This window comes from Triturus cristatus, chromosome 1_1, assembly GCF_964204655.1.
Source record: "Triturus cristatus chromosome 1_1, aTriCri1.1, whole genome shotgun sequence".
NCBI lineage: Eukaryota > Metazoa > Chordata > Amphibia > Caudata > Salamandridae > Triturus > Triturus cristatus.
The window spans coordinates 396,859,475-398,012,907 of NC_140579.1; the positions used below are offsets into that span (position 1 = coordinate 396,859,475).

The window sequence follows — 1,153,433 nt, forward strand, 5'->3', positions numbered from 1 at the left end:
TCAAACTCAGCATCATGACCTAACCAATACTGTCTATTACCCTGCGTAGTGCTGCAGCACGTGTAAACATCCGTCCCAGTTTCAGCTCATAAGCTTTGCATAAGCCGGGAGGGGTGTAACTTGGTCATAATGATGGTTGGGGGGTATAGGTTTTCCAACAATCACGCAGGCATATCATGATAAAATACATTATACGACAAGCAGGGAGCCTGAGAGGGGATTAGGGGCGTGGGAAAGGGCAAGGAATGGAGATTGGTAGGAGTACTAAGTGAGGGAAAACAAGATGTTTTGTAACCTAACATCTTTTAGGACTTTCAGAATAGGGAGAGAGTGTGTGTTGGCTATTTTGTCTGTGTGTATGTAAAAATTCCTGGTGAAACCTGACAGACACATCACCATAACCGACTGAACTCACTTATAGTCAACTATTTACCACAAAATACATTTTTTAGGGGGGATGTAACACCCGAAAACCCCCCATGGAGCTATGCCCATGCGTATAAGTCTGCGAAAGTGAGGGCAGCACCCGATTCAAGCAGTTGGCACAATCTCACAATGGATGGCTATGACCAATGTGGCTTATTAATTGTTATCTTACCCTAGCAAAGCCTGGCTACCACCAAAGAGGAAGCCCTGGTGAATCTGTATTAGCAAAGAGTCTATGGCAAAGATGTCAAGACCAGTGTTAGCGAGCTACTCGATCTTGGGCTGATAATATGTAGATAGTCACTGAAAAAACCATAGGTTTCAGGGACGTTATAGTTAGCTGGACATTTCACTCGTACAAAACCAGAGAAATTCCACTGTTATAGTTAGTTCAGCTAACTATAACTTGCACACCTGCAATGCACTGCTCATGACGTCACATATTACATCATTCATGACATGGTCAGTGACATCACTGATGACATCACTGATGACATCTCAAATGACATCACTGATGACATCACTGATGACATCATCCACGTGAAAATCTGATGCACCTCCTCACACTCTAATGTTAACTTTGATATACCCACTGTAAAATACAGACTACCATTTTCTAAATAATTGACACACCAGTACCAGTTACTCCATATGCACTCACTGATTGCTAGGTCTGCACACACATCCACTCATTCCTCCATACAATCACTCATACATGCAGTTACTCATCAATACAACATGCGCTCATGCACCTATACAGACAATCACACACCGCCACTCATCCATGAAGTTATTCACACACCTACTCAGTCATGCTAAGAAACTATCACACTCCCATTTACTCACCTATACAATTACACACACAGCACCTCACTTAGTCATACAGATACTAATGCACACTTACAGTGTTATATAATCAGTGATACAAGTACACACTCATTTATACAGCCAGTCTCACAATCACTGACTATCATGTAGAGTCCTTTATATACTTCAACTCTCACATACACTGCCTTTTACATTTGTAGTTCCTTAGACATGTACCACTGAGACATTCACTCACTCACCAACACACCGATACACACACTTACCTACCCATACAGCTATTTCCACATGCACTCTTGAACCCATACCCCCAGTGAATCAACCACTCACACATCTTTGCACAGAGTCACACACCTCCCACCCACTAACACACACACTCAATCTCCCCCAAAAATACTCAGTCAACCAATCAATAACCTATATAGACACTCATGTAGCTACTGACCAACCCATGCAGCAGCTTGCACAACAACAGACAGACTGATACAGACATTCACACAGTTTAGTCACTAACCCATGCATTCAGTAAGACACATTTAATCACTCACTTATACAGTCAGTCACTCACCTACTAAATCCTCCATCCAGACACTTATACACCCACTCATTCTTCACTACACCTTGGAATATATATAAAATATATTTTAAAATTACAGACACACACAGTCACTGGATGATGTCGTCAGTGATGTCATCAGTGATGTCACTGTTGTCATGAATGATGTAATATGTGACGTCATGAGCAGTGCATTGCGGGTGCGTGAGTTATAGTTAGCTGAACTAACTATAACAGTGGAATTTCTCTGGTTTTGTACGAGTAAAATGTCCAGCTAACTATAACGTCCCTGAAACCTATGTTTTTTTCAGTGAATTTCAAAGGTTTTTTAAATACTAATTTCTAACTATAACGTCCCTGAAACCTATGGTTTCTTCAGAGAATTTCAAAGGTTTTTTAAATGCTAATTTCTAACTATAACGTCATTGAAACCTATGGTTTTTTCAGTGAATTTCAAAGGTTTTTTAAATGCTAATTTCTAACTATAATGTTCATTAAACCTATGGTTTGTTCAGTAATTTTGTTTTTGTTTTTTGTGATATTTTGTAAGTTTAATATCCTAAAAATTGTTCCCGACTTCTACAGAATAGAAATTGTAAAAATTGTGATTTTTTTGTTGTGGTCCTTATTCTTCTTCTCCTGTGGAATACTATGAACTCACCCTGTACATTTTAATACTGTGAGTTTATAGTACTTCAAACGAGTTGGAGATCTCTCTGTGCAAGAAATTAAGAACATATACTAGTTATTTCCGTTGATAACTTACTACCTCACAGTTTGTAACACTGCTAATGTTTTATAAAATAGTAGTTCCTAAAAAAAAAATTGTATAGATAGTGCTTCATTTAATGTTTTGATGAAGCATACATTTCTAGGTAATATGACGTCATTTGTGTTTAACTGTTTTTTACTTGTTATTGTTGTTGTGACCTGAGATGATGTAGTGGGGGAGTGTTTCTTGTAGCACTTTTTTACTTTATCTAAAAGTAACTGATGCCCTCTTATATTAACAAGAATATGAGACCACAGTTTTACAAACTACAGGTGACAAAAAAAAAGTTAGGGTGTGGCCACAAAATTTTATGAATTGCGTTTTATTTGTCACCCCTCTGATACATACAGCTACACTTTCTTAAGAAAGTATATTTGTGATTGCTTAGTAAAAAAAGTTTCAAACCTTGACTGAAATATTTGCAGCGCAACCACACCTACTATTTTGCTGCAAGGAAGTAGCACTCACCGCGACAGAAGTAAGCACCGCACTATAACTATACATTATAAGTAAACATTGCTCCCGAGAAGTAGCCTACTCAGAACCTTATTTAAATGAATACCGCAACAGCGCGCTTTCTTTTTGCAACCCCCTCCTCCATATTATAATATTTGCTCCAAAGATGTAGCACTCTCCACGTCAGAAAAGTAAACACCACATTATAGGTAAATACTGCTTCTGGAAAGTATCCCACACGCTGACTTAATAAAAAAAAGACCACAACACACTCTGTTATTTTCCCGCTGTGATTTGTAGGCCCCACGCAAATTATATAAATGGCCCTTACAATATATAAAAAACAATTTTTACCTTCACAGTCCCTGTCTACCATCTTGTGACCACTGTACAGAGTTAATAGTGTTCCTACCCTCCCCTCTACTACTTTCTTTTTCCTGTACTCCTTTGAAGTGCGCCACAAAATGGCTGACAACAGTGATCCGTTCTCATCCAATAAGGAGTAAACTTGTACTCGGAACACTTTAGTCAATAAAATGTCCATGGTGTTCCGCAGAGGGGAAGGGAATGGCTGCCAACACTTCTACTTTTAATGCTTCACAGCCAATGAACATTAAGCTTGGGAAGGTCCAGCTTGGAACACGTTACCCCATCAGATGTCCCTGATACTCCGTGGAGGGGGAGGGAATCGCTGACAACACTTCTACTTTCAATGGTTTACAGCCAATGAACATTAAGCTTGGGAAGGTCCTGCTTGGAACACATCAGCCAATCAGATGTCCCTGCTACTCCGCGGAGGTGGAGGGAATGGCTGGCAACACTTCTACTTTCAATGGTTCGCAGCCAATGAACATTAAGCTCTGGAAGGTCCTGCTTGGAACATGTGAGTCAATCAGATGTCCTTGCTACTCTGCGGAGGGGGACAGAATGGGTAGCAACACTTCTACTTTCAATGGTTCGCAGCCAATGAACATTAAGCCAGTTGTTGGAACACCTCAGCCAATTAAACGTTAATTTGGTTCCGCGCACAGGGAGAGAACACGCCCTCCCACATAATATTACATTTCCTCTAACAAAGTGACACCATCCGTGATAAAAGTCAACACCGCATTATAAGTAAACATTACTGCTCATTATAATAAAGGAAGACCGCAATACGGCGCATTGTTGTTTTCCCGATATGATTTCCACAGCCTACTGAACTTTGCTGCAATACTGCGCATCGTTGTTTTGCGGACGTAATTTCCACGGCCTACGCAACATTCACACTACCTGTGTGTGTACCCTATACACTGCTTGCCGCAATACGGCGCATTGTTTTCCCGACGGGCTTTCCAGAGCCTACACAACCTTGCCTGCAATACCGCACACAGTTGTTCTGCGGACGTGATTTCCACGGCCTATGCAACATTCAAACTCCCTGCCTCTCCACCGTACAGACTGCTTAAACTAAGTCCACAGTGTTCCTACTATACCCTCTTATACAATTGTTCTTTTTTTCCCCCTACTCCTTTTAACTAAGTTACAAAATGGCTGCCAAAACTTCCGAGTTTCAACTGTTCACAGCCAATCAGCTGCATGCTCATGCTCGTAACGCCTCAGCCAATCAGATGTTAAAATTCTCAAATATCGATATCTGTAAAATTGGATATTTCTCAAAAACTACTGAACAGATTTACCCCATTTAAACAAAAGCGTGCTTTCTGGACCAAGACCTTTCTCCATGCCAAATTTGGCGTAATTCCGTTCAGCAGTTTGACCTGTAGCCTTGTCTAAAGTTTCCTATGGAAATTGCATGGAGAAAACACATTTTGGGACCCCCTTTTTTCTCAGCCCCCCCTTGATGAATCACCCCCAAACTTTCAAGACAGGAGTTGATCTGAAAAAAGAAACTTTTTGGAAATGTTCGCAAAGATTCGTCAATCGACGCCAAAGTTATAAGCCCATCAAAAAATGCTTTTCTATGGAAACTTTGTCCTAACTATAACTAATATATATATATATATATATATATATATATATATATATATATATATATGACCTGTTATTAAGGAGGCGACTGCTCCGAAACGCATCAGGTGTTTTCGCTGTACGGAATAAATTAAATTCAAGCTGAAGTGATTGGGCTTGGCATTTGTTTTTTCAAAAAAGACACAGTGTGTATATATATATATATATTCACTTAAAAAACCATAGGTTTCACACATGTTATAGTTAGGTGGATATTTCACTCGTAAAAAACCAATGAAATTCCCCCGTTATAGTTAGTTCAGATAACTATAACTCGCGCGCCCGCAATCCTCTGCTCATGACGTCACATATTACATCACTCATGACATGGTCAGTGGCATCACTCTTGACATCACTGATGACATCATCCTTGTGATAGAGTGGCGGTCACGCGAGTTATAGTTATCTGAACTAACTATAACAGGGGAATTTCATTGGTTTTTTACGAGTGAAATATCCACCTAACTATAACATGTGTGAAACCTATGGTTTTTTAAGTGAATTTGCAAGGTTTTTTAAATGCTAATTCCTAACTATAACGTGTGTGAAACCTATGGTTTTTTCAGTGAATTTGTACGGTTTTTTAAATGCTAAGGTATGTATGTATTATTTTTTTTTATATATTTATTTTACAATAAACTATGTATTACATTTTTTTTTTTAATGGTTTTTCATCCCCGCGATTTAAAAAAAAAATTTAAATGTTTTTTTCTGCCTTCGGGGTCCTTCAGGGACCCCCTGACAAAGGCTAGGGGGTCAGGAACTCTCTACCCTGCCCCCTTTTCACGTTCGCCACCTTCCTTTTCCACTCTTGCACTGAAAACAAACAAAATGGCGGCCGACACTTCCTGATTGCGACCGATTCGAACGTTGACTGATATGTAACAACCAATCAGAATTACGCTTGCGGACGTTAAGGTGCGCGCACGGTGCGCGCACGGTGCGCGGCTATAGATATGTATGTGCTTTTAACTGCAATTTTCTCAGGAACTACTGAACAGATTGACTCCATATATGCAAAAGGCACATCCCTGACCTGAGGACTACCTCTCTGCCAAATTTCAAGCAATTCTGTTCAGCCGTTCGGGCTGTACCTTCGACTAAAGGTCCTAAGGGACCATGCATGGGGAAAACGCGTTTTGGGGCCCCCCTTTTTCTCGGCCCCCGCTTGACGAATCACCCCGAGACTTTCAGGGTAGGAGCTGAGCGGAGCGCCCCATTAGTTTTGAAAATTTCGCGAAGATTCGTCAACCGGCGCCAAAGTTATTCAAAATAGAATTTTGAGATTTCCTATGGAAACACGGTCCTAACTATAACTATCTACTGGCGACCGCCAGTAGATAATATATATAAAAACCATAGGTTTCAGGCACCTTATAGTAAGGAAATAGCATTTAAAAAACCATAGAAATTCACTGAAAAAACCATCGGATTCAGGGGCGCTATAGTTAGCTGGACTTTTCACTCGTACAAAACCATTGAAATTCCCCCGTTATAGTTAGTTCAGCTAACTATAACTTGCGCGCCCACAATGCACTGCTGACGATGTCACATATTACATCACTCATGACATGGTCGGTGATAATCATTCATAATATCACTGATGGGGTCTCAAATGACATCACTCATGACATCACTGATGACATCATCCAGTGAATGTGTGTTTTTCTGAAAATTAAATATGTTTTATATATGTATATCTCAAGGTCGATGGAAGAATAAATGGGTATATAAGTGTCTAAATGGATGATTTGTTTTTGAAAAATTGATTCTATAACTGACTGATTAACTGTATCTTAGTGAATACATGGCTTAGTGAGTAATGTTTAAATATGTAAATATCTGTGTCAGTCTCTCACTTTGTGTATAAGTGGCTGCATGGGTTGGTGAGTAGCTACATGAGTGTCTATATAGGTTATTAGTTGTTTTTTTGAGTATCAGTATGAGTGTCTGAGTGTCTGTATGGTTCGGTGGGGGGTATTACGTAATGCATAGGTGCATGAATGAGTGACTCACTGTTTGTATGTGTTGAAGACAGCATGTGTGCAGGACTGTATGGGTGGATGAGTGTGTGCATGGGTGTGTTAGTGAGTGAATGACTGACTCAATAGTGTCTTTATGAGTAACTACATATGTTTTAAACTAGTATATGTGACTATTGGTGTATATGAGTGAGTATATGTGAGAGGGAGAGATTGGAAGAGTTCCTGTATGAATAAGTATGTGTTTCCATAAGTGATTGTTTAAAAGACTAAGTATGTGTAAGTTTCTGTAGAAGTAAGTGTGGGGGTGTGTGTATAACTGTATATGCAAGTAAATGGGTGCTTGATTCATTATTAGCATGAGTGACTATGTGTGTGAGTAACTCTATGGATGAGTGGCGTTGTGTAACAGGAGGAATATGTTTATGAGTACATATGATGAATGAGTACATGTATGAGTGACTGTATAGGACTGTTGGTGAATGTGTGGATGTGTATGTGGATCTTAGAATTACTGAATAGGTTGTTGTAACTGGTATTGGTATGTCCATTGTTTTGAAAATTGTAGTTTTCTATTTTTGAATGTGTGTTTTAAAGGTTACATTAGGGTGAAAGGAGGTCTGCCACTCTATCACAAGGATGATGCCATCAGTGATGTCATTTGAGATGTCATCAGTGATATCATGAGTGATGTCACTGACCATGTCATGAGTGATGTAATATGTGACGTCACCAGCAGTGCATTGTGGGCGCGCGAGTTATAGTTAGCTGAACTAACTATAACGGGGGAATTTCAATGGTTTTGTACGAGTGAAAAGTCCAGCTAACTATAGCGCCCCTGAAACCGATGGTTTTTTCAGTCAATCTCTAAGGTTTTTTAAATGCTAATTTCTAACTATGCCTACAGAGATAGGACATGTGAAGAAAGAAGACAAAACGCACAGAAAGAAAAAAAAAATGCAGGAAGAAGCAACAGAAGTCCTCAAAGACGAAGAAAAGTGCAGGAAGAAGGATAACGTGCAGAAGAGCAGAAAGAAGCCTTGTTGCAAAATCATCATGTACCCTCAACTTTTTCAGACGTTCTGAAGGAACATCCTGGACCTATTGCCTTTAACGACCAGGAAAACTTTTGTACATGCTTTAGTAACCTCGCAGATAGACTACTGTAAAATCCTTTACCTTAGTGCTACCAAGGGCAGGCTAAAAGAATTACAACGGATTCAAAATGCGGCAGCCCGCTTAGTTTTTAATCTTCCCAGAAGGACATCCATCTCAAATGCCTTGGCGACTCTACACTGGCTTCCAGTGGAGAAAAGAATGTTGTACAAGGCGATGTGCCATTAACACAAAATTCTGACGGGCAAAGGCCAGAGATACCTGCAATCTATGGTAATACCCTATACTCCCTCACGTAATTTAAGATTTGTTGGGGCCAATCTAGTAAAGGTGCCTCAAGAGCTGAGGGCCAGGTGGGGGCCTTTTTCCTTCAGTTATCTGGCGGCCAAGATATGGAACTCTTTACCACCGAATCTGAGAGCAGAACCAATGGGAAGGACCTTTCGCAAAGGACTTAACACCTGGCTATTCAGGTCTCCAGCATGCGATGGGGATTCTCACTTCAGAGGGGAGGATTCTCACATCAGAGAGGAGCATTCTCAATAACCTTTAGAAGGGAGGGTAATCAATCTACAGAAGGAAGGAATCTATAAAACCTACAAAGGGGAGGATTCTCAACCTACAGAAGGGAGGATCTGCAGTAATCAATAGTAGGGGTCTCCTTAACCTACACATAGGAGGAGTCTCAGTAATCTACATCGTTTATGATTCTCATCTACAGAGGGGAGGATATTCACATCAGAGGGGAGCGTTCTCAATAACCTGTAAAAGGAAGGGCCAGCGATCTACAGAAGGGAAGAATCTATAAAAAGGGGAGGATCCTCAACCTGCAGAGGAGAGGACATTCATTGCACACAGCATTGGGGGTAGATTAAGTCCATATTAACCTGAAATATTCTGAGAGAAGGATTCTCACTGTGCTTTCAGAGATTAGAGAGAGTCACTGTGCTGGGACAGAGATGGAACAAGTTAAAGATGGCTCATACCTTCAGCTTCTTGACCTCCATGTAATTGTTGTTGCTGTTTAAGGTGAAGGTCTCTGTGTTGGAACATCTCTTGCCTTTCAGCTGGTTCTCAAAATACACTTCGATTGTGACGGCACTGGTGAGTCCCTCCACTTGTATCGCTACCGACTCGGCGACATCTACATGGATGATGTTAGGAGCGGTGACCAAAACACTGAGAAAAGAAGGACAAAGATGGGATGGGTCATACTGATATACTAATCATAGTATCACATGTCTGCATGTAAGACGTGGCTGTTAATAGCAGAAATGGGCGTAACAAGTTCCAAATATTGTTTTTTTTAAATTGCTCTTTACTGAAAGCTTTTAAATGTCCAGATAACACAGGCTTAGCATCTGCCGTCAATAGCGCATCATACTGACAAAACTTTACCATGGAAAATCGAGGCAACAACTGGTTTAAGGACAAAGAGCAGAATGGGGGGGGCGTGGAGAGGCCAGCCTCCAGTTCATCACTGCTGCTCGTTGTGTAAGAGTGAGGGCGCAGTGAACAAATTTTCTCCCAGCCCTGTCCGTCTTAGGGTGGGCATCAATCAAGCCCAGCAGGCACGGGTTCTGCATGTAAACATGTTGCCTAATACTGGTAACTCGCTTAAGTAATTGACACATCTCATTCCAGAGGGGCTGAAGAGCATGCATTATTGTCACGTCATATGATAAAAATCTGTGTGCATCTGGGACAGGTATGAGGGGTGGCTCTAAACACACAATGTAGCCTGGTTGGAGTCAAGTAAGTACGATAAACATAATTGAATTGTAGCAGCTTGAAGCCAGCATTTATGGGGACATTGGAAATACAGGTGAAGTCAGTGGACAAGTCCTTGTGAGACAGGTCAGTCTGGGGGCCTTGATTCCATCGAGGCTTAAGACAGACAGTTGCACCCCCTCCTCTGTCTCTGTGTGTATTATAGATAAGTGGTCCTGTGATGTTTGAGGATCCACGTCAGCAATGTGTGCAGTGCATTAACCTGTATCAAACTCAGCATCATGGCCTAACCAATACTGTCTATTACCCTGCGTAGTGCTGCAGCACGTGTAAACATCCGTCCCAGTTTCAGCTCATAAGCTTTGCATAAGCCGGGAGGGGTGTAACTTTGTCATAATGATGGTTGGGGGGTATAGGTTTTCCAACAATCACGCAGGCATATCATGATAAAATACATTTTGCGACAAGCAGGGAGCCTGAGAGGGGATTAAGGGGCGTTGGAAAGGGCGAGGAATGGAGATTGGTAGGAGTACTAAGTGAGGGAGAACAAGATGTTTTGTAACCTAACATCTTTTAGGACTTTCAGAATAGGGAGAGAGTGTGTGTTGGCTATTTTGTCTGCGTGTATGTAAGAATTCCTGGTGAAACCTGACAGACACATCACCATAACCGACTGAACTCACTTATAGTCAACTATTTACCACAAAATACATTTTTAGGGGGGATGTAACACCCGAAAACCCCCCATGGAGCTATGCCCATGCGTATAAGTCTGCGAAAGTGAGGGCAGCACCCGATTCAAGCAGTTGGCACAATCTCACAATGGATAGCTATGACCGATGTGCCTTATTAATTGTTATCTTACCCTAGCAAAGCCTGGCTACCACCAAAGAGGAAGCCCTGGTGAATCTGTATTAGCAAAGAGTCTATGCCAAAGATCTCAAGACCAGTGGTAGCGAGCTACTCGATCTGGGGCTGATAATATATATATAGTCACTGAAAAAACCATAGGTTTCAGGGACGTTATAGTTAGCTGGACATTTCACTCGTACAAAACCAGAGAAATTCCACTGTTATAGTTAGTTCAGCTAACTATAACTTGCACACCTGCAATGCACTGCTCATGACGTCACATATTACATCATTCATGACATGGTCAGTGACATCACTGATGACATCACTGATGACATCTCAAATGACATCACTGATGACATCACTGATGACATCATCCACGTGAAAATCTGATGCACCTCCTCACACTCTAATGTTAACTTTGATATACCCACTGTAAAATACAGACTACCATTTTCTAAATAATTGACACACCAGTACCAGTTACTCCATATGCACTCACTGATTGCTAGCTCTGCACACACATCCACTCATTCCTCCATACAATCACTCATACATGCAGTTACTCATCAATACAACATGTGCTCATGCACCTATACAGACAATCACACACCGCCACTCATCCATGAAGTTACTCACACACCTACTCAGTCATGCTAAGAAACTATCACACTCCCATTTACTCACCTATACAATTACACACACAGCACCTCACTTAGTCATACAGATACTAATGCACACTTACAGTGTTATATAATCAGTGATACAAGTACACACTCATTTATACAGCCATTCTCACAATCACTGACTATCATGTAGAGTCCTTTATATACTTCAACTCTCACATACACTGCCTTTTACATTTGTAGTTCCTTAGACATGTACCACTGAGACATTCACTCGCTCATCAACACACCGATACACACACTTACCTACCCATACAGCTATTTCCACATGCACTCTTGAATCCATACACCCAGTGAATCAACCACTCACACATCTTTGCACAGTCACACACCTCCCGCCCACCAACACACACACTCAATCTCCCCCCAAAAATACTCAGTCAACCAATCAATAACCTATATAGACACTCATGTAGCTACTGACCAACCCATGCAGCAGCTTGCACAACAACAGACAGACTGATACAGACATTCACACAGTTTAGTCACTAACCCATGCATTCAGTAAGACACATTTAATCACTCACTTATACAGTCAGTCAGTCACCTACTAAATCCTCCATCCAGACACTTACACACCCACTCATTCTTCAATACACCTTGGAATATATATAAAATATATTTTAAGATTACAGAAACACACAGTCACTGGATGATGTCGTCAGTGATGTCATCAGTGATGTCACTGACCATGTCATGAATGATGTAATATGTGACGTCATGAGCAGTGCATTGCGGGTGCGTGAGTTATAGTTAGCTGAACTAACTATAACAGTGGAATTTCTCTGGTTTTGTACGAGTGAAATGTCCAGCTAACTATAACGTCCCTGAAACCTATGTTTTTTTCAGTGAATTTCAAAGGTTTTTTAAATACTAATTTCTAACTATAACGTCCCTGAAACCTATGGTTTCTTCAGAGAATTTCAAAGGTTTTTTAAATGCTAATTTCTAACTATAACGTCCTTGAAACCTATGGTTTTTTCAGTGAATTTCAAAGGTTTTTTAAATGCTAATTTCTAACTATAATGTTCATTAAACCTATGGTTTGTTCAGTAATTTTGTTTTTGTTTTTTGTGATATTTTGTAAGTTTAATATCCTAAAAATTGTTCCCGACTTCTACAGAATAGAAATTGTAAAAATTGTGATTTTTTTGTTGTGGTCCTTATTCTTCTTCTCCTGTGGAATACTATGAACTCACCCTGTACATTTTAATACTGTGAGTTTATAGTACTTCAAACGAGTTGGAGATCTCTCTGTGCAAGAAATTAAGAACATATACTAGTTATTTCCGTTGATAACTCACTACCTCACAGTTTGTAACACTGCTAATGTTTTATAAAATAGTATTTCCTAAAAAAAAAATTGTATACATAGTGCTTTATTTAATGTTTTGATGAAGCATACATTTCTAGGTAATATGACGTCATTTGTGTTTAACTGTTTTTTACTTGTTATTGTTGTTGTGACCTGAGATGATGTAGTGCGGGAGTGTTTCTTGTAGCACTTTTTTACTTTATCTAAAAGTAACTGATGCCCTCTTATATTAACAAGAATATGAGGCCACAGTTTTACAAACTACAGGTGACAAAAAAAAAGGTAGGGTGTGGCCACAAAATTTTATGAATTGCGTTTTATTTGTCACCCCTCTGATATATACAGCTACACTTTCTTAAGAAAGTATATTTGTGATTGCTTAGTAAAAAAAGTTTCAAACCTTGACTGAAATATTTGCAGCGCAACCACACCTACTATTTTGCTGCAAGGAAGTAGCACTCACCGCGACAGAAGTAAGCACCGCACTATAACTATACATTATAAGTAAACATTGCTCCCGAGAAGTAGCCTACTCAGAACCTTATTTAAATGAATACCGCAACAGCGCGCTTTCTTTTTGCAACCTCCTCCTCCATATTATAATATTTGCTCCAAAGATGTAGCACTCTCCTCGTCAGAAAAGTAAACACCACATTATAGGTAAATACTGCTTCTGGAAAGTATCCCACACACTGACTTAATAAAAAAAAGACCACAACACACTCTGTTATTTTCCCGCTGTGATTTGTAGGCCCCACGCAAATTATATAAATGGCCCTTACAATATATAAAAAACTATTTTTACCTTCACAGTCCCTGTCTACCATATTGTGACCACTGTACAGAGTTAATAGTGTTCCTACCCTCCCCTCTACTACTTTCTTTTTCCTGTACTCCTTTGAAGTGCGCCACAAAATGGCTGACAACAGTGATCCGTTCTCATCCAATAAGGAGCAAACTTGTACTCGGAACACTTTAGTCAATAAAATGTCCATGGTGTTCCGCAGAGGGGAAGGGAATAGCCGCCAACACTTCTACTTTTAATGCTTCACAGCCAATGAACATTACGCTTGGGAAGGTCCTGCTTGGAACACGTTACCCAATCAGATGTCCCTGATACTCCGTGGAGGGGGAGGGAATCGCTGACAACACTTCTACTTTCAATGGTTTACAGCCAATGAACATTAAGCTTGGGAAGGTCCTGCTTGGAACACGTCAGCCAATCAGATGTCCCTGCTACTCCGCGGAGGTGGAGGGAAGGGCTGGCAACACTTCTACTTTCAATGGTTCACAGCCAATGAACATTAAGCTCTGGAAGGTCCTGCTTGGAACATGTGAGTCAATCAGATGTCCTTGCTACTCTGCGGAGGGGACAGAATGGGTAGCAACACTTCTACTTTCAATGGTTCGCAGCCAATGAACATTAAGCCAGTTGTTGGAACACCTCAGCCAATTAAACGTTAATTTGGTTCCGCGCACAGGGAGAGAACACGCCCTCCCACATAATATTACATTTCCTCTAACAAAGTGACACCATCCGTGATAAAAGTGAACACCGCATTATTAGTAAACATTACTGCTCATTATAATAAAGGAAGACCGCAATACGGCGCATTGTTGTTTTCCCGATATGATTTCCACAGCCTACTGAACATTGCTGCAATACTGCACATCGTTGTTTTGCGGACGTAATTTACACGGCCTACGCAACATTCACACTACCTGTGTGTGTACCCTATACACTGCTTGCCGCAATACGGCGCATTGTTTTCCTGACGGGCTTTCCAGAGCCTACACAACCTTGCCTGCAATACCGCACACAGTTGTTCTGCGGACGTGATTTCCACGGCCTATGCAACATTCAAACTCCCTGCCTCTCCACCGTACAGACTGCTTAAACTAAGTCCACAGTGTTCCTACTATACCCTCTTATACAATTGTTCTCTTTTTTCCCCCTACTCCTTTCAACTAAGTCACAAAATGGCTGCCAAAACTTCCGAGTTTCAACTGTTCACAGCCAATCAGCTGCAAGCTCGTGCTCGTAATGCCTCAGCCAATCAGATGTTAAAATTCTCAAATATCGATATCTGTAAAATTGGATATTTCCTCAAAAACTACTGAACAGATTTACCCCATTTAAACAAAAGCGTGCTTTCTGGACCAAGACCTTTCTCCCTGCCAAATTTGGTGTAATTCCATTCAGCAGTTTGACCTGTAGCCTTGTCTAAAGTTTCCTATGGAAATTGCATGGAGAAAACACATTTTGGGACCCCCCTTTTTTCTCAGCCCCCCCTTGATGAATCACCCCCAAACTTTCAAGACAGGAGTTGATCTGAAAAAAGAAACTTTTTGGAAATGTTCGCAAAGATTCGTCAATCGACGCCAAAGTTATAAGTCCATCAAAAAATGCTTTTCTATGGAAACTTTGTCCTAACTATAACTAATATATATATATATATATATATATATATATATATATATATATATATATTACCTACTGGCGGTCGCCAGTAGGTAGTTATAGTTAGGACCCCTTTTCCATAGGAAATCCGCAACATTCTATTTTGAATAACTTTGGCGCCGGTCGATGAATCCTCGCGAATTTCTCAAAATAGGTGGGGCGCTACGCTCCGCTCCTTCCCTGAAAGTCTCGGGGAGATACGTCAAGCGGGGGCTGAGATAAAAGGGGGGTCCCAAAACGCGTTTTTCCCATGCATTTTTCCATAGGACCTTTAGAACGAGCTACAGCCCGAACGGCTGAACAGAATTACTAGAAATTTGGCAGAGAGGTAGTCCCTATGTCAAGGAAGTGCCTTTTGTAGGTTTGGTGTAAATCTGTTCAGTAGATTCTGAGAAAATAGCCTTTAAATCAATATATATATCTGAGCCCGCTTACGGTACGCTTACCGTACGCTTACGGTAAGCTTACGGTACGCGTACGGTGGCGTGCGCGAGCGCGATTCTGATTGGCTGTTAGATCTTAGTAAACATTCGAATCGGCCGAAACCAGGAAGCGGCGGCCGCCATTTTGTGTGTTTCACTCAGAAAAAAAAGAGTGAAAACAAGAAAAGGGGGCAATGAGGAGAGTTACAGACCCCCTTACATTTGTGAGGGGGTCAAAGAAGGACTGAAAAGTACAAAGAAAACATTTATTGATTTTTAAAAAAATCACGGGGTACGCGTACGGTAAGCTTACGGTAAGCGTACGGTAGAAAAAAAAAAAAAAAAAAAAATGAAATTCAGATTTAAGTGTTTAGATATTAGGGGGCTCTAAAAAGAGCCGTTGTGTTTATGAAATGATTTTTTAGTGGTACCTACAAGTAAGTACCGATGCAGAGTCTAAGGTTCAAGAGGAAGACTCTGTTCCCTTTATCATTGAAGTGCACACCATCTCCTCTATAAATGTCTTGCATGTCAAAACGCAAGTTGTTGTGGTAAATGGCACCCATACCATAGTCACGGAGGAAAGCAGAAACAGATTTCTTGACGTGCTTTCTTGCTTTGTCAATCTGCGGACAGAAATGATTGGACCAGTTCCATTTTTGCCTTTGGCATATGTTGGAAAACACAAAGGCAGTTTTAGGGAAAAGTGAAAACAGTTGTGCAAAGGTGTCCTTCATAAGCATTTCCAGACCTACCCCAGTCAAAGTGCCTAGGTCATTGCCACCACAGTGCACTACTATGAGGTCAGGGTGTTGGATTTGCATGAAGGATTTCACCAATGGCATCAATTGGTGCCACTTTAACCCTCTCTGACCAATCCATTTAATGTCTACATTTGGCAAAGCAAGGTCTCTCACCATATCTGTTTTCTCTGCAAACTTTTCACTCCAGAAGACATAGCTGTGCCCTACAATCCACACTGTGAACATCTTCAAAGGAGAACTGGATGCACTCAGGAGGTGTCTTTCAGTAGAATGGCAATATGAAAAGAAAGACAGTTTGGAAATGGAGGCATACATATTTTTTTCAAAACAAAAAGAACTGATTGGCTGTTTCATACCATTCTAGAATAAAAACTAGGCTGTATGTGTAAACTAATAGAAGCATGTTTTGTATTGGTACAAAAAAATGTGTTACCAAAGAACAGTACTATGGATTTGCTGTTAGGTTTGAAAAGTCAAGCACTCTTGCTCTGTGGAATTGAAACATTGTGTGGCGAACTTCTGACCTAACTCCACACAGCAGTGTTCCATGAGCTGTTGCTATGGTAGCAGGCAGAAGTCAAGTTGGGGGAAGGGTACTAGGCAGAAGTCAAGTTGGGGGCAGGGTACTTTTGGAAAAGGGTTGGTTTTCAACCAATAGAAATGTGTGATTACATTTGAAAAAAAGGGGGAAGCACTGAGATTTGAAACTTACATGTATATGTGTGGAAAAATAGAGGGAAAGTTTGCCATTATCTGGTTCTGCTGAGAGGAGAGAGGAGAAAACAACAGAGATCCTGGCTCTGATAATCTGCTGTTTGAGTGTCACATTTCTTTCACAACTAACTAATTTTAAAGGTGAGTTTAGAGTTTGAGAGGGGATGTATGTGGTAACTTAAGAAATGAATAATAGAAATGGAAATTCTTTTTGTTGTAGTTGCGTTTATCATTTTCTGTTTTGGGAGAAATTTAAATGTGAGGAACATGTAAAATAATATGGAGTATGTTTTCACAATAAATTAAGGTGTACTGGAAAAAAAAGAATAGTTTAAGGGTTTGAGGTTGGACTCAGTAATGCAAATACATTCAGCATCACTAAGGCTGGTTGCCCTTGCTGGAGTGTAGGCAGCCACCCAGGTTACACATGGAGGTGGTCTGAAAAAGAAGTTTGGACATGTGCATTTAAGAAAATCGAAAAAAGTGGTTTCATAATGTGACAGTCTGTAAAAGTGATTTTCACTTGCCCAAAAAAAAAAGAGCAGTAAGTGTGCTTTCAAATTGGCAAAGAAATTTCGTTTTGGGACTAATGTGAAAACATGACTCTGTGTGCAGAGAGGAATTATAGGCAGAGATTTATTGCGTATTGCTCTGGTGATTTCACAGTTGCATTAGATGGAAAGGGGGAGCGATTTTTTGGGGGAAGAAGCAGACTCTTAGCACACACCCATGTGCTTGCCATGTATAATCATGCACAGTATTTACAAGCGAGTGGGGTTTTCAGGTTTCAGTCTGTAATGCAAATACATTCAGCATCACTAAGGCTGGTTGCCCTTGCTGGAGTGTAGGCAGCCACCCAGGTTACACATGGAGGTGGTCTGAAAAAGAAGTTTGGACATGTGCATTTAAGAAAATCGAAAAAAGTGGTTTCATAATGTGACAGTCTGTAAAAGTGATTTTCACTTGCCCCCAAAAAAAAGAGCAGTAAGTGTGCTTTCAAATTGGCAAAGAAATTTCGTTTTGGGACTAATGTGAAAACATGACTCTGTGTGCAGAGAGGAATTATAGGCAGAGATTTATTGCGTATTGCTCTGGTGATTTCACAGTTGCATTAGATGGAAAGGGGGAGCGATTTTTTGGGGGAAGAAGCAGACTCTTAGCACACACCCATGTGCTTGCCATGTATAATCATGCACAGTATTTACAAGCGAGTGGGGTTTTCAGGTTTCAGTCTGTAATGCAAATACATTCAGCATCACTAAGGCTGGTTGCCCTTGCTGGAGTGTAGGCAGCCACCCAGGTTACACATGGAGGTGGTCTGAAAAAGAAGTTTGGACATGTGCATTTAAGAAAATCGAAAAAAGTGGTTTCATAATGTGACAGTCTGTAAAAGTGATTTTCACTTGCCCCAAAAAAAAAGAGCAGTAAGTGTGCTTTCAAATTGGCAAAGAAATTTCGTTTTGGGACTAATGTGAAAACATGACTCTGTGTGCAGAGAGGAATTATAGGCAGAGATTTATTGCGTATTGCTCTGGTGATTTCACAGTTGCATTAGATGGAAAGGGGGAGCGATTTTTTGGGGGAAGAAGCAGACTCTTAGCACACACCCATGTGCTTGCCATGTATAATCATGCACAGTATTTACAAGCGAGTGGGGTTTTCAGGTTTCAGTCTGTAATGCAAATACATTCAGCATCACTAAGGCTGGTTGCCCTTGCTGGAGTGTAGGCAGCCACCCAGGTTACACATGGAGGTGGTCTGAAAAAGAAGTTTGGACATGTGCATTTAAGAAAATCGAAAAAAGTGGTTTCATAATGTGTCAGTCTGTAAAAGTGATTTTCACTTGCCCAAAAAAAAAAAGAGCAGTAAGTGTGCTTTCAAATTGGCAAAGAAATTTCGTTTTGGGACTAATGTGAAAACATGACTGTGTGCAGAGAGGAATTATAGGCAGAGATTTATTGCGTATTGCTCTGGTGATTTCACAGTTGCATTAGATGGAAAGGGGGAGCGATTTTTTGGGGGAAGAAGCAGACTCTTAGCACACACCCATGTGCTTGCCATGTATAATCATGCACAGTATTTACAAGCGAGTGGGGTTTTCAGGTTTCAGTCTGTAATGCAAATACATTCAGCATCACTAAGGCTGGTTGCCCTTGCTGGAGTGTAGGCAGCCACCCAGGTTACACATGGAGGTGGTCTGAAAAAGAAGTTTGGACATGTGCATTTAAGAAAATCGAAAAAAGTGGTTTCATAATGTGTCAGTCTGTAAAAGTGATTTTCACTTGCCCAAAAAAAAAAGAGCAGTAAGTGTGCTTTCAAATTGGCAAAGAAATTTCGTTTTGGGACTAATGTGAAAACATGACTCTGTGTGCAGAGAGGAATTATAGGCAGAGATTTATTGCGTTTTGCTCTGGTGATTTCACAGTTGCATTAGATGGAAAGGGGGAGCGATTTTTTGGGGGAAGAAGCAGACTCTTAGCACACACCCATGTCCTTGCCATGTATAATCATGCACAGTATTTACAAGCGAGTGGGGTTTTCAGGTTTCAGTCTGTAATGCAAATACATTCAGCATCACTAAGGCTGGTTGCCCTTGCTGGAGTGTAGGCAGCCACCCAGGTTACACATGGAGGTGGTCTGAAAAAGAAGTTTGGACATGTGCATTTAAGAAAATCGAAAAAAGTGGTTTCATAATGTGTCAGTCTGTAAAAGTGATTTTCACTTGCCCAAAAAAAAAAGAGCAGTAAGTGTGCTTTCAAATTGGCAAAGAAATTTCGTTTTGGGACTAATGTGAAAACATGACTCTGTGTGCAGAGAGGAATTATAGGCAGAGATTTATTGCGTATTGCTCTGGTGATTTCACAGTTGCATTAGATGGAAAGGGGGAGCGAGTTTTTGGGGGAAGAAGCAGACTCTTAGCACACACCCATGTGCTTGCCATGTATAATCATGCACAGTATTTACAAGCGAGTGGGGTTTTCAGGTTTCAATCTGTAATGCAAATACATTCAGCATCACTAAGGCTGGTTGCCCTTGCTGGAGTGTAGGCAGCCACCCAGGTTACACATGGAGGTGGTCTGAAAAAGAAGTTTGGACATGTGCATTTAAGAAAATCGAAAAAAGTGGTTTCATAATGTGTCAGTCTGTAAAAGTGATTTTCACTTGCCCAAAAAAAAAAGAGCAGTAAGTGTGCTTTCAAATTGGCAAAGAAATTTCGTTTTGGGACTAATGTGAAAACATGACTGTGTGCAGAGAGGAATTATAGGCAGAGATTTATTGCGTATTGCTCTGGTGATTTCACAGTTGCATTAGATGGAAAGGGGGAGCGATTTTTGGGGGGAAGAAGCAGACTCTTAGCACACACCCATGTGCTTGCCATGTATAATCATGCACAGTATTTACAAGCGAGTGGGGTTTTCAGGTTTCAGTCTGTAATGCAAATACATTCAGCATCACTAAGGCTGGTTGCCCTTGCTGGAGTGTAGCAGTCTGGACATGGGCTTTTTAAAAAATCTGAAAAGTGGTTTCATAATGTGACAGTTTGTAAAAGTGATTTTCACTTGCCCAAAAAAAAGAGCAGTTAGTGTGCATTCAAATTGGCAAAGAAATTTCGTTTTGTGACTATTGTGAAAAGAAATGTAGTAATATATTTAAATAAAATAAAGGAATTTTTTTTTAGTTTTTTTCAGGTATTGCTGAAGAGCAGTGAACAAAATTAAAGATGCCTACAAAATCCAGAGTTCACAAAACACGTAAAAAAAAAAACTATATTTGAAGACAACTAGAGGATCAAAGTTAGTAGAAGATGCTGATGTTGGAAGGAAGAAAAAATCTTCTGGTAAGCAAAAAAAAGATTTTCTAAGGAATATATTCAAAAAAAGGAAAAATGTACAAAATGTCTGTACAGGAAAGAATGATTTCAAACAAAAAGGACAAGAAAAAATTGAGAATTTAGTTAATGCAAATATACCTTCTGCAACTAAAAAGTTAAACTTAAACAGAAAAACAGCGTTTAAAGAGATACGTAGAAAAATGTTTCAGAGAAGAGTTATGTCCAATTTGATAAAGGATGTGAAGAAATATAAGCAAAAGGCTAAGTTTTTTAAGAGAAAAAAAGAAATTGAAGCCATTGCAGCAAAGGCATTAGAATTAAAAAGGAAACTATTCATTTTAATTTTGAATAGGATGCGTACATTAGACAAAATGGTTAATGTACTGAAATCACATAGCAAAAGGAAAAGAGTAGTGAACAGAACAAACTTTTGTAAAGTGTTTTTAGGAAAGTGGATGCATAGTTCAAGTAGTGAACCTTTTTTTAATGAAGAGAGCTATTTTCAAAGTAATAGTTTGCTGCATGCAGTTGACACCAGAGGTCGTTCATACGAAGTAAAAAATGGTTGCATAATGGAGAAGGAGATAATGGTTCCAAGAGATGAGGTACAAGTGATGGCAGATGAGGCAATGGGGAGACGTCCTAAAGCCCCAGTGTACACTTGGAATTGTAGTAGTATTTGCACTGTGCGTCAGGAATCTATTGACAAATTTCGAGAGTTTCTAAGAGAATATAGTAAAAAAAGTGTAAAACAGAAGATTAAGGTGCTTCAAAGTCTGGATCCATGCAGAGTGAGAGAGAATACTGGTTTGCAGGGTCATTCTCTGGCTTGTCTATCTAGAAAAGTGTGCAATAGTGTTTTCCATCATTTTAGGATGCTGGCTGTTCATCATACTGAAATGAGAAAGTTTGTGAGACGGTTGTATTTTGCCAAAAGTCCAGCAATAAAGTTAAATGAATTGAATAGGGCTCTGTTCCGAGGAACGGTATCAGATGTAGAGAAGGTTGTTGATGAAATTCAGTTTTGTTACTTTGGTCCTGAACAAAACAGTGCAGAGAAGGACACAGTAAATGAGGAAGAAGTGGAAGAGAATGTAGAACCCTCTGTAAGTAACACATTTAATGATCACATAACAAAATTTGCAATAGTCTCTAATGAAAGACCAAATTTTACTTGTATTTGTTGCCGCAGAACTCATTATAGAAAACAAACTAGGAATGTTGATCTCTACAGAAAGAGTGAAAATGAAGATAATTATAAGTGGAAGGATTTTGCCACATATATATTTCTAGAAAATTGTTTTGAATTGGGTGAAGATCAGCGTATTTGTAAATACTGTTACAACAAGTTAGAGGAAAATAGAATGCCGACCAGAGCTGTACATAATAATTTAGAATTGGATGCTATTCCTGCTGAACTTTCTGAATTAAATACATATGAGTCTATACTCATTCAATGTGTTCATCCGTTCCAGACCATAGTACGTATGGAGCCGAAAACTGGTAAATTACCTCCTTCAGATTTACTGAGAGGTTCAAAAGGTAGAGTGGTGTATTTGCCCTTGGATTTGAAAAAAAATATGGAAACTATTGATGCGGATACTTTGGAAACTGAACCATTAATTATTCTGGTTAATGGTGTACCTACAAAGAATAAGAAGATTTGGCAGGAGCTGGTAGATGTGCGGAAAGTACAAAGAGCAAATTTGTATTTGAAAAAGAATAACAAATGGTATGAATCAATTTATATAGAAGAAGAAGAAGAAGAAGATTTACAAGAAGACACAGAAACACCAACTGGACAAATTGAAAAAGTGGACAAGTCAAAGGAAGAAGAAATTTATGAACATTTTAGCATACATCCTCTTCATTCGAAAGAAGTTATGGGAGACAATATTGATCTCTTTCAGATGAAGAAAGCAAAAGGAACTCCCGTGAGTGTATGGGAGGAGAGCTTGGAAGCTCGATGTTTTCCCCAGCTGTTTCCTAAAGGAAAAGGAGGACGATACGATGAACGTCCAGAACAGATTCCAGCTTCTGAGTATCGGACTACAAGACTATATGCTGAAGATCCCAGATTTCGACAAAGTATTCCTTATTTGTTCCATCTTTTATTTGAAAGCGACTTGTCTGCACTGTCTTATGCAGTAAATCACATTTTAAAAAGTGGAGTACATTTACAAAATGTGTCTGCTAAGGATTTTATGGAGAAAGTGCAGCACCGAGATGATCATTTGGAAACACAACTGATCAATCTGATGGCTTGTCAGCGTGGGACAAATGAATATTGGTACCGACGCCATGGTGAACTAAAATGCATGTTACGGAATTTAGGAACACCAACATGGTTCCATACCCTAAGCTGTGCCGAGTATGCTTGGGATGATTTACTGGATTTTCTACGAGAGGCCAATTCAAACATTAAAAACATCGAATACAAGACAGCAGGAGAACTGTGCTCATTGGATCCGGTTAATGTTTGCAGATATTTCAATCATAGATTTGAGGCTATGATGTCCTTCATCTGCAATAAAAAAAATCCACCCCTTGGAGAAGTAGTGGATTTCTTTTGGAGAAAAGAGTACCAGGCAAGAGGTGCTCCTCATATTCATATGCTGTTGTGGATCAAGGATGCCCCAAAGTTTGGAACAGATACTGATGAAGCAGTGTTATCTTACATTGAAGAATATGCAACATGTGCTATACCAAAAAGCACAGAAGAGAACAAGTTAAAGGAGCAAGTTTTACGTTTCCAAAGTCATCGGTGTGGAAAATACTGTCGACGGAAATACAAGAGCAAAGAAAAATACTACACTAAATGTCGATTTGGATTTCCTAGACCTGTTCTTTCAAATGGAAGAGTAAACAGTTTTATGTCAGCTGTGAGACATACTATCACAAGAAAATCACCTAAGAATACCTACAACCTTAAAAGAAAAGAAGAATCAAAAAATATAAATGACTACAACCCAGTCATTTTATCCATGTGGAACGCTAACATGGATATACAGTATGTTGCTGACAATTCCATTGCTGTTGCTCGATATGTAACGTCTTACATTACAAAATCAGAAAAAACAGAATTGAAGGAAATGTGGGAAGAGATTTCTCACGAGAAGACTGTCAGTAAGAAGCTGTACAGTTTCAGTTTGAAGATGTTATCGCATCGAGAAATTGGATCCTACGAATGTTCAGATAGGTTATCTTCTGCAAGTCTCTACTCGAAGTCAAGAAGAATAATTTGGGCAAGTTTAGGCCTTGCAGCAATGAGAAATCGGGTACTGAAATCTGTAGGAGAAATTGAATATTTGGCCGAGAATGACCCAGAAAGTACAGATATTTTGAAATCAAACATGTTGGACACATATTATCCCAAGAGAAGTCATCATCTGGAGAACATGTGTCTCTATGAAGTGCTGCAGAACTACATTTATTCACGGAAAGCTGCAGAAGACATCAACAATGGAAAATATAAAGTCGTTGGTGAAGAAGGATGTTTGGTGAAGCAAACAAAAGGAAGTTTGATAAATCACCGGAAGCTGAGTTGCGACACTACTGACAAGAAGGAATTTTACTACTTGGCTCTTTTACAGTTGTTTAAACCATGGCGTACAGAGGATGAACTACTGGGAGAATTCCAGAGCTATGAAGATTCTTTTAATGCTTGCAAAGACAGCATACAATGCAGTACATTCTCAACTTATCTGCAAATGTTAAATGAAGAAATTGAACAGGAAACTACAATTGCAGCAGAAATAGCTAGAGATAGTTCTCAGGACAGCCAAAGTTCAGGAACACTCAGTCAAGATCCCCTAGGACAACCAATCGTTGAAAATGAAGCATCAATAGCCATGAATGAAGTGGAAACGGCTATGAATCAAGCTCAAGAAGAATTTATAGACTTAGAAAATTTGGAAAGACAACTGAATCAAGAGCAGCAACAAATTTATGAAGAGATCAAAAACAAAATTGATCACGGATTTCTACATGAAAAAAAAGAGTGCTCATGCACATCATTTCATCCAATCAGGATGTATGTAAGCGGACAAGCTGGAACTGGAAAAAGTTTCCTAATAAAAGTCATCAGAAGCTACCTAAAGCAAAAAACGGATTCTACTTTGTCTTGTGTGGTTACTGCTCCAACTGGGTTAGCAGCATATAACATAAAAGGAATCACTTTACATCGTTTGCTAATGTTACCAGTGGAGCATGAGAACAAAATACAATTCAACAAGCTAACTGGAGAAGCATCCTTGGAAGTTTCAAGAGTATTGAAGAAGATGCAAGTTCTCATTATTGATGAGGTGAGCATGGTATCAAACTTAATGCTTGCCTTTGTGCATTTAAGAATGCAGCAAATTTTGAAGACAGACTATGACATGTTATTTGGTGGAAAACACGTCATAGTTTTTGGAGATCTTTTGCAACTTACTCCAGTTAAAGGACAACCAGTGTTTAATACTGTCACACATGAAGACACGAAGAAGTCATTGGGAAGCATCGGTAATACAAATATTTGGTCCTTCTTTGAGTACAAGGAACTTACTACTAATATGAGGCAAGCAAACGATGAAGAATATGGAAGTATTCTGAAAGATATCAGGATTGGACTACTCACAGAAGTTGGCAAAAAAGCATTACAGAGTCGGCTGCTACATAATTTATTTCCAAAGGAAGAAATAGTTGCAGAGAAGATATACAAGAACATTGCAGAAAACAAAAGTGTCATCTGCTTAATGCCAACTCTACGTGAATGCTCAATATTCAATGAGGAGCTTTTGAAATTGGAAAAGGAAGAGATCAGGAAATTGGAAGCAGTGGACAAAATTGAGGATGGAAGAATTACTGTCACAGTAACAGGCAAAATGAAAAATAAATTGGACTCACTAGAGAAGAACATCTCCAAAACTGCTGGATTAGAAAAAAATCTATATGTTTGCATGAACTGTAGAGTATTTTTAAGAAGAAATTTGGATGTTGAAAAAGGTTTAGTTAATGGAGCGATGGGAAGAGTTGTGGGTTTTATTAATTATCAGAAAAAAGGAGAGGAGGAGCCTAGCGCGCATCCAAGATGGTCGCGTGAGCACAGGGCTCCCCGGACCCTTTCTGCTCCTCGGAATAAATCCTGAGACTATCCTGAGTTGGTGTATGGAATCTGAGAGAAGAAGACCAGCTGACTATATAGCTCTTTCCAAAATTCTATTCGGACCTGGGAATCCTGAGTTATCGTCGCCGGAACTTTTGGGACCCACCCGACGGAGGAGGCCGGGGTGGAGGTGATCCGTGGGGCCGGGCTGCAATTGAACAACAGCGGCCTCAGCGCGGTGCCAGTCACCGATTCAGCACTTTCGGTTTCGATTTTGGCCTTCAGGAGATCAGCTGGCGTGCGTGCTCAAGGTGGCGGGGTGCCTCTTGGGCCTCTGCCCGAGGTTTGCTTCCATCTGCTACGGACGGGTCTGACGCCTCCGACCCCTACACCGACAGTTTGTGATCCTTTCTCTGGCACCCGTGCACCCCTTGATCGGAGGTCCCATTGAGTGACGGCGCTCACATGGCGGGCAAAGGGGGACCGGAGGGGCGCAAGACCAAGGCCTCACTGCGCGGGGGAGCGGTCCAGAGCAACAACATGGACCGCTATACCCAGGGCAGGGGGTCCCCTGGCGCTGCTGGCCTCTCCCCGGATGCTGCGGGGGGAGGCACGACCGTCGCTGCGGAACCTTCCCTACAGGACATTATGGGCGCCATCGAGGGCATCAGGGAAACTATCGCGACGCAATATGAGGCCCTGGCCCGTAAGATCGACACTGTCGCGATCGACGTCACCCTGATTCGGGCCGACCTCTCTAAAACCAACGAGAAGGTCCAGGCCCTTGATACACGGACCTCCACCTTGGGTGCGGAGGTGTCGGATCTGCGGGCCGCGCTTGGGGACATTAGAGTGGTCAACGACCACATGGCCCGGCGGCTTGAGGACTTCGAGGGACGGGCCCGACGAAACAATATCCGTATCATTGGGGTACCGGAGTCCTCCGACAGCCGCCCGGTGGACCTCGTGGTCGAGGAACTTATCCTGCAGCAGCTGTCCCCTGTTGGCCTAAGTAAATTCTTCGCTGTGGAGCGGGCCCATCGGGTTCCTGGCGGCCGGCCGCGGCCGGGGGCCCCCCCGAGGCCTATCGTGGCTAAACTGTTCCACTACAGGGACCGCGATGCTATTCTGCAGGCTTCACGGACCCGTGGCCCGGTCCGCTACGAGAACTCGATCGTCAACTTTTACCCGGACTTCACGCAACTGGTCCAGAAACAGCGGATGGGATTCCAGGGGGTGAAGCGCCGTCTCCGCGAGCTAGGCCTGAAGTATTCGATGCTCTACCCGGCGAAACTTCGAGTGGAGCATGGAGAGCGGACAGTCTTTTTTGACACTCCTGTGGCCGCAAGTGACTGGCTGGACTCGCTGCCGGACGGGGGTGGCCGGCCCGGGCCCTCTGGGGGCACCGCAGGTGACGGGTCCCCTTAGACTGACCTTTGGTCCTTGCTTTTGCGTTTTTGCACTGTACAGTTGGGTCTTACTTCTTTTGCATACTGTGTTTTACCAGGACCCGTGAGGGGTGCGGGCGGGTTCGGGTCCCTTTCCTCCTCCGGGGTCTTTTTGTAGAATGGGGTTAGCGGGGCGACAGGCACACTGCAAGTTGGGGGGGGGCTTAGGCCCGCAGGGGTGCAGGGTGGGGGGCGGTGGACTTGGGGTGGGGTTGGGGGGGAAGAGGGGTTGTTTAGTTGTGTGTTTTTTGTTTACAGGGCGAGGAATTGATTTTTATCCATATTTGGGAGCGGTGCGGCGGGCTGGGGGCTTCTTGCTCTATTGGAGGGGATGGGGGGAGACGGGTTGAGGCTTATGTCGTGGAACGTCAATGGGTTGGGGGACCGTATTAAGCGGGGTGTTGTACTGCAATATTTGCGCCGTTTGACTCCTGATGTGGTGTTTCTCCAGGAGACGCATTTGGTCGGCAGTGTCTGCCATGCGATGCACAGAGGGGGATACCGCCTCGTAGCCCATTCTGGTTTCACAACTGGCTCCAGGGGGGTGGGCATTCTCCTGCGAACCTCCCTTCCGGTGGAGATCACGAGGATAGTCTCGGATGACAGAGGGCGCTATGTGTGTCTGATTGGGAGGTGGGAGGGGCAGCCCCTTACCCTGGTTTCAGTCTACGTCCCCCCGGGCCTCCAGAACTCCACCTTTGCTGATTTGGGTCGAGTGCTGCTTGACCTCCCGGACGGCCTCCTGCTCATGGGCGGGGACTTTAATTCTGTGGTTTCGGGTGAACTGGATCGTCACCCACCGAGGACCCTCCCCGCTGCCCAGTCATGGCTGGGTGGGATGTTGGAGACCTTCGGCTTGGTGGATAGTTGGAGACTACTGCATCCGACCCAGTGCCAGTTCACTTTTCATTCGGGGGCGCATGGGAGTCTCTCCAGGTTAGACTACTTCCTTATGCCAGCGGCGCAGACTGGTCGGATTCGAGAGGTCAGACACCTGGCGCGTGGTATCTCCGACCATTCTCCGCTGTGGCTTCTCTTTGACACCGGGCCGCGGTCCGCAGGGCGGATAGCTCCCATTAACCCCTGGTACCTGCGGGACCCTGTGACTCGTGACAGCCTGGTTAAGGCCATGGACCAATACTTCAGTGAAAACGAGGGGTCGGTGTCGTCTGCGTTGTCCCTTTGGGAAGCCTTTAAAACTGTTATACGCGGACACGCCCTCGCCCAGATAGTGGTGGCCAAGAAGGTTAGGAGCGAGGCGGTGGTGAAGCTGGAGACTGACGTCTCGGGGCTGGAGTCGGCCTTGGAGGCGAATATTACTCCGGACGGGCTACATGCCCTTAGCCTGAAACAGTTCGAATATAGGTCCCTGGTCACTGACGCGGCCCAAACTATGTATAGGGAGCAGCAGGGCCGATTGTATGACGCGGGGGACAAGGCGGGAAAGTTGATTGCGTGGCTGGACAAAAAGGAGAGAGTGAATCGTGTGGTCCCCGAGTTGCGTGCTGCGGATGGTGGGTGTGTGACTGAACCGGATGAGATTGTGGAATGCTTCGCTGACCACCTCCGGGCGGTGTACTCCCCGGTGACTGACAGGGACGAAGATGACTCTCGCCTCCTATTGAGAGATATTGCTCTGCCCGGCCTGTCCGTTGAGGACCGGGAGCGGCTGGACGCCCCCTTATCGTCGGATGAAATAGCGACCGCGATTCGTTCCCTTCGCTCGGGCAAGGCTATGGGTCCTAACGGTCTGCCCATTGAACTATACAAATTGCGTCCTGATAAGCTTGCGCCCTTCCTCGGCCGCATGTTCCGCGACTCTCTTGCGGCGGGTTCCCTTCCGGCCGACCAGCGCCTGGCCACTATAGTCGTTCTCCCCAAGGAGGGCAAGCCGCGTGACCGCTGTACCTCTTACCGGCCTATTTCACTGCTCAATGCAGAGCCTAAAATCCTGGCGAAAGTCCTGGCCAATCGATTGTTGAGTGTCGTGTGCGACCTTATTCATCCGGACCAATGCGGCTTCATCCCGCACCGCAACACCGCTCTTAACTTGCGGCGTCTGCACGGGGTCCTCGCCAGGGCGGAGCTCCTCACCGAGCCGGCCGTGCTGGTCTCTTTGGATGCCACGATGGCATTTGACACTATTGAGTGGCCATTCCTCTGGGCCGTCTTGGATAAATTCGGCTTTGGGGAGGGATTTATTGGCTGGGTGAGGCTCCTTTACACGGGACCCATGGCTCAAGTGGTGGTGAATGGGCGGGTCTCTCGGCCCTTTGCCCTCGGCAGGGGCACGAGGCAGGGGTGCCCGTTGTCCCCGTTGCTTTTTGCTCTCGCCCTGGAGCCACTCGCTGCCTGGCTCCGTTGGGAGCCCTCGCTTAGAGGGATCCGGTGGGGCCCGGGCTTTGAAGATCGGGTCTCGCTGTATGCGGACGACATTCTCCTGTACCTCACCTCACCGCGGCAGTCACTCAACGTCCTCTTTGACGTTCTGACCTCCTTTGGGAACAATTCGGGTCTCACGATCAATTGGTCTAAATCCTGCGTTTATCCCATCGCTGGTGGTCCTCCTCTCCTGCCGCCTCGGCTCCCGATTCAAATATCTCTGAGCGGCTTTAAGTACCTGGGGATATACGTTTCGCTGGACCCGGTGGCTCGCTACGAGCAGAATCTTCTGCGTCCACTTCGGCGGCTGCGGGAGGACACGGCCCGGTGGTGCAGGCTGCCCCTGTCCCCGCTGGGTCGGGCCACGCTGTTTAAAATGATGTCCCTTCCCAGGTTCCTCTATGCACTCCAGAACTCCTTTGACGTTATCCCAGTGGCCTACTTTCGGGAGGTGGAGAGCCTGCAGAGGAGACTGGTGTGGAACGGCCGGGCGCGTATTGCTCTTGCCAAGCTCACTCTCCCCTGGTATGACGGGGGCATCGCGCTTCCTGACATTCGCAGGTACTATTGGGCCTCGCAGCTATCTGCCATTAACCACGCCACGTATGCGCCCGGCTTGAATCCGGCGTATGAGATGGACAAGTTCCTGCTTCCCGGCGGGAACTACAACAGGGCACTTTATTCCCGCCTGGCTGACCGGACCCTTACGGGTCCTACTAAGATTGCTGTGCGGACCTGGAGGGCTGCCACTGCGGCCACGGGCTGGAGTGAGCGAATGACATGTGCTACTCCCTTGTTTGCCTCCGACCGCCTGGGCAGCTTGTGGACCACCAAGGGGTTTGACCAGTGGGACACGATTGGTATCAGCAAAGTGGGAGACCTGTGGCACAAGGGCGCGGTCAAGACTTTCGCGGTGCTCCAGGCCGAATACGAGCTGACCGACAGGGAGTTCTTCCGCTACGCCCAGGTTCGACACGCCCTGCTCTCGGTCTTCGGGGAGGGGACCACGGTCCCTGTTTCCTCGCCCCTCGAGGACCGCGTACTTGACGGACATGTCCCTGATAGTACTATTTCTTTAATTTATAAAAAATTGATTAATCACCGGGCGGATCTCCTGGTGCGCCTTCGGGAGGCTTGGACTGGGGATGGGGTCGAATTGGATGACGAAGACTGGCAGTCTGCACTGTCGTCCCCCAAGGAGGTTGCCATTCCGGCTCGTCTCCGGTTGGTACAGCTCAAGATTCTCCATCGGGTGTATGTTACGGGTCCGCGCTTGGTCGCGATGGGATTTTCCGACGACGGGCTCTGTAAACGAGGCTGCGGGCTCAGCGCCACCTTTCTTCATATCCTTTGGGAGTGTCGCGAGGTGGCGGACTATTGGCGCCGGGTCCACACGGTTATGGGACAGGTCACCGGGGTTGTACTGCTGCCGGAGGTGCGTCGCTGTGTCCTGAATGTGTGGGAGCCCAATGACTACAACGCGGCTCAGACTCGGTGGGCGGCCCTAGGGAACATGATTGCCAAGAGGGATATAGCGCAACTTTGGGGCGCTCAACGGCCGCCCACCGTGTCAGTATGGAAGGAGAATATGGACTGGTGTATGTTTCGGGAGAAGACAGTGTATGTGGCCCGTGGCAAGCCGGGGGCATGGGGTAGAATTTGGGGCCAATGGAATGCGTATCGCGGAGGCATCTGTGCGCCCCCCCTGGTAGACACTGATATCGCCATGTCCCCCTGACCCTCGACGGTTCCTGGCGCTTTTTGTACCAACTACATAGGGACGTTCATCTTCCTTGACCCCCCTTTCCCCCCCCCCCCTCCGTCCCCGGCCTCCCGGTACTCCTCTCTTTAGCGGATTGTTCAAATGTTCTGACTGGAGTTTCCCGGGGGGAGCCTGAACCGCACTGGTATCCCTCGTAACTCGCCTTTTGTTTTTATTGTTTTTCTTTTGTTTCTGTTACTGTTGGACTGACGCTTGCTGTTCTTCGAGAACTATCTTGAGCCACTGCGGGGCAGTGCCCTGGGAACGGATTGCAACTTTGATATGTGTATATTTCCTTATGTACCTAGCGGCCGGCCCGGGTGGTTGTAGGCCCATACTTGTGACCGAATTGTTGCTCAATAAAAACTTTTTCAATAAAAAAAAAAAAAAAAAAAAAAAATTATCAGAAAAAAGAAGGAGTTGAATGTTTAAAAATAAAATTTGATCAGTTAGAAGAAGTTAAAGATATTTGTCGTTGTACAGTTCGTTTCATGCTTGTGAAAGACTTATATGTACGTAGGAAGCAGTTTCCGTTTTCTCTAGCATATGCTGTAACTATTCACAAGTCTCAAGGATTGACTGTAGATTGTGCATTTGTGAACATTGGTTCAACTGTGTTCAAAGAGGGTATGGCATATGTTGCTTTGTCACGAGTGAAAACATTATCAGGTTTATTCATGATAGACTTTGATGACTCAAAAGTTAGTGCTGATACAAACTGTGTAAAGGAGTATAATAGATTAAGAAGAAGCTATGCTCCTCATTTAGGTCAGTATCCTGTGTTAGAGAAACGTGTAGTTTCTCGTAAAAGAAAAAATGAGAATATCTGTAATGAAGATGTAGAGAAGAGGAAAAAAAAGAGGAGTGATGTAATTGTAAGCAAAAAGAAAAAGGAAAATGAAGAACAGGTTGTAGGATGTCATTTTGAAAATAGCTCTGGTGTCAACTGCTACGCAAATGTAGTGCTGAATGTTGCATTTTATCTGGAAAGTTTGCAAGAGCAGATAATAGTAAATCAGGGAAAAAGATTCTGTTCAGAGCTGACTCTCCTTTTTCAAAAGCTAAGTAAAGATAAAACTCAAATAGAAAGCGCTACTGAAATTAGAAAACTTTTAGATGTATGTTCAGGACGAACACAGTTTTCTCAAAATGTACAGCAAGACGCACAGGAATTCTTGTTGTATTTTCTTCAGGTAGTGGAAGAAGAAGGAGTTCCCATTGAAATTTTTTTTGGTCTCTCTTATAAATGGGAACATAGTTGTGAAAATTGTTATAATATATGTGGCTCTAATGTTGATAATGAAAGGTTTATTTATTTGACATTGCCAGAGAGTAAAACAGTTACTTTTGCAAAATTAGTTAAAGATGCTAATCATAGCATGAAATGTGGTGAGTGTAAATCTGACATGTTTTCAACATTAATTTTAAAGGAATACGGACAGTATGTAATTTTAATGATGCAACGATGTAGAGCTGATGGTTCAAAATTGGATACTTTAATAAAGAAGTTTACAGGACAGCAATTATCAATTTCAGGAAAAACTTTTGTAACTGTTGCAATAATTTTCCATGATGGACCTACTGTTACTTCTGGACATTACACAGTTTATCTTAAATGTGAAAAAGGCTGGACACTGTGTAATGATTCCCAATTGATTTTCAAGCAACGTTTGCCTTTTGATTTAGCAAATTCCTATCTAATCTTCCTGAAACCTAAATTTTAGACAGATTTGGCAAGATCTCGACAAAATAATTTTACCATTTTACTGGATTACCATTGCAATTTTATAGAAAAAAGATTTTTTAAATTATCATTTGGCCTAATGGAAAGATAACCAATTGTAATGTGGACTTTTTTAATTTTAAATGAAACTTTGAAAAACCAATAATTTAGAGATAATCGGTAACATCTGCACAATTTAAATTTTGGAATGTTATTGGACTGCCATTGGAAATTTTTTCAAAAAAGATTTTAAAAATTACTATTTGGCCATGCGGAAAAGTAACCAATTCTATTGTGGACTTAATAAATTATTCAAAAAATTGTCGTGAACCAAAATGTTACAGAGAATCGGTGAGATCTGGACAAATTAAACTTTAGAATTTTATTGGATTACCGTTTGAAATTTATTCCAAAAAAAAATTTTAAATTACTATTTTGCCTAAAGGAAATGGAATCAGATGTATTTTGGAGTTATTTGAGATATAATATTGTGATTATACTTCTGAAACAAACATATCAGACGGTATTTTAAAGAAATAACTATTGGTATTAGATGATATTTTTTTAGAATATTATGCATTTCTATAATGTTAAGTTTAAGTAAAAAGAGATTCTGGGCTTTTTTATTACAATCTTTGTGATTGTTATTTTTTTTTGCCCGCTGTAAAATGATGAATGCAATTGCTTTCACAATTTATAGTGAAATGCAATATATTCTGAAAACAGCAAAAATAAGGCAAAAATATTTTTGGGAAAAAAATGTAAATATGTGTACTGTATTATAAATTTTTTTAAAAATATTAATACTTTTTTCTTTTTTTTCAGATTGATATAGAAAATTTTTGAAAACTAGAACCATTTTTAAAACTATTTTTAAAAAAAACAAATGAATAAATATTTTTTTGAGTGAGTATGGTAAGTCAATAATAATAATTGTAGTCTCTCAAGGACCTTGTAATGTGATAATTGATTTTTAGTGTTTTTTTTAAAAAATAAAAAAAGGTACGCGCACCGTACGCGTACGGTAAAAAAAAAAAAAAAAAGTTTTTAAAAACATATGTAAAAAAAAGATGAAAGATAAGGTTGGCTCTTAAAAGAACCGTTGTGTTCATGCAGGGACAGAGGAAAGAAAGCATGGAAAAATTAGTCTCTGTGACAAGTGTGCTGATCTATTTTGTTGTTCACTAGGGAAACACTGGTCTCCCTATGACAAATTAGATCATGACAAGAGGCACATCGAATATCAACCCTCCGAAATCGAGGGTTAATTTCCAGAGGGCCAGCAGAAGGAGATGCTCCCCCCACAGATGAAGGGCTCACCTGACCTGCAGAAGAAGGAGTCAGCCCTGCAGATGATGGTCCAGGCTGAGCTGCTGTGGATGTACTTGCTTGTCTTTCTGAAGAGTTACCTCCAAAAAGATGACCATGTGTCCTTCTGTGTACATCCTGGAGGTGTCTCTTCATGGTGTGATTCCCGAAGGAATACTTCCTGTCAGGATTACCTCTAGAAAGTAAACGCTGACACAGCCTGCAAGTTACTAAGGGTGCATTCACCTTTTTCTGGCCTTCAGGAAAAGTAAAATAATCCCATACATAAGAGGGCTTTTGTTTCCTCGATCTCTGCCTCAAGACAGTGCTGCTAGTGCTAGCCTCACTCTCAGAAGAGCTCTGCTGTTCTGCCATCGTATCCCAAAGACAAACCAGCTCCTTCTCCCAAGGGATCACAAGCAGAAATGAGGGGAATGGGTGTGGTGTAGGAGAGTTCTAGAACTGAAAGTAGTTTCAACCAATCAAAAGTTGTGTTTCATGATCACATGACCTACCGTACGCTTACGGTACGCTTACGGCAAAAGTGCGCATGCGCGTAAAAAAGACACGCGCTTGCGCGCATGCGCATAACAGTCACTACCCGACACTTCCGCGTAACGTGCGCGTGTAGCGTACACGCGTACGCGTCCCACGCGGAGGACGCGCGGCTACGCAAATTGCGTAACTATACGCAAACAGCGTAGATAAATTACGGACGTTGCGTAAACCGTACGCTTACCGTAAGCTTACGGTACGCGTACTAAAAAAAAATTTAAAAAAAGGAAAAAATGTATTGCTAATAAATTTTACATGTTTATTTTATAAAATATATTTAAAAAAACATATTATAGAATTTTAAAAATTTAACCTTAGTCTTTAAAAAAGGATAGAAAATTAAAATAAAAATATGTTTAAAAAAATAGAAGAAAAAAAACAAAATTAGCATTTAAAAAACCTTGCAAATTCACTGAAAAAACCATGGGTTTCACACACGTTATAGTTAGGACTTAGCATTTAAAAAACCTTAGAAATCCAGTGAAAAAACCATAGGTTTCACACACGTTATAGTTAGGAATTAGCATTTAAAAAACCTTAGAAATTCAGTGAAAAAAACCATAGGTTTCACACATGTTATAGTTAACTGGACATTTTACTCGTAAAAAACCATTGAAATTGCCCCGTTATAGTTAGTTCAGCTAACTATAACTCGCGCGCCCGCAATGCACTGCTGATGACGTCACATATTACATCACTCATGACATGGTCAGTGACATCACTCATGACATCACTGATGACATCTCAAATGACATCACTGATGACATCACTGATGACATCATCCAGTGAATGTGTGTTTTTCTAAAAATTAAATATGTTTTATATATGTATATCTCAAGGTCGATGGAAGAATAAATGGGTATATAAGTGTCTAAATGGATGAATTGTTTTTGAAAAATTGATTGTATTACTGACTGATTAAGTGTATCTTAGTGAATACATGGCTTAGTGAGTAATGTTTAAATATGTAAATATCTGTATCAGTCTCTCACTTTGTGTATAAGTGGCTGCATGGGTTGGTGTGTAGCTACATGAGTGTCTAAATAGGTTATTAGTTGGTTTTTTGAGTATCAGTATGAGTGTGAGTGTCTGGTTCGGTGAGGGGTATTACGTAGTGCATGGGTGCATGAATGAGTGACTCATTGTTTGTATGTGTTGTAGACAGCATGTGTGCAGGACTGTATGGGTGGATGAGTGTATGTATGGGTGTGTTAGTGAGTGAATGACTGTCTCAATAGTGTCTTTATGTGTAACTACATATGTTTTAAACTAGTATATGTGACTATTGGTGTATATATGTGAGTATATGTGAGAGTGAGAGATTGAAAGAGTTCCTGTATGAATAAGTATGTGTTTCTATAAGTGATTGTTTAAAAGACTAAGTATATGTAAGTTTCCGTAGAAGTAAGTGTGGTGGTGTGTGTATAACTGTATATGCAAGTAAATGTATGTTTGATTCTTTATTAGCATGACTAACTATGTGTGTGAGTACCTCTATGGATGAGTGGCATTGTGTAACAGGATGTATACGTGTATGAGTACATATGATGAGTGAGTACATGTATGAGTGACTGTATAGGACTGTTGGTGAATGAGTGGATGTGTATTTGGATCTTAGAATTACTGTATAGGTTGTTGTAACTGGTATTGGTATGTCCATTGTTTTTAAAATTTTAATTTCTATTTTTGATTGTGTGTATCAAAGGTTATATTAGGGGAAGAGGAGGTCTGCCACTCTATCACAAGGATGATGTCATCAGTGATGTCATCAGTGATGTCATTTGAGATGTCATCAGTGATGTCATGAGTGATGTCACTGACCATGTCATGAGTGATGTAATATGTGACGTCATCAGCAGTGCATTGCGGGCGCGCGAGTTATAGTTAGCTGAACTAACTATAACGGGGCAATTTCAATGGTTTTTTACGAGTAAAATGTCCAGTTAACTATAACATGTGTGAAACCTATGGTTTTTTTCACTGAATTTCTAAGGTTTTTTAAATGCTAATTCCTAACTATAACGTGTGTGAAACCTATGGTTTTTTCACTGAATTTCTAAGGTTTTTTAAATGCTAAGTCCTAACTATAACGTGTGTGAAACCCATGGTTTTTTCAGTGAATATATATATATATATGACCCGTTATTAAGGAGGCGACTGCTCCGAAACGCGTCAGGTGTTTTCGCTGTATGGAATAAATTAAATTCAAGCTGAAGTGATTTAGGCTTGGCATTTGTTTTTTCAAAAAAGACACAGTGTGTATATATATATATATATATATATATTCACTTAAAAAACCATAGGTTTCACACATGTTATAGTTAGGTGGATATTTCACTCGTAAAAAGCCAATGAAATTCCCCCGTTATAGTTAGTTCAGATAACTATAACTCGCGCGCCCGCAATCCTCTGCTCATGACGTCACATATTACATCACTCATGACATGGTCAGTGGCATCACTCTTGACATCCCTGATGACATCATCCTTGTGATAGAGTGGCGGTCACGCGAGTTATAGTTATCTGAACTAACTATAACGGGGGAATTTCATTGGTTTTTTACGAGTGAAATATCCACCTAACTATAACATGTGTGAAACCTATGGTTTTTAAGTGAATTTGCAAGGTTTTTTAAATGCTAATTCCTAACTATAACGTGTGTGAAACCTATGGATTTTTCAGTGAATTTGTACGTTTTTTTAAATGCTAAGTTATGTATGTATTATTTTTTTTTATATATTTATTTTACAATAAACTATGTATTACATTTTTTTTATGCGCGATTTAAAAAAAAAAATGTAAATGTTTTTTTCTGCCTTCGGGGTCCTTCAGGGACCCCCTGGCAAAGGCTAGGGGGTCAGGAACTCTCTACCCTGCCCCCTTTTCACGTTCACCACCTTCCTTTTCCACTTTCGCACTGAAAACAAACAAAATGGCGGCCGACACTTCCTGATTTCGACCGATTCGAACGTTGACTGACATGTAACAACCAATCAGAATTACGCTCGCGGACGTTAAGGTGCGCGCACGGTGCGCGCATGGTGCGCGGCTATAGATATGTATGTGCTTTTAACTGCAATTTTCTCAGGAACTACTGAACAGATTGACTCCATATATGCAAAAGGCACATCCCTGACCTGAGGACTACCTCTCTGCCATATTTCAAGCAATTCTGTTCAGCCGTTCGGGCTGTACCTTCGACTAAAGGTCCTATGGGACCATGCATGGGGAAAACGTGTTTTGGGACCCCCCTTTTTCTCAGCCCCCGCTTGTTGAATCACCCCGAGACTTTCAGTGTAGGAGCTGAGCGGAGCGCCCCATTAGTTTTGAAAATTTTGCGAAGATTCGTCAACCGGCGCCAAAGTTATTCAAATTAGAATTTTGAGATTTCCTATGGAAACACGGTCCTAACTATAACTAACTGCTGGCGACCGCCAGTAGATAATATATATAAAAACCATAGGTTTCAGGCACCTTATAGTTAGGAAATAGCATTTAAAAAACCATAGAAATTCACTGAAAAAACCATCGGTTTCAGGGGCATTATAGTTAGCTGGACTTTTCACTCGTACAAAACCATTGAAATTCCCCCGTTATAGTTAGTTCAGCTAACTATAACTTGCGCGCCCACAATGCACTGCTGACGATGTCACATATTACATCACTCATGATATGGTCTGTGATAATCATTCATAATATCACTGATGGGGTCTCAAATGACATCACTCATGACATCACTGATGACATCATCCAGTGAATGTGTGTTTTTCTGAAAATTAAATATGTTTTATATATGTATATCTCAAGGTCGATGGAAGAATAAATGGGTATATAAGTGTCTAAATGGATGATTTGTTTTTGAAAAATTGATTCTATAACTGACTGATTAACTGTATCTTAGTGAATACATGGCTTAGTGAGTAATGTTTAAATATGTAAATATCTGTGTCAGTCTCTCACTTTGTGTATAAGTGGCTGCATGGGTTGGTGAGTAGCTACATGAGTGTCTATATAGGTTATTAGTTGGTTTTTTGAGTATCAGTATGAGTGTCTGAGTGTCTGTATGGTTCGGTGGGGGGTATTACGTAATGCATAGGTGCAAGAATGAGTGACTCACTGTTTATATGTGTTGAAGACAGCATGTGTGCAGGACTGTATGGGTGGATGAGTGTGTGCATGGGTGTGTTAGTGAGTGAATGACTGTCTCAATAGTGTCTTTATGAGTAACTACATATGTTTTAAACTAGTATATGTGACTATTGGTGCATATAAGTGAGTATATGTGAGAGGGAGAGATTGGAAGAGTTCCTGTATGAATAAGTATGTGTTTCTATAAGTGATTGTTTAAAAGACTAAGTATGTGTAAGTTTCTGTAGAAGTAAGTGTGGTGGTGTGTGTATAACTGTATATGCAAGTAAATGGGTGCTTGATTCTTTATTAGCATGAGTGACTATGTGTGTGAGTAACTCTATGGATGAGTGGCGTTGTGTAACAGGAGGTATATGTTTATGAGTACATATGATGAGTGAGTACATGTATGAGTGACTGTATAGGACTGTTGGTGAATGAGTGGATGTGTATGTGGATCTTAGAATTACTGAATAGGTTGTTGTAACTGGTATTGGTATGTCCATTGTTTTGAAAATTTTAGTTTTCTATTTTTGAATGTGTGTTTTAAAGGTTACATTAGGGTGAAAGGAGGTCTGCCACTCTATCACAAGGATGATGCCATCAGTGATGTCATTTGAGATGTCATCAGTGATATCATGAGTGATGTCACTGACCATGTCATGAGTGATGTAATATATGACGTCACCAGCAGTGCATTGTGGGCGCGCCAGTTATAGTTAGCTGAACTAACTATAACGGGGGAATTTCAATGGTTTTGTACGAGTGAAAAGTCCAGCTAACTATAGCGCCCCTGAAACCGATGGTTTTTTCAGTCAATTTCTAAGATTTTTTAAATGCTAATTTCTAACTATGCCTACAGAGATAGGACATGTGAAGAAAGAAGACAAAACGCACAGAAAGAAAAAAAAGAAATGCAGGAAGAAGCAACAGAAGTCCTCAAAGAAGAAGAAGGATAATGTGCAGAAGAGCAGAAAGAAGCCTTGTTGCAAAATCATCATGTACCCTCAACTTTTTCAGACGGATACTGGTGGTAACTGAGTCTGACTAACCAGTCCCAGAGCCAGTGCTATGTTAAAAGTCACTCAGAATACAGTGAAAACACCTACATACACTAGGGAACACTATGCGTTGGGGTCCCCCTGTGATTAGCATGACCTCCTCTGTAAGCCCCTAGTATATAAAGGGCAGGGGGATTAAAACTACCTTTTAAAACGCGCTCACAGGGCGTGTTTGCACACGTCACCTCAGGCCCCGTCCCCTCCCTTCCCCACTGTGTAAACACGCCCTGTGGCCATTTTAAGTTGGGAGATTAAGTCCCCTTGAATCCTGAGGGCTCCTAGGGTCCAACTAGACCACTAGGTACCTCCAGTAAGCGCCACAGAGCTGCGTTGCAGAGAGATGTAAAAAGGGGCACGGCTAGACCACCTCTCTGCAACGCAGGGCAGTGGCGCTTACTGGAAGCACCTGGTGAGCTAGTTGGCCCCCAGGGTCCCACAGGATTGAAGGTGAATTATTTCCCCAACTTAAAACGTGTCACAGGGCTTGTTTGCACACGTTAACTCAGGCCCCGTCCCCTCCCTTCACCACTGTGTAAACACGCCCTGTGGCCGTTTTTAGTTGGGAGATTAAGTTCTTTTGAATCCTGAGGGTCCCTGGGGTCCAACTAGCCCACTAGGTACCTCCAGTAAGCGCCACAGAGCTGTGTTGCAGAGAGGTGTAAAAATTGGCACGGCCTGGACCACCTCTCTGCAACGCAGCTCAGTGGCGTTTACTGGAAGCACCTGGTGGGCTAGTTAGCCCCCAGGAGCGCCAGGATTGAAGGGGAATTATTTCCCCAACTTAAAACGCGCCATAGGGCGTGTTTGCACATGTCACCTCAGGCCCCGTCCCCTCCCTTCCCCACTGTGTAAACACGCCCTGTGGCCGTTTTAAGTTGGGAGATTAAGTCCCCTTGAATCCTGAGGGTCCCTAGGGGCAAAATAGCCCACTAGGTACGTCCAGTAAGCGCCATTGCAGAGAGGTGTAAAAAGGGGCATGGCCTGCACCACCTCTCTGTAATGCAGAGCAGTGGCGCTTACTGGAAGCACCTGGTGGGCTAGTTGGCCCCCAGGGTCCCTCAGGATTGAAAGGGAATTATTTCCCCAACTTAAAACGCGCCACAAGGCGTGTTTGCACACGTCACCTCAGTCCCCGTCCCCTCCCTTCACCACTGTGTAAACGCGCCCTGTGGCCGTTCTAAATTGAGAGATTAAGTCCCCTTGAATCCTAAGGGTCCCTAGGGTCAAACTAGCCCACTAGGTACCTCCAGTAAGCGCCACAGAGCTGCGTTGCAGAGAGGTGTAAAAAGGGGCGTGGCCTCAGAACACCTGTCTGCAACGCAGCTCCCTGGCGCATACCGGAGATACCTGCTGGGCTAGTTGGCCTTCAAAGACCCTCAGTATTGAAGGGGAATTAATTCCCCAACTTACAACTGGCCAGGGGGCGCGTTTGCAGAGTGCTGCAAGGAGGGGGCGTGACCTCCAGCGCGATGCCGGTCTTTTATTTTTTTTTATTTTTTAAGAATGAGGGCTGTGTGGCCCCCCTTCTTTCTCTAATTTATTGGCCCTGGGGTCCCCATCCCCCAGGGCCTGCCCCTAATTTAAAAAAAAAAAAAATCGGCCTTAATCGGCCCCGGGGACCCCATCCTCCGGGGCCGGCCTTTGTTTTTTATTACTTATATATATTTATAGAAACACCTAGGACATGCTGGACAAACCGTATGTACCTATCACCATGACGATTTGCGTGATATTCATTAAAAGGCGACTATGCATACAATGAATCTACGTGGAATGTATTTACACCGCTAGTGAAGCTCTGACGTGTCTGACGTCCTACCGTGCCTAATCCCTGCACCCCCGCCTGTGGGTACTCTCCAAGTAGACACCCTTGTCATTTATTTATACAAACATGGGTAGCTATTGACGGGCACATTTAATACACACGCACACCAAGCCATTCAAAGGGGATTCGACCAAAATTCGACCAAAACTATGCAAGAAACCCCCCTCACGGTTAATTAAACACACATCCACCGTCGGATGTGTAATACGTTTTATTTTACTCTCTGGAAAGGAGACGAACCTCACTTGAGAGTCACAGCGTGCTCCTGGCTGAGCCCAATGCTGTGTTACACCCACCAGTGCCCGCCGAGTGCCACACACCTCTGTGTTGTATTCCACAAGCTAGTGCGTATGCTATGACACTCTCTAGCCCATGTGCACTGTAACACCAGCCCGTGAATATGCCACACTTGCCTTCGCACGGGTTATATTGCCCCATCTAACGTGCCTTCCTCGATGCCTATGTTATAACGCACATCGCTATGCCATACATATTACAATCTGAGATCCATATCTTTGTCACAGTGCATATGCAATGTTACACTCCCCAGCACATATTTTATATTACAACTTTAGAGACTAGTTAGGTTACACAACACTGCCCTGTGCAAATTACACCCCAAGGCGCATATCGCATAGCACACGCTAGTGCCTGTGCTATCTCGCGCTCTCCAATGAATCTGTCATTGCGCACAATGTATTGAATATTATATTTCACGCCCCGGTTCATCTTATATCACACTTTTTGGTGCATAGTTTATACCATACACTATATCTAGTTTTCATGTTTTCATGTTTATGTTCTATATAACACTGCGTTCACCTACCCTTTTCACGGGCATTACATTTTGCGATGGGGGTTGGAGGGTCAGGGGGTGTTTATGCCAAGTGAGCCCGGAGTCACAGTCACAAACGTCCTCTTCTTCCTGAATAAAAGTGAGATTATGCTGCATACTTGTTCATATTTTAAGTAGTTTGCACAGACACACATTTTAAAAAACAATAAAGTTCCTAATACCCACCTTCTCTGAACAGTTAGCTTTCTGCCCCATCCACCTCCTCCCTATCCTCTGTTGTCTGAATCCATGGACTAGCCTCCTCCCTCCTGCCATGCATGGTCTGATGTGCTGCCACTGCCCTCCATTTAGCATGATGTACCAGTCCACTCCTCCTGCCCTCAATTTCCCAATTCTATGCCCCATCATTGACCTCCTGCTTAGCCTCTGTGCTTAGCTTGCTGCCCCTATTCTCCTTCCCCCTGCCCTCCGATGTCTTTGTGCATGCCTCTGCTCCATTCTTTTTGCCCACCATGTTCCATGGACCTGCCACTCCTATCTACTCTGAGTGTTCTGTTGAGCTGCCACTCCCCTCCCACCTGCCTAGCATTGTCAGATGACTGTAACCTGTCCCTGCCACCTCCACCCTGCCTGTCCACATGCCACACCCTATCCCCTTCCTCCTGTCCTCCATGGTCCATTTTACTGCCACACCCTTCTGCTCTCCCTGGTCTGTTGTGCTGCAACTGCTCCTCCTGCTGGCCCCGCGCGGTCTGTTGTGAGGCCCCTTCCCCTGAACTCTCTTGTCTGTGCCCAGGTCCTGACCCTCCCTTCTATCCTCCATGGTCCTTTGTGCATGCCCCTGCACCCTCCTTCTTGCCCATCCTAGCCATTGTGCTGCCACTAACCCTCCCGCTTGCCATGCATGGTCTTCTGTGCTGCCACGGCCCCTCCCACCTTCCCTGTGTGGTCAGCTAGCTGCCCTCTGACCTCCTCCCACCTTCCCTCCATGGTCTGTGTGTATACCATCATAGTCTCACTGTTGCTCTCCATGGTGTGTCTTGTTTCTAGTGCCCATCCTGCCTGACCTCCATGGTCATCTTGCTGCTCCTGCCCTGCCCTCTTGCCCCCAGCCCTCTGTTTCCATGTGCAGACCTCTATTCCCTCCCTCCTGGCTTGTCTGTTCCATTGTAATGCCCCTGTTCCGTCCCTCCTGCCCTTTATGGTCTGTTATGCTGCAGCTTTCTCTCCTGTCTGTCCATTATGGTCAGCTAGCTACCATTGCCTCTTTCCCCTCTGTTCTCTGTTGTCCATGTGCATGGTCCTGTCCCCTCCCTATTGCTTTCTATGGATTGTTGTGTTGCACTCCCGTCCCGCATGCCCTGTGTGGTGTATTGTGCTGCTGCAAACCCTGATGCCTAACCTGTAAGGTCAGTTTGGTGCACCTCTCCATGTCCCTCCTGTCCTCTGTTATCCGAGTCCATGTCCCTACCCCAATTTCTCCTGCCTTCCATGATCCAAAGTACCATACTTGCGAACAATTTGAACTTGGTAAGCGAGAGATTTTGAAAAAAAACTGGGGTATTGATTTTCCCCTTTGAGTTACATTGAAAAAGAGGAGATTGTAGACAGGAGACAGATCAAATAAAGCCCATTTGAGCTTAAAAACATTGGACGTTTCCTGGCTGAATCGGGTTTGTTGGCATGTATGGTTGTATTACCACTGCCTCTACCTTCTGCCCACAATGGTCTATTATATTGCCACAGCCTCTCTTGCCAGTCCTGTATTGTTGGTTTGTTGCACCTGCCCCCCTTTCCACTGCCCTCCATAGTCTGTTGTGCTGCCACTGCCCTTCCTGCCTGCCCAGTGTGGTCAAATTGTTGCCTCTGCACCCTCCTACCTGCCTTCAATTTTCAGAGTCCGTGACCCTGGCCTCTGCCTCTCAACAGTATCCTAATGAACAACTAGATTGCTAACATTCTATATCTATTACAAAAGTGTGGAACACCTGACGTCATCTTGATGTAATAAAAACTGTAATACCTAGAGCATTTCCTTTAGAAATTACATATATGAGAGGGTCTTATTTGCATCAAAATTATGGTTAGTGCTCTAAAAAACTAAAATAAGGACATATTTTCTGAGTTTTCAAATAGCGACAAAGAACTTTTAAATTATTTGTTATCTTTATGTTTTTTTATCCAGTTGACCACTTGATTAAATGTTGCACTTAGGGGAGAGGATGTGGTGTTACTTTCAGAGCTGCAGACTTTGCAACTGGGGAACCAGGTTGGAGTTTCTGCTTCAGCTCAACATTCTGTGATTCTTGTCAAATCACTAAATCTCCCCATGTCTACAACCAAAATGAATTTGATCTTGTGTGATGTAACCAATGCTCATGTAAAGCACTCCAATACCTGACAAGTCTGCACTATATAAAACTGCAAAAACACAAAAAATAAGTGTTTTGCTCACTTCTGTCATTGGGATACATGTGGGCTACATCTGGGTGATATGATGGAGCGGTTAAACAAAATTTTGTATACCCCCCCATTCTGCATGTTTACACTAATTAGAATAATCTATTAATTATAATAAATATGAATGTATTTGTTTGATATCTAATCAACATTACTAATTTATGAAATACATGTGGGATTTGCATTTTGCATGGCTTAATAATTTGTGATTAACATAGGTATGCATACTAATACTAGAAAAATAGAATATTGCATGATAGCCCTTCAGCTATCTCAGCTGGTTAAACACAGCTCTCATATTGGTGGGCACATTTTAGATCCTTTTTTCACCAATTTATCTACGGTGAAAGTCTTGCCCCCCAGGCAAATGGCTTGGACTGACCATCATCTTATAGAACTGCATCTTCTGATTGAGGACTCCCCTCTCAGTGCAGCCGTGCCTACGTCTTTCAGACGCCCATGGAAAAAACTAAAGTTAGCCGATTTTCATCGACTCCTTGGTCTTCATCCTTTGGGGCCTTTTACTGATACTGAGGCGGGCTACGATCATTTCTGCAGTTGGCTAACAGGAGCCTTGGACTGCCTGATTCCCATGACGGAGAGTAAGCGCCGAAGCGCCAGACCCAGTCCTTGGTATGATGACTCACTTCGGCTCCAAAGAAAATCTTGTAAACAAGCGGAAAGAGCTTGGCGTAAGTCATATCTGCCTGACAAAAAACTACTGTATCTCGCCAAGGTAAAAACATACCATAGGGCGGTCTGTAAAGCTCGTGCCGCCTACTTTTCCCGTGAAATCAATTCGAGCACCAACCCTACTAAATTAATATTTAAGGTGCTCAAGGATCTCACAGTCAGTAGAGCTCCAGCTGCCGAAATCTGTTCGGCCACTCACTGTGAGGGCTTGGCAGCCTTTTTCGTGGAAAAGGTGGAGGCCATTTATTGTTCTTTCCCTGGTTCATCTGTTCCTCTGGGGAAACTGGATTCTGGCCCGAAAACTATCTCTATGGAAGAATTCTATAAGATTGCAGCAAAAGTTAAATCAGGTTCTCCTATGGATCCTCTTCGTCCTGCTCAATTTAGAGATTCTGCAACTCTATGCTTTCCTCCGCTCTGTGATCTTGTAAATTTATCCTTGAAGTCCGGCTCTGTTCCCGACAGTTGGAAACAAGCGCAGGTGATGCCTATTTTGAAAAAAACGGCTCTCGATCCTCTAAAATTTGAGAACTACCGCCCCATTTCTCTTCTTCCTTGGGTGGCAAAATTGACTGAGGCCCATGTTAATACTATCTTATGCAACCATATCCATTCTGCCAATATTTTGGATCCTTCTCAGAATGGTTTTCGACCTGGCCACAGTACTGAGACCGCGCTTCTCTCTATGGTTGAGTACCTGCGCACTCTGGTGGACCCTGGTCATACGGCAGCTCTAGTGCTTTTGGATCTCAGTGCCGCGTTCGACACTGTCTCCCACGCAATTCTACTACAGCATTTGGTTGAGGCTGGTGTCGACCACGTGGCACTCGAATGGTTTTGATCGTTCCTATCTGGTCGCACTTTCAGGGTCATTACCCCTCCTTACCAGTCCAAACCCCATTTCATCACACAGGGTGTTCCACAGGGGTCAGCTCTTAGCCCCACTCTTTTTAATATCTATGTTCAGCCGCTGGCTGCTGTCGTCAAGCGATGTAATCTGACCATGGTGTCTTATGCTGACGACACGCAGCTGGCGGTTGCAATAAGTGGGGCGTCTGACCTAGAGGCCACCAAGTTTTGTGAGGGAATCAGGTCGGTGGCCAGTTGGTTGACAGACAATTGTTTGCAACTGAACGCCAAAAAAACGGAGGTGCTGATTGTGGGCAATCAGAGCCAATTATGGGGTGATCGTTGGTGGCCACCTGAGCTTGGCCCTACTCCTCTTCCTGCCACTGAGGTAAAAAATCTTGGCATTTGGCTAGATTCTAAACTTAGTTTTGTTCCTCATACTAAGAAAATCGCTGCCATGTGCTTTGGGACTCTCCGTAGGCTTAGACCCATTTTTAAATTCTTTGACGCTCCAACCAGGCAGCTTATTGTACAAGCTACTATTTTATCTCGGTTGGACTATGCGAGTTCCCTTTTGCTTGGAGCCAATCAGGCAGAACTCTGTAGACTCCAACGAGTCCAAAACGCAGCCGCCAGGGCTTTGATCGGCTTGCCGAGATTTTGCTCGGCCAAAAAATCTATTCATGGACTTCATTGGCTCCCTGTCTGTCAGAGGATTAAGTTCAAGTCTCTCTGCCTCTCGTTTAAAATTCTGAAGCATTCTTCCCCCCAGATTCTGAAACATCTTATTTCGCCGTATGTACCATCGCGGTCCTTAAGATCCTCAGGGGTACATCTGGTTACAGTTCCACGTTTTAAACGGGTTAGGGCCGGGGGCCGATCTTTTAGTGTGCTCGCTGCCAAGCTTTGAAACTCACTTCCTCTCCATATTCGCGCCATTGATGAACTTCTGACTTTCAGGAAGGCCGTCAAGACCTTCCTGTTTTCTTTGGATGCCTAGCACTATCATGGCTCGTCCACTGTCTGTTTATGTGCCGTTCCCTTGTCTGGAAGCGCCGGGACGCCCCTTTGCTGGGGCAGCTGTGCGCTATATAAATTTGGTTAACATAACATAACATAACATATATGTTGCTTTTGTGATGTAATTGTAAGTTGCACCAGATGACATCATTGGGTGAATATAAACGCTTTAAATGTCACCAATATGCTAGATAATTACACACACATAGGGGAATTAGTAAGGGTTAAACATTTTATTAGTTATTTCCATGTTTTGATTACTTTTTGTGTTTGTTTCACTTAAGTTGACCAATTTGGCCTACGATAAAATGGCCGACCAACATACACGACAAAACAGCTACCATTCCACGAGGTTTCAGACCAAGTGCTCATGCCCCAGGCTCCTGAACGAAAGGCCTCAAGATGACCCACACAGCCTGTACCCAGACAAGGTCATGACTGGACTTTTGCCAAGAGCTTTAACAATGGACAACTTTTGACAACCGGATGGATCATGTTTTACGGAGTGACATCATAGATTTTGGGAGACCGAAACGGATGATCTAAACCAACCAATCAGAAGTGCCTAAAACTGACTTTCGTTACATTTTGTCATTACATTTATTATAAAAAGATGGTAGAATAGTGAGTTGGGCGGACCTTTTTCTTTTTCCTGACGTTATGCTGACGGAGAGGACGGTGACACTGCAGGACAGCTGTTTCCCTGAATCTTTGACAGACTACATTGCTGCCCATTTTCCTGATGAACTGATGACTCTAAAATTGATGGGCATTGATTGATGTGGACACGTTTATGGTCCAGACCAAATCTTTGGGACTGTAGCGTGCTGCATGACGAATTGATTGACTTAAGAGGACGACTAATAGCCAGATTAGGTAAATATGATGTTCTGTGGTTTGATTAAAATTTTTACTAAAATTTGCATTAATTAGATACAAAATATTATTGATTAACCCCTTCGACGCGCATGACGGAACGGTTCCGTCATGCACGTCGGTTGCGCTGTGCGCATGACGGAACCGTTCCGTCATGGCCCCGCCCGCGCACGGAATCTTCAGCGTGGCGCGGAAATCCGCGCCGCGCTGAAGAGGTTAACAAGCAAATGTGTTGGGTTATTTATTATCATCTGAATATAAATGAAAAGGATTAGATTCACTTTTCCAAATTCAACTAAATTGATCCATCGGCTAAGTGGAAGGAATATCTTGAGATTCAGGATCAAGATGTGCTGGATTAAGGATATTTAGTGTATGTTTATGTAAATAAAATTCCATTAGATTATAAGATATTTTCACGTGAGCATTTGGAACACCTATCTCTCCTGTAAGAGCAGACCAAATGAGTGTGTGTGAGTGTTGGTGTTATGGGTCTCACCAATGAATGTATTGAGTGAAAGCGTTAGTATGACATCTGGTCTGTGACGAAGGGAGGATAGGAAATTCCACGCCGTAGCAGTTTTTCTTGGTAGCAGGATGTTGGTTTTTATTGTTTTGGTTTGGTGATTATTGCTTGTAAATAGCTTATTGATTATTGATTGTGGATAGGTATCGGTTTATGTATTAACACTCTATGTTCAGTCGCGTTGAGTTCTATGTTGTTTGCACGGCTTCTGGGATGTAGGAAGTCGGAAGTTTGTAACGGTTCCGTAGTAGAGCAGAGGTAAGCTCTGCTCTCGGGAAAGACAGAATTGTTGTTGCCCTGTAGGTACATGGGGAAAAACGTGTGACGATTGAAGTTGCACGACAAATTGTCTGGGTTCGATTCGGTGACATCGTCACGTGTTGCCATTAGAAAATATCTCTTGTATGAAAGAAGTGTATGGGTAGCGAAGGCCACCTGTGAAATTTTGGTCTTAAGTACCAGGAGTCCAAAAGGCACTCTGATTACGCTTATCACTGGAAAGGTAATAGGTGTTCCCTAAGCTTGTTAGAAGGATAAATTAGAGGGAAGTGCTACTTTATTAACGTGTGTCATAATTCTGTAGTAGGACAGACTGTTCGCTGTTCTCGGGAAAGACAGAATTCTGTGTGAATGAACTACATTTTCCGTATGAAAGAGCATGAATGAAAAAGCATTCAGGTTAATTGTGAAACTCTGGTTTTATTTCTCAGGAGCATTGGGTCTCCAACTAAGGTGCCGATTCGGATCCTGGAGAAACCGGGTACGAACCGTCGGTCGGAGGGTTTTCTCCGTCCGACTCGTACCCGGTTGAAAAACTTTACAAACATGCAAGTACGATTCGCACGGAAACACTATTTCCGTACGATTCGTACAAAACACCAACCGAGGAAAATAAACATACAAATGACATCCGGAAAAGCGCCGACGTGACGTCGGGACGCATGCAGCCTGCGTTCCACGAACCAGGAAGTACGATTCGCACCGACGTCATCCCGCACGGAGAATATTTTCCGGCAGCCGAAAACTGCCGGGAAATCAGGACGACGCGCACAAGGGGCACCTGTACGCGACGGACAGACATGGACCCGAACCTACGTGTCATCCCGGCCCTCATAGCAGTCGACCTCCTTTACAGGTACCGACGCAGACGCCGCAGAAGGTCAGAACAACACCCAGGGGCAAAGGGGGGGGGGGCAGGGGCAGGACACAAAACCCCCACCCAAGTCACACAGCACACATGCCCTGGACATACCTGACCTCCAGGCCCTGGTCACTTCGAGGGGGCCAGCGTCCGCCACAACGGAAGTGGGCGACGACGCGAACCGGCAACACAACAATACAGGTACGTACCGTACCCACGCCTTAAGAGCGTGGGTACGAGTCGTACCACGCCCACACCCACGTCACCCCAACAATGGCGGTACGGCCCGTACCCATGTACCAAAGGCCTGGGTACAGGCCGCACAAGCATTCCACAGCTTGGGCACGGGTACGTACGGACCGTACCCTCACCCGCGTATGTATGGAGCGTACCCCCACCCCAACAGTGTATGTACGGACCGTACCCCCACCCGCGTATGTATGGAGCGTATCCCCACCCCAACAGTGTATGTACGGACTGTACCCCCACCCGCGTATGTATGGAGCGTACCCCCACCCCAACAGTGTATATACGGACCGTACCCCCACCCGCGTATGTATGGAGCGTACCCCCACCCCAACAGTGTATGTATGGACCGTACCCACACCCGTGTATGTATGGAGCGTACCCCCACCCCAACAGTGTATGTACGGACCGTACCCTCACCCACGTATGTATGGAGCGCACCCCCACCCCAACAGTGTATGTACGGACCGTACCCCCACCCACGTATGTATGGAGCGTACCCCCACCCCAACAGTGTATGTACGGACCGTACCCTCACCCGCGCATGTATGGAGCATACCCCCACCCCAACAGTGTATGTACGGACCGTACCCCCACCCGCATATGTATGGAGCGTACCCCCACCCCAACAGTGTATGTACGGACCGTACCCTCACCCACGTATGTATGGAGCGTACTCCCACCCCAACAGTGTATGTACGGACCGTACCCCCACCCGCATATGTATGGAGCGTACCCCCACCCCAACAGTGTATGTACGGACCGTACCCCCACCCGCGTATGTATGGAGAGTACCCCCACCCCAACAGTGTATGTATGGACCGTACCCCCACCCGCGTATATATGGAGCGTACCCCCACCCCAACAGTGTATGTACGGACCGTACCCCCACCCGCGTATGTATGGAGCGTACCCCCACCCCAACAGTGTATGTACGGACCGTACCCCCACCCGTGTATGTATGAGCATACATGGCCAGACGCAGGAGGGGTGGGTGCAGAGTCCTCCCAGCAGTGCCCAGACGCAGGAGGGGTGGGTGCCTATCACTCCCAGCAGTGCCCAGACACAGGAGGGGTGTGTGCAGAGTCCTCCAAGCAGTGCCCAGACGCAGGAGGGGTGGGTGCCTATCACTCCCAGCAGTGCCCAGACACAGGAGGGGTGGGTGCAGAGTCCTCCCAGCAGTGCCCAGACACAGGAGGGGTGGGTGCATAGTCCTCCCAGCAGTGCCCAGATGCAGGAGGGGTGGGTGCAGAGTCCTCCCAGCAGTGCCCAGACGCAGGAGGGGTGGGTGCCTATCACTCCCAGCAGTGCCCAGACACAGGAGGGGTGTGTGCAGAGTCCTCCCAGCAGTGCCCAGACGCAGGAGGGGTGGGTGCCTATCACTCCCAGCAGTGCCCAGACACAGGAGGGGTGGGTGCAGAGTCCTCTCAGCAGTGCCCAGACACAGGAGGGGTGGGTGCAGAGTCCTCCCAGCAGTGCCCAGACATAGGAGGGGTGGGTGCAGAGTCCTCCCAGCAGTGCCCAGACACAGGAGGGGTGGGTGCAGAGTCCTCCCAGCAGTGCCCAGACGCAGGAGGGGTGGGTGCAGAGTCCCCCCAGCAGTGCCCAGACGCAGGAGGGGTGGGTGCCTATCACTCCCAGCAGTGCCCAGACACAGGAGGGGTGGGTGCAGAGTCCTCCCAGCAGTGCCCAGACGCAGGAGGGGTGGATGCAGAGTCCTCCCAGCAGTGCCCAGACACAGGAGGGGTGGGTGCCTATCACTCCCAGCAGTGCCCAGACACAGGAGGGGTGTGTGCAGAGTCCTCCCAGCAGTGCCCAGACGCAGGAGGGGTGGGTGCCTATCACTCCCAGCAGTGCCCAGACACAGGAGGGGTGGGTGCCTATCACTCCCAGCAGTACCCAGACACAGGAGGGGTGTGTGCAAAGTCCTCCCAGCAGTGCCCAGACACAGGAGGGGTGGGTGTAGAGTCCTCCCAGCAGTGCCCATGGAACGCAAAGGGTGGAGTACCCACAGATACAATGCCCACAAATGTCAGTCAGGTGCACAAAGACCCTGCAATACATGTACCACATGTGTGCGAGGCTGGGAGTACACACATGCATAGCGCCTAAAAGAGAACATGTCCACATGAAGTCATGTCAACAGTCTACATACACAAGTACAGTGACCACCAAGGATGCCACGAATGATGCAGGTGGAGACATCGCTCAGCATGCATGTGCAAAGTTGAAGGAGTCCGTCACACACCCAGCTGATGTAGACACAGCTCAGCACCACATATTGGAAACACCCTGCAGGGAAGATGTCAGGTTACACAGAGGAAGGAACACACCTTGGGACGATGTCACCATGCAGTAACTGCTTACATGAACAAAGTAATTTAGCCAACAGCTTGTGATGGCACACAGATACCAGGGTCCACCCTATGACCAGCACAAGACTACATTTCCCACACACCCAACACATTATCACCACCCAAAATCATGGAGCAGGTCCACCAACAGCAATACCAGATAAACAGTAGTGTTCCATGGAAAAAACAAATTGCTTTATTCAGCAGGATGTAAGTAATAATCATCATAAATGTCAATATATACAAGGCCCATAGGGCAGTCCATGACTCAAATCCGGATGGGGGACACAGTGGTACGTGTGTCCCCTAGCTTGCCTGCACAGTCAGACTACCTTGTCATCCACAAGGGGGGCGGGGGGCATCATGTGGGGGGGAAGGACCAGGCACCGCAGGGACAGGAGGGGCAAGGGTAGGTGTTGTGGGTGCAGGGACGGACGACTCCAACACAGGGGGTGGGGCAGCGCCAAAGGTGGATTGGAGCACGGCGCTGCACACTACTGCCAGGTCGCCCAGCGTCTCCCCTGCACCCGAAGGAACCACAGGCCCCAAGGAGGAGGGGGGTCACAGGGATGGGTCGCAGCGCTACCCGGGGAGGGTGTGGACAGGGGGGGGACTCAACCACCCTGACCGGGGACTCCTTTGACCGCTTGCGGGGTGGTGTCACTGTGGGGCTCAGGGACAGAGCGGCCATGAAGGAGTCCTTGCTGGATTTGTGGCCAGGAGAGCTGAGGGGAGTGGATTTGGAGGGAGTGGATTTTGCAGAATGCGGACTCCCACTCTGGCTGCGTGTCTTACGTTTGCCCACCGACCCAGTGGGTGTGCCTACTTCACCCTGTGTGTGCGTGCCAGGAGGTGTGCGCTTGTCCTTCCCTGCTGGTGTGGTGCCTGTGTCTGGTGGGGTGTGTGCATGCTGACGTCTGGGTGTACGTGGGACAGGCATGGGAGTGGGAAGTGTGGATGGGGCATGGGTAGGGGGTGGGACGAAGTGCTGCAGGAGACCCACTGCTGCAATCAGTGTCGAGTCAATAGACCGCAGCAAGTTGCGTGGGTCAGCCTGCGATGCTGAAATGCCCTCCAAGTATGCCTCCATGTTTTTGAGCACTCGGCTGTGGCCATGGAGGACATTAAGCATCGCAGCCTGACCAACCTGCAACTGCCGCAGGATATCCACAGACTCGGCATTGGCGGCAGCAGTGGAGACAGGGGCAGGGGGTGCGGTGCCTGGCAGGAAGGAGACACGTGGTGACCTAGCACGCCGGGAAGGGACACGAGCAAGTGGGAGGCCGGTGATGGCAATAGAGGGGGCAGGGAGAGATCCGCCCCGTCGGAGAGCTCAGCCTCAGACCCGTCAGCTTCATATTCTGTGGTGGCAGTGGACAGGTCCTCCGGCTCACTCCCCTCGGCCTCAGTTCCACTCGATGTGCCAGCTAAGATGTCACTGCTGGCACTGGTGCTCGGTCCCTCTGCACGGTCCGTGCCGGTGTCTCCATCCGTGTCCCCCGACGATGCTGTGGGCAAGGTGAATAAACAGGAATTAATCAGACACCTGTATACATATGTCACATGAGTCAAATCTACATAGGATACAGTACATAGCCTGAAAAGAAAGATGAGTAACATCTACAATACAAGGTACATATATAGGCCCTGCAACACACAGTTGGTTCACCCACCATGCCACTGAGAAACTATGGAGAGCATGACACATTTGCAAATGACATGATATGTATTTGGACAGAGGAGCCAGGCTCTGGGGACAATCCAGCACTGCATCTGCACCACACAGCGTTGCCGTAACTAGGGATGAGCAGGGACCATCTCCATGAACTTGAGGCACATGCTGCAAAGGTAATACTTAAAGACATGCCCAACATGAATGGGTCACTGCACCTTGAGTGTATGTCCAGACAAACATCACACATTGGCCAGACCGAGCAATGAGATATCAGGTGTCGACATGTAGGCCTTGCTCGCACCAACCACCCCCTACATGCGACAATTTGATGAGACACAGGAAGCACTTGCATCTCTTAGTCTGGGAGAAATACACATGGGCTGCTAGAAACCCATATTGGACCCAAAATACCCCATGTGCGCCTGTACAACGATCTCATTTACAAATGGCCATCATCAGATAATTGTAACAAGACACACAGGCACTGGCCACCGTGAGTATGAACGAGGAAAATTAGGTCAGGCTGTACAGTGGACACTTGTAGAACACGTTACGTAAATATACATGGTGCCAGGGGACAATGGCACAGAGCACATCCTATGCTGTAGACACTGAGAGTGTCCACATATTGTGATGACATACATGATACCTAGCAAAATATGCCCCAGGGGACAGTAGTGGCCACAATATTCCATGGTCCTGAATGGTGATGACTGCAACACAGGCCACAATCCCTGCACTCTGCGTATCGCACACTCATGCACATCATGTCACAGGCCACAACATAGGACATGCTTGCTGTAAGGCATTACACTTCAGAGACATACTCCTATGTCTGGACTTAGCATCAGTGCCAATTGACATGGACCCCACAAGTACTGAACTGGACAGGGCACAGGCAAGGTCCCAAAACCTGTTACACACCACCCCCACACATGATGCTGCAAGCATTGGTCACGTGGATAAACTGCCAGCCCAGATGACCTTGTGAAAGAGTGACTACACACAGACCAGGGAACACATGGCAAGGAGGGGAAGGGAGGAAGGACAGCACCGCTATACTGTGGGTGACAGGACCTGCACCGCACATTTAAACACTGGCAGTGTATCCATGCAACTGCGCACTTACAAATGCTGGTGAGACACAACAAACACACATGTACCTACCCCCTTCCTGCTGCTGCTTCTCCCGTAAGCACCTGTCCATGTCAGGAAAGACCACCGCCAGCACACGCTTGTGGATGTGGGTCAGACGGCGACGCCCATGGTTCTTAGGGCCCACAGGTGAGTCCCCCAGCAGGACCCGGGCGATCCTCCGCGTCCAGCACCGGATATCCTGCCAGCGTTTTCTCACCTGGGCCAGGCGCCGCTTGCGACCATCCGTCCTCCTCACGGCACTGACGGAGTCCCTCCAGATCTGCTCCTTGACAGAGGCGCCTACCTGTGGGGTTGAAAAAGTGAGACTACATCAATACACCTGCCACATGTCACAGAGACACACATTAGAACAATTTTGCTGGTTTCAACAAGGCATAGTATGCAGCCAAAGCATTGCACCTTTGTCATAGGGACATTTTTCTCTGTGTAAGGGCAAATGCACCACGTGCCATTGAAAGTACACAGGTGGCATGAGGGGTACGACACAATAAATGATCCAGACTCACACTGTGCATCAGAAGGTACACCAGGATTATGTGCAGCACCTCAAAGCAGTCACATGCCACAGGCCACTGACGCTACCTCAGCAGAGTACACAGAGACACACAGGCACAGGACATTCACCTGCCATTGCCAAATGCAGCTACAAACCTCACTCGGCACATATGCCACTAGACTGGGGGGCTCACATGTGTGGGGCTGGCTCTGCACGTCAGACACACAGCACTGCTCCCTGCTCACATCAGATGGGCAGGGTATATCCATCCCTCATGCAGCTGGGGTGCTACACTCCACATATGCACCCACCCACATGACAGGGGACTTACACACACACCGATGTCCAGGGTACGAACACATCATGTGGACACTCTCAGCACAGGTACACTGAACAAACACACATCTGTGGGTACAGTCACGTGTCACACTGGGGTGACCACAGAATCACATGAGGACTGTAGAAGCAACATTCCCAGGAGGATTAGACAGGCAGAATGTGGCATGCACCATGCAGTGATTGTCACAGTAAACACAATGCAAGTGAGGACGGCAGACATGCATCACAGCATGCTCTGGCTGGGAGACATTAGGCATTCCCCCCCTGAGACCCACCCTACAGTACAATGCATGTGTGTCACACCTGGACACAATGCCAGAAGTCACAGTCACAAAAAAGGGCCACAGTCTGTGCTAGTGGACTCAGCACTCACCTGAAACCCTGGTCGGCCATACAGCATGGGGTACTGTGGGAGGATGACATCCAGCAATGCCAAATTCTCCTCCAGGGTGAGAGGCTGGGCCCTCTCCACAGACCTTGACATGGTGCCAGGGAATCACAAGCAGCAGCAGTGTTGTGGAATCAAAAGATGTGCAGGCAAGTGCTCTCTCATGGGACCTGGCTGCCTTATATCTGCCTTGCTGGCCTGTTTCATGCACAGGAGTACAGAGTGATTGGTCACTCACATTTGCATCCTATGTTTCCTCCAATCCATTTAAACCTACCCCTGTGAGGGGGTTAGATTTTTTTAGAATTCAGCATGATGTCATTTCAACAACAACTTTGCAACAAAGTAGATTATTTCAAACCGACTTTTGCAGGCCACCTCATTCAACAAATTCAAAGTTTAAACTCGGTCTCCATGGCAACCAGCATGCATCTCTGGCTTCATACTTGTCCCTCATGTGTCCCCTATGTAATTTGGAGATTCACACACAGGTACGATGCGTTCCGGGGCCCTAGGGCACCCCAAATGCATAGCAACGGGCCGTACAGGCGTGTGTACGGTCCGTATCACTATGGGTACGCATACGCGAGCAAACCCATAGTGATACGGACCGTACACACGCGTGTACGCTCACTATCACTATGGGTGTGCTCGCGTATGCGTACCCATAGTAATACGGACCGTACACACGCCTGTACGCTCACTATCACTATGGGTGTGCTCGCGTATGCGTACCCATAGTGATACGGACCGTACACACACGTGTACGCTCACTATCACTATGGGTGTGCTCGCGTATGCGTACCCATGGTGATACGGACCGTACACACGCGTGTACGCTCACTATCACTATGGGTGTGCTCGCGTATGCGTACCCATAGTGGTACGGACCGTACACACGCGTGTACGCTCACTATCACTATGGGTTTGCTCGCGTATGCGTACCCATAGTGATACGGACTATACACACGTGTGTACGCTCACTATCACTATGGGTAGGCCTACGGCCCCTATCACTCCCATAGTGATAGGGAACGTACACACGCCCTCAGAGCGAATGTACGGTCCCTTTCACACATAACAGTGGTGACAGGCAGCACACAGAAAGGAATAGAGCTGACATACTTGTCCATGGATGGACATCAAGGCATTGTCTGTGCAGTACTACATGTGTGGGGCACAGGTGTGAGAGGCTGTGATGTGGCACATTATTCCTGAGTTGTGAAGGCAATAGATGTATGATGAGATGTGTACAGATGTTATGTGTGATGGTGCACTATGTGCCAGACATGCCCTTCACTCCTTTGACATGTGTGCATGTCGTACAAAACACTTGAGATAAGCGTCACTGGCATAGCACAGTCAACAACACACGCAAGAGTCCCCTGATGCCCGCTACAGGGGTTACCACACCTGACATGTGACTACCCACGTTGTACGATATGACTATGTCATGTATGTGTGGTGTGTTCCCATTAGCTTGATGTTGGTGTTCCCTCAAATGCATCTGCAGTTGCTGCAACCAACATGTGTCTGTGTGTAGATGGCCATGGCACACTGTTACGCACACCAGGCCACATGTGGTATCGGATGTAAGGTGTGTATGTATGCATGGGACACGGAGTAGCGTAACAAGGACCTGTCTGCATACTCTCAATGTATGTGTGATCAGTCATGACATGTACACCTTCATGGCAAGGTGTGTGGGCTGTCCTAGTTTTATGTCATGTGACCTGTGGCTCTAGTGTTCCGCTACCTGTCTCTGCAATCAACATCCTACATCTGCTGATATGTTGATGTATGTCACTCCTGTATTGCGTCTGGCTGTTCACTTACACTGGGACACAGCTAGTCCCATGCCATGGGATGTGGAGGTTCACAATCCCCGTGTGTAGCTGGGTCTTGGTAGGAGTGTCACCTGGCAGCCATACGTGTCCAGGGCATGTAGCACATACCTGACTCCGTATGTAGCATATGTGTATTGACAGATTAACATGTGCTCAGTACATATAAATTGTTGTTGTGGTGCACTCACTCTTCCTTGTCACTTCCAAATTACTGCAGAGGGCCGCCTCTTCCCCGACCAATTCCGGACTTGGCTGACATGCGGGAGAATGACTGTATACGCTGCTACCGCTTCCCCCAACCGTTGATTGAGGAGTTGACGGCAAGGCTGGCACCACACCTGCAACCGCTGCACAGGTATCCTACGGCACTGACACTCAAGCTGAAGGTAATGGCAGCCCTACATTTTTTTGCCACGGGTACCTTTCAATATACCATAGCTCATGTTGGTGGCATGTCCCAGACCATGTTCAGCCGTGTGCTGCATGATTTTTTAGAGGCCATGTTGCTTCACCTGGATGAGTTTATCCATTTCCCAACTCCTGAACAGTTGACAGGTGTCAAGCGTGGATTCTATGCCCTGGGAGGGATGCCCCATGTCATTGGGTCCATAGATGGGACACATGTGGCTTTGGTACCACCACAGGCACAGGAGGTAGTGTACAGGAATCGCAAGCACTACCACTCCACCAATGCCCTTGTGGTGTGTCTGTCCAACATGGTGATTTCACATGTCTGTGCTCGTTTTCCAGGATCAGCACACTATGCCGACATCATGAGGCGTAGCAGGGTGCCTGAAATGATGACGCAGCTGCGCAACGAACGAGCATGTGTTGTTGGTGGGTACACTCTGTCTGTCCTGTATTTTGCGTAGACTTTCTGCCCGACTGCTTCTCCTGTCCTACTTTTGTCCATGTGGTTTCCATGTAGGGGACGCTGGCTATCCCAACATGCCATGGCTGATCACACCTCTCCGCAACCCCAGCACGCCGGCCCAGCTCCACTACAACACCGCCCATGGCCGGACAAGGCGAGTGATAGAGAGGACATTTGGCCTCCTGAAGAGCCGATTCAGGTGCCTACACAAGACCGGCGGCACCCTCCCATATGCCCCGGTGAAGGTCTGCAAAATCTTCATGGTCTGCTGCATGCTGCACAACATGGCAGTTGAGAAAGCTGTGCCACTCATCCTGGATCAAGATGATCAGGACCATCCACCCGTGGAGGACGAAGGGCTTGGCAATGGGGCTAGTGATGTGGAGGATGTGGAGCCGCAAGAGGACATCCGGAGTTGGCTCATACGCAACTTCTTTGCTTAGTGGTGAATACCAGTGTCTGAGTGTGCACGCATTGGTCCTTGTGTGGCATGTGTTGCAATGTGTGTGTCCATCTGCATGTATGCCACGTGAGTCAGAGGTGTGTGTGGATGTGTCACTCGAGTGATGGTGCCAGTGATGAGTGTATTTCCGCAGTCATAATTGTGACCTAGCATGTTGTCATCCTTATATGTGTCGAGTACATGCACATGCAAGTGGATGAGCTTTTTGTGGCTGACTTCTTGTGTGACTCTCATCCCCAGGTACTTGCGCATGCCGTCTGCTGGTTGCATTGTTGTGGCACTGCTATTCCTCATGGACACGTCATTGTGTGCTGACTCAGCGTTACACGCACGGACAAGTTTGGAAGTCTCCTTAGGGTAAGGGATGCATCAGGGGTGTATTGGGTGTGGCAGTTGTTTACGATGTGTGCACACTGCCCCTGTCGATGTTTGGTTCCTCTGCAGACATGTCGCATCACCATGGGACACATGACATGTAGCTGGATTCACCTGAATAGATGGTCAGACTTGTTGACAGCCATCTGTAATGGGATAGTGGATTGTGATGAAGGCATCAATGTGTGTAACACTGCCCCCGGACACATACGGTTTGCATTGGCTTGACATGGTGTGGGACTTCCACATCAGAGGATCAATGGTGTATGGCAGCCTCTCCGTGAGCAGCAGGGGGTGTTTAGCTGTTACCCGACACTTGTGTGCCAGTTCCATGGATATCAAGCATTTGTGGTGCAGAAGGGGGGTGCCAGTGTTGGACCCACATGTTACTCCACATGACCTGTGTATGTGTACTCCGAGTTGCCTCTGCATTCCGGAATACATGACTAATAAAGGTGTCCCTATGCCTCCAAGGTGCCTCTTCTCAGTCAAGTAAAAGAAGGGCGAACCCAATATACCCTTGAGGGCTTGGGCAGATAAATTGGAAAGGTAAAGGATGCCAACAAGGGGTTTTGTTTGAGACAAACTATTTCCATATATTTCTCAAAAACTTAATTGGTAGATGTATGTGAGTAAATTAACCCCAAAAAAGAAACCAATCAATTGATCTAATCATCAGATATGAACAACAAACACGGGGATTCTGTTTTGTGAATTAAACACAAGTCTTTTATGTATATTAATCAAAAATAGAAAGGAGTACAAGCACAATAATAATTTGAGCAATATTTCATGAGCAAGAGGGTTCAATCATATCCACATATCTTCAAAAAACATCTATTCCATCATGATAAGGACAGAGACCAATCTCGTTATTGAGAGCATAATCAGCTGTACATAATGAATAATCTGAGAAATAGATGATATAGTCGACGTTTCGGTCTTGGGTGGTGTCAATCCGTCAGACCATCTTCAGGACAATTATTGCATAACAAAGACTCCTATATAAACACAATACAAATAATTACATAAGTGTAAACATAATCATGCAATCAATATTACATACAAAATTAATTAAAAAGAAAAACCCGTGTGTAAGAGGAGAACCTCTATTTCTATTATCAAGAATTGTCTTGTTGTTGTCTTCCTAAGTTTGTTTTACAAGACAGTTATCTTTATTTAATATTTAGTCTTTGCCGACATAAATTGACAAATTTTGACAATAAATGAAGCTTGCTTACTTTCTGAATCTTTTAGCAGTATCACGATGTTTGTTTAAAATCGTGATCTGGATGTTTTGCGTTAGTGCTGAAACATAAAGATAAAAAGCCCAATATAAGGGTCCAAACTAGATCATTTTTGGTGAATTTAAAAAGTCTGAGTGGTGAAATCCTACCGGATAGTCTTCAAAATATCTGTCCGCCAGATTGTTTAAGTGCGAAGAAGATTTTTTTCGTGTGATTTCACAGTCTGTATAAAAGAACAACAATGCAATTTTGTTACACAACGACTTATCGCTTTGTTCTTTGTTCTCTATTTTCGTAGTGTCACGTATCTCTAGGGTGTTAACAATCTAGAAGTTTAAGATTTAGGCAAAACATTTCGCTTCTAGTATTAGCTAATTATGCAAAACCGGCTAGTCGGTGGGAGTATATATTGCTTAAAAACACTCGACTAACACACTAGATAAATCTATTGCACTCATTTTATGGTATCTGAGATCTGGTACATCCTAGTAAGGTGGTGGTGATAATCCACAGCTAGATAATGGCACTGCAGGTTAGAGGTAACGTCTAACAATACGCATACTGAAGTGATCACTTGTCTGTAGTCAAGTGGCATTCATTTAGCTAAACTGAACATGTAAAAAACAAACAAAGCTTTGGAAGTCTTTGCTTGTGAGGACTGCCGGTAGACGTACAAAAGATTTTAGGGCACGCCGTTAACAAATCCGGTTGTCTTTACATTGAAACAAAATATCCTTTTCACAAAATCTCTTAATATATTTCTAGCTAACCGGTTCGTTAGAGAAAGCTTGCTTCAGCTTTGCCTAGGTTCTATAGTCATACTAACCCAGTGCAAAAAATGAAAGACCTATGGGGAATCGTGTCGACTTACATATCTTTTCCGTGCCAATCGGAAATGGGTGGGAGTCCGTCCAAGTCCGGAGCGCCTAATTTGTCTAATGACTGTGGAGTGTTTTTAAAGGCCAACAGTTGGCGAAAACGGAAGCTAGTCTAATTAGAATCGGAAATACATCTTAATCGTTTGGTGATGTAAGAGTTGCGGCCATCTTTGACTGTCTTACTTCTTGTATGTTGCCGTTTATCTTTACACTCCCTTGTTCTTCCTTAGAATGGGAATGAAAACTAGATGATTAAGTATCTCTAGCATTGTAACCCTGGTCTAACCGATAATTGAGGAATGCATTGACATTCCAGCAGTACGCGAAGTATAAAGGATGGTGCAATCTATGGCGTAAATACAGGTGGCCATCTTGAAATGCCTAACTTATTCTGTATTCTCTTATACTGCTCAGTATGTCCCAATAATTAGCGGAACATCTATTGGTTTTATAGATAAACATGTTTGAGAATCAGGTTTCACAGGGATCTCTAATCTTTCAATTTGATGGTTTACCAAAACCCGGTTCATCAAACAGGGACTCTTAATAGATGGAAAGGGAAACATTCTAGTGACATAGAGAAGCGGCCATCTTGGACCGCCTTGACAATTAATAGTAAACACGGGATGATTTAACAATCAAAGTCAGAATACACTGTCATTTAATAAATACTGTAGTCTAACAAGATCACATTTAAAGACTCAGATGTATATTCTTACAGTACTATACAAATGTATGTAATTTCAACAAACCATCTAGGAACACTTTTATCAATGTTATATCTTCAATCTACAAAGTCAACACTTTTTCAGTTTCTCTATATGATACAGTCATTTTAAACAAGATGGTGATTCAATAACAAACTGTAATATAGTCTCGATTGTATCTTGTGTACATTTACATAGATGTTAACAGTAGTATAATTTATAACCATAAAGATAATAGTTCCAATTTTATCACAGTCATACTGATAAGCTGAATCATCGGACAGAGAACATCGTATCTAATTAAGTTGAATGTGGCATCCCTATTTGAAGTAATCTTTCCATACTTGTGCACCCCAAGTGTGGTAAAGAAGTCTACTGCAGGACAGCCAATGTGTGCCATTCCGTAGCGGAATTTAAACCCTGTCTTATATTATCAGTTCGGCAAATCCAACGATTTTCTCTCATTGTGAGTGTATAGTCAACATTAGCCTGTCTGATTGTGGGTTTGACCACTTCGATAACCCACCAAAGCATATCTTTTTCGGTGTGTTTCATTTTTGTGTAATGCTCAACAAGTGGTGCATTCTCCACTTTGCATCTAATTCTTGATTGGTGTTGCAAAATCCGTTTTTTCACCATTTGTGTAGTCTTGCCTATGTATTTCAAGCCACAAGGGCATTGAATACAATAGACAACGTTGGTGGTATTGCAATTTGAGAACGATTTCACTTTGAATTTCTCACCGTTCAGTTCAAATGATTTCACATTAGATGTACTCGAACATGCCGCACAATTGCTGCATTTGAAGTGACCAATCACAGGTATAAGCTGTCGCATGTTATTGACTATATTGTGATCTTGTGCTTTGTAGGCATGCACTAACCGGTCTTTGAGGTTGGTACCTCTTTTGAATGAAAACAGTGGTGCTCTGGCTAACTCAGGTAATGAGGCCAAGAGTGTCCAGTGTTTTTTAACGATTTCTTTGATTTTATTAGTGGCTGTGCCAAAGGTAGTGACGCACACCAGTTCTGGTTCATTTGTTTTAGATTGGACTTCTAACAAGGCATTACGATCATTGTACCAGGCCCTTTTAAGTGATTTTTTGAGCAGCTTGTTGGGGTAGCCTCGTAGATGCAGCTTTTCTTTGAGTTTCTTTGCCTCTAGAAAATAATCTTCCCTCCTAGAACAGTTCCTCCGGAGACGGAGAAACTGCCCGAAGGGAAGGCCATCCTTCAGTGATTGCGGGTGATGACTATCATATTTCAGCAGAGTGTTTCGAGCTGTTGGCTTCGTAAATAAAGTGGTATAGAGTGTGTTTTCTGTGCCTACTTTGACTGAGATATCCAGAAAATTCATTTGTTGATTGTCACAATCAATTGTGAATTTCAGATTGGAGTTTCTGGAATTAATCCAATCATGAAACTCCAGGAGTAGTTCTTGAGTCCCCTTCCAAATAAGAAAGACGTCATCTATATACCTTAGCCAACATGTGATATTGGCTTCAAATGGGTTAGATGTATTTTGGACATGTTTCTTTTCGAAATCAGATACATAGATGTTGGCAATATCCGGTGCATAGACAGCCCCCATTGCAACTCCCTTCAGTTGCTGAAAAAATGTTTTCTCAAAGAGAAAGAAATTCTCACATAGAGAGATTCTGATACATTCCATGATGAATTCTGTCGGGACAGTATGTGGTCTGGGTCTGTTGTTAAGTAAACTTGCCACAATCTCCAAAACTTCTACTTGTGGGATGTTGGTATATAAACTCTCTATGTCCATCGACACTAGGAGTTCACACGAGGGGTCAAAAGGATGATTCTCCAACACATTGATAACTGCTGTGGTGTCTCTTATGTAGGAAGGGGTTTCAGTAGCAAAGGGACGAATAAAAAAGTCGGCATACTGAGCTAACGGTTTGAGGATTGAGTTACATCCAGAGACAATCGGTCTCCCAGGAGGCATAGTAGCATTCTTATGTATTTTAGGTAAAATGTATATTACCGGTACTGTGGGGGATTTGTTAATTAGAAAAGACGCCTCTTTAGCACTGAGCCATCCACCCTCAAAACCATTTTTGCTAAGTTCGCTAATGGATTTCTCTAAACGCGAAGTAGGATTGTTGGAAAGTTTCTTGTAGTGTGATTCTACAGAAAGTTGTTTAGCCATTTCGATGTTATAGGCTGTAAGATCCCATAGAACAATCCCACCCCCTTTATCAGCTGGTTTTATGATTGTTTCAGGTAAGGATTGAAGATTTCTTAAGGCCAGATGTTCTTCTTGTGTAAGGTTGGATTTGACATGCGTAGGAGTCTTAAAGAGATTGTCTATCTCTGTTAAGATGGCATTTTCAAAAGTGACCACCTCTTTCGCTACCATTGTGTTTGTTGGAAAAAAGGTTGATGGATGATGAAGACCCGTGGTGTCTAGTTCTCGTGGTGTAGTCTTATTGGCAAATTTTTTTTTAAGTCTAACAGAACGGAAGAACTTGTATAGTTCTAATTTAGTTTGAAAAATATCGTTTCTGTTGGTGGGTACAAAAGATAGCCCCGTTGAAAGAACTGATATTTCTGTTTCCGAAAGCGTATGTTTCGATAGGTTGAAGATAGGAATGGTTTCACTTGCGTTTACCATTCGTAATACTGGTTACGGGTTTGTCGAAAACCCGGTGTATAGTGATTCCGGGACCAACCTCTCCTTGATCCTCGTTGTCGCCGGGCTTGGCCGGATCCTCTCCGGTCTTGCCCTAAAAAAGGCTGCCTAGATGTTGAAGGCTGCTGATCATATGTTTGTCGGTAGCTATTATTGGACGTCTGATCACTGTCCGTATCGGAATTGGTGTCAGAGAATGTCACCTTTTTGCGTTGTTCTTGCCTTAGACCTAGATTGGGACCTTGCGGTTGGTAAAAGTCTTTAAGGAGATAGGGGTAGGTTCTCTCTTTATTGTATTTTCTGATGTCCTTATGCAATTTATCAGTGTTTTTATGAGAGTTAAACTCTTCAAAATCTTTTATAGTCAGTGCAATTTTGTCTAACAATACTTTTGCATTGACAATATTAGAGTCAGTGTTGATTTTGTTCTCTAAATTCTCAATCTTTCTCTAACGAACCAGTTAGCTAGAAAAATATTAAGAGATTTTGTGAAAAGGATATTTTGTTTCAATGTAAAGACAACCGGATTTGTTAACGGCGTGCCCTAAAATCTTTTGTACGTCTACCGGCAGTCCTCACAAGCAAAGACTTCCAAAGCTTTGTTTGTTTTTTACATGCTCAGTTTAGCTAAATGAATGCCACTTGACTACAGACAAGTGATCACTTCAGTATGCGTATTGTTAGACGTTACCTCTAACCTGCAGTGCCATTATCTAGCTGTGGATTATCACCACCACCTTACTAGGATGTACCAGATCTCAGATACCATAAAATGAGTGCAATAGATTTATCTAGTGTGTTAGTCGAGTGTTTTTAAGCAATATATACTCCCACCGACTAGCCGGTTTTGCATAATTAGCTAATACTAGAAGCGAAATGTTTTGCCTAAATCTTAAACTTCTAGATTGTTAACACCCTAGAGATACGTGACACTACGAAAATAGAGAACAAAGAACAAAGCGATAAGTCGTTGTGTAACAAAATTGCATTGTTGTTCTTTTATACAGACAGTGAAATCACACGAAAAAAATCTTCTTCGCACTTAAACAATCTGGCGGACAGATATTTTGAAGACTATCCGGTAGGATTTCACCACTCAGACTTTTTAAATTCACCAAAAATGATCTAGTTTGGACCCTTATATTGGGCTTTTTATCTTTATGTTTCAGCACTAACGCAAAACATCCAGATCACGATTTTAAACAAACATCGTGATACTGCTAAAAGATTCAGAAAGTAAGCAAGCTTCATTTATTGTCAAAATTTGTCAATTTATGTCGGCAAAGACTAAATATTAAATAAAGATAACTGTCTTGTAAAACAAACTTAGGAAGACAACAACAAGACAATTCTTGATAATAGAAATAGAGGTTCTCCTCTTACACACGGGTTTTTCTTTTTAATTAATTTTGTATGTAATATTGATTGCATGATTATGTTTATACTTATGTAATTATTTGTATTGTGTTTATATAGGAGTCTTTGTTATGCAATAATTGTCCTGACGATGGTCTGACGGATTGACACCACCCAAGACCGAAACGTCGACTATATCATCTATTTCTCAGATTATTCATTATGTACAGCTGATTATGCTCTCAATAACGAGATTGGTCTCATGATGGAATAGATGTTTTTTGAAGATATGTGGATATGATTGAACCCTCTTGCTCATGAAATATTGCTCAAATTATTATTGTGCTTGTACTCCTTTCTATTTTTGATTAATATACATAAAAGACTTGTGTTTAATTCACAAAACAGAATCCCCGTGTTTGTTGTTCATATCTGATGATTAGATCAATTGATTGATTTCTTTTTTGGTGTTAATTTACTCACATACATCTACCAATTAAGTTTTTGAGAAATATATGGAAATAGTTTGTCTCAAACAAAACCCCTTGTTGGCATCCTTTACCTTTCCAATTTATCTGCCCAAGCCCTCAAGGGTATATTGGGTTCGCCCTTCTTTTACTTTTCATTTATGTGCAGACAATTGTCTGCTGTGGGTCACTTCCTGAAGTGGTTGTAAAAAGGAATCTAAGATTTTCATTACAGTTTCTGTTTTAAAATATTTAATCTAGCACACATCCATGTCTGAGGCAGAGACATTGTCCTACACAGATGAGTATGTGTTGAAGACAGCTGCAGGCCCTTCATTGCTTGGCACTAAAGGCTCTGTAACATATTTACCATTTGAATCAGATTTAAACCAGCTAGAAAGATTAAAAAAGAAATTGGTCCGAACTGAGCTACATGCAAAATTCCTAACTGACTGTTTAAATGCGAACATAATACCCGGTGGCTTACAAATCAAAAACGTTCCGATTATTTTTATCGATGATGAAGACTTCAAGACTGGGTTCAGTTTTGCATCAAACAAATGCTCACGCACATGGATGGTGCTAAGCATAGAGACAGCTATCAAACACATTAAGCTGCTCACAAAAGAGATTGAGAATTTAGAGAACAAAATCAACACTGACTCTAATATTGTCAATGCAAAAGTATTGTTAGACAAAATTGCACTGACTATAAAAGATTTTGAAGAGTTTAACTCTCATAAAAAAACTGATAAATTGCATAAGGACATCAGAAAATACAGTAAAGAGAGAACCTACCCCTATCTCCTTAAAGACTTTTACCAACCGCAAGGTCCCAATCTAGGTCTAAGGCAAGAACAACGCAAAAAGGTGACATTCTCTGACACCAATTCCGATACGGACAGTGATCAGACGTCCAATAATAGCTACCGACAAACATATGATCAGCAGCCTTCAACATCTAGGCAGCCTTTTTTAGGGCAAGACCGGAGAGGATCCGGCCAAGCCCGGCGACAACGAGGATCAAGGAGAGGTTGGTCCCGGAATCACTATACACCGGGTTTTTCGACAAACCCGGAACCAGTATTACGAATGGTAAACGCAAGTGAAACCATTCCTATCTTCAACCTATCGAAACATACGCTTTCGGAAACAGAAATATCAGTTCTTTCAACGGGGCTATCTTTTGTACCCACCAACAGAAACGATATTTTTCAAACTAAATTAGAACTATACAAGTTCTTCCGTTCTGTTAGACTTAAAAAAAAATTTGCCAATAAGACTACACCACGAGAACTAGACACCACGGGTCTTCATCATCCATCAACCTTTTTTCCAACAAACACAATGGTAGCGAAAGAGGTGGTCACTTTTGAAAATGCCATCTTAACAGAGATAGACAATCTCTTTAAGACTCCTACGCATGTCAAATCCAACCTTACACAAGAAGAACATCTGGCCTTAAGAAATCTTCAATCCTTACCTGAAACAATCATAAAACCAGCTGATAAAGGGGGTGGGATTGTTCTATGGGATCTTACAGCCTATAACATCGAAATGGCTAAACAACTTTCTGTAGAATCACACTACAAGAAACTTTCCAACAATCCTACTTCGCGTTTAGAGAAATCCATTAGCGAACTTAGCAAAAATGGTTTTGAGGGTGGATGGCTCAGTGCTAAAGAGGCGTCTTTTCTAATTAACAAATCCCCCACAGTACCGGTAATATACATTTTACCTAAAATACATAAGAATGCTACTATGCCTCCTGGGAGACCGATTGTCTCTGGATGTAACTCAATCCTCAAACCGTTAGCTCAGTATGACGACTTTTTTATTCGTCCCTTTGCTACTGAAACCCCTTCCTACATAAGAGACACCACAGCAGTTATCAATGTGTTGGAGAATCATCCTTTTGACCCCTCGTGTGAACTCCTAGTGTCGATGGACATAGAGAGTTTATATACCAACATCCCACAAGTAGAAGTTTTGGAGATTGTGGCAAGTTTACTTAACAACAGACCCAGACCACATACTGTCCCGACAGAATTCATCATGGAATGTATCAGAATCTCTCTATGTGAGACTTTCTTTCTCTTTGAGAAAACATTTTTTCAGCAACTGAAGGGAGTTGCAATGGGGGCTGTCTATGCACCGGATATTGCCAACATCTATGTATCTGATTTCGAAAAGAAACATGTCCAAAATACATCTAACCCATTTGAAGCCAACATCACATGTTGGCTAAGGTATATAGATGACGTCTTTCTTATTTGGAAGGGGACTCAAGAACTACTCCTGGAGTTTCATGATTGGATTAATTCCAGAAACTCCAATCTGAAATTCACAATTGATTGTGACAATCAACAAATGAATTTTCTGGATATCTCAGTCAAAGTAGGCACAGAAAACACACTCTATACCACTTTATTTACGAAGCCAACAGCTCGAAACACTCTGCTGAAATATGATAGTCATCACCCGCAATCACTGAAGGATGGCCTTCCCTTCGGGCAGTTTCTCCGTCTCCGGAGGAACTGTTCTAGGAGGGAAGATTATTTTCTAGAGGCAAAGAAACTCAAAGAAAAGCTGCATCTACGAGGCTACCCCAACAAGCTGCTCAAAAAATCACTTAAAAGGGCCTGGTACAATGATCGTAATGCCTTGTTAGAAGTCCAATCTAAAACAAATGAACCAGAACTGGTGTGCGTCACTACCTTTGGCACAGCCACTAATAAAATCAAAAAAATCGTTAAAAAACACTGGACACTCTTGGCCTCATTACCTGAGTTAGCCAGAGCACCACTGTTTTCATTCAAAAGAGGTACCAACCTCAAAGACCGGTTAGTGCATGCCTACAAAGCACAAGATCACAATATAGTCAATAACATGCGACAGCTTATACCTGTGATTGGTCACTTCAAATGCAGCAATTGTGCGGCATGTTCGAGTACATCTAATGTGAAATCATTTGAACTGAACGGTGAGAAATTCAAAGTGAAATCGTTCTCAAATTGCAATACCACCAACGTTGTCTATTGTATTCAATGCCCTTGTGGCTTGAAATACATAGGCAAGACTACACAAATGGTGAAAAAACGGATTTTGCAACACCAATCAAGAATTAGATGCAAAGTGGAGAATGCACCACTTGTTGAGCATTACACAAAAATGAAACACACCGAAAAAGATATGCTTTGGTGGGTTATCGAAGTGGTCAAACCCACAATCAGACAGGCTAATGTTGACTATACACTCACAATGAGAGAAAATCGTTGGATTTGCCGAACTGATAATATAAGACAGGGTTTAAATTCCGCTACGGAATGGCACACATTGGCTGTCCTGCAGTAGACTTCTTTACCACACTTGGGGTGCACAAGTATGGAAAGATTACTTCAAATAGGGATGCCACATTCAACTTAAGTAGATACGATGTTCTCTGTCCGATGATTCAGCTTATCAGTATGACTGTGATAAAATTGGAACTATTATCTTTATGGTTATAAATTATACTACTGTTAACATCTATGTAAATGTACACAAGATACAATCGAGACTATATTACAGTTTGTTATTGAATCACCATCTTGTTTAAAATGACTGTATCATATAGAGAAACTGAAAAAGTGTTGACTTTGTAGACTGAAGATATAACATTGATAAAAGTGTTCCTAGATGGTTTGTTGAAATTACATACATTTGTATAGTACTGTAAGAATATACATCTGAGTCTTTAAATGTGATCTTGTTAGACTACAGTATTTATTAAATGACAGTGTATTCTGAATTTGATTGTTAAATCATCCCGTGTTTACTATTAATTGTCAAGGCGGTCCAAGATGGCCGCTTCTCTATGTCACTAGAATGTTTCCCTTTCCATCTATTAAGAGTCCCTGTTTGATGAACCGGGTTTTGGTAAACCATCAAATTGAAAGATTAGAGATCCCTGTGAAACCTGATTCTCAAACATGTTTATCTATAAAACCAATAGATGTTCCGCTAATTATTGGGACATACTGAGCAGTATAAGAGAATACAGAATAAGTTAGGCATTTCAAGATGGCCACCTGTATTTACGTCATAGATTGCACCATCCTTTATACTTCGCGTACTGCTGGAATGTCAATGCATTCCTCAATTATCGGTTAGACCAGGGTTACAATGCTAGAGATACTTAATCATCTAGTTTTCATTCCCATTCTAAGGAAGAACAAGGGAGTGTAAAGATAAACGGCAACATACAAGAAGTAAGACAGTCAAAGATGGCCGCCACTCTTACATCACCAAACGATTAAGATGTATTTCCGATTCTAATTAGACTAGCTTCCGTTTTTGCCAACTGTTGGCCTTTAAAAACACTCCACAGTCATTAGACAAATTAGGCGCTCCGGACTTGGACGGACTCCCACCCATTTCCGATTGGCACGGAAAAGATATGTAAGTCGACACGATTCCCCATAGGTCTTTCATTTTTTGCACTGGGTTAGTATGACTATAGAACCTAGGCAAAGCTGAAGCAAACTTTCTCTAACGAACCAGTTAGCTAGAAATATATTAAGAGATTTTGTGAAAAGGATATTTTGTTTCAATGTAAAGACAACCGGATTTGTTAACGGCGTGCCCTAAAATCTTTTGTACGTCTACCGGCAGTCCTCACAAGCAAAGACTTCCAAAGCTTTGTTTGTTTTTTACATGCTCAGTTTAGCTAAATGAATGCCACTTGACTACAGACAAGTGATCACTTCAGTATGCGTATTGTTAGACGTTACCTCTAACCTGCAGTGCCATTATCTAGCTGTGGATTATCACCACCACCTTACTAGGATGTACCAGATCTCAGATACCATAAAATGAATGCAATAGATTTATCTAGTGTGTTAGTCGAGTGTTTTTAAGCAATATATACTCCCACCGACTAGCCGGTTTTGCATAATTAGCTAATACTAGAAGCGAAATGTTTTGCCTAAATCTTAAACTTCTAGATTGTTAACACCCTAGAGATACGTGACGCTACGAAAATAGAGAACAAAGAACAAAGCGATAAGTCGTTGTGTAACAAAATTGCATTGTTGTTCTTTTATACAGACTGTGAAATCACACGAAAAAAATCTTCTTCGCACTTAAACAATCTGGCGGACAGATATTTTGAAGACTATCCGGTAGGATTTCACCACTCAGACTTTTTAAATTCACCAAAAATGATCTAGTTTGGACCCTTATATTGGGCTTTTTATCTTTATGTTTCAGCACTAACGCAAAACATCCAGATCACGATTTTAAACAAACATCGTGATACTGCTAAAAGATTCAGAAAGTAAGCAAGCTTCATTTATTGTCAAAATTTGTCAATTTATGTCGGCAAAGACTAAATATTAAATAAAGATAACTGTCTTGTAAAACAAACTTAGGAAGACAACAACAAGACAATTCTTGATAATAGAAATAGAGGTTCTCCTCTTACACACGGGTTTTTCTTTTTAATTAATTTTGTATGTAATATTGATTGCATGATTATGTTTATACTTATGTAATTATTTGTATTGTGTTTATATAGGAGTCTTTGTTATGCAATAATTGTCCTGAAGATGGTCTGACGGATTGACACCACCCAAGACCGAAACGTCGACTATATCATCTATTTCTCAGATTATTCATTATGTACAGCTGATTATGCTCTCAATAACGAGATTGGTCTCTGTCCTTATCATGATGGAATAGATGTTTTTTGAAGATATGTGGATATGATTGAACCCTCTTGCTCATGAAATATTGCTCAAATTATTATTGTGCTTGTACTCCTTTCTATTTTTGATTAATATACATAAAAGACTTGTGTTTAATTCACAAAACAGAATCCCCGTGTTTGTTGTTCATATCTGATGATTAGATCAATTGATTGATTTCTTTTTTGGTGTTAATTTACTCACATAGTTCTTCTCAGTCAATGCTGGTGTGTTGCCACGGTGCATACGGCATGTCTGGCATGGTTCTCAGTGACAGTGGCTATGTGTCTATGTGTAGAGTAGCAAGATGCAAGCTGTTTGTCTGGGATTAGACTCTGTATTGTGCATGATGTCCATGACTGTGTGGGTATTGTGACATGTGCCATCCCCATGCATCCAACGTTGGCCAGGGCACCATCCTCTGCATCCACCTGACTCAAGCTTGCAGGACATGGTTCTGCCACCTGTCTACACATACCTGGGTGCCCCCCAGGACACTCCACATGATCCCTGACCTCTGCGCATGACTGTTGCTGTACTCAATATGTCTGTCGGCACGGTTGTGCGGCCACCCCCTCAGCTGGTTGGGCCCATCACGGGTGTGTATGGTGCTCCATGTCTGTCTTGCCTAATACATTGTGACCCATGTGTGTCCTGTGCCAGACTCAGGCCCCAGGGTATGGATGGTTGAAGTTATATGAGAACTCAGGCATGGTTAGACTTTACAAAACACATGTAATGTAATAATGCAAAATGTAGGCATCATCTCTTGATCGTGTAAGTTTTTATTTGTGTTGGGGTACGTGTTGGGGGGGAGGGGTATGACAAGAGGGGCTTTCCGGGTGTGTGGAATCCAAAGTTCACTGGGGGAGTTGGTATCCTTGCCATTGGAAATCATCAGAGTCCATGCCACAGTGTTCGTCAACATTGGTCAGACAGTGACCAGCAAGTCCATGTGGCAGAGAATGTAATTTGCTGATGTGCTGCTGTTGGGCCAGTGGGCCAGGTGCCAGGCCAGGTGTCCTGGGAGATGGTGCTGTTGCGCCGACCCTCACGGTCTTTTCCGTGGACGACCCGCCCTCCTGCGGGAACCCTCAGAAGCAGGCCGTGACGATGCTTGGGATGCTCCGTCGGATGTATCCTCCTCCTCCTGATCCCTCCCTGTGGGTGGTGATGTTCTTCGCCTGGTGGCACAGGGAGGGTTGCCCATGTTGTCGGCTATCCGACGGAGTGAACGGTTAATTCCCGTGAGCACCGTCACGAGCTCAGCCTGTCTGTCCTCCATCCGTCCTTGGTGTCGCTGTTGACAGGCATGTTGCTCCGCATGTTGCTGGGCCTGCTGGGTCTTGATCTCCTCGAGAGTCCCCTTCATCTCGTTGAGGGTGGACACAACCTGGCTCATGCCCGTGGTGTCCTGCCGGTATGTGTCCAGGATGTTTCTTACATGGGAATATACCGGTTCCGCAGCCAACTGGTCAGGCTCGCGCCTCCTCCGTCCTCCACTCCCACCACCCCTGCCCACTTGCGCCTGGCCTGCCCTTGTGGGCACATCGGGTCTCTGGGACCCCTGAGGGGTGGCATTTGCGTTGTCGCTTGCCTCCTCCTGGGTGCCCGGTACACCGTGTCCCTCCTGGTCAGCCTGGCTGCGTTGTGGTGGTGGGGCAGGGATCCTGGGTGTCTCCTGGGATGTGGCAGGAGTGGGGGTGGTGGTTGGCCCAGTTGTACCTGACGCAGGTGCTGCAGGTGGTTGGACACCAGAGGGGCCAGGTTGGTCGGGGTCGTCCACAGAGTGGTGAGAGTCGTCGCTGCCGGTGGGATCGTCATCCTCGCAGAGACAGGTCCTGTGAGTCTTCCCCCCCAGTGTTGGGGGGTGATCCACGATGTTGACCTGTGTGTGAGAGAGACAATTTTATTTTTGTTCCATGCAACATCCATGTTTCATTCGTTTCAAAGTTGGCACATTTCCTCTGGGTATTTGGATATGTCTTGCATTCCACTCACAGTGCACTTGTGCATGGGTATGTCCCTTGGCCACAGCTTTTGAGACTTTACCTATGTGTGACACAGTCTTACTTGCTGCGTCAATTGTGACTGCAGTCAGCAGTGGAGTGAGCAGGTGTGGCGAGCCATGCATTGGCGCCTTCCGTGTTGCACTGTACGTGGGCAAATGGAGTTGTTTCACACACTTATATAATGCAGGTAGCTGGCGTTGTGCTCGTGCACAGGTTGACACATGGCCCAGTGTTTTGCCATGGAGAAGAGAGGGGGATTCAGGCACTGGCCACCCTTGTCTACATGCACGCAGTCCACCTGCTGACGAGCAGACATTCCCACACCACCCAAGGCTGAATTGGTCTCCCTGTGTCTCCCCTTCTCACTCCCTCTCTGTCCCCCTCTCCCTCCCTCCCTGTGTCAGCCTCCTCCCTCTGTCCGTCTCCCTGTGTCTCCCTCCCTCTCTCTCCCCCTCTCCCTCCCTCTGTGTGTCACCCTCTGTCACCTCAGCCCAGCTTCCTAGGCACACACTGTTTGCAGATCTTTGAATGGCCCTTGGCTTGTTCATGTGAGTTTGTTTCTGATCTCCAGGCACCCATTGGGTGTAGTGTCTGTGTCTGCGCTGCTGCTGTGGTGGTGTGTGCTGCCACTCTTTCACAGTGTTGGCTGTTCATTAGCTGCTGTCATGTGCAAAAAGTGCCTTCACCCCCATGTCTTCATGCAAGGCGTCCGCCATTTGCAGGCAAGTCTTTCCTGTGTGGGGACACACTGTTTGTCTGGCTGTGACCTAGGCCACATGGGCTGAGGGCATTGTTGTCTGCTTCTAAGTTGCACTATGTGATTTTTGAGGCCCACACTCCCGCCATCCGGGTTACCGTGTCTTGTGTTGGTGTTTTCTGTGGCCTGTGACTTGGCATTGTCTAGCTGGGTGCATGGGGCATGGTGGCGCTAGTGGCATGTGCGTGTTTATGGAGTGTGGTTGAGTCATGCGATAGCTTTGGGGTGGTTGCGTGCATGATTGTGAGTTTGGTTGTGGATGACGTTCCCCCCATGTGAGGTGAGTTGTTTGTGTACTCACCAGGCTCTCGGAGTCCTTCTACTCCCTCCACTCCCACCACCGGCAGCATGGCCATCACCTTCTCCTCCCAGGGATGGTATTGTACGCGTCTGCGGGGCGGCCCTCCTCCAGTGGTGTTGGCCTGGTTGTGGTCGTCGGTCATTTTGCGGCGGACCTTCCTCCGCAGATCGTACCACCTGGCTTGGCATTCATGCCTGGTCCTTCTGGTGGACCCAACAGCATTCACAGCATCGACAATCGTCTGCCACATGGCTGATTTTTCGGAAATGCTGGTCTGTCTGACCAATGTTCCAAAGAGGTGTGGCTCGACTCTGATGATTTCGTCGACAAGGACCTCCAACTCTCGGCTAGTGAACTTTGGATTCTTGTTAGTGGGCATGGTGAGGGGTGTGGGTGTGTATGGTTGTGGGGGGTGTGGGTGTGGATGGTTGTGGGTGTGTGGGTGTGGTTGTGCAGGTGTGTGTGTGAATGTGATGAGGGGGTGTTTGTGAAGGTGGTTGTGTGAAGGTGTGCAGGTGTAAGGTGTAGTGGAGGTTGTAGTATGGTGCAGTGTGTGGTCTGGCAGCAGTGGGTCTGTTGTAAAGGATCATGGTTTGTGTGTGTTGGGCCTTTTTATTGGTCCATTGGTGGGTGTGGCTGTGTTTGAACTTTGGGTGGGTGTGTTATAAGGAGTGCTTGTGTTTTGGGCCTCCGTTTGGGAGTTTGGCAGTTGCAGGTCAGTGAATAGGTTGTATTTGTGCTTGTTGGACATGTTTTGTGGCTTTGTGCGATTCGAATGGAGTCTTCTTGTGTTGTTTTGCTTTGTCCTGGTTGTGTACGTGTGTTTTTAGCGTCTGTACGGTGCGTACATCGGCCATTTTGTTGTACAGTGCTGTCCTTGTCTCTGGCTTGGTACGACTCGTACATGCGCGATGTTGGGTGAGGGTGCTGGTGTTGGGGCCTGGGGTGCGCTCCGTACTTAGACTGGTGGGGTGTGTGTTCGCTCCGTACATACACGGGTGGGGGTACGGTCCGTACATACACTGTTGGGGTGGGGGTACGCTCCATACATACGTGGGTGGGGGTACGGTCCGTACATACACTGTTGGGGTGGGGGTACGCTCCATACATACGCGGGTGGGGGTACGGTCCGTACATACACTGTTGGGGTGGGGGTGCGCTCCATACATATGCGGGTGGGGGTACGGTTCGTACATACACTGTTGGGGTGGGGGTACGCTCCATACATATGCGGGTGGGGGTACGGTCCGTACATACACTGTTGGGGTGGGGGTACGCTCCATACATACGCGGGTGGGGGTACCGTCCGTACATCCACTGTTGGGGTGGGGGTACGCTCCATACATATGCGGGTGGGGGTACGGTCCGTACATCCACTGTTGGGGTGGGGGTACGCTCCATACATACGCGACTGGGGGTACGGTCCATACATACACTGTTGGGGTGGGGGTACGCTCCATACATACGCGGCTGGGGGTACGGTCCGTACATCCACTGTTGGGGTGGGGGTACGCTCCATACATACGCGGCTGGGGGTACGGTCCGTACATCCACTGTTGGGGTGGGGGTACGCTCCATACATACACGGGTGGGGGTACGGGCCGTACGTACACGGGTGTATATACACGGGTGGGTGTACGGTCCGTACGTACGGGGGTGTACATGCACGGGTGGGAGTTCGGCGCGTACATACGAGGGCTGGGGGGGTGGCTCGGCGCGTACATACGGGGGCTGGGGGGGTGTTCGGCGCGTATGTGGGCACTATGGTTGCTATGGGAGTTCGGTGTGGACGGTGTTTTTTCCATACGGGTGTAACATCGGACGCACGGGATGGATCGTACTTGCGCGGTCGGACTTCACTTTTCACATTTGTACGGTAAATCGTCCGGGTACGTGTCGGACACATTTTCCGACCCGAGGACGTGTGGGGAATTATTCCCAATGCGATTCGTATGTACTTTTTCCCATGCGAATCGTACTTGGCAGTTTGTACGGCACTTGTACGATTGGTACGGTAAAAAGATCGGATACGAGTCGTACGGGGAAATTTTTTGCAGGATCCGAATCGGCACCTAGGTGTCTTAATTCTGGAGAAACGGTTAGCTAATGCTTGTTAGAAGGGTAAGGTAGAGGGATGTGCTACTTTATCAACGGAAGTAAAGATTCCGTAGTAGGGCAGAGGTAAGCGCTGCTCGCGGGAAAGACGGAAAAAGGTCATTAACTATACTTTGGTTAGCGAAACAGATAATGGTGGCATTTTTATGTTGTTACTAACAGATTTGTAAGTTAGAAAAAGCGAAAAGAGCTTACCGAGAAAATTTTGTAAAGGAGGGGTCAGGAGAAACCGGAGTAAGAGCAGCGGATGCTGACATCAGAAAGACCGCGCTGGGATTGGCCAGTCAGCTAGAAACGTAGACGCTCCGGATTGGTGCGTTAGTGTGAGTCGCACTAGGAGTGGAGAATTACAGGGTGACGTAGACGCTCCGGATGGTGCGTTAGTGTGAGTCACGCTACGATTGGCTAGAATAACAGAATAATCGTAAAGGAGAGACTAGTGATATACGAAAAGACAAAATGATGTATTACAATCCACCTGAAAAGGAGAAAAAGTCCTGGTTTGGAAAAATCAAGAAGTGGTTTAAAAAGGACAAACCGATTGTGACAAGGGAAGGACAGTTGCTTCCCCCATCGAAACCCCCCGCATCCTTTATGGTTGCAAAATACGGATATCACACTTGTATTTGGTTAGACAATTGGGTAAAATATACCAAGAATGGCGGAGTTTTAGCATTTCCAGAGCATGGTTCGTTTAATTTAGCGGTTTTAAGAAATTTGAGAGAAAGAATGATGAATCTAGAACCGAGACCTAGACCAACACAATTTGAAGCACTGACAGAATGGGAAAATGAGATGCATGACAGAGAAAGAAAGAGGAGTGGTGGAAGGTAAAAATACATGTTTGGCAGATACGGGCATGATACTCATGATGAGAGAATGAGAAGGTGGCGGAATGCAAGTATGACTAAAGGTTTGTTTCCTGTAAGAATGGTTGAAGGAGTTGGAGGGCAAAAATTTACAGAAAAAAGACATCATTTAGAACCAAAGTGGTATGGAGTGAACGAACTAGAGGATGATGTTCTTGATGACATGTTTATAAAAATCCACCTCCGTATCAACCAGAATCTGAAATGTTGACACCAAGTGCCCCAATGAGAGAAACTTTGCGAATCATTAAGACAGAACCAGTACCTCAAGAATTAGGGAAAGGTAAAACAATGGGACAAATAGAGAGAAAATCAGATGAAAAAACGAATACTGAAAATTCAGCAGAGTTAGCAAAAACAACCTTAGAATTAACTGAAAAGATGAGAGAATTGACCAAAAATTTTGAAGCTGTAACTGTTCCGGTGACTATAGGCCCTGTGATGCCTATTTTTGACAAACAGAAGGATAGTGAACGTTGTTTAATGGTTCCTTATAACAGTAATAAACAAATTGAAAAGCCAAAGCAGAGCTTAAATGAAAATCAATGGAGACAGACAATGGGTACGATCGAGCCAAATGCCCCGAATAACCCCTTTCTATGCCTAAATATAGCAGAAATACCTAATGTGAAGATGGAATCAGTATTTGAAACCCAAAGGGACTTAGAACAAACTAATGTGGAAAAACCAGTAGGCCCATCTTCAGAAGAACTGAGCGAATGGTTGAGAAGTCTGCAGAGAAAAGACAAAGAATCTCAATCAATAGATGTAGCCAAACTACGGATGGTACTGGAAGAGTTAATAGTAGGAACTATTCCCACAGAGAAGTTTAAAACCTACCAGGATGAGGAGTTGCTGTTTCTGTGTAAAAGGATAACTTGGAGAGCAAAAAATCTGCACAAAAGATTAGAAGAAGTAGCAAATGAAATGGGTATAGATATTGAAAAGGTAAAGGCCCTGCAGAAACCATATCGAATAGATTTCACTGAAAAGGACATTGAAAGTTTAAATACCGCAGGATGAATGAGTCAGATTAAGGAAATAATTATCCTGCTGAGAAAATGGGGAGATGTGGACAAATGGAGAAGCAGATGGTATCGGAAACGAGATGATGCCTCAGACAAAACCTTTGCAGCTTTCCCTGTTAGAGAAAAGGAGAAGGTGGTAACAGAATGCCCTATGAGAGAAATTCCAGGAGGAGGATATGTAAATGTCCCATGGACTAGACAAGATATTTTGTCATTCACAAATGATTTCCCTCGACTACGTGAAAACCCCGTTGAGTGGTATAGGCAGGTGGACAGATTTGTAAAATTGTCCAAAGTATTATGGATTGATCTAAACAGCCTGTTTGACATAATAGTACCAGCAGATTTATGGACGGAGTGCAAACTTATGATAAATTGGCCCACACAAGAATATCCTAGGGATCCAAAGACAGGAGCCCCAGACCCCGAGGTAATGAAGAAATACGAGCAGGTCATTGTCTTTTTGAAAAACAAAGTACCTCCTAAAGAAACCTATTGGGTAAAGATTGACAGAACTCATCAGGAAAGTAAGGAGTCAGTACATGCATTCTATGAGAGGTTGATTTTGGCTTTTAAACAATGTAGTGGCGATGAAAATTTGAGCGAAAAGGACTTGAGTCATTTTGTATGTAGATTTGTATATGGTCTACGTCCAGAAATTAGTGAAATGATCAAACAACATACCGTAGATTGGCAAAACAAGAAAATAGATGAAGTATTGAGACATGCAAAATATTTCAGTGATGTGATTGAGGCCAAACAACGTAAGTTAAAAGAAAAAGCCATGTGGGCACAAGTAAAGGTGGCAGAGAGACAGGAAGCCCGGTTAGTGGAACAAGCGAATAATATAGGTCCCAAAAGGTTCACTCCTGGAAAGGGTAAAGGAAATTTTAACATAGAAGAAGCTAAAAAGAAATTCCCATGTCATAATTGCGGCAGGATAGGGCATTGGAAATCCGAGTGTAAATTTCCCCAAAATATTAATAATGAAAATTCATTATTGAATCCACAGGTGCAAAATGAGGTGAGTGGTCAACCGCAGCGACAGCAGCAGGTTGTAACACAACAGAATCAGGTGCCAAAACCGCCTTTTCCACATAGCAAAACTTCACAGAAATACAGTAATGAGACAGGATTCTACAATGAGGAACAGGTAACTAAGCTGCCGCGCGCTAACGCTGTTTCGCAGTATTGGCTACCACGTGATGCAAGTGATTCGGAAGAAGGTTATTGACGGTACCGAAGGGAGGGAGAAGAGTGCGTACTTGCCGCAACTCTAGAAGTAGACCAGACAGGCCCATTTGTGGATGGAAAGATAACTAATGAAAATTTTACTTTCTTGGTAGATACTGGTGCTACTAGATCAACTGTTAGGTCAGCTGATGTTAAAAATCTTCCTCTCTCGGATGAAACGATCCAAGTAGTTGGTGTATCCAACAGACAGATTAAAACTTATCTGACAGAACCTGTTAAGGTTAGCATAGGGAAATTTTCTGAGATGCACCGCGATACAAGTCCTGTGAATTTGTTAGGAAGGGATTTGTTGTGCAAAATGAATTGCACTATATTCTGTACTCCTGATGGTATAGCATTTGAGACCCCTGATGAAGATGTGTTGGATAAGATGACTATGGCAAACAGAGAAACTGAGGTTACTGAAGCCTATGCTGTATTTAACCCTGATGACCTACCCAAAGAATTTAAACAAACTGTAAAGGCAGAAGTTTAGGACTTCACAGGAGAAGATGTGGGACTAATGAGAAATCTAGACCCAGTAAAAATAACAGTAAAAGAGGGAATAAATTATCCAAATATTCCGCAATATAAATTGACACCTGAGATAATTGAAGGAGTTACCCCTATAATTGAGAAAATGATAAAACAAGGTATTTTAAGGGAAATAATGAGTAATCCATGTAATTCCCCAATTATGGGACTGAAAGAACCAAATGGAAAGTTCAGGATAGTACAGAATTTGAGAAAAATAAACAAAATTGTTGTGCCATGTTGTCCCATTGTACCGAATCCATCTGTGATTCTGTATCAGATTCCCCATGAAGCAGAATGGTATACAGTAATTGATTTATGCCATGCTTTCTTTTCCATTCTATTGCACCATGACAGCCAGCAGATTTTTGCGTTTCGTTTTGGCGAGCGTATTTTGGCATGGTGCTGAATTCCACAGGGGTATACAGGGGTATACAGAAAGCCCCTCAATCTTTAATCAGATACTGAAGAAATCTTTAGAAAGTTTAGAGATGCCTGAGAATTCAGTGTTAGTACAATATATCGATGACCTACTTGTGGCGTCGAAGACTCGCGAGGCCTGTGTAACGGACACAATAACATTGTTGAATCATCTGGCTGATGAAGGACTTAAGGTGCCACCATCAAAATTACAATTTTGTAAGAAAGAAGTACATTACTTAGGCCATAACCTCGAAAAGGGTCTGAGGAAAATAACAATAGACAGAATCAGGATCATAAAAGGAATGAGAGCCCCTATGACACAAAGAGAGGTAAGGATGTTTCTTGGAATGGTTGGATATTGTCGTCAATGGATAAGCAATTTTTCCCTGATCGCAAAACCATTGGTACGCTTGACAAAAAGTGATGTGAGAGATCCCATTGATTTGAGCAAAGAAGAATTGGCAGCTTTTAAACAATTGAGAGATGGTTTGTGTGAAGCGCCAGCATTGTGAATGCCGGACTATGAGAAGGAGTTTGAGTTGTATTGCAGTGAGAGGAATGAAGGCCAATTGCATACTTTTCATCAATATTAGACCCAGTAGCTGTAGGTTTACCTGGGTGCTTGAAAGCAGTAGCTGTTACCTGTCGTAGCCTGGAACAAAGTGATGGGATTGTGATGGGATATCCTGTGAAAGTTTTTGTACCTCATGATGTGGCAATCCTTTTAACAAGGAGTCGCACTCAATACATGACCCATAGTCGGCTGACTAAATATGAGAAAGTCATATTAGGTGCAACGAATGTGAGCCTTGAGAGGTGTTTGAATGTGAATCCTTCAACATTATTGCCTGATGCTGAGAAAGTGGAAGTCAGAGATGAAGCAGATCATGATTGTCTGGATGCACTTGATTTCTGTACCAAGCCACGTCCGATATAAAAGATGTACCATTGTCAGAAAGTGATTTTGTGATGTTCGTAGATGGTTCTTGCTTGAGAACAGATGATAGAATGTTGAGTGCAGCATATGCAGTATGCACGGTTGCAGCAGTAATGGAAGCATCCTATCTGAAAGGAGTGAAATCAGCCCAAGTAGCTGCTTTGACTAGAGCATGTAAGATTGGGAAAGGTGTGAGAGTGACTGTGATCACTGACAGGTAGTATGGTTTTGGTGTTGTGCATGACTTTGGCCAAATATGGCTACAGAGAGGATTTCTGACATCAAGTGTAACGCCTATTAAGAATGCTGAAGTGGTTGAAAAATTGCTTAAGGCGATACAGCTGCCTAAGCAATTGGCTGTTGTGAAGTGTGCTGCACATAATCTGTCTGGCGATTACATCGCTGTGGGCAATAAATACGCCAATGATATGGCTCAATACTGTGCACGAAATCAGAATTCAACCAATAGGGGAAAGGAAAAGGAAGTGACTTCTTGCTCCTAACTGTTTACTAACATTGTGGGTACCTGGGAGGAAGTGAGACAAATGCAGAAGATGAGGAAATGAAACAGTGGGTAAAAGCAGGATGTGCACCAAGAGAGAAGGATCATGTATGGGTCTATCGGGATGGAAGACCAGTTATGCCTGATAGCATGATGTCTGCCATGGCACGGATGTATCATGGACAGGGACATGTAGGGAGAGATGCCATGATAAGGTCGTTTAAACAAACCTGGTACAATGCCAAATTTAGACTTGTAGCAGAAAGTCTATGTCAGAGATGTCTTATATGTCAGCAATATAACCCAGGAAGAAAGACAGTGGTGAGCCTAGGGACAATAGGTCGAGAAGGAGGACATTTTACCAGAATGCAAGTAGACTTCATTGAAATGCCTCCTTGTAACAGGTTGAGGTATGTTCTAGTTATGGTCTGTCTATTTTCGAGATGGGTAGAAGCTTACCCAACGAGTATAAATGATGGAATCACAGTGGCAAAGTTGCTTTTGAAGGAATTTATTCCCAGATTCGGGTTCCCAGTAACAATTGAATCGGATCGAGAAAGACATTTCCAGAATGAGATCATAAAACTGATTTGTGAAGCATTAAATACATTGTGCCTATCGCCCAGAAGCTTCTGGTGTGGTGGAACAAATGAATGGTACTATCAAAAAGAGGATAGGGAAAATGTGTTTAGCCACGGGTATGAAATAGCCTGATGTCTTGCCTCTAGTACTCATGACAATTAGATCAATTCCAGACAGAACCACAGGGCTGAGCCCCCATGAATTATCATGGGAAGAGCAATGCGCCATGTGTTCATACCAGTCAACAAGCTGTTGCCTATAACTGATGACATGGTGTTGGATTACTGTAAAAGCCTGGCTGACGCAGTTCATTCTGTGTTTCATCAGGTTGGAGCGGATGCCACCACCCTTGAAAAGAAGCAAGCTCATGACCTGAGCCCAGGGGACTGGGTAAGAATCAAAGTACACAGAAGAAGAAACTGGTTGGTTCCAAGGTGGGGAAAACCACGACAAATGATTTTGACTACAACAACAGCTGTAAAGTGTGCTGGAATAAAAAACTGGATTCATGCAAGTCACATGTTGAGAATCCCAAATCCAGTGGATAGCACAGAAAAGGTATATGAGACAGAATCAAGTACTGATTCAGACGAGGAAGAGACAAGAACAAAACAAAACCTTGAAAGGGGGGAATTGGAGATAGATCTAACAGTAGTCCCAAGAGGTGTTTCCTTGCAAAGAAGATTACAAATTTCTGATACCAGCTCAGACTCAGAGACTGAACAGGCAACTTTACATTCGAGAAAAGAAAAAGACAGCGAAAAGAGAATTAAAGAAATTGTTGATAAAGAGATTCCAGATGAAATCGAGAGAAATTCCACCTGAAGTAACAAAATTAGATGGACAGGTACTAGATACAGAGAGAGAGGGAAAGATTCTTGCGGAAGACCCCCAAGGAGGTGTAGGGAATTCCAACATCCAGTTAGAGAAAGGGACAAGTAGCCAGCAGGAAGATTGTGCGCAAGAAACCCGAGGAGGGACAGAAGTAGGGTAAACGAAAGAAGCAAAAGAAAGAAAAGAGGTTGGAAGGAAAAAGCAAGTTGAAGCAGAGTCGGAAGAAAGTGAGGACGAAGTATCAGAAGGTAGGGTTTTAAGAAAAAGAGCTTGGAGGACTGAAAGGAATGATAAAGGAAATAAATTGAAAAGATCAGCAAAAGATGACGTTTGGCCGAATAAGATAAAGAAGTTGAGATACCGACTGACAAAAGTAAATTCACCAAGAGCTGAACAGGTGAATGAAATAACGAGTCAAGAAAAATCAAAAGAAGAAGAAACAGTTGTAATTGAGGAAAGTAAAAGAACGAGGAAGCCTAACCAGAAGTATAAGTCGCCAGAATGGACATATGTAGCCCTGCCTGAAATTAAAGAAGAGGCAGATAGCCAAGAAAATACAGAGGTGACTATACCAGAAGTGGTTGAGGAAGACGAAGAATCGGAAATCCTGAGAGTTATCTTATCCGATATTGGAGAAGAGACGGATGTTCAGGAAATCCTATATTTAGATAAAGAAGGAAAAGTGAAGAATGATGAGATGCCAACCTGAATAAGACAAGAATGCTGCTGATGGAAAGACAATAAATAAGGAAAAAGATTAAAAAACTGGTAGAACCAAGTAGGTGCTTATAGCCTTGGGTTAGATAAACTAGTTGTGAAGTAGAAGAGACTAAGTCAAAAGTCACTGTTCATTTCACGAAAATGGCTGACACAGATGGTAGAAAAGGTAGATGTATATTTTTGAAACGATGGTGTAAAATGTGTTGTTGTTGTTGTTGTACAGGATTACTAATGCTTCTATGGAGTATATTAGCATTGATGATTACATTTAAGGTTAACTTTGACACAATAGGAGGACATAGTGAAAATAAGACTGATATAGAGCAGATTCAAAAGATGGATCAAACTAGAATAGATAACATTTATATGCATAAAGACAGGTCAATAACTGATTTCTCTAACAATGTATTTTCGAAATTACTGTATGACTATGTAAAGACAATGGACGTAAGGGACTGCTACGTCTGTATGCAGTTACCTGCATCTGTTTCGGAGGGAGTGACTTATCACCACCTTCCTGTAACTTATGGAATAACATGTAGTGTAATAGCTAGTTTATTTTATCGAAGTTAGAATATTATTTTTCAGATGTAGATAACATATTTTCACAAGTACAGTCAATTAACAAACTAAATAGGGTAAAACCTGCAAAGGTATTAGGTGAATTTTTCTTAAAGACTAAAGAATTAACATTAGAATATATATATAGAAATAATTTGACTTGCAGTTTAAACAAAGAAGAAAATACTTTTTTAGATATGGTTGAAGAAAGAAGACTGAAAATGCAAAGGAAGGCCTCTGAAGGGAAGACAGAAAAGACAGTTTGGGATGTAGACATGGAAAAACACTTGAAGGAAAAAGCTAGTCCAACTATGGCTTTAGATTGGCCTCAGAAAGGAAATTTGTGTATTAGGAGGAATAAGACTGCATATGACAATTACTTTGTAGGTAACAGTGAGTGCCATGATACATACCGAATCATGGGTGGATGGGGATTTAAAGGAGGAAATGATCCAGTTTTTCCAGGATTATATTTTATCTGTGGGAACAGGGCGTATTATCGTTTGAACTGAAGTACTTGGTATTTTAAGCCCAGCGGTGCAGGGGCACACACCCTATGACTTCTGGGTTCTCCCTGTTTCAGACCTACAGAAACACAGAGTCTTCTGGGTGAAGTCAAAGATCAGTTTATTGGCTGCAGACCAATTACAGGTATCCTAGAAGTACAACAGCGTGTATGTTCTCAGGAGACTGCTGGGAATCACAGAAACGAGCTTCATCTTAAATACAGTTTTTCCTGCTTCAGGCATACATTCCTAGGTTTATGATACGGCAATCTACAAGTGTACAGTTCAAACGAAAGAGCAGAGTCATGATGACCATCCCACATTCCAGTTAAACCAGCCCATAATTATTTACACAGCAAGGCTCAGATCCCACATCAGATATCGATAGGCCCCAATAAACATGAGCATCTCCTGTTTTGGGAAACAGGCCATAAAGCAGGAACATATTCATAAATACAAGGGAACCCAAAAAGGTAGCTGAGGACCTTGGGTAATCGTTTATAACAGACAACAATGATCCTCAGAAACGTAAAAATGATTCAAAGGTAAATATAGTCCAGAATCGATGCTATATTCCAGGAGTCCAGCCGGACAACCGATTTAATTTATGCAAATTAAAGAATACATACTTATAAGAACAATTGTGCGTGGGACACAGTCCTGTGCCCAAGGTAGAACAAAGACATTAACAAAACAAACAAGGCATTTCAGGCAAGACAGAGAGTAGAGCTTGTTCAGAGATGCAATGTTATAAGCTCATATGAAATAGCAATTGCACTTATTAACACATTGGAGTAACGTGCATGCTATTTAGGGGGGTCGACGGCGTTTCGATCCTTTGTACAGTGTGTCAGGATCATCATCAGGACTTAGATGTGTACATGCCTGATTGTAATTGAAATTGCCTTAATGAGCGAGAGACCGGAGAGCGTGTTGAATAGACAACAACTGTGAATGGGGCTCACAGGGAGTACGCTCGAGGCGGAACCAAGATAGGTAATACCGATGGCAGAGAATTCCGCCAGTTGAGGTTGAGGGAGATCCGAAGGAGGTTCTAGGGTAATTTAACCGATGCTTCAGAAGGAGACGGCGTGTCAATGCACAGTAGTCCGCCAGGTCCTGTTGGTTGCAGTGAACCGAGTGACCAGGAACAAGCAGGCGCGAAAGAGATTAGCCGGAGGCTTGTGTGGCATGAAAGTACTTTATGGTGTGTCAAGCCCTGATGCTAATCACAGGTGGCCGGAGGAAGGGGAACTCGTGAGACCAGTTTGACCTGGGGCAGCGGAGCCGAGCTGCCCAGGTCACAGAAGAGTCAAGGAAAGGCACATGTATTGTAAGGCCCGTATTTGCTTCATTATAGCCTATGTGAGGGCAATCATAAGATGGCCACCGCTTCCAAGATGGAACCCGCGTAGTGATGTAAAATAACGTGTACACAGTGCATTCATAGCTAGAACGTTATATAAAGCACTTGTACATACCGCTTTAACCATTTGCGGTTCGCTACTACCAAGATAGACAGGAGTAGGGCCCTGTCCCCTACGCGGTCCCGAATATTAAAGTACGACAGACCCTCCTTTTGCCCTTACATAGGCAATCACTATACTCATCTCAATCCGAGTCTAGGTCGAAATTCACGAAGTCATGGAGATGTTGCTGTAGCATCATCCTATTACTTAGCTCGTCCCTCGATACAGGTTTCCTTACACATAATGTAGCACAGAGACCACATATCGCAGGAGCACACTGTATGCACAGACAGAACAGGAAAAGAATGGCTAAGATCATTCCAATGACCATCAGAACTTTCCAACCCCAGGCAGATACCAGTTCCCAGAACCACCCCACCAGTGACCCATCTCCTTTATCCACGTGTATGGATTCAGATATTTTATGCAGTTTGGAGATGGCTTGATATACTGTTGGAGCGTTATCTGGTATGAAAATGCAACAACTGGATTGGATAACCTTACATACCCCACCACGGTCTGCAAGTATAACGTCTAGAATCATGTGGTTCTGCAAAGTCATAAGGCGATCCGCTTGGAGCTCAGCTGTCAAATTACCAAGGGCACCAGCCGTTACATTGACAGTGGATTCAACCACCCGAGTCAGTTGTCTCAAGTTCCTACTATTTACCATAGGTCCCCAAAACGGCAGAAAACCCAAAAAGAAGTCTCCTGCTTCCTGACCGGCAGTATCCTCCTTACTAATCACGCCTCTCACAACTCTGGTCTTGTGATAGTCAGAGGCAGCGGTAAATGTTGGCGGTAGCAAGTTTGCAATATAACATGTGCCCGAGAAATCAGGGGGCAACCTTGTATATGCTCGATCTTTGCAGATAAAATATGTACCCTTGGCAGCCAAAAACGCAGGGGAAAACTGTGACGGAAAAGTGTACGTTTCAGTACAGTCACTTCTCCCCAGCTGAGCTCTTGGATTCTGACCATAACCTTGTAAACAGAACCGACCTATGTGGGGTACGACCCAGATTGGGGATGAGATTTTTCGCTGTCTTTCACCCAGACTAATACTATACCCCGTTGCGTTCCACCCTACATAAGGTCTTAATTCTTCCTTGGGTATGGATGAGTATGCATCGATATCTCTGCTCATATCGGCAACTCCTTTCATTAAGGCCTTATTATTGGTGATAGGTCTGATGGAACGCGGCTGTCGAGGGGAGTACGTATCTAGAGCATAGAGAAACATGGTCTGGAATGCCCATGACGATCCATTGTAACTATACGGCAGCACTAGATAGGGAATACCCTTATTGATGGTATGTGGCATTAACCCACACACCCAGCAATTGGTTGTATTCATGACTAGTTGGTGCTGGTGCAGGAGCTGAATAAACGAGTTATTTACAAATTCTGATCATCTGGTTTGTTCGTGCTCAGGCAGAGGGTGAAAAGAGTGTGAGGAGACAGTAGGAGGAGGTAGGGGCTGTACAGTGGGGGCAATGGGCTCTTGAGAGGAGAAGAATACAAATCCTACGGTAAACATTATCATACTACACAGTATAAATAGACACAAAAATACAAAACATTTGCTTTTCATAATTGTACATGTCCTTGCTTTAAAGTTCATTTCCTCAACGGGTCTCTCCATCTTAAAAAACTCCATCCTCTACTCGGGCCGCTCGCGGCGGATGAGTTTCTTCTGCTAAGGAGTACGCCTGTCAGCCCAGGGAACGCCCTAGACCAACCAGAACCGTCGACCTAACGTCTTCGGCCTGTACCCCAAAGTCTTGGCACCGCGACCCTGCGGCTGAACCCGGATGGTGGTTCGAAAAACAAAAATCAAGAAAGTCCTTCAGATGGGAGAGCTCATAATGTCAAAAAAGAAAAAGGTAAGGAAATCTTTATTTGTCCATAGGCCTTGGACTCAAATTATAGCGGAGACGGCCAGGTGCTGTTTGATCTTGAAACAAGAGTTCAGGCTCTGTGGTGGCCAATCGATTTGACGGTGGCACAGCTTCTTGCAAAATATCGTTACTCTCTTGGTCTGAAGCTGTGTCTCTTATGCGTGCATCACTGAATGGTACAAAACGAGGTACAGTGTCTGTTTCAGAGTCGGCGATAACCTCCTGGACCCACCGGTCATATGGCAGGGGCAAGGGGACTACCATGCAGTGGGTGCCATGGACCCAATTCTTTTTCCCTTTCACTCGAACCGCTGATCTCGTTGACAGAAGTACAAGGTGGGAGCCGATCCAACGAGGCTCGTCGTTGCTCTTGAGCTGGAAATTTCTAATCAGCACCCATGTGCCAGGGTCGATAGGGTGTCCAGGAGTTTCAGAAGCTTGGGGAGGAGTATCATGCACCTGTTGGTGTAAAACACGTAGTTTAGCCGTCAAATCATACAAGTAATCAAGCAGTACTGGATGCTCGATTTCACTGAATTTCGTAGGTCTTGGCACACCCCATACGTTGGCCGGGCGGCCAAAAACCACTTCATAAGGACTAAGTCCCACTCGTGAGTGTACGGTCATTCTGGTGGACAGGAGTGCTAAAGGCAGAGCGTCAGGCCATTTAAGACCGGTGCTCGCCTGTATTTTGGCCAGCTTAAGTTTTAGAGCGCCGTTGTAGCGCTCTACTAATCCAGCTGATTGGGGGTGATTTGCAGCGTGGAACTTCTGCTTAATACCTAGCCCCTCACACACATTCTTCATCACTTTACCCACAAACTCACTTCCATTATCACACCACACCATTCTTGGCATTCCAAACCTAGGGAAAAATTCTTTCACAAGGGCTTTGGCTGTGGATAGGGCAGTGTTATCTTTTAGAGGATAGGCCTCTACCCATTTTGAAAAAGCGCAGACAACCACCAATACATATTTCAGGTTGTTGCACCTTTCCATGTGGATAAAGTCCAGCTGCAAAACTTCAAATGGATATGATGGAGGCGCAAAATGACCAGCTGGAGTTGGGGTTCCCCTACCAGGGTTGTACTTCAAATATACCATACAATTCTTGACCACATTCTCTGCGCACTTGGGAATCCCAGCATTCTGCCATACTGGAGCCAACAACTTACAAATTCCTTTCGTACTGATGTGTGCCATTCCATGTGCCATCGTATCTACTGGAAGCACATATACATCAGGCAACAACCATCGCCTATGTTCCGTCAGATCAATCCAACAACCATTCTCATCCAACTTACCCATACTTTCTTTCCACTTGCTTAATTCTTTCTCTGTGGCTTCAGCTTGAAGCGACTTCACACTTTCTATTGTGTTTTCACACATTCCAACATCATCAACCCATCTTGCGGGGCCTGCCACATACATTCTAGTCTTTACATCCTGTGCTGTTTCTTTCGCGATTTCATCAGCAAACGCATTCCCACGTCCAACATCATCTGTGATTTTCCTGTGCGCACTGCATTTCATAATCGCAACTTGCAACGGTAGGGTCAGCGACTCAAGGAGATCATTCACCAACTTGCCATTCTGAATTTTAGCCCCATGCGAAGTCAGGAACCCACGTTCTTTCCACAATCGCCCAAAACTATGAGCCACGCCAAAGGCGTACTGGCTATCTGTGTATATATTCACTCTCATTCCTTCAGACAACACGCATGCTCTTGTGAGGGCGATTAATTCTGCTGCTTGGGCCGAATTATGTGGCACACGTGCAGTTTCCACAACTGTGTGTAAAGTCGTGATAGCATACGCAGCAGTCGTGTCAACATTCGGGAGCTTGAAACATGAACCATCCACCCATAAAGTACCATCACACTCAGTCAGGGGAGTATCTTTGAGATCTACTCTCCCTTTCGTCTCTTCTTCTGTTCTGAACAGACAATCATGTTGCTCAATCCCATCTAGGTCTGCTGGAATTGGTAATAGTGTAGCTGGATTCAACGTGTTGCATCTCTTTATGTGTATGTGATTTGCTAACAGTGTCAGCTCATAGCCTGATAATCGCGCACTAGTTAAATGTTGCGTCTTGGTTCTGTTTAACAATGTATCCACAGCATGTGGAACCATGACAATCAATGTATTATCCATTACTAGACCAGCAGATTGTCGAATGGACATAGCTGCAGCAGCTGTAGCTCTCAGACAGCTTGGCAATGCCCTCGCTACGGGGTCCAAGGTGGACGAAAAATATGCGCATGGACGCGGTCTGTCGCCAAACGGCTGTGTTAACACTGATAATGCACAACCATCTTTCTCGTGAACATACAATGTAAAAGTCTTGCTGTAGTCAGGGGTACCCAACACAGGAGCTGAACATAATGCATTGCGCAATTCCAAAAAGCTTTTCTGACACTCTTCAGACCATGGGATAGGATTCGGTGTGTCTTTGCATGTTAATGCTAACAAAGGTTTTGCCAACAAGGAAAAATTTGGGATCCAGTGCCTACAGTATGAGGTAATGCCCAAGAAAGCGCGTACTTCTCTCTGTGTTCTTGGCACACTCAACTGTGCAATGGCTTGAATTCTTTCTGGGGTCAGTTTCCTTCCCTCCTTCGATAAGAGATGACCTAAGTAGGTCACCTCTTGTCGACAATATTGCAGTTTTGAGAGAGACACTTTGTGATGGGAGGCAGACAAATGACGCAACAATGACAATGTAGCTTCTTTGCAAATCTTTTCAGTATCCGCGGCGATTAGTAAATCGTCAACGTACTGGATGAGGATAGCGCCATTAGGTAAAACAAGTGCATCAAGCTGCGCTTTCAAAGCTTGGCTGTATATTGATGGACTTTCGCAGTAGCCCTGGGGAGCGCGTTTGAAGCGGAAGCTTCGGCCTCCTAAACTAAAGCCAAAAATGTCTCTGCTCTCTTCTGCAATTGGGATGCTAAAGAAAGCATTCTTTAAATCGATCACTGAAAACCATGCAGCGGAAGCTGGAATCATGGTTAACAAGGCAGTTATATCAGGGACAACCGGAAACTGTGGCACAACAATCTTATTAACCTCTCTGAGATCAATCACAAATCTGTAAACAGGTGGCTGTGAAGGGTCCGTTCGTTTTAAGACAGGTAAAATCGGACTGTTGCAAACGTTACCTCTTGTCTCTTCAATTACACCCTTATCAATCAAATCGCTGACAATTTCTAACAACGCTTTCTGACCTTCATTGGAGATCTTGTACTGGGGAATACGCGGCAATCTGACATTGGCTTTTAAAGTGACCACATATGGCGGTATTTCCAAGAGACCCACATCATTGGGACCAGTAGCCCAAAGGGCATCCGGAAGGGATGACAATTCAGGTGGCATTGCATTTTTAGACAAATACATCGGGGAAATCACTTTCTTGCCTAATGTTAGTTGTACTCCTGAAGGAGAACAATACAGCGTTGCGTGCAATCTTTTCAGCAAATCTAAGCCTAGCAAATTTTCACCACAACCTGTCGTTAAGATGAGAGGTGCTTTTAGCTCGCAAGGTCCAACAGAAAGTGAAATAGGACTAGAAATCGGGTTCCTAACTGGGGCGCCAGAAAAACCTACTGAAACATTTATGTCGCCAGACAAAGGTGCGCCAGGGAGTTTTGAATGCATAATTGAACTCTTTGCAGCACCAGTGTCTAGCAGAAAAGGCTCTGTTACATTTGCTGTAGTCACCTCAACATACGGTCCGCTCTGATCCACTGGCACTGAAACAACTCCCTCTCTCTGTCTGCGGCTGCCCTAGTAATCATTATTTTCTGCATTGTCATCTTCTGCATAGTAATCATTATTGTAGTACTGAGCTGTATTACTAATCGCGTTGGCTTGCTGGTCAAAGCTATTGATGGTATTTTGAGGCGGAAGAGGACGCGCGTTCTGGGGAACATTTCCACGCCCTCTGCCTCTCGGAGCTTGCTGACCACCCCTACCTCTTGCGCCATACGTATTACTGTTACGCTGCATCAATTTAGGGCAACTATATTTAAAATGACCTTCCTCTTTGCAGTATGAACATTGGTTGGGACCTACAGGGACACGTGGTTGATAATACCCATTCATTTGCTGATTGCTCTGAAATTGTTGGGGTTGGTGATAGACACCTTGGGGTTGTCTATAACTATTCTGACCTCCACGTGGCGGGTAAGCCTGCTGCAAAAGGACCTTCGTTTTCAGCTCTTTCGTTTTCTTATCTGTTCTATCTTTTTCGTCCTTATCTCTGTTTTCATAATACTGTGCAGTAGCCAGTATTTGCGCTGAAGAGGAAACAGCCCAAGAACTTTCTGAGTCTTTCAATTTCTTACACAACTCGGGAAGTAGATTCTGCACAAATTTATCAACAAACAAGCGTTGGCCACCTTCAGTGCTCATGTCTTGACCACTGTGGTCGATAAACGTTTCTTCAAACCTGGTAAAGAAGTCTGACACTGTCTCATCTTTCTTCTGCTTGCATGCAGATAGCTTGTCCCAATTTACGCGCATCGCGGGCATTATTGTCTTCATATACGTGATGATTCTACCAGGGAGTTCTGCTATTAAAGGCTCAGGTTTCGCGCCACCAGTTTGTCTAGCGTCAGCGGCAATGATGTCAGCCCATGTAGCACCTAGTTCCGCGTCATGATCTGCATTACGAATTGATCCCCATAGGGGCTGTGGAACAACATTACCAAACAACATGTCTATGTCTGCCAAGTTCATAACGCATGATCCTGCCGTTTGTGACAACTCTTTATAATATCCTGCAGGGTTTTTACGGGGATCAGGCAATGTCAGCTTAAGCGCTAACACCTCAGAACGCTTCCATGGGACGTGTACCCAAACACGCTGAAAATGCGCTGGCATTGCAGCAATACCGTTAGCGGCATCAGCTGCAACGGCGTCCTTCCATACCGGAGGGACTTCTCTCATGGGGTATTGTCGCGCTTTTACCTTTTTCCCCACAGGGACATCTTGTCCAAATAATGACTGTTGACAATCATCATTCCTGAAGGACAATACAATCGCAACTGCTCTATCTACGTCGCGACCCACAATTGTACCAGTTCCAAAATCAAATCTCACTCGGCACATCTCCTGCGGGCTTGGATTTTTACCATTATCCTCCAATTCCTCACAGAGGATTTCGCACATTTTCTCAAACACATACCTCTGTTTTGAAGCATCCCATTGGTGAAAAACGTCAACAACTGACCCCACATCATAGAGTGAAGGGAAAACTATCCACCTACGCGCCATATGATCTATTACTTTCTTCTCATCGGGGTTAGGCAGTTGACTGCGCAATTGCTTACGCTGTAAACCAGGAGTCGCACTAGATGACTCAAAAAGAGGCGACATTAACTTAGTAACCACATTAGCTAAACGCTGTCGTGCTGAAGGAGAAGTTGAGGCGAAAACAGGGGGATAAACAGAGGGGAGAAAAGAGGATGCAGAAACAGGTACTTGAGTAGTATAAGAAAGAGTGTCAGGGGAGGCAGCTGATGAACTAGGTAAAGTTCAAGAAGCGCGGGGGCAGCTGGAAACGCAACTGGCGGCCCTTGAGAGGGCTGCGCTATAGGGATAGGAGCCGGCTGCGGAGCAGCTGGCGGCTGTGGCAAGGCTTGCGGCACATTAACTGGAGGTTGCATATTCACAAGCTGGGGAGGCGCCGTGGCATTTTGTGCATACGGAGGTGGCGAACTCAGCAAATGCGACATCAGGGGATCTTTTTCCTTTTCTTCTAACTCATTCTGTTCAGAGTGCGGTAAAGCTGGGTAACATTTGTCGATCCCTAACTTACGCTGCCTGTACAATTGCTCATTCATCTGCTCCTCCTCATTGTCTTTGAATTGTACAGCTGCTTGCATTACTGTCATACCTTTTTCTCTCTTATTCTTTTTCGCTAGCTTAATTTCCTTCTGTTTGGCTTCCTTCCGCCATAAGCGGAAAGAATCAAACATCGCCGGCCGGGCTTTCTTTTTAAACAATTTCACTTCCAAATTATCTAAAATATCGGTATCGAAACTATCATTTTGGGGCCATTTTAAAACACCGTCTTTTCTGGTGTAATGAATCCATACTTCGTTATATGCAATGGGGCCTACGCCATGCTTTACATAAAGCTCATAAGTTGGAGTTCCAATCGGAGGAACCGGACATGATTCCTCTAACTGGAAATCCCTTCCACAACCCAAACAAAACAATCTACCAAATATTCTAGAACCAGGCATCTTCGCTCACTAGTCTAGATCCAAACTTCAAAGGATTATCGATTACGATAGTCTAGTGAATACACGAGTCCTCTGGCTTTGGCGTTTGCAAACTCCAAATTTCCAAATCAAAGCGATCCCGAAGGATACCAAAACAAATTGGGAGACGCTCCACTTATACTTAACTGAATATTGATGATCAATGGCGTCACCAGAAGACTCTCTCGATTGTTTCGCTCTATCAAACTCGTCAAGGGTCCAAAACAGGTCAATTAATCAGGGCAGCAGTCCTACGTAGCCGTCGGGACGCGGAGAACCTCGCAGAAAAGACTTTCGGACCACGTCGACATGCAGGGGTCGATGAAGTGGCGGCCTTCCTCCAGAATTTCCACACGAAGCTCCTCACGAACCTCTGGCTTGGACTGGTACCACTGAAATCTTCCCGAGTTGGGCGCCAAACTGAAGTACTGGGTATTTTAAGCCCAGCGGTGCAGGGGCACACACCCTATGACTTCTGGGTTCTCCCTGTTTCAGACCTACAGAAACACAGAGTCTTCTGGGTGAAGTCAAAGATCAGTTTATTGGCTGCAGACCAATTACAGGTATCCTAGAAGTACAACAGCGTGTATGTTCTCAGGAGACTGCTGGGAATCACAGAAACGAGCTTCATCTTAAATACAGTTTTTCCTGCTTCAGGCATACATTCCTAGGTTTATGATATGGCAATATACAAGTGTACAGTTCAAACGAAAGAGCAGAGTCATGATGACCATCCCACATTCCAGTTAAACCAGCCCATAATTATTTACACAGCAAGGCTCAGATCCCACATCAGATATCGATAGGCCCCAATAAACATGAGCATCTCCTGTTTTGGGAAACAGGCCATAAAGCAGGAACAAGCAGGCGCAAAAGAGATTAGCCGGAGGCTTGTGTGGCATGAAAGTACTTTATGGTGTGTCAAGCCCTGATGCTAATCACAGGTGGCCGGAGGAAGGGGAACTCGTGAGACCAGTTTGACCTGGGGCAGCGGAGCCGAGCTGCCCAGGTCACAGAAGAGTCAAGGAAAGGCACATGTATTGTAAGGCCCGTATTTGCTTCATTATAGCCTATGTGAGGGCAATCATAAGATGGCCACCGCTTCCAAGATGGAACCCGCGTAGTGATGTAAAATAACGTGTACACAGTGCATTCATAGCTAGAACGTTATATAAAGCACTTGTACATACCGCATTAACCATTTGCGGTTCGCTACTACCAAGATAGACAGGGGTAGGGCCCTGTCCCCTACGCGGTCCCGAATATTAAAGTACGACAGCCCGACCATTGGTATGGCACATGTTATGTAGGGCTGTTTTCCCCAAAGATCTTTTACATGGAAAGAGGAGAAGATGGTGTACATACTTTAGGTAGTTATTTAGCACGTAGAAAGAGAGAATCATGGTCAGAAATTGTAGGTGATATCTTTGGAGCATTGATACCAGCAGTGGGAATATCTCTGAATGCAAATAAAATTAGAAAACTGTCAACAGTAGTCGCTCGCTTGTCAACAAGCACCGCTGGAGAATTTTTATTGGTACATACTGAAATGGTTGCCATGCGTGCCATGGTAATGCAAAATCGACTTGCCCTTGATATATTATAGGCAAAAGAGGGTGGAGTCTGTGGAATGTTGAAAGTCCAACATTGTTGTGCTTACATACCAGACGAAAGTAAAGATTTGAAAATTTATATTAAAAATATAACTGATTTGCATGACGAAATTACACCACTGGAGGTTGAAGGTGTTTGGGACAAGATTGTTAAGAAAATATCTTCTATTAAAGACTTCTTAGTAAATTTAGGTAGTACCTTTATAGGTAAAATATTATTTCCATTAACATGTGTGATTTTCTTGGTACTAATATTAAGATTAGGATGTTTTTTTTATAAAAGGAAGAAAGTTCAGAAAAAGTTAAAAAGAACATTTAAGGAGACAGAAGAGGGAATTTGAAGAAATAGAATTGGAGGAGATAAAAGAAGAAATGTATAAGACAGCCAAAATTAAAGAAATTGGGGAAACTGAGATGTAACAATAAAAGCAAGAATTCACTTTTACTCCATGAAAAAGGGAATACAAAATTGTAACGGTGTGGTGATAAAATCACCAAAGGGGGGATTGATGGAGCGGGTAAAACAAAATTTTGTATACCCCCACGCCATTCTGCATGTGTACACTAATTAGAATATTCTATTAATTATAATAAATATTAATGTATTTGTTTGATATCTAATCAACATTACTAATGTATGAAATACATGTGGGATTTGCATTTTACATGGCTAAATAATTTGTGATTAACATAGGTATGCATACTAATACTGGAAAAATAGAATATTGCATGATATATGTTGCTTTTGTGATGTAATTGTAAGTTGCACCAGATGACATCATTGGGTGAATATAAACGCTTTAAATGTCGCCAATATGCTAGATAATTACACATACATAGGGGAATTAGTAAGGGTTAAACATTTTATTCGTCATTTCCATGTTTTAATTACATTTTGTGTTTGTTTCACTTAAGTTGACCAATTTGGCATACAACAAAATGGCCGACCAACATACACGACAAAGCAGCTACCATTCAACGAGGTTTCAGATCAAGTGCGCATGCCCCAGGCTCCTGAACGAATGGCCTCAAGATGACCCACACAGCCTGTACCCAGACATGGTCACGACTGACCCTGTCACTCCCCATGCACTCCTCCACTCAGCCATCCAGCACCATGTACTAATCCATTCACTGTGCCAAAACCCAAACACTTATAAATTCACCCAGGCACTCTCCTTGCAGTACTCTAATCATTCAGTCAGTACCCAAGTACTCATGCAGTGACCCAGGCCTTAACACTTGCACTGATACAAACCCCTGCCCACTATGCATGCATTCCTCTAACCACCTACACATTTGTCTTTCACACCTTCAATTACCCAGGCAGTACCTATACACTCCAGAAATCACCCTGTCAATCCCCATGCACTCCTCCACTCAGCCATCCAGTACCATGTACTAGCCCAAACACTGCGCCAAAACCCAAACACTTATAAATTCACCCAGGCACTCTCCTTGCAGTACTCTAATCATTCAGTCAGTACCCAAGTACTCATACAGTGACCCAGGCCTTAATACATGCACAGCTAAAAACCCCTGCCCACTATGCATGCAGTCCTCTAACCACCTACACTCTTGTCTTTCACACCTTTAATTACCCAGGCAGTACCTATACACTCCAGCAGTCACCCTGTCACTCCCCATGCACTCCTCCACTCAGCCATCCAGCACCATGTATTAATCCAAACACTGCGCCAAAACCCAAACACTTATGAATTCACCTAGGTACTTTCCTTGCAGTACTGTAATCATTCAGTCAGTACCCAAGTACTCACGCAATGTCCCAGGCCTTAACACATGCACTGCTACAAACCCCTGTCCACTACGCATGCAGTCCTCTAACCACCTATACACTTGTCGTTCACACCTTAAATTACCCAGGCAGTACCTATAAACTCTAGCAATCACCCTGTCACTCCCCATGCACTCCTCAAGTCAGCCATCCAGCACCATGTACTAATCCAAACATTGTGCCAAAACCCAAACACTTATAAATTTGCCCAGGCACTCTCCTTGCAGTACTTTAATCATTCAGTCACTATCCAAGTACTCACGCAATGTCCCAGGCCTTAACACATGCACTGCTACAAACCACTGTCCACTACGCATGCAGTCCTCTAACCACCTACACACTTGTCTTTCACACCTTCAATTACCCAGGCAGTACCTATACACTCCAGCAATCACCCTGTCACTACCCTTGCACTCCTCCAGTGACCTATTCAGCAGCATGTACTAATCCATTCACTGTGCCAAAACCCAACCACTTATAAATTCACCCAGGCACTCTCCTTGCAGTACTCTAATCAGTCAGTCAGTACCCAAGTACTCATACAATGACCCAGGCCTTAACACATGCACTGCTACAAACCCCTGTCCACTACGCATGCAGTCCTCTTACCACCTATACACTTCTCTTTCACACATTCAATTACTCAGGTAGTACCCATACACTCCAGAAAACACCCTGTCACCCCCCGTGCATTCCTCTACTCAGCCAATCTACCACCATGTAATAATCCAAACACTGCGCCAAAACCCAAAGACTTATAAATTCACCTAGGTACTTTCCTTGCAGTACTCTAATCATTCAGTAAGTACCCAAGTACTCATACAATGACCCAGGCCTTAACACATGCACTGCTGCAAACCACCTGTTCACTACGCATGCAGTTCTCTAACCACCTACACACTTGTCTTTCACACCTTCAATTACCCAGGCAGTACCTATACACTCCGGCAAACACCCTGTCACTCCCCATGCACTCCTCAAATCAGCCATCCAGCACCATGTACTAATCCAAACACTACGCCAAAACCCAAACACTTATAAATTCACCCAGGCACTCTCCTTGCAGTACTCTAATCATTCAGTCAGTACCCAAGTACTCACGCAATGACCCAGGCCTTAACACATATGCTGCTACAAACCCTTGTCCACTACGCAGGCAGTCCTCTAACCACCTACACACTTGTCTCTCACACCTTCAATTACCCAGGCAGTACCTATACACTACAGCAATCACCCTATCACTCCCCATGCACTCCTCCAGTCAGCCATCCAGTAGCATGTACTAATACAAACACTGCGCCAAAACCCAAACACTTATAAATTCACCCAGGCACTCTCCTTGCAGTACTCTAATCATTGAGTCAGTACCCAAGTACTCATACAATGACCCAGGCCTTAGCACATAGACTGCTACAACCCCCTATCTACTATGCATGCAGTCCTCTAACCACCTACACACTTGTCTTTCACACCTTCAATTCCCAGGCACTATCCATACACTCCAGCAAACACCTTGTTCCTCCCCATGCACTCCTCCAGTCAGCCATCCAGCACATATACTAATGCAAACACTACACCAAAACCCAAACACTTATAAATTCACCAAGGTACTCTCCTTGCAGTTCTCTAATCATTCAGTCAGTACCCAAGTAGTCATGCAGTGAACCAGGCCTTAACACATGCACTACTACAAACCCCTGTCCACTACGCATGCAGTCCTCTAACCACCTACATACTTGTCTTTCACACCTTCAATTCCCTTGTCAGTACCCATACATTCCAACAAACACCCTGTCACTCCCCTTGCACTCCTCCAGTGACCCATTCAGCACCATGTACTAATCTATTCACTGTGGCAAAACCCAACCACTTATAATTTCACCCAGGCACTCTCCATGCAGTACTCTAATCATTCAGTCAGTACCCAAGTAGTCATGCAATTACCCAGGCCTTAACACATGCACTACTACAAACCCTTGTCCACTACGCATGCAGTCCTCTAACCACCTACACAATTGTCTTTCACATATTGAATTACCCAGGCAGTATCTATACACTCCAGCAATCACCCTGTCACTCCCCATGCACTCCTCCACTCAGCCATCCAGCACCATGTACTAATCCAAACACTGCGCCAAAACCCAAACACTTATAAATTCACCCAGGCACTCTCCTTGCAGTACTCTAATCATTCATTCAGTACCCAAGTACTCATGCAGTGACCCACCTGCTCCTTTCTACTCTTCTCCTGCCTCTTTCTGCACCCCTGTTACTTCATTCTGCACTTTCCATGCTTCTTTCTGCACCTCTCTTGCTTCTTTCTGCACCCCGTTGTCTCTTTATGTACCTCTTCTGCCTCTTTCTGCACTTTTCTTGCCTTTTTCTGCACCTCTCTTCCCTCTTTCAGTATGTATGTTGCCTCTTTCTGCACCTTATTTGCTTCTTTGTGCACCCCTGTTGTCTCTTTCAGCACTCGTCTTCCCTCTTTCTGTACCTTTCATGCCTGTTTTTGCATCTCACTTGCCTCTTTCTGCACCTCTGTTGCTTCTTTCAGCAATTCTCTTGCCTCCTTCTGCACCTCTTAGTTAGAGGTAGTTTTCATCCCTATGCCCTAATATGTACCAGGGCCATACAGGGGAGGTCATGCCAATCACAGGAAAACCCCAACACATAGTGTACCCTAGTGTATGTAGATGTTTTCACTGTATTCTAAGTGTCTTTCAGCATAGCACTGGCTCCGGACCTGGTTAGTCAGAGTCACTTATCGCCAATACCCGTCAGCAAAAGGTTGGGGGCACAGGATGACTTTGCAACAAGGCCTTTTTCTGCTCCTCTGTTGGTTCTATGTGCACATCTCTTGCTTCTTTCTGTGCCTTTCTTTGTCTTCCTGGACTTCTGTTTCCTCTTTCTGCATTTCTCTTGCTTCTTTCTGAGCCTTTCTGCACATGTCCTACCTTTGTAGGCATAGTTTGAAATTAGCATTTAAAAAACCTTTGAAATTCAATGAAAAAACCACAGGTTTCAGGGACGTTATAGTTAGAATTTAGCATTTAAAAAACCTTTGAAATTCACTAAAAAACCATAGGTTTCAGGGACGTGATAGTTAGAATTTAGCATTTCCAAATCCTTAGAAATTCACTGAAAAAACCACAGGTTTCAGGGATGTTATAGTTAGTTGAACTTTTTACTCGTACAAAACCAGAGAAATTCGGCCGTTATAGTTAGTTCAGCTAACTATAACTTGCGCCCCCGCAATGCACTGCTGTTGACGTCACATATTACATAATTCATTACATGATCAGTGACATCACTGATGACATCACTGATGACATCTCAAATGACATCACTGACTTTATTTTTGGTGGGAGTCATGTAGGGTCTGTGAATCCTGCTGAAAAGTTTTTTTAAAAATAAATTATGGTCTCCTGTGCTTTGTTTTCCTTAAGCACCCGGGTAGGCCACGTCCCAGGGGCAATTGTAAATAGATATGCGGGGGCCAGCGGGAGCTGGAGAGGGCACCGGGAATGCCACCTCCCTGGTGCTTATACACTGAGTTGTGGGGGCCACGCTGCCCCCGCAGCCCAAAGGACCACCACCGCCCTGGGGCTATGAAGTTACAAAATGCACAAGGGGGTTCCTGCCCACACCACGCAGCCCTGGGGACTGTTAACCTCCCCAGGGATTTAAAAAAAATGCATTAGAGGCTCCTGCCACCCCGGACGCAGCCCCGGGGGCCGCCACCTCCCCAGGGCTATCTATTAATTAGGCTTGGGGGGCTCCTGCCCCCATGCAGCCCTAGGGACCGCCACCTCCCTGGGGCTATGATCAAAATAATATGTGGGGGGTTCTGCTCCCTCCATGCCATAGCAAACACTGCTTCACTTCAAGGAAGCAAGAGCATGAAAAATGTTCTCGCTTCCATGAAGTGAAGCAGAATTGCTTTTGGACAGAGCGAGCTGCATGTTTTTCCATCTCCTTGGAATTGGGGCCGTCCATTGCGTAGCAGAAAAATTAAAACCAGGATACCCACTACAAGTAGTAGGACCAGCAGAAGCCCTCCAAAAAAGCTTCCCAATGCGGAGTGTATTAATGATGGAATTACTCCGAAGATAGTCTGAAAGGTGCTTACTAGCCCAGAACCTATGGTCTTAAATAGGTGTACTATCCCACTTGTATCAGCCATTTTTTTTTTGATAATCAATTTTATTGGGTTTTTTAAACAAGAGAGTAACAGTAGTAATCAAGTACAGCCTATTACAGTAGTTATAGGATGTCATCACATTATATTTACGGAAAGTGTATATTTTGCAGTACATGATCTCATAGAATCCCACACAATATATTTAGTCCATGAAGTGAGGTGCTTTTATTTTATCTGACTCAAGCATTTGCCCCATACCTTGCGGTGTCCTCAGGCTTCGTACATAGGCTTTTTTTGTGCTGCGCACCAGTCTACCCCGCTGCGCCATTTCGATACACTAGGCGGGACAGAGTTTTTCCAGCTGGCAGCAATGTCCCTCTTAGCCACCACCATGGTTGTATTAAGAAATAGTTTATCAGTTCTGGATCCGTCCAGTCCATCTGTGATTCCCAGGAGCATGTTTAGTGGATTGTGTGGGACCTCCCAACCCAGAACCTCTGTGAGTTCCCTTTCTATGGAGTCCCAGTATCGAGCAATGAAGGGGCAAGCCCATACCATGTGAAAGAAGTCTGCCTGGTCTTGTTCACAGTGTGTACATTATGCAGTTGGTTTCAGACCCACACTATGAAGGAATTTTGGGGTTAAGTAGGCAGCATGTATAATTGGGCCAGACGGAGTCTGGCCGAAGTAGTGGCTGTTTTAGGTGCCATCAGTGCGTCTCTCCAATCTTCCTCTTCAAGAGGCCCCGACCATTCCTCCCATTGGTTTCTGAGCCGGTCTAGTGTATTTGGAGTGTTGTTAGTTAGAGAGCAGTAAATACGCAAGATTCCTCCCGTTCCCAGGTTTCCTGTCATGATTTGTGCCTCAGGGGGCTGTATTCTGGCAATGATGTGCCATTTGGTACGTGTACGTGGAGGTCATGGCACAGTTGCAGATATCTATAGAATTGTGAGGAATGTAGGGAGTACCGGGCCTGCAAGTTCTGAAAGGTACGCATGTGGTCGCCGGTCCATACATCTCCAAGCTGTGAGATACCGATGAGTTCCCAGGCCCGGAATCCCGCCAGTCCGCTAACCTTCACGAGCCAGGTAACCTGCCAGAGCGGTGTGTACTGGGTCAGTTTGTTTGTGCATTGGGTGTGGCGCAAGGAGGCATGCCAAGCCAGGAGAACTATTCGCATCACTACAGGTAGAGTTGTGGGAATAAGCCCCCCGTACATCATTGCCTGGATCGTGAGCAGGCCCAGGTCGCTCAGCTCAACTCTGTACGCTGGGTCAGACCAGCCTCCGTTAAACCAATGTGGTGTAAGCAGGCGAGTTGCCAGGTAGTACAAGTATAGATTGGTCATATGCATGCCTCCGTCAAAGGGTGGAATCCAGCACTGGGTCAGGGCCATAAAAGGTCTTTGTCCACCCCAAAGGAATCTTGTCACCAGGCTGTCTAATTCTTTAAACCAGGTCCGCGGAAAATGGAATGGGTTATTTGTAATCATATAGAGGAATCTGGGAAGAATCATCATTTTGAAGAGGACGACCCTCCCTAGGGAATTTAGCGGCAACGTCTGCCATTTGAGGAGATCGTCCTGAGCTCTCTTCACTAGCCGGGTAACATTGAGTGACCAGGCGAGGTCAGGGAGCAAGGCCACCCAGATTCCCAAGTATTTGAATGATTGCCGTCTGATAGGTATCATGGATTGCCAGTTGAAGCAGTCTCTTGATATGTGTATAGGGACCACGACGGACTTACTGGGATTTATTTGTAGACCAGAGACCTGTCTGAAGGAGTGCAACGCCTGGAGGCAGTGGGGGCCAGATTGAGCCAGTTCCGCGAGAAAGAGTAAGACATCATCCGAGTATATGGCGATTTTGTCTTCTTCTGCGTTTGGCCATTTCCATCCCTGAATTCGGTCATTGAACCGTATAAGGCATTCCAAGGGCTCCATTGCCAGGGTGAAGAGGAGAGGTGAGAGGGGGCAACCCTGCCTCGTCCCCCTCTTAATGGGAAACATCTCCAATAGAGCCCCGTTGACGAGTACTCACTCATGCTTGCGTCCGGGAATATAATACCATAATCAGGTTGGGGAAGTGCTGGCCCAAACCCATCTCCACCAATACATCTTCCAGATACTGCCATCTACGCAATCAAAGACCTTCTCGAAATCAATGGGGAGGAGTGCTAAATAGGGGGTTAGTGATTGGCGATTTACTAGGGCTAGATGAAAGGTGCCTGAGGCAGTGCCTGGTCCCTCGAGAAGGCATAAATACGCATTGGTCAGGGTGGACCAATTTAGTAAGGTAGGGCCTCAATCGGTGGGGTGGGACCGAGGCAAATATTTTGACCTCCGTGTTTATGAGGGAGATTGGGCAATATTTGGCACAGTTTAGTGAGGGAGGTTGTGTTTTAGGGATGACCACAATGGTAGCAGCGTCTGTTTCTGTTAGAACCAAGCCTCTCTCAACAGTTTCGCCATATAAGTCAGAGAGGTGCGGAACGAATATCTCTCGGTAGGCAGCATAGTACTGTTGTGGGAAACCGTCGGGCCAGGGGTTTTACCTGATTCAGTGCGCGATATAGCATCATTAATTTCTTCCTGGGTGATAGGAAGATCAAGTTCAGCTGTTTCGGCCATACTGAGGTGAGGAAGGTGGAGGTGCTCCAGGCTGATTAACTCTGAAAGGGAGATTACAGGGCACTGCGCTGAGTAGAGTTTCCAATAATAAGTGGCAAAGACCTGGGCCATTGCTGGGGGCGAGCGGTGGATGAGGCCCTCCGGGTCTTTATTCTCCATGATTATGTGATTGGCCATAGTGTATGTAGCAAATCTATGTAGGATTTTCCTGTTTTTATCCCCCAGCCATACACCCTAGCTATGGAGGATCTCCATAGTAGTTTAGCGGCATCCATGAAGACTTGTTTGATTTCATCTCTCAATTGCACGAGCTGCCTCTCGTCTTCTAGGCGTACGTTTCTCAAGGACAGTTGACTGGGCTTCCAAGTGGGTAATTTGGGTGTCATGGGCTAAGTGTTTGAGTTTGAGCTGGCGTTTGGCGAAGCTGCTGATAGTGTCTTTGCCTGCTTCCCATAAGGTACCCGGGAGGAGAGAGAGCTATGGTTGAAGAGAGAGTACTGTTGGAGCTCCGCCTCCACAGTTTTCTTGAAGTCTTTGTCTTGGAGGAACCATTCGCTCATCCTCCACATCGGGCAAAGTATGTCAGGGGGGTCTCCCACTTTCAAAAACATGGGTGAATGATCAGATATGCCCCTTGGAAGGATGGCAACATCCCTGATCTTTTGACTGTCCAGTGTGGGCATTAAAATGTTATCAATTCGGGCGTGGGTGTGGTGTGCTGCAGAGGTGTGGGTGAATTGTGTGCTATGGGGTGCCAGATTCTCCAGGTGTTCCAGATACCTAGGGTACTTGCCCAGCTTGCTAGGTGTTTGGTGTAGGTGGATCTCGTGGTGGAGGGGGCGCTTGTGGTGTCAATGTCTGGGTGCATGACCGTGTTAAAGTCGCCTCCAATTATTACCAACCCTGGGAGTAGAGAGGCGATAAGGTCTGTAGTGAGTTTCAAGGTCGATGTGAGCATCGATGGAGGGGAATGTATGGAGACTAAGTTGAGTTTATCAGACATTTTAAAGATACGATGTATCATTCCTCCGAAATGGAGTGGGACGTGTGTTCGTCTAAAGCCTGTATCTCAGCTGAAGACCTTGCAACCTGAAGATCAAAAGTCTCTTGGGCTGAGGTTAAGGCCACCACCTTCTGTAAAAGTATGGCTTTCAGCCTGTTCACAGAATCAAACCGTATAAGGGAAACATTCAATAAAGGCCAAAGTGACACCTCCCTGACTGTGTGGGTCGGTGGAAACAATACTTGCATACAACAAGTAACCCTGGAATTTACTGTGACAGACATGCAATGCCTGGCAGCATCCCACAACAACCTTGATCATTCAACATCAAATAAATCCCATTCGAGAGTAGTATGAACACTGGATGAATCACTGCAGCTGGGGATCCTTTCAAGTGACAAGATAGGTTTGCAACCGAAGCGTTGCAAGCTCTGTGCAGCATAATATACTGACAAATTAGAGACCCACTTCACGAATTCTCACAGTCTGTACTGCTGAGAAAGACTTCAGTGTCCCCATTTCTGCATTAAAATCTGTAAGGTAACTCCCAAGACTCATGGATGTATTCCCTACCCAACGTTTCAAACCTGCCTACCTGGTGGTAATGTAGTCAATATTGTAATTTGAAATGTTGTCACTGGCAATGTTACATGGCCATGGATTAACCATTCTGTGGAAGGTGACTCAGCCATGGTGAAAGGTAATTGGTCTAATTTTTCAAGGTGCAACATTGTATACTTTGCATCGCTTGGTGCCATTGTTGTCTGCCTTTTCAATAAATTATAAGCAAAAACCAGAGACGTACTGTTGATATATCGTCAAGGCACCTGACCAGAGCGCAATGATTGTAGCGTCCATCTTAATAACAGGACGGATAGTAACTGCGATTGCCCATGTTGAAGAATGGATCGGTCCTGTTCTGTTATATCTATTGCAGAAGACACAATGTTGCGAGTGAATAAATCCTGGATGTTAGTGTGGTCATGCCATTGTCGACCACTGCCAAGGCCTTTTCTAGGTTAACCCTATCAATTTCATGCAATCTCTCCGCAGCTTCCTGTTGAGAGATCTTCCTTACTTTGTTGTGAAGCAAAAAATTCCTTAGATCCATGTCTTCTGAAAGTAAGGAAAACTGTTGTTTTACCTGGGACAGTGTTGAGGTTCTTAGCCGATATAGGCATAACTTCCCAACACTGTAGGATGTCACCACCCCTGGATGTTCTCGTTGTACATAGCATTGGTCTGGACTATGGATACTAAACCATTCGGTGGTACCCTGAAATCTTGACTGACACCCCTTTGTGTTGATAGGCCAAACTAACCATCACTTCCAATTGAGTTCTGAAGAATTGTATGAACCCTCATGTAAAATGTCATCCAGTGTATCCTCACTATGCTATGTATAGTTTTGCCACCCTTCATAGTGTGTAGTTGAGGGAATCCGAGGCATGTTCAAGTCCTTGATTTGGACTAGTCCAAGACAAGAAGTGTTATAGTTTGCTGTGGTATGACACGCTCTAAGTAATGCTTCGGTTCCCTGAACTTGCCAATCTTTAGTCCTCCAGACTGATTTTGTGTCTATGATGTCCTTCCAAAAGTCGAAACCCTGTAAAGACAGCTGGGATATAAAGGAAGCAGAATATATCTGTTTCATGTTGGTGAGCATATTTTTCTTTGCGGGTCTAGGTGTAACCTTATAACAATATGAGGTCGGGTATGTGGTGTTAAACCCAGAAAAAGAAGCAAACTTCTGTGCAAATGTTTGTGAACTACCTTTCGGTGATGTCAGACTATCTAGCACATGCATCAAAAATGCCATTTGCGATTCCTTATTAGCGAAAAATAAGGATTCGCTAATAAGGAATCGCAAAAGCCTATGCATGTAGAAATCGCTTACAGAATAGCGATTGCTAAATATTTCTTAATTGCGAGTCGCAAATTGAGAGTCGCAATTAAGGAATACCTCACCATTCATTCCTATGGGCCTAGAGGCCCATAGGAATGAATAGGAGGACGTTCTCAATTTGCGATTCTCAATTAGAGAATCGCAAATTGAGAATGCAATTTCAAGGGTGCAAGGGTGTCAAAACGACAACCTGTTGCACCCCGGAAATTGATCTGTGTACAAATGTTGCGCACACACATGTCCAAAGGACATGTGTGTGTAACCTACCACTTTGAAAAATGCACTTTCGTGCATTTTTCAAAGTTTTTGCATATTACCATGAAGTTCAACTTCATGGCAATTTGTGCCCCCTATCAGCGAAATCGCTAATTATTTTACTTTAATGCATTGCATTTAAGGAATCTCAATTTGCGATTCCTTAAATGCAATCGCAATTTGAGAACTCGCAATTAATTGCAAATTCTCAAATTGCGAGTGCCTTGACCCTTCATGCATCACAAATGCTCTTTTTGCGGGCGCAAACTGCCGATTTTTGCGTATCGCACCGTTTGCGCTCGCAAAAATGGTTGATGCATGTGCCCCTAGGTTCCCATTGATGATAAGTGAAAACAATAAGTGGGATCCTTGTTTTGTTCAAGAAATGCTGACTATAATGTTGGTAACAATACACGGTATCAAAATTAGATATATCATCATACAATTCATTCTTAGAGAATGCAGCAGATTGTTCTGAATCAGACAGCATACAATTCACATGTTCAAAGTCCCAGTCATCAGAGAATGTACTGGAGGCGATGATATCCTTCAAAGAAATTTTAAGTACATGTGGTATTTTCAAAAGTTCAGTGGGATTAAAATACATCAAATGAAACACTATCCCAAGCTATTCCTTCGGGAATCGGAACTGCTATAATGTTCACAAAGGACAGGTCTCTTCGTTTACGATGAGATGATGTATGTGGTTTCAGGACCAAGTTCACACTTTGTACTGCACAGCGTTCTGGGAGCTAATGCCCATTAAGGAGCAGGCAAAGGACAGTCACTACACCTATCCAGAGGACTATAAACAGTAGACCAATTGTAATCCAGAGATGTATCCAGAGAGAAACTAGGTAAGGCTTTTGCAGCCACAGATAGATATTATATATTTTTTCTTTTCAGGAAACGGAAGCTGGCAGTGACTCAGGTTCACTAGGATCCGGTGAGAAGGTATCAAAATCGATGAAGTAGCCAAACGCTGTTCGATCTATCTTTGGTAACTAAGCAGGTTTTGTTGAACTGGCAGATGACTCGTTATGAGACATATAATTACATAGTTGTCGGTATTAGGCCGAATTGAGATCTGTGTTTCATTTGTATTTTGTTGTTCAATTTCAATAGGCACAACTTCCATTCCGCTTCACCTCCCAGCAAGGTTCCCAGCAAGGTTCGTCCCTGGCGTTGTGGTAAATGCAGTTTCAGTTACTTGCTTGCTTCAAGAGTGTTCGAGTGTTTCACCACAGTTGGCGCCTATAGTGCTGATCTCTATTCACGTGTTTCTGGTTCTTTAACCGTCATCAGTAGAGATTACAGTCTTTTAAATGTGGCGTTTTCTGAGTAGGCTGCTAACATCTTTCTCAGGTCAGGTACCTTTCACAGGCATGCGGGTGCTTCATTCACGAGCTCGTCAGCTCAATGACTCACAAGAGTACTATTAAACAGGAACAGGGGTGGGAGCACACCGCTTCACCTCCCAGCAACGTTCGCCCCTGGCATTGTGGTAAATGCAGTTTCGGTTACATGCTTGCTTTAAGTGTGTTCGATTGTTTCGCCACAGTTGGAGCAGATAGTGCTAATCTCTAGACACGTGTTTCTGGTTCTTTAACCTTCATCAGTAGAGATTACAGTCTTTGAAATCTGGGGTTTGCTGAGTAGGCTGCCAACATCTTTCTCAGGTCAGGTACTTCTCACAGGCATGCGGGTGCTTCATCCACGAGCTCATCAGCTCAATTGCTCACTGGAGGACTATTAAACAGGAACAGGGGTGGGAGCACACCACGTCACCTCCCAGCAAGGTTCGCCCCTGGCATTGTGGTAAATGCAGTTTCAGTTACTTGCTTGCTTCAAGAGTGTTTGAGTGTTTCGCCACAGTTGGCGCAGATAGTGCTGATCTCTAGACACGTGTTTCTGGTTCTTTAACCGTCATCAGTAGAGCTTACAGTCTTTCAAATGTGGGGTTTGCTGAGTAGGCTCCCAACATCTTTCTCAGGTCAGGTACCTCTAAGAGGCATGCGGGTGCCTTATCCACCAGCTCGTCAGCTCAATGACTCATGGGAGTACTACTAAACAGGAATAGGGGTTGGGAGCACACCGCTTCACCTCCCAGCAAGGTTCGCCCCTGACATTGTGGTAATTGCAGTTTCAGTTACTTGCTTGCTTCAAGAGTGTTTGAGTGTTTTGTCACAGTTGGCGCAGATAGTGCTGATCTCTAGACACGTGTTTCTGGTTCTTTAACCGTCATCAGTAGAGATTACAGTCTTTCAAACGTGGGGTTTGCTCAGTAGGCTGCCAACATCTTTCTCAGGTCAGGTACATCTCACAGGCATGCGGGTGCTTCATCCACGAGCTCATCAGCTCAATGACTCACTGGAGAACTATTAAACAGGAACAGGGGTGGGAGGACGCCGCTTCACCTCCCAGCAAGGCTCGCCCCTGGCATTGTGATAAATGCAGTTTAAGTTACTTGCTTGCTTCAAGAGTGTTCGAGTGTTGCGCCACAGTTGGCGCAGATAGTGCTGATCTCTAGACACGTGTTTCTGGTTCTTTAACTGTCATCAGTAGAGATTACAGTCTTTCAAATGTGGTGTTTGCTGAGTAGGCTGCCAACATCTTTCTCAGGTCAGGTACCTCTCACAGGCATGCGGGTGCTTCATGCACGAGTTTGTCAGCTCAATGACTCATGGGAATACTATTAAACAGGAACACGGGTGGTAGCACACCGCTTCACCTCCCAGCAAGGTTCGCCCCAGACATTGTGGTAATTGCAGTTTCAGTTACTTGCTTGCTTCAAGAGTGTTCGAGTGTTTTGCCACAGTTGGCGCAGATAGTGCTGATCTTTAGACACACGGTTCTGGTTCTTTAACCGTCATCAGTAGAGATTACAATCTTTCAAATTTGGGGTTTGCTGAGTAGGCTGCCAACATCTTTCTCAGGTCTGGTACCTCTCACAGGCATGCGGGTGCTTCATTCACAAGCTCATCAGCTCAATGACTCACGGGAGTACTATTAAACAGGAACAGGGGTGAGAGCACACCGCTTTACCTCTAGCAACGTTCGCCCCTGGCATTGTGGTAAATGCAGTTTTGGTTACTTACTTGCTTCAAGAGTGTTCGAGTGTTTCGCCACAGTTGGCGAAGATAGTGCTGATCCCTAGACACGTGTTTCTGGTTATTTAACCGTCGTCAGTAGAGATTACAGTCTTTCAAATTTGGGGTTTTCTGAGTAGGCTGCCAACATCTTTCTCAGGTCAGGTACTTCTCCTAGGGATGCGGGTGCTTCATCCACAAACTCATCAGCTCAATGACTCACTGGAGAACTATTAAACAGGAACAGGGGTGGGAGCACACCGCTTCACCTCCCAGCAAGGTTCGCCCCTGGCATTCTGGTAAATGCAGTTTCAGTTACTTGCTTGCTTCAAGAGTGTTCGAGTGTTTCGTCACAGTTGGCGCAGATAGTGCTGATCTCTAGACACGTGGTTCAGGTTCTTTAACCGTCATCAGTAGAGATTACAGTCTTTTAAATGTGGGGTTTGCTGAGTATGCTGTCAACATCTTTCTCAGGTCAGGTACCTCTCAGAGGCATGCGGGTGCCTTATCCACCAGCTCGTCAGCTCAATGACTTATGGGAGTACTATTAAACAGGAATAGGGGTTGGGAGCACACCGCTTCACCTCCCAGCAAGGTTCGCCCCTGACATTGTGGTAAATGCAGTTGCAGTTACTTGCTTGCTTCAAGAGTGTTCGAGTGTTCCGCCACAGTTGGCGCAGATAGTGCTGATCTCTAGACACGTGGTTCTCGTTCTTTAACCGTCATCAGTAGAGATTACAGTCTTTCAAATGTGGCATTTGCTGAGTAGGCTGCCAACATCTTTCTCAGGTCAGGTACCTTTCACAGGCATGTGGGTGCTTCATCCACGAGCTCGTCAGCTCAATGACTCACAGGAGTACTATTAAACAGGAACAGGGGTGGGAGCACACCGCTTCACCTCCCAGCAACGTTCGCCCCTGACATTGTGGTAATTGCAGTTTCAGTTACTTGCTTGCTTCAAGAGTGTTCGAATGTTTCGCCACAGTTGGAGCAGATAGTGCTGATCTCAAGACACTTGTTTCTGGTTCTTTAACCGTCATCATTAGAGATTACAGTCTTTCAAATGTGGGGTTTGCTGAGTAGGCTGCCAACATCTTCCTTAGGTCAGGTACCTCTCACAGGCATGAGGGTGCTTCATCCACGAGCTCATCAGCTCAATGACTCAAGGGAGTACTATTAAACAGGAACAGGTGTGGGAGCACACCGCTTCACCTCCCAGCAAGGATTGCCCCTGGCATAGTGGTAAATGCAGTTTCAGTTACTTGCTTGCTTCAAGAGTGTTCGAGTGTTTCGCTACAGTTGACGCAGATAGTGCTGATCTCTAGACACGTGTTTCTGGTTTTTTAACCGTCATCAGTAGAGATTACAGTCTTTCAAGTGTGGGGTTTGCTGAGTAGGCTGCCAACATCTTTCTCAGGTCAGGTACCTCTCACAGGCATGTGGGTGCTTCATCCACAAGCTCGTCAGCTCAATGACTCACAGGAGTACTATTAAACAGGAACAGGGATGGGAGCACACCGCTTCACCTCCCAGCAACGTTCGGCCCTGACATTGTGGTAATTGCAGTTTCAGTTACTTGCTTGCTTCAAGAGTGTTCGAATGTTTCGCCACAGTTGGAGCAGATAGTGCTGATCTCTAGACACGTGTTTCTGGTTCTTTAACCGTCATCAGTAGAGATTACAGTCTTTGAAATTTGGGGTTTGCTGAGTAGGTTTCCAACATCTTTCTCAGGTCTGGTACCTCTTACAGGCATGTGGGTGCTTCATCCACGAGCTCGTCAGCTCAATGACTCACAAGAGTACTATTAAACAGGAACAGGGGTGGGAGCACACCGCTTCACCTCCCAGCATGGTTCATCCCTGGCATTGTGGTAAATGCAGTTTCAGTTACTTGCTTGCTTCAAGAGTGTTCGAGTGTTTTGCCACAGTTGGCGCAGATAGTGCTGATCTTTAGACACACGGTTCTGGTTCTTTAACCGTCATCAGTAGAGATTACAGTCTTTCAAATTTGGGGTTTGCTGAGTAGGCTGCCAACATCTTTCTCAGGTCTGGTACCTCTCACAGGCATGCGGGTGCTTCATTCACAAGCTCATCAGCTCAATGACTCACAAGAGTACTATTAAACAGGAACAGGGGTGGGAGCACACCGCTTCACCTCCCAGCAAGGTTCATCCCTGGCATTGTGGTAAATGCAGTTACAGTTACTTGCTTGCTTCAAGAGTGTTCGAGTGTTTCGCCACAGTTGGCGCAGATAGTGCTGATCTCTAGACACGTGTTTCTGGTTCTTTAACCGTCATCAGTAGAGATTACAGTCTTTCAAATGTGGGGTTTGCTGAGTAGACTGCCAACATCTTTCTCAGGTCAGGTACCTCTCACAGGCATGCGGGTGCTTCATCCACCAGCTCGTCAGCTCAATGACTCATGGGAGTACTATTAAATAGGAACAGGGGTGGGAGCACAACGCTTCACCTCCCAGCAAGGTTCGTCCCTGGTATTGTGGTAAATGCAGTTTCAGTTACTTGCTTGCTTCAAGAGTGTTCGAGTGTTTCACCACAGTTGGCGCCTATAGTGGTGATCTCTAGACACGTGTTTCTGGTTCTTTAACCATCATCAGTAGAGATTACAGTCTTTGAAATCTGGGGTTTGCTGATTAGGCAGCCAACATCTTTCTCAGGTCAGGTACCTCTCACAGGCATGCGGGTGCTTCATCCACCCGCTCGTCAGCTCAATGACTCACGGGATAACTATTAAACAGGAAAAGGGGTGGGAGCACACCGCTTCACCTCCCAGCAAGGTTCGCCCCTGGCATTGTGGTAAATGAAGTTTCGGTTACTTGATTGCTTCAAGAGTGTTTCGCCATAGTTGGCGCCTATAGTGCTGATCTCTCGACACGTGTTTCTGGTTCTTTAACCATCATCAGTAGAGATTACAGTCTTTCAAATCTGGGGTTTGCTGAGTAGGCTGCTAACATCTTTCTCAGGTCTGGTACCTATCACAGGCATGCGGGTGCTTCATCCACGAGCTCTTCAGCTTAAAGACTCACTGGAGAACTATTAAACAGGACCAGGGGTGGGAGGACGCTGCTTCACCTCCCAGCAAGGTTCGCCCCTGGTATTGTAGTAAATGCAGTTTCAGTTGCTTGCTTGTTTCAAGAGTGTTCGAGTGTTTCGCCACAGTTCACGCAGATAGTGTTGATCTCTAGACATGTGGTTCTGGTTCTTTAAACGTCATCAGTAGAGATTACAGTCTTTCAAATGTGGGGTTTGCTGAGTATGCTGCCAACATCTTTCTCAGATCAGGTACCTCTCACAGGCATGCGGGTGCTTCATCCACGAGCTTGTCAGCTCAATGACTCACAGGAGTACTATTAAACAGGAAAAGGGGTGGGAGCACACCGCTTCACCTCCCAGCAAGGTTCGCCCCTGGCATTGTCGTAAATGCAGTTTCAGTTAGTTGCTTGCTTCAAGAGTGTTCGAGTGTTTCACCACAGTTGGCACAGACAGTGCTGATCTCTAGACACGTGTTTCTGGTTCTTTAACCATCATCAGTAGAGAATACAGTCTTTGAAATTTGGGGTTTGCTGAGTAGGCTTCCAACATCTTTCTCAGGTCTGGTACATCTTACAGGCATGCAGGTGCTTCATCCACGAGCTCGTCAGCTCAATAAGTCACGAGAGTACTATTAAACAGGAACATGGGTGGGAGCACACCGCTTCAACTCCCAGCAAGGTTCGCCCCTGGCATTGTGGTAAATGCAGTTTCGGTTACATGCGTGCTTCAAGTGTGTTCGATTGTTTCGCCACAGTTGGCTCAGATAGTACTGATCTCTAGACATGTGCTTCTGGTTCTTTAAACGTCATCAGTAGACATTACAGTCTTTCAAATTTGGGGCTTGCTGAGTAGGCTGCCAACATCTTTCTCAGGTCTGGTACCTCTCACAGGCATGCGGGTGCTTCATTTACAAGCTCATCAGCTCAATGCCTCACGGGAGTACTATTAAACAGGAACAGGGGTGGGAGCACACCGCTTCACCTCCAGCAACGTTCGCCCCTAGCATTGTGGTAAATGCAATTTCGGTTACTTACTTGCTTCAAGAGTGTTTGAGTGTTTCGCAACAGTTGGCGCAGATAGTGCGGATCTCTAGACACGTGTTTCCGGTTCTTGAACCGTCATCAGTAGAGATTACAGTCTTTCAAATGTGGGGTTTTCTGAGTAGGCTGCCAACATCTTTCTCAGGGCAGGTACTTCTCACAGGCATGCAGGTGCTTCATCCACGAGCATATCAGCTCAATGACTCACTGGAGGACTATTAAACAGGAACAGGGGTGGGAGCACACCGCTTCACCTCCAGCAACGTTCGCCCCTAGCATTGTGGTAAATGCAGTTTCGGTTACTTACTTGCTTCAAGAGTGTTCGAGTGTTTCGTCACAGTTGGCGCAGATAGTGCTGATCTCTAGACACGTGGTTCTGGTTCTTTAAACGGCATCAGTAGAGATTACAGTCTTTCAAATGTGGGGTTTGCTGAGTATGCTGTCAACATCTTTCTCAGGTCAGGTACCTCTCACAGGCATGCGGGTGCTTCATCCACCAGCTCGTCAGCTCTATGACTCACTGGAGTACTATTAAACAGGAACAGGGGTGGGAGCACCCCGCTTCACCTCCCAGCAACGTTCGCCCCTGACGTTGTGGTAATTGCAGTTTCAGTTACTTGCTTGCTTCAAGAGTGTTCGAGTGTTTCGCCAGAGTTGGCGCAGATTATGCTGATCTCTAGACACGTGTTTCAGGTTCTTTAACCGTCATCAGTAGAGATTACAGTCTTTGAAATCTGGGGTTTGCTGAGTAGGCTGCCAACATCTTTCTCAGGCCAGATACCTCTCACAGGCATGCGGGTGCTTCATCCACCAGCTCATCAACTCAATGACTCATGGGAGAACTATTAAACAGGAACAAGGGTGGCAGCACACCGCTTCACCTCCGAGCAAGGTTCGCCCCTGGCATTGTGGTAAATGCAGTTTCGATTACTTGCTTGCTTCAAGAGTGTTTCAGTGTTTCGCCACAGTTGGCACAGGTAGTGCTGATCTCTAGACACGTGTTTCTGGTTCTTTAACCGTCATCAGTAGAGATTACAGTCTTTCAAATGTGGGGTTTGCTGAGTAGGCTGCCAACATCTTCCTTAGGTCAGGTACATCTCACAGGCATGCGGGTGCTTCATCCACGAGCTCATCAGCTCAATGACTCAAGAGAGTAGTATTAAACAGGAACAGGGGTGGGAGCACTCCGCTTCACCTTTCAGCAAGGATCGCCCCTGGCATTGTGGTAAATGCAGTTTCAGTTACTTGCTTGCTTCAAGAGTGTTCAAGTGTTTCGCCACAGTTGGCGCAGTTAGTGCTGATCTCTAGACACGTGTTTCTGGTTCTTTAACCGTCATCAGTAGAGATTACAGTCTTTAAAATGTGGAGTTTGCTAAGTAGGCAGCGTATATCTTTCTCAGGTCAGGTACCTGTCACAGGCATGCGGGTGCTTCATCCACGAGCTTATCAGCTCAATGACTCACGGCAGAACTATTAAACAGGAACAGGGGTGGGAGCACACCGCTTCCCCTCCCAGCAAGATTCGCACCATGGCATTGTGGTTAATGCAGTTTCAGTTATTTGCTTGCTTCAAGAGACTTGAGTGTTTCGCCACAGTTGGCGCAGATAGTGCTGATCGCTAGACATGTGTTTCTGGTTCTTTAACCGTCATCAGTGGAGATTACAGTTTTTCAAATGTGGGGTTTGCTGAGTAGGTTGCCCACATCTTTCTCAGGTCAGGAACCTCTCACAAGCATGCCGGTGCTTCATCCACGAGCTCGTCAGCTCAATGACTCACGGGAGTACTTTTAAACAGGAACAGGGGGGGGGGAGCACACCGCTTCACCTTCCAGCAAGTTTCGCCCCTGGCATTGTGGTAAATGCAGTTTCAGTTACTTGCTTGCTTCAAGAGTGTTCGAGTGTTTCGTCACAGTTGACGCAGATAGTGCTGATCTCTAGACACGTGGTTCTGGTTCTTTAACCATCATCAGTAGAGATTACAGTCTTTCAAATGTGGGGTTTGCTGAGTATGCTGCCAACATATTTCTGAGGTCAGGTACCTCTCACAGGCATGCGGGTGCTTCATCCATGAGTTCGTCAGCTGAATGACTCACTGGGGAACTATTAAACAGGAACAGGGGTGGGAGCACACCGCTTCACCTCCCAGGAAGGTTCACCCCTGGCATTGTGGTAAATGCAGTTTAGGTTACTTGCTTGCTTGAAGAGTGTTCGAGTGTTTCGCCACAGTTGGCGCAGTTAGTGCTGATCTCTAGACACATGTTTCTGGTTCTTTAACCGTCATCAGTAGAGATTACAGTCATTGAAATCTGGGGTTTGCTGAATAGGCTGCCAACATCTTTCTGAGGTCAGGTACCTCTCACAGGCATGCGGGTGCTTCATCCACCAGCTCGTCAGCTCAATGACTTATGGGAGTACTATTCAACAGGAACAGGGGTGGGAGCACAACGCTTCACCTCCCAGCAAGGTTCGCCCCTGGCATTGTGGTAAATGCAGTTTCGGTTACTTGCTTGCTTCAAGAGTGATCGAGTGTTTCGCAACAGTTGGCGCCGATAGTGCTGATCTCTGGACACGTGTTTCTGGTTCTTTAACCGTCATCAGTAGGGATTACAGTCTTTGAAATCTGGGGTTTGCTGAGTAGGCTGCCAACATCTTTCTCAGGTCAGGTACCTCTCACAGGCATGCGGATGCCTCATCCACCAGCTCGTCAACTCAATGGCTCATGGGAGTACTGTTAAACAGGAACAGGGGTGGGAGCACAACGCTTCACCTCCCAGCAAGGTTCGCCCCTGGCATTGTGATAAATGCAGTTTCAGTTACTTGCTTGCTTCAAGAGTGATCGAGTGTTTCGCAACAGTTGGCGCCGATAGTGCTGATCTCTGGACACGTGTTTCTGGTTCTTTAACCGTCATCAGTAGAGATTACAGTTTTTCAAATTTGGGGTTTGCTGAGTAGGCTGCCAATATCTTTCTCAGGTCTGGGACCTCTCACAGGCATGCGGGTGCTTCATCCACAAGCTCGTCAGCTCAATAACTCATGAGAGTACTATTAAACAGGAACAGGGGTGAGAGCACACCGCTTCACCTCCCAGCAAGGTTTGCCCCTGGCATTGTGGTAAATGCAGTTTCGGTTATATGCTTGGTTCATGTGTGTTCAATTGTTTCGCCACAGTTGGCGCAGATAGTGCTGATCTCTAGACACGTGTTTCTGGTTCTTTAACCGTCATCAGTAGGGATTACAGTCTTTGAAATCTGGGGTTTGCTGAGTAGGCTGCCAACATCTTTCTCAGGTCAGGTACCTCTCACAGGCATGCGGATGCCTCATCCACCAGCTTGTCAACTCAATGGCTCATGGGAGTACTGTTAAACAGGAACAGGGGTGGGAGCACAACGCTTCACCTCCCAGCAAGGTTCGCCCCTGGCATTGTGATAAATGCAGTTTCAGTTACTTGCTTGCTTCAAGAGTGATCGAGTGTTTCGCAACAGTTGGCGCCACTAGTGCTGATCTCCAGACACGTGTTTCTGGTTCTTTAACCGTCATCAGTAGAGATTACAGTCTTTGAAATCTGGGGTTTGCTGAGTAGGCTGCCAACATCTTTCTCAGGTCAGGTACCTCTCACAGGCATGTGGGTGCTTCATCCACCAGTTTGTCAGCTCAAAGACTCACAGGAGAACTATTAAACAGGAATAGGGGTGGGAGCACACCGCTTCACCTCCCAGCAACGTTCGCCCCTGGCATTGTGGTAAATGCAGTTTCGGTTACTTGCTTGCTTCAAGAGTGTTCGAGTGTTTCGCCACAGTTGGCGCCGATAGTGCTGATCTCTAGACACGTGTTTCTGGTTCTTTAACCGTCATCAGTAGAGATTACAGTCTTTCAAATGTGGGGTTTGCTGAGTATGCTGTCAACATCTTTCTCAGGTCAGGTACCTCTCACAGGCATGCGGGTGCTTCATCCACTAGCTCGTCAGCTCAATAACTCACGAGAGTACTATTAAACAGGAACAGGGGTGAGAGCACACCGCTTCACCTCCCAGCAAGGTTCGCCCCTGGCATTGTGGTAAATGCAGTTTCGGTTATATGCTTGGTTCATGTGTGTTCAATTGTTTCGCCACAGTTGGCGCGGATAGTGCTGATCTCTAGACACGTGTTTCTGGTTCTTTAACCATCATCAGTAGGGATTACAGTCTTTGAAATCTGGGGTTTGCTGAGTAGGCTGCCAACATCTTTCTCAAGTCAGGTACCTCTCACAGGCATGCGGATGCCTCATCCACCAGCTCGTCAACTCAATGGCTCATGGGAGTACTGTTAAACAGGAACAGGGGTGGGAGCACAACGCTTCACCTCCCAGCAAGGTTCGCCCCTGGCATTGTGGTAAATGCAGTTTCAGTTACTTGCTTGCTTCAAGAGTGATCGAGTGTTTCGCAACAGTTGGCGCCACTAGTGCTGATCTCCAGCCACGTGTTTCTGGTTCTTTAACCGTCATCAGTAGAGATTACAGTCTTTGAAATCTGGGGTTTGCTGAGTACGCTGCCAACATCTTTCTCAGGTCAGGTACCTCTCACAGGCATGCGGGTGCTTCATCCACCAGTTCGTCAGCTCAATGACTCACTGGAGAACTATTAAACAGGACCAGGGGTGGGAGGACGCCGCTTCACCTCCCAGCAAGGATCGCCCCTGGCATTGTGGTAAATGCAGTTTCAGTTGTTGCTTGCTTCAAGAGTGTTTGAGTGTTTCGCCACAGTTGACGCAGATAGTGCTGATCTGTAGACACGTGTTTCTGGTTCTTTAAGCGTCATCAGTAGAGATTACAGTCTTTGAAATCTGGGGTTTGCTGAGTATGCTGTCAACATCTTTCTCAGGTCAGGTACCTCTCACAGGCATGCGGGTGCTTCATCCACCAGCTCGTCAGCTCTATGACTCACTGGAGTACTATTAAACAGGAACAGGGGTGGGAGCACCCCGCTTCACCTCCCAGCAACGTTCGCCCCTGACGTTGTGGTAATTGCAGTTTCAGTTACTTGCTTGCTTCAAGAGTGTTCGAGTGTTTCGCCAGAGTTGGCGCAGATTATGCTGATCTCTAGACACGTGTTTCAGGTTCTTTAACCGTCATCAGTAGAGATTACAGTCTTTGAAATCTGGGGTTTGCTGAGTAGGCTGCCAACATCTTTCTCAGGCCAGATACCTCTCACAGGCATGCGGGTGCTTCATCCACCAGCTCATCAACTCAATGACTCATGGGAGAACTATTAAACAGGAACAAGGGTGGCAGCACACCGCTTCACCTCCGAGCAAGGTTCGCCCCTGGCATTGTGGTAAATGCAGTTTCGATTACTTGCTTGCTTCAAGAGTGTTTGAGTGTTTCGCCACAGTTGGCACAGGTAGTGCTGATCTCTAGACACGTGTTTCTGGTTCTTTAACCGTCATCAGTAGAGATTACAGTCTTTCAAATGTGGGGTTTGCTGAGTAGGCTGCCAACATCTTCCTTAGGTCAGGTACATCTCACAGGCATGCGGGTGCTTCATCCACGAGCTCATCAGCTCAATGACTCAAGAGAGTAGTATTAAACAGGAACAGGGGTGGGAGCACTCCGCTTCACCTTTCAGCAAGGATCGCCCCTGGCATTGTGGTAAATGCAGTTTCAGTTGCTTGCTTGCTTCAAGAGTGTTTGAGTGTTTCGTCACAGTTGACGCAGACAGTGCTGATCTGTAGACACGTGGTTCTGGTTCTTGCTTGCTTTAAGAGTGTTCGATCTTTCACCACAGTTGGCGCAGATATTGCTGATCTCTAGACACGTGTTTCTGGTTCTTTAACCGTCATCAGTAGAGATTACAGTCTTTCAAATCTGGGGTTTGCTGAGTACGCTGCCAACATCTTTCTCAGGTCTGGTACTTCTCACAGGCATGCGGGTGCCTCATCCACCAGCTCGTCAACTCAATGACTCATGGGAGTACCATTAAACAGGAACAGGGGTGGGAGCACAACGCTTCACCTCCCAGCTAGGTTCGCCCCTGGCATTGTGGTAAATGCAGTTTCAGTTACTTGCTTGCTTCAAGAGTGTTCGAGTGTTTCGCAACGGTTGGCGCCGCTAGTGCTGATCTCTAGACACGTGTTTCTGGTTCTTTAACCGTCATCAGTAGAGATTACACTCTTTCAAATATGGGGTTTGCTGAGTATACTCCCAACATCTTTCTGAGATCAGGTACCTCTCACAGGCATGCGGGTGCCTCATCCACCAGCTCATCAACTCAATGACTCATGGGAGTACTATTAAACAGGAACAGGGGTGGGAGCACAACGCTTCACCTCCCAGCAATGTTTGCCCTTGGCATTGTGGTAAATGCAGTTTCGGTTACTTGCTTGCTTCAAGAGTGTTCGAGTGTTTCGCCACAGTTGGCGCAGATAGTGCTGATCTCTAGACACGTGTTTCTGGTTTTTTAACCGTCATCAGTAGAGATTGCAGTCTTTCAAATCAGGGGTTTGCTGAGTAGGCTGCAAACATCTTTCTCAGGTCTGGTACCTCTCACAGGCATGCGGGTGCTTCATCCACGAGCTCGTCAGCTCAATGACTCACTGGAGAACTATTAAACAGGACCCGGGGTGGGAGGACGCCGCTTCACCTCCCAGCAACGTTCGCCCCTGGCATTGTGGTAAATGCAGTTTTAGTTGCTTGCTTGCTTCAAGAGTGTTCGAGTGTTTCTCCACAGTTGACGCAGGTAGTTCTGATCTCTAGACACGTGGTTCTGGTTCTTTAATCGTCATGAGTAGAGATTACAGTCTTTCAAATGTGGGGTTTGCTGAGTATGCTGCCAACATCTTTCTCAGATCAGGTACCTCTCACAGGCATGCGGGTGCTTCATCCACGAGCTCGTCAGCTCAATGACTCACAGGAGCACTATTAAACAGGAAAAGGGGTGGGAGCACACCGCTTCACCTCCCAGCAAGGTTCGCCCCTGGCATTGTGGTAAATGCAGTTTCAGTTACTTGCTTGCTTCAAGAGTGTTCGAGTGTTTCGCCACAGTTGGCGCAGATAGTGCTGATCTCTAGACACGTTTTTCTGGTTCTTTAACCGTCATCAGTAGAGATTACAGTCTTTCAAATGTGGAGTATGCTGAGTAGGCTGCCAACATCTTTCTCAGGTCAGGTACCTCTCACAGGCATGCGGGTGCTTCATCCACGAGCTCGTCAGCTCAATGACTCACAGGAGTACTATTAAACAGTAAAAGCGGTGGGAACACACCGCTTCACCTCCCAGCAAGTTTCGCCCCTGGCATTGTGGTAAATGCAGTTTCAGTTACTTGCTTGCTTCAAGAGTGTTCAAGTGTTTCGCCACAGTTGGTGCAGATAGTGCTGATCTCTAAACACGTGTTTCTGGTTCTTTAACCGTCATCAGTAGAGATTACAATCTTTCAAATGTGGAGTTTGCTGAGTAGACAGCATACATCTTTCTCAGGTCAGGTACCTCTCACAGGCATGCAGGTGCTTCATCCACGAGCTTATCAGCTCAATGACTCACAGGAGTACTATTAAACAGGAACAGGGGTGGGAGCACACCGCTTCACCTCCCAGCAAGGTTCACACCCTGGCATTGTGGTAAATGCAGTTTCAGTTACTTGTTTGCTTTAAGAGTGTTCGAGTGGTTTTCCACAGTTGACGCAGGTAGTGCTGATCTCTAGACACGTGTTTCTGGTTCTTTAACCGTCATCAGTAGAGATTACGGTCTTTGAAATTTGGGGTTTGCTGAGTAGGCTGCCAACATCTTTCTCAGGTCAGGTACCTCTCACAGGCATGCGGTTGCTTCATCCACGAGCTCGTCAGCTCAATGTGTCACGGAAGTACTATTAAACAGGAACAGGGGTGGGAGGCAATGATATCCTATGGAAGGAAATTCAAGTTACTGGTAAGTACGGTTAGAATTACTTTTCAGGATCAGTACTGGGCTTAAACATGCAGCACTGAGGTCTCTCCTGATAACAGGTGAGTAAATCGGAATTCGTAGTTCAGCTGATTTTAGAGGAATATTTGTACGTTCTAAAAATCGACACTTAGAAACGTCTCTGCTGAAAACCACACAATTGATTTCTATGGAAGGAAATACAAGTTACTGGTAAGTACGCTTAGAATTACTTTTCAGGATCAGTACTGGGCTTAAACATGCAGCACTGAGGTCTCTCCTGATAACAGGTGAGTAAATCAGAATTCGTAGTTCGGCTGATTTTATAGGAATTCTTTTACGTTCCAAAAATCGACACTTAGATACTTTTCTGCTGAAAACCACACAATGGATTCCTCTGGAAGGAAATACAAGTTACTGGTAAGTACGCTTAGAATTACTTTTCAGGGACAGTGCTGGGCTAAAAGATGCAGCACTGGGTTCTCTCCTGATAACAGGTGAGTAAATCGGAAATCGTAGTTCGGCTGATTTTAGAGGAATATTTGTACGTTCTAAAAATCGACACTTAGAAACGTTTCTGCTGAAAACCACACAATTGATTTCTATGGAAGGAAATACAAGTTAATGGTAAGTACGCTTAGAATTACTTTTCAGGATCAGTACTGGGCTTAAACATGCAGCACTGAGGTCTCTCCTGATAACAGGTGAGTAAATCAGAATTCGTAGTTCGGCTGATTTTAGAGGAATTTTTTTACGTTCCAAAAATCGACACTTAGATACTTTTCTGCTGAAAACCACACAATGGATTCCTCTGGAAGGAAATACAAGTTACTGGTAAGTACGCTTAGAATTACTTTTCAGGGTCAGTGCTGGGCTAAAAGATGCAGCACTGGGTTCTCTCCTGAAAACAGGTGAGTAAATCGGAAATCGTAGTTCGGCTGATTTTAGAGGAATATTTGTAAGTTCCAAAAGTCCACATTCAGAAACCTTTCTGCTGTAAACCACACAATGGATTCCTATGGAAGGAAATACAAGTTACTGATAAGTACGCTTAGAATTACTTTTCAGGGTCAGTGCTGGGTAAAAGATGCAGCACTGAGTTCTCTCCTGATAACATGTGAGTAAATTGGAATTTGTAGTTCGGCTGATTTTAGAGGAATATTTTAAAGTTCATAAACTCCACACTTAGAAGAATTTCCAAGTGAAACCAGTCAATGTTAGTCTATGGAAGGAAATTCAAGTTACTGGTAAGTACGATTAGAATTACTTTTCAGGATCAGTACTGGCCTTAAAGATTCAGCACTGAGGTCTCTCCTGATAACAGGTGAGTAAATCGGAATTCGTAGCTCGGCTGATTTTGAAGGAATTTTTGTACGTTCCAAAAATCGACACTTAGAAACTTTTCTGCTGAAAACCACACAATGGATTCCTATGGAAGGAAATACAAGTTACTGGTAACTACGCTTAGAATTACTTTTCAGGGTCAGTGCTGGGCTAAAAGATGCAGCACTGGGTTCTTTGTTGATAACAGGTGAGTAAATCGGAATTCGTAGTTCGGCTGATTTTAGAGGAATATTTGTAAGTTCCAAAACTCCACACTTAGAAACTTTTCTGCTGATAACCACACAATGGATTCCTATGGAAGGAAATACAAGTTACTGGTAAGTACGCTTAGAATTACTTTTCAGGGGCAGTGCTGGGCTAAAAGATGCAGCACTGAGTTCTCTCCTGATAACAGGTGAGTAAATCGGAATTCGTAGTTCGGCTGATTTTAGAGGAATATTTGTAAGTTCCAAAACTCCACACTTAGAAACCTTTCTGCTGAAAACCACACAATTGATTTCTATGGAAGGAAATACAAGTTACTGGTAAGTACGCTTAGAATTACTTTTCAGGTTCCGTGCTGGGCTAAAACATGCAGCACTGGGTTCTCTCCTGATAACTGGTGAGTAGATCGGAATTCGTAGTTCGGCTGATTTTAGAGGAGTATTTGTAAGTTCTAAAACTCCACACTTTGAAACTTTTCTGCTGAAAACCACACAATGGATCCCTATGGAAGGAAATACAAGTTACTGGTAAGTACGCTTAGAATTACTTTTCAGGGTCAGTGCTGGGTAAAAGATGCAGCACTGAGTTCTCTCCTGATAACATGTGAGTAAATCGGAATTCGTAGTTCGGCTGATTTTAGAGGAATATTTTAAAGTTCAAAAACTCCACACTTAGAAGAATTTCCAAGTGAAACCAGTCAATGTTAGCCTATGGAAGGAAATTCAAGTTACTGGTAAGTACGGTTAGAATTACTTTTCAGGATCAGTACTGGCCTTAAAGATTCAGCACTGAGGTCTCTCCTGATAACAGGTGAGTAAATCGGAATTCGTAGTTCGGCTGATTTTAGAGGAATTTTGGTACGTTCCAAAAATCGACACTTAGAAACTTTTCTGCTGAAAACCACGCAATGGATTCCTATGGAAGGAAATACAAGTTACTGGTAAGTACGCTTAGAATTACTTTTCAGGGTCAGTGCTGGGCTAAAAGATGCAGCACTGGGTTCTTTCTTGATAACAGGTGAGTAAATCGGAATTCGTAGTTCGGCTGATTTTAGAGGAATATTTGTAAGTTCCAAAACTCCACACTTAGAAACTTTTCTGCTGAAAACCACACAATGGATTCCAATGGAAGGAAATACAAGTTACTGGTAAGTACACTTAGAATTACTTTTCAGGGTCCATGCTGGGCTAAAAGATGCAGCACTGGGTTCTCTCCTGATAACAGGTGAGTATATCGGAATTCGTAGTTCGGCTGATTTTAGAGGAATATTTGTAAGTTCCAAAACTCCACACTTAGAAGAATTTCCGAGTGAAACCAGTCAATGTTAGCCTATGGAAGGAAATTCAAGTTACTGGTAAGTACGGTTAGAATTACTTTTCAGGATTAGTACTGGCCTTAAAGATTCAGCACTGAGGTCTCTCATGATAACAGGTGAGTAAATTGGAATTCGTAGTTCGGCTGATTTTAGAGGAATATTTGTAAGTTAAAAAAATCGACACTTTGAAACTTTTTCAGCAAAAAGCAGGCACTGATATCCTATGGAAGGGAGTTGAAGTTACTGGTAAGTACGGTTAGAATTACTTTTCAGGATCAGTACTGGGCTCAAACATGCAGCACTGAGGTCTCTCCTGATAACAGGTGAGTAAATCGGAATTCGTAGTTCGGCTGATTTTACTTCGGTCCAGTATATATAGAGCCACTTTCCTACACCATCCCCTCCCTTCACCACTGTGCAAACATGCCCTGTGGCGCATTTTACGTTGGGGAAATAATTCCCCTTCTATCTTGGGGGTCCGTAGAGTCAAACTAGCCCACTAGGTACATCCAGTAAGTGCCACAGAGCTTCGTAGCAGAGAAATGTAAAAAGGCGCACGGCCTGCACCACATCTCTGCAACGCAGTGCAGTGGCACTTCCTGGAAGCACATGGTGGGCTACTTGGCCCCCAGGGTCCCTCAGGATTGAAGAGGAATTTTTTCCCCAACTTAAAACGCACCACAGGGCGTGTTTGCACACATCATCTCAAGCCTCGTCCCCTCCCTTCACCAGTGTGTAAACACGCCCCATGGCGCATTTTAAGTTGGGAGATTAAGTCCCCTTGAATCCTGAGGGTCCCTAGGGTCAAACTAGCCCACTAGGTACCTCCAGTAAGCGCCACAGATCTGCGTTGCAGAGAGGTGTAAAAAGGGGCATGGCCTCTGAACATCTCTCTGCAACGCAGCTCTCTGGCGCCTACTGGAGGTACCTGGTGGGCTAGTTGGCCCCCAGGTCCTTGTGGGACCCCCTGAGCAGGCCTAGGGGGTCAGGGTGTTTCTACCCTTCCCCCTTTTTGCGGGTTTTATTGTGCTTTCTTGTGCATCGGTTCTCCCCTATCTGCCTCCTTGTGTGGCGAAAAGACTGTGGCAATTTTTTGGGTTTGGGGGAATTAGCATACCCATTCTGGGCATCCCCCACCCCTATGTATATTAAAAAAGAATCCCTGGTGCCATGTGGGCTTTCTGCCTCCCTGGGGGGGGGGCAGATATGGGGCTATTCCCACATTTGTCTCCCGGGGGCAGAAAGACTGTACCTTTTCTTGGGTGGGGCAGAGGCATGCCCATGCTGGGTAGCCCCCACCCCTACATATAAAATAAAACCTTGGTGCCTAGTGAGCTTTCTGACCCCCTGGGGGGCAGATCCGGGGGTATTGCCCCCATCTACTTCCTGGGGGTGCAGAAAGTCTTTTGCCTTATTTGGGGGGCATGATGGGGGCATTGGGATGCCCATTCTGGGCAGCCCCACCCCTGGCCTATAGAGAAATAATCCCTGGCGTCTAAGGTGCTTTCTTCCCCCGGGGGGGGGGGCAAATTGGGACTACTGCCCCATCTTCTCCCCTAGGGGGGCAGAAAGACTGTCTGTGCCAAAATGTATGGGGGGAGCAAAGGCCCTTGTCCAAGGGGCTGCTCCGCCCTCCCTGGTGCTAGTGGGTGGATCCGCTTGAGATATCGCACTCCTGGGGTGATCCCCAAGCAGGGACCTACTAGAGAGATTCTCCCCTTTCAAACAATACCTCTCCCATGTGTTTCTGTGCTCAGAGGGCTGTGATAGCCCCATAACCACTGAAACTGTGAAACTGAAACTAAGTTTCAGTGTCTTTTTCATTGCAATGACGATCGTGTGCGATACTCATTGCAAGGCAAACCAAAAATAGGCTTCGGGAGGTTGGGTAAGCTCTTCCTCACCTCCCAAGGCAAAAGAAAATGGGAAATCCCTCTGCTGTCTGCAGCAGAGGGATTTTCTGTGCCTGTACTCATGACGGAATGGTTCCGTCATGAGCTCAGGAGTACTGGTGCTCATGACGGAACCATTCCGGTCATGAGCACCCAAAGGCTTAAGAGCCCCAGAGACTACCACCTCCCCTGGGCTTAATAATAATTATAAACAGGGCCACATGGACACCCCTCTACGGGCGCCAAAGAGCTCCAGAGACTACCTCCTCCCCAGGGCTTAATTTAATTAATAGATAAGGGCAAAAGGCCTGGGGCTGCTTGAAGCTCCATAGACCACCACAAACCTGGGGCTAAAATTGAAAGCCCATTGTAGGACCCCAACATATTGCATACCCCGCTTTGCATAGCATCGTTTTTGGACCCCCCTACATATTGTAGGCCTCGCTAGAACCCCTAACACATTCTGTGGCCGCACAGCACAGTGTAGGTTTTGGGACCCATATTTTTTGTGTCCCCATCTGTGCAGTGCAAGTTATGGGACTCCATAACACACCTTATGCCCCTCTCTGCACAGTGCAGTTTTTGGGACCCCTTACATATTGTGTGCTCTGGCCTGTGTAGTGCAGGTTGTTGGATCCCCTAGCACACTGCGCACTCTGACATGCAGTTTTTTGAACCTCTTGGCCTTACAATTTGTGTTCCTGACCCAGTGTAGCGCAGGTTGTACGGTCCCTAAAACACTTTGCACCCTGCTATGCACAGTGCAGGTTTCGGAACCTGTGAAATTCTGCGAAGTTCCGCTCACCCTTAACTCCACTGGGTAGTTATATTGCTCTGGTCTGTGGTTCTTAGAATAAGGATTTGGCTTTTGTTAAATACCATCAGTAGTATCACAGGGTTTTTGAGGCAGTCTTTTTTTAACCCCTTCGGTGCTCATGACGAGCTGGGCTCGTCATGGCACACAGTCGCCGTGTGCTCATGACGAGCCCAGCTCGTCATGACACCCACCCACGGGGGAAGCGCTGGCGCTCCCCCGTGGGTGGCCGATCGGGTTTTTTTTTCCTGGGGAAGGCAGGGGACCTTCCCCTGCCTCCCTCGCCCCACCCTCGCATCATCAATGACGTCAGCGCGCGAGGCGCGCTGATATCATTGAGGGGTCCCTTGGATCACCGACGCGCAGGAAGCCATTTGCTTCCTGCGTGTCGGTGGTCTATGAGGTTAGTTTTGGGGCTGGGGAGGGGGGGATTTAACACGAAAGAGACATTGAGGGAAAGGAAAGGGTTTTCCTTTCCCTCGATGCCTCTTTTGTTCATTCCTGCTGCACGATTGTGCGATCGTGCAGCAGGAATGCCCACTAGCGCCAGGTTTTGTTTTTTAAAAAAATAATTTGGGCAGTTTGTTGGTTGGGGAGCGGCCCCTTGGGCAAGGGTCGCTCCCCTCTTGGGGGCACATGTCTTGGCTTTGTTTGCCCCCCTTGGGGGGCAGAATTTTAAATTTGCGTCACAAATTGGCTCACTTTGTGAGCATGCAGGGGAGTGGCCCCTTGGGCAAGGGTCACTCCCCTTTGGGGGGCATTTTTGGAAGCCCACCATGGTAGTTTTGGTTTTGGGGAGCGACCCCTTAGGCAAGGGTCGCTCCCGTTTTGGGGGCCTACATTTTTGCTTTGTTTGTCCCCCTGGGGGGGGGGGGGGGGGCAGATTTAAATTTTAAAAAATGTATTCGGCCCACTGGGCCAATTGAATAAATGTAGTGGGGAGTGGCCCCTTGGGCAAGGGTCACTCCCCTTTTTGGGGCATACATTTTGGCTTTATCTGCCCCTGGGGGGGGGCAGTTTTAACTTTATTCAAAAACATCGGCCCACTGGGCCAATGTAATAAATGTACTGGGGAGTGGCCCCTTGGGCAAGGGTCACTCCCCTTTGGGGGGCATTTTAGTATGCCTATGATGTTAGGTTTTGTTGTTTTGATGTATGTTTTGTTTGGGGGAGCGGCCCCTTAGGCAAGGGTTGCTCCCCGCATGGGGGCTATGTTTTAGGCTTTTATTGCCCACTGAACCACCAGGGATTGTTTAGTGTGGAGAGGTCCCTTGGGCAAGGGTCACTCCCCTTCGGGGGCTTATGATTTTGTCTGTCTGCCCCATGGGAGGGGCAGATTTCACAATTTTTAGGTTGAGCATTTGAGACCTCTTGTATATTCTTTAGTATTTACTTATATGTTTTTATGGTTTGTGTGCTTTGGAGATCAGCCCTAGGACATGTCTGCTTCTGCTTAGGGACTTTTCTTTCTGATCAACTGACTATTTAACTTTTTTGATAGAAAACGACCAGCAGAGGTCAGTAAAATACCAGAATCACTTCAGCATTCTCTAGTTTTCAGTCCATAGAAATTGTGTTCCACGAGCACCCATAGACAATAATATTTTTTTAAAATCTTGTATTGTCAGTGATATGACCACCGAAGGCCCCCATTTTTTATTAAAAACAGAGCAAAGAGCATTGGACTATACCATTTCCAGCTGAATGGCAATATTTCTCCCCGTGTGTTCCAATACTTGGCGTGTCACGCAGTTTGGTGCTTACTTTCCCTCCATGTCAAAGAACAGCAAATGTTTCAGGGCGCAGGCTAATGTGCTGCATACCTAAGTACATATAAGGTCCCAAAGGCGAGACCGATTGCATTACAAATGCTTGTTTATTATAGGGCCCACTAGGCCACCAGGGAGTTATTTGTGGAGAGTGACCCCTTGGGCAAGGGTCACTCTCCTTTGGGGTCAATCTTTGTGGCTGTGTCTGCCCCGCAGGGGGCCAGATGGCCATGTTTTTTTAAAAATTGGGCCCACTAGACCACCAGGGATTTTTTGTTATTGAGCGCCCCCATGGACAAGGGTCGCTCCCTTTTATGGGAGGATGATTGTGGTCATTTCTGCCCTCTTTGGGTGGCAGAATAGCAGTATGTTTTTTGGTGTTTGGGAGTGGCCTCAAGGGCAACCCCCTTTTACGGGGGTGAATATTTTGTTTATACTCTTAGGCCCACCTACCCCTTAGCTTGGCTGGTGGATTGTGTGTGGACTGGTGCATTATTTGCATATGTAATTGTAATGTTTTTTTCTCCTTTTTATTCTAGTGTAAAGCTTTTGATTCCTGTTCGTGATTTCAACAGTGGTGTTCTAAAGTTTTGCGTAGTTGCTTTTTTTTGGTAAGAAAAACATTTTTGTTGTATATACTTCAAATTAGTATTTTTGTCATGTATGAATGAATTTTTTTGTAAGTGGTGTCATAATGGCAGCTTATTTAGTTAGTGTTTTGTGCAAGGAATTCTTTGCGATGTGTTTTGCATTGTCTGATGTGTAATTTTCTTTTCTCTTTCTTTTTTAGTGGGATATTGTTGATCCATACTGTGTCTGTGCAGAGTAGGTGGTGGAGAATTTATCTGCTTCTGGCAAGTGAGTGGTATCGTTTTGGAGTATATAGGTATTTCTGATAAAGGTGCATTTTGTTTATTACTTATTTTACAAAGTGTTTGTTGTTGTTGACTTGTTTGACAAGTTACTTTTATTAGTAAGCAGCCGTAGAATGACTGCTCAGCAGGTGGTTGGTATGCTTCTTGAATCTTCCTCTGAGCAGGATTATGAGACTGACAGTGCATCTGAGGGAGAGGAGAGAGGGGAAGATTCAGGCAGTGAGTTTTCTCTCCACATGGAATCATCGGATGATGAAGGTACTCTCAGTGCAGATGAAGCGACTCTCAGTGCGGATGAAGTGCCTGTTTTGGAGGAGGATACTGCTGTGCCGATGGTGCAAGAGGCATCTGGATTGCAGCCTGTGGCTGCTAGGCTTCCTACTGGAAGTGCTGGACTCTGGGTTGATACAAACATGGTGCAGCCGGTGTTGCCTGCCTTTAGTGGTGATGCAGGGTGTAGAGTGGATTGTGAACATTTTTTGCCTATACAGTTTTTTAAGTTGTTTATGGATGATGTATTTTTGGGTGAGATTGTTGAGCAGACTAATTTGTATGCTGAACAGTTTTTGAGGGACAACAGTGACAAACTTAGGCCCCACTCTAGAGCTACCCGGTGGACTCCCACAAATTTGGAAGAGATGAAGAAGTTTTTGGGTTTGACTTTATTGATGGGTTTGATAAGGAAGCCGTCCATGGCTTCATATTGGTCTACCAGTCCCTTGATGGCAACACCCATATTTCCTGCAGTTATGACTCGTGATCGGTATTTGCTTTTGCTACGGATGCTGCATTTTGTTGATAATTCTTTGGCGTTGCCACGAGATCACCCTGACTGTGACCGTCTTTTTAAGATTCGGCCTGTTCTTGATCACTTTGTAGATCGATTTCCAGAGATCTATACTCCAGGGAAAGAAATATCTATTGATGAGTCTTTGGTCTTGTTCAAGGGCCGTTTGGTTTTTAGGCAGTACATCCCTAGCAAGAGGGCACGCTATGGAATTAAGCTGTATATGTTGTCTGAGAGTAGGACAGGATATGTTTTTAATTTCTGTGTGTACACTGGTAGGGATTCCACTATTGACCCCCCTGGTTGTCCGTCCACTTTTGGAGTTTCTGAGAAAATTGTGTGGGATCTTGCTAGAGGACTGTTTAACAGAGGCCACCATTTGTACCTTGATAACTTCTACACTGCTGTGCAATTGTTTAAGGAAATGTTCAAAGTGGACACTTTTGCTTGTGGCACAATCCACTCTAACCGTAAAGGTTATCCAAAAGAACTTGTTTGCAGAGGGGACAGTGCAGTTCCTTGCGTAGTGATGAACTACTAGCTGTCAAATTTGTGGACAGGAGGGATGTGTACATGCTGACTACCATCCATGATGAGAGTTCTACGCCTGTGGCTGTTAAGGGTCAGATTTCTGAAGTGCGCAAACCTGTGTGCATTTTAGACTACAATAAGCACATGGGTGGTGTTGATAGAGTAGATCAGAGGTTGGAACCTTACACTGCTATTCGTAAGGCTTACGTTTGGTATAAGAAGTTGGCCATCCATCTCTTTAATTTAGCAACTTTCAATGCTTTTGTTGTGTTCAAGGAGTGTTTTCCTGCATTAAAGTTGACTTTTGTTCAGTTTCAGCAATCTGTGATAGGCAGCCTTGTTGTTGTGGAACAGGCAAGTGTTCCTAGAGTTGGAGTCGTGGAGGATGTGGCTCAATTGAAAGATCGCCACTTTCCTGATTTCATTCCTCCCACATCCACAAAAGACTTTCCCACTAGGAGATGTAAAGTCTGTTGGCGAAGAGGTACGTCGAAGGAGACTCGTATGTACTGCTCGAGTGTCCTTCTAACCCTGGGCTGTGTGTCCCTGCTTGTTTTAGAGCGTACCACACGCAAAATAATTTTTCGGAGCATACATGAGTGGTAAAGTGAACTGCCTGGTCTGTATTCTTTAAAAAATGTGATTCTGTTTCAAGGTTGGCATTAGTACAATGTATTTAATTTCAGATTTTGTGTTAGTAGATGTGTATCTATTTTCAATTTGTTTGTGTTTTTATTTTTGTCTAAAAAAAATCCTAAATGTGATGGTGGTGTGTGTAGGCTAGCGCTTGGCTGGTGGTGTGCGTGGACTGGCGCTTGGCTGGCGGTGTGCATGGACTGGCGCTTGGCTGGTGGTGTGTGTGGACTGGTGCTTGGATGGCAGTGTGCGTGGACTGGTGCTTGGCTGGCAGTGTGCGTGGACTGGTGCTTGGCTGGTGGTGTGCCTGGACTGGCACTTGACTGGTGTGTGTGGACTGGCGCTTGGCTGGTGGTGTGCATGGACTGGCGCTTCGCTGGCGGTGTGCGTGGACTGGCGCTTGGCTGGCGGTGTGCGTGGATTGGCGATTGGCTGGCGGTGTGCGTGGATTGGCGATTGGCTGGCGGTGTGCGTGACTGGTGTTGGGCTAGCGGTGTGCGTGGACTGGCGCTTGGCTAGCGGTGTGCGTGGACTGGCGCTCGGGTTGGCGGTGTGTGAGTAGTGACGTACTGCTGGTCCTACACACACTGCTAGCTGAGTGCCACTCCACGCAATCCATCAACTTGTGTGGTTGCTGTGTCAGGAATGTGGGCGTGTGAAAGTGATGGGCCCTTGAATGGCGCTGTCTGCTGGTGTGAGTGTTGTATTGTGATGGGCCTGAGGACATATGAAAGGTGTATGAATGGCCTGTAAAGAGGTTGGTGCCTTGTCATGGCTTTACAGCTCACGAGCTGTGAGTCAATGGTTCAGTTTCTCGCCCTTTCAATTATTAACATTGCATTTCATTTTTGTGAAATCACTTGCTTATACAATTGTATATACTGAACCATCACTCACCCTCGTGCCAAATCCAACCAGTTTGTGTGTGTGCTAGAGAATTATATGGCTGTGCAGTAATATTTGTCTTTCTGAAGCAGGGTGTACCTTGTCCCTTTTTGTGAATGTTGTAATGTGTTGTTTTTGTGCCTGGTGGTGTGAATGGTCTTGTGTGTATCACGTATGAAAGGTGTGTGAATGGCCTGTAAAGCGGTTGGTTCCTTGCCGTGGCTTTACAGCTCACGAGCTGCGAGTCATTGGTTCAGTTTTTTGTCCATTTAATTATTGACAGTGCATTTCATTTTTGTGAAATCTCTTGTTAATAAAATTTAATATACTGAACCATCACTCACCCTCGTGCCAAATCCAACCAGTATGTGTGTGTGTGTTTGAGGAATAGATTGCTGTGCAGGAATCTTTGTCTTTTTAGTTTCTCTGCCAAGGTGTACGTTCCATGTAAGAATAACCCACCAACTGTAGATATTGTCGTAAACCCTTGGGAGTTCATGGTGATGTCTCTCTTGTGAATTCCAAAAAGGTATTTTATCCACAATGTCCTGCAAACCTCAAAATGTCTGTCACATTTTCCTTGCATCAAAATTGCCTATCTCAAAACCACCTGGTTTTGCAAGGGGGGTCACTTGGGTTTTTGTCCCGGTGCTCGGCGGCCATCTAGGGAAACCTACCAAACCCCTACATTTTTGAAAACTAGACACCCGGGGGCTTCCAGGGAGGTATGGTTTGCGTGAATCCCCCAACGTTTCCTTACCAAGAATCCCCTGCAAACCTCAATTTTAGCTGGAAAAAAATCACTTTTTTTCACACATTTTTGTGTGGGAAATTTGTGGCATCACCTGGCTCACTGAAATTTCCCACCACCCAGCGTTCAGGCAGGCCCTAGTCGAGCTGACAATCACCCCGGTCAGCCTTTTTTAGATCGAGGAGGCAAAGCCAAAACCAAAACATGGTACCAGCACCCAGGGGAGGGACAAACTCGCAGGAAACATTACCAATGGGGCCCGCAACCATACTAACACACAATAGTATCCAATCAGAGACTATCCCAATCTTCAATCTATCTCAACACATAATGTCATCAGCAGAAATCTCGCTGCTCAGCAAGGGTCTTTCTTTTGTCATCACTGAACGGACCAATTTCTTTACACTAAAAACAGAGATCTTCCAATTTTTCAGAAAGATAAGGTTGAAACTATTTTTTAGAGATAAGGAGCCTCCTGTCCAAGACTCGTGTGCGGGACTCAGACCCCCTTCTAATTTCTACCCCACCAATGGGATGATGCCACCTGAGCTATTAGCCTTTGAAAAACTGATCATACAAGGCATAGACAACATGAAAACAAAGAAATCATACATTCCATACAACATTACACTACCAGAGCGCCAAGCTCTCCAGGCACTGAAAAATGATGTCTCCATAATTTTGAAACCAGCGGATAAGGGTGGAGGTATTGTAGTACAAAACCGTAAAGACTATGAGGCAGAAATTTGCAAACAAGTTAATGAGAAAAAGCATTACAGAAAGCTCAGTACTAATCCTCTTCCCCAAATCTGCAAAGATATCCTGTTGGTCACCAACGCAGCTGGAGAACAGGGCTACATTACCAAAAAGGAATTCAAATTTCTTAATGCTGACAACCCCAGGACCCCGGTCCTGTACACCATACCAAAAATACATAAGAGTACCACAAATCCCCTGGGCCGGCCTATACTCAGGGTGCGGTTCCGTGTTGGAACCTATAGGCTCATACATAGACCATTTCGTTAAAGCCTTTGTTCCTCTACAAGACACATACGTGAAAGACACAATGTACATGATAAATCTAGTGGATGGCATGCTGTTTAACCTAGGGAGTAACCTATTAGCCACCCTGGACATAAGCTCACTTTACACTAACATCCCTCAGGAGGACAGCATAGGGATCATAGAGAGTCTCCTAGAGAAAAGACCCAGGCCAATACAGGTACCCACCAGTTTCATCATCAGTTTACTATGCATCGCTCTACAGAGCAATTATTTTATTTCAGAAGGTCACTATTACCAACAGTGCTCTGGCACAAGCATAGGAGCAATTTTTGCTCCAAATTTGGCGAATATCTACATGGACCCCGTTGAGCATAAGTTCGCCCTCAACGACAACAATTTGTACCGCTCCAACATCAAATGTTGGAAGCGATACATCGACGACATCTTTGTTATTTGGACAGGCACTGCCACAGATTTCAATAACTTCGTCACGCATTTGAACACTGTTCAGACGCATCTTACATTTACATCCACAACGCATGCGTCTACCATAGCGTTTCTAGATCTTAACATTAATCATGAGAACGGGGCACTTTACACTTCCCTTCACAGAAAGATCACGGAAAGGAACACATTGCTATCATATCACAGCCATCACCCACAGGCCCTCAGAGACGGCCTGCCATTCGGGCAGTTTCTCAGAATCCGCTGCAATTACACTTACAAAGTGGACTATATGAGAGAAGCAGAGATACTCAGAGAAAAACTAGTTAACAGAGGCTATCCAAACAGACTAGTTAAAAGATCACTCAAACGGGCGTGGTATTGTCCAAGGGAAGAACTTCTGAAAACCAAAGAGAAACCAGACATGGAGAAAATAGTATGCGTCACCACTTTCAGAACGCACACAAACCAAGTACGCAACCTCATAACAAAAAACTGGAGCATCATCAGAAGTATAGACCCGACTTTTGAAACACCGCTTTTTGCCTATAAAAGAGGGAAAAACATAAAAGACCATCTCGTAAGATCTGCCACGGATAAAAAAGCAAACTCACCCAATACTCTCACCAACGCATGGGGCCTACCCAAAATTAAGGGACACCACAAATGTGGTAATTGCGTGTCCTGCGAGCTCACATTCAACACCTCCACCTTTGAACATGGCAACCTCAAACACACCCTAGAAAGCATTTCCAATTGCAATACACGGAATGTTGTGTACTGCATTTGGTGCCCGTGTAACCTTCCGTACATAGGCCAGACTCAACAACCTGTTAACACCAGGATCTGCCAGCATAGAAGCCGCATTCGCAGATCTGTTCTCAATGCCCCCCTGGTCTCTCATTATAATGAGAAAAACCACACGGCCGACGAACTGAAATGGCAAGTGATTGACATCGCCTCCCTACCAGAGAGAGGAGGTGATATGACAAACATACTGCAGCGCATCAAATGCAGATGGATAGACAAGGTCAATTTGATTGAAGAAGGCCTTAATTCCGCTGAAGAATGGAGAGGCTATGTAACTACCCTACATTAAGATACTCTGTCTGGTGTCCAACCCTTGAACGTTTCCGCTACTTAGCCCCCAGCAGCCAAACCCCATGATGCTGTGCACACCACCCACGCAACAGCTTAGACTCCATTAATACGATGTCCATCTGAGGCAAGTACATTGTTTCATCCGAGATGACACCTTCGTACATTACACATCTCTACATATCACGCTATATATAACATCATTCTCATATCATTGTATACGTTTGCTCCACGAAAGAAATATCAATATATAGAAAGTGAGCATGGATCTTTCTAACGGGGGTATATGACAGATGCAGAGTTCATGGCGGATGTAAAATGTGTACTATGCAGAACATATCGATATATCATGATATATCTACACTCTTGCCACAGGCCGTTCCGTCATGAATATAATAATTAACATCGTATGTCCAGGCCAAATAAGACGTAGTAAAGTGCCGTTTATAGAATTACTACACACTTCTCAGGGGTTGTCCTGAGACACCCACTCATTCACTCTATGCTCTACCGTACTGAATTCACAGTTTGGAGGTACGTCACACAATTCAGATCGGCTGTACCTTTTACGAACACTAATTTAACACCAATCTTGGATGCATATTATTCCATTGTAGAAATACCATTCGTTCCCTCAATCAGACCTCCTCCGCCACGGAGGCAAGTCTTTTTTCAGTTTTCATGCCACCAGCTCACCGATCACCGGATCGTACGGTGTATCAGCGCTCCACACCGCTACCTGCCGGTCGGCAGGTAGAGAAGGCGGGAATCTCTGTTTATAACTGAGCAGACTACCATTGCGCTTAGAATTACTTTTCAGGATCAGAACTGGGCTTAAACATGCAGCACTGAGGTCTCTCCTGATAACAGGTGAGTAAATCAGAATTCGTAGTTCGGCTGATTTTATAGGAATTCTTTTACGTTCCAAAAATCGACACTTAGATACTTTTCTGCTGAAAACCACACAATGGATTCCTCTGGAAGGAAATACAAGTTACTGGTAAGTACGCTTAGAATTACTTTTCAGGGACAGTGCTGGGCTAAAAGATGCAGCACTGGGTTCTCTCCTGATAACAGGTGAGTAAATCGGAAATCGTAGTTCGGCTGATTTTAGAGGAATATTTGTACGTTCTAAAAATCGACACTTAGAAACGTTTCTGCTGAAAACCACACAATTGATTTCTATGGAAGGAAATACAAGTTAATGGTAAGTACGCTTAGAATTACTTTTCAGGATCAGTACTGGGCTTAAACATGCAGCACTGAGGTCTCTCCTGATAACAGGTGAGTAAATCAGAATTCGTAGTTCGGCTGATTTTAGAGGAATTTTTTTACGTTCCAAAAATCGACACTTAGATACTTTTCTGCTGAAAACCACACAATGGATTCCTCTGGAAGGAAATACAAGTTACTGGTAAGTACGCTTAGAATTACTTTTCAGGGTCAGTGCTGGGCTAAAAGATGCAGCACTGGGTTCTCTCCTGAAAACAGGTGAGTAAATCGGAAATCGTAGTTCGGCTGATTTTAGAGGAATATTTGTAAGTTCCAAAAGTCCACATTCAGAAACCTTTCTGCTGTAAACCACACAATGGATTCCTATGGAAGGAAATACAAGTTACTGATAAGTACGCTTAGAATTACTTTTCAGGGTCAGTGCTGGGTAAAAGATGCAGCACTGAGTTCTCTCCTGATAACATGTGAGTAAATTGGAATTTGTAGTTCGGCTGATTTTAGAGGAATATTTTAAAGTTCATAAACTCCACACTTAGAAGAATTTCCAAGTGAAACCAGTCAATGTTAGTCTATGGAAGGAAATTCAAGTTACTGGTAAGTACGATTAGAATTACTTTTCAGGATCAGTACTGGCCTTAAAGATTCAGCACTGAGGTCTCTCCTGATAACAGGTGAGTAAATCGGAATTCGTAGCTCGGCTGATTTTGAAGGAATTTTTGTACGTTCCAAAAATCGACACTTAGAAACTTTTCTGCTGAAAACCACACAATGGATTCCTATGGAAGGAAATACAAGTTACTGGTAACTACGCTTAGAATTACTTTTCAGGGTCAGTGCTGGGCTAAAAGATGCAGCACTGGGTTCTTTGTTGATAACAGGTGAGTAAATCGGAATTCGTAGTTCGGCTGATTTTAGAGGAATATTTGTAAGTTCCAAAACTCCACACTTAGAAACTTTTCTGCTGATAACCACACAATGGATTCCTATGGAAGGAAATACAAGTTACTGGTAAGTACGCTTAGAATTACTTTTCAGGGGCAGTGCTGGGCTAAAAGATGCAGCACTGAGTTCTCTCCTGATAACAGGTGAGTAAATCGGAATTCGTAGTTCGGCTGATTTTAGAGGAATATTTGTAAGTTCCAAAACTCCACACTTAGAAACCTTTCTGCTGAAAACCACACAATTGATTCCTATGGAAGGAAATACAAGTTACTGGTAAGTACGCTTAGAATTACTTTTCAGGTTCCGTGCTGGGCTAAAACATGCAGCACTGGGTTCTCTCCTGATAACAGGTGAGTAGATCGGAATTCGTAGTTCGGCTGATTTTAGAGGAGTATTTGTAAGTTCTAAAACTCCACACTTTGAAACTTTTCTGCTGAAAACCACACAATGGATCCCTATGGAAGGAAATACAAGTTACTGGTAAGTACGCTTAGAATTACTTTTCAGGGTCAGTGCTGGGTAAAAGATGCAGCACTGAGTTCTCTCCTGATAACATGTGAGTAAATCGGAATTCGTAGTTCGGCTGATTTTAGAGGAATATTTTAAAGTTCAAAAACTCCACACTTAGAAGAATTTCCAAGTGAAACCAGTCAATGTTAGCCTATGGAAGGAAATTCAAGTTACTGGTAAGTACGGTTAGAATTACTTTTCAGGATCAGTACTGGCCTTAAAGATTCAGCACCGAGGTCTCTCCTGATAACAGGTGAGTAAATCGGAATTCGTAGTTCGGCTGATTTTAGAGGAATTTTGGTACGTTCCAAAACTCCACACTTAGAAACTTTTCTGCTGAAAACCACACAATGGATTCCAATGGAAGGAAATACAAGTTACTGGTAAGTACACTTAGAATTACTTTTCAGGGTCCATGCTGGGCTAAAAGATGCAGCACTGGGTTCTCTCCTGATAACAGGTGAGTATATCGGAATTCGTAGTTCGGCTGATTTTAGAGGAATATTTGTAAGTTCCAAAACTCCACACTTAGAAGAATTTCCGAGTGAAACCAGTCAATGTTAGCCTATGGAAGGAAATTCAAGTTACTGGTAAGTACGGTTAGAATTACTTTTCAGGATTAGTACTGGCCTTAAAGATTCAGCACTGAGGTCTCTCATGATAACAGGTGAGTAAATTGGAATTCGTAGTTCGGCTGATTTTAGAGGAATATTTGTAAGTTAAAAAAATCGACACTTTGAAACTTTTTCAGCAAAAAGCAGGCACTGATATCCTATGGAAGGGAGTTGAAGTTACTGGTAAGTACGGTTAGAATTACTTTTCAGGATCAGTACTGGGCTCAAACATGCAGCACTGAGGTCTCTCCTGATAACAGGTGAGTAAATCGGAATTCGTAGTTCGGCTGATTTTACTTCGGTCCAGTATATATAGAGCCACTTTCCTACACCATCCCCTCCCTTCACCACTGTGCAAACATGCCCTGTGGCGCATTTTAAGTTGGGGAAATAATTCCCCTTCTATCTTGGGGGTCCGTAGAGTCAAACTAGCCCACTAGGTACATCCAGTAAGTGCCACAGAGCTTCGTAGCAGAGAAATGTAAAAAGGCGCACGGCCTGCACCACATCTCTGCAACGCAGTGCAGTGGCACTTCCTGGAAGCACATGGTGGGCTACTTGGCCCCCAGGGTCCCTCAGGATTGAAGAGGAATTTTTTCCCCAACTTAAAACGCACCACAGGGCGTGTTTGCACACATCATCTCAAGCCTCGTCCCCTCCCTTCACCAGTGTGTAAACACGCCCCATGGCGCATTTTAAGTTGGGAGATTAAGTCCCCTTGAATCCTGAGGGTCCCTAGGGTCAGACTAGCCCACTAGGTACCTCCAGTAAGCGCCACAGATCTGCGTTGCAGAGAGGTGTAAAAAGGGGCATGGCCTCTGAACATCTCTCTGCAACGCAGCTCTCTGGCGCCTACTGGAGGTACCTGGTGGGCTAGTTGGCCCCCAGGTCCTTGTGGGACCCCCTGAGCAGGCCTAGGGGGTCAGGGTGTTTCTACCCTTCCCCCTTTTTGCGGGTTTTATTGTGCTTTCTTGTGCATCGGTTCTCCCCTATCTGCCTCCTTGTGTGGCGAAAAGACTGTGGCAATTTTTTGGGTTTGGGGGAATTAGCATACCCATTCTGGGCATCCCCCACCCCTATGTATATTAAAAAAGAATCCCTGGTGCCATGTGGGCTTTCTGCCTCCCTGGGGGGGGGGGCAGATACGGGGCTATTCCCACATTTGTCTCCCGGGGGCAGAAAGACTGTACCTTTTCTTGGGTGGGGCAGAGGCATGCCCATGCTGGGTAGCCCCCACCCCTACATATAAAATAAAACCTTGGTGCCTAGTGAGCTTTCTGACCCCCTGGGGGGCAGATCAGGGGTTATTGCCCCCATCTACTTCCTGGGGGTGCAGAAAGTCTTTTGCCTTATTTGGGGGGCATGATGGGGGCATTGGGATGCCCATTCTGGGCAGCCCCACCCCTGGCCTATAGAGAAATAATCCCTGGCGTCTAAGGTGCTTTCTTCCCCCGGGGGGGGGGGGGGCAAATTGGGACTACTGCCCCATCTTCTCCCCTAGGGGGGCAGAAAGACTGTCTGTGCCAAAATGTATGGGGGGAGCAAAGGCCCTTGTCCAAGGGGCTGCTCCGCCCTCCCTGGTGCTAGTGGGTGGATCCGCTTGAGATATCGCACTCCTGGGGTGATCCCCAAGCAGGGACCTACTAGAGAGATTCTCCCCTTTCAAACAATACCTCTCCCATGTGTTTCTGTGCTCAGAGGGCTGTGATAGCCCCATAACCACTGAAACTGTGAAACTGAAACTAAGTTTCAGTGTCTTTTTCATTGCAATGACGATCGTGTGCGATACTCATTGCAAGGCAAACCAAAAATAGGCTTCGGGAGGTTGGGTAAGCTCTTCCTCACCTCCCAAGGCAAAAGAAAATGGGAAATCCCTCTGCTGTCTGCAGCAGAGGGATTTTCTGTGCCTGTACTCATGACGGAATGGTTCCGTCATGAGCTCAGGAGTACTGGTGCTCATGACGGAACCATTCCGGTCATGAGCACCCAAAGGCTTAAGAGCCCCAGAGACTACCACCTCCCCTGGGCTTAATAATAATTATAAACAGGGCCACATGGACACCCCTCTACGGGCGCCAAAGAGCTCCAGAGACTACCTCCTCCCCAGGGCTTAATTTAATTAATAGATAAGGGCAAAAGGCCTGGGGCTGCTTGAAGCTCCATAGACCACCACAAACCTGGGGCTAAAATTGAAAGCCCATTGTAGGACCCCAACATATTGCATACCCCGCTTTGCATAGCATCGTTTTTGGACCCCCCTACATATTGTAGGCCTCGCTAGAACCCCTAACACATTCTGTGGCCGCACAGCACAGTGTAGGTTTTGGGACCCATATTTTTTGTGTCCCCATCTGTGCAGTGCAAGTTATGGGACTCCATAACACACCTTATGCCCCTCTCTGCACAGTGCAGTTTTTGGGACCCCTTACATATTGTGTGCTCTGGCCTGTGTAGTGCAGGTTGTTGGATCCCCTAGCACACTGCGCACTCTGACATGCAGTTTTTTGAACCTCTTGGCCTTACAATTTGTGTTCCTGACCCAGTGTAGCGCAGGTTGTACGGTCCCTAAAACACTTTGCACCCTGCTATGCACAGTGCAGGTTTTGGAACCTGTGAAATTCTGCGAAGTTCCGCTCACCCTTAACTCCACTGGGTAGTTATATTGCTCTGGTCTGTGGTTCTTAGAATAAGGATTTGGCTTTTGTTAAATACCATCAGTAGTATCACAGGGTTTTTGAGGCAGTCTTTTTTTAACCCCTTCGGTGCTCATGACGAGCTGGGCTCGTCATGGCACACAGTCGCCGTGTGCTCATGACGAGCCCAGCTCGTCATGACACCCACCCACGGGGGAAGCGCTGGCGCTCCCCCGTGGGTGGCCGATCGGGTTTTTTTTTCCTGGGGAAGGCAGGGGACCTTCCCCTGCCTCCCTCGCCCCACCCTCGCATCATCAATGACGTCAGCGCGCGAGGCGCGCTGATATCATTGAGGGGTCCCTTGGATCACCGACGCGCAGGAAGCCATTTGCTTCCTGCGTGTCCGTGGTCTATGAGGTTAGTTTTGGGGCTGGGGAGGGGGGGATTTAACACGAAAGAGACATTGAGGGAAAGGAAAGGGTTTTCCTTTCCCTCGATGCCTCTTTTGTTCATTCCTGCTGCACGATTGTGCGATCGTGCAGCAGGAATGCCCACTAGCGCCAGGTTTTGTTTTTTTGAAAAATAATTTGGGCAGTTTGTTGGTTGGGGAGCGGCCCCTTGGGCAAGGGTCGCTCCCCTCTTTGGGGCACATGTCTTGGCTTTGTTTGCCCCCCTTGGGGGGCAGAATTTTAAATTTGCGTCACAAATTGGCTCACTTTGTGAGCATGCAGGGGAGTGGCCCCTTGGGCAAGGGTCACTCCCCTTTGGGGGGCATTTTTGGAAGCCCACCATGGTAGTTTTGGTTTTGGGGAGCGACCCCTTAGGCAAGGGTCGCTCCCCTTTTGGGGGCCTACATTTTTGCTTTGTTTGTCCCCCTGGGGGGGGGGGGGGGGGGGGCAGATTTAAATTTTAAAAAATGTATTCGGCCCACTGGGCCAATTGAATAAATGTAGTGGGGAGTGGCCCCTTGGGCAAGGGTCACTCCCCTTTTTGGGGCATACATTTTGGCTTTATCTGCCCCTGGGGGGGGGGGCAGTTTTAACTTTATTCAAAAACATCGGCCCACTGGGCCAATGTAATAAATGTACTGGGGAGTGGCCCCTTGGGCAAGGGTCACTCCCCTTTGGGGGGCATTTTAGTATGCCTATGATGTTAGGTTTTGTTGTTTTGATGTATGTTTTGTTTGGGGGAGCGGCCCCTTAGGCAAGGGTTGCTCCCCGCATGGGGGCTATGTTTTAGGCTTTTATTGCCCACTGAACCACCAGGGATTGTTTAGTGTGGAGAGGTCCCTTGGGCAAGGGTCACTCCCCTTCGGGGGCTTATGATTTTGTCTGTCTGCCCCATGGGAGGGGCAGATTTCACAATTTTTAGGTTGAGCATTTGAGACCTCTTGTATATTCTTTAGTATTTACTTATATGTTTTTATGGTTTGTGTGCTTTGGAGATCAGCCCTAGGACATGTCTGCTTCTGCTTAGGGACTTTTCTTTCTGATCAACTGACTATTTAACTTTTTTGATAGAAAACGACCAGCAGAGGTCAGTAAAATACCAGAATCACTTCAGCATTCTCTAGTTTTCAGTCCATAGAAATTGTGTTCCACGAGCACCCATAGACAATAATATTTTTTTAAAATCTTGTATTGTCAGTGATATGACCACCGAAGGCCCCCATTTTTTATTAAAAACAGAGCAAAGAGCATTGGACTATACCATTTCCAGCTGAATGGCAATATTTCTCCCCGTGTGTTCCAATACTTGGCGTGTCACGCAGTTTGGTGCTTACTTTCCCTCCATGTCAAAGAACAGCAAATGTTTCAGGGCGCAGGCTAATGTGCTGCATACCTAAGTACATATAAGGTCCCAAAGGCGAGACCGATTGCATTGCAAATGCTTGTTTATTATAGGGCCCACTAGGCCACCAGGGAGTTATTTGTGGAGAGTGACCCCTTGGGCAAGGGTCACTCTCCTTTGGGGTCAATCTTTGTGGCTGTGTCTGCCCCGCAGGGGGCCAGATGGCCATGTTTTTTTAAAAATTGGGCCCACTAGACCACCAGGGATTTTTTGTTATTGAGCGCCCCCATGGACAAGGGTCGCTCCCTTTTATGGGAGGATGATTGTGGTCATTTCTGCCCTCTTTGGGTGGCAGAATAGCAGTATGTTTTTTGGTGTTTGGGAGTGGCCTCAAGGGCAACCCCCTTTTACGGGGGTGAATATTTTGTTTATACTCTTAGGCCCACCTACCCCTTAGCTTGGCTGGTGGATTGTGTGTGGACTGGTGCATTATTTGCATATGTAATTGTAATGTTTTTTTCTCCTTTTTATTCTAGTGTAAAGCTTTTGATTCCTGTTCGTGATTTCAACAGTGGTGTTCTAAAGTTTTGCGCACTTGCTTTTTTTTGGTAAGAAAAACATTTTTGTTGTATATACTTCAAATTAGTATTTTTGTCATGTATGAATGAATTTTTTTGTAAGTGGTGTCATAATGGCAGCTTATTTAGTTAGTGTTTTGTGCAAGGAATTCTTTGCGATGTGTTTTGCATTGTCTGATGTGTAATTTTCTTTTCTCTTTCTTTTTTAGTGGGATATTGTTGATCCATACTGTGTCTGTGCAGAGTAGGTGGTGGAGAATTTATCTGCTTCTGGCAAGTGAGTGGTATCGTTTTGGAGTATATAGGTATTTCTGATAAAGGTGCATTTTGTTTATTACTTATTTTACAAAGTGTTTGTTGTTGTTGACTTGTTTGACAAGTTACTTTTATTAGTAAGCAGCCGTAGAATGACTGCTCAGCAGGTGGTTGGTATGCTTCTTGAATCTTCCTCTGAGCAGGATTATGAGACTGACAGTGCATCTGAGGGAGAGGAGAGAGGGGAAGATTCAGGCAGTGAGTTTTCTCTCCACATGGAATCATCGGATGATGAAGGTACTCTCAGTGCAGATGAAGCGACTCTCAGTGCGGATGAAGTGCCTGTTTTGGAGGAGGATACTGCTGTGCCGATGGTGCAAGAGGCATCTGGATTGCAGCCTGTGGCTGCTAGGCTTCCTACTGGAAGTGCTGGACTCTGGGTTGATACAAACATGGTGCAGCCGGTGTTGCCTGCCTTTAGTGGTGATGCAGGGTGTAGAGTGGATTGTGAACATTTTTTGCCTATACAGTTTTTTAAGTTGTTTATGGATGATGTATTTTTGGGTGAGATTGTTGAGCAGACTAATTTGTATGCTGAACAGTTTTTGAGGGACAACAGTGACAAACTTAGGCCCCACTCTAGAGCTACCCGGTGGACTCCCACAAATTTGGAAGAGATGAAGAAGTTTTTGGGTTTGACTTTATTGATGGGTTTGATAAGGAAGCCGTCCATGGCTTCATATTGGTCTACCAGTCCCTTGATGGCAACACCCATATTTCCTGCAGTTATGACTCGTGATCGGTATTTGCTTTTGCTACGGATGCTGCATTTTGTTGATAATTCTTTGGCGTTGCCACGAGATCACCCTGACTGTGACCGTCTTTTTAAGATTCGGCCTGTTCTTGATCACTTTGTAGATCGATTTCCAGAGATCTATACTCCAGGGAAAGAAATATCTATTGATGAGTCTTTGGTCTTGTTCAAGGGCCGTTTGGTTTTTAGGCAGTACATCCCTAGCAAGAGGGCACGCTATGGAATTAAGCTGTATATGTTGTCTGAGAGTAGGACAGGATATGTTTTTAATTTCTGTGTGTACACTGGTAGGGATTCCACTATTGACCCCCCTGGTTGTCCGTCCACTTTTGGAGTTTCTGAGAAAATTGTGTGGGATCTTGCTAGAGGACTGTTTAACAGAGGCCACCATTTGTACCTTGATAACTTCTACACTGCTGTGCAATTGTTTAAGGAAATGTTCAAAGTGGACACTTTTGCTTGTGGCACAATCCACTCTAACCGTAAAGGTTATCCAAAAGAACTTGTTTGCAGAGGGGACAGTGCAGTTCCTTGCGTAGTGATGAACTACTAGCTGTCAAATTTGTGGACAGGAGGGATGTGTACATGCTGACTACCATCCATGATGAGAGTTCTACGCCTGTGGCTGTTAAGGGTCAGATTTCTGAAGTGCGCAAACCTGTGTGCATTTTAGACTACAATAAGCACATGGGTGGTGTTGATAGAGTAGATCAGAGGTTGGAACCTTACACTGCTATTCGTAAGGCTTACGTTTGGTATAAGAAGTTGGCCATCCATCTCTTTAATTTAGCAACTTTCAATGCTTTTGTTGTGTTCAAGGAGTGTTTTCCTGCATTAAAGTTGACTTTTGTTCAGTTTCAGCAATCTGTGATAGGCAGCCTTGTTGTTGTGGAACAGGCAAGTGTTCCTAGAGTTGGAGTCGTGGAGGATGTGGCTCAATTGAAAGATCGCCACTTTCCTGATTTCATTCCTCCCACATCCACAAAAGACTTTCCCACTAGGAGATGTAAAGTCTGTTGGCGAAGAGGTACGTCGAAGGAGACTCGTATGTACTGCTCGAGTGTCCTTCTAACCCTGGGCTGTGTGTCCCTGCTTGTTTTAGAGTGTACCACACGCAAAATAATTTTTCGGAGCATACATGAGTGGTAAAGTGAACTGCCTGGTCTGTATTCTTTAAAAAATGTGATTCTGTTTCAAGGTTGGCATTAGTACAATGTATTTAATTTCAGATTTTGTGTTAGTAGATGTGTATCTATTTTCAATTTGTTTGTGTTTTTATTTTTGTCTAAAAAAAATCCTAAATGTGATGGTGGTGTGTGTAGGCTAGCGCTTGGCTGGTGGTGTGCGTGGACTGGCGCTTGGCTGGCGGTGTGCATGGACTGGCGCTTGGCTGGTGGTGTGTGTGGACTGGTGCTTGGATGGCAGTGTGCGTGGACTGGTGCTTGGCTGGCAGTGTGCGTGGACTGGTGCTTGGCTGGTGGTGTGCCTGGACTGGCACTTGACTGGTGTGTGTGGACTGGCGCTTGGCTGGTGGTGTGCATGGACTGGCGCTTCGCTGGCGGTGTGCGTGGACTGGCGCTTGGCTGGCGGTGTGCGTGGATTGGCGATTGGCTGGCGGTGTGCGTGGATTGGCGATTGGCTGGCGGTGTGCGTGACTGGTGTTGGGCTAGCGGTGTGCGTGGACTGGCGCTTGGCTAGCGGTGTGCGTGGACTGGCGCTCGGGTTGGCGGTGTGTGAGTAGTGACGTACTGCTGGTCCTACACACACTGCTAGCTGAGTGCCACTCCACGCAATCCATCAACTTGTGTGGTTGCTGTGTCAGGAATGTGGGCGTGTGAAAGTGATGGGCCCTTGAATGGCGCTGTCTGCTGGTGTGAGTGTTGTATTGTGATGGGCCTGAGGACATATGAAAGGTGTATGAATGGCCTGTAAAGAGGTTGGTGCCTTGTCATGGCTTTACAGCTCACGAGCTGTGAGTCAATGGTTCAGTTTCTCGCCCTTTCAATTATTAACATTGCATTTCATTTTTGTGAAATCACTTGCTTATACAATTGTATATACTGAACCATCACTCACCCTCGTGCCAAATCCAACCAGTTTGTGTGTGTGCTAGAGAATTAGATGGCTGTGCAGTAATATTTGTCTTTCTGAAGCAGGGTGTACCTTGTCCCTTTTTGTGAATGTTGTAATGTGTTGTTTTTGTGCCTGGTGGTGTGAATGGTCTTGTGTGTATCACGTATGAAAGGTGTGTGAATGGCCTGTAAAGCGGTTGGTTCCTTGCCGTGGCTTTACAGCTCACGAGCTGCGAGTCATTGGTTCAGTTTTTTGTCCATTTAATTATTGACAGTGCATTTCATTTTTGTGAAATCTCGTTAATAAAATTTAATATACTGAACCATCACTCACCCTCGTGCCAAATCCAACCAGTATGTGTGTGTGTGTTTGAGGAATAGATTGCTGTGCAGGAATCTTTGTCTTTTTAGTTTCTCTGCCAAGGTGTACGTTCCATGTAAGAATAACCCACCAACTGTAGATATTGTCGTAAACCCTTGGGAGTTCATGGTGATGTCTCTCTTGTGAATTCCAAAAAGGTATTTTATCCACAATGTCCTGCAAACCTCAAAATGTCTGTCACATTTTCCTTGCATCAAAATTGCCTATCTCAAAACCACCTGGTTTTGCAAGGGGGGTCACTTGGGTTTTTGTCCCGGTGCTCGGCGGCCATCTAGGGAAACCTACCAAACCCCTACATTTTTGAAAACTAGACACCCGGGGGCTTCCAGGGAGGTATGGTTTGCGTGAATCCCCCAACGTTTCCTTACCAAGAATCCCCTGCAAACCTCAATTTTAGCTGGAAAAAAATCACTTTTTTTCACACATTTTTGTGTGGGAAATTTGTGGCATCACCTGGCTCACTGAAATTTCCCACCACCCAGCGTTCAGGCAGGCCCTAGTCGAGCTGACAATCACCCCGGTCAGCCTTTTTTAGATCGAGGAGGCAAAGCCAAAACCAAAACATGGTACCAGCACCCAGGGGAGGGACAAACTCGCAGGAAACATTACCAATGGGGCCCGCAACCATACTAACACACAATAGTATCCAATCAGAGACTATCCCAATCTTCAATCTATCTCAACACATAATGTCATCAGCAGAAATCTCGCTGCTCAGCAAGGGTCTTTCTTTTGTCATCACTGAACGGACCAATTTCTTTACACTAAAAACAGAGATCTTCCAATTTTTCAGAAAGATAAGGTTGAAACTATTTTTTAGAGATAAGGAGCCTCCTGTCCAAGACTCGTGTGCGGGACTCAGACCCCCTTCTAATTTCTACCCCACCAATGGGATGATGCCACCTGAGCTATTAGCCTTTGAAAAACTGATCATACAAGGCATAGACAACATGAAAACAAAGAAATCATACATTCCATACAACATTACACTACCAGAGCGCCAAGCTCTCCAGGCACTGAAAAATGATGTCTCCATAATTTTGAAACCAGCGGATAAGGGTGGAGGTATTGTAGTACAAAACCGTAAAGACTATGAGGCAGAAATTTGCAAACAAGTTAATGAGAAAAAGCATTACAGAAAGCTCAGTACTAATCCTCTTCCCCAAATCTGCAAAGATATCCTGTTGGTCACCAACGCAGCTGGAGAACAGGGCTACATTACCAAAAAGGAATTCAAATTTCTTAATGCTGACAACCCCAGGACCCCGGTCCTGTACACCATACCAAAAATACATAAGAGTACCACAAATCCCCTGGGCCGGCCTATACTCAGGGTGCGGTTCCGTGTTGGAACCTATAGGCTCATACATAGACCATTTCGTTAAAGCCTTTGTTCCTCTACAAGACACATACGTGAAAGACACAATGTACATGATAAATCTAGTGGATGGCATGCTGTTTAACCTAGGGAGTAACCTATTAGCCACCCTGGACATAAGCTCACTTTACACTAACATCCCTCAGGAGGACAGCATAGGGATCATAGAGAGTCTCCTAGAGAAAAGACCCAGGCCAATACAGGTACCCACCAGTTTCATCATCAGTTTACTATGCATCGCTCTACAGAGCAATTATTTTATTTCAGAAGGTCACTATTACCAACAGTGCTCTGGCACAAGCATAGGAGCAATTTTTGCTCCAAATTTGGCGAATATCTACATGGACCCCGTTGAGCATAAGTTCGCCCTCAACGACAACAATTTGTACCGCTCCAACATCAAATGTTGGAAGCGATACATCGACGACATCTTTGTTATTTGGACAGGCACTGCCACAGATTTCAATAACTTCGTCACGCATTTGAACACTGTTCAGACGCATCTTACATTTACATCCACAACGCATGCGTCTACCATAGCGTTTCTAGATCTTAACATTAATCATGAGAACGGGGCACTTTACACTTCCCTTCACAGAAAGATCACGGAAAGGAACACATTGCTATCATATCACAGCCATCACCCACGGGCCCTCAGAGACGGCCTGCCATTCGGGCAGTTTCTCAGAATCCGCTGCAATTACACTTACAAAGTGGACTATATGAGAGAAGCAGAGATACTCAGAGAAAAACTAGTTAACAGAGGCTATCCAAACAGACTAGTTACAAGATCACTCAAACGGGCGTGGTATTGTCCAAGGGAAGAACTTCTGAAAACCAAAGAGAAACCAGACATGGAGAAAATAGTATGCGTCACCACTTTCAGAACGCACACAAACCAAGTACGCAACCTCATAACAAAAAACTGGAGCATCATCAGAAGTATAGACCCGACTTTTGAAACACCGCTTTTTGCCTATAAAAGAGGGAAAAACATAAAAGACCATCTCGTAAGATCTGCCACGGATAAAAAAGCAAACTCACCCAATACTCTCACCAACGCATGGGGCCTACCCAAAATTAAGGGACACCACAAATGTGGTAATTGCGTGTCCTGCGAGCTCACATTCAACACCTCCACCTTTGAACATGGCAACCTCAAACACACCCTAGAAAGCATTTCCAATTGCAATACACGGAATGTTGTGTACTGCATTTGGTGCCCGTGTAACCTTCCGTACATAGGCCAGACTCAACAACCTGTTAACACCAGGATCTGCCAGCATAGAAGCCGCATTCGCAGATCTGTTCTCAATGCCCCCCTGGTCTCTCATTATAATGAGAAAAACCACACGGCCGACGAACTGAAATGGCAAGTGATTGACATCGCCTCCCTACCAGAGAGAGGAGGTGATATAACAAACATACTGCAGCGCATCAAATGCAGATGGATAGACAAGGTCAATTTGATTGAAGAAGGCCTTAATTCCGCTGAAGAATGGAGAGGCTATGTAACTACCCTACATTAAGATACTCTGTCTGGTGTCCAACCCTTGAACGTTTCCGCTACTTAGCCCCCAGCAGCCAAACCCCATGATGCTGTGCACACCACCCACGCAACAGCTTAGACTCCATTAATACGATGTCCATCTGAGGCAAGTACATTGTTTCATCCGAGATGACACCTTCGTACATTACACATCTCTACATATCACGCTATATATAACATCATTCTCATATCATTGTATACGTTTGCTCCACGAAAGAAATATCAATATATAGAAAGTGAGCATGGATCTTTCTAACGGGGGTATATGACAGATGCAGAGTTCATGGCGGATGTAAAATGTGTACTATGCAGAACATATCGATATATCATGATATATCTACACTCTTGCCACAGGCCGTTCCGTCATGAATATAATAATTAACATCGTATGTCCAGGCCAAATAAGACGTAGTAAAGTGCCGTTTATAGAATTACTACACACTTCTCAGGGGTTGTCCTGAGACACCCACTCATTCACTCTATGCTCTACCGTACTGAATTCACAGTTTGGAGGTACGTCACACAATTCAGATCGGCTGTACCTTTTACGAACACTAATTTAACACCAATCTTGGATGCATATTATTCCATTGTAGAAATACCATTCGTTCCCTCAATCAGACCTCCTCCGCCACGGAGGCAAGTCTTTTTTCAGTTTTCATGCCACCAGCTCACCGATCACCGGATCGTACGGTGTATCAGCGCTCCACACCGCTACCTGCAGGTCGGCAGGTAGAGAAGGCGGGAATCTCTGTTTATAACTGAGCAGACTGCCATTGCGCTTAGAATTACTTTTCAGGATCAGTACTGGGCTTAAACATGCAGCACTGAGGTCTCTCCTGATAACAGGTGAGTAAATCAGAATTCGTAGTTCGGCTGATTTTATAGGAATTCTTTTACGTTCCAAAAATCGACACTTAGATACTTTTCTGCTGAAAACCACACAATGGATTCCTCTGGAAGGAAATACAAGTTACTGGTAAGTACGCTTAGAATTACTTTTCAGGGACAGTGCTGGGCTAAAAGATGCAGCACTGGGTTCTCTCCTGATAACAGGTGAGTAAATCGGAAATTGTAGTTCGGCTGATTTTAGAGGAATATTTGTACGTTCTAAAAATCGACACTTAGAAACGTTTCTGCTGAAAACCACACAATTGATTTCTATGGAAGGAAATACAAGTTAATGGTAAGTACGCTTAGAATTACTTTTCAGGATCAGTACTGGGCTTAAACATGCAGCACTGAGGTCTCTCCTGATAACAGGTGAGTAAATCAGAATTCGTAGTTCGGCTGATTTTAGAGGAATTTTTTTACGTTCCAAAAATCGACACTTAGATACATTTCTGCTGAAAACCACACAATGGATTCCTCTGGAAGGAAATACAAGTTACTGGTAAGTACGCTTAGAATTACTTTTCAGGGTCAGTGCTGGGCTAAAAGATGCAGCACTGGGTTCTCTCCTGAAAACAGGTGAGTAAATCGGAAATCGTAGTTCGGCTGATTTTAGAGGAATATTTGTAAGTTCCAAAAGTCCACATTCAGAAACCTTTCTGCTGTAAACCACACAATGGATTCCTATGGAAGGAAATACAAGTTACTGATAAGTACGCTTAGAATTACTTTTCAGGGTCAGTGCTGGGTAAAAGATGCAGCACTGAGTTCTCTCCTGATAACATGTGAGTAAATTGGAATTTGTAGTTCGGCTGATTTTAGAGGAATATTTTAAAGTTCATAAACTCCACACTTAGAAGAATTTCCAAGTGAAACCAGTCAATGTTAGTCTATGGAAGGAAATTCAAGTTACTGGTAAGTACGATTAGAATTACTTTTCAGGATCAGTACTGGCCTTAAAGATTCAGCACTGAGGTCTCTCCTGATAACAGGTGAGTAAATCGGAATTCGTAGCTCGGCTGATTTTGAAGGAATTTTTGTACGTTCCAAAAATCGACACTTAGAAACTTTTCTGCTGAAAACCACACAATGGATTCCTATGGAAGGAAATACAAGTTACTGGTAACTACGCTTAGAATTACTTTTCAGGGTCAGTGCTGGGCTAAAAGATGCAGCACTGGGTTCTTTGTTGATAACAGGTGAGTAAATCGGAATTCGTAGTTCGCCTGATTTTAGAGGAATATTTGTAAGTTCCAAAACTCCACACTTAGAAACTTTTCTGCTGATAACCACACAATGGATTCCTATGGAAGGAAATACAAGTTACTGGTAAGTACGCTTAGAATTACTTTTCAGGGGCAGTGCTGGGCTAAAAGATGCAGCACTGAGTTCTCTCCTGATAACAGGTGAGTAAATCGGAATTCGTAGTTCGGCTGATTTTAGAGGAATATTTGTAAGTTCCAAAACTCCACACTTAGAAACCTTTCTGCTGAAAACCACACAATTGATTCCTATGGAAGGAAATACAAGTTACTGGTAAGTACGCTTAGAATTACTTTTCAGGTTCCGTGCTGGGCTAAAACATGCAGCACTGGGTTCTCTCCTGATAACAGGTGAGTAGATCGGAATTCGTAGTTCGGCTGATTTTAGAGGAGTATTTGTAAGTTCTAAAACTCCACACTTTGAAACTTTTCTGCTGAAAACCACACAATGGATCCCTATGGAAGGAAATACAAGTTACTGGTAAGTACGCTTAGAATTACTTTTCAGGGTCAGTGCTGGGTAAAAGATGCAGCACTGAGTTCTCTCCTGATAACATGTGAGTAAATCGGAATTCGTAGTTCGGCTGATTTTAGAGGAATATTTTAAAGTTCAAAAACTCCACACTTAGAAGAATTTCCAAGTGAAACCAGTCAATGTTAGCCTATGGAAGGAAATTCAAGTTACTGGTAAGTACGGTTAGAATTACTTTTCAGGATCAGTACTGGCCTTAAAGATTCAGCACTGAGGTCTCTCCTGATAACAGGTGAGTAAATCGGAATTCGTAGTTCGGCTGATTTTAGAGGAATTTTGGTACGTTCCAAAACTCCACACTTAGAAACTTTTCTGCTGAAAACCACACAATGGATTCCAATGGAAGGAAATACAAGTTACTGGTAAGTACACTTAGAATTACTTTTCAGGGTCCATGCTGGGCTAAAAGATGCAGCACTGGGTTCTCTCCTGATAACAGGTGAGTATATCGGAATTCGTAGTTCGGCTGATTTTAGAGGAATATTTGTAAGTTCCAAAACTCCACACTTAGAAGAATTTCCGAGTGAAACCAGTCAATGTTAGCCTATGGAAGGAAATTCAAGTTACTGGTAAGTACGGTTAGAATTACTTTTCAGGATTAGTACTGGCCTTAAAGATTCAGCACTGAGGTCTCTCATGATAACAGGTGAGTAAATTGGAATTCGTAGTTCGGCTGATTTTAGAGGAATATTTGTAAGTTAAAAAAATCGACACTTTGAAACTTTTTCAGCAAAAAGCAGGCACTGATATCCTATGGAAGGGAGTTGAAGTTACTGGTAAGTACGGTTAGAATTACTTTTCAGGATCAGTACTGGGCTCAAACATGCAGCACTGAGGTCTCTCCTGATAACAGGTGAGTAAATCGGAATTCGTAGTTCGGCTGATTTTACTTCGGTCCAGTATATATAGAGCCACTTTCCTACACCATCCCCTCCCTTCACCACTGTGCAAACATGCCCTGTGGCGCATTTTAAGTTGGGGAAATAATTCCCCTTCTATCTTGGGGGTCCGTAGAGTCAAACTAGCCCACTAGGTACATCCAGTAAGTGCCACAGAGCTTCGTAGCAGAGAAATGTAAAAAGGCGCACGGCCTGCACCACATCTCTGCAACGCAGTGCAGTGGCACTTCCTGGAAGCACATGGTGGGCTACTTGGCCCCCAGGGTCCCTCAGGATTGAAGAGGAATTTTTTCCCCAACTTAAAACGCACCACAGGGCGTGTTTGCACACATCATCTCAAGCCTCGTCCCCTCCCTTCACCAGTGTGTAAACACACCCCATGGCGCATTTTAAGTTGGGAGATTAAGTCCCCTTGAATCCTGAGGGTCCCTAGGGTCAGACTAGCCCACTAGGTACCTCCAGTAAGCGCCACAGATCTGCGTTGCAGAGAGGTGTAAAAAGGGGCATGGCCTCTGAACATCTCTCTGCAACGCAGCTCTCTGGCGCCTACTGGAGGTACCTGGTGGGCTAGTTGGCCCCCAGGTCCTTGTGGGACCCCCTGAGCAGGCCTAGGGGGTCAGGGTGTTTCTACCCTTCCCCCTTTTTGCGGGTTTTATTGTGCTTTCTTGTGCATCGGTTCTCCCCTATCTGCCTCCTTGTGTGGCGAAAAGACTGTGGCAATTTTTTGGGTTTGGGGGAATTAGCATACCCATTCTGGGCATCCCCCACCCCTATGTATATTAAAAAAGAATCCCTGGTGCCATGTGGGCTTTCTGCCTCCCTGGGGGGGGGCAGATACGGGGCTATTCCCACATTTGTCTCCCGGGGGCAGAAAGACTGTACCTTTTCTTGGGTGGGGCAGAGGCATGCCCATGCTGGGTAGCCCCCACCCCTACATATAAAATAAAACCTTGGTGCCTAGTGAGCTTTCTGACCCCCTGGGGGGCAGATCAGGGGTTATTGCCCCCATCTACTTCCTGGGGGTGCAGAAAGTCTTTTGCCTTATTTGGGGGGCATGATGGGGGCATTGGGATGCCCATTCTGGGCAGCCCCACCCCTGGCCTATAGAGAAATAATCCCTGGCGTCTAAGGTGCTTTCTTCCCCCGGGGGGGGGGGGCAAATTGGGACTACTGCCCCATCTTCTCCCCTAGGGGGGCAGAAAGACTGTCTGTGCCAAAATGTATGGGGGGAGCAAAGGCCCTTGTCCAAGGGGCTGCTCCGCCCTCCCTGGTGCTAGTGGGTGGATCCGCTTGAGATATCGCACTCCTGGGGTGATCCCCAAGCAGGGACCTACTAGAGAGATTCTCCCCTTTCAAACAATACCTCTCCCATGTGTTTCTGTGCTCAGAGGGCTGTGATAGCCCCATAACCACTGAAACTGTGAAACTGAAACTAAGTTTCAGTGTCTTTTTCATTGCAATGACGATCGTGTGCGATACTCATTGCAAGGCAAACCAAAAATAGGCTTCGGGAGGTTGGGTAAGCTCTTCCTCACCTCCCAAGGCAAAAGAAAATGGGAAATCCCTCTGCTGTCTGCAGCAGAGGGATTTTCTGTGCCTGTACTCATGACGGAATGGTTCCGTCATGAGCTCAGGAGTACTGGTGCTCATGACGGAACCATTCCGGTCATGAGCACCCAAAGGCTTAAGAGCCCCAGAGACTACCACCTCCCCTGGGCTTAATAATAATTATAAACAGGGCCACATGGACACCCCTCTACGGGCGCCAAAGAGCTCCAGAGACTACCTCCTCCCCAGGGCTTAATTTAATTAATAGATAAGGGCAAAAGGCCTGGGGCTGCTTGAAGCTCCATAGACCACCACAAACCTGGGGCTAAAATTGAAAGCCCATTGTAGGACCCCAACATATTGCATACCCCGCTTTGCATAGCATCGTTTTTGGACCCCCCTACATATTGTAGGCCTCGCTAGAACCCCTAACACATTCTGTGGCCGCACAGCACAGTGTAGGTTTTGGGACCCATATTTTTTGTGTCCCCATCTGTGCAGTGCAAGTTATGGGACTCCATAACACACCTTATGCCCCTCTCTGCACAGTGCAGTTTTTGGGACCCCTTACATATTGTGTGCTCTGGCCTGTGTAGTGCAGGTTGTTGGATCCCCTAGCACACTGCGCACTCTGACATGCAGTTTTTTGAACCTCTTGGCCTTACAATTTGTGTTCCTGACCCAGTGTAGCGCAGGTTGTACGGTCCCTAAAACACTTTGCACCCTGCTATGCACAGTGCAGGTTTTGGAACCTGTGAAATTCTGCGAAGTTCCGCTCACCCTTAACTCCACTGGGTAGTTATATTGCTCTGGTCTGTGGTTCTTAGAATAAGGATTTGGCTTTTGTTAAATACCATCAGTAGTATCACAGGGTTTTTGAGGCAGTCTTTTTTTAACCCCTTCGGTGCTCATGACGAGCTGGGCTCGTCATGGCACACAGTCGCCGTGTGCTCATGACGAGCCCAGCTCGTCATGACACCCACCCACGGGGGAAGCGCTGGCGCTCCCCCGTGGGTGGCCGATCGGGTTTTTTTTTCCTGGGGAAGGCAGGGGACCTTCCCCTGCCTCCCTCGCCCCACCCTCGCATCATCAATGACGTCAGCGCGCGAGGCGCGCTGATATCATTGAGGGGTCCCTTGGATCACCGACGCGCAGGAAGCCATTTGCTTCCTGCGTGTCGGTGGTCTATGAGGTTAGTTTTGGGGCTGGGGAGGGGGGGATTTAACACGAAAGAGACATTGAGGGAAAGGAAAGGGTTTTCCTTTCCCTCGATGCCTCTTTTGTTCATTCCTGCTGCACGATTGTGCGATCGTGCAGCAGGAATGCCCACTAGCGCCAGGTTTTGTTTTTTTTAAAAATAATTTGGGCAGTTTGTTGGTTGGGGAGCGGCCCCTTGGGCAAGGGTCGCTCCCCTCTTTGGGGCACATGTCTTGGCTTTGTTTGCCCCCCTTGGGGGGCAGAATTTTAAATTTGCGTCACAAATTGGCTCACTTTGTGAGCATGCAGGGGAGTGGCCCCTTGGGCAAGGGTCACTCCCCTTTGGGGGGCATTTTTGGAAGCCCACCATGGTAGTTTTGGTTTTGGGGAGCGACCCCTTAGGCAAGGGTCGCTCCCCTTTTGGGGGCCTACATTTTTGCTTTGTTTGTCCCCCTGGGGGGGGGGGGGGCAGATTTAAATTTTAAAAAATGTATTCGGCCCACTGGGCCAATTGAATAAATGTAGTGGGGAGTGGCCCCTTGGGCAAGGGTCACTCCCCTTTTTGGGGCATACATTTTGGCTTTATCTGCCCCTGGGGGGGGGCAGTTTTAACTTTATTCAAAAACATCGGCCCACTGGGCCAATGTAATAAATGTACTGGGGAGTGGCCCCTTGGGCAAGGGTCACTCCCCTTTGGGGGGCATTTTAGTATGCCTATGATGTTAGGTTTTGTTATTTTGATGTATGTTTTGTTTGGGGGAGCGGCCCCTTAGGCAAGGGTTGCTCCCCGCATGGGGGCTATGTTTTAGGCTTTTATTGCCCACTGAACCACCAGGGATTGTTTAGTGTGGAGAGGTCCCTTGGGCAAGGGTCACTCCCCTTCGGGGGCTTATGATTTTGTCTGTCTGCCCCATGGGAGGGGCAGATTTCACAATTTTTAGGTTGAGCATTTGAGACCTCTTGTATATTCTTTAGTATTTACTTATATGTTTTTATGGTTTGTGTGCTTTGGAGATCAGCCCTAGGACATGTCTGCTTCTGCTTAGGGACTTTTCTTTCTGATCAACTGACTATTTAACTTTTTTGATAGAAAACGACCAGCAGAGGTCAGTAAAATACCAGAATCACTTCAGCATTCTCTAGTTTTCAGTCCATAGAAATTGTGTTCCACGAGCACCCATAGACAATAATATTTTTTTAAAATCTTGTATTGTCAGTGATATGACCACCGAAGGCCCCCATTTTTTATTAAAAACAGAGCAAAGAGCATTGGACTATACCATTTCCAGCTGAATGGCAATATTTCTCCCCGTGTGTTCCAATACTTGGCGTGTCACGCAGTTTGGTGCTTACTTTCCCTCCATGTCAAAGAACAGCAAATGTTTCAGGGCGCAGGCTAATGTGCTGCATACCTAAGTACATATAAGGTCCCAAAGGCGAGACCGATTGCATTGCAAATGCTTGTTTATTATAGGGCCCACTAGGCCACCAGGGAGTTATTTGTGGAGAGTGACCCCTTGGGCAAGGGTCACTCTCCTTTGGGGTCAATCTTTGTGGCTGTGTCTGCCCCGCAGGGGGCCAGATGGCCATGTTTTTTTAAAAATTGGGCCCACTAGACCACCAGGGATTTTTTGTTATTGAGCGCCCCCATGGACAAGGGTCGCTCCCTTTTATGGGAGGATGATTGTGGTCATTTCTGCCCTCTTTGGGTGGCAGAATAGCAGTATGTTTTTTGGTGTTTGGGAGTGGCCTCAAGGGCAACCCCCTTTTACGGGGGTGAATATTTTGTTTATACTCTTAGGCCCACCTACCCCTTAGCTTGGCTGGTGGATTGTGTGTGGACTGGTGCATTATTTGCATATGTAATTGTAATGTTTTTTTCTCCTTTTTATTCTAGTGTAAAGCTTTTGATTCCTGTTCGTGATTTCAACAGTGGTGTTCTAAAGTTTTGCGTAGTTGCATTTTTTTGGTAAGAAAAACATTTTTGTTGTATATACTTCAAATTAGTATTTTTGTCATGTATGAATGAATTTTTTTGTAAGTGGTGTCATAATGGCAGCTTATTTAGTTAGTGTTTTGTGCAAGGAATTCTTTGCGATGTGTTTTGCATTGTCTGATGTGTAATTTTCTTTTCTCTTTCTTTTTTAGTGGGATATTGTTGATCCATACTGTGTCTGTGCAGAGTAGGTGGTGGAGAATTTATCTGCTTCTGGCAAGTGAGTGGTATCGTTTTGGAGTATATAGGTATTTCTGATAAAGGTGCATTTTGTTTATTACTTATTTTACAAAGTGTTTGTTGTTGTTGACTTGTTTGACAAGTTACTTTTATTAGTAAGCAGCCGTAGAATGACTGCTCAGCAGGTGGTTGGTATGCTTCTTGAATCTTCCTCTGAGCAGGATTATGAGACTGACAGTGCATCTGAGGGAGAGGAGAGAGGGGAAGATTCAGGCAGTGAGTTTTCTCTCCACATGGAATCATCGGATGATGAAGGTACTCTCAGTGCAGATGAAGCGACTCTCAGTGCGGATGAAGTGCCTGTTTTGGAGGAGGATACTGCTGTGCCGATGGTGCAAGAGGCATCTGGATTGCAGCCTGTGGCTGCTAGGCTTCCTACTGGAAGTGCTGGACTCTGGGTTGATACAAACATGGTGCAGCCGGTGTTGCCTGCCTTTAGTGGTGATGCAGGGTGTAGAGTGGATTGTGAACATTTTTTGCCTATACAGTTTTTTAAGTTGTTTATGGATGATGTATTTTTGGGTGAGATTGTTGAGCAGACTAATTTGTATGCTGAACAGTTTTTGAGGGACAACAGTGACAAACTTAGGCCCCACTCTAGAGCTACCCGGTGGACTCCCACAAATTTGGAAGAGATGAAGAAGTTTTTGGGTTTGACTTTATTGATGGGTTTGATAAGGAAGCCGTCCATGGCTTCATATTGGTCTACCAGTCCCTTGATGGCAACACCCATATTTCCTGCAGTTATGACTCGTGATCGGTATTTGCTTTTGCTACGGATGCTGCATTTTGTTGATAATTCTTTGGCGTTGCCACGAGATCACCCTGACTGTGACCGTCTTTTTAAGATTCGGCCTGTTCTTGATCACTTTGTAGATCGATTTCCAGAGATCTATACTCCAGGGAAAGAAATATCTATTGATGAGTCTTTGGTCTTGTTCAAGGGCCGTTTGGTTTTTAGGCAGTACATCCCTAGCAAGAGGGCACGCTATGGAATTAAGCTGTATATGTTGTCTGAGAGTAGGACAGGATATGTTTTTAATTTCTGTGTGTACACTGGTAGGGATTCCACTATTGACCCCCCTGGTTGTCCGTCCACTTTTGGAGTTTCTGAGAAAATTGTGTGGGATTTTGCTAGAGGACTGTTTAACAGAGGCCACCATTTGTACCTTGATAACTTCTACACTGCTGTGCAATTGTTTAAGGAAATGTTCAAAGTGGACACTTTTGCTTGTGGCACAATCCACTCTAACCGTAAAGGTTATCCAAAAGAACTTGTTTGCAGAGGGGACAGTGCAGTTCCTTGCGTAGTGATGAACTACTAGCTGTCAAATTTGTGGACAGGAGGGATGTGTACATGCTGACTACCATCCATGATGAGAGTTCTACGCCTGTGGCTGTTAAGGGTCAGATTTCTGAAGTGCGCAAACCTGTGTGCATTTTAGACTACAATAAGCACATGGGTGGTGTTGATAGAGTAGATCAGAGGTTGGAACCTTACACTGCTATTCGTAAGGCTTACGTTTGGTATAAGAAGTTGGCCATCCATCTCTTTAATTTAGCAACTTTCAATGCTTTTGTTGTGTTCAAGGAGTGTTTTCCTGCATTAAAGTTGACTTTTGTTCAGTTTCAGCAATCTGTGATAGGCAGCCTTGTTGTTGTGGAACAGGCAAGTGTTCCTAGAGTTGGAGTCGTGGAGGATGTGGCTCAATTGAAAGATCGCCACTTTCCTGATTTCATTCCTCCCACATCCACAAAAGACTTTCCCACTAGGAGATGTAAAGTCTGTTGGCGAAGAGGTACGTCGAAGGAGACTCGTATGTACTGCTCGAGTGTCCTTCTAACCCTGGGCTGTGTGTCCCTGCTTGTTTTAGAGCGTACCACACGCAAAATAATTTTTCGGAGCATACATGAGTGGTAAAGTGAACTGCCTGGTCTGTATTCTTTAAAAAATGTGATTCTGTTTCAAGGTTGGCATTAGTACAATGTATTTAATTTCAGATTTTGTGTTAGTAGATGTGTATCTATTTTCAATTTGTTTGTGTTTTTATTTTTGTCTAAAAAAAATCCTAAATGTGATGGTGGTGTGTGTAGGCTAGCGCTTGGCTGGTGGTGTGCGTGGACTGGCGCTTGGCTGGCGGTGTGCATGGACTGGCGCTTGGCTGGTGGTGTGTGTGGACTGGTGCTTGGATGGCAGTGTGCGTGGACTGGTGCTTGGCTGGCAGTGTGCGTGGACTGGTTCTTGGCTGGTGGTGTGCCTGGACTGGCACTTGACTGGTGTGTGTGGACTGGCGCTTGGCTGGTGGTGTGCATGGACTGGCGCTTCGCTGGCGGTGTGCGTGGACTGGCGCTTGGCTGGCGGTGTGCGTGGATTGGCGATTGGCTGGCGGTGTGCGTGGATTGGCGATTGGCTGGCGGTGTGCGTGACTGGTGTTGGGCTAGCGGTGTGCGTGGACTGGCGCTTGGCTAGCGGTGTGCGTGGACTGGCGCTCGGGTTGGCGGTGTGTGAGTAGTGACGTACTGCTGGTCCTACACACACTGCTAGCTGAGTGCCACTCCACGCAATCCATCAACTTGTGTGGTTGCTGTGTCAGGAATGTGGGCGTGTGAAAGTGATGGGCCCTTGAATGGCGCTGTCTGCTGGTGTGAGTGTTGTATTGTGATGGGCCTGAGGACATATGAAAGGTGTATGAATGGCCTGTAAAGAGGTTGGTGCCTTGTCATGGCTTTACAGCTCACGAGCTGTGAGTCAATGGTTCAGTTTCTCGCCCTTTCAATTATTAACATTGCATTTCATTTTTGTGAAATCACTTGCTTATACAATTGTATATACTGAACCATCACTCACCCTCGTGCCAAATCCAACCAGTTTGTGTGTGTGCTTGAGAATTAGATGGCTGTGCAGTAATATTTGTCTTTCTGAAGCAGGGTGTACCTTGTCCCTTTTTGTGAATGTTGTAATGTGTTGTTTTTGTGCCTGGTGGTGTGAATGGTCTTGTGTGTATCACGTATGAAAGGTGTGTGAATGGCCTGTAAAGCGGTTGGTTCCTTGCCGTGGCTTTACAGCTCACGAGCTGCGAGTCATTGGTTCAGTTTTTTGTCCATTTAATTATTGACAGTGCATTTCATTTTTGTGAAATCTCTTGTTAATAAAATTTAATATACTGAACCATCACTCGCCCTCGTGCCAAATCCAACCAGTATGTGTGTGTGTGTTTGAGGAATAGATTGCTGTGCAGGAATCTTTGTCTTTTTAGTTTCTCTGCCAAGGTGTACGTTCCATGTAAGAATAACCCACCAACTGTAGATATTGTCGTAAACCCTTGGGAGTTCATGGTGATGTCTCTCTTGTGAATTCCAAAAAGGTATTTTATCCACAATGTCCTGCAAACCTCAAAATGTCTGTCACATTTTCCTTGCATCAAAATTGCCTATCTCAAAACCACCTGGTTTTGCAAGGGGGGTCACTTGGGTTTTTGTCCCGGTGCTCGGCGGCCATCTAGGGAAACCTACCAAACCCATACATTTTTGAAAACTAGACACCTGGGGGCTTCCAGTGAGGTATGGTTTGCGTGAATCCCCCAACGTTTCCTTACCAAGAATCCCCTGCAAACCTCAATTTTAGCTGGAAAAAAATCACTTTTTTTCACACATTTTTGTGTGGGAAATTTGTGGCATCACCTGGCTCACTGAAATTTCCCACCACCCAGCGTTCAGGCAGGCCCTAGTCGAGCTGACAATCACCCCGGTCAGCCTTTTTTAGATCGAGGAGGCAAAGCCAAAACCAAAACATGGTACCAGCACCCAGGGGAGGGACAAACTCGCAGGAAACATTACCAATGGGGCCCGCAACCATACTAACACACAATAGTATCCAATCAGAGACTATCCCAATCTTCAATCTATCTCAACACATAATGTCATCAGCAGAAATCTCGCTGCTCAGCAAGGGTCTTTCTTTTGTCATCACTGAACGGACCAATTTCTTTACACTAAAAACAGAGATCTTCCAATTTTTCAGAAAGATAAGGTTGAAACTATTTTTTAGAGATAAGGAGCCTCCTGTCCAAGACTCGTGTGCGGGACTCAGACCCCCTTCTAATTTCTACCCCACCAATGGGATGATGCCACCTGAGCTATTAGCCTTTGAAAAACTGATCATACAAGGCATAGACAACATGAAAACAAAGAAATCATACATTCCATACAACATTACACTACCAGAGCGCCAAGCTCTCCAGGCACTGAAAAATGATGTCTCCATAATTTTGAAACCAGCGGATAAGGGTGGAGGTATTGTAGTACAAAACCGTAAAGACTATGAGGCAGAAATTTGCAAACAAGTTAATGAGAAAAAGCATTACAGAAAGCTCAGTACTAATCCTCTTCCCCAAATCTGCAAAGATATCCTGTTGGTCACCAACGCAGCTGGAGAACAGGGCTACATTACCAAAAAGGAATTCAAATTTCTTAATGCTGACAACCCCAGGACCCCGGTCCTGTACACCATACCAAAAATACATAAGAGTACCACAAATCCCCTGGGCCGGCCTATACTCAGGGTGCGGTTCCGTGTTGGAACCTATAGGCTCATACATAGACCATTTCGTTAAAGCCTTTGTTCCTCTACAAGACACATACGTGAAAGACACAATGTACATGATAAATCTAGTGGATGGCATGCTGTTTAACCTAGGGAGTAACCTATTAGCCACCCTGGACATAAGCTCACTTTACACTAACATCCCTCAGGAGGACAGCATAGGGATCATAGAGAGTCTCCTAGAGAAAAGACCCAGGCCAATACAGGTACCCACCAGTTTCATCATCAGTTTACTATGCATCGCTCTACAGAGCAATTATTTTATTTCAGAAGGTCACTATTACCAACAGTGCTCTGGCACAAGCATAGGAGCAATTTTTGCTCCAAATTTGGCGAATATCTACATGGACCCCGTTGAGCATAAGTTCGCCCTCAACGACAACAATTTGTACCGCTCCAACATCAAATGTTGGAAGCGATACATCGACGACATCTTTGTTATTTGGACAGGCACTGCCACAGATTTCAATAACTTCGTCACGCATTTGAACACTGTTCAGACGCATCTTACATTTTACATCCACAACGCATGCGTCTACCATAGCGTTTCTAGATCTTAACATTAATCATGAGAACGGGGCACTTTACACTTCCCTTCACAGAAAGATCACGGAAAGGAACACATTGCTATCATATCACAGCCATCACCCACGGGCCCTCAGAGACGGCCTGCCATTCGGGCAGTTTCTCAGAATCCGCTGCAATTACACTTACAAAGTGGACTATATGAGAGAAGCAGAGATACTCAGAGAAAAACTAGTTAACAGAGGCTATCCAAACAGACTAGTTAAAAGATCACTCAAACGGGCGTGGTATTGTCCAAGGGAAGAACTTCTGAAAACCAAAGAGAAACCAGACATGGAGAAAATAGTATGCGTCACCACTTTCAGAACGCACACAAACCAAGTACGCAACCTCATAACAAAAAACTGGAGCATCATCAGAAGTATAGACCCGACTTTTGAAACACCGCTTTTTGCCTATAAAAGAGGGAAAAACATAAAAGACCATCTCGTAAGATCTGCCACGGATAAAAAAGCAAACTCACCCAATACTCTCACCAACGCATGGGGCCTACCCAAAATTAAGGGACACCACAAATGTGGTAATTGCGTGTCCTGCGAGCTCACATTCAACACCTCCACCTTTGAACATGGCAACCTCAAACACACCCTAGAAAGCATTTCCAATTGCAATACACGGAATGTTGTGTACTGCATTTGGTGCCCGTGTAACCTTCCGTACATAGGCCAGACTCAACAACCTGTTAACACCAGGATCTGCCAGCATAGAAGCCGCATTCGCAGATCTGTTCTCAATGCCCCCCTGGTCTCTCATTATAATGAGAAAAACCACACGGCCGACGAACTGAAATGGCAAGTGATTGACATCGCCTCCCTACCAGAGAGAGGAGGTGATATAACAAACATACTGCAGCGCATCAAATGCAGATGGATAGACAAGGTCAATTTGATTGAAGAAGGCCTTAATTCCGCTGAAGAATGGAGAGGCTATGTAACTACCCTACATTAAGATACTCTGTCTGGTGTCCAACCCTTGAACGTTTCCGCTACTTAGCCCCCAGCAGTCAAACCCCATGATGCTGTGCACACCACCCACGCAACAGCTTAGACTCCATTAATACGATGTCCATCTGAGGCAAGTACATTGTTTCATCCGAGATGACACCTTCGTACATTACACATCTCTACATATCACGCTATATATAACATCATTCTCATATCATTGTATACGTTTGCTCCACGAAAGAAATATCAATATATAGAAAGTGAGCATGGATCTTTCTAACGGGGGTATATGACAGATGCAGAGTTCATGGCGGATGTAAAATGTGTACTATGCAGAACATATCGATATATCATGATATATCTACACTCTTGCCACAGGCCGTTCCGTCATGAATATAATAATTAACATCGTATGTCCAGGCCAAATAAGACGTAGTAAAGTGCCGTTTATAGAATTACTACACACTTCTCAGGGGTTGTCCTGAGACACCCACTCATTCACTCTATGCTCTACCGTACTGAATTCACAGTTTGGAGGTACGTCACACAATTCAGATCGGCTGTACCTTTTACGAACACTAATTTAACACCAATCTTGGATGCATATTATTCCATTGTAGAAATACCATTCGTTCCCTCAATCAGACCTCCTCCGCCACGGAGGCAAGTCTTTTTTCAGTTTTCATGCCACCAGCTCACCGATCACCGGATCGTACGGTGTATCAGCGCTCCACACCGCTACCTGCCGGTCGGCAGGTAGAGAAGGCGGGAATCTCTGTTTATAACTGAGCAGACTACCATTGCTCTGTGTCATCGTACCAAGAGCGCATTCGAACGCTCATCCTGCAGCAGATCCAGGCAGCTGCAGCGCCTCACGCGAAGATTCGTCCGCTCGTCTTTCCCTTGTAAGTACCTGCGCGCACTGCCTGTCAGTGCCGCTTCACCGCCCCTCACCTCCTTGTATTACACCTGATACAAACCCCTTATTATTATTATTATTATCTTTACAGCTATTCAATTGCGGTACTACTACAACAAGTACCCCTGTACACTGGGCTAATTCATACCCAGTTCCATAATGGGAAGTTATCCGCTACGGCTGTAGCAATACATTCGAAGAGCCCTTCGGCCTATTCCTACCCTAAAGAGCCGGCCTTTCACACCGTGAGGTAACCTTTAGTTTTAACCTTCCGGCACCACTACAACTGTTCACAGTCAGACAGCGTAATCATCCACCATTGTCTTTCCTTCCTCTGAACCCACCATTGAAGAACCCGGCTGGGTCCTCACGTGTGTTCTTTCCGTTCACTTTCCACTGGGGCACTTCACTAAGGCTGCGCCCTTTTTACAATCCAGGGAACCACCTTCATAGTAGTCTTTCGCTATAGTTTCTCGCATCTGTGCCGGTACATGACGCTCATGCTAACCTTTATTAATTTATTGTAGATGTCCCTACATCATTAGTCCTGAAGAGACCCCACATTCACAGAAGGGTCGAAACGCCGTCGACAAGCACATAGAACAGACCATCACCCAGCCTGTATCATTGTATACGTAGACTGTTAAAAAAGTGTATTTGAATGGTCGTTCTTTATAACTTATGGAAACCCTTTACAAAATATTACACCTTGTACAGTCACTTTTTGGTCCCAACTGACACTATGCACAAAGTTTTGCGCTTTTGACTTAAAAGAAGTGTATATACTATTCGCTGTTTTTTAATGAAATACTGTATTGAGTAAACTGTGTAGAAATTTTATTTTGCCCTCTGACATTACCAGGTCCTTTTCAAATTTATTGCGATTGTGCAAATTCATTGCTTAAATCATTTTTCCTATTATCCACTGGAACCACTGTTTTCTCATATATCACTTGTGTGGGAGGCCCAAGTACCAGTGACAGGCAAGAGCCCAAAACGTAGTGATGCGACATCAAAATTACCTGTCGCGGGTACTTGGGCCTCCCACACAAGTGAGGCACCATTTTTACCGGGAGACCCGGGGGAATGCTGGGTGGTGGGAAATTTGAGTGAGCCCGGTGATGCCACAACTTTCCCACACAAAAATGTGTGAAAAAAGTGATTTTTTCAGCTAAAATTGAGGTTTGCAGGGGATTCTGGGTAAGGAAACTTTGGGGGATCCACACAAGCCATACCTCCCTGGAAGCCAACGGGTGTCTAGTTTTCAGAAATGTATGGGTTTGGTAGGTTTCCCTAGATGGCCGCCGAGCACCGGGCCAAAAACCCAAGTAACCCCCCTTGCAAAACCAGTTGGTTTTGAGATAGGCAATTTTGATATCGCCTCACTACGTTTTGGGCCCTTGCCTCTCGCAGGTACTTGGGCTTCCCACACAAGTGAGGCACCATTTTTAACGGGAGACCCGGGGGAACGCTGGGTGGTGGGAAATTTGAGTGAGTCCAGTGATGCCACAACTTTCCCACACAAAAATGTGTGAAAAAATTGATTTTTTCAGCTAAAATTGAGGTTTGCAGGGGATTCTGGGTAAGGAAACGTAGGGGGATCCATGCAAGCCATACCTCCCTGGAAACCCCCGGGTGTCTAGTTTTCAGAAATGTATGGGTTTGGTAGGTTTCCCTAGATGGCCGCCGAGCACCGGGCCAAAAACCCAAGTGACCCCCCTTGCAAAACCAGTTGGTTTTGAGATAGGTAATTTTGATGTCGCCTCACTACGCTTTGGGCCCTTGCCTGTCGCAGGTACTTGGGCCTCCCACACAAGTGAGGCACCATTTTTACCGGGAGACCCGGGGGAACGCTGGGTGGTGGGAAATTTGAGTGAGCCCGGTGATGCCACAACTTTCTCAAACAAAAATGTGTGAAAAAACTAATTTTTTCAGCTAAAATTGAGGTTTGCAGGGGATTCTGGGTAAGGAAACATTGGGGGATCCATGCAAGCCATACCTCCCAAGAAGCCCACGGGTGTCTAGTTTTCAGAAATGTATAGGTTTGCTAGGTTTCCCAAGGTGCCCGCAGAGCAAGGGTTCAAAAACCACAGCTAGGCACTTTGACAAAAAAGGGTCATTTTTCACTGCGAAATTGAGGTGCGACCACGTTGCGTTTTGCGCCGTTTCCTGTCGCGGGCACTAGGCCGACCCGCACAAGTGAGGTACCATTTTTCTCGTAAGACTTTGGGGAATGCGGGGTGTGTGGAAATTTGTGGATCCACGCAGATCCCAGAACTTTCCACCACAGAAATGTGGGGAAAATGTGTTTTATTTTACAATTTTTTAGGTTTGCATGGGATTCTGGGTAACAGACCCTGGTGGGAGGCAGTCAAGTCACCCCATCCTGGATTCCCCTGGGTGTCTAGTTTTCAGAAATGTATAGGTTTGCTAGGTTTCCCAAGGTGCCCGAGGAGCTAGGGTTCAAAAACTACAGCTAGGCACTTTGACCAAAAAAGGGTAATTTTTCACTGCGAAATTGAGGTGTGACCACGTTGCGTTTTGCGCCGTTTCCTGTCGTGGGCACTAGGCCGACCCGTACAAGTGAGGTACCATTTTTTTCGTAAGACTTTGGGGAACGCGGGGTGGGTGGAAATTTGGGGATCCACGCAGATTCCGGAACTATCCATCCCAGAAATGTGGGGCCTTTGTGTTTTTTTAAACTATTTTTTAGGTTTGCAAGGGATTCTGGGTAACAGACCCTGGTGGGAGGCAGTCAAGTCACCCCATCCTGGATTCCCCTGGGTGTCTAGTTTTCAAAAGTGTATAGGTTTGCTAGGTTTCTAGTTATCAAAAATGTATAGGTTTGCTAGGTTTCCTAAGGTGCCCGCAGACCTAGGGTTCAAAAACTACAGCTGAGCACTTTGCCAAAAAAGGGTCATTTTTCAATGAAAAATTGAGGTGTGACCACATTGCGTTTTGCGCCGTTTCCTGTCGCGGGCACTAGGCCGACCCGCACAAGTGAGGTACCATTTCTCTCGTAAGACTTTGGGGGACAAGGGGTGGGTGGAAATTTGTGGATCCACGCAGATTCCGGAAATATCCATCCCAGAAATGTGGGGCCAATGTGTTTTTTTAAACTATTTTTTAGGTTTGCAAGGGATTCTGGGTAACAGACCCTGGTGGGAGGCAGTCAAGTCACCCCATCCTGGATTCCCCTGGGTGTCTAGTTTTAAAAGTGTTTAGGTTTGCTAGGTTTCCTAAGGGGCCCGCAGAGCTAGGGTTTAAAAACTACAGCTAGGCACTTTGCCAAAAAAGGGTCATATTTCACTGCAAAATTGAGGTGTGACCACGTTGCGTTTTGCGCTGTTTCCTGTCGCGGGCACTAGGCCGACCCGCACAAGTGAGGTACCATTTTTCTCGTAAGACTTTGGGGAACGAGGGGGTGGAAATGTGCGGATCCACGCAGATTCCGGAACTTTCCACCACAGAAATGTGGGGAAAATGTGTTTTTTTGGACAATTTTTTAGGTTTGCAAGGGATTCTGGGTAACAGACCCTGGTGGGAGGCAGTCAAGTCACCCCATCCTGGATTCCCCTGGGTGTCTAGTTTTCAGAAATGTATAGGTTTGCTAGGTTTCCCAAGGTGCCCGAGGAGCTAGGGTTCAAAAACTACAGCTAGGCACTTTGACCAAAAAAGGGTAATTTTTCACTGCGAAATTGAGGTGTGACCACGTTGCGTTTTGCGCCGTTTCCTGTCGTGGGCACTAGGCCGACCCGTACAAGTGAGGTACCATTTTTTTCGTAAGACTTTGGGGAACGCGGGGTGGGTGGAAATTTGGGGATCCACGCAGATTCCGGAACTATCCATCCCAGAAATGTGGGGCCTTTGTGTTTTTTTAAACTATTTTTTAGGTTTGCAAGGGATTCTGGGTAACAGACCCTGGTGGGAGGCAGTCAAGTCACCCCATCCTGGATTCCCCTGGGTGTCTAGTTTTCAAAAGTGTATAGGTTTGCTAGGTTTCTAGTTATCAAAAATGTATAGGTTTGCTAGGTTTCCTAAGGTGCCCGCAGACCTAGGGTTCAAAAACTACAGCTGAGCACTTTGCCAAAAAAGGGTCATTTTTCAATGAAAAATTGAGGTGTGACCACATTGCGTTTTGCGCCGTTTCCTGTCGCGGGCACTAGGCCGACCCGCACAAGTGAGGTACCATTTCTCTCGTAAGACTTTGGGGGACAAGGGGTGGGTGGAAATTTGTGGATCCACGCAGATTCCGGAAATATCCATCCCAGAAATGTGGGGCCAATGTGTTTTTTTAAACTATTTTTTAGGTTTGCAAGGGATTCTGGGTAACAGACCCTGGTGGGAGGCAGTCAAGTCACCCCATCCTGGATTCCCCTGGGTGTCTAGTTTTAAAAGTGTTTAGGTTTGCTAGGTTTCCTAAGGGGCCCGCAGAGCTAGGGTTTAAAAACTACAGCTAGGCACTTTGCCAAAAAAGGGTCATATTTCACTGCAAAATTGAGGTGTGACCACGTTGCGTTTTGCGCTGTTTCCTGTCGCGGGCACTAGGCCGACCCGCACAAGTGAGGTACCATTTTTCTCGTAAGACTTTGGGGAACGAGGGGGTGGAAATGTGCGGATCCACGCAGATTCCGGAACTTTCCACCACAGAAATGTGGGGAAAATGTGTTTTTTTGGACAATTTTTTAGGTTTGCAAGGGATTCTGGGTAACAGACCCTGGTGGGAGGCAGTCAAGTCACCCCATCCTGGATTCCCCTGGGTGTCTAGTTTCAAAAAATGTATAGGTTTGCTAGGGTTCCCAAGGTGCCCGCAGAGCAAGGGTTCAAAAACTACAGCTTGGCACCTTGCCCAAAACGGGTCATTTTTTTCACTGCGAAATTGAGGTGTGACCACGTTGCGTTTTGCGCCGTTTCCTGTTGCGGGCACTAGTCCGACCCGCACAAGTGAGGTACCATTTTTCTCGTACGACTTTGGGGAATGCGGAGTGGGTGGAAATTTGTGGATCCACACAGATTCTGGAACTTTCCACCACAGAAATGTGGAGAAAAAATGTTTTTTTTGACGTTTTAGGTTTGCAAGGGATTCTGGGTAACAGACCCTGGTGGGAGTCAGTCAAGTCACCCCATCCTGGATTCCCCTGGGTGTCTAGTTTTCAGAAATGTATAGGTTTGCTAGGTTTCCCAAGGTGCCCGCAGAGCAAGGGTTCAAAAACTACAGCTAGGCACTTTGACAAAAAAGGGTCATTTTTCACTGCGAAATTGAGGTGCGACCACGTTGCGTTTTGCGCCGTTTCCTGTCGCGGGCACTAGGCCGACCCGCACAAGTGAGTTACCATTTTTCTCGTAAGACTTTGGGGAACGCGGGGTGTGTGGAAATTTGTGGATCCACGCAGATCCCAGAACTTTCCACCACAGAAATGTGGGGAAAATGTGTTTTATTTTACAATTTTTTAGGTTTGCATGGGATTCTGGGTAACAGACCCTGGTGGGAGGCAGTCAAGTCACCCCATCCTGGATTCCCCTGGGTGTCTAGTTTTCAGAAATGTATAGGTTTGCTAGGTTTCCCAAGGTGCCCGAAGAGCTAGGGTTCAAAAACTACAGCTAGGCACTTTGACAAAAAAAGGGTAATTTTTCACTGCGAAATTGAGGTGTGACCACGTTGCGTTTTGCGCCGTTTCCTGTCGTGGGCATTAGGCCGACCCGTACAAGTGAGGTACCATTTTTTTCGTAAGACTTTGGGGAACGCGGGGTGTGTGGAAATTTGTGGATCCACGCAGATCCCAGAACTTTCCACCACAGAACTGTGGGGAAAATGTGTTTTATTGGACAATTTTTTAGGTTTGCAAGGGATTCTGGGTAACAGACCCTGGTGGGAGGCAGTCAAGTCACCCCATCCTGGATTCCCCTGGGTGTCTAGTTTTCAGAAATGTATAGGTTTGCTAGGTTTCCCAAGGTGCCCGAAGAGCTAGGGTTCAAAAACTACAGCTAGGCACTTTGACAAAAAAAGGGTAATTTTTCACTGCGAAATTGAGGTGCGACCACGTTGCGTTTTGCGCCGTTTCCTGTCGCGGGCACTAGGCCGACCCGCACAAGTGAGGTACCATTTTTCTCGTAAGACTTTGGGGAACGCGGGGTGTGTGGAAATTTGTGGATCCACGCAGATCCCAGAACTTTCCACCACAGAAATGTGGGGAAAATGTGTTTTATTTTACAATTTTTTAGGTTTGCATGGGATTCTGGGTAACAGACCCTGGTGGGAGGCAGTCAAGTCACCCCATCCTGGATTCCCCTGTGTGTCTAGTTTCAAAAAAATGTATAGGTTTGCTAGGGTTCCCAAGGTGCCCGCAGAGCAAGGGTTCAAAAACTACAGCTTGGCACTTTGCCCAAAACGGGTCATTTTTTTTCACTGCGAAATTGAGGTGTGACCACGTTGCGTTTTGCGCCGTTTCATGTTGCGGGCACTAGGCCGACCCGCACAAGTGAGGTACCATTTTTCTCGTACGACTTTGGGGAATGCGGAGTGGGTGGAAATTTGTGGATCCACACAGATTCTGGAACTTTCCACCACAGAAATGTGGAGAAAAAATGTTTTTTTTGACGTTTTAGGTTTGCAAGGGATTCTGGCTAACAGACCCTGGTGGGAGGCAGTCAAGTCACCCCATCCTGGATTCCCCTGGGTGTCTTGTTTTCAGAAATGTATAGGTTTGCTAGGTTTCCCAAGGTGCCCGAGGAGCTAGGGTTCAAAAACTACAGCTAGCCACTTTGCCAAAAAAGGGTCATTTTTCACTGCGAAATTGAGGTGTAACCACGTTGGGTTTTGAGCCATTTCCTGTCGTGGGCACTATGCCTACCCACACAAGTGAGGTGCCATTTCTATTGGGAGACTTGGGGTAATTCTGATTTGTAAAGCAACTGTTATTACCTTTTGATTTTTTATGCATTTCTGCCTTCCAAAGGAAAGACTTTGTGTAAAAAAGAAGTCATTTTGAAAAATGACCGATAATTCTCATGCTAGTGTATGAGTATTCCCAATTTCGAAAATGTGCCAAAATGTACTGTCTCTAAACTCTATAATTTGTTCCCATTTCAGAAATACATAGGTGTTTTTCATACCAATTTTTCCATGTATACATTTTCCCATAATAATTGCTATATACCCGGAAGATAATAAAAAACCATTGAAAATTGCTGCTCAGGTTTTGACTCTGGGTTCGTCGGGTTCATGGTGAATGTAGGAGAGTAGGGTCTGCTATCCTATGGTCACCCCAAATTTTTGCTTTTTGCTTCACTGGTTTTTGACATATTGAGGCTGTGGGCCTGCCAATCAGACCCCCAGCCTGCTGTTCTCTCTACTAAATTAAAACTATGCCCCCTAGGTGCATAACCAATTGGAAGTGGATCACCCTGTCAGCCCCTGTACCAGTGTACACTAGGTACCCAGGGCATTGGTGTATCTAAGGCCTACCAGGGGCTGAAGCATGTATTATGCCACCCCTGGCCTGGCCTAACAATTTGACACAACTGGCTGATCACTCAGCTGGGGTAAATTGGTGTAACCACCTCTTACTTAGGTGTAGTATACCTATACCTAACCTTAAATGGGACACATGTCAACCTATAAGTCACTCCTATGGCAGGCCTTAACAATCCTGAAGGCAGAGTGCTTGGTTCCATGTGAGATGGTGCTCTGGCATGAGCTGAGCCTGTCTGCAGTGGTCGGAACAACTTCCTTCTACTGTTTCCAGATATCGTCATACCATATACTCTTAAGTGCATTATGAACCTCGCGGTTAAATGCTATCTTTGGTTTGGCTTTATCAAAACATGTCGAGTAAGGTGTCATACGAATTGGAATACTAACCCCTCGCCAATTCTGGCGACGGGGTTAGCATTCCACCCTTCTAGAGGGACACGACATGTACAGTACCTGAAACCCGGGTAAAATCAGACATAGCCTCAGCTCCACAAAATGGATGCTGCCACCACAGACACAAGTCTGCCCTCCTGCTGCTGGGAGTCCTTCCAGCTTGGGAGGTGTGGACAAAGGGTTTCCTGCCAGGGGAGGTGCATGCACCACCCCAGACAGGATTTTGTGTATTGGTCAGGTAGGGCTTGAAAGAAACCAGACATGCCTGTGGCTCACAAGGAGCCTCGGTGCATATGCCAGTTCAATCCGGTCCTGGGGCACACCAGTCCCGGGCCTGGGGCGAGCTGGACAAAGGATTGGGGGTGTAACCACCCCCCTTCCTGGTCCCACCCATAGGGAGGGACCTAGCAGGTAGTCCGGCCCCTAGAATCCGCTTAAAGGTAGGAGCTGTGTCCTAAGACTTCAGACATCCTGGAATCAACTTGAAACTAAGAAGAAGACGGGAACTTCGACGCTCTGCCGCACAGAGGACTGAAGCCAATCTCCCCTGTGGTCAGGGAGTGACCACCTTGCTAACGCAAGCACCATCCAGCGAATCAACGTCTGCTTTGCCGCCGCCGGAGCCCGAGTCCAGAGACTGACAAGACCTGGACCTCCAGACCTCTCACCGCCCGATCCACAGTCCCTGAAAAGAGGAGACCCGTGGAGGCACCGAGACACGTGGAGCCAGCCATCTTGAAACGACCACGACAAGCTGCAAGCGCAACAACCGAGGCTCCCTCCAAGTTGTGCTTTGGGATCTGAGAAGCCCAACCCTCGAGCAGCATCTGCACCAAAGGTGAGCCCTTCAGCATCTCCACGATCTGCGTGGGGCCCTTCTGCATTTTGCCACTCGACGCGCCTAACCGGTTGCTGGCCCGCTGGCTAGTGGCCATCTTGGCGACGAACTTCAAGAAATACACCGCTGGTCTGGTTGCTCCAGACTGGCCCTTGCTCCCCTCCAAAGGAGCAGTCCCTCTGACCTTGCTGGTCAGGACCATCAGCTTATTTCGTTTTCCACAACAATTGCTTTTGCCAAGGCTTGTTTGCTTCGATCAAATCGCCGACACCGCCGACAGCGAGAGCCTGCGTGGGACAGCTCGTGAACCGACTCCTGGACGTCGTCGACCTTCAGGGACCACGTGGCTGCAGAGACAAGCTACACCTTTCTTCCTGTTTGCACCCGACATCGCCTGGTACCCACCTGGTGGCACGCTGGTCACTGGCTAGTGACTGTGAACACTGTCCCCTCTGCTTACAGGTCTTCTACAACTCCGATCCACTCTTGGATCCGCCGCATCCCTTCCGGACCGACCGCCTGCAGCATCTTTGCCCACAGGCTCCATTGAACAGATAGAAGAAACCCGACGCACTTCGAGGCCTATGCACCCGCTTCCTGTGGGTGAGGTAAAGCTGGCACTCCGGTGCCCCAGTGTAGAGTATCATCTCTAGTGTCTGTGTTTCCAATCTTGAGTTCATAGTCCATCCGGAAGATCCTTTTTGCAGTAACTTTGTAACTTTTACGCACCCATTGAAAACCTATGGGAGCACGCGTGTGACTATTTGCTCTGCACACGCAACCCGTGGACCTCCTGGTCACTAACTGAAGTTAGCTCCTTGTAGGCCCAGCGATTCTAGAGGACCTAGGCCTTTTCCCTTTTCTGTTCGTGGTACTTATACCACTATTTTAGTATATGGTTTGAGCTGCCACCAGGGCCTATCCATATAAAGTGCAACTTCTGTGTATTCTACTGTAATCTTGTTTGACGATTTGTGCTCCTGTGCTCATAAAGAGACTAGGGGTTACTTTGAGAAATAAATACATATATATTTTGAATATATATCTGTGTGGTGTCCTTTCATTGGTATAAAAGGGGGTTGCATTTGGTAAAACAGCTGGCTTAACACGCTTCACGAGTTTAGCCTCAAAGACTGCTTAGCCTACGCTACCACTAGGGCAGCTAGTCCGAAAAGGTTGACTTACAACCACACCATAAGGGTTGCTTGGCATGGTACAGGGTGGTCACTTTAACTAGTGAACATCATAAACCAGGCCAACTTCTCACATTGGTGAGCAGCGGTTGGATTCGAGCTTGCTGTGTTTTACCATTGTAATCTCTTGGTTACCAATTGAAAGATCACATAGGTACCTGTAGGTACATATAAAACAAGATTAGATATACATAAGTTCTACTGGACTTAGTTGTTGTAGAGCAAAGGGAGTATCACACCCTGACTACAACTACTAGATAGGTTTAGTAGGTAAACCCAAGTGTAGGTAGATTGCAACACATCCACCCACACTTAAGAGCAATGGCTGGGGCAGAGGGGTCCACTGTACCCATCTCTGTTGAGAGTGACCCCCAGAGGGCACCATCCATCTTTGCTACCCTTAATCAAAATGAGCTCAGGCAGTTGGCAAATATCAGGGGCCTTAAACAGCCCAAGAATCCTACTTCTGCTGAACTCCGGGAGCTTTTACAGGCTGATGAAGATCAGAAAGCTCTCAGGAAAGCCTCCCAGTTAGCCCCCTTAGGGACAGGAACAGGAGGCCCCCCTTCTGAAGATGCTACTGAAGTACCCCTTTCCAATAGCCATCCCTTAGATGAGAATCATACTACAGAGGAGGAAAGTGATGGGGATACAGAAAGTAGTGAGGATGAAGGGAGAACTAGCCCAGTGCCAAGTGTTATACGTGGCCCAGCTAACTTAAGGCTATTGGGGACTGACAATGGGATCACCCCGTTGGATCTCCCCAGTGGACTTAACCAGGGGTCTGGGAGGCAAAGGAATCACTCAGGTGAATCTAATGCTTCTCATGCCTCTAGATGCTCTCAAGGTCACTCCAGAAGAAGGATGACCACCCCTCAGAGGAGGGAGCATGAGGCCAGAATGCAGGAAGCCCAGCTGAGGATCAGGAAGCAGGAGCTAGAGGTAGCCCTGATGGAAGAGAAACTGAACAAGGCTAGGCAACCTAGAGAGAGTGGGTCTATACCTACTGGTGGCAGCATTGTCCCTAGGGACAAAGATAGGGTCTTTGATAATAGGAACCTGTCTAAGGTTGTGCCCCCCTACAAAAGTGGGGATGACATCCACAAATGGATGACTGCTCTTGAGAGAGCCTGCAAAGTGCAGCAGGTTCCTGAAGACCAGTGGGCAGCAATCCTCTGGCTCTCCTTTGAAGGAAGAGGCAGAGAGACTCCTCACTACTAGGGAAGAGGATGTCAGAAATTACAGAGTCCTGAAGAGTGTCCTAGTTGATGGGTTAGGCTTAACCACTGAACAGTACAGGCTAATGTTCAGAGACACCCAGAAGACACAGACTCAGGACTGGTCTGAATACATTGAATGTGCCACTAAGGCTTTGGAGGGTTGGTTGCTGGGAAGTAAGGTATCTGATTATACAGGATTGTACAATTTGATGATGAGAGAACAGATTTTAAATAACTGTCAAAACCAGCAACTGCATCAACACTTGGTTGACTCTGATCTGACCTCTCCCCAAGAATTGGGAAAGAAGGCAGACAAATGGGTCAGAACCAGGGTTAAGCAAAACAACCAGAACCAGGGCCAAGGGGGTGATCAGAAGAAAACAGACCAAAAGGGTGGAGATCAGAAATCTAAAGACCAGAAGTCTTCAACAGGGCCCCAAACTACTGCTAAAGAGGGTGGGTCCCAGCCTAAAGGGAAGAAGAAAGAAGGTCCAAAGAAACCCTGGTGCAATCATTGCAAGAATACAACTCACTGGACTAGTGATTGTAAAAAGGGTGGAGCCCCCAACACTGTTGCCCATAAGGCACCTGCTCCCAGTACAACTGTTAGCAGTGTTGGTCCCCAGACAAAGGGTGTAGTGGGAATCACTATGGGAACTGAAGGAGATTCTGACTTAGACAGAACCCTGACACAGGCAGTCTTGATCTGTGATGGGGACATTGATTTGTCCCTGACTGTGAGCCCCAGTAACCTGGGCAAGTACAGACAGACTCCTTTAATTAATCAAAAATGGCTCAAGCCTACAGGGACACATGTGCCAGTGTCACTATGGTGACACCAGGCTTTGTGGACCCTGGACAGTACATACCAGGTGAGAATTACCTGGTGACCAATGCCAGCAATGCCACTACTTCACATAGTGTGGCAGTTGTTAACTTCTCATGGGGAGGGGTAACTGGCCTCAAAAGGGTTGTGGTTAGTGCAGACCTCCCAGTAGAATGTTTGTTGGGCAATGACCTAGAGAGTTCTCTATGGTCAGAAGTGGAGTACAGGACTCATGCAGAGATGTTAGGTATATCATCACATGTCCTTGCTGTGACCAGGTCACAGGCCAAAAAGTGCCTTACTGAACCTCAGGTCTTGGATCCTGGAACAATGGACCAAGCACCTACCAAGAAGAAGAACAGGAGGGTCAAGGCTGTGCCTTCCCCCCTGCCTCAGAGTGATGATCAACCTTCCCAGGAAGCTGATCTAGAGAACCCTGAAGGAACTGTCCCTGAAGAGCTTGAACCTGATCAGGTTGAGTTTCTGGGGACAGGGGGACCTTCAAGGGCTGACTTGAGGCAGGCTCAGTTATCCTGTCCCTCTCTTGAACCCTTCAGACAGCTGGCTGCTGCTGAGGCTGCTGGGAATGCTCAAGGTACCCATAAAGTGTATTGGGAGGATGGGCTCCTTTATTCAGAGGCTAGAGACCCCAAGCCTGGTGCTACCAGGAGGTTGGTTATACCTCTGCAATTTAGGGGCTTCCTTCTTACCTTGGCCCATGATATTCCTTTAGCAGGACACTTAGGCCAGAATAAGACTTGGGACAGGCTTGTCCCTCACTTTCACTGGCCTCACATGAATGAAGATACAAAGGAGTTTTGTCGCTCCTGTGTGACCTGCCAAGCCAGTGGCAAATCAGGTGGCACAACAAAGGCCCCCCTAATACCACTACCTGTGGTGGGGGTCCCCTTTGAAAGAGTGGGAATAGATATAGTGGGTCCCATGGATCCTCCCACTGCATCTGGGCACAGATTTATACTGGTGGTAGTGGATCATGCCACCAGGTATCCAGAGGCAATTCCCCTTAAGACCACTACAGCTCCTGTTGTGGCCAGGGCCCTGCTGGGAGTATTCTCCAGAGTGGGGTTTCCTAAAGAGGTAGTTTCTGACAGAGGTACCAACTTCATGTCGGGATACTTGACAGCTATGTGGAAGGAATGTGGTGTCAACTACAAGTTCACCACCCCTTATCACCCACAATGCAATGGGCTTGTTGAGCGATTCAACAAGACCCTAAAGGGTATGATCAAAGGATTACCTGAAAAGCTCAGGCGAAGATGGGACATCCTTCTACCCTGCCTTCTGTTTGCTTACAGAGAGGTACCACAAAAGGGGGTTGGCTACAGCCCCTTTGAATTGTTGTTTGGGCACCCTGTAAGAGGCCCACTGTGTTTAGTGAAGGAAGGATGGGAGTTACCTCTCAAAAAGCCTAAACAAGACATAGTGGACTATGTACTTGGTCTCTGCTCCAGGATGGCTGAGTATATGGAGAAGGCATCCAAAAACCTTGAGGCAAGCCAGGCCTTACAGAAAGCTTGGCATGACCAAAAGGCTGTCTTGGTTGAGTTTCAGCCAGGACAGAAGGTATGGGTGTTGGAGCCAGTGGCCCCAGCAGCACTCCAAGACAAATGGTCTGGACCCCATACAATCCTGGAAAAGAAGGGAGAGGTCACCTACTTGGTGGACCTAGGAACTCCCAGGAGTCCCCACAGGGTACTCCATGTTAACAGGTTAAAAGCATATGTTGACAGGGCAGACATGGGCTTGCTCATGGCTACAGATGAGGGACAGGAGGAAGAGAGTGACCCTCTCCCAGACCTGTTGTCTCCGAACCCTGAAGATGGCTCAGTTGAAGGAGTGACCCTTGGAGGCAACCTCACTGCCCATCAGCAGACTGAATGTAGACAGGTTCTACAATCATTTCAACATCTGTTTTCCCTAATACCTAGCCAAACTGACTGGTGTACCCATGTGGTGGACACTGGTGACAGTCTGCCTGTAAAGAACAAGCTTTACAGACAACCTGACCACGTCAGGGACTGTATAAAGGCTGTGTATAAAGGCTGAGGTACATAAAATGCTGGAATTAGGTGTCATTGAACCCTCGGAGAGCCCCTGGGCTAGCCCAGTGGTTCTGGTCCCCAAACCTCACACCAAAGATGGCAAGAGAGAGATGAGGTTCTGTGTGGACTACAGGGGTCTCAATGCTGTCACCAGGACAGATGCACACCCTATTACAAGGGCAGATGAGCTCCTAGACAAACTAGCTTCTGCTAAGTTTTTGAGCACATTTGACTTGACAGCTGGCTATTGGCAAATCAGATTAGCTGAGGAGTCTAAGGCCAAAACAGCATTCTCAACCCCAGGTGGGCACTACCAATTTGTGGTGATGCCCTTTGGTCTGAAGAATGCACCTGCCACCTTCCAAAGGTTGGTGAATCAAGTCCTTACTGGGTTGGATGACTTTTGCGCAGCATATCTTGATGACATTGCTGTCTTTAGCTCCACCTGGGAGGATCACCTGAAGAAGGCTCTTGAGGCTCTGCAAAGGGCAGGCCTCACTATCAAGGCCACTAAGTGCCAGATAGGGCAGAGTAAGGTTGTGTATTTGGGCCACCTTGTAGGTGGAGGCCAAGTTCAACCCCTGGAGAGTAAGATACAATCCATCAAGGACTGGTCCCCTCCAACCACCCAGACTCAAGTTCGAGCTTTCTTGGGCTTGACTGGGTACTACAGGAAGTTTGTTAAGAACTATGGGTCCATTGTGACTCCTCTTAATGATCTGACATCCAAGAAGATGCCCAAAAAGGTTCAGTGGACAGTAAGCTGTCAAAAGGCATTTGATGACCTGAAGGAGGCCATGTGCTCTGCACCTATCCTGAAAAGTCCTGACTACTCCAAAGAGTTTATTGTCCAAACAGATGCTTCTGAGTTGGGTGTGGGAGCTGTGCTGTCACAACTTAATGTAGATGGTCAAGACCAACCCATTTCTTTCATTAGCAGAAGGTTGACCCCCAGAGAGAAGAATTGGTCAGCTATTGAGAGGGAGGCCTTTGCTGTGGTGTGGGCCCTGAAGAAGCTGAGGCCATACTTGTTTGGCACTCACTTCAAGATTCAGACCGACCATAAGCCCCTCTTGTGGCTAAATCAGATGAAGGGTGAAAACCCCAAACTGCTTAGGTGGTCCATTTCCCTACAGGGGATGGACTTTACAGTGGAGCACCGGCCAGGTACTGACCATGGGAATGCAGATGGTCTCTCCAGGTACTTCCACTTAGGACATGAAGACGAGAGTGGTCAAGGCTAGTTTAATGTCCCTGCGTTTGGGGGGGGGGGGGTTGTGTAGGAGAGTAGGGTCTGCTAACCTATGGTCACCCCAAATTTTTGCTTTTTGCTTCACTGGTTTTTGACATATTGAGGCTGTGGGCCTGCCAATCAGACCCCCAGCCTGCTGTTCTCTCTACTAAATTTACACTATGCACCCTAGGTGCATAACCAATTGGAAGTGGATCACCCTGTGAGCCCCTGTACCGGTGTACACTAGGTACCCAGGGCATTGGTGTATCTAAGGCCTACCAGGGGCTGAAGCATGTATTATGCCACCCCTGGCCTGGCCTAACAATTTGACACAACTGGCTGATCACTCAGCTGGGGTAAGTTGGTGTAACCACCTCTTACTTAGGTGTAGTATACCTATACCTAACCTTAAATGGGACACATGTCAACCTATAAGTCACTCCTATCAATCTCTCTCAATCACTCTCTATAACAATCCTGAAGGCAGAGTGCTTGGTTCCATGTGAGATGGTGCTCTGGCATGAGCTGAGCCTGTCTGCAGTGGTCGGAACAACTTCCTTCTACTGTTTCCAGATATCGTCATACCATATACTCTTAAGTGCATTATGAACCTCGCGGTTAAATGCTATCTTTGGTTTGGCCTTATCAAAACATGTCGAGTAAGGTGTCATACGAATTGGAATACTAACCCCTCGCCAATTCTGGCGACGGGGTTAGCATTCCACCCTTCTAGAGGAACACGTCATGTACAGTACCTGAAACCCGGGTAAAATCAGACATAGCCTCAGCTCCACAAAATGGATGCTGCCACCACAGACACAAGTCTGCCCTCCTGCTGCTGGGAGTCCTTCCAGCTTGGGAGGTGTGGACAAAGGGTTTCCTGCCAGGGGAGGTGCATGCACCACCCCAGACAGGATTTTGTGTATTGGTCAGGTAGGGCTTGAAAGAAACCAGACATGCCTGTGGCTCACAAGGAGCCTCGGTGCATATGCCAGTTCAATCCGGTCCTGGGGCACACCAGTCCCGGGCCTGGGGCGAGCTGGACAAAGGATTGGGGGTGTAACCACCCCCCTTCCTGGTCCCACCCATAGGGAGGGACCTAGCAGGTAGTCCGGCCCCTAGAATCCGCTTAAAGGTAGGAGCTGTGTCCTAAGACTTCAGACATCCTGGAATCAACTTGAAACTAAGAAGAAGACGGGAACTTCGACGCTCTGCCGCACAGAGGACTGAAGCCAATCTCCCCTGTGGTCAGGGAGTGACCACCTTGCTAACACAAGCACCATCCAGCGAATCAACGCCTGCTTTGCCGCCGCCTCCCGCCGGAGCCCGAGCCCAGAGACTGACAAGACCTCCAGACCTCTCACCGCCCGATCCACAGTCCCTGAAAAGAGGAGACCCGTGGAGGCACCGAGACACGTGGAGCCAGCCATCTTGAAATGACCACGACAAGCTGCAAGCGCAACAACCGAGGCTCCCTCCAAGTTGTGCTTTGGGATCTGAGAAGCCCAACCCTCGAGCAGCATCTACACCAAAGGTGAGCCCTCCAGCATCTCCACGATCTGAGTGGGGCCCTTCTGCATTTTGCCACTCGACGCGCCTAACCGGTTGCTGGCCCGCTGGCTAGTGGCCATCTTGGCGACGAACTTCAAGAAATACACTGCTGGTCTGGTTGCTCCAGACTGGCCCTTGCTCCCCTCCAAAGGAGCAGTCCCTCTGACCTTGCTGGTCAGGACCATCCGCTTATTTCGTTTTCCACAACAATTGCTTTTGCCAAGGCTTGTTTGCTTCGATCAAATCGCCGACACCGCCGACAGCGAGAGCCTGCGTGGGACAGTTCGTGAACCGACTCCTGGACGTCGTCGACCTTCAGGGACCACGTGGCTGCAGAGACAAGCTACACCTTTCTTCCTGTTTGCACCCGACATCGCCTGGTACCCACCTGGTGCCACGCTGGTCACTGGCTAGTGACTGTGAACACTGTCCCCTCTGCTTACAGGTCTTCTACAACTCCGATCCACTCTTGGATCCACCGCATCCCTTCCGGACCGACCGCCTGCAGCATCTTTGCCCACAGGCTCCATTGAACAGATAGAAGAAACCCAACGCACTTCGAGGCCTATGCACCCGCTTCCTGTGGGTGAGGTAAAGCTGGCACTCCGGTGCCCCAGTGTAGAGTATCATCTCTAGTGTCTGTGTTTCCAATCTTAAGTTCATAGTCCATCCGGAAGATCCTTTTTGCAGTAACTTTGTAACTTTTACGCACCCATTGAAAACCTATGGGAGCACGCGTGTGACTATTTGCTCTGCACACGCAACCCGTGGACCTCCTGGTCACTAACTGAAGTTAGCTCCTTGTAGGCCCAGCGATTCTAGAGGCCCTAGGCCTTTTCCCTTTTCTGTTCATGGTACTTATACCACTATTTTAGTATATGGTTTGAGCGGCCACCAGGGCCTATCCATATAAAGTGCAACTTCTGTGTATTCTACTGTAATCTTGTTTGACGATTTGTGCTCCTGTGCTCATAAAGAGACTAGGGGTTACTTTGAGAAATAAATACATATATATTTTGAATATATATCTGTGTGGTGTCCTTTCATTGGTATAAAAGGGGGTTGCATTTGGTAAAACAGCTGGCTTAACACGCTTCACGAGTTTAGCCTCAAAGACTGCTTAGCCTACGCTACCACTAGGGCAGCTAGTCCGAAAAGGTTGACTTACAACCACACCATAAGGGTTGCTTGGCATGGTACAGGGTGGTCACTTTAACTAGTGAACATCATATACCAGGCCAACTTCTCACAGTGAACCTACAAGTTCTATATATCCCCACAACTAGGAAGGTCCAGCGGATGTAACGGTATATTGCTTTCAAAGAGCTGTCATAATTAGAAGAAGTTACAGGTAAAAACGTTGACACAAAATGCTGTTTTTTTCAACAAATTTTCATTTCTTCCTATATTTAACTGTTAGTTTCTATAAAGAAACCTTGATGGATCTACACAAATGACCCCTTGCTGAATTCAGAATTTTGACTACTTTGCAAAAATGTATAGCTTTCCAGGATCCATTATTGCTTTCAGACCCATTTCTACAAAAGTACAAAAAATAGCAAAAATAGACTGTCCCAGAAAAATGCCAAAACTGTGTAAAAAATGTTTGTTTTCTGACAAAAGTCTGTCATTCCCTAAAAGCTGTGAAAATGGTGATTTCAGCCCCACAAACCCTTGTTTGATACCATTTTCAGAGAAAAACCCAGACGCTTTTATTTGCAGCCCGTTTTTTCCATTTTCCCCCCCAAAAAATATATTTTGCTGTGTTTTGGCTAATTTGTGCGACCCCTACAGGGGAATCCACAAACCCTGGGTACCTTTAGAATCCCCATGATGTTGCAAGAAAAGCACGCAAATTTGGCGTGGATACCTTATGTGGTCAAAAAGTTACAGGGGCCTAAGCGCGCCCTATCCCAAATAGCGCAAAAAAAGGCTTAGTACAGGGGGGGGGGGAAAGGCCTAGCAGCGAAGGGGGTAACAACACGTCCGTTTTGTCTCCTTCCTATGTTGTTTATGACAAACATTGCCTATTAGGCATCTCATTTCCACAAGTGGCTGTGTTTAAAAAAAAAAAAAAAAATTAATGCAATCTTATATAGTTCGAACTTTACCCAAAGATGTCAGTGCGCTTTTCAAAAGAACCAGGTAAATTACGAGGCAAGATGGCGGTCGCTTGAGACTGCTGTGCACACAGAGCCAGGCGAGCTCTAGTAAAACGAAATTAAGGATGCTGTAGTAAGCAGAATGAATGCTGAATCCTGTGCTACCTGCGAGAAGGAGTTAAGACCAACCAGAGGATATATATATTTACTGGGTACAGTTATTGGTCTGGCTGTGCTTCGATATTTGGATAGAACAATTTGTAAAGCAGATTGTGGCCGACTGGGGGATTCCTACCTGTCGTGCAAAGCTGCTGGTGGATCCGGCAGGGCGGATGAGGCGGAGTGCTTAATCCTTACTGCCGAGAGCAGAGCAATGGCTCCAAAGACAGCCAAGACAACCAAAGCGAAGGCGGCTAGGGCTACGGCGCTGATGGAAACCTCCGAGCAGGCGGACGCAGGTCAAGAAAAGAATCCCGATCGAGGGGGGGTTTGGAGCATCCGCCTTGACCCCGAGACGCTGCAGAGGAGGAGGAAGTGGGGCAACACAGAGAGGACGTCAGTTCGGCCCTTCTGTGATTGACTTCCTGCGAGGACCGGCCGGAAAAGTGGTTCCGGGTCAGGACGGGAAGAGTAAGGCGAGCTGTCGAGCGAGCGCCCAGCGGGCCGCTTTGATTGCGAGTGCCCTGGCCCCCTGCAACAACTCGATAGCAATCGCTGCCACATCGGATCCCGCACCCGGAATATTGGAACCCGCACCTGAGGTACACGAGGGAGCGGAAGCTGATGCAGAGGGCGCTCTTAATCTGGAGCAATGCGCTGAAAATGCCGGTATGTTTAGGTTTCCCCCCTCTTATGAAACTTTGACTTTGCCAGGTCCAGCTGGTAGTGAACAGATTGCAGGCTTTACAGATGGGCATAGTATATCCAGGGGAACGGAGGGAGGGAGCTTAACGCCAATGTTACCTTTAATACAACAATCTGGCTTAGTGCCCCCTGTCGTCCCTCAACCCCAACTCCAACAGCAACTACAATCTCATGCTATTTTCGAATTTAGCCAAACTAATATGGGAGATGCTGAGCCTGAGAAAGAACCTAGTGATTTTTTCTCTCTATCTGATGGAGGTGAGTGGTCAGAGGATATCTCATCTATATCTACTTCGGATGAGAGCGTTACTGATCCAGGCGTCGACCCTGGCGCTAAATTAAGAACCGTATTAGGCAAAAGGAAGAAGAAAAGGAGGGGCTTAAAGAGGGGTCCAAAGAGCTGGCTTGGGATTATACCCCCACAAACCAACTGTTAAATCCCTTACCTTCTGACTCGATTAGACCCAACCTCTCAGAGCCATCCACCACAACGCTTGAATCTATTTTTCAGGCCATCTCACTACATCGGGATGAGACTCGCCAAGATGGGCGCAAGGCTCAAGCCGCTATGCGCAAGGTACAAGGCATGGTTCGCAAGCTGACTAAGACATGCAGCTCATTCGGGGACCGGCTGACCGATGTGGAATCTAGGATTGTCTCTAATGAATCTGAGATGGCTCAGTATCAATTACGAGTGGACTCCCATGATGCACAGCTGGTTGATGTTAAATGGTAGCTGGAGGAGTTTGAAAATTACCAGCGGAGGAACAACCTACGGGTTTTGGGTATTCCCGAAGGGGTTGAGGCTGGAGATGCCCGTTCATACATTGTGAAGCTATTTCAAGACTCTCTGCCAGAGCTCACAGATTGAGACTGGGCACGGGAAGTGCAACGCGCTTACCGGGTCCCTTTTGTTCAAAAACAGCCAGAAAAGGCTGGTTCCTTCCCTCGTGCTATTTTGGTATACTTTGGACATTTTTTATTGCATCAAGCCGTTTTTGATAAGGCAAGACCTGAGTCTAAGAGATCTAGGAACGGAATAACGTATTTCGTTCGTCCAGATTTCTGTCACTCCACCGTCGAAAGGCGGTGGAGGCTGCGCCAGCTGATTAAACCATTCCAAGATAAAAAAGCACAGGCTTATTTAAATAATCCAGCTCGGTTTAAAGTAATCTGGGGAGGGCAAACAAAAATGTTTCTGTCCGAGATAAAGGCTGGAGAGTATCTTGATACTTTTACTGGTTAAAGCAGTTCAGTTTAGCTGGAAAGTATAATTATCATAGAGGATTGAGTAAAGTGAATATAAAAACTGGGTAATTCTTGCACATTTGCTTAGTGGGAAGTAAGGAATATAAGGAATATGATATAAGGTATGGCGGGCAGAAAGAATAATAAATAAAAAATAAAAAATAAATATACATAAACAAAAACACAGCTTTTGAAAAATAACTCCTGGTAGTTGAATCCATTAAGCAGCATCTAGAGAATAGTAGTATTTGAATTCTCTAATTCTAGAGCTCAGGTCTTTGTGTTGCATTTTCATCACGAAAACTGACTCAATGCTGAGTCGGTATGCCTCAAGCGGGGAGGTGGGAATGTTGGGGGGGTGGGAGGGGGGAGAGCGAAGGGAAGAGGGGGGGAGGGGAATTAAGTTAAAAAAAAAAAGCATTTCCGGAATTAGAAGTGAAAAAAATAAGCAGATAATTGTGATTAATGAAAAAAAGGTTAGTTTTATTGTTGAGAGATATAAGGGCAGAAGACAGGTTATATGCTGGCCTTGGTTACTTTGTACAAAAATTCAATGGGGAAGATAAAGCTTTGTTCTTGGAATGTGGCAGGGCTGAATGATAGGGTTAAGCGGAATCATTGTGCTGAAATTATTAGGCTAAACTCTATGGATATAGTCTGTTTGCAAGAGACCCACATTCCGTGGGAAGAAAGAGAGCTATTAAAGGTTGGGGGGTACAATATTTTGGCCTGTACAACTCAGACTTCTAATATTCGTGGAGTAGCAATTCTCGCTAAATTATCATTAGGGCTAGCTAAGCGCAAAGCAACTGACACTCTGGGGAGATGGGTCATAGTAGAACTTATGTCAGGGATCACGATATGCTCTGTATATGGCTCAAACCAGGCTGACCCACGAATATTTGAGGACCTGGAAATAGAACTCGCCACCTGGCCAAACCCCATAATTTTCTGTGAAGATTTAAATATCTGGATACTCTAGTCGGAAACCCCGAGTCTATAGGGCCTTAAACCATCTTAGAAGTATCCACGGTCTGGTGGATATTTGGGAATTAAATAATTCTCCGGACTCGGGCTACACATTTTTCCTGCCCACACAATAAATTTGTCAGGATTGATTATTTCTTCGGAACAAGAGACCTATTAGCAGAGGCTGTGATAACGAAACTTCCTAAACTCATATCAGATCATAACCCTCTGATCTTAGAAATTATAGTAGTCCATTTTAAAAAACACCGGACCAGGTGGACGTTTGATAGAAAGCTTCTTGTTAACAAAGATTATATCGGATTTATTAAGGAACGGACACAGAATTATTTCGACACGAATCGTTTTAGTGCAAGTAGGGGGGCTGTTTGGGACTGTTTTAAGGCCACCCTTAGAGGTGAAACTATTAGCTATGTCGTTAGAACAAGGAAGGAGCAGAAAGATAAGAATCAGCAAATTTTACGTGAACTTGCTATAGTGGAAGAAGAGCATATTCTTGCTATAACTCAGGGACAAGATGTGGTTCACATACAATATCAAATATTAGTTTTAAAAACAGCACTAAATAGCTGGTTAACTCAAAGGTCCGCAGAAGCGTTTCAATCACATCGAAATGGGTCTTATGAAAATGGAGAGTTGGTAGGTAAAAGATTAGCTCTACGTACTAGACAGAAGATTTCTTTAAATGCAATACCCTCTATTAAAATTGATGGACAAGAATATACAGATCCAGAGGATATTATTGATTGCTTTCAAAGGTATTATCAAACCTTATATCAAGACGATATTAGGAAAAGTTCTGTAGAAGTAAGGCAGGCCCTATTAGAGTTGACTACAGGCACTGAATTCGAAGGGGGGTTGGATCAGTTAACGAGAGATGAATTAGAAAAAGAAATAACATTAGAGGAAATCCATCTAGCCCTGGTAGGGCTGGCCTCAGGACCTGATAAAATTCCGCTAGAACTTTATAAAATCCTGGGAACAACAATTATGCCCCTCTTATTAGATCTGTTTAGGGGAGAGCAATACAATGGGATCTCTCCGGAGTCATGGAATGAAACCGATATAATAATATTTCCCAAGAAGGGTAAGCCTGTAGATAATCCTTCGTCTTATCGTCCAATCTCCCTGATTAATTCTGATTCTAAATTATACTCAAAAATCTTGGCTAATCGGCTCGGGAGGGTCATAGCACAACTAGTCTCCCCCTGGCAACATGGTTTCATTCCGGGCAAAGGCACCACTGATCACATCCGTAGAGTTATCACTCTCTTTGATATCATGTCCGGGACGGGGGGCCGGATGGCCGTGATCCTCCTTGATGCCGAGAAAGCCTTTGATCGGGTGTCCTGGTAATATTTATGGGAGATTCTCGAATTAAATAAATTTGGGCCCCAATTTATTAAAGCAGTTAGAGCTATGTATCGTCTACCCAGGGCCCGATTGCAACTTATGGGTAAAGAATCTAATGTTATAAAGGTATCAAGAGGGACAAGGCAGGGCTGTCCCTGCTCACCGATTTTGTTTGCTCTCTACATTAATCCTCTACTGGTTAAATTATTAGAAAATCAGAATATCAAACCAATAGTTACGGAGGGTTTCAAGACCAAAGTATTGGCATATGCCGATGATGTGCCGGTATTAACCTCAAATCCAGCCGAGGCTTTAGTAGAAATAATTAAAATTGCAGAGAGTTACGGGCTTTTCTCCGGATATGCTCTGAACGAAGGAAAAACAGTTGTTTTATGTACTGATAATATCTGTTTCAATGATTCAAGAAAAGCAAATACTGCTACCTATTTGGGAGTGTCCATAAGTTCTAACATAGAGGAAATTAATAGATGCCATTATGAGCCCTTGATGAAATCTATTGGGGATGATTTAAGGAGAGTTAATGGTTTACATTTATCAATCATAGGGAGAGGTAACTTTGTAAAAATGACAATGCTCCCAAAGATTCTGTATTTATTTCGATCGATACCTCTTGCTCTAGAGGATAGTGTTTTAAAAAAATTGGAATCAATGCTCTCTAATTTTATATGGCAATATGGGAAAGTTAGAAGAGCAATGCAATATTTGGCTTTACCACAGGATAGGGGCGGCTTAGCAGTCCCTAATATTACTTTATATTATTGGGCGGCCCTTCTTCACCAAATGTCTACTCTATTTATTATTGGGAATAGTTATAGAATAGAGCAAAGACAAAAAATCCCTTCTATTTATGAACTCTCTATCGGGAAGAAAGCTCCAGGGCTCCTGCTAAAACAACTGGAGCCTAGCTACTATAAAAGTTAAGTTTAAGGTAATTGGGGAGCATGGACAATATGGAAGCAAGTCTCTAGATTTATGGTAATTCCAAAATTCAATAGATATACACCCTTGTGGCACTCATCGTTATTATCGCCCCAGATTAATGATGATATGGGAAAGAAATGGGAAAGAATGGGTGTAATAACAATAGGAGATTTCTCAGGGGGGGAACAAGATTTTCATTTTTCAGCGTTACAGAGCGTATTTGACATTCCTGGCAATCAGTATTTTAAATTTGCACAGATTAAAAGCATTCTTATGTTAAATACTCCCGAGATAAAGCTTATTAAAATCCCACTCCTAGATATTATAACTAGGAAATCCATTAGAATTAGGAATTTGTATAGCCTACTCCTTGATAAAATTCCAGATGATCTTGAAAAAACTGAATCTACTTGGGCTAGGAAGCTAGATAACCCCAATGTTGACCTTTATACTAGTCTTTCTTTAACTTCTAAAATACTTTTGTCATCCAGCCTAAAAGCACAACTTTATAAAACAATTTTTAATTTATATTATACACCAGCTAAATTGTTTACATGGGGCAAAAGGTCAGATAATCATTGTCCTAGGTGTGGGCAAGGGCCAGCTACCCTGATACATATGTTCTATGATTGCACCAAATTAAACTTATTAAAACAAGGTTTATCACGGTATTGGGAGGAGGTATTTGGTCATAGAGTGGAAATATCCCCTACACTGCTAGTTCTTGGCTATGATGACTCACTGGGGTCAAACCCAGAGGAGAAATTTTGTTTATTCTTGGCGACAGCAGTATATAGAATAATTCTGGCGGCGAGATGGAAAGATGTTGAACCACCAACTTTCCAGATGTGGCTTGCCAGACTCCTGGGAATTTATAATCAAGAAAAGGCTATCTATCCGTGCAGGGGCAGACGGGCTAGAATTCTGGGTCAGAGGGCTTGGTCTTGTATTACCACCTGGACCAGAAGCATAAGGGGCTCACAAGAAAGCAATTAACAACACAATGGCTAGTGATAGATGAATTATGTCTTTATGATCGGATGTATGTATTAATACATGTTTTTCTTTTTTTCTTTTCTTTATTTAGTTATTTACTTATTTCTGTTCTTTTCTTTGTATCCTTGGTTTTTTTATGGCTTATTGGACCAAGCTTATAGATTAGTTCATGATATCTGGATGGATGTATTTTATTATTATGTTTTTCTTACTGCTGGCTTATTATTGTTTTCTATTGTCTGTTTATTCTGGAAATGCTTAATAAAAAATAAATTTTAAAAAAAGAACCAGGTAAATTACAAAAGGTACACAAGATAAACACGCTAACAAGTTACATATATACAGTTACAATGCTAACAAGTTGAATATATGTATGTTATACATTATATAAGTTACAAAACGTACAGAAGATAGACTAAACACACTAACAAGTTACATATATACAGATACAACGATAACAAGTTGCATATCTACATTGTAAAACTAAAAGGTGCCATTGTTAGATTAAAATAGATATAAAATACATGTTTGCAAAGTTAACTTCACCTGAGAGCCAAATGGCAGTAAGCGTCAAGAAATGGGTTGAATTATTCCAGGAAGTGCCGTTGGAGGAGAAGAGTTTTAAGATCTGTTTTCAGTAAGCCCATAAAGAGGCGGTGGTTCGGAGGGATGGACGAGGTGAGATCCAAATTCTGGCCGCATTACCAGAGAAGGATTAAGCCATACATTTTTCCCTTTTGAAGGTTGGAGGTTCAAGCAGTAACTTTTCCGCATTGCATGAAGGGCTAGAGCCTCCTGAGGTTTTGAGTTTTTTAGCCAGATAGTGAGGGGTGGTGGTGTGCAAGGCTTTGTGGGTGAAACTGGTGCAGTTCGGATCACTAAATCTCCCCCTGCTTCCACGGACGGAATGATTTCTCAGTCACACGCACATACACACATCACACGCTGGTGGGGCCCATAACACCAACATTCATTCTCTCAAACTATCCGTGCCGACAGAGGGATATCAAATCCCGAACTACAGCTGTTCGCTTGGATAGAAGAAACCCTTCTACTGAATTACCCTAACAGTTCCTCCATCCGGAGGTCAATTAGATCATTTAGTTGTTGTATAATTTGATGACGCGTTTAACTCTCGAATTAATCAATAAACATTTCAAAGAAATAATCACCCGACACAGTTCTTCAAATAATGATTTTCTTTATCTAATTAAAATGCAGGTTAAATCCTAATAATGCAATATTATCTATTGTCATATTTACCTATTCTGGCTAATTGTCGTTTTCTAAGTCAGAACTGGTCCTCAGAAAGTTCATCAGAGTTCTAAAGTCTCCGTCCTCTCCTGTCAGCATAAGGATCTCTGATCATCGATTCTCCGTCAATAGTGGTCTCTAGCAAAGAGCAGCAGCATAGAGTGTGTAGCCCCTTCCCTCTCTAGGCGACTAATATTTATACTAAAATTTACATATAACAGTAAAATTTTCTCAATTCCCAGGCAAATGATTGGCTGATTTCAAATGCATCAATACATTAGGAAACATTTTCAAATTTTCTCATGTGGAAGAAGTTTCACAGTAGATGGGTGGGAAAGACTGTTCCCAGGTACAAATTGTATCAGTTCGTTGGTAACCGGTTGAGTTCGATAGTTCATTTGCAACTTGCAACATTTGCTTCAGGTTCAGGGACATTGGCACCTCGCCCAGGGTAGTCTTCATGGGCATGGTCTGACAGGTCACACAAGGGACACGAACGAAGTCAGTGCAGGCGCCTTTCTCCTTTGTTCAAAATGATGAAGTCATGTAATTTAGTTAGGTTTCAGTCGGCGGCTATCTTTTGGTAGGCCAGAATAGTCAACTTTAAGCAAAGAAACACAAAATCGTAATTAATACATAGAAATGATTAAAACAGTGTTATTCCCTTGCTAATACCCTTATGTGTATGCATTTATCTAGCCATATGCAATATTCAAAGCCGTTAATGCTGGTTTATTTAAGCGCAAAACACATTAACACTGCCTAAGCCACACTTATCGTTTTAATATGCATACAAACTTGTTTACTTATTAATTTTAACCATGCAAATGCATTCCCACGTGTATTCTCTTGGTTAATAAGGTTGATTTAGTTTCATCACATCAATCAATTAATTAATAGAATTAATTATTAATCATTTTAATATAGACTTCTATAAATGGATTGGGTATATAAAAAGAAAACATTTTACCTGCTCCATCAATCCCCCCTTTGGTGATTTTATCACCGCAAACAAACCCAAAAAATCAATTTATTTCCCCTTTTACGGAAATTTGAAATGTTTTCTTGCTCAATTAGAATTCTGTTTCCTTTTCATCTTCTCTTTTAGTTTTGTCATACATACTCTCCTTCCATTCTTCTAATTCTATTTCATTAAGATCTCTTTCTGGTTTCTTTTCCTTCTTTTTGTAAATTTCTCGTTTAACTTTCTTTTTATTTCTTCTATGTCTACAACACATACAGCCTAATCTAAGTATTAATAATACGAAAATCACACATGTTAATGGAAATAATATTTTCCCTATTATAGTACTACCTAATTTACCTAAGAAAGCTTTAATAGCAGCCATCTTATTACTAATTCTAGTCCAGATACTTTCAACCTCCAGTGGTTTTATTTCATCATGCAATTCTGTAATGTTCTTAATATATACTTTTAGATCTCTGCTTTCATCAGGAATGTAAGTGCAACAATGTTGAACTTTCAGCATTCCACAGACTCCACCCTCTTTTGCCAATAAGATATCAAGGGCAAGTCGATTTTGCAAAATCATAGCACGCATGGCAACCAGTTCAGTGTTTACCAAAAGGAATCCTCCAGCGGTGCTTGTTGACAAGCGATCCACTATGGTTGACAATTTCCGAATATTATTTGCATTGAAAGATATTCCCACTGCTGGTATCAAGGCTCCAAAAATATCACCTACAATTTCTAACGAGGTTTCTCTTCTGCTACGCATTCGTAGGTTATTTGGTCCACTATTTTCTACTCTATCCATGTGAAAGATCTTTGGAAAGACCAGGCCAACATAACATGTGCCATACCAATGGTCGGGCAACCTGTAGTAAGCCTTGTTCCCACAAATATAGTACAGTCCAGGGAAAACTGGGTCTTCTCCACCTCTAAATCCCCATCCAGATGCAATAAAATATGTATCATGACACTCACTTGTCCCTATATAATAATAATAATCATATTGGGATCTTTCTCTCATAATGCATAATTTGCCCTTCTGTGGTGAATCTATAGCTATTGTTGGTCTAGCATCACCCTTTGTCTCCTTTTTCCCATCTATTTCCCAAATGTTTTCCCCTTCTTTATGTCCTTCTGCATTCTTGTGTATTTTCAATCTCCTCTCCTCAACCATATCCAAAAATGTTTTCTCTTCTGTCTTCAAACTGCAAGTTAAATTGTTCCTAAAAATATAATCTAAAGTTAGTTCTTTAGTTTCTATAAAAATCTCACCTAATACATTAGCAGCTTTAGCTGGATATCATTCATTATTCATGGGCAATTGTCCAAGAATGTTATCTATATTAGACAGATTATACTCTAGTTTCCCTACTTGGTAAAATATACTAGTTAAAACGCTACATGTTATTCCATAAATTGCTGGGAGGTGATGATAAGTCACCCCTTCTGAAACAGAGGCAGGTAATTGCATACATACGTAGCAATCCCTTACGTCCATTGTTTTTACATATTCATACAATGATTTTGAAAAAACATTGCTAGAAAAATCAGTTATTGACCTATCCTTGTGCATATGCTCAGTGTTTGTTCTAAATGGAACAACCTTTTGTGAACTTTTCACTATGTTAGTCATATTCTCTGTATGTCCCTCTAGTGTATCTAAAGTTACTTTGAAAGAGATCAAAAGAGCGAGTACACTCCAAAGAAGCATTAATAGTCCTGTACAACAACAACATGTCTTGCACCATCTTCTCATAAAGGTACATCTACTCTTGTTATCATCTATGTTAGCCATCTTGTTAAAATTAACCGTGTCTTTTTACTTAGCCTCTTCTACTCCGCCTCTTGTAGCTTTCCTACAAGAGCTAAGACCTCATCAGGTGATCCAAATACTTCAATTTTTTATTCAATCCTTTATATTTCTACAAGGACCTGTTTGAAATTACTCAACTTGGCCTCTCATCGTTTTTCACTTCTTTCTCGTCGTTCACATACAAAATTTCCTGATCTTCCGCTTCTTCTCCGATATCGGATAAGATAACTCTCAGGATTTCCTCTGTTTCTTCTTCCTTTACCACTCTCAGTAAAGTCTCCTCTGGATTTCCTTGACTATCTACCTCTTTTCCTTGTTCAGGCAGTGCCACTTACGTCCATTCAGGTGACTTATACTTCTGGTTTGGTTTACTTGATCGTTTGTTCGCTTCTGACACTTCTGTCTCTTCCTCTTTCTCTTTTTGCTGACTTGTTACTTCATTCACTTGTTCAGCTTCTGAGGGTTTGACTCGTGTCAATCGATATCTCAGTCTCTTAATTTTGTTTGGCCAAAGATCTCCTTTAGCATTCCTTCTTGTTTTGCCGTCTTTACTGTTTTTTTCCTCAATCCAAGTTCTCTTTCTTAGAACTCGACCCTCTGGTATTTCAGTTTCACTGTCTTCAGATTCTGTCTCGTTTTGGTTTTGCCTTTTCAACAGTCTCTTTTTCCACCTCTTGTGTTGGCCCTACTTCTGTCCCTCCTCGGGTCTCCGGCACGCAATTTTCCTGCTGACTACTTGTCCCTTCACCTAGCTGGGTGTTGCAGTTCCCTACACCTCCTCGGGGTTTTTCCGCAATCTGTCCCTCTCTCTCTGTGACTGTCCCTTCTTCTCCTTCCAATATTTTCTCAGGTGGAACTTCTTCTACTCTCTCATTTGGTGTAAATGTTACTTCTGACTGGACATTCTTTTCTTTTCTTTTCTTCTTTCTGTGCTCACCACTGGCGTTTTGTTCACTTCCAGAATCTGAACCATCTGAAATCTGCAATCTTTTCCTCAGAATTTCTTCTCTTCGAGTCTGGACTAGTCTTGGCTCATTTTCCCCCCTATCAGGATTTTTTTCTTTTGACTTTATATTCTCATTGCCTGACTCATCACTTGATTCTGATTCATCGAAATATTCTTTTCCAATGCTATCTGCTGGATTTGGAACTCTCAAAGTGTGACTCGCATGTATCCAATTTTTCAATCCTGCACAGTTCACAGCAGTTGTTGTGGTCAAGATGACTTGCCTTGGCCTTCCCCACCTCGGAACCAAGCAATTTCTTCTTCTGTGGACTTTTATTCTCACCCAGTCCCCTGGGCTCAAATCATGGGCTGGTTTCTTTTCGAGTGTGGTGGCATCCGCTCCAACCTGGTGAAACACAGAATGGACTGCGTCAGCCAGGCCTTTACAGTAATCCAAAATCATGTCATCAGTTATAAGTCATCAGCTTGTTTACTGGTACAAACACGTGTCTCATGGCGCGTACCATGATGATTTCGTGGGGACTTAAACCTGTAGTTCTGTCTGGAGTAGACCTAATGGTCATCAAAGCTAGAGGCAAGACATCAGGCCATTTCATTCCTGTGGCTAAACACATCTTCCCTATTCTGTTTTTGATGGTACCATTCATTTGCTCGACCACACCAGAAGCCTCTGGTCAGTAGGTACAATGCAGTTTTTGTTGTACACCCAATGCTTCACAAATCAGTTTCATGATCTCATTGTAAAAGTGTCCTCCTCTGTCTAATTCTATGGTTATTGGGAACCTGTACCTTGGGATGAATTCCCTCAACAAGAGCTTGGCCACTGTGATTCCATCATTTCTTCTGGTTGAGTATGCTTCCACCCACCTAGAGAACAGACAAACTACCACCAACACATACCTCAGCTTGTTATTATAAGGGGGCATTTCAATGAAATCTACTTGCATTCTGGTGAAAGGTCCTCCCTCCCAGCCTATGGTACCTAGACTCACCACAGTTTTCCTTCCAGGATTGTACTGCTGACATATCAGGCATCTTTGACAGAGACTTTCTGCTATCAACCTGAATTTTGCATTGTACCAGGTCTGCTTAAAAGCCCTTATCATGGCATCCTTTCCCAGATGTCCTTGGCCATGATACATCCGTGCCATGGTTGACATCATGCTATCAGGCATTACTGGTCTTCCATCCCGATAGACCCACACATGATCTTTTTCCCTGGGTGCACAACCTGCTTTTACCCACTGCTTCATTTCTTCATCACCTGCTTCATCCTGCAACTGCCTCACTTCATCCCATGTTCCCACAACGTTAGTAAACATTATGGAGCAAGAAGACATTTCCCTTTCCTTTGACCGATTGATAGAATATTGGTTTCGGGCACAATACTGAGCCATGTCACTTGCAAAACGATTCCCGGTAGTGATGTAATCACTTCCTTGACCATGAGCAGCACATTTTACCACAACCAGTTCTTTGGGCATTTGTATTGCCTCAAGCAATTCTCCAACCACTTCTGCATTCCTTATGGGAGTTCCACTTGAGGTCAGGAAACCTCTTTGTAGCCATAATTGGCCAAAGTCGTGGACAGCTCCGAAGCCATACTGGCTATCAGTCATCACAGTCACTCTTACATTCCTCCCAATTTTGCATGCTTTTGTCAATGCCACTATTTCTGCTACTTGAGCGGATTTAACTCCTTTCAAGAGTTATGCTTCTATAACTGCTGAAACTGTGCATACTGCATATGCTGCGCTCAACACTCCTTCATCTGTTCTCAGACAGGATCCATGCACAAAAAACACATAATCACTTTCTGGCAGTGGTAGATCTCTTATGTCAGGTCGAGGTTTCGTGCAGTAGTCAAGCACATCCAGACAATCATAATCAACATCCTCTTACCTCCACTCTCTCTGCATCAGGCAAAAGTGTAGCTGGATTCACATTCACACATCTTTCCAGACTCACATTGGTTGCACCTAGAATGACCTTCTCATACTTAGTCATCCGACTATGTGACATGAACTGTGTTCGACTCCTTGTTAAAAGGATCGCCACACTGTGAGGTACAAACACTCTTACTGGATACCCCATCACGATTCCCTCACTCTGCTCTAGGCTTTGGCATGTAGCAGCAACTGCTTTCAGACATCCTGGCAGACCTATCGTCACTGGATCTAACATTGACGAGAAATATGCCACTGGTCTCCTTTGCCTTCCATGTTTCTGTATTAACACTGAGAGTGCACATCCGTTTCTCTCACTGCAGTATAGTTCAAACTCTTTCTCATAGTCTGGCATCCCCAGAGCTGGGGATTCACAAAGACTGTTCTTCAGCTGTCTGAATGCTGCCAGTTCTTCTTTGTTCAGTTCAAGGGGGTCTTTAACCTCACTTTTTGTCAATTTCACCAATGGTTTGGCAATCAGGGAAAAGTTACTTATCCACTGACGACAGTAACCAACCATTCCTAGGAACATTCTCACCTCTCTTTGGGTCATTGGAGCTCTCATTCCTCTAATGATTCTGATACTGTCTATGGTTACTTTTCTCAGCCCTTTTTTGATAGTATGACCCAAATATTGTACTTCTTTTTTACAGTATTGCAATTTTGTCGGAGATACCTTCAGTCCTCCATCTGCCAAATGATTCAGCAAAGCTATGCTGTCTGTTTCACAGGCCTCACGTGTCTTTGACGCCACCAATAGGTCGTCAATATATTGGACCAAAACTGAATTCTCTGGCATGGTAAGACTTTCCAGAGATTTCTTTAGCAACTGATTGAAAATGGAGGGGCTCTCTGTGTACCCCTGTGGGATTCGGCACCAGGCCAAAATACGCTCTCCAAACCGAAATGCAAAAAGCGGCTGGCTGTCAGGATGCAACGGAATGGAAAAGAAAGCTTGACACAAATCAATTACTGTGTACCATTCTGCATCATGAGGAATCTGATACAAAATTACTGAGGGATTTGGAACAATGGAACAACATGACACAACAATCTTGTTGATCTTTCTCAAATCTTGCACAATCCTGAACTTCCCACTCGGCTTTTTCAGTCCCATTATAGGCGAGTTACATGGACTGCTCAATATTTCTCTTAACACTCCTTGCTGGATAATTTTCTCAATCAAAGGGGTTACTCCTGCAATTATTTTGGGTGTCAGTCTGTATTGTGGAATGTTTGGGTAAACTGCTCCTTCCTTTACAGCGATTCTCACTGGGTCTACATTTCTCATCAGGCCTACATCTTCTCCAGTGAAATCCCAGACTGCTGCCTTCACTGTCTGTTTCAATTCTAGGGGTAATTCATCTGGATTGAATATGGCATAGGTTCCAGTAACCTTACTCTCTCTGTTAGCTATGGTCATTTTATACAGAACATCCTCATCTGGTGTTTCAAAGGCTATTCCGTCTGGTGTACAGAATATGGTGCAATTCATTTTGCACAACAAATCTCTACCTAGCAAATTCACAGGACTGGTGTCACACACTACAAATCGGTGCATGTCTGAAAATTTCCCTATTCTGACCTTTACCGGTTCAGTAAGGTACGTTCTAATCTGGGTATTTGATACACTGACTACTTGGATTGTTTCATCCGAAAGAGGAAGATTTTTCACGTCTGCTGATCTGACAGTAGATCGCGTAGCTCCAGTGTCTACTAGAAAAGTAATGCTTTCATCATTAACTTTTCCATCCACAAATGGTCCTGTCTGATCTATTTCTAGAGATGCGCCAAGTACGCACCCTGCTTCCTCTTTTCGGCACCGTCAATAAATCTCTTATGACTCACTCTCGTCATTTTGCAGCCAATATTGTGATACAGCGTTCGCGCGTTGCGGCTTGTTTACCTGTTCTTCATTGTAGAATCCCGTCTCCTTACTATATCTCTGGGTGTTTCGGCTCTGCGGTAAGGGCGGTTTTGGCACCTGATTCTATGGATTAACAGCCTTCTGCTGTTGCGGCGGTGGGCCACTCCCATCACACTGCACCTGTGGATTCAATGATGGATTTTCATTATTAGTACCTGGTGGATATTTACACTCGGATTTCCAGTGCCCTAACCTTCCGCAATTGTGGCATGGAAACTTCTTTTTAGCTTCTTCTATATTTCCCTTCCCTTTTCCTGGGCCAAATCTTGGTTTAATGCCTGGATTATTAGCTTGTTCAACCAGCTGAGCTTCCTGTCTCTCTGCAACTTTCACTTGAGCCCACATTGCCTTTCCTTTTAGTTTTCGCTGCTTTGCCTCAATCTCATCACTAAAGTATTTAGCATGCCTTAGGATCTCATCTATTTTCTTGCTCTGTCAGTCCTCAGTATGCTGCTTAATCATGTCCCCAATTTCGGGACGCAGACCATACACAAAGCTGTACACAAAATGACTCTGGTCCTTCTCTCCCAGACTGTCATCCCCGCTGAACTGTTTGAAAGCTAAAATTAGCCTCTCATAGTATGCGTGAACTGACTCTTTCGCTTCTTGATGTGTTCGATCTATTTTAACCCAGTCTGTTTCTTTTGGAGGCACTTTGTTTTTCAAGAACACCATGACCTGTTCATATTTCTTCATTACCTCTGGGGCTCCTGTATTGGGATCTCTCGGGTACTCATTAGTCGGCCAATCTATGACTATCTTGCATTCTGCCCACAAGTCTGCTGGCACTATTATATCAAACAGACTATTCAGATCAATCCACAGCACTTTTGACAATTTACCAAATCTGTCTACCTGTCGGTACCACTCGACCGGCTTTTCCCGTAATCGAGGCAAGTCATTTGTAAATGACAAAATGTACTGTCTGGTCCATGGGACATGCACATATCCCCCTCCTGGAATCTCTCTCATAGGGAACTCTGTCACCACCTTCTCCTTTTCTCTCACAGGAAACGCTGGAAATGTTCTGTCTGAGGTGTCATCCCGCTTCCTATACCACCTGCTTTTCCATTTGTCCACATCTCCCCATTTCCTCAGCACTGTGATTATGTCCCTAATCTGTCCTATTCGTCCTGCAGTGTTCAGATTCTCAATATCTTTCTCTGTGAAATCCACTCGGTAGGGCTTCTGTAAAGCTTTTACTTTGTCCATGTCAATTCCCATTTCACTTGCTATTTCTGCCAGTCTGTCATGTAAATTCTTTGCTCTCCAGGTGACACTTTTGCACAAAAACAATAGTTCCTCATCTTGGTAATTTTTCAGCTTTTCTGTGGGGATAGTCCCTACTATCAATTCTTCTAACACCATCCGTAATTTTGCCACATCAATGGTATGGGATTCTTTCTCTTTACCCTGCAAGCCCTTCAGCCATTCGCTCAATTCGTCGGTAGTTATACCCACTGATTTTTCTACATTTCCTGGTTCTGTCAGTCTCTGTGGTTCTAATATTGATCCTCCTATAATTCTGCTTCTCTCTACAGTATCAGGACAATAGAATGGGTTATTTGACACATGTAATTCACCTTCACTCATAGTATGTCTCCAGGAATTCTCTTTTGCTCTCATCAGGGGCTGTTCTGCCTGTCTATTGTTCACATACGGGACTGTTAGTCCGTGCTCACTGTCTTTCTGCTTCTCAAAAATAGGCATAACAGGACCTATGGTCACAGGGACGGTAACTGCTTCTAGATTTTTCGTCAATTCTCTTATTTTCTCTGTCAGTTCTAATGTGGTTTTTGCTAGTTCCCTGGAATTTTCACTCTCTACCCTATTTTCCTTTCCCCGTTCCTTAAGAGAATTCCTTCTCTTTACCTCCGGAGTCACATCTTCTGTCTTAATGATTCTCAGAGTCTCCCTCACTGGTGTATCTGTGGTTGGCGTTTCTGATTCCTGCCTGTACGGAGGTGGGCTTTTGTAAAACATATCATCTAAGACATCGTCATCCGTTTTGTTTGCCCCGTACCTCCGGGTTTCTACATGGTTTTTCTTTTCTAGGCATTTTCTTCCCTCACTTTCCCCTGCAGTTCTCACTGGAAACTAACCTTCAGGGGGAACAGCCATTACAACGCGGTTTTTACCACGCGCAGCTTTTACATCGCATGCGTTACAACGCATGCGATGTTACAACGCAATGCCATTACAACGCAAGTCTTTACATCGACTTGCGCTAGATGGCGTGCTAACATTACAAATAGTGTAGTTTACTATCCCAACACCTTCCCTACTGTTACGTGGACTGGAGTTGGAATAGTAAATTACACTTTTCTAATGTTAGCACGCCATCTAGTGCAAGTCGATGTAAAGACTTGCGTTGTAATGGCATAGCGTTCTAACATCGCATGCGTTGTAACGCATGCGATGTAACTGCACGCGTTGTAATGACACGCGTTGTAATGTCATACATCCATCCTTCAGTCATACTTGCGTCTCGCCACCTTCTCATTCGGTCACAGTGAGTTTCGCGATCATTTGGCCGTCCGAACATGTATCGGTACCTACTGCCATTTCTCTGTTTTTCTCGCTCATGCATCTCATCTTCCAACTCTGTCAACGCCTCAAATTGCGTAGGCCTAGGTCGTGGATCTAAGCTCATCATCCTCTCCCGTAAGTTCCGTAATATTGCCAAATTAAAGGAACCATCCTCTGGAAACGCTAAAACTCCGTCTTCCTTTGTATACTTCGCCCAATTGTCTAACCAGATGCAAGTATGGTACCCATATTTCGCAACCATGAAGGATGCGGGGGTTTTCGCTGAAGGAAGTAACTGTCCTTCCCTAGTCACAATCTCTTTGTCTTTCAAAAACCAATTTCTTAATTTACTGAACAAAGATTTTTTCTTTTTCTCGGGTGAATGATAATACATCTTCCTTTCTTTCGTGAACCCTTTAGTCTTTTCTGCAACTGTACGATTTTTAGTCCAATAGCAACGTGACTCTTACTCACGCACCAATCCTGGAGCGTCTTCGTCACTGTCACAACCTCCAATCCCTGCGCGACTCACACTAACGCACCAATCCTGGAGCATCTACGTCACTGACTAGCTGTCCAATCCCAGCGCGGTCCTCCAGACGTCAGCAGTCGCTGCAGCAGCTCCTGCTCCTGACTCCTGTCTCCAGTCTACCCCTCCTTTACGAAACTACTCGGTAGACTTTGTTTCAATTTTACAATACTTGTTAGTTACAACGTACAAACATCTCCATCCGCTAACCACAGAATAGCAAAAGACCTTTCCCACGAGAATCCTGTTTCTCTGAGAGCAGCGCTTACCTCTGCCCTACTACAGAATCATTACGTCCGTTGGCAAAGTAGCGCATCCCTCTACTTCACCCTTCTATCAAGCATCAATTAACTGTTTTCTCCGGGATTAAGACACATAGTTGGAAACGCAATGATCCTGAGAAATAAATCCAGAGCTCCGCAATTAACCCGAATGCTATTTCATTCACGCACTTTCACGCAAGAAAATATAGTTCATTCACACAGAAACCTGTCTTTCCCGAGAACAGCGAACAGTCCGTCCTACTACAGATTTTTAACATACGCTAACAAAGCAGCGCTTACCTCTACTTTGTCCTTCTACCAAGCTCAGGGAACACCTGCTACCTTTTCAGTGATAAACGTTATCGGTATGCCAATTGGTTTCCTGGTACCTAAGACAAAAATTTCACAGGTAACCCTTTGCTATCATTCACACTTTTCTCATACAGAAATATCACTAATGGTAACACTCGACAATGCTACTGAATCGAACCCAGACAATGCGTCGTGCAACTTCAATTGTCACACGTTTCTCCCGTGTACCTACGGGCAACCACAATTCCTTCTTTCCCCAAAGCAGCACTTACCTCTGCTTTGCTACGGAACTGTTACCAATTCCCGACTTCCTACCTTCCAGAAGCCGTTCAGACGACATAGAACTCAAGACGACTTCAACATGTAGTGTTAGTACATATATCAATACCAATCAATAATCGATAAGCTATATACATGCCAAAATCATCAAACCAAAACAATAAAAACCATCTCTTGCTACCAGAAATACTGGTGCAGTTCGGATCACTAAATCTCCCCCTGCTTCCACGGACGGAATGATTTCTCAGTCACACGCACATACACACATCACACGCTGGTGGGGCCCATAACACCAACATTCATTCTCTCAAACTATCCGTGCCTACAGAGGGGATATCAAATCCCGAACTACAGCTGTTCACTTGGATAGAGGAAACCCTTCTACTGAATTACCATAACAGTTCCTCCATCCGGAGGTCAATTAGATCATTTAGTTGTTGTATAATTTGATGACACGTTTAACTCTCGAATTAATCAATAAACATTTCAAAGAAATAATCACCTGACACAGTTCTTCAAATAATGATTTTCTTTATCTAATTAAAATGCAGGTTAAATCCTAATAATGCAATATTATCTATTGTCATATTTACCTATTCTGGCTAATTGTCGTTTTCTAAGTCAGAACTGGTCCTCAGAAAGTTCATCAGAGTTCTAAAGTCTCCGTCCTCTCCTGTCAGCATAAGGATCTCTGATCATCGATTCTCCGCCAATAGTGGTCTCTAGCAAAGAGCAGCAGCATAGAGTGTGTAGCCCCTTCCCACTCTAGACTACTAATATTTATACTAAAATGTACATATAACAGTAACATTTTCTCAATTCCCAGGCAAATGATTGGCTGATTTCAAATGCATCTCAATACATTAGGAAACCTTTTCAAATTCTCATGTGGAAGAAGTTTCACAGTAGATGGGTGGGAAAGACTGTTCCCAGGTACAAATTGTATCAGTTCGTTGGTAACCGGTTGAGTTCGATAGTTCATTTGCAACTTGCAACATTTGCTTCAGGTTGAGGGACATTGGCACCTCGCCCAGGGTAGTCTTCATGGGCATGGTCTGACAGGTCACACAAGGGACACGAACGAAGTCCGTGCAGGCGCCTTTCTCCTTTGTTCAAAATGATGAAGTCATGTACTTTAGTTAGGTTTCAGTCGGCGGCCATCTTTTGGTAGGCCAGAATAGTCAACTTTAAGCAAAGAAACATAAAATCGTAATTAATACATAGAAATGATTAAAACAGTGTTATTCCCTTGCTAATACCCTTATGTGTATGCATTTATCTAGCCATATGCAATATTCAAAGCCGTTAATTCTGGTTTATTTAAGCGCAAATCACATTAACACTGCCTAAGCCACACTTATTGTTTTAATATGCATACAAACTTAGTTCACTTATTAATTTTAACCATGCAAATGCATTCCCACGTGTATTCTCTTGGTTAATAAGGTTGATTTAGTATCATCACATCAATCAATTAATTAATAGAATTAATTATTAATCATTTTAATATAGACTTATATAAATGGATTGGGTATATAAAAAGAAAACATTTTACCTGCTCCATCAAAACAAGCCGCCTTGTAAATTGATCTCGCTTCGATTGGAAGTCAGGGAAGAGACAACAGTAAGGGTGTGATGTGATCCTTTCTTTTAGCCACATATAGGAAGTGAGCTGCTGAATGGAGGATGGATTTTAAAGGGGAAAGGTGAGATTTGGGAAGGCCAGTAGGGAGTTCCTGTAGTCCAATCTAGAAAGAACCAATGATTGGACCAAGGTTTTTAGGTCTTGCTCAGGAAAGAAGCACAGAACCCCCCGAGAAGGCATAGTTGGTAACGTGCATTCTAGACAATGGTATTGATATGGGACTATAAGTTGAGCCTTTTGTCCAGGACGTCGCCTAAAGATTTGGCCCTGTCAACAATTGTAGGCTTGTTGTTGAGAGTATTCAGATTGTTCATCCAAGATTGAATAGGAGAAGAAGATACTGAGGTTGCGAGGAGAAGGAATTCTGTTTTGGAAGGATTCAGAATTAGTTGATGTGTAGACAGGCAGGTTTGGATGGAGTTGAGAGTTGTGTTGAAGATTGAAATATCATGAGTGGAGGACCCCTTATGTAGATCTGGGTGTCATCAGCATATAGGTGATAATGTATCCCAGATGTATTTAGGAGATTTCCCAGCGGGTCAAACCCATCCTTAGCTTTAAAGTGTTCAGAAGAGTGTTGTGATTAACAGTGTCAAAGGCTGGTTTGTTTGTGGTCTTGGGCTTGGCTCTAGTGAAAAGCTGCCCTCCAGCTGCTTAGGAGTGCTAAGAAATGGATATTTCTTCTTTTTGTTACACAAGGCTCCCCACGGAGTGTCTGCCTCTTTCTCTGGGGTTGTTTTTGTTTTGACACTCCTTCTCACCTCTCTCTTGAGAGTCAATTCCCCTGTGAGCCTGTATCAGCACCTCCCCACGTGTTTTGCACCTTGGTGCTTTCACAATCACACTTACCTTCAGGGAGCGTGCCCTGGGCTCCACATCACCATCACAGCAACTGATGAGAGAAGGGAGAAGAAAGAAGAGAGAGAGGCGAGAGACAGAAGAAGTGGAGGGGGTGGGGAGAAAGAACAGGTGGAGGATAGAGATCAAAAAGAAAGCATAGAGAATGAAGGATGGAGAGAGAAGTGTGAGAGAGAACCACCAGGGAAGAGAGAAAGAGACAGAAAAGAAATGGGAGAGAAAAGCAGAGGGGAAAGAAGGAGAAAGACAGAGTGAGTGTTGGCGAGGGAGGGAACGGGACAGAAAGATAAAGAGAAATGCTGGTTGTACCGAGGAAATAAGATTCTGGAAGACAAAGAGAGCATACTCTGACTGAGGGGAGAGGGCACAAAGCACCTCTGCTGAGGGAGAGATGTGGAGAAGAGAGTCAAATAGAGTGCCATACGCTCTAGAGCACAGTAGAGAGTGCAAGAAAGAGAGAGAGAGAGATGTGTACTAGTGCCTAATACGCGAACCAGTTTTGGCAAAATTAAAATATAATTGTCTAATTAAGGGCAAAACTTTTACTACCCTGGCATCTGTAATCTGGTCTCTGACGTCATAAGTAGTGCTGTTCTATGTATACACCACTGCTCCGAACATTGAAGTAAGTCCTGCTTTGAGCCTATAAACATGAGGGGACTCTGAGCTTAACATAAACAAAGTACACTAGTTACCCCCCTCCCAGACCTCGAAACTGTCACACAGGGCAAAGGTGGAGACGGGGCAATGACCTGAAATCATAGAGTGTTAACAACTATTATCCAATTAAATGGTAAGCAATTACCATGCCTCAGAAGGCAGGAACTAAAACCCCAAAAATCTACAGATCTCAGCACAGAGCATATAACTCGCTGAGCCATCTGGGTGGAAAGCCAAAAGACTGTGAACGTCATTACCAGCTGCCCGGTATTAGGTGTAATATTTATTGCACCTGATAGCAATATCAGAGGAAACTTTAGTTATCTGATGGGATAAATATTGCACGTTTTTCCCGTAGGATGTGGAATCTAACGTGGTACTGCAAATATGAGGCATTTATAACTCTGCAAAGCGCTAGCATCAACTTTGTATGCTATGCGAAGTGCTACTGAATACACCCAGTAGAGTCTGAGCCATCAGAGACACTGCAGAAAAAGAGGAGAGTCTGAGGGGGATATTATCAACGTCTATCCCTGAAAGTTATCGCCTTTTTAGCGACGTATTACCAACACGTTGCTAACAGGCGATAGCTTCAGGGATCAGCCGTGAAAACTGCCACTAACTACAGCGTGATGGCGATAGGAAAACAGGCGATAGCGGGCGGAATCTAGTGATAAGGCAGCAAGTATGGAGTTAGAAAAAAAAGACTATCAGTCCCCTCCCATAGAAAAGATGCCCCAAATTTTTTTTTTATGCAGATTTGAGCAGCCAGGGCCAAGTGCAGCACACATCAACAACCCCCTCAAGCCACCCAACATCCAGGATGACCAGGATTAGAGCCTGTATGCCTCGCTGGACCTGCGTCTGGTGCCTGTATGCCTCGCTGGACCTGCGTCTGGTGCCTGTATGCCTCGCTGGACCTGCGTCTGGTGCCTGGGTGCTTCGCTGGACCTGCGTCTGGTGCCTGGGTGCTTCGCTGGACCTGCGTCTGGAGCCTGGATGCCTCGCTGGACATGTGGCTGGAGCCTGGATGCCTCGCTGGACCTGCGTCCAGAGCCTGGAGTGGGATGTGGAGGAGCCGTGGAGTTGATGAGCCATGGAGGTAGACATTGATGTTCGACAATCGTCCGTACCTGGTGGGGAAGTCTGGCAGGTCGCATGGAGACACATTGCTGACCTGTGTGGGAAGTCCACCTTGCACACCTTGGAGCAGTTAATGGTAGAGGCGCTCATGCGCACCAACGTAGTGAGGTCCGCACCGCATACTCCAATCCACCACTACACCGGGGTGCATGGAGGGGATTACCAACGGTGGGATTGCCGACTCTCTGCATCACAGGCCGGATGATGTTGGGCTGGCCGTACGTTGTGGAGGGTGAGGCCCCTGTGCTACGCCGAACTTGTGTGGTCTGTACGCTGCAATTACACACCTAAGGGAGCCCTGCTGCATCAAACTGCATCGAGTGGTCCACCAGCGGACCAGGCGGCAACTGCTGTACCCAGCCCAGTGAAATCACACCTGGCTGCGGCTCCTGCTGGCTGAGTCACAGATTTGGAGAGAGTGTAGTGGATTGCGCCATGGTGTCAATGTCCAGGTAATGAGAAGGTGGGACACGTAGCACAGGAGGGCCGGGGGTGAGTCTCTCATGCCTATCACACGTAGATGACGCACCCCCAGTAGCGGGGGCACTACTTCTATGGTGGAAGAGCATTGCCCCACCGCCTCAAGCAGTGCAGAAGAGGAACAATCATCACATGATGACAACTCAATCAATCAATCAGGGGAATTGTAAGCGCGTTACTCATGTGAGGGTCTCAAGGCACTGTGGGGGGCCTGCCGGCGGGAACCGGGAAGTGTGGGCTCAGAGAAGCCAAAAACACAGTTTAAAAAGGGATAATCAAGGGATAGCTAACTGATGTAATCATGCTATGTATCCTCAGGGGGTGGGAGGGTGGGTAGGACTGCTCCAAACATGGAACAGGGCATGGGTGGATTGGCATGCACACTTAAGTGCTCAATGACTGTTTGGTCAGCCTACTCAGGCTGCCGAAAGCAGTCATGCGCACTGCCCTGTTCGCAATGCAGGCTGCACTACAGCATGCATGGAGAACATGCCCACCCCTCCGGTCCCTGGCTGCATGTCTTGTCCCATTGCCAATTACCAATCATACCGCCGAATCGCAGATTTATGATTGACTCAGGGGAGGGAGGCTGGCTGGCTACTTCCTTTCCTTGGAAGCAGATGCAGGAGAGCAGGAGCTACGAAGCCACGGGACCTGGCTTAGAGGTAAAACTTCTCTCAATACATTTTTAACAACACCCACTCACACACACATCCCTGCGTCCATGCACCATCCAGTGTTCTTTACGGCGTTTACCACCTCACAGCTGTCCAGACCGGCCCGCACTTCTCAATGTTAGACGCTGTGTGCCCATGCACAGCGGGCGTACCACTTGTGTGCCAAAGGCACATACATAGTTGCGATGCATGCCATAGCATCGCATTCCATTCCAAAGCATACTAATACTAGGCACATTGCAACAGTAGAGTAGGTGTTGCATAGCGGAGACATGAAGATCACTGTTCCCACTTTAGTGAGTGCAACCCAAAACTAACCTTTGCACAACAAACGTGTACCCTGGAATTCCTTTTTGAACCCCCAAAACACACACAAAGATCACATTTCAGACAAATGCACACCCCAAATTTCATATTTGACCCCAAAACACATCCCACATTTCATATTTAACCCCAAAACACACCCAATATTTCATATTTTAGCCCAAAACACACCAATCCTAATTTTTACATCCAAAACCCATACACACCTGAAAAAATTTAAATTACCCCATTACTAACCTCACAATGCGTTGTAATCAAATGCGATATTAAGGCACCCACATTGTTGGAGTTGCGTTGTTAACGATGCACTACCTGCATTGTAATGGTTGTCTCCCGTGCCAAAGGCAACCCATAGGCTACGCCGTTTGCATCCATCTGCCCCTGGACAGCGCTCAGCACCAAGGAGCATTCCTCTTGGACACTCCACGGCTACGACGCCAGCACCCTCCTCGCCATCAACCCTGGATGCCACCTTGCCTGCTAGGACCAACCTCTGCTCCATCACTGACGGCTGCAGTATCACCCGCAAGGTTACCCTGACCGTCAATGAGGAGGAATTGCCATCACCTACAGAGGCACACTCCGACTGACCACACATGCTAATGTGCCAAGGGTGACCATGGACCACGTCAACTCCCAGATCCGGACCAAGCCCAAGAACATACTCTGTGGCACCCTCATGTGCAGGCCCCCCGGCCCTTGGCCCCCCATTCAAAGATACCATTGTTGACCTCATTGCAGCAAAGGGTCTCCCATCCACCGACGACATCCTACTCGGTTATCTCAAGTTCCACCTGGAAAACCCCAGTGAGCAGAACACCACCACCTTCTGGGGAAGGTCCCCAACATCAGATTCAAGCAGCAACTCACCTCAAAAGGCCACATAGCAGGACACACGGTCAAGCACGTCACCTCCGCCAGCGGGAGCTTCAACTTCAGCCACAACACCGGACTCTCCTGGACCGCCCATCATTGGATACATCACGTCATCACCTTGCCCACCAGACGCCACTGCCATCATCGCAAGTCCTCGCAGCATGGTTTAAGGCCACCAAAGGACGTCTCGTCAACCTTCGCTGCACCAACACTCTGCCACTGCTTCCAACCGATGACACTGTTGCGAGCAACCGCCACTGAGGGTTCTCCAACAGCGCTGACAATCGGGCACCCCTCACGAACGGTACTGCGTCAGTTCCTTCTGCCTGCCTGATGGCAGGCGTGAGGGGGATGCAGTGCCACAGGGATAGGCTGGCCTCATGCATTGTTGGAGTTGCGTCGTGGTTGTGACACAACTGCAGCAATGCGTGACTTTAGCGCAGACAGATACGTAAGGGTTCCAGACGTATCTGTCATTACTTGCATCATGGAGCCCTGTCCAGTGAATACAGCGCATCCATGGTGTTGAAAGAAGGGGATAGTGAAAAGTGTTGCAACGCTGTCTTGTTGCAGCACTGCAACACTTTTCATGAGTGAGGCCCAGGAATGCGCACTATCTTTTTTTTGGGACTATTTTCTGGTCTTAAAAAACTACCTCTAGTTGCAGTTAGAGCCACTTATTTGGACTTCTAGACTTAAGGAATCCCCTTATGAATATGGAGATGTTGGGTTAACGCCAGAATTTGCACTGGAACGCCTCCCTTGCATGTAGTTAGCGATAATTATCGCTAACAGAACTCACAATCTTTAAAATTGTAGTTTTTGCCTAAAAGCTGTCGCTAACAGCTGTTAGCGACAGCTTGAGAATAGTACGCTAAAACATTCCTGCTTTATCGGCAGAAAAGTGCTCCTAACGCAGGGATATTGCCTTGTGAATATGCCGCTGAGTGCTTTAAATAAGCACTAGAGCTATTGTCATTTCTACTGTGTCTGCCCTGTGGCAGTGTGAAGCTTGTGGTGTTCACTTATGGCTGTACCTGTTTGTGAGGACACTTGTGTGCAGGGCTGTGTGTGTTTTTGATGTGAAGGACGCTTGTACTACTCGTAATTATAATGTAGCTGTCAGTGTATGAAAAGCTTACAATCCTTTTGCCCATTTTGTGCCTGTTTTCTTCGTGAATGATAAAGCTACCACTCCTGAAGTCTGTACCACCCATATTTTGAAAGTATGGCTATATCCGATGCATTTTTGAGGCAACTTTGCTGTCTATACACCAAGGTCTGCCTGTTCTCTTAAGTTCAGTGAGTGAGAAAACACCCCTGGGATGCTGCACCTGTTGTGTCTTTATATAAGAAAGACTGACTTGCTGCAGTGCTGTATATGTTCTACCATTTCTTGGTGTAAATCAAGTATGTTGTACTTCAAATGTGCAGCACGTTTTTATGTTTACGAGCACCTTGGACTATCAATCAATCAATCAATCAATCAATCAGTGACACTTATAGAGCGCGCTACATACCCGTAGGGTCTCAAGGCGCTGGGGAGGGGTGGTGCCGCTACTGCTCGAACAGCCAGGTCTTCAGCTTCTTCCTGAAGGAGAGGTGGTCTTGGGTCAGGCGCAGGTCGGACGGGAGGGAGTTCCAGGTCTTGGCGGCCAGGTAGGAGAAGGATCTTCCTCCTGTAGTCGCTCTTCGGATGCGGGGGACAGCGGCGAGGGCGTGGTTAGCTGATCGGAGGTGGCGTTTGGGAGCGTAGAAGTTGACTCGGCTGTTGAGGTAGCTCGGGCCTTGGTCGTGTAGGGCTTTGTGTGCGTGGGTGAGGAGGCGGAATGTGATTCTCTTGTTGACGGGGAGCCAGTGAAGGCCTCTCAGATGTCCGGAGATGTGGCTGGATCGTGGGATGTCGAGGATGAGTCTGGCTGAGGCGTTTTGGATCCGCTGGAGTCTCTTCTGGAGCTTGGCGGTGGTCCCGGCGTAGAGGGCGTTGCCGTAGTCCAGTCGGCTGGTGACGAGGGCCTGGGTGACGGTCTTCCTGGTCTCTGTGGGGATCCACCAGAAGATCTTCCGTAGCATGCGTAGGATGTTGAAGCACGCCGAGGAGACGCTGTTGACTTGTCTGGTCATGGAGAGGGAGGAGTCCAGGATGAAGCCCAGGTTTCGTGCATGGTCAGTTGGTTTGGGTGCGGTGCCCAGGGCGGGGGGCCACCAGGAGTCGTCCCAGGCGGAGGGTGAAGGGCCCAGGATGAGGACTTCCGTCTTGTCCGAGTTCAGTTTCAGGCGGCTGGTCGTCATCCACTCGGCTACCTCTTTCATCCCTTCGTGCAGGTTGGCTCTGGCGGCGGCGGGGTCGTTGGTCAGGGAGAGGATCAGCTGTGTGTCGTCGGCGTAGGAGATGATGCTGAGGTGGTGTTTGCGTACGATGGCCGCGAGGGGGCTCATGTAGACGTTGAAGAGGGTGGGGCTCAGGGATGATCCTTGGGGGACGCCGCAGATGACTTCGGAGGCCTCTGACTTGTACGGTGGTAGGCGGACTCGCTGTGTTCTTCCGTTGAGGAAGGAGATGATCCATTCCAGCGCCTTGTCCTGGATTCCGATGTTGCTGAGGCGCCGTATTAGGGTGCGGTGGCAGACCGTGTCGAATGCCGCGGAGAGGTCTAGGAGGATGAGGGCCGCTGTTTCTCCGTTGTCCATCAGGGCTCGGATGTCATCTGTGGCGGCGATGAGGGCGGTCTCGGTGCTGTGTTTGGCTCGGAAGCCGGACTGTGAGGGGTCGAGGGATCCGTTCGTCTCGAGGAAGGCGGCCATCTGCTTGTTGACGGTCTTCTCGATGACTTTGGCTGGAAACGGGAGAAGCGAGATGGGGCGGTAGTTCTTGAGGTCGGTGGGGTCCGCTGTTGGTTTCTTGAGTAGAGCGCTGAGTTCGGCGTGTTTCCAGCTTTCAGGGAAGATGGCGGTGTCGAAGGATGTGTTGATGATGTCTCTCAGGTGGGGTGCGATGACAGCGTCGGCCTTGTTGAAGACGTGGTGAGGGCAGGGGTCGGTTGGTGATCCGGAGTGGATGGAGTTCATCGTGCGGATGGTGTCTTCTGTGCTGATCGGGGTCCAGGCGTGGAGGGTGGTGGTGGGGGGGGGTGGCTGGTCGGCCGTGGTGTGCGTTGGTTGGTTGTTGAAACTGCTGTGTATGTCCGTGATCTTGTTGTGGAAGTATGAGGCGAGGGAGTTGCAGAGGTCTTGTGATGGGGTGATGTCGTTGTTTCCTGCGTTGGGGTTGGAGAGCTCTTTCACGATGTTGAAGAGTTCCTTGCTGTTGTGTGCGTTGTTGTCCAGCCGGTCCTTGAATGCTGTTCTTTTGGCGGCGCGGATCAGCTGGTGGTGTTTCCGGGTGGCCAGTTTGTAGGAGGTCCTGTTGTCCGGTGTCGGGTCCCTTTTCCAGACTTTCTCGAGGGCTCGGCAGTTCTTCTTGGAGCTCTTGAGTTCGTCGGTGAACCATGGGGCCTTCTTGCTGCCGGGTCTGTTGGGCGGGGTCCTCAGCGGGGCGAGCTCGTCCGCGCAGTTGCTGATCCACTTCGTGATGTTATCGGCGGCCTGGCTGGGGTTCGCTGAGCTGGCCGGAGGGTGTTGGCTCAGGGAGGTTGCGAGCTGGTCTGCTGTGATCTTGTTCCAGCTTCTGCGGGCGGTGTGTTGCTGGTGTTGGTGGGTCGTCGTTCTCTTGAAGGTGAAGTGGACGCAGCTGTGGTCCGTCCAATGAAGCTCTGTGGCGTGGCTGAAGTCGATGTCTGTGCTGGATGAGAAGACGGCGTCGAGTGTGTGTCCGGCGAGGTGGGTGGGGGTGGACACCAGTTGCTTGAGTCCCAGGTTGGCGAGGTTGTCGAGCAGGGCGCTGGTGTTGTGGTCGTTGTTGTTCTCCAGATGGAAGTTGAGGTCTCCCAGGAGGATGTAGTCAGCGGAGGGGAGGGCATGCGGGCTGACGAAGTCGGCGATGTCCTCGCTGAATTGCGTGCGTGGTCCAGGGGGTCGGTAGATCAGGGTGCCTCTGAGGGTGGTCTTCGGGTCGGTGTGGATCTGGAAATGCAGGTGTTCGGCGGTGGTCAGGGTGTTGTCGGTGCTGGTCGTGAGACGGATGGTGTTCCTGTGGATGATGGCGATGCCTCCTCCCATCTGGTTGGCGTTTCGGTCCCTCCGGACGATCTTGTAGCCCTCTGGGATAGCGATGGCGATGTCGGGAGCTGAAGAGGCGTTCATCCAGGTCTCCGTGAGGAAGGCAACGTCAGGGGCTGTGGCGTCTAGGAGGTTCCAGAGTTCGATGGCGTGTCTGTGGACGGAGCGGGTGTTGAGCAGGATGCACTTGAGGTGGGTGCTGCTGGTATTCGACTTGGCGGGTGCTGGTACGGGGCTGGTCCGGATGCTGGAGAACTTGCAGGCGTGGCAGCTGAAGGGTCCGTGGGTGCGTTTTGGAGTGGCTTGGTGGCAATCAGGGAGTCGGCCGGTGTTGAGTGCGGTGAGGGTGGCGGCGGAGTACGTCAGGCGGGTCGGTCGGGGTCCTCGTGGGCCAGGGGTCCTGGCGCTGGTCGCGATCCGGTCGCGGACGGGCGCAGACGGGCTTACCTTTGGCGCGCCTTCGGCGCACAATCGGCGCGCCCGCTGCGCGTGACCGCTGCGCGTTCGCACGGTCGCCATTTGAGGCGAAGTGCGCGGGTGGGCGGAGCAGCTGGGAGGCGGGAGCGGGGAGGGTACAGAATACAAGAAAGGGCGGGGAAAAGCGGCGTTTGGCGGGAAGGGAGGGCGGAGGGCGGCGGGCAACCAGGGAAGGAGGCAAAACACGGGGAAACGGAATACAGCGAAACAGGCACAAAGATTGGTCAAAACAAGGGAAAAAACGGGTTAAAGACAATCAGGCACAAATTCGCGTTAAACAAAGGTCAAAACAACCGCAGCGGCGGCAGTCCGGAACGAGGCAGCAGCGAGGCACAAGGAAGCAAGGGGCACACGCAGCAGCAGGTGGCCGTGCGGCGCGGGGGTGTCCCACAAGTGGGTCACACTCACCTGCGTCGCACGGTCGCCTTTTGAGGCCAAGTGCGCGGGTGGGCGGAGCAGCTGGGAGGCGGGAGCGGGGAGGGTACAGAATACAAGAAAGGGCGGGGAAAAGCGGCGTTTGGCGGGAAGGGAGGGCGGAGGGCGGAGGGCGGCGGGCAACCAGGGAAGGAGGCAAAACACGGGGAAACGGAATACAGCGAAACAGGCACAAAGATTGGTCAAAACAAGGGAAAAAACGGGTTAAAGACAATCAGGCACAAATTCGCGTTAAACAAAGGTCAAAACAACCGCAGCGGCGGCAGTCCGGAACGAGGCAGCAGCGAGGCACAAGGAAGCAAGGGGCACACGCAGCAGCAGGTGGCCGTGCGGCGCGGGGGTGTCCCACAAGTGGGTCACACTCACCTGCGTCGCACGGTCGCCTTTTGAGGCCAAGTGCGCGGGTGGGCGGAGCAGCTGGGAGGCGGGAGCGGGGAGGGTACAGAATACAAGAAAGGGCGGGGAAAAGCGGCGTTTGGCGGGAAGGGAGGGCGGAGGGCGGCGGGCAACCAGGGAAGGAGGCAAAACACGGGGAAACGGAATACAGCGAAACAGGCACAAAGATTGGTCAAAACAAGGGAGAAAACGGGTTAAAGACAATCAGGCACAAATTCGCGTTAAACAAAGGTCAAAACAACCGCAGCGGCGGCAGTCCGGAACGAGGCAGCAGCGAGGCACAAGGAAGCAAGGGGCACACGCAGCAGCAGGTGGCCGTGCGGCGCGGGGGTGTCCCACAAGTGGGTCACACTCACCTGCGTCGCACGGTCGCCTTTTGAGGCCAAGTGCGCGGGTGGGCGGAGCAGCTGGGAGGCGGGAGCGGGGAGGGTACAGAATACAAGAAAGGGCGGGGAAAAGCGGCGTTTGGCGGGAAGGGAGGGCGGAGGGCGGCGGGCAACCAGGGAAGGAGGCAAAACACGGGGAAACGGAATACAGCGAAACAGGCACAAAGATTGGTCAAAACAAGGGAGAAAACGGGTTAAAGACAATCAGGCACAAATTCGCGTTAAACAAAGGTCAAAACAACCGCAGCGGCGGCAGTCCGGAACGAGGCAGCAGCGAGGACGAGGCAGCAGCAGCAGACTATTAATTCTTATGCTTTACATATTCAGTCAAAGTAGTATACAATACATGTGAAAGCAGTTTGCTTTGTTACTGCAGTGCTGTTCTGTATTACATCTGTGTGTGCAGGAAATGAGAGAAGGGCAGTGGCAACAATGTCAGGATGGTTTTCAATGAGAAGTGAAAATACAATCCAATTCAAACGTACAAAGACCGTTTCTTATCTTAGGGAGTCTTGTGCCCCAAAAGTGCGCACATACTGCTGTGTCTCCAATCTCACCCGGGCGCTCATACCTCAGGCTGTCACTCCTCAGGCTCTCCTTCCCAGTAACTCAGGATTGTAGCTAAACTTACTTACCTCTCTCCGTCCTTTCTTCTTCTTCTTGGTGGGAGACACAGTGACAGGAAGCAGCCGAAACTGCCAACAAAAACATAAACTGATTCTCGACTCCAAAATGATAAGTATGAGCTGAACACCATGCAATGATCAACATGCCGTTCTCTTCATGGGTGCGCCGGTAATAATAAACTCCGCTGCACAGGGGATGATAGTGTTTGCATAACTCCATGCTCCAAGATAAGCGTGGCGTTGTCAAAACTCTGCAAACTCCACCGTTGAAGCGGAGTTTACCGCCCACCACTTCTCTCAACACAGTCCAGTTTGTGGGACCCCTTACATATTCTGTACCCGCTCTGCGCAGTGCAGCTTATAGACCCCCCTAACACATTGTGCACCCTGACCTGCATAGTACAGTTTTTGGGACCCCTTGGCCTTACATATTGTGTACCCAGCTCTGTGGCAGTGTGGATGGTAGGATACCTAGAAGGATATAGAGGCCACTCAAGAGTCTGCTGAAATTGCACCACGATACATGCACAGACTTTCAACATTGTGAATTTCAAAAATTCAAGTAAGGTATGATATCGCCATTATTTATGGAATAAGAATAAGAATTATAGGGCTAGGAAAAACTAACGCGAGACAAAGTAATGTGATTATTTGTGCTGTTTTGCTTTTGCAGATGTCTGGTCTTGGTTGCCGATGATTCCGTGTTTTACTTCAATGTTTATTTGTGCTTATTTTAGGCAAATTTATTTGCATACATTGGCAGTTCCTCTTTTGTATTTATGTTGAGTCAAGACTCGGCATGTTTGCTTGTCTGGCTCGATGGTGAAATGAAAGGGATCATTTTCATGTTGAATTTATCCCAAAAATGTAGGGCACTGACAGGATGAAACATCTAAAGACCAATTTATGCTGATCAGCCCTACTACTATTTCTCATAGGTCATTTCATTGTTAAATGTACCGTATACATTTTCAGGACTCCCATTGGATCATTCCAGTGGATGTCACCAAAACATTACAAAATTGAAGTTAATAATAAAGATGGAACAATAGCTGTGATGGGACAATATTTAGGACCCAATGTTTATTACAGATGATATTTCTGACTAAGATGTTCTTCTGACATATAACACAACAAAACTGAACCCCAAAGTGGGGCACATTGTCAAATCTACATTTCAACTGTCCATGACATGTTTTTCTCCCAGCTTGTTAAGGGCTCTTGCATTCCTGTTTTGTGATACTACCAGAAATGGTGATGGACTAATCACCAATATAGGGTAGTTGGCCATCATAATATTTGCCAGCACCAACACAGACGGAAGAAGGATCAGCTGGAGAAGGAAGAGGAAGCTTCTCCAGCAGGATCTTCACCTTCCCCACACCCCACATTACCACACCTCCAAGTATTCTCCATACTTGGTAAGCAGCCAGCGTCTGGTGTGGCACAGCTTCAGCATTTGATCATTCTTTGAAGGCAACTGTTTAAAAGGCTAGGCCTTGTCCAGTGCTGTCACTACCTACCCATTGTAGAGACCTTGTGCTACAGGTGGAGATGCTTTGTGTATTACTTTCTCTTGAACAAACCCTGAATATCTTACTATATAAGGTGCTATATAAGGGAATTTTTGGCCAGTTCTTGAAGTCTTATGCAGAGTGACTGCAAACTCCTTTTTCTCTTGCATTCTCTGATACTTAGGCATATCAACGTGATCTGCAACTGCAACAAAATGAAAGTTAATTAAAACCATTACATGTACATAAACCACATTAGAACACAATAAAAGACCAAGGATAAAGAGAAAAGGAAAGGACAAACATTATTCTACAGTATATCCTTTGAAAACCCTTGCAAACAGAACAGATAATCAACTTGGACTATCGGACAATTAAAACAACCCACTTGTGGCATACTAAGATCAAACAAAGTGCAAAAGTGCCAAATGACCTGTGCAAGTTCCTATATTAGTTGTTTTTCAGTACTATGGCAATTTAAGTAAATTATACATAATCATAATTTTTTTGTCAATTGATTGAAGTCATTGCAGTGTACAGAACACATATTTGAAGACATAGACATGCTTCTGCTGTTTGGAAGCTGGGGCACTGGTACCTGCTCTAAACTCAGTATAGGCAACTGTGCCTTTGTGGTTGATGTTCAGTTCTGTATCAAGGCGATGTTAGGGTGGTCTGGTTGCAGTGTCGGCCCTCCGATAAGGCGGAGCAGTGTCACCCCATCTGCTTTTCCCAGGTAGTGATTTTTAAGTGCTGTATTAAGGGGGAAGGCTGTTGAATCCCTTACCTTCGGGACTGCGAGGACCACGGTGCTCAGCGCCTGATCCATTCACACACCTGGCTCCTCTTCCCGACCCCGCCTCCATCAACCACACAACGCCTCGCGGCCCCCGCTTCGCGGGGGCCGCTCGCAGGCTTCGACAGTGTATATCACCGGCAGGGCTTTCATTCTGCTCGTGGCCCACACCTGAAAGGACCTGTAAGGACGCTACGCTGTATTAAGGGGGAAGGCTGTTGAATCCCTTACCTTCGGGACTGCGAGGACCACGGTGCTCAGCGCCTGATCCATTCACACACCTGGCTCCTCTTCCCGACCCGCCTCCTTTTGCCTTCCCACCCAATAACAAGGCCATTCCCAAACGCGCTAGCGGAACGCGCGCGGGACGTAGCCCGGGCCAAGGGCGGGCCCATCTGAGCCCGTCCGAGAACGTTTGAGAACGGAACGGGACCCTCCTCTAACATTCACTGATTAAAAGTAATTTGCTGAGCTGCAGAAGGTAAGCAACAGTTAAGTGCTTGCAAGATAGTGGGATATCTTCTGACTGAGGCTGTGAGGCTGTTAGTATATATCAAGTAAAGGATAAAATGGCTAAAAGGGATGGTCCTATTACACAATCAACTGGGGGCGCATTATTGGGAACTTTAGATAATTTTTTGGTGCGAGTACAGTCAGTGCTTGCAAAAGATATTGAACTAACTGAAAAAAGATTATCTTTAGATATTCTGTGCGATAAGAGGTCCTCTTTGGGAAACATGGCTAACGTAAGATCACCACCGTGCTGTCAGCCTGCCAGGATGGACTCCTTGGGCTCAACATCCCTTTTGGTGGAGGAGCAAAATGACGAAATAATGCTATGTTCTCCATCTCTGACTGACACACCGGATGAAATTGTTGATATCACAAGCAATGATAATGCGGTTTTAATGACTAAGCCCTTGTCAAGTATGAAGACTCGCTCAGCTAGCAATGCAAAATCGATTTCTGTCCACCAACAACCAGCCCCTACCTTGAAAAAAAGCCGCAGGGGAAACCAAAAGACTGTTGCCGGCAAGAGTGCCAAGCCTGGTTCCGCCCCCGTCTCCGCTGTAAGGAAGAACACAGCCCCATGTCCTAAAACCTCTATAACAAGGCCAAACCAAACACCATCTTCGGGGTTAAAATTTATGGGAGAAATTGATACACCATCATTTGGGAGTAAATTAGAAAGTACTGTAAAAAAAATATGTGACCTGATTTATGATAGGCTGGGCTCTATTGAAAGTAGGCTCGTATGTATGGAATTGTTACTTGCCTCGGCCCAGCCACGGGGTGGTAGACAGGGCCTGGGCCTGCAAAAAGAGTGTTCTAGTGTAATAGGTCCATGCACTGAGACCAATGCTATTACCAATAAATCAACGATTGGTACTGTGAAAGATAACCTCTCTACTCCTCAGGTATCCCAACCCACCCTAGCCGTTGAAAACCGGGCAAGTGTTGAAGATTTTCCTCCACGTGTTGGAACTAATAATGTTGGGGCAGGTAGTGTTTGTAACGAAAAGCAGCCCCCAATTGTTCAACCCTTAATGCAGGCTTCACCAGGCTTAATTGATCTACATCTACCCCCTGAAGCTGCCCCTTACGTGGTAATTTTAACAGGGGTCCCATCGTTGGAGAAGGGAATCTTATGGGGACCTAAAGAATAAATGTACATTTTGGTTAAATATTAAGCGACCATTGCTGTCCCATATGAGTGCCGAAATTTTGTTCGCCAGAAGAGTAAATTGGGTGGGCAAGAGACCTAAATCATCAAAGGGGGATTGTATTGTTATCAATTTTAGAGACAGACGCTGTGTGGAATACATCTGCTCTTGGCCTCAGAATGACCCCTTGACCTTAATAAGCACAATGCCGCTGTCTTACTTCTATGCTCCCTTGTCTCTACCCCTAGGTGGGATTATGCGTGGAGGTCCTTTGCCAAAAAGTAGCACCTTTGAGGATTTTAGATCAATCAATAGATTTGACGTGCTATCTGGGCTAGCGGACTGTGACTGACTGATTGGTGGCAGTGGTTATTTTGACTGTGAAATGTCACATGAAGCCCTTGGGGCAGCGGACAACCAGACAGAGTCCTATGTAGTTTTGGTGATAGATGAGGGTCCAAGGAAACACGAACAGCATAGAATAGATGGCGAAAGAGCTGTTAATATGCCCTCTGCCCAAATAAATATTAATGTGGCTAAGGAACGGGATTAACAAGATGTGCACCAAAATGAAACTCCAAGCATTGAGGGTCTATCATGCTCTCTATTAGATGCAGCCCCTTGCCCATCACCAATCTTTGGGAATATTGTAGGGGGAACTAACCTTGTAGGGCATGTATCGTTTCTATCTTGGAATGTGACGGGTGTGGGATCTAAACTATCGTCTCCAGATTGGGCAGACTTCATCTGCAAGCATGTTATCTGTCTTTTTCAGGAGACATGGTCTTTAGAGCCTGTATTTATGTTGGGCTATTTGAATTTCTTCATTCCAGCGGAAAAAAGGCCCAGGGGTCGGCCAGTGGGAGGCTTGGTCATCTGGGTCAAATAAAGTCTGAACTGTAACATCCAACCTATCCCAACGCAGATTGATGATATTCTAGGTATCAGGTTGACTTGTCTGCCAAATTTCTAAATTGATATATTAAATGTATATGCTAGGGGTTTACCAGGCGGGAAAAAATCTGAGGTGGTAACAGTACTGAACACTCTCGTTGAATCCTCCTCTGATGATGCGCTCCCATTAGTTGCTGGAGATTACAGATTGGAAACTACATATACTCTACCATTCCCCAGGTAAGAAAGCTGTTTTCACAGACCAACCTATGGAAATAAATACAACTAACTCGACCCCTCGTTCCAATGACATATTCCTTGGTGACTTCAATCTCCACTGGGAAGACCCCCTAGAGAAGCAGGTCAACGCTATCAAAATCTTCCTAAAAGACCATTCCCTGATCCAAGCCATCTCAAAGCCCACTCACTCCAAAGGTGCAACACTTGATTGGATCAGTTCTAAAGAAAAAATGATTCAATCTATCTTCATCACCCCTTGTGATTGGTCAAACCATCACATTATTACCTTCCAAATTCACTCCGCCAGAAAAGAAACTCACTCGCAACTATCCAAGTCTAAACATTGGATAAGAGACACGAAAAACCTCAACTGGAACAACCTAGTTAGTCACTATGAGAACGTTCTCACATCTCCAAAGAACATGTCAGATGTCAATGACCTCACTGCTCACTACAACTTCACGATGACCAAAGTCTTTGACCTAGTAGCCCCACCAAAACTCAAAAGAATACCGGACAAAGACAAAAACCCATGGTTTAACGGAGCCCTGAATGGAGAGGGATATAAACTAAGATGAACTGAACATAAATGGAGACAACATAACTCTCCCGTCCAACTCAAACTACTTAGGAAATCTAGAAATTCCTACAACAAAAGTATTCTACAATTAAAAAAACTTCATCGAATTCACAGCTCAGTAGTGAAGAATTTTCCTCATTTTTCACAGAAAAAACCAACTCCCTCCAACTCGAGCTAAGGTCGGCAGCAATTACCTCAGCTTCCCTAATGATCACACAAGCTGAAAATCCAAATCAACTTGATCTACATTTGGCTAACAATAAATCTCACTGGTCCTCCTTCAAACTATACTATCTCAGTAAAACCATAGATTCTATCAAACCCAATAACCACTTCAATAACCCTGTCCCCTCAAACTGCCCAACCCATATCCACCATATGATCTCACCTTTCTGGACCAAATCATCAATGCCTCGCTAGCGCGAGGTCACATCCCAGATTGTCTAAAAACTAGTCAAGTCACCCCTATCCTAAAAAAAACGACAGCAAACCTCTCCGACCCTAATAACTTCCGATATATAACCAACATTACTATGCTTGCCAAAGTCCAGGAAAAATATGTTCAGCAACAACTGAACCAACACATCACGGATTTCAAACTACTGAATGACTGCCAATCGGGTTTCAGACCCAGACATAGCAAAGAAACAGCAATTCTGTATATAGTAGATGACGCCCTCCTCGCTCTTGACGGTAATGAAACATGTCTACTAGTCCTGCTCGACCTCTCATCAGCCTTCGACACGGTCAATCATGAAAAAATTCTAGGAAGACTGGAAAACACGATAGGTTTTTCTGGAACAGTCCTTCAATGGTTCAAATCTTTTCTGGAAAACAGAACGCAATTGTTCATGGTGAACAGAAATCTGTCTGCCACTTTACCTAACCTACTAGGAGTACCTAAAGGCTCAACTCTATCCCCAGCGTTATTCAATCTTTATGTCAAACCACTAACCAAACTATTTCAGCTGGGGAATATCTCCTATCACATGTACGCGGACAACACTCAACTTTACATCAAGGTCACTTCCATTGAAGAGATAAAGATAATGAACCAAGCTCTCGAAAAGACCGTCCACTGGCGAACGACCAACTCCCTCAAGCTACACTCGCAAAAACCAGAATTTTCTTAATCTACCCTCCTAAAAACTCTCTGGAGATAAAGGAATGGACCAAGAGGATCACTGCTCTAAATTGCATGCCGATTCTGGTGGACTCCACCAAATCGCTGGGAATTACACTGGATAAAAACCTTAACATGCTGGCCAACCTGTTGGCTAAAAACGCCAGCTTCCACCTCAGCTATCTCAGAAAAATGAGCCCTGACCTCAAAACTGCAGTTCAGGCTTTAGGTATATCGAGGTTGGAATATGGTTGTACTACCCTCTCGGGGCTGCCCAAAATCTCAACAGCCCCTCTAAAAGCCTGTCTCAACGCAGCAGCAAGACTCTTAACAAGATTTAGGATATTTGACCATATATCTCCACACCGGAAGGCGCTCAACTGGCTACCCTACGGAGCCAGAATCCACCTAAAGATGGCCTGCATTACTCACAAAGCTCTCCACCACAACACCCCCCAGTACCTATCTCAAACTCACTATATCTGGAAGAAACAGACACTCTAAGAGCTCTGATAACCTACTCCTGAAACAATCTCTCGTTTCAGTAAGAAAAAAACTTCTGACAGAGCTTTTTCCGAAGCAGCACCAAGAATTTGGAACTCTCTACCTCCGTGCATCTGAAAAATGTCGTCTACACCATTATTCAAATGGGAAGCAAAATCGTTCCTGATGAGCAAATTCCTCCCTTAACTCCGTACCTGCCTCACCGTATGGTGCCCTACTAGCTCACCAGCCTTTTCACTGACTTACAAGGTACTGTACCAGTCCACTACCTCAAACTTGTCTCCACACTCTCCTTGATGACATCCTCGCCTCTTTAACTTATTCGTTCTTGAACATGTTCCTACTGCTCTGCTATTACCGTTTCTGCTACCTGCCGAAACGTGTTAAAAATATTTTGATACTTTCTCTGCTCTGCTTTTATTCTTAATCTGCTACCTGCCTATACTTTCTGAAATGTTTTGATACGTTCTCTGATCTGTTTTACAAAAAGTTGTATTCTTACTCTGCTTTCTTTTTTGTAAAGCACTCTGATACCCTAATCTGGGTCCTGTTCGCGTTATAGAAAACTTTAAATATAAATAAATAAGGTGGTACATTTGAAAGCTACAGCTACCGAGGAACAATGAGGTCTCATTTCCATCACCATCATGAGACAAGGTCCCACCTTCTTCCCACCTTAGAATAGCAGCAAACATGTCATTCTCTAATTTGCTGGAAGTAAATCTGGCTCTACAATGTGAGTGAACAGGATCAGTAGTGATGCTAAAGCCCATCCCACATGCTATGCCAATTCAAGGACATACTCCACCATGGAGCGATTCCATTCCACCGTTAAATAACCAATCTGGTTTTTCATGCATTTCTGCCTCACCTAAGTCTGGCAATGCTGGTTACAGATACCAAGTTTATCCCATCTGGTGGAACTGATGTTATCAGCTTGGGTAGGACAGACAAAAGCCCCATATACAGGACTTCAAACTTAGGACCTCATGTTTCACACCTAAAGCTGCAGCTAAGCGTATTTCTTCTGTCTGAAAATGGAAAATCTAATTAAATCTGTTTTTATAATCCAATTCAAACAATTACCCTTTCAATTGGTGGAGGTATGTGAGGTGGAAGACTGAGGGAAGAGTTAAATGCGTGACATAACTCTTATGTAGCAGTTTTATGTAGTTGACAAATTCTGCCAGTCATGGCTTTTCAGCCTTCAGTAGTATGCAACCAGGGAAGTGCATAAACACTTCAGGAACATTGTAGCAGGCTCATCTTGGCCACTACAGTGTGCAAAACAGGGTGATTTGTACCATTTACCAGATTTCAATTACATAACTGCTTTGTTCTGCTTATGATAAAGTGCTGTTAAAAGCATCATACACATGGCATTGAAATGTCTCACATATGTACATTGAGAGCCTGGAAATATCACACATAAGCACATAGAAAACCTGACAGCTTTGCATAACGATGAAGCCTCTTTACAGATGTGTGTCTTCTACTTTTTAATGAATTGGAGCCGGGATGGGGTGGGGTAGTCTTGAATGATAAGGAAATATTTTTAAAAATCTTGTCTCCAGTCTAATGATGTCCTGGTTGCAGACTTGCTGAGAGCCAAGAGAGATGGTGAGCTTGTCAGCAACATAGGTGGTGGGGCGACAGGAATTTATATCTGCACGTCCTGTTTTTTGATTGAATGGTGTGTATCCTTCCACACTGATGTCATGCATTGCAATACATGAGGAACTATTTTGTGCCCCCCTTTGATCTCTTGTTCCAACCAGTGTTGCTGACTTCAGGGGCACAAAACTATCTTTGCCACCACTGGTAAAATGTAGTGGCAGAGGGGGCGGCACACGAGTAAGAAGGACTCCAGCTGCAGAACACAAACACAAAGAATGTGTGTTTATTATCCAGCACAAGGGCAGCACCTTACCTCTTGCATCTGCTCTGCAATTAATAAAAGGGAGTTAAAGTGGTATTCAGGCACAAGTAGGTTAATCATATTTTCAAACTGACCAAATAGACAGAGGGACCCCAACAACCTTATTTTGTTGTGATTGGAAGGTAAAGAAATATGAATTAAGCAAAAGCAGTTTGTGTTAGCTATATATGAAATAATTTAATTATATGTTTTGGACTTGGCCATTTCTGCAGGGTCGTCTCTAAAGATTTTGCCTTCACTCCTCCTACTTTTGCTGAATTAATTTTTGTTGGTCTTAGGACACTTCACCACTGCTAACCAGTTATAAAGTGTCTGTGATCTCTCCTTAAAAGATTTTAGTTTGGCTTATACCAAATTGACATATTTAATTCACTTATAAGTCCCTAGAAAAGTGGCCCTATCTGTGCCAAGGGCCTGTGAATGAATGCTACTAGTTGGAGTGCAGCACTGATTGTGCTACTCACTTAAGTAGCCCTTCAAAATATGTCTCAGGCTTGCCATTGCTGCATTTGTGTGCAGTTTTTAAGTGCCAATTCGACCTGGCAAAATAAACCTTTTCCCAGGCCTTAACCTTCGTTTTTAATATATATACAACTCACCCCTAGTGGAGTTCCTAAATGCCCATAGGTCAAGGTGTATTGTAGTTTAAAAGGTAGGACAAGTGGTTTTAAGTTTTAAATGTCCTAGTAATGAAAATGCCTAAAGTAGTTTTTCTCTACTGTAAGGCCCATTTCTCCCAATAGATAACACTGGTTTACTTTACTGCAATTAATAAGTGCTAACTTGGAGCAGGCAGATATGTTTCAACTCAAATAAATTCTACTTTAAAATCCTCTTTAATACTAAAGTCGGGTTTTTAGTCACACTTCTGAAAAAGCCACTTTTGGAAAGTTAGCATTTGCTTGCCCTAACCTTTTGGTGCCCATTGGCAGTGACTGTAAATGACTCTGCTGTTGGCTTTGTGCACTGTTTTCCTACCAGACAGTAAAACAAAAGGGGACTAGATGTTGGCAGGGTGTGCGATCCTGCCCCACTCAGACTTCAATTGGCTTGCCTCCAACACACACCAAGTAATCTAACACTAGTCGTATGATACCCCAGACTTATTGGAGTCTTGCCAGGGGAAGCCAAGAACTTTGCAGAAACAGATGTGGGGTTAGTGTAAGGAATCCCTCCATGTCCAAGGCTGGCAGCAGGTATATTTGACTTCCTGAGTCACTCTAAAGTACACTCCCGGACCTGCAGACATTACAAGAGAAAGGACTGCCTTGTTCCTCACAGGACTGCCCTGCTGCTTGAGGTCTGCCTTGTTCCCCAGAGGACTTCCCTGCAGCTTGAGACCCGCCCTGATCTCTGGGAAGGAAGAGTGGACCTGCTTCCTTCCTACCAGGCTACCTGAGTGACTTCAACAGTCAGTTGCCTGACCTCCTGTTTTGAGCTACAGGGAAGCAGAGTGGGGTGGAGTTAGCAATTCCCTCTGACCCCATCCTATTCTGTGACCAGGTAAGGAAGGTCCTCCTCTGATTGGCTAACCCATGACAAGGTCATCCAATGAGAAGACTCCAGCAGGCAACCAAGACTTCAGCTTATTCCTCCACCACCTAATGTCACCTCCACAACAGATAAGTCCTTAATAAATGTTGAATGCATGTGTGTTTGTATGAATGTATCTGTGTGTGTATGTGCTTGTGAATTGTGGGTGCATAAGTGTGCACTTGTGAATCGATGTGAGTAAGAGTGCTTGTGGATAGGAGTGACTATGTGTGTGAGTGTGTGTGTGTCTGATAATGATACAAATAGCACAGAAGCAGAATTACGCCTATTCCCATTTCCCTTCCAAGAACTCACTGTCCTGATAGAATTTACAGTCAAGGTGCAGATGCGTTCCAATGGGGGAAGGGGATGGGGATAGAGAAGAGACTGCCAAATAGTAATTCGCCTTGAAGGGATTTCGTCTATCTTCGTACTAAGAATCTTCCTTCAATTTTTTTATATTGCTGCAAAAGAATAGCAATTGTTATCCTATTCACTCTCACTCTCTAAATATATATATATTCACTGAAAAAACCATAGGTTTCAGGGGTGTTATAGTTAGCTGGACTTTTCACTTGTACAAAACCATTGAAATTCCCCCGGTATAGTTAGTTCAGCTAACTATAACTCGGGCGCCCGCAATGCACTGCTGATGACGTCACATATTACATCACTCATGACATGGTCAGTGACATCACTCATGACATCACTGATGACATCTCAAATGACATCACTGATGACATCACTGATGACATCATCCAGTGAATGTGTGTTTTTCTGAAAATTAAATATGTTTTATATATGTATATCTCAAGGTCGATGGAAGAATAAATGGGTATATAAGTGTCTAAATGGATGATTTGTTTTTGAAAAATTGATTGTGTAACTGACTGATTAAGTGTATCATAGTGAATACATGGCTTAGTGAGTAATGTTTAAATAAGTAAATATCTGTATCAGTCTCTCACTTTGTGTATAAGTGGCTGCATGGGTTGGTGAGTAGCTACATGGGTGTCTATATAGGTTATTAGTTGGTTTTTTGAGTATCAGTCTGAGTGTCTGCATGGTTCGGTGGGGGGTATTACGTAGTGCATAGGTGCATGAATGAGTGACTCACTGTTTGTATGTGTTGAACACAGCATGTGTGCAGGACGGTATGGGTGGATGAGTGTGTGTATGGGTGTGTTAGTGAGTGAATGACTGTCTCAGTAGTGTCTTTATGAGTAACTACATATGTTTTAAACTAGTATATGTGACTATTGGTGTATATATGTGAGTATATGTGAGAGTGAGAGATTGAAAGAGTTCCTGTATGAATAAGTATGTGTTTCTATAAGTGATTGTTTAAAAGACTAAGTATGTGTAAGTTTCCGTAGAAGTAAGTATGGTGGTGTGTGTATAACTGTATATGCAAGTAAATGTATGTTTGATTCTTTATTAGCATGAGTGACTATGTGTGTGAGTAACTCTATGGATGAGTGGCATTGTGTAACAGGATGTATAGGTGTATGAGTACATATGATGAGTGAGTACATGTATGAGTGACTGTATAGGACTGTTGGTGAATGAGTGGATGTGTATGTGGATCTTAGAATTACTGAAGAGGTTGTTGTAACTGGTATTGGTATGTCCATTGTTTTGAAAATTTTAGTCTCTATTTTTGAATGTGTGTATCAAAGGTTATATTAGGGTGAGAGGAGGTCTGCCACTCTATCACAAGGATGATGTCATCAGTGATGTCATTTGAGATGTCATCAGTGATGTCATGAGTGATGTCACTGACCATGTCATGAGTGATGTAATATGTGACGTCATCAGCAGTGCATTGCGGGCGCCCGAGTTATAGTTAGCTGAACTAACTATAACGGGGGAATTTCAATGGTTTTGTACAAGTGAAAAGTCCAGCTAACTATAACACCCCTGAAACCTATGGTTTTTTTCAGTGAATTTCTGAGGTTTTTTAAATGCTAATTCCTAACTATAACGTGCCTGAAACCTATGGTTTTTTCTGTGAATTTCAAAGGTTTTTTAAATGCTAATTTCTAACTATGCCTACAGAGATAGGACATGTGAAGAAAGAAGAAAAAATGCACAGAAAGAAACAAAAGAAGTGCAGAAAGAAGCAACAGAAGTCCTCAAATACGAAGATAAGTGCAGGAAGAAGGATAACGTGCAGAAAGAACAAAAAGAAGAGCAGAAAGAAGCCTTGTTGCAAAATCATCCTGTACCCTCAACTTGTTCAGACGGATACTGGTGGTAACTGAGCCTGACTAACCAGTCCTAGAGCCAGTGCTATGTTAAAAGACACTTAGAATACAGTGAAAACACCTACATACACTAGGGAACATTATGCGTTGGGGTCCCCCTGTGATTAGCATGACCTCCTCTGTAAGCCCCTAGTATATAAGAGGGCATGGGGATTAAAACTACCTCTTAAAACAGGCCACAGGGCGTTTTTGCACACGTTAACTCAGGCCCCGTCCCCTCCCTTCACCACTGTGTAAACACGCCCTGTGTCCATTTTTAGTTGGGAGATTAAGTTCATTTGAATCCTGAGGGTCCCTGGGGTCCAACTAGCCCACTAGGTACCTCCAGTAAGTGCCACAGAGTTGCGTTGCAGAGAGGTGTAAAAAGTGGCACGGCCTGGACCACCTCTCTGCAATGCAGCTCAGTGGCGCTTACTGGAAGCACTTGGTGGGCTAGTTAGCCCCCAGGGGCCCTCCGTATTGAAGGGAAATTATATCCCCAATTTAAAACGTGCCATAGTGCGTGTTTGCACACGTCACCTCAGGCCCCGTCCCCTCCCTTCACCACTGTGTAAACGCGCCCTGTGGCTGTTCTAAGTTGAGAGATTAAGTCCCCTTGAATTCTAAGGGTCCCTAGGGTCAAACTAGACCACTAGGTACCTCCAGTAAGCGCCACAGAGCTGCGTTGCAGAGAGGTGTAAAAAGGGGCTTGGCCTCAGAACACCTGGCTGCAGCGCAGCTCCCTGGCGCATACTGGAGATACCTGTTGGGGGCGCGTTTGCAGAGTGCTGCACGGAGGGGGCATGGCCTCCTGCACGATGCCAGTCTTTTATTTATTTTAGTTTTTTAAGAAGGGGGGCTGTTTGGTTCCCCTTCTTATTCTAATTTATTGGCCCTGATGACCCCATCCCCCAGGGCCAGTCTCCTAATTATATTTTTTTGACCCCAATCCCCAGGGCCGGCCACTGTTTTTTATTATTTTTAAAAATATATATATTTATAGACACACCTAGGACATGCTGGACAAACCGTACGTACCTATCACCATGACGATTTGCGTGATATTCATTAACCCCTTGCATGCCCGCCCCTTTCCCCGCCCAGTGCCGCGCCTTTCATTAGCGGGCGGAGTTCATGACGAGCTGGACTCGTCATGGGCACAGCGCCACCGCAGCCCATGACGAGTCCAGCTCGTCATGGGCACTGAAGGGGTTAAAAGGCGACTATGCATGCAATGAATCCACGTGGAATGTATTTACACCACTAGTGAAGCTCTGACATGTCTGATGCCCTACCGTGCCTAATCCCGGTAGACACCCTTGTCGTTTATTTATACAAACTTGGGTAGCTATTGACGGGCACATTTAATACACATGCACACCAAGCCATTCAAAGGGGATTCGACAAAAATTCGACCAAAACTATGCAAGAAACCCCCCTCACGGTTAATAAAACACACATCCACTGCCGGATGTGTAATACTTTTTATTTTACTCTCTGGAAAGGGGACGAACATCACTTGAGAGTCACAGCGCGCTCCTGACAGAGCCCAATGCTGTGTTACACCCACCATTGCCTGCCGTGTGCCACACACCTCTGTGTTGTATTCCACTAGCTAGTGCATATGCTATGACACTCTCTAGCCCATGTGCACTGTAACACCACCCCGTGAATATGTCATGCCACACTTGTCTTCGCACGGGTTATATTGCCCCATCTAACGTGCCTTTCTCGATGCCTATGTTATAACGCACAGTGCTATGCCATACATATTACAATCTGGGATCCATATCTTTGTCACAGTGCATATGCAACGTTACACTCCCCAGCACATATTTTATATTACAACTTTAGAGACTAGTTAGGTTACACAACACTGCCCTGTGCATATTACACTCCAAGGCGCATATCGCATAGCACGCGCTAGTGCCTGTGCTATCTCGCGCTCTCCAATGAATCTGTCATTGCGCACAATGTATTGCATATTATATTTCACGCCCGGTTCATCTTATATCACACTTTTTGGTGCATAGTTTATACCATACACTATATCTAGTTTTCATTTTCAATCGTGCTCTCAGGACTATGTTCTATATAACACTGTGTTCACCTACCCTTTTCACGGGCATTACATTTTGCGATAGGGGGTGGAGGGTCAGGGGGTGTTTCTGCCAAGTGAGCCCGGAGTCACAGTCACAAACGTCCTCTTCTTCCTGAATAAAAGTGAGATTATGCTGCATACTTGTTCATATTTTAAGTAGTTCGCACAGACACAATGTTTTAAAAACAATAAAGTTCCTAATACCCGCCTTCTCTGAACAGTTAGCTTGCTGCCCCATCCCCTTCCTCCCTATCCTCTGTTGTGTGAATCCATGGACTAGCCTCCTCCCTCCTGCCATGCATGGTCTGATGTGCTGCCACTGCCCTCAGTATGATGCACCAGTCCACTCCTCCTGCCCTCCATTGCCCAATTCTATGCCCCATCATTGACCTCCTGCTTAAACTCTGTGCTTAGCTTGCTGCCCCTATTCTCCTTCCCCCTGCCCTCCGATGTCTTTGTGCATGCCCCTGCTCCATCCTTTTTGCCCACCATGTCCCATGCACCTGCCACTCCTATCTACTCTGAGTGTTCTGTTGAGCTGCCACTCCCCTCCCACCTGCCTAGCATTGTCAGATGACTGTAACCTGTCCCTGTCACCTCCACCCTGCCTGTCCACATGCCATGCCCCTATCCTCTTCCTCCTGTCCTACATGGTCTATTGTACTGCCACACCCTTCTGCCCTCCCTGGTCTGTTGTGCTGCAGCTGCTCCTCCTGCCTGCCCCGTGTGGTCTGTTGTGAGGTCCCTTCCCCTGAACTTTCTTGTCTGTGCACAGGTCCTGACCCTCCCTTCTATCCTCCATCGTCCTTTGTGCATGCCCCTCCACCCTCCTTCTTGCCCATCATAGCCATTGTGCTGCCACTAACCCTCCCACTTGCCATGCATGGTCTTCTGTGCTGCCATGGCCCCTCCCACCTTCCCTGTGTGGTCAGTTAGCTGCCCCTGACCCCCTCCCACCTTCCCTCCATGGTCTGTGTGTATGCCATCACAGTCTCACTGTTGCTCTTCATGGTGTGTCTTGCTTCTAGTGCCCATCCTGCCTGACCTCCATGGCTATCTTGCTGCTCCTGCCCTGTCCCCTTGCCCCCAGCCCTACTCCCTCCCTCCTGGCTTGTCTGTTCCATTGTAATGCCCCTGATCCGTCCCTCCTGCCCTTTATGGTCTGTTATGCTGCAGCTTTCTCTCCTGTCTGTCCATTATGGTCAGCTAGCTACCATTGCCTCTTGCCCCTCTGTTCTCTGTTGTCCATGTGCATGGTCCTGTCCCCTCCCTCTTGCTTTCTATGGATTGTTGTGCTGCACTCCCGTGTGGTGTATTGTGCTGCTGCAAACCCTGATGCCTGCCCTGCAGGGTCAGTTTGGTGCACCTCTCCATGTCCCTCCTGTCCTCTGTTATCCAAGTCCATGTCCCTATCCCATTTCCTTCCATGATCCAATGTACCATACTTGCGAACATTTTGAACTTGGTAAGAGGGAGATTTTGAAAAAAAACTGGGGTATTGATTTTCCCCTTTGAGTTACATTGAAAAAGAGGATATTGTAGACAGGAGACAGATCAAATAAAGCCCATTTGAGCTTAAAAACATTGGACGTTTCCTGGCTGAATCGGGTCTGTTGGCATGTATGGTTGTACTACCATTGCCTCTTCCTTCTGCCCACAATGGTCTATTACATTGCCACAGGCTTGAAGGAGGATAGATTTTGTATCACAGGGGGCCCCTGGCCCGTTCTGTCCACACCTGAAGTATGAGACCCTTGTCCTTGCCCTGCCAGCTGCATTTGTAGGCCGTATTAAATTGACCAGCGGGTCCTGTGTTGCTATATAATTATCCTGAGACATCCTTACCACTCAGCCAGTATAAAACCCCTGTGTAGGCCCTTCTGTTCAATATGTAGGCCTCTTTGTTAAATTGACCATAGCTCTGCAATTTTAGTGTATAGCAGTCTGAAGGCAGGTCTGCGAGGCCTTCTGCTCCAAACCAGTAGCCCCCACCCTACCCGAGTGCTCCGTGCTCGGTATCAAAGTTCAACATCCCCCTGAAGCTGTCGACATACAGTAGGCTGCATCCTGGACTGGTACTTGCTTCCTGGGCAGGTTTCCCGCTTTTAAGGAAGTGGCAACCGCAGAGCGTCAAGTTAGGAGAACTGAGGAGATTTTATACATGAATATATTGAATTCCCGTACAATACCCATTATTTTCTGCTTGCTCTATGGAACTTACGATAAGCGATTGGCCTGAGAGACTGACCTTTTCACCCAGTCCATTGTCAGCATTAAGTGGGTAAATGACGAAATGTCTGGTAAAATCTGCAGACAAAGCTTTTGGGTAGCATACGTAGGTAGATGTAGCGTGCAAAGGAGCCCACAAAATGATATAAAAAGGGAGCACCCACAGATATCGACGGACTACCTCGCCGTCTGTATGTAGGTTAACAGGCAGTGCAGGTTTTCCCCAAGAGCTGGGAGCTCTTGTCTTCCTTTGCTTAAAATGTCTTGCTCTGCTTTGCTTGAAGTATCTTATTCTATTTTACCTATATGAAATGTCATGTTATGTTTAACCATTGTTCTCTTTACTTTTGCATTTAAAAGATTTTGTATTGTAATTGCAGGAATGCTTGCTCTAAGAGTAAACGTGAGTGTTCCTAGGTAACATTTTCCTTGGTGTAACTTGTTTCTCATGATGCATTTATAGATGTGTTTTCTCTCTCTCTCTGTCAGTACATTAATTGAGATACAGAGAATATCATGACAGCTGTATGATTATCTGGATTCTGTATTTTGTACTTTATGTCTCTATTCTGCGGTTTCTTTGAAGTTGCATCTTCTCATTAAACTGCCATTGTATTCTGCCTCCAATTCCATGTCTCATATGTCTGTTTTCTTCATTTTTGGAGCAAGCGTTCCTAGGCACCCCGGCTCAAATTAAGGTGCCCCTTTTGTCCCTGACTCACTCTCCTGCTCAGTTCTGTGGTGGCTCCCGGGGATCTGGGGACCGCCCCTAGCTTCCTTGACCCGTAATAGATCTTGCCTCCAACAGCCTCTCTTGCAAGTCCTGTATTGTTGGTTTGTTGCCCCTGCCCCCCTTTCCACTGCCCTCCATAGTCTGTTGTGCTTCCACGGCCCTTCCTGCCTGCTCAGTGTGGTTAAATTGTTGCCTTTGCACCCTCCTACCTGCCTTCAATTTTCAGAGTCCGTGCCCCTGGCCTCTGCCTCTCAACAGTATCCTAATGAACAACTAGATTGCTAACATTCTATATTTATTACAAAAGTGTGGAACGCCTGACATCATCTTGATGTAATCAAAACTGTAATACCTAGAGCATTTCCTTTAGAAATTACATATATGAGAGGGTCTTATTGGCATCAAAATTATGGTTAGTGCTCTAAAAGGCTAAAATAAGGACATATTTTCTGAGTTTTCAAATAGCGACAAAGCACTTTTACATTATTAGTTATCTTTATGTTTTTTTATCCAGTTGACCACTTGATTAAATGTTGCACTTAGGGGAGATGATGTGGTGTTACTTCCAGAACTGCAGACTTTGCAACTGGGGAACCAGGTTGAAGTTTCTTCTTCAGCTCGACATTCTGTGATTCTGGTCAAATCACTTAGTCTCCCCATGTCTACAACCAAAATGAATGTGTTCTTGTGTGATGTAACCAATGCTCATGTAAAGCACTCCAATACCTGACAAGTCTGCACTATATAACACTGCAAAAACACAAAATAATAAGTGTTTTGCACACTTCTGTCATTGGGCTATATTTGGGCTACATCTGGGTGATTTTGGGCTACATTTGGGCTCTTTTGTCTCCGGTGGCCATCTTGGGAGATTTATTTGTTATGAAGTTTCCTAATTTCCTCATGTACTGCAGTCTCCTCAGTAGGAAATGCTTTCAGTTTTTTACTTTGATTCCATCATGAAGGTATTCAGATATGTCACACATTTGCCATAAATTCAGAATGTTAGCACTCTTTTTGCTCATTAGATCACTGTAGTAAAGCTACTGCTCACCAGGGAAAACTGCTGCTGGTATTGAAAGTGCATGTTTCAGTCTGCATGTCAGAATTTTTTTATGAAATAGAAGAGGATTTGAGAAGTCACTCAAAATGTGCCCTAATTTTTCTTTCTGCAGCACTAATCATACTTTTTATTGAAAAATGAACCCCCTCATTTTGTTCCTTTTTAAATTAAATGTTTTAAGAGTTACCACTTTAATCCAAGCAAGATGGCTTCAGGTGTGCCATACGTTTATCATAAGTAGGACTGTTAGCGCTCTAGTAGTTCTTTGGAACACTCTGGGAAGCTGCAGAAGAACACAAAGGAATCAACTGACAGTCTCTGCCCTTGTTGGATGTACATGTTTTACTGAGAATGTCAGACTTCATTCTCACATGACTGAGAAAGATAATGTGAATTTACAGAAAATAAGCTCTCAGTTTAGCCTATAGATCACCTTCCAAACCTCTGTGGTAAAAGCATGAGAAAATATTTTTCTCTCAATCATGATATCCCAGCAGAAGGCTTTTTCACATGGTGAAATCACCTTAGAACATACCACAATTCCTAAAATGAATATGGTACCATCAACAAATGATTTATAATGTAACTAAAGTCTTAAAACCTTCTATTAACTGCAATGCTTTTTAATGAGGTGCTATCATGTATATTGGTCCCAAGATGGCTGCCAACACTTCTTGGATGAAGTGCTGACAGCCAATCAGATCTCAGGATGAGATGTGTGGTTAGGCTCCGCCCACATATATATATGCTTTTAAATGCTATTTTCTCAGGATCTACTGAACAGATTTACACCAAACCTACAAAAGGCACTTCCTTGACCTGAGGACTACCTCTCTGCCAAATTTCAAGTAATTCTGTTCAGCCGTTCGGGCTGTAGCTGTGTCTAAAGGTCCTATGGAAAAATGCATGGGAAAAACGCGTTTTGGGACCCCCCTTTTATCTCAGCCCCCGCTTGACGAATCCCCCCGAGACTTTCAGGGTAGGAGCGGAGCGTAGCGCCCCACCTATTTTGAAAAATTCGCGAGGATTCGTCAACCGGCGCCAAAGTTATTCAAAATAGAATGTTGCGGATTTCCTATGGAAACGTGGTCCTAACTATAACTATCTACTGGCGACCGCCAGTAGATAATATATATATTACCTACTGGCAGTCGCCAGTAGGTAGTTATAGTTAGGACCCCTTAATAAAAAAAAATTGCATTAAATTATAATAAAAATATAAAATCGAAATAAAAAACCACTATCCACATTGACCCCACCCCCTGTGCTTTTGGTGGCGTAAAGTGGGCGCGCACGCCACGAATGGCGTAAAGTAACTTAGCATTTAAAAAAACGAAAAAAATAAACTGAAAAAACCATAGGTTTCACACACGTTATAGTTAGGAATTAGCATTTAAAAAACCTTGCAAATTCACTGAAAAAACCATGGGTTTCACACACGTTATAGTTAGGAATTAGCATTTAAAAAACCTTAGAAATTCAGTGAAAAAACCACTAAATTAGTGAGTGAATGACTGTCTCAATAGTGTCTTTATGAGTAACTACATATGTTTAAAACTAGTATATGTGACTATTGGTGTATATATGTGAGTATATGTGAGAGATTGAAAGAGTTCCTGTATGAATAAGTATGTGTTTCTATAAGTGATTGTTTAAAAGACTAAGTATGTGTAAGTTTCCGTAGAAGTAAGTGTGGTGGTGTGTGTATAACTGTATATGCAAGTAAATGTATGTTTGATTCTTTATTAGCATGAGTGACTATGTGTGTGAGTTGCTCTATGGATGAGTGGCATTGTGTAACAGGATGTATAGGTGTATGAGTACATATGATGAGTGAGTACATGTATGAGTGACTGTATTGGACTGTTGGTGAATGAGTGGATGTGTATGTGGATCTTAGAATTACTGAAGAGGTTGTTGTAACTGTTATTGGTATGTCCATTGTTTTGTAAATTTTAGTCTCTATTTTTGAATGTGTGTGTCAAAGGTTATATTAGGGGAAGAGGAGGTCTGCCACTCTATCACAAGGATGATGTCATCAGTGATGTCATCAGTGATGTCATTTGAGATGTCATCAGTGATGTCATGAGTGATGTCACTGACCATGTCATGAGTGATGTAATATGTGACGTCATCAGCAGTGCATTGCGGGCGCGCGAGTTATAGTTAGCTGAACTAACTATAACGGGGCAATTTCATTGGTTTTTTACGAGTAAAATGTCCAGCTAACTATAACCTGTGTGAAACCTATGGTTTTTTCACTGAATTTCTAAGGTTTTTTAAATGCTAATTCCTAACTATAACGTGTGTGAAACCAGGCTTGTTCACCAATAGTTCAACCATTTTTGAAATCAGACATTTTAAATCGTAGTGCATGAGTCAATAGTCACGTGATACGACTACAATTACAGTGTGCTGGAAGAAAGACTCGTAGTTCTCACTCATGGACAACTACCGTTCTCGCTGCTCAATTCATACAACTGTGAATAAACAAATGTCACAATGTCTTACATTACAGTACAATACTAATTAATAATTAGCCAATTGAACATAAAGTGCATTTATAAAATTTCATTCGTGATTTTTCAATAAAACTTTATGTGACCTTTGGCATCTGTCTCAACGAATCACACTGCACTGAATAATCAAGCCTCCCTGAAATGTTTAACCTGGGACACGCATAGGTCTATTTGTCCTAGTGGGTTTGCCTTTTTTACTTCATACACCTGCCATTTGCAATACAACTTTATACAGACAATTCTGTCCTTACAAAATGTGTTCACATTAACATCTAAGGTTCCATTCTCGTGAGTATAACCTGCTCTCGAGTACAAGTAATACAACCCAAGTGGGTATAAATTCCTCGTTCTTGCAAGCAGTTTCTCAGATGATGGTTGGTTAAAAAACTGTATTGCTTGGTCTAATTACGCCCAAGTGGGCATACACCCATTTCTGATGATATTCGCATGTATGATCCTAGTTACAGTGATAGTGGGATACGTGTTTAAAAATACAATCAGCTTGAACTCAATAATCACATAAGCAACTATAGTGTATAAATCCTTCAATCCAACTTACGACTTATGGTCTCTCATGCCTTAAAGAGAAACTTAATAGAGATAGGTTCAAAAGAAATGAAAACAAAAAAAAAAATAGTTAAAACTAGAAATTGAGAGCGGTATAGCATGCATATCTTGTGTCTTTGGTTGACAGATTGCATCGCAAATTAGTGCAGATGTTGTGCCTCTACTTTACAGATGGGTTAACAGGTCCTCTTCCATATTTAAGCCCATAGGTGTTTTGGTGTTTAATTCAATAATGTAGCGCGATTCTAGTCTTCTAAGCTTTTTTTCTCGGTTGCCGCCTCTAATACTGGGAGACACGCAGTCGATGACCAAATAGCTTAGTTCTTGCGCGTTTTTATCGTGGTATGTGTCAAAATGCCGTGCAACTGGGTATGTTTTATCCCCATTTCTTATGGCTCTCAGATGTTGCAGGATTCTTATATGTACTGGATGAATAGTACTGCCTACGTATTGCAGGCCGCAAGGGCACTGCAAAACGTAGACAGCGTATTCTGTTTTGCACGACAAAAAACCTTTAATCTTTTTCTCTCTTTTAGAGAGTCCAGGTTTGTAGGAAGAGGTATTCTTCCCATGGTTACAGGCTTTGCATTTTGTGCATTTTAAAAACCCTTCTTTTCTTCTAAGCCATGTGAATGACTTTGTGGTTTGCTGGTTTGGAATCATGTTGCTGACTAGCATCTGCTTAAATGATCTAGCTTTTCTGAACGTGATTGCAGGCCTTTTTTTGTACTAACTTGCCCAGAATTGCATCGTTTCTAATAAGGTGCCAGTGCTTACTTAGAATGCTCCTAACTTGACCATGCTGTCGGTTGAAGGTGGTGATCATTCTTACTTGATTGTTCTGCGTGTTATGTCGCTTAATCTTACTCTTGCTGTCATGGAATAAAATTTCTTCTCTTGTTCTTTTTTTCGCTTGTTTAATAGAAGCCTGAATATATTCCTTTTTATAGCCCCGGGATTGAAATCGTTGTTCCATCTGCTCTAATTCAGTATCCAAGGTTTTTTGTTCACTACAGTTGCGGATGGTTCTGAGGCATTCACCGTAAGGAATGCTTCTGATTAAGTTTTGCGGATGAAGGCTCGTTGCGTGCAGCAACGTATTCCCCGCTGTGGGCTTTCGATACAGTTTTGTATGGACTTTGGAGTTTTGTATATATACAGTTAGGTCTAAAAAATTAACTGAACTTTTGCTGATAGTGCTGGTAAATTGTAAATTCAAAGAGTTTATTTGGATTTTTTTAATAAAACTCTTTATAGATTCCTCCGTCCCTTTCCAAATGATAAACAAGTCGTCGATAAATCGACTCCAATGTAAAATGTTATTTTCCCATTCTTGATGGCACTCGACCCTGACCACCTGCTCCTCCCACCAGCCCATATGCAAATTCGCATAGCTGGGGGCGAAGCAGGTGCCCATTGCAGTGCCACAGATCTGGTGGTATAGATCATTTTTGAAAAGGAAATAGTTGTTTTTCAAACACAACGAGGTCATTTGGATTAACATTTGGGTGTGTGCCCAGAGGGTAATTGGACGCACGCTCAAAAAGTGTTTGATAGCTCTCAGTCCATCTTCATGTCTGATACTTGTATACAGTGTAGTCACATCAATAGTGACCAATAGCATGTCATCTTCCCAAGGTTTGTCATATATTCTTTTTACGAAATCGCCTGTGTCCTGGATGTACGAAGGCAAAGATTTAGTTAGTGGGCAAAGAAAAGAATCAACGTATTTGGAGGTATTCTCTAAGGCCCCGCCAATCGCAGAAATAATTGGTCGCCCTGGCGGGTTTTCTACATTCTTATGGACTTTTGGTATTAAATAAAATACCGGTGTAGTAGGATTGGATACCTTCAAAAATAGCTTTTCTTCTCTTGAAATCAAACATTTGTTATGCCATTCATCAAGTTGTACATTATACATATCAAAATTATTTTGCATCTCTGCCTGAGTTATTTTAACATAGTTGGTACAGTTATTAAGTTGTTTGTATGCTTCGTTCAAATACTTGGTTTTGTCCCAGAGGACAACATTACCACCTTTATCTGCATTTCTCACAATGCAGTTATCTTTACACTTTAGTTTAGAAATTAATGCAGAGTACTCTTTTTCATGCTGAGTGAATTTTTTATGTTGCACGCTGGTACATTTTTTTTTTTCCAAGTTTTTTAAGTCGTTTGTGACTAACTCGTTGAATACGTCAATTGCATCTCTCGCAGTAGTGGGAATAAATTTGGAAATAGGCCGGAAATCAGTGGCTATAGTTCCCTCAATATTAAGATCTTGTTCTCTTGCCAGTTGTATTGCTTGACTATTCGAGAGAGATCCATTGTGATCAAAGTCTGTGTTCGTTGATGAATCTGGTATCGCTGAACCAGTCCCGGATTCATTGTCCATAGTTTCCAATTGAAACATGAGCTCCATGTCGGATACTAGGAGATTACTCAGTTGATCAGATGAATTTGCTTGTGTTTTGATATGCTTTTTATTCTGGCTCTGTGCAAAGAATTTTTTCAATTTTAAGGATCTTACAAATTTGAAAGTATCTACCCTGGTTGTCACATAGTTGAAATCTGCTGGAGGGCAGTATGACAATCCCAGTCGCAAAATGTTCTCTTCTTTTGTTGTTAGACTGACATCTGTTAGATTAATGATGGAACTTTTATTAGCCGATGTTGCAGTAATGTCTACTTGTTCCCTTTGGCCTTGGGCATATTGGCGTTGTTTGGCCGCTTTGCGCCTCTGTTGCCTCTGCCTCTTCCTCTTGGTTTGTTGTCGTATTGAGGATTGGGTCTGGGGCGAAGGTTGAATTTTCTTTCTTGTTCTAAAAAACTGAACTCTTCGATGACAGAAGGTGCAGTTTGTGCTTGTTGTCGGCTTGGTCCTTCATCTAAGTCTGTGTCTACCTCGGAGCTCTGGATGCTGCTCAGCTCTGATTGCGCCTCTGCTCTTGCCTGTGACACTGGGTTCATTCGCTGTTTTCTCAAGGTGTCACATTTTTTGGCAAAGGTGTAAATCTGCCCTCGATCATAATCGTTTTTATCTCTAATAAACTTTGTCGCTTTTCTTTCCTTGATTGTTGTTTCCAACTTCTTTAAACGCTCAGACATTTCCTTTGTAAATTTAATGATTGGTTCTTGATCTCCTTCTTTGGACAGCATGTCAAGAATCTGAGTTATTTCCTCCACGATTTTTTGTCGATCAATGTCAGCATACTTGATTAAAATTGCCAGCATTTTTCGCGATGCTTCTTGGTTGTTGTCCGCCCACTCCAATAGCATGTTAGGATTTGGGTCCTCGTATGTTGGTGCTACCAAGATGCGCAGCCCCCGTGGGATCCGTTTCACTTCCAAATATCGCTGGAGGGACTTTGCCTCCCACCATTTTGAAAGTTCGCTTCGCTTGAGTTTTTCTAAGCGCTTTAGTCGCGTTAAAGTGTCAGATACTACTTAGGTAGTTCTGTAACTATATATTATGTACTGGCAGTAGATAGTTATAGTTAGGACCTATTTTCCATAGGAAATCCGCAACATTCTATTGGGAATAACTTTGGCGCCGGTTGACAAATCTTCGCGAAATATATATATATATATCCTACTATTCATTACTCTACTTTTACCATATACCCTCCCTGTCAATGGCTTTAGCTCTTCTTTTATATCTTTTCTTGTTTTAACTCAATCAGCACGTATTTAAATGAATAAACATGTCTTCACATTCAATCTTCTTATATATAACGTAACTTTTTCTTTCTTATAGATCTGTACTAGCGTGTCCGAAGATACCCTGCAAAGAACTGTTGATGCAGCAGGTAAGTGCTGCTCTTCTGATGGACTAGTATTTTAAAGAAGACTGATTTCACTCAGAATAACAGATTGAATTAGAAGGATATAATATGTTCTGAACAATTCTTTTACTGTTTTACCGTCAACTAACTTGTAGGTTTAATGTGCGCTTCACAATGGCATCTCTATTCGACCAAGAAGGGGTAAGTGCTAATTCATTGGTTCTCTTATTATATTTGAGTTCAAGAATTTTTCTAGGGGAATTTGAATTTTGCCCCTTCATAGTTCAGAACGGTATTGAGTCGCTTTTAACAACCGCCAAGCGCTCAAACCCAATGCCTGAAAAGTCCGCTATGAGTTTTTGCTCAACTCACAAAATAAACACTACTCCCAAGAAGCTAAACAATGCGCAGAATCCAATTCTGAACACTAGTCCGAAATTGTATTCTATTGTTCAGATTTGCCGGAGAGACACTAATCTCTCCTCATAGTTGTCATGCGCTGAGGGGAATCGGCTAAATAATAACAGCAAAGAAGCTAAAATGACGCTCCCGACGTGGCCTACCTTAAACTAACTAACTCGACAAGTACATGGACAACGCAGCTTCTTCCTCAATCTCCTCAGGTGAAGTGCGTGTTTCTAACGTTGCGTGCACTTGACATTCCATTTGAGTTTCTTAAGGGAGATCAGAACTAGAACGCCAACAGAGAGACCGAGCTGGCGGACATCATGGATTTCCAAAGCCGCCAGCTCAATCTCCAATTATTTGCTCTGATGGGGTTTTGTCCCTTTCTTGAATTCCTATTCATACATATACTGGCCAAGAGAGGGCATTAAGTAGGAATCTTCTTTGGGAACCTGAGAGTCCCCCCCCTTCAAGGAGGGTTCCTGCATGTAAGGTTTGGTTGGGAATTTGTTATGAAAGACCTTGATTAAGCGAGGAGCGTGGACAAAAGTATGCTTCTCCCACAATCTTTCATCTGGTCCAACATCTTTCCAGTCAATTAAATAAAAAAGTTCTCCATTTTTTATTTTTGAATCAAGAATCTGTTCGACTTCATATTTTACGCCACTATTCAGTATGACTGGTTCTGGTGGAGGTGGAAATCATAAACCTGGTTTGACTTCTTTTAGAAGAGAGACGTGAAAAACAGGGTGTATTTTAAGTTCTCAGGAAGTCTCAAATGATAGGTTACAGGAAAGATGAGTTCTTTAATTGGATATGGACCAATAAAACATGGTTAAAATTTTCAAACACCTTTTAGTTTTAGATTCTTTGTGCTAAGCCAAACCTTGGTTCCCACCTGGAGGGCAGATTCTTTCTTTCACTTTTTTATCAGCAAAACGCTTGTAGTTATCCTTTGCATGAGTCAGGTTTTGAACAGCAGATTGATGAACCTGGGCTAAATGTTGAACTAAATTGCTCACTGCTGGAACCTCTATGCTACCACACTCAATAGAAGAGTTTGGGTGTCGACCATAATTCAAATAAAAGGGGGAATGACATGTGGAGATGTTCCTAACACTATTGTGGGCAAATTCTGCTGTCCATGGATATTCTGGCCAATCTCCTTCCTCATCTAATAGGAACAGCCTAAGATATTGTTCGAGTTCTTGATTAGTTCTCTCGGTCTGTCCATCTGTTTCTGGGTGGAAGCTGGTAGAATATCAACTTTCTTTGTTTAGCCCACTGGTGTATGCCTCTAAAACTTGGACACAAATGGACTACCTCTGTCTGCGATTATAAACTTGGGTGTACCATGAATTTGAATTATATGTTGATTGAAATGTTGTGTTATTTGCTTGGCTGTGGGAATATTTTTTAGGTGTCCACACACACTAAAATCACATTATAACCCTGCCTAGAAGGTAAGTCTTCAATGAGATTCAGTGGCACAGTGTGCCATTTGTAGAGTGGAGTGGGTAAAGGCTGCAATAGCCCTTTTGGTGCCTCTCGTTCAGATTTTCCACAAGCACAGATCTCGCAACTAGTTACATATTGTTGGATATCCTGATTCATTTGTGGCCATCCAAATCTTAATTTAATTAATTCTTCGGTTTTATGAATCCCTTTATGCCCAGGTACAGGACTGTCATGACATTCAAACAAAGCTTTGGTCTGCAATTCTGTAGTTGGTAGATACAGCGCTCCATTATAATAAGGTAGCTGATCTCGTATCTCCTTTTTCTGATCTGACTCAGCCCACTCCTTCATCTCCTCTGGGCTCATAGCACGGACGATTTGCTCTTCAAAGGTTTCTTCCGATGTTGCCCCATGATCTTTTCCAAAGGAATGTCCGTTTGATCTTTTTGCGGACCTTCTGGAATTTTTGTATCCAATCTCGACAAGGCATCTGATTTTCCATTCTTGGTGTCGGGTCGTTAGATGATCATAAAATCGTAATCTGCAAAATACAACGACCACTTAAGTTGCAGTGGAGTAGGGTTCTAGCTGACCTCAAGAATTTCAGGTTTCTGTGATCCATAAATACTGTCACTATATGTTGGGCACTCATTAAATAATGCCTCCATTCTTAAAGGCATCTTTTATGGCCAACAATTTATTTTCTTTATTGGTATAGTTAATCTCCGCTGGAGTCAGTTTCCTAGAATGATAAACTACTGGATGTAATTGTCAAGTTACTTTATGTTGTTGTGACAACACCCCTCCTATTGCTAGATCTGACACATCCGTCTCGAGAAAGAACGGTTCCAAAGGATCAGCGTGAAGGAGCACTGGATCTGAAGTGAAACTTTACTTCAATGAGTTGAAGGCTTCTTCAGCTTCTTCTGACCATTTGAATGGTACTCCTTTCTTCAGAAACCAGGTAAGGGGAATTATCTTTTGAGAAAAGTCATGAATTAATCTTCTTTGGAAGTTTGCAAAACCAATAAAACTTTGGACTTCTTTCACTGTAGTTGGAGAATTTCATTCTGTGACTGCTTTTACCTTCTGCTCATCCATCGTTATTCCAGAAGGGCAGAGGACAAATCCTAAAAATTCTACTGTGTTCATGTTAAAAGAGCATTTCTTTAACTTCACATATAAGGCATTCTCCCATGATCATTGTAACACAGCTCTTACTTGATCCTGATGTTCCTCTTCATTGGCTGAATAAATCAAAATATCGTCTATATAGACTATAGAGCATTTGTCAATAAAATGACTTAGAATGTCAGTTATGAAATGTTGGGAAGCGGCAGGGGCGTTACACAGCCCATACAGTATTACTTGGTACTCGAACAGGCATATATTTGTCCAAAATACAGTTTTCCATTGATCTCCCTCTCTGAGTCTGATCAGATGGTAAGCACCGCGGAGATCCAATTTGGTGTAAATTTTTGCCTCCTTCACTTGATCAATTAGCACAGAAATAAGAGGTAACGGATATCTGTTCTTGATTTTATTTTGGTTTATCGCTCTGTAATCTATACAGATTCTCAGATCCCCTCCTGTCTTCAGAATGAAGAAAGGGGGGGATGATGCAGGAGACTGACAGGGTCTAATGAAAACATTATCCAAATATTTCTGAAGGTATTCCTTCAAATGCTGGTTCTCCTTCTCCATCAATGCCTATATTCGACTGCATGGTAAATTGGAGCCTAGTTCAAATTCAATTTTGCAGTCATAATGTCTATGAGGAGGACGTTTCGCAGCTTCCACTTCATTAAACACATCGGTATAATCTTTGTACTCTTCCAGAATTTCATTAGTTTGTATCACACAAATTGAGACTTCACTGTTGCAAAGTTGAGTTGCTGCCATTGGTTCTCGATTGATTCTTCCTTGATTAAAACAATGTTCTTTACAATAATTTCAAGTCATCACTATTGTTCTCGCACTCCAATTTATTACTGGATTGTGTTCAGTCAACCAAGTAAGACCTAAAATTAGTTGAAACTGCGGAGCATCTATAAGATTGAACTGAAGCATTTCTTGATGTCCTTCTAGACACTGTAATTTTACTGGTTCTGCGTGGCTCACTATTGGTCCTGATGAAAGATTTGCACCATCCACGGCTCTTATTGCTTCACTTTTATCCTTTAGCAAAGATCTTATTCCCATTTAATGCGCAAACTTCAGATCACAAAAATTACCTGTGGCCCCTGAATCTATCATCACAGAAACCTCTTTCAAAACTATGGGCCCCATTAGTATGGCGGGCGGACTTCGTTTTGGGAAACGGGACCGCCCGCTGAGGGTGCGGCAGTCTCGCACTCCCGATTAGTATGCGCCTGCCACACCGGCGGGCGCATGGTGCATCTGCAACATTGCGGCGGGCGGTGCAGAGAGCACCGCCCGCCGCAATGCCACAAAGGCAGGTTGTGCGTTTCAATGCACAGGTACCATAGGTACCCGCCATGTGCATCCCCCACCCCCCAGAATCCCTGGGGGCCCGCTACAGGCCCCCAATGGCAAAAACCACCTGCCTTTCAGTGGCGGCGCCGCCGCCACGGAAAGGCAACACCCCACCTGCATACTAATATGGATGGCGGTGTCTACCAGACACCGCCACCATATTAACTGCTTTTCCGCCCGGGCGGATTGCCTACCGGCGGAAAACTGGTGGACGGTCATCCCATCCGCCGGGGTCCCCCCGCCATGGTAATGTGGCGGTGGTAATTCATATGCGGGCGGTGGTTTTCTGCGGGCAGTTTGCCACCGCCATACGGGCGGTGGCGATCCGCCCGATATCTTAATGAGCCCCTATGTGTCTGAATCCTAATGTAGCCAAAAGGATAAGAAGGGGTGATGATACTTGCAAGGTATTTGCCTAAAAATTACTTATTGGAGTTGTCTTCTGACATGCACCCACAAGTCCAACTCTTCCTACTGGTGGTACTGCAAGTTTTTATTCGTTAGTAACTTTGATTTCTTAGGGCCGATCTTTACGAAGTGTCCACTCGCTCCACAGTAGAGACATAGCTTGTTTGTTCTTCTCTTTTCTTTTTCTTCTTTGGATAACTGGCCTCTTATTGTGCCTATCTGCATTGGTTCTACACCCTTTTGTAAATCTTGGGTTTTATGACCTCATTCTATCGAATCTTGGCGGGTTGGTTCGAAACTCTTTTTTCTTTTCCCAGCTTCTTTCATTTAGCCTGAAATCGATTTCCAATACCAAGTCTATTAACTCTGAAATCTCTGTTGGTTGGTTAGGGATTTGGGCCAACGTGTCTTTCCATTTGTCCTTTAAACCTCTGTAAAAGACTGCTCCTCTTTTATTCTCTGGCCAATTGGTTTCTACTACTAGATTATTGAATTGAGATAAATAAGTGATTGAGTCTCGACTTCCCTGTTTTAATTCTAGTAGTTTGTCAGTTGCTTATGATTCCTTTCTCCTGTCGCATATCTGGAGAAACTCCTTCTTGAATTCCACAAAATCATATAAAATCAGATCATTCTTTGCTACCAGGGACATAGACAACGATGTTGCATCTCCGCTAAGATAGGATAGAATTAAAGCTATATGAGTCTGTGCATCGGGAAAAATTGTTGGACGACACATAAAATGGAGGCAACATTGTGCTTTAGGGTCTCCGCTGAAATGCTCTGGGGGTGCTAATGGAGTCACTGGGGAAAGTGAATGAATTACTTGAGTCGGTGTAAATGACATAGAGCAAGTTGAGGGGCTTGTATTTTCTGTAGCATGAAATTTTGGATTGGTACCAGACGATACCTCACTAATTCTGTTGGCCAGCTCAGATGTTTCTCGCCTTGAAATAACTATCTCTTGCTGTAATGTTTTATTTTCTTCCCTCACTAACCTTAACTCTTTCTGAATGCTACCCAAGATTTCTCCTACACTTTTTAAATCTATTCCTTCTGCCATTCTACTCGGGTGCAATTAACTACGTGGACACTTCACTCTGTCACAGAAGCACAATGACGCCTATTCCCAATTCCCTTCCAAGAACTCACTGCCCTGATAGAATTTATAGTCAAGGTGCAGATGCTTTCCAAGAGGCGAAAGGGGATGGAGATAAAGAAGAGACTGCCAAACAGCGATTCGCCTTGAAGGAATTTCATCTATCTTCGTACTCAGAATCTTTCTTCAGTTTTTTATAATGCAGCAACAAAAGAATAGGAATTATTATCCTATTCACTCTCACTCTCTAAATATAGATATATATATATATATATATTCACTGAAAAAACCATAGGTTTCAGGGGTTTTATAGTTAGCTGGACTTTTCACTTGTACAAAACCATTGAAATTCCCCCGTTATAGTTAGTTCAGCTAACTATAACTCGCGCGCCCGCAATGCACTGCTGATGACGTCACATATTACATCACTCATGACATGGTCAGTGACATCACTCATGACATCACTGATGACATCTCAAATGACATCACTGATGACATCACTGATGACATCATCCAGTGAATGTGTGTTTTTCTGAAAATTAAATATGTTTTATATATGTATAACTCAAGGTCGATGGAAGAATAAATGGGTATATAAGTGTCTAAATGGATGATTTGTTTTTGAAAAATTGATTGTGTAACTGACTGATTAAATGTATCATAGTGAATACATGGCTTAGTGAGTAATGTTTAAATAAGTAAATATCTGTATCAGTCTCTCACTTTGTGTATAAGTGGCTGCATGGGTTGGTGAGTAGCTACATGGGTGTCTATATAGGTTATTAGTTGGTTTTTTGAGTATCAGTCTGAGTGTCTGCATGGTTCGGTGGGGGGTATTACGTAGTGCATAGGTGCATGAATGAGTGACTCACTGTTTGTATGTGTTGAAGACAGCATGTGTGCAGGACTGTATGGGTGGATGAGTGTGTGTATGGGTGTGTTAGTGAGTGAATGACGGTCTCAATAGTGTCTTTATGAGTAACTACATATGTTTTAAACTAGTATATGTGACTATTGGTGTATATAAGTGAGTATATGTGAGAGTGAGAGATTGAAAGAGTTCCTGTATGAATAAGTATGTGTTTCTATAAGTGATTGTTTAAAAGACTAAGTATGTGTACGTTTCCGTAGAAGTAAGTGTGGTGGTGTGTGTGTATAACTGTATATGCAAGTAAATGTATGTTTGACTCTTTATTAGCATGAGTGACTATGTGTGTGAGTAACTCTATGGATGAGTGGCATTGTGTAACAGGATGTATAGGTGTATGAGTACATATGATGAGTGAGTACATGTATGAGTGACTGTATAGGACTGTTGGTGAATGAGTGGATGTGTATGTGGATCTTAGAATTACTGAAGAGGTTGTTGTAACTGGTATTGGTATGTCCATTGTTTTGAAAATTTTAGTCTCTATTTTTGAATGTGTGTATCAAAGGTTATATTAGGGTGAGAGGAGGTCTGCCACTCTATCACAAGGATGATATCATCAGTGATGTCATTTGAGATTGTCACGTGGTTTTAGGCCACTCCCTATTTACAGTGCTAAGTTAGCTCAATCACGTTAGCTGTTAGACAACCATCTTGCTGCTTTTGCTGCCTTTGCACCCGACACTGTTGTTACATGCTATTCATTTGAGAAATGCAGACTCGCTCTTGTCTCAAGTGAATGTTATTTATACATCGTTAACAGTTGCTAGTGCCCTTGGTCTGTACATCGAGTAAAGAACTGTTCTAGGACACTAGACGGTGCCGGCTGATTGTGTTCAGGGTGATCGTACCACTGTTTAGTCATAACATGCACGCAGCTGCAAATACCAGAAAGTCGTAGGCTTTAATATTACAGCGCAGCAGGTTTTTAGACACATTCGATAGAAGAGCTGAAGCAGAGAACACTGAGCTGATCCTGTGATGTGATACACCTAAGCTGATCTATACGGTATGGGGTCCCCTATGCAAGCCCATGAGACCTTCTAATAGTCTAATAATATTTTATTAGTTGCTAGAGAAAGGAGGGTGGTTGATTTCCACTGTCATTATTAATATGATCGCTCCTTTCATTTTCTATGGTATTGTAACAATGCTAATGGTAATGATCTTAACCATTTGTCTGCTTATGTTAGCCAAAGTACTGTATAACAGGACTCGAGGTTTATGAATAAATTCTTTAAACTTTACTGTGTCTTAGTTATTCTGTTGTGGCCTGATATATAAGTGCAAACGGGTATTTCGGGTTCCCACCATTCCTGAGAATAACTAAGTCGCATGTTCTGGGTTGTCTATACATTGGGACCGCCGAGCTAAATCTCGGATAACGAATGTGACACTAAGCTAGTCGGATAAGGGGTTCTTAGTTCTGAGGGGAGTTTCTGGTACACCACAATTCTCTAAGGTTCTGGTTTCCTGCGCATAGTTCTGTGCATACGCAGAATCCCTACAACATGGCGCACCTAACGTTTGGTCTTAATATCTGAGATGCCTTAGTAGTGCTTTTATTAGTCCACAACGCCCTCACTCTGGTTTCCGGATAACGGGAGTGACGGTTTAACCTACCTAGGTTTTAGGCTATAGGTTCTTTCAAGCTTGATAATAAAAAAGGTTACACTAATCTAAGCCCAAGTGCTACTGAAGATCTCGTTGTATCTTCTTTTTCGTCCTAATGGCGGTAGAAATTCCTGCTCATAGTAGGGTGTCTCTACGTGCTCATTTGAGGATGTATGGGGTGCCTGATGACGGGATGGCAGTGGTGTTTGTCGTTAGTGCAAATGCCACTTACCCTTATGAGTTGTTTTACTCTTGGGTTACCTTTGAGGCTGTGGAAGATGTCGATAAAACGTTCCACAAATACACTGCTACGCAGGTGCCTCTTCATTATACCCCATATATGGCTTTAGAAATTCCTATTTCTACCTGGCAGCACACTATTTGGTTTAATGGCGCCCTCCCCCACACGGTCACCCCGGCGAGACTGGGTCCTTTGTCAATTGAAGGAGCTACTTGGCCGGTGCTGGCCGGACATACACCTCATCCACGCTACCTGACGGTAGGTGTGGATAGCTTACGTATACTACACACAACCCTGATTACGGTCCATAGGGCTTTAGTGCAGTATGTGTCGCGCACTGTACAGGTGGGGGCACCTACAGTTGCGGGACACGGGGCTGATCACCATCATGCGGTGGTGATCAGTCCTGTAATGGTAAACGCGGTTGTTGGCAAGCGCCCCCAGAATAAGGATGAGTATCCTTATTGGCTTGCAGAGAAATTCGATCAACTAGAAGCCGTGTTTCCTAACACTAGTCCTGTGGAAAAACACAGGATACTCACTATTACTTTGCCGAAAGAACTAGTCCCGGACATTGTCGATTGTGACAATTGGGGCAAGGTCTTTGCCGCGACCTATTCGAAGTGCTTCGGCACTACGTCTATGTCGGTACTACCTTCCGTTATCAAAAAAGTCCAGGAGGATCATGGTGCGGAAGCAGCTATTGAGTTGGGAATGCGGCTTATCGACAGCTTCTATATAGTATGTTCCATGATTATGGGAAATCTCAAAGGAGATGCCATGCAGTTTCAAGTGGGAAACATGATGGCACTAATTGCGGATGAAGATAAGCCGAGGGAGTTTGCAAAGGTTATTGCAAAAGCCTATAGGATGGTTGGACGTAGTGCACTAGGCGTGAAACCCACCATCAAAATTCCTGAAGTAGTACAGCACACTAAAGTGAGTTTGTCTACAAAAGACGATAAACCCAACTTTCCAAAACAAAATTGGCGAGCTAAGAAACAAGATAAACAGCAACAGAAACAGGATACTCGTCCTGCCTCTCCTGTTCAGGCGTATGTTGAACGCACTTATGATTTGCGTGATCGTTCTCGTATTAAGTCACCTGATAGGTTTCAGGTTCCTGACCAGTGCTCTCCTCGTTCTTCACAGGAATCAGCGGCTTCACACTTTGGTGGCGGAGACCGTGGGAGAGGCCGGGGTGCTCAAGGTCGAGACCAGCCCCGACAGGCGGACGGAAAAGGCAAGCAAGAAGATTCTGCACGTCCACGTCCTCCGTTTCAGAAAAAGAAAGTTGCTGCTATCTCAGCGAAGTATGCCTCAGATGGTACGGACACAGCTTCTGAACATGAAATGGGCGCTGACGCTGCTAGACAGCGCGGCGGAAGTTACAGTAGTGCGGGGAGCACTGCGTCCATTTCTGGAGGCGACAGCAACTAAAATCTATGTGACAGTAGAAACTGCTGATACTCGCGTAGCCCCCCTGAGAGATTATTTGATGTAGTCCTCAATATTGAGGGTGACATACAACGAAAAATTAACGCGGTATTTTGGGATAATCTGACGACCACCTATGATATACTATTGGCGGAGAAAGATTGGCCCCCGGCTTTCGTTCTAGACGCTCCAAGGGGGGAAGAAGTCATTCTTCCTTCTTTTGGACACGTAGTGCCCAAGGAGGAGTCTGGGAAGTTAGCCGAGGAGTGGGCACGGGTGCTAGCACCTGCGTTGTATCGTAATCAGGTGGGGTGGGATAAATGTTCTGCCCTCCACGAAATTCCATTGCGGTCCGACCCCCAGCCACAACCTCAATACCCTATGCGTCGGTAAGCTAGGTCTCACGTCGCGTCAATCCTTGAACAATTGGAATATCAGGGAGTAATTGAAACGTGTGTGTCACCCATGAATAATCCTTTATTCACTGTGACGAAGCCTGACGGATCGTACCGCCTAGTTTTGGATTACCGGCACTTAAACTCGCACTGCCGGAATTGTGCGGTGCAAAATACACATAGTTCGGCTCTCGTCGATAGTCTTGTGAGAAAGAGGTTCAAAACCACACTCGACTTGTCCAATGGCTTTTATTGCCATAACATATCCCCTCATAGTTATGAGTGGACCGCCTTTACTTCGGGTGGTAAACAAAAAGTGTTCAAAAGGCTTCCTATTGGCTATAAAAATAGTCCTGGGGTATTTGCTGCCTGTGTGGTCTCTCTCTTGGAGATGGTAGACCCGGAGGCATACTCGTACGTTGATGACATATACTTAACAGACGACGAGTTGCTTCCACACCTTGCTCGCGTGGACAACATAATTACTATGTTTGCGGACTTTGGTTACAAGTTTAACTTTAAGAAGTCCCACATTGCCGAGTACACAGTTTTATTCTTGGGGTACGAACTCAACAATGAGGGCCGCGGCTTGGCTCCGCAGTTCCTTGAGAAATGCGCACGCCTTCGTATCCCTGCGACATTGAAACAACTACAATCATTGCTGGGCTTTCTGAATTTCGGTCGAACCTACATTCCTGAATATGCCCAGCGTATCAAGACACTATATGCCTTGGTACAACCAACTTTTACCAAATCTTGCTGGCTGCCACAGCATTCGGCTGCATTGCACCGTTTGCAGTCTGACCTTCTTACTGCGAAATATTTACAAACTCGTGATAACCACACAAACCTGGTCATAAGAATTGTACCGGGTGTGGAGGGGTTCACGTACTTAACATACAATGAGGGCGACACGGTCCCCATTGCTTACAAATCTCATTTATATACTTCGGCTGAAATGCGTTTCTCCACTGTCAAAGGTTTTGACAGCAGTTCAGATGGCAATCCTGAAAGAACGAGCGCTATCACAGGGGAAACGCATGATGGTGGTGACACCATTTCCTGCCCTAGAGGCAGTCACTAAAGCAAGTGTGCCGAATTCTAAAGCTTTGCATCCAAGGTGGATACAATGGGCGACCTCCTTAGCCTCGCCTGATGTCGAATACATCTTTGACGCAGGGCTACAGACTCAGGAGAGTTTGGAGTATGAATTAGTTCATCCGGCTCCACTTACATTGCGCCCGTTGGAGGAGTTCCATTGTGTCATATACACTGATGGGTCCGCGCAGCCCGCAACTGGATCAAGGCACGCTTATTCAGCGGCTTGCGCAATTGTTGTTGGTACTTTCGTGAATGGAGAATTCATACAGGTTGCAGTGCATACGCAGACTTTGGTTGATTGTACCGCACAATTGGCGGAGCTTCGTGCTCTGGTGCTTGCACTGGAGTTTGCTGATCATAGAGCCACAACTCTTATAGTGAGTGATTCATACTATTGTGTTCAGTCTTACAACGACAATCTGATGTTTTGGATCGCGAATGGGTTTCGTGATTCAAAAGGTAGCACAGTGAAGCATAAAACGCTTTGGGCTAGGGTGGCTGAACTAAAAGGCAGTCGGCCCCTTGTGAATGTTATTCACACTCTTGGTCACCAACGAGTTGGCGTCCATGCTGTCGGTAACAGTTTGGCTGACGAGGCAGCAAAAACAGCAGTGGCAACATACTTGGTAGCAGCAGTTACAAGATCCAAAAGTAAGATCGATGATGACATCTTGGCAGCTATTGCTGCTTCAGAGACTGGGACAAACTTCCCTAGAGGTTTCCCTTCTCGATACCATTATCACTTAAGTCCTGATAACGTCCCGTTAGTGAGGATTAATGATGTTGGGGATAGAGTTATTCCCAATGCAGACTGCAGGCCTGCTTTGGTGCAAGCTGCGCACGAGGGTGTTGCGTCTGCGCACGCCGGAGTGTCCGCAACTGTGTCACTGTTGCAGCAGCGTTATTGGTGGTACGGTTTGTACAAACATACGCGGACTTATGTCCTCAATTGTGGTATTTGCCAACAAATAAAGCCGTCTTCTGTGGCGCGTCCACCACAAACGCAGCTGCATATATCTAATCAACCACTAGCGTGTGTTTATTTAGATCACTGCGGTCCTTTTTCCTCTGGCACTGCGTACAAGTATATCTTGGTTGCAGTGGATTCGTGCACACGTTTTCTTTGGGTGTGGCCACACAGGAGTGCTGACGCCCGGACTGTCATCAAAGCATTGTGTGTCTTTATAGGGAGTTTTGCATGTGGAACCCTTCACTCTGATCAGGGCCCTGCATTCGCCTCTAAGGCGTACAAAGAAGCTATGAGAAGTTTGGGGGTCCAAGTCAAATTTTCGTCTCCATACCGGCCTGAGGGCAATAGTGTTGTGGAACGAATGAACCGTGACCTAAAGCAATCATTGACAGCCAGGGTGTTAGGTACTGGCAAAAACTGGCTAGCTCATTTGTATGACGTCCAACGTGCACTTAATAATCTCCCTAGAAGGTCTCTGGGTGGGAGGACCCCGTACATGATGCTCTTCGGGGTTCGAATGTTTGTCCCAGACCTTGAGGGTCTAGACATGGCGGCCGCGGCCGCGCCTTTTGACTTAGATGACCACTGTACTGTCTTACAGAATCTTCAAGAAGCAAGAGACACTCTAGCAAAAGAGCACATATCCTCTGCGTCCGAAGCTGGACTTCAGATTCCGGTAGTCGGCTGGCTACCCAGAGTTGGTGATCTGGTCCGTGAGAAGGTGGAGAAGAAGAAGGAGTTTGGCCCCTCCTATCGTGCACCAGTGCCGGTGCTTGGAGTTGAGGGTACACGTACAGTTGTTTTGCCTCCACTTCCTGGTCACAGAGACAACAGGTACATTTCAGTTGACAATGTCAAGCTACACAGGGTGACCGATACTCCATAGTCTGACACCTTCAGTTTCTTGCCCTTCCATGATGCGCAGTTCTGTTGTGGTGCCACCATCTGACATCGTGCCTGAGGTTGCCATTGAAATGCAAGTAATTTCTGATTCTGCTGTATCGCCTACGGATGGTGATTTGCCCGATGATGCTGAGTATTCTTATCCTGCTGATGTTCCATTGCCCCTTTTGCATTCATCAGAAATTCCCCAGTCTAATTCTTCCTTTGGAACTGAATCATTGACTTCCACTGCCCCTTCCAAATTTTCAATATTCTTTGCCTGGTTCAAGACACAATTTTTGGTTCCCCCCTGGATTTACATTTGGCTGGTGCTCATTTGCATTTTTTTGTTCATGTCCATTGGCTATGTGGTGGTGTTTTTTAGGCTTATAAATGGACACTACCTGAATGAACGTTCTACAATTAGATTAATTAATGGAACTTTGGCCCCACATTCATCGTCACACATCATGAAGAGGGACCAGACTTTTGTGAACATCACCGCCTGGCCTGTCCGTGATGGAATAGCATGGGATGCAGTTAAATTTCAAATTCATGGGCCCACGGAAGTGATTAATGTACCATCTGTATATCGTGTTTCTATGGGTGATGTGGTAAAACAGAACATTCGATCTGATGATTGGGATGTAAAAACTATAGAGACACTGTTTTCTGATTTGAAATACTATGCCGCATTTGATGCTGAGGATTTGTATTTGAATACTGAAAACTATGCAGAGCAGTTTTGTTATCAACATTATGGTACTCATTTTCTTCATAGGGCTAACACATTTCGTAGTTTAGTCAACTTTACTCAGTGGGAACATTGCCCTGCCCCGATGATTGGTAGTTCAAAGACTTTGGTCAACAAATTTTCATATTTTTCAGATTTCAGTGTGTCCAATAATGCATCCTTTTATTTTAAAATTAAGGACGAACCTATTTCAAAGGTGCGTTTGACACACACTAAATTGTTGTTTTCTAAGTCCTATATGGACGATTTGGCAATTGGAGGGTATGACGTTTGGAAAGATACTATTGATCTCAAATCGGTTTGGGGCACTAAGTCTTGGCAAGTACAAGGAACAGAAGCTTTACATCGTGCCTGCCTCATCCCAAACCACATGTTATTTTTAAATTCCACAATTTTTCAGACAACCTGTTTTGGATTGGCGATATCTAAAAAATTAACTTCTCTCTCGATCCCGGATCTGAGTGCTTATCCTGACTGGGAGAATCACACAGATCTGTCCCTTGCTATGTTGCAATCTTTTATTTCGAATTCCACCTTCAATATTAGTGCATTTGACCCTAAAGGTTGGTTGGTATGGCAGAGAAGTTCGGATACCTGTCAACGCAGATTTTTGGGGTTGGTTCCCGGATACATACAGGATAGAGTAGACCCTCATTTTGTGTCCTCACACACTGTCACTACCTACTCGGTAGGTAAATTGTGCCAGACATGGCTGCAACATTCCACATTGGATTCTGTAAAAATTCACTTGTCCCGTTTACATGACAAAATAGATTTGAATGATTTTGTTAAAGGTCCCGCATTGGGAAGATCCAAAAGGTGGGTGTATGCTGTTTACAACGAGGTTTGGAAGTTGTCGCAGATTGAGGCTGCTTCCAGGCTCCGTGCTATTGACCAGGCCAATATGGAAAAAGTATTGGCAGTAATAGATAATAGTATTAACACCTTATCTTCAAGAATATATACATTAGATAACATTGTTTCATCTGTTGTAGATATTGTCCAGGAGGATGTGTCTGTGTTATATCATGGTCAAAATCAATTACGATCGATTATGCAATTTGCTTGGACTTTGCAGACGTTAAAGGCGGGGAAAGTACCTTGGGATTACATGAATATTTCTTCTTTATTCCGCCCATTTAATCTGACAGCAAAGCAGCAATTCATGTCCATGAAAGATGCTACGTATTCACTACTACATATAGAAAAGTTAGAGCCTTTGCCTTTTTCAGTGGCTGAGTCTGATTATGCAGTGTGGCTCATCCATGGGATGGTCACTCTCCCGATTTCTATGTATAGGTTTAGTTCGTGCATGAAACATTACGCCTTGGGCAGATATGAAAAACTTGGTTCTGCATTCTTGCATGAAGTCTGGTCTCTCCCATTTACATATCGATGTGAGAGAGACGGTAAAGAAGTTTATTTGAAGGGTGAGGAGTGTACGTCTGCTCCTGATCATTCCGTAGTGTGTAGACATATCCAATTACATGGATCGTGTAATATGAATGCCCCTAATTTAGCATGCGTGTTGAAGGGCATTCCTGTGCCAGTTATAACGCCATCATTTACGCTGCTTGCAAATGGTAGTTATTTGCTTTTAAATAGTGAGGCTTGCTGTGGGATGTTAGCTGGAATTCCCTATATTGTTTCAGTTTCACGGAGGGTAATTTGCTGTAATAACGTGCTTTTCCCACCCCCGCAAGGCCGGCTTGATATATCCATCTGGCCGACGATTCCAACCTTGAAAGCAGAGTTCAATAGGATGAGCAGAATAAGGGCTCTTTTGTCTCAAAAGGAGGTTGCGTTGACTTCGTCCCGTGAAACATTTCTCCTTCAAGTGGCGAACACTCGCACAGAAGTTCAAGCTCTTTTGAATACTGACCTTCCCCTGCATTTTGGCACATTAATACACACTATCTTCAATGCTTCTTCCACGACTGGTCTGGTCCATTTTTTTAAAATTGTAGGCTCTGGCCTTGTGACGTCTTTCCAGTCTATTTTTGGTATAATACCAGCTATTTTTCATTCTATTTTTTCTGGTGTTTTCGGAGGGTTTCCTCTGATTCTCGCTTTAATTGCTGGCATACTCCTGTTGGTCTGCGCTCTACGCTATGGATGCACGACTTGCGCTACTCGACCACGGATTCAGCCTGTTCCATCTGCGTAGCCGGATGTGGGAATGCTATGGGACTTTACCACTGGCTACCTTGAGTGTCACTTATGGATTATCCTTCCGGTTCCCGTTTTTCACTTGTGTACAGCCTGTTTTTCACTGTCTCGAATGTCCGTTCCAATGGGCTCTTGATATGTGTTTGTCAAACTTGGTGTCGCCTGACCTGGATTTTGATCGACTGATGTATCCCTTAGTGGTTCATGAGTTTGACTGTTCTGGAGTCGGGTTTATGGCCTTGGGTGCGGCGCATGGAGTCCTTGGTTTATGGGATATCGAGAAGGCAGCAGTTGACTTCCTGGCACGAAGTTACATCGAGATGCCTGCTTCTTGTCCACGTGGAGTGCTTGATACTCATTTCCCTGTGGAACACGTGTGTTCTTTTTCGTTGCTGAATTGGATGACAGACAATTTTGCGGATGACTCCAATGATTTTCTACTGGAAGCTGCGGCTGCATATGCTGCTTATACTTTCCTAGATTGACAATTGTGCTCACAATGTCTGGTGGCGAGTCATGTGGAGTTACATTTTTTCACAAGGGATCGTTGGCCTCAATGGACGATGGCTTGTGTTTTTATATATTTTTCTCTTCGAATTTTTTTTTTCTCTCATTTTCTGAAAACTCACATTTCGAGCTCTTTAGTCTGCATCGTTGAATTTGAACTCTGCGTTCTATTAAAAAATACGCCCCTGGTAGTCCCGTGGTTCGATCAAAGGGGGATGTCACGTGGTTTTAGGCCACTCCCTATTTACAGTGCTAAGTTAGCTCAATCACGTTAGCTGTTAGACAGCCATCTTGCTGCTTTTGCTGCCTTTGCACCCGACACTGTTGTTACATGTTATTCATTTGAGAAATGCAGACTCGCTCTTGTCTCAAGTGAATGTTATTTATACATCGTTAACAGTTGCTAGTGCCCTTGGTCTGTACATCGAGTAAAGAACTGTTCTAGGACACTAGACGGTGCCGGCTGATTGTGTTCAGGGTGATCGTACCACTGTTTAGTCATAACATGCATGCAGCTGCAAATACCAGAAAGTCGTAGGCTTTAATATTACAGCGCAGCAGGTTTTTAGACACATTCGATAGAAGAGCTGAAGCAGAGAACACTGAGCTGATCCTGTGATGTGATACACCTAAGCTGATCTATACGGTATGGGGTCCCCTATGCAAGCCTATGAGACCTTCTAATAGTCTAATAATATTTTATTAGTTGCTAGAGAAAGGAGGGTGGTTGATTTCCACTGTCATTATTAATATGATCGCTCCTTTCATTTTCTATGGTATTGTAACAATGCTAATGGTAATGATCTTAACCATTTGTCTGCTTATGTTAGCCAAAGTACTGTATAACAGGACTCGAGGTTTATGAATAAATTCTTTAAACTTTACTGTGTCTTAGTTATTCTGTTGTGGACTGATATATAAGTGCAAACGGGTATTTCGGGTTCCCACCATTCCTGAGAATAACTAAGTCGCATGTTCTGGGTTGTCTATACATTGGGACCGCCGAGCTAAATCTCGGATAACGAATGTGACACTAAGCTAGTCGGATACGGGGTTCTTAGTTCTGAGGGGAGTTTCTGGTACACCACAATTCTCTAAGGTTCTGGTTTCCTGCGCATAGTTCTGTGCATACGCAGAATCCCTACAACAAGATGTCATCAGTGATGTCATGAGTGATGTCACTGACCATGTCATGAGTGATGTAATATGTGAGCAGTGCATTGCGGGCGCGCGAGTTATAGTTAGCTGAACTAACTATAACGGGGGAATTTCAATGGTTTTGTACAAGTGAAAAGTCCAGCTAACTATAAAACCCCTGAAACCTATGGTTTTTTCAGTGAATTTCTGAGGTTTTTTAAATGCTAATTCCTAACTGTAACGTGCCTGAAACCTATGGTTTTTTCTGTGAATTTCAAAGGTTTTTTAAATGCTAATTTCTAACTATGCCTACAGAGATAGGACATGTGAAGAAAGAAGAAAAAATGCACAGAAAGAAAAAAAGAAGTGCAGAAAGAATCAACAGAAGTCCTCAAAGACGAAGAAAAGTGCAGGAAGAAGGATAACGTGCAGAAAGAACAAAAAGAAGAGCAGAAAGAAGCCTTGTTGCAAAATCATCCTGTACCCTCAACTTTTTCAGACGGATACTGGTGGTAACTGAGTCTGACTAACCAGTCCTAGAGCCAGTGCTATGTTAAAAGACACTTAGAATACAGTGAAAACACCTACATACACTAGGGAACATTATGCGTTGGGGTCCCCCTGTGATTAGCATGACCTCCTCTGTAAGCCCCTAGTATATAATAGGGCAGGGGGATTAAAACTACCTCTTAAAACAGGCCACAGGGCGTTTTTGCACATGTTAACTCAGGCCCCGTCCCCTCCCTTCACCACTGTGTAAACACACCCTGTGTCCGTTTTTAGTTGGGAGATTAAGTTCATTTGAATCCTGAGGGTCCCTAGGGTCCAACTAGCCCACTAGGTACCTCCAGTAAGTGCCACAGAGCTGCGTTGCAGAGAGGTGTAAAAAGTGGCACGGCCTGGACCACCTCTCTGCAATGCAGCTCAGTGGCGCTTCCTGGAAGCACTTGGTGGGCTAGTTAGCCCCCAGGGGCCCTCAGTATTGAAGGGAAATTATATCCCCAATTTAAAACGTGCCATAGTGCGTGTTTGCACACGTCACCTCAGGCCCCGTCCCCTCCCTTCACCACTGTGTAAACGAGCCCTGTGGCTGTTCTAAGTTGAGAGATTAAGTCCCCTTGAATCCTAAGGGTCTCTAGGGTCAAACTAGACCACTAGGTACCTCCAGTAAGCGCCACAGAGCTGCGTTGCAGAGAGGTGTAAAAAGGGGCTTGGCCTCAGAACACCTGTCTGCAGTGCAGCTACCTGGCGCATACTGGAGATGCCTGTTGGGCTAGTTGGCCCTCAGGGACCCTCAGTATTGAAGAGGAATTAATTCCCCAATTTACAACTCGCCAGGGGGCGCGTTTGCAGAGTGCTGCAAGGAGGCAGCGTGGCCTCCGGCACGATGCCAGTCTTTTATTTATTTTAATTTTTTAAGAAGGGGGGCTGTGTGGTTCCCCCTTCTTATTCTAATTTATTGGCCCTGATGACCCCATCCCCCAGGGCCTGTCTCCTAATTTTTTTTTGTTTGACCCCAATACCCAGGGCCGGCCACTGTTTTTTATTATTTTTAAAAAATATATATTTATTGACACACCTAGGACATGCTGGACAAACCGTACGTACCTATTACCATGACGATTTGCGTGATATTCATTAAAAGGCGACTATGCATACAATGAATCCACGTGGAATGTATTTACACCACTAGTGAAGCTCTGACATGTCTGATGCCCTACCGTGCCTAATCCCGGTAGACACCCTTGCCGTTTATTTATACAAACATGGGTAGCTATTGACGGGCACATTTAATACACATGCACACCAAGCCATTCAAAGGGGATTCGACAAAAATTCGACAAACTATGCAAGAAACCCCCCTCACAGTTAGTAAAACACACATCCACTGCCGGATGTGTAATACTTTTTATTTACTCTCTGGAAAGGGGACGAACATCACTTGAGAGTCACAGCGCGCTCCTGGCAGAGCCCAATGCTGTGTTACACCCACCATTGCCTGCTGAGTGCCACACACCTCTGTGTTGTATTCCACCAGCTAGTGCATATGCTATGACACTCTCTAGCCCATATGTACTGTAACACCACCCCGTGAATATGTCATGCCACACTTGTCTTTGCACGGGTTATATTGCCCCATCTAACGTGCCTTCCTCGATGCCTATGTTATAACGCACAGTGCTATGCCATACATATTACAATCTGGGATCCATATCTTTGTCACAGTGCATATGCAACGTTACACTCCCCAGCACATATTTTATATTACAACTTTAGAGACTAGTTAGGTTACACAACACTGCCCTGTGCATATTACACTCCAAGGCGCATATCGCATAGCACGCGCTAGTGCCTGTGCTATCTCGCGCTCTCTAATGAATCTGTCATTGCGCACAATGTATTGCATATTATATTTCACGCCCGGTTCATCTTATATCACACTTTTTGGTGCATAGTTTATACCATACACTATAATCTAGTTTTCATTTTCAATCGTGCTCTCAGGACTATGTTCTATATAACACTGTGTTCACCTACCCTTTTCACAGGCATTACATTTTACGATAGGGGGTGGAGGGTCAGGGGGTGTTTCTGCCAAGTGAGCCCGGAGTCACAGTCACAAACGTCCTCTTCTTCCTGAATAAAAGTGAGATTATGCTGCATACTTGTTCATATTTTAAGTAGTTCGCACAGACACACGTTTTAAAAACAATAAAGTTCCTAATACCCGCCTTCTCTGAACAGTTAGCTTGCTGCTCCACCCCCCTCCTCCCTATCCTCTGTTGTGTGAATCCATGGACTAGCCTCCTCCCTCCTGCCATGCATGGTCTGATGTGCTGCCACTGCCCTCAATTTAGTATGATGTACCAGTCCACTCCTCCTGCCCTCCATTGCCAAATTCTATGCCCCATCATTGACCTCCTACTTAAACTCTGTGCTTAGCTTGCTGCCCCTATTCTCCTTCTCCCTGCCCTCCAATGTCTTTGTGCATGCCCCTGCTCCATCCTTTTTGCCCACCATGTTCCATGGACCTGCCACTCCTATCTACGAGTGTTCTGTTGAGCTGCCACTCCCCTCCCACCTGCCTAGCATTGTCAAATGACTGTAACCTGTCCCTGCCACCTCCACCCTGCCTGTCCACATGCCATGCCCCTATCCTCTTCCTCCTGTCCTACATGGTCCATTGTACTGCCACACCCTTCTGCCCTCCTTGGTCTGTTGTGCTGCAACTGCTCCTCCTGCCTGCCCCGTGCGGTCTGTTGTGAGGCCCCTTCCCCTGAACTTTCTTGTCTGTGCACAGGTCCTGACCCTCCCTTCTATCCTCCATCGTCCTTTGTGCATGCCCCTGCACCCTCCTTCTTGCCCATCATAGCCATTGTGCTGCCACTAACCCTCCCACTTGCAATGCATGGTCTTCTGTGCTGCCATGGCCCCTCCCACCTTCCCTGTGTGGTCAGTTAGCTGCCCCTGACCCCCTCCCACCTTCCCTCCATGGTCTGTGTGTATTCCATCACAGTCTCACTGTTGCTCTTCATGGTGTGTCTTGCTTCTAGTGCCCATCCTGCCTGACCTCCATGGCTATCTTGCTGCTCCTGCCCTGCCCCCTTGCCCCCAGCCCTCTGTTTACATGTGCAGACCCCTACTCCCTCCCTCCTGGCTTGTCTGTTCCATTGTAATGCCCCTGATCCGTCCCTCCTGCCCTTTATGGTCTGTTATGCTGCAGCTTTCTCTCCTGTCTGTCCATTATGGTCAGCTAGCTACCATTGCCTCTTGCCCCTCTGTTCTCTGTTGTCCATGTGCATGGTCCTGTCCCCTCCCTCTTGCTTTCTATGGATTGTTGTGCTGCACTCCCGTCCCGCATGCCCTGTGTGGTGTATTGTGCTGCTGCAAACCCTGATGCCTGCCCTGCAGGGTCAGTTTGGTGCACCTCTCCATGTCCCTCCTGTCCTCTGTTATCCAAGTCCATGTCCCTACCCCATTTCCTTCCATGATCCAATGTACCATACTTGTGAACATTTTGAACTTGGTAAGAGGGAGATTTTGAAAAAAAACTGAGGTATTGATTTTCCCCTTTGAGTTACATTGAAAATGAGGAGATTGTAGACAGGAGACAGATCAAATAAAGCCCATTTGAGCTTAAAAACATTGGACGTTTCCTGGCTGAATCGGGTCTGTTGGCATGTATGGTTGTACTACCATTGCCTCTTCCTTCTGCCCACAATGGTCTATTACATTGCCACAGCCTCTCTTGCAAGTCCTGTATTGTTGGTTTGTTGCCCCTGCCCCCCTTTCCACTGCCCTCCATAGTCTGTTGTGCTGCCACGGCCCTTCCTGCCTGCTCAGTGTGGTTAAATTGTTGCCTTTGCACCCTCCTACCTGCCTTCAATTTTCAGAGTCCGTGCCCCTCGCCTCTGCCTCTCAACAGTATCCTAATGAACAACTAGATTGCTAACATTCTATATTTATTACAAAAGTGTGGAACGCCTGACGTCATCTTGATGTAATCAAAACTGTAATACCTAGAGCATTTCCTTTAGAAATTACATATATGAGAGCGTCTTATTGGCATCAAAATTATGGTTAGTGCTCTAAAAGACTAAAATAAGGACATATTTTCTGAGTTTTCAAATAGCGACAAAGCACTTTTAAATTATTTGTTACCTTTATGTTTTTTTATCCAGTTGACCACTTGATTAAATGTTGCACTTAGGGGAGAGGATGTGGTGTTACTTCCAGAACTGCAGACTTTGCAACTGGGGAACCAGGTTGGAGTTTCTGCTTCAGCTCGACATTCTGTGATTCTGGTCAAATCACTTAGTCTCCCCATGTCTACAACCAAAATGAATTTGTTCTTGTGTGATGTAACCAATGCTCATGTAAAGCACTCCAATACCTGACAAGTCTGCACTATATAACACTGCAAAAACACAAAATAATAAGTGTTTTGCACACTTCTGTCATTGGGCTATATTTGGGCTACATCTGGGTGATTTTGAGCTACATTTGGGCTCTTTTGTCTCCGGTGGCCATCTTGGGAGATTTATTTGTTATGAAGTTTCCTAATTTCCTCATGTACTGCAGTCTCCTCAGTAGGAAATGCTTTCAGTTTTTTACTTTGATTCCATCATGAAGGTATGCCATAAATTCTGAATGTTAGCACTCTAGTTGCTCATTAGATCACTGTAGTAAAACTACTGTTCACCATGGAAGTCTGCTCCTGATATTAAAAGTGCATGTTTCAGTCTGCATGTCAGAATTTTTTAATGAAATAGAAGAGGATTTGAGAAGTCACGTCAAAATGTGCCCTCATTTTCTTTCTTCAGCATTAATCATAATTTCTATGGCAAAATGAACCCCCTCATTGTGTTCCTTTTTAAATTACATGTTTTAAGTGTTACCAGTTTATTCCAATCAAGATGGCTTCAGGTGTGCCATACTTTTGTCATAATGAAGACAGTAAGCGCTCTAGTTGTTTTTAAGAACACTCTGGAACATTCTGTCATTGGGCTATACTTGGGCTACATCTTGGTGATATTTGGGCTACATTTGGGCTCTTTTGTCTCTGGTGGCCATCTTGGGAGACTTATTTGTTATGAAGTTTCCTAATTTCCTCATTTACTGCAGTCTCCTCAGTAGGAAATACTTTCAGTTTTTTACTTTGATTCCATCAAGAAGGCATTCAGATGTGTCACACATTTGCCATAAATTCAGAATGTTAGCACTCTTTTTGCTCATTAGATCACCGTAGTAAAGCTACTGCTCACCAGGGAAAACTGCTGCTGGTATTGAAAGTGCATGTTTCAGTCTGCATGTCAGAATTTTTTAATGAAATAGAAGAGGATTTGAGAAGTCACTCAAAATGTGCCCTAATTTTTCTTTCTGCAGCACTAATCATACTTTTTATGGAAAAATGAACCCCCTCATTTTGTTCCTTTTTAAATTAAATGTTTTAAGAGTTACCACTTTAATCCAAGCAAGATGGCTTCAGGTGTGCCATACGTTTATCATAAGTAGGACTGTTAGCGCTCTAGTTGTTCTTTGTAACACTCTGGGAAGCTGCAGTAGAACACAAAGGAATCAACTGACAGTCTCTGCCCTTGTTGGATGTACATGTTTTACTGAGAATGTCAGACTTCATTCTCACATGACTGAGAAAGATAATGTGAATTTACAGAAAATAAGCTCTCAGTTTAGCTTATAGATCACCTTCCAAACCTCTGTGGGAAAAGCATGAGAAAATATTTTTCTCTCAATCATGATATCCCAGCAGAAGGCTTTTTCACATGGTGAAATCACTTTAGAACATACCACAATTCCTAAAATGAGTATGGTACCATCAACAAATGATTTATAATGTAACTAAAGTCTTAAAACCTTCTATTAACTGCAATGCTTTTTAATGAGGTGCTATCATGTATATTGGTCCCAAGATGGCTGCCAACACTTCTTGGATGAAGTGCTGACAGCCAATCAGATCTCAGGATGAGATGTGTGGTTAGGCTCCGCCCACATATCTATATGATTTTACTTGTGATTTTCTCAGGAACTACTGAACAGATTGACACCAGACCTGCAAAAGGCACATCCCTGAGCTGAGGACTACCTCTCTGCCAAACTTCAAGTAATTCTGTTCAGCCGTTCGGGCTGTACCTTGGACTAAAGGTCCCTATGGAAAATTGAATGGGGAAAACGCGTTTTGGGAGCCCCCCTTTTTTCTCAGCCCCCGCTTGACGAATCCCCCCGAGACTTTCAGGGTAGGAGCGGAGCAGAGCGCCCCACCTATTTTGAAAATTTAGCGGGGATTCGTCAACCGGCGCCAAAGTTATTCCAAATGGAATGTTGCGGATTTCCTATGGAAACACGGTCCTAACTATAACTATCTACTGGCGACCGCCAGTAGATTATATATATATATATATATATATATATATATATATATATACTGAAAACGTCCTGTTCCACCGAATTGAAGGGTGGAAACCACAGGCACGGCCTCCCCATTGAAGCAAGTAACGGACTCTCACTCAAGAATAGCAAATAATACGGTGCAGATTATTTTAGCATGAATAGGTGCTAGGACCAGTGTCCTCCATGACGCGTTTCGCTCCTCTTGGGAGCTTGATCACATGATGCGAGTCCTATTACTGACAATTTTGAAAGTGAAGTATGTGCACAATCAACTGTAAAAAACAGACTAACTGTTTATATGTGAACAACAAAACTGATAGACTATAGCGCTTTAAAATGGTTATTTAAGTAAAATACAGCCACTGAAATTCATATATTTCATACAAAGAATAAAAATGTGGATATAAAGTTTAGCAGCTGGCAAAATGTCTGCATAGTGCAGTTTACGATATGAACAAGAATTAATATACACTTAACGGCTTATGGTAAATCCCAAAAATGTACAATCATATGAAAAAATTATTTTCCACACTAAAAACAGATAACTGTATACGAATGTCGAATCAAGACAATGTCAAAGGAGGAAAAGTTGTAAGTACAATAAATGTATGCATATAATAATAATTTTCCTCCTATAACAAATACCAAAGTCATATCTAAGTTTTTACATAGCAACTGAACATATCGAGTGCCAGAAAAATACTACAGCTCTTAAACTAGACCATCTCTTATGCATGAAATCAGCGGCAGTTATTATCATAATTTATATCAATATTTGTTTTAAAAGCAAAATTTCATACTGCCCGAAATGATTAATGAAAAAATAAATAAAAATCATCACAATTATATCCAAATGATACGCAGGCAATTAAGATAGGGTACAGGAAATAGCAGCAAGAACTTCTCCATAGTAAAGTGCATGTGCAAATTTTTGTTAAATAACAAATCACTAGATAGTATCACAGAGCCAACCAAGCCTGAAAGATACTCTTGTTCAATATAACAGATGTTAACGTGATGATTCACAAAATCTGCATCTTTATATATCGAGACAGTATATCTGTTGGTAATAGATAAATATATTGCTTAATATTACAAATAATGGTTAAAAAAAGGGAGAAAAAAGTGCCATATGCCTAACATGTGCAAAATAGTGCTGTGCAAAGTGATATTGTGCAAATAAACGAATCAACACACTGGCAACAAGAGGGAGAAACCCTGAATCACCTAAGCCTAGGTGATTCCAAAGTGCAGAGCAAAGTCGCAAATCAGTGTGAATGTAGAAAGAAAATGTTTTTATATAAATACATTCACAAAGATTAAAAAATCATAATCATCTCAATGGCATCTAAACACTGATGAACAGAAGCAGAAATTTTTTGTAAAAATATTATAGATACAGGAATTCTTTTCAAAAGTTGGGGAAGAAGCTCCAGAGAAAATTATGAAGGTCCTCATTTATGTTAAGGCCATTCGGAGCTCGTGTATCGAGAGCTAAAATAAAATGAGATTCACCTTGGATCAAGAGTTTATCTCGATTCCCACCCCGACTGGGGTTGGGGACAGATCCTAAAACAGTGTACTCCAAGTCTTTCAGTTGGTTATCATGAACAGACTTGAAGTGCCTGGCCACCGGATAATTGGGGTCAGAATTCACTATGGCTCTAACATGCTGGAGAATACGGCTATGTACCGGAAGCTTAGTGCTGCCGATATAGTAAAGATTACAAGTGCACCTCAGTTTGTAAATGGCATAATATATATACATATATATTACCTACAGGCTGTCGCCAGTAGGTAGTTATAGTTAGGACCTATTATCCATAGGAAATCCGCAGCATTCTATTTGGAATAACTTTGGCGTCGGTTGACCAATCTTCGCGAAATTCTCAAAACTGGTGGGGCACTCTGGTCCGCTCCTATCCTGAAAGTTTCAGGGTGATTCATCAAGCAGGGGCCGAGAAAAAAGGGGGGTCCCAAAACGTGTTTTCCCCATGCAATTTTCCATAGGAACGTTTAATCGCAGCTACAGCCAGAACTGCTGAACGGAATTATACCAAATTTGGTAAAAAGGTAGCCCTTGATTCACACTCATGCCTTTTGGTTAAATGGTGTAAATCCCATCAGTAGTTCCTGAGAAAATCAAAAGTAAAATCATAGATATATCTGGGCGGACCCTAACCACTCATCTCATCGTGAGATCTGATTGGCTGTCAGCACTTCATCCAAGAAGTGTTGGCAGCCATCTTGGGACCAATATACATGATAGTGGTGCAGATCGGAGCTTCCGAATCCCCTCTACTTCCACGGACGGAGTGATTTCGCAGTCACACGCACATACACACATCACGCGCTGTTGGGGCCCATTACACCAACATTCATCCTACCACTCTATCCGTGCCATGTATAAAGGAAACACTTTCCTGTACCTAACCAATCTGCATATACCTTGAGGTCAATGGCATCAACTAGTTGCTATAGATTTGGTGAAACATTATTTTACACTAAATATTCAATAAACATGACAATAAAATAACTACCCGACACAGTAATTCAAACAGAATATCGTTTATCTAAAATTGTAAGAAAAGCCAATTTAAATGCAAGTTCATTTCTCTCATATTTACCTATTCTGGCTAAAAGTCAGATCCTAAGTCAGAACCGGTCCTCAGCAAAATAGTTAGAGTTTCTAGCCGTCATGTAGAGTCACCGTCCTCTCTCCGTCAGCATCGGGATCTCTGATCATCAGTTCGGGAAGAAGTGGCACTAGACCTCTCTAGTCTACTAATATTTATACTAAAATTACATTCCAAATGTTGCAATCATATCTTACAAAACAGTCGAATGGCGGAAATTATGTCGTCTAGATACAATGGTAGTTTCTCTCACGCATTGATAGTCTCAAATAATGAATAGAAATTAGGAGTCCATAACTAATTCGTTACTTCTACGGATGTCTCTTTAGGGTAAATTGTATCTTTTTCGTGAGACCACCATAAGTTCATCATGTCGGCAATTGGATTTGTAACAAATCTTCACATTCAGGGGCATTTGGCATCTCTCCCGGATTTGTCGTCATGATGATTGGCTTTTCGGTTCAGCATGAGGGCAAGGTCGCAGTCAGCGCGAAGCCTCCTTTCAATTATTCATCTACTCAAATGCAGGCTGCGGGTGGTAGCCATATTTTAGTAGGCCACAATGGTCAACTTAAGTAAAAAGAAACACAAAACATAATTACTGCATAGAAATGATTATACAGTGTTATTCCCCTGCTAAAACCCTTATGTGTATGTATTTATCTAGTCATTTGCGACATCAAAAAGCCATTAATGCGTATTAATTATAAGCGCAAAACAACATAACATCACGTAAGCAACATCTATTTCTGTCAGTTTGCTCACCAACTAAGTTCACTTATTATTTTAGCCATGCAATAGCATTCCCACGTGTAATTCTTCTGTTAATAAGGTTGATTAGACAAGACTCGACAAACCTTTAATAATTAATCATTAGTACTTTTAATTATAACATACGAAAATGAAACAGGTATTTGGGTTTAAAGTAAAAACCCTGCTCCCTCAATCCCCCCTTTGGTGATATCTTATCACCACAAAAATCAAAAACCACAAAAATCAATTTAATTTCCCCTTTTGAAGAAATTCAAAATGTCTTCTTGTTTAATTTTAAACTCTTGTTTCCATATCATCTTCCCTCTTAGTTTCTATATACATGCTTTCCCTCAATTCTTCTAATTCTATTACTTGTGGATCTCTTTCTGGTTACTTTTATCTCTTTTTAACATTTTCTCTGGTTATTTTCTTTTTATTTCTTCTGTATCTACAACACATACACCCTAATCTAAGAACCAATAAAGCAACAATTACACACGTTAATGGAAATAATATCTTACCAAAAATGGTACTAACTATTTTAGCTACAAAATTCTTAATAGCAATCATCTTATTAGCCATTTTAGTCCAGATACTTTCAGCTTCTAATGGTACTAATTCTTCATGCAAATCAGTAATATTTTTGATATAGACTTTTAGATCTTTGCTTTCGTCAGGAATGTAAGTGCAACAATGTTGAACTGTCAGCATTCCACAGACTCCACCCTCTTTTGCCAATAGAATGTCGAGAGCAAGTCGATTTTGCATCGCCATAGCGCGTAATGCAACCATTTCAGTATTTACCAAAAGAAAGCCTCCAGCGGTGCTTGTTGACAAGCGATCTACCACTGTTGACAGCTTCCGAATGCCAAATGCATTCAATTAAATTCCCACTGCTGGAATTAAAGCTCCAAAAATATCTCCTACAATTTCTGTCCATGTTTCTCTTCTATAGCGGGTTAAAGGATTAGTATGTTCAGCATTGTCTACTCTATCCATGTGAAAAATCTTTGGAAAGACCTGGCCAACATAACATGTGCCAAACCAATGGTCGGGCAAACGGTAATAAGCCTTGTTCCCACAAATATAATACACTCCCGGAAAAACAGGATCTGCTCCTCCTCTAAAACCCCATCCGGTTGCAATAAAGTATGTATCATGGCACTCACTAGTCCCTATGAAATAATAATCATACTGGGATCTCTTCCTGGTAATACATAATTTGCCTTTCTGTGGTGCATCTATAGCCATAGTTGGACTGGCTCCATTTTTGAATTATTTTTCTTTCTCAATGTCCCACATTGTTTCAGTCATTTTATGCCCTTCTGCTTTCTTGTGCATGTTCAACCTTCTTCTCTCAACCATGTCTAGAAAAGTTTTCTCTTCTTCTTTCAAACTGCAGGTTAAATTATTTCTAAAAACATGTTCTAATGTTAATTCTCTAGTTTCTATAAAAATCTCACCTAAAGTGTTAGCTTCTTTTGCAGGATTCAGTTCTTTATTCATAGGCAGTTGCCCAAGAATATTATCTATGTTAGACATATTATAATCTAATTTCCCTAATTGATAAAATATACTAATTAACACACTACATGAAATTCCATACGTAGCCGGAAGATGATGATAAGTCACTCCTTCCGAAACAGAAGCAGGTAATTGCATACAGACGTAGCAATCCCTTACATCCATTGTCTTTACGTATTCATACAGCAATTTTGAAAAAAACATTGCTAGAAAAATCGTTAATTGACCTATCCTTATGTATATATACATTGCTACTTCTAGTTGGAACTATCTTCTGTGATCTCTTCCCTATGTTAGTCCTGTTCTCAGTATGTCCTTCTAAAGTGTCTATTGTTACTCTAAAAAAGATCAGGAGAGCAAGCACGCTCCAAAGCAGCATTAATAATCCTGTACAGCAGCAGCACATCTTGCACCATCTTTTCAAGAAGGTACATCTACTTTGATTATTCTCAGTGTTAGCCATCTTGTTAATTTGGCCGTGTCTTTTGACTTAGCCTCTTCTACTCCACTACCGAACTTTAGGGCAGCAAGTACCCAACAGATTATTACAATCTACTAGTTTTAATTTTACTTCTTTTCCTTTCTTCTCCAAATGATTTCTTTGGATTTATTCAATTTGGATTTTCATCACTTTTCACTGTTTCTTCATCATCATCAAACTTTATTAGATCCTGAACATCCGTCTCTTCTCCAATGTCGGACAAGATAACTCTCAGGATTCCCACAGCTTCTTCTTCTTCAACCACTTTCAGTAAAGCCTCCTCTGGACTTCCTTGACTATCTGCCTCTTCTCCTTGTTCAGGCAGTGCCACATACGTCCATTCTGGTGACTTATACTTCTGGTTTGGTTTTCTGATTCTTTTAGTTCCTTCAGATATCTTTGTTTCCTCTTCTTTTGTTGTGTTTTGACTTGACACTTCGTTCACTTGTTCAGCTTTCGAAGAGTTAACTCGTGTCAGTCGATACCTCAGTCTCTTTATCTTGTTGGGCCAAAGATCTCCTTTAGCATTTCTCTTTTGTCTTCCTTCTTTATTGTTTCTTTCTCCAATCCAAGTTCTCTTTCTCAGAACCCGTCCTCCATGTATCTCATTTTCACTTTCATCAGATTCTGTCTCAGTTGCCTCTTGTTCATCAACTGTTTTCTTTTCTCCAACAGCTTCTTTTTCTCCAATAGTCTCCTTTTCCACCACTTGAGATTTCCCTACTTCTGTCCCTCCTCGGGTCTCCGACACGCAATCTTCTTGCTGTCTACTTGTCCCTTCACCTAGCTTGTTGTTGATGTTCCCTACACCTCCTCGGGGTTTTTCCGCAATCTGTCCCTCTTTCTTTTTCTGTCCCTTCTTCTTCAAGGATTATCTCAGGTGGAACCTATCCAATTATCTCATTTGATTCAGGTGTCACTTCTGTTGGAATGTTCTTTTCTTTCTTTCTTTTTGTGTTAGTCACTATCAGTTGGAACTTCAGGCACTTCTTCAGAATCTGGACTCGTCTCAGGAGTTTGCAATGTTCTTTTTAGAACTTCCTCTGGTGGGATGAAAATCTCTCTTGACTCACTTTCCCCACTTTCAGGATTCTTTTTCCTTTTTACTGCCTCACTGTCTGCATCATCACTGGAATCTGATTCTTCAAAGTATTCTTTTCCAGTGCCGTCTCTTGAATTTGGAACTCTCAGTGTGTGACTTGCATGTATCCAATTTTTCACTCCAGCACACTTCACTGCAGTCGTTGTGGTCAGAATGACTTGTCTTGGCCTTCCCCACCTTGGAACCAGGCAATTCCTTCTTCTGTGGACCTTTATTCTTACCCAGTCCCCTGGGCTCAGATCATAGGCTGGTTTCTTTTCGAGTGTGGTGGCGTCTTCTCCAACCTGGTGAAACACAGAATGAACTGCGTCAGCCAGGCCCTTACAGTAATCCAAAATCATGTCATCAGTTAGTCATCAGCTTGTTGACTGGTACAAAGGCATGTCTCATAGCACGTCCCATGATAATTTCATGTGGACTCAAACCTGTTGTTCTGTCTGGAGTAGACCTAATTGTCATCAGGACTAGAGGCAAGACATCAGGCCATTTCATTCCTGTGGCTAGGCACATTTTGCCAATTCTGTTTTTGATGGTACCATTCATTTGTTCAACCACACCAGAAGCTTCTGGTCGGTAAGCACAATGTAGCTTCTGCTGTACACTCAATGCTTCACAGATCAAACCCATGATTTCATTATAAAAATGTCCTCCTCTGTCTGATTCAATGGTCACTGGAAACCCATACCTTGGGATGAATTCTCTTAACAGTAGCTTGGCCACTGTTATCCCATCATTTCTTCTTGTTGGATATGCCTCCACCCGCCTGGAGAACAAACAGACCACCACCAGGACATACCTCAATCTATTGACTTGGGGCATTTCGATGAAATCTATCTGCATTCTTGTGAAGGGTCCTCCCTCCCTGCCTATGGTTCCTAGGCTCACCACTGTTTTCTTTCCAGGATTGAATTGCTGACATATCAGACATCTCTGACAGAGACTCTCTGCTATCAGCCTGAATTTTGGACTGTACCAGGTCTGCTTAAAGGCCCTTATCATAGCATCCCTTCCCAGGTGTCCTTGGCCATGATACATTCTTGCCATTGTTGATATCATGCTATTTGGCATGACTGGTCTTCCATCCCTATAGACCCACACATGGTCTTTTTCCCTTGGTGCACAACCTGCTTTCACCCAATCTTTCATTTCCTCATCTCCTGCCTCCTCCTGCAACTGCTTCACTTCCTCCCATGTTCCCACTGCATTAGTAAACATTAAGGAACAAGAAGACATTTCTCTTTCTTTACTCCGATTAATGGAATGATTATTCCTTGCACAGTATTGTGCTATGTCATTGGCAAATTTGTTCCCAACGGTGACAAAATCATCACCTTGACCATGAGCAGCACATTTTACAACTGCTAGTTCTTTAGGCAGCTGTATCGCCTCTAGCAGCTTTCCAACCACTTCAGCATTCTTTATGGGAGTTCCACTTGAGGTCAGGAAACCTCTTTGTAGCCATAGCTGGCCAAAATCATGGACAACTCCGAAGCCATACTGGCTGTCAGTCATCACAGTTACTCTCACATTTCTTCCAATCTTGCAGGCTTTTTTTAGTGCCACCAATTCTGCCACCTGAGCGGATTTAACTCCTTTCAAAGGTGATGCTTCCACAACTCCTGAAACTGAACCCACCGCATATGCAGCACTCAGTGTTCCTTCATCCGTTCTCAAGCAAGATCCATCCACAAACAACACATGATCACTCTCAGGCAGTGGCAGATCTCTTATGTTTGGTCTTGGTTTTGTACAGTAATCAAGCACATCCAGGCAGTCATGATCAACTTCATCTCTCACTCCCACACTTTCAGCATCAGGCAACAGTGTCGCTGGATTCACATTCACACATCTCTCAAGGCTCACATTTGTTGCACCAAGAATTACTTTCTCATATTTAGTCAGCCGACTATGAGACATGAACTGTGTCCGGCTCCTTGTTAAAAGGATTGCCACATCATGAGGTCCGAATACCTGTACAGGATATCCCATTATAATTCCCTCACTTTGTTCCAGACTTCTGCATGTAGCAGCTACTGCTTTCAGGCAACCTGGTAAACCCACAGCTACTGGGTCAAGTGTTGATGAGAAGTATGCAATTGGCCTTCTCAGACGTCCATGTTTCTGGATTAACACTGAAGGTGCACATCCATTTCTTTCACTACAGTACAGCTCAAATTCCTTTTCGTAATCTGGCATTCCTAGGGCAGGAGCTTCACATAGTCTGTTCTTCAACTCTTTAAATGCTGCCATTTCCTCTGGGTTTAATTCCAATGGGTCTTTCACCTCACTTTTTGTCAATTTAATCAATGGTTTGGCAATCAGGGAAAAGCTACTTATCCACTGACGACAGTAACCGACCATTCCCAGGAACATTCTCACTTCTCTTTGTGTCATTGGGGCTCTCATGCCTCTAATGATTTTAATCCTGTCAATGGTCACTTTTCTCAGGCCTTTCTCAATATTATGTCCCAAATACTGGACTTCTTTCTTGCAGAATTGCAATTTGGCTGAAGATACCTTTAATCCTCCATCTGCCAAGTGATTCAGTAGAGCAATGGTGTCTACTTCACAGGCTTCTCGTGTTTTTGATGCCACAAGCAGGTCATCAATGTATTGGACCAAAACTGAATTTTCAGGCATTGTTAAACTCTCCAGAGATTTCTTCGGCAATTGATTAAAAATCGAAGGGCTCTCTGTGTACCCTTGTGGAATTCGGCACCATGCCAAAATTCGCTCTCCAAATCTAAATGAAAAAATTGGCTGGCTGTCATGATGCAACGGGATCGAAAAGAAAGCATGGCACAAATCAATTACTGTATACCATTCTGCATCATGGGGAATCTGATACAAAATCACTGATGGATTTGGCACAATGGGACAGCATGACACAACAATCTTGTTAATTTTTCTCAAATCCTGTACTATTCTGAACTTTCCATTGGGTTTCTTCAGTCCCATTATTGGTGAATTACATGGACTGCTCAATATTTCTCTTAACACCCCCTGCTGGATCATTTTCTCAATTATGGGTGTTATTCCTTCAATTATTTCAGGTGTCAGTCTGTATTGTGGAATGTTTGGGTAAACCACTCCCTCTTTTACAGTAATTTTTACTGGATCTACATTTCTCATCAGGCCCACATCTTCTCCAGTAAAATCCCAAACTGCTGCTTTCACTGTCTGTTTCAATTCTGGGGGTAATGCATCTGGGTTAAACACAGCATATGTTCCCAAAGCCTCACATTCCCTGTTATCCATAGTCATTCTGTATAAGACATCCTCATCTGGTGTCTCAAAGGTTATTCCATCTGGAGTACAGAAAATAGTGCAATTCATTTTGCACAGCAGGTCCCTGCCTAGCAAGTTCACAGGACTAGTGTCACACACCACAAATCGGTGCATTTCTGAAAATTTCCCTAGTCTAACTCTTAACTGGTTCAGTAAGATGAGTTTTGATCTGTGTGTTGGACACTCCAACTACTTGGATTGCTTCATCCGAGAGAGGAAGATTCTTTATATCAGCTGACCTGACAGTTGATCTCGTAGCTCCTGTGTCAACTAAAAAGTAACACTTTCACCATTGATTTTTCCATCTACAAATGGTCCTGCCTGGTCTATTTCTAGAGTTGCGGCAAGTACGCACTCCTCCTCCTCTCTTCGGCACCGTCAGAATTCTCCCTCAGAATCACTTCCCTCATTCCTTAGCCAATATTGTGACACTGCGCTTGCACGTTGTGGCTTGTTTACCTGCTCTTCATCGTAGAACCCCGAATCTTGGCTGTACTTCTGGGATCCTCTTCTTTGTGGCAAGGGTGGTTTTGGCACCTGATTCTGCTGCTTAACAGCCTTCTGCTGTTGCTGATGCTGACCACACCCCTCACTCTGCACCTGTGAATTCAATGATGGATTGTCATCATTAGTAGACGGTGGATTCTTACACTCGGATTTCCAGTGCCCTAATTTTCCACAGTTGTGGCAGGGGAACCTTTTCTTTGCTTCCTCAAAATTGCCTTTCCCTTTTCCTGTGCCAAACCTGGGTTTATTTCCTGGGTTATTTGCTTGTTCAACCAACTGAGCTTCCTGTCTTTCTGCAACTTTCACCTGTGCCCACATTGCCTTTTCCTTCAGTTTCCTTTGCTTTGCCTCATACGAAAATGAAACAGGTATTTGGGTTTAAAGTAAAAACCCTGCTCCATCAATAGCACTTCATTAAAAAGCATTGTAGTTAATAGAAGGTTTTAAGACTTTAGTTACATTATAAATCATTTGTTGATGCACCATACTCATTTTAGGAATTGTGGTGTGTTCTAAGGTGATTTTAACATGTGAAAAAGCATTTCTGCTGGGATATCATGAATCATGTTTGAGAGAAAACTATTTTCTCATGCTTTTCCCACAGAGGTTTGGAAGGTGATCTATAAGCTAAACTGAGAGTATATTTTCTGTAAATTCACATTATCTTTCTCAGTCATGTGAGAATGAAGTCTGACATTCTCAGTAAAACATGTACATCCAACAAGGGCAGGGACTTTCAGTTGATTCCTTTGTGTTCTACTGCAGCTTCCCAGAATGTTCTAAAGAACAACTAGAGCGCCAACAGTCCTACTCATGACAAGTGTATGGCACACCTGAAACAATCTTGATTGGAAAAAAGTGGTAACTCTTAAAACATTTAATTTAAAAAGGAACAAAATGAGGGGGTTCATTTTGCCATAGAAAGTATGATTAGTGCTACAGAACGAAAAATTAGGGCACATTTTGAGTGACTTCTCAAATCCTCCTCTATTTCATTAAAAGATTCTGACATGAAGATTGAAACATGCACTTTCAATACCAGCAGCAGACATCCCTGGTGAGCAGCAGCTTTACTACCGTGATCTAATTAGCAGCTAGAGTGCTAACATTCTGAATTTAAGGCAAATGTGTGACACATCTGAATGCCTTCTTGATTGAATCAAAGTAATAAACTGAAACTAACCTATTGAGGAGACTGTAGTAAATGCGGAAATTAGGAAACTTCATAACAAATAAGTCTCCCAAGAAGGCCACCGGAGACAAAAGAGCCCAAATGTAGCCCAAATATCACCCAGATGTAGCCCAAGTATAGCCCAATGACAGAATGTCCCAGAGTGTTCTAAAGATCAACTAGAGCGCTAACAGTCTTACTTATGACAAAAGTATAGCACACCTGAAGCCATCTTGATTGGAATAAAGTGGTGAGTGACTTCTCAAATCCTCTTCTATTTCATTAAAAGTTTCTGACATGCAGACTGAAACATGCACTTTCAATACAAGCAGCAGACTTCCCTGGTGAGCAGTAGCTTTACTACAGTGATCTAATGAGCAACTAGCGTGCTAACATTCCGAATTTATGGCAAATGTGTGACACATCTGAATGTCTTCTTGATGGAAACAAAGTAAACAAGCATTGAAAATGCAATATGACTCACCCTTGTTTAAGTTAAAGCAATTCTGTTTGTAATTAGGTGGCTTTTTAGATTTGCTTTTATTAGTTTTTTTCAAACTTTCATGTACATAACATGCATGTGTATGCATATATGTATATGTATGCCTGCATTTATATTTGTATTTATATAGATATGCAGATTATATATATGTTTATATATGTATGTATATATATACATATTCAGTGAAAAAAACATAGGTTTTTACGAGTAAAATGTCCAGCTAACTATAACATGTGTGAAACCTATGGTTTTTTCACTGAATTTCTAAGGTTTTTTAAATGCTAATTCCTAACTATAACGTGTGTGAAACCTATGGTTTTTTCACTGAATTTCTAAGGTTTTTTAAATGCTAATTCCTAACTATAACGTTTGTGAAACCCATGGTTTTTTCAGTGAATTTGCAAGGTTTTTTAAATGCTAATTCCTAACTATAACGTGTGTGAAACCTATGGTTTTTTCAGTTTATTTTTTTCGTTTTTTTAAATGCTAAGTTACTTTACGCCATTCGTGGCGTGCGCGCCCACTTTACGCCACCAAAAGCACAGGGGGTGGGGTCAATGTGGATAGTGGTTTTTTATTTCGATTTTATATTTTTATTATAATTTAATGCAATTTTTTTTTATTTCATTTTTTGTAAGCCTTTTTTTAATAATTTATGTACTATATCCTGCATTATCGAAAGGTTTTTTTTATGCATTTTTTTCCGTGCGCGTACGGTAAGCTGACGCTACGCGCTTGTAAAATACGCGTACGGTAAGCTGACGCTACGCGCTCTGGACGTAATTAGTGCAGCGCGCCTACGTGATACGTGCGTGCCGTACGCGTATACCCGGAAGCAACGTCGCGGTTACGCAGGGGCGTGTAATGCGCATGCGCGATACGTGATACGTGCGTGCCGTACGCGTACACCCGGAAGCAACGTCGCGGTTACGCAGGGGCGTGTAATGCGCATGCGCGAAAGTGACGTAAGCGCTGCGTAAGCGCACCGTAAGCGTCACGTGCGCGCACGGTAGGCCATGTGACTTACAAAGAACACTTTTTATTGGTTGAAATTACTTTCACTTCCAGAAACTTCCCACACCACACCCATTCCCCTCTTTACTGCTTGAAAGAACACTTTTCATTGGTTGATACTACTTTCAGTTCCAGATTCTTCCCACACCACACCCATTCCCCTCATTTCTGCTTGTGATTCTCTAGGAGCAGGAGCTGGATTGACATTGGGATACAATGGCAGAACAGCAGGGCTCTTCTGAGAGTGAGGCCAGCAGCACCACCATGATCCAGAGAAGGAGGAAACAAAAGACTTCTTTTGTATGGGAGTATTTCACTTTTCCAGAGGGGGAGAAAAAGGTCAATGCTCCAAAGGTCACTTGCATACTTTGTGATCGTGTTTTATCAAGAGGAAATCCAAGTAGGAAATATTCCTTTGGAAATCACTCTATGATGAGACCCCTTCAGGACAAACACCCAAGGACCTTTGCTCGACATACTGGAGAAAACTCTTCAGTAAGTCACCAGAGCCCAGCCTCAGATGCTCAGCCGAGTACATCATCGGCAGCTCAGCTGAGCCCTTCCTCTGTTGTTGGAGCATCACCTTCTTCTTTTCCTTTGGACAACAACCCTCGATTTGCGAGTGTTGAAATGAGGTGTACAAAATGTGGTGGTCTTATTGTTTTTGGGGAGGTCAGTCTTCCCCTTATTAACAATAAGATAGACCAGCATGTTTGTAGACGCTCATAATACTCCCATTCTTTCTTTCCTCCATCCCTGTATGAACCCAACGGCTCTTATAAGAGCCAACCTTACCTCACAATTTTTTTTATTTTTTTTAAAGCTTCCCTTTTCGCAAAATTTTTTTTTCCGTGCGCGCACGGTACGCGTAATTCCGCAGGTCGCCGTGCGCGTACGCTACGCGCATACTGCGATTTTTCGAAAAATAATTTTTTTTTATTTTTGCCCTTGAGGGTCCTTCTGGGACCCCCTGACCAAGGCTAGGGGGTCAGGAACTGTCGAGCCTGCCCCCTTTTCACATTATCCACCTTTTTTATTCACCCCCCTGACAGTTCGAGAGAGAAAATGGCGGCCGCCGCTTCCTGGTTTCGACCGATTCGAATGTTTACTAAGATCTAACAGCCAATCAGAATCACGCTCGCGCACGCCACCGTAAGCTTACCGTAAGCTTACCGTAAGCTTACCGTAAGCGCACGGTAAGCGCACCGTAAGCTTCCACAGATATATATATTGATTTAAAGGCTATTTTCTCAGGATCTACTGAACAGATTTACACCAAACCTACAAAAGGCACTTCCTTGACCTGAGGACTACCTCTCTGCCAAATTTCTAGTAATTCTGTTCAGCCGTTCGGGCTGTAGCTCGTTCTAAAGGTCCTATGGAAAAATGCATGGGAAAAACGCGTTTTTGGACCCCCCTTTTATCTCAGCCCCCGCTTGACGAATCCCCCCGAGACTTTCAGGGTAGGAGCGGAGCGTAGCGCCCCACCTATTTTGAGAAATTCGCGAGGATTCGTCGACCGGCGCCAAAGTTATTCAAAATAGAATGTTGAGGTTTTCCTATGGAAAAGGGGTCCTAACTATAACTACCTACTGGCGACCGCCAGTAGGTAATATATGTACCAAGTTCTTAACCTGAGAGACTATCAGGCTAAGAAAAGATCGCACTCACTCGTGGTTTTATAGGAAAACAGCTTTATTTTCCTTGCCAAACCCTGGATTGGCAAGGAAAATAAAGCCGTTTTCATGAAAAACCACGAGTGAGTTCGATCTTTTCTTAGCCTGAGAAACTGAGAGACTAAAAACTTGGTACATATATATCGGCTGGATCCTGCCGAATAGATTCGCACCGCGCTAGAATACGAGCGCCTACGTCGAAAGGGGATCCGACTTGGACTCAGCATATAAATATATATATACACATACATATATATAAATGCATATGCATATACATGCATATATATATGTGCATGTGTGTGCGTGTATAGAGAGGTAGATAGAGGTAGAGAGGTAGAGGTGTAGAGAGTAGAGAGTGAGCAGTAGAGAGTAGTAGAGAGCGAGTAGTAGAGATGGAGTAGAAGAGAGTGAGTAGAAGAGAGTGAGTAGTAGAGAGTGAGTAGTAGAGAGTGAGTAGAAGAGAGTGAGTAGAAGAGAGTGAGTAGAAGAGAGTGAGTAGAAGAGAGTGAGTAGAAGAGAGTGAGTAGTAGAGAGTGAGTAGTAGAGAGTGAGTAGTAGAGAGTGAGTAGTAGAGAGTGAGTAGAAGAGAGTGAGTAGTAGAGAGTAGTAGAGTGAGTAGTAGAGAGGGAATAGTAGAGAGAGTAGTAGGGAGTAGTAGAGTAGTAGAGAGTGAGTAGTAGAAAGAGAGTAGTAGGGAGTAGTAGAGTAGTAGAGAGTAGTGGAGAAGTAGAGAGTGAGTAATAGAGAGTGAATAGTAGAGTGAGTAGTAGGAAGTAGTAGAGAGTGAGTAGTAGAGAGCGAGTAGTAGAGACCAAGTAGTAGAGAGTGTGTAGTAGAGAGTGAGTAGTAGAGTGAGTAGTAGAGAGTAGTAGAGAGCGAGTAGTAGAGGGTGAGTAGTGGAGAGTGAGTAGTAGAGAGTAGTAGAGAGTGAGTAGTATGAGTAGTAGAGAGTAGTAGAGAGTGAGTAGTAGAGAGTGAGTAGTAGAGAGTGAGTAGTAGAGAGTGAGTAGTAGAGAGTGAGTAGTAGAGAGTGAGTGGTAGAGAGTGAGTGGTAGAGAGTGAGTGGTAGAGAGTGAGTAGTAGAGTGAGTAGTAGAGAGTAGTAGAGTGAGTAGTAGGGAGTGAGTAGTCGAGAGAGAGTAGTAGAGAGTGAGTAGTAGAGAGAGTAGTAGAGTAGTAGAGAGGGAGTAGTAGAGAGAAGTAGAGAGTAGTAGAGTAGTAGAGAGTGAGGTGTATAGAGTGAGTAGTAGAGAGTACTAGAGAGCGAGTAGTGGAGAGTGAGTAGTGGAGAGTGAGTAGTGGAGAGTGAGTAGTGGAGAGTGAGTAGTGGAGAGTGAGTAGTGGAGAGTGAGTAGTGGAGAGTGAGTAGTAGAGAATATTAGAGAGTGAGTAGTAGAGAGCAAGTAGTAGAGAGTGAGTAGTAGAGATGGTAGTAGAGAGCAGTAGAGTAGTAGAGTGAGTAGTAGAGAGTGAGTAGTAGAGCGTGAGTAGTGGAGCATGAGTAGTGGAGCATGAGTAGTAGAGAGTAGGAGAGAGTGAGTAGGAGAGAGTGAGTAGGAGAGAGTGAGTAGGAGAGAGTGAGTAGGAGAGAGTGAGTAGTAGAGAGTGAGTAGTAGAGAGTGAGTAGAAGAGAGTGAGTAGTAGAGAGTAGTAGAGTGAGTAGTAGAGAGGGAAGAGTAGTAGAGAGTAGTAGAGAGTGAGTAGTAGAGAGTGAGTAGTAGTGAGTAGTAGCGATTGAGTAGTAGAGAGTGAGAAGTTTAATTTAAAAGGAACACAATGAGGGGTTCATTTTGCCATAGAAATTATGATTAGTGCTGAAAAAAGAAAAATTAGGGCACATTTTGAGGGACTTCTCAAATCCTGTTCTATTTCATTAAAAAATTCTGACATACAGACTGAAACATGCACTTTCAATACCAGCAGCAGACTTCCCTGGTGAGCAGTAGCTTTACTACAGTGATCTAATAAGCAACTAGAGTGCTAACATTCAGAATTCATGGCAAATGTGTGACACATCTGAATGCCTTCTTGGTGGTATCAAAGTAAAAACTGAAAATATTTCCTACTGAGGAGACTGTAGTAAATGAGGAAACTTCATAACAAATAAGTCTCCCAAGATGGCCACCAGAAACGAAAGAGCCCAAATGTAGCACAAATATCGCCCAAGTATAGCCCAATGACAGAATGTCCCAGAGTGTTCTAAAGATCAACTAGAGCGCTAACAGTCTTACTTATGACAAAAGTATGGCACACCTGATGAAATCTTGATTGGAATAAAGTGGTAACACTTAAAACATTTAATTTGCAAAGTAACAAAATGAGGGGGTTCATTTTGCCATAGAAATTATGATTGGTGCTGCAGAAAGAAAAATTAGGGCACATTTTGACTTCTCAAATCCTCTTCTATTTCATTAAAGAATTCTGACATGCAGACTGGAACATGCACTTTGAATACCAGCAACAGACTTCCCTGGTGAGCAGTAGCTTTACTACAGTGATCTAATGAGCTACTAGAGTGCTACCATTCAGAATTTATGGCAAATGTGTGACACATCTGAATGCCTTCTTGATGGAACCAAAGTAAACAAGCATTGAAAATGCAATAGGTCTCGCCCTCGTTTAAGTTAAAGCAATTCTGTTTGCAATTAGGTGGCTTTTTAGCTTTGGTTGCAATAGTGTTTTTCAAACTTCCATATACATAACATGCATATGTATGCATATATGTATATGTATGCATGCATTTATATTTGTATTTATATAGATATACAGATTATACATATGTTTATATATGTGTGTGTATATATATATATATATTCACTGAAAAAACCATAGGTTTCAGGGGTGTTATAGTTAGCTGGACTTTTCACTTGTACAAAACCATTGAAATTCCCCCGTTATAGTTAGTTCAGCTAACTATAACTCGCGCGCCCGCAATGCACTGCTGATGACGTCACATATTACATCACTCATGACATGGTCAGTGACATCACTCATGACATCACTGATGACATCTCAAATGACATCACTGATGACATCACTGATGACATCATCCAGTGAATGTGTGTTATTCTGAAAATTAAATATGTTTTATATATGTATATCTCAAGGTCGATGGAAGAATAAATGGGTATATAAGTGTCTAAATGGATGATTTGTTTTTGAAAAATTGATTGTGTAACTGACTGATTAAGTGTATCATAGTGAATACATGGCTTAGTGAGTAATGTTTAAATATGTAAATATCTGTATCAGTCTCTCACTTTGTGTATAAGTGGCTGCATGGGTTGGTGAGTAGCTACATGGGTGTCTATATAGGTTATTAGTTGGTTTTTTGAGTATCAGTCTGAGTGTCTGCATGGTTCGGTGGGGGTATTACGTAGTGCATAGGTGCATGAATGAGTGACTCACTGTTTGTATGTGTTGAACACAGTATGTGTGCAGTACTGTATGGGTGGATGAGTGTGTGTATGGGTGTGTTAGTGAGTGAATGACTGTCTCAATAGTGTCTTTATGAGTAACTACATATGTTTTAAACTAGTATATGTGACTATTGGTGTATATATGTGAGTATATGTGAGAGTGAGAGATTGAAAGAGTTCCTGTATGAATAAGTATGTGTTTCTATAAGTGATTGTTTAAAAGACTAAGTATGTGTAAGTTTCCGTAGAAGTAAGTGTGGTGGTGTGTGTATAACTGTATATGCAAGTAAATGTATGTTTGATTCTTTATTAGCATGAGTGACTATGTGTGTGAGTAACTATGGATGAGTGGCATTGTGTAACAGGATGTATAGGTGTATGAGTACATATGATGAGTGAGTACATGTATGAGTGACTGTATTGGACTGTTGGTGAATGAGTGGATGTGTATGTGGATCTTAGAATTACTGAAGAGGTTGTTGTAACTGGTATTGGTATGTCCATTGTTTTGAAAATGTTAGTCTCTATTTTTGAATGTGTGTATCAAAGGTTATATTAGGGTGAGAGGAGGTCTGCCACTCTATCACAAGGATGATGTCATCAGTGATGTCATCAGTGATGTCATTTGAGATGTCATCAGTGATGTCATGAGTGATGTCACTGACCATGTCATGAGTGATGTAATATGTGACGTCATCAGCAGTGCATTGCGGGCGCGCGAGTTATAGTTAGCTGAACTAACTATAACGGGGGAATTTCAATGGTTTTGTACAAGTGAAAAGTCCAGCTAACTATAACACCCCTGAAACCTATGGTTTTTTCAGTGAATTTCTGAGGTTTTTTAAATGCTAATTCCTAACTATAACGTGCCTGAAACCTATGTTTTTTTCTGTTAATTTCAAAGGTTTTTTAAATGCTAATTTCTAACTATGCCTACAGAGATAGGACATGTGAAGAAAGAAGAAAAAATGCACAGAAAGAAACAAAAGAAGTGCAGAAAGAAGCAACAGAAGTCCTCAAATACGAAGATAAGTGCAGGAAGAAGGATAACGTGCAGAAAGAACAAAAAGAAGAGCAGAAAGAAGCCTTGTTGCAAAATCATCCTGTACCCTCAACTTTTTCAGACGGATACTGGTGGTAACTGAGTCTGACTAACCAGTCCTAGAGCCAGTGCTATGTTAAAAGACACTTAGAATACAGTGAAAACACCTACATACACTAGGGAACATTATGCGTTGGGGTCCCCCTGTGATTAGCCTTACCTCCTCTATAAGCCCCTAGTATATAATAGGGCATGGGGATTAAAACTACCTCTTAAAACAGGCCACAGGGCGTTTTTGCACACGTTAACTCAGGCCCCGTCCCCTCCTTTCACCATTGTGTAAACACGCCCTGTGTCCGTTTTTAGTTGGGAGATTAAGTTCAATTGAGTCCTGAGGGTCCCTAGGGTCCAACTAGCCCACTAGGTACCTCCAGTAAGTGCCACAGAGCTGCGTTGCAGAGAGGTGTAAAAAGTGGCACGGCCTGGACCACCTCTCTGCAATGCAGCTCAGTGGCGCTTACTGGAAGCACTTGGTGGGCTAGTTAGCCCCCAGGGGCCCTCAGTATTGAAGGGAAATTATATCCCCAATTTAAAACGTGCCATGGTGCGTGTTTGCACACGTCACCTCAGGCCCCGTCCCCTCCCTTCACCACTGTGTAAACGCGCCCTGTGGCTGTTCTAAGTTGAGAGATTAAGTCCCCTTGAATCCTAAGGGTCCCTAGGGTCACACTAGACCACTAGGTACCTCCAGTAAGCGCCACAGAGCTGCGTTGCAGAGAGGTGTAAAAAGGGGCTTGGCCTCAGAACACCTGTCTGCAGCGCAGCTCCCTGGCGCATACTGGAGATGCCTGTTGGGGGCGCGTTTGCAGAGTGCTGCATGGAGGGGGCATGGCCTCCGGCACGATGCCAGTCTTTTATTTATTTTATTTTTTTAAGAAGGGGGGCTGTGTGGTTCCCCTTCTCATTCTAATTTATTGGCCCTGATGACCCCATCCCCCAGGGCCTGTCTCCTAATTATATTTTTTTGACCCCAATCCCCAGGGCCGGCCACTGTTTTTTATTATTTTTAAAAAATATATATTTATAGACACACCTAGGACATGCTGGACAAACCGTACGTACCTATCACCATGACGATTTGCGTGATATTCATTAAAAGGCGACTATGCATGCAATTAATCCACGTGGAATGTATTTACACCACTAGTGAAGCTCTGACATGTCTGATGCTCTACCGTGCCTAATCCCGGTAGACACCCTTGTCGTTTATTTATACAAACATGGGTAGCTATTGACGGGCACATTTAATACACATGCACACCAAGCCATTCAAAGGGGATTCGACAAAAATTCGACAAACTATGCAAGAAACCCCCCTCACAGTTAATAAAACACACATCCACTGCCGGATGTGTAATACTTTTTATTTTACTCTCTGGAAAGGGGACGAACATCACTTGCGAGTCACAGCGCGCTCCTGACAGAGCCCAATGCTGTGTTACACCCACCATTGCCTGCCGAGTGCCACACACCTCTGTATTGTATTCCACTAGCTAGTGCATATGCTATGACACTCTCTAGCCCATGTGCACTGTAACACCACCCCGTGAAAATGTCATGCCACACTTGTCTTCGCACGGGTTATATTGCCCCATCTAACGTGCCTTCCTCGATGCCTATGTTATAACGCACAGTGCTATGCCATACATATTACAATTTGGGATCCATATCTTTGTCACAGTGCATATGCAACGTTACACTCCCCAGCACATATTTTATATTACAACTTTAGAGACTAGTTAGGTTACACAACACTGCCCTGTGCATATTACACTCCAAGGCGCATATCGCATAGCACACGCTAGTGCCTGTGCTATCTCGCGCTCTCCAATGAATCTGTCATTGCGCACAATGTATTGCATATTATATTTCACGCCTCGTTCATCTTATATCACACTTTTTGGTGCATAGTTTATACCATACACTATATCTAGTTTTCATTTTCAATCGTGCTCTCAGGACTATGTTCTATATAACACTGTGTTCACCTACCCTTTTCACGGGCATTACATTTTGCGATAGGGGGTGGAGGGTCAGGGGGTGTTTTTGCCAAGTGAGCCCGGAGTCACAGTCACTAACGTCTTCTTCTTCCTGAATAAAAGTGAGATTATGCTGCATACTTGTTCATATTTTAAGTAGTTTGCACAGACAAAATGTTTTTAAAACAATAAAGTTTCTAATACCCGCCTTCTCTGAACAGTTAGCTTGCTGCCCCATCCCCCTCCTCCCTATCCTCTGTTGTGTGAATCCATGGACTAGCCTCCTCCCTCCTGCCATGCATGGTCTGATGTGCTGCCACTGCCCTCAATTTAGTATGATGTACCAGTCCACTCCTCCTGCCCTCCATTGCCCAATTCTATGCCCCATCATTGACCTCCTGCTTAAACTCTGTGCTTAGCTTGCTGCCCCTATTCTCCTTCCCCCTGCCCTCCGATGTCTTTGTGCATGCCCCTGCTCCATCCTTTTTGCCCACCATGTCCCATGCACCTGCCACTCCTATCTACTCTGAGTGTTCTGTTGAGCTGCCACTCCCCTCCCACCTGCCTAGCATTGTCAGATGACTGTAACCTGTCCCTGCCACCTCCACCCTGCCTGTCCACATGCCATGCCTCTATCCTCTTCCTCCTGTCCTACATGGTCCATTGTACTGCCACACCCTTCTGCCCTCCCTGGTCTGTTGTGCTGCAACTGCTCCTCCTGCCTGCCCCGTGTGGTCTGTTGTGAGGCCCCTTCCCCTGAACTTTCTTGTCTGTGCACAGGTCCTGACCCTCCCTTCTATCCTCCATCGTCCTTTGTGCATGCCCCTGCACCCTCCTTCTTGCCCATCATAGCCATTGTGCTGCCACTAACCCTCCCACTTGCCATGCATGGTCTTCTGTGCTGCCATGGCCCCTCCCACCTTCCCTGTGTGGTCAGTTAGCTGCCCCTGACCCCCTCCCACCTTCCCTCCATGGTCTGTGTGTATGCCATCACAGTCTCACTGTTGCTCTACATGTTGTGTCTTGCTTCTAGTGCCCATCCTGCCTGACCTCCATGGCCATCTTGCTGCTCCTGCCCTGCCCCCTTGCCCCCAGCCCTCTGTTTACATGTGCAGACCCCTACTCCCTCCCTCCTGGCTTGTCTGTTCCATTGTAATGCCCCTGATCCGTCCCTCCTGCCCTTTATGGTCTGTTATGCTGCAGCCTTCTCTCCTGTCTGTCCATTATGGTCAGCTAGCTACCATTGCCTCTTGCCCCTCTGTTCTCTGTTGTCCATGTGCATGGTCCTGTCCCCTCCCTCTTGCTTTCTATGGATTGTTGTGCTGCACTCCCGTCCTGCATGCCCTGTGTGGTGTATTGTGCTGCTGCAAACCCTGATGCCTGCCCTGCAGGGTCAGTTTGGTGCACCTCTCCATGTCTCTCCTGTCCTCTGTTATCCAAGTCCATGTCCCTATCCCATTTCCTTCCATGATCCAATGTACCATACTTGCGAACATTTTGAACTTGGTAAGAGGGAGATTTTGAAAAAAAACTGGGGTATTGATTTTCCCCTTTGAGTTACATTGAAAAAGAGGATATTGGAGACAGGAGACAGATCAAATAAAGCCCATTTGAGCTTAAAAACATTGGACGTTTCCTGGCTGAATCGGGTCTGTTGGCATGTATGGTTGTACTACCATTGCCTCTTCCTTCTGCCCACAATGGTCTATTACATTGCCACAGCCTTGAAGGAGGGTAGATTTTGTATCACAGGGGGCCCCTGGCCCGTTCTGTCCACACCTGAAGTATGAGACCCTTGTCCTTGCCCTGCCAGCCGCATTTGTAGGCCGTATTAAATTGACCAGCGGGTCCTGTGTTGCTATATAATTATCCTGAGACATCCTTACCACTCAGCCAGCATAAAACCCCTGTGTAGGCCCTTCTGTTCAATATGTAGGCCTCTTTGTTAAATTGACCATAGCTCTGCAATTTTAGTGTATAGCAGTCTGAAGGCAGGTCTGCGAGGCCTTCTGCTCCAAACTAGTAGCCCCCACCCTACCCGAGTGCACCGTGCTCGGTATCAAAGTTCAACATCCCCCTGAAGCTGTCGACATACAGTAGGCTGCATCCTGGACTGGTACTTGCTTCCTGGGCAGGTTTCCCGCTTTTAAGGAAGTGGCAACCGCAGAGCGTCAAGTTAGGAGAACTGAGGAGATTTTATACATGAATATATTGAATTCCTGTACAATACCCATTATTTTCTGCTTGCTCTATGGAACTTACGATAAGCGATTGGCCTGAGAGACTGACCTTTTCACCCAGTCCATTGTCAGCATTAAGTGGGTAAATGACGAAATGTCTGGTAAAATCTGCAGACGAAGCTTTTGGGTAGCATACGTAGGTAGATGTAGCATGCAAAGGAGCCCACAAAATGATATAAAAAGGGAGCACCCACAGATATCGACGGACAACCTCGCCGTCTGTATGTAGGTTAACAGGCTGTGCAGGTTTTCCCCAAGAACTGGGAGCTCTTGTCTTCCTTTGCTTAAAATGTCTTGCTCGGCTTTGCTTGAAGTATCTTATTCTATTTTACCTATATGAAATGTCATGTTATGTTTAACCATTGTTCTCTTTACTTTTGCATTTAAAAGATGTTGTATTGTAATTGCAGGAATGCTTGCTCTAAGAGTAAATGTGAGTGTCCCTAGGTAACATTTTCCTTGGTGTAACTTGTTTCTCATGATGCATTTATAGATGTGTTTTCTCTCTCTCTCTGTCAGTACATTAATTGAGATACAGAGAATATCATGACAGCTGTATGATTATCTGGATTCTGTATTTTGTACTTTAGGTCTCTATTCTGCGGTTTCTTTGAAGTTGCATCTTCTCATTAAACTGCCATTGTATTCTGCCTCCAATTCCATGTCTCATATGTCTGTTTTCTTCATTTTTGGAGCAAGCGTTCCTAGGCACCCCGGCTCAAATTAAGGTGCCCCTTTTGTCCCTGACTCACTCTCCTGCTCAGTTCTGTGGTGGCTCCCGGGGCTCTGGGGACCGCCCCTAGCTTCCTTGACCCGTAATAGATCTTCCCTCCAACAGCCTCTCTTGCAAGTCCTGTATTGTTGGTTTGTTGCCCCTGCCCCCCTTTCCACTGCCCTCCATAGTCTGTTGTGCTTCCACGGCCCTTCCTGCCTGCTCAGTGTGGTTAAATTGTTGCCTTTGCACCCTCCTACCTGCCTTCAATTTTCAGAGTCCGTGCCCCTGGCCTCTGCCTCTCAACAGTATCCTAATGAACAACTAGATTGCTAACATTCTATATTTATTACAAAAGTGTGGAGCGCCTGACATCATCTTGATGTAATCAAAACTGTAATACCTAGAGCATTCCTTTAGAAATTACATATATGAGAGGGTCTTATTGGCATCAAAATTATGGTTAGTGCTCTAAAAGACTAAAATAAGGACATATTTTCTGAGTTTTCAAATAGCGACAAAGCACTTTTAAATTATTTGTTATCTTTATGTTTTTTTATCTAGTTGATAACTTGATTAAATGTTGCACATAGGGGAGAGGATGTGGTGTTACTTCCAGAACTGCAGACTTTGCAACTGGGGAACCAGGTTGAAGTTTCTGCTTCAGCTCGACATTCTGTGATTCTGGTCAAATCACTTAGTCTCCCCATGTCTACAACCAAAATGAATTTGTTCTTGTGTGATGTAACCAATGCTCATGTAAAGCACTCCAATACCTGACAAGTCTGCACTATATAACACTGCAAAAACACAAAATAATAAGCGTTTTGCACACTTCTGTCATTGGGCTATATTTGGGCTATATCTGGGTGATTTTGGGCTACATTTGGGCTCTTTTGTCTCCGGTGGCCATCTTGGGAGATTTATTTGTTATGAAGTTTCCTAATTTCCTCATGTACTGCAGTCTCCTCAGTCGGAAATGCTTTCAGTTTTTTACTTTGATTCCATCATGAAGGTATTCAGATATGTCACACATTTGCCATGAATTCTGAATGTTAGCACTCTAGTTGCTCATTAGATCACTGTAGTAAAACTACTGCTCACCATGGAAGTCTGCTCCTGGTATTAAAAGTGCATGTTTCAGTCTGCATGTCAGAATTTTTTAATGAAATAGAAGAGGATTTGAGAAGTCACTCAAAATGTGCCCTCATTTTCTTTCTTCAGCATTAATCATAATTTCTATGGCAAAATGAACCCCCTCATTGTGTTCCTTTTTAAATTAAATGTTTTAAGTGTTACCAGTTTATTCCAATCAAGATGGCTTCAGGTGTGCCATGCTTTTGTCATAATGAAGACAGTAAGTGCTCTAGTTGTTTTTAAGAACATTCTTGGACATTCTGTCATTGGGCTATACTTGGGCTACATCTGGGTGATATTTGGGCTACATTTGGGCTCTTTTCTCTCTGGTGGCCATCTTGGGAGACTTATTTGTTATGAAGTTTCCTAATTTCCTCATTTACTGCAGTCTCCTCAGTAGGAAATACTTTCAGTTTTTTACTTTGATTCCATCAAGAAGGCATTCAAATGTGTCACACATTTGCCATAAAATCAGAATGTTAGCACTCTTTTTGCTCATTAGATCACTGTAGTAAAGCTACTGCTCACCAGGGAAAACTGCTGCTGGTATTGAAAGTGCATGTTTCAGTCTGCATGCCAGGATTTGAGAAGTCACTCAAAATGTGCCCTAATTTTTCTTTATGCAGCACTAATCATACTTTTTATGGAAAAATGAACCACCTCATTTTGTTCCTTTTTAAATTAAATGTTTTAAGAGTTACCACTTTAATCCAAGCAAGATGGCTTCAGGTGTGCCATACATTTATCATAAGTAGGACGGTTAGCGCTCTAGTAGTTCTTTGGAACACTCTGGAAAGCTGCAGTAGAACACAAAGGAATCAACTGACAGTCTCTGCCCTTGTTGGATGTACATGTTTTACTGAGAATGTCAGACTTCATTCTCACATGACTGAGAAAGATAATGTGAATTTACAGAAAATAAGCTCTCAGTTTAGCTTATAGATCACCTTCCAAACCTCTGTGGTAAAAGCATGAGAAAATATTTTTCTCTCAATCATGATATCCCAGCAGAAGGCTTTTTCACATGGTGAAATCACCTTAGAACATACCACAATTCCTAAAATGAGTATGGTACCATCAACAAATGATTTATAATGTAACTAAAGTCTTAAAATCTTCTATTAACTGCAATGCTTTTTAATGAGGTGCTATCATGTATATTGGTCCCAAGATGGCTGCCAACACTTCTTGGATGAAGTGCTGACAGCCAATCAGATCTCAGGATGAGATGTGTGGTTAAGCTCCGCCCACATATATATATTGATTTAAATGCTATTTTCTCAGGAACTACTGAACAGATTTACACCAGACCTACAAAAGGCACTTCCTTGACCTGAGGACTACCTCTCTGCCAAATTTCAAGTAACTCTGTTCAGCCGTTCGGGCTGTAGCTGTGTCTAAAGGTCCTATGGAAAAATGCATGGGAAAAACGCGTTTTGGGACCCCCCTTTTTTCTCAGCCCCCGCTTGACGAATCCCCCCGAGACTTTCAGGGTAGGAGCGGAGCGTAGCGCCCCACCTATTTTGAAACTTTCGCGAGGATTCATCGACCGGCGCCAAAGTTATTCCAAATAGAATGTTGCGGATTTCCTATGGAAACAGGGTCCTAACTATAACTATCTACTGGCGACCGCCAGTAGATAATATATATATATATATACACATACATATATAGAAATGCATATGCATATATATGTGCATATGTGTGCGTGTAGAGAGAGGTGGAGGTAGAGGTGTAGAGGTAGAGAGGTAGAGAGGTAGAGAGGTAGAGATATAGAGGTAGAGAGGTAGAGGTAGAGGTAGAGTAGTAGAGAGTGAGTAATATAGAGTAGAGAGTGAGTAGTAGAGAGTAGTAGAGAGTAGTAGAGAGAGTTGCAGAAATTGAGTAGTAGAGAGGAGAGTGAGTAGTAGAGAGTGAGTAGTAGAGAGTGTGTAGTAGAGAGTGTGTAGTAGAGAGTGCGTAGTAGAGAGTAGTAGAGAGTGAGTAGTAGAGTGAGTAGTAGAGAGTAGTAGAGAGTGAGTAGTAGAGAGTAATAGAGTGAGTAGTAGAGAGTGAGTAGTAGAGAGTGAGTAGTAGAGAGTGAGTAGTAGAGAGTGAGTAGTAGAGAGTGAGTAGTAGAGTGAGTAGTAGAGAGTAGTAGAGAGTGAGTAGTAGATAGTGAGTAGTAGAGAGTAGTAGAGACCAAGTAGTAGAGAGTGAGAAGTTGAGAGTAGTAGAGAGCAATAGAGAGAGACTAGTAGAGAGTGAGTAGTAGAGAGTAGTAGAAAGTGAGTAGTAGAGTGAGTAGTAGAGAATGAGTAGTAGAGAGTGAGTAGTAGAGAGTGAGTAGTAGAGAGTGAGTAGTAGAGAGTGAGTAGTAGAGAGTAGTGGAGGAATAGAGAGTGAGAAGTAGAGAGTAGTATAGAGTGAGTAGTAGAGTGAGTAGTAGTGAGTAGTACAGAGAGTAGTAGAGAGTAGAAGAGAGTAGTAGAGACCGATTAGTAGAGAGCAAGTAGTAGAGAGTGAGTAGTAGAGAGTAGTTAAGAGCGAGTAGTAGAGAGTGAGTAGTGGAGAGTGAGTAGTAGAGAGTAGTAGAGAGTGAGTAGTAGAGAGTGAGTAGTAGAGAGTGAGTAGTAGTGAGTAGTAGAGAGTGAGTAGTAGAGAGTGAGTAGTAGAGAGTGAGTAGTAGAGAGAGAGTAGTAGAGAGTGAGTAGTAGAGAGTAGTAGAGTAGTAGAGACTGAGTAGTAGAGAGAGTAGTAGAGAGTGATTAGTAGAGTAGTAGAGAGTGAGTGGTAGAGAGTAGTAGAGTGTAGTAGAGAGGGAGTAGTAGAGTGAGTAGCAGAGAGTAGTTAAGAGCGAGTAGTAGAGAGTGAGTAGTAGAGAGTAAGTAGTAGAGAGTGAGTAGTATAGAGTAGTAGAGAGTGAGTACTAGAGAGTAGTAGAGTAGTAGAGACTGAGTAGTAGAGAGAGAGTAGTAGATTAGTAGAGAGTAGTAAAGTGAGTAGTAGAGTAGTAGATAGTGAGTAGTAGAGAGTAGAAGGGAGCAAGTAGTAGAGAGTGAGTAGTGGAGAGTGAGTAGTAGATAGTACACAGCGAGTAGTAGAGAGTGAGTAGTAGAGAGTAGTAGAGTGAGTAGTAGAGAGTGACTAGTAGAGAGAGAGTAATAGAGAGCAGTAGAGAGAGTGGTAGAGAGTAGTAGAGAATAGTAGAGAGTGAGTAGTAGAGTAGCAGTAGAGAGTAGTAGAGAGTAGTAGCGAGTGAGTAGTAGAGAGTGAGTAGAAGAGAGTGAGTAGTAGAGAGTGAGTAGTAGAGAGTGAGTAGTAGAGAGTAGTAGAGAGTGAGTAGTAGAGAGTAGTAGAGTAGTAGAGAGTGAGTAGAAGAGAGTAGTAGAGAGTGAGTAGTAGAGAGTGAGTAGTAGCGAGAGAGCAGTAGAGAGTGAGTAGTAGAGTAGTAGAGAGTAGTCAGTCAGTGTCAGTCAGTGTCAGTCAGTCAGTGTCAGTGTCAGTCAGTCAGTGTCAGTCAGTGTCAGTCAGTGTCAGTCAGTGTCAGTCAGTCAGTGTCAGTGTCAGTCAGTCAGTGTCAGTCAGTGTCAGTCAGTCAGTGTCAGTCAATCAGTGTCCGTCAGTGTCAGTGAGTGTCAGTCAATCAGTGTCAGTCAGTCAGTGTCAGCTGGAGCAGCTCTGCTGGCCTGGTTCTCTGGCTCTAAAGCAGCTCTGCTGACCTGGTTCTCTCCCTCTAAAGCAACTTTGCTGACTTGGTTTCTCTGGCTCTACAGCAGGTCTGCTGACCTGGTTCTCTGGCTCTAGAGCAGCTCTGCTGACCTAGTTCTTAGGCTACAGAGCAGCTCTGCTGATTTGGTTCTCTGGCTCTACAACAGCTCTGCTGACCTGGTTCTCTGGCTCTAAAGCAGCTCTGCTGATCCGGTTCAATGGCTCCTAAGCAGTTCTGCTGACATGGTTCTCTGGCTCTAGAGCAGCTCTGCTGACCTGGTTCTCTCCCTCTAAAGCAGCTTTACTGACCTGGTTTCTCTGGCTCTAGAGCAGCTCTGCTGACCTGGTTCTCAGGCTCTAGAGCAGCTCTGCTGACCTGGTTCTCTGGCTCCAAAGCAGCTCGGCTGACCTGGTTCTCTGGTTCTAAAGTAGCTCTGCTGGCCTGGTTCTCTGACTCTAAAGCAACTCTGCTGATCTGTTTCTCTCCCTCTAAAGCAGCTCTGCTGACCTGGTTCTCTGGCTCTAGAGCAGCTCTGCTGACCTAGTTCTTAGGCTCTAGAGCAGCTCCGCTGACCTGGTTCTCTGGCTCTACAACAGCTCTGCTGACCTGATTCTCTGGCTCTAAAGCAGCTCTGCTGACCCAGTTCAATGGCTCTAAAGCAGTTCTGCTGACCTGGTTCTCTCCCTCTAAAGCAGCTTTACTGACCTGGTTTCTCTGGCTCTACAGCACCTCTGTTGACCTGGTTCTCTGGCTCTAGAGCAGCTCTGCTGGCCTAGTTTTCTGGCTCTAAAACAGCTCTGCTGACCTGGTTCTATGGCTCTAATGCAGCTCTGCTGACTTGGTTCTCAGGCTCTAGAGCAGCTCTGCTGACCTGGTTCTCTGGCTCTAAAGCAGCTCTCCTGACCTGAGTCTCTGGCTCTAAAGCAGTTCTGCTGACCTGGTTCTCTGGCTCTAGAGCAGCTCTACTGACCTGGTCCCTTGGCTCTAAAGCAGCTCTGCTGACCTGGTTCTCTCCCTATAAAACAGCTCTGCTGATCTGGTTCTCTCGCTCTAAAGCAGCTCTACTGACCTGGTTTCTCTGGCTCTACCGCAGCTCTGCTGACCTGGTTCTCTGGCTCTACCGCAGCTCTGCTGACCTGGTTCTCTGGCTCTACAGCAGCTCTGCTGACCTGGTGCTCTGGCTCTAATGCAGCTCTGCTGACCTGGTTCTCTCTGGCTCTAGAGCAGCTTTGCTGACCTGGTTCTCTGGCTCTAAAGTAGCTCTGCTGACCTGGCTCTCTCCCTCTAGAGCAGCTCTGATGACCTGGTTCTCTGGCTCTAAAGCAGCTCTGCTGACGTGGTTCTCTCTGGCTCGAGAGCAGATTTGCTGACCTGGTTCTCTGACTCTAAAGCAGCTCTGCTGACCTGGTTTCTCTGGCTCTACAGCAGCTCTGCTGGACTAGTTCTCTGGCTCTAGAGCTGCTCTGCTGGCCTGGTTCTCTGGCTCTAGAGCAGCTCTGCTGACCTGGTGCTCTGCCTCTAGAGCGGTTCTGCTGACCTGGTTCTATGGCTCTAAAGCAGCTCTGCTCACCTGGTTCTCTGCCTCTATAGCAGCTCTGCTGACCTGGTTCTCTGGCTCTAAAGCGGCTCTGCTGACCTGGTTCTCTCTGGCTCTAGAGCAGCTTTGCTGACCTTGTTCTCTGCCTCTATAGCAGCTCTGCTGACCTGGTTCTCTGGCTCTAAAGCAGCTCTGCTGACCTAGTTCTTAGGCTCTAGAGCAGCTCTGCTGACCTGGTTCTCTGGCTCTACAACAGCTCTGCTGACCTGGTTCTCTGGCTCTAGAGCAGCTCTGCTGACCAGGTTCTCTGGCTCTAGAGCAGCTCTGCTGACCTGGTTCTCTCCCTCTAAAGCAGCTTTACTGACCTGGTTTCTCTGGCTCTACAACACCTCTGTTGACCTGGTTCTCTGGCTCTAGAGCAGCTTTGCTGACCTTGTTCTCTGCCTCTATAGCAGCTCTGCTGACCTGGTTCTCTGGCTCTAAAGCAGCTCTGCTGACCTGGTTCTCTGGCTCTAGAGCAGCTCTGCTGACCTAGTTCTTAGGCTCTAGAGCAGCTCTGCTGACCTGGTTCTCTGGCTCTACAACAGCTCTGCTGACCTGGTTCTCTGGTTCTAAAGCAGCTCTGCTGACCTGGTTCTCTGGCTCTAGAGCAGCTCTGCTGACCTGGTTCTCTGGCTCTAGAGCAGCTCTGCTGACCTGGTTCTCTGGCTCTAGAGCAGCTCTGCTGACCTAGTTCTTAGGCTCTAGAGCAGCTCTGCTGACCTGGTTCTCTGGCTCTACAACAGCTCTGCTGACCTGGTTCTCTGGTTCTAAAGCAGCTCTGCTGACCTGGTTCTCTGGCTTTAGAGCAGCTCTGCTGACCTGGTTCTCTCCCTCTAAAGCGGCTCTGCTGACCTGGTTCTCTCTGGCTCTAGAGCAGCTTTGCTGACCTTGTTCTCTGCCTCTATAGCAGCTTTGCGACCTTGTTCTCTGCCTCTAGAGCAGCTCTGCTGACCTAGTTCTTAGGCTCTAGAGCAGCTCCGCTGACCTGGTTCTCTGGCTCTACAACAGCTCTGCTGTCCTGATTCTCTGGCTCTAAAGCAGCTCTGCTGACCCAGTTCAATGGCTCTAAAGCAGTTCTGCTGACCTGGTTCTCTGGCTCTACAGCACCTCTGTTGACCTGGTTCTCTGGCTGTAGAGCAGCTCTGCTGGCCTAGTTTTCTGGCTCTAAAACAGCTCTGCTGACCTGGTTCTATGGCTCTAATGCAGCTCTGCTGACTTGGTTCTCAGGCTCTAGAGCAGCTCTGCTGACCTGGTTCTCTGGCTCTAAAGCAGCTCTCCTGACCTGATTCTCTGGCTCTAAAGCAGTTCTGCTGACCTGGTTCTCTGGCTCTAGAGCAGCTCTGCTGACCTGGTCCCTTGGCTCTAAAGCAGCTCTGCTGACCTGGTTCTCTCCCTCTAAAGCAGCTCTGCTGACCTGGTTCTCTCTGGCTCTAGAGCAGCTTTGCTGACCTTGTTCTCTGTCTCTAAAGCAGCTCTGCTGACCTGGTTCTCTGTCTCTAAAGCAGCTCTGCTGACCTGGTTCTCTGGCTCTAGAGCAGCTCTGCTGACCGGGTTCTCTGGCTCTAGAGCAGCTCTGCTGACCTGGTTCTCTCCCTCTAAAGCAGCTTTACTGACCTGGTTTCTCTGGCTCTACAGCACCTCTGTTGACCTGGTTCTCTGGCTCTAGAGCAGCTTTGCTGACCTTGTTCTCTGCCTCTATAGCAGCTCTGCTGACCTGGTTCTCTGGCTCTAGAGCAGCTCTGCTGACCTGGTTCTCTGGCTCTAGAGCAGCTCTGCTGACCTAGTTCTTAGGCTCTAGAGCAGCTCTGCTGACCTGGTTCTCTGGCTCTACAACAGCTCTGCTGACCTGGTTCTCTGGTTCTAAAGCAGCTCTGCTGACCTGGTTCTCTGGCTCTAGAGCAGCTCTGCTGACCTGGTTCTCTGGCTCTAGAGCAGCTCTGCTGACCTGGTTCTCTCCCTCTAAAGCGGCTCTGCTGACCTGGTTCTCTCTGGCTCTAGAGCAGCTTTGCTGACCTTGTTCTCTGCCTCTATAGCAGCTCTGCTGACCTGGTTCTCTGGCTCTAAAGCAGCTCTGCTGACCTGGTTCTCTGGCTCTAAAGCAGCTCTGCTGACCTAGTCCTTAGGCTCTAGAGCAGCTCCGCTGACCTGGTTCTCTGGCTCTACAACAGCTCTGCTGTCCTGATTCTCTGGCTCTAAAGCAGCTCTGCTGACCCAGTTCAATGGCTCTAAAGCAGTTCTGCTGACCTGGTTCTCTGGCTCTACAGCACCTCTGTTGACCTGGTGGTTCTCTGGCTGTAGAGCAGCTCTGCTGGCCTAGTTTTCTGGCTCTAAAACAGCTCTGCTGACCTGGTTCTATGGCTCTAATGCAGCTCTGCTGACTTGGTTCTCAGGCTCTAGAGCAGCTCTGCTGACCTGGTTCTCTGGCTCTAAAGCAGCTCTCCTGACCTGATTCTCTGGCTCTAAAGCAGTTCTGCTGACCTGGGTTTCTGGCTCTAGAGCAGCTCTGCTGACCTGGTCCCTTGGCTCTAAAGCAGCTCTGCTGACCTGGTTCTCTCGCTCTAAAGCAGCTCTACTGAGCTGGTTTCTCTGGCTCTACCGCAGCTCTGCTGACCTGGTTCTCTGGCTCTACAGCAGCTCTGCTGACCTGGTGCTCTGGCTCTAATGCAGCTCTGCTGACCTGGTTCTCTCTGGCTCTAGAGCAGCTTTGCTGACCTGGTTCTCTGGCTCTAAAGTAGCTCTGCTGACCTGGCTCTCTCCCTCTAGAGCAGCTCTGATGACCTGGTTCTCTGGCTCTAAAGCAGCTCTGCTGACGTGGTTCTCTCTGGCTCGAGAGCAGATTTGCTGACCTGGTTCTCTGGCTCTAAGGTAGCTCTGCTGACCTGGCTCTCTCCCTCTAGAGCAGCTCTGCTGGACTAGTTCTCTGGCTCTAGAGCTGCTCTGCTGGCCTGGTTCTCTAGCTCTAATGCAGCTCTGCTGGCCTGGTTCTCTCCCTCTAAATCAGCTCTGCTGACCTGGTTCTCTGCCTCTAGAGCGGTTCTGCTGACCTGGTTTTATGGCTCTAAAGCAGCTCTGCTCACCTGGTTCTCTGCCTCTATAGCAGCTCTGCTGACCTGGTTCTCTGGCTCTAAAGCGGCTCTGCTGACCTGGTTCTCTCTGGCTCTAGAGCAGCTTTGCTGACCTTGTTCTCTGCCTCTATAGCAGCTCTGCTGACCTGGTTCTCTGGCTCTAAAGCAGCTCTGCTGACCTGGTTCTCTGGCTCTAGCGCAGCTCTGCTGACCTAGTTCTTAGGCTCTAGAGCAGCTCTGCTGACCTAGTTCTCTGGCTCTACAACAGCTTTGCTGACCTTGTTCTCTGCCTCTATAGCAGCTCTGCTGACCTGGTTCTCTGGCTCTAAAGCAGCTCTGCTGACCTGGTTCTCTGGCTCTAGAGCAGCTCTGCTGACCTGGTTCTCTGGCTCTAGAGCAGCTCTGCTGACCTAGTTCTTAGGCTCTAGAGCAGCTCTGCTGACCTAGTTCTCTGGCTCTACAACAGCTCTGCTGACCTGGTTCTCTGGTTCTAAAGCAGATCTGCTGACCTGGTTCTCTGGCTCTAGAGCAGCTCTGCTGACCTGGTCCCTTGGCTCTAAAGCAGCTCTGCTGACCTGGTTTTCTCCCTCTAAAGCAGCTCTGCTGACCTGGTTCTCTCGCTCTAAAGCAGCTCTACTGACCAGGTTTCTCTGGCTCTACAGCAGCTCTGCTGACCTGGTTCTCTTGCTCTAGAGCAGCTCTGCTGACCTGGTTCGCTTGCTCTAGAGCAGCTCTGATGACCTGGTTCTTAGGCTCTAGAGCAGCTCTGCTGACCTGGTTCTCTGGCTCTAAAGCAGCTCTGCTGACCTCGTTCTATGGCTCTAAAGCAGCTCTGCTGACCTGGTTCTCTGGCTCTAGAGCAGCTCTGCTGACCTGGTGCTCTGGCTCTCATGCAGCTCTGCTGACCTGGTTCTCTCCCTCTAAATCAGCTCTGCTGACCTGGTTCTCTGCCTCTACAGTAGCTCTGTTGACCAGGTTCTCTCCCTCTAAAGCAGCTCTGCTGACCTGGATCTCTGCCACTAGAGCAGCTCTGCTGACCTGGTTCTATGGCTCTAAAGCAGCTCTGCTGACCTGGTTATCTGGCTCTAAAGCAGCTCTGCTGACCTGGTTCTCTCCCTCTAAAGAGCTCTGCTGACCTGGTTCTCTCCCTCTAAAGCAGTTTTGCTGACCTGGTTCTCTGCCTCTAGAGCAGCTCTGCTGACTTGGTTCTATGGCTCTAAAGCATCTCTGCTGACCTGGTTCTCTGGCTCTAGAGCAGCTCTGCTAACCTGGTTCTCTGGCTCTAAAGCAGTTCTGCTGACCTGGTTCTCTCCCTCTAAAACAGCTCTGCTGACCTGGTTCTCTCCCTCTAAAGCAGCTCTGCTGACCTGGTTTCTGTGGCTCTACAGCAGCTCTGCTGACCTGTTTCTCTGTCTCGAGAGCAGCTCTGCTGACCTGGGTCTCTGGCTCTAGAGCAGCTCTGCTGACCTGGGTCTCTGGCTCTAGAGCAGCTCTGCTGACCTGTGTCTCTGGTTCTAGAGCAGCTCTGCTGACCTGCTTCGTAGGCTCTAGAGCTGCTCTGCTGACCTGGTTCTCTGGCTCTACAACGGCTCTGCTGACCTGGTTTCTCTGGATCTACAGCAGCTCTGCTGACCTGGTTCTCTGCACTCATGATGCATGCACCCGAATTCGCGAAAATATATTTAAAAATAATATAAGTTTATTATATATATATTTTTATAAATATCTTCGATAATCTCTTGCCCTAATATGTATATTAAAGACACATACATATCATTTTGGAACATACACACCCAACGCGCCCCAGCACGTATACGACGTCACGTGGGACCCTCCACCGCTCAAGCATCTCGTACCGTAATGTGCATGTGTCGCGAATGCACGGGAGCAGGAGTCGCAGACTGGTCGAATACCAATCGCGCACATCACGTAATAATAAATGTATATGATGTAACTGAAAAACACGCAGACGTCGCACACAGTACGCGAATCCTTCACGACTTTTCTAAAATGGTGGCTAGAATCCGGGCACTCACCGTGTGATGTGTACGCTTTGAGTGCGGGACTCATATTAAAATAAAAAATGAAAACAAAAAAATTTATATTTCAGTTTGATTTTTTTTTTTTTTTTTAATTTGGCAATTTTCAGAAAAATATATAATGTTATTTGATAAAATATTTATAAATCAACAGTTAAACTGTAGAAAATCAGTACAAAAAAATAGGTATAACTACTATCACACTTACACAAATTAGCATTTAAAAAACCCTTGAAATTCACTGAAAAAAAACATAGGTTTCAGAGACGTTATAGTTAGAAATTAGCATTTAAAAAAGCTTTGAAATTCACTTAAAAAAACATAGGTTTCAGAGACGTTATAGTTAGAAATTAGCATTTAAAAAACCTTAGAAATTCAGAGAAAAAAACATAGGTTTCAGGGGTGTTATAGTTAGCTGACACAGGAAAATATTGATCTGTTGAATACGCAAGAGCGCTTAGCCGCCGCAAATATCAAGCAAAGCGGTGCCGGTATAAGCCCTTTTAAACCAAAATCACGATTTATTCCAATGATGCCAAAAAGATGCTATTGACATTTTTCATGAGGTGGTAGTTGAGGAAATCAAAAAACTACACCACCGAACAAAACACAAAAAGCGTCATAAGAGCTATCAGGAAATCAAATACTGTGAGCTTATGAAAAAACTTGAATCTAATCACGATATTTTGGTAACGAAATCGGATAAAGGATGTAATGTACTTTGGCCTCAAAAGGACTATATAATAGAAGCACAAAGGCATCTGAACGACAAAACATGCTATGAAAAAGTTGATTACAAAACGTACAGTGTTGCCAGAAATGGGTTAAAAGGCAAACTGCTACAATGGAAGAGAGATGGGTGTATTTCCTCCGATGAATTTAACTTTTTATTTCTGAAACACCCAATCCTACCTAGGTTATACTTTATTCCTAAAGTTCATAAATGCATTTTACCAGTGCCAGGAAGACCTATAATAGCAGCCATTGGCAGCATGGGAGAACACATTACACAGTATGTGGATTTTTTTCTACAAGATCTGGTTAAAGAACTCCCGACGTACATCAGAGACACCGGTGATTTACTAAATAAACTGACAAACATACAATGGACAGATGATTTACTGCTCATTTCATTAGATATTGAATCACTTTATACTAGCATCGAACACAAAACAGGGCTAAATGCCCTGTCACACTTTCTGGGAACAAGACCTTTAGAAATGTACAATCATAACAAGATGTTAGTAGATCTAGTAACATGGTGTCTGTTTAACAACTTTTTCATGTTTGGAAACGAAGTGCATGTACAGAAGAGAGGCGTAGCTATGGGGGCCTGTTTTCCCCCCAGCTATGCATGCTTGCATGTAGGTTGGTGGGAGGAGCAGGTCCTCAAATGTACATTTCAAGAGGAGTACCGCACCCATGTAATTCAGTGGTGGCGGTATATTGATGATGTTCTCATTATTTGGAGAGGGGATGAATTAAGCGCAAAGAATTTTGTTGACAAGATCAATAGCAACATCTACAATCTCAAATTTACATCTCATTTGAGTACGACGCAAATAGAATTTTTAGATGTTAAAATCTATGTTAAAAACAATCAGCTGGCCACCTCCCTACATAGGAAAACAACAGCAGGGAACACCACTTTACACGCCAGCAGTGCGCATCCCCACCACACCATCAGAAGCATTCCTCTAGGTGAGCTAACACGCCTCAAACGTATCTGTAGTACAATAGAGGATTACGAAATCTGTAAACAAGAGGCACTAACCAGATTTCGCATCAGAGGCTATAAAGAATCTATCCTTAATGAGGCCATATCTAAAGTGGATTTAAAATCCAGGACAACACTTTTATCCTCCAATAACCAATCAGTAGCTAATGACAATCTGAGCAATGCTCCCAGACTCATTGCGGCGTACAACAGACAAGAAAGACAGATTAGGTCGATTGTCAAACGAAATTGGCCAATCATTATGACAGATGGTGTTCTAGCTCCTATGTTACCAGAGCATCCCACGATTACTCATAGGAAGGGCCCTTCCATGAAATCTCAGATCGTGAAACCTTTTCCGGAGCTAGCGGCTGCAAAACCATGGTTACAACCCAAGCAGGGGTTTGTTAAATGTTCCACCTGCAGAGCATGCAAGTTCGGAGTTAACACCGACACATACTCTACTCCCTTTAGCCCCATTGCAGTGAAAATTCAGGGTAGATTCAACTGCAAAACAGAATTTGTAGTGTACGTTCTGACGTGCACCTGTGGCCTTAAATATGTCAGGCTGATATAATAATCATGTTGGTACGGGTGAATGACCAGAAGAGTAATATATCTCTGACCAATTAAATCTTTGCATTGATTTTTATTTTTATTTTTTTTTAAATAAAAAAATTAAAAATAATAAAGATCTTTTGCACAGTTAACTATATATATATAATATTAATAAAACGGTTTTTTTATATAAATTTCATAAAAATTCTATTTATTATAGGTATATGCTTTTAGGATAATTTTATGTATTATCAGCATGGTTTGGTCGTAAAATGTAATGAATTGGTCATTCACATAAGCATGTAAGCAGTTAAGAATAACAACATGTTTAGAAAACAGACTTACCGCAATATTTATGTCTTGCAGTGTTTCATCCACTTTCTATGTCTATGCACCACGTGATGTTAGCACTTTAATCACTGTTAAGTATTTAAAAACAATGGTGAACATGGGCAAACTGACTTGTGAGCAAGGGCTTCTGAAGCCCGAAACGCGTGAGGTTCGAGGTTCCAGAAAATAAAGAACTCCATTTAAACCTCACTTCGCTGGGTTCGCGTCTCTGTTCGCCATTGCCGTGGAGGTGCAGAGAAACCATTGCCATTCTACATATATATATATATATATATATATATATATATATATATATATATATATATATATATTACCTACTGGCGGTCGCCAGTAGGTAGTTATAGTTAGGACCCCTTTTCCATAGGAAATCCGCAACATTCTATTTTGAATAACTTTGGCGCCGGTTGATGAATCCTCGCGAATTTCTCAAAATAGGTGGGGCGCTACGCTCCGCTCCTACCCTGAAAGTCTCGGGGGGATTCCTCAAGCGGGGGCTGAGATAAAAGGGGGGTCCCAAAACGCGTTTTTCCCATGCATTTTTCCATAGGACCTTTAGACAGGGCTACAGCCTGAACGGCTGAACAGAATTACTAGAAATTTGGCAGAGAGGTAGTCCCTAGGTCAAGGAAGTGCCTTTTGTAGGTTTGGTGTAAATCTGTTCAGTAGATTCTGAGAAAATAGCCTTTAAATCAATATATATATCTGAGCCAGCTTACGGTACGCTTACCGTAAGCTTACCGTACGCGTACGGTGGCGTGCGCGAGCGCGATTCTGATTGGCTCTTAGATCTTAGTAAACATTCGAATCGGCCGAAACCAGGAAGCGGCGGCCGCCATTTTGTGTGTTTCACTCAGAAAAAAAAGAGTGAAAACAAGAAAAGGGGGCAAGGAGGAGAGTTACAGACCCCCTTACATTTGTGAGGGGGTCAAAGAAGGACAGAAAAGTACAAAAAACATTTATTGATTTTTAAAAAAATCACGGGGTACGCGTACGGTAAGCTCACCTTACGCGTACGGTAAAAAAAAAAAAAAAAAAAGAAATGAAATACAGATTTAAGTGTTTAGATATTAGGGGGCTCTAAAAAGAGCCGTTGTGTTTATGAAGTGATTTTTTATTGGTACCTACAAGTAAGTACCGATGCAGAGTCTAAGGTTCAAGAGGAAGACTCTGTTCCCTTCATCATTGAAGTGCACACCATCTCCTCTATAAATGTCTTGCATGTCATAACGCAAGTTGTTGTGGTAAATGGCACCCATACCATAGTCACGGAGGAAAGCAGAAACAGATTTGTTGACGTGCTTTCTTGCTTTGTCAATTTGCGGACAGAAATGATTGGACCAGTTCCATTTTTGCCTTTGGCATATGTTGGAAAACACAAACGCAGTTTTAGGGAAAAGAGAAAACAGTTGTGCAAAGGTGTCCTTCATAAGCATTTCCAGACCTACCCCAGTCAAAGTGCCTAGGTCATTGCCACCACAGTGCACTATTATGAGGTCAGGGTGTTGGTTTTGCATGAAGGATTTCACCAATGGCATCAATTGGTGCCACTTTAACCCTCTCTGACCAATCCATTTAATGTCTACATTTGGTAAAGCAAGGTCTCTCACCATATCTGTTTTCTCTGCAAACTTTTCACTCTAGAAGACATAGCTGTGCCCTACAATCCACACTGTGAACATCTTCAAAGGAGATCTGGATGCACTCAGGAGGTGTAATTCAGTAGAATGGGAAAAAGAAATGAAAAACAGTTTGGAAATGGAGGCATACATATTTTTAAATAAAAAAAAAAGAACTGATTGGCTGTTTCATACCATTCTACACTAAAAACTAGGCTGTATGTGTAAATTTATAGAAGCATGTTTTGTATTGGTACAGAAAAATGTGTTACCAAAGAACAGTACTATGGATTTGCTGTAAGGTTTGAAAAGTCAAGCACTCTTGCTCTGTGGAATTGAAACATGGTTTGGCGAACTTCTGACCTAACTCCACACAGCAGTGTTCCATGAGCTGTTGCTATGGTGGCAGGCAGAAGTCAAGTTGGGGGAAGGGTACTTTAAGAAAAGGGTTGGTTTTCAACCAATAGAAATGTGTGATTACATTTGAAAAAAAGGGGGAAGCACTGAGATTTGAAACTTACATGTATATGTGTGGAAAAATAGAGGGAAACTTTGCCATTTTCTGGTTCTGCTGAGAGGAGAGAGGTGTAGAGAACAGAGATCCTGGCTCTGATAATCTGCTGTTTGAGTGCCACATTTCTTTCACAACTAACTAATTTTAAAGGTGAGTTATGAGTTTGAGAGGGGATGTATATGGTAAATTAAGAAATGAATAATAGAATTGGAATTCCTTTTGTAGAAGTTGTGTTTATTATTTTCTGTTTTGGGAGAAATTTAAATGTGAGGAACATGTAAAATAATATGAACTATTTTTTCATGATAAATTAAGGTGTACTGGTAAAAATAAGGAATACTTTAAGGGTTTGAGGTTGCAGTCAGTAATGCAAATACATTCAGCATCACTAAGACTGGTTGCCCTTGCTGGAGTGTAGGCAGTCACCGAGGATACACATGGTGGTGGTCTGAAAAAGCAGTCTGGACATGTGCATTTAAAAAAATCTAAAAAGTGGATTCATAATGTGTCAGTCTGTAAAAGTGATTTTCACTTGCCAAAAAAAAAGAGCAGTAAGTGTGCATTTAAATTGGCAAAGAAATTTCGTTTTGGGACTAATGTGAAAACATGACTCTGTGTGCAAATAGGAATTACAGGCAGAGATTTATTGCGTTTTGCTCTGGTGATTTCACAGTTGCATTAGTAGGAAAAAGGGGGAGCGATTTTTTGGGGGAAGAAGCAGACTCTTAGCACACACCCAGCTGCTTACCATGTATAATCATGCACAGTATTTAGAAGCGAGTGGGGTTTTGAGGTTTCAGTCTGTAATGCAAATACATTCAGCATCACTAAGGCTGGTTGCCCTTGCTGGAGTGTAGGCAGTCACCGAGGATACACATGGTGGTGGTCTGAAAAAGCAGTCTGGACATGGGCTTTTAAAAAAAACTGAAAAGTGGTTTCATAATGTGTCAGTCTGTAAAAGTGATTTTCACTTGCCAAAAAAAAAGAGCAGTAAGTGTGCATTCAAATTGGCAAAGAAATTTCGTTTTGGGACTAATGTGAAAACATGACTCTGTGTGCAAATAGGAATTACAGGCAGAGATTTATTGCGTTTTGCTCTGGTGATTTCACAGTTGCATTAGTAGGAAAAAGGGGGAGCGATTTTTTTTTGGTGCAGAAGCAGACTCCTCTTAGCACACACCCAGCTCCTTTCCATGTATAATCATGCACAGTATAAAAATTTTTAAATGTTTATTTTATGAAATATATTTAAAAAAACATATTAAAGAATTTTAAAAATTTAAGCATAGTCTTTATAAAAGGTTAGAACATTAAATTAAAAATATGTTTAAAAAAATAGAAGAAAAAAAAAAAATTAGCATTTAAAAAACCTTGCAAATTCACTGAAAAAACCATGGGTTTCACACACGTTATAGTTAGGAATTAGCATTTAAAAAACCTTGCAAGTTCACTGAAAAAACCATGGGTTTCACACACGTTATAGTTAGGAATTAGCATTTAAAAAACCTTAGAAATTCAGTGAAAACACCATAGGTTTCACACACGTTATAGTTAGGAATTAGCATTTAAAAAACCTTAGAAATTCAATGAAAAAACCAAAGGTTTCACACACGTTATAGTTAGCTGGACATTTTACTCGTAAAAAACCATTGAAATTCCCCCGTTATAGTTAGTTAAGCTAACTATAACTCGCGCGCCCGCAATGCACTGCTGATGACGTCACATATTACATCACTCATGACATGGTCAGTGACATCACTCATGACATCACTGATGACATCTCAAATGACATCACTGATGACATCACTGATGACATCATCCAGTGAATGTGTGTTTTTCTGAAAATTAAATATGTTTTATATATGTATATCTCAAGGTCGATGGAAGAATAAATGGGTATATAAGTGTCTAAATGGATGATTTGTTTTTGAAAAATTGATTGTGTAACTGACTGATTAAGTGTATCATAGTGAATACATGGCTTAGTGAGTAATGTTTAAATATGTATATATCTGTATCAGTCTTTCACTTTGTGTATAAGTGGCTGTATGGGTTGGTGAGTACCTACATGAGTGTCTATATAGGTTATTAGTTGGTTTTTTGAGTATCAGTCTGAGTGTCTGCATGGTTCGGTGGGGGGTATTACGTAGTGCATAGGTGCATGAATGAGTGACTCACTGTTTGTATGTGTTGAAGATAGTATGTGTGCAGGACTGCATGGGTGGATGAGTGTGTGTATGGGTGTGTTAGTGAGTGAATGACTGTCTCAACAGTGTCTTTATGAGTAACTACATATGTTTTTAACTAGTATATGTGACTATTGGTGTATATAAGTGAGTATATGTGAGAGTGAGAGATTGAAAGAGTTCCTGTATGAATAAATATGTGTTTCTATAAGTGATTGTTTAAAAGACTAAGTATGAGTAAGTTTTTGTAGAAGTAAGTGTGGTGGTGTGTGTATAACTATATGCAAGTAAACGGATGTTTGATTCTTTATTAGCATGAGTGACTATGTGTGTGAGTAACTCTACGGATGAGTGGCATTGTGTAACAGGATGTATAGGTGTATGAGTACATATGATGAGTGAGTACATGTATGAGTGACTGTATAGGACTGTTGGTGAATGAGTGGATGTGTATGTGGATCTTAGAATTACTGAATAGGTTGTTGTAACTGGTATTGGTATGTCCATTGTTTTGAAAAGTTTAGTCTCTATTTTTGAATGTGCGTATCAAAGGTTATATTAGGGTGAGAGGAGGTCTGCCACTCTATCACAAGGATGATGTCATCAGTGATGTCATTTGAGATGTCATCAGTGATGTCATGAGTGATGTCACTGACTATGTCATGAGTGATGTAATATGTGACGTCATCAGCAGTGCATTGCGGGCGCGCGAGTTATAGTTAGCTTAACTAACTATAACGGGGGAATTTCAATGGTTTTTTACGAGTAAAATGTCCAGCTAACTATAACGTGTGTGAAACCTTTGGTTTTTTCATTGAATATATATATATATATATATATATGTTATGTTACTGCGATTTATATAGCGCAACAGCTGCCCCAGCAAAGGGACGTCACGGCGCTGACAGCAGAACAGCTAACATAGAGGGAGAGGGAGGCTACACGGTGGGGAACAGGTACGTTTTAATGGCTTTCCTGAAAGCCAAATAGTTAGTGTGGCTCCGGATGTGGATGGGCAGTGAATTCTAGAGGTGGGCTGCCCTGCTGCGAAAGGAGCGGCCTCCTGCACGCACTCTACGAAACCTAGGAACCCTCACCCGGTGCTGGCCAAGAGAGCGGAGCTGGCGAGTGGGGACATAGGGGGAAACTAAGGGGCATATTTACAAGCTAGCGATAATAAATAATCACCGCTTTTGCGGTCGTTTTCGGCGGAAAAGCGGCGATAATTTTATTGCTTAATTAGCAAGGCCACGCTAACGCGTGAAACCTTGCTTTAGCGTGGGGATTCCTAACGCCCAGCTTTGCATCTCTAATGAGATGCAAAGTGGGGGTTCCTGACCTAACATGACAGGAGAAATGTCGCTAAGCGACATTTCTCCTATCATCAAGCCCCAGGCTATGAAGCATAGCATCAGGAAAAGTAGCGATAACCCCTGTTATAATCGATCATTAATAACTTCCTAACCTTAAACCATGTAGAGGCTAGACCATTTAAGATCTTTAGGGGAACGTTTTAAAAAGATCTTGGGTCACCAAATTTATATATAAAAGCCCGGGTCCCCTCCCTTTACATCTAGCAGCATCTCCTTAAACATTGTACCTATGACTGAGCTGTCTGGTACATTCATGAGCATTTTCCCGGCCCTGATAAGGAATACCCACGCATAATAAACTAAATCTGGAAGACACAGCCCTCCCTTGTATTTCTTTCTGCTTAACTTCTTCCATGATATCCTAATACCTTTCGAGGCCCATATAAAACTGTTTTTTTTTTGCCTGGAGTGTTTTTCAGTCCCTCTTCTTTAAATGCCAAGGGGATGTTTTGTAATAAAAAAATAAGTTTAGGTAGAACCATTATTTTCACTAAATTAACTCTACCTAATAATGTTAGAGGTAGGTAAACCCAGCTCGTTAAGGAATTATGTACTTCTTTGTTTATTTTGTAGAAGTTTGTATCAGTAATATCTTCAATGTTGTGTGTAATCATTATGCCCAGATACCTTATCACTTTTTTCGTTGGATGGACGCTTGTGTCTAGATTCCAGGCCATACACTCAGTCTTTGACGCATTAATTTCATAACCAGAAACCTGACCAAACTGTTGCTCCTCCTTATACATTATTGGTATTGCAGTGTTTAAATCGGATGTAAATACCATCAGATCATCGGCATATAGAGCCACCTTCCTTTCCCAGGTCTTAGTTTTAAACGGATGTATTCCGGGATTGTCTTCTAATCTTTTCAGCTATGGTCTTAATATATAGATCAATCAGCAACAGGAATAACGGGCAACCCTGCCTTGTGCCCCTTTGGATTTTAACTGGAGCAGACAGGTTCCCGCTCACTAGGTTTCTGGCTATAGGAGTTTGATAGATCAGAGTAACTGCCCTACAAATGTTTTCCCCAGATTACATAATCTCAGTATATACTTCAAGTAGGCCCAGTTAACTCTGTCAAAAGCCTTGTGGCATCCAACGTAATAATGGACAGTTGTATTTTATAAAGTGTTGCTAAATCAATTGCCCCAATCAAATTATAAGTAAGATCTAGAATTCAACTCCCACGAATGTAGCCTTTTTGATCCCTATTCAGTAGACCCTCTATAACTCCATTCAGCCTCTCTGTCAGAATCTTGGCTAAGATCTTATAATCAAGATTTAGCAGAGCGATGGCGTACCTTTTCGGACGATCCCTTGTACTCCCTTAGCCTGTCTCCTTGGGGGATATCTTCATCCTAAAAAGGATAAAATCTCTACAAGATTTACTGATTTGACATTTTTTTTGGCAAAATGTGAATTGACAATGCATGGTCAGTCAGCCAAAGTAATGTTTATTTAGACCGTAGGTCTTTAAACACAAATACATGTATATATAGTTCACATATTTATCTATGTATATGCAGTTCTAATACCATAAATAATTTCATCAACAATTTTGTGGCTGAAAACAATATCACATAAACATTCCTGATTATAGACATACCACTTCATTGCACATACATAAAAGTTTAACATTTCTACCAGAGTTTTCCCTGTCTAAAATTATTCCACCAAAATCAAGCTAAAATTGATACCAGTTGGATTTCATCTCTCACTAAGGCTTCCATTTCTTATTTACCGAAATACATTTATCATCTTATTTTTCCAAGCAAGGCCTTTTTACTGCAATCATGAATCTTCCAATAGCTATTGCAATATCCAGGTAATGCAAGGAGACATACATCTTGGGCACAGTTCTTAATTCCATATTTTGGGAAAATTGACATAGAATCAATTTCCACAAGGGTAACACTTTTAAACAATCCATTAATATGTGCACAATATCGCATTTTGTGTCCAGCTTACATGCACACTTCCCTCTGGGTTGAATAAATTCCATTCTTATTCTCTCATTTATTGCCCAGGGATTAATATCGATTCTTGTTCTGAATAATTCACACCAAAGCCAACTAGTTGGTAATATGTCCAAATATGGGAACCATACTTCCTTCTGCCATGAATTTAGCATAAACTGTACCTATTTTTTCTCTCTCAAATACTGCCAGTCCCTTTCCCAAGATAGATCCTTCCGTAAAATGTTCAGTTCACCCTTTGAGCCTTCTACTTGGATCGCCAGTTGGCGTACTTTCACCTTCACATTCCCTCATAGAGATTCCAATTTCTTTCGGACTCTTTTGGCCCATTTTAAATCACTTTGCTGTATCTCGTTGTTACACCACTGGGAGACTTTCTTTTCCTCTTCCGAGCTCAGACTTTTGCAAAATCTTATTAGAGCCACTTGGGCCTGTATATTCCACGAGGGCATACCCGTCTCTAGTCTTATTGCCTGTGTGAGAAGCTTGTCTGGTATATGATGTCCACTAATGTAAATGAGCATCTTGCACCAGTCCAGACAACCCTTATGGTGATTTAAGAGGTCGCAGACATCCTTAGAAAGCTATCCAAGTTGTAGCTGTAGAGAGCTGTCTTCAGGCTTAGTCTTGAAGGAGTGTAAAGCAGCTTGTTTTACCAGAATGCAATCTTATAGTATAGATTAAATGAAAAGAACAGCACAAGGTATTTATAAAAATATGTATTTATTATATAATACTCTCTAGTACGTTCCAGTATCTCCCACATGGAGATATACACAAAGCACACAATACTATAGCAAAGAAATCACAGTAAATAGCACTAATACACAATGGGCCTGGGGGGGAGAACAAACCATATGCTAAAAAAAGTGTTATAATAACCACGACTCGAATCAGGGCAATGTTGAGAGGACGTAGAATTGCTGGGACCCCAAGGAACCACCCAAGGTGAGATATACACAAAGCACACAATACTATAGCAAAGAAATCACTGTAAATAGCACTAATACACAATGGGCCTGGGGGGGGGGGGGGACAAACCATATGCTAAAAAAAGTGTTATAATAACCAAGACTCAAGTCAGGGCAATGTTGAGAGGACGTAGAATTGCTGGGACCCCAAGGAACCACCCAAGGTGAGTATATAGGGACCCCATGGAGAGCGTGTGCAGTGTGAGTACACAACCGCATGCATGCTTTGTACAAGTCTATGTGCATGTCGTGGTTGGATTTTTAAAGATTAAGAACCCTTCCAAGTGGAATCTGAAGAAACCTCATGGAAGACAGAAGGTTGGAAAGCCAAACCACCCGTGGATACTGTGGAACCCAAGTTACCTATCTCAGGGAAGCCAGGTGCATAGGTGTGAAGTGGCGTCAGAAATCGCAGTCAAACCCAATGGAGGACTTCAGGAAAGTGCCGCTGCTGGAAGAGGAGAAAGTGTCCGGAGGAATCCAAACGTGGATTCTTGATGAAGAGTACTTGAAAGCAGAAGGGACAGAGTCTGGGTAACTGGAGAGTGACCAGGGTCTCGGTATACGAATGCCCACCGATGTCACGTGCTTCAGGATAGATCTCGATGACATTGACTCTGCAGCTGTGGGGACCAGGTGACGCTGAGGGCAACCAGGAGCTGATACGAGCTGCACCATGAAGGATGTTGAGTGCTGGGGGTCAGTGTCTGGCTGGAGCACCAACAAGCCTTGGCAAAAGCAACACACACAGGAAATCAAGAACTTGCAGGAAGAGGACCAGCAAGGTTCAGGAGACTCACCACAAGCAAGGAAGTCAGGGCAAGCCCAAAGAAATCAGGGGAGCCCAAAGAAGACGTTGTTGACCCTCCACAGGACCTACAGGTCGAAGACACTAGAGCTGCAGGAGAACCTCTGGCAGCTTTACAAAACAACAGGCCACCGAGCACACGGTGCGATGTGGTTGAGGATCTTTTCAGGAGAAGTTGGCAGAGGTTGGGGCTACTTGGAGCCCAATGCACATGCTGCATAATGGGCAACAAGCATTTGCACTTGCAAAATTGCAGACATTCATGCGCTGGGAAGTGCACCCACCCGGACCTAATACACTACATTCTGTCTGGGAGGTGGTCACAGCTCCCTGTGACAGGATGCCTACTGTCCTGCCTTCCTCTGCTCAAGCTTGGCTCAGCAGCAGGAGGGCAGAAATGTGCCTTTGGTCGGCAGCAACCATTTTGTACTGTCCTGGACTAGAAGGCTGGTACCAGGAACACTGAGAGACTAACGGAGGGCTCTCCGAGTGGCTGGAATCATACCTACCACACCGGTAATGGTGTGGGGGTATGATTCCAACATGTTTGACACCCAACACAATAAGGTTCGTTGCAGCCATTTTCGAGACAGTCATTGCGGGGGTCACGTAATGCCTCTCTATATTCGTATATAGCTGCCTCACCGACAACCCGGGAGAATGGACTCCGTAAGCTGCAGGGGTGTCCTGCTCATGCAGGGGCACACTATCACTTAGAACCAAGCACCCTGCCATCAGGAGTGTAAATGCCTGCTATGACTTATAGGTTTAAAGTGCAGTGACCCTTAGATATAGTACACTTATATCTTTCACAAGTGGTGCATGCACCAACTTACACAGGCTGCAATGGCAGGCCTGTAGTTCCATTTTGAATGGTCTCTCATGGGTGGCATAATACATGCTGCAGCCCATGGGAGACCTCTGGGGTACCTATGTCCTGGGTACATAGGTACTATATACTAGGGACTGACAAGGGTACCCCAGTATCCAAACTGGGGTGTACATAATTACATACACAACTTTTTTAGGAGAAGGCAGATAGATGGGGGTCCTGATTAGCAGGATCCCAGCCAGACTAGTCAAAAACAGTATCACATCAACCAAAAAGTGGGGGTAACCATAAGAAGCAGATCCTACTTTCCTAAAGCCTGTATCATGAATGAGTCTGGTAGGGACATTAAGGTCTTTATGCATTTCCCTTCCTCAGTATTCCACCCACTTTTACCACCGATACAAAGTAATTATGTTCCATTTTGTAGTTGTGGAGGTATCATGGCCATAACGCATTCATCATTGGTCTATGTGACATTTCTCCATAGTCACGGTTAAATATCTTCAAACCACTCACCGATGTAAGGGCCCTAGCATTTAGGGCCTTCATATGGGTATGCCAATTCAGGGACATTTCCAACCAGACCCCTAGATATTTATATTTGTTTACTGTTTCCAGTTTTGTGGGGCCCAAGTACCAATTAAACGTATCTACTTTTTTCCCAAAGCACAGCACCTTCGTTTTATGCATATTTACAGTTAGGTATTTGGACCTACAATATTCACTGAATGCATTCAGTTTTCTCTGGAGACCCTTCTCTTTCTGATCTAAAACTACCAAATCGTCTGTGTACAACAAGCAAGATATTTGTTTGCCATTCATTCTAGGGCTTGGACTTCTGTCCACCACAAGAGCAGTTGGTAGGTCAGCTAGAAATGTGGAAAAGAGTTGTGGGGACAACACATACCCCGGTCTAAATCCATTATTAATTACTATTTTCCATGTCAATGTCTCTTTGGTGTCCTTAATGACATGTGCCTAATTTTGCCTATGCAACTCATGTATTATAGACCGTAATCCCTTTGGAATGTCACATTTTTTCAGGGTTTCCCATAGGCAATTCCAGTTTACCAGGTCAAAAGCTGCACGGAAAACTACGAACCAGCAGACCAACCTCCATCCCTGCTTGACTGATTTCCATGCGATAGACCAAAGGGCAAAGCAGTGATCAATTGTGGAGTGGCCCTCTTGAAACCAGCTTGTTCTACCGACACAATTGATCTCTGTTCCACCCATTCCCTCAGTATTCCCAAGAATATTTTCATGAATAGTTTCTCTCCCACATCTAGGAGATTGATCAGCCTATAGTTTTTTGGGGCCTTCTTATCTCCTTACTTATGTATCGGTCTAATTATGGGACCTCTCCACCTATCAGGGATTTTACCTGTATCTAATATAAGTAAAAGCATTTGAGATCGCACTTCATCCCACCACTCAGACCATGTCTTTATTATAATCACAGGGAGGTTATCAAGGCCAGCCGTGCAAGTTAAGTTTAGTTTTACTATAATAAATTTTATGTTGTCTACTGTAAAGTGTACTTTTATATCTTCATCCACCCCTTCCCAGGACATTATATCTCGTTTTTTACGCTCTGTCCTTTTTCCATACAGGTCCCCCAAATGCTCTTTCCATGCGGCTTCCTCCACCATGCAATTCATTACCCCTTGTATTTTGCTTGAGCCTTCCTGTATGAACTTCAAGAAGCTTCTTAATTTTTTTTCAATTGCTTCAAGCAGATTCCCCCAACATTTCTCTTTAAATTTCCTTTTCTGGTTACGGATTAGCATTGTATGCACTTATCTCGTATTTACTAGATTAGTATCAACTTCAAGATCATACCTAACTCTGGGGCTTCTCTCTTCTTTCATTATCAGCCCCTTTAGTTTCCTACATTCTCCACTAAACCAGTCCATTCTCATTCCATGATTAACTCGGTTCCTCTTAGCCCTTCGTCTTTAAATTTTACCTTAAGTCATTGCATTGTAAGTCTGTGCGTGGACCTCAATTGATTAGATGGAGAAAAGAACTGGTTAAATGGGCAGGACAGGAAGTGCTGTTTTGTTTTGAGAATTGAAGAGAGTGCGGGGACAGCATGAAAGTGGATGGGAATGCCTTGTGGGCTGTTTGCTGTCCCCAGACTCCGACATTGAAACACCAAATAGCTGCTAGCTCTCGGATATCTCAGGAGGATTAGAGGATAGAATTAACTGTCCTTGCATGGGTTTTCAGGGGTGGGACTTTGAACTACTGTGATGACCTTTGGTGGACTTCGAATTACTGTGCTGTGCATTGCAATACTGACCATTATTGCGTCCTTTATTTGGCAGCTTGACAAGGGACACCTGTAGGTAGGGGTGATAGTTATTGAAGATAGATCGATCTTAAGGGATTTATTGAAGATAGATCGATCTTAAGGGATGTTGCAATATGTTTAATACCATGATTGTTTTTATTGAATGTATTATATTTTAAACTATTTATTAAAGTAGATGCATTCTACATTCTAAGTTATTATTTATAACCAATTATTTTATGTATTATCTGGTCTATCCATTTTCTGTACGCTTTCAGCTTCTATTTTATGTTCTATATTGAAAATAATAAATTTCTTTTTTTAAACGAAGATCATGCATATGCGTGTTTAAAGTTGTATACATATACAAAAACAAAGTAATTTAAACATTTTAAGCAGACTGTGAAACAAACTTTGCTATAGTTTGTTGAAGGGGCATGGTCTTTGCAGTGTCTCAATAATTCCTGCTCTACTCTTTTCACACCACTCTCTTCTTTAGTCTCTTATAAAAAACATGTATGCTTATTTTTTAATGTATATCTTTCTGAAACACTAAATCTGCATATCTCATATCTAATTTCTTTCCACTTCAGCACTATGTATTCACTCTCTCCTGGGCATAGTTCTTCATGTCTCCTTCCCTTCACCTCTCAAACTTGTATGCGCTTTTGTTTAATTTTCACACCTTTCAATATTTTGACAGCTGTGTACCCCCTTCATACAATTTTCAATATATTTACAATTACAACTGGCACACCAGAACAATGCTCTTTGTGTTCTGCAGAGAGGCGAAGAAATAGTTGAGCATTCAACCCCTGTTCCAAACCCCTTTTTGACCCATTGACAGACACTGAAAAATTGGCACTGCTTTCAGCCTCAACTCCACAGCTCTCATTCGTGACCCAACCACAACCAAAACTCTCACAGCTATGTAGATCGACTAGTTTCACACTAGGCACTATACATCAATAATATGTTGAATTGAAGCTCCCCCCAAGTGACACCCACAAGTAGCTCCAAAGGGGCAGCTGCAGACAACTGTTCTGAACATTGCTGGCTTCTCTATAGCATCACCATCAAAACATCAAACCTATTGGTTTTTGTAGGAAGCTGGTTCTGTATATACTATACCAAAATGAGGTATAGTGTGCACAGAGTCCAGAGGAACCACAAAGGTAGGCAGAGGTAAAAGTAGATAGCGCCTACTCTCTATTTGTGGTAGTGTGGGTGAGCAGTAATGCTGTATCAGAGGGTAGTGTTAAGCATTTGTTGTACACACTCAATCAGCAAATGATGGCACACACTCGAAGACTGAACTCAGGCCAATTTGTTTGTATAAAAATATTTTATTTCTAGAATTAAGCCAAGCCTGGCACAGGCAAGTGAAATAAATGCTTTGCATAATAATATGCCTTGTTAACAATTAATGCAAGTTCAAATGCAGTTGTTTGAAATACAGGTAAGTCAAGGTATTGAATTTACTGTACAGATTACTTTTTGTCTCCAGTTGGTGACTGTTTACATGCAGGCCACTGGGTTGTGGGAGCAAAGCTCCTGGGTTTAGCTCAGGGCAAAGGGGGGTCCGTTTTAGCACACAAGGTGCCCCGGCGGCGGCTGGGTGCAGGGTGCTGTTTTGGTGTCGGGTGCCCGGTTGTTTTCAACGTGGAATTTCAATTTTGGTTTTTAGCTGAAGGCTCAGTACATGAAGACTTTCAGGAGGAACCAACAGCTGAGCAAGTACGTTGGAGGGCTCAGGGACATAGGTGCACCTCTGGTTCTTTTCTCCAGGACACAGGGCGGCTGGATGCAGGGGTGTCTTTTGAGGTCGGATGTCACCTTACTGGGCCACTCGTGGTGGGGGGGTCTCCGTGCAGAGGCTGCAGGTGATGTCGGGGAGATCTGGAGGGGTCAACCAATGATGGACTCGTACTCTGGAGCTCACTGGGACTGGTGGGCCACTAGAACTCGGGCCCTAGGCGACTGGTGCAGTGGTGATTCCAGTCGTCGGGTTTCTTTGTTCTCAGCAGGCTCAGAGTCCGCCTTGGGAGTTTTCTTTTGAACAGAACTGCTGTTCACAGGAGAACCGGTGGTGTTTGTTGAAGGCAGTCAGTTCTCCCAGCGTTCTGGAGGTCACTAGCTGCAGGACAAGGCAACTTTTGGCGCAGGATCTCCGGATACTGCAGGTGGGCTGGTAGGGCTGGGGCCAAGTCAGTTCTTCTCTGCAGTCTCCTCTGTTGGGCATCTTCTTTCGTCCTTCTTTTTTGTAGGTTGCGGGAATCTGTCTTCTTGGTTCATGGCTGCCCCCTAAATACTGTATTTAGGGGGCATTTTAGGGATCTCGAGGTCAGTAGCCAATGAGCTACTGACCTTTGGGGGACTACACCCTTGGTGTGCTCACCCCATGTGTGGGAGTGAGCACAATGCCTAATCCTGATTGGGGAGTGCCTGTAATCTGCAAAATGGCGGGCACTGAAGAATGGGCTTCACCTCGCCTCCCCCACCTGGGGGGCGGGGTTGGCGAAGTGGGCACCCCCTCTTGGCTGGCTCATTTTTACCACCTATCTTCCCGCCGAAAAGGAGGGGAGACAGGAAGGGGGCCTGCTCCCGATATCAGGAACGGATGAGGGTCACATTACAAAGGCTGCAAGGCCTTTGAAACTAACCTGCCACAGATGGCTTTTCCTGACCTGGGGAAGGTGTGAACACCCAACACAGGAAAAGCTTTGTGTCTGGGCTCATGGAGCAAAGGCTCCCACCCCAGGGATCCAGAAACATGTCTTGTGGTGGCAGGCTGGTGTTTACCAGTCAGGGATCCCACCAGAGGCTAGTTGTTTTTCAGGGGCCATCTCGAAGATGCCCTCTGAGTGTTTTTCATTAAATCCCACACTGGCATCAGAGTGGGTTTAATGTGCTGAGAAATTTGATACCAAACTTCCCAGTTTTCAGTAAAGCCATTATGGTGCTGTGGAGTTCTTGATGACAAACTCCCAGCACCATATACTCTTAATAGCATTACTGCACTTACAATGTCTAAGAATTGGTCTAGTCACTGTAGGGGTACAGGGCTCAAGCACCTGTGCCCTTACCACTGGTATAGTGCACCCAGCTAGAGGGGTGGCTGACCTATGCCACAGCAGTGGGTTGAAGGCATGGATGTGTGCCACGTCGACTCTTCACTTTGTTCTGCACCAAAACACGCCGCCTGCAATTGCAGTGTTTGTGTGTGTAAAGGTACAGGGCCTCTAAGGGTGGCACAATACGAGCTGCAGCCTTCCCTAGCCACAGTGCCCTTGGTACCCATGGTACCTTTTACAAAGGACTGACATGTGGCCAAAGAAGTGCCAATTAGGTGTACAAGGTACAGTTTTGGGAAGGAACACTGGCCTGGGAACCTGATTGGCAGGGAACCTGGGCACATAGAGTCAAAGTGCATCAGTAGTCTGGCAAAAAGTGGGGGGGTTACTGCAAGATTAATCCCGCTTCCTACAGTTTTGCCTACAGATAGCTTTATCTTTGTTGTCAAAACTCTACTATATTTGGGGGAAATTTAGAGTGATCTTTGGTTCCACCCCTTACTCCTGATTCATGACTTTCTTGCTTGTCTCAATTGCCTTTGTCTGATTCAATGGCTTTCGTCCCTCTTCTTATGTTTGTCCTCCCAATCAGTTGTTTGCTCTCTTCCTCTTTTGATTGGATTAGTCATATGTCATCCACTGTAAAGCACGAAAGCCTGTTTTTATCTCCTGTAGTAATGTGTTGCTCCAGCTTCCGCTCCCTTTCTGCCTTTCAATTCTTTTCTGAAAAATAAGGTCCGGTCCGTGTTTGGTTGCCCCTAAAATCCATTGGGGAGGCATCCTGTCAATAACTCTATTGGTTGGAACGATTTTCAGATCATTGCAAGATTGCTGTGGAACGTGCATTTAAAAAAACATATCGATCTGCGTTGCAAGATGTCCCTGTGCGCACGACTGCATTGCAGCTGCCCTGAGATGGGTTTGAAAAGAATGAAATGCATTATAAGGAAGCGATGAAAAAGCCAATATCTCTGCTCCTGGAGTCACAGGCGGGACCGTTAGCTTTGCCAATGCTTGTTTTGTAAGAGCACAGCAGCGCACTTCTTACACTCCCAGAGTCTTGGGGTGTGTGCGCTGGCTGCCACAGCTCTACTTCTTCGATGTCGCTTAATTCCTTTCTCGATATTACGCTTCCTCAACCTGCTTCCTCCTTCACTAACTTCCCTGTTCCTGCCACTTCCGCTGCCAGCATGAACACATTGAGAAGCCTCAAAGCAATAGTGCGTCACTACACCTACTGGCATGAAGACCGAGAGAAGCTGCCTGCTGGCAGGGCTGGGCCCAGGGGCAGAGCATCAGGGGGCGCGAGGACCTGCCAGCATGAACACATTGAGAAGCCTCGAAGCAATAGTGCGTCACAACACCCACTGGCATGAAGACAGAGAGAAGCTGCCTGCTGGCAGGGCTGAGCAGGGGCGGCTCTAGGCTCATGGTGGCCCTGTGCAGGGAGCGCAGCTAGGGGGCCCCGGAAGAGGGGGTCCGGGCGGGGCGGAGCTCAGGAAGGTGTTTTAATAAAACGTCCAGAAAAGGCGTTAGATGACCAGTAACATGGTAACAGGAAAACGACGTTTACTTTTTGAGTGCTCATCACTTGGATACTTTGTTTTAGAATCTGGGTCTCTGGAGGGACCCCTTTCAACAAGAAAAACACGTTGCGCGTCCGTAAGAGAGTTCGGCCACAAAGTAGGATCCCTCCAATCACATAAATCATATTCAGAACACGGGTCTGTAACATGGTCTTGCTCTTTGGCTTCCTTTTCAATACCAGCATCATCCGTCTGTAAACTCTGAACCTCCTTCAGAATGCCAGATGTTGATGGACCGATGAATGATGTTTCAGTTTCTCTGTCTGAGGGTCTTTTGTAATAATCCTCATCCTGAGTTGGTAATTGCTGCATGTTTGTATCAATTTCAGAGTCACCTTGTTCATTTTCATTGGTCTGCTCATGAGTATCATTCTGCTCATGGATATCATCATTTTTTTGTTCTTCTTTATGGTCGTCAGCGCCTGTTTTACCTAGTGCATCAGCAGTACTCTGGCCAGAGGATTCTCCATCTTTAGGTTTCCCTTGGGTGATAAAGTTCAGGATTGCTCCTTCCTGTGACACTACGAAAGCCTGCTGAGCCACCTTTCTCTTTCGTTTCGAATAACCAGATTTGTGTACTCGAATTCTCTTCATTTTGCTTGCAATGCAGCGGGCGAGGCTAGCAGTGGGTAGGGAAAAAAAGAAGACAATCAGCAGTGGCGGCTGCTGAAAGATTTTGATGTGTCATTTTTATTTTCTTGCAAAAACAACAGTTGATGGACAGAATGCAGAACAATGTCATACATTCACCCCAGTACAGAGATCTGGGCCTAAATCCATCGTTTTTTTGCTCACCACACCACCCCAGTTCAGACATGGCCATATGCAAATCAGCCTTGACCCTGTGCCTCATGGGAACAGTCCAGCCCGAACTGCCAAGCCATGTCTTCCCTGGACTACACAATGAAGGACCAGCATACCTTAATGAACGAGTGAATTTCCACCAACCTACCAGGAAAATATGTTCCAGAACCATCTCCCTAGCAGCCACCCAATGCAGCCGCTGATAAAACAGTGGAGGCCGCTACTTCTCCCACCTGGCAGTGAAGACCTGAAAACCCTCCCCTGCACCTCAGAGCCTCACCATCACTCCAGCAGTTCAGGAAGGACCACAAGACCTCGCTGTTCAACCAACAAGCAGCATGATCCAGCAGCATGAATCTCACACCGCCTCGAGACCCTTATGTGTGAAGCAGCTGAGCTTTATTGATTGATAGTAATTACCCTTCCCACTACATGTATGACACATTATGAGGACTAGCCACATATGGAAGGTTTATTTGAAGAGTGTTATAAAACTATAGGGTAGATCATGTGACTTGGCATACAAGGTCTGTTTTATCAGTCCACTGAGAACAGTAGAGCCTGGAGAATAGTTCATGATCTATTTGGGAAGTGACCTTAGCAGGAAGAGAGTAAGCTACCTTGAAATCATGGCACACAGAGACCTGTCTCAGTACGTCACTAACTGATCCTGAAGACAGCCTACAGGTAACCAAAGACTCGTCCACTTTACCACATTGTCAAAAGACAAAATACAATATATTTAATTAAGGTTTCTTGTATAGTGCCATATTCCAGCAACCAGTTCTGCTTGCTTTACAGAGCACCTATTAAACAAGGATTAATTACAGTGAGTCCTAAGGCTATGAAAAGGCACTAGAGGTTCACTGAAGCAAAATTAATGTGCAAGGAACATCCAGTCAGGAGACAACTTTCAAGCAGACGTACGAATCACTAGCACAGCGTACCAACGACCCCATGGGCCGTGGCATAAGCAAGGAAAATGGCCCCTTTGGTTGCTGCTCAGGAAGTAAAATATAGCAATTATCAGGGTTCAATGGGCCCCTGATGAGGGTTTTGGGTCTCCGTACCACTGTACTTGCTGAACCAATGGTAACTATGCCCCTAGTATGGACAGAGAAGGCTGCTTCACCAATTGCAAACTGAGGACTAGTTAAACTAGTTTTCTCTGCTAGTCACATAACAAGCACTGGAATGTAATTAAAGAAATGATCAAGAAGCCAGTCTCCTACCAAGGTCTCTGCAAAAGGGCATTAGATTGAGTTAACATGGGTAGGCACTGCCATCCTATTCCAGGCGTCCATCCATAGGTGCTTGCATTTCATGTCTGCCTCAACACCATATAAGCAGACATATCCAAATGCCAAGTACATTCGAACACTCGATGTTTTAAAAGATTTGTGCAGGCAGATCCACTCATTAGATCACAAGTATCAGCTTCATACTCTGTTTTCATGATTGTTGATAAGTAATTGGAATCATTTTAATGAATCCTTAACATTACGTCTAACACCTCGTACCCTGCTCTCCTCTTCTCCCCAATACGACCGTGCCTCCCAAGTTACACCTCCAAAAGTCACCATGCCTCCCCTCAGCCACAAGTAAACACCGCCCCTGCACTCCTGACTCACATTTCCCTCAACATACAGCGCCGATCTGTACCACTCCCTACCCCTGGCGCACAGTGACCACCTCTCCGACCCGTGCCCTCTCAGAGATGAATCGTGAGAGAGAGGCTCTCTCTCACGATTCATCATGCCCTCCCTTCCCATGACCACCAGAATACCTCCAGCTCGCCACCTCACATGGCTTACCTCCACCCAGACCCAAAGCACACACCATCTACAATAACATCCTCACCCAACCTTCCCCACGCCCCCGGCTCCTCACCCCCACGGGCTGGGATACATTCCTATGCCTGATCTGCCCTCCTCCCCAGGGCTCCCCACACCCTCGTCCAATGGCTCACCTTCCCTCGGGTTCACTCGGCAGTGGCACACGCTGACCTCCTCACTCCCCCTCCCCATGCCCTGACCCTCGGGCTTCTCACCTCGCAGCTGGCACCAAAGGTTGCACACTGGCATGCTATCCTCTGCAAGGCGGCCTTTCTTGCCCAGGGTCTCTAGGCGCGCCGGTGCATGGCCTCGGCCGGTCTCGGTGCTGCTCGCTGCACGCCGGGCACGGGTGCTGCCACCCCTCCTGCCGCCAGTGATGCATGGTGCTTCTGTAACCCCTTCGCTGCAGGACTCGCGGGCACTGCGCATGCGTGCGCATGCGAGCCTCCGGAGGTGCCAGATCTGGACTATTAAAACCAGCTCGATTCTCCTGGAAAAAAAGTTCTTAACAAGCACAAGACCTACCAGAAGAGCCCGAAACAAGGCCGACCCCACACAAAGACGAGACTGGGTTAGAAAGGAAAAGAGTATAAGAACAACCATTCAGCGTGCATCACATTAGATTTAGCACGCCTCAGTCGTTCATGCGCCAAATCCCTGCCAGGGGCCGCCACGAATATGTATTGTATCCGATTCCTCGTGGTGGCCCCTGGGGTTTGGTGGCCCTGTGCAGGTGCACAGCTTGCACATGCCTAAGGCCGCCCCTGAGCCCAGGGGCAGAGCACCAGGGGGCGCGTGGACCTGCCAGCATGAACACATTGAGAAGCCTCGAAGCAATAGTGCGTCACTACACCTACTGGCATGAAGACAGAGAGAAGCTGCCTGCTGGCAGGGCTGAGCCCAGGGGCAGAGCACCAGGGGGCGCGAGGACCTGCCAGCATGAACACATTGAGAAGCCTCGAAGCAATAGTGCGTCACTACACCCACTGGCATGAAGACAGAGAGAAGCTGCCTGCTGGCAGGGCTGGGCCCAGGGGCAGAGCATCAGGGGGCGCGAGGACCTGCCAGCATGAACACATTGAGAAGCCTCGAAGCAATAGTGCGTCACAACACCCACTGGCATGAAGTCAGAGAGAAGCTGCCTGCTGGCAGGGCTGGGCCCAGGGGCAGAGCATCAGGGGGCGCGAGGACCTGCCAGCATGAACACATTGAGAAGCCTCGAAGCAATAGTGCGTCACAACACCCACTGGCATGAAGACAGAGAGAAGCTGCCTGCTGGCAGGGCTGAGCCCAGGGGCAGGGCATCAGGGGGCGTGTGGACCTGTCACTGCTTTGGTGTAGTCAACGAGGGGCTATGAACATGAAAGGGGCCGCCCCCACCCCAGGATCAGTGAGGGGCTCTCCGAGCGAGGGCAGTCTCTGCCTGTGGGATGCTCTCACAGGGATAGAGGCTGGAGAGACCGGAGAGCGACGCTAGCCCTTTTGCTGGCCAGCTCCCGCCGTCAGAGAAGATGTTACAGGAAACTGGAACACAAAAAGACCATTTCCCAACACCGAGCTCCACTTTAAGCACCCAGTGCCAAGCCACGCCTTGCTCGTGACCCTGAGCAGCTCCACTTTAAGCACCCTTAAGCACCCAGTGCCAAGCCACGCCTTGCGCGTGACCCTGAGCAGCTCCACTTTAAGCACCCAGTGCCAAGCCACGCCTTGCGCGTGACACTGAGCAGCTCCACTTTAAGCACCCAGTGCCAAGCCACGCCTTGCGCGTGACCCAAAAGCGGCTCCCTGCCTCCTCGCTCACTTCTGAGCTCATAACGAAGGTTTCATCTTCCTGTAAATGCCTGGCCAGGTAGATATAGAAAGTAAAGGACGCGCATGGAAGCCCTTAGAATGAAAGATGAAGCACCTTTAAAACAGCTAGTGAAAAGACTGCCACTCCCACACAGGGCTACACTCTGGTAGAGCACGACCAACATGTCATGTTCTTGCTGCAAGAGGTCTGCGAAGGAGGTATCTCCAAGGGTAAACTAAATGACCACAATCTAGTGTTGTGCATATATCTGCAAATGTATTTAAAGAAAATAGGGGAGGAGTCGCCTGCAGGGAAAGATAGGACTGGATATGAGGCAAAGCGCATCTAAAAGGCCGCTCGACAGAGCCACTAATGCCGCTGGGTCTTTTGTCATGTGGCTGACTCTGCCCCATCTCTACTCGACTTTCAGAAACACGTCTCCCCCATAGCCCGGCACGCTTCTCCGAAGATCGCATTCCACTATCATCTGGAAAATACTGCTATCAACATTTCCATAAGTTTCATCACAGCTTGTGAAGTGACTGGAACACTTTTTAAAGAAAGCACAGTGTGTGTGTGTGTGTATATATACACACACACACTCACCACAGACGCACACGCACACGCACACACAGACACACACTCACCACACACGCGCACACCCACTCACCACACACACTCACCTCACACACACTCACCCCACACACACTCACCCCACACACACTCACCCCACACACACTCACCCCACACACACTCACCACACACTCACCACACACACACACACACACACACACACACACTCACCACACACTCACCACACACTCACCACACACTCACCACACACACACACACACACACACACACACACACACACCACACACTCACCACACACACACACACACACACACACACACACACACGGGTTGGGTTGACCTTCCAAAACTAGCAGGTAAAGTAGAAGACACTCTACCTAACTCTGCGCCAAAATATACATTCACTCAGCATTCTGTAAAACAAAATACAATAATCTGCGAGAAAATACAAATCAGACTGGGAATATTTGCTGTAAAACGCATCAGGATGAGAGTTGTTATACATTTGCTTTGCACTTTGATCCGTGACCTCTCGGTGAACTGTGACGATCTTTCCCCCCCCCCATGGCCTCTACTCAGCGCCTCATTTCTCTTTAGGAGCTAGGTCGGGTTTCAACCCCTGCGATTTGGAACTTTAAGAGCCAACCTAGGAGTAAGGATCTTCAAACCTTTACCAGTCATAACAATACAGGTCACAATTTGTGACCAGATGTTCGCACACCAGGCTGTAGGTTTGCATTCCACCGATACCGACACATGCATACACCTACATAGACTAGAAGTTTGAGAAATTTTAGGAATACAATCATAAAACACTTGCAATGATCCATTCTTGGCATAATAGAAGCCACAATTGCTTGACTATAGGATTTTTTGGGAAGAAAGTGGATTGCCTTCTGCAAACTTTTAGCTTAAAAACCTGAAGATGCTAATGCCTATATCTAATGCATCATGGGAACATTGGGGTCCAAGTTAACTATTAGCAATTTCACTTCGGTAAATGATGCCAGTGGTTAGGAGGGCAGAGGGCCAGAAATGATTGTGCCATCTATCTGTAGTTCTGCCTACTGCTAAGAGTTTGGTTCTGTTCACGGTGACTTAAAAAAAACTGGGGGCACCCAGGCATGAATCACAGAGAAACAGGTCAGGTTCATAGCAGAAAGAAGGCCATTCCTGTCTACAGGAATAATAATCTGGGTGTCATCTACATAAATGATTACTGAACAACTAAGAGATTACTGAGCAACTAAAGACATTAACAAGAGTGATCAGAGAATGAATTTAGAAATTGAACAATGTGGGAGAAAGAGAATAACTCTTAAGAATATTAGAAGTACATTTTAGTCTTGTGAATGGAAAGATGGTGTTGGGATGGGACAGAGAAGTCTCTTTATAGTGATGACGTGTACCCCTGCCCTGAGTGCCCCAGCTGCAATGATGTCTGGATCCCTGGTGCTGAATTTGTCATGGCCGAACACGGATCATGCCTGTGTTCTAGGACATAGGCCTGTCTCACAGATTGAAGTCTTTTTAGACAGGGAGGGGCCCCAAAGCACAACCTTCGCAACTCCCTACGCACAACAGCCTTTCTAATCCAATTGCCCACCAGTTCAATCACCATTGTGAAAAGGAGCAGGGACAGAGGACATCCCTGACTAGTCCCTCTCCCCACGGGAAATTTAATTCTGCCGGGAGAACCCCATTAACACGCACTTGGGATGTGGGATTGATATAGAGCAATTTCACCCAGGCACGGAACAAAAGGCCAAAACCCATCCACTCCAGTCCCGCCTGTAGGTATGGCCATACCACAGAGTCAAATGCCTTTTCTCGTCCAAGGCCATGAGTGCTGCTGTTTTCTCCCATGCACCCTTCTCATGCCAGGCATTCGAAAACACACTGAAGAATGTGCCTGGTGGACATATATGTGTTTGAGGGTAGATCGTGCACTCCTATTTACAATTACATACTCTCTTTTAAACCTAGATTTTTTGATCCGTGTGCTACACCTTTACTTGTGTTTACCTTACACTGTAGGATTAGTAGATAGGGCCAGAAGCCAACTGGCTTCTTGGACAAAGATGTGCACAACTTATGCTTGATGTACTTACATTTCAAAACATCAACAGTGATTCTTCTTGATTCTCATTGTTTTAATACATTCTTACAAAATCATAAATGACAGTACTTCTCAGAGACTGTCAAATTGTACACTTAAACAATACATAATCAGAACAACATAATTATAAAGGCCACTCTAATATCCGTGCCGTTCAATGTGATCACCATAGGCCCAATGCATCATTGTTGATGTGTTTTGAAATGTATGTACATCAAGCATAAGTTGTGCACATCTTTGTCCAAGAAGCCAGTTGGCTTCTGGCCCCATCTAGTAATCATACTGTATAAGGTAAACACAAGTAAAGGAGTAGCACATCGAAAAATCTAGGCTTAAAAGAGAGTACGTAATTTTCAATAGGAGTGCATGATCTACCCTCGAACTCATAGTCAGTTGCAGAATTTTACCTATCCATAGGTCGGAGCAGCCAGCAAAAATGTTGTTTGAATCAATAGCCAACATCAGGGATAACAGTTCAACCACAAAAGCTTATACATCAGAACAGGCCATGGAAATCTATGGGCTGATACATCAATCAATCAGTCATTTGTAGAGCGCACTACATACCCGCAAGGTCTCATGGTGCTGGGGGGGCGCTGCTGGTCGAACAGCCAGGTCTTGAGCAGCCTCCTGAAGGTCAGCAGGTCTTGGGTCTGTCGTAGGCTCAGTGGGAGGGTATTTCAGGTCTTGGCGGCGAGGTGGGAGAAGGATCTCATGCCAGTTGTTGTTCTTAGGATGCGAGGGACGGTGGCGAGTGTGAGGTCGGCTGAGGGGAGCTGGTTGTTGGGGATGTAGAAGGAAAGTCGTCTGTTGAGGTAGGCTGGGCCGGTCTTGTGGAGTGCCTTGTGTGCATGGATGAGGAGCTTGAAGGATATCCTCCTGTTGACGGGGAGCCAGTGCAGGTTTCTCAGGTGGGGTGTGATGTGGCTGTGGCGTGGTACATCGAGGGTCAGTCGTGGGTCAGTCGTGCAGAGGCGTTTTGGATGCGTTGCAGTCTTTTGATGAGCTTGGTCGGGGCTCCCGCGTAGAGGGCATTTCCGTAGTCGAGTCTGCTGCTGACGAGGGCCTGGGTGACTGTTCTTCTTGTATCTGTTGGGATCCACCTGTAGATCTTGCGGAGGGTGTTGAAGCAGGAGGAGGAGATGGCGTTGACTTGCTTAGTCATTGAGAGCGTTGAGTCGAGGATGATTCCCAGGTTGCGTGCGTGATCGGTGGCTGCCCCCAGTGCCGTCGGCCACCAGGAGTCGTCCCAGGCTGACGGGTTGGAGCCGAGGATGAGGACCTCCGTCTTGTCCGTACATGAGGCAATAGCATTCAATGTACAATGTACAAAGTGGATCGATGACCCAACAACTTAAACAACTCGAGTTCATCTCACAACGCAAATTGAATCAAAGATTTCAATCATCTACTCTGATCCAATATCACAAGTTGAAAAGGATTGACACCACAGAGGAAATCACCATATAACTTAATTATTGTTGACGACGAAGCATGTATTTTTATGATTATCGATAAGGGAATTATATAATTTTTGGCAGATGTGGCCCTGACTATACTATGTATACTATGTAGCTTTGAAGAGTGCCCTGGCCTCTTGGTATATGAGGCATCTATATTCCTCTCATTTTGTATCTATGGAGGTCGCCAACCACTGACTGGGCTGGGCCACATATCCGGATTCCCACTCCACCTGCTGCTTCTTGATCTCGCGGTCCCCTCTCTCCCGTTCCTACCTTTGCCCCGCCACATGCGCTATCATCTGGCCCCTTATCACTGCCTTAAAGGCTTCCTATACAGTGACAGTAGAGAACACAGTCTCCTTATTCTCCTTAAAGTACAAATGTGTTGCATATTGTATTAAGCATTTTGTCTCCCAATCCATCAGCCCCAGGGATTAAGGTTCTAACCCCTTTCAGTATGCAGGTGGGATTGGGTCTTTTGCTTCAAAGGTGGAGAGTGGTCCGAAATTCCTCTATGCAGGTGTAGTACATTGTGACACTGGCTCAGATGACCCAACAGGATCAGAAAGTAATCAAGTCTAGAGAGAGATGCCATCCTATTGGTCAAGAATGAATACTGCCATTCATTTGGGCGTGTGGATTGCCACAAGTCAGCTAGTCCCAAAGCCTCCACAAATTCCTCCAATCTGGTATCCGTCTTGGGACTTGTATCACCTATTAACACTCTATCTAGGATACCCATTAGCGTGAGATTGAAATCCCTGCCAATCACCACATGGGCGTTTGGTGCTTGCAGGATCCAATCCCCCATTGCTACTAATCTAGCCGCCGCAGCCCTGGATGCAGACACCATGAGACCATCCTCATTTCCTCCCCCTGTCAGTTGCCCCAGACTGCCACCAAGCAGCCAGGGAGTCTGCCCATATACCCAGCACCTGAAAGGGTATCGATTTGCGAATCATGATAAATGTACCATGGGCACTCCACTCCCCGAGAAGCCCGTATGTGGAAGGACTGTATACTTTCCTCTTCATAAAAAGCCACAATTGTTTCACAGCCGATGGGTTTCCGGTAATTCACATCAACACACGCCCCCAGAAGTATCCAGGGGAGGGAACTAGTGCCTAAAGGGTCTCCAGGGTGAGCTGGCCTCCAACCTACTGTATGCACACAAATGTAGCTACCCGGGGATTATATTCAGTTACATTACAGTGTTCTTCTTAGCGCTATTTAATAGACATACTGGACATACAAAAAATGTAACAGGTTGTCCTCACACTCGATGAGGTGTCATGCTTTATGATAGGACACCCTCGCTCTGCAAAAACCCAGTTTGATGGAGAGCGGGCCTACACCTGGACGCAGGGAGGCATTTCTACGTTAGAATGGGCTCACGTGAACAGTGAGATTAAAAACCAATGTGGCATCCTAAATTTCCTTTATTCGTTGGACACACCACTTGATATTAAAAAACTTAAAATGTGTGAATAAGGGGAACTATTACCCCATCACCACTATTACCGTCATCAATATGTTTTTGCCTTGTGGCTCTACTGAGTCCGTGGTATTCTTCAGGACGAGGAAATGGGCTCCTGGTGAGGTAAACCTGCCCTAAGAATTGCCTTGTTTTTTGGGTGACCTGTGTCTACCTCTAAACTACAAATTGGTTCATAGATACATGGGAATGCATAAATGGTTCATTAAGGTGCCTTAATTGGAAAGGGATACATAAGTAACATTTATATGATATGCAGGCATGCAGCATTGCATGCTAGTGTGATATTGTGGCACTGCACACGTGAGAAAATCCTAAAAGCTTTTCTCTACTGAATTATGAGACCAGCTCACAACCTTACCACAATGTAGAGTCTTCAATGCCCCATGGAAGAAGGGTTTTAGGGACCCATGTAATCACACTCTATGGGTAGTAATTTTTGCGATATAGGTGTGGTGTAGCTTCTCTACCTCCTTTTTTTGGTCCTGAAGAAGCGCCATATACAATTTTACGATAGTATGGCATGAAACATGATGACCTGATCACTCTACACCCATGATCTTGCAACTACTTGGGTACGTCATACCCCCATAGTTTCACCAACCTTGATTATAGTTTTTTAGCCCCGTCAGGAGGATCCTTACACTAAAGATTAGTTTGCTATCTCCTAGACTGTTTTCAATTAGTCACTTTCAGACACCTAGGACACCCTCAAACTTGCACTTTTCACCATACGGCTTAAAAACAAAAGATATTCACTTAAGTGACCCTTCAGGGAACCTGTAGGGCTTTGCAGCACCGGCCCTACTAGGAGCAAAAAGCCCAATGAAGCATGGCATCCCCCGGGATGTGTGAGGGCAACAAGAAACAGTCCTTAGGCTTCCCTGCCAAGGTCTTGTCCACCATCTTGTATCGTTCTCTTTTCTTGTTTTAGGAACAAGACCTCCCTAATTTGGTTTGACTGTCCAGCCATCGACAGGTTCTGGGAGGATGTCCATAGCAGGATCTCTCAGTCCTTCTCTGTCTCTTGTCTGGGCATACCCTTCACATTTAGGGTACTTAGCTGTTGGTAAATACTTAGGGTTAGAGTCCAGCTCATTATTGTCTTGAGTGTGACCACAATGTCACGTCAGATTGCCTTTTCTCATCATATGCCTCATTCTCTTTTCTTATCCAACTGGTGTTATGATGCCCTTCCTCACCTGTTGTATGACTCTCTCTGTCATCCTCACTCCTATTTAACGTGTACCTTGGTTCTCTCCTTATATGTTACCCATCCCACCCCACGTTCATCGATCGTGTTTCTCTATCTCTTCTTTTGGTCGCTGTATGACTTTGTGACTCGTCTCATTCATGTTGTGCTTCAGTCCCCTTTTTCATTTGTCTTTTGCCTCGGTCCCCTCTCTAATCTATATTTTGTTTCAAGCACCCTCCTTGTCGATTTAGTGCTTTTTTCTTCTAATACAGCTTGTTCCTTTCCCTCATTCCCTCTTATACCATATCCACAGTGCACTGTAAAAACAATAAACTGACGGAATTCCTGAATTAATTTCAGCCACTGACAATTCCTTGGGGCCACATTCCAGACCATCAATCTTGGTTCTGCTACAACAGTAAATAGTCAAGCTAAAAGTACAAGATCAGGTCACCTCCACTGTGAACGTAAGTAATCCCAGATTAGCTTTGGCCAAGTTAGGCCTTGTCAGCGTGGTACATCTTGAGTCCTGTGGCACAATGAGTTTGGGACCCATGTCTGGGCATTCTCAATGAACTAATGGTGTCTACTGCAACAAACAACAAAGTAATGGAAGGAATTTTGAACAAAAAGTAGGTACTAGGTCAGCTGGGGCCATATTAAAGATCATCAGACTCATGCTATACTTCACTGGAGATTAAATAATAATTCAGAGCCTGGTGCAATAGTAATGGAAAAGACTGAATCCTAATTAGGCCTGAATCTTCCATTTCCAGCTGAATCAAGATTATTGGAAAACATGTAATGAGCGCCATAGTAATTTATTTTGTGCATCTGCAAAAAGTATGTCAACTGCTATGCAATTTTTTTAAAATCTAAAGTGGAAATCATTTTTTCCTCTCTATCAGACATGATTAATAAAAATGATGAGGTTTTAGAGACCAACACCCCCCCTCCCCTGGCTAACACATTAGATCACTTTATTCCTCTGAATTTAGAGGAAACTAAGGATCTTATGAATAATATCAAATCAGGTGCGCCCAGCGATCCCTGCCCCACCGGGATGATCAAACAGGTGGCAGATATTTCCTGCAGGGCCCTCACACCCCTCTTCAATAATATATTTCAAACGGCCATTTTCCCTACCCTATGGAAAAAGGCCTCAGTACTTCCTCTTCTAAAGAAACAATCCTTGGACCCCAAAGATCCATCTAATTATCGCCCCATCTCCAGACTCCCTTTACCAGCGAAAATGCTCGAAAGAGCTATGAACAGACAACTCAGCAATTTCCTTCAGTTAAATGATTCTCTTGACCACTCACAATATGGTTTCAGACCATATCATAGCACGGAGCTGGCGCTTATTAAATCGACAGAGGAGATTAGAGAAACCTTGGACAAAGGAGGAAGTGCTATGCTAATCCTTTTAGATCTATCCGCGGCCTTTGACACCGTGCATCACGAAATTTTGTTAAATCGGTTGTCAAAGACCGGGATAACAGGACAAGCCTGGAAGCTCCTGGAGTCCTTCCTAAAAGACAGGCTTCAAACAGTCGAATTAAATGACACTACCTCTGAAGCTTTTTCTTTGCCATGTGGGGTGCCGCAAGGCTCCTCACTAAGCCCCACCCTCTTTAATGTTTATGTGGCCCCCTTAGCCGGTATCATCAGGTCATTCGGCTTCCAGCTTACCTCCTACGCCGATGACACGCAAATTGTGCTATCGGTAAGGGAGGGGGCTGAGAACGAAACAGGCAATCGCTTCTCGAATTGTATGCTATCTATTTCCAGGTGGATGTCAGCTAACTGTCTTAAGCTGAACTCGGCTAAAACAGAAGTGGTGAGGTTTGGCAATAACCTCCGGATGTGGACTCCTGACTGGTGGCCTGACTCACTAGGCCTCTGCCCTATTCCCTGTAGGAAGGCAAAAAACCTGGGAGTGATGATTGACGATAAACTCAACATGGGCGACCAGGTGAGCAGTGTCACTTCAGGCTGCTCCTTTGTACTTAGAATGATTAGGAAAATCAGGCCCTATCTGACTGAAGGTTGCCTTCGTACTGTAGTGACCGCACTCATACTATCCCGACTTGACTATTGTAACAGTCTTTATTTGAATATGCAGTTACAATATCAAAACAGGCTGCAGGTCATCCAAAATGCCGCAGCCAGACTCCTGACTCGAACCCCTAGATGGGTATCAGTTAAAGACGAGTTGAAAAAACTGCACTGGCTCCCCATCCATATTAGAGCCAGGTTCAAGGCCTCGTGTATTGTGTTCAGAGCCTTGAACGGGACAGCTCCCGAATTTCTCAAAAATAAGTTCTCCTGGTATAGACCAGGTAGAACGCTCAGATCATCTGGAGCCAAGCAAAAGTTCCTTACATAAAAAAGGTAAATTGGGGAGGAAGGAGCTTTACCTATGCAGCCGCTAAAGTCTGGAATGGATTGCCGTTCACACTGAGAAATGCTTCAGATCTCGCCTCCTTTAGGAAGACTCTCAAAACCTGGTTCTTTTCCGAGTTCTAATTCTTCACGTCAGTACAGGCTTTCAGTGCTTAGCGCCAGGACACCGCAAGGTAATCGTGCGCTTTATAAACTATTATAACATAACATGCAACAGACTGGTACTCATTTAACTTAAGATGGTAGCATGAAAAGCTTAAGTTAGATGTGCTGGACTTCTATCAAGGGACTTCTGGGTTGCTTGCAGATCATTGCAGTGGGTGTTTAACCCACACCATATATATTAAAGTGGCCCAATGATATGTGCAACAACTTACTCTCTCTCGGGTTTTGTAGCCAATATTGCTTTCCTTGACTGCAAAGTGCTGTTTGGCAAGAAACAAGAACAGAGATAGGATTTAAAATAACAAGATGATAGTTGGCAGATAAGGTATGTTATGTTTACGGAGATTCAAACACACTAGCCCTAGTTATTGACTAGGGATGGGAAATAGAGGCACAGGGCCTAGGGACTAGCCAGCCTCCAACACGAAATGTAACCACAAATGGAGCTGCCCCTAGTTGGGATTTCTACAGGATTTTTAGAGATGCGTGCCAAGTGGGGGCATCTCACAAAAAGTGAAGGACTGGCCTCACACACCACCTGGTGTCATACTTCATCATAGGCCGTCTCGCCCTCTAAAACATTTGTTTGATAGAGGGCAGGCATATACCTGGAGACAGGAATACACTTCTAAACTAAGTGGGGGCCCGCGAGTAGTGAAAAGTGATTTAAAAACCATTACAGTTGTCAAAAATACTAATTTAATTAAATGGGCAACTGTATGGTATTAAAAGAAGTGAGCGGTCATATGGGAACTAATTATCCCCTCACCGTGCTAGATGTGCTCAACATGTTTCTGCTAAGGGTCCCCGGAGGGTAAATAGCATTCGTCAGGACCAAGTATGTTAGAGGGCTCCGTCTTTATATATAAAATGTATAAATAAAGATCAACAACTAAAGGAAAAGGGGGGTTGTATGTAGATATCACCTTCCCCGCTAGTGTAGTACTCAAATGAAATGACTGTAGAAAAAGAAAAATAAATACATACAGAATATGAGGGTTTCTGTTTGTAATGTTACATTGTATACATCACCACACTTTAAAGCGCGCGTGGTGGTTTCTAAGTGAAAAATGTGTCAGTCATACGTGTCAACACTTGTAAAGGAGAGAAGAATTGTCTCTCATTGCTTACCCTAGGTCACTATTCTACTTACTCCATGGGAGGTCGAGGGTGGGAGGCCCTACTTTGACATCCTGGAAAGAGAGACACAAAATCACAGCCTGGTGTTGACAAATCAGGTCCATGATAGGGAGAAAAAAGTATATACACAGATGCATGTTAAAAATGGTGTGTTCCAGTGGTAAGGGTTAAAATGCACCAACACGTTTAAGTGCGCTCTTACATCCATCTACACCACACACACTTTTATTGTCTTTTTCCGCGCCTTCCACTGTGTCTCCTACAGTTGTCTGCTTCGCCTCCACGCCGGTGAATAATGGTTGGAAGGGAGCGGTCATTTATAGTGCCCCAGGTTTGTCTAATTGCTTGTTAATTGGGAATCAATCGGTGACACCTGGACAAGGTCCAGTGTCTTAGTGGGATCGTGCCTGGTTGCCTAGTTAAGGGCATTACCTAGGAAGTGATCCGCTCGTAAGATACTGCCTCCCTGCTAGGTGGGTGTTGTTCTAGAGGGGGTGTCTGCGGGAGGAGAGCGTGTATGCCTTCAGCTCTCCTCCGTGTTTCTGGAAAGACGTGCAGTGAATCTGCTGCGCATACGGCCATGTTTCTTGAAAGTCAGGCACTGCCTGACTTACCGTGTGCGCCTGCGGGTGCCTGAGTGCTAGTGTTGGCATAACCAGAACGCTGTAAACAAGTAATTGGTCTCAATCATGATTCCATTACCATGGCCAAACCACATGTGACCAAGTGATTGGTGTCAGATATGGTACATCAATTAGTAATCTCATTACTATGGCCAAACCACAGGATAGCTAATACTAGTGTGGACATCATGTTTCATCTTGTAAACTGGTATATATAAAGCACAGAAAATTTCATCATTGAGTGGATGAGCATGGGGCTGGATATATTTTCGGAGGTACACACGTACAGATACAACCCAGTGGGGTTGTGCCACGTATGATGTTGGCGGTTATTTCTCCTTCCTGCGATCTCATCCGAGGGGTATTTTATTTTATAGGCCATGTATGTTTGGCGCACATTCTGAGTTTGCCCAAGTTAGATAATGGTGGTAAGTGTGTGGTTGGTTAAGGTGTGTAATTTCATTTTAGTCATGGATTGAAACCTATTTAAGTACCCCATGTCTTAGCTACATGTGTATACATGTGTTCTTAATGTTACTTTGTTTGCGGTATGGCACTGCAAATGGGTTACCGTGCCTGCTGCAGTCACAGGATTTCATCATTCAGGCCGGGTGTCGCCTGTACAACGCGTCACCACAGCGCCGGGGCCATTTAAATAACGAGCAGCCCTCCCACAGTGCGGGACGCGCTCTGCACTTTGCCGCTATAGCCGTGAGGAGAACGGCTTCTTCCGCACCATCTTTGCTGCTGCTGCCTTTACTTACCTTAGCCATGAGGGGAACGGCTCACCTGTCCATTGGCCATCGGGCTATGCCGTGAGGGGAACGGCCTCCAGAGGACTAAAGCCCCCAGCAGGCACCGGGTGTCGCCTGTACAACGCGTCACCACAGCGCCGGGGCCATTTAAATAACGAGCAGCCCTCCCGCAGCACGGGATGCGCGCGGGCGTGCCCGGGACGCGCCCGGGCAAAGCCCGGGCCAAGGGCGGACCCATCTGCGCCCGTCCGAGACTGGGCGAGGCTGGGCTGGGCCACCCCCCTATTATTTAATTCTGGAACTGACTGAGGTATTTAACTTTAACATCAGAAGGTACAGTGCCTCTGTTTAAGACTTGTTTCATGACATTTTATTTTGTACCCTGAGGTTCTGGGAACACCACTAGTGAAGGTGTATATATATAATCCTTAATCTTGGAGTTTGAAATGGGGAAAAGGAAATTACACTGCGCCAAATTTGATAAACTTTCTAGCAATCCCAAGGACGTGAAAATGACTTTGCTAATCTACCTTACGGGTGCTGTAGGCGTTATAGAAAAACAGATCTCATCCGTCGAGGAGTCACTAAGTGTGGAAGTGCAGGGATTAACTGGGAATAGCCAGGAAAAGAATACACTATGTAAGGGGGTTGTGGAGAGTCGTTCATTTGAAACCTCGGGTATAACGCTAAATGGAAATGGATGCATCCAAGCAATAAATAATGTCATTGAGGAAGTTTCTGTCAGCGATAAGGATTTTGATCCCTTACCCCCCCCCAAAAAGGCAATGTAATCCAAAGCTACCAAAGCCTTCCACTAACGTCTAGGTAGACCTCCATAAGGTTTTGACTCATAACAGCCTCCCCAAGAGTACTTTGATTAAAAACACAGGGGAAAAAATGTCATACGCAGAAACAAAAGGATAAAGCTAGTATCTCAGGCACTAAAGTTAGACATAGCTCACAATTACTAGGTGATAGTACTGATAGAGCGTCATGTGATTCACCATTAGTCGGCACCCGCATATTATGGATGTATGTTTGTAAGCGCCATAGAAATGTATTTGCTGTAATCGTTTAACATAGAGGTGATAGAACAATAATAATGTTTTGTGGGAAGAATTAACATTACAAGTTATTGTGAATGCATTTGTAACAAGTTTAATGATTAGTTTCGTATAATGCTATGTATTAGGTAAATCGTATGCCATGTTAGAATTAAGAATGTAGGTTACTTATGCTTATTTACAAGATGATTATGTTGAATTAATGCATAGAATGTGATTTGTAGTGTGTTTAAATTTGCAAGGCCTAATTGCATATGTAGAAGAGAAGGCCCGTTCATTTCTTATTTTAGCTATAATTTTATAGGCTGACAGGGATTTCTTAGTAAGGCTTGAATTGCAGCAAAATGTAAAACTTCTAGAAGCGAAGAGCTTCTCTTTTCGTTCCCTTGTTTCTGTTGCAGGTGCAAGGACATTTAGCTCGTTAGCAAGAATAAGTCTTTGTTTTAGGAGTTGAGATACGGTGAGAAGCCTACAGGGGAGTGCATTGGAATGTGCAACTGTAACTTTTGGTATGGAAGGTGCCTGGGACCCAAGGTCAAGCTAACGGACGATGGAAGATGAACAGCTCTGGATGGAAATTTACAGGAGGAAGACCTGGCTGAAGAGGTGTGCTAATGGGCATGTTCTACGATTTTTGGGGTTTGTATTAGGGACAGTGCCCCGTGGGTTGAGCAGATGAGGTTTAGGCGGGAAGCTAGAAGGAGCATCATAGATCGAGCTCTCATTAAGTGAAGACTTCTTAGGAAGTTTCACTCCTGACACCTTTTTCATGATTCTCTCGCTTGGGAGGGAATGCTAAGTAGGGAGGCCACTTCAGGATAGAGTAGGGACAGAAATGCTTTGACTAATGATTCCAAGAATTGACATCAGTATAACTATTCTTTATTTGATGCTTTTAGAATCTGTAATTCTTTTTATTTTTAGCCGAATGCGGATCCTTTGTAGGTTGACTTTTGTATTAGTACCCATTTATCTTTTGTGCCGTGTATTGAGGTGCCTTTATATTCAGATGTTTTTGCTCATAATAAAATCTCGAAAACTTTAGATTCTGAGTCCTCTATCTTTAATGATGTCAAATTGCAGTAGAAATATTCTGATAATTGTGTTTACTCCCTCTATGCTATTTGGCAAGTAAAAAGGTCCAGTCGACCTGAGAGGGTTCTTGTAGATAATTGGTTAGACAAGAATCCGGCCTTATCAGTACCAAATTAGAAACTCTACTTTTAGAGCTAACAAGCTATGTTAAATCATATATGGGCACCTTGGAAGATAGACCAGTTCGAATTGAAAAAGGTCTAGAGAAGATTAGGATAAATCAGAATCTAATTATATCGAACAAGAATCCATTTAGACAGAGTACCCCTAGTTATTCAGCCATCTTAACTGGATGTCAAAGCCAACATTTAACTAATAAACCCCCAGAAAAGGTTAGTAAACCTGTGGTTAGTGATGATGTACAGAAGAAAATTGCGGTAGTTACAGATAAAAGGATTATAAGTAACGACGGAGACCTACTCATAGTAGGGAAGAGAACATCAGTCAGTCAACAGGGGGGTATAATACCAAATGACCTACAATCCGGACCAAGCCCATCTACGCTTCTGCCGCAAGTAAGCCCACGTCCGGTACATAATCTTGACCTTCCGCCGGCAGCGGCTCCATATACATTAATATTGGCAAATGTTCCTGTCCTTAAACCAGGAGAAATTGAAACATGGGACACATTGAGAAATACAACTATCTACTGCTTGGGGAAGAGAGTGGGACTAACTGCTGAAATGTTTGGGGCATTTAAAATGGTGAGGCGGGTTCCTTGGGTAGGTAAAAGCTACAAAGCCGTTAGGGGTGACTGTGTTGTTCTCTCCCTTGGATTACCCTCCTTGGTTAGGGAAGTGCTGAATAGAGCAGTGGAAGTAGATTCTTTAGAAGTAGGCATAAAAATCTTCCCACTAGGTTTCTTTTATCGACCCAGTTGGCCCAAGAACCAACCGGAATCCCTCCATAGATCACAGTCAAACTATCAAAGGAATTATAACTTGGAGATGTCTAATAGATTTGAAATTCTGCAATCACTAGATGAGAATGATTGACTGTTAGCTAAGAAAGGCCAGAGGTCCATTTATAATGAGTACGATAACCCGAAGGATCGTGAGCCCGATAGGCTGAACATAAACACAAGTTTGAACTCTGGCAGGATGGAATGTATGGTCACAAAGGAAAAGGACGACGGGCCAAGAATTATTTCTAGTGGCCCATTAAAGTCTGGCCACCCCAATGTCCTAAATTGTGGTGAGTGCAGGGGGATGGAATTGATATGTCAGACTGAAACTGACACAGAAGAAATTTGCATTAATTAACTAAATATCCAGAAGGTTATTAGCGTGTTATTTTGGAACGTGGCTGGCCTCCGGAGCAAAGAGAACAACCTAGCTTGGCTTGACTTTGTTGACTGATTTGACATTTAATGTTTTCAAGAGACTTGGCTGACAGAGGAATTTCATATTGAGGGGTATAGGACATTCCATATGCCGGCAATTCAATCAAATCATGGCAGACACAAGGGGGGGCTCTGTATCTACATCTCAAACTTATTGGAGGTGCATAAAATTTCTATGATAAAAACGACAAATTACTATCAGATAGGCTTGATTCACGTTGGCTCGAATTGTCTCCTAACTTTGATACATTTTTACAATAACATAGAGAAGGGTCATTTGGGGGATATTCTGAGTCAGCTTCGTGATGATATTAGTAAATTGAGAGCTCCTAAAGATTACCTACTGGCGGTCGCCAGTAGGTAGTTATAGTTAGGACCCCTTTTCCATAGGAAATCCGCAACATTCTATTTTGAATAACTTTGGCGCCGGTCGATGAATCCTCGCGAATTTCTCAAAATAGGTGGGGCGCTACGCTCCGCTCCTACCCTGAAAGTCTCGGGGGGGATTCGTCAAGCGGGGGCTGAGATAAAAGGGGGGTCCCAAAACTCGTTTTTCCCATGCATTTTTCCATAGGACCTTTAGAACGAGCTACAGCCCGAACGGCTGAACAGAATTACTAGAAATTTGGCAGAGAGGTAGTCCCTATGTCAAGGAAGTGCCTTTTGTAGGTTTGGTGTAAATCTGTTCAGTAGATTCTGAGAAAATAGCCTTTAAATCAATATATATATCTGAGCCCGCTTACGGTACGCTTACCGTACGCGTACGGTGGCGTGCGCGAGCGCGATTCTGATTGGCTGTTAGATCTTAGTAAACATTCGAATCGGCCGAAAACAGGAAGCGGCGGCCGCCATTTTGTGTGTTTCACTCAGGAAAAAAAAGAGTGAAAACAAGAAAAGGGGGCAATGAGGAGAGTTACAGACCCCCTTACATTTGTGAGGGGGTCAAAAAAGGACTGTAAAGTACAAAGAAAACATTTATTGATTTTAAAAAAAATCACGGGGTACGCGTACGGTAAGCTTACGGTAAGCGTACGGAAGAAAAAATAAATTAAAAAAGAAATGAAATGCAGATTTAAGAGTTTAGATATTAGGGAGCTCTAAAAAGAGCTGTTTCTGTTTATGAAGTCATTTTGTTAGTGGTACCTACAAGTAAGTACCAATGCAGAGTCTAAGGTTCAAGAGGAAGACTCTGTTCCCTTCATCATTGAAGTGCACACCATCTCCTCTATAAATGTCTTGCATGTCGTAACGCAAGTTGTTGTGGTAAATGGCACCCATACCATAGTCACGGAGGAAAGCAGAAACAGATTTGTTGACGTGCTTTCTTGCTTTGTCAATCTGCGGACAGAAATGATTGGACCAGTTCCATTTTTGCCTTTGGCATATGTTGGAAAACACAAAGGCAGTTTTAGGGAAAAGTGAAAACAGTTGTGCAAAGGTGTCCTTCATAAGCATTTCCAGACCTACCCCAGTCAAAGTGCCTAGGTCATTGCCACCACAGTGCACTATTATGAGGTCAGGGTGTTTGATTTGCATGAAGGATTTCACCAATGGCATCAATTGGTGCCACTTTAACCCTCTCTGACCAATCCATTTAATGTCTACATTTGGCAAAGCAAGGTCTCTCACCATATCTGTTTTCTCTGCAAACTTTTCACTCCAGAAGACATAGCTGTGCCCTACAATCCACACTGTGAACATCTTCAAAGGAGAACTGGATGCACTCAGGAGGTGTCTTTCAGTAGAATGGCAATATGAAAAGAAAGACAGTTTGGAAATGGAGGCATACATATTTTTTTCAAAACAAAAAGAACTGATTGGCTGTTTCATACCATTCTAGAATAAAAACTAGGCTGTATGTGTAAATTAATAGAAGCATGTTTTGTATTGGTACAAAAAAATGTGTTACCAAAGAACAGTACTATGGATTTGCTGTTAGGTTTGAAAAGTCAAGCACTCTTGCTCTGTGGAATTGAAACATTGTGTGGCGAACTTCTGACCTAACTCCACACAGCAGTGTTCCATGAGCTGTTGCTATGGTAGCAGGCAGAAGTCAAGTTGGGGGAAGGGTACTAGGCAGAAGTCAAGTTGGGGGAAGGGTACTTTTGGAAAAGGGTTGGTTTTCAACCAATAGAAATGTGTGATTACATTTGAAAAAAAGGGGGAAGCACTGAGATTTGAAACTTACATGTATATGTGTGGAAAAATAGAGGGAAAGTTTGCCATTATCTGGTTCTGCTGAGAGGAGAGAGGTGAACAGAACAGAGATCCTGGCTCTGATAATCTGCTGTTTGAGTGCCACATTTCTTTCACAACAAACTAATTTTAAAGGTGAGGTTAGAGTTTGAGAGGAGATGTATATGGTAAATTAAGAAATGAATAATAGAAATGGAAATTCTTTTTGTTGAAGTTGCGTTTATCATTTTCTGTTTTGGGAGAAATTTAAATGTGAGGAACATGTAAAATAATATGGACTATGTTTTCACGATAAATTAAGGTGTACTGGAAAAAAAAAGAATAGTTTAAGGGTTTGAGGTTGGACTCAGTAATGCAAATACATTCAGCATCACTAAGGCTGGTTGCCCTTGCTGGAATGTAGGCAGCCACCCAGGTTACACATGGTGGTGGTCTGAAAAAGCAGTTTGGACATGTGCATTTAAAAAAATCAAAAAAGTGGTTTCATAATGTGTCAGTCTGTAAAAGTGATTTTCACTTGCCAAAAAAAAAGAGCAGTAAGTGTGCTTTCAAATTGGCAAAGAAATTTCCTTTTGGGACTAATGTGAAAACATGACTCTGTGTGGAAATAGGAATTACAGGCAGAGATTTATTGCGTTTTTTTTCTGGTGATTTCACAGTTGCATTAGTAGGAAAAAGGGGGAGCGATTTTTTGGGAGAAGAAGCAGACTCTTAGCACACACCCATCTGCTTGCCATGTATAATCATGCACAGTATTTACAAGCGAGTGGGGTTTTCAGGTTTCAGTCTGTAATGCAAATACATTCAGCATCACTAAGGCTGGTTGCCCTTGCTGGAATGTAGGCAGCCACCCAGGTTACACAAGGTGGTGGTCTGAAAAAGCAGTTTGGACATGTGCATTTAAAAAAAAAAAAAAAAGTGGTTTCATAATGTGTCAGTCTGTAAAAGTGATTTTCACTTGCCAAAAAAAAAGAGCAGTAAGTGTGCTTTCAAATTGGCAAAGAAATTTCGTTTTGGGACTAATGTGAAAACATGACTCTGTGTGGAAATAGGAATTACAGGCAGAGATTTATTGTGTTTTTTTCTGGTGATTTCACAGTTGCATTAGTAGGAAAAAGGGGGAGCGATTTTTTGGGGGAAGAAGCAGACTCTTAGCACACACCCATCTGCTTGCCATGTATAATCATGCACTGTATTTACAAGCGAGTGGGGTTTTCAGGTTTCAGTCTGTAATGCAAATACATTCAGCATCACTAAGGCAATATATTCTGAAAACAGCAAAAATAAGGCAAAAATATTTTTTGAAAAATATGTAAATATGTGTACTGTATTATAAAATGTTTTTAAAATATTAATACTTTTTTTTTTCTTTTTTTTCAGATTGATATAGAAAAATTTCGAAAACTAGAACCATTTTTAAAGCTATTTTTTTTAAAAACAAATGAATAAATATTTTTTTGAGTGGGTATGGTAAGTCAATAATAATAATTGTAGTCTCTCAAGGACCTTGTAATGTGATAATTGATTTTTAGTGTTTTTAAAAAAAAAAAAAAAAAAAAAGTACGCGTACGGTAAAAAAAAAAAAAAAAAGTTTTTAAAAACATATGTAAAAAAAGATGAAAGATAAGGTTGGCTCTTAAAAGAACCGTTGTGTTCATGCAGGGACAGAGGAAAGAAAGAATGGGAAAATTATTCAAAGCGACAAATGTGCTGATCTATTTTGTTGTTCACTAGGGAAACACTGGTCTCCCTATGGCAAATTAGATCTTGACAAAAGGCGCATCGAATATCAACCCTTCAAAATCGAGGGTTCATTTCCAGAGGGCCAGCAAAAGGAGATGCTCCCCCCACAGATGAAGGGCTCACCTGACCTGCAGAAGAAGGAGTCAGCCCTGCAGATGATGGTCCAGGCTGAGCTGCTGTGGATGTGCTTGGTTGACTTTCTGAAGAGTTACCTCCAAAAAGTCGAGCATGTGTCCTTCTGTGTACATCCTTGAGGTGTCTCTTCATGGTATGATTCCCAAAGGAATACTTCTTGTCAGGATTACCTCTTGAAAGTACACGCTTACACAGCTTACAAGTTACTAAAGGTGCATTTACCTTTTGCTGGCCTTCAGGAAAAGTAAAATAATCCCATGCTTAAGAGGGCTTTTGTTTCCTCGCTCTCTGCCTCAAGGTAGTGCTGCTAGTGCTAGCCTCACTCTCAGAAGAGCTCTGCTGTTCTGCCATCGTATCACAAAGACAACCCAGCTCCTTCTCCTAAGGGATCACAAGCAGAAATGAGGGGAATGGGTGTGGTGTAGGAGAGTTCTAGAACTGAAAGTAGTTTCAACCAATCAAAAGTTGTGTTTCATGATCACATGACCTACCGTACGCTTACGGTACGCTTACGGTACGCTTACGGCAAAAGTGCGCATGCGCGTAAAAAAGACACGCGCTTGCGCGCATGCGCATAACAGTCACTACCCGACACTTCCGCGTAACGTGCGCGTGTAGCGTACACGCATACGCGTCCCACGCGGAGTACGCGCGGCTACGCAAATTGCGTAACTATACGCAAACAGCGTAGATAAATTACGGGCGTTGCGTAAACCGTACGCTTACCGTAAGCTTACGGTACGCGTACTAAAAAAATAATTAAAAAAAAAAAAAAAATGTACTGCAAATAAATTTTACATGTTTATTTTAAAAAATATATTAAAAAAAAACATATTAAAGAATTTAAAAAATTTAACCATAGTCTTTATAAAAGGTAAGAAAATTAAAATAAAAATATGTTAAAAAAAATAGAAGAAAAAAAAAACAATTAGCATTTAAAAAACCTTGCAAATTCACTGAAAAAACCATGGGTTTCACACACGTTATAGTTAGGAATTAGCATTTAAAAAACCTTAGAAATTCAGTGAAAAAACCATAGGTTTCACACACGTTATAGTTAGGAATTAGCATTTAAAAAACCTTAGAAATTAAGTGAAAAAACCATAGCTTTCACACATGTTATAGTTAGCTGGACATTTTACTCGTAAAAAACCAATGAAATTCCCCCGTTATAGTTAGTTCAGCTAACTATAACTCGCGCGCCCGCAATGCACTGCTGATGACGTCACATATTACATCACTCATGACATGGTCAGTGACATCACTCATGACATCACTGATGACATCTCAAATGACATCACTGATGACATCACTGATGACATCATCCTTGTGATAGAGTGGCAGACCTCCTCTTCCCCTAATAAAACCTTTGATACACACATTCAAAAATAGAGACTAAAATTTACATAAGAATGGACATACCAATAACAGTTACAACAACCTCTTCAGTAATTCTAAGATCCACATACACATCCACTCATTCACCAACAGTCCAATACAGTCACTCATACATGTACTCACTTATCATATGTACTCATACACCTATACATCCTGTTACACAATGCCACTCATCCATAGAGCTACTCACACACACAGTCACTCATGCTAATAAAGAATCAAACATACATTTACTTGCATATACAGTTATACACACACCACCACACTTACTTCTACGGAAACTTACACATACTTAGTCTTTTAAACAATCACTTATAGAAATACATACTTATTCATACAGGAACTCTTTCAATCTCTCACTCTCACATATACTCACATATATAAACCAATAGTCACATATACTAGTTTTAAACATATGTAGTTACTCATAAAGACACTATTGAGACAGTCATTCACTCACTAACACACCCATACACACACACATCCACCCATGCAGTCCTGCACACATGCTCTGTTCAACACATACAAACAGTGAGTCACTCATTCATGCACCTATGCACTACGTAATACCCCCCACCAAACCATGCAGACACTCATACTGATACTCAAAAAACCAACTAATAACCTATATAGACACCCATGTAGCTACTCACCAACCCATGCAGCCACTTATACACAAAGTGAAAAAATGATACAGATATTTATATATTTAAACATTACTCACTAAGCCATGTATTCACTATGATACACTTAATCAGTCAGTTACACAATCAATTTTTCAAAAAGAAATCATCCATTTAGACAGTAATATACCCATTTATTCTTCCATCGACCTTGAGATATACATATATAAAACATATTTAATTTTCAGAAAAACACACATTCACTGGATGATGTCATGAGTGATGTCATTTGAGATGTCATCAGTGATGTCATGAGTGATGTCACTGACCATGTCATGAGTGATGTAATATGTGACGTCATCAGCAGTGCATTGCGGGCGCGCGAGTTATAGTTAGCTGAACTAACTATAACGGGGGAATTTCATTGGTTTTTTACGAGTAAAATGTCCAGCTAACTATAACATGTGTGAAACCTATGGTTTTTTCACTGAATTTCTAAGGTTTTTTAAATGCTAATTCCTAACTATAACGTGTGTGAAACCTATGGTTTTTTCACTGAATTTCTAAGGTTTTTTAAATGCTAATTCCTAACTATAACGTGTGTGAAACCCATGGTTTTTTCAGTGAATATAGATATGATCACCATCTGGGGGGGCGATTTTAATATTAACCTATGCTCTAAATCAGAGTCAGGTGCATGTGGTTTAATAATTGAGGTGGACGATCCATTAATACATTTCGAACATACGGAGCGGGGAGAAAAATTTGATGAACTCTTGTTTTCTCATGATTTCGGCTTTGCAAACTGACTGTGCTCCCCTAGAGTGGATTTTGATTATACCCTCTTAGGTAGAGGCTTTAGATCTACTATAGATTTTATCCTTGTCCCATATTGCTATGCAAACTGGATAGCTAACTTTAAAATACACTTAAATGCCCTGAGTGACCATCAGCCTCTAAGCATTGACTTAGTATTACCAGATGCTCACGCCAATGCCCCCACCCACCCGCCATCATTACAGCCTTTCTACCCCCCCTGTGGGGCAGATGGGGCATTGGCCCCTAATCTGCCCCTTCGGGGGGCCGGAAAGTCCACGTGACGCCAGGGATTTTTTTCGCGCAATTTTCTTTAGGGTGATGGATTTTATTTAGGGTGGAGGCAGCCCGAAACGGGCATGCCCATGCCCCCACCCCCGCCACCATTACAGCCTTTCTGCCCCCCCTGGGGGCAGATGGGGCAGTAGCCCCCAATCTGCCCCCCCCCCAGAGGGGCAGAAAGGCCGCTATCCACCAGGGATTTTTTTTGCGCAATTGTTTTTAGGGTGTGGGCTGCCCGAAAAGGGCACGCCAATGCCCCCACCCTCCCCCCCCACAAAAATGACAGTCTTTCTGCCCCCCAGGAGGCAGATGGGAGCTGTAGCCCCCAATCTGGCCCCCCCTGGGGGGCGCAGAAAGCCCACTAGAAACCATGGATTTTTTTGTTTTATTAGTGTAGGGGTAGGGGATCCCCAAAATGGGCATGACAATACCCCCACCCCACCCCCAGAGAAACTCCAGTCTTTCCGCCCCCCGGGAGGGTAGTTGGTGGCAGCGGCCCCTGATCTGCCCCCTGGGGGGGCGGAAAGCCCACTAGGCGCCAGCGAGTACGCAGGCTTTTTTTATGCGTGGGGGTGGGGGCTGCCAACAATGGTCATACCAATGCCCCCACCCCCACAAAAAATAGCCACAGTCTTATCGGGATGAAACCCCCTTCCCCGATTCCCCCCCAGGGCGGCAGAAAGCCCACTGGGCTCCGGCTTGTTTTTAGCAATGTGCATACCTGTGGATTTTGGGCCCTAGCGCAGTTGGCACGTAGGCAAACCTGTACATTTTTTAAAACTAGACACCGAGGGGAATCCAGGATGGGGTGACTTGACTGGCTCTCACCAGGTTCTGTTACCCAGAATCCATTGCAAACCTAAAAATGTGTCCAAAATAACAAATTTTCCTCACATTTCTGTGGTGGAAAGTTCTGGAATCTGCGTGGGTCCACCAAATTCCACCCACCCCGCATTCCCCAAACTCTTCCGAGAAAAATGGTATCTCACTTGCGTGGGTAGGCCTAGTGCCCGCGTCAGGCAAGGGCCCAAAACCATAGAAACCAGAACTTGAGGGTGGAGGCTGATAGAATCCGCACACAACCAATGAATATAGTGTCTAATTATTAGATAGTGCACAAAACCAAATAGTACTCCCCTCTTTACTCCCTAAAAAGTAGTAACAGGTCCTACAACAACATTCACTGCAAAAAGGTTTCAGCACTATGTGCATTTATATTAATACGATGTTTTAATGTTCATCACAACTGCTCATTAACGAAGACATCCAATTCAAGGTGTATGTTTCGCGGGTACTTGGGCCTCCCACACGAGTGAGGCACCGTTTTTATCGGAAGACCCGGGGGAACGCTGGGTGGTGGGGAATTTGTGTCAGCCCGGTGATGCCACAACTTTCCCACACAAAAATGTGTGAAAAAGGTGATTTTTTTCAGCTACATTTGACGTTTGCAGGGCATTCTGGGTAAGGAAACGTTGGGAGATCCACGCAAGCCATACCTCCCTGGAATCCCCCGGGTGTCTAGTTTTCAGAAATGTGTGGGTTTGGTAGGTTTCCCTAGGTGGCCACCAAGCACTGGGCCAAAAACCCAAGTGACCCCCCTTGCAAAACCAGGTCATTTTGAGATAGGCAATTTTCATGTCGCCTCACTACGTTGTGGGCCCTTGCCTGTCGCGGGTACTTGGGCCTCCCCCACGAGTGAGGCACCGTTTTTATCGGGAGACCCGGGGGAACGCTGGGTGGTAGGAAATTTGTGTCAGCTCGGTGATGCCACAACTTTCCCACACAAAAATGTGCGAAAAAGGTGATTTTTTTCAGCTAAATTTGAGGTTTGCAGGGCATTCTGGGTAAGGAAACGTTGGGGGATCCATGCAAGCCATACCTCCCTGGAATCCCCCGGGTGTCTAGATTTCAGAAATGTGTGGGTTTAGTAGGTTTCCCTAGGTGCCGGCAGAGCTAGGGTTCAAAAACTACAGCTAGGCACTTTGCCAAAAAAGGGTCATTTTTCGCTGTGATATTGAGGTGTGTCAACGTTACGTTTTGCGCCGTTTCCTGTCGCAGGCACTAGGCAGACCCACACAAGTGAGGTACCATTTTTCTCCGAAGACTTTGGGGAACGCGGGTGGGTGGAAATTTGTGGATTCATGCAGATTCCAGAACTTTCCACCAAAGAAATGTGGGGAAAATGTGTTTTTTTTGGCAATTTTTTAGGTTTGCAAGGGATTCTGTGTAACAGAACCTGGGGGGAGGCAGTCAAGTCACCCCATCCTGGATTCCCCGGGGTGTCTAGTTTTCAAAAACGTATAGGTTTGCTAGGTTTCCCTAGGTGCCGGCAGAGCTATGGTTCAAAAACTACAGCTAGGCACTTTGCCAAAAAAGGGTCATTTTTCACAGCAAAATTGAGGTGTGTCCACGTTGCGTTTTGCGCCGTTTCCTGTCGCGGGCACTAGACCGACCCACACAAGCGAGGTACCATTTTTCTCGGAAGACTTTGGGGAACACTGGGTGGGTGGAAATTTGGGGATCCAAGTAGATTCCAGAACTTTCCACCACAGAAATATGGGGAAAATGTGGTTTTTTTTGGCAATTTTTGAGGTTTGCAAGGGATTCTGGGTAACAGAACCTGGTGGGACGCAGTCAAGTCACCCCATCCTGGATTCCCCTGGGTGTCTAGTTTTCAAAAATGTATAGGTTTGCTAGGTTTCCCTAGGTGCCGGCAGAGCTAGGGTTAAAAAACTACAGCTAGGCACTTTGCTAAAAAAGGGTAATTTTGCATTGTGAAAATGTGGTGTGTTCACATTGGGTTTTGAGCCATTTCCTGTCGTGGGCACTATGCCGACCCCTACAAGTGAGGTACCATTTTTATCGGGAGACTTAGAGTAATTCAGGTTTGTAAAGGAACTGTTATTACCTATTGACTTTCGATGCATTTCTGCCTTCCAAATGAAAGACATTGTGTAAAAAAGAAGTCATTCTAAAAAATGACTGATAATTCTCATGCTAGTATGAGTATTCCCAAATTCGGAAATGTGCAAATATCTGTTTCTAAACTCTATATTTTGTTCCCATTTCAGAAATACATAGGTGTCTTTCATACCAATTTTTCCATGTACACATTTTTTCAGAATAATTACTATATACCCGGTACATAATAAAAAACCATTGCAAGTTGCTGCTCAGTTTTTGGCTCTGGGTTCATCGTGTTCTTGGTGAACCTACAAGTCCTATATATCCCCACAACCAGTAATGTCCAGCAGATGTAACGGTATATTGCTTTCAAAGAGCTGTCATAATTAGAAGAAGTTACAGGTGAAAACGTTGACACAAAAGGCGCTTTTTTCAACAAATTTTCAATTTATCCTATATTTAACTGTTAGTTTCTATAAAGAAACCTTGATGGATCTACACAAATGACCCCTTGCTGAATTCAGAATTTTGTCTACTTCTCTAAAATGTATAGCTTTCCAGGGTCCATTATTGCTTTTGTACCCATTTCTACCATTAACTGGAAGGAGGTCGAAAGCACAAAAAATAGCAAAAATAGGCTACGTCCCAGAAAAATGCCAAAACTGTGTAAAAAAATGTTGGGTTTCTGACAAAAGTCTGGTATCCCCTAAAATCTGGGGAAATGGTGATTTCAGCCCCACAAACCCTTTTTTGATAACACTTGCAGGGAAAAACTCAGATGCTTTCATTTGCAGCCCGTTTTTCCCATTTTCCAAAAAAAAACCTAAATTTTGCTGTATTTTGGCTAATTTCTGTGACACCTCCAGGGAAATCTACAAACCCTGAGTACCTTCAGAATCCCCATGATGTTGGAAGAAAAGGACGCAAATTTGGCGTGGATACCTTATGTGGTCAAAAAGTTAGAGGGGCCTCAGGGCGCACTACCCCAAATAGCCAAAAAAGGGTGTGGCACAGGAGGGGGAAAAGGCCTGGCAGCGAAGGGGTTAAGGAAAGTTTTTAACTTGGAAACAGGTGCTCATACTTTGCACATCGCACCTGATTTTTTTTTTATCTGGACCCCGCCAAACCTTCTGGTAAGCCTAGTAGGGCTGGTGTGAACATTTTTAGCTGGGTCGATTTTGGGTTCAAATTCGGACATGAAATTAGGCAGTGCTTTCCTGCTTTATTGATCACTTCCTTTTAATTCCTCTTTTATTGTGGTATATCATCATGGAGTGCCTCACGATTTAGTAAAAATTATTTCTCGACCTGTTTCTGTCTGCTGCCTTGTCAGCGAGGTTTTTTGTTGTTGTTTTTAACCTGGTGAACTAGCTTTCAAATGTTATCTGCCTACCAAAGTGAAATATCCAAATATGATCCATTTGCTTTCGTTCCATGACCTATTGCTTTCTTTTTGTATGTCCCTGCACCATAAATATGCACAACCTTTCACAAATTCTGTGACAATGGTGGACACATTTTGTACCAAACTACTGCCAAATTTTGCAAACGATATGAGTGTTCATGGTCAGACATGAAACATTTTCCAAGCCAATAATAACCTGACCACAAATAGACCATTGCAATGAAATGTCATGCCTGTAAATTTGTTTGAACTTTGATTTACCCGTTTTCGATTCATGTTGGGACAAAGCCTCGAGCACACATTACTATCAAAGGAATAATTCAACTCATCAAAGTAACCTGTGGTTAATTTTGACATATTATGTAATCCAGATAATTTATATCTATAAAATAATAATATGCATCTCTTGCAGAACTGCAGATTATCTTTGTATTCAATATCCACTGGGGCTCTTTCAGGTCTAAGCCAATCCAACTGGTAAGGTGGGACATGTGAATAACGTGAGTTTTATTCTTTGCAAACAAACATCTGGTCCTTCCCACACACAGGAGGTGGAGGTCACGGCTAAAGATGCCATAGCCAAATACAGATTAGAACAGTAGGGTGCTGTTGTCTGGCTAGGGGTCCATTGTTTTTATTTCTTGACATTGGTTACCATAGGTCACAGATCAACACCAACGGCTGCCTCCATGTAGGTGTCAAGACTCACCTTTTCCAACAAACCTTTAGAAACTGCAGATAAAGAAGTAGAAATGTGTTAATATACCATTTTTATTTTATAATTAGCTTAATCTTGTGAGGTACACAAATTGTAAGTGGTCTCACTTTTGACAGAAAAGGGAACCACGATACAGAAATATGATGTAATTTTGTCACAATGGTACAGTTTAATATGAAGAGTACACCCTCCGTAGGATCTGCAACCAATCCCTGTGTTGTGGATCTGTCCCTACCCCCTCGAAGCAAGCACTCATCACCCCGCTGCTAAAGAAACCCTCATTGAACCCCGAGTGTCTAACTTTCGGCCTATATCGCTCCTACCCTTTCCGGCGAAAGTTGTGGAACGCTGGGTTGCTCCTGTCTATCGACATATCTAGAGCAGAATCACATTCTGGACGACTTCCAATTCGGATTTCGCCCAGCCCATGGTACCGAAACGGCTGTGCTTACAGCCATGGAAGAACTTCGTATGCGTGCAGACAGGGGCCACGCAGTGGCCTTGATCTTATTGGACCTGTCTGCCGCATTCGATACGGTCAACCATGTGATTCTGCTAAAGAGGCTCAGAGAGGCAGGGGTCGACGGCACCGCCTTGCTCTGGTTCCACTCATACCTGCGAGATAGGAAACAGGCGGTGTCCCTCCCCCCTTTTCAATCCGCCTTTTCCCCAGTACCTCACGGGGTGCCCCAGGGTTCGTCCATCAGCCCGATCCTCTTTAACGTTTATCTGAAACCACTAATCACCCTGATTAAATCCCACAGACTGAAAACTATAAATTACGCGGACGACACCCAGCTTATCCTCTCCTGGGAGGGGGAAGACTCAATTCCCATGGAATCGTTCCACGACTGCCTAAGAGACACAGCCGGCTGGCTGCACAATAATTCCCTGCAATTCAATTCCTCCAAGACCGAGGTACTGTTCTGCACTGGGAGCCGGATTCCTCGCCTATTCCCCACGGAATTCTGGCCCCCGGAAACCCCAGAAAAACCACAGCCGGTCACTAGTGTCCGCAATCTGGGTGTTATGCTAAACAACAAACTCTGCATGGAAACGCAGGTAACCAAAACAGTCTCCACCTGCTCGGCCCTTCTGCGTTCTTTACGCAAAATCATGCCACTACTCCCCGCACAGGCTCGAGCACTAATAGTCAGGTGTACTATTCTTAGTCGCCTTGAATATTGCAATGCACTTCTGCTCGAGTCCCCAGCTGTGCTACTGGACAGACTCCAAAGAGTCCAGTCGGCCGCAGCCAAACTAGCCCTCGGATGGACCAGGAGATCCTCGGCCACAGCAGCCTTAGCCGAGCTACACTGGCTCCCTTTGAAGCAGCGAATAGCCTTTAAAGCACTCTGCCTTGTCTTCAAAGCACTACACGGAACTGGCCCCAATCCCTACAAAAAAATTTTTTCCTGGTACACCCCCACCAGAACTCTCCGATCCGCCTCAGCCTGCCTTGTGAGGGTACCCAGATTCAACAAGGTAAGGACTGGGGGAAGATCCTTCAGAGTGGCCGCCGCTAAACTCTGGAATAGTTTGCCGGTCGACATCCGCCAAATTTCACAACTCCTTCCATTCAGAAAGCGGATTAAACTTGGCTCTTCCCCTAAATCCCTCACAACCCCTCCCCAGTCTCCCGTCTCTTTTCATCTTAGGAGTAATCTCTCAGCGCCAGGATACCTGCCAGGTGACAGTTGCGCTATATAAATGTTTTAAATAAATGAATAAATGTTAGAGATCTCGTTTTCCTGCTTATTTTCTGTGCCAGAAGGGAACGAGTCCATTCACTCTACACAGACACCCAACCGCAGGTTCTTATTTGAGGTACTATCCTGTATAATGTGCTAGTACTGCACATACACTGTTTATCTCGCATATATTGTATTGAGTAAGCTGAACATTCTGCTGGCTCACCTAATAGTCTAGGAACACCGGCAGAATGTTCAGCTGTTCTGAGAATGTTTATGTTGAAAACTGGAAGTTACTCCGTCTCTTGGTCTGGTGGAGTGGACTTGCTTTCTTGGTTCTCCACAGCCATGTAGTCAATTCTCGATAAACCTTAGCCGTGTAATCTTCTGTGTTCGGTGTGTTTACTACATTATGTTAGAAGAGCTGGGTGGATAATCTCTTATCAAGGTGAGAAATAATAAATCGTCATCACCATCTGGCACGTTGTCCTTCACTCTGTGTGTGATGAGTACGCATTACCAGTCTTATCACCCAAGGACTGGTGCCCACTGCATAAAAACTCATCATCACATTGGCAAGTAGTGAAACATTTCCTAGACAAAGATGCATCTTCTTCATATAGCTGTGACTTTTGTTTTGTCCCACACCTCTTCCCCCTATAATGAGCCCTCTCGGTTCCCTCCTTCTACTAGCAGCAGGATGCGCTTATGGCCCATGTAATATGACTTCATGAAGCTGGAAGACTTTTGTTAATGGTTTGGCAAAAATATTCCTGGCTCGTCCAATTTATCAATGGATCTTTTTAGCCTTGATATAAAATCCTGTCCCTTGCTGTATTTAAAAGAAGTGTAAAGCTAACAAGTAAAGCACGTTTTTATTTAAATTTCAAAACAGCTTATAAGAATTCTGAGAATGGAGGGAGTGGCAAATGCAGTGGTCATAAGATTGCTTTGCGAATATTCAGGGGCATATTTACAGTATTTTGGCATGGGACAGTGCTTCTAGCTGTGCTGTGCTATGTCAAAAGAAAAGGGGAGGAATGTGCCGTATCTACAAGATATGGTGCATTACTGTCCTTCCTACAGGCCCACAAACTGCAGCCGTGCACCTACTCAGGCACGCTTGCACCATGGTGCAGGGGTGTCTGTGTCTGTGCATGATTGTTTTTGTGCAGGAAAGGACGTCTTCCAGCACAAAAACAAAGCAGCAGGTGTTTTCCTCCTTCTATGTTTGCTGCAGATTGCAGCACACTTTGAAAGTGGAAAAAACAAGGAGAAATGTAAACATTTCTCCTCAATACACCTGCTTTGGGAAAGCATTCTTATTTGCACTGCCCCAGCTTTACGGTATTTTGTAAATCTGTGGCAGTGTCAAAAACCATCGGTGTCTCGTGGGAACACCCAGAGCAACACCTATGGAATGCCCCTTCGACGCAGAGTAAGACATTGCCTCACTCCATATTTCCAAAGCCATGAAAAGCCACTCAGGTTGGCTTTGTGTGGCCTTGTAAATATGGGCCGGCACACTGCGCCTCTAGAGCGTTACAAAAGAGATGTTCCGGGGGTGGAAAAGTGCCGCAGGGGCATTGCAAATATGCCTCTCAGTTTGTATCAGATCTTCTGAAAGGATCTGTTTTATGTGAGTGTTTAAGTGTGTACAGACGTCGGGGTCTGTGGGGAATAGAATGCTTTAGATAAATGCCCATTTACAAGGGGAGGCCCAAATATTCCTGTCACAAATTACAACATCCACTAATCTGCTTTCCTACTATGGTGGAAAAAAGCTACTCGTGCCAGGAATTGCGTATCCTACCACCAACGCCATGTAATTGCACCTAAAGTGCTCTTATTATCACATAAGGCTTGCATCGAACTGGGACAGAAAATAGGCCAGGGAACCAAATAGAAAATGGCCTCCATTAGCAACTCGGATAGCTATAAAAGTGACCCACATTTTCAAATCAGGGCAGTTTTCAACTTGTAAAGACAAAAGCTGTATTGGTGTTTGTAATTTGTAGGAGACTGCACACATTTGAGCTTCTGCAGGCAATGTCTGTTTCAATATCTGGGAAATGAACAGTAAAATCCATCCCGTCAGACAAGAAAAGAAGCAGCCCCACAAACAGCCAAAGCCGCAGCCCATACACTGGTCTGTCAGGCCAGCCCTTCGGGCATTGCCCGAGTGCCCTATAGGCATCGCTTTCCTGCTTTTTTGATCACTTTCTTTTAATTCCTCTTTTATTGTGGTATATCATCATGGAGTGCCTCGAGCTTTAGTAAAAATTCTTCCTCGACCTGTTTCTGGCTGCTGCCTTGTCAGCGAGGGTTTTTTTTTTTTGTTTTTAACCTGGTGAACTAGCTTTCAAATTTTATCTGCCTACCGAAGTGGAATATCCAAATATGATCCATTTGCTTTCGTTCCATGACCTATTGCCTTCTTTTTGTATGTTTCATATCTACTTATTCATACCTTGAGATCTTGTAAACCCAACTGATGATTCACCCACTACTACGCCAGTGGCGTAAAAACTTTAGGGGGATCCCTGCAAAGTACATAGAAGGGGCACCCCAGACCGAGTCAGGAGCTATCATGCCAGGGACCTGCCACCTGTGCACAGTGCCAGAGAGGGCCCCATGGAGCTCGGAGCTGCGAGGACAAATGTTACACCACGACTCTAGCCCTATTCCCTGTCCTGCCTTTGTCTCTGCTCTACCAAGAGACCTCATTGTCTCTCATTGGCTCCCCTTCAATCAGGAGCTCTCCTGCCTGGTAAACAAATTGTTCTTATCTTGTTGTGAGTGAATGGTGCCTGTTGTTTAATGCCTACTTATTTTACGTCTCAAAATGTTCTGTACAATACAGTCTGTACTTTAATCATGAAATGCCTGTGTTTTTTCTATTGGTGTGAAATCCTATGTCCTATTGGTTTCTCTCCTGCTCTACAAGATGCTCATATTGTAATAACTGTACTTGTTCCTTGTATAAATGTATGCACCATAAAAGTATAGTGAATGATGTCATAATAGATGTCAAATCCCAAGCTGACATCATCAAACAAAACATCACTCTAGAACACCTAATGTTTGATTTATTGTTAAGGTGTGGGATTCGTTAAAGAGAGATGTTTTTTTCTCTACACTGGATGGCCCCAGTGGTTAATTTGTGCTGGTGGTTTCCAGTGCTCATCACTGGCACATTATTCGCAACACCATCTCTATTGACAATCTACCACAGGGTGGCACTGTCTATCAAATGTTGAGATGAGTGGACAGGAAGCGATGATATCTGCCACCAATACCATTCTTCATTGCTCCCCCATCTTCCTCCCTCTGAACTGGGTTCTCTCTTCCAAATTGTGCATCGGTGCAAAGGAGCTCGGGTGTGGCATAAGTGATTCAGGTGACATTTGGGGAACTTTGTTTCCTGGTTGGTCACTGCTCTGATGTAATCATTAACAGAGATCACAGCAGGTGCCAGGTGTAGGGGGTAACAGAGACAAGGTAAACGGCGGTGAAGGTTGAAGAAAGTATACCTTCTCTAATTCTCCATCATGCACAGTGCCATCGCCCCCTATAAGCCTCTAGGCACACTCCACTGGTGGACTATTTCTAGTTCTGCATCATAGTGAGGGAAGAGGTTTATGTACTTAACCCAGTGATAAACATAATGGTATCAACAGTCCGGCTAGCAAGAGGTAATATCCAGCAGAAAAAGAATAGTGCAGCAGCTGTACTAATTTCAATTAGTATTATACACAGCACTTAGAAAATGCAGGGTGGGAGCAGAGGGAGGAAGACCACAAAGGGTGCCAAGTTTGGTTCTAACCAGGGCTCTATCCAAGCAAAGGCTGTTCCTGGACTCGAGTAAGATAAGAAACATTAGTCGAGTAAGATAACAAATAATTAGACAAAGGGGCTCGTTTGCCAATGTTGAGAGAGTGTCAAGTACAGCTTTGCCAGCCATGTTAAGCGTATATAGAAAACAATGAAAACATTGCTTTGTATACTTTCACACAACTCATCAGCCATCTTGAAAATATTGAAAATAATGTTTTAATTGTGCTCTGTACTTTTAACATGGCCAGTATCTATCGGCTTTGCTAATTCTGGAGGAGATCAAAAACCTCAGGTACTGGCAAAGACAACTACGGCTACCTCCATGGAGAGTGGTAACACAAGAGAGTGAAGTGCGACAACACCCAGGACATCACCAAGGCCTCCATCCATCATTTGACGTGCCTTAGAGGACCAATGAGGGGGGAAGGCTGGGGTAAGAGGAGCATCTAGGACACCACCTAACGCCTTTTTCCACACAAAGGAGGATCAGGAGGGAGGGAAGTAGGAGAAAGATAGATTGAGTCAGAAGGGCATCAAAATATTGAGCATGCTCTAAAAACAAAGACATGCCCTCCAGAGAATGATAAACTAGTCATGGAATGAAAGAAAAGTAGTTCCATGACTTCTGCAGTTGAGGGACACACTCTACCAAATCAAAAGCAAAGGTGTAATGAATGTGCCATTTATGTGGATAAATAGCCTGATAATGACCGTCGCCCATCACCATCTCAGCCTTATTTAGCATATTATAACATAGTATAGTGATGTGTAGGCCTGCCTAGTAAGAATAAGCTACGAAGTAGTGCTTGATTATGTCTCTTTCAGATTCTGACTTTATCTTGCTTAACGGCAGTGCTTGCTATTGGCTTTGGCCTGATCCTATGTCATCTTGCATACTAATTTTGCTCTTTTGCGTGAATAGAGGCTAATGCTTGAGTGACTCCATTTTCTGAGCTGTCGCCATTTTCTGAGCTTCACTAGGTGAGAAGGGCATGTTTTCCTTTTCACTTGTTATTCACACTTTACTGACCAGAAAGAACTGGATCTTGTCAGAGGAATGTGCTTGCTCTGCTCTGAAGCCAAAACAGACGCCTGGCCAGCTGAAGCTGTGGCCTTGGTGCGGAGTGGTACAGACTCTGACGGGAAAAGGGGGCGAGACTCACCAGGAGCTTCGTCTTACGTCTCCACTTGTACTAAAGGAGGTGTCTGGGTTCTGTTCGGTGGAAGTTCATCACAGGGCAGACGTGCAGCTGTGGCGGTGGCGCGTATAGTGTCACTACTGTTTCCTGTTTTGGCCGAAGGACCGGACTCCCCTTTGGCGAAGTGGAAACGGGATGGACAGACAGTTGGTGAGGTGTTCCACTAATTTCTAGTTTTCCTACTGTTCTTGCTTACTAGAACTTTATTTTCAGGTTCTATACATTCATATACATATATATATTTCTACATATATGTTTGCCTTGATTGTGTTTCAATCATACTATTGATATGTTAGAGTCTGCTATGATAGGTGCATTTGGCTTACCGTGTGGTGCTATTTACTAATAAATATATCTCAGATATACCAATTCGTCTTTTCCTTGTAGCAGGAGGTGTGGACTCTTCTTGGCCAAGTATTCTGTTGTAGAAGGATGGGTGAATTCCCTTCTAGCAGGTAATTGTGTTATAGGAAGTTGTTCTACTCCTGGCAAGTGATGTGCAAAGTATATCTTGCTCTAGAGAAGTGTTGTGTGTGTTACCTTGGTCTAGAGGAGACTCATGTGATATTGTTTTATTGCCTTGCCTTTGGGGAAGTGTTGAAAGTTTGCCCACCTTAGGAAGTGCTCTGTATATGTTATATTCCATAAGTTTGGAACTGATATCCTCTCCCTGGGAAAGTGACGGTACATACCTTGGTCCAGGGGAGATCTGAGACCTTTCATTACAAAAGGTTAACAAGCTATGTACCAGGTGAGGGACAAACACACGAGTGATCAAACTCCTCAAAAAGCAGGAACCAAGCAGGCCATCTATTCTTGTGCAAGGACTGACTCCATATAGTATGATATACAAAGCTGTCTGCAAAACGGAAGACATTTAGATGAGTGCCGGGAGCTAAGCTATGTGGAATACAGCATTAGTATTAACAAGTGAAAAGCAAAGGGGCTAATATGGGGCCTAGCCTTGTACTCTGTTGCCTCACTTGGCTTTCTTATCTTATCTTATCTTAAATGCAACTTGTAAAGCGCGCTGACACCAAAGGCTTCCTGGCGCTGTTAAGACAGAAAGAGCGAGAGACGAGTAGGGCGAGAGTCACTTAGGTTAGACTCAAAGAGTGAAGAGGTGAGTTTTTAGTAACTTCCTGAAGTTCAAGAGGGAGGGAGTGGATTTGATGAAGAGAGGAAAAGGGTTCCAGAGACTGGGAGCCAAATGAGAAAAGCGGCGGCCACCGAATTTCTTTGTTTTAATTTTAGGGGTGACAAGTAGGTGGCGATAAGCAGATCGAAGGTTGCGTGTTGGGTGATGAGGAATGATTAAAGATTTGAGGAACGCGGGGCCGGGACAATGGAGAGCTTTGAATGTGATGCAGGCCACCTTAAAGGCTACTCTCTGGCCTATTGGTAGCCAGTGTAATTTGTGGAGTAAAGGTTTGGCCGATTGCCATCTGGGGGTTTTGTAAATGAGACGGGCCGCTTGATTCTGAGCTACCTGAAGCCGATGTAACAGAGATTGAGGGAGGCCATGATAGAGGGAATTCGAGAAGTCCAGCCGGGAAAGCACAAGTGAAATGACGACTTGGGTGAGTGCGGCAGGTGGAAATAGATGACGAACTTTACGAATCTTCCGGAGCTGATACATGCATGATGAAATGACCGCACCCACTTGATTTTTAAGGGATAATTCGGAGTCAATTATCACTCCCAGGCTCTTCACTGATTTGACCGGGGCTGGAGGGAGACCAAGCTCCGGAGGCCAAAACTGTGGGCCCCAGTGGATGTGACTGAGTCCAGGGAGGAGAAGCTCAGTTTTTCCGGGATTTAGCTTCAATTGATTCTGGTTCATCCAGGATTGAATATGGATCATCACGGAATGAAATGTTTTGATGTCATGGGGGGAATTAAGAGAAAAGATAATCTGAAGATCATCGGCATAGTTGTAGACAACTGCGTCCCATTTCTGAAGGGATTGAATCAGGGGCCTAAGGTATAAATTAAACAAGAGCGGTGAGAGGGAGGAGCCCTGAGGGACTCCACAAACCACGGACGTTTTGGTTGCAGTGTAAGGGCCTAGGCGGACGGCCTGAGTTCTGCCAGTCAGAAAGGACTCAACCCACTTAAGGGCGGAGCCCTGGATGCCCGCTTGCCTGACACGGTGGAGAAGGATGTCATGGTCCACCGTGTCAAATGCGGCGGACAGATCCAGAAGTACCAGGGCCTGAGAGACTCCTGCATCTGCGTTCCTCCTGAGAGTCTCCAAGACTGCCAAAATGACAGCCTCAGTAGAGTGGGCCGGCCTGAAGCCGGCCTGGTTAGGCGCAAGATAACCAGAAGATTCAATAAAATTGGAGAGGCAGCAAGTGACATGAGCCTCCAAGAGTTTTGAGAAATAGGGGAGAAGGGAAATGGGACGATAGTTCGACGGTTGTGCAGAATCAGCACCAGGTTTCTTAAGGAGGGGCAAGAGGGTAGCCTCCTTAAAAGAACTGGGGACAATGCCTCTGTTGAGCGAGCCATTTAGCAGGGGTAAAACACAGTCAGGTAAGCTGAGACAGATACTCCGCAATACGGAAGGTGGACATCTGTCGTTAGGAGAGCCTGATTTCACACGGATGGCGAGTTCCGCCAGTGAGGGTGCGTCCAAGGTAGGGAAAGTAGAGAACGTGAGGGAATTGTCCGAGGGAAAGTTCAATGTGAGTGACTTGGGTGGAGAAGGTATAGAGTTTTTAATTTTTTCGATCTTTTCCCTAAAATAGATATTGAGGGTGTCACAGGCTTCTTGTGTGGGGGTTTGGGCTGGGAGAGTCCTGTCGTCGGTAGTGAGTTCGTTCATTACCTTGAACACCTCTTTTGATTTATTTACTGCGGACGAAATCCTGATAGAGAAGTGTTCTGTTTTTGCTGCAATGATGGCCGATTTATATTCCCTACGTGCAGTCATATAGGACTGCCTGGCTACGTTGGAATAATCACGTCTCCAAATACGTTCCAGCTGACGGGTTTTTGTTTTCTGTTGCTTAAGGTCAACAGAAAACCACCGGTGGGAATTGTGATGTCTAGTGGGGGGGAATTTGGTTAAGGGGGCATAAAGGTCACTGGCTGACTTCAGCCAGGAACCGATGTCTTGTTCTATTCCTTCGATGTTATCAGGGGAGTTAAAAGCTGGCCGAGTGTCGGCCAAGGTTGTGAGAAAGCCCTGAGAGTCGAAGGTGCTCCATTTGCGTGAGGAGCCGCCGGCCATCAGGGGAGCAAGAGTCCGGCCAGCAATAGTAATGATGGTATTTACTAAGTGGTGATCTGACCAAACACAAGAAGAAATAACTGGCTGGGACAGGGCCAGATTACAAGTCCAGATCTGATCCAAAATATGGCCCTTAATATGGGTGGATTGGGTGACCTGTTGGGTGAGGTTTAGGCTAGTAAGAGTCTCAAAAAGCTCTAAAGCATGAGGTCCGGCACTGATGTCATTGAACCAGTAATTTAGGTCACCTAGAAGGGCAAAACTGGAATGCTCCGTTAAGAGGTTGGAGAGGTGTTCACTCAGAATAGTGGAGAAAAATGGCATAGGGTGTGGAGGCCGGTATAACAGGAGGAAAGTGAAGGCACCAGTACCGGTTTCCACGCTAATAAGTAGATTGTCTACCTCTGGGAGTGGGAGGGAAAGGGATGAGATGGTGTCCAGACGCTTAGATATAATGGCTGCCACCCCGCCGCCGGGCCGGCCATCGGGGCGGTCGGCATGATGGATATAATAATCAGGGGGGAGGGCGGCCAAGATATCAGGGAGAGACTCAGACGTGAGCCACGTTTCTGTAAGCAGAAGTATATCGGGTCTATTATCCGTCAACAAGATAAAAATATCTTCAGCATGTTTCACTAAGGAACGAGTGTTCAAATAGGACATACTGATAGATGTAACATTTTTAGCCGGATTTGCTGTGTTTGTGTCTCGACCTGGAGAAGGTAGACCAGGGCGCATGAGGCCGGCAGTGTGTGCACGACGGCTAGTGGTAGGGGACAGTGGGGGAGCAAAAGGCTGTAATTTTTTAAGCTCGTCGAGCGAGTACGTAATAAGGTGACTAGCGAGGTGTGCCCTAGGGCCCGGCCTGGCGCGGACGGGCGCAGACGGGCTTACCTTGGGCGCACCTTCGGCGCGCAGACGGCGCGCCCGCTGCGCTCGTCCGCTGCGCGTCCGGGGAATGCACATTATATAGGGGCGTGAAGGGGCGGCGTCAGGGGCGTCGCCTCAGAAAGGGGCGTGGCCTCCGTCCTCGCCGGGATGGCGGAATGAGCAAGTTTGCAGGTTCTCGGTCAGCGGCAACGCTGTGGCAACAGCGTGACAGCAGGTAAGCACCAAGAGTGCGAGTACAACACAATTAGTAAAAATACAATACAAGTGTTTTTTAAAAAGTCGAACACAAGACGCTCTCGGCTTCCGCCTCAAGAGCTCAGGTCTGTCTAACGCGCGGTGCTGGTTGGCAGTATTACTTATAGGGGCGGCGTCAGGGGCGTCGCCTCAGAAAGGGGCGTGGCCTCCGTCCTCGCCGGGATGGCGGAATGAGCAAGTTTGCAGGTTCTCGGTCAGCGGCAGCGCTGTGGCAACAGCGTGACAGCAGGTAAGCACCAAGAGTGCGAGTACAAAAGGTAAAGGAGAAGGTAAAGAATAGAGATTATCTATAGAACAGCAGGTGCATTTGCATCATTGCCCAGATTAGTGGGTTCCTACTTCACCTCAATTATTGGTGTGTTTTTCACTGCCAAATCAGAGGATGGGGAGGCAATTGCCTTACTCGCATTAAGGCCCACGGCATCCTCGCTACACCACTGGATGGAGGCTCCTTCTAATGATCACCTGACATTTTGACAAACAAGGCTATTCTGAAATGCAATAGTGCTGGAAGATCTAAAAAGTGGAGGCTATCAACTGTGACAACAATATCTTGAAAGGTGACCAGAGATCAAGCAGTTGTTTGGCATGAGTCCTCAAATTGCATACAACGCTGCAAGAAATTTTGGTTATAATTTTGCACAACACTGTTTTTGTCGGGGTTGGTGAAACCAGGAGTTTATATACACAGTTTACTAGGAATGTCAGAATGACCCTTCTGGCTGCTGGATGCAAAGTTCAGAATGACAAAGTTTGGAGACCTTTTTTTAAAGAGATTTAAGAGGATTGCCCTCTTTATAGGGGGGTCAAAGACAGTTCTAGAGTGGCTGAATGACTGTTAATTAAAAATAAGAGGGCGTGGATCATGACAAATTTATCATCGATAACGGCAGCTTTTGACAGAGCCAGAGGGTTACCAGATGTGTAAGCGGTCACATCCTTTGCCTTTTTTTACTTAGGACTATCAAAAAGATACTGCCTTTTATCCCTGTTAATCTCAAGAAAACTCTTGTCACTTCTCTGGTGATGGCTAAATTAGATTACTGCTATGACCTGTTTCTCACTGCCCAACAATTCATATTAAACAAGCTATAAGTTCTACGAAACGCAGTGGCAGAAGCTTCATGCTGGGAGCCACCAAGGCATGGAATGCACTGCCACTCCCCATCACAGAGACACCCAATCTTCTCGCATTTAGGAAACCCCTGAAAGCCTGACGATTTAGCACTCTGCAGGCTTTTTTCCTGGGATTTTTCTTTTGTCTGTAATGCCAGCGCCAAGACACCTCTGGGTATTCGAGCGCTTTAGAAATTGTATTAACATAACATAACAGAGGCTGCGTGCATCGGACCTGTCACCTGAATCTGATCATCATTTTCACATCGTCATTCACCATAGGAGTCTTTTCACGATGGGTGTTTTGACACTAAACCGTTGGTGGTGCTAATTTTCCCTTGGGCATGTCAAGTCAGTAAGGTGATAGAAAGGGTCCCAAAACTAGATGAGCTGTGTTTTTAATCACCTTCTGAGTTTTGAGAACAAATGTTGAATTAGCTTTCATTTCTAATATTAGTAAAGAAGAGTGTTTGCCGGGTCTTAGATAGAGGATACTCGGAAGGGAGGCTTTTGGCCAATGAGATAGACATTGAAGGCAGCGGGATGATTGGCGGCAACGGTCTTCACCCAACTCATCCACTAACCGGGCCTTTTCGCATTTCAGTTGTAGAGGTCACCTAATGACAGCAACTGATATTTTTGAGGGCACTATTTCCTAACCTTGCCCTCATAAGGAGGAATCTCCTTAGGTTGAGGGGAAGAGCGACAGCTGATGGCATACTGGACAGCCTACGCTGAAGAGGGGCTAGAGCGTGTTATTACTTTTAAAGTTTAAGCTTCAATCCACTCATGCTTCTACGGCACAGATCATGACTTCCTTTTAGCATTAAGCAGTCCAGGTACAGCTGTTAGTTTGAAGAAAAACTTCCAGTACTTGTGTAACTTATTTTGTGTGTATTTCATCCAAATATTTACCTTACATGATCATTAAAAATTGTTGTGCCTTTCAATCACACCAGGTTTTTCCTGGCAGTGATGATAAAAAAGGGACATCGGACCGTGAGCCCTTATTAGTGCATGTTTTGTAAGGCCCTTACTCGTCCGGAGGGCCCATGAGCATGGAAGGCCAGGTGAACCACCAATGTATGGCGAACCGCTCCTTCAAATTCTAAATTAAACATCTTAGTGTTTAGAGACATGCTGCTTGATTCAATGAGCTGCATCTCTAGGGCATTTTACAGCCAACTTACCTTACCCGTGATCGACATCAGTCTCTTTTTCTCCAGTTAGGTTGGGACTGCCTCCCTCAGCACTTTTCTGTAGGCACCTTGTTTCTTCCAAAGCCACTTGTGTCCTGTTCTCGTTTACCGGTTGTCTAACTGGAGGGCACAAATAAAAGATATATACTGATCTCAGGACTTCAATAACACAACTTATTGCTTCATTCTTGAAAGGGCATTGTGAATATTATTGATAGTATTTTTTTATTATGGGCCTGATTTAGAGTTTGGCAGACACGGTGCTCCATCCCATCACAAACGTGATGAAGCACCCTGTCCGCCAAGCTCTTTGAAATGCCCTCTTTAGAGTGATACAAAAGGGGGTACAAAAGGGGGGTGGTGATGGACGGAGCATCAGAACCAATCAAACACTCACACCCAGTCAACAGATCTGGGTTTGATCCATCACCGTTCTTTAGCCCACTCTGCCACCCCAGTTCAGACATGGCCATATGCAAATCAGTCTGACCCTGTGCCTCAAGGGAACAGTCCAGCCCGAACTGCCAAGCCATGCCTTCCCTGGACCGGAAACAAGCTTCCTAGGACCGGTTTCTGGCATTTCAGCTGTCTTCAGCCAGGCTTGCTTGAATCCAGTGGCAAAGTGAGCAAGGGACTCACGTCTGAGCATACCCTGCCACTGGATTCAAGCAAGCCTGGCTGAAGACGGCTGAAATGCCAGAAACCGGTCCTAGGAAGCTTGTTTCCGGTCCAGGGAAGACATGGCTTGGCAGTTCGGGCTGGACTGTTCCCATGAGGCACAGGGTCAGACTGATTTGCAGATGGCCATGTCAGAACTGGGGTGGCAGAGTGGGCTAAAGAACGGTGATGAATTAAACCCAGATCAGTTGACTGGGGGTGAGTGCTTGCAATGTTCAACACTCCGTCCATCATTTCCTTTGGTTTTCTCTTTAGAGTGAGGCAGACTGGCAGCTTTCAGTCCCCCCTTCCTCTGACAGTCTGATGGACAGCTGGCTGTCGGAGTAAGGGCATCACACCACCCACCCTTTATAGAGCTCTTGGTCTGATGCATTTTTTTTGCTGTCTGACACCACCATGGAAAACCTAGTGAGATGAACACAAAAACACATTTAATGTCCTTTACACCCAGGGAAAATAATACCTTGTGTAGGGGTCATTAGTTATTTGGTTTTCAAAAGCAAACTCACACTTTGGTAGTTTTTGCTTTTAAACATAGAGTTTATTGCATAGCAGTCATCCACCAAACATTTGGTGCCTTCAGAGGAATCGCCATGGCAGCAGTTCTCTGAAGGTAGAGAAGGAATAGTGGTTGCGGATGTAATGTCCTCCACCCCCCTGATGGCCAGAGTAAAGACCGGCATTGTCTTAATCAGGCTCTATGTCGTACTGGCCATTACATGGTTGCATTAACAACATTGTGCAGGGAATAGTCATTTTAGTGGCTCTAAATATTTGTAAAAAACATTGCAACTGGATATAACTGAGCCAAAGTAAATCAAAAATGCATTTTTCATAGTATTATATTATTTCGCCAAAGCTCAAGGGAAGCAGATTGATGAGAAGTGAGAACTAAGAGCAAATCCCAAAGATAAGCCCTCCCTCGGACTGGTAGATGAGCCAACTCAAACCATTTACGATGCACATCCAAGGCTTCAGTAGGGTGCCAAAAATCCAGGCTTCAGTAAATGCCCAGATAGCCACCCTCTGAACTGTTAAAGTGTCAAGAGACAATTTACAAGAAACCCAACCTAGAGACACTTTAAAACCAGAGCTGGTTTGTATTCCCAGCAGATTACAGATTTCTCCCTACACCATTTCTGGAAGGATGCCCAGTGATGGTAAGCCTAGTGGAAAGATGCCTAGATGGTTAGTAGCAGAAAGAGCATCCTCTGAAAGCCCCAACCTTATTAGCCCTCTATGTTCATTTGCCATAGCTAGAGGTGCATTCTCAGAAGAATAACCTGAGAGGGGGGAGGCAATCTGAAAGGATATTGTAGACGAATCCACTCTGGAGCAGAAGCCATCTGGCAGAGAAAAGTGAACAACAATTTTCAAGGCCAAAATTGAGCTACCAATATTATCCCATGCCTCAGTCTCGAAGGTGAGCCAACAGCTTGGAAATCATTGGAAATGGGGCGGATGCAAAAAGTAGACCCTTCAGCCATTAGCACAACAGAGCATCCACCCACCAAGATGCCTCAGTGTGGAACCTAGTACAGAACATAGGTAGCAGTGAATTGTCTACATCTGCAAAAAGATCTATCCCTGCGGTGCCAAACCTGTGACACATTTTCAGGAACATTTCCAGCAAGAGAAGGAATTCCAGAGATTAGGGGAACACTGATATATGGAATCTGCTTGAGCGTTGTCTACTCTTATGTAAACTACCCTCACAGAAACAAAATGCTCAAAGCCATATCTGGGAAGCCTCCACTGCCTATTTCTTGCAACTGGTGCACCCAAAAACTGAAGTGAGCACCTTATCCCCGGAATCGAGCTTCCATAGAACTGAAGATCTAACAGTACAGAAGATTACTCTCATTTGTAGGGATAGCCCCTAAACTTTTTCTCCCAGGGAGCCTGGTTTGAGAAAGGACCCAAATTGGTAATCACAAATTGCGAATGCACATTCAAGGGTGCCCGGGGGCCAGGGCCCCCTGCAGCACCTCCCCAAAAAAGGTCAGTGTGCACATGTGAAGCACACACATGCCCTAATGGCATCTGTGCACTACATGGGACTTTCAAAAACGCATTTTTGTGCATTTTTCAAAGCATGCACAAATTATCATCAACTTGTTGTTGATGGTAATTAGCGTTTCCTAAATGCACAGTTCACATTTAGGAAAGGCTATATGCATCGGCAAATATGGATTGGCAAATTGCAATTCCCTAAATACATTCGCAATTTAGATAATTGCAAAAAATTGTGATTACCTAAATTGCGAATGACAAAAGGTATATATATCTGAAAAGGTCTTTTTCCGTTTGCGAACAGAAAAGGGCTTGATGCATGCGCCCCCTAATTACTTAAATTCATTTATCTGACACAATAAACTCATTAACATTAATAACTGAGCATTTTTGGCAACCAAGGCGAAGGAAAGAATTAATATGGGTTTGTCAACTATTTAAGGAAAATATAATATTATCATTCCCTGATGGACAATGTATATTTCAGTTTCCAAATTCCTGTAAATATAAATTTAACACTTTAGCCCAAATCATATCTGCTACATGTGATAAAGTTCCAAACACTAATGCAGTCATTTTTGAATTAGACAGAGCCACCCGAAGCGAGATCCCTATTCTTAAAAATTCAGACATGGGATCCTACTAGTTAACTCTTTTTGCAGTAAGTGGTGTCTAGCAAATAAAAGTGAAAATGCATCTCCTGGGAAAGTCTTGCCCAGAAACAGTAGCACACTTTAAGTTATCCTGTCCTGTATACCAGTACACTAGAAAATCTTGGACATTAGCTATTTGTTGAAAACTGACTGTAAGTCACCTTCTGATAGTATTGAAGAATTTAAGAACTGACAACAATGAACTGATTATATTTGCTGTGTCTAAACACCTACATTAAACCTGGAGGATAAGATATAGATTTATTGACAGAAATTAGGGCTTTATGAACTTCTATGATGAACTGGCTAATTATATCCAGTGGGGAAATCTCATTACAAGACTTTTTAATAATATTTTTTATTGTATATTATTCTTTTTTTAATGAGAGACTTTTCTAAAATAAACATTACTTGACCCCTCTGTTATTATGTCCTGTTCGAAGGTGTTCTTTTTCTGCATCCATTATAGCTTTCTAGCCCGCCTTAGTGGGCTATACTGGCCACTAAAGGCTTGCTCCAGCGTAAATGACCAGGTCCAAAGATGAGGGCCTTTGACAAGGGAGTGGGCCATTAATGGCGGGTATAGCCCAGCTACGACGGGCTATAAAGCTATTAGAACATTCTGCTCACTGAGGGCAGAATGTTCTAATTAAGAAATACAAGGGTGTTGTAATGGAGACACTCTGAAGCAGGTGAAGTTCAAGCGTCTTTATTCTGTCATCCACTCTCCGCAACTGACAGCCTGTTGAACATTCCAAGGTGAACTCTCAAGGACCGTTCCAAGAGAGAGGAAAGGCGGGGGAAGGTAACAGGGGACAAAAGGAGAGAGATTACAACACATCTCCCTTCGTAGGGAAAGGAAATCCAGGGGAAAAGGACGAGGTGAGCGGGTAACATGAACCTGTGAAGTAACAGAGTTTATGTGTATCAGTAACATGGAAGCCCCCAGGGTCTGGAAGGCGGATAAGTCAAAACGCAAAGTATACACCAGCCTACCTGCAGACAACCACAAGGAGAAGGGAATAACAGATCACCTCATGACAGGGAAGGAAAGGAAAGAAAGAGCGAACGAGGTAAGGCTGGAGACACAGGACGACATCAAGCAATGTAACTTCCGATCTCACGGATGAAAACAAAGTACGACAACACGTGGAGAACTGAACAAGGAGGAAGCGGAGAAGAGGCAAAGTATGTACAAACAGCAAACTACTGCTTCCCCCCCATTTTCAATAAACAATCCCCATGCAATGTGAGATTGACATGCGTTCTACAAAACCCAACTTGCAACCTGTAATAAAACTACATCAGTCAAGTGGACTCGAACACCTGACCCTCCTCAACTCCTATGAGCGAGGGGAGGAAAACTTTGAATGGTACTGTAACCCATAAGACGCCCAACGTAGGGAGCCCAAGTAAATGTACATGGTTTAAAGCTCATAAATTTGTGCCCAGTATAGGGGTAGTAAAGTAACAGTAGATGGGAACGTAACCCCTAACCCATGCCCTAATTTGGGGGTTCCAACCGTGCTTTACCTAAGATGGCAAAATGTGTAGGCAAAAAGGGGCATGAACCCATCCTATGTAAGGGTATAAGAAAGAGTACTGTGATACTCACGTAAAACAAGCAAAAACCCATGGAGGGTGTACCAAAAGTCCACAAGCGTACGGTGAACCCCAAATGTCCAAAGTGAGTGCAAGGGAGGTGGCCAAACCCATTGCCCTCTCTGTGTAGGGGAAAGCATATAAAGTGTAAATAAGCACGCCTTAAGAAATCTGAATAGAGCCCCCATGAAAGAGTGATATTCCAAGAACATAAGATGTGGCCCCAGAAAACATGGCGCTTGAACCCATATGCACCACCAACCCTAGAGATGTACCCACAAGGAGCAGAAGACCAGATACTTATAAGTCTTAATGTTGAACCCCCAGTGAAAACCTGCGTGCGCCCACTATTGGGAAGTTCCACGGATCTCTCACTTCCTGTGAAGACATGCGGTGGTCTAGAGCTGCTGAAAGTAGGGTACTTTACAGAAATGCCACCATGCTCTAAAGATCAAATGATACCAAAATCGGACAGAATTAGCCGACGCACTGTCCACCTTACGGGTCCTGATAGTATCACCGCCTGCTTCCTTTACACTGGAGAAGCTTGCTGCCATTACTGTTTACAAACTTCAAAAGAACATGGAGTCACGTACGGGATGTCGTGCCGGATGGCTATCGGTGCACTAATGCACCAAAATGTCCATTGTACGAAATACGTCACCGTTGGTGCTAGTGACGCGCTGGAAGTCGGTTGGAGTGGCGTTCGACCTCGAGCTTCCATCTGAGGTAAAATTTTCCGCGCGAAGATTTCCACAAGAAATGACAGTTATTACCTGCTACAGTGCCAGCAGTGCACAACACATTGTGAAGTGAACTCCAGATCACATAGATTGATCGTAGGACCAGTAAAGAATCTCCATGCTGAGCGGAAGCGGTGTGAACTGTCGCTCAAAAACACAGCGCAGTCACATATTACACAGCCAAATTCGAGGCGATGACAGAAACGTTGATGCAGCCAAGCAACCTTTGCGCTGTTCCACCTCTAAAGAAATAGTGGGAAGAACCACCCGTAATGCTCCGCCCGTGTAGACAGTCACTTTGCGAAGGTCGTAAAGACAGGATCATTAGTAGAAGGCAAACTTCCCCATAACACAGTGTATATGTGTACAAGGTCACACAGCGTAGCCAGCAGCATTATTCCATTACTTGCCACAATGCAGTTGTAATCAAAGGTTTATTGAAAATGATAATCCAAGGGGTATAAGTGTGTGAGAGGGTGCACCAGCGTGTTTGAGCAGAGTGAACTGGTTGAAATTAGAAGTTTCATCACAGTCAAATCAGCGTAAGATCAGTCACAGAACCCTCCGGTGACAGGAACACTTTCTGTAAGCGTGACACATAACTCACCAACACAGCTCCCTCAGCATAACGCCAGCATGATTTAAGATGCCTGTAAATTTCCAATGCCAAGTTAAACGTCAGTCACATATTTGCCCAGAGAGACTGACATGCTCAACCCCATTTGTAGAATGTATATTTCTGGCAATAAGTAGATTGGATGTAACTCAAAGGTGGAGTTGTGCGTAGAAACACCCACTCTCGAGTTACCACAGTATTGTAGATAACATCCAACTCAGAAAGAAGCAGCCGCTGTGGGTAACTACAGATGCTAAGCAGTAAGTAAGCAGCAAACATTGTTGTAGACAGGAAATATTAGCGCCGGGTCATGTGGTGCAGAAACTCGACAGGAAGAGTCTATTTCCAACGAAGATGATAACCAGAAGAACATGGAGCTAATAGGTGAATAACTGGAATCAATCGTAAGATTCAAAGTTCAAAATGGGTAGCGTTTATTTGCACCAGGTCATCCAGCGTAGGCAGGAAAATGATTCCAGTACATGCCACCCGTAGAGGTAGAATCACGGTGGCGGAGAGTGCCTCCGAGTGCATCAGCCTGACAGCGGTGATTGTGTTTTTCCACTTCCTCTTTCATGGAAATACAAAGTGTAGTTGTTTCACCTTAGACCAAAAGTATAAAGCAAATGAGCACCACATGCCTGAGCTAGGGCTCGCCGATGGGAGGCCATGGGTGGGGTTGTAAGGCATGATTCTTCATCCTACCTGTGTAGACTTCTTTTCCTCGCATTTGATGGTAGTTTCTTGAAAGAGTTCAAAAAACGAAGGGAGTTACCCCAAAGTGCATCACACAAAGGGACGGGGGTATATGCAGAAGAAATAAACAAAGTGTCCCTATTAAAAGGTTTAACTAAAACAACTCAAAAGTATACACCAAGGACTGTTGTTATCCTCACTGTCTGGAGTTACTGAGAACACTGTAAGCTATCTGCACGTTTAAGGAGGCTCTTTGTGAAACGTATTGAATTAAAACATGATCATTTATTATAAATCATAAAAATTCATAGCACCACACATTAAAACCATATCTGTATACCTCCCTTAGTGGGTTACAATCTATAACCTGCTATATAAGGGAATGGTCCAGTTCATTCAAAACACAAGGTTAAAAGTCGACGCAGCGTTTCGGTGTTAATAGTAATATTTCCACCTTCTTCAGGACTAAAAATTGTTTTTTCCAAATCTACAATAAAAAGGAAAATTGACGGTATGAACCTTAGTGTACAAAAAGTGCAAATAAACAGTGTTCTCATTTCTATAGACAGCCTTTGCTCAATTGCTTAACATAGGTGTTATAGGTCGACACCACAGTTGTGATTGATTAAGCATGTTATTATTCTAACTCGCATAATTTATATAACCATATTTCCAAATCCACAAATAAAAACGCTACACTTCAGGAAAAACATTAATCAAAACATTAGAAAAACATTAACCTTAAGTAAAATACTACACTTAAGAAAAAACAAGAAATTGCATACCTCATCTTTTTTAATTGATAAAGTTTTGATAGGAGGATGACCTTGCCAAGTAGAAATATAGTTTTCGGCCCACAGGCTCTATTGCCTATGACATAAGCAAGAATCGATTTTGAATCAATAATTCAATTGCTCTCAGAATTAAAGTGTAGGGTGTATGTTAGATGAATCAACAGGCCTGCCTTAATGATAATCAGGTTTTTTTTTATCTATGTTCCGTGAAAGCCACCGTCTTTATTCTTTGTCCAGGAGAGTAAAATCCACTTTAAATCATTAGGAGTTTGACTCTCTATGAGGAACATATATAGAAAGGGACTCTGTTAGCTGAAAAGCCTCTCTGGAGTAATAGTTGTATATAAAATGATCCTACTATCGCTCACCGTAAAGTTTAGTAGATGGAGGTTCTTGTTGTTGTTTTCGATTTTCAACTTTTTTATATAAAAAAACGCCGCAGTATTGTGGACGTTTTCTTTCTTCTAATGTTACTTAACGACCTGTATGGGAAACATAAGTTTCATATTCTATGTTGTCTCATATTTTCTTAATTTCCTCACATGTCCCAGATTACATGTCTATTCTCTATATATTTTTTTCTCTCAACGAGTCAGCACTCTCATGAAAACACTGGGTACTATTGTGGAGAAGTGTGGCTCACTGGTTAGAGGAGGCAGACCTGGAAGCAGAGGTCAGCCCGGGACCAGGGTTCAATTCCCGGCTCGGCTGGGTCTTGAGTCCATAAATGTCCATGGACTCGATAATTCTCGCTCCAGTGCCTACTCGATTCATGGGTTCACACTCTGTGACTCTGGGCAATAGCTTGCTTAATCTCCACATGGGCCCCTCGCGGCGGGATGCCTGGCTTTCACCTTGCGGATGCCCTGCCGGGTTATCTCACAGGGGAATACCAGGACAGGTTCCCTAAGCAAGCGCTTAGAGACCGCTTGGTGATTTGCGCTATATAAATTCCTGCACATTTACATTTACATTTAAGCATCGAGCAGATCGGAACGGGGAAAACCTGTCCGATTTTAAGAACATTGTATGCTCGAATACAAGAAAATTTATTTAGTATAGGCATTGCGTCATTGTTAAACCCACAGTAATGCATTAACCGATCTCAGAGTAGTGCATCTGTTAATAACAGGTAACGGAGCTACATGATGCCGAGGGGTCAGTAAATGATTCCGTCTACGAGCTAAGTAAGGCTAGTTTAAACACGGCTCAAAAGAACCCTCTCCTTGCTTACCGTATCGGCTAAAATCGGCCTCCCTGCTTTCACGGAACGTCTTGGGCTGGTTCTGAAGGGTACTGATCAATACTTCCCTTTTTGAACCCGTAATCCCGGAAACGTTATTAACGTCATATCCTGTGTGTAAAGCCGCGTTCACCTAGTTAATGTAACATAAGGTGAAAATGACGGCCATCTTGGAGTGTGCAAAACTTTGAGGAACAGTGGTTTAAATTGCATAACGTCAGCCACTAAAGTGTTCTAATTTTTTATATATATCTTATATCTTATCTTATATATCTTATATCTTATCTTATATATCTTATATCTTATATATCTTATATCGTTGGCGGCCATCTTGGAGTGTGCAAAACTTTGAGGAACAGTGGTTTAAATTGCATAAAGTCAGCCACTAAAGTGTTCTAATTTTTTATATATATCTTATATCGTCGACGGCCCTACCTACCGGTTTAAAGTAATGCTTTTTCTACTATTTATTGATTCAATAAAAGTTAATCGAAAAAAATTAATCGAAAAAAACTTAAACATAAACACTTTAGACAAAAACTTAAGGCTGTACTCCTCTATACATGCGAAATATAGGACACACACTTTTATTTAGTTTTCATATTATTCTTCTTCAAAATCCCTAGTTTTTTTTCCGATTACAATTGTAACGTAACTTATGTTGTGATACTATGAAGACTGGGCCTATGTTCAGCCATTTTGAAGGAACGAATATGTCCAAAAGGCGGGTTAAATTGATATCTTCCCAGAATAATTTTAATATATAAAATATAAGAAAGGAAATTTTTGTTTTAATACCAAATTGTTTCTCTTCTATTATCTCAAAATTTGTGCCATGGTCATGCCTCTTATTTTCACACCTGGGTAAAAAATAAAAGTGGATGAGCAATCCCATTATTATATGTATACGCTAAGTTCCCCTGATCACCATGCTTTTATTCCTTCTCTTACTCAAGTTTATATATCCAACCTTTAGGGGATTGTCTTTCATATACGTTTCAGGGTCGAAGGTCAATAGCTGAGGGGGTATAGGGGGAAACACTATAGTGATGAATTACAGAAGTCTCTCCCAGTCCTCCCTATTGTTCAATCCATTTTTATAAGTATTGAAGCGTGACATGAAGATTTGTTCTCGTTTCTTTCTTTTTAAGCCGATGTCGCCGCCGCGAGTGTCGCAAATTATGATTTCAATGCCACACCATTTAAGGTCATCGACTGAATGATTCGCCTCTAGCCAATGGTCCACAAGTGGAGCTGTTTTTTTCTTGGTTCTAATGGAGGATTTGTGTTCGGTAATCCTAGTGCGTATCTCACGAGACGTTTCACCTATGTACGCTTTATTGCATGGGCAGACTATCATATATATTATGTTTCGAGTTCTGCAATTGATCAACCCTCTTACAAGGTGTTTATATCCATTGTGGGTTATCAAACTGCCACTTTTGATGTTATTGCAGCTTTTGCATGAGTTACATGGAAAAGTGCCAACAGGAAAGGGTACATTATCAATCGTACTCTGTTTGGGGACTCTGTTCTCTCTATATGTGTGTACTAGTTTATTTCGAATAGTGCAATTCCTTCGAAAAGAAAACATAGGTTTTGTTAGATTGATATCGCTCTTGTCTTTGAGAAGCGACCAGTTTCTATTAATGATATTTTTTACTTTATTACTAATGTTACTGAAGTTAGTCACAAAGATTAATGGTAAATTTTGTGGTTCTATATCTCTGTTTTCCTTATCTTTAAAGAGCAAATCTCGGTTGAAATACTTGGCACTTTTATAAGCTCTTCGTATAAGGTTCTTTGGGTAACCTCTTTCTGTCAATTTTATTTTAAAAGCATCAGCATGTCTGTTAAAGTCCTTGATGTCAGTGCAGTTACGGCGTATTCTTAAGAATTGCCCGAAAGGGATATTGTCCCTTTGGCACATGCGGTGATTACTCTGGTAATGTAACATGGTGTTACGGTCTGTGGGTTTGGTGAACAACTCCACATTGAGTTCACCCTCAACATGTTTTATTTTTATATCTAGAAAGTCACATTGTGATTTATCGATGTTGGACGTAAACCTAAGATTGACATCTCCTAGGTTTAACCATGTTATGAACTCATTTAGTAATTCAATGGTCCCACTCCAAATGAAAAAAACATCATCAATGTAGCGGGACCAACATGAGATATTTTCATAAAATGGTGCCACAGTATTGAAAATATGCTTCTCCTCAAAATTTGCCACATACAGGCAAGCCAGGCTCGGAGCACAGGTAGCCCCCATGCTGGTCCCTTTGACTTGTTTGTATAGCTCTGTTCCGAATAGGAAGATATTATTTTTCCGAATAACTTCCACGCATTCAATTATGAACGATGAGTGGATAGATAGATCACCATGTTCATCTACTAATAAACCTTTAAGCATTTCAACTGTGTCGTTCTGGGGTATATTAGTATAAAGAGCTTCTATGTCTAGTGTGACTAGCCATTCGTTTGCTACATGGTATGGAAGACCTTCAATTTTTTTAATGATAGAAGTTGTGTCTTTGATGTAGGCCTTTTGTTCCACTACTAATGGTTGTAAAAACTTATCGACATATTTGCTGAGGGGTTCTGTTAGAGAATCAATACTAGATACTATTGGTCTCATGGGAGGATTATTTAAATTTTTATGTACTTTGGGTAACCCATAAAGATCTGGAAGTTTAGGGTTGAGATTTCTGAGGAAATTGAATTCCTCTGAGCATACAATATCATCTTCTTTGGCGCAATCTAACAGACTGCTGACTTTGTTACTTAGTGCATTTCATTCTGATTTATTTGATTTCACATAATGTAGAGGGTTATTTAGAAGGTTAAGCATCCTATTATTGTAGTCTGTGGTTTCCATCACCACAATACTGCCACCTTTATCAGCAGGTTTAATAGTTAAATCCTGGCGACGTTCCAAATCGGCTAGGGCAGTGCGTTCAGCTTTACTAAGATTATTTTGCCACCGTAGGGAGAGACTTCTGTAATTCATCACTATAGTGTTTCCCCCTATACCCCCTCAGCTATTGACCTTCGACCCTGAAACGTATATGAAAGACAATCCCCTAAAGGTTGGATATATAAACTTGAGGAAGAGAAGGAATAAAAGCATGGTGATCAGGGGAACTTAGCGTATACATATAATAATGGGATTGCTCATCCACTTTTATTTTTTACCCAGGTGTGAAAATAAGAGGCATGACCATGGCACAAATTTTGAGATAATAGAAGAGAAACAATTTGGTATTAAAACAAAAATGTCCTTTCTTATATTTTATATATGTTAAAATTATTCTGGGAAGATATCAATTTAACCCGCCTTTTGGACATATTCGTTCCTTCAATATGGCTGAACATAGGCCCAGTCTTCATAGTATCACAACATAAGTTACGTTACAATTGTAATCGGAAAAAAAACTAGGGATTTTGAAGAAGAATAATATGAAAACTAAATAAAAGTGTGTGTCCTATGTTTCGCATGTATAGAGGAGTACAGCCTTAAGTTTTTGTCTAAAGTGTTTATGTTTAAGTTTTTTTTGATTAGTTTTTTTCGATTAACTTTTATTGAATCGATAAATAGTAGAAAAAGCATTACTTTAAACCGGTAGGTAGGGCCGTCGACGATATAAGATATATATAAAAAATTAGAACACTTTAGTGGCTGACTTTATGCAATTTAAACCACTGTTCCTCAAAGTTTTGCACACTCCAAGATGGCCGCCAACGATATAAGATATATAAGATATAAGATATATAAGATAAGATATAAGATATATAAGATAAGATATAAGATATATATAAAAAATTAGAACACTTTAGTGGCTGACGTTATGCAATTTAAACCACTGTTCCTCAAACTTTTGCACACTCCAAGATGGCCGCCATTGTCACCTTATGTTACATTAACTAGGTGAACGCGGCTTTACACACAGGATATGACGTTAAAAACGTTTCCGGGATTACGGGTTCAAAAAGGGAAGTATTGATCAGTACCCTTCAGAACCAGCCCAAGACATTCCGTGAAAGCAGGGAGGCCGATTTTAGCCGATACGGTAAGCAAGGAGAGGGTTCTTTTGAGCCGTGTTTAAACTAGCCTTACTTAGCTCGTAGACGGAATCATTTACTGACCCCTCGGCATCATGTAGCTCCGTTACCTGTTATTAACAGATGCACTACTCTGAGATCGGTTAATGCATTACTGTGGGTTTAACAATAACGCAATGCCTATACTAAATAAATTTTCTTGTATTCGAGCATACAATGTTCTTAAAATCGGACAGGTTTTGCCCGTTCCGATCTGCTCGATGCTTAACAATAGTACCCAGTGTTTTCATGAGAGTGCTGACTCGTTGAGAGAAAAAAATATATAGAGAATAGACATGTAATCTGGGACATGTGAGGAAATTAAGAAAATATGAGACAACATAGAATATGAAACTTATGTTTCCCATACAGGTCGTTAAGTAACATTAGAAGAAAGAAAACGTCCACAATACTGCGGCGTTTTTTTATATAAAAAAGTTGAAAATCGAAAATAACAACAAGAACCTCCATCTACTAAACTTTACGGTGAGCGATAGTAGGATCATTTTATATACAACTATTACTCCAGAGAGGCTTTTCAGCTAACAGAGTCCCTTTCTATATATGTTCCTCATAGAGAGTCAAATTCCTAATGATTTAAAGTGGATTTTACTCTCCTGGACAAAGAATAAAGACGGTGGCTTTCACGGAACATAGATAAAAAAAACCTGATAATCATTAAGGTAGGCCTGTTGATTCATCTAACATACGCCCTACACTTTAATTCTGAGAGCAATTGAATTGTTGATTCAAAATCGATTCTTGCTTATGTCATAGGCAATAGAGCCTGTGGGCCGAAAACTATATTTCTACTTGGCAAGGTCATCCTCCTATCAAAACTTTATCAATTAAAAAAGATGAGGTATGCAATTTCTTGTTTTTTCTTAAGTGTAGTATTTTACTTAAGGTTAATGTTTTTCTAATGTTTTGATTAATGTTTTTCCTGAAGTGTAGCGATTTTATTTGTGGATTTGGAAATATGGTTATATAAATTATGCGAGTTAGAATAATAACATGCTTAATCAATCACAACGGTTGTGTCGACCTATAACATCTATGTTAAGCAATTGAGCAAAGGCTGTCTATAGAAATGAGAACACTGTTTATTTGCACTTTTTGTACACTAAGGTTCATACCGTCAATTTTCCTTTTTATTGTAGATTTGGAAAAAATGATTTTTAGTCCTGAAGAAGGTGGAAATATTACTATTAACACCGAAACGCTGCGTCGACTTTTAACCTTGTGTTTTGAATGAACTGGACCATTCCCTTATATAGCAGGTTATAGATTGTAACCCACTAAGGGAGGTATACAGATATGTTTTTAATGTGTGGTGCTATGAATTTTTATGATTTATAATAAATGATCATGTTTTAATTCAATACGTTTCACAAAGAGCCTCCTTAAACTTGCAGATAGCTTACAGTGTTCTCAGTAACTCCAGACAGTGAGGATAACAACAGTCCTTGGTGTATACTTTTGAGTTGTTTTAGTTAAACCTTTTAATAGGGACACTTTGTTTATTTCTTCTGCATATACCCCCGTCCCTTTGTGTGGTGCACTTTGGGGTAACTCCCTTCGTTTTTTGAACTTATCACTGTACAGCTAGTTAGCTGGGGAGTTTTGTCTTACACCATTTATATGCGACAAACAGTTAGCATTCCGAATTAATTATGGATGCTTTAAAAACTTATGGTTTCTCAGAAGAGCAATTTAATAAGATCATCAATGGCACCTCTAAGAATTTTTCGACAATAAATGCAAATAATGGCAATGAAGATAGATGGAGGGACCTTTGGAACAATAACAAAAAGACCATCAGAACAGAATTACACGCAGACTTTCTCATCGAGTATTGCAAAAAAGGTATTATACCAAGAGGTCTACAAGTAAAAAATTAACCTGGAATCTTCATTAAACATTCAAAATTCATAGAAAATTGGACATTCATCGCCAATCGATGTAGTAGAGATTGGATGTTGCTAATTATAGAGATAGCACATGAAATACTTATTATTGAAAAAGGTGAAATTGAAGAAATGGAAAACAGATTGAGAGATAATGCATTAGAAGAAGCTAAAAAGAAGCTAGAGGAAATTCAAACTGATGTAGCAAGTTATAGGAAATATCTACTAAATAAAAAGGCAAATAAATTAAGGAAAGATGTATTAAAATACAACTTAGAGTATGTATATCCCTATCTACAAAAAGATTACTATGACCGACCAAGAGAAGAATTTTACAACAGACCCAACTGGCAACAACCTAAAAGAAATTTTCCAAAGAAAAGAGTAACCTTTTTTGATACATCTTATACCAGTTCTGAATCAGAAGGAGAACAACAAGATAATCCCAAGAGAGGAAATGACACTGCCCCCGGTACCAGTAGAGACTCTCTGTCTTTTTTAGATCAGCGCCAACACAACCCCGGTCCGACCAGAGGCCGAGGGCGGGGACGAGGGAATCCATACCACAATCCCCAACAGAGACGACCCTACATGAGAACCATGAGTCAGGCACATTGGGAATAGTGAATCACAGAAAAGCTCCAATCATTAATCTATCTAGCAAAACCCTTAGTAATCATGAGATTTCCGTATTAGAAAAAGGGTTAGGCTATGTGATCTGTACTCCTGTAGATAAATTCAATTTAGAAAGAGATCTACAAAATTTCTTTGGGAAGGTTAGACTTAATGATTTCTTTAAAAACAAAGAAGATAATCGACCTATAGTTGAAAATAGATCTGGACTCAAACCTAAATCACATTGGACCCCTTCCTTAAATCAGGTCAATAAAAGAGTTGAACTCTTTGAGAAAACTGTTGAAAGCAATATCGATGATTTACTTACCAAAAACCTACGGTGGCAAAATAATCTTAGTAAAGCTGAACGCACTGCCCTAGCCGATTTGGAACGTCGCCAGGATTTAACTATTAAACCTGCTGATAAAGGTGGCAGTATTGTGGTGATGGATACCACAGACTACAATAATAGGATGCTTAACCTTCTAAATAACCCTCTACATTATGTGAAATCAAATAAATCAGAATGGAATGCACTAAGTAACAAAGTCAGCAGTCTGTTAGATTTCGCCAAAGAAGATGATATTGTATGCTCAGAGGAATTCAATTTCCTCAGAAATCTCAACCCTAAACTTCCAGCTCTTTATGGGTTACCCAAAGTACATAAAAATCTAAATAATCCTCCCATGAGACCAATAGTATCTAGTATTGATTCTCTAACAGAACCCCTCAGCAAATATGTCGATAAGTTTTTACAACCATTAGTAGTGGAACAAAAGGCTTACATCAAAGACACAACTTCTATCATTAAAAAAATTGAAGGTCTTCCATACCATGTAGCAAACGAATGGCTAGTCACACTAGACATAGAAGCTCTTTATACTAATATACCCCAGAACGACACAGTTGAAATGCTTAAAGGTTTATTAGTAGATGAACATGGTGATCTATCTATCCACTCATCGTTCATAATTGAATGCGTGGAAGTTATTCTGAAAAATAATATCTTCCTATTCGGAACAGAGCTATACAAACAAGTCAAAGGGACCAGCATGGGGGCTACCTGTGCTCCGAGCCTGGCTTGCCTGTATGTGGCAAATTTTGAGGAGAAGCATATTTTCAATACTGTGGCACCATTTTATGAAAATATCTCATGTTGGTCCCGCTACATTGATGATGTTTTTTTCATTTGGAGTGGGACCATTGAATTACTAAATGAGTTAATAACATGGTTAAACCTAGGAGATGTCAATCTTAGGTTTACGTCCAACATCGATAAATCACAATGTGACTTTCTAGATATAAAAATAAAACATGTTGAGGGTGAACTCAAAGTGGAGTTGTTCACCAAACCCACAGACCGTAACACCATGTTACATTACCAGAGTAATCACCCCATGTGCCAAAGGGACAATATCCCTTTCGGGCAATTCTTAAGAATACGCCGTAACTGCACTGACATCAAGGACTTTAACAGACATGCTGATGCTCTTAAAATAAAATTGACAGAAAGAGGTTACCCAAAGAACCTTATACGAAGAGCTTATAAAAGAGCCAAGTATTTCAACCGAGATTAGCTCTTTAAAGATAAGGAAAACAGAGATATAGAACCACAAAATTTACCATTAATCTTTGTGACTAACTTCAGTAACATTAGTAATAAAGTACAAAATATCATCAATAGAAACTGGTCGCTTCTCAAAGACAAGAGCGATATCAATCTAACAAAACCTATGTTTTCTTTTCGAAGGAATTGCACTATTCGAAATAAACTAGTACACACATATAGAGAGAACAGAGTCCCCAAACAGAGTACGATTGATAATGTACCCTTTCCTGTTGGCACTTTTCCATGTAACTCATGCAAAAGCTACAATAACATCAAAAGTGGCAGTTTGATAACCCACAATGGATATAAACACCTTGTAAGAGGGTTGATCAATTGCAGAACTCGAAACATAATATATATGATAGTCTGCCCATGCAATAAAGCGTACATAGGTGAAACGTCTCGTGAGATACGCACTAGGATTACCGAACACAAATCCTCCATTAGAACCAAGAAAAAAACAGCTCCACTTGTGGACCATTGGCTAGAGGCGAATCATTCAGTCGATGACCTTAAATGGTGTGGCATTGAAATCATAATTTGCGACACTCGCGGCGGCGACATCGGCTTAAAAAGAAAGAAACGAGAACAATTCTTCATGTCACGCTTCAATACTTATAAAAATGGATTGAACAATAGGGAGGACTGGGAGAGACTTCTGTAATTCATCACTATAGTGTTTCCCCCTATACCCCCTCAGCTATTGACCTTCGACCCTGAAACGTATATGAAAGACAATCCCCTAAAGGTTGGATATATAAACTTGAGTAAGAGAAGGAATAAAAGCATGGTGATCAGGGGAACTTAGCGTATACATATAATAATGGGATTGCTCATCCACTTTTATTTTTTACCCAGGTGTGAAAATAAGAGGCATGACCATGGCACAAATTTTGAGATAATAGAAGAGAAACAATTTGGTATTAAAACAAAAATTTCCTTTCTTATATTTTATATATTAAAATTATTCTGGGAAGATATCAATTTAACCCGCCTTTTGGACATATTAGTTCCTTCAATATGGCTGAACATAGGCCCAGTCTTCATAGTATCACAACATAAGTTACGTTACAATTGTAATCGGAAAAAAAACTAGTGATTTTGAAGAAGAATAATATGAAAACTAAATAAAAGTGTGTGTCCTATGTTTCGCATGTATAGAGGAGTACAGCCTTAAGTTTTTGTCCAAAGTGTTTATGTTTAAGTTTTTTTCGATTAGTTTTTTTCGATTAACTTTTATTGAATCAATAAATAGTAGAAAAAGCATTACTTTAAACCGGTAGGTAGGGCCGTCGACGATATAAGATATATATAAAAAATTAGAAAACTTTAGTGGCTGACTTTATGCAATTTAAACCACTGTTCCTCAAAGTTTTGCACACTCCAAGATGGCCGCCAACGATATAAAATATATAAGATATAAGATATATAAGATAAGATGTAAGATATATAAGATAAGATATGAGATATATATAAAAAATTAGAACACTTTAGTGGCTGACGTTATGCAATTTAAACCACTGTTCCTCAAAGTTTTGCACACTCCAAGATGGCCGCCATTGTCACCTTATGTTACATTAACTAGGTGAACGCGGCTTTACAAACAGGATATGACGTTAATAAAGTTTCCGGGATTACGGGTTCAAAAAGGGAAGTATTGATCAGTACCCTTCAGAACCAGCCCAAGACGTTCCGTGAAAGCAGGGAGGCCGATTTTAGCTGATACGGTAAGCAAGGAGAGGGTTCTTTTGAGCCGTGTTTAAACTAGCCTTACTTAGCTCGTAGACGGAATCATTTACTGACCCCTCGGCATCATGTAGCTCCGTTACCTGTTATTAACAGATGCACTACTCTGAGATCGGTTAATGCATTACTGTGGGTTTACCAATAACGCAATGCCTATACTAAATACATTTTCTTGTATTCGAGCATACAATGTTCTTAAAATCGGACAGGTTTTCCCCGTTCCGATCTGCTCGATGCTTAACAATAGTACCCAGTGTTTTCATGAGAGTGCTGACTCGTTGAGAGAAAAAAATATATAGAGAATAGACATGTAATCTGGGACATGTGAGGAAATTAAGAAAATATGAGACAACATAGAATATGAAACTTATGTTTCCCATACAGGTCATTAAGTAACATTAGAAGAAAGAAAACGTCCACAATACTGCGGCGTTTTTTCATATAAAAAAGTTGAAAATCGAAAATAACAACAAGAACCTCCATCTACTAAACTTTACGGTGAGCGATAGTAGAATCATTTTATATACAACTATTACTCCAGAGAGGCTTTTCAGCTAACAGAGTCCCTTTCTATATATGTTCCTCATAGAGAGTCAAACTCCTAATGATTTAAAGTGGATTTTACTCTCCTGGACAAAGAATAAAGACGGTGGCTTTCACGGAACATAGATAAAAAAAACCTGATAGTCATTAAGGTAGGCCTGTTGATTCATCTAACATACACCCTACACTTTAATTCTGAGAGCAATTGAATTGTTGATTCAAAATCGATTCTTGCTTATGTCATAGGCAATAGAGCCTGTGGGCCGAAAACTATATTTCTACTTGGCAAGGTCATCCTCCTATCAAAACTTTATCAATTAAAAAAGATGAGGTATGCAATTTCTTGTTTTTTCTTAAGTGTAGTATTTTACTTAAGGTTAATGTTTTTCTAATTTTTTGATTAATGTTTTTCCTGAAGTGTAGCGATTTTATCTGTGGATTTGGAAATATGGTTATATAAATTATGCGAGTTAGAATAATACCATGCTTAATCAATCACAACGGTGGTGTCGACCTATAACACCTATGTTAAGCAATTGAGCAAAGGCTGTCTATAGAAATGAGAACACTGTTTATTTGCACTTTTTGTACACTAAGGTTCATACCGTCAATTTTCCTTTTTATTGTAGATTTGGAAAAAACAATTTGTAGTCCTGAAGAAGGTGGAAATATTACTATTAACACCAAAACGCTGCGTCGACTTTTAACCTTGTGTTTTGAATGAACTGGACCATTCCCTTATATAGCAGGTTATAGATTGTAACCCACTAAGGGAGGTATACAGATATGTTTTTAATGTGTGGTGCTATGAATTTTTATGATTTATAATAAATGATCATGTTTTAATTCAATACGTTTCACAAAGAGCCTCCTTAAACGTGCAGATAGCTTACAGTGTTCTCAGTAACTCCAGACAGTGAGGATAACAACAGTCCTTGGTGTATACTTTTGAGTTGTTTTAGTTAAACCTTTTAATAGGGACACTTTGTTTATTTCTTCAGTTTCTTGAAAGAGACATGTTCTGCTGAAGAAATCCACAATGGGAAAACTCAACTTGCGCAGGCTCAAGGAATGCACACCATCCAAAGACCCCACCGAGAAGGTCCACCCATGTGCGCAGGACCACCACTTCCTCCTGCCGACTTCTGAGAGAAAGCGGCACATTTCTGCTAAAGCTCACTGATGAACGGACGCTGGGACACGCAGAAGCCAAAACCAGCAGAACTGCACCATGAAGAATAAACAGGTAACACACTGCAGTTTCCCTTGGTGAAAGCCACATACAACCTGCAACACTCAGCACAGTTCATAATGAAGAAGAAAACAGAGAAGAGCGGCACTAAGGCAGCACCTCACAGCGGAGCGAGTAGAATCCACGGTGGTCTAGGCATAAACTCAGGAGACTGTTGCCTTAGTCAAAGACTCCTGAAAGCCCCCACTCTGCGTCCTCCGTGCACTGACTCGATGAATATTAAATCCGAAATGCAGAAAGGAAAAAAGCACTGAAAGGGGAAATGACATGAATGGCCCCCTTCGCCAGCAGTCAAGGAACTTTTGAAAGCCCCAACACTGCATCCTCACAGGCACTGAACCGAGGAATACATGAATGGCCCCCTTCGCCAGCAGTCAAGGAACTTTGGAAAGCCCCAAACCTGCTTCCTCACAGGCACTGAATCGAGGAATAATAAATCCGAAATGCAGAAAGTAACAAAGCACTGAAAGGGGAAATGACATGAATGGCCCCCTTCGCCAGCAGTCAAGGAACTTTGGAAAGCCCCAACTCTGCGTCCTCACAGGCACTGAATCGATGAATATTAAATCCGAAATGCAGAAAGGAGAGAGCACTGAAAGGGGAAATGACATGAATTGCCCCCTTCGCCAGCAGTCAAGGACCTTGGGAAAGCCCCAACTCTGCGTCCTCACAGGCACTGAACCGAGGAATACATGAATGGCCCCCTTCGCCAGCAGTCAAGGAACTTTGGAAAGCCCCAACTCTGCGTCCTCACAGGCACTGAATCGAGGAATAATAAATCCGAAATGCAGAAAGGAGAGAGCACTGAAAGGGGAGATGACAGGAATGGCCCCCTTCGCCAACTCGTCGCCAGTGTTGTAATGGAGACACTCTGAAGCAGGTGAAGTTCAAGCGTCTTTATTCTGTCATCCACTCTCCGCAACTGACAGCCTGTTGAACATTCCAAGGTGAACTCTCAAGGACCGTTCCAAGATGGAGGAAAGGCAGGGGAGGAAAGGAAGCTACCACTAGGAAAAGAAAAGGGAAAACACCTCAGGGAAGGTAACAGGGGACAAAAGGAGAGAGATTACAACAAAGGGCTTCTCGGAACCCGTTGGATTTGAAATTCTCCTTGGTCTTCGAAGCTTTTGTTCCACAGCGTTTGTCGTGAATCTTCTACAGCTAACACATTGTGCAGGGCCACAAGTGTTAACTGTTGAACGTTCACAGGAAGAGCTGTGAAAGAGGACTGAAGTCAGCCCCTTGTTCTCCCCAGCTTGGCTGAACTGCTTTTTGTACTTCAGCCAAGCCAGGGAAACCCAGAAGCTGAGCAGCATTGACCCCTCCCTCCTTCTGAAGCCCGAGTGGCATTGAGATACCGTAGGAGGGAATGTTTAAGACTGTGTGTGTCCTCCTGCATGACCTTTGCCTTTCACTTTCCTCTGCCTAAATAATATATTTTCAAGAGGCAGGAGATAGAGAAAGGCAGATGCTGTGTATTAGGACACTGAAATGTTGAGAGCAGTGGGCCTATACCAGTTCATAGAGGCCGCTGCTGCTCCGTTGTCTTCAGTGGAGCTCTCAACATTCCAATGTTCTAATTAAGTATTAACAGTGTAAACAAACAATCATTTCTAATAGGTCAGGTACTTTCGCTGCTTGATTACTTTAACTTTTGAATCCCCTATTTTCAAATCCTATTATTTTCCTTTTTTAACGATTGAATGATAGAATTTACTTTCTTCAGTTTCTCTCAATCACAGATTTGTGTCTGTTATAAATACATGCCAAGGCCTCAAGTCTATCAGATAAATCTGAGAGCTACAAACCTGCTGCGAACACTATGCTTAAACCACAGATCACCCACTCTCATCCAATGAAGTGACTTAGGGACTGATTCCGATGATGGTGGGACCGCCACTGACAGTCCGTCAGTTGCGGTCCCACCGCCATTGCAATGCTGAATCCAAACCACACATTAGGATGGCGGGCGGATGGCTGGTGGTCAGAGAGACAGACCTCCACAGATCCGATGGGCTCAAGGAGCCTGTCGGTCCATTGAAGAAACTTGTATTCCCTACAACAGTGGCGGTGCCTCCCAGGCACCGCCGTACTGATTACAATGTCCCTTTCGCCCTCTGTTTCATGGCAGTTAACCCGCCATGAGAAGGCAGGTGTAAAGGAACATTGGGGGCCCGTAGCGTACCCGCCTCCCCCCTGGCCCTCAGACAAGGGCCCTGGGGGGTACCTATGGTACCTCCATACACATCCTTGCACCATGTGGCAGGCACCGAATGGTGCCTGCCACAGAGTGCAGGGATATGCAAAAAGTGTATTTCTTGTACTGCGGCATGTGCTGCAGCCCCCAGCACACGCTGCTATACAAAATATACACTTTGGAACAGCCTTGAAGGCGGTCGCATTGTAATTAGCATGGTGGGACCGCCAACAGCTAATCGGGCGGTCCTATCACCGATATGATGGCGGTCAGACAAACTTCCGACTGCCATCATAATGAGGCCCATAGTTGTGCTGATTTAATGCTTTCCTTTTGTGTCCGAAGTTAGCAATTAAATTGCAAACCTCGAAATGTTTATCTAAAGTTAAGTGTATTAGCAGGGTGGCAAGGTGGACAATCTACAAAGAAGCTATGCCAATATGAGGTACATTTCTAATTAGAGCTTTAGCCATACATCAAAATTGGAGAACAATAAAGTGTTGTTTTGGGTTTGACAACTAAAACACAAAAACCTCTCCAGAGATAGTGCATTGGCATACTCTTATAGAGAAGTCAATTGCTATCAATCTTTGCATTTACTTTGATGAATTCATGGTTGCGTTGCACAGAGTTGAATTTTGAAAACATATTTTCACCAAGTAGTTGCAAAATGATCATCGCAGTGGCAAGTGGAAGAACTTATACTATCTACAGGCAGTAGCGGTGCGTCCATTGGGGCGCAGGGGCGTTGCCCCACTACTATTGGACGCACGCGGTGCGTGCTGCTGTGTGCACAAGCAGCAATGAATTCGAATTGGTAGCTTCAAATCAGTACTGGTAGCGTAGCGGCCGGGAGTAGGGACATGAAGGGGGTGGGGCCGGGGGCGAGCACTAAGGTTGAGTGACAGTTTCACCCACTGACTGACTGACAGCGGCTCGTCATTTGCGCATGCTCGAGTTTTGCTCATGACCAGCACGAGCATGCGCATTCGCCGCACTGTCTGTCAGCCAGCCAGCCACTAGTTGTACTGAGAGGGAGGGGGCCGAGAGGCCGAGGGTTGCCTCATGCAGCAGCCCCCATCTCTCGGTATGGGCGAGCCCTATCCGTGCTCTTTAGCCAATCCAGGGCAGGCGCTGCTAATGCAGCGTCTCTGGATTGGCTGAGACAGTCTCAGACACCGCGCGGCAGCCTACAAAGAAAGAAGCATTGGGTGCTGCGCAACTATGGCCAATCACTGTGGCTTATGTCTGAACAGTGATTGGCCATGAGGTGCGCAGCGCACTCTGCAGTCTATTGCGTCATCGCGCACGGTGCCACTGCCACACACACCTCGTGGCGGGGACTGTGTACTGTACATACAGTGTGTCACTAACTCTCCCGGACCCGTCGTGTCGTGTGGTGACTGACGTGACTCATCTGACTTTCAGACTGAGTGACTTCTGTGTCGTTCGTTGTCCACAGCAATTGTTGTTGTCCCTGACTCCCGTGACTACGTCTACCTGTCCATTGGTGAGTACAGGCCCTGACAGTCCGTCTCTACTCCCCGTAGTTGGGTCTGCCTATCTGTCCTTATTGTACTGTCATCACCGAATTGTCCGTCTACACTACCTGTCTAAATCGGAATGTGTAAGCACTATCTCTATCTGTCTGCTTAGCAGGCTGAAACCCATGACAAATAGAGGCCTTGATACTAGACACGGGGCCAAGGGGCGGGGTGTGGGGGAGGGCAGGGAAAGCCTTTGTCTAAAGGAAAACAGTTTTGAGTCTGATCTCGATTGAACAGAATAATATATTAGTGTTTGATTTTCATAAAACATGTAAAAGCCAGCTGGTACTAAGCCAGGAGTGATTAATGCACTGATACAACAGAACACACTGGGCGGCTGACTCACAAAAATCCTTTCGGGCTGTAATGACATTACCAGCGCGGGAGGAATTGAATTGTCCGCTTGGACAATAGGGTACTCCACTCTCGCTCTCCTTAAGTTCGGATAACATCTAATGAAAAAAGCAATGTTCTATCCTGTTTACTGCTTTTGTGCACGTGGTGTGTTGTGTTCCGGTGACAGATGACTGCGGAAACCTGCTGCACACAATGGCGCATTGAGACGGGAGCAGTCAGGCACCTTTGTTGTGCACTGCAGTGCAGCTCGCTCTACGTCAAGGTGTGCATTGTGCTCATGGCGGTGGGCGGCGCTACTCCAGTTTCAGGCCTGTTCTCTTTCCAAGAGCCTGTGTGGTAAAAAGATAGCTTAAGTGGCAGCCATACGGCAGGCCTGCTCTTAACATGGGAAAGGCCCATGGGCACTGTCCTCGGCCGAATAATGCCTTTTCCATCTGCAAGTTTCAGACCGCGTGAACAGGCGCGCGTCTCTATTGGCCAGGACTGAACAGCTGCGCTACCTGACAATAAGGGGAAAGATGTAGAAAAGTCTTAGCATGCCTAAAGCATTACGGAATAAATGAAAAGTGCCCGTTGCCGAAATATTTCTGGACTTTGCAGGTATCAACCAGGGGTGTAGCTTGGTCAGTATGATTGGGGGGGTGTGAACCTCAGATTTCCCAAAAATCACACTGGGACAACTTGTTAAAAAACATTATGTGAGAAGCAGGGTATGAAGGGAGCCTAAGTGGCAGTGTGCGGATTGCTAGGGGCACTTAAAACGCAATCGTTTTCAAACTAAGCAACATTTTTTAAGGCCTTCAAAACATACATGAGAGAAAGTGTGTGTGTGTGTGTGTGTGTGTGTGTGTGTGTGTGTGTTTGTCACTGTGGGTTAATAAAAATCCCATGTGAAATACGACAGACACTACAGTTCACATTACTCGATTGAAAGCACTTGTACCCAACTATTTATCGCAGAATGCATTTTTTTAGAGTGGTGCAACACCCCAACCCCGCACAGCTACGCCCCTGATGGCAACTGCCATAGGCAATGGCAGTTTCCACTTTGGGAGTCTTCGCGAATCACAAAGGTAAGAAAGTTTTGGGAGTTCCTTGCTTTGAAATCTGTATCAAATGTGAGTACAGACGCAGTGCAGTGTCTGTCTGTCCTTCCTCTTAGTGAGTACAGAGTCAGACCCTATCTATCCGTCTTTACTCGCCATACAGAGCTTTGTCTGTCCTTCTTCCTGCTTGGTGAGCCCACATTCTGTCTGTCTTTACTGCACGGTTAACTCTGAGCTGTGTGCTTCCTACGTCTGCCTATTCTTTGAGTACAGGCGCTATCTGTCCGTCTTACACTTCGTGTGTGTCCGTCCTAACTGTACTGCAACACGGAGCAGTACGCCTCATGGTGAGCACAGGCGCCTTCTGTCCGCCTTTGCTCTTCGTAGCGGGGTCTGTTTATCTGTCCACCTTTGCTGTCCTAGTGTCCTTACAGTTACTACATACATACTGTCCGCATCGAACGTTGTGCCTACCCGGTAGACGTATGAGGCACAACGTTCGATGCTTCTACCCGTCCATGGTGAGTATAGGCCCTGCCTGTCTGTCCTTTCTCACCATAGTGAGTACAACAAGCTGCGCTTCACATAATTTTGAAATCATTTCTCACTTTTATGAGTCTTGGGAATGCGAAAGTCAGTTTGAAGCATACTTTCCATGTGACACATGTTCTTTGCTACTTTTTGTGCATGCAGACATTATGAGTGTTGGTGGTGTACGGAAATATTACATTCCTATATCACGCGCACTGCAAACTTAACCATTCTCATGCTTAATTTGAGCCGGTGGTTGCCTCTGCGCAGCACCGGCATTTAATTCTCAATGACGGCATTTATGTCAGTGCACCACATACTGACGCTTTTTGTCTAATTTTAGGATGAGCACAGCAACAGAGTCTTTAATATTTTAATATACAATTAAAAATGAATAATACCTGCTCCCCAAGCCATTCTTATGGTTTTGGGTGGCTTGGATTCAGTGATTAATATAAGCCGGTGATTTCCGACATTTACGACAGTCTCTCAGACGGTAGAACAATAGTTATTTATTAATACAATGCACATTAAAAACAAACACCGAATACCTGAGCCATTTTTATAGCTTTAGGGCCCGGAATATTCGGAATTATCAAACTTGTAGGAGTGTGATGGTTAGCAGTTGTGTAGGTAGTGTTGGTGGCTCGCTGACAGGGAAATGGGTGGTGCAAGCTGCAGGGGCCTCCTGACGAGGGACCCTCACACTTATCTTTTTTTTCTCTTACAAATTAAGGAATTTTGGCATTTGTAGGAGTGTGATTGCTAGTAGATGTGTTGGTATTGGCTTGCAGGGGAAATAGATGGCGAAAGATGCAGTGGCCCCTGAGAAGGGCCATGGCACTTACATTTTTACAATGTAAGCACTGCCCAAGGCTTGTGTCACATGCAGCTCAGCAAAGATACATGTTGTGTGCAACAGGCAGGGTAAATCTTGTATGCAAATCTGCAAGGGAAAATCTTTTGTTGATATGGTGGCGAGGTGGGAGAACACTCATGGAGCGCAATTAATTAATGATAACTGTATTGTTAACAGGATGGAATGAATAAAGCTTGATTTTCTGTGTGATCCATTGCGTTTTATTATCCATTCAGTGCAGTGGATGAATGATGACCTAATTGCATGGGTGGCTGGACCTGAATTTGACTCAAATCATGCGCAGTCCACTCCGCCTTTCATCACATTGATCTTGGATGCAGCAAAAGTGCCCGATTGCCAGGTAATGGCGGCAAAAAAAACTACACCTGATCTAAATTGACACTGTGATATCCATAGCTTTAATCCTCTAAAATTGTGTCATGTGTTGAAGGGGAAGCTCTACCCAGGCATTCATGATTACAGCAAGCAACCCTATCATTTTAGTCCGGTTCACTGGGTTAGTCCATCTCAGATGGTACATCATATCCTGCTCTTTGGCTTTCCTTTCATAAACCTTACCTGAATAAATTCAACGTAAGTGAATGAAGACTTTAACCCACAGATTGTACTAGATTCTAAAAACAATTATGAGAGATTGACACTAGCCTACTTCCCAGAGCCTCCTTACAGCGTTAGAGCTAGCTGAGAGTACAGTGATGTTTCAAAAATAAATAGTTTTATTTTTATTTTCAGCACCTTCTAAAACTTGACAACCATTACCAAATTTTTGGTCAATTTTCCGGCGAAGAACAAGACCTCCTTTGCTGCTCTTTCACCCCGGCTACGACCCAGCAAACACCAGAGTTAAAGGTAAGGAAACTGATGCAATTTTCTTTTTAGATTGGAGTTAGGGCTATGTGTGTGGTCACAGTACATGGTGGTTGAGGTAGGCGCACATTCTGAACATTGTACCCTCAGTGGATGGAATTTACTAATAGCCTTAGCCCTGTGATTTGGGCAATAACGGTTGTTAACAGCACTATCTATCCCTTGCCTTGTTCAAGGCCCTCAAGCAGTGTCTGTTTCAGTGCCTTCAGCAACCACTATGGCACACAGAGGCAGCAAGGATGTATTTTTAGCAGTCATGTTGTGCAAAGGGGAGCTGTTGGAGATTTATTGCGATACTGCACAAGATATATGTATTTATACTGAAATTTGATATTATTGCACCGCACCTTATATGTTGTACTTTGATTATTGACAGGTTTCTTTAATATATATTGGTAAGGCCAGCATCGGCATCATGAATACAGTGCAAGAGCTGATTACAGGTCATTCCAGGCACGGCCACTTGAAGAGAAACTACATTTAAAGCAATTAGGACCTCATCGGCCTGACCTAAAACTACAGCAAACTTCCCAGGACAGATGAAAAATGTCCACACGTACATTCTCAAATGCCTGGTACACAAAAGCTGATTGGCTTACAGGATGCCCTTTAAGAAATTCTCTGTTCTGCTTCCCCTGATTGCTGTTTGGTGGTGAGTTTTCTTGGACAAATCAAGGAGCAACAGACTTGAAGCATTTGTCTGAAAAAATAAAGAAGCATGCACGCACAAGAAAGCATATGGAAAACCTGACGAGACTGGGAATGTTGGGGGAAGACTCACCGATTGAGCAGCATATAAACGATGCATACCGCAAAACACTAAAGAAACACAATGAAGCAGTTGATAGGAACAGACAGATTCTATCTAAAATAATTGATTGCATTCGTTTCTGTGGTGCTTTCGAACTGGCATTGCGAGGCCATGATGAATCACCAAGTTCCTCAAAACCTGGGATATTTAGAGGCCTTGTGGATTTAATAGCAAACATAGACAAGGATATGGAAGCACATTTAGCAAGTGCTACAGTCTTTACGGGCACCTCTAAAACAATACAAAATGGACTTTTTGAGTGTATGCTCGAAATTATGAGAAGCCATATTGTGCAAGAATTGCAAAACACGGACTTTGTGGCTATTCAGGCTGATGACACCACTGATGTGGCCACTAAAACACAGTTCGCATTAGTGTTTCGGCACATTGACAATGACAGAGAAGTTGTGGAGAGGTTCTATGGTTTCACACATTTAGTGCAGAAACCATTACTGCAGCTATACTGCGTCAACTGAGCTTAATTTTTCCAGAGCTGCCTCAAAAAAAAAACTTACCGCACAAAGCTATGATGGTGCGTCCGTAATGAGTGGAAGCCTTAGTGGAGTTCAGAAAAGAATTCGAGATGTGTACCCTAATGCTCATTATGTGCACTGTTACGCTCACCAACTTAATCTTATTATGCAAAAGGCAGTTTCAAGGATCACCGAGACACAAATTTTCTTTTAGGATATAGGAGGCATGGCAGCATTCTTCTCACGTTCCCCCAAAAGATTGGAAGCACTTTATGAGATTGTGGACAAAAGCGTTCCAAGGGGATCCTCAACTCGTTGGAACTTTAACATCCGTACAGTCAACCTAATCTATGAACATAGAGAGGACCTTAAGAAATGTTTTGCCGCCATAGAAGACAATGATGAGTTTGATTACAAAAGTCGGACTGAAGCCCATGGCTTTGCTAGAACACACAAGACAGAGAGTTTCAGTTCTTACTGTTTTTATTTCATGATATAATGGTAGCTGTCGACCTGTTATACAATCAGTTGCAAGCTCGAGAGATAGATACTGTCAAAGTGCAAGTATATACCACTATGTTTGTACAAAGCATAAGCAAAGTGAGAGATGGGGTTGACAATTTAGACAGCAAACTGCCAGAGCATTCTACTTTTTCAAACCGCAGGAAAAACATCACCACTCTGGTCCGAATTGCAAAGGAGATATGTGACATTGTAATTGTGCAGGCACAAGAACGTTTTTCTTTCACAAAACATTTGGTGAGTGCCACATTATTGCAAAGTCAACAGTTTGCCAAATATGATGAATCTTCCCGGAGCGTGCCCTGAATGAGGCTGTGGAAGCTTATCCTATGCTCAAAAAAGAGGAGCTGTGAACTAAGTTGACTGTACTGTACGCAATGCCTGTGTACCGGAAGGGCAAAAGTGCCATGCCTTTGCTGGCTTTAATACATAAACTTAATATGGAAAAGTCACTTACAGAGACAGTGGCTTTACTAAAAACTGTCATTACCACTCGTATGACAACAGCCGAGTCAGAACGATGTTTTTCAGCCTTAAAGAGGATTAAGACATTCCTGAGGAACACCATGCTTGAGGAAAGACTCAATGCTTTGGCAATGCTCTCTGTAGAGAGCAAGCTAGTTCAGAAAATCCCGGACTTTAACATTAAAGTTATTGAAAAGTTTGCTGCTCTTATAGAGAGACGTGCTGATTTCATTTACAAAAAGTAAACAATGTTGAATGCTGCTACATTGCAACCAGTTTAGTTGTTTGTTAAATAAAAAACATCTGTGAGTGAGGTACTCAGAAATGCATTGTATCTCGAAGTCTGTTATGAAGCTCTGTGGTTATACTGAATAAGCAGCTACCTATGTTATATGACATCTCTTTATTAATGTTATAACTGCACTTTCACAATTGCTTTATTAACCTTCCTGCTTTCTCAAATTTGCTTGAAAATGCACAATTTTTCTTCTCTTTTTTCAAAATTATCGCGGGGGTAGAACCCCCCCGAACCCCTCTTATGGTGGTTCGGGCTTGCTCGCTACGCTCGCTCGCAACGGTGCAGTATACCAATCATTTTACGCCCCGCCCCTGTCTACAGGGAGCGCAGTGCACTGCACTGCATCAGGAGAATAAAGATGCCAGCTCGCAAATTTGAATTAAAGATTTACTTTCAATTTTTTGTGGCTACCATTGAGTTTGCGGAATAGTTTGAGCATTCTGTGCCTCTCTGGCGGGATTTTCCATCGCATAAAATATATTTTAACCCCTTCTCTTCTGCCCACGGTATCCATGAACAGATCCCTACCAAAAATCCCTCCTTCTCAGCTTGAGCCGCCGGCAATCGCTGCACAGTAGAGGAGCGTCATCCTTGATTACTCGATAGCCCGACATCCACCCAGAAATCCAGGCGGGAGAAATGTAGCAGTGATCACTGCACCACCGAAGAACAATTGAGCCAGCCTTTAGCCTAAAATTTTTGGGAATTGAGACTAATTGTTAGTAACTCAGTTACAAATAGCACAGTGCGCAGCGCCAATCATTAGTTGATTGAATCATTGTATCCTGATGAAGCTAGAGGCCAGAAGTGGTAACAGCCCCGTTCCATCACCTGTGGGCTGCACTGGGAATAAAATACGGACTAGCACAGGGTCCCCCCCCAGTGAAGGTGAAGAGTTCCCCCCACCAGAAGTAAGCACAGCGGATGGGCGAATGCTGGCTGAGGCGCATCTGGGGACACACAGCCAAGGGGGTCCTAGAGAGTCCGAGATAGCCGCGTGTCATGGCGAGCTGGCTGAATCGGACAGATGACTGCAGAGGCTTCCCCGGTGATTAATAGAGGCTCCCCTCAGCCGAAATACTTGAGGCGGACAGGCGGTGCGTAGCCGTGGCACCTCTGGGGAACAAATATCAAGAGGCCTATAGGCGGTGTTAGCCGCGGTCCAGCACCAGCTGGCTGCACTGGCACCACAAGATGCACAACAGTGAAGGAATCCTGGTGATGGTGAGAGACTCCCCCTAGCAGGAGTCAGTACAGCAGGCGGGCAGCTTGTAGCCGCAGCGCCTCGGTGGACCTGCGTTTTAGTGGCAGAGCTGAGGCGGCAAAAGACCCTGATTCGGCGGCGGCTGGTAGGCGACACTGCGGGATCTAGATATAATTGGCATGGGGACGAAGGCTGCCAGCACAGTATCAAGTGCTGCAGGAAGCCACTGAAGTCACAACGCTGATCAAGACCTGATACGACTGCAGGGCAGTAAAGACACACAGGTTCGGCAGAGAGCCCGATCTCAATGGTGACGTGAAGGTGGTAAGAGGCAATGTACGCTTGGCGCTGGAGGAAGTGTGTAATATTTGGAAATCACAAGTTGTGAAAGCTGACTAGGAGGGTGCTCCACACAGTCACTTTCTACGGTCCGGACTCTGGGCGCAGGTGCAGACGGTGGCTCCTGACCCCATGAGAAGCGAGGTGCCTGTATTGGGCGGAGGTGAACGATCGAATAGGCAACATTCGGACAGATAGGCAGCAGCCAGAGACAAAGGGATTGAGGCTGCGCAAGAGGCGCTCCAAGCGACCCGGGGTTTGGGAGACCTGACATTCTGAGGCAACTGAATAGGATATGGAGAAGTAACTGAAAAAATTAGGAGGTGATTTGTCCATTGGAGAGTGGGGGAATTTGGAGGGCGATCAACGGACAGGGCTCTGGCCCACCAAATGAACTGACTGAACTCCTGAGTGGTACAGTCCCTAGCCAGACCGGAAAGGGCAGTAGACACAGGATTGGATGATAGAGGTCTGGAGCTGAAGACAAAGGCTTCAAGAGCGGACACAACGGAACAATCGAGGTAGTGTCCATGGGCCTATATCCGCTATTACTGCAAAAGGAAATGGTGAAACCAAAGGCCCCATCGGTAACACGGACAAACAAAATGGACAAATACGCTGTCACAAAATCCCCTATAGTGGATCTAGGAGCCCAGATGGAAGAAGCAGGTGCCACAGAGCCTTCATTGGCGGCCATTATGATGGCCATTACGGACCTAAAAGGAACACTTGAGGGGGTGTGTCCAAGATAGCGGCCAAATAAGACGTGTTTTGTGGTCTCTCTGGCTCCGCCAAAACAATTACTTTGCAATTGCCTGCTCTACGCCTTAATCATCGGCATTAAAAATTGCTGCATTAACCCGGACCAGATCCCCTTTTTTATCACTGAATTAAGGGGTTCCATTTAAGTTGATCGTCAAATAAGACCCCTAAACAGGAGAAAACACTTGTACGGGGAATCTTGTCATTGCCGGTTCTGAACTGAAAACTGCTTTTCGTGTGTTTCCCCACTTTCATAACATAGGACTTCGAGTTATTAATGGCCAAGTCCCGTTCTGACATAAAACCCGAGAATGCAGTTAAAAGAATTTGTAAGCCCAGTTCAGTTCTAGATATTAGGACGGCGTCATCCGCGTAAAGCAAGACGGGAATGCCCCGCCGTCCTACATAGGGGAAGTCAACTCCAGTTGCCCTCAGCACACTTTCTAATTCATTAATATAAAAATTGAATAAAAAAGGCGCCAGAATACAGCTTTGCCGGACTCCCTTCTTAATCTCAAAGTCCCTTGTTACCTGCAGATCTTGTGAGACTCTAACATTGGCTTTGGTCGATGAGTGCAGGTCCTCAAGGAAATTGACAATGCTATCTTCCACCCCCATTGCCCTCATGAACTGCCACAGCTTAGCCCTGTTTACACAGTCAAAAGCAGATGACAAATCCATGAAAGCAAGGTGGATGGTTCCGGGACGCGCGACAGTGTGTTTGCTCAGTACCATATGTAAATTGAGACACTGAGCAACAGTGGGCATCCAACATAATCCTGTTCTCATCTGCCCAGGTAGTTAATCTCTGTAAAAGGACCCGACTCACCACTTTGACCACTGAATCAATAAGTGAGATTGGTCTATAGCAGTGAGTACTATTTCTATCGCCCTTTTTAAAAGCTGAAACTATGGTTGAAGAAGCCCAGGACTGAGGACACCCATTCTTTGCTGCAGCATTAAATAGAGACTCAAGAACCGGGGCCCAGAACAAGGGGTCTGACTTAAATGAATCAGTGGGGATCCCATCTGGGCCTGGGGCTTTATTGATGGTTAACCCCAAAATCCTGTCCATGATCTCACTCCTGTCAAAGTTTATCACAGCATCCTCTCTAAGCCAGGGTTCTCTATGGGTAGGCTCGAGCGGGCAGTCAAACATGGTTTTAAAGTAGAGTACCCACTCCTCCTCAGTAATGTGAGCCACCAGGCCATCCCCCCCTTCCTTGTCAAACAGTGGCCCATTCACAACGCTCCAAAACCTTGAGCTGTTCCTCAAGGTGCTAGTCAATTTGCTCCTTCCAGGCGTCATCCTTCAAACCTCCCTTTCGTTTGTCCAGAGCTAACTTATATTCCCTGCGGCGTGCACAGACCTCAGATTGGATTCTTGGTTTGGCCGCCAGAGCTTCCCTCAGCCGCTTAGCTGACTTGGAGCAATGGGAGTCAAACCATCTAGGGCCATGTGGGGCGGTGCCTCTGGTTGGAGCACTTAGCAATTCTCCCACTTTTTGCGCTATTGTCTCATAGGCGCCAAGGATCTCATTGGGGTGGACCTCTCAGATGTGCATAGTGACAGTTCATGGGCACAGAATGATTTCACATTGTTATAAAAACTGTCGGGAGATACCTGGGACCACTTTAATCTGCGCTTTCCATCAATCGGTTTCAGGGTACCTCTGTTGGAGGCCTCCCCAATTTTTGTCGAAAATGGGCCGGACATATAGACTGTTAGAGGATTGTGGTCACTGAATTCACTTTCTAAAATGTTAAAACCATTAAAAAAGGATTGCAACGACGAGATTAGGATGAAATCAATAAAAGAGCCCCTTCCGTTTCCTTTAAACGTTGGTACAGGGAACTTGGTGAGTGGGTCAATTAAGGACATCATGACCAACATGTCTAGTTCGTTTAACAAGTTATTCAGCTGTTCCCCTTGAGGATGATGTTCAAAATGTGTGCAGGCCCCGTGGTATTCACCCACTCTGAAAGCAGAAATGCCGGTGTAGAAAGTTAGAACGTACATGGCGCCTCTCACATAATGAAGCTGATAAAGACTTATTCAGAAAAACACTGGCAGCCTATCATAAAAACCTGAAGCTTGCTCGAAAACTATATATTGCTACCCAGATTGATAATGCCGAAAATTCTTCCCGTACGCTTTATCTAATATTAAATACTTTTACCAATCCCAAAGCATGCAATGTTGATGCTGCCCCCTCACAACTCCTCTGTGATAACATAGCAAATTATCTAGTCCAGAAAATTTTAAAAATATATCAAAAAATCACCTTGACTACTGGTCCCTGCCCTAGTCCGATCATAAAATCAATCCCCGTTAAGGAGGCATTACACACCCTAGACACCTTCCCTGCTTGCACCATTTTTGATGTTGACGCTCTTTTAAAGAGCACTAAATCAGGCTCGCCTTTAGACCCTATGCCGGCTAAAATCGCAGCCACTTTGTCAACCTCTCTTGCTAGCCCTATCTGTACTATCCTCAATAAATCTTTGGATGAAGGTGTCCTCGCAGCTGAGTGGAAAGCAGCGCAGGTTGTTCCTATAAAGAAAAACCCGAAGCTACCACCAGAGGATATTACCAACTACAGACCTATTTCTTTACTTCCCCTTAATAGTAAACTTCTTGAAAAACATATTAATAAACATCTCTCCGAGTTTATTGAAATCACTCAATGTCTAGATCAATCACAGTCCGGATTCCGCCCGAAACACAGCACTGAAACAACTTTGGTGGAGGTCACAGACAATATCCGAATGGCAGCAGACAAGGGTCAGGCAGTGATGTTGGTCCTGCTTGACCTGTCGGCTGCCTTCGACACCATATCCCATCAGGTTCTCATCACCCGCCTTAAGGAGATAGGTTAGAGGTAAAGCACTGAGTTGGTTAATTGACTTCCTAACCAATAGGACACAAACCATCAATCTTGGTTCCTACCGTTCTCAAACTACCTGTATTAGCAAGGGGGTCCCACAGGGCTCCTGCTTGAGCCCCGCATTATTTAACATCTATGTGGCCCCCTTGGCAGGACTCCTCAGAAGGCTTGGATTTACTCCCATATCCTATGCTGATGACACGCAACTTCTGCTGTCATTTGATAAATCGAATCCACTCACCCAGGATATCTTTTCTGAGGGTATGAAGGGTGTTGCACAATGGATGAAGGAGAACTTTCTACAACTGAATACTGATAAATCAGAAATAACGCTATTTGGAGAGGCAATACTAAAATGGTCCCCTAGCTGGTGGCCAGAGGAATTAGGCTCTGCCCCATCCCCTAAAGATGTAGTAAAGGATTTGGGAGTGCACTTGGACAAGGGTCTAACTCTAGAAGAACATGTAAACAGCACTGCCAGAACCTGTTTTCACACTCTCCACATTTTGCGAAGGGTCTGTCCCTTTCTTCCTATAACCACCCGCAAAACCCTTGTTCAATCGTTGATTATCAGTAGACTAGACTACTGCAATGCCCTATTGATTGCAGCCAAAGAAAAATCTCTAAACAAATTACAGGTAGTCCAGAACACTGCGGCCCGTTTAGTAAACAACGCACTTCCCAGGACCCCTTCAGCTCCTCTACTCCGTGACCTTCATTGGCTCCCTATAAAAAAGAGAGTCAGGTTTAAAATCTGTTGTATGGTTTTTAAATCCTTACACAACTTGGGTCCTGGCTATCTGGCTCATAAATTAGTTAGATATACTCCCACAAGATTGTTGAGATCCAGTCATCTAGCATATCTGTGCACCCCCCGCATCAAACTCGCGCGGATGGGAGCGAAGGCGTTCTCACCTGGCACCTCGATACTGGAATCTCCTCCCACTACAACTACGTCAATGCACCAACCTATTAGTCTTCAGGAAACTGTTGAAAACAGAGCTTTTATAATCTCACTCTCTTGGTGGTCAGTTGGCTGTCTTAGCGCAGAGATACCCCATATGGGGTGATCCAGGCGCTATATAAAACCCATAAATACAAATACAAAATGAAAACCCGTCATACGGGGGCAGCCCAGCTCCGAGATGCAAGAAGATAAAGGGTGACCACAAGGGTGTATATTAAAGTCACCAGAAACCATAAAGTTATACAATCCAGGGCCCAGAGATTGTTTTATGATTGCTCCCAGATTGGTGATATTACACTCCTCTAGTGGACTAGCCGCCGAATTGTAGAAGTTAAAAATTCCCCATCTGGTATCCCCCCTAGTTGCTGACAATGCCAGAATTCCCAGGTGTGTAGTTGCAATCGATGGCCACAGAGATATAAGTAACTAAACCACCCATTGGTCTTTCGCTCGCTGATGGAGTGGCCGGGACAAAGAATGCGTTATAGCCTTCCAAGAAAATATTGCAATCCACGACCACGTTTCTTGTAGGCTAATTACAGAATATTGCTTCACATAACGTACCCACCATGGATCTTGGAATTTATTGGCCAACCCTGCAATGTTCCAAGATAAAAAATTGTTGGGCCTCACAGCTGCCTGCCTCACAGCTAAAACCCCTGGAGTATGGGGGGATGTAGCTGTTTGTGGTCCAGGAGGTACGGGGGCCCAAAGTCAATCACAATTCTCCAACCCGGATAAAACTGCAAATCTGTTATCTAACGCTAATGTATGGGTACTACTTAACTGCCCATCTGATTCAGGAGCGTAATGGGCTAGAGCGAAAGGCCGTTGCGTGGGTGCTTGTCTATTTAACCAGCTTCCTGGTTGGCGTACCCTATGACCGTGTTCTGGCATTTCCCTTTGAGGGGCTGGCTTATAAAAATAGCCCAGGGGTAAAGCCTTGATATCAGATGCGGTTAGCGGAGTGAGACTGATGTTCCTTGATAAGATACATCCAGCAGTGAAAGGGTTATCAAAATTAACGATAACACAATCTCCACTGTCCAATTTACATGAGCTCCCTATCCAACTAACCCTGCGTGCCATTAAGATGTTTTTAACTACACGGTGACCTAGGGTGGTATTGTGTGTGAACCAGTGTGCTAGTTTGTTTCTTAGTTGCATATAGTCTTCCTTTACCCCGATGGGGAGAGATGGTACATTCCCCAGTACCACTACATATGGGGTAGATTCATGTGGAAGATCTATAACCAGGAGACTCGATGGTTGGACGTTCCTACCCACTAGCCCCCTTTCCCTATGCAACCCGGGTGATCCTGCCCTATTGGGGGGCTGGCATGAGGTAGCCCCGATATCTGGACCTCTAGGCCTGGTACTATTTGGACTATTCTTGTCTTGTGCCTCACCAATCACTGCAATCCTTACAGTGGACCCACCCCCCACCCCTTCCCCCACGGCTCTTTTGCCCCTCTTGGCTGAGACGTCTGTATTTATGGGTGGGCTCACTGCCAGGATTGCTGGGGGATTACAGCCGATGGTCCCCTCTAATTTAGCCAACCTAGCTTCTATCACACTTATTTTTTTAAACATGGGGTCTAATAAGGTAGATAACATGGTTTCTAACCTTCCCCAAAAATTCCCCTCCTCGATGCTATCGATAAGTTGCCTTGGAATATTCTGATTCATGGAGATGGAATTACCCACATTTTCAACACTAATGAGGGGGATAGAAGGTACTGTCCCTCCTGGGGTTCCCTGGACAGATTTTGGTTTTGTACACCCTCGAACCTTTCTTTTTGTAGTAAAGGATTCATTATTACAACCTGATTTGAGCTTGGTTTTCTGCCCTCTGGTAGTCGCCTTTGTTTTCACAGGAGTAGGTTCATGTTCCCTGGAAGAGCAAGAACCAGAGTTTATCATTATACCTGAGGGTGCGGTTAAAGGTGGGCTCCCCCTGGCTGGGGAAACATCCTGAGTGATTGTTGACAAGGAGTCAGGGAATGCAGGGGATAGGGAAAGTCTACCTAATGGGAATTGTGGATCAAGGGATAACCTTTGTTCTGTCAATTGTATTTCATGAATGAGGGTCGATTCAGCCCTCAAAATGAAGGCATCTAGCGTACCGACCACACTTTTCCCTGGGTTTATTTTCTGCTTGCTCATTTTTGTCAGGCTGTAAACACCCTATGGAGAATACACCAGACCCTAATACAGTGCAAACCTGCTATTAATGGCCAATTACGTAGAGAAATGTGCAAAAGATGCAATGTGCAACAAGCAGTGTGCAAAAATACAATTCAAAGCAAGTGTTGCAGCGTGGAATGCAAAATCCCCTTATACGTCACAGGTCATAGATCACATACAATACTTCATACGCTGGTGGGGCCCATAACACCAACATACACCCATCGATTAACCTGCTTCAAAGAGGTGATTGTTCCACTCGCTGTAATGGAAAAAGTACTCACATAACCCTATTCATAAAGGTCTAAACTTCACCTTTAGTACTTCTCCCATGTATAGGCCATGGATCTACTAGCTGCAGGTTGAAGTGATAACAAAATCTATAACATCATTTATATCAATACATTTTCTCAAATAAACGACCCGACACAGCTTTTGTAATGAATATCAAATTTTATCTAAATAATTGAATTCGATTCTCTGGGTTTTAATCAAGCAAATTAGATCATCATAGTTACCTATTCTGGCTAAAGTCGCCCTTTAAGTCAAAATCCCGGTCATCAGTTCATACTGTCAGAGTCTTTGGGAAACAGCTGTCCTGCAGTGTCACCGTCCTCTCCGTCAGTAAATCGCGACTCTTCTGAAGGGTCTCGAACAATTGAATGGCAAAAGCGCACTAAGGCCTCTCTCTAATCTGCCATTTTTATAGTAAATTTACATTCCGAAGTGTAACAAATCGTAATTTGAACGAGTTTCATTGGTCCGATGGGGAAAGTTCGACTTCTTTCACATACATATAATGTGTCTTTAGATATAGTTCCAATCCATGCAATAGTATATTTTCATTGTTTCTTTCAGAGCAGTTTGGCCGTGCCCGGGAAATAGCCTTGGTTGTCACAGTTGAGTCGGGGTCATGTAAAGGCTGCGGCAGCTAATGGCGACGCATGCGCATTTCACCCAGAGATGCTCATAATGGAGTTGTTCTCGTCTAACAGGGACGTCGGCCATTTTGTGGCCACCAAATGGTCAACTTAAGCAAAGAAACACAAAAATTTAATTAATACATAGAAATGACTAATAATCTGTTATCCCCTTACTAATACCCATATGTGTATGTATTTATCTAGCAGAAGCAACACTTAATGCGGGTTATATTCACATTAATAAAGCACAAATCACAAATACATCACGAAAGCAACATATAATCATGCAATTTCTGAATATATATTATTAATATGCATACAAATTTAGTTCACATCATTAGTTAGTCCATGCCACTGCAATACCCATGTATATTTCTTATATTAGTAATGTTGATTAATTCACACAGCAAACCATTAGTATAATTACAATTAATCTTATTAATCTAAACATGCAAAATGAAGAGGGTATATAATTTTAAAGAAAACCCCACTCCAGCAATCCCCCCTTTGGTGATTTTATCACCACCACAACACTAAATTGATTCATCCTTTTACGGAAAATTGAAATGTATTCTTGCTCTTAATTATAGTTCAGTTTCTTCTTCATCTCTTTTTGCTTTTTATACAAACTTTCTTTCCACTCTTCTAAAGTTATCTCTGTTAAATCTCCATCTGCATCCTTCTTTCTTTTTAGTTTTTCTCTTTTTATTTTATTCTTTGTTTTCTTGTTTTTACAACACATACATCCTAATCTTAATATTAGTAAGACGAAAATCACACAAGTTAATGGAAATAAGATTTTACCTATAACTGTACTACCTATTTTCATTAAGAAATTTTTAATAGCAGCAATTTTCTTGCCAATCTTTTCCCAAACACCTTCAACCTCTAGTGGTACAATTTCGTCATGCAATTCAGTAATATTTTTAATGTAAACCTTTAGATCTTTGCTTTCATCTGGAATGTAAGTGCAACAATGTTGAACTTTCAGCATTCCACAGACTCCACCCTCTTTTGCCAATAAGATATCAAGGGCAAGTCGATTTTGCATTACCATAGCACGCATGGCAACCATTTCAGTATTAACCAATAAAAATCCTCCAGCGGTGCTTGTTGACAAGCGATCAACTACTGTTGATAATCTTCTAATATTGTTCGCATTCAGAGATATTCCCACTGCTGGTATCAATGCTCCAAAAATATCACCTACAATTTCTGCCCAAGATTCTCTTTTACTACGTGTTAATTGATTACCTAACCTATGTACACCATCTTTATCTCTGTCCATGTGAAAGATTTTTGGAAAGACCAGGCCTACGTAACATGTGCCATACCAATGGTCTGGCAATCGATAATATGCCCTGTTCCCACGGATAAAATAAAGTCCAGGAAAGACTGGATCTCTTCCACCTTTAAATCCCCAACCACCAATGATTCGATATGTATCATGGCACTCACTATTCCCTACAAAATGATTATCGTACGCTGTTTGATTCCTTCTTATACACAGTTTCCCTTTCTGGGGCCAATCTAGAGCCAAAGTTGGATTAGACTCTCCCTTCATATGTTTTTCCATTTCTACATCCCAGACTGTTTTCTCTTCTTTTCCTTCAGATCCTTTTCTTCTCATTTTCAACCTCCTTTCCTCGACCATGTCTAGGAATGTCTTTTCTTCATTCTTCAAACTGCATGTCAAATTATTTTTAAAAATATACTCTGTTAGCTCCTTAGTTACTAAGAAAAATTCACCTAACACCTTAGCAGGTCTCACTTTATTTAGTTTATTATTAGCAGGTACTTGCGAAAAAATGTTATCTACATCTGAATAATAGTATTCTAATTTACCTGTTTCATAAAATAAGCTTGCTATCACACTACATGCTATTCCATATGTTGCTGGAAGGTGATGATATGTCACTCCCTCTGACACAGAAGCAGGTAACTGCATACATACGTAGCAATTCCTTACGTCCATGGTCTTTACATATTCATACAATAACTTTGAAAACACATTATTTGAAAAATCATTAATCAACCTATCCTTATATAAATAATTATTATCTATTCTAGTCGGAACTACCTTTGGAATCTTTTTTATGTTAGTAATGTTCTCAGTGTGTCCTTCTAGTGTATCTATAGTGACCTTAAAAGAAATTAATAGAGCAAGTATGCTCCATAGAAGCATTAATAATCCTGTACAACAACAACACATTTTACACCATCTCTTCATGAATGTACATTTACTTTTGCTACTTTCTATGTTAGCCATCTTGTTAGTTTGGACTGTGTCTTTTGACTTAGCCTCTTTTATTTCACCACTAGTTCTCTAATCTTAGGCCTCTAAGGCCCTACTTAGTTCTACCAGTATCTATTGTTTGATTCAATTGTTACTTTTTCATCAATAGTTTTCTAGATTTTCTCAGTTTGGCATTTCATCATTTTTCACTTCTTTCAGTGCATCAAAATACAGAATTTCCTGATCTTCCGTTTCTTCTCCTCCGATGTCGGATAAGATAACTCTCAGGATTCCTGCTTCTTCTTCTTCTTCTTCAACCACTTTCAGTACAGCCTCCTCTGGATTTCCTTGACTATCTGCCTCTTCCTCCATTTCAGGCAGTGCCACGTACGTCCATTCTGGTGACTTATACTTCTGGTTGGGTTTTCTTGTTCTTTTTCCCTCTTCTTGATTAGCCTCTTCTCCTTTTGATTTGTCTTGGCTTGTCACTTCATTCACCTGATCTTCTCTTGGTGATTTCACTCGTGTCAGCCGATATCTCAATCTCTTTATTTTATTTGGCCACACTTCATCCTTTTTGACTCATTACATTACATTACATTAGTCTTTATTTCGATAAAAATTTCATCATAAAAGACATTTGACAGCCAAGATAAAAAAATACAATCAAAATAGTTTTAAAAAAAAAGAAGATCACGAACACAATGTCATTTAGATAGTCAGTTGCCTCCTATGTCTGATTATCCAAACCCAGCCTAAAAATTTGGCCACTGCGACTACAACACATTCGGCTGAATCATATCTTAAGATACTGAGGGCAACATATCCCTGTCTTGTTCCCAGGGTGCGACAGATGGGTTTCAGCCATTTAGCCCTGGGTGCTGCATATGCTGGACAAGCAAAAAATATATGCCCAACTGAGTCAACACAGCCTAAGCACCAACTACAAGAATCGCAAGACCCACCCTTCCATTTTTTTGTAAATAAATTGGTGGGAAGGGAGCCGACCCTGAATTGGTGATAGAGTTTTCTATCGCTGGGTCTGGTAATAATGTCCCAGTAGTCTTCTAACAAGGGGACTGATTTATGTTCAAGGAACCTACCAGACAATGACTCAGGGGAAACTGAGGAAATATGTTTTTGGGTTACCGTAGACCAATAAAGATCTTTAAATTGTTTTTTTGGTGGAAAAGGATTGTTAGCTGGGTCTGTCCAAAGGATACCTAATCCCATAGATTCCAATAATAGTCGAACGTGCTTGCACCAGGAGATGTCGCCGGCTCCCAGGATAGAGCGGACATCCAGAAAAGCTTTAGCGTAGAGGCCTAATTCTGGTATTGTCCACAGTCTCCTCCAAAAAGCCAGTGGCTTGAACCTGGCGATATCATCAAAGGAGTGGCAACCGAGATCCAGCAAAAGCGGTTTCACTGGGGTGGAGCTGGGGAGGCCCGTAAGTTTTCTAAAAAATTTGTATTGTGCTGAGACCAGGGGAGAAAGGTCAGCAAAACCCCAGAGTTCCGCACCATACAAGATTGCTGAATTAATTCTTGCTTCATAAATTTTGATGGGGGGAACCTATCATTTTTGTCTGGGATTGCTTGTGTTCCTTGGCCAAACAGCCCGAAAGTTGAGCAAATTTAAGAGAAAGTACGTCTATTTGAGGCCTCCAGTTCAGTTTATTTTCAAAGACAACCCCCAAGTAAGTCATAACATTGGTTCGTTCCAATATGTCCTTGTTCATACACACCTGGCCTTTCACGGTTTTCCCTTTATTAAAAACCATATATTTGGTTTTAGAGACGTTGACTAGCAAGTCATAATCAGAGCAGAATGTGGAAAATACATTTAGAGCCGACTGCAACCCTGACAAAGTCTGGGATAAAAGTAGGGTGTCGTCGGCAAACATAAGGAGGGGTATTTTGGAACCACCCAACGTGGGGGCGTCCGATGAAGTATTAGAAAAATATTGCACGACTATTTATAAATAATAAAAATAGAGTTGGCGCAAGGACGCACCCTTGTCGGACACCTCTACTAACATTAAATCTGTCGGTAACCTGACCTTGGTTCCCCCAACGCACTTGACCAAAATTATTTTCGTGCAGCCTAACGATGATGTTTAGAAGATCCAGAGGCATCCCAAGCGCCGCTAATTCGCCCCATAGTTTGGTCCTATTGAGTAGGTCGAATGCAGACCGTAGATCTACAAAAGCAGCATATATTGTGCCACCACAGAGATAAACCGTTTTCCAGACAATCAGTTGGAATTTGAATGCCTGGTCTATGGTGCTAGTGCAAGATCTAAAACCTGCCTGCAGTGGCGAGATGATATCTTCCTGTTCGACCCAGGTCTGGATCCTAGCCAGGATCATTCTTGCAACTATTTTTTGGACCGAATCTATGAGGCTTATTGGGCAGTAGTTCCCTGGGCATGAACGGTCACCTTTTTTAAAGATGGGCAGAATCTCGGCACCCTTCCAAGATTCTGGGATGGCAGCCCCCTTGGCAATAGCATTTGCCAAGAAGACAATGTAGGGCGCCCAGTTGCTAAGGTCGGATTTAAAAAGATCCGCGGGGACACAGTCAATTCCTGGAGCCTTGCCACTAGGTACCTTCAATAAGGCCATCTTAACCTCTTCAATATCAAATTTAAGGTTCGTGGAAGAGGTCAAATCCCAACTTAGAGGGAGAGCAGGCTGAGCAGCCAAGTTACTTTCCGAAAACTGGGATTTGTAGTGTGATACCCAGTTATCCGGGGAAACATTGTTGGAGGGGACCTGTGCACTGGGTGTGTTACCCCACTTCAAAATATGCCAAAACAAGGTGAGGTTCCTATGTTTGCTAGCAGACAAAAGGTCGCTCCAGTGGTCATTGTCCCAATCACGTTTCGCCTGAACTTTGGCCTTGGTGTAAACTTTCCTTGCGGATTTAATATTTGCCTGGTTTTTAGTATTAATGGCTATTTTTAATTTACTATAAGACTCCCGGCAGTTTTTATTATACCAGGAGCCTGGCTTAGAAATGGTGGGTATCGTGGCCTTACAGGGTTTGGAAAAGAGGGACTTAAGGTCAGAAAATAATTTTGTATGTATATTTGTGGATTTACCAACGACATCGTTGGTATCCCGAAGAAGCTGGAGATCTTCCAGCGCGGTGGAAACTTTATGAGAGTGTTACACTATCGAGGGCAACCATTTCCCAGCGCACTCTCCGTTGATTGTTGGTTAAGAGGGCTTAGGCAGTCACAATCTCGGAATGAGCACTTCTGTAACGGGGAAAGAGCAGAAGTGACAGGACTAGAGGGTTGTGGTCACTCTTTGGACGGTCACAAACCACCATGTCACTTAGGGAGGACCAGAACTCCACTTTTATTAAAGCATAATCAATTCTGCTACTGCGACCACGACCATCTGAGAATGTTGCCTTACCATTCACATCGGAAATGGTACGTCCGTTGGCAGCCCTAAAACCGCGCTCCATACATAGGCTCATCCACTGGACAGCGGCTTCGGTCCACCGCTTGATGGGTGTAAGATCAAGAGGGGGAATTTTAAAAGTAGAATCAACTTCCAGGGTCAGGGATTCCCAATCAGGGAGCATCGGCTCAAAACAATAGTTCTAGTCACCTACTATTACAACATTGGAACGGGGGTCAACAGTGTCCAGAAACCCATCCAGTTGTAAGAAGGTATTAGTACCACGTCCACCAGGGAGTCCCCTGTTATAAACGTTGATGATTAAGATTAAAGGTTCATCAATACAGTGGAGAGAAATGATCAGTAGATCGGGATTGTCAATTGCCATTTCTGTGAGTTGATACTTCAAGGTTTGCCTAACCCAAATGCAAAGTCCGCCAGAGGGGCGGCCCCTCGTACCACTGGAGGCCCCCTTTGAGAAGTTCACATACCCAGGATAGAAGATAGGGTCCACAGCCCACGTCTCCTGAAAGGCCAGGATATCGTGGGAAGTTACCCACGCAGACCAGTCCTCTATGGTTAATTTACTGCGGAGACCAGCAATATTCCACGAGGCCAGGGTGAGGGCAGGGGAGCTATGGGGGGCTGAGGGCAGTGGGGTACGCAATGGACTCAAGGCACCTTGAAAGTTTCCAGTATTTACAGATGCCGTACTCACAAACACAGGGACACAAGAATCAATGGAAAGGGTGGGAGATTTAACAATAAGCGACTCACCATCAACTGCTACCGACTTGGTTTTTAAGACATTGGCACTGCTGATGCTGGGGGGCGGATAGGTGTCCAAACTCGCCATAACGGGAATAGAAAGGTTAGAATCCTTGTAATGGGCAGCCTGAGCAGCACGGACAAAGCCAAAAGGAAAAGCACCCCGATCCATATTGATTCTCCTAGACCCACTCCAACCAGCAAAACAATAGGGAACTGGGCCAACAAGGGGCCTAGACACACAGTCCTCCATGTGGGAATTAGAGAATGGTCAATCAACCCCATCTAAATTGACTCTTTTCTGTTTATTTTCTTTATTGTTCTTTTCCTCTCTCCAAGCTCTTTTCCTTAGAACTCGTCCTTCTGGTATCTCATTCTCACTCTCTTCGGATTCTGTCTCAACTTGCTTTTTCTTTCCGACAACCTCTTTTTCCACCACTGTTTTCCCTACTTCTGTCCCTCCGCGTGTCTCCGACACGCAATCTTCCTGCTGGCTACTTGTCCCTTCACCTAGCTGGATGTTGCAATTCCTTACACCTCCTCGGGGTACTTCCGCAATCTGTCCCTCTCTCTCTGTACCTGTCCCTGTTTCACTTTGATCTATTATTTTGGGTGGAATTTCTCTTGGTCTTTCATCTGAAACTTCCTTCTCTCGAATTTCTTTCACTGCTTCTGGGTGGTCTTTTCCTTTCTCCCTTCTGTGTTCTTTTCTGGGACCTTGGCTTCCCTGTTCGTCTTCAGAATCTGAACTGATATCAGAAATCTGCAACCGTCTTCTCAGAGAGATACTTCTGGGGACTAATATCTGATCAGGTTCCTTTTCCCCCCTTTCAGGATTTTCTCGGGTTTTTTTTGCTTTTCGTCATCTGATTCAGTACTTGACTCTGATTCGTCATAGTACTCTTTTCCTTTGCTGTCAACTGGATTTGGTATCCTCAAAGTATGGCTTGCATGGATCCAGTTTTTCACTCCAGCACACTTCACAGCTGTTGTTGTGGTTAGAATGACTTGTCTTGGTTTTCCCCACCTTGGAACCAAACAGTTTCTTCTTCTGTGGACTTTTATCCTTACCCAGTCTCCTGGGCTCAGATCATGGGCTGGCTTCCTTTCAAGGGTGGTGGCATCTGCTCCAACCTGATGAAACACAGAATGATCTGCGTCAGCCAGGCCTTTACAGTACTCCAACACCATGTCATCAGTTATTGTCATCAGCTTGTTGACTGGAATATAAACATGCCTCATCGCTCGTCCCATGATTATTTCATGAGGACTTAACCCTGTGGTTCTGTCTGGTGTTGCTCATTAAAACAAGAGGCAAGACTTCAGGCCATTTCATACCAGTGGCTAAACACATTTTTCCAATTCTGTTTTTGATGGTACCATTCATCTGTTCAACCACACCAGAAGCCTCTGGCCGGTAGGCACAATGTAATTTCTGTTGTACATTCAATGCTTCGCTAATCAATTTAACAATCTCGTTATGAAAATGTCCTCCTCTGACTGATTCAAGAGTCACTGGGAACCCAAACCTAGGGATAAATTCTCTCAAAAGTAGCTTTGCCACTCTCAATCCATCATTTCTTCTTGTTGGGTATGCTTCCACCCACCTGGAGAACAGGCAAACTACAACCAGAACATACCTCAGTCTGTTACACGGAGGCATTTCAATGAAGTCAACCTGCATTCTGGTAAAAGGTCCACCTTCCTGGCCTATGGTCCCTAGACTCACCACTGTCTTTCTCCCAGGATTGTATTGCTGACATATCAGGCATCTCTGACACAGGCTTTCTGCTACAAGTCTGAATTTTGGATTGTACCAGGTCTGCTTAAAAGACCTTATCCTAGCCTCTCTCCCTATGTGTCCCTGGCCATGATACATACGTGCCATTGTAGACATCATGCTATCAGGCATTACTGGTCTTCCATCTCGATAGACCCACACACCGTCCTTCTCTCTTGGTGCACACCCTGCTTTTATCCATTGTTTCATTTCCTCATCTCCTGACTCCTCCTGCAATTGTCTCACTTCCTCCCAGGTTCCTACTGCGTTAGTAAACATTACTGAGCAAGAAGACATTTCTCTCTCCTTAGCCCGATTGACTGAATTCTGTTTCCGTGCACAATACTGTGCCATATCATTAGCATACCTGTTCCCAGTAGTGATGTAATCGCTTCCCTGACTATGGGCAGCACATTTTACCACAGCCAATTGTTTAGGCAGCTGTATCGCCTCAATCAATTTCCCAACCACTTCAGCATTCTTTATAGGGGTTCCACTTGAGATCAGGAAACCTCTTTGTAGCCAAAGCTGGCCAAAATCATGGACGACCCCGAAGCCATACAGGCTGTCCGTTATCACAGTCACTCTCACACTTTTCCCAATTTTACATGCTTTGGTCAAAGCAACAAGTTCAGCTACTTGAGCTGACCTCAATCCTTTAAGATAAGATGCTTCCATCACTACTGCAACCGTGCATACTGCATATGCTGCGCTTAGCACTCCTTCATCTGTTCTCAAACGTGACCCATCAACAAACACAAAATCACTCTCAGGCAGTGGTACATCCTTTATATCTAGTCGTGGCTTTGTGCAGTACTCAAGCACATCCAAACAATCATGATCTGCTTCATCTCTCACTTCCACATTCTCAGCATCAGGTAACAACGTTGCAGGATTCACGTTCACACATCTCGCAAGGCTCACATTCGTTGCACCTAATATGACCTTCTCATACTTAGTCAGCCGAGTATGTGTCATATACCGAGTACGACTCCTTGTTAAAAGAATCGCCACATCATGAGGTACAACACTTTCAATGGATACCCCATCAAAATACCTTCACTCTGTTCCAAACTTCGACATGTTGCAGCCACTGCTTTCAGACACCCAGGTAAAGCTGCAGCCACTGGGTCAAGCATTGAGGAAAAATATGCAATTGGTCTCCTCAATCTTCCATGCTTCTGGATCAACACAGAGAGTGCACATCCATTTCTCTCACTGCAATACAACTCGAACTCTTTCTCATAGTCAGGCATGCCCAATGCTGGTGCTTCACACAATCCCTCTTTTAATTTTTTGAATGCTGCCAATTCTTCTTTGTTCAATTCAAGGGGATCTTTTACATCACTCCTTGTTAATCGCACTAAGGGCTTTGCAATCAGGGAAAAGTTACTAATCCACTGGCGACAATACCCCACCATTCCCAGAAACATTCTCACTTCTCTTTGGGTCATGGGGGCTCTCATTCCTTTTATAATTTTGATTCTGTCTATGGTTATTTTTCTCAGTCCTTTCTCAATTTTATGTCCCAAATATTGCACTTCTTTCTTGCAATACTGTAATTTTGCTGGTGACACTTTCAAACCTCCGTCTGCTAAATGATTCAGTAGTGCTATTGTGCCTACCTCACAAGCTTCACGTGTTTTCGACGCCACCAAAAGGTCGTCGATATACTGCACTAGTACTGAACTCTCAGGCATTTGCAGACTTTCCAAAGATTTCTTCAACAATTGATTGAATATTGAGGGGCTCTCTGTATACCCCTGTGGGATTCGGCACCATGCCAAAATCCGCTCTACAAAACGAAATGCAAAAATTGGCTGACTGTCGTCGTGCAATGGATAGAGAAGAATGCATGACATAGATCAATTACTGTATACCATTCTGCATCATGGGGAATCTGGTACAGTATTACTGATGGGTTTGGCACAATAGGACAGCATGATACCACAATTTTGTTTACCTTTCTCAAATCTTCCACTATCCTGAATTTCCCATTAGGCTTTTTCAATTCCATTATCGGTGAATTGCATGGACTACTCATAATCTCTCTCAAAATTCCCTGCTTGATCATTTTCTCAATTATTGGAGTAACCCCTTCAATTATCTCCGGTGTCAATCTGTACTGGGGAACATTTGGATAACTTATTCCTTCCTTCACAGTTATCCTGACTGGATCTACATTTCTCATTAACCCTACATCTTCTCCAGTAAAATCCCACACTTCCGCCTTCACTGACTGTTTTAATTCTTTAGATAATTCATCAGGGTTGAATATTGCATAAGTCTCAGTTACCTCATTTTCCCTATTAGCTATAGTCATTTTATATAGCACATCTTCATCTGGGGTTTCAAAAGCTATTCCATCTGGAGTACAGAATATAGTGCAATTCATCTTGCACAACAGGTCCCTACCTAATAAATTCACTGGACTGGTGTCACACACCACAAAGCGGTGCATTTCTGTAAATTTCCCTATACTGACTTTCACTGGTTCTGTCAAAAATGTTTTTAGCTGTCTGTTGGACACACCAACCACTTGGATTGTTTCATCCGAAAGAGGAAGATTCTTAACATCAGCTGATCTAACAGTTGATCGAGTAGCACCAGTATCCACTAAGAAAGTAATATTTTCATCATTAACCTTCCCATCTACAAATGGTCCTGTCTGGTCTACTTCTAGAGTTGCGCCAAGTACGCACTCTTTTTCCTCTTTTCGGCACCGTCAATAGCTTTCCTCTGAGTCACTCTCATCGCGTTGCAGCCAATACTGTGAAACGGCGCGAGCGCGCGGCGGTTTATTTACCTGTTCTTCATTGTAGAATCCTGATTCATTACTATACTTCTGAGTGTTTCTGCTCTGCGGGAAAGGTGGTTTTTGGCACCTGATTCTGTGAAGTAACCACCTGCTGCTGTTGCTGCAGTTGACCACTCACCTCATTCTGCACCTGCGGATTCAATGATGCATTTTCATTATTAGTATTTGGAGGGTATTTACACTCGGATTTCCCATGCCCTAACCTACCGCAATTATGGCATGGGAACTTCTTTTTAGCTTCTTCTATATTACCTTTCCCTTTTCCTGGGCCAAATCTCGGTTTAGCTCCTGGGTTATTTGCTTGTTCGACCAATTGAGCTTCCTGCCTTTCAGCTACCTTTACTTGTGCCCACATTGCCTTTTCCTTCAATTTTCGCTGTTTAGCCTCAATCTCGTCACTGAAATATTTAGCATGTCTCAGTACTTCATCTATTTTCTTATTCTGCTAATCAACTGTATGCTGCTTTATCATGTCACCAATTTCTGGGTGTAAACCATATACAAATCTGTATACGAAATGACTCAAATCCTTATCACTCAGGTTCTCATCTCCACTGAACTGTTTAAAGGCTTGAATTAGTCTCTCATAGTATGCATGTACTGATTCTTTTGCTTCCTGATGGGTTCGATCAATCTTTACCCAATCTGTCTCTTTGGGGGGCACTTTGTTTTTCAAAAATACCATAACCTGTTCATACTTTTTCATTACTTCAGGGTCTGGGGCTCCTGTCTTAGGATCCCTAGGGTACTCCTGAGTTGGCCAGTTGATCATCAACTTGCACTCAGTCCACAAATCTGCTGGTACTATTATGTTGAATAGACTATTTAAGTCTATCCACAGTACTTTTGATAATTTTACAAATCTGTCTACCTGTCTGTACCACTCGACGGGCTTTTCGCGTAGTCGAGGGAAATCATTCGTAAATGACAAAATGTCCTGTCTTGTCCATGGGACATGTACATATCCTCCTCCTGGGATCTCTATCATGGGGTATTCAGTTGCTACCTTTTCTTTTTCTCTAACAGGGAATGCCGAAACTGTCCTGTCTGAGGCATCATTACGTTTTCTATACCATTTACTTCTCCATTTATCCACATCTCCCCATTTTCTCAATACAATGATTATGTCCTTAATCTGACCTATCTGTCCTGTAGTGTTCAGATTTTCAATGTCTTTTTCAGTAAAATCAACTCGATAGGGTTTTTGTAAGGCTTTTACCTTATCAATATCTATACCCATTTCATTCGCAACTTCTCCTAATCTCTCATGCAGATTCCTTGCTCTCCATGTCACACTTTTACACAGGAATAACAGCTCCTCATCCTGATAAAACTTTAATTTTTCTACCGGAATAGTCCCTACAATCAATTCTTCCAATACCATCCGTAATTTAGCCACATCGATTAACTGGGAATCTTTATTTGGTCTCTGCAACCCCTTAAACCATTCACTCAGTTCTTCCACAGATGGTCCTACCGGGTTCTCTACACTACTCTGTTCTGGATTTCTCTGGGGTTCTAACAAAGTTTCTACCGTCATTCAACTCCTTTCAGAATAATTCTGATTAATAAAGGGATTATTTGAAACGTGTGGTTCAAACATATTTACTGTTGGTCCCCATGGATTCTCAATCTGACTCCGTTCTGGACTCTCGAACACATTATTGTTCCGGTATGGTACCGTTAAACAATGTTCGCTATCCTTTTGCTTCTCAAAAACAGGCATTACTGGACCTATAGTCACGGGGACTGTTACAGCTTCCAGATTCTTAGTTAATTCTCTTATTTTCTCTGTTAATTCTAGAGTGGTTTTGGCCAATTCTGCAGAATTTTCGTTATCAATTTTATTCTCCGATCTCTTTTCTACCTCTCTGATGGAGTTTCTTTTTTCTAAATCTGGTGACATAGTCTCCGTCTTGATAATTCGTAATGTTTCCCTCATTGGGGCATTTGGTGTCAACATTTCTGGTTCTGGTCGGTACGGTGGTGGATTTTTATAAAACACATCATCATCCGAATCATTTGCTCCGTAACCTCTTGATTCCACATTATTTCTTTTTTCCACACATTTTCTACCTTCATTCTCTCCTACCGCTCTTACAGGAAACAAACCCTCAGTCATACTTGCATTCCTCCATCTTTTCATCCGATCATCATGTGTTTCATGTCCATATGACCTGCCGAACATATATCTGTAACCTCTACCATTTCTCTGTTTTTCTCGCTCATGTGCTTCGTCTTCCCACTCTGTCAATGCCTCAAACTGCGTCGGTCTAGGTCTTGGTTCTAAGTAAATCATTTTCTTACGCAAGTTGCTTAAAACAGCTATATTAAAGGAACCATGTTCTGGAAATGCCAAGACTCCATCGTCCTTGGTATATTTTACCCAATTATCTACCCAAATACAAGTATGATATCCATACTTCGCAATCATTAGAGCTGCAGGGGTTTTCGGTGGAGGAATTAATTGTCCTTCCCTAGTTTTGACCTGCTTATCCTTCTTGAACCACCTTTTAACTTTACCAAACCAGGATTTCTTTTCCTTATCTGGTGGCTGATAATACATTTTCTTGGTTTCTGTGTATCGCTAGTCTCTTACAACTGTACCGCTATTCTGTCCACTCACAGCGCGACTCACACTAACGCACCAATGAAGAGCGTTTAAGTCACCCTGTACTTCTCCAATCCCTGCGCGGCTTTACACTAACGCACCAATCCGGAGCGTTCTACACTTCTGACCCACTGTCCAATCCCAGCGCGGTCGTTCTGACGTCAGCAGCCGCTGTGACAGTTCTGCTCCTGTCTACCCCTCCTTTACAAGACCGCTCCGTGAACTCTTACTGCAACTTTTTATGATTCTGTTAGTAACAACACTAAAACATCTCCATTGTCTGCTCCGCTAACCAAAGATTAGCAATAGACCTTTCTCACGAGAATTCCGTCTTTCCCGAGAGCAGAGCTTACCTCTGCCCTACTACGGAATTGTTACTTCCGTTGATAAAGTAGCACATCCCTCTACTTCACCCTTCTAGCAAGCATTAGCTAATTGTTTCTCTGGTATTTTAGAAATAAACCTAGAGTTTCACAATCAACATTCACACTCGTTCATACAAGAAAATGTAATACATACACACAGAATCCTGTCTTTCCCGAGAACAGCGAACAGTCTGTCCTACTACAGAATTATGACACACGTTAACAAAGCAGCGCTTCCCTCTACTTTGTCCTTCTAACAAGCTCAGAGAACACCTGCTACCTTTTCAGTGATAAGCATTATCGGTATGCCAATTGGTTTCCTGGTACTTAAAGACCAAAATTTCACAGTTAACCTTCGCTTTCATACACACTTCTCTCACACCGAGAATATTTCTAATGACAACACATGACGATGCCGCCAAATCGAACCCAGACAATGCGCCGTGCAACTTCACTTGTCACACATTTCCCCTGTGTACCTACAGGGCAACAACAATTCCGTCTTTCCCGAGAGCAGCGCTTACCCTCTGCTCTGCTACGGAACTGTTACAAACTTCCGACTTCCTACATCCCAGAAGCCGTGCTAACAACATATAACTTAACGCAACTCAACATATAGTGTTAGTACATAAATCAATACCAATCAATAATCAATAAGCTATTTACAAACAATGATCACTAAACCAAAACAGTAATAAACCATATCTCTGCTACCAAGAAAAACTGTTACAGCGTGGAATGCAAAATCCCCTTCTACGTCACAGGTCATAGATCACATACAATACTTCATACGCTGGTGGGGCCCATAACACCAACATACATCCATCGATTAACCTGCTTCGAAGAGGTGATTGTTCCACTCGCTGTAATGGAAAAAGTACTCACATAACCCTATTCATAAAGGTCTAAACTTCACCTTTAGTACTTCTCCCATGTATAGGCCATGGATCTACTATACTATATATACTATACTGAAGTGATAACAAAATCTATAACATCATTTATATCAATACATTTTCTCAAATAAACGACCTGACACAGCTTTTGTAATGAACATCAAAATTTATCTAAATAATTGAATTTGATTCTCTGGGTTTTAATCAAGCAAATTAGATTATCATAGTTACCTATTCTGGCTAAAGTCGCCCTCTAAGTCAAAATCCCGGTCATCAGTTCATACTGTCAGAGTCTTTGGGAAACAGCTGTCCTGCACTGTCACCGTCCTCTCCGTCAGTAAATCGCAACTCTTCTGAAGGGTCTCGAACAATTGAATGGCAAAAGCGCACTAAGGCCTCTCTCTAATCTACCATTTTTATAGTAAATTTACATTCCGAAGTGTAACAAATCGTAATTTGAACGAGTTTCATTGGTCCGATGGGGAAAGTTCGACTTCTTTCCCATACATATAATGTGTCTTTAGATATAGTTCCAATCCACGCAATAGTATCTTTTCATTGTTTCTTTCAGAGCAGCTTGGCCGTAAGCCCGGGAAATAGCCTTGGTTGTCACAGTTGAGTCGGGCCATGTAAAGGCTGCGGCAGCTGATGGCGACGCATGCGCACTTCACCCAGAGATGCTCATAATGGAGTTGTTCTCGTCTAACAGGGACGTCGGCCATTTTGTGGCCACCAAATGGTCAACTTAAGCAAAGAAACACAAAAATTTAATTAATACATAGAAATGACTAATAATCTGTTATCCCCTTACTAATTCCCATATGTGTATGTATTTATCTAGCAGAAGCAACACTTAATGCGGGTTATATTCACATTAATAAAGCACAAATCACAAATACATCACGAAAGCAACATATAATCATGCAATTTCTGAATATATATTATTAATTTGCAAACAAATTTAGTTCACATCATTAGTTAGGCCATGCCACTGCAATTCCCACGTATATTTCTTATATTAGTAATGTTGATTAATTCACACAGCAAACCATTAGTATAATTACAATTAATTAATTAATCTTATTAATCTAAACATGCAAAATGAAGAGGGTATATAATTTTAAAGAAAACCCCACTCCAGCACAAGAACACAAGTTACTTAAATAGCTAAAGGAAAAACTCCTCAGAGCCGCTGTTACAATCCTCAAAAAGTGTTAGATGCTTATGTCCTGGTCAACAGCGTCAATAAAAACTGTTAATCGTTAAAATGGCATTAAAGTGCAAAGTGCAGGGACAAGTTTAAAGATTAACGGATTGTTCACGCTTTGTCCATCAGGGCGAAGAACATTCAAAACTTAAAAATCTCAGGACTCGTAAAATCATAAACAATCAGCCGGACCCTTTGATGGCCCTGAAAGCGAGGTGGGAGGGAGAGCTCGGTGACTTTGACGAGACGGAATGGCAGGGGGGCATAGCTTCCCCCAGGGAGGTAGCGATACCATCCAAACTCAAGCTCATACAGTTGAAAATACTACACCGCACATACTGTACACGAACTCTCCTTTATAAACTCAAGCAGACAGACTCACCCCTCTGTCTTCGAAGGTGCGGGCAGGAGGGGACTCTCTTTCATACCCTGTGGACATGCCCCATAGTGAGCCAATACTGGAGGGCGGTCATGCGTACACTTTCGCAGGCGACACACATCACGACGCTCCCGGAGCCCAGGAGGTGTCTCCTCAATATATGGGAACCCACTGATCTTAACCGCGCAATGCAAACATGGGTAACAATAGGCATGATGGTTGCAAAACGAAACATAGCGCAGAAGTGGGGGTCCAGCCAGTCCCCTACCCTCCCCCAGTGGTGTAGAGACATGGATTCCAACATGGTTGCTGAAAAGGCAGTATATATCCATAGGGGATGCCCCAAGAAATGGGCACAGATATGGGGGACATGGAACAGTTACCGAGGAGACATATGCGAGCCCCCGAGGGAGAACTCGGATTCAGAACTTAGTGAATAGGCATACGGGGGGACGGACTGGGAGGTGGGTAGGCGCCGCTGTGGTCCTGGCTAGAGTGCTGACACGTAAAGCAACGATACTGTACCTGACAATGATTGTAATGCTGTTTTTGATGTGGAATGATACTATGTATACTGATGTAATGATTCTCAAGGTATGCAATGTCACAGATTGTTCTTTATGTTATAAGAAAACCAATAAAAAGTAAAAAAAATAAAAAAAAATCTCAGGGCAACACCTATACTGCCAGCCAAATAAAGGATTAATAACACAAGAAAGGGACAACAGTACCTTTAAGGAGGACCTTGAAAGCGAATAAAAGGGGAATGGCCCTGCCCTATCTCTTCCTGGCGATGGACGGGCACGCCCTTGGCTCGGGCTTGGCCCGGGCGCATCCCATGCTGCGGGGGTCTGCCGCTGTTTAAATCGCACCTCCGGGCACGCTCCGCCGCGTCAGGCAAGCGACGAAGCAAAGGACTCTGGGGAATGTAGTTCCCGGTCCGCGGGAGCCAAGGAAGCGGTTCCCCCTCGCGGCAGGTAATCAGGGCATCTGCTGTGGTGGCCGTTGCCCTCACGGCGATGGAAAAGATCCCCCAATGTTGTGTGTCTCGGCAGAGACCTTCAGGTGGCGCGTCCAGTGCTGCGGGGGTCTGGCGCTGTTTAAATCGCGCCTCCGGGCGCGCTCCGCCGCGTCAGGCAAGCGGCGAAGCAAAGGACTCTGGGAAATGTAGTTCCCGGTCCGCGGGAGCCAAGGGAGCCGTTCCCCTCACGGCAGGTAATCAGGGCGTCTGCTGTGGTGGCCGTTGCCCTCACGGCGATGGACAAGATCCCCCAATGCTGTGTGTCTCGGCAGAGACCTTCAGGTGGCGCGTCCCGCGCTGCGGGGGTCTGGCGCTGTTGGAATCGCGCCTCCGGGCGCGCTCCGCCGCGTCAGGCAAGTGATGAAGCAAAGGACTCTAGGGAATGTAGTTCCCGGTCCGCGGGAGCCAAGGAAGCCGTTCCCCCTCACGGCAGGTAATCAGGGCGTCTGCTGTGGTGGCCGTTGCCCTCACAGCAATAGAAAAGATCCCCAATGCTGTGTGTCTCGGCAGAGACCTTCAGGTGGCGCGTGCAAGACCCATTCTTGCCAATAATAACAGACTGAGGTGTTGCCTCAACTGAAAGGATAATTTCTCTCACCTCATGCAAAAACCCGCTTGCTGTATCAATACACCTTCTAAGTGGTGCTTCTATGGAAACATGAGGGACTATTTTATAAATGAAACATGTGGTGACCCAAGATAGGCCACGTGTATGGGGACAGGAACGCCGCAATACAGAGACGGTGAGTCGGTGTGTTGGTTAAACCGGAAAGACCCCGAGCGGTCTTCCGATACTTTTATTTATACCCTCGAGGCGAGCCCGCCTCGAGGGGTGGAGGATGCGTGTATGTGTGTCTACATTGTATGGTAGAGGCCGAGTGGCACTCTACATCCCTCCAACATTTTAGATAGTGTCCTTCATTTCGAAAGTCTCTCTCAAGGCGAGGGGCAAACATAGTCTCGGAGTCTTTGACTTGGAGCTGGGTTATTGCGCAGCCTGGAGCCTACTCCCCTGTGGGACACACCGCTCTCACCCTGGCCCCGGGGGTCATGCTCTTCCGCTCGGGTTTGACTCTCCTGACGGTCAGTCGGGGTCCGACCGGAGGCTCCTGGCGGAGTGCCCCCCCATTGCCTCGGGGACGCCCTCTCCGGGGTGTCGGCTCGCTCCGGGAAGTCAAACGGCTCCTCACTCGCGTCTTCACGCGATGGCTCTCCCGCCAGTTCCTCTCCGACTCTCTTGAAGTACGATGCGTTCCTGGTCACCCTCACATCGCCTCTTCCGGCTGTTATCATCGTTCCTTTTGCCGATAGCACCGTCCACACCTCTGGTTCAAAAGGCGTCCTGAACTTCCATCCCGGATGTCGGTCTTTCACTATGACCCTGTCTCCAACCACTATGCGGTGTTCGCGGGCTCTCCGGTGTTCACTGGCTTTGTTGTTAGCTCTCTCTCTCCTCTCCTGTACTGCAACATCATCCCGTGCCGGTGGGCTCCAGGATGGATCCGTCAGTATTCCATCTCGTGGTGCTTCTTTAAACAGGAGATGTGCTGGGGCACACTTCGTAGTACAGTGCGGTGTATGCCGATACGCATCAAGGAACTTAGTTAGTGCTGCTTCCGCATCCTGCCCCTGCTCGACGGCAATGCGAAGAGCTCTGTTCAGTGTACGCATCAGTCTCTCAACATCGCCGTTCGCTTGAGGCCACAGAGGAGTGATTCGCCTGTGCCGGATCGCACGTTGTGCCATGTAGTCCCTGAACTCCTGGCCCTGGAAGGGTGGGCCGTTGTCCGACCGGACCACCTCCGGGTTCCCCAGCATGGCGAATGTCCTCTCCAGAGCCATCCGGATGTGTTGGAACGACGTGGACTCCACCACCTCCACCACCGGGAATTTCGTATACGCGTCCACCATCACCAGCATCTGCCTCCCATCCGGGAAGCTGCCGAAGTCCACACTCACATGGCACCATGGGCGAGGACACGGTTCCTCCGTGATGACCGGCGTGGCTGGTGAGTCCGCTCCTGTGATCGTACATGCTCTGCATCTTCGTACCAGCTCCTCGACCTTCACGTCCATGGCCGGGAACCAGACCTTGTGTCTCAGGCGGGCCTTGGTCTTCGCCATCCCCTGATGGCCCTCATGCGCCAAGCGCAGACACCTCTCCTGAAGTGCGCAGGGAACAACCAGCAGGTGGCCTCGTAGCACTGTGCCGCATTCTCCCACACTCAGCTCGTGGCGGACTTGCCACATCCGCTGCTGGGCATGTTTCTCCTCCTCCGTGAGCACCTGGTTGCCTTCTAGAAACCTTTTCCAGTTGTGGGACGCTAGGGCTTCCTTGACTTTAGTCAGGGTTCCATCCTGTTCAGTCACCCGGCCAACTTCCTCCAGGGTCATCGCGTCCGGGCAGGCATCTCTGCCAATCATCTTCACGTAGGCGTCGGAGTACCCGACGTCCGCGGGGACGCACTCAGGGGGAAGGTCTTCAGGGTGCCGGGACAGGTAGTCAGCCGGATTGTGCGCTCCGGGACGGAAGACCACTGTGAATCGGTATTGCTGCAGTTGTACCGCCCAGCGTTCAATCCGTGGCGGGGCTAACCGTGTGGTGCCTCCAAACAGTGGGACCAGTGGTTTGTGGTCCGTGACTACTGTAAAGTCCTGTCCGAACAGATACAGATGGAAATGCTGGCAGGCCCACTTGATCGCGAGGGCCTCTCTTTCAATCTGGGCGTACCGCGTCTCGGTGTCAGACAGTGCCCGACTGGCATATGCGACCGGCTTCCATGTGCCCTTGTCGTGTTCCTGGAGCAACACCGCTCCGAGGCCCACCGGACTGGCATCCACGACAAGCTCCGTCGGCTTCCCCGGGCGGAAGTACGCCATGACCGTTTTGTCCTGTAGGGCCGCCTTGATCTTCGCAAACGCCGCATTGGCCTCCACGGTCCACCGCCAGGGCTGGTCACTTCTCGTGAGGGCACGGAGGGGTTCTGACAATGCCGCCAGGTTCGGGATGAATCTCCCGCAATAAGTTGCCATGCCAAGAAAACTCCTCACTTCTGTTGGTGATTTGGGTATGCTGGCTGACCTCAGGGCGATCGCTTTCTTGGGGTCTACTTTTAGGCCGTCTCGTGTGAAGGTGTAACCAAAGAAATCGATGGATTCCTGATAAAACACACACTTCTCTTTATGTAGAGTGAGGCCATGGTCCCTGAGCCGCTGGAGTGTGGCTCTTAATTGTGCGTGGTGATCCTCAAGGGTGCAGGAGAACACGAGGATGTCGTCACTCAGGTTGATCACCCCGGTTAGACCAGACAGGGTTTCCTTGATGGCATTCTGGAATACCTCTGCGGCCGACGATACCCCGAAGCTGAGGCGCTTGTACCTTCTCAGGCCCACATGCGTCGCAAACGTCGTGATGTATCTGCTGCTCGGTTCCAGCTCCAACTGGTGGTAACCCGCGTTGAGGTCTAGTTTGGAAAACCACCTGGCCCCATTAAGATCAGCAACGACATCATCCATGGTCGGCGTGACGTGGCGCTCCCTCTTGACTGCTGCGTTGGGTAGCCGCATGTCGACGCACAGCCTGATTGCCCCGGGCTGCTTCGGTTTGGGGGCGACCACCAACGGGGACACCCAGGGCGTGGGGCCTGAAACCTTCTCGATGACTCCCAGCGCTTCAAGTTTTGCCAGTTCAGCTTCTACTTGTGGCCTCAGGTTGTAGGGTACTCGTCGGTGTCTCAGTGCTACCGGCCTGACCGTGGGGTCTATGTGAAGCTTGAATTGCTTTCCTTTCAGCTTCCCCAGACCTGTGAACAGCTCAGGAAACTCACTTAGAATGTCCTCCGCGTGTGCTTCGTGCACTTCGTTCGTGAAGAACACGAGGCCCAAGTCTTCGGCCGTGTGGCAGCTTAAAAGGGTGCCCCTTTTCCCTTCTGTCACATGAAACCGGGCCATGGTGGTGAGTGACCCACTCGTGACTGGCGCTTCAAACGTGCCCCTCAGGGGAAGGGGGTCGACTCCTCCATATGCGTAGATTCTCGCTCTGGTCGGGAGTAGCGGAGGTCGGTGTTCCAGGGCCTCGAATTGTTGGGAGTCCATGACATTCACTGTCGCTCCGGTGTCTATGAGCGCCTGAAGGGTAGTGTCCATTATTCTGACCGAGCACATGGGAGGCGGCCTCCGCCGGCTCCCGGACTGGCCTACAAACGATACGTAGTAGATCTCGTCGTCATCTTCTTCCAAGTCGAGGTTGGTCTGGTGCGGCGCTTCCTTTTCTGCCTCCTCGGACCCCGCGATCGACAGTTGGTGGACCCTTTGCGTGAAACCCCGCGGCTTCCTTGGGGTAGGCCGTGGCTGGCTACTGCGGCAGACTTTTGCGTAGTGGTTCAATCTCCCGCAGCGGGAGCACTCGCGCCCTTTCGCTCCACACGTGGCTGTGGGGAGGTGGTCCTCCCCGCAATTCCCGCAGGGCCCTCCGGGTGGCGGTCGTGTTCTCCCAGGCGCAGGTGTCGGCCTCCTCCGAATAGCATCCACGCGCTCCTCCTTGATCTGGGGGGTTCTGGTGGCGGTCTGCACCGGGGCAGGCTTGTGTAGGGCCGCAGCCATCTCTTCCGCCCTGACGTCTGAAAGTTCGTGCGAACGGGCGAGCACCAGGATCTGATCGAGCGTGATCCCCGGCTGGCGCAGTATCAGTTTCCGGAGCAGTTTCGACTTGCATCCAAGAATGATTTGGCTCCGTATCTCTTCCCGGTGATCGGCAAACCCACAGGTGGCCGCCCGTTTCCGCAGGCGCGCGTGGAACATGTCGATGGACTCATCTTCCAATTGTAGTGACCGTCGAAATTTGAATTTTTCGAAGTCCAGGTTTAGCTGTGGATCGAAATAGCCGTTGAGGGCCGCCACCGCGCCGTCGTAGTCATCCGCATTGCCCGTGTTCGGCAGGGTCTCGAAGAGATCATAGATTTCGGACCCCCCATAGAAAATCAACAGGGAGCGCTTAACAGTTCCATCCGTCTCACGGGTCCCCGTGAAGTAGTTGTTCAGTTGACCGACCCATGCCCTCCAACGGGGTGCAGCAGTGGCCGGATCCACCATCTCGCTGAATGGCGGGAGCGGGTTGGTCGTCGCATTGTGACGGGGTGGGTCAACTGCTTGGCGTCCCCCTCCAGCAGGTGCAGCTGCCTGGGCCGGCGCGGCGCCCCTTCCGGCCCCCGGTTGGTCGCCCATCGCGAGTTGCAGGTACACAGCTTCTGACCACCCACGCACGAGCCGGCTGGCGGGTGGGCGAGCGGCAGGGGGCGCTTGGGGCAGGCGTACTCACTCCGACCTCGCAGATGTCAGCGGCGTCCCCCTGCGTCTCTTGAAGGTAGCCAGCGACGCTCCGCATCCGCAGGGATCACCAGGGCCAGAAATAGGAGTTGCAGCTGCCAAGGCTTGATGAGGGACAGTGGAAGAACCCTCTTGCAGCAGCCAATGCTTGTTGCTGGCAGGACGTGTTAGTCCTCTGTTAATTTTTTCACATTCCAGTCTGGAATTGCCTTCCTCCTCCACCAGTCCCCTTGCACTCGCCAGTGCTTGTTGGGGGAGGGAACACCCACCACGCGGCCAGGCCACAGCCAGTCAGGAGCCCGGGGCGTCACGGCAGGCAGCAGGCGCTCCACGAGGTTCAGCGGGCGGGCGGGGCACTTCCCGGGCCTCGCCGATGAATGCAGAGCCGAGGGAGGTGGGGGAGGGTGATGCGCGTTCAGCGCGTCCATGCAGCGCCTCACCGGCCGTCAGCTCGGGGGATCCTTCGGCCACCACGCTTGCTTCGCGGAGGGCTGGAACAGGCCGGAACAGCAGGCGGCACTCCGGTCTGGAGCGCGACAGGCGGGAAGCGCCGATGATGAAGGAGCGACGCTTGTGGGCTCCGATGACGCCGCGGGCAGCAGGACGAGTAGGCAGCACGCAGCGGGACCTCCGGCCTCGTCGCCAATGTGGTGACCCAAGATAGGCCACGTGTATGGGGACAGGAACGCCGCAATACAGAGACGGTGAGTCGGTGTGTTGGTTAAACCGGAAAGACCCCGAGCGGTCTTCCGATACTTTTATTTATACCCTCGAGGCGAGCCCGCCTCGAGGGGTGGAGGATGCGTGTATGTGTGTCTACATTGTATGGTAGAGGCCGAGTGGCACTCTACAAAACATACTTTCAACCACCACACCCTTTGTCATATGCATTTATTTATTTTCTCTTCTGTATGCGTTCCACACAGAAAGCGGTCCCCCCAGCTTTGGCAAAGCTATAGGGCTCGCTTTAATGTGCAAAGCAGAGCTTAAGCATGCAAAGCATGTTTTCATCTTGCTTCCAAGTTGTTGTTGCTTGGTCGTTTTTTGCACCCCCTCCAATTGTTGATTGACAGCACCACCTCCCCCCACACCCTCCTTCTCACAGGCAAGCAGACAACAGGGTCTGGCACCGGGCGTTGCTTTGCTTCAAAGGCGTCACAAAAAGCCTCTCTCAGCGCCCTACTCATTAACTGTAAGATTAACTTTAGATTTATTGTTTCTAAGACTGTCTTTGTTTGATCTCTTGATGTTCCTTGTTGGTTGCTCTGAACCACTGAAGCATTTGTTGGCAGTTTAGTAGTTTACTCTGACAGCTCAAAAGTATATTAGGCGCTGAATTCGGATTTATATAAAAGGGTAGAACATTTCAGAAACACTGCATAGAAAACAATGTATCATTACACAACAGGTGAGGTCTAAAGCAAAGACGAATGCAGGTACCGTTCACAAAATGTTAGCATCACAATATAGAAGAAAGATGATGCCATCTTGCTACAAAACCAGCAAGGTGTTTGCAGCACACAGCAGCTGGTTGAAAGATTTTTTTAAGCGCTATAATGTGGTTAATGCTGGCCGCATTTTAGCTAACCACGCTGCTGTGCATCATGGCAAAGGAAATAGATCATAGGAGCGACATATTGACTTATTGTGGTAAGTGGTTTCCGAGGCAAATTCTCCTCTGCCTGCCACAGATGGAAAACAAGCATTTGCAATGCAAAAGGTCTCGTATGTACGCGAGTTTGAGATATTGACATTGACAAAAAAATTAATTATGTTTTGGTTTTTGAAACATAAATAATAGGCTTTGTCATTTACAATGCCAATAGCTTAAACTAGCGTAAATGTGAGACCTATTGCATTGCAAATGCTTGTTATTTCTAGTGCGTGTATTGCTGCCAGCTGATCGTGGCACAGGCTTTCCTGTCCATGACAAAAATGCCTGCAAACAAACTGACTCCTCTAATATGAGCAATCAGTTGCCTTTGAAAATAAGCGTGATCTCCAAAGGCTCTTTCTGAAACTGTTTGCTGTCAGAGATGGCAGGACAAGCTCTTGTAATCCTAGCTCTGGAAGCATCTATACTGCAGCTTTCAAACTGCTGCAGGCAGGTAGGAAGGGATTTTTGGAGCCACTTTAACCTGTTTCCGGCTCAGTGACGTGTGAAATACAAGCAGAGATCTGCTAGCCAGCTTCTATCGCCACTGCTGGAAGCCAGAACCACTGCTTCTGATCAATGAAATTTTATTGGGAAAGCCCACCATTGTGAATAAATATCTTCAGACGGGCTAATTAAAATGGCTGTGCTCATTCACTAAGCCGATCTGCCACCACGTGGGATTGGTGCATTTGTGTACTACCTGTTGGAGATGGCTGTGGGTGGGAGTACAGAGATCCGTACACATCCAGGCTTGTATAAAACCATTTCCATCACATTCCAGTGACACCGTAATGTGTTTTTAGGCTCCATTTTCTTTAAATGTGTCGACTTTAATTAACAAGATATTTGTGTTTAGCAAGAAAACGTGTTTATCTGGAGGACCGATACACATGGGTTTCCATTACGATCGCTAGTTCCCAGGAGCTCAACATTTTACCACTGCTACACCTCCTGTTACTGTCTCTCAAAAGGATGTGGCCTCACAGCTAGAGCTGCCAACTTTGGAGTTGGGATACCAGGTTTGAGCCTTGGTGTTAGCTCACCACCCGGTGATTCTGGGCAAATCACCTAATCTCCGGTGCCTACCTTATGTTCAATTATTTGTTTATTCAATACGTTCATTTCAGTTTCTTGAAAAAATTATTTAACATAACCTTGGTAAATTTCTTTAATTGGTTTCTTCAAGGATATGTTGTTTTCCGTCAAACAGACTCTTTATTCCATTTTTCCAAATATGTTTGTGTATAAAAAGACAGCTAACAACAGCAAACACGTTGTGTTACTTCTATTGGAACTATTTCAGGGCTGTTAATCAAAATGATACAAAAATTATAAAACTATTTTTTGGAAAAAATATTACAACCAGCCGTCTTAGTCATTTTGTTTGTGCATACAGTTATTGTTCAAAAACACAAACATGCCACAGATAATAGCATATAAACAACATATGTCAGAACCATGACGGCACTGCAGGTTTATTCTCAAATGTACGTGACGTATTGACCATGGTTATGTCTGCTTATTTGGTACAGAAATGCAATGTTACAATTAATCAATACATATGGACATGTACCTGGACATTTTTTACTTAACAACAAGGATGACATGAATTGTTTACATATTGCACCCTATTGAACACATTAAATCACAATGCAATAGGTCTCACATTTGTGAGATTTTCAGTTATTGGCATTCTAAATAACAACGCCGTTTATTTATGTGTTTTAAAACCCAGCAAGCGGTGTGTAAACACGCACTTTGTATTTATAGTTGTCGCTTATGAGAAGCAATGTTGGCAGTAACTGCGTCTCTTTTACTGCCAGCCTTGCTTCTCGTAATCAAAGACTATAAGTGCATGTTTACACACCCCTTGCAGGTTTTTAAAACACATAAAGAAAAGGCATTGTACATGGTTCAGCCTAGAAAGGTCTCTTGACACTATACAAAAATATGGATAGAAGCCAAGCAACTCGAGATTACCTATAGAATAAATGCTAGGTTTGCAAGCTTTTAAGAAATTTAAGGCGTGAAAGCTGGCTGTGAATAAAAGGTTGTTGGGAGGAGCTGAATGGTAGTGAATGTTTGGATTATGTGGCACTCTACCTGCATCACAGCCATAAACTCACACATTCACTGGCAGCCATGGCTCACTCCTCCATCTAATTCCCATTCCTTCAGACTCCTAGGAAGATTTCCCACTGTCCTTTATCCTGCAAAAGTGATAGGCATAGCCATGAATATTAACACACTTGACTGAGCATCCATTTTCAAGCTAAGTTTTGATGCATAATGTTTTAAAAAGTAATGCTTTGTCACACTAGCAGCTTCTTTGCAAATGTCCAGGCACAAATGATGAAGCTAGAACGCCACAGACACCACTGTGGCTATAATGCATGCTCATGAATACATTCTGGAAGAGAATGCTCATTGAACATATGTTGGCTTGCCTTGTGAGTTCAATTTAGAACCCATCAGCAAGGCAACTTCTACATGTAAACCTATGAGACCTCATCTCTCCGTCTTAAGAGCCCTTCACTGGCTCCCTGTTGCGAGAAGATTCTTACAGACGATACTATAGAGATACTCAGAAGACATTGCATATGTCGCGATTGCTGCAGGGAAAGGCCAGGGCGAGGCGCGCACCAAGCATTCGTCCCTCAGCGCGTTTGGCTATGCAGGGCGCGTAAGGGGTAGTAGCGGCACGCAACAGCACCGAACACTACAACTCCCAGCATGCCCTCAGACAAGGACCGGAAGTAGTACTCGGCGGTGTAGTCGGAATCTGATAAAGCACTTCCCTTTCCCAGGGTTCAGTGCTTGTCAATGAATTCCCAACGGACTCGTAGCGGATGGTATTCCCCGCTGGATTTTGCTCGACGACGAAGCTCAGCACCTGTGGACCGGTTAAACCGTGACAAGTTGTAGATTCCACGTCGCGTTTCCAAGGTCGCTACCTTTCTGTATCCCGATAGCTCGCTCGGCGCCTAGGGGTGTTTGAGGCGCCTCTCGGATTGAAGCCGTACTGTGAGTAGAGTGTGTACAAGGATTCTGGCGTGCTTCCCTCTGTTTCCGTGACCCGTGACCCGCCAGAGAACTCCTCTTCTGCTTTGTCTCCTGCTGTCTTGCTGCACTCGTTTGTTTGTAGACCTGTGCATGGTCCTTCCTTTATGCCCAGAAGCCTGCTGCCTTTCAGAGTTGAACTGAACAGTGATCTTGGAAGCTCTATTGCAATTCCTTACCTACTGTGACGTAACAGGTTGGGGGGAAAAGAACTATACTACAGCACTGTCCTGAGATTTTAGTTCGCGCTCAACTTTGGGTCTGCAGTACATTTCCTTTGAACTTGATTTCCTATAGCTGCTGCTGCTGCAATCCTTAGTAAGTCGCCCGTGTCAGGAGAACAACATACCTTAGAGCTTTGAATAAGACAGGGGGTGGGCAGCGCGTACTGACCTCTCTGTTGCTTCTCGTCCCTCTACAGTTCCTTCTCGGGAGGTCCCTTGCTGAGACACAGAATTCCTCCTAGACGCAGGATCAGAAGATATCGCAGCAACCTTTTCTTATTTTATCCACTTCCCTTTTCCCCGGGGGGCTTTCCCGCGCAGCAGTGTAGTTATTGCTCTGTGAGGGTCTGCGCCTCAGGGTCGAGGGGGGATAAATCACGCTCCATCGCTCCCGAAGGCTGCTTTCCGAGGTTAGTGGCAAACTTGTGTTCTGTAACCACTGACTACACGACAGATTGACAAGCCCAAGGAACGAGCCTGCCTGAGCGATGGACACGGCCACAGTCATGTCCTCACTGCTGGAGAGCCTCAACGCTCTTCAGCAAGAAGTACAGATATCCCGTAGGGAGACTCAAGAGCTTAGGAGCGAAATGGGAACACTACGTAGAGAAGTGGCGGGGCTCTCCAGAACTAGCACCCCCGCAACAACAGGGAGAGGTTCCTATATTAAAGATTGGACTCTACCCCCGCCCATTTCCTCCCGAGGGGAGGGGCCCAAGGGTACAGGCTCGTTTACTTCACCAGCAGCTTCTCCAGCCAGTGTTAGCCCCATCCCAACAGTCCATGTAATTCAAAACCCTGGAATCCCCCTAGCCGCACCAGAACGTTTCTATGGGGATCCTAAGAAATTCGAAACATTCATACATCAGTGCCAACTCCATTTTTTGTGTAAACCAGTGGTGTTTCAAGAAGACACTGCCAAAACGTCGTTTATGATGTCCTATATGGGAGGGAACGCCTCAAACTGGACAATACCCTTAATGGAACGGAACGATCCTGTGCTTCACAATTTCCAGGATTTCTGTGGTGAATTGAGAAAATTGTTTGATCGAAAAACTCATATACTTTCCTTAGATCACGAACTCATGACACTACGACAGGGATCCCAGGATCTCCTCACTTATATCACTACCTTTAACCGGCTCTTGGTGGAAACGACATGGCCCCAAGAAAAGCGTACCTCGTTGTTCTATCAGGGGCTTCGGGGAGAATTAAAGGATGTCCTATCTCAAGTAGTCCAGCTGCCCCCAACGTGTGAAGAGCTAATCGAACTAACAGTACAACTGGAGTACAGGCTACAAGAGAGAAAAGGGGATAAAGGTAGAGGAGAATCTCGTGTGGTTTTACCTCGACTTCGGCCGTCAGCAGAAGAACGTCCCAAAGGCACAGACGGGTCAGAACCCATGCAAATTGGAGGACTCCGGGGTCCATTGACCCCAGAAGAAAGAGAAAAACGAAGACTACAAAAATTATGCCTGTATTGTGGAATAGGAGGACACTTTATAAGAGAGTGTAGGGCCCGAACCAAGGGTCCGGAGAGAGGGCCTGCCTTCAAGTCACAAGCCTCCATCCAACAAGAAGCGGAAAACTCCTAAACCCAAGTCAGGACGGGATCTCCGTCTTGGGTTCTGAAAAGAGTACGATCCCTTTTGTTTTGGCTAACACCATACAACCATCGGTTGCCCACATGAACGTGGACGTCACGCTGTGGGTCATGTCTGAGTCGCCCTTACGAGTACCTGCTCTGCTCGATTCAGGAGCTACTGGAAATTTCATGGATCAGCAATACGCAAGAAATATAGGAGTCTCCTATGTTCAGAAAACGACTCCTACCTTGGTAAGGGCGGTAGATGGGAAGGCGTTGACTTCGGGGCCTGTCCGTTATCAGACTATTCCCTTGGAGATGAAGATCACCGAGGAACATTACGAAACCATAAGCTTCGATCTCATCGACGCCCCTCATTTTCGATTGATCTTGGGCATGCCATGGTTAACGCTGCACGATCCTGTTATACGATGGGCTCATCGTACTATTTCCTTGTCCTCTGACTTCTGTAGAAATCATTGCACGAAACCTACTACGTCTGGTGAGACTCATCAACATACTCAAGCTGAGTACCTAGCATCAGGGGTGGAAACAGTGGCCCCGTGTTACTCAGCCCCACTTCCAGAGGAGTACCTGGCGTTTCAGACCGTCTTTGACAAACAAAAGGCCACCCGACTACCACCTCATCGGCCGTACGATTGCCGCATAGATTTATTGCCAGGAGCTGACATTCCCTGTAGTCGAGTTTACGCCCTTACCGAACCCGAAAATTTGTATCTCAAAAAATATCTGGATGATAACCTAGCGTCAGGATTCATACGACACTCCTCATCCCCACTCTTTTTTATAACTAAAAAGGACTGTGACGAGTTGAGAACATGCATCGACTATAGAGCCCTCAACAAAATCACCGTGAAAAATAGGTATCCATTACCATTGATACCAGTGTTACTCGATCAATTGAAGGGGGCTCAAGTCTATACCAAACTGGATCTTCGAGGGGCATATCACTTGGTAAGAGTCCGAACAGGAGATAAATGGAAAACTGCTTTTCGGACCAAGTATGGGTTGTTCGAGTACCAAGTGATGCCCTTCGGACTGTGCAACGCCCCAGCAGCATTCCAGTTTTTTTTCTGGACGAGGTTTTGCGTGGCTTACTGGATTCTATATGCATCGTCTATATCGATGATATTCTCATCTATTCCTCAAACCTCTCGGAACATGTCGTGCATGTGAGAACTGTGCTGGAACGCCTTCAACAACACTCTCTCTACGCCAAGTTAGAGAAATGTATTTTTCATGTGCCCGAAGTAGCTTTTTTGGGGTACATCATTAACGCCCGGGGCTTCCAAATGGATATGGCAAAGGTCTCAGCAATAACCCAATGGATGCACCTCTCAATGTGAAATCCGTGCAGAGTTTCCTTGGTTTTACAAATTACTACAGACGGTTCATTAAAGACTTCTCCAAAGTAATTCACCCCATAACCCGTATTTTGCGGAAGAATACTCCCTTCGTGTGGAACGAAGAAGCAGACCAAGCATTTGAAGATTTGAAACAAAGATTCACTCAGGCACCCATCCTGCGTCATCCGGATTCCCGATTGCCCTTCATTCTCGAAACAGATGCCTCACAACATGCCTTGGGTGGGGTATTGTCGCAGCGTCATCCGACAACAGGACAACTTCACCCGGTAGCCTTCTATTCGAAAAAACTCACCCCTAGTGAGGTAAACTACTCAATCACGGACAAGGAACTCCTAGCTATCAAGAGGGCCTGCGAAGAGTGGAGGCATTATCTTCTGGGAGCTCACCACACTGTAGAAATGTATACGGATCACAGAAACTTGTTATTCCTCAAAACAGCCAAAGCCTTAACGCCCCGACAACTTCGATGGTCTCTTTTCTTTTCTGATTATGACTTCGTCATCAAATTCAAACCTGGTCTTCAGAACGGTAAGGCGGATGCTTTATCTCGGCAAGACGAAACAGCAGAGGGGCCAACAGAACCTCCTACTATCTTACCCCACCAGGCCTTTTCTGAGATGCTCGGTGCCACTTTCCTGTCACAGACCTTTCTTGAAGACATCAAAACAGCCTTGGCCAACGTGAATCTTCAACAATGGATGGACGAAGACCCCGAAAATCGACTACTCCACGAACATTTGGCATATCACAAGCATGCCTTGTATGTTCCCTTGGTCACCCTCCAAAACCAGGCATTGGCTTGGGTTCATGATTCCACCCTCGGAGGGCATCTGGGAGAACAGAAGACGATAGCGACATTGAAAAGATCCTTTTGGTGGCCCTCACTGCATAAAGACACGCAAGAATACATACGTACCTGTTCAGTTTGTGCTCAAAGCAAAGCGTGTCACTCGAAACCCGCAGGCCTTTTGCGACCCATTCCTATTCCTCCTCTTCCGTGGCACACAGTCTCTATGGACTTTATTGTAGAACTGCCTCCCTGCGAAGGGTACACCGTCATTCTTGTACTCATAGACCACCTGACTAAGATGGGTCACTTCATTTCGCTGAAGAAACTTCCAACGTCTTCTGAACTGGCGGTCACTTTCTTACAACATGTTGTCCGTGCCCATGGACTTCCCAGAGTTCTCATCACTGACCGGGGCACTCAGTTTACTTCGCGTTTTTGGAAGGCACTTTGCTCCACCATGAAGATAGATGCGCGGTTGTCCACCAGTTACCACCCACAAACCGACGGCAAAACAGAACGATTAAATCAATCTTTGGAGCAATACCTGCGGTGTTTTACCTTACAAAACACATTAGACTGGTACCCCCTGATTTGGAGAGCGGAGTTCGCATACAACAACGCTGAACACGCCACCCTGGGTTGTTCACCCTTCTTCTGTCTGTCAGGGTTTCATCCAAACATGCTTCCATTCGATTGGCCTGTGGTTACCAAACATCCTACCATTCAAGAACATCATGCTCATCTTCGAACAGTGCTGACAGAAGCAAAGAACCAATTACAGAAGGCTCATGATGCCCACAAGCGCTTCGCAGACAAGAACAGAAGTCCTGAGCCACCTTATCAAATAGGAGACAGGGTTTGGCTGTCTACTAAGAACCTACATCTGAAGGGAGGGGGTAAGCTGTCACCCAAATACATAGGGCCGTACGAAGTGGAGGAAATCATTAACCCAGTCGCTCTACGACTGGCACTTCCCCGTGCCTGGCATTTACACCCAGTATTTCACGTCTCCTTACTGAAACCATGTCCTAGCACTATGAGAATTCCCTCTCACCCAGCCCCTATTGAAGTAGAGGGTCAGGAAGAATATGAAGTGAGAGCCATACTGGACTCTCGCTTAGTCAGAGGGCGGGTGCAGTACCTGATCGACTGGGTAGGTTACGGGGTGGAAGATCGAACCTGGGAACCTGCTAGTAATCTACATTGCCCCCTGTTAGTGACACGATTTCATGCTCAAAATCCCGGGAAGCCAGGCCGACCGCCGAGACGGCAGTCCTCGAGAGGGGGCTCTGTCACGATTGCTGCAGGGAAAGGCCAGGGCGAGGCGCGCACCAAGCATTCGTCCCTCAGCGCGTCCAGAGTCCAGAGCGCGTTTGGCTATGCAGGGCGCGTAAGGGGTAGTAGCGGCACGCAACAGCACCGAACACTACAACTCCCAGCATGCCCTCAGACAAGGACCGGAAGTAGTACTCGACGGTGTAGTCGGAATCTGATAAAGCACTTCCCTTTTCCAGGGTTCAGTGCTTGTCAATGAATTCCCAACGGACTCGTAGCGGATGGTATTCCCCGCTGGATTTTGCTCGACGACGAAGCTCAGCACCTGTGGACCGGTAAAACCTTGACAAGTTGTAGATTCCACGTCGCTTTTCCAAGGTTGCTACCTTTCTGTATCCCGATAGCTCGCTCGGCGCCTAGGGGTGTTTGAGACGCCTCTCGGATTGAAGCCGTACTGTGAGTAGAGTGTGTACAAGGATTCTGGCTTGCTTCCCTCGGTTTCCGTGACCCGCCAGAGAACTCCTCTTCTGCTTTGTCTCCTGCTGTCTTGCTGCACTCGTTTGTTTGTAGACCTGCGCATGGTCCTTCCTTTATGCCCAGAAGCCTGCTGCCTTTCAGAGTTGAACTGAACAGTGATCTTGGAAGCTGTATTGCAATTCCTTACCTACTGTGACGTAACAGGTTGGGGGGAAAAGAACTATACTACAGCACTGTCCTGAGATTTTAGTTCGCGCTCAACTTTGGGTCTGCAGTACATTTCCTTTGAACTTGATTTCCTATAGCTGCTGCTGCTGCAATCCTTAGTAAGTCGCGCGTGTCAGGAGAACAACATACCTTAGAGCTTTGAATAAGACAGGGGGTGGGCAGCGCGTACTGACCTCTCTGTTGCTTCTCGTCCCTCTATAGTTCCTTCTAGGGAGGTCCCTTGCTGAGACACAGAATTCCTCCTAGACGCAGGATCAGAAGATATCGCAGCAACCTTTTCTTATTTTATCCACTTCCCTTTTCCCCGGGGGGCTTTCCCACGCAGCAGTGTAGTTATTGCTCTGTGAGGGTCTGCGCCTCAGGGTCGAGGGGGGATAAATCACGCTCCATCGCTCCCGAAGGCTGCTTTCCGAGGTTAGTGGCAAACTTGTGTTCTGTAACCACTGACTACACGACAGCATATCAGATTAAAACCCCCAGTTCATCATATCACCTCACACGAAGAAAACCATAGATGGCACTTTCTTTTCTTTCATTTTGCTGAATTAGAGAACTCACTTCCAGCAAGGATACGAGTCATAGATTAACACCTAGAACTCAGGAATGTTGGTGAAAACTCTTTGTTCTATCGGAGTCTACTAGAAATGGAAAGGTGAAGCCAAAGAGATCCTCTCAGAAAAGAACAATGCAGTCCATTCAGAACCACGGTAATCAGAAAGTGTTCCCTATTAACACTTTCATACCAAACACAGTGATTCAAAATAAACAGTATTAAAGATTTCTGAGAGACTTGTTATTCTTAGATGCTCTTCAGTCTTCCAACAGTTTTGTGCCAGGGTTTTACAAATAGAGAAGTGTTAGCGTGGAGCAGACGTTCACAGTATCATTGTGACGTGGTTACTTACTCAAATACGTGACCAAATCCGATTTTAAACAGTACTGCCCTGAGTAAGCCTTTGGTTAGGAGAAACGGGTTGGCTACGCTTGTTTGTCTGTCTGAAGAAGAGATAAAGATAAAATTCAAGCAAAAACCAACATGTCTTGTTTCTCTCGTCATATCTCAGAAATGGATTTGGTTGGCACAGTTTTGTTGCCTCTCATTTTTATGGGATGTATGCATGCAAGCTTTTACAACGCATGCCTTTACAATGTGGGCCATACAACGAATGCGTTGTTCCCATGCATTCCAATACAATGCAAGTTGTTACAACAACTTGTTTTAGGGAAGCGCTGGACTCTGGAATAGTAGGTTTTACAATTCCAACTCCAGTCTGTTCAACTGTAGGGAAGGTGTTGGATTTAAAATCAAACAATGCGTTCCCTAAAGCAAGTCGTTATGAGATTATGTTAATTCTGATTTTTCTCCCTTTTCAAAGTGTCCATTTACAAACAGCAGGCATCTTGCTGCCAGAGGCTGGTAGACACAGTACCATATTTATATCTGAAAAACACAGCCCTTTTTTCTTAACTGGGACAAATTGAAAGTGAATAACATTTTTGTATGAAACATTGTCCTAATGCTTTTCTCTAAGTTATGTCCTAATGTTTTATGAAGCATGTTTCTTCACATTAAATTCCTCATGTTTAAATAAATGACTGCATTTTCTTGTTATAAAGATGGCATCAGATCTACAGGCCACTGGGAGTAAAATGCCTGCTGTTTGTAAAGACACCTTGACATGGGAGAAAATTAAAATGATGAGTTTTATGCAATGCATATAAACATAAAGTTAACAATTCATTTGAATTTTCCCCCATTTCAAAGTGTCCCATTAACACACAACAGGCATCTTGCTTCCAGTTGCTGGTAGTCACGTTGTCATATTTATAGCTGAAAAAACAGCCATTTATTTTAAATGGGAAAAAGTTTAACTGCAAAAAAATGTTCCATATTATGAACATTTTTGCAGAACATTTTTATGCACTTTAAATTTCTCCCATTTACAAAAAAACAAAGTTGTACATGTAACAGTGCCACATATATCAAAAGGTATGTCCTGTGCCACAAGTACACGACACAGGCTCTCAGTCATCCATACATATATCAAATTAATTCACACACGCCATACATTCCCAGACCATGGTCTAAATGACATACATGGCAGCCCTATCATAGTACCCCTAGTCACAGTATTTTGTTCAAACCATTGTAGCAGTTTCGATGGACATTAGGTTTAGTCAGTGAAGCTGGGGAGGTAATGTCTTGGAACAATGCACAAGTTATTATGCATTCAGTAGCTCACAACGATTTTTCACTGATCACAAGTAGCTCTCATTACACAAAAGGTTGGAGACCCCTGCTCTAGGCGCTACAGTTGAGGTGCTACATTTCATGGTGCCTCAGAAAGCAAGCAATATTGTGCAAGCCTGCAGTGATACAGACAGCACTCTCAGTGGGACTCAGTCAAACACTTCCTCCATATAGAGGCTGAAAGAGAACAAAACTCTGCCTTTGAAGTTTCATTCATTCAATTTAAGGCTAATGTTATCATGTCGATATGCAGTAAATTCCGAGCTCTACAAAGCACCCCAGGTTCAGCTTGAAGGCCTTGTCCTGGTGTCTTGCAGCAAATAGCGCTGTGACTCTTTAGCATGATTATAATCATTTCCCATGATATTTAACTATTGAAAAGATTTTGTGTGTGTACCTGGATTTGTGTATTCCTTAGTATAGATGTGTATAGTGATCGTGTTTATGAGTATATGGATGTTTGTAGGTTCTGCTTAACAGGTGTACATGTTGCTTATGGTTAAGTTGTTCTGTGTTTGGTATGTATGTGGGTCACTGCATAGATGAGTGGACTTTTCTCATGGCTATTAGCCTACAATAGCTTCACTATTGAATATTTAAAAACATGTATAAGAACAAATTAATTGGCTTGAAGTGCAGCAGCGCTTGAAAGTCTGAGATGCTGCACAGATTATTTTAAAATGATGGACGTTCTGCTCTATCTCCATACTATCAAAGCATCTTAAAGTATGGAGATGAAGATGTGAGACGCAACTGGCTGCAATTCCTGACAGCACAGAGACAATCTATTGAAAGCGGATAAAAGGAGCTCTCTGACACTTAAAAAGAATGATCTCCCCGTGTGTTTTTTTCTTAACGTGTTCGTTAGAAATGCTGCTCTGTAACAGCATTGGCATGTTAAGAAAACAAACCCCACAAGGAGAACATTTATTTTGGGTTTTTTTGGGGGGTGAGCTTCTTAAATATTATAGGCATCTCAGGACATTACGAATCCCTCTAGAAATGTGCAAATCGCAAAATGCTGGTATTCTACATAGCATAAACAAAATACTTTGAACGCAGTAATGTCCTCTAATGAACAGAATAGGTCATTAACAGTCTCACGTCAGAAACACTAAGAAAGTTGTCTACAATACATGATTGCACAGTCTTTTTATTACATTGCAAAATCAACAGATGTATTAGATATACTCCATGACGGTTCAAGCATAAAACCTTGAGGCTACTATACAATCCCAAACCAATTCATAGATCTAAATGATAGGCCTAACCTAAGGCTATGTGGAGCACAGCAACACTGAAGCCCCTCTTGTGTATGGGTACCAAGTAGAATATGGCTAGTGTAGGTGACATGTAGAAGGGGATCTGTCCAATCAATCGAACAATAAAAGTTTGTTATGTTGTTAGAGATGCCTGGGCTGAAAGAAGCAACAGGGTCACATACCATTACAGACTATCCATAGTCAGTACATGCTAGATGGGGTCCCAACCATACCAAACCAAATCTAGGCCGCACCACTTATGTCTGTCACCTCTAGCCCACCTCCCATCCCTCTCTGGCCCCATTGTCAGCCACCAATAGTGTTTCTTGTTTCCAGTCTCAAATGGCTCGAACTTGGCGTAAAAGCATTAGAGGGTATTAAAACAGTAGTCCGCCAGGATAACTTAGTGGGGTTCGCATCTTTATTAGGTTACAGCTAAACCGAGACCCCATACACAGACATGGCTGGCATCAGCATCAATCTCCTTTACACACTAACTGCCTGTAGTATACTGTTAGTTGTTATTTATTTATGAACTGATGGCTTCTGGCATAACGTGTGCACGGGCTCGTGTTGACTCACTGGGCTCGTGCTTTCTTTGTACTGTGTTAATTACATGCGCGTGTGGATGTCACACGCGCATGCTATGTGTGGTTCTTTGAAATGAGCATTTCTTGAACTAGTATTCTCGTGCGTTCAACCTCCTCCCTGAACTATGTTCGGCACTGTGACCAGTGACCGTTCATACTTCGGAGAGGAAGGACGCACTCCCGTGGTGTCTTACTTTTGACTGGAATAAAGCTTCAAGAACATCTTTACTCGTTGTTTCTATGTGGATTTATTGGATGTTATTCTACCGAAGCTGCACATTTCATTTGGCGACGATTATTTCCTGTTTTTTGGAAACACTACAAAGATTTGTGCCTCCTACCGTCATTGTGGATCATTTCACGCTTCAAGTACCTCTCCACAGCCACTTTGTTTCTTTCTTCGTTGTTTGGCTTCCGCCTTCAGGGAACGAGTTTCCGGATTAGCCTCCTGCTACACGTCAGTTTCAGGCTGAGTCCCGCCCTCTGCTGGTAACAAACTCTCACGGAAGAGTTTACGGAACACTCAATTCATTGGTTCTGGTAACAGTTGACCTCCAGCCTTGCTAAAACGCCCTTTCTGATTGGCTTTTAGCGCGTGAGTTGTTTTCTCTCATTTATTGACGGGAAAGTGATCGAGCTTACTTGGGACTGACGTGTGAAAGACTGCAAGTAAGTTTGCACACTCTTCACTCCTGCAATCTTTTCTTGGCACTTCTTCAGCAGTATAGTTACATGACAGCACATATATATATTATTAACTCTTAACAGCAACTCGAGCCTTTCATCTCAAATTACATTTTCAATGGCTTCTCAACAAATATGTCAGTTGGACCAATTCCTTCCAAGACAAGGCAAACCAAAAGAGGCATGGAAATTTTGGTTTAAATCTTTTGAGAACTATCTGGTGGCTATAGATGCTGAAGGTTACTCAGCCAAACGCAAACTAGCGATTCTTTACAGTTTTCTGGGCAGTTCTGGCCGGGAAATCTTTGATAACTTACCAGTGACAATTCCACCACCAGATGAAGGGGATGGGTGGAATGTTTACACAGATGCAGTTAACAGATTGAACAAGAAATTTTTAGAACAGCCAAGTGTATTACTTGAGAGATTTAACTTCATGAAGAGGAAACAAAATTCAGATGAGTCCATTGAGGATTATATCTCAGTTCTAAGGAATTTAGCAGCAAACTGTAACTTTGGGGCTCAACTTGATACTTACATAAGAGATCAATTTGTCTACAGCTGCTTTCATAAGAAAATTCAGGAACGCTTACTTAGTTGTAGAGATCCTTCCCTTTCTGAGGTTATTGACATTGCTAAAGGGATTGAAAGATCTATTGTTACATCAAAATGCTTAAGTAATGAAAATGTTTCATCTGTGAAGGGCGATTCAAAGTGATCCTCATATTAACAACGTTTCTTACAGGTCCAGATTTGTTAAATCCTTTCCACAGAAACAAAATAGATATAATTCATTTTGTTTTAGGTGTGGCTCGAAATCACATTTAGGTGATAGCCCGATTTGTCTGGCACTGGGTAAGAAATGTACAAAATGTGGAAAAATGGGGCATTTCTATACTGTTTGCAGAAGCAGAAAGTTAGTCAGAGTCAGTAGTCTTGATACTCAGGAGGGTTCTATAAATGTCAATGGTGAACCTAGTCAGTCTCTTGATGACAATCTTGAGAGACTTATGCTTTCTATTGATTCACATGATTTGTCTGAGCCTACACAGAAGGTCAAGGAACCTTTGTGTGAGGTTATTATTGGTTTTGTTAAAATTGACATGATGGCTGACTCTGGAGCACCCGTCACCATTATCTCAGACACCCTGTTGGATATGTATTGGGGTTTTAAAAAACCATTACAAACTTTAGACATCATTCCAAAAGCATATGGTGGGCATATTATTGATATGCTTGGGTTTTTCACTGAATTTATAACATGTTTAGATGGAAAAAAATTACAAAAATCTATGTAGCTCCTAAAGGGAAAAATATTGTTGAATGGCAGGATCTAGCAAAGATGGGTTTAAAGTTAGTTCCTGGTTCTGAAAATCCTATTCAGATTAACACGGAGATCTCCATTTCTGCTGTTCATGATAACTCAGTGCTAGATGTCACAAACATTGCTGAAACCATGTTCAAAGAATTTCCTGAAGTTTTTACCCCGAATATAGGCAAAATCAAAAAGGTTGAACATGTCATCAAGTTAAAAGACAAGGCCATACCAATTTCACATAAAGCTAGACCTGTTCCATTAAGTGTTAGAAATGACCTCAAAGTGTTACTAGGTAAACTAGTTAACGAAGGTGTTATAATACCTACAGTCTTCAGAATGGGTCAGTCCTATTGTAATAGTGAGGAAAAAGGACAATTCGATTCGTTTATGTGCTGATTTGCGCACACTCAACAAAAACATCATAGTAGACTGTCACCCATTACCAAAGATTCAAGATTTATTATGTAACATTGCTGATGCGACCTGCTTTACTATTCTGGATTTAAGGTCAGCATATCATCAGATTCCACTATCCAATGCCTCCACTGATCTAACCACTTTTGTCACACCTTTTGGCGCTTATAAATTCCTCAGATTACCTTTTGGGTTAGCCTCAGCGGCAAGTGTATTCCAGAGATTTATGGATCATATGTTAGAGGGGATTGAGTCAGTTCAAGCTTATCAGGATGACGTTTTAATTTTTTCTAGAAATAAGCATGAGCACATATCTACTCTAAGGAAGGTTCTTAACAAATTTAAAGAGTTTGGAGTTACTTAGGGCAAGGATAAATGCAAGTTCATGGTTGAATCTCTTGATTACCTGGGGCATTCTATATCTGCATCAGGAATCAAGCCCAAGTTTTCCCTTACTCAAGCCATTGATGAAGTGGCTGTACCGAAAAACAAAGATTTGTTAAGAACTTTCTTGGGCATGACAGAATATTATTCAAAATTCATTTCTAATTATGCCCAGGTGGTACAACCTTTACGTATTCTCTTGAAAAAGAACAATACTTTTTCATGGGGAAGTGAATCTCAGCAGGCGTTTGAGTTAATTAAAAAACTCGTTCTTCAAGCTCCTGCTCTTTCTCCATTTTTACCTGGACACAAGTGGTATTTTATCTGTTGATGCAAGTCAAAATGGTTTAGGGGCCGTTCTATGTCAATGGGTCAATGGCAGGGAGAATACAGTGGCTTTTTCTTCTAGGTCCCTCTCTACTCCAGAAACCAACTACAGCACAATTGAGCGAGAAGCACTTGCTTGTACATGGGCAGTAGAGAAGTTTAAAACTTTTATTTGGGGGTCAGAATTTGAATTTTTTTCTGATCATAAGCCTTTAATACACTTATTAAATGGTAATGGGACAGGTAAAGCGTCCTCAAGACTGTCACGTTTACATGAATATAACTTTGTCATAAAGTACATACCTGGGGGTCGGAATGCAAGAGCTGATTGCCTTTCAAGGTTATCTTTGGAGGATAACTCATCATCTTCCAGATTTGATGATGTGGAATGCGTGGTAGCCTCTGTTGAGGATTTTACTACCAATTTACCTCATATTTCTCAAGATGATTGGATTAAAGCATCTGAAGAAGATGTTATTCTTTCGGCAGTTAAAAATATGATTGTGTCAGGCTGGCCCAAGGAACGTTCTTTACCTTCTCCTCTGAAATCTTTTGCACAGGTTAGTCAAGAGCTTTCTTTAGTTGAAGGTTTGGTCATGCGTGGTGATCTTGCGGTTCCCCCAACTCTGTTGCGTTTCAAAATCTTTAAAATTGCACATGAAGGGCATTTAGGTATAGGTGCTACTTCTAGGAGGTTGAAGGAAAACTTTTGGTGGCCCGGTCTGGATTCAGACGTTACAAACTGGGTAAATTCATGTGATACATGTCTTGTATCTGATAAACATTGGAAAACCATAAAGACGCCTTTGCACAATGTTCCAATTCCAGAAGAGGCTTGGACAAAGTTAGCTCTGGATTTTGCAGGACCATTTGAAATTCTTCCGACAGACAAAAGGTACATAATTGTGTTAGTAGATTATTATTCGAAATGGGTTGAATTTGAATTTTGTTGTTCTCCTGACACATCATCGGTGATTAATTTTCTTTCCAGAGTCTTTCTCTCAGAAGGATTCCCAAGGGAATTGGTTACGGATAATGGTTCTCATTTTACTTCACATTTAATGGAGAATTTTTTGTCTGCTCATGCCATTAAACATTTAAGAGTTGCTTTATATTCTCCTTCGGCTAATGGCTTAGTAGAAAGGATGAATAGATTAATAAAAGAAGGTATTCAGTCAGCCTTGGCTATTAATGTACCTGTTGAAGATTTTTTAAGAAAGAAACTCTGGTCTTATCTCACTACTCCGCATTCATCAACTGGGGTTTCACCCTTTAGACTTCTCAAGAAGAGAGATCCAAATGGATTAAAGTGTTGAGGAAGGATGATGGTTCATGCTTGGTTTGTAAGGATAAACAACACATGCTTAAAAATGTGACACTCCAACAATCTATACAGAAGAAGAATTTTGATACTAAAGCTTGCAATTATTCTCATGAGTTTAATATTGGGGACTGGGTATTGATTAAATCTCCAAAAAAAGTCCAGAAAGGTTTGTTAAAATTCTCACTTCCTGTACAAATTCTTAAAGTATCTAAAGGTTCTTTGTTTCTGGGGCACAAAGGTTGGTGGAGTAAAAGAATGTTGATCAAATTAACTCCAGATCAAGCCAGTGAAATTTTAGTTAAAAAGAAAAATGTTCTTCAAGATGGTTTACATTTTTCATATTAATCTAATGGGTTTTCCACTGATAATTCTTTGGTTCCATCCACAAATGACTGCATGGTTCAAGACCTTACTGAAAATGCATCAAGCTCTGTGTCATGTAATGAACTTCAAGATATTGTTACTCCTGTTCCTATTTACAGTAGACCTACTCGCAATTGTACATTTCCCTCAAGATACAAGGATTTTTATTTCTCTTAATATATCCTTTTCTTTCACTTTTTATTTTCTTTGTTTATGAAAGGAGGAGGGTGATGTAGTATACTGTTAGTTGTTATTTATTTATGAACTGATGGCTTCTGGCATAACGTGTGCACGGGCTCGTGTTGACTCACTGGGCTCGTGCTTTCTTTGTACTGTGTTAATTACATGCGCGTGTGGATGTCACACGCGCATGCTATGTGTGGTTCTTTGAAATGAGCATTTCTTGAACTAGTATTCTCGTGCGTTCAACCTCCTCCCTGAACTATGTTCGGTACTGTGGCCAGTGACCGTTCATACTTCGGAGAGGAAGGACGCACTCCCGTGGTGTCTTACTTTTGACTGGAATAAAGCTTCAAGAACATCTTTACTCGTTGTTTCTATGTGGATTTATTGGATGTTATTCTACCGAAGCTGCACATTTCACTGCCCAACTAGACTCTTCAACACTACACCCCAGTGATGACGCACTGGTTACACGGCTGCATATCAATACTTGGTTACAGAAGCTCACATGCGGATGATTCTCTAACCTAAGGTACTACAGAGCACTTTAAATGTGCGCCGTACTGAACTACGCGTGGGGGTCAAATTCATTTTTGGCGAGGGGTGCTTCGCCCAGAACCACAGGATGTTGAGCCGGCGAGGGGATTTCGTTCTACAGGTCCACTGTCGGCAGCTCGGACCGCTAGGGCAGATCTTCCCCCAGTCATGCCCATGATAGCGTCGAAACAGCGCTCACGCTGCTGATCACCTGGGGCTCTGCTTCCTTTCCCGCTCTTCCGAGCCCTTCCACCATCCCTCATATCCAGTAGTACGGGGCGGTAGAAACCAGTGTCAACAGGCTCTACCTCGACTGAGGCGAAGAAGACCCCAACTAAAGTTTCTCTCTTGGGTAGACCAGGCAGAAGTCACAGCCAATCAACACGTTGGAATTCTTTATAGTGCAATAGGATTGGCTGGGGTGCCTCCCAATACTCCAATCCTAGATCACCTAACACTTTAGCAGTATTTCCCACTCCTCCATGACGCCCAGTATATGCTCAGCCGTAGTATTGGTTATTATGCGACCCGGAAGTGTTAAAAATTATGGACCAATTAGCTACGGACGCCGGAGAAGAAGCTAAAATTGCTGAGGTATCCGGTAAGCATTTGACAGGTAACCACTGCAGGCTCAAGACATGGTGGTAGATGTAACCAGGTGTGGGTCGCAGCGTGAGATGGCAGGTATGTTGATGACAGGGCTACATGTGAGCGGAGTTGGGTAAGGTGGTTGAATAGTGCGGTGCTTATTGTGTAGTTAACGTTGATCGGTGAATGAAGGAAGGGGCAATGAATGGGTGGCAGCTGGGGGTAAGTTGTCTATGGTTTGTAGTCGACACGTAGGTTGTAGATGAGCAGAGACAAGTGGGCTTGGCCATCTGCATCCTACCAACTCAATTCTTTGTCAGCATACATTGAATTTGCTAAAATAAAAGTGAATTATTTTCTGGAACATTTACCAGTAAGGAACTTGGAGTTCTGGTTAAAAACACAATATACGTTTTTTCTGCTTCTCTGGAGTTTTCGACATCTTTCCTTATCTAGAAATTTCGTCCATGGAACCGCGTTCTAAATAACTCATTCTAACAACTGCTTCTTGAAATTCCATGTCTTCGTAGCATTTACGGTGGGGAAGATTTATCGATTTAGACTTCGAAATTATACACTGTAGAAAATGTACCTATAAATTTGACAACTGTTCACAGTTTAGTTGCGCCCTAAATATGTCTTTTCTTAAAGTAATTGACTCGGAAGACTATTTTTGGTGTCTTCTCCAGCACTAAGAGACCGCGCAATAATCACGTGTTGGACATATAATCACAAAATATCCTCTTCCTGAAAAATATAGCAATGCACTTGTGAGCATGAATATCTGGTGAACCCTAGAGGAGCTTTGCCTCACCAACAGGTACATAATTCCAGCATACTACAAGACCACTGGGCACTCAAATATTAAAACACTCACCAATAACGTCTCCAAAGGCACAACTGGGAGAACCTGGCAGCACAACAGTGCTCCATCAATCTCATCTTACAATGTGTCAAGTGGACCACTTGACACCCTCTTCTGGTGACTTTCTTGCACGAATCTTGTACCCTGAAGGGCGTCTCATATGATCATTTCATGATGTATAAGGAAACGCCCAATGAAGCCCTGATGCTTCTACTTAATGTTGACAATGCATCTTTTGCCCAAGTTTCCTTCCCAGATCCCTTTAAAACAAGATTGATATTTCCCTTGCGTGAAGAAACCCACCCTGTACCTCTTTGACTTTGCATGTTACTGTCCGATCATCCATCTGCTTGGAAGGATCATTAAGAAGGGCATTGCTGATCATCTTCATGATAAAATGAAAAGCAACAAATTCCTCAAAAGCTACCAGCCACCATTCCTTTCTAGGGCTCGCGCCTAGCGTTGCACTGCGCAGCGGTGCTCGGGCAGCGGCAGGCATTTAGTAGGTGAAAAACGGGGTTTCAGCACTGACCTAGGAATTGCACACGCTCGTGCGTGTGCTTTTCCTTTTGTGCTACCCCATTGGCCTTAGCGTGCATCTTATAATAAAAGACTGCACACTATTGGCCTCAGGTGGGCGCATTGCTCCTCCTACGGCCTATTGGTGTCTATTACGCTCACCAAGCGCGTAATAGACACCAATAGGCTGTGGGAGGAGCAATTATCGTGCCCAGCTACGGGCGTGCTAATAGAAATCACATGCTTTGCTGTGGCGCGCGCTCACCACTTGTTGCTTTGGTGAATGCTGCACGGCGGTGCATAGTTTCGGAGCAGAGAGTCCACCTTTCAGAATCTTGGACATTTTACAGATTCCTTTGCCACAATCTAGGATCAGTTTCTCGCCTAAAGTGATCATGGTCTCGAAGAACTGGAGGCCTCGCACTGGGCAGGCAGGGTCTGTGAGCCTGCGAGAGAGAGGCGCGAAAGGTGGCTCGTCACGCAGCAGGCAGGCAGCCTCCCTGCCGCTCTATTTTTACCCTGGCAGAGGCATCCAATGGGCAGGCCGGGGGCGCCGGGCTCCCGTCAATCTTCAGGCCCGCGCGGGTCCACGGCGGCGTGTGGAGGCCACAGCATATCTGACATTGAAGTGCTGCCAGCAGGGCTCAGAAGTGCAAGATGAGAACCGCGCACAGCTGCACCTTTCCGAGGAGCCACTTCTCGGTAGAAAGAGATATTTTAGAGTAAGTTCCTGGCAACATCATGTGGAAATTTAGAGCTCGGATATTTGTTTTCAAGACACCCGAGACAGTTCCTTATCACTGATGGATGAAAGGTGTGAGAATAAATAGCGGCCGGCCTATCAGATCGTAAAGTTGGCTGTGGGCGAGTATGTGAAGCCAGTGCATCGTCACCACAAGATTGCATCGTTGATGCTTTTAATGCTATCTGGCAGCTACCTCGCACCCGGGGCTGCCCCCTCGATACTAAAAGATGGTATCTGTGGGGCAGGATCGGGGTTCACGTGGAGCTCGCCACGCCCCGTTCATTGCCCTGCACAAGTTGCTCGCCAAACCTAGTTCTAGTTGTGCAGTACTGTGTGGGATTACTAAATTATTGCACAAGCATTACGGCTGTGTATGTCATCACCGCTGCTGCCCGTCCTATACACTGAAAAGAAACCAATGAGGCGGCAGCGGGTACTGGTGTCCGAATAACCCCCCAGGAGTGATAGCATGATGCCAGGACATGGGTAAATAAAGCCTGGGGAGCAGCGAGGCAGGGTCACAAATCCAGACACAACAGCGCAAACGACAGCATGAAGCGCTCACCAACGAGTAAACACTGGTTTGTAGAACGCCTCTTTAAGAAGCCTTCAACGGAGCGAACAGCTGAGTACATGTTTTTCTCCTGCAATCTAGGAAATCGTGGCCTTGTCTTGGAATGCTAGAACGTTTAAAAAAAAAAAAAAGAAATGTCATCCTGCAACTTCTGCTGTCAACTCCTTGCATTTCTATACCAAGCCTCGGTTATTGCAACTCAATCATTGATGATTCTACATCCAACATAAAAGTAAATCGCATAATTTTTGGTTGATCGAAAGCGTCGCACGGTTATTAAACCTACTGGCACCTCAGGTAGGATTCGTTAACCCGCCTTCTAAGTATTCAGCGCTGTGTGAAAATCTAATCGCTGACACTGCATCGAATACCACGCTAGAGCAGCCGGAAATGCAATACTTTCCGTAGGACACCGACATCCGGTGCTTGTTGTTCTCACGAGAGGCTGCAGCCCCCTTGTAAATCTTCTTTTGTTGCGGCCGTGAGACAAGGAGATTAAAAGCCGACCCCCATTTGTCAGGGTACTAACTGTCCTTAAACGGATAAATGGGTTGCCTAGCTTCCCTCTCAGGGTCCCCTATGGCCTGAGGCCATCAAGTTTGTGGCCCTCTACTCCATTTTTTGGAGCATATTGTGCTTATGTTAGGATCGCCCTGCAGCTCTGCTTGGGACACTGAAAAACTGAATTATTAAGTAATAACTTCCTGCTCTCAAAGTTGGGAAGCTATGTGGGTGGCCAAGCGGGAGGAAAGAGGGTGTGCAGCAGCTATGAACCCTTTCAAATGGCCCCATTACAAATCCAGTGGAAGCACCCAGGTGTGACTTGTGTCGCTTCCGAGGGGCAGCATTTTCCACACTTGGCCGGGATTTCTCTGTGGTGGCCGCAGAAGACAAACTTTGCTTTCACTGGCTGATGGAAAAAGCCACAAGGCTGTCCCCTCTATTGTCACCCTGCGGGAGACGTGGCCAGCCGCCTTTCCTAAATGTATCACTAAATCGAGTTTTCGTTAAATACAAACTTGTATTTATGAAAGATCAGAGGCGATGACCTTAGGAGGAAGACTAAAGAGCAGCAGACAGGTGTAAACCTCATTGAAATAAACAGTGCTATCAGACTTCTGTGTAATGTCCAAAATAATACATCCAAGCAGCAATCCTCAGGGAAGATTCCGATGATTTCAGAGGTACAAAGTCGACACAGGTAAAACATTCAAAAGCTTTTCAGCTGACTGGGTTTAAAAGAGCGGTGCAAAGGATCTTTAAAATATAGATATCAGAACTTGCAGTGCAGAACTTAAGTATTTCGTTTGTAGCACATGAAGGCTGGCATCGGATAAAGTTAGAAACGGCAAAACTAGAGCAGTGGATTATAGGGTAATGTCAAAGGGCAGAGGCAACCACTTGTATGCACTACTTCACATCTCATCACATGGTACATTTAGGAATCACTTTTCTAAGTGCAGATCTTGCTGCTTAAATGCAACAAGATATACAGCAAGGGATTCAACAGATTGTCTAAATGGTTATATTTACACAACCTCTTATTCAGGCACATGGCTTCTGTAAAGATTCAGATATAGCATTTCAAACCCCAGTCTCAAGATGTGAACTACTGCTTAAGTGCTAAATGTGTATGTGCTGGCACACAAGTATATGAAATGAGACTTTTTTACTTAAGTAGTTCAAGGGTTGAATTGAATTGGTTATCACAAAAAAGGCACTTGCTCGTGAACAATGTCTCTGCCTACCAATTGACCTCTTCAGGTTCCACTACACCTCAGAACCAAAAAGTCGTACCATGACAAAGTGGTTTATGGTGATCTAGCCTACAAGGAAAGGGTGAGATCGTGCAGGTCATGAACATTCATAGAGCATGGCAATCAAAAATAAAAAAAGAGGTGTTGCATAGCAAAAAAACCAAGCATTTGCAATGCTATCGGTCTCGCCTTTGGGACCTTATATGTATTTAGCTATGCAGCAAATTAGCATGGGTGCTAAAACATCTACTGTTCTTTAACATGGAGGGAAAGTAAGCACCAAACTGCGTGACACGCCAGGTATGGAAACACATGGAGAGAAATATTGCCTTTCAACAGAAAAGGGTATAGTCCAAAGGTCTGTTTTTAATATAAAAGCAGGGCCTTCCATGGTCATATCACTGAAAATACATCTTGAAAACAATATTATTGCCTATGGGTGCTTGAGGAAGACCATTTCTATGGACTGGAATCAAGAGAATGCTAATGTGATTCTGGTATTTTACTGACCTCTGCTGGTCGTTTTCTATCAAGAAATTTAAATAGAGGCAGTTGCCAGAAAAAAAAGCATTTGCAATGCAATATGTCTCGCACTATTAAAGTTTCAGCTATTGGTGTTGCATTATTTATTAATGCCAATAGATCAAACTTTAATAATGCGAGACCTATTGCATTGCAAATGCTTGTTAATATAGAGATGGCAATAATCCAACAGTTTGACTGCCCAAAGCTGTGCAAAGGTAATTTTCAGCACCATTAATCATCAAGCCCTCTGACACTCTCGCATAACAAATGTACTACAATGACATCATCCTGCTGTGGTTAAAGTCTGACCTAGAGAACAGAGCGCAGATATAGTCTAGATGAGTTCCTCTTGGTCCGAGCTGATCCTGGTCCACTGCCTTGTCCACAAAGGTTCATCTTCTGGCCGGAGAACTTCAAACTAGGTATGGAGCACCTTTATGCCTTGATGGGGTAAAATATATTGGATACAATGGGTATGCAATGATATCCTAATCTGTCTGAAAGTACCATATGCCTTCAATATTAATTGCCTGAAGGTCCTAGATTTAGTACTTGTCACTTTAGGAATATAATGACATAATAGATTCTAAATGTTTGGGATAATATTCTGGAGATCCAGTGAAACTGTTGGCTGGCCTGAGAGATCACCTCTTCAGTAGTCTGTAGTAATAATCATCTTATTTTACATGTAATATCTATTGAGTGCCTTTACTTTAGTTTGACAACGAGAGTCGCCACCAGTTCCTGAAATGCCCAATGGGACCCACCTAGCATTAGGAAAATTTACACATGCTGATTGGCACATTGACCTGTGAGTACGAAGATGCTATTCTGTGAATACACATGCTTTCAAGGGTTTACTTAAGGTATTGCACATTAATTTTGAAACAGAAGAATTATTCAACATTGTTACCGCAGCAGATTAGCTTATTGTGAGCCAAAAACTTGAAATGGGCACTGAAGGGTGATGTGCACCATTCTATTGGTAACCACTTGCCACACTCTGCTCAGTGCCATTTGAACCCCACTGCAAGTGCCCGTCAGCTAAGGCAATCACAAGTGCTCCACTTTAGTCTGAGCAGTCCCAAACAGGTGGAAGCAAAGAGCGTACAGATCTGCAGGACCTCTGAACTCTGCAGTACAGCCACAGCTCCCTAAGAGCATAACCACAAGCATGAAGGGAAACCAAATAATTTGTTTGTAATTCAGTGTCGCACTTCCATCTTTTTAGCCAAATCTTGTATATTATTGAATCCAAATATAAAATGATATATACTCAAGTCATAATTCAGCCGCTGCGCTTCCTGTCCCAAGCAGCCTTCCAAAAGAATGAAAGGAATGGATTGAGATTTTTGAAAATTATTCATTTGCATTGAAGGCCAAAATGTCTGCCAAAAAGGAGGGAGGTGGGGGGGGGGGGGGGGGGTTTGGAAAGCACTGCTTATAAGCGCTTTGGGCAAGGAGGCCCTGTATATATTTTTTTTCTTAGTTATTTGGCCGTGGCTCAATAGTCATCCCATTACTGTCCACAAGGAAACAAAATTAAGATTGTAGGCAGGATTTGCCAACGCTGTAAAATTGCACTGTTACACCATAACCTTTATGTGCAAACCCATAGACCTTAATAATCTGTGGAAGAATTTGCGCGCGTTGAAGAGTTGACAGCCCGATGCCAATTTGGTTAAATGATTGCGCTTTTAAGGATCAACTCATCTGTGGAGCAGATTAATTAATAACCTGCTGGTGCAGGGATCACCACTTCGCCACGGGTTCTTATCAAGTAAGGAGGAATCAACAGTGGAGCGAAGTACAAACCATAGGTAATTTATTAAGCATTAAGAATGGGTCTCCATCCAACGAGCACCATGGAGTTACTCAAGGAAAGGAGCACACTTGAACAATGGCTACATGGGTTTTTATAGGGAAGATCACAAACACGGAACGCCCAGAGGTAAATGGAACTTTGGAAAGAACACACAAATGAGCTAAGGCAAGAATCTGACAGCCTCGGTGTCTTGTGCAATTTCTACGTTTTAAGGCTGAACAACAAAATGTGCTATTCTGAGTAGACTTTACTTAAGGATTAACTATTGCCTGAAAACCTTCGCGCAAGCTGACTCTGCATGTTTACACAGCCTACAATGTCTCAACTTTAGCTTCGTGACTAATGTTTATGCGAGTGTGGTGTCACGGATAGAGTCAGGCTGAAAACAGGTCAAAGGTGGGCATGAATGAAGCACAGCTAAATTAAGAAAATGAGAGATTCAGATTTTAAGGTTTCACAGTCCTTCCTTTTCAGCTGTGCTGAATACATTCTAAAAAGTACATATATTAATCGTGTACATTAATATTCATTAGTTCATGAATTTCGGTGTGCATAATCATTTCTCTATTTAATTCATGAACATTGACTGTGGAAGGTTTAATACTATCACAAATGGCTATACAGGCTGTACATATTGTGAGGGCACATTGAATGCAGCAACAACAAGTGAGAAAGATGGCTCCTATAATCGCTATTGCCTTTAATTATGTCCAGCCCCAGGCAGAAACAATACCTTAAAACCATTCTGACCAAATCCATGTTCCTTTTTCCTGGTGTAATTCTGTAGTTATTTGATGAAGCTTTTGTGTGGCTCAATTAACATTAAGGGCGTTTTATGTATTTGACAGTGTGAATCCTTAAGAGAGGACAAGGTGAAGTGATAATGTTCAGATGCGGTAGAAGTAGGGGGCGCTTGGCTATGAACAGGGTAATATGTTTTAAGCCTCAAAAAAAGACCCAAAGAAAAATCCCAATACTAACAATAGAAAACATCCAAATATACCTATTTTTCTCTTTCTAATCCAAAACTGTCGGCTTTTAGCGGGGGCATTCGGACAAGAACTTCTATTATAATAGGTCAAAAACACCTTCCTAGGCGGAGCTTGGCTCGCGACGAACATGGCCGCCTGAGCCCGGAGCTCCGTCACACCGGCCTACTATCCTGCATTTATCCGACTACCCCTCAGGCGAAACTCACCACTGGACAGCTGTTACTGGGTCCGGGGGCCTTGGCGACCCAGATCTGGACTCTCGACCCTCCGGGGGCCCCCCCCGTTCCGGAGCTGTGAGGCGGGGACTCTGGCGTGCGGCTGGGCCTCGCATCCCCGAGGCTTGGTGGGCGAGAGGCGTGGCTGCATCGCCCTGCGTGCGGCGGAGCCCTGCCGTGACGGGCCGGTCCCTGGAGCGGCCTGAAGCAAGATTCGTTGGCCCTCGGCTGGCTCGCGCCGGAGCGGAGACTGGGCGTTGGTCTGGCCTCGGCGGGGTCGGGACGGCCCCGCGGAACGATCGAGCCGCCTGCATTGCGCCCTGGAGTGGGGGCCCGTGTCCCGCCGCCCGCCCACCTGCGCGCCTAGAGAGGCCTGGGCTGTGGCCCGCACCGCGAGGCGGCCTGCCGCGAGGAGGAGCAGAGGTGGACTCGCCTGCTGCACGGAGGTCAGTGGACATCGGACTGTGACTCGACCGCTGCGGCGCTTGCGGCGCCCGGCTGCTGTGTGTTGCGGCCTCTCTGCGGCCTTCTGAAGGAACTTTGAGCGCCTGACCCGGTGGGGGCCCCTGCAAGAACTCCCGGTGGACTGCTGACCAGCACGTGTAGTGGTGTGATACAGTGCATCGCCCTTGTGCCTGCTGCCTTTATTCTGACTTCGGTGCTGGCCTGTGGGGAGCGTCGCTTTGCCGGGGGCTGGCCGGGGCTGTGCCTCCCCTGGGGCAGCGGGCGCTTGGGTGCCTCGGGCGGCGGCAGTCGCGCCGTGAGGGCGATCTGAACAACTGGCGACCTGGAGGGGGCGTTCCCGCGGTCTTGGGGCTTCGGAGACGCTTGGTCTGGTGATATCTCGACCCACTGCGGCTCCCGTGGGTCTGGCGGCGCCGTCTCCGGGCCCGCCCTGCACGTGGGTCTGACTCGCCCGCGGTAGCCCTGTGCCTGCATCGGCCGGGAGTGGTCACGGAGATGGCTTGGCACCATGGGAGGGAAGGGCCACCGCAGTGGGGCACAGGCGAAGCTGGAAAAGTACGCGTTCTGTCAGGACCAGAAGCAGTCCCCCCCCCCCCCCCGGACAAGCCTGCGGAGTACACACTGGCGGACGTCATGGCCACGCTGACACAGATGCAGGCCTCGATCGGCACTATTTCCACAGATGTCGCGCTCCTCCGGGCGGATGTCGCCAAAATTAACTCCAGACTGATTGAGGTCGAGGCCACCACGGAGACCCTCACGCGGGGCACGGCAGACCACCACAAACGCATACAAGCTCTTGAACTGGTGCAAAAGCAGCTGCTGGCCAAGTTGGATGACCAGGAAGGCCGGTCCAGACGCAACAACGTGCGGGTCGTGGGTGTGCCTGAGAGTGAACGCGGCCCGGCCTTAGACCTTTTTGTTGAAAAACTGATCACTGAACAGCTAAAGCCCCGCGGGCTCTCCAAGTTCTTCTCGGTGGAGAGGGTGCACCGGGTGCCGGGTGGGAGGCCTAGGCCTGGGGCCCCCCCGCGCCCGATCCTGGCCCGCATTTTCAACTTCCGCGACCGGGATGCTATCCTCCAGGCGGCGCGTGCCGCCCCCCCGCTGCGGGTGGACAACGCTAAGGTCACCCTCTATCCGGACTACACTGCGACAGTAGTGCGGCAACGTAAGGACTTTATGGCAGTGAAGGCAGGCCTCCGCTCTCGAGAGCTGAAGTACTCAATGTTGTATCCAGCGAAGCTGCGAGTGGAGGCGGAGGGGCGCACATGGTTCTTCACGTCGCCGGCGGAGGCCTCGGAATGGCTCGAGGGGTGGCGTCCGGCAAGATTGAGGGGCAGGGGGGAGCGCGCCCCGGGCGGCCTTCCCGCCTCTCACGAGACCCCTGACGTTGAGGAATCAGGCGCAGGTGACGAAGTGCCTTGAGGCATGGTGCTGTGATACGACCGGACTATTAGACGCTTGGCGACCTGGGGCCTTGCTGCGGCTGTCGGCCCGTGGGGGCCTTGAACATACATGAGGCTGAGGTCTCCGGACCCTTTTTCTCTTATCTGACAGTCAGCTGCTTGAGGGGACAAGTTTACGGTGTGGGGATTGGCGGCTGTACGCTGAGCGGCTTCCCCCCCATACGCACGTACCAAGTTTATGGGAACTAAGCACTCTGCTGAGTTGGGGTGGCGGGTAGTTGTGAATCGGCAGGGAGGCAGGGAGGGGGGTGGGGGGATGGGGATTTCGTTTGAATGTTGGTTTGTGTTTTGTTTCAGGTTCACCAACCACTCAAGGGTGCATTCGGCTGACTGGGCAGGTACAGGTACACAGGGGTGGCGCACGGCGGGGCGAGTTGCACACACCCTCCCTTAGAGATGGCATCACATAGCTTGACCCGGGCGACCACGGACACGCGGCCGGGTGCCCCCGCTCAGCACCGTCCTCCTTCTTTTGCGGTCCTCTCCTGGAACGTTAATGGACTGGGAGACAAGATCAAGAGGGGGCTAGTGCTGCAATACCTCAAACGCAGGGGGCCCGCGGTGGCTCTCTTGCAAGAAACACACCTAGTGGGTACGTCCACCAAAGCACTGGATAGATGGGGGTTTAAGATGGCGACACATTCAGAGTTTACGACAGGATCCCGAGGGGTGGGCATACTGGTCAACAAGCGTTTTCCCCTGATTCTTCTTGACTCTCGTAGGGACGACTATGGCCGCTTCGCGGCACTCACCTGCCAATGGGAGGGGAGGGTATATAATCTGGTTACCGTCTACATCCCACCGACACTACACCAAGCCTCCTTCAGGGCACTGGGTGAATTCCTTTTGGCGCTCCCGCCTGGGGAGCTCATCATGGGTGGGGACTTCAACGCAGCCATGGACCCTACACAGGACAGGTCTTCACACAGGGCGCTCGGGGCCGACGCCTCCACTCTCGCAGACTTTACTACCGCGCTTGGCTTAGTGGACGCATGGAGGGCATATTGGCCTGATGAGAGACAATACACCTTCCTTTCCGGGGTACACCATACCCTCTCACGTATCGACTACATCTTCACCTCACCGGCCGGGTACAAAGGGGTGACCGATGTGTCGCACCTCCCTAGGGGCATCTCAGACCACTCGCCGGTGGTCATCACGTTTGCGTCCGGTGACCCGTGTAGGCGCACGTTGTTCCCGATCCGCCCCGGATATCTTAAAATCCCTAAAATCGCTAAAACCCTCAAAAAGGCGAGTAAGAACTATTTCGCCGAGAATGCTAAGTCCGTCGGGAGCGCAGCAACCCTCTGGGAGGCCTTTAAAACCGTCCTCCGTGGCCATGCCATCTCTATCATTACGGACCACACGAAAACCCAGCGGCTGGCTGTGCTGGAGCTGGAGCAGGCGATAGTTGAGGCGGAAGCATCCCATACATTACACGGGGATGGAGATTCGGCACATACACTCCATATGGCGCAGCAGGAGTATAGGTCCCATCTTTGGGAGGGGGCCCGTGCTAGACAGGTAGCGACCCAACACACCATCTACGAACTCGGTGACAAGGCGGGCAAACTCCTGGCGTGGTTGGAGAAGGGGGACCGAGCGTCGCGGTGGGTGGCGCGGATTCGCCTGGGCGAAGGGGACTTCACCTCGGAGCCCCAGCGAATAGCGGGGGCCTTCGCGGCCCATTATCAATGCGTCTATACACCCGAGGCCTCCGCTACCGTTGCGGACAATGAGCTCTTCCTTAGGGACATCGCTATGCCTAGGCTGACCGCCTCGGGGGCTGAGGCCCTGGAGGCTGACCTGACGGCTGAGGAGATCACGCTGGCGATCTTGGCCCTTCGCACGGGTAAGGCGATGGGGCCTAACGGAATCCCTATCGAATACTATAAGCAAAATTCCTCTCTAGTGGTCCCTCACCTATTGGCCATGTATAGGGATGGTCTATCGACTGGGATCCTCCCCCGTGATCAGAGGATGGCTACAATAGTGGTGATCCCGAAACCCAACAAACCACCGCACGAATGCTCCTCTTATCGCCCGATTTCGCTGCTTAACGCCGAGGCGAAGATTCTGGCCAAGGTACTGGCAATACGGCTGCAGCCTTACCTCTCGACCCTAATGCACCCTGACCAGTCGGGATTTATGCCCCACCGGAACACCGCATTGAACCTGCGGCGTCTCCAGGGCATTATTGCTTGCCGCTCCTCGATCGAGGAAGATGCGGCCATACTGTCGTTAGATGCGCGGATGGCGTTTGATAGAGTGGAGTGGCCTTTCCTCTTCGCCGTTCTCCGCCACATGGGGCTTGGCCCCAGGATTTGCGCGTGGATCCAGCTGCTGTACACTCAGCCGCTTGCACAGGTGGTGGTAAATGGCCGCGTCTCTGACGCCTTTCCTCTGGGTCGGGGGACTAGGCAGGGTTGCCCCCTCTCCCCGCTCCTCTTTGCTATGGCTCTCGAGCCCTTGGCGGCGTGGGTGCGACAGGATCCGATGATCCGTGGCCTTAGGTGGACGATGGACTGGGAGGATCGCATATCCCTTTATGCGGATGATGTGCTCCTCTATCTTGCCTCGCCGGCGCGCTCTATCGCCTGTCTTCTCAACATATGTGAATCATACGGGCGTAGGTCCGGATACGAAATAAACTGGGAGAAATCCATTTTATATATGCTCCGAGGCTCCCCGCCTCGGCTTCCGCGAGGCTGTAACATTCAAGTAGCTCACGACTGGTTCAAGGGAGTAACTATATAAGCTGCTGTACTAGAGCCGTCAGGTAGTTTGTAACATGCACCATCCACGGACACTGGTGGATCAGATATAGGGGTATCTGTCAGGTCTACCCGTCCCTTAGTCTCATTCTCAGTAATAAAATATGCAATCATGCTTCTCATCTTGTTGGGACTCCAAGAGGGGTAGTACAGTGGGTGGATTCAAAATGTTACAGCATTTCAGAGTGATATTTTGGAGCAAAAAGTATCAACTCATACCCTGTTAATATCGCACTGGTCAGGTGCTGGGTCTGAATAATTTTTTAGATATCCACTAAATGTGGTACTATAACTGTTCAAATTGTGACCTTAAATATACATTTCAGATTGCTTTATCGTAGTGGGGTCCAATATGGAGGAGTAATATGCACATGACCTATTCCTTCCTACATGGGACCGTGCCAAGTTGCAACCATATTTTACATGCAAAAATTAGTAATAATCAAGTTTTACCTAAAGCAGGAGCATTACATAAAGCATTTCTAAATTGCAAAAAGACAGCTTCACACTGATTAGTCCAAAGAAAACGGCATGCATACGTGCTTTAATGTTAAGGCAAGCAGGGAGTTTCCAATTTATGAAAAATTTGGTAATAAACGCATAAATATTACATTGAGTCAGTGGTTTCTGCAAGTTCTGCACCAATTATATCCTATGTTGGTGTATCGTCTCACCCCTCATTTGATAGGAGGAGACCTAAAAAGGTAATCTTCTGTTGATAATATGTTATTGAAAAAGAGATACTTTTTGTCCCAAGGATACTAAGTGATGCAATAATTTCATTGTAACTTGTTTCAAACCTTCTGCTGTATTGCTATGCCTCCAACAAGTGGCTTACCAGTGTACGGTCCAACATGTATTTAAACAAATAAAACTCAGGCATTCAAAACAACATCTCTTTTTATATTTTCACAACTCATAAACTGATTCCTACAGAGAAAATAGGTAACATTTTAAAAATGTGTTTAAAACTATTATTTCAGTTGGAGATGTTTATTACTCATGTTTATACCTTGGTGCAAGGGGTATTGTAGCTATGGTTTGCATGCACTACACATGCAGCTCTTCAGTTTAAATTGTCAATTACTGCTGAAAACCCTTCCTAATGCACCAATGTGATCACTGCTGATACTCTTGGATAGGGTGCTCATTTTACATTACTAGTAAGACCCTTGTACTAACATTCAGTTGTTGTGAAATAGGGCTTTTAACGGGGATGTCAGAAAATCCCATAGGTGTATTAACTTTACCTGAGAAACAACAGGATATTGAGGGACTACTATCTTGTTACTTTTTTCGTTTCGTTTTGTAAACTTTATTCGACAGTAAGTCATAAAAGTATCACAGATATACATAAAACATATTACAAGCCAATAAAAACAAGTTTATAAATAGATAACATTATAAAAAGCAATTAAACTACGTGTGATTAAAGTCGAATAATTTTTAAAAGTAGGGATGAAAGAAGGATCACCATAGCTCAATTAGTTATACCTGGGGCAAGCCTCCATATCCTAATACTAGTCGTATTTCATATACCTAACGATCTTCCTTAGCTCGAATTAGCCATGCCCATTTCAGGAATTTTGCCATGGCTAATGCGATTGGAAGGCTAGGGTCAGTGCATAATATTCTTAGAGCCTCCTCATGTTTACGTAAACCAATGAGGCGGCATATAGGTTTAACTCATTTATTTCTTGGGGCTGCATATAATGGGCAAAAAAACAAAAAGTGGCTCATCGTCTCTTTCTTATCCTTGCATTTATCACCATCAGTCCCCGCCCATCTAGACGTGAAAGCCCTAATGGGAAGGGTTCCTATCCTAAATTGAAAGTAAAGCTTCCGGTCTATTGGTTTCACTATTGCATCCCAATAGGGTTCCAATAATGGGTAAGATTTAAATTCGAGAAAACGCTCTGTGAGATGAGCAGAAACATTGACGGAACACTTTTCTGTGAAAATCATCTCCCAATATATCTTCTTAATTTCTGTCTTGGAGGGAAAAACAGTATTTATTGGGTCATCCCACAGGACCCTCAGGCCCCTTCTCCCTAGAAGAGATCTAATTGATTTCAACCACTTAATTTTATGAAAGCAATCCTTCTCTATTACTTCTTGAGACCCCTTGCATAGTGATACAGTTCCTCCGTAGTCCATAGCCTACGCCAATACAATACTGGACGCAGCCTAGCAAGATTATACACAGACTTCTTACCAAGATCACAAAACAGGGGGACCAAAGGGGTACTTTGGGGGACATAAGTAACTTTCCTCAGAAACTCATTTTCTAAAGTGGTCAGCTACTTAACATTAGAAAACCCCCACAACTCAGCACCATATAGGACGGAACCCAAAACTTTCATGCCATAGATCTCTAAGACTGATCTAATCGGTTTAGTGAAAGAAGACTTAAATCTTTTAAGCAATGCGCCTGCTTGTTGTTTAAACCTTAATATACTTGTATCTAGCTGCGTATTCCAGCACATATCGCTCTGGAGGTTGACCCCTAAATAAGTGAAGGCTTCAACCCGCTCTAACCGACAATTGCCCATATATATGCTTCCCTTGAACCGTTTTATTTGCTTTTGGCATCTAGGTTCGGTAAGGACCATAAATTTAGTTTTTGCACTATTGATTTCTAGCCCTCGCTTGTCACAAAAATCCATAAAACGCTGTAGTGCCTTCTGTAGGCCACTTGGGGTTTTAGAAATTATTAGAGTGTCGTCCGCGAACATGAGGACTGGGACGCACTCTCCTGCCAGCACGGGGGCATCAGTTGGAAGCAGGGAGAGGTATTTGGCCACTCCGTTTATGAAGAGTGAGAACAGGGTAGGCGCCATAACGCAACCCTGTCTCACTCCCCTCCCTACCGGAAAAGCATCTGTAACTTCACCCTGCCTGCCCCATCTAACTCTTGCATAAGTGTCCTCATGAAGACGTACAATCAAAGTTAACAATTCCAATGGCATACCTAATTCCTCCAGTACTTGCCAAAGCTTCCCTCGCAGGACAAGATCGAACGCTGCCCTTAAATCTACAAATACTGCATATAATGCACCTTTGCCCAAAACCACGACACGCCAATATAAAACAATAAATCTAAAAACCTGATCTATCGTGCTAGTCCTAGGTCGGAACCCAGCCTGCACGGGCTGAGGATATCCCCCTCTTCCATCCAGTCCTGGATCTTTCCCAGGACCAGTCGCCCCATTATTTTTTGTAATGAATCGATCAGGCTAATAGGCCTATAGTTACTCGCTAGAGACTTATCCCCTTTTTTATAAATGGGCACAATTTCTGCTCCTTTCCATGTGTGAGGGACAGCCATCCCCTGGGCAATAGCGTTCGATAAATAACCAATATATAATCTCCATCTCTCTATCATTAAGAAATAAATCTACAGGTATACAATCCATCCCTGGTGCTCGCCCTGCAATTACAATATTCAGTGCCCTATCCACATCCCCTAAGCTAAAAACGATACCTTCATAAAATTTAGAACCGAGAGCCATCCCACTTAAGTTGCCTTCAGTATTAGCATACTGAGGCTTAAAAAATTCAACCCAGGAGTTTTGGGGTATGTTATTTTGAGGACTAACCGCACGCCCACATCCTTCCCATTTATAGATATCCCAAAAAAGTGCCTGGTTCTTTGATAGACATGCATCTTTGAGATTCAGCCACACTTGGTTATCCCAATCTCTTTTTACCCCAGAGATTATTTTCTTATAGTTGCAACGGGCTGCTCTAATTATCTCCAAATTCCTTGTTTTTAGTGCTAAGCTCAAGCCAGCCCGAGCTTCCCTGCAGGATTTATTATACCACCTCTCTGGTTTTTTACACACCATTATCTTAGCAGTGCCAGATTTACAAAAATGTGCTTTGATATTAATAAACAGATCATTATGATCATCCTCAAATGGGGTAACCTTCATCCCAGGACATGCACCAGCTCCCAACTTATCTAATACCTTATCAAGCTGATCTTTAATAGCACTTAATATGTCAGCTTGTTTGCTCACTTTGCACCACTTAAGATGACGTTCATCATTTGATAAAATAGTCTGAGGGACGAGTGAATCTTCACTTTAAATTAACTATTCCCTCCTGGCCTAGCCTGAATGATGCTACAAGAGGGTTATGATCGCTCTCAACACGAGTCCTAATTTCCATGTCCAGCAAGGTATGCCAGAGCTTCAAATGGACGAGTATATAGTCGATATTACTTTACCTTATCCCATTGTCGTATGTTTTTGCTCGCTTCCTATCAGACGATATCCGCCCGTTTGCAGCCCTTAATTGGTTACCTAAACAGAGCCCATTTAAATACAACGCGGCCTCTGTCCATTTAACTGATGGCCTAGCCTCCAGTTCAGGGACACCCCATCTAATATCCTCCTCTTCCAACATATTAACATTTCCCATACCAAGCGGTTCGAAAGTTGTATTAAAATCACCCGCGATTAACGGCAAAACCCCATCTGGCAAAGATTCAATTAGGAATTCTAAAGCCGTAAATACCTCCAGTTTTTTCCCACCGGGAACTCCTCGAGCATACACATTAATAATAACGATTTTTAGGTCACCCAACATATTAAGCCTAACAGCGATAATATCGCAGTGCCCAGATGAAAGTAATTGAATACTACAACTTAAATGCTGTTTGACCCAAACTGTCAATCCTCCCTTTGGGCGTCCTCTTTGTCCTCGCACTGCAGGGACATAAAAGTTCAGATAACCTGGATTAAAGACTGGTTCAACAGACCAGGTCTCCTGAAAGAAACAGATATCAAAATTATTAATGAATGCTAGCCAACATGGTGAAGCAACCTTGGTCCCAATACCAGCTAGATTCCACGATACCAATGAAGTCGGGCTAGCTGTAATCTGTGTACCCTCTTTCATTACAGTCCTAACCACAGTAGGACTCGGGTACAACATCGTATGCGCAGCTATAGTTTGTGGTTCCTTAATTGGTACGTTCCGGCCTAAAGTAGAGCTAGGGTGTGTCATCAGATATTCCACTATGGTTTGGGATTCCTCAATTAGGGCATCCCTAGTTATAATAGTGCTAAAGTAAAGCTTCTTAAACTTAGCCGGGATCAATGAATTAGCTGCCCTATGTGAGCAAGGGTGGGGGGAGCAATTAGCACCTGGTCGTGAAATTGTGCTAATACTAACATTTACCCTAGAACTTGCCCCTCCCTCAGCTATTCCTGTACCATCAATCATTTGTCCTTCGCCTTCCATTAGATTTATCTCAAGCGCACTTTTTGTACTACTAAAACTTGAGGACTCCCCCCGCCTCCGTTTGCTGTCAGTCGCACTCCTCCAAACCTGACAAAACTGAGAACCTATTATATAGACTTAAATTCCGTGTGATCGGGTAGCTAGATCGATCATTCCATGGGGGCATTTCTCTACATAGATCTTGCACAGGAGCATAAAAATAGGTTAGGGAAAGTGATTGGATCCGTGATCTGGGGTCTATTTGTGGCCAACTACAAATATGTTCAACACATCTCCTATCTCTAAAGTTGACAATCACACAGTCCTCCCCCCCCCCCCCCCCTACTGTCTTTACACTTCTGCCTACCTAATTTACTCTTCTTACAGACAGAATCTCGGCCCTGCTATACGCGGGCAACGGCCTATTCGCATTAAGCCAAAATATGCACTTATTTTTTAGCTCTGCATGTGTCTCCCTCTTGCCCGGCCCTAATGGTGGTACCCCTGCCAATATAACCAGATTCAGGAGGGAGTTCCACAGTGGGTAGGTTTGAAATCACATATTCTAAGGGTTTAGTTGGTATAACGCCCACGTTAGATACCAATTTACTTATCCCCACACTTTTATCCTTGGCTCCCTGCTCATGTTGTCTAACCTTAGCAGCATTAGCCAGTGGGATAGTAGTACAAGTAGTCTCAGACATATTTACATCAGAGGTAGTACTCCTAGTTGGCGATCCATTTTGGGTGTTACCCTCAGCATTTTGGCATTGTGGTATTAATATCGTCTGTTTGCTGGTTGAGTCACTACTCCGATTACCCATCGTCTTCTGAACTGATGCTAGCGAAAGTTCAAGACCTATCAATCTAGACTCAATAGGGTCCAGTCTTCCGTGAATTGGATAAATCCTCTTTTTAAGCATATCTTCCAAGTTTTTCCAAAACGGGGTACCCAGCTCCTCTGGGAAATTTCTCTCAACACCTAACTTGGGGGTTATTTCTTTACTTGCTAAACAAGATGGATCAGGGGAATCTTTATTTATAACACTCTCTTTGGTTACTTGATCTTTCCCCACCTTCCTTTTTCTACCCTTGGATTTTGATTGTATCAAAATTTCATCGCCCGAACATCTACTTTCCATAGACATACCCTTAGTTTGGTTCATCATACCCTTTTTGGCTATTAGCGCTGATCTAGTTTTAATAATAGGAGAGGTCAGAGGTTTCTGGGTGGTGGTTTTATTATTCTTCCCCGAAATAACAATAAGCTATTGGTCCGCAGCCACGACAAGGTCTTTTGTAGAAACAAGTGGGCTACTAGTAACTTCATCCAGGGAACATAATGTGTCATCTGGATCAGCTTCGATAGGAACTGGAGATTTGATCCATGCCAGGCTTCCCATAGATGACCGTTTGTCAAACACAGTATCTAGGGATAGCCTTCTTTCCGTCAATTCAATATCTTTAGCCAAAGCTGTCGACACCCGTATAAGGAAGTTATCCAAAGTGCCCATCATTGACCCGCCTGCACTAACCCGTTTCACATTATTGTCTCTTAAGGATGTTGTAGTAACAGTAGCCATAGTGGACAGTTTATAACCTCTTCTGCAACAGATTCAGATGATCGGAGGTTATCCGGGTGATTTAAGCATGCACACTAGAGTATATCTGTGTAACGGTAACCCTCACCTGACACCTTACATTGGGCGTTAGGGAGGTGGTCCATCCCGTCCTTAACCGGGCTTGAACGGGCCCGCCCTTGGCCCGGGCTTCACCCGCCGCACGTCCGCGCTGCGGTAGCGGCGAGGCGCTATGTAGGCGCCGAGGGGCAAATAAAAACAGGTGAGGCACACCAAGCCCCCTGGGACACATAGTTCAGTCCCGCTGCTCTGCACTCCAATGAAGCGGCTCCCGTGCCAGCGGGAGCGGCGAGGCGCTATGTAGGCGCTGAGGGGCAAGTGGAAACAGGTGAGGCACACCAAGCCCCCTGGGACACGTAGTTCAGTCCCGCTGCTCTGCACTCCAACGAAGCGGATTTTTTCTCAAATCAATCACAAATTGATAAACTTTTATCCTGTATTTCATCCCTCCATTTAAGGACAAGAAGAATATGGCTATTACATACATTAGAGGAAACTTCCTCAAAGCGAGTAAAGAAATCAGGGACTGCCTCTCCCTGTTCCTGTTTACAAGCAGTAAGGAGTGCCCAATCTATTTTCCTAGCTGGAACCATCGTTTTTTATATAAGTATGTATGTTACCATGGTAGATCCAGAATGAGCTGACTAGGTTTCTGACCAAGTTTCCGATCTCGATCAGCTGCTATAATGGCAGTCCAATCTCCTCCCAAATAAACAGCATGATCCTGTTTCCAGGTAAGTTGCCACATATCTGGTGGCAGGATCATACCAAAAAAAACATATCGATATCTGCTAAAGTCATGATACAGGAATCAGTGGCTGCCTATACATGATTATAAAATCCCCTAGGATTTTTCCTTATGTCTGGTAAGGAGGCTTTTAAAGTAAGTACATCCATCCTTTTCCAGGGCGTATATATCCAATTGTATAAAAAAATGGGCTCTAGCATTAGGACTATTTGGGTCATCATTATCCTCATTCCCTCTTCCAGGAATGAACTGTGGCGCAGCTTCCCTCATAGGTCTTTATTCAAGGAGAGGAAAAGAGTTCATTAAATTATCCAATTATCATTGCAATAGCATTATTAATTCTATCTACAGGGAAGGCCCCTATCTGGCACTGTCTATTAATTGCTCTAACATCATCCGGGCCATTTCGCCCTGTAGTCATCTCCCATTGAACCAGAAGTTGATGAGAGAGCTTATTTATAAGACAAATAAGCTCACCTTCTGAAAAATTCTGAATCTGGTTTATCATGTCTTCTACTTCTAAATCACTTAACCAATTTAATACCATCAATCTTATCGCATCCTGACGAAACTGAGGTACAGTAGAGTGAAGAACTCAAGGGGTTAGAACAGATGTAGAAAGTACAGAATCATTAGACATTTGAAGTGCAGTGGCCTGAGGTGGAGGCGCAGAGGCTTGGGATGGGGGTGCAGTGACTTGGGTTGGGGGTGCAGTGGCCTGAGTTGGAGAGGGTAAAGAGTGTACCGGTACTGGTTGAAAAATAAGGGGCTGAACAACTGCAGGCAAAGGATGTGGAACCGGGGGTACAAGGGGAACAACATTCAATGGTGCAGGAGGAAGAGGTGTTAAAGGTACATATGGTGGTGGGGGTCGTGCTATCAACAACCTATCAATATCTGAATCCACATCTTCTTGGTGGACCTGAACTGCTACAGTTGGTCTAACTATATATTCCTTAGATATTAATAATCTATGCTCACTATCTAAACATTACTTTTTCTCCTGAACTTCCTTATCCTTCAATTCCTTATACTTCTGATACTCTGTTTTCCTTTCCTGTTTCCTTTTTACCTCCTCTGCCTTGAGCTGCCGCTCCCTCACTTCTTTTCTCCACATACACAAACTGTCAAACATAGCTGGCCTAACTTTCTTTAAAAACAATAGTTTGTCTAAATACTCGAGATTGTGAGGGTCCATGGTTCCCTCTAATGGCCATTGTAACTGCGGATCCCCTTTTGTATATTTGTTCCAAAATGCATTTATACATGATGGAACAAATACCATATTTGATGTACATCTCAAAATTTGGCATACCTTCTAGTGGCGCTGGCTAACTTGCTTCCAAAATGCTCTGCTTATCGCAGCAGCAACAACAAAACTTCCACAGAGTGCTAATCACAGGCATGTTATATAAGATTTAAAAAAAACTTATAAACAGAGAGAAATAAAAAATATTCTCATATTACCTGTAAGAAAAAACGTTAGCAAAAACAAATAGCAAGTTCCAAAACAGAGTCTAAGTTTCAAAATGCCAAACTGATCCTAGGTTTCAAAATTTCAAACAGATTCCGAACGGAGTACCAATTCCGAACGGATTACCAAACAAATACCAAGTCAAGACGAATATCAAGTCAAGCAAATACCAAACAAATCCTAACCAAATGAACCGGTTCAATACAGATTTACCTCATGCGTTCTTCGTCTCCCACCTGTCGATCCTCCCTGATCCAAAGAAAATCACCAACCGAAGGCTAGAAGCCGCCAGGAAGATCAGAGTTGGAGAGCTGAAAAATCACCTTGGACCACGAGCAACACTAATATCATCAGGTGGGGCGCTTCCTCAGCGACCTGATATCCTGCCCTGGTCCGACTGCAAGCGCTGGATAAGGACCCACGTTTGAGCGCCAATTTGTGGAGCAGATTAATTAATAACCTGCTGGTGCAGGGATTACCACTTCGCCACAGGTTCTTATCAAGTAAGGAGGAATCCATAGTGGAGCGAAGTACAAACCATAGGTAATTTATTAAGCATTCAGAATGGGTCTCCATCCAACGAGCACCATGGAGTTACTCAAGGAAAGTAGCGCACTTGAACAATGGCTACATGGGTTTTTATAGGAAAGATCACAAACAAGGAACGCCCAGAGGTAAATAGAACTTTGGAAAGAACACACAAATGAGCTAAGGCAAGAATCTGACCGTCTCGGTGTCTTGTGCAATTTCTACGTTTTAAGGCTGAACAACAAAATGTGCTATTCTGAGTAGACTTTACTTAAGGATTAACTATTGCCTGAAAACCTTTGCGCAAGCTGACTCTGCATGTTTACGCAGCCTACAATCTCTCAACTTTAGCTTTGTGACCTAATGTTTATGCAAGTGTGGTGTCCAGGATAGAGTCAGGCTGAAAACAGGTCGAAGGTGGACATGAATGAAGCACAGCTAAATTAAGAAAATGAGAGAATCAGATTTAAGGTTTCACACATCGTCCAATGTTCAAGCAAGCAGATACAGGAGTGACTGTTGGATGCAAAGAACCCTATGTTGAAGGAAGCAATAGACATTGCCCAAATTGTCGAGAAATCCAGTGCCAGATTGAAGGAACTGGAGAACCAAAAAAACAAGAAAGGGAAGAAATTGGTTTGGCATATGACAAAATTGATTATATATATATTTTTTAAATCCAACTACAAGGGAAAGGGTACATTCAGGAAAGATAAAGTAGGGGTAAGAAGGGGAACGCTACCCTACTCCACAGATGAAAACCTTTCTTACCAGATGAAGATAGTTATCGTCTTGGAACTATTCATGAGCTCCAACTGACTGCAATGAATAGTATCCTCGATGCAGCAGTACACCTAATTAAGGTATTTAGAAGTATGAGAGGAACGATTGACCCTTGGTGAACTACACCGCTTCCTGCACATAACACATTCACGACATGCTGATCAATCAAGAAGGAAGTCAAACCTGGGAAACCTGCCTGGTGCCCCTCCACCCTATACTTGCCGGCTAAGATTAAAGACTCCATAGAAGCACACATGAGACAGAGCAGCAGCACTGCCTGCTTGGAAATTAATTAGTGAGATGATGAGGTGCAAGTAGTTCTTTATTTCTCCTGTGATCTGGTGTTCTACCCTAGTATACATCCAACAAGCTCCATCCACCTCCCACTTCATCTGGGAGCCAAACACATATTTTGAAACAACACCTTGTCAAAGGGATACCATCCTGATACTGGACTACGCCTGAGGGCCCTTTGCTTTTCGACTAAGCTCATCATAGATCTAGCCATATTTACTCCCCACTTTAGTTATAGTAACTTGCATGATGTATATTTTTAAAGTGCGCGTTCATTCTGAAGGGTATCTTATTGCTGAATAACAGACGTTTAATATTGCCCAACTCTATGAAATGCTGAGTGGATCTGCCAGAATTTGAATGTGTGATCATGAGGTCAAACATAGAAATCCACTGAGCCGTCAGCCCCGACTTGCCACACTGTCTTGCAGCAGGTGTAGCCTCTATGAACTGAGGCAGGGCAAGATGAGCAATACATTTCACTAGATAGTGAGCAGTCATGGTTACAGCTGAAAGTCAAAGCATACCTCCGGCAGAAACGGCAAGTGTGAGGAATGCAGAAGATTGAGTGTTGCAGAATCCAGGAGTAGCACTTAGTGGTCATTGTGTTTCTGCTACCAGCTTTACCTGAGGCAGCGGACTTTTAGTGAATAGGGGTTGGACAAGTTTTGAGGCTGAGTCTTTGGGTACAAGAGCTGCAGTGCATAAAGAACCATGGCCTTTGAGGTTACAGTAGCTGCATCAAGTGACAAACCAAGCACTGAGTTTGTCTTGCGTCCATCTGGGGACTGCAGTTACACACACAAGCATAATTTAAATATTTGAGGAATTGGAATCCTACTGAACATTTTGTTAAAACATTCTAACTTAAAATAAGTTTTGATAGGTGCCTTTTTAGGTCTCGCTGAGCCAGCGCATGCGCTGCTCTGCGAGACATTTAGTGTGTGGGTTTTCAAAGTGCTGCCACAGGCTTTTGGTGGCCTCAAGCGAGCGTGCACGTGCGCAGCCATCTATCTGTCTTTCCTCCGTCACACAACTCCCGCTTCTCCCCCTCCACAGATCGCTTCGCTCACCGCGCTTGATCGCGATCACTTTCGAAGGCCGCGCAGCCATGTCACTTTCACAGCCGCGCGACCAATGCTTGTTTCTTCAGCTGAAGGGGGGTGTATTTAGAAGCACAGGAGAGGAAGACTTGAGATGGCGGATTATTTGTCAGATGGAAAACACCCGCTCTGCGAGGTGTCTACGGCGGCATAGGAAGACTCTCCGGTCGCACATCTCCTCCCCTGACTTTGGATTTCGAGCGCGCAAAAGATTACGGCGAATTGACCCTCTTTCGTCCGATATTCAAACGCTGGGTCAACGTATAAAGCGACACAAAAACTTTTTTTAATTAACCAGTTTGTGTTCCTTCCTTTACAGCTCGTTAATTGTATTGCTTGCGCTTGTGTTTTTGCCGTTGTAAAACTGTGTTAACAAATGGGAACCATCGATTCTAGACTGGTTGTATGTTCTTCTGCGATGTTTAATGCTGAACGTTTGTGCCAAATCTTCATGAAAAGAAACTGCCAATTATTGCATTTGTAATCCTGTTTAGCCCACTTTAACAAAAATGGCACTGCTACGTCTTAATGTGCATGCACGTTTGGGGATTATACAGTTGCGGATACCATCTTGGTGGACATCAAGTATTTAAAAGGCAAGCTGTGTATGTGTCTTACCAACCTTTCATCAGCCATTACCCTTAGCACATTCAAACTGGGGTTTTCGCTAAGGGTTTTGACCGAAAACATGCGCGTCGCCAGTGAAATCACAAACTTCAAAACGGGGTTTTATGTGATAAAAGAAAAATAATCGGAGTTGCTAATTTCCTTAAATCATGGGCTTCTTTTGTCGGGGTCGTCTAAGACATTAGAAAGCACATCATGTAATTGTCAATCTTATCATTGTTCTTTATTTATAAGCCTACGATCCGCCCTAGAGCGGGTGTGCTCGGTCCTGACCAGTGGCAAGATGGCGCTGGGGCTCTCGGGTCGCTGTTGAATGGCGCAGCTCCCTTCTCTTTTGCCTCTCGGTCGCCATTTTAACAATTTCGCCTGTTATGTTTGGATGCCTGGCGGAATTATGTGGTTTTACGCGATGTTTTTTTCCAGAGGTGATTTGCTGATATTTTCATCATTGGTTAATTAATGTATCTGCGTTTTATTTGTATACCTGATATCTTTTGGATTCTAATGGGGTAGATACTTCATTATATCAACATAATTTAATAATACAATAAGTTATAAACCTGCACAGCGTCCTGTCCCAGAAAGGTCAAATTGATTATTTTTCTGAGCAGAGATGGCTGAAGAGTAATTTTTCCTTTAAAACGTACTGGGCTGTTTTTGTTTTTTAGAACATGAAAGGGACATAAAAACGCGAATAATTTCCTGTCTGTGTAGAACTGGTTCTTATATGTATTGGATGTACAAGGGCTGGTAGCACCCTGCATAGAATTCCTTCCCCCTTTGCGCTAGTGAGGGTTTTTTAATTCTATAAAGGCCACGGAGCGATGGGACTTTTTATCATCTGATGAATGTAATTAATTTCGATTTTTGTAAGTGGTAACATTTCTATCCAAATGGCTTTTGCCTGGTGTATTTTGAAAGCTTGCTACTGTTCTGGAGTAGTGGATGTCAGTTAAGTGGTTGGTTGGATCATCTTTGCTGGATCTGACGTCTCTGTGCCTATCTTAATTTTTCTTTCTATGCCATCTTAATACTTCTTTTTACAGCCGAGTCCTGTGATTCTAGCTTAAGATGTTTTATTCTGCTTACCCACAGCGAGCACTGGGTTTTCTAATACTAGCTTGTTTGCAAATGATATGTCCATAAGCAGGTGGTGCCACCTGACCAGCAGGACAGTTCTCTTTGTGCTGCAAGGGTTTAGGAGAAACCTAAATTTGGCTAAGGTGGTGTTTGTTGCATATGTCAGGAATGGAAGGGTGCTGGTAGCACTAAAACAGCAACGTTGCCTAGAGACCAATTGATGACACCTGTAAGCAGGGCTTTAAGTGGGATGAAAAAACTGGAGGGTGTCTCAAAGGGGCGTGGCCAATGTAATCAAGGGCGTGGGTTAAAACACTTAAACTAAAAATTCTGTGCTTAGCATAGTGTCGCCCGACTTGTATTTTGCCGTTCGTCATTGCATTTAGATATAATACAACAAGTAACATCATACCTCCAACAAGTCGGGACTATTGGCTATGTCAATGGTTGTTAGTTGCATTAGATAAATAAGCAGCAACTATGGCTTGTTGTATATAATATTGAAAAAGCTTCCACTTAAAGCCCTGGTGACACCATGACCATGTTGCTGCTTCCGAGTTTCAAAAAGAGAAGGGAAATCCAGAGAGAAAATGACTCTCTTTAAAGGATTCCCCTTCCCCTACAACGCTCACCTGGCATGAAGTCATGCCGTAACTTCTCCACTACTGAGAAGTGAGCAGTGTGAGTAGCACACATGATGTGCCTGCTGTCACTGCAGTCCGGGTATAAACGGAATGCAGTGACCGCAGACACAAAACAGAGCCCGAAAGAGACCCGTTTCGAGTCCCCCTTTAAACAAGCATTGGCATAGTCAATAGGTCTCGCTTTTGGAACCTTATAAGTATTTAGTTATGCAGCATAATATCCTTGGTGCAACAACATTAACTGTTGCATAGTTAAACACTTATAAGGTCCCAAAGGCGAGACCTATTGGCTATGCTAATGCTTGTTCTATGAGGGTTGGTGAAAAGAAAGGTATGTAGTGTACAGTACTACTACAAGACCGACACCAGGTGCTCTGGGCCGCTCCCAAGCTTATAGCATACCTGCAGGGGTTGGAAGAAATCTTGTGTCTGCCAGGTTCAGACAAAATGCCATGGATTAGATTCATCAGAGAAACACAGAAAGGTGGTTAATGGGATTTTGTGGGAAGACCCAATGACAGCAGGATCTATTAGCAAGAATACCATCAAAGCCAATTACACTGAGCCTAAAGTAGTTCCAACCCTCCCTCGGCCCCCTAACCTATACTTTCCATTTGGTGAAGGATGAGTTTAACGCTGAGTGGTTCCGTGATGAGATTGAACCTGTTGTAGCTAGGAAACTATACCTCCAGTTTCGTTATGGCACCCTTCCCTTGTTCTCCTTCATCTCAGGTTGTGATCGGCCACATTAACGGGACAGGTGAGCTGTGATGCCAGCAAGGAAACTATAGAGCTTGGACTGTTCTTCTGACCGGCCTATGTGAAGGGGAGGGAAAAATGGATACTCCCCAGTATGCCCGAATTTAGGGGTAAAAAACGTGTTGAGGCTCTTTCTATTTAAGATATGACCCAAGTCAAAGCATTGTTTTTGCTGTCTCCCGCTACCTTCTGATGATGGAGAGGAGTAGGCGCATGATGTTCAAGCTTATTGCGGGCCCTGATATCACAATAACACTGGATGCTCCCAGTGTCTCTGCTTCTCCTCATGCACTAGCACTTTCAGATGTTGTAGCTCATTAAAAAAAAAAAAATAATAATAATCTTTATTTGCATTTTCTGTTGCATATAAGTACATCATTTTCAGTATATATTTTACAGATTGAATGCCAACATTTGGCATGTACTTGATGTATTATACTGCATAGGCTTGCCAGGTCTGAAACATTACTATGTCTAGGCAGCTTTCAGTTAACTGAGACATTAAGTTCTGGTATACAGGGAGAATGTAAGAGGCAAACATGGAGAGGTGTACAACATTCTTGTATTATCCCTAAACATATTGACCATCCCTGGCTTTTAGTTCTCTACAGGTTTCACAGATCCTGTTTTTTGCTCTCATTTTGCGAATTAGCACAATGCAACATCAACATAAGAATTTAAATCAACAACTCGACACACATGAACCGATCAATCCTACCCTGATAGCTTCGTCATAAGATTACCCAACCCCCTTCCCCCTGTGACCTCCCAATTTGGATCGTCTTTTCAGCGGCTTTTATATATCTGTCCTCTGGGCTCACCTTTGGATGTACACCCAGATCAGCAGCCCATTTGTTGTCAGTACCTGAATTATGTGTTAATCAGGATTCCACTTCATTTCTATCATCGTTCCCTTCCTGTGAATTGTTCCCCCCTGGTTAATGCTCAGTGTGATGGAACGCCACCATTATCGTGGTCTAACATTGTGCAAGGGAGTATTTGTGCAGGCCAGCTACATCTTCTCTGTGCAGAGCGGTGCTTACCAAGGTTGAGTGCCTCCAATTTTTCGGAGTGGGAGGGGATGCTTGTTTTTCCATCTCCGGGTGACTAGCCTTTTTACAACTATAAGCCCTAGATCTAAGATTCTGGAGGTGGCTTTGTGATTCTTGGGTCTGGTGAATACATTCCTTCCATGTGTGGAATTGTGGGTGATCAGTACATTCCGACAGGCCTGCTGTCACCTCCTGCCAATATAAGTGCAGTGACGTGAGGACCACAGCATGTGGAGGAAGTCATCTCCCACCTGTATACATGTTGGAAATATTTATTTATTTTATCTGGTGATAGATACGCCCTGTGAATAATTAAGTCTGTATAATGTGAAATATAGCGTTCCATGGGATTTGTGTCATGCTCACTAAGATCGTGCCCCGTTACTTCTCTGTCTACGGCCCACCCCTGTCATCCTCCCATTTTGTGCGCAAACTCGTCAGGGGTTACAGGGTATGCAGTAGTAATGCTTCTGTTTGCCAATGGATTACATGGCTTCCATTTCCCATTACATGCAAATATTGAATCACCAGATGTAACTGAGGCTCAGTGCCCATATCCCCGACGCCGCTGTCGGTGCCCTTATAATTGAGTTGTATAATATGAATTGGCCTGTCAGCAAGTCAGCCTCCTGGGATAACCTGTCAAAGGGCAGCAACACTCCGTCCTCATATAAATCGCCCAGGGTTCGCACCTCAGCGGCATGCCGGGGCATAAGTGCACCATTTGATGTGCCCCCTCTACTCCTCGGGGTGCCAAGGCGGGGAAGTGCGGGTGCGTTTGGAATAGTTTGTCTGGTGAGGTATAAACTGCGTTTTTGGCATTGGTGGGCCAGTTCCAGGCAGATCGGCACCGGGGTTGAGGGTCTGGCTGTTTGGTGAAGTAAGTGACATACCGGGGATAATGTCCATTCTGGCTGTGCCGTGGCGGTTTCAGCTAAGTGTAATCCTGCCATCCACTTTGTTGCCCATTGCAACTGTGTGACTAGGTAGTAAAGCTCAATATTTGGGACTGCCAAGCCGCCTTTGTAGGTGCCTAGTTTCCAGAGCGCTACTCTGTGGTGTCCTTTCTTCCAAATGAAATCTCAAATCATTTGTTCCAATTCTCGGAATGCTTTGGCCTGGACATATACAGAAAGATTTGCAAAGTAATACAATTGTCAAGGTAGTATAACCATTTTGGTCAAAGCTATTCTGGCCATTACATTTAAGAGCAGTGTTTTTCCAGAACTTGATTTGTCACCTGATCGAGGAAATGGCTCTGACCAAGTTGCCCTCCAATATGTCAGTGGGGCTATGATAAATGAAAATGCCCAAGTATTGAAAGGAGGTTGGTTCCCAACTATTGGGTACTTAATTTACTAAAAGGTCGGGATTCTGAGCCCTGGTCCTGAAGAGGTAGATGCATGACTTGTTCCAGTTCACCTTCAGCCCAGAAAGTACTGCAAATCATTGTAAATCTCCACTATAGTCTCTGGTACATTATTCATGTCCCTTATATACAGCACAAGATCATTAGCATATAGGGATACAACATGCAATCCATCTTTAAGTGGGATGCCCCAGTTGTCTCCCCTCTCACGCACCTGCTCGGCTAGTGGCTCCATTGCTAACAACAGAGGGGATAGGGGCCATCCTTGTCTGGTGCCCCTCTTTATGGCTAAGCTTTCTGATGCTGCACAGCCTGTGCGTACCCGGATGAGAGGCTGCGTATAGAATAAATTGACCAGTATAAGGAAGGCGGACCGAAGCCATAACGGCGAAGGGCTGCGACTAGGTAGGGCCATTCAAGGGAGCAGAAGGCCTTCTCTAGATCTAGGGCCAAACAGCCAGAGTTCGGCCAAGTGTGCGCTGCATATTCTTGAAGTCTGAAAATCTTTGACTGTTTAGAGAAGTGTTTGGGGTTGGCACAAAACCGTTTTGGTCGGGATGTACTAGTTTTACCAACTGTGCCAGTCTCGCCGCGATTATAGAGGCCAAGACTTTGTAGTCTGTGTTGAGGAGCGTCAACGGCCTGTATGAGCCTAATTGGGTTGGGTCCCAATCTGGTTTAGGGAGTGAAATTAATAGCGCTTCTCGCTGCGTGTCTGTGAGCGTGTAGGTCAACCGTGCGGCCTCGTATACCGTTTTTAACGGGGGTACTAATAGCGCAGCATAGGCTTTATAGACTTCAGCTGGCTGGCCGTCATGGCCTGGGATTTTCCCCGTGGCTAGAGTCCGTATGCTGGTCAGAATTTGTTCCGAATTAATTGGGGCATCAAATTCCAGCCTTTGTTCTCGGGTTACTGTAGGGGGGAGAATTGATAAATCTCTTCGGGCAAAGCCCTGGCAGTAGATTTATATAATTTAGTATAGTGTTGTGTGAGCTCATGATTTATTTCCTGTTTATATAGGAGCTGGCCCTGCCAGGATCAGATTGATGTTATGGGGGACCTGGCGTCTTCCTGTCTGATAAGCCATGCGAGTAATAGACCAGCCTTGTCTGCGGTGCTGTGGGTGCGCGCAGAGTGCACTGTGTAGTTAAAACAACGTAATCTTTCTAAGAGTCGGAGGTGTTCTGCCCTGTTTTCTTGCAGTCGTGTTTTGATCAGCGGGTCGGTAGCTGCGCGTATTTCAAGTTGCGCTAGCCCATTCTCTAAAGTTTTAAGATCTGCCTCGACCCTTCTGTGTATTCCCACTTGCGTGCCTAGACAATGCGTATTACTGCCTTAAATATGTGCCATTCGGTGTGGGCTGATGTTGCAGAGCCTGTGTTTTCATCAAAATAATTTATAATGGCTGCGCTTGGGGATTCTCAAAATGGTTTGTCCTCCAGTATCTCTGGTTGTAATCGCCATCTGGGGATTGTTGCTGTGCCATTATCCCACGTCGTTTGCAGTGTGTGCTGGTTATGGTACGAGTGAGTTCTTCTTAAGTATTTGGTTGTGGTCACAGCCAATAACACCTCTTTCGTGATTAGTATCCTGTCGAGTCGGATGTGTAAGTCGTGGGACCCTGAGTAGTAGGAGTAAACCTCATCTGTGGGATGTTTGTGTCTCCATATGTCTACTAGATGCCACTGCGTAATCCAGGTGTTTAATGCCTTCATGGCAGCTGTTGTGGGTGCCCCAGGTAGGCGAGGGAAGGAGCGGTGAAGGGATGCATCTAGGGCACAATTGAATTTCCCCCCCCCACCTTTTTAGCCAGGCTATTCCATGCCAGTCCTATAGCCTGGATGCATCTAAAAATGTTGACTGCTCTGTGTTGGGTGCATATATTGAGCCCAGCACGATTGGTCTGTGTTAGAAGGTGGTTCTGACACTCTGAGCCGCCCAGATTTTTCGCTTTTTGAGCACCTATCTGTTGAGCTTTTACTGTGGGAGAGCCTCATAAGTTGGGACTCGCCCACAGTGAACTCATCATGAAGAAGACTGCATGTGGATTTTACTGGTGTCCCCCTAGCTTGACTAGGCCGCTGCGCAGCAGCTGGAGTAAGGGGCACTGGGCTGGTTACATGCAGACACGTGTACATGCGTGTGCACACGTGTACAGGCTGCGCAGGGGAGATTCCTGGCGGGCGCAGTCCAGGAGCAGCTACAAAGTGAATGGTGTGGCAGGACTTATACAGAATTGGGTGGTGACATGGAATAGGCTTGGTACAGTGGGAAGAAACCTGCCAGGGAAAGTCCGTGTGTTTTACTGTTTCACTTCATTATTCTCCTATGGGGATGTGGAGCCCATGGGCTAGTTTTACTTTCCTAAGGCCTACAAGTTCCAGACACACGCTAAAGTCCGCTGTAACTGGTGTGAGAAGTATTCCGCAGAGTCCAAAATCATATTTGTACTGCTTTTGGGTCCTCCAGAAATGTTATGTTTCTCTGAGTCTGCTCGTAACCAGGACCTGGCTGGGGGCTGACCCCAGCAAGCTGGATTAATGACCTTCCTTCCGAGAGCGCAGACCTCCTCTCCAAAGAAGAGAAGATGGGTGGAGGTACAGGCTTATCCATCAGCAGCTGTCACCTGGAGCCAGGCACCAGGCTGCACAAGGGAGAAGGCAGCATTGGGGGGGAAGGGGCTTTTTCAGCGAGCATGTGGCAGGAGACCACTGGCAGGAGAGCTACTATATTCAAGAGGTCCCATAATGCCTTGCAGGCCCGGACCGGCCTGCAAGGGCAAACAGTGTTTCCTCTGCTTGTGGTGGCCCCAGAAGAAAAGAATAACCCCTCATGGCTGGAACCTTTGTTCTACAGCTGGGGGGATGCAACAGCGATCGCCTCAAGGAGTGAAGGGCTGAGTTGGGGATGTCTGGAGAAGGGCATCCCCTGGAGGTGAATAGATGTAATTGCACCAGAACTGCATTTACTAGAGTCACATGTGTAATTGGAAGTACCTGTGTAAGGTGATTTCATAAGCCAAATGGGGTTATGTTGCTCGACATTCCTGCTAGGGTGTCTGGCTGTATATGCTTAATCCTGTGAGTTCATCTGTGATGCCTTTAGGGGCTGTAATTGCAATGCATTCTAATGGCCAACAAATGTGATGAGTACTGCCATTCTAAAGTGATGCTTAAACATGTATTCTTGCTGCTGCGCTTAGGTGAAGAACAATCCAGACTGGTAGCCCCTAAGATGTAGAGGTGTATCCTGTATGGTCAGTGGGAGATGCTCCGTCAGGATTATGTGTCACCAGGGCAGGGGTGCCTATTTTAAATGCTTGTTGAGGTAATGGGATGGGTTGCCACTGGCATGGTGCCAGTGCGCAGGGCCCTCGCTCCAGGTTCTATTCAACTAACTGCATTAGGGGGGCAAGATGATGTGCATACATGGGAGTGGGGATACTAGACCCCACCCCCCTGTGGGAGGGGTGGAGATGTTATGCAATGTCCCAAAGTAATTCCAACAGCTTATGTATATTTGTAAATTGGTGCATGGTATTGAGTAGTGTGTGTGTTTAATAAATGTACTCTTACTTTTATAAAGCAAAGTACAGACTGGACAATTAATTATTGAGTGTTATTTCTGTGCACCTGTAATGGGGATTACTAGCCTACACCACCTCCCTTGAGTAAGCCTCAGACTGCTCTGCAACGCTACCCTCCTAGTCAGGCGCTACAATTGGGTGTTTGGTTCCCAGTGAAGGACAAATGTAGTCATGTTATTTGTGCAGGCCTCACAGATACTGCCTCATTTTCCAACAGGCGGCCTTTTCAAGGGCATATTGTCCCTCTGTATCTATCATTGATTTGTCCGCCTGAAAGGGAGTGCCTGGTCTGACCGATATCAAGGTGCCTCTGGCAAAGGCAGAGTAGCCAGTGGCATATATCTGCCCCCTCCACCTCCTTTGCAATGTCTGTTTCAGGTGCCGTGAGATGCGTTTCTTGAAGGAGAACTATTCGGGCCTGATGTCTTTTAGGATAAGAGTATATCAGGTGCCTACAGGAAGGTGTATGCATTCCCCTAACATTCCAGGTGCATATTTTTGTAAGACATGTTGGGGGGGGAAATTAGAAACCAGGGGTTAGCTTGCAGTCTGGAGGTAGCAAATCTACATGAATGGGGCCACAGAGGTGGGGCCTTACGGTACATTGTGTCTATGGTACCGATAGTGCATAATCGAGTCAGTGTTTCTTGATTAACTAAACTAATATTAATGAATATATGTAATACCAGTAGGGCGAGAGTGCAACGTGCATTCGTTCAAACTTTCAAACGAGAAGAGATGCCAACGTTGGCTAGTGGGTCGGGCTGCGCAAGGACTGGTGTCGGTAAAGAGAAGAGGAATGTTAGTCCCCCGTTAGTCTGGTGGTTAGCGAGAACCAGAGTAATACATCTGATTGTCTAGGTTGGGGGTATGTTCTGCGAGCATGTTTACGTAGGGTACTTGTCGGGGTATGGCGCCCACCCCTGCGTGTGCAGTGATAATGGCTATAGCAGAGTGATACTAACGAGGAAAGTAATTACGGATGTGGAATTCCTATAGCCCGACGACCCGGGCATATTGTTTCGGGACAAGGGCAACAGGTTTTCATGTGTATTTTGTCCTTGGGACAAGTAGGCCCAACCCCCATTATGGATCAGGGAAGGGCACCATATGCCCATATGTTTATGCTGTTCAAACTTGTATTTATGGCTCATTTTTTGAAAGACTCTATCATTAGGGTAAGCGCTCTAAGTAAATGTTATAAGCTCTGACTGCACTACTCACTGGTCCCAGTTAAAAAATATGTACACACATTTTCAAGATTTAGCAATATGAGGCTAGGTATAATGCTCCCAGAATGGTCTCTGATTCGATGCAAATATTTGCATAAGCTTGAAAGCTAGATTGATGTTTCTTTGCTTTAAAAATCAAATGTTCCTAAAAAAATTAAAGCGGGGGAAAAAACATTTTGCTAAACTACTGTAAAATTTCAAGTACGATTTCTTTGCAGCATCATTTAGTAACATGTGTTGATGCATGATAGTATTTCCCAAATATATTCATAATGCAATATCAGTGTAACCAGTTTAAATAAGATTATGGGAAACAAAAATAAACAAGCATTGGCAAATCCAGTAGGTCTGAAATTATAACAAACCTTGGCAAATGCAAAAAATAGTTTTTTGGTCTCAGAAAGCACACACTGACACAGTAGTTACTGGCCCTGAACAAAACTACTTTGTGTGCCAGTATGCTCCTTGTGAAAGAGCAGACTGCGGTCACTCACAGTGAAGCCAGCTGATACAGAGAGAGAGGCAGAAGTTTAATAAACACAAAAGGTCACGGTCAACACGAGACCAAATTAGAGGCCCAATTATTGAAGAAAGTCTCAGAAGTGCACCCATGGTATATGACCTTGCAGTAAGTGCAGCTATGCGGCTTTTGTGAATTCCCAAGAATTTACAGAAGTAGGACAAGAAATGGTACTCCTAGAAAATATTGGTGAACTGCATTTTAGCATGAGCAACTGCATGTGTAGATTTGCCCATGTGAAAATCTGAGTGTTTGCAAGTTCTCTTTCCCTCCAAACACTTTTTTCCCAACTCTGGAAGAAGGTTTACGACTGCCATTATCAGGAGTAAATTTCCAACATTTCTCAGTATGGGATAAGAGAAGAGCTGTTGAAAACCCTTAAAACATGCAAGTTAGTAGGTTTGCACAGACTCAAAAAGGCCTTCTAACCCTTGATCTATTGCTTACCACTACCTTCACCCCAGTATGTAGATCTGCGGAAACATGGCAACATAAGGGGATCGCAGGTATTCAAACACTGCTACAGTATGAGCCCTTGCATAATCAAAGAGGCTGCATCAGAGCTCTTATATAGTGAGATTGCTGTCATAATTTGTTGCTGCAGCACATGGCACCAAAGGGGCAAGTAGATTTTGTTACAGGACAAGTAGATATATGAAGCAACCTGCCCCATGGACAACTAGATATTTTATTAAATTCCACGCCCCTGTGTGCGATCTCATCCAGGCACCTAGAACAAAAAAACTTCTCCTGTTACAAATTTGTGCTTTCAGTTCTCAGCAGAAAACTAATCTTCAACACAAAAGCTCTCCGTTCTTCACCAACATCATGGATCCTAAATGTATTTTGTTCCTGTGATTCCTTTTTCCGTTCATCTTGTTGACCGGTTATTGAGTGTACAGTAGTTATTCAGGGTCTGTGTACTTCGGATCCAGAAAACAAGAACTCAGATTTGTTTACCTTCCTTTGTCCTGTGAGTTTGAATTGCCATTGAGCTCCTTGTAGCTGTGGAACAAGAAAAGGTCGACGATTTGCTAGAAAATGTTTTCTTTTTCGCAGTGTATTTTAGAGCATCCGGGCTCTATGATCGTGGTCTGTGATTTACGAGTCACAATACTGGTTTGCCTTGGTATGTGTGTGCAGCTCGCCATGTCTGGTGCCCCTGCCTTAAGATAGTCTTGACTTACAAAAAGAATACTAAATGCAACAGTTAAAGTACAAACATTTGAAAATAAATGAAACTAAAGATATTTTTCTCTCATCTCACCTTTCTTACAATCCAAACCCCTGAGCATTTTACTATGGTTGTCAGCTTTTCGTCATACTGCCCCAAACGCGCAGAAGGCATAGCTGTTTGGCTAGGCAACTATCTGGGCTTAATTTGTGCCATTTGTTGACGGTGGTGTGAACTTGCACTCATGTTTGGAGACTTGGATTTCTTTTTGATGTATTCATGATTGGACTTTGAGCGAGTGAGGCGGAAAAGGAGGAAGTGTAAGTTAGCAAAACAGCAACAAATGGAGACAGCAAGGATGAAAACCTCCGCATTCAGCAGCACCGTGTTGGGTTCCTAAGGAAACAGGCGGACTCCTTTTGTAGTGTGTGGTTTGTGCATTTACGTTATTGAATATGGCTATTGATGCTTCTGTTTCCTGTGTACTTGCATCATTTTATTCCACATTTTGAAATCTGGAACTGGCAAATCTTCGAGTCTTAGAGCTATGTTCTGCTCCTGGCAGTTGCTGCTTGTTTCCAGATCTGGCTGGTGATGCCTTCTGTTCATGTGCAATTTTTGGGGGAATTAAACCACTTCAGACTTAGCAGCTTGGTGGCGAGGACCAATGAAGGGACTTGGCTCCACCCACGCAGTGTTGTTGTTGGTCTTGAAGCACAACAGATCATGCCATTGTTTTCCAGTGAGGTAGAACTAAGGAGCATGGTTTCGTAGTAGGAGACAAAAACTGCTTCACGTCTTTGCGGACTATCTGTGGGAAGGTGTGCCATTGAAAAATTACCAATTACATTCTATGCGCCCGTAAATGGCAAATACCTCATTGGGTGGCAGAATTTAGTAAAGTAGTGTCTGCTTTTGAAGCCTAGGGCAGAGAACCCCATTATCTTGCGTGAAATGCAAATTTACAAGGTGGATAGCAATACTGATTGTGTTATGGTGTTGAGAGGATATTATGCAAGTTCTCAGAAATTTCTTGCAGAGTGCAGATCCTTTCCACCCCTACTCTTCTTTGATGGAGCTGTCTTTACTGTGCTCTTTTTGTTACTTATTCTGATAAGGCAAGTGGCATATGCAAGAGATGTTGAGCCATTTAGTTGGTGGGTGAGACACGTGAATCTACGGATTATCTAACCTTGCACCTTATACTTAAAATTCCACCTAGGTATTTTGCCCATTAAAATGTATATTGTAGGAGAGTAGGATCTGCTTCTTATGGTTACCCCCACTTTTTGCTGCTGTATCACTGTTTTCGACTTGGACTGGGGTCCTGAATAGCAGGATCCCAGTCAGTCTATCTGCTTTCTCCTCTAAATTGATTGCATGTACTTTAGGTACACTCCAGATTGGATACTAGGGTACCCTTATCAGTCCCTAGTATATGGTACACCATGTCTCCAGGGCATAGGTACCCCAGAGGCCTCCCAGGGGCTGCAACATGTATTATGCCACCCCTGAGAGACCTTTCAAAATGGCACCACAGGTCTGCTACTGCAGCTTGTGTAAGGTGGTGCATGCACCCCTTACTTAGATATAGGTTGCCTATATCTATTCTAAATCACTGCACATATAAACCTATCAGTCACCCCTAAGTCAGGCCTTAATCTTGAAGGCAGGGTGCTGGGTTTTATGTGAGAGGGTGCCCCTGCATGAGCAGAGCCCCTCTGCAGCCTTTGGAACCTATTTTCCAGGGTTGTCTGTGATGCAGCCAACCATATATATTTAAGTGCCTTATAACCTCGCGGTAAATGGTAACTTTAAAACGGCTGCTTAGAAACATGTCATGTTTGGTGTCAAACACCTTGGAATCATACCTCCCCGCCAGTAACTGGCGGGGAGGTATAATTTCACCCTTCTAGAGGGACTAATGTGGAACACCGGTACACCCGGTACCAGCTTTCTCGACCTGGGCATCACAAAATGGATGCTGCCAACCACAGACACGAGTCTGCCCTCGTGCTGCTGAGCCGAGCTGGAGCAGAGGAAGGCCTGGCAATAGGTTTCCTGTCACAGGGAGGTGTGACCGCCTCCCAGACATGCTTTAGTGTATTGGGGCTTGGTGGGTGCACTCTGAGAGTGCCAGAAAGTCTGCACGGGGGGCACATTTGGTGTCCCTGTGCATTGTCCAGCTCAAACCGGTTGCAGGAGCCATTTACTCCTGCTCTGGCGTGAAACTGGACAAATGAAATGGGTGTAGCCACCCCTCTGTCCTGACCCTCCCATAGGTGGGTCACCAAAGATTGTCCAACCCCTTCCTTGGGTATAAAGTAGGAACCCTGACTACATGACTTTAGATTTTACCTGGACTAAACTCTGCAAGCAGAAACCACGTACATCGACGGTCTACACTTCGCTGGACTACAGAAGAATCTCCCTTGGAGTAAAGGATTTACTCTTCTGCAGCAGCAGGCACCTAAACGCATCTGACCGGTTTGCATCTCCCGAACTCCTGAGGATTCCGAAGATTTCTGCAACACAGGAGGTGGGTTCCCGAGCGTCTCTGAGGTCGATCTGCTCTCTCAACAATCCTGAGACCAGTATCCCTCGTGGGGACCGTGCAACCTGAACCCAGTGCACTGTGTACTTTTGCAGCAGCATATGCTTTTTGTCGATCCCTGAGGCTGTGCTTTGGGCTACGTGTAGTCCTGACCCCAAGCAGTATTTCTGCCGACGATTTCTGGTCTACACTCCACGAGTGTTCCGTGGGCTGGTATTTCGTGATTCAGCTCGAGGTCCCTTCACGATCCCTGGTCCGTAGGCCTGTGGGTCCCTGTGAAGGTAACTTTGAATTTCCTTGGGCTTCCCTGGTTGCTCCAGACGTGCCCTGACTCCCCATAGCTTGGAGAGTCTCCAGGACCTTGCTGGTCCTCACCGTAACTTGTTTCCTCTGCCCACGTGGGTTGCCGTTGTCAAGTATTGTTGATGTTCAATCTGGACACTGACCCTTCAGCACTCGGTATCCTTTGTGGGACAGCTCACCTCCGGACTTTGGTCATCGTCGACGTCTCCTGGTCCACGTAGCTGCAGAGTCAAGCACTCTAACTTTGCACCTGACATAGGTGGGCATTCGTCTTCCGAGCCCCTGGTCACCCTGAAGTGACCCAAACTCTGTCCCCTCTGCTTTCAGGTTCTTCTCACCTCGGATCCAGGCTTTGATTTCACTGGACACTTTTCATTTTCCCGGCAGCAGCACTTCTTTGCATCACGCCATTGAAAACGACAAGGGTTTCCGACACCACTTGACCCCTATGCACCCGGCTCCTCTGGGATAGGTAGCACGGGTACCTTGGTACTCACAAGGGTGCTGGCCTTAGAACCTTCTATGTTCCAAAGGGTTTGCTTGAAGTTCTCTCCGAAGTGTCCTTAAACTGTAATTTTCCAACCGCGACTTTCCCATAGAGTTGTACGGAGCTCGTGTCTGTGTTCTTACACTGCACCCGTCCTCCGTGGGCACCCTGTGTCACTCCCTTGGGTGGTTCCTTGGGGTCCCTGCGATTCTACATGCTCTAGGCACTGTGTCTAGCGAAGTCGTCGTTGTTATACTATTTTTTTTAGTATATAGTTAGGTCTCCCCCTGGAGCCCACTGTGTATTGTGCTATTTACTGTCGTTCTATTGATAGTATTGTGTGCCTTGTGCTCTTATCTCATAAAGAGGTTAGTAGAGAGTGTTTAGTAATAAATACATATATCTTATATAACACTTGTGTGGTTCTCCTTTCATTTGGTCATTCAGAAGGTTCTGATCTGGTAAAACAAGCTGCTTTGCATTCCTTTGAGACTTAGCCTGAAGGCTGCTCTCCATAGCTACCACTAGGATAGCTTTCTATAAAGGTTGTCTTTAACCTAATCAATAAGGGTTGTTTGGACTAGTACAAGGTGCCCACTTTAATTAGTGGACAGCATATACCAGGCCAACGTCTCGCATTGGTGTGCAGCGGTTGGTATTCAAGCTTGCTATTGTTTTACCAGATAAATCTCATTGAGTGATTAACTGAAAACCACTAAAGGTATTAGGTACATATAATACATCAAGACTAGAATAAGTAAGTTCTACTGAACTTGGAGTTGGGTAGTTAAGGGTCTAGCACACCCTTTCTCCAACTCAAGAGTTTAGTTCCCACTATGTTAGGTAGGTGCCTATACCACATAACACTAGTATGTCTTCTAAAGGAGAAGCCAGTGGCTCTCTGCCAACTAGGTATGATCAGCTCTCATTTCAAGAATTGAGAAATGTGTACATCTAGGAAGCTGAGGACAGGGAGAAGTGCAAGTAGCCAACGTCTCATAGAGATGTTGCTCTTAGATGAACTCAGAAAGACCCCAAGGTCTGATGAAGTAGAAAGAGTGGGTGGGACAGGAGGTAAGTACAGACCAGGAAGTGAACACTTCTTTCATATGGACTCTAACCCTGGCCAGGAGGATCAAAATGATTCCAACCTGGAAAATCCATCTCTTCCTTTAGGTGGAGGAGAATGCCCCAGTGGCCCTCTCTTTACTCCACCAGGGAGAGTACAAAGTTTGCCTAGAAGATCAAGATCTCCCTCTGAGGAGTCTAATCATTCAGGTACTTCTGTAGGGACCTCTGCTTCTCATAGAAGAGAATCCTCTTATGATAAGAAGTGCCAATTACTAGATTATGAGAGAATCAAACTCAGGCTCAAGAAGGAGCAATTGGCCTTAGACAGGGAATCACAAGAACTCCAGAGAGTTTCCAGAAGATTGTTGCTGCCACCATGGGACTCTAGTCCCAATGTCCCTAGAACTAGAGAGTATACTCACTAGAGCGGGCCTGTAAAGTACAGAGGGTCCATCAAGAGGAGTGGGCAGCTATCTTGTGGCTCTCCTTTTATTTTTTTTTATTTTATTTTTTTAATAAACCATTTTATTAATGAAAAAACCAGCAACAATTCAGGCATCATAGGATCATCAGTGGCAAGGAGAAAATCAGTTTGAATTGACAGTACATCAGTTATACAGTGTAAGAGGATACTGAACACTTTGTTTTGTGCGGCACTGAGCCAGCATGACAATAGATAATATGTGAGCAAACAACGTAGACCACAGGGAAGTAAAGAGCATCTTCCAGCCCGCAGAGATCTAGCGGTTGCTACCCGGTGAAACAGTTTCTTCTGTCCCATCCGGTAGAGCAAGTAATGTCTGCCTCTCCCTCTGCAATTCCACCGTGGGAGAAATACATATATCGCCCCAATACTTGTTCTATTTCCCCCATTTTCCGTCTCACCAAAAACACCGTCTTTTCAGCCACCATGACATAATCCATATCCGTCGCCCAATCTCTCACCCGTGGTAACACCTCTGAACCCCATTTTTGAGCGATATTACGTTTTGCTATGGTCCAGCCCATTGTCGCCCACGATTGTTCCGTCTGGGTGAGCTCTGTTGCGTCCCAGATGTTAAGGAGGCAAGTCTTGGGGGAGGGATGAATGAGTTTGCCACAGGCCCTGGACCGTTGCCTGGTGAGATCCGTCAAATAAGTATGTATGTGGGGGTAGTCCCAGAGTATGTGAGTGAAAGTGCCGGTCTGGTTGCAGTGTCGTAAGCAGAGTGCATCCACCCTCCTACCTAACCTAAACAGCAGTTGAGCGTCAAAGTAGACCCTGTGGAGTATCTTTAGCTGGATCAAACGGAGTCTCTGTGGAATCGCCACCTCCCTGGGGGAGGCGAGTGCCTCCCTCCAATCATCATCATCATCATCCTCCTCCATCTCACCCAGGTCACGCTCCCAACTCACTCTCAGTTTCAACATCGGGTCTATCCGGTTATTTACTAACTTTTTATGGGTAAGGGAGATTGCTTTGTGGTCCATAGGATCTAGTAACAGTCGGTCCTCTATGGGGGAGGAGTCTGGGAGGGGGCAGTCTTGGGGTAGGGCTGAGTCAATCGCATGGCTGAGTTGTAGCTATCGAAAGGTCTCCGTGGGGGCGATGTGGTATTTCGCTTGCAGGTCTGTGAAAGTGGCTTTCTTACCCTTAAACCACAGGTCCCCAACCCTGGAAATCCCCCAACCCTGGAAATCCCGATCAGGTCCCACTTGTCAAATCCCGGGCATGTGCTTAGGTGTCCCAAGAGATCCAGCTCCCACAGCGGAGTAGCTTTTGTGAGACGGTTGTGCCGCCCCAACTTGCGCTGTACTGTGTGCCATACCTCAACCGTACGGGCCGTGGGGCCTGTCAGTCGTAATTTACGGTGATTGATGTAGAGCGCCCTGTTATAACCACCCTTTCCCATCAGCCAATGGTCTGTGCGAAAATTTGGGTCGTCATGGGGCTCAAATGCCCATCTGTTGATGGGGACTAATTGCGACGCCTGGTAGTAAAGGCGTAGGTCTGGCAAACCTATCCCCCCTGTCATACCACCCCATGGTAAGTTTAGTTATGGCTGTTCTTGGGGGCCGACCGTCCCAGAGCAACTCGCGCACCACCCCCTCGATCTGAGAGAAATAGGAGTCCGGGATCGGGTATGGAGCATTTTCCAAGGCGTAAAGAAAGCGCGAGAGAGCGAGCATCTTAAACAGTGAAGCACTTCCCAGCAAGGTGAGGGGCGGCGACCTCCAATGCGTGACATCCGATCTCAGACGTTCCAAGGGTTTCTTAAGGTTCCGGTCATAAAAAAGATTCCCATCGGGCGTGAGGAATATGCCTAAATATATAAAACCTTGGTCCACCACAGGTATGTCATAACCCCTTGGACTGGGCGGAGGTTTGTCCCTAAGGGCATATATTTGCAATTTGGACCACTTGATCCGATATCACGAGTGTGCCCCGAATATGTGAAAAATATGTAGAGCCCGACGTATAGATTGTGCCGGTGAGGCCAAATATAATAATATATCGTCCGCGTAGAGCGATATACGGTCCTCATGATCGGGGGTCCATTTGAGGCCCCTGATCGCGGGGTCACCCCTCACCCAGACCGCCAGGGGTATCAGCACCATGGCAAAAAGGAGTGGCGACAGAGGGCAACCCTGTCTCGTGCCCTGCTGGAGGGGGAAAGGGGGAGAGCAGTGGTTATTGACTGAGACGTGCCGTGGGTTGCCCGTATAACAGCCTAATCCATCCAATCAGTTTGGGACCCAACCCCATACGGGCAAGCACTCCGAAGAGATATTCCCATTCAACCGTATCAAACGCCATAGTGGCGTCGAGCGACCGTAAGATCGCGTCTTCTTTGATGGTGTCAACCCTTCCCAGTAGTCCCTGCACATGACGTAGATTCCGGGCGGTATTCCTACCCGGCATGAAGCCGGATTGATCTGGATGGATCAGGTCAGGCAGATAGTGGAGTAAGCGATTGGCGATTTAGTTTGGCGAGTATTTTCGCTTCTACTGGCAACAACGAGATAGGACTGTATGATTTACATTCTTCCGCCGGTTTTCCAGGCTTATTTATCACCACAATTGCCGCATCATGGATTTCAGTTGGCAGACGGCCCAGTGCGTAGCACTCGTTATACAGGTTCAGCCAGTGGGGCGCCACCTTCCCGGCCAAAGGTTTGAAGAGTTCGATGGGCAGCCCATTAGGACCCATCGCTTTACCCGATCGGACGTCTGATATTGCTTTCTGAACTTCTGCCACAGAGAGGTCGGCGTCCAGTGACTCGCTATCTAGCGGCAATATGCATGCCACATTGATATTGGCGAGGAGGTCTGCTGCCCACTGGGCCTGAGAATTCTGTGGGACCCGATAGACGTCTTTGAAATGAGCCGCGAACACGTCCGCTATCCCCTGTGGGTCCGTGACAAGCGTGCCATCCGGGCCCGTTATCGCTGTAACCCACCGTGCCGCCTGTTCCTTGCGCTCCAGCCACGCGAGAAGCTTGCCTGTACGCTCACCATGTTCATCTATACGGTGCCGTGTGGCCAGTGATCGCCGAGTAGCATCCTCTAGCAGAAGTTTTGTAGTCGTGTCTCTTAAGGCCGATACTATGCTGTGTCTCAGGATTCGGGTCCAAGGCTAGGGCCTTCTCTAAGTGTGAAATGTCAGTTTCCAACTCGACCACTGTTAGAAATGGGGGTCTCTAGTTGGCAATGTCTGGCCACTGTCAAAGTAGGGACCCTTCTTCCTAAGTCAGAGTAAGCGGGCTGCACCCTTTGATAACCCCTGCTTAACCCTGTGGTAACGTAGCACGAGCAGTTAGGCTTATCTCAGGCTGTGTGTGAAGCATTTATGACCATACACAGTTACACAGTGAAGAACACTACAAAGGTACACCACACAAGTAGTTATAAAAAATAAGTATCTTTATATATAGACTTAACACAAGACCAATAACAGTAAAAATCCACAATACTAGAAAATAGGGTTACTCTTGAAAGGCTGCAAAAATAGTTCAAAATGTGCAAAGAGGAGTTCAGTTCAAGGCAGTGGTCTCTGCGACCCTTTTACTCACAAGATACCTGGATTCTGTAGCAAAGCAACCAAAATGTCGCGAAGGAGTTGTAGCGATGATTTTACTCACCCTTGACCAGCGATGCGTTTAATCCTTGACGCAAGGGAGGATGATGCGCCGAGCCTGTTGCGTGTGCGATCTTGTTGCGATGAAAAGAAATGGCACCCCGCAAGGCAGCGACAATCCTGATGCGATGAAAATGGCGGACGTTCAGCGTCCGCGCTGCGATGTTGTGAAGTGATGAACTCGATGCGATGATCTCTGGTTAGCGAGCCTTTGGCAGCCCGCAAACAGGTGATGCGATAATCTTGAGGTCAGCGAGCCTTTGGCAGCCGGCAAACAGGTGATGCGATGATCTCCGGTAGCGAGCACTCCGCGGCAGCAGTGTGATGATTTTCCTTACGCTCTTCAGCTGCGGCGGCTCGCTAACGGGCGTTAGCAACGATTTTCAGCACTCTCTTCTCCACAGTAGAACTAGAAGCCCTGGAACTCACAGGAGCCTCACCTGCAGATAGAAATCCTCGCTGGGAGGAAACAGGAGGCTGGTGGTGGAGTCTGATGTGTCTGAGACTCCTGCAGGAGGCTAGCTCTCTTCTAGCCCTTGGGTGATTGCTGTAGCAAAAATAAAAGTTCCTTCAAAGTCCTTTTCCTCTTCTTCCAAGTCCAGTAGTAACCACTGCAGGCCAGTCCAAGAAACAGCACACAAGCACAAGGACAGTCCTCTCCTGCAGATTCCTTCAGTTACACGGACAGAGGTTCATCTTGTTGTCCAGGAGCAATACAAATTGTAGGGGTTTCAGCAAACCTATTTATACCCCAAAAAACTTGTTTCTCAGAAGCTACAAGTTGCTGAACCCAGCCAGAACCAGTTCTGCCCAGCCCTGGAGCACTTTTTTTTACCAGGCTGCATCCTTCCTTTCAGAAAGAGGGGGTCTGTCATCAGACGCACAGTGGGAGGTGGAGCCAGCATTCACCTTGCCAGGCACAGCCCTATTCAGGTCCAGGAGCTACCCCTCTCCATACTCCAAGGCAGATCTCTCTATTCAACCCAGGTCTGACTCAGCCTGCCCTGTCCCTCCAAAACCAGACAGCCAATACACATAATAGCAGAGCAAACTGGAAGGCTTAGGCAAGAAAGTACCTACTTTATAAAAGTGGTATTTTCAAACAGAATATAAAAATAAACTTCACTAAAAGATGTATTTTAATATTCTGAGCTCAGGCATACTAAATTCGTTTTTCTACCATGTTCTGTGGGTCAGTTAGGACTATATAATGTAATAGCCAAACCTCCCATTATGGCCTATAGAGAACAGGTAGCCTTACAGTAGTGAAAAACGAAATTGGGTGTAATTCACTACCAGGACATGCTACACACATCAGAGCATGTCCTACCTTACACATATAATGCACCCTACCATAGGGTTGGCTTACATGATGCCAAGGGAAGGTTCAGGGGCTGGGAAGTGGGTGCACCTCACAGCCAAGATGGCAGTTCTAGACTGCACACAGACACTGCAGTGGCAGGTCTGAGACACACTTTACAAGCTGCTTCTGTGGGTGGCGCAAACCAGTGCTGCAGGCCCACCAGCAGCATTTGGTTTTCCAGCCCTGGGCACACACAGGCCACGCTACTAGGAACTAACAGGTAAACCAAATAAGCCAATCATGGATATACCAATTCACATGTCATCTTTTCACAGGGAGCATTTGCGCTGTGGCACTGAATGGCAGTGGCACAGCGCCCAGAGCATCTATTATCAGCAAAAACAGAGGAGACAACAGTGAAAAATGGAAGGGAGACCCACGCCAATGGTGCCAGGTCTAACACGCGTCCCCTCCAGCTGAAATGTGGGGAGAACTACCCATCCCCTTGGAAGTTCTCATCACTAAGGCGGAAAAATCTGGACAGACCATCAGCATTGGCGTGTTCGGTACCAGGACGATGTTGCACTGTGAAATCCATACCCTGTAGGGAAATAGACCACCTCAGCAACTTGGGATTCTCACCCCTCATCTGCATCAACCATCTGAGGGGCCTGTGGTCTGTCTGAATCCGGAAGTGAGTCCCAAACAGGTATGGTCTCAGCTTCTTCAGTGCCCAGACCACAGCAAATGCCTCGCGCTCAATTGCACTCCACCTCTGTTCCCGTGGAAGTAACCTCCTACTGATGAAGGCTACAGGTTGGTCTAGTCCCTCCTCATTCATCTGCGACAGAACAGCCCCCACCCCATGCTCTGAAGCGTCTGTCTGGACAATACATTTCTTAGCAAAATTGGGCGCCTGGAGTACGGTTGGTGTACACATGGCAGTCTTGAGGGCATCAAAAGCTTTCTGACAGGTGTCAGTCCAGTTCACAATCTTTATCCGCTTTTTGGAAGTCAGCTCAGTCAAGGGTGCAACAATGTTGCTATACCCCTTGACAAACCTCCTGTAGTAACCTGTGAGTCCTAAGAAGATCCTCGCCTGGGTCTGGGTCCTTGGGGGCTCCCAAGCCAGGATGGTTTCAATCTTGGGCTGCAGGGGTGCCACCTGGCCACTCCCCACCTGGTGTCCCAAGTACACCACAGAACCCTGCCCACTCTGGCACTTACTGGCCTTGATTGTGAGGCCTGCTCTGCGCAACGCCATCAACTCTTCCCAGAGGTGGTGCAAGTGGTCCTCCCAGGAGGAACTAAACACTGCAATGTCATCCAGGTAGGCGGCACTGAAATCCTCCAGCCCAGCCAACACCTGGTTGACCAACCTCTGAAAGGAGGCAGGGGCATTCTTCATCCCAAAGGGCATCACACGGAACTGGTAGTGCCCATCTGGTGTGAAGAATGCTGACCTCTCCTTTGCCCCATCAGTTAAAGTGATCTGCCAGTACCCAGACATTAGATCAAACGTGCTGAGGTACCGGACAGTCCCTAACCAATCTATGAGCTCATCCGCTCTGGGGATGGGGTGCGCGTCGGTCCTCGTGACCGAATTGAGACCTTGGTAGTCCACACAGAACCTAAGTTCCGGAGTGTTCCCAGACACTGCAGCTTTTGGTACCAAGTCCACGGGGCTGGACTAAGGGCTGCTAGAGGACTCAATCACCCCTAGGGCAAACATTTTGGAGACCTCCTGCTTAATGTAGGCCCTGACCCTGTCAGTCACTCTGTAAGCCTTGTGCTTGGCAGGAGGACTGTCCCCGGTGTCTACTTCATGGACGCACCAATCAGTGACAGCAGGCACCAGGGAAAACAAATCAGAAAATTGCCCCAACAGCTGGTGACAATCTCTCTGCTGCTCAGGGGTCAGTGTGGTGGAGAGGACCACACCCTCTACTGACCCATCCTTCTCTCCTGCACACAGGAGGTCAGGAAGAGGCTCACTCTCCTCCTCCATTCCAGCAACTGTGGCGAGAAGCATGCCCACTTCAGACCACTCAAAGTGGGGCTTCAGGCGGTTTACATGCAGGACCCGCAAGGGTTTCCTGGGAGACTCAAAGTCCACCAAGTAGGTAACTGGACTTTTGCGCTCCACCACCTCAAATGGACCGGTCCACTTATCTTGGAGCGCACAAGGCTCCACTGGGGCCAGTACCCAAACCTTCTGACCAGGTTGAAACTCGACCAGAGTGGCATTCTGATCGTGCCATTGTTTCATCTCCTCCTGGCTGGCTTCCAGATTTGCCTCAGCAATTTTTCTGAAACACCGAGTCTGGTTCCTGAAGGCCAACATGTAGCTAAATACATCTTGGGGAGGTTTCCTGGGAGATTGCTCCCAGCCTTCCTTGACCAGACTCAGAGGCCCTCTTACCGGATGGCCATAGGGCAATTCAAAGGGACTGAACCCTAAGGACTTCTGTGGCACCTCACGGTATGCAAACAGGCTTGGCGAGAGGACGTCCCACTTACGCCTCAGGGGCTCTTCTAGGCCCATGATCATGCCCTTCAAGGTCCGGTTGAACCTTTCAACCAGCCCGTGACCTTGGGGGTGGTAAGAAGTCGTGAACTTATACGTTACCCCACACTCCTTCCACAGAGACTTCATATACTGGGAGATAAAGTTGGTCCCCCGTCAGATATCACCTCTCTGGGGAACCCCACACGGGAGAAGATCCCCCATCAGTGCACGTCCCACCACGGGGGCCGTCGCTGTTCTGAGCGGGATGGCTTCAGGGTACCGGGTGGCATGGTCCACCAAGACCAGGATGTACCTGTTGCCCATGGCTGTCGTGGGGTCCAGAGGCCCCACAATGTCAATGCCTACTTGCTCGAATGGGGTACGAACAACTGGAAAGGGCTGGAGTGGGGCCTTTATCTTCCCCCCACTCTTCCCTCTTGCCTGGCAAGTCTCACAGGTCCTGCAATAAGTGTCTGAGCTCTTGCGCATCTGGGGCCAATAAAAGTGGGTTGCCAGCCTCTCAAAGGTCTTGGTCTGCCCCAGATGTCCTACCAATGGAATGTCATGAGCCAACCCCAGTAGGAAGGCTCTGAAGCACACTGGTATCACCGGCTCAGCAGCCTTAGGCTCGCTATACAGGAGACTGTTCTCCCAATAAATCAGATGTGACCCAGACATGTCACCTGCTGCCTGGGCTGCAGCCTGTCGCCGCATACCCTCAAGAGAAGGGCAAACTCTTTGATGCTCACAAAACTCCTCCCTGGTGGGCCCTCCTTCCTGCTGCCAATGGGTCAGCTCAGGCAGGTCCCCCAGGTTGGCACTCTGCTCCCCGGTAGGCTCCAGGGCATCCCCCTCAGGGTCTGCTCCCTCCTGGGCCGTGGGAACCAAGGGGGCCGGCTTCCCGTGCCCCCTGCCCCTTCTCTCGAAGGCAGGGACCTGGGCCATACTCTCAGGCTCCAGGTCTTTCTCAACACCCTCTTTGGCTGCCATGGACCGAGTGGTAGCACACGCCCACTCAGGCAGACCCAACATTTCCAAGTGAGATTTCCTCTCCACCGTATCCCACGGGGAGTTCTCTAAATCGTTGCCAAACAGACAGTCTACAGGCATGGTGGGCCTCACAGCCACCTGAAGAGTTCCTGAGATCCCCCGTCCCCCCCCCCCCCCCACACTCAAAGGTAACCTGAGCCACCTCACATTGGATCTCTGAGTTGTCTGCGGACACTACTGGGTAGAATGCATGGGGAATAACCTGCTCTTTGGACACCAACGGGAGCTGACTGCAGTTACACTGGCTCCTGTGTCCCTTAGAGCCTCTACTCTATGACCATTGATGGTCACTCACTGCCTGCACTTTTTAGTGTTATCAGTCAGTGCAGGCTTAGGGACCATCTCAAAGTCTGCTAGTGAGACCAGGGTCAATTCTACGGGATCCCACCCACCTTGGGCACCCATCTCCTCCCCTCCCAGGGCTACACTAGCAAGCTGGCGGGGTGGTGCACGGGGAGGTGCAGGAGCATCCCTTTGGGGACACTGTGGATCAAAGTATCTGTGGCCCACTTGACCACACTTAAAACAAGTAAGGGGCCCCCTCTGAACAGGCCTACCTGTCAGGGGCACTGGCTTCTCATCTTGGGGAGGCTAGGACACCACTGCTTGGTTCCCTTGGGAATTACTTTGGGGCCCTCTGTGGAATTCTCTTGGTTTACCCCTGCCCCACCCCCACCCCCCCCCCCACCTCTCTGCTGGGGACCCTGCCCACCTTTGGCGAAGTCTCCCACTGGACCCTTGCGAACCCGGGTGCTCACCCAGCGGTCCGCCTCCTCAGCAAGCTTCCTAGGGTTAGTTAGCTTGCAATCAATCAGGTGCTGGCGTAGCTCAGGAAAACAATTACTAGATAAATGCTCCCATGCAATCAAACCATGAAGTTGCTCAAAAGTTTCTACTTTGCTACCTTTTACCCAGCGCTCCCTTGCTCTACGAAAAAAAGGACACATATTCAACCCACTTGGTACCCTCTAGCTTCTTGCAGGTCCTAAATCTCTGCCTATACAGCTCAGGGGTCAAACCATAGCGGGTAACCAAAGCTTCCTTCATGTGGGCATAAACCATCCTATTTTCTGGGGGCAGGTCCAACAAGGTATCCCTCCCCTCACTCACAAAGCGTCCCCACAACCCCGCTCCCCAATCCTTCTCAGGGACCCGGTGGGACACCATAGCTAATTCATAAGCGGCAAACCATTGCCCAATATCTTCACTTTTATGGAAATCCTTAATAACCTCTTTGGGTATATACACTCTACTCTCAGTATGCACTACTGGTATGCTGCCACCAGAGTGGGAGATCGCTATACTCTTTGCTTTAATCTCCAACTCCCTCAAAATTCTCGCATGCTCAAGTTTCACTTTCATCATTTCAAATTTTAGCTTCTTATTCTCTAGGTCCCTCTGACCATCCATTTTAAGCTTAGCCATCTCCATATTATGCCGCCTATCTCTCTCCCTGTCCTCCATCTCTTCTGGAGTCAGACCCCTTGAGGACACACTAGTGCCCGTGCTGGAAACTGCTTTATCCCCTACCAAATCTACCACTTCATCCTGCTTCTCTCCTGCATTCTCTCCCCCCCTCCACAGGCTCTTCCATATTCCTAGGGGCATCCCTGGCTTCTAACCAGGCCTTCAGCGCCTTGTAATACTCTTCCCTTCTAGTGAGACGTGTGATAGGGACTGTGAAGCGTTTGCAAAAATATTTGAGCTGCTTGGCATTGTAGGTTTCTAATTCTCTTCTTCCCAGGAGAGATCCTCAGAGGCATTGGATCTGGGCTTGCCCATTGTAGCAATAACTGGCAATAACAATCAAAAATAGAATCAAAACCTCAAAAAAAAGTACGTGGTTATGTTATGGTCTGCACTCACTGATAGTGTACACTATAATTGCTGTATGCGATCATAAATGGAAGTCCAGATCCTCACCGCTGACCACCAGTGTTAGAAATGGGGGTCTCTAGTTGGCAATGGCTGGCCACTGTCCAAGTAGGGACCCTTCTTCCTAAGTCAGAGTAAGCGGGCTACACCCTTTGATAACCCCTGCTCAACCCTCTGGTAACGTAGCACGAGCAGTTAGGCTTATCTCAGAGGCAGTGTGTGAAGCATTTATGACCATACACAGTAACACAGTGAAGAACACTACAAAGGGACACCACACAAGTAGTTATAAAAAATAGGTATCTTTATATATAGACTTAACACAAAACCAATAACAGTAAAAATCCACAATACTAGAAAATAGGGTTGCTCTTGAAAGGCTGCAAAAATAGTTCAAAATGTGCAAAGAGGAGTTCAGTTCAAGGCAGTGGTCTCTGCGACCCTTTTACTCACAAGATACCTGGATTCTGTAGCAAAGCAACCAAAATGTCGCTAAGGAGTTGTAGCGATGATTAACTCAGGCTTGACCAGCGATGCGTTGAATCCTTGCCGCAAGGGAGGATGATGCGCTGATCTGTGTACAGGACAAAGCGACAAACTTCTACACGCTAAGCCGGCGATGCGTTGAAATCCTTGCCGCTAAGGGAGGATGATGCGCCGAGCCTGTTGCGTGTGCGATCTTGTTGCGATGAAAAGAAATGGCCCCCGCGAGGGAGCGACGATCCTGATGCGATGAAAATGGCGGACGTTTGGCGTTTGCGAAGCGATGAACTCGATGCGATGATCTCTGATTAGCGAGCCTTTGGCAGTCCGCAAACAGGTTATGCGATTATCTCCGGTAGCGAGCACTCAGCGGCAGCAGCGCAATGATTTTCCTTAATCTTTTCAGCTGCGGCGGCTCGCTAACGGGCGTTAGCAACGATTTTCAGCACTCTCTTCTCCAAAGTAGAACTAGAAGCCCTGGAACTCACAGGAGCCTCACCTGCAGATAGAAATCCTCGCTGGGAGGAAACAGGAGGCTGGTGGTGGAGTCTGATGTGCCTGAGACTCCTGCAGGAGGCTAGCTCTCTTCTAGCCCTTGGGAGATTGCTGTAGCAAAAATAAAAGTTCCTTCAAAGTCCTTTTCCTCTTCTTCCAAGTCCAGTAGTAACCACTGCAGGCCAGTTCAAGAAACAGCACACAAGCACAAGGACAGTCCTCTCCTGCAGATTCCTTCAGTTACACGGACAGAGGTTCTTCTTGTTGTCCAGGAGCAATACAAATTGCAGGGGTTTCAGCACAGATATTTATACCCCAAAAGTCTTTGTTCTCAGAAGCTATAAGACACTGAACCCAGCCATAACCAGTTCTGCCCAGCCCTGGAGCACTTTGTTTACCATGCTGCATCCTTCCTTTCAGAAAGAGGGGGTCGGCCATCAGACGCACAGTGGGAGGTGGAGCCAGCATTCACCTTGCCAGGCACAGCCCTATTCAGGTCCAGGAGCTACCCCTCCCCATACTCCAAGGCAGATCTCTCTATTCAACCCAGGTCTGACTCAGCCTGCCCTGTCCCTCAAAAACCAGACAGCCAATACACATAACAGCAGAGCACACTGGAAGGCTTAGGCAAGAAAATAACTTACTTTCTAAAAGTGGAATTTTCAAACACAGGATATAAAAATATACTTCACTTCACTAAAAGATGTATTTTAATATTCTGAGCTCAGGCATACTAAATTCGTTTTTCTACCATGTTCTGTGGGTCAGTTAGGACTATAGAATGTAATAGCCAAACCTCCCATTCTGGCCTATGGAGAACAGGTAGCCTTACAGTAGTGAAAAACGAAATTGGGTGTAATTCACTACCAGGACATGCTACACACATCAGAGCATGTCCTACCTTACACAAACAATGCACCCTACCATAGGGGTGGCTTACATGTTGCCAAGGGAAGTTTCAGGGGCTGGGAAGTGGGTGCACTTCACAGCCAAGATGGTAGTTCTAGACTGCACACAGACACTGCAGTGGCAGGTCTGAGACACACTTTACAAGCTGCTTCTGTGGGTGGCGCAAACCAGTGCTGCAGGCCTACCAGCAGCATTTGGTTTTCCAGCCCTGGGCACACACAGGCCACGCTACTAGGAACTAACAGGTAAACCAAATAAGCCAATCATGGATATACCAATTCACACGTCATCTTTACACAGGGAGCATTCGCACTGAATGGCAGTGGCACAGCGCCCAGAGCATCTATTACCGACAAACAGAGGAGACAACGAAACAGCGAAAAATGGAAGGGAGACCCACGCCAATAGTGCCAGGTCTAACAACCACCCTCTTGTTACGTTCGTGTCTATGGCCCACCATCTGCGACAGTGCACTCCCTTTGGTTACCGCACCATATGCTCCCCAAAGTGTGACTGCCGACTCGACCGAGCCCACATTTTCTGTGAAGTAGAATTCGGTGTCTTGGCGAAGACCCTCCCTGATGTGGGGAATCTTCAAAGTCCACGGCTGTATTCTAATAGTACCAGGGCGTCTGACCTGCCGGGCACCAAAGACTGCCATCACAGGAGAGTGGTTGGATATACCACGCGCCAGAGTTGTAGGTTCAACGAAATCATGTATATCTTATGCAGGTGTGAACATATAATCAAGCTGGGATTGACTGCCATGTGCTCCCGAATGGAGTGTATAATGTGTGTGCTGTGGGTTCCACCATCTCCACACATCTACTATTCCCAGGGCGTCAGCGAACCCCTGGAGTTGAGAGCCCCGTTGTGGGTCTTGTCTAGGCGGAAATCGATCACGGAGGCGGTGCATATACGGAGAACATATTGACTACTCTACCTTCCCAAAGTCCCGAGGTTGCTGCGTACCTGCCCTGCACGTCAGTCCAGGTGCGTTGTATGATATATGGACAATCCTTACAGAGAAGTATCCCCACTCCACTGGAGCCTGTAGTGAACCCAGAATGTTGAGCGCCATGCATGTATTGCCTATCAAGTGAGTCTCCTGCAGCAGTATTATATCGAGGGCCTGACGGTGAATGTACTGCAGGACTATACCCGGTATAATTTTGTCCCCTAGGCCGTTCACATTCCAGGTAGATACTCTTAAGACCCTGTCTGGGAGCCATAAAGAAACAGAACCGCCCACCCCCCGTCCCCCCCAGTCACCAGAGAAACTGGGAGACCGCACCCCAATCGCAGCCGTCTTCTTTCAGGGCAGCCCAAACCAATCCGAGTCAGTATCCGAGTTTGGAGGTGAGCGTCTCTGTTGGCGCCAGTCTGCTGCATCAGAGGCCGCTGAGTACCCCTTCCTTGACTTCTTTTTGACCGTGCGCCAACCCTCCAGCCAGTCCCAAGTCTCCTCTGGGCAAGTGAAGAACCACGTTTTCCCATTGGCTTCCACTCTCAGCTTTGCGGGAAACAACATTGTGTATTTAACCTCTTGGTCATGAAGGGCCCGCTTCACGGCCAGGAAGCTACGGTGCTGTTTCTGCACAGACAGAGTAAAGTTCGGGAAGAACATGACTTTGCTATTGTCAAGAGTTAGCGGTGGGGATGCCCGCGCCGTCTGGACGGTGATGTCGCGATCACGAATGTTTAACACTAGAGCCAAGAGGGGATGGGGGGGCACACCTGGCTTCGGACGGCCCCCCGGCACTCGATGGGCTTGTGGCTCTCCTTTGCTGACAATGGTAGAGATATGCTCCTCACTGTAAGAGAAGAGGATACTGATAATTACACAGTCTTGAAGAGTGCTCTCGTTGATGGGTTTGGCTTAACCACTGAGCAATACAGGATTAAGTTCAGAGACAACCAGAAGACACAGACTCAGGACTCAGTGGCGTAACGAAAGTTGAGGGGGCCCCCTGCAAAGCATATTGAGGGGGCCCCCTCTGGACCCACTCAGGGTTCGACAGGCCAGAGGACTGTGCTGAGAGGGCCCCCTGGAACTCGGGTGCCTCCACACAGTGCAGGTCCTGCGGAGGCCTTTGTTACACCACTGCTACATGCAGAGTATCAAAGAACCCAATCTTTTAGGACAGATACAAAGAGTCCAAAGACAGATGCCAGACAAGTCTAGCACAACCATTCTTTGCATCAAAAAGTTGCAGGCTTTGTTGTGATGTGGTAAATTAGGACACACATTCAACATAATTAAAACGCAATGAGTTTTTGAAAAGGAGGTTGATTACTGTATCTTGCAGTTAAAGTGTCAGTACACTTGAGACATAGGCTCCCTATGTTTAGGTTTTACCAGTATGGACTACATGAGCAAATGGGATAGCCAATCGCTCTAAACAGACTACTTAAGTGCCAGGGTTTATTTTGTATCCCAGGTACCAGTATCCCAATCATTTGGCAATACCTTTACACAGGCGGACAGCTCAGAACTGGACATTTGGGCTCAAGATTTCTGGAGCTGTGAGCCTGTTCAGAATTATGGCAAACAAGCTAAATTTAAAGAGCTATATATCCTAGCTGTAAACGTTAGCTAGTGGTTCCCTACTCAGAACAAAAGAGGAAGGAGGGATAGTTCCTACGGAATAGTGTTCCAAGTGTAATGCACAGGCTACTCTTCCTCAACGCTATCGAGGGATGAGAAGCACAGACCAGACACTTGCTATTCTGTGTTATCTGTATATTTTTGGATTTTTCTCGTCCACCGGACCAGCTTCTCCATCGTGGATAGAATGGTCTTCCACGAGTCTCTTTGTCAGTACAATGATCTGTGGGATGATGCCAAAATTCTCTAAGAGCTCAGGCAACTTGTGGTGCCATGACCAGCCAAACAGCAGGCACTGAAATCAGGTCGAAGCCCAACTGTTGTATGTGGCGGGAAACGGACATCATGCCACTCTACATTCATGTGAAGTGAATTGCACTACACAAGAGTGGACTAAAGGGACGAGAATTCATTTAAGTAGCTGCTCACAGGTCCAGCAACAATCAACAAAAAACCTTCATTCAAAATTCAAGTGGCAAGTCAACCAGCAAAGGGCATTTTGCAAGAATTTAAGCATGCAAACAGGTGGACCTAATGTGAGAGGGAGTTCATATGATCCTCAAGTCAAACATCTATTAAAGAAAATCCATTCGACAACATCTGGCTCAAAAGATGCAGTTTACAGTGACAACACAACTTCTTCTTGTAGGGGACAGAGACCTACACTCGCAGCTTTATCCCACAAACCTGGATAATAAAGGGTGGCACTATAGAAGAATGTTAGTCATTCTTGTAGTCTTGTGTTTATTTCAGAAATAAAATCAATCCAACCAGTATAATCCCATAAATAAGATTCACAACAGCGCTAAAACATTTAACTCTTCACAAAAAAAAGAAAAAAGTCTCTAGTTCAAAAACAACCACAAAGACACCCTTACAGGTATGTGCACACGTTATAACAGGTAAGTCAAGCAGCTGTAATTTCAGTTGCACACTGCCATCGGGACTGAAGAACCCCTTAGGCACAGCTCCCTCTAAGATACAGGGATTTTAGAAAATCACTTGCAGGAAGTTAAAGTACGAATGCTGTGGAGCACAGAATAAAGAGCAAAACTGTATAGTATAATTATGAAAGTGCAGTTACATCCCTAAGCAGATAAACCTGCAAGAACCACCTCACAGGAGGGCAATATCACAGCCCACTCCAGCCAGAAGAGAAGGTATGCACAGGTTACTTACTGCAAAATATGGTTCTACGGTAATGAAATATCAACCTTCTATAACCCCAGAAATTCTTTACTGCTTAACCTCCAGATCTCCCGTAGATTTAAAATGCCAAAATGCATATTATCGTGTTCTGTACAAAGCCATATACCATTTCTGTGATCTTATTCCATAAAAAAAGTCTGTACCAATAAATCTCGTAATTCTGAAAGCGTTTGGAGAGTGAAGAGAAAAACTGAACTCACTTTTATTTCCAACTGCTTATTTTTATCAGGTCGAATTCTACCTTGAACCTTTGCAAAGGGGGAATACCAGGACCAAGTATAAACTAGATGCTAATGCTCGGTGAGCCAATTCACACAGGGTTGCATTACCCCCGGCACTTTGTTCAAGTTAGCTGCTTCAAGAACTATTAATATTTCGGCTTGATTAACTGATTTTAACAAGTAGCCAAAAATCTTTTTATATTAGTGTTATTATAAGTATACTTTCAGGTTCTATTCAAATGGAGTTTAGACAGATGCCCTAAAAAACATAAACTGCAATGTATTACAGACAGGAATGACATAGATCCTGCTTACAGTTCATATCAATAAGCTCCCCGAATATTCGATGCACACACAGTTACAACCAGATGAGAACTGGCTGGAAAGCTGCTTTATAGTCAATAGACATGACTCCCCACTAGTTGCTCAGAGGTAGTAGAGGAATGCTCGACAGGTGATCAGAGAGCATGACACCCAAACAACACCACGCAAATACATAGCAGCAGTGGTCAGAGTTAACTATTACAACATTGGTGAAGGCTTTGAGCAACGCTCACGGATAATTTAAGACAACACACAAAGCAAATGTTGAACTCTGTCTCTCTTTTAAAATTGGATTTATTTATTTTAACAGTCGGTGTAGATAGTAGACCCAACACGTAGTCACTACTAATGCAGCAATCGTCTGCTTGTCACAATCGGTAGGTTATTCAATGGAGATGAAAAGAATGGACTATTCGGATGCTTTTCAGGCACACCATCAAGAGCCCTGCCTATCTAAACTCCATTATTTCACTGCAGATAACCAGGAGATCTCTGGTGGTAAGGTGAACAAAGTAACACGGAACGTTGGGGCGGGAGGGGGGGTTGGAACAGAAACAAACGTGCTTGACTGTCGCGTTTACAATTCACCCAACAGAAGAACTTTTAGAGAAAAAAAAATAAGGCAGGCAATTCAACAAGGCCTAATTTGTTAATCCACTCTTCCTAAATCCCAGATCAAAATTTCTCTATGGGCAATTCTGGAAATCAATCTAAGTTGGCAGATAGTAATCTGCTGTAAAGGCACTCGAACGCTCGGAGAACAGGACCAAAAACCCAACACAGAGGGAAACAAGAAATATAAGGCAGCGTGATAAGGGGAAAAACAAAGCGAGGTAAGAAACATTATTAAATCTACCAGACCAAAGTGAATAGTGCAACACAAAGATAATGGAGGCACCTAGATCTCAGACAGACCTGGACTCACTTGAAGGGCTGAGTCCTGGCCTTCAGCTTCAGAGGCAGGCGCGAGACAGGGCAGGGGCAGGGCAAGGCTAGCTAGGCAGGCAGGGGCTCTAGTAATAATTTAAATTATGGTCTGTGAGTGGCGGACGGTCCTTCTCAGTCTGTCGTGGCTGGGTCCTGGGATGCCCCACCTCACAAGTCATGCGCACTTTAATTGCATGACAAATTCAATGGAATTGGTCACCAGCCCCACCCTGGACTTGCGCAGACAACTGCGCACCGCGCACCCACCCACCATCATAGCTGCCAAGGTTTCAAATCGCTATGATTGACATGTTCATAATTTCAGTGTCATTATGAGTGACATTACAACGACTATGAGTGACACTTTGTCACAAGCAAAATTTAGAAATGAAGACCAGGGAAACACATAAATATCAGAAAATACACCCAATTGAGTAACAAGAAACACTAAGAAGAACTTAGAACTTCTGCAAAGCACTTGAAATGGAAGGGCAGAAGAGGCACACTCACAGCCGAGGGGTCACAGCCTGGCCGCAGGCTGTAATTTATTTTACAAAAAGACACACAAATAAAAGAGTAAGTTGCACAGCCTTACTAGTCCTATAAGCAATTATCACATAATTTGTGGCACAAACAATGTTTACTTAGTTTAATTCGGATAAATACAAAATACACTTTACCTGCGCTCACTCTCTCAGGCACTTGTAATGCAGCATGCAGAGTCCTCCTCACAGCGGCTGCTAAAGCGGCACTGCGGGCAGTGGGATGGGGTCAGGTGACATTTGATTCCTCCTGCTCGAATGTGCAGTTACACTGTCTGATGTGACCTATATTTGCTGCACTTACTTCACTTACTGATTGTAGTAACAATGGCCTTCCTCATACTGAGTCACTCTCAGCCGCATTATTTACAACTGATCGGCGATTTATTACCGGCCGGGGCGGCAGTGAACAGTTGCTGGCAGGCTGTACCTTCATGGCGCCCAGCATGCAGGGCCTGGTGGGCTGTGATCTTTTAGAACAAAACGGAGGTCAAAGAATGAGAAATACCTTTAAAGACGTAGAGGACGGACAGACAGGGAGGGGCGGCTGAATTGATGTGTCCGGACTCAGGCAGGAGTAAGGTCCAGGTAGCATCTCCCCGGCAGGAGTACGGGGGTGGGGGGGGAGCTGACAGAGACCAGGGCTCCGGTCACTAGCCCACATGAGGCTTTACCTGCCTCCGTCAGCCGAGAATTGTTTTTCAGTCGCTACTTCCAGTGGAACTCCGCAGTGTCTCTGGGAGGCGACACTACCTTAGGCCTAGCAGCAACTGTCGTAAACCACGTTAGAATTGCATGTCATTTCCACAATGCAGGGAAAATCCATATATGTAAATTTTACATGCAAAAAAAAAACGTTTTAGGAGAAACCGAGTGTAGTGATCAAGTCCACTCAGTTGAGATGTTTCAAAGAGATTTATTTCAAGTTGGTAAAAGATCACAGGTAGATTATAAGTAGATCAAATTAAGACCAAGTCTAGATCAGATAAAGACCCCAACAGGAGCAGCCAGCAGGCAGCTCAGCCCAGTCAACTGTCCCTTCTCTGACAGACTCCCCAACATTCTGATAGCATCATCACCTTAACATTCCACTTGTGATTGAATAACATTGGATTGACATTAGCAGGATATAACATATCTCCCTTTCTTATACGGGAAACAAAAAAAACTAGAAATATCAGAAAACCCTGATAAACTGAAAACAGAATGATTATACAGAGAAAAGGAACAACAATAAAAGAACATCAATCAAAAGAAGAGCAATGTGAGAACAACCATAGAAAGGAGAGCAACCAAGAAACAGAATAGAAATGAAACATAGAAACCATCCTCCCTTCTCACACAACAGCGAAGAAAAACAACAACGTTAGAGGATATAAGAAAGTACAAAAGACTTCCCCTAAACGCACCCACTGGCCAAACTGGAATGAAATAGGGCTGAAAGCGGAAGACCAACAAGGTAAACTGCCAATTTCGGAGTGTGGTTGGCAGAAACAAAAGTAGGTGAAGAGTCATGTGCCTCAGCCAAACACAAGATGGCGGCACATTTTGCAGGTAGTGTCGGGTGGATCACGACACGTTTATACATCCAAACATCAAGCAGGAGCCGGCGGTCGCGAAGACCTCCCCACATAGAAGACTCCAAAAGAATGACGTCACAAGGGATGCACGGCGTTTCGCTGGAACAGGTAAGACTCAAGGTGCAGAGGCTTTAGCAATGCATCTTTTGAAACAAGGAACGCACAGGGAGAATGCACAACAGGTTGCTCGTGAAGAGTTTTCAAACAGGCAGTTGAGCTCCCAAAATGTCGAGAGAACGTCCGGGCCCCCCAAAAAAAATAAAATAGGCTTACCCGAAAGTCGTATTGAGACATTCGTAATGTTGTGCGAAGTCACTTCATGTTAAACCGAAACACTGGAAAACCCGGCTCCGGTGTTGTGCATGCCGGTCCGACACTGCACATGAACAGCTGTCCACACTTGTTCGAGGCAAAACAGGACATATCGCAAAGTGTGACACTGGTCACACTTCGAACCATAAAGTTCCCATCAAACATTTGACGCCGTGCAAAGCGGTTGACATCTTATGGAAACACAGTTTGTGGATTGCCAGAAAATATTGAGTGAAACAAAAAAAATCCTAGGCAACACTTCCCCAGTTGTTTTGATGCATAGTAAAACACAGTCCCACCACATACAGCAAAGCTGACAGATTTGTTGATTCTAGGGAAGCACTTTGAGTCAGGCTACCCTCTGGAAGTTGGTAGAAAAGTTGTCTACGATTCCCTTGATGTTGAATATTTTGGGAACACACTTGAGTTGAAAAATCTGTTATGTACAGGTTAGGGGCGACCAATATGGTGTTTACAAAAACAAAATATTGCCATTTCTTCAGACCGTTTGAACTTGCAAAATGTTGAGGGGATGACTGGGGCCACAATTGAGTAAAAATAAGTTCATAACTGGATAACTGCTTGATTAGAAGTATCAACGTTGTAAATGTGCACAGCTCTGTTACATGCGATGTTTTCCTCGTAGAATATGTTCACAGTTGACAGTATTTTGACAGGTCCGTTTTATTGCAGGACCCTATGTAGAGATTTCTGCTCCTACTGTAGATGCAAGGAGCACTTGAAAACATCATGTACACACCCCTTTGTAGCGCCCACATCTAGACGTCGTGGCAGCAGGAACTGGCAACCCTTGATTCTTGAAGCAGTTTAACATCGTAGTAAAAGTGAACTTGACTGTGTACAGACAAAGCTTGTCCAAAAGGTATTGATCACAAACACAGCCAGAGTTATTACCTTGCTTGTGGAGGTAGAAGTTGAGGTACTGTGAGCGCAGCAGGAGGGTGGCAGGAAATGGCAAGAAACAGGATCTGGCAGGTTGAGCAGAAGTCCATTAGTGTAGTGTCGAGACACTGGAGAAATGCCGCTCTGTTGTTGAACACAACTCTTGCCCACACCACTCCAGCACTGCACATAAACAATTTACCACACTTGCTTGGTTGAAGTTGATATGCGCAGAACTTGAACACCTTTCTACGCACGGGAGACACACTCAGGCAACCACCAGTTAGTTACCTTCCTTGTTGAGGTGGTGCTGTTGTAATGTTGAGGTTATATTACTGGACATACTATTGGAATGCATGCAACTCGATAAGTGAACTTAGGTACCCATTTCCTACTAAGGAATACATGTACATTGAAATAATTGAGTAATTGAACACATGCAAGTACACTGATAATTGCATAATTGAAATATTGAGAGCTTGAAACTAGGGTCGTATATACCCCTTTAAACTGAATAGAAAGACATAACATGCCATATAGCGAATGTTTGAGGACAAGGTCATGTAATGGTTAACCCTTTTAAAAGAAAAACTGCACTGGACAAACTATGCCCAAGCAGACAAAAAAAATATATAGCATTTGAAATTGAGCATATTGAACTAAATGAAAGAGAACACAGGGAAGCTTGGTCTTCAACATAGTGCTAGAAACATGAGAAATGCGAGAAAAACTTCCCTTTGAAAAGCACATGAGGAGAGGTTGTGCTCAGGTAAACACGTGTTATCACTAGCTTGAATAAGCACAAGAAAGACATTGAGCTAGAACAGCACGCTCCTTGAAAACCTAGATGACACAGCGCTAGAGCTGTCTTAACACAAAACACATGAGGAGACCCTGAACAGTTCCAATGATTGCGTAGCGTTCAAAATGGAAAAGTACCTTCACCGCATAGAAATATTGAAGTAATGAAGTATTGAAATTGGTCGACATGTGTCATGACTGGAGCGCGTCCAAACCAAAGAAAGAGACATGGGGTCCACAAGTATTGACATGTTGTCTGCAGTGATGTAACCATTGCCATCCTTGTCAAATGCTCTAAGAGCCTCACGCATTTCTTCTTTATTGTCTGTGTCTTCATTTTCATTGCCATAAGTCATCGCGATCAGCGAGACAGGCGTTCAGGAACCAAGAGCACTTTGTTGTAAAGAGTTGAATCTACCTACCTAAAATCACTTGGAATAGAAGAGTTCACTCATAGACTAATGCAGGAGGGACAGAACGTTTACCAAAATGAAAACAAAGTACCTGCAGTGAAACACAAAGATCTTCTGCACCGATCTAAAGTCATTGAAAGTAATGATAACTTTATTGAAACACCAAGATACGAAGGTGGTTGGCAGAGAACTCTTTAAAACCCATGAAACAGTGCGGCTCCAGGGAATTGGTGGTACCTCCAAACCCAAGATGGTGCCACGTTTCTGACGCTGAGCCGGGTGGCTCACAGCACGTCTTGGCATGTAGACGTCCATAAGCAGCAATGGACATGGAAGAAGAAGAAGAAGGTGCGGGAAACCAATGCTGAGCCGGGTGGCTCACAGCACGTCCTGGCATGTAGACGTCCAGAAGCAGCAATGGACATCGAAGAAGAAGAAGAAGAAGGTGCGGGAAACCATGAACACATCAGAGAACTCTACGAAGAAGGTAAGGCTGCGTGCGCTCTGCTTGTAAGCTCGAGGCAAATTTGAAAAGCCAGGCAGCGGTTCAACTGCGATTGAAAAGTTAGAGGCAGAGGCGCAAATGTAAAAAACGGGAAAGTACTGAAGGAATAAATCCATGACACAGGCATGAGTCCTCCCCATATTGAATAAAAGAACCAGATCACCTGGTGGGTTGATTGTGATCCCGTCGAAAGGGGTAACTGGGGAACCCAAAATCAATAAAAATAAACCTACCCCAGAAATCCACAAATACACTTGTAGAAGGTGTAATGATGTTAATTGAGGCAATGTCTTTGATGCCGCTGGGACATTGATAACCGCACTTTCCAAAAGTTAGCAGGTTGTAGTAAGTTCACTTGCCTCTACACTGTGAAAACAGGAAAACAGTTTGTGTGTCCTTCAGGATCCCTGGGTTGAAGCAGACCAATTACATTGAAGGGACAGCAAAAACAGACCTTTTAAGAGTTGAGTGGACACTGTTGCTCACTGCATACCCCACTGCTAGCTTATTCCAAAAGTAGAAGTATGTCCACTAGCCTCTGGCACTGTGAGAATAGTCAAAACAGCTTGTGTACGAGTGCACTTCGAATTACACTGTGTAGTGTGAGGCACAGGTAGCAGCTGATTACCTTGGTTGTAGAGGCTCTGTAGACACAGAAGCTTGAATATTGAATGGCGCTTGAAAGTTAGTGGATGACTTGGTTCTTGAGGTGTTTCCGTTGTAGTGCTGAGGTTGAGGAGTAAATGCTTGGAAGATCTCAGCTCTGCTTGATGTTGAAGATGTTGAGCACAAACTTGAATTGAAGAAAATAGAAAATAGATCTGGCATGGTGCCAGAGTTTGTATTTGGAGTTGGATGCGGTGCCAGAGTCTTTGAAGTTGGATGCGGTGCCAGAGTCTTTGAAGTTTGAGGATTGATGAAGCTTTTGAATATCTTCCCTTCTTGAAGATTGAACTTGAGTTGAGCACGTAGAGGGTAAGATCAAATCATCGCACCCTGTGTTATATAGAGTGGAACTGGCACTTTGATTAGAAGACACTCTATGCTGTGCAGACTGGAACAGGCACTTTGATTTGAAGACACTCTGCGCTGTGCAGACCGAAACTGGTACATTGAGTTGAAAGCACTCTGTGCTGTGTAGACTGGAACAGGCACTTTGACTTGAAGGCAGTCTGTGTCGTGCAGACAGGAACTGGTACATTGAGTTGAAGGCACTCTGTGCTGTGTAGACTGGAACAGGCACTTTGATTTGAAGACACTCTGCGTTGTGCAGACAGAAACTGGTACATTGAGTTGAAAGCACTCTGTGCTGTGTAGACAGGAACAGGCACTTTTATTTGAAGGCAGTCTGTATTGTGCAGACAGGAACTGGTACATTGAGTTGAAGGCAGTCTGTGCTGAGTAGACTGGAACAGGCACTTTGATTGGAGATTGATAATAGACTTGAACTGGCACTAAGCATAGAGGGCGACCAATGGGGGGTCACTGGTGGGGTCTAGAATGAGAGAAGAGAGCGGTGCCAGCTTGAGTTGATTGAAGATTGATGAGGTTGAAGTAGCAGGTTCTTTAAGTTCAAATCGTCGCCAAAATTCTGTAGTGATCAAGTCCACTCAGTTGAGATGTTTCAAAGAGATTTATTTCAAGTTGGTAAAAGATCACAGGTAGATTATAAGTAGATCAAATTAAGACCAAGTCTAGATCAGATAAAGACCCCAACAGGAGCAGCCAGCAGGCAGCTCAGCCCAGTCAACTGTCCCTTCTCTGACAGACTCCCCAACATTCTGATAGCATCATCACCTTAACATTCCACTTGTGATTGAATAACATTGGATTGACATTAGCAGGATATAACACCGAGTTTTAGGAGAAATCCGGTCAGACTGGCACGTAGCCACAGCTGTAGCAGCAAACTCTTGCACACCCTCCTCCAGATTGTGAGGCATGACACTGCGCCACACTATGAATACGTTACTGAAAACTAAGGGGCTTCTATGCACATTTTCATATTTTGCCATTTAAGGGGACTGGTATAGAGGGAAAATAAATCTTCCTCAGAGCACACATATGGGTCAGTGGAGAGCCGGGATTCAAAGCCAAGTTTGCTTCTGTCAAAGTCTTCTAATCCCGGATTCATTTTAGTTCCTCATGTGTCTGCTCCACAATGCGCTCTTCGTCCTCTGATGAGGGGAGGGTGTGGTACGTCGGCTGGAGCTGCCGACTTTGGTGCTGGAAACCAGGGTTCGAGCCTCTGGGTCACGTCCACATCCTGTGATTCGGAGCAAATCACTTCATCTCCCCGTGCCTGAATGTGTAAGTAACCGGTGCTCATGTAAAGTGCTCCAATACCTTCGGGTCGAGTTCGGGCTCTATAAATATGCCCCCCCAAAAAAATGAGCACGCGCTTCTTGGACTTCCTTACTTCAGTGGCGTCGATAGTTTCACCATATTTGTCCTTTTGCTGTGAGCCCGATGCCGGCGTCTGTAGGGTCAAATAATGCATGTGAAGCTCATGCGCCACTTGTATGAGTGTAACAAGAGAAAGGCTCTGCAAAATTCTCACTCGGGACGGTGTGTGAACCTGGAAGGGGTCGTTCACTTACACTTAAATTGAAACGCCGAGCCTCGAAACCGTCCGCACCTGTCCTCTCTCTCCACCCCCCACCTCCCTCCAAGCTTCAGTGTGACTCTCCGTGGTCCATGTAGTTGATCAGTGGTGGACAATTAATGAAGAGCTCTGCTTCAGAGGCCTGGCTGAGGCCCGGGCATGCTCAGCGCACCATTTAATGAAGAGCCTCTGACTGAGGCCCGGCCCGGGTGTGCGGCCGCGCACTAAGAGGCCGGGCGTGCGCACCATCACGATGAAGAGGCTTCGTGATTGCTGGCTCCTGCTGAGTGAGGGGGCCCCTGGAGCGCGGGGCCCCCCCGCAACGTGGGGGCTGCTGGGGCCTGTGTTACGCCCCTGTCCGGACTGGGTTGACTTTGTAGATTGTGCTACTAAGACGCTGGAAGGCTGGTTACTTGGCAGTAATGTGTGTGATTTTAAAGGAGTGTACAATTTAATTATGAGGAAGCAGATCCTTAATAATTGTCAAAATCAGTTGTTGCATCAGTACCTCGTGGACTCAGATCTGACCACTCCCCAAGAATTGGGAAAGAAGGCAGACAAATGGGTCAGAACCAGGGTGAAGCAGAAAACTCGGAACCTAGGCGGCAACTCTAAGAAGCAATATTCTAAAACCTCAGATAAGGGTGGGGAGAAGGGTAAAGACCAGAAGTCTTCTCAAGGGCCCCAAAAGTCTTCATCTAGGGGGAAGTCACAATCCAACAAGGGTAAGGGCAAAAAGAAACCTTGGTGCTATATCTGTACGGATAAGACCCATTGGACAAGGGATGCTGTTTGTTCGAAGGCCAAGGAATCTACTCCAGCCACCACTGCCCATAAGGCAACTGTTCCCCCTAGTTCAGCTCAAGTGGTGGTACACAGAATAAGGGTGTAGTAGGGTTAACCCTGGAATCTGAGATGGACTCTGGCCTAGTCAGAGTTCCATCTCCGGCTGTGTTAGTCTGTGATGGAGGCATGGATATTGCCTCCTTATTTGTCAGTCCCAGTAATCTGGGCAAATACAGACAACAGCCTTTGATCAATGGTAAGGAGGCCATGGCATTCAGGGACACATGTGCAAGTGTGACAGTGGTGACAAAAGATCTTGTGGCCCTTGAACAAATCATACTTGGTGAGATGTACCAAGTGACCAATGCAAGCAATGTCAGGACAGACCATTCCTTGGCAGTTGTGAATTTCACCTGGGGAGGGGTAACTGGCCCGAAGAAGGTTGTGGTAAGTGCAGACCTCCCTGTTGAATGCTTACTGGGCAATGATTTGGAAACTTTCGCTTGGGCTGAAGTGGAACTCAGGACACATGCAGAAATGCTGGACCTCCCTGCAGATGTGTTTGCTATGACTAGGTCACAGGCAAAAATGTCCTCCACTGAACAGGCCCTGGATCCTTGAATAATGGACCACGTGCCTTCCAAGAAGAGGAGCAGTAGGGGTAAGGCAGTGTCTTTCCCCCTACCTCAGAGTACAGATCAGTCTCTTGAGGGGGATGATCTTAGTCCTGAAGAAGGAACTGTCTCAGAGGAACTTGACCCTGATCAGGTTGAATTCTTGGGGACAGGGGGCCCTTCCAGGAGCAGCTGAGCTTGAGCTGCCCTTCTCTTGAACCCCTCAGACAGCAAGCTGCTGCTGGGAGTGCCAGTGGGTCCCACAGGGTCTACTGGGATGATGGACTCTTGTACTCGGAGGGTAGAGACCCCAAACCTGGTGCTACCGGGAGGTTGGTTATACCTCTGACGTTTAGGGGCTTCCTATTGACACTGGCACATGATATCCCATTAGCAGGACACTAAGGACCAAACGACCTTGGACAGACTTGTACCTCACTTTCATTGGCATCACATGTCAGCGGACACAAAGTAGTTTTGTCGCTCCTGTATCACTTGTCAAGCCAGTGGTAGGGCAGGTGGTTACAAAGGCCCCCCTGATAACACTACATGTGGTGGGGGTTCCCTTTGAGAGGGTTGGGATTGACATTGTTGGTCCCATGGATCCTCAAACTGCATCTGGGCACAGATTCATACTAGTGGTGGTGGACCATGCCACTAGGTATCCAGAAGCAATTCAACTTAGGACTACCACAGCTCCTGTTGTGGCTAGAGTCCTTCTGGGAATACATTCCAGAGTTCGTTTTCCTAAGGAGGTTGTATCAGACAGAGGTGAAAACTGTATGTCTGGGTACGTGACTGCTATGTGGAAGGAGTGTGGAGTAAATTACAAATTTACCACCCCTTATCACCCACAATGCGTTAGTTGAGTGATTCAACAAAACCCTCAAGGGTATGATTAAAGGTCTCCCTGAAAAGCTCCGGTGTAGCTAGGACATTCATTTGCCCTGCCTTCTCTTTGCCTACAGAGAGGTTCCTCAGAAGGGGGTTAGTTATAGCCCTTTTGAACTTCTGTTTGGACATACAGTTAGGGGTCCTTTATGTCTAGTGAAGGAGGGATGGGAGTTAACTCTCAAACCCCCTAAACGGGATACTGTGGACTATGTACTTGGTCTCTGCTCACGGATGGCTGAGTACATGAAGAAGGCATCCCAAAACCTTGAGGCTAGCCAGGAATTGCAAAAGGCCTGGCATGACCAATAGGCTGTGTTTACTGTTTATCAGCCAGGACAGAAAGTATGGGTGTTGGAGCCTGTGGGCCCCAGCAGCCCTCCAAGACAAGTCGAGTGGCCCTCATACAATCATTGAGTAGAACGGAGAGGTTACCTATCTGGTGGACCTTGGAACTCCCAGGAGACCCCACAGGGTGCTCCATGTGAACATGCTCAAACCATATGTTGACAGGGCAGACATAGGCTTACTCATGGCTACTGATGAGGGACAGGAGGAAGAGAGTGACCCACTCCCTGACCTGCTCTCACAGAACCCTGATGATGGTTCAGTTGATGGAGTAGCCTTGGCAGGCAGCCTCACTGAGAAGCAGCAAATTGATTGTAGGAGAGTCTACAATCAGTACAGACATATATGTTTTCACTGACTCCAAGTCAGATTACCTGGTGCACTCATGAAGTGGACACAGGTGGCAGTCTGCCTGTTAAAAATAAGATTTACAGGCAACCTGACCATGTCAGGGACTGCATCAGGACTGAAGTCCAGAAAATGTTGGAACTGGGCTAGTCTCGTAGTCTTGGTACCAAAACCTCACACCCAGTGTGGTAAGAGAGAGATGAGGTTCTGTGTTGACTACAGGGGTCTCAATGCAGTCACTAGGACTGATGCCCATCCAATACCTAGGTCAGATGAACTTATAGATACTTTGGCCTCAGCCAAGTTTCTGAGTACATTTGACCTGACAGCTGGCTACTGGCAAATCAGATTAGCTGAGGATGCAAAGCCAAAAACAGCATTCTCACCCCCTAGTGGGCACTACCAATTTGTGATGATGCCCTTTGGCTTGAAGAATGCACCTGCCACTTTTCAAAGGTTGGTGAACAAAGTCCTTACAGGCCTGGAAGCCTAAAGTGCAGCTTAACTAGATGATATTGCTGTCTTTAGCTCCACCTTAGACGATCACCTGGTCCACCTGAGAAATGTTTTAGAGGCCCTGCAAAAAGCAGGCCTCGCTATCAAGGCCACCAAGTGCCAGATAGGGCAGAGTCCGGTTGTATACCTAGGCCACCTTGTGGGCGAAGATCCGGTTCAACAGTTGCAGAGCAAAATCCAGACCATCATGGACTGAGTTTCTCCAACTACCCAGACACAGGTCAGAGCTTTCTTGGGCCTGACTGGGTGCTACAGGAGGTTTGTCAAAGGTTATGGATCCATAGTGACCCCTTTGAATGACTTAACTTCCAAAAGAATGCCTACGAAAGTTCAGTGGACAGTTAGCTGTCAAAAGGCATTTGATGACCTGAAGCAGGCCATGTGCACTGCTCCCATTCTGCAAAGTCCTGACTATTCCAAACAATTCATTGTTCAAACTGATGCATCTGAGTTGGGGGTAGGGGCTGTGTTATCACAACTGAATGAAGAGGGTCAGGATCAGCCAGTAGCTTTTATTATTAGAAGGCTGACCCCCAGAGAGAAACGTTGATCAGCTATTCAGAGGGAAGTCTTTGCTGTGGTTTGGGCCTTGAAGAAGCTGAGGCCATACTTGTTTGGCACTCACTTCATTGTTCAGACAGACCATAAGCCCCTCGTATGGCTAAAGCAGATGAAGGGTGAAAACCCCAAACTTTTGAGGTGCTCCATTTCCTTACAGGGAATGGACTATACAGTGGGAGTAACCATGCAAATGTAGATGGACTCTCAAGATATTTCCACTTAGAACACGAAGAGTCAACTGGTCAAGATTAGTTTAATGTCCCTACGTTGGGGGGGGGGGGGGGGGTGTATGAGAATAGGATCTGCTTCTTATGGTTACCCCCACTTTTTTTTTCATGTATCACTGTTTTGACTTGGACTGACTGGGATCCTACTATTCAGGATCCCAGTCTATCTGCTTTCTCCTCTAAATTGATTTCATGTACTTTAGGCACACTCCAGATTGGATTCTGTCCCTAGTATATGGTACACCATGTCCCCAGGGCATAGGTGCCCTCGAGGCCTCCCAGGGGCTGCAGCATGTATTATGCCACCCCTGAGAGAGCATTCAAAATGGCACAAGAGGTCTGCTATTGCAGCCTGTTTAAGGTGGTGCATGCACCCCTTACTTGGATATAGGTTACCTATATCTATTCTAAATCACTGCACATATAAACCGATCAGTCTCCCCTATGGCAGGCCTTATCAATCCTGAAGGCAGGGTGCTGGGTTTTATGTGAGAGGGTGCCCCTGCATGAGCAGAGCCCCTCTGCAGCCTTCGGAACCTATTTTCCGGGGTTGTCTGTGATGCAGCCAACCATATATATTTAAGTGCATTATAACCTCATGGTAGATGCTAACATTAAAACGGCTGCTTAGAAACATGTTGTGTTTGGTGTCAAACCCCTTGGAATCATACCTCCCCGCCAGTAACTGGCAGAGGGGTATGAGTCCATCCTTCTAGAGGGACTTCTGAAACACCGGTACACCCGGTACCAGCTTTCTCGACCTGGGCATTACAAAATGAATGCTGCCAGCCACAGATAAGAGTCTGCCCTCCTGCTGCTGAGCCGAGCTCGAGCAGAGGAAGGCCTGACAATAGGTTTCCTGTCACAGGGAGGTGTGACCACCTGCCAGACAGGCTTTTGTGTATTGGGGCTGGGTGGGTGCACTCTGAGAGTGCCAGAAAGTCTGCACAGGGGGCACATGTGGTGTCCCTGTGCATAGTCCAGCCCAAACCGGTTGCAGAAGCCATTTGCTCCCGCTCTGGCACGTAACTGGACAAAGGACGTGGGTGTAACCACCCCTCTGTCCTGACCCTCCCATAGGTGGTCCCCAGAGTTTGTCCAACCCCTTCCTTGGGTATAAAGTAGGAACCCTGACTACAGGACTTTAGATTTTACCTGGACTAAACTCTGCAAGCAGAAACCACGTACTTCGACGGTCTACACTTCGCTGGACGACAGAAGAATCTCCCTTTGGAGTAAAGGAGTTTCTCCCCTGCAGCAGCAGGCACCTAAACGCGTCTGACTGATTTGCATCTCCCGAGCTCCTGAGGACTCAGAAGATTTCTACAACACAGGAGGTGGGTTCCCAAGGGTTCTGAGGTCAATCTGCTCTCTCAGCAATCCTGAGACCAGTATCACTTGTGGAGACTGTGCATCCCGAACGCCTGTGCACCGTGTACTTTTGCAGCAGCATATACTTTTTGGCGATCCCTTAGGCTGTGCTTTGAGCTACGTGTAGTCCTGACCCCAAGCAGTATTTCCACTGAAGATTTCCGGCCTACAGTCCACAAGTGTTCTGTGGGCTGGTATTTCGTGATTCAGCTCGAGGTCCCTTCGCGATCCCTGTTCCGTTGGCCTGTGGGTCCCTGTGAAGGTAACTTTGAATTTCCTTGAGCTTCCCTGGTTGCTCCAGACGTGACCTGACTCCCCATAGCTTGGAGAGTCTCACCTGAAGCACCTGACATCGGTGGGCATTCGCCTACCGAGCCCCTGGTCACCCTGAAGTGACCCAGACTCTGTCCCCTCTGCTTTCAGGTTCTTCTCACCTCGGATCCAGGCTTGGATTCCACCGGACACTTTTCATATTCCCGGCAGCAGTACTTCTTCGCATCACGCCATTGAAAACAACCAGGGTTTCCGACAGCACTTGACCCCTATGCACCCGGCTCCTCTCGGATAGGTAACACGGGTACCTCAGTACTCACAAGGGTGCTGGCCTTAGAACCTTCTATGTTCCAAAGGGGTTGCTTGAAGTCCTCTCCGAAGTGTCCTTAAACTGTAATTTTCCAAACACAACTTTCCCATAGAGTTGTACGGCGCTCGCGTCTGTGTTCTCACACTGCACCCGTCCTCCGTGGGCTCCCTGTATCACTCCCTTGGGTGGCTCCTTGGGGTCTCAGCGATTCTACGTGCTCTAGGCACTGTCTAGTGAAGTCGTTGTTGTTCTACCTTTTTTTAGTATATGGTTCGGTCTACCCCTGGAGCCCGCTGTGTATTGTGCTATTTACTGTCGTTCTGTTGATTAAGTATTGTGTTCCTTGTGCTCTAATCTCATAAAGAGGTTAGTAGAGAGTGTTTAGTAATAAATAAATATATTTTATATAACACTTGTGTGGTTCTCCTTTCATTTGGTCATTCGGGAGGTTCTGATCTGGTAAAACAAGCTGCTTTACATTCTTTCGAGACTTCGCCTGAAGGCTGCTCTCCATAGCTACCAATAGGATAACTTTCTTTAAAGCTTGTCTTTACCCTAATCATCAATAAGGGTTGTTTGGACTGCCCACTTTAATTAGTGGACCGCATATTATCGGCCAACTTGTCACATACATTTCTAACTTCTCCCAACAGCTGCATCAATTGTGAATCCTGTGATTGTGAATTGGGCGGTAAGGATTTAGTAATGGACTTTATGGTATTTTGCACCAAGACTAAGCATTTACTAGTAAATGGCTTATCCCATTGTGCAAACAGTTTTTGATTGCAACTTGGACAGAAGCACTAGTACTTTGCCCGATCAGAGTCACAAACCTTTTACAGGCCGGTGTCTAGTTGCATAATGGGAGCCTGGTGTACAGCCAGAAGAGCAGAGAGCCTCTTGTATGTGTATTGATTATCCATAGTTGCATCTAATTGGGACTTTTTAGACTTTAATCAATATATTCTGTGTAACTGGAAACTTTATTAACAACATTATTCTAGTACCTTATGGCATTAAATATGCTAATCAAGAGATCTAAGTAATCAAGACTGCCTGTTTGTTTTGCACTACACCTGCACTTTAAAAACCTCTCTAGTCCCAAAAAGCAAAATATAAGGTGTGATGCCCATATGCCTCTCAACCATTGTACCTGAGCCATGGAATCAAGCGTACCTACTCCAGTAGATAAGAAATGTGAACTCTGGTCCTAATCTTATATTATCCAAGGCACAAACACTCTTGTGCACTCCCCTAGGAACTCTGTTCTTTACAAAAATCACTGGTTGGTGATGGCAAAAGAAAAAGCTTACAACAGCCCAAAATGAAGAATAGGCAGTCAATCGGGGTGTACACATAACAAGGCCTAGAATGCTTTGTTGTTGTGGTGAGGCGACCACAGTCTGAGTTTGAATCACAGCGTGTACCCTGCGAAGTCTGGAATCTTGTGAGAGAAATAAACACTGAGGACTTGTTTTCGGGGTGGGAGGGCATGGTAGCGGTTTTGGGAAGTCTAACATCCGATAATATTCATTAACCTGTTCCTCAGCTTTAAACCAATAGTCTAACTGAAAAATAGTTATGTTTATTTGCCATATCTCGGTATTAATAGCTAGTAGTGTTGCTACTCTATACAACATGAAAGGTACATGTGCAGTATGAGATCATCTAGGCACCAAGACCTTGGTGCCCAAGAAATGCGGAGCTGGGTGCAGCAGGATGAAGTACTCCCTAGCAGTGTGAATTTCCTTGTATTTGTCCATGCTGCCCACGCCTCACTCCGCCTGCCCCTGTGCATCAGTCACCTCTAGCACCTCCCCCTGCCAGGTCATTTGGTCCCAAATGGTCACCTTGCCTTTCTAGGTGGTCCCAGACCCTCACCTTGACTGTTGATGCCCTGTGAGACCCTCATCCTCCCTGTTGATGTAGCCCCTATACTTGCCCTACCTGTCCATGTGTTTCACAGTGCCTTACCTTACCTGTCCCTTTGCCGCAAGCTCCTCACCCTGCTTGTTCATGTATGAATGCATGCGCCATTTATATAGCTCAAATCTACCCACAAGGCAGTGGAGTGTTGTGCGTGGTCGGGTAGGTTTGTGGAAGTTTAAGCAGTTGTGGATGTACATGGGGATGTACATGGTTTAAGGCTTTGTATGTATGTATGGGTGGGGAGTTTGAAGAGTGCCCCTTTTTAGGTCTTGCTGAGTCAGTGCGCATGTGCAGCTCTGCGAGACATTTAGTAGGTGAGTTTTCAAAGTGCTACTGGCTGGCCTAGCGCTTGTGTTCGTGTGAGCATGCACGCGCGGCACCCGCGCTCTACTTTTAATGTTCAAAGTAAAGCACCGGTGCCTTGATGCTTGTTTGCTCTTAATATCGGTCGTGGCAAGTGTGCTTTTTAGCTACAATTTTACGTCCTCTCAATTTGAGAACTTAAAAGAAGGGAATATTATACTTACATCAGTTAGGTTGGGCGGCAATCTGTTGTTGCACAAATGCAGAATTAATCTTTTTTGTGTCATTCTGCGTAATCTCTCTGCATTTTTGGGTAATTCCATGTGATTACGCAACAAAAAATAATGAGAATTACGCACACCTCTACTAGTAACACAGCCCCTCATGAGACCACTCCTACTCAGTTTTTGCACCCAGAAGTAAAGAATTTATTACGGCACTGCCCATATAGATGCATGTGGATTGTGCGGCGTACAAATCGTGCACGTCCAGCACAATGTTGTGCTTTTTTTGTGTGCATTGACAAAGTGTGATACTGGACGTAGTTTAGCTCCATCCAGTGACTGACCAACTATTTCCTGTAAAGTTGGATAGGCAGCTGTTTGATGGAAGAGTAGGCCCTCGGGCTGAGTTTATATTCTGACACTCTTTGAACGGCAAACATATTTTGGGACACAAAAAGCATGTTTGCTGCAAACGACATGCTGCTATATTGGGGCAAATCAGTACATTTGCATCTAATGATAAGCTAATAATGTCGGACAAATGAATACGTTTGCTGCATTTCGGAATGGGTATTTTGATAAAATAAGAGCAGTTAATTCAAATAATCAGTGGTTTTATGACAAATAAGTATAATTTACGGAAATTGCTGTTCTAACTAACTGTCTGCTATTGATATATTCACTGCTTTTGTTCATGCAAACATTCAATATGGTTGTTATCCAGAGTGTTTTAAGGTGCACTCTCCAATGGTACTGCGCACTACTTGGTTTCTGAGTAACCATGCTTGTGTATGTTAGCGAAACCTTGCGTTTTTTTTTTTTTAACTTTTAGGATATACTTGATCCATTTCATTCTCTCTGATATTTTTTCTGTAAAGGTCACGTGATTTCACTTCCTGGCATGGAAATCAATTCCTGTGTGACCTCAAATATTAGCGTGCCAGCCCCATGGTCAATATCAAAATAAATTGCATTGTGACCCCTGACATACACAAGCATTGGCATAGCCAATAGGTCTCGCTTTTGGGACCTTATAAGTATTTAGTTAGGCAGCACAATATCCTTGGTGCAACAATATCAACTGTTGGATGGCTAAACACTTATAAGGTCCCAAAGGCGAGACCTATTGGCTATGCCAATGCTTGTTTCAATTTGGAGCCAGTGCTTCACTTTGAGATGTTGGGTGATGTGAGTGCAGGGTGGTAGGTTGAGGGCAAGCCTGGCTGCTGTGTTTTATATGGTCTGGAGTTCTCTGGTCAGTTGAGCATTTATTCCGGCATTGTGCGTTTCTGTAGTCCAGCTTGCTGGTGGTGCGGTTCTATGAATATTGGTGGAGAGCTATTGAAGCTCTTTTTGAGCATCTTGAGTGTGTGAAAGCGGGAGGGAGACTGCGATCATTTGACCGTTCATGGTGCCTTTCCATCTCTAGTGAGGTGGGAGCAAGAAGGCTGTAAACTAGATCTTGCAAGTTCTGAGCAGAAGCATGTTTGAAGAATAAAGTTGGGGTGAGTGCTTTTAACCTACCTGGCCAGACACAATTTGTTGTCTGCTTATGCAGGAGTTCTTGTCTGAGGTAGCATAAAATGCAGTTTTATAAAGAGCCAACAGGACCTAAGGATATGCGTGTTTTATGTATGAACAGGATTTAACCATGCATGTAGTTAACAAGGACAATTTGTTACTTATAAGTTTTAGTCACATTAAAGATTGTGACATGCAGTGACGCATATGGTCAGTGTCCGCATGTTCAAGAACCACATGTTGAAGTAAGGTGTGCTAGATATTTTTATTTTTGTGGTTTGCACTAATTCAGACATGCAATAACTTGCTCCTCTTATCTGTGAATGGAGCTTTCACTTCGCACTGTAAAAACTGGTCAGTGATTTGTAGGTGGTAATGGAGCATGCAGTGCGCAGATAGATGTGGTTGCCATTGAGAGAGTCTGTGTTGGGTTTTGCTACCTGGGTGCTATATGGGACAGGTGCTAGATTGTATTAGAGAACATCCTTTCTTGGCTGGGCTGGCAGCTCTGTTTAGAAGACGAGTGCCAGGAGAGGGCACATTTGATAGGCAGTTACAATGGGCGTAGTTTGATAAGTGAGAGTCCTGTGCCAAGCATTCTGCTAGATAGGACCAATTTCGCCTTATAATTGGTGGCTATTGGTGCACATTTTGATGGATGTGTTTATTTTGATAGGGGCTCTGGCTTTTTCATAGACTGTTGGGATGGATCGATTTGTGGGCCCCAGGTGTGTAAATTTAAAGAAGGGCACAGGAGGGTGTGTTCGATAAGTAGGAGTTAGGGCTATATTTGCTGAGATGTTGTGTTGGGTGTGGGGGCGTCTACATGTTGTTGCTTGGGGTTTGCACTTGGCATTTGGGTGATTGAGGTGCATGTAATGGGTATGGAGCTGCATCTGCATGTTGTAGATCAGTGCGAGGGGAGGACTCCTGCATTGGTCATCTTCTGATGCCCATATTTTACTGTAGGGGTGATGTGGTCTGTGGAACCTGTGATAGACTACTGTCTTGTCATAGTCTGGCTGTGGCTCCATGTTCTGGGGATTTTAGGATCACCATTGTTGGTCTGTGAATCCAGGTCCTGTGGTTTTAGGATCACGGGACAGGTTCAGAGATTAAATTGGCTCTTCTCACTACTCTAGGTGCTGAATACTATCCCAGACAAACGGCAGCAAGGCCACCCTTTTCCTTGATGGTTCTTATTTGTGGTCTGTACCGTAATAGAGTTTTTGTACTTTTAAAAAGTTGATTATCCGATCAGTTGCATACCTTTGGAACGAAGTAGGACTTCAGTATACTGGCAGAAACACACAAAAATTGACAAATAGTGAAAAGCGGAGTTTCTAGCACGTGTGGATAAAGAGACATGGCTCTGAATTGGTACGATCAATAAAATATAAGGGCCGCTGCCACCTGAGATTGTATCAGCCAATCTGTTCATCTATGGAAAGGCCTCATCTTTGGTAGACCCCTTCGAATAGCAGCTCTGTGCACAGATAGCGAGTCAGCAAAATAAAATATACCATGGAGCTTTAAATACACTGCAGGTCTAACATAACTCCTTTTTAGGTCTCGGCTAGCGAAGGCTGCGCTTGCGCAGTCTCGCTCGCGAGATTTAATGATTTCAGAAGTGGGGCTTGAACCCGCCCCTCTTCTTCCCTCTTCTCCATTGGCTGGCCTCTTAAATGCTGGTCAGCCATTGGAGAAGAGCTTTGTCTCTCCAAACAAGCCCCGTCTTTTTCCGATTCGGGGGCGTGTTTTTTCACTTCTTTCGCGTTTTTTAAGCTCCGTCCCTTTTACACGTGGTGGGCGTGTTTTTTCTTCTTTTTTGTTAGCGGCGGAAGATTCGTCCATTTTGTGCGCGGTCGGGGCGGGATGTGGGGTCGCCTCTTCCTTGCTGCTGGATCGGCGTTTCAAGTCCGGTGAGTAAAAGCGTTAAGGTAACAATGTTGTTCCTGCTTGTATTTCACATGGTTCACGGGCGGCAGAGAAGTAACAGGACTCTGTCTTTTCCTTCTTACCAGAAGTAAAATACAGTGTCCGCTTCTGCCGCTTCAGCTGCCCCCCCCCCACTCTTTCCCCTCCTCCTCACCCCTCATGGAAAGGATCCGAGACATCAGTAATCTGGACTCTGCATGAGTTCGCTGAAACTGGGCTTTGCCGGGTCCATGTTCTCGAGCAGTATCACATTCACCAGTGAAAATTTACTGATACATATATATAAAGCCCTTCCTCGATGTTACAAATCTGTCATATATGAGGTTCACACCGTTTCCTGCCAGCGGGGGGGGGGGGGGGGGGGAGGGGTGTGCTAACCACAAATCTCCCTGGACTCTCCTGAGGGAAAAAGAGCTCTGTTTACACCCTCCCTAAAGCTCTGTAATGCGCCCGCTCAACTTCATCTGGACTATAAAAAGCACAAGTTCTTTTCCACGAGTCCTTCGTGCTTTAAGGGGCGTGGGATGTAGGGTTTGTGGGGTGGGGGGGACGGGGGCATCTATGTATGTTACTCCTGGCAGAGGCGGTGGGACCGAACGACTAGGAAAGCACAGCATCGCGAGCTCGGCAGCCGCCCACGGTTTGTGTTTCTAAGAAAGGACTCTGCGCAATACACAGAAGTGTGAAGAAATCAAAGAGAGACTTTAAGTTCTTCGCTGTATTCTTTAACACAAGCCCTAGCCGTTCTTGCCACCATGTGGTCGATGATTGACAGGCGTCGCCTAGGAAGGAGGTGTCAGGGAATCGGAGGCTTCGAGAGAAGTACGGTAAACAGCATGATCTGTGCAGAAAGCTATGTATTGTACCCCGGGGCAGCGAAGGTGCGCTCTATTACAGCGTGAGCCTGCATCCGCGGGGATTGTTTGCACATTGTCCCTACTTTAGTTCCATTAATACTTTTTATTCTGGGTCCAAGTGTATCGCAACAAATGTGGACGCTCCCGGAAAAATAACTTATCGCGGAGGCAAATGATTCAATAGTCGCTGGCTTCTTTAAATATAGTAAAGGGTCAAAGCACACAGGGGTGAGATCAGGCGGGCAACTAGAGCCAAATTTCGGGGGGGGCTGAAAAAGATTTCGGGGGGGGGGGGGTGTGGCTAAGCCTTCCAGCCATAGGCAGGGTGGCTGTAAGAAGGGGTGAAAACACAACAAAATCCTCATTAACGAGTAAATGGTCTTTTAAAGACCTGTGAAGTACTCGGGTCCGGCTGCAATTAGACGGACGCCAGCCCGCGAGGCTGTCTCACATGACGGGGGAGCTGAAGCCCGGTGAGCCCAATGGGTGTTGCGCGCCTGGGTGAGATTGAAAAAGGCATATAGAAAGAGTCCTTTCACACAGAGCTATCTGCGCCCAAAACTATGCGTGCATGTGGCTATATGTGCGAGTGAAAGCTATTCACAAAAGATGACATTGCAGATCTAAATCCTTTGATTTATGCGCAGGCCCGGTTCTAGCGGGTAGGCCGGGTGGGCCAGGCCCACCCAAACATTAGCCTGGCCCACCCAAACTGCGCAGGAGCCAAGGACAGGAATCTTGTGCGTCTGCTCTCGACCTTGTCTCCAGTTTTATCTTATTTTACGTTTGATGCAGAGTGGCTCCGTGTGTGTGGGTGGCTCCGTGTGTGTGGGTGGCTCTGTGTGTGTGGGTGGCTCTGTGTGTGTGTGTGGGTGGCTCTGTGTGTGTGTGTGGGTGGCTCTGTGTGTGTGGGTGGCTCTGTGTGTGTGGGTGAAAAAATGCAATAGGTCTCACATTTGAGAGTGTCATGAGCAATGCCAATAGCTCTAACTTTAACAATGCAGAGACCATTGCATTGTAAATGCGTGTTTACATCTGGCAGGTATTCCAAGACCGTTCTGATCAAATTTTTTTTTTTTTTTTTTTTTTTTTTTTTTTAATGTATTAAACAAAAGTCCAGGTTTAATTCAAATTCACTGGGACGTTTCAGGCCTGCAGTTACACATTTTCAATGATTACTGGTACTATTTGGGTTGGATATATGTAGGGCTACTAGATTTACGCAGCAGTTCTGGACCGCAGTATGCAGGGCTAGGTAAATTATACAGCAAAAGAAGACAATTATGGTGCATAATGAGGTACATTCAGTGCTTGTATTGTCATTCTATGATCTATTAATAGCACCTGTTCTATGGTTGCACACATTGTTACTAGTCAACAACTGAAGTTTGAAGCACAGTTCTACGTGTGGGTGCTTTTTAGTAACTTTTAATGCCAGTCAGTCAATTATCTTTATTCGATTATTAAAAATCATAAAAGAACGAGCAAAAGTACATGTCACCATTTCATCAGATCACAAATTTTTACAAACAATAATTATAAAAAAAACACTAAAATTTACAATAAAATGTGCATAAATATTTAAAAAAGATAAAAAGAAGGGTTTATTAAAATACAAGCTCATTTAAGTGAATGAGTAAAGAGAAAATTCATTTTTCAGAGATAAAGTGCCTGTGCCTTGTACGATGCTTGTTTTAACGTGCTCCTGCAACTAGAAAACTAGCAACTGAAAAAGCTACTTTTGTGTTAGGAAGAAGTTGCAAAAACAGCAGGGCTGGTTTTACCTGAATGAAGCCCTGATTACGTAAAATAGGGAACAAATATCTTTTTCTAATCTCAATATAATGACCGCAAAACATAATAAAGTGCATTGTGTCCTGCGTTGAAAAATGATCGCAGTCACATGGTTCAGCGTCATCAGGTCTAGCCCAGGTTCTAAAATCGCCCAAAATAAAATGAATTAAGTCAAAACGAAATCTTGTTAGGAGAAAACGGTGGTAAGGGTTTGTAACCGACAAAAGGTATGGTTCCATTCCTGGGGCAGAGGAAAGCATACGGTGTTTCCTTACCATGATTTTTTTCAGCTCTGTTTCTTCCCTCTCCAGACAATATAAGTTTAACAGAGTGTTTTTGACTGATTTTAAGTCTTCATGGGTTATTCCATCTGGAGATGAGAAAAGCTCCGGACGACCTGCTAGGGTAAGCTGGATTTTCACATGTCTTACCCATGGAATGTTAAGGGCTCTATCCAGGGCTAAACCATCTTTTAAGATAATATGATTTAAAGTGAGCTCCTGGTTGAGCCAAGTTTTTAACCAGCCAATCACTGGAGCTAATTTTAGGGTGTCAGATATGTAGCCCAAACCTAACTCTGTATGCAGTGAAAAGATCGGAGTTGATTGGGGAACAGAAAGCAGAGATCTCAAAAATTTATTTTCTACGTTCTGTATTTTGACAGAGCTAGTATATCCCCAAATAGCAGAGCCATAGTGGGCGACTGACAAACATTTTGCTTTATAAACTTTGATGATACTTTCCATGGGGCGGGCGCCCAGTTTTTTAGCAAAACCTAGCAGCCCTGCGGCCGCTCTAGCGACAGCGCTGCTTTTAACCAAAAGCTGGGGGCCCCAGGTGCCCTTTTCATCGAAGGTCACGCCTAGGTATGGAAAAGAGGGGACTCTCTTAACCTCCTTCCCTGCGCAATAAAATGATTAGCGACTTTCTTTTCCTACCTGCGGATCCAGCAATCATTACATGTGATTTTTCTGTGTTAATTTTCATGTCCAAAGATGACATGAAAACTCCAAAGGAAGTAAGAAGTTTGTTCAACGCAACTCCGGAGCGTGCTAAAAGAACAGCATTGTCCGCGTACAGGAGGACGGGTATCTTTGTCTCACCTGCACGCGGGATGTCACTATGGGATTTTGACATTACTGCCTCAAGGTCATTTATGTATAGAGTGAAGAGGAGGGGGGCGAGTATACACCCTTGCCTAACCCCCCTCTCTGACCTGAAATGACAAGTGCATCTTCCTTCCCTAGTGACTCTAACTGAGGTCATAAGGTCCTTGTGTAGCTCAGCTAGGTATTCAACCAAAGGGGGGTCAAGTCCCACAGCCAAAAGGATCCCCCACAGCTTCGACCTATTGACCAGGTCAAAAGCTGAGGAGAGGTCCATAAAGGCCATGTACAATGAACCCCCCTTGGCGATTACATATTTATTTAGGATTAATTCTAGGTTTAGGCACTGGTCTAAAGTTCCTCTATTGGCTCTAAAGCCGTATTGTGCATTAGATAAAATACCCTTACTTTCTAAAATCAAGGTCAATCTACCTAAGAGGACTCTCCCTAAGATTTTAACGCTCAAGTCAATAAGAGAGATTGGCCTATAGCAGGCCGGGTCTGTCCTTTGTCCTTTCTTGAAGATTGGCACAATGGTCGAATTTGCCCAGCTAGAGGGGAAAATAAATTCCCCTTGTAGCATTAAAAATGTTAGTTAAAATTTTTGAGCTAAGTTCAGGAGCGCTCTTAAAGTCTGCAGGGACCCCATCTGGCCCCGGTGCCTTTTTACAAAGTGTGTCTTTAATTGCTTGTTTCACCTCTTCCTGAGTAAAAGGTGAGATGTGAGTTAGCGATTTTAGGAGAGGAGTTTCACGTTCTATAGTGGTGTGAGTATAACTATAGATGTTACTAAAATGTGTCACCCACTGTTCATCTGGAATAATATAATCAGCTCTCTGATTATCTAATCCCACAAAATATGGGTGATTTATAACTGCCCAAAATTTAGCGCTATCTTTCTGTGTCTCGGGCAGTAATAAATCATTCCAGGCCTCGTCTTTTATCTCAGATTTCCTCTTCCTAATAGCTAGAATGTACTGTTTCCTCAGTAGCGCTATCGGCGCTCTGTCTCTAGGTTTAAGTTTTAGGGCCTTAAGAAGGGTTGAATGGGCCCTAGAACAGTTTGTGTCAAACCATTTAGGGCCCTTTATTTTATTAAGTTTTGCCTTTACAGTCAGGTCTAAGTTGACTTGATGGCAAATAACACCAAAGGCCTCGACCATAGTGACACTGGGGTTTGTATTATCTAGACAGATAGCAATTTCACCGGCGACTTTGGCCAGAGTTTCCTGTAGGAAAGTTATTGGGGTAACTTGTTCCCATTTGAGCCTCCGATTTTGATCTCTTAGCACAAGATCTGTCGCACACAATGTGTCCATCTTCCTAGTTCCCAAGACGCCTTGAGCTAAAACCTCTAAAATCACAGGGTTGTGATCACTAAAAACAGAAGTTTCTACCTTATAAGCATCTATTTCAGGTAGAAATCTTAAAGAAACAAAAATATAATCAATGATTGAGCCTGAATCGTTACCCACATATGTCGGTAACCTCAGATCATTTGAACAGGTCCATGATTCATAAAGATTGAGGGTAGCCAAGAGCAATTCCAAAGCCTCTCCGCTAGGTGTGTGTTCAAAATGAGGCGAGGAGGAATACAAAGAAAATTTCTCAGCTTCCCTCTGACAACCCGCCAAGCAGGGATGAATATTAAAATCTCCCATGAGGATCACCTCATACCCGTGACAACTATTTTCGATATAAGTGGATAAGGGGTCCTCGAGGGATAACAAGTGCTCGTTTAAAAATTGACTGGTCGGGGAATTATAAAAGTTGACAAGTAAAATAGGGTTACAATTTGGTGAAGTCAATTCAACCACTAAACAGTTTTTAGATTTAGACTTAATATGCCTAGGTTTACCTTTGATGTCAAGTGAAATATATATGGCCAACCCGCCCCTTGCTCTTCCTGCTTTACTTGGGTCTGCAGGTACAAAGAAATGAGCATAGCCATCTAAGGCCAAACAATCTAGCGTTACCCAAGTTTCCTGAAAAGCAAGAATATCATAGTTCCTGATTTTGTCCAACCAGATCTTATCTTTGAATTTGGTTCTAAGCCCAGCGATGTTCCAACTCATGATTTTGCAGATCCTAACGCCTGCAAAGGGCTGTGCTGACGAACCAAAAGCAAGATGTGTTCCCTCTACGTCATTTTTGTGACTTGGCAAAAGTCAGTCATTTTGATCCATAGAAGATAGTGGCATAAAGCGGTTAAACAGTTCCAGAGGCTGGGTATCAGGGTTAAGCATAGAAGGATAATGGCGATGAACTGATGCGTTATTCCTTGAAACTTGTCCCCATCTGGAATGCGATTCCCAATTAGTGTTCCACCCTGGGGCAGGAGTCCTTGGGATAGATACATTCTGTTGTTCCCCATAAAAGAATTTCAAAGTAAGGGGGACCACAGTACCTTGTCTTCGTTGGGGAGGAAGGATATTTGCAAGGATGTTAGGAAGAACGTGTTGATTTGAAAAGCTCACAGCCACACAGTCACCTTTAAGTTTTTTTGGCCGATTTCCCAGCCAGGGAACCCTAGTTGCTGATCTGATTGCATTTGCGAGATGATGCTGACCCCCGGGAGCTAACCGCATATTACTAGTTAGCCAATGTAGGGCTTTGCTACACAGTGAATTAGAGCTTTCCGCCAAGCCTCTTTCCAGCGGGGGGACATTTGCGAGCACTAAAACCACGGGTGTGGCTTCAACTATGAATTGCAGGGGATCCGTAGTAAAAGTTTGGGCTTGTGCTTGTGTTTGCGCTGGGGGAATTTTAGCTGGAGGGTTTGGGTTTATTGGGGGACATGGTAGTATAGGTTCATCACTGATAGCAGACAAGATTGATGGCGATAAGTTCTCCCTAAGTAATTCACTTCCTTCTCCAACCCCCAAAGCACTTCCGATGACAACTCCCCTAGAATTATTGCCCAAACCAGTGACTAACGTAGTTATATTTTCAATGCCACTTGCAACTGTATTTTGAGAAGCACCCAACTTCTTAACCTCAGCTTGCAGTTTGTCAATCTTAGATAAGAGAGGTTTAACAATAATGCTGATTTTAGTCTCGATAAGATCTGCAATTTTATCAAGAAGAGCTTCTTCAAGAAGACAAGTAGGGTGATCCTCAGCATGAGTCACTTGTATGCGTTTTGGGGTGATAGCCTTCTTCCGCTTTGTCCCTGAGCGTAGACCACCCCGCTTAGGGGGAACCTTTGTACAATGTTGCTTATGTCTGGCTACATGACCTAGAGGAGATTGGTCAAGAGCAGAGGCCTGAGTCTGTGTATCTTGATCAAAATAATTTTCACTGTAGATATCTGCATTGCCCTCAGCGGGCAAACCCTCATAGGCCGGGGATACCTTATCCGGAGAACCAGGTATAATTTGGGACGAGATATCAACAAACGTGGTTGCACTATCAGCATTTTGCGTAATGATTTCGTCTGTCAGAGTAATATCAAATGTGGGTGAGGACAGACAAAGCAGATCAGGGGATTGGCTCAACCCCAGGGACTCCCTCCTTTGCATATTAATTTTCTGTACAGTCTGAACAAGATAATTATTAATCTTGTTTAGTTGGGCTCCACCAAGTTTTTTAGGCATAGCTTATAATGAAGTAACGTATATTTCAAACAAACGTAAATACAACTATAAATTAAGTCTTGTATAGGCTCGCCTTACTTCAGTAGTGATGATAGAGATGGCTCGTATAGCGTTTATGGCCCAGCCCCTGCCTCCTCCTGCCGATGAGGGCCGTAGAGGGCCCGCCCTTTGCCCGGGCTTAGCCCGGCACACGCCCGCACGCGTCCCGCGTAGCGGGCCTTGCGCTGATTTTATGCGCCTCCTGGCGCCGTTGGTACGTGCGTGCTGTGCGCCGCCGCAAGTGCTGCCGGGATTCGTAGTCCCGTTGTGCGGCGACGCGGTATCTGGCTGGCAATGACTCTTGGCGGTGGCGGCACAACCGTCTGCTCGGTGCGGTCTCCTGTTGATGGCAGCGTTAAGGTGAGCTCGGTACCCCCGAGCTCACCTTAACGCTTTAATGCTTTTGCGAAAGAAAGATTTTTTTAAACTGACTTCTGCACATTATTTAGCAGGTGGTTGATTTGTGCCAAAGGTAGTCATTCCATATTCAAGAACTGCATGCTTCTAGTTCCCCTGGATATGCCAACAGTAGCTTGAGTAGGCTATATTATGGGATTTTCTGGTCATGGTGGCACCATTTCCCAGCTGGTGCATGCCTGCTAGCCTGTGGCAAATTTGGGGCAATGTTTTAGTGGCTGCAGGGCTCAAAAGAAGTATGTACCCTGTATGTGACCTCTAGTGTTGGAACCTTCACAGCACTCTAGGCTTATCCCCCTTTCACAAGCCTCTTCAGACACCCAGCATAGTGGTAGGGTGACGGATGAGCAAGGACTCTTCATCTCTATGGCTTCCTAAGCGACCTCCAGTGTTGGAACCTTCCCAGCACTCTAGGCTTATCCCCCTTTCACAAGCATCTTCAGACACCCAGCATGGTGGGAGGGTGACTGATAAGCAAGAACTGTTCATCTCTGTGGCTTCCTATGTGACCTCCAGTGTTGGAACCTTCACAGCACTCTAGGCTGATCCCCCCCCTTTCACAAGCATCTTCAGACACCCAGCATGGTGGGAGGGTGACTGATAAGCAAGAACTGTTCATCTCTGTGGCTTCCTATGTGACCTCCAGTGTTGTAACCTTCACAGCACTCTAGGCTGATCCCCTTTCACAAGCATCTTCAGACACCCAGCATGGTGGGAGGGTGACTGATGAGCAAGAACTGTTCATCTCTATGGCTTCCTAGTCTCATGAGTCCAGCCTCCCTTCCCCCCCACACTGCATTGTCTTCTGGTCCTCAGTCAGTCTAGTTGTATGGTCTCCTTGGGTAGGGAGACACTCTTCAAGCGGATAACCTCTCGAACTGGGTGTTTCTTGTCAGCAGCTGGCATGGTGAAGCCAGAGCCTAGGCAGAAGTGTTCTAGTTTGGTCACAGCCTGCAGGTGTGGCTGAGGTAGGCGCAGCAACCTTCTTTCCTAGATATTAAGCCCAAGATCTGTCTTGGGATCTCTCTCAGTACTTCATCAACATAAGTGCTAATGTTCTGCTTAGAGGGACCCAGACAGGGGTTCAGCTCCAGATGAACTTGTTTTATTAGCCATCCGTAGAGTGAAGGGGGAATGGAAACTCCCAGGACCTGCATAGGAGCCTGTTTTCCAGCCTCACGCTAGTTATCTAGTAAATAGCGCTCTACCTGGAGATCCTGTTTAGGGTAATGTGAGGCGAGGCATGTAAACATTTTGTTGTATTGGGGGAAATTCTTTATTCCAAACCCACTCCTAGAGCAGGTGTCTTGGCTAGACTACGCCTGCTCACCCCATGCACCAGTGAACGAACTGGTCCTATTCTGAAGGGTTGGTTGTGGGATCAGAAGGCCTCTACATCAGGTGTACAGAGTGTTGTAGCACTCGTTTCTAGCCTGCCATAGACTGTGCCGCTCCCACAGCACTTATGAGGTCACTCCATTCTCCGCCTTCCTGGGTCAGTGCGTGAGTTGCTGATGAAGTTCAGGTTTTTCGCATTGCCCTCGGAGTCTTGCCAATCTGCTTCTCCCAGTGGCGTAACATCGGGCCACGCAACGCGGGGTGCCCGAGCCCCCGGGGGCTCTCAGCACAGTCATGTATCTTGTAGGGGTGGGTGGGGAGCTTAACTTTCGTTACGCCACTCACTGGCTTCTCTCACTGAAATTCTCACAATGGAAAAAAAACCCGGGTTTAAGGGTCTACTCTCACGCACGCACGCACCCAGAGAACGTGAATACTCTGCCAGGCAGTCTAGGCTTCCGCGGGGGCCCACATCAGAGCTGACTTTAGACTCCTCCGGTGAGAGCGAAGTGACGACGGCTTTGGGCGTAGAAGGGAACCCGTTGCAGCTTGTGGGAAGTCTGAGAGACCCTCTATACATGTCCTTCCACTCACTGTCCCCGTTTCTATCCTCAGACTGTGTGCTGATGCTTGCTGGCCGTACCCCCGCGCCCCTGCTCCGAGAGGACGATGAGTAAGCCGCTGGGGTCCTACCCTAGTGACCTGGAGCAAAGCCTGCCCGCCATCGCATCCATCAACGCCTCCTACGCCCAGAGCCAGCTCTACTCCCCACACTATTTCCTGACTCCCGAGAAGAAGAAGCCAATCTCGGATGTCAGGCGGACTTTCTGCCTCTTTGTGACCTTTGACCTTCTGTTCGTTTCCCTCCTGTGGATTATTGAGTTAAACGTAAGTACCCCCACCCCCAACACAACCGTATCCATTTGTGTGTTTTTTTAAATTTAGCTATTTATTTAGATGTCGTTGTAATTAGTTTGTGAGGGGCTGGAAGTGAGTAAGTGAATAACGGCCGTCCACCACGAATGACTGAATAAATAATGACTTCTGCATCGGAGAGGTCTGTTCACTGAATTGCCTCATGGGACTTAGATGGCAGGCGTGGATGCTTGGGCGTTTCTGGTGAGGAGGGTTTGAGTTTTCCTCCAACAAAGGTGGGTTCATTTGCCACATGTCACACTTGCCTCCCTGCAGCATGCTTTAGAGATGCAGCAAGATTTGGGTGGGAAGAGCTAAGGGCGCACCCAGGAGATATGATGTTTTGTTATAAGGGCGTTTCCATACATTCATTTTCAGACCATGCTCTGAAGGTACACGGGCACGGACTAGAACCAGCTATTCATTTTTGCATTTCAGTGATTAGGTCAGTGGGTCATCTTCTGTCATCAACCTTCGGGGATTGGGGGGCGGTTTGATATTTTAGAAGATCAAGGAAGTATGTTTGATTTTGTTGACTGAAGTTATCATTGTATTCTGTTTTAATTATATAGCGCTCACTACCCCATACGTGTCATCGAAGCGCTTTTTCGGCGAGTAGCACTCTACTCCGGAGCCCATAAAGGATTAGTTGTGAATCAGAATAGTGAAATAAATGAATTTGAGAGGTGGACATGTTAGTCTATTATTTGGAATGAAAAGGATAGTGGAGGCATGTTTTGGAGCTCAAAGCAGGAGAAGGAGGCCTGGGATGAGTAAAAGGGAGGTGGATGGGGAATAGTCGGAGGGAAGGGTTTTTAGAAAGGCTTGTTTTCGGGGATCGGAGAAGTATGAGATGATACAAGGAGGGGTAGAGTATGGAAGAGTCTAGAATGGGTGATTTTGTCATAGCAGTGGTATGGGGTTTGAGATCAACAAGAGGAGGAGTTAGAGGATATATTGATAGTTATAGGGTGAGAAGTATGATCATGATTTTTTTATTCGACAACCCATCTTTTACCTAGGACCAAAAAGAAGCCTTGCAGAAGGCCTTGATACATTTGTTGTTGCGTATCACACGGTCAGTGTGGTGGTCATCCTTTTGGGGCCTTAAATGTCTGACCTATTCATCCGTACATGCACTCCCTCATTCTTACATACATGCACTCAGGCAGGCAACTAGAGCCAAATTTCGGGGGGGGGGGCTCAGTCTTCCAACCATAGGCAGAATGGCTGTAAGAAGGGGTGAAAACACAACAAAAGCCTCATTAACGAGTAAATGGTCTTTTAAAGATGCGCTTTCACTTGTAGAGTAGCTGCTGCCTCTCTTACTTACTCTTTGTGAGCGTGCCCCATTCCTAAGTTTTAAAGTTGGTTGTTGTAAATAGATCGTGGACACTTGTTATTAGTTACAAGTAGGTTTATTGTAAGATACAGCTAGACACACACCTCGCCAGCTGACCAGACCATCAACTGACAAGAGTGGAACTAACCAACAGTACAAGATAGAATGCACACAGGTATTCTGGGAGGCTGGGGCATAGGAAACACAAAGGAAGGTCTAGTTACCACAACTGGCCATCCTGTGTGTAGTACAAGTATACTACACATCTTCCTCCTTTACAGGGAAAAGAAAAATAAAGAAACAGAATTCAAAAGAAAGCTTAAAACATGGGATAGTTACCACAAGTGGCCATCTTGTGTGTAGTACAAGTATACAAAAGAAAAATAAAGAAACCGAATTCAAAAGAAAGCTTAAAACATGGGAACCAACAACAACAATATGACATGAATGAGGTCAGCGACCTCTTGAACTGTAAGGTCACGAAGGTAAAGAATCGTTTAGAGATGGAGGGTGAAGTGAGAAATAGGACCAAAGCAACCGAAAGTCATCACTATCACCTACTCCCCTTCCACAGACAAAACGGGGAGAGAGAGTCACAGTCAATCTGACTTGGTCCAACCCTTACTTCTGCTGCCAATGGTAGATAAATTACTGATCAAATGTCTCCACGCTTCAAAAATGAGTTTCAAGTACAAACACCATCGTTGACCCAGCATGTTTCATCTTTATCCGGTTTCTGGTCCCTGAGATCCTATCCTGGTTCTCTTTCCCTGCTTACAAAAACAAAAAAGTCATAGTTTATTTTGTATTCTTCCTGACTTTTCCTCTAAGTGCTACAGAATTAGCTTGAACACTATTTCCCTCAGCTTTGCTGGAGTGTTCATTGACGACTTTATGTGTGCTAAAAGTGTTGGCTTGGTAAGATAGATCATTGTCCTGCCAAACATCAGTAAACGTTGGATAAGAAGAACGGCACCAGATGAGATCCTGGAGATTGCCTGAATTTTCTTTGACACCTTCAATCACAAGACAACTGTGGATCCGTGAAGACTTTGGTGGGGTGAGTTCCTATTCTCACTTCCGACGCATGACCAGTGTCCTTGAGCAAAATGTTCCCATAACACCAGCGATGCTGCCATGGAATCCGCATATTTGTAAACACTGGATTCTCTCCAGCAACTGTGTAATTGCCCGATGACCAAGCTTATACTGTTCCTTTGTTTGCACTGGAAAATGCCGCTATGCCTTCACATCACACAGTACACATCAAAAATTCTCCGGAGTTTGCCAGCTTCCAACAAGATTCAGGTGTAATATATAGGACAGGTTTCTCTTGAACAACCACCTAGATATTAAGTAGTGACAATAGAAACTATCTTCCCCAGATTGCACTTCCCTCTCCAAAACTCGCACAAACTGGACGGCAGATTTCTTGTTTTCCTCACGTTTAATGGGTTACTGGTTTCCTTACTTCTTGTTTCTGGCGGCAGTTGGGTGGTCCGTTATCTTGGGTTCTTGGTACGAGGTGTTGCTCTGGGCTGTGCTGTATCTTCTTGGTCACTTCTCTGGTCAGCCAAGATCGTCGCCAAAATGTTGTAAATAGATCGTGGACACTTATTAGTTACAAGTAGGTTTATTGTAAGATACAGCTAGACACACACCTCGCCAGCTGACCAGACCATCAACTGACGAGTGGAACTAATCAACAGTACAAGATAGAATGCACACAGGTATTCTGGGAGGCTGGGGCATAGGAAACACAAAGGAAGGTCTAGTTACCACAACTGGCCATCCTGTGTGTAGTACAAGTATACTACATTGGTCTTGAAGATGTGGTGAAAATAGAGGAAGCTTTTTCTTTTTTCTGCCGTTTTATATAGCGTGAACTCGACCCTAAGGTATTGGAGCACTTTACATGAGCACCAGTTACATTACACTAGGACACATTCATGTTTGGTAGGAATAGGGATCTTAAGTGACTGGCCCACAATCACAGGATGTTGAGCTCACTCTGTGACTCGAACCTGGTTCCCCAGTTCCATAGTTCGCTGCTCTGGCTGTTAAGACACATCCAAATTGTGGTGTTGAGGGTGAAGAAAGGTTAACGATGGGAGGTTTGAGAGCTGCTTATTGCTAACTTGAGTCTGGGTTGCTGGAATCTTTTCCGGTTACCTGGGTGGCATCCTGCTCTCCCCTAGAATGCTGTTATAATGCTGCCTTCTCTGATGGCCATGTAAGGATGGCAGCACAACTGGATGTTTGGGTCACAGCCGGACTGGTAACCTAATCTGGCCCTGGCAACCAGCTCATCCTCCCCTGGGGAGTGGGGGTGCGGCTGAGCTGTTGCCAGGGCTGGTTTTGGCTGCTTTTTTTACAGGGGGGGCCGATATTGCAGCTATCCTGCGACCCCCTGCCCCCTATAACAAAAAAACTGATCCCAGGGGTCCAAAACCAGCCCCCATCTTGGCAGCCCACCGGGGAAATGCCCGGTACGGCCAGTCCGGCCCTGCTTGGGGGTATAACCATCATATACCTGCCAGTTCTCATCTGCAGATGTTAATCAGTCTTAGACTATTCCTTTGCCCTTACGCTCTTGATGTTCCTTGGTGTCTGTTCCACACCCTCTTAATATCCAAAGGGGTTTACTAATGACCAGAGAAATGCAAGGTTACAGGTACAGCATAGTTATGAGTACATATAGAAACTTATTGACGAGGAACTTCAAATGTACAGTTGGCTTTTGTTGTACAGTGAAGATTAAATAGGGGTCTGTAGGCTTAGCTAGTCTGCCAAGAGTCCCAACCTGCTGCCAAACTGCCACTACCTCTCATCATACCATGCATGCTGCTCCAAAACCACTAGTGGTTAATTAGAGGCTCGACAGGAGGCAAGGGAATGACCAACCCAGTCACTGTCTGTCATTTCACCACTTATGCTTTCTGTGTATTATATCATCCAAAGTCGGGGTGGGGGGGGGTGGTATCTGTCTCTTGTATTCAGGTGCTTAAGTCTGAATTTGACAAGTAATTCGGCATAACTGCTCAAAAAGTATAGTATGACAAGCGAACAGGGTGGGAGTGGTGGAAGAGGTCGGTGCAGGGGTGTTATTCTAAAAAGTAAACCTTATTCTTGGGAACATTTACTTGAAAAAAGTTTTAGTACATTTTACGTTTTGTGTAAAACTTCAGGGAGTCAATTTGAATATATTATGTTTCTTGAACTATTTACTGTACTTGTCTTGTTAGCATTGATGGCAATCTTTAGTCAGCAAGGTGCAAAAGGAAGCTTTATTGGGCCATATAATATAATCCTCGATTCGGTCACTATTCACCCCATTAGGGCCAATTCTAAGGTATCTTGATTATGGCACTTGCGGGGAGCCTAAAAATCCATTGTATGATCGACAAAAATCTAAGAATTGTCTAATCCTTATTCATTAAAGTTGTGTGGAAGGTAATTCTTTTTATTAGATCTAGTCGGGCAACTGTGAAGTAGGCCGCAATGCTCCAGAGTTTGCAAAACACTTGTTTACTGTAGAAATATTGATGTACTTTCATGATTGGTCGACTATAACTAACGAATAAATGACATTCAAACAATGTTATTGAAGTCCAGTGGTACGATTTGGTGGTGATTCTTTTTTTTTTTTTTTCCTTTTTTTTTTTTTCTCCCTTGACCACACATGGAATTTTAGAGGGGATCCCCAAATATTACAATTCCATAACAAAATGAATGAATTGGATCACAACCACAAATATTTTCCTTTCACCGTAAACTAATGTTGCACGTTTGTGCATGGAATGTTCTCGTAATCTGCATTCTTTTTTAGCTGCTATTCCTCCGCAGGGACGTGAAGAGGCCATCTCTCATCCAGTCTGACTTGCCTCGCGTACTGCTGTTCCCACATTGAGACATGTCTAAAAGTGCACCTCTGTGTTGACCTGTCTTACTAAGACCTCCTGAGGGCTCTTCCAAAGCTCCTTCCTTCTGACCTTTAACATTCACTGGTCTTCTAGTAATATGATGCACCGCTATCTGCCACCTTTCCCTATTCTAATGACCCACAACTAACTTTGATTAGTGACCTATTATCATCAGAAGAGGAAAGCTATTGGTATAATGTATCCAAGTAGTGGACTATGCAGCAGAACATAGCTGGACCCACCGAAACTTCAAAGCACCATTTAGGAATATCATGAAAACAGAGGGATGGTCCCAGTCCAGTGACATAAGGGTGCTGCCAGTCAAGATTGAGGTACATTAGCATAGCTTGTTCATCACATTTGGTGTAATATTGGTGCGTTACCTTTTTATGTAAGTAGCTGGTTCAACCTCATGGATGGATGGATCTTGCTTGCAATTTGTCCTTCCTCTCCTACGCTCACCTCTTACTCCCTGCCTGGGTCATTTTGGGCCTGTGTGCCCCCTCGCTTTCTGCTTGCCATACGCCCTCTTTACCCTCTACCTCTTTCTGTAACAACCTGCTGTCCCACCACCAAGGCCTAGGTCCTATTCTACTTCTTGCCCCCCAGTCTGTCCCGTTCTGTAACAGTCTGCAATCCCACCACCTAGGCCAGTTTCCTGTTCTACTTCCTCCCTCACCAGTTTGTCCCTTTCTGCAACAATCCACTCTCCCACCATTGGAGGCTTGGTGCTGTTCTATTTCCTGCCTCCAGTCTCTGTCCCTTTCTGCAACAGTCCGCTGTTCCACCACCGAACCCTATGTCCTGTTCTGCTTCTTGCCCTCCCCTGTCTGTCCTTTTCTAAAAAAATCCACTGTCCCACCTCCAAAACCTCTGTGCATCTTGCATTCAGCTTTTAACCATTTCTGCAGCATTGTGCACTCCCACCACTGAAGCCTTTGTCCTGTTCTGCTTCTTGCCTTCCAGTCTGACTCTTTCAGCAGCAATCCATTCTCCCATCACCACAGCCTGTGTCCTGTTCTGCCTCTTGCCTTTTCCGCAACAATCTGCTGTCCCACCGCCGAGGTTGGTGCCTTGTTCTGCTTCTTGCCGTCAGCCCTCTGTCACAGATGGCTGAAGGCAAGAGGCAGAACAGGGCACCAAATTCGGTGGTGGGACCACAGTCCCACCACCGAATTTGGTGCCCTGTTCTGCCTCTTGCCTTCAGCCATCTGTCTCTTTCTGCTCTTAGGTGGGTGCCTTTTTAAGTATAGAGGATCAGCTATAGTACAGGAATGGATAGAGTTTGTAAAGTATGTAGGGTCAGCGGCCACACGTGCAGGATTATTCCATCTGTGTTTGGTAACAATCGTCCCATCAGTTTACTGGCTGTTGTTTTGGCTCCCCCTGTTTTGGTTGCTACTGTTGGCCCTCTTTCTCCATCAGTGTCACCCCTTGCACTGGTTTGTGCCGCTTTACAGGTGCTGTGGCCGGGTGAAGCCGGGTGGTATTCCCAGTGTAGTACCGGGCAAGACAGTGTGCAAGTGAGGCAATGGAGTACCACTGTGCTGAGTTCCATCTCACCTTACCAACACAAATCGCACCATAGCACCCACAGATACAGCCAGGGCTTTAAGTGGCCGAGCTAAACAGCTGGTGCTGAGACGGGTCCCTTTCGGGCTCTACATTTTTGCCCTCAGGGTGAAAAATAAATCTTAACTCTGCAGCAGTACCACCTATCACTGCCTTTGAGGTAACGTTAAAGAGACTTGTTTTAGTTCTTTCAGTGTCCTCATTACAGAACTGAAGCATGTTCAATATTGTATACAAAGAAGCCATAGTTATTGCTATTTATTTTATACAACTAACAACCATTGGCAAAGCCTATATCTGTGACGACTTGTATGTTTAATGTTACTTATATGATATATCTGCATGCAATGGCAGAAGCAGCAAAATACCAGTCGGCCGGCGGACTGTGCTAAGCAGGGATTTTTAGCTTGCGTATCTTTAAACCACGCCCTTAATTACATCAGCCACGCACATTTGAGATTCGATTTCCCCCCCCCCCCCCCCCCCCCCCCCGGGCCGGCGCTAGGCATGGGCAGCATGGGCAGCTGTCCAGGGCCCCGCGCCTGCTCCCAGCCATGAGGCCTCGCACCTTTAAAGACTCCAGAGTTTCGAGGTCCATGGGGCCCCCTAAGAGTTTTCATTTTTTCTTTTATTTATCAATCTCCCCTGCTGGGGGGGGGCGTGGTCTGGCTACGAAGGAAGATGGCTGCCTGAATGTGAGGCTCCACTGCGAGGGGGACCCTTGACAGAGACGGCGCACTTTACACCTCAGCTAGGATCACCCCTGTGACAGCTATGCCTTCCAACAGCAGCACTATTACTTGTGGCTAAATTTCAGAGTCGAACAAGCCTTTTTAGGGTTAATTCTGACTGAAATACTTTCTGCTCTGGCAAGCACGTCCTGGGCCTCAGAAGCCTGGGCTCTTGCTTATTCCTGAGAGGGTTTTATTACCAGGCATAGTAGAAAAAGGCTCTCTTCCTTCAGTGCTTCAATATTGCTCAGCTGGTAAGAAGTATCTTTGCCTTCTGCTTCTGTGATTAATTCCTGCAATGACATGACCCTTTTCAAGGTTATCTCTGACTCGAACAATTATTCTTTCACCAAATACTTCTGAAGTATCCCACTGTTCTATTGAAACTTCACACACAACCTTTTGGGCTTCGATTAATGTGTGAAATGTTAAAGTTCTTCACTGTTTTTTTTTTTATATTCTCCAACCTTCCTCTGCCAACACCTGCAGAGAGTAAAATTCAAGAATGGAGCTCACAGGTCAACTAATACTTTTTTCTCTCCTGTGACATATTCATTTCCAACATGCTTTCAGATAGACTGTTACTCTTACTAGTTTCTTATGCTGATGTTGTTTTTCAGTGACAAACGCTAAATATTTTATGTCATAGGATACCATACATTGTCATTTGTGACTGATTATTTTTGTCATTATTATCGGTAAGAGACTAAAATATTTATTTACGTGAGCCTACAGGATTAAGGGCCTCATGTAGGTAAATAAATTTTACCGGTTCTTAAATACCGAGCCGTACCGAATCGGTAAATTAGAATCGGTAAGTTATATGTAGGTAAAAATTCGGTAACAGTTACCGATTCGGTAACATTCGGTAAATACGAATCGGAATTCACCGATTCGGTAAATACCGAGGTGATAATTACCGATTCGGAAAATACCGAGGTGGTATCTACCGAATCGGAAAATACCGAGGTGGTATCTACCGATTCGGAAAATACCGAATCGGTACGTACGGATTCGGTAAATAACATCACATGACTTGACGAAACAGCTAATCCTGTGCAACGACAGCCCACCCAACCAGGAACTGCCCACACCCAGGCAGGTGTACACAATTAGCCGAAGTGGCCACACCCAGGCAGGTGTACATAATTAGCCGACCCTGGAGAGGCCTGGAGTGCAGAGGAGAGGCAGGGAGCAGTTGCATGTGCGAGCGGGAAACGAACAGCATGTCCAGCCAGAGAACACAGAAAGACGGAGGGGAAAGGAGGAGGAAGCTCAAATTCAGCCCCAAGGAACTCCAGGTGCTGGTGGAGGAGGTGGTGAAGCAGCACCAGAAGCTGTTTGGGAGGCAATCCCTGCAAGTGCCTGAGGCCGAAAAGCGCAACATATGGCTGGCCATCCAGGCGCAGGTCAATGCTGTGGGAGTGACCCACAGGGACATTGAGGTCCTCAAAAAGCGCTGGTATGACCTGAGGATTGTGACCAAGAGGAAGATGGGCGACATCCAGAAGGAGGCCAGCCAGACCGGAGGTGGAACCAACAGGGCACCTGCCCTCACCGAACTGGAGGAGCTGGTGGCGGCCACACTCGAGCAAGAGAGCGTCGTGGGTCTTGGGGACGCCGACAGCTCTGCCAGAGCCGCAACACACCAAGGTAAGACGAAAGCACAGCAATGTAGCCTCCCCTACCCCTATCCCACATCCCCCATTGTGAAACGAGAATCACACTGCAGTCCACACGTGTCAGTGCAGACAGGCAATGCATTCCGGGAGATGTAGTCAGGGCAACACTAACCATGACGTAAATGTCACAGGGCAACAAGGCATGTCACGCACTCGAGGCACAAGGAGACAGAGGACAGATTGGAATGTGAAATGATTTATTGTGACGCTTGCAATGCAGCCCTTCGGGGACACTGAGCCAATGTTGTTTTTCTGTCCACAGATGTGACATCATGCAGTACAGGGCATGCTGCAGGGGAGACGGCACACCGGCCACAAAAATCACCTCTAGCCAGCACGAGTTCAGACCAGGGAGCAGGCCCACTTGCAGCCGCACCACCTACGCAGCCAGCCTCGCCGCACACAGAGCCAGCATCACCTCACCGAGAGCCAGCATCACCACCACCAGAGCCAGCATCGCCACTCATGTTCGATTCACCGGCCACATCTCCGCTTGCAGGTGTGAGAATGAGGAGGCGTCCAGCAGCCAGGCTACGAGCCTTAGACACCTCGTCCGACGACAGCATGGGCCCAGAAGACCGCACCGGGCCCCAGGAAGGGAGCTATCCCACTGTGCCCCACACCTCACAGGCAGAACAGACGGGAGCAAGAGGGCGCCGCAGGTCGCGTGTCCAGAGTCCACCAGCACCCACTGACGGCCATGGTGTCTTCTTGGGGCTCGAGGGCCAAATGTTGAAGCAACAGCGCCTGCAATCAAAGGCAGTTATGTCAGTCCAGAGGCACATGCGGGTGATGAAGACAAGCTTAGTCAACATGGACACAAACATTGGCGGCATGGCTGCGGGCATTCGGGACATGTCCCAGTCAATCCAGCAGTTGTGCAGCAAATTAGATGCTGACATCGAAGCACGGCGCCGGGAACGCCAGCGAAGGGACACTACCAGCAGGGCACTCAACCGTCTGGCAACTGCGACTTCCCTACTTTGCCGGCGCTCTGTGACGATGCAGGAGGGCCTAACACAGTGCTGCAGCGACCTGTCTCGGGGGATGGTGCAGGTGACAAGTGCACTAGGGGTGCTATTGAGTAGTCAGGCGTCGACAACTGCTGCAGGGGATGCTGCGGAGAGCATCGACACCAGCAGCAGCATCACACCCCCCGTCCCCGAAGCACGCAGGAGCAGCAGGCGGCTTGGGGTTGGCTCTAGTGAGGATGCACAGGCCGTGCAATCCACCACTGCAGCGCGTATGCGCAAACATTGATGTGGCCCTGCTTATCCACTTGCCATTGGGTGACGTAACCCTGGACATACTCATTGTATAGATGGCATATTGCCAGATTGGCCTGTTCATGTGTTCATGGCGTGGTGCCACATTAAACTACGTCATGACTTCTCACAACTCGCTGTGTCCCCTCACTTACTCAGAAATAGTTGCATGTGATCTCTGCCCGTCTCTCTCTCCCATCGACTGCAGTTGGCACTCTAGCTGCGCTGCCCTCTGGCTGGCCTGACTCATCCTCGTTGTCCTCAAAATATGTTAGTTCCACATCTGTACCTTTTTTCGTGGCAAGGTTGTGCAGCATTGCACAAGTGGCAATTATCTTGCAGCAGGTGATGGGTTTGTACTGGCGTGCGCCTCCGCTCTTGTGGAGGCAGCGGAACCTGCTCTTCAGTAGTCCAAACGTGCGCTCCACCACATTGCGTGTAGATTTGTGGGCCACGTTGTATCGTCTCTCACTCTGGGTTGCTGGGTGTAGGTAGGGAGTGAGGATGAATGACCGGCATGCATATGCACTGTCGCCTGGATGAGTAAAAGGGAACCATCAGTTACATGCCTCTATACACTCTGATTTGCAGGTTTCAAGGGGCGTCACTGTTACTTACCCAGCAGGTATCCCTCTCCGAATTCGCCGGCACTCAGTCGTGTGTAGATCCCACTATTCTGGAAGATGTAAGAGTCGTGGGTGCTCCCAGGAAACTTTGCAACAATATCTGTGATGATGTTCCCTGCATCACAGATCACCTGCACATTGATGGAGTGGGTGGACTTCCTGTTCCTGTAGATGTGCTCTGTATCAGCTGGTGGACAGATTGGGATGTGTGTACCATCAATACAGCCGATGACATGGGGGAACTGTGCCATGTGATAAAAGTCTGTTTTTGTTTTCTGCAGTGCAGCCTGTGTGTTTGGGAAGCTTATGTAGTGGTGCATTCTCTGCATCATGGCATCCAGGAACTTCCTGAAGAAACGGGACAGGCAACTCTGGGATACACCACCCACCGCAGCTGTCACCACCTGATAACTGCCGGATGCCAGTAGATGTAGGCTGCAGAGCACCTGCACATGTGGTGGTATGGCGTGCGCCCTTCTTGTTGGCTGGTCCAGGAGTGGGTGCAGGTCCCTTATCAGGTCCATGATGGTTTCGGGGTGTAGCCTGTGCCTCTCGTGTATCTCTGCATCAGTCAGCTGGAATAGTGTGATGCGCTGTCTGTAGATTTGTTCCTCCCGTCGCCACACCCTCAGTCCTGCTGCCTGTAGACGTAGGCGCCTTGCAATGACGTACATGGCGGCCATGTTGTCCACGCTGTTGCATTTTGGGATTGCTTATGTGCATTGTTGATGGTTACCACCTGCTTTCCATCCGTGTTAATTACCGACTCTTATTTACCGATTTTCCTGGATTTCTTAATTACCGACTGCTCCTACATGTCATTTTAAATTTTTACCACTTCATATTTACCACTTCATATTTACCGATTCGTTAATTATGTATTCGGTAAATATGAATCGGTATTTTAGAATTCGGTAACTATGAATCGGTATTTACCGCCTCATATTTACCGAAAAGTGGTTTTTGGACTCCTACATCTCACTTGTCTGAATACCGGTCGGTAACGGCATATTTACCGAAAATCGGCCGTTACCGACCGGTATTTCGCTACCTACATGAGGCCCTTAGTGTGATAAGTTTACTCTTTCACCCTCATATTAACCCCTACGTGCTCTAATTGTTTGCATCTGATTGTTAATTGCTTCATTTGAGTCTGTTTTTTTCAACACTCTGCGGACACATTTTATAGATGTCTAATAACAAATTACAACAAAAATTCTAAATTGTCTCCTCCTGTAGACACACATAAGCAGCTGCGCACTATGCCTACTAAAGGTTCACCCCCATCACCACCTACTTCATCTTTGGTCAACTCAACCGCTGAGTCAGCAGCAACTATGAATCGTATTTTGCAGAAAATTTCAACTATTAGTTGCCGTCTGACAGAAATGGATAATAACATTTCTTCCCTAACGACAGAAACCAAATCCATTAGAGCGGATATTGCGCAATTTTATCAACAAACTGATGGGCTGGATCGGCAATTAACTGTAGTGGAAAACAGGCTTGACTCAGTACAAAACAGGGACCAGGATCTTCTACTTCTTCGCAATAAGCTTGTTGACTTGGAAGATCGCAATAGAAGAGACAATGTTCGCTGCTTTGGATTTCCGGAGAAAATTGAAGGCCAAAATGCTCGGTTATTTCTATGTAAAATTCTTCCCAAATTACTTGGTACTACTTTTGACCCACTATTGGAAATCCAACGTTCTCATCGTATTGGTCCTCCATGACCAAACCTGGATTCTCGACCACGGCCTCTAATTGCTTGTTTTCTGAGACATGAGCAAGTCAGACAGATACTAATATCAGCTCGCACGCAAAGATCTTACATCTATGATGGTCATCAAATACATATGGCAGCTGACTTCTCGAGAGAAACCAGCGAAAGAAGGAAACTATTCTTAGCTATGCGACCACAACTGCGGAATTTGGATATCCAGTATGGCCTGTTTGACCCAGCTCGCTTCCGCCTTACTAAAAATGGTGAATCACAAGACTTTTACAACCCTGAAGATTTACAGCATTTTCTAGACAGTTTAACAGTTCAGAACATGGATGTACAACATATTTCTCACGAGCAGTCTGGTCAAAGTTCTACACAACCTCAACAGTCGACAGATAAAAGGCGTCGCAACCTTGGGGATGTGCGTCCTCGAGGTAGAGAAACAGAGCGACCTTTTCGTACACGAGGATCAAGCGTCCGCCTTGCAGTCTGTAATTACTACCACACAAGATCAACGTAGAGAAGTCCAGATCTCCCTTAAAATCTGCTCCAGATGGAGAATGAGTTGAGTTTCTATTTATTATCCTCATAGTTACGGTCTTAGTTAATATCGTTTTATCAACTTACCTGACTCTTTAAGTTCAGTTAATGCTTACTCCTTGTATTTACTTACATCTTACTCTTCAGCCAGAAAGATGAATAAGTTCTACTTATATTTATTATATATGATTATAATATATTACTGAGTGTTTTTCCTTATGGATATACTTACTATGTATTTTAATATGTATCTTATTTCAGTCCCTTCATCAAAAGAATTTTATTCTAAACATTATAATTTTATTTCACATTGGTCATATGTTATATGCTATGATATGTGCTTTTAATGTATTACTATCTCACTTTTTAAGAACAGGCTCTTTATCCATCTTTACATTGCTGATATTTTTCTTAAATAATACCAACATTTTTTCTTCTAGTTATTTATAAATTTAATTTATCAAATGTTGTTTATTATGTCAATATTATGAGAATTGTATTTATGAATGATAATTTTAATAGTTTACTTTAACTTCTGGTATTCATTCTCATTCATTTATTGCTTTTAGACCCGTTTAATGCTTATCTATGTTTCTTAATGAAATGTGCTTATCCTCCTAACGCATACTATTCTATGTATTTGGGTCACAGGAGTTTTCACTCTCTTTACAGCTTTTCTAATTTATTGTCCTGGCTGATATTCATTTTAATTGTCTACCCTCCTTAAGGTGTCTGTACTCGTAGTGGTGCTCCAGTGAGCCCAGACCCGCGGTTAAAAGTTAAAAGTTGTAGGTAACTAATCTATATCAATTCTTTTTTATTCTCTTTTATATTTTAATAGCCAGAAATATACTATTTACATAGAACATGTTGATCCCTCTAATATTTATCAATAAGAACCTTCTTTTACATTTTCTTATATCTTTCTCTATTGTCCTATACAATACTTTATTATATTCTTTATTTGCTTCTTTATCACGTTTGTCCTCCATGAGTCTTTTTCTTTTCTTCTCTTTTTTCTTTTTCATTTCATATACTAAACTTTCTTAACCTGTAAAACTCTTATTTTCTTACACTTTTCTATTTCTTATCAACTAGAGTACTCACCCTTCCCATACAGCCCTATTCCCTCCCATTGTATTCCTACCTCTTATTTTTCCCATTTTTGACTAATACCTTGATTCCCAATCCCTTTTGATTGTATCCCATCATGGCTAATATTCATCCTTTATCTACCATTACTTGGAATGTCCATGGCCTCACTCATTACATTAAACGGAAGAAGGTACTTTCTTATTTACAATCCAAACATGTAGACATAGCTTTATTACAAGAAACACACCTCGATGAGATTGAATCTGACAAACTTTGAGAGATTGGGTGGGGAAGGTCATTCACAGCAGCATTCACAAAAATGACCCCACAGATACTAATCCTGTCCGCAAATGTGGAGTTGCAATTCTTATCCGCAGATCACTTCCAGTCACGATCTCCAAGACTTGGTCAGATCCTGATGGTCGATATGTATTTGACAAATTACGTATCGGGAATTCTTACATCTGTCTTGGGTCTATTTATGCTCCGATTGGCACTAAAAAGTCTTTTTTCCTTCAATTGAATCGCCTCCTCACAGAGATTGATGCCTCGCAATACCTCATTGGTGGGGATTGGAATTTGGTACAAGATCCTATTTTAGATAAAACTGGTTTGTTTGATAAGGCCAATGCAGCGGATAGAGCGGTATTAAATGACATATTTTCGGATAACTGTTTGGTTGATCATTGGAAACTTCACACACAACCTTTTGCGCTTCGATTAATGTGTGAAATGCTTCCCCTCCAGATTCCTTTAGCTACCCTTAGATTAATAGACTCTAAGATTTAGATTTTTATATGGGGCTCAGCTAAACCACGTCTTGCTATAACAAAATTAAAGGCCCATCAGTTATGTGGAGGTATGGGTCTTCCATCCATTGAACACTATTCCCTTGCTCTACACATCTCACAATTTTCTTATTTTTTGCCAGGAACTAAAGATGTCCCACAATGGGTTTCCATCGAGCGTCATCTTTTATCCAAGAACTCAGATCTTTCTCTTGTATGGTAGTGGCACTAGTTCTTCTGATCCCAAGAATCCGATCTTATCAGTCATGCACAAATCTTGGCAAAGGGGGCATCGTATACTAGGCTCAAACAAGCGTATTCATGTTAAGGCTCCTCTTTGGAACAATTCAGCTATCCGTATCAATGGTCGCACTTTATCCTGGCCTTTATGGCAAACAGCTGGTATTTACTCCCCAGATCAACTTCTTCATGATGGAAATTTGAAATCCTATTCTCAATTATGTGAGGAATTTAATCTTCCTATACAACACTCCTCTAGATACTCTCAACTTCAACAATGTCTGAGGAAACACTTGGGATCTCCCCCTTGGGTATTGCAGGTGTCCCCAATACTATCTTACCTAAAACTGTGGGGAAAGTTTAGAGGAGTGACCTCTGGTCTTTATAAAAACCTTTGTTTCCTTTATTTTCACAATCTCTCTCGTATGCTCTTCAAAATAAATGGCAATCTCCTTTATCTATTTCATATACGGCTTCTGAATGGGACAAGATACTGGAGGGATTACATAAAGGCGTTCGTGAAGCAAGGCTTACATTTTGTATATTTAAAATCCTTCATGAATGGCACTGGTCACCAACTAAGTTACATAAAGCTGGATTGCTTTCACAAACTAATTGCTGGAGATGTCCCACCTCTGGTTGTGAGATAGTTCATATCATTTGCGATTGCCCAGCAACAAGGTCCTTTTGGTTTTTTGTTGGCAAGACTTTACATTCCACAATGCCATTATCTTTACCATTTACACCTGTCATAATCCTTCTACATGATTTTCGACACTTTCCAAAACTTTCTAAATCACAAATACGTCTACTACACACTGCATTGGCTACAGCTAAAATCTGTATTTTGCGTCATTGGAAGTCTCCTTCTCCACCCTCTCAGGAAGAATGGCTGGTGGCAATGATTCAAACGGCCCTACATGAGCACACAATTTATAACCTTCAAGATCAAGTTGATGTATTTCTCCAGACCTGGTCTTTTTTTTTTTTTAAACTGATATTAACACTGATGCCAACTCCACTCTCTCTCCTAATGCAAACACTTGAATTAACTAATTCATTATTTTATGTATTTCTTTTCTTTTCCCCTTTCCTTTATTCTTCATCAATTTATTTCCCCTACTCCCGTCCTCCTTCTCCTCCCTTCCTTCCTCTGGCTCTATTATCTCTTACTGTTCTCTTATTCTCTTCTTTACAGTTTATCTCTTTTCTCTTCTTTTCTTCTTTATTCCACTTTTGATATCAATTTTCTCCCTTTTTTTTTTTTTTTTTTTTTACATTTTTGTGCTCTGATCTAATTATTTTAATTATCTTGTACCAAGTCATTCTCTTTATATTTAGATGTATTCATATTTTATATATTATATGTATAATATCCAGTTCTTATTCATGTTCTTTATACCATATATCTCCTCACTTATTTATTCATTTTAATATGTATATATAGTATGATTCTTACTTATTCGTTCATATTTATCATCAACCTATGTATTTAATATTATCAATAATTCATTGTTTTATTATTTCTGTGTTACTCTGTATTTCATGATAAAATTCAATAAAAAATGTCAACACAACAATCTCCCCTGCTGGCCCCTCTCTATGGGCCTAATGGCTGCATCTGCATGTTGATGACTGCATTCAGACAGGTAATTTAAGTGCCATTGCTTGTGAAGTACCCCAGCCCCTGTATGAATGAAAAGCAGAATATCCTGCAGGGGCACAGCAAAGGATAGAGTGGCGATGGCGGCGAATCACAATGGAAACTGTTCACCGAACACAAGTGGAAAGGGAGCAGAGAGGCGATTAAAAGGGGCAAGACAAACGGAATAAAGTGTGGGGGGAGCAGATAGGTGTGTGTACAGTAGTCAGACAAGAGGTGCATGCAGAGTAGCAGAATCAGAATGTAAAAGTGGATGGAGCAGGGTTTAAAGTGTGCTGGTTCACTCAAGTCTTCGACCTGGTAGTAAATTAAAATGGACATTGAAAAGGGGCCCTATATTCATGTCATTTACTTGGCTGCAAAAACATTGATCCAGTGTCTGCACAATGAATGAAAGTTCTGAAAAGCAGGTGATGAGACAGGTCCGCTCTCCATTTTTGCCCTCACCCTCGGAGTGAAAAAACACATCTTAACTCTGCAGCAGTGCCACCCTTCACTCCCTCTAATGTAACTTCAACGAGATTCGTTATAGTTCATTCAGTCTCATCATTTCAGAACTGAAGCATTTTCAACATTATATACAAGGAAACTGTAGATGTGGCTTATTCATCGTATGCAAATAATAACCACTGGCAAAGCCAATAGTCCTGGCTTGTTGTAGGTGTAATGTTACTTGTACTGGAGGCAATGAATGAAGCAGCAAAATACCAGTCGGGCGGCACGGTATGCTATGCACAGATTTGAATAGCTTACATGTTTTTAAGCCACACCCCTTAATTACATCAGCCATGCCTCTTTGAGAAACACCCCAACGCCCCCTCCCCCATTTTTTCATCTCACTTAAAGCCCTGCTGTCAGGTCAGTATGTAGGTTGTTTTTAGGTCTCGCCTGAGCCAGCGCATGCGGTTCTCTGACGAGACTTTTAGTAAGTGGGCTTCAGTAAATGTTACCACACGCTTTTGCTTGTGGCCTAAAGCTTGCGGTTGGGCGCGTGCTTACGAGCAGAGGCGCCATCTGGCTTCCTCTCTCGTCAGCAGCGCATGTCTTGGCCCCCACTCCCTTTATTTCTTTATTGCTCTCTTTGCTCCCTCCATCATTCTCCCCCTTTCCCTGTATCGCCTCTTTCTCCGTGTTACCCCTCCCGCTCCCGACCTCCCTATGCCCCCTTTGCTGCGTTAACCATTCTTTCACAAACCCCCTTTTCCTTTCTTTCTTCACTCTTTTGTTAATTGCCTAGCCCCCCTCGCAGTACTTCGTTATATCGGGCCCTCTTCCTCTCTTCACCTTCTCTCGCTTCACTATCACCATGTCTTTCTGCCTTCCATTTTAAAGCTTTCTCCCCTTTTCCATGAGACCATCTTTATCGCTATCGACCCTCCTTTGCCCGATTTCTGTTGCATTGTATACCACATCTCCATTAATCTCTCTAGCCCGCTCCCTTTTCATGGTCTCCCTCTCTTCATTGCCCCTAGTGTCCCGCTCTAAAGCTTCTCTCGTTCCTCCTAGCAGTACACAGTTCAGCAGGGCCAACCTACTTTTCAACAGTTAGCTTTTAGCCACTGACCAATTCAAGTTACCATTTATATGATAGTAGATTACACTAATTCTTTGCATTTTTTATTTGATTCCACAAGCTTTCACATCTGGTTCCTTTCGAGGATACCAAATATATAGACTTTTTAGGGCTATAATATTTGGTATCCCTTATATTTCTTGGGTTAGAGCTTACCAGGATTCAATTTGACATGGCATTCTGTGAAAAAAGTATTTGCCTGCCAAATAGCACCCTTCCCTGTGTTTTCCATAATATTTTACTGTGGGGATACCACATATTATGTGTGACTTGTGTTCTACCCTGCTCAAGTGTTGGGAGATGCCTAAATTGGATGGAAGACCCATCGGGGGACATGTATGAAATTCTAAAGCAAGGAGATTCTCTGCCGTCTCCATCCCCGGTAGGGTAATCTCGATGTTGTCCAATTGGGGTGTCGGTAAAGAATATCTCCGTGCTCTTAGAATGTCGTTTCTAATCACTGATCGACAGCCCCTGACATGTCGAATCCAGTGAGTCACTTTGTTTATCAAGGAGTCTGGGCACTCGTGGATAGTCTTGATATTAAGTTTCGGGACATTGGTCATGAGAATTGTTTTAAGTTGCTGCAGGCTAGTTCTAGTTAACTGGACTGGAAGGTGTGGCTTGTCTCGGCTTCCATACATAGGGGGTTGAGCTTGCCCTGGTTGTGTTGCTCTATGGCTGTTTGAGGAATACTGTGGGGCTGCTAGCTTCACGAGCTTATCTTGTATAGTGATGTCAAAACTGCTCTTTCTCGTAGCTAAAGAGTAGTTTCTCGCTTGTGTATGGGTGGAAGTAGAAAAGGTGGCTGAGTGCGATGGAATGAGGCCATTAGAGATATACCTTTGCTAAAAGGTACTGGTTTCTGTAATGGTTCATTGTTAAATGTGAGGGATGGATTATTGCTATTTGCAAGGATATCATGCTGTGTGCACGGCGGAACTGCCCCTAATAGCGTTTTAACTAGGGTGGTGAGACCTTCCACCATAGTTTTCAGTGTTCCAATTTCAGCTCTAAGTGATTGTAAGATCAATTTGGTGTCCGAGGACTCTGATTCATTTTCTGAGCAGGTTGTCACAAGATCAGCCACCAACTCAGGGGCGGATGACATAGCCTCGGTTTCATTTTGATCGGCACTAAAGACCTCAAGGGGTGAAGATCTGTTCACGCAGTGGATTACTGGTTCTAAGGGTAGAATTTTGTAACCGGTACTATCAGTGGAGGTAATATGAGGTTGAGGTATATCCTTATTAATTGATGCTGGCTTGTTGGATACTGTGGGGGCCCTCTTGAGGGATTACCTATTGAAACATTGTTTGAATAACTGGGGGGCAGTGTGATCTAGAGCTTAACAGGGGTCCGTCTATTGGGACACCGGGGGTGCTGGGCGCAGTCTGGGTCCCCTCTAGAATGACCTTGCACTCGTTAATCAGGGTATCTAGCTGGTCGAGTACACAATTGCCGCCCTGGTGTTTAAGTGTCCTCTTCGCTCTCTTCCCTTTAACTGCTCGAGGTCCCCTATTATCTCCCCCGCCCTCCATAGCTTTCCTTTTCCCCATAGTGCTCCCTCAATAGATAGTAACCACTAGTGGCAAAAATGGTTAAAGTACTTTCACAAAATGCGTCTCTGAATCTGTGGACTTCAACAACCGGGCAAGAACGGTTTTGTGGAAGCAGGAGCAAATGGAAGATCCACAGCAGTCCAGTAAGAACAAAGTCCACAGAGTCAGTAAGGCAACCTTGCGTGTAGGCCCAGACAAAAATAAAATTAAAAATAAATAATAGAGAAACAGACAAAAGATGAGATGAGCCAATGTACACAGTACCTTTCAAAGTGACTTTTGGTGGCCGACTTAGTCCTAGATGCGAAGGCAAGAGGGGTGGCCCTGCCCTGCCTCTTCCTGGCAATGACGGTCAAGGACTGGCCCTCCCTTGGTCTGGGATTCGCCCGGGCGCGTCACAGTCAGCGGGAGCGCCATAAGAGGCGTGGGTGGTGTGCAGGGGCTTCTTGGACTTGGAGTCCCCAACGTTGTAGATGAAGCGGTGTAACCTGCGATGGCTTCCTTCGCACTGGAGCAGTCCTGTAGCTCGAAGAGTTTAGCGCGTTGGGGCGAGTAGGCAGGGCTTCACCCGTGGTCAGTAGACTTCCCCCAGGTGATGGCAATGAGATGGCGGGTCCCGCGCAGCGGGAGTGTAGAGCCTTAAGAGGCGTGAGTGGTGCGCAGGGGCTTCTGGGACTTGGAGTTTCCAACGTTGTAGATGAAGCGGTGTCACCCGCGATGGCTCCCTTTGCACGGGAGCAGTCCTGTAGCTCGAAGAGTTTAGCGCATTGGGGCGAACAGGCAAGGCTTCGCCCGTGGTCAGGAGACTTCTCCCAGTTGATGGCAATGAGATTGTGGGTACCACATATTATGGCTTCTGCAGTGCTGTAATATCTAGAATGCCCAACTTTTCAAGCGTTACCTTTTAGCCACATATCAACTTAAGTTGCCTTTTATTTGCTAGCAGACTGCTATATCTTTTCACAATTTTGATTTCATTGCACAAGCTTTCACATCTAGTTCCTTTGGATGATACCAAATATAATGTCTCATAAGGGCTATTACCAGGATTCAATTGGACATAACATTCTGTTGTCTGGGTGAACAAATTATTTTTCTGCCAAATGGCATCCTTCCCTCCGTTTTCCATAATATTGTACTAGGGGATACCACACGTTACAGCTTCTGCATTGCTGTAATATCTGGTGCCATATATAATGGACTCTACCGCCTATAAAATTTGGTATCCCTTGTGTTTCTCAGGTAAGAACTTACGAAGATTAAATTTGAAGTGGTCTAATGTTGGATGGCTTAGCACAGTATTCGTTTGCCAATAAGCACCCTTCCTTTTGCTTTCCAACATCATTTACTATGGGCATACCAAATATTTGGGCTGACGTGGCCGATCGATGACTCAGTGACCAACTACATCGATAGTTTGGGACTGTCTACCTTAAGCCCTTCTCCTTCTCTCCCCTCCCCGTCCCACCCTCCCTCTCTCCCCCCCTTGCTTCCCCCTCCGATTCCCCTGCTGCACCCAAACCTACTTCCCTCTCCATTTACTATCTCAACAGGCGCTCTGCTGTCAAGCACTATCATGAACTCTCTGTTCTACTTGACCAGCACAAACCTGATCTCTTATTCCTTACAGAGACCTGATTCCGTGATACCTCCCTCCCCTCTTTATTAGCAGCTCTCCCTGCCACTTACTACGCGCTTCGTACCGATCGACCCTCTGGTAAAGCGGGTGGGGGTGTCGCCTTGATCGCCCGCAAAGCACTCCTCTTTCAGCCTCTAACTTTCCCCCCTATCGGCACCTCAGACTTCTTAGTTATCCGCTCCCTTTCCCTCAAAGTTCCTCTTACCTGCCTACTTATGTACAAGTCCCCCCAACCCTCTCAAGTCTTCCTTCCTGGGTTTCAAGAGCTTGTGGCCACCCTAGCGGTTAACAACTCCTCCATTATGGTGCTAGGTGATTTCAACTTTTGGCCCTCTGACCCAGCAGAATGCTCCATCTCCAAAGAATTTTCAGATACCCTTCGCTCCCTCAACTTCAACTCTCATGTCCACACCCCTACCCACATTCAGGGCCACATCCTCGACCAGATCTGGTCCCTCAACTGTCCTATAGCGTCCCTCTCCACCTTCCCCTGCTCTTGGTCTGACCACTCCCTGATTTCTTTTTTTCTACAACTTGGCCCAGCCACCAAGCCCTCGCTTCCCAAAAACATCTGGGCACGCTCTTGGGGCCGGGAGAATGCGGCCCTATTAGCCACCACACTCTCTCCCTCTAGCCCAGATTTACTTGGTCTACCTATTTCAGCACAAGCAGAATCCATCAACTCCTGGCTTCTGTCAGGCTGCGACTCCATCGCCCCTCTCAGACGAGTTTCCTCCAGACGGGCCAACGATTCCAACCGCTGGTTCAACGAGGAACTGAAGGCCCTAAAACTTACAGTCCGCCATGCCGAACGAGCCTGGAGACGACATTACTGCCCCAACCTCAAAGCCCAGTACACCTCTCTCCTGTCGCAATACAAAAAAACTATCTTGACCACCAAAACGGACTATTTTTCCTCGAAAATCTTAGCCGCCGAGAACCAGCCCAGAGAAATCTTCTCTATAGTCCACAATCTTGCTTACTCCGATAGAACCACCTTTAAACCTCCCCCATCACAGTCTCTATGCGACTCCCTGAACACCTATTTCTTGGACAAGATCGCAAAAATCAAAGCCAATATCCCTTCCCCTTCTCCCTCTTTTCTCAATCCCCCTTGTCCTCCTGCAGAGGCTCGTCTTGACTCATTCCCCCTCCTAACGGAAGAATCCTTTCTTTTCCTTCTCCCCTTGGTCAAATCAGGATCCCCTCTAGACCCGTGCCCTGCTCACATCCTCAGGCACATCTTCACGACCTGTGTGCTACCCCCGCTCACCTTTCTCAACAGCTCCCTGTCTCAGGGCATTGTTACCCCAACTCGAAAAACAGCTATAACTCTTCCCATCCTAAAAAAACCTGGCGCTGACCCCTTTGCTCCTGTCAACTATCGTCCCATCTCTCTACTACCCTTTTTAGGGAAAGTACTGGAACGACATGTGACCAGAGTGCTCACCGCCTATGTGGAAGAAAACCGAGTATTATCCCCCGTCAGGCCGGATTTCGCCCCGCTCACTCCACCGAGTCTGTGGTGTTATCCGTCCTCGACAACCTTAGAGAAGGCATGAACACCAACCTTCCCCAGGCCTTGGTCCTCCTTGACCTCTCCGCCGCCTTCGACACGGTGGACCACTCCATCTTACTCTCCCGTGTCGGGGCGGCTGGGGTCGGCGGTTCGGCCCGGGTCTGGCTGTCCTCCTTCCTAAGGGACCGCACCCAAGCGGTGCGCCTGGGCGACTTCTCGGCTGAACCATGTAAGGTTTCATGCGGGGTCCCTCAGGGCTCCTCCCTTTCCCCACTACTGTTCAATCTGTACATAGCCCCCCTCATCTTTGCTCTTCAGCAAATGGAGGTCTCCGTATATAATTATGCGGATGACCTCCAGCTTATATTTTCCCTATCTCAATCCCCTGACTCCATGTCCAACTTTCAATCTACTATGATCTTCATCCGGGACTGGATGAATTACAACCACCTGAAATTAAACCCAGACAAAACCGAACTGGTTTTGACAGGTGGTTGTACCAGTCCCTGGTCCCCCCCTCTTTTGGCCCCCCTCCCTTGGTCCCCCTCCGTCTCCCTCTTCCTCCGTCAAAACGCTCGGTATCAAACTTAACGATCAACTCACTCTGCACTCCCATGTGAGCACTGTGGTGTCCTCTTCCTTCCTTTCACTCCGCACCATCCGCAAGGTCTCCCGCTTCTTCTCCTTCTCTGCCCTAAAACTTATTGTACTAGCTATGGTCATCTCTCGATTAGACTACGGCAACCCCCTATACTGCGGCATGCCTGCATACAACGTACGACGGCTACAGCTGGTTCAGAACCAGGCCGCTCGTCTAGTCTACAACTTGGCCAAATTCCATCACGTCACCCCGCTTCTAAAATCCTTGCACTGGCTCCCTATCCGTGAACGCTCCCAGTTTAAAATGGGCTGCATCACTTTTCAGGCTCAGTCAGGTTCCGCCCCTGCCTTAATCTCATCTGAGATTAAAGCCTATGCCCCCGCAAGGGAACTGCGCTCATCTTCTCAACACCTGCTGACTGTTCCTCGTTTTCGGCGTAATAAATGGGGAGGCTCAAAATTCTCCAATCTCGCCCCCACCTTCTGGAATTCTCTCCCGGCCCACCTCAGATCCTCCACCCAATACTCTCTCTTCCGAAAGGCACTAAAAACCTTTCTCTTTCTACAGGCTTTCCCACAATAACTCCTCCCTATGCCCCCCGGACCTCCCCGCTCACTGAGGCTCAGTGAACTGCAGCGCCATGAAACCGCCAGGTGTACGCGCGCTTTAGAAATGATTTAAACTCAAACACTGCATCCCTCAGCACCACCACAGGATCCCTCAGCACCACCACAGGATCCCTCGGCACCACCACAGGATCCCTCGGCACCACCACAGGATCCCTCGGCACCACCACAGGATCCCTCGGCACCACCACAGGATCCCTCGGCACCACCACAGGATCCCTCGGCACCACCACAGGATCCCTCGGCACCACCACAGGATCCCTCGGCACCACCACAGGATCCCTCGGCACCACCACAGGATCCCTCGGCACCACCACAGGATCCCTCGGCACCACCACAGGATCCCTCGGCACCACCACAGGATCCCTCGGCACCACCACAGGATCCCGCGGCACCACCACAGGATCCCGCGGCACCACCACAGGATCCCGCGGCACCACCACAGGATCCCGCGGCACCACCACAGGATCCCGCGGCACCACCACAGGATCCCGCGGCACCACCACAGGATCCCGCGGCACCACCACAGGATCCCGCGGCACCACCACAGGATCCCGCGGCACCACCACAGGATCCCGCGGCACCACCACAGGATCCCGCGGCACCACCACAGGATCACGCGGCACCACCACAGCATCACTCGGCGCCGCCACAGCATCACTCGGCGCCGCCACAGCATCACTCAGCGCCGCCACAGCGCAGTCCGCACCGCCACAGCGTCAGTCCGCACCGCCACAGCATCACCCGGGGCCGCCACAGCATCACCCAGGTTAAGGTTTTGCTACATAAAATTGACAAGGCACCGCTTATTTTTAAAATGTTTTTAAATTAAAGTGCTCACGGTATATAAAATTAACATACAGCACCGCAGCGTGTCCAGAACATGTTTTTAATGTGCAAAAAAAACATGGCCTTCTTTATATAGAGCACTGTACAATATGGTTTTTATATGAAGCGCTGTAACCGCTGTAAGCTTCTTACATTAAGAGTCACAGTCTAATTAACTGAATTTTGTTCTGGCTCTGTTTTTTAGTCGCCCACAAGAAAAAGCAATATTGGATGTAACTTGTAACGCTTCACTTCACTCTATTTAAACCCCCCCACACTCATTGTTTCTCTCCTTCTCTCTCTCCACCCTCTCTAATTCGCTCTCTCTCCTCTCTCGCTCCACGCTTTATTCTCTGTACACCAATTCTCTTTTTCTCTCTCCTCCCTCTCTAATTCTCTCTCAACTCTTTATTTTTGAGTGTGGGGGAACATTATATGCTCCTTATGTGGGTACATATGCAATATGTGGCATTCAGTTGGTGTACATTGTGTATATGTGTGTTCCTTCTAGACCTGTTTATGCGTGTGTACCTTGTGTGCGTCTACGGCGTTTTTGTGCCCACAAAAACAAAAATTCTTTTATAATGCAACTGCTGCTCACCTGAACTTCGGCTAAAGTTGAAAACCTTCGGCACAATGTTTTCCACGGGTTTGTTTTCGGCTCACAAGCGGGGGTGTTCACATTCATCACGTTTTTTCGCAAGCCCATTACAAGTCCACAGCAATCTAAAGCCGCCGAGATCACATGGACAATATAGCCAACTGATGCAGGCTGCTTCCTGCACTCAGATGGCTTAAGAAGACAAGCAATCAACTCTACATAATTCAGAAACAGCTGCTCCAGCACAGCGTCACTCTGCGCCAGCACAGCGTCACTCTGCGCCACCACAACATACCTGCTCTCGGAATCTGCCATCTGTTGATTCTCCCCTAGTGTCTGGCCGCTGCTAGTGTTATAATACAGGTACTAGTTCACAAGCCTTCAACCTCCAATTGTTTATGCCCCCTCAAAACAAGAACTTTACCGAACAACCATTGGAATAGGCAAAAACAAGTTGCCAGCATTGCAAGAACAAAAGAAAAGTGAGGACATTTTTTATTGAACATACATTTTTTAATATGGTCGTTCTGTTGGACATAATGCTTTCTTGGTCATATATATATAGTAACAAAAATGCTTCTGACACTTTTATTACAACTTTTCAGCATGCTGCACAGCAGCAACACTTCTCTACAGCACAGCTTAAACACATTGGCAAAGTCAATAGCTCTGCCTAAACACTTATAAGGCTCCAAAGGTGAGACCTATTGGCTATGCCAATGCTTGTTATGGCTAGTTTTTAACCTGCTTTATTGTCAGGTGGCCAGTTTTTACTTTTGATTTTTATGATATTAAAGCAAACATTGCCTGCAGCACACTCACTTCAGTGCAATCTTCCATACCTTTAAAAAACGTATACTGCATGTCTTTACAAATTGAAAACTGCCCTAGTTTGCAAACATGGGACCCTTTTCTTATGGGAGCCCTTTTTATTTTGTTACACGGCCTATTTTCTGTCCCAGACTGATGTTGCATGTTAAGCAGGGCCACTGGAATTATGCGATTGTGCGGTGGCGGCGATTTCTGCATAATAATGCATTTGCAACATAATCCATTATCTGCTGCATAATCTACAGATTTTAACAACAAAATTGCTTTCTATCTCAAACCCTCAAAAGTTACTAAAAATGCAGTGACACGTCTTGCCGCATATGGGAAGTCCCTTTGAAAAGCTGGATTAGTCAACTTTCTGTTCCCGCTGCTAAATTTGGGGGTTAAATTGGTACTAATGGGTGCAACCAATGCCTAAATAGTGATACCAAGTTTAACAAGCATTGGCATAGCCTCTAGGTCTCGCTGTTGGGACCTTATAAGTATTTAGTTATGCAGCACAATATGTTTGGTGCAACAACATCAACTTTTGCATGGCTAAAAACGTATAAGGTCCCAAAGGCGAGACCTATTGGCTATGCCAATGCTTGTTTTCCTTTTTCTCCGTCCTCCCGCTGGATGTTTATCCAATGTAAAATTTCTCCAATGTAAAAAAATAAATTGTACCAAAAAACAGCCCAGATGTTCGGGGCCTTAAGTAAATGTTTAAACTAATAATAACAGGGATACAAGTGTCAAATGAAACTGACAAAGAGGGAGGGGGAGAAGGGAGGTGGTAGTGCAGTTGAGGAGTAAGACAAACAAAAAATTAAGCTGACGAGAAGGGAGGGGGAGAAGGGAGGGGGTAGTGCAAGCAGAGGAGCCTGATTACAGCAATAGAAGACAATCTGTCAAGGTTGCCCGAGCTCGTAAATTAGGCGTGGAAGCAGGTTTGAGTTTCTATTTTGGCATTGTCCTCTCGCGGTGTGAATTAAGCAAACAAATAACTGTGCAAACACATAAGCGAGTAAATGTCAGGAAGAAAGCGGAACTAACTTGCCTCACGCTGGCGAGCGCGATGGATAGAACAGGTGTGACGACAGAGACCAGCGAAGGAACAGCTCCCAGACAGCACAGGAAGAAGGTTTTAAGAAAATGCACGCATGCCACGCTCCCTGGGCATAAGTTAATACTGTGTCACAAAAAGCCTCAAAGTAGATAGAACGGGATTGCTGGCAACGGGATGTGTTTTTACAGAACGAGTTACTACTCTGGGGAGTTGAGTGGCTTTATTACAGCATAGCGCAATTATAAAAGTAAATCATGGTTGCAAATGTCATTTGTTCCTTGAGTGTATGTATAGCAGCATATAAAATTGAAACTGACGCGGCCGCGGGGAAAAAAGTAAAAGTGAGCAGAAAGTGATTGCAGGGACGCGCTCTGTGGTGGGGGAGGGGCAGAGCAAGGCGCTTTGGAGAACGCTGTGCTTTATAAGCCATGACGGCCAGACGGAGGAAAGACAGATGGCGGCTGCGTGCGTGCACCGCTCGTGAACGCAAGCTTGAGGCCAGGAAAAGCCTCTTGTTGCACTTATAAATCCACTAACTAAATGTCTCGCAGAGCAGCGAATGTTCTGGCTCAGGCGAGTCCTAAAAATGGGTACGTTTTCAGTGGAAAAAACATGATGCGTCTAGATTGTGTTTCGGGCCCTTTCCTATTACAGGCACTAGCCCTAAACACACAAGTGAGGTACCATTTTTATCGGGAGACATGTGGGACTACAGAAGAGTAGAACACATGTTATTACCAATTGTATTGCTCTACATTTGTGCCTTTCAAATGTAAGCTAGTCTGGAAGAAAGACCTTTTGAAATGTTCCCTCTGAATCACAAGCTAGTATAGGAACCCACATCTTCAGATATGTACAAATAACCACTGCTCCTAAACTCCATATCTGGTGTCTATTTCTAAAATACATAGGTTTCCTTGATAACCATTTTTCACTCTTTATATTTTAACCTACGAATTACTCTATACCCGGTACACAATGAAACGTCGTTGTAAGGTGCAGTTCAGTTGTTAGCTCTGGGTTCCTCAGGTTCTTGGAAAACCTACACACCCTATATATCCCTGCAAAAAGAAGGGTCTACCGGACATAAGGGTATATATTACTTTTCTAAATCAGCCCTCTTGGCAAGACATTATTTCAACAGTTACGTTTCTTTGGAAAAACTTTGAGGAATCCACACAAATGACCCATTGCTGAACTCAGAATGTTGTCTATTCTTCAGAAATCTATAGATTTTCAGGATCAGCCATGGGTTCCCCCCAGTTTCCACCACAAAGGAAAAGTAGGTTGAAAGCACAAAAAAGGTCAAATTGGCCACCTCTTTGAAAAATTCCAAAACTTCAGTTCTAAAAATAGTTTTTTGATTCAGCTCTGCATGTTCCTGAAAGTTGGAAATTTTTTTACTTTACACAGCAAACCTTTCATTGATGCAATTTTTAGGGAAAAAATACACTTTTTTGCGGAGCCCTTTTCCCCCAAAATGTAGCTATATTTTGGCTACTTTTTCAGTCCACTCCAGATTATTTTGAGCATGTGTGCATTGATATAACGGAATTGTGCAATAAACCAATACCAGATATTCAAGATGTACCACTCGAGTTGGCTGATTTTATTTTTGTTTGTGGATAGCTCATGTCTGAGAGGTGTGTGTACCATTGAAAACAAAGGGGAGGGGAAATAGGAATCAAGGTTTTTTTTATATTAAGGTCCAGCATATGTACCCAAGCAATTAAGTATAAACACAGAGTATGCAGTTCCTGACTAAAAAAAGCAAAACCAAGACAAATCCTAACTGTAACAATGAACACCAGTGAATGACCGGAGAGTGAACTCCTTGTTGGAAAAAGGCCCTCACACACCTGACAAGAAGGTGTCTTGCTTCATCATCGGGCCTGCTCCTACTCGGGCCGGCGCTGCAATGCCCGATCAGTCGCCCGTGATGGGGCCTACTTATCGGAGATCTTTTTTCCGAAGCCGTTAGGCGAGGTGCAAGTGAGGGTCTTAGTGTAGGTGAATGAGTGAGTATGTGGAGTGACTTAAAATAGGGCAAAAAATCCAATCAAAACTATTTTAATGTACATGGTTCTTCCCCTAATTAAAATATGAAAAAATCGCGTATGGACACACAATGTTGTGTTTTTATACGCTAGTTTATGTGGTCAACATGTTTCATGCCTATTTTATCAAGTAGATGGCAATTCTTCAGGACCTAGATAATAATACTACCTACACACACTTTTTTGGTGGTGGACACAAAACACATGAAGTGAGAAGTGACCACCCTTACAGCACCCTAAAAAAAGTGTGAGGGTACCTCTGGTGTAACTAAAGTTAAATGTAACCTGTGGAAATAATAAAAACAGTTAGAACAGTCAGGGATAAAAACATTGTAATACCACTTAACACAACCCAATTTGATTGATATAACCGGTGGTAGTGCATCACACGCGTGCAGAAAGCTTGTGGGCTGTGACATGCTAGATGCATCAAACATCAATATAATAGGAGATGTTCAGGTGATGATGAAGGGAGTCATAATTGTCACAAAGAGGTTGAGACAAGACGAGCTGAAACTAGCGTAATCATTGGTGCTTTTAAACAAAAGGTAAGTCCTCACCCTTGTCTCTAATGATCCGGGCCATGTCGGTACCGGTCGCCGCGGACACTGAGTTCTAGTGCCCTGATATTTAATAGAAGAGTATTAGTTAAAATCACACAACGGTACAAGGTGCACAAATGTAAAGTTGTCCCAATAAAGTTAAAGGATCAAACCGAAGTAAGTCTCTTAAAATAATAAGACCAAAAAGGGAGTTATAAGGCGATTAAGAGATTAAACTCCAAACGACGAGGCGCATAGTGTGGTCACGTAAAGTATGCAAAACCCGGCTCGTTTTACAAGGGAGTGCAGAAGTCACACCAGAGCTTGACGAGCGGGGGTCGTGAAGCGCAATTCGAATGAGTCAACCCCATTAATGTTAGATCGGTCTAGTTTTGGGACGGGGGAGAGAGAGCGCTTTTTAGACAACACGCGTCTAGAAACCCCCAACATGTAAGTCACCCAATACGATGTTATACAGGAGAAAAACCTGCCCGAAGTTAGCGGGAAGCATGGGGGCCACTGGTGCAACGGGCTGAGGTAGAAAGCCTACTCTAAGAGTAGAGAGGTTATTACTCACGGTTTCCTTGGTGGAAGTATACTGTTGATCCTACCCGAGCAGCGTTACCGGTCCAAACGAGCAGTTCGATAGACTCTGCACCCGCCAGGAATATCAATAGGAGTCGTGGGGGGCGTGACCAGCGGGAGCCAGTGGGGAGGTGCGACACTGGCAAGCGTACAGGATAACCCGAGAAACACCTTATTGGAGTGGCGGTTACATAGTGACGTAGTGGTCATGTGATCGCAAAAAAGACCAATCGTGGTCGTCCTAGTGTCCGGTCGTAGTCATGGTGATCGGAAGACAGTCAACCGGGTGTGAGGCCGGTTACGAGGCAGAAATGAAGCAAAACGGAGTAATCCCCATATAACATCAATGCCTAAGGTGACAAAGGAAGTTAATATAGACCATAACTATCTAAAATATCTTTGATAATTGTAAAACCAGACTAAACCGATGGTGACAATGTATATGCCCGGTGTCGGGGCTCATTAATTGAATCTACTGGCAGGAACTCCCATAGTGTGGACCTTTGTAAAAAAGATGGACAGAGTATATTGGTTGGACGCACGTTATTTTAGCAAGATGATGGTGTCTAAAGATCCACAATATGTGGGCCTAGTGCAGGTGGTTATATTGCTGGTGATCTTAAAGGGATATCCTGAAATTATGTCAGGAGATTCCAGGGTATATCCTCATTAAGACCCATTTTGTCACAGGATAATTTGAGAACCCATCGCTGTTCAAGACGAAATAAAGCGTCTTTTGACATTCCCGGGTGCGCTTCTAAGACGCACCACTCGAAGGACTCAGGGGGATGTTGTCTTTCTTGGAAATGTGTCGTCATTCTGGTGTTTGTCTTTGCACATCTGAAAGTGCTCCTGTGTTCCATTATGCGTATTTTTATTTGTCTGGTGGTCATCCCTATATAGATGAGGTTGCAGGTGCACTTAACCAGATAAATGCAATTAGAGGTGTTGCAGTTCGTATGTCTCATTAGTCGCCAACATATACCATTAGGAAGGTTCAAAAGTGTGTGTACCATAACTGGAGAAGTAGAGATTTTTTCACTATTGTTTGTCTTCCATACAAAATACCAATCAGACACAAATAGATACTATAGTGGCATCCAGACTTCGGTTGTTGTTAAAGTAGCCTCAGCCTTATGGGAGCAAGCCTGTTTATATTGGAAGGAAAAGTCTCACCCACATATTCGTGGCATGCTTCATCATCGGCTTACCTGTCCCATTTTGATAGGATACCACCATCAAGGTGGCCTCAAGATGAGGGAGTTCAGAATAAATGGCACTGGATATGTGTAGGATCCAGGATAATATTAAAGCTGACTCTTTGTAAACCAAAATGATATCCCTTTATTCAGAGGGTACACCGATTACGCCATGAGTACCCTATTAATAAAGGGAATTGTTTGAAGTCGATGCAGCCTTGATGGTGTTGTACTGGCATTCTAGATAACAGTGAGAGTATTAACAAATATATTTGTGAGAAGCTGGCCTAGTATATAATGTCCACTAATGTAAGTGGGCACCTTGCACCAGTCCAGACAACCCCCTTGGTGATTTAAGAGGTCTTAGACAACCTAGAAAGCTATCCAAGTGGTCGCTGTGGAGGGCAGCCTTCAGGCTTAGTCTTGAAGGAGTGTAAAGCAGCTTGATTTACCAGAATGCAATCTTATAGTATAGATTAAATGAAAGAGAACCACACAAAGTATTTACAAAAATATATATTTATTATATAACACTATCTAATATGTTACAGTATCTCCCACACGGAGATAGACACAAAGCACACAATAATTCAGCAAATAAATCACAGTAAATAGCACTAATATACAGGGGGCCCCAGGGGGGGACCAAGCCATATACTATGAAAGTGTTATAAGAACCACAACTCGAGTCCGGACAATGTCGAGAGGGCGTAGAATTGCTGGGGACCCAAGGTAAGTAGATAAGAACCCCATGGAGAGCGTGTGCAGTGTGTGAACACAACCGCGTACTCCGTACAACTCTATGTGCAAGTCGCGGTTGGATTTTTAAAGATTAGGGACCCTTCCCAGTGGACCCTGAAGAAACCCTGTGAAAGGCAGAAGGTTGGAGAGCCACTCCACCCATGGATACCAAGGTACACAAGTTATCTATCCCAGGGAAGCCGGGTGCAGAGGTGTGAAGTGTCGTCGGAAACCACTGTTGAATCCAATGGAGGACTTCAGGAAAGTGCCGCTGCTGGAAGAGGAGAAAGTGTCATGAGGAATCCAAACATGGATGTTTGAAGAAGAATACCTGAAAGCAGAGGGGACAGAGTCTAAGTCACTCAAGGGTGACCAGGAGAATTGGAAGACGAAAGCCCTCCGATGTCAGGTGCTTCAGGATGGATGACGAGGACCTTGACTCTGCAGCTGTGAGGACCAGGTGACGCTGAGGAGGACCAGGAGCCGTGCACAAGCTGTCCCACGAAGGATGTCTAGGGCTGAGGAGTCTGTGTCCGGAGGGAACACCAACCAGCCTTGGAAAAGGCAAGCCACACAGGAATCAAAGAAGGAGCAACGTCTGGACCTGCAAGGTCCAGGGGACTCGCCACAAGCAGGGGAGTCAGGGCAGGCCCAGAGCAATCAGGGAAACCCACAAGAAACAAGTGTGACCCTCAAGAGGACCCACAGGTCGGAGGCACTGGAGTCGCGAAAGGACCTCAAGCCACTCACAAAAAGATGCAGGCCACGATGCGCACGATGCGGTGAGGCCGAAGATTCTGATCACTGGAGGTGCTCGAGGTTGGGGCTACTTGGAGCCCGAAGATCTTCTTGTAAAGAGGACAACAAGCCTTTCCAACTGCAAAGTGGATGTGATACTCTGGTTCGGTTACTGCAACCCCCACTAGGACTACTGGCCTCAAACTTGGTGACAGCGTAGAGCAGGCCACGGGAGCTGTGGAAAACCACCACCTGTGATGCAGAGCCCACAAAGTCCGGAGGAGCTCAGGATCTGCAGACCGGTCGACTTAGTTGTGGTGACTCCTTCACTCCAAGGGAGATTACTTTGGTTGTCCTTGATGCTTCACAGGCCTTGGAAGGTTCCTGTAAGGTTCCTGTATGATGCACAGGCACAGACGATGCAGCAGACTCGGAGGGAGACTAAGTCAGGCCCAATTGAAGTCCAGAGTGCCCAGATGGTAGAAGTGCAATGGTGTCTGATCTGAATCTTATCCCACGGTGAATCTAAAGACCTAAACCCAGGCTTTAAGTACCCTAGGGAAAGGGTTGGGAAGATTCAGGAGACCCTCCCAGGGGAGGGTCTGGACGGGGGAGGTTACTCCCATGTCCTTTGTCCAGTTTTACACCAGAGCGGGAGCCAACAGCTACCATGACAGGTTTGAACTGGACTATGCACAGGGGCACCAAATGTGCCCCTCGTGCAGACTTTCTGGCGCTGGCAACCTCACCCACCCAGCCCTAGTACACTAAATCTGTCGGGGAGGTGGTCACACCTCCCTGTGACAGGATGCCTATTGTTTTACCTTCCTCTGCTCGAGCTCAGCTCAGCAGCAGGAAGGCAGAAATGTGTCTCTGGTAGGCAGCAACCATTTTGTGCTGTCCGGGACTAGAAGGCTGGTACCAGGAACACTGAGAGCCTAACGGAGGGCTCTTCCAGCGCTTGAAATAATTCCAACATGTTTGATACCAAACATGATAGGATTTGTTGCAGCCGTTTTCAAGATGGTCATTGCGTGATTATGAGGTGCCCCACTATAAAGTATATGGCTGCTTCACTGACAACCCGGGAGAATGGACTCCGTAGGCTGCAGGGGTGTCCTGCTCATGCAGAACCAAGCACCCTGCCTTCAGGATTGCTAAGGCCTGCTATAAGGGTGACTTGTAGGCTTTTAAATGCAGTGACCCTTAGATATAGTAAACCTATATCTTTAGTGAGTGGTGCATGCACCAACTTACACAGGCTGCAATGGCAGGCCCATAGTTCCATTTTGCACGGTCTCTCGTGGGTGGCATTATGCATGTTTCAGCCCATGGGAGATCTCTGGTGTACCTATGCCCTGGGTACCTTAGTATCATATACCAGGGACTGATAAGGGTACCCCAGTATCCAATCTTAACACAGCAATTTAGGGAGAAAGCAGATAGACTGGGGTCCTGATTAGCAGGATCCCAGTCAGACTAGTCAAAACCAGCATCGCACCAGGCAAAAAGAGGAGGTAACCATGCAGAAGGATCCTACCTTCCTACATCATTGATAACATAACCAACACGGTGTATGAGATTCACCCAAAGGATAACCTGGAATTTGGGGAGATATAGGTTTAGGAGTATCTAAATAGCTGGTGCCCTAATAGTAATAATCCTGGTTATAGTAAGCGTTGTTCTGATTATTTTAGAAGCAATTTGCATTAGAGGTTTAGTCATAACTTCAGAGACCAGGAGAAGAAAATAATGAGACTGATTAACTTAGAGGACACTGCTTTTAATGAGATGAAGGCCAGTATGTAAAATTATCTGAAAGTCTTGCAGAAGAAATTGACAAAACCAGGAATGATGAAGGAAATGTTGAAGTGATGTAGGGTGATAATTAAAGATTAATTATCAGGGGGGGATTGTAAATGAGTTTTAATTTGCTAGAAAATAATTATTAATTTAGGTGTGCTTCAGTTAGCATAACCAATGTATTGACAATCATTCATAAAATGCTGCAGAAAAGTGCATGTTTATTTTAGGTGTACAAGCTTTCCACATGCATGTGTCTTTATTTCAGAAAATCATTCAACTCTGCTGCAAACCATGGTTTCTGCCTGCGTGCAACAAAAAAAATGTTTCATTATCTTCAACAGGAGATGATGAACTGTAACTCTGCAAGGCCACTCAGCTGAGCCTCCGTTAATGTGTCTATTATGTACAAAAGCAGTTTATTGTTTTTTCCTTGACAGAATGCATGCTTTTCTCTCTACAAGATGCGTGTGCACTTTTATACGATGCAAGTACGTTATTTTAAAATAATAATGTGATTGATGGTGTGTAGGTAACATTCAGTCAGTCAAATAATCTTTATTTCGGTCAAAGATACAAAATTTCAGACATATCAATATCAAATACACAAGAATAAAAACAGGAGTAAAAATTGACTGTAGAAATTAATTACAATTAAAAAGTAGGGTAAAATAAAAATTTCCAGGGTTAACAGCAGGAAAAGAAGGACACATAATTTTATATGAAAGTTTTTCTCCTACGCCACATAGCATTAATAAAACGTGAGACCGAAAAAACTATGGGTGTGGAGGTGTTAGTGTGTAATATACTAAGTGCCTGTTTGTAATTTCTAACCCCAAGATTTCTGCAAGGTGGGACGAGCCAGCGATGTCGTATCAGTTTGTACCCTTTACAAAAGAAGAATACATGGGCGACAGACTCTTCCTTGGCGCCACAGGCCGGGCATACCATGAGTTTGTCATTCGACCATTTATGTGTACCGTATCTAAACGGTAACATTCAGTACTGCACATTTACACAATGTCAATCTGTGAAAAATAGTGTCCTTTCTTTGTCTAAAACATTTTATCGGATGTGCTTTTAGTAAGACAGCCACCTTATACTAATTTTACTTTTAGCTACATAATGTGCAGTTATCTTCTGGGCTTTTCTTCAGGGGCGGACTTTATGTCACCATATTCAGCTCTATTTACATACTTAGATTATGCTTTTGATTAACTACTACTTGCTTTCTTTCATAATACAATTTTTGAATAAATCCAAAAGGTTGATAACTTTAGAATTTTGTTGTGTACGTTTTGTTTAGTTTCGAACAAAGCCTATGGGAGGCCAGATAGTGCCATAAAGTCTTACGGTCAACATCCCTTGACTGCTGTACAGCTCCCAGTTCATTTCCTAACCTATACTCCCCTTGCACTTCCTCTAAGCTGTTGGGCCCCTGCAGCTCATTGCTTCCTTCTGGCTCCTGAGCTCAGAATACCATGTGAATAGGTGCCATTGGAAACAGGCTCCACTTAGCCACTACTTCTGCAAACGTTTGTCATGCCTGCTGACATGCCGGATGGAGGGCAGTGGGCGCAACTATTGCAGTAGCAGAGTATGGATCGAACCAGTGCCACTTACACCCAGTCGGCAAATGCTACAGATACCTCATGCGATTTAGAGAACTGCCACCACGTGCCCGGTCTGCCCAAATTGCGTCCCATATGACAGCCAACAAACGGGCCTGCTGTCTAAAGCGAACAGAGCAATCCAACCGCACGCGGAGGCCCCTGACTGGTCCAACCAGCGTTCCCGCCGCGGATCAGCCACTCATCATGCTGTCACCCACAAAGCCAGGGTTCGCTTCAAAATACGAAGGAGGTCAGCTGAGACGGGCTGTCATCGCTCTGTTCCTGACCATACCCCTGAGGTCCGCTCCAAGCTGAGCGCACCATACGATAGGCGGGTATTAGAGGACGACTAGACCAAGACATTTGCAGACACCACGGCGAATCAGTACTAAGAAATTCTGTGCAGCGCACTAGGATTGACTGCAATGGTCGGTCACTTTATACATCACTTGTCCCGCCCTCTCTGACGACTCTCGTTACGTTTTACCTAGAGGTCGGTTGTTTGGTGACCCAGAAATGATGAAATTAACTTGCAAATAACATCCAGTTTAAGATGAAGGACAGACATTAGGTTGAATTTATTGACACTGTAAGTAACGAACAGTAAGAGGGTAACAAGCATTGGTCGCGGGGAATGCAAAGATGGGGCCTGCAGCGGGAGAGAGAGGCGGAGGGAGTTGTGTGTGCGCCGGCAAACACGCGAGTGGTGCGCGCGTACCAGAGCTCAAAGTGAAAGTAATCAGAAAGCTGGCAGCTGTGCACGCTCGCGTGAACGCAAGCATTAGGCGAGCAAACGCCGGTGGGAAGCACTTTTTAAAACCCCACTTACTAAAAGTCGAGCAACAGCACATGCGCTGCTGTAGGCTCGACCTGAAAATGGCAAAAAAAATAATGTAATACTATTTCAAAATGTGCTACATTATGCAGCATAATATGCCTTTTCTTGTTGCATAATTTACTCATCTTGCCATATAATTTAGCCCTCTCCTGACGCATAATTCCAGCGGTCCTGATGTTAGGGTAATCCATGGCAGTGTTTTTGTTCCTGTTTATATTTCCCTTGCTTAATCTTGAATTCCCCAAGAGGGCTATTTCCAGCATGTGTGTTTCTGTATTTCATTTCACAGCATATATGGGTGATGCTCCCTTTGTACTGAGTTGCCCCCAGGTGTTTATAACAGGCTACAGTTGAGCACTTTGGATTTGAGGCTGCAGGTAGTACAACTTTCACACTGTGCCTGTCTGTGGGTCAAAAAGGTGTTCAGATTACATGATCATTCAAAATTTGGCCTCTCTGCTGAGCACAAAGTGCAATGGTCCTGCATTCTAGTTGTGATTCTACGCAAATGTGTGTGAAGGAGCTACTTATTGGTCAAAACAACAATGTGAAAGTAAAATCATTTATTGTTGTTACTCATTTAGCTTAAACGGCTAACCACCATTGACAAAACCAATAATCCTGGCTGTTTTTAAATGTATGTCAGTTGTGTTATATATCTGGTTTCTTGCTGATATCTTGCACATATTGATACCCAAACATGATTTCCCTCAGTGGCAATCGGGTCTCTGCCGAAGAATGTTTGTATGTGCATGCAAGCAGATGATTTCTGAATGAAGACCAATTCATTAAAACCTTATAGTGACAAATCAGGGGTTCTAATTTTTAAAGGATCTCATACCATATGGTGTTCTAGTTAGTGGCTGGTGGAAGTAGGTGGAAGTAAGTCAATTGCCCACATGGGCAGAGTCCGCAAACAAATCTTGGATTCATTTCCTAGCATCTTCTCTTGTTTTCAGAATATAAAAACCGTTGTTTAGGTCTCACCTGGCGTTAGCAGCGCACATTGCTGCTCTCGCCAAGCGAGGGCTTTTTGTAATCAATTCAAAATGTGCACGCGTACGGAGAGTCACAGATGGCGTTGGGATGTCCACATACAGCTGCAAATGCATGCGCATGTGGACAACCCGACGCCATCTTTGTCCCTCCGTACGCGTGCACATGTAAAAAGCCCTCGCATGGCGAGAGCAGCGCTGTGCGCTGCTAACGCCGTCGGGCTGTCAACATCCGGGCTCCTTGCTTGCCAAGGCAGCGGCTGCAGCATCCCGCTGGCTGTCAGCCTCGGCGCGGGCCGAAGAATCGCGCCCTTATTCCTCACTTGCAGAGTCAGGCCGGGCCGACCGACTCTCATTCACTTTGGCCTTCTTGCCTCGCCTGCTCCCGCTGTCAGCCGAGGAAGTGCTGCGCCGCGAAGTGCTCATGAAGGCCACTGCAATAATATTGATGCAGCACCGCCCGCCTTGTTTTTGTTTCCTCCTGTCCCAGGCTGGACAGCCGCAGCCCTCAAATGCCCTAAAATTCATGAGCGTGCTCCTGTTGCCTAAGCACCGTGTCTTGAAACTGACAATCTGCTGCATACCGCTCAGTCGAACATGCCGAGATTGCATTTTAGTTCACATTTCTAGCATTTTCAGATTTATAGACCAGATATTTCGCAAACACAAAATGTTTGTTAATAAGCCAGCACCAGACGTTTCGGGTCTGCTTACGTTTGTCTCGTGGAAGTGTTTGATATCAGAATGTACAATTATGTGAATGAATGTCAATAGGCCCCCGCAGAAACCGGGAAAATACGTAAACGTTTCTGACTGTTAGATAAACGGTGTTCATAAAAGTGAAATATATAGTTTATTCCTTACCATCTAAGAAAAATAAAATCCGCTTAGTTGTACCAGACATTTTACACTTAAATCCACACCTAGTTTTCTTCAGGACCCGAACTGTTCCTCAATGAGAGCCTCCAGAATCAATCCTAAGTAAAAATGCCATGGGCAGGATCACTGGAATTGAGTGATGCAGAGGTCGAGGCATTTTCTGCATAATTATGAATTGGCCGCATTTGCCCCATAATCGGTTTCCTAATCTGCAGATTTTAACAAAAAAGTTTGTTTCCAGCTGAAATGGGTCAAAAGTTACTAAAAAAGTCACGACTTGGTTTCAGTGCAGTGGAAAACCATTTGCAAAAGTTGACTGGTCAGCTTTCAGTTACTATCGCTGTATTTAGTTGTTAAACTGGTACCGAAGAGGTGAAATATTTTTCCAGACAGTGTAACCATGAGAAACCAGCATTGGCATAGCCAATAAGTCTCGCCTTTGGGACCTTATAAGTATTTAGTTATGCAGCACAATATCATTGGTACAACAGCCTCAAATGTTGCATGGCTAAACACTCATAAGGTCCCAAAGGCGAGACCTATTTGCTATGCCAATGCTTGTCATTCACTTGCCTTTACTACATCCATACGCAACAGAAAATCATTCCTTTTCTGCCCTCTCACTACCATGAATACCAATATATCAAAGGGGTAACCCAACCGCATCTGGGTAAGTAAAACAAAATACATTCATAATAATGCTTTGGGACAAATATACTACTATATATTAGGCTCGAAGAAAAACTTAAATTATTCCTTCCTATGCATTTTACTTGCTTGATCAGTCAAATGTAATTTTAAATCCTAGTCCAAATGAGCTGTTCAAAAAAAACCATCCAAAATAGCACTGTTTTAGAGACCAAACTTTTTATATACGTGTATTTTCAATTCTTCATGTATGCATATATACAAAAATCATTCTTTTGTACAATACAATGTTTTTTTACAACAACTAATTTATTGTATCAACCTAATCAAAACAAATCCCAACTGTTCCCTATTGCCCTATGAGTGACTTGAGGATGCTTTCCATTCCTTAGACCAAGAGCATTCCTTTCAAAAAGGATCACCAGAAACTCCGACGAGGTGTACTATTCCAACCTCACAGTTTTGACTTGGTGAGGTGCAGGGCTTTGGGGACAGGGGAAGGAAGCACTTACCCCGCCACCATCCCGCTCTCCGAATGCTGCTCCAGGCAGGGGAGGTCCAGACGCAGATACGGTTGTCTAGGCGCTGTTATCACGCCAGGTTTGTCATGCTTCCTGGGAGGCATTTATTGGTTTAGCTCCAGTGCAAGAAAGCACTGCTGTGCCATATATAAATACATGTGTGTACCCGTGTATGCCACCCTCCCTCATCTGCCTGGTTTTGTGTCCTGCTGCAGCGGGGAGCAGTGTTTTGCATGCACGGTGAGCTTCACTTGGCGCTGCTGCACTGATGGGGGGGGGGTGCTTGGATACAGCACATGAGCAGTCCAACCCCAGGCAGGCATTGGCTGTGCCACAAGGTGGTTGGGGCAGCTTGGTTCCCCTTTGTTCTGGTGGATCTGGTTGCCAGGTTGGATGCTTTGTAAAAACGCTTTGTTCGGAGGGCTGCGCTGGTGTCATCACGGGCACCCCCTGGGTCCAAACGACCCCTCTCAGGAAGGGATGCCGCCTCTTGTCTATGAAAGGGTGCACCTTTTTAGGTCTCGGGACCATCCGGTCTGCCGAAGGCAGAACCGGAAGTCGAGATTTAATGACTTGGAGAAGAGTGGCTTGAACCCGCCCCTCTTCTCCCCTGTTCTCCATTGGCTGGCCTCTTCAATGCTGGCCAGCCATTGGAGAAGAGGTCCCGTCACTCCGATCAGGCCCCGTCCTTTTCGGATCGGGGCGTGTTTTTTGCAAGAAGTCTCATTCTCTCCTCCAGCCAATGGCTGGAGGAGAGAAAAGACAAACACGCCCCCGAATCTGAAATGGACGCTGCGTTTCTCCGAGGCATTTCTGCTCTGCCTCGGAGAAAGGCGGTGGTGGCTTCCGGTGCCCTCAGCTTGTTTTTTTAAGTTAGAGAAAATGAAGTAATTTTAAAAAATATTTTAAGATTATAGCACTTTTGGTGGCAGGATGGCGCCGGCTTGTGTCTCATTTATTAAGTAGAGAACGAAACGAACCACTGACCAACCACAACATCATCAGCAGAGAGCTATTAGCAGGCTCGACACCCAGCCCCCTTTTCTAAACGCTGAATCAAATTAATCCAACAGGAACAGATGACCTGTGAGAATTCACCCTGCCCAGCAGCAAAGTCAAAGCGGGGACTGGCAGAGGCAGACAAGCAGGGCTCTCGGCGTGCAGCGCGCAGCACAGAGACCAAGAGGGCTTCCCATTGTTTATTTCTTTCACAAGGCCCCCCACCTTTCTTCTCCCCGCCATCGCCCTGTCTCCTCCCACCTTGTGTCAGGGGTATCTGTACGTGCCTCGCCAGGGTTAGAAAGCGCTATGTAAATGCAATATTGCCACTCCCTCGTCTACAGGCCGCAAGAAGCCCCCCTCACTGCTCCAGCAGGAGGGGGAGAGGTTCCTTATTTAATACATGCATCGCCTCATAAAATATATAGTCTAACACTAACCACTGCTGTGGGAGAGGATGCGTTATCGCGTCAGGAGTCCAGACGGATAACAGTAGGGAGGTGACATGCCCTGAACCACTCATCTTCTGCAGCGCTTCCACGCCCTCACTTTCCAGGTGCTTTAACACTAACACTCTCCAAAGGCAGCAGCTCCCACCCAGTCTGAGTGCAAAGTGGGTGTGTACTTTGACATCTTTAGCGCTTTAGTGCATACGCGTACCCGGAGCAAATGATTCATACTCGCAACGATAATAGTTCACTGTTGTTTTTGTTTGGAGATTAATATTATTACTGTTTCGTGATTGATATTATTACTGTTTCGTTATTGATGTTATTGTTATAAGATTATTATTATGATGATGATTGCATCACGTCGCGCCAGGCCCCCCGTGCTGAAACTAGAGTGGTTCGGCCTGGGAGCCCCTTCAGACTCTCTCATGTGGCCTGTGCCGCGAACCGTCGGACAGTACACAGCCAGCGCGCGCTGCTCCAGATGATAAACAGTGTAATGAGATTAGGGTCTGGCCCGTCCCGAGCGCTGCCTGCCAGTGTCCCTCTGCAGCAGTTCTGTGGGGTGGTCTGTGTTGCAGTAACAGCAAACAGACCCCCTTGGACCCCAACCAGTTGATCACGTGGTCCTGACCCCTCCTCTTTGTGATCATTTGGCGCAACGCTTTACGGGCTGAGCCAACCCGAGCCCCCTCCTATTCACCCCACCCACCTCCTCACACTCCAACCCCTCCCCCCCCACCCGTCAATTTACCACTTGGAGGCAGTAAGCCCTCCCGGGGAGCACGCCCCCACACACAGTGAAATGCCTGCAGAGTACAGCTCCAGGGCGCAGCCATCAATCACAGACAGAAATGAGTTCCCGTCAAAGACCAGTCCAAGCAGGGCTGCGTTCAAAGGCAGAGGCGGCAAATCCATCATTTCAGGCCTTGCTAATATCAGGAAGTGTCTGCCCGAGGCTGGCCCCTTACTGGACTCGGGCCCTCCTCAGAGCCAGCATCTGACTTGAGCAGCAAGGGGGCGCCACTTAATGGTGCCCGCGTCAGCGGTGCATTGTGCACAAGGACGAGCAAAAAGTGCCCTGTGCACCAGCAAACTCGTTTCCCCGTCTTTCACCACGGCTCTTATTACAACAAGCGCTATTCTCACACAGAACGGCACTGGTGAATGGAGGTACTCTAACGCATACTTCAACACGTGGAAGATAACCCATAGCTTAAATCATAAACTAACACCAAAGACGAAAGACACAATATGAAGAATAATTTAATAAGAAAAAATACAGGATATTAAACCTAAAACATAGACATCACTTACTCAGCTCAACAAGCATTTACAATGCAATGGTCTCGGCATTGGTAAAGTTAGAGCTATTGGCATTGCTCATGACATTATTTTTGTTTATGTTTTTGCTTTTAAAACATTTAAAGAAACGGCATTGTTATTTACAATGTCAATAGCTTAATCACTCTCAAATGCGAGACCTATTGCATTTGCACCCACACACCGATTAAGCTATTTACATTGTAAATAACAATGCCGTTTCTTTAAATGTTTTAAAAACATAAACAAAAATGTCATGAGCAATGCCAATAGCTCTAACTTTACCAATGCCGAGACCATTGCATTGTAAATGCTTGTTATCTCATAAAGGTGGTTCTTAAGCGAACTCGGTGCAAACGTGATAATGTGTCTGTGCCCTCTCTTTGTGGGCATGGTGTCTTCACCTGTTCTAGGTTTTAGTGAGTAAACCCATGCTAGCTGTATACTATTATAAATGATAAAGTCACACCAGACTGGGCGTTATATCGCCCCCAAAGCGCATCCTTGAATTGTGGAGACTGTTACGGTATCTTAGCTCAGCTGCGTTTCGGGTCCCTTTGCAGTGTGCTGCTGGTGTTACTTTCAGAAGATGAATTAATTATTAATCACTCAGTAAAAACAGTCTTGTCCAGGCATGTTTCTATCTTTTTTTATTGACAGTATAGGAACCGCTGAGGCATTTGATCGTATATTGTATTTGAAACCCGGTTGTGATTCTGCTCTTTATTGGCGTCTTGGGCTCAGTTTCCTTGTGGTGTTGCCAGGGCCTTTGGCAGATACTGATACTTAGTTTTGAGTGAGTCGATTTTCCTTCTTTTCTAAATCTTTACATTCTTATAGTACACAAAATACAAGATTGGAATTCACCTCCCCAGCGCATCTGATGCGCCGAATACTTAAATATAACGCAGTTTTGTTTGCATGTGCTGCTTCTATAAAAGTCGGCTGACAGCCGCATAATTACAAACCGAGCTCCGCAAGCAGAAAGGCCCGGATCTAATCCATTACTTGGCGGAGCCTTCCATGCAGCTCAGACGTTATGATAGCTTTGTCTCCGGACAGCAAAGCAGCAATGTAATGTCAACAATGTATTGTCGTTGCCATTACCCAGTCATTCATTATTATAGCTACGTATGCACACTCTATTTCAGTCAATATTACACTGTCTGCTTCTCCACATTATGATGTTGTGTCACACACTACTGGGAGTTAAATTACATTATAAGGAATCAGGTTCTGGTCAACTTCATCATGGTATTTTAGAATTTCATGTTAACTGATACTTCGTGATATGTTAAAGGTAGTTTTATTCCAAATAACTCCCTCGCTGTCTACCAAGTGCGCCCTTCACACATCAGTGTTACGGATTCTTGACAGGTCATTTAGGCACTCAAGTATTTCCTTAGCAGGCTTCAATTGAGACTGCTCAGGATGCATATAGCCGAGCGCCCAGACAGAACGCACATTACTGGATACACCCGGCTCCCAGTGCTGCCTTTTGGTCACGAGGGCGCTGCTTACTTGCCCCTTGTTATGAATGACGGGCAAACGTCAGTTGCCCTGGTTTTATTTACCCTTTGTGATCCTGCAGGGGTTTGCTCATGTGTGCCGCAAGATATTCTTGCTGTGCGCGCCCAAGGGGACTTTTTGCACACTGTCATTTTCAACAAGTGCCCTGGTTGGGTTGCTTCCCTGTGACCCATTCATTCCCCCTCCACCACCCCAACACCACCACTTTATGCTCACAAAAACTTTTGTAAGGCAAGTTACGTACGAGGCGGTTTCTGACGCTGTGCATCATATATGCTGTTTGCGCGTGAGCCGTTTGCGCTTCTCGTAGTCGCTTTTTTGTTGTGGGGAGCAAAATGGTTTGCCGTTGGGCCGCCACGCCTCGGGGGAGGGAATTGATTAGAGTGCTGACTTCCCTGGCAGTAGCCATGGACGAGATCACCGTCGGGTGGTGCTAGCTGACAAGTGTCACACAGCCATCTTTGTTTTTTTATTTTTATCCGACACCTCTTTGCCCACCGTGGAGTGCGGTTGTGTTTTTAGCACTAGGCAAATGGGTTTCGAAATCTCAGTTTAGAGTGTGGTTGGCAGGGTCCGATTGGCCTACAGGGCAACCCGGAGGTCTGGTCTGGTTGTTTCTTTGTTGTTGGCGGACCTGTTTTACACTGCTGTACAACAGAGTTTAAACACATTGTCAAAGCCAATAGTTCTGGCAAAACACTTATAAGATCCCATAGGCGAGACCTATTGGCTATGCCAATGCTTGTCTTGGGTTTTCTGCCTTCTTGCATTCAGTACCCTTCAAATCATTCAGAACTGTGTTGGGCTCCTCATCTGAGATGGCTGCATCGTTATGCCATTTCTACTCAACTTCATGCTGTCTGCTGGGATTTTGGTCTGAAACCCTGTATCTGCAAGGCACTATCCATTTGCCATTGTGGACGGCATTAAAAAGGATTTATCTTTCTACAGCATTCCTTACGTTCAGTCCAGAACCCCATACTCTGTGGCAACCAAACTCCTGTGCTATCCAAAAATGTAGATGCCCCTGATTGGAGAAAGATCCTTCTCCTTTCTAGTTGTGCAGGACTGGAACTATCACCCTCTTGAGCTATGGTGTACTTCCAGTCTTTTGAAATACACCCAAAACTGTATTTTCTCTAAATTAGTAAAATTCGCACCTCTCTTTTAGACATCTCATAGTGGCAGAATCAGAATGAGCGGTTAGCATATCATTTTCATTCATCCCATTCAATAGAACAATAACCAAGTTTAATTCATTTAATCTACTTAATAGCAATTTAATATCTATGTACATATTTTTAGGATTAGTAATGCTATTTTAACCATGTTACTGATATCCAAACTAGGTAAGTAGCTTCTTGCAAAGCAGCTTCATCAATGCCATATAAATAACGGCCAATTGATATTACTTCCTATGATGTCACTTCCTGGGAGGTTAAAACTTATGCAAATTATAGGGGCCTCGCATGTTCCTATTCTGCCCGGGGCCCCACATATCCTAGGACCGGCCCTGCCCCCTCCCCCTAGATTTTTTATTCCACTTTAAGCTCTGGATACAGCCAAAAAATCCTGACACATCGCACACCTCAAGGGCAACTGCCCGCCAACCAACCCAATAACGTCACAACTTCTCTCACACAATCTGTCTCCGCTTGCACTGCTGCGTCCTGCGCCGTGCTCTCCCGAGTGACGCTTGAGCTGTGGCTGCACCTGCTGCTTGTCATGTGCGTTACTGTGGTCTGTACGTGAGGTAAACTTGCAATGCTGCGGTGTCTGAGGAGTTGCACTGCCGCTGCATGTGTTGTGTGTTGTCTGGATATCGTGGGTTGGGGAGAAGTTGCTTGATTCGTGTGCTTGCAACCATCAACGTATCGGTTTTGTTTCCTTAATTGACTGTGATAATCAGTTTGTTGCAATGCGCCATTTCTTGTAGCGCAAGCCTTTCCGGAAGGCAGCGGAGCGCTGTGCAGGTTCAGGTATTCACACACGGGCCTTTTACTTCCTGTTCGCTCCTCGCTGTCCTATCTTATTGATTGTCTCACTTTCTCTCGCTGGTTATCTGCGACCCATGCTGTCAGGCCTGCTTGTGGTGTGCCAGTGGACTCCTGCTTTCTTTAACATTGCGCCTTATTAGACACGTTGTGTTAGTACTCCAAGCTTTTTGCCCTGTTTTTTTTTTTAAACAAACTTTATTGCCTTTTAGATATCTTAGACATTTCTCTGACATCTTTGCAGTCGAATATTCAACATTGTCATTCTCGTTGGCTTTTTGCCCTGTTAGTATAATATACACAAAACTCGTGGTGTTTCTATTTCCCCCTTTTGCATTTTCCCGCTCTTCACACCGGGTCTCTTGTTCAATTCAACCAATACCACATAGTGTATTTAATCTCCAAGTACTGCCTCTACCAGGGCCCCAGTGCAGTGAGCCAGGCGCAGCCAGCACCCCTCGACCCAGTACTGAGAGCCACATAGCTCCTCTGTCAGTGCACCTCACTGCATGACCGCAGCACTCTGGTAGCTCCCCGCTGTTTGCGAGACTTTTTTTTTAGGTCTTGGCCTGGCGAAAGCAGCGCATGCGCTGCTCTGCCATGCAGAGGCCTTTTGAAATCAATACGATTCCAGCATGCACACAGGGAGACAAACGAGACAAAAGATGTGCACGCGGGGATTGGATGCTTTACTGGCGGCGTGATACACTGGGGACTTTTTTTTCCCGCCGCCAATAAAGGCAGTCCCCGCGTGCACCTCTTCTGTCAGTCCCATGACGGGCCCACGCTTGTGTTTCTATGGCCTCCGTTTAGTTTCTCTTTTCCTTTTGACATCTCCCTGAAAGCGAGGCTTGTAATGCTTGTTAACATTCAGCTCTCATTGGGTGAAAGCATGCTTCAGATTCCAAAACACTGTTCACAAAGCAAATGGGCACGTCCCAAAAATATAAACGAGTTGCTGGAAAACAAGATATTTTAATTAGTTCGCCACGTGCAATTATATAGGCTCGGATGTTATTAGCGCAGTTTATACTTAAGAGGGAGTTATTGTTAAATAATAATTATTGTATAGCTACAACTATATTCTAATACTTTAATAGATTCCCCTAGGCAGTTCCTACTTTCCCGGGTATATAGGTCTCAAACAAAACTACAACCATTCATTCTCTTTATTGTGTGATGTCATATTTTGCATACAGGTGTCAAACTGCCCTGTGGATATATTACAACGAAAAGTATGAGAACTGCCAACAGAACAATGGACGGTTACCCTGTGAGAAGGCAACAGAATAAACTTCCGGCTTTTGACCAACCCCCCAGTGACGTGTGCGCGGATAGAAACCGGATGCACGCGGAGAGGGCTCTAAATTACTTCCTGTTTTTGTGACTGAGCCACCATTCTCTGTGTCCATCAGATGACAATTAACTCGGGCAGCTAGGATTTATTTAACCGCTATTGGGAGAGGAAAAGAGATTGACTGAGGAGTAGTGACTTGAGGGGTTGTGTATCCTACCCTGCTTATGCGATGAATGCTTGTGGTTGTTGGAATTATGGTAGGTAGTTCAAGGAACATCGAATGGACACCGCGGGGAGTGAAGGAGGGGTGCAAATATGCTTGTGTAAATGGGGGTCTGATGTATTTTGGCAGTGACTCATCCCGTCCCCAACCCCTTGGCCATTGATATAACTAGGGAATCATCTTATGAGGCCGGTTAGGTTCAGGGGGTTGTAGCGATCACTTCAGGAGCACTGGTCTGTACGGAAATTAGAAGTATCTGCAAAGAGGTCCCCTCAGCAGAATCCCTCCTAGTCTATAGGAGGAATCGCCATACAGAGAAGGCTCCCATTTAAGCCAGATAGGAAGACAACTCCTGCCCACTAGGCCAATGAGAGTGGGTTGGCACAGGGGCAAGGTAGGCAGTGAGGGTGCACAGCGAATAGGTCTATGTAGCGCTTATTTTGTAAAAGAATGAGTGACGGTGCCCAGAGCTCTGAAGCCCGTGGTAAAGTGAGGGTTTTCCTTTAAGAATAGTTGAATGCATTTCTTTGCAGGACGTTTGTCCAAGGCACTGTTTTACCCAGACAAGAAGTAGGGGCCAGCTTCACGTAAGTGATAATTGAGCATGGAAAAAATTGCAAGCACTGCCTTTTATGCAGGGCACTCTATGTGAAAATTCAGAGAACAGCTGTGTTTGCTGCAATATAATACGTTTCCCACATTGTGGTGTTTGCGGAGGCTGCACAGATTTTCCACAGCTGAAAAATGCTTAACATTAAAAGGAAGTCCGTTACCAGCTGGGCTTTTTTAACCTCCTGCTGAATTAGGAAGTAGACATGGCTAAGGATCTGAACACATCTTTCTCTCATCTTGTCCTTTGAGTGCAGTGCTGGAGTTAGCTCAATTCTTACATGGAAATAGAAGTACCTGTGTAACTATCAGTGAAATGTTTTTGTTGGCCAATTGGTAGATGGGGCCTTCATATTTAAGCTGAATGGATTCAGACTCCAACGTTTGCCTGTTCGAAATTCGTTGGGTTCAGTCTATACTCCAACCTATCCCTCAAGGAGGCCACCTCCCAGAAAATCAGGACGGCTTGATACTAGCTCTCTCTACTAAAGAAGGTTACTCCCAGAAAGCCACTTCTGACCTTCTTTCAAGCCGTCGTAATCTCCCATCTGGATGGTGGCAACACTGTGCTCTGTGGCCTTCCAGACGCTCATTCGAGGGGATTCTGCATGGTGCAGCATGCCTCATCAAAGGCCTGAAAGAAATATGACCATATCTCCCCATCCTGAAGGTACTCCACTGCCTTCCCTAGCAGGCTGGCATCATCTTCAAAACCACCAGCACTTTTCTACAAAGTCATCACGACCCTCCCCCCTGCCTGCCTGGCTGACAAGCTACCCTTCTTCTGTAGCTCTCTGCACACAGAATACCATTAGACTGGATACTAAGTGCAGGAAAGAAAAGAAACAAGCATTAAAAATGCAATAGGTCTCGCCTTTCATTAAGTTAAAGCCATTTGCTTTGCTATAGAATACCATTAGCAAAGCAAATGGCTTTAACGTAATCAAAGGCGAGACCTTTTGCATTTTCAATGCTTGTTTCTCTTGGGCAGCGTCGAGAGACAGAGGGCCATTTATTGGCCAGTGCACCTCGGTTCTGCCTTCAGTACGCCTACCCTAGTACTGAGACATGCCCATTGCTGTACCAGTGCACGCCACTCACTCCTGACCTGCAGTAGTCACTCTCCTGGCCGGTTACTGAGGCTTGGGCACAGCTCTGCCAGTGCGTGTCCATCTCCGCTCCTGGACTGCGTACAGTGCACTGTTCTTCTGCTGTACTGCTTCCTTCCGTTACACCAAGGCCCACTCATAGCTCTGCCAGGGCACCTCACTGCTGGCCTACAGCCCCTGCTACACCTGTACTGAGGCGCCCCATGCCCCACGCACACACCAGGGCCTCTCTCCTGCCCTACAGAACCCCTGCTACTGCTTGGTCCACTCACAGCTCTGCCAGCGCACCGCAATCCTGTCCTGTGGTACCTTCTGTGCTCCAGTACGGCCCCACTCCACCTGCAGTGCTCTGCCAGTGCATTTCGATGACGTAGAACCTTCGGTACTCCAGTACTGCCCCCACACAGCTCTGCCAGTGCATCTGAATCTTGTACTACCTTCTGAACTCCAGTACTGTGCCCGCACAGCTCTGCCAGTGCTTCTCAATCCTGTTCTCCAGTACTGCCCCCACACAGCTCTGCCAGTGCATCTCAATCCTGTACTACCTTCTGAACTCCAGTACTGCCCCCTCACAGCTCTGTCAGTGCATCTCAATCCTGTTCTCCAGTACTGCCCCCACACAGCTCTGCCAGTGCATCTCAATCCTGTACTACCTTCTGAACTCCAGTACTGCCACCTCACAGCTCTACCAGTGCATCTCAATCCTGTTCTCCAGTACTGCCCCCACACAGCTCTGCCAGTGCATCTCAATCCTGTACTACCTTCTGAACTCCAGTACTGCCACCTCACAGCTCTACCAGTGCCTCTCAATCCTGTACTACCTTCTGAACTCCAGTACTGTGCCCGCACAGCTCTGCCAGTGCTTCTCAATCCTGTTCTCCAGTACTGCCCCCACACAGCTCTGCCAGTGCATCTCAATCCTGTACTACCTTCTGAACTCCAGTACTGCCACCTCACAGCTCTGCCAGTGCATCTCAATCCTGTACTACCTTTTGAACTCCAGTACTGTGCCCGCACAGCTCTGCCAGTGCATCTCAATCCTGTACTACCTTCTGAACTCCAGTACTGCCCCCACACAGCTCTGCCAGTGCATCTCAATCCTGTACTACCTTCTGAACTCCAGTACTGTGCCCGCACAGCTCTGCCCGTGCATCTCAATCCTGTTCTCCAGTACTGCCCCCACACAGCTCTGCCAGTGCATCTCAATCCTGTACTACCTTCTGAACTCCAGTACTGCCACCTCACAGCTCTACCAGTGCATCTCAATCCTGTACTACCTTCTGAACTCAAGTACTGTGCCCGCACAGCTCTGCAAGTGCATCTCAATCCTGTCCTGCAGTACTGCCCCCACATAGCTCTGCCAGTGCATCTCAATCCTGTACTACCTTCTGAACTCCAGTACTGTGCCCGCACAGCTCTGCCAGTGCTTCTCAATCCTGTTCTCCAGTACTGCCCCCACACAGCTCTGCCAGTGCATCTCAATCCTGTACTACCTTCTGAACTCCAGTACTGCCACCTCACAGCTCTACCAGTGCATCTCAATCCTGTACTACCTTCTGAACTCCAGTACTGTGCCCGCACAGCTCTGCCAGTGCATCTCAATCCTGTTCTCCAGTACTGCCCCCACACAGCTCTGCCAGTGCATCTCAATCCTGTACTACCTTCTGAACTCCAGTACTGCCACCTCACAGCTCTACCAGTGCATCTCAATCCTGTACTACCTTCTGAACTCCAGTACTGTGCCCGCACAGCTCTGCCAGTGCATCTCAATCCTGTACTACCTTCTGAACTCCAGTACTGCCACCTCACAGCTCTACCAGTGCATCTCAATCCTGTACTACCTTTTCAACTCCAGTACTGTGCCCGCACAGCTCTGCCAGTGCATCTCAATCCTGTTCTCCAGTACTGCCCCCACACAGCTCTGCCAGTGCATCTCAATCCTGTACTACCTTCTGAACTCCAGTACTGTGCCCGCACAGCTCTGCCCGTGCATCTCAATCCTGTTCTCCAGTACTGCCCCCACACAGCTCTGCCAGTGCATCTCAATCCTGTACTACCTTCTGAACTCCAGTACTGCCACCTCACAGCTCTACCAGTGCATCTCAATCCTGTACTACCTTCTGAACTCCAGTACTGTGCCCGCACAGCTCTGCAAGTGCATCTCAATCCTGTCCTCCAGTACTGCCCCCACATAGCTCTGCCAGTGCATCTCAATCCTGTACTACCTTTTGAACTCCAGTACTGTGCCCGCACAGCTCTGCCAGTGCATCTCAATCCTGTACTACCTTCTGAACTCCAGTACTGCCCCCTCACAGCTCTGCCAGTGCATCTCGATCCTGTCCTGTGGTACTTTCTGAACTCCAGTACTGCCCCCTCTCATCGCACAGCTGTGCTTGTTCACCTAAATCCTACCCTGCATTACTCCTGTGATTAGTGGCTCGTGCCCTCCATCCTGACTTGCAGTACCGGATTCTTGAATCCATCGCTCATTGTTTCCAGTCTTGCTCTAAGTAGTTCAGTTTTCTCAGATGATCTTCGCTCTTTGGACCCTCCCAGCGCTTCCTTTCCAATGTTCCCTTCTGCGATCACTCTCAAGTGTTGCTTATGGGAAACAGCCTTTACCACGAAGCATTTTCTACGCATTACGTTTACAACGATGCACTTACCTCGTAAACGTCTTCACAACGCGTAATGCTTCAACGACCATCTTCACCACGCAAGTAACGTCATCACGGAACAACGTCATCCTAATCCGAAAAAAAGCATCAGTCCGTTTTCAGTGTCGGCGGAGACCTGCGGAAAAAGGAAAAAAGCGTAGTAAAGTTAAAATCGAGGTAACGGCAAAGAGTGGAAAACACATTCCGTTGTAACGCATGCGCGGTAAAGGCATGCGTTGCAACGGAATGCGTAGTAACGACATATATTCGTTGCTTATAAGGTCAGCAGCCTCGGGATCAGCAGCACCATGTGATTTGTGAGCCTGGCCTGGAAACAAATGTGCTGAAAGGAGCATATATCTTGGTAACGGGAGCCATGACTCAAAGGGTAACTGAGTTAGCATTAATGGTGTGACGACGTCAACGGCCCCTCGGAGGGCTCAAGTGATTGAATCCATCGGAGCACTCCACTTCAGAGCTCATCGCATGATTTAGGGCCCAGGCCGGGTTTCTTAGGACAGCCATCCCTCACTCTCTGTGCAACTTCTCCAGAACTTTGCACCATCATGTGGTTCCGGTCAGTGCTTCAAATGGAAATACAGAAGTGCAGGTACTCTGTATTTAAAGTACCTTTTTGCTCCTGATAAGTGCTGGTACTCTACCCATTAAATGTATTGCAGCAGTGCTGAGAAGTGCCGGTACTCTCCCTTTCAAAGTAAAGAAGTGCAGGTACAGCACCTGCCCATTTAAAGCACTCGTTCCGGTGAGGCCTGCTTTCTAGGACGGAGTGAGTTGTTACCCAGGGTAGCCAGTGTGCAGGAGGATCTTCTAATACGGGGAATCTTTCTAGAAAGATTACCCTTTAGAGGGAAGACCATAGCAGAGCTGTGCAGAGATCGTGTAGCTGGCAAGAACACACTTCATGCCATAGTCCCTTTGTGTTAAGCTTCTGTATGTTGTTTTGAAGGCTCCTGCATCACAATGCTCTTGTGCCTTGGGTGGAAGATCCCTCATGGCACAGTACTCGGGCTCTGGATATTGTGTTGTGTTGAAAGCCCTCGTTCCAGTGCCCTGTTAGTGTGTTATACCCATGCCTCATGAGACTGGACAGGAGGAGACGCGGCAAACCTCCTTCCTCCTGGACCTCACTGCAGCATTTAACATGGTTTCCTACCCCATGCAACACTACAGGATATCTAAATCCAAGGATGCGTCTGCTTTTTAGGTCTCGCCTAGCGATGCAGCAAAGCTGCTCGCTAGCGAGATCTATTGTTATCGACTTGACTTTGGAAGGGGGACAAGAGATGTGCACTTTCTCAGACCGGCGATGTGCACGCTCACGGCATGTGTATCAGCCTGCTCCAGGACAGCACATGGGCACGCGCACGGCGTGTCTTTCAGCATGCGCCTGGAGCTTGCCCCCGGGCAGCAGATGTGCACGCGCAGGCGTCTCTAAACTTTCAAGCGCTCCCACCCACCGCGCGCTCACCTGGACAGCCCCATCGGCCTGAGTTGGACACGCACAGCGTCTCTTAACTTTTGAACGCTCCCGCCGCGCGCTCGGCTGGACAGCCCCATCGGCCTGAGTTGGCGGCAGTTCGGCGCTTTGTGCACGGCTGAGGAGAAGCGCTGTTTCTCACTCCAGAGGGACTTCGCTCACGCCCTCTCTCTGCCGGCATCCTCCCCATGCGCTCGAGGCTGAAGGCGGGAGGCTTCTGCGGCTGCAGTCCCCGTGTACTTACGAGGCGAAGGAACAAGGTGGACAAAAAGAGGTAGGGTTTGTTTCAAATAAAGCATAATTATAACATCACTGTAAACGATTGGCCCAATGATGACAGCGCAGGAAATCGAATAAGTGCTGTTGCTCATTAGTTGACTCGATTCCAAACTTGTAGGGCGTCTCTTTTACTGAGGAGATGTGCACGCGTACAGACACGCGATGTGCACATCTCCTGTCCCCCTTCCCTCGTTGCAAGCCTCACGCAATATTTACTTTGGTAATGTGCACGCGCGCTCAGTTCGGGATGTCCTCAAGCCCCGGTGAGCGACGCGCTTTCGCTTGTTTGTCTTGCATCAGTGAATCTGGTGTGAGAGCGCTTGGAAAGCAACACCTATGTTTTAGTGTATTCCAATATCCCAAGGGAGCTCACAGTAAGTGGCACTGCTCCTGGCCTATCCACATTGCAAAGGGCCAGCCTGACCTGACTAACACTGCCCGTTTCTTCACCCACTTTTCAGAGGGATCGGCTTCACATGCGATTAACCAGCCTCCAGTTCGTTTCACCTATCCGAGGCATCATATTTCACTGACCTTGGCCCAGCCCTACCCCTCTTTTTAAGTGAGATAAAAAACGGGAGTCTCTCGTAGAGGTGTGACCGCTGTAATAAAGAGCGTGGCTTAAAACACAAGCTAAAAATGTGTGCTTAGCATAGTGTGCCGCCCGACTGGTATTTTGCTGCTTCTATCCATTCATCCAGATATATTACACAACAAATAACATTACACCTACAACAAGCCCAGACTATTGGCTTAACGTTGCTTTCCACCCGTTGCTTTTCTGTCCGTCACTACCCCCTGTTGCTGCTTCACGTTTTTTTTTTATTCCGTTACAAGCGCACAGCTTTTATTAACGTTGCTTTTCACCCGTTTTTAGGTCTCGCTGAGCCAAAGGCTCGAAGAGACGTTTTATATGTGGGATTTTCAAAGTGCTACCCACTGTTTTGGCTGGCCTAAACCTTGAGTGCACGATCACATGCACATGCACAGCTGCTCCCACTCCCCCCTACCTTCTCTATAGCTTTGGCTCCTTTGTTTTTTATTACACCCTCCCTTCTCTCCCCGCTGTTTTCACACTACCCCCTCCCTTCTAATCAGTTTCCTTTCTGCTCCCTTGATCGCGTCTCCGATCACTTTAACTACTTCAAATGCAGCGCGCACCCCTGCTTTCACTTTTTTTCTTTGCTGCTGGCATTTCCACATCTGGCAGCTTCCTGCCCTCACCGGACACTGTTTATTTATTTATATTTAATATTCACGAGATCTGTTTATTTAATTATAATTAAATGATGCAGCCCATGCTGAGGCTCGAACCCTGTTCCCCTGCTCCAAAGTCGACATCTTTATATGTTGAGCCACTTCCTGGCCATCGTTTGTTTGTGCTGAAGTTCCTGCTCTGCCCTTGCTGGGTGCTAAGCTGCTGGCAGCTGCATTGCGCGTGATCGTCTTTGAAGTGGTTCGGCTACGTGCATGCCTTTATCTTGTTTTAATGAGTTTCTGTTTTTTTGTTTTAAACCAGCCCGGCCAGCAGTAGCAAGTTTGTTTACTTTAAATGACCCTTCTCCCTTCATCAAAAGCATTTGTCAGGCTAATTTAGCATCAGGATCGATTTGCAGCTGAGTCCAAAGCGGGGGCAGCAACTTGGAGCATAACAGCTCTGGGGGCATTCACAGAAGGCGACATGCTAGGTGAGGGGGCACCGTGCATAGAACCTCTTGCCAGCAGCCAGCCCGTCTGACAACATGGACAAAGGTACTTCTTCATTCTCCCCACTCCTCTCCCCTTCTACGCATTTGTGCGCGATTTCTGTTGTAATCTTCATCATGTATAATTTAAAACTTTTGTATCTCAAAGAGCTGCTCGTTCTGACCTGGAATTCCAGGGCGCAGTCTCGCCTCTTCTAATCCCCGTGCCTTCCCTCCAGCTGATTTCATTTGTGTAAACTTAGCTGTAACAAGTTGAAGCCAGCCAGCATTGCCCATAGTTTAAATGTTTGTGATCCGAACTAGTGCCTTACTTTAAGTGCTGCTTCGGCTGTTTCCCAGGAACAATGAGTTAAAGCTGTGCTTTTAGCATTTTTAAAAGGGCTGATTTTCTAGAAATAGTGGTATCACTTGCAAAGCAAAGGCTTCTTCTGTTCTCTCTCCGCCCTCCCCCTTCCTGGAGTTGCTTTATTGCAGATCTTGAGAAACCATCGTCCCCAACAAAAATAAAATCAGCCTCCTTTTAAAAGAAAACGCAGCTGCTGCTGCTGTTACACCAGAAAACACATCCGGCTGGTGTATTGAGTCTTTGCACTGTACATGTCATTGAAATGTTAAAAATAAATGTATTATTAAAAACTTGCATGTTTGTAATTTCCTTAAATAGCTGCTTGTTGTAACCTGGAATTCCAGGGCTCAATCTCGCTTCTTAGGATTGTCGCATTCCCTCCTGCTTATTTTATTTGTTTAGACTTAGTTGTAACTAGTTGAAGCCATCATTGCTCAGAGTTTTACTACAATTTTGTGTTCTATAAAGTACATTAGCACAGCTATTTTTATATGCTTTAGTACTGCTTGCTTTTACTTAAATGTTAAACATATAGCGCACAGAACACTCTTCGTGTCAAACATGCAGTGCTTGGTGCACAGCGTGTGTTAACAATGCCACATTCAGTGTATCTGTAAAAAATGCCAATATTTATATGCTTTGGTACTGCTCATCGTATGACGTAGAGATAAACATCAAGCGCCTACAGCAGTCTCCTTGTGTGAGAAATGTAGCGCTTGGTGCATGCCATTTGTCACTCACAGCGTGTTAAACATACAGCACCCAGAGCATTGTCCTTGTTATGATACTAGTTAGGGCCAGCCCCCTTGAACCTCCTTCCACCGTCCCATGGCATGTGTGTGCGGTTGGGAACCTTTACAGACAAATGTGGCAATATAAACCATGTGCTGGTTAGAAGGATGATAACAATCTTTACAGTCGAGCACAGCTACAAAGGATTCTTCCGTCTCCCACCAGTAGATGCTTCCTCCTTTGCTAATTATTTCTTCAGCAATTACAAACTTTCTAAAGGTGCTTATGGAGTCAATTCTGTATGTTAAAACCTTTGGACTATTTTTAGCACGCAATCACTTTGTAATGTGCTTGCACCTTACATTTATTCAAAGCGAGAAGGATGCGACAAGGAGTCTGCCGTCCGGAAAGAACATTGTATACTTTGCAGTTTGTTAAAAAGGTGATAGTTACGCTATATAAAAGACGACATTAGCATAGCTTAAGATTATCACCGCTAAAACTGTCATATCTGTGTTTTATTGACAACTTCCATAGCAGTGGAACTTACTTTTCAAGAGGCTTAGTTATTGGGTGTAGATTGCAAATTACATTAGTGTTGTTTGAGCTGCTTAAAAGTTTTAAATTAATGAAGGAAAAATGAAATATTAATTCTATAATATTTGTGCATGCTGTACTCCCCTCCCCACCACTCGGCTTTACTCAACTACACTCTGCTTTACTCTACTCAACTCCACTCTGCTTTACTCCACTCTGCTTTACTCCACTACCCACCTTTGCTTTATTCCACTCTCCACCACTCTGCTTTACTCCACTCATGTCACTCTGCTTTACTCCACTCCACTGTGCCTTACTCAGCTCTACTCAACGCCACTCTGTATTTACTCGATTCCACTCTGCTTTACTCCACTCCCCACCACTCTGCTTTACTCCCCACCACTCTGCTTTACTCCAATCTGCTTTATTCCACTCTGCTTTATTCCACTCTGCTTTACTTCACTCTGCTTTACTCCACTCTGCTTTACTCCATTCTACTCCACACCACTCAACGTCACTCTGCTTTACTCCGCTCAACGCGACTCTGCTTAACTGCACTCCAACCAGTTCAATGCCACTCTGCTTTACTACACTCCATCCAGCTCAACGCCACTCTGCTTTACTACACTCAATTCAGCTCAACACCACTCTGCTTTACTACACTCAATTCAGCTCAACGCCACTCTGCTTTACCTCACTCCACTCAATGTCACTCTGCTTTACTCTACTCCACTCTGCTTTACTCAACGCCCCTCTGCTTTTCTCCACTCAACTCCATTCTGCTCAGTGCCACTCTGCTTTACTCCACTCCACGCCATTCTGCTGTACTCCACCTTGCTTTACTCCACTCTGCTGTACTCCAAGCCACACTGCTGTTCTCCTCGCCATTCTGCTTTACTCCACTCTGCTTTACTCCATGCCACTCTGCTTTACTCTACACCACTCCTCTCAATGTAACTCTGCTTCACTCCCCTACACTCTGCTTCACTCCCCTACACTCTGCTTTACCCCTATATTCTGATTTACTCCACGCTGCTTTATGCCATGCTACCCTCTACTTTACTCCACGCCACTCTGCTTTACTCCCCTCCACCCAATACAGCTCTGCTTTACTCCACTCTGCTTTACACGCCTGCACTCTGCTTTACGACCTTACACTCAGCTTGACTCCACTCTGCTTTACTCCATGTCATTCAACTTTACTCCCCTCCGCTCTATTCTGCTACACTCTGTTTTCCTCTACGCCACTCTGTTTTACTCCACGCCACTCTGTTTTACTCCACTCTGCGTTACTTCATGCCACAGCTTTACTCCGGTCCACTCCACGCTGCTTTATGCCACGCTACCCTCTACTTTACTCCACGCCACTCTGCTTTACTCCCCTCCACTCAATGCAGCTCTGCTTTACTCCACTCTACTTTACACCCCTACACTGTGCTTTACACCCCTGCACTCTGCTTTACGGCCCTACACTCTGCTTGACTCCACTCTGCTTTACTCCATGTCACTCAACTTTACTCCCCTCCGCTCTACTCTGATACTCTGTTTTACTCCACTCTGCATTACTTCATTCCACAGCTTTACTCCGGTCCACTCTGCTTTACTCCAGTTCACTCTGTTTACTCCGATCCACTCTGCTTTACTTTACTCTGCTTTGCTTTACTCTGCTTTGCTTGACTCTGCTTTGCTTGACTCTGCTTTGCTTGACTCTGCTTTGCTTGACTCTGCTTTGCTTGACTCTGCTTTGCTTGACTCTGCTTTGCTTGACTCTGCTTTGCTTGACTCTGCTTTGCTCGACTCTGCTTTGCTTGACTCTGCTTTGCTCGACTCTGCTTTGCTCGACTCTGCTTTGCTTGACTCTGCTTTGCTTGACTCTGCTTTGCTTGACTCTGCTTTGCTTGACTCTGCTTTGCTTGACTCTGCTTTGCTTGACTCTGCTTTGCTTGACTCTGCTTTGCTTGACTCTGCTTTGCTTGACTCTGCTTTGCTTGACTCTGCTTTGCTTGACTCTGCTTTGCTTGACTCTGCTTTGCTTGACTCTGCTTTGCTTGACTCTGCTTTGCTTGACTCTGCTTTGCTTGACTCTGCTTTGCTTGACTCTGCCTTACTCCACTCTGCCTTACTCCACTCTGCCTTACTCCACTCTGCCTTACTCCACTCTGCCTTACTCCACTCTGCCTTACTCCACTCTGCCTTACTCCACTCTGCCTTACTCCACTCTGCCTTACTCCACTCTGCCTTACTCCACTCTGCCTTACTCCACTCTGCCTTACTCCACTCTGCCTTACTCCACTCTGCCTTACTCCACTCTGCCTTACTCCACTCTGCCTTACTCCACTCTGCCTTACTCCACTCTGCCTTACTCCACTCTGCCTTACTCCACTCTGCCTTACTCCACTCTGCCTTACTCCACTCTGCCTTACTCCACTCTGCCTTACTCCACTCTGCCTTACTCCGCTCCACTCTGCCTTACTCCGCTCCACTCTGCCTTACTCCGCTCCACTCTGCCTTACTCCGCTCCACTCTGCCTTACTCCGCTCCACTCTGCCTTACTTCGGTCCACTCTGCCTTACTCCACTCCACTCTGCCTTACTCCACTCCACTCTGCCTTACTCCACTCCACTCTGCCTTACTCCACTCCACTCTGCTTTGCTTTACTCCACTCTGCTTTGCTTTACTCCACTCTGCTTTGCTTTACTCCACTCTGCTTTGCTTTACTCCACTCTGCTTTGCTTTACTCCACTCTGCTTTGCTTTACTCCACTCTGCTTTGCTTTACTCCACTCTGCTTTGCTTTACTCCACTCTGCTTTGCTTTACTCCACTCTGCTTTGCTTTACTCCACTCTGCTTTGCTTTACTCCACTCTGCTTTGCCTTACTCCACTCTGCTTTGCCTTACTCCACTCTGCTTTGCTTTACTCCACTCTGCTTTGCTTTACTCCACTCTGCTTTGCTTTACTCCACTCTGCTTTGCTTTACTCCACTCTGCTTTGCCTTACTCCACTCTGCTTTGCCTTACTCCACTCTGCTTTGCTTTACTCCACTCTGCTCTGCCTTACTTCGGTCCACTCTGCCTTACTCCGGTCCACTCTGCCTTACTCCGGTCCACTCTGCCTTACTCCGGTCCACTCTGCCTTACTCCGGTCCACTCTGCCTTACTCCGGTCCACTCTGCCTTACTCCGGTCCACTCTGCCTTACTCCACTCCACTCTGCCTTACTCCACTCCACTCTGCCTTACTCCACTCCACTCTGCCTTACTCCACTCCACTCTGCCTTACTCCACTCCACTCTGCCTTACTCCACTCCACTCTGCCTTACTCCACTCCACTCTGCCTTACTCCACTCCACTCTGCCTTACTCCACTCCACTCTGCCTTACTCCACTCCACTCTGCCTTACTCCACTCCACTCTGCCTTACTCCACTCCACTCTGCCTTACTCCACTCCACTCTGCCTTACCTTACTCCACTCTGCCTTACTCCACTCTGCCTTACTCCACTCCACTCTGCTTTACTCCACTCTGCTTTACTCCACTTAACTCCACGCCACTGCACTTCATGCCACTGCACTTCATGCCACTGCACTTCATGCCACTGCACTTCACGCCACTGCACTTCATGCCACTGCACTTCACGCCACTGCACTTCACGCCACTGCACTTCACGCCACTGCACTTCACGCCACTGCACTTCACGCCACTGCACTTCACGCCACTTCACGCCACTGCACTTCACGCCACCGCACTCCACAAAACTGCACTTCAATCTACACAACTGCACTCCACGCCACTCAGCTCAATACAATGCCACTACACGCAACACCACTCAGCTCAATGCAATGCCACTACACGCAACACCACTCAGCTCAATGCAATGCCACTACACGCAACACCACTCAGCTCAATGCAATGCCACTACACGCAACACCACTCAGCTCAATGCAATGCCACTACACGCAACACCACTCTACTCTACACCACGCCACGTAGTGCCACTTTATGCTACTTCACACGACGCCACCCCGCGCAACTGCACTTTACGCGATGCGGCCCCACTCTGCACAACTGCATTCCACCCAACTGTGCTCCACTTTGCACCACACCACTCCATGCAGTGTTAATCAATGCAGCGCCACCCACGCAATGCCACTCCTTGCAATGACACTCCACACAACACCACTCCACGCAACCCCACTCCTCTATGCAACACCAGTCCAACCAACTGCACTTCACACAATGCTACACTACTGCACGCCAAACCACTCTACTCTACGCAATGCCACTCTACGCAATACCACTCAATACAATGGCAATCCATACAATCAAACCACACAACATATTTACAATCCATATAATACCACTCAGCACCACATAATTCAACTCCACCTAATTACACACTACTCAATACCACATAAATACACCCCACATAAATACTCTATACCACATAACAATCTACATAAAAACTCTCCACCATGCCACATAATTCCACTCAACACAATTTCACTCTATACCTCACTGTTCCATGCCACACTATTCAACTCCACCCAAATCCATTCCACACCTCAAATTACAAAAAGCAAACATTATTCCACCCCACAACACAATTCCACCACACATCGAATATAGCCAATTTACAACACACAATTCAAAATCATACCTTAAAATTCAACAGCACACCACAGAATTAAAGTCCACTATATAAAACTCCACAACACAAAATACCATTCATCATAATTGCACACGATCCCACTTCACATAATTCCAATACACTCAAAAACACATACTATTCACATAATACAACTGCTCACCATGCCACATAATTCCACTACACGAATCCACTCTGACAGACAATTTCATGCCACACAATGCCAGAATTAACAATTCCAATACAACCCACAAAATTCCACTACACACCACATACATCCACTCCAATCCATAACATATAGGGGAAAGACATTTACAACTCCAATAGCTCTAACTCTTTCTTTTTTGTTTGCATCCAAACACATAGATCTGAAGCTCCTCTCCAACCTAGTTCTTCTTTTCCTCACCAAACACGTAAACCTATCCACACAGTTCCACACCACACAATTAAACTCCACACATTTGCAATCCACACCACATGATTCGACACCAAACCACATAATACAACTCAACAACACAATTACACATACAACTAATCCACACCACACAATTCCACATCACGCCACAAAAAATTCAACAGCACACAATATAATTAAAGTCCAGAACGTACCTCTCCACACCACAAAATACCATTCCACATAATTACAATCCATAACACACAATCCCACTCCACATAATTCCAGTATACTCAACACCACATATTTACTATGCATATAATTCCACGGCACACCATGCCACATAATTCCACTGCACAAATCCAAGCCACACCACACAATTCCATGCTACACAGTTAGACAACTAACTAATCCAGTCGAACACACAATTCCACTACACACCACATACATACATTCCAGAACACCTAGCTTCAGGGAAACCGCTCCCTGTTTCATATATATTTTTTAAAAACTTTAATGGTGATCGTGGCGTCCGCTTCAGGGACACCGCTCTGTTTAATTATTTTTATTACTTCAATGATGAATGCGGCACCCACTTCAGGGACACCGCGCCCTGTAATACAATAGGTCTCGCTTTTGCCAAACTTTGACTTATTGGTATTGTAAATGACAATGCCTTTTATTCGTTTAAAAGGCATTGCCATTTACAAGGCCAATAACTCAAAATCTCGCAATTGCGAGACCTATTGCATTGCAAATGCTTGTTTTAAATTCCTTTACGAGCGCTACATAGGTCATGCCGCCTTCCTGAACAGCAATGGTAAACTCCCTTATTTTCAAAACGGCCACTTGCAGACACACTCTTCATGTACAACAGGATTCGTGGGGTTATTTTGTTTTATGGCTGGAAAAGATAGCGTTTAGTTTAAAAAAAAAAAAAAAAAAAAAAAAAAACATTGGTGTTTAAATAATTATTTGCTTGGAAAACGGATTTAGACTTCATTGTCATTGCAATTTTTGACATGCTTCAAAAAGCATTCGTATGCTCCGATTGAGTGTGTACTCAGAAGTACCCCATGGCACAATTAGGCACTGACTTAAGTGATTCCCGATCATCGTGCACTAAGTAGTCGTCGTCCCCCCACCCCCCCAGGCGCCTACTTCTGTGCTTAGAGAGAAGGTATGGCTGGCGGACAACTCTCAAAAAACATGTGAATAGGGGTGACGGAAAATTTACGTCTTATCTTACCAGGTTAATCATGCAAAATCTCATATTTTACAAACAGTCGCTCTTGCTCGCAAACACACTCTACACACAGGCGAGCGCTTCCTCCTACTGCCACATACCCTCCTGCGTATCTCACCAGGTCGCTCCTCTCCAATCCCCAGCTCTCCTTGCACCCCCTCCTGTGTCAGCCAGCCCTGCACCATCTGTTGACCACCACCATATTCTTCCAGGACTACAGACTTCGTTTGCTACCCCCGCCAGGACGAAGGCATCGCAGCAGAACCTTTCAGCCCCTGACGCCCCCTCCATACAGCTACTCCCTCCCCACATTCCTTACCGTTACGCCATACATCGTGCGATGGCTTGCAGCGTGTCTCCAGAGTTCACTGGGTGCTCGGTGTACCTCTGCCCAGGTGGCCACTCAAGGACGCTTCGGCCTCGGATTCAGACTCGGAGCCTCAGCGCGGATAGACGGCATGTCTTCTCTGGAGATCCTCAGCTTGCGCCGGGACAGCCGATGTGCACGCTCACGGCGTCTCATGCGCTCCCACCGCACGTTCAGTTTCATTCATGCCCTCCAGCAACTTCCAGACATCAATTAAAATGTCAAGAGAAGCCCCGTCTTAATCTGCTTCCTAGAAAAAGACCGGAGGTTTCTGTAGTGGAAAGTTTGACTCATCCTAAGGCAGCGCAGAGGGTTAAACTGCCTGCTGCTAAGAAAGTGTCCCACTAGTTTTTCTTTCATTTGGCGTGCAGTGTACCTATTTTGTTTAAAAATCTTTCCCCACATTAGCGAAAAGTACTGAGGGTAGCCTTATGGGTAAGCTCCTTTTCTCACAGAAAATCAGAGAGCCCAGGGCGCTTTGGACACACGAGCACTGGAAAAAACAAGGACGTTACACATGACACCGTTGACTCTTCTCACTTTCAAAGAACCAAATACATCTCATATTTATTTATTCCCACAGAGCCAGCGTAAAGCAGTTCTTTATTGCACACCTTCACCTCTGCTGGGTGGACTGTGCTTTTAGGAGTCTGCAAGGTTTCTGAAGGTCGTGAAGCATTGGTGCAAGAAAAAATTAAAGTAGTTCAGGCAATATGAAAGATTTGTTGATGTAATACAGAGTAAAACGGCATTGTTCTAGGGCTGGAAGGAACGGACTCTGTTCGTCTTCAAGTGTCACCGTCATTGCTTTGTCATTAGCTAACCAAGTCTACCAAAGGAAACCCAGATGTCTGCCTTGCGATTTTTTTTTTTTTATTTATTTTTTTTTTTTTTACAGCATTCCAAGTGAGTTTCCATATTGACTACAGCCCCAACCCCTGTCTTGCCTTACACTATAAACACAGAGGATGCAAGCATCAAGGACTGCCAAAAGGGCACCTGACACATTTTTACATGCAGGGTAAATTCCAGGTCAACCTGTGGAATCACAACTAACAAGCATTTGCAATGCAATAGGTCTCGCATTTGCGAGAGTTTGAGCTATTGGCATTGTAAATGACAACGCCTTTTATTTATGCATTTTGAAAACTTGCAAACGGTGTGTAAATACGCACTTTGTACTTATAGAAGCAAGGCTGGCAGTAAAAGAGGCGCAGTTACTGCCAGCCTTGCTTCTCGTAAGCAAGGACTATAAGCACCGCTTGCACGATTTCAAAACACATAATTAAAAGCATTGTCATTTACAATGCGAATAGCTCAAACTCTCGCAAATGTGAGACCTATTGCATTGCAAATGCTTGTTCTTAACTAGAAGGACTTAGTCAGCCTGACACTGTACACACACTGTACACTTTGGTCTGCCACAACCTCATCTACGGTGTTCTGTAAGTGTCCTCCCTGAGCCCCACCCTCTTCAGTGCATACATAATCCCTCTAGCCTGCATCATCTGCTCTCAATGGCTTCTCCTATGCCAACGACACACAACTTATTCTTCCCCTCACTGACAAGATGCCCAGTACCCAGATAAGTTCAATGCCGGCATGACTGAAATCGCTTAGTGGATGAAGGCCAGCTGTCTGAAGCTGAGCACCAAAAAGACTGAAATCATGATCGTCTGGGAGAATACTTCACCATGTAACTCCACCTGGTGGACAAAAGAACTAGGATTATCAAAACCAAGAACTTTAGGATCATCATCGATGGCAAGCTCGACATGACTGCTAAAGTCCATGCAGTCACTGCCTTATGCTTCCATACCCTGAAGATGCTGACAAAGATTTTAAAATGGTTCCCAGTGAGTCACGCCCTCATCACAAAGAAACTGAACTAGGGGAAAACCCTCCGTGCCGGGTGTGTGAAGTTGGCCTGGCATATGCTGGTCACTAGTTATAGTGGCCACCTTGCACCAGTCCAATTCGACTCTTGGTAGATAGGTTTAAAGACAACCTTTTAAAGAAAGCTATCCTAGTGGTAGCTGTGGAGAGCAGCCTTCAGGCTAAGTCTCTGAGGAATGTAAAGCAGCTTGTTTTACCTTATAATCTCTTGAATTACCAAATGAAAAGACACCACACGGGTATATATATCAAATATATATGTATTTATTTCTAAATATACTCTACTAATCTCTTTGAGATTAGAGCCAGGTAAACATTCAAAAGATCAACAGTTCTCAATAAATTAAGCACAAATATGGCTGTAGCCCTAGGGGCGTACCAGACCATATACTAAAATAGTGGTTTAACAAACTCGACTTGCAATATGAAGAGGCCTAGGGCCTTGGGAATTGCTGGGGCTTCACTTCTGCAGTGTTAGCAGGTAAGTAATCCGCCCACAGGAGACGCGTGCAGTGTCTAAACACACATGCGGGTTTTCAATGCGTTTCAATGGCAAAATGTCGCGGTTTGTATTTTACAGTTCTAGGGCACTTCGGAGTGGACAACAAGCAAACAACTTACAGGGTAAGTACTTCGAGAGTCAATGCACACTTGGGCACCGTAATGCCAGAGTTACCTCACCCAGGGAAGCCGGGTGCATACGTGTCCTTTGGTGTCGGGTCGCGATGCTGTTTTCAATGGAGATCGCTGAAGACTTGCTGCTTGCGTCGTCGAGAGAAGTGTCCGCTGGAATCCGAAGATGGATTGGAGTTGCAGAAGACCTAGAAATTGAGGAGACCGAGTTCAAAGTCACTTGCCAGTGACCGGTGGCCATCAAGATGGATGACCACAGCTGTCGCGTCTCTTCAGGTCGCTGATGTCGTTTTGTCTCTTCGCTAACGAGGACCAGGAGGGATCGAGGAAGACTAGCAGCTGGATTCGGAGGGTCCCACGACGTCTGCAGCTGTTGACGGTGTCGGCACTCGGTTTGGAGCCAACAAGCCTTGGCAACTGCAATTCTCGTGTGGATGGAAGATTGTCGATGGAGCAGACCAGCAAGGTCTGATAGACTTACCCAGCGAGGGTAAGTGAGGGCAGGCCCAGAGCAACCAGGCGAGCCCTTGAAGGTGATGTGGAAGTCTTCTGGAGAGTCACTAGCCAACGGGCAAGCAACCGCGAAGACGCCTTTGCAGGAAAAGTTCACCAACAGCCCACGGTCACTCGGGACGAGGTAGGCCGCTGATCTTCGGTACTAGACCTGCTCGGGACTTGGACAACAAGTGGTCCAAAGCACAACTTCGTTGGACGTAGTTTAGGGCTTGCACTCGATCAGTGCACGGTTCCCTGGTATTGCCGTTCCTCGTCACTCGTGGGGTCCAGATGCCACAGCTTCGCTGGGGACTCAAAATGGCCGTCGAGAGGTCAGGAAATCCGCTTCAGGGGACACAGGGACTTCGGGCTCCGGCGGGAGCGGCAAAGTTTGTAACCGTAGTTCAGTAGTTTTGGTGCCTGCCAAGCAGGGGAGTCACTCCTTGACTCCAAGGGAGATCCTTCGGTCTTCTAGAGATAGTAGAAAGTTGAAGGGCCAGGATTCTTCTTCGTAGAGTGTCGTCCAGGTGTAATCTAAATTGCATTGGCAATGTGTGGTATCTTATAGTGAAAAGATGGGAGGGACTAGCTCTATGACCACTCCTCTAGGAGGGTCAGGGTAGTGGGTGGTTACACCCACTTCCCTTTGTCCAGTTTCGCGCCAGAGCAGGGGCAGGTAGCCCCTGAACCGGTTTGAGCTGGCATATGCACAGAGGAGCCTACTGCTCCCCCAGTGCAGGACTTCAAAGCACTCTAGGAGTGCACCCACCCAGCTCCAATACACTAAATCCTGTCTGGGAGGTGGTGACACCCCCCTGTGACAGGAAACCCTTTGTTGAGCTCCCTCCACTGTGAGTTTCGGTCAGCAGCAGGAGGGCAGCCCGGTGTCTGTGCTGGTGGCATCCATTTTGTGATGCCAGGGCTCTAGATGATTTCTACCGTGTAGTACAGTGTGTACATGTCGTCCCCTCTAGAAGGGTGGGATCCTACTCCCACACCAGTTACTGGTGTGGGGGTAGGATTCCAAGTTGTTTGACACCAAACACGACATGTTTTGATGCAGTCCTTCCAAAGTTAGCATTTACCGCGAGGTTATAATGCACTTAAGAGTATATGGTTTAACCGCATTCACAAACAGCAGCAGAGAATAGACTCTGCTAGCTGCAGAGAGGTCCTGCTCATGCACAAGCACCCCCTCACATAGTAAACCATGCGCCTTGCCCTTGGGATTGATAGGGCCTACCATAGGGGTGACTGATAGGTTTATATGTGTGTGTATGGTGAGATATAGGAACCTATACCTCAGTGAGGAGTGCTAACACTACCTCACACAGGCTGCAGTAGCAGGCCTGTGGTGTCAGATTGTGAGTGCTTCCCAGGGGTGGCATAATACATGCTGCAGCCCCTGGTAGGCCTGTGAAGTACCAATGCCCTAGGTACCTAAGGTACCATATACTAGGGGCTCATAAGGTACCACAGTATCCAATCACTAGTGCATCTAATATGCACACCAAGTTGTTTAGAGAGATCAGTTAGACTGGGACCCTGATTAGCAGGGACCCAGCCAGACTATAGCCAGAAACCAGTGTATACATCAGAAAAAAAGTGGGGGCAACACAAGTGCAGATCCTACTCTCCTACACAACCCCCCCCAAAACGCAGGGACATTAAACTAACCTTGACCAGTTGAGTCTTCATGTTGTAAGTGGAAATACCTTGAGAGTCCATCTGCATTGGCATGTTGGGTCCCAGGTCTATGTTCCACTGTATAGTCCATCCCCTGTAGGGAAATGGACCACCTGAGCAGTTTAGGATTTTCACCTTTCATCTGTTTGAGCCATAGGAGGGGTTTATGGTCAGTCTGAACTATGAAGTGAGTGCCAAACAAGTATGGCCTCAGCTTCTTCAGGGCCCAAACCACAGCAAAGGCCTCCCTCTCAATAGCTGACCAACGTTTCTCTCTAGGGGTCAGCCTTCTGCTTATAAAAGCTAATGGCTGGTCCTGACCTTCATTATTAAGTTGAGACAGTACAGCTCCCACACCCAGCTCTGAAGCATCTGTTTGGACAATGAACTTCTTTTTGTAATCTGGACTCTGTAAGATGGGGGCTGTGCACATTGCCTGCTTGAGGTCATCAAATACCTTTTGACAGCTAGCTGTCCACTGAACCTTTTTTGGCATCTTCTTGGAGGTAAGATCATTTAAGGGGGTCACTATAGATCCATATCCTTTAACAAACCTCCTGTAATACCCAGTCAGGCCCAAGAAGGCTCTCACCTGTGTCTGGGTGGTTGGAGCTACCCAGTCCATTATGGTCTGGATCTTGCTCTGCATTGGTTGAACCTGGCCTCCACCTACAAGGTGGCCCAGGTACACAACCTGACTCTGCCCTATCTGGCACTTAGTGGCCTTGATAGTGAGGCCTGCTTTCTGCAGGGCCTCCAGTACATTCCTGAGGTGAACCAGGTGATCCTGCTAGGTGGAACTATAGACAGCAATATCATCAAGATATGCTGAGCAATAGGTTTCCATACCAGTCAGAACATTATTCACCAACCTCTGAAATGTGGCAGGTGCATTCTTCAAACCAAAGGGCATTACCACAAAGTGATAGTGCCCACCAGGGGTCGAAAATGCTGTTTTTGCCTTGGCATCATCAGCTAACTTGATTTGCCAATAGCCTGCTGTAAGGTCAAATGTACTGAGATACTTGGCTGAGGCCAAAGTGTCTATTAGTTCATCTGCCCTTGGGATTGGGTAGGCATCAGTCCTGGTGACTGCATTGAGGCCCCTGTAGTCAACACAAAACATCTCTTTCTTACCGCCCTGGGTGTGAGGTTTTGGGACAAGTACTACTGGGCTAGCCCAAGGGCTATCTGAGGGCTCAATAACACCTAGCTCCAACATTTTCTGGACTTCAGTCCTGATACAGTCCCTGACATGGTCAGGTTGCCTGTAGATTTTACTCTTTACAGGCAGACTGTCTCCAGTGTCCACCTCATGGGTGCACCAGGAAGTCTGACTTGGGGTCAGGCTAAACATATGTCTAAACTGCTGTAGCACTTGCCTACATTCAGTTTGTTGATGTTCAGTGAGGCTGCTTGCCAAAGTAACACCATCAACTGTCCCATCTTCAGGGTTCTGTGAGAGCAGGTCAGGGAGAGGGTCACTCTCCTCCTCCTGGTCCTCATCAGTTACCATGAGCAAGCTCATGTCAGCCCTGTCCACATATGCCTTAAGTCTGTTGACATGGAGCACCCTAAGGGGGCTCCTGGGAGTGCCAAGATCTACCAAGTAGGTGACCTCTCCCTTCTTTTCAACAATTGTATGGGGGCCACTCCATTTGTCCTGGAGAGCTGCTGGGGCCACAGGCTCCAACACCCACACTTTCTGGCCTGGCTGGTAAACAGTCAAGACAGCCTTTTGGTCATGCCAAGCTTTCTGGAGTTCTTGGCTTGCCTCAAGGTTTTTTCTGGCCTTCTTCATGTACTCAGCCATCCTGGAGCGGAGACCAAGTACATAGTCAACTACATCTTGTTTGGGAGGTTTTAGAGGTAACTCCCATCCCTCTTTCACCAGACATAATGGTCCTCTAACAGGGTGCCCAAACAGAAGTTCAAAAGGGCTGTAGCCAACCCCCTTCTGAGGAACCGCCCTGTATGCAAACAGAAGGCAGGGAAGTAAAAGGTCCCATTTTCGCCTAAGCTTCTCTGGGAGTCCTTTAATCATTCCCTTTAGGGTTTTGTTGAATCTCTCAACTAACCCATTGCATTGTGGGTGATAGGGAGTAGTGAATTTGTAGTTTACACCACACTCCTTCCACATTGCAGTTAGATATCCTGACATAAAGTTAGAACCTCTGTCAGAGATGACCTCCTTTGGAAAACCCACCCTGGAGAAGACTCCAATGAGGGCTCTTGCTACCACAGGAGCTGTGGTAGTCCTTGGGGGTATAGCTTCTGGATACCTGGTGGCATGATCCACTACCACCAGTATAAATCTGTGCCCAGATGCTGTTGGTGGGTCAAGGGGACCAACAATGTCAATCCCTACCCTTTCAAAGGGAACCCCCACCACAGGTAGTGGTATCAGGGGGGCCTTTGTGGTGCCACCTGTCTTGCCACTGGCTTGACAAGTGACACAGGAGCGACTAAACTCCTTTGTGTCTTCAGACATGTGTGGCCAATGAAAATGTGGTACAAGCCTGTCCCAGGTCTTGTTTTGGCCCAAGTGACCTGCCAATGGGATATCATGTGCTAGGGTCAAGAGGAACCCCCTAAACTTCTGAGGAATTACCAGCCTCCTGGTGGCTCCAGGGGTAGGATCTCTAGCCTCAGAATATAGGAGCCCCTCATCCCAATAAACCTTATGGGACCCACTAGCACTCCCAGCAGCCTCAGCAGCAGCCAGCTGTCTGAGGGGTTCAAGAGTGGAGCAGCACTGTAGCTCTTTGCTCAGATCTTCCCTGGAAGGGCCCCCTACCCCCAAGAACTCAACCTGCCCAGGCTCCAGTTCCTCTGGGGCAGTTCCTTCTACAGGCTCTGCTTCTCTTCCCTCAGGAGGGGAATCTGAGATCTGAGACAGAGGGGAAGGCCCAGCCTTAACCCTACTGCTCTTCCTCTTGGGTAGCACCTGGTTCATAGTTTCAGGATCCAGAGCTGGTTCAGCTTTATGCATTTTGGCTTGTGACCTGGTCACAGCAAATACCTCTGCAGGTATGCCCAACATCTCAGCATGAGTCCATAATTCTACTTCAGACCCGGCTGAAGTCTCTAGATCATTGCCCAACAAACATGCGACAGGGAGGTCTACACTGACTACTACCTTTTTGAGGCCAGTTACCCCTCCCCAGGAGAAATTCACAACAGCCAGGCTATGGTTGGTCCTGGTGTTGCTTGCATTGGTTACCTGGTACATTTCACCCAGGATGATCTGTGTAGGGTCCACTCGGTCCTCTGCCACCATGGTGACACTAGCACCTGTGTCCCTAAATGCCAAAGCCTGTTTGCCATTTATGATAGGCTGCTGTTTGTATTTGCCCAGATTACTGGGGCTCACTAGGAAGGACATATCAAGGTCTCCCTCACAAACTAGCATTGCCTGTGTTGGTACTCTGACTAGGCCAGAGTCCACATCAGAACCCAGGGTCAACCCTACTACACCCTTATTCTGAGTATTACCTCCACCACTTGCTGTACTAGGGGGAACAGTTGCCTTAGGGTCTGGAGTGGTGGTGGTTTGGTCTTTGGACTTTGTACAGTCAGAAGTCCAGTGCCCTTTCTGTTTACAGAATTTGTACCAGGGCTTCTTTTGGCCTTTTTCCCTTGTTAGACTGTGAATCCCCACCAGATGCAGATTTTTGGGGCTCTTGTGAAGACTTCTGATCTTTAGATTTATCTCCACCCTTATCTGAGCCTTTAGGATCTTGCTTCTTAGTGTCACCACCTTGGTTCTGGTTTTTCTGCCTCACCCTGGTTATGACCCATTTGTCTGCCTTCTTTCCCAATTCTTGGGGAGAGGTCAGATCAGAGTCCACCAGGTACTGATGCAACAACTGGTTCTGGCAGTTATTAAGGATCTGTTCTCTCATTATAAGATTATACAATCCCTTAAAATCAGTTACTCTACTACCCACCAGCCAACCTTCTAGAGCCTTGGTTGCACAATCAACAAAGTCAGTCCAATCCTGAGTCTGTGCTTTCTGGGTGTCTCTGAACTTCAACCTGTACTGTTCAGTGGTTAAGCCAAACCCATCTATCAAAGCACTCTTCAGGGCTTCATAACCATTAGCATCCTCTTCTCTAACAGTGAGGAGCTTGTCTCTCCCTTTGTCTGAAAAGGAGAGCCACAAGATTGCTGCCCACTGTTTCTGGGGGACCTGTTGAACTTGACAGGCCCTCTCCATAGCAGTTATCCATTTGTGGATATCATCCCCACTCTGGTAGGGAGGAACAACCTTGGACAGGTTGTCGTACTTTGGTATTTGGGACCACGTAGAAGACAGGGCCCTACCCCTGTTTATTCATGTCTTAGCAAACCGCGATTGGTCAATGCGGTATTTACAAGCGCTTTGCATAACGTCCCATTGCCAAATGCACTGTGTATACGTTATTATACATTGACTCCGTGGGTTCCATCTTGGAGCGGTGGCCATCTTGTCATTGCCCTCACATAGACAAACACATTATAAGCCTTTAGAATACATGTACTTTCTGCTTGACTTCTCCATGACCTGGGCAGCTGGTCTCCGCTGCCCCAGGTCAGTCCGGTCTCACGAGCTCCCCTTCCTCCGGCCACCTGTGATTAGCATCAGGGCTTGACACACCATAAAGTCCTTTCATCGCACACAAGCCTCCGGCTAATCACTTTCGCACCTGCTTGTTCCTGCTTTATGGCCTGTTTCTCAAAACAGGAGATGCTCATGTTTATTGGGGTCAGATGTGGGATCTGAGCCTTGCTCGGTAAATAATTGCGGGCTGGCTGAACTGAAATGTGAGATTGCAATCATGACTCTGCTTGTTCTTTGAAGTAAAATATGTGAATGACCAACTGCAAGAGAAGGGCGGTGTTGCCCAGAGCATAATATGCATTATAAAAGAGAACACTGGTTTTCGTTCTGCAGACTGCCTCATTCAGTTGCTAAGGCTTCTGTGCGACGTAGTCTCACTCATTTAATGTTTAATAAAGATGTCTTTTTCATATTTCAGCTTCTTCTGCCAGTTTCTTTGTTGCATTACCATGAGAGCGTCTTTTATAATACTACAGCAACAGGATAACCCGAAGTCATAGGGTGCTATCCCTGGCACCGCTGGGGTCCTAAAATCCCCGGTACTTCAGTTGGCGCCCGACAGCGTGGCATCAATACAAGTGACTATCTGGAGGAGCGATCTTGTCAGAGGACAGAAATCTACTGGGAAGAACAGGACAGAAATCCACTAAGCAGGTACTACTCTGAGCACCGAGGTTCTGGGGGATTCTTTGTCTCTGCAGCCCAGTATATCTCTGATCTTTCTGACTTTGACTCTCCAAAAGATGTCACTCCCGATTAGAACCCTTTTTGGCGTGAGTATTATAAAAAACGTTTTGTTATGAAGAACTTGACAGTTAGAATTTGGATAACCTTTTTGATTATTAAGAATAAGAATTAAGTATAAGTGGGTCGCTCCCAGTCCTTTGGTTCTTTGGGTCTTTAATTTGGTTATCGCAATTACCAAAGCCGAGGCGTTGGTTTCTTGGTTTCTGATTTGGTCATTGCAATTACCAAAACCGAGGGTCTCGCATATTTGCGAGTTTATTGGTAGAGATAAACCCTTGAAGTTTGAAGCTAGATTAGTGAGCTATAAGATGCCTGATCTTAGCAAATTTGGAAATGTAGCTTTGGAATTACGAAATTTGTGCTGGCCAGCTTTTGGTTTGTATAAGTTTGGATATGCGAATTGCAATTTGTGTAGGCAGGTAATGAGGAGATATTTCTCCATTTGGTTTTGATTATAATACTTGCGTTTTCAGCAGTATTTTTGGCATGTCTGTTTTGTAAGCTCACATGGAAAAATGTGTTGCTTTTTGTTTTGAAAGGTACCATAGTGTGGGAAATATCTAAATAGGTTAGATTTAAAAACATATTTCTTCCTTGGTGATTTTGTATCCCCAGGGAATTAAAATATGACATAATACAAAACAAGGATCCTTCGTTCTGCGCAGTTTCATGAATGAAGATATGCAGAACGATTTTGTGTGGTGTTCTGCTAGGCAAAGCTAGTGAATTGAGCGCATTCGCTGCTTCTTGGACATGCATCTGTCTGTTGGGCTGTTTATGCAGCCTTTTGGAACACTATTGAAAAGCGTTGCTTGTAAATATGACTTACAACCAGTATTTGCAAATGGTTTGTTTCAAGTATAGTCTGTAAGCTGTTCTTTCTTTCTGTCATGCGTATTGATTTGTAAGTCAACTGTGTGTTTAAATGTCTGTTTTTTTTTATCATTAGTGCAACTTCCGTAAGTAAATTGCGACGGCGCTATTTATGAAAAATGGCTAAAGCGCGCTGTATTGTCTGTTTAACCCTTTTCTGTTTATGTCTGAAATGAGCTCAATGTGTGTTTGTGGGTCTTCTGATGTTTTCAGTCTGTTAAATAAATTGCTGGTTAGTTAATATCAAGTAGAAACTTAGGGAAAAAATCCAGAAATGAACAATGTTATGTGCTAAAATAGCTATGTGTTGCTCTTTAATTTATAGAATGAGCAATTGTGCCCATATACAAAACTGCCGTTAAAAGCTAAAAGGATAAAATTAGAAACACATTCGATAGATATAAATCAGGCCCCAAAAACGAAATTATCTATTTTTGCAAAAGTAAATAAATTTACAGCATTTTCCTTAGATGCATTATATTAGATGTTCACAGGCAAACTTTTCAGCTGCAGTATATTTGATAGAAATGTTCATTCAGCCAGCACCTTCCCAGTTGAACACGGGTGAAATTTGGCAGAACCGTCTTTTTAAATGAAAGTGGCGCAAAGATGTGACGCGTTTCAAATTGGGCTTATGCGCTTAGGCTTGTGAGTTAAATGTGTCCAAAATGATAGGCAAGGGATGCAGCTTGTTTTTTATACATGGAATTATCACAAAAACGAATAATTGGGAATTTTTAAAAAGAAAATTATTAATCATGGGAAAAATTATTTTAAAAAATAAGTGCTTTTCAAAATCGTTTTTTGATATTTATAAAGCTTAATACTCATACTATGACCTCCTAGCATTAAAATTTGATTTAAGTTGTGTTGCATCACTAAAATGACAAGCATTCGCGCGTACAATTTTCCCTTGGCGCAGGCGCAAACAAGCTCATTTTTATACAGTATAAGTTATTATTTCCAATGCCTGACTCATGGGTTATGTAATAGACATTCTGGTAATGCATATTACGCAAGAAAATTGTAGGATATTCATTTTTTAATGCTTAAAATATCAAAGTCGAATTTGGGTAAAAAGGACTGTTTCAATTGCATTTTCTTTCATTCAGAGTAATGTTTAAAGTGTCCCAGGCTTCAGTAAATGCATACGTTTAGGTTTTGATATATATTTACAGGTTGTGCCTTCTTATGATTCAATGAGTCAATGTGCCAGTACAAAGGCTTGTTTCAATATCAGGGTTGAAGGTTCTAACTTTAGCTGTGTCTGTCACGATACCACTGAACATGCTATGAAAAACAAGACCTTTTTTTAAAAAACTTGGGGAAATTAAATAAAATATGGTGTCGCAACCCGCAACTATTTGATGTTAATACAAAACGGCCTTAATGGAGTTAGCACCCACATAGAGAAAGAGAAATGGAGAATTGTTTTTTGATGAAGGAAAAAGAGGATGTTTGTGAGCAGATACGTGATGAAGTCAGTAATGATAGAGGGGTGGAGAAATGTAGAACTACGGTTATAGGAACTGGGTAATGCGTAGGAAGGAGAGGAACGATTGGGAAAATAGAATGCCATGGAGGGAAGAGAGATGATGAACGGGGAGTAATAAAGACATGAAGAGTAGCATGAGGAAGGTTGTATTGACGAAGGGAATAAAGAGGAATATAGTACTGGTTTGAGTAAGTAGGAGAGGAAAGATGAGATTGCAGGTTCTAGCAGTAGGGGTGAAAATATTGTGATTACCTGGCGGGAGGCACTGAGTTTCATATGCTAATATAAAAGGGACTAACAGAGCTCGAATAAAGGCAAATGACTAAATGATGAAGAAAATATCAAAACTCATTGTGAATACAATTCACTTAAGGTTGATGAAATGTATACCATTGCATAGGATTGCAACAAGCATTTATTCTAAAAACTGGTATGTGTGTTATTAAGTTTTGTGAATTATTCACAGTACATGTAGTTTAACAATCTGGGAATAGGGATAATTTTTTAGCGCCTAAAAAGGAGAAATTATTTTTCAACATAGAGCGAATTATTGCAAGTTAGGAGGGATTAGGAAGGCCTTCTGGCTTTGACGAATTCAGAGTGTCAGAAGCTGGGGGTTGGGAGCTGCAGAGCAGCTCGGTCAGGCTGCTGAGATGCTATCTTTAGTGTAAACAATGAGTAGGCTGCCACGTTGACTTTTATGACCTTTTAAATTAGGGCCTTGCCTCTGTGGAATGCAGAATGACCTTGCTACACGGGCCTCTAAAGGTGGGGTTTCTGGTTTCTCCATAGCATCACTAAAACTAAAGAACTTAATTCCACCGGGAAAAGGGTTTTTTTGAAAGTCCAAACATCATGTTAAATGCTTTGCTGATACATTGGTGCTCTAAAAAAAAGAAAATAGAATGATGCCTGCTATAGTTGCTCTTCTTTAACAGAAAACGAAGTGTTGCATTAAGTCTTAGACAGAAAACAAGATGCAGCCTTTTTCTAAAATTTCTTTAAGGCTACATGCCTACGTGAGAATGCATTGCCAATTAAAACTTCTTTTTCACAGTGGAAATTGTAGGTGCCAAATTACTATGGAGTGTCAGTGTAACTATTTTTTATTTCTAGAAATGTAAAACTTGAGTGGCTGGATGTTGAAAGGACTGACAAGAGGGTAACAGTTAAGTAATGCAATTTATTTTTGTGTATTTGGTTCTATCATGAATTGTTCTTGCTGGTCCTGTATGTTAGAAGAGAAACAGTAGAGTTATGTTTGACAGCAGATTTCCATTGCCTGGTGATCTACTGTCAAAAAGGAGGGTAAGTATTTTAAACCTGACAAATTAAACAGGCCCAAATATTGGGTTTTGGGCTGCAGTTTTACAGTGCATAAAGTACATGACATGGTGTTGTGTGTCACCGCTTTTTACATATGCTATTGTTTTGTCTATGCTTTTTTTGTGCTTGATATACAGCAAGTATATCTGATGGCTTTGATGTTTTGTGCGTTTTTATTATTTTTTGCATGTTTTCGTTGTATGGGGATGGTCATGACGATGCCCATCGCTACGCAACAGTTGGTTGAACTTGTTCTGGTTACTAAATTCCACAGCTAATGATATTTTCATGCTGTGAACATGAGAGGCAGCACTTTACCAGTGCATGTCTAAATTGGCTATAATGGTATTACAGAAAACTAAAAGAGATCTACAGGATCAAAGTGTGTCACCTGTCACGTTATACTGCCCTTCCCTTAAAGGAACAGGCAGCCCTACATTTATGTATCCTTGATTGGACCTAAGGATGAAATTATAGATCTGTGACTAAAGGTGGCCTAATTTCTATATTACATTAGGTAATGGTGTCCTTTCTCCTAAGTAGCATATGGCCTTTGCTTCTTAAAAGGAAACTAGGTTTTCATTTTTCCCTGCAGAAGAAACTGGAACATTACCTAAGATTACCGTATATGGTGCAGTCGCCAGCGGTAGAGTTAAAATGTATGTGACTTTGGCCTTTTGTGTATCACCCGTACTCTTGGTGATGTCACATGCCTGCCTACCACCCAAGTAAATTCTTGTCCTTCCTATAGATTTTTATTTTTTATTGCTTTTGTTTCTTCCCTGCCCAATGTCGCATTATGCTTAGTGATTGGGGATTTTAGTTGTGTCCTAGTTCCAATTCCCTTTTCCGTATTCCTTTCATCAGTCAGCTCATTTATTATTGTAGGTGTATTGTTCAGGTACATACTTCCAGACTGCAGTGATGCACCAGGAACCCCCATATTATGTACAATTCCCTTTTGCATGACCAGACTGGTTTCCAAGAATTTTCCTTAGGCCTGCTGCAATGTTTTCCAGCCTGACTGTCAGGATAGCGATAGCCTGGCTAACTGACTCAATATTATAGTAAGACAAGTTTTCCATACCAATAGGGGATATCTTGCGTTTACCCTTTTGAACATGACGAATTTTCAATGTCTATTTTTAATGTGGTTTTTACCCTTTTTGTTCCTGCTGCTTTAATTTTTGGTGGGATCAGATGTGTTCTAATCATGCAAATATCAGGACCCTCTAGTTCTTGTCTTTTGTTTTCATATCTGACTATTAGCCTGTGTATTGCCTAGTGCACCTGATATGAAAGGTTTCTACATGCCTATGATAATCTGTACCATGTGATTTCTCTATTGAAATGTCCTAGATAAGGAATTTAGAAACACTTATATGTAATCATTCAGAAAAAAATGTGTTTGCCCTATTAGACAATGCCACCATATGTGAAGACATCCATTTTAGATAGAATTCTCGTGTAGTTATCTACCCTTAGATGATGAAGGCTCTCACACGGAAACCCAATTGAAAAGCTTAGAGGCACTGTTTTGCCTACTGCCTTTTTTTTTTTATTTGTATTGCTTCCTAAGAAAGACAGTGTATTCTGGACCAAAATTGTCCCATGGCGTGTGGCCACTCCTTTGAAGGACCGCAGGCCACCTGTTTACAGTCCCCTTGTTATACAACGAACTGGTTAAAGCATCACGCTTGCTTCGTCATAAGGCGTTCAACATCAGAAAAGATGGAGGAGCTGGTTTTGCCACAGAACCAGAATTTCAGTACAAAAGGGCGCCTGTCATGTGCTGGTAACCTCTGACAGTGTGCAGTCCCTTGAGCCCCTTGGCCTGAGTTTTTGGCCACACATACCCCCTCTTTTCCTTTGCTTCAATGGAAGTGCAGTGCACCGGCGGATCCAAGATTGACAGAAGGCACTACATTCCAGTGCCCATGAAAGAGCAGCCTGAGCGTCCTCTGACACCGAATGATGAGTGTTGGATCCTGAGAATGGTCCCGGGTCTGCACAAGATGATCTGTGCCCATGACCAATGAAGAGCATATTATTTGTAGTGTCTGCAGCAGAGGAAAGACACAGGTGCACTGCCTTGAAACATTGAGACCGTGAGCTGTGAGTGTTTGCCAGGAGGGCACTCCAACTGAGCAGTACTTTCTTTTCTCATGAAAGGCTTGAATGAAAAAGCCTATGCCAAAGAAAACAACAGAAGAAGATTTGATGGACAATAGAAGCCTGCCAGTGAGGCTTTTTGAACGGACTCTGGGCATAGGTGGTTTCACAAGAGGTTTCCGTGTGATTGTATAGACTAGGTGTTAGAAGATGTTTGTTTTGCTGGCATTGTCTAGTATAAGCAGAATAAAATCCATTTTCTGTGGAAAGGTGCCCCCTTTTCACCTCAGAGCATTGATGAGGGTCACCACTGTTTCACCTGAACATACAAAATGTATAGGAGCCCTAAAATGTTACTAAATATTTCATTTGTAATAGTGGTCGCTACTTTCTCCCGTTGTCTAAATATTCTTAATAACGTGTTTTCTAGTGGGTTTTAAACATGACGTTGTCATTTATGGGTGGGATTGTTTTTCTCTACCCAATTGACTTCTGCACCCGCTTCTCAACCTATGTCTTTTTTCCACTACTGTTTCTTTGCACTCTTTTCCTGAACATGAGCAGGTTAAAAGATCAGAATTCGTAAGCAATTCTTCTATACAGCTTCTGCATCGACACTAGTTAGTAGTAAACATCACTAACTGTTGGGGGTGTGATCTTATGCCACCTAGATAGAGGTATTCCTTATTTTGTCCTGCCATATGTGGCCTTTGTGCTACTACATGTGTCCCGTGAGAGTCGCTAAGTAATAGGATGATGCTACAGCAACATCTCCATGACTTCATGTCTATAGACCTGGACTAAGATCAGTATGAGTATAGTGATTGCCTATGTAAGGGCAAAAGGAGGGTCTGTCGTACTTTGGTATTTGGGACCACGTAGAAGACAGGGCCCTACCCCTGTTTATTCATGTCTTAGCAAACCGCGATTGGTCAATGCGGTATTTACAAGCGCTTTGCATAACGTCCCATTGCCAAATGCACTGTGTATACGTTATTATACATTGACTCCGTGGGTTCCATCTTGGAGCGGTGGCCATCTTGTCATTGCCCTCACATAGACAAACACATTATAAGCCTTTAGAATACATGTACTTTCTGCTTGACTTCTCCATGACCTGGGCAGCTGGTCTCCGCTGCCCCAGGTCAGTCCGGTCTCACGAGCTCCCCTTCCTCCGGCCACCTGTGATTAGCATCAGGGCTTGACACACCATAAAGTCCTTTCATCGCACACAAGCCTCCGGCTAATCACTTTCGCACCTGCTTGTTCCTGCTTTATGGCCTGTTTCTCAAAACAGGAGATGCTCATGTTTATTGGGGTCAGATGTGGGATCTGAGCCTTGCTCGGTAAATAATTGCGGGCTGGCTGAACTGAAATGTGAGATTGCAATCATGACTCTGCTTGTTCTTTGAAGTAAAATATGTGAATGACCAACTGCAAGAGAAGGGCGGTGTTGCCCAGAGCATAATATGCATTATAAAAGAGAACACTGGTTTTCGTTCTGCAGACTGCCTCATTCAGTTGCTAAGGCTTCTGTGCGACGTAGTCTCACTCATTTAATGTTTAATAAAGATGTCTTTTTCATATTTCAGCTTCTTCTGCCAGTTTCTTTGTTGCATTACCATGAGAGCGTCTTTTATAATACTACAGCAACAGGATAACCCGAAGTCATAGGGTGCTATCCCTGGCACCGCTGGGGTCCTAAAATCCCCGGTACTTCAAGGTTCCTATGATCTGGCATGTAATCTCTGCCTCTAGGGACACTGTTGCTGCCACCAGGGGCATCTAACCCCTCCTTCTTTGAAGCTCTTTGGAGCTCGAAGGCTTCCCTATCTAAGGCCAATTGCTTGGTTCTGAGGGCAAGCCTAGCTTCCTCATACTGGAGCATCTTGAACCTTCTTTCAGAGGAGGTCTCCCTGGGAAAGTTGGAGTTCCTCTGTGGAATAGATTCTCTTCCAGAGTGATATGACCTGTCAGAGTCCCTTGAGAGGGACCTAGGCCTGTCTCCCACTCTGTCAGCTCTCTTAGGGAGATTTCCTCTATTCTCTTCAGACCCTTCGGGGTCTGGCCCTTCGCCCACAGAGTCCAGGTCATCTTGATTATCATCATCAGACCCAGAGACTATATGTGACCCACCCCCTGATGCAGACCATCTAGCTCCTAGAGCTTTTCTCGGGTCATCTGCTACTAACAGATCTATCAGGTGTTGTGATGAGGGACTCCTGCCCACCCTCAGATTTCTTTCAAAGCATAAGGCCTTCAGTTCAGTGTAGGCTATATCTTTGTACTGAGATGGGGTGGACCCACTGGCTCCACCATGGTGAGACATACTAGTGTTGTGCAGTGTTGTACTACCTACACTAGTTGAGGCCTACTGGACCTAGCTTGAGCTGTAGCAAGGGTGTGCTTGTCCCTTCACAAACCGCTCTAAGTTCAGTAGAACTTATTGATACTAGCTTGACTTTATATGTACCTTGAGTACCTTAAGTGGTTTTCAGTTAGTAATTCAAATAGAGATTTTCTGGTAAAACAATGGCAAGCTGGAATCCCACACGCTGCCCACCAATGTGAGAAGTTGGCCTGTCATATGCTGGTCACTAGTTATAGTGGCCACCTTGCACCAGTCCAATTCGACTCTTGGTAGATAGGTTTAAAGACAACCTTTTAAAGAAAGCTATCCTAGTGGTAGCTGTGGAGAGCAGCCTTCAGGCTAAGTCTCTGAGGAATGTAAAGCAGCATGTTTTACCTTATAATCTCTTGAATTACCAAATGAAAAGACACCACACGGGTATATATATCAAATATATATGTATTTATTTTTAAATATGATCTACTAATCTCTTTATGAGATTAGAGCCAGGTAAACATTCAAAAGATCAACAGTTCTCAATAAATTAAGCACAAATATGGCTGTAGCCCTAGGGGCGTACCAGACCATATACTAAAATAGTGGTTTAACAAACTCGACTTGCAATATGAAGAGGCCTAGGGCCTTGGGAATCGCTGGGGCTTCACTTCTGCAGTGTTAGCAGGTAAGTAATCAGCCCACAGGAGACGTGTGCAGTGTCTAAACACACACGCGGGTTTTCAATGCGTTTCAATGGCAAAATGTCGCGGTTTGTATTTTACAGTTCTAGGGCACTTCGGAGTGGACAACAAGCAAACAACTTACAGGGTAAGTACTTCGAGAGTCAATGCACACTTGGGCACCGTAATGCCAGAGTTACCTCACCCAGGGAAGCCGGGTGCATACGTGTCCTTTGGTATCGGGTCGCGATGCTGTTTTCAATGGAGATCGCTGAAGACTTGCTGCTTGCGTCGTCGAGAGAAGTGTCCGCTGGAATCCGAAGATGGATTGTAGTTGCAGAAGACCTAGAAATTGAGGAGACCGAGTTCAAAGTCACTTGCCAGTGACCGGTGGCCAGCAAGATGGATGACCACAGCTGTTGCGTCTCTTCAGGTCGCTGATGTCGTTTTGTCTCTTCGCTCACGAGGACCAGGAGGCATCGAGGAAGACCAGCAGCTGGATTCGGAGGGTCCCACGACGTCTGCAGCTGTTGACGGTGTCGGCACTCGGTTTGGAGCCAACAAGCCTTTGCAACTGCAATTCTCGTGTGGATGGAAGATTGTCGATGGAGCAGACCAGCAAGGTCTGATGGACTTACCCAGCGAGGGTAAGTGAGGGCAGGCCCAGAGCAACCAGGCGAGCCCTTGAAGGGGATGTGGAAGTCTTCTGGAGAGTCACTAGCCAACGGGCAAGCAACTGCGAAGACGCCTTTGCAGGAAAAGTTCACCAACAGCCCACGGTCACTCGGGACGAGGTAGGCCGCTGATCTTCGGTACTAGACCCGCTCGGGACTTGGATAACAAGTGGTCCAAAGCACAACTTCGTTGGACGTAGTTTAGGGCTTGCACTCAATCAGTGCACGGTTTCCTGGTATTGCCGTTCCTCGTCACTCGTGGGGTCCAGATGCCACAGCTTCGCTGGGGACTCAAAATGGCCGTCGAGAGGTCAGGAAATCCGCTTCAGGGGACGCAGGGACTTCGGGCTACGGCGGGAGCGGCAAAGTTTGTAACCGTAGTTCAGTAGTTTTGGTGCCTGCCAAGCAGGGGAGTCACTCCTTGACTCCAAGGGAGATCCTTCGGTCTTCTAGAGATAGTAGAAAGTTGAAGGGCCAGGATTCTTCTTCGTAGAGCGTCGTCCAGGTGTAATCTAAATTGCATTGGCAATGTGTGGTATCTTGTAGTGAAAAGATGGGAGGGACTAGCTCTATGACCACTCCTCTAGGAGGGTCAGGATAGTGGGTGGTTACACCCACTTCCCTTTGTCCAGTTTCGCGCCAGAGCAGGGGCAGGTAGCCCCTGAACCGGTTTGAGCTGGCATATGCACAGAGGAGCCTACTGCTCCCCCAGTGCAGGACTTCAAAGCACTCTAGGAGTGCACCCACCCAGCTCCAATACACTAAATCCTGTCTGGGAGGTGGTGACACCTCCCTGTGACAGGAAACCCTTTGTTGAGCTCCCTCCACTGCGAGTTTCGGTCAGCAGCAGGAGGGCAGCCCGGTGTCTGTGCTGGTGGCATCCATTTTGTGATGCCAGGGCTCTAGATGATTTCTACCGTGTAGTACAGTGTGTACATGTCGTCCCCTCTAGAAGGGTGGGATCCTACTCACACACCAGATTCCAAGTTGTTTGACACCAAACACGACATGTTTTGATGCAGTCCTTCCAAAGTTAGCATTTACCGCGAGGTTATAATGCACTTAAGAGTATATGGTTTAACCGCATCCACAAACAGCAGCAGAGAATAGACTCTGCCAGCTGCAGAGGGGTCCTGCTCAGGCAGAAGCACCCCCTCACATAGTAAACCATGCACCTTGCCCTTGGGATTGATAGGGCCTACCATAGGGGTGACTGATAGGTTTATATGTGTGTGTATGGTGAGATATAGAAACCTATACCTCAGTGAGGAGTGCTAACACTACCTCACACAGGCTGCAGTAGCAGGCCTGTGGTGTCAGATTGTGAGTGCTTCCCAGGGGTGGCATAATACATGCTGCAGCCCCTGGTAGGCCTGTGAAGTACCAATGCCCTAGGTACCTAAGGTACCATATACTAGGGGCTCATAAGGTACCACAGTATCCAATCACTAGTGCATCTAATATGCACACCAAGTTGTTTAGAGAGATCAGTTAGACTGTGGCCCTGATTAGCAGGGGCCCAGCCAGACTATAGCCAGAAACCAGTGTATACATCAGAAAACAAGTGGGGGCAACACAAGTGCAGATCCTACTCTCCTACACCGGGAGCAACAAAAATCTCACCAGAAGGTAGCAGACCATTCAGAACTGTGAGGCCACAATCACTGTCAACCTCCCACACCCACACACAAGCACAATTCAGACTCCTCACACACGCATTCAAGGCACTATATAACACTGGCCCAGTATACCTCAACAATCGCTTCTGCTTTCACAAACCTCCCAGACACCTCCTCTCGTCCACATTCCTCGCACACATCTCACGCGTACGGAAAACCAGTTCTGGCAGTCAAGCCTTCTCCAACATTGTTCCTCAATCATGGAACGAACTGCTGATGCAAATAAGAGCCTGCTCTTCACTTCTTGAATTCTACAAGAAGCCGCACACCTGGCTTTTCGAGTACTCGTCTAGGACCTACTTTTGGTAGACTCTCACCTGCTCCCAAGTTATAGTGCACTCTACAATCTGCATAACATTTCCTATTTGTTGAAAACACTTATGAGTGTGAGGTGATATTTTGATACAAGTCCTCTAATGGCTTTGTGGAGCTGTCCTGCTACTTTTTCTGGACATCCCTTTGCGTTCCTCCCACACTTTTGCACATTTGAGGTAGATCATTATGCAAGCCCACTAAAGTTATTCCTGTTTTATTGATGTGAGGTGCCACATCTGAGCTGGGTTGTTTAGCAGATGCCCACACTATTCCTCTTTGTGAAAGTGGCTACTGCTTTTTTGATTCCGGCCGTGATACGTTAAAAAAAAAACAGTGGTCCATATAATAACAGTGATATTTTGATAATAATAAAATTATAACCAAATAATGTTTTAATAAAAAAGATCAAACTATTTATGCACAGGAATAACATTGAGGTGGTAAATCGGAGAGGTGAGAAAATGTGCTCAGGCAAGAGTGGCGCATGTAAATTACGCTGTGTGTGTATCACATTATGCATTGTATATATAGAGCCCTATTTCGCAAGTTTTCATATAAACATGTCTATATTTGCTACAGCGTTTAGATCCACTACAATTGTAGGATCATCATTGCAACAAAAAATTCGATGTTGTCTCAAGCTCTTGACTTATCGATAAGGAGAACAATTCTCTGGGCGTGATGCAGGTGCATCAGTTGAGGAGAGCAGGTAGTTAGCAGGCTGGGTGGTCTGAGAGTAATTAATGTTGGTATGGGCTGCAGATCATGGTGCCCAATTATAGCTGTGCTCGGGCTATTAATTATGAAGGAGCTAGAAAGGAGGAAAATCCTGTCTTGGATGTAGCGGAAATTAGGGAAATGCAAGTCCAGCCCCAAACTCCCTGTGGGTAACCGGAAAAGGCTAATTAAATTAGTGTGACATCGTATCAAATGAGGACACATATAAGCACTGCATAGCCATCATCCCATGGTCGTAGGGGATCGCCATTGACAAATTATACAGACCGTTTACATGATGCTAATTTGAAACATGTGGGATATATATATTCTGCATAATGTGATACAAGCACTGCTGTGTCGCTCTTGTCTGAGCACCGGGCAGGTTTTCTCACCTCACTGTTAAGTAAATTGTTTGGGCTTTATTAAAACATTGCTTATATCATTCTGATAGTATTGAATGTCACTGTTATCATAGGGACCGTTGTGCCTTCAAAATGTATTACCCCAGGTCCCTACAGATTCCAAGGTGCTTGTTGTGCTACCTGACATAGTATGTGCAAACGGCCCATGAGGCTGACTATGGTAGCAGAATATTCTGTAGTCGGGGGTACATCCCTATTTTACTGTACTCTTTCTGTAAAGTCCAGGCAGTCTCCCATTGTTTGGGCTCTTCACCTTCATGGTATATGTATGTATGTGTAGTTTAAACTATTTAAACCAGTGTTTCCTAAACTGTAGGTCGTAAGCCACTAGTGATTTTTGGTGAGTCGTAAAAGTCCAAGCTATAAATTAAGATGCCTTTAAACTCTGAAGTGCGGCAAATGTGACAAGTTAAATACAAAGGCAGTAGTCAAATGTCATGCTGTATCTTCTGACAAATTGCTGCTTATGCTTTTAGTTTGCGCCGTTCTTGCAAAATCTTTTGTAAAAAAAATAAAAAAATCACTTGTTTCCTTTCTTACTGTTGGTCAACGTCTCCTCTTGCCTCCAGCTTCCTGCTTGGCTTCACGTCTTCGACCTTGCTGTGGTACTTGGACCAAGTACTGCTTCCGGCAGCCTGTGTCCTTCCATTCGTCGAGCACTTTTAACAAACCTATTTTTTTAACTTTTCAGCTTCTACATGCAGTTTGTTGCTTGCCCGTCCCTACCACCACCGCACTTCTTTTGCTGCATACCCCTTCCCGTTCATGCTGACCTGTTCCTCCCACCACCTCACTCCAGTCGTAGCATGCCCCTTTCTCACATTTTTGTTAGTCGTAGCTTGTTTTATATAGCACAAAGTCGACTTGAAGCGCTTTACATGTGCGCTGGTTACATTACACAAGGACATATTAGTTTTAACAGGCACATGGAGATTAAGTTATTTGCTCAGAATTGTAGGATGTTGTGCCGGCACCGAGGCTCAAACCTGGTTCTCCAGCTCCCAAGTCATCAGCCCTAGCCACAATGCCACAGCCTCTCTATGTTCGGTGTTCCAGCTAGCTAAACTTTGACATGCTTGTAGCTGCAATGGGCATTTGTTCAAGAATATAAATTGCATATTAATTATAGGAAAAATAGCAATTTAACATTGTGCATGCATATCTTATAGTAAGGGGAAAAAAAAGCGCCACAACGCAGTCTGGCCACGTCATATCGCTTTTATTTTTATTTTAAGCTATGTAGTATAGTAGCTCGCACTGCTGCAACATTAAAAAAAAAAATTGACAAAGCCAATCGATCTCGCATAGGCAAAACCTTTTGGCTTTGCCAATGCGGGTTTAACATGGGACTTGGTTTTTTAAACTCCGCTCACTTGGCAGTCCGAGAAAGAAAAGTAAAGTGAATTATGTGACAGTCTTGCTGGGGTACAGTGAACGGAAAGGCAGTAGGATGCTATTTTTTGTAACACAACAAAACGTAAATAACTGTAAATTAACTGTACACAGTCAGCAGTGAAGAATGCAAAAATGAAGCTTCTATTTATGTCATTCTGAAGTGCAATGGAAGCCGTGATTGTAATACAATCAAACAAATTAAGAGACTTCACTGGGTGCTGCACAAATGATAAATATTCACTGAAGCCCTATTTCCACACATTAGCATTTCTGTTATGTATAGTTTTAATAGTAAACTCTATGTCTCTGCAAATTTAGTGGACTTTCAATAGAAGATGTGCTGCCTGTTAATGAGTGCACTGGCAGACGATGCTTTAGTTGCATCAAAAAACCACCTGCCTTATGTCCATTAAAGCTAGGTGGGCCGCAAAAGTTTGTTGTTATAAAAAGTGGACGCGGTTCTAAAAAGTTTGTGAAGCTCTGAACTAGACAGTGGTTAAGTGACGCACTACTGTGCAGTAGACTTGCCCCTACCACATCTGGGTTTTTTTTTCCCAAGCTTTCCATAACCATGGTTTATTTTTGTCTATGTTGCTTCTGCGTTGTGTGGATTCTGCACATACTTGCATTTGTTCCAAGCTATATACATGGGTGCCTATAAATAGGTTTGAATTCTTATCTGTGTTGCTGTTTGACTGAATTGATATGTTAGTCTGCATGTTTGTGTGAATATATGGATGTCTGCATTTGCATTGTTTGTGTATGTGAATATGTGTGTCCTTTGTTAATCTGTGTATTGATACTGGTAACAAATTGTTCCGTGGATTGGTATAACTAGTGGCGCACACTTAAAATGTTGTACATCTTTTAAATGGTCCTACTTATGTCTAATGTTTTTAAAATCAAGAAGAGAACTGTGCCTTTAGTTGGGGCTTTAAAAGGGTTTTGTTAGGTGATATCCTATATATAGGTTGATTATCTTAGTGTTTACAAATGCCAGTGATGATCATAGGTCTCTCTCAAAGGGGTTTCATGTACGATACCCAGGTGTTAGTGCCTTGAAACACTTGTTGACTGTGCTCAGGTTTCCCATGGTAAGCTTAATCTTTTAGTCTTCATACAGTTTCACCTCTGATTTCCACAGCCCTTATGACCCCTTATTGTTGTTGTTTCTCATCCTTAGACCAGTGATGGGATCAAGGAGAATCTGTGGAAGGAGATTTTGGAGTATACGTTTTCAAGCTCGTTCTTCGATATATTTGTAAGTGCGACCTATTTTAAGGTCTGAGTTTAGTCAAGACCTTTTTAATTTTACTACCATTATACAGATAATATACTAACTTATGGGGCCTTCAGCCAGCCCTCTTCATCCTTTGGTCGTTTGGAGTGGGTGGAATAAATGTGCATGACTCCACAATATACATTATGGGGCAATATGTCGGCCACTTCAGCCATCAAGTGCCGGCACGCTGCCCTTTCGCAGATTCACAAGGAGCACGTCCACACAAACATTCAATCAATTAAGTGCCAAGGACTGCTATTGCAATGTGTGCTGTGACATCCAAAAATGATTTTGCTTTTAGCCAATATTTTCTTTATTTTTTTATTTGAGAGCCCAGCAGTTTTCCCAATAAGGTTTTTTTTAAAAAAAAATGTATTTAAAAAACAGGACAATACAACGGTAGCATTGACAAAGCAAACAGACTGGCGACAATGCCTGTCCCATTGACTTTGCCAGTGTTTGCTTCCTCATTCCTTAATTGTAGTAATATGCAACAGCAATCAAAATCTACAGGATTTATTTCCCAAAAGCGGAAGAAAAGTTTGCAACATGCAGAACCCATGATTAAAACAATGTATATTCCGATATCTTTTCCACGTGTTCACTACATACAATTTGTTTCACTGTGTTCCTGTTTTTCAACTGAGTTTAGAAGCAGAATGTTCCCTCACCTCTCTGCATTGCTCCGTTTTTAATACTTAATTCCTACTTACTTTTCCTGCCTCACTTTTGCTCAGCCATCGGTTTCTGACCTTTCCCCATTATTTTTCTCAATTCCCCTCACTTCCTGTTTAGCGTTGCAGGAGAAATAGAAAACAGACTACTGCAACCTATGCCCCATTCAAGTGTTCAGGTTTTCGGTTTTATGTTTTTTTGCATAAACATTATTTTTAACTTCTAACGGTTCATTTTTCAAAACTTTGTGTTTACATTTTTTATATTTGTCTTTGCATTTATCTTTTCCTCGTCCGGTGCCTTGAAGCTGTTTGTGCTAAATAAATGAAGTAAACTAATCTGACCTGTGGATCATTCCAGGTGTGCGTTAATGTCCCCTTTTTAGGTCTCAGCTGTCGAAAGCATACAGCCTGTTAGTAGGATTCTGGGTTCTGAACAGAGGTCGCCCTGTGCCCTCTTAGTCTTTGAGCGGCTCTCCCGACACATCCTCTAGGCGTTGCTTGTTTGTTTTTGTTTTTATTATATATGTTTAGCCGGGTGCTGTACTTTGCTTGTCTGGTAGCCGATGGCCTTACGCGGCGCTGCGAGGGAACGGGGGACATATGAGTGGTGGCGTGGCTGGATCCGCATCTTATGGTTTCGCTATTGCATTAAATTGTGTTTTAGCGCCCTCTAGTGTGCCTTTTGCACTCCATTTTACTCCCAGTAAAGTAGATATGAAAGTGATCCTGGACCACACTTTCCGAACGAAAAAGCCATAAACTAGAAATTCAAATGTTGTTGTTGTTTCAGCCAAGTAAATTAGTTAAACCGCTCTTATTGCCTCTCAATCACACGCTCCATGTCATGATACATAATAAACAGGACTACTCCATTCCCCATCACCAAAACCTAATGGAAATGTATGTCACCATCCACGAAATGGCATTGCCTTGATGGACAGCCCTTCCGCCCAATGGCAAAGAATGAAAGCTGTGTGGAAGGCAATAGCTGAGCGGGGTTAAACCACAGCCCACTCTCTCAGTGCATCGTTTTTGTTAGTGTCTTTAAAGAATGGATGGCAGGTCGTCCAGACAGCTAACGCTGTTTGTAGTCAGACTTCATAAAAAAGCACACGTGTCTGCAGGTTCTTGATTTTGCAGATGATGATGGCTTTTGATGGATATTTTTGCTCCTCTCCAGATTATCCGCAGCCTGTTCACATGGAAACCAAAGCACCTGCTAATACTTAGTGATGCAGGAATAATTCTCCTAGGGTAGTGTGCAGTGTTGTGACTGTGTGTTTGGCAATCAGTCAAGTTGGTGATAAAGCTTTATCTGTGTCTTTAAATGTAAAGCAATAACTCGCTTGCAGTAGGGACGTCAACAAAATATGCGCACAGTATCCCCGTTTAAACACGTGATCATGGTTCGGGAGGATTGCTTTGAAATCAGGTCTTATGAAAGTGGAACCACCCTTCCCCTTGACGTGCTGAAAACTTGTCCGTTCTAGAAAGCAGGTTCGCCCACTTAGAAAAAACACATTCCTAAGCATGTTCACAGGGTTTGCAAAGCAATGTGTTCCGCGTACCACAAGTCACGTAATGCAATGCCTGCTCTCTAGGCATTTTTAACTGTAGAACAATCTCGGTTTCGGAATACCTGTTGACAAACGGTCCTGTCAGTTGACTCTTAAAGTACAAACAGTTTGGGGCCGGGGGGTGTAATGTGGCTTGGTTGTTCAGCTATCACTTGCGGAATCAGGAAGCCCCGACTCCCGCACCGGACCAAATGGTCAAATGAAATCGTATTGTTTTCTGTAATGCTATTTGCACAATGACACTTTCCCAAAAGACGAACACGTTTTCTTTTATCCACATAATATTTTGTTATTCATATAAATTAGAGCAGTCAATACCCTGGATGAACTGACTGATAAGGTCTGGGAGATTCACTGACAGGCCATTGCATCTGAAATAGCAGACCCAGCAAGCCAGGAACTGACTGCTCATTCCATGTGGGTATTTTTGGCATTGGCCTGTCTTTTTAGGTCTCGGCTGGCGAAAGCAGCGCGCATGCGCTGCTCTCGTCATACTCCTCCACCTCTCAATGTGGAGCCGTCAGCGTAGAGACCGAGCAGGAGTTCCAACATTCTCAGGGAAAGATGTCATCATCACCGGAAGTCCCAAATCCGCCAGGTCAAGGAGTGGAGCCCAGTGAGATCACAGGGACGTATGTGTGAGTATTTACAACAAAATGGTCGCACACTGCTGACCTACCTGCGTGTTACCTCAAAGAACTGTGGTCCCTGTAGTTAGCGTCGGCGGATACACCTATGCTCGTGTCGTGAGTGCAAGTGTGAATAGCGTTAGCCATCCCTGGACACGTGTTTCGAGGTAGTTGTCTCTCGTCAGCATTGAGTAGGAAAGAGTGTAGGGTTGCAATGTAAGCTGCTAAAATCATTATCAGGTCTAGTACCTCTCGTAGCAACGCAGGTGCGTAACTTGAGTCCGTCGACTCCCCGGCTCAGAGAGCCACTAAATAGTTACAACAAAATGGTCGCACACTGCTGACCTACCTGCGTGTTACCCCAAAGAACTGTGGTCCCTGTAGTTAGCGTCGGCGGATACACCTATGCTCGTGTCGTGAGTGCAAGTGTGAATAGCGTTAGCCATCCCTGGACACGTGTTTCGAGGTAGTTGGCTCTCGTCAGCAGGGAGTAGGAAAGAGTGTAGGGTTGCAATGTAAGCTGCTAAAATCATTATCAGGTCTAGTACCTCTCGTAGCAACGCAGGTATGTGTGAGTATGCCACGCGAGTGATAGTGCACTTTACAGATACATATAACATAATATGTCAGTGCTTCATTTGTAAACAAGCATTGAAAATGCAATAGGTCTTGCCTTTTATTAAGTTAAAGCCATTTGCTTTGCTAATAATATTTTATTGCAAAGCAAATGGCTTTAACTTAATTAAAGGCGAGACCTATTGCATTTTCAATGCTTGTTTAAGTTTGAGGATGCACCATTTAGACATTCGTTCAGAAGTGTCCATGGCCTATGAAGAGCAGTAGAGAAGATGGTCTTGCTTCAATCAGGATGTTTTCTTGAGAAACCTTTACTACTTTGAATTTACCCCTTCTCAAAAAACCCTACAGGCGATAGGCCAAGGCATTTTATTTTTGACAGCAGTGAGGACACCACTGAGCACAGGGTGAGATCCTGTTGCACTGGACTGCGAGGGTCCTCATTCAAGAAGATCCCGTGCGGCCTCCCAACCATTGGTAGCATGAGACCTTTTATCCTTGACTGCACTATTTTACCCTGGAGAACACCTCGACTGACTGTGGGATGCCTTGAATACCCCACAGCTGTCACGGTGAGATCCAGTCATCTTTGATTACATGAAACTCCACATTAGCGGATATCCACCACAGCCTACAGGCTGAGGCACATTAATCATGACTCCAGTGAATGTTCTTTCTTGGAGGAAATTCTCCATTTACCCCTGTCAATGAAAGAAGGAAATTGGGCAAAACAGAAAACTGGAGCCTAGCCCCCAAGACTGTGCAGGAATGTTTGGGCTAATTTCATCTCTAAGCTATGTAGTGAGACTGTTAAAGTAAAAGATAACGCAAAATGAAATCAGTTGTTCTTGGCAAACCAGAAGTGCAAAAAACGATACGGTTGTGCGATTCTGGCCCTCTATTGGTTCTGGGACACGATTTTAAATCTGCACCACACTGCCTTTGAGTTAAAATGCTCCATCTAATCTCCATTGCACCAACTCCTCTCCACCTCTAATCCTCACACCTTGTTTATCTTCTCTAGGTTCTTGCCTTTTTTCGATTCTCAGGCTTGCTGCTGGGGTACGCGATATTTCGTCTTCAACACTGGTGGGTGATAGCGGTAAGTAGTACTGTAACTTTTGCCCCATATGGAGGTACACACTGTGATAGACATGCCCGTTGGTTGAAGCGGTGATGCCTGGATCGAGTAGAGGACATGGGACTAGTGAGTTTAGGGAATGCGCTGGTTCTGTCTGTAGCTACATGGTTTAGCAGCAGCCAATGCAGGAGGCAGGGACTTGGAATGAGGTAGGGCCACACTCCCAATCAAATTAGTGCTTCAGTCAATCAGGTTTATGAAGCATGGCTAATCACCCGATCGGGTACCCAGGAGCGTGCAGGCCCCGGAGACTTATTCGACCAGCCAGATCTTGAGGGCCATTAGGAATTCTAGAAGTGAGGTGATGGTCCGGAAGTGCGTGGGGAGTGTGGCGTGAGACTAGGTTTAGAGTAGCAGCAGCAGATGCTACTCGGAGGAAGGTGAGGCTTGCTGTTTGGAAGGCCGCAAGGACAGCGATGCTAGGAATGTGAGAGAACAGTTGGTATTTGGAAGGCAGTATGACAACTGGGGCTTCGGGGAGGTGGGTTATTTCCATTTTGAAGTGGAAGATGAAAGTTGGCCCTTAGAAGTGGGGAACTGCAGCAGCCAGTGCTTTGAGGTGACTGCAATATGCAGCCAGTGCAGGCTTCTTAAAGTGGGTGATACAGGTGCTTGGAAGGAGCGGTAATGGACAGCTGGTCTTTTAAAGGTGAAGGGCAATTCAGGTGTTTGTTTCTAGGGTGGCATTACATGAACCCTAGGCTTCATTTAGCAAATAATGTCTGCATTTTCTCATTCGCCCACTTCTGATGGGCAACCCCTAGCAGGTCAAAGAAAAATGCATGCTCTCCATGAATTGTTGGAATTGAAACAGACGGCTCTTTTCCCCCATTTTTATACATAGAATATTTCACCACTTTTTCTATCGGTAAATACCCACATCTCTAATTGGAAGTGAGCAAATTCCCTTAAAGCTGCTGCAGATGTTGAGCATTTCTGCACTCGTCATTATACATATGTTGTATTTGCTCCAAAAATCAACAAACTGTGATGTTATTAAAACAGCCCTTTATCTATCAGTACTTTTGACTACTGGCAGTGCGTGTTATTCTTACTTTTTTTCTTTTATCGCATTTTTTAAATTATAAACAAAACTTTGGCATTTAAATTCCTTATTCATGCAGTCTGATCTTGGGTTGTTGATGAAAATGTCTACTTTGCTAAATGAGTGCTCTGACAGCATCTGGTTTATCTAGTGCTCTAGATACCCTACTCTGTGTAGCCCGTGGTGGGATGACCGCCAACAGTACTTAATGGCAGAGGGATTCTGGTGCTTTGAAGGGAGGTGGATGCTGCGCTGAGCTGTGGCAGGCGTCTGCTAGTCCCCCGGATGGGATCCGGTGAATCGCAGGCAGGTCACTTCATTGGTTTTTCCCAAGGGGGTATTGAGGTGGGTGGACCTCTGAAGTATACCCGGTGTTGTGAACTGTGCACCACTCACCGTTCCCTTTGCTCTTTTCTCAGATCACCACACTAGTGTCCTGTGCCTTCCTGATCGCAAAGGTCATTCTGTCTGAGGTGAGTTAGCTGTTCCCAGCTCTGGCTGCTTGTGCTCAGGTTCAAGTTTTACACAATGACAGTTTATGGTTTCTAGTTGGACTAGTCTGGGGTGAAAGAACTAATGTATATTAGTGAGTTTTCTGTGGAAGAGTTGACTTTAAAATCTTCCTGTTATCAAAACTATCATAGGACCTTAGGCACACGCTAAAAGTTCACAAGATAATAACATATATAGTCGTAAACACTCATGCCTTTTTGATGGTTTATTTTCGGCCAGTTGGCCAACAGGTGTCTCGTCTCCTTAGGGTATATCCCTACGACTTCATGAGGGCTGTTGAGCTAAATAGTTGTTTAAAGCCTTTCCTCTACTTCCGGTTGACAATCCGATCCGGAGTAACCTGTTTTGTTCACAGTTCCAACCAATATCAAGTATTTTTAGGTCTCGCCTAGCGTTGTAGCATGCATGCGTTGCTCGCTCTGTGAGGCTTCTTGTAATCGGGATTTTTGGGAAGTTGAGTTTAAACCCCGCCCATCATTCTGATTGGGTTGAGTCAGCTTTTATGCTAAACGCTGGCTTCCCATTGAAAAGGAGGCGCTTTGGTTACCGCCCTGTCTCCTTCTCGAACGGCCCATCCAGACAGGATCGTTTGCTTCATATTAGAAGGGATAGCAGGCAAGCTCAGCGGAATAGGTAATGTAGAAATGCACCGACAAGCAGTCACCTAACAACCGTTGCTGATAAGTTGATTGGCCTCGTTTAGATTAGCAATAGGCATTGGCATAGCCACTAGTCTGGTATTGGCCACCAGCCTTTTGGTTTTGTCATTGCTTACTTTGTGATCATTATTGCTAAACGTTATTGTTGTTGAACTTCCCATACCCTCATCAATCAATCACAAAAGAAAAAAAGCTTACGGCCAAAATATTTTTGCAGTCTGAAAAAATAAACATTACTATGATGGTTCCAAGCACTGGAGGAAACTACCTTGTGTGCGGGTGTGCTCCTTGTGAAAGCGCAGACTGCTGCCAATCACAGTGAAATTAGCCAGTGGTGGAAGTGGGCTGACCCATTGCCCTCTGCTGTATGCTGTAGTGGGAGGAAACACTAACAGACCAATGGAAGAAGAGGACTGCCCGAAAGCCCCTATAATAAGTAATTATATTATACATATTATTTTAATAAAATCCAAAAGCCTTCTCTAACTCTTGAACCATTTGTTCAGTGCACACTGCAACGTTTTTATGTAGCGTTCACGACTACATATTTGGTGTTAGGTAGCGCTATAGGTAACCAGTGCTACTGTTGCCCAGCTCATTTTTACTCAATTTAATGAGGTTTAAAGATTGAAAGGCAGAGTCAACTCCTCTGGGCTTTAAACCGGTGACCTGCAGGCTGCACAGTTATCAAAGCCGCAAGTGCAGAAATTAGTGGCGGTATCATTTAACCAAGCATGTCTGCCCACAAGATCGGTCCGTATTAATTTGTAGTGCTCTAACTGAGAAGCAAGGCTGGCAGTAACTGCGCCTCTTTTATTGCCAGCCTTGCTGTTCATAAGCAAGGACTATAAGCTCAAAGTGCATGTTTAGGCACCGCTTGCAGGTTTTCAAAACACATAAATTAAAGACCTTGTCCTTTACAATGGCAATAGCTCAAATTCTCGAAATGCGAGACCTATTGCATTGCAAATGCTTGTTTTACACCGCCGCCAGTAGGCGCTCTTCGAAATTGCCTCCCGTGGTAGTATTCCAAAATTCGCCTGAGCACGCGTGCTTCAGTATTTGCGACAATCGTAGGGATACCCTAAGAAGACAAAACGTGTGTTAGCTAAAAAATAAGGCTAAAAGAAGAGGCCAATTGGCCGAAAATAAAACATCAAAAAAGACATCCATGTTTACCACTATATATTGTATGATCTTGTGAACTTTTCGCGTGTGCCTAAGGTCATATGATTTGTTTGTCAATCCTTGGATGGGGGAGTTGGGTGAATCCCCCCCCCCCCCCCTCACCCCCATGAGCACCGCGGTTGAGAGACCTGACCAGTTTAGATTGTGTGTGGCTTTCGAGTGAGCTCCAAGGTCCTATGAAGTCACCCATTTCTGATGATCACTGTTATCAGAAGCTCTTTAGACCCTCTCCGTGCAGTACCTCCTGCACCACACTGCCTATGAGGTCAAATGTTCCATCTAATCTCCACTGCAGTATCTCTTCTCCAACTCTGGTGCACACATTTTCTCTTAAATATAGAAACTATTCCTATACCAAATCCCCTCCGTGGCACATACTGCCCTCTATAGTCTCCCTTCTTTTGTGTGCCTCATTGCCTCCGAGGCATACATTTCTTCATTCTCTTGCATACACAGAAATGGACAGTGGACCAACTTGACAAAAGGCACCAAACTCAGAGATTGTACCAAACAGTATATTTAACAAGAACCAAAAATACTCCTGTGTGCAAAACCACAACGGCGCCTTCTGTCCAAAGGAACCTAACCCAATTAACAGGGTAAATGAAACAAATGAATTTGTATCGTGGTTGCACCACTTCAATTAAATATGGTCAAATAATCCATATTAAATCCATCAGATAATTAAATGTCCTTCTTTATTTGTTCATTTGTAATCTTCTTTCTTTTAAACAGAGCACAGCCAACGCGTTTCGTTCTCACAAGAGAACTTCTTCAGGGCATGATTAATATTCACGAAGTAGTGGGTACAAATTTCTATGACTATGTAGTCCCTGGTCCGATACGACCTACACGTCCAATGATTGTGATTCAACTTATAGCTTGACAATGGTGTTATTACCGATCTTGGGTAACTAATGGTATTTTTCAATGGTATGGTGATATGATAGTCACCCAAAAGTTGTTTAAAACCATAGTTGCGACAGGAACATCACCGCACCTGTCGTAGGTACATTGTACTATCTGTCGATCTTCCCGACATGCAGAATCCCGCTGATATTTCAAAACCCTGCATATATCAGGTGCATCAATATGCGCTCTGGCTCATGTTACAAGATGGCGGCCGTGTTCGCTATACTTGACTATCAATCATTCTCTTCCTCTCTAGTAGCGTTTCCTATACTATGCAGCTTTCGTCACTCACAGCCCCACTTGCTTCTCTGATCTGGTAGGCGCTTCCTGTACTGCCACCGTCGAGGGGCGCGCTCTGTTAGTGTCCATGGCATTACTTCTCTCTGTGCTCCAATTTCTCCGAGGAACATTCCTCTCCTCTACCGCAATACCTCAATGGATTGCACCACTTCTCCCTGCACTACACTTCTCCCTATGCTACACTTCTGAAAGAATTGTCTGGGACTCTCCCCAATCCCAGTGCCCAATCACTGACTGCCAGGAGTCCCTGAAACTGACGCGGATTGTTAAATGCGTGTCATGCTTTTGCGCCATTCCTCATATCACACCGTGACCTTCATACATTTCTATAGAGGGACCTTAATTGAAGAATATATGAGCTGAAATTAATATCAGCATGGCAGTTACTACCTTGATCTTATGCCAGAGCTGCGCTGTACTACCAAATTACAACCCTGAAGAAAAATACTCCCATTGAAAAGTCAGAGCAAATGACTTTCCAGCAGCACCCCATGACCAATACAAATAAGACACGTGTTTGCAAACTGGAGAAAACAAATCTGGTCCATTTAAAACTATATATTAATTATATCAATGTATCTTACATTTTATTTTGATGCAACCAAGAGGAGACAAAACGCACACAATTTCCTTACTCATGAATCATGTTGATTTGCGCGTGTGATATGCCGTATCAATACGAAAACAAGGTTAAAATGTCACAAATATGAAAACTCCAAATTCCAACCAATTTTGTTGCGCGCCTGTTTACTCTATATAGTCTGAAAAGGATGCCAAAACCATGTCGGCTGTTATAACGAGACCAGCAATGGGGCATGAGTCACATGGCCCATGCAAACTGCGTCCCTTTTTACACATGCTCTTTTGTTTTATGAATGCTCTTTGACTAACAGAGCCATAGCTCTTTTATAGTATAGAGCACACTGCCAATTGTGCCACATCTTGGTGCTTCCAATAAAACTTATTAAAAAGAATTGCCCAAAATAGCATTCTTTGGCCTGGTGAAAATTCAAAGAGAAACATGTGTTTTGACATTTTCATCTTTTCCACTGGACCATTTCTTCTCCGCATGCTGCTCTTCTCACATGCATGTGAATGAACACATCTCTCCATGTGGGATTCGTGCAGTGAAAGGGGTGCAGCCATTATTCATTCAAGTAAAGCAGAGACAAAGTCTTTTGTCACTTGTACAGCAACGTTTTTAAGCGTAGGACTAGCACTGCTATCCATGCCAAGCTGTAAAATAACAAACGCCTTTTATCACTTTGATAGGAAAGCAGAACTTTGAGATGAGCACATTTAGAGTGTAGCTGGTGTTGAGGATGCTCTATACTGGAGCTGCTTTCCATCTAAACTTGAGATCTACCCAGAATTCTTTGCTTCTTTTTGCATAGTTTATGCGTCACTCTAAGCCTGAAAGGGTATTGTTTTGACTTGCATATATGTATATATGCATCTATATATGTGTGCGTATGTATGTGTGCATATATGTGTATGTGTGCGCATACGTGTACAAATGAGAAATTTATAAAATTATTTTTGATCAGCCATGCCACTCTAAATTATATCAAAAGCAGAAGTGTCTCTACCAGTGGGTGTTCTTTTTAAGAGTACAGTTTAGTTTTGTAATTGATCAATTGATCTTTTTTTGTGTTTATGTATGACATGTGACCTCATTTGGGTAGGTTATTGCAGTTTATTATTGTTTTTTGCGTATGAGTATGTGTGTGTATGTGATCATGTGTGCGTGTGTGTGTATATATATGTGTGTGTATGTGTATATCTATATGTGTGTGTGTGTGTGTGTGTGTGCGCGCATATGTAATTTTATTAAAAAATTTAATGTAAAAGTAACTTCACTGACTTGGTCATATAAATGTTCCTTGTGAGCACATTAAAATCCTTTCCAGTGTGCATTCACAAAACTAATTGACAAACTAGCTTCAGTTGCACCACTTGATACACTTTTCTTTTTTTTTTTTTTTTTTTTTTTGGAAAAAAATTTTTATTAAACAATAATTCGGTTACAAGTATGGGCCTACAACCATCCGGGCCGGCCGCTAGGTACATAAGGAAATATACACATATCCAGGCTACAGTCAGTTCCCAGGGCACTGCCCCGCAGTGGCTCAAAATAGTTCTCGAAGAACAGCAAGCGTCAGTCCAACAATAACAGAAACAAAAGGAAAAACAATAAAAACAAAAGGCGAGTTATGAGGGATACCAGTGCGGGTCAGGCTCCCCCCGGGAAGACTCCAGTCAGAACATCTGAGCAATCCGCTAAAGAGAGGAGTACCGGGAGGCCGGGGACGGAGGGGGGGGAGGGGGGGGGGGGGGGAGGGGGTCAAGGGAGATGAACGTCCATATGTAGTTGTCACAAAAAGCGCCAGGAGCCGTCAAGGGTCAGGGGGACATGGCGATATCAGTGTCTACCAGGGGGGGCGTACATATGCCTCCGCGATACGCATTCCATTGACCCCAAATTCTACCCCATGCCCCCGGCTTGCCACGGGCCACATACACTGTCTTCTCCCGAAACATACACCAGTCCATATTCTCCTTCCATACTGACACGGTGGGCGGCCGTTGAGCGCCCCAAAGTTGCGCTATATTCCTCTTGGCAATCATGTTCCCTAGGGCCGCCCACCGAGTCTGAGCCGCGTTGTAGTCATTGGGCTCCCACACATTCAGGACACAGCGACGCACCTCCGGCAGCAGCACAACCCCGGTGACCTGTCCCATAACCGTGTGGACCCGGCGCCAGTAGTCCGCCACCTCGCGGCATTCCCACAGGATATGAAGAAAGGTGGCGCTGAGCCCACAACCTCGCTTACAGAGCCCGTCGTCGGAAAATCCCATCGTGACCAAGCGCGGACCCGTCACATACACCCGGTGGAGAATCTTGAGCTGCACCAACCGGAGACGAGCCGGAATGGCAACCTCCTTGGGGGACGACAGTGCAGACTGCCAATCTTCGTCGTCCAATTCGACCCCATCCCCAGTCCAAGCCTCCCGAAGGCGCACCAGAAGATCCGCCCGGTGATTAATCAATTTTTTATAAATTAAAGAAATAGTACTATCAGGGACATGTCCGTCAAGTATGCGGTCCTCGAGGGGCGAGGAGACAGGGATCTTGGTCCCCTCCCCAAAGACCGAGAGCAGGGCGTGTCGAACCTGGGCGTAGCGGAAGAACTCCCTGTCGGTCAGCTCGTATTCGGCCTGGAGTACCGCGAAGGTCTTGACCGCGCCCTTGTGCCACAGGTCTCCCACTTTGCTGATACCAATCGTGTCCCACTGGTCAAACCCCTTGGTGGTCCACAAGCTGCCCAGGCGGTCGGAGGCAAACAGGGGAGTAGCACATGTCATTTGCTCACTCCAGCCCATGGCCGCAGTGGCGGCCCTCCAGGTCCGCACAGCAATCTTAGTAGGACCCGTAAGGGTCCGGTCAGCCAGGCGGGAATAAAGTGCCCTGTTGTAGTTCCCGCCGGGAAGCAGGAACTTGTCCATCTCATACGCCGGATTCAAGCCGGGCGCATACGTGGCGTGGTTAATGGCAGATAGCTGCGAGGCCCAATAGTACCTGCGAATGTCAGGAAGCGCGATGCCCCCGTCATACCAGGGGAGAGTGAGCTTGGCAAGAGCAATACGCGCCCGGCCGTTCCACACCAGCCTCCTCTGCAGGCTCTCCACCTCCCGAAAGTAGGCCACTGGGATAACATCGAAGGAGTTCTGGAGTACATAGAGGAGCCTGGGAAGGGACATCATTTTAAACAGCGCGGCCCGACCCAGCGGGGACAGGGGCAGCCTGCACCACCGGGCCGTGTCCTCACGCAGTCGCCGAAGTGGACGCAGGAGATTGTGCTCATAGCGAGCCACCGGGTCCAGCGAAACGTATATCCCCAGGTACTTAAAGCCGCTCAGAGATATTTGAATCGGGAGCCGAGGCGGCAGGAGAGGAGGACCACCAGAGATGGGATAAACACAGGATTTAGACCAATTGATCGTGAGACCCGAATTGGTCCCAAAGGAGATCAGAACGTCAAAGAGGACGTTGAGTGACTGCCGCGGTGAGGTGAGGTACAGGAGAATGTCGTCCGCATACAGCGAGACCCGATCTTCGAAGCCCGGGCCCCACCGGATCCCTCTAAGCGAGGGCTCCCAACGGAGCCAGGCGGCGAGTGGCTCCAGGGCGAGAGCAAAAAGCAACGGGGACAACGGGCATCCCTGCCTCGTGCCCCTGCCGAGGGCAAAGGGCCGAGAGACCCGCCCATTCACCACCACTTGAGCCATGGGTCCCGTGTAAAGGAGCCTCACCCAACCAATAAATCCCTCTCCAAAGCCGAATTTATCCAAGACGGCCCAGAGGAATGGCCACTCAATAGTGTCAAATGCCATCGTGGCATCCAAAGAAACCAGCACGGCCGGTTCGGAGAGGAACTCCGCCCTGGCGAGGACACCGTGCAGACGCCGCAAGTTAAGAGCGGTGTTGCGGTGCGGGATAAAGCCGCATTGGTCCGGATGAATAAGGTCGCACACGACACTCAACAATCGATTGGCCAGGACTTTCGCCAGGATTTTAGGCTCCGCATTGAGCAGTGAAATGGGCCGGTAAGAGGTACAGCGGTCACGCGGCTTGCCCTCCTTGGGGATAACGACTATAGTGGCCAAGCGCTGGTCGGCCGGAAGGGAACCCGCCGCAAGAGTCGCGGAACATGCGGCTGAGGAAGGGCGCAAGCTTATCAGGACGCAATTTGTACAGTTCAATGGGCAGACCGTTAGGACCCATAGCCTTGCCCGGGCGAAGGGAACGAATCACGGTCGCTATTTCATCCGACGACAAGGGGGCGTCCAGCCGCTCCCGGTCCTCAACGGACAGGCCGGGCAGAGCAATATCTCTCAGTAGGAGGCGAGAGTCATCCTCATCCCTGTCAGTCACCGGGGAGTACACCGCCCGGAGGTGGTCAGTGAAACATTCCACAATCTCATCCGGCTCAGTCACACACACACCATCCGCAGCACGCAACTCGGGGACCACACGATTCACTCTCTCCTTTTTGTCCAGCCACGCAATCAACTTTCCCGCCTTGTCCCCCGCGTCATACAATCGGCCCTGCTGCTCCCTATACATAGTTTTGGCCGCGTCCGTGACCAGGGACCTATATTCGAACTGTTTCAGGCTAAGGGCATGTAGCCCGTCCGGAGTAACATTCGCCTCCAAGGCCGACTCCAGCCCCGTGATGTCAGTCTCCAGCCTCACCACCGCCTCGCTCCTAACCTTCTTGGCCACCACTATCTGGGCGAGGGCGTGTCCGCGTATAACAGTTTTAAAGGCTTCCCAAAGGGACAACGCAGACGACACCGACCCCTCGTTTTCACTGAAGTAGTGGTCCATGGCCTTAACCAGGCTATCACGAGTCACAGGGTCCCGCAGGTACCAGGGGTTAATGGGAGCTATCCGCCCTGCGGACCGCGACCCGGTGTCAAAGAGAAGCCACAGCGGAGAATGGTCGGAGATACCACGCGCCAGGTGTCTGACCTCTCGAATCCGACCAGTCTGCGCCGCGGGCATAAGGAAGTAGTCTAACCTGGAGAGACTCCCATGCGCCCCCGAATGAAAGGTGAACTGGCACTGGGTCGGATGCATTAGTCTCCAACTGTCCACCAAGCCGAAGGTCTCCAACATCCCACCCAGCCATGACTGGGCAGCGGGGAGGGTCCTCGGTGGGTGACGATCCAGTTCACCCGAAACCACAGAATTAAAGTCCCCGCCCATGAGCAGGAGGCCGTCCGGAAAGTCAAGCAGCATTCGACCCAAGTCAGTAAAGGTGGAGTTCTGGAGGCCCGGGGGGACGTAGACTGAAACCAGGGTAAGGGGCCGCCCCTCCCACCTCCCAATCAAACACACATAGCGCCCTCTGTCATCCGAGACTATCCCCGTGATCTCCACCGGAAGGGAGGTTCGCAGGAGAATGCCCACCCCCCTGGAGCCAGTTGTGAAACCAGAATGGGCTACGAGGCGGTATCCCCCCCTGTTCATCGCATGGCAGACATTGCCGACCACATGCGTCTCCTGGAGAAACACCACATCAGGAGTCAAACGACGCAAATATTGCAGTACAACACCCCGCTTAATACGGTCCCCCAACCCGTTGACGTTCCATGACATAAGCCTCAACCCGTCTCCCCCCATCCCCTCCAATAGATCAAGAGGCCCCCAGCCCGCAGCACCGCTCCCAAATATGGATAAAAATCAATACCTCGCCCTGTAAACAAAAAACACACAACTAAACAACCCCTCTTCCCACCCAACCCCACCCCAAGTCCAACGCCCCCCACCCTGCACCCCTGCGGGCCAAAGACCCCCCCCAACTTGCAGTGTGCCTGTCGCCCCACTAACCCCATTCTACAAAAAGACCCCGGAGGAGGAAAGGGACCCGAACCCGCCCGCACCCCTCACGGGTCCTGGAAAAACACAGTATGCAAAAGAAGTAAGACCCAACTGTACAGTGCAAAACCGCAAAAGCAAGGACCAAAGGTCAGTCTAAGGGGACCCGTCACCTGCGGTGCCCCCAGAGGGCCCGGGCCGGCCGCCCCCGTCCGGCAGCGAGTCCAGCCAGTCACCTGCGGCCACAGGAGAGTCAAAAAAGGCTGTCCGCTCTCCATGCTCCACTCGAAGTTTCGCCGGGTAGATCATCGAATACTTCAGGCCTAGCTCGCGGAGACGGCGCTTCACCCCTTGGAATCCCATCCGCTGTTTCTGGACCAGTTGCGTGAAGTCCGGATAAAAGTTGATGGTCGAGTTCTCGTAGCGGACCGGGCCACGGGTCCGTGAAGCCTGCAGGATAGCATCGCGGTCCCTGTAGTGGAACAGTTTAGCCACGATAGGCCTCGGGGGGGCCCCCGGCCGCGGCCGGCCGCCCGGAACTCGATGGGCCCGCTCCACAGCGAAGAATTTGCTTAGGCCAACCGGGGACAGCTGTTGTAGGATAAGTTCCTCGACCACGAGGTCCACCGGGCGGCTGTCTGAGGACTCCGGTACCCCAATGATGCGGATATTGTTGCGTCGGGCCCGTCCCTCGAAGTCCTCAAGCCGCCGGGCCATATGGTCGTTGACCACTCTAATGTCCCCAAGCGCGGCCCGCAGATCCGACACCTCCGCACCCAGGGTGGAGGTCCGTGTATCAAGGGCCTGGACCTTCTCATTGGTTTTAGAGAGATCGGCCCGAATCAGGGTGACGTCGATCGCGACAGTGTCGATCTTACGGGCCAGGGCCTCATATTGCGTCGCGATAGTTTCCCTGATGCCCTCGATGGCGCCCATAATGTCCTGTAGGGAAGGTTCCGCAGAGACGGTCGTGCCTCCCCCCGCAGCATCCGGGGAGAGGCCAGCAGTGCCAGGGGACCCCCTGCCCTGGGTATAGCGGTCCATGTTGTTGCTCTGGACCGCTCCCCCGCGCAGTGAAGCCTTGGTCTTGCGCCCCTCCGGACCCCCTTTGCCCGCCATGTTAGCGCAGTCTCTCAATGGGACCTCCGATCAAGGGGTGTGCAGGCGCCAACGAAAGGACCACAAACCGTCGGTGTAGGGGGTCGGAGGCGTTAGGCCCACCAGTAGCAGATGGAAGCAAGCCTCGGGCAGAGGCCCAGGAGGCACCTCGCCACCTTGAGCACGCACGCCAGCTGATCTCCTGAAGGCCAAAACCGAAACCGAAAGTGCTGAATCGGTAACTGGCACCGCGCTGAGGCCGCTGTTGTTCAATTGCAGCCCGGCCCCGCGGGTCGCCTTCACCCCGGCCACCTCCGTCGGGTGGGTCCCAAAAGTTCCGACGACGACAACTCAGGATTCCCAGGTCCGATTAGAGTTTTGAAAAGAGATATATGATCAGCTGGTCTTCATCTCCCAGATTCCATACACCAAATCAGGATAGTATCAGGATATATTCCGAGGAGCAGGAAGGGTCCGGGGAGCCCTGTGCTCACGCGACCATCTTGGATGCGCGCTAGGCTCCTCCCCCCTTGATACACTTTTCAATTAAAGATTTTTTCCAGGAGGGAGACTTCCAAGAACCTCTTTCTTGGTTAGGTTGGCAGGGTGCTCCATGACGAGGAGATTAAGGGTGTCACAGTTGTCTGATTAAAAAAATAATAATAAATAAATAAATAAAAGAAATGGTACCCATACCTGAGCTGCACGCCCCATCTTGTTTTCTACTGAAATAATTCAGCTTTCCATTGACCCCTCTGTGACACTTCTTATATTTTTCTTTCTTTAGATCTTGTCTACAGACAGCTTTTAGGAAGACTTATTTTTTACAATTCCTGGAATAAGCTTTGATCAGCCCCTGGTTTATGACTGGATAACGTTAATATCTGTCTCAGTTCGATGCTACTCATTGCTTTATCTCTATTCTTGTTGCGCCCCTGGGGCATCGCGTCTTTACCATTCTTATTACTAGACGATTTGTATCTTTAAATTTTTGACATCATGGAAATAATGCATTTTTGTTTTCCCCGTCCACCCTCTACCCCACGCGCCCCACGATTCTATTCTATTCTTGTGGTCATGTATAGTGCACGGCTACCCAGAGGCCTCCCATATCATCCTTTCTCAGTGAGGGCTGCACTACTACAGGAGTGTCCCGGCGCAAGCCTTGAAAGAGTGAGGGGGCACAGAATTAAGGAAATAAGTGCGTCTTCAGCTTTTTTTTAAGAGACTGAAGTCCCGAGTACAACGGAGCGCAAGGGGCAAATCATTCCAGCCTAAAGCGGCCTTGACTGCCAGAAAGCTACCGCCCGTCTTTTGCAAGAGAAAGCGTGGGACTTGAGCCAGAAATTGGGAGGAGGAGCGCAGGTATCTTGCAGGGGTGTTAAAGGAGAATCGTTTCTGCAAATAGACTGGCCCTATAGCATACAGAGCGCGATGGACGATGACTAAGACCTTGAACCTAACCCTCTCTGTAACAGGCAGCCAGTGCAGAGTGCGAAGATGTCTTGCGCTACACCTGGCCGAGATGTACAGGAGAAGCCTGGCAGTCACATTCTGCACCACTTGCAGTTTGTGATGTAGATCACTCGGGACGCCAACATATAGGGTGTTGGCGTAGTCCTACCGAGAAAGAATGAGGGCTCGTATGACTGACTCCTTGGCAGCCTGAGGAAGGAGAGGAAGGAACTTCCTAAGAGTTTTTAAAAGTGCAAAACAGGTCCCTGCCAATTACTTAATCTGGGTCACGAACAGGAGGTTCTCCTCGAACCAAACCCCCAGGTTCTTGACAGGTTGCCCTGAGGAGGCAGGATGAACAGAGTCCGACGGCTAGATTGATTCTCTAAATCTAGAGGGAAACTTTCCAAATAAGAGGATTTCAGATTTTTCCTCATTACATTTCAATGCGGCTGCCGCCAACCATCTAGAAACTGCAGACAGGCAATGTTTGGCGGCAGAGATGGAGGACTCGTTTTTTCCCCCCAAGTGAACAAGAGCTGGGTGTCATCGGCGTAAGCGATTACCTTCGCGTCGAAGTCCTCAGCCAGTTGAACCAGAGGGGTAACGTAAATATTAAAAAGAAGAGGGCTCAACGAAGATCCCTGTGGTCACTCTTTTTGGTGAGGAGGAGAATGGTGGAAGCCACAGGGAGGTCTGTACTCCCTTTTCCCTTCATTTCTCAGTACTTCATCCGGTATTGTGCCACCAGTGAGGTCTGTACTCCCTTTTTCTTCATTTCTCAGTACTTCATCTGGTACTATGCCACCAGTGAGGACTGCACTCCCTTTCTCTGCAGAGTAAGACATTGCATGGTTCCTGGAGAATGTGCCGTACACCTCCTTCACTTGACACTAAAGTGTGCAGTGCCATACTACTTTGTGCAGTCTGCTCTGCCTTGCTCTGCGTTAACATGCAGTCTCTGAGAGCTACATTTAGCTTCTCTGCACAGTGACGCTTCCAGTACTGCACCACCTCTGATGTGTCCAGTTTTTCTCTGCACAATGACCCTCCCATACGATGCTGCTCTGAGATCTACAGTTCGGTTCTCTGCACAGTACCTCTCCCTGTACCACAGCACTTGTGAGATCTACAGCTCCTTTCTCTGCACAGCAGCTCTCCCCGTACAGGGCCTACTGTTGTAGCTGCAGCTGCTTTCTCTGCACAGTAGCTCTCCCTGTACAGTGCCTGTCGTGGGATCTACAGCTCCTTTCTCTGCACATTAGCTCTCCCTGTACTGCACCACCTGTGAGATCTACAGCTTCTTTCTCTGCACAGTAGCTCTCCCTGTACTGCACCACCTGTGAGATCTACAGCTTCTTTCTCTGCACAGTAGCTCTCCCTGTACTACACCACCTGTGAGATCTACAGCTCCATTCTCTGCACAGTAGCTCTACCTGTACTACACCACCTGTGAGATCTTCAGCTCCATTCTCTGCACAGTTGCTTTCCCTGTACACGGCCTGCTGTGAGAGCTACAGCCCCTTTCTCTGTACAGTAGCTCTCCCTGTACTGCACCACCTGTGAGATCTACAGCTTCTTTCTCTGCACAGTAGCTCTCCCTGTACTGCAACACCTGTGAGATCTACAGCTCCTTTCTCTGCACAGTAGCTCTCCCTGTACTGCACCACCTGTGAGATCTACAGCTCCTTTCTCTGCATAGTAGCTCTCCCTGTACAGTGCCTGCCGTGAGATCTACAGCTCCTTTCTCTGCGCAGTAACATTTCTGGTACTGTACTGACCCTGATATCTGCAGTTCTTTTCTTGGCACAGTGATGCACCTGCGGGTGCCAGACCCCTTCACAGCAACTCTCGCAGCAGCACCCTTCCCCTAAAGCACACATGACCATTGTTTTCTCTCCTCATCAGACTGGGAATTTCCCTTCTGACCTCCGATTTAATTTCCTTTTTTCTGCGACTTTGAGGATCTAATGCAGCATTATACTTTAACATCCCAAACCCCCAGTCTACTTTAAAATATCCGTTATTTGTTCTTGTCTGCGTCCCGCAGGCCTCCAGAGCGTCCTCATCTTGGGCAGGTCCCCTGTGCCTTGAGGGTCATGTGTGAGGTCACCTCTGCTGACCCCAGGGCCTTAAACAGCTGTAGCCCTGTAGTGCTGCAATCGAGTAACAGCTCCCCTGTGGATTGTAAACAGGAGCTGCCCCGAGCATTGTGAGTGAGGGTTGTGCAGTGCTTCTAGGGCTCAGGAGCTGCCCTGTGCATTGAGTGCTGGCTGCGCGGTGCTTCGGGGGTCAGGAGCTCCCTCATGCATTTTGAGTGAGGGCTGCGCAGTGATTCTAGGGGTCAGGAGCCACCCTTTGCATTGTGAGTGAGGGCTGTACAGTGCTTTTTGGGGTCAGGAGCTGTCTGGTGCATTGCAAGTGAGGGCTGTGTAGTGCTTCTGAAAGTCAGAAGCTGCCTTGTGTATTGTGAGTGAGGACTGTGCAGTGCTTCTGGGGGTCAGGAACTCCCCTGTGCATTGCACGTGAGGGCTGTGCAGCGCTTCTAGGGGGCAAGAGCTGTCCTATGCATTGAAATGAATGAAATGAAAAGAGTTTTTATAAAGCGCGATGGCTACTCTGAGGCGTCCCAGCGCTAGCGAATTAAGTATACATGAGTGGGTGGAGGGACCTAGTCAGTGGTGGTAAACAGCAGCGTTTTTAACCCCTTTCGGAAGGAGATGGTTGGGTTCTGAACGCAGATGGAGAGGGAGGGGGTTCCAAAGTCTTGAGGAATTATAGGAAAACAGTTGTCCGCCCGCTCTGGATCTCTTAATTTTTGGCATTAAGGTCAAGAACAAGGACGCTGATCTAAGATGCCTGGATGGGAGATAAGGGGAGATCAGAGGATGGTTAATAGTGGCGCCAGTCTTCCAGAAGGCGCGATGGGCAATACATAAGCTTTTAAAGGCAATTCTTTCCCTAATTGGGAGCCAGTGCAATTTCCTTAGGCCAGGTTTTATAGAGACGAGACGGGGAGCTTGCAAAAGCATTCGTGCTGCACAGTTTTGGATGACCTGCAGCTTATTGATGGTGGGCTGGGGGGCCCCCAGATAGAGGGTGTTGCCATAATCCAGACGAGAAAGTACTAATCCTTGTGTCATAATCTGTCTGGCTTTAAAGGGGAGTCTGGAGAGAATTCTTTTGATAAGCCTGAGCATACCGACACAGGTGGCTGAAAGCTTAGCCGCCTGGTGTGAGAAGTTGAGGGTCTTAACCAACCAGAATCCTAAGCTCTTAATTGAGTCCTTGGGAATAGGAGTGGGGCCAAGGCAAGATGGCCAGAGGAAGTTATTGATGGCGTTTGAGGAATTGCCCAAGATCATCATCTCTGTCTTATCTCCATTTAATTTAAGACCGGAGGAGTTCATCCAAGATGCGACTGCTTCTAGGCAGTCCCTCAGGTTACTAGTAGTCTGTGTCAGGGTTTGATCAAGAGCGACTACTAGCTGCGTGTCGTCTGCATAGGTTACAATTTTTATCCCGAAAGGGCGGACGATTGCAGCTAGCGGGGTCATATAGATATTAAAAAGTGTTGGACTTGGTGACGAACCCTGCGGTACTCCACACCCTAAGGGTTTACGAGGGGAGATAGCATCATTCTCGAAGACCTGAAAAGAGCGGTTGGACAGAAAGGACTTAAACCAGTGGAGAACCTGGGTGGAGACTCCCAGATTAGAGTCTCTGAAGAAGGATGCTGTGGTTCACAGTATCAAATGCAGCACTTAGATCAAGGAGGAGGATGGCCACGGTTCCTCCTTGATCAATAATCTTCCTAGCCTCTTCCGTCACTGCAACCAAGGCGGTCTCAGTCCCATGCAGGGGCCGAAACCCGGTTTGGGAGGGATCTAACAAATGATTGGTTTCGAGAAACTCCGTCAGTGCCTTGTTGACATGTTTCTCGAGAATCTTACTCAACCAAGGTAAGAGAGAAATTGGACGATAGTTAGACGGGTTGTTACTATCTACATACGGACTGGAATAGTTTGGCCCGTAGGAAGCCCAGGGAGTTGAAAGCCACAGTGGGAACAGGCCACTCCTTGATCTATGGGATTGCAGAAGGGAACACACAGAGGAGAGACCTTCCCTCTAAGTGAGAAGAGGGCCTGGGAGCTATACCTCCGTATAGTGGAAGGAAAAGGAGCAGGGTTCCAGGCCCCGTGCCCCGGTCGGGCGCAGACGGGCATTAAAAGTGAGAGCACCGTACATTGATAAGGGGCTGTTCTGTAGGGGGTCAGGGGATACCCCATGCATTGTGACAGCGGTGCACAACTTCATGGTGCAGGAGCTGGCCTGTGCATTGAGTGAGGGCTGTGCAGTGCTTCTAGGTGTCAGGAGCTGCCCGTGCATTGTGAGGGCAGTGCAGTGCGTCTAGGGTGAGGAGCTGTCCTATGCATTACAAGTGAGGGCTGTGCAGTGCTTCTAGGGGTGAGGAGCTGCCCTGTGCATTGCTAGTGACGGCTGTGCAGGGCTTCTAGGGGTCAGGAGCTGCCCCATGCATTGTGAATGGGCTGTTCTGTAGGGGTTCAGGAGAAACCTCATGCATTGTGATGGCGATGCACAACTTCTTGGTGCAGGAGCTGGCCCGTGCATTGTGCGTGAGGGCTGTGAAGTGCTTCTAGGGGTCAGGAGCTGCCCCGTGCATTGCGAGGACTGTGCAGTGCTTCTAGGGCAGAGGTCTTAAAACTTTTAAACTCTGAGCCCCCCCTAAGCAAAATGTTTTGAGGTCAGGCCCCCCTCCAAAACTTTATGGTAAGGATTGGGGGAGCGGAAGGGACATGGCTGCGTGCAGGGAGAGGGGCTTATGAGATGATTTCAGGAATACGTTTTCTATAGCTTATGAACCACATTAAGTATGAGACTTATAAAACAGCAAATGCATCAAACAAAAACCGATATCCCAAACAAACTGCTCCCCATAATTGGGGTGTTGTGAGCCCCTCACACTCTTTGACCCCAATGCAACTATACCTGCTGCACTAATGATAACTGCAGTCCTGAGTAGGAGGCTATCTCCTCTGCCTCTTTTACCTCTTCCCCCTCCATGATGGATCATCACCTCTGTCCTAATGCTTGAAAGGACAATAAGCTCTGATGCCCCTTTTTTAAAGGTAGACAGTCATAATTGTGATGCAGTGGGCCCCCCAAATCCCTGGGCCCCAGTCCTGCTGCATCTGCTCCTTTATGATAACCAGCAGTGGCCACCTACACACTTGGCAGCAGTACCAGCTTCACTAATGAATGTCCCTTTAGTAGAAAAAAAAAACACTTGTATTGTCTCCTTCTTTGGGGTATCTCTCTGAAGAAGTGGTCTCTGGCCATTTGTAAACATAAAAATGAGTCCGCATGCAGTGCTCCCTATTCTGGTCCTTCTCTTTGACAATATCTATGAATCTCGCATCTTTCCTCTGTCTCCTAGACCATTACTGTGAGCCCCAAGGATCAAGAGGATTAGGGCTACGCATCTGAATGCAACCCTGCTGGCCTTCCACCTGCCACCCCATGGACTCCGCTTTCACAAAAAAACTGACCCTGAATGGTTAATACTGACTTTGAGATGCCTCTGCCTGAAATCGAAGTGTGTGGTGGTAGTGCAGAAAGTTACAAAAAAGAAACCAGCCTTCTTACCAGCCATTAATTGATTGAGTCACTCAAAGCTAGGGCCACTGGAATTGAGTTTCTGCAGCAGCAGCGTTTTCCACATAATTATCCGTTTACTGCATTTGCTACATAATCTGCAGATTTCAACAAAAAAACTTGATTCTAGCTCAAACGGAACAAAAGTTACTTAAAGCGTGACAAAGTTTTCGGAGCAGTGGAAAGCCTTTTGCAAAGATTGACTGGTAATCTTGTAGTTACGTACTGCTGTATTTGGGTGTTAAACTGGTACTAATGAGGTGAAATATTTCCCCTGACAGCGTTACCGTGAGTTAAAATGATAAAAAATTAAGTAATGCTAACCATAAAATGTGGCACATTGTGACGCATAATTTACCTTTTCTTGCTGCATAATTTAGTCAAACGTGCCGCATAATGTTGTCGTCTTCTGCTGAATAATTCCAGTGGATCTGCTTAAAGCTTTATGGTGGCAAAGATCTATTCTTTTTAAGATGTAATGTAAAGGAGTTATCAGCTGGAATCTGGAATAGTGGAGACACTTACAAAAATGTCTGCATTAGATACAGTTTGATTACTTAGTATTAAAAAGTATATTTTGTAAGAACTTGTTTTATCTCAATCACTGCATCATTTTGCAGCAGACTAGCTTAGCGTATGTGAATACTGATTTAAAATAATGACTTACATATTCACAGTGCTTTCTGCCACAGGCTGGGACCTCACAGCACTATAAACAGGGCCATTGGAATTATGCGGAACGGAGAAGGCCAAATTCATTCATTCATTCATTCATTCATTCATTCATTCATTCATGGACTTTATTTCGGCCCAAAAGGCCATAAAAGCAACATAGATTATAACAAGTCACAGTATTGAAATATCTGAATCAAATCACAATTACAGAATATAATATAAAAACATTCAGTAGTTACAAGAATATGTTAAAACTACAAATTAATTACAGAATTTCCTACGTTGTGTCCACATGGCATTTAGAAACCGGGAAACTGCAAAAACAATTGGAGGGTGGGTGTCGTACTTCAAGACTCTCATAGCTTTTTCACACTCTCGTAATCCCAAATTTCTACATATGGGCTTAACCCAGCGTTTCCTTTGTCGGTGGTATATAGGACAGAAAAAGAAAACATGTTTTTCGTCCTCTAGTCTAAAACCACAGGCTGGACAAACAGTGATTTTATTAGCTTCCCACCTAGAGGTGAAGGACCTAAGCGGTAGACTGCCCATTCTCAATTGGAAGTACAGCTTCCTGGCAGCCGGGGGGGAGATCAAATCCAGAAATGCCTCTCTCCTATAATTATCTTTGATTAGGAGAAACTGAGCAGTCAACCTTCCAATGCCTGTGCTCTCGTGCAAACGTGAGAGATGGAAATTTCTAAACTGTTCAGCTAGTTTTACCTTTGAAACGGCCAGACATGAGGCCTCTGGGGAGACCCATAAATCAGGGAGGCCGATCTTAGTAAAGGTATCCTTCACAAATTTCAACCATGGAATATTCTTATTTTTGATTAGAGGCCAAACCCCCTTAAGTTCTTCTCGGTAGGAGGCCAGCTCAGCATTAGACCAGAGTCTCCTCCAATATATCACTGGACGCAGTGTTGCCACCTCTTCCATGGGTATCAGCCCAAAGTCCAACCTAATAGGGACCAACGGAGAGCTAGGGGGCAGACCCAGCAGTCTTCTCATAAAGGAGTTTTCCGTCCTCATCAGGCTAGGGACCCTGGAATGTCCCCATAGTTCAGCTCCATAAATGGAGGCTGCTCTTACTTGGGTCTTGTAGATTTCTAATGCTGGTGCTACAGGCTTGGAAACCGAGCCTCTAAAAAATTTGGAGATTCCTCCTGCAGTTTGAGATAGTTTGAGTACAGAGTTGGCGATTTGACCCCCCCATCCAAAGTCTTCTTGTAATATAATCCCCAGATATCCGAACGTTTTTACCCGCTCAAGGGGAGTGTCATTCAGCACTGGGTTTGGACGTGTGTGCTTGGGGGGGGTTGAGGATCATAAATTTCGTTTTCGCTAAATTAATCTCAAGGCCTCTTTCGCCACAGAAATCCACAAAACCATCCAGGATGCGCTGGATGCTAGTTGATGTTCGCGACAACAGCAAAGTGTCGTCAGCAAACATCAACGCTGGCACCAGACCCGTAGCAAGTCTTGGGGCATCCGTGTCCTTAATACCTTCCAGATGTTTTATAAGCCCGTTAATGTATAGACAGAATAACGTGGGTGCCAGCACGCATCCTTGACGGACTCCACGGTTGACAGGAAATCGATCGGACAACTCCATGTTTCCCACATCTGACCCGGGCAAAGTTTTCTGTGTGGAGTCCTCTCAAGGCATCCAAGAGATATGGAGGAACATTTAGTGCCCGGAGAACACTCCACGTTTTCTCGCGGTACCAGGTCAAATGCCGACCTCAGGTCGACAAAGATGAGGTAGAGGCTACCACTCTCTGAACACACGGTCTTCCAGTGTAAGACCTGGAGTCGGAATATCTGGTCAACAGGCCAAATTATGCAGCATGGTTGACTAAATTCTGCAGCAAGCAAAGGTGAATTATGCTGCTTTTTTTGTGATAGCATTACTGCGCTATTTGTACACTTGTTGACATTGTCCTGGCCTTTATTGCCCCTCATAAGTACCACATTAACACCCACATATAGAAATAAGCAACAGAAAGGTGACCAGTCAACCTTTAGAATGGGCCTTCCACTGTGCGGGAACATGTGTTGCTGCATCTTTCTAGAAAGGTGACCAGTCAACCTTTAGAATGGGCCTTCCACTGTGCGGGAACATGTGTTGCTGCATTTTTCTAGAAAGGTGACCAGTCAACCTTTAGAAAGGGCCTTCCACTGTACGGGAACATGTGTTGCTGCATTTTTCCATCTGCAAATTATGCAGCAGACGATGGATTATGTGGCAAATGCAGGAAAAACATAACTATGCGCTTTGAGTGCAGGGTGAGCGTGAAAGTGAAGGGTGAGAATGAGGAGTGAGTTGTCTAAATGCAGGGTGAATTCCCAGACTCTTGAAGTTAATCAGCATGTTCTTGACGGGGCGAAGAAAATAAAAATGTGCTGATCCTGCAACAAACTTCCAGTCTTATGATTAGGGTTGCCAGCTCATTATTTTGATGTGCCAGACAGTACAAAAATAAACAGTACCTAAAGCTTTATTTTTAGCGCTTATCTGTGCATACTTCGAAAAGCAAATATAAAGCACTTTTAAATGTGTTCTAGGGCTGCCTGAATGATTCATGACTCAAAATAAAAGGAACAGACAGAGTCACATTACAAATGAATACATATTTAAATCCCTATATAGTGTCAAAGCAAGGTCTTTGCAGGCTCTTTAAACCTACATGGCTGGCATTTTTTCTATTGGCAACTCTACTTTATATTCCTTTTCATGAAATGCATTCTCATAATATTGCAGTAAATGTAAAATGCAATGTAAAAATAGGCAGAGTGAGGGCCCAGGGGGTACTGGAAACAGAAAAAAAAACTAAGCCTCGGTAACCAGTTTCCAAAGGTATGTAAATGTGCCAATGGTCTTTAAAGACCTGTGAAAAACTCAGGCGTGCTGGAGTCTTAATAAGACTTCAGACACTGCCCAGCGAGCCCCCAGCAGCACACCCACTGAACTCTGGCCCCACAGCACTCTTGAGGGCTTCAGAGTAAATGAAGACCGCCTGGAAATACAGCAAATAAACAGCGCTGCACTTCCAGGCCTCTTCATTTACATGTGCTTGTAGAGGCCTTTGCGCCCCCCTGGGAACCCATCCACGCCCCCCCCCCCCCCCCCAGGGGGGCACGCCCCACAGTTTGAAGACCTGTGTTCTAGGGTCAGGAGCTCTCCCGTGCATTGTGAGAGAGGGCTGTGCAGTGCTTCTAGGTGTCAGGAGCTGCCAGTGTATTGTGAGGGCTGTGCAGTGCTTCTAGTGTCAGGAGCTGTCCTATGCTTTACAAGTGAGGGCTGTGCAGTGCTTCTATGGGTGAGGGGCTGCCCTGTGCATTGTGAGAGAGGGCAACGCAGGATGCCGTAACCCTGGACATCTGAGGTTTCAGGGAAAGATTTTTATCAATAATGAAACCCATGTGTAGGTCTCGCCTGAGCCAGCGCATGTGCTGCTCTGGTGAGACATTTAGTAACTGGGTTTTAAAAGTGCTAACCACAGGCTTTTGCCGGCTACCAGCTTGCTGTTACGCGCACAAGCGTGTGCGACGTGCACAGCTGCCATCTGGCTTTCTGTAATGGCTCATTAAGCCTTACAGCGCACGCGTGAATCCCCTCTCCTACCCTCTCCCTTCTCCTTCTCCCACTCCCTCCTCGTCAGCTTCTCTTATTACAAGCTTCCTGCGTCGCGCGGCAAATGCTTGTTTTTATTTCCCATGCTTTCCCCTCTGCCTCTGTCCGATCACTTTCGCGGCTTGGTTTTCTTTTGCTTTCAGCACCCAGCCTCTCTCCCTTGTTTCATTAATCTTCATGATGAATAATGTTTCTCTGCCACTGACCCGTACGTCAGCCCTGCCGCGCTTCAACTCCCTCCCCCTCCCTCACCACAGAGCCCGTCTTTTATTTAACTTTCAGCCCGGCTGCGCTTCAATTCCCTCCCCTTCCTCACCACAGAGCGCGTCTTTTATTTAACTATCAGCCCATGTCACAGTGAGGAGCTACAGAATACCGATGGACAGACCTTACTAATGGCTCAGTGTATTTGTGCTGCCAAGAAGCACCTGCATATTGACATTCCTAAGGAAAAGTCCTGCTTGTTGTCTGGGTCCCACAGATCATACCGTCCGTTATTTTCCGATCCGTAAGACTGGTGTTTTTTTATGTCCTGTTTACTTTAGGACAGCCCACGCCATTTTTAATACGATTCTAAGCGTGAATGGACCTCTCGGCCACATCAATAAAACGGGGAAGTTTTTCATTAAAAAAAAAATCAGCACGCACCCGCTTCTTGAGCACCTCACTTCATGTTAACAATGCTTCTTTATTTTGTAGCAGTTTGTCAAAGCGCCACACCTCCCTCAGAGTGCACACTGCCCCTGCTGCAGTACTCCGTCTCACTCCTTCGTTCCCCGCTTCTGCGCTTCATGGTTTGGACAGCAGGATTCTAACAATGCATGTTTATGTTAGCAAACCGCACTAAAATAAGCAGGCATTGATCGCACTGTGCTGTCTAAAACATGAAGTGCGGTATACTTCAACACCACACTTCATGTTTTGGGCACCGTGGTGCTAACAATGCTTGTTTAGCCTAGTCCTCTTCACTGCTTTCAATGCGTAGGTATGGACAACATTAGTGAAGGTAAAATAATACATTTTTTTTTAGTGTTTCCGCATTTAGGCAACTTTGACCCCTTACAAACGAAGAGTGAGAGAAATATTACAATCGGCAACTGCACAACCTCCATAGAAAGGTGGAGCCGTCTCATTCGATTAAAATGAAATTGCCATTCGAATCGATAGTTTAATTTGCATGACTAGAGTTTTGATGGTAGCACTTAATTTGCCAGAGTTTTGGATGCTGTTTAAATTAACACAAATTGCTGCATTATCTTGCCAGGTTTTTCTAAACGCTCCCGTCTTCGACAGTTGCATCTATTTAAGATAGTGTGCACAGTAGAGTACCCCGTCTCCCAAACCATAAAAAGGTAGTTTATTACTTACAAAAATAATAAATGTAAAGGGGCTTGGTTTGAGGTTCATACAAAATCCTTCAGTAAACGCTTGACTCTTCCAGCACCTCGGGCTGGAGACCAGAGACCACACTCTGACAGAGTGCCCCGTCTACCAACCCATAAGAAATGCCGTATTTTCCTAACAAAAACAACACAGGTTGTATTGGAGGTTTTTAGCAAAGCCTTCAGTCAAGGCTTGAATCCTTCAGCACCTGGGGTTCCAGTCCAGATCAGAGGCCAACACAGTAAGCGCCGGGGCTATTTTCTTCCATCATGGAGCCTCCTAGAGGATAATATGGTGAAGCATGAGGTCAAAAGTAAACTTTCACCCAAAGCAGCGGCCCAAAGAAACAATTCCAGCTCTTAAAAGGAATATTGCTGTTGCTCAACAAAAGACAGGTTCTGAAAAGAGACCGGAGATGGAACGCCCACCCCCAGTTTCTTACCAGATTTTCTCTGGTTCCGTGACTGCCCAGAGGCTCACCTATCACACATACACCTGTGCTGGGGGCTGACGGGTGCATACATGCGCAGCCCAAAAGTACATCATAAAGGTGTAGGTGACGCCTCACAGCTCATGGCATCAGGGACCACCAAACCATCACCAGGGATGACGGCCCGTCAACAGATATTAACAAGCATTGGCATAGCCAATAGGTCTCGCCTTTGGGACCTTTTTAAGTTTTTAGCCATGCAACAGTTGATGTTATTGCACCAAGGAAATTGTGCTGCATAACTAAATACTTCTAAGGTCCCAAAAGCGAGACCTATTGGCTATGCCAATGCTTGTTTTGACTTTGGGGACAGAGGCAGGCAAAGTGCCCAGAGTGTCAGGCCAATGTTTGATTCCCCAAAGCTGAGGGTTATTACCCAGAACAAGCACCTCAGTTTTAGTGCCGTTTAGCTTCAGGGCATCACTTGTCATCCACGAGGAGACATTACTGCGGCCAGGTCTAAAGCCAGACTGTGAGGGGTGCAGCACATGATGAGTTGTAACGAAGGAAGAGAGTTAAATATTAATGTGCCGTTCCGTCCCCAGGAGCATGTCCTTGCTCCCTTTCCACAAGTCCTTGAATCTCATGCTGACCACTTCTCCGTTATAAACCTTCATGTAGTGGCCTGCGATGAACTGCAGCTTTGTGGAACAGAAGTGCTGAGTCAAGTTTTGTGTTGCAGTTAATGCCAGAACCACAGCTGAGTGCACCCTCCTCTCACCATTTGCTGGCTGGAGTGCAGTGATGGGGCTCATCAGCCAGGCTTGTATATACGTGTGTGGTGTTACTATAGTGCGAGCCTAGCCGAAGGGCAGCAGAGTGCTGCACATGGTCACAGGCAAGCCTAAAGTGTACAAGTCCTAGGATAGGAGGCTGAGGGGTGAATGGGTCATGAAGCGTGCTCCGTGATGGAGCGCTCTTTAAAGAAGCGAGTCTTTAACTCTTTCCAAAACTGGGGAAGTTCTGACTTGATGCTGAGATGTCATTCTAGATCCTAAATGAATGGATGGCTTACACCAATTTCACAAAGATGCCCTCTCTGAGTTCTTATTAACTGTTGCAGAGAACCCAAGATGCCACACGTTGGTATCAGCAGTTCTTTCAGTCTTTCAGGGGCGGCTCTAGGCTCATGGTGGCCCTGTGCAGGGAGCGCAGCTAGGGGGCCCCGGAAGAGGGGGTCCGGGCGGGGCGGAGCTCAGGAAGGTGTTTTAATAAAACGTCCAGAAAAGGCGTTAGATGACCAGTAACATGGTAACAGGAAAACGACGTTTACTTTTTGAGTGCTCATCACTTGGATACTTTGTTTTAGAATCTGGGTCTCTGGAGGGACCCCTTTCAACAAGAAAAACACGTTGCGCGTCCGTAAGAGAGTTCGGCCACAAAGTAGGATCCCTCCAATCACATAAATCATATTCAGAACACGGTCATTAATCTTCATGATGAATAATGTTTCTCTGCCACTGACCCGTACAACAGCCCTGCCGCGCTTCAACTCCCTCCCCCTCCCTCACCACAGAGCCCGTCTTTTATTTAACTTTCAGCCCGGCTGCGCTTCAATTCCCTCCCCTTCCTCACCACAGAGCGCGTCTTTTATTTAACTATCAGCCCATGTCACAGTGAGGAGCTACAGAATACCGATGGACAGACCTTACTAATGGCTCAGTGTATTTGTGCTGCCAAGAAGCACCTTGTTGTAATGGCTTTCTTTTCCTGTAATTACATCTTGTCTATGTTCTTCACTCTGATGATGCTTAGTGTTCTGGAATGTCAGGACTAAGCCAGCTGTGGAATGTGTGTGAGCAGTGAGATCATTATCTTACTGACAGTTGGGTGGATGAGTTGTTTATACCTACTACTGAAAATAAACCTGAGACACCCTACTTCAAGCCTCAGCATCTTTCTTCTTCAAAGAGGTTTACTTTTCAACACTGGCGACGACTGGGATCTCAACTCAACTCCAACTTTCATCTCATTTCTGGCGAACTACAATATTTCATCTCTTCTCATCAAAGAAGACCTTTTACATCAAGTAAGAACGTTCCTTACTTAATAAATTTCGCTTAGAGACATTTTTTTTAATTATTCCTGTCAACTACTGCTTACAACGCTCTGCTCGGCATTTGCGCAATCTCTAAAACTCTTCCTAATATCTCTACTAGCATTCAATGACCTTACTTCCCTGAGATAACGAGATAGCTGTGATAGTTTGTACTAAGAGTGCACTAATCACGCACTTTTCTCATTAACGGTAATTTGGGAAATAATCAAATTACTCACGCTAGCCCTCGCGCTTCTTCACGCGCTCTGGTCGTTATCAACTGCGCGTTCTCCTGCCTGCAGAAGCCATGACGCCTTGAAGTTCTGGATATCCCTCGTCACAGGTTGGAATGCATGGGGGCTGAAACGCATGAAGGGCGTACACTAATTTCAGAACTTCTCCTGGATTGGTGGATAAGAGGCTGTATCCTGATTGGCTGCTGTGTATTTTAACGTAATCTGATTCGCTCGAAAGCTTGCTGGATGCTACAACAATGGGTTGCTAAGCAAACATCGTCATAAACAGTTGAGGAGTTTTTTTTAAGAGAGAGTCTTCGCCGTCTTTGATAACTTTACTACTGAACACATGTTACGTGAACAAACGTGGAAGCTCCTTTCAGTGTTTATATTCATTTTTGCGCTGACACGCACAGCACTCTCTTTGCAACCGCCAGCGTGTCAATTGCCTTTATCTAATAGCGCTGACACGCACAGCTTAACGCCCTGATTTAAAGTCTTCCTTTTCAATAGCTGGTGTGTCAATGGTTCTGATCCTAAAAGCGCTGACACGCACAGCTTAATACCGAACAGCGCTGACACGCACAGCTAATTTGTTTGTCTTTTAGCGTGTCAATCATCTTTATTTTTACAGCGCTGACACGCACAGCCTAACGGCGTTACTCTAGTGTGTCAATCGTCTTGATCCTAACAGCGCTGACACGCACAGCTTAACGCCGAACAGCGCTGACACGCACAGCTAATCTTCTTGCCTTTTGGCGTGTCAGTCATCTTTATTGTTAACAGTGCTGGCACGCTCAGCTCAACGGAATTGCTCTCAGCCTTCTTCTTAACATTTAGTGTGCCAATCATCCTCAACTCAACAGCGCTGACACGCACAGCTCTTTGCTACCAGACACTTGGTTATTGGATCAGTTTTTTTTGCACATCTTTATCTCCTCTTAACATGCAAAACGTCACTGCAGCCCCATTTTTTCTACAATCCCCAGGTGACCCTCCCATTAAATGGTCCAAGTGGAAGAAGGTTTTCGAGCGCTACGCTCGTGTCTGTGGTACTTCTTTAAGTGTGGAGAGGAAGACAGCTTTATTGATGCATTGTCTGGGGTCTGAGGGACAGGATGTCTTTGACCATTTACCGGATGTCCCTAGCAGTTCCAGTTCGGGTCTCAATGAGTATGAGCAGTGTATTTATAAACTTGATGCTCACTACTTGCCAAAAGTTAGCACCATCTTGGAAAGATACCATTTTGGCAAACGTATGCAAAAGGATGAGGAAAATATAGAGAATTATATAACGGAACTTAGACGCTTAGCTTCTAGTTGTAAGTTTGACGCACTAATGGATGAAAGAATACGTGACCAGTTTATGCTTGGTTGTGTATCTGAGAAAGTACGTGACGAACTCTGGATGAAAGATGAACCTTCTTTGGATGAAGTTCTAGTAGTCGCTAAGAGAATAGAACACTCTTTACAATGTGTAACGGTGATAAAAAAAGATCTTAATAAAGATGTGTCGCTGATTAATACAAATTCGGCGTCTAGGAAAGAAGCGGACAAGGGTGACTCTCACGTAAAGATCCGTGTTAAAGATATGAGTGCAAATAAATCTAGTGAGAATTCTAACAGAGGTGGGAAGTGTTACAGATGCAATAGCACTTCACATTGGGCAAATGATAAGTCATGTCCTGCACTAAATGTTACATGTTCTCATTGTAAGAAGAAGGGTCACTTTGTAAGTGCCTGCAGGTTCAAAAATTTAAAGAAAAAAGTTAGTGAAGTCTCTGATGGCAGGACATCAGATCAACATGATTTTGAGTGTGGACAAATTGTGGTCCAGGTTGGGGCTGAGGGGCCTCTTGATTTCATCTTGGTGGAGGGTCACAGAACCAAGGTTTTGTTTGATTCAGGAGCCAAAATTACTATCATTTCTAGCAGATTCTTTGAGGATAATTTGTGCAAAAAAGTTAAACTATTGAAGCCAGACATTCGTCCAACTGCATATGGAGGTGATCCCATTGAGTTAAGGGGTTACTTTAATGGTCTAATTGAATACGGGGAACGTTTTGCTAGTGGGAAGGTTTATGTTTCAAAGAAAGGTGATAGCATTATTAGCTGGTGGCACCAAAAAGATCTTGGTGTCATGTTAGACCCGAACAGCAATCCTCCTATCATTTTGAGAGAAAAAAAAAGTGTTGAGTCGGTGGTGGATGGTTCTTCACTACAGGCTCTTTTGATAAGCCAATATCCACTGGTTTTTGGTGACAAGCTAGGTTGCCTTAAGGGTTACTGTCATAAGATTAAACTTTTTCCTGGCTCAGTTCCTGTTTCCTGTAAAGTCAGAAATGTTCCGTTCACTGTCAAGGAAGACATGCTTAAGGAGTTAAATAAACTGAAGTCCCAGGGCATAATTGAGGAGGTGGAGGGTACATCTTGGCTTGCTCCGGTGGTGGCCGCAAGGAAACCTGACAACTCTTTGAGGCTCTGTGTGGACCTCAGACAACTCAATAAATGCGTTCAGGTAGATAAATATCCCTTACCTAACATTTCTGAGCTGTTGAGCATGGTAGGTGGGGCAAAGGTATTTAGTACAATTGACCTAACATCGGCGTACCATCAAATCTTACTTGATGAGTCCTCCAGAGATCTTACTGCCTTTATTACTCCGTTTGGGACATTTAGATTTATTAGACTTCCATTTGGCCTGGTTTCTGCTGCCTCAGTTTTTCAACGGGTCATGGAGAAGGTCTTAATTAACATCCCTGGAATTTGTGTGTACCAAGATGACATTTTGGTATATGGATCTACGGTTGCTGAACATGAAAGAAGGGTTAGGCAAGTGCTGGACAAGCTTACCTCTCACAATTTGACTGTAAAGAAGGAAAAGTGTAAGTTTGGTCTCGACAAAATTGACTATTTGGGACACACTATTAGTGCGGAAGGTGTAGTTCCAAAAGCTGACCTTGTGAATACCATTAGAAATCTTGTGGTTCCTTCTTCCAAGGAGGAACTCATGAGATTTTTAGGTATGGCTGAATACTATAATAAATTCATAAAGAATTTTGCTGAGGTCACGTTCAATATGAGAAATTTGTTAAAGAGAGGAGAGAAGTTTAGTTGGAATAGTTTGTGTGACAAGGAATTTAATGACATAAAAATGAAATTACAGAATGCTCCAAATTTAAGGAATTTTGACCCCAGTAAGAGCTCTATTATATCTACTGATGCAAGTCTGAAAGGTATTGGTGCAGTCCTGTATCAAGGGGGTGTTCTGCCAGAAAATACCATCATGTTTATATCTAGGTGTTTGAAAGGAGCTGAATGTCGCTATTCTGTAATTGAACGTGAAGCCCTTGCGGTACACTGGGCCATTAAGAAATTAAAAAAGTTTTTGTGGGGGACCTCATTTGTTGTAAGAACTGATCACAAGCCCCTTTGTGAAGTACTAACTAAAAAAGGGATTGACTCGATATCTCCCAGAATTTCAAAATGGGTGGTTGGATTACAGGGGTTTATCTTCATTGTTAAACATGTTCCGGGGTCAGAAAATGTTGTTGCGGATACTCTTTCTAGGTTAGTTCCTGACGAACAACAAGACAAACTGGATCAGGATTCAGATCCATCTTTTAGTCTTCCACAGGACTTTGTCTGTGGAGTAGATTATAAGGTTATTTCTCGTGAGAGGTGGTTGGATGCTTGTAAGTGTGACAACACTATTCAAGAAGTCTCCAAATTAATCTGTGAGGGTTGGAACCATAAAGATCAAGGCAGTGACTCCGTGAGAGATTTTTGGTTGGTAAAAGACCAACTTTCAAGTTGTGAGGGTTTGTTGTTGAGAGGTCACAAATTAGTACCCCCTGTGTCTTTAAGGAAAGAGGTTTTGGATTTGGCACATGAGGCACACTTAGGAATTTCTAAAACTAAGGAGAGGGTGCGTTCTAGCTATTGGTGGCCGGGTTTAGACACACAGATTGAACATTTAGTCAGGGAATGTGTTCAATGTGCTCTTAGTGAAAAGGTTTCGAAAACTAGGACACAGCCCATGGAAAAAAGAGTTCGTCCGTGTGGCCCCTGGAAGGATATTGCTCTTGATATTTTAGGGCCTATTCATGGGGATGGTTCTGACACGTTTGTTATAGTGGTCATGGATTTGTTTTCAAGGTAGCCAGAAGTGATTTTTGTGAAGAATATTAATTCTGCTACGGTTATTCGATGTCTAAAAGATATTATTGCCAAGGAAGGGATTCCTGAGACTTTGCTTACAGACAATGGGGTACAACTTGTTTCGAGTGAGATGGAGAGTTTTCTTGGTGATTGTGGCATTGTTCACAAGAAATGTTCTTTGTATCACCCAGAATCCAATGGAACAGTAGAAAGGTTCAACAGGGTTTTGAAGGAAACGGTGTCTTTAGCAAAGTCCAATGGTCTTAATTGGCAGGAGGAGGTTTTGAAAAGAGTGTCTGTGTATCGGTTTACCCCACATACCACTACAGGGAAGTCTCCTTTTCTTTTATTTCGTGGAAGGGACCCTGTTACTTTTTTAGATCCACCATGGGTAAATAAATTTCTGACTAGCAGATCTCGTGAGGTGGATTCTACATCATGGCAAGAACAGGAAGATTTGAAATGTTCTAAGAGTAAAAAAAACTATGATGTTCGTCATGCTGTTAAGTCAACGAAGGTTAAGGTGGGTGATTGGGTTCGGATCAAGAGACCTGGTTTTGCTGTGTCTGGATCTAAGTTCACCAAACCGGTAAAAGTTGTCAAAGTGTTTAAGAATGCTGTTAGAACTAGTGATCACAGGGTTTGGAATCTAGGTCGTGTTGCTCTATGCAATACTGATGTGTCATCAAGCTTTCCTCACTCTGCCATGGAAGGGGAAGGTGCTCCGGAGGTTAATATAAGGCCAAGGAGGAATACTTGTTTTCCCTCCCATTTAAAGGACTATGTTATGTAATTAATGTCACATGATGTTAATGTGTTTTGTTTGTGTTTTGTTTAGGGGTAAAGGAGGGAGATATGTTGTAATGGCTTTCTTTTCCTGTAATTACATCTTGTCTATGTTCTTCACTCTGATGATGCTTAGTGTTCTGGAATGTCAGGACTAAGCCAGCTGTGGAATGTGTGTGAGCAGTGAGATCATTATCTTACTGACAGTTGGGTGGATGAGTTGTTTATACCTACTACTGAAAATAAACCTGAGACACCCTACTTCAAGCCTCAGCATCTTTCTTCTTCAAAGAGGTTTACTTTTCAACACACCTGCATATTGACATTCCTAAGGAAAAGTCCTGCTTGTTGTCTGGGTCCCACAGATCATACCGTCCGTTATTTTCCGATCCATAAGACTGGTGTTTTTTTATGTCCTGTTTACTTTAGGACAGCCCACGCCATTTTTAATACGATTCTAAGCGTGAATGGACCTCTCAGCCACATCAATAAAACGGGGAAGTTTTTCATTAAAAAAAAAAATCAGCACGCACCCGCTTCTTGAGCACCTCACTTCATGTTAACAATGCTTCTTTATTTTGTAGCAGTTTGTCAAAGCGCCACACCTCCCTCAGAGTGCACACTGCCCCTGCTGCAGTACTCCGTCTCACTCCTTCGTTCCCCGCTTCTGCGCTTCATGGTTTGGACAGCAGGATTCTAACAATGCATGTTTATGTTAGCAAACCGCACTAAAATAAGCAGGCATTGATCGCACTGTGCTGTCTAAAACATGAAGTGCGGTATACTTCAACACCACACTTCATGTTTTGGGCACCGTGGTGCTAACAATGCTTGTTTAGCCTAGTCCTCTTCACTGCTTTCAATGCGTAGGTATGGACAACATTAGTGAAGGTAAAATAATACATTTTTTTTAGTGTTTCCGCATTTAGGCAACTTTGACCCCTTACAAACGAAGAGTGAGAGAAATATTACAATCGGCAACTGCACAACCTCCATAGAAAGGTGGAGCCGTCTCATTCGATTAAAATGAAATTGCCATTCGAATCGATAGTTTAATTTGCATGACTAGAGTTTTGATGGTAGCACTTAATTTGCCAGAGTTTTGGATGCTGTTTAAATTAACACAAATTGCTGCATTATCTTGCCAGGTTTTTCTAAACGCTCCCGTCTTCGACAGTTGCATCTATTTAAGATAGTGTGCACAGTAGAGTACCCCGTCTCCCAAACCATAAAAAGGTAGTTTATTACTTACAAAAATAATAAATGTAAAGGGGCTTGGTTTGAGGTTCATACAAAATCCTTCAGTAAACGCTTGACTCTTCCAGCACCTCGGGCTGGAGACCAGAGACCACACTCTGACAGAGTGCCCCGTCTACCAACCCATAAGAAATGCCGTATTTTCCTAACAAAAACAACACAGGTTGTATTGGAGGTTTTTAGCAAAGCCTTCAGTCAAGGCTTGAATCCTTCAGCACCTGGGGTTCCAGTCCAGATCAGAGGCCAACACAGTAAGCGCCGGGGCTATTTTCTTCCATCATGGAGCCTCCTAGAGGATAATATGGTGAAGCATGAGGTCAAAAGTAAACTTTCACCCAAAGCAGCGGCCCAAAGAAACAATTCCAGCTCTTAAAAGGAATATTGCTGTTGCTCAACAAAAGACAGGTTCTGAAAAGAGACCGGAGATGGAACGCCCACCCCCAGTTTCTTACCAGATTTTTTTCTGGTTCCGTGACTGCCCCGAGGCTCACCTATCACACATACACCTGTGCTGGGGGCTGACGGGTGCATACATGCGCAGCCCAAAAGTACATCATAAAGGTGTAGGTGACGCCTCACAGCTCATGGCATCAGGGACCACCAAACCATCACCAGGGATGACGGCCCGTCAACAGATATTAACAAGCATTGGCATAGCCAATAGGTCTCGCCTTTGGGACCTTTTTAAGTTTTTAGCCATGCAACAGTTGATGTTATTGCACCAAGGAAATTGTGCTGCATAACTAAATACTTCTAAGGTCCCAAAAGCGAGACCTATTGGCTATGCCAATGCTTGTTTTGACTTTGGGGACAGAGGCAGGCAAAGTGCCCAGAGTGTCAGGCCAATGTTTGATTCCCCAAAGCTGAGGGTTATTACCCAGAACAAGCACCTCAGTTTTAGTGCCGTTTAGCTTCAGGGCATCACTTGTCATCCACGAGGAGACATTACTGCGGCCAGGTCTAAAGCCAGACTGTGAGGGGGTGCAGCACATGATGAGTTGTAACGAAGGAAGAGAGTTAAATATTAATGTGCCGTTCCGTCCCCAGGAGCATGTCCTTGCTCCCTTTCCACAAGTCCTTGAATCTCATGCTGACCACTTCTCCGTTATAAACCTTCATGTAGTGGCCTGCGATGAACTGCAGCTTTGTGGAACAGAAGTGCTGAGTCAAGTTTTGTGTTGCAGTTAATGCCAGAACCACAGCTGAGTGCACCCTCCTCTCACCATTTGCTGGCTGGAGTGCAGTGATGGGGCTCATCAGCCAGGCTTGTATATACGTGTGTGGTGTTACTATAGTGCGAGCCTAGCCGAAGGGCAGCAGAGTGCTGCACATGGTCACAGGCAAGCCTAAAGTGTACAAGTCCTAGGATAGGAGGCTGAGGGGTGAATGGGTCATGAAGCGTGCTCCGTGATGGAGCGCTCTTTAAAGAAGCGAGTCTTTAACTCTTTCCAAAACTGGGGAAGTTCTGACTTGATGCTGAGATGTCATTCTAGATCCTAAATGAATGGATGGCTTACACCAATTTCACAAAGATGCCCTCTCTGAGTTCTTATTAACTGTTGCAGAGAACCCAAGATGCCACACGTTGGTATCAGCAGTTCTTTCAGTCTTTCAGGGGCGGCTCTAGGCTCATGGTGGCCCTGTGCAGGGAGCGCAGCTAGGGGGCCCCGGAAGAGGGGGTCCGGGCGGGGCGGAGCTCAGGAAGGTGTTTTAATAAAACGTCCAGAAAAGGCGTTAGATGACCAGTAACATGGTAACAGGAAAACGACGTTTACTTTTTGAGTGCTCATCACTTGGATACTTTGTTTTAGAATCTGGGTCTCTGGAGGGACCCCTTTCAACAAGAAAAACACGTTGCGCGTCCGTAAGAGTTCGGCCACAAAGTAGGATCCCTCCAATCACATAAATCATATTCAGAACACGGGTCTGTAACATGGTCTTGCTCTTTGGCTTCCTTTTCAATACCAGCATCATCCGTCTGTAAACTCTGAACCTCCTTCAGAATGCCAGATGTTGATGGACCGAGGAATGATGTTTCAGTTTCTCTGTCTGAGGGTCTTTTGTAATAATCCTCATCCTGAGTTGGTAATTGCTGCATGTTTGTATCAATTTCAGAGTCACCTTGTTCATTTTCATTGGTCTGCTCATGAGTATCATTCTGCTCATGGATATCATCATTTTTTTGTTCTTCTTTATGGTCGTCCACGCCTGTTTTACCTAGTGCATCAGCAGTACTCTGGCCAGAGGATTCTCCATCTTTAGGTTTCCCTTGGGTGATAAAGTTCAGGATTGCTCCTTCCTGTGACACTACGAAAGCCTGCTGAGCCACCTTTCTCTTTCGTTTCGAATAACCAGATTTGTGTACTCGAATTCTCTTCATTTTGCTTGCAATGCAGCGGGCGAGGCTAGCAGTGGGTAGGGAAAAAAAGAAGACAATCAGCAGTGGCGGCTGCTGAAAGATTTTGATGTCATTTTTATTTTCTTGCAAAAACAACAGTTGATGGACAGAATGCAGAACAATGTCATACATTCACCCCAGTACAGAGATCTGGGCCTAAATCCATCGTTTTTTTGCTCACCACACCACCCCAGTTCAGACATGGCCATATGCAAATAAGCCTTGACCCTGTGCCTCATGGGAACAGTCCAGCCCGAACTGCCAAGCCATGTCTTCCCTGGACTACACAATGAAGGACCAGCATACCTTAATGAACGAGTGAATTTCCACCAACCTACCAGGAAAATATGTTCCAGAACCATCTCCCTAGCAGCCACCCAATGCAGCCGCTGATAAAACAGTGGAGGTCGCTACTTCTCCCACCTGGCAGTGAAGACCTGAAAACCCTCCCCTGCACCTCAGAGCCTCACCATCGCTCCAGCAGTTCAGGAAGGACCACAAGACCTCGCTGTTCAACCAACAAGCAGCATGATCCAGCAGCATGAATCCCACACCGCCTCGAGACCCTTATGTGTGAAGCAGCTGAGCTTTACAAACCCTGACTGATTGATAGTAATTATCCTTCCCACTACATGTATGACACATTATGAGGACTAGCCACATATGGAAGGTTTTTTTGAAGAGTGTTCTAAAACTATAGGGTAGATCATGTGACTTGGCATACAAGGTCTGTTTTATCAGTCCACTGAGAACAGAAGAGCCTGGAGAATAGTTCATGATCTATTTGGGAAGTGACCTTAGCAGGAAGAGAGTAAGCTACCTTGAAATCATGGCACACAGAGACCTGTCTCAGTACGTCACTAACTGATCCTGAAGACAGCCTACAGGTAACCAAAGACTCGTCCACTTTACCACATTGTCAAAAGACAAAATACAATATATTTAATTAAGGTTTCTTGTATAGTGCCATATTCCAGCAACCAGTTCTGCTTGCTTTACAGAGCACCTATTAAACAAGGATTAATTACAGTGAGTCCTAAGGCTATGAAAAGGCACTAGAGGTTCACTGAAGCAAAATTAATGTGCAAGGAACATCCAGTCAGGAGACAACTTTCAAGCAGACGTACGAATCACTAGCACAGCGTACCAACGACCCCATGGGCCGTGGCATAAGCAAGGAAAATGGCCCCTTTGGTTGCTGCTCAGGAAGTAAAATATAGCAATTATCAGGGTTCAATGGGCCCCTGAGGGTTTTGGGTCTCAGTACCACTGTACTTGCTGAACCAATGGTAACTATGCCCCTAGTATGGACAGAGAAGGCTGCTTCACCAATTGCAAACTGAGGACTAGTTAAACTAGTGTTCGAGGCATATGAGCTGCAGATCACACACTGAGGATAAGATCGCCATCTGGTGTTGGGCTCGGATGATTGCAGGTTGTTGTTGTCTTCGGAAGAAGCCTTTGGTCACGAGGATGGTGACTCCTCCCCTGGACAACAGTGCGCATGGGCATCCACTCCATCGTCAGATTGTTTTTTTCCGCCATTGGGTTCGGATGAACTTTTTTCCGCTCCAGCAGAAAACTTCTAGCAATCAATTTAACTCCTTGATCTTCATTCCATCGACGTCGACATCAACTCGGACCGGTTCCGCAAGCGGCTGATGGACAGGACACCCTTCAAGAAATGCCCACAGTGTGGAGCGAAGTTCCCCCACAGTGACCACCACGAGGTTTGTAACCTCTGCCTGTCGCCGGAACACAACGAGTCCACCTGTCCAGCTTGTTCCGCTTTCCGTTCGAAGAAGACCCTCCGGGACCGAAGAGCTCGACGCCATATTATGGCCAAACCAGCTCCAGAACCGGAAGACATCTTTGCTCAAGATGTTCCCGAAGACGACACCGAAGACCTCGAGATCGTGTCCGAGGCCGACGATTCCGATGACCTCATCACTCCAGGGCAGCGTGTGAGTACCACCCCCCCTGCCCCTGCCCCATCCAAAAAACCATTGGTCAAGACTCCGCCAGCTGGGCCCAGTCGCGACCGGAAATCCTCTTCAGAAGCCCCGCCCTCGGGCCCGGCTCCGAAGACATCTAAGCCTGTAGGTGGCTCGGGCTCGAGCAAACCTCACCTGATTGTGCCTTTAACACCCAAAAAACCACTGTCGGCACCGAAACAGGCTCCAAGACCGAAATCTCCTTCGGCACAGAAACGTTCCTCGGCACCGAAGTCTCCACCGGCACCGAAACGTTCTTCGACATCGATGCCTAAAAGTCCCTCGGCATCGAAGCATACATCGGCACCGAAGCATACATCGGCACCGAAAACTCAGTCGGCTCCGAAAAATCCATCGGACCCAACACATCCTTCGGCACCGAAAACATTATCGGCACCGAAAACATTATCGGCACCGAAAACTACGCCCACACTGAAAAAAGCTCAGACAGACCCGAAGCGGACATCGCAGCCCCCACCTTCGGAGCCAGATGAACTTTTTCGACCAGATCCTACTCAAAAGCGGATCTACATCAATCCTGACACTGGACATGTGACTGCCATCCCATATAAAAAGCGGAAGCTGGACATTACACCTCCCCCAGCTCCCATACGGAAAAAGGACTGTGCCACTTCACCACTTCGTCCTTCCTCTCCTGTATTACCTTCTAACCCGTCCCCCCCTCCTCCTCCTGATTCTCCTTTACCTTTACCTTTACCATCTCCCTGTCATTCACCCCCTCCACAGGATGATGATGATGACTTAGGGGGAGGGGCGGACCCTGATTTCTTTAATTATCCTGTTGAAACAACCGACCCGTTTACTTTGCCAGACACAGCACCGGTAGATGACTGGTCTTACCCAATACCTGACATGCCTGTCCCCACTACCTACCCCTCCAAGCCCTCCCCTCCTGATGACCACCTAGGGTTTGGCCAACTGATAAACAGGGCAGCAACATTCCATGGTGTCACTATGCACACAGACCCCCTTGAGGAGGATTTTCTCCTCGATACCTTTGAACAGTCACAGAAAACAGTTCATATACTTCCCATGATTAAAGGGGTTATAAAGCATGCCACTGACGTCTTTAAAGACCCTGTTCGAGCGAGGGTTCTCAACCCCCGCATCGAAAAAAAGTACCGACCAGCCCCGCAGGACCCTGCATACATTAAAGCCCAGCTCCCTTTAGACTCCTTGGTCGTATCAAATGCCAGGAAGCGCGTTAACTCACAGACTACTGGAGAAACGCCCCCCCCAGACAAGGAGTCTAAGCTTTTAGAGGCCTCAGGAAAACGAGTCGCCGCACAGGCGGCGAACCACTGGCGTATTGCCAATACCCAAGCCCTGTTAGCCCGGTATGACAGGGCACATTATGACCAACTTGAGGACCTCATCCAACATCTGCCTGAACCCTTTAAGTCCCAGGCCACTGACCTCATTCAAGAAGGCAAATTAATATCTAATGCCTCCATTAAATGCGCCTTAGATGCGGCAGACACTGCTTCTAGGGCGGTCAATACTAGCGTCTAAATCAGACGTCATGCCTGGCTCCGTATTTCCGGTTTTAAACCGGAGGTTCAAACCGCAATCCTAGCTCAACCTTTTAACCAGGAGCAGCTATTCGGCCCTGCAGTGGATACTGCATTAGAAAAAATGAAAAAGGATAATGAAACTGCCAAGTCTATGGGAGCACTGCAGTCTCCTCAAAACCGGGGTTCATTTCGTCGCTCCTTTTATAGAGGAGGCTCCAAAAACACATCAACTGAGACCACGTCCACCTTTAAAAATTCTGGACAAACATCCCCTAACAGAGGTTATTTCAGGGGAGGTTATAGGGGAAACAATAACAAAGGTCGAGGGCGGGGCAACAACAACAACACCCGCACCTCACCAGCCACCAAACAGTGACTTGCCACCACTCCCCCCAGACCATTCCACTCCTGTCGGGGGGCGACTCCATCAATTCCTACCTGTCTGGACTTCCATCACCACAGACAGATGGGTAAGACAAATTATCCAGTCTGGCTACTGCCTCGAACTCATACAATCCCCCCCAAACATACCACCCAAACAACGTCCAATGTCCTTACATCATCTCTCTCTCCTCAAACAAGAAGTTCAATCCCTGTTACAAAAACATGCGATAGAACCAGTTCCCCTTCAACATCAGGGAAAAGGGGTATATTCTCTATACTTCCTCATTCCCAAAAAGGACAAAACACTAAGGCCCATACTGGATCTCAGACTACTAAACCAGTATATACATTCGGATCATTTTCATATGACCACTCTCCAACAAGTCCTCCCACTGTTACAACAGGGAGACTTCCTTGCCACATTAGACCTCAAGGACGCATACTTTCACATCCCTATGCATCCCGCTCACAGAAAATATCTACGATTTGTGGTAGATGGGCAACACTATCAATTTACAGTTCTCCCATTCGGAGTAACAACGGCACCCAGAGTGTTCACCAAGTGCCTAGCAGTCGTGGCAGCGCATCTCAGAAGACAACAGATCCATGTCTTCCCCTATCTGGACGATTGGCTCATAAAAGCCAACACATACCAAAAATGCGTACTCCACACTCATCGCACAATTCAAACTCTCCACGATTTGGGATTCACTATCAACTACCCCAAATCCCACCTACAACCCTCCCACTTACATCAGTATCTAGGAGCAACCATAGATACCTCCAAAGCCATTGCTTATCCCAGCACCGCCAGGATAGCCAGTATACAAAATCTCATCTCTCAATTTCAAACTCATCCATCTTTTCCAGCAAGAGTATTCATGCAGCTCCTAGGCATGATGGCGTCATGCATCTCCATAGTCCCACACGCACGACTTCAAATGCGTCCCTTACAGGAATGTTTAGCACAACAGTGGAACCAAGCTCACGGACAACTTACCGATCTGGTGTTGGTGGACAGTCGCTCACTTCGCTCACTGAAATGGTGGAACACCATCAACCTGTCCAAAGGGCGACCGTTCTTAGAGCCTCTTCCACAAGTTGTGCTAACTACAGACGCATCTCTCACAGGGTGGGGAGCCCACCTCCTTCACCATACCACTCAGGGCAGATGGACCAGTCAACAAAAACTGCTCCACATCAACCACCTGGAACTCTTAGCAGTGTTCTTAGCACTAAAATCCTTTCAAGTTCACCTCAAGAACAAAACTGTCCTCATACGCACAGACAACATGACGACAATGTATTATATACAGAAACAGGGAGGGACACACTCTCTCCAACTGTCCCAACTGGCACAGCAAATCTGGAGATGGGCAATTCCCCAAAACATCTACCTGTTAGCAGAACATCTCCCAGGGATCCACAATCAAGTGGCCGACCTCCTAAGTCGCCACACACAGCAAATCCACGAATGGGAACTACACCCCAAGGTTCTACTCCCCTTCTTCCAAAAGTGGGGACAACCGGACATAGACCTGTTCGCCACTCCCGAAAACACAAAATGCCCAACCTTCGCCGCCAGGTTTCCACACCCACAGTCGAAGGGCAATGCCCTATGGATGAACTGGTCAGGCAGATTTGCGTACGCCTTTCCGCCTCTCCCACTAGTTCCATTTGTGGTACGCAAACTGAAACAACAGTCACTAACACTAATACTAGTGGCTCCCACTTGGGCACGTCAACCGTGGTTCACCACACTTCTGGAACTATCTTTAGTTCCACATCAAAGGCTACGCCTCTCCCCGGATCTATTAACCCAGAACCATGGAGAAATCAGACACCCAGATCCTCAAACACTGAACCTAGCGATCTGGCTCCTGAGGTCTTAGAGTTCGGTTACCTCAATCTCCCTCCAGACTGTATGAATATCATAAAGGAAGCCAGACGCCCTACTACTAGAGCGTGTTATGCCGCGAAATGGAAACGATTTGCCATCTACTGCGCTAATAATGACATACATCCATTGGATGCTTCCATCCAAAACATCATTTGCTATCTACTACACTTGCAAAGATGCAATCTAGCGTATTCCTCTATACGTTTACACCTAGCAGCCTTGGCAGCCTACTTGCAAAATAGGCAACACCTGTCCCTTTTTAAGGTACCAGCCATCAAAGCGTTTATGGAAGGTCTCAAAAGAATTCTTCCCCCAAGATTGCCACCTGCACCAGTGTGGAATCTCAATGTGGTTCTAACAAGACTCATGGGTCCCCCATTTGAACCTATGCACAAATGTGAGTTGCAATTCCTAACATGGAAGGTAGCTTTCCTTATCGCAATCACTTCCCTGCGCAGAGTAAGTGAAATACAAGCCCTTACACTAGAGGAACCTTTCTTACAACTACACCGTAACAAAGTGGTTCTTAGGACAAACCCTAAATTTCTTCCAAAAGTGATTTCCCCTTTCCACCTTAACCAATCAGTAGAGCTACCAGTCTTTTTCCCAAACCCAGACTCCGTAGCTGAAAGGGCCCTACATACCTTAGATGTCAAAAGAGCCTTGCTTTATTACATCGACAGGACAAAACCCTTTCGAAAGACAAAACAACTCTTTGTTGCTTTCGCACCACCACACAAAGGCAACCCGATCTCCAAATCAGGCATAGCCCGGTGGATAGTTAAATGCATCCAAATATGCTACCTCAAGGCTAAACGTACACTTACAGTTCCCCCTAGGGCGCACTCCACGCGTAAAATAGGGGCTTCTATGGCCTTCTTAGGTAACATTCCCTTAGAAGACATTTGCAAGGCAGCCACGTGGTCTACCACGCATACCTTCACTAAACACTATTGTGTTGACGTGCAAGCCAAACAACAGGCCTCCGTGGGCCAGGCTGTCCTAAAAACTTTATTTCAAGCTGCTGCAACGGATACAGGCGACCACCGCTAAGGGGAAGCACTGCTGTATAATCTATCCTCAGTGTGTGATCTGCAGCTCATATGCCTCGAACGGAATATGCTACTTACCAGTATGCATCTGTTCTTGGCATGTAGAGCTGCAGAGTCACACACGCCCTCCCGCCTCCCCGGGACCTGTATCTGTTCCAGCATCCGTCTTACTTAGACATTACACATGGACATCCTTTCTTTCATTTCTATACACTCCATCTTTTCCCATCATGGCGAAAAACAATCTGACGATGGAGTGGATGCCCATGCGCACTGTTGTCCAGGGGAGGAGTCCCCATCCTCGTGACCAAAGGCTTCTTCCGAAGACAACATCAACCTGCAATCATCCGAGCCCAACACCAGATGGCGATCTTATCCTCAGTGTGTGACTCTGCAGCTCTACATGCCAAGAACAGATGCATACTGGTAAGTAGCATATTCCTTTCTCTGCTAGTCACATAACAAGCACTGGAATGTAATTAAAGAAATGATCAAGAAGCCAGTCTCCTACCAAGGTCTCTGCAAAAGGGCATTAGATTGAGTTAACATGGGTAGGCACTGCCATCCTATTCCAGGCGTCCATCCATAGGTGCTTGCATTTCATGTCTGCCTCAACACCATATAAGCAGACATATCCAAATGCCAAGTACATTCGAACACTCGATGTTTTAAAAGATTTGTGCAGGCAGATCCACTCATTAGATCACAAGTATCAGCTTCATACTCTGTTTTCATGATTGTTGATAAGTAATTGGAATCATTTTAATGAATCCTTAACATTACGTCTAACACCTCGTACCCTGCTCTCCTCTTCTCCCCAATACGACCGTGCCTCCCAAGTTACACCTCCAAAAGTCACCATGCCTCCCCTCAGCCACAAGTAAACACCGCCCCTGCACTCCTGACTCACATTTCCCTCAACATACAGCGCCGATCCGTACCACTCCCTACCCCTGGCGCACAGTGACCACCTCTCAGATCCGCGCCCTCTCAGAGATGAATCGTGAGAGAGAGGCTCTCTCTCACGATTCATCATGCCCTCCCTTCCCATGACCACCAGAATAACTCCAGCTCGCCACCTCACATGGCTTACCTCCACCCAGACCCAAAGCACACACCATCTACAATAACATCCTCACCCAACCTTCCCCACGCCCCCGGCTCCTCACCCCCACGGGCTGGGATACATTCCTATGCCTGATCTGCCCTCCTCCCCAGGGCTCCCCACACCCTCGTCCAATGGCTCACCTTCCCTCGGGTTCACTCTGCAGTGGCACACGCTGACCTCCTCACTCCCCCTCCCCATGCCCTGACCCTCGGGCTGCTCACCTCGCAGCTGGCACCAAAGGTTGCACACTGGCATGCTATCCTCTGCAAGGCGGCCTTTCTTGCCCAGGGTCTCTAGGCGCGCCGGTGCATGGCCTCAGCCGGTCTCGGTGCTGCTCGCTGCACGCCGGGCACGGGTGCTGCCACCCCTCCTGCCGCCAGTGATGCATGGTGCTTCTGTAACCCCTTCGCTGCAGGACTCGCGGGCACTGCGCATGCGTGCGCATGTGAGCCTCCGGAGGTGCCAGATCTGGACTATTAAAACAAGCTCGATTCTCCTGGAAAAAAAGTTCTTAATAAGCACAAGACCTACCAGAAGAGCCCGAAACAAGGCCGACCCCACACAAAGACGAGACTGGGTTAGAAAGGAAAAGAGTATAAGAACAACCATTCAGCGTGCATCACATTAGATTTAGCACGCCTCAGTCGTTCATGCGCCAAATCCCTGCCAGGGGCCGCCACGAATATGTATTGTATCCGATTCCTCGTGGTGGCCCCTGGGGTTTGGTGGCCCTGTGCAGGTGCACAGCTTGCACATGCCTAAGGCCGCCCCGGAGTCTTTTTTCTCCCCCTTTGTGTTTGGGGATTTGGAATCTTTCACTTCAACCTCTTGTGGGCGAAGGCACGTGATGGAGTTCATCTGATGTGTAGGGTCTCCTTTTCAGCTAGGTCTTCCCTAAAATCATATGCTTTGTCCCTGCAGTTGTAAGACTGAGCAAGTCATCCTCTGAACACTAGGCACAAAGTGTCTGGTGTGTTGAGTCGCAGTGTTTTTCCAGTTGACTAGTTTGGTGGTGCAGCACCAGAGACCCCAGAGTGGGGCCGGCCAGAATCCCCGCTTCCTTTTAATTCTGTCTGCATCCATGATGATGGGGCGCAGTAAAAGGGAGAGGAAAAGCAGTGTCACTTCAAAGGGGTCAGGGTTGCCGCCCCTGTACTGAATTATTCCACAAATACCCCCAACCACCGCTCTTTGTATTATAAATACGTTATGTGCAATTTAAAATCCACCCCTACTGTTCCCGTTGTAGCGATTCAAGAGGACACAAACCCTAACCCACACTAGGCGACATGCTTCATCTGCGGGTCACTCCTCGTCTGGGCATAGCCAAGGCTCTTTGCCCTGCCAGAGTAGTTCTGATGTTTTTATTGCGCATGTATATACATTGTTTTAAATTTCTAATATGTAGGGTCAGGCTGTTGAAACACTGTTGTGGTAGTTAGTGTGACTTTGCTTTTTTTCAGCCCACACACTTTCCAAGGTAAAAATCGATTCTAGCTAGGATTGCTTTCGGCATTGCTATATTTGATCTATGGCGACATGTTTCTAGCTATATAGCTGCCTGTTTAGTTGGAAGCATTGGTCATGACTATATCCTCCCTTTACTAACTACTTCTCTTGGAAGAGGGTTAACTAAAGGAAGAGGTTCCCAGCACCTGCTAATTGTGCTCTTCACTGTCTGCTACATTGGAATGTCCCACGTGCAGTTGAGGCGGATGGATCCCTCAGTAGGAGTGAGTCTTGTGTCCATTCTCCTGGCACCATTGGACCCAAATACACAAATAATGGCCCTAAGCCGCAGAGTTAGCACCAGTCACTTTGTGTGTTTATAGAAGTTGTGCTGAGATCCAACCGAGCTCTTGAGTGAAGGCAGGTAAGTGAATGAATATGTTGTCGTGCACTCAACATTTTTGCTGAGGCAACATTTTCGTCATAACAGATAGCCAATCCAAGTGACGCATCTCATGTCTTGTGTAACTTCCTCCATTGCAGCTTCTCTCAAAAGGGGCGTTCGGCTACCTCCTTCCCATCGTGTCCTTCGTCATCGCTTGGTTGGAAACCTGGTTCCTTGATTTCAAAGTCTTATCTCAAGAAGCCGAGGAGGAGAGATGTGAGTTGGCTGCTTGGGCTGGGAGTGCTGTGTGTTTTGTTTCCTGGATTCATGCCATCCTTGCCGATAAGTATGGGCCAGTATAACTGAAGCTAGCTGGCCCAACTAACATGACACTACTGCCATTGGTGAGACATGACACTACTGCCATTGGGGAGGCATGACACTACTGCCTTTGGGGGAGATGGGGAGACAAGATCTTGCTGCCATTGGGGAAGATAAGGAGACATGACATTGCTGCCATTGGGGAGACGAGGAGACATGGCATTGCTGCCATTGGGGAGACGAGACGGGGAGACATGACATTGCTGCCATTGGGGAGATGGGGAGACATGACAAGACTGCCATGGGGGGGCAATGGGGTGACCTACACTACTGCCATTGGGGAGACATGACACTACTGCCATTGGGAAGATGGGGAGACATGATACTACTGCCATTGGGGAGATAAGATATTGCTGCCATTGGGGAGACAAGGAGAAATGACTTTGCTGCCATTGGGGAGACATGACACAACTGCCATGGGGGGGGGGGGGTGACATACACTACTGCCATTGGGGAGACATGACACTACTGCCATTGGGGAGACATGACACTACTGCCATTGGGAAGATGGGGAAGCCTTAACACTACTGCCATTGGGGAGGCATGACACTGCTGACAATGGGGAGATGGGGAGACAAGATCTTGCTGCCATTGGGGAAGATAAGGAGACATGACATTGCTGCCATTGGGGAGACGAGGAGACATGGCATTGCTGCCATTGGGGAGACGAGACGGGGAGACATGACATTGCTGCCATTGGGGAGACGAGGAGACATGACACGACTGCCATGGGGGGGATGGGGTGACATACACTACTGCCATTGGGGAGACATGACACCACTGCCATTGGGGAGATGGGGAGGCATGACACCACTGCCATTGGGGAGGCATGACACCACTGCCATTGGGGAGATGGGGAGGCATGACACCACTGCCATTGGGGAGGCATGGCACCACTGCCATTGGGGAGGCATGACACCACTGCCATTGGGGAGGCAAGACACCACTGCCATTGGGGAGATGGGGGGCCATGACACCACTGCCATTGGGGAGATGGGGGGGCATGACACCACTGCCATTGGGGAGATGGGGGGGCATGACACTGCTGCCATTGGGGAGGCAAGACACTGCTGCCTTTGGGAAAGATGGGGTGACATGCCACTACTGCCATTGGGGAGGCATGACACTACTGCCATTGGGGAGGCAAGACACTACTGCCATTGGGGAGGCAAGACAATTCTGCCATCGGGGAGGCATGACACTGCTGACAATGGGGAGACAAGATATTGCTGCCATTGGGGAGACGAGGAGACATGACACAACTGCCATGGGGGGGATGGGGTGACATACACTACTGCCATTGGGGAAACATGACACTACTGCCATTGGGGAGATGGGGAGGCATGACACCACTGCCATTGGGGAGGCATGACACCACTGCCATTGGGGAGGCATGCCACTGCTGCCTTTGGGAAAGAAAGGGGTGACATGCCACTATTGCCATTGGGGAGGCATGACACTACTGTCATTGGGGAGGCATGACACTACTGCCATTGGGGAGATGGGGAGGCATGACACCACTGCCATTGGGGAGGCATGACACCACTGCCATTGGGGAGGCATGGCACCACTGCCATTGGGGAGGCATGACACCACTGCCATTGGGGAGATGGGGGGGCATGACACTACTGCCATTGGGGAGATGGGGAGGCATGACACCACTGCCATTGGGGAGGCATGACACCACTGCCATTGGGGAGATGGGGGGGGGGGCATGACACTGCTGCCATTGGGGAGGCATGACACTGCTGCCTTTGGGAAAGATGGGCTGACATGCCACTACTGCCATTGGGGAGGCATGACACTACTGCCATTGGGGAGGCATGACACTGCTGACAATGGGGAGATGGGGAGACCAGATATTGCTGCCATTGGGGAGACGAGGAGACATGACATGTCTGCCATGGGGGGGGGATGGGGTGACATACACTACTGCCATTGGGGAGGCATGACACTACTGCCATTGGGGAGCTTGGGAGGCATGACACCACTGCCATTGGGGAGGCATGACACCACTGCCATTGGGGAGGCATGACACCACTGCCATTGGGGAGGCATGACACCACTTCCATTGGGGAGACATGACACCACTGCCATTGGGGAGGCATGACAGCACTGCCATTGGGGAGGCATGACACTGCTGCCTTTGGGAAAGATGGGGTGACATGCCACTACTGCCATTGGGGAGGCATGACACTACTGCCATTGGGGAGACATGACACTGCTGCCTTTGGGAAAGATGGGGTGACATGCCACTACTGCCATTGGGAGGCATGCCACTACTGCCATTGGGGAGATGGGGAGGCATGCCACTACTGCCATTGGGGAGATGGGGAGGCATGCCACTACTGCCATTGGGGAGATGGGAGGCATGACACTACTGCCATTGGGGAGGCATGACACCACTTCCATTGGGGAGGCATGACACCACTGCCATTGGGGAGGCATGACACCACTGCCATTGGGAAAGATGGGGTGACATGCCACTACTGCCATTGGGGAGGCATGACACTGCTGCCGTTGGGGAGGCATTACACTGCTGACAATGGCGACATGGGGAGACAAAATACTGCTGCCTTTGGGGAGACGAGGAGACATGACACATGACACGACTGCAATTGGGGGTGGGGGGTGACATACACTACTGCCATTGGGGAGACATAACACTACTGCCATTGGGGAGATGGGGAGGCTTGACACCACTGCGATTGGGGAGGCATGACACCACTGCCATTGGGGAGGCATGACACTGCTGCCATTGGGAAAGATGGGGTGACATGCCACTACTGCCATTGGGGAGGCATGACATTACTGCCATTGGGGAGACATGACACTGCTGCCTTCGGGAAATATGGCTGACATGCCACTACTGCCATTGGGAGGCATGACACTACTGCCATTGGGGAGGCATGACACTGCTGACAATGGGGAGATGGGTTAGACAAGATATTGCTGCCATTGGGGAGACGAGGAGACATGACATGTCTGCCATGGGGGGGGGGATGGGGTGACATACACTACTGCCATTGGGGAGGCATGACACTACTGCCATTGGGGAGCTTGGGAGGCATGACACCACTGCCATTGGGGAGGCATGACACCACTGCCATTGGGGAGGCATGACACCACTGCCATTGGGGAGGCATGACACCACTGCCATTGGGGAGGCATGACACCACTTCCATTGGGGAGACATGACACCACTGCCATTGGGGAGGCATGACACTACTTCCATTGGGGAGACATGACACTGCTGCCTTTGGGAAAGATGGGGTGACATGCCACTACTGCCATTGGGGAGGCATGACACTACTTCCATTGGGGAGACATGACACTGCTGCCTTTGGGAAAGATGGGGTGACATGCCACCACTGCCATTGGGGAGGCATGACACCACTGCCATTGGGGAGGCATGACACCACTGCCATTGGGGAGGCATGACACCACTGCCATTGGGGAGGCATGACACTGCTGCCATTGGGGAGGCATGACACTGCTGCCATTGGGGAGGCATGACACTGCTGCCATTGGGGAGGCATGACACTGCTGCCATTGGGAAAGATGGGGTGACATGACACTACTGCCATTGGGGAGGCATGACACTACTGCCATTGGGGAGGCATGACACTGCTGCCATTGGGGAGGCATGACACTGCTGCCATTGGGGAGGCATGACACTGCTGCCTTTGGGAAAGATGGGGTGACATGACACTACTGCCATTGGGGAGGCATGACACTACTGCCATTGGGGAGACATGACACTACTGCCATTGGGGAGACATGACTCTGCTGCCTTTGAGAAAGATGGGGTGACATGCCACTACTGCCATTGGGAAGGCATTATACTGCTGACAATGGGGACATGTGGAGACAAGATATTGCTGCCATTGGGGAGACGAGGAGACATGACACAACTGCAATTAGGGGGGGGGGATGGGGTGACATACACTACTGCCATTGGGGAGACATAACACTACTGCTATTGGGGAGATGGGGAGGCATGACACCACTGCCATTGGGGAGGCATGACACCACTGCCATTGGGGAGGCATGACACTGCTGCCTTTGGGAAAGCTGGGGTGACATGACACTACTGCCATTGGGGAGGCATGACACTACTGCCATTGGGGAGGCATGACACTACTGCCATTGGGGAGGCATGACACTACTGCCATTGGGGAGGCATGACACTACTGCCATTGGGGAGGCATGACACTACTGCCATTGGGGAGGCATGACACTACTGCCATTGGGGAGGCATGACACTACTGCCATTGGGGAGGCATGACACTACTGCCATTGGGGAGGCATGACACTACTGCCATTGGGGAGGCATGACACCACTGCCATTGGGGAGGCATGACACCACTGCCATTGGGGAGGCATGACACCACTGCCATTGGGGAGGCATGACACCACTGCCATTGGGAAGGGATGACACCACTGCCATTGGGGAGATGGGGGGGCATGACACCACTGTCATTGGGGAGATGGGGGGGCATGACACCACTCCCATTGGGGAGATGGGGGGGCATGACACCACTGCCATTGGGGAGATGGGGGTGGGGGGGCATGACACCATTGCCTTTTGGGAGATGGGGGTGGGGGGGCATGACACTACTGCCATTGGGGAGGCATGACACCACTGCCATTGGGGAGGCATGACACTGCTGCCTTTGGGAAAGATTGGGTGACATTCCACTACTGCCATTGGGGAGGCATGACACTACTGCCATTGGGGAGGCATGACACTACTGCCATTGGGGAGGCATGACACTACTGCCATTGGGGAGGCATGACACTGCTGACAATGGGGAGACAAGATATTGCTGCCATTGGGGAGGCATGACACCACTGCCATTGGGGAGGCATGACACCACTGCCATTGGGGAGTCATGACACCACTGCCATTGGGGAGGCATGACACCACTGCCATTGGGAAGATGGGGAAGCCTTAACGCTACTGCCATTGGGGAGGCATGACACTGCTGACAATGGGGAGATGGGGAGACAAGATGTTGCTGCCAATGGGAAGACGAGGAGACATGACACGACTGCCATGGGGGGGGGGATGGGGTGACATACACTACTGCCATTGGGGAGTCATGACACTACTGCCATTGGGGAGATGGGGAGGCATGACGCCACTGCCATTGGGGAGGCATGACACCACTGCCATTGGGGAGATGGGGAGGCATGACACCACTGCCATTGGGGAGGCATGACACCACTGCCATTGGGGAGGCAAGACACCACTGCCATTGGGGAGATGGGGGGCCATGACACCACTGCCATTGGGGAGATGGGGGGGCATGACACTGCTGCCATTGGGGAGGCAAGACACTGCTGCCTTTGGGAAAGATGGGGTGACATGCCACTACTGCCATTGGGGAGGCATGACACTACTGCCATTGGGGAGGCAAGACAATTCTGCCATCGGGGAGGCATGACACTGCTGACAATGGGGAGACAAGATATTGCTGCCATTGGGGAGACGAGGAGACATGACACGACGGCCATGGGGGGGGGGATGGGGTGACATACACTACTGCCATTGGGGAGACATGACACTACTGCCATTGGGGAGATGGGGAGGCATGACACCACTGCCATTGGGGAGGCATGACACCACTGCCATTGGGGAGATGGGGAGGCATGACACCACTGCCATTGGGGAGGCATGACACCACTGCCATTGGGGAGGCAAGACACCACTGCCATTGGGGAGATGGGGGGCCATGACACCACTGCCATTGGGGAGATGGGGGGGCATGACACTGCTGCCATTGGGGAGGCAAGACACTGCTGCCTTTGGGAAAGATGGGGTGACATGCCACTACTGCCATTGGGGAGGCATGACACTACTGCCATTGGGGAGGCAAGACAATTCTGCCATCGGGGAGGCATGACACTGCTGACAATGGGGAGACAAGATATTGCTGCCATTGGGGAGACGAGGAGACATGACACAACTGCCATGGTGGGGATGGGGTGACATACACGACTGCCATTGGGGAAACATGACACTACTGCCATTGGGGAGATGGGGAGGCATGACACCACTGCCATTGGGGAGGCATGACACCACTGCCATTGGGGAGGCATGACACCACTGCCATTGGGGAGGCATGCCACTGCTGCCTTTGGGAAAGAAAGGGGTGACATGCCACTATTGCCATTGGGGAGGCATGACACTACTGTCATTGGGGAGGCATGACACTACTGCCATTGGGGAGATGGGGAGGCATGACACTACTGCCATTGGGGAGGCATGACACCACTGCCATTGGGGAGGCATGACACCACTGCCATTGGGGAGATGGGGGGGCATGACACTACTGCCATTGGGGAGATGGGGAGGCATGACACCACTGCCATTGGGGAGGCATGACACCACTGCCATTGGGGAGATGGGGGGGCATGACACTGCTGCCATTGGGGAGGCATGACACTGCTGCCTTTGGGAAAGATGGGCTGACATGCCACTACTGCCATTGGGGAGGCATGACACTACTGCCATTGGGGAGGCATGACACTGCTGACAATGGGGAGATGGAGAGACCAGATATTGCTGCCATTGGGGAGACGAGGAGACATGCAATTGGGGGGGGGGGAGGGATGGGGTGACATACACTACTGCCATTGGGGAGACAGAACACTACTGCCATTGGGGAGATGGGGAGGCATGACACCACTGCCATTGGGGAGGCATGACACCACTGCCATTGGGGAGGCATGACACCACTGCCATTGGGGAGGCATGACACCACTGCCATTGGGGAGGCATGACACCACTGCCATTGGGGAGGCATGACACCACTGCCATTGGGGAGGCATGACACCACTGCCATTGGGGAGGCATGACACCACTGCCATTGGGGAGGCATGACACCACTGCCATTGGGGAGGCATGACACCACTGCCATTGGGGAGGCATGACACCACTGCCATTGGGGAGGCATGACACCACTGCCATTGGGGAGGCATGACACCGCTGCCAGTGGGGAGATGGGGAGGCATGACACCGCTGCCAGTGGGGAGATGGGGAGGCATGACACCGCTGCCAGTGGGGAGATGGGGAGGCATGACACCGCTGCCAGTGGGGAGATGGGGAGGCATGACACCGCTGCCATTGGGGAGATGGGGAGGCATGACACCGCTGCCATTGGGGAGATGGGGGGCATGACACTGCTGCCTTTGGGAAAGATAGGGTGACATGCCACTACTGCCATTGGGGATGCATGACACCACTGCCATTGGGGAGGCATGAAACCACTGCCATTGGGGAGGCATGACAGCACTGCCATTGGGGAGGCATGACACTGCTGCCTTTGGGAAAGATGGGGTGACATGCCACTACTGCCATTGGGGAGGCATGACACTACTGTCATTGGGGAGACATGACACTGCTGCCTTTGGGAAAGATGGGGTGACATGCCACTACTGCCATTGGGAGGCATGCCACTACTACCATTGGGGAGATGGGGTGACATGCCACTACTGCCATTGGGAGGCATGCCACTACTGCCATTGGGGAGATGGGGAGGCATGCCACTACTGCCATTGGGGAGATGGGGAGGCATGACACTACTGCCATTGGGGAGATGGGGAGGCATGACACCACTGGCATTGGGGAGGCATGACACCACTTCCATTGGGGAGGCATGACACCACTGCCATTGGGGAGGCATGACACCACTGCCATTGGGAAAGATGGGGTGACATGCCACTACTGCCATTGGGGAGGCATGACACTGCTGCCATTGGGGAGGCATTACACTGCTGACAATGGGGACATGGGGAGACAAGATATTGCTGCCATTGGGGAGACGAGGAGACATGACATGTCTGCCATGGGGGGGGATGGGGTGACATACACTACTGCCATTGGGGAGGCATGACACTACTGCCATTGGGGAGCTTGGGAGGCATGACACCACTGCCATTGGGGAGGCATGACACCACTGCCATTGGGAGGCATGACACCACTGCCATTGGGGAGGCATGACACCACTTCCATTGGGGAGACATGCCACTACTGCCATTGGGGAGGCATGACACTACTTCCATTGGCGAGACATGACACTGCTGCCTTTGGGAAAGATGGGGTGACATGCCACTACTGCCATTGGGGAGGCATGACACTACTGCCATTGGGGAGGCATGACACTACTGCCATTGGGGAGGCATGACACTACTGCCATTGGGGGAACATGACACCACTGCCATTGGGGGAACATGACACCACTGCCATTGGGGAGGCATGACACCACTGCCATTGGGGGAACATGACACCACTGCCATTGGGGAGGCATGACACTACTGCCATTGGGGAGGCATGACACCACTGCCATTGGGGAGATGGGGGCGGCATGACACTGCTGCCATTGGGGAGGCATGACACTGCTGCCTTTGGGAAAGATGGGGTGACATGACACTACTGCCATTGGGGAGGCATGACACTACTGCCATTGGGGAGACATGACACTACTGCCATTGGGGAGACATGACTCTGCTGCCTTTGAGAAAGATGGGGTGACATGCCTATACTGCCATTGGGAAGGCATTATACTGCTGACAATGGGGACATGTGGAGACAAGATATTGCTGCCATTGGGGAGACGAGGAGACATGACACAACTGCAATTGGGGGGGGGATGGGGTGACATACACTACTGCCATTGGGGAGACATAACACTACTGCTATTGGGGAGATGGGGAGGCATGACACTACTGCCATTGGGGAGGCATGACACCACTGCCATTGGGGTGACATGACACTACTGCCATTGGGGAGGCATGACACTACTGCCATTGGGGAGGCATGACACTACTGCCATTGGGGAGGCATGACACTACTGCCATTGGGGAGGCATGACACTACTGCCATTGGGGAGGCATGACACTACTGCCATTGGGGAGGCATGACACTACTGCCATTGGGGAGGCATGACACTACTGCCATTGGGGAGGCATGACACTACTGCCATTGGGGAGGCATGACACTACTGCCATTGGGGAGGCATGACACCACTGCCATTGGGAAGGGATGACACCACTGCCATTGGGGAGGCATGACACCACTGCCATTGGGGAGATGGGGGGGGGGCATGACACCATTGCCTTTTGGGAGATGGGGGTGGGGGGGGCATGACACCACTGCCATTGGGTAGGCATGACACCACTGCCATTGGGGAGGCATGACACTGCTGCCTTTGGGAAAGATTGCGTGACATTCCACTACTGCCATTGGGGAGGCATGACACTACTGCCATTGGGGAGGCATGACACTACTGCCATTGGGGAGGCATGACACTACTGCCATTGGGGAGGCATGACACTACTGCCATTGGGGAGGCATGACACTGCTGACAATGGGGAGACAAGATATTGCTGCCATTGGGGAGGCATGACACCACTGCCATTGGGGAGGCGTGACACCACTGCCATTGGGGAGGCGTGACACTACTGCCATTGGGGAGGCGTGACACCACTGCCATTGGGGAGGCGTGACACCACTGCCATTGGGGAGGCGTGACACCACTGCCATTGGGGAGGCGTGACACCACTGCCATTGGGGAGGCGTGACACCACTGCCATTGGGGAGGCGTGACACCACTGCCATTGGGGAGGCGTGACACCACTGCCATTGGGGAGGCGTGACACCACTGCCATTGGGGAGGCGTGACACCACTGCCATTGGGGAGGCGTGACACCACTGCCATTGGGGAGGCGTGACACCACTGCCATTGGGGAGGCGTGACACCACTGCCATTGGGGAGGCGTGACACCACTGCCATTGGGGAGGCGTGACACCACTGCCATTGGGGAGGCACGACACCACTGCCATTGGGGAGGCACGACACCACTGCCATTGGGGAGGCACGACACCACTGCCATTGGGGAGGCACGACACCACTGCCATTGGGGAGATGGGGGCACAACACCACGGCCTTCGGGGAGATGGGGGCACGACACCACGGCCATTGGGGAGATGGGGGCACGACACCGCTGCCATTGGGGAGATGGGGGGCACGACACCGCTGCCATTGGGGAGATGGGGAGGCATGACACCACTGCCATTGGGGAGATGGGGGGGGCATGACACCACTGCCATTGGGGAGATGGGGGGGGCATGACACCATTGCCTTTGGGGAGATGGGGGGGCCATGACACCACTGCCGTTGGGGAGGCATGACACCACTGCCATTGGGGAGGCATGACACCACTGCCATTGGGGAGGCATGACACCACTGCCATTGGGGAGGCATGACACCACTGCCATTGGGGAGGCAAAACACCACTGCCATTGGGGAGGCAAAACACCACTGCCATTGGGGAGGCATGACACTGCTGACAATGGGGAGACAAGATATTGCTGCCATTGGGGAGGCATGACACCGCTGCCATTGGGGAGGCATGACACCACTGCCATTGGGGAGGCATGACACCACTGCCATTGGGAAAGATTGGGTGACATTCCACTACTGCCATTGGGGAGGCGTGACACTACTGCCATTGGGGAGTCGTGACACCACTGCCATTGGGGAGTCGTGACACCACTGCCATTGGGGAGTCGTGACACCACTGCCATTGGGGAGTCGTGACACCACTGCCATTGGGGAGTCGTGACACCACTGCCATTGGGGAGGCGTGACACCACTGCCATTGGGGAGGCGTGACACCACTGCCATTGGGGAGGCGTGACACCACTGCCATTGGGGAGGCGTGACACCACTGCCATTGGGGAGGCGTGACACCACTGCCATTGGGGAGGCGTGACACCACTGCCATTGGGGAGGCGTGACACCACTGCCATTGGGGAGGCGTGACACCACTGCCATTGGGGAGGCGTGACACCACTGCCATTGGGGAGGCGTGACACCGCTGCCATTGGGGAGGCGTGACACCGCTGCCATTGGGGAGGCGTGACACCGCTGCCATTGGGGAGGCGTGACACCGCTGCCATTGGGGAGGCGTGACACCGCTGCCATTGGGGAGGCGTGACACCGCTGCCATTGGGGAGGCGTGACACCGCTGCCATTGGGGAGGCGTGACACCGCTGCCATTGGGGAGGCGTGACACCGCTGCCATTGGGGAGGCGTGACACCGCTGCCATTGGGGAGGCGTGACACCGCTGCCATTGGGGAGGCGTGACACCGCTGCCATTGGGGAGGCGTGACACCGCTGCCATTGGGGAGATGGGGGCACGACACCGCTGCCATTGGGGAGATGGGGGCACGACACCGCTGCCATTGGGGAGATGGGGGCACGACACCGCTGCCATTGGGGAGATGGGGGCACGACACCGCTGCCATTGGGGAGATGGGGGCACGACACCGCTGCCATTGGGGAGATGGGGGCACGACACCGCTGCCATTGGGGAGATGGGGGCACGACACCGCTGCCATTGGGGAGATGGGGGCACGACACCGCTGCCATTGGGGAGATGGGGGCACGACACAGCTGCCATTGGGGAGATGGGGGCACGACACAGCTGCCATTGGGGAGATGGGGGCACGACACAGCTGCCATTGGGGAGATGGGGGCACGACACCATTGCCTTTGGGGAGATGGGGGGGCCATGACACCACTGCCGTTGGGGAGGCATGACACCACTGCCATTGGGGAGGCATGACACCGCTGCCATTGGGGAGATGGGGGAGCATGACACTGCTGCCATTGGGGAGGCATGACTCTGCTGCCTTTGGGAAAGATGGGGTGACATGCCACTACTGCCATTGGGGAGGCATGACACTGCTGACAATGGGGAGACAAGATATTGCTGCCATTGGGGAGACGAGGAGACATGACACGACTGCAATTGGGGGGGGGGGGGAGAATGGGGTGACATACACTACTGCCATTGGGGAGACATAACACTACTGCCATTGGGGAGATGGGGAGGCATGACATTACTGCCATTGGGGAGGCATGACATTACTGCCATTGGGGAGGCATGACATTACTGCCATTGGGGAGGCATGACACCACTGCCATTGGGGAGGCATGACACCACTGCCATTGGGGAGGCATGACACCACTGCCATTGGGGAGGCATGACACCACTGCCATTGGGGAGGCATGACACCACTGCCATTGGGGAGGCATGACACCACTGCCATTGGGGAGGCATGACACCACTGCCATTGGGGAGGCATGACACCACTGCCATTGGGGAGGCATGACACCACTGCCATTGGGGAGGCATGACACCACTGCCATTGGGGAGATGGGGGGGGCATGACACTACTGCCATTGGGGAGGCATGACACTGCTGCCTTTGGGAAAGATAGGGTGACATGCCACTACTTCCTTTGGGGAGGCATGACACCACTGCCATTGGGGAGATGGAGAGGCATGACACCTCTGCCATTGGGGAGGCATGACACCACTGCCATTGGGGAGGCATGACACCACTGCCATTGGGGAGGCATGGCACTGCTACCTTTGGGAAAGATGGGGAGGCATGACACTGCTGGCAATGGGGAGGCATGACACTGCTGGCAATGGGGAGGCATGACACCGCTGCCATTGGGGAGGCATGACACCACTGCCATTGGGGAGGCATGACACCACTGCCATTGGGGAGGCATGACACCACTGCCATTGGGGAGGCATGACACCACTGCCATTGGGGAGGCATGACACCACTGCCATTGGGGAGGCATGACGCCACTGCCATTGGGGAGGCATGACACCACTGCCATTGGGGAGGCATAACACCACTGCCATTGGGGAGGCATGACACTGCTACCTTTGGGAAAGATGGGGTGACATGCCACTACTGCCATTGGGGAGGCATGACACTACTGCCATTGGGGAGACATGACACTGCTGCCTTTTGGGGATATGGGGAGGCATGGCACTACTGCCATTGGGGAGATGGGGAGGCATGACACTACTGCCATTGGGGAAACATGACACTACTGCCATTGGGAAGATGGTGAGGCTTAATCTGGCCCCTGTGTAGCCAAAGTACATTAATATCAGCGGTCTAGGAGATGGGAGTGCACGGATTTGAAGTACTATTTTAGAGGCTGCTACACATTAGCCAAAAAAGCACTTCAACACCCCATCCCGGGTAACAAGCGCTATATAAATAAAAACCTTTTTTTCTCCTCTCCTATCCCTACGCTATCCTTCTGAAATCCAAATAACTGACTAACCTATCCACCACTCAAATTACTTTCATATTTCACTATACTAATTCAAAATTAATCCTTTATGGGTTCCGGAGTAGCGTGCTACTCTCCGAAAAGCGCTTTGCCGCCTTGTCAGGGGTAGTGAGCGCTATATAAATGCAATTACAATACAATACAATACATTCGCTTGAAAACTATCCTTTACCACCCAATCAGGCCCTTCGAGGAGCCATAATTGGGCTTCAGAGCACTTCACCCCAGACAAGAGGATGCCTGCACCTTTAGCATCTGCCCTCGTGCCCCCAGCCTCTCTGTACACACACCGGCTGCTCCTGGAAGACGTTACGGGATTGGCCGTGGACCTGTGATGCTGCATCTCCTGTATTAAATATGTCTCTTGTTTACCCTTTCAGAGAAGGTTATTTTCAGAGGTGTATTTTTAAGTACATTTTTATTTAATTTCTTTACTTATGTGAGATGCTTGCAAGTTCTATCCTGGATTACTGGGGCAGTGGTGTCTGGGCTCCTCACTGGCAAAGGATGATGGGAGTTGGGTTTCTAGGAGGAGTAATTTCACCAAACTTCAACTTTTATCGTGTAATGACAACTAAAGATAGAGACGGGAGCATCATTAAATGTGTGCATGTACGCCCTTTCTTTTTGTCAATTTTCTCGCAATGTTGTTGGTTGCAGGGTATCTGGCGACACAGGCTGCGGCCAATCATCGGCCCCTGCTTTACCCTCGCGCCATCTCAGATGGACAATTCTACTCACCCCCGGAGTCCTTTGCAGGTGAGAAGGGGATACCTCTACAAACTTTAACGAATGTGGAGCAGCTGATGTGTGACTGCACTACTGGAGTCTACTGTGGCAGTCTCGTGCACCCAAACCCTGGGCAAGAAGATCTCATTGGATCCTCTGTGATGCATTCTTGCCCTGGAGTTGGAAATGCCATGTATGATAGTAGACTTTCCCATTGTGCTAGTGAAAACCTATCCCTTTCGGGTTGTGCGGAATTGTTCGTGATATTGCCTCCCTTTCCATCAGACCATGTTGCACCACCTATGAATTATTACCAGAGGTCTCTACTCCAGTGTTCCAGTTTTAAAAAAAAAACACCCCTTGTGTGAGAAAATGTCCTCTAGCACAAGAGAACTTCAGAGGTCTGTATCTTTTGGTATACTGGCCGGTATCTGTCTTTTGACCTGTGTCTCTGCCTTTTTTAGGATCTGACAATGAGTCTGATGATGACGGGACAGGGGGACAAGCAGTCACAGCTCAGGTAAATTGTTGGGTTTGCGCATGGTTGAAGGAATAGATAATCTGGCGGAATCTCCAGTATTTTAGGAGAAGAAACTGCCCTGCTGGCTGAAAAGATGCAATGTTGAGAGTAGTAAAACCATCTTAAAAGCTTAGAGGAGTCTTCGTTTCTTCCACTCTTACTTCTCCTTCAGCTTTCCAAGTAGTCTTAGCCAGGTGGGCCTCTCTTCTCCTCTCTACCACTAGCTCGGGTGTAGCAAGCTAGGCTTCCAAGCGGAAGGCGACTCTAGATCGCAGAGGGGTAAGTGATGGGTTCCAACTATTTTTACCTCGTGCTAACATTCCTGAAGAACCCCATATCAAAAAAGTTATCTTTGCAGTGGTGTTTGTGGAAGAAATGTGTCAGCAGGTGTATTTGCATTTACTTTAGCCCTGTATATGTGTGATGTGTGACTTAAAGCAATTTATGATTTACAAAATTTCCACTTTATTTTTTCACGAGTATTTCCTTTCTAGCACATATTCTGACTTGAATTTGATAGGAAAAAGGTCCAGATAAAATAGTTAGAATTAATTATTGTCTTAGACAGTGGAACTAGTGAATCAAGGAGACTTATCAGTCTAGAGAACAGCCAGGTGAAAAAAGAATTCCACTTGATTTGAATATCAGCCAGTTATGCAGCTCGTCTAGCCAAATGATTGACATTGGATCCCAGATCACCTTTATTTAGGACATTTAGAGGTAACTGGTATGTTGCTTTGTAAGGGACACTAGTTTGAGTAATGTCTTAGGTCCATAGCCATGTCGGAAAGCTTCCAGCATCTGTTTTTCAAATTCTGCCCCCGGGTCATGGCAAGATGCGCAAACATGTGTGGCCATACTCAGGCGGGGTCTATCAACGAGCTCTGGGTGGAAATGCAAAGTCAAACCCAACAGGCCGATCTCGCTCTACAGTCCGAGAGTTGCTTGAAGAGTCTTGGAATGCACGGATTGCCTCAGTAAACTTTAATGTACATATTTTAAGCAGTAGAACTAAGGACCTATTTGTTTGATAATCTTGTTCCTATCAGCAAACACAAGCTGTATTAAACTGACCGATTGTTTACAAATATCTCATTTGTACATGTTTTTATACACAAGTTTTTTTTAAAGAATTTTGTCTGACAATTGTTTTTACTCTTTGTAGATATTATCTATTGTAATGGTTTAATTAACTAAACAATAAAGCTTACAATTACATAGCCATGTTCCTTCTAGTATCCATAAAACGTTTGTACTCTACCTGCACAGTCATCTAGAAGTGTAGGTAGTAGGAATCTAAAATGTGAAATATGAAACCAAAGAAACAGAGGGGTGTTCAAAGTTCCCCGGTTTGTCACTTCCCGGATATTTCATGTATGATGCCGGGCAGCATTTGCATGCTCTGCCTGGCTTTGTGAAGCGGGTCTCTGTCCCAACCACCCCAAAGAATAACCAACCATTGCGTTTCAGGAACGAGAGTATGTGCAGCAAGGCAAGGAGTCCTTGGAAGTGGTCGAGCAGATCCTGGCACAAGAGGCCAGTTGGAGATTCGAGAAAAGCAACGTGAGTGAATATAGATGGGGATCTATGGCAGAATGTGCACGGCATGAGTTTGTATGATCAGAAAATTTATTTTCTTGGGAAAGACAGCCCTTTTGATGAAATCGCTTAGAGTCCTTTTCTTGCTGCATTTCACCTCTTTCCTCCAGCAAGTTGTGGAGTTGCCAAGCCCCCTTTCTACATTACACATCTGCAGGTGCATTGTATCTGCAACTGGAGGAGTATTTAAGAGTAATTAGCTTTTTCTTTTAGATCTTTTGTTCAAACAATCCTGCTTGTAAATACATTGTAGAATTGTGGTCCACCAATCCAGTTCCAGGAGATGGGCTTTAAGCCATCTAGGTGCAGAGCCTGTTCCTGAATACAGTCAAATATAGGTTCAAGGAGCAGTCGCCATTAGGATTTATTTCTGATGAGCCACTAATACAAAGATAATAGGATACAGGGAACAAAATTACACCTGAGTCCCTTGGCGATCAGTCATAACACTGAGTGGCACACAAGTTTCCAGGAGTTCAGGGGGCCGGTCTCTCCTACCACCTTGAAATCCCTAGAACCAACTTAGACCACTATTTGAAAATGTGCAAACTTGGATGGAACTAGAATTGGTATTCAGCAGCTTCGTTGGCATGTCTGCCCCAGTCTACAGGTCTGAATCATCGATGAACCATGAATGGCTTGTAAGCAGTGCTTTAAATGGGCCAGTACTCATCGGTACTGAGTACCGGCACTTTTTGATTTTCTCTCCTTGAGTACCGGCACTTTTCCTAGAATGAAGAGAGTACCTGTACTCGTGGAACCTGACTTCAACCCAGGCAGCGCTTCCTTTATCCCTCTACTGATACCTCTGCAGCACCTTTAACAAGCACTGCACGGAATTCATCGCGGGAGCTCTTGTCACCAGGAACCAGCGGGAGCTGCTTTGGAAGTTTGGAAGTCATCAGAGGGGGGGGGTCGGAAGAGTTGTTATCTTATCCATTGTTCTTTTCACAGTGGGGCTGATGGGGGGCTGTAAAATCAAATGAATGGCGGTGGGACGCACTGTTCAGGAGTGAATATTCCAACAGCGTTTCATTTAAAAGTGGGTTTATGGCTGTGGGAGTGATGTCCACTGAGTGTTATCTAACAGCGGCCCATTAAGCGCACCTGACGGCAGGCGCCAGCTGGCCTGCCCTGTAAGAAGTTGGCCTGGCATATGCTGGTCACTAGTTATAGTGGCCACCTTGCACCAGTACAATTCAACTCTTGTGGTAGATAGGTTTAAGACAACCTTTTAAAGAAAGCTATCCTAGTGGTAGCTGTGGAGAGCAGCCTTCAGGCTAAGTCTCTGAGGAATGTAAAGCAGCTTGTTTTACCTTATAATCTCTTGAATTACCAAATGAAAAGACACCACACAGGTGTATATATATCAAATATATATGTATTTATTTCTAGACACACTCTACTAATCTCTTTATGAGATTAGAAGCCAGGTAAACATTCAAATGTCAACAGTTCTCAATAAATTAAGCACAAATATGGCTGGAGCCCTAGGGGCATACCAGACCATATACTAAAAAAATGGGTTAACAAAGTCGACTTGCAAAATGACATAGCCTAGGGCCTTGGGAATCGCTGGGGCTTCACTACTGCAGTGTTAGCAGGTAAGAAACAAGCCCACGGGAGACACGTGCAGTGTCTAAACACAACCTATAGGTTACAATGGAGCAAGTCGCGGTTTGTATTTTAAAGTTTTAGGGCACTTCGAAGAAGTCAACAAGCAAGCCACTTACAAGGTAAGTATTTCGAGGGCCAACACACACTTGGGCACTGAAGTGCACGAGTTACCTCACCCAGGGAAGCCGGGTGCATAGGTGTCTTTTGGTGTCGGGTCGCGATGCTGTTTTCAATGGAGACCAATGAAGACTTGCTGCTTGAGATGACTGAAGAGGTGTCCGCTGGAATCCGAAGGTGGATTGAAGATTAAGAGGACCTGAAAATTGAAGGGACAGTGTTCAAAGTCACTTGCCAGTGACCGGTGGCCAGCAAGATGGATGACCACAGATGTCGCGTCGCTTCAGGTCAGCGATGGTGTTTTGTCTCTTCGCTCACAAGGTTCAGGAGGGTTCGACGATGACAAGCAGCTGGATTCGGAGTGTCCCACGACGTCTGCAGCTGATGACGGTGTCGGCAACCGGATTGGAGCCAACAAGCCTTGGCAACTGCAAGTTTCGTGTGGACTGAAGATAGTCGGTGATGCAGACCAGCTAGGTCTGATGGACTTACCCAGCGAGGGTAAGTGAGGGCAGGCCCGGAGCAACTAGGAGAGCCCTTTGAATCGTTGAGTCTTCGGGGGACCCACTAGCCAACGGGCAAGTGATCGCGAAGACGCCGCCACAGGAAAAGTTTCACAGGAGCCCACGGTCACTCGGGACGGGGTAGGCCGCTGATTTTTGGAACCTGCTGGGGACTTGAGCCACAAATGGTCCAAAGCACAAGTTCGTAGAACGTTGTTTAGGGTTTGCACTCTAAATCAGTGCACGGTTCCCAGGTATTGCAGTTCCTCGTCAGTCGTGGGGTCCAGATGCCACAGCTTCGCTGGGGACTCAAAATGGCCGTCGAGAGGTCAGGAAATCCACTTCTGGGGCCGCAGGGACTTTGGACTCCGGCGGGAGCAGTGAAGTTTGCAACCGTTGATTGAGGTTATTGGTGCCTGCCAAGCAGGGGAGTCACTCCTTGACTCCAAGGGAGATTCTTAAGTCTTCCAAAGGTAGTGGAACGTCGAAGGGCCAGGATTCGTCTTTGTAGAGCGTCGTCCAGGGTAATCTGAATTGCATTGGCAATGCTTGCTATCTTATAGTGAAGATAGGGGAGGGACTAGCTCTATGACCACTCCTCTAGGAGGGTCAGGGTAGTGGGTGGTTACACCCACTTCCCTTTGTCCAGTTTCGTGCCAGAGCAGGGGCAGGTAGCCCATGAACCGGTTTGAGCTGGCATATGCACAGAGGAGCCTACTGCTCCCCCAGTGCAGGACTTCAAAGCACTCTAGGTGTGCACCCACCCAGCTCCAATACACTAAATCCTGTCTGGGAGGTGGTGACACCTCCCTGTGACAGGATGCCTTTTGTTGGGCTTCCTCCACTGCGAGTTTCGGTCAGCAGCAGGAGGGCAGCCCAGTGTCTGTGCTGGTGGCATCCATTGTGTGATGCCAGGGCTCTTGGAGATTTCTACCGTTTAGTACAGTGGGTACATGTCATCCCCTCTAGAAGGGTGGGATCATACTCCCACACCAGTTACTGGTGTGGGGGTATGATTCCAAGTTTTTTTACACCAAACACGACATGTTTTGATGCAGTCATTCCAAAGTTAGCATTTACCGCGAGGTTATAATGCACTTAAGAGTATATGGTTTAACCGCATCCACAAACAGCAGCAGAGAATAGACTCTGCCAGCTGCAGAGAGGTCCTGCTCATGCACAAGCACCCCCTCACATAGTAAACCAAGCACCCTGCCCTCAGGATTGATAGGGCCTGCAATAGGGGTGGCTGATAGGTTTATATGTGTGTGTATGGTGAGATATAGGAACCTATACCTCGGTGAGGAGTTCTAACACTACCTCGCACAGGCTGCAGTAGCAGGCCTGCTGTGTCAGATTGAGAATGCTTCCCAGGGGTGGCATAATACATGCTGCAGCCCCTGATAGGTCTGTGAAGTACCAATGCCCTAGGTACCTAAGGTACCATATACTAGGGGCTCATAAGGTACCACAGTATTCAATCACTAGTGCGTCTAATATGCACACCAAGTTGTTTAGAGATCAGTGAGACTGGGGCCCTGATTAGCAGGGACCCAGCCAGACTATAGCCAGAAACCAGTGTATACATCAGAAAAAAAGTGGGGGCAACACAAGTGCAGATCCTACTCTCCTACATGCCCATCTCGGACCCCTCCCGGGTACAGGCCTCGCTGGCCTGCCCGTCTCGGCCTCGAACCCCTCCCGGGTACAGGCCTCGCTGGCCTGCCCGTCTCGAACCCCTCCCGGGTACAGGCCTCGCTGGCCTGCCCGTTTCTGACCCCTCCCGGGTACAGGCCTCGCTGGCCTGCTCGTCTTGGACCCCTCCCGGGTACAGGCCTCGCTGGCCTGCCCTGGGTGTATGATCCACCGGGGGCCACCGTTCTTCCGCTCTAATACAAGTGCTTCACTGGCTACCATTACAACTTGATCTATATTTCCAGAGTCCCTCTTCATTCTAAAACTCTATCTTGCTGTGAAATGTGTTCCTTCTTGAAAGTATAATAATGCCTCATACATGTAACAGTAACTCCTTCCAGAATGAGTACACTCACGTAGAGGGACAACGAGGCACGGCTTTCAAAATTACGAAACTTGTTTCTTTATATCGGATAAGTGCCAAGTGTTTGTGTACGTAGTTGAGAAAACAAGTAGGTGCGAGGAAGGCACTGAACTCTGGCTGCTGTTTCAGAATGTGTCACAGGAATAAACACAGCTCACTCGTAAGAACACACTCTTCAGATACCCTTCAATTTTACCCCAAAAATTTTTTTAAACAAATGTTCATGAAATGCTCGATTTCACTGTTGTGCAAATAAAACACACACTCCACAAATAGACTCGCATCGTAGGCAAACACAGTAGTGATGCACACAACACAGTAACAGATACATGCACACAAACCATAATGCACAGACACGGATGAGTACATACTGCACAGATGTACATGCACCAAAGATTCATGCCCACGCACGCGCAAACACTTGCGAAAACCACAAGCACAGACACACAGCACACACATTCCATCTGTAGACACACACACAGCATGCACACATACAATTAAACACATACCAAACGCATACGAACTCACAAAAGAAACTATGGCGCTTCTACTGGGCACCTTGCAGTATCTTGCTGCGCCTTTCTTCACAGCATGACATTTGATGACGTCACATTTCTTTTATGGTTATCTTGATAAATAACTACCAGGTATAGTGTGTGCTGTACAAACTGAGCAAAAGACACACAATTGATGGACGGAATGCAGAACAAATCGAAACATTGTTTTTGTTGCATAGAGCCTTGTGTTACCTGCTGGTCAAAAGTTAAGATCCTTGTAATATAGCTCAGTGAGTTATGACCCTGCAGCAAGGACCTGCCTGCAAACAAGAAGGCATATATTTAGAACCTCGCTGTTATTTCCTCAGTCTTTTGTTATTTTAAGGGTGCTAAAAAAAAGGCTAATTTAGGTAGTAATAAACACTTATCTGTAAGTGCCATATATATTTTGTATTAGTGAGATAACTAATGGACAGATACATCCGACATTCTAAAAATGCATGCAGATTTTGTGCATACAACCTTGGCAAAGTCAAAAAGCTAACCCCGCCCCTTGTCCCACCTTAGCACCTCCATAAACTCCGCCCACTGCTCCTTTTGGTGAGTACCTGCACTTATGTTTTTTCCCATTTAAAGCACTGCTTGTTGGAAGAGCGTATACACGTGGGGCAGTGCAGAGGGGACAAAAGTTGAAATGTAGTAGACCCACTCCACAGATATAGTGGGATTTTAGAGGTATTATCTACTAGGCATAGATGTTCCTTGCGTTTAACAAACTCCTTATAGGAGGAAGAGACTCCAGAAGGAGCAAGGGTGAAGAAAGACCAGGCAATTAGTTGCGGAGACAAACTATACTTCTGGACTGTGCCGGTGTTTCTCCTAGACCATAACAAACTGTTACTCCTAACCACGTGAAGAATAAGGCCCCAAAGGAGGCCAGCAGACGTTTACCACCACCCAGTATATAGTGCAAATGCTCCACGCCCTGCATTGTATCAGATGTGTAAGTGTAAACACAAATATGTTCATTCTTTCCCGGATGTTTGCCCTTGTCTGCCCTTTCCCCTGCCTGTTCAATCGGCCACGAGTGGATCATCCTCCCGCTTAGCTGAACCAGTCACTGAGTGCTTATATTTTATGTATGACCGAAGTGGCCCACCTTCTTTCACGGCTGACGTGGCCCACCTTCTTTCACGGCTGACGTGGCCCACCTTCTTTCACGGCTGACGTGGCCCACCTTCTTTCATGGCTGATGTGGCCCACCTTCTTTCAATCAATCAATCACTGCATTTGTAAAGCGCGCTACATACCCGAGAGGGTCTCAAGGGGGGTGCTACTGGTCGAAGAGCCAGGTCTTGAGGAGTCTTCTGAAGGCCAGCAGGTCCTGGGTCTGTCGTAGGATGGTGGGGAGATTGTTCCAGGTCTTGGCGGCGAGGTAGGAGAAGGATCTGCCGCCGGCGGTGGTTTTTCGGATGCGAGGGACTGTGGCGAGGTTGGCTGAGCGGAGGCTTTGGGTGGGGGTGTGGAAGCTGAGTCGGTTGTTGAGGTAGGTGGGTCCGGTGTTGTGCAGTGCTTTGTGTGTGTGGATCAGGAGGTTCACGGCTGACGTGGCCCAGGGATGCTCCTCCTCCTACCTGTCTGATGTTGCGCTGCACTGGGCTCAAACAGGAAGCGTTTGTGAAACCACAGAGTCAGTTTTGATCTTCCGCACCTACATTTCCTTATAGTGCAGTCTCCTTTAATAAGTTCTGTGTGTTTTTTCGTTATTCAGGAAGTGGGAGATGTTGTGTACACCATCGAAACACCGTTCTATGGCAAGTCCTTCATCTTGAAGGTAAGGATACCTACTGAATACACTCCTCTTCCCACAGAACACCGGCTTACTTTTCTACTCCATGTCGCACTTACCTGGGTATTCTCTTTCTTTAACCAGTTGAGGCCTTAACTACTGCTTATCTCCATGGCTAACCCACACCCTTTCACAGTGCAGATGAACAGATGAGATCCTACAGTTCACTCAACGTTCATATGCAGGTGCATTCTTTCTTTCATAAATGACACCATCCCAAGATCCATCTGGACATTTCTTAACTCGTTCATCATGCAGATGTACAATATCACGTCCTCTATCATCTCCTCCCACAATACAACCGGCCATTTCCTATTTCCTTCAGAAAGCCCATCGGTCCCTGGTCTCTAGTCACCATCAATCCTTGTGTCTCCTGCCTTTTGAGCCCAGTAAACTCGAAAGGCCCCAAGTGTGCTGCTTTAATGTAGTTTTGGAGTTCTGTGTGGATTTTTGGTGCTAACTAAGGTTTGAGTGCGTAGCATCGACGCAAGCCCGCTAGCCTTTCTCTGTAAAGGTGGACTGCACAAGGCAAACTGTTAAAACATCTTAATTGACCTCAGATTGAGTCTTCCGTTGGCGGTTGTTATAGTTATCTTGTATTGTATATAATCAGGTGTATCTATTTGTGTACTACAAAATCTTTTAAAAAAAAAAAAAATGTTTTCTCAGTGAACCATAAAATAATATGTATTGATAAACAACAGATGAAAACTAATAAGAACTAAAAATAAAAGGAGTCTTTAGAAAAAAACAGAACATGTATATGTGTATTTAAATGTCAAAATAATGTCTAGTTAGATTTGTATTCCAACCCATACGAGATTTAATCTCCGATAAAGAAATATAGGTCTTAGGGGAGCTGTTCTTGTTTCAGTTGCTTTGTTTTCCCCTCTTTCTCCTTGACCTCACTTACCTATCAGAGTTTAAAACACAAGTGACCTAATCGCTCGGCTTTAATACTTGCAGTGCACTTTATTCTTGTCAGGCGGGCTGCTGCCCCTCTACCTAGGCAATGCAGGGTTGGCAGCGGTGGCATCGTTGAGTGGAGTTGAGCACATACCTTTATATCTGTAATCTTGTGGGGAGTTAGGAGCAGGTCCGCTGGCATCTCCTCCATAAAGTTCTTTCAGTCCCCTATACATGGATTCTTACTCTCCCTCATGACTGATAGATGTGTCTTTGTCTACGAAGGGAGTTGTGACAGAACATTAGAGTCCATGTATGTGTCTGTGCTGCACAAAATGGTGATCTCCATGGTCCCCGGCTGGTTCTTGACCTTTTAGACATGCCAGCTTTCAAATACTAATCTTTCTCCTTTGCCAAAACCAGATCAGCCCGTTTAGTGGGAAGAGTTAGCCGGCCACTGCTTTTTCAGTGTAGTGAAGATTCCCATGACGAGGCAAAACATGAAATTCCCCCTTTCCTGTCTGTGACCACATCCTTTTGTGAAATGGTTGCCCAGAACAAGCAATGTCAGGAGAGATCACAGACTTGGAGTAAAAAAAAAACTAGTCTCTAATGGCTGTAAGAAAACTCCCCCAGGCATTGGGTAACATCTGAACATTCATCTGAACATTCAAAAAAGACAGCATGTCAAACATTTTAAGTACATACAGCTCATACATGTCCTACGATCAAGAATTGATTGTGGAGAGCAAAACTCTAGACACCGTTTATAGCCAGGAAAATAACCTCTTAAGTCTATAGAAAGCGACTGAATATACCCAGAGGGATTTAGCGAACCCTAAAACCGCAATGAGAAGCTGACAAAGGTACACCTGAGCGGGAGGCCGGGGACGAGTCACTCGAGCTCTCCAGGCAGGTCTCGTTGAGATTGTGGTTCAACTTGGTGCAACTTAGTCCTTCCCAGAATATACACGAGGGCTCAGATCTTTCCTAGAACGGTTGGAGACGCTTACTTGAGGGAATGCAATGAACAAGGAATCTTCATACAATATGGTAGTGAATAGTAATAGCAAAATTCTGGTTTGGTGCCTTAAATAGCTGCCACCCAGGGAGTACCACTAGGCCTGGAGACAGCATCTGTACATCTACGAATATGGGATGATCAGACCTTGAATAGATACCAGAGAGTGATTGTGATCGTGAACTTCATCGTAGCAAAAGGGACATAGTATATTGATGGACTGGTGCGTTGCAGCAGCAAAAAAACAGTTTATGCTGGCATGGGCTGCCCTTAAGATATTTTAAAAATGTATGAGGCATGGGATGAAACTCAATGGGCTGATCTAGTGTGAGGATGGAAGTAAGAGTAAACCAACCAGAAAATTGGGTAGAGCAGCCTATGGTAAACGTACAATATTGCCCTACAACCAAATGAGCTGGCTCATCAGTCCTACACCTGCCACTGTGTCTGTAAACTTTTTCTAATTCTGTGGAAACTCATTAATGGTGAAGCACTGGAAAGCCCTGTGAGAATTATGTAAGTATTCAATATGTTACTTGTAAAAAAAAAAAAACATTTTAAACAGACAAAACAAAAATATTAATGAAATATGATATAACATAAGTCAGCCTCACTGATTGGTATGGTTTACTCTCCAGAGAAAGGGTAAGTACTAGCTTCTTAGTTTATCACTGCTTGTTTGCTACTATCTTTGAAACAACTTAAATCAGGGAAGATTGCCGAAGAAAGTTGTTGAAGGGTCTGTGGAGATAGGAAGACTAGCCTGCCTATGATAAGGAGTTGGACTGTCCCTGCCAGTATGAGTAATCCGATTCACAGAGGGTCGCCAAGGACCAAGCAACTGAGAAGGCCTGCGTAGAGGACATCTTGATGTACTCTGACTGCCCCAGAGCCACAAGGAATCTTGAGCCAGCTACCCAGGAACCAGCACAATTGTCTGTTAATTGAGGAAGTCGCTTGATGGCCCTCACAATTGAGAAGAGCCTGCATGGTCCCAGACCATTCCTTGAACCGACTTCAGTTTCCTGGCCTGGGGTTCCATGTTAGCTGGAGGAGGTTGTCTTGATTCTGGAACCATTGTAAATGACTTAATAGCTTCTCTGATTTGAGAGATCACTAGTCAAAACCGCAATTAGGAACCATTGGTTCTTGCTGGCCTCTTAGTTATCTGATATGGATGTTACAGCACTTTGGTGCTCCTACCACCAAACAATCTTCACCACGACTAGCTGCAGCTCAAGATAAATTCCCATACTTCTAAAACAGCAATCAGAGGGACTCCTAGTGTTTAGTTGCACGCAAGCCAACCACTGTCCCCAGCTTAGAGTTCAGTGATTGACTTGCTCCCCTTCAATGGGCATGGTTCGTCACTTCACTGGACACTACACAAAGTCCTTGAAGAATCTAGAAATCCTTTGTGAAGGGTGGGCACTTGTTTGATGGGCCTTAGGAGCGTGGAGGATGCAAAGTTTGCATCCCTTAAATATCTTTAACTTGAGTCCAAGTCCTTGAATATTAATAAAAGACATATTAATTACCAATAGTGTAACACTTTATCTTTCCATCTGAATGTTGCCTCTCAGTGACTTTGCTAAAGAAGCCAGCACTTCTGAACTAACCTTAGAAAAGGTGAAACATTTGTCATCACTTAAATTCGTCTGCAGGGCTCGGTGTTAAACTGTTTTGGGGCACCGGCACTTAAAGTTTTGTGCTTGTTCTCTACGTGCTTGTTCTCTAGGCCAGAATGTGGTAGGCACTTCAGGTTTTCATTGTGTTCTATTTTTAAGCTTCTTTGATGTACTAACATGCATTAACCTCCTTTTTCTTCATAAAAGTTAAGAACTGATCAGGCCTTAAAATTATTAATGGTTGTCTGTAGTGTAAGACTGTTTCTGAGTCTGACACCACCTTTTAAAATAAGTCTTGAATGCAGTCCTTTGAGAGTCAAGTGCTGAAAAGGAGCATTTGGTTATCCAAATGTGCACAGATGTTGTGGCATAAGAACACCACTGATAAAGAACATTCATTTCTACAATTAATTCCCTATTGCCTCCAACTGGCATTGAACCCCAAGAAAAGTCTTAAGCTTCTCTCCTGCTCTTGTCCATTCATGACCATACATTCTCAAAGCTCTCGCCCACTTGGGTCAGTTTTCCTCCTTCATTCTGTCTCCCGTTCATGATTCTCTTGTTTGTGGTGACTATTTCATTCAAGTCTTCCTCCTCGCCCATGTTTGACTCCCCTCTCTGCAGGTTGTTTTCTGTTCATGACTCTCTCCAAGTGTGCCACTTCCTCCCCCCCCATGTATGCCTTTTCCTTTCCCCATGTATGCCTTTTCCTTTCCCCCATGTATGCCTTTTCCTTTCCCCCATGTATGCCTCTTCCTTTCACCATGTATGCCTCTTGCCTGTCCCAGTTCTGCCCTATGCATGCCACTTTTCCCCAAGACTCTAGCCCACTCGTGCATCTGTTACTTAAACTCTCACTAATTGCTCTCTTCCTCCACAGGTTCTCTCTTATGCATGCTTGTTCTCCCTTTAAGCTTTGTACCACTTGAACCCTAGGCTCTCTCAAATTCATGACTGTATTTGTTCCCAGGCATTCATGCAGTGTACTGCTGAAGTGATCTACCAAGAGGTTATCCTACAGCCAGAGAAAATGACCCTGTGGAATAATACCGTCTCTCTATGTCAGGTGTGTAACCCAGGAGTCAGTGCATCACTTCCTTTGTCTATTCCCATTGTTCATACCCTTCAACCCTATCATCCTACCTGCCCCCGTAGAAATGGGGAAGGAAGGAAGACAATGTTGTACAACTTGCAGAAGGCCCCTAAAATTTCAGTTTTTAGTTGTCAGAATACAGTGCGACCAGGGAGAGAATTTGGCTACAGAAGACGCTTGTACACATATTGACATTAAAACTTGTGCCTTTTTCCAGTTTCATATTCAGCTTTGTATTCTCACTGTTCTATGTGGTCACTGATATAGTCAGTCCTCTGAACCTGGTAATCCCAGACCCATCCAGGATTCCAACATGCACCGTACACCTACGGTTCAATTACAGTGAATACACCATATTTCTAGGACACACTGCTGCCTCATCTTGGTGTGCCTGACGCTGATGATCCAAGCATGGGTGAGACACAAAGAGCAGAATAATGATCCATGTAAGTACAGGCCGAAGGCCCAGTCATGATCCATACAAATGTAGAAGAACAGGGGCACAACCATGGTTCTCTTAGGTACCGAAGACCCCATTTAATCTCTGCAAGTACAGGAGCCCAAAGACCCAGCCATGATCCTTTCAGGTATATGGGATCCCTAGACTATGCTTTACTCCCTGCAGGTACATGAGACCCAGCACTGATTCATAATCTTTGCAAGTACAGGAGACCCAGGACCCAACCATAACCACTGCAAGTACAGGAGACACGGGCCCAACCATAACCACTGCAAGTACAGGAGACCCGGGGCCCAACCATAACCACTGCAAGTACAGGAGACCCAGGACCCAACCATAACCACTGCAAGCACAGGAGACCCAGGACTCAATCCTAACCACTGCAAGTACAGGAGACAACCATAACCACTGCAAGTACAGGAGACTCGGGGCCCAACCATAACCACTGCAAGTACAGGAGACTCAGGCCCAACCATAACCACTGCAAGTACAGGAGACCCAGGACCCAACCATAATCACTGCAAGCACAGGAGACCCAGGACTCAATCCTAACCACTGCAAGTACAGGAGACCCAGGATTCAACCATAACCACTGCAAGTACAGGAGACTCGGGCCCAACCATAACCACTGCAAGTACAGGAGACCCGGTGCCCAACCATAACCTCTGCAAGTACAACCCGGGGCCCAACCATAACCACTGCAAGTACAGGAGACCCGGGGCCCAACCATAACCACTGCAGTTACAGGTAACCCAGGCAATTCTCCGATTGTGCCCTATCAGACATAGGCAATACAGAGCCTAAGTGCCTATTTCTCTAATGCGTACTCTATAGAGCTATAACTGACATAAGGTAATACAAAGGCCATTTGAATTGATGCAGCAACCGATTTCACCCTCGTAAATAATAGGTCCAGGGAAAGTCTCTCAGTAAAGAGACGGAGGTTGAGGATATGTCGGGCCCACGCAGCACTGTGCTCTTTTAAGATGGCAATCCTCACACTTATGGTTCACAATTTATATTTGCTATTGGCTTCTCCCAACACACACACAAATGTTATTGTTTTTTTTTTTCATTTCTTGAAGCATTTATCAAATGGTGGAATGCAAAATGGCGATAGCTCACTGTGTTGTATTTACGAAATCTATTGCATAGCATTTGTACTAGTTAGTTTTGAATTGTAAATGGTACTGGCTTTTATTATTATTTATTTTTTTAATCACATTAATCTAATTCATTAAAAATGTTAATACCCCAGAACGTGGCGCCGTCATCAAGTGACGGGAAGGAAGCCTTGGTGGTTCCTGGAGGATTGTGGCTGCCGCCTCCTTTCATTGGCTGATCTGGTGCCTCAATCAGGGAGAGGCGGCAACGAAGGTTGTTCTAAAAAATGATCTGGACCCAGTTTATGGCCAGAGAACACTTAATCTGATATCCCTCCCCAATGAGGTTGAGCTACCATGTTGGTATCATGTTAACATGGTGGGGCAAACTGGCCGATGATGAAGTATGCCACAAATAGTGGGAGTGGCCTTTCAGTCCAAATCTGTTTCCTTATTTTATTTCAGCCTTTTGTAACACATAGTTTTGTTATTCCAATTAGTACAGGAATATTGGCCTCGCCATACCTGGGGTGTTATGTTTAAGGCTCCCGGTTTTCAGTTTAAACAGATTTTTACATTTAAATACAGACGGGAAACAATTTTTATTCCTTTGTCTGTAAATAGAAACGGTAAAAAACGGATTCAGAAACTTGTACTGGGCGGCCATGCTCCAGCCCAGGTTTGCCACTTCCCTCGGTCCGATTTAGATCTGTGGACGCACTCTGCCTGCTGCCAAACCCCTGCTGACCTTTCCTAATCCGTGTCTTTCACCTAATCGTTGTTGGATTCGTGTGTCAGTGTGGGCATAACAGCCCCCCTCAGCCAATTTAAGTGAAAGGGAGGGTGCACCAGAGGCGCAACTAGAGCCAAATTTCGGGGGGGGCTGAGCAAAAATTTCGGGGGGGGCTGAACTTTAAGCAATTGGCAGAGTGGAGCTGCAGGGGCTCTTAGAAGGGGTGAAACAACAGCGAGGCCTCATTAACATGCAAATGGTGGTTTAAAGACCTGTGAAGTGCTCGGGTGCGGCTGCTTTTTTGCCCGGGAAGGTGTCTCATCCCGGGCTGCCACACACGACGGGGGGGGCTGAAGCCCTTTGAGTCCAATGGGTGTTGCGCGCCTGGGGTGCACATCTATGTTTTATTATTTGAAAAGCGCGGCGCGAGGGAGGGGGGAATAGCCTTTTGTAGTGTAAACCTCGCATTAAGTGGAGAGGTGAGCCTGAATCACACTTCTCTGCGCCACCTTGAAACTCAGGTTTTGGGTACTATATCTGGTGCGGGTGTCGTGGTTTAATTCCTTACTGGTGTTAAGGGAGAAATGACAGCTGGATGGGGCTGGTGCAGAGCCCCTCTACGTGCCGAATGCTATGTTCCTCTGTTTATATGATATTTAAACTTCTGACATTTCAGAAGCATAAGCGCGCATTCATTCTAAACGACCAGGGTATCAGAGTGTACTATTTCGAGATTGAGGTTTTTAGGTGCAGGGGGTGGGAGACGAAGCAGGGTATGTAAAGGGAAGTCCTCAAAATACTAAATAGCTGGACAGAATGGGGTGCGAGATCGGCATGTACTCCTGGCATGCAGTGGGTGGCGAACAATTACTGCTGGTTGCTTTTCTGTGAGTGGGATAGGGAACGTATAACTTTTTACAGACACCGGTGGTCCATTTTGTCTTTATTGTTTTGGAACGTTTCACGTTGTAGCTATTACATGACATCATTCTCAGTGTTGTACTGAAGATTGTTTTAAAACCAAAGTATAGGAGCTCCTAGGAAGCACACATAACAGTGGATCACAACTTGTCCTATGTCATCGATCCTGCTTTGTATACCAATAATTACACACGTCATGAAAAGTGCTACACGACTGGCGTCGGGTTGCAAAGGGAAACAGCTGATATGGTCCTCACGAGCACTCTGACTCTAGGAGCTTGAACATGTGCTTGTACTACAATGGCAAATTTTTCAGATGAATGTAATAAGTAACCTTAATTTGGCATATATAGATACATTTATAAATCTATAACAACCGAGTGCAAGAGTGCATTGGCTATTTAAATAAATGTGAAAAAATACTAGCTGCAGCCTCTTCTTTTGCTTGCTATAAAAATAAATGTGGAAAATACACATAAAATGAACAAAAAATAAATATGGATAACTACAGTCGGAAATGTTAAAAAAAAAGAAAAAAAAATAAATACCATAAAACCGGGAGCCGTAGTTATGTTTTATGTGTCGAGGATGTACGGCAAGCAGGCCTCTGGCTCCCTTATTGTGATTTTATTTTGATAAGTCATTGCCACAGGTTCCCCATATCCCCCAAACTCCAGACAATTCTGTAATAGGCCTAATAAAAAAAAGATGGATGGAGTTCAAAACCCAGACCTTATGGCTACATGGATAACCGTTCCAGTCCAGACAAAACAAGGTCCCTGCCAATCACATCGTGCCCTTTGTTGAGTGAAAGCAGAACTCTGAAACCGAACCCTCAGACATGTCGAGTGCCTGTGAACATGCTCAGCGCATGGACCATTGGATCACATTTGATCTTCTCATTTGGCAGACAGATTGCTGCCAATGAGTTCTGCAGCTGTCGTATCTTTTTTCTAAAAGGATTTGCAGGACCTGGATATGATTGAAGCTATACTTGCAGCCTCCTTTCTGCTGCTCAGCAACTTATTGGAAAGGTCAGTGCATATTCTACTAATGAGAAATAAGCAAAAACCATATCCCTTCCTAGTAGATACCAGTTTTTAACACTGAGCCACAAACACAGAGGTATCTGTTTATCAGAGTTTGGCGTAAGACCACAAATATCTTCATTTACGGATGTTAGCTCACATGTCAACGCTATTTTTCAGGTGTTGCTTTTAGAGGGGAGGTTTCTTTTCTGGGTGAATTTTCAGTTCCGCCAAATAGCTCCCTACAGCAGTTGCTGAAAAGGAATAATACACCAGACAGACAACATCATGTGGTGAGAGAAAGCCCCTCTAGTGTGAGCCAAGAGGTGATTGATTTCAACCAGTAAGTTGCAGAAGGGAACAGACCCTGTGTCTACGTTATGCCTATTGTAAACAATAGGTCTTGTAGATAGCAGCACTATGAACCCAATCTAAAAATTGTCATGGTCGCAAGGGAGCTAAATCACACCCCTTCTTTCTAAATGATGAGTGAGCATCTCTTCCTTGCCAAGGGTGCCTCAGTTGAATGAAGTATGTGCCATATGGCCGTACCCAGGGGTGAGGGGTAACGTTTATCATTTTAGGGACAACTCGAGCTACCTCCTTATGACTGATGTGATCGTGCAGGACACGGAGGAGCCGGGCAGCTTACAGCTGTACCCACCCAGTCCATGCAATCGAGTTGTACATGTCTGAGCTGGGGACAGGCGGCTCACAGCAGATAACATGTAGCAGCAGACTGATCATTTAGTATAGCAGGGCAGCACACAAACACCAACCTAGCATTCGATAAGTGATGCCAACTTGTTAAATGACCTACAACTTAACACAATATTTATGTATTTAAGGGTGGGCCGCTGTGGTGTGTGATAGGATGGTCTAAAGTAGTTTCAACACAGTTTACTCTGGCAGTACGTACTGCTAACCGGGGTCAAATCCACTGGCTGCAAGACCAACGTTTTTGACTTCACGCAGATAGTTATTTGTGTATCAAGTACAGACCTACATGGGTCCCAGCATCCTAAATGTAACCTTTGTTTTGTTTTCTTAATGCAGGTCCTTCAAAGAGTGGATGATAATACACTGGTGACCTATGACGTGGCTTCAGGGGTTGCAGGAGGTGTCGTCTCTCCCAGGCATGTCTCTAAATATACTGCCAGGCTTGCATCTTCTTGTGCACGTATGTCAATACAATGCAGAATGTCTTTGTACCATGGTCTCTCAATGCTGGAGGTGTTTTGACACAAGTCACGTAATAGGTTTCTGTGCCATCTGAGTGGCATGTCTTCAATAATTCCATTCAAGTGGGTTACCAGATTTGCACTGGACAGTCAAGTATTCCCAAAGTATTAATTTACTCCTCATCTGCTACCTTAATTATTGATGAATATACAGATCTCCGGGTTCATCTTCATTGCGTTGAACACGTTGAGTACAGGTCATTATTTGTCTTCTTTACCAGAAGCATCAATGCGGGGCGCAGCGACCTGTCTGTTATCCGCTGTAGAGGGGCATAATCGTTCAAGCGACTTGGTTGAACAGCCAGGTCTTGAGTGCTCGCCAGAAGTCCAGTAAATGGGTGGAGGTCCGGAGCTGCAGAGGGAGGTCCTTCAATGTTTTTGCTGCGAGGTAGGTCGAGCGTCCTCCACTGTTGCTTTGGTGGCTACAGGCAGTGTGGGCGAGTGAGAGGGAGGCAGAGCGTAGTTGTCTGGTAGGGTGGTGGAAGTTCAGGCGAGGGTTGATGTAGGCTTGTCCTTGATTGTACAATCCTTTGTAAACTTGGATCATCAGCTTGAATTGGCATCTCTTCTGCATGGGGAGCCTGTAGAATTTTCTAAGGTGGGGGATGATATGGGTCTATTTGTGGAGGTCAAGGATGAGTCTTGCAGCGGAGTTCTGTATGGTCTGGAGTACCTGCACAAGTAGTTTGGTGTTCCTAACGTAGAGTGCGTTACCATAGTCTAATCAGCTGGTGATTAGGGCCCGAGTGACGGTACGCCTGGTGTTCAGGGGGAGCTATTTGAAGACTTTTCAAAACATGTGAAGTGTGTGAAAGCAGGCGGTAACAACTTTGTTGATCTGGGACTTCATGATCAGTTTGCTCTCCAGGATTATATGGAGGTTTCTGGCGTGGTCGATCGGTTTGGGTGATGGTCCTAGTTCTGAGGGCCACCAGGAGTCATTCCAAGGGTTGGTGTTGCCGAAGATCATCACTTCCATTTTGTCCATCTACAACTGGCGTGATGCTTACAGATTCTGATGTGAGTTCGGAGGCTGGATATCACCGAGATCTGCCACATCCATTTAATGGGTTTTATACTGTTAAACCTAAGCAGGCTGCAAGTTTGTTCCAACTCTGTAAGTCTTGTATTTCTTGACGGTGTCTAGGCTTGCCCAATTGTTTTTGTCTAAGCAGATACGATTCACCAACAATTTGTCATTCGTGCTCACTTGAAGACCGCATTCAAAGATGGCAGTGTCCAATACTGTGTTTAAAATGTCTCCTAAGGCTCACCCCTTCATCGTAATCCAAAATCTCCCTGTTCATTTAGCAGTTGACACAGCAACCATCTCCCTTTTCCCAATTTTAAACGAGGTTGAAATGTGAGAGAATCAAGAAAATACAATGATCCAGAATACTTCTCTTCCCCGAAGGCTAATTATGTCTTCTTTATCCGGTTATAACCTTGAAAACATACTTGTTCAGCATTGACTACATTGAAGAACGGCTTCCTTCTGAGACCATTTGTCTTCTGGACTTCAGCAACCAAGGAATCTACGTTGCAGCAACTAGAGATCAACAGAGACCTGACGGGCAGAGCTGTGAATGGCTGACTACACTCAGGGACGCCTGGCTCAAGACATACACATTAAGGCCTAAGGCATGAAGGTGCTTTTTGATGGCCAGACCTTTATATGCACCTCCGACTGATGAAGTTCTTGAAGTGTGGAATGGCTATTAACTCCTGAATACCAGAGTACATTCGCTGCAAGCTAGCAAAAGTCTGTTGATCAACATTCACACGCGTTTTTATGATCCCAGCAATACAGCCTTCACAAAGCTCTGTACTTAGCCTCCACTGGCACAAACGGCATCGACAACAGACTCCACCCAGCTCTACGGGGCCGCACACTGCCATGGGCGAATTACTCATTGTTTCTGTCCATCCAAAAAATAATCTACTAAAGATAGATCCTTTGTTCCCTTTTTCAGGGAAAACTTATTCTAGATCTCAGACATCCTAGCCATTTCTGAACTGACCCGAAGAGAGATCGCTTCATTCTGTGTGTCTGTCGACTGTTAACTATGCAAGTGGGTGATTCAGAACACCTTTCGTGCAGAGTTTCGTCTTGAGGGTTAAAGCAGTGTTTAAGCGGAGAGCCTGAGCTGGGGTGTCCTCTAGTAGATCCGTTTGCGACAAAGGACAGTCATCAAGCTTTTCCCTTCTCTTGTACGGAAACAGGAGAGAATTCCATACGAGGGTTGTCTTTAACTGAATTATTGGGTGAGGTGAATTCCATTATGCCTTTCTTTATATTCCTTTGGTTCACGAGTATCTTAAAGTCAACGCATCAGACAACTTGGACATGGTCCTCATAGCTTCATTCAGCTGCAACTGGGAGAATCATGTCAGGTTGTACGATTATTGCGGAATTTTTATCTGCATGCTACTCAGTTAGCCCACATAACCACTCACCGTGAAACCGTCCTTAGGACAAATCTATTTCTTGTATTAAACATCAAATAAATCCAGTCTGCAGCTTTAATCATCTTGTACTTTGGAACAAGCAGGTTGGTCTGCCCATTCATTTAAGGTCTTTGCAATCAGAGGTGTATGTCAGGTTACAAAACTATTAAACTTTACATTTTAACCCAATTTTGCACTGTATTATGGCATCAGAAGGCGTTGATGGCTGTCTGGAAAGCTCTCGTGAGATCAGGTCTCATAGGTAGGCTTGCAGGGGTGGAAGAACAGCAGCTGATGAACACTGTGGCAAGTACCCTACAGATGGGCACAGATATTCAAAGACATGGGGAGAGGCCGGATTACGGTTGGGCGTGAGGGGCAGGCGCAAGTCGATGGTTCTTTGGAAAGAGACTACTATGGGGAGGCTTGAGAGTTTAAGAGAAACTGGCTGTTTCACTGAAATGAAATGTTGCAGGTGGTCTCTGTCACTTAGATAGTTTAATTGATGGGGTTCCTCATGGCTCATCTCTGTGCATACCCTGTTTAATCTATATCTTGCCTTCTTTGACATTTTCAAGTGTAGGTGTTGTCCAATGCTACGCTAGTGATAGACACCCTTGTGTGTGCTGTGTTCTTGGACCCCCCCACACCAGATATAGATCATGTGCATTTACTTGCAGGCGTTCAGTCCTCCATAACCGTTACCTTCAACTTAGCAACTCCAAATAGGATGCTTATATTTGCCCACAAAGGCAGACCTCTAGCAGCCATACCAACTCAGAAATATTTGGTATGGACTTGCAGCCTACAAATAGAGCTCAAAAGCTGAGTTTCCCTTACGCCAGAGGTCAGCTCGTTAGCAGCGTACTGCTAGTTTCAGTTTATGAAATGACATGCAATCTTTCTGCTTCTTTCTGGGGGAAGAAACACAGGCTTTAGTTGACTGTGTAGCAATAAATCCCTCTTTGGACTACTGCACTTAACCTCTATTGCACAATACCTAAAACTTTGCCAAGTCCTCCAATTCAGAGCTGTATCTGGCTTGCATACAAAGGTTCGCATAATTTATACAGAAAAGTAAATATCTTTTCACAGTCCTGATTACCCGTCGGTTCTTGGAGTGGATATCCTGTTCAGAATGCAATTGTCTGGGAAGACGCTTCTGCTGGACAGTAAGCTCTTCTCTACACTGATAATCTTCAGGAAAAACTTCAGATTAATCTGTTTGGCTAGACAGTGCTTCCAACCAGCGCCAAGAGACCTAGCAAGTAGTGTCCACATCATAAGTGCAGTCATTTAGCTTCGCCCTCTACTTTGTTGAACTAATTGATTTCCTGCACCCTGCTCTGGTCATTTAGTCTATGCTGCTTTTCCTTATTTAGGGATTTTGTGAATGTTCGCCGGATCGAGAGACGAAAGGATCGCTATATTTCCTCAGGGATCTCTGTCTCTCATGCAGCCAGGCCTCCACATCCCAAATACGTGCGGTAAGCATTTTTCTCAATCTTGTGGGTGGGATATTTCTTCAGAATTTGAAGTGTGTGTGGGCACATGCAAGTGTACACACAACCACTGGATGTCTTCATGTAGCTTCTTACCATTGTGCATGTTCATTTATGTCCTCTTTCTGTCAGTGGAGAAAACGGTCCTGGTGCTTTTGTGGTCTTGAAGTCTTCCCGGAATCCAACAGTGTGTACAATCATCTGGGTCCTCAACACTGACCTCAAGGTAATTTGGATAGTTCATGCCCTTCATTAACCTCCTACACCGTCGGGTGTCACCCCTGCTCTGGCTTTTACTCTTTCCCCCTCACCCAGAATTGGGATCCTGCTTCTGCAGCCGCCACTCTCCTCCATACTCTTCTTCCGCCTTCATTCCCCTCGCATGTCCCCCACCATCTCTATTCGACTGTCTGTTCAGGCATCCATCACCACTACCTTCTCCAGCCTCAAACCTTCTCTCAGCCTCTACCTGGGACTACATCTTTCATCATTCTCTGCCAACCTGCAGTCTACATGTTCTGCCTCCACTCCCCTGGCCCCATCCACTTTCACCCTTCTCCATCCTCCACTGATCTCCTGCATATTCTATGGCCAGGTGTCCACTTTGCTCATGCTCCTCCTTCATCCCCCACTTTGTTCTGCACCCCACTACAATATTATTGCTGTTATCTGGCACTGCTCATGACGCATCCACCCTGTACATCAATGCAGCTTGCCTCCCTCCTTGTCTCAATGCTGAATGTTATTTTTCAACTAGACAAACTCACAAATGAATGGAGGCCTTGGTAAAGCCAATGGGGATGTACAGAACTCCCAAGTGAATGGAGGCCTTGGTGAAGCCAATGGAGTTGTACACCTTGAATAGATGTAGCACACCTAAAAAAAGCAAAAGAACAGTACTGTCGAGACAGAAAAGGTGTTGCTATCATTATGGATATATGGGTTTTAGGTCTTGCCTAGCGTAGCTGCGCACATGCGCAGCTCGCTCGGCGAGATTTATTGCTAATGAGTACTTTCAGAGAAGGGGTTTAAGCCCCGCCCCTTATTTCCATTGGCTGGCGTCACCGTTTATGGTAAACTGTGGCCTGCCATTGGAAATTAGGGTTTTTGGTGGACCCCCTTTGGCCTCCGAGCGGACTCGGTGGCCTGCTTTGCGTTTGTCGCAAAGCAGTTTCTTATCTATATGGGGCCATGTGTTAGAAACACATGGCCCCATAAAGATAAGAGATCAACGCTTGTTTTTTCTGTACACTATGTTGTGAAGTCTTTGGGCACTCTAGAAGTGTTTTGTTGTAGTGTAAAGCAGAAGGCACCGCTCTGTCAGTTCATCAATAATCGCCCCCCCCCCCCCCCTTGCTTCTTCAGAAACCAACCTGGGACTGGGATGAAACCGACGAGATGAAATGTACGTTTCTTCGTTTGTAGCGCTGAAAAGGAAAGGTTTGCTTTGCGAAAGTCGAGTGGCGCCGTGCATTTCTGCCATGTCGGTGTTGCGGAGGTATTCGGGGTTAGATGCGATGCCTCTGTTAAACCCCTCTTAAGCGGGCTCTGCTTTGTGGCTTGGAAGTGTACATATAAAACCCATTCTGGAGGGAAGAATGCACACTGCTGCGCGGTGGGTCTTTGGCCGATTCATCCAATCAAACTTAAGGTTTTATGCAAGGTGGCATTTCTATTGATTATTTTAGGGAAAACCCGGCCCTTTGAAATCTTACTTAGGCCGGTGCAGAAGTCAGATCTGATCTTCTGTGTTGGTGGTGGTACTGTGAGTGGGGGCGCCCATGCTAATGACCCACCTGAAACATATCTGCACTTGAAACTTTCTAGCGATACCTCCCCTCCACCTCAAAGTTACGGACACGCATGTTTTCAAAGGACGCCACTAAAATAGCAGCGGGGAAATATATACATACATTTCAACACTGTGATCTAGAAAAGCCGATTTTGAAAAGGGGGTATAGCAGTAAAATACACAATTAAGTAACCTGTTTGTCTCCGCCACAAAAATGTAATGTGATACGTGCATTGAACATAGTCAGCTTGCCTTTATAAAAGTCATGTTTGAAACTTGTACATTATTTTCTGTGGAAAATAAAACCGGGCATTTAACGGGCACTTTATTGTACCCAACGAAGCTTTCATTATCGAAGCCTGTGTTGTCGAAGGTATTTTAAAGGCACAAGTTCCACGGAGACAGACTGAGATGTGTCTGTCTGTCTGTCATTCATCCATCCATCCATCCAAACATCCATCCATCCATCCTCGTTACTAGTCGATCTCAACACCGGGCAGAGTCAATTGTCAAATTAGTTAATAAGTAATGATGCTATTCTCTTTAACAATGAATTCCACAAAGGTACTCACTCCCCTGTACAATTCTGAGTAATTTGGAGGGTTTAAGTTTGCGGCCAAGTGCCGGGCTCCACTGCGCCCGCAAAACCAACTTGAAACGGAACATAAGAAGGCGTCATAGTGAAACACTTGACAGGAGCCGAGGGGCTCACAGTGCAAAACTTGTGCTATACATAGAGAAGGTCTGTTTATACAGTGTGTATAGGTATGTGCACGCGATATCTGATAAGTGTGAGTATGTGCAGATGGTCACACGGGTGCGCACGCTAGGGATTTGTAGAATATACAACTAGAAGCAGACATTACAAAGTACAGTGTGTCATGCCACAGCAACGTTTTTATAGCGAGAGCTACTGCTAAGGACACAATTAGAGTAAAACTTCAAGGAATACAGAAAGGATGGACGAAATCTACTCATTTGTTCAAGATTTTACTTTTACAATTGTAACAAACATTACCAACATTTGACTTAATTAACATTTTTGCCAATCAATTCTTGTAGACTTCTCGAGCAACGCTGGTGAATCTAGACAGTGCTTGGAAGCTATTTCTAAAAACAAATGTATCTGTTTATGTGAAACAAAAATCTTATTTCCACGAGGACATTTCTAGTTTAATGAATAAAAACCTTCTGTTAGTCTTTTCTCGTCGGATAAACTAAAAAGGACCGGGTTCGTGGAATAAACCAGGTAGTGTCATGCTCCTGTGTCCAAACAAAGCCCAACAACATAAAACAACCTAGTTCACGACCACTTGTTCCTTACACCAGGTCAAAGGCTGAAAACTGCAAAAGGGACCGTGCAGGCCGCCATTTTGTTTGGAATCGTTTAAATGGAAAGGTTAAAGTGGGAAACCAGAAACAAAAGATCAAATCAGTCCTAATTCCTGCATTACAGTGATACCTGACGTATGAGAAACAATCTACCCCGAGAGCTCTTCGTCAAAACGAGAAGTCTGGAGATTCGGACTAGGCTCAAGGGCAGTTCATAATGTGGATAATAAACTGGAATGTATGGGTTCTTTGCATTTTATTTCTATCCAGCACAATCAACTTCTTACACGACGACATCCTGTTAAATAACTGCACAGGTTGTGCAAAATTTAAATGTTTTCACACGGAGAGGGGAGACATGACTTACCCCCTTGGTAATGCACATTTGCATACAGTCTCCTCGTGGGATTGGACATGCATGTGTTTTATGTCACAGATTAACACACCCAAGGTCATCGCTTGATGAAAGCAGCAAGATTTCATCCCAAACCGGTGACATTGGAGGTAGAGACATCACAGGAATAAATGGCGCGCTTTGAGGGTGCCTTTTTGGAGCTGCTTAATCGCCGATTCCAATTCCAAGGTGGAAATAGACCCCAGCCAGGTGCATCGAAATACATAACGGAACGAGGACCCGTTCTGCCGCCTCGTGGCTTTTACGCCTTGATTATTAGTTCCGATATCTTGAGCGGGAGCGCTTCGCCGAGTTCAGAGAGCTCGCATTCGGTGCATAAACCCCGAAGTGAGCCTTCTTACCTCGGCCTCAAAGTCACCATTCCCCATAGTACGGGCCACGCAGCCCCTACGCCGGCCGGGCCCCGCGCTCTCGGAGGCCAGGAGGCCAGGAGCCGAGGGGCCTTAAAGCAGGGCTGAGAAGAGACAGGCACCTGACTAACCCGTCCAGAATACTTTGAGAGAATGGCCATATATAAATCTGTTGCACCGGAAATACAATAAAACCTAGCCTTGTTGGTGAATTTCGGCCTCTGTAAATCAGATCGCGCAATGCGTAAATCAGATCGCGCAATGCACCAGCAGCAGCGGAAACACAGGGCCCGAGACATGGTCCGATGAGCTATGAATCAAAGCACAGACCGTGCCCGAGTCAACAACTCATTTTCAAACACTCAAAGTTCGAGAGGGGACAAGCCTTACTTTCCCTAAACATGCAAGACCGCTCTAGCTTACACCCTCCAACCTCAACTTTTAACTGAAACCTAACACACAGGACTGGAGATTCACGCAAAGAAAGAAACAATTGTACTCAACATCCCTAAATTCATTTCAGCTGCCCAAGGGATGTGGTCCGTCGGCTAGACTGCCAACTTTGGTGCTGGAAACCATGATTTGAGCCTCGTCGTGTCCACATCCTGTGATTCTGGGCAAATCACTTAATCTCTCCGTGCCTTAATGTGTAATGTAAATATGGTGCTTGTGTAAAGCGCTCCAATACCTTTGGGTCGAGTTTGCGCTACATAAATATGCAACAAAAAAAAAAAAACGCCTCAGCGATGACGTGCACTGGGTCTAAAGTACCAGTATCCACATATCACACGGTTGTACACGGCTGTGTGCATCACTTTTCAGATGTTCTACACGTAGTCTGTTTATTCATGTCTCTCACACACACACACACACACACACACACACACACACACACACACACACACACACACACACACACACACACACACACACACACACACACACACACACACACACACACACACACACACACACACACACACACACACACACACACACACACACACACACACACACACACACACACACACACACACACACACACACACACACACACACACACACCCCCCCCCCCCCCCCTTCAAGCTCAGGACCAGCATCATCTGCACGGAAACGTCCGACAGTTACACAGCGTCACACAGGGGCTGTACACTCTACTGGCCGCTGAGAATGTCAGTTCGGTTTCACAGTGCGGTTCTTTCGGTCTTGTTAGCTAATAACTGCACACGTGGAGCGCAGTTTATTATGAGTGCAGCTCACCGCATCAGGGTCAGATCTGGAGTGGGTGTTGCAGTCAGGACTCCGCTTCCCAGAGCACGCCTAGCATTGTTTGCCTGTCCCCTGCCAATGAATGCACACTTTCTTTTTAGGTCTCGCGTGGCTTTGCAGCGCAAAGCGCTGCTAGCCTCGGCGAGATTTATTGTGAATGAGGATTTTCAGAAAAGGGCTTTAAGCCCTGCCCCTCATTTCCATTGGCTGGCGTCACCGCTTATGCTAAACGGTGGCCTGCCATTGAGGGTTTTTGGTTGACGCCCTTTCGCCTCTGAGCCGGACTCGGTCGCCTGCTTTTAAACTGTCGCAAAGCACTTTCTTATCTTTATGGGGCTATTTGTTTCTAATTAGAAACACATGGCCCCATAAAGACAAGAGATCCCCATGCTCCGGCTGCAGCGCGGTCCTCTTTCATTTTTGGGACCCCGCTTGTTACTTGTGTAATGGCGATAGCATGTTTTATTGGCTGGCTGGCTTGCCTTAGAGACTAAACACGCGCTTATTGGTTGGGAAAATACTTTACAGTACCTCATTGGCTCTATGAGCTCGGTAAGTACACGTGCCCCCGTGGCGCTGTCTTGAGCTGCTGCACGTCTCGCCGTCTGTCAGTAGGCGACTCTAGTAACGATAGCACAGATATGATTTTTATATGGGAGTGTAACTCTACTCCATTTCAATGAGCCTGTGCCCCTGGCAGGCGGAAGTTTGCCCGGTTGCACAGGATTGGTGGTAGCATGTCAACTATTTCCCTAAGGCGGGCTGAAGTCTGAGCATCGACTCCGCCCCGCAGCAGGTTCCTTGGTGCGTTCTGCTGGGAAGAGCCACCCCGTCTGTACTTGGGTTACGAGTGCGTCACTTCGTGCGGGGCCCCTTCTGACTATCCCTCCCTCCTGCTGCTCCGGAGCACCGCGGCTTTCAGCCCGGGCCTAGGCCCCACCCTGTGCCACGGTTGCAGAGAATCCCTTCTTTGCGCAGGGCTCAGACTGATCTCCGCGGTTCCTGCTTGGATGACAAATCTGGCTCGCCTGCAACTCTCACCTCGGGCCTGCACCTCTGCCTGGGGTCCATAAGATTGAGGTGAGTGCTGTTCTACCAGCAGAGGGCCACTGTAGTTGCCCATCGCTTCACAAAAGCAGGGCATCCACTGCTTGCTGTTCCTGTTGTGCTCCCTAGTTGTGCACCCACCTCCACCTGTCTACTTCGCCCGGCTGCTCTTGTACTTTCTTCCCACCAATTCTTTGGTTCTGTGTTTTTGTTTTGCTGTTGCCCTTTGACAGATGATCTGCTCCGCAGGGGTTGGAATTGGACTGCCTCTTGTCCTACTGCTTCTGTGTGCTAGCTTCCCACTGATTTCTGTGCCTCCTGTGGTAGGGCTATGCGGATGCTAAGGTCCTCACACACTGCCCTGGTGTGTTGCCGAGATGCTAAAGACTTTGTGCACACTGCTCTGCAGTGGTGGTGCTGGGCTTTATTAGTGCTCATGGAGGCTAATCTGGTCTGGGTCTCTACATCAACCCATCCCTGGAGGAGGGAAAATGGGTTGGACTTTAGACTGTTCCAGACCCACCTTTCATCTGAGGTAAGAGCATGTGGACTCGCTCTGCCCCCACTACTCCGCGGGGTGGTTCTGGGCTCCACACCCACCATGGTGTGGGCATGTTATTGAACTCTAATCTGCACTCTACACAGCCAAGAATGGGTCAAGGCTAGCTATTAGGTAGTTTCCGATTAAACTCCTCGACTGCCTTATTAAAATGTGTGTGTAGCCAGGTCGCTCTCATGACGCGTATATATCATGCGCACGAGCCACAAATGTCAATGGACATGTCTTGCTAATGTTTGCGCAGTCAAAGGGTTTATGCTTATTCAGTGGACTGGGGGTCATGAGTGGTGCATCGTTTAATACAGCCCATTGACGAATACACTGATAAAGATGGGGCATTGACACCCATGCTTTTGAAAATGGTTTCATTTGTGAACGCTCTCATGCTTTCTCCAACTAAAATGTATATCTTGAAAAAAAAAAACTTAAGTAAATACTTCTATGTCGGGGGAGTTTATATTGTGGGCATTACCGACCCATATTTCCTAGGTCTGTGTTTTTTCATTAAATAAAGCTTAAGTTCCAATTGCAGCATTTAAAGCACTAATATACTTATGGCAGACCTTGAAGCCCCCCCCCCCCCCCCTTTACATATTGTAAACGGCGTGCACAGAATTTTAAACACTTGCTTTTTGCTACACAATTAAAAGCTCTGTTATTCAAATACTGTCAGGTATTTTGGGCAATCAGTGTCAGCCGAATGATCTGTTCACCTGTCCTAAACGAGTATTAAAAATGCAATAGGTCTCGCCTTTTATTAAGTTAAAGCCATTTGCTTTGCTATGTAATACCATTAGCAAAGCAAATGGCTTTAACTTAATCAAAGGCGAGACCTGTTGCATTTTCAATGCTTGTTTTTTATGTAGCCTGGCAGTTATGTACAGCATTTCTTCTCAAAATGCTATCCTAAAGTCTTCAAACAAATAAAAATAGGTTGTTTGGCTTGCCCAACTGCATACCCATCTGAATGTTCATATTGCTCCCTCTGCTTTGTTCCAGTCCGTTTTGCTGTGTTTGTCCCCGCTGTATGCTTTAGCAAATGTGTTTGTGGCCCCATAGCTGCCTACAGTAATAGCTGTTGTGACTGTATTTGAGTCTGGTCATTTCTCTACTGCTGGTCAACATATTTAATTCTCTTATAGGGCCGCCTGCCCAAATATCTTATCAGTCAAAGCCTTGCAGCGACCATGTTCGAGTTCATCTTTCACCTTCGCAAGCGTGTCTTGGAGGTTACCAACAATGGTGTGCCTTAATGACTGTTCTAGACGAGAGACCTTCCGTTCCTGTATCCCCTGCATCCATACCTTGCTGCTCGTCTTCCTTCATCAGTCTCCTACCTGCTCAAGGATTCTTGTCGGGACTCCTCTGTGGTGCTCTGGAAGAGCTTGACAGTACATCCAGAAAGCAGCTACTATTGCGAAAATGACCAGGATTCAGAGTGCTTGAACTGGTGATAGGTGCAGTCCTTGCAGCTTTTAGGATGTGACAAACATTTAGGAGCAGACATGAAGCTTTCTGGCATTCCTGGGGACCGAAGTCTCAACGCATTTAATGCCTGGTGCATGAGTTCCTAACGTTTTCCTTTGAAAGATACTAACTGTGCACCTCTGAAAGAGCCTTTGCATTCTTCAAAGTGTCCGTCTCAGTCTACACCTCTCCGTCCACAGGGTGCCATACACTACCATGTGTAGTTCCTCTGCTGCTCTTACGCTTGAGACCCTCCATCCAAAGCCTGCGGTTCAGTACGTATGAAGGGGCTCTTCCTTCTAGCCTTGACTTTTGGTGTTTCAGGATTGGCTGATTGTTTCTTAGGGTTTTTGTTTGTATCAGGGTATGCTTGCCTTGGTTTTGAGACTAACCCCACTTGCTCATAAGAGTGTAGACCTAAGGGGCTGTGATGATGCTCTGATTAACACAGGGTCTACACCAGGTTGTTCCTTTACATGCAGCAGTTGAGAGGTCTTGGAGGTTTGTTCCAGGGCTGCAATAATCTGAACAAAATCTTCTGTTGTGGCAGGACCATGTAATCTATCCCTTATATGATTGTACTGAAATGGCCACTCCCTTGCTAGTACTGCAATTATCGTGGAGGCTTCTTACAGGTACAGAACAATACCCAGGATTATAAACAATTTGAATTGTGGTGAACAGTCAGTACGGCTATTGAGCATGTAAACGTGATCATTCAGTCACCATTGAGCCAGATCTGTTAAATCAGAAAAAGGTGACCAGTTATGATGATCATTGGCTGCAGACTGTCATCGAATGGCTCTGGGGTGCAGAGTTCAGGCTGGGTGGATCTCTGGCCACAGACCAGTCACCCCATCAGTGGCTCCCCACCTTCATGAGAAACTGTCCTAGCATCCTGGATGAAAGGACCAGTAAGTGCAATGGCAACTCAGTTTTGCAAAGACCTGTTTTGACTCATTTATTGGTATGGAATGCCTTTTGTTGGTTTAAAATCACACACACTTGCCAGTGTGTGTTGCCCTTCTTTCTGCCCGGCTACCTTTTGTGTTTATTTTCTCTCACTCTGCATACCTTCCCAAAGTGGCTGCAACTGACAGTGCCGGTGCTGTTCCTTTTTCCATCATGCACCCTAGTGTGTGGGAGGCGGGCCAAAGCGAGGTCTTCTGCCATTTGTTAGGATCACCATGTTCCTCTACTTGTAGGGAGACCTCCAGTGAAGGTCCACTCGGCGAGTGGCTTTAGCGCTTGAACTGCATTTGTCTATTATCACTGTTTTCTGTTCATGTGGTTCTGTGACTGATCATCGCAGCCGCTGCTAATGGACTTTGTGGGCCTTAAAATAAATTTATGATATACAAGAGAGGCGGGGGAGAAGGAGGGCATGTTGAACAAGGCTTTTCTGTCTCTAGAAGGGGTAGGGTGTTGATACCGGGTTGAGAATGTCTTACCCAAAGCCACAGTACTAACCACCTTCAACCTTAGTCACAAATTGGAAGAGGGTGAAGGGGATCACTTCATTAAGCCTGGATTGTTTTCTTTTAATTTGTGATTTATGATCCCAGCGGCCCCTTAGGTTTCTGTCCTACTGGGGTCATGAGATGTGGAATGCAAGGCATAGGTGCCGCAACCATCTTTTCTCTGTTTTTGATTATGTATGATGTCTTATCCTCTTATGTGAATTGGAGCATCCTTGAGGGCTCCAAGAATATTGATGGAAGCAAGGTTTATTTTACTGTGCTGTGCCCCAGACCATCCTGCAGATGATGATTGAGAGACAGCAGGCACAGCGTTCTTTTAACGAGGTTCACAGGACTGCGCTTTTGGGGTTTGACTGACTGTTTCAATCTGAATCAATGTACTCACAGAAACCTGTGGGAGCTTTGTTTGGTCACCCAAGTTTACATGCTTAATGTTGTCAACAATCGCACCCGGATTTAACATATCACCTTTGACATTGTTTTAACTTAAACCTTTCAATTTTTTAACACATATTTGGATTGACCGGACTTTTTGGGGATTCAAATGTCTTTTACTTTGATATTTTTGCACGTTTATGTTTGCACTCATTTACCATCCAGCTCTTGACGCCATCCTTTGGATTTCGTTAAAAATCCTTTGATCATTGATAATTCATCATCTTCCTTTGAAACTTTGTGCCCATATCGAAGAAATATTAAAAAACCTTTACAAAAGTGAGAATTTTGCGTGTGTTTTTTTAATACTAACTCAGAGCACACCTGTGCCCATTCAGTCTGCTTATTTTCCTACTGTACTGCAGGCTCTCCTTGTTCTCAGTTTACACCTCTCTTCCCCCACTGTGTCATTCATGTCTTGGTGCTATCTTCTTCCCTACACCTGAACGGAGGCAGATGGATCCTGCCAAAGAATCTCTTAGATGTGCCGGTGATCCTCCAAAGCTGGGATCGGCCTGTCTTGTAACAGAACCACTGGTTATAAAGTGTTAAAATGAAAACATAACACGACTGACAGCTTTAAAATCCAACTAGTCTTTAATGCTAAATAGAAAGCATCCAATCAAAACAGCAAGGACAGTTGTCCTTTTAAACCTACCAAGGTTCTCCCTAGAAAATGATCAGTTCTAGCACAGAGCTAAAAAACATGTCCAATTGATCTAGTATATATCCAATGTCTCTGCCTACAAGTCAAAACAATAAGATCACTTGACAGAAACTTGTTCTGATAGTGCTGGTGTTAGGATCTTCCCCTCAAGGAAGTACAGGGCAGCCTTGAAGGGAAGAATGCTGGAAAATGTACAACATGTAACATTAGAGCTCCTCAGCCTGCTGAGGCCTGCAATCGCTATAATGGGAAGAGTCCAGCAAATAGGACATCATGTTTATGCTTGATTTACAGTTCATACATTTGTGATGACATATATGGTTCTCTTCTTCTCATTTATAAAGAGTAGGTAAACCAAATACAAACCAATATTAAGTTTGTTTCACAAGAACACATGTACAGATATGTAGATGTATTGCTATGTATACCCTTTAGTAGGGTGAGACCTTCCAAAGGGCAAACTTGTGCAAATGATCCTCCTCCTAGATTTACCACCATGTCTACTGCCTGTAAATGTATATTGCTGCTAGGTTTCTTTGTGTAGAACTTAGGTGGAAGACGCGTCATTGGTGCTCCCAGCAAGCACCTTTCTTTGTAATTCTACTAGTGACATGTATGTGTTTCCAACCCAGTGGCATTCTGTACAAAGGATAGCTTACACTGTGCATTTGTGGAAGAAAGACCACTTCTCAAATTGGGAGGACATGATCATTGATAATCCGGTCTTTGCCTTGGGTGTAATAATGTTCCTTTTCTTGCCCTCCCAACAATTCTGGCACCTACGCCAAGATGCGCAGTAGAGTAGCGGATTGTGTTTTGAATTTGCACTGCACTATATCTAAAGTACTCGTAGCCTTCCTCCACAACGGTCAGCTAGATGCAGAACATTGTTATTGAATCCTTTCGTTTGTACCATATTTGAAATCTCCACCTCAGTTTAAAGCTTGTCAGGCGTGATTGTACCGGATATTATTAGTAAATAGGAAAAACTGAAAACTTACAAAAGACCATGCAGTCCAACCTGAAAATCGCCAATTGACACCTTAACTACCGACAGTAGATCAGTGGCCAGAAAACAGCTCTGCCTACCCTCAGTTAATTTAGCTGGATTTGTCTAGGTAATGGTGATAGTAATGAATATGTGATTGTTCCACTGTATGTGCTTCAGCCGAGTGTTCCAGGGACTAAACACCCTACCAAAACATACTCTTTTGGCCCCGACTTGCTAACTTGACCACATTTCTTCACAAAAAGAGCTGGCATGGGTAATTTCCACTTATGTCTTAATTTTGGGGGTATGAATAATAATAGTAATATTAGTTATTACAAAACTTTTAATTGTAGTCTTCAAATTCCAGAACTTTCTATTACGATGCTCTCAAGTTTCTAAAAGCGGAGACACTAGTAGCCAAGAAAACTCCCAACACAAAAGTGTACATTGTTTTCATCAGTATTGAAGATCATCATTTACTGTCATTAATTGTAAGATTAGATATTCATGGCAGCTAGGTTCCCTAAACAAGATCAACTGGGAGCCTATAATCTTGTAAGATTTGAGGGCAGAAATGAGTAAAAGGCTAGGTTTAAGATCCGGTTGGGTCAGTTTGCGTATAAGATGGGCAATCTGCCAATTAAGTGCACTAGCAACATTTCGGTGTTTATGCAAAGTCAGTGTTCAGGAACTGGCTGTGTGGGTTTGGATTATTTATTTGGATGCCATTCTGATCTACTGAAAGGGAGTGTAGAAACCTAAACAGCTTATCTATGAAGTGATTCAAAACCAGCGACAATGGGATCTATGCGGCATATTTGCATTTGCGTTTTATGTAGAACATCATAAATCCGGATGCTTTTTAGGTCTCGGCTAGCGAAGGCTGCGCTTGCGCAGTCTCGCTCGCGAGATATGACTTGGAGAAGAGGGGCTTGAACCCGCCCCTCTTCTCCCCTCTTCTCCATTGCCTGGCCTCTTGAATGCTGGCCAGCCATTGGAGAAGAGGTCCGTCACTCCGAACAGGCCCCGTCCTTTTCGGATTCGGGGGCGTGTTTTTTGCAACTTTTCTAATTATCTCCTCCAGCCAATGGCAAGAGGAGAGAAAAGCAAAACACGCCCCCGAATCAGGAAACGCCGCTGCCTTTCTCCGAGGCATTTCTGCTTCGCCTCGGAGAAAGGCGGTGGGGTGTGCTTGTTTTACTTCCATTCGGAGCGTTTATAATTTTCAGTGCGGTCCGCTTCTGCCGCACATGTTTATTAAATTAATTACTGTTCCTTTTCGGCTCGGTCGGCTTCGGCCATGCTTGTTTATAATTTTGAACACCCCTGGGAGGGGAGAGTTCGATGGACGGGCTCTGACGGAGCAAGGAGACCGTGAGCTTTCCAAGTCATAAAAGGTAAGCGCCCTGCACTGAAACACATGCTCCCAAGTTTCCGACAACGATTCCTGCAGCAGCTAACGTCTGGACACCTGGGGGAGGGGCCGCAGAGCCGTGGACTGCGAGAATCGAGCTCTTTATGGGTAACGTTTGGATATTTTAACTCTAGAATGACGTGCCCTCGGTGACGCACTTGTAGGGCGCTTGGGAAGCTGTGAGTCCGAAGGGTACGCATGGTTCCGCGGGAGGGTGCGTCCTACTGGGATACCCCGCCTCCTCTCCACATTTGCCTGTTCAAAACTATCACACCTGGGCCGTTTGGTGCATATTCAAAGCCGGGCTCTGTGTAAGGGATCCATGGGGAAGAGCAAAGGGCGGGGGCTGCATGCAGGGTTACATGGGGGCCTTTCTGCTCTTCCGGCCCCCAAGCATCACTCGCACACCCTCGTCTCCACCTTGTACACTGGATTAACACCTCCCTCCGACTGGAGAGCTGTGCTTCAGGCAGACACACTTTCCACTTGCACATATCACACAGCAGAGCTAGCCCTCTGACAACACGTCACACAGTGCGAGGTCCGGACCAGCAGTGTTGTCATGTTACCTTTCACAAATCTTACATTCTCGCGCATCACCACAGATATCCCACCAGGAGGCACATATCACGCAGTTGGAGCTATCCCCATCATGCAATCTTAGGTCTAGGGGAGCAGACCCATCATGATAGGTGTAACACATTTTATAGTCTCACGCCTCAGACAGCAAAGATATCCCCCAGGGAGGCACACATCACACATTCTTATTCACAGCAGAGCTATCCCTCTGACACGTCACACAGTGTGAGGTGCAGGCAGCAGAGCTGTCACCATAGCTTTCACAAATCAGACAACGGGACATTCCACTGGCACATATCACGCAGTCTTCACAGCAGAGCTATTTTTCGGACTGACACACTTTTAGGGTCTCTATACTCCGAGAGAGATAGACTTCGCTTGACCATCACGAAGGCTCAAACCTCAAAAAAGAGCTACCTTGAACAGTACATAGTTATTAGATGCCTCGGAAGCTGAGCTATCTGATAGGTAGGTAATACACATCTCGCGTGCCAGACAGCAGAGCTACCCCTTACAGTACGTATCTTATGAGCTCTCACTTCTAACAGCCGAGTAGCCTACAACCTGACGGCACGGGTCTTGGTGGCACAATGGGAGAGGTGTGTTGGTGCAGCGCGTGCGCTCTTTAAACAGCAGAGCTATCTCTCATGTACGCAGATTACACCGACCGTACAGCCAGCACTCCGGCTACATGTCTTACAGCCTCCCTCCACGATGCTCTGTGTTTTTAAGGCGGGGGCGCAGTTTTGGGATTGAATGTCTGCGCATCACTTGGAGGGGTCATTAGAGGTCAAACTGTTCTCTTTGGCAAAGGTTTCACCTTTATGTTTTTTCCTTTTTAATTGTATTCAATCAATCAACGTTAATTGTTTGGTTAATTAATTAAAACCATAACAAGGTTACTAAAGAACACACCAAGAAATCTGTAAACGCACTTCAGACCTCAACCAAGACATACACACTCGATTCTCCCTCTCACATTACTTCCTCACCACCCCCACCCCACACACTGTGGCCAAGTGTTTAATTGCTGCATTGCTTACCTTCAGATATACCCGCCCCTTACCCATACTTTCACCATCCTAGTCATCAATTAAATTGTTAATGTTGGGTTTTGTTTCAGACAAATCTGTAAAAAATCCTTACTGTTGCATGAGAGGCCAGTATTGGTGTACAGTGTGAGAAGCAGATACTGATGTATGAGGGCCAGTATTGGTGCGCAGTGCGAAAAGCTGACAATGGGTTTGCATGAGGGGCCCTATGGTGCACAGTGCGAGAAGCTGCTACTGTTCGAGAGTGTGAGAAGTCACCGGTGGGCAGTGAGAGTGGCACTGGTGAGCAGTGTGAGAAGCTGCCATTGACAGCTTAAGGAAAAGGTGGACAGTGAGTGTCTGGGGCTAGTGTGCGGTGTGAGAAGCTAGCACAAGTGAGTAGTGTGAGGAACCAGCACTGATGGGCACTGTGGGAACTAACAGTCGTGGGTTTTATAGTGCGTCTGCATTGGTTGGTAGAATGAAACGCTGTCCCTGGTGTACGGTGCAAGCAGCTGTCATTAATGAACAATGTGAAAAGCTAACACTGGTGATTGGTGTGAGGAGCTATCATTAGTTGGTAGTGAGAAGCTGGCACTGGTAGAGAGTGAGATGTTGTCACAAGCGGCTTTGTGAGAAGATTGTACATTGTGTTACACAGAATGACCTTAAACCAGCGAGGTTTCAAATAAATGTGCAGAGTAGGTTTAAGAGAACAGCGTATATGCATTGACCGAAAATTAATAAGATGCAGAGTTCAGACTTAGAAGCTCACAACCTCACAACTTCACTCTCTCTCACTCACTACCTCAATCACTCTCTATCTCACTACCTCACTCTTTCTATCTCACTAACTCACTTTCACTCTCTTTCACTACCTCTCTCTCTATCTCACTACCTCACAACATCCCTCTCCCTCACTACCTCACTCTCTAACTACCTCACTCTCTCTCTGCTAATGCAATAGGTATCACATATGCAAAAAAAAGCTAATGCCAATAGAAATGACAATGCCATTTATTTAGGGATACAAAAATGATTAAAAAAAATAATGAGCAATACCAATAGCTCTACCTATAATATTGCCGAGACCATTGCATTGTAAATGCTTGTTCACTTTGTCGCCAGGGATAATTCTGAAGAAAAATAAGAAAAGATTGAAAAAAGATAAACCTTGTTAAAGAAGTATGGTGTCTATTATGATGGGCGGATCGCCACCGCCCGCATGGTGGTGGCGATCCGCCCAATATCATCCCCCGCCCGCCTCCCATTTCCCCCTGCCCTATTATGATGGTGGGGGTACCGCGGTGGATAGGAAGACCGTCTGCTGCTTTTCCGACGAGTCGACCGGGCGGAAAAGGGTTGAATATGGTGGCGTTGTCTGCTAGACACCGCCATCCATATTACGATGTCAGCGGGAAGCAGCCAACGCCGCCAAAGAAAGGCATGCCGATTCCTCAGTTGGGGGACTCGTTGCGGGCCCCCAGGATGTTGGGGGGAATAGGGGGGCACATGGGGGCTACCTATGGTTCCCCCCCTGCATTTGCATGGACGACGTGGTGACTGCCACGTTGTGCATGCAAATGCACAAATGCCTTTTTTGTACTGCAACTGGTGCTGATGACAGCACCACCCGCCGCAATGCAAAAAATGCGGAATGTGCCCGCCAGTGTGGCGGGCACATCCGAATTGCACATGCGGTACCGCCGCATACATAGCGGGCGGTCCCATTTCTCGGGGCAATGGCGGGCGGACTCATCGTAATAATCACGGGGTCTCATCATAGGCACCTACAGGGAATTTAAGGCAGAAATTGGAACCTGGGAGGATGAACATAATCTACCTTCAGTGGACTACAGTGATGGTAGAAACCTCTGGGTAATGCTATGCAGCATGCAAGGTGTAACTGAAGTTAATCACCTCGGTGTGTGCAGGGGCGGCCTTAGGCATGTGCAAGTTGTGCACCTGCACAGGGCCACCAAACCCCAGGGGCCACCACGAGGAATCTGATACAATACATATTCGTGGCGGCCCCTGGCAGGAATTCGGCGCATGAACGACTGAGGCGTGCTAAATCTAATGTGATGCACGCTGAATGGTTGTTCTTATACTCTTTTCCTTTCTAACCCAGTCTCGTCTTTCTGTGGGGTCGGCCTTGTTTCGGGCTCTTCTGGTAGGTCTTGTGCTTGTTAAGAACTTTTTTCCAGGAGAATCGAGCTTGTTTTAATAGTCCAGATCTGGCACCTCCGGAGGCTCGCATGCGCAGTGCCCGCGAGTCCTGCAGCGAAGGGGTTACAGAAGCACCATGCATCACTGGCGGCAGGAGGGGTGGCAGCACCCGTGCCCGGCGTGCAGCACCGAGACCGGCCGAGGCCATGCACCGGCGCGCCTAGAGACCCTGGGCAAGAAAGGCCGCCTTGCAGAGGATAGCATGCCAGTGTGCAACATTTGGTGCCAGCTGCGAGGTGAGCAGCCCGAGGGTCAGGGCATGGGGAGGGGGAGTGAGGAGGTCAGCGTGTGCCACTGCAGAGTGAACCCGAGGGAAGGTGAGCCATTGGACGAGGGTGTGGGGAGCCCTGGGGAGGAGGGCAGATCAGGCATAGGAATGTATCCCAGCCCGTGGGGGTGAGGAGCCGGGGCCGTGGGGAAGGTTGGGTGAGGATGTTATTGTAGATGGTGTGTGCTTTGGGTCTGGGTGGAGGTAAGCCATGTGAGGTGGCGAGCTGAAGGTATTCTGGTGGTCATGGGAAGGGAGGGCATGATGAATCGTGAGAGAGCCTCTCTCTCACGATTCATCTCTGAGAGGTCGCGGGTCGGAGAGGTGGTCACTGTGCGCCAGGGGTAGGGAGTGGTACAGATCGGCGCTGTATGTTGAGGGAAATGTGAGTCAGGAGTGCAGGGGCGGTGACTTTTGGAGGTGTAACTTGGGAGGCACGGTCGTATTGGGGAGAAGAGGAGAGCAGGGTACGAGGTGTTAGACGTAATGTTAAGGATTCATTAAAATGATTACAATTACTTATCAACAATCATGAAAACAGAGTATGAAGCTGATACTTGTGATCTAATGAGTGGATCTGCCTGCACAAATCTTTTAAAACATCGAGTGTTCGAATGTACTTGGCATTTGGATATGTCTGCTTATATGGTGTTGAGGCAGACATGAAATGCAAGCACCTATGGATGGACGCCTGGAATAGGATGGCAGTGCCTACCCATGTTAACTCAATCTAATGCCCTTTTGCAGAGACCTTGGTAGGAGACTGGCTTCTTGATCATTTCTTTAATTACATTCCGGTGCTTGTCATGCGACTAGCAGAGAAAACTAGTTTAACTAGTCCTCAGTTTGCAATTGGTGTGGCAGCCTTCTCTGTCCATACTAGGGGCATAGTTACCATTGGTTCAGCAAGTACAGTGGTACTGAGACCCAAAACCCTCAGGGGCCCATTGAACCCTGATAATTGCTATATTCTACTTCCTGAGCAGCAGCCAAAGGGGCCATTTTCCTTGCTTATGCCACGGCCCATGGGGTCGTTGGTACGCTGTGCTAGTGATTCGTACGTCTGCTTGAAAGTTGTCTCCTGACTGGATGTTCCTTGCACATTAATTTTGCTTCAGTGAACCTCTAGTGCCTTTTCATAGCCTTAGGACTCACTGTAATTAATCCTTGTTTAATAGGTGCTCTGTAAAGCGAGCAGAACTGGTTGCTGGAATATGGCACTATACAAGAAACCTTAATTAAATATATTGTATTTTGTCTTTTGACAATGTGGTAAAGTGGACGAGTCTTTGGTTACCTGTAGGCTGTCTTCAGGATCAGTTAGTGACGTACTGAGACAGGTCTCTGTGTGCCATGATTTCAAGGTAGCTTACTCTCTTCCTGCTAAGGTCACTTCCCAAATAGATCATGAACTATTCTCCAGGCTCTACTGTTCTCAGTGGACTGATAAAACACACCTTGTATGCCAAGTCACATGATCTACCCTATAGTTTTATAACACTCTTCAAATAAACCTTCCATATGTGGCTAGTCCTCATAATGTGTCATACATGTAGTGGGAAGGGTAATTACTATCAATCAGTCAGGGTTTGTAAAGCACAGCTGCTTCACACATAAGGGTCTCGAGGCGGTGTGGGATTCATGCTGCTGGATCATGCTGCTTGTTGGTTGAACAGCGAGGTCTTGTGGTCCTTCCTGAACTGCTGGAGCGATGGTGAGGCTCTGAGGTGCAGGGGGAGGGTTTTCAGGTCTTCACTGCCAGGTGGGAGAAGTAGCGGCCTCCACTGTTTTATCAGCGGCTGCATTGGGTGGCTGCTAGGGAAATGGTTCTGGAACATATTTTCCTGGTAGGTTGGTGGAAATTCACTCGTTCATTAAGGTATGCTGGTCCTTCATTGTGTAGTCCAGGGAAGACATGGTTTGGCAGTTCGGGCTGGACTGTTCCCATGAGGCACAGGGTCAAGGCTGATTTGCATATGGCCATGTCTTTACTGGGGTGGTGTGGTGAGCAAAAAAACGATGGATTTAGGCCCAGATCTCTGTACTGGGGTGAATGTATGACAGTGTTCTGCATTCTGTCCATCAACTGTTGTTTTTGCAAGAAAATAAAAATGACACATCAAAATCTTTCAGCAGCCGCCACTGCTGATTGTCTTCTTTTTTTCCCTACCCACTGCTAGCCTCGCCCGCTGCATTGCAAGCAAAATGAAGAGAATTCGAGTACACAAATCTGGTTATTCGAAACGAAAGAGAAAGGTGGCTCAGCAGGCTTTCGTAGTGTCACAGGAAGGAGCAATCCTGAACTTTATCACCCAAGGGAAACCTAAAGATGGAGAATCCTCTGGCCAGAGTACTGCTGATGCACTAGGTAAAACAGGCGCTGACGACCATAAAGAAGAACAAAAAAATGATGATATCCATGAGCAGAATGATACTCATGAGCAGACCAATGAAAATGAACAAGGTGACTCTGAAATTGATACAAACATGCAGCAATTACCAACTCAGGATGAGGATTATTACAAAAGACCCTCAGACAGAGAAACTGAAACATCATTCATCGGTCCATCAACATCTGGCATTCTGAAGGCGGTTCAGAGTTTACAGACGGATGATGCTGGTATTGAAAAGGAAGCCAAAGAGCAAGACCATGTTACAGACCCGTGTTCTGAATATGATTTGTGATTGGAGGGATCCTACTTTGTGGCCGAACTCTCTTACGGACGCGCAACGTGTTTTTCTTGTTGAAAGGGGTCCCTCCAGAGACCCAGATTCTAAAACAAAGTATCCAAGTGATGAGCACTCAAAAAGTAAACGTCGTTTTTCTGTTACCATGTTACTGGTCATCTAACGCCTTTTCTGGACGTTTTATTAAAACACCTTCCTGAGCTCCGCCCCGCCCGGACCCCCTCTTCCGGGGCCCCCTACCTGCGCTCCCTGCACAGGGCCACCATGAGCCTAGAGCCGCCCCTGGTGTGTGTGAAAATAAGTAATACTCGCAGGTACAGTGACCTTATGGCAGTGGCAACGAAAATGAAAGCATACATATTCAGAAATGCACTTTGTCTTCATGTATCGATAGTGGGACTGGAGTATGTTCTTACCCGTATAACTAAAGAACAGTCAGGAAATCTGCAACAATGTGCTTTGAAGACATGGGTCTCGCGTTGCCAAGTTAACAATAACTATGGAGCAAGGAGGCCCAGAATCCGAAGGTTAAAGCCTGTACCGAACATCTCACAATGGGAGACCTTCGGGCGCAACAGAGAGGTGCAGATACGGTCACTGTCCGGCCATATGGCCCTGTGATGCGCGCGCATCTATTTAAAAGAGGCCCGAAAGGCATCTGCTTTTCAGACATGATACCTTGTCCTGATGGGAATAAGACTAGAAACGCAGAAGCGTTTCACTGCTTCTTAGGATGTGCTTGGAGCCAAATTGTATCATGAAGAAACCTCCATCCAGAGGTATTGATGACGTGACTTGTGGCTATTAAAATATAGAAACTAAAACTAAGGTATAGTCTAGTGATGTTGACTTATTAGATGCCTCAATGAGCTACTTCACAGCACATAACACTTGTCATTCCAGAGGGCATATCAAAACATACTATTTGTGCATACTTTTTCTATAATTCTTCAGCTAGAGGTAAGTGTAGCCACTAGGGTTAGTGTTACTTGATCATAATAAACAGAACTACAGAGCAGCTATAAAATCTATCAGGCAGAAACTAAGAGAGCACAAATACAATATTATGAGGAGAAGATTAGTGTCAGCGAACGCTCCTAGGGACATTTTCCTAATAACGAAAAATCTTACAAAGCGCTCACCAGCTGAGTTACCTGCAGAATCCTCTCAGCAACGTTGCACGGAACTCGCAGAGTTTTTCAATAAAAAAATTCTAGATATCTACAATACTTTTCCTAATGCCTCCAGCCTTAATAACCTGGACCAGGAGGTAGAAATTCCGGGGGGTAGTTTCCCACGGCTAGAAGATATACCTGCTTTGGATTTAGCTACATTATTCCAAGTGTTTCCCAAAGTTAAATCCGGTTCCCCCCTGGACGTAGCCCCCCATTGACATGCTGCGCAAGGTGGGGGATGTCATTTTACCTGTGCTACTGGAAGTATTTAAGTTCTTCTTTGGCAACTGGCCAAGTGCCCAGATCGTGGAAACACGCTATGATAAGAGCACTTCAAAAATAAAAAAAACAGCCTTAATCCTGACTTTTGGGGCAACTATCGTCCGGTCTCGCTCCTCCCCATGACCAGTAAAATCTTAGAGAAACATGTAAATAGAACTCTCTCTGAGTACTTAGGAGCTCACTCGATTCTGCACTTCCCATACAGGTTTTCGACCAAATCATGGAACAGAAACAGCCCTGTTATCAGTAGTGGAGGAATCATGGAAAGGTCTCGACCAGGGAGGCACAGTGGCAATCATCCTGCTTGACCTGAGCTCCACATTCGATACGGTCAATTTCAGCATCCTTTTCGACAGATTAAAATGATCGGAGTATCAGGAAAACTTCTCACCTGGATCAAATCCTTTCTGAAAGATAGGTCATACGAGGTATTCGAGAGAAACCACACCTCAAGAAGGGTGCCACTTACATGTGTAGTCCCACAGGGCTCCTCCCTGAGCCCCACCCTATTTAATATATATCTAAGGCCCCTTGCTGAGTTAGTCCTGCCATATGGAATCCATATTATAACCTATGCAGATGCCACCCAACTAGTGGTGGCACTAAGCCACCCAAAGAAGGTGCCAGCTAATCTAGAATCTTGCTTGGTAACGGTGGCCACGTGGATGGACCAGTCGCGTCTCAAGCTCAACGGAGACAAAACGGAGCAAATGATCCTGGGCAACTGCTCCATTTCTACGTCCGGTTTGAGTTGGCCAAAGTGTCTCGGCCCATCTCCACAACAAAAAGAAAAGATTAAAAGTCTGGCTGGATAGGTCGCTCAAATTTGATCATCAAGCAGTACAATTAGCAGCCTCATGTAACGGCATCATTAGACAAATGCGAAAAACTCTTCCACTGCTCCCTGAATCTGCATGTAGGATTATGGTTCAGGCACTGGTGTTATCCCGGCTGGACTATGGAAATTCCCTCTACCTGGGTACTCCAAAGTCCACAACAAGGAAACTACAAGTGGTGCAGAATTGTGCAGCCAGGTTGCTGTGCAACATCCCTAAAGTACACTCGGCCAAGCCGGCCTTAAAAGAGCTACACTGGATACCAATAAAATAACGCATAATGTTCAAATCATTATGCATAGCACACAAAACACTTTGGGGTATGGGCCCTAAAATCAACCTCTGTTATAGCTTTTCACCGCCCCTTGAGAAGCTTGCGTTCAGCTAATTTGTTCCTGGGGACAGTACCCAAAATCAAAAGAGCACGGTCTGGAGGCTGAATGTTCACCTATAACGCTGCAAAACTATGGAATATGGTCCCCATCGTTCTCCGTTCAACGATCCACCATCTCTTGTTTCGGAAACAACTAAACATGGCTTTTCCAGAAGTGACCTTGAACTGTACCCGACCGCTTGCTGTCGTAAGCGCTGGAATTCCTAAGGGTAGCCATGCGCTCTATCAAATGTTAATAATAATCTGTGGCAGATCAGAGAAAATATAGATAATCTTAGAAACAGAAAAACAAATGTCTAATCAAGTGAACTATGAATGTTTTGTTGAATATCTGAACATAACTATAATCTCAAGTTCACCTACAATAGAGGCCATGGCTGCATACCATTTCTAGACCTGTTGATTAAACAGAATGGCAAACATGTTCCATCTCTGTACTGGAAACCCACAGGAAGGAACTGTTAGAGTAGTTTATCTCTACGTGCGGAAGCATAAAGCTTTTTTTCCAATACCCCAACCGCACTGGACCCTCCTACTATTAGAGTATCCTGATCTTTGTTTATCTTTAAATCTTCGATGTACCTTTTTTTAGACGATAGGAGGGGTGAATTCCCATCTACTCTCAAACTTTTTTTTACTTACTCAAATAGTTGCACAGTTTAATGAAATAACAGACACAAATAAAATTGCAAACCAGATTTAGTTACATTATTGTATTAAAGATCCAAAATCGATCATTATTAATAATCTTTTCAATAATTCAGTTAATAATACAATTCCTTTAATCAAAGCCCTCAGCATTTATGCAAGGAAATCAGAATCAAAACACAGAGGTACACAATCCGACTACCATTGGGTAGAAGGATAATTCTCCAGGTCTAACAGGAAAGACCTACACTAATCCAAGGATAGAAGAATAAAGTCTCTATGGGAATTGTCCATTAACTAAAGACAGAATCTATCTCAAGATTAGTTCTGGTTCAGGAGGGCAAAAGCCCAGTCTGTCTGCTACTGAATGTAGCATAGAGCCATAAATCCAAAATGAATTCGAAAAATCCTCCAAAGTCAGTCTGTTTCGAAAAGCAAAGTGCATCTCTCAAAGAGTAAGGAGAAACTGGTAATGTGTTGCCACTCACAAAGGAAAATTTTAATTGAGTGCGCTGCCCCTCCTTCAGTGTTCCATCTTATATATGATTTCTTACAAATGCTTGCGTCAGGTGGTGTCACACCACCATTGAAAGACATCACCAGTCCAGGATGTAGAATTAGCTCATTTAGAAAGTAGAAACATCAACTAATAATCTCATGTATTTCATGAGAACGGAAAAGTATGAGTTCATATCAAATTCTGAAAAGAAACATTATTGTAACATACATGCTATGGTTAGCATAACTTTCAGGGTCTCCATATTCTCATGAGAACCGAATCACATAATGTCCATTGGAATGTTCACTCTGTAAGTATGGAAAAAATAACAATTTCTAATCTCAGTAGACCATCGTTTAGCTCAGAAAAAGTTTAAATTAGTCCCTCCAACATGAAGCATTGTTAGATTTCAGAATCACATTATCATTTCAATTAGTCATCTTAAAATCAAATTAATTCCATAAATCAATGTTAATTCTCATATCTTGATAACTACACATTATTTATACTTGGGTATACTCCATTACGGCAACATTTTATTGTAGCATAAAATCTTCTCGTGAAGCACCATGGGGCGAAGGACAGGCCGAAGGGCAGAGTGAAAAACTCAAAGGCCTGTTGGCGCCAGAGGAACTGGAGGAAACGCCTGTATGGAGGAAACACTGGAACGCACAGGTAGGCGTCCTTCAGGTCTATACAAACCATCCAGTCGGCGGGGCAGAGAACATCTTGAAGTGGCGATACACTAGACACTCATTGAATTGGCGTACGTTTATAACTGGCCGTTGTCCTTTGTCGATCAAGAATATGTTGCTGATAAAGCCGTGAGGATATGGTGTGATTGGGCAAATAGCCCCTTTGGCCAGAAGTGCGGTGACCTCTGCATCCTTCAGCGCAGCTTCCTGAGCTGAGAACTGGAGGGGTCTTGGGCGCACTGCTTGAATGGGGGAACCAAGGAACTCTATTTGAAACCCCTGGATGGGCTGTAGGACCCATGCATTGGTTAGGATCTGTTTCCAGACTTGGATAAAATTTGCTAGACAGCCCCCTACTTTTAGAAAGAGAGCAGGATGAACACTCACCGGAACTGGCAGTCTGGTCAAAGCCTCTGGATCCGTGTCCTCTGAAGCACCTTTCCCTGGTTGGGTAGAAGTTGCTAAAGCGGAACTGGTCCTGATAATGTTCCCCTCTGCAGCCTTGCCCTCTAGGTACTTATTGTGAAGATTGACCGGGCTAGTGGCCCCTGCCTCGACTGCCCCTCTCTCCCCCTCCCCCCCGAAAACCTAAGTGGGGAAAGCTCTTTTAATGGAGGTCTCACCGGAATTGGCAGTCTGGTCCAAACTCGTGAACGTATTCAGAAACCTTCCCAATTCTTTGACAAAGGGTTCCCCGGTGAGTCCCCCTTGAACCACAGTGCCAGCCTCCAAATCAGTCCGATCACCCAGCTTTAGGTCCATCGTTATGAGCAAGGAGCAGCAGTGCTCGGTGGACCGCACACAGTTCGTAATGCCTAGAAAGATGACTGCTCGCTGCGCCCATCCAGGCAGGACCTCCGGGAAAATCAAAGCATCTAAAACTTTGGCATCTTCCACCATGTCGAAGATCTTGGTGAGAGGGCCAAGAGTGTCAAGCAGCTTATTCTGGCATGTTCACCAAGATCTATCAATCCCCTTCTTGAGGTCCTTCATAAACTTGGCCAAGAAGCTCCGGGGTAAGATCCACCTTTCCATCTAAAGAGGGTCAAGGACACTCAGCCCTCAGGCGCTTATGCGCCCCTTTGCCCATCGGGCCCTAATTCTTGCTGCTATGTACTTGTCAAACACGTGGAGGGAGCCCACTCAGAGGAGCGAGGATGCAGTGTCTTCTTAGGCTCAAGCAAGTCGGTGGGGTCATCAGGTGCAGTGGGGGTATCATGCCCTGAGATTGGGGTTTGGCGGGGAGGGGCGCCAGGACCTAGAGGGGCCCGCAACATCATCCGAGTTCCCATGCCCATCATAAAGGGGATCAGGAGAGGCCTGTGGGGGGGGAGGGGGAGTACCTGGGTCAGTTGAATCCAAATTGGGTATAGGAGGTTGGTGCTGCGCCAAGAAAGCCTCTGTAAGAAGCTCAAACGCGTCCTAATTCACCCCTGCCTCGCAAGGCCATGTAACTGGGATCAAGTCTGGGTCCTGTGACTGTAGGGGAGGAGGAGGGGGGATGAATGGAAAAATGCAGGTCGCAGCCTGTACAGACCCTGATGCGCGGGGCGTCACTCTCCAGGTGGGCAAGGGTCAGAGGCAGCAACACAGGGAAAACTGTTGCGACTTGGAACCAGTTTCTGAGGAAATTCTGAAGTCGCGCGCCCTGACCATAGAGTTGCGCTGCTGCACACAGACATATTTTCCACCATATGCTAAAACTTTGGGTCTGATTTATTGTTTGACAAGCAGCCCACTGTCAATGAGAGGTGGAGGACATTATGTCCACCGCCCTGATGGACTACTGCCCACCCTACCTAGAGATCATGGCAAGACCAACAGTGATCTCCTATGAAGGCACTACAAGTTTGTTCCTCAGGCTCTATCTTTCAGGTGGCTGTTTGTCTGTTTGAGACTGCCAGGTTTTTTCTGGTGGAGATGAAAAGAAAACAATTAATCAGATTGTCAATCAATCAAGGGTTTATAAAGCGCAACTACTCACCCGGAAGGGTCTCAAGGCCCTGCGGGGGGAGGTGGGGCGCAGCTCCTGGGAGTTCACTGTGATTCATCGAAGAGCCAGGTCTTCAGGCCCTTCAGGAACTTGGAGAGTGATGGTGTCTGTCGGAGGTGGAGAGGAAGGGTGTTCTAAGCCTTGGCCGGAAGGAGAAGAAGTGTCCTCCTGTTCCCGTGTTCTTGATGCATGGTACAGTCGCAAGAGAGCTGGGCTGAGCAGATGGATCTTTGGGGAGCATGGAACGAGAGGTGGTGGTTCATGTGGGCAGGTCCGGGTATTGTGGAGTGCTTTGTGAGCGTGGCTACGTGGGAGAAGCTTGAAGGTGATTCTCTTCTTGACGTGGAGCCAGTGTAGCATCTATAGGTGTTGGCTGATGTAGCAGTGGGGTGAGGACTAGTTTGACGGTGGCGTTCCGGATGTTGTGGAGTTTGCGGGTGAGGTTCCTGTTGATCCCGGTGTAGAGTGCATTGCTGTAGTCTAGTCTGCTGCTGATGAGGGCACGGGTGACGGTTTTCCTGTGTTCTAGGGGAATCCAGTTGATGGGCTTGCGGAGGGTGTGGTAGCAGGTAGAGGTGACAGCGTTGATCTGGCGGTCGACTTTGAGTTCAGAGTCCAGATGATTCTGAGGTGGTGTGCGTGGTCTTTGGGGGATGGAGGCTTCCCGAGGGCAGGGGGCCACTAGGTGTAGTTCAAGGCGTTGGGGTGTGGGGCCATGCGTATGATACAATTTTGAGTCTGTGATCTGACTATGGATGCGAGCGGGGTCATGTAGACGTTGAACAGGGTGGGGCTGATGGAGGATCCTTGGGGGACTCTGCAGGTGGTCGGTGTGGGTTCCGAGAGGAAAGGTGGGAGTCTGACCCGCTGCATTCTGCCGGACAGGAAAGAGCAGATCCAGTCGAGGGCTTTATTCTGGATTCCTGCGTCGTGGAGTCTGCGGACTAGGCTGCGGTGTGAGACTGTGTCAAAGGCAGCGGAGAGGTCCAGGAGGATGAGGGCTACGGTCTCTCCTCTGTCGAGGACGGAGAGGATGTCTGTCGCGGCGATGAGGGCAGTTTCGGTGCTGTGATTTCTCCCGAAGCCTGATTGGGAGGAGTCGAGGATGTTGTTTTTTTCTATGAAGGAGGCAAGTTGACTGTTGACTGCTATTTCAATGACTTTCGCCGGAGATCGGTCTGAAGTTCTTGAGGTGGGTGGGGTCCGCCGAGTGTTTTTTCAGGAGGGGGTTGATTTTGGTGTGTTTCCAGTCAACCGGGAAGGAGCGGTTAATGATTCGTCGAAGCTCGGGTTGATGATGTCTGTGGCTCTGTGGTAGATGTGGTGGGGGCGGGGGTCCATGGGGGCCCCAGAGTGGGTTGACTTCATAGTCTTCATGGTGTCTTCAATGCTGAGGGTGGTCTAGCTGTCAAGTGTGGGCTGCGTGGTGTGGGGAAAGGTGGGTGAGGGTTCCACGTGTAGGTTGCTGTCGTAGATGGTTTTGATTTTCCTTGATGCTTGCTCCGCAACAAAGCCCTCGAGGGCATCAATCATTTGTAGGTTGAGCCTGGGCAGTGCATGCACTGCTCTGCAAGGCATGCTGTATTCGAGTATGGACTTGAAGCCCCACCCACACTCTGCCCATTTTTGTCATTGGCTTATGTCATTGTCATTCATTATGTTTCGGGCTGTAGGCATCCAGTATCTGATTATGAGTGGGTATTGTAACACCCTGCTATCGCACTTGGAATCATGTACGAGCAATATGATTGACAGTATTCAAATCCTGACATCCAAAATCAATGAGTTTTAAATGATTGTCCACCTATAGGGTCCTGCTGTGCTTTGGCCTTGAAATACTTATTATAAACAAGACATTTTCTCATTCTGACCGTCAGGATATTAAGGATATGTATTACCTAGAGCTTTTCATGTATGGGCATTGTCAATTTATATAAACATTCCCAATATACCAATTGCGTATTGCCACTACTCTAAAATGGCACCCATGACTAGCCATCCTTATTCTAGTAGTCACTTCAATATGGCCCTCCCCCAGACTAGACCGGCCTCGTTGATGCAGTGTACGTGCTGTCGAAAAACTCTTTGTGGATTGAAGGGCGTGCCCGCAGACTCCTTCCGGGTCGGGAGAGGCTGGGATGCATCTTAATGAACCCGATTCCTGTGCGATCATTGACTGCGTCCTAAACGCGAGTGCCCAGCAGGGAGTTGATCCTACAACAGAAAATGTTAGCAGACCAGAGTTAGGGTCTTAAAACTTGTTTTTTAATGATTAGATTATAACCAGCGACGCTTATTGATTTCACCCTTAAAGCTAGTACCGAGCCAGGCGGTGAATTGACTTTACAATTACAGATGAACTTTATCACATTGATTTTGGGGGATTATAACGGGCATGGGTCTTTTCTTTCTATAGTACCCTGGGATTTGGAAAGAGGGAAGATTTATCCTTTTGATGGTAACGTGCACATATTTACTTTCAGGTGGGCTTTTTTGGTTGCGTTGGCATGTGGGGGCCATCACCCTCCAGATCCACTTCCGGTGAGTTGCTGATAGGAGTCCACCTGGCAACCACCTTGTAGCCCGTGCCCTGATAAAATTGCCACAAATTTTTCGGGCAATGAAACATGTCAGCCGTTCAGGTTAAAATGGTCCAACCATGCCATTATTTTTTAACTGAGTGTGAACACCATTTAAAATGAAAGAATATGGGTGATGGGTGTCTGCAACTCAATTTCAACTCAAGGGGAGTGTAGTTTACCTCCTTTACACTACGGGGCTTAGATGGTAGATAGATATCGCTTGCATTGATACTCCTCGCTCTTTTATTGTTCTTCACATATTAATTGGAGTTAGCTCACATTCTTTTCTGTCAGGAAAGTGCAGATGACAAATTGAGCCAACTGGTGGTTACCAACCAGTAGCTCCATGGATCTTGCTTATGTGAGGCACTTTCCGACCCACCTCACTTTTTTAATAAAAAATTTCTTTATATCTTGTAATCCCGTCCTGAGACTATAGGCTGGTGGCCTCTCGACTTGACGTGGGGGGGTTGATTATTTTTTATTAATCTGAGTAATACACATTGGTGGGCATGACTAGTTTGTCAGCGTTGCCTTGCCAAAGCAGTACGATGTGATGCTGATTCAAACATTCTTTCAAATGTATAGGTTTGCTTATAACAAGGCCTTTTTTTTTAATTTATCAGTGGTGGGCGTCCTGGTTGTATTTCCCTCTTTTGCTCCTAATTTGATTGTTCATGTGTTGTTTCACGATATGTCTTATTTAGTCTGTAAGCACTATTGTCTTTGAGTTTCTCCTACTGCAGGCACGACATGCCTTCCTGCAACATTCAGCGCTCCACGCCTGCTTTCACTTTCCAAGCTGCCCGTGACGACGGCAGCTGCTTCTTTGTAGTGAAACAGGTTTCGCATTCACAAGAGTTTGAGCTATTGGCATTGTAAATGACAATGCCTTTTATTTATGTTTATTATCAAAAGAGATAATGCAATTTATTTGTCATTTACTATGCCAATAGCTTAAACTCCCACAAATGTGAGACCTATTGCATTGCAAATGCTTGTTTGGGATTTGGAAGAATCATGAAAGGGTCTACTCTTTCTGAAAGCGATGAACATTTTAGAAGAACAAATACATGAAGATCTGACTAAGTACATAGAATAGATTATCATAACCAGCTTAGAGAAAAGACTTCCATACATGAATAGGATGCCACTCGATGGAGGAAAGGATGGACACTGGTGGGAGAGCACTTTACTTGTGAAGTTACACAAAACATGAGAATAATTGAGTGAGTTTAAAACTGTTTTCACAACCAATTCTTTATCTGTTACACCTCTTTAAAAATGTTCTCTCTCCACCCACCTCTTTATTGTAAACACATCCCACATACAAAACCCAGCTTTCCATTATAGGCAATGACGTGCAGATGAATGACTCAGTGATTGCTGGTGAAATGCTGATGTATGCCAGATGTTCAGGATAACCACTTACATTGTAAAGGGTTTCTATTTAGATTGATTTCAGATAAATGTATCTAGTGGATATCGATAATATCTAACATGGCCACATGAGATCCATCCTGTATTGTATGTAATGATGGTGTATAAAATGTCAATGGAATCTGTACCAACTATCAGCAGTAAGTGGTTCGTTTCTATGTCTATTGATATTTACATTGTGGACTATTCCAAATATGATGGAAAGTGAAATAGCTTTGAACCATCAGTTATTTGGATACTATTTGCTACTTTATACTGGACAGTCGCTCCTATTCTGAAGTTTCTCATACAGATAATATATTTGCCCTGAAGTCCTAGCAGAGTAGGACAAAACGCGTTGGCTGAAGGATTGTTTTGAAAATAAAATAAATTATAAATCATAGTTTGGATCAAGTGACCTCTCTTGCATTAATTTGACCAAATGGGACTGATATGGACATTTTAAGAATTTTTGCATATTAGCCTAGAAGGGTGGTGCGGTTCTGATCTAGTTTTGTAACAATGAAAATGTTGTAAAAATGGTTTTGAAAGATTTTGCGATGGTGAGTTTGAGGCAGTGTACATACAAGTTAGTTGCATCAAGAGCATGCTGATCCCAGGGGTGGCGATGCTATGTGCTGCAACACCATTGCAGCAGTAGTTGGCCATGAGAGGTGGCTGCTTGTGTGCCTTGAGATATGCCCTCTCCATTGACTTAGTATTTAAAAGTATCCGGATACCACTTATGGTCCACTATTGAGGAAGAATAGCAAGACCCCTCCAAGTAATTTATTGTTGTTCTTGCAGGGAACCCAGAATGTTCCCCTCAAAAATACTAAAAAGGAAAAAATTGACAAAGGTGATTCCCTGGTATGAAACATGGTACAGATAAATAGGGTTTGCTACAAATAGACCCCCAGTGTTTTCAGTCTCCGGCTCCTTGTTCATTTAGTGAACTGAAGGACCAAGGGCCTGTCCCAGAACTTGCTCTTCTGTAAATCCTTTTGGATACCCTCCTGACTCGAGCCCCTCAGCAAGCTGCTCTGATCCAATTGAAGCAGAAGGAGTTATTGACATCAACAAGGAAGACCTGGAAAGAGAATCATTAATATTGAGATCCTGGATCACAACAAAGTTGATCCGTAAAGTCGAATAGTCCCGGACATCCAGTCTTGTGTTTGTGGTTGTTGTAGCCTTGGACATGGCCTTGCCTTGATTTGTGAAGGGTGCATGGAGACGTTAGTGGCATGAGCGTGGTTTGAGTGTGGTTGTGTGCGGTGAGTGCTTGGGGGAAGTTGCGTGCATCAGGTGTATATGTTGTGTGGACCCCAGGGGGGTCGGTGCGTACATGCGGTGCTGGTGTACGGTCTGTACATGCGGTGTAGGTGTACGGTGCGTACATGCGGTGCTGGGGTACGGTGCGTACATGCGGTGAGGGGCAGGGGGTACGGTGCGTACATGCGGTGGGGGGGCAGGGGGTACGGTGCGTACATGCGGTGGGGGAGGCAGGGGGTAAGGTGCGTACAGGTGGTGCTCGGGTCCGGTGCGTACATGCGGTGGGGGGCAGGGGGTACGGTGCGTACATGGGGGGGGTGATGCGCGTACATGGGGGGGACGGCGCTTACAGTTGCGGGTCTGGGGTACAGTGCGGACAGGGTGGTGTACGGTGCTGACAGAATTGGAGGTGGGGGGGCTGTACGGCTCGTACATGGGCATAGGTTTACCCGTGTACATGTGTGCTACTGCATTAGCTCCGTACGGGCCTTTTTCCGTGCGATTGTGTATTCGGACGGATGGTCGGGATCGTACTTGCGCGCTCGGACTGGTGTTTTACGATTTGCACGTACAAATCTCCGGCTCACTCTCCTACACTTTTCCCGACGATATTCGGACGTAAATTATTTCGTAGATATTTTGCGCGTACGGATCGTACTTGGCCGTTTGTACGGTACTTGTACGACTCGTACGTAAAAAAATACGGATACGAGTCGTACGGTATTTTTTTTTACCGGATCGGAATCGGCACCAGAATGTTATTACATAAATCAATCATCAATCATCAATAATCACCAAACCAATGCAATAAAACCATAACTCTGCTACCAGAAAACTGCTCCAGCGGAAAGGGCAAATTTACATAACCTCACTGCGTCACAGACCCGGCATCACACAAACTCATTCATACACGCATTCATTGGTGGGGCCCATAACACCAAGACTCATACGTCTCACTCCGAATCTGCACACAGGAGGAAAGAAGCACTGGACATGTGTGGATACCTTATTATCTATAGGAGGAAAATTCTTTACATTATATACATTAGTACCTATAGAATTCTAACTTTAACATCAAGGCACTCCACCACTTGGTCGATGGACCAATTAGTTGGACTGGTTGATGGTAATTTAGAACCAGCTAAAACACATTAAAGCTTCGGAACCTTGGATTAATCAATACCTCATTAAAAGAATCACAAACTCATTTTTGTTAATCAATGTTTAGTTTATCTAATTAATTCTCTTTCGTTGGCATAGTCAGCATTTAATCAAATCAGTTTCAATGAATATTTTGGCACAAATCTGCATAACAATTATATTTACCTAAATTCTGATACCGGTGACCATTTCCCGAAACCCGTCAGCCCTGCATAAATCAATACTCCCTTCTGGTGAAATCGTCCAATCAAATGCAGGCTAAGACCCAAATAAGTCCGGGAAAATTTATTTCGCTTGGCACGACACAGACCCAAAGGTATCCAAAGGACCAGGCAATCGTGCTAGCAAATCGATCCTCCTTACTAGCAGTCACCAACAGAAATTCGGAACGCTCTTCTACCCACCCTCTTCTAAAGTTCCCCTTATATAGTAAATTCTAGGGTAATATGCAACATTTTCTAAGAGTAGAAGAGTCCTGATTGGCTAAGCCCCTAAAATTTGAAATATTGGACTCTGTTCCCAGGTTTTCTTGGTTCTCAGGGAATTGAACATGTCATCTTTTAGTTTGTACAGTTCTCATGCGAAAAGTTCCGAAGTAATAACATGTAGACCTCTCGATACAGGTCATCATTGTATTTTCTGTCATTCACACTAGCTGGGTCCTGGCAATCCTCCACGTTCCTATCCTTGACAAGGAACACGTAGTTTGATTTGGAGGTCGCCTGGAGATCTTCAGAGCCATCCGAGTCTGCGCAGTAGGCATCGCGCTCACACGACGATGGCCACTTCCGAACTCCATTTGAATATCGCGGCCTAGTAGGCCTGAATGCCAACTTAAGCAAAACAAACATAAAAATAATTATCATACGGAAATGAATATTCTAATGTTCAAACCCACACTAATCCCAATATATATTAGTATTTTCCTAGTTTATAGCAACATTTAGAGCAAGAATACTCACCTTTCCGCAATACCAGGAGCACAAACCATTATAAAAGCAACATAACTCATGCAAATTCTATTTCAACACATCCTACGATTAATATGCGTACCACAGTTAATAAATAGAGTTATTAGTCATGCAATTTAGCATTTTAGTCCCACGTGTAATTTGTGTTTATCGAGGTGCATATATTGATTAATAATAACACTCTAAACAGTTAATACAGGTTAATTTTTTTAGAATAGTTATGTAATTAGTATTTTGTCATGCAAATAGAAAAGGTATACAATTTTTTTTTTTGCTTTACCTGCTCCACCATGAAGAACCGGGCCTTTAAGGGCCTGGCAGCGCAGGGCACGCCTGAAATCTCTGAGTTCACCTGCCTTGTTGTACAGAGACCCGGAATACTCTGTTAGCGTAGAAAACCAAATTTATTAGCTGCAGCTACGCACAGTTATCCTACAAGTACATCAGTGGTAGGTTCTCAGGAGACTGCCACTTTACTCCGTGGTTCACAGTCTTTTATAACCTTATACACCCAAAGAAAAACACTCCCCATGCACCAAATATTAGCCAATAGGAAAACATTCAAAACAAGGCACCATGTAACCAGAACATCCCCCTTGAGTCGTGTTCTTGCCCAACCCCATAAGTCAATCAATGACAGCACCTATAGGTCAATCAGTAATGGCAGGACGTGTTTGTGTGCTTCAAAGGACGACTTGCAAAATAAGATAATGCAGAGAAAGAATACCGAAGGCCAACAGATAGTTGGGACAAGGATTAGTCAGTCTAGACAAGGATTAGTCAGTCTGGCTAGTTCCTGGAATTGGCTTCACAACAAGGAAGGGCGGTTATTTGACACGTAGCAGTACAAAGGGCAGAAACACTTCGTTCGCCGAGCTGCCTGAGTGAGGGCAACACAAAATGGTGACGGAATACAAAATGGAGTCAAAACTAAATTACCTCAGACCCTCCTTTTGCCATTACGCAGGCAAAACACAGACTCACGTTAATCTGAGTCAATGTCCATAGCCATGAGGTCGTCAAGCTTTTGCTGCAACATCATTTTCATATTTTCTGCTTTCTGTGAGACAGGCCTTGGAACACACATGGTGGCACAAAGGCCGCAGATAGCAGGACCACATTGTAGACAGAGGCAACATGAGAAGATAATGGCCAAAATCATTCCAATGAAAGTCAATACTTTCCATCCCCATGTGCACAGTAATCCCCAAAACTATTCTGTCAAAGACCAATCGCCTTCGTCCTGGTGAATGGACTCCGCGATCAGATGCAATTTAGAGATGGCCTGGTATACTGTAAGGGCTTTGTCAGGTATGTAAATGCAACAGCTGGATCCAATCAATTTACATACTCCACCACGGTCCGCAAGAATGATATCTAAAACCATCCTGTTCTGTAATGTCATAAGGCAGTCCGCCTGAAGCTCGGCTGTGAGGATACTCAGTGCCCCTACAGTTTCATCTATCGTTGCCTCAACAACTCAAGTGAGGTGTCTTATGTTTCTGCTATTGGCCATAAGGAATCCTTTGAAAAAGTCGCCTGTCTCTTGTCCTGCTGTATCTTCTGAATTAATGACGCTCCTATTGTACCTATTTCTGTGATGGCCCGAAGGGGCAGTATATGTCGGAGGAAGGAGAAAAGCCATGTAACATGATCCTGAGAAATTAGTTGGTAACCATGTATAGGCCCTGTCATGGCAAATGAAATACGTTCCCTGAGATGGCACTAAAGGTGGAGAAGTCTGAGATGCATAGGTATATGTATGTGCACAAGAGCTCGTTCCCAAATGGGCCTTAGCATTCTGACCATTTCCTTGGAGACACAGGTGGCCTCGGTGGGGTACAGTCCATATGGGCGGGGATCTCTTTCGTCTGGCCCTATCTGTAAGGCTAGTAACGTAATGGGTCACGTTCCAGCCAATGTATGCCCGTCGTTCGTCGGCGGGGAACTTATTAATTTTACTGTAATATTTGGTCATAGCCAATATTCCCTTTACCAGAGGGTCATGACTAACGTCAACCCCACCCCCATATGGACCAACAGGGTGCCGGGGTTGGTTCTCGTAAGCATTAGAGAACATAGACACATAAGCCCAAGCAGACCCCCCCAGGGAAAAAGGTAAAACTAAATATGACATCCCTTTATCCGTAGTATGGGGCAAGAGTCCACAAACCCAACAATCGGTGGTATTGGCCACCAATTGATGCTGGTGCAACAATTAAATGAATGAATTATTGAAATATTCCATTCTCCTACTTTGCTCATGTTCTGGTAGTGTATGTAACTGGTGCGGGGAGGCAGTGGTGTGAAAAGACACGGGATGGGAGGTAGGTGTAGGTGTCTGCTGCATAATATAAGTAACCCAACCCACACAAGCTAATATAATACATAAAGATTAAAATACACAATGTTATACCACATCTACTATACAATAATTTGCAATATTTCTTCTTCATTTTATCCTTCTTATCATTTTTCTTTAATATAATAGAATCCATCCTCTAAATGTTGCTCGTGGAAGTCTTCCTTCTTCACTCAGCTGTGATTATCAGCCGTCCTATGACACTGCAAGTCCTGCAGGCCTATTGCCACTACTCAGGTCACAAACTAAGACTCTTACCACGGCCCTGCAACCTAATTGGATGGTCAGTATCACTGAAAAGCGTAATCAAAAGAAAAATTCTCAATTGTCTCTAGCCACTCTAGGCCTCAGATTGTATCTCGTTTTATTCGGCACAGTCTGGTCCGGAAAAAGTGTCTCCGGATTAGTCGTGTTCAACCTGAGATGTGGTGGTACAGCGTCCTGCAGAACGTCATCATCCTCTTTCTCAGATTGAGTCCAATCTAGGTGTGCATTGCTAAAAGGTACGAATCGGGGGACCCTTTCACCTTCAAAATCGCCAATACCTTCACGGACCCACTGGTCATAAGGCAAAGGCAAGGGTACCTTCTTACAATGCACACCGTGGATCCAATTTTTCTTTCCGACCACCTTCACAGCTGTGCGTGTTGTCAATAATACTTGACGAGGCTCTTTCCAGCGAGGTTCCAAGTTCTTCGACCTTTGAAAATTCTTCACACACACCCAATCACCGGGTTGTATGGTATGACCAGGATCAGTAGAAGCCTGAGGCAAAGCGTCTTGTACCTCTTTGATGAAGGACACGCAATTTAGTGGTGAGGTCATGCAAATAATCAATCAATATTGGATGCTCTATCTCGGAATACTTCTTTGGCCTTGGGACTCCCCAGACATTTGCTGGGCATCCAAACACAACCTCGTAGGGACTGAGTCCCATACGGGAATGAACAGTTGTTCGAGTAGACAAAAGAGCCAAGGGTAAAGCATCGGGCCAGGCAAGACCCGTGCTGGCCTGTATCCTCGCGAGCTTGAGCTTAAGAGTACCATTATAGCATTCCACCAAACCTGCTGACTGAGGGTGGTTTGCCGCATGAAATCTCTGTCTGATACCAAGACCTGCACACACTTTCTGCATTATCTGACCCACGAATTCACTTCCATTGTCACTCCAGACAATTCGAGGCAAGCCGAACCTCGGGATAAACTCCTTCAAAAGGACTTTAGCCGTAGACAGAGCAGTATTATCCTTTAGGGGGTAGGCCTCTATCCATCTAGAAAAGGCACGTACCACCACAAGAACATACTTCAGATTATTACATCGCTCCATGTGAATGTAATCTATTTGCAACGCCTCAAAAGGGTACGTTGGAGGGGCAAAATGGCCTGCTGGGGTTGGTGTTCCCTTTCCTGGATTGTGCATCAAGCAAACAATACAGTGCTTAACCAGATTATCTGCGCATTTAGGGATCCCCACATTCTGCCATGCAGGGGCCAGAAGTTTGCATATCCCTTTAGCACTAATGTGGGCTGGACCATGTGCCATGGTAACTACTGGAAGTACATAGGCGTCTGGTAACAGCCAGCGCTGATGTTCCGACAATTCTGTCCAACACCCTGTCACGTCCAACATTCCTGTACCCTCTCTCCACTTACTCAGTTCTATCTCTGTAGCCTCTACCTGGATCATTTTTACACTTTCTATTGTGTCCTCACACATCCCTCCTAGTCTGACCCATCTAGCAGGGCCCGCAACATACATGCGGCTTGTGACGTTTCTGGCTGTCTCCTTCGCTGTCTGGTCTGCAAAAGCATTCCCTCGACCCACATCATCAGTGATTTTCTTATGCGCACTACATTTGACAATTGCTATCTGAGTGGGCAAGGTAAGTGATTTGAGAAGGTCATTTATCAACTGACCATGCTGTATCTTAGTGCCGTGGGAGGTGAATAATCCTCTTTCCCTCCACAGGCGACCAAAACTGTGGGCCACTCCAAACGCATACTGGCTATCAGTGAACACATTCACTCTTTCCTTCAGCCAACACACAAGCTCTAGTCAGAGCTATCAATTCAGCTGCCTGGGCTGAATTGTGCCTAATGCGTGCTGTTTCCACAATTGTGGACAAAGTAGTGACTTCATTGGCCGAAGTCGTCTCACCATTGGGGAGCTTGAAACAAGAACCATCCACCCATAGGATCCCATCCGGGTCCAGGAGTGGAGTGTCCTTTAGATCCACTCTACCTTTTGTCTCCTCCTCTGTGCGGAGGAAACAATCATGCTGATCCTGAGTACCTGTTTCTACTGGGATCGGTAACAGTGTGGCTGGGTTTAGGGTATTGTATTGTTTAATATGTACATGACTGGCCAAGAGCGTCAGCTCATACCCTGTCAAGCGGGCGCTCGTAAGGTGCTGAGTCTTTGCTCTATTTAGGAGAGTATCTACTGCATGCGGCACCATGACAATAAGAGTATTATCCAGTACCAATCCAGCAGACTGGCGAATGGAAACTGCTGCTGCTGCTGCTGCTGCTGTGGCTTTCAGACAACTGGGTAACGCCTTGGCCACTGGGTCTAGTGTGGCCGAAAAATAGGCACATGGGCGCTGCTTGTCTCCAAATGGTTGCGTTAAAACTGACAATGCGCAACCTTCTCTCTCATGAACGTAGAGTGTGAAAGGCTTACTGTAATCAGGAGTACCTAACACAGGAGCAGAGCACAAGGAAGTACGTAAATCAGTAAAACTTTTCTGACATTCCGCAGTCCAAGGGAGAGGTTGGGGTGTATCTTTGAGAGTGAGTGCCAACAGAGGTTTCCCTGGCAAAGAAAAATTTCGAATCCACTGTCTACAATAAGAGGTGATGCCCAAAAAGGCACGCACCTCCCTTTGTGTACATGGTACAGACATTTGAGCAATTGCTTGGATACGTTCTGGGGTCAATCGCCGTCCCTTGTTCGACAAGAGATGACCTAGAAAGGTAACCTCTTGGCGACAATATTGCAATTTAGAGGGTGAAAACTTGTGATGAAGGTCAGACAAGTGACGTAACAGTGAAATAGTAACCTGTTTACAAGTGTCCTCAGAATCAGCAGCAACCAACAGGTCATCTACGTATTGAATAAGGGTGGCAAATGGGGGCAAAGAGAAAGCATCAAGCTGCGTTTTCAAAGCTTGACTGTAAATGGAGGGACTCTCGCAATAGCCTTGAGGAGCACGCTTGAACCAGAAACTTCGGCCGCCTAAAGAGAAGCCGAAAATGTCCCTACTTTCCTCAGCAATAGGAATGCTGAAGAAAGCATTCTTAAGGTTGATAACAGAAAACCAAGCAGCCGAAGCAGGTATCATTGTCAATAGGGCAGTGATATCTGGGACGACGGGAAATTGGGGTACAACAATCTTGTTGACCTCCCGTAGGTCAATCACAAAACGATAAACGGGTGGCTGGGAAGAGTCAGTGCGTTTAAGAACAGGTAAAACAGGACTATTGCATACCTTTCCCCTTGTCTCTTCAATCACGCCTTTCTGAACCAAATCATAAGTAATAGCCAATAGAGCTTTTTCACCATCACTGGAAATCTTGTACTGTGGAATGCGGGGTAACTTAACATTGGATTTGAGGGTGACGATGTAGGGTGGAATCCGCAGAAGACCAACATCATTGGGACCTGTAGCCCAGAGGGTTGCAGGAAGGGAGCGCAATTCAGGGGGGAGTTGGTCTTTGGACAAATACGCCGGGGAACTCAATTTCTTACCTAAAGTGAGGTGTACACCAGAAGGGGAACAATGCAATGTCGCGTACAGTCTTTTTAACAAGTCCAAACCAAACAAATTTTCACCACAACCAGTTGTCAAAATAAGCGGAGCCTCCAAATCATAAGGACCTATTGAGATGGGCAGAGGACAAGAAACTGGGTTATGAACTGGGGCGCCAGAAAATCCTACAGAAACATTTGTTAAGCCAGACAAAGGTGCCCCAGGGAGTTTAGAGTGGATAATAGAACTCTTTGTTGCACCAGTGTCCAATAGAAATGGCTCTGAAACACCTAGTGCAACGACTTTAATATAAGGCCCATTTTGGTCCACTGGAACTGATATGACTCCCTCACTTTGTCTATGGCTGTCCTAGCTAGTATGAAAACCCTGACTCTCATCCTCGGTATAATCATCATCATTGTAATAATGGGCAGACTTAGCATTAAGCTGATCAAAATAATTCATGGAGTTTTGAGGGGAAAAGGAACGCTGGTCTTGAGATGATGTGCACCCCTGGGTGTTGACTGGTAGCCATCTCGGCCTCGCGGCCCAGGCATGCCACCAGCACGCTGCAACAAAACCGGGCAACTATTTTTGAAGTGACCTTCCTCCTTACAATAAGCGCATTGATTTGGACCCAGTGGGGGCCGGGGAACAAAGGGTTCAGGTTTTTGCAACAGCTTCTGGAATTGGGGAAGCATCTGGAACTGACGCTGAGCAGGGCGAGGGGGATAAGCCTGTTGCAAAAGAACTTTCGTTTTTAATTCCTTAGTCTTTTTATCAAGTTTGTCCTTTTCCTCATTATCCCTATTTTCATAATACTGAGCAGTAGCCAATATCTGTGCAGAAGAGGAAACGGCCCACGCACTTTCGGAATCCTTCAGTTTATTGGAAAGTTCAGGGAGCAAATTAAAAACAAATTTATCTACAAATAATCGTTGGCCACCTTCCATGCTCATATCCTGACCACTGTGATCAAGAAACGTCTCCTCAAATCGAGTAAAAAAGTCGGAAACGCTTTCATCTCTCTTTTGCTTACAGGCAGCTAACTTGTCCCAATTAACTCGCAGAGCGGGCATCATAGTTTTCATCAAGGTAATAATCCTAGCGGGAAGGTCTGCAATTAAGGCATCAGGTTTAGCACCACCCACTTGGAGTCTATCTGCGGCAAGTATAGCAGCCCAATCACCCCCCAATTCTTGGGCATGGTCCTCTTTCCGAATCCTAGCCCACAATGGTTGTGGGACCACATTTCCCATCAGCATGTCTATATCGGCTAAATTCATAATGCATGCATCAACAGTCTGGGACAGTTCTTTGTAATAACCAGCAGGATTTTTACGGGGGTCTGGTAAGGATTGTTTAAGGGTCAGAACCTCAGATCTTTTCCAAGGAACATGTACCCATACACGTTGAAAGTGAGCGGGTATACCAGGATTAGCGCACTGGGGTGCAACCGCTTCTCTCCACACCGGAGGAACCTCTCTCATAGGATAGTGCTTTAGTTTCCTTTTAACAGAAGGATCTAGTTCAGGCAGAGACCGGTAAGTGAACATTGTTCTAAAGGTGACAAGTGTCCTTACAGCATCCTCAACCTCAGCACCCACAATTATCCCTTTGTTAAAGTCAGCCTGAACATCTAGCAGACCCTGGGGGGCTGATCCTAAACCCATATCCTCCCACTTTTGACCAAGAATGACACACATGGTATCAAAAACATGTCTTTGTGTGGGCGCATCCCACTGCTGAAAAGTGTCCATGATATCTTGTATACCATACTGGGGGCCATTCATGATCCACTTACGGGCGAGGAGGTCTAACGCATCACGTTCTTGGGGTCCTGGGAGCTGACTACGGGTCTGCCTACGAGGAAGAACAGGAGTCATGTTTAATGACCCAAAGAAAGGGGACAAAAGGCCAGAAACAGTGTCAACCAGCCGCTTACGAACTGAGGGGGAATTCGACATAAGGACAGGGGACAAGGTATTAGGCGGGGCAGAAGAGGGGGTGACAGGTATAAAGGGGGTCGAAGGCAAAGGAGTCTGAGGCAAAGGAGGTGGCGGGATTGGCATTACCAGAAGGGGCTGTGGTTGAGGTGCAAGGACCTGTTGGGGAACAACAGGTAGTTGAGCGGGCGGCAATAGTAGGGGTGCATTGGCACCCTGTGCATAGGGCGGGGGTAATTTCAACAGGTGGGACATTAAAGGATCCTTTTCGGGGTCAACATCCTTGTCTGGAGGGGAAGTGGGCAACACCGGATAACACTTATCTACTGCCATACGATGTTGTCTATCTAAAACCTCAATTGTATAATCATTCTCATTGTCTTTAAACTGCTGGGCAGCCTGTATAACAGCCATGCCCTTTTCCTTCCTTTCTCTTTTTGCTTGTTTTATTTCTTTCTGTTTGGCTTCATTGCGCCAAAGGCGAAAAGAGTCAAACATTTTCTTTTAAACAATGTAGCTTCCAAAATATCTAATATATCAGGCTCAAAACTACCATTTTTTGGCCTCTGCCAAACGCCATCTTTTCTCGAATAGCGGACCCACACTTCATTAAAGGTTATGGGGTCCACACCATGTTTAGAATAGAGCTCATAGGTGGGAGTTCCAGCCGGAGGAATTGGACAAGAGTCCTCCAGTCGGGAATCCCTATTACAACAACAACACCACCACCTTCTAAACTTACTGAAACCAGGCATCGTTATTTCACTGGCCTCTTTACAAACATCAAGGGGTTAATCAACCAACACAGCACAAATGTGCTCACCCCTCGGCTTTGGCTTTTGCAAGAGCCGAATCCAAAAATCAAAAACAAAGAAGCGGGAGCTACCCACTATTACTTAACCAAATGTTCTCTCACGCCAACAGAGGTCCGTCTAACGTCTCGCAATACCAGTCATCCCCAAAGGGGGGCCAAGGCAGGGCGGCAGTCAGGCCAGCAGTCACTAACAGCCATTGGAAAGGAGAAGCCGCTCTGCAAAGACCTTCGGTCCACTTGTGACATGCAGGGGTCGATCACGTGGTGCGCTTCCTCTGGAATTTCCTTGCGGGGCTCCTCACGACCCTCGGGCTCGACCGCTACCTCTGAAGCCGCCTCACAGAGGGCACCAATTGAAGAACCGGGCCTTTAGGGGCCTGGCGGCGCAGGGCACGCCTGAAATCTCCGAGTTCACCTGCCTTGTTGTACAGAGACACGGAATACTCTGTTAGCGTAGAAAACCAAATTTATTAGCTGCAGCTACGCACAGTTATCCTAGAAGTACATCAGTGGTAGGTTCTCAGGAGACTGCCACTTTACTCCGTGGCTCACAGTCTTTTATAACCTTATACACCCAAAGAAAAACACTCCCCATGCACCAAATATTAGCCAATAGGAAAACATTCAAAACAAGGCACCATGTAACCAGAACATCCCCCTGGAGTCGTTTTCTTGCCCAACCCCATAAGTCAATCAATGACAGCACCTATAGGTCAATCCGTAATGGCAGGATGTGTTTGTGTGCTTCAAAGGACGACTTGCAAAATAGGATAATGCAGAGAAAGAATACCGAAGGCCAACAGATAGTTGGGACAAGGATTAGTCAGTCTAGACCAGGATTAGTCAGTCTGGCTAGTTCCTGGAATTGGCTTCACAACAAGGAAGGGGGGTTATTTGACACGTAGCAGTACAAAGGGCAGAAACACTTCGTTCGCCGAGCTGCCTGAGTGAGGGCAACCCAAAATGGCGACGGAATACAAAATGGAGTCGAAACTAAATTACCTCAACCACTTTCTTCACTCCAATTCAAATGATTGTGGAAGCAAAATTCCAGTGATTTTGACCAAATATTGTCAATGAACATAATCGACCCCGCTCCCTCGTTTTTAATTATTTATGTATATGTCTCTAAGTGAATGCATATAGAAAGTAGAAGAGGAGTGTCCTCAGGAGAGAACTGGGGACACGCGCAGGGAGAAGGGGACATGTGGCTCCAGCGTCCGCCTCTGTCTCCCTGGTGAGCCCCGTCTCCCTCCCTTTCCCTCTCTGGTCTCTCTCTATATCCCTGTGGTGCCTGTCTGTTTATCTCACTGATGTCCCTGTCTGTTTATCTCACTGGTGTCCATGTCCCTTTATCTCTCTGATGTTCCTATCCCTAAATCTCTCTGATGTCCCTTCATCTGTCCGCTGTCCTTTACCTCTGCTGTCTGCCCCTTTATCTCTCTACTGTCCCTGTCCATTTACCGCCCTGCTGTCCCTGTCTCCATCTCTCTGCTGTTCGTCTCTTATTACTCTGCTGTCCCTGCCCCTTCATCTCTCTGCTGTCCCTGTCTGTTTATCTCCCTGCTGGCTGCTGCCCCTGTCTATTACTCTGCTGTCCCTGTCTCTAGCTCCCTGCTGTTCTGTCTCTTATTACTCTGCTGTCCCTGCCACTTCATCTCTCTGCTGTCCCTGTCTGTTTATCTCCCTGCTGCCCCTGTCTATTACTCTGCTGTCCCTGTCCCTTCATCTCTCCACTGTCCCTTCGCTTCTCTGTTGTCCCTGACCATTTATCTCTCCACTGTCCCTTCCTCTCCCTGCTGGCCCAGCTCCCCTTGGGCTCGGCCGTGCTAACCTCCCAGAAACCCCCCCCCCCGCCCCCCCCCCCGCCCTGAGCTCGTTCTGCCCGCAGTGGAATGAAGATCCCCCGGCTGGGGGAGGGGTAGGGGCGGGGGGGCTGGGGGGGTGGGGTGGAGAGTGGGTGCTGGGGTTGTTTACTCGGAGCAGGAGCAGAGTTCCGGGAAGGTCACCCCGCGGTGGCAGGTGCTCAGCGCGGCGGCGGGGTCATCTTCAGGTCGGTGTATTTTGAGAGGGTCGCTATTAATAAATAGACAACTGCTGAAGACAAGGGGTACGGGACAATGCGCAGGGGTGGACAATTAATTACGGCAGGGGGCACGTGTAAGCCGCGGGATTTAGTGCTTTTATGCAGGTGCCAGGGCCAGGGCTCGGGGCTGCCAGCCCTCGCTCTGCCCGGGAAGCCGTGCCCTGGGCTCTGCCGATAGATAGCCTCGTAATCGGAGCATGCATTCCGAGGGTGTGGGGCTGCAGAGGGCTGGTGGGGAGGGGCTACTGGCTGTGGTCAGTAGCAGAGGAAGCTCGCAGTGACGTAACAATAGCCCCCCCCCCCGTGCGTGGGTGCCCGACAGGCCCGGTTCTAGCGGGTGGGCCAGGCCCACCCAAACATGAGCCTGGCCCACCCAAACAGGAGCCTTGGCCCTCGCAGTGAGGGCTTGAAGGCAGGCGGTGTGTGTGTGTGCGTGTGCCTGTGCCTGTGCGTGTGCCTGTGTGTGTGAGCCAGCCAGCCAGCCCGGGCGGAGACAGCTCCCGACGTACGCACAGAGACAGACAGTTTTCGAGCTCATTGCAGCCGCACCCAAGTACTTCACAGTTCTTTAAAAGACCATATACATGTTAATGAGGCTTTGTTTATTTTTTCACCCCTTCATCTCCACCAGGGGCATGGCCAACGGGACAAATCCTTTCTTTGGCACCAGTAACCTTTACCGACTGTCCTGCTGCGTGGATATTTCTTTTTCTATGCAGCGCAGGAGAAAATAAGTTTGTTTATTTTGATTCACCTTTCCTGACCCCTGCAGTGGCTTATCACATCAGGCTGTGACACAAAGTTTGACTAATGGAGTAGGTAAGAGAATGTGTTACTAGTTGTTTTTCTTTTTAAAATCTGCACAGGCCCAGCAGGACACATACTATGTGTGTGCTTCATTTTAAAGTTTCATCAATATCATGGCTGATACAGGACAACAATAAAAAATGCCCCAATAACGCTGGTGATTAATGATCCTGCTGGAGAGCAATCATTTGTCTGTTAGTAGTTTTTAAATGCAGATGAACTGTGTTTTATGTGGAAGCTCAGTGGGTTACTGCCTTTGTCACAGAGATCCTTGTGCTACTTGCAGTTCAGAAGGTACAATCCTAACATAGGACAGTGACCAATGAACTGTCATCAAAGAGCTCCATACGTACATGAATAGTATAGTTAGAACTTCGCTTTTTTTGTTTTGTGATATAGTTAGAACTTCCCCAGTCTTTCATTATTCTAATGCTGCTAAAATGAGTATGTGTGGGCAGATATATATTTTTATCAGTAAAGCTGACCCCAATGGAATACTCTTTAAATCCTAAGGTTGTTTCCCCAGACCACACCCTTTTAAAATATACTGCTCACCAGTATGGATGACATGTGATTCATACACCTTGTAATCCTCATTGGTTTATGTGACATTCCCTGTAGACTGATTTACATACTTTTATGATTCATTGTCTCTGTATAATGTGTGCGTGGTGTAAAGTACTGACACACACTACACTGATATGTGTAGCGCTATACAACAAATGAAATGCATATGAGAAAGGGTGAGGGGCACTGTTGGAGGGTGGCAGTGAGGGAATCCGAGGAGGAGGTCATGGGGTGGAGGGTGAACTAGGGAGAGATGAGGGGCACTGGTGGAGGGTGGTAGTGAGGGAGTCTGAGGAGGAGGGGCTACAGAGAGATGAGGGGCACTGGTGGAGGGTGGCAGTGAGGGAATCCGAGGAGGAGGTCATGAGGGGGAGGGGCTATGGGTAGATGAGGAGCACTTGTGTGTGGCAGTGAGGGAATCCGAGGAGGAGGTCAATAGGGGGGCCCATGGAGGGATGAGGGGCACTGTTGGAAGGTGGTAGTAAAGGTTATTGGTGTGGCACCAAAAAAGACTTTCGCATCAGCGCTGAAGCCGGCCTTGTCATGGCCTTTCTGTTTTTGTTTATTTAATTAGCAGTCGGGTCATAAGGGCTACTGTGGAACATACTTTAAAGTGCGTGCTAATTATATGTACTGCTATATTCAATGTTTTATGTTTTTTTTAAAACAATTTTTATTGAAAATAAAAACCACAACTCAGCAGCAGTAATGACACTTACGCAGTGACCTCAGCAGGAGAAATATACATTTGGGCGTTGGAAATAAAAGGCAATATATTAAGGGCACCAAAAAATAACTCTGAGGAATTAGTAAAGCAGTACAGAGCAATGTTTTAAGTTTGAAGGTGATTTCACCAATGTTTTTACCGGGAAAATGAAAGTGGAGCCCGGTGGTGCCTGATATGGGGCTGGGGCCCAAGGTCAGCTGTGAGATAAGGTGCACTGAAGAGGAGTAGTGGATAATCAAGCTTGTAAGGGAGTGCGTTGCAGAGTCTAGGGTCAGGCGGAGGTAGTAATGAAGAGGGATTCTCACTGAAGGCTCGCAGAAAGGGAACCTGAGAAGTGTCACTTGCCTGATACTCCCACCTCAGAAACCTCCTCTTCCCATCAAAGGGACATTACATAGAAAAAACACTTTTTGAGAGTGATAACATTGAGAAAGAGACTTGGAAAAGAGTGCTTTTTTCCTGGCCTTGTTGGACTAAGAAGAGATAAAGGAGGGCCCTGAAGCAGGCCTGCCCAGACATATATGCGACAAATAGAGCTTACAGTGGCCCACCCAAATGCATCCTTGGCCCACCCAAATAAAAATTCCTGGATCCGGGCCTGGTGCCTGAGCTCCTGGGGGGCCCTCCATCACTGTGCACAGTCGGCGAGCCCCTGCCCTGAGTGCGCCAGCTCAGCCAGATTCTCTTTCCATAGCATGTACCTGTCACTCGGCTCAGAAGCATCTTTCTATATTTCCTTTAAATTGTCATTTCATCATCACTGAAAATTTGTGAATATCCTGTAAGCTACATACGAACTCTGGATATTTTAGTGTTTGAAAAAACAGCTATAATACTGCTATTGGTCTATAACGTATATGTAGTGCAAATGACCTAGCTTGTTACACACGGGAGTGCTGCCCAAGCCAATTATTTTCAGACAATTCCTTTAAATCTTATTGCTGGTCAGTCACAACTAAAATTATCTCTTATTTGAGCTCTTTGAAGACTTGCATCATGCGGGTTAATGAGCCTGCTGCTAGGAAGGTGTATCATGCAGATCACAGAACTGAGTTTGAGTGAACAATGAGATGTGTTATAAAAAAAATGAAATGTATGGGAGAGAGGGGCTATGGAGAGACCAGGGGCATTGTTGGAGGGTGGTAGTGAGGGAATCCCTGGAAAGGGCAGTGGCATAACAATAGCCCCCGCGGTGTGAGGGAGGGGGCTCCAGGGTCCCCTCCAGCACTGTGCACGGGCAGCGACCCCACGCTCCTGACTGTGTCTGGGCCCCCCTCAAGTTTGGTTACGCTACTGGAAGCTGGCCATCGCCAGCCCCCCAGAAGCCATCCCCACTACCAATCGGAGACCCTGCTGTCCTCCGGGGATCCACTTAAGCAGTCAGTGTGATACATCAGGAGCCGAGGAAGCCAGGCGCCTCGCTCAACACAAGGGGGCTTGTCTCAAAGATATTTTACATATGCTTTGGAAGAGGGCCGACCCTCCAGAGTGACGCACCTGCTCCTTAGGGACTGGTTGCATGGAACGCAGTTCTGCACACGTGTTTGCTCGGACGCTGGTCGAACAAAATGTTGTTTTTAATGCACAAATATTTGAAAACGTCACTAGTGCAATTGCATAACATATGTGGGCTTGGTGGGAAGTGTTTTCGTGTCATGCATCTACGTATGAGACAGTTTAGAATCACGCGCTGACGCGGGCAGCTTTCACTCAAGAACAGTAGCTGCTCCTCCACTAAGGTCACGGAGCAGTCTAAATGACAAAATAAAGGTATTATCATTTTAGTTTTCGTATGGTCAGGCTAGGGCAGGGTGGGCATTGGCTCACCTGAGGTCGGGGAGGAGGATTGTTTGTTCACTCTGTAAAGTGTCCATGAATGTTTGACCGGCCCACTCGGGCCAGCCAGACATTCATGTGCACTTCGCATGTTCTCCATGCAAGCTGCATTACAACCTGCATGGGGAAAATGCCCAGGCCCCCATTTCCTGGCTAGGAGCCCAACCACAGCGCCCAGACCAATCGCAGCACTGCAGCGTTGTGATTGGCTCAGGAGAGCCTGTGTACTTACCAATCCCAACACTTCATTGCAGCATTGTGATTGGCTGTGGGGAGCCTGGGTGCTTCCAGGTCCCTGGAAGAGGTTCACCCCATGCAGGAGAGACGTTAGGATGGAGAGACGCAGCAAGATCAGGTGATTTAAAACACTGTTTTTATTAAAAACTTCCTGCCTCCCCGCCACCACCCCCGTACCTTAATGGCCGCCACTGCTCGAGAAATGAATGCTCCGATAGCGAGGTAATGGACACAGCCAAGATGATGGCACAGAGAGGATGTCTCTGATACAAATGCATTTAGGTTGCTGAATTGAAAGGCCAAGGCAGGTGACATGGTCCAGTCTGTCTAATCCAGAAATGTCAGTGAAAAACTCAGCAGCACTGCTACAATCTATGCAGTCGTGAAATGAGGCTGCAGCCCACCATGCCCCGGATTAACGACAGCAGAAGAATACAGCCCGACGAGGTAAATTGATTGACAGAATTCCAGACAGGCTAAGCCTTCTGCAAGACCCAATGGGTGTGGCAGAGTCAGGCGTTTGGGGGATGTTAATTCTGACATCAGAGTTGGGGAAAAGAGTGGATTGACATATATATGCAAAGTATAGTTCAATGAATGTCGTGAAGGGGTTGCACTTGAAAATAGTGCACGGTACCTGGGTATTGCTGTTCCTCATCACTCGTGGGGTCCACTTGCCTCAGCATCGCTGGGGACTCACGATGGCCTTGGAGAAGTGAGGAAATCCACTTCCGGGGCTGCAGGGACTTCGGACTCCCGGCGGAAGTGGGAAAGTTTGCGACTGTTGATTCAAAGTTTTGGTGCCTGCCAAGCAGGGGAGTCACTCCTTGACTCCAAGGGAGATTCTTCAGTCTTCCAGAGGTAGTCGAACGTCGAAGGTCCAGGATTCTTCTTCAGAGCGTCGTCCAGGGATATCTAGTTTGCAATGGCAAGTGTTCCTTAACTTATACTACAAGGAAGGGAGGGAATAGCTCTATGACCCCTCCTATGGGAGGGTCAGGGGAGTGGGTGGCTACACCCACTTCTCTTTGTCCAGTTTCGCGCCAGAGCAGGGGCAGGTAGCCCCTCAACCGGTTTGAGCTGGCATATGCACAGAGGAGCCTACTGCTCCCCCAGTGCAGGACTTCAAAGCACTCTAGGTGTGCACTCACCCATCCCCAATATACTAAATCCTGTCTGGGAGGTGGTTACACCTCCCTGTGACAGGATGCCTATTGTTGGGCCTCCTCCACTGCGAGTTTCGGTCAGTAGCAGGAGGGCAGCCCAGTGTCTGTGACTGGTGTCATCCATTGTGTGATACCAGGGCTCTTCAGGGTTCTACCGTGTTTCCACAGTGGGTACATGTCTATCCCTCTAGAAGGGTGGGATCATACTTCTTACTGGTGTGGGAGTATGATTCCAAAGCGTTTGACACCAAACACGACATGTTTTGATGCAGCCATCCCAGAGTTAGCATTTACCGCGAGGTTATAATGCACTTAAGAGTATATGGTTTAACCGCATCCACAAACAGCCACAGAGAATGGACTCTGCGAGCTTCAGAGGGGCCCTGCTCAGGCAGAGGCACCCCCTCACATGGAAACCAAGCACCCTGCCCTCAGGATTGATAGGGCCTGCCTTAGGGGTGACTGATAGGTTTATATGTGTGTGTAGGCAGAGATATAGTGAACATATATCTCAGTGAGGAGTGCTAACACTACCTCACCCAGGCTGCAGTAGCAGGCCCGTGGTGTCAGATTTAGTCTGCTTCCCAGGGGTGGCATAATACATGCTTCAGCTCCTGGTAGGCCTGTGAAGTACCTATGCCCTTGGTACCTAAGGTGCCATATACTAGGGGCTCACAAGGTACCACAGTATCCAATCACTAGTGCATCTAATATGCACTCCAAGTTGTTTAGAGAGAACAGAGAGGCTGGGCCCCTGATTAGCAGGGTCCCAGCCAGACTATAGCCAGAAACCAGTGTTAACATCAGAAAAAAAGTGGGGGCAACATATGTGCAGATCCTACTCTCCTACACAACCCCCCCCCCCCCCCCCAAACGCCGGGACACTAAACTAACCTTGACCAGTTGAGTCTTCGTGTCCTAAGTGGGAATACCTTGAGAGTCCATCTGCATTGGCATGTTGGGTCCCTGGTCTATGTTCCACTGTATAAGTTTTGGGTTTTCACTTTCCATCAGTTTGAGCCATAGGATGGGCTTGTGGTCAGTCTGAACTATGAAGTGAGTGCCAAACAAGTATGGCCTCAGCTTCTTTAGGGCCCACACCACAGCAAAGGCCTCCCTCTCTATAGCTGACCAATGTTTTTCTCTAGGGGTCAGCCTTCTGCTTATAAAAGCTACTGGCTGGTCTTGACCTTCATCATTCAGTTGAGACAGTACAGCTCCCACACCCAGCTCAGAAGCATCTGTTTGGACAATGAACTTTTTGGTGTAGTCTGGACTCTGTAAGATGGGGGCAGTGCACATGGCCTGCTTTAGGTCTTCAAATGCCTTCTGACAGCTAGCTGTCCACTGAACCTTTTTCGGCATTTTCTTTGAGGAAAGATCATTTAGGGGGGTCACTATAGATCCATATCCCTTAACAAACCTCCTATAGTACCCAGTCAGGCCTAAAAAGGCTCTCGCCTGTGTCTGGGTGGTTGGAGCAACCCATTCCATGATGGTTTGGATTTTGCTCTGTAAAGGCTGAACCAGGCCTCCACCTACAAGGGGGCCCAGGTACACAACCTGACTCTGTCGTATCTGGCACTTAGTGGCCTTGATAGTGAGGCCTGCTTTTTGCAGGGCCTCCAAAACATTTCTGAGGTGGACCAGGTGATCCTGCCAGGAGGAACTAAAGACAGCAATAATATCTAGATAAGCTGAGCAATAAGTTTCCATCCCTGCGAGAACTTTGTTCACCAACCTCTGAAAAGTGACAGGTGCGTTCTTCAATCCAAAGGGCATCACCACAAAGTGGTAGTGCCCACTAGGGGTCGAAAATGCTGTTTTGGCCTTGGCATCCTCAGCTAACCTGATCTGCCAGTAGCCATCTGTTAGGTCAAATGTACTCAGATACTTGGCTGAGGCCAAAGTATCAATCAGCTCATCTGCCCTGGGTATGGGATAGGCATCAGTCCTGGTGACTGCATTGAGGCCTCTGTAGTCTACACAAAACCTCATTTCTTTCTTACCACCCTGGGTATGAGGTTTGGGTACTAGGACTACTGGACTAGCCCAAGTGCTACCTGAAGGCTCAATCACACCTAACTCCAACATGTTTGGGACTTCAGTCCTGATACAGTCCCTGACATGGTCAGGTTGCCTGTAGATTTTACTCTTGACAGGCAGACTGTCTCCAGTATCCACCTCATGGGTGCACCAGGTAGTCTGACTAGGGGTCAGGCTAAACATATGTCTGTACTGTTGCAGAACTTGTCTGCATTCAGTTTGCTGATGGTCAGTGAGGCTGCTTGCCAAAGCAACACCATCTACTGACCCATCATCAGGGTTCTGTGAGAGCAGGTCAGGGAGAGGGTCACTCTCCTCCTCCTGTTCCTCATCTGTTGCCACGAGCAAGCCCATGTCAGCCTTGTTAACATATGGTTTCAATCTGTTGGCATGGAGCACCCTTAAGGGGCTCCTGGGAGTTCCAAGATTCACCAAGTAGGTGACTTCTCCCTTTTGCTCAACAATTGTATGGGGGCCACTCCATTTGTCTTGGAGGGCTGCTGGGGCCACCGGCTCCAACACCCACACTTTCTGTGCTGGCTGGTACACAGTCAGCACAGCCTTTTGGTCATGCCAAGTTGTTTGCAGTTCTTGGCTGGCCTCCAGGTTTTTAGTTGCCTTCTTCATGTATTCGGTCATCCTGGAGCGGAGACCAAGTACATAGTCCATCACATCCTGTTTGAGAGGTTTGAGAGGTAACTCCCAGCCCTCATTCACCAAACATAATGGAACTCTTACAGGATGCCCAAACAGAAGTTCAAATGGGCTGTAGCCAACCCCCTTCCATGGAACCTCTCTGTATGCAAACAGAAGGCAGGGAAGTAAAAGGTCCCATTTTCGCCTAAGCTTTTCTGGGAGGCCTTTAATCATTCCCTTTAGGGTTTTGTTGAAACGTTCAACTAACCCATTGCATTGTGGGTGATAGGGAGTAGTGAATTTGTAGTTTACACCACACTCCTTCCACATTGCTTTTAGATATCCTGACATGAAGTTGGTATCTCTGTCAGATATGACCTCCTTTGGGAAACCCACTCTGGAGAAAACTCCAATGAGGACTCGTGCCACCACAGGGGCTGTGGTGGTCCTCAGGGGAATGGCCTCTGGGTACCTGGTGGCATGATCCACTACCACCAGGATAAATCTGTGCCCAGATGCAGTTGGAGGGTCAAGGGGACTAACAATGTAAATCCCTACCCTTTCAAAGGGTACCCCCACCACAGGTAGTGTTATCAGGGGGGCCTCTGTTGTGCCACCTGACTTGCCACTGGCTTGGCAAGTGACACAGGAGCGACAAAACTCCTTAGTGTCCTCTGACATATGTGGCCAATGAAAATGTGGAACAAGCCTATCCCAGGTCTTGTTTTGGCCCAAGTGACCTGCTAAATGGATGTCATGTGCTAGGGTCAAGAGGAACCCCCTAAACTTCTGAGGTATTACCAACCTCCTGGTGGCTCCAGGGGTTGGATCTCTAGCCTCAGAATATAAGAGTCCCTCAACCCAATAAACTTTATGGGACCCACTAGCACTCCCAGCAGCCTCAGCAGCAGCCTGCTGTCTGAGGGGTTCAAGAGATGGGCAGCACTGTTGCTCCTTACTCAGATCTTCCCTAGAAGGGCCCCCTGCCCCCAAGAACTCAACCTGATCAGGCTCAAGTCCCTCAGTGGCAGTTCCTTCTTCAGGATCTGCTTCTCCTCCCTCGAGAGGTGAATCTGTGATCTGAGACAGAGGGGAAGGCACTGCCTTAACCCTACTGCTCCTCTTCTTGGGTAGCACCTGGTACATACTTTCAGGATCCAGAGCTGGTTCAGTTTGATGCATTTTGGCCTGTGACCTGGTCACAGCAAATACCTCTGCAGGGATGCCCAACATCTCAGCATGAGTCCATAACTCTACTTCAGACCAGGCTGAAGCCTCTAGATCATTGCCCAATAGACATTTGACAGGGAGGTCTGCACTGACTACTACCTTCTTGAGGCCAGTTACCCCTCTCCAGGAGAAATTCACAACTGCCAGACTATGGTTGGTCCTGACATTGCTTGCATTGGTAACCTGGTACATTTCGCCCAGGATGATCTGTCCAGGATCCATAAGATCCTCTGCCACCATGGTGACACTAGCACCTGTGTCCCTAAATGCCAAAGCCTGTTTGTCATTTGTTATAGGCTGCTATTTGTATTTGCCCAGATTACTGGGGCTCACTAGGAAGGGCGTATCAATGTCTCCGCCACAAATCAGCAATGCCTAAGTGGGTACTCTGACTAGGCCAGAGTCCACTTCAGAAGCCAGGGTCAACCCTACTACACCCTTATTCTGATTGCCACCTCCACCAGTAGCTGCACTAGGGGGAACAGTTGCCTTTGGGGCAGGAGTGGTGGTGGTTTGGTCTTTGGATTTGTTACAGTCAGAAGTCCAGTGCCCTTTCTGTTTACAGAATTTGCACCAGGGCTTCTTTTGGCCTTTTCCCTTGTTAGACTGGGAATCCCCACCAGATGCAGATTTTTGGGGCCCTTGTGAAGACTTCTGGTCTTTGGACTTATCCCCACCTTTCTCAGAGCCTTTAGGATCTTGCTTCTTGGTGTCACCCCCTTGGTTCTGGGTTTTCTGCCTCACCCTGGTCCTGACCCATTTGTCTGCCTTCTTTCCCATTTCTTGGGGAGAGGTCAGGTCAGAGTCCACCAGGTACTGATGCAACAACTGGTTCTGGCAATTATTAAGAATCTTTTCTCTCATCATAAGATTATACAATCCCTTAAAATCAGTAACTCTTCTACCAACAAGCCAACCCTCCAGAGCCTTGGTTGCACAATCTACAAAGTCAGTCCAGTCCTGAGTCTGTGCTTTCTGGGTGTGTCTGATCTTCAACCTGTACTGCTCAGTGGTTAAGCCAAACCCATCTATCAATGCACTCTTCAGGACTTCATAGTCATCAGCATCCTCTTCTCTAACAGTGAGGAGCTTGTCTCTACCTTTATCTAAAAAGGAAATCCACAAGATGGCTGCCCACTGCTTTTGGGGGACCTGCTGTACTCTACAGGCCCTTCCATAGCATTTATCCATTTATGGAGATCATCCCCACTCTGGTGGGGAGGAACAACCTTGGACAGGTTCCTATGGTCTGGAATATATTCTCTAACTCTAGGGACACTGTTGCTGCCACCAGGGGTTTCTAACCCCTCTCTTCTAGAAGCTCTCTGGAGCTCAAAGGCTTCTCTATCTACTGCCAACTGCTTGGTTTTGAGGGCAAATCTTGCTTCCTCATACTGCAGCAGTTTGTACATTATTTCAGAGGAGGTCTGTTTTCTAGGAAAGTATGAGTTCCTCTGTTGGACAGGTTCTCTGCCAGAGTGATAGGAGTGGTAAGATTCCCTAGAAGGGGACGTAGGCCTCTCCTCCACTCTGTCAGCTCTCTTAGGGAGCATTCCTCCATCCTTTTCAGATCCTTGTGGATCTGGCCCTTCAACCACAGACTCCAGGTCATCTTGATTTTCATCATCTGACCCAGAGAGTGTAATTGACCCACCCCCTGATTCAGACCTATTAGCTCCTGGAGCTAATCTAAGATCATCTGCTGTCAGCAGATCTATCAGGTGTAGTGTGGAGGGACTCTGTCCTAGCTTCAAGTGCCTTGCAGCACACATGGCTTTCAAGTCAAAGAAAGTCATGTCTTTATACTGAGGCTGAGTGGACCCACTGGCTCCACCCTTTAAGGACATTCTAGTGTTGTGCAGTGTTGTACTGCCTACACTAGTTTGTGGCCTACTGATCCTAGCTTGAGCTGTAGAAAGGGTGTGCTATCCCTTGACAAACAGCTCTAAGTTCAGTAGAACTTATTGATACTAAGCTTGACTTTATATGTACCTTGAGTCCCTAAGTGGTTTTCAGTTAGTAATTCAAATAGAGATTTTCTGGTAAAACAATAGCAAGCTGTAATCCCACACGCTGCCAACCAATGTGAGAAGTTGGCCTGGCATATGCTGGTCACTAATTAAAGTGGCCGCCTTGCACCAGTACAATTCGACTCTTATGGTAGATAGGTTTAAGACAACCTTTTAAAGAAAGCTATCCTAGTGGTAGCTGTGGAGAGCAGCCTTCAGGCTAAGTCTTTAGAGGAATGTAAAGCAGCTTTTTTACCTTATAATCTCTTGAATTACTAAATGAAAGAACACCACACAGGTATATATATAAAATATATTTGTATTTTTTTTCTAACACACTCTACTAATCTCTTTATGAGATTAGAAGTCAGGAACATATGCTTAGGAAGATCGACTTGCGAGGGGACAAGGCCTAGGGCCTTCAGAAGCGCTGGGGCCTCACTAATCCACCCAAGGCAGGTAAGTAAAGGACCCACGGGAGACGCATGCAGTGTGAGAACACAGCCGCGGATCCTAATTAACTTCAATGGAGCAAGTCGCGGTTGGAATTTTAAAGTTTTAGGATACTTCGGGAGAGTCTACAAGCAAGTCACTTACAGGCTAAGTAGTTCTAGAGCCAACACACACAGGAGCACCGTAGTGCTGGAGTTACCTCACCCAGGGAAGCCGGGTCCATAGGTGTCTTTTGGTGTCGGGTCGCGGCGTCGTTTTCAATGGGAGCCAAAGACGACTTGCTGCTTGTGAAGACAAGAGAAGTGTCCGGTGGAATCCAAGGCTATATTCAGAAGAAAGAAGACCTGAAAGCAGAGGAGACAGTGTTCAAAGTCACTTGGCAGTGACCTGGGGCAAGGAAGATGGATGCCCACAGTCGTCTGGTGATTTCAGGTGATCACGGGTGTCTTCACTCTTCAGCCACGAGGCCCAGGAGGCGTCGACGACAACCAGGAGCTGGATTTGGTGTGTCCCACGAAGTCTGCAGCTTACTGCGGTGTCGGTGACCAGATTGGAGCCAACAAGACTTGGTAACAGCAAGTCTCGTGGAAAGTGTAAAAAGTCTGCAGTGCAGACCAGCAAGGTCTGAGGGACTCACCCAGCAACAGTAAGTAAGGGCAGGCCTGGAGCAACCAGGGGAGTCCTTTGAAACTGTAGAAAGGTCTTCTGGGGACCCACAAACCAGCTGGCAAGGGATCGCGAAGACTCCTTGGGAGGATTCACTCACCAAGAGCCCGCGGTCACTCAGGACAAGGTAGGACTCTGATCTTCGGAGGAAATCCTGCTGGAGGCTTGGACCACACGTGGTCCAATGCACAAGTTCGTAGAATGTCGTGAAGGGGTTGGACTCGAAAATAGTGCACGGTATCCGGGTATTGCTGTTCCTCGTCACTCGTGGGGTCCACTTGTCTCAGCGTCGCTGGGGACTCGCGATGGCCTTGGAGAAGTCAGGCAATCCACTTCTGGGGCTGCAAGGACATCGGACTCCGGCGGGAGCGGGAAAGTGTGCGACCGTTGATTCAACGTTTTGGTGCCTGCCAAGCAGGAGCGTCACTCCTTGACTCCAAGGGAGATTCTTCAGTCTTCCAGAGGTAGTGGAACGTCGAAGGTCCAGGATTCTTCTTCAGAGCGTCGTCCAGGGATATCTAGTTTGCAATGGCAAGGGTTCCCTAACTTATACTACAAGGAAGGGAGGGACTAGCTCTATGACCCCTCCTATGGGAGGGTCAGGGGAGTGGGTGGCTACACCCACTTCCCTTTGTCCAGTTTCATGCCAGAACAGGGGCGGGTAGCCGCTGAACCGGTTTGAGCTGGCATGTGCACAGAGGAGCCTACTGCTCCCCAGTGCAGGACTTCAAAGCACGCTAGGAGTGCACCCACCCAGCCCCAATACACTAAATCCTGTCTAGGAGGTGGTTACACCTCCCTGTGACAGGATGCCTATTGTTGGGCCTCCTCCACTGCAAGTTTCGGTCAGCATCAGGAGGGCAGCCCAGTGTCTGTGACTGGTGGCATCCATTTTGTGATTCCAGGGCTCTTCGGGATTCTACCGTGTTTCCACAGTGGATACATTTCTATCCCTCTAGAAGGGTGGGATCATACTCCTTACTGGTGTGGGGGTATGATTCCAAAGCGTTTGACACCAAACACGACATGTTTTGATGCAGCCATCCCAGAGTTAGCATTTACCGCAAGGTTATAATGCACTTAAGAGTATATGGTTTAACCGCATCCACAAACAGCCACAGAGAATGGACTCTGCGAGCTTCAGAGGGGCCCTGCTCAGGCAGAGGCACCCCCTGATATGGAAACCAAGCACCCTGCCCTCAGGATTGATAGGGTCTGCCTTAGGGGTGACTGATAGGTTTATATGTGTGTGTAGGTAGAGATATAGTGAACCTATATCTCAGTGAGGAGTGCTAACACTACCTCACCCAGGCTGCAGTATCAGGCCTGTGGTGTCAGATTTAGTCTGCTTCCCAGGGGTGGCATAATACATGCTTCAGCTCCTGGTAGGCCTGTGAAGTACCTATGCCCTTGGTACCTAAGGTACCATATACTAGGGGCTCATAAGGTACCACAGTATCCCATCACCAGTGCATCTAATATGCACTCCAAGTTGTTTAGAGAGAACAGAGAGGCTGGGGCCCTCATTAGCATGGTCCCAGCCAGACTATAGCCAGAAACCAGTGTTAACATCAGAAAAAAAGTGGGGGAAACATATGTGCAGATCCTACTCTCCTACAGTTATAATTTTAAAAATAGTGTCCCTACAAATATGTTCTTCCTTACCGATGTTGTGGAATTCTGTGCTGTAGTGACCCTCTCTCAAAACTTTCCAGTAACAGACAAGCACATCATAGTACTGCCACATGGCATGTAGCCTCTGAAATAAGTGGAGTTTTCTTTAACTGGAATGCCTGGAGCTGCAGCACTGCAAGGTTCTCTTAACCACTTACGAGTTCTCATACTGGACGACTTTAAAAGTGGGTACGGAATATAAACAAACATTGACAAAGCCAATAGGTTTCCCCTTTTTGAGGGGCAACTGCACTCTCTCCTAACGCTTTTTTAATTTTTTATAGCACGGGTGCTGGCATTTGCAATGCAATAGGTCTCGCATTTGCAAGAGTTTAATCTAGTGGCATTGTATATGACAACACCTTTTATCTGTTTTAAAAACAAAATCTAAATAAAAGGCATTGTCATTAAAACTAAAACTCTTGTAAATGCGAGACCTATTGCATTGCAAATGCTTGTTCTGACCTGGTGTTAGTGGTTGTAGGACTCTGGGCACTTTAGCACTGCTGTCCAGTGTGAAGTGCGTGTGCTCTCTGTGGTAAACATGGTACGATTGGTCTACATCTGTTTGGCGTATTTAATTTACCTGTCAGTCCCCAGTATTGTGGTATCTCAGCAGTGGCGGCTGGTGACATTTGAAAGTGGTGAGGCGTAAATGTTTGTGATGAGTGTTTTGTGGCGAGCGAGGTCAGAAAACTAGCCCGACTGTCATAAGGTAGGGGTTTGGGGGGTTCTCCCCCCAAGAACATTTTGAAAAAAGAATGGGCAAATCGTGGATTTTCAAGCATTTTTCTGAAAGTCAGAAGGTTAATAAAGCAATTGTGAAAGTGTAGTTAAGACATCAATAAAGAGACTTTATATGATAATGACGTACGTGGCTGTTTATTGAGTATAACCTCAGAACTTCATAACAGACTTAGAGATAACAATGCTGAGTACCTCACAGATTTTTATATTTATTGATATTCCTTTACAAATGAAATCTGCTTAGCAAATACAAGTTATTGTCAGACTGGACACAATGAGACAGCAAGGAATAAATATTCAGGGGTTGAAGAAATATGATCACATCACCCCATCCTTGTTCAGAGTCTCACTGCAGTCATAACTATCACGGTCCAGGTCTGTGTAGCTTTGTTGCAGTTGATCTCACCATCACCCCTACTTATTTTTTGTATCGTATTGTAGCAGCATTCATATAGCACTTCCTACCCTTGGAGGTGCCAAAGCACTCAGGAAGAACAGTACTCCAGCGGCACCATGGATGGAAAAGCGTGTGTCTAAAATGGCATTTAAAGGTAGTGCTCCTGCCCTGGAAAACAGATGTGTACCCTTGCTCCATTTAAGCATGGTCTTGAAGTGAAAGGAGTGAGGAACTCCTGCTGTCTGTGTGGGCAGCTTTTTTGGGCAGAGTGGTGGTCGATAGGGGCTATGTCTGTGCTGTTCAGATCAGATGCCGCCAGCGGCCCAGTGGAGGCCTGAGCTGCCTTTCGGGAGGCAGATGGGCCTCTATTACCTCCCTTTGACCAACGAGGTGAAGGTGTCTTAACTAGTTTCTCGCTGGGCTAGCCCATTAAAGTATGCAGATTGAGGGCAAAGAGCCTCCGCTAGTCAGTAAAGGCATGACAAACGTGGAAACTACAGTTCTCTATTATATGAAGGAACTCTCTCCCGCGAGAATGCACAGAGGCCAAGGCTCTCTACTGGTTCATTTTTGGCATTATACTAATCACTGCTTTTTGTACAAATACAATACAAAACACGTTATTGCTGTATTTTGGAATGTACCAAGTAGCAGAACACTTTAAAGATTGTCTCTGGCGCTATGTCTTCATAATGCTCATCGACTTTATAATTGACTGGCACTATCTAAGTCATTTAAATATGAGCAACATAAATAGAAGGACAGAGACAAAAGATTCATAAAGGCAAACGGACACTAAAACACAAAGACATTTGAAACACTCATAGAAATATCCCAGAAGAAAACACACCGGGAATGTCATCACCAGCCGATTAGAATGCCTGTGACAGAAACAGGCAGGCATAATGTCAACACACTTAAATATAACGTTCAACAAGCAAAAATAACACACTCAAACCTCGAAGGAATTCTCAACACCCCACGGTGACTATGCTCTTAAATCGCCTCACCAAAGTGAAAAGACAACGTTTTACAGAATCTAGCAAACTGCTACTTTGGAATGATACGCAGGCTCAGAAACAGCGCCAGAAATGAATGAAAGTGCTGCACCAAAAACATTTCTACAGCATTGAAGAAATCTCGAACATTTGGCAACATCTATCCATCTGCCCCAAACCTGCAGTTTTGGCATTTTTGGTGCCATTGATTTAACCCATTGAACCCGTGGCTATATTATTTCATTCAAGTGACTCCGAATGAAAACGCAAAGGTCATTCTATTAATTCGAATTTCTCTATTGAAATGAAAGTGCACATACTGATTAATTGTCCAGTGGTGCAACGGCAGACCTCTGATTCCGCACCTCACGCCAGTCTCAATTAGTAAGTTTACTGCGCAAACAACCCCTACCCCAGCCGTTGTGTGACGCTACTGTGCTCCAGATCGAAGAGTTATTTTTTGTGATATGGGGGTGCGCAGATCATAAAGTCCAATAGTCAAGTAGTGATGTGTAAAATCAATTTCTTTATTCCAAATTTGTAAAATTCAGCAAACTAAAACTCCAGCCAACGCGTTTCATTCCCATACTGGGAACTTCATCAGGGCAATGAAAAAATGACAGGTGGAATGTGCCCTCTCTCAACGGCCAATGTAGGCGCTCCGTAATATCTGGAAGTACGGATTCTCCGAAAAGTTAGTGTGCGTCCATTTAAATCCCTCGTAGACCGTAGGTTTCATCTAATGTTTTCCATTCGTGGCTGGACCTGGACGTCGTTTGCGTGGTCCTACTTCCCCGTGTGCACACGGGGAAGGAGGACCACGCATGCGACATCCGGATCTCGTTTGGCAGGATTAATCACACCTGCTACTTTTTCGATTTGGCACCAGTGCAATACACCCACTCCCTCTCTGTGCTTGGACCCTGGTACACACTCCCACTCACCCTGTGCATGATTTGTACACATTCATTTTCCTCTTTGTGCATGTGCCCGGTACACAGCATTTCCCCCTCTACGACTGGTTGGTACACATCGACATCATCCCGCTCTGTGCCTGTTCCCAGGTACACACCAGCTACTCTCTCGTGCCTGGTACACAGCTTGGTACACAGCAACCCCCCTCTGTGCCCAGTGCCTGGTAGAGGGAAGTTTCCCTCCTCTGTGTCTAGCATCGGGTACACATTAGCATCTCACTCTGTCCTTGGTACACATAGTTCCCCCTCCTTTGGATGCCAGGTACACAGCAGCTTCTCTCTTTGTGCCTGGTACGCAGCAGTTGTTTCCTTCTCTATGTCGGGTGCCTGAACATACACAGCAACTACCCCGTCTGTATCTGCCCCTAGTAAATTGCAATATCCCGTCTATTTCTGGTTCAGACCTGCAGTCCCCCTCCCCCCCCGTTGATCAGACAGGCGGTAATTAAAATAGTTAGCCCATCTGCCTCATCTTCTTCCTCTGCTCTGTCTACAGAAAACAACATTACTGCCACTTTCCGCATACTCGTGCAAGCTGTCACCTTACAACACGCTCAGATCACAGTGCTTTAAAATGAACCAATTGGCAGAGCCAGGCATTGGTTCACTTATCTGGAAACTGATTCCAAGGGCACAGTGCATAGAGAAGGGCACTGATTTAAAAGGGCTCGTGACTAAGAGCTGTGCACTGGTTGGAACAGCACGTAGCTGGGAGCTGGGGGGCACCAGTTAAAGGGGCACATGGCAGTGAGTGAGGTGGTCAATGGTTGAAGGTTTTACGTGTGCCTTCAACACCCCCACACCTCACCGAGGACGGGGTAACTGAAAGTGAAAGGGCCGAACAAAATGCTCTACTGCCTGGGGATGACAGGAAACGCCCCACCCGAGGTTCACTGGCAGACCTGCCCTGCTGGCCTAGTTTATGCCCGGTTTCTAATTTTGCTTACACGTAATTCTGACACTTTTTCCTTCATCAAAAGTTATTAAACAGATGGCTGGCAGGTATATAAATCTGTCAAAGAAGACACATGCTCGAGACTGAGGCGACAACACAGAAGGCATCTGTGTGCTTCTTTTTGGCGTCTTGTGCGCAGCGGTTGAAGTGCATTAAAAAAAGTAAGGGAACTATAATAATGCAGTGCACAATGGGGGCGGGTTTGAAAGCGTGGCAAAAAAAATTAAATGAGCTGTAACTTTTTTCCGTCTTTTACCTTCAGGTATGCACATATACAATACACAGTTTAAACCATGTAAATAAATGCAAGTTAAGTTAATCACTCACCGTTCGTCTCTCTCAGCACCGAGCACTCGTGACGTGGCCGGAAGCATGGAAGTTATGACCCCCCTCCAGTTCCTGTCCTGCCCCGACTCCTGAGCCAATCCTCACTCTGCTCTCTTTCTGTTTGTCAGGAAATAGCAAGAGAGCAGTGTGAGCATTGGATCGGTCAGGCGCTGCCAACACTCATTTAGAGCCTTGGTGGCTGTGGCAGCAGGGGCGGCCTTAGGCATGTGCAAGCTGTGCACCTGCACAGGGCCACCAAACCCCAGGGGCCACCACGAGGAATCGGATACAATACATATTCGTGGCGGCCCCTGGCAGGGATTTGGCGCATGAACGACTGAGGCGTGCTACATCTAATGTGATGCACGCTGAATGGTTTTTCTTATACTCTTTTCCTTTCTAACCCAGTCTCGTCTTTGTGTGGGGTCGGCCTTGTTTCGGGCTCTTCTGGTAGGTCTTGTGCTTGTTAAGAACTTTTTTTCCAGGAGAATCGAGCTTGTTTTAATAGTCCAGATCTGGCACCTCCGGAGGCTCGCATGCGCACGCATGCGCAGTGCCCGCGAGTCCTGCAGCGAAGGGGTTACAGAAGCACCATGCATCACTGGCGGCAGGAGGGGTGGCAGCACCCGTGCCCGGCGTGCAGCACCGAGACCGGCCGAGGCCATGCACCGGCGCGCCTAGAGACCCTGGGCAAGAAAGGCCGCCTTGCAGAGGATAGCATGCCAGTGTGCAACATTTGGTGCCAGCTGCGAGGTGAGCAGCCCGAGGGTCAGGGCATGGGGAGGGGGAGTGAGGAGGTCAGCGTGTGCCACTGCAGAGTGAACCCGAGGGAAGGTGAGCCATTGGACGAGGGTGTGGGGAGCCCTGGGGAGGAGGGCAGATCAGGCATAGGAATGTATCCCAGCCCGTGGGGGTGAGGAGCCGGGGCCGTGGGGAAGGTTGGGTGAGGATGTTATTGTAGATGGTGTGTGCTTTGGGTCTGGGTGGAGGTAAGCCATGTGAGGTGGCGAGCTGAAGGTATTCTGGTGGTCATGGGAAGGGAGGGCATGATGAATCGTGAGAGAGCCTCTCTCTCACGATTCATCTCTGAGAGGTCGCGGGTCGGAGAGGTGGTCACTGTGCGCCAGGGGTAGGGAGTGGTACAGATCGGCGCTGTATGTTGAGGGAAATGTGAGTCAGGAGTGCAGGGGCGGTGACTTTTGGAGGTGTAACTTGGGAGGCACGGTCGTATTGGGGAGAAGAGGAGAGCAGGGTACGAGGTGTTAGACGTAATGTTAAGGATTCATTAAAATGATTACAATTACTTATCAACAATCATGAAAACAGAGTATGAAGCTGATACTTGTGATCTAATGAGTGGATCTGCCTGCACAAATCTTTTAAAACATCGAGTGTTCGAATGTACTTGGCATTTGGATATGTCTGCTTATATGGTGTTGAGGCAGACATGAAATGCAAGCACCTATGGATGGACGCCTGGAATAGGATGGCAGTGCCTACCCATGTTAACTCAATCTAATGCCCTTTTGCAGAGACCTTGGTAGGAGACTGGCTTCTTGATCATTTCTTTAATTACATTCCAGTGCTTGTTATGTGACTAGCAGAGAAAACTAGTTTAACTAGTCCTCAGTTTGCAATTGGTGAAGCAGCCTTCTCTGTCCATACTAGGGGCATAGTTACCATTGGTTCAGCAAGTACAGTGGTACTGAGACCCAAAACCCTCAGGGGCCCATTGAACCCTGATAATTGCTATATTTTACTTCCTGAGCAGCAACCAAAGGGGCCATTTTCCTTGCTTATGCCACGGCCCATGGGGTCGTTGGTACGCTGTGCTAGTGATTCGTACGTCTGCTTGAAAGTTGTCTCCTTACTGGATGTTCCTTGCACATTAATTTTGCTTCAGTGAACCTCTAGTGCCTTTTCATAGCCTTAGGACTCACTGTAATTAATCCTTGTTTAATAGGTGCTCTGTAAAGCGAGCAGAACTGATTGCTGGAATATGGCACTATACAAGAAACCTTAATTAAATATATTGTATTTTGTCTTTTGACAATGTGGTAAAGTGGACGAGTCTTTGGTTACCTGTAGGCTGTCTTCAGGATCAGTTAGTGACGTACTGAGACAGGTCTCTTTGTGCCATGATTTCAAGGTAGCTTACTCTCTTCCTGCTAAGGTCACTTCCCAAATAGATCATGAACTATTCTCCAGGCTCTACTGTTCTCAGTGGACTGATAAAACAGACCTTGTATGCCAAGTCACATGATCTACCCTATAGTTTTATAATACTCTTCAAAAAAACCTTCCATATGTGGCTAGTCCTCATAATGTGTCATACATGTAGTGGGAAGGGTAATTACTATCAATCAGTCAGGGTTTGTAAAGCTCAGCTGCTTCACACATAAGGGTCTCGAGGCGGTGTGGGATTCATGCTGCTGGATCATGCTGCTTGTTGGTTGAACAGCGAGATCTTGTGGTCCTTCCTGAACTGCTGGAGCGATGGTGAGGCTCTGAGGTGCAGGGGAGGGTTTTCAGGTCTTCACTGCCAGGTGGGAGAAGTAGCGGCCTCCACTGTTTTATCAGCGGCTGCATTGGGTGGTTGCTAGGGAGATGGTTCTGGAACATATTTTCCTGGTAGGTTGGTGGAAATTCACTCGTTCATTAAGGTATGCTGGTCCTTCATTGTGTAGTCCAGGGAAGACATGGCTTGGCAGTTTGGGCTGGACTGTTCCCATGAGGCACAGGGTCAAGGCTGATTTGCATATGGCCATGTCTGAACTGGGGTGGTGTGGTGAGCAAAAAAACGATGGATTTAGGCCCAGATCTCTGTACTGGGGTGAATGTATGACATTGTTCTGCATTCTGTCCATCAACTGTTGTTTTTGCAAGAAAATAAAAATGACACATCAAAATCTTTCAGCAGCCGCCACTGCTGATTGTCTTCTTTTTTTCCCTACCCACTGCTAGCCTCGCCCGCTGCATTGCAAGCAAAATGAAGAGAATTCGAGTACACAAATCTGGTTATTCGAAACGAAAGAGAAAGGTGGCTCAGCAGGCTTTCGTAGTGTCACAGGAAGGAGCAATCCTGAACTTTATCACCCAAGGGAAACCTAAAGATGGAGAATCCTCTGGCCAGAGTACTGCTGATGCACTAGGTAAAACAGGCGCTGACGACCATAAAGAAGAACAAAAAAATGATGATATCCATGAGCAGAATGATACTCGTGAGCAGACCAATGAAAATGAACAAGGTGACTCTGAAATTGATACAAACATGCAGCAATTACCAACTCAGGATGAAGATTATTACAAAAGACCCTCAGACAGAGAAACTGAAACATCATTCATCGGTCCATCAACATCTGGCATTCTGAAGGAGGTTCAGAGTTTACAGACGGATGATGCAGGTATTGAAAAGGAAGCCAAAGAGCAAGACCATGTTACAGACCCGTGTTCTGAATATGATTTATGTGATTGGAGGGATCCTACTTTGTGGCCGAACTCTCTTACGGACGCGCAACGTGTTTTTCTTGTTGAAAGGGGTCCCTCCAGAGACCCAGATTCTAAAACAAAGTATCCAAGTGATGAGCACTCAAAAAGTAAATGTCGTTTTTCTGTTACCATGTTACTGGTCATCTAACGCCTTTTCTGGACGTTTTATTAAAACACCTTCCTGAGCTCCGCCCCGCCCGGACCCCCTCTTCCGGGGCCCCCTACCTGCGCTCCCTGCACAGGGCCACCATGAGCCTAGAGCCGCCCCTGGTGGCAGCAATCCTCCCAGGCTCCTACATTACTGAGGTAGGTGAGGGTTCAAGTGCGCATGTCTGGTAGGGTCGGAGCAAGGCACCAGTTCAACCCAACACACGTACTTTACCACAAGGAGGCCCAGCTTCTGTCAATCTTCAAGAGTCCCCACGTCCCTTCTCACTCAGTCTTGGGTAACTGCCTGGGACATGCCGCGCTCTGGGGATTAAAAAAATAATGTAAACCAACTAAACAAACATGTTTTAATGGGGCCCGGGGGCTGCAAAACCAACAGGGGGGGGGGGGGGACGCCCCCACGCCCTATTAAAGAAACTGCCACTGTATCTCAGATACCCAGGGCCGGTAAATTAAATGCCACTGGTGGGCTTGCAGCACTGATTGCGCCACCCACCAAAGTAGCCTTTCAAACCTATCACAGGCCTCTGCCATTGCAGGGCCTGTGCGCACAGTGTTACTGCCGCTGTGATGCGGAACCTAAAGCATGTGCCACGTCTGTGACCCCCTTTTACTGGATGTCAGTTACCCCAGAGGCGCAACTAGAGCCAAATTTCGGGGGGGGGGGGGGGCTGAGCAAAAATTTCGGGGGGGGGGGGCTGAACTTTAAGCAATAGGCAGAGAGGAGCTGCAGGGGCTCTTACAAGGGGTGAAACAACAGCAAGGCCTCATTAACATGCAAATGGTATTTTAAAGACCTGTGAAGTGCTCGGGTGCGGCTGCTTTTTTGCCCGGGAAGGTGTCTCATCCCGGGCTGCCACACACGACGGGGGGGGAGGGGGGGCTGAAGCCCTTTGAGTCCAATGGGTGTTGCGCGCCTGGTTACCCCCTAAGGCAGGCCCTAGCTAGCCCTATGGGCAGGGTGCATTTGTAGTGGAGGCAGCGTTTTAGATACATACATTGCTATGTTAGCATAAGTGCGTTAGATGTTAGAAACGCCATCTTGCCATTTCTTGCTGCATTTGCACACGACACTGCAGATACATGTTATTATTTGAAAACTGCTTTCTTGCCTTTTCTTCACATGGGAACTGCGACCTTGGTCTGAACATTGTGTGTAGAAACAGTCTGAGCCGCCAGACAATGTATGTTTTTGAGTTCAGGTTGATCGGCCCACGCTCTAGCCATAACACGCACACAGCTGCAAATATCTGGGAATCGAGAGCCTTTAATATTGCAGTTTGCATGCATTACACACACATTCTGGAGAAGAACCTTTCCAGGCGCAGAGCAAAGCTGATCTTGTTATGTGATTCACCTAAGCTGATCTTTACGGTATGGGGTTCCCCTTTACAACCTAGAGACCTTCTATTAGTATAATAATACTAGCTCACTAGCGAAGGGAGGGTGGTTGTATTCCACTGTCATTTGTAATATGATTTCTCCCTTCATTTTCTATGGTATTGTAACAATGCTGATGGTATTAATTTTAATCATTTGTCTGCTTATATTATCCAAAGTACTGCATCTTAGGACACGTAGTTTATAAAATAAACATTTTAAACTTTACCGTGTCTCTGATTACTCTTGTTGTTGACTGATATGAGAATAATAACGAATAGGTATTTCTGATTCCCACCATTCCTGAGAGTACTTTAAGTCGCTTGTTCTGGGTTGTCTATACATTGGGAGCTCCGAGAGGATACGGATAACGAATGAGACACTGATGCTAGTCGGATTGGGGTTCTGGGTACTGAGGTGGGTTTTTGGTACACTGCAATTCACTGAGGTCCTGGTTTCCTGCGCATAGTTCTGTGCATGAGCAGAATCCCTTCAACACATTGTAGGTAAAAGGTAGGACATGTACCTTAAGTGTGTGACATGTCCTGGTAGTGACAAACAGCCATTTTGGTTTCTCACTGCTGTGAGGCTGCCCTCCCATAGGAATGCTTTGGAGATTCCCTGATAAGTGTTTCAGTGGTAATTCCTGATATGAGAGGAGCAGCGTGGTCAAGTTTGGTATGTTTAGAATAGTAATAATAAATGCTGTGCAATGGTGTGCACAGATTTATTATCACTATTTTAGAAATGCCACTTTTAGAAGTTGGCATTTCTGTGTGCTATATGTCTGCCTGCCTGATGTGTATTGCATGTCTGGCTCTGGAGTGACAGGGGCTGGTGAGGTGTGTGGCTCCAGGGAGGACAGGGTGAGTCCGCGCTAGGCTGAAAAGGAGATCTGCATTTAAATAGTGGGAGGAGTAGTCCCCTGACCCTGAATAGGTCTGTGCCTGCCTGGGTGAATGATGGCTCTGCCCCTCTGTGGTGTGTCTGATGAACGAGCCCCCACTTGACAAAGGGGAGTAGAAGCGCTGTACACAAAGTGCTCCACTACCCCCTAGAACCAGTTGAGACTAGTTCCCCAAGCCCTGTGCCAGGGCAGAACAAAGGAAAATGTAGTATATATACTGGGGCTGTGACCCCATGAAAGGTGTGCTGTTATAGGTGCTGCTTGGTGTGGACCTGGAACGGGTGGCCGGCAGGCTGCTGGACGGCCAGGAGGAACCGCCGTGGGACCCAGCTGCTGTTCTTGGGGGGTCCCTGCATGCTGGCCTGCCTGGCTGCACCCTGCTGGGGTGTACCTAGCAACAAGGACTTTTTCCTTATTATTTCTGCTTTGCCTGTGCCCAGGGCTGGCCCTAGAGACTCTGGGGCTCTGCGCAGGAGAAGCACTTTCTCAACAAGGGAGAATCTGCCAACGCTGCCTGCTCCCTGTTTAGTTTACAGGTGAGAGACAGGAGGAGCGCTGCTCATCTTTCCTAATTCCCTGGCACTGCAGAGGAGAGCATGAAGCCTGCTCCCCTCGTGGAGAAGGCGCAGGGTTGAGAGCTGAGATTAGCCCCAGAGCTGAGGTGAGGGCTCCCCAGCCTAGACGACGCCGGTGGGAGCCTACCCCGCAGTATTGATATCGGGGGGGAAAGTGCGGTGTCCGCGCCCCCAAAAGTGCATTGTGGGCACTTCTCCATTTTTTTTCTCGCCTGCGAGTGGACTGGAGCAGCACGGCAGCAAGAAGCAGCTGCCATTGCCAAGCCAAGACAAAACTGTAAGTCAGGCATTGCAGGCCTGGTTGAGGACGGGCCTAAGGGCCGGAAGTTAGGCAGGAGTAAAGCCGGAGAGTAAGGCAGGCAACACGGTGCCTGATGCAAGGCGGGTCTCCCGTATCGGTGAGGGAAGCCCCATGTGCCACACGAAGAAGAGATTGCTCCGACGCCGTAGAGGGGGATTGGAGCCTCGCAGGCTCCCAGAAGAAGGACCAGAGCCTCGCTGGCTCCTTGTTGCTGATCGCCGCCTGCCCCCAGTTCCCTCCGCAGCACAGCCCGGTGAGTGGGGCCGGTCGGGCGCATTGTTGGCGCCAAGTGAAGTGCACCAGGAGGAACCAAGTGAACAGGGCTCCCTTGGGCACTGTTAGTGCCAGTGATTGTTGCTCTTCACAGCTGCACCACAGGAGAGCGAGCAGCTGCAACGTGGGGGCAATTTTGTCACCGGAGTCCCAGAGTGGAGCTCAGAGGGCACTGCGGTGCCAAGGTTGATGGCCACTGCTCCACCGCGAGAGTGCGGGCAGCTGCACATGGGGGCATTCTTTCTTTAAGGAAACAAGGGTGAGTTGCACCCCTTGCCCCCATTAGAGCACAGGCTGGTGGAAGCCACGTGCTCTTTTAGCGCCCTGACTTTCGTGGACAGAGGGCATTTGGGGACAGCCCAAACTGTCACCAGAGCAAGGCCAGTTGGCCTGGGGTCATTTTGAGTACCTGTGTGTACTGGCAGGGCGCAAGGCCCTAAAGGAATGCATAATGCGTTTCTCCTAAATTGATGTAAGCACCTGGGAGTGTTACTAAGGGGCCCTCCTAAATGTGATTTATGCTAAATGTGATGCAGACATAATGCGTTTATGTTGCTTGTGATAATGCTGAGTACAGTATTCTGCCAGTAATTACTGGTTGTTTTATATTTGTTACTTGTGCTTTCTAAAGGTTCCAACAGTGGCCCGATTGGCCCTGTTATATATATAATCCCCTGTAAATTATCAGTTGGCACAGTGTATATGTGTGGTAATGATCTAAAGTGTTTATGATAATACAAAGGCTATTTTTTATATAACCTTGTGTGGAGTTTCTTTTGTAGTGTGCCTAGTGTGTTGCTGCTGTATGTGTGTGTTGCTCAAACGCTTTACACATTTCCTCTGGAATAAGCCTAACTGCTAGTGCCAAGCTACCAAGGGGGTGAGCAGGGGTTATCTTCAGCGTATAACTCCCTTGCCCTGACTAGAGTGGTGGTTTCTGCCTGGCTTAGGCGCAAACCCTAGCCAACCAGAAATCCCATTTCTAACACTCTCTCACTTCTGCTAGCCAATAATTAGCATTTGAAAAGATATGAAAACTGCTCCCCGAACAGAGAACAAAGGCCTGGGTGTGAGTGGGTGTTGTTGCTCCTCTTGATTGGGTGCCCAGATGGTTTGGGCCCAGAAACTGAATTAACTTGAAAGATGCCTCCCCAGCCACAGACAAATGTTAGCTGACACCTGGGCAGGGCTCGTCGATTGTCGCCCAACTAGGCAGTGTCCAATCACACTGGGCCTCTTTTTAACATTACAGTGTCAAATCCTGCTGGTGTGTCAAACATTGCTTGACAGGTCTGCTGGATCCATATATATAACGTATACAAAAAGGATTGCTGGTCCACGTTTTTGCCACGCTTTGCCTGCCGGCGAGGAGCAGAGCAGAGTAGAGCAAGGAGCCATGCGGAGGACGAGCGGACGGTGCACCGGCTGTTTATCAGCCATCGGGAAGCCACCGGGAAGCCGTAGACGGGCTCGGTCCCTCCCACCTGAGGCCCTCTCTCACCTGAGGCTTCCGGACTTCCTGCGCCGCAGTGGTGGCGCCTGACGTGGAGCGGAGCAGACAGAGTGAAAGCAAAGCTCGATTAACGCGGCAGGTGCCGCCACGAAAGTTTGTCCAACGTGGCAGGGGCCGCAGACCGCTTGTCTTCCAGCACTTCCAGGGGGTCCAGCGTTTCCACTGTTTCCAGTGCTGAGCACAGGTACGTCACGGAGGAGCGGAGGTATCTCGGTTCTTCACGTTGCAGTGAGCGGCGAGCTGTGAGCAGCAAGCTTGCCGGACTGCTGCTATGTCGTGCCCCAGTGTGTGGCCCACGGCCCCAGTGGTCTCGCTGACTCTTGCTGTCCCTTGTGGCTCTTCCTCATACAAGGGGGCCCAGGGTCATCTTTAAGCACTGGAAGCCGGCCATCCAGCTCGGGCTGAGACTTGGGCGGGGATCAGCAGTGACCAGCTGCGACCAGCAGCGCATCAGCCTGTTACCAGCAGCACATTGGCCATGCATCTCCGCCCCCCCCCCGAAATTCCTACTGGACTGAACTAGGACTGAACTAGGCCCGTAACACGGACTGCAGTAGTCTATAAAAGTCCAAAGAAAAACACCTCAAATAGATCTCATAGAACTGAAAGCATGAGATCAGGGCGCGTGCGCAAAACCGCTGATAGAACAAGTAATACTAGCAATAACTTAAGCAACACAATCAAGCGGAAAAGAAAGTTGAAAATACTTGAAGGCACAAAGGGTGAGCCGCAGGTTGAGACCAGACCGGCAATGCAGGAAGAAGGCACCATAACTGAAATCACACCAGATTCAATGAGGCTAAGCAACTTGACGCTGGAGACTAACACATCAAAACACAGTCTACTCCAGCCTAAAATCGACACTCAATTTTGTTTAAAAAAAAATGCAAGTGACATCCTGCTTTCACGCCCCACTGCATTTGCGGGTCTTCAAACACCACTCTTGCCTTCTCATCAAGAGGACAGAAGCAAGGAGGAAGGGATTGTAGGGCCTGCTGCCCAAGGAGGAAAGGGGAAAAGGCAAGGGTTGGATAGTTCAATAACATCCTTATATGGCCCAGCACCCGCCGCAAGTTGGAACCTTTAGACCCCGGAGAAAAAGCTTAATGAATTGCACCCAGAGGCGCCACAAGATTTCCCTCAACACGGGGGAAATAAGATTGAGATCAATGGTGCAAGGGAAGAACGGGCTATTAATATTGAAGCCTCAGGCAACTGCAACCCTGTAAATACTCACAACATCTCTATGGTCACAACGTCCAGGCCCACCAATCAACACAAAAACAACGGGGGCAACTGCGTATCACTAGAGCCACTAACCATCTGCTAGTTAGACAATCCAACAGTAATCTTACGGTTGGGAGCTAAATCTGACCCTCCAGAGGGCAACCTGGAAGATAATACGGAAGATTTGAAGGCAAAAGGGGGGATCACCCGAAAACCCAAGGGACAAGCTGGGCTCAGAACATGAAGTACGTTTTGCCCCAACACACCCTCAATGCAAACCAGCGATGCCGCAAACCAGCATGCTGGATGAATCAGAAGAACCGGATCAACACTAATACCTAGATAAGGACGAGTTGGAGGCACTCCTGGCAGCTTACCGGGGGGACACCCACAGGAGCGAAGCAACAGAACACCTAAAAATGGATGGGTGTAAGGAGACAGCGGAGGGGCCGCATGTGCTGTCCACTTGCACAATTGACGAATCAAGAGCCCATCAAGGAGATATAAAAAAACAGATAATGGTAGCAAAGCCGGAAGTGAGGCTGGAAATCTTAAAGAAGATGAGCAAGGAAGTGACCATGGGGATGCTCTGGCAAGCTTCGTTAAAACTGTGCAACTCCTGGTAGAGGCCCTGCAATATCATACCGACAAAATGGATTTGCAATTATCCCTACTGAACACCTTAGCAGGCTGTGTGGTATCCATTGATGGCAAGTTGGGAAATTTGAATACGATGCTGCAAAGTACTCAGGATTACACGTTAGCCAATCATCGGACTTGTGGATGCAGCCCAATTGTGGACAAACTAGCAACCCTTCCAGCAATGCTGACGGACTTACGTGCTCAAGTCAAAAAGGCATCAAATAACGCCAATATACAGCCTACAAAAGGGCAAACCCTGTTTGGTCACTGGGAAGCTACATTAATCTACCAGTATGGGCCTGCCAACAAGGAGCAAACACCAACTCTAATTAAACAATCAGAAATTAATACAAAAAATTACAACAGTAAACAAATAACAGCATTTTCACCCAGCCACAGCCATACGCCACAACAGGCAGAGGCAGCTAAAGGGGAACTGAAATGAAATGCAAAACAAAGATGTGCACAAAAACAGAAAGGTCGGAATCAGAAACAAAGCCTCACCAGGAATGGATTTCTACGACTTTTTGGGGCACCATTAGTGAAAGAAGGGACAAAGCAACAGCCCATTGGGACAACGCCAGTGCATGAAGGGATAACGCAACAGAATATTTCTACATTAGAAGTACTCAATACTAAGAGCATTGCAAACATGCCCAGCAGTTCCCCAGACCAACCAAGCAGAAAGCAAGAAAATATTGCACTTGAGGATACACGGGAGGATGTGGGAGCCGACGCTCCGCAACTTAATTTAGTTGGAAACCAAATTGTAAATCAAACTAAAACCAGATCTGAAGAAGAAAAAGAGATGAGAAGCCAAACCACTGAGACAAAACAGGACTCTAGACATTTTGATAACCCACGGGTATTATTTACAAACGACAACACCGCCGTGGGGAGGAACACAAATCAGGGGAACTCAGACACCCCTCTCAGCGAACACATAGCCAAAAGGGAGGGAGAGAAGTCACGGAACAGCCAGCTCCTACTCAGACACAACAGTCTCACAAACAATTGCCAAAAACTTCTTGATACCTCAAAAACAAAATCAATCAGCCAGGGCCCAAAACGGCAAGGAAGCATAGGCCCTACAGAAGGTAACCAAATAGCAATGGGATGCCCACAAAATGAGTTCAGCTTGCCCGCATCAAAAAACCAAAGGAAACAAATGCAACATGGTTCATACCTGAATATATCACTAAAGGGAGGCACGACATCTTGAACCGAGGTAACATACTGCGGCTATTATCTCACATAACATCACTAGCAGATATAACAACGAACAGAATTGGAGTCAATAGAATTTATTAACTGCGGGGATTTAATGGCAGGTGAAGAAACAAGAGTGACATGGACCTCTCCAATAATAGCACATAAAATACTCTCAGAAAGCGATATTCTAAAGTCTTGGGGGATAAACATTGCCCCGTATTTCAAACCAGCATATCCAGATCTGTCAATCCCGGAACCCCTAAGGGTACCTGAGACGGCTGCTTGTAGACCAACCACATCAGTGCTGAGGGGAGCCATAGGGCACTGTAATACGGACAAGAGGTATCAACCAGAGGAACTAAGAAGCCGTATCGATCCCTTTATATCGCAAGCTCGGGAAGAAGACACAAGATGGATCACGAGAACCATAAACAACCCAAACGATTGACGAGACCCTTGCCCGCTAAACACAGCAAATATAAAGGACAGTATGGATCTGCTCCTGGAATGTAAATGGGCTCGCTAACAAACTAGCTGATCTGGAATTTGTCACCTATGTTAGGGCCTTCGACATAGTAGCACTACAAGAAACGTGGGTAATAGACCCGCCTCATCTCCAAGGATTTCTGCGCTTCTATATAAACGCCACCAGGGGAGCAAAATATGGCCATCTGCAGGGAGGCTTTGTCACATATGTCGCAAATACAATTGCTCATTCCGCTCGCATCTTTGGCCCCACAATACAATCAACACCAGCAGTCACTGTATCCTTTTCGTCATCATCGATAAACAAAAGGGATACTAACACCATGATCATAAATGTGTATATCCAAACGAAATATAAAACCAAACTAGTCAAGGAAATGTGTAATTTCGTGGAAACATGTATAAGAGAGGGTTCTACAACTGATCTCATCTTAACCGGGGACTTAAACCATAATCTAATGGACTCCTCCTTGGATGAAGAAGTGCTTTTGCAAAACGCAATTTGGAATATTCCGCTGCAAGGAAAACTTGAAGCGGGCAAACAAACCAAGATAGGACAAACGACCTTGGAGGTCTTGGAACATCTTAATTTGAGAGCACTAAATGGCAGATTACCCGAAGACAACCCTCCTGTAACAACACATAGCTCCACAAAAACAAGCTCAATTCTGGACTACACCTTTGTCTCCCTAGGCCTTTTTCAACAAATTGCATCTTTTCAGTTGGGCAATAAAGGCGATAGTGATCATCGGCCTCAAGAAATAGAACTGAGAACAGTCACTACAACATTCGAACGCTGCCGGGAGCCTCAAGGACTAATTACCACCAGTAACCTAAGAAGAATAAAATTCAAGATAGCAGCAGGCAGCGAGATGCTTGAAACCGCAAAACAACATTTCGCTGCGAGGGTCGAAGATGGTGAAGTTGAGAAATGGAAAAACTTCCTATCAGTCATGGAAGCATATGTGACTAAGAGCAAACCACCAAACCAGCAAAGATTTAGCGTCACGAAGCCCATATCATACACCGCCAAGCATGAAATCAAGCTTGCAAAAAAAAGGATTTACCAATTACTGAGCCACCTTCTGCACAAGCCCAGCGATAAAACACAATTGCAAGCATTATGGACAGACCTCAAAAAACTAAAAAGGGATGCGAATAGACCTATGGAGGAAGATCTCTGGGCCAAACTACACGCCGATGTCAAACACAATAACAGAACCAGATTTTGGAGTACTATAAATCAATTTATTCATCACAATCATGACGGAATCTCCTTGAATATTACAGAGGAAGGCTGGGCAAAATACCTCAGGTGGCATTTCCAACAAGGTACTGAACGCAGTGAGCTGTGTCAAACATGTCAAAATGAATCAGACTGCCAAACAACACTCAAGGCCTGGGCTGAAACCAACCTGGCCGACTCTGGGAAATCAGGGTCAGACTCACCAATTGAGGACCGCCCAACAAACAATATAGACGCCATCAAACGGCAGATAGGAAAGGGGAGAAGAGAAGGTGCTCCCGGCCCAAATGGAATACCACCAGTATTATACAAACAGGAGGAAATCTTCTGGGCAGAAGCACTGAACCCACTCTTCAGAGAAATTAGAACGCTGAACATCTTGCCCAGCTCATGGAGAGGTTCAATTATTTCCCCAATCCACAAATCTGGTGAAAAGTCGGAACCACAAAATTTACCGATTAGCGGCTCTATTAGATAATGAAGCTACATTTTTCGCTGGTTTGTTATTGGAGGACCTCCAGGCATCGGTGGACGAAAAATCTGCAATTCCCCTACAACAGACCGGCTTCGCAAAATCAGTCGGGATAATAACTAACATATTAAGCATGGCTATGCTTATGGACAAGGCAGAGGCTACGCACACGTCTCTATACCTATGCTTTATCGACTATAAGGCTGCTTTTGATCATGTCAACCGTAACAGACTTTGGTCCAAATTGCATAGCTGGGGGCTGCCACAGCCCCTACTCAACATGATAATATATCTGCATATGGACACGTGGCTACAGGAGAAGCTGGGGAACGGAACGTTCCTGTCAAGATGCATACCCACGGAAAAAGGGTTGAAACAGGGCTGTGTTTTAGCACCCATTCTTTTTAATCTGTATGTTGGACCTGTCAGCCCTAGGGTGGTCTCCCCTTCTATTTTTGTATCGTGCCTCATTTTTTCCACCCTCATTTTTATGTTGGACTAGGTCTCCGGGCGCCTTTTCATTGCCAGGCAGTGTTAAGGTGCAGGTGCTCCCTTCTCCCAAGATGGCTGCCACAGACCCCTGCTACTGCAGGGTGGTCGTTTTTGATAGTAGCACCCTAGCTGCCAGGAGCTGGCTGGGACCCACAGCAATGTTGCAACACCAGCCCGCCTTTTTGTCCCATAGTTAGAGTGGGGAAGCTCCTGGAAGAAGCTGGAACCTTCTAGAAGGGAGGTGGGGTTTTACTTTTGCCGCCTTGGCTAGAGGTCACCTGACCTAGGGCTACTTAAGAGTGGGAGGGAAACTTGTGTGGTGAGTTGGCCATTGGGGTGAAGCAGAGCTGGAAGAATCCACCAGGAGTGTAGGCGGTAGGGCCTAGCCAGGGACTTATGCCTCTGAGAGTGACAGGATTTAGGTACTGCCTCTTAAGTGAGTGAGGTGCCCTGTGAATCCCACTGATCTTGCCCAGTAGTAGGAGGACCCAGAGACTCTCTGCCAACCTGACTAGGAAGGATCTAGTCGCCCTCTCCATCCCTACCCCTGTAACAGAACCCCTTAAGGGCGCCAGATACATCTGCGCCACAAGACTTCACCTGTCAACTGAGAACTGAAATCTAACTTCAAGAACTGAAACTGCATGACAAGAGCGAGCTGTAAGCCTTGAATGCCAGAGCTGAGACTGCGTGTCCAAGCTACTCTAGTGAACAAAATACTAAGCCGATTGCCAAGGCACCGGGGATCGACCAGGTACTAGCGCTGTGACCCCGCGCTTCCTACCCTGGTCTGGGACCCCCGGCAGCGTGCTCCGCTGAGCACTTTACCCCATCCTTAATTTGAGCCCCCCCCCCTGCGACGACGAAGCCAGCGCGCTCACCGCTGCGGCCTGGAGGCCTGGAGGAGAGCCCTGCTGTGTCGCGAGGCCCAGGAGAAGCCCGGGGCCCCGCCGCTGCCGTCGCAGCCGAGTGAGGAGGTGCGCAAGGTCGGGGCCGAGTTCCCCCAACGTCGTGAGGACGGACGCCTGCTGACGCCGAGACAGAGGTAAGCCCGGAGGCCGAGATCCCCCCTGGTGCGCCCCCTGCTGGTCCGGAAACCGCACCGCACTTGGCCCGGGTCGTCCCCTCCGTGGGAATCCCCTCCCCTGCCTGCACGACGGAGAGACCCCGCCGAGGGATCCTGTCCGTGTCCCCCCTTCTGTAAGACTGAGAGCGGTGCTTAGTGAACTGCACCGGAGCATAGGGACCCGCTCCGCAAGTCCTGTCAGTCTCCCCGCTGGAAGCCGCCTAAAGGAACTGACTAACATTACCCTCGTGTGGCGCTTCCCGCCACCGACCCTGCTTCCCCCGCTAGAGTGACAAGGGATGCGAGTAGCGCACTGTATGACCTGTTCCGCTCGAAAGTATTCACATGCCCGCGATCGCGAGTAGTGCCTTGTGTTATATGCTCTACTCGATAGTGATTACCTTAAAAGGAAATGCGAGTAGCGCCTTGTGTTACATGCTCTACTCGAACAAAGTTGTTTGCCAGGAGATGCGAGTAGCGCACTGTGTTCCATGCTCTACTCGACAGTAATTGTTTTGCCAGGAAATGCGAGTAGCGCCTTGTGTTATATGCTCTACTCGGCAGTAATTACATGCTAAGGGATGCGCGTAGCGCATTGTGTTTTATGTTCTGCACGAAGGAAATTCTACACCAGGATCACGAGTAACGTATTGTATTATATGCTCTGCTCGACTGTAATTACCTACAAATGGTTGCGCGTAGCGCTTTGTTTCATATGCTTTACTTCACAGGATTAGGGGCCATTGATTACGAGGAGCGCTCAGTTCCACAGGCGCCATGTTAGTGAGCCCAATGTGTCCCCGTTCAAGTATCATGCTTAGTTAGACGGCCCGTTCAGGGAAAGACTTTACGTAAGCGCGCACAGCGCTAGAACAAGGTTAGGCACTGCATAAGTATCACCCAGAGTGTCGAATGTAATGTCATGATGGTATTATAATTCATGTATTACCTTGTTATTTCCTGAACTGCATCTGACCAACTAAACTTGGATAAACTTGAAGTATTTGCATAATTGAACGGTGTGGCGTCCCTTATTGTGTGCGTCCCTTATTGTGTGCGTTCCTAGTCCATGAGAAGCGTGTGGTGTATGGTTGCTTAACACATAGCCCTCTGGTTGCCCGACCGGCTCGCGCCACGCTACCGCCTATAGGGCCTGGTGACCCCGGGTTCCTACATTGTTGGCCAGCGGTGGGATCCTTGGGACTTGTGACCATACAGCACCCTTCCGTGAGGCGAAGGGCGCCACAGTTAAACGCCTATCCTACATTTTTTTTGTTCCACAGCTCAGAAACCATTGTTGCTGGATCATTAGTCCCACTGTCCAGGTAGAGAGTGCAAGAAGCCTGGTTAGCTATTGACTGTTGCCTACACCCTAGGAATTTTCTCCTTAGAGTCTAGGTCCCCACCTGCCAGAATGGAATCCCGGCTAGCTGACCTCGAGGGGTACACTGTGAGGCAACTGAGGGAGTTCGCGCAGGAGTTGGGGGTGCCTGGGATGCGGAGGGCCAAGGCGCCGGAACTCCGTACCGCCATTAGGGCATGGGTAGAAGCCCACCCAGAAGGGAGAGGGGATGAGGGACAGGAAGCGCCAGATGCACCTCAGGAGGAGAGCGCCCAGGAAGTCCTAGATATCCTGAATGTAGACATGTCCGAGAATGTGCCCCCAGGAAGACGTTCTGGGGCCAGTAGTAAGACAGGGTCTAGCAGGAGCGCGTCTCCAAGGGAGTATGAGGACAGAAGGGAAGAGAGGCAGTTAAAATGGGAGCTGGCCAGGCAGGAGAAAGAAAGAGAAATGGCCAGATTGGAACAGGAAAAGGAATTAGCCAAATTGGAATGGGCAATGGAGGAGAAGCTGGCGCACGAGCTTCAGTTAAAAGAGCTGGAGTTACGTGCCCTCCAATTGAATGCGTCTAACAAAGACCAGGGGCGGCTCTAGGCTCATGGTGGCCCTGTGCAGGGAGCGCTGGTAGGGGGCCCCGGAAGAGGGGGTCCGGTCCGGGCGGGGCGGAGCTCAGGAAGGTGTTTTAATAAAACGTCCAGAAAAGGCGTTAGATGACCAGTAACATGGTAACAGAAAAACAACGTTTACTTTTTGAGTGCTCATCACTTGGATACTTTGTTTTAGAATCTGGGTCTCTGGAGGGACCCCTTTCAACAAGAAAAACACGTTGCGCGTCCGTAAGAGAGTTTGGCCACAAAGCAGGATCCCTCCAATCACATAAATCCTATTCAGAACACGGGTCTGTAACATGGTCTTGCTCTTTGGCTTCCTTTTCAATACCAGCATCATCCGTCTGTAAACTCTGAACCTCCTTCAGAATGCCAGATGTTGATGGACCGATGAATGATGTTTCAGTTTCTCTGTCTGAGGGTCTTTTGTAATAATCCTCATCCTGAGTTGGTAATTGCTGTATGTTTGTATCAATTTCAGAGTCACTTTGTTCATTTTCATTGGTCTGCTCATGAGTATCATTCTTCTCATGAATATCATCATTGTTTTGTTCTTCTTTATGGTCAGCGCCTGTTTTACCGAGTGCATCAGCAGTACTCTGGCCAGAGGATTCTCCATCTTTAGGTTTCCCTTGCGTGATAAAGTTCAGGATTGCTCCTTCCTGTGACTCTACGAAAGCCTGCTGAGCCACCTTTCTCTTTCGTTTCGAATAACCAGATTTGTGTACTCTAATTCTCTTCATTTTGCTTGCAATGCAGCGGGCGAGGCTAGCAGTGGGTAGGGAAAAAAAGAAGACAATCAGCAGTGGCGGCTGCTGAAAGATTTTGATGTGTCATTTTTATTTTCTTGCAAAAACAACTGTTGATGGACAGAATGCAGAAAAATGTCATACATTCACCCCAGTACAGAGATCTGGGCCTAAATCCATCGTTTTTTTGCTCACCACACCACCCCAGTTCAGACATGGCCATATGCAAATCAGCCTTGACCCTGTGCTCATGGGAACAGTCCAGCCCAAACTGCCAAGCCATGTCTTCCCTGGACTACACAATGAAGGACCAGCATACCTTAATGAACGAGTGAATTTCCACCAACCTACCAGGAAAATATGTTCCAGAACCATCTCCCTAGCAGCCACCCAATGCAGCTGCTGATAAAACAGTGGAGGCCGCTACTTCTCAAACCTGGCAGTGAAGACCTGAAAACCCTCCCCCTGCACCTCAGAGCCTCACCATCGCTCAAGCAGTTCAGGAAGGACCACAAGATCTCGCTGTTCAGCCAACAAGCAGCATGATCCAGCAGCATGAATCCCACACTGCCTCGAGACCCTTATGTGTGAAGCAGCTGAGCTTTACAAACCCTGACTGATTGATAGTAATTACCCTTCCCACTACATGTATGACACATTATGAGGACTAGCCACATATGGAAGGTTTATTTGAAGAGTGTTATAAAACTATAGGGTAGATCATGTGACTTGGCATACAAGGTCTGTTTTATCAGTCCACTGAGAACAGTAGAGCCTGGAGAATAGTTCATGATCTATTTGGGAAGTGACCTTAGCAGGAAGAGAGTAAGCTACCTTGAAATCATGGCACACAGAGACCTGTCTCAGTACGTCACTAACTGATCCTGAAGACAGCCTACAGGTAACCAAAGACTCGTCCACTTTACCACATTGTCAAAAGACAAAATACAATCTATTTAATTAAGGTTTCTTGTATAGTGCCATATTCCAGCAACCAGTTTTGCTCGCTTTCAGAGCACCTATTAAACAAGGAATAATTACAGTGAGTCCTAAGGCTATGAAAAGGCACTAGAGGTTCACTGAAGCAAAATTAATGTGCAAGGAACATCCAGTCAGGAGACAACTTTCAAGCAGACGTACGAATCACTAGCACAGCGTACCAACGACCCCATGGGCCGTGGCATAAGCAAGGAAAATGGCCCCTTTGGCTGCTGCTCAGGAAGTAAAATATAGCAATTATCAGGGTTCAATGGGCCCCTGAGGGTTTTGGGTCTCAGTACCACTGTACTTGCTGAACCAATGTTAACTATGCCACTAGTATGGACAGAGAAGGCTGCTTCACCAATTGCAAACTGAGGACTAGTTAAACTAGTTTTCTCTGCTAGTCACATAACAAGCACTGGAATGTAATTAAAGAAATGATCAAGAAGCCAGTCTCCTACCAAGGTCTCTGCAAAAGGGCATTAGATTGAGTTAACATGGGTAGGCACTGCCATCCTATTCCAGGCGTCCATCCATAGGTGCTTGCATTTCATGTCTGCCTCAACACCATATAAACAGACATAACCAAATGCCAAGTACATTCGAACACTCGTTGTTTTAAAAGATTTGTGCAGGCAGATCCACTCATTAGATCACAAGTATCAGCTTCATACTCTGTTTTCATGATTGTTGATAAGTAATTGTAATCATTTTAATGAATCCTTAACATTACTTCTAACACCTCGTACCCTGCTCTCCTCTTCCCCCCAATACGACCATGCCTCCCAAGTTACACCTCCAAAAGTCACCATGCCTTCCCTCAGCCACAAGTAAACACCGCCCCTGCACTCCTGACTCACTGTTCCCTCACCATACAGCGCCGATCTGTACCACTCCCTACCCCTGGTGCACGGTGACCACCTCTCCGACCCGCGCCCTCTCAGAGATGAATCGTGAGAGAGAGGCTCTCTCTCACGATTCATCATGCCCTCCCTTCCCATGACCACCAGAATACCTCCAGCTCGGCACCTCACATGGCTTACCTCCACCCAGACCCAAAGCACACACCATCTACAATAACATCCTCACCCAACCTTCCCCACGCCCCCGGCTCCTCACCCCCACGGGCTGTGATACATTCCTACGCCTGATCTGCCCTCCTCCCCAGGGCTCCCCACACCCTCGTCCAATGGCTCACCTTCCCTCGGGTTCACTCTGCAGTGGCACACGCTGACCTCCTCACTCCCCCTCCCCATGCCCTGACCCTCGGGCTGCTCACCTCGCAGCTGGCACCAAAGGTTGCACACTGGTATGCTATCCTCTGCAAGGCGGCCTTTCTTGCCCAGGGTCTCTAGGCGCGCCGGTGCATGGCCTCGGCCGGTCTCGGTGCTGCTCGCTGCACGCCGGGCACGGGTGCTGCCACCCCTCCTGCCGCCAGTGATGCGTGGTGCTTCGGTAACCCCTTCGCTGCAGGACTCGCGGGCACTGCGCATGCGCGCGCATGCGAGCCTCCGGGGGTACCAGATCTGGACTATTAAAACAAGCTTGATTCTCCCGGAAAAAAAGTTCTAAACAAGCACAAGACCTACCAGAAGAGCCCGAAACAAGGCCGACCCCACACAAAGACGAGACTAGGTCAGAAAGGAAAAGAGTATAAGAACAACCATTCAGCGTGCATCACATTGGATTTAGCACGCCTCAGTCGTTCATGCGCCAAATCCCTGCCAGGGGCCGCCACGAATATGTATTGTATCTGATTCCTCGTGGTGGCCCCTGGGGTTTGGTGGCCCTGTGCAGGTGCACAGCTTGCACATGCCTAAGGCCGCCCCTGCAAAGACAATGGTGGCAGTGTGGAAATATGGATTTTTCTGGTCAGTTATGTCCCCTATCTTGGACCCCAACGGTTCTAGGTGCATATCACAAGTACATGTATGTTCCCTCCAGTTCCAGTTATGAAGACGCAAATACATGTGCGTCCACCGTTAACATGTCCTCTTTCAGATCCGCCATGAATGGGCCGGATATTCCATTCCTAAGTACAAAAGGCCACCGCCTTTATATGGTTCACTTATGCCATTTTTACAGTCCAGGCAAGTAGGCCCTGATTCTGTCATCAAGCTTTTCTTGCTTTCTGTCTCTGAAGCTCCAGTCCGAGCCTGCATCTGTGACCATGAACTTTGTTTCATTCCCTGCGCGGCTCACGATGCCTGACATCAGCTTGCTGCCTGCCAAGAACTGTATTTCACCTTCGAAATTATCTGCTCCGATCCCTGCCCAATGCATTCCTGTCTAGTAGTTTAAGTAAACATTCTTCCAGCTACCGAGCAAAGGCCCGGCTTCTCTGTCTTTATGCAAGTAATTCATAGCCCTGTTACTATGGAAGATTCCTGCCCTCGCATCTAGTGTAGACACTTAGACGCTTGTACACGCACTAACAGTCAGTATAGTCAGTATAGAATAAGATTCTACTCTAAGAGACCTCTCTTTTGGATAACATAGTTCTTTAAACATAGGATGTTAGATATGATTTGGGATTAGGTTGACTTGACCCTCCAGACTTCTGTCGCCACATGTAGAGCTAAATGTCAAGTCCCCTTCACCCCCTAGTTGCACGTCAATCACACGTCATGCTGCTGCGCGCGCATCTCTGCCAAGTATTTCTGCTGACATTGCGAAATTATTTCATAGGTCCACCCATATGTGACATCATAACCAATGACGTTTTCCTTGTTACTCCCAATTACGCCTTTTTCAGCTACGCATGTGAAATGTTATCTTTGCTATCAATTGTTACGCCTCTTGCATTGGCCTCACTGTAATGCCTATTGTATAAAAGTGAATAATTATCAATAACGTATGTACTTCACTTCCTGAACCTTCGTGGTGATGGAACTTGGAGCAACCGATTATAATCGACCACTGGAATAAAGCCCATTCCGAACCTCTAATACCACGGATTCTGCCTCTTATTTACTGAGCTATTTTATTATGTTTCTGTATCAAATTAAGTCCCGGTAATTAAATTATTTACCACATGAATGGCGCCCGAATAGGGACACTTTCTCATCTCAAGCGCCGGCGGTGCGTTGCAGGCCCGGTCTCCTGCCACAGCTGGACGGACAATAACGCGTACCAGCAGGATTTCCTGTATCTCCCTCCGGTCAAGCGGGGGCGACTGAGGCTGCGATCAACACCCAGACGAGGCGGTGAGAAGTGCGAAGTATCCCGACCAGAGCCTAGCTGAGAGAGCAAGATCCGAGGTATACAGAGGCCCACCAGTTTCCGAAGTCCCAAGTCGAGTCCGGTTTCCGAGGTGTTCGAGTCGAGTCCAGTCCGGTTCAAGTTCAGTTCAGTTTCCGAGGCCTTCCGTTCCGAGCTACCCGGTGAGTACCATTACTGGGGAGGCGTTCTGGCGTGCACATAAGTTGTGCCGGTCCAGACGGGTTTGGGTACACAAATCCGGTCTGCACTGTTTCAGCAGTGTATCTGTACTGTTTAGCAGTATATCTAGTATATCAAGTATATAAATTCAGAATAATTCAGTTCAAGTCGAGTATTATGTTTAGTGATTAAGTTTTCCTTAGATCGTCATCATCATTGTTGCTCAGTTAAATGTTAAATGTTAAATGTTTTTAGTACGTTCTGCATATTGTGGTATGAATGACTGTTCATTATTGTGATTACTGTATTAAGTTTGTTCAAGATCAAGTATCAGATCAGTTCTCAATATGCCGCTCTTTTCGAAATTAAGGCAGATCACAACTAGAAAAGGGGTACTCGAAGAAGCTGTTCCTATTCCTCCTAGGGACACTCCAGGGTACTTCATGTATCATAAACATGGCCTAGATGCTATATTATTTCTTGATTTATGGGTAGACTACACTAAGGAATTACCAGAAAGTCAGAGGTGGCCCGCAGCTGGGACCTGGGATGCAGAGTGCATCGTGAAAGTAGAGGAAGAATTATGGAAAAAGAAAGCTAGACAATCACAGAAAGACGCCATTGAGTTATGGCGTAAAGAATCGTATAGACGTACAGAAAAAGCACGTAGACAGGAAGAGAAGAGTAAAGAGAATTCAAATGAAGTCCGAGAAAATCTATTAATTGAAGAAGGTACACGAGTGAAATCAGAACAAGTAGACAGACAAAGACATGCCCTTATGAAGGGTATGTATCCCCTTCTGGCCGAAGGATTACCTAAGGCTACTCCGGGGATACCAAAAGACTTGCCACCCCCATTATTTCCAATAAAGATACATCCCAAGGGGCATCCTAGAACCGCAGAAGATGTTTTTCTTTCCTCATATTTAGATGACGCAGCCCCCGAGTATGCTAACCCCGCCCCACATAGACCGTCGGCCGGGAAGGTTCAACGCCAAGATCCTGTATCTGTATCTCTACAGCACCAAATCCTGACACAAGTTCCGGCAAGCACATCTGTTTCCACATCTGTTCCTACAGCTACTTCCATAGCTGTGTCCACACCTATAGTTGCTGTATCGCGTTCAACGAATCCTTTCACGCCCGATACCCCAGATGGGGCTACGGGAGGTGCTACCAACATTTTTTCTACGCCACCCAGAATAAATAAACTTACCTTTCAAGAGTCAGCACATCCACGTACCCCCAAACTCATAAATTCCCGCACGCTTAAGGAACTTCTTGTAGATTGTAGATATGACCCTGTGCCCGGCAAAGAGGACGAAATGATCCTGGCATCATTACGTATCAGACGAGCCGCGGTGTATTTAGGGAAGTTACCAGGAATGACTATGCATCTAGATAATATATACCATTTTGTCCAAACAGGGCGAGATTCTGAATGTATTAACAGAGCTATGGAATACCAGAAAGTGGAAATACAGGGGGAACTGTTACGTTTCCTCATAAATTGTGTGATCAGAAATCAAGACCGACCGGGGGTAGACCCGGAAGCAATGCAAATTCTTACCAGATGGAGCCAGAATATATCAGAAGGGAGACATGATAAGCAAAACTGTATAATAGCCATGTGCCGAAAGATCCGTAAAGAAATAGAACGCCTACACGAAGAGAGATTAGCGGTAGACCAGTTTGAACAAAATGAGGAGGAAGGATCAGGACTGCCCACAGGACAGTCAGAAACCATAGCCTATGTAGGTAGAGGAAGATCTTGTAATAATACTAGATGTCTTATTGACCCGATACGTCCGATATGTCCAGATAATAACAGGAATTTCCAAACACCTATAATAAATATAAGGTCCCCCGAGCATTCGTTCCAAACCGCTGACAAATTACTCCGAGAACGAAGGGGTTATCATTTTCTCGATTCTATGGATGAACAAGAATTAGCCAGGTCAGCCGTTCAATGGGTTGATAGTCCCGGAATGTATAGTCATGATACAGTAGCACACACATTTTTGAATCTCACCCCAGATGAACAGCGTTTAGCTGGGATTTATATGATTCAACAACTTCTTATACTATATAAAAGCCAACATTCAGATCCTGGTCCCTTACCTGATATATTGACTGAATTACTCACGAATAGATGGAGAGGTTCAGGTACTAAGCTAATTAAAGAAGTACTAGAATCAAGAAAGCAGTACATTCTTTTTATATGCCCAGAACATGTCTCATTGCCCATTAAGGAAAGAACCACGTATTACATGGACAGACAGAATCCCTTACGAGAAGTGCACCCAATAAAGGGCGAGGACAATCAGTTTAAACGCGTATTTGTATATACGCCCATATCGAAAATAGAATTGTTAGAAATGAAGAAAGTGGTACCCAGTCATGACAAAGACCCAGCGGGTTTCCACCGAGAAATTAAAGACTTGTTACTCATGGGAGAGTATACCTATCCCGACATTATGACCATATTAAAGGTATTGATGCCTGCTGGCATTTATGAAAAACTCAAGGAAAAAGAGTGGGAGGTGGGAGACCAAAAGATAGACTGGACAGCATTAGAAAATGAAGAAAAGGCCCGAGGTCCAGGTTCGGGGCTTGGGGACAAAACTAAAGCACTACCAGGTTTACTAGTACAGGTACTGCCACGTTTATTAACCACGAAAAAGGAAGACTGGGGTGCAATTTCAGCCTGTAAACAAAAGCAAGATGAAGACACTAGTGATTTCTATGCACGATTCGAAAAATGTTTTGGTATAAATAGTGGTATAAAAGCAAGTAGCGAATCATACCCACATCTGTTTGTGACAAAATTAGTTGAAAATTCCTTGCCCCAAGTGAAGAATAGAGTATTAAAATTCGAGAGTACCTGGCAAGGTAATACCCCATCACAAATGTTACAAATGTTACAGTACCATTACAATAGAATTAGAGAAGAACAAGATCATGAACAAAGACGCATGAAAGACACGAAAATGAAAATGCTAGTCTCCCAGACAGTTCCAGCTGAAGGACATAAAAAGGGTACGACACATTCCGGTGATTCAGCAGGACCTGTAAAAGGGACATGCAACTATTGTAAACAACCAGGTCATTATGTACACGATTGTCCAGTCCTGAAGCGTAATATCGCCACAGGTATTACAAAAGAAAGACCACGGCCACTTAGACAGGATCAGAATGAACAAGGAGCTTTGCAGCATGCACAGTCCATGCCAGCTCCACAACAATCTATACAGTTTGTGCCAGCCGCACCAGCGTTACCTGCTGCTGCCACACAAACCACGACACGACAGCTGTACCAGACCGCACAGTATGACTATCCTGATTACCAACGATATGCATGAAACAGCCTAGAGAAGGAAGTTGACTTACCCCTTATCGAGGTCCCTGTGGACCAAGAAGGACCTTATGTACATAGTGAATTATTAGGTCAAGATAGAAAATTTTTACTTGATACAGGGGCAAGTCGAACAACCATAAAACGTAGTGAAGTTCCAGGGGCACCCCTCTCAGGCTCACAGAATATTTCCCTTGGTTTTTCAGGAAAACCTATTGTTAATGAAGTATCACAGCCTCTTCCACTTACGATAGGACCCTTGACCAGAACTACAGATTTATTGCTTACTAAATCATGTCCAGAAAACTTGTTAGGTATAAAAACACTGAAAGCTCTAGGAGCTATAATATGTTGTTCTCCGGAAGGAGTAAGATTGTTTTTACGTGATTTCAAAGGTCATTATGTGTCTCGAGACATGGATCCCCGACTGCAGACTTTACCTACACATCTATGGGCACAAGGCCCTACTGATGTTGGTTGCATGAACATTACACCATATCGAGTCACACTAAAGGCAGGAGTGGTACTACCACGAATGCGACAATACAAGTTACCACCAGATGCTGTAGTGGCTTTACTACAAATCATTGACGAGCTCATTGCCCAAGGAGTGGTTGTAGAAACAGACTCCAATGTATGTAATTCACCGATAATTCCGATTCTTAAACGAACAGATCCGAAGGCCCCGCCAGTATATCGATTGGTTATTGATTTGCGCGAATTGAACAAATGCATTGTGCCACAATTCCCTGTGGTCCCAGATATCTCATCATTACTGACAGCTATTGATTCCGAAGCAACATTCTTTACTGTAATTGATCTCAAAAATGCCTTTTTCAGCGTCCCAATAGATCCGGAAAGCCAATATTTGTTCGGATTTAGTTTAAATGGACGTAGCTTCAAATTCTCACGCGCACCTCAAGGATTTACAGAAAGCCCCAGCATCTATAGCCAAGCACTGAAACGAGAACTCGACAGTATCCACATGCCAGTTAACACTGCCTTGCTTCAATATGTCGATGATCTGCTGATCACCGCTAGAAGCGAACCCGAATGTGAGAAAGCATCACTGACAGTTTTACGATTTCTAGCCGAAAAGGGGCACAAGGTGTCCCCTTCTAAGCTGCAATTCTGTGTCCAGCGAGTTGTTTATCTTGGACACTCGCTGTCCAAGGAGGGAAGGCAGCTTACACCCGACCGCATTCAGTTAATAGCTAACATGCCAATACCCAAGACACAAAAGGAGGTGCGGGCTTTTATAGGCCTCACTTCATATTGTAGGCAGTGGATCCCTCAGTATGCATTTCTAGCAAAACCACTCATTCAGTTGACAACACAGGAGGCAGCCACATCGACTGTTCTCCCTTGGACTCAGGAACATACACAAGCTTTTGAAAGCTTAAAGAAAGCTTTATGTCAAGCACCGGTTTTAGCAACACCATGTTACAGAAAACATTTTACACTCTTTGTTACAGAACGAGAAGGTACTGCCTTGTCGGTACTCACACAGGAACAAGCAGGAGCACACAAACCATGTGCTTATTTTTCTAGTACATTAGATCCCGTAGCTCAGGCTTTGCCTGCGTGCCTGAAATCAGTGGCAGCGACAGCTTTAGCAATCAGACAAAGCGATGCCATAGTGTTAGGACATCCATTGACAGTACAAGTACCACATGCAGTGGAGGTTCTTGTGAATCGAACGCAAACACAACACTTGACTATAGCACGACTTACAGGGTATGAACTAACATTGTTTCAGCCACATATAGAAATCAGACGTTGTAACACATTGAATCCTGCCACACTTTTACCTGTAAATGGAACAGACCCACTAGCTCATGACTGTATTGATGTTATTACAATCACGACGAAACCCAGACAAGACTTGACAGATGTCCCATTGTCAGACCCAGACCTGACGTTGTATGTAGATGGTTCATGTATGAGAAAAGGTACAGGAGAACTAGTGGCCGCTTACGCAGTCACAACAGACACTGAAATTATTGAAACAAATTGCATAAATACCTTGTCCGCTCAAGCAGCAGAGCTCGTCGCTCTGACACAAGCCTGTATTCAAGCCACAAATAAAAAAGTCAACATATACACTGATTCACGTTATGCATTCGGAGTTGTACACGACTTCGGCGTGCTGTGGCGAGAGAGAGGTTATTTAACTTCTCACGGTGCCCACATTCAGCACGGACCCCTCATTCATGCTTTATTAGATGCAATACATCTACCCACTGCAATATCAATTATGAAATGTAAAGCTCATACGAAAGTTACTGATATCATTTCTCAAGGCAATGATTTAGCTGACAGAACAGCTAAACAGACTGCTCAAACTCAAACATCCGACATGACAAAGACAATAGTCCCGACGCCAACACATTGTATGACGGTTAAAGATCCTACTCTTGACGTAATTGATATACAGACACATGCTACACCAGAAGAAATAAAGAAATGGACTGAATTAGGAGGGATCCAAACGGATCAAGGATGGTTGATGAAGGAAAAGTCTGTGTGGTTCCTTCCTGATTCAATGGTCCAGGTTATAATTAACACTATACATAGTCCCGCACATCTAGGAGAAAAAGCTATGCTAGACAGCATTCAATACATTTGGTTCAATAAACATTTACGAGCAGCAGCCAAACAAAAAGTTCGTACCTGTATGATCTGTTGCCAGTTCAACCCAGGAAAAAGCGTTCCCGTAGAACAGGGTGGATTTCAGCCTCCTGATCATCCTTTTGAAGTCCTCCAGATGGATTATATCCAGATGGAACGATGTCGAGGATTCAAATATGTTCTCGTAGTTGTTTGTGCTCTTTCCCGTTGGACAGAGGCGTACCCAGTATCAGATTACACTGCCCCGACTACTGCCAAACAGTTAGTTCGAGAATTCTTCCCACGGTACGGTTTACCACGTGTTGTTCACTCAGATAACGGCCAGCCGTTCTCATCCGAATTAATGAAACACGTTTCACTTTTGTTAGGCTATCAGTGGAAATTCCACTGTGTCCGACACCCCGAAGCAGCAGGTCTCGTAGAAAGACATAATCAGACCCTGAAAATTAGATTGTCCAAAATATGCAGGGAGAAAGGTGTCGACTGGGTAGTAGCATTACCAGTTGCGCTCTTTTACATGAGAATGGTAGCACACTCTCGAACAGGGCTATCTCCGTATGAGGTGATCTTTGGCAGACCACCAAATATGTGGGGGACGCCTATACCACGTAAAATAACTGATATTGACTGTAATATGCTGACAGATTATTTGGCTTCCTTGATGTCTGCACTACAATCTTGTCGTTCACAGGTAGCTGCAGCTTTTCCTGACAACACTGAGGTGAAACCCCATGACGTAATTCCGGGGGATCTCGTTTTAGTGAGGAACTTTGATCGAAAGACTCAGCTGGATCCTAGGTGGAGGTCGCCTCAGCTCGTGTTATTAACGACGAGGACAGCCGTGAAGATCGAGGGCAGAAAAGGCTGGATTCACTCAAGTCATATCAAGAAATTTCATGGACTACAATCAGATGTGAATACCACACCTCGTGTGTCTTCACCCATTGACTCAAAACTTCCTCTTGTTGAAAGGAGTAATTCCGAACATTATAAACTAAAACTCAGGCCCAATCAGTCAAGCAATTTGATTGTTTAAGTCCTCTCCAAGGTGAAGCGGTTGAATTGTCTCTGACATGTATCCCTTGGACCTGAATAGAGAAAGCACCCGAAAAATGTTGAAACAACAGGCGTACTGTAAATCACTGCGGAGTCATTGCATAGTGACGTTATTAATTTTGTTTTTCTTAAGTCTTTTTATAATTACTGCAAGTATATTGTTGCACATATATTATCCTATTTCTAGACATGTTTATAATATTACTGCTGAACATTCTTTTAGTGAATTACCTCCGCTTGAGTTGTCTTATAGATTTGCGCTGCGCAATAACACGTTTATCAGTATGTTACATCATTCCCATCAGGTTAGCAATGCTACAAATTGTTGGATATGTGGCCGACTCCCTCCCTATCAGAATTATAAAAGAATTCTACCTCTCTTTCCATATCCGTTCACACACAACGGCTCCTGTGGAGCATGGTTTAGCTTAATTAATTCCTTAGATTCAAATTCTGCAGTTTATCAAGACAACTGGGTATGGGGAAATCTGAACTTAGTTTTACTTAAAGTCTGCCACCCCAACAAGGAGGGACTTCCCAAAAGAACAGGAACTGATCTAGAAAACGAAGTATATGGATTAGGTAATTTTACGCTTAATCTCTTGATCTTGAATGTCGAATCCGAAGTCACTCCAAGTTTGCCCGCCATGTCAATATTTCCAGTAAAAGGTGAATTATGTGTAAGAAAGAATGGTTCCATACATATGGGCCATAGTAGATGCACCACTGTAGTAGAATTTAGTGATCAAGGCAAGTCTACATTTAGAGCTTCCCGCCATTCCTATTTCATATGTGGTCAGACGGCATATGTACGTTTGCCTCTAGATTGGGATGGTACCTGCTACATTGGATTCCTTTTGCCACCTGTTTTTCTAGCTCCTCCTGATTATCACAGAAATACTCATTTAGTATATACTAGAGTAAGGAGAGATCTCCCGATAGTCGATTACACTGAAACAGCATGGGAAAAATACACAGATTTCAATAAAGGTCTCTTTCCCTATATAGGTACAGTTACTAATAGTAAGCTGATACGTAGATTAACTAGAACCCTTGAAGCAGTAATGAACGAAACTATTTCCGCCTTAGGCAATTTAACAGAAGAGCAGTCTGCTATGCGGATTGTTGTGCTTCAAAATCGTCTTGTCCTTGACGTCATCCTGGCCGATAGGGGCGGAGCTTGTAGGGTCATCGGATCAAGCTGCTGCGTATTCATACCAGAAAATTCGCCATCTGTATATAAAGCCATAACCCGCCTTCATAAGATTGTAAGCCAGATACACCAGAATCCAGGCACCTGGACTTGGTCCGGTTGGTTTTGGAGCGTGTTATCAGCCTGGGGATGGAGAGTTCTATCCTTCCTAGGTATTGGCCTTCTCATACTATTCAGTTGCTGCTTATGCCTGCAATGTGGACCAGCGATTTGTGGTCTGTGTGCCACATCGTGCATTCCACATCAAGATTTTCGTTCAAGATCCCGGAAGAAGAAAGAAGAACAAATGATGCTATATGAACAGATCAATGGATTGATGAAGATTGATGTCTCTTGACGGGCAAGTAGGGGACAAGGAGGGAATGTGGAAATATGGATTTTTCTGGTCAGTTATGTCCCCTATCTTGGACCCCAACGGTTCTAGGTGCATATCACAAGTACATGTATGTTCCCTCCAGTTCCAGTTATGAAGACGCAAATACATGTGCGTCCACCGTTAACATGTCCTCTTTCAGATCCGCCATGAATGGGCCGGATATTCCATTCCTAAGTACGAAAGGCCACTGCCTTTATATGGTTCACTTATGCCATTTTTACAGTCCAGGCAAGTAGGCCCTGATTCTGTCATCAAGCTTTTCTTGCTTTCTGTCTCTGAAGCTCCAGTCCGAGCCTGCATCTGTGACCATGAACTTTGTTTCATTCCCTGCGCGGCTCACAATGCCTGACATCAGCTTGCTGCCTGCCAAGAACTGTATTTCACCTTCGAAATTATCTGCTCCGATCCCTGCCCAATGCATTCCTGTCTAGTAGTTTAAGTAAACATTCTTCCAGCTACCGAGCAAAGGCCCGGCTTCTCTGTCTTTATGCAAGTAATTCATAGCCCTGTTACTATGGAAGATTCCTGCCCTCGCATCTAGTGTAGACACTTAGACGCTTGTACACGCACTAACAGTCAGTATAGTCAGTATAGAATAAGATTCTACTCTAAGAGACCTCTCTTTTGGATAACATAGTTCTTTAAACATAGGATGTTAGATATGATTTGGGATTAGGTTGACTTGACCCTCCAGACTTCTGTCGCCACATGTAGAGCTAAATGTCAAGTCCCCTTCACCCCCTAGTTGCACGTCAATCACACGTCATGCTGCTGCGCGCGCATCTCTGCCAAGTATTTCTGCTGACATTGCGAAATTATTTCATAGGTCCACCCATATGTGACATCATAACCAATGACGTTTTCCTTGTTACTCCCAATTACGCCTTTTTCAGCTACGCATGTGAAATGTTATCTTTGCTATCAATTGTTACGCCTCTTGCATTGGCCTCACTGTAATGCCTATTGTATAAAAGTGAATAATTATCAATAACGTATGTACTTCACTTCCTGAACCTTCGTGGTGATGGAACTTGGAGCAACCGATTATAATCGACCACTGGAATAAAGCCCATTCCGAACCTCTAATACCACGGATTCTGCCTCTTATTTACTGAGCTATTTTATTATGTTTCTGTATCAAATTAAGTCCCGGTAATTAAATTATTTACCACAGCATACCCAGGGAACCTCAAGAACCAAAAATCTACCTACCCAAAGAAGTCATAGCCAATTATACAATAGGGGATGACATCATGAAGTGGTTGGAGGCATACGAGGTAGCCTTAACGGCCCATGGGGTACCCGAGAGTAACTGGGGAGGTGGTCTCTACCGGTATATACCTCCCACTGTTAGGGACACCCTGTTATATTTGGCCAAGGCGGATCAGGTTAAGTACGCCCCCATGAAAGAGGCCTTGTTAAAGAAGTTTGGCTTGAACCCCGAGAAGTATAGGCAGAAGTTTCGTGGCAGCCATAAGCTGTCCACCCAGACATGGGTAGATTTTTTTGATTACGCGAGGAAGGCACTAGATGGTTGGGTGCGTGGCAGCGAGGTACAGGACTACCAAGGGTTGTACGATCTTTTTTTAAGGGAGCACCTCTTGGATAAGAGCTTTCCGGAGCTGCGCCAACATCTGGTGGACCGCAAGCTGAAGGATCCTCGAGAGCTTGCGGAGGAGGCAGATATTTGGGTGAGCACCCGGGTGTCTCACAAGGGCCCCGGGGGAGATGGCTCGAAAGGTGGACAGGGTTTCCCCCAGAAGAAAGAGGGGGGAGATAAAAAGGTGGAGTTCTCGAAAGGTCCCTAAAATAAGTTTGGGAAGGGAGTAGGAACCCCACCCCCGTCCAATTCCACAAGACCCACTTACCCTGACAGGAGTCAGCAGCCAAGGATTGTGCGGTGCTACGAGTGTGGGGAGATTGGACACTACAGAGGAGATCCCAAGTGTCGCAAGCGACCACCAGCCCCATCGGGCGTGAAGAGTCCCGGGGTGAGTAGTATAGCGCTTGGGGTGGAGCTGCCCTTAGATAGGGAAGGGGAGTGGACAGGCCTGACACTGGTTTCACTCGGGGATAGAGAGGTGGTCCCCGTAGTGTCCCTGCCCCCGAACACTGCTAAATATCAGCAGAGGGTGAGAATTAATGGGGAGGAGGTGGAAGCTCTGAGGGACACAGGGGCCAGCATGACCACTGTCGTGCGGCGGCTGGTGTCCCCAGACCAAGTAGTCCCCGAGGAGTTCCATCCGGCCGTATTGGCTGACGGCAGTTTGAGTCACTATCCAGTGGCTCGTGTTCCATTCGAGTGGGGAGGAGTCAAAGGCCTACTGCGAGTTGCTGTGAGCCCTGCCTTGCCTGTGGGGTGTTTGCTAGGGAACGACCTGGAGCACACCAAATGGAAGGACGTCGAGTTTCACGCTCACACTGAGATGCTGGGATTACCAGGGTGGACTTGCGTGAGCACGCGGTCCATGGCTGCCCGGCACGGAACTCACCCGGAGTTGGAGCCTGGAATCATGGCCCAACCCAAACCCAAACGTGGGAAGAAGGAGGTAGAGGACATGCTCCGTGAGTCGGATGGGGAGGCCGCAGAGGTGCCCCCGGAGTCCGCGGAGGTAGATGTCGTTCCTGTGGAGGACTTGCCGACCCTTGCTGACTGGCAAGGGGGAGGAGGGCCTACCCGGGAAGAATTTTGTCAAGCACAGAGGACGTGCCCCACTCTTGAGGGTATGCGGCGGCAGGCCGACGCTCAAGTGGCTAGTCAGGAACTGGGAGGTTATCATGTGTATTGGGAGGATGGTCTCCTATACAGTGAGCCCAGGGTGCCGGTACATGGATCTTCGAGGGCCATAGTGGTCCCCCAGTGTTACCGGGCCTTCCTGCTGGAGTTAGCGCACGAGATCCCCTTAGCTGGACACCTGGGCCAGGACAAAACCTTTGCACGGTTAGTCCCCCATTTTTATTGGCCCAGGATGAGGATTGCCTCAGATGCCTTTTGCAAGACCTGCAAGTCTTGTCAGGCTAGTGGCAAGACTGGGACGAAGTTGAAAGTCCCGTTGGAACCGCTCCCCGTGGTCGGGACCCCTTTTGAGAGGGTCGGTATCGATATTGTTGGGCCATTGGACCCTCCGACCGCAGCGGGACACCGGTTTATCTTGGTTTTGGTGGACCACGCCACAAGGTACCCAGAGGCTATTCCTCTGAGGACCATCACTGCACCGGTGGTGGCGCGGGCACTGTTGGGAATTTTTACCCGAGTGGGATTCCCGAAGGTCGTGGTGTCGGACAGAGGCACCAATTTCATGTCGGCCTACATGCAGGCCATGTGGAAGGAGTGTGGAGTGACCTACCGGTTCTCCACCCCTTACCACCCCCAGACTAACGGACTTGTAGAGCGCTTCAATAAGACATTGAAGGGGATGATCCGAAGCCTTCCCGAAGGCTTGAGGCGTAAATGGGACGTCCTCCTCCCCTGCTTGTTATTCTCCTATCGGGAGGTACCGCAGAAGGGAGTCGGGTTCAGCCCGTTTGAATTGCTCTATGGCCATCCCGTTAGGGGTCCCCTCAGTTTAGTGAAAGAGGGGTGGGAGAAGACTTCACAGAAGCTTCCCCGTGACATTGTCAGCTACATGCTGGCGTTCCGCAGCCAGATGACCAAGCTGTGGAAGGCAGCCACAGAGAACCTGGAGGCTAGCCAGACCGTAATGAAGGAGTGGTATGACCGCAACGCTCGGACGGTCGAGTTGGACGTTGGACAGAAGGTGTGGGTTATGGAACCTGGAGAGCTTTGTGCCCTCCAGGACCGGTGGACTGGCCCGTTCGACATTGTGGAGCGGCGAGGCCAGACCACATACGTTGTGGATGTAAAAACCCCCCGTCAACCCCTCAGGGTGCTCCACGTCAACCGCCTGAAGCCGCACCATGAGCGATCGGAGCTTGCTCTCCTTATGGTGACGGATGGGAGCGAGGAGGAAGAGAATGAAGCTCTTCCTGACCTTCTTGCGGCACAAGAGAAGGATGGTTCGGTGGAAGGTGTAGTCCTCTCCCCATCCTTGACCCCAGAGCAGCAGAGGGACTGTCGCCATGTCCTGGGACAGTTTGCCTCGTTGTTCTCCCTCACGCCTGGAATCACTCATTGGTGTACCCATGATGTGGACACAGGGGATAGCCCCCCAGTAAAGAACAAGTCTTACCGGCTTTCTGACCGAGTGAAGGATAGCATCCAGCGTGAGGTGGCAAAGATGCTGGAGCTGGGGGTGATAGAACCTTCCAGCAGCCCGTGGGCTAGTCCAGTGGTGTTGGTGCCGAAAGCGGCCCCACCGGGTACGACGCCAGAACTTCGGTTCTGTGTGGACTACCGGGGGTTGAACTCTGTCACGAAGACAGATGCTCACCCCATCCCACGTGCAGATGAGCTGGTGGACCGGCTGGGAGCAGCCCGGTACCTCAGCACCATTGACCTGACATCCGGATATTGGCAGATTGCCATGGCCGACGGAGCACGGGAGAAGACAGCGTTCTCCACCCCAGAGGGCCACTACCAATTTCGAGTGATGCCCTTTGGGCTCAAAAATGCTCCGGCCACATTCCAGCGGTTAGTGAATCAGGTACTATCTGGCCTGGAGTCCTTCTCAGCAGCCTACTTGGATGACATAGCAGCTGGGAGGACCATCTGCAACACCTCCAGGAGGTATTGCAGGCGCTGCAACGCGCTGGCTTAACCATTAAAGCCAGCAAGTGCCAGATTGGACAGGGATCTGTCGTGTACCTGGGACACCTGGTGGGCGGAGGTAAGGTGCAACCCCTCCAGGCCAAAATTGAAACCATCTTGGCTTGGGAGCCCCCCAAGACCCAAACAGAGGTCCGAGCTTTCCTCGGCCTCACTGGGTATTACCGCCGGTTCGTCAAGGGATATGGTACCATCGTGACCCCCTTGACGGAGTTGACCTCAAAGAAACAACCTTGCAAGGTCATATGGACAGCTGCATGCCAAGAAGCCTTTGATACGCTGAAAAATGCGATGTGTACAGCTCCAGTACTAGCAACACCCGATTTCAGCAAGGAATTTATTGTACAGACCGACGCCTCAGAGCACGGCATAGGTGCAGTGCTCTCACAACTCAACACCGAGGGCCAAGACCAACCTGTGGCCTTCCTATCTCGAAGACTCCTCCCTCGGGAACGGCGATGGAGCACCATTGAGAGAGAAGCCTTCGCGGTGGTATGGGCTCTGAAGAAGTTGAGGCCATACCTCTTTGGCACTCACTTCCTTATCCAGACCGATCACCGCCCCCTTCGCTGGCTCATGCAGATGAGAGGCGAAAACCCCAAGTTGTTGAGGTGGTCCATTTCCCTCCAGGGGATGGACTTTCGGGTGGAACATCGGCCCGGAGTTGACCACGCCAATGCTGACGGTCTCTCCAGGTTTTTCCGCCTTAGTGAAGAGAACTCCCTAGAGGTTGGGTAGCTCTCCCCTCTTTCGGCTGGGGGGGGACGCATGTTGGACCTGTCAGCCCTAGGGTGGTCTCCCCTTCTATTTTTGTATCGGGCCTCATTTTTTCCACCCTCATTTTTATGTTGGACTAGGTCTCCGGGCGCCTTTTCATTGCCAGGCAGTGTTAAGGTGCAGGTGCTCCCTTCTCCCAAGATGGCTGCCACAGACCCCTGCTACTGCAGGGTGGTCGTTTTTGATAGTAGCACCCTAGCTGCCAGGAGCTGGCTGGGACCCACAACAATGTTGCGACACCAGCCCGCCTTTTTGTCCCATAGTTAGAGTGGGGAAGCTCCTGGAAGAAGCTGGAACCTTCTAGAAGGGAGGTGGGGTTTTACTTTTGCCGCCTTGGCTAGAGGTCACCTGACCTAGGGCTACTTAAGAGTGGGAGGGAAACTTGTGTGGTGAGTTGGCCATTGGGGTGAAGCAGAGCTGGAAGAATCCACCAGGAGTGTAGGCGGTAGGGCCTAGCCAGGGACTTATGCCTCTGAGAGTGACAGGATTTAGGTACTGCCTCTTAAGTGAGTGAGGTGCCCTGTGAATCCCACTGATCTTGCCCAGTAGTAGGAGGACCCAGAGACTCTCTGCCAACCTGACTAGGAAGGATCTAGTCGCCCTCTCCATCCCTACCCCTGTAACAGAACCCCTTAAGGGCGCCAGATACATCTGCGCCACAAGACTTCACCTGTCAACTGAGAACTGAAATCTAACTTCAAGAACTGAAACTGCATGACAAGAGCGAGCTGTAAGCCTTGAATGCCAGAGCTGAGACTGCGTGTCCAAGCTACTCTAGTGAACAAAATACTAAACCGATTGCCAAGACACCGGGGATCGACCAGGTACTAGCGCTGTGACCCCCGCGCTTCCTACCCTGGTCTGGGACCCCCGGCAGCGTGCTCCGCTGAGCACTTTACCCCATCCTTAATTTGAGCCCCCCCCCCCCTGCGACGACGAAGCCAGCGCGCTCACTGCTGCGGCCTGGAGGAGTGCCCTGCTGTGTCGCGAGGCCCAGGAGAAGCCCGGGGACCCGTCGCTGCCGTCGCAGCCGAGTGAGGAGGTGCGCAAGGTCGGGGCTGAGTTCCCCCAACGTCGTGAGGACGGACGCCTGCTGACGCCGAGACGGAGGTAAGCCCGGAGGCCGAGATCCCCCCTGGTGCGCCCCCTGCTGGTCCGGAAACCGCACCGCACTTGGCCCGGGTCGTCCCCTCCGTGGGAATCCCCTCCCCTGCCTGCGCGACGGAGAGACCCCGCCGAGGGATCCTGTCCGTGTCCCCCCTTCTGTAAGACTGGGAGCGGTGCTTAGTGAACTGCACCGGAGCATAGGGACCCGCTCCGCAAGTCCTGTCAGTCTCCCCGCTGGAAGCCGCCTAAAGGAACTGACTAACATTACCCTCGTGTGGCGCTTCCCGCCACCGACCCTGCTTCCCCCGCTGGAGTGACAAGGGATGCGAGTAGCGCACTGTATGACCTGTTCCGCTCGAAAGTATTCACATGCCCGCGATCGCGAGTAGTGCCTTGTGTTATATGCTCTACTCGATAGTGATTACCTTAAAAGGAAATGCGAGTAGCGCCTTGTGTTACATGCTCTACTCGAACGAAGTTGTTTGCCAGGAGATGCGAGTAGCGCACTGTGTTCCATGCTCTACTCGACCGTAATTGTTTTGCCAGGAAATGCGAGTAGCGCCTTGTGTTATATGCTCTACTCGGCAGTAATTACATGCTAAGGGATGCGCGTAGCGCATTGTGTTTTATGTTCTGCACGAAGGAAATTCTACACCAGGATCACGAGTAACGTATTGTATTATATGCTCTGCTCGACTGTAATTACCTACAAATGGTTGCGCGTAGCGCTTTGTTTCATATGCTTTACTTCACAGGATTAGGGGCCATTGATTACGAGGAGCGCTCAGTTCCACAGGCGCCATGTTAGTGAGCCCAATGTGTCCCCGTTCAAGTATCATGCTTAGTTAGACGGCCCGTTCAGGGAAAGACTTTACGTAAGCGCGCACAGCGCTAGCACAAGGTTAGGCACTGCATAAGTATCACCCAGAGTGTCGAATGTAATGTCATGATGGTATTATAATTCATGTATTACCTTGTTATTTCCTGTACTGCATCTGACCAACTAAACTGTATATAGCTGATTTAGTCCCACTGCTAATCAGTTGTAATTCACTTCCCCCGAAATTAGGAGACATTGCACTACCCTGTCTCCTTTATGCAGACAACATAGTCCTGATCAGTAAAACAAATATAGGGCTACAACATCTCTTAAACACAACGCGGGACTTCTCCCTAGCAAATGATTTAACTATTAATCTGGATAAAAAGAGAACAATGACAGTCAGGAAAAAAAGGCGACAAACGACAGCCTGGTTCTGGGGAGAGACCAGCATAGAAGACAACAGAATATAAATATCTTGGTGTGAAGTTGGACACAGACGGCCACTTTTTGGCACAGAAGAATAGCATAAGGCATAAAGGTCTAGTACTAGCAATCTCCTTAAAAACACTAAACTCTAAACTAACTGGCCCATCGATCCTGCTGCTCGCTGAGGTGGTCCGGGCAAAACTCTTGCCAACAATCGCCTATGGCAGCGAGGCACAGAAAGGCAGGAACGCGAAAATACTCGATGCCACAGTAACAACAGCATACAGGGTCATTTTTGGGCTGCCGAAACATACTTCACCTGCGCAAATCAGACTTGAGTTTGGTGTTCTGAAACAATCACTTGCTAGACAAGTAGACTTCATCACTGCATGGGACAAAGTGCGAAAAGCTCCTCGGGGAACGCTAAACGAACAGCTGTGGAAGGAGCTACAATCGCACGCCACATCACCAGCTGCAAAATATCTTCATAGCAGTCTACACAAATTGGGGCTAAACCAACTTTGGTAAACATCGACAACCACCCTAACCTTTAAAAAATTGGTGTGGAAGACAGTGAAACTACTCTCATGGCTGGAGGACTAGGCCGCACCATCAAAGAGAGCCCACGAATGGATGACCCTGAATACATACACAAAGCCGGGCGCCCAAGCTTATTTTAACCTGGGATATGACAAAAATATAAAAATTGCTTTCATGAAATATAGATTTGGACTGCTCCCCTGCGTACAGCATCTTCCACCCTGGCTATGCAATAAAGCAGGCTCCATGTGCCGCTTATGTGGATCGGCTCGGGAAGACCTGCTGCATTTCCTATGCTCCTGTAAAGAACTCCTCAAAGAACGAAAGAAATTGCTGAAACAACTTTTCAATCAACGAGGGATTCATACCAGGAGGCAAGCTCTGTTGGCATGCTTTGCACCTAGTGATCCACAATTGAACTGCAGAGCAGTAAAGTATCTGAGACTGTATGGAAGCAAAATGGCAGAAATAGAGACATTAGGAACCTAGCCAGAAAAAATACATGTAATTGTGCAAGGCGGTTTGAGGATACTTTCAACAGATAATTTCAGAGGATAAAACTGACGAGTCACTTATGCTGCTACATCTGCTCAAAATTAGCAAGCTTTTTTAGCATGGTTATTAGATATAAGAAACATGAAGGAATGAGTTTTATGCATGTATGTGATAGTTTTTAACTGAACACATTTTTTGTATTGTAACGGTTTTAATAAACTATGCAAATAAACTTGATACTGATTGATGGAATGCTTGAATTAATGTACGCCTCTGGCAATTACTTGGGGGCCATTTTATTTTGAACAGCATGACACCTTAGGATGGACCCAACCATATGCAAATCAGTCTTGTCCTGGCTCCAATAGGAACAGTCCAACCCGAACTGCCAGATGAGGTCCTGCCCGTACTGGAACAGAAGTAACCCAAGGCCAGTTTTGCCTTGATTGGGGCTCATCAATCAGGTACAGCTCAGCTCCAGTTTTACATATCAATACTGGGGGTACACTTTAATTGAGGGGGAACAAGATGGCAAAAAAAAAATTGTGCATGCACTGTCTGCTTTGTTCTATCAGATGCCCATCTCTGGGTTTATTGTGTGTACAGTGACTGTCCCAAACTCAGTTTTACCATTAGATGAGGGAGGACCCTAGGATTACCATAGTACGCTAACCACAAACACACCACCAGCCCTCAGAGTCCAGGTTTAGTGTTGCCAAAGACATTGCCCATCTTGGAAATGCCCAAACTGAGTAGGGTTGTCCCCGGGAACGTTTCCCCATTTGGCTAGGTTGCACCCAGGAGTCATTCCTACCCCTTAGCTTGTGTTAGGCATAAATGTGGCATCTCCGGACACTAACTTCAGAACCCTCCTAGATGTGAGGAAGATCAGAATAGGACTGAACCTGCCGGAAGCAGCCTGAGAAGAGCAATGAAAGGACTTGACCTGCTCTCTCTTCTACCTAGGACAAAGAGATTGACTCCAAGGGTCATAAGGTCGACCTCCTGTTAAAGCTATAGGAACACAACAAGCTACAAGAAGCCTTTTCGTGCAACTGTCCAGCTAACTAGTGGCAACTAGACTTGGACTGGACCCTACTGTTGGCCTCTGCCTGACATCCAGTGTGTCTCTAAGGGCCTCTCCTGAGGTCCAGGGGAGAACTAAAGACAGAAGGTAAAATCTTTGACCAGGATAAACCTGGTTGGTTTATCCAAATTCAAGCCACACTCCATCACGGTCAGTGGCAAATTTGCACGCAGGTTCCGGTCTACCGTGATAATTACCTATTGTTGCCACTTTAGTCTTCTTTGTACCATTTCTACTTAAAAACTTCATATCTCCTTGTTGGATTTTTGTCATTTTGGGGTTGTTTTGTGTATTAACTTTTTTCTCTCTTTCTCTAATTCAGTTTGGGATTTTTATTGTTTTGCACTTTGATTATATTACTGTATTGGTACAACATAAATACTTTACATATTACCTTTAGTTAAGCCTGTCTGTCCTGTATCATAGCTACTAGGTGGTTGAGCTCAGGTTAATTTAGTGACTTTAAGAGTTCACTTTATCAAGGGTTGTGTTTATTCCTTGAGTTGGGTAGTCACCCACACCTGTGCCAACATTTTCGGAATCAGTTTCCAATCCAAAATGGCGGTCTTGTGAATCTGATTCTCGCCCCTACAGTCTCTAGCTGCAAAGAAAGGGCAAACAGGTGGTGAGGCAGGCTGATGTCTACTGTGCCCAGCCGCAGTGCAATGGAAGCACTATTTTGAAGGAAGGCAGGAAGTGTTGGGGGAAAGATATTATTCACAGGGCTATTACTTCCTGGGCCAACTTCATGAAACATCAAATACTATAACACTTGTACCGAAGATCTCTATTTTTTATTTATGAGTACTGAGAAAAACATTCGATCAGAAATGCTGCACATAGTTGATCAAAAGTTGCACATGGCAACGATAGGAGTAAATAGGTAGTGAGTATAAGGTTATTTACAGTGAAGTCATGATGAACTGGGCCACTGGCTGAGTCTAATTGGAAAAGACATACACAGTTATTCTATCAATAGCTAACAGTACATAAAAGGCACATTCATATTGTGTAACTCTTTGTAAAATCACTTATTTCTGTGCAGATCTGAATCCATCCTAATTTCATGTGGACAGCAGGGGTGTATTATTTTCCCCCTCCTGCATCACTTTCTGAGATGCTCCATGTGTAGTGCTGTTAGTGGCTGGGCTGAGAGTGGGCGCTGCCCTTATGTACTTCTTGCATCCTTCTCAAATAGGTCCAAATCTGTGAAGGTCACACACACGGTTGTCCCCTGTTAAGTCAATTGATTCATTCCACCCAGGGCTTGACTGGGAACACAAACCATCCCTGGCAATTAAGTTGGACCGGCCGGGGAATGAGATGACTGCTGGCGGTAAACACTGCAACTGTTCTTTTATTACAGGGGAATGATTTAGCTGTACTGGTCCCCACCAGCCCAAAACCGTCCCCCACCCTTCTGACCCACCGGGAAAACGGCCAGTGCGCGATTAGGCCAGTCCGGCTCTGATTCCACCCAATTATTCCCTCTAATGGACCAGATGCCTTAGGGTAAGGTAACCCTTTACAGAGAATCCATATCCACCAGGTACATTGACTGCAAAGACTTAAAACAATTAGTATATTAAATTGTATCAATAATTAACAAGAGGAAAACGGTGAACATGATCCAGGACAATAATAGAAATACATTTAGCTGGGAGTAAATAAGGAGAAATTACTTCAAAAAATTGATTTTTCCATTAACACTTGGAAGTGTTTAACTTTACTATATTTAAAGTATATCAGTTCTTTTAGTCAAAAAAATGTTTGCAGTTCATTAAAAGTGATAGTTGCAAAGATTAGATGAGAATCGTTCATGGACCCCCTTCCCTCCTTAAGATGCTGAATGTAATTCCTTCCAGGTGCTCTCAAATGGACTATCAAGAAAAAGGTGACACAATGACATAAAGTCATTGAATAGAAACACACAACGAGGCGTGGCCGAGCACCGTGCAAGATGGCTGCGTACTTCTGAGCTCCACCACCAACCATCTCTTGACACCCTGCTGATTAGGGGCTGGATCCATGCCTGCACAGCACCCACTTGGCTTTCCGATTGCAGCCGGGCACGATGGACCAAGCTGCGACACCTGATGACGAAGCTGGCAAGTGTGGTGCATCCTAGTGTCCTTGGGCCCAGGATGGCAGGTGTGGCCTGAAGGCGATATCTGGGCGCCAGATGGCGACAGAGAGCAGAGGAGTACAGACGGTCGCCAGTGAGTGCCACTCCCCAGGTTCTCGCAGACTGGACCACAAGTGAGTCGGTGCAGGCTCCCCTCTTGCATGTGGTGGGGAGAGCGGTGGCTGGGTGCCTCCTGGCTTCCCGGCAGTGGTGACACCTTGGTGGGGCTGTCGGAGGAGGTGTCTGGAGTGCTGGATGCTGCTGGGACAGTAATTTATTTATGCATTTTTATATAGCGCGAACATTACCCAGAGGTGTCAGAGCGCTTCACAGTAGAGTGAAGTAAATTGCATAAGGAATGAGAGTAGCATGGAAGTAGGTAAAACTACTTATAGGTACTCATGTTGAAAGTTACATATTAACGAGTTACAGATACATTTAAGATTACAAAATATGAAAAGATGGCACATTTATGGTTATGCAGTAACCCTGGGCGTAGTGGGGCTACGCGGAGCACCACGGAGTGTGCCCAAATCTACGGGCACACTCCGCGTAGCCCCACTACGCACCGCCCGCCTCCCTCCCACCCTCATTTTAAAATTACTTAGAACCTTAAAAATAAAGAAAATTACTTACCTGAGCTGCGGCGTCCTGGGGCTCCATCTTGCTGCTTCCTCGCTAGCTTCTTCCTCACAAATGCGCATGCGCAGGCGCCCGCGCAGAAAGATGGAGCCCCGGGACGCCGCAGCTCAGGTAAGTAATTTTATGTACTTTTAAGGTTCTAAGTAATTTTAAAATGAGGGCGGGAGGGAGGCGGGTGGTGGGCAACTCTGCTCCGCCGTGTCGTGTGCGTAGTCTGCCTGCTACGCCTACTTTGCGAAGCGCGAAGTAGGCAGCACTATGCACACTCCGCCGCACTGCGCCCACCCTTATTATGCAGTACAGAATTCATATTTTCAAAATTGATTTCTCATGAGTGTCATGTGGCATTCCGGGTCATGACCTGGGATGAGGCAAATTATTCAAGAAGTGTCTTTGAAAGAGAAGAGTTTTAAAATCTGTTTTGAAAATCCGGGAAGAGGCGATGGTCCAAAGGATTGAAGGTAGCGAGTTCATAATTGTAGTTGCATTACCTGAGAAGGATTGCACCATAAATCTTTCCCTTTTGAAAGTTGGAGGTTCGAGCAGTACATTTTCAGCATTGAGTGAAGGGCTAGGGCCGCCTGATATTTTGAGTTTGTTGGCCAGGTAGCAAGGGCTGCAAGTGTGCATGGCTTTATGGGTGATGCAGGCAGTCTTGTAAATTGACCTAGCTTCAATGTGAAGCCAGCGAAGAGAAATCCGTATGGGTGTAGTATGGTTATTCCTTTGGACCCCATAGACTGAACGTGCCTCTGAATAGAGGATGGCTTTTAGAGGAGATAGGTGGGTTTTGAGGAGGCCAAAGTACCAAACATTGAACCAGAGTTTTCAGGTCTTGTTAAGGAATGAAACGCCGAACGCCATGCCCAAGACGTACAACCTAGGGGTTATTCAGTGCGATGAGGAGGCAGGAGAGAGCAGCTATTGTGAGGAGGAGGCAGCCGAGGAAGACGCGGCAGGTAAGTGCCTTTTTAATTATTTTTAATTGCTTTGGTAGGGGGAGGGCGCGGAGCAGGGTGAAGTTCCACTGAGTTTTTTTAAAACTCTGTGGAACTACGCGGATCACCACTCCGCACACTCTCCCCAGGCTTACTAGTTATGATCAGTTGTGGAGTGTCTGCCATGGGGCGCACTAAGGGAAGTAAAGAAATTGTGGTGGGTGAACGCATGGGGACCTCTGGCCTGGTGCAGGGAGGAAATCCTCAACACAATCCAGGCTTCATGAACAAATTATCCTGAATGTAGTGAATGCGCCCAGAGAAGTGCTGGAGGGTAAAATAGATAAGGTATCTATCATCCTGGGTACACTCCATGATGGCCACCGCAAGCTAGCGGATCAAAGTGAAACACACTGCTGAGGCTCTAGAGGAAGTGGGCACCACTGTTAAAGGATTGCAGGCCAAGGTGCTAGACCTGCTGCGCCAAGTGGACCTACTGGATCGTCCGTCGGGCGGATGATGCAACAGCTGCCCCAATAATGTGTGGATAACGGGCTAACTGAGAAGACGGAAGGAACAAACGGGGTGGCCTTCCCTGAGAACTGGCTGGGAAGAGGAGAGAGCGCAAAAGGCACTATCAACGTCCTATACCCTGTAGAGGGCACATAGGGTCCCTGGAGACTGCTGCCACCAGGAGGCCCCCTCGTGGTGGCTCGCTTACTGAACTACCAGGACAGGGAACTCATAATGCAGAAAGCCTGGGCGGTGCATGACGTTTGATTTGGGCAGGCTTCAGTGGCTATCTTCCCAGACTATACAATGCTAATCTTGCTGTTAAAAATGAGATGAGAAAAGCAGGAGTTCAGTACGTACTCTTGTTCCCTGCCCACCTTAAGGTTATGCTTGATGGCAAAACACTGTTCTTAAATGACCCACTAATGGCATGGGACTGGCTAGAGTCCTACAAAGCTGGATTTGATGGACAGCAGGGCAGGGTATCACCATGGTTGAGGCATTGCCACTGCAGATCCTGGGTGTAGGAAAGTAGGTTCTTTCTGGCATAGAGACCCCCACTTTCTGTCTGGTGTCAGTGTGTTTTGACTGTAGTTCACTGTGATCCTGCTAACCAGGACCCTACTGGCAGTGCTCTCTCCACTAAATTCTATAGTAAGTACTTTGTACACCCCACAATTGACATACTGGGGTACCATCGTAAGTCCCTAGTATATGGTACTGAGCTTTTCAGGGCATTTGAACATCAGGGGTCTCCCATGGGCTGCAGCATGTATTATGCCACCCATGGAAGCCCATGCAAACTGTGTCAAATAGTCACACATATGCCCTTTACTGAAGTAAACAAACCTGGACTCGCTGTCCTGAAAACTACAGACCCATTACAAATGGACCTTTCCTGGGCAAACTGATAGAAAGAGCAGCGTTCACCCAGATGTCACAATTCATTGAAGAGAATGCCATACTTTCAGACTTCCAAACAGGATTCTGTCCGGGAAGAGGCACAGAATCTGCCCTCCTTGCCATCTGGGATGACCTGAAGAACACAGTTGACCGCAACTGGGTTGCTGCGCTACTCCTCTTGGACCTCTCGGCTGCCTTTGACACGGTTTACCATGACACTCTGATACAAAGACTCTACGAAGCCAGCATAGAGGGTACTGCTCTAGACTAGATCACGTCCTACCTTAGAAACAGAACTAATGCCATCCATAACCCACCTTTCTCGTCCAAACCATATTCCACAAAAGCAGGGGTCCCTCAAGGCTTATGATCTCGCCCATGCTCTTCAACATCTACATGAAGTCATTACCGGTACTGATCAATCAATTTCACCTCACGTGCTATAACTATGCAGATGACACACAAATACTCCATCAACTGGAATGCCCCAAAGACATTGGAAACTCGCCAGTTTTCAGGTGTCTCAGAGCCATGGATCATTGGATGACTGGAGCCGTCTCAAATTGAATGCTTCCACAATGGAACTACTCACTTGTGGTGATTGGAAACATTATGACCCACTTGCCACCTGGCCTGATGAACTGGGATCATCGCCTAAAGTATTGAAGGAAGCAAGAAACCTAGGAATGACCATGGACTCCAAGCTATCAATGAATGCCCAAGTGGACAAACTAGCAAGATCAAGTTTTGTTGCTATAAAAACTCTGCAACAAATCTTCCCCAATTTGGGATTCCCACACAATGTCCACTCTACCATCTCCCTTGTTCTGTCCAAACTCAATTACGACAATAACTCTACTATGGATCACCTTCAGCGACCATTAAAAGACTACAACGGCTTCAGAACTCGGCTGCCAGACTACTCTTGCATATCAAACCACGAGACGACACCTCACTGCCTTGAAAGCCCTGCATTGGTTACCAGTTGCCAGAAGATCTATGTTCAAGCTGCTTTGTATCACCCTCAAAGCAATACATGGAATGGGACCATCATCGGGAATAAAATCACCAAACACATTCAACAAAGGAACCTCCGCTCTAGAGTGGCAACTCGCCTCAAAATCCCAAGATAAAAGAAAAAAAACATGGGTGACACATCCTTGTCTGTTCCAGCAGCCAAACTATGGAACTCTTTACCCCCCAACATAAGCTCCACGGACAACAACCTTATCTTCAGAAAATTACTAAAAAATTGTCTCTTCCCCACATAAGCACCATACGCAAACAGATATACACAGCATATCCCTCTGTATATAAGCATTTATTTGTACTATAGATATGTACCTATATATGTATATTGCTTTGTATAAACATGTAGAATAATTATGTATGGAAAAAAACTTGAAAACCATAGTTTATCTAATGCATCTTTACTCTACATATACTTACTTCTTTTTGCATTGATACACCTTCCATGTACTTGGATCAATATATATTTATTACTTTTCTCCTAAAAAACATATCCAATGCACTACCCTATTTCTCACCCTATACCTCTAACAATATCTTTAATGTACATATAATTACTTCCTTTATGCATCTATATACTTTCTATGTACTTATGGATTTATATATTTATTACTTTCTTCTAATCCAGCATATCCAATGCACTGAGCTATTTCTCACCCTATACCTCTCTCAATATATCTTCTACCTCAACTCTCTAACTCATCTCAAACCTCTTTCTGCTACCCTTTCCAATGCACTACCCTATTTTTCACCCTATACCTCTATCAATATATCCTCTACATCCACTCTCTCATTCATCCCAAACCCCATACCACTACTATGACCCCCAAAATAACCCTTTCTAGACTCTCCCCTACTCTACCCCTCCTTGTATCATCTGACACCTCTTTTACCATACCGATCCCCCAAAACAAGCCTTTCGAAACTCTTCCCTCTGACTCTTCCCCTTCACATCCCTTTTTACTCATCTGAAACCTCCTCCTACTGCTATGACCTCCAAAACAAAACAAAAAAAGTCTAAATCCTTCACTCTTCTATCCCTCTGTTGGACTGGAAAAATACTTCCAATCGGCACCCCTTATTGGCATTGTGCTTAAATAAGCATTTGCCAATGTACAAAATAGCTCTCCAACCAAAAAATCTAACATAATCCATTTAAACTCGGAAGTTACTTTGATTAACTCCGAGATTAATTACTTATTTTTCTTTATATTGTTTTTTAAAGAGTTTTTTCCCCCCCTTTTTTTTTAAAGACACTTTAAGACATACACCTCAATGGCATTTATGATATTTACAGAGACAGTGTGGACAGGCAGTAAAAAATGTACATAATACACAACAGAATACTATATTATTCACAAAAGATTAGAACAAAAGACAGGTCAACAAACATAACATAGCTTTGAAACTGCTGTGATTAATACAAAAACAAATCATACATAAACGAATCAACAGTGCTTATCAGTCCTACTGTACTTTTGCATGGACCGGGACCTATGCCTTCAGGTCCTCAGTGTTGTGTTTCTCTAAGGTCCTAAGTAGGTCAGAGTGTAGATGTACAACTCTCGGGCTGTGCCATATTAATCAGGCCCAGTCAATACATCACTTATTGTGGTATTTCAGTCTGTGTACTCTTGGCCTCCAAGTGAAAATGCCAATGCGTTTCGACTTTCATTGACGGACCCACAATTAATTTGGTTGAAGGTCTTCATCAGGGCAAGGCGAGTAGGTGTAGGACAGTGTGAGTAACCGGATGGGGGTATTTTACTGAGCCATTAAGGATTGATGGTGTCGTGCAGCCCCTTCATCGGTGGTTCGTCAGTAGTTCTACAACTGCAGGGTCCAGCTCTCACCTCAGTGACACACTGATAGAAGACGGTGGTTCTTCGAGTGAAGGATTCAGGAGCCTCGTCACAGGGACTGAAGTGCATTTTGCTGAATGCCAGATCCCTTGTAAAGCATAGTATAGAATGCGCCAGATTAATTGAGGAAAAGGGCATAATGGTTGCCTTTATTACAGAATCATGGACAGACGAGGCATCCGGTCCCGACTTAGTTAAGGCTACGCCCCCTGGTTACGCCTGTCACACCTTAAATAGGCCTTCCAGGAGAGGTGGGGGGCTAGCTGTTATTCATCATTCTACCATTAATGCGACCTTTGAAAATGTATCCATCTCAGATTGTGAGGCACTTGAATTCTGTGTATATTACTCCCACCAGGCTACTTTTAAAGGAATTCTCCTTTATAGACCACCTGGCCTTAGGACGCCTTTTCTAACTTCAGTGGGAAATTTGCTGGAAAGAGGTATCTATGCCAGTTCCTTTACCCTGTTGGGAGATTTTAATTTTTATTTAGAGGCACCGGCTGACCCTGATACAGTGACTCTTTTGAAATTTATGGAAAGTGTTGATCTTAATCAACGGGTTGTTGGCCCCACCCACATTGCAGGGCATACCCTAGATGGTTTTTTTTCTAATAACCCGCAACTCTCGTTTACTGGCCTGCTTCGTCTGGTCTGACCATGTGGAAGTATGCTTTCCTAGTCAACATGAGATGAGAAAATTAGCAAAGAAGCAAGTGACATTTAGAGCATGGAATAAAATTGAGGCTAGAATGCTAGAAAATCTATTGAACGCTACCTCTCCTCACTTATCAATAGATATAGAAGAGGCAACCACCCAGTACTCTAACTGGCTTGAGGCAGCCGGTAACAAGTTAGCTAGCGCCTGAGAAGGTTCTATACTCTAATAGAGTACGGCCCTCTGCTCCTTGGTATGGGCAGGAATTAAAAGATCTTAAACTGAAGTGTAAGCTATTAGAGAGGAAGTGGAGAAAGGGATACAAAGCCATAGAGAAAGAGGCATATAGACTAAACCTGGTAGCCTATAAACACATTCTCCAAGCAGCTAAGAAAACTTTTTTTGCCAATTGAATAAACTCCGCTATAAATTCAGCTAAAGAAAGTTTTAAAATAGTAATCAGCCTTGCATACCCGGGCACTCCCAGTATCCCCTCGAGCCAGGAGCTCTGACAAAATAGCTAGATTCTTCTATAGTAAGGTGGAGGCTATTTTCGCCACATTTAATGGCCCTACAACAGATGGGAAATTAGATGTCGGAGAGAGATACAAACTACGATCAGGCTCACATTTTATTTTTGATGAGTTCCCACCTTTACTTATCAGTGGGACTTATAAGTTATTGATGTCTAATAAATCAGGCTCTCCTTATGATCCATGTCCAGTGGTAGCTTTAAAGCTAGCCTCAGAACCGATTACGATATCGCTGACCATGATCATAAATGCCATGTTCAAGAAAGGACATTTCCCCATAGCCTGGAAATCCGCATCAATTTTGCCTCTACTTAAGAAACCCAACCTGGACCCGAAGGATCCTAATAACTTTCAACCTATCTCGCGCATCCCTCTGCCAGCTAAACTGGCCGAGAAAAGTATGAACACACAACTTATTACATACTTACGGGAAGCTCAAGTATTAGATCCAACCCAACACGGGTTCAGAGCAGGTCATAGCACGGAGTCCGCTCTGTTTAAATCTACAAAGGAAATTAGGGCCGCACTCGATCAGGGAGGCAAGGCCGCAATGATCATGCTGGACTTGTCCGTGGCCTTTCGACACGGTCCATCATGATTTGTTGATGGACCGGTTGTGGGAATGTGGAGTACAAGGCAAAGCATGGGAACTTTTGAAGTCCTTCCTTTCGGACAGAAAGCAAATAGTGTCTCTTGGCACATTCTGTTCCACACGGTTTTCTCTGCCCTGCGGGGTTCTGCAGGGCTCCTCTCTTAGTCCAACACTGTTTAATGTATACGTCTCCTCGCTTGCACCCCTGATCAGGTCATTTGGATTCGATCTGACATCCTACGCAGATGACACTCAGATTGTGGTGTCTCTGCTACCAGGGCAAGAGAGGGGGACAGAACTACGATTTCATGATTGTTATGGATGCAGTGGGTATATGGATGTCGCAGAACTGATTTAAACTCAACTCAAGCAAGACGGAGGTCATTTTGTTGGCAATGCTCCCAAGTTCTGGACCCCAAGTTGGTGGCCAGCTTCGCTGGGCCTACTTCCAATCCCCTCCAGGAAAGTAAAAAACCTGGGAGTTTTGATTGACGATAGGCTTCAGTTTGAAGACCAAGTCAACTCAGTTGTCTCGGCTACCACATTTGCCCTGATAACTTGTAAGAAAATTCTACGGTATCTTCCAAAGGAAAATCAACGCACAGTGGTGACCGCATTGACTATGACAAGGCTGGACTATTGTAACAGCCTCTACCTTAATATTCAGGAGCGTCTGCTGCATAGACTACAACTTCTACAGAACTCGGCCGCCAGACTGCTTACAGGGACACCTAAGTTCGCCTCAGTTTCTGGCGACATCAGAAGACTTCACTGGCTGCCTATTAAGAAACGGGTGCAGTTTAAGTCACTATGCACCTTTTTTAAAGCTCTTCACGAGACTGGCCCAGAACATCTGAAGCAGCAGTTTCAGTGGTATGTTCCAAATAGACCATTGCAATCCCTAGGAGCTAAATTGGTAGCAGTTCCAACCTTCAGAAAAACCGGTTGGGGAGGCAGGAGTTTTCGGGTGGGGGCAGCCAAAGCTTGGAATGCCCTCCCATTTCAGCTTCGAAATAGTATGGATCTCATGGCTTTTAGGAAAGTCTTAAAAACCTGGATGTTTAATGTCTAATGTGCAGCCTTTTGGTGAGCTCTTCGGGCGGTTCTTTGTAGACAGCACCAGGACACCTTCGGGTAACAGTTTGCGCTTTAGAAATATTATAACATAACATAACAGGGAGCCCGCTTAGCATAAATAAACAAACATTGGCAAAACCAATAGGTCGCGCTTATGAGACCTGTGGGCTTTGTGAAACGTGTTTAGCCTTGTTGAACAGCGATACGATTGCCGTGCAGCATGACAAAAAGATAATAATAATAATAAACTCTGTGACACGACTGGTCTGTCATATAGGTGTGGCAAAAGACATGTGTGCCTGCAAAATTAGTTATACATGTGTTTTCCCTTTTAATGACCAATCTGAGATGGATAGGTGAATAAAAAGTAACGTCAAAAGTGTTTTTTTAAATGTACAAATACGCTTAAAAACAACATAAAAAAACAGTGGAGTGGGCTGGGGTGCGGAGCGGGTGGGGCCCAAGCAACATGGAGAGAAGGCCAGTTAGCGGGAGAAGAATGTATGAGACAGAACATGGAGGCGGCTCAGGTCAGAGAAGGACATGGGAGACAACGTAGTATCAGGGAGTAAGCTGTGCTCCGAACTTACAGATCACTCGGACAGACTTTACCAATGTGTATTTCACACTCGCACCTCTATTAATCTTTCGTGAGCATGTGATTACCTTCCGGACTCGGTGGTGCGGGTAGGTCAATACCCACGGCATGAGCAAGGAGAAACTCCTACTTACTGAGGAATTGTTGCTCATGTTCAATCCACCGAGTACTGTTGTGGTCTGGACTTCTACTTAATGGGGTAGTAGCAGACAATAACCGGTATTTTAGACAGGAAACACTGACTCGGTATATACCTTTTAACTGAGAGTGTTAATATTATAATATTCTCTCTTGTTGTAGATAGTTGTTTTTCTAGGTCCTGAAGAATCGCGAGTGTAATAACTCCATGCGAGAAACATGTTGACCATTAAATACTAATACAGGCCACTCCTACATGAGACATTATACTCTGTTGAGTGCTACACACACACGTTTTTAATCAGGGAAGGTGGCCCTCAGAATAAAATTAATTCCTAGCTGGCACTTTCAACCCTGGTTTATATCACTTATTCACATCTACACAATTGAGGCCCCCACACCCGCACTTCACCATACATAGGCAGTTGGATTGAAGATCTCCGACAAAGTGCCCCTTTTTAAGGGAGCCCGTTAGGCATTGCACCGCCGGCCCGACGAGGAGCAGCCCATATGATGAAGCATGACACCTGAAAGGGTGTGTGAGGGCATTATTATCCAACAAATGGATTACCAACTTTTGACGTACTGTCTATTTATTTGGATCCAGCCTTTCTTTTGACTCTTCCTTTTCTAGGATTGAGGAACAGCAGGGATAACCCTTTTTTGGTAATCCACATGTGATTACGGCAACAGAGAAGAGGGACAATCAAATGACAACGAAGAGAGAAGGGGGAGCAAAGGGCAACTGGGCACAGGGAGAATAGTACATGGAGAGAAAACAGTGTATTGCCAGGAGGAGGGCGTGAAGCAGTAGAGGAAGACAGCTGGAAAACACAAAGAGAGTGTGAGGCAGCGGAAGCATTGGGGGATTTTGCTGTTACCTATCTATCCACATCAACCATTATATCATAATCAGAAGTGTAACTCGAATGACGGGCCCATAAGTCATTTGTCTCACAATTAGCAATACCAAAGGTCCTTCGATGATTCTTTGGTAGAGCTAAAAGGGACTAAGCAATAAAAGACGGAATGCTATTTCTCCATGAGGACCTTCAATGAAGAAATACGCGAAACATTTGTCATTAGAAACATATCCAAATAACTCTGGAATAGAGACAGACTCTGTTCTTTTCTATTAGTTTTCTTGTTATTTCATAATATGAATGGTCAAACAAAAACACAATATATTTTGAATGTCCTAGATTGATTAACAAAATACAGTATAGATTCACAATAATCATCACAGATTATTCAATAAACATCAGAAAATCAGGTATAGAGGAATGGGAGGAGGGGAAGAACAACAGAGAAACAATAGCTCACTTACAAGATGAAATACTAATGCACAACGTGCAATTAGTTCGAAAGGCTAACTCCATGGCCGTTAGAGTATAGCAAAGGCAGCATCATCAGCCAGGACTGGGAACCAAAACGGGCCCTGGCAAAAAGGGCTCGGCCGGCCTCCCCGAGGGTTGGGGGGTACAGCCGAGCTGTTTGTCAGGGCCGGTTTTGGCCGATTTTATTACAGGGGAGATATTGCAGCTATGCTGCAAAAATGGCCCTGTACCAAAAACGGCCCCCTATGGGCCCAAATCTGGCCTCCACCCTGGCGGCCCAATGGGGAAACACCAGGTGCCCGCAACGGCCAGTCCGGCCCTGCCATCAGCCAATGAAGTACAAAGGCTTCGAAAAGTCACTTAGGAGCTGTAGGATCTGCCAGCCAGAGAATCAGGAATCAGCACAGCATGCAGCATACCACAAATGCAGGACAGGTCACAAATCTTGTGAACAAGCCGAGGAAGATTTTCCTACAGGAAACTTTATAGTACGCTACTTCTTTTACTTACCTAAAATGTTACTTTCTCTACTTTCTACAAACATTTTCATTGTCTAATAACCTTGGTGTGGCTGTCTTCTGACAATGACCTAAGTAATATTTCTAAACACTCTGGTGCCGATTAGGATCCTGGAAAAAATTTCCCCGTACGACTCGTATCCGGTCTTTTTACCGTACGAATCGTACAAGTGCCGTACAAACTGCCAAGTACGATTCGCATGGGAAAAAGTCCATACGAATCGCATTGGGAATAATTCCCCACACGTCCTCGGGTCGGAAAATGTGTCCGACACGTCCCCGGACAATTTACCATACAAATGTGAAAAGTGAAGTCCGACCGCGCAAGTATGATCCATCCCGTGCGTCCGATGTTACAACCGTATGGAAAAAACACCGTCCGCACCGAACTCCCATAGCAACCATGGAGACATGTGCCCGCATACGCGCCGAACACCCCCCCCCCAGCCCCCGTATGTACGCGCCCAACCACCCCCCAGCCCTCGTATGTACGCGCCGAACCCCCACCCGTGCATGTCCACCCCCGTACGTACGGACCGTACACCCACCCGTGTATATACACCCATGTCCGTACGGCCCGTACCCCCACCCGTGTATGTATGGAGCGTACCCCCACCCCAACAGTGGATGTACGGACCGTACCCTCACCCACGTATGTACACCAGTGTATGTACGAACCATACCCCCACCCGCGTATGTATGGAGCATACCCCCACCCCAACAGTGTATGTACGGACTGTACCCTCACCCGCGTATGTATGGAGCGTACCCCCACCCCAACAGTGTATGTACGGACCGTACCCTCACCCGCGTATGTATGGAGCGTACCCCCACCCCAACAGTGTATGTACGGACCGTACCCCCACCCGCATATGTATGGAGCGTACCCCCACCCCAACAGTGTATGTAAGGACCGTACCCACACCCGCGTATGTATGGAGCGTACCCCCACCCCAACTGTGTATGTACGGACCGTACCCTCACCCGCGTATGTACACCAGTGTATGTACGAACCATACCCCCACCCGTGTATGTATGGAGCGTACCCCCACCCCAACAGTGTATGTACGGACTGTACCCTCACCCGCGTATGTATGGAGCGCACCCCCACCCCAACAGTGTATGTACGGACTGTACCCCCACCCGCGTATGTATGGAGCATACCCCCACCCCAACCGTGTATGTACGGACCATACCCTCACCCGCGTATGTACACCAGTGTATGTACGGACCATACCCCCACCCGCGTATGTATGGAGCGTACCCCCACCCCAACAGTATATGTACAGACCGTACCCTCACCCGCGTATGTATGGAGCGTACCCCCACCCCAACAGTGTATGTACGGACCGTACCCTCACCCGCGTATGTATGGAGCGTACCCCCACCCCAACAGTGTATGTACGGACCGTACCCCCACCCGCGTATGTATGGAGCGTACCCCCACCCCAACAGTGTATGTAAGGACCGTACCCACACCCGCGTATGTATGGAGCGTACCCCCACCCCAACCGTGTATGTACGGACCGTACCCTCACCTGCGTATGTACACCAGTGTATGTACGAACCATACCCCCCACCCGCGTATGTATGGAGCGTACTCCTACCCCAACAGTGTATGTACAGACCGTACCCTCACACGTGTATGTATGGAGCGTACCCCCACCCCAACAGTGTATGTACGGACCGTACCCTCACCCGCGTATGTATAGAGCGTACCCCCACCCCAACAGTGTATGTACGGACCGTACCCCCACCGGCGTATGTATGGAGCGTACCCCAACCCCAACCGTGTATGTACGGACCGTACCCTCACCCACGTATGTACACCAGTGTATGTACGAACCATACCCCCACCCGCGTATGTATGGAGCATACCCCCACCCCAACAGTGTATGTACGGACCGTACCCTCACCCGCGTATGTATGGAGCGTACCCCCACCCCAACAGTGTATGTACGGACCGTACCCTCACCGGCGTATGTATGGAGCGTACCCCCACCCCAACAGTGAATGTACGGACCGTACCCCCACCCGCGTATGTATGGAGCATACCCCCACCCCAACCGTGTATGTACGGACCGTACCCTCACCCGCGTATGTACACCAGTGTATGTACGGACTGTACCCTCACCCGCGTATGTATGGAGCGTACCCCCACCCCAACAGTGTATGTACGGACCGTACCCTCACCCGCGTATGTATGGAGCGTACCCCCACCCCAACAGTGTATGTACGGACCGTACCCCCACCCGCGTATGTATGGAGCGTACCCCCACCCCAACAGTGTATGTAAGGACCGTACCCACACCCGCGTATGTATGGAGCGTACCCCCACCCCAACTCTGTATGTACGGACCGTACCCTCACCCGCGTATGTACACCAGTGTATGTACGAACCATACCCCCACCCGTGTATGTATGGAGCGTACCCCCACCCCAACAGTGTATGTATAGACTGTACCCTCACCCGCGTATGTATGGAGCGCACCCCCACCCCAACAGTGTATGTACGGACTGTACCCCCACCCGCGTATGTATGGAGCATACCCCCACCCCAACCGTGTATGTACGGACCATACCCTCACCCGCGTATGTACACCAGTGTATGTACGGACCATACCCCCACCCGCGTATGTATGGAGCGTACCCCCACCCCAACAGTGTATGTACAGACCGTACCCTCACCCGCGTATGTATGGAGCGTACCCCCACCCCAACAGTGTATGTACGGACCGTACCCTCACCCGCGTATGTATGGAGCGTACCCCCACCCCAACAGTGTATGTACGGACCGTACCCCCACCCGCGTATGTATGGAGCGTACCCCCACCCCAACAGTGTATGTAAGGACCGTACCCACACCCGCGTATGTATGGAGCGTACCCCCACCCCAACCGTGTATGTACGGACCGTACCCTCACCCGCGTATGTACACCAGTGTATGTACGAACCATACACCCCACCCGCGTATGTATGGAGCGTACCCCCACCCCAACAGTGTATGTACAGACCGTACCCTCACCCGCGTATGTATGGAGTGTACCCCCACCCCAACAGTGTATGTACGGACCGTACCCTCACCCGCGTATGTATGGAGCGTACCCCCACCCCAACAGTGTATGTACGGACCGTACCCCCACCCGCGTATGTATGGAGCGTACCCCCACCCCAACAGTGTATGTAAGGACCGTACCCACACCCGCGTATGTATGGAGCGTACCCCCACCCCAACCGTGTATGTACGGACCGTACCCTCACCCGCGTATGTACACCAGTGTATGTACGAACCATACCCCCCACCCGTGTATGTATGGAGCGTACCCCCACCCGCGTATGTATGGAGCGCACCCCCACCCCAACAGTGTATGTACGGACCGTACCCTCACCCGCGTATGTATGGAGCGTACCCCCACCCCAACAGTGTATGTACGGACCGTACCCCCACCCGCATATGTATGGAGCGCACCCCCACCCCAACAGTGTATGTACAGACCGTACCCCCACCCGTGTATGTACAGAGCGAACACACACCCCACCAGTCTAAGTACGGAGCGCACCCCAGGCCCCAACACCAGCACCCTCACCCAACATCGCGCATGTACGAGTCGTACCAAGCCAGAGACAAGGACAGCACTGTGTATGTACGGACCGTACCCTCACCCGCGTATGTATGGAGCGTACCCCCACCCCAACAGTGAATGTACGGACCATACCCCCACCCGCGTATGTATGGAGCGCACCCCCACCCCAACAGTGTATGTACGGACCGTACCCTCACCCGCGTCTGTATGGAGCGTACCCCCACCCCAACAGTGTATGTACGGACCGTACCCCCACCCGCGTCTGTATGGAGCGCACCCCCACCCCAACAGTGTATGTACGGACCGTACCCTCACCCGCGTATGTATGGAGCGTACCCCCACCCCAACAGTGTATGTACGGACCGTACCCCCACCCGTGTATGTACGGAGCGAACACACACCCCACCAGTCTAAGTACGGAGCGCACCCCAGGCCCCAACACCAGCACCCTCACCCAACATCGCGCATGTACGAGTCGTACCAAGCCAGAGACAAGGACAGCACTGTACAACAAAATGGCCGATGTACGCACCGTACAGACGCTAAAAACACACGTACACAACCAGGACAAAGCAAAACAACACAAGAAGACTCCATTCGGATCGCACAAAGCCACAAAACATGTCCAACAAGCACAAATACAACCTATTCACTGACCTGCAACTGCCAAACTCCCAAACAGAGGCCCAAAACACAACCACTCCTTATAACACACCCACCCAAAGTTCAAACACAGCCACACTCACCAATGGACCAACAAAAAGTCCCAACACACACAAACCATGATCCTTTGCAACAGACCCACTGCTGCCAGACCACACAGAGAAACAACTGCACCATACTACAACCTCCACTACACCTTACACCTGCACACCTTCACACAACCACCTTCACACACACCCCCTCATCACATTCACACACACACCTGCACAACCACACCGACACACCCACAACCATCCACACCCACACCCCCCACAACCATCCACACCCACACCCCCCACAACCATCCACACCCACACCCCTCACCATGCCCACTAACAAGAATCTAAAGTTCACTAGTCAAGAGTTGGAGGTCCTTGTCGACGAAATCATCAGTCGAGCCACACCTCTTTGGAACATTGGTCAGACAGACCAGCATTTCCGAAAAAACAGCCATGTGGCAGACGATTGTCGATGCTGTGAATGCTGTTGCGTCCACCAGAAGGACCAGGCATGAATGCCAAGCCAGGTGGTACGATCTGCGGAGGACGGTCCGCCGCAAAATGACCGATGACCACAACCAGGCCAACATCACTGGAGGAGGGCCGGACCGCAGACGCGTACAATACCATTCCTGGGAGGAGAAGGTGATGGCCATACTGCCGGTGGTGGCAGTGCAGGGAGTAGAAGGACTCCGAGAGCCTGGTGAGTACACAAACAACTCACCTCACATGGGGGGAACGTCATCCACAACCAAACTCACAATCATGCACGCAACCACCCCAAAGCTATCGCATGACTCAACCACACTCCATAAACACGCACATGCCACTAGCGCCACCATGCCCCATGCACCCAGCTAGACAATGCCAAGTCACAGGCCACAGAAAACACCAACACAAGACACGGTAATCCGGATGGCGGGAGTGTGGGCCTCAAAAATCACATAGTGCAACTCAGAAGCAGACAACAATGCCCTCTGCCCATATGGCCTAGGTCACAGCCAGACAAACAGTGTGCCCCCACACAGGAAAGACTTGCCTGCAAATGGCGGACGTCTTGCATGAAGACATGGGGGTGAAGGCACTTTTTGCACATGACAGCAGCCAATGAACAGCCAACACTGTGAAAGAGTGGCAGCACACACCACCACAGCAGCAGCGCAGACACAGACACTACACCCAATGGGTGCCTGGAGATCAGAAACAAACTCACATGAACAAGCCAAGGGCCATTCAAAGATCTGCAAAAAGTGTGTGCCTAGGAAGCTGGCCTGAGGTGACAGAGGGTGACACACAGAGGGAGGGAGAGGGAGAGAGGGAGGGAGACACAGGGAGACGGACAGAGGGAGGAGGCTGACACAGGGAGGGAGGGAGAGGGGGACAGAGAGGGAGTGAGAAAGGGATACACAGGGAGACAAATTCAGCCTTGGGTGGTGTGGGAATGTCTGCTCGTCAGCAGGTGGACTGGGTGCATGTAGACAAGGGTGGCCAGTGCCTGAATCCCCCTCTCTTCTCCATGGCAAAACACTGGGCCATGTCTCAACCTGTGCACGAGCACAACGCCAGCTACCTGCATTATATAAGTGTGTGGAACAACTCCATGTGCCCACGTACAGTGCAACACGGAAGGCGCCAATGGATGGCTCGCCACACCTGCTCACTCCACTGCTGACTGCAGTCACAATTGACACAGCAAGTAAGACTGTGTCACACATAGGTAAAGTCTCAAAAGCTGTGGCCAAGGGACATACCCATGCACAAGTGCACTGTGAGTGGAATGCAAGACATATCCAAATACCCAGAGGAAATATGTCAACTTTGAAACGAATGAAACATGGATGTTGCATGGAACAAAAATAACATTGTCTCTCTCACACACAGGTCAACGTCGTGGATCACCCCCCGACACTGGGGGGGGAAGACTCACAGGACCTGGCTCTGCGGGATGACGATCCCACCGGCAGCGACGACTCTCACCACTCTGTGGACGACCCCGACCAACCTGGCCCCTCTGGTGTCCAACCACCTGCAGCACCTGCGTCAGGTACAACTGGGCCAACCACCACCCCCACTCCTGCCACATCCCAGGAGACACCCAAGATCACTGCCCCACCACCACAACGCAGCCAGGCTGACCAGAAGGAACACGGTGTACCGGGCACCCAGGAGGAGGCAGGCGACAACGCAAATGCCACCCCTCAGGGGTCCCGGAGACCCGATGTGCCCACAAGGGCAGGCCAGGTGCAAGTGGGCAGGGGTGGTGGGAGTGGAGGACGGCGGAGGCGCGAGCCTGACCAGTTGGCTGCGGAACCGGTATATTCCCATGTAAGAAACATCCTGGACACATACCGGCAGGACACCACGGGCATGAGCCAGGTTGTGTCCACCCTCAACGAGATGAAGGGGACCCTCGAGGAGATCAAGACCCAGCAGGCCCAGCAACATGCGGAGCAACATGCCTGTCAACAGCGACACCAAGGACGGATGGAGGACAGACAGGCTGAGCTCGTGACGGTGCTCACGGGAATTAACCGTTCACTCCGTCGGATAGCCGACAACATGGGCAACCCTCCCTGTGCCACCAGGCGAAGAACATCACCACCCACAGGGAGGGATCAGGAGGAGGAGGATACATCCGACGGAGCATCCCAAACATCGTCACGGCCTGCTTCTGAGGGTTCCCGCAGAAGGGCGGGTCGTCCACGGAAAAGACCGTGAGGGTCGGCGCAACAGCACCATCTCCCAGGACACCTGGCCTGGCACCTGACCCACTGGCCCAACAGCAGCACATCAGCAAATGACATTCTCTGCCACATGGACTTGCTGGTAACTGTCTGACCAATGTTGACAAAGACTGTGGCATGGACTCTGATGATTTGCAATGGCAAGGATACCAACTCCCCCAGTGAACTTTGGATTCCACACACCCGGAAAGCCCCTCTTGTCATAACCCCTCCCCCAACACGTACCCCAACACAAATAAAAACTTACACGATCAAGAGATGATGCCTACATTTTGCATTATTACCTTACATGTGTCTTGTAAAGTCTAACCATGCCTGAGTTCTCATATGACTTCAACCATCCATACCCTGGGGCCTGAGTCTGGCACAGGACACACATGGGTCACAATGTATTAGGCAAGACAGACATGGAGCACCATACACACCCGTGATGGGCCCAACCAGCTGAGGGGGTGGCCGCACAACCGTGCCGACAGACATATTGAGTACAGCAACAGTCATGCGCAGAGGTCAGGGATCATGTGGAGTGTCCTGGGGGGCACCCAGGTATGTGTAGACAGGTGGCAGAACCATGTCCTGCAAGCTTGAGTCAGGTGGATGCAGAGAATGGTGGCCTGGCCAACGTTGGATGCATGGGGATGGCACATGTCACAATACCCACACAGTCATGGACATCATGCACAATACAGAGTCTAATCCCAGACAAACAGCTTGCATCTTGCTACTCTACACATAGCCACTATCACTGAAAACCATGCCAGACATGCCGTATGCACCGTGGAGACACACCAGCATTGACTGAGAAGAGGCACCTTGGAGGCATAGGGACACCTTTATTAGTCATGTATTCCGGAATGCAGAGGCAACTCGGAGTACACATACACAGGTCATGTGGAGTAACATGTGGGTCCAACACTGGCACCCCCCTTCTGCACCACAAATGCTTGATATCCATGGAACTGGCACACAAGTGTCGGGTAACAGCTAAACACCCCCTGCTGCCCACGGAGAGGCTGCCATACACCATTGATCCTCTGATGTGGAAGTCCCACACCATGTCAAGCCAATGCAAACCGTATGTGTCCGAGGGCAGTGTTACACACATTGATGCCATCATCACAATCCACTATCCCATTACAGATGACTGTCAACAAGTCTGACCATCTATTCAGGTGTATCCAGCTACATGTCATGTGTCCCATGGTGATGCGACATGTCTGCAGAGGAACCAAACATCGACAGGGGCAGTGTGCACACATCGTAAACAACTGCCACACCCAATACACCCCTGATGCATCCCTTACCCTAAGGAGACTTCCAAACTTGTCCGTGCGTGTAACGCTGAGTCAGCACACGATGACGTGTCCATGAGGAATAGCAGTGCCACAACAATGCAACCAGCAGACGGCATGCGCAAGTACCTGGGGATGAGAGACACACAAGAAGTCAGCCACAAAAAGCACATCCACTTGCATGTGCATGTACTTGACACATGTAAGGATGACAACATGCTAGGTCACAATTATGACTGTGGAAATACACTCATCACTGGCACCATCACTCGAGTGACACATCCACACACACCTCTGACTCACGTGGCATACATGCAGATGGACACACACATTGCAACACATGCCACACAAGGACCAATGCGTGCACACTCAGACACTGGTACTCACCACTAAGCAAAGAAGTCGCGTATGAGCCGACTCCGGATGTCCTCTTGCGGAACCACATCCTCCACATCACTAGCCCCATTGCCAAGCCCTTCGTCCTCCACGGGTGGATGGTCCTGATCATCTTGATCCAGGATGAGTGGCACAGCTTTCTCAACTGCCGTGTTGTGCAGCATGCAGCAAACCATGAAGATTTTGCAGACCTTCGCCGGGGCATATGGGAGGGCGCCGCCGGTCTTGTGTAGGCACCTAAATCGGCTCTTCAGGAGGCCAAATGTCCTCTCTATCACTCGCCTTGTCCGGCCATGGGCGGTGTTGTAGCGGTGCTGGGCCGCCGTGCTGGGGTTGCGGAGAGGTGTGATCAGCCATGGCATGTTGGGATAGCCAGCGTCCCCTACATGGAAACCACATGGACATAAGTAGGACAGGAGAAGCAGTTGGGCTGGAAGTCTACGCAAAATACAGGACAGACAGAGTGTACCCACCAACAACACATGCTCGTTCGTTGCGCAGCTGCATCATCATTTCAGGCACCCTGCTACGCCTCATGATGTAGGCATCGTGTGCTGATCCTGGAAAACGAGCACAGACATGTGAAATCACCATTTTGGACAGACACACCACAAGAGCATTGATGGAGTGGTAGTGCTTGCGATTCCTGTATGCTACCTCCTGTGCCTGTGGTGGTACCAAAGCCACATGTGTCCCATCTATGGACCCAATGACATGGGGCATCCCTCCCAGGGCACAGAATCCACGCTTGACACCTGTCAACTGTTCAGGAGTTGGGAAATGGATGAACTCATCCAGGTGAAGCAACATGGCCTCTAAAAAATCATGCAGCACACGGCTGAACATGCTCTGGGACATGCCACTAACATGAGCTATGGTATATTGAAAGGTACCCGTGGCAAGAAAATGTAGGGCTGCCATTACCTTCAGCTTGTGTGTCAGTGCCGCAGGATACCTGTGCAGCGGTTGCAGGTGTGGTGCCAGCCTTGCCGTCAACTCCTCAATCAACGGTTGGGGGAAGCGGTAGCAGCGTATACAGTCATTCTTCCGCATGTCAGCCAAGTCCGGAATTGGTCGGGGAAGAGGCGGCGCTCTGCAGTATTTGGAAGTGACAAGGAAGAGTGAGTGCACTACAACAACAATTTATATGTACTGAGCACATGTTAATCTGTCAATACACATATGCTACATACGGAGTCAGGTATGTGCTACATGCCCTGGACACGTATGGCTGCCAGGTGACACTCCTACCAAGACCCAGCTACACACGGAGATTGTGAACCTCCACATCCCATGGCATGGGACTAGCTGTGTCCCAGTGTAAGTGAACAGCCAGACGCAATACAGGAGTGACATACATCAACATATCAGCAGAAGTAGGATGTTGATTGCAGAGACAGGTAGCGGAACACTAGAGCCACAGGTCACATGACATTACACTAGGACAGCCCACACACCTTGCCATGAAGGTGTACATGTCATGACTGACCACACATACATTGAGAGGATGCAGACAGGTCCTTGTTACGCTACTCCGTGTCCCATGCATACATACACACCTTACATCCGATACCACATGTGGCCTGGTGTGCGTAACAGTGTGCCATGGCCATCTACACACAGACACATGTTGGTTGCAGCAACTGCAGATGCATTTGAGGGAACACCAACATCAAGCTAATGGGAACACACCACACATACATGACATAGTCACATTGTGCAACGTGGGTAGTCACATGTCAGGTGTGGTAACCCCTGTAGCGGGCATCAGGGGACACTTGCGTGTGTTGTTGACTGTGCCATGCCAGTGACGCTCATCTCAAGTGTTCTGTACGACATGCACACATGTCAAAGGAGTGAAGGGCATGTCTGGCACATAGTGCACCATCACACATAACATCTGTACACATCTCATCATACATCGATTGCCTTCACAACTCAGGAGTAATGTGCCACATCACAGCCTTTCACACCTGTGCCCCACACATGTAGTACTGCCCAGACAATGCCTTGATGTCCATCCATGGACAAGTATGTCAGCTCTATTCCTTTCTGTGTGCTGCCTGTCACCACTGTTATGTGTGAAAGGCACAGTACATTCGCTCTGAGGGCGTGTGTACGTTCCCTATCACTATGGGAGTGCTGCCGTAGGCCTACCCATAGTGATAGTGAGCGTACACGCGTGTGTACGGTCCGTATCACAATGGGTATGCATACGCGAGCACACCCATAGTGATAGTGAGCGTACACGCGTGTGTACGGTCCGTATCACTATGGGTACGCATACGCGAGCACACCCATAGTGATAGTGAGCGTACACGCGTGTGTACGGTCCGTATCACTATGGGTACGCATACGCGAGCACACCCATAGTGATAGTGAGCGTACACGCGTGTGTACGGTCCGTATCACAATGGGTACGCATACGCGAGCACACCCATAGTGATAGTGAGCGTACACGCGTGTGTACGGTCCGTATCACTATGGGTTTGCTCGCGTATGCGTACCCATAGTGATACGGACCGTACACACGCCTGTACGGCCCGTTGCTATGCATTTGGGGTGCCCTAGGGCCCCGGAACGCACCATACCTGTGTGTGAATCTACAAATTACATAGGGGACACATGAGGGACAAGTATAAAGCCCTACATGCATGCTGGTTGTCATGGAGACCAAGTTTAAAGTTTGAATTTTTTTCATCAGGTGCCCAGCAAAAGTCGGTTTGAAAGAATCTACTTTGTTGCAAAGTGGTTGTGGAGTTGACATCATGCTCAAGAAAAAAAAAAGCTAAGCCACTGACTGTGCTAGGTTTAAAGGGATTGGAGGAAACATAGGATGCAAATGTGAGTGACCAATCACTCTGTACTCCTGTGCATGAAACAGGCCAGCAAGGCAGATATAAGGCAGCCAGGTCCCATGAGAGAGTACTTGCCTGCACATCGTTTGATTCTACAACACTGCTGCTGCTCGTGATTCCCTGGCACCATGTCAAGGTCTGTGGAGAGGGCCCAGCCTTTCACCCTGGAGGAGAATCTGGCATTGCTGGATGTGATCCTCCCACAGTACCCCATGCTGTATGGGCGACCAGGGTTTCAGGTGAGTGCAGAGTCCACTAGCACAGACTGTGTCCCTTTTTTGTGACTGGGACTTCTGGCATTGTGTCCAGGTGTGACACACATGCATTGTACTGTAGAGTGGGTCCCAGGGGGGGGAATGCCTGATGTCTCCCAGCAAGAGCATGCTGTGGTGCATGTCTGCCATCCTCACTTGCATTGTGTTTACTGTGACAATCACTGCATGGTGCATGCCACATTCTGCCTGTCTAATCCTCCTGCGAATGTTGCTTCTACAGTCCTCATGTGATTCTGTGGTCACCCCAGTGTGACAGGTGACTGTACCCACAGATGTGTGTTTGTTCAGTGTACCTGTGCTGAGAGTGTCCACATGATGTGGGCGTACCCTAGACATCGGTGTGTGTGTAAGTCCCCTGTCATGTGGGTGGGTGCATATGTGGAGTGTAGCACCCCAGCTGCATGAGGGATGGATATACCCTGCCCATCTGATGCGAGCAGGGAGCAGTGCTGTGTCTGACGTCCAGAGCCAGCCCCACACCTGTGAGCCCCCCCAGTCTAGTGGCACATGTGCAGAGTGAGGTTTGTAGCTGCATTTGGCAATGGCAGGTGTATGTCCTGTGCCTGTGTGTGTCTGTGTACTCTGCTGAGGTAGCGTCAGTGGCCTGTGGCATGTGACTGCTTTGAGGTGCTGCACATAATCCTGGTGTACCTTCTGATGCACAGTGTGAGTCTGGATCATTTATTGTGTCGTACCCCTCATGCCACCTGTGTACTTTCTATGGCACGTGGTGCATTTGCCCTTACACAGAAAAAAAAGTCCCTATGACAAAGGTGCAATGCTTTGGCTGCATACTATGCCTTGTTGAAACCAGAAAAATAGTTCTAATGTGTGTCTCTGTGACATGTGGCAGGTGTATTGATGTAGTCTCACTTTTTCAACCCTACAGGTAGGCGCCTCTGCCAAGGAGCAGATCTGGAGGGACGCCGTCAGTGCCGTGAGGAGGACGGAGGGTCGCAAGCGGCGCCTGGCCCAGGTGAGAAAACACTGGCAGGATATCCGGTGCTGGACGCGGAGGATCGCACGGGTCCTGCTGGGGGACTCACCTGTGGGCCCTAAGAACCATGGGCGTCGCCGTCTGACCCACATCCACAAGCGTGTGCTGGCGGTGGTCTTTCCAGACATGGACAGGCGCTTACGGGAGAAGCAGCAGCAGGAAGGGGGTAGGTACATGTGTGTTTGTTGTGTGTCACCAGCATTTGTGAGTGCGCAGTTGCATGGATACACTGCCAGTGTTTAAATGTGCGGTGCAGGTCCTGTCACCCACAGTATAGCGGTGCTGTCCTTCCTCCCTTCCCCTCCTTGCCATGTGTTCCCTGGTCTGTGTGTAGTCACTCTTTCACAAGGTCATCTGGGCTGGCAGTTTATCCACGTGACCAATGCTTGCAGCATCATGTGTGGGGGTGGTGTGTAACAGGTTTTGGGACCTTGCCTGTGCCCTGTCCAGTTCAGTACTTGTGGGGTCCATGTCAATTGGCACTGATGCTAAGTCCAGACATAGGAGTATGTCTCTGAAGTGTAATGCCTTACAGCAAGCATGTCCTATGTTGTGGCCTGTGACATGATGTGCATGAGTGTGCGATACGCAGAGTGCAGGGATTGTGGCCTGTGTTGCAGTCATCACCATTCAGGACCATGGAATATTGTGGCCACTACTGTCCCCTGGGGCATATTTTGCTAGGTATCATGTATGTCATCACAATATGTGGACACTCTCAGTGTCTACAGCATAGGATGTGCTCTGTGCCATTGTCCCCTGGCACCATGTATATTTACGTAACGTGTTCTACAAGTGTCCACTGTACAGCCTGACCTAATTTTCCTCGTTCATACTCACGGTGGCCAGTGCCTGTGTGTCTTGTTACAATTATCTGATGATGGCCATTTGTAAATGAGATCGTTGTACAGGCGCACATGGGGTATTTTGGGTCCAATATGGGTTTCTAGCAGCCCATGTGTATTTCTCCCAGACTAAGAGATGCAAGTGCTTCCTGTGTCTCATCAAATTGTCGCATGTAGGGGGTGGTTGGTGCGAGCAAGGCCTACATGTCGACACCTGATATCTCATTGCTCGGTCTGGCCAATGTGTGATGTTTGTCTGGACATACACTCAAGGTGCAGTGTCCCATTCATGTTGGGCATGTTTTTAAGTACTACCTTTGCAGCATGTGCCTCAAGTTCATGGAGATGGTCCCTGCTCATCCCTAGTTACGGCAACGCTGTGTGGTGCAGATGCAGTGCTGGATTGGCCCCAGAGCCTGGCTCCTCTGTCCAAATCCATATCATGTCATTTGCAAATGTGTCATGCTCTCCATAGTTTCTCAGTGGCATGGTGAGTGAACCAACTGTGTGTTGCAGGGCCTATATATGTACCTTGTATTGTAGATGTTACTCATCTTTCATTTCAGGCTATGCACTGTAACCTATGTAGATTTGACTCATGTGACATATGTATACAGGTGTCTGATTAATTCCCGTTTATTCACCTTGCCCACAGCATCGTCGGGGGACACGGATGGAGACACCGGCACGGACCGTGCGGAGGGACCGGGCACCAGTGCCAGCAGTGACATCTTAGCTGGCACATCGAGTGGAACTGAGGCCGAGGGGAGTGAGCCGGAGGACCTGTCCACTGCCACCACAGAATATGAAGCTGACGGGTCCGAGGCTGAGCTCTCCGAGGGGGCGGAGGCTGCTCCAACAGCTGACAGCAGCACAACCTCTCTCCCCGCCCCCTCCATTGCCATCCACGGCCTCCCACTTGCTCGTGTCCCTTCCTGGCGTGCTAGGTCACCACGTGTCTCCTTCCTGCCAGGCACCGCACCCCCTGCCCCTGTCTCCACTGCTGCTGCCAATGCCGAGTCTGTGGCCATCCTGCGGCAGTTGCAGGTTGGTCAGGCTGCGATGCTTAATGTCCTCCATGGCCACAGCCGAGTGCTCAACAACATGGAGGCATACTTGGAGGGCATTTCAGCATCGCAGGCTGACCAACGCAACTTGCTGCGGTCTATTGACTCGACACTGACTGCAGCAGTGGATCTCCTGCAGCACTTCGTCCCATCCCCTACCCATGCCCCATCCACACTTCCCACTCCCATGCCTGTCCCATGTACACCCAGACGTCAGCATGCACACACCCCACCAGACACAGGCACCACACCAGCAGGGAAGGCAAAGCGCACACCTCCTGGCACGCACACACAGGGTGAAGTAGGCACACCCACTGGGTTGGGGGGGAAACGGAAGACACGCAGCCAGAGTGGGAGTCCACATTCCTCACGACCACCACCCTCCAAATCCACTCCCCTCAGCTCTCCTGGCCAAGAGTCGGACACAGGGTCAGTCCTGCCCAGTCTGTCCATCAGCCCCAGTGTGGCACCACCCCGCAAGCGGTGGAGGCAGGACACCGGCAGGGGAGTTGAGTCCCCCCCCCTGTCCACACCCTCCCCAGTAGCGCTGCGACCCATCCCTCCAACCGCCCCTCCTCCTTGGGGCCTGTGGTTCCTTCAGGTGCAGGGGAGACGCTGGGCGACCTGGCAGTAGTGTGCAGCGCCGTGCTCGAATCCACCTTTGGTGCTGCCCCACCCCCTGTGTTGGAGTCGTCCGTCCCTGCACCCACAACACCTCCCCTTGCCCCTCCTGTCCCTGCGGTGCCTGGTCCTTCCCAACAACATGATGCCCCCCCCCTGTGGAAGACAAAGGAGTCTGACTGTGCAAGCAAGCTAGGGGACACACGTACCACTGTGTCCCCCATCCGGATTTGAGTCATGGACTGCCCTATGGGCCTTGTATATATTGACATTTATGATGATTATTACTTGCATCCTGCTGAATAAAGCAATTTGTTTTTTCCTTGGAACACTACTGTTTATCTGGTATTGCTGTTGGTGGACCAGCTCCATGATTTTGGGTTGTGATAATGTGTTGGGTGTGTGGGAAATGTAGTCTTGTGCTGGTCATAGGGTGGACCCTGGTATCTGTGTGCCATCACAAGCTGTTGGCTAAATTACTTTGTTCATGTAAGCAGTTACTGCATGGTGACATCGTCCCAAGGTGTGTTCCTTCCTCTGTGTAACCTGACATCTTCCCTGCAGGGTGTTTCCACTATGTGGTGCTGAGCTGTGTCTACATCAGCTGGGTGTGTGACGGACTCCTTCAATTTTGCACATGCATGCTGAGCGATGTCTCCACCTGCATCATTCGTGGCATCCTTGGTGGTCACTGTACTTGTGTATGTAGACTGTTGACATGACTTCATGTGGACATGTTCTCTTTTAGGCGCTATGCATGTGTGTACTCCCAGCCTCGCACACATGTGGTACATGTACTGCAGGGTCTTTGTGCAGCTGACTGACATTTGTGGGCATTGTATCTGTGGCTACTCCACCCTTTGCGTTCCATGGGCACTGCTGGGAGGACTCTGCACCCACCCCTCCTGTGTCTGGGCACTGCTGGGAGTGATAGGCACCCACCCCTCCTGTGTCTGGGCACTGCTGGGGGGACTCTACACCCACCCCTCCTGCGTCTGGGCACTGCTGGGAGGACTCTGCACCCACCCCTCCTGTGTCTGGGCACTGCTGGGAGGACTCTGCACCCACCCCTCCTGTGACTGGGCACTGCTGGGAGGACTCTACACCCACCCCTCCTGCGTCGGCACCCACCCCTCCTGTGTCTGGGCACTGCTGGGAGGACTCTACACCCACCCTTCCTGTGTCTGGGCACTGCTGGGAGGACTCTACACCCACCCCTCCTGCGTCTGGGCACTGCTGGGAGTGATAGGCACCCACCCCTCCTGTGTCTGGGCACTGCTGGGAGGACTCTACACCCACCCCTCCTGCGTCTGGGCATGTACGCTCCATACATACACTGTTGGGGTGGGGGTACGCTCCATACATACGCGGGTGTGGGAACGGTCCGTACATACACTGTTGGGGTGGGGGTACGCTCCATACATACGCGGGTGTGGGTACGGTCCGTACATACACTGGTGTACATACACGGGTGGGGGTACGGTCCGTACATACACTGGTGTACATACACGGGTGGGGGTACGGTCCGTACATACACTGTTGGGGTGGGGGTACGCTCCATACATACGCGGGTGTGGGTACGTTCCGTACATACACTGTTGGGGTGGGGGTACGCTCCATACATACGCGGGTGTGGGTACGGTCCGTACAAACACTGGTGTACATACACGGGTGGGGGTACGGTCCGTACATACACTGGTGTACATACACAGGTGGGGGTACGGTCTGTACATACACTGTTGGGGTGGGGGTACGCTCCATACATACGCGGGTGTGGGTACGTTCCGTACATACACTGTTGGGGTGGGGGTACGCTCCATACATACGCGGGTGTGGGTACAGTCCATACATACACTGGTGTACATACACGGGTGGGGGTACGGTCCGTACATACACTGTTGGGGTGGGGGTACGCTCCATACATACGCGGGTGGGGGTACGCTCCAAACATACGCGGGTGGGGGTACGCTCCATACATACGCAGGTGTGGGTACAGTCCGTACATACACTGTAGGGGTGGGGGTACGCTCCATACATACGCGGGTGGGGGTACGGTCCATACATACACTGTTGGGGTGGGGGTACGCTCCATACATACGCGGGTGGGGGTACGGTCCGTACATACACTGTTGGGGTGGGGGTACACTCCATACATACGCGGGTGAGGGTACGGTCCGTACGTACCCGTGCCCACGCTGTGGAATGCTTGTGCGGCCCGTACCCAGGCCTTTGGCACATGGGTATGGGCCGTACCGCCATTGTTGGGGTGACGTGGGTGTGGGCATGGTACGACTCGTACCCACGCTCTTAAGGCGTGGGTACGGTACGTACCTGTATTGTTGTGTTGCCGGTTCGCGTCGTCGCCCACTTCCGTTGTGGCGGACGCTGGCGTTGCTGGACATGCCCCCACCCCCTCGAAGTGACCAGGGCCTGGTGGTCAGGTATGTCCAGGGCATGTGTGCTGTGTGACTTGGGTGGGGGTTTTGTGTCCTGCCCCTGCCCCCCCTTCCCCTTTGCCCCTGGGTGTTGTTCTGACCTTCTGCGGCGTCTGCGTCGGTACCTGTAGAGGAGGTCGACTGCTATGAGGGCCGGGATGACACGTAGGTTCGGGTCCATGTCTGTCCGTCGCGTACAGGTGCTCCTTGTGCGCGTCGTCCTGATTTCCTGGCAGTTTTTGGCTGCCGGAAAATATTCTCCGTGCGGGATGACGTCGGTGCAAATCGTACTTCCTGGTTCGTGGAACGCAGGCTGCATACGTCCCGACGTCACGTCTGCGCTTTTCCGGATGTCATTTGTATGTTTATTTTCCTCGGTTGGTGTTTTGTACGAATCGTACGGAAATAGTGTTTCCGTGCGAATCGTACTTGCATGTTTGTAAAGTTTTACAACCGGGTACGAGTCGGACGGAGAAAAGCCTCCGTCCGACGGTTCGTACCCGGTTTCTCCAGGATCCTAATCGGCACCTCTTTGTCTAAAATTGTACAACTTCCAAGAGAGGAAGAAACTAGATACATTTGTACAATAAATCTAGCAATAGTTACATACAATCCTCGCCTAGACAGGAAATAACTATACAGTTTTCTTTATTCTAAGAAAGTATTAGTTATTTTTTTCGTCAAGGGCAGACAGCACAGGAGCACGGCAGCACATACCCTAACAAACATTTGCTGAGGCCTACAGTTATTTTACCAAGCGAGCGAATTCTTTCTAAACACCTACACTACTTTCAGAGAATAATAGGCAGAATCTTTGTTTATTTTTCCTACAGTTAGGAAGCCAGAATAACACTCAGTTAGCAATATTCACATTATTTCAGCTAAAAAAGATCAACTATCGTGCCTTGTGCACATCTTCTCATACTATACACTCTTGTGTTATATTAGTAGTTTCACGTATGTTATTAAAAATACATGCAAATAAGGGGAATTCATCGAGCAGATTTTATATTAAAAAATCGTGCTACATCAAGTGCTTTACTATAAATAAAAAAAAAATAGTTTCCGAAAATTAGAAGGAGCGATAGCAGAGAGGTGGTAAACAGGCAATGCTCCACGGGGAGCAAACACAGGATAGACGGGCTAAAACAAATGAAGTCAGTGACTAGAAGGAAGCAATTGCAAGCAACAAAACACAAAGCCAATGGTAAGCAATGCGCGGAATGCATTCCTAAGTAAGCTTTTACATGTCCCAATATGTCTTTACTAGCAGACAGGTGTTTTGTCTGGTAGACGTTGACCTAAAAACTACTCTGGGGTTACTTAAAAGGCTCTTCAGAACACAGTTATCTTATTGGCTAATTTTCCCTCACTCCGCACTGCTCCACACCCAAACACACACTGCTGTCTGTCAAACCAGCCAACATTGCCCGGTGACATCACAGCTCTCTGCTGCTCTGATTGACTTTGGAATTCGCAATGTCATACAGAAAACCCACAACGTAATACCGAAAGGGCATGAAACTCAGTGATCCACTCTGAAAACATCCCCAAAGTAAAACAAACACAGGCCAATGTGCCACATGTACAGCTCTTTGGGGTTGGGGTGCCTGCCTTCCTAAAAGCCCTCAGGGGCAGCTCTAGGCTCATGGTGGCCCTGTGCAGGGAGCGCAGGTAGGGGGCCCCGGAAGAGGGGGTCCGGGCGGGGCGGAGCTCAGGAAGGTGTTTTAATAAAACGTCCAGAAAAGGCGTTAGATGACCAGTAACATGGTAACAGAAAAACGACGTTTACTTTTTGAGTGCTCATCACTTGGATACTTTGTTTTAGAATCTGGGTCTCTGGAGGGACCCCTTTCAACAAGAAAAACACGTTGCGCGTCCGTAAGAGAGTTCGGCCACAAAGTAGGATCCCTCCAATCACATAAATCATATTCAGAACACGGGTCTGTAACATGGTCTTGCTCTTTGGCTTCCTTTTCAATACCAGCATCATCCGTCTGTAAACTCTGAACCGCCTTCAGAATGCCAGATGTTGATGGACCGATGAATGATGTTTCAGTTTCTCTGTCTGAGGGTCTTTTGTAATAATCTTCATCCTGAGTTGGTAATTGCTGCATGTTTGTATCAATTTCAGAGTCACCTTGTTCATTTTCATTGGTCTGCTCATGAGTATCATTCTGCTCATGGATATCATCATTTTTTTGTTCTTCTTTATGGTCGTCAGCGCCTGTTTTACCTAGTGCATCAGCAGTACTCTGGCCAGAGGATTCTCCATCTTTAGGTTTCCCTTGGGTGATAAAGTTCAGGATTGCTCCTTCCTGTGACACTATGAAAGCCTGCTGAGCCACCTTTCTCTTTCGTTTCGAATAACCAGATTTGTGTACTCGAATTCTCTTCATTTTGCTTGCAATGCAGCGGGCGAGGCTAGCAGTGGGTAGGGAAAAAAAGAAGACAATCAGCAGTGGCGGCTGCTGAAAGATTTTGATGTGTCATTTTTATTTTCTTGCTAAAACAACAGTTGATGGACAGAATGCAGAACAATGTGAATTTCCACCAACCTACCAGGAAAATATGTTCCAGAACCATCTCCCTAGCAGCCACCCAATGCAGCCGCTGATAAAACAGTGGAGGCCGCTACTTCTCCCTCCTGGCAGTGAAGACCTGAAAACCCTCCCCCTGCACCTCAGAGCCTCACCAGCACTCCAGCAGTTCAGGAAGGACCACAAGACCTCGCTGTTCAACCAACAAGTAGCATGATCCAGCAGCATGAATCCCACACCGCCTTGAGACCCTTATGTGTGAAGCAGCTGAGCTTTACAAACCCTGACTGATTGATAGTAATTACCCTTCCCACTACATGTATGACACATTATGAGGACTAGCCACATATGGAAGGTTTATTTGAAGAGTGTTATAAAACTATAGGGTAGATCATGTGACTTGGCATACAAGGTCTGTTTTATCAGTCCACTGAGAACAGTAGAGCCTGGAGAATAGTTCATGATCTATTTGGGAAGTGACCTTAGCAGGAAGAGAGTAAGCTACCTTGAAATCATGGCACACAGAGACCTGTCTCAGTACGTCACTAACTGATCCTGAAGACAGCCTACAGGTAACCAAAGACTCGTCCACTTTACCACATTGTCAAAAGACAAGATACAATATACTTAATTAAGGTTTCTTGTATAATGCCATATTCCAGCAACCAGTTCTGCTCGCTTTACAGAGCACCTATTAAACAAGGATTAATTACAGTGAGTCCTAAGGCTATGAAAAGGCACTAGAGGTTCACTGAAGCAAAATTAATGTGCAAGGAACATCCAGTCAGGAGACAACCCCATGGGCCGTGGCATAAGCAAGGAAAATGGCCCCTTTGGCTGCTGCTCAGGAAGTAGAATATAGCAATTATCAGGGTTCAATGGGCCCCTGAGGGTTTTGGGTCTCAGTACCACTGTACTTGCTGAACCAATGGTAACTATGCCCCTAGTATGGACAGAGAAGGCTGCTTCACCAATTGCAAACTGAGGACTAGTTAAACTAGTTTTCTCTGCTAGTCACATGACAAGCACTGGAATGTAATTAAAGAAATGATCAAGAAGCCAGTCTCCTACCAAGGTCTCTGCAAAAGGGCATTAGATTGAGTTAACATGGGTAGGCACTGCCATCCTATTCCAGGCGTCCATCCATAGGTGCTTGCATTTCATGTCTGCCTCAACACCATATAAACAGACATATCCAAATGCCAAGTACATTTGAACACTCAATGTTTTAAAAGATTTGTGCAGGCAGATCCACTCATTAGATCACAAGTATCAGCTTCATACTCTGTTTTCATGATTGTTGATAAGTAATTGTAATCATTTTAATGAATCCTTAACATTACGTCTAACACCTCGTACCCTGCTCTCCTCTTCCCCCCAATACGACCGTGCCTCCCAAGTTACACCTCCAAAAGTCACCATGCCTCCCCTCAGCCACAAGTAAACACCGCCCCTGCACTCCTGACTCACATTTCCCTCAACATACAGCGCCGATCTGTACCACTCCCTACCCCTGGCGCACAGTGACCACCTCTCCGACCCGCGCCCTCTCAGAGATGAATCGTGAGAGAGAGGCTCTCTCTCGCGATTCATCATGCCCTCCCTTCCCATGACCACCAGAATACCTCCAGCTCGCCACCTCACATGGCTTACCTCCACCCAGACCCAAAGCACACACCATCTACAATAACATCCTCACCCAACCTTCCCCACGCCCCCGGCTCCTCACCCCCACGGGCTGGGATACATTCCTATGCCTGATCTGCCCTCCTCCCCAGGGCTCCCCACACCCTCGTCCAATGGCTCACCTTCCCTCGGGTTCACTCGGCAGTGGCACACGCTGACCTCCTCACTCCCCCTCCCCATGCCCTGACCCTCGGGCTTCTCACCTCGCAGCTGGCACCAAAGGTTGCACACTGGCATGCTATCCTCTGCAAGGTGGCCTTTCTTGCCCAGGGTCTCTAGGCGCGCCGGTGCATGGCCTCGGCCGGTCTCGGTGCTGCTCGCTGCACGCCGGGCACGGGTGCTGCCACCCCTCCTGCCGCCAGTGATGCATGGTGCTTCTGTAACCCCTTCGCTGCAGGACTCGCGGGCACTGCGCATGCGCGCGCATTGGAGCCTCCGGAGGTGCCAGATCTGGACTATTGAAACAAGCTCGATTCTCCTGGAAAAAAAGTTCTAAACAAGCACAAGACCTACCAGAAGAGCCTGAAACAAGGCCGACCCCACACAAAGACGAGACTGGGTTAGAAAGGAAAAGAGTATAAGAACAACCATTCAGCGTGCATCACATTAGATTTAGCACGCCTCAGTCGTTCATGCGCCATATCCCTGCCAGGGGCCGCCACGAATATGTATTGTATCCGATTCCTTGTGGTGGCCCCTGGGGTTTGGTGGCCCTGTGCAGGTGCACAGCTTGCACATGCCTAAGGCCGCCCCTGAAGCCCTACACGCTTAGGGAATGACATATGAGGACGCGCTTGCCCAATAAATGAGGTGAAAGGCCATCTCACTTACGGCAGATCAGCTAAATTGACACGCTCTTCCAGTAACTCCACAGGCCTGTGAAATGAGCTATGATGTCGCAGTGACCGCCCACACACTCGCATCCAGCCGTCACTTGAGTGAGAGGGGGTGGGGTATTCACGTGTACTCAGAGGACCCTCGATGTGAATTATCTGCAGTCAGCACGGCTGGCAGTGCCCCCTCCAGGAGGAGGGATGGAATATTTGGGAACAGGAAGAGAGATGAGTGTGTTCTGCAGATATAGCGTGTTGCAACACAGGGCATAAAAATAGCAGTAGGCGGAGGGGGTATAAATCGCGCGGTGCCAGGTGCAGGGTACAGAGCCTCAGAGAGACAGGAAGAGACAGGCAGGGGCAGAGAGAGGAGTCCAGGGCTGGTCATATCAAGCAAGGAGGGCTACCTGCAGGCAGGTTGAAAAACAAGCACAGGCGCGGACAGGCCCGGGCCAGGTACCAGGAGCAGACAGACGGACAGACAGACACACGCCGCAGAGATGCCAGGGCGCACCGTGGTCCTCCGGAGTGGCGGGATGCTCACTGCAGCAGAGCTGAGCTGCCAGGTGCAGGAAGAGAACAAAGCCCGGAGGGAGACCTACACGGCGGACTGGAGGGACCTCAGTCTGTCCAGCAGAGCTGAGAAGGGGTGAGTGACTGCGGGTTTGAGGGGTGGGGAGAGGTAGTGAAGGTGGGTGGGACTTGGGAATGCCCTAGAGGTTTTGCGTTAGTCCAAGGTGAAGGTACGTGGGGTGAGGAAGGGCTTGGGAGGAGGGTGAGGGAGTGGATGTGGAGCCAGGGGGAGTGAGTGAGGATGAGTGTGGTTGTAGGGACATTTAGGAGAAGTGCTAAGAATATGGAGAGTAGCAGATGTGCGAGTGTGTCTGTGGCTATGGGGGGTGAGCGAGTGTGGATCCGGGGGATGGTAGAGGAAGTGAGTGCAAATCCAAGGAGAGTTAGGCAGGCTGAGTGAAGGTGAGGGAGGATTGGTATATGGTTTGATTAAGTGAGGGTGAGTGAAAGCGGATCTACCGAGTGGATACATGAGAGTGAGTGGGTGTTCAGAGGAGGCTCTGTGCGCCCTACCTTCTTTCCTTGCCTAATTTCCTACCTTCTTCCCTTCCTTTCATGCCCCTTTCATCGATCCTTTTTCATTACTTCTCCTCTTTCATCCTCTTTCCCTTTTTCCCCTTTCTTCTTGCCTTCCTCTTTGCTTCTTAGACATTGCAGCCTCATCTGTCTATTTTCCTCATTCCCTTTCTAAAACTCTCCTCTTTTCAAATCCAGTCAGTTCATGGTATATTTGGAATATCGGTGTTGCAATCTAGTGCATTTGTGCTGTAGGAAAAAAAACGAAATCAATGTATTCTTTCCCGCTTCCATACAGTTGCTGTTAGTTCGACTCATACTTAATACGTTGTTGAGTAGTGTGACCTACAGGAGGTGTATTGTGGGCATTGTAGGAACTCTGATGAAAATTACAGTTTTTTTATTTTATTAGTTTTTCTTGATTTTCCACAGCAATTATCCAGACATCGTCGAGCGAGACATGAACATACTGATACATGGTATAGTTACATATGTTTACAACCAAATTAGAAGAGTACACATTCACATTGCATAGGGTCTATGAGAGTCCCTATATGTGATTGCATAAAAGTCTTAAATCGTTGAATGAGTCTCTAACAGCAGGACATTACGGATAGTACACAGCATTCTCGCCTACATCAGAAGTCCAGCATAACATATCATGGTTAATCAAATCTATCATGACCTATTACATCTATACCATCCTAACAAAACGTACCCAACCCTCCCTCTCCCCGCGAGCTCGGCAACAAGTGCCTATAGTAGCACTTTCACATGTCCAGATCTAAAATTTGCGTGTATCTCAGGTCCACAGTCTGTCCTAGGTGTATTGTGCATTCCTGCTATATTATGTAATAGATCCCCCTGATGCTGTAAGGAGCCTGTGTGTCCCCATGCAAGACCCCCGCAGATGGCATCATGACCCCTTAGTAGGATAATATATCTATCGCTGCGCATTCCTCCATCATTGCATTCCAGCTCATCGATATCGGTGTTTTCCGTAGACCTCTATACTCCTCTTTTTTGGTCAGGCCCTTCCACCTTACCCCATCTCACTAATTCCGTATGCCAATCCTGTAGGGATGGAGCCCTAGCGGCTTTCCATTATGTGATTATGGCTCTTTTAGCTAGAAGGAGCGCAAGATTAGCAAACCGATAAATGGGATTACCCATCTTTCCACGGGTCCCTAGTCCCAATATACAGTATTTATTTATTTATTTATTTGCGGTATTTATAGAGCGCGACACTCATCCCAAGGGATATCACGGCGCTGTGAACCAAGAGGGACTACTGAAGGCATATGCTGGAAGGTTACATTTTGGGAAAGATATGTGTTTTCAGTTTTTTTCGGAACTGAAGGTAGTTTATAGTGTGTCTTAGGTCGGTAGGTAGTTCATTCCACCTTTTGGCTGCCAGGTAGGAAAAGGCGCGACCGCCTGTTCTGACTTTATAGATTCGTTTGAGTTTGGCCAGGGCTGATTGACTCGACCGTAGATTCCTGTTGGGAACATAGAACTCAATTTTCCCTTAAAGAATTGTAGGGCCAGTTTTATGTAAAGCTCTATGGGCATGGCTAGGCAGTTTGTAGGCAGACCTCTGACGCATCGGAAGCCAATGGAGTTTCATTAGGCATTCCGATGCCGAGTCTCGTTTGCCTTTATTGCAGACCAGTTTGGCTGCCTGATTTTGCAGGACCTGTAGGCGGGAGAATAGTTGTTCATTCATCCCTTCAAATAATGCGTTGCCATAGTCTAGGTGGCTGACCAATAGGGCCTGTGTGACTGAGCGTCTACAGTCCAAGGTTATCCAAGGAAATATCCTTGCGAGGAGTTTTAATATAGCAAAACCCTTGCCCCAGAGGGAGCGAACATGATCCTTCATGGACAGGGCATCATCCATAATGATTCCCAAATTTCTGGCGTGTTGTTTGGGGATGGGGGCCAATCCCAGTGAAGGTGGCCACCATGTGGCGTCCCACACACGATTGGCTCCACCGAACAGGAGGATCTCCGATTTGCCAGCGTTCAGTTTTAGACAATGGTTGTGCATCCATTGGGCCATCTCGGAGAGGCAGTCATGTAGCTTGTTTTTAGTTATCTCGGACCCTTCGTTCATGGTCACCATCAGCTGTGTATCATCTGCGTAAGAGCAGATGCCAATGCCCCACTTCCTTCCAATGTCAGCCAGGGATTAAATATAGACATTGAAAAGAGTGGGGCTCAGTGAGGCCCCCTGAGGGACCCCACAGCCGATGGGGTTGGGTTTTGAGTAGAACTGGCCCATATGCACTGCCTGGGTACTGTTGCTTAGGAAAGATTGAATCCAGTTCAGTGCTGTAGATTGAACTCCTTTACTAAGGAGTATGTTCAGCAGGCAGTCATGGGATACCGTGTCAAACGCCGCTGACAGGTCAAGCAGTATCAGTGCCACTGCTCCACCTTGATCGGTGGAGGATCTGACACTGTCCGACACTGCCAGCAACGTTGCCTCGGTGCTGTTGTTAGCTCTAAAACCAGTCTGGGAGGGATCCAGAAGAGAGTTGTCTTCTAGATACCAAGTCAATTGTACATTGAACAACTTCTCCAAGGCTTTGGAGAGGTAGGGGAGCTGGGAGATAGGTCTATAGTTCTCTGGATTGAGAATATCAGATCCCGCGTTCTTCAGAAGGGGGGTCACGAAGGCGTGTTTCCATGCCTCAGGGAAGATGGCAGTGACTAGTGATTTATTGAAGAGTTGGGTGACGAGGGGGCAGAGCGTGGGTGCGATTCTAGAGAACACGAAGTGGGGACAGGGGTCCGAGGGGGAACCGGATTTGACTGTGTTCAATACCGCTAAGACCTCTTCTTCAGAGAGTGGTTCAAAACTGGTTAGGCGAGGTGCATTGCATGGGTCTGATTGGTCTTTGCATCTTTCTGATGAAATAACAGTCTTGCAAGGATTGTCTGGGGTGCTGAAGGTATTTAGGGGGGTGAAGGTGGAATATATTTTTTTGATTTTATCAGAAAAGAAGGTGCTAATAAGCTCACAAGCCTCACTTGAGGGGGTGAGGGTTTGTGAGATGCTTGAAGGTTTACTAAGCTCCTTTACTATTCTGAACAGTTCTTTAGCTGAGTTACTGTTCTCCTGAATCCGTTGGGTAAAATAGACCTTCTTTGCATCTTTAATGGCCGAAATATATTGCTTCCGTTTGTTGGTATAATTTAGTCTTGCTTCACTGTCTTTCTTCTGTCTCCATAAGTGTTCATGTTTTTGGCAATCCTTTAAAAAAATTTTTAGGTGGGGGTGTACCATTTCTCTGTTATGTTTTTTTTCCTGGATTCCCGCATGGGGGCTAGTTTGTCTAATGTTTGTCGTATTCCGGCATCTAATAGGGCGACGTCGTTACAGACAGGGGAATCGTCCGGTGGTGTAGCGTCCACTTCACAGAAATGGTTCTCAAAGTTTGATTCATTGATTAGCCTCCAAGCTCTATTAGAGATGAGAGGGGCTGTTTTAGGCTTCGGAGGTTTATTAGGAAGTTTAAATGAGAAGGATATCATGGAGTGATCTTACCAGGATAGGGGGAGGATTTCTCTTATATCGGTGGATTCGATATTGGTAAATAGTAGGTCTAGGGTGTGGCCAGCTAAGTGCGTGGGACCCACTATCCACTGTCTTAGTTGGAGAATTCCCATGTCATATTCCAATTGGGAAGATCCTGGGACATCCGTTTTCTCATAATGGATGTTGAAATCGCCAACAACCATATAGTTTTTGTTTTTTATTCCAGTGTGTCGTTATGATGCACCGGGGCTATATCTGTCATTATTTTACATACCGTCGCCCAGTAGTGTCCCAGTCTAGGGCAGTTCCATACCATGTGTATCAGCCCCGCGTTGGGTGCGTAGCAGCGTGGGCAGGTATCACTTGCCCCCGGAAACATAGCACACAATCTGCGCGGGGTTAAATAGGCTCTGTGGAGTAACATCAATTGAATGCATTTAAATTTATGGTTACGAGACACCTTTTTGGGGTAGCCCAGTATAGTGTACCATTCCTTGTCTGTACATTCGTGGCCTATGTCCTCTTCCCATCTGTCGCGCAATGGTCATAATGAGATCGCCGTTTCAGTCCGAATCCCGTTAGTCAACCATTTTGTCAGGCGTGCCCCATGTCCCATAAGGTATTGCATGGTAAGTAGTGTGTTCGTGGTTGGTTCAGTATCCTCTGGTGACCATGTAGTGCGTATATATCTGGATATATGTGCATGTAGTAGGAACAGTGTATCGGGGGCACCATGTTCGCGTATAAACGTTGCATGTGTCATTAATACACCCTCAGAAAAGAACTCGCCCATTGTGGTAATGCCCGCATCAGTCCATGCCTGTAAAGCACGGTTAGTGACCAGTCCCGTTCGTGTGGGGACACCTAGCAGCAGAATGGTGGGAGCATACGGTGGTGTCTGTCCAGTATACCTCACTGCGCTCCTCCAGTAAGTAATGGCTATCCGTAGTAAGTGGGGTGTCGATGTTGGTATGAAGGCCTGAGGCAGTAAGAGCCTGTGGATGACCCCCTTGACCTGTCCCACAGTGACCTATCCAATTCTTGTAAATTACGTCCTGCAAGCCAAAATGCCAGCCACTGCAGTTGGCTAGCATAGCAATATACGTGCAAGTCCGGTACCCCCATCCCCCCTTGTTTTGTGGTTAATTGTAGTTTTGCCAGGCTGATATGTCTGCGCCCCGTGCCCCAGACTAACTCCATCAATAAAGAGTTCAATACTTTAAAAATCCTCGATGGTACAAGTATAGGTAGATTGGTGAAGTAATAAAGTAGCCGCGGCAACAGCACCATTTTAGTGATGGTTACTCGGACCGCCACCGATAGGGGCAGCGAGATCCAGAAATGGATCTGAGATTTGCGAGCAGTAATTACACGCATTAAGTTGCCATCTAGGAGATCCGTGGCATCACGGTAAATCTGTATTCCGAGATATTTGAAAGTATCAGGCGCTATGTGAAAGGTCCAGGGGCCGAACGTAAATTGACCGCTTCTCACAGAGCTATCAAAGAAATAGGCATACGACTTGGCAGCATTAATAGCCAGGCCAGAAAGTTCTTGGAATGACGCAAATATGGAGATCATTGGATGAGGATCCGCATCCATGTCTTTGATATAAAGAATGAGATCATCTGCGTAAGCTGAAACCGTGTGAGATGCATGACCTCGCGTTATCCCCCTACAGCTTGAGAAAGAACGGAGTCTGTGCAGAAGTGGTTCCAGCGCCAGGATAAACAACAACGGCGACAAGGGGCATCCCTGTCGGGTACCCCGGGCCACCGTGTATTGCCGCGAGATATGCGGACCCCTGCACGCCCGCGTAGTGGGGTTCGTGTATAGTAATATATTCATCAGGTATACCAAATCGTGCGAGGGCATAGAACATATAGTCTCAATGTAAGGAGTCTAATGCCTGCCGCAAATCAAGCGATATGCAACCTTCCTTAGTTCCCGTTTCCTTAGTTCCCGTGCCGAGTGTGCTCATCATAATTTGGTGTAGGTGTCTGATGTTAAGTGCCGTGTTCCTACCAGGTACAAACCCACACTGATCAGTGTGTATTAGTTTGGGGATAAACTGACAGAGGCAGGTGGCCAACAATTTACTCAGGATTTTATAGTCCGTGTTAAGGAGTGATAAAGGTCTATAATCAATCCATCCCTCCCAGACTTCAGTAAGGAAACCACTAGCGCTTGCAGCGTAGTAGCAGGGAGCCCACCTTTTTCTAACGACTCGTGATATATGCATTGTAAATGAGGAATCAGCAAGTCGGCATATACCACGTAAAATTCAACCGGCAGGCCATCATTCCCGGGGGTTTTATTACGTGGTAAAGCTTTAATCGCCTGTCGGATTTCCACCCCTGTTATCGGTTGTGCTAATTCGTCACGCTGCTGTTGTGTGAGCTTTGGTAAGCATAATCCGTCAAAGAAGGGTTCAAAATCAGTGTCAGTATGTCCAGTTAGTGGACCATATAGGTGCTCATAGTAGTCCCTAAACGCAGTATTGATGTCTAATTGCGTGTTAACCACAACATCCCCACTGTTTCGAATTTCCAATATAGGTGCGGGCAAGGGTGCGTTCCGAACCAACCATGCTAGCAGCGGCCCTGACCTGTCTGCCTGTGTGTGTTGTCTCTGTGTGTATAGCCGGTGATCGACAACATGCAGCTCCTCGAGGAGTTCCGCGTATTGTATGTTAGCCTCCCGTAGCTGTGTCAATTGTTAATTTGTCCCCAAAGCTTCCCCTTCCAGCGCAGCCAGTTTACCCTCGAGTTCAATGAGCCGTTCTATCAGAGCAAGCCAAACTCCTGTCTTAGTGCTAATTGCCACTCCCCTGATAACCATTTTAAAGGCATCCCATTCCATCTGGCGAGTACTAGCAGACCCCGCGTTATCCGAGAAATAATGGGCAATCGCCTCCGAGAGGGCATGGCGGAAGACCGGATCTTCCAGCATCGTGGGCTGTAGTTTCCAGTTCGGTATCGGAGTTGGAATCTTGCCCCATTGTAGCGTTAATTCCACCGGGTTATGATCCGACATGGAGTACCGTAGTAACTGATCCCAACAGGGCTCCGGAACACAGGAACCTATCTATCCGAGTGTGCAGTCTGTGTGGTGGTGAGTAAAAGGAATATTCTCTATGCCCTGGATGTTTTGCCCGCCTTGCGTCGTGAATTTCCCACCCCTCTGTCCACCCTTTGAGTGCCTCAGCTTGCTTTTTGCTTTCTGTAGCGTGTAATGGGGGGTGAGACCTGTCCAGGTCAATGTCCAATACAGCATTAAAGTCGCCCCCCAACACCGAGGGATATTCGGCCCAGTCTGTCAGGGCTTACACCCAGTGCAGCTAGATACTTATCCTGATCAGTGTTCGGAGCATATATACAACCCATAACCACATGAGCCCCATCCAACAAGCCATGAAGTAACACATACCTGCCGTTAAGGTCTATTTTTTGCTCTAGAAGCCTGAAAGGGATATTATTTCGCACCCACACCGCCACCCCCCTGGCAAAAGCTGAGTATGTCGTGGCAAACAGTTGCCCCCTCCATTTTTTCTGTAAACTTTGCTGCCTCATCAGCATTAAGGTGAGTTTCTTGCAGGTAAGCTATAGCAACCTTCCTTCTATTGAGTTGTGCCAGGACACAGTGGTGCCGATCACGATCCTGTAAAAACCGGGTACGAGCCGTCGGACGGAGCATATTCTCGGTCCGACGCGTACCCGGTCGTAACAATATACAAACATGGAAGTACGATTCGCACGGAAATGCTATTTCCGTACGAATCGTACAAAACCCCGACCGACGAAAATAAACATACAAATGTGATCCGGGAAAGCACCGACGTGACGTCGGGACGCACGCAGCCTGCCATACACGAACCAGGAAGTACGATTCGCACTGACGTCATCCCGCACGGACAATATTTTACGACAGCCAAAAACTGCCGAGAAATCAGGACGACGCGAACAAGGAGTACCTGCACGCGACGGACAGACATGGACCCGAACCTACGTGTCATCCCGGCCCTCATAGCAGTCGACCTCCTCTACAGGTTACGACGCAGACGCCGCAGAAGGTCAGAACAACAAAGGGAGGGGGAAAGGGGGGGGCAGGAGCAGGGGCAGGCCACAAAACCCCCACCAAAGTCACACAGCACACATGCCCTGGACATACCTGACCCCCAGGCCCTGGTCACTACGAGGGGGTGGGGGCGTGTCCAGCAAAGCCAGCGTCCGCCACAACGGAAGTGCTTGACGACGCGAACCGGCAACACAACAATCCAGGTACGTCCCGTACCCACGCCTTAAGAGCGTGGGTACGAGTCGTACCACGCCCACACCTACGTCACCCCAACAATGGCGGGACGGCTGTACCCACGTGGCAAAGGCCTGGGTACGGCCCGCACAAGCATTCCATAGCGTGGGTACGGATATGTATGGACCGTACCCCCACCCCCGTATGCATGGAGCGTACCCCCCACCCCAACAGTGTAAGTACGACCCGTACCCTTACCCGCGTACGTATGGAGCGTACCCCCCACCCCAACAGTGTAAGTACGACCCGTACCCTCACCCGTGTACGTATGGAGCGTACCCCCCACCCCAACAGTGTAAGTACGACCCGTACCCCCACCCGTGTACGTATGGAGCGTACCCCCCACCCCAACAGTGTAAGTACGACCCGTACCCACACCCGCGTACGTATGGAGCGTACCCCCACCCCAACAGTGCAAGTACGACCCGTACCCCCACCCGCGTACCTATGGAGCGTACCCCCCACCCCAACAGTGTAAGTACGACCCGTACCCCCACCCGCGTACGTATGGAGCGTACCCCCCACCCCAACAGTGTAAGTACGACCCGTACCCCCACCCGCGTACGTATGGAGCGTACCCCCCACCCCAACAGTGTAAGTACGACCCGAACCCTCACCCGCGTATGCATGGAGCGTACCCCCCATGCCAACAGTGTACGTACGGACCGTACCCCCACCTCGTATGCATGGAGCGAACCCACACCTGTGTATGTTCTAAGCGTACATATCCTGATATAGGAGGGTTGGGTGCAGAGTCCTCCCAGCAGTGCCCAGTCACAGGAGGGGTGGGTGCAGAGTCCTCCCAGCAGTGCCCAGACACAGGAGGGGTGGGTGCCTAACACTCCCAGCAGTGCCCAGTCACAGGAGGGGTGTGTGCAGAGTCCTCCCAGCAGTGCCCAGACACAGGAGGGGTTTGTGCAGACTCCTCCCAGCAGTGCCCAGACACAGGAGGGGTGGGTTCCTATCACTCCCAGCAGTGCCCAGTCATAAGAGGGGTGTGTGCAGAGTCCTCCCAGCAGTGCCCAGACACAGGAGGGGTTTGTGCCTAACACTCCCAGCAGTGCCCAGACACAGGAGGGGTGGGTGCCTATCACTCCCAGCAGTGCCCAGTCATAAGAGGGGTGTGTGCAGAGTCCTCCCAGCAGTGCCCAGACACAGGAGGGGTGGGTGCCTAACACTCCCAGCAGTGCCCAGACACAGGAGGGGTGTGTGCAGAGTCCTCCCAGCAGTGCCCAGACACAGGAAGGGTGGGTGCCTAACACTCCCAGCAGTGCCCAGTCACAGGAGGGGTGTGTGCAGAGTCCTCCCAGCAGTGCCCAGACACAGTAGGGGTGGGTGCCTAACACTCCCAGCAGTGCCCAGACACAGGAGGGGTGGGCGCCTAACACTCCCAGCAGTGCCCAGTCACAGGAGGGGTGTGTGCAGAGTCCTCCCAGCAGTGCCCAGACACAGGAGGGGTTTGTGCAGAGTCCTCCCAGCAGTGCCCAGTCATAAGAGGGGTGTGTGCAGAGTCCTCCCAGCAGTGCCCAGACACAGGAGGGGTTTGTGCAGAGTCCTCCCAGCAGTGCCCAGACACAGGAGGGGTGGGTGCCTAACACTCCCAGCAGTGCCCAGTCATAAGAGGGGTGTGTGCAGAGTCCTCCCAGCAGTGCCCAGACACAGGAGGGGTTTGTGCAGAGTCCTCCCAGCAGTGCCCAGACACAGGAGGGGTGGGTGACTATCACTCCCAGCAGTGCCCAGTCATAAGAGGGGTGTGTGCAGAGTCCTCCCAGCAGTGCCCAGACACAGGAGGGGTTTGTGCAGAGTCCTCCCAGCAGTGCCCAGACACAGGAGGGGTTTGTGCAGAGTCCTCCCAGCAGTGCCCAGACACAGGAGGGGTTTGTGCAGAGTCCTCCCAGCAGTGCCCAGACACAGGAGGGCTGGGTGCCTAACACTCACAGCAGTGCCCCTGCAAAGAAAAGGGTGGAGTACCCACAGATCCAATGCCCACAAATGTCAGTCAGGTGCACAAAGATCCTGCAGTACATGTACCACATGTGTGCGAGGCTGGGAGTATACACATGCATAGCGCCAAAAAGAAAGCATGTACACATGAAGTCATGACAACAGTCTACATACACAAGTACAGTGACCACCAAGGACGCCACGAATGATGCAGGTGGAGACATCGCTCAGCATGCATGGCCAAAGTCTAACGAGTCCGTCACACACCTAGCCAATGTAGACACAGCTCAGCACCACATATTGGAAAGACCCTGCAGGGAAGATGTCAGGTTAGACAGAGGAAGGAACACACCTTGGGACGATGTCACCATGCAGTAACTGCTTACATGAACAAAGTTATGTAGCCAACAGCTTGTGATGGCACACAGATACCAGGATCCACCCTATGACCAGCACAAGACTACAATTCCCACACACCCAACACATTATCACCACCCAAAATAATGGGGCAGGTCGACCAACAGCAGTACCAGACAGACAGTAGTGTACTAAGGAAAAATAAATTGCTTTATTCAGCATACAAAAATCAGTTTGTCCCTTAAAAGTTCAAAATGTACAATGCCCATAGGGCAATCCAAAGTTCAAATCCAGGTGGGGGACACAGTGGGACGCGTGTCCCCTAGCTTGCCCGCACAGTCAGACTCCTTCGTCTTCCAGAGCGGGGAGGGCATCATGTGGGAGGGAAGGACCAGGCACTGCAGGGACATGAGGGCGAAGGGTAGGCGTCGTGGGTGCAGGGATGGAGGACTCCACCACAGGGGGTGGGGCAGGGCCAAAGGCGGAGGCCAGGATGTCCTCCAGCGACTCCCCTGCACCCGAAGGAACCACAGGCCCCAAGAAGGGGGGGGGGGGGCGGAGGGATGGGTCGCAGCGCCACTGGGGGAGGGTGTGGACAGGGGGGGGACTCAACCACCCTGACCGGGGACTCCCTTGACCGCTTGCGGGGTGGTGTCACAGTGGGGCTCAGGGACAGAGCGGCCATGAAGGAGTCTTTGCCGGATATGTGGCCAGGAGAGCTGAGGGGAGGGGATTTGGAGGGAGTGGATTGGGTGGAATGCGGACTCCCACTCTGGCTGCGTGGCTTACGTTTGCCCCCCGACCCAGTGGGTGTGCCTACTTCACCCTGTGTGTGCGTGCCAGGAGGTGTGCGTATGACCTTCCCTGCTGGTGTGGTGCCTGTGTCTGTTGTGGTGGGTGCATGCTGACGTCTGGGTGTACGTGGGACAGGCATGGGAGTGGGAAGTGTGGATGGGTCAGGGGTAGGGGGTTGGACGTAGCGCTGCAGGAGACCCACTGCTGCAGTCAGTGTCGAGTCAATGGACCTCAGCAAGTTGCATTGGTCAGCCTGCGATGAGAAAATGCCCTCCAAGTATGCCTCCATGTTGTTCAGCACTTGGCTGTGGCCATGGAGGACATTAAGCATCGCAGCCTGACCAACCTGCAACTGCCGCTGGATGTCCACAGACTCGGCATTGGCGGCAGCAGTGGAGACAGGGGCAGGGGGTGCGGTGCCTGGCAGGAAAGAGACATGTAGTGACCGGGCACGCTGGGAAGGGACACGAGCAAGTGGGAGGCGGCTGATGGCAATGGAGGGGGCGGGGAGAGATGTTGTGCCGCTGTCAGCTGCTGGTGCAGCCTCCGCCCACTCGGAGAGATCATCCTCGGACCCGTCAGCTTCATATTCTGTCGTGCCAGTGGACAGGTCCTCGGCCTCACTCTCCTCCGCCTCAGTTCCACTCAATGTGCCAGCCACGATGTCAACGCTGGCACTGGTGCTCGGTCCCTCCGCTCCGTCTGTGCTCATGTCTCCCTCCATGTCCCCGACGATGCTGTGGGCAAGGTGAAGAGACAGCAATTAATCATACACCTGTATACATATGTCACATGAGTCCAATCTACATAGGTTACAGTGCATAGCCTGAAAAGAAAGATCAGTAACATCTACAAAACAAGGTACTGATGTAGGGCATGCAACACACAGTTGGTTGACCCACCATGCCACTGAAAAACCATGGAGAGCATGACACAATAGCAAATGACATGAAATGGAGTTTGACAGAGGAGCCAGGCCCTGGGGACAATCCAGCACTGCATCTGCACCACACAGTGTTGCCGAAAATAGGGATGAGCAGGGACCATATCCATGAACTTGAGGCACATGCTGCATAGGTAATACTGAAAACATGCCCACCATGACTGGCTCACTGCACCTTGAGTGTATGTCCAGACAAACATCACACACTGGCCAGACCTAGCAAGGAGATATCAGGTTTTGACATGTAGGCTTTGCCCGCACCAACCACCCCCTACATGAGACAATTTATTGAGACACAGGAAGCACTTACATCTCTTAGTCTGGGTGAAATACACATGGGCTGCATAAATGCAAGATTGGACACCAAATACCCAAGGTGCGCCTGTCCAAATAATCATGTACAAATGGTCATCATCAGATGATTGTAACAAGACACACAGGCACTGGCCACCGTGAGTATGAACAAGGAAAATCAGGTCAGGCTGTACAGTGGACACTTGTACTACATATTACGTCAATATACATGTTGCCAGGGGACAATGGCACAGAGCACAACCTATGCTGTAGACACTGAGAGTGTCCACATTTTGTGATGACACACATGACACCTAGGAAAATATGCCCCAGGGGACAGTAGTGGCCACACAACTCCATGGTCCTGAATGGGAATGACTGCAACACACGCCACCATCCCTGCACTATGCGTATCGCACACTCATGCACATCATGTCACAGGCCACAACATAGGACATGCGTGCTGTAAGGCATGACACTTGAGAGACTAACTCCCATGTCTGGACTCAGCATCAGTGCCAACTGACATGGAACCCACAAGTACTGAACTGGACAGGGCACAGGCAAGGTCCCAAAACCTGTTACACACCACCCCCACACATGATGCTACAGGCATAGTTCACGTGGAGAAAGTGCCAGCCTACATAACCTTGTGAAGGAGTGACTACACACAGACCAGGGAACACATTGCAAGGAGGGGAAGGGAGGCAGGAGAGCACCGCTATACCGTGGGTAACAGGATCTGCACAGCACCTTTAAACCCTGGCAGTGTATCCATGCAACTGTGCACTTACAAATGCTGGTGACACACAACAAACACACATGTACCTACCCCCTTCCTGCTGCTGCTTCTCCTGTAAGCGCCTGTCCAAGTCTGGAAATACCACCGCCAGCACACGCTTGTGGGTCAGACGGCGGCGCCCGCGGTTCTTATGGGTCTCAGGTGAGTCCCCCAGCAGGACCGTGCGATCCTCCGCGTCCAGCACCGGATATCCTGCCAGCGTTTCCTCACCTGGGCCAGGCGCCGCTTGCGACCCTCCGTCCTCCTCACGGCACTGACGGCGTTCATCCAGATCTGCTTCTTGGCAGAGGCGCCTACCTGTGAGGATGAACAAGTGACACTACATCAATACACCTGGCACATGTCACAGAGACACATATTAGAACAAATTTGCTGTTTACAACAAGGCATAGTATGCATCCAACGCATTGCACCTTTGTCATAGGGACATGATCCTCTGGGGAAGGGCAAAAGCAGTACGTGCCATTGAAAGTACACAGGTGGAATGAGGGCAACGACACAATCAATGATCCAGGCTCACACTGTGCATCACAAGCTACACCAGGATAATGTGCAGCACCTCTAAGCAGTCACATGCCACAGGCCACTGACGCTACCTCAGCAGAGTACACAGACACACACAGGCACAGGACATTCACCTGCCATTGCCAAATGCAGCGACAAACCTCACTCTGCACATGTGCCACTAGACGGGGGGGGCTCACAGGTGTGGGGCTGGCTCTGCACGTCAGACACACAGCACTGCTCCCTGCTCACATCACATGGGCAGGGTATATCCATCCCTCATGCAGCCCGGGTGCCACACTCCACATATGCACCCACCCACATGAGAGGGGACTTACACACACATCGATGTCCAGGGTACGAACACATCATGTGGACACTCTCAGCACAGGTACACAGAACTAACACACATCTGTGGGTACAGTCACCTGTCACACTGGGCTGACCACATAATCACATGAGGACTGTAGAGGCTACATTCCCAGGAGGACAAGACAGGCAGAATGTGGCATGCAACATGCAGTGATTGTCACAGTAAACACAATGCAAGTGAGGACGGCAGACATGCACCACAGCATGCTCTGGCTGGGAGACATCAGGCATTCCCCCCCCTGGGACCCCCCCTACAGTACATAGCATGTGTGTCACACCTAGACACAATGCCAGAAGTCACAGTCACAAACAAGGGACACAGTCTGTGCTAGTAGACTCTGCACTCACCTGATACCCTGGTCGCCCATACAGCAGGGGGTACTGTGGGAGGATCACATCCAGTAATGCCAGGTTCTCCTCCAGGGTGAAAGGCTGTGACCTCTCCACAGACCTTGACATGGTTCCAGGGAATCAGTAGCAGCAGCTGGGTCGTAGAATCCAAAGAAGTGCAGGCAAGTGCTCCCTCATGGGACCTGGCTGCCTTATATCTGCCTTGCTGGCCTGTTTCATGCACAGGAGAACAGAGTGATTGGTTACTCACATTTGCATCCTATGTTTCCTCCAATCCCTTCAAACCTAGCACAGTCAGTGGGTTCTGATTGTGTTTTTTCTTGAGCATGATGTCAACTCCAGAACCACATTGCAACAAAGTAGATTTCTTCAAACTGACTTCTGCTGTGCACCTGCTGAAAAAAATTCAAACTTTAAACCTGGTCTCCATGACAACCAGCATGCATGTAGGCCTTTATACTTGTCCCTCATGTGTCCCCTATGTAATTTGGAGTTTCACACACATGTACGGTGTGTACCGGGGCCCTAGGGCACCCCAAAAGCATAGCAACGGCCCGTACAGGCGTGTGTACGGTCCGTATCACTATGGGTGTGCTCGCGTATGCGTACCCATAGTGACCGTACAGGCGTGTGTACGGTCCGTATCACTATGGGTGTGCTCGCGTATGCGTACCCATAGTGATAGTGAGCGTACAGGCGTGTGTACGGTCCGTATCACTATGGGTGCGCTCGCGTATGCGTACCCATAGTGATAGTGAGCGTACAGGCGTGTGTACGGTCCGTATCACTATGGGTGTGTTCGCGTATGCGTACCCATAGTGATAGTGAGCGTACAGGCGTGTGTACAGTCCGTATCACTATGGGTGTGCTCGCGTATGCATACCCATAGTGATAGTGAGCGTACAGGCGTGTGTACGGTCCGTATCACTATGGGTGTGCTCGCGTATGCGTACCCATAGTGATAGTGAGCGTACAGGCGTGTGTACGGTCCGTATCACTATGGGTGTGCTCGCGTATGCGTACCCATAGTGATAGTGAGCGTACAGGCATGTGTACGGTCCGTATCACTATGGGTGTGCTCGCGTATGCGTACCCATAGTGATAGTGAGCGTACACACGTCTGTACGCTCACTATCACTATGGGTGTGCTCGCGTATGCGTACCCATAGTGATACGGACCGTACACACGCCTGTACGCTCACTATCACTATGGGTGTGCTCGCGTATGCGTGCCCATAGTGATACGGACCGTACACACGCCTGTACGCTCACTATCACTATGGGTGTGCTCGCGTATGCGTACCCATAGTGATAGGGAACGTACACAGGCCCTCTGAGCGAATGTACGGTGCCTTTCACACATCACAGTGGTGACAGGCAGCACACAGGAAGGAATAGAGCTGACGTACTTGTCCATGGATGGACATCAAGGCATTGTCTGGGCATTACTACATGTGTGGGGCACAGGTGTGAAAGTCTGTGATGTGGCACATTACTCCTGAGTCGAGGAGGCAACAGATGTATGATGAGATGTGTACAGATGTTATGTGTGACGGTGCAATGTGTGCCAGCCATGCCCTTAACTCCCTTGACATGTGTGCATGTCGTACTGCACACTTGGGATGAGCGTCACTGGCATGGCACAGTCAACAACACACGCAAGTGTCCCCTGATGGCCGCTACAGGGGTTACCACACCAGACATGTCACTACCCACGGTGCACGATGTGTCTATGTCATGTATGTGTGGTGTGTTCCCATTAGCTTGATGTTGGTGCTCCCTCAAAAGCATCAGCTGTTGCAGCAACCAACATGTGTCTGTGTGTAGATGGACATGGCACACTGTTACGCACACCAGGCCACATGTGGTATCGGATGTGAGGTGCGTATGTATGCATGGGACACGGAGTAGCGCAACAAGGACATGTCTGCATCCTCTCAATGTATGTGTGGTGAGTCATTACATGTACACCTTATTGGCAAGGTGTGTGGGCTGTCCTAGTGTAATGTCATGTGACCTGTGGCTCTAGTGTTCCGCTACCTGTATCGGAAATCGACATCCTACTTCTGCTGATGTGTTGATGTATGTCACTCCTGTGTTGCGTCTGGCTGTTCACTTACACTGGGACACAGCTAATCCCATGCCATGGGATGTGGAGGTTCACAATCTCCGTGTGTAGCTGGGTCATGGTAGGAGTGTCACCTGGCAGCCATACGTGTCCAGGGCATGTGGCACATACCTGACTCCGTATGTAGCATATGTGTATTGACAGATTAACATGTGCTCAGTACAAATAAATTGTTGTTGTAGTGCACTCACTCTTCCTTGTCACTTCCAAATTACTGCAGAGCGCCGCCTCTTCCCCGACCAATTCCGGACTTGGCTGACATGCGGGAGAATGACTGTATCCGGTGCTACCGCTTCCCCCAACCGTTGATTGAGGAGTTGACGGCAAGGCTGGCACCACACCTGCAACCGCTGCACAGGTATCCTACGGCACTGACACCCAAGCTGAAGGTAATGGCAGCCCTACATTTTCTTGCCACGGGTACCTTTCAATATACCATAGCTCATGTTGGTGGCATCTCCCAGAGCATGTTCAGCTGTGTGCTGCATGATTTCTTAGAGGCCATGTTGCTTCACCTGGATGAGTTCATCCATTTCCCAACTCCTGAACTGTTGACTGGGGTCAAGCGTGGATTCTATGCCCTGGGAGGGATGCCCCATGTCATTGGGTCCATAGATGGGACACATGTGGCTTTGGTACCACCACAGGCACAGGAGGTAGCGTACAGGAATCGCAAGCACTACCACTCCATCAATGCCCTTGTGGTGTGTCTGTCCAACATGGTGATTTCACATGTCTGTGCTCGTTTTCCAGGATCAGCACACGATGCCTACATCATGAGGCGTAGCAGGGTGCCTGAAATGATGACGCAGCTGCGCAACGAACGAGCATGTGTTGTTGGTGGGTACACTCTGTCTGTCCTGTATTTTGCGTAGACTTCCAGCACGACCGCTTCTCCTGTCCTACTCATGTCCATGTGGTTTCCATGTAGGGGACGCTGGCTATCCCAACATGCCATGGCTGATCACACCTCTCCGCAACCCCATCACGCCGGCCCAGCTCCGCTACAACACTGCCCATGGCCGGACAAGGCGAGTGATTGAGAGGACATTTGGCCTCCTGAAGAGCCGATTCAGATGCCTCCACAAGACCGGCGGCGCCCTCCCATATGCCCCGGCGAAGGTCTGCAAAATCTTCATGGTCTGCTGCATGCTGCACAACATGGCAGTTGAGAAAGCTGTGCCATTCATCCTGGATCAAGATGATCAGGACCATCCACCCGTGGAGGACGAAGGGCTTGGCAATGGGGCTAGTGATGTGGAGGATGTGGTTCCGCAAGAGAACATCCGGAGTCGGCTCATATGCGACTTCTTTGCTTAGTGGTGATTACCAGTGTCTGTGTGTGCACGCATTGGTCCCCGTGTGGCATGTGTTGCGATGTGTGTGTCCATCTGCATGTATGCAACGTGAGTCAGAGGTGTGTGTGGATGTGTCACTGGAGTGATGGTGCCAGTGATGAGTGTATTTCCCCAGTCATAATTGTGACCTAGCATGTTGTCATCCTTACATGTGTCGAGTACATGCACATGCAAGTGGCTGTGCTTTTTGTGGCTGACTTCTTGTGTGTCTCTCATCCCCAGGTACTTGCGCATGCCGTCTGCTGGTTGCATTGTTGTGGCACTGCTATTCCTCATGGACACGTCATCGTGTGCTGACTCAGCGTTACACGCACGGACAAGTTTGGAAGTCTCCTTAGGGTAAGGGATGCATCAGGGGTGTATTGGGTGTGGCTGTTTCTGATGTGTGCACACTGCCCCTGTCGATGTTTGGTTCCTCTGCAGACATGTCGCTTCACCATGGGACACATTACATGTAGCTGGGTACACCTGAATAGATGGTCAGACTTGTTGACAGTCATCTGTGATGGGATAGTGGATTGTGATGATGGCATCAATGTGTGTAACACTGCCCTCGGACACATACGGTTTGCATTGGCTTGACATGGTGTGGGACTTCCACATCAGAGGATCAATGGTGTATGGCAGCCTCTCCGTGAGCAGCAGGGGGTGTTTAGCTGTTGGCCGACACTTGTGTGCCAGTTCCATGGCTATCACCCATTTGTGCAGCAGAAGGGCGGTTCCAGTGTTGGACCCACATGTTACTCCACATGACCTGTTTATGTGTACTCCAAGTTGCCTCTGCATTCCCGAATACATGAATAATAAAGGTGTCCCTATGCCTCCAAGGTGCCTATTCTCAGTCAATGCTGGTGTGTTGCCACGGTGCATACAGCATGTCTGGCATGGTTTTCCGTGATAGTGGCTATGTGTCTATGTGTCGAGTAGCAAGATGCAAGCAGTTTGTGTGGGATTAGACTGTGTATTGTGCATGATTTCCATGACTGTGTGGGTATTGTGACATGTGCCATCCCCATGCATCCAACGTTGGCCAGGCCACCATTCTCTGCATCCACCTGACTCAAGCTTGCAGGACATGGTTCTGCCACCTGTCCACACGTACCTGGGTGCCCCCCAGGACACTCCACATGATCCCTGACCTCTGCGCATGGCTGTCGCTGTACTCAATATGTCTGTCGGCACGGTTGTGCGGCCACCCCCTCAGCTGGTTGGGCCCATCACGGGTGTGTATGGTGCTCCATGTGTGTCTTGCCTAATACATTGTGACCCATGTGTGTCCTGTGCCAGACTCAGGCTCCAGGGTATGGATGGTTGAAGTCAAATGAGAACTCAGGCATGGTTAGACTTTACAAGACACATGTAAGGTAATAATGCAAAATGTAGGCATCATCTCTTTATCGTGTAACTTTTATTTTTGTTGGGGTACGTGGGGGGGGGGGGGTGTGTGACATGAGGGGCTTTCCGGGTGTGTGGAATCCAAAGTTCACTAGGGGAGTTGGTGTCCTTGCCATTGGAAATCATCAGAGTCCATGCCACAGTCTTTGTCAACATTGGTCAGACAGTGACCAGCAAGTCCATGTGGCAGAGAATGTCTTTTGCTGATGAGCTGCTGTTGGTCCAGTGGGCCAGGTGCCAGGCCAGGTGTCCTGGGAGATGGTGCTGTTGCGCCGACCCTCACGGTCTTTTCCGTGGACGACCCGCCCTCCTGCGGGAACCCTCAGAAGCAGGCTGTGACGATGTTTGGGATGCTCCGTCGGATGTCTCCTCCTCCTCCTGATCCCTCCCTGTGGGTGGTGATGTTCTACGCCTGGCGGCACAGGGAGTGTTGCCCATGTTGTCGGCTCTCAGACGGAGTGTACTGTGAATTCCCCTGAACACCGTCACGAGCTCAGCCTGTCTGTCCTCCATCCGCCCTTGGTGTCGCAGTAGACAGGCATGTTGCTCCGCATGTTGCTGGGCCTGCTGGGTCTTGATCTCCTCGAGGATGGACACAACCTGGGCCATGCCCGTGGTGTCCTGCCGGTATGTGTCCAGGATGTTTCTGACATGGGCATATACCGGTTCCGCAGCCAACTGGTCAGGCTCGCGCCTCCACCGTCCTCCACTCCCACCACCCCTGCCCACTTGCACCTGGCCTGCCCTTGTGGGCACATCGGGTCTCCGGGACCCCTGAGGGGTGGCATTAGCATTGTCGCCTGCCTCCTCCTGGGTGCCCGGTACACCGTGTCCCTCCTGGTGAGCCTGGCTGCATTGTGGTGGTGGGGCTGGGATCCTGGGTGTCTCCTGGGATGTGGCAGGAGTGGGGGTGGTGGTTGGCCCAGTTGTACCTGACGCAGGTGCTGCAGGTGGTTGGACACCAGAGGGGCCAGGTTGGTCGGGGTCGCCCACAGAGTGGTGAGAGTCGTCACTGCCGGTGGGATCGGCATCCCGCAGAGCCGGGTCCTGTGAGTCTTCCCCCCCCAGTGTTTGGGGGTGATCCACGACGTTGACCTGTGTGTGAGAGAGACAATGTTATTTATGTTCCATGCAACATCCATGTTTCATTCGTTTCAAAGTTGGCACATTTCCTTTGGGAATTTGGACATGTCTTGCATTCCATTCACAGTGCACTTGTGCATGGGTATGTCCCTTGGCCACAGCTTTTGAGACTTTACCTATGTGTGGCTCAGTCTTACTTGCTTTGTCAATTGTGACTGCAGTCAGCAGTGGAGTGAGCAGGTGTGGCGAGCCATGCATTGGCGCCTTCCGTGTTGCACTGTACGTGGGCACATGGAGTTGTTCCACACACTTATATAATGCAGGTAGCTGGCGTTGTGCTCGTGCACAGGTTGAGACATGGCCCTGTGTTTTGGCCATGGAGAAGAGAGGGGGATTGAGGCACTGGCCACCCTTGTCTACATGCACGCAGTCCACCTGCTGACGGGCAGACATTCCCACACCCCACAAGGCTGAATTGGTCTCCCTGTGTGTCCCTTTCTCACTCCCTCTCTGTCCCCCTCTCCCTCCCTCCCTGTGTCAGCCTCCTCCCTCTGTCCGTCTCCCTGTGTCTCCCTCCCTCTCTCTCCCCCTCTCCCTCCCTCTGTGTGTCACCCTCTGTCACCTCAGCCCAGCTTCCTAGGCACACACTTTTAGCAGATCTTTGAATGGCCCTTGGCTTGTTGATGTGAGTTTGTTTCTGATCTCCAGGCACCCATTGGGTGTAGTGTGTGTGTCTGCGCTGCTGCTGTGGTGGTGTGTGCTGCCACTCTTTCACAGTGTTGGCTGTTCATTAGCTGCTGTCATGTGCAAAAAGGTGCCTTCACCCCCATGTCTTAATGCAAGGCGTGCGCCATTTGCTGGCAAGTCTTTCCTGTGTGGGGACACACTGTTTGTCTGGCTGTGACCTAGGCCATATGGGCAGAGGGCATTGTTGTCTGCTTCTGAGTTGCACTATGTGATTTTTGGGGCCCACACTCCCACCATCCGGCTTACCGTGTCTTGTGTTGGTGTTTTCTGTGACTTGGCATTGTCCAGCTGGGTGCATGGGGCATGGTGGCGCTAGTGGCATGTGCGTGTTCATGGAGTGTGGTTGAGTCATGCGATAGCTTGGGGTGGTTGCGTGACTGATTGTGAGTTTGGTTGTGGATGACGTTCCCTCCATGTGAGGTGAGTTGTTTGTGTACTCACCCGGGTCTCGGAGTCCTTCTAATCCGTCCACTGCCACCACCGGCAGTATGGCCATCACCCTCTCCTCCCAGGGATGGTATTGTACGGGTCTGCGGGGCGGCCCTCCTCCTGTGATGTTGGCCTGGTTGTGGTCGTCGGTCATTTTGGCTCGGACCCTCCTCCGCAGATCGTACCACCTGGCTTGGCATTCATGCCTGGTCCTTCTGGTGGATGCAACAGCATTCACAGCATCGACAATCGTCTGCCACATGGCTGTTTTTTCGGAAATGCTGGTCTGTCTGACAAATGTTCCAAAGAGGTGTGGCTCGACTCTGAGGATTTCGTCGACAAGGACCTCCAACTCTTGGCTAGTGAACTTTGGATTCTTGTTAGTGGGCATGGTGAGGGGTGTGGTTGTGGGCGGTGTGGGTGTGGATGGTTGTGGGTGTGGTTGCGCAGGTGTGTGTGAATGTGATGAGGGGGTGTTTGTGAAGGTGTGTGTGTGAAGGTGTGCAAGTGTAAGGTGTAGTAAAGGTTCAAGTATGGTGCTGTAGGTTGTCTGTGGGGTCTGGCAGCAGTGAGTCTGTGGCAAAGGCTCATGGTTTGTGTGTGTGGGCCCTTTTTATTGGTCCATTGGTGGGTGTGGCTGTGTTTGAACTTTGGGTGGGTGTGTTATAAGGAGTGGTTGTGTTTTGGGCCTCTGTTTGGGATTTTGGCAGTTGCAGGTCAGTGAATGTGTGGTATTTGTGCTTGTTGGACATGTTTTGTGGCTTTGTGCCATTCGAATAGTGTATTCTTGTGTTGTTGTGCTTTGTCCTGGTTGTGTACGTGCGTTTTTAGCGTTTGTACGGTGTGTACTTCGCCAATTTTGTTGTACAGTGCTGTCCTTGTGTCTGGCTTGGTACGACTCGTACATGCTCGATGTTGGGTGAAGGTGCTGGTGTTGGGGCCTGGGGTGTGCTCCGTACTTAGAATGTTGGGGTGGGGGTACGCTCCATACATACGCGGGTGAGGGTACGGGTCTTACATCCACGGTTGGGGTGGGGGTACGGTCCGTACATACACGGTTGGGGTGGGGGTACGCTCCATACATACGCGGGTGAGGGTTCGGGTCGTACATACACGGTTGGGGTGGGGGTACGCTCCATACATACGCGGGTGAGGGTACGGGTCGTACATACACGGTTGGGGTGGGGGTACGGGTCGTACATACACGGTTGGGGTGGGGGTACGCTCCATACATACGCGGGTGAGGGTACGGGTCGTACATCCACGGTTGGGGTGGGGGTACGGTCCGTACATACACGGTTGGGGTGGGGGTACGGTCCGTACATACACGGTTGGGGTGGGGGTACGCTCCATACATACGCGGGTGAGGGTTCGGGTCGTACATACACGGTTGGGGTGGGGGTACGCTCCATACATACGCGGGTGAGGGTACGGGTCGTACATACACGGTTGGGGTGGGGGTACGCTCCATACATGCGCGGGTGAGGGTACGGTCCGTACATACACTGTTGGGGTGGGGGTACGCTCCATACATACACGGGTGGGGGTACGGGCCGTACGTACACGGGTTTATATACACGGGTGGGTGTACGGTCCGTACGTACGGGGGTGTACATGCACGGGTGGGGGTTCGGCGCGTACATACGGGGGCCGGGGGGGGTGGTTCGGTGCGTACATACGGGGGCTGGGGGGGGCTGTTCGGCGCGTATGTGGGCACATGTCTCCATGGTTGCTATGGGAGTTCGGTGCGGACGGTGTTTTTTCCATCCGGTTGTAACATCGGACGCACGGGATGGATCGTACTAGCGCGGTCGGACTTCACTTTTCACATTTGTACGGTAAATCGTCCGAGGATGTGTCGGACACATTTTCCGACCCGATGACGTGTGGGGAATAATTCCCAATGCGATTCGTATGGTCTTTTTCCCATACGAATCGTAGTTGGCCTCTGTTTGGGATTTTGGCAGTTGCAGGTCAGTGAATGTGTGGTATTTGTGCTTGTTGGACATGTTTTGTGGCTTTGTGCCATTCGAATAGTGTATTCTTGTGTTGTTGTGCTTTGTCCTGGTTGTGTACGTGCGTTTTTAGCGTTTGTACGGTGTGTACTTCGCCAATTTTGTTGTACAGTGCTGTCCTTGTGTCTGGCTTGGTACGACTCGTACATGCGCGATGTTGGGTGAAGGTGCTGGTGTTGGGGCCTGGGGTGCGCTCCGTACTTAGAATGTTGGGGTGGGGGTACGCTCCATACATACGCGGGTGAGGGTACGGGTCGTACATCCACGGTTGGGGTGGGGGTACGGTCCGTACATACACGGTTGGGGTGAGGGTACGCTCCATACATACGCGGGTGAGGGTTCGAGTCATACATACACGGTTGGGGTGGGGGTACGCTCCATACATACGCGGGTGAGGGTACGGGTCGTACATACACGGTTGGGGTGGGGGTACGGGTCGTACATACACGGTTGGGGTGGGGGTACGCTCCATACATACGTGGGTGAGGGTACGGGTCGTACATCCACGGTTGGGGTGGGGGTACGGTCTGTACATACACGGTTGGGGTGGGGGTACGGTCCGTACATACACGGTTGGGGTGGGGGTACGCTCCATACATACGCGGGTGAGGGTTCGGGTCGTACATACACGGTTGGGGTGGGGGTACGCTCCATACATACGCGGGTGAGGGTACGGGTCGTACATACACGGTTGGGGTGGGGGTACGCTCCATACATACGCGGGTGAGGGTACGGGTTGTATATACACGGTTGGGGTGGGGGTACGGGTCGTACATACACGGTTGGGGTGGGGGTATGCTCCATACATATGCGGGTGAGGGTACGGGTCGTACATCCACGGTTGGGGTGGGGGTACGCTCCATACATACGCGGGTGAGGGTATGGGTCGTACATACACGGTTGGGGTGGGGGTACGCTCCATACATACACGGGTGAGGGTACGGGTCGTACATACACGGTTGGGGTGGGGGTACGGTCCGTACATACACGGTTGGGGTGGGGGTACGCTCCATACATACGCGGGTGAGGGTACGGGTCGTACATACATGGTTGGGGTGGGGGTACGGTCCGTACATACACGGTTGGGGTGGGGGTACGCTCCATACATACGCGGGTGTGGGTACGGGTCGTACATCCACGGTTGGGGTGGGGGTACGCTCCATACATGCGCAGGTGAGGGTACGGTCCGTACATACACTGTTGGGGTGGGGGTACGCTCCATACATACACGGGTGGGGGTACGGGCCGTACGTACACGGGTGTATATACACGGGTGGGTGTACGGTCCGTACGTACGGGGGTGTACATGCACGGGTGGGGGTTCGGCGCGTACATACGGGGGCCGGGGGGGGTGGTTTGGCGCGTACATACGGGGGCTGAGGGGGGCTGTTCGGCGCGTATGTGGGCACATGTCTCCATGGTTGCTATGGGAGTTCGGTGCGGACGGTGTTTTTTCCATCCGGTTGTAACATCGGATGCACGGGATGGATCGTACTAGCGCGGTCGGACTTCACTTTTCACATTTGTACGGTAAATCGTCAGAGGATGTGTCGGACACATTTTCCGACCCGAGGACGTGTGGGGAATAATTCCCAATGCGATTCGTATGGTCTTTTTCCCATACGAATCGTAGTTGGCAGTTTGTACGGCACTTGTACAATTCGTACGGTAAAAAGACCGGATACGAGTCTTACGGGGAATTTTTTTACAGGATCGTAATTGGCACCAGAGTCTCTTATGGATTGAGCCCATGCCCCTCACGTTCCAGGTGCAGTAGGTGTATTTATTATGTAATGCCATCATGGTACAGATAGCGTTTTGGCCACGCGACATGTGGAGACCGAAGTCCTTCAGACATAAGCTGCATATGAGCCGAGCATGCCTCAACATAGAAACTCCCCAATGCTAGCTTCCCCGATAAAACATCAGAGGACCAAACTTGAAACAAAAGTCCAACATGGACTCCAAACAGTAAATGCCATATCGCAATCGCCTGGGGGGTGGAGGCCTGAACTGCAGCAGTTCATACAAACATCACATTGCCCATTTGAAAAAGCGTTGGTTATGTTAGCACACTTCCCTATATAGCTTAGTTACACTAGATCTACTAAAGCAGTCATCAACAGTAGTATATATTGCATAGCATCTATATACATTACCACTCCCGATCATCCCGGAACGCAACATTAGAAGTCTCTGGCAATTTGAGCCGTGATCGAGAGGAACAGCGTTATGCTAGTCTCAGAGTCTGAGCGCACCATGGCCACATCCGATGAGTGCACTGAAGTCATTGCAGTTTGAGCATCATGAGCAGCCAACGCCGCTGCCGCCAGGAGTGCATCTTTCTGGCTGTTTGTGATCTGTTTCGAGGTTGGGCCAGTGTCCATAGTGTCCACACTACTGCCATTTCCCGGCCTGAGTAGTCCAGCAGTCCGCAGCAGGGAGGCACGATGTAGTTGTCCTGATGGAAGTGAGGACTGTGAGGTCTCCAGCGTAAAAGTTATTTCGAGCCAGTCCGCCTCTTCCTCCGGGCTTTAAAAAAAGATCGATTTTTGTCCATAAAAAACCTTCAGTCAAGCAGGTAAAAGCAGTGCATATTTCAAGTTCCGTGCACGTAGGTTCTTTTTGAGTCCTTGAAAAGTAGCTCTAGCTTTCTGGACTGCCTGGGTAAAATCTGGGTAGAGAGAAATTATCCCATTCTCGAAACGTATGGGAGCATTCTCTCTAGCAGCCCGTAGGATCGTGTCGTGGTCCTTGTAATGTAGTATGCGTGCGATCAGCGGGCGGGGTGGTGCACCTGGTTGAGGAGGTCTGGGCAGCACTCGGTGCGCACGCTCCACACTGTACAGGGATGTTAGGCCCTCTTTCGCCACAAGGTCCCTCAGCCAGTCCTCTACAAGTATGCGGACATTATTGCGGCGGGACCTCCTTTCTGCGTCGTCCACTCTGTCCTGCAAGCCCTTCAGTTGGCGTTGGAATTGTTCTAGCTGGGTGGAATGCATGGTCTGCTGGGGTATGATATCGTCCAGTGCCAACTTATTCGATTTGACCTTGTCGGCAATCTTCTTGTGGTCCGCCTGCAGTAAACCTAGATTGGTGGACATCATCTCATTCGCGCCTCCAGCGCTGTTCGTGAGTCACGTATCTCCTTCAAAATTAAGTCCAGCTTAGCATCGTGGGGATCCGTCCCCGTGCGAGGTATCACATCGTTATCCGAAGCATTGGAGGGGTCACTGCCAAATATAAGCTGCGCCCCATTGTGCTATGGCGTCCGCCCATCCGTCTCTGCTCCAGGATGTTTACTTGTGGGGCCACCAGGGCACTTCACCCTGCAGTCATATGCTCACAGGTAGGCTCAGGCCAAAGGTGTAAACCAACTATGCATGCAGCCGCGTGTTATGGGTCTCTATACCCAGCCAGGCACTGGTCACTCACTCCCAGTGTGCACCATCAGGAATGCTGGTCTCCTCACAACTATTGGACAATAAATCAATCCCAACGGTGGCAGTACCAATGCACCCTCAGTTTGGTCTTGGGCACTCCACTGCAGTCAGGGCAGCCAGCAGGTAGAGATCGTTACCACTGCTAGTGCGTGTAGCCATCATTCATGGGGGCGGGGGCACCAGTGCTCAGAAGCGGCCCTGGCAGCGATACAGTTCGTTAGTCCCAGCAGCGGTTTTTCAATTCATGCACAGAGGCTGGGGCAGCGGGCGGAGGCCACCCCAATGTGTCTTCGTGCAGGTTGTTTCCCTTCGTAGTCAGCGGGGATTATAGCGGTTTCTGTCTCAGGAGCAGGGGCGTCCCCACACGGGCTCTCCCAATACACCTCCTCACACAGGCTTTTGATGCAATCGCCAGGATATGTCCCCGTTAGGGGGGGAGGCTCCCGTAGCACCCACGCTTCGCATTGCCAGTGTTCTCCCCAAGTGCTCAGTCACTCACCGCAGCGCCTCCTGCATCCACCATTACGTGCGCAGGTCGGGTTTGCGGCCGTCGACATCTGCCATTTTGTTTTCGTGGCCGTTGCTGTCGCATATCAAATCGGGCATTCAGTCTTCTGCCGCAGTCGCCTCCTTCACTAGCACCAACCAGGAACAGTGTCCCTATCTCCTATGGCAAAATCGCCCATGTCCGCCGCAGGCACGGCAGGAGCTGCGAGTTTCAGCGGGAGCTCCTCACAGCAGACGCGGCTCCGCCCTCCGTCACTCCACAGCCCCGGTGTCGTCCAGGAATAGCACAGAAATGGACAGGATCCGCTGAGTCCATGGGGTTCAAAACGCAGTCATCGGTCCCAGAAGTGTTCCACTGTTGAAGGATGGGTGACCCATCCGTGTAGGTCCAGATTAGTACAGGATATTTAGCTAAGTGTCAGGATATGGGACGGAGCTCTTTCAGCTCACGTCCTCCATGCCCGGCAGTTGGCCATGCCCCCCTCATGAACATTACAGTTGACCAGGTAAATTGGTGCCTGTTGAAGCCAGTCAGGAGCACGGGGGTTTTGGGCATGGAATGAGCACTTATGAACAAACTTCATTCGGTTCCAGCTGTATCCCGTAACTTGCTCTTGGATTCTGAAGGTTTCAGCAGAAGAACATTCCCTGTTCTTCTGTTGGAAACACAGATTTCACTTCCCAAAAGTCATGTGCCTCAATCTGATCCAGTAAAAACCTTTTCAACTAGTTAATTGGAATTTCCAGGAGTAAATTTGTGAAATTTTGTCTTGAGTTGTTGCTCTGGGTATTCCAAACGCTCCTTCTTCCTACCCAGTTCTCTCGAAAGATTGTCATGCTAGATGGGGTTACTTGCACTATTCCGTCCATCCTCCCTTTCTTCTTTCCTTTATCCATGCTTTCTTCTTTACCTCTTTTATTTCTTCTTTCATTAGGACACCCTTTCTTTCTTCCTTATTATTCCTTTACTGCTTTCTTTCTGACTTTCTTTCTTTTCCTCAATGTATCCCTTTCTTCTTCCTCGAATTCTAAGTCCTCCTCTTGTCCTAACGCCTCCTCACCCATTTCCTCCATGAAGGGCTAGCAGTAGCATTATATATATTCCCTCTCTGCACGCAAAATGGCAGTCTGCTTCTCTGGTATTAATGAAGGATGAGGGAGGAGGTGTGTGAAGTTAGAAAGGATGGACACAAACACACGAACAACAAAAAAATACCCACTGGTCATAAAGTTCTAAGCAAGTTGGACATTTAAGTGAAAGTTGTGAGTATCATGAGCATTTTGTACACAACTATGCTTTGAGTTGAGTTATAAGCGAGGAGAACCTAAGCAAGTTATCGATTTGCATACGTAATGCTCGCAAGACATCAGCAACATTGGGGCCCATTAGGATGGCGGGCGGTGGCGGTGTCTGAAAGATACCGCCATCCATATTACGATGCTGGCGGTCATATGCCTTTCAACGGCGGCAACGCCGCCTTGGAAAGGCATACGGTCTTTGCTTTGGGAGCCCGTAGCGGGCCCCCAGGGTGAATGGGGGTGCACATGGGGGGTACCTATGGTACCTCCCCTCATTGCCATGCACTGCGTGGCAGGCACCACATGGTGCCTGCCATGTAGTGCATGGCAATGATGTGCACAGTCCTTTTCCTTTGCGGGCGGGTCTGCAGCCAGCAGATCCACCCGCAATGGAAAAGGCACAGGATAAGCCCGCCAGTGTGGCGGGCGCATCCTAATGTGCATGGCGGACCACCGCAGCTTCGGCGGGCGGTTCCGCGCTCCGTTATGGTCCGCCCGCCATCATAATAGGCCACCATAGGTACCCCCCATGTGCACCCCCCTTCACCCTGGGGGCCCGCAACGGGCCCCCAAAGCAAAGACCGTACGCCTTTCCATGGCGGCAACGCCGCCGTGGAAAGGCATACAACCGCCAGCAACGTAATATGGATGGCAGTGTCTTTCAGACACCGCCACCATAAGCAGGCACTTTCACTTCCCAAAAGTCATGTGCCTCAATCTGATCCAGTAAAAACCTTTTCAGCTAGTTGATTGGAATTTCCAGGAGTAAATTTGTGAAATTTTGTCTTGAGTTGTTGCTCGGGGTATTCCAAACGCTCCTTCTTCCTACCCAGTTCTCTCGAAAGATTGTCATGCTAGATGGGGTTACTTGCACTGTTCCTTCCATCCTCCCTTTCTTCTTTCCTTTATCCATGCTTTCTTCTTTACCTCTTTTATTTCTTCTTTCATTAGGACACCCTTTCTTTCTTCCTTATTATTCCTTTCCTGCTTTCTTTCTTTTCCTCAATGTATCCCTTTCTTCTTCCTCGAATTCTAAGTCCTCCTCTTGTCCTAACGCCTCCTCACCCATTTCCTCCATGAAGGGCTAGCAGTAGCATTATATATTTTCCCTCTCTGCACGCAAAATGGCAGTCTGCTTCTCTGGTATTAATGAAGGATGAGGGAGGAGGTGTGTGAAGTTAGAAAGGATGGACACAAACACACGAACAACAAAAAAATACCCACTGGTCATAAAGTTCTAAGCAAGTTGGACATTTAAGTGAAAGTTGTGAGTATCATGAGCATTTTGTACACAACTATGCTTTGAGTTGAGTTATAAGCGAGGAGAACCTAAGCAAGTTATCGATTTGCATACGTAATGCTCGCAAGACATCAGCAACATTGGGGCCCATTAGGATGGCGGGCGGTGGCAGTGTCTGAAAGATACCGCCATCCATATTACGATGCTGGCGGTCATATGCCTTTCAACGGCGGCAACGCCGCCTTGGAAAGGCATACGGTCTTTGCTTTGGGAGCCCGTAGCGGGCCCCCAGGGTGAATGGGGGTGCACATGGGGGGTACCTATGGTACCTCCCCTCATTGCCATGTACTGCGTGGCAGGCACCACATGGTGCCTGCCATGTAGTGCATGGCAATGATGTGCACAGTCCTTTTCCATTGCGGGCGAGTCTGCAGCCAGCAGATCCACACGCAATGGAAAAGGCACAGGATAAGCCCGCCAGTGTGGCAGGCGCATCCTAATATGCATGGCGGACCGCCGCAGCTTCGGCGGGCGGTTCCGCGCTCCGTTATGGTCCGCCCGCCATCATAATAGGCCACCATAGGTACCCCCCATGTGCACCCCCCTTCACACTGGGGGCCCGCAACGGGCCCCCAAAGCAAAGACCGTATGCCTTTCCATGGCGGCAACGCCGCCGTGGAAAGGCATACAACCGCCAGCAACGTAATATGGATGGCAGTGTCTTTCAGACACCGCCACCATAAGCAGGCACTTTTTCCGCCGGTCGACAAGTCGACCGGCAGAAAAGCGGTAGACGGTCTTTCCGTCCGCCGCAGACCCCCCCCAGCCTTTATAATATGGCGTGGGGTCTTTGCTGTGTGTATGGCGGGTGGATCGCCCCCGCCGGGCCGGCAGTGACTAACGCCGGCCCGGCGGGGGCAATCCGCCCGCCATCCTATTGGGCCCCATAGTTTGAGAGTAAGCGCAAGAAAAAGGTCTGCAATCAGAAAAAAGGACATCAAACTACTCCAACGAAGATAGGGAGGTGAGGAGTAAGAACTCTACATGGAAACCGTGGAATAACAAAACTAGTTTTAATATAGACAATGATGGATAATGCCTGCCACAGAAACTTTGCATTGATGGTCAATGACCCATATGTACAGATGGACCTTCAGAAACGATGAATGTCAACTTTAAGAAAGGCAACAGAAGCACCCATAAGGGTGACATCAGGGGAATAAAAGGCAAAGTCTTCCTCTTGAAATAATTAGGGAATGGAACTGAAGGACAACACAATTAACGCAGACAGGGAGACCAAAAGCAGCAATAGCTGGACAACTTCACGTGTGTGAAGTATTCAAGATCAATCACTGCCTTAAGGTGATTATGTGCGATCATTTACTCAAGGATATGGTGGTAACCAGCAAAGAAGGTTCAGCAGCTTGTGCAAGGACAGGGCAACCATGGCTAATGATGGGAAATATACTTTCCCATGAACATGACTATAGTGGGCACACAGTGTCATGTGGAATACCTTACATATTCATAGGGTTATCATTGGCAAAATGAGCAATGGGTTCCATAAGTACAGAGTAACATCTGTCAGTGATGTGGAAAGGGTGTCCAGTTCAGAGACTCTCATGTGCATGGGACATTGACAATTATCTGCAATGATTTCTTCAAAGTAACCATGAGCAGTGAAGGACAATGAGCAGTGACTTTCACTAGGCAGACAGTCCAAAAACATGAATGGACTTTCACAAGGACAGAGTGACTATGAGCAGCAGAAGCACAGAATCACAGAATGATCGAGGGCAGTAAAGGCCAGCAGCATCTGCTGGGCAACAATTAGAAATTGGTTTGCCATTGCCTGAGCAACCATGGACAACTCCCACCAAGACAGGATCACTATGGAGAAGTATATACTCTAATTACCAGCACTTTTGGCTGCTATTGGGAAAGCCTTACTCCTCCTGGTTGACTGCAGATTGCTGTGACAATTTATTTTTCTATTTTTTCATTTCCTGGAAGACCTGTGACACCAGTTAGATTCAAATCAGATATTCTCTTCTAGTCTAAATGTTTTACTAGGAGATTTCTTCTAAACGTAATCTTTCATTCTTAAGTTTGTTCAATTTATTTTTACTGCATGGGTTTTGGTACCCTTTAAATAATTAAATCTGCACAACATATCCATATAAGCTAGACTGCCTCTGGTTTTAACTCTGCTACTATTTGAGTGTTGCCATTAATGTCTCTTTATATGATATAATGGAGGCTGCCAATGCCCTATACGCCGATGACCTACTCATGTTTTTAGAGAATACTGCTGACGCCCTCGTCGGAGTAAAACGTCTACTGCATGACCTAGGCGCTGTTGCTGGACTCAATGTGAATTGGGCGAAGTCCTGCCTGTTCCCCGCGGCCCCACTGGCTGGTGGTCCTTTAACTACAGATGGGGTACGGTGGGAATACTGCTACTTGACATATCTGGAGGCCCAAATCTATCATACGCAGACTGATTTACTGGAGGGCAATGTGGGTAGAGCCAGCCAGAGCCTTAAAGGTAATGTTGAGTTTTGGGGAAGCTGGCTGAGTGGCCCTCCTTAATATGGTGACCCTCCCTAGACTATTGTACTATTTTAGAGCCCTGCCGGTTTGGATACCCGCGTCAATTTTTAAACCGCTTCAATCATTGATAACAGAGTTTCTCTGCGCTGCTGGCAGACAGAGGATGGCGCTCAGAATACTAATGAGACCGAAGGCTGAGGGTGGGCTAGAGGTTCCTGACCTTGAGGCACACTACCTGGTGGCCCAATTACAGTGGCTTACCCAAGCAGTAGCAATGGAATTTCGAGGGCCGGGCGGACAAGATAATGGGCAGACCCCCGGGCAGGCACTGTCTCGCATTATATTACAACTACCACTACGACCTAAGGCACTCACTACCGACTTACGGACGTTTTGGCTTTGTTGGAACAGGAGTCAGAGGGGAGGGTAGATCGCACATCCTTATGCCCCTGAGATCCCTTTGGCCATGTGCATTGCTCTGCCGCATGGGGGCAACTGGTCCGCGTTGATTGACTGGAGGGAGAAAAGCTTGACCACACTGGGGGACCTGTACAAGGACAACACCTTGCTCCCCTTTCGTACATTGCAAGAAAGGCACGACCTACCTCGCGGGGACTTTCTGCTCCACTCGGCCCTCGTTGCGGCCGAATCACTGACAGAATAGCGAAGGTTAGAATATTGACCTACAGAAATATCGGAGCAAGAATATCGAAGTCAAGAATATCGACATCCTATCTACATTATGGTAAGTACAAAAATATCGGAAAAGAAATATCGATGTCAAAAATATCGTTGTTAGAAATATCGTTTTTTATTTAGGTTAAAAAAAATGTAAAATAAAGTAAATAATACATATAATTAAAATAAACATAGTTAAAAATATTTTAAAATGTTTAAAAATTATAAGTAATATATATAATGTAAAAATTAATTAAACATACATATAATATATAATATATATACTTATTTATTAATAATTATTTTAATAACGTATCAATTGTTAAAAAATATCTCAAATTAGAAATACATCGATACACATAAAACAATAATATAAATACAATTTAAATAAATATATAACAAATTAAAAAAATGAAAATTATTATTTATAGTTTTTATTAAATGAATTATACACTACATTAACTAAAATAATACAAAAAATATTAGATAGCGGAGGCAATAACATTACTATTCCAACTCCAAACAGTAGGGAAAGTGTTGGATAGCGTAAGGATAACAATTACTATTCCAACTCCAAACAGTGGAACAGTAGGGAAAGTGTTTGATAGCATAGGAGTTAAAATTACTATTCCCACTCCAGGGAGTGCAACAGTAGGGAAAGTGTTGGATAGCGTAGGCGTAAAAATTACTATTCCCACTCCAGTGAGTGCAACAGTAGGGAAAGTCTTGGATAGCGTAGGGGTAAAATTTACTATTCCCACTACAGTGAGTGCAACAGTAGGGAAAGTGTTGGATAGCGTAGGTGTAAAAGTTACTATTCCCACTACAGTGAGTGCAACAGTAGGGAAAGTATTGGATAGCGTAGGGGTTAAAATTACTATTCCCACTCCAGTGAGTGCAACAGTATGGAAAGTGCTGGATAGCGTAGGGGTAAAAATTACTATTCCCACTCCAGTGAGTGCAACAGTAGGGAAAGTGTTGGATAGCGTGGGGGTAAAAATTACTATTCCCACTCCAGTGAGTGCAAGAGTAGGGAAAGTGTTGGATAGCGTAGGGGTAAAAATTACTATTCCCACTCCAGTGAGTGCAACAGTGGGGAAAGTGTTGGATATCGTAGGGGTAAAAATTACTATTCCCACTCCAGTGAGTGCAACAGCAGGGAAAGTGTTGGATAACGTAGAGGTAAAAATTACTATTCCAACTCCAGTGAGTGTAAATAACATATGAATTATTAATTAACAAAAAATTAATAATAAAAACCAATAAAATTAAATTAATATTTACTTGCATAACATTAAATTACTTCCCGCCCTATTCCCCCATAAACACACAACCCGCTACACTTAAAAAAGAACACAATTAATTTAATTATCAATTAATCAATTATTAAAAAGTAATTACCAATGAAAAATTAACTAACAAAAAATTGATAATAAATACCAACTAAAAACAAAATACTTAATTATAATAAATTATTTCCCACCCTATTCCCCTATAAACCCACTACACATAAACAAATAACACAATTAACTTAATTATCAATTAATAAAGTTAATTACCAATTAATAGTACATTTACAATAAATTAATAACAATATATAAAAAATAATATAGTAATTATAGTTAATATAATGATAAATTAATCAATGAATACAAATTAATTACCAATTAGTAATTATTTAACAATAAATTAATAATCAATAACAATAAATAAAAACATATTAATTAATTAAATATAATTAAATTACTCTCCAGCCTATTCCCCTATAAACCCACAACCCGCTACACATGAAAAATAACATAATTTATCAATTAATCAATTAATACAAATTAATTACCAATTAATAATTATTTAACAATAAATTAATAATCAATAACAATAAATAAAAACATATCAATTAATTAATTATAATTAAATTACTTCCCAACCTATTCCCCTATAAACCCACAACCCGTTCTGATGCTAAAACGCAAAATTTACATTAAAAAAATTACTAATTTCTAAACATTTAATACATATATTTAAAAATAATGAAAATACATTACTAAAAATGTTAAACATACATATAAAATACATAACACTAATATAAATATCAATATAATTAACGACGATATTTTTGCTATCGATATTACTTACTTCGATATAAAAAAAACAATATAACTTACCTTAAGGTCGATATTCTGGTCACTGATATTCTTGACGTCGATATTCTGTCCCTACAATATTAAAAAATCAATATTAGTGTAGGTCGATATAAAAAGTCGATATTTTGACTGCTCACCGTTGCGGCCATTCAAAAGCATTGGAGGGAGGGGCTCATTGAGCCACAAACCTCAATGGTCTGCCAATCCATGGTATCAGTGACGGGAACCTTTAAGGCAGTTTCCTGCCTTTATAGGTGTATGATACATGAGGCACTAACTCCATTACTGATACTACAACAGAAATGGGAGGGGGATTTGGGTGAAGAGATTCCTGAGAAATTATGGGCTGAACTAGTCGAATGGGCATGGAAAGGCTCTAGAAATGCCCGTTTCCAACTCGTGCATTTTTTTATACTACACAGGGCGTACCTTACCCCGGCAAAAATTAATAAATATTTTAACACGCATACGGCAATGTGCCCACACTGCAACACGGAAGATGCGGATTTCCGCCACATGATGTGGGGTTGTCCCCAGCTTGGGACATACTGGGAAGAGGTGGTTACACTACTGCGAGACATCACTGAAAGAGATGTAGAGCCCACTATAGGTCTCTGTCTGCTGCACTGGTTTCCCCATACTTCCAAGAATAAGATAACTAGTAAGTATTTGGACCTGGGCCTCCTCTGGGCTAAAAGAGACATTACAGCACATTGGATTTCCAAGAGGGGCCCAAGCTTAAATGGGCAGAATGTGAGGGCAGCGTTAGATTACAGTTGGGTCATCGAGCAAATAGCGAGAAAGCTGTGGAAGCAGCAAGGGCTTGGGAAGCGTTAGTGGTCTTGTTGAAAGTTCCGGACGATGATCTGGATGATGATCTTCTGGCTGGTTACCCAGCTGCTTTGCCCTGACCCCTGTGTATCTAATAAGCTGATGTTTATACCTATTGTATCCCTGACTATACCTGCCTCAGGCACTGAGGAACTCCCTGATCCTTGCTGCAATGTACCTTTATAGCGCTCCTTTCTGATACACCTTGACGTTGCCATTACTATTGCTGTGTGTGACACACCGAGGGGAGGATGGACATGACGGTGAGGGGAAAGCTCGTTTCGTATTTTTAAATGGGCGGCTAGGATGCCTTTTCTATTAGTCTCGTTGACAATTGGTTATTATTAATACATTTGTTTATCAAGAGTCTTGTTGACATTTGGCATTATTACATTGAAGAACGATATACAGTACACGCTGGCTATGGCTATGTCACTTGTCCCTGGGTGCGACCAGGTTATATTGTCGTTATATGTGCACCTGCTTGCTTAAGTATTCTGATAATAATTGAATTGTTATGTTTTGGAAATAATAAAAACATATTAAAAAGAAAATGGAGGCTGCCAAGGCCTGGGATGAAATCTAATAAGCATTGTTAATGAAATCAATTAGTCATGAAGATGATATACCAGTTATTGATCAGGGACTCTAACACTTATGCTCCTTTACTCTCTCCACAGCTGTGCTCTGAGAGAAGCCAATCATCGCCGAAAAGAGACCTATGCCAAGCAGCACGAGGTCCTTTTCTTGGTTCAGAGGTCACCCTGGAATATCATGAAGCTTGGTCGCCTTGGGGAGGCACCGAAAGAATATTGTCTGCCCTACCAGCGGGTCCTGCCAATGCCCATCAAGCCTGTGGACCTGGGAGGCAAGACGGAACGAGTGCCCACACCTCAGGAACTGCGTAGAATGATTGAGTTCGAAAGAGCCCTGAGCAATCCAGGCAACGGCCTGTGCAAAGACAAGAAGATGATCTCCGAAATCACCAAAGAGTTGCCCCTGGTCATGCAGCCCACACGCATGGACTTTGGGAAGGTGCCACTGCCACGGTCGCTGTCCAGAACCTTGTCCCAGGAAGCCCAGCGAGGCTAAGGAATGCAGGAGGTCAATCCACTGTGCTTGCGTTGCAATCCTCTCTCTAGAAAATCAAGTGCCTTGAGGCCATAGAGCTCTGTATGTGTTGTGTTAGGACAGGCAGCAATGCTTAGCATACCAAAAGCTATGAATAGCAGAGCTGTGGTAACGCTGCCAAGTAGACAAGATGGGGACTTCCAGCACCAGTTCCTCACACTCTGAGCTCCTTTCTGATACAGGATTGGAAATGCCAAAAACAAGCCTGGGACTCCTGCTACCCCCATTCTGCAGGGAGAACCTATAAGATCCCAGCTGGAAAGGTCCGGCGGGTGCCATAAGAAAGTGCAGTAAAGGGAAAGTAGACTTTGGTATAGAGAAGTTACAATCCCATGATTAGAGGGAGGAACAAGGCCACTATTGACATTCAGGAAGTAGAGTGCTAATATTGACTCTTCCATTAGACCTTCTCCCCATATACCCATATGTTGACGTCATTTTGTTCGGTTCTTATTGGAGCCTCTTGAGTCACAAACAGTTCAGTGCAGTGAGGTGTAAGATGAGAGTAGAGACAATGGGATGTGAAAGGCAGGCACCAGAATTTCATCCAGACCGTAGGAGGTTGACTGGAAACTCATCAGCAGGCCTTTTTCCTCCGAGATGTTGGCATGGGACTATCTGCAGGGTTACCTGTACCTGAGGTTAAAAAATAAAGATAGGAATGTTATTGAGCTGCACTCCGACATGGGCACATTTTTGGGAATGTCGGCTACCTCTCAAAACCGAAAGAAAAGATGTGCTTCCATTGCGTCTTGGTGCTCTGCCTTACAACCCAAGGCCACCTCTACTTGATTTAGAGGTAGCATGGCAAGAGGGATGCTTTAAGGGTTGCAGGAAGGGTAGATGGGTGGGGAGTGTATAGATGCTAGTTCTGTCCAGTGTAATGAGTAAAAGAGTACTGGCAAGAAGTGGAAAATTACTTGACAGTCAAGGAAGAAGTAGAAAGGTAACAAAGGTTGGACCAATCTAGTGTTCTCAGAGGGGTACGGTAAGGTGGGGGGGCAGTACTGGAGGTTTCCTAATCCCACATTGATGTGTGCTAAATTAGAAAGAAGTGGACGCAGGGGCAATCCAGTGCTGTGTGCAGAGTGGTACTGGGGGAAGAGGGATATTGGACCAGTCCATATGAGGAGAGCCCCGGGAGTTGTCTTTGAAAGGACTGCTTTGTGAGCATTTCATAGCATCCTTCCCTTATACTCACAGTTACCTCTGTTGTGATATGTCATAACGCGCATGCCATTGTATTCAGTTTGACCATCCATTTATCGCTTACAAAATAAAGTTATTTTTCTATCTGGTATAACATAATGGCAGCTTTTATTGATCTGATAATAAAATGTTGTCAGTCACTCCTTGGTTTCCGATTGTATATTATTGTTCCCATTCGTGTGTTATTTTTGTCTGCAAATTTTAGTTGTTCTAGGTGCAGAGGGCGGGTTGTAATATACCATGCAGTTCAATTAGAAGGACCTCAGATTTCAGGTTAGAACTCAACGAATACATCAACACAGAAACAAAATATAATGCATTCTTCGCTCGAAGTTAGGGATGTAGGCATTGGTAAAGCCACTGATTTCTCCCAGCTCTACCAGCAGAAGAGGACTACAGTGCACCAGCTTGGTGTAGAGACCATGAATCCTGCATATAGGGGACTTCTCCATGGAACTCTCTCTTTCCCCAAGTGATCAATGGTTGTATCGATGGGTGTTTGGGTAAATATGGACGTTTTGTAAGGCTGGGAAAAACATTTATATATCAATGTTTGACACATTTCTGGAGGAGTATCCTTCTGGAAGGCTGAGCTAATGAGAAATGTCACCAATTAGTGGCATGATTTGCTCAGGTACTCCCCGTACATGCCCACTTTGCCATGTACTCTCACCACATGCCAGATTTTACTATATACAACAGGTACTCACACCACATGCCAGGTTCTGCCCTCATTTGCCAGGCACTCCCATTACTTTTCATGCACTGCTTTTGAAAAATGTTCCTCAATACTTTTGTTTCAGTGCTGACTATGTGTGATCCTAATGCTTTACTTGTAGTGCTTGTGAATACAAGCCTTTTGTAGGGCTAGGTTTTGAAGGCGCAGCTGGCAAACAGACCGATTGCTAACAATATACATAAAGTGGGCTTTGAGTCTGCCCCTTTCAACCAATGGCCTCCTTCAGACATTAGCTGGAGGCTTTGTCAGCCAGGTTTTGGCTCAGACCAGTAGAGTATTCATCTCTCACCTAAGGCTACTGACTCTTTGGGTGTATCCTTCTACCTCCATTCAAGAGTGTGCATTGAACAGCGTGAGGCACCATCGTTATAGGTTGAGTGCCGCGGTGGACAGACAAGTCAGGAGAACATTCCATTCCCGACCTTCTTTCCTTACCTGGCACCAGCCACATCTGGACAAAGGCACAGGTTACCTGTACTAGGTTTCCTCTCGTTACCCCACCCAACAAAGGAAGCTGAGGTTGTGGTGTCTATATCCGTCGCAGCCAGGTGCATCTCCACATCAGATCCCTTAAGGAAACAGTCATCTTGGCTTAAAACAGGTCAATAATTAAGTTGTCAGTCAGGCACTGGACCTGGATTTGAGCTGACTTGTATTCCCAACATGATACTGCCCAGCAAGCCGGCAAAGGAATATTAATGCAGCATCGATATCAGAGACCCTTTACATAGCTCTAAACATCAAAGGAGACCAGCGCATGCCCGGTGGCATGCTGGACCGATGTGAGCCACTGTGGTTTGCACAACTCCTCTGGATAGTGTAACTTACAGGCATGTCCCAGGGAGTTCAATCAGGGCCGGCTTAAGCACTAGTGGCGGCTGGTGCGACAATCATTTTTGGCGCCCCACCATGACCTTCTCCTCGGATTCCTTCATTACCACCAGGCAAAAGTGCCCCACATCTCTCCATAGCCCCTCTCTCACATACATTTCATACATTTCATTGTATAGATTGTCATTACTAATAAGAATGTATACCTACCCAAACCATTTGTTTACCGGTAACATTAGGAATAGATAACAAAAGACTGGGGGGAAAAAAGCATAATATAACCCCTTTTTTGCAGTTTGCATGCAGGTTTTTGATGACAGTTCATAACAGTCACTGTTCTACATTATAGTAGTATCTTATGAACTATAGTAACAATAGCTTCTCTGTGACAAAATCAGTAATCAACTCAGCTATCCACATAAAATACAGATCTGTGATCTGCAATGTATCTGTTCTCTACAACAGGCACATTAACCCTCTGTACTACTTTATGGCGAGTCAAAATTACCACTAGACAAAACTCAATTTCTTTCTCTAGCAGGAACAATAATCACAATATATATCTTGACATTTGTATTACTGCCTGAAAGCTGGAGGCACAAAGAACTCTGCAGCAGGTGTTTTTGAATGGTAAGTTATTGCTAAACATAGCGCCCCGCTGAGGTCAACCCCCTCCTTCCCAGGCCAGCACACCAGTCCCATTTCCCTAAAGCCAGCCCTGCGTTCAATGATTGACATTCCAAGTCTATTCATTGCTGGGGCTTAAAGAGTAAATGAAGCTAAGTCCTCAATAAATTTGCGCGGTCACAACAAATGAAGACCAACTGTGGACTCACAGAGGGAAGAACTCCTGAGGGATGACACACTCGTTAGAGTAGGACATTTGTGGAGTGTCACAAATGTTTGGAGGAACTAGGATTTAAGAAGACTCCTGCTAGGAATAAGACTTGGAAATGAATGTCAGAGGGGTAAGACATGTCTTGGGAGCAGACACACGTAAGGATGGACATTCCTTCCATGCATATGGAATGAACATGTGTGAAGACTACACATGAAACAAGACAACAGTTGGGGAGAAATTCCTTGGGGTGAGATGTATAGTGAGGATCACCTGAGATACATTTTGGGGATAAATGGCTGTAAGGAAACAACTTTTTTTGGGTTGAATACCCATAGGTGAGGCCTGATGGCAAAAAATGCCCATGTGGTGATAAACTTGTTGCAAAGTACACCTGAAGGGTGACACACCAAAAGGGATAACATTTGAATGAGGGTGAAAACGTGTTGGGGAAGAATGCCAGAGAGTTGAGACAGTTATTGAAGAAGACACCTACAGGGTGAAAATGTGTTCTACCTGAGAGCTTTTCACTACACAAACCCTAATATCATATGCTTCCTTCTGATGCAGCGGTAATTTCACGGTAATTTCTCAATGCAAAACCTCATTTACCTCTAATTTACTGCTGTAAAGGTACTGGATCCTTGCCACTGTTTATTACCTTCAGGAGACTGTACATAAACATGAAAAATCAAAAATGCAGTTCATTTTTAAGCCAATAAAGAGAGTTGTGAGTATTTTTAAATGGTTTTATTTTCTAGTTAAAAGTTAAAGTTCTCTGACCCTTTGTTCATTTAGTCAAATATCAATCAGGTTACAGAATTGAAAATAGGAAAAATACAATTAATACAAACATATTATAGGTTGCATACAGGAGGGAAAACCCCTAATTCTATGTTAGTCAAAACTCTTTAAAGAGTTTCAGGAAAAATATAATTCAAGAGTGAGTTTTCAAGGCTAATCAATAATTAATAATTGGCAAAAATCTCCCATACAGAGAAATAAATGCATTAGACAAATACATCTTTTCAAAACTAGATAATTAGTCAAAGCATAAACTTAGAGTTTTAGCATCTAAATCTAAACCCTTTCTATCAGCTGCATTCTCTGCCCTGGTCTGTTCATCTGCGTCTCTGTGCTTCACAGAGAGAGGCTGCTCCTGAAAAGGCCCCTCCTTCAGAGACCACAGAGGAATGTGATCTGCCTTGCCATAAATATGAGGTGTAAGGACCCTCTGAAAAATATGAGCAAAGGCCCCCACCTCCCTCTGTCTTTCCTCGGACGCAATCTCCTCCCAGGCTGCACCCGCGACGTTCACGTGCCTAACCCATACGATGTCTGGCCTCCATCTGCTCCCTCTCCTCTCCTCCTCCTATCTCTTCTAGTCCCAAAAAGCTCACACGCCCCCTAAAGCTTCGAAAACCTCTAAAGCCCCTAAAGCTAACACGCCTCCAAAGAAGTCATTATTTATACTCTAATTCTTGTTTGAGTACACTAATAATGTTGCAGTTTCAGAAAAAACTCGCACTGTGATTGGTTACCATGGATGACATGAGGGTCTCACCATCCTGTTCTCATTGCAAATCCAACCCATACCAGTTTTAACAAAGGAAGCATTAATGTTTAATACAGTCTGATTGTTTCACCATTAATAATTATACAAATATGCAACATTAAGGCAGAAAAATGTATCAGTCCATTTCCTCCTTCCTTTCACATCGCACGCAGGAAGGATACTTTCCACAAACACTGGTACATTGGCACAATAACAAGAATTTACAGTTCACTGCGGCCTTGACCCCTTTGTCTCTTCACTTGAGGCACTTGGCAGAATGTAGCTGGTTCTGTGCATGCGTTTCTCATTTAGCACAATTCTCAGCCATGCTGGATTCCCAGACAGCCATTTTATGGTAGGCCAAAAACAAAACAAACACAAAAAAAGTATTAATTTATTAAATAAAATCCATTATGTTTACCTCCCCCATACTAATACCTTGTATTAGGTATTACCTAGCAAAAGCTAGTAGTTTAAAGCAGCTTTTCTATTATTTGTGCACAACATGCAAAAATGTGCAATGTAAAGCAGAGCATAAAACATGCACCAGTGTAAATTTTCAAAGCGCAACCAGTTAATACATGCTCATAGCAACATGCTCTAATGTTTTAGATAGCTTTTCATGCAAAATGCCTTTGCCCCACGTTGTGTGTTAGTGCATTAATTAATACACATTATAAAAAGATGTGTCATAAACTGAATATGCATTGTCTAAATATGCAACAAAGCCAAAGTCTCTTAAGACAGAAACAGGGAGTGTAGAGTATAGGGGAAAGGAGCTGGGAAGAAAGAACACATTCCATGATTATCTTTAAAGCTAAAGAGGAAACTGCGATCACGAGTTTCTCTACACTGCAAAAACACATGTTAATTCAGCACAAACATTTCAGACTGAATGCATTTACCAGGCCTCATTTCATGTCTTTCACTTTGAATGCACCAAAAGTGCCCCTTTTAAAAAGCATTTGACTAGGCCTCATTTCATGTTTCATGTGCCAGGTGTTTTTCACTTTAAATGCAGTTTGTCTGAAACACAAAACTAAAGCAATGCCTCAATCCAGATGATATCTGAGCTACATCAATCCTCCCTTTTGATGATATCACATCATGATACCTCAAATGATTTGTAAATCATCACACTTATTTAATTTCACAGATGACATTTGTATTGCAAAAGCTGAGCATATAACAATTTTACTTCTATTTCTAAGGCAACACAAGTCTTGTCTGTAATCAGATCATATATAGCCAAGCTCAAATGTTTGGTGCAGAGTTCTGTAAATTGCTTCTTGGAACTGTTAGTCTTCTCTAAAATAGGTAACTAAAATAATAAAAGGAAAATTCAATAGAAAAGTTCTCTTATCTATTTTCTTTTCTTCTTTTTCTTTCATCAGTCAAAGATTCTTTTCTCTTCTTGACAATTCTCAGTTATTGTTTCAGCATTTCTTTTTCTCTTTGTCACCAGCTTGCCTTCAGGGTGGCTCAAATAGTGTGGCATTCTGTACTTTTTCCATGCAATTTGACCACTCAGGTGCTAAGAAACTCTGACAGAGCACCATCAATTCTCTGCACTTTTCCAATCCAAGCCTTTTATTTTCACTTTGATCAGATTCAGTGTTTCAGCTATGGGTGCAAATGATTTTTCAAGGGACCACTGCAGATGTTTTGAATACACTTACAGCCAGCTTTTTCCTACCTCCACTCGTAGTCCCACAGCACTAATTTCTTCGTCAGAGGCTGCTTCTGACTCTTTCACCCTTTGGACACCGCTTTTATCTGAGTCAGTTTCCACTTTTTGCTTTTCCAGTGCCACTTCAGTTTTCTCTAGTGCTGCTTCAGACTCTGTGTGTTCCCTTACAGCTTGACTGACCCTCTTCTGTGGACTTTTGACCACTGCTGGCATATCTTCTTGAAGAGGAGCTGTTTTATCAGGGGGGCACAGGACCATACATGTGTGAGAGGCATGCACCCAATTCGGAAGACCGCCACTTTTCACAACAGTCTTTGCCAGGATCCTTTGGAAAAGGCCTTTCAATTTCACGGCATCTCTCAGATCAAAGTTTTGGCACCATTCATTATGTAGATCTTGAGTAGTAGCTGCAATCTGGTGAGAAACTGCACGCTCCACATCAGTCACACCTTCACAGCAAAGGCTAGTCTTTTCATCTGTGTTTTTCACAAGTTCATTTGCATGTCCATTTTTAAGCCACTTTGCTGATGCTGAAACACAGGGGCAGATTTATGAGGCCCGTTGCGCCATCGGAGCGTCACTTTTTGTGACGTTCCGTGGGGCAGAAGCCTGCGTGATATTTATCAGGCAGCACTGAGCCACTTTTTGTGGCTTAATGCTGCCTCATAAATATCAGTCCCTTTAACGCAGTGTTCTGCGTTAAAGGGGCGTGCAATGGGTGTTGCTGGGGGCGTTCCCAGCAACATCCATGGCCTTTTGACACTGCCCCAGATTTACGAGAAATCGTAAATCTGAGGCAGCGCCAAAAGCTTACGCCTCCCCAGGGGAGGCGTAAGGGAGGCGCAACGGGGAGAAATATCTTTATTTCTCCTTGTTTTTCCTTTTTCTATGTGTGCTGCATTCTGCAGCACCCATACAAAGAGGAAAAACCTCTTGTGATTATTTTTGTACAGAAAAGTTTCCCTTCCTGTACAAAAATATTCATCTCCGCAACGCAGGCACCCTTGCACCATGGTGCAGAGGTGCCTGCGTTGGCACAGGCAGCCCATTGTGCGCCGGCGCAGGGGAAAAGGACAGGAATGCGCCGCATTTTATAGATACGGCGCATCCCTGCCCTTTTCTTTTGCCGTAGGGAAGCGCAGCAGGAAGGCCTGCTGCGCTTCCCTACGGCAAAACCTCATAAATCTGCCCCACAGTCTTTTGCAAAGTGTAACTCTGTACTGTCTTTGTGTTGCTTTATTATGCTTGAAACTTCAGGCTGATGTCTACAATCGAATCTTTGTCCAATCTGTTGTTCTACACACATCATCTTTGAGACCTCATTATGATCTGATTTCAGAGAAACTAGCAATCTATACCTGGGCATCAGCTTTTGAAATAACATATTTGCTACAATGCAGTTGTCACTTTTCTCAAAAACAGTTCTGATACAACCCTGTTGTTCTGCTTCTGAAACAATTTCTTGAGCCTTTATTAATTCACCTGTGAAGATTCCATTGAATGTATATGCTAACAGAACACAATTTTGTGCAACTGAATTAGCATTTCTCTCTCCCATGACAACAGTGACTCCCATTTGAGCAGCTATACTGCATGTTATGGTAAGGGCAATCGATTTCGAATTTTGGGCTGAGGTAACTACTGAAAGCCATGAAGCTTTGACAACATAGGTGCCAATTACGATCCGGTAAAAAAATTCCCCGTACGACTCGTATCCGGTCTTTTTACCGTACGAATCGTACAAGTGCCGTACAAACTGGCAATCACGATTCGCATGGTAAAAATTCCATACGAACCGCCTTGGGAATTATTCCCCACACGTCCTCGGGTCGGAAAATGTGTCCGACACGTCCTCGGACGATTTACCGTACAAATGTGAAAAGTCAAGTCCGACCGAGGAATCACGATCCATCCAGTGCGTCCGATGTCACAACCGTATGGAAAAAACACCGTCCGCACCGAACTCCCATAGCAACCATGGAGACATGTGCCCGCATACGCGCCCAACACTCCGCCCAGCCCCCGTACGTCCGAGACGTACCCCCCGTGTATGTACACCCCCACCCGTGTATGTACACCCCTGTACGTGTCGTACCCCCGTGTATGTACACACCTGTACGTGTCGTACCCCCATGTATGTACACCCCTGTACGTTCGAGTCGTACCCCCACCCGTGTACGTGTCCTACCCCCGTGTATGTACACCCCTGTACGTTCGAGTCGTACTCCCACCCCTGTACGTGTCGTACCCCCGTGTATGTACACCCCTGTACGTTCGAGTCCTACCCCCACCCGTGTGCGTGTCCTACCCCTGTGTATGTACACCCCTGTACGTTCGAGTCGTACCCCCACCCCTGTACGTGTCGTACCCCCATGTATGTACACCCCTGTACGTTCGAGTCGTACCCCCACCCCTGTACGTGTCCAACCCCCGTGTATGTACACCCCTGTACGTGTCCTACCCCCGTGTATGTACACCCCTGTACGTTCGAGTCGTACCCCCACCCCTGTACGTGTCGTACCCCCGTGTATGTACACCCCTGTACGTTCGAGTCCTACCCCCACCCCTGTACGTGTCGTACCCCGTGTATGTACACCCGTGTACGTTCGAGTCATACCCCCACCCCTGTACGTGTCGTACCCCCGTGTATGTACACCCCTGTACGTTCGAGTCGTACCCCCACCCCTGTACGTGTCCAACCCCCGTGTATGTACACCCCTGTACGTGTCCTACCCCCGTGTATGTACACCCCTGTACGTTCGAGTCGTACCCCCACCCGTGTACGTGCCTAACCCCGTGTATGTACACCCCTGTACGTTCGAGTCGTACCCCCACCCTTGTACGTGTCGTACCCCCGTGTATGTACACCCCTGTACGTTCGAGTCCTACCCCCACCCGTGTACGTGTCCTACCCCCGTGTATATACACCCCTGTACGTTCGAGTCGTACCCCCACCCCTGTACGTGTCGTACCCCCGTGTATGTACACCCCTGTACGTTCGAGTCGTACCCCCACCCCTGTACGTGTCCAACCCCCGTGTATGTACACCCCTGTACGTGTCCTACCCCCGTGTATGTACACCCCTATACGTTCGAGTCGTACCCCCACCCCTGTACGTGTCATACCCCCGTGTATGTACACCCCTGTACGTTCGAGTCGTACCCCCACCCGTGTACGTGTCATACCCCCGTGTATGTACACCCCTGTATGTTCGAGTCCTACCCCCACCCCTGTACGTGTTGTACCCCCGTGTATGTACACCCCTGTACGTTTGAGTCGTACCCCCTCCCCTGTACGTGTCGTACCCCCGTGTATGTACACCCCTGTACGTTCGAGTCGTACCCCCACCCGTGTACGTGTCGTACCCCCGTGTATGTACACCCCTGTACGTTCGAGTCCTACCCCCACCCCTGTACGTGTTGTACCCCCGTGTATGTACACCCCTGTACGTTCGTGTCGTACCCCCACCCGTGTACGTGTCCTACCCCCGTGTATGTACACCCCTGTACGTTCGAGTCGTACCCCCACCCGTGTACGTGTCGTACCCCCGTGTATGTACACCCCTGTACGTGTCCTACCCCGTGTATGTACACCCCTGTACGTTCGAGTCGTACCCCCACCCGTGTACGTGTCCTACCCCCGTGTATGTACACCCCTGTACGTTCGAGTCATACCCCCACCCCTGTACGTGTCATACCCCCGTGTATGTACACCCCTGTACGTTCGAGTCCTACCCCCACCTGTGTACGTGTCCTACCCCCGTGTATGTACACCCCTGTACGTTCGAGTCGTACCCCCACCCGTGTACGTGTCGTACCCCCGTGTATGTACACCCCTGTACGTTCGAGTCCTACCCCCACCCCTGTACGTGTCGTACCCCCGTGTATGTACACCCCTGTACGTTCGAGTCCTACCCCCACCCCTGTACGTGTCGTACCCCCGTGTATGTACACCCCTGTACGTTCGAGTCATACCCCCACCCCTGTACGTGTCCAACCCCAGTGTATGTACACCCCTGTACGTGTCCTACCCCCGTGTATGTACACCCCTGTACGTTTGAGTCGTACCCCCACCCGTGTACGTGTCCTACCCCCGTGAATGTACACCCCTGTACGTTCGAGTCGTACCCCCACCCCTGTACGTGTCCAACCCCCATGTATGTACACCCGTGTACATGTCGTACCCCCGTGTATGTACACCCCTGTACATTCGAGTCGTACCCCCACCCGTGTACGTGTCCTACCCCCGTGTATGTACACCCCTGTACGTTCGAGTCATACCCCCACCTGTGTACGTGTCGTACCCCCGTGTATGTACACCCCTGTACGTTCGAGTCCTACCCCCACCCCTGTACGTGTCGTACCCCCGTGTATGTACACCCCTGTACGTTCGAGTCGTACCCCCACCCCTGTACGTGTCGTACCCCCGTGTATGTACACCCCTGTACGTTCGAGTCGTACCCCCACCCCTGTACGTGTCCAACCCCCGTGTATGTACACCCCTGTACGTGTCCTACCCCCGTGTATGTACACCCCTGTACGTTCGAGTCGTACCCCCACCCGTGTACGTGTCGTACCCCCGTGTATGTACACCCCTGTACGTTCGAGTCGTACCCCCACCCCTGTACGTGTCCAACCCACGTGTATGTACACCCCTGTACGTGTCCTACCCCCGTGTATGTACACCCCTGTACGTTCGAGTCGTACCCCCACCCCTGTACGTGTCTTACCCCCGTGTATGTACACCCCTGTACGTTCGAGTCGTACCCCCACCCCTGTACGTGTCTTACCCCCATGTATGTACACCCCTGTACGTTCGAGTCGTACCCCCACCCCTGTACGTGTCCAACCCCCGTGTATGTACACCCCTGTACGTGTCCTACCCCCGTGTATGTACACCCCTGTACGTTCGAGTCGTACCCCCACCCCTGTACGTGTCGTACCCCCGTGTATGTACACCCCTGTACGTTCGAGTTTTACCCCCACCCGTGTACGTGTCATACCCCTGTGTATGTACACCCCTGTACGTTCGAGTCCTACCCCCACCCCTGTACATGTTGTACCCCCGTGTATGTACACCCCTGTACGTTCGAGTCGTACCCCCTCCCCTGTACGTGTCGTACCCCCGTGTATGTACACCCCTGTACGTTCGAGTCGTACCCCCACCCGTGTACGTGTCGTACCCCCGTGTATGTACACCCCTGTACGTTCGAGTCCTACCCCCACCCCTGTACGTGTTGTACCCCCGTGTATGTACACCCCTGTACGTTCGAGTCGTACCCCCACCCCTGTACGTGTCGTACCCCCGTGTATGTACACCCCTGTACGTTCGAGTCATACCCCCACCCCTATACGTGTCCAACCCCCGTGTATGTACACCCCTGTACGTGTCCTACCCCGTGTATGTACACCCCTGTACGTTCGAGTCGTACCCCCACCCGTGTACGTGTCCTACCCCCGTGTATGTACACCCCTGTACGTTCGAGTCGTACCCCCACCCCTGTACGTGTCGTACCCCCGTGTATGTACACCCCTGTACGTTCGAGTCCTACCCCCACCTGTGTACGTGTCCTACCCCCGTGTATTTACACCCCTGTACGTTCGAGTCGTACCCCCACCCGTGTACATGTCGTACCCCCGTGTATGTACACCCCTGTACATTCGAGTCCTACCCCCACCCCTGTACGTGTCGTACCCCCGTGTATGTACACCCCTGTACGTTCGAGTCATACCCCCACCCCTGTACGTGTCCAACCCCCATGTATGTACACCCCTGTACGTGTCCTACCCCCGTGTATGTACACCCCTGTACGTTTGAGTCGTACCCCCACCCGTGTACGTGTCCTACCCCCGTGTATGTACACCCCTGTACGTTCGAGTCATACCCCCACCCCTGTACGTGTCCAACCCCTGTGTATGTACACCCGTGTACGTGTCGTACCCCCGTGTATGTACACCCCTGTACGTTTGAGTCGTACCCCCACCCGTGTACGTGTCCTACCCCCGTGTATGTACACCCCTGTACGTTCGAGTCGTACCCCCACCTGTGTATGTGTCGTACCTCCGTGTATGTACACCCCTGTACGTTCGAGTCCTACCCCCACCCCTGTACGTGTCGTACCCCCGTGTATGTACACCCCTGTACGTTCGAGTCGTACCCCCACCCCTGTACGTGTCGTACCCCTGTGTATGTACACCCCTGTACGTTCGAGTCGTACCCCCACCCCTGTATGTGTCCAACCCCCGTGTATGTACACCCCTGTACGTGTCCTACCCCCGTGTATGTACACCCCTGTACGTTCGAGTCGTACCCCCACCCCTGTACGTGTCCAACCCCCGTGTATGTACACCCCTGTACGTGTCCTACCCCCGTGTATGTACACCCCTGTACGTTCGAGTCGTACCCCCACCCGTGTACGTGTCGTACCCCCGTGTATGTACACCCCTGTACGTTCGAGTCGTACCCCCACCCCTGTACGTGTCCAACCCCCGTGTATGTACACCCCTGTACGTGTCCTACCCCCGTGTATGTACACCCCTGTACGTTCGAGTCGTACCCCCACCCGTGTACGTGTCGTACCCCCGTGTATGTACACCCCTGTACGTTCGAGTCGTACCCCCACCCCTGTACGTGTCGTACCCCCGTGTATGTACACCCCTGTACGTTCGAGTCGTACCCCCACCCCTGTACGTGTCCAACCCCCGTGTATGTACACCCCTGTACGTGTCGTACCCCCCTGTATGTACACCCGTGTACGTCAGAGTCGCACCCCCACCACAAACTCCTAAGTACGGAGCGCACCCCAGGCCCCAACATCACAACCGCATGTACGAGTCGTTCCAAGCCACACACAAGGACAGCACTGTACAACCAAATGGCCCATGTACACACCGTACACACGCTAAAAACGCACGTACACAACCAGGACAAAACAAAACAATACAAGAATACACCATTCGAATGGCACAAAGCCACAAAACATGTCCAACAACCACTAAAAATACACATTCACTGACCTGCAACTGCCAAAAACAGAGGCCCAAAACACCACCACTCCTTATAACACACCCACCCAAACTTCAAACACAGCCACACCCACCAATGGACAAATAAAAAGGGCCCACACACACAAACCATGAGCCTTTGCAACAGAATCACTGCTGCCAGACCCCTCAGACAACCTACAGCACCATACTACAAGCTTCACCACACCTTACACTTGCACACCTTCAAACAACCACCTTCACAAACACCCCCTCATCACATTCACACACACACACACCTGCACAACCACACCCACACACCCACAACCATCCACACATACCCCCCACCATCCACACCCACACCCCTCACCATGCCCACTAACAAGAATCCAAAGTTCAGTAACCGAGAGTTGGAGGTCCTAGTCGATGAAATCCTCAGAGTCGAGCCACAGCTCTTTGGAACATTGGTCAGAAAGACCAGCATTGCAGAAAAAACAGCCATGTGGCAGACCATCGTTGATGCTGTGAATGCTGTTGCGGACACCAGAAGGAACAAGCAGGAATGCCAAGCCAGGTGGTACGATCTGCGGAGGAGGGTCCGAGCCAAGATGACGGACGAACACAACCAGGCCAACGTCACTGGAGGAGGGCCGTCCTGCAGACCCGTACACTCCCGTACACTACCATCCCTGGGAGGAGAGGGTGATGGCCATACTGCCGGTGGAGGCAGTCGAAGGATTAGGAGGACTCCGAGACCCGGGTGAGTACATAAACAACGCACCTCACATGGGGGGAACGTCATCCACAACCAAACCCACAAACAGGCACGCAACCACCCCAAGCTATCGCATGACTCAACCACACTCCATGAACACGCACATGCCACTGGCGCCACCATGCCCCATGCACCCAGCTGGACAATGTCAAGTCACAGGCCACAGAAGACAGCAACACATGACACGACAAGCCGGATGGCGGGAGGGTGGGACCCAAAAATCAGTGCAACTCAGAAGCAGACAACAATGCCCTCTGCCCATATGGCCTAGGTCACAGCCAGACTAACACTGTGTCCCCACACAGGAAAGACTCGCCAGCAAATGGCGGACGCCTTGCATTAACACATGGGGGTGAAGGCACGTTTTTGCACATTACAGCAGCTAATGAACAGCCAACACTGTGAAAGAGTGGCAGCACACACGTCCACAGCAGCAGCGCAGACACACACACTACACCCAATGGGTGCCTGGAGATCACAAACAAACTCACAGCAACAAGCCAAGGGCCATTCAAGGAACTGCTAACAGTGTGTGCCCAGGAAGCTGGGCTGAGGTGACAGAGGGTGACACACAGAGGGAGGGAGAGGGGGACAGAGAGGGAGGGAGACACAGGGAGACGGACAGAGGGAGGAGGCTGACAGAGGGAGGGAGAAAGGGAGACACAGGGAGACGGACAGAGGGAGGAGGCTGACACACAGAGGGAGGGAGAGGGGGACAGAGAGGGAGGGACACACAGGGAGAGCAAATCAGCCTTGTGGTGTGGGGGAATGTCTGCTCGTCAGCAGGTGGACTGCGTGCATGTAGACAAGGGTGGCCAGTGCCAGCACCCCCCTCTCCTCCATGGCAAAACACAGGGCCATGTCACAACCTGTGCACGAGCACAACGACAGCTACCTGCATCATTGAAGTGTATGGAACATCTTCATGTGCCCACATACAGTGCAACACGGAAGGCGCCTATGCACGGCTCGCCACACCTGCCCACTCCACTGCTGACTGCAGTCACACTTGACGCAGCAAGTAAGACTGTGCCACACATAGTTAAAGGCGCCAAAGTGGTGCCCCAGGGACACACCCATGCACAAGTGCACTGTGAGTGGAATGCAAGACAGATCCTAATTCCAAGAGGAAATGTGCCAACTTTGAAACTGATGAAACATGGATGTTGCATGGAACAAAATTAACATTGTCTCTCTCACACACAGGTCAACCTCGTGGTTCACCCCCCAACACTGGGGGGGAAGACTCATAGGACCCGGCTCTGCGGGAGGCCGATCCCACCGGCAGCGACGACTCTCACCACTCTGTGGACGACCCCGACCAACCTGGCCCCTCTGGTGTCCAACGACCTGCAGCACCTGCGTCAGGTACAACGGGGCCAACCACCACCCCCACTCCTGCCACATCCCAGGAGACACCCAGGATCCCTGCCCCACCACCACAAAGCAGCCAGGCTGGCCAGGAGGGACACGGTGTCCCGGGCACCCAGGAGGAGGCAGGCAACAACGCCAATGCCACCCCTCAGGGGTCCCGGAAACCCGATGTGCCCACAAGGGCAGGCCAGGTGCAAGTGGGCAGGGGTGGTGGGAGTGGAGGACGGCGGAGGCGCCAGCCTGACCAGTTGGCTGCGGAACCGGTATATTCCCATGTCCGAAACATCCTGGACACATACCGGCAGGACACCACGGGCCTGGCCCAGGTTGTGTCCGTCCTCGAGGGGATCAAGACCCAGCAGGCCCAGCAACATGCGGAGCTACATGCCTGTCTACTGCAACACCAACGGAGGATGGAGGACGGACAGGCTGAGCTTGTGACGGCGTACACGGGAATTCACGATACACTCCGTCGGATGGCCGACAACATGGCCAACCCTCCCTGTGCCAGAAGGCGTAGAACATCACCACCCGCAGGGAGGGATCAGGAGGAGGAGGAGGATACATCCGATGGAGCATCCCAGACGTCGTCACGGCCTGCTTCAGAAGGTCCCCGCAGGAGGGCGGGTCGTCCACGGAAAAGACCGTGAGGGTCGGCGCTACATCACCATCTCCCAGGACACCTGGCCTGGCACCTGGCCCACTGGAGCAACAGCATCACAGCATCAAGAGACATTCTCTGCCACATGGCCTTGCTGGTCACTGTCTGACCAATGTTGACAAAGACTGTGGCATGGACTCTGAGGACTTCCAATGGCAAGGACACCAACTCCCCTACTGAACTTTGGATTCAAAACTCCCGGAAAGCCCCTCACGTCATAATCCCCCCCCCCCCCCCACCACCACAAAAATAAAAATTCACACCATGAAGAGAAGATGCCTGCTGGTTGCATTATTACCTTACATGTGTCTTGTAAAGTTTAAACATGCCTGACTTCTCTTTTGACTTCAACCATCCACACCCTGGGGCCTGAGTCTGGCACAGGACACACGGGTCACAGTGTATTAGGCAAGACAGACATACACACCCGTGATGGGCCCGATCAGCTGAGGGGGTGGCCGCACAACCGTGCTGACAGACACATTGAGTACAGCAACAGTCATGCGCAGAGGTCAGGGATCCAGTCCAGTGTCCTGGGGGGCACCCAGGTATGTGTAGACAGGTGGCAGAACCATGTCCTGCAAGCTTGAGTCCGGTGGATGCAGAGAATGGTGGCCTGGCCAACGTTGGATGCATGGGGATGGCACATGTCACAATACCCACACACTCATGGACATCATGCTCAATACACAGTCTCAGCCCACACACACAGCTTGCATCTTGCTACTCGACACATAGACACATAGCCACTATCAGGGTAAACCATGCCAGACATGCTGGATGCACCGTGGCAACACACCAGCATTGACTGAGAAGAGGCACCTTGGAGGCATAGGGACACCTTTATTAGTCATGTTTTCGGGATTGCAGAGGCAACTTGAAGTACACATGAACACTTCATGTGGAGTAACATGTGGGTCCAACACTGGCACCCCCCTTCTGCAGCACTAATGCGTGATAGCCATGGAACTGGCACACAATTGTCGGCTAACAGCTAAACACCCACAGCTGCTCACGGAGAGACTGCCATACACCATTGATCCGCTGATGTAGAAGTCCCACACCATGTCAAGCCAATGCAAACCGCATGTGTCCGAGGGCAGTGTTACACACATTGATGCCATCATCACAATCCACTATCCCATCACTGATGACTATCAACCAGTCAGACCATCTATTCAGGTGTACACAGCTGCATGTCGTGTCCCATGGTGATGCTACATGGCTGCAGAGGAACCAAACATCGACCGGGGCAGTGTGCATACATCGTGAACAACTGCCACACCCAATACACCCCTGATGCATCCCTTACCCTAAGGAGACTTCCAAACTTGTCCGTGCGTGTAACGCTGAGTCAGCACACGATGACGTGTCCATGAGGAATAGCAGTGCCACAACAATGCAACCAGCAGCCGGCATGCGCAAGTACCTGGGGATGAGAGACACACAAGAAGTCAGCCACAAAAAGCACAACCACTTGCATGTGCATGTACTCGACACATGTATGGATGACAACATGCTAGGTCACAATGATGACTGGGGAAATACAACCATCACTGCCACCATCACTCCAGTGACACACCCACACACACCTCTGACTCACGTGCCATACATGCAGGTGGAGACACACATCACAACACATGCCACACGGGGAGCAATGTGTGCACACTCAGACACTGGTACTCACCACTAAGCAAAGAAGTCGCGTATGAGCCGAGTCCGGATGTCCTCTTGCGGCTCAACATCCTCCACATCACTAGCCCCTTTGCCAAGCCCTTCGTCCTCCACGGGTGGATGGTCCTGGTCATCTTGATCCAGGATGAGTGGCACAGCTTTCTCAACTGCCATTGTGTGCAGCATGCAGCAGACCATGAAGATTTTGCAGACCTTCGCAGGGGCATATGGGAGTGCGCCGCCGGTCTTGTGTAGGCACCTGAATCGGCTCTTCAGCAGGCCAAACGTCCTCTCTATCACTCGCCTTGTCCGGCCATGGGCGGTGTTGTAGCGGAGCTGGGCCGGCGTGATGGGGTTGCGGAGAGGTGTGATCAGCCATGGCATGTTGGGATAGCCAGCGTCCCCTACATGGGAAGCACATGGACATCGTTAGAACTGGTGAAGCGGTCGTGCCGGTAGGCTATGCAAAATACAGGACAGACAGACTGTACCCACCAACAACACATGCTCGTTCGTTGCGCAGCTGCGTCATCATTTCAGGCACCCTGCTACGCCTCATGATGTAGGCATCGTGTGCTGATCCTGGAAAACGAGCACAGACATGTGAAATCACCATGTTGGACAGACACACCACAAGGGCATTGATGGAGTGGTAGTGCTTCCGATTGCGGTACGCTACCTCCTGTGCGTGTGGTGGTACCAAAGCAACATGTGTCCCATCTATGGACCCAATGACATGGGGCATCCCTCCCAGGGCATAGAATCCACGCTTGGCCCCAGTCAACTGTTCAGGGGTTGGGAACTTGATGAAGTCATCCAGGTGAATCAACATGGCCTCTAAGAAATCATGCAGCACACGGCAGAACATGCTCTGGGACATGCCACCAACATGAGCTATGGTATTTTGAAAGGTACCCGTGGCTAGAAAATGTAGGGCTGCCATTACCTTCAGCTTGGGTGTCAGTGCCGTAGGATACCTGTGCAGCGGTTGCAGGTGTGGTGCCAGTCTCGCCGTCAACCACTCCAGAATCAACCGTTGTGGGAAGCGGTAGCACCGGATACGATCATTCTCCCGCATGGCAGCCAAGTCCGGCATTGCTCGGGGAAGAGGCGGCGCTCTGCAGTAATTTGGAAGTGACAAGGAAGAGTGAGTGCACCACAACAACAAATAATTTGTACTGAGCACATGTTAATCTGTCTATACACATATGCTACATACGGAGTGAGGTATGTGCCACATGCCCTGGACACATATGGCTGCCAGGTGACACTCCTACCAAGACCCAGATACACACGGAGATTGAGAACCTCCCCATGCCATGCCATGGGATTAGCTGTGTCCCAGTGCAAGTGAACAGCCAGACGCAAGACAGGAGTGACATACACCCACACATCAGCAGAAGTAGGATGCCGATTGCAGAGACTGGTAGCGGAACACTAGAGCCACAGGTCAAATGACATTACACTAGGACAGCCCACACACCTTGCCATGAAGGTGCACATGTCATGACTCACCACACATTCATTGAGAGGATGCAGACATGTCCTTGTCACGCTACTCTGTGTCCCATGCATACATACGCACCTCACATCCGATACCACGTGGCATGGTGTGCGGAACAGTGTGCAATGTCAATCTACACACAGACACATGTTGGTTGCTGCAACAGCTGCAGCTTTTGAGGGTGCTCCAACATCAACCTAATGGGAAGCCCCCACACATACATGACATAGTCACATCGTGCACCGTCGGTAGTGACAAGTCAGGTGTGGTAACCCCTGTACCGGGCATCAGGGGACACTTCCGTGTGTTGGTGTCCGTGCCATGCCAGTGTCGGTCATCCCAAGTGTGCAGTACGACATGCACACATGTCCAAGGAGTCAAGGGCATGCCTGGCACACATTGCACCGTCACACATTACATCTGTACACATCTCATCATACATCTGGTGCCTTCTCGACTCAGGAGTAATGTTCCACATCACAGCCTGTCACACCTGTGCCGCACACATGTAGTAATGCACAGACAATGCCTTGATGTCCATCCATGGACAAGTATGTCCGCCCTATTCCTGCCTGTGTGCTGCCTGTCACCACTGTGATGTGTGAAAACTGCCGTACTGCTGCTAAGAGGGCCTGTGTATGTTCCCAGATCACTATGGGAGTGCTGCCGTATGTGTACCCATCGTGATGATGAGCGTACAGGCATGTGTACGGTCCGTACCACTACGAGTACGCATACGCAAGAACACCCATAGTGGTAGGGCCGTACACGCGCCTGTACGCTCCCTATCAGTATGGGTGTCCTCGCGTATGCGTACACGTAGTGGTACGGGCCGTACACGCGCCTGTACGCTCCCTATCACTACGTGTACGCATACGCGAGAACACCCATACTGATAGGGAGCGTACAGGCGCATGTACGGCCCGTACCACTACGAGTATGCATACGCGAGGACACCCATAGTGATAGGGAGCGTACAGGCGTGTGTACGGCCCGTACCACTACGAGTACGCATACGCGAGGACACCCATAGTGATAGTGAACGTAGGCACGCGTGTACGGGCCGTTGCTATGCATTTGGGGTGCCCTAGGGCCCCGGAACGCACCGTACCTGTGTGTGAAGCTCCAAATTACATAGGGGACACATGAGGGACAAGTATTAAGGCCTACATGCATGCTGGTTGTCATGGAGACCAAGTTCAAATTTTGAATTTGTTCAGGAAGGTGCACAGCAGAAGTCAGTTGGAATGAATCTACTTTGTTGCAATGTGTTTGTGGGGCTGACATCATGCAGGAGAAAAAAACAGATTGAGAACCCACAGACTGCTAGGTTTGAAGGGATTGGAGGAAACATAGGATGCAAATGTGAGTGACCAATCACTCTGTACTCCTGTGCATGAGATGGGCCAGCAAGGCAGATATAAGGCAGCCAGGTCCCATGAGGGAGCACTTGCCTGCACATCTCTGTATTCCACGACCCAGCTGCTGCTACTGATTCCCTGGAACCATGTCAAGGGCTGTGGAGAGGTCACAGCCATTCACCCTGGAGGAGAACATGGCTTTGGTGGATGTGATCCTCCCACGGTACCCCATGCTGTATGGGCGACCAGGTTATCAGGTGAGTGCAGTGTCCACTGGCACAGACTGTGTCCCTTTTTTGTGACTGTGACTTCTGCCATTGTGTCCAGGTGTGACACACATGCTATGTACTGTAGAGGGGGTCCCAGGGGGGGAATGCCTGATGTCTCCCAGCAGTGCCCAGAGACAGGAGGGGTGGGTGCCTATCACTCCCAGCAGTGCCCAGAGACAGGAGGGGTGGGTGCCTATCACTCCCAGCAGTGCCCTGAGACAGGAGGGGTGGGTGCCTATCACTCCCAGCAGTGCCCTGAGACAGGAGGGGTGGGTGCAGAGTCCTCCCAGCAGTGCCCAGTCACAGGAGGGGTGGGTGCCCATCACTCCCAGCAGTGCCCTGAGACAGGAGGGGTGGGTGCCTATCACTCCCAGCAGTGCCCAGACACAGGAGGGGTGGGTGCCTATCACTCCCAGCAGTGCCCAGAGACAGGAGGGGTGGGTGTGATGCACAGTGTGAGCCTGGATCATTGATTGTGTAGTTGCCCTCATTCCACCTGTGTCCTTTCAATGGCACGTATTGCTTTTGGCCTTCCCCCAGAGGATCATGTCCCTATGACAAAGGTGCAATGCGTTGGATGCATACTATGCCTTGTTGTAAACAGCAAATGTGTTCTAATCTGTGTCCCTGTGACATGTGCCAGGTGTATTGATGTAGTGTCACTTGTTCATCCTCACAGGTAGACGCCTCTGCCAAGGAGCAGATATGGCTGGACGCCGTCAGCGCCGTGAGGAGTGCGGATGGTCGGAGGCGGCACCTGTCCCAGGTGAGGAAACGCTGGCAGGATATCCGGTGCTGGACGCGGAGGATCGCACGGGTCCTGCTGGGGGACTCACCTGAGAGCCATAAGAACCGCGGGCGCCGCCGTCTCTCCCACATCCAGAAACGTGGTCTTTCCAGACTTGGACAGGCGCCTACAGGAGATGCAGCAGCCGGAAGGGGGTAGGTACATGTGTGTGTTTGTTGTGTTTCACCAGCATTTGTAAGTGCACTGTTCCATGGATACACTTCCAGGGTTTATGGTGCTGTGCAGATCCTGTTACCCACAGTATTGCAGTGCTCTCCTGCCTCCCTTCCCCTCCTTGCAATGTGTTCCCTGGTCTGTGTGTAGTTACTCCATCACAAGGTTATGTAGCCTGACACCTTCTCCAAGTGTACAATGCCTGCAGCATCATGTGTGGGGGTGGTGTGTAACAGGTTTTGGGACCTTGCCTGTGCCCTGTCCAGTTCTGGACTTGTGGGTTCCATGTCAGTTGGCACTAATGCTGATTCCAGACATGGGAGTTAATCTCTCGAGTGCGAGGCCTTCCAGCAGGCATGTCCCATGTGGTGGCCTGTGACATGATGTGCATGAGTGTGCGTTACGCATAGTGCAGGGATGTTAGCGTGTGTTGCAGTCATTCCCATTCAGGAGCATGGAGTTGTGTGGCCACTACTGTCCCCAGGGGCATCTTTTCCTAGGTATCATGTGTGTAATCCAAGAATGTCGACAATCTCTGTGTCTACAGCATAGGTTGTGCTCTGTGCCATTGTCCCCTGGCACCATGTATATTGACGTGAGATGTATTCCAAGTGTCCACTGTCCAGCCTGACGTGATTTTCCAAGTACATACTCACGGTGGCCATTGCCTATGTGTCTTGTTGCAATCATCTGATGATGCCCATTTGTACATGATTATTTGGACAGGCGCACCTTGTGTATTTTGTGTGCAATATTGAATTATTGCATCCCATGTGTATTTCACCCAGACTAAGAGATGTAAGTGCTTCCTGTGTCTCCACAGATTTGTCTCATGTAGGGGGTGGGTGGTGCGGGCATGGCCTACATGTCAAGACCTGTAATCTCCTTGCTAGGACTGGCCAGTGTGTGATGTTTGTCTGGACATACACTCAAGGTGCAGTGTGCCAGTCAGGGTGGGCATGTTATCAGTATTACCTATGCTGCATGTGCCTCTAGTTCCTGGATGTGGTCCCTGCTCATCCCTATTGCCTGCCACGCTGTGTGGTGCAGATGCAGTGCTGGATTGTCCCCAGGGCCTTGCTCCTCAGTCAAAATTCCATGTCATCTCATTTGCTATTGTGTCATGCTCTCCATAGTTTTTCCATGGCATGGTGGGTCACACAACTGTGTCTTGCAGGGCCTACATATGTACCGTGTTTTGTAGTTGTAACTCTTCCTTTGTTTCAGGCTATGCACTGTAACCTAAGTAGATTTGAATCATGTGACATATGTATACAGGTGTATGATTAATTTCTGTCTCTTCACCCTGCCCACAGCATCGTCGGGGGACACGGAGGGAGACATGGACACAGACGGCGCGGAAGGACCGAGCACCAGTGCCAGCGGTGACATCGTGCCTGGCACTTCGAGTGGGACTGAGGCGGAGGAGAGTGAACCCGGGGACCTGTCGACTGGCACAACAGAGTATGAAGCTGACGGGTCCGAGGATGATCTCTCCGAGTGGGCGGTGGCTGCACCACCATCTGACTGCAGCCCTACATCTCGCACCGCCCCCTCCATTGGCATCAGCCGCCTCCCACGTGCTCGTGTCCCTTCCCAATGTGCCCGGTCACCACATGTCTCCTTCCTGCCAGGCACCGCACCCCCTGCCCCTGTCTCCACTGCTGCCGCCAATGCTGAGTCTGTGGACATCCAGCGGCAGTTGCAGATTGGTCAGACTGCGATCCTTAATGTCCTCCATGCCCACAGCCAGGTCCTCAACAACATGGAGGCATACTTGGAGGGCATTCATTCATCGCAGGCTGACCAACGCAACTTGCTGAGGTCCATAGACTCCACACTGACTGCAGCAGTGGGTCTCCTGCAGCGCTACTTCCCACCCCCTACCCCTGCCCCTTCCACACTTCCCACTCCCATGCCTGTCCCACATACACCCAGACGTAAGCATGCACCCACCACAACAGACACAGGCACCACACCAGCAGGGAAGGTCCGCCGCACACCTCCTGACACGCACACACAGGGTGAAGTAGGCACACCCACTGGGTCGGGGGGCAAACGTGTGACACGCAGCCAGAGTGGGAGTCCGCATTCCACCCAATCCACTCCCTCCAAATCCCCTCCCCTCAGCTCTCCTGGCCACATCTCCCCCAAAGACGCCTTCATGGCCGCTCTGTCCCTGAGCCCCACAGTGACACCACCCCGCAAGCGGTCAAGGAAGTCCACGGTCAGGGTGCTTGAGTCCCCCCCCCCTGTCCACACCCTCCCCCAGTGGCGCTGCGACCCATCCCTCTGACCCCCCCCCTCCTTGGGGCCTGTGGTTCCTTCGGGTGCAGGGGAGTCCCTGGAGGACCTTGCCGAGGTGTGCAGCGCGCTCCTAGAATCCACCTTTGGCCCTGCCCCACCCCCTGTGGTGGAGTCCTCCATCCCTGCACCCACGTCGCCTACCCTTCGCCCTCCTGTCCCTGCGGTGCCTGTTCCTTCCCCCCCCACATGATGCCCTCACCCCTGTGGAAGACAACAGCTTGTAACTGTGCAGGCAAGCTAGGGGACACGCATCCCACTGTGTCCCCCATCCAGCTGTGACTCCTGGACTGCCCTATGGGCTTTGTAAATATTGAACTTACTACATACCAGTTTTTGGATCATGCTGAATAAAGCTATTTATTTTTTGCCCTTGGAACACTCCTGCTTTGCTGGCATTGCTGTTGGTGGGGCTGCTACATGGTTGTGGGTGGTGTTCATGTGTTGGGTGTGTGGGAAATGTAGTAGTGTGCTGCTCATAGGGGGGACCCTGGGATCTGTGTGCCATCACACAGTGTTAGCTAGCTTTCTCCATTCATGTAAGCAGTTGCTGCATGTTGCAATTGTCCCAAGGTGTATTCCTTCCTCTGTGTACCCTGACTTCTTCCCTGCAGGGTGTCCCCTGACTTTAGCGCAGAGCTGTGTGTACATTATCTGGGTGTGTGACGTAGTCCTTCAACTTTGCACATGCATGCTGAGCCATTCTCCACCTGCATCATTCTTGGCATCCTTGGTAGTCATTGTACTTGTGTATGTGGACTATTGACATGACTTCATGTGGACATGTTTTCTTTTTGGCCCTATGCATGCGTATACTCCCAGCCTCGCACACATGTGGTACATGTACTGCAGGGTCTTTGTGCACCTGACTGACATTTGTGGGCATGGTATCTGTGGCTACTCCACCCTTTGCGTTCCATGGGCACTGCTGGGAGTGTTAGGCACCCACCCCTCCTGTCTCTGGGCACTGCTGGGAGGACTCTGCACCCACCCCTCTCATGTCTGGGCACTGCTGGGAGTGTTAGGCACCCACCCTTCCTGTGTCTGGGCACTGCTGGGAGTGATAGGCACCCACCCCTCCTGTCTCTGGGCACTGCTGGGAGTGTTAGGCACCCACCCCTCCTGTGTCTGGGCACTGCTGGGAGTGTTAGGCACCCACTCCTCCTGTCTCAGGGCACTGCTGGGAGTGTTAGGCACCCACCCCTCCTGTGTCTGGGCACTGCTGGGAGTGATAGGCACCCACCCCTCCTGTCTCTGGGCACTGCTGGGAGGGTTAGGCACCCACCCCTCCTGTGTCTGGGCACTGCTGGGAGTGATAGGCACCCACCCCTCCTGTCTCAGGGCACTGCTGGGAGTGTTAGGCACCCACCCCTCCTGTGACTGGGCACTGCTGGGAGGACTCTGCACCCACCCCTCCTGTCCCTGGGCACTGCTGGGAGTGATAGGCACCCACCCCTCCTGTCTCAGGGCACTGCTGGGAGGACTCTGCACCCACCCCTCCTGTCTCCGGGCACTGCTGGGAGGACTCTGCACACACCCCTCCTGTGTCTGGGCACTGCTGGGAGTGATAGGCACCCACCCCTCCTGTGTCTGGGCACTGCTGGGAGTGATAGGCACCCACCCCTCCTGTCTCAGGGCACTGCTGGGAGGACTCTGCACCCACCCCTCCTGTCTCTGGGCACTGCTGGGAGTGATAGGCACCCACCCCTCCTGTCTCTGGGCACAGCTGGGAGTGTTAGGCACCCACCCCTCCTGTGTCTGGGCACTGCTGGGAGTGTTAGGCACCCACCCCTCCTGTGACTGGGCACTGCTGGGAGGACTCTGTACCCACCCCTCCTGTCTCTGGGCACAGCTGGGAGTGTTAGGCACCCACCCCTCCTGTGTCTGGGCACTGCTGGGAGTGTTAGGCACCCACCCCTCCTGTGACTGGGCACTGCTGGGAGGACTCTGCACCCACCCCTCCTGTGTCTGGGTACTGCTGGGAGTGATAGGCACCCACACCTCCTGTGACTGGGCACTGCTGGGAGGACTCTGCACCCACCTCTCCTATTTCACAATATGTACGCTCATAACATACACGGATGTGGGTACGCTCCATGCATTCGAGGTGGGGGTACGTGTCGTACTTACACTGTTGGGGTGGGGGGTACGCTCCATACGTCCGCGGGTGAGGGTACGGGTCGTACTTACACTGTTGGGGTGGGGGTACGCTCCATACGTCCGCTGGTGAGGGTACGGGTCGTACTTACACTGTTGGGGTGGGGGGTACGCTCCATAGGTACGCAGGTGGGGGTACGTGTCGTACTTACACTGTTGGCATGGGGGGTACGCTCCATGCATACGCGGGTGAGGGTACGTGTCGTGCTTACACTGTTGGGGTGGGGGGTTCGCTCCATGCATACGCGGGTGAGGGTACGTGTTGTGCTTACACTGTTGGGGTGGGGGGTTCGCTCCATGCATACGCGGGTGAGGGTATGGGTCGTACTTACACTGTTGGGGCGGGGGTACGCTCCATACGTCTGCGGGTGAGGGTACGGGACGTACTTACACTGTTGGGGTGGGGGGTACGCTCCATACGTACGCGGGTGGGGATACGTGTCGTACTTACACTGTTGGCATGGGGGTACACTCCATGCATACGTGGGTGAGGGTACGTGTCGTGCTTACACTGTTGGGGTGGGGGGTTCGCTCCATGCATACGCGGGTGAGGGTACGTGTCGTACTTACACTGTTGGGGTGGGGGGTACGCTCCATACGTACGCGGGTGAGGGTACGTGTCATACTTACACTGTTGGGGTGGGGGTACGCTCCATTCGTCTGCGGGTGAGGGTACGGGTTGTACTTACACTGTTGGGGTGGGGGTACGCTCCATACGTACGCGGGTGAGGGTACGTGTCGTACTTACACTGTTGGGGTGGGGGTACGCTCCATACGTCTGCGGGTGAGGGTACGGGTTGTACTTACACTGTTGGCATGGGGGTACGCTCCATACGTCCGCGGGTGAGGGTACGGGTCGTACTTACACTGTTGGGGTGGGGGTACGCTCCATTCGTCTGCGGGTGAGGGTACGGGTTGTACTTACACTGTTGGCATGGGGAGTACGCTCCATACGTCCGCGGGTGAGGGTACGGGTCGTACTTACACTGTTGGGGTGGGGGTACGCTCCATACGTCCACGGGTGAGGGTACGGGTCGTACTTACACTGTTGGGGTGGGGGGTACGCTCCATACGTCCGCGGGTGAGGGTACGGGTCGTACTTACACTGTTGGGGTGGGGGTACGCTCCATACGTCCGCTGGTGAGGGTACGGGTCGTACTTACACTGTTGGGGTGGGGGGTACGCTCCATAGGTACGCAGGTGGGGGTACGTGTCGTACTTACACTGTTGGCATGGGGGGTACGCTCCATGCATACGCGGGTGAGGGTACGTGTCGTGCTTACACTGTTGGGGTGGGGGGTTCGCTCCATGCATACGCGGGTGAGGGTACGTGTTGTGCTTACACTGTTGGGGTGGGGGGTTCGCGCCATGCATACGCGGGTGAGGGTATGGGTCGTACTTACACTGTTGGGGCGGGGGTACGCTCCATACGTCTGCGGGTGAGGGTACGGGTCGTACTTACACTGTTGGGGTGGGGGGTACGCTCCATACGTACGCGGGTGGGGGTACGTGTCGTACTTACACTGTTGGCATGGGGGGTACGCTCCATGCATACGTGGGTGAGGGTACGTGTCATGCTTACACTGTTGGGGTGGGGGGTTCGCTCCATGCATACGCGGGTGAGGGTACGTGTCGTACTTACACTGTTGGGGTGGGGGGTACGCTCCATACGTACGCGGGTGAGGGTACGTGTTGTACTTACACTGTTGGGGTGGGGGTACGCTCCATTTGTCTGCGGGTGAGGGTACGGGTTGTACTTACACTGTTGGGGTGGGGGTACGCTCCATACGTACGCAGGTGAGGGTACGTGTCGTACTTACACTGTTGGGGTGGGGGTACGCTCCATACGTCTGCGGGTGAGGGTACGGGTCGTACTTACACTGTTGGGGTGGGGGTACGCTCCATACGTACGCGGGTGGGGGTACGTGTCGTAATTACACTGTTGGCATGGGGGGTACGCTCCATACGTCCGCGGGTGAGGGTACGGGTCGTACTTACACTGTTGGGGTGGGGGTATGCTCCATACGTCCACGGGTGAGGGTACGGGTCGTACTTACACTGTTGGGGTGGGGGGTACGCTCCATACATACGCGGGTGGGGGTACGTGTCGTACTTCCACTGTTGGCATGGGGGGTACGCTCCATGCATACACGGGTGAGGGTACGTGTCGTGCTTACACTGTTGGGGTGGGGGGTTCGCTCCATGCATACGCGGGTGAGGGTACGGGTCGTACTTACACTGTTGGGGTGGGGGTACGCTCCATACGTACGCGGGTGAGGGTACGTGTCGTACTTACACTGTTGGGGTGGGGGGTACGCTCCATACGTCCGCGGGTGGGGGTACGTGTCATACTTGCACTGTTGGGGTTGGGGGTACGCTCCATGCATACGGGGTGGGGGTACGGTCCGTACATATCCGTCCCCACGCTATGTGATGCTTGTGCGGGCCGTACCCAGGCCTTTGCCACGTGGGTACGAGCCGTCCCGCCATTGTTGGGGTGACGTAGGTGTGGGCGTGGTACGACTCGTACCCACGCTCTTAAGGCGTGGGTACGGGACGTACCTGTCTGGTTGTGTTGCAGGTTCGCGTCGTCAAGAACTTCCGTTGTGGCGGTCGCTGGTTTAGCTGGACACGCCCCCACCCCCTCGTAGTGACCAGGGCCTGGGAGTCAGGTATGTCCAGGGCATGTGTGCTGTGTGACTTTGGTGGGGGTTTTGTGGCCTGCCCCTGGTCCTGCCACCCCCCCCTTTCCCCCCTCCCTTTGTTGTTCTGACCTTCTGCGGCGTCTGCGTCGTAACCTGTAGAGGAGGTCGACTGCTATGAGGGCCGGGATGACACGTAGGTTCGGGTCCATGTCTGTCCGTCGCGTACGGGTACTCCTTGTTCGCGTCGTCCTATCTGTCCGTCGCGTACTGGTACTCCTTGTTCGCGTCGTCCTGATTTCCCGGCAGTTTTTGGCTGCCGGAAAATATTCACCGTGCGGGATGACGTCAGTGCGAATCGTAATTCCTGGTTCGTGAATGGCAGGCTGCGTGCGTCCCGACGTCAGGTCGGCGCTTTCCCGGATCGCATTTGTATGTTTATTTTCGTCGGTCGGGGTTTTGTACGATTTGTACGGAAATGGTGTTTCCGTGCGAATCGTAATTCCATGTTGGTATATTTTGACGACCGGGTACGCGTCGGACGGAGAATATGCTCCGTCCGACGGTTCGTACCCGTTTTTTACAGGATTGTGATCGGCACCATAATGTATAAGAAGCACAGCATGTGCTGCTCTTAATGTGTTATTATTACCTTTCAAATGTGGGCCATCTGCAAAATGGACATTGTTGGGCTGAATCAGATGTTCATCCTTAAAGTCTGATCTTGGCTTTATGCATATTTTCATGACATCTAGACATTCATATTTAGTTTCATTGATGTTGGGATAAAAGGTCATTGGGAAATACATCACAGACCCTTGAACACATTCATGTTTTTGAACAGGCACTGAGAGAGCGCAGCCCTCCCTCTCACTGCAAATTGGTGTATTTTCTTTTAAATAAACTTTCATTCCTAGTGCTGGGGCGCGACACTTTTTCTCTTTCAACTCTAGGAATGCTTTTGTGCAGTTGTTGTCCAATGGAAGCGGATCAGACACATCCTTGTGTGTCAGCCTCAGTAAAGGCTTAGCCACTAGGGAAAGGTTTGGTAACCACTCTTTACAGCAGCTAATCATTCCCCAAAACATCTTGACTTCTTTCTGAATTTGAGGTGGATTCATCTGATGAATTATTTCCACTCTCTCTGGTGACACCTTTCTACCTCCCTTTCCAATTATGTGTCCCAGACATTCATTTTCTTTTTGACAGTACTCCTGACTATTCTCATGCAATGGCTCTCTGACATGAACTTGACAAAAATCAATAACAGTAAGCCATTATTCAGCACATGGAATGTAAAAAAATATATTGGCTGGATTCAGTACCACAGGACAACATGGTAAAGTTATGCTATTAATCTCCTGCACTAATCTGTTCTTTTAATTTAGTTTCTGTGAATCTGTGATCAGAAAGTTACATAAACTTCCAATCAATTCAATTAAAAATCTTTTACACAGCTTATCTCCAATTATGGGTAAAATGTCTGCAACTGATGGCGTTCTTGAATACATGTCATCTGATTTGAATAAGACATGTTCTGCACATTTTAATAATCTGACGTCTTTCTCTGTGAACTCCCTTACTTCTGTGTTTATTATTTATTTCAAATCAGAAGGTAATTTTTCAACTGTCTTTTCTGAAAACAATGCTACAGCTGTCTCTTGTTGGGCCATTTTAAAATGTGCATCCTCATCAGGAATCTGAAAATTAATATTATCTGGTGTACAGTAATATATGCTGTTTAATTTGTAAAACAATTGTTTTCCTGCCAGGCCTGAGTCACAAACAACAAATTGGTAACTTTCCTCAAATGGGCCTTTTTTTGGTACAAATTCTTCTAAAACTGGGTTTGTAATTTCTTTGTTTAAAACTCCTACAACTAAGAGGTCCATTAGGATGGCGGGCGGAAAAACACCCCTCCAGCCGGCACCGTGGGAAAACCAGTGGCTAAATTAGGATTAACCGCCCAAAAAATCCAACCGCGGCAGTACGAGGCCAAGAAAAAACGCACGTAGCAGGCGGAGATGGCCAAAATCCGTCCACGGCAGTCGGAATCGCGGCGGAAAAACAACAACCCGCCGCAAGTATAGCGGAAACACCGCACCGGAAATTAGTATATCCCCAACGGTCCCGCGGTACGTACCGGCGTCTCTGACTGCCGCGGTCGCACAAAGGGATGAATGGGAGAGCCAGTGAAAGAGCTGAAGCACAGCCACCGTGGCAGACGAACCATCAAAAATATGGCGGGCGAAGCCAAAACCCCACAAAAGAAGGCCAAAAAGTACACAAAGAAAACTAGACATGCCTCCCAAATACACAAAGCACACCCCAATGACACAACCACATGGCAAAACGAAAAATACAAATGCCAGCACCTGTCAGCAACACCCCAATTGGACACACCCACATAGCTGAGTATAAAACCAGCCCCTTCCCTGACCACAATCCCTTGCAAAACTCCAGGAGAGAGGGGACAAATACCCCAGCTGACAGGAGAGGCAAAGGACACAACATCACCAGCCACACCACACACAGCACCACCACCACCTCCACGCCAGCACAACTAACCCCCCTGCACAACACACATCATACACAGCACAACCACCACTCACACTCCTGCACCCACAATCACTTTGCACACCAGACACCATGGCCACACAGAAAATGCCCAAATTCACTGAGAGTGAGTTGAAGGTCATGGTAGATGAGATAGTCAGAGTGGAACCACAGATTTTTGGTACCCTGGTCCAACAGACACCATTAGCCACAAGGACACAAATGTGGGCTAGGATAGTCCAAAGGGTCATTGCAGTAGGGACCACCCCAAGTCAAAAAAGGAGATCATGAAGCATTGGCATGATCTGAAGAGGGTGGTCAAGGAGAGGAGGAGCAAGAACCGTGAGCTGGCTCAGAGGACTGGCGGTGGCCCTTTCATTCCACAAAAACCATCCACACAATGGGAGGAGAAGGTGCTTGCCATACTGCATCCAGAGAGTCTCACAGGAGTAGCCGGGGAAGTGGAGGCTGGTAAGTACAAACAAATGACTACCGCCACTCTGCAATGTACTGCCTTGCACAACTCCAAAGCTACACCACCTAGGACACATACCATCCATCTGCACCAAACACTCACAAAAACATGGCTCACTGATCCAACATTCACCCACTCCCATTCACCCCAAACATAGCTAACAACATAACCATGGGGGCATGTGTACAGGCAGACAGCATTACAACAACCACCATGCCCCCTGTCCCACACCTGAGCAGAATGGATCCCTCCCCCACCACACCCAGGAGCAGTTGGAAGCCATTGCAGTACACCAAACAAACTTATAGGTAGGTAGCCAGTACGTGCACCCACCCATTTTTCATGAATTAAATGGTGCCATATGACAACACCAGCCCTCTCATTGCACAAAGAGGCATACCTACCTCATTGCCAAGCACAGTGTGCACACAGGTAAGCTAAGGAAACTGTCACAACCTCCAAAGTGTGACACAACAATGCACAAGTAGAAGAAAGTCAGGGCACAATCATGCACAGCAACTAGTTACACGTGCATCCCCATGGGGCAAGTGCAACAAGGACCATTCGAAAAATATGAAAGCATGTGTGGTGGCACAAATCAAGATATGCATATGACAGGACAAAGGGATGCAGGAGATGACAATGGACAGTCCATGGCCAGATGTGACGTCTGCTAGGTCAGACAAATAAACTATGAGTCCTCAATTAAAAACATGTTGTGCCAGGCCCTAGATGGCAACAAGTCCCTGTAAACCTCAATTGTGCACGGTTCGCATGGTATACCTTGACACCGCACACCATGGACAAGTAATGCTGGTACCACTGCATCATGTCAGGAAGCACAGTACTGCACATAGTCAACAATGTGATGATATGTCAATTGTGCAGTGTATAAAAAGTGAATGACACACAGCTTGCCGGGTGCACTGCAGACCATTTCACATCTGACCCACAGGTGACGAATGTGAGAAGTTGGCCTGGCATATGCTGGTCACTACTTATAGTGGCCACCTTGAACCAGTCCAATTCGACTCTTATGGTAGATAGGTTTAAGACAACCTTTTAAAGAAAGCTATCCTAGTGATAGCTGTGGAGAGCAGTCTTCAGGCTAAGTCTCTGAGGAATATAAAGCAGCTTGTTTTACCTTATAATCTCTTGAATTACCAAATGAAAGGACACCACACAGGTATATATATCAAATATATATGTATTTATTACTAGACCCATTCTACTAATCTCTTTATGAGATTAGAAGTCAGGAACATATGCAAATATCAACGTTTCACAATCAGTTAAGCACAAATATGGCTGGGGCCCTAGGGGCGTACCAGACCATATACTAAAAAAGAGGTTTAGGAATGTCGATTTGCAAGGGGACAAGTCCTAGGGCCAAGGCAGGTAAGTAAAAGACCCATGGGAGACGCGTGCAGTGTGAGAACACAGCCGCGGGTTCCCTATTGATTTCAATGGAACAAGTCGCGGTTGGATTTTTAAAGCTTTAGGGTACTTCTAGGAAGTCTACAAGCAAGCCACTTACAAGGTAAGTAGTTCGATGGCCAACACCCACAGGTACATTGGAGTGCACGAGTTACCTCACCCAGGGAAGCCGGGTGCATAGATGTCTTTTGGTGTCGGATCGCGTCGCCGTTTTCAATGGAAGCCGAAGAAGGTTTGCTGCTTGCGAAGACTGGAGAAGTGTCCGGTGGAATCCAAGGCTGGATTCAAGATGAAGAAGACCTGAAAGCAGAAGGGACAGTGTTCACAGTCACTTGCCAGTGACCCGGGGCCAGGAAGATGGATGCCCACGGTAGTCGGGTGATTTCAGGTGATCAAGGGTGTTTTGACTGTTCAGCCACGAGGTCCAGGAGGCATCGATGACAACCAGGAGCTGGATTCAGAGTGTCCCACAAAGTCTGCAGCTTGCTGAGGTGTTGGCACCCGGATTGGCGCCAACAAGCCGTGGCAACAGCAAGTATTGTGGAAAGTGAAGAAAGTCAGCGGTGCAGACCAGCAATGTCTGAGGGACTCACCCAGAAAGGGTAAGTGAGGGCAGGCCTTGAGTAACCAGGGGAGCCCTTTGGTTTGATGAGAAAGTCTTCAGGGGACCCACAAGCCAGCCGGGAAGGGATCGCGAAGACGCCTCGTGAGGATTCACTTCACAGGAGCCCCCGGTCACTCGAGATGAGGTAGACCTCTGATCTTCAGTGGAAATCCTGCTGGAGGCTTGGACCACACGTGGTCCAAAAGCACAAGTTTGTAGATCGTCGTGAAGGGATTGCACTCGATAATAGTGCACGGTCCCTGGGTATTGCTGTTCCTCGTCACTCGTGGGGTCCACTCGCCTCAGCTCTGCTGGAGACTCCCAATGGCCATCGAGAAGTCAGGAAATCCACTTCTGGGTCTGCAGGGACTTCAGACTCCAGCGGGAACGTTTGCAACCGTTGATTCAAGTTTTTGGTGCCTGCCAAGCAGGGGAGTCACTCCTTGACTCCAAGGGAGATTCTTCCGTCTTCCAAAGGTAGTGGAATATTGAAGGGCCAGGATTCTTCTTGTAGAGCATCATCCAGGGATATCTGATTTGCAATGGCAAGGTTTTCCTATCTTATACTAAAGGAAAGGGAGGGACCAGCTCTATGACCACTCCTATGGGAGGTCAGGGTAGTGGGTGGTTACACCCACTTCCCTTTGTCCAGTTTCACACCAGAGCAGGGGCAGGTAGCCCCTGAACCGGTTTGAGCTGGCATATGCACAGAGGAGCCTACTGCTAACCCAGTGCAGGACTTCAAAGCACTCTAGGAGTGCACCCACCCAGCCCCAATACACTAAATCCTGTCTGGAAGGTGGTGACACCTCCATGTGACAGGATGCCTATTGTTGGGCCTCCTCCACTGCGAGTTTCGGTCAGCAGCAGGAGGGCAGCCCAGTGTCTGTGCTGGTGGCATCCATTTTGTGATGCCAGGGCTCTTTCAGATTTCTACCGTGTTTCCACAGTGGGTACATGTCGTCCCCTCTAGAAGGGTGGGATCATACTCCCACACCAGTTACTGGTGTGGGGGTATGATTCCAAGTTGTTTGACACCAAACACAACATGTTTTGATGCAGTCATTCCAAAGTTAGCATTTACCGCTAGGTTATAATGCACTTAAGAGTATATGGTTTAACCGAATCCACAAACAGCCACAGAGAATAGACTCTGCCAGCTGCAGAGGGGTCCTGCTCATGTAGAGGCACCCCCTCACATTGCAAACCAAGCACCCTGCCCTCAGGATTGATAGGGCCTGCCTTAAGGGTGACTGATAGGTTTATATGTGTGTGTATGGTGAGATTTAGGGAACCTATACCTCAGTGAGGAGTGCTAGCACTACCTCACCCAGGCTGCAGTAGCAGGCCTGTGGTGTCAGATTTAGTCTGCTTCTCAGGGGTGGCATAATACATGCTTCAGCCCCTGGTAGGTCTGTGAAGTACCTAAGGTACCATATACTAGGGGCTCATAAGGTAGCACAGTATCCAATCACTAGTGCATCTAATATGCACTCCAAGTTGTTTAGAGAGAATAGAGAGAGAGGGGCCCTGATTAGCAGGGACCCAGCCAGACTATAGCCAGAAACCAGTGTTAACATCAGAAAAAAAGTGGGGGCAACATAAGTGCAGATCCTACTCTCCTACAACGAAGAACTCACTGCCGAGGACAACACCAGCAACCTGCAGAGCCAGTCTCCACCCCCGGTACAAGGACTATCGGATGTTGACTCCCAGGATTCCATGGACGATGAGCTTGAGGCCAGCCCATCTGGTGTGCCAGGGAGCAACAGGTCCCAGGACCCCATCGTCCCCACACCACATCTGCCCCAACAACAACTCCACAGCAGACCCCTGGTGTCACAGCCTGTGCGGCCACCGCCACCACCACCACCACCAGTGCTGCCTGCAACACCCTCCCTGTCCCAGAGGATGCCCAGCACACACCACCCATGGAGGAGGGCAGGGAGAGGATGTGGGTGCCCACAGAGGTGAGGCAACAGGTCCGTGGCAGCAGGGCAGGTGAGAGAGGCAGGGTCACCCAGAGATACCAGGAGGCTGGGACCCACTCCCTGGAACACATCACCAGAGTCCTGGGTGCATACGAACAGGCCCAGGGATGAACGGGCCAGTCGGACGATCTATTGCACGAGCTCATCCTGTTGATGAGGTCCATCGACACCCGCATGGGACAAATCTTGGACCTCTTGGGCCAGCAAGTGGCAGTACTGAGGGACAGGCATGCGCCACAGACAACACCTCCACCTCCCTCTGGTGGGCTACACAATGACAGTTCACCATCCTCCCCTGCGCCCACAGAGAGGGGTGAGTCCTCAGACCTCACTGGCCCTGCAGCAGGGCCCCCCCTGCCAAACGACAAAGGGGCCGTCCCAAGAAGACCCTGGGAGTATCTGGAGGCCAAGCACCTGCCAGACACCAGTCACGGAGCCAGCCATGATGGCAACCCTCTCCACCACTGCATTGACTCTTTGGACTGTCCTTCCCCACACTGCCTTGTGAATGGCATCTGTCTGTTGAACTGGGTCACCACAGCAATGTGGTAATTACTCGACTATCTTATCTACCACGACTGTCAACTCACTACCCCCCCCCCCAATGGAAATGTACACCCCCTCGCATCTCACCATAGTAAATAAAATAACCTCACACACATGTTGTTGTGTCTGCTCCATCTTTATTGCAGGGTGTACAGTCTTCAACATGATCACAATTTACCAGGAGCATGGGCCATATGTAGGCAAGGAGAAGTCGAAGGCACCTAGGGAAACACAACAGAACAACTGTCACTGGTCTGGGTGTGGCATCACAGACATCACACAAGCCCTAACACCAGGATAACCCAACATGCACATGTCACAATGGCCACCAAGTGTCAACATACACGTCCCGTTGATGATCCCAAATGACATGTCCTAGAAACATTTCCAACCACCACTGAGTCTACAACTGGCTGATGCTACAATTCTCACATGCCCCTTCACAACAACAGCAATATCATCAGACAATGGGTATGTTGCACATTGACACCCACCGTCAAGTGAAGTAGCGGGTGATGAGCTGTTCATGCAGGTCAACACCTTCCTCCTCTCCACTGTCCTCATCACTGGACACGGCTTGGTTTGCTGGGGCCTTGGGTCCTCACCATCATCCAGGAGCAGGAGAATCTCCTTGCGAATGGCTAGGTTGTGGAGCTTGCAGAATGCCACAACAATCTGACACACCTTCCCGGGCGAGTATGCCAGTGCACCTCCGGTCTTGTCAAGGCACCGGAAACGTGACTTGAGCAGGCCAAAAGTATGCTCCACCACACGACGTGTCCTCCCATGGGCCTCATTGTAGAGGACTTCAGCCGGGGACCTGGGATTCCGCAGTGGGCTCAGCAACCAGGGACGGTTGGGACATGCTGTCACCTAGGTATGACAAGCACAAATAGACATTGCAACGTCGCAGAGTCTCAGGGCAGCAGGTCACACACACAGCATGCCACACGACTAGGCATACTCACCCACAAACCATGCACGCTCTGGAAGAAGATTAGCCATCACCTGGGGCACTATGCTGTTCCGCAGGATGTAGGAGTCGCGGGCCAAGCCTGGGAATTTGGCACACACCTGCAAGATGGTCATATCTGCCAGGCACACCACCTGCACATTGATGGTTGTCAGACTAGCAGTACTAGCAGTGTGTACACCAGTGGCAAGCGTTCTCACTGACTACTTTCATCCCCCAAAGTGTGTAGGTACATGTAATGAACAGGTGTCCTGCTGCTAAAGTGCATTAGTGCAAGCTTAAACTTCCCAGGCATTGTTAACATGTCAGACATGCAGGTGATTTGTCCTTCCCCATGGTTGCACTACCTGTGTAACTCATTTCCCTTTGTGATGATGACATGTATATTCAAACGTGTGCAGCACAAATATGGGGCATGTGTGTTAATGGACTTTTAACTTTGTCAACCTCACAGGTTGATGCCCACCAGAAGCAGGAGATCTGGCTGACCATTGCCCGGGCAGTTCGTTCGGTGGGGGTCTACAAGAGTCTGCAACTGTCAGAAGAGGTGGCAGGACCTTTAGGGCTGGACCCGGAGGATAGCTAAAGTCCAGCTGAAGCTGTCACCTCCACGCAGGAGGGGCGGACACCGGACCCTGACCCTCCACATGTTGAAGTACTGGGTATTTTAGACCCAGCGGTGCAGGGGCACACACCCTATGACTTCTGGGTTTCACCCTGTTCCGGACCTACAGAAACACAGAGTCTTCTGGGTGAAGTCAAAGAATCGTTTATTGGCTGCAGACCAATGACAGGTATCCTAGAAGTACAACAGCGTGTATGTTCTCAGGAGACTGCTGAAAATCATAGGAACGGACTTCTCCTTAAGTACAAAATATCATGCTCCAGGCGCACATTCCTTGGTTTACGATATGGCCATATAAAGGTATACATTACAAACGAAAAAGCAGAGTCATGATGACCATCCCACATTCCAATTCGGCCAGCCCACAATGATTTACACAGTAAGGTTCAGATCCCACGTTTGATGTAAAGAGACCCCCCAATAAACATGAGCATCTCCTGTTTTGGGAAACAAGTCATAAAGCAGGAACAAGCAGGTGTGGAAGAGATTAGCCGGGGGATTGTGTAGAATGAAAGGGCTTTATGACGGGTCAAACCCTGATGCTAATCACAGGTGGACGGAGGAAGGGGAGCTCGTGAGACCGGTTTGACCCAGGGCATCAGAGCCAGCTGCCCAGGTCACAGAGAAGTCAGAGGGGAAGCCCATGTACTGTGAGGCCCGTATTTACTCCATTATAGCCTATGTGAGGGCAATGACAAGATGGCCACTGTTTCCAAAATGGAACCCGCGTAGTGGAGCAGAAGAACGTGTACACAGTGCATTCATAGCTAGAACGATATATAAAGCACTCGTACATGCCGCATTTACCATTTGCGGTTCGCTAATACCAAGATAGACAGGGGTAAGGCCCTGTCCCCTACGCGGTCCCGAATATTAAAGTACGACAGACCCTCCTTTTGCCCTTACATAGGCAATCACTATACTCATCTTAATCCGAGTCTAGGTCAATGTTCACGAAGTCATGGAGATGTTGCTGTAGCATCATCCTATTACTTAGCTCGTCCCTTGATACAGGTTTCCTTACACATAAGGTAGTACAGAGGCCACATATCGCAGGAGCACACTGTATGCACAGACCGAACAGGAAAAGAATGGCTAAGATCATTCCAACGACCATCAGAACTTTCCAACCCCAGGCAGATATCAATTCCCAGAACCACCCCACCAGTGACCAATCTCCCTTATCCACGTGTATGGCTTCAGATATTTTATGGAGTTTGGAGATGGCTTGATACACTGTTGGAGCATTATCTGGTATGAAAATGCAGCAACTGGATTGGATGACCTTGCATACCCCACCGCGGTCTGCAAGAATAACGTCTAGAACCATGCGGTTCTGCAGAGTCATAAGGCGATCCGCTTGGAGCTCAGCTGTCAGATTACTAAGGGCACCAGCCGTTACATTGACAGTGGATTCAACCACACGTGTCAGCTGTCTCAGGTTCCTACTATTGACCATAGGTCCCCAAAACGGCAGGAAACCCAAGAAGAAGTCTCCCGCTTCCTGACCGGCAGTATCCTCCTTACTAATCACACCTCTCACAACTCTGGTCTTGTGATGGTCAGAGGCGGCAGTAAATGTCGGCGGTAGCAAGTTCGCAATATAACATGTGCCCGAGAAATCAGGGGGCAGCCATGTATATGCTCGGTCATTACAGATGAAATATGTGCCCTTGGCAGCTAGAAACGCAGGGGAAAACTGTGACGGGAAGGTGTACGTTTCAGTACAGTCACTTCTTCCCAGTTGAGCTCTAGGATTCTGACCATTACCCTGTAAGCAGAACCGACCCATGTGGGGTACGACCCAGATTGGAGATGAGATTTTTCGCTGTCTTTCACCCAGACTAATACTATACCCCGTCGCGTTCCATCCTACATAAGGTCTCAGCTCTTCTTTGGGAATGGATGAGTATGCATCAATATCTCTACTCATATCGGCAACTCCTTTCATTAAAGCCTTATTATTGGTTATAGGTCTGATGGAACGCGGTTGGCGAGGGGAGTATGTATCTAGGGCATAGAGAAACATGGTTTGGAATGCCCATGACGATCCATTGCAACTGTACGGTAGCACCAGGTAGGGAATACCTTTGTTAATGGTATGTGGCATTAACCCACACACCCAGCAATTGGTCGTATTCATTACTAGTTGGTGCTGGTGCAAGAGTTGGATAAACGAGTTATTTACAAACTCTGATCGTCTGGTCTGTTCGTGCTCAGGCAAAGGGTGAAAAGAGTGAGAGGAGGCAGTAGAAAGAGATATAGGCTGTTGAGTGGGTTCAATGGGCTTTTGAGCGGAGAAGAACACAAATCCTACAATAAACATTGTGATACTACATAGTGTAAAAAGGCACAAAAAGACAAAACATTTACTTTTCACAATTCTACACATTCTTGCATTAGAGTTCATTTCCTCAATCGGTCTCTCCATCTTAAAAAACTCCATCCTCTACTCGGGCCGCTCGCGGTGGATGAGTTTCTTCTGCTAAGGAGTACGCCTGTCAGTCCAGGGAAACGCCCTAGACTAACCAGAACCGTTGACCTAGCGTCTTCGGCCTGTACCCCAAAATCTTGGCACCGCGACCCTGCGGCAGAACCCGGATGGTGGTTCGAAAAACAAAAATCAAGAAAGTCCTTCAGATGGGAGAGCAAAAAATGTCAAAAGGGAAATAGTGAGGAAAATCTTTATTTGTCCATGGGCCTTGGTCTCAAATTATAGCGAAGGCGGCCAGGTGCTGTTTGGTCTTGAAACAAAAGTTCAGGCTCAGTGGTGTCCAGTCGATTTGATGGTGGCACAGTTTCTTGCAGAATATTGTCACTCTCTTGGTCTGAAACTGTGTCTCTTAAGCGTGCGTCACTGAATGGTACAAAACGAGGTACAGTGTCTGTCTCTGAGTCGGCGATACCCTCCTTGACCCACTGGTCATATGGCAGAGGCAAGGGGACTATTTTGCAGTGGGTACCATGGATCCAGTGCTTCTTCCCTTTCACTCGCACTGCTGATCTCGTCGACAGAAGAACAAGATGAGGGCCGATCCAGCGAGGCTCGTCGTTGCCCTTACGCTGGAAATTCCGGACCAGGACCCACGAGCCAGGGTTGATAGGGTGTCCAGGAGGTTCAGAGGCTTGGGGAAGAGTATCATGTACCTGTTGGTGCAAAACACGCAGTTTAACAGTCAAATCATACAGGTAATCGAGTAGTACTGGATGCTCTATCTCACTGAACTTCGTAGGCCTCGGTACACCCCATACGTTGGCGGGACGGCCAAAAACGACCTCGTAAGGACTAAGTCCCACTCGTGAGTGTATGGTCATTCTAGTGGACAGGAGTGCTAAGGGCAGAGCGTCAGGCCATTTAAGACCGGTGCTCGCCTGAATTTTGGCCAGCTTGAGCTTTAAGGCTCCATTGTAGCGTTCTACTAGTCCAGCTGATTGGGGGTGATTTGCAGAGTGGAACTTCTGCTTTATCCCTAGCCCTTCACATACATTCTTCATCACTTTACCCACAAACTCACTTCCGTTATCACACCACACCATTCTTGGCATCCCAAACCTAGGGAAAAATTCCTTTACAAGGGCTTTGGCTGTGGATAGGGCAGTGTTATCTTTCAGAGGATAAGCCTCTATCCATTTTGAGAAAGCACAAACAACCACCAGTACATATTTCAGGTTGTTGCATCTTTCCATGTGAATAAAGTCCAGCTGCAAAACTTCGAATGGACATGATGGGGGTGCAAAGTGACCAGCCGGAGTTGGGGTTCCCCTACCAGGGTTGTACTTCAAGCATACTATGCAATTCTTGACCACATTCTCTGCACACTTGGGAATCCCAGCATTCTGCCATACTGGAGCCAACAACTTGCATATACCTTTCGTACTGATATGTGCCATTCCATGTGCCATAGTAACCACTGGAAGCACATATGCATCAGGCAACAACCATCGCCTATGTTCTGTCAGATCAGTCCAACAACCATTCTCATCCAACTTACCCATACTTTCTCTCCACTTGCTTAACTCTTCCTCTGTGGCTTCAGCCTGAAGCGACTTCACACTCTCTATTGTGTTCCCACACATCCCAACATCATTAACCCATCTTGCGGGGCCTGCAACATACATTCTAGTCTTCACATTCTGTGCCGTTTCTTTCGCGGTCTCATCAGCAAACGCATTCCCACGTCCAACATCATCTGTGACTTTCCTGTGCGCACTGCATTTCATGATCGCAACTTGCAACGGTAGGGTCAGTGACTCAAGGAGATCATTCACCAACTTGCCATTCTGAATTTTAGCTCCATGCGACGTCAGGAACCCATGCTCTTTCCACAAACGCCCAAAATTATGAGCCACGCCAAAGGCGTACTGGCTATCTGTGTATATGTTCACTCTCATTCCTTCAGACAACACACATGCTCTCGTGAGGGCGATTAATTCTGCTGCTTGGGCCGAATTATGTGGCACTCGTGCAGTTTCCACGACCGTGTGCAAAGTCGTGATAGCATATGCAGCAGTCGTGTCACCATTAGGGAGCTTGAAGCATGAACCATCTACCCATAAAGTGCCATCACACTCAGTCAGGGGAGTATCTTTTAGATCTACTCTCCCTTTCGTCTCTTCTTCTGTTCTGAACAGACAATCATGTTGCTCAATCTCATCTGAGTCTGCTGGAATTGGCAACAATGTAGCTGGATTCAGCGTATTACATCTTTTTATGTGTATGTGATTCGCTAACAGTGTAAGTTCATAACCTGATAATCGCGCACTAGTCAAGTGTTGTGTCTTGGTCCTATTTAATAATGTGTCTACAGCATGTGGAACCATAACAATCAATGTATTGTCCATTACCAAACCAGCAGATTGTCGGATAGACATCGCTGCAGCAGCTGTCGCTCTCAGACAGCTTGGCAATGCCCTCGCTACAGGGTCCAAGGTTGATGAAAAATATGCGCATGGGCGCGGTCTGTCGCCAAAAGGCTGTGTTAACACTGATAATGCGCATCCATCTTTCTCATGAACATACAATGTAAAAGGCTTGCTGTAGTCAGGAGTGCCCAACACAGGAGCTGAACATAACGCATTACGCAATTCCACAAAACTTTTCTGGCACTCTTCAGACCATGGGATAGGATTCGGCGTGTCTTTGCATGTTAAGGCTAATAAAGGCTTTGCCAACAAAGAAAAACTAGGGATCCAATGCCTACAGTATGAAGTGATGCCCAAGAAAGCACGCACTTCTCTCTGTGTCTTTGGCACACTCAACTGTGCAATGGCTTGAATTCTTTCTGGGGTCAGTTTCCTTCCCTCCTTCGATAAGAGATGACCTAAGTAGGTCACTTCTTGTCGACAATATTGCAGCTTAGAGAGAGACACTTTGTGATGGAAAGCGGATAAATGGCGCAACAGTGACAATGTGGCTTCTTTACAGATCTTCTCAGTATCCGCAGCGATTAGTAAATCGTCCACGTACTGAATCAGGATAGCGCCACTAGGTAGAATAAGTGCATCAAGCTGCGCTTTCAAAGCTTGACTGTATATGGATGGACTCTCACAGTAGCCCTGGGGAGCGCGTTTGAAGCGGAAGCTTCGGCCTCCCAGACTAAAACCAAAAATGTCTCTGCTCTTTTCTGCAATTGGGATGCTAAAGAAAGCATTCTTTAAATCGATCACTGAAAACCATACAGCAGAGGCTGGAATCATCGTTAACAAGGCAGTTATATCAGGGACAACTGGAAACTGTGGCACAACAATCTTATTAACCTCTCTAAGATCAATCACAAATCTGTAAACAGGTGGCTGTGAAGGATCCGTCCGTTTTAAGACAGGTAAAATCGGACTATTGCAAACGTTGCCTCTTGTCTCTTCAATCACACCTTTATTAATCAGGTCGCTGACAATGTCTAACAATGCTTTCTGGCCTTCATTAGAGATTTTGTACTGGGGAATACGTGGCAGTCTGACATTAGCCTTTAAAGTTACCACGTATGGCGGTATCTCCAAGAGGCCCACATCATTGGGACCAGTAGCCCAAAGGGCATCCGGAAGGGATGACAATTCAGGCGGCATTGTATTTTTAGACAAGTACATCGGGGAAATCACTTTCTTGCCTAATGTAAGTTGTACTCCTGAAGGAGAACAATACAGTGTAGCGTGCAATCTTTTCAACAAATCTAATCCCAGCAAATTCTCACCACAACCCGTTGTTAGGATCAGGGGTGCTTTCAGCTCACAAGGTCCAACAGAAAGTGACATGGGACTAGAAATCGGGCTCCTTACTGGGGCGCCAGAAAAACCTACTGAAACATTTATCCCGCCAGACAAAGGTGCGCCAGGAAGTTTTGAATGCATGATTGAACTCTTTGCAGCACCAGTATCTAGCAGAAAAGGCTCCGTTACATTTGCTGTAGTCACCTCAACATACGGTCCACTCTGATCCACTGGCACTGAAACAACTCCCTCTCTTTGTCTATGGCTGTCCTAGTAATCATTATTCTCTGCATCACCGTCCTCTGCATAATAATCATTATTATAATACTGGGCCGTATTACTAGTCGCGTTAGCTTGCTGATCAAAACTATTGATGGTATTTTGAGGCGGCAGAGGACGCGCGTTCTGGGGAGCATTTCCACGCCCTCTGCCTCTAGGAGCTTGCTGACCACCCCTACCTCTTGCGCCATACGCATTACCGTTCCGCTGCATTAATTTAGGGCAACTATATTTATAATGACCTTCCTCTTTGCAGTATGAACATTGGTTGGGACCTACAGGGACACGTGGTTGATAATACCCATTCATTTGCTGGTTTGTCTGAAACTGTTGGGGTTGGTGATAGACACCTTGGGGTTGCCTATAATTATTACCACCTCCACGTGGCGGGTAGGCCTGCTGTAAAAGGACCTTTGTCTTCAGTTCCTTCGTTTTCTTTTCTGTTCTATCTTTCTCGTCCTTATCTCTATTTTCATAATACTGTGCAGTAGCCAGTATTTGCGCTGAAGAAGAAACAGCCCAGGAACTCTCTGAATCTTTTAACTTTTTACACAGGTCAGGAAGTAGATTCTGCACAAACTTATCCACAAATAACCGTTGGCCACCCTCAGTACTCATATCCTGCCCACTGTGGTCAATAAACGTTTCTTCAAACCTAGTAAAGAAGTCTGACACTGTCTCATCTTTCTTCTGCTTGCATGCAGATAACTTGTCCCAATTTACGCGCATCGCAGGCATTATTGTCTTCATATACGTGATGATTCTACCAGGCAATTCAGCTACTAAAGGTTCTGGTTTCGCACCACCAGTTTGTCTAGCATCAGCAGCAACAATGTTGGCCCATGTATCCCCTAGTTCTGCATTGTGATCTACATTACGAATTGATCCCCATAGAGGCTGTGGAACAACATTGCCAAACAACATGTCTATATCGGCCAGATTCATAATGCATGACCCTGCCGTCTGTGACAACTCTTTATAATAACCTGCTGGGTTCTTACGGGGATCAGGTAAGGACTGCTTAAGCGCTAACACTTCAGAGCGCTTCCATGGAACATGCACCCAAACACGCTGGAAATGCGCTGCCACAGCGGGGTTACCACCGACAGCTGCAACCGCTTCCTTCCATACCGGGGGAACTTCTCTCATAGGGTATTGTCGCGCTTTTGCCTTTTTCCCCACAAGGACCTCTTGTTCAAACAATGACTGTTGGCAATCGTCATTCCTAAGTGACAATACAACCGCAACTGCTTTATCTACTTCGCGGTCCACAATTATACCAGTTCCAAAATCGAACCTCACTCTACACAACTCCTGCGGGTTCGGATTTTTACCACTATCCTCCAATTCTTCACAGAGAATTTCGCACATTTTCTCAAACACATATCTCTGTTTAGGGGCATCCCATTGATGGAAAGTGTTGACAACTGATTCCACATCATAAAGTGAAGGAAAAACGATCCATCTACGCGCCATGTGATCTATTACCTTTTTCTCATCGGGGTTAGGCAATTGGCTGCGCAACTGCTTACGCTGTACACCAGGAGTTGCACCAGATGACCCAAAGAGAGGAGACATTAATGTAGTAACCACATTAGCTAAGCGCTGTCGCGCTGAAGGAGAAGCTGAGGCGAGAACAGGGGGAAAAACAGAGGGAAGAAAAGAGGATGTAGAGACAGGTACTGGAGTGGTGGAAGGAAGAGTGTTAGGGGAGGCAGTTACTGGATTAGGCAAAGTCGCAGGAAGTGCGGGGGCAGTTGGAAGCACAACTGGCGGCGCTTGAGAGGGCTGCGCTACAGGAATAGGAACTGGCTGCAAAGCAACTGGCGGTTGCGGCAAGGCTTGCAGTATATGCACTGGAGGCGGCATATTTACAAGCTGGGGAGGCGCCGTGGCAGTTTGAGCATACGGGGGTGGCGAACTCAACAAATGTGACATCAAGGGATCTTTCTCCTTTTCTTCTGACTCATCCTGCTTAGAATGTGGCAAAGCTGGGTAACATTTGTCAATCCCTAACTTACGCTGCCTGTGCAATTGCTCATTCATTTGCTCCTCCTCATTGTCTTTAAATTGTACAGCTGCTTGCATTACTGACATACCTCTCTCTCTCTTATTCTTTTTCGCTAACTTAATTTCCTTCTGTTTGGCTTCCTTTCGCCATAAGCGGAAAGAGTCAAACATCGCCGGCCGGGCTTTCTTCTTAAACAATTTAATTTCCAGATTATCTAAAATATCAGTATCGAAACTACCATTTTGGGGCCATTTTAAAACACCATCTTTCCTGGTGTAGTGGATCCACACTTCGTTATATGCAATGGGGCCTACGCCATGTTTCACATAGAGCTCATAAGTTGGAGTTCCAACCGGAGGAACCGGACATGATTCCTCTAGCTGGAAATCTTTTCCACAACCCAAACAGAATAATCTACCAAATAGTCCAGAACCAGGCATCTTCGCTCACTAGTCTAGATCCAAACGTCAAAGGATTATCGATTACGATAGCCTCGTGAATACACGAGTCCTCTGGTTTTGGCGTTTGCAAACTCCAAAGTACCAATTCAAATGATCCCGAAGGATACCAAAACAAATGGGAGACGCTCCACTTATACTTAACTGAATATTGCTGATCGATGGCGTCACCAGAAGACTCTCTCGATTGTTTCGCTCTCTCAAACTCGTCAAGGGTCCAAAACAGGTCGATTAATCAGGGCAGCAGTCCTTCGTAGCCGTCGGGACGCGGAGAACCTCGCAGAAAAGACTTTCGGACCACGTCGACATGCAGGGGTCGATGAAGTGGCGGCCTTCCTCCGGAATTTCCACACGAAGCTCCTCACGAACCTCTGGCTTGGACTGGTACCGCTGAAATCGTCCCGAGTTGGGCGCCAAACTGAAGTACTGGGTATTTTAGACCCAGCGGTGCAGGGGCACACACCCTATGACTTCTGGGTTTCACCCTGTTCCGGACCTACAGAAACACAGAGTCTTCTGGGTGAAGTCAAAGAATCGTTTATTGGCTGCAGACCAATGACAGGTATCCTAGAAGTACAACAGCGTGTATGTTCTCAGGAGACTGCTGAAAATCATAGGAACGGACTTCTCCTTAAGTACAAAATATCATGCTCCAGGCGCACATTCCTTGGTTTACGATATGGCCATATAAAGGTATACATTACAAACGAAAAAGCAGAGTCATGATGACCATCCCACATTCCAATTCGGCCAGCCCACAATGATTTACACAGTAAGGTTCAGATCCCACGTTTGATGTAAAGAGACCCCCCAATAAACATGAGCATCTCCTGTTTTGGGAAACAAGTCATAAAGCAGGAACAAGCAGGTGTGGAAGAGATTAGCCGGGGGATTGTGTAGAATGAAAGGGCTTTATGACGGGTCAAACCCTGATGCTAATCACAGGTGAACGGAGGAAGGGGAGCTCGTGAGACCGGTTTGACCCAGGGCAGCAGAGCCAGCTGCCCAGGTCACAGAGAAGTCAGAGGGGAAGCCCATGTACTGTGAGGCCCGTATTTACTCCATTATAGCCTATGTGAGGGCAATGACAAGATGGCCACTGTTTCCAAAATGGAACCCGCGTAGTGGAGCAGAAGAACGTGTACACAGTGCATTCATAGCTAGAACGATATATAAAGCACTCGTACATGCCGCATTTACCATTTGCGGTTCGCTAATACCAAGATAGACAGGGGTAAGGCCCTGTCCCCTACGCGGTCCCGAATATTAAAGTACGACAATGTTCCGGATCCTGGCGGTGGTCTTCCAGGACCTGGATAGGCAGCTGAAGGCCAGACAGCAGCAGGAAGGGGGTGAGTCCATGCCTAATCTGTGTACTATCTCTGACAGGCTAAATGCAGTCCTTTGGCTTGGTCCCGTGACATAGCCTGGGCCCATGGTGTGTGTTGTATGAGCATGTGTGTCCACATCCCTTTTCATATACAGGCAGTGTTCCCTTGATATGTTCCTATTGTTGATGCTTGCTGAGTGGTATTGTGTTCATCCCACTACTTTGCCATGGGCTACCAGATGTGTGGGTGCATGACACACTACTGTTAATTGGTGTTTCATCATTGGGATTTGTCAGTTCTGAGTGGTGATGATATTGTCAGACACAGATGGGACACAGTCAGGGTTCCCCAAGGCACTTGTTTATTCGCAATATCATGTAGTTGTCCCTAGGTGGTACCTTTCAGTGATTGAGACATGTGTATGTGTATGTGACTGCTCCCACTTGTCGGGTTCAGGGCTGCAATGTTGGCAGGTGTCAGCATGTGTGCCTTGTTGTTCTCCTTGGCTTCTGCATTGTCCTGGGACTGTTGCAGGTATTCTGAAGGTTGCGTGAGCTTTGACGTCATGGCCATGTACCGCATACTGTGCAGTATGTCTGTCATTCACCAGGGTTGTAAACTGTCCTTGTGTGATGAATCTGTGCACGTTAGTTCCTCCCAACATTCCTGTGTTTGTCATGGGTGCATGTGCAATGTCACCTGTCCATGTGGACTTCCAGATGCACATTGTTGCAGTTCAGGGTGTGTGGTGTTGAGGGTGGACTGATGTAAATGTTGCATGGATGGTCCCCTAGCTCCCGTTTGTCCATGGATGACGGGCCATGCTGAGTGATTTGAGTAGGTGTAGGTGTGATGTACGTTTGTGGAACAGGATACATGTCTGGGTTTCCCATTTTGTACGACATCTGCCTTTGTCATCACAGTGGAGGTGTAATGCATGCTTGTGTCACCCCAATGTCTGGTCACTGGGGGTAGTGCTGTTGTGTGTCAGTCTCTTGCTGTGTTAGTTGGTGTTCATTCCAGCTTGTGTCACATGTGTCTGTTGTGCTCCCTCTCATCTCACAATGCCTGATTGCCCACTAAGGGTGTCCCAATGATGGTTTACTTTTGTATGGCACTGTGTCCACATCTGTGTCACTGTGGTTCAGCCCCCCTCATGTGTTGTGTAGTTGCCTGGGGATACTGAGACACACACACACAGATGTTGTGTCAGATGTGCAGTGTGAGGTTGCCTGTTTGTGTTTGTGCATCTGCATCAGTGCATTGGTATTGCTGTTGTGGGCCTTTGTCTGGATGCTGTTTCTGTGATTTTCCCTGCTGTCCCTGTGAGTCATATCACATCATTGTGCACATTCATCCTGGTTGTTAGGTGCCATTGCTGGCATGGAATGGGAGTTTGTGAGCTGACACCTACAGTCTACACAGGTTGTTTTGATTAGTGTGTCTATTTTCGAGATGTGTGTATGCTTTGTGATGGTCACTTCTGCTTTTGTGTCACTGTACACTGTATGCATTGACAGCCCCCATGGGTGGTGCTTGTCTGCACATGGCCGAGAGTGTGTTATGTTTTCACAGCACTGTTAGCCTCACCACATCTCTGTGGGTATGGGACACAACCACTACTTCGCCCCAGAAGTGTTTAATGTGTTGGGAGCAGGGATAATTCATACTGTTTGTTATTTGCAGCTTTGACCATGATGACACTTACCTTTTGGTCACTGTGATGAGGGGGGGTTTAGACCCCATCACCACAATGCTTAACATCTGCTGCACTTTGGAAGCCCACACTTAACTTTTGTTCTACACAGTGAGGGGGTGTTCTTTTTACATTGACACCGTGCTATAGTTATGCTTGCCTTGTGTAGGGCACACTCATTTGTTAGTCACACATGTGCTGTTAATTACATTGTATGTTCGAAGTCATAATCACTGTTGTGTGCATTTGTCACAGACTACACACTGTTGTCATGATGTTAGGGGGGATGTATTTTGCTGACATACCTAATGTTGGAGTATGATGGATGTGTGGTGCATCACCCATCCTATGGCTGGGGGTGGCAGGGGTGATGGGCAACATATGCCATATGGCTGGGGGTGGCAGGGGTGATGGGCAACAGGTCCCCTATGGGTGGGGGTGGCAGGGGTGATGGGCAGCAGGTCCCCTATGGCTGGGGGTGGCAGGGGTGATGGGCAACATAAGCCCTATGAGTGGGGGTGGCAGGGGTGATGGGCAACAGGTCCCCTATGGGTGGAGGTGGCAGGGGTGATGGGCAACAGGTCCCCTATGGCTGGGGGTGGCAGTAGTGATGGACAACTTAAGCCCTATGAGTGGGGGTGGCTGGGGTAATGGGCAACATATGCCCTATGAGTGGGGGTGGCATGGGTGGTGGACAACAGGTCCCCTATGGCTGGGGGTGGCAATAGTGATGGGCAACATAAGACCTATGAGTGGGGTGGCGGGCAACAGGTCCCCTATGAGTGGGAGTGGCAGGGGTGATGGGCAACAGGTCCCCTATGGGTAGGGGTGGCAGGGGTGATGGGCAACATAAGCCCTATGAGTGGGGGTAGCAGGGGTGATGGGCAACAGGTCCCCTATGGGTGGGGCTGGCAGGGGTGATGGGCAACAGGTCCCCTATGGCTGGGGGTGGCAGTAGTGATGGGCGACATAAGCCCTATGAGTGGGGGTGGCAGGGGTGATGGGCAAAATATGCCCTATGAGTGGGGGTGGCAGGGGTGATGGGCAACAGGTCCCCTATGGGTGGGGGTGGCAGGGGTGATGGGCAACAGGTCCCCTATGTGTGGGGGTGGCAGGAGTGCTGGGCAACAGGTCCCCTATGGGCGGAGGTGGCAGGAGTGCTGGGCAACAGGTCCCCTATGGGTGGGGGTGGCAGGGGTGATGGGCAACAGGTCCCCTATGCCTGGGGTTGGCAGTAGTGATGGGCACATAAGCCCTACGAGTGGGGGTGGCAGGGGTGATGGGCAACAGGTCCCCTATGGCTGGGGGTGGCAGTAGTGATGGGCAACATAAGCCCTATGAGTGGGGGTGGCAGGGGTGATGGGCAACAGGTCCCCTATGGGTGGGGGTGGCAGGGGTGATGGGCAACAGGTCCCCTATGGCTGGGGGTGGCAGTAGTGATGGGTGACATAAGCCCTATGAGTGGGGGTGGCAGGGGTGATGGGCAACATATGCCCTATGAGTGCGGGTGGCAGGGGTGATGGGCAACAGGTCCCCTATGGGTGGGGGTGGCAGGGGTGATGGGCAACAGGTCCCCTATGCCTGGGGGTGGCACTAGTGATGGGCAACATAAGCCCTATGAGTGGGGGTGGCAGGGGTGATGGGCAACAGGTCCCCTATGGGTGGGGATGGCAGTAGTGATGGGCAACATCAGCCCTATGAGTGGGGGTGGTAGGGGTGATGGGCAACATATGCCCTATGAGTGGGGGTGGTAGTGGTGCTGGCCATGCAACCCCTATGGTGGCCTGTTGTTAGTGGCCAGGATATGGATCCCCTGTGTGTGTGTGTGACAGTTTGCGGGTACGTGTCGTTTGTTTGTTTGGTAGGTGTCTGACTTACCACCTGCGCCATCGGCGTCGGTTCCTGATGCGGTCATAGATGTAGAGTACTGGTATTACCTGTGCGATGGGATTCATGATGTGTTCGTGTCGTACACGCTGCTTGTTGCTCCGTCTCGTACCCGCTGCAAGCTGGTACGTCTCGTAGCCGTGGATTGAGTTGTGGTGCGAATCGCAGCTGATATGCTTTTTTTCCGGATGCTGTGACGTGCCGTACGTGGCGACCCATCCGGCTCGTAGGAAGTACGCATCGTACTTGTCAGGGCGGAAACTGCTGTGGATACTGCTTCCGGGCGACTCGGTTCGGCGTTAGGAGTTACGGCTCGGATGGAGAATGGAGCTTGAATCACAGCCTACGTGTCGGTCATGTTTTTGGCAGTTATGCGCATCGTACTTTATCTACAGGACGGACCGGCTACGGGTACGTGTCGGTCGCACGGTAAGGCTACGGTCAGCTCTCGGAGAGTTGTCCGACCCGGATCGGAATCGACCCCAGAATGGGTAAAACCCTTTGATACATGTATCCCTTAGTTGCCAGTTACCCTTGGTGAGGTCGAGAGTGGAGATATAACGAGCCTCGCCCAAGTGTTCGATCAACGCATCCACTCTAGGAAGGGGGTACCCGTCTTGTTTGGATATGCGATTTACGGCCCTGAAACCAATACAAAAACGAGTACACCCATTCGGCATTGGCACCAGGACAATGGGAGAGCACCAATTGCTCTTGGATGTCACCACCACACCTAAGTCTATCATCTGGGCGACTTCTTTTTGGAGGGCAACCCTACTGGCTTCGGGAACCATATAAGGTTTCTGCTTGATGGTAATCCCCTCCGTGGTGGGTATTGAATGGACTGCCAAATGGGTTTTACCGTATGGTCTGAGAATATGTCGGAGAAGGAATACAGAAGGCTCGTTAGCTTTTTTTTTCATCTGTCATCAGGTCAGGACTAAGGAGAGTGGCACCAACTGTGTTAGTGGAAACAGTTGCCACAGAAACCATACAGGGCTTTCTGGGTGTGGGCCTAACTGCTTTTTCAACAGATTGACATGGTACATCTGGGTTTTTGTTGGAGAGAGGCTCAATATGTAGGTGGTTTTCCCTATCTTCTTTGTTATCTCGTATTGCCCCTTGCCACTCCTTTTTTGACTTATGGGTTGAGGAAGGAAGGAGAATCAGAACCCATTTGCCAATTTGGAATTCTCTTCATCGCTTCCCTTTATCATAACGGTATTTTTGCTGGTTCTGTGCTCTTTCTAAGTTATCATGGGCCAGGGACCTTAGTTTGTGGAGACAAACTTTTACTTGATTGGCGTAGTTCAGCAGGGCCTGGGCCTCTGATACTCCTTCCTTTTACCAGCTCTCTTTTGTGATCTCTAGGAGGGTGCGTGGTTTTCGCCCAAAGAGAAGCTCAAACAGAGAAACACCTAAACTGCTTTGGACTGTGCTACGTATGAGAAACACAGCCAACAGAAGAAGCTGCTCCCAGTGCTTTCCGTCCCCGGTTAACAGTTTTTTTAAGGTGAGCTTTAGATTGCCGTTATACCTCTCCAAGAGGCCGTCCGTTTGTGGATGGTACACAGAAGTGTTGATATGTTGGATATCCAACTGTTTGCACACTTCTCTTATCAATCTAGACACAAATGGAGTCCCTTGATCTGTGTGGATCTCGCGGGCAAAATACATCCTGGGAAAAACTTCAACTAGCCTCTGCGCTATGGTGGTGGTGTTGGCTGTTCTGAAGGGGAGGGCCTCAGGGTATCTGGTGGAGTAATCCACAATTACTAGGACGTATTGGTTACCCCTGGAAGTTCTTGGGAGAGGTCCTATGAGGTCAATTGCTATTCTCTCAAACGGTTTACCCATCATGGGCAGGGGTTGTAGGGGTACTTTTGGAGGGAGGTACGGATTCCGTTTTTGGCATATAGGGCACTCCTGGCAGTATTTTTTTATTTGGAGGTTAATACCTGGCCAATAAAATTGTTCAGGATTGACTGACTGGTTTTCTCTGGTCCACAATGGCCTGCCAAGAGGTGGGAATGGGCAAAGAATAGGATTTGCTCCCTAAAGGCAGCTGGGACCAGTAACTGGGGTTCTGCACCTTCTTTGGCTATCCAGTAAAGGAGGCCGTTGCGCTCCGAAAAACAGGGAAAGATTTTTCTGGGACTGTTTTTTGTCTCCCGGACGCTCTGCCAGCATTGCTAAGGGTACGGTCGTTGATCTGGGCTGACCTGAAGTGGTTGTCCATTGCCCACGGTTCGGAAGTCAGCAGGCTATTGTGGGTGGTCTTTTGTAGGGAATATGCCTTCAAGTTGTCGGCTAAGAGACAATGGAAACAGGGATTGTCCACGCCTAGGTTGAGCTGTTCTGGGAGAAAGGGAGGACCCCTACGTCGGCAGTGGTTTCTAGCTCCATTTCAGTTCGAAGGGTTAGTCGGGCTATAGGATAGATTTTAACGTCTCCATGTACACAACGTATACTAACGGTCCTCTCGGGGATGATATGGGACACAGGGACTACCTCTTTCCTTGCTACGGAGTGTTTATAAACAGAGTCAAGAAGGGCTGTCACTGTTTAATTATTTACCATAAGACTTACATAATAAACAGGTCCCATTTCTTGTGCGTAGAGAACAAGTCGGGGTGCTTAACTAACTTCCATTGGTTCCTCTTCTTGTTTCTCCTTTCTTTTTCTACAGAACCTGGCGATAATGCCCCACTCGCCACACTCAAAGCATTGGGGCCCAGATGAAGAAAAGCCTTCGGTTTATCCTGTTCGAACCCTAAAAGGTTCAACGAAGGTTTTCAACGGTTTCTTCTCGTTTCTTGTCGATGGGGTTCCCTTTTGTACCCTCTCTGGCTCCCTAAGCATGTTACGATTTTGGGCTCGTGTGTAGGAGGTGGCCATTTCCACCGCGTGGTCCAGAGTCACGCCAGCGTGTTGACAGAGCCACCTTTTGGTTCCATCGGGCAAGGCGTCAAGGTATTGCTCTAGGTAGATTTTGTTCATTATTTCCTCTTTACTGGACTCCAATGGTTTGAGCCACAGATCGGCGGCATCCTTCATTTTGTAAAACAGAGTTTTGGGGGTGTCTCCTGGGGCTCCCCGCTCTTGTCTAAACTTAATACGATGGGCTTCATTGTCTACCCCAATCGGTCCAATACGCATTGTTTCACCAGACAATAGGCAGTAGTACCACCCTTATTGACAATCTGATAGGCAGCTTGTGCTTCACACGTGAGTAAGGGGGCCAGATAAAAAGGCCAGCGATCCGTTGGCCTCGCGCTAGCCCTTGCCGCTCTCTCAAAATTCAGAAAAAAGGATATAGGATCCTCTCTGGGCACATATTTTTGCAGGGGAATTACTGTCCCAGGAAGTGCAGGACCCCCCCCTTGCCCTAGACGCATGAGGATCTGCGTCTGCCCTTCTATTAACTTGGACATATTGTCAGCTTGGGCCTGGATGGCAGAGGAAAAGACAGCGCGGTCCATTTCTGCTTGATTCGTGCTTTTCTCCATGGCCCATTCTAGCTTGTTTTGTCCTTATTTCAATTGATATACTAGGTTCTCCATCCTGTATCGGTTGGGCTATGCCCGCATTCTCCACCACTTTTGTCACGGGACCATCTTGCACAGCTATACCGATGTAGTAATAAGGCTATGGAGACCAGTTATTTATACATGCTATGCACTGTTCCTTTTATTAGGGTACAAAATGGCACGACAGTCATTGGTTTTCTCCTGGTTTTCTTGGTTGGGAGAGGGGAACTCCAACAGTCACCAAGGATCCATCTGAGGCAGGGCAGGTGCACTGGCTTCCAGCGTTGTCCCGGTGTAAGGAACCTTAAGAAAAAGAAAACGAAAATGAAAACAAGGGTCAGAGGAAGGAAAATAGAACCTTCCTGACACGGGGTAGTTATTGTGAGGGAAGCAGCACCCGATTCCAACACCTTGTGAAATGGCTTGTTTTTTGGGACGAACGTGTCCTCCCTCTATGTCGTACCTGACCCCTCCCTGTGCCCTGTAAAACCCCGCAGTCTCACCCGTACCTTGTCTAGCCACCCTCCTCCAGGAGAGTGGCGGGGCGATGCGTGGCCTCGTTGGCCTCCTGGCGTGTCGTTCGTGTCTGGGACTGCGTCTCCAGCTTGCCTCTCCTTCTCGGAGCTTGTATCAGCCAGCAGCTTCCGCGCCTCTCGCTCCTCTTCTCCTTCCTTATTCTCTACTTCGTGGGTCGTCACGGCGTTCGCCCTCCCCGCCAGTTGCGATCCTCCTCTGATAGGGCAGTTGAAGCCTGCGTCGAAGCAGCTACCAGGAGGAGCCCCCAGGGGCTCCTCATGGTATCTGCTGGGGTGATCATTAAAGGGCTCCTGCACCGCCTGTATACGAGGGGACAGCACGTCAATCAGGTTGTTGACAGAGGAGTAAGGAACTATAGTCAGCTGTTCCATCTTCTGACTCCTGACAGGGTACTGTCTCAAACCTATACAGGATCCTTATTAACAACACATACTCCCATAGTACCTTGATATCTAAAACTTACAGGCAGGACAGATTGGGATAGTCATGACCGTTCGCTCCTGGAAGCCTGACTGAAATGCGCCTATTTCAAGATACTACATAATTGGTACTGTTCCCCATATTGTTGCAGGGATTCTGCTTATGCACAGAACTATGCGCAGGAAACCAGGACCTCAGAGAATTGTGGTGTACCAGAAACTCCCCTCAGAACCAAGAACCCCTATCCGACTAGCTTAGTGTCCCATTCGTTATCTGAGATTTAGCTCGGTGGTCCCAATGTATAGACAACCCAGAACAAGCGACTTAGATACTCTCAGGAGTGGTGGCAATCCGAAATACCCGTTGGTAGCTATATATCAGTCCACAACAGAATAACAAAGACAAAGTAAAGTTTAAAGAGTTTATTTTATAAACCTCGCGTTCTAAAATGCAGTACTTTGGCTAACACAAGCAGACAAATGGTTAGGATTAGCACCATCAGCATTGTTACACTACCATAGAAAATGAAAGGAGCAATCATAATAATAGCAACTAATAAGGTATTATTAGACTAATAGAAGGTCTCTAAGGCTTGCATGGGGGACCCCATACCTTATAGATCAGCTTAGTGGAATCACATCACAGGATCAGCTAGGCTCTCTCCTGCAACAGCTCTTCGTTTCGAATGTAACAGCAAACATGCTGCTCTGTAATATTAAAGGGCTCGTCTTTCAGGTATTGGCAGCTGTATGTATGTTATGGCTAAGAAGTGGTACGATCAACCTGAACACAACAACCTGCCCTGTCTAGTGACCCAGACTCGTTCTTTACACGGTGTACAGACCAAGGTCACAGCTCACTGTTAAGGATGTTAAACAACAGACGGTTCTCATGTGAAGCAAAGTCGAGTCAGCAGTTCTCGAATGAATAACATGTAACAACAGTGTCGCGTGCAAAAGCAGCAGAAGCTGCAAGCTGGCTTTCTAACAGCCATCGAGGTTATGCTAACTTAGCGTTGTACATAGGGAGTGGTTAACCCATACTACACCCCCCCCTTGATCGGACTACTAACCACTAGGGGCGCACTTATCAAGAACGCAGAGTTCAAGTTAGAACGAACGGAACCAAGGGCATGAACTATAAGTCCATATAAGGTAAGTGTAAAGTTCGAAAAAGAAAAATATTTAAAAACAGAAAAAGATGTCGTCAGGTGGAAAAAAAAACATAAAAAATGGGGAAAAAACGACATTGATCGATACATCATGGGTCGACCAGGATAAAAAGTCAATCCATAAAAGTGTAGGCACAGTAAGTTGCAACAGCCTCCAAGAGGAAATCATTGGAGCGTTCGGCAAAAGTATCTGCCATCCAGTTCAGCAAGGGAAAGGAACACACGTGTTCACTCACAATAGGAGCTTTCAGCACCACACGGGGACAACAGGAAGGTTCCTCGATATAACTTCGTTCCAGAAAGTCAATCGCAGCCTCTTCAATGGCCCAATTACCAAGGACTCCATGTGCCGCACCCAAGGCCATAAACCCAACACCAGAACATTCATACTCATGAGCCGTTAAGGGGCCCATCAGTTGACCAAAATCCGGTACAGGTGACACCGAGGTTGACAGGGAATAAATCCAGAGCCCACTGGAATGGACAATCCAGGCAGTGAAAGACAGGTTGCACACAAGTAAAGAAGGGAAATCGGAAGGACAATCCATACGCGACACTTAAAGTCGCCAAGGGCAACGTGCCATAGTATTCAAGCTTCCGATTATGCAGATGAAACAGCCGGGGCATGTTGTCTCTGTACGCAAGTTGCGCAGCCATTGCGTATGACGCAAACCAACAAAAGTAATCCAGCTATAAGGGCGAGAAGCAAGGGAAGACCTCCGAAGACGCTGTAAAAAATAGAATGAAAAAATGCGGGAATCACACCAAAAATAGTCTGAAAGGAGGTCACGAGGCCGGAGCCCACTATTTTAAAACTATTAACTATTAACTTTGCCGGTCATAGACGAGGCATTAAAGATAGTCTGTATCAATGTTCCAAAATGGAAGGGGAGGTCAGTATTCAAAAGCGCCTGCACCTCTGTGCGGGTGTTTGCCACGTGAAGAAGAAAGGTTTCACGGGATGAAGTCAAAGCGACCTCCCTTTGAGACAAAAGAGCCATTATTCTGCTCATCTGGTTGAACTCTGCGCTCAAGGTTGGAATTGAAGGCCAGATAGAAACATCGAGCCGGCCATGCGGGGGTGGGAAAAGGACATTATTACAACAAACTACACGCTGTGAAACAGTGACTATGTATGGTATGCCCTTTAGCATCCCACAGCAATTTTCATTATTTAAAAGTAAATAACTACCGTTAGCAAGCAGTGTAAATGAAGGGGTTATAACTGGCACCGGCACACCTTTCAGGACGCAAGCCAAATTAGGAGCGTGTACATTGCAAGCACCATGTAATTGTATGTGTCTACACACCACCGAATGATCAGGAGCAGAAGTGCATTCCTCACCCTTCAGATAAACCTCTGTGCCCTCCCACATGCATCTATATGTAAACGGGAGCGACCAAACTTCGTGCAGGAACGCACTACCAAGTTGTTCATATCTGCCAAGAGCATAATGTTTCATGCACGAACTAAACTTAAAAAGTGAAAAAGGTAAAGTGATCACGCCGTGGATAAGCCACACGGCTGAATTTAACTCAGCAATAGAGAAAGGCAATGGTTCTAATTTTTCAATGTGCAGTAATGAATAAGTCGCATCCTTCATAGACATAAACTGTTGTTTCGCAGTTAAATTAAAAGGGAGGAACAAAGAGGAAACATTCATGTAATCCCATGGGACCTTCCCTGCTTTTAACGTTTGTAAAGTCCATGCAAACTGCATAACAGAACGCAACTGATTCTGGCCATGGTACAACACAGACAAATCATCCTGCACAATGTCTACGACAGAAGAAACAATATTATCTAAAGTGTAAATTCTAGAAGACAAGTTATTTATACTATTATCAATCACAGCCAACACTTTTTCCATATTGGCCTGGTCAATAGCACGTAATCTGGAGGCAGCCTCAATTTGTGACAATTTCCAAACTTCGTTGTAAATAGCATATACCCATCTTTTGGATCTGCCTATTGCAGGACCTTTAATAAAATCATTCAGATCAATTTTGTCGTTTAAACGTGACAAATGAAGTTTAACAGATGTTAATGTGGAATGTTGCAGCCACGACTGGCATAACTTACTCACAGAGTAGGTAGTTACAGTGTGTGACGTTTCAAAACGAGGATCTACCCTGACTTGTGTGTACCCAGGTGCCAAGGCTAGAAATCGACGTTGACAGGAATCTGAACCAGTTTGCCATACCAACCACCCCTCAGGATTAAACGCTGAAACATTAAAGGTGGTGTTGGAAATGAGGGACTGCAACCTAGTAAGGGAAAGATCTGTGTAATAACCCCAGCCGGGATAGGCACCCAGATCCGGGATTGTGGGGGAATTCATTCTTTTAGACGTTGACAAACCAAAACAAGTCGTCTGAAAAATAGATGAATTCAAAAATAAAATATGGTTTGGGATAAGACAGGCGTGATGCAAAGCTTCTGTTCCCTGAACCTGCCATGGTTTAGTACCCCAAACCGATTTAAGATCGATAGTAGCTTTCCATAGCTCATAGCCTCCGACAGCCAATTCGTCCATAAAGGACTTGTAGGCACATGCATCAAACCTTTTTGCGATCGCAAACGGTGCGAATCGCAAAAATAGGCCGTTTGCGATCGCAAAAGTCAGTGTTGAAATGCATCAACTGAATATTTGCGAAAATCCATTTTTTCGCAAATATAAGGAATCGCAAAACATTCTGCGAATCAAATAGCGAATCGGTATTAGCGAGTCCCAATTAGCGAATCGCAAACAACGATTCGCTAAATGTATGCATGACAAATCGCAAATAGCGATTTCCATGAAAATCGCAAATTAGCGATCGCTAAATAAGAAGGATCACAACCAGGTGGTAATCATGAGTGCAAATCACAGACAGGTGAAAACCAACTGAAACCCATTTAAACACACCCAGAATGAGCCAGCACTGTTCACAATGGCAGGGATTTACCTGATGGCGAGGAGGATGAGGCTGCAGGCTGCCGCACAGAGACGGAGGCGAATGAATGAGCGCATCTTCAGAGTCCGCATAACTTTGCTAGGCCAGCAAGAGGATGAGATATACGACAAGTATAGGCTCAATGCAGCAATGATCCATGATCTAATCAATGAATTGGACCCCATAATGCAACGACAGACACGTAGGACCAATGCCATCCCAACGCATGTGCAGGTCCTATGTTGCCTACACCTTCTGGCGTCAGGCAGTTTTCAGGGGGTCATTGCTGTTGCGGGAGGTGTGTCACAAAGCGCACTTTCAAGAATATTGAAAGCATTCCTTGATGCCATGATGGCCGTGATCGGGTCTCATATCAAGTTCCCTACCACCGCGCTTGACCTTGCAAAAACCAAACAGGAGTTCTACCAGATAGCTCGTTTCCCACATGTTTTGGGTTGTATTGATTGCACCCACGTTGCAATATGTCCCCCTGCAACACAGGAATATATATATAGAAATAGGAAATGTTACCATTCCCTCAATATTCAGGTCGTTTGCAATGCCAAAAACATTATCACTGACATTGTTGCGCAATTTCCAGGGAGTGCACATGACTCTTATATCTTCAGGCAAAGTGGCATACACACCCGTCTTGTCAGGGGAGAATTTGGAGAGGGACATCTGCTTGGTAAATATGTGTTATAGTTTATCACTGTCATTGTACGTATGTCAATGTGAAGCTGCCACTGACTCTTTGCTCCATTACATGTAGGTGACAGCGCATACGCCTTGCGTAATTACCTAATGACGCCTTACCTCAATCCCACAACTGCCAATCAACAGAGGTACAATGCAGCACATATTTCGACAAGGAACATCATAGAGCGCACATTTGGGCTGTTGAAGAGCCGATTCAGATGTCTACATAAGACCGGTGGAGCACTGAAGTACAACCCTGAACAATGCTGCAAGATAGTAGCGGCATGTGCCATGCTGCACAACATAGCGACAAGGGGAGGAATGGACATCGAGGTGTCTGACAGCGATTCGGAGGATGGGAACCAGCAAGTGCCACAACACCATGCAGCACAAGGGGCAGGCGCAGCAGAAGGGCGTAGGAGAAGATTTGACATCACACAAAATTATTTCTGAGGTGAGTAATGATGACACAGAAACTGACTATTGCTATCAAAGTATTCTTTAATTAAATAAAATTGCCATGAGTGTTCAAGCACACTTGTAATCTGACCAGTGCAATGGACATAAGTGGTTTGCAAATGTCAATTCACTTGTCAGTCTGTGAAAAGTCAAATCCAAATAAATGGTTACGTCACCATAGTGGAATGCACTTGTACATGCCAGTCTAGCGCTTCTTCCCACGAACACCCAGACGCCTGTCAGACCCAGCATTGTCATCCGTTATGTTGGAAGCGGCGGGGGTACTGCTGCGTGTGTTGCGTCTTCCTGCAGTGCGGACTGGAACTGCCACACTACTTAGGCTTGAGCCACCCTCACTACCCTCTTCGGCCGTCGAATTGTTGGCCGCAATTGTGGAAGCATTTAGCAAATCAACTGCATTGGTGACCTGGTCCAGTGCTTTAGCCACATCGCCGCTCCAATGGCACATTTCAGTTTGCATGGTCACAGACCTACGCGCCAGCAGTGCAGTTGTCGTGGCCAATCTATTGTTTGATTTAGCAAACATTTTCAATTGCACCATTAGTTGACGATGCTGTCTCTTCTGGGATACATTTCCCTCATGCATCACCTTGCTCAGTTGCTGCACACTTTCTGACAGTACTGCTATGTTGCTAGCCATCTTGCCAACTTGCAATTGTACTAATCGTGTGTTTTTTGTCTGCAGGCGCTGCATACGGAGCATCTGTCCCTCAAGACCACCCCAGACATCACTTGGTTGCTCCTCCTGCTGTGTCCTGAGTGCTCTTCCTCTCCTACGCCGGGCTCTGTGATTAGTTCTGGGGACCTGTGGTTGTGTTTTTGTGATGGAAGTTGTCTGGCCATGGCTGCCACCTGGTGTTGCATCAGCCTCATCATCTTCACACTCCATGGTGACTAGGGATGGAACAGTAGCCCTGCGTGACTTTGTTGGACGTGAGGGATTTATTTGCACCACAGGTGTGTCCATCTGTTCACCTGCGCTGGTGTCCTGCATGTCTGGGGAATCGCTATCCACATCTTCTACACGTTGCGCATCTGTGAGGTGAAACAGTGCAACACTGTATTATTTCATGTCTGTGATATTAATTGCACAGTAATAAATATCTGCCTTCGTAAATGATTTTATACTCTATTAAGCTTTTTTGGGTTGTTACTCTGAGATTTGACATTTTAACTGCTTGACCTGACTACATCTCCCATAATGCCCCTCACCTACTGAACGCATTGTGTACTGGATGTTCAGGGTCTGCACTTGGGCTGTACTGTGGTCGAGTTCTACCTTTACATTTTGTAACACTAAGAAAACATACATTCATCTTACCTTCAGATGTGTTTGCTGCTCCGGACGTGTCCAGCTGGGTCACACCAACAACAGCTTCTGGCTGGATGGTGGATTCAATCAAGTCCTCCATGGGAGTGTTCCCAGTGTCTGTTGGTGTTCCCCCTCCTGTCTTCTTTGCCTCCTTCAGGCGGTCAGCTATGCGCACCTTAGCCCGACTGCGCAAGTCGTACCATCGTTTTTTGAGTTCTTCAATGGTGCGGTGTGTCACCCCAATGGCATTGACCCTGTTTTGGATCCGGAGCCAGATTTTCCTTTTCTCCTGCTCTGCCACTTTCAATGATGCCTTTCCAAACAGCTTGTCATGGCTGTGAACTACTCCCTCAATGAGGGTGTCAATTTCTTTTTCTGCAAATTTAATTTTGCGTTTCCTGCCTGTTTGGCTCTCCTCTGCTGTTTGTGAGGCTTCCATTTGCTATCACAAGTTTCTCTTCTGTCTCTGTCACACTCCTGTTCTGCTCCCAGAGCCAGCTCCCTCCTCTCCCTGACACTGTGCACTGGAAATGAGGCTGGTGCTGCTCACTTCCTGGTTGTGATGTCATCAGGATGCATCAAAAAGCGACTTCGGTATTAGCGATTTCGCTAATTGCGAAATCGCTAATAGCGAGTTCGCAAATGCCGAAATCGCAATTTATTTAGCGATTTTTAGCGATTCGCAATATTCTCGCAATGTTTTTGTTGCATCGTGTTTTGCGAGTCTTTATTTGCGAATCCTTAAAATTCGCAAATAAGGACTCGCAAACTCTCTTTTTGATGCATGTGCCTGTTGGAATATAATAATTTGGTATGTGTCAACCTTACCTTCGAGGCGGTCTGAGGCGCCATTTTAAAATAAAAGGAGGCCGGTTTTGACACACTAATATCCGAAAAGTATGTGAACTTGTTCACTAACGTGGCCGAACTGCCATGATAAGGGGCCGGACAATGTTCCCATTGTGTGTAATTAACAAAATTTCGAAAGGTATTTGCTCTGTGTAGGAAATGTGTGCCATAATGTTGATACTAAATTGTTCTCCATAATTAGCAGAATTTAAATACAAATCTTCAGCATCAAATGCAGCATAATATTTTAGATCAGAAAATAGTGCTTCTATTGCTTGTACATCCCAATCATCAGATCTGGTATTCTGTTTAACTACATCACCCATAGAAACACGAAACACATTAGGCACATTAATCACTTCGGTAGGTCCATGAATTTGAAATTTAACAGCATCCCAAGCGATCCCATCACGCACAGGCCAGGCAGTAATGTTCACAAAAGTCTGGTCCCTCTTCATAATGTGTGATGAGGAATGGGGGGCCAAAGTTCCATCAATTAATCCAATCGCAGATCTTTCAGTCAGGTAGTGTCCATTTATAAGTTTAAAAAACACTACCACAAAGCCAATTGTCATGAACAAAAAAACACATATTAGCACCAGCCAGATGTAAGTCCATGGTGCCACCAAAAAATGTCTCTTGAACCAGGCAAAAAATATAGCAATTTTGGAAGGGGCAGTGGAAGTCATTGATTCAGTGTCAAAGGAAGAACGGGACTGGTGAATCGCTGTTGAATGTAAAAGAGGCAACGGCACACTTGCAGGATAAGCATACTTAGGATCATCAGGCAAACCACCATCAGTAGGCGGCATAGGAGGGGCAGCAACTGCATGCATCTCAACGGCAACCTCAGGCATGATATTTGAGGGCGGCATCACAACAGAATTTCGCAGAATGGAAGGGCAAGAAACTGAAGGTGTCATACTATGAAGTATCGGCCACTCGCTGTAGCTTGACATTGTCAATCGAGATGTACCCGTTCTCCTTGCGACCAGGAAGTGGTGGTAAAATAACTGTACGTGTACCCTGGACTCCAAGCACCGGGACTGGTGCACGATAAGAGTGGCCAAACTCTTTCTTGTTCTCCACCTTCTCACGGACCAGGTCACCAACTCGAGGTAGCCAGCCGACTACCGGAATCTGGAGCTCAGCTTCGCATGTAGAGGGTACGTGTTCCTTTGCTAGAGTGTCTCTGGCTTCTTGAAGATTCTGCAATACAGCACAGTGATCATCTAGGTCAAAAGGCGCGGCAGCCGCCGCCATGTCTAGACCCTCAAGGTCCGGAACAAACATTCGTACTCCAAAGAGCATCATGTATGGGGTCCGCCCACCGAGAGACCTTCTAGGGAGATTATTAAGTGCACGTTGCACGTGGGTTAGCCAGCTTCGGCCTGTACCTAAAACCCTTGCTGTGAAAGATTGCTTTAGGTCACGGTTCATTCGCTCCACAACACTATTGCCCTCAGGCCGGTATGGAGACGAAAATTTGACTTGGACCCCCAAACTTCTCATGGCTTCTTTTTAAGCCCTAGTGGTAAACGCAGGGCCCTGGTCAGAATTAAGGGTACCACATGCAAAACTCCCAATAAAGACACACAAATCCTTGATGACCGTCCGGGCATCTGTACTCCTTTGCGGCCACACCCACAGAAAACGTGTGCACGAATCCACTGCAACCAAGATGTACCTGTACGCAGTATCAGAGGAAAAAGGACCGCAGTGATCTAAATAAACACACGCAAGTGGTTGATTAGATATATACAGCTGCGTTTGTGGTGGACGCGCGACAGTAGAAGGTTTAATCTGCTGGCAAATATCACATAAAAGAACATAAGCTCGCGCTTGTTTGTACAAACCGTACCACCAGTAACGTTGCTGCAAAAGAGATACAGTCGCCGAAACGCCGGCGTGCGCAGACGCAACACCTTCGTGGGCAGCTGTAATCAGTGATGGTCTGCAGTCCGCGTTGGGAATCAATTTGTCACCAACGTCGTTAATCCTCACTAACGGGACGTTATCAGGACTTAAACGATAATGGTAGCGGGAAGGGAAACCTTTCGGAAAGCCCGTCCCTGTCTCGGACGCAGCAATAGCTGCCAAGATGTCAACATCAATCCTAGTTTTGGATCTTGTAACTGCTGCTACTAAATATGTCGCCACTGCGGTTTTTGCTGCCTCGTCAGCCAAACTGTTACCGACAGCATGGACACCAACGCGTTGGTGACCAAGAGTGTGAATTACATTCACGAGGGGCAGACCTTCTTTAAGTTCTGCCACTCGAACCCAAAGCGTTATGTGCTTTACTGTGCTACCTTTCGAATCATGAAAGTCATTGTGACTCCAAAAGTGTAGATTCTCGTTGTATGATTGAACACAATAGTACGAGTCACTCACTATAAGAGTGGTGACTCGAGGATCAGCAAACTCCAGTGCAAGCACCAGAGCTTTCAGTTCTGCCAACTGCGCGGTACAATCACCCAATGACTGCGTATGCACGACATCAGACTGGAACTCACCGTTCACAAAAGTACCTACAACAATTGCGCAGGCCGCTGAATAGGCATGCTTTGATCCAGTTGCGGGTTGCGCAGACCCATCAGTGTAAATGACACAATGGTACTCCTCAAGCGGGCGCAATGTCAGAGGAGCTGGATGAACAAATTCATACTCCAAGAACTCCTGTGTCTGTAATGCCGCGTCAAAGATGTATACGTGACGTCAGGCGAGGTCAAGGAGGTCGCCCATTGTATCCACCTTGGATGCAAAGCCTTAGAATTAGGTACACTGGCTTTAGTAACCGCCTCAAGGGCAGGGTACGGTGTTACCACCAGCATGTGCTTTCCCTGCGATAGCGCTCGCTCTTTCAGGATCGCCATCTGAACTGCTGTCAGTACTTTATCGACAGCGGAGAAGCGCAGCTCACTTGAAGTATACAGATGAGATTTGTATGCAATGGGGACGGTGTCGCCCTCATTGAACGTCAAGTAGGTGAAACCCACTGCACCTGGTACGATTCTAATGACTAGGTTAGTGTGGTTATCACGAGTTTGTAAAAACTTTGAAGCAAGAAGATCAGACTGCAAAGATTGCAATGCAGCCGAATGCTCAGGCAGCCAGCAAGATTTGGTAAAAGTAGGTTGCACCAAGGCATAAAGCGACTTGATACGCTGGGCATAATCAGGAATGTAGGTACGACCGAAATTCAGAAAACCCAGCAAAGATTGTAATTTCTTCAGTGTCGTAGGAGTACTGAGGCGCGCGCATTTCTCAAGGAACTGCGGAGCCAAGCCTCGACCCTCATTATTGAGTTTGTACCCCAAGAACAACACTGTGAACTCGGCAATGTGGGACTTGGCAAAGTTGAACTTATAACCAAAGTCAGCAAACATAGTTATTATGTTATCCACGCGAGCTAGGTGTGGAAGCAACTCGTCGTCCGTCAGGTAGATGTCATCTACATACGAATATGCTTCCGGGTCAATCATCTCCAAAAGTGAGACCACCCGAGCAGCAAAGACCCCGGGGCTGTTTTTATAGCCCATCGGGAGCCTTTTGAACATATTTTGTTTGCCACCCGAGGTAAACGCCGTCCACTCATAGCTATGAGGAGACAAGTTGTGGCTATAAAAGCCATTGGAGATGTCAAGAGTAGTTTTAAATCGTTTTCTCACGAGACTATCGACGAGAGCCGAACTGTGTGTATTCTGTACCGCACATGTCCGGCAGTGCGAATTTAAGTGCCGGTAATCCAAAACTAGGCGGTACGATCCGTCAGGCTTCGTCACAGTGAATAAAGGATTATTCATGGGTGACACACATGTTTCAATTACTCCCTGATATTCCAATTGCTCAAGGATGGACGCGACGTGAGATCGAGCTTTGCGTCGCATGGGGTATTGGGGTTGTGGCTGGGGTTCAGACCGCAACGGAATCGTATGATTGGGAGAAAATTTGTCCCAGCCCACCTGAGTACGGTACAACGCAGGCGCGAGCACCTGCGCCCACTCCCCGTCTAGCCTGTTAGAATGTTCCAGTGGCACTGTGTGCCCAAAGGACCGGAGGATTACCACCTCCCCTCTAGGAGCCTCTAACACGAAAGCCGGGGGCCAATCCGTCTCCGCCAAAAGGATATCATAGGTGGAGGTTAGATTATCCCAAAATACCACTTTAATTTTACGTTGTATGTCACCTTCAATTAAAAGGTCAATTTTAAACATCCGTTTAGGGGGAGCTACGCGAGTATCAGCAGTTTCAACACTTACAAATGTATCAGTTGCTGTCGCCGCCAGAAACGGACGCAGCGCTTGTCGCACTACTGTAACTTCCGCCGCGCTGTCTAGCAGCGTTAGCGCCCATGTCTGGTTCAGAAGCTGTGTCCGTACCATCTGAGGCATATCTCGCAGTCAGAGCAGCAACTTTCTTCTTTTGAAACGGGGGTCTTTGACGTGCAGACTCGTCCTGCTTGCCTTTACCGTCAGTCTGACGGGGCTGCTCACGACCTTGAGCACCCCTTCCCTTCCCACGATCTCCGCCACCGGATTGAAAAGCCGATGTTTCCTGTGAAGAACGAGGAGAGCGTTGTTCAGGAACCTGAAATCTATCAGGTGACTTAATATTAGAACGATTGCGCAAATCATAAGTGCGTTCACTTTGTGTCTGCACCGGCGATGCAGAACGAGACCTCCGTTTCTCTTGCTGCTTCCCCTGTTTCTTAGCTCGCCAACTTTGTTTTAGAAAGTTGGGCTTCTCGTCTTTGGTGGACGAACTCACTTTAGGCCTCTCGCACCACAGTAGGGATGATCACGGCGGGCTTCACACCCAAGGCGCTACGACCCACCATTCTGTAGGCTTTCGCTATAATCTTAGCGAATTCCTTTGGCCTGTCGCCTGGATCCACAAGTGCCAACATATTGCACACTTGGAATTGCATGGCATCTCCTTTGAGGTTGCCCATAACCATGGAACAAACCACATCGAAGCTGTCGACAAGCCTCAATCCCAACCCAATTGCTGCCTCTGCACCATGATTGTCTTGGACCTTCTTGATGACCGAGGGCAGTACAGACATAGACGGAGTGCCATAGCACTTCGCATAGGTCGCAGCAAAGACCTTGCCCCAATTGTCACAGTCGACCATATCCGGGACCAGATCTTTCGGCAAAGTAATAGTGAGGATCCTGTGTTTATCCACAGGAGAAGTATGCGGAAATACGGCTTCAAATTGATCAAATTTTTCAGCAAGCCAGTAAGGAAATTCATCCCTATTTTGGGGACGCTTGCCGACAACCGAATTAACCATAACAGGACTGATGACCATCGCGTGATGGTCAGTCGTGTGGCCTGCAACTGCAGGTGCCCCCACCTGTACATTGCGAGACACGTACTGCACTAACGCCCTATGGACCGTAATCAGGGCAGTGTGTAGCACTCTTAACTCCGCCACCGCCACAGTCATGTAGCGGGGATGGGGTGTATAACCGGCCAGCACCGGCCATGTGGCCCCTGCAATTGACAACGGGCCCATTCTTGCCGGTACTACCGCATGGGGAAGGGCGCCATTAAACCAAATAGTATGCTGCTAGGCAGTAAGGGGAATCTCAAGTGTCCGATAAGGGGCATAGGCTGCAGGCACCGCGGTGTGAGTATATTCGTGGAACAAATTGTCGTTTGCATCCACTTTCTCAAACGTCACCCAAGAGTAAAACAACTCATACCGGCACGCGGCATCAGCGCCTACCACTAAAATAACAGCCAAGCCATCATCCGGGACCCCATAGACCCTCAAATGTGCGGTCAGGGGAACCCGACTATGCGCGGCAACATTGACCGCCATCGGGACCCTTTCAAGAACAACAAAAAGCTATACTGTAGAACTGGGGTTCAGAAAAATAAAACCTTTTTAATTATCAAGCTTGAAAGAACCTTTAGTCGAAACCTAGGTAGGTTAAGCCGTCACTCCCGTCATCCGGAAACCAGAGTGAGGGCGTTGTGGAGTATTAAAAGCACTACTAAGGCGTTTCAGATCAAAAGACCAAACGTTAGGTGCGCCATGTTGCAGGGATTCTGCTTATGCACAGAACTATGCGCAGGAAACCAGGACCTCAGAGAATTGTGGTGTACCAGAAACTCCCCTCAGAACCAAGAACCCCTATCCGACTAGCTTAGTGTCCCATTCGTTATCCGAGATTTAGCTCGGCGGTCCCAATGTATAGACAACCCAGAACAAGCGACTTAGATACTCTCAGGAGTGGTGGCAATCCGAAATACCCGTTGGTAGCTATATATCAGTCCACAACAGAATAACAAAGACACAGTAAAGTTTAAAGAGTTTATTTTATAAACCTCGCGTCCTAAGATGCAGTACTTTGGCTAACACAAGCAGACAAATGGTTAGGATTAGCACCATCAGCATTGTTACAATACCATAGAAAATGAAAGGAGCAATCATAATAATAATGACAGTGGAAAGCAACCACCCTCCTTTCTCTAGCAACTAATAAGGTATTATTAGACTAATAGAAGGTCTCTTAGGCTTGCATGGGGGACCCCATACCTTATAGATCAGCTTAGTGGAATCACATCACAGGATCAGCTAGTCTCTCTCCTGCAACAGCTCTTCGTTTCGAATGTAACAGCAAATATGCTGCTCTGTAATATTAAAGGGCTCGTCTTTCAGGTATTGGCAGCTGTATGTATGTTATGGCTAAGAAGTGGTACGATCAACCTGAACACAACAACCTGCCCCGTCCAGTGACCCAGACTCGTTCTTTACACGGTGTACAGACCAAGGTCACAGCTCACTGTTAAGGATGTTAAACAACAGACGGTTCTCATGTGAAGCAAAGTCGAGTCAGCAGTTCTCGAATGAATAACATGTAACAACAGTGTCGCGTGTAAAAGCAGCAGAAGCTGCAAGCTGGCTTTCTAACAGCCGACGAGGTTATGCTAACTTAGCGTTGTACCTAGGGAGTGGTTAACCCATACTACAATATAAGTTGCAAAGGGCCCACCTACTCCCGAATGACGCCTGCTGGTGATGTAATACCTATGTTTGTGACTTCTACCATATACTATTGTCTTCCACACCTTGACATCCTACTGGCACTCAATATGGAAAGCACTCCACAACACTAGCTCTTTAGTCTTACATTAGCCTTCATACATGACTTTACAGACATTGACTTAACTTGGATGTATTACTGACAGGCATTATGGTGGCCAAGATATGCATTATACGATACTGGCGCTCCTCACAAGTACCCACCCATCAAGAATGGATTGTTGATCTGTACCAACTGGCGACCTATCAAAGACGCATATATAAGCTTTAAGATCAATTGCTTCTTCTCAAGGATACCTTACATCTTCAGGAACTTTAATATAGCCTTATAGCCCACCGTGGAAGGCTATACCAGTTGTTAAAGGCCATGAACCTGAGTTCTAGGCACAAGCCGCAGGATCTTAAAGAGGGTGAGGGCCTTTAATAACAGCTATAGCCCGAGGTAGGAGGCTATAAGACTAATGGAACATTCAACCCACTGAGGGTAGAATGTTCAGAATTAAAAAGGGAGAAACAGAAAGACAAACACTGGAATGTTGGAGCCGAAGACTTGCACCAGCCTATTAAGCCCTGAGCCACTCCATTGTCTTCAATGGAGTTCCCAAAATTCCAGTATTCTAATGCACTGTAGTGCTGGGCATCCTTACATCCCCCCAGTAGCCTGAAATAGCAGAAGTGACTTTACACTATATTTGGAAGACCAGGGAGAAGGGAGTCAAAACAGGCAAATCCTAAGTAGTACGCTTAATTGATCCAGAACAGTTCCAAAAGTAATCCTCATATACCTACCAGAATTGGACAACAGATATGGAGGTAGTATACGGAAACCCACGCCCCCCCACTTCAAAGGCTGGCACTACATATAGATATTGGACCTCCAGAACAACTCTCAGTACACTCCTGAACCTGTGGAGGACTTTAGAAAGCCTGCCCTTACCTCCAGATTACTGCCCTGCTGCTACCAGAGGGCTGCCTTGCTGTTTGAAGAACTGCCTTCCTGCTTGAAATCGAAATGCACCATTGCGTTGAAGTGACTCCAAGGGTTAGTTAGTCGGACTCCTTTGTGGGTTACAAGGAGTGAGTCCTAATGCCCCAAGTGGTGCCCCCCTTGGGCCTGGACCCTTGGTAGGGGTGGTGGTGGTACTGCTCCTGACTAACCCTAAAATATAGGACTTCGAATATTTTTCGTCAAAATCATTCTGAAGACCCAACAGAAGACCAGGACCTACCTGCCAGCCGATCCACCAAGGGTGCATCGCCAGTAGCACCTGCTACGCTCTTCTCTGGAGCAGCAAATCCTGTTCAGCTGGACCTCTTGGTGAAGGTATGGCCTCATGGAGCCCTCATCGGCTACAGCCTACAGATTCATCCTGGAACATTTCTCCTTGTTGCGCTCGGGTAAGACTAGGTTTTCCCTGGTCTTAATTCTGGCGCCGCCTCCTATTTATGCCTCACTTGTAAATAGGGGGCAGAGTCAGAATCAATGGATGTTGCGGCGGAACGCCCACAGCAACACCCATTGCCCTGTCCTTTCACGCTAAGCATAGCCTGAAAGGGGAACATATTTACAAGGCAGCGGTAAGACATGTTAAGTGGCTTAACTCTGGCTTGTAAATAAGGTGAAGCCTGAATCGCCACAGGAACATCGTAAAAAGTGACATTCCCGTGGTGATAGAGGCTTGTAAATATGCCCTCAATATTGTCTCCCAGACCAGAAATCACTGCCTGACTTTGTAAAACAATAACACGTCAGAATGAAAATGTTTTAATGCGAGTCTGTAACCCAATGTCACACATTGCCACGGCACCCTTACCAAAGAAAACAATAATTCAAAATAAGGTCCGAAAACAAAACACCATAATACACAAAACATAGCCAATTTACTTTTTAGGTCTCGCCTACGCAGTGCGCAAGCGCTGTTTGGGAGTGACCTTTTGGAATCACTCCGTACTTTTTGGGAAACTCGTGCATGTACTGCACTGTTTCCAATGACCCCTCGTGCATGTACGGCGTTTACCGTGCTGGAGTGAGCAGCGGTGCCATCTGCTTGCAATTATCGCGCCCGCCGCTGCTCGCTAATGTAAGGTAAACGCTTTAGATCGACTTTAACTTTCGCGGCCGCGGTTGTCTTTCCGTGCTTGTTATGTATTGTTTTTAATGTCGTTTTCTTCAACATTTATCCATGCACGGTTGCTTATATGTGATGTTCGTGACTGATAAACTTCCCCGTTTCCCCAAAGTGACCATTATATTCTGTCCTGGCGAACACAGAGACGTTGGGACGATTTCCAAATTATTTATGACGAAAGAAGACGCAAATGGCGATTCCATTTGGTGATGTACTCTTCACATGAATTTACTGCTGACCAGAGACCAGGGCATGCCGGCTGCTTTCCTACAAATGAATCAGTAATTCCGAAACTCGTGTTTTTTCTGTATTCCTCGATTTGTTGTGCATTTGGTATTGGGACACCCTGAAATAAAGGAACAGTCCATCTCGGATCGAGAGTCTGTCGCTTCCAGAGAGCGCTCACATCTTCTCCATTCGCTCTTGGTCAGGGTTTTAAATGATCTTGCTGTGAATTCATGGAGCCGACTGCCGAGCTAATTTACAGTTGCAGTTTGTGTGCGGGGGTGGGGGGGGGGGTGGTGTGTTTGGCGACGGGCTGGTGAAACACGGGTTTGTGTGTGGTTTGATTTTCACGCTTGGTCTGTTCTCGTCTGACTTAGTCTGTTGGTAATTTAGTGGCGCAGATGAGGGGACTCTGCAGACCTGTACAAATCAATCTAAGTGAGGCATCATTGTTCATTTAGCATCAATTCCGAACACACAGGCACAGAGGCGAGGGACTGGTCATGCTCGCCACCAGCTGTTGCCAACGGGAATGAGGTGCGTTGTAATTGTGCTGCGTTAGGACAGCATGATACGTTTTTAGATTTGGTACGGAAACGGCTTTAGCTGTCTCGCCTTCACACACAAGTTCCACAAAAAACAAATCATATAAATGCCCATGTCTATATATACCTACACACATGCTTTTTGGTCAGCCTTCTCCGTCTATTGGTCTGTTTCAGTGTCATTCATATTTTTCAGTCGTCCAACACATCCTACAGCAGTGGGGTAATGAATCGGGTCACTTCAGTGATTGGCTCCCGTCACTGTGAGTGATGGCATTTCTTTCTTGCACATGTGGGCATCTGCCTAGAAAGGCCACATCAGTGCCTGGGCGGGCACGGCAATCTCTACTTACATTTCATCATTACTTTTTTTTTGCAAGCATAGGCACACAATCTTTAGATGGCAACGGTTTACCTTTGATTATTTCTAATGTCTATTGCATTGTGACTATTTTCCCCAGACCGATCTGCCACTGGGACTGGAAAGCGCACTTAGGTTTAACCTTTGTCATACCTTCATCGAGTCCAGGAGGGCAAGCCTAAGGTGAGGAGACTAGGAATGATAGCGAGAGCCCTCAATGCTTAATACTAACTGGTGATTCCGGTGTGTTCTCCCTTGATTGTTAGATCTGAGTAACAGGCAGCTCGAGCCCAGTTGCTGGTTCCACTTGTCCCAGGGGCTACTTTGATGGACAGGTCCCGTACATCCGGCTGCAGTGCCTCTGTGGACAGGGAGGGTCTCCGTATCAATGATCTCTTAGTAGAAGCTGCTACAGTGTGAGGGTGAACTAGTCACTGACTCGTTTGGGGCCTGTGCTGCCCCTGTCCAATTCGACATGGCTTCCTGGCATCCTAAAAACTCCTGGACATTCTTTTTTTATCTGAGGGATCTGGAGCAGCAGCTATTAGTCCCTCCTTCCCTGGTTGAGGATCCAGAATCACCCCCCTACCTTTCTTGGACACACCCATCTTTGTCTATACAGAGAGGTGGCCATCTTTCCTATGAATAACTTATCAATTACCATCTTAGAGGAAATGAGCACTCCTGACTTAGAAATTCTGGTATTTAAAATCTGCATTTCCACGAAAATTAGCTATAAAGGGGCATTGGTCTATCGCCCTCCTGGCCCTTGTACTAGCTATAACATCTTGCTGTTGGAGATACTTGCCAGACACATTGATACTGAGAACAAATTTATACTTCTAGGAGATTTCAATGTGCATAGCGACCTGAAAGATAATGTTGAGGCACAATCCTTACTAACTGATATCTCTCTGTTCGGATTAACCCTAATGGATACTGGCCCCACTCATTTAGCAGGACATACTCTGGACCTCATTTTTTCCAATAAACCTAACACCTTGTTATGCGCCTCTCCTACTCAAGTTAATTGGACAGATCACTTTGTCTTGGAATTTTTCACCTTCCACTCACGTAAAGCCACCCTCAGGTACAAGCCCTTTCTACCAGGCGTAGGCCATGGCACAAGATCACTCCGGAAATATTTCAGTAGCATTTTGCTGCACCCTCCATCTGCTCTGGAGAGAATGTTGACAAGGCGTTAGCCAACTATAATCGGGCCATTCTTAAGGTGGTTAATAGGATTGCCCCCATGAAAACCTACAAACCTCGTTTAGCTCGTAAACAGGAAGTATGGTTTACGGAGCACTTGAGATCTCTTAAACAACAGGCGAGGAAACTAGAAAAGGTGTGGAGAACGACCCACGATGAAATTGACAAGAATCATTTCTGGGCAGCCCTAACTAAGTATCATAAAGAAATTCGTAATGCCCGGAAATCCCACATACAGGCTCTTCTTTTAGCTGCAGGAAATACTCCCAGGATCTTATATCAAACCTTAAACTCATTTGTGAAACCAGCAGCCTGTGAAACTTCTGAACTAGCTTCACAACAACTTTGCAATGAAGTTGCTCAGTTTTTCACAAACAAAATAAATAAGATTCATGACGACATTTCTAAATCCAATCTATCTACCATTGGAGATACGTTGTTACTCTTGGAAAAGGAAAAAGAGTCAGAATCTACGCACTTGCAATCCTTTTCCCTTATCTTCCTGATGGATACTGAATGTTATCTTGGTCAGATCAAAAGCGGGAGCCCTTCAGACATTATCCCGGCCAGAATCATCCCGTTAGTAGGGAAAAAGTCTGAGCCCACAGATTCAATGTCTCATTAATCTTTCTCTGACGGAGGGGCAAGTTCCTGGGGAATGGAAAAAAGCACTAGTAAGGCCCATCAGAAAAAACTCCTCCATCCCCTGGACCGACTTATCTAATCTTAGGCCCATCTCTTTACTCCCTTTATTAGGGAAACTTATAGAGAAACATGTTAACAAACAGGTATCACACTACATTGAAAAGTCTGGTAAACTAGATAGCTCTCAGTTTGGCTTTAGACCTAAACATAGTACTGAATCCGCCTTGCTATCTGTGACAGATGACCTTCACATGTATCAGGATAGAGGGTACTCGGTGATCTTGGTACTGTTGGATTTATCGGCAGCGTTCGATACGATATCCCATAAAATCTTAATCGAACGTCTGACCGCAATTGGGATTGAGAGCACAGCGCTAACCTGGCTAAAGAGTTTTCTATCTAACCGTACCCAAGCCGTTAGCATGGGCTCATTTCGGTCGACTGAAACTTACATCACGAAGGGGGTGCCACAGGGCTCTTGTCTAAGCCCGACTCTTTTTAACATCTATGTGGCACCCCTGGCCAGAATATTGAGAGACTTTGGGTTTGTCCCTGTCTCTTACGCTGATGACACTCAGCTCTTATTCCCTTTCAAACATCTTACCGACGAAGTGAGGGTGGCCTTCTCAGATGGAATGAAGGCTGTGGCGAATTGGATGAAATCTAACTACCTCCAATGTAATGTAAATAAGACCGAAGTAATGCTTTTTGGGGAGGTTAGAACTCTGTGGACTCCGGAGTGGTGGCCATGTGAGTTTGGTCAAGTACCTGAACCTAACCTGGTCGTAAAAAACCTAGGGGTTCGTCTTGATCGGGAGATCACTTTCAAACAGCATGGCAATTGGGTGGTTGGCCAACGTTTTCATGTTATTGGACTTTTACGTAAAGTTTTTCCACTATTACCCGATTCCACCAGAAAAACCTTGGTACAGGCACTAGTGCTGAGTCGCCTGGATTATTGCAACGGACTCCTGCTGTCAGCTAATGAGGGAGTCCTAGCAAAACTCCAGGTGATACAAAACACCGCGGCGAGACTTGTGCTGAACGCCCCCCCAAGAACACCTTCCAAACCACTCCTTGACAAATTACATTGGCTCCCAGTCCGTAAGAGGAGTACTTTTAAGACATGCTGTCTCATCCATAGGACCATACATGGATCTGGACCCTCTTGTTGGAAGCACAAATTTATTCCGTACAACCCCACTCGGCCTCTTAGGTCCAGTAGCCAACTCCTACTTAAAGTACCTACCACAAAGAAGATCAGACAAGGTGGGAAAGCCCTGTCGGTGGCCGGTCCAACTTTATGGAATAAACTTCCTCTTGAGCTCAGGCAATGCTCAGAACACTTTGTTTTTAGGAAAAAACTTAAAACGTTTTTATTTTAGAAACCTGTCAACCGCTCCAGTTATGTAACACTGAATTGAACTGTACTATATACCTCCTGCAGCTGCCGGCCTCTTTTTCTTCTTCTTTCTTCTTTTCTGTGCGCAGAGATACTCTTGTTAAGAGTCGATTCTAGCGCGATACAAATCCATAAATAAATAAATATGGTATGCACTAACACTAAAATTGAGGACAAGCTACAACCTGCACTTGGGACACAACTGAAACAGAAAATGAACTGCCTAAATATTTAGACCCAGTAAAAGGGAAAAAAGACCTACCCAAAACTGAAGGGCTACCACCCCCGTGAAGACTAGCTGGGGTGAATTCAATCAGTTTTAGATTCCACTGTCCATTACATTCCCCTTTCCAGGGGAAGTGGAAAATGCTGAACAGTAATTTTGAACATCCTGTTGTGTGTAGATTTAGACTCCGTATATAGGTTTCCCCATTTATGCCCTTATATAGGTACAATTCATATTGCCCTTATTTAGGCATAGAAAATCCAGCCCTTATTTAGGCATTATCCATGCTAACCAAATACAGGCATGGTCTCCTACATCCGACAATCCACGTCACAACGAGTTCTTGGAAAACCAGACTCTTAAGCCTTTAGGAATTTCCCTTGCTTAGATATTGATTTCTCCAAGAACTCATTTAGTATGCATGAACATCTATTCCTTAGGGGTTCATTCATGATGTTCTGATGCCCGACTTTTACGTCAATACAGGCATTCCTAAACAACTTCAAGGTATAAATATACCTGCATGTGCCCTGGCAAACCACGGTTCCGGCATAATCCAGCTTGACTGCCTACTTGCGGTTCGCCACGGCAAGTTCGGAAGGAAATCGAGTTCCAGCCTGACGCACTGACCAGACGCTGTCATCCTCTTCACATAGAATCCAGCTCCAGTGTTTCTGACTCCTCTTGCGGGGTGTTATATATCGAGTCCCGGAAAAGAGATTCCAACCTCGCACATTCTAAGGTATGGAGCAGACTAGAACTTAGAGAAACTTTTGGCAACTCTTGGCAAAACTAAAACTATAGCTATAGCTAGCTGTACTTTAAAAAACAGCACCTACTTCTTACCTCGTGCTACACTTAGGTGAGGTACACTGGATTAGAACTATTTAGAAGCATCAGATGAGTATTCGCCTTTTAGCCTGTGTTATTTATGTATGTGCTTTAATTAATATATGTCATAGCTACAAACCATGCTATTGCAGTATTATTTAACTTACTGCTAACTCTGTACATATTGTACTTCGCAGCCTGTCTTACGATTGTAGCAGTTCATATATCTGGCATGATAAATAAGACTGTTCAATGAACCCTTTTCATTGAAACGCCCGTCTCTCTATTTCTGTGCAACTTTGTAGAAACGAAGCATGCACGATTGATGAGTGAAACTGTTATCTATTGTTTCCACGGTTCTGAGATTGTTCCGACTCTAAGGGAAACAAAGTTGTCATGTTTATGCGGTTGTCAGACACTAATCCCTTCTTGTGTATTCGAGAAGTTTCTAGTGACCTCTGAGTTAGCTGGCACACACAAGTAATTAAATTTAATGTACTCGATAGAGACATACTGACCTCAGTCCTATGTCAAATCGATAGTGTATATTATTCCAATGCGCAGAGCCTATCAGGGATATGAGAACTACACTACATGGCGCCCAACGATTTGGTAAGGCACTAATTTAACGCTAGATACTGAAGTAACTCAGTCGTGCTTTTCTCAGAGACCCCTACTCATAATACTCCATAAGACGTCTGGAGTGGGTAGGGATAATATCCGCCATAGCTCAGTAGGACACAAATCCTATGTATTAGCCGTTTGGTTTGTTCAACGTTGAAGGATACAGTGTTCCAAAATATTGTGCACCTTATCTTTGTTCCCTTGAAACTGGCTCTGAAACTTTCATTAAACAATGACCACAAACGGCACAAACACCGATACTGGTGTAGCTGCGGCTGACCAAGTCACAGCAGCTTTTAATCGTACTGGTTTTCAAGAAACCGAAGAGGATGCTATAATCATCCATCCAAATTTAAGGAGAGCCATCACTCTTAAACTTATAAAACATGGCCTAACACCAAGAGGTGGTAGAGCAGTTTTTGTGATAGAGGCACATGAATCTCACTGGATAGTATTCCCAGAATCAAAATCAGTAACACATGTGTTTCACTTCTACAAAGAAGATTAACCACCTGAGGAATATATTCCTTTCGAGGATATTGAAATTGCACTCACATACCAGGAGCATGAGCTCTGGTTTAAAGGTGCCCTAAAACAATACAATCACATTACCAGGCTCGGTCCACTAGGTAGACCAGGAGCAACATGGCCGATTTTAGCCGGCTACACACCTAATCCTGACATTTAAGAAATGTCAGATGTGGAACTACTAGCGCACCTTAAAGAGCTAATCAAAATTTATAGACAATTGGTTCAATATGTCATGCGGACTTTTACAGTCCAACCACCATTAACCATTCAAAATCCAGCCCCTCATCAGGGGAATACGTTAAAAATTACTCCACAGACTTTACACACAGTCATGGGTAAAATGCCCACAAAACGTGAACAAATTCCATTCTGGATAGCTCAAAAAATTACTCAAATCGAAGCAGTATTTCCTAATACTAGCCCTTATGAGAAACACAGAATTCTAACAATCCGTTTACCGATGGGGATTACACCACATCTGGAAGACTACACCACTTGGAGCACAGTCTTTGCTGCTATCTACACAAAAACACATGGTGTTCCGTCCATGGCAGTAATACCGGATGTCCTGAAACAAATTCAAAACGAATACGGGGCAGAGCCTGCTCTGAAGCTAGGTATGAAGTTACTGAAAAATTTCCACCAGGTCTCAACAATAATATTATCTAATATTAAAGGAGAAGCAGCATCAATGGCAATCCACCAGAAATTAAGGGAATTTGATGTAACAGAACAACCACAAGAACTAGCCTGAATAATTGAGAAATCCTATGAAGAATTAGGCAGAGACAGTTTGTGGGGGAAACCAGTTAAACCACAACTGTCTGAAAGTCCTGATAAGGTCTTTCATAAAAACACTCCTACCTCTTCTAAAAAGAAGTGGGAAAATAGCAAACAGCATTCCAAACAGAAGCGTTCTCAATCCCGAGGTAGGTCTCCTCAAAAGGAGCCCTCTGAAAGGAGGTACAACCTCAGGAATAGGGATAATTTGAGAAAACCTGAGAAATATCAAGATACTGATACATGTTCCTCTTGTACCTTTCAGATATCACAGACATCCGAAAGAATAGGACTGTCAGAGAATAAAGAAGAACGCGTGAAGTCCAAAGACGATTAACACGTTCAGAAAAACAAACAAAAACCTCAATTCTCCAAGAAGGTAGCAGGTCTTAAGATCAAACATGCCAAGCATTCTGAGAACTAACGGAGAATGGGCTCAGACAATGTTGGACAGTGCAGCAGAAGTTACAGTAGCTCGCCAGAACCTGAAGGGTCTTCTGGAGACAGTGGACATAATTGAGGACATTCAAGTTGAAACTGCAGACACCAGGGTTAGTTCTCCGCATAGGTTATATGAAATAAGACTCCGGATAGAGGGAGACATACCAAGAAACGTGAAAGCACTCTTTTGGGAGCATCTTTCAAGGGGTTATGATATACTTCTAGCAGAACGAGACTGGCCACCAGAATTTGTCAGGGAGTGCCCACATGGCGAAGACATCATTATGCCAGCCTTCTCTAACCATGTTCCAATACATTTAAAATATACTTATGGCAGGAAATGGGCAGTGGCCCAGGCCCCAGCATTATATACGAATCATGTAGGATGAGATGAGGACTCACCTCACCACAAAATCCAGTTAAAAAATCAACTAACTGCACAAAGGCAGTACCCAGTTAAGCAAGAAGCTAAAAAACAAGTAAGGGAGATTTTAGATCAACTTGAATACTATGAGGTGATTGAAAAATGCACCCTGTCAATACACGTTTTGAAGACTCGAGTAGAAAGGCTGGCACGGAAGCGGAATAAGAATGAAGCCCTTCCTGTATAATTCGTTTAAACGCAAACAAAGATAGAAACGCGGTAATAAGGTTCCGTGAACTAGAATTGTGTAGAGAACGAGATGTATATCAATAGATCGGTTTAGAACGTGATAACAGTTGCCTTTATCTACCTCTGACGCAGTGTTTGACTACAGGACAGCACCTGAACACACGAGATCTGCATGATGCCAGTAGGCATAGGGCAGTAGGTGAGCGCCTGTAGGTTCTTAATAAAACACTGGATGAAAGAGATATACACGATCCCAACGCATGGTGATATATTTATTGAAACGAAAAAACACAACAAGGGAATGGGTGCCAAAGTAGAGAACTATAGGATTGGTGACTATGAATAACACCTAGTCACAATCCTTTTCACTCATAGTCAAACACAAGTAGTATGATGATCACGTTGTGTGGTGTATAGATGTGGATGTGATGTGGCGGTGAGCAAACTGAAATGATTAATGTATTACACCTAGCCCTTAAATAGAGAGCACATAGTCAGGTGGTACACCATCACTACAACTATAAATCAAAGACTACGAGCACAAGACGGGCTGTAGACAGATTATGTTGTTGTGTCGTCAAAGAAGTACATGTTAATTTTGTATTCCATGTCCAATAGAAAAATTCTACTGAAGTCGGAAGGTACATACGGACAGGTGAGTGCATTAGGCCTCACGTACGAATGAGTTGCATGTAAGCACATGTACAGCTAAATCGCAGGGACCTTATAGCATAAGGAAAAGAAAGATATCGCCCTGACGAAGGCCCCCAGACCCGATTGGGCTACAAGATGGGCCGAAACATGTTGGCACACGGTTGAGGGTACAATTGAACAAATCGAGTTCAAAGAAACCCCGACAATAAGTTTTTATTGATATCATGAGTGCCCAGTAATAAAGGATTTGAAATAGGGTACACTCATAGGTATTTTTAATTTGATCTGGTTCCCTGCCTAACCAGTGGTTCATTTATCTAAGAACTCCCAGTATATCTTTGGTTGAGTCCGCCCAGAGAGTATCACCTTCTCTGGGTGTGGAGTAACTGCCTATGATGAAGCATGTCACTATTATGTGAGTGAGGCTTTTACTTCAATATCTTTGATATTCCACCTGTCACGTAGATAGTTGAACAACATTCTTACACTACTCTGAATCTGGTATTCCGCCAATTCAATAGTGGTTGCTTTTTGTGAAAAAAAAAAAAAAAAAAAAGGTCTTAAGATCAAACATGCCAAGCATTCTGAGAACTAACGGAGAATGGGCTCAGACAATGTTGGACAGTGCAGCAGAAGTTACAGTAGCTCGCCAGAACCTGAAGGGTCTTCTGGAGACAGTGGACATAATTGAGGACATTCAAGTTGAATCTGCAGACACCAGGGTTAGTTCTCCGCATAGGTTATATGAAATAAGACTCCGGATAGAGGGAGACATACCAAGAAACGTGAAAGCACTCTTTTGGGAGCATCTTTCAAGGGGTTATGATATACTTCTAGCAGAACGAGACTGGCCACCAGAATTTGTCAGGGAGTGCCCACATGGCGAAGACATCATTATGCCAGCCTTCTCTAACCATGTTCCAATACATTTAAAATATACTTATGGCAGGAAATGGGCAGTGGCCCAGGCCCCAGCATTATATACGAATCATGTAGGATGAGATGAGGACTCACCTCACCACAAAATCCAGTTAAAAAATCAACTAACTGCACAAAGGCAGTACCCAGTTAAGCAAGAAGCTAAAAAACAAGTAAGGGAGATTTTAGATCAACTTGAATACTATGAGGTGATTGAAAAATGCACCTCATCAATGAACAATCCTTTGTTTCCTGTCTCCAAACCAGACAATACATATCATCTAGTTTTGGATTACAGACACCTAAACTCATGTTGTAAAACATTTGCAGTGCAAAATGTTAATAATTAACATTGTACGTAAAAAGTACAAAACCACATTAGACATTTCAAATGGTTTCTTTTGTCAAAATATTGCACCTGAAAGTAGATATTTAACCGCTTTCTCAATAATGGGGACCCAGCGTCAATTTTGTCGACTTCCACAGGGGTTCAAGAACAGCCCGGGGATATTCTCAGCGAGGGTAACAGATACTACAAATTTATGATGACGAGGCATTGTCATATGTCGATGATATATATCTGACAGACGATAACCTGGACAGACACTTGAACAGGGTGAACACCATTATATTGGGCCTCTCCTCTGAGGGTTACAAATTCAACTTTAAGAAGTCCAGAATTGCCCATCTCAACGTCCTTTTCCTAGGATATGAACTTTCAAGTGAAGGCAAAAGCCTGGCAGCCAACTTTTTAGAAAAGTGTGCGCTGCTCCAACCTCCAAAAACGCTGAAGAACTTACAGTCAATTCTAGGTTTCCTGAATTTTGGAAGAACTTACATTCTAAACTACACAGAGAGGGTTAAACCTCCCTACGAATTAATCAAACCTGATTTCAAAACCACAACATGGACACAAGGACACACAGAAATTCTGCTTTCACTTCAAACAGACATGTTAGCAACAAAACACTTGCAAACACGCGTAAATGTACGCAACTTAGTGGTCCGAATCATTCCAGGTCAATGCGGATTCACCTACTTAACTTTTAACAAAATTCACTTCTACAGAAAAGATTCTGAAAGCAGTTCAAACCGCTGTAGCAAAAGAAAGAGCCCTAGCACAGGGGAAACGAATAATGGTTGCTAACTCCTGTACCAGCCTTAGAGGCAGTTACTAAAGCGAGCATTCCGAATGCGAAAGCTTTACATCCAAGATGGATACAACGGGTTAATTCTCTTGCTGCAACGGATGTTGAATATGTTTTTGATCCTTATTTAAAAACACAAGCATTCCTGCAATACGAACACGAATGTCCTCTGCCTACTGAAATTCTCCCTCTTGATAAGTACGAATTCATAATTTACACTGACGGATCTGCACAACCCGCTACGGGGAGTAAACAAGCTTACTGTGCAGCATGCGCGATCGTTAAAAGTCGTATGCGCGATGGCAAATTCAGACCAATGGTCACAAAAACACACTCTCTAGGAGATTGTACAGCTCAGCGAGCTGAACTACAAGCATTTAAGATGGCACTTGAAAACACGGATCATGAATTCCCCACATCAGGGGATCTCTAAAACAATTTTAGAACTAAAAGAGATGTACTGGTGGCCAGGAATGAATACACTGATTCACACTATTATCAATGAATGCATAGACTGCAATAGAGATCGCAGTACAGAACGGCACCAGATACCTAACTATAACATAGCCAGCCCAGTTCAGACACCATTATTAGACAGCATTAGACTATCTACGTGCAGGCGTCCTCTAGGACAAATGCAATCCCACAAACACTAAATCAAGGTTCCTATGGATGTAGTCTCAGCGCTTGGCTGATGCTCGAACTGTTATAAAAGAATTGCGAGTCTTTATCGGTACATACGCAATTGCACACTACATTCTGACCAGGGCCCTGCGTTTAGCTCTCGAGCTTACAAAGAAGCCATGGCCAGTTTGGGCATAGCATTGCGGTATTCTTCTCTATTCCATCCTGAGGGAATTCTGTTGTGGAAAGAAAAAACCGGGGCATAAAGCAGTCTATAACAGCTAGGGGATTAGGTTCGGTTGATGGGTGGGTTAAACACCTTTATGGGGTCCAACGCGCACTTAACAACTTGCTAAGAAGTTCTCTAGAGGGAGTCACTCCATACAAAGTTCTATTTGGAACTAGAATGTTGGTACCGGACCTTGATATGCGAGGCACAGTGATGGAAAATAAGAAATTTGACATCAAAGATCATTTGGCTGTTTTACAGGACTTAAATGAACTTGGAACAAAACAGAGCAACGTACTCCTGAAGCCAACCATCACTGAGGAAAAACTGGTCGTCCTAGCAAGGCTTGTCTGGATCCCAAAGCTTGGTGATCTAGTCAGAGAAAAGATCGCGGATAAGAAGGAATTTGGGCCTTCATACAGACAACCAGTACCTGTCCTAGCAATCCACGGATCAAGAAGAGTACTTTTGCCGCCCCTTGCTGGTAAAAAGGAGAAAAGATTTGTGTCCATCGGCCTAATCAAACCACACTATGTGGCCGATACTAAGCAGTAGGCCAAGTGGACTTCGCCAATGTAGCAGACGCACTCCTCTAGCTACAATCCAGGTTCAAACTGAGAGACTCATCACTTTTGAAGATTCTACAGTGAGAAATAAAGGACTAAGCAACAATGCCATGGAACTTATACCTCTTGAGACCCAAATAACAGTTCGTCCTGATACACATGTCTACAACGAAGTAACAAGTGATCAACTGGTTCCAGCGAATTCAACAAATCCTGATGCAATTCCAACCATTGACAGAACTGCCTCTGGCTATTTCATGAACTTTGATACGTTTTCTGAGGATCCCAGTGAACCTGAAATGACGCCAGCACAAAGAATTTTCAAAGAACAAGCAACAGACTTTTTTAATCTCCTGAAAAAGACTTATCTGGTTTTGCCATGGATTGAACTATGGTTTGTTTTGGGAATAGTCTTCTTTCTACTTTGGTTAGCTCTGGTATTAACTCTGGGTATGCTGATAAATGGAAGATATATTCAAATGGACACAGCAGGTAAAAGAGTGAACTTACTTCTCCAGCCACACAAATCATCCCATCGTGAAGCAAGAGACTTATCAGCAGTGAACATCACAGCCGTTCCTATACATGATGGTATAGTTTGGGACCAAACTCAATATGACATTTTTGGCCCTTCGGAGCTTTTGAAGAGTCCACATTTATTTAAGATTTCATTAAGTGACTTTATTACCTCTAGTACCTTTTCTGATGATTGGGACTTTGAGACTGTTAATAACATGATTTCTGATTTAGAGAGGTCTACTGTATTCACGAATCATGAATATTTAGAGGGTTCATCGGACTATAAACAAATGTATTGTTATAACCACCATGGTCATCATTTCTTGCATAAATCTGCAACGCCTAGAAATGTATTTATGTATAACCAATGGGAACATTGTCCTACACCTCCAAAGGGTAGCTCAAAAACTTTTGCAATGAAGTTTCCATATTTTTCAGGCTACAATTTGTCTAATCCGGCCACGTTTTACTTAAAAATGTGAACAAGACAGGAAGAAAAAATATGTTAACCAATACGAAACAGATTTATTCTGCAGCCTTTATTGCTCAACTGTCTAGACAAGGTTTCGAATTTTGGAAAGACAACATTGAGACAAAGACTGTCTGGGGTACAATAGATTGGCAAGTACAGGGGGTAGAAGCTTTATTTAGGGCCTGTATCATCCCTGAGCAAATTATGTTTTTGAATGACACTGTCCAGCAAACGTTTTGCCTTGGATTAGCCAAGATCAAAGACATGAACACACCGACCATACCTATACCTGCACTACACGGGGGGAGGTCAACGTACATAATATTTTGCATCACAACAGATTAGATCCAGAATGGAAAAAATGGTTGCTCTGGCCCACAGACACAAACAACTGTCAAGATTGATACCTGAATAAAACACAGGGTTTCACTATCAATAGGCCAGACCCACGCTATGTTCAAAGACAGCATCCAGGGGTAGTAACAACATACAGTGTAGGGAAACTCTGCCTTGATTGGCTACAAAAAGCTACACTGAAGGATGTTAAATAACACTTAACTTTACTTCAAGAAGGCGCAGACCTTAGGGAATTCTTGCTAGGACCAAGAAAACCGCGTCATAAACGTTTCATATATGCCGGTATCTACACTGCTTCTAATGATGCATGGAAGGTTACCCAAGCAGAGACTGCAGAACGAATACAAGAAATTGATCGTATTAATTTAGAGAAAACTCTCTCTGTAGTAGACAATGGGTTAACGCCTCTGTCGTCCAGAATATATTCATTGGACAGCATTTTGTCTTCTGTCATAGACATTATGGAACAAGACTTGGTCATGTTGCAACATGGTCAGTCTCAACTACGTTCTATCATGCTATTAGGCTGGACGCTACAAACCTTGCATGCAGGCTATGTGCCTTGGCGTTTAATCAATCAACCAGTTGGTGCCACTCAATTCAGACTCTCTCGAGGACATATTCAGACCACTCCCCTGTGATAGTCTTTGTGAAGGTCCCCCGCCCAGATGGGTTCGGAAGGCACTGGCGCTTCCTGAGCCGTGCACTACAGGATGACCTGTTTCAACATGACATTCGGGAAGCGACTGAAGATTACTTTACCATCAATACTGGCTCTGTAGACACAATGGCTGTTCTTTGGGAGGAATTCAAAGCATATATACACCGGGAGTGTGTATTTACAAACATGCTGAGGTACTCCGCGACTTACGCACCACACTGTCCCGATTAGAACGTGAGCTAGCTGACTTGGACGCCATCCTGGCACGAACGCGCAGCCCAGACACTGAACAGACCAGAGTAGCCCTGCTAGCAGATTATAGAGACACTGCGGAACGTGAGATTCTTTTCATGGGCAAATATCAAACTGCAAAACAGTATGGAGAGGGCGAGCAGCAGGGTGCTAGCGCAGATGCTCCGACCCCAATTCAGTAAAGCCTATGTCACCGAGTTACAGATGTCCACCGGCCAGCTACTTACCGGCACCACAGAAATTTGCGACAAATTTCTGTCCTACTTTACAACTTTGTGCACCTCTAGAATAGGGAACGATCACACTGCCGTGGAATCCTACCTGTCTGAGATAGCTTTAGTCTACCTCGAGAAAGATATGCAGGATTTCCTAGGGGAACCCATCTCTGAAAATGATGTATTGGGGGCCATTGACTCCCTACGGTCATCCTCTGCCCCTGGGCTGGACGGGTTCACAGGCGACTTTTACAAGGCCTATAAAGACTTGTTGGCGCAGCAACTTATAGAGGTATTTGCCGAGGCACTTGAGAGACAAATCCTACCTCCCACCCTTCGCGAAGCGGTCATAATCCTTTTCCCAAAACCTGGCAAAGACCCACAGTTCTGTGGCTCCTACAGGACCCTGTCGTTATTAAATTTAGACTACAAAATCCTTGCTAAAATTATCGCTGGGCGTCTATCTCAATTAATGGAATTCCCCACCGTTCCACTTCATTGAACCTCAGAACTCTCTTTCCCGTACTACACAGGATAAATCCGGAAACACCAGCGGCTGCTATTCTACTTGACATGGAAAAGGCTTTCGATTCTCTGGAGTGGCCCTTTTTCATGTCAATCATGCGCCGCATGGGAATGCCTATAGGTTTCATTGCTACCACGGCGTTGCTTTACCGCCTCCCAATGGCCCGTCTCCGGTTAAACGGTACGCTCTCCCGACCCTTTTCACTGTCCGGGGGCACAAGACAAGGGTGTCCGTTATCGCCCTTGCTATTCATTCTTGCTATGGACCCACTTATTAGGCATTTGCAAGAAAAACATCTTCGGAGAGGCTTGCAATTTAATACAGGCCCCCTGCTAGTCTCACTTTACGCAGACAACACCATCCTCTATGTTCGTGAGCTACGTGTCAACCTAGATCCCCTCATTCGAGAGGTACTCCCTTTACCCAGCACTCTGGCCTGGGCATCAACAGGCACAAGTCCACATTGTCCTCGCTTACAACCATATTGGGGAGTGGTACACAAAACACTGGGTGACATTATCAACTCACCAATTGACCCCATACCTGAAATCGCTCTCTTGGGCTACGTGCCCAACTTCCCTAAAAAGGTTCGGAAATTTGTGGCTCTTAGTCTTTTATTGGCCAAGAGAGAGGTGGCTATACACTGGGGCCGAAGGACAGTACCTACAGTTCAGAGTTGGTTGGGCAGCTTGGCTTCCTGCAACACGAATAGCGACATGTACTCCACAACAGTCCCGTCTTCGTCACGTCCCAGAGACATATGGGGTCCATTCAGATCATACCTCACATCGTGACAGCAAGACTCTGCCTCACAGCTAGAGCAATGCATAGTTCCCACCGGGGTTGGTTAATGGGACGCTAACCCGCAACTTGTAGACTGTAATGTCTGTCTCATAGTCTTTCCAGAATGCTCCTTCCTATGAATTTACAGCTATGTACCGGGTTCTCGACTGTGGCAATCACGCAATATGATGAGATGTTACACTTTTTAAATATAAGGACTGCTGAGTACTAAGCATTATGTTGACCCTGGACGCGTCCACTTGGTTGGTGATATTGGACACATGGAGATTTATAACTGTGCAAGCTTCTTTATTTTTTTTACGACTGTGTATACTAATGCATATGATATTGCCTTTGTGACAAAATGTTAAATAAAGTTTTTTTTAAAAAAAGGTATACAAGGAAAATGATACAACAAATTTAGTTGACTGCTCAAGTGGCCTCAGGAGTAAATGTAGCTCAGCGCATCGTGTCCTGAATCAAACGAGGTTTTCAAATTTGCTTTGTATTCATTTATATCCTATCTTTTAAAAAAAAATGGTTGCTTAATTAGTTTGATCGCTTTTAGGAAGAATGAAACACATGGCTGTTGCTCTAAGAATTCAGATTTTACTGGAATTTTATCTTCTTATTGAAAGGATTTTATACATTTTTGTAGAGCATCAGATCCTTAAAACAGAAATTAATAATATAAAGTACGTCTCTTTTATGATACAAATTGTTTGGATAGTGTTAAGAAGTAGATTTATCAATTTTTGGAATAGTGGCCGATTTTTGACATAGTGTGAGCTTTATTATAATTATTGATAGCTCATTCTGGCACTTCCTGCCATCACTGTGGCCCATTCTGAACACATTGTGACCATACCCGAAAACATTCATGCTATTCTTGACTTAACCGTGGGATAACCCTAGCACATACTGGTAGTGGCTATGCCAGGCATCATGATGGCATATTTAAGACTTATTTTGAGCATACTTGGCAAACATTTTGCTATACCCGGTGTAACTGTGGTACTGCGGACAATCTATAAATCATTCAGGCAACCCCTGCCCCATCATAGACATGTTGTTGGCGTTCCTGAAGATGCCCTCACTATTCCTGCCATTATACTGACTCATTCTTTCAAATTCTGGGCATGATTGATAACATTCTGGTTATTAATGGCACAACACTGTCTGATACTTGATATTTGTGTTGTTTTTAAATGACATTTTGTTTATCATTTCATTTGCATAGTAGTGGGCTGTGCTTCATATATTGTGGACATTCTTAAAAGAAATGTTGTTTCAGAAATATTGCACCCCTGTACTCTTACACCACTGGGGTTTGATGGAAACCACAGGCGGTCTGCCTCTAAAATGTAATTGGTATAGGTATGGATGTCCACCCCTAAACATGCCATCATTAATAGCATTCCATAACTAAGATTCAATGCAAATCTTTGACTGGAGGCAGAGATAATGTTTCCTTCATGTACTTTTTTGTGGTCAAAAGAGTGGACACTGTCCCAACCTTTGTATGTAAACTGGTCATTTTTGAGACATCTACTTTGAAGAGGCACAGTTTAATTACATTTATTCAATCTAGGGTGGATATACGGTTTTGTATGCTTTGATCTATTATTATTTATTTGAAGAGTATTGTTGTTGGCACTCCCAGCCCCTCATTCCATTACATTTGTTTCCTTATCTTCTCATTGTTTTACCCTTCTCTTGATTTGATCACATGCTAAGAAAAACAATGATCTTTGCTAATATTTATTTATTGCCTTTTCAATTTATAGAAATTCTCCTCGATGACTGTAAAACTACTGTGAACTGTATGTTATGCAGTCTATTTACTTACTGTGTTTGCTCTTTCGTGTTACTGAAACTAATGTTTGTTGTGTCTTCTGTCAAATAACAATGACCAAATGGTGGTAGCTTGTTGGGTGGTGGTGTAGTCTTAAGTCACCGCCAACTTACCACTCATAAACTATTTGTTCACTTTCTTAGAACTGTCAGAAAAGCAGAAGAAACCTAGGAGTGTTAAAACTGGTAGATACCCTTGGGGAGTTGGAAAAGGATCTTAGAACCCTACTGAGCTTTATAGGTTTTTAAGCACAGATGAGGCAAAGCTGTTTGCCTGCCTATGCAAGGCATAATTTTCCCACCTTTCTTTCTTGACAATGACCATATTGATGCTTCTATTGCTACAATAGCACCACCATGGTGGTGGCACTATAGGACATGTCCCAACAGCACCCCACCGTAGGTCAGAATTCAGTAGTCCTGCATTTTCTGATGGTGGTTGTGGAAGACTTATGCTTGATAGTTACAACTAAATCAAAAAAGTGATGGATATGAAATTAGATTCATTCAGTGCTCCACTTTCGTCATAAAAGAGCTTGCGGCAACCCAGACTACTTGTCATGCCCACTTCAAATCAGAAACTTCCAGAAAGAACATAAAAGAATCTGTTCCAGCCGGTGAGCGCTTCCCCTACTGTCAGGATTTAATTCACGGATGAACTCCCCAAAACATATAGCCGACATTCAGAACCAACGACCTGTTCCAACCGATGTACCGCATAATAATACATCAGTTAGGAACACGGGAAAAAGTAGGGGTCGGATAAGACACTGCTTCAGAAAAGCACTGACAGCAGCCCCAGATCATCTAAGAACCACTGCTTGGTGCTGTTGACATAACATAAAGACAAAGAATAAGTAGATTCTTGTAAGCAAACAAGAAACAACAGTCAAGAACTGTGTGTGATCAACCAAGAAGTGCCTTGAATAACCCCAGCCCTACCAGGATACAGCCTTGGAGATCAAGATGCCAAAGTGTGGAGAAGAGTCCTGCCAAGTTTGAATAATATCAAAACTACCACCTGGATAAAGGGTCTAAGGGAAAAAAATTTAAAGACCTGCCCAAATTCTAATCCCCATAACAAGACTGTATACACACAACAGAATAGGGGGTCTAATGGTCGACAGCACAAGAATAAAGAAAGGGAAAAATAGTGTGTGAAGTATCAAACCCATACATAGTCAGAGCAGAGCACGGAAAACCATCAAACCGACTCAACCAAAGAGACCAATATTGAGAGCAAAGTAACCTCTCACGATCAGTTTATATCATATGGTCTCCACCTAGAGCCGAGGTATGCCTCTTGATCATAGAGACTTCCTCGTTAGTGCAAGGCTCTATTGCTATATAAATTAATGCTACTGCATTCAATTGATGGATTTCAAATAGTGCATATGTAAAATGTGAAACTTAACATAAGAAGAAGTAATAAATACAACCTCACGTTGTCCTAATCCTCTATATCACAGGGTGCTAGCATCACCCAGCATGATCAGGGATTTCACCTCACCTACCCTGGAACCTGGCTCAGGTTAAGGAGGCCCCGCTCTGTCCGTCGTTGCCCTAGCTTTCCTAAGCAGGGTGGGAGGCCTGATCACGCTGGGTGATGCTAGCACCCTGTGATATAGAGGATTAGGACAACGTGAGGTTGTATTTATTACTTCTTCTTATGTTAAGTTTCACATTTTACATATGCACTATTTGAAATCCATCAATTGAATGCAGTAGCATTAATTTATATAGGTCCTGAAGAAAGCCGTGGGCTATAATCCCGTGAAGGCTGAAACATGTCGACCCTCATTCAACAGTGACTAGTTAGCACTGCTTGGTATATTTTCTGTTCACACACCTTTTTAATCGAGATGTGCGGAATGAGTGAATTATATCGTACTCTTCACACAATCTCCTTTTAAAATTCACATTTTTCTTTTGCACTGCACTTCCTTTGTCTGGTGGTCACAGTCTGTCACGTGCCTTCTGGACTTCTCTTTATCAACCCAAGCGAGCAATAGAGCCTTGCACTAACGAGGAAGTCTCTATGATCAAGAGGCATACCTCGGCTCTAGGTGGAGACCATATGATATAAACTGATCGTGAGAGGTGACTTTGCTCTCAATACTGGTCTCTTTGGTTGAGTCGGTTTGATGGTTTTCCGTGCTCTGCTCTGACTATGTATGGGTTTGATACTTCACACACTATTTTTCCCTTTCTTTATTCTTGTGCTGTCGACCATTAGACCCCCTATTCTGTTGTGTGTATACAAGTTTGAATAATACACACAAGAATTGTAAACAGTTCATATGGTTGTACATGAAACCAAGACACCATTACATAAATGGAATAAGAGTGCACAAAATACAAAATTCGTATGTACAGTACATCCAGTCACACAAGACATAAAAGTGATACAAAAATTGTGTGTGTATATATATGTTTAGGATGAGTGGTTTTCATATTCAAAGTTTATGTGAGACTAACCTCCATTATACTCACACATTTGAAGCTCAGACATTAGGGGCCTCATTTATGAGCACTTTTGCGACGCTGGAACGTCACTTTTTTGACCCAGTAGCGCAATGTGCCCCGGCATATTTACAAGGCCCCATAAAGCCACTTTACATGGCTTATTAAGGGCTTGTAAATATGTGCCTGTTTCAGGCACACCACCGCGTGAAAGGAGCGTTCCATGGGTGTTGCTGCGGGTGTTCCCACGCAACATCCATGGACTCTGAATCATTCCCAAATTTAGGAGAAATCATAAACCTGGTGTTCTAGTTGTCAGAGGGTCATGGAAAGTAAGGAAGGACATGAATTCAACGTATAAAAAACATGAGCCACGATGATTCCAGGATAGGCTCAGTTGATGTCATCCTACCGAAACACGTTGACCATAATTTTCCTTGCATGTACCCTGATATATATATATTTGTTTGTTTCATTTGACATCAGTATTATCTGCAATTATTGCAACTAGTGGTGTATGTATTTTCATTACTAGCCTAAGATGGCCGCCAAGAGCGAATTAATTTTGTGTTTATCGAGGTACTTCTTTTATGTTTATGGCACGGCCGGAAATTGTGTAACTTTCCACCCGGAAATATTTCAAGAATGAAATGGTTAAATATGGAGTTTGATTTTTGTGTGCGTTTGATTAGTTATTAAAAGGCGCGAAGCCGAAACGCATCCTGCTGATTTTTATACGGAAATAAACACCGTATACCACCTCAACCTGAGTGCGGTCTATTCCTTAGTCTGACGAGGGAACTTCTTTGAGCTCAATATATATATATATATATATATATATATATATATATATATATATATATATATATATATATATATATACAAGAAATATATGTGCCAATACCTTCTTTGATAATATCAAATAATCAGGGTAATTTAAGTAAGTGCCAGTGTGATGCACATAAATATCCAATGGACTTTCTCAAAATGGCTCCCCGTTATTCCTTATCACCATATAGTGCCCCTGGTAGATGAGCCAATGCAGTTAAGGAAATAGAGATCTTTTTAAATTCAGGAACAGGAGAAATCAGGGGGAACCAAGGTGGAGAATAGTTGGAGAATAATGAGGTGTGCCAGTAGAACAGGGAACCAGGAAGGGAAGAAAATAATAAAGTGTGGAGACAAGGCCAGATGATGAACTGGTTTAGAAGCGTAGAAAGCTGAAATAGCTGGTGAATGTTGCCAGGCACCTATACAATCTTGGGGAATCTTTTATAGCACTTCTGTCCTCACTGCCCCGGAAGTACTGCCCCCAACCCAGAATTGAGGATCATGTAAGGTGATATACATAATGAATTACATAATAAATTATTCTCAACAATTATCCAAAATATGGAAAGCAATTTTCAAACATTGGAAAATAAAAAAAAACAGAAGTGAAACACATTTAAAGAAAAATACTTGTATCTTATCAATGAGAAAATAGTTTAGAGGTTTACTTAAATAAATCAGATCAGGAATCTTTATATAAACAAAAGATCACAGAACCAAAAAACTCAAATGTACTGTTGAATGAACAGTGGTAATTGGGATAACAAAGAGAAATATTGCAGATCACCAATATGGGCAGTAGAATTAAAGTAAGTGATCATGCAAGATGTTGGCTAGGGCACTCAGGGATAACAGAACATTCTGGGAAGTTATATTTGAAGCATCATCATTGCAATATAAGCGTGAAGATAGTTAAGTCAACAATTGGCATACATTTCAATCAATATAAGCACAATCTAACACAAACAGATTAATTAAATATTAAGAGGTTTTAAAATCAATAGAGGAGCTGGAGATGCAAGACTGAATGCATTAAAAAAAGAGATATTCTGGCCATAAACATTGAGAACCGTACATCCAAGAGGCATCAATGATGCAGATGAGCTGCCATGTTTTTTGAGACAGTAAGAAAAAAATTATTAAAGAATAAAAACAATTGAATACATCAAAGGAATTGTTTTGAGGAAAGATTTGATTAAGGAGACTGGGCACGAGGTAAACAAAATAGTGAAAATTCCAAAAGCAGGAGGACACCGAATGGATGTACATCACACCATCAGCAGATGGAAAATGCTACTTACCAGTATGCATCTGTTCTTGGCATGTAGAGCTGTAGAGTTGTATACTTTAGCATATATCGCCATCTGGTGTTCGGCTCGGATGTTTGCAGTTTGTTTTTGTCGAAGAAGTCTTTGTAGTCACGGGATTTGTGACTCCTCCTTATGGTGACAGTGCGCATGGGCATCAACTCTATCTTCAGACTGTTTTTCGCCATAAAGGGTGATGATGGAGTTAGAAAGAAGATAGAAAAGGATGTCCATGTGATGTATCTAAGTAAGATAAGATAATACTGCAAAAGATAAAGGTACCCAGGGAGCTGGCTGGGCCTATACAACTCTACAGCTCTACATGCCAAGATCAGATGCATTCTGATAAGTAGCATTTTCCGTTCGAGGCATATGAGCTGTTGATTGTATACTTTAGCATAGACTATAAAGCAGTTTTCTTCCTAGCGGTGGCAACCTGTTTGCTTGCACATCTACAAAATAGTGTTTAGTGAAAGTATGTGGTGCAGACCAAGTTGCTGCTTTGAAGATGTCATCTAGAGGAATGTTCCCTAAGAATGCCATAGAAGCCCCTAGTTTATGTGTGGAATGAGCTCTAGGGGGAATAGTTAATGTGCGTTTAGCCTCGAGATAGCATATTTGGATGCATTTAACAATCCACCTTGCAATTCCTGTTTTTGAAATGAGAGTGCCTTTGTGAGGTGGGGAGAAAGCGACAAATAGTTGCTTTGTTTTTCTAAAACTTTTAGGGGCATATTATCAAGGACCGCGTTAAAAATTGACGCCGATTTCAATAGAAGTCCTTGTTCAAGTGTGAACATGGGCTTCTATTGGAATTCTCCAGGGCATATTATCAAGCCCATTATCGCCGCTTTAGCGGCAGTTTTCTGCCGCTAAACCGGCGAAAATTTTAACGCTGTCCTTGATAATATGCCCCTTAGTTCTTTCGATGTAGTAGAGTACGGCTCTTTTAATGTCTAACGTGTGGAGAGCGCGTTCTGCTACTGAGTCCGGTTGAGGGAAAAATCCTGGAAGTTCAACCGACTGGTTAAAGTGAAAGGCAGATACCTCGTTAGGTAGAAATTTTGGATTAGGCCAGGCCTAAGAACCCCTTTTCTATGGTGTATTTGTAGAAATGGTTCTTGTATGGTTAATGCCTGTAGTTCAATAACTCTTCTAAGTGATGTGATGGCTACAAGGAAAGCTACTTTCCAAGTGAGGAATTGTAACTCGCATTTGTGCAGAGGTTCAAATGGGGGACCCATAAGTCTGGTGAGGACTATGTTGAGATTCCATATCAGAGAAGGTGGAACTCTAGGTGGAATTATTCTTTTAAGTCCTTCCATAAACGCTTTGATAGAGGGTACGTAAAAAAAAAGACAAATGTTGTCTGTTTTGGAGGTAAGCAGCAAGATGTAACTATATAGGTGTATATGCTAGGTTACATTGTTGTAGATGAAAAATATAACAGATAATATTTTGGATGGAAGCATCTAGCGGATCGATTTTGTTATTTGTACAATAAATGGCAAATCGCTTCAGCTTTGCCGCATAGCATGCTCTAGTAGTAGGATGTCTAGCCTCCTTAATGATGTTCATGCAGTCTGGCGAGAGATTAAGGTAGCCAAACTCTAGGACTTCAGGAGCCAGATCGCAAGATTGAGTTGATTGGGATCTGGGTGCCTTATCTCTCCATGGTTCTGAGTGAGGAATTTGGGAGAGAGGTGTAGCTTTTGATGAGGCACTACTGAAAGTTCCAACAGGGTTGTGAACCATGGTTGGCGTGCCCATGTTGGAGCAACTAGGATCATTGTGAGGGAGTGCTGTTTGAGCTTACGAACCAGTAACGGAATAAGGCGGAAAAGCGTATGCAAATTGCGATTCTCCTATTAACATGACCAGAGAATCTGGATTTCATTAAAGACACGGAGGCTAACATTATACTTTTACCCTCGTTTTGATGAATACCCTAAACTCTGTGTGGTTGACTGTATGAAAGAATACGACTCTAGAATGAATTCTCTTCGACCTCCTACTACGACCCAGTTGCTCATCTCCTTCGTTAAACCACACAAACCTGTTTCTTCCAGTTCCATCTCTAGATGGGTTAAAATTATGATGAACCTAGCTGGTATCGACCTTAATATTTTTAAACCACACTTTATCAGAGGCGCTATGGCCAGTAAGTCTTTCTGGTCCGGAGGTAAGTTGGACGATATCCTCAAGGCTGCTGATTGGTCTAATGCTCGCACCTTTGCTCATCATTACTGTAAACCTATTCCGCATGTGTCTGATGTAGTATTACAAAGCTACCAACAAGCATAATGGTAGCCTCCGGTCTTGTAATGAAATTGCGATTCTCCTATTAACATGACCAGAGAATCTGGATTTCATTAAAGACACGGAGGCTAACATTATCCCCCCCTCCTCTTTCCCATTGGAGGTTGTTATGCTTCTATTGAAATTAATCTTATGTTTATTATTCAATTTAAAGGATATTGTGGTTTTGACTTGATATTGTTGACTTGTCATCTTTTCATGCATTGCTGTTTGACATCAGTCTTTTACTCTTGCTTTATTTGCACTTATTTCACTTTGCTTGTTTTGACTTTATCAATTTTTTACTCACGTGACTCTTTCTTTTGCAGATGCTCGCTAATAAATTTTGGAATAGAGTTTACTTCTTCTTCATCTTGGGTGCCCTACCTTCTATGACGTCCTACGTTTTATCAAGATGTTCTTTCTTCATTTACTAAAGTTCAAAGGATTTTAATGAACTTATCCTGTTTCTTCGCAATTTAAAAGAGGCAGAATACTGTGGGCTCATGCCTTTTATTATTGTTAATGTTCTATTTGGAATACTTCCTTTGTGATGTATGCGGCTGCTTGGTGACGCAATTATCTGCCTGACCAGTTCATCCATAGTGCATTGCTTTTGGACAATGCGTGTGGATATCTAGAGGTGAAGCTTGGGCATTTTGCGTTTTGGTGTGTGTCGAACACATTTATGTCTGGATGACCCCACATGTGAAAGAATGGAAGAAGAACTTGAGGATGAAGTTCCTATACGTGGATCTGCTATGTTTGACGATCTGCAATCTGATTGTGTTCTGCGAGGAGGTAAGTGTTTTGAGGAATGGCCAATCTCCATATGCTTTGCGCTAGTTGTGTGAGCTGAAGAGAGCGTATCCCCCCTGCTTTTGTATGTAATACATTGCTGTCATTTTATCTGACGGATCAAGACAGCTTTGCCCAGTAGCAAAAGTTGAAAAGACTTTATTACTAGAAAGATTGCCAGTAACTCCATGCGTCTGTGGTTAGCACTATTTGTAGAACCGGGTCGAGGAACGCCCACCCTTTGGATAGGTTTTGTGTGTTCCACCACTGCAGAGAGCAATGTGTGCGGCTGTCTACCAACACCAGATCTGTTAAGTGGCCTTGAGCTTGGTTCAACCTATAGGGGATGCATTTGAAGTCTTGCAGAACAACGAGGAGGATGCAAGAGGCCATCATACCTATTAGCTGCATGAACACTCGAGCTGGAAGGGAGTGCTGAGGTTGGAATTTTGATATGAGAGCTTGCATGCTGGCTATCCTGACTGGATTGGGGTATGCAAGGGCTTTTGAGGTATCTATTATGGCACCTAGATACTGAAAAATGTGAGACGGTTGAAGGTGTGACTTGGGTAGATTTATAGTGAATCCCAAGTCGTGGAGAAGCTGGATTGTTCTGTGTGTATTGTTTAGACAGTGTGTGTGTAGTCACTCTGAATGGGAGGACTTTGAATTAGTAGTGCTGTCTGTCCACTACAAACCGTAGACATTTTCTGTGAGCGGGGTGAATGGGAATATGAAAGTAGGCGTCCTTGAGGTCTAGAGTGGCAAGGAAATCGCCCTGTTGGAGCAGTGGGAGCACCTGTTGGAGAGTGACCATGTGGAAGTGGTCTGACTGTATGTAGAGATTTAACGGTCAGAGGTCTAGTATTATTCTGAGAGTACCGTCTTTCTTTGGGATTAGAAAGTAAAGGGAGTAAATCCATGTTCCTTGATGAGGTGAGGGAACTGGTTCTATTGCTTGTTTTTGTAATGAGGAGAGAATCTCTTGTTTTAACAGTGTCAGATGTTCTGGGGACATCGGACGTTGTTTGGGGGTATCAATGGGGGAGTTGAAGTGAGTTCCAGCCAGTAACCATACTGGATAATTTGTCTTACCCACTTGTCTGTGGTTATGGAATTCCAGACAGGTAGGAACTGTGATAGTCTTCCCCCGACTGGAGTGGAATGGTCGGGGAAGTCACGGTTTTGTAGTAGGAGGGGTGCAGGTGTTATTACCGCGGCCTCTACCCTTGTTGTTGTTGCCTCTATAACCTCCTCTGATATAGCCTCTGCTAGGAGACGTTTGAGTAGTGTTTTTGTAGGTGGATGAGGTGTTGTCCGTCCCAATAGTTTTAGATGCGCCCCTATAAAAGGAACAACACAAGGAACCTCTACTGGTTGTTGCCTGTAGAGCTCCCATGGATTTAGCAGTTTCTGAGTCCTTCTTCATTTTCTCCAAAGATGTGTCTAAAGTGGGTCCAAATAAGTGTTCTTGATCAAAGGGTTGATTAAGAATTGTGGACTGCACATCTTGTTTAAACCCAGATATGTGCAGGCATGCGTGTCTGCGTAGTAGAACGCTTGTGTTAACTGCACGGGACGCTGTGTCGGCTGCATCAAGAGCACACTTTATGTGTTTGTGATTAATTTTCCCTCTTGTGTGAAGTCATTAGCCTTAGCCTTATACTGATCAGGAAGATGTTGTATGAGCTTTTCAAGCTCATCGTAATGAGCCCTATCATACCTGGCCAGTAAAGCTTGGGTATTGACAATGCGCCAGTGATTTGCTGCTTGTGAGGCAATCCGTTCGCCAGATGCGTCTTATAATTTAGACTCCTTATCTGGAGGTGGAGCATCCCCTGATGTTTGGGAATTTAAACGTTTACGTACATTTGACGCCATTAATGAATCTCGAGGGAGCTGTGCTTTAATATAAGCTGGATCGCTGGGAGCTGGCTTATATTTTTTACGATCCTGGGATTGACAACTCTAGCCCTAACGGGATCTTTAAAAATGTCAGGTGCATGTTTGATGATACCTTTTAACATAGGTAGAGTGCTTGTTGATTTTTGTGACTATGTGAAAGTCTCCAACAAAAAATCTTCTTCCTGTGGGTATGAATGTAATTCGACCCCATGATATTGTGCAGCTCTGTTTATGAGCTGTGCAAAACCTATGTTGTCGTCTGGGGGGGATGGCCTAGATGGGTAGGAGTCTGGATCGGGGAGATTTCAGACGTCTGGTGGATTATCATAATTTTCCCAAGGATCAGGTGGAGGGAGAGTAGTGTCATCATCATTATCCTCTTGTGGGATTTCATCCCCTCCCCCACCCCCACACTCAAGGTGATCATTATCACCATCTTGTGGTGTAGGCGAATATGGAAGCACTGGAGAGTGTGCTGGAGAAAGTGGTAAAGTGGTGTAGTGGGGATATTTGGAGGAGAGAAAGGCCTGGCTGGAGATGTTCCCATGTCTCTCTTCTTTAAGGGTACTTTGGGTTCTGCTGGGGAGTTCAAAGGTCTCTTTTTTTATAGAATTGGTTTGATTTTACCAGTTTTAGGGTCAATATGAAGGTCTTTTTGTTTAGGGTCCACTGGATCTCGTTGAAATAGGTCTTCTAATCCAGTATTCTTGTTCGGCACCGATGATTTTGGTTGCTTTTGCCTTGATTCCGAAGCTCTAGGAGGAATTTTAGTGCCCTTTTGCTTTGAAGAAGCTTTGGAGTCCGAGGACTTTTTTGGCTCTGAGGATTTATGGTCTTTTTGGGCTTCGAGGATTTTTTCGGCTCTGAAGATTTGCTCTTTTTCGGCTCTGAAGATTTGTGGTCTGGTTGCGGCTTCGAGGGTTTATTCGGATGGTATTTCGGTGCCGAATGTTTGGATTTCGGTACCGAGGATGATAGTTCGGTACCGATACGTGGCTGGCCCGGTCCTGAGTCGCCTGAAGGCTTGCCTTTGGACTTCGGAGCCGAGCATGAAGGCGGGGCATCAGAGGTTCTGTCAAGGTGTCGACCTGAGCCGGAAGGTGAAGGTGATACCACAGCCTTATGTTTTTGAGAAGATTAAGGGGTGTCAATGTCGGTACTCAAGGTTCGTTGCCCTGGAGTAACCATCTGATCTTCGGCCTCTGATTCATCGGCCTCGGAGATGCTCATGTCCTCATTTTCCGGTTCTTGTTCCTCAGGAGCATCAGGGCCTGCATCGAAGATGTCGTCCGGCACCGAGGTAGAGGATCGAGACCTTATGTGACATTGAGCCTGGTGATCACGTATGGTTTTCTTCGATGTGAATGAAGCGCAGGCCAGGCAATCTTTGTTCTCGTGTTCTGGAGAGAGCAAAGGTTACAGGCCTCATGGAGATCAGTGTGTGGGAATTTGGCACCACGCAGGGGGCATTATTTGAATGGAGTTCTTTACATTAGCTGTAGGGCCTGATGGCGCGGATAGGCCCAACGGCCTGCGTCGACGACCGGAATTGAAGGTGTTGAGATTTGTGTTGGATCCGCGTCGAGGAGCACGATCAAAACAATACCGTCGAGCGCTGAAGGATTGCACGTCGAAGGGGAATCGAATACGATAGTGACCTGGAATGCAGCCGTTTACATTCAAACCGGCGGAAAAAAAAAATCTGAAGATGGAGTCGATTCCCATGCGCACAATCACCATAAGGAGGAGTCACCTATCCTGTGACTACAAAGACCTCTTCGACAAAACCAAACTGCAAACATCCGAGCCCAACACAAGATGGCGATCTATGCTAAAGTATACAATCTTCAGCTCATATGCCTCGAACATCTATTTCTGAAGAAGAACAGTGAATCAATCAAATATTAGTTGTGTATTTTGTTTTCCATGACAATGTTTGGGATTTAGCTATTGAGGAACTGGTACATATCCCAAATAGCAACAAGATGTAAAATGTTGTCTAAAATAAGACTTTTTTTTATAGAATTAATCAAAAAATCCTTAAAAAATAATTGAATAAAAGTATAGAAAGGAAGAGAAAAAGAGTGTAATGTAATCTAAGTGTGACGTTTCTACAGAGGGTAGCAATTTCATGTGGTGTAGTGCAAGTTAGCTGCACCACTGTGTCTCGGGGAGGAGAGCTTGAACTGTATACCTCTGGACCAGTGGGTGGATTCAAAGAAAGAAAACTATTTTCTAAGTTTAGGGGAGGAGGAGCATTGAAGAGACCTCATATATTTAGAGAAGGGATAAGGGATGGTAGAAAGATTTGTGCACCTGTTGCCAGGTCTGGCTGATGACACAGAAATTGCATAGAGGCAGCTCATCGATGGAGCCAGCTAGCCAGACACCACTAGCCTACAGCTGGCACAGGATTGAGAAAGTTGCAACCCTGTGTTGTAGGGCTGGGGGACAGTCATGCCTCTGCTTCTGGCTGGGGAAGATAGACTAATTTATACACCTCTAGTTCAGGACTGAAGAAAGCTCACAGTGGATTTAATTCTGTGTCCATGGGTTGCACCACCTCTTCCACTACTTCAAGCTCCAGGGGTGTGATGGTTTTCGTCAGTACTGCGGTGGTCCCCTTCCAGTAACGGTAAGACCCGAGCCTGGGAAAACAACAGGTTCAGAGGACTTGAGTTAGACACTTGTGATAACTTGACATCGATCCATGGACCACAGAAACACATTGTTATGATGGTGGAGACAGGATTCCTTAAAATGGAGCAATTGTAGGGGTCACAGGTACAAATACCATCTAAAGAAATCCAACACACCGCATATCCAGACACATTCATTTCTCATGTGGTCTTAATCAGATTTCTACTGTTTTGCTCTGCCAGAACAAGGGGGAAGCACAGCTTCACATTGGAGACACATTGCACTGCTAACTACATAGTGGGGGTAACATTTCCCACAGCAGAATTCACAGGAAGAATGTACAATTATAACCCTTTAAGAAAAGATCAGCTACAAGTTGCCAAGAGTCTATTAGGGATATGCATGAGTAATCATGCTCAGGAGCAGAACTGTTTCAGGCTCACCTGTGTCCGCTCTGGCCTGGGCTGTCATACCCACGCAGAGACTCCGTGCCCTCCTTGGTGATGATGCACAAGTCCACATTGCTCCCGGATCCCAAGTCACATGTGATTCCAGCAGTAATGGCTTCCCGCACCAGCTGTTTGGCATCCTCACGCTGCGAGCGATGAAGTGGACCGAAAAATGGCAAAAGGGAAGAAAAGGCAATAGAAGTAATCAAATTGGATGTCACTTCTATGTGATCCTGTGTACCCGTGGTGTTTGAAGGCAAAGCAATATGCAAGAGAAGTACAACTCCGGGAACACACATTAGGAAAAGAGATGCAGAGTTGTACTGCGGAGAGACGCGTTCTAGGAATAATCTACTATCACACACATGCTGGAGGGACAGCTTCGTATTCCAGACAATAGTATTGAAGATCAACATTCACTCACTTACCTTCTGCTGGGACAACCCGGCTTATACTCAAAGAAATCACATGGTGTGGAGGGAAGAGAAGCCAAACTTCCTACACATAGGCACTAGGCCTCTCATTGTCCCATCAATCCCACCCCACAGCAGACATAGCAAAACGGATTCCCACAACCACATCTGGCAATCTGCAATCAACAGGCATTCACCTTGACTATTTACAAGAGCTCTGCTGGGGACTGGTTCATCAGATAGTGCTGGGAGTAAGTGACACATGCTTCTGTTTTTGTGGTGGTTTGAGAAGGGAGTGACATCTGCCCATTTCATGATCTTACTTAGCAGTGATGAGTACAGTTGTTCTTCGCTTCTAAATTCTACACCACAGACTTTACCCAGCAATCACCCTGGCCCATAGCCTCCCACTCCATTCAAACGTTATGCCGCATGGCCTGTCTACGAGGGAACAGCAGGCACAGTGTCTCTTCTGCTGCACTTGCTAGTCCTGCCGGCACATGACTTCCACTTGCTAAACACAATATACAATTATACAGTGCGCTATTACCACTAAAAGTGTCCTGAAGCTAATGGAGGAAGCAGTGCACAGAATCAGGAATGCAAAAAAACTTAGGATCATTATCAGGAGACCTGATGATGAGATCCTGGCTTTATGATTCCCGCAACCAGTGGCTAGAAAGTCAATATTTCTGCATTCAGAATGGAGTTTATGGACTTTTGGAATACAGTTGAGCCTGAGAGCATAGGGTGTGGAATGGTTGATACATGACCAGTTTTTGTTAGTTTTTTTCAAAATATGTTTGGGATTAAACCATGACAAGCCCCATAACAGAGGCAGAGGACCACAGATGTCTACCACTTCCGAAGGAAACCAGGGCAAAGAGCGGGGACCAGAAGAGACAGCAGCAGGGCAGAGGAGGCTGAGGAGAGATGCATGTTCAAGCTCAGACATAAAAATGGACTGGACCATGGCATTATGAGGGTCCTTTGGAAGGAAAAGAATAATACTTTGGATGACCTGAAGATGAAAGAATCTGCTGGGTGCAAAACGGCAGAGTGGGATCAAAGCAAACTCCCATGTTTTTGACAGAGTGAGTATGGGAGGGTAGAGTACTCAACCTCAGGTGGACATAAAGCAGCTGACCATGCACTGGGGGGTGGCAATAATTATAAGTCTTATCAATGTTGAGTATGAGCCACAATATGCAAGACAAATCAGAAGAATAATATGGGACACAATAGCTGCTGAGATATCCAGGAGGATCTAGGGAGCCAGGACTCCCCGATCCACTGCAAGTTTAAGATTATCAGTGACATACATGAAAGCAGATTCAGTGAAATACATGAAAGCAGATTCAGTGACATATAGGAAAGTAGATTCAGTGACATACAGGAAAGTAGAATCAGTGACTTACAGTAAAGCAGGTTCAGTGACATACACGAAAGGAAAGTAGATTCAGTGACGTACAGGAAAGTAGAATCAGTGACTTACAGTAAAGCAGGTTCAGTGACATACACGAAAGGAAACTAGATTCAGTGACATACAGGAAATCAGATTCAGTGACATACAGGAAAGCTTATTCAGTGACATACAGGAAAGCAGATTCAGTGACACAGCAGAGTAGATTCAGTGACACAGGAAAGTAGATTCAGTGACAAAGGAAAGTAGATTCAGTGACAAACAGTAAAACAGGTTCAGTGCTATGAAATGGTCTTAAACCAGACTAATTAGAGTCCAGGAAAGATTTGAATTCAACAAAAAAGAAACCTGAGCATGAATATGCTTTTCTAGTGCTTTGGATGGCAAAAGGAGCAAAGATAAGTGGTGAAAATTGCTCACGACAACCGGGTTGGAAGAAGGTTTTTTTGAACAACAACACGATGACGTGTCTTTTCAAATTGCAAGTCCGTAGTCGGAATTCAAATCATGGCTATACAACTAATACAAAGTTGTTAGAAGTGACATAATATGGGTATTACAGGTGATTTCTGACTTCAGCATGCATCTGATATTACAAATAATCTCAAAGTGAGATTAGCATATATATTATAGCGTCACATTGTATTATATTATAATATAAAATACTTATACACTGCACGTCTCAAAGTGAATTTTGTAAATAAAAAGTGTTATTAGTAACTTAATAGTGTCCATTTTTTTAGCTTCTGAAAGATCTAAAGCTTGGTTAACCTTCCAGGACTGAAAACTGGTGACCTGTAGGCTTTACAAAGATCTCTACACCAGAGGCCGTATTACCACAGGTGTGTGCCACCGCTTTGTGTGTCCCTGGGGCACTTTGGCATTACAGAAGGGCCCGCAGCCCCCTCTGTAATACTGATAGCGCTGGTGTATTACCACATATGTGCAGCACAATCATCACCCCTTCCTTCTGTGCACTGGGTGATAAAGCGACATTAGTGAAAATCATTGCTACATGGGGAGAAACTCTCACCTCCATGTTGGGCTTGAAACGATCTTCCAATACAGCGATGGCAGCATCTGATCCGGAACCTGTGGCCGCAAGATGAGAACGGATTAGAACCGGCATCTAGTGACAAGTCACCCCTCATCATCTACAGACAGCTCCAGAGGTAGAGTATGTATGTCTGATCTGTCTACATTTATGAATTTGCTGTCTATCAAACGGTGTATCTGTCAGTCTCTGTGTCTGCTCATCTCTCCATCCATGGCCGTGTGTGTTTGTCTGCCTTTCGGTCGGTCATTCGCTCTCTTATGCACGTCCATCCATTAGTGAGCATTAATCTATCTATAAGTCTCTACAGGTACTATGTCTACTTGTGTCATTGTCATAATGGAATTCTCTCCACCATGGTGCACTGTCCATTACTCAAACACCTCAGTCATGCTTACAGTACAGGAAAGAAAGTCTTACGGGGAACAGCCATTACAACGCGGTTTTTACCACGAGCAGCTTTTACATCGCATGCGTTACAAAGCATGCGATGTTACAACGCAATGCCATTACAACGCAAGTCTTTACATCGACTTGCGCTAGATGGCGTGCTAACATTACAAATAGTGTAGTTTACTATCCCAACACCTTCCCTACTGTTACGTGGACTGGAGTTGGAATAGTAAATTACACTTTTCTAATGTTAGCACGCCATCTAGTGCAAGTCGATGTAAAGACTTGCGTTGTAATGGCATAGCGTTGTAACATCGCATGTGTTGTAACGCATGCGATGTAACTGCACGCGTTGTAATGACACGCGTTGTAATGTCATACATCCAAAGTCTTACCCATGGCAACGAAGGGAAACGTGTCGGTGGATCCATGGGGGTAGATGGTGTACAGGTGAGACCCCTTGCAATCCACGCCGCCCACAATTATAGATGCGCCGATATGGCCCTGGTACCTGTGGCAGAGGAGGGCAGTGATAAGCACAGAAGTAAGAACACGCATGACCTTAATCGCATCCCGACCTGTGCTAAAGCACCACTGCACACGGAATACGCAGCCACTTGGATCTAAACGGAGGACGCGGTGACCATGACTGCCTCAGCTCCCAGTGCTGGGTTGTACAGCGCCAACATACAACGACTAGAAGAACAACTTCAGGGGGGGGGGGGGGTGTAAATGAGAAGACGGTGTGGTCATTACCAAGCATTCCTTAAATCTCACAACAGGGACGTGTGAGGTCTGTGCTCCATATCAGTCAGTAGTTACTGGCAGTATCTACTTTGGCATCTGTCATTTACTATTAGCGCCCGGGGCTGCTGTTTTTTCCCGTTGTACACTTGACTCTCCATGGGCAGTAAGGGCAAGCAGTCAAAGCTGTCTCTAGGAGGCAACAGCAACACAAGCAATTTCACAGAAATGAATTCAAAGTCTAGTCTAGGCCTTTTTTAAGAGGAATGCCCAGAATACTTCTAGGTGGGCCCAACACATGCCACATTTTCAAAAAAACTTAAACCTATGGGCGGAGATTTACATCACCAAACCTACTTTTACTGTTTTTTATAGTAGATATTCCCAATCATGTGGCTGGACAGCTCAGCCATATGCAGGGATCTAGTGAGAATGTCTTGCGGCATTTCCCACAGGCTACTCATCTCTGTGCGGAAACTATATAGCACAGAATTCCTGCAAAAAGCCCTGGGAGTAATACGTTCCCCTTCCCATCCTGGAAGGGGAATTACTTCAGCCTTTCCAGCCACTTTACCTACACAATAAACCTAGGATTCATAAGTTCATATAGCCAGGGTGGCGAAATAATCTCTATTCTTTTGAATACCATAATGTTCTCGGAGGCGCGATCAACATATACTATGGCCAAGACCAAAGAAAATTTTTCAAAGTATCAGAATCTATTGAACAAACATATTAAAAATATATACGTAAAAATCCCTAACACGACTGAAACACATCACCGTTCCACACAGATCCAAAAAAGTAATTTTAAGGGTAATTTAGTCAATTCTTAAAGTAGCCCTGTAGTACTGTATATGAAAAGAAACATTATCTCATTTTCATAGTAGCCACAGAAGAGAATATTAGCTGCAAATTACATTCAAACTGATTTTTAGGTCTCGGCTAGCGAAGGCTGCGCTTGCGCAGTCTCGCTCACGAGATTTAATGACTTGGAGAAGAGGGGCTTGAACCCGCCCCTCTTCTCCCCTGTTCTCCATTGGCTGGCCTCGTAAATGCTGGCCAGCCACTGGAGAAGAGGTCAGTCACTCCGATTAGGCCCCGTCCTTTTCGGATCGGGTTGTGTGGTTTTTGCAAGAAGTCTCATTCTCTCCTCCAGCCAATGGCTGGAGGAGAGAAAAGACAAACACGCCCCCGAATCCGAAAAGGACGCTGTGTTTCTCCGAGGCATTTCTGCTCTGCCTCGGAGAAAGGCGGTGGTGTCTTTCGGTGCCCTCGGCTCGTTTTTGGAGGGGGGGTTAGTATATACAAATGCGCGGAGTCTCTGTAGTCGCAATAGCTCGTTTTTCTAGCAAAAGGTGTAAAATGGTTAGAATGCAAATGACCTGCGAAGTTAACCTCAATTGCGATGTTCTAAGAGATGCCGTCTTCTGCTTTCTCATTTGATTTGAATCTGCCGGCTCTCCGCCAGCCTTGGCTGCTTCTCTTGAGTCGGCGGTCTCGGGGCGCTTCGCAGTCAGGGTATGCGAGCCGCTTCAGTGCTTAATTTGTAAAATATTAAGTGCTGGAGTCCTATGGAAGGTACCGCAGGAAGGCTGACAAGTGTTGTGATCTTGCGCGCACTGTTTCTGTCTATAAACCCGTAAGCTCTGGTTGCATGCAGCCGATGTGTGGGGCAGGGTGGGCGTGAGGGAGAGTGCTTGTTGTGTTGTCAGAACTAATGCTGCCCCTCAGTCCCACTATCCCTCGCCCTCACGCACCTGTGCACTGAGGTTGGCCTCAAAAGCGACCGGCTTCCCTGGGGCTGCAGTAGAACACGTGCACCGGAATGGTAAACTTCACAACGTACTTGTGAAAAAGAGGGGAGGGGATGTGGCCTCACGGCCAGAGATGCCGACTTTGGAGTTGGGGACCTCCGTTCGAGCCTCGGCCCAACATGCGGTGATTCTGGGAAATAATCTCCCCGCGCCTACCAAAATATGAATGTGTCCTTGTGTAACGTAACGGGTGCTCGGGTGAGGCGCCCGATACCTTCGGGTCGAGTTCGCGCTATATAAATCGTCAAAAAAAGAACCATCTGTTGAGAGAGCTCAGAAATTCACAGAGTGTCGTAATTCAAATATATCGAGAAGATTTTACATGTTAGCAACAAAAACCGTCATAAAAGAAGTCAGCCTTGTGTGAGTGGCAGCTATGTTCCTCATTCAAAACAGATACTTGCTGCGTCTGTGTGGAACAGCGGGGTGCCGTCTCCGGTCCTGTAAAACCCTTCTCGGGGTTTTCGTCATTCCAGAGACAACTGTGAACCAATGAAAACCTTACAAATCCACTTCTACGTGCAATACACCAAACCAGGCAGCGGTGCCCTCGCCTTCCAAGGCTGTTCTGACATTCTGCGGCGTGGGCGAAGCGAGAGGCCAAACAGTGCCTTGGAAACGTTACTAGAACCGCCAGATAGCATTAACGTGTGCCATGTATGTATCATCGGTACTACATTGTCCATATTGTATTCAAGGTTCGCTTTACCATGACAAATAAATAGTAATTCCTATTTGCATAGCGCCCACTCTGCCCTGTGCAGGTCCTCGTGGCGCTGGGCGGTGCTCCAGGGATCAGATATCGCTTTCTGTTCATGTCCATCCCAGACCAGAGTCAGGTTGGTGTTTGTGGAGACAAGGGTCAGAGCAGTGTATTTGTCAGTTTTAATGAGGTGTGAGGTGTTTTCTGTGGATAATGCTAGCACAATTATTTATTTGGCAGTAGTGAAAGGAAAAGAAAAGGAAATTCGCTAATATGATTCAGCGCAGCGTGTAGATTTTTAAAATGAAATCTCACTGACCGGCGTGCACTGGTTACACAGAGTGAACTCTGCAAAATAATCACAGAAATACTGTGCCTTTCTGCCCTCTGCTCCTGTCGTTTTTGGTGCCCTTCTGCCCTCTGCCACTTGTTTTTGTGTCCTGCCCTCTGTCCCTCTCGTTTTTCCCTCGTTTTTTGTGCCTCTCTGCGCCATTCGTTTTTCTCTCTGTCTGTGCCTTTCTGCCCTCTGCTCCTGTCGTTTTTGGTGCCCTTCTGTGCCATTCGTTTCTCTGCCTTTCTGCCCTCTGTGGCTTTGACCGGCATTAATCTCCAATCATTTTCAAAGCTGCTAGTTGCCGTTCGCTTTGGTCTGAACTTTTTTTCCCCCTGCATGCATGCCTTGTTTTTCTCAGATCAGTTTGCCGGTGGGCTGGGCCTCGAACCACGTCCTGGAGATTTGTCTGTCTTTTTGTTACATTCTCTGATCTAATAAAGATTGTTGTTGTATAATGGACACCGGCTCCCCTTCTACCAACCTTGTGACATCTGCCCTCCTCCAGGTCGTTTAGGCCAATCAGCAAATGGATTGTTGTGGTCAATCCAGCAGGCAGGTTACGCGCCCTCTCTGGTCTTTGTTCCACTTCCAGGTCATGTTGTTGAAACCGGGGGACATGCAGAGGCTTCGAGCAGAGCGTATTGGTGTTATCCTTAGGAAATAAATATATCTCTAGCTGTTTCTGTTGTTGCTGCGATTAAATTGGCAAAGGTGTAGGATGTTAAACCGGCAGGAAGGGATTGCGTGTAGTGAGATAAGTAGGGAGAAACCGAGACTAACGAGGCATCCTCCCCATCCCCCAAGGTGAGAGCTTTGAAACGTTTCCTATTTTTTAAACAAGAGGGCACAGGGATACCTTTCGCTCTGAGCCATATTCGAATACATTTGGTATTTTTCTATCCACATCTACAATCTACCCTGTTCTTTACCTTCCACGTTTTTTTTTAACTAAACAGTGTAAATTCGACCCGAAGGTTTTGGAGCGCCTTATCACAGCATCATTTATATTACACAGGATAGGTTCATTTTTTAGACACAAAGCAATTAAGTGATTTACCAAGAATCACAGGATATTGAGCGATGCTGGTACTCGAACATGGCTCCTCAGTTCTAAACTGCATTCATAAAGCCACATCCTCCCCCCATACACTACAGGTAATGTATCCGCTTTCTGCCCTAATCCACGCATTTCTCCACGATTTACATCAGTTCTCTGCATCCTCACTTAACCTCTCCGCATTTGATCTTGACTCTCCTCATGCACCCTCCACTTGCTTTTCCAACTTCTATGCATGCTCTTCCATCTGCACCCTACACACTCACAGCCTACGCTATCACATTTATTCTAAAAACGGTAATTCTGCTGTTTACCTGGGCTTATCCTTCTTAATGGGCTGTCCACTCACCACATGCAGTCCTGACGCTTCATATGTGTTCTCCACTCTCCACCTACACACTCTACACTCTGAACATTCATTCACCACTGTGTAAATTCACCCTCTGTCCTACACAGCTGCTTTTCACCCCCACATGCACTTTTCATACAGTCTCCACACATTCTCTCTACTATCCACATACTCTTACATTTTTTCTCCATGATCAACACCACTGTGCCCACACTGTTAATATTTACATCACTTTCCAGTGAACTTCCACTGTTTACCATGTACATCAATTGCCACCCAGGTGTATGCTCTACACTCCACTTTTGTACCCCATCCTGCACTTGTACTCTACACCCTGTTCATCTGCTCTTAAGCCTGCACATTTTCTTTATCCATCATTTGCTCTCTCCATACTGTGCAGTATCCATTCTCAACACCACTTCACCACATCTACGGTGTAGAATGTATATCTTTTCTCTCACCATGAACATCAGCCCTCCATGGTCCACACCCACTCTCCATTTTTGCTGTCACACTGGGAATTTGCTATTCATTCTGTTCATCCTCTTTCCATTGTCTCCACTGCACAATAGTCTTCCCCCCCCATCTAGATGCATTGTCCACCCATGCTCTCCACTATGTACATCGGCTGTCCACCCTCCACTCGAGATCCTTCCTCAAGTCTACACACATGCTCCTTCAACCTTCATGTACACTCTCCACACAACAGATCGAACCATCAATAATGCAGCAGGTGCAGTGGCAAGGGAGTCCAGACGGGGTGAGGGGCATCTGCACCCTAATCATGGCACTGTTACACTGCCTAAACAGGGCAGTAGGCCTTTTTCCGTTTCTGCATTGGGAGCCATGGTACTCTAGCACATGCTCTGTCTGTTGCGAGACATTTTGGTAGCTTACAGTAGGCTTAGAGCCCACCTCTTGCTTACCCTGGTTGCCTTCATTATGCCTCTTATTTATTTTCTCATTAGTCAGCTTATGTAGGCTTTCTTTAAACTTTTTATGTTTTTTCCTACCCTGGAGCATGGACGTGTTACTCACGTTTCAGACAATACTTTTTTTGGGTTTTGTTGAAGCACCCTGAGAGTACCTGTGCTTTCCAGCTGTCTCTTTTGTACGTCTCTCCCTGCTGTATTCCTCTTTTTCACTCTCTCTCAGTTGCCGTTGTTGGTTCCTCCTCACCCACCTTACCTTGCTCTTCTTGCTCCCCACCACCCCTTTGTCCATGTACTTCCCCCATTCACTCCCTCCATTGTCCATTTGCTAGCCAGAGCTGATTCCCCACCTTGAGTTGTCAGCTTACGGCCCCATCTCCTCCTTGCTTCTCTAGCCACGTCTGTCTACCCTCCGGGTGGGAGGGGCAGGGACAGCAAGCTGACACTGGAGAGTGGGCGAAAGGGACTGTGGTTCGGCATTGTTAAAGTTAGAGCTATTGGCATTGCTCATGACAATGCCGTTTCTTTAAATGTTTTAAAAACAAAAACATAAACAAAAATAATGTCATTAGCAATGCCAATAGCTCTAACTTTACCAATGCCGAGACCATTGCATTGTAAATGCTTGTTTGGCTATGCTATAACTTTTTGAAGTCTTCATCAGGGGGAAGGAGTGTTCTTTGTCTGCAATACTTCTATCCTAGTCTGCAGATAATTTTATATGCAAATATCTATGAAAGGGATAACTGCTGATAGCAATTAATGGAAGAATTAACATTATTGTACACCATCTATTTTTTTAATCAATTGCAGTATATAAGGTAATGACCGCATAGATTTAAGAATACCTGTTTGCAGGAATCATGTCAGACAGCATTCATAGCTGAAATGATCTTAAATCGATGACGACAGCTATAAATACTCTTTCCAGAATCAATTTCACACGTTAGTAGTATGGGCTTTTTCAGTTTCAATAACCGTTAAAGGCGTCCTGTAATTTGGCACCAATGACTGACACCAGTCAGATGTCGCGTCGCCATGTTTTGGTATAAACATCAAGAAAGTTCTCTGTGGTTTTCACAAGTACCTTACTTAGCTTTGCATCAAGCCGACACTTAACTTTTAACTTCTCACACCCCCGCCTCCCTCTCATAGACCCTTCTTGCCCCTTAATTCCAACCTTTTTCTCTCAAACCCTTGCTTTGCCCCTCAGTTCCTCCTACTCTAATCTAGACCATTCCTTCCATCCCTCTCATATTTATTCCTTTTCTCCGCGTCTCTCTTCTCCCTCCGTATTTCCACGTGTTACCTCTCTGTTAGAGGGTGTCCCGGTGAATTGAAGAAACTGAGACTGCAAGTAAGTATTCAAGTTATTATTGTTACAGAGACCCACGACAGCTCCAGTTGCAGACAAGCAAAGAATGACACAAACTCAACAGGAGTTCTAGATCTAAGAGTGCAGTGACCTAATACATTCTTATTACATCACACTTGATATACAAATAACTTTATTGATACAAGAAAATACCACATAAGCATAAGAAATACAGCTCTCCACACTCTCTCCCACCCTCTGATGTTCCTTCCCTCCTAGTTCACTTCTTTTCTATCCTATCTTTCCCTCGTATCTATTCCCACACTCCTTACATTTCCTCACACTCTCCCTCGGAACCCTTGCTTCGCTCTTCTATTCCCCCAGGGCGCCTCGAAGCAGATGTGATGCTAGAAAAGTGACAGATTAGACTGCGAAAGACTGTGTAGTCTGTATGATTTCGCTGAATAAAATATTTTAATGGGCTCGGGGGCCCACGCCTGCCCTGGCACCCACCTGAACAGCATCTGTTTCAGCATCCTGTTGACGGTCACCACGCGGGGGGTGCGGCCGGTGAAGAGGGCGTGTAGCTGCATGTTGGAGGATATGAGCTGTGTGGTCACCTCTGCGTCGGCCGCCACACCGGCTCCGCAGCAGCTGTGCGGGGGTGCAAGAAAACCGGAGTCAGTACACAGTGTCGGGTATCAGAAACTCACCTCAAAACACCCTCTCTGGATGCGGGCCTCTGCTGCACTGACATGTCGCAGTATGGGGCCACACTGTTTGAGGGGTCATATTTGTTGCATAAAATAGCCGGCAGGTGGCGGTGTTGCACAAGAAATAAAATTTTACAATTAATGTTTTTGTAAACAAACGCATTTGGTGCGCCTTTTACATTCTAGGCCCTGTAGTCCTGTTAGAATATTAGAAAAGAGCGGGAAGAACTGGACTGGATGAACTACCTATGCAAGGAAATGAGAAACGTAGAAGCTAAGGATGTACCCCATCCCATGTCAGTTCTAGTGTTTCTTCCGGTGGATATTCTTATAGCCAACCATTTTTTTGCATGGGAAGATTCCCAGACCCAGGCTTCGCTCTTATTGTCTATTTGACGTCACTCACAACCCCTCAATGAAAAACATACCGAAAATTCCCTGTTAACCATCTATAAAATCTATATTTTATCAGGTGAGTTAGCCTAGTTGGTTCAACTGAAGGAAACAGAGACTACAAATGTCAGAATGCACTGACATAATAAAGTAAAGCTCAACATTAAATGGTAACTTGATATGGAGAGATACAGCAGCCAGTGGTTGGTGGGAGGAGATGCGACTTACTAGATATGGCAGTGTATAAAAGTGCGTCTCTGTGTAAGGGTGATGGCTTGGATACTCCCTAATCATTGTAATGGTGAGGGATTCAGTACACACTAGATGTTAGTGGGTAGAAACTGTGTCCTGTGTGTGTCCAACGCTGCCTATGCTACGTTGGTGAATTGAAAACCTGATTTTCAGCTTCTTGCAGAATTCAAGAAGAGCGGAGGAGGCTCTAGTGTGGAGTGGGAGGCCGTTCCACACTTTAGGAGCTATGTAAGAAAACTCCCATCCACCTTAGCTGGTTCTGTGTACGCGTGGGATGTTGCAGAAGTCCTGCGGAGCAGACGTTTCTGGATGGTTGGTGGAAGGAGATGCGACTGTTCAGGTAGGTAGGGCCTGAGTTGGGGAGTGCCTTGAATGTGTGTGAAAAGTCTGAATTGAGCATGTCTATGTATTGGAAGCCAGAGTAGTTCTCTGAGGTGTAGTGTAATGTGAGGTTGAGGATGAGTTCGGGGTGGTCTGTAGTCTTTTAGTGAGTTGCTTGGTGATCTGGGCATAGGGCCTGCTCTCATAGTCCAACTAGCTGGTGACTAGGGTGTGAGCGACAATTCTTCTTGTGTTGCATGGGAGCCATTTGAAGATTTTCCTCAGTATTTTCAGGGTGTGGAAACAGGATGCCCTGCCAGCGTTGACTTGTGCAGTCATGTCTAGTTTGCTGTTGATGATTGTTCTGATGTTCTTTGTGTGGGTGTGAGAAAGTGCCATCTTTCTTGCATGGTATGCCCCCACTTTTTGCTAAATTGCTGAATGTACTTCGATTGAGTGTACCCTGGGTTCCTGCCAATCAGGTGCCCAGGGCCTATGTTCCTTCCTTAAAACCACACAAACTCCAAATTGGCAAACCCTAGCCACATGTCAGCCCCTAGTAAATGGTACCCTAGGTACCCAGGGCCTTGTGACCAGGGAAGGCCTCTAAGGGCTGCAGCACTCATTGTGCCACCCTCAGAGGCCCTGTACCCTTACACACACACTGCCCTTGCAGGCTGAGTGTCTGGGTGCAGGACAAAACAAAGAGTCGACATGGCACACATCACTGTGTACCATGCCCATCACCTACACTGCCAAGGCATATGTCAGCCACCCCTCTAGCTGGGTGCATTACGCCTCTGGTGTGGGCACAGGAGCAGGAGCCCTGTGCCCCTACAGTACCCGGGTCCATTCCTGGGCACTGTAAGTGCAGTGCTGTCATTTAAGAATACATGGTGCTGAGAGCTTGTCAAACACGAGCTCCACAGCACCATATTGGCAACACTGAAGCCTGGGAAGTTTGGTATCAAACTTCTCAGCACATTGAACCCACACTGATGCCAGTGTAGGATTTAATGTACTAAGCACCCCAGAGGGCATCTTAGAAGATGCCCCCTTACAGCTAACTTACAATCCACGTCGGCTCTGAGGCTGCCCAGGCTGCCACACAGCAGACACGTTGCTGGACCCCTGGGTGGGAGAGCCCCTGCTCTCCCGGGCCTGCAACAATGCACATCCTGGGTGAGGTGAGAAATCTCCTCCCCCAGGATGAGCAAAGGGAAGCTTCAAAGGCATGCCGCCATTTGGAGTTTCCCCAGGCCACTGCAACCCCCCACTCTGGCAGGAAGCTTGGCCGGAAACCCCATACAAGGACAGGGGATGTGCCAGCCTGCCCACCCCACCCCTCAGGTGGGGGAGGCGAGGTGAAGCACATCTCCGGGCTCTCGCCATCTTGAAGATGGGAGGCCCTACCCTATCAGGATTAGGCTACTGCCCCCCTCCCACAGGAGAGAGGCAGGATAGGGGGTGTACCCACCCCAGGACAAGGACCCATTGGTCCCTGGCCTTCACCTACCTGTAACGCCCCTAAATCTAGTATTTAGGGGCACCCTGAACCTTCCTTCCTTAGATTCCAGATAGAAAACGACAAGAAGAGCAAGAAGAACAAAGACCTGCCCTGCAGCTGCTAAAAAGAGAAGAAGACACCAACTGCTTTGGCCCCAGCCCTACCGGCCTGTCGACTCTCGAACCTGCACCAGCGCGGCATCCCTCGTGGCCAGCAACCTCACCAACCCCGGAGGACCTGGCTACCTTTTAGCTCTAAGCCCCTGGGACTCCCACGAGTAGAGGCTCTACTCAAGAAACCTATTTGCTATCCCTGGCACCAGCCCGGGACCGCGGACCCAACACACTCTGCACCAGCCAAGCCTGGCCAGTGCCGGAGTGGACAAAGACCCAGAGGACGACCCCACAGCGACTGTGACCCAGAGTCCGGCACCCAAGGACCCCCCTCGACATCCCGGAAGAAGCCTGCAGCCTCAGAACCAAGTGCCACCCCAGCCGCGATCAACCAGAGGGTAAGATTCCCGACGTCAAAAGGCACCCCTGCACCCGGCGCCCTGCGACCCCCTGTGCCCAATCCCGGGGTACCCACCTAACCTACAACTACCCAACTTACCTCTCGAAGTGGTGGTGGCACCTGAAACATCCTCGTCCCCGAGCCTGCAGCCTCTTTCCAAACCGGAACATTCCCATTGATTTCCATTGAGCGCCCTAAGGCTCAAAAGCACCCTGCACCCAGCCGCCCGAGTGGCCCTGGCAGTGCCCTCTCTACACTAACCTACTTCCCCACTTGCCCTGAGTAAGTGACCAGGAGCCCAGCTCCCACAGCCGCGTGGCTTGCCAGACAGCAGCCACCAACCAAGGCCCCCCTATCCCTCATAGGATAACATTGGGCCCAACTCTCTCTGCACCCGGCCGTCCTGAAACCGCTGAGGGTGAACCAACTGTACCTACCTGACACTGGGGGACCCCTGAGTCCATGCCCGGAATTTCAACACTACCAGTCGAGTACTTACCCTTAAACCGCTAACTTCATTTTCCTCATAGGGTAACATTGACTGGCTTTTTCTTCAAAAATCTTCTAAGTGTGAACTTTTCAAAACTGCAAAAATTCACCAAAAATCAGCCAAGTGACAAAAACGAATTTACTCACCTGCTCCTAGGTGAGCTCCCAGTGCTGGATCTTGGTGCCCAGCCCTGACTCTGAAAAGTGTTCACAACTATACTTACCTCTAACTCATTTTTCTCCCATAGGAAACCATTGTCTGCTTTTCTGTGAAATTTCTTCTAAGTGTCTACTTTTGCAAATTTGAAATATTCTTTTAAAATCGTACCATTTCTGCAGACGAAATTACTTACCTGCTTTTGATAAGGACCCCAGTCCTGGGTCTAGGCACCCAGTCCTGGATTACTAAAGTAACGATAAAGTACTCTACCTGCAATTTGAATTTCTTGCCATAGAGATCCATTGAATGTTTTCTGTGAAATATTTTCTAAGTGCTAACTTTTGAAATAGCTAAATATTATTTAAAAATCATTACAGTTATTAAGTCGACTTTCATCACTTGATTCTGAATACTGACCCCAGGCTGGTTCTAGGAGCCAGACCTGGAATTCCAAAAGTAATCTGAAAAGTAATTTATTACAAATAACCTGAATTTACCATTGAGCTCAATGCATTGTTATGTTTAGGAAATAGGATTGTTTATTGCAACCAACTGTGACTGTTTACACAAATTTATTGCTTAAAACAAAAGTATTTATATTCAACCTCTCATTCTGAGAAAGTATATTTTTACCCCCTTTGTGGTTCTAAAAATAAAACAAGCATATATTTTATATATACAAACCATTGGCCTAGAGTTCAGTTATTGAGTGTGTGAAACCATTTGCTGACTGAGTGTGTACAATAAATGCTTTACACTGTCCTCTGGTACTGCCTTACTGCTCGACCAAGCTACCACTTTTGAGAGTAAGGTCATACCTAACTTTGACCTCTATCAGCCTCTGGGGGACTGTGGACTCTGTACACCCTGTACCTATTAGGGAACAGTATATACAGAGCCACTTTCTCACATTGGTGGATCAGCGGTGGGATACAAACTTGCATTTGTTGGACTACTTGGTTACCATCTGATCACACGACAGAACTCTTAAAAATTGCCTTTAGAATTCTGATTGGTTTTTCCAAAATTACTAAAAGTCTTGCTAGGGCCTTGCTTAAGTCCCATTAGAATTTTAGAAAAATAAAAGTCACTATAGTCAGGGTAGAGGGTTAGAACTGTCAGGTTAGAATGTCTCAAACAAACCCAGCTATTAGTGATAATAATAACATTGACCTGGTGGAGGAGCTCGACCTCACACCTTACTTACACTTGTCTTTCAAGGAATTGAGGTCCTTTTGTAAACTCAAAAATTTACAAATGGGTCAGCATCCAACCAAACAAGGGCTCCAGAAGCTCCTGGCTGAGTATGCTAAAGACCACCCATCTGAACATGGTGATGGCCAGTCAGATGAGGAAAGGGAAGCAGGGAAGGAGGACAGCAACCTCCCCATACTATTCCCTAGGGAGGAGATGGCACCCATACCCTCCAACTCAAGACATAGCATCTGGGCACCTAGAGACCACACAGGTGGCTCTGGTCCCAGAGACAACACTGGGGGACCCCCCAGTGAAGAGGACAGCCTTGTGAGGCTGGCCAAAAGAATAGATCTAGAGTCCAGGCTCCTGGCTCTAGAAAAGGAAAGGAGAGAGATGGGTTTAGCACCCATCAATGGTGGCAGCAATAATAAAAACAAGGATAGGGAGGAAACTTCTGACCTTAAAATCCCCAAAAGGATTGTCCCTAAATTTGAGGAAGGTGATGATATCACCAAATGGTTCACAGCCTTTGAGAGGGCTTGTGATATCAGGAAAGTAAAGAAACCTCTCTGGGGGGCACTCCTGTGGGAACTGTTCTCTGGTAACTGCAGGGACAGGCTTCTGACTCTCTCTGGGCCAGAAGCAGGATCCTATGACCTCATGAAGAAAGCTCTGATTGAGGGATTTGGATTCACCACTGAGGAGTATAGAATTAGATTCAGGGGGGCTCACAAAACCCAGACCCAGTCCTGGATTGATTTTGTAGATTTCTCAGTGAAGACACTGGATGGTTGGTTAGCTGGACATGGTGTGCAGGATTTTACTGGATTGTACAATTTATTCATGAAGGAACATATTTTGAGTAACTGCACAAATGAAAAGTTGCATCAGCATTTGGTAGACCTAGGTCTAATTTCTCCCCAAGAATTGGGAAAGAAGGCAGACCACTGGGTCAAGACTAGGGTGACCAAGACAACCACTGGGGGTGACCAAAAGAAGGTGGTCACAAAACCTCCCCAGGGGAAAGGTGGTGAGAATCCCCAAGATAAAAAGTCTGAGTCTTCCAAAGGGCCCCAAAAACCTGTTCAGGTGGGTGGGACCCAAACTACTCCCTATGTGCCCCAACCATATAGGGGGAAGAACTTTGATCCCTTAAAGGCCTGGTGTAATACCTGTAAGAAGCAGGGACACCTAACTGTATCTTGCCCCCAAAACAAAGCCCCTAAGGCACCCAGTACAGCCACTCCTGGGGCAGCAAGTATACAAATGGGATCAGAGGTGTACCCTGAGCAAATCTGGGAACACACTGAAGCAAGTTTAGTCTCCTTGGGAGAAGTGGAGTTTGCCACTGTGGCTGTGTGGCCCCCCAACTTAAAGAAATACTTACAGTACCCCTGGGTAAATGGAACTAGGGTAGAAGCTCTGAGGGATACAGGTGCCAGTGTCACTATGGTGAAAGACACACTGGTTTCCCCTGAGCAATACTTGATTGGGAAGTCTTACCCAGTCACCAACGCTGACAGTGTCACCACTAGTCATCCCATGGCCATGGTAACATTAGGCTGGGGGGGGGGGTTACTGGCCTGAAACAGGTAGTGGTCTCTCCAAAGTTGCCAGCTGCATGCCTGCTTGGAAATGATCTGGAAACCTCAGCCTGGGCTGAAGTTGAGTTAAAGGCCCATGCAGCCATGCTGGGCATCCCTGAATTGGTGTGTGTGCAAACCAGAGCACAGAGCAAGAGGAAGGGTGAAAAAGTAGGTGTGGAGCCTGGAATAATGGCCCAACCAACCAAGAGGAAGGGCAAGGAGACTGGGGGACCAGCTTCTGTACAGCCAAACACTCAGAACCCCTCTCCCCCTGGAGAGGATGTAGATACCCCTGAGGGAACTGAGTCCATGGAGCTTGACCCTTACCAGGTTGAACTCTTGGGCCCAGGGGGACCCTCTAGGGAAGAGCTGTGCCAGGGCCAGCGAGACTGTCCCACTCTTGAAAGCCTGAGACAACAAGCTGCTTCAGAAGCCAGGGGAGATGTCAGTGGTACCCACAGAGCTTATTGGGAAGAGGGATTACTGTATGCTGAGGCAAGAGACCCCACTCCTGGAGCCACCAGGAGGGTGGTAGTGCCACAGAAGTACAGGGAGTTCCTCCTAACTTTGGCTCATGACATCCCCCTAGCTGGACATCTGGGGCAATCCAAAACTTGGGAAAGGTTAGTGAGTCACTTTTACTGGCCCCAGATGCACCAAAAGGTGAAGGAGTTTGTCAGCTCCTGTGTTACCTGTCAGGCCAGTGGCAAGACAGGTGGCCACCCAAAGGCCCCCCTCATTCCACTACCAGTGGTGGGGGTCCCCTTTGAAATGGTAGGTGTGGACATTGTGGGTCCACTTGAACCTCCCACAGCCTCAGGGAACAAATTCATTCTAGTAGTAGTGGATCATGCTACTAGGTACCCTGAAGCAATTCCACTTAGGACTACTACAGCTCCTGCAGTAGCCAAGGCCCTCCTGGGTGTCTTCACCAGGGTGGGTTTTCCTAAGGAGGTGGTTTCAGACAGAGGTTCCAACTTCATGTCTGCTTACCTAACACACATGTGGAAAGAGTGTGGAGTGCAGTACAAGTTTACTACACCCTACCACCCACAAACCAATGGCCTTGTTGAGAGGTTCAACAAGACATTGAAAGGTATGATCATGGGACTCCCTGAGAAACTCAAAAGGAGGTGGGATGTCCTGTTACCATGCTTGCTTTTCGCTTACAGGGAAGTGCCACAGAAGGGAGTAGGTTTCTCACCCTTTGAACTTCTGTTTGGTCATCCTGTAAGGGGACCACTGTGTCTTGTAAAAGAGGGCTGGGAGAGGCCTCTTCAGGAACCCAAACAGGACATAGTGGACTATGTGCTTGGCCTAAGGTCCAGAATGGCTGAGTATATGGAAAAGGCATCCAAGAACCTTGAGGCCAGCCAGGAGCTCCAGAAGCACTGGTATGACCAAAAAGCTGCACTGGTTGAATTTCAACCAGGGCAACAGGTGTGGGTTTTGGAGCCAGTGGCACCAAGGGCTCTCCAAGACAAATGGAGTGGCCCTTACCCTATCCTAGAGAGAAAGAGTGAGGTCACCTATCTAGTTGACCTGGGCACTAGCAGGACACCCAAAAGGGTCATCCATGTGAACCGCCTTAAACTCTACAATGATAGGGCTGACATCACCATGCTGATGGTGACTGATGAAGAACAGGAAGCAGAGAGTGAGCCACTCCCTGACCTCCTATCCTACAGCCCAAAAGATGGGTCAGTAGATGGTGTGATTTTCTCAGACACCCTCTCTGCCCAACAGCAGACTGACTGCAAGCAAGTCTTGCAACAATATGCTAGCCTCTTTTCCCTGACCCCTGGTCTGACAAGCTGGTGTACCCATGATGTCACCTGTCAAGAACAAAATCTATCGACAGTCAGATCAAGTCAAGGAAAGCATCAAAGCTGAGGTCAGCAAGATGCTGGAGTTAGGGGTCATTGAGCCTTCAGAGAGCCCCTGGGCTAGCCCAGTGGTTCTGGTCCCCAAACCTCATCAACAGGGTGAAAAGAGAGAGATGAGGTTCTGTGTGGACTATAGAGGGCTCAACTCTGTCACCAAGACAGATGCTCACCCTATCCCAAGAGCAGATGAACTGATAGACAAATTGGGGGGTGCCAAATTTCTCAGTACCTTTGACTTAACTGCAGGGTACTGGCAGATTGGCATGGCCCCAGGAGCAAAAGAAAAGACAGCATTCTCCACCCCTGATGGGCATTATCAGTTTACTGTGATGCCCTTTGGGTTAAAGAATGCCCCTGCCACCTTCCAGAGGTTGGTGAACCATGTCCTGGCTGGGTTGGAGTCCTTTAGTGCAGCTTATCTTGATGATATTGCTGTCTTTAGCTCCACCTGGCAGGATCACCTGATCCACCTTGGGAAGGTTTTAGAGGCTCTGCAGAGTGCAGGTCTCACTATCAAGGCGTCCAAATGCCAGATAGGGCAGGGCACTGTGGTGTACTTGGGCCACCTTGTAGGTGGAGGCCAGGTACAGCCCTTACAACCCAAAATCCAGGCCATCATGGACTGGATAGCTCCAACAACCCAGACCCAAGTCAGGGCATTCCTTGGCTTGATTGGGTACTACAGGAGGTTTGTGAAGGGGTATGGGTCCATTGTGACCCCCCTCACAGAACTCACCTCCAAGAAAATGCCCAAGAAAGTTAACTGGACAGTTAGTTGTCAAAAGGCTTTTGACACCCTAAAAGAAGCAATGTGCTCAGCACCAATTCTAAAAGCTCCAGATTATGCCAAGCAGTTCATAGTGCAGACTGATGCCTCTGAGCTAGGGATAGGAGCGGTCCTATCCCAGACCAATGATGAAGGCCAAGACCAACCTGTTGCTTTTATAAGCAGAAGATACTCCCTAGAGAGCAGCGTTGGAGTGCCATTGAGAGGGAGGCCTTTGCTGTGGTTTGGTCCCTGAAGAAGCTGAGGCCATACTTGTTTGGCACTCACTTCCTAGTTCAAACTGACCACAGACCTCTCAGATGGCTAATGCAGATGAAAGGGGAAAATCCAAAACTACTGAGGTGGTCCATCTCCCTACAGGGAATGGACTTTGAAGTGGAACACAGACCAGGGACTGCCCATGCCAATGCAGATGGACTTTCCAGGTTCTTCCACTTAGACAATGAAGACTCCATAGGACAAGGTTAGTCTCATCACCTTTCGTTTGGGGGGGGGTTGTGTGAGAAAGTGCCATCTTTCTTGCATGGTATGCCCCCACTTTTTGCTAAATTGCTGAATGTACTTCGATTGAGTGTACCCTGGGTTCCTGCCAATCAGGTGCCCAGGGCCTATGTTCCTTCCTTAAAACCACACAAACTCCAAATTGGCAAACCCTAGCCACATGTCAGCCCCTAGTAAATGGTACCCTAGGTACCCAGGGCCTTGTGACCAGGGAAGGCCTCTAAGGGCTGCAGCACTCATTGTGCCACCCTCAGAGGCCCTGTACCCTTACACACACACTGCCCTTGCAGGCTGAGTGTCTGGGTGCAGGACAAAACAAAGAGTCGACATGGCACACATCACTGTGTACCATGCCCATCACCTACACTGCCAAGGCATATGTCAGCCACCCCTCTAGCTGGGTGCATTACGCCTCTGGTGTGGGCACAGGAGCAGGAGCCCTGTGCCCCTACAGTACCCGGGTCCATTCCTGGGCACTGTAAGTGCAGTGCTGTCATTTAAGAATACATGGTGCTGAGAGCTTGTGTAGGAGAGTAGGGTCTGCTATCCTATGGTCACCCCAAATTTTTGCTTTTTGCTTCACTGGTTTTTGACATATTGAGGCTGTGGGCCTGCCAATCAGACCCCCAGCCTGCTGTTCTCTCTACTAAATTAAAACTACGCACCCTAGGTGCATAACCAATTGGAAGTGGATCACCCTGTCAGCCCCTGTACCAGTGTACACCAGGTACCCAGGGCATTGGTGTACCCAAGGCCTGCCAGGGGCTGAAGCATGTATTATGCCACCCCAGGCTTGGCCTAACAATTTGACACAACTGGCTGATCACTCAGCTGGGGTAAGTTGGTGTAATCACCTCTTACTTAGGTGTAGTATACCTATACCTAACCATAAATGGGACACCTGGTAACCTATAAGTCACTCCTATGGCAGGCCTTAACAATCCTGAAGGCAGAGTGCGTGGTTCCATGTGAGATGGTGCTCTGGCATGAGCTGAGCCTGTCTGCAGTGGTCGGAACAACTTCCTTCTACTGTTTCCAGATATCGTCATACCATATACTCTTAAGTGCATTATGAACCTCGCGGTTAAATGCTATCTTTGGTTTGGCTTTATCAAAACATGTCGAGTAAGGTGTCATACAAATTGGAATACTAACCCCTCGCCAATTCTGGCGACGGGGTTAGCATTCCACCCTTCTAGAGGGACACGACATGTACAGTACCTGAAACCCGGGTAAAATCAGACATAGCCTCAGCTCCACAAAATGGATGCTGCCACCACAGACACAAGTCTGCCCTCCTGCTGCTGGGAGTCCTTCCAGCTTGGGAGGTGTGGACAAAGGGTTTCCTGCCAGGGGAGGTGCGTGCACCACCCCAGACAGGATTTTGTGTATTGGTCAGGTAGGGCTTGAAAGAAACCAGACATGCCTGTGGCTCACAAGGAGCCTCGGTGCATATGCCAGTTCAAACCGGTCCTGGGGCACACCAGTCCCGGGCCTGGGGCGAGCTGGACAAAGGATTGGGGATGTAACCACCCCCCTTCCTGGTCCCACCCATAGGGAGGGACCTAGCAGGTAGTCCGGCCCCTAGAATCCGCTTAAAGGTAGGAGCTGTGTCCTAAGACTTCAGACATCCTGGAATCAACTTAACACTAAGAAGAAGACGGGAACTTCGACGCTCTGCTGCACAGAGGACTGAAGCCAATCTCCCCTGTGGTCAGGGAGTGACCACCTTGCTAACGCAAGCACCATCCAGCGAATCAACGTCTGCTTTGCCGCCGCCTCCCGCCGGAGCCCGAGCCCAGAGACTGACAAGACCTGGACCTCCAGACCTCTCACCGCCCGATCCACAGTCCCTGAAAAGAGGAGACCCGTGGAGGCACCGAGACACGTGGAGCCGGCCATCTTGGAACGACTACGACAAGCTGACAAGTGCAACAACCGAGGCTTCCTCCAAGTTGTGCTTTGGGATCTGAGAAGCCCAACACCCGAGCAGCATCTGCACCAAAGGTGAGCCCTCCAGCATCTCCACGATCTGCGTGGGGCCCTTCTGCATTTTGCCACTCGACGCGCCTAACCGGTTGCTGGCCCGCTGGCTAGTAGCCATCTTGGCGACGAACTTCAAGAAATACACCGCTGGTCTGGCTGCTCCAGACTGGCCCTTGCTCCCCTCCAAAGGAGCAGTCCTTCTGACCTTGCTGGTCAGAACCATCAGCTTATTTCCTTTTCCTACAACAATTGCTTTTGCCAAGGCTTGTTTGCTTCGATCAAGTCGCCGACACCGCCGACAGCGAGAGCCTGCGTGGGACAGCTCGTGACTCGACTCCTGGACGTCGTCGACCTCCAGGGACCACGTGGCTGCAGAGACAAGCTACACCTTTCTCCCTGTTTGCACCCGACATTGCCTGGTACCCACCTGGTGCCACGCCGGTCACTGGCTAGTGACTGTGAACACTGTCCCCTCTGCTTACAGGTCTTCAACATCTCCGATCCACTCTTGGATCCACTGCATCTCTCCCGGACCGACCGCCTGCAGCATCTTTGTCTTCAGGCTCCACGGAACAGATAGAAGAAACCCGACGCACTTCGAGGCCTATGCACCCGCTTCCTGTGGGTGAGGTAAAGCTGGCACACCTGTGCCCAAGTGTAGTATTACATCTCTAGTGCCTGTGTTCCAAATCTTGAGTTCCTAGTCCATCCGGAAGATCCTCTTTGCAGTAACTTTGTACTTTTTACGCACCCATTGAAACCTATGGGAGCACGCGTGTGACTATTTGCTCTGCACACGCCACCCGTGGACCTCCTGGTCACTAACTGACGTTAGCTCCTTGTAGGCCCAGCGATTCTAGAGGCCCTAGGCCTTTTCCCTTTTCTGTTCGTGGTACTTATACCACTATTTTAGTATATGGTTTGAGTGGCCACCAGGGCCTATCCATATAAAGTGCAACTTCTGTGTATTCTACTGTAATCTTGTTTGACGATTTGTGCTCCTGTGCTCATAAAGAGACTAGGGGTTACTTTGAGAAATAAATACATATATATTTTGAATATATATCTGTGTGGTGTCCTTTCATTGGTATAAAAGGGGGTTACATTTGGTAAAACAGCTGGCTTAACACGCTTCACGAGTTTAGCCTCAAAGACTGCTTAGCCTACGCTACCACTAGGGCAGCTAGTCCGAAAAGGTTGACTTACAACCACACCATAAGGGTTGCTTGGCATGGTACAGGGTGATCACTTTAACTAGTGAGCATCATATACCAGGCCAACTTCTCACATTGGTGAGCAGCGGTTGGATTTGAGCTTGCTGTGTTTTACCATTGTAATCTCTTGGTTACCAATTGAAAGATCACATAGGTACCTGTAGGTACATATAAAACAAGATTAGATATACATAAGTTCTACTGAACTTAGTTGTTGTAGAGCAAAGGGAGTAGCACACCCTGACTACAACTACTAGATAGGTTTAGTAGGCAAACCCAAGTGTAGGTAGATTGCAACACACCCACCCACACTTAAGAGCAATGGCCGGGGCAGAGGGGTCCACTGTACCCACCTCTGTTGAGAGTGACCCCCAGAGGGCACCATCCAGCTTTGCTACCCTTAATCAGAATGAGCTCAGGCATTTGGCAACTCTTAGAGGCCTTAAACAGCCCAAGAACCCTACCTCTGCTGAGCTCAGAGAACTCTTACAGAATGATGAGAATCAGAGAGAACTCAAGAAAGCTTCCCAGTTAGCCCCCTTAGGGTCAGGAACAGGAGGCCCCCCTTCTGAAGATGCTACAGAGGTACCCAGTTCCAATAGCCATCCCTTAGATGAGAATCATACTACAGGGGAGGAAAGTGGTGAGGATACAGAAAGTAGTGATGATGAAGGGAGAACTAGCCCAGTGCCAAGTGTTATACTTGGCCCAGCTAAACTAAGGCTATTGGGGATTGACAGTGGGTTTACCCCATTGGATCTCCCCAGTGGACTTAACACAGGGCTTGGGAGGCAAAGGAATCGCTCAGGTGACTCCAATGCTTCTCATGGCTCTAGAGGCTCTCAAGGTCACTCCAGGAAAAGGATGACCACCCCTCAGAGGAGGGAACATGAGGCCAGAATGCAGGAAGCCCAGCTGAGGATCAGGAAGCAGGAGCTAGAAGTAGCCCTGATGGAAGAAAAACTGAACAAGGCTAGGCAACCTAGAGAGAGTGGGTCTATACCCACTGGTGGCAGCATTGTCCCTAAGGACAAAGATAGGGTCTTTGATAATAGGAACCTGTCTAAGGTTGTGCCCCCCTACAAAAGTGGGGATGACATCCACAAATGGATAACTGCTCTTGAGAGAGCCTGCAAAGTACAGCAGGTTCCTGAAGACCAGTGGGCAGCAATCCTCTGGCTCTCCTTTGAAGGAAGAGGCAGAGACAGACTCCTCACTGTTAGAGAAGAGGATGTCAGAAACAACAGAGTCCTGAAGAGTGTTCTGGTAGATGGGTTAGGCTTAACCACTGAACAGTACAGGTTAATGTTCAGAGACACCCAAAAGACACAGACTCAGGACTGGTCTGAATATGTTGAATGTGCCACTAAGGCTTTGGAGGGTTGGTTGCTGGGAAGTAAGGTATCTGATTTTACAGGATTGTATAATTTGATGATGAGAGAACAGATTTTAAATAACTGTCAAAACCAGCAACTGCATCAACACTTGGTTGACTCTGATCTGACCTCTCCCCAAGAATTGGGAAAGAAGGCAGACAAATGGGTCAGAACCAGGGTTAAGCAAAAGAACCAGAACCAGGGCCAAGGGGGTGATCAGAAGAAAACAGACCAAAAGGGTGGAGATCAGAAATCTAAAGACCAGAAGTCTTCAACAGGGCCCCAAACTACTGCTAAGGAGGGTGGGTCCCAACAACAGTCCAAAAAGAAGAAAGAAGGTCAAAAGAAACCCTGGTGCAATCATTGCAAAAATACAACTCACTGGACTAGTGATTGCAAAAAGGGTGGAGCCCCCAACACTGTTGCCCCTAAGGCACCTGCTCCCAGTACTACTGTTAGCAGTGTTGGTCCCCAGACAAAGGGTGTAGTGGGAATCACTATGGGAACTGAAGGAGATTCTGACTTAGACAGAACCCTGACACAGGCAGTCTTGATCTGTGATGGGGACATTGATTTGTCCCTGACTGTGAGCCCCAGTAACCTGGGCAAGTACAGACAGACTCCTTTAATTAATGACAAAGTGGCTCAAGCCTACAGGGACACATGTGCCAGTGTCACTATGGTGACACCAGGCTTTGTGGACCCTGGACAGTACATACCAGGTGAGAACTACCTGGTGACCAATGCCAGCAATGCCACTACTTCACACAGTGTGGCAGTTGTTAACTTCTCATGGGGAGGGGTAACTGGCCTCAAAAGGGTTGTGGTTAGTGCAGACCTCCCAGTAGAATGTTTGTTGGGCAATGACCTAGAGAGTTCTCTATGGTCAGAAGTGGAGTACAGGACTCATGCAGAGATGTTAGGTATATCATCACATGTCCTTGCTGTGACCAGGTCACAGGCCAAAAAGTGCCTCACTGAACCTCAGGTCTTGGATCCTGGAACAATGGACCAAGCACCTACCAAGAAGAAGAACAGGAGGGTCAAGGCTGTGCCTTCCCCCCTGCCTCAGAGTGATGATCAGCCTTCCCAGGAAGCTGATCTAGAGGACCCTGAAGGAACTGTCCCTGAAGAGCTTGAACCTGATCAGGTTGAGTTTCTGGGGACAGGGGGACCTTCAAGGGCTGACTTGAGGCAGGCTCAGTTATCCTGTCCCTCTCTTGAACCCCTCAGACAGCTGGCTGCTGCTGAGGCTGCTGGGAATGCTCAAGGTACCCATAAAGTGTATTGGGATGAAGGGCTCCTTTATTCAGAGGCTAGAGACCCCAAGCCTGGTGCTACCAGGAGGTTGGTTATACCTCTGCAATTTAGGGGCTTCCTTCTTACCTTGGCCCATGACATTCCTTTAGCAGGACACTTAGGCCAGAACAAGACTTGGGACAGACTTGTCCCTCACTTTCACTGGCCTCATATGAATGAAGATACAAAGGAGTTTTGTCGCTCCTGTGTGACCTGCCAAGCCAGTGGCAAATCAGGTGACACAACAAAGGCCCCCCTAATACCACTACCTGTGGTGGGGGTCCCCTTTGAAAGAGTGGGAATAGACATAGTGGGTCCCATGGATCCTCCCACTGCATCTGGGCACAGATTTATACTGGTGGTAGTGGATCATGCCACCAGGTATCCAGAGGCAATTCCCCTTAGGACCACTACAGCTCCTGTTGTGGCCAGGGCCCTGCTAGGAGTATTCTCCAGAGTGGGGTTTCCTAAGGAGGTAGTATCTGACAGAGGTACCAACTTTATGTCAGGATACTTGACAGCTATGTGGAAGGAATGTGGTGTCAACTACAAGTTCACCACCCCTTATCACCCACAATGCAATGGGCTTGTTGAGAGATTCAACAAGACCCTAAAGGGTATGATCAAAGGATTACCTGAAAAGCTCAGGCGAAGATGGGACATCCTTCTACCCTGCCTTCTGTTTGCTTACAGAGAGGTCCCACAAAAAGGAGTTGGCTACAGCCCCTTTGAATTGTTGTTTGGGCACCCTGTGAGAGGCCCACTGTGTTTGGTGAAGGAAGGATGGGAGTTACCTCTCAAAAAGCCTAAGCTAGACATAGTGGACTATGTACTTGGTCTCCGCTCCAGGATGGCTGAGTATATGGAGAAGGCATCCAAAAACCTTGAGGCAAGCCAGGCCTTACAGAAAGCTTGGCATGACCAAAAGGCTGTCTTGGTTGAGTTTCAGCCAGGACAGAAGGTATGGGTGTTGGAGCCAGTGGCCCCAGCAGCACTCCAAGACAAATGGTCTGGACCCCATACAATCCTGGAAAAGAAGGGAGAAGTCACCTACTTGGTCGACCTAGGAACTCCCAGGAGTCCCCACAGGGTACTCCATGTTAACAGGCTTAAAGCATATGTTGACAGGGCAGACATGGGCTTGCTCATGGCTACAGATGAGGGACAGGAGGAAGAGAGTGACCCTCTCCCAGACCTGTTGTCTCAGAACCCTGAAGATGGCTCAGTTGAAGGAGTGACCCTTGGAGGCAACCTCACTGCCCATCAGCAGACTGAATGTAGACAGGTTCTACAATCATTTTCACATATGTTTTCCTTGATACCTAGTCAAACTGACTGGTGTACCCATGTGGTGGACACTGGTGACAGTCTGCCTGTAAAGAACAAGCTTTACAGACAACCTGACCACGTCAGGGACTGTATAAAGGCTGAGGTACATAAAATGCTGGAATTAGGTGTCATTGAACCCTCAGAGAGCCCCTGGGCTAGCCCAGTGGTTCTGGTCCCCAAACCTCACACCAAGGATGGCAAGAGAGAGATGAGGTTCTGTGTGGATTACAGAGGACTCAATGCTGTCACCAGGACAGATGCACACCCTATTCCAAGGGCAGATGAGCTCATAGACAAACTAGCTTCTGCAAAGTTTTTGAGCACATTTGACTTAACAGCTGGCTATTGGCAAATCAGATTAGCTGAGGAGTCTAAGGCCAAAACAGCATTCTCAACCCCAGGTGGGCACTACCAGTTTGTGGTGATGCCCTTTGGTCTGAAGAATGCACCTGCCACCTTCCAAAGGCTGGTGAACCAAGTCCTTACTGGGTTGGATGACTTTTGCGCAGCATATCTGGATGACATTGCTGTCTTTAGCTCCACCTGGGAGGATCACCTGATCCACCTGAAGAAGGCTCTTGAGGCTCTGCAAAGGGCAGGCCTCACTATCAAGGCTACAAAGTGCCAGATAGGGCAGAGTAAGGTTGTATATTTGGGCCACCTTGTAGGTGGAGGCCAAGTTCAACCACTGGAGAGTAAGATACAATCCATCAAGGACTGGTCCCCTCCAACCACCCAGACTCAAGTTCGAGCTTTCTTGGGCTTGACTGGGTACTACAGGAAGTTTGTTAAGAACTATGGGTCCATTGTGACTCCTCTTAATGATCTGACATCCAAGAAGATGCCCAAAAAGGTTCAGTGGACAGTAAGCTGTCAAAAGGCATTTGATGACCTGAAGGAGGCCATGTGCTCTGCACCTATCCTGAAAAGTCCTGACTACTCCAAAGAGTTTATTGTCCAAACAGATGCTTCTGAGTTGGGTGTGGGAGCTGTGCTGTCACAACTTAATGTAGATGGTCAAGACCAACCCATTGCTTTTATTAGCAGAAGGTTGACCCCCAGAGAGAAGAATTGGTCAGCTATTGAGAGGGAGGCCTTTGCTGTGGTGTGGGCCCTGAAGAAGCTGAGGCCATACTTGTTTGGCACTCACTTCAAGATTCAGACCGACCATAAGCCCCTCTTGTGGCTAAATCAGATGAAGGGTGAAAACCCCAAACTGCTTAGGTGGTCCATTTCCCCACAGGGGATGGACTTTACAGTGGAGCACCGGCCAGGTACTGACCATGGGAATGCAGATGGTCTCTCCAGGTACTTCCACTTAGGACATGAAGACGAGACTGGTCAAGGCTAGTTTAATGTCCCAGCGTTTGGGGGGGGGGTTGTGTAGGAGAGTAGGGTCTGCTATCCTATGGTCACCCCAAATTTTTGCTTTTTGCTTCACTGGTTTTTGACATATTGAGGCTGTGGGCCTGCCAATCAGACCCCCAGCCTGCTGTTCTCTCTACTAAATTAAAACTATGCACCCTAGGTGCATAACCAATTGGAAGTGGATCACCCTGTCAGCCCCTGTACCAGTGTACACTAGGTACCCAGGGCATTGGTGTACCCAAGGCCTGCCAGGGGCTGAAGCATGTATTATGCCACCCCAGGCTTGGCCTAACAATTTGACACAACTGGCTGATCACTCAGCTGGGGTAAGTTGGTGTAATCACCTCTTACTTAGGTGTAGTATACCTATACCTAACCTTAAATGGGACACCTGGTAACCTATAAGTCACTCCTATGGCAGGCCTTAACAATCCTGAAGGCAGAGTGCGTGGTTCCATGTGAGATGGTGCTCTGGCATGAGCTGAGCCTGTCTGCAGTGGTCGGAACAACTTCCTTCTACTGTTTCCAGATATCGTCATACCATATACTCTTAAGTGCATTATGAACCTCGCGGTTAAATGCTATCTTTGGTTTGGCTTTATCAAAACATGTCGAGTAAGGTGTCATACAAATTGGAATACTAACCCCTCGCCAATTCTGGCGACGGGGTTAGCATTCCACCCTTCTAGAGGGACACTACATGTACAGTACCTGAAACCCGGGTAAAATCAGACATAGCCTCAGCTCCACAAAATGGATGCTGCCACCACAGACACAAGTCTGCCCTCCTGCTGCTGGGAGTCCTTCCAGCTTGGGAGGTGTGGACAAAGGGTTTCCTGCCAGGGGAGGTGCGTGCACCACCCCAGACAGGATTTTGTGTATTGGTCAGGTAGGGCTTGAAAGAAACCAGACATGCCTGTGGCTCACAAGGAGCCTCGGTGCATATGCCAGTTCAAACCGGTCCTGGGGCACACCAGTCCCGGGCCTGGGGCGAGCTGGACAAAGGATTGGGGGTGTAACCACCCCCCTTCCTGGTCTCACCCATAGGGAGGGACCTAGCAGGTAGTCCGGCCCCTAGAATCCGCTTAAAGGTAGGAGCTGTGTCCTAAGACTTCAGACATCCTGGAATCAACTTAACACTAAGAAGAAGACGGGAACTTCGACGCTCTGCTGCACAGAGGACTGAAGCCAATCTCCCCTGTGGTCAGGGAGTGACCACCTTGCTAACGCAAGCACCATCCAGCGAATCAACGTCTGCTTTGCCGCCGCCTCCCGCCGGAGCCCGAGCCCAGAGACTGACAAGACCTGGACCTCCAGACCTCTCACCGCCCGATCCACAGTCCCTGAAAAGAGGAGACCCGTGGAGGCACCGAGACACGTGGAGCCGGCCATCTTGGAACGACTACGACAAGCTGACAAGTGCAACAACCGAGGCTTCCTCCAAGTTGTGCTTTGGGATCTGAGAAGCCCAACACCCGAGCAGCATCTGCACCAAAGGTGAGCCCTCCAGCATCTCCACGATCTGCGTGGGGCCCTTCTGCATTTTGCCACTCGACGCGCCTAACCGGTTGCTGGCCCGCTGGCTAGTAGCCATCTTGGCGACGAACTTCAAGAAATACACCACTGGTCTGGTTGCTCCAGACTGGCCCTTGCTCCCCTCCAAAGGAGCAGTCCTTCTGACCTTGCTGGTCAGAACCATCAGCTTATTTCCTTTTCCTACAACAATTGCTTTTGCCAAGGCTTGTTTGCTTCGATCAAGTCGCCGACACCGCCGACAGCGAGAGCCTGCGTGGGACAGCTCGTGACTCGACTCCTGGACGTCGTCGACCTCCAGGGACCACGTGGCTGCAGAGACAAGCTACACCTTTCTCCCTGTTTGCACCCGACATTGCCTGGTACCCACCTGGTGCCACGCCGGTCACTGGCTAGTGACTGTGAACACTGTCCCCTCTGCTTACAGGTCTTCAACATCTCCGATCCACTCTTGGATCCACTGCATCTCTCCCGGACCGACCGCCTGCAGCATCTTTGTCTTCAGGCTCCACGGAACAGATAGAAGAAACCCGACGCACTTCGAGGCCTATGCACCCGCTTCCTGTGGGTGAGGTAAAGCTGGCACACCTGTGCCCAAGTGTAGTATTACATCTCTAGTGCCTGTGTTCCAAATCTTGAGTTCCTAGTCCATCCGGAAGATCCTCTTTGCAGTAACTTTGTACTTTTTACGCACCCATTGAAACCTATGGGAGCACGCGTGTGACTATTTGCTCTGCACACGCCACCCGTGGACCTCCTGGTCACTAACTGACGTTAGCTCCTTGTAGGCCCAGCGATTCTAGAGGCCCTAGGCCTTTTCCCTTTTCTGTTCGTGGTACTTATACCACTATTTTAGTGTATGGTTTGAGTGGCCACCAGGGCCTATCCATATAAAGTGCAACTTCTGTGTATTCTACTGTAATCTTGTTTGACGATTTGTGCTCCTGTGCTCATAAAGAGACTAGGGGTTACTTTGAGAAATAAATACATATATATTTTGAATATATATCTGTGTGGTGTCCTTTCATTGGTATAAAAGGGGGTTACATTTGGTAAAACAGCTGGCTTAACACGCTTCACGAGTTTAGCCTCAAAGACTGCTTAGCCTACGCTACCACTAGGGCAGCTAGTCCGAAAAGGTTGACTTACAACCACACCATAAGGGTTGCTTGGCATGGTACAGGGTGATCACTTTAACTAGTGAGCATCATATACCAGGCCAACTTCTCACAGCTTGTCAAACACGAGCTCCACAGCACCATATTGGCAACACTGAAGCCTGGGAAGTTTGGTATCAAACTTCTCAGCACATTGAACCCACACTGATGCCAGTGTAGGATTTAATGTACTAAGCACCCCAGAGGGCATCTTAGAAGATGCCCCCTTACAGCTAACTTACAATCCACGTCGGCTCTGAGGCTGCCCAGGCTGCCACACAGCAGACACGTTGCTGGACCCCTGGGTGGGAGAGCCCCTGCTCTCCCGGGCCTGCAACAATGCACATCCTGGGTGAGGTGAGAAATCTCCTCCCCCAGGATGAGCAAAGGGAAGCTTCAAAGGCATGCCGCCATTTGGAGTTTCCCCAGGCCACTGCAACCCCCCACTCTGGCAGGAAGCTTGGCCGGAAACCCCATACAAGGACAGGGGATGTGCCAGCCTGCCCACCCCACCCCTCAGGTGGGGGAGGCGAGGTGAAGCACATCTCCGGGCTCTCGCCATCTTGAAGATGGGAGGCCCTACCCTATCAGGATTAGGCTACTGCCCCCCTCCCACAGGAGAGAGGCAGGATAGGGGGTGTACCCACCCCAGGACAAGGACCCATTGGTCCCTGGCCTTCACCTACCTGTAACGCCCCTAAATCTAGTATTTAGGGGCACCCTGAACCTTCCTTCCTTAGATTCCAGATAGAAAACGACAAGAAGAGCAAGAAGAACAAAGACCTGCCCTGCAGCTGCTAAAAAGAGAAGAAGACACCAACTGCTTTGGCCCCAGCCCTACCGGCCTGTCGACTCTCGAACCTGCACCAGCGCGGCATCCCTCGTGGCCAGCAACCTCACCAACCCCGGAGGACCTGGCTACCTTTTAGCTCTAAGCCCCTGGGACTCCCACGAGTAGAGGCTCTACTCAAGAAACCTATTTGCTATCCCTGGCACCAGCCCGGGACCGCGGACCCAACACACTCTGCACCAGCCAAGCCTGGCCAGTGCCGGAGTGGACAAAGACCCAGAGGACGACCCCACAGCGACTGTGACCCAGAGTCCGGCACCCAAGGACCCCCCTCGACATCCCGGAAGAAGCCTGCAGCCTCAGAACCAAGTGCCACCCCAGCCGCGATCAACCAGAGGGTAAGATTCCCGACGTCAAAAGGCACCCCTGCACCCGGCGCCCTGCGACCCCCTGTGCCCAATCCCGGGGTACCCACCTAACCTACAACTACCCAACTTACCTCTCGAAGTGGTGGTGGCACCTGAAACATCCTCGGCCCCGAGCCTGCAGCCTCTTTCCAAACCGGAACATTCCCATTGATTTCCATTGAGCGCCCTAAGGCTCAAAAGCACCCTGCACCCAGCCGCCCGAGTGGCCCTGGCAGTGCCCTCTCTACACTAACCTACTTCCCCACTTGCCCTGAGTAAGTGACCAGGAGCCCAGCTCCCACAGCCGCGTGGCTTGCCAGACAGCAGCCACCAACCAAGGCCCCCCTATCCCTCATAGGATAACATTGGGCCCAACTCTCTCTGCACCCGGCCGTCCTGAAACCGCTGAGGGTGAACCAACTGTACCTACCTGACACTGGGGGACCCCTGAGTCCATGCCCGGAATTTCAACACTACCAGTCGAGTACTTACCCTTAAACCGCTAACTTCATTTTCCTCATAGGGTAACATTGACTGGCTTTTTCTTCACAAATCTTCTAAGTGTGAACTTTTCAAAACTGCAAAAATTCACCAAAAATCAGCCAAGTGACAAAAACGAATTTACTCACCTGCTCCTAGGTGAGCTCCCAGTGCTGGATCTTGGTGCCCAGCCCTGACTCTGAAAAGTGTTCACAACTATACTTACCTCTAACTCATTTTTCTCCCATAGGAAACCATTGTCTGCTTTTCTGTGAAATTTCTTCTAAGTGTCTACTTTTGCAAATTTAAAATATTCTTTTAAAATCGTACCATTTCTGCAGACGAAATTACTTACCTGCTTTTGATAAGGACCCCAGTCCTGGGTCTAGGCACCCAGTCCTGGATTACTAAAGTAACGATAAAGTACTCTACCTGCAATTTGAATTTCTTGCCATAGAGATCCATTGAATGTTTTCTGTGAAATATTTTCTAAGTGCTAACTTTTGAAATAGCTAAATATTATTTAAAAATCATTACAGTTATTAAGTCGACTTTCATCACTTGATTCTGAATACTGACCCCAGGCTGGTTCTAGGAGCCAGACCTGGAATTCCAAAAGTAATCTGAAAAGTAATTTATTACAAATAACCTGAATTTATCATTGAGCTCAATGCATTGTTATGTTTAGGAAATAGGATTGTTTATTGCAACCAACTGTGACTGTTTACACAAATTTATTGCTTAAAACAAAAGTATTTATATTCAACCTCTCATTCTGAGAAAGTATATTTTTACCCCCTTTGTGGTTCTAAAAATAAAACAAGCATATATTTTATATATACAAACCATTGGCCTAGAGTTCAGTTATTGAGTGTGTGAAACCATTTGCTGACTGAGTGTGTACAATAAATGCTTTACACTGTCCTCTGGTACTGCCTTACTGCTCGACCAAGCTACCACTTTTGAGAGTAAGGTCATACCTAACTTTGACCTCAATCAGCCTCTGGGGGACTGTGGACTCTGTACACCCTGTACCTATTAGGGAACAGTATATACAGAGCCACTTTCTCACATTGGTGGATCAGCGGTGGGATACAAACTTGCATTTGTTGGACTACTTGGTTACCATCTGATCACACGACAGAACTCTTAAAAATTGCCTTTAGAATTCCGATTGGTTTTTCCAAAATTACTAAAAGTCTTGCTAGGGCCTTGCTTAAGTCCCATTAGAATTTTAGAAAAATAAAAGTCACTATAGTCAGGGTAGAGGGTTAGAACTGTCAGGTTAGAATGTCTCAAACAAACCCAGCTATTAGTGATAATAATAACATGGACCTGGTGGAGGAGCTCGACCTCACACCTTACTTACACTTGTCTTTCAAGGAATTGAGGTCCTTATGTAAACTCAAAAATTTACAAATGGGTCAGCATCCAACCAAACAAGGGCTCCAGGAGCTCCTGGCTGAGTATGCTAAAGACCACCCATCTGAACATGGTGATGGCCAGTCAGATGAGGAAAGGGAAGCAGGGAAGGAGGACAGCAACCTCCCCATACTATTCCCTAGGGAGGAGATGGCACCCATACCCTCCAACTCAAGACATAGCATCTGGGCACCTAGAGACCACACAGGTGGCTCTGGTCCCAGAGACAACACTGGGGGACCCCCCAGTGAAGAGGACAGCCTTGTGAGGCTGGCCAAAAGAATAGATCTAGAGTCCAGGCTCCTGGCTCTAGAAAAGGAAAGGAGAGAGATGGGTTTAGCACCCATCAATGGTGGCAGCAATAATAAAAAAAAGGATAGGGAGGAAACTTCTGACCTTAAAATCCCCAAAGGGATTGTCCCTAAATTTGAGGAAGGTGATGATATCACCAAATGGTTCACAGCCTTTGAGAGGGCTTGTGATATCAGGAAAGTAAAGAAACCTCTCTGGGGGGCACTCCTGTGGGAACTGTTCTCTGGTAACTGCAGGGACAGGCTTCTGACTCTCTCTGGGCCAGAAGCAGGATCCTATGACCTCATGAAGAAAGCTCTGATTGAGGGATTTGGATTCACCACTGAGGAGTATAGAATTAGATTCAGGGGGGCTCACAAAACCCAGACCCAGTCCTGGATTGATTTTGTAGATTTCTCAGTGAAGACACTGGATGGTTGGTTAGCTGGACATGGTGTGCAGGATTTTACTGGATTGTACAATTTATTCATGAAGGAACATATTTTGAGTAACTGCACAAATGAAAAGTTGCATCAGCATTTGGTAGACCTAGGTCTAATTTCTCCCCAAGAATTGGGAAAGAAGGCAGACCACTGGGTCAAGACTAGGGTGACCAAGACAACCACTGGGGGTGACCAAAAGAAGGTGGTCACAAAACCTCCCCAGGGGAAAGGTGGTGAGAATCCCCAAGATAAAAAGTCTGAGTCTTCCAAAGGGCCCCAAAAACCTGTTCAGGTGGGTGGGACCCAAACTACTCCCTATGTGCCCCAACCATATAGGGGGAAGAACTTTGATCCCTTAAAGGCCTGGTGTAATACCTGTAAGAAGCAGGGACACCTAACTGTATCTTGCCCCCAAAACAAAGCCCCTAAGGCACCCAGTACAGCCACTCCTGGGGCAGCAAGTATACAAATGGGATCAGAGGTGTACCCTGAGCAAATCTGGGAACACACTGAAGCAAGTTTAGTCTCCTTGGGAGAAGTGGAGTTTGCCACTGTGGCTGTGTGGCCCCCCAACTTAAAGAAATACTTACAGTACCCCTGGGTAAATGGAACTAGGGTAGAAGCTCTGAGGGATACAGGTGCCAGTGTCACTATGGTGAAAGACACACTGGTTTCCCCTGAGCAATACTTGATTGGGAAGTCTTACCCAGTCACCAACGCTGACAGTGTCACCACTAGTCATCCCATGGCCATGGTAACATTAGGCTGGGGGGGGGGGGTTACTGGCCTGAAACAGGTAGTGGTCTCTCCAAAGTTGCCAGCTGCATGCCTGCTTGGAAATGATCTGGAAACCTCAGCCTGGGCTGAAGTTGAGTTAAAGGCCCATGCAGCCATGCTGGGCATCCCTGAATTGGTGTGTGTGCAAACCAGAGCACAGAGCAAGAGGAAGGGTGAAAAAGTAGGTTTGGAGCCTGGAATAATGGCCCAACCAACCAAGAGGAAGGGCAAGGAGACTGGGGGACCAGCTTCTGTACAGCCAAACACTCAGAACCCCTCTCCCCCTGGAGAGGATGTAGATACCCCTGAGGGAACTGAGTCCATGGAGCTTGACCCTTACCAGGTTGAACTCTTGGGCCCAGGGGGACCCTCTAGGGAAGAGCTGTGCCAGGGCCAGCGAGACTGTCCCACTCTTGAAAGCCTGAGACAACAAGCTGCTTCAGAAGCCAGGGGAGATTTCAGTGGTACCCACAGAGCTTATTGGGAAGAGGGATTACTGTATGCTGAGGCAAGAGACCCCACTCCTGGAGCCACCAGGAGGGTGGTAGTGCCACAGAAGTACAGGGAGTTCCTCCTAACTTTGGCTCATGACATCCCCCTAGCTGGACATCTGGGGCAATCCAAAACTTGGGAAAGGTTAGTGAGTCACTTTTACTGGCCCCAGATGCACCAAAAGGTGAAGGAGTTTGTCAGCTCCTGTGTTACCTGTCAGGCCAGTGGCAAGACAGGTGGCCACCCAAAGGCCCCCCTCATTCCACTACCAGTGGTGGGGGTCCCCTTTGAAAGGGTAGGTGTGGACATTGTGGGTCCACTTGAACCTCCCACAGCCTCAGGGAACAAATTCATTCTAGTAGTAGTGGATCATGCTACTAGGTACCCTGAAGCAATTCCACTTAGGACTACTACAGCTCCTGCAGTAGCCAAGGCCCTCCTGGGTGTCTTCACCAGGGTGGGTTTTCCTAAGGAGGTGGTTTCAGACAGAGGTTCCAACTTCATGTCTGCTTACCTAACACACATGTGGAAAGAGTGTGGAGTGCAGTACAAGTTTACTACACCCTACCACCCACAAACCAATGGCCTTGTTGAGAGGTTCAACAAGACATTGAAAGGTATGATCATGGGACTCCCTGAGAAACTCAAAAGGAGGTGGGATGTCCTGTTACCATGCTTGCTTTTCGCTTACAGGGAAGTGCCACAGAAGGGAGTAGGTTTCTCACCCTTTGAACTTCTGTTTGGTCATCCTGTAAGGGGACCACTGTGTCTTGTAAAATAGGGCTGGGAGAGGCCTCTTCAGGAACCCAAACAGGACATAGTGGACTATGTGCTTGGCCTAAGGTCCAGAATGGCTGAGTATATGGAAAAGGCATCCAAGAACCTTGAGGCCAGCCAGGAGCTCCAGAAGCACTGGTATGACCAAAAAGCTGCACTGGTTGAATTTCAACCAGGGCAACAGGTGTGGGTTTTGGAGCCAGTGGCACCAAGGGCTCTCCAAGACAAATGGAGTGGCCCTTACCCGATCCTAGAGAGAAAGAGTGAGGTCACCTATCTAGTTGACCTGGGCACTAGCAGGACACCCAAAAGGGTCATCCATGTGAACCGCCTTAAACTCTACAATGATAGGGCTGACATCACCATGCTGATGGTGACTGATGAAGAACAGGAAGCAGAGAGTGAGCCACTCCCTGACCTCCTATCCTACAGCCCAAAAGATGGGTCAGTACATGGTGTGATTTTCTCAGACACCCTCTCTGCCCAACAGCAGACTGACTGCAAGCAAGTCTTGCAACAATATGCTAGCCTCTTTTCCCTGACCCCTGGTCTGACAAGCTGGTGTACCCATGATGTCACCTGTCAAGAACAAAATCTATCGACAGTCAGATCAAGTCAAGGAAAGCATCAAAGCTGAGGTCAGCAAGATGCTGGAGTTAGGGGTCATTGAGCCTTCAGAGAGCCCCTGGGCTAGCCCAGTGGTTCTGGTCCCCAAACCTCATCAACAGGGTGAAAAGAGAGAGATGAGGTTCTGTGTGGACTATAGAGGGCTCAACTCTGTCACCAAGACAGATGCTCACCCTATCCCAAGAGCAGATGAACTGATAGACAAATTGGGGGGTGCCAAATTTCTCAGTACCTTTGACTTAACTGCAGGGTACTGGCAGATTGGCATGGCCCCAGGAGCAAAAGAAAAGACAGCATTCTCCACCCCTGATGGGCATTATCAGTTTACTGTGATGCCCTTTGGGTTAAAGAATGCCCCTGCCACCTTCCAGAGGTTGGTGAACCATGTCCTGGCTGGGTTGGAGTCCTTTAGTGCAGCTTATCTTGATGATATTGCTGTCTTTAGCTCCACCTGGCAGGATCACCTGATCCACCTTGGGAAGGTTTTAGAGGCTCTGCAGAGTGCAGGTCTCACTATCAAGGCGTCCAAATGCCAGATAGGGCAGGGCACTGTGGTGTACTTGGGCCACCTTGTAGGTGGAGGCCAGGTACAGCCCTTACAACCCAAAATCCAGGCCATCATGGACTGGATAGCTCCAACAACCCAGACCCAAGTCAGGGCATTCCTTGGCTTGACTGGGTACTACAGGAGGTTTGTGAAGGGGTATGGGTCCATTGTGACCCCCCTCACAGAACTCACCTCCAAGAAAATGCCCAAGAAAGTTAACTGGACAGTTAGTTGTCAAAAGGCTTTTGACACCCTAAAAGAAGCAATGTGCTCAGCACCAATTCTAAAAGCTCCAGATTATGCCAAGCAGTTCATAGTGCAGACTGATGCCTCTGAGCTAGGGATAGGAGCGGTCCTATCCCAGACCAATGATGAAGGCCAAGACCAACCTGTTGCTTTTATAAGCAGAAGACTACTCCCTAGAGAGCAGCGTTGGAGTGCCATTGAGAGGGAGGCCTTTGCTGTGGTTTGGTCCCTGAAGAAGCTGAGGCCATACTTGTTTGGCACTCACTTCCTAGTTCAAACTGACCACAGACCTCTCAGATGGCTAATGCAGATGAAAGGGGAAAATCCAAAACTACTGAGGTGGTCCATCTCCCTACAGGGAATGGACTTTGAAGTGGAACACAGACCAGGGACTGCCCATGCCAATGCAGATGGACTTTCCAGGTTCTTCCACTTAGACAATGAAGACTCCATAGGACAAGGTTAGTCTCATCACCTTTCGTTTGGGGGGGGGGGGTTGTGTGAGAAAGTGCCATCTTTCTTGCATGGTATGCCCCCACTTTTTGCTAAATTGCTGAATGTACTTCGATTGAGTGTACCCTGGGTTCCTGCCAATCAGGTGCCCAGGGCCTATGTTCCTTCCTTAAAACCACACAAACTCCAAATTGGCAAACCCTAGCCACATGTCAGCCCCTAGTAAATGGTACCCTAGGTACCCAGGGCCTTGTGACCAGGGAAGGCCTCTAAGGGCTGCAGCACTCATTGTGCCACCCTCAGAGGCCCTGTACCCTTACACACACACTGCCCTTGCAGGCTGAGTGTCTGGGTGCAGGACAAAACAAAGAGTCGACATGGCACACATCACTGTGTACCATGCCCATCACCTACACTGCCAAGGCATATGTCAGCCACCCCTCTAGCTGGGTGCATTACGCCTCTGGTGTGGGCACAGGAGCAGGAGCCCTGTGCCCCTACAGTACCCGGGTCCATTCCTGGGCACTGTAAGTGCAGTGCTGTCATTTAAGAATACATGGTGCTGAGAGCTTGTCAAACACGAGCTCCACAGCACCATATTGGCAACACTGAAGCCTGGGAAGTTTGGTATCAAACTTCTCAGCACATTGAACCCACACTGATGCCAGTGTAGGATTTAATGTACTAAGCACCCCAGAGGGCATCTTAGAAGATGCCCCCTTACAGCTAACTTACAATCCACGTCGGCTCTGAGGCTGCCCAGGCTGCCACACAGCAGACACGTTGCTGGACCCCTGGGTGGGAGAGCCCCTGCTCTCCCGGGCCTGCAACAATGCACATCCTGGGTGAGGTGAGAAATCTCCTCCCCCAGGATGAGCAAAGGGAAGCTTCAAAGGCATGCCGCCATTTGGAGTTTCCCCAGGCCACTGCAACCCCCCACTCTGGCAGGAAGCTTGGCCGGAAACCCCATACAAGGACAGGGGATGTGCCAGCCTGCCCACCCCACCCCTCAGGTGGGGGAGGCGAGGTGAAGCACATCTCCGGGCTCTCGCCATCTTGAAGATGGGAGGCCCTACCCTATCAGGATTAGGCTACTGCCCCCCTCCCACAGGAGAGAGGCAGGATAGGGGGTGTACCCACCCCAGGACAAGGACCCATTGGTCCCTGGCCTTCACCTACCTGTAACGCCCCTAAATCTAGTATTTAGGGGCACCCTGAACCTTCCTTCCTTAGATTCCAGATAGAAAACGACAAGAAGAGCAAGAAGAACAAAGACCTGCCCTGCAGCTGCTAAAAAGAGAAGAAGACACCAACTGCTTTGGCCCCAGCCCTACCGGCCTGTCGACTCTCGAACCTGCACCAGCGCGGCATCCCTCGTGGCCAGCAACGTCACCAACCCCGGAGGACCTGGCTACCTTTTAGCTCTAAGCCCCTGGGACTCCCACGAGTAGAGGCTCTACTCAAGAAACCTATTTGCTATCCCTGGCACCAGCCCGGGACCGCGGACCCAACACACTCTGCACCAGCCAAGCCTGGCCAGTGCCGGAGTGGACAAAGACCCAGAGGACGACCCCACGGCGACTGTGACCTAGAGTCCGGCACCCAAGGACCCCCCTCAACATCCCGGAAGAAGCCTGCAGCCTCAGAACCAAGTGCCACCCCAGCCGCGATCAACCAGAGGGTAAGATTCCCGACGTCAAAAGGCACCCCTGCACCCGGCGCCCTGCGACCCCCTGTGCCCAATCCCGGGGTACCCACCTAACCTACAACTACCCAACTTACCTCTCGAAGTGGTGGTGGCACCTGAAACATCCTCGTCCCCGAGCCTGCAGCCTCTTTCCAAACCGGAACATTCCCATTGATTTCCATTGAGCGCCCTAAGGCTCAAAAGCACCCTGCACCCAGCCGCCCGAGTGGCCCTGGCAGTGCCCTCTCTACACTAACCTACTTCCCCACTTGCCCTGAGTAAGTGACCAGGAGCCCAGCTCCCACAGCCGCGTGGCTTGCCAGACAGCAGCCACCAACCAAGGCCCCCCTATCCCTCATAGGATAACATTGGGCCCAACTCTCTCTGCACCCGGCCGTCCTGAAACCGCTGAGGGTGAACCAACTGTACCTACCTGACACTGGGGGACCCCTGAGTCCATGCCCGGAATTTCAACACTACCAGTCGAGTACTTACCCTTAAACCGCTAACTTCATTTTCCTCATAGGGTAACATTGACTGGCTTTTTCTTCAAAAATCTTCTAAGTGTGAACTTTTCAAAACTGCAAAAATTCACCAAAAATCAGCCAAGTGACAAAAACGAATTTACTCACCTGCTCCTAGGTGAGCTCCCAGTGCTGGATCTTGGTGCCCAGCCCTGACTCTGAAAAGTGTTCACAACTATACTTACCTCTAACTCATTTTTCTCCCATAGGAAACCATTGTCTGCTTTTCTGTGAAATTTCTTCTAAGTGTCTACTTTTTCAAATTTGAAATATTCTTTTAAAATCGTACCATTTCTGCAGACGAAATTACTTACCTGCTTTTGATAAGGACCCCAGTCCTGGGTCTAGGCACCCAGTCCTGGATTACTAAAGTAACGATAAAGTACTCTACCTGCAATTTGAATTTCTTGCCATAGAGATCCATTGAATGTTTTCTGTGAAATATTTTCTAAGTGCTAACTTTTGAAATAGCTAAATATTATTTAAAAATCATTACAGTTATTAAGTCGACTTTCATCACTTGATTCTGAATACTGATCCCAGGCTGGTTCTAGGAGCCAGACCTGGAATTCCAAAAGTAATCTGAAAAGTAATTTATTACAAATAACCTGAATTTACCATTGAGCTCAATGCATTGTTATGTTTAGGAAATAGGATTGTTTATTGCAACCAACTGTGACTGTTTACACAAATTTATTGCTTAAAACAAAAGTATTTATATTCAACCTCTCATTCTGAGAAAGTATATTTTTACCCCCTTTGTGGTTCTAAAAATAAAACAAGCATATATTTTATATATACAAACCATTGGCCTAGAGTTCAGTTATTGAGTGTGTGAAACCATTTGCTGACTGAGTGTGTACAATAAATGCTTTACACTGTCCTCTGGTACTGCCTTACTGCTCGACCAAGCTACCACTTTTGAGAGTAAGGTCATACCTAACTTTGACCTCTATCAGCCTCTGGGGGACTGTGGACTCTGTACACCCTGTACCTATTAGGGAACAGTATATACAGAGCCACTTTCTCACAGTGGGTTCTTGCAAAGTGGTGGTTGCTTAAATACTCACTAGAGGTTATCAAGTGTGTCTTGTGTAAGGGTGATAGGTTCTATACTTACTAGATGTTGGAAGATATGAATTGTGTCTTCTGTAAGGATGAAGGGTTCAATACTCACTAGAATTGGAAGGTTATGAAGTACATCTGGCGATGGCTCCTCTATTCACAAGATTTTACAGAGTATGAACAGTGTCTTGTGTAATGGTGATGGCCTCAATGCCCGCTAGATGTTGGAGGTTATGAACAGTGTCTTCTGTAAGAGTGAAGCTTCAATACTCACTAGAGGAAGGAGGCTATGTAGTGCGTCTTAAGGGTGAAAGCTTTAATACTCACTAGAGTTTGGAGGTTTTGAAGTGTCTTGTGTAAGGGTGATGGCTTTACTATTCACTGGAGGTTGGAGGTTAATAAGTGGATGGTGTCTAAGAGTCATTTCTGGATACCTGTACATGTTTGCGGTTACGAAGTGGGCAGGTGCAAAGCTTATTTTGAGTCGGTGGTTTCCGGTGCTTGGCAGAGGCGCTTAATACTCAATTTATAATAGTCTGCAACATGGTAGCACTGTCTATTTAACTTAATGATGAGCACAACAACAGTTGTTTATCAATTCAATATATATTAAAAATTACTAATAACTGTCGCCCAAGCCATTCTTAAAGCTTTGGGGTCCTGGAATAGTCTGAATTGTCACATTTGCAGGGGTGTGATGGTTAGAAGTTGTGCTGATACTTTTTGGTACTGTCATTGCAGCACTCGCGGGGCAATAGGAGGTGCTAGCTGCAGTGGCCTCCTGACAAGGGCCCTGGCACTTACATTTTTAAAAATTAAGCACTGGTCTGGTGTAAAGATAAGAGTTAGATTCTTAGTAGATCACAGGGTTATGAAGTGTGTCTTGCGTAAGGGTGAGGGCTTCGCTATTAACTGGAGGTTGGAGGTTAATAAGTGGATGGTGTCTAAAAGTTGGCCCAGGATACTTGTTACATGTTTGAGGTTATGAAGAGGGCCTAAGAGTAGGACCACACATAGGGATAAGCCACTAGAGCGCAGTGACCAGCTCAGATGATATGGTTTAACAAAATCCTGCAAATAGCACAGACCAACCCCAGCTTTTGCTCTGGACACATAGCACAGGGTCTTAAACTAAATTTGTTTTTCAATTGGGAGCCAGTGCAGTTAGCCTACCTTCCACGAAGGTCCCCCCTGGAAGCCTTAACAGCATTCTTGCCGCAGAATTTTGGACCACCTTCAGCCTTCTAATGGAGGATTTGTCAGTCCCCAAATAGAGCATGGTTCTGTAGTCCAATCTCAACATTACATTGTATTGTATTGTATATAATATTTATAGAGCGCGACAAAGACCCTACGGGTACCCCGGCGCTGAAGATACGTGAACACGGACCAACAAGGAACAAGAGGAAAAAAAATAATAATAATAATAAAATAGAGCCTAAAATGAGCATTACTCAGAGATAACAGAATCAATTACTAGGGAACAGCCACGTTTTGATCCTTTTCCTGAACAGGGACAAGGTACTACATTGTCTGATTGCGAGTGGAACTTCATTCCAGAGTTTCGCGGCAGCCATGATAAGACATGATAAGACCCTGTCTGTTGCGCTGAAAATGGAAGTAGCCAGATGATCTTCCGCAACCATTTCAGAACGGCAAAACAAGTGGCCCAAACCTTTGTCATTTGAGGCTTCATTGACAACTTTTCATCCAGCAGGAATCCCAGATTCTAGACCTTTTGTGCTGGATCAGAGAGCAGGCTCAGATTTTCTGTGCCAATGGTGGGGGCTTCACGAGGACGGATTCCTTCCCAGTACCAACATCTCTGTCTTCTCTCCATTAATTTTTAGGTCTTGCCTAGCGACGCAGCGCAAAAGCGCTGTCGCTAGCGAGATCTATTGTTATCGACTTGCTTTGGAAGCGAGACAGGACATGTGCACGCGCAGAAAGTACTGCAATTGTGAACGCGCCCGTGAACACGTACCACGGCGTTAGATTAACTTGCAGTACAGGGGATGTGCACGTGTATAGCTGGCGCCGCGTTTACGCGCCTCCTGCTTCCTTATACAACAACTCCCAGGACAGTAAATTGGCGCATGTACAACTGGCTTTTGCAAAATAAACATCAGAGATATGCACGCGCCAGCTTCCACCGTACACCCCAGTTACGCTTGGTTGGGCTTGTGGGAGAGCATCGGAAGCGCGGGGACTATCGATTACAGAGCAGACTCCTGCTCGGGCAGAACAAGTGCTCAACTCTCCCATCAACCCCTCTCGCTCGCGGTCCACCCGTCCGCCCATCATGCTCTGCTGACCTTCACTCCTTGCACCCCCCACACAGTCTGGGCAACATGAAGCGTTATACAAAGTACGTTACACAAATACAGGAGAAGGAATATGCTACTTACCAGTATGCATCTGTTCTTGGCATGTAGAGCTGCAGAGCCACACACTTAGGATAGATCGCCATCTGGTGTTGGGCTCGGATGCTTGCAGGTTGTTGTTGTCTTCGGAAGAAGTCTTTGGTCACGAGATAGGTGACTCCTCCCTTGGACTACAGTGCGCATGGGCATCCACTCCATCCTCAGATTGTTTTTCGCCATGATGGGAAATGATGGAGTTTGTAAAAATAAAGAAAGGATGTCCATGTGTGATGTCTAAGTAAGACGATGCTGGAACAGATACAGGTCCCGGGGAGGTGGGTGGGCGTGTGTGGCTCTGCAGCTCTACATGCCAAGAACAGATGCATACTGGTAAGTAGCATATTCCGTTCGAGGCATATGAGCTGCAGATCACACACTTAGGATAGACTATATAGCAGTGTTTTCCCTAGCGGTGGTCACCTGTTTCAGTTGCAGCAGTTTGGAATAAAGTTTTAAGGACATCCTGACCCACAGAAGCTTGTTGTTTGGCTTGCACGTCAACACAGTAGTGTTTAGTGAAGGTGTGTGTTGTAGACCATGTGGCTGCCTTACAAATATCTTCTAAGGGGATGTTTCCTAGGAATGCCATGGAAGCCCCTATTTTGCGTGTGGAATGCGCTCTAGGGGGAACTGTTAGAGTGCGTTTAGCCTTGTGGTAGCATATTTGGATACATTTAACTATCCACCTGGCTAGTCCGGATTTGGAAATGGGGTTGCCTTTATGTGGTGGAGAGAAAGCAACAAACAATTGTTTGGATTTGCGGAATGGTTTGGTTCTGTCAATGTAGTTAAGTAGTGCTCTTTTAACGTCTAAGGTATGAAGAACTCTTTCAGCTACAGAGTCTGGATTTGGGAAGAAAACTGGTAGCTCGACTGATTGGTTAAGATGGAACGGAGAAATGACTTTGGGTAGGAATTTAGGATTTGTTCTAAGAACCACTTTGTTACGGTGTAGCTGTAGGAATGGTTCTTGTATGGTTAAAGCCTGGATCTCACTTACCCTTCTAAGGGATGTGATAGCAATAAGGAACGCTACTTTCCATGTAAGGAACTGTAGTTCGCATTTCTGCAGAGGTTCAAATGGGGGACCCATGAGCCTTGTGAGAACAATATTTAGGTTCCACACTGGAGACGGTGGTAATCTGGGAGGAATAATCCTTTTAAGACCCTCCATGAAGGCTTTGATCGCTGGTACTCTAAATAATTTTGTAAGTAGGCAGCTAATGCTGCTAGGTGAAGACGTATGGATGAGTACGCTAAATTACATCTTTGCAAGTGTAGTAAGTAGCAAATGATGTTCTGGATGGATGCATCCAGTGGACGTATATCATTGGTAGTGCAGTAAATGGCAAATCTTTTCCATTTGGCAGCGTAGCAGGCTCTAGTAGTAGGTCGTCTGGCCTTTTTTATAATATTCATGCAGTTTGGTGGTAGGTTGAGGTAACCGAACTCTAGGACTTCAGGAGCCAGATCGCTAGGTTCAGTTGATGTGGATCTGGGTGTCTGATTTCTCCATGGTTCTGGGTTAATAAGGACGGGGAGAGGCACAGTTTTTGGTGTGGAACTAGAGAGAGTTCCAGCAGTGTTGTGAACCAGGGTTGACGCGCACATGTGGGAGCTATTAGTATCAGCTTGAGAGACTGTTGCCTGAGTTTGCGTACCACGAATGGAATGAGTGGGAGAGGCGTTCGACTGTGGGTGGGGAAACCTGGCGGCGAAGGTTGGGCATTTTGCATTTTCGTGTGTGGCGAACAGGTCTATGTCTGGTTGGCCCCATTTTTGGAAGAATGGGAGTAGGACTTGTGGGTGTAGTTCCCATTCGTGGATCTGTTGGGTTTGTCGACTCAACAGGTCGGCAATCTGATTGTGAACTCCTGGAAGGTGTTCTGCTAGCAGGTATATGTTCTGGGGAATGGCCCATCTCCAAATGTTCTGTGCGAGCTGGGACAGCTGGAGAGAATGTGTGCCTCCTTGTTTTTGTATGTAATACACGGCTGTCATGTTGTCCGTCCGGACGAGGACAGTTTTGTTCTGGAGATGTAATTGGAATGATTTTAGTGCTAGGAATACTGCCATTAGCTCCAGGTAATTGATATGGAGCCCTTTCTGTTGAGTGGTCCATATGCCCTGAGTGGTGTGTGTTAGGAGATGGGCTCCCCATCCTGTGAGAGATGCGTCGGTTGTCAGCACTATTTGTGGAAGAGGCTCTAAGAGCGGCCGGCCTTTAGACAGGTTTATGGTGTTCCACCATTTTAGAGAGCGATGTGAGCAGCTGTCCACCAACACCAGATCTGTCAGTTGTCCATGAGCCTGATTCCACTGACGTGCTAGAAATTCTTGCAGGGGACGCATTTGAAGTCTTGTATAAGGCACAATGAAGATGCATGACGCCATCATGCCTATGAGTTGCATAAACACTCTTGCTGGAAGAGAGTGTTGGGTTTGAAATTTTGCGATCAGAGCTTGTATTTTGGCTATCCTGGCTGGGCTGGGATATGCTAGTGCTTTGGAGGTATTTATGGTGGCTCCCAGATATTGATGTATGTGGGAGGGTTGGAGATGAGATTTGGGATAGTTTATTGTGAATCCCAAGTTGTGTAAGATTTGAATAGTTTGGTGAGTGTGTAGGATGCACTTGTTGAATGAATTGGCTTTTATGAGCCAATCGTGTAGATATGGGAAGACATGAATTTTTTGTCTCCTGAGATGCGCTGCTACTACTGCTAGGCATTTGGTGAATACTCTGGGCGCAGTTGTTACCCCGAATGGAAGGACTGTAAACTGATAGTGTTGTCCGTCCACCACAAATCTTAGATACTTCCTGTGAGCAGAATGCATAGGGATGTGAAAATAGGCGTCCTTGAGGTCTAATGTGGCAAGGAAATCGCCTTGTTGTAGTAGTGGGAGTGCTTGTTGAAGAGTGATCATATGGAAATGATCTGAGTTTATGTACTGATCTAGGAGTCTGAGGTCCAGGATTGGTCTGAGCGTCTCGTCCTTTTTGGGGATTAGGAAGTACAGTGAGTATACTCTGTACCCTGATGTTGTAAGGGAACTGGTTCTATTGCGTGTTTTTGCAGCAATGAAAGCACCTCTTGTTTGAGGAGCGTAAGATGGTCTGGTGACATATAGCGTTGCTTGGGTAGAATGTGTGGAGGGGTAGTGGTTAGTTCCAGGCAGTAACCATACTGGATAATTTGTCTTACCCACTTGTCTGTTGTGATGGAGTTCCAGACAGGTAGGAACTGTTTGAGTCTTCCCCCGACTGGAGTGGAATGGTCTGGGGGGAGTGGAGGAAAGTCACTGTTTTGTGGCGGGAGAGGTACGAGTGTTGGTACTGCTTTGACCTCGTCCCTTGGTGTTGTTTCCTCTATATCTTCCTCTAAAATATCCTCTACTGGGGGATGTTTGTGTAGAGGATTTGAATGTGGAGGAGGTGTCTGCTCCAGTGTTTTTGGAGGGTCCCCTGTAGAGGGAGCGTCGAAAGGAGCCACGTGGTTGTGGAGACTGCAATGCTCCCATGGATTTGGCAGTCTCGGTGTCTTTTTTCAGTGTCTACTGCTGATCCAAACAGTTGTTCCTGATTAAATGGTTGGCTAAGTATGGTAGTTTGTACCTCTGGCTTGAAGCCTGAAATGCGTAGGAGTACACTTGTATTTATTGCCCTAGAGGCAGTGTCTGCGGCGTCAAGTGCACATTTAATTGAGGCATTTGAGATAAGTTTTCCCTCTTGTATAAGGTCGTTTGCCTGGGCCTTGTATTGGTCTGGTAGGTGTTTTATCAGGTCTTCTAACTGATCATAGTGAGCCCTATCGTAGCATGCCAATAGGGCTTGAGTTTCGGCGATACGCCAATGATTAGCGGCTTGTGCCGCTACTCTTTTGCCTGATGCCTCTAATAGTTTGGATTCCTTGTCGGGGGCGGTGTATCTCCTGTAGTTTGGGAGTTGGCACATTTTCTTGCGTTGGAAACGACCAGGGAATCCAGAGGGAGCTGCCCTTTGATGTAACAAGGGTCTTCTGGGGCAGGTCTATATTTTTTCTCAATTCTTGGGTTGAGTACCCTGGCCCGTACGGGGTCTTTAAACACCTCTGTGATGTGTTTTATGACCCCTTTAATCATGGGTAAAATTTGAACTGACTTTTGAGACTGTTCAAAGGTGTCTAAGAGGAAGTCTTCCTCGGGTGCATCGGAGTGCATGGTGACTCCATGATAAAGTGCTGCTCTGTGCACTAGTTGTCCAAACCCCAGGTGGTCATCTGGAGGTGATGGTTTGGAGGGATATGGTGTAGGGTCAGGCATATCTGGGAGAGGGTATGCCCAGTCGTCCAATGGTACAGTATCTGGGTTTGTGAACGGATTATTAAGATCAACCGGATCACCTGGATCACCCCCGCCCCCTAGGTCATCATCATCATCCTGTGGGGGTGGTGTATGTGATGGAGATGGTAGAGGTAGTGGTGGTGTAGGCAGAGGGGGTGGGGTAGGAGGTGGAACAGGAGAGGAAGGAGGAATTGGGGATGTTGCTGAGTCCTTCTTCTTTATAGGAACTGGGGCAGGTGTTGTATCCGGTTTCCGTTTCCTACAAGGTACAGCAGTGACATGTCCAGTTTTTGGATTAATATAGATCCTTTTTTGTGTTGGATCTGGGTGGAAAAGTTCTTGGTCTTGAGGAACAGACTTTGGCGCCGATTTTTTCGGTTTCGATCGAGGTTTTGGGTGATCGGTAGAGTCTTTGGCTTTAGGAGGTGTATTATAGTCCTTAGCCGGTAGTTTCTGTGCCGATGAAGGTTTCGGCGCCGATGAAGGTTTTGATGCCGGAGTGGAGTCTTTAGGCTTGGGAGCTTTCGGTGCCGGCTTGTCTATGGGCCTCGGTGTTTTCGGTGCCGGTTTCGGTGCCGAGAGGTCTTGTGTCTTCGGTGCCGAAGGTGCCGATGGCACAATGATATGTGGGTTGCTCGGGCCCGAGCCAGTGGAAGGCTTGTGTTTCTTCGGAGCCAAGCCCGAAGGTGGGGCTTCTGAAGGGTGTTTTCGGTCTCGACTGGGGCCAGCTGGCAAAGTCTTGACCAATGCCTTTGGTTTTGGAGGGGTTGGGGTAGGGCCAGTATTACTCAGTAGTGCCCCGGAGAAATGGGGTCGTCTGCTTATGAGATAATTTGAAGTTCCTCGGAATCTTCTTCGGGGACATCGGGACTCTCATCGAAGATGTTCTCTGGTTCCGGGGCTGGTCTGTGTGCCATGATATGGCGTCGAGCTCTTCGATCCCGAATGGTCTTTTTGGATCGAAATGCGGCGCAGGCTGGACAGCTGGACTCGTTGTGATCCGGCGAGAGGCACAGGTTGCCGACCTTTTGATGGTCACTGTGTGGGAATTTTACTCCACACTGGGGGCATTTTTTAAACGGCGTCCTTTCCATGAGCCGTAGGCCTAACGGCGCGGATAGGTCCAATCGCCCGCGTCGACGTCCGGAACCGGTCCGATGAATTCGATGTCGAGTGAAGGTGCCTCGATGTAGTTTTAGAAAAGTTTTTCGCTTCGAAAGCTTGTTTTTTGAAGTTTTCTACTGGAGTGGAAAAGTTACATCCGAACCCGATGGCGGAAAAAAACAATCTGAGGATGGAGTGGATGCCCATGCGCACTGTAGTCCAAGGGAGGAGTCACCTATCTCGTGACCAAAGACTTCTTCCGAAGACAACAACAACCTGCAAGCATCCGTGCCCAGCACCAGATGGCGATCTATCCTAAGTGTGTGATCTGCAGCTCATATGCCTCGAACATACACATTTGTAGAGCTCTCTTACCGGTGCTGCTGCATTGCAAACCTGCCCCCCGGGCAGGCTGAGCTCTCTCTGGGAGCCCTAGAAGGGGGACGGGTGGTACGGGAGAGAGCCCGGCCTTCGTCTCCAGGGGAGAGCCCGGGATCCGAGGCACATACAGGGGCTGCTAGGGAGCTACGCATGGGTCCTCCACCTCCAGCGATACAGACAACTGCACTGCCTCCCTGAGCTCAGAGAAAGGCCTCGGGGAGGGGACCAACACAATGAGCTTCGGGGAGGAGGTCATGCGCCACCTGCTGGATGTTGCGGGAAGTGCGGGAGAGAAGCCAGGATGCTTGGGGAGAGAGAGAGCAGAGTATTTCTCCATTACTAGCGGTACAGCAGCTACGCCACTTTGGGGCTAGCAGCGTCTGGCCTTTAGAACCCCTTCGCAGTGTCCTCGCAAACGAGCACCCTGAGGGCCGTGGCAGGAACAGGAAATAAATGGCGCTGTTTACCTTTTGTAGTTTCAATTCCTTGCTCCAGCTCCTCGACATCAGCAAGAGGATATAGAGGCGCTAGGAGTGCGATAAGTGATCAACCTTGTGATGTCAAAAAAAGATAACATGGTGCCTGGTGACTTCGCTTCCTATCCACAGCATTTTGATGAATGCTGCAGTTTAAAATATCACCAGCATCTGAATCAAAAATTACTTAATTGTCGGATTTGTATCAATCTGTTTCATCGCAAAAAATGCAGTGAAGATACAGACTACGGACAGAGATAGGGTTGGATTGGGTTCAAAAATCGACTCGGGCACGCCAAAAAAAAAGCATTAAAAATGCAATGGGTCTCGCCTTTCATTAAGTTAAAGCCATTTACTTTGCTATACAAAACCATTAGCAAAGCAAATAGCTTTAACTTAATCAAAGACGAGACCTATTGCATTTTCAATGCTTGTTAGTGAAAAGTGTTTCATCCATTCTGCCACCTTACTCAAACAGTCCATAGCATCCAAGCTGTAGTCTTGTGCCAATGACAAGGAGAAGATGATTTGTGTGTCATCAGCATAAGAAAATAATGTAAGACCACAGCTTTTCACCAAGTCTGCTAATGAATACACATAGTGCTGGACTGGATGCACTAGATGCTGGATTATGTTTTGAGTAGCAACAGAAGTAAGGCTTAGATACTCACTACATGTCAGGGTTATGTTTTGAGTAAAAAGGTAAGTGAGGAATGGATACTCAATAGATGGCGGGGTTATGTTTAAAGTAATAATGTAAGTGAGGTTTGGATACTCACTAGATCTTGGAGTTATGTTTTAAGTAGCAGCAGAAGTGAAGCTTTGATATGTAGCAGATGTTGTGGCTCGGCTTTGAGTAGTGTTGGAAGTGAAGCTGGTAGGATATTCACTAGGTGTTGGAGGAATGTTTGAGTAGTAATCGAAGTGAGGCTTGGACGGTTAGTTGATGTTACGCTAATGATTTGAGTAGTAACAGAAGTGTGGCCGGTGATGCTCACTAGATGTCGGGGTTATGTTTTGAGGAGTAACTGAAGTGAGGCTTGGATAGTCCCTAGATGTCAGTCAGGGTCAAGTTTTGAATCATAGTGGAAGTGGAGCGTGGATACTCAATAGATGTCAGTGTTGTGATTTGAGTTGTAACAGAAGTGAGGATTTGATAGTCATAAGATGTTGGGTTTATGTTGGGTTGGGTTTATGTTTTGAGTAGTAAAAGAAGTGAGACTCGAATGCTCACTAGATATTGGGGTTATGTTTTGATTGGTAATGGTAGTGAGGCTTGGATACTCTCTAGACGTTGGGGATATGTTTTGACTAGTAATGGAAGTGAGGCTTGAACAGTCACTAGATGTTAGGCTTATGGTTCGAGTAGTAACGGAATTGAGGCTTCCATGCTTACTAGATATCAGGGTTATGTTTTGAGTAGAAACGGATGGGAGGCTTTGACAGTCACTAGATGGCGGGGTTATGTTTTGACTAGTGATGGAAGTAAGGCTTGGATGCTTACTAGATGTTGGAGTTATGTTTTAAGTTGTAATGAAAGTGAGGCTTGGATACTCACTCAATGTTGGTGGTTTTGTTTTGAGCAGTAAGGGAAGTGAGGCATGGATACTCACTAGATGTTGGGGGTGATGAAGTGTATCTTGTCACAGTTCTTGTCAGCCACAACCATGTCATCTGTGGCCCTTGTATCTGCTCCCAGAACCACGTCGTCCTGCAGGGTGGGAGGGCAGTAAAGGGTGAAGGTGTAGCAAGGGAGCCTTTAATGTAGCTTGCATAGACACACACATGTACAGATTGGCATTTGCACACAGATTGGCATTTGCAGATATACAGGAAAGCATGCAGAGTCCCTCTCTCACACACAGATGCTGTGCACAGGAACACGCAAGCACACAAAAGCACACACAGATATATTTGTGGAAACACACGTGGGACCATATGTGCATAGAGACATTAAGCAGGTATAATAATATGCAGTTACATATTGACACAGGTGTGGAATCCCACAAACATACAGACGTAGGCAGAGGGAGGTCAAAGGAATTACTGAGTACAGATCTCTCACAACCACAACCCTCTCCTTACAGAGACTGTATGTAAGTATTTGTAGCTCTTACTACCCATCAAACCAAATACCTTTATAACTGAGTAACTGTACACTGGACTTCCTGGTTATCCGCCTACTGCAGTAGTAGTACTGTAGTCTCAGCATTTAAACTTTACGCCTTCCAACACTGGAATTAGTACTAGATTTACAGCCGCTATAGCTAGGTTAAACTAGGGTCTCCCAATGAAATGCCATTGTCATAAACAGTATGTTTTATACCCACTCCAGTCGCAGAAGGCTTCATGGTGAGGTTTGTCAATGGTGGACTAATGTTTATGAACTTGTAACACTGGGTATAACTTCCCTATAGAATTAAGACATGCATTGCAACTCTGAAGCCATGCAACACATTACATAGCTTCTATGGTATTATACCGTGACCCTCTCCCATTTAACAGTTATTTCAGAGTACTTTGCAACTCCTCCTTTGAGCATTAAATATTACTTTAAATTGTGGTTTTACTTTGTCACATTTGCTGTGCCTTCAAGGACAGAGGTCAAATGTCAGTCTAGTCCTCTGAAAAATTGCTGCTTTTAACAGGGAAACTGGTGTTTAATTTTCTTTCTCTTACTGCAAAGTGTGAGGATTTTGTAAAGTAAAACTATGTGACACTTTTGCTGGTGTCAAAGTACAGGCTGTAAGATATCATTTTCTTCTAGCACACAATAAAGATGTTAATAAGATGAAAACAAATCAAAACACTTTACTTGGTAATGGGCAAATAACAAATATTGCTGGAACCCAATTCCCTCACATTGTCTTTTGTGTGCTATATAGTTTCATCAGTAGAACTGTATGTATGTCTGTGCAAATTTAGTTGTCGTTTGAATGGGAAATGTGGTGTCTGTAGATGGCAGTGTGCCACCACACTATTCCTCAGCAATATATTTGTGACCGTGTGATCTAAAAATGAATCATTTGAGCATTGTTTGTTTCATTTTATGCAAACAAAATGTACAGGTAACTTTAAAACAACTTCTTAGGTTTGCTAGCGCACAATTCTTTCTTATTAAAAGCAGAAGTAGGAATAGTTCACATTCTAAGACCCGCAGAAGCTGGCCAGAATCTCAGAAAACAAGATGTTGCCCCTCAGAGCTAGATACTGAGAGAGGAACTTTTATACAAAGTACTCTAGCAGAGGTGGGTGTGCTGAGCCCACAGTCTGTCTTGGCTCTCAAGGCGTGTCTTGGCTCTAAGAGCTTAGGCACAAGCTGAGCAATGGGAACTTTTGGCATGGAAATCGTACAACAAATATTATGTAAAAACCTGCTAAAGTGTTTCCAAAATTCAACACATTAAGTCTTTAACAAAACGAGTTCACCTTAGTACATCTGAATATATCACTACATTGAGAGGCATTTATTAAAAGTGCTAGTTTTTAAACATGAACTTTGAAGCATTACTTTTCCCACCCCCCACTCCAATGACTATACTATTAGTAAACTAAGAGGCAAGTCGGTTGTCATGTGCACCCTATATGTTGCCTATATTGTTATTTTACACAGAGCAACATTATAGTCTATTAAGTCATATACAAGAGAGATTTTTGTACAGCACGCACAGTCACATGAAATCTCAGCTTATTTTGGGCTGGAGGGCTCGTCGAGCTGAACTAGAGCCTGGCATCTGGCTCGAGCCTTCAGTGGCTCACCTACCGCTATACTTTACTCTGGGTATTCTGTGCCTGAAATAAGCTTAGATGCTGCAGCCAGCAAGATACCTGTTTTGTATGTGATGATACCTTAGCTGGCACTGCTGCTGACCATCTTGTACCTGTGTTGTTTGTGAGGGGAGCTTACACTGCTGTCACTTGTTGCACATTGTGTTTGTATTTACACACAGACTTGGACTGCTTCTGCAGATGCTGTCAATGGTCTGTGCATGTGAGGGAAGCTTGCATTGTTTCTGTCCAGATCGGTATGTGTGCTATGTGTGTGCTATGTGTGTGAGGGAAGTGTGTACATCTGTTCGGTGCTGTACTTGTTTTCTGTGTGGATCTTGCTATGCATGCGAGTCAGATTTGCACTCGTATACCTCAGTGCTGTTCCTTACCAAATCTGGATTGCTTGTTATTTGTTGTGTCTAAAGTAGGTGTTAAATGGTGCCTCCCATTACCACACTTGTTGCATGTCTTTAAAGGAAGTTTGCACTGACCTGCAGTACCACCTATGTCTTTGAAGGAAGCTTGCACTGGCCGGCCCTGCAGTACCACACTTGTCCCATGCCTTTGAAGGGAGCTTGCACAGGCTGGCTCTGCTGTACCACACTTGTCCTATGTCTTTAAAGGAAGCTTGCACTGGCCCTGCAGTACCACACTTGTCCCATGTCTTTGATGGAAGCTTGCACTGGCTGTCCCTGCAGTACCACACTTGTCCAATGTCTTTGATGGAAGGTTGCACTGGCCGGCACTGCAGTACCACACTTGTTCCATGCCGTTGAAGGAGACCTGCACTGGCCCTGCAGTACCACACTTGTCCAAGCACAGGCCAGTCCTGCAGTACCACACTTGGTCCGTGCCTTTGAAGGAGACCTGCACTTGCCCTGCAGTAAAACACTTGTCCCATGTCTTTGAAGGAAGTTTGCATTGTCTGGCCCTTCAGGACCACACTTGCCCTATGTTTTTGAAGGAAGCTTGCACTTGTTCTCTCTCTTTCAGGGAAGATTGTGATGCTCTTGATCAGTGCGGTATGTTGTATGCGTGTGAACCAAAGAACCACTGTGCACCTACTCCCTGTGCTCTATCTATTTCTGTGAGTTTTAGGTCAGGACCAATAGACGGTTTCACCAGCTTTGTGTTTTCTCACAAATAATAATCTTGCTTAGAGATTATGAGCTCCGGGTAAAGCCACTTCATTTATTCATCAGACAGAGTATCATTCATGTATTTGTTCAGCTGTCAGAACAGCATACTATCAACTGGTCACTGGATCAGCTTTCTTAAGTCAGAGGAATCCAGCCCTAGGAGTTATTTAAGTTAGTTTATCCTTCAGCAGCTGGACTGTAACTGCAGACTAGTGCTAATTGAATACTGAGAGTCCCAACAGCTCTGCTGCCATTGCTATTGGACAACAACTTTCAAGTGCAGAGTGCCAGGCATCACTGCTGCAAGCTTCAAATCCATGCCACCATCTTGGAACTCTATTCTGCATACGCTATCATTTTGTACTGTGCCAAGATGGCAGATCAGTGCATAACTTTACTTTTTAACTGACGCACAGGCCCTCCATATTTTGTTGACATATTTTTTTCTTATGTTTTACTTTATCTTAGCATATAAGTGCACTACAAAGAACACCACCGCCTAGTTTTTTAGAAGGCAAGTGGGACTTTTTTATGCTAACACTCCTCACTTCAAAGGTCCACAAAGATCAGGCTTGCTTAGTTTGCACTGCGGGTCCATGTGTGGCTGAAGGCTTCAGTGTGGTTTACCTCAACAGCTTTGCATTGCATCAGTAGATCCATGCACAACATAATGAACCTGTGCCTCCTATGCCATCATATGTTCCAACTCTGCTCCTTTCCAGCGAGCGGTGTACCACCATGTTTTGTGAGTGCACTGTGAGAGATGTACCTGTGTGAATGCAGGGTTAACATTGTCTTTTGTGGGGAGAAGTGGCCAGCAGCCTGCAAAGATGGTTGCAGGCTAAGCAAGCTGCGTGAGCCGCCGGCCTAAAACCCCATAAAACATCCATCATCATCTGTGCAGATAACGAGAGCTGAGCGCCACAGCCGTCGGGGTGGGGTGCCTAGACCCCTACGGGCCGAGAAGTTGATTGGAGAGGTAGATTACACTGGGCCACAAGAAAGTAATTGCGGCACCTCGGAACACAAGATGGCGGCGCCCAATACTTTATGAAGAGGCCTGGGACCGGAAAGACCCATGCAGTGTGAGGCCTGCAGCCGGGCTGTCGGAGTGGTGCGTGTGCTGCGGAGAACGACCGCACAAGTAGTCGGGGACTATGTGGGAGCCTGCGGTGCTTGAGCGCGGGCTCGGTGGCCCACGACTACAGATGCATGGGTGCGGTCGAGCCGGTGGTCCGTATACTGTGGCGGTGATCAGGCCTCCCGTATACATTGAGGGAGCCATGAAAAGCAAGTGTCGAGGAGCTGGTGAGTCATGGAGGAACTAGGTTCTAAGCGCGGCGGCAGACTGATCTACGCCCCCCTTTCATGCAGCAGTGAAGATTTCGTGAAAGGAGTGCTGGATCCGCTGCAGGTAATCGCGCAGACGGGGGCCCAGTGTGAAGGCCACATGTAGTAATTGGCCCAGCAGTGGATAGGTCCCTAGCCTGTAGGAAGAGAGTGGGCCAGAGAGACAGTCCCAGGTGCTGGCTGGCGGCCACATTGGCAAATGGAAACAGGCCTAGGGTGCGCTCTGGATACATCCTTTCAGCAGGGACCAAATATCCCAGTGTTTCAGGCACAGGAGATTGGCCCACAAGTGATGAGGATAGTGTTGAAAGTCTAGAACTGAACTGGCAAGACTATCGTAGAGACTGTCGAGAGGCCAGATTCTGAGTCCCTGGCCATGCCGCGGAACCAATAAAGAAGTGCCCGAGTAACACAGCTGGGGGCTGGACAGATACACCTGACGGAGCCGCGCTGCTGAGCCGGAAGCACTGTGCCGTATCCTTTGAATTCGCTCCCTGCTCCTGGGACATTGACCTGGGGGCCGGGGGGGCTCACTTGTGGTGCATTCAAAGACAGTGGCCGGAAGGTGGCAGAGACAACGCCAACAGTGAAACCCTTGGGACAATATGTCAACCACTTCATTAAAGACTTTGTCCCACTCACTGAATGTTACATCCGTGACAATATGTCCATGATTAACCTCATAGAAAATCACCCATTTGATCCCAATTGCGAGATTTTGTGTACATTGGACGTCGAGTCCCTGTACACGAATATCCCACAGAGGGACTCTCTACTAGGTATGGAGCTCATCCTCAATCAAAGCCCCCGTCCGCATACAGTCCCTGCTAGTTTTATACTTCAACTCCTAGATGTCTGTTTAACCAGAAATGTCTTTCTATTTGAAGACCAATTCTACCAGCAAGTGAAAGGCACGTCAATTGGGGCTATTTTTGCTCCTAACCTAGCTATTCTATATATTGATTCACTAGAGATCAACCATATCCTATCAGATCCTACCCCATTTAGCACATGTAATGGTAAATGGAAACGCTATACAGATGATATCTTTATGATTTGGCAGGGAAGTGAGCCCATACTCGAATCATTCCTCCACTGGCTCAACAACAACTGTGGAGGTTTGAAATTCACCTTGACTCATGATAAGACCTCTATCTCCTTCCTTGACCTCAACATTAAACACAGGGATGGCACTCTCATAACCGGACTATTCCGTAAACCAACGGAACGTAATACCTTGCTGAGCTATGATAGCAACCACCCCCGGGCACTCAGCGACTCTCTTCCGTTCTCTCAGTTCCTACGGATTAGGAGGAACTGCTCCCTTAAGGGTGACTACTTCCATGAAGCAAAAATACTGTGCACTAAAATCACTAGTAGAGGGTACCCATGCAGACTTGTTCGGAGTGCAATGAAAAGAGCATTGTACTCCCCTGTGAGGTTCTACTAGAGCCCAAGATAAAACCCAACTCGAACCGTCTGCTATGCGTAACTACCTTCTCTCCAGTTTCAAATGCAATACGTAAAACCATCATAAAAAATTGGTCTCTTCTAAATGCTGGCACCCTTAATTTGGAACGCCCGATATTTGCTTTTAAGAAAAGCAAAAACATCAAAGACCATTTGGTTCGCACCTTTAAAGGGCCACTCCAAATGTGGTAATTGTGTAGTTTGTGATTTTACAATTGAATGCAAAGAATTTGTATTTAAAAATATCAAGACAGAATTGAGAATGTTTAAAAACTGTAATACATGCAATGTTGTGTACGAGATCTTTTTTTTTTTTCTTTCCCTTTTCTTTTTCCCTTTCCTTGGTCCTCATTTTTCGCCCTTGGTTATCAAATAGAGGCGCAAGAAGAGAGACATACTGTCACAGAAGAACTGGTGGAGGTGCAGACCTGTTTATAAGGTATCACCTCCCAGTATTGTCTCGGTACTCCAATAGCACCCCCTAAAGACAACCAAAAAAAGAACAGAGAGAGTGATATTGCTGCAATCAAATACCCATTGCTGATGACGAGAGCGCCCTGATGGGTATACCAACACATGGAATTTCCAAACAGCATAATCATTGGACCATGGGAGAAAAAAAAAAAACACCCCACAGACCGATGTACCTATTACGCCCAATTCAACAGCAACCAAAAACTTCTCTTGTCAGGATTTCCAGCTCTTGTTAAATCTACTTTAGAGGTTTGTAGAACTGAAGTGCGCCAGTCCAGCAAGGTAGGTGGTAACGAATCCTTCCATTTTCTACAAATTTCTCTTCTAGCCAGCAATATGCAGTAGAAGAGAAGATTTTTTGCTGGACCCCGAATCTCAGGTGAAACTCCAAATATTACGAGAGGAGAACTTATCAAGACTTCAAAGCCGAAAGCAGTTGAAAGTGAGAGACTTATCGCATTCCAATAAGGGAGCAGAAGGGGGCACTCAAAGAACATGTGCATATCTGAGGCAGCTATCAGCCCACATTTAGGACATGCCACTGAAGAGTCTTTTGAGAATTTTGAAAGTCTCTGTGGCGAATCGTAGGCCCTATGTAGGGTAAAAAGATGATTCCTACGAAGCCAAGCAGGTTTCACTATATCCCACAGATGTAAACCACAGATTCTCGATGTTCTGGTCAGTAATGGAGGAAGCCCACAACAACTCTGGCAGTGGGAATTCGCCATCAACTTCTTCCAGTAGTAGCTTATACCATAGTGAAACCTCCTTTCTGGCTGGTGGCTTATCCAGTAAGTGCGTCACTAGATTACCGTCTCCTCCTAACACGAATCTGCCCCTAGCAGAGATCTGAGAGTGTGCCCAACTTGCAATCTGAAGGAACTTAAACCTAGAGAAGCACGGCCCAATTTTAGATAGCAAAGCCTCCCATGGGAGCAAACAACCTTCCACAAATAAGTCCCCCCAAGCCTCAAAGCCTGCCTCTCTCAATGGTATTGCAAGACTATCAAAAAGCCAATCCGGGCTACCCGGTGAGTTCCACAATGGTGACCTACTTGCAAAATAACCAATCTTTATAGAGCACCTAAGTTTCACCCATGTTTTTGCCATATCTCGCAACACCTTCAGTTTAACTTTTTTTTAAAAATTTCGGATCACCAAATTTAAACAAAAAACCTTGCTGGGCCACACCTTCTCCTCTAAGTAATGCTGCAAACATGCATCCAATTCCAGAATTTGTGGGCATTTTTAGCAGCATCCTAGCATGGGAGAATTGAAATGCCCACGCATATAGTTGCAGATCAGGCACCGCCAAACCCCCCTTCTCTCTACGCCGCCTAAGTTTTTTCCAAGCAATCCTAGGTGTGTGATCATTCCATATGAAAGAACTAATATCACTCTGAAGTTTAGTTATCAGAGAGTGTTAAAAAAATAGGGGAATGGTGTTAAACAAAAAATAAATTTTCTGCAAAATAGACATTTTTATTAAATTTACGAAGACCAAGATCGCATAAGTCTTCGGCATTCTTTGGCAACATTAGAGAAATTTGATGGTACAATTTTATTTATATCCTTGACAATATTAAGGCCTAGATAGCGCAAGATAGAGCTCAACTGAGCCCCTGCCACAGGTTCAGGATCGTTCCAGACCATAATATCCGTTTTAGAGGCATTGATCTCGTAACCTGATACTTTACCAAAATCATGAGCCAAAGCAATTACTGAGGGGAAAGCCGTACGTAGTTCTGAGGAAAAGACGAGAATCTCATCAGCATATAGGGCTACTTACTTTCCCCACCCCCCATAAGTGAAGGGCTTGATGTTACGATCATCCCTCAGCCGTTGAGCGAAAGGCTCAATATATAAATCAAATAGGAGGGGGGAAAAAGGTCAGCCCTGACGCGTACCACACGTGATGTTAAATGGATTTGACAATTCTCCATTTACTAACAAAGAAGCTGAAGGATTCTGATATAGGAGTCTCACAGCTCGCCGGAATCTCTCCCCGGTGTTAAACCTACCCAAGACCCTCGACAGGTACACCCAGTTCACCCTATCAAAGGCCTTGGTGGCGTCCAATGTAAGTACAGCCAATGGGAGAGACTCCATAGTTGCCATATCAATGGCTGCTATAAGATCATATGTCAACTCATACAGCTGACGGCCCCTCACAAAACCCTTCTGATCTAAATGCAAAATCCCCGTTGCTACTGCTCCCAGTCTATTTGCCAGAACTGACGCAAAGACTTTGTAATCAGAGTTCAGGATTGAAATCGGTCTATATGAACCGCAACAGGTAGCTGGTTTTCCTGGTTTCAATATTAGGGTTATGGAAGCACTATTCCATGAAGTAGGAGGAGACAGTCCTTCCCGAAGAATCTGGTTAAACAAAACTGTAAGAAAAGGGAGAATTGTTGTCTCCAGAGCCATATAAATTTCAGACGGCAAGCCATCTGGGCCAGTTGCCTTACCCTTCTTGCAATTTAAAATAGAAAGTCTAACCTCTTCCTGCGCAATCTCCCGATCCAGAGAGGTACTCTGTTCAGGAGACAATACGGGAAGGGGTACTCCCTTCAGCCAGTCTTCCACTTGCACATCCTCAATATCTTTGTCTTCATGATATATGTTGCAAAAGAAATCCCGAATATCCTCATCGGCAGAATATGTTACACCACCAGAAATGATTGAATCTATATTGTTTCTGACCTGGTCGGTTTTTGCCTTCCAGGCTAACAACTTCCCTGCCCCCTCTCCATATTGGAAGTGAGCTAATTTGCTCACCTCCCACCTCTCAAGGACCCGCGAATTCAAAGTTGAACCCAGTTCCCCTCTTAGAGTAACTAGCTTGTTCTGCCACTCCTGTAGAGTGTTAGCAAGGACGTCCAGGTGCGAGACTATTTCCGCTTGCACTCTAGCCATCTCAGCCTCCAAAGAGGCTACTGCTTCTCTGTAGATCTTTTTCCTATACGTGGCCTTGTTCGTTATCAGGCCCCTTAAAAACGCCTTAAATGCATCCCATACACACTCCGGGGGAGCTGAACCAATGTTGTTATCCAGAAAATTCTGAGCTTCAGTTTAAAGAGAGATAATAACCTCTGATGACGAAAGCAAAGAGCGATCAAAGGTCCAGCTTCTCGTGGGGCTTTTAGAAAAGGCCCCCAATTCTAAATAAACGGCCGCGTGGTCAGAAAGATGGAATGGGAGGTAAGAGATAATGTGCACCAAGTTAACCAATTTTTGACTAATCAAAATTTAGTCAATTCTCGACTGATGATGGTACTTATAGTTACGAAATGAGACACCTCTTTGTTGCCCTGAGTTTACCCTCCAGATATCCACATAACCTAGCTGCTTCATATTATCAAGCAGAAAGGACCTGGTTTTAGACAGAGTTATAGCTCTGCTGGTCGGGGACGTGTCCAATATAGGATCTAAAACGATATTAAAGTCCCCTGCCACGATGGTCGGCTCTGGAAACGAGAGCAGGTGGGAGAAGATGGTTTTCAAGACTGAAGGATCATCGCAGTTAGGGCCATAATATCCTACTATAGTAATAGGAGATCCAGCTATAATTACAGATACAATAACCCATCTACCCCCTGAGTCCACCATCTTAGAAACTAATCTCGCCTTTACAGATTTCTTTAAAAAAATTGCTACACCCCTAATGTGTGCTGTTTGCGATGTCGTTACGCAGAGATCAATCCACCTATTCTTTTTAACCACAGAAAGCAACTCACATTCAGTTAAATGGGTCTCTTGGAGTATAATAACCTGCGCATCTGAGTCACGGAGATATTGCATTATCTTATTTTTCCTAGGACTAGTGCGCACTCCATTAATATTCCAAGAGATAATCTTCAACTTACTAATAACATAGGAGTCCTCCCGCCATCACCATCACCATCCCCATACCAATCGCCCAATAAACCGAAAGCAGAAACGGAACAAACCCAGCAGCATTCTTCATTAGAGAATAAAGAAGTGACCATATAACTCTCCAGCAATGGCAACTTTTCAAAACATAAACTAAAACAAGAACGAAAATGAGGATTTTTGTTTTTACCCCTTGCAACCCCTCCCCATGGCCTACTCTACCCCTCACCCTCCCATGGGAAACCCTTACCCTATATATCTGGAAATTCCAGAAGGTAGTGCCCCTCACTGAGTTCCCGTCCTACATCTAACAACACAAAAAAACAAACAAAAAATAAAAGAATAAAAAATCACTACACAGAGATAAATAACCATCTGCTTTCTGCGTACTACAATATAGAAGCCCGTACATACATAGCCCTGTATTATTTAAGTGTCTGTTCTCATAATAGTTTCTCCTACACTTACACTACACTTACACTACATCTACACTGACCCCCCCCCTTATCTTTCCCCATAGTCATCAGTAGCTCGTCTGCTTCTAGCACCGATCTAATATTGTGCATTTTATTTTTATACATGATTTTCAATGCAGCAGGAAAATCTAATTGGGCCACTGCACCATAGCCTCTGAAAGCTTTGAGCCTCCTTCCGAACTCCCACTGTTTATCTAGGGTGGTCCTGGAAAGATCAGAGCAGATCTGAAAATTATACCCCTTCCCACTCACAGATTTCTGCTTGAGGGCCAGATTGAGAATAGCTCCTTAAGAGAATATGTATGAAAGTTCACCAAGATCTTCCTTGGTTTAGTTCTTTGAGGATTTTTCCTGAAAGGATCTCTATGAATGCGCTGAATGTCTAAGGTTAGCTCTTCCACTGATTGATCTAATCTTAGGGATTCTTTCAACAGCGAGATGATATATTTCTTAATATCTAAGCCTTCGCTATCTTCCAGGACATTCAAAATGCGGAGGTTATTGCGTCGAGCGTGATTTTCTAATGTCTCCATCCTCTCGGCCAACATCAGGTCCTCTTTTTTAAGCTTAATAATATCTGCCCTTGCTTCATCTAGATACAAGGACAGTTCTGTTACAGCATCTTCCAATACTTCTGTTCTTGTAGACAGACCGGTGATTTTACTGTCAAGAGACTCACAGAAGCTTCTTATTTCAGACTGGTTCGCTGCTGATGTTTCAAACCCTTTTTTAATGTCTGCAGACAAAGATGTAAACATACCCTGTAGGGAGTTAACTAGTGATGTACTATCATAACCCTCAGCCAGAGGGCCGGAGAGAGCAGACACGCAGTCCTGCAAAACTTCATCCTGTAATGTCCCTCTACTAGGTGACCCCAATAGGGAGTTAGGTGGAACCACTAAGGATGATGGTTCTAAAGCTAGAGCAGGAGAAGGAAGAAGAGGCATAGGCTCCGAAATTACAGAGGTAAAGGTAGGAGACACACATACTTTTAAAGCACCATCTGCCATTACATCCACCCTTTCCGCCGTCTCAACTACTCCATCCAAAGTATCCACATCTACGGTGACTATGCTAGCTTCCAAAACCACTTCCATACTCCGAGATGTAGCCGCAGAATTCACAGGAGTCGCCTCATTGGGGTCTAGTGATGCCATAGAGATCAGCGTATTTCCCGAAAGATCTTTCACAGGATGCTGCTCCGCAAGATGTAGAACCTGTGGAACTATTTTGAAATAGGATCGGAGAGACGGGGTTATCTTTGACCCGGTGTTGTTAATGAACTTGGTACTTTTAGAGGTCCCGACTGCTTTGCCCGTGTATGCTCTCTTAGCTTTAACATGCCCAGTCAGAAAAGATGAAACTTTCTTTTCATTTGATGGACTAAAATTTGACTCTGGGAGAGACTGATCGCCCTCTTTATTTAAATCAGAGCCAGGGTCATGCTCACTTCCTACAGTCTCTATATTTTTGTTCTTCTTAGCCCCCTTACAGATTAAACCACGCTTGCCCTTCTTTGTTTGCCCTTCTTTGTTTGCCCTGAAACTCCCACCAGGGCTCTGTTACCTGCAGACCCAAGGCAAGCCACCGTATCGTTGTCGGCCCCCCTGGAACCTCCTGTCAGCGCTGTTGGCGTATTACCGTTCTCTCCTGCTCCATGCAGTACATTAACGCGGGAGCTGGCGGCTGCACCGCGGGAACCCCGGATGAGGCTGCGGGTCTTTCGCCCCCGTTGCAGCTCCAGGGCGGCTAGGCTCCAATGCCACAAGCTTGTAACAGCCTGCAGCGGCTCCAAAAAGGTCAAAGACTGCGGGAGACGCGGAGAGGAAACCTGGTCTGCCGTCTCAAGAAAGTTGAGACACGCCCCGTCCACACACATGGGGCTCAGCGTAGTAGTACGAGGTAATCCGACAAAGCGGCAAAAATATCCAAAAACACTCAAGAATGAAGCTTCCAAAATTGCTTAGGACATTAAAAGACAGGCTGACTTCATTTTCGTGCGGATGGCTGCATTTAAAAAATTAAAACGCCGTGGCGGGAACTCAAGAGCGGAGCACCGCGGCAGCTCAACTCGCCACCGCCATGTTTCCCCCTTCCTTTGAATGACTCTGTTAAAGGCCCTGTAAAAACCATGTTGTGTACGAGATCTTTTGTCCTTGTAACAAAATATACATTGGACAGACCACTCAAAAAATCCGTCTGCGAATCTCCCAACATCGGAGTAGAATCAGGTGTAAAACAGCCCTTGGTTGAGCACTTTGAACAGAATGGACATTCTGAAAATGACATTCGCTGGACCATTATTACTGTGGTAAAACTACCCACTAGAGGTGGGGACATTTCTAAATTACTGAACAAAGAAGAACTGAAATGGATATTGAAAACCGACAACCGTAATACAGGATTGAATCGCCTTGAAGGCTGGACCACATTGATATAGTTTGTTCCTTATACTTGTGACCAAACATATGTTGTTTCCAAAAAATGCTTCCAAAAAATGCTTGTGAACTTGCCTTATTGAATATGTCACCTTCACTATCTTGCACACCCTTCAAGATGGCACCCAGGTTCTGTACACTCAGTAGTCCTCTCTCTATTTCCACCACTCCTTAGGGCTCCCGATCCCTGAGTCCCTCTTCAATTTCAGTCACCGCTCCACCTGACGCAGCTGACCCAATCCATGCTCCCGCCCCGCCTCCATAAATGGGGCTGTGTATATGCTGACTTCAACTGTATCACCGCAAGAGAGAATCCCGCTATCCAGCCTTCTTTCACCTTAACACCGGTAAGCTCTGGCCGCGCGGGTACATATATGCCCTTACAGTGCCACCGGCAGCGTCTAACCTTGCCCTCCCCTTCTTACAGGCGACTGTGCCGGCTGAGTACGCGCACGCGACTCCCCTTCAATCCGCCTTGAACTCCAACTCAATCACTCTTGGTGAGTTCCTTACTTTGGCAACCGGCCATGTCACTCTTGACACCGCATGGATTAGTAATCTCGGTTAATTTTCTCCCGCATAGGAACCGCCATTGCAGCAGCCCCCGCTCCCTCGCCCAAGTTCCCCCTAATCGAACTTGCTGGTAAGACACGCTGCAATGAGCCCAAATAGCATGCCTTAATTCTTTAACTCACCGTTGCACTCCCTTCACTCTTCACTCCCTTACCTTCTCACCATTACGCCGATCCACCAAGATAGGAACTGTGTCACGATATCTATGCGTTCACGATAGTGCCGAGTCTTCAACTATTGTATATACTTTACTTGAGGAACCTGTTGCCTTGTCACGCATCATGAGATTGTGTATATATATGTTATATCGTCCGTATGCCTTGCCTTCAAATGTTTTATACACCTTGCTTGAAGAACCCCTTGCCGTGTGACGCACTCTAAGATTGTTCATATATGTCTTATCGACCTTATGCTTTGGCCCTGTTACATTCTTTGGCACCTTGTTTTAATCATTGTTAACTGCCAAGGAATTGCCTAATCTGTTGGATGCGGTATCCCATTACTCTCCTCACCTGAATAGAACTGATTCCATGGTGCACGTTAAACTATTACGACAGTAACTTATCTCACGTTGAACCTCCTATTAACTCTGTACGGGAGGTCAACTGTTTTCACAATAATAATGTTCCTTCACCCTAATGGAATATTTAACGATGCACTTTCATGCACTGTTTTACTGTACTATGCTCTCACACCTAATCACAATCTTGGCCCCAGTACTACAATGATTAGCCACACAGTCCGTGATAGCCGCTTACTGGTTACCTCTGCAATACCCTTCACAAAACTTCCATAGAAACCTCGTGGCTCACACCAACCGATCACGCATGATTCCTATAACACATATTCATGCTTGTCAATCAGAATGACCTCACTTCCTCAATCTACTGCGTTGTCATCACTCATTCCTGGTGCAATTGCGTACTTTCTCCTAATTTTTCGTTTGTGTATTTTCCTTTCACACCTTGCTCCCCCAGGCTAATAAGGCTCTACTTAACAGGCATGAATTGAATGTCCTGATGATGATCCGCCTATTTTCTCAATGGATCGAAACGCCGTTGACACTTTAATACACCTTACACGCCAAAAACATTAGTATATTTCGCTGTAAAGGTGTTCCTTGCGATTTGTTTTTCACGACACTGTGTATTGTCTATGTGTAACAAACCAAAAAGCTTTGCCTGAGCCCCCTGTTCTTTCTTTCCCCTGTTGTGTACTCTACTGGCTAAGAAGGACACAGGCTTGTGTCCCATTTTATGTATTACTGTGTAACTATTGTCTTTATTGCTTACAAGTAAATATCAGATCTTTGTCCGACTGGACATGTCCACTTAATATAGCAACGATTGAGTCTATATTCATTGCTTGGTTTCCTATTTTGTACCTTTCTAGGGACCACTGTTGTTAAAAATAGGCGGAAGCAGAGGGGCACAGTAATTCCCCTGAAGCTGCATTTTGTTGATGTTGGAGTAAACTATCCCTGAAGGGGCAATCGCCAGCTTAAGTTTGGACCCGGAATTACCAGGTCCTTTGCTCTAAGCCGCTGGGGGAAAATGGTGTGACCCTAGCTAACAGGTGCTGGACAATCTAACCAGATCCATAAGTACACAGTGCAGGTGAACCGAGGGGAAAACGCTACTGGGGTGGAGGCGCCAGAGAGCGAAGAAGAACCATCCCCGAGGGACATCATGTGAGCCAATGGAGAGCAAAGGGGCTCGCTGGAGCCGTAACTAGACTCCGTGACAGAGGAGGTGAATCTTCTTTGCACCGACTTCCAGAAGCTGGCCGACAAGGTATCAACCGCGAAGGCGAGTGTGGGAAGTCTACAATCAAAAAACGAAGCACCTAGAGGACCAGGTGGACATGCTTACTAAAAACCAGGCTGGAATCTTGGCCAAGCTGGAGGATCAGGAAGGCCGACCAAACGCAATAATATCTGCGTGGTGGGTGTCCCGGAGGGAATGGAAGGGCCGTCAGTTGACCTCTTTCTGGAGGACCTTATTTTAAATAAGCTTAAACCAAAAGGCCTATCTATGCTTTTTTCAGTAGAGCGACCTCATCACGCGCTGGGGCATCTTCCATGTCCTCCCTAACAATTATTGCACGCCTGCTGAATTATAGGGACAGAGATGCAATACTTCAAGCAGCACGACAAATGGGGGACCTACATAATGAAAATGCCTGTTTCCGTTTCTTTCCAGACTTCACGCTGCAGGTGCAGCGTCAACAATGCACCTTCAATGCAGTAAAAAGAGCCCATCGGGGGCAAAACGTGAAATATATGATTCTATTCCCAGCAAAGCTAAAGATCCTGAACGGGGGAAAGACCCATTTTTTTACTACTCCGTAAGAAGCGAGTGACTGGCTAGAGGGCTGGCACACGGTGGGTCGAAAGGAGAGCTCACCCTACATGTCAGCCCAAACCGTACTTGAACAGGGGCTGGCTTGTGAACCGGATAGCAGTAACCAACGCTGGTGAACAGATAAGTGACTATTGTGAGATACGTCAGTGCCTGATAAACACAAACTGTTTGAGGGACTTTTTTCAGGGAGGGAGTTAACAATAGCAATGGTGCGGGCTATGGGGGGTACAGTATTGTGACTTGATGAATGTGGGAGGGGAGCTGGGGTGAGATGCAATACCCGCAAGGGTTGTGGTGATCCCCCAAATTTGTAAGAGAGAAGCTCTTGTTCTAGAAGTTTGGTAACATTAGCTTAATTATGTCAAATTCTGATAAGATCTGGGGCCGGCATGCGCCCCTCACCAATTATTTCCATTACATATTTAGGGCGACAGGCACTCTGCATGTTTGGGAGGTGGGGGCTTCACTACTCACCGAGCAGGGTTGCAGGGAGGGCGGAGTTGGGTGATTTGTTTGTATTGTTTATTTATTCATTTTTGCACATTTTTGCTCCAGTTCAATATAATCAATGCATGATATGCGCCAGGTGGCTTGGGAAGGTGACGTGCCTCGGGAACCTAGGTCAAAAAAATGATTGGCTCTGGAAAGGGATCTAGTATCTGGGTCTGGACCTGGAATGTCAATGGTCTGGGGAACAAGATCAAAAGAACAATGGTCTTGCAGTATATTAGGCGAAATTCCCCGACCGTAGTTATGATACAGGAAACACACCTTAGAGGTAGCCGCTACAAGGCCCTAGACCGCTTTGAGTACCATTTGGTAGCGCACTCCGGCTACACGCCGAGAGCCAGTGCAGTGGGGATTCTGGTACGTACCACATTACCCTTTACAGTTGATAAAACGTGGTCAGTTGATGGAGGCTGCTGTGTGGCGGTCGTGGGTCACTGGGAGGGGAAATCAATAGTGCTTTGTTCATTTTATGTCCCTCTGAGGTTGCAGGCATTAGTCTTCCCCAAGATAAGTTCCATAATGGTGGGGTTACCTAAGGGCACTCTTCTGATGGGAGGTTATGCTAATGCAGTTATGGACCTGGAGCTAGACTGTTCCGCAACGCAGATGGATCAGGGTAGGGAGCAGGCTCTTGCCGGATTTGTTAATGTCATGGACCTGACTGACCTCTGGCCAACATATAATCCACATGTAAAACAGTACACTTATTCAGCGAGGCATACCTCCTTCTCAAGACAGGACAGGCACAAGTGGACAGTGTGAGTGGCTTTGACGTTCCGGCAATAATTGGCAAGGGGCATTTCTAACCTTTCCTCTGTATGCTTCGAGTCTTGGGACCGGATACTAACAGAGCACAGTTCCCCAAGATAGATCCCTGGCAGCTGAGAGATCCCCAAACTAAAAATAAACTCTGAGAGCAAACAGAGCTCCACTTTCGAGAAAATTCTGGCTCACTAGAGTCTCACCAGACCCTCTGGGAAGCCTACAAATCCGTACTAAGGGGCCAGGCCCAGGCGATCATAGGGGGTAAGAAGAAAGAGGAGGCATTGCAAATGAAGACACTCAAAGACGAAATAAAGCGTATCGAAAGGAATGTCACAGCGGGAAGGGACTTAGACAGGAAACATGAGTTGGCCCTACGACAAAGAGAATTGAGAGCACTGGCCGACAGCGAGGCGAGGGCCGACGCCTTGGCAACGCAACACCGGCTATATAACGTGGGCGACAAAGCTTCCAAACTACTGGCCTGTCTAGACAAGAGGGACAAAGAGAGGTCATGGGTAGTTAACATAAGAGATGATGCCGGCCCACTATACACGTCCAATCTAGAGATAGCGGAAGCGTTTGCCACATTATAGGAGGGCCTATACACACCGAAGTGGACGAGGTCGGAGGGAGACTGCGATGAACTATTACGTGACTTTAAGCTGCCGACCCACACGGAGGAGGCGAGAGAAGCTTTAGATGTAGACCTTAAAACTGAGGAGTTGCCCGAGGCATTGGGTGCCCTAAAATCAGAGAAGGCGGCTGGCCCGGATGGCCTCCCAGTCGAACTGTATAAATGCTTTGTATCCAAAATAGCTACTCCACTACACAACATGTTCATGGAAGTGCATGAAGAGGGGCAACTGCCCGCGGATCAGCTAGAGGCAACTATCACCGTCATTCACAAAGTGAGCAAGCCACCTGACAAATGTAAATCATACAGGCCAATATCTCTACCTAATGTGGAGACTAAAGTCCTGGCCAAAGTTCTGGCTAAGTGGCTAGTGCCCATCATAACAACTATTGTACACATAGATCAATCCGGTTTTATTCCGTCCAGAAGCACTTGTCACAACTTGTGTATGCTTTATGGAGTCCTTCATCTCACTAAGGGCCCACTCACGCAACAGACGGCTTTGATGGCACTTGACGCTTCTATAGCCTTCGACAGTATAGAGTGGCCCTACTTGTTTGCGGTCCTCACAAAACTGGGTTTTGGTCCCACCTTCTGCGGTTGGGTGAGGCTGTTGTATTCTGGCCCGCTCGCTCATGTGCAGGTCAATGGCGTGTTGTCCAGACTGTTCACAGTGAGGAGAGGCACAAGCCAGGGCTGTTCCCTGTCACCCCTATTGTTTGCCTTGATTCTAGACCCGCTGGCGTACTGGGTCAGAACAGATCCAATGATCTGGGGCATGGTAACGTCAGGGGGTTGAGAGGAGCGGATATCTATGTACGCCGACGATGTACTCCTATATCTTGCACGACCCTACTACTCAATAGCACGAGTGCTGCACATATTCGAAATATTTGGCAGCTACTTGTGTTGCTCCATAAACTGGGCCAAGTCTGCGATCTTCCCTATGCCCAGCCCTCCCCCGCGGTTGCCAGTGAAATGCGAGGCCCCAATAGTAACAGAGGGCTTTAAATACTTAGGAGTGTATGTCACCCAAGATCACCAGGTATTCCAGGCGAGGAATCTCACTTCTCAAATCGAGAGGCTCCATACAGATGGACTACACTGGGGAGCCCTGCCGTTGTCGTTGATGGGCAGAGCAGCATTGTATAAGATGATGTCCCTACCGCGTCTTCCATATATTATGTAGAATTCTCCCAATCCATTCCCCTCGATGATATTCGAGCGAATAGTGCAGGACGTTAGGACATTGTTGTGGCAAGGAGGAGCACCCAGAATAGCTTTGAGTAAGCTGCAGAGAGGAGTCTACGATGGAGGACTAGCGGTTCCAGACATAAAGCTATACTATCTCGCCTCACAACCAATGGTCATAAATGACTGGGTGTTCGCGGACAGAAATGAGCAGGCCTATAGAGTAGATAGAGTGGCAATGGTGGGGGGAGTTGTGAATCGCTTCTCTACGCGGGGAAGGAGTGTCCCACATGGCCTAGCTAGATACACCGCAACAGTGCTGGCATGTTGGAAGGAAGCGAACAAAATATTGGGATGGCGGGGCAGGTTAACAAGCATGACACCCCTGTGGGTATGGGACCAGTTGAAAGAGGTGGCGGCATTGAGTGGCTTCAAAAATTGGCAGACAATAGGAATAGAGAAGTTGGGAGACGTATGGCGCAACGGAGCACCTTTACCGTTTGATGACCTACAGCAGGAGTACAGTTTAACCCCGACTCAAAGATTCTCATACCTGAGACTCATGCATGCCTTGCGAAGCCACATACAGCGAGGTGAGACTCTTCCAGACTCTTCCCCCCTGGAGGATAGACTTTTGGCAGACCCTATGCTTGAGAAAGCCACATCTACAGTCTACCGTAAACTTATAAATAACAAGCCAGACCCTTTGATAGCCCTTAGAGCAGCTTGGGTTGAAGACTTAGGTAATATAGACGATGAGGAGTGGACGGAGGTGCTCCAAGGCCCTAGAGAAATGGCAATACGGTCAAGATTCAGACTGGTGCAGCTTAAAGTGCTACACCGTACATATTACCCACGCACCAAACTGTTTAAATGGGGGAGAGCGCTGACGCCGCTTTGCTCTAGGGGTTGCCAGCAGGAAGGTTCACTCTTCCACCTCCTATGAGAATGTCCCAAGATTGTGCCCTTCTGGCTAGCGATAGTGGATGTAATGGCAAAAGTCTCACATGTGGAGGTCACACTTGAGGCGAGGGAGTTGCTCCTGTTGATTAAAGGGGAGTCAGAGAGCCCCAAGTATATTAATATTTGGCTGACATTGGCGGCGGGTGGGGTAAAGCGAAATATTGCTAGACTGTGGGGAGCACCCCAGCCGTCATTAGCAGCGGAGTGGGAAAACTATTTTGACTGGCTCCAGCGAGCAGAGGAAACAGTGTACAAAATTAGGGGCTGCATGAAGAAGTGGGAGAAGGTCTGGTCGCAGTGGCGCAAGTACAGAGGGAATTGGGTTGCCTACAAGTGTATATTAAACGTATGGATGTACAATCCTTCCTGCCTGTTTTATATATACGTAAAGTTGGCGCTCGAACCATAAACCCATGTAGCAGACCCTTGGGAGGCTCTTGGGGGTCGATGAATGTACTTGACTTCCAACAAATGTCACACAAATTTGAAAACTGTATTGCATGCACGATTAACTATGAAATGTATGTATTCAACTTGAGCGTGTTTAATAAAAAAGATTAATGTTTTTTTAAACATTGTCTTTTGTGAGTGTAGGTTAAGTGGTCCTGAGGCTGAAAGTTGTGCCTGTGTTAGTGCAGTGTGAGGGCTGTGCCTATGTAAGGGCAGCAGTGGGAGTCTGGGGTCCTCAAATGTTATGTACTTTACAAGGACCACAATGACATAGCTGTGGTATTGCTTTTTAAGGTTATGGATTTAACTTGCTGACACGCAGTGAAGGCAGTGGAAATAGTGTGAGAATGCTAGTGAGTTTTGATATGGCAGATGTAGGCTGTCCAAGGAGGTAGGGAAGAGTCAGGGGCAGCTGAAAGACTAAGATGTCACCCTAGTGAGAAGGCCCAGTTACTTTACTGGCACTAGGGCCATGGCAACCTCGCTATGCCACTGCTCTCAAGCACTAAATCTTCCCTAAGAGCATCTAGAAGCAATTGTTTCCAGTGTGTGCTGTACAAACAAAATAAGGATAAACAGTTTGTGTATTTGCCTCCTTTTCTAGATTACACTCTGTGTCACTTGATACAGAAGGAGAGGTTGCCAGGGATTGGGCAGAATCTGTCATCTTCTTCTTCCTCATTGTGCAGAAAGGAGCTGATGGTTTTATACTAGAGAGGTTGCTGGAGGTCCGAGTATCTGTTCCTGTAACAGCACACAATCTGATGCCCACTCCCCTGAGTATGCTATACTTGTGCCTGTGAATCTTTGACAGGGGTCTCTAACCTTTTCTGTAATAAGAACTACTTAAGTCCAAGAAAATCATCTTGAGCTACTAATGTTATTATTGTTGTAATAGTGACCATGTAAGACAAGATTACATTAGTAGCGACAATATGCGCGATTAGCAGCAGTGATCACTTCAGTGCATCAGGTAGGGTTGCCATAACTAATGTAACAAGCATTGGCATAGCCAATAGGTCTACCCTTTGGGACCTTATAAGTGTTTAGCCATGCAACAGTTGATGCTGTTGCACCAAGGATATTGTGCTGGATAACTAAACACTTATAAGGTCCCAAAGGCGAGACTTATTGGCTATGCCAATGCTTGTTGAAAGTCAGGGCAGCAACATTGTCGTGGTGTCACCAGGGGTAAATATCATTTACAAGTTTTTTTTTACAACGCAGACTTTGACCCCGCATACATTTTCTCTGCATAGTGCACTTACCCCGCATACCATCACTCCGCATTTTTTTTTACTCCGCATGTGCATTTAAAACGCATGCCTTTACAACGCAAATCGTTGCAAAGGTATGTATGGTAAATGCACATGCGGAGTAAAAAAAAAAAGATTTTGGGCGATCCACGTTGTTGTGAGGAAACAGGCTTTTCCGTTTCCTCACATCGACGTGCACCGCCCCTCACAGAAAGACGACGTGATGCAGGAAGCAGAAGGCGAGAAAAACAATGAGGAGAGAGAGGTATGCGGGGATTGGGAATGGGGTGGGCGTTAATTATTTTAGGGGTTAGGGTAGTGTTTGTGTAGTGTAGGGATGTGTTTGTGTAGTGTAGGATAGTGTTTTAGGGTTTAGGGGAGTGTTAGTGTAGTGTAGGGTAGTGTTTGTCAAGATACTTCTCGCTGGTAAATCCAGCCTTGTGCTACCGGTTTTCTGCATGAGCAACAAGCACCTGGATACCTCGCGCTAAAAGTACATTTTAAAAAAGTGTCGGCAAAAGTAAAAGCGTTTCCCTTGCGGGAGCAAGCAGCGCCAGGGCGATAATTGCGAACACATGAAGCCAAAGCTCGCTCCCGCAAGGGAATCGCCAAACGTGCACTCGTTGCCATTGAAAGCAATGCAACGAGTGCACGTTTTTAAGGCGAAAAGTGAATCGATTCCAAAAGGTCTTTTTCCTATGCAGCGCATGAGCGCTGCGTAGACGAGACCTAAAAACGATTTGTCAATTTGGAATGCCTTAACATAGATAATACATAGCAGTCATAGCTGCAATGCCCCTTGCTCCAAGGTCATATTAGTAACAAGTCTCCCCCAATGCCATATGAAGTATCCCTTAAATATCAGCTTTAAATATGTGAAATTAAACCATTTTTCATTGAATATCAATCAGCTTATGAATCCTGAAAATACACACATTTTCATCTCAGATCCTCACTTTTCAATTTTGTTATACATATATTAGTTCAGCCAAGCAAAAGCTTCAAATTTAGTAGACTGGACTGCATACAGGAGAGCTACGTACAGGTAGCTAGAGAGCTATCAGTAGCCCATGAGCAACTTGCTGGAGAGGTATGGTCTATGATTAGGATAATTCCGATAGTAACAGCCTAGTGCTGCAGATCTTAACCTTTTAAATTCTACGGCCACTCACTAATGGAAGCAGTGGACCCAGGGCTAAGCTGGTTCTCTGGAGAGGTCGAGGATAAGTCTTGCTGCTGAGTTCTGAATGGTCTGGAGTTGGCTCAGTTCTTAGGTGGTTCTGACGTAGAGTGCGTTGCCGTAGTTGAGTCGGCTGGAGACGGGGGCCTGGGTGACTGTCTTCCTGGTTGAGACGGGGTTCCATCGGAAGATCTTGCAGAGCATGTGGAGGGTGTGGAAGCAGGCAGAGAAGACTGCGTTGATCTGCTGCTTCATGGTCAGTTGGTGTCCAGGACAATTCCGAGGTTGCGCTCGTGGCCCGGGGGTGGGGGTAGGAGAGTGGCCCATTGCGGTGGGCCACATTGTGCTGTCTCAAGGGGAGGTCTTGTTTCCAAAGATGAGGACCTCTCTTTTGTCGCAGTGGAGTTTTAGGCAGTTGACCATCATCCAGGTGGCAATGTCGGTCATGGTGTTACGGAAGTTGGTCTTGGTGGTGTCAGTCTGTTAAGAAGAGGACAAGCTGAGTGTCGTCGGCATGTGAGATGAAGTTGAGTCCATGGGTGCGGGCGATGTCTGCAAAAGGTGTCATGTAGGTGTTGAAGAGGGTGGGGCTGAGGAAGGAGTCCTGGGGGACACAGCAGATGATGTCTTTGGGTGTGGAGGAGAAGGGAGGTAGGTGGATACTCTGTGTTCGGCCAGAGAGGAAGGAGGAGATACCGTTGAGTTGCCTCGGATGCCAAATGTGGTGGAGTCTAGTGATGAGGGTGTAGTAGGAGACGGTGTCGAAGGCTGCCGAGAAGTTGAGGAGGATAAGGGCAGCCGGTTCGCCTATGTCAAGGAGGTGTCTAACATTGTCCGTTGCTGCGATCAGGGCTGTCTCGGTGCTGTGGTTGGGCCGGAAGCCAGATTGGGAGGGGTCGAGCAGGTTGTTTTCTTCAAGGTAGTATGTGAACTGGCGGTTGATGGCTTTTTCCGGGACCTTAGCTGTGCTCAAGCAGGTAATTTTCTTCAAGGTAGTCCTTGAACTGACGGTTGATGGCTTTTTTCAGGCCCCTGCTGTGCTCGATCGCTATGTGCAGTATGAGGGCTAGTCTGACAAAATCTGTCAAGGCTGCTTTTAGTCCCTAGTCTAGCCCTGTACTGCTCTGGTGTATCAAAGTTCGTAAAGAGGACCCAGGTTTCAGGGAAAAAAGGATTATGAGATAAGAGAGATACGCTCCTGCAGGTTGGTTGTTAGAATAACTGGACTGGATATTACACAGCACAAGGCCTCAGATCACAAGTGAGAGCGAACCCAGGTCTCCATCTATTAGTGAAAACACACACATCAGTGAAGCTCTATTACAACTGTTAATAATACTGAAAGACTGTCTAATTACTTTATGAGGAAATAAATATTTTGTTAAAATTAAATTTTTAGTACTTTATGTTTCCTAAATTAAAAAGAAAATGTATTATTCTGAAATGTTAATAACGTTTTTCAACCATAAAATGTTATCTTACTTTTATCATTTTTAATGTTTTAAAGTACACTGATTTATCTAACTGTCTATATAAATGTCAATTTACTTTATCCATCTACTATTTTACCTCCAAAGCCTGCTAATAATTGGGTAACACCATCAAATTTGGGGGAGTGCAGAGAAGTACAGATATTGGGTTTACAGAGCATAATTGGGGGAGAGCAGATACACTGTTCTAAATCCAAAAAAACCAAACATTAGGGTAAGCCAGCATAACTGGAGGAAAGCAGATTCACAATTATAACTCCAAGTCTAAAGTCAAGGAGATTAAACATTGTGGTAGCACAGCCTAAATGGGGAAAAGCTAATTTACTATTCTAACTCCCCAAGACCTACAAACAGTGGTAGAACACAATAAATGAAGGGTCACCTTTTTCAAGACCACTTGTGAGGAAACAGGGTGTATTACATGGTGGGGCTGTGCAACCTCACCATGTAATACAACTAAGAATCCCTTTAGGACCCGTACATTTCATTTGTCAACCCTTCAGCTCAACCCTGGGTAGCGGTAGCTCTGAGCTGCAAGGCTAACACAAAGAAACAAGTGTAAAGCAATTAAACAGCACCAACAAAATTGAAGAAGAAATTTCCAAGACACCAAAGAAATCCAACAACATAAGAAATCCAACAATTTATAAAAATGTATTTTTATGCACCAAACTGAAAAACTCTCACTGGACAGTTCCAGAAATATAGAATTTACAAGGTATAGTAATTCAAAGCATTTCACTGAACCACAAACAAACATTGGCAAATTCAATAAAAATGACACTTAGAAACATTTTAAATAAAAAAGTTTGGATTCTTAATGCGTTCACTTGGAGTCACTTTAGGCTACCAACTCCAGTAGGGAGACAGTCAGGGGGACCAGCAATGTCTTCAGAATCAGTTACCTCAGCAGTCTTCAGTCAGTTCCAGGTGCTTTTATTCTTTTCAGGGCTTTCCTTTAGAAATTGTCCTGATGTATGGGATGAAGGAATCTGTAGATGCTCAAGGATGCTGGGGATGTGATGCGGTGGACGGGGGTCTTGCTGCGACTACTCCTTGGTCCACAAAGGGGGTGTGGTGATCCTGGTTACAGGGTTGATGTTCCTTGAAGACCTTGCGATGCTGAAAGAAGTCCAGTGGCCACTGAACTACCAGTTGCCCAGTATCGTGGTCCCCAGTCAAGCCTTCCTTGTCCGTCTGGGGGGCCCTGCTGCACTCAGACAGCACTGCCAGGCTCAGAAAACTCAGGTGAACCTTTGTGCGCAGGGCCCTGGTCCGGTCCACAGGTTGACAGCAGGTTGAAGACTTTGGACTACCAACTTGCCCCAGCAGGCTTTTTCAGCTGTTGTGTCCCTGTGCTGAGAACATGAGGCCAGTCAGCAGGCCCTTGATGTTCCTGGGCTTGGGCTGGGCTCTGGAGACAACTTCTCCTTGAGCAGAGCATGGCAGGCACAGCCTCTCTCCTTTCCTAGCCACCAGGTGCAGCAGGTGCAGTCCATGGTGGTGCAGCCTTTTTTGCCTATTCCACAGTGCAAAAGGACAGTCCTTCCTTGGTCCTTTTTCCTGTACAGTCGAGATCTGGGTGCCAGGATAGCCATATTTATGTACGGAAAATGCCCTCAGGGTCCATGGATATATGCTGTGGGTATAGTGAACTATGGAGAGCACAAGAATGAGGGCCAAATATTGGTAGCCAATGGACTACCAGGGCCCCTCCCTTCTGATGATCACTTCCTAGGAAGTGTGGCATCTGGCTATCCCAGGATGCACTATTCTGTCAATCCCAAGATGGCAGAACTCCTATCTTGACGTCCAGAGCTCTCTAGACCAGCCCAGAGGTGTAGCTCTACATGCCCCTGGAAAAACGGTTTGGCAAATGGTTCCCCTTCTCCTGTCCCTAGTGCCAGCCTGTCTTCCTGAACAAGGGAGTAGCCCCTCTTCAAAGTGTTACCCATATGCCCTTCAAAGGCACCTTCCCATTTTAAGCTCACCTTTTGGGCCAACACCTGTGTGACTACCTACAGGAGGGAGGATATGCTTCCTTCCAGAGCAGGTCCTACTGTCTCCTTTACTGAGGGGCACTAGCACATCTCCTCAGGAGGGGAGACAGCTGCCTGCAGTACAGATCCCGAGTAAATGGGCACTGGAAGCCTTAGGCAACTAAAGTGGCAACTTCTAAAGTTGCACTTTACCCACCAGTGATATTAGATTCGATTTAACCATTTAATTGGATTTAACGCACTGATTCTTTAGACACCTTACAATACCAACTTTAGTAGTCCCATTCAGACGTTAGGAGGGCTGAGATGTCTGGCTGTAACTCTGTACTAGCCAAGACCTACCAATAATGGGTAGCACAAATTTGGGGAAGAACTGAATTACTAATCTAACTCCAAGTCATACAAACATTGGGGTAACACTGCATGATTGTGCGAAAGCAAATTGTTTAATTTAACTCCAAAGCTGCAAACAACGAGGTAAATCAATTTTGGTGGAAATTAGATTACCCATTATAAGTCTTTATTTCTTAAAACACTACCCAGCCTAACAAGCCATAAAACCCACAATCCAGATAAAAAATATTTGAACTATCACTGCATTTTTAAACATTTGCATTTAAAGCAAATTAGAAGAACTTATCAATATCACATTCAATATCAATATTATTAAAACACCTTTTTTTAAACTAAGAACTTATCAATATCACATACAATATCAATATAATTAAAACACCTTTTTTTTAAACTACCTATCCAAAACCCCAATAATTCTCCAAAACCAGAATTGTTTTAACTATTACTAAAACTATAAAATGGAATCTGTAAAGTTAAATTACTCTAAAAATTGAAAAACTATTACAAAATGATATTATACTTAATGATATTTAAGTAAACAATATTTAAAATGACGCTCATGATATTTCCAACTTTATATTAAGGTCCATCAAAATTCTAGAGTTGATATTCAGGATCTGCACCCCTCGCCACCACGGGGTAATTAAAAATGCAAAAAAAACTGTGAGGTTGCTGGGTGAACATCTGCTGCCAGCTGTGCTCTTCTCCACTTGTGCCATGTGAACTCTGTAGCCCCTTCCCAGACCTTTGTTCAGTTAATGTGCATCATTTCCTCCACTGACTGCGCTGAGGCTTAAATTGATGTCCTTACCAAGTGAGGTGAAGCAGGTGATATGAACATCAAAGTAGAGTAGTCTACCTACCCTTAACTTTGTAATTTATTTCTAGAGTGCAATAGGTTTTAACTTGATTTAACATGCAATAACATTCATGTATTTAATACAGTGTAATGATGTTGCGCCTCAAAGAATTCATCATAAACAATCAACATTTGATGTAAAATGGGAGAAAGAAAGAGATACCATGTAGTTGCTGAATTGCACATTGTGAAACCAGGGGGCCTGGGATTAATCCCGACTGCCCAGCTTGTCAAACCGTGTGATCCTAGGGAAATAGTGCATTTCACTGTGACTCGTTTTCCTTCATTTTCACATATAAGAGCACCTTGAAATACATCAGTACAATAACCTATCAAGTACATGGTTTATCAGATTACAATGTTGTTCCATCTGTAATTGCATCTTAGGCCACACATTGGGTATCCATGACAACTGATTTGCCTCTCGTTCACTAATTGCATGAGTTACATGTCACTGAATGCTACAACACAACCTAATGTACTAACAGGAAACACGTGCACAGGCTACAGAAATACACATTTTTTAATTTTTTTAAATTTTTTTAAATAACTTTTTATTGGTTTTTCCATAACATATGTAACAATCTGTGACATTGCATACCTTGAGAATCGTTCCATCAGTATCTGCAGTTTCATTCCACATCAAAAACAGCATTACAATAATTGTCGAGTACATTATCTCGGTTCTCCGCGCCAGTACTCTAGCCAGGACTTCAGCATTGCCCACCCGTCTCCCAGACAGTCCCCCAACACGACTATTCACTCAGTTCTGAATCTGAGTTCTCCCCAGGGGGTTCGCATATATCCCCTCGGTAACTGTTCCATTTCCCCCATATCTGTGTCCATTTCTTGGGGCACCCTCTGTGGATATACACTGCCTTCTCCGCGATCATGATGGAGTCCATGTCACCACACCACTGGGGAAGGGTAGGGGTCTGCCTGGATCCCCACCTCTGCACTATGTTTCGTTTTGCCACCGTCATGCCTATTGTTACCCACGTTTGCATTGAGCGGTTAAGGTCCGTGGGTTCCCATACGTTAAGGAGACACCTCCTGGGTTCTGGGAGCGTCGTGGTTTTTGTTACCTGCGAAAGTGTACGCATGACCGCCCTCCAGTATTGGTTCACTATGGGACACGTCCGTGAAAGAGGGTCCCCTCCTGCCCACACTGTCGAAGACATAAGGGTGAGTCCGTCTGCTTGAGCTTGTATAGGAGAGTTCGTGTATAGTATGTGCGATGCAGTACTTTCAACTGTATTAGTTTGAGTTTAGATGGTATCGCTACCTCCGTGGGGGAAGATATGCCCTCCTGCCATTCCGTCTCGTCAAAGTCTCCTAGTTCTTCCTCCCACTTCGCTTTAAGGGCCACCAAGGGGTCCGGCTGATTGTTTATGATTTTACGATATGTTTGATATATGGCTCGTTTGGTAAGATGGTCTGTGAGGAGTCTATCCTCCAGTGGCGAGGCTTCCGCCAGCAGCGTGCCCGGTGCGATCTCTGCCATGAGCGCATGCCTGACCTGGGTGTAGCGGAATCTTCGGAGTCCGCCATGTCATAAGCAGTCTGTAACTGCTCGAATGGTAGCACCTCTCCCTTCTTCCAGAGGTCCCCGACTCGCGAGATCCCTATCAGGTCCCACTGCCTAAATCCTTTAGTATTACGCAGTCTACCCAGCCTCTTTACGTCCCATAGTGGCATAGCCTGTGTTATCTTTCGTTCCCATCCCAGGTTCCTCTGCGCCTCATGCCACACTTGTATAGTGTGTGCCGTCGGACCCGTAAGGTTGTGTCTCTTACACTTATTATATAATGCCCCCATGACTCCACCCTCGCCCAGCAGCTGCCGGTCCATGTGGCACGCTGGATAATCTCCTGGTGCGTGGAGCCACTGGTTTATAACCACAAGCTGCAAGGCCCAGTAGTATATTTTTATATTAGGGAGGGCAATGCCACCATCATAGCAGCCTTTTGTTAATTTATGCATGGCTATCTGTGGTGTCTTTCCCTCCCATAATAGGCTGGTGACCTCAGCGTTTATTGTTGCAAAATACGCGTGGGAGACCGGAAAAGGCGTGTTTTGTAGTACGTATAAGAAACGGGGGAGAGCCATCATTTTGAAGAGGGCCGCTCTGCCCAGCAGCGTCAGTGGCAAGGAGCGCTAATGCTTGACATCACGACGAAGCCGCGTAAGGGGCTGCGTGAGATTCTCCGCGATAAATTGCGCCTTGTCAGTGGTGACATATATTCCCAGATATTTGAAACCGTCCTCTGTTATCTGCAGCCTACATCCCCGTGGAAGCCGCGGTGGGGGGCCTCGGAGTACATAGATACGCGATTTCGCCCAATTAATGGTGTATCCGGACACCCGGCCGTAGGATGTGCATATGTCTAGGAGACAATTAATGGAGCGCGCTGGGGATGCCAGGTAGAGCAGGATATCGTCTGCATATAGGGATATGCGATCCTCCCATCCCCTTGCCCATTTTAGACCACGGATAACCTGGTCCTGCCGAATCCAGGCCGCCAGTGGCTCCAGCACCAACGCAAAAAGAAGCGGTGAGAGGGGGCATCCCTGCCTCGTTCCACGCCCCAGCGGAAAGGTGGTCGATACGTGGCCGTTCACTACAACCTGGGCTAGGGGGCGTGTATAAAGCAATTGGACCCATGCACAAAACTTGGGGCCGAACCCCACATGCTGAAGGACTGCAAAAAGGAAGGGCCACTCCACCAGATCAAATGCCATTTTAGCGTCCAGCGATAGAATAACAGCCTCCTCCTCTATAGTGGGTTTACGTGCAAGGACACCGTGGATACGCCGTAGATTCAGGGCGGTGTTTCGGTTAGGCATAAAGCCAGATTGGTCCGGATGTATTATTGTGGCCAGATGTGCCTGCAACCTGGTTGCCAACACTTTTGCCAAAATCTTTGCCTCCACGTTAATCAGGGAGATCGGTCTGTAGGATGCACACTCGTGCCGTGGTTTATGGGGTTTGTGGATAGTCACTATAGTGGCCAACCTTTGGTCCCTCGGCAGGACCTCCCTCTCCAAACTGTCAGTGTACATATTTAATAAGTGGGGCACAATCTGCGTCGCCGCTTTTTTATAAAGCTCCACCGGCAGTCCGTTCGGTCCCAGTGCTTTCCCTGTGTGTAGTGCGGCTATTGCCGCCGTGAGCTCCTCAGGAGTCAGATCTTTTTCGAGGGCGGCCACTGCCGAAGGGGCCAGGGTGGGCATAGTTATATCTCTGAGGAAGGCTAAGTTGTCGTCCACGGTGTTCGTGGCTTCTGGGGTATATATTCCCCGATAATGCAACGCAAATGCCTCCGCTATCCGCTGCGGCTCCGTCGTGGACGTGCCTTCATCTAGTTGGATTTGTGCCACCCATCTATTGGCCCGTTCCCTGCGCTCTAGCCATGCTAATAATTTTCCCGCCTTATCTCCCACTTCGTATATAGTGTGTCGTGTTTCAGTGATCTTGTTTTTCACCATCTCCCAGACATATGATTTATATTCTTGGTGTGCCAGTTGCATCTGGTGTGTTGTGCGTTCATCAACCTGCACCGCATGCGCTGCTTCTGCCCGGGACACCCTCTTCTCTAGCCTGTCAACTTCTTTTTTCTGGGAATTCTTATGATCTGCTACCAGCGAGATAGCCTGCCCTCGAAGGACCGTTTTATATGCTTCCCACAATGTCGTCGGGGATGGAACCGTGTTTTTGTTTTCTGCAAAGTATTGTTTCATCGTCAAGAGAAGCCCTTTGGCAATTTTCGGGACTTTGAGGTATCCTGGAGACAGCGGGAACACCCTACGTCCCTGAGGGGCTACTGCTGTGTATGTGATTGATGGAGCAGGGTTTTTACTTTTAAACCAAATACCTGTTTCATTTTCGTATGTCATTATTAAAAGTACTACTGATTAATTAGTAATTACTAAAGATTTGTAAAGTCGTGTCTAACCAACCTTATTAACAGAAGAATTACACGTGGGAATGCTATTGCATGGCTAAAATAATAAGTGAATTAAGTTGGTGAGCAAATTGATAGAATAAATGTTGCTTATGTGATGTTATTGTGTTTTGCGCTTATAATTAATATGCATTAATGGCTTTTGATGTCGCAAATGGCTCGACAAATACATACACATAAGGGTATTAGCAGGGGAATAACACTGTATAATCATTTCCATGCAGTAATTATGTTTTTGTGTTTTCCTTGCTTAAGTTGACCATTGTGGCCTGCTATAAAATGGCTACCACCCGCAGCCTGCATTCGAGTAGATGGAAAATTTGAAAGGAGGCTTTGCAGTGACTGCGACCTTGTCCTCCCATTGAACTGATAAGCCATGAACATGACGACAAATCTGGGAGAAATGCCAGATGCCCCTGAACGTGAAGAATTGTTACAAATCCAAAATCCGACCTGATGAACTTATAATGGTCCCATGGATGAGATACATATTATCCTAAAGAGACATCCGTAGAAGTAACGAATTAGTTATGGACTTCTAATTTCTATTCATAATTTGAGACTATTCATCGTTGTATCACAATGTACCAAGACGACATAATCTCCGCCATTCGACTGTTTTGAAAGATATGTTTGTAACATTTGGAATGTAAAATTTGGTATAAATATTAGTAGACTAGAGAGGTCTAGCGCCACTTCTTCCCGAACCAATGATCAGAGGTCCCGATGATGACGGAGAGGACGGTGACTCTACATGACGGCTAGAAACTTTAACTATTTTGCTGAGGACCAGTTCTGACTTAGAAGACGACTTTTAGCCAGAATAGGTAAATATGAGAGAAATGATCTTGCATTTAATTGGCTTTTCTTACAATTTTAGATAAACAATATTCTGTTTGAATTATTGAGTCGGGTTGTTATTTTATTGTCATGTTTATTGAATATATAGAGTGTTGAGATGTTTTCACCAGATCTATAGCAACTAGTTGATGTCATTGACCTCAGGGTACATGCAGATTGGTTAGGTGGATAAAAGTGTCTCCCCTTATACATGGCATGGATAGAGTGGTAGGATGAATGTTGGTGTTATGGGCCCCACCAGCGTGTGATGTGTGTGTGCGTGTGTGACTGTGAAATCACTCCGTCCGTGGAAGTAGAGGGGATTCGGAAGCTCCGATCTGCACCAGTTTCTTGGTAGCAGAATGATGGTTAACTATTGTCTTGATCTGGTGAATTTGCATGTATATAAGCTCATTGATTATTGATTGATATCGATATTTGTACTAACACTGTATGTTGAAGTCGTATTGAGTTTTATGTAGTGTGTACGGCTTCTGGGACGTAGGAAGTCAGTGACAGTTCCGTAGTAGGGCAGAGGGAAGCATTGCTCTCGGAAGAGGCGGGATTGTTAGCCCTGTATGAAGACAGGGGAAAACGTGTGACTATTGAAGTTGCGCGTCGCATTGTCTGAGTTCGATGAGGTAGCATCGCCGTGTGTTGCCATTAGAAACGTATTTTCTGTGTGAGAGAAGTGTATATGATAGTGAAGGTTACCTGTGAAGTTCTGGTCTTAGGTATCAGGGATCCTTATGGCATTCCGATAACGCTTATCACTAGAAAGGTAATAGGTATTCTCTGAGCTCGTTAGAAGGACAGAATAGAGGTAAGCGCTGCTTTGTTAACGTGTGATATAATTCTGTAGTAGGACAGATTGTTCGCTGTTCTCGGGAAAGACAGAATTCTGTGTGAATGTACTACATTTTCTGGTGTGAAAGCGTGTGAATGAGAAGGCATTCTGGTTAATTGTGAAACTCTTAGGAGCATTCCGGAGAAAGCAGTTAATTGATGCTTGTTAGAAGGGTAGAGTAGAGGGATGTGCTACTTTATCAACGGAAGTAACAATTCCGTAGTAGGGCAGAGGTAAGCGCTGCTCTCGGGAAAGGCGGAATTCTCGTGGGAAAGGTCTTTTGCTGTTCTGTGGCTAGCGAAGCAGACAATGGAGATGTTTGTATGTTGTAACTAACAGACTCGTAGAAGTTGAAACAAAGTCTACCGAGTAGTTTTGTAAAGGAGGGGTAGACGAGAGAGACAGGAGACAGGAGCAGAATCTGCTGCAGCGACTGCTGACGTCAGGAAGACCGCGCTGTGATTGGACAGTGGGTTAGAACGGTGGAAGCACGGTGATTGGTGTGCTAGTGTACGCCGCGCAAGGATTGGGAGACATACAGGGTGACGTAGACGCTCCAGGATTGGTGCGTTGGTGTAAGTCGTGCTGGGATTCGTGGACTGAGTCAGTGACGTAGACGCTCCAGGATTGGTGCGTTAGTGTGAGTCGCGCTGCAATTGGACAGGAGATCGTACAGTTGTAGTAAAGACAAAAGGGTTGCGGAAAATAAGAAAATGTATTACCACGCTGAGGAAAAGAAAAAGAAATCCTTGTTTAGTAAGGTTAAGAACTGGTTTGACAAGGATAAGGTTATTGTGACTAAGGAAGGACAGTTACTTCCTCCGATAAGAACCCCCGCATCCTTCATGGCTGCGAAATATGGGTATCATACCTGTATTTGGTTGGACAACTGGGTAAAGTATACCAAAGAGGATGGAGTTTTAGCTTTCCCGGAGCATGGCTCATTTAATCTGGCCATACTGAGAAACGTACGGGAGAGGATGATGAGTCTAGAGCCTCGGCCTAGGCCAACGCAGTTTGAGGCATTGCCTGAATGGGAAGATGAAATGCATGAGCGAGAAAAGCAGAGGAGTGGAGGAAATTACAGGTATATGTTCGGGCGAAAGTATGATCGCGAAACTCATCATGACCGGATGAGAAGATGGCGAGATGCCAGTATGACTGAGGGATTATATCCTGTAAGAACTGCAGAGGAGACAGAAGGGAAAAAGTATACAGGAAAAGAACATAATGTAGAGACAAGGAGGTATGGGGCGAATGAGTCTGATGATGATGTCTTAGAGTCTTAAATGACATGTTCTACAAAAGACCACCCCCGTATAGACGAGAACCAGAGGTAGGAACATCAGTTACCCCAATGAGAGACACCCTGCGGATTATAAAGACAGAAGTCATGACCCCTGAGTTGAAAAGCAGTAATTCTCTTGCAGTGAGAGAGAGAGAGAGAGAGAGAGAGAGAGAGAGAGAGAGAGAGAGAGAGAGAGAGAGAGAGAGAGAGAGAGAGAAAGGGAGAATCAAATTGAGGATGAAAAGACCAGAGAACTAGCAAGAACCACATTTGAATTGACAGAGAAAATCAGAGAACTGACTAAAAATCTTGAAGCAGTTACGGAGGTCATGAAAAAGTATGAGCAGGTTATGGCTTTCCTGAAAAATAAGGTACCCCCCAAGGAAACAGACTGGGTTAAAATAGATCGAACACATCAAGAAGTGAAAGAATCAGTCCATGCTTACTATGAAAGACTAATACTGGCTTTCAAACAGTTCAGTGGAGATGAACATCTGGGTGACAAGGATCTGAGCCATTTTGTATATAGATTTGTGTATGGCTTGCGACCTGAAATCAGTGAAATGATAAGGCAGCATACCGTAGACTGGCAGAGCATAAAGATTGATGAGATCCTGAGACATGCAAAATACTTCAGTGATGAAATTGAGGCAAAGCAAAGGAAACTGAAAGAAAAGGCAATGTGGGCACAGGTGAAAGTTGCAGAAAGACAGGAAGCTCAGTTGGCTGAACAAGCAAATAACTCAGGAAATAAACCCAGATTTGGCCCAGGAAAAGGGAAAGGCAATATTGAGGAAGCGAAGAAAAGGTTTCCCTGCCACAACTGTGGAAAATTAGGGCACTGGAAATCCGAGTGTAAGAATCCACCGTCTACTAATGATGACAATCCATCATTGAATTCACAGGTGCATAGTGAGGGGTGTGGTCAGAAGCAGCAACAGCAGAAGGCTGTTAAGCAGCAGAATCAGGTGCCAAACCCACCCTTGCCACAAAGAAGAGGATCTCAGAAGTACAGCCAAAATTCGGGGTTCTACGATGATGAACAGGTAAACAAACCAAAACGCGCAAGCACTGTATCACAATATTGGCTAAGGAATGAGGGAAGTGATTCTGAGGGAGACTTCTGACGGTGCCGAAGAGAGGAGGAAGAGTGCGTACTTGGCGCAACTCTAGAAATAGACCAGGCAGGACCCTTTGTAGATGGAAAAATCAATGGTGAAAGTGTTACTTTTCTAGTTGACACAGGAGCTACGAGATCAACTGTCAGGTCAGCTTATATAAAGAATCTTCCTCTCTCGGATGAAGCAATCCAAGTAGTTGGGGTGTCCAACACACAGATCAAAACTAATCTTACTGAACCAGTAAGGGTTAGAATAGGGAAATTCTCAGACATGCACCGATTCGTGGTGTGTGACACTAGTCCTGTGAACTTGTTAGGCAGGGATCTGCTGTGCAAGATGAATTGCACTATTTTCTGTACCCCAGAGGGAATAACCTTTGAGACACCAGATGAGGATGTCCTATACAGAATGACCCTAGATAACAGGGAAAGTGAGGCTATGGGAACATATGCTGTGTTTAATCCGGATGCATTACCCCCAGAATTAAAACAGACAGTAGAAGCAGCAGTTTGGGATTTTACTGGAGAAGATGTGGGACTGATGAGAAATGTAGATCCAGTAAAAATTACTGTAAAAGAAGGAGTGGTTTACCCAACCATCCCACAATACAGACTGACACCTGAAATAATTGAAGGAATAACACCCATAATTGAGAAAATGATCCAGCAGGGGGTGTTAAGGGAAATATTGAGCAGCCCATGTAATTCACCAATAATGGGACTGAAGAAACCCAATGGAAAGTTCAGAATAGTACAGGATTTGAGAAAAATTAACAAGATTGTTGTGCCATGCTGTCCCATTGTGCCAAATCCATCAGTGATTTTGTATCAGATTCCCCATGATGCAGAATGGTACACAGTAATTGATTTGTGCCATGCTTTCTTTTCAATCCCGTTGCATGACGACAGCCAGCCGATTTTTGCATTTAGATTTGGAGAGCGAATTTTGGCATGGTGCCGAATTCCACAGGGGTATACAGAGAGCCCTTCGATATTTAATCAATTGCTGAAGAAATCTCTGGAGAGTTTAACAATGCCTGAAAATTCAGTTTTGGTCCAATACATTGATGCCCTGCTTGTGGCATCAAAAACACGTGAAGCTTGTGAAGTAGACACCATTGCTTTACTGAATCACTTGGCAGATGGAGGATTAAAAGTATCTCCAGCCAAATTGCAATTCTGCAAAAGAGAAGTCCAGTATCTGGGACATAATATTGAGAAAGGCCTGAGGAAAGTGACCATTGACAGGATTACAATCATCAGAGGGATGAGAGCCCCAATGACACAAAGAAAAGTAAGAATGTTCCTGGGAATGGTTGGTTATTGTCGTCAGTGGATAAGTAACTTTTCCATGATTGCCAAGCCACTGATTAAATTGACCAAAAGTGAGGTGAGAGACCCATTGGAATTAAACCCAGAAGAAATGGCAGCATTTAAAGAGTTAAAGAACAGGCTATGTGAAGCTCCTGCCCTAGGAATGCCAGATTACGAAAAAGAATTTGAGCTGTACTGTAGTGAGAGAAATGGATGTGCACTTTCAGTGTTAATCCAGAAACATGGACGTCTGAGGAGGCCAATTGCATACTTCTCATCAACACTTGACCCAGTAGCTGTGGGTTTACAAGGTTGCCTGAAAGCAGTAGCTGCTACATGCAGAAGTCTGGAACAAAGTGAGGGAATTATAATGGGATATCCTGTACGGGTATTCGTACCTCATGATGTAGCAATCCTTTTAACAAGTAGCCGGACACAGTTCATGTCTCATAGTCGGCTGACTAAATATGAGAAAGTCATTCTTGGTGCAACAAATGTGAGCCTTGAGAGATGTGTGAATGTGAATCCAGCAACACTGTTGCCAGATGCTGAAAGTGTGGGAGTGAGAGATGAAGTTGATCATGATTGCCTGGATGTGCTTGATTACTGTACAAAACCAAGACCAGACATAAGAGATCTGCCACTGCCTGAGAGTGATCATGTGTTGTTTGTGGATGGATCCTGTTTGAGAACGGATGAAGGAACACTGAGTGCCGCATATGCTGTGTGTACAGTTTCAGGAGTTGTGGAAGCATCACCTTTGAAAGGAGTTAAATCGGCTCAGGTGGCAGAATTGGTGGCACTAACAAAGGCTTGCAAGATTGGAAGAAATGTGAGAGTGACTGTAATGACTGACAGCCAGTATGGCTTCGGAGCTGTCCATGATTTTGGCCAGTTATGGCTACAAAGAGGTTTCCTGACCTCAAGTGGAACTCCCATAAAGAATGCTGAAGTGGTTGGAAAATTGCTTGAGGCGATACAGCTGCCTAAAGAACTAGAAGTTGTAAAATGTGCTGCTCATGGTCAAGGTGATGATTTCGTCACCCTCGGGAACAAATTTGCCAATGACATAGCACAGTATTGTGCAAGGAATAATCATTCCATTAACCGGAGTAAAGAAAGAGAAATGTCTTCTTGTTCCTTAATGTTTACTAATGTGGTGGGAACATGGGAGGAAGTGAAGCAGTTGCAGGATGAGGCAGGAGATGAGGAAATGAAAGATTGGGTGAAAGCAGGTTGTGCACCAAGGGAAAAAGACCACGTGTGGGTCTATAGGGATGGAAGACCAGTCCTGCCCAATAGCATGTTGTCAACAATGGCACGGATGTATCATGGCCAAGGACACCTGGGGAGGGATGCTATGATAAGGGCCTTTAAGCAGACCTGGTATAATGCAAAATTCAGGCTGATAGCAGAGAGTCTCTGTCAGAGATGCCTGATATGTCAGCAATTCAATCCTGGAAAGAGAACAGTGGTGAGCCTAGGTACAATAGGCAGGGAGGGAGGACCCTTCACAAGAATGCAGATAGATTTAATCGAAATGCCCCAAGTCAACAGATTGAGATATGTCCTGGTGGTAGTCTGTTTGTTCTCTAGGTGGGTGGAGGCATTTCCAACAAGAAGAAATGATGGGATAACAGTGGCCAAGCTACTGTTAAGAGAATTCCTCCCAAGGTATGGGTTCCCAGTGACCATTGAATCAGACAGAGGAGGACACTTTTATAATGAAATCATGGGTTTGATCTGTGAAGCATTAAGTGTACAGCAGAAGCTACATTGTGCTTACCGACCAGAGGCTTCTGGTGTGGTTGAACAAATGAATGGTACCATCAAAAACAGAATTGGCAAAATGTGCCTGGCCACAGGAATGAAATGGCCTGATGTCTTGCCTCTAGTCCTGATGACAATTAGGTCTACTCCAGACAGAACAACAGGTTTGAGTCCACATGAAATTATCATGGGACGGGCTATGAGACATGCGTTTGTGCCAGTCAACAAGCTGATGACTATAACTGATGACTTGATTTTCGATTACTGTAAAGGCCTGGCTGACGCAGTTCATTCTGTGTTTCACCAGGTTGGAGAAGACGCCACCACACTTGAAAAGAAACCAGCCCATGATCTAAGCCCAGAGGACTGGGTAAGAATAAAAGTCCACAGAAGAAGGAATTGCCTGGTTCCAAGGTGGGGAAGGCCAAGACAAGTCATTCTGACCACAACGACTGCTGTGAAGTGTGCTGGAGTGAAAAATTGGATACATGCAAGTCACACTTTGAGAGTTCCAAACCCAAGTGACGGCACTGGAAAAGAATACTTTGAAGAATCAGATTCCAGTGATGATGCAGACAGTGAGGCAGTAAAAAGGAAAAAGAATCCTGAAAGGGGGGGAAAGTGAGTCAAGAGAAACTTTCGTCCCACCAGAAGAAATTCTGAAAAGAACATTGCAAACTTCAGAGACAAGTCCAGATTCTGAAGAAGTGCCTGAAATTCCAACTAACAGTGACGAACACAAAAAAGAAAGAAAAGAAAAGAACATTCCAACAGAGGTGACACCTGAATCAAATGAGATAATTGGACAAGTTCCACCTGAGATAATTCTTGAAGAAGAAGGAACAGAAAAAGAAAGAGAGGGACAGATTGCGGAAAAACCCCGAGGAGGTGTAGGGAACATTGACAACAAGCTAGGTGAAGGGACAAGTAGACAGCAAGAAGATTGCGTGTCGGAGACCCGAGGAGGGACAGAAGTAGGGAAATCTCAATTGGTGGAAAAAGAGACTGTTGGAGAAAAGGAAGTTGTTAAAGAAGGAAAGATTGTTGATGAACAAGGAGCAACTGAGACAGAATCTGATGAAAGTGAAAATGAGATACATGGAGGACGAGTTCTGAGAAAGAGAACTTGGATTGGAGAGAGAAACAATAAAGAGGGAAAACAAAAGAGAAATGCTAAAGGAGATCTTTGGCCCAACAAGATAAAGAGACTGAGATATCGACTGACACGAGTTAACTCCTCGAAAGCTGAACAGGTGAACAAAGTGTCAAGTCAAAACCAAACGAAAGAAGAGGAAACAAATATATCTGAAGGAACTAAAAGAATCAGAAAACCAAACCAGAAGTATAAGTCACCAGAATGGACGTATGTGGCACTGCCTGAACAAGGTGAAGAGGCAGACAGTCAAGGAAGTCCAGAGGAGGCTTTACTGAAAGTGGTTGAAGAAGAAGAAGCAGTGAGAATCCTGAGAGTTATCTTGTCCGACATTGGAGAAGAAACGGATGTTCAGGACTTAATACAGTTTGATGATGATGAGGAAAGAGTGAAAAGTGATGAAAATCCAAATTGAGTAAATCCAAAGAAGTCACTTGAAGAAGAAAGTGAAGAAGTAAAATTAAGAACTAATAGATTGTAATAATCTGGTGGGTACTTGCTGCCCTAAAAAGTTCGGTAGTGGAGTAGAAGAGGCTAAGTCAAAAGACACGGTCAAATTAACAAGATGGCTAACACTGAGAATAATCAAAGTAGATGTACCTTCATGAAAAGATGGTGCAAGATGTGCTGCTGCTGTACCGGATTATTAATGCTGCTTTGGAGCGTGCTTGCTCTACTGATCTCTTTTAGAGTAACAATAGACACTTTAGAAGGACATACTGAGAACAGGAATAACATAGGGAAGAGTTCACAGAAGATAGTTCCAACTAGAACTAGCAATGTATATATACATATGGATAGGTCTATTAATGATTTTTCTAGCAATGTGTTTTCAAAATTATTGTACGAATATGTAAAGACAATGGATGTAAGGGATTGCTACGTCTGTATGCAATTACCTGCTTCTGTTTCGGAGGGAGTGACTTATCATCTCCTTCCGGCTACGTATGGAATTTCATGTAGTGTGTTGATTAGTATATTTTATCAATTAGGGAAATTAGATTATAATATGTCTAATGTAGATAATATTCTTGGGCAACTGCCTATGAATAAAGAACTGAATCCTGTTATAGAAGCTAACACTTTAGGTGAGATTTTTTTAGAAACTAGAGAATTAACATTAGAATATGTTTTTAGAAACAATTTAACCTGCAGTTTGAAAGAAGAAGAGAAAACTTTTCTAGACATGGTTGAGAGAAGAAGGTTGAACATGCACAAGAAAGCAGAAGGACAAAAAATGAGTGAAACAGTGTGAGATATTGAGAAAGAAAAGGAGTTGAAAAATGGAGCAAGTCCAACTATGGCTATAGATGCACCACAGAAAGGCAAACTATGCATTACCAGGAAGAGATCCCAATATGATTATTATTTCATAGGGACTAGTGAGTGCCATGATACATACTTTATTGCAACCGGATAGGGATTTAGAGGAGGAGAAGATCCAGTTTTTCCGGGAGTGTATTATATTTGTGGGAACAAGGCTTATTACCGTTTGCCTGACCATTGGTTTGGCACATGTTATGTTGGCCTGGTCTTTCCGAAGATTTTGCACATGGATAGAGTAGAAAATGCTGAACATACTAATCCATTAACACGCTATAGAAGAGAAACATGGACAGAAATTGTAGGAGATATTTTTGGAGCTTTAATACCAGCAGTGGGAATTTCATTGAATGCATATGGCATTCGGAAGCTGTCAACAGTGGTGGATCGCTTGTCAACAAGCACCGCTGGAGGCTTTCTTTTGGTAAATACTGAAATGGTTGCTTTACGCGCTATGGCGATGCAAAATCGACTTGCCCTTGACATTCTATTGGCAAAAGAGGGTGGAGTCTGTGGAATGCTGAAAGTTCAACATTGTTGCACTTACATTCCTGACGAAAGCAAAGATCTAAAGGTCTATATCAAAAATATTACTGATTTGCATGAAGAATTAGTACCACTGGAAGCTGAAAGTATCTGGACTAAAATGGCTAATAAGATGATTGCTATTAAGAATTTTGTAGCTAAAATAGGTAGTAACATTTTTGGTAAAATATTATTTCCATTAACATGTGTAATTGTTGCATTATTAATTCTTAGATTAGGGTGTATGTGTTGTAGATACAGAAGAAATAAAAAGAAAATAATACGAGAAAATGTTAAAAAGAGACAAAAGAAACAAGAAAGAGATCCACAAGAAATAGAATTAGAAGAATTGAGGGAAAGCATGTATATAGAAACTAAAAGAGAAGATGATATGGAAACAAGGGTTTAAAAATGAACAAGAAGACATTTTGAATTTCTTTAAAAGGGGAAATTAAATTGACTTTTGGGTTTTGATTTTTGTGGTGATAAGATATCACCAAAGGGGGGATTGATGGAGCAGGGTTTTTACTTTTAAACCAAATACCTGTTTCATTTTCGTATGTCATTATTAAAAGTACTACTGATTAATTCGTAATTACTAAAGATTTGTAAAGTCTTGTCTGACCAACCTTATTAACAGAAGAATTACACGTGGGAATGCTATTGCATGGCTAAAATAATAAGTGAATTAAGTTGGTGAGCAAATTGATAGAATAAATGTTGCTTATGTGATGTTATTGTGTTTTGCGCTTATAATTAATATGCATTAATGGCTTTTGATGTCGCAAATGGCTAGATAAATACATACACATAAGGGTATTAGCAGGGGAATAACACTGTATAATCATTTCCATGCAGTAATAATGTTTTTGTGTTTTCCTTGTTTAAGTTGACCATTGTGGCCTGCTATAAAATGGCTACCACCCGCAGCCTGCATTCGAGTAGATGGAAAATTTGAAAGGAGGCTTTACAGTGACTGCGACCTTGTCCTCCCATTGAACTGAAAAGCCATGAACATGACGACAAATCTGGGAGAAATGCCAGGTGCCCCTGAACGTGAAGAATTGTTACAAATCCAAAATCCGACCTGATGAACTTATAATGGTCCCATGGATGAGATACATATTATCCTAAAGAGACATCCGTAGAAGTAACGAATTAGTTATGGACTTCTAATTTCTATTCATAATTTGAGACTATCAATACGTGAGAAAATTCATCGTTGTATCCCAATGTACCAAGACGACATAATTTCCACCATCGTGTGATGTGTGTGTGACTGTGAAATCACTCCGTCCGTGGAAGTAGAGGGGATTCGGAAGCTCCGATCTGCACCATGATTAGGACTGGAGAATGATCAGATATGCCTCTAGGGAGGTGCGTCACCCCTGCAACCCCCATCACCCCGGTCGCTAGCGTAAAGATATAGTCCAGTCTAGAAAGGCTATTGTGTACCCCGGAATGGAATGTATACTGCTTTTCTCTGGGGCATCGAAGTCTCCATATATCTACGAGTCCAAGAGCCTCCGTGAATTCCAGCAGCTGAAGACTGGCCGTATTGGGTTCCCTAGAGGGCTGTCTATCTATGGACGCGTCCATGGTCGCGTTGAAGTCTCCCCCTATGATTAATTCTCCATGCGGAAGGGAGAGGAGAAATTCCCCCAGCGCACGGAAAGTGGTCTGATGCAATGTAGGAGGGATGTATACTGTCACTATGTTGTATATCTTCCCTTCCCATTGGCAGGTTACTGCCGCAAAACATCCCTGGTCGTCTTTTCGGGAGTCAGTGACTATCAGCGGGAAGCGCTTGTTCACCAATATCCCTACTCCCCGCGAGCCCGTGGTAAAATCGGAATGTATCATCATTTTGTAGCCCCATCTATCTAGGGCCTTACTGGTCGAGCCTGTCAAATGCGATTCCTGGAGCAGTGCAACCGCCGGACCTCTGCGCTTGATATATTGCAACACCAGTCCTCGCTTAATTTTATCGCCCAACCCATTTACATTCCAGGACAGCACTGTGAGCAGTGAGGCGGGCGCGCGGGGAGTCTGTATGTTTTCCCCCGTTTCAGCCATTAGGGTCTGCACTCGCATAATGCCCGTCTCCCACTGCACTGGAGCCCCCCGAGGTGCATGCCGCACCACTCGCTGCAACGTTGTGGGTGCCATCTGCTATAATCCTATGCGTCACAACAACATTACCAAAGGAACCAGTAGTAACTCTTAGAAACTGTGCCCTCCCCTCCGCCCCCCTCCCTGCTCCACTGCCCGGCGGATTCTGAACTACCCGCCACCCCAACTCAGCAGAGTGCTTGATCCCCATAACTGTATACTTGCGTAGGGGGGAAAGAGTCACTTCGTGCCGCTCCGCCACCCCCGAGTTGTAGCATGATTCAATTGCAAGAGCCTGAGAGTTCAAGAAACCATGAGTCGTACACGGCGCAATGTGCGCAGATCCACACACCAGTCCAGCTGCGGCATCACCCTCATCTGGTGCCAGCGCACCAGCCGTACATCATCAGTCCGCAGTGTGTATCTCCTGCGCCTGTGTTGCATCGTCGATTTCCGGACTAGTGTCACCTGCAGGTTTCGATGGCTGTGACTGCAGCGTGTGTGCCGGACCCGCACGCCGGACGTCCTTTGCTGGTCGCCAGCCCTCCAACCAGTCAGAGGCCTCTTCGGGCGTGCTGAAGAACCACGTCTTCCCCTCCGCTTCAACACGCAATTTTGCTGGATGGAGCATTGCGTATTTGAGTTCACGACTGCGGAGTTCCTTTTTCACTTTCAAGAAGTCCCGACGTTGTTTGGTCACCGCAGCCGTGTAGTCCGGGTATAGTGTGATTGTACAGTCATCTACCCTTAGGGGGGGGGCGGCGCGCGCCCGCTGCAGGATGGCGTCCCGGTCTCGAAAGTTAAATATTCTTGCCAGGATCGGCCGCGGTGGGGCGCCTGGTCGGGGCCTGCCCACAGGTACTCGATGCGCCCGCTCCACGGAAAAGAAGTTGGACATTCCACGAGGCTGTAGCTGGTCCAAAATCAGCTTCTCCACGAATAGATCTAAGGCCGGGCCCCGGACGCTTTCCGGCACACCCACCAGGCGTATGTTGTTCCTTCTGGACCGTCCCTCCTGATCCTCCAGCTTGTCCAGCAAGTGTTTCTGCATCGTATCCAGTGCATGTATCTGATTTTTGAAAATTGCGGCATCTTTGGTCAGAGTCTCGGTGGTTGCTTCTACCTCCTTGACTCGCGTGTTCATTTTAGAGATGTCCGCACGAAGCAGCCCCAGATCGGTCGAGATCGTCCCCATGGTTCCATTCATCTGAGCCAATGCGGCCATCACATCTTTAAGGGTGATCTCCGGTGGCGTCTCAGGTGGTGGGCCCGGGCCCGCGGCGTCCTGCGGCGTCAATGTCTCAGTACGCCCTCTATGATATGCGTATTTTTCCAGCTTATTGTGGGACGATGCGCGCTGCCCCTTGCTCCCCATCTTGTCCAATAGGCGAAGGTGGGGTCCAACCCCTCCGAAAAGTAACTGATGTGGGTGGGAACCGGCTGTCGCCGCCGCCTGCCACGGGAGTGTTCCCACGCGCGGCCTGTCGGTTTCACCGGTCCCCAGTTAGCAGGTCTTGCGGGGGGTCAGACCGCCCTGGCCTCTTCTATCCGCCACGCGCCGCCAGCTATGCAGCCAGCCTCCCTCGGAGTTGTCCGTTCGTCCCACACAGCCGTCGCATGGGGTGCCACCCAGTTCTTTATGTGCAGCACAGCTTTGCCCTGGCGCCTCACCTGTCCCCGGAGTCGCGCCTGTTTGTAGCACCCCTGAGTCTCCCGGGGGAGGTCCTCGCCGACGCACACCCAGGCGGCTTCGGATGGTCCCCCGTGCCTCTGCCTCGGATCCTAGGCCTAGGGATTGCGCCAGGCCGCCGGGTATTCCGTCTGCGGCGCTATCCTGGATGCCACGTCGTCAGCAGCGCCTATCGGGACCCAAGCGCCTCCGGTGCACGCGTCTCAAAGCACAATGTCTCCTGCTGGCGTATCGGGCGGCGTCCTGGGCCTCGGCCCCCGCCCATGGATCAGGCCCGGGGAGCGGCCGCCCCGCAGCGCTATAGGCCCCAACCAGCGTCTGGGCAGCTGGGTCCACCCCGTCAGGCCCTCGTGCGGCACGTCCCCCCCCGTCCCGGGGTCCGCTTCACCTTTACCTCGTTTCCCCGGGGGGAGTATCAGGGCCCGTTGGTAATCTTTCCTCCTCCACAGGCGGGTGTACGCCTCACAGGCCAAGGACACCGTCCGCTTGCCGCCGCGAGTCCCAGGCTGCCTTACCTCCGTTCAGCCGGATACCTGGGGGGGCCGACTGCACGCCCTGTGCCGCGCCCCCAGTCTCGTATCTCCTCAGCGCAGCCAGGTCACTCGGGGCACAGCGGCTACTGCCGTATGCGCGAGAGTCTCACACCGCAAGGCGCCTCCCACAGGAAAGGCAAAATCGAGGCCCCGGCTCCTCTGCCTCCACCAGGCCCGAATCTTCAGGTTCTGTTGCGCCGTGTCTGGGAGTCCGCACGGGGCCAGAACTTCTCCCACTCGTCACCGCGGCCCCTCAGATCGCCACCACCGTAGGAACTCTCGGTTTGCAGCGGATTAGTGTCAAGATTGTGCGGCGGGCGGATTGCAGGCACGGAGCTTCCCTAAGCTGCGGCCATCTTCGTTGGCTGCTGGCCACTCCCCCCCAGAAATACACGTTTTTGAATTTCTAAGAGTCTGCATCATATGTCTACATGATGTTTGTTGCACGAGTTAGAAGCTGACTATGGTGATGACATGGCTATTAGAGCCAAGCCAGAACACTGCGCCGGCTTTGCCCAATAGCGTTCTGCCCTGCCCACCTCTATATACACATTTTAACACACAGCTACCAGGAGGAAGAGGGGAGCACATAGTTTGGAGTAACAAACCACCAATGACAGCAGAGGGTTCCTGTGATTGGCTGGCAGCTGTTGGTGATGTCACACAGGATAGAAGCAAGCACGCGAGACTGGCTGGTTGGTGTTGGTTGCACACAGGTGGAATTCACTCCTACCTTGAAGATGAGACCTGCTATGGTGGTTCCCGTCTTCCGTGGTTTGGGGGCCTTCGCCCCAGTTTCCAAGAGGTGCTTCTCTAGTGATGCATTCCTGTAAGGAGAAAGAAAAATACTGAGGTCAGTAAATCTCATCTAAACCACTCCCACTAACACCACAGTGAGCACTCAGTACTGAAGCCTAATGGGCCTGACACTCACTACAGACTCACGGTCCCCACATTCACTGACTCCAGACTGAGCTCTGTCAGTACACATTTGCCTGTATTTTAATATATAGGCTTTGTACACATATTCCCATTGTCTATTGTATATTTTAAACTTTTGTGAATAAGTTCTGTAACTTTTGAACAACGTGATGGTCTGCCTGTATAACATTGCTGTGTTCTCCGGGCAAGTTTGAGTTTTCATATTTGTGAATGATTTAGCAATTTCCCTATAAACACTTTGTGGTAGCAAGAGTGTCGTCTTTGCACCCCCTGTCCTAACTAGACCATATTTCAAGACTGGACAAATTCATTTGCTGAGTGTGTGGGTATTTTAAGTCCAGCGCCACCATTGTGATAGCCGATACTGTGAGTGACTGAAGCGTATGCTTTTCATACCTATTAATTGTGTGAGGGAAGCTTGCACCTCTGCCTCTATTGCTATAAAGTGATGGTGTTTTAGAGAAACTTGATATAAACATCATTACACAAAATTGAAAATGATGGTAACAAGTACTGCCACATTTTTAGAAATGGACTAATACATTTTGTGAAAGCTAAAAAAAAATAGCTGTCCACGTCCTGTGTGACATCTTCATCCAGTCCTAACTTTTACAATAACATCACTTTGCATGCTAGGATTTATTAGACCATAATGACATGCTGTTTGTTGAAAAGCCCGGTCTATATCATGCTATCACACATGGCATGGAACCACTTGGCAGTGGAATCATTAACAAGACGAAATGTACTCACTTTTCTTTGTTGCATTTTGTAACAAAAAACTAGCATTGTTCATGATTTAGACCCTTGTTTACCCACCTTTACATCTGATCCTGCCCCTCAGCATACCTGGTGCACTAGACATGCATCTAAGCACTAACCGTACTAGTCCTAAACAGGAAGGCGTCACATGTTTAGGAGTCACGTAGGGGCAGAGGGCTCGCGCGCGCCGAGGAGGTCTCAGAAGCACAGATGCCGTGGACGCTACTCCCGCACACGCACAGCACCCCTGTGAGTGAAAGGGTGGTGCTAAACCCCCTTCTCCTCCAGAACAATGGGGCCTGCACCTGCCCTCTGGTAAAAAACCCAGCCGTTGTCTAACACCAGGTACGGCGTGTCTGAGGCAGGAAAATGAAACCAATGGCCCAAGCGGATCTGTCGCCCACCCTCTCTACCTTATCATAGCTCTCTTCTTCTCCCTCCCCCCACACGCGTCTTCACCTTCTTCCATTTCCCACTCCAAGACGTCCAATCCTCCTCTGTCCCTCCTCGCTAGCCCTTGCTACAATCGTCAGAGATGGCACGCGGCCCACGTCAGGGGAACGCCTTAAGTACCACGCATCTAGGGTCGGGCTAACACATTTGGCATTTGGTCTGTTTTCCCGTATCACCGTAAGGACCCGAACAGGAACACAGATATCACCGTGTTCCATCTCACAGTGCATTGCAGTGATTCAAACGCTAGGCTGAAATGTCTACACTGATGTATTTTAGCAACTGCCATGGTCTATTTAAAGTCATTTGTCCTGGTAACTGTTCAGATAGCGACGATCCTTACGTCATTGGCAGGACAGAGGACAGTGGTACCTGACGCTGTCTGCTACGCCATGATTCAGGTCTTGGAGTAGGAACCATAAGTATTAATAAGTAAGCGTTATGCACTATTGGCTGCCCTGGGCCAGGCTAGCACCTGCTGTGATGTAGCGGCATGCGGCACACCAAGCCTGTATGAAAGCACTTATGTTGACGGTCTCAAATCGCTGAGGCTGAGGTTCCAGGCTACCATGACAAGGCAGGGCATGCACTGTCTGGGTACTACAAAGAACCCACCCTTCAAGCCTAAATAGCAAAAGTGTTGTCCAAAATGTGCATACTTTTTTATACTGAAATTATCCAGACGTATAGAAATGGTTAATTATAAAACAGAAAGGAGCTTAAAGTGATTAATGTACCAGCCGGAGAGGGACATGCTTACTGGAGAGTCGAGGTGTGTGCAGCTACGAGTCACACCCATCAAAATCTCAAAAACATTCCCTATGTTTCGATTTTTGGTAGCATAACAAAAATCATCCCACATCGAGTACCCTTACCCTCTCCCCCATATTAAAAGCGTGTCTGTTAAATTACTGCCACTCCTATATACCAATCATGTCCATGTCCTGCCAAGGCTTTAATCTAGTCAACTTGACGTAAAGCTCCTAATACCCTATTCCGTTTTAAGTAGGCCCCCAACTCCATCTTAGGTAATGGGAGTTGTCATTTTTTCCCAAATTATGTTGAATCATTGTCATGTCTGCCATTGATGCAGATGTCGTCTGCCCTTATCTTTCCAAGAATTGTGAACTAGATATGTCACCTGATGCAACGTCAGTCTGGGACCAGTGTCTAGTTTTCACAGTGGCAAGGTCAAATAAGAGCAAACACAGACATATATCAAAACAGTGTAGTCTGAATTGACGTCCATTTACCTTCATGTGATCATCAGGTTATGTCTGGAACATACACCTTGATGCAAATAATCTATGTCAGAAATTCCTGAACTTATGTCAGAAATTCCAATCCTTGATAAGAGGTAGTTTAACGGATTGCCACTAGTCAGGAGAGGTCCTTCTCCCAGATTATCACACAAAAGAACTGCCAGAGATTATCTGAACTGCTGCCAACGTACCATGAAGATCCTACATCCCACCTGATATGGATAACGAGTTAAGTCCAGGAGAAAGGACGCTGCCACAGCGTGTTTTTCTTTCACAGGAAACACCGCCTTCACGCCTCTCTGATATCCGCAGCTTTTGCTGTCAACAACGTATGCAGTGCGTTGCTTCTCCTAAGAAAGTCTAGATTGCAAGTTCTACTTCAAAAGCTCTCACAACGTAGTGCATAGAAGTATGTATTAGGGTGTTAGTTTTTAAATGGCATTTTAATTATGTTAGACATTTTCATATTATTTTCGTTGTTTGCAACATGCTTATTTGTTGTTTTGTGATATTCTGTGTGGTTATTCTAGATATGCTGAAAAACAGGTTCATCCTGTTGAAATAAATGCTTGGTTGAAAAAAATACTTTTAGTTAAAAGTGTCTATTCTTCTTAGTGCCATTTATGGGTCTGGTATTGTAAAGAGTGAAATAGGTTTGTTTCTGGTACCACGGTGCCCCAGATCCCGGCTTAGGGATTGTTAGAAACCTAAAAGCAATGATACCACTATAACAATGTATTGGGTGGGGTTCTGAAGATATACAATAACCTGTCTTTCACATTCAGTGTTGGTGCATTGAACCAATTTCAACTGTGCCACCCGTGGGTGAGAAAGCAAACCTTGTAGAGTCGTAGTTTACTCAACAAACTTATATTGACATTTTTTGCCCTGCACTGCAGCAGGCATGGCTATGAAATGAGAGTTCAACCTTTCGTTCAAGGCATGAATAAAAAATGTGTCTTCCACAGATCATCCTCGTGGTACCTTGAAGCTGACAGCCTGTAACACCTTTTCAATGAGTACTGGCCCTGTAGCCAACAAACCATATCAATAGCAAAACTACAAGCCTGAATGTAATGTGATATTCCGTGTAAAAACCAGTACAGGCTGAAGGTATCACGTAATATAGGGAAAGAGCTGCTTTTCACTGGGACAGCAGTTTATCTCTTGCCTAGCCATTATGTAAAGCTGCACAAAAGGAGTTAACTTTATAAAACTGATTTCATTACAGGAACATTATTGCTTTGTTGCAGTGGCAAAATGTGTCACTCAATGTTCGCTCACGCATAAGGCATTGAAGTGTCACGCATAAGCACATTGAAACTTGCCAGCTATGCTTCAGTCATTCCTGGCATTTTCTACCACAGCACTGTGCTGCTGGGACCTATTAATCCATACTTTCAATGATGAAAGCAGCTGGAGGGGAGCAGCTTCGGTGCGGACCAAGATAGACACTCCCTAACTGAGCTCTGTGATCTCGGGAATCGCCTTGGCTTGTGAACACCTCCTCCCCATGATGCCCTGAAACAGAACTCTCTGGCACACCAGGGTCCCCTGCCTCTGTCACATAGGGGTTCGACTAGGCCTTCTTGTCAATATTGTCTGGATCGCAGGGGAACATGGGCACTGGGGCAGTATATAGAAACACAGACCTGCTGGGAAACAGCACATATGGCGCTGAGTGGTCTGGAGAGATTTGTTACGTTCTGCCCCTTACTTTGTCACTTTGCTGGTGACTCCGTGACCTGCTGCTGCGAGAAATCAATATGAGAGCCCAATATCTAGAGATTGAAGTCTCACCACACACAGCCCATACCATTTATGACATCCACCCTAGCTGGCACTCCACTGGAGACTACGCCCACTTTTAGAGGGCACAGATTCCCCACCGCCTAACTCCAACTATGTCTCCCCCAAAATAACACACACAGAGGAAAGTCACAGGCTTCTTTGGAGTGAGCTTTCCATGCAGTCGGGATGTGTTTGAAGGACCCGGTAGGCAAGGTCTGGCAGAGAGGAGACAGGTGACCTGACAAAGGAAGATCTGCTTGCCAGCTCGAAGGTAGAATTGCGGGAGGAGCGCATGGCAGATATTACAACAGAGAGAGAGCAACGCCCTAAGATCTGATCTCGGTGACAAAATCGCGACGCTAAGGTCAGACGTGGATGCAGTGGGAGCCAGGATTGTTGAAGCAGAAAGCAACTTAGAGGCTCAGAAGGGCAAGAGCCACACACTGATGGACACTTGCACAGCTCTTCATGCCATAAATGATGTACCTATGAAAAAGGTCGAAGACCTAGAAAATCTATCCTGGAGAGACAGCATTCGAATCAGGGGTCTAATAGAGGGAGTGGAGGTTTCAGATCTTAAGCACTTTGTCTTGGGACTCTTTTAATCATTAATTGGTACTGACTCCGCCTTGATTGAGCTATACAGAGTTCACCGAATGGGCCCCTACCAAATGGCGAGATCGGCCAGACTCCAGGATGTGTTGGCCAAGTTCCATGAGTTCTAGATAAAAGCACAGGTCCTACAGGCGCCAGATCCAAGGACAACATCCAACACGAGGGCTACTCCGGCACATTGTTCCAGGACATTGTCCCGGCAATGCTTCTCAGACAACAGCAGTTCATGCATATCACGGAACACTTTTGCCAAAATAAAATCAGGTATAGATGGCTCTATCCATTCGGCATTGCGTTTGATCATGGCAACAAGTCACACCAGACCTTAGACCTGGCGGTGGCGGCACAACTGCTGGGTATTACATTGGCGGCACAGAGGGTTGGGGACCCCCCCCCCCCCCCGACTCTTACCCCTTGGCAGGTACAAGAGTTGCAGTGCCTGGGGCTCAGGAGGAACAGAAGTGCAACTCGGAAAGAAGACTTATGACTTGTGAAACTGGTCCCCTCCTGTTATTCTGTTGCAGGGGAGTGGCAATAGCTCCTTCTGGACCTTTAGATGCCATAACCACTATACCCATTGATGGGCAACGATGATGGAATATGAGAGATGTTACGTAAAACCCCTTGGTTACACCGCCAAGCCCTCCCTTATATTGACGGAGCTCAAGTATCCTCCTTGGGAAAGAGAGGGATCCCTACCGCTCAGACAGGGTGCATTTTGGCACAGTGACATTGATTGGTGCTATGTTTCTATTCTGGTTTATTAGTTTCACACTGTTTGGGGTTATGAGGGGAAGGCGGGCAGGATGAACAAAAAGGGTGGGGAAACAGAGAGCCTTCACTCCTCACAAGAACACTTTCAGTGGTCCACATAGTGGCTTGGATAATCAAAAGGCACAAACACTACAAGACTCGGTATGTTGCGATTCTGATTCCCTTGTGAAAATGGGGTAGGTGGCTTTTGATAATCAAGATCCATGGTATGCGGTTTGGTTAAGGTCCTATTACTCAATGTTAAGGCGTTGAACGTCCCCAATAAATGGACCAAGATTTGGCAACTCATAAAGAGGGGCAGGTACAGTCTCACTGCATTTCAGGAAACACACCTGAAACAGGGAGAAGACACTAGAGTCAGACACAAACTATATCTTCAGGCATATTGCTCACTCTCTTCATACATAGTGGATTCCCCCTCCATGTTGCTCAGTGCAAGAAAGACAGGGAGGGTAGATACCTCATGGTTAGGGGTCTCTATTTTTCAGTTTTTAATGATTTTTACAGACAAATACAGACAGAAAACCATTTATTTTCCTGTCTGTATGTATTTTTAAATGTGGATAAAAACGTAAATTGGATTCTTTTTTGAGTGATTCTGAATGCTGGCATTCATGACTGCCAGGCCAATAGCTGTGCAGACTGACAGGTAAGGGGTTAAACAAAGAAAGGAATTTTAGTAAAGAGGCTTAAACAGCAGTAGTTATGTACAACCTTGATACCAAAATGTTCATGTTTTTAGACAAGTGCATTGATTTATCATCTTTGGGCATTCATATCATGGAAACCTATCAGGTGTAATAGCATGAATGCACATTTATCGGTTACCTAAATGTGGAAATATACTAGTTTCGATTTCACAAACCCCAAAATAAATATGGATATTAGCAAAAAAGAAATATGAATAAATACAAAGGGAAATGTACCAAACATAAATACCATAAAACCGGGTGCCCTACTCATGATTAAGGACTCGATCGATGGCTGGACACTGACAGTGATGGTGCTCTAAGCCCAAACACTGGCCAAGATGCCTTCTTGTGTAAAAGTATTGAACTAGTGGCGGAATTTACTGTGGGTGACATCATCTTTATGGGACACTCCATATTAGTCTGGAATCTCTGAGATAATAGGACAGGACCGTGCACCCCACACTGTGGGGGATTCTCCGCCACACTGAAAGGAAAGCTGTGGTACTTAGGGATTCATTATTGGCGGGGATGACACCACTCTGACAAAGACTACACTTTCTTCTCCCTTGTACGCCAGACGCTCTTGAGAATACAAAAATATATTCAGTAGCTCTTACCTCTAGCTGCTCTAATGGGGTCCTTAGAGATTAGTATAGCTGATCATGCACCGGTGATAGTGACACTAGATCAGGGGGACCTACCTCAGAGATTCCCCAGGTGATTATTAATCCTGGCCTGATTAGGCACCCAGTCCTTCTGACCGAGTTGATGGAGTCCATAAAGGACTATTTCCAACGTAATGACACACCTGATATGCTGATGGAGAAGTTATGGGATGCTTTTAAGGTGGCTCTACGGGGGACTTGCATAAGTAAACTATCCTATCTTAGAAGACTCAGACAGCAACAATGAGAGTCTCTTGAGAGGGAGCTTAAAGATCTAGAAAAAGACTATAAATTAGCCACCACACTCCCTAAGCAACAGCAGCTTATGGCACTCCGAGGCCAGATACTCACAATGGACACTAACAGGGCCAAACTTACTCTCCTCAATCTGAAGCAGACACATTACCAACACAGCAGTAAGATAGGCTTGCCTACTTCGCATACAACGTGTTTGCCACTATGTTAAAGATATTGTCTTAGAGTAGACAATGGTACCAGGCTCACTAAGGAGGGGCACAAGTTGGCGGCTTTCCGCTCCTACTATATCCAACTATACAAGAAGGAGTAAGGTCAGCCGCTACACTACAAAAGGACAACCTTCCCAAACTTACTGAGCTGAACGCTGCCAGCTAGAAGACCTTATTACAGAACAGGAGGTCAAACAGGCCATTACCACCATAATGTCAACAAGTCTCCAGGACGTTACAGCTATACAGGGATTTTTTATAAAACGTTGGGGTCCTGCTGAGCCCTTAACTGGCGAGAGTCTATAACTCTTCTGACTATAAAATTGGCTATCTCTGCAAGGGAATCCCTCACCTGTTTGATACACACACCAGGGAGGGACCCCAAGACATGTGCTTCCTATCGGCCTATAGCCTTGTTGAATGTTGTCACCTAGATATTTACTAAGATACTGTCAACTCGCTTGTAGAATATCCTCCTCCCAACGCTAATACGCATCTGGATTATTCGGGCTTTATTAAACATCGCCAAACAAAAGATAACCTAAGAAGGCTAATCCACCTAGTTGAAAAAGGAACCAAGAAAGAGATCCCACCTGTGTTGGTAACATTAGATGTGGAAAAAGCCAAGAGAATACCTATCTAAGGTTTGAATAACTGATTAAGGCAAGAACACTGCGCAGTCTGCTCAATATCTCCTTATGTATCCTCTACCAGGTTGTGTCAGACCTATTGTCATCTATACCAAGAATTTACAGTGGCTTAGAGCCCATCCACTGCGGCCAGTTGTTGGCCTTTTATCACGTTTATTTCTTTTCTTCTTGTTTGTTAGCTTTCCTTGTCAATCCTATCCCATCTTGTGTTTACCTCTCCTCTGAGGCATAGCCTCTTTACCATCTGATTTGTATCTTTTTCTCTTCCCTGATCACTTTTAAGGAACTACTTTTTTTCTTTTTCCTTAAGCACTCCATGAGAGTGCACATGTTTTCTAGCTCTCAACCTTGTGTGCTTCTCCCCTGTCAAATACCCACCCCCATGCTCCGTGTTGCTCTCTTCCTCATGTGTTGCACCCTCTCCCATGAGCTTCATCCCCCCAAACCACCCACCCCACTGTCCATATTGCTCTTTCCCTCATGTTCTGCTTTTCACCTCCTTCCCTAACCAGGCTTTATTATTATTTTATTGTGTTGACCCCCCCACCCCCACTCCCCAACTTGCTTCTCTATTGCTCCCCCACCTCTCGCGGGTATCTAAAGAAAACAAAATACAACATAAAGCAAGCATTTGCAATGCAATAGGTCTCGCATTTACGCGAGTTTGAGCTATTGGCATTGTAAATGACAATGCCTTTTATTTATTTTTTAAAACATATATAAAAGGCATTGTCATTTACAATGCCAATAGCTCAAACTCACGTAAATGCGAGACTTATTGCATTGCAAATGCTTGTTTAGAACTTGTGCCCTGGGGACAGGGCTCACTCTGACACCGAGGGCAGTGACAATAGCGGTACACATCCAGATTGAGATGCCCTACAGGGGCCCGAGAGGCATTGGAAATAATAACAGTGACACCAGTTTATTCTATAGCTCTTCCAAACGCGCTCAATCGCCCTGTATAATAGGTGCTAATGTTATCACATGACAATAATACACATTTGAGGGCAATGTAGGCGTACTACAACAACAGTAAAGAAAAGCCATAACACAATGTGAGTTGCCAGATGTATGAAGATCGGACCCGAGGAAACCAACTGTCTGATCTTGGACAAAGTGGCTCATCCCTCATATCATCTCAATTTCGCTATTTGCCAATAGTGATGCATACATAAACCAGCTATCGCATCATGGCTCAGTGAGCTGAATGCTCAGTGCTGACAAAATGTAGTCATCTAGACGTGGCGAGTTCCAGTCTCGGCATTCCATCATTCACACATCAATACATCTAGGACAATGAATTGGCGAACTAACAAGTGCAGGTGAAGTTCAGAAATGGCAGAGTAGCTCTACACAAAAAGTTGATATATAAAGACAATGGATACAACACGTCCTCAACTTTAGGTGAACTCACCTGTTTTGCACCGATTGCAACAATATAACTAAAACCAAGGAGTCACTGCGAAAATGATTGATTGAGGGTTGTTAGTGACATTCTGAGGCGCACGGGCCACTTATGCATAAATATAATTATTTCTGTTCTTTTTTTTAATAAGATTCTAGCAAACGTAAGACGAAAGCAACAATGTAAAAGATTCTTTTCTCATAAAACAACGGAAAATCGATGCTCGCATTTATCGAAGGTACGGGTGCAGTGCAAAGGTTTTTGAATGTTCGTCTCATCGTGTGAGCATCAGTCTTCCGAAAGTTAACATTCCAGCGGCAAAATAAAGGCTGACAGAGCGCCAACGTGCCCGAGTGTGGGAGCCAGTAAAAGAAACACCAGACTTTACTCACACAAAGACATTTGCAACAAAAGTAATTTAAATGCTCGGTCTGGCTTTACAATCTATATCCACAGTATGAAATCTACAGTTATTTAAAAAACATGTTAAATGAAATTGCTCTCTCAGCCAACTGCTTGCTTAGTAGGGTCGTTCTTGAGAACGTATCTATGTTTATTTTTTTTTAGGGGGGTGCATAAAAGGCTGATAAAACCTGGCGCTTGGTTGGAAATTGCTTGTTCTATAACACCCTGCATCGTCGAACCCCCATTTTATTTTTTTTCACAGAGCCGCTCGGTGTTTAATGCCTGGGTCCGTGGACTGTCCCTAATTGATTACAGTCACGCGGTCACGTTGCGGGCCCAACAAGCCCAAATGTAATTCTGTCCCCCTCTGCAGTCCCCCAGGCTGCAGCAGAGCACAAGCAGTGTCTGTGAGCCTCCCGCCCGGGGTGAGCATCGGCCTCATCGATTATCCCGATCGGTCAAGCGGCTCTGTCAATAACCCTTTTAATCATAGCGGCTTCTGCGGTAGGTGTTTTTACGCCTCACGCGCTCTGCGTGTGACCTCTGTGGTAATGCTCCTGTACGTATGTAGTACACAGAGGCATCTCTGATGTGCCTTCTCTGGACATTAAATACAGGCTTCTCTGGTCAGGCAGCCACACCTATTAAATGCAGGCACATCCGATAGGCTTCTTGTTACATTTAATGCAGGCATCTATGATGAGGCTTCTCATGACGTAAAATGGCAGCCTCTGAGATGAAGCTTCTCAGTGCAATAAACCACAGGCCGCTATGATGAGGCATCGCACTGCATCAAATTCAGGCTGCTGGGATGAGTGCGGTGTCCCTGAAGTGGACACCGCAAAAATATAAGTATATGGAGCGCGGTGTCCCTAGTGGGCGCCCCGCTCATTTAAGAAATAACAAAAACATACAATTTCGAGGGCATAGCGTTGCAGCATCGTGTTTCGTGAACGAATGACAAAAAGAAAGTGCCTACCAACTAATTGAAGGAGACAGTCTAACCACAAGTAAAAGATCCAGTCTGGGTGGGCGGGGCCAAAAGAAGACAGGGCAGTAACAAGGAGGGACTAAAAAGCCTCACTGACAATGGAAAGCCAGGGTTTAGCATGCACGATGACGCAGGCCAATGGAAAGAAGGTGCGGAGCCTAGAGTCCACTTCTGAAATTGGCTTGATTACAAGAAGGCTCGCAGAGCGGGCACTGCATGAGCGCTGCAACGCTAGGTGAGACCTAAAAATGTCAAGTTTAATTTTTTTCGTAGTCTGTTAGCTCACTTTTTTTACCAATCTAAGTGGCATTTCTAATCTTAGATTGGTCAATTAAAAAATACGAACAGAAAATGGCGCCAAATTGCTGCTTTCTTCAACTAGTTCCAGCCAGTGTAATGCAATTACCCATTATAATGGGTGATATTACAAGGCGATACAGGCACTACTGGGATTTTGGTCCTATTTTATCTGCTATATCGGCATTTGGGCAATTTATACTACCACTGTTTCTCCAGATTAAAATCAGAATTATTGTGCCGCCACATAAATGATTAAAAGGCAAAGCTGGCCTTTGCTCAGAGAGTGCCCCATGTGACACCAAATTTGGTGACTCTCCAATTCGTTCTCTTTAACTGTCTGTTTGTTGAAGAAAATGAGAGGGGTAATGGAGTATAATATTAGGCCTGGGCGGAGTTTGTGGAGTTCCACGTGAAAAGCTCTGCGGAGTTCCGCAAGCGTTCGCGCAGATCTCCCTGCCACTAGGGTAGAAATTCTACCCAAGTGGCAGCCTGCGCACGCCAACTGACAGTGGCGAGCACGAGCGGGGAAAAACTCCATCTCACTACAGTTTTCTGCATACCGTGAGCTCCACCGAGTGCAGAAAACTCTGCAAACTCCGTGAACAGAGTGGAGATCACCGCCCAGACCTATAAAATATGGGGGTTTTGAGGGCAAGAGAAAGGAGAGCCATGAGTAGAAAAGCAGTCAAAATGCAGAAATGTGCACATGAACCCTCCTTTGGAACCACGGCTGAAGATGACTGCTTTAGGCTGCTCCTACCCCCCTCTAAAGGTCTACTGTCTACGCCATAGCGTCGGATCATCTCACACATACTACTGACTGGCCCTATTGCAAGGAATGTTCTTTTGACTGTGGCCATTGAGAAGGAGAAAAAACAGGAATACTCTCATCAAGATCACTTTTCGCCCAACCTCCACCTCCTGCTCTCTATTGGGCTGTCAAACATTTGGCGATTTTCACCTGCATGCAAATAACATTTACCACCAAGGGCTAGATGTATTTTAAATTTTCTATTGCTCACTTTTAGGAACGAATGTGAGGCAGCTTTTATTTTACTGTTTTGTGTCTAGCTATTTTACTATTTTGTGCTCTTGAAAATCCCCCCGTTTGGCATTTTTTTAATGTGGCAGGCAGTTAGTACTGACGGTTAATAATAAATCCGGAGCAGGTGCAGTCTGATTCGGGGGTCTATGGGCGAAATACTGCTTTGTGAGTAAAAGAACGAAGGAGAATGGTTTGTTGCAACTGTCTGGTAGCTGGAATGGGCATTGCTTTTAATTGCAGCATGAAAGTTATTTTGGCCTGGAAAGGTGCCCTTCCCTCAGCACAAATAGCACTTTGTTCTGCTTTGCATCGCATCACAGGAGCATTTCTTGGGGAAAATGTGGGCAGATTTGCGCAAGTACCCATACTTTTTGAGCTAATAAGCTAGGAAGACCGGGCTTTGTGTCAGAACCCCTCTTTGAAGCAGGTGCTAATATGAAGACCTGGAGGCTTATGACATAAAGTGCTCCGGCGGCGCAAAAAGGCGCCCTATTTGCGCATCCGGTGCACTTTGGTATTACAGAAAGGGCCACAGACACTTGTGCGGCCCCTTCTGTAATACCAGTAGCGCTGGCGCACATAAAGTGCCAGCGCTATCTTCAAAGGGACTTTCCCAAATTTGCATGAGGGCGTGCCCCATGCAAATGAGGGAATCCCTTTGCCTCTGCGCCCGCGTCGTATTACTGATATGGGCGCAGAGGCATTGAAGCCGGCAGGAGGCGCACTGACAGTGCGCCAACTAAAAGGTTGTGCACTGTCAGTGCGCCCCATGATTACAGGCCTCTGGAGTGGATGAAGGGGTCAGGGCATTCCCCATAATGCTGCGCCGTTTCCTTCATTGTGCCGAGAGCACCTTTGTAAAGGTGCACCCGGCGCAATGAAGGAAAATGCGCCAGATGTTTAATGTGGCCAATGTTTTGTTTTCATCAAATATTCCACACATTTTAGGTGTGCTGCATATAGTACAATGTCTGAATTGTTTATAAATGTGTCTAGTCACGCGATTTTGTACTGGAAGAGAAGTGTCTCTCTCTGCACCATGGTGCAAAGGTTGTGCATGGTGACCGGCTGCAGTTTGTACACCAGCATAGGAGCAGTGAGCAGCAGCTGAAGTTTTAAGAAATAGAGCTCTGTAGTGCTTCCTACACAAAAACAATCCTGCCTGTAACGCAGACACCCTTGCAGTATGGTGCAGGGATGCCTGTGTTGGCGCTATGCAGCACAGAGTGCGCCAGCGCTAGGAGATAGCAGAAATCTCTTAGTTGATAGGGTGCATTTCTGTTGTACCCCTTTCATGCAATACTGCCCTGCATTGCGACAAAAATGAGTAAATATGCTCCAGAACCTTTACATAGCATTGCGATTGATGTACCAAGACCCCTGCAATAAGGTTGCCATGGCGTTTTTCATAGCCGTGAGCAGTAAATCCTTTTTTCTGGAACATCTAGGCGCCTCTTTACCGCTTCCCGGACCATGGAGGTGATTTGGAACATGGATGCTGTTTCATTACATAGTTTTGGTATTTATGTAATGCAGGCCAAGCGCCGAGAAGAAGCAGACTTTCCAACAGAGAGATATGCGACAATCAAGCCGTTTCTTGGCACAGGCAGCACAGATGACTGACGCAGACGCCACTGGCTGGGGAGGAGGGAGGAACACTGTCCCGCCTCTCTGCCTCCCGATGACCCCTAAATCAATTCATCTTCACAGACATCAGTTCATCAAAATGCCCCTGATGGCGGAAGTGACATCACACACTCTTTCACTTCCTATACCATCACGGGGCAGGCCCCTAACCCCATAGCAGGACTCCTGGAGCTTTGCTTGCTTTCTTGTCCTTCTCCTGTCTTTGTGGCCCTGACACCAGGGATAGAAAAGGGCAAGCTATGGTCAACCACTGCTATCCGCATGGAAGGCGACATTTCACTATTTCAGGAGCAGTTCAGGCGCTGCATAGTTAAACTGTCCAGCTGGAAGAATCACAACTATCTCTGCCTTCATTCCGATAAGGCAGAAGTTCTCACTTTTGGGAATGCCTCCATCTGGTCCCATGAGTGGTGGCCTCATTCTTTGGGTGAATGCCCGGCACCTGCAACTTCGGCCAGGAACTTACGAATTCTATTTGACAACAGGCGGCACACAGCCATAAAAGATACAATATATTAAAACAATATCAAATTCATTAAAAAGCGTTTTTCATTCTGTTAAACACCTCTAAAGTGGCAGCTGCATATTAACAAATTCATTTCAACTTGTTTCCTACTCTTGAGACAACTTAGGAAGGTGATCCACAGTATTCCAGACAAGTGCTGGGGCAAACCTTGGCCCTTAATAGACTGGATTACTGAAATGCCCTATATATCGGGCTCACTGAGTACCTTACCAGGAGGTTACAACCTATACAGAATACAGCTGCCACACAGATCTTTGTTTAGAGAAAATATGACAGTGTTTCCTCCTATTAGACAGCTTCATTGGCTGCCTATTAAGGGGAGATGCCCACAAAGCTCTATATCACGCAACGCAGGGCTCATACGTCTCAGATACGTTAAAAATATACTGTCCCGCCAGACTTCCATGGTGGTCTTCTGCCCTCCAGACTTCCATGGTGGTCTTCTGCTGGCCAAATTACCATTCCAAAGTTTTGTGAATTATGCCTTGGGGGCAAGGCTGTGTCTGTGTTTACCGCCCAGGCCTGGAAAAAGCTGCCTTTGGCTCTTCGTCTTGAGCAAGGCTCACAGAAATTTCGTGAACCCAAATTATTGTCATTAAAAAAAAATTTGATTACCTTATTTAAAAAAAAATAACATTAATACTATTAATATCAAAATAAAATATGACAACTTCATTCCTGAAATTGTCATTACTGACTTTAAATTACTTTATTTTTACAAGAACGTCAAGTTATACTTTTTGCAGAAGTCATCTTTTTAGATTTTTCCAAAACCAGAGAACAATTAGGGAGCAGTCAGTTTTCAGAAGGTAGGTGCCTGCTTCTTTTCCATTTGTAATACTGAGAACTCCTTATTTCGGAAGGACAGAAATGTAATACTTAGTGTACATTAAGCCTAGGCGGTGAACTTCGCTCCGTTCGCGGAGTTTTCTGCACTCCGCGGAGCTTGCGGAGTGCAGAAAACTCTGCTTTGCGATGTATAGCAGCGTTTTTTCCCCACGCACGATCGCAAATAGTAAGTTCACGATCCCGAACGATAAGATCACGAGCGCGAGCTGCCGCTCAGGTAGAATTTCTACCCGAGCAGCAGGAATACCAGCACAAACTGCAGTTCGCACTGCACTCCGCCACTCGCAGAACTTCGCAGAGTTTTTTTGTAACTTCGCGGAGTTCCGCGTAGCAAAACTCCGCAAATTATGCCCAGGTATAGTGTACATATGGTGAGGGCACGCCAAGTTCGTACATTTTAGACTGTGATATGAGAAAAGCTGAGCTGAAATTCCAGCTTTCCCTCCCCCCAGCCCTGACTTTATGAGTCTGTCCCTCATTTTCAGTAACTAATAAGCCAGTATGTTTTATAATATATCCGTATATATTGCAGGAATGACCATGATGGACTATCATTTACTGCAGCCATTTGCACAATATTTAGAACTTCTTCAGCGTTTTGCGGAGTCCTGTTTTACAGTAGCGGCTCCTCCGCAATGGCGGAGGAGCGTTGCCCCACTGCCTGGCCCAGAGCCAGCAAATGAAAAATAAAAGGGACGGAGTCGAGGCATGGGAGGAGGGAGGAGGAGTGCTATGTGCCTCAAGCCGGCCAAACACAAATGTGTACTTAGGTTTCGCCAGCCCGGCTGCATTGAAGAGCTGGGCTGTACAAACCCCACAGACTCCCTGGTCTGAGCGGAGCGTCTTTCCAGCCTGCTCAGGCCAATCCCTGAACTGCACTGTAGCACGAGGATGGGAGTCTGTCCCAGGCGCTACTGGGACCACGAAGAGGACAGGAGGCACGACACAGGAGGCAGCCGGCGGCTTTAGGTAAGTTCTTTTTAAAATAAATTATTATTAACCCCCGCCTGTGTGATACACCCCACGCGCTCCCCCTCTCGCATTCCATCCAACCGTCCCACCACCCTTTGTTTGCGGTGGCCGCCAACAACAAGACACCAGCGTTAGGCTGCCGACAAAAAATGAGTCATTTACACTTGTACGGAATGACCAGTACAGTTGATGGTAATTTAAGAAAATATAGAAAATAATAAAGCGCGGAAATTTGACAGTAACCATCTTACAAACTACCTCCCCCTTTCTAAAGAATTCCTGCAAGTTCTACACAGAGGCAAAATTGGGAGCAGAAGAGAGTCCATACACAGAATGCGCATTGCAGATAAAAGACACTGTCTAGACCACAACACAAACTAAACGGCCTCTGGACTCACTCAATGGCACCGCTAACGGACTGGGGTCAGATGTAAATACTTATTAGTTAACTGTGTAAGCCCACCACCCCTGCTGGTATGTGGAAGTGTGTATAAAGGAAAGGTGTTGACTGCAGCATTTGCCCTAGCGGCTGGGCACGAGGCAAGCCATGTGTTTTTAGGCTTTACAGAAACTGACATTGTACTGGAAGGAATGATGCAAAATGAAGTGCTGGATGATTGACATTGAATGGCCGGCGTCTGATTGGCTGCTGGAATGTACATTGGCCAGAGGGAGTTAGAGAGAAAGAGAGAGCGAGAGAGCGCGAGAGAGAGAGAGAGAGGGATAGGCCCAGCTCTAGAGGAGAGACAGGTGGCCAGGCCCACCCAAGGGAACCCAGTGGACTTCCCAAGGCCCATGCAGAAGAGTGTCCGTTTGTGTTTCTTTTTCAATGTTTGACATGTGCCTGCAGCCTCTCCTCTGAGACTAGCACCTCACTCACACGAGAGCTGAGGGAAAATCACTTTTTTGCTGCAACATATTCAAGGTTTTCTTTATTTGCCCACGAGGACGGGACACTCTCAATATCCACCAGGGAAACTTTTTCCCAGGTCAAGACCTTGACCTGTAAACTACCAATTGAAAAGGTTGCTTGTTTTCTGAGAAAAATGGCAATTTCTGTCCTTATGGAGATTCTTGAAAGGCCCTAAGCTGGTGCCTGCATGTAATGTGCAAACGTCTCTGCATTCTTTTTTACACTCAAAACCTTGAAACAGCAAGCCGGACAAACACACAACTGTGTGATCGTGACACACCTCCCCACCACTGATTGCCATAAAAGAGTTCCAAAATTGTGACTCTAATAGCTCACACGGTGTGCATCTCCACTGCTCCTGCCGTTTCCAAGGAGCAGTCTCCAAGACCAATGACAACTTAACACAAATGTGGAAAGCACCACCTGCACCAGAAATAATTGTGTTCGTCCACTGTAGGTATTATATAAATTGTTCTTTATTCTTCTTGGTCACAAAACAACAGCCAAACAGCCGACGAGTTTCGTCCAACTGGTGTAAACTTTATCAGGGTTTAAGATAATGTCTTCTAGGGTAGTAAATCTTCGTACAGATGTAGAAGAAGGTTTGAGTTCTGTGTAAGTGCTCAACTGTAACTGTACCCTCATGGATCCAGGGCCAGTTTAAAATTAAATGGCTTTTGTGCCGTAACCAGTAGCGGCGAGGGACGTTCCGTATTTTCGTCTTCTTGCGTTGTTTGTGTTTGTATTCTTTTTTAACCTTGTAGTTCTCCCCTGTTTGGATTAACGATCACTTAGGAATAGTATAGAAAACTGTAAAATACCTTTGAAGTGGTTTGTTCATGACTGTGCTGTTTTAACTTTGTCATGAAATAGAAAAATGCAGTCTAATTTCATGTTCCCAGTTGCATAAAAATGCATGCTAGACCAGAAACAATACGGCTGTTTAATGATGAAACAGTTATCGTCTCTGAAAGGTTGATAGGGCGGGGTCAGAGTCAATCACATGCCAAGGAATACTTATTTTGGTGTTTGCCATGTGACTTAGTCTGCCCCATTCTTTGCCCCCTTACAAAGGCAGCAAGATGCTTTAAACCTCCCTTTTTCTAAACGATTTTTCAAATCATTCTCTTTTGTGCCTTTTTCTAAAACCATACTATTAGAAATGGGATTTTTGGTACGCTAGGGCATAGGCCAAAGCCAAGCAAAAACCACCACTCTCGTCAGGATACTTAAAAGATCACAGTTCAAAAATACGTTGATTAAAAAGAGTTCCTTGTGTGGACAGCTTCGTCCGGGCTACCACGGCGTCGTGAACACACAAATCCAAAAACAGATCTGGCTGACCGCGGGGTCGCAAGCCAGCTACGGTGTCGGGAAGACCCACAAACAGTACCTTTCAGAGATGCAGGTCGATGGGGCCCTTGAGGTCACTCAGGTTGCAGGTCGAGCTCCTTTCTGATGGGGTCAGGAGCGCTGGTGCCAACAGGCATTGGGGCTGCGGTGCAAAGCGCAGCGGTACAGCGAGCGGTGCCCCCAGGTCGCGGTGCGAGCAGCGGCTCGGTGGCGGCGTCTGATGGCGTCATCGGTGAGACCAGGGTCGCGGTGCAAGCAGCGGCATTGTTGTTGCTGAAGCGCTGTCGTCGGCTGATGAACTGGAGTCGATGGCGCCGGCGTCAGTAGGCCAAGGCTGCAGTGCGGGATGAGGGCTCGGTGGCGGTGTCATCAGGTGTCGTCGGTGAGACCAGGGTCGCAGTGCAGCGTTGCGGGAGTGCTCTCTGTGGTGCCAAACCTTTGGCATGAAGCAAGGCGGTGCAGAGTGCGGTGCCCACAGGTTGCGGTGCAAGCAGCGGCTCGGGGGCGGCATCAACCGCCGTCGTCGGTGAGACCAAGATTGCGGTGCGGCGTTGCGGCAGTGCTCTCTGCAGTGCCAAAGCTTTGGCGTGAAGCAAGGTGGTGCGGAGTGCGGTGCCCACAGGCCACGGTGCAAGCAGCGGCTCGATGGCAGCATCAACAGGCGTCGTTGGCGAGACCAAGGTTGCGGTGCGGCGGTGCCCTCTGCGGTGCCTCCAGGACATGGGTTCGGCAGGGTCGTCGTAGGCATCGTCGAGGTGGTGTTCTTCGGGTAGCAGTACGAAATACAGAGTCCCCAGTGCTGCGGGTCGAAGAACCTGGAGTCTCTGATGTTCCTGAGACTCCATGAACAGGGGGCAAGCTCTACCTCGAGCCCTTGGAGAGACTCACAAATTAGGTTGCAGAAAGTCCAGGCCTTTTACTGCCCAAGACAGAAGCAGCCACTGCAGGTCAGCCCAGCAAAGCACCCAGCAAAGCAGTCGTTCCTTTTCGCAGCTTCTCCGGCTCTTCTTCTTGGCAGTCTTCTTGTTCCAGATGAGTTCTAAAGTTCAGGGGTCTGGGACCCAGTATTTGTATCTAAAAATCCTTTGATCTTTCAGGCAGAGGGTGTCTGTGCCGGGCCAGAAGCAGTTCTTTCTTCTCTGGTGTGATTTCCTGGCAGGAGGTGGAGACGGCATTGTCAGCGGCAGACCAGGCCCTTTGAGGTATGAGGAAATCTCCTCCCCTTCCCCCATCGCAACCCAGGTCTATTTAGCCCTTTCCTGACCTACCTAGACCATCTGGAGCCCCTCCGGCCCCCAGCCTTCTGTCATCCAAAACCCAGACAGGAAATCCACATTCCAGCAGAGGCACACGGGATGACTGAGCAAGAAAATACCCACTTTCTAAAAGTGGTACTTTCAAACATAGAATGTAAAAATCACCTACACTAAAAGATGCATCTTTAGATTCTGAGTTCAGACATACTAAATTCTATTTTCTTACCGAATTCCCAGGGCCAGTTATGTTTATAAGATGTTATAAACAAACCTCCCATTCTATCCAATGGGGAACTCGTCACCTTGCAATAGTGAAAAACGAAATTGGCTGTAATTCACTATTAGGACATGCCACACACACACCAGGGCATGTCCTACCTTTCACATACACTGCACCCTGCCAAAAGGGGTACCTTGGGCCTACCTGAGGGATGTCTGACATGTAAGAAAAGGGAAGGTTAGGGACCGGCCAGTTTGTGCACTGGCCAAGTCGACATGGCAGTTACAAACTGCGTGCAGACTCTGCAATGGCAGGTCTGAGTTACCGTTTTCAGGGCTACTCACGGGGGTGGCACAAGCAGTGCAGCAGGCCCCCGAGTAGCATTAGATTAACCGGCCCTGGCACACGCAGTGCCCTTTACTAGGGTCTAACAGCTAAATCAAATAGCCAATCATGGAAACACCAATAGATACACAATTTACACAGAGAGCATATGCACTTTAGCACTGATTAGCAGTGGTAAAGTGCCCAGAGTCCTAAAACCAACACACACAGGTCAGGAAAAAATAGGAGGAAAAAGCCAAAAGTTTGGGGATAACCCTGCAAAAAGGGCCATTTCCAACACATAACTCTCTATGAAAACTGTCATTGCAGCAAGAGCTTTAAATGAACCGTACCTTTGAGAGACAGTGAATCTCATGTAAAATGGGGTTTAATTCCTATTGTTTTAAGCCGTGTTTCTTGCCCATTATCCATTACAATGCATCATTTACTGGTTTCACCAAGAATTTACCAAGAGGAACCTATCTCCCTCCTAACTATAAATCATCTTGTGTTCTTATCAATGTTATTTGTCCGCATTGTATTAAAAATCTCAATCGTTAGGATTCCCTGGCACCACAAAAGGTGAGAAATTGGTAGGTTTGATGCATGGATTTATGAACTCTGACATAAGTGAAGAAGATCAGATTCCTGTGAAAACTGATTCGCCTGAATCCCGGCCTTGGCGCTAGACTCAACAAAGTGTGATTCGGCCCAAATCACTAAGGGTCTGATTTAGATCTTGGCGGGACTGGTCTCGCAGTCTATTTTTGGCGGTTTTCCCACCCGCCGCCTTTGCAGTCCACCTGCCCGATTTAGATATTGGCTGCGCATTGGAGGGAAGATTGCCACAGTCCTGCCGACTCCGCCAGGAACTGTCTCCTGCACGGACGACATCAGCGACTAAAACAGCTGTTGGAGGGAGTTCCGCCGAGATTCCCTCTGTCCAGATTACAAAGTGCCTTTCCGGGAGGCAACTGTAGTGGAGAAACCTCCAAGCCCGCGTTGGGGGAAATGAAGAAAAAGAGGTGAAAAATACCCTTTTTTTTCAGGGCCAGACCACCGATTCCATCTTAAACGCCGTTATCCAGGTCCTCCCTGTCCTGCTGCTACTTGACCACGACGTTCAGCCAACCCTTTGTCGCCAGATTCTAAGATATGCTTTTGTGGTGCATGTGCATGTACACTCATTGGTGTGTGCATGTTGTTTGTGTGCAATGCTAAATGTAAAACCAATGGTCAGTACACATTACCTACATGTACATATTGACATATACACAACATATATGTGTATTGAGATGTAAATAAGTAGTACTTACCTGTCTCCACGCTACCATTGCCTCAATACATCAAGACTCCGCCACCAGGACATCGCCAGCTCAATGGGAACATCTAAATCGGCTCGGCACAATCCCGCCGGCCTGATGGCGATGTAGTACTGCTAGCCAGCTGATAAGACCGCCACCGCACCGGTCTCATGTCTATTGCCACAAAATCTAAATACGGCGGGTGGGCCACTGTCAAATTAATGGAGTACTTGGGACCACCGCCGCAGTGGGACGGCAGTAAGAAAGCAAGATTTAAATCAGTCTCTTAATCTCTGTGTGCCTAAGTGTGTGTAAAATTTATTTTTGTAATGATGTACACAATAACTGTAAGAATTTAGATTATTTATTTAGGGTGAGTGACTACTCACTACAAGGAACAATCACAATTTTTATCACTGTGAACCAATAAAGGCACTGAATTAGGTTGAGCTCGAACCCCTGGTAGCTTAAGTCCAGAGAGGGCAGGCTTAATTTAGGACAAAGTGTAAAATATTTATTCACTACCAAAACAGTAATAAAGTCAAATCATCAAGCAATAAAAATCCCAAACCGAAATAGAAAAATAGACAACATTGTAGTTAATAAAATGACACTAAAATGAACAAAAATCAAATCAGGAGAACAAGATTTGATTTTTTAAAGATTTGAGGCAAAATAGCATATGAAAATGCAAAGCGCCAATTCTAGTCAATGGTCATGGTAGACCGGGACCCAGGTGAAACGTCAGGCTGACCAACGAGGTTCAACATGATCGGATGTTTTACCTTGGGATTTAGTCTTAAAAATGGAAGTCAAACTCCTTTAGCACGGCAAGGTAGCAGGCTGTATCTGAAGAATTCTTCACAAAGTCAGTTAGGCATTGGTCTATGTTCCACTGAAGCCCTTGGTTTCGGTGGAAAATGCTCAGATTGGGAACATTTGAAATTCGCGCACAGGGATATCCTTTAACCAACTGAATACTTTTAACACTTTCGCCTAATCAAGATTTCTTTCCTCAGACGTACTCTCTTTTTAAGAGCTCGGAATCCTTCAGTGGGGCCAGGCAGCAGGCTGTGTTAGACCGTGGATTGCATGAGGCCACATACCTTCTCACTAGGGCCCACTGAATCATATTTGCTACTGCGGAGAAACTCTTAGTGGGAGAATCCTCATTTCTTGGCCCAGCAAGGTTGTGCCTTGGACGAATAGGTTGGGGTGGTTTGCCCTGGTCGTCTGGAGGTCTTTAAGGTAAAAATCTTACAAGTCCTAGGTTCTCAGGGCTGGTAGGAGATGTCGAGGTAGACTCAACGAAGTGTCAAGACTCATTCCAGCAGAGGCCACCATCTCACAGACTCTTGGTCCCTCTCAAATCAATGGGTAAAAGTTCCTGGTGGTAACCCTACCCACTTTTGCAGCAGTTCCCGTTTGCCCTACTGTAAACAACTCCACAGTGCGCCTCACTGCTGCAGTACACAATGGGAAATCCCTTATCCCCTGTGCAAAGCCTGTGTGCTAACCCAGATGTGCAGCCAGGGTAATGAACAGTCCTCTCCTTTGTGGTCACTCTTAACCAGCTCAGGGGACAACTCTGGGTTTGGTGCCTTCCTGACTGGGAGGACAAGGGCTGGGGGCCTTTCCAGGCATCAACTAACATTTGCATATGACAGGGTGGACCCCTTTGAAGTAATTTAAGTTCCTGAGCACACATCAACTAGTCTTCCTCTCAGAGGAACAAAAACACCCCCCCCCCCCACTCAAGCCTTTGTCTCTGCTCTAGGAGCAGTTTTCACAACTCATCAGGTCTAATCACTCACTCAATTACTGCTGGGGAGCTGATGAAAATTAGCCTCCTAAAGCTTCAGACAGGAAAAAAGTAACTTTCCTCAACATTCATTAAACATGCGACTTACCATTGTATTGGGTTTCAAAATAAAATTAAACTGGTTGTTCAATCATTGTTCTAGCTGGTCCCTAATTGGGGATAGCAAAATGAATATGTAATATCGCTTCCCAGTGTTTCTATACAGACCAGCCAGGCATCCTACAGTGAAAATAGCGTTTGCGTGTTAGTCACTGTAAGGACATCTTAACTTAAAATTTCTCCATGTCCTACTTTTAAATACCATGCACACTGCATTTTGAGCTACAATGCCCACATATGGCTAACTAATTAATATTTACTAGGAAGAATTTCTCCTGTCAAAAAGGGTTATTTTAACAGGTTGCATTTTAGCAGTCAAGCAACCCCCTTTAGGAACAGTCAGGTTACACCAGGTACGCCTGAAGGCATGTTTTCCCTGCCACTGTAGTGGATATCACAAAAGGTGCTGCAGTCCGCAAGTGGCATTTAACTTCCAGGTCCTGGTGCACTTTAAACCATATACTTGGGGCTTATAGGCAAAAATTAATGTTCCATTTAGCAAAAAGACAATTTAACAATGTTTACGGGGAGCACAGGTATGTTACTACTGGTTAGCTCTGCTAGAGTGCACAGAGTTCTAAAGCCTGCAAAACAGATAGGGCAAAAATCAGGGGGACATTACCCAAGATGGTTATCTCCTACAGTCAAGTAGATCGTCTCCATGCACCAATCCAATTTTCCATACCTCCTTCTTATCCAATGATGTTAGTATCATGGTGGGCGTAACTAGTGTAATTTGCTGCAGCAAAATTATAGCAAAATTGTGCATGATCACGCAAGGAGGATAAGCCTGCATTTAGCACATTTTTCTTGGCACAAAATTCACTCTCATGTCCATAATGGACCTGAGGATACACTTTGCTGTAAGAGAATAGTTCTAATTACAACAGAACACGAACAACAGCAGCCAGCTGCTACTCGCTTTCTGTTCCTGTGCTCTTGCAATAAGCATTTTTGCCCCAATTTATTAAATATTATATGAGCAATGTTAATTGTGTCATTTTTAGTCATTTTGCATCAGAATAGTAACACGATATTACAGAATTTACTCCGATTACTCCAGCATAATTAAAATTTAGCCTGGGAATAGTTAGCATACAAGTATGAATGTAAACTGTGGGAATAAGGGGGAAGCCCTTAAGCGAAGCAACCCCAACAGAAGCAGAGATTTTAATGTCGCTCTCTCTGAATTTCTGCGTTGGTGTAAATCAGGACAAAGCTTCATTCCCAGGATGCACTTGGTTAGACTAAACTGCATTCTAGCTCGCACATACTAGGTGGAGTTAGGTAACCTGAACAATATTCTGAACAAGCTAAACTGATCTCTGTGAGAGTTTCCCTGTATGCGTCTCTGCAGCAGAGGCCAAGGTGCACAGAGATATGGCCCTTGCTGCATCTATCATCGCCTTTTCTGTTGGGCCTGCGAGGTGAGTACAAAATCCGTACCACACCTATGTAAGAATACGTTTTCAGAGTTAGCAATCGTCATTGGTCATGATAACTGTCCTTTCGTTGAACCAAAACAAGGTGTCTGTAGGCTGGTGTTTTGGCAACTGCTTGACCACTGCCCTGCTTTCTTGACCTTTCTGCCAAACACTAAAACATCTGTGTTTGTTGTTTTTAGTGCGGTCTTGTTTTTGTTGTATATATGGAGTGCACTTGATTGATGACGCAGGCTGATACTAATTCTGGTCAGTGTGATTGTGTCCGCTGCGTACTGTAATATTGGTGTCAAGTTCCATTCCCTTTTTGATGCTCGAGATCTATAATAGCCAAAGCAGCCCAGACGTCTGCTACATAGAGGCTGAACAAGAGAGGGGTGAGGTCACGGCCATGTTGCACCCCCTTATTAATATCGATCCTGGGGGGAAAAGTGGAGACGCTGCTAAGCTTTATTTGAACCAAGGATCTAACTTAAAGCTGATGGACAGCTTGTAACAGACAGTATGGAAGCCTGCAGCTAATACATTTAATCCACAATATGTTCGTATCAACTCCAACAAATGTCACTTCGATGTCAATGAAGCAAGCATTCAGTTGTTCCCCAGCATTAAAATATTTGTAACCATAGACAGCGCTAAGATTTTGTGTTATATGACATTGAAGGAAGCCTGCTTAAAGATTGGCCTAAGATTTTGATAAGCAACCCAAAATTCTAATTCTTGTAATAACTCCATCATCAAGTAGTTAGCTGGTTTTATGTGGGAGGGTATTTTATATACAGAGTGCAGCAATGACCTCCGTCCGTGTATACAGTAGGCCTTTGTTGTTTCTTGCCTGCTTCTCTCATGCATCTTGATGGCCCACCCAGGTGTTTTCATGGCCCTCCCGGATTGAGAACCCTGGAGCCAGGCCTGGCCAGTGGGGTCACTGCCATGACAAGCCAAACATGGTTCGGAGCCAGCTAATACCACCCCGAGATAGGCCATGGTAGGCCAGGCAGAGACTGGATCCAAGCAGTCAAAAGCTGGACCGCCAAGTACTAGGCCTTGTCAAGCAGCTTCATGCATACCCCCCAAGGCTCTATGTGTCATGAAGTCAGACATTTCGAGACGCACCGGGGCCAGTAGGGAGCTGCCATCTCACCAGCTCCTGGTGTGTGTGTAAGCAATGCATATCAAGCCACCACTCTAGCTGCCATCCCTGTGGGCCAAAAGGGGCCTTCAAGAGAGGGAAAACCTAGATCACCACATGTGAACAGGACCCTCCTAGGATTGCCACCTTGCCAGTATTTTACCGTATTTTTATGTCCATACCAGTAAAAAATATTGGGAGCAGCAGTGAAATCCGGTATTACCTCATCATGTATTGCGCAATCATCTCCAGCAGGTTTTTTCATAGTCCCATTTTTATGTCTAATAAAAAGGAGGAAATTATCCCCTCCAAATAAAAGAAGCAACACTCTACTTCCCGACTACAATCTCTGAATCGATGGGTGAAATCCACTTTCTCTCTTGCTTACAAAGAGAAAGGGTTAACTTGTCCTGGGTTTGCACAGGGAAGATCAACCTGGGGGATGTCAGCTTCCTGGGTGGAGGTTCAGCGACTATCTTTTTTGGAAATGTGCAAGGCAGCAACTTGGGCGGCTCCTTCTACGTTTGCACGTACACTATAAATCCAATGTATGGAAAGGATTATGGTGAGTTTGGAGTAAAAATAGCATTATAATTAGGGCTCCCTGTTTTGCGTTTTTATGGATTTTTAATGATAAATACAGACAGAAAACAATATGTTTTCTGTCTGCATTTATTTTTAAAAGTGGATAAATACAGAAAATTGTGCTTCTTTTAAGTGACTTTCCGAGCTGTCTTAATTGAATTGTAGCCTAACAGCTGAGCAGATGGACAGCATGGGAAATTTAAAAAAAGGATGACATTTCTTTAAATAATGGCATATGTCAATGTACATTTGTGGTATAATGCTAATATTTAGTTGATATATTGTTACGTAATATTTGTCAGTTTAAATACCGAAATCACGACAGACATCAAAGTATGAGCATGTGTTTTATCAGCTAAATAAATATGCAAATGTACAGTTTTACAACTACATTTATAGAGAAAACACAAAATAAATACGGCTAAAATGGCACAAAAATAAATATGGATAAATACAGACGGAAATGTTAAAAAATGAAATACCATAAAACCGGGAGCCTTCATTATAAATCAGTGGTGAAAACACTTGAATAAATCCCACCAGAGCAGCATTTGTTTTACATCTTTTTCTCTTTTGTTCCTCCCAGGTGTTGGATGAGCATACATTACTCTGAATGCCTTGGTATGCATTACTGTGAAATGTCTGCAACGAGGAAGTAAATGAGAAATTCATGTTTTATTTGCTTAGTGGTAATTCCATTACACTGAGTTCTATCTTCCTCGCTACAAAGTTGATGATTCAGTTAAAGCTTGGTATGTTCAAATAGACGACACTTCTGAGCCCATACTTTCAGGCCGGGCCAGCCTTTGCCATGTGCGAGCTGGGCCCAACTAAGGGGTCCTCAAACTGACCAATGAACACAAAAGGGGGCCTATTGTGGCCTCATTTCACTCATCTGCAGCATTGAGGCTGGATAGGTCACGCCCTCCGCAAACCCGCATCAAACACCACTAGGCAAGCCCTGACCTGGAACCCTCAAGGGAAAAGGAAAAGAGGAAAGCCCAGAAACACCTGGTGCCGAGTCCTCAGAGCTGACTGCAATGAGAAGGGTTTCACCTGGAGTCAGATTGAAAGAAAAGACCAGGCCAGAGATGGCTGAAGAGTCCTGGCCAATGACCTATAACCCAGGAGGGGGCAGTAGGCAGGGTCGGACTGGCCGTAGCAGGCACCGTGCGTTTCACCGGCAGGCTGGTTTTAGACCCTTGGGGGATGTTTTTGTTACCGCGCCAGTTTTGCAATATCGGCCTCCTGCAACAAAAGTAGCACAAAGTATTACACTAGCATTCCACCCCCGCCACCTCCCCCTCCCCGCCGGTTTCGGTTCCCATCCCGGCCCTGGACCAGTAGGCATAAGTAAGCAGTAGTGAGGATGCCAAATTATTTGGCACCACACCCAGGCGCTATTTCAGCAAAGGTCAGCCCTGCTTGCAGGAAGGGAGAAGGTGCCGGAGGAAAAGTTGTAGGGGGGGGGGGAGGAGGGAGGGGGGAGAGCGCGAGAGAGATTAATTGTTTATGTGTACCTACCTGTGGCTGTAACCCGCTTTTTAGAGTTTTTTTCTCCCTTCACATAACTTGCACCCTGCTTCACCCAGCCTGATTTGAGTGGGACATTACAAGATGGAGGGAAGTGCAAGGGAACCATTGTGGCTGTGGGGGGGGGGGAGGGGGGAGAGGGGTTTTGTTTGTGTCCCCCCCCCCCCCAAGACCAAGCATCAATTAAGAAGTTACTCTATTCCGCCTCTCTGTGTACGTATTTTAGGGTGCATTCATTGCATTACAGGGAGAGTCCCACACGCACAAATTGGTGTGTTGCCCAAAAAACACATGCTTGAAGTATGGCGCTAAAACAGTGCGAGACAGCCCTGGTTACAAAGAGTTTATTATGGATGACGCTAACATGTGGCAGAGGTTTTTGGGGTGGTCGGTGTGCAGCATCATAAACCACAGATCCTAATGGGGAGGCCTCGAACCAGGGAGGGTCACCCGTATTCAGAGGCACAGGCAAAGTCCGTGGTTTGGAGGGGACACGGGCCCTCCCCGCCCTGGTTTCTCATGAGGACCCATAGGACTCTCCGGTGAGGGTCTTGTTCCTGAGGAGAGGCCCTCCCTCAGGCCATGCCATGGTGGACGTCACCCGCTCCTAAGGCCGCGCAGGCAACCACCAATTTAGGACGTAAAACTACTCAGTTCTGCTCAGCTCGGTACTAGGGGGTGTCACCTGAGGCAGTTCTCGAAGCTGAAGCCACCTGCGGGGGGGCGTGAGTGAGACCCCTCTGGCGAGCATGGAGGGCGCACGAGCCTACGGTAAGCAGATTTCACGGACTGGACAAGCCGACAACCGGGTTACTTGGTGCCTACAGCGATGTTTCGTCGTCTTCCCGTCTCCACGCTGACCTGTCTTTGTCTTTCTCTTAATAATGTTTCCCTCTCATTCTCTGCCAGATATCTCTTCGTTTGTCTCTTCCTATTGCTTGTCTTTTGTCTGGTTTTCTCTGGCTCACTCTTAGTATCTCATCCTCTGTGTCTTTGACTAATCGTATATACCTTTCACCAGAGGCGCAACTAGAGCCACATTACGGGGGGGCTAAGAAAAAATTTCGGGGGGGGCTGAAACTTTAAGCAATAGGCAGAGTGGAGCTGCAGGGGCTCTTAGAAGGGGTGAAACAACAGCGAGGCCTCATTAACATACAAATGGTCTTTTAAAGACCTGTGAAGTGCTCGGGTGCGGCTGTGCGTGTGCCCGGAAGCTGTCTCAGCCCCGGCTGCCACACACGACGGGGGCGGGGGGGGGCTGAAGCCCTTGGAGTCCAATGGGTGTTGCGCGCCTGCCTTTCACCTATCTCTCTTTGTTAGTCTTAAGCCAGTCTCCGTCAGTGTCTGCACAGTTCTCCCTTCGTCTGTCTCTTCCCTGATCTTTCTTTTCTTGAATGTTGTCTCTTCTCCGTCTTATTTAGTTTGTCTCTCATTTTTTAGCTTCTCCGTAGGCTCCTGTTTATCTCTCTCTCTTTCTCTGTCTCTTCGCTTGTTCTCTGGGTCGGTCTCCCTTCGGCTGTCTCTTCGCTTTCTCTTTCTTCACCTGTTCTCTGTCTTTGCTCAGTCTACTTGCACTAGTCTCTCTCTGTCAGCCTCTTTCGTGTCCGGATTTGTCTCTTCCTCTTGCCTCTTCCCCTGTTCCCTTGACCGGTCTCTCCCCGCCTGTCTCTTCACCTTCTCTTTCTTCACCTGGTGTCTCTATGTCAGAGGTCTTCAAACTTTTGGATGCCGAGACCCCCCTGTCAACATTTTCAGTCGTAAGGACCCCCTCCTGACAAAAATTTCTAAACCTCTAGGCAGGGCTGCTGGAATTATGAGGCAGGTGAGGACCAAATTACGCAACAGGTTTGACTAAATTGCGTGGGATGAAAATGTAAAAGATGTTATGTGATTTCACGTATTTTGGGACAGCATTGCTTCATTATTTTGACATTTTTTACACACAGTAACACTAAGGAAAGATTTCACCCCATCAGTACCAGTTTATAACCAAAATACATTTCTAGTCAACCTTTGTGAAGGGCCTTCCACTCTCCAGGAATACATGCTGCCACATTAGAAGCTCACCTGGCCTGGGCCAGGAGAAGCAGGGGTCCCTTAAAACCCTGGCGTTTTTTTGCAGAGTTAAGCAGTTTACCCATGCAGCTTTCCTCTCACCCCCTCCCTTCCATCCCTCTCTCCTCTCCTAACCCCGGATCCCTCTCTCACTTTGCAGGCCATTTTCTTTCACCCCTTTTTACAACTTCTGAACTCTCCCCATTCAACCTCTCACTTCACCTTTAATCACCTCTTGCCATTCTGTCTTTTCACTGCCCTCATCTCCAACAGTCTCTCGCATTTATCTCATGGCCTCTCTGGCCCTGTCACCTCCCGTGCCCCTCAGCACTTCTCATTCACCTCGTCTCTCCATTCAAATTTTTGTCTATTTGTATCTTACACCTCTCCAGTCCCCCCATTCATCTTTCACATCTCCCCTTTGTTTTAACAGAAGCCCCCACCTTTGGCTCACACTCACTTCTTGCGTGTCCACACTTCTCTTCGGCAATTCGCATTTCTCCTCATCCCCGACCTCTTCAATCAAATTCTCTCACTCCCTTGCTGTCCTCTCTCATCCTCTCATCTCACCTCACCAAGCATACGGGTCAGACCCGTATGCTCCTCTCGGCATGTGCCACTCTGCTTATTGTTCCCTAATTCAAGAAGGCATGAGTTGTCTGTCTCGCTGTTTTGATGCAGGCCGCGCAGTTATGGAACATGCACCCTCCTTTGCTTCGCTCCACCAAGAATCTATTATTCTTTAGGAAGATATAAAAACCTTTCTCTATGCTCTGTAGGTTACCCCATTTGGCTGGTTCTCCTTCCCCTTCTGTGTGTTTCTCATTTGCCTTCAGGCAGCAGATGGCTATTACCCCCAGGACACCTTTTGGTAACAGTAGCGTACTACAAATGTAAATAATAATAGGCAGAAGCAGGGAAGTCACTAGACCACAACTTCGGAGGGGGGTGCTAACACTCCCAGCCAGGGCTGGTCCTAACACTGGTCGCACACCGTGCAACAGTGTTTTTTGATGCCCCACCCCGTTTCCTCCTTCTCCATGAATTCCTTCACTGCCACTCACCAACAATGCACCTCATCTCTCTATAGCACCTTTCTGACAAACATTTCATTTTTTTATAGTGCTACTCATAGATTACTCACACTCATTTCTGTGATCTACATGGTACATGTTCAATGTAGCAGGCACATTAACCCTCTGCACTGTGTGGGTGACAAGAGTGCCCATGTGAGTGCGCAGTGAGCGATGCAACAGTGTGAGAGTAGGGCAAGAGGAGTGACTGCAGGGTGAGTGAGGTGGTGTATGAATTTACGTGCGGATGCAAGTTCAGAATGGGATGAATGAATGTATGATTACTGATGGGCTTGTTTGAGTGAGTTGCATATTGAGCAGTGAGGGGCCCAGGAAGCTCTGCACAAAGGAAAAAAGGCTCTGCCATATTTCTTTTAGGTAGAGAGAGGCACTCTGTGATAGTTTACAGTAAACCCCTTGGGGACAGATTTACAAGCCCCTTGCACCACCGTTGCATCGCGTAGTGTGTCGCACAGGCGGCGCAACCTGCTGAGTGATATTTACAAGCACACGTAAAGCCACTTTGTGTGGCTTTACCTTTGCTTGTAAATATCGCCCCGGTGTTCCTGTGGGTGATCCCATGCAACGCCCCTAAATGCCCTCCAGCACATCTAAGTGGTTAAAGGAGTTTGAAATTAGTGTCAACCGTGGGCTCTGCTGAAGCTTTGTCGCAAGGCAGCGGCTCACAGATGTGACTCTTCTCTTCTGATGCCAATAAATTCAACACATTTTGAAAAACGGTTCATTTAGTCGTGCTTTTGCCTCCGATTGGATTTGGTTGTCTGGTTCAAAGCAAACAGCTCGTCTCCAACCTAATTTCTGCCCATTAGATGTTTTGAAAATGAAGACATTTAAGTTTATGCTGCGTTGTTTTAAATGTGCTTTAGATGGAGGGGTTGTTATTTTCGCGTCGTGTCTGCCATGCTCTGCGCTGTGAGTGGCTGCTACTGCATGTTCTGCATTAGTTGCAGCTGGTTTGGTCTCTTAGACCAAAGTCCTCTGTCACTCAAGTCGGTGGTTAATATCGTGGGGCACAGGAAATGCATTGACTCTATCCCTGGGTCTTGAGAGGGGAAGTGAAATTATGGGGTGTCCGTGGAATGGCAATCGGTGGCTGACAATGAAAGAGAGGAGAGGGAAGTATTAGTAGAGGAAACATTTGAAAAACTGCAAATAAATCAAGGATCAAATAAGTATCAGTGAAGAAAACTTAACCAGAGAATATGATAGAAGGATGTAGAATACGAAACGTCAGGGTAAGTCAAGAATACAAAAAATCAGAGGTGAAGATGGGTACGGCTCATGTGGATTTAGGCAATTCATGGCGCCTCCTTGTAGAACCCAGCAAAAAACGAAGCCTCTGTAACCAGTTTACAAAGGCATGTAAATATGCAAATGGTCTTTAAAGACCTGTGAAAAACTCTGCGCCGGAGATAAGACTCCAGACACTGCCCAGCCCCCAGCAGCTCGAGTTGCACTGCAACACCCGGGCTGAAACACAGGACGGGGAAAGGGGGGGGGGGGGCTGAAGCACTTGGGCAGAAGTGTGACTGGGAAGGCGCGACCCCCTTTGCATCGCTCCACGGCCCCCCTGGGGGTCGCGCCCCACAGTTTGAAGACCTCTGCTCTATGTCTTTCTTCAGCCTCCGTGCGCAAGTCTCTATCTATCAGCCTCTTCTGAGGCTGTGTCTCTCCCTCTTGTCTCTTCCCTTGATCTCTTGCTCGGTCTCTCTCCGTCTGTCTCTTCCCCTGGTCTCTCCTCACTCTCTCTTTTTCATGTCTCTGCTTCCTTTGGAGTCAACTGCTGACTCCCTGCTCTCCCCCTGCTTCTGTGTTGTCTCTTTCACTTTCGGTTTGAAGTCACACGTCTTTTTGGATGAGCTCCAGGGCCCTGCCCGCCCAACGGCCCTCCCCGCCCAAAGGGGATTTGTATTCTGCTTTGTTAATCTTGCAGGGCAGGTCGCCAATCTCTCCCCTCACATCCCCTGCTTTGTAACTCTTCGGGGCAGGCCGCCGTGTGCCATCTCTCCCCTCACATCCTGTCCATTGTAACTCTCAGGGGCGGCCTTAGGCATGTGCAAGCTGTGCACCTGGACAGGGCCACCAAACCCCAGGGGCCACCACGGCGAATCGGATACAATACATATTCGTGGCGGCCCCTGGCAGGGATTTGGCGCATGAACGACTGAGGCGTGCTAAATCTAATGTGATGCACGCTGAATGGTTGTTCTTATACTCTTTTTCTTTCTAACCCAGTCTCGTCTTTGTGTGGGGTCGGCCTTGTTTCGGGCTCTTCTGGTAGGTCTTGTGCTTGTTTAGAACTTTTTTTCCAGGAGAATCGAGCTTGTTTTAATAGTCCTGATCTGGCACCTCCGGAGGCTCGCATGCGCGCGCATGCGCAGTGCCCGCGAGTCCTGCAGCGAAGGGGTTACAGAAGCACCATGCATCACTGGCGGCAGGAGGGGTGGCAGCACCCGTGCCCGGCGTGCAGCGAGCAGCACCGAGACCGGCCGAGGCCATGCACCGGCGCGCCTAGAGACCCTGGGCAAGAAAGGCCGCCTTGCAGAGGATAGCATGCCAGTGTGCAACCTTTGGTGCCAGCTGCGAGGTGAGCAGCCCGAGGGTCAGGGCATGGGGAGGGGGAGTGAGGAGGTCAGCGTGTGCCACTGCAGAGTGAACCCGAGGGAAGGTGAGCCATTGGACGAGGGTGTGGGGAGCTCTGGGGAGGAGGGCAGATCAGGCATAGGAATGTATCCCAGCCCGTGGGGGTGAGGAGCTGGGGGCGTGGGGAAGGTTGGGTGAGGATGTTATTGTAGATGGTGTGTGCTTTGGGTCTGGGTGGAGGTAAGCCATGTGAGGTGGCGAGCTGGAGGTATTCTGGTGGTCATGGGAAGGGAGGGCATGATGAATCGTGAGAGAGAGCCTCTCTCTCACGATTCATCTCTGAGAGGGCGCGGGTCGGAGAGGTGGTCACTGTGCGCCAGGGGTAGGGAGTGGTACAGATCGGCGCTGTATGTTGAGGGAAATGTGAGTCAGGAGTGCAGGGGCGGTGTTTACTTGTGGCTGAGGGGAGGCATGGTGACTTTTGGAGGTGTAACTTGGGAGGCACGGTCGTATTGGGGGGAAGAGGAGAGCAGGGTACGAGGTGTTAGACGTAATGTGAAGGATTCATTAAAATGATTACAATTACTTATCAACAATCATGAAAACAGAGTATGAAGCTGATACTTGTGATCTAATGAGTGGATCTGCCTGCACAAATCTTTTAAAACATCGAGTGTTCGAATGTACTTGGCATTTGGATATGTCTGTTTATATGGTGTTGAGGCAGACATGAAATGCAAGCACCTATGGATGGACGCCTGGAATAGGATGGCAGTGCCTACCCATGTTAACTCAATCTAATGCCCTTTTGCAGAGACCTTGGTAGGAGACTGGCTTCTTGATCATTTCTTTAATTACATTCCAGTGCTTGTCATGTGACTAGCAGAGAAAACTAGTTTAACTAGTCCTCAGTTTGCAATTGGTGAAGCAGCCTTCTCTGTCCATACTAGGGGCATAGTTACCATTGGTTCAGCAAGTACAGTGGTACTGAGACCCAAAACCCTCAGGGGCCCATTGAACCCTGATAATTGCTATATTCTACTTCCTGAGCAGCAGCCAAAGGGGCCATTTTCCTTGCTTATGCCACGGCCCATGGGGTCGTTGGTACGCTGTGCTAGTGATTCGTACGTCTGCTTGAAAGTTGTCTCCTGACTGGATGTTCCTTGCACATTAATTTTGCTTCAGTGAACCTCTAGTGCCTTTTCATAGCCTTAGGACTCACTGTAATTAATCCTTGTTTAATAGGTGCTCTGTAAAGCGAGCAGAACTGGTTGCTGGAATATGGCACTATACAAGAAACCTTAATTAAATATATTGTATTTTGTCTTTTGACAATGTGGTAAAGTGGATGAGTCTTTGGTTACCTGTAGGCTGTCTTCAGGATCAGTTTGTGACGTACTGAGACAGGTCTCTGTGTGCCATGATTTCAAGGTAGCTTACTCTCTTCCTGCTAAGGTCACTTCCCAAATAGATCATGAATTATTCTCCAGGCTCTACTGTTCTCAGTGGACTGATAAAACAGACCTTGTATGCCAAGTCACATGATCTACCCTATAGTTTTATAACACTCTTCAAAAAAACCTTCCATATGTGGCTAGTCCTCATAATGTGTCATACATGTAGTGGGAAGGGTAATTACTATCAATCAGTCAGGGTTTGTAAAGCTCAGCTGCTTCACACATAAGGGTCTCGAGGCGGTGTGGGATTCATGCTGCTGGATCATGCTACTTGTTGGTTGAACAGCGAGGTCTTGTGGTCCTTCCTGAACTGCTGGAGTGCTGGTGAGGCTCTGAGGTGCAGGGGGAGGGTTTTCAGGTCTTCACTGCCAGGTGGGAGAAGTAGCGGCCTCCACTGTTTTATCAGCGGCTGCATTGGGTGGCTGCTAGGGAGATGGTTCTGGAACATATTTTCCTGGTAGGTTGGTGGAAATTCACTCATTCATTAAGGTATGCTGGTCCTTCATTGTGTAGTCCAGGGAAGACATGGCTTGGCAGTTCGGGATGGACTGTTCCCATGAGGCACAGGGTCAAGGCTGATTTGCATATGGCCATGTCTGAACTGGGGTGGTGTGGTGAGCAAAAAAACGATGGATTTAGGCCCAGATCTCTGTACTGGGGTGAATGTATGACATTGTTCTGCATTCTGTCCATCAACTGTTGTTTTTGCAAGAAAATAAAAATGACACATCAAAATCTTTCAGCAGCCTCCACTGCTGATTGTCTTCTTTTTTTCCCTACCCACTGCTAGCCTCGCCCGCTGCATTGCAAGCAAAATGAAGAGAATTCGAGTACACAAATCTGGTTATTCGAAACGAAAGAGAAAGGTGGCTCAGCAGGCTTTCGTAGTGTCACAGGAAGGAGCAATCCTGAACTTTATCACCCAAGGGAAACCTAAAGATGGAGAATCCTCTGGCCAGAGTACTGCTGATGCACTAGGTAAAACAGGCGCTGACGACCATAAAGAAGAACGAAAAAATTATGATATCCATGAGCAGAATGATACTGATTAGCAGACCAATGAAAATGAACAAGGTGACTCTGAAATTGATACAAACATGCAGCAATTACCAACTCAGGATGAGGATTATTACAAAAGACCCTCAGACAGAGAAACTGAAACATCATTCATCGGTCCATCAACATCTGGCATTCTGAAGGAGGTTCAGAGTTTACAGACGGATGATGCTGGTATTGAAAAGGAAGCCAAAGAGCAAGACCATGTTACAGACCCGTGTTCTGAATATGATTTATGTGATTGGAGGGATCCTACTTTGTGGCCGAACTCTCTTACGGACGCGCAACGTGTTTTTCTTGTTGAAAGGGGTCCCTCCAGAGACCCAGATTCTAAAACAAAGTATCCAAGTGATGAGCACTCAAAAAGTAAACGTCGTTTTCCTGTTACCATGTTACTGGTCATCTAACGCCTTTTCTGGACGTTTTATTAAAACACCTTCCTGAGCTCCGCCCCGCCCGGACCCCCTCTTCCGGGGCCCCCTAGCTGCGCTCCCTGCACAGGGCCACCATGAGCCTAGAGCCGCCCCTGGTCTGATAAGCCTAAATTACACCATGGCAGTCGCCGATTGGTGCATACCAAACCTTGGGAGGGGCCACCCCTCCCATCCGTAGGAAGGGGCGGGCACAGCCCAAATACCCTTGCCCCCTCCCCCACCGCCAGAAGTAACCATTCGCCGGACGTCTTCCCTGGCTGAGCCAAGGGACTAGACCGGCTGCCCCCAGTGCCTTCATGCGGCACTAAGGCAGCCGCCCTGTTAGGGGGGCTGCTGCGCAACCCCCCGGGGCAGCCTTGCAAAAGTCCTGATGACAAACTGAGCAGACTCGACTTCCTACCTGCAGCCTCTACCACACCCTTTCCCAGCTTGTCAGAGGGCAGGACCCTCCTCCCTGTGACGTGCTGGGAAAGGGTGGGGTGCCATCCTCTCCACTCCCTGACTGACGTGAAGCCCCTGGCGACACAGGGCTTGAGCCTGAAGCGCCCGGGGCTAACTTAAGTCACACGTCATTAGGGGGTGGAGACTGGTCCCTGAGGCTATGTGTTTGCCGAGCTGATGACCTCACAGGCCTCAGGGCTGTGAGCTCGTCAGCCTGGCAAAGTAGACAGGGCGAAAACAAAATTCGTAGGCTTGGCTGCCAGGATCACGTGACATGACACTCATAGTCACTAATGTTTGCAGCAACAACAGCCCCAGTGCCAATTTGGCCCCAAGCAAGAAGAGGTGTGTATAGTTTTGTTTTGTTATTGATGATGAACATAATTTGGTTTTACTTTTGTAGTAGCCGACCCAGGGGGTAACAGTAAAGGGGGCAGAGCCCTGACGCCCTCACGCATAAACCGCCTCTGTGCATAGCCCATATATTAACCAGAGTGTCCTGTAGATAAAAATGATTTTTTGCTCCCTACTTACTAAGTGTTACTTTGGTCCGTTGTGGCTGAAAATCCTCATCACATCACTTTTGTGCTACTATTTGCACTGTGTGATCACCACTGAGTGCTTTATATTTTTGTTGAAAAAGATATGTTCGAGGCATGTGTGCTGTAGATAGATATGTTTTGCATACTCCTTCCATCTAGCGATGGGTCCGGATGTTTGAAAGTTGTTTTTCTTCAAAGAAATCTTTTCCAGTCACGAGATAAGGTGACCCCTCCTTTCGGTGATGAAGCGCATAGGCCTTTATTTGTAAATTGTTTATTTCCATCATCAGGTTCGAACGTGGTTTGCTGTGCTCTGGTTCAAGACCGTTCATCGGGATCCCTTCGGTTCGCAACCCACTATACCTGCGTCGGTATTGTTTCGAACATGTTTCCCATCCTCTGCCTGTCGAAAACATTTCCTAGTTGAATTGGGAAAACTCCTACCACGGCCTTCAGGCCTGGCCCGTTTATTCACTTCTACTCAAACAAACATCATTGAGTATTCTACCAATGGAATGGACTCCATTTCAATTCTGCTTTAGGTGCCATTCCGAATATCCGCGCACCAATCTTCACAAAGTCTGTAACCTGTGACTGTCTCCGGAGCACAAGGAAAAAGACTGTGACACCTGCCTTCATCATTTCGCTTCAAAAAGACCCTCTGAGACTGTCTGGCTTGACGGAAAGAAATGCAGCGTCAAAATATCGAAGACACCCCTTGATATCTTCGGAGAAGATATTGACCAGGAAGAGATGTAAGCATCCGCTGCGGAAGAAGATGAGGACTTCTTCATCCAAGACTCAAACTCCGACTCTGAGTTGGAGATAGAACTGGAGTGGTACAATCCCTAGTTGGGCAGTGTTTTGGACCCACTGGGTTTGTTGAAAAGACCCCTCACACGCCAACCTAGTTAGTATCATGCTTCATCATTGGGGTCCCAACCGGGTGGCTGAATGCCCCCGGTAGTGCTACGACGCCTGATTACAGCGGAGCTGGTGTGGTGCAGGTGTGTGATGTGAATTAAAAATATCTCTGAGAATCCTTGCATATGAACTTTTATTAGCGGCGGTTCAGGATATGATTCAAAATTATGTGTGGTGCAACTAAAAAATAATGTATTATCTATTAGTTGTCTATGTGATAGGTCTACATTTTTCAGCCCGCAGGGAAATGTTAAAGGGGCTTTCTTCAGGGCTGTGAAAGTGGTGAGTGGCAAAGTGTGTAGTGCCACGTGGAAAGTAAAAAAAAATTACCTACACACATGCTAAGGTGTGTGGACTAAGTGTCTACGTACTTACAGACACTTTAAAAAAGGACCTGTGGGAAAGGAAACAGCACAAAGCATATATGTGTTATGTTAATAGTTTTCAAAAGCACTCAACTCACCCTGGGGCATCTCGGCGCTGCCTAGAAAATAGTAGTCTGAGGATTGAAGAAACCAGAATGAAATATGGAAGCCCATTAGAATAAAAAGGCTTTCAACTGTTTCCTAAAAATACTGTAGCTAGAGATTTTATGCAGGGCCGGAGGGAGCTCATTCCAATATCTTGGTGCAAGATATGAAAAGGCTCTACCCCCTATGCGGGTCAAGCGAATTCGGGGAACCTGAAGGAAGACCCATTGTGCTGGATCTGAGTTTCCTGCAGGGGGAGTATTTTAGAAGTTTCTTTTGCAAGTAGAGAGGACCTCTATTATTCAAAGCATTATATGTGAGACAACAGATTTTAAAGAAGAATTTTTTTTTATTGATAGCCAGTGCAATTCCCTAAGCAGCAGGGTGGAGGGGGAGCATGCAGGACAATTAAGGATCATTCTGGCTGCGGTGTTCTGTACTACTAGTAGTTTAGCCAGTAATGTCTCTCCCACTTCCGCCAGCAAAGCATTGCCGTAGTCCAGGCGACTAATTACCATCTCCTGAACTAGGGTCCTGCGATGGGAGGTAGGCATATAGGGAAGGATTTTTCGAAGCAGTCAGAGACTATAATAGCATGAACTGGTGGTATCCGCTATGTGGTCCTTCATGGTCAGAGCCTGGTCCAACTTCAGACCTAGATTTTTTACGGATTGTTTGGGAGTAGGGGCGGTACCCAATTGAGGGGGCCACCAGTCGTCCGACCAGATGTCCAAAGCTTTACCCATTAACATGACCTCAGTTTTTCTGGGTTTAGTTGGAGTCAGTTTTCTGTCATCCAATTGGAGATGGCTAGCATGCCGATGGCAAAACGGAGTTTCTCTGTCTCTGGGTTTGGACCGATGGTGAACATAAGCTGTGTATCGTCCGCATAAGAGATGATTTCAAAACCCATCTATGAGAAAGTGCCATCTTTCTTGCATGGTATGCCCCCACTTTTTGCTGAATTGCTGAATGTACTTTGAGTGTGCCTTGGACTCCTGCCAATCAGGTGCCCAGGGCCTATGTTCCTTCCCTAAACCTCAAAACCAAATTGGCAAACCCTGGCCACATGTCAGCCCCTGGTAAGTGGTACCCTAGGTACCCAGGGCCTTGTGACCAGGGAAGGCCACTAAGGGCTGCAGCACTCATTGTGCCACCCTTAGAGGCCCTGTACCCTAACACACACACACACTTCCTTGGCAGGCTGAGTATCTGGGTACAAGACAAAACAGAGAGTCGACATGGCACACATCCCTGTGTGCCATGCCCACAACCTACACTGCCCTGGTATATATCAGCCACCCCTCTAGCTGGGTGCCCTATGCCCGTGGTGTGGGCACAGAGGCAGGAGCCCAGTGCCCCTACAGCACCCAGGTCCATTCCTGGGCCCTGTAAGTGCAGTGCTGCCATTTAAGAGTACATGGTGCTGGGAGCTTGTCAAACACGAGCTCCACAGCACCATAATGGCAGCACTGAAGACTGAGAAGTTTGGTATCAGACTGCTCAGCACATTAAACCCACACTGATGCCAGTGTGGGATTTAATGTACCAAACACCCGAGAGGGCATCTTAGAGAGGCCCCCTGAAACCTAACCTACAATCCACGTCTTTTCTGAGGCTGCCTAGGCTGCCACACAGCAGACATGTTGCTGGACCCCTGGGTGGAGAGCCGCTGCTCTCCTGGGTCTGCAACAATGCACATCCTGGGCGAGGTGCTAAATCTCCTCCCCCAGGATGGGCAGGGGGAAGCTTCAAATGCATGCCGCCTCTGTGAGCTTCCCCAGGCCACAGCAACCCCCCCCTCTGGCGGGAAGCTTGGCCGGAAACCCCAAATAAGGACAGGGGGTGTGCCAGCCTGCCAACCCCACCCCTCAGGTGGGGGAGGCGAGGTGAAGCACATCTCCGGGCTCTCGCCATCTTGAAGATGGGAAGCCCTGCCCAATCAGGATTAGGCTACTGCCCCCTCCCACAGGAGAGAGGCAGGATAGGGGGTGTACCCACCCCAGGACAGGGGTCCATTGGTCCCTGCCCTTCACCTACCTGTAATGCCCCTAAATCTAGAATTTAGGGGCACCCTGAACCTTCCTTCCCCAGATTCCAAAATCCGAAGAAGAGCTAGTAGAAAGAAGACCTGCCCTGCAGCTGCTAAGAAGAGGAAGACACCAACTGCTTTGGCCCCAGCCCTACTGGCCTGTCGACCCTCGAACCTGCTCCTGCTCCAACCCGGCATCTCTTGTGGCCAGCAACCTCACAAACCCCGGAGGACCTAGCTACCTTTTGACTCTAAACCCCTGGGACTCCCATGAGTAGAGGCTCTACTCGAAATCTACTTCTAATCCCTGGCAGCAGCCCGGAACTGCAAACCCTTCACACTCTGCACCCGCCAAGCCTGGCCTGTGCCGGAGTGAACAAAGACCACGAGGACAACCCCACGGCGACTGTGACCTTGAGTCTGGCACCCAAGGACCTCCCTCGACACTCCTGAAGAAGCCTGCAGCCTCAGAACCAGGTGCCCCCCAACCGCGATCAACAGAGGGTAAAATTTCCCGACACCAAAAGGCACCCCTGCACCCGGCGCCCCGCGGCCCCCTGTGCCCAATCCCGGGGTACCTACCTATCCTCCAACTACCCAACTTACCTCTAGAACTGGTGGTGGCACCTGAAGAATCTTCGTCCCCGAGCTTGCAGTCTTTTTCTAAACCGGAGATTTCCCATTGAAATCAATTGAGCGCCCGAAGGATCAAAAGCACCCTGCACCCAGCCGCCCAAGTGGCCCTGGCAGTGCAATCTCTACACCTATCTACTTCCCCACTTGCCCTGAGTAAGTGACCAGGAGCCCAGCTCCCACAGCCGCGTGGCCTGCTAGTCCGCAGCCACCAACCAAGACCCCCCTACCTCTCATAGGATAACATTGGGCCTAACTCTTTCTGCACCCGGCCGCCCATGTGCCGCTGAGGGTGAACCAACTGTACCTACCTGACCCTGGGAGACCCCTGAGTCTATGCCCAGAACCATAACTCTGCCAGTCGAGTACTTACCTTTAAACCAATAACTCAATTTTCTCCATAGGGTAACACTGACTGGCTTTTCCTGAAATTTCTTCTAAGTGTGGACTTTTCAAAACTTAAATATTCACCAAAAATCAGCCGAGTAACGAAAATACTCCCCTGCTCTTAGGTTAGCTCCCAGTGCTGGATCTTGGTGCCCAGCACTGACTCTGAAAAATACTTACAACTGTACTTAACCAGTAATCCAATTTTCTCCCGTAGGAAATCATTGACTGTTTTCCTGTGAAATTTCTTCAAAGTGTCAATTTCTGCAAACTTTAAATATTCTTTAAAAATCGTATACTTTCTGAAAACGTAATTACCTACCTGTTTTGGATAAAGGTCCCAGTACTGAGTCTAGCCACCCAGTACTGGATTACAAAAGTAACGAGAACATACTATACCTGCAACTTGAATTTTCTGCCATAGGGAATCATTGACTGTTTTCTATGAAATATTTTCAAAATGTGAACTTTTAAAATAGCAAAATATTGTCTAAAAATAATCACAGTAATTAAGTCGACTTTTATCACTTGATTCCAAGTACTGACCCAGGACTGAATCTAGGATCAAGTCCTGGAAATCCAAAAGTAATCCTAAAAGTAATCTGTTGCAAATAACTTTAAACTTCCATGGAACTCAATGCATTATTGTGTTTAAAATTGTGTTGCCTATTGCAACCACTTGTAACTTTCTACAAAAGTCAATTGCATATTGCAAAAGTATTTATTTAAAGCATCTCATTCTGAGAAAGTATATTTTAATACCTATTGTTGGTTCTAAAATAAAACAAGCATATCTTTTTAACAGATAAACCATTGGCCTAGAGTTCAGTTATTGAGTGTGTGAGACCATTTGCTGACTGAGTGTGTACAACAAATGCTTTACACTGTCCTCTGATACTGCCTTACTGCTCGACCAAGCTACCACTTTAGAGAGTAAGGTTATATCTAACTTTAGCCTCTGCCAAACCTCTGGGGACTGTGGACTCTGTACACCCTGTACCTTAGGGAACAGAATATACAGAGCCACTTTCTCACATCATCTACTCAACTATTCCTTGCCAGGGTGGCCATATAAATATTAAAAAGAGTCCGGCTCAAGCAGGAGCCCTGCGGGACGCCCTTGTCAAGATGCATTTTCACTGAAGTGTAGGGTCCCAACATGACGGTTTGAGTTCTCTCAGACAAGAAATGTTGGAGCCACATCAGGGCTGTCCCTTGGATACCACAGGAAGATAGTCTCTCCGCGAGCTTTGAATGCGAGATGGTATCAAAAGCTGCGGAGAGATCTAGGAGAATCAGTATCACTGAACCCCCTACATCTATTGTCTGCCTGAGCGAGTCTGTCACTGCCAGAATGGCGGTTTCTGTACTGAAACCTGGCCAGAAACCCGACTGCGATGGATCAAGGATTTGATTCTATTCCAGATAAGAGCTTAGTTGTCCGTTGATAGTGCTTTCCAGCTGTTTACCCAAAAGCGGTAATAGAGAGATGGGGCGATAATTACTAAGGATTGAAGGGTCAGCTGTTGGTTTCTTTAGTATTGGGCGGACAAACGCATCCTTCCATATGCTAGGGATGGTTCCAGTTTGTATAGAATGGTTAAAGATGTCTCGAATTGCAGGGGCACAGCTCGTAGCAAGAACGCCATAGTTTTTGGCGGGCAGGGATCTGACAGCGACCCGGATTTGACAGTCGCAAGGGCTTTGGAGACCTCCTCAATTGAGGTCAGTTCAAAACTATCTAAGGTGCTGGTTACTGTCTTTCCTAACTCTACCGATTTAGTAAGAGGTTCGAAAGAAAGAGGGACTAT

General features: G+C 46.3%; 3 protein-coding genes and 1 long non-coding RNA gene across 17 annotated transcripts; 2 read left to right on the top strand and 2 right to left on the bottom strand.

The window, feature by feature from the left end:
* The first annotated feature begins 189,978 nt into the window (after window positions 1–189,978).
* Window positions 189,979–735,112, top strand: LOC146870300 (stAR-related lipid transfer protein 3-like). 10 transcript variants are annotated; one of them, XM_085636655.1, is made up of 17 exons: window positions 399,541–399,638; window positions 401,238–401,362; window positions 401,755–401,871; window positions 546,057–546,329; window positions 636,756–636,833; window positions 641,338–641,415; window positions 642,919–642,972; window positions 687,712–687,829; window positions 701,773–701,871; window positions 702,306–702,361; window positions 703,832–703,924; window positions 710,525–710,587; window positions 715,128–715,223; window positions 720,552–720,631; window positions 724,567–724,671; window positions 724,819–724,912; window positions 732,593–735,112. In XM_085636655.1, the coding sequence occupies exons 4-17, from the start codon at window positions 546,111–546,113 to the stop codon at window positions 732,701–732,703; spliced, it is 1,344 nt and encodes a 447-aa protein (XP_085492781.1). In that variant the 5' UTR covers window positions 399,541–399,638; window positions 401,238–401,362; window positions 401,755–401,871; window positions 546,057–546,110; the 3' UTR covers window positions 732,704–735,112. The 10 variants fall into 10 exon arrangements, with proteins under 10 accessions (XP_085492784.1, XP_085492788.1, XP_085492774.1 ...); XM_085636658.1 differs by lacking the exons at window positions 399,541–399,638; window positions 401,238–401,362; window positions 546,057–546,329 and adding exons at window positions 189,979–190,206; window positions 247,704–247,755; XM_085636662.1 differs by lacking the exons at window positions 399,541–399,638; window positions 401,238–401,362; window positions 401,755–401,871; window positions 546,057–546,329 and adding exons at window positions 189,980–190,206; window positions 247,704–247,755; window positions 247,887–247,932.
* LOC146870301 (uncharacterized) lies at window positions 275,196–611,820 on the bottom strand. 5 transcript variants are annotated; one of them, XR_014971941.1, is made up of 6 exons: window positions 611,426–611,820; window positions 599,736–599,862; window positions 373,647–373,770; window positions 317,877–317,933; window positions 282,885–283,025; window positions 275,196–275,847 (listed from the first exon to the last, which is right to left on the bottom strand). It is a non-coding gene; the product is annotated as an uncharacterized LOC146870301 (long non-coding RNA). The 5 variants fall into 5 exon arrangements; XR_014971927.1 differs by having other exon boundaries at window positions 373,642–373,770; XR_014971940.1 differs by having other exon boundaries at window positions 317,877–317,951; window positions 373,642–373,770.
* A 130,558-nt stretch (window positions 735,113–865,670) lies between the features above and the next one.
* On the top strand, window positions 865,671–905,140 carry LOC146870302 (telethonin-like). Its single transcript, XM_085636790.1, has 2 exons — window positions 865,671–866,150; window positions 903,338–905,140. The coding sequence occupies exons 1-2, from the start codon at window positions 866,002–866,004 to the stop codon at window positions 903,747–903,749; spliced, it is 561 nt and encodes a 186-aa protein (XP_085492916.1). The 5' UTR covers window positions 865,671–866,001; the 3' UTR covers window positions 903,750–905,140.
* Window positions 905,141–1,006,465: 101,325 nt separating this feature from the next.
* Window positions 1,006,466–1,142,504, bottom strand: LOC146870303 (proteasome subunit beta type-7-like). The gene is made up of 11 exons (XM_085642554.1): window positions 1,142,269–1,142,504; window positions 1,138,811–1,139,212; window positions 1,138,200–1,138,525; window positions 1,109,049–1,109,142; window positions 1,061,867–1,061,964; window positions 1,019,465–1,019,605; window positions 1,012,096–1,012,211; window positions 1,011,287–1,011,345; window positions 1,008,412–1,008,563; window positions 1,007,857–1,007,976; window positions 1,006,466–1,006,643 (listed from the first exon to the last, which is right to left on the bottom strand). Exons 5-11 carry the CDS (start codon window positions 1,061,920–1,061,922, stop codon window positions 1,006,466–1,006,468), a joined length of 822 nt encoding a protein of 273 aa, XP_085498680.1. The 5' UTR covers window positions 1,061,923–1,061,964; window positions 1,109,049–1,109,142; window positions 1,138,200–1,138,525; window positions 1,138,811–1,139,212; window positions 1,142,269–1,142,504.
* Between the last annotated feature and the right edge of the window lie 10,929 nt (window positions 1,142,505–1,153,433).

Excerpts from the sequence above, each read along its gene's own strand:
- LOC146870300 (XM_085636648.1), top strand. The coding sequence starts at position 546,111 with ATGAGTAAGCCGCTGGGGTCCTACCCTAGTGACCTGGAGCAAAGCCTG. Across the intron at positions 701,872-702,305 it reads ACCCCCGGAGTCCTTTGCAG|GATCTGACAATGAGTCTGAT; the intron begins GTGAGAAGGGGA and ends TGCCTTTTTTAG. Across the intron at positions 720,632-724,566 it reads GGAGGTGTCGTCTCTCCCAG|GGATTTTGTGAATGTTCGCC; the intron begins GCATGTCTCTAA and ends TTCCTTATTTAG.
- LOC146870303 (XM_085642554.1), bottom strand. The coding sequence starts at position 1,061,922 with ATGGTTGTGGCTGACAAGAACTGTGACAAGATACACTTCATCACCCCC. Across the intron at positions 1,019,606-1,061,866 it reads TTCATCACCCCCAACATCTA|CTGCTGCGGAGCCGGTGTGG; the intron begins GTGAGTATCCAT and ends ACCCCCGCACAG. Across the intron at positions 1,007,977-1,008,411 it reads CCAGGCCAGAGCGGACACAG|GCTCGGGTCTTACCGTTACT; the intron begins GTGAGCCTGAAA and ends TTGTTTTCCCAG.
- LOC146870302 (XM_085636790.1), top strand. The coding sequence starts at position 866,002 with ATGCCAGGGCGCACCGTGGTCCTCCGGAGTGGCGGGATGCTCACTGCA. Across the intron at positions 866,151-903,337 it reads TCCAGCAGAGCTGAGAAGGG|CTGTGCTCTGAGAGAAGCCA; the intron begins GTGAGTGACTGC and ends CTCTCTCCACAG.